This window comes from Candoia aspera, chromosome 2 (assembly GCF_035149785.1).
Source record: "Candoia aspera isolate rCanAsp1 chromosome 2, rCanAsp1.hap2, whole genome shotgun sequence".
Taxonomy (NCBI): Eukaryota; Metazoa; Chordata; class Lepidosauria; order Squamata; family Boidae; genus Candoia; species Candoia aspera.
In genome coordinates this window covers 252982554-254135986 of record NC_086154.1, presented here as the reverse complement: position 1 = coordinate 254135986, position 1153433 = coordinate 252982554, and the positions used below count along the sequence as shown (strand labels likewise).

The following is a 1153433-nucleotide window of genomic DNA, read 5'->3' as shown; positions in this document are numbered from 1 at the left end:
GCTAGACTAGGCAGATCATTGACCTGGACCAGTGGAGTGTTCAGATACATGCTGACAATGGTGCTTTCGATATAATGGTCTTACAGGGCCCCCCACTGCTGAATAGGGAGGGAAGGTGACAATACTCTTGCACTCCAATCACTCTTTTTGGATTGGATCTGCTGACATTATCCTTATTCTTTTAGGACCAAGGCTCTGGAATGTCAGTGAGAAATTAATTGTCAATACCAGCTTTTATAACCAGTATAGGGGTAGACTCAGCAGGTCTTTCCAGTAGATGATTTTAAGGTCTTGGCTTGGTAGATTGTCATTACATTGCCATGATAAGCAGACCTGTAAAAGTTTTTTTTCCCCTTTCTCTTCTATTTCAAAGCTGAGTTATAGTATTGACATTTAACATTACAGTTCATCTGTCTGCTCTGTCTCCAGCCATTGTACTGAACAGCCAGGCAATCAATTAAAAGTGGTCTTTTTCTGCACTAATATATATATTTTTTTCCCAGAAAGGGAAGCTTTTTTCTTTCTTTGAAAAAGGAAAGTAATAAAACATGAAATGAATTAGCAAAGTTGACTTGACAAGAGTCAAGCTTGGAGTCTTTGTGCAGTTTAAAGGTTGTCACGTGGGCTGTTTCAAACAAAGTTGTACTTAGAGTTTAATGCTACGACTAATTAGTAACAATGAGTTTAAAACTGCAGTGTGGGGTACAGGAATAAGAAATGATGAAACAATTTGTGATTGGAATCATTCCATTTTGCACAAAGAATAATTCTTTGAAAAAACATAGAGAAACTTGATATATATGTATGAAAGATAATGGAGAAATTCATTTGGTTCACATTTTAATATCAGCTTACTCAGTCCATCCTATAGCTGAACTGGATCCTATATATCAAGTACCCCAATTTTCTAAATGTTGTGATAGAATATGCAAATTAAAAAGTGCAAATTTAAGAAAAAGTCAACATTTCATGGCAAACTATGTATAAAAATGTATCACAATTCAAAGCATGTGATTGTAAAAAGTGTGTGTGTTAGGAAAAATGGGTACAAAAAGATAATATGGTCAATGTACATCAAAATGTATAGAGTTGTGCGTACTTCAGTTAAACAAATATCTAAGTTTATGTGGAAAGAATGAAAAATACGTAATGTTGGAAACTGAGCAGATTCAGACTTAATATATATTTACATTTTCTAAACTACTTGCATGTCTTCTGCTTTTCTTCCTTGCTTCTTCTCTTCCTTCCGCTCAAGGCAGCATATGTGATTCCATTTTATTCACTCAAGAGCTTTGTGAGTTATGGTATGCTTAATGTCATCTGCTTTTTGCCCAAGGAAAACTAGTAAGTTACTTTCTCTGTAGTAGTAATATCCCTTATGCTGGTAAAACCGTGCATCAGCTTCCACTGATGCACCAGAATACCAGAAAATGTTGAATGGCATGTAATTGATAGAGATTAATAGTTGGACATTTCTGGACTAAACCCAGGATTTTGTCTTGATCCTTTGAAGAATCTGCAAATCAGCCCACCAATGTACACTGTGAGGAGCTCCAAGTGTAAGCTGGAGGTGAATGGAAACTTTGAGGCTCTTTCTGTGAGACATCAATTCTATCTTTTGTCATTTAAGAACTTCAGACATTAAAGCACGAATGGGTCAGAAGATAGATCCAAACTTACTAGAAGGTATCTGGCTGGTCTGCTCTAGATCAGCAAAGCTTTCTGTCTCTCAGCTAATTCATAGCTAAGTTGACATTTTAACATTTTAATCCATGCAACATGTTAAGAAAATGGCTGGGTTTCCACCAAAACTTCAAATGCAAACTGACCAATCCTGTCTAGTTGTTTTCAAACCTAGTCATAATGGCATTAATGACTCACAGTCCAGAAGAGAAGGGTCCTGAGGGGAAAAACAAAGAATAAGGAGGGACAACATCAAACAAATATGTTTAAGGACACGTTCTTCAAATTACAGTTTCAGTCACAACTAGATGGGATAAAACCAGTTCTAAAATCATGAGATATCATCTGTCAGTCAGGTAATCATTGGAGAAATACCAAAACCACCAGCTTTATAGTGGAACTAATGGGATTTTCTTGTTTCCCTTGTCTTCTCTTAAAGTATGAAAAAGTCTAAGAGGTTTCTGAAATTACTATTTCACCTAAATTTACCCCTCAATTTTGATTTAGATGGCAACTATGCATCTTCCACACATGCCCCTCCCTTTCATACATATATGAATGTGATTTTCTTATCCAAATACTGCTTTTCTCAACATACTTTGGTTCTTTATTTGGCTCCATTAGAAATTATCCAGTTCATCTTGAGATTTCATTTTTAGTTGACCTTTGGTGACTGGCAGGTTAGCACACTCCAAACAACTCACAGATTCTTTCTTCCTCTCCTCTCTCTGCTTCATACAACTTCTAGAGGCACACACAAGTTCACAGGAAACAAAAGATCAAGTTGGGTCAAGTCCCTCAAAAGAAAATAGAATTTATTTTCTGAAAAAAATGAGATTAGGGGATACTTTATAAATCTGTTATCTACTGTCTTCACGTTTTTATTCTAATGAGTTGAAAATGGGACAATGATACTGCAAGGGTTTTTCTGAGTTCTGTTCAGGGAATTAAGTCTTTCCGAACTTAATCTGCAAATGAGGTATGTGCCATCTACTATAGCCATCCATCATAAACAGGCAACTTGTGCCTCATAAAAAGGCTGTTCAGATAGAGTCAACCAAATGTACATTAGGAGAGCTTGATGCGGGCAGTCTGTCCTTCAAAGGCAAGATGAAAGAAGTGGGGGAAAAATGAGGAGAGCAGGCAGCAGTTCTCCAAAGTAGATTGATTTATTGCCTAAAAGTAAATTACGAAGAAGGCATAGGACATGACACACAAAATATTAATAATCTTTGTAATATGCCAAAAATCTTGGTAAGATTTTTGCAAGCCAAGAAATGCAATTTGTTATTCTTTCTCCAGCAAATTCATGAGCCTTGTCCTTTGCAGATCTGTTATCCTGGAATCAAATTTTCAGAGAAAGGTCCCCTTGTACTCCAAACTGATTTCAGACTATTTATATTTTTCTCTTAGTTCCTCTTTGTTTCCCTCTCTACTATTTTCTCTTGTCAAGGTCACATGACTTGTCCCTGAGTGTCAGAAAAGGGAAGAAATTTCTCTACAAAGAGGTGGTGGTCACTGAAAGCACACTGAGCTTTTAAAAGGTAAAAAAACTGAAAATATCCTTTATTCTCCCTCTCCCTCTCTCTCTATATATATAAAGAAGACCTGAACATATATAGCCTGGTGATTTCCCCCCTTTTTAAAGTTAAACAATGACAATAACAATGACCCTGATTTGATAAATGTCCTGCCCAAATGAAAAACAGAATGAAATATTTTTTCTAGAAAGCATTCAGGGAAAGTAGAGACACAGGAAATAGTCCCCTTCCCATGTTTTCCAGTCCCATTTTGTAGTTTGCCCCTCTTTTTTTTCCTGCTGTTCAGAAGTTCAAATGTATCTTCTAGCAAGGTTGATGGATCCTAGCCTAGATGTCTCATTCTTGGCCCAAAGTCAATATACCTACATACAGAGTTTGGGAATGTGCATAGCTTCCCTACTAGGGGACTGGCAAATGTTAGAATGAGAAACCACGTTGACTGATAAAGCCAGAAATGTTACAAACTAGAGCAAAAGAGAAGGGGGGGAGAAGAAAGGTGCCTCTTTGGAATTTTAGTTTTCTTGATGTTTTGCCATGAAGATGTGTTGCTGGCTAATTGCTAAACAACCTTAATGGCATTTCTTTCCTTAGAATTACAGCACAAGGAGATAAAAGGGCCAAATGAAAAGAAGTCTTTCAGTCTGGGGCCTTCCTACTTCATGTTTAATGCATTTTGCATTTACAGTAGTTGAAGATTGGGCCAACTGAATTGTCCTTATCAGTCCCTTGAAGAAAGGCTAAAGGACTTGATTCTCATTCTACTGTTGTAGGTTCTCTTCAGTTTCATTTTCACCATACCATGAAGCTGCAGTTTACTTTTTTATTATTTTTAATTTGCACACAGAACTTTAGGTCTTGCCTGCAAACAACCTTTAATGAGTTCATACTACACAGTATGCCAACCTTCCGAAACCCATTGGCCATCAGGTGCATTGGATCACAGCTTCCAGCTAAGTTGGTCATGTGGGCTGAGAATTCTAGAAGTTTATTGCAACACATCTGGGGAGATGTCAAGTTGAGGGAAGCATCATTACATGTAGAGAAACAAACTGGGTAAAAGTTGAATCATATTTCACTGCTGGCAAAGGAACAGCATGCTTACCGCAACAGTCTACTTCAAGAAGACCTTGAAGACTTGTTTCTTCCTCCAGGCACTCAGCCAGGGTGATCTGTGAACCCATTTCAATAAGCAGGTGTGAATTGTCTTTGGCACAATATGTTTTATTGATCTTTGTTACATTTTGACATTTTAACCCTCTTTTAGCTTCCAGAGTCACATGGCAAGTAGATGGCCATATGAGTGGGTGAAATAATAAATAATAATAAATAAAATAAGTTATTAAAAAAATACACAGTAGTGAGAGCTGGGTCTCTTGTCTAATATCTTGGCAGGAATCCCTGCCCTCCACCTCTTCTGCTTGGAACCAGCCCTGCCATAAGGACAAGGGAAGTGGCCACCTTGAAGGTGGCAAATTGTTAGTCCATTTCTTACTCTATTTTTTATGCCAGGAAAGAAGAGAAATGCTTGTAGGCTTTTCTGCTGCAGGTGACCAAAGAACCTGGCTGGCCTTGGATACTATGCATCTAGATCTGACACTTATTCTTTAACTTTGTTCAGAAAAAATGGGATAAGCCGACCCTTTGCTTGCCTTTGGGCAAGGCTGATAGGTTGGCATGAATAAGAGTTCCCATTCATATTTCATATCATGTCTGTATATCTGTCCTTTTCTCTCTGTCTCCCCCACCCCCAACCCCATTTGCATGGGAGGCTCCTAGCCACCTCTAGGTGGACAGACACATATTTGGGAAGTCTGTTTTTCAGCACATTCAGTTGACTTGAACAACCAAACCAGAGATCATGGGTTCTCTTGCAAATTTGTTAATCAAGAAACATTGTTAAGCTTGAGCAAAAATGCTATCCACACCCCCTCCTCACAAGAATCTTTTTTTCTAGACAGGGAAAAGATGTATCTCTCCTAGACAGGGAGAAGGTGTTATTTAGGTACTTGAGAGAGATTTCCAAATCTCGTAGGCCATGAGCCATTAAGCATTTGGCAGCAGCATGTAAAGATATAGAAGGTCCCCCCACTCTTTTCTGCACCTGCCTGGTTGCCATTCTCCTCCTTTCCCTGCCCATGTCCTACGCAAGGAGAACACTTGATAATGATGTCTATCATCCTCTTCCTGAATTATTGTTGAACTGGGCAGCATTATTCCAGGACATGGAATGGATGGAATAGGAGAACATGGAGACTTCCCAGATGGCCAAAAAAACCCCCAAAGAAACAAAAAAAGAGAGGAGAGGAATCAGTATGGTCATCAATTCCAACACTGGACTTTCACATTGACTTTCAAGTCAGCCCCCATCCCCAACTGCAACCCAGCAACATACCAACAATCCACAAAATATCACCTCAGTAATAGAAAATGTCTATCCATCTAACAGGATGAGGAATTATTAGAAGGTATCATGGCATTGGTAGACTCTGCTAGGGGTCACTCAGCTCTACAAAGCTTGGAGAAAATTCCTTGGAAATGTAAAGTTTGTTAAGGTAAGAAAACAGCCTTCCAAGCCCATCTGAGTTTTTCAACTCTGAATTTCCCTCCAGGTAATAATCTTTTGAGAGTTTTGGTAAGGGCACAGACTATAAAAACTGTAGATTGCCATGAGTATAGCAGTACCCTTCAGTTTCACAAAGCGATATATTCTTTCTGTACAGGAGGCCAGTTTAAAACAAAGGATGGGGGGAGAACAACACCAATAAAAAACCTTGTCACATTTCTAATTGCTTTTGTGATGGAACTAGCTGGCCACCTCTTTAACCAGAGATGCTCAGAATCCAAATTTAAACGTTCTCCATGAAAAATATGTGTGCTTATTGTTGACCAATGGCTAAGATTGTAGCTGTAAGTAATCTAGATATAAAGGCATGGACGTCAGCATTATTTTAAGAAAATATTTTTTTTTATGTTTTTAGTAAACTTCACAATCTGTAAAGGAAGGCAAGGGAATGGAAAGGAACATTTATTGTTAGAATGAAAAATCTATCAGGGATGCTACAGGATGCTGTTGAACCTCTGGTATGCAACAGAAAATTCTGCTACTGTAGATATTAGTATCTCAGCAGCCCTGGGAGAAAAGGGGGAATTTCTGGAGTATATCATGGCAGCCCAGAAAGGACCTGGGATCAAAATCCCCCTTACCCATCTAATATTCCCCACCCACCACCAAGGGAAAATTGGCATAGTGCATTTGAAATAGTGATTCTTCCTCCCACCAAAGTAGAAGAGAACATTTTAAAGAAAAGGAATGTGGGTAAGCAACTTCCATCACCTACCACACACATGGACAAGTGGTAACCTATGGGCTATGTACTGTATTGTCCTTAATGCACTCAAGACCACAACACTGAAATTTGGGTGCAAAACTCCCAATTTTTTCCCATGTGAATTTCCTTTCTCTTGTACTTCAGAGATTTAGAATAGATGCCTTAAACCTGCATGAATCTTTCCCCATCTATTTGTGATCTTTAAATCTTCTATCCTCAAAGAGTAGAGGAGGAGGAGGAGTTGCTGCTTGTTCCTAGCATGCAGACTCTTGTAAATTAAAAGGATTTGACAATCTTCTGCCACAAGTCCTTCCCTCCCCTCCCCATTGCAATCAGAGGACAGCTCTCCCAATAAATGGAGAAAAATGCATACCCTGAGGCCTTTTCTTGAATGTTTGATATGCTGTTAATAAATGATAGAAATGGTGACCACCATTTACAAAAAACTAGTCTGCATGATTCACTGTTGTAGAAGGATAGGCAATATACCACCCTGTGCAGCGAAGTATCCTGAATATGTATTAGCATCACGACAGAATGTCAGCATATTGATGGAAATAAAGGTCTGCATCTCTATTTCTTACGCAGTTTCTCTTGTGAGATGAAGCATTTCCATCACTTCTTTCAGACTGCACCTTTCCTTGAGATAACACAAGGCAGATCTCAATCTAACTTAATATCGAAAGTTCTTTGAGGTGTTTCCTTAGATCAGATATCTATTCCAATAGCTTTACAAAGCAACGATGGAGGTTGGGTGTATTTTGCACAAAGCAATCCAAAAAGTGTATTAAAAAATGCAAACTTTGCACTCAGAATAAATAATTCACATTCACTTACACTGTGTGAATAAATCTGTTCATTCTGGTAACATGACTGAGAAATCACAAAACAAGGGCTGCTGGCTCTTGCCATTCAGGAAGATCTATCTCTTCCTCTGCTTGAAATATGAAGGATTTGTTCCTTTCCTTATATGTGTTTCTTCCCTTAGAATCTCTTCATGAATACCTAGGAATGTTGCCAGGGGTTATTCAGCAGGGGAAGGTCAGTTGTCCAAGAGAATTGATCTGAGAAACACAGTAAACACTGGCCTGTTCAGACCTTCAGGTTTGGGAAGAAAGTGACAACTGGATGAGTATTAATTTCATCCAAGTTCTTCTCCTCTCATTCAAATACTCCCATTTCAACTAAAGGTTTATGGGGAAAATAGTTGTCCTAACAGTGAGACACACGCTGAGACGAGGAGTAGTACTCTAATGTTTATTACTGCTACATAAACAGAATCCTAACAAACTGAAGAAGCGTGGGAAAAACCCAGACATATAAACCCCAAAGGCTAAGGCGGGCCTGATCTGTGTCTCTTTGAATGGTTGCTTAATTCCTCAGTACTACGCATGCGCTTTACAGCCTGGATGGGAGCCCCCTGCTCGCCATCCTTACTCATGACAATAGTGGTGAATAGTGGTTAGAGAGAGAAAAACTTTATTTCAGTCATTGACCAATAAAATACATTCTATAAAACAAGCAAAATTATCCCCTAATGTCATTAACTATTAGTGGTTAAGGCACCAGGCTAGAAACCAGGAGACTGTGCGTTCTACTCCTATGAAAGCCGGCTGGGTGACTTCGGGCCAATCCCTCTCTCTGAGCCCAACTCAACCCATAGGGTTGTTGTTGTGGGGAAAATCAGAGGAGGAAGGAGTATGTTCTCTGCCTTGAGATAATTATTTTAAAAAAGGCAGAATTAAGACTTCTAAAAAAAAAAGGCTGGCCTCATCATTGCAACTCCATTTCTCTTAAGAAGAACCTGCATCTGCCAGGATCAGTAGATGAGAACAGCTTTGGCATGAGGAACATTAGTTGGCATTATATTGGCTGTGCTTCGTCAAAGAAGATAAATATATCCTGTTCTGAGTACCAAGAATACTTAAAACAGACATTTTAAAATGAATGAATGAATCTTTGTCCTACGTGTCCCTATTTTAAATATTCTTCCGCACCATTTCACTTGCCAGTGGGGGGAAAATTATTAAAAACAATTATAATTTGGATTAAAATGTTCTGCCACCATTCAGCCAATGCTAAGCAGTGCTAAATCATAAAGATTTCCATGGAAGAGATTTAGGCATATGCTTAACTCCCTGATGACAGAAATCAAGCTTCAGAAGTATTTACAAGTGGCTTAGTAGCCCCTGTTATTTTTAAGACTGAACACAATACTGAAGTTCTTTTGGCTCCTCCACCATTCTTATCAATCGTTAAATTTTGTATTCTGGAAGCAGAATGGCAGCTATTACAAAAATGGCAGGCACTCTTTTTTTTTTAAAGCAAAAACAAAAACTTGTGATGTCAACCATTTTCCTAAAAATTATATGGAACATTACGGTGGGTAAACAAAATAAGAGCAAAAGTGAGGCCCACTATTATGGCCAGTGGAAGGTACATAAAGAATAACAAAACTGGGGTTTCTGTTTGTTCCTTCTGTCAATGTTTTAAAATTTATTTATTTATTTATCATATTTATTCACTGCCCATCTCGTATAACGACGACTCTGTAGTAAGGGGTGTCCCACAATCAGTACATAGTCTTTAAATATTTACATGTATCAGCGATATCCCAGTCATTGGGTAAGAATCTGACAGTGATGTGTGGATCTGTGAGCAATAAAACCAAATATTGTGTTTATTTAAGAATGTAATATTTGTAGGTGCCAATTAATGATAGAGGTGGAAAGTCTTAGAATTCAGAAAGAGTGAAATAAAAAGGTGCCTGCCTGTTGTGTTAAATGATGAACTGTCTTAGAGAAGCATATCTAATTAATAAAACAAGGCCATAACCAACTTGAGTAGGGAGCTCTAATATCCCAGACATTATGAGATGTAAGACTTTCCTTTTCCAATTGGGCCCATCAGAATAAATAATGGAAGTCTGGACAGTGATGGAGAGATGACTAGCCCCCTGTGCTCGGTGACTTAAAGTCATCATTAAATTGTCACAGATCAATTATGTCTCCCAAGAGTTTATTAATGGCACTGTTATCAGTTTTAATTCCAGGTCACTAATATTTAAGGAAGGCTGTCCCATGGAGCATAATAGGCCATTGCAAAGATACAGGCTGAATCATTTTTGCCAATTATTTCCCAAGCGGTTTGGCTAATAGAAGTTATTAGATAAGACCATTGATCTTTGTTAGGCTGTTTTATTAACAAGGAACTTCTTTCCACCCCTAGTTCTTGGTCTATCTATTATGGGACAAAGGGGAATATGAAGATGAAATAATTATATGTTCTTCTCTTTGTGGTTAAAGCATCATGTAGAACATCTGCAGATGACAATTTGAAACATAAGCAACATCTGATCACATCTCTGAAGCTGGAGAAAGATGTAGATCAGAAAAATATCCAGACTATTTTTCTGTCCAAATTAGTAGGGCTATAGTAAGGTCTATCTATATCTATATCTATATCTATATCTATATCTATATCTATATCTATATCTATATCTATATCTATATCTATATCAATAGATATAGATATCTATATAGATATATAGATATAAGGTCATGGACCTTATATATAAAGGTGTTATACTCAGTGTTCCCTGATATTAATTTCTGTGAACCTAATTGTTAATATAAACTGAGAACCATTTTCCAAACACAAATTTATCCAATCTCCTTCTTTGTTATGTACATGTTCCTAGTACATAGCTTTGTTGTTTATTCATTCAGTCGCTTCCGACTCTTTGTGACTTCATGGACCAGCCCACGCCAGAGCTTCCTGTCGGTCGTCAACACCCCCAGCTCCCCCAGGGACGAGTCCGTCACCTCTAGAATATCATCCGTCCACCTTGCCCTTGGTCGGCCCCTCTTCCTTTTGCCTTCCACTTTCCCTAGCACCATCACCTTCTCCAGGGTGTGTTCCTAGTGCAGACATATTACATTCATGTTTTTCCAGTTAAGCTCTTCTGAGTATAGGTACCACTTTTTAGACAATTTTCAGAAATTTGCATGCTTTCACACAGGTACCTCTCACTTTAAACCAGAGAAAGACAGATTCTACTGTGGAGTTTTGGTGCTCTCTGAACTTAGTTGTTTGCTTGTAGACTTTTCATTACTCAGCTAGGTAACACTCACAGTGATATTACCTAGTTGGGTGATGAAATGTCTGCAGACAAACAACCAAGTTCAACAGAGAGCAGCAAGGACTTCATCGTTCAACCCTGAGCTGCAGATACTCTTTTCTATTGAAACTGATTCCACTGCAGTGCAAAAACAGGAGTTCTTACAAATCTACTTCCCTAGATATCCACCGTGGATTTCTTTTATATCCAAATTAGGCTTGGTTTGGGCTGCCTTCCCATAATCAGTTAGTAGGTAAGTCATTTCTTGATTGATTTCCTGATTAACAATAATCTTCCATTCCATGCAGCCCAACAGAAAACAACAGAAACATCCATCCAACTTAATAAGGTTGTATATCTACATAGAATTAGTTGCAGGCTATCACGAGCCTATTCTCATGAAGCAAAGAGCACACTGATATTTTAGTTGGTGGATTAAACTTATCAAATGTCTTAGTAATACAAAGCAGCTAGAAACCGAGCAAAATTATCTCTTCACTATTAATAGTCTTCTGAACACACATCACATCCAAAGACATTGGAATGCTAAAGAAGTTCACTTTTACTTTGACATTCATTGATTTTCACTCGAAAGGACCACTGGATTTTTTCTGTACTATTTCTTGGGCCATGATTTTCAAGCAGCATTTGGTAAAAACTACTCTGCTCTTTCAACAGAGATTTATATTTTCTGTAATGTGCCTGGGACAAGGCTTAGCCAAAGTGATAGGAGGTATATAGGAAGGGTGTCATGAGCGATGGTGGTGAGCAGGAGGGGGCTCCTATCCAGGGGGGAAAATGCATGTGTAGTAGCGAGAATTTGAGCAGCCATTCAAAGAGACACAGAACAGACCCACCTTGACTTTGAGGGTTTATCTGTCTGGGTTTTTCTCACGCTTCTTCAGTTTGTTAGGATTTTCTGTCTAATGTAGCAGTAATAAAACACTAGAGACCTATTCCTCGTCTCGGCGTGGTTCCTTCTTGTTAGGACAAAGGGTTTGTAAAAAGGATCTTCACCTCCTAAACATGAGGACATATGGTATCTCTATTTGACATGCCAATTGCGTATCCTGGTGCTTACTCAGGTATTCCTGTAAGGTTCACATGCTGCACTAATTTTGAGGATGTTCTTCAAAAGATCGTATTTCCTATTCTGGGAAACTGAATTATCTTGTACATTATCAGAATCCCTTCCCTCCCCCCCCCCACTTCCTTCCTCCCTCCCTCCCTTCGTTCCTTCCTGGGGTATCCATGGGGAGAGAGAAGAGAGGGTAAAAAAATTAAAGAGCAAAAAATTAAAGTAGCAGCCGCTACTGTGTGATTGAAGGCCCACCCCCTTTTTATGTGTGTTGTATGTGTGATGTACATACAAAAGAGGCAGCACTTTGTTCACATGGTCACAGATTGACTTTCTGCCTCCCTGCAGATGACCGTCCCTAGAAATCCATAGTGGATATCTTTTATATCCAAATTAGGCTTGGCTGGATTGCCTCCCCTCCTCCCCCCTCCCTTTTTAAAGTGATCATTTTCTGTATTCAAGACAGCTATCTGCAGGTAAAAATATACCATGTTTTTCTCCCTATTGAAAAATGAAAATATTCATGGCATATAAAAGTGCATCAACCACGCATATCATTGACAGAATCCTTATGCAACTGACTTAACAATAAATGATTGGCACTACATGTTGCATTCCCCCCCCCCCCCCCCGCTTCCTTGGAATAGGTATGAGAGTTGGAATATCTGGAGTGCCAGAGCTGCTTCTAAGAAAGCTCAGAAATTGCTTAGGCACATACCAGCCCTTCATACTACCATGCTGTGTAACAGCTCCCTGCTGTGTTCAAGCATTAAGCCAATCAGTCTGACTTCTGAAAAGATCCCAGTCAGAAATGAATAGGACTATAGTTCTCAGGTTGTGTAACTTGCCTTTGCTTACTTTTGATATCAGCCAAATGTTAAGAAAAAAGCAGGAGATTTTATACAATTTAGGTCTAAATGGTATCTATGACTATGATCCAAGCTTGAGAGTCCAATAGGAATGTCTGGGTCCATCTGCATTAGTGGCAGAGCCACATGTAATATTGTCAAACCGTTCCAAAGTTTTCATCATTTGGCAAATCTTTCAAAAAGCAAGAACATCCATATTTCTGACGAATTTTTTCTCTAGTATTTTTGCATGCAGCTTTCAAAATGGTATGTCTTACTGTCAAAAATGCTCCTATTTATGTGTTCTTGTATGCAAATTCCTGAATAGGTCTTTTCCTATTACATGAATGTTTTGAGTGAAGACATATTTCGTGATGGATACAAGTAGACTCCATGAATTACATAGGCATTTCTGTTCTGAAGAATTTATATGTGAAGACTATGCAGTACACTAATGTCCTTAGGTTCCAATGACAAAGAAACTCCTTGTTTATTATGTCTTTGCATCCAGCTGAAAATCCAAAGGTATGGGGGAGTTAACAGTATAGTTAGATCTAACAGCTACCAGAAAATGAGCTTTTAAAAGGCTGTTGTGTTCATGTTGTAATGGAACAGCATAGGACCAAGGAAAGCTGCAGTAAGTTCAAGTCTGCAGCCAGCCTTGGAAGCTCACTATGCACCAATCTCTAACTCTTAGTCCAACCAAATTTAAGACCATGGTTGAGGGAATCAGACTGAAGGAAGGAGCAGTGTAGGAGTCACCGTGAGCTCTTGATAGAAAGGTGGTATATACATTTAACAAATAAAAATATAATTGCTACAAGAGTCCCAAAAATCTGACCATACCAGCTCCCTTTTCTCTCCATCTTATAACAGTAGAATTGGATCATCCATAAGTTTAATTTTAGATGGTATTGAGAAAATAGGACCAATGATATTATTCAGTATGGTAGCTCAGCAGAAGCAAAGGCATTTCAATTTTGAGTATCAGACTCTAGGGACAAATATCAGGAGGTGGTGATTGTCTTTATGTTCTGTTTTTGAACCTGTCAGAGACATCTAGAGACTGGCTGGCAGACTTCAGATCTAATCCAGCAGAGCCATTGTTGTGTTATTTTGTATCACATTAATATTTTAGCTCCATCTGTTAATCATCATGCCTGGCAATTCTCTTTAAAGTGTTTGAAATAGATTTATTTCTCAGTTTTATAGCATGGAATTCTTCAGGCTTAACAGGGAGAGTGGGTGGAGGGTCAAAGGGAGAATTGTGGAAGGGAATGGAGATCTGCAACCTGAAGAAGAATTAAATACCTTTTGTTCTGCTTGCCTTTTTTTCTCATGAAAATTATGGGTCTTTTGACACAGCATGGCTGTGATAGGGAAGCAGTGATCAACATTTTTCAAAAGAGTTTGCTGGATCAGACTCAGGTCCTTCTTGCCCAGCATTTGTCTCCATCAGATGTGGTGATGGCCATTCATTTCAACACTTATAAAAAGGGATGAGAGTTAATAGTGGTGAAGGCACTGGCTTAGCACTGGGATATCCAGCTTCCAGCCCACTCTCAACCATGGAACCTCACTGGGTGATTTTGGGCTAGTCCCTCCTTCTCAGACCAAGCTACCTCACAGGGTTGTCATTGTTATAAAAGTAGGAGGACCCCAATACATGCACCCTAAAGTCATAAGGACAGACTGCCCATGGCAACTATCTTTGAAACCTGCAAACTACTCCCTAAATTAGAAGCAGTGTACTTTGGCTCCAGTGAATAAGAGTACTTGCCCTCCTTGTGAGCTTTCCCTTGGCTTCCAATCATAAAAGTACGTAGTACCAAAAGCCCAGTGTTTAATTCAGAATTGGATAATCTTTTTAAAAATATATATTTATCTAATTTATAAGGCCTCCAGAGCCCATAGTGACTCTGGGTGGCACACGATGCTATAAACAGTATGGAAACAATATAATAAAGAAGAAAGAACAGTGATATTCAAACAGAGCAATGCCACATACAACCTCACATACAATTTCCCATAAGAACACCATGCCACCAAAATTAGATTGGCCTTGACCATGCCAACATTATCAAAAGCTTTAAAGACCTGGATGTGCTCCCAGGCATGGGTTTGTGGGTTTAGTCAGAGTCCATTGGGTGTTCTTAGTTTATTAGATCTGTTTTTTTTCCCCTTGTGGGTCATTGTACGTTTTATATGTTGGTTGCTTTTAGCTTTTATTGTAAGCTGTTCAGAGTTGCTGTGAGAAGATGGGTTGCCATTAAATGAATGAATGAATGAATGAATGAATGAATGAATGAATGAATGAATGAATAGCAGACCCACCATCTACTTTAGCCCAAGGCCTGGGGATAAAAGCCCTGTTTTTAAGGACCATTGGGAAAAGGGCTGGGGAAGGGGACATATGAATCTCTGGGGGGATGCTGTTCCAGAGGGCAGGGGCAGTGACAGAGAAGGCCCACATCCTAAATCCTATCAGTTGACACTGTTTGCTTGATGGGAGTGGCCTTCAAGGGCAGCATCCTATAGAATGCATTGTAATAGTCCACAAGCAAGATGACTGAGGCAAGAATGACTGGAGGGGCTCCTGATCCAGGGATAAGATGAATCTGTGCAAAGGCTTTCCTGGCCATGGCTGCCCCCTGCTCTTCAAGAAGGAGCTATGAGTCCAGAAAAACTTCCAAACTGCACACCAGTCCCAAATATGAGGGAGATGGGCGGTGATACAAATATGATAAATACATAAATAAAAATAGGGAAGTGCAACTCAGTTCAGAACTAAAGATGGAAATTCTCCAGAGCTGGATGGTAGTCCAAATATCTACTGCTGCTTGGTCTTGCTAGAGTTGAGCCTGAGTCTGTTCCTTCCCAATTTCTTTTTTGCTAGTTCCATTTTCTCTCTTTTAACACTTCCTTTTCTTTTTTAGTTCCTCTCTCCTGACACAGGAGGTTGTCAAGAAAGGAACATATTGCTCTTACCAGAAGTTAAAATTGATTGCTTTAATTTTGAAATGAGGCCAAAGGTGTCTCATGTGCTCCAGGGACTCACACTGCCTACTCATAAGTCTTCAGCATCAACTAGTTGGCCAGAATCCTTAGGTGAATCATTGAATGTCTGCACTGCACCCATAAGCTTTTCCTGTCCTTGCTGATGCCAGCTGGATGCTAAGCCAGTTTAAGTCAATTCTGTCTGCATTGTGACAATTTAGCAGTGATTTGCCCCGTCCTAACTCTGGGCTGCTGGCTACTGCATTTCCCTATTGGATAATTTCCCTGTAGCTGTGCCCTCCCAACTTTCCATGCCAGGAAAGCTGTTGCCAATCACTTCCTTTCTGTGAATGAATTTTATATGAAAGATATACTTTTATGTGTGTGTGTGTGTAGAGAGATAGAGAGAATCAAACATTAAATGTATATACAGCATAAGCTAAAGTACCTATCTGTCTATTGATCTATCGATCTATAGACACATGTGCACACACACACAAACACAGCAACCAGTTTCAAAATAAAGTTTCCTTTCTTGTATTTTCTCAGGATTGAAAATAAAGACTGCTGTGGTTTCTGTTACAGGAACATCTTAGTAGCATTGTGATTATAATATTTGTTTGATATGCATAATAACACTGGTTTGCAATTGAGCAAAATACCTTTTTATCATTGATGTATTATTCTTTTTAGAAATATTATTTATTTATTATTCTTTTTTAATAAGTCCTTTTCATGTGGGCTGTGTGGGAGCTAAGGCAAAATCCTTCTACTACAAGTGAGTGTAACAAGAGGTTTCTGACAGGTTTTGAACTAAAGATCCTCAGGCAAGAGTTATAACCACCCTGTTACTGTAACACCATTGATAACAGTTGCAGCAGAGATAAGAGGACAGCAAGGAGGCAACCATTGATCCAAGTGAGGGACCATTCCCGTCTTTCTGCTGTAGCCCAAATGCAGGAGGCTTCCTAGAAGAACGTACAATGCAGCTGGCAAACTAGACAGCAAAGTTTGAGCAATCACAAGCTAGAAAACACTACTTTCAACATGGACCAGGAAAACAGAGATCACATTTGTGGAGTGGGGGAATGGATAGAGGATATTGTCTTTTATTTCTGCCCTCCAGAATGGGTTGGTTGCCTCTACTTATGATGAAGCAACCTAGCGGTGCAGATATGTCCTCAGAACAGCTCTGAAAGACACTTGCAGTGTATAGCTGGTAATATAGCTACCATGAATAGCTAGAAAGATAGCTATTTAAATGATGAAGGTTAAATAATTCTTGACTACTCTACCTTCAGAATCCTCAGATGTCCACATGAAATTAATCTTCAAAGCACACAATACAGTGCTCACATCCACCATCACACATTTCATCTGGGATCTAAGAAGGCATTGTCTGATCATGACCATTGTCTGAAAGATTGGTAATCAGTCATTTAGAAAATCAAAAGCTTGGATATATTGTGTCACTCCTTATGTAAATAGCTCACAAATACAGAGTTACAGAGGACTTAAATTCAGTGAACATTGTATAGGGTCCCCCCCCCCCCCTTTGGTAATTTCCATGAATCCAGCTATTGAATCTGATATAGGGTTTTTTCTTACCAAGCTCCAGCTTCAAGAAATAATTGTGCTATGAATTAATACAGCAAGCCTCACTGAATTGTTTAATTATGCAGACTCTAATGTGATAGGCTGAATGCTCTGCAATCCCATGGCGAGGTTCACAGCATAAACAGTCCCACGATCAACCTTGGTTGCCTACTTCAAATGAAAGCTAATAAATGTATAAAACTTGTCTTTATAATTCTATGCTCAGGACTCAGTTCAGAAGGTTCATAATTCCACCCCCCCTGCATTTTATACCAAAAGACTCTGATTAGTTTAAAGGCACTGGGGCCTAATATTCTTGATTTAAGAAGAGAGAGGTGCAAGCTATTTGTTTCAGAAGATGATAGACTTACCTTCATTAGAGGTAGTTCATTTATAATTTATAATTTCAACTTCTGTGGTCACCCACTCATATAAAATACTGGGGATCTAACAAGGATTAAAAACAGTGCAACAATTCAAACAGAACTAGGGTGACCATGTTAGGAGGGGGGAATAATTCCTATGACATGTAGGCTTTATGCACGACAGCCAGACACTTGAATTGCAGCCAGGAGTCCACTGGTAACCAAGGCAGCTTGCATAGTGGCAGTGTTACATGGGCATACTTTGGCACGCCCATAACTATTTGTGCTAACATATTCCAAACCAGTTGTAGTTCCCAAGTGATGTAATGGGCAGCTCCATTATGAAGGCTTAAATCACTTAACTGATAAGATGTAGCCGGGAGAAGGAAGCTTTAATCTACAGGTGTTACTGAACAGCTGTTCTGAATAGCACCAGCAGGAATGAGTAATGACTGAGAGATGCTGGGAACTGTGGTTCATCACAGCTGGTAAGCCCCAGGTTCTTCATCCCTTTTGGCAAGACTAGGTGACCTTTCACCTGGGGTTCTTTCCACCTCTAAATTCTTAAACTTGTCAGTGGAGATAAATATTGATTCTATTGCCCAAACTTTCATAAAGTTGCAAGACACAGGTCTTAGGAAATGGATCAGAAAATACCAGTGAAAAACGAGGAAGAAAGTAGATGTGATGGTGTTAGAGGCATCATAAGGGAGGAAAAAAAATGTTTTCCACCCAGGTCATCGTTTGGTTGGAGACAGGATGTGATACCATGGAGAGTATAAGACTCCTAAAAAAATCATCTGCAGCTCCAGTGAGAGCTTGTAGCTTAATTTTGGAGAACTACTGAGCTGGGATTAGCTAGTCCTTTTAATGGCAGAGTGTTAAATGCATCCCAAAGTCCTCAGGCTGTTTTAGGTGAGCATTACCAGAGGTGGAAGCTCTGAAGGTGGCTGGAAGGTGAGTGGGGTTGTGGTGGTGAAAAGCTGCATGTTGAAGTTTCAGCATCTTTATTGTTTCCAGATTGAATTCTGGTCCATTAAGCAAGGGCTTTTAATTGGATAATGCAATCTGAGAAATATGGTGAATAATAAGTTCATTACATCTATTATCTGGTGGATGATTACAAAGGATGTGCAAGAGAAAAGGATATTAAATGAGAAGCCTTTTGTTGCCTTAAACACCTTCTCCACAATCTGCAGTCTTATAAATCTTTAATCACAAAGCCTTCTTCCTGAATCCTTGGCTCTCGTGATGAAAAACAAATGTGACAATTTTCAAATGAGTGGTGATGTTCTGAAAGGAAAGTTCACTTATTGAGTAAATTTGCATGGCTTTAAAAGACAAACAAACAAAAACCACCAGAACCTTTAATCAGTGATGCACTAGTTCACTAGATATGTCAGGGTTGGGAGAAGAATCCAATAATCCTGGCTGCTGAGGAACAATTTTTGATCAAATGTTGGTATGGACACATCAACTTGTTTCTGGTCAAACCTACAAGTCTTCATCCCTTCATTCTTTACTCTGCATATTTAAACTGAAAAAAAAATGATTGGTGATTCTAAGGAGAGGGATTCTGTAAGGTTCATGATTTTAGGTAGCAGGTCATCAGAAGCTTCTGTGGCCTTCAAATATTTTAGGTTTTTCATTACTGTAATGACTTCCTGTGTGCTGTACAACAGGATCATCTTAGTGTGATAACATTAACCTATTTCTGGTAACGCTATCTGTAGATCCAATCAGCCCCTGACAATTCAAAGGAATTCGGGGGAAAAACCAGATGGCCTCGCTAATTTGACAGCCTATCTGAAAACTAAAATCCAGCTTGATCCATAAGGGTTAGCATTGCCTATAGTGAATCCTAGAAGAATGGTGGCCACAGACAAACTGAGAAGAACATTGTGGAACATTGAGTCAGTTTTATAGAGCCTTTCTGAGCAATCCAGTTACATTGCTATTGCTCCATCAATGTTTAGAATAATTAAAAGTAAAGATTGGAAGTGGCCTGGAGAGCCTCTCATCCAACCCTCTGCCCAGTGCAGGAATACAGTGCAATAGAATCAGGGTTGTGTACAGCAAGCTATTTCATCAAAATGATGAAACATGCATTGTGATGTCATGATACAAGCTTCACCCATTACGTATGTGTGTGTAATATTGCAACACAGGTACAAAAGGGATAGAGTTTGCATTGCAATGTTGTGAGACATGGTTGATCCCTTGTCCCGCTCTCTCCCCTGGATTGTCTGTCTGTTTCCTATCATGTGATGCCCAGAACTAGGCATGATACTCCAGTGGTGGTCTACCAAAGCAGAACACAGAGGAGCAATGACTTAGGATATTGATCTTGATAGAGTTGATGCAGCTTCTGTTTTTGCAGCCTAGGAATGCATTCACTTTTTTCATAGCTGCATCCCATTTATTTATTTATTTATTTATTTATTTATCATATTTCTACACCACTCATCTTGAGAAATGATTCATTGCTGACTCATGTCAAGTTTGTGATCCACCAAGAGTCCCCCGATGGGAGGAGATGGGCAGGGACAAATTGAATGAATGAATGAATGAATGAATGAATGAATGAATTCCCAGATCTTTTTCACATGTTACTGCTGCCCAGTATGTTCCTTACCACACTACATTCTATTTCAAACAGAGACAAATTGTTTTTGCTTATCAAGATCCTCCTGAATTCTGATAGTGTCCTCTAAGGTGTTTGCTATCCCCCCAGTTTTCTGTCATCTGCAAATTCAATAATTGTAGTATTCCAACCCTTCATCCAATTCATTTATAAATGCATTGAACAATACAGGGCCTAGAATGGAGTCCTGTGGCCCATCATTCATCATGTCTTCCAGTGTGACACAAAGCCATTGACATACACTGTTTGGGTACAACCCTTCTGTATCCATCCAGTGACAACGTAGTCCAAATGTGGTATATGGGTTTTGTGGCCAGAGCTGGCTGTGTTGAGCTGGCATGAGTCAGCAGAGAAAAGAAAAAATGGGGAGAAGCAGCTCCAGGATGGCCTTGGGGCGCAGCTGTGGGGCAAATGGAGGCAGCATTTTCATTGGCCAAACCTAGTATATAGTGTTGGGGACTAAACCTTGGGGGAATATCCAGCTCCTCAGTTGTTGGGGGGAAATCCCTGTCTTGAGCCATAAAGGAAGGATAGAGAAAGGGAGAAGAAAAACTGAGAGACACATTGCCACGTTCAAGCCTGTGCAGCTTTGAGGCATTGAGTCAATAAGTGGAGAGATGTTGGTGGCAGGAGAGAAACATTGCTGTGTGTGTGCTGGGCTGTTGGAGTGTGCTGGTGAGAGGGAGAGGGAGAACAGGATCACCCCAAACCCAAGGCAGATGGGGACAGAGGGAGATGGCTGCCTGCAGACAGAGACCTGGAGCCTCCAGGGAAGCTCCAGAATGAACAGGGCTGGGCAGAAGCCCCAGAGGGTCTTCATCACACAACGTCTTCATCACACAACGTCTTCATCACACAATGTCTACACAGTGGGACAGCTGACAAGGTCCAAAAAAAGCATGAAGAAAGGATTTAAGTGTACTTTAAAGTAAGTCAGCCAATTCCCTTCCTATCTCTCTCTATTACTGTAGTGAAATGCTGATGGGGAGTGAGGAGAAAGAGTGGGGAGTTGGTAGCTAAGCAATGGAGTGGGTGGTTGCTAGAAAATAGCTCTCAGAGAGAGGTAAAGAAAGTTAGAAACTGGAATGTTTGGACACTCTGCTGTAAATAATTCTGATTTTTCCCTAGTTCCTGTTAATATATCTGAACATAGTAAAAGAAACAATAAAGCCTCCACCATCTCTGTCTCTGTGAAGCAATTGTCCTCCTTACACACACACACACACACACACACCAGTTATAACTGAACCCTCAGTCATGCTGTCACACCAAACCACATTTTGCCCTAAGGTCTCATAGGGGACTTTGTCAGATGTTTTGCTAAAGGCGAGGTATGCTACATCTACTATGTTTCCTGGTCAACTGAACTGGTCACCTTATCTTAAAAAGAAGATTAGTTAGTCTGTCATGATTTGTTCTCAATAAATCTATCCTGACCCCTGCCACACAATGCATTTTCCCCCCTAAATGCTGGCCTTTGAGGAACTCCTAAGTTCCACTTCATACAATGAAGGACCAGGTCAAAATCTTCTATCCAAGATTTTATACCATGGAACGTTGATTCTTTCCAGTTGTATGTTATTATTTTCCTTGCTACATCTGGAATCCGGTATACACAGAGCTCCTCATAGACTGATAAATTCCAAATTTGGATATGTAATTTCACATAACTTCAAATCTAGATGAGCTTGTCAAGCATCTGACAAGCTACGGTGCATGGATTATGAGTTGTATATGACTCAGTGAGATACACTTTGCATGAAGCTGATCTTGTCTTATGATATTCGAATTCAAGGAGATCCCAGCTGAATCAGAGCAAAGTTTTACTAGTCTGACTACTTGTTTATTAGAATTGTATATCCCAGCTTAGCTACAGGAGTTCAAGATGGCATAAAATCACTTTCTTCTCCAATATTTTCCCCACCACCACAACAACTTTGTGAGATAGACAAACTTAAGAGACAGTGACTACCCCAATTATCAAATGAGTTTCCACAACTGAGAAGGATTTGAACTTGGATTTTCCTGGTCTGATTAAAAAAAATGTTATGAAGATAGTTGCCTTGTTTATTGGTCCTTGCATGATCTGATATTTATTTATTTATTATTTAAATTTATATCACCGCCCATCTCCCCCAGTGGGGGACTCTGGGCGGTTTACAATAAAATAATGATAAACACATATCAACCTGAGTTACAGTCTAAAAATATAAATAAAATAATAAATATAAAATTCAAGAAGAGATGGAACCACAATCAATAAGGGGTGCTATGGCGCCATGTGGAGCTGTCACCCTCCCCATCCCAAGCGAGGCGGCAGAACCAAGTCTTCAATTTCTTCTGGAAGTCCGGGAGCGAGGAGACCCATCTCAACTCTAGGGGCAAGATATTCCAAAGGGTGGGCGCCACTGCCGAGAAGGCCCACCTCCTGGACACCACTAACTGAAATTCCTTTGTTGATGGGGTCTGTAGCATGCCCTCCCTGCTTGACCAGGTGGGGCGGGTTGATGTTAAGGGGATGAGACGGTCCCTGTAACGATTGCCTAAACCCAAATACTCAGTCTCACAAGCTCGGGCTTAAAGATAACTGATTTATTAAAGGAATAGTATGCAAATACAGAGAAAGCTGAGAATGAGCAAAAGCGCGCCAAATACAAACTAAATACCCTCGCTTCAAACCCAATCCCGCCCCTCGCCCCACCATAGCAACCACCCCCTCCCAGGTGTTGGCAACCGTCACACATCGGCCTGGGAAAGTAACCTTGAAGACATGTCATAACCCAAACATACATTCCTGCAGAACAGCAAGGAGATTACAGCCTGGCACGGCTGAAATTCCCCTCCCCGCAAATGACAGACACGGAACAGGAGAGTGACATGTGAAACGTTACGATGTATTCAAACCATTGGAACGATGAACATGACATATCGCCCCCCTTAAAGAAACTAAACTAAGCAGCAAGTTCATGCGGCTAGGCAGAATAAAGACGGGCTAAGTGATTTTACAGTGTGGGACACGCATCAGCACCTATACATAGGAAGACACGCATCAAAGAATCCACATGTGAAACGCTCCCATTCATCTCTACACAAGATCTAAGCATTGGCATGAAAATTTTCACGATGCAGATATTAGCATTGAACATTGCGATCATGACAAAACGCAAGGAACAGGTTACAGTGGTTAAACAGCATATAAATGCAAAAGGCTAAACAGCATGAGAATGCTAAAGCAAACCACAGAGCCCCGCCCCTCCACTCAGTCCGGAGGGACATGCTTCCAGCAAACAAAGCCCTGAAACCCACCCCTATCTCGCCCGAAATCCAGGATTTCTCGCTGATCGCCAGCCTCGCTCGGTGGGTCCACCTCCTCCGCCCTCAGTGCGATGAATGCGTCGCCTTCTTCCTCAGGCCCCAAGGCGGGCTGTCTCACCTCGGCCTCTCCGCTGCATCCCGCCCGACCGCCGCCGCTCTCCACGCAGCCCAGGCCCCTCGAGGCCGCACCCTTCTTGGCGCTGACACAGGCAGGAACGATGGCTCTCTCCTGCCGCGCTTGCATCCCGTGGAGCAGCGCCATCTCCAGCCACAGGAAGTTCCTCATCCAGTCCCGCTGCGCCTCCGAGCGCTCGCACCGCAGCTCGGCTTCGGTCAGCAGGAACACCCACCACTCCAACGAAAATGCCGATGTGCCGCCCTCCTTCGCCGGAACCATGCAGCCACGCCGCGTCCCAGCCTGGGCCATCAAGGATGCCAGCCACTCCGGGGACCACACCGGGGCGCCGCTCTCCACCTCCAAACCCATCCCCGACTCCGGAACATCGCTACCGGCCACCGCGCTGAGGTCGCTCCCCCGCGACTCTGCCCGTTGCGGCCTGACCCGCCGATCAGCGAATTCCACCTCCGGAAACGTGGGGTATTGGGGTCTCCAGGTGGCATGAGCTAGCCCCGACCGAGCTTCCGCCATGCCGTCCCCGCTGGAGCGCTGTTGCGCCCCGATTCGTCCATCCATTGTTAAAGTCATCGCTAGCTCTCCCCTTCACCAAAGGCTTGGATGGGGGCTAGCGGAAAATTTCATTATGATTCTCAGCTTTATGTAACGATTGCCTAAACCCAAATACTCAGTCTCACAAGCTCGGGCTTAAAGATAACTGATTTATTAAAGGAATAGTATGCAAATACAGAGAAAGCTGAGAATGAGCAAAAGCGCGCCAAATACAAACTAAATACCCTCGCTTCAAACCCAATCCCGCCCCTCGCCCCACCATAGCAACCACCCCCTCCCAGGTGTTGGCAACCGTCACACATCGGCCTGGGAAAGTAACCTTGAAGACATGTCATAACCCAAACATACATTCCTGCAGAACAGCAAGGAGATTACAGCCTGGCACGGCTGAAATTCCCCTCCCCGCAAATGACAGACACGGAACAGGAGAGTGACATGTGAAACGTTACGATGTATTCAAACCATTGGAACGATGAACATGACAGTCCCTCAGGTAGCCTGGCCCCATGCCATGTAGGGCTTTAAAGGTGATAACCAGCACCTTGAATTGGACCCGGAAGCAGACTGGTACCCAATGCAGCTCGTATAACAGTGGTGTCACATGGGCTGATTTTACAGCACCAATAACTGTCCGTGCATATTTGCTGAGGAACTACTGAGCAAGGAGGTTTTATAGCTCTTAGACTTTTCTTGCATTAATTTTTTTAATATAGTCTTCTGCAGCCTGGTTCCTCCAGCTGCGTTGGATTACATTTCCTAACATTCTCCCAAAAGTCATGTGTTCTGAGAATTCTGGATGTTATACTTTTTTTTTTTTATGTGAAGGGTTTCTCCCAGCCTTCCTACCACTGTCTTTCTGGTTGCTTTATATTACGATCTTCAGCTCTGGTGGCTGGGTGAAACTTGGGTGCTACTGGTGTGGATCTGCTGGATCTCTGGAATAGTAGACCTCTGTAGTTTGCTGGGCCTGCTGGAGGCTGGAGTCATGACTCTGCTGGCTCAAGGACCAAGCAGGATGTCATGCCCGTCTTCACATAGGCAGGGATGCACCACTAGGCTCACAAGAAATCTAGGAACTTCAGAGAAGAAGCATTTATTGAAGAAAATAGGAAGCCATAATCAAAGAATATCAGCAGCTCCTGAGATTCAAGAGCCCTTGGTTATAGCAAAAGTATTAAAAACTGCTTGCCAATCTTTCTGCTTGCCACTCTACTTAACAAAGTATTTGGCCTCTTGTTTTGAGCGAGTTGGCCTGTTTTTGCCTGTCCTTTGTTTTTGCAACCATCAGTTTTGTTATCATTGTTTTTTTACTGACTGTGTGAGAACCAGCTCTCGTACTACAGGTAAGCTGAGATAGCCAGCTCCGGTTATTTCTGCCATCCCCCTTTCAGCTGCTTCCTTCTCTTTACCTTACCTTACCAATCCTTGGCATCCTCCTACTGAAGTTGACTTCTTTCCCATTGCTTCTAAGCCTCTCCACATCACTCCATAAGTCTTCATTTGTTCCCTTGTCTCTCTATTGTTGTCACCCTGGCTCTCCTCTTCCCCTGCATCACTGCACTTCACACTGACCTCACACTTTATGCCTGGCAATACTGGCAGCCATACTCCACGTAGATGGGAAGGGCGGCTTTGAAAAAAGGAAAGGGATAATGCAGGTGTTTCCTTCTTCCAGAGGTACCTAGGGAATCTGTTTCAATTCCTTGTGGAACCGTACAAGTTTATGATCACCCTAAACCTTCTGACAATGAATCCCACAATTTACTTACCAACTGTACACCCACATGCTTTGCTTTAATCCTGTTTGTACATTCACCGTCCAATTAATCACATAGGGGGGATAATAGGGGGGACACCATTCCTTCTATTACTTTCTCATAGCATGTCTTTATGACTCTCCATGCATTATGGCTACAGTTCTGGAGAAGATCTCAGAGTGTATCATGATACCCTTAAGTTGCACCTCATTTTTTTACCACTCCAAATAATTTGGACTTATCCAAATTATCTGGGCTGCTGGACTGATCATCCTAGACTCCTTGTCATTGATGAACAAGTTAAATTGCATCCATCTAGATCTGTGGGGGACCCTTCAGATGATCTGAAGATCTAGTGGCAGATCCTTAGTCAGAAGATCTAGTGGCAGATCTTCAATCAAAAGATCTAGTGGAAGAAAACAAGAGCAGCCAGATGAGGAAAGACATTTATTAAGGCTGTCATATAAAGGGGGGAAAGAAGACAGTCCTGGGCAATTTCCCCCCTCTCTTCTTTCCTACTGCAATCAATCAGATAATTCCCATGCTGGAACTTAAGCTTATGCTCCAGCAATCAGTCCCTTGCAGTCTCTAATTATGTCTGCAATTTTGAATGGCCCCATTGTGAAAAATGAGCTTTGTGTCCAATAAGCTGTATTCTTAGATAAAATATGAGCACTTATTTAAAGTATGACCTCCACTCCTGATGCCAGACTGAGGGTGTACAAAAGTAATAAGAGGGCAGATGTCTTGAGATTAATAGGAAAAACTGTGTCATCTGGGCAATCTGGCAACCAGCTCATTTTGGGCCCCCCTGCCCCGCTCTCTAGACTGCTCATTAATTGCCAAAACACTGAATATCCACCCATGTATTCCCCTCTGGTCTGCATTAGGGCAGAAGAAGCAACATATGAATTCATTCTTAGCAGAACGTCATTCTCTCTGTTGCATGATCAATCTATTTTTATTCCCCCTGCGGGGAAGAAAGAGAGTTTGCTGTACCAGTTTTGATGTGTTTCTGTTATGACAAAAAACAAAGGCAGATAACTCACCATGAACTTGCCACAACTTGCCAATTCATCTTATCCCTAATACAATAACCATGCTTGATGTATACCAAGCATAGAGGACTGAATATTTTCCTGGTCCAGACCTATACTTTTGAGAGCAGCATAAAGTTTAAGCAATAAATAGCAGGAAAAAAAAAACATGATGTAGAGTTCAACTGTTTTCTAAGCCCTATGATTCTTATATAGAGAGTATGTATATTTTATTTTTAAAATGATTGGACATAAATTAGCCACAGTCTAGAACAGCCTTTCTCAACCTTGTGACCCTGGAGGTACCCTTGAAATATTTTTCAAGCCTCAGGGAACCCCTGCACATTCAGGCTCAAATATAGGCCAGGAGTTACAAAATTATTATATTTGTCTCATGGGTAGGCCTGCATATATGCATTAACAGTGTCCCTAAACTAAAAATTAAGAATAAAACTTACCTCTTTAATGTGAAGTTGCCCGAATTTGAAATAACTTTTAAAATAAATTGTGATCTCCCAGGGAACCCCTTGTGACTTTTTACAGAACCATAGGGTGCCACAGAACCCTGGCTGAGAAACCCTTGTCTAGCATTTTGTATACTAGTGGTCTAAATAGAATGGAATTAAGAAAAAAAAATATAACTCCCCTGTACTGTGTTTGAAATCAAAGTCCCCTTGTCCAGTCTTGTCTTCAAGCATGGCCCCCTCAGACACTGGAGACTTTGTGTCATCCAGGTTTTGATGGACTCCTCCAGACACTGTGGAAATAAGAGAAGAGTAACTTTCTCATATTTGTTTGTTCTTGTAATGCTTTTTCTTCTTTTTTCTTTTCTCCAAACAAATGTTATGAATCAATGCAAATTTTAGAACTGGCAAAGATGTTGAATCTGTTTGGCAGCATGCTGGGGACCAAGGAAACTTACAGTCCAGAAAGTTACAGATCCTCCTGCATTTTCTTCAGCCCAATCCAAGGTGTATCTCAATTTTGGTCCTTCTGAATTTTTCCAATATCAAGAATGTCCTTGGTAGTTCTTGGAAGGAAAAAAAAAGCATTTTTAATGTTGGCATTTCCTCTTCTTCCTTGTTTTGGGAGGGAAAACGTGGTCACTACTGTACCCCATGTGACACCATTCCAGGTACTATAGAATGGTGATCTAAAATATTTAACTTAATCTGAACATGCCAGTTATATCTATGACCAAATAAAATTTGATTTGATTTGATCAAGGTTGCAGTCACTTTAAAATCTGGAAAAAAATTTTAAGCCAACTCTTGTGTGGGGGAGGTAAAAACTGTGATTGAAGCTTTGCCAGTTTTTCATGTGCCACAAACCTACAAAACAGGCAGAGCTTCAACTGCATTGGTGCAGCTGCCATCTTGACTTTTTTGACCATACCCTGCAAACTTCCCTCTCTTTCCCATTGACACCCTTGTTGGTTTTCTTTTCTGAGTTGTGTTATCTGTCGAATGATTATTGTTATCCATTGTTAAGTCCCCAGAGATTTCAGTGTTAAATATGCGCTTACAATTTTGACAGATTGTGCCCTGAATGTCCCTCTTGCTTATTTCACATCTATAGTCATTGGAGGAATTATGATTTACCTTTTAGGTGCATTATTTTCTTTGCCAAGCCTCTGAGTAGGAGGTTTCATGAAAGAACCCTTCCTCCCACGTCCTATTTTAAAATGAATTGCACAATGCAAAGAGATATCCTTAAGCCCGGTACCAAATGGGTTGACCCCTGCCCTCCAATTATTCTGTAATTCACACCCTGCAGGCTGGAAAGCCCCTGAGTCACCACAGCAGGGAAAATAAATTATTAGGACTTGCTGTTGTCTGCAGGGAAGGCAAAATTACCTTCTGCAGGGAGAGTCAAAAAGCTTTGGGTAGATGTGCCAAGCTGAGTTTTCTCCCTGCTGAGGAATAAACATCTGCTACTTGATTGTCGCATCACCACTTTCCCTCTTTGGAACTCCTTACTACTACTACTACTACTTCTACTACTACTACTACATCATCTAAAATGGCAAGAGGAATGAACTCTGGTTGGCTTCTCCTTCCTCACCAAAGCCTTTGTCTCACAGCTGTTAAGACACATTGGGGGTATCTTGCCCCCTCCCCTCCTTTAAAGTTGTTAAGCTTTCCCCAAGGAGACTCAGTTTAACAATAGAGCTCTCAAGGAGCCCTTTAAGGCTGCATTGTCCAAAGAAGCAGCATCTGTTTATGGTCTAGCCCTTGAATGACTATTTGACCCAATGTGGCAGTGCCAGTTCTTTTCAATTGCTCCTTCCATTGTCTGGGCAGGATGTGACACACTGGATTCTGAAAGCAAATCAAATGAACTTTATCCTTGGTTAGCAAACATTCTGTAGCTAACCACTGGCACTGCGTGCGTGCGTGCGTGCGTGCGTCTATCTATCTATCTATCTATCTATCTATCTATCTATCTATCTATCTATCTATCTATCTATCTATCTATCTATCTATCGTAAACTGCCCAGAGTCCCCCATGAGGGGGAGATGGGCGGTGAATGAATGAATAAATGAATGAATCTATCTACCTACCTACCTACCTACCTACAGTATCTTCTCTCCGCCTCTACTGCTTTTTGTTTTCCAGCACTACTCTGATCTGTAATTAAGGATGGTAACAAACATTGTAAAAGCACTTTGATTATGCTAATAGCTCCTGATCCTGAACTCAGGCTGATTCTGATCCCTGTTCAGTATTAAAAGATGCGTCCTGATTATTCTCTAACAGTCCTTCCATTCTGATCTGTCACGGTCCATTGAATGCTTTTACTCTGACAGTCCCTGATTATTTCTATTTCTGATAAATCTATGCTCTTATTTTGTATCCGTTTTCTTTCTTTTTTTCCCATTTCTCCCCCCCTTTTTTTTTTTTACTTTTGAGAAAGAGACATTCAGACACTTTCAGGTCATCTTTCTAAAAGGGTTGAATATAGATGCAGGTTTACTAAAGGTGCCAGCCTCTAAATTTCAACTCTCCTAATCATTAGAAGGTTAAAATTTTGAAATGCACTTGGAGATCATGGAAAGTCACTTCTGAGACTGTGTTTCCTTAGGGAATTGTTCAAAGGATAGTGTGGTCAAGCTGGCAAGATTCTTGATTGTCTCTTGGTGAACATGTAGGTCTTCCAAACATGTGACCTGGCTTCCTTGGCCTGGAGCAGTCAAGCGTTACAGTGGGCAGTGATGTGATTCAGTAGCCAAACGCAAATGGGCTGGGCTGGGCTGGGCTGGGAGGGAGTGTTTTAATATGGGAGTTTGTATTTGTTTTCCCTTTGTTTTGTTTTTCAAACTATAGTCTCTAGTGTGTCTCCAGGCTATAAAAGACTGGAATTGGAAAAAATTGAAGTTGAAATTAAACAAGATGATGTGATTGATCCTGCAGGCTGGGCTTCAGGAACTGGGACACATACTTATTCTGGATGGGGTTACCGACCTCTACAAGTTTGGAGTCAGGGTCAAACGCTGGTCCTGAACAGCCATTGTGTCATCTGATCAAGAAGAGGCTTTTTTCAGCTTCAGCTGACAAATCAAATGTACCCTTATCAGAGAAACCTGCCTTCAATGATTCATGCATTGAGAACATTAAGGCTAGATTACTTTAGTGTGCTCCTTTTGGGGCAGCCCTTGAAGGAGGTCTCACAGTTGTAGCAGGCACAACCGGTGAAGGGGTTCTGCATCACCCCTGTTGACAGTTACCTTCTTAATCCAGCGCAAGGTGCTCACAAGATTTACGGCTTAGGCCCATACTATACACAGGATTGCCAACTTCCATGCAGTCTTCCCTTCCCTCTTAGGTCTTCCAGCTCTTGTCAAATATATGTTTAATATCAGTGATCATCCAACTGAGGAAAACCCTTTTAATTACAAACACAATAAGAATATTTTTACTTCTGTGCTAAACATTTAAACTAACCTTTAATATTACTTTTATGATTTGTAAAATTGTTCTTTTGTAAGCCATGTGATGCTAGGAAGGGAATGAACCAAATATATTTTCTCTAAATTAATCTATGAAATCTGTAGATGCTTTTACCACATGAATACATGCTACTACCCTTGTCTGTACTGTGAAACTGTCAGCTCTGCTGGTTGGATGGGGCATGTTGTGCATATTTGGATCCAGGCTCTGGGCAGTGGCTTGGATTAGATGATCCCCACCATTCCTTCCAAATTATACTATATAGGTAGTCCTTGCATAACGACCATTTGTTTAGTGATAGTTCAGACTTACGATGGCCCTAAAACCTGACTTGTGACCATTTCTCACACTTACAGTCATCGCAGCGTCCCTGAGGTCACAAGATAGTGATTCGGGTGCTTGGCAACTGGTTCATATTTATGACCATCACAGCATCCCATGGTCATGTGATCGCTGTTTTTGACCTTCCCAGCTGGCTTCTGGCAAGCAAAAACTATGGGGAACTATGTGATTCGCTTAACAACCATGTGGTTCACTTAACAACAAAAGCATAAATGGTCATAAAATCGGGTTGGATTTGCTTAACAGCCTCATCACTTAGCAACTGAAATTCTGGTCCCACTTGTGGTTGTTAAGTGAGGACTAACTGTAATTCTATGGTACATTGGATGTGACATGTCTTTGCATGTCTCACAAAGCCAAGCAGTACAGCAATCATCAGCTTGGTTGGGTGGGAATTAGCAGTTAAGGTGCTGGCCTAGAAAGCAGGAAACTGTGCATTCTAGGCCTCCCTTAGACATGAAAGCCAGCTGGGTGACTTTGGGCCAGTCCCCCTCAGCCCAGCCTACCAGACATGGTTGTTGTTGTGGGGAAAATAGAAGGGAGGAATATTAGATATGTCTTGAGGTGGCCAAATATATAGGGAGATTTTACAATGGTTGTGTTGAGTTGATGTAAGGGTGGATTCTGCTGCTAAACATGATTTTTTTGTGTGTTGTTTTAAATTGATTATGGATAGTTTTTACATGTTTGTATATTAGTTTTTAAACTTTTTTTATTGGATTGTTTTTTACCTGCTGTGAGCTGCCCAGAGTTGCTTTGATGAAAAGGGTGGCCTTACAAATCAAATCAAATCAAATCAATCAATTGGCATAATAATAATAATAATAATAATAATATAATAATAATAATAATAATAATAATCTGAAGAGCACCAGGCTGCAAATGGCTAGTGCAGACTTTCAAGAAAACAAAATGTGTAGGAGTAGATAAGAAATATGTTAGGATAAATGAAGTTCAGGTTCATTTGCGACATGATGATTATATCTCACCCATTATTCCGGTCACTGATAGTGAGGATAGGGTTAGACAAGATGAGCAAGAAGGCTGATTGACTAGTTACTCCTTAACCTTGATGAAACTGCTCTAAAGGGTAGAGAGAACAGGAATATGCCCACAAAACAAAATGGAATTGCAATTAGAAAATTAATATAGCAGAAGCCGAAGCAAAGAGATGGTGATAGGGACATAAAATGAATGTTAGAAGTGTGAGCCTATTTATCATGGTTGTTTTAGACCAGCGAGTCTAGTTGAAATTCCAATATTGATTTTTTTTGCATGAAAATAATGAAGCTTTAACTGTTTAATTAGGATTTTTAATCAGTGCAGCCAATATTCATTTATACTCTTGAAAGAAGAATTAATATAGCTATTCAGTAGTCAATAATTGATATAAAAGAAAACAGTTATGGATCTTCCTGTAACTTATAATATTACACAATTGCTCAAAACCCTTGCACTGTTCTTTCATTCCATCAATTCTGACCTCATGTTAATATACGGACATGATCTTGAATTTCCACCATCATTCATGAGATGATGACTGATAACGGAACTATTTGCAGGCAAAATTCTTATTGATTTTGAAAGTGATCTGGGTGGTATAAGCAGATTAAATTCAAACCTTAGTTCTCAATATATATTTACCCAGGCATACATTCTTTCATTCGGTTATTCATTCACTTGGCAACTTTACATTTAATTCATGTTTCAGAGGTATCATGTATAGGATTAAAACCAATTTTCCATGAAATTAGCAGAAGACTCCATTTATATCATACTGTGGAATTAATTGTTGGTCACTGTGTGTCAGCAAGGATACGTGTTCACAACAAAGAAAAAAGATCAGGAAACAATAATATAATTGGATATCCCTAAAGCATTGGAAGCTTTTTAACTGTCCAAGCTTTTAACTCTTATTACTTTTGCAATTTTAATAATGAAAATCAGCTTGAATTTCTGAGTTGGAGAGCTGGAGAAGTGTATTCTATTTATCTTCTTGTCTAATAGGGGGAGAGTGTGGAAATTCCAGGTCCAGTTTATTTTATTTTATTTATTTATTTATCAAATTTTGTCATCTCCCTCAAAAGAGGGACTCTGGGTGGTTTACAGTAAACACAATAAAAACAAGATGTCTTAAATATAAATATAAAATAGCACCAATTTAAGGTGCTGTTTTTAATCTTTAAAGCCCTTTATGGCATGGGGCCAGGTTATCTCCAGGTTATAACTGCCTCTCTCCAATTATATGTGCCCATCCCATTAGATCTGGTAGAGAAGGCATGTCCTGTCAGCCAGGGTGTGATGAATGTCTACCCAAGTTTCCAACCAGACTCACACAAGAAACTTATGGATAACTGATTTATTACTGGATAGTATGGAAGTTCAAGAGCAAAGCTGAGAATGGGAAAAGCACAGGTCTTTCAAACAATTAAAGCTTAAACAGTTCCAATCCCTCCCTCCAGAGTCAGACAGAGTCCACTCCCTGCAGCCTGCAGGTGTTCCTAACGGTTCCTGACGGTCTTCGGGAAAGTGTCCTTGAGCAGGCGAGATAACCCAAATAGACATTCCAAAGTCTCTACATCAGTGCCTGGCACAAAAGAACAAGAGCAGCCCCCTCCCAGACAGTAACACGTGTCAGCACCAGCATGGCATGGGAACTAGTTACGATGTTCCCAGGAACATTGGAACAGGAACCATGACATGGAGTTACACTTGGCAGTTCCCAGAAGACGGGCCTTCTCTGCTGTGGTGTCCACCTTATGGAATATTCTCCCTCCCCCCCTGCAAAGTGAGGTTAGCACCATCCTTGTTAATATTCCATAAATCCCTCAACACTGTCAATCAATCAATTAATCAATTTTATTTATGGCCAAAAGGCCCCAAAGGACCTGGCTGTGACATCAAGCCTGGGAGTCCCAGGGAACCAGTGACATTCTAAGATGGCTCAATTATTGTAGTTAGTTATTGTAGCCATCTGGATTTTATTATATTTGGTAGCTCTGTGAAATTGTTTTATAGTGTGTTTTATACTGACATTTTATTATATATTTATTGTTTTATATTGTAAACCGCCCAGAGTTCCTCCTCTCGGAGGAGATGGGCAATGACAAATTTGATAGATAGATAAATAAATAAATAAATAATATTTACTCTCTCCTGTGCCTGGTGGTCTGTATATTTTAATAATGACTGTTTATAATTTTAATAATGATTGTTTTTATATATTTATTGTTTTACTTAATTGTTGTACACAGCCCAGAGTTGCTTCTTGTGAGGTGGATGGCCATATGAATTTGATAAATAAAATAAAATAATATAAAAAAAAAAATTGGAATGTTGTGACACTTATTCTATTCATCAGGAATAGTTCAAACCTCTTCTTCGCTGTACCACCATATGATCATTATACAAATAAAATTAATCATCTCAGGAACAAAAAGGAACATTTGGTTTATTGTTTTGTTGTTGCTGTTGTTGTACACCACCCAAAGTAACATTGTTTGAGTTGGGCGGCCTTATAAATCTAGAAAGTAAGTAACTAAATAAAATTTGCTCCTGGGAGATTAATGCCCTTGGGTAATTCTCCCCCCCCCATCAACTCTGTACTATGGTGTTTTTTGGGGAACCCCACAGTGAGTGGGGCCAGAGGGAGTAGTTTATGGGACTGAAATCATGTGTGGGTGGGGACCCAACTCTCTCTCTGACACTACTATTTTTCCCCTCTTATCATATGGAAGAGAAAGATGGGATAGATGTCTACAGCTAGCCACAATGATGCCAAAGTGAGAAAAAGTGTGCTGTGATGGTATGATGCAAGCTCCACCCTTTTGTACTTGCACCACAACATTGCATACAAGTACATAAGGGGTGGAGCTTGCCACATAACATCATGACCTAGCTCTTCCTTAAAGAGGGAAAGAGAGGCCCTGTAACCACGTGTTTCTTCCTTCCTTACATACATTTACTTATTTGGCAGATGTTAATTTTGCTCAATACTAAATATCTGGGCAATTGGTATAAATTCAGTGCTCAGTTACATGGATAACGCTTCGATTCAGTCTCCAAATAGTGTTTCAGGGCCCATGGGAACACAAAGTTAGCTCCCATCCACAACATGGAAGATCCATGTGATATCTGTACTCCCCTGTATTTTTATATACATTTGGGAAACTGACTCAAAGCACTACACAGCTGGGGTACCCAATATTAAGAGCCATTTCATCTTTTCTGGTCTTGCTCCTGGCCAAGAAAAGCAGGAGAATCATTTTGTTTCCCATTGTTGCCAGCTCAACATTATTATTTCCAAATTTCCCCCCCCCCTCTCCAGAGGTGAAGAGGTTCTGTATCCACATGGTGTCATTCCATCTAGTGATGAAAATTTACTTAAAAGATTATTCTGAGGTGGAAATGTCTGCTGGAGAAAATGTGTCCCCTGCCAATTTTCTCCATCCTGGCAGAGAATCTCCCTGGGTCAATATTGGTTTTAAACTTAGCAATAGAAACATAAAACTTCATGTCATGTGCAATTTGAGCTAAGTCAAAGAATTTTGAAAGCAGGTAGGTGCACACTGTAGGAAGTCCATGCTGATTGTCTCCCAGGTCAGAAATGAGGAAGGCATGAAGAAAGGACCAACAGCAGAGGACGAAAAGCCAGTGTGACTAAGCAAACATGACTTGCTTTCAGATTTGACAAGGATGAATCAGCCAACTTTACTTTCTTTTGCATGCAGTGAAAGAAAAGATTATCTGACCGATGAAGAAATTTGTTGAGTGAGTTCTTTACAACAGTGTTTCTCAACCTTGGCAACTTTAAGATGTGTAGACATCAACTTCCAGAATTCCACAGCCAGCATGCTTTGAGAGGTGGCATACTGGCTGGGGAATTCTGGGAGTTGAAGTCCATGCTTCTTAAAATTGCCAAGGTTGAGAAACATTGTTTTAACTATAAACTACAGAAGAAAAACTCAGAAAAGAAGGAGAAAAGAACAGGCCAACTACATGGCTGCATTGTTCAACAGTCAGGAACAATCATTTGGGTTATTAGTATTCAATTGTCAAATACAGAAGTGGAAGGAGGTTACATGCCCAAATCTCCATGAGGTCTTTATAACTCATCAATGTCAGTTTTGGCTTTGAGGTGTTCACCCAGGATAGTAAGGGGATTCATCCATGCATACATAGTGATGTTCTGTTAAAGACTTCAGGCGAGAAGCTAGCATTTTGTTCTTTTCTACTGCTGTTGGACGGTAGAGAGTTTCTTTCCCATGACCTAGTTTGTTCTGCCTTTGGTGGGGAGCTTCAAACCACTGAACCTTCTTTCCACAAAATAAATGAAATAAAATAAAAATCTGTACTATCTAAGTTCAGTAAGGGCAGTTATTCCTAGCAAGAAAAAAGTGCTATATTGACTGTCATGAAATAAAAAGAGTTGGGAAAGTAATCCATAAATATTGTTGAGTATGTAAGATTCAAACCCTGACCCTCAAAAGCTAAACACTCAAGCTCTCTTCCCGAATGAAGAAAGCAGTTGCTACAGCAGGCAAAGCACCAACCAGAGTTTCACTACATACATTAGGCAATCCAGAATCAGCCATAGTTACATGCGTCAGAAAACAACAGACCAGAAAGGGTGGAGAAAATCAAGGAGACTGAAGATCTACTTGGGCCTGAGGGGAGAAGAAACTGCTTCTCCAAGGTCACCTTCCATCTAATCTAGTTTTGTCTTCTTTGGTCAGTGGTGGTTTGACAGTTGGAGACATCTTGTCACATCACTTGTCAACTGACCTTTCAAACAAAATGAAAATAACAAGTAAAAATACCTCCAACTGGTATCTTTGAATCAAAGATTGGCCTTGGTCCTTTGGGTGACCTTCTTAAATATTCAAAACATGTGCTGACTTTTAAGGACCCAAGCTCTGGTCCTGGAAAAATGACATTTCCTTTCCAGATGGGTAGGACTTCATAACACAAGTTCATTTATTCTTATAGCCCCATACTCAGCAGTTGCTACACCTAATTTAGAAGCCTCTCCAATGTGCTTTCCGCCGAACTGTGAAGTGGCAGAGAAGTATTTCAGCAAACTGTGGGCTGTCCTCATTGCTGAGTCCTTTTCTACTCCAGCAGGGAGGGCAGTGAGTGATGCAGATCTTACATTTTTAATTCAGGAGAACTTCAGGAAAGTGATTGGTGGATTCCCATGCTGGCAGTAGCAATAACCATCAATCACTCTCCCTATTGGGTGGGGCCGGGGCTGAGTTAGGAAGCAAAATTTGGCAGATGGCCAGATGCACAAGTTCAGATATTTGGGAAACCCTGGTTTCTAGGCTAAGCATATGGGGGTAGGTGGGTGCCAGTAATGCAGAAGATGCTCTCCTGTCCTGCTTTACCAAGGAGCCCCAATCCATCCCACCCGCTGTGCCCTATCCATGGGAGTGGAGGGTCAAAACTGGTAGTCTGGTTCACTTGGCAGTAGAATAGGTGGAGAAGAAAGAGGAGGAAGAGAAGTGATGGGAAGAGATGCCATTTCCCACCTTTCTTGCCAGCCTGGGACTAAATGCCATGACAGACCTATGCAGGTAATGAGCCTGTATAATGCCAGACTGGCACTTTGAGATGGGTCTTTCAGAAGTACCAGCCAGGCATTATGCAGGCAGATACCTGGTGCCCAATCTTTCCTGCTGCCAAGGCCCAAAATAACCAGAGAGGAAGGGGCAGGCTGTCATCAGCCAATAGAAGTTGGAGAGACAGCCACTGCTAACGGGCCAGAAACTGCATACAGCAAGGCTGATCCTGGGACAGGATGGAAAATCCCACCTCTCTGTCTACAAAGCTCTCTGCTACAAAGGACTACCACATTTGGGTTGCAAAAACAAACCACTAGAGGTCAGCGAAGAGAAATACCTTTTTCTCTTCTTTTTGTTGCCACCTAGTGGCCATCTGGAATTTTGCCTCTTTGATATGTTTGAAAGAAGAAGGGAAGAAAAAAAAATAGGAATGATGGCCTTTCCACAATTACTGCCTCTGTTCAGCTCAGAGTCTGTTTTATTGCCCACCGGATGCAATAAAACAGTTTTATTTGATGACTCAGTGCCACAACGACTTTTGGAAACGATGCCAAGTTCTTTTGAAGCTTAAACATCCTGAATCTATGGGAGGCTGAGCAGCTGGGGACCTCACACATATCTTTAATGCAGAGAATTCAAGCAGAGTGTAAAAAATTGCTTCAACTTGTCCTGGCTAATTCTTAAGAGGCTTAGGAGAAGGGAAGAAAAATAGTTAATGTCATGTTTGCTCACAAGTTGAAAAGTGGGAGAAGGGAGGCCGAAAAAGGAGGGGGGGGGCAGTGAGTGATAAGGAAGCCAAGAAAACTAAGGGAAAAAAAAACCATAAATAGATCTAGGCAACCAAATTCCTGTAGTTCTTGCTTCCTGTTCTTTAACACAAGACATGAGTTGTTTTTAATTTACCCTTCCCATCTGTTGATTTCAGGCCTGTCAGAAGCATTGGTTGAGGTCTTCGGTCTTGTGACAGTAATGAATTTTCATGGCAGCCTACATGGCCTTTTGACACCAACCTCCAAGAGCAGCCCAGCTTGTTGAAAGGTGCTGTGTCTGCTATCTGTTGGATGAAGGCTGCAGCTGTTGCTGTGCTGGCAGATCGACCGCTCCCCTTCTTTTCTCCCACCCTCTGTATTTCCCATGCCTTTCTGATTGTGTTCCCTAGGAACAAATCCTGCCTTTGACAATGAATGGACAGTCTTTCTGGAATAAAACAGGGATAATTAGGGAGGAGATAAAGTCCTTATAGCAGAAGGACACCACCTTCAGGGCATTCAGCCTTATGGATGCATATGGCAGGACACTCCAAAAGTCAACAGGTCTGGGACCATAAATGGATGGGCCAGAATGAAAAAGCAAGTTTTATTGACTTTCAATGTCATTAACACTGAATTATTAAAATACAGTCAATAGGTTTGCAACAAATATATTTAATAACTTCCCACTGTATGTCACATTAAAAATTAGAACTGAGTGGCAATTTTGCAGTAGCGTCAGGGGGACACTTGAAACTTTTAGAGGTAGTATGTAGCCTTGCCATTTAGAGTTGTGCACTTCTGATTTATATGGCACCATGTTCCCACAAGGGACCTTTGAAACAGACCAGAGCTTCCTTGGGATCCCTTCCAACTCCACCTGGGCATATCAAGTTGCCCATTTCTCTATGTAAACTCCATACATACGTACGTATGTTCTGATATTTGGCAGGAGGTAAAGGAAAACATTACTGCTTGGTTTGGAAAGGATGTCTGCCATGTATGGAGACAGCAGATTTGGTGTGTGTGTGTATGTGTGTATGAGTGCGTGTGTGTGTGTGTGCTGGAAAGAAAGCTCCCCCCTCCTACCTTCTTCCTTCCTTTCTTTCCAATTCTTTCTCATCTGCCCATCTGGAAGAAAGATGGGGTGATTCCAGGTGTTTTCCTTTTTCTGGAGTTTTATACAATCAGGGAGCTGGAGTAATAAAATAACAGAACAAACAAGAAAAACAGAAAGCTAAAGAGAGCCAAAGATTGGAGTTGTCAACTCGGTGATTCGTTCTTGGGCATTTTTCAACTACTGTCATTTAACTTTGACCCAAAGTCTTCTAATTGCCTTTTTGACAGAACTGTTATGTGTGGTAACCATGCCTTGCTGTTAATAATCCTGTTTCAAACAACCATGCCAGAGACAATCTCACTTCAGGCTCAGATAGATTTGATGATGGGAGAAAATATGGTGCCTTCTGTTGTGTGTGTGTGTGTGTGAGTGTTTTTTATGGTGTGTGTCTGTGTGTGTGCACAGAAAAAATAGAAACTAAAGGAAAATAGATGCCGTCCTTGGAACAATGACATCTTTTTGATATTGATGGGGAAAATATGGTCTGATAATAGCTGAAAATTGTCTGATAATAGGAAGAATAAATATGGCAACAATATATATAATATGGATTGGTCTATGTAGGGGAGTTTGGCAACAGATTACCATTGCCTTCTTCCAGGATCCTTCCTTCCTTCCTTCCTTCCTTCCTTCCTTCCTTCCTTCCTTCCTTCCTTCCTTCCTTCCTTCCAACTTCCCAGATTAATCCACAGCACTGGGATTTCCTGATTCTCTCTCATCAGTGAGGACCACTTCAAATAAGTGGGCCTGAAACTTGCAGATCAATAATTGGGACTTCTGGCTTTGTTATCCTCTACTTCACATATACCTGCTCAGCACCAGGGGTTAACTTGCATATGTGAATGGGCAACACAGACTTGAAATAACTTTAAGTGAGATGGACAGGATCTAGAAAAAAGTCACTTCTACTCACAGATAAGAAAATGACCCTATTTTCTTCCAATTCCTCTCTCCCCATTTTCAGTCCCTGTTCTGCATCTTGTGTCTGGGCATATGTGAATCCTGTCAGTGGAAGGTAGCTTTTGCTTGCTAATTATGTCATTTAATAATTCTACCACAATATTAGAAAGACATCCCAGTATTTTTTTCTTTATTCAGTGTATTTATATAGTTGCTAATTTGCAAGAGTTTCTTGGCAGGTTCACAAAACAAATAATTAAAGGCATAGCATAAAGCAAACACTTTATTAAACCCGTTTAAAATATAGATAAATTAGCATGCATACTTGAACACTGTGAAAATAGAGTTATGTAACTGAAGGATTCTTGCACTCAGTTGACAGATCTAAGGTAAAGTCTTGTTAAAAACATCTTTTTAATCTAGATTGGACCCATAAGATAACTCAGTGAAAGGGAACAAACTTTGCATCCAGAAAGTTCCAGAGTCCATTGAGTTCTCCTGTTTAAACAGTAAAGATGCCTCTTCTGTTCTTCAGAAACAATGAGAAACAATTTATAGGTAATCATTCTAACAGCTGATATTATATAAGAACCAGAAGCATGGTCAAAGGCACTCTGATGGTGAGAGAGAGCCAATTTGGTGGGGCGGTTAAGGCACCAGGCTAGAAATCCAAGACACCATGAGTTCTAGTCCCACCTTAGGCACAAAGCCAGCTGGGCGACCTTGGGCCAGCCCCTCCCTCTCAGCCCAAGAGCCAATCAGGCTTAGTAGGAGAGTTCTAGTCCCACCTTAGGCACAAAGCCAGCTGGGTGACCTTGGGCCAGTCCCTCTCTCTCAGCCCTAGGAAGAAGCAGGCAAGGGCAAGCCACTTCCAAAATCTTGCCAAGAAAACTGCAGGGACTAGTCAAGGCAGTTGCCAGGAATAACACTGACTTGAAGGCACCAAAATAAATAAATAAATAAATAAATAAAATCAGACAACTGCTATTACATAAGAAGGAGAAGCCTGGTCAAAGGCAATCTTGTGTATGCTGTTGTTCAGAAAATGGATGGACTATTGTTTTGTTAATTGTGTATGAGATGATAGATAGATACGATAGATATGATAGATAGATGATGGACTGGTTGATGTTATTTGGCCCATCTTGACTGTTCACTGAGACAGAGAAAGGCATGTCTTCTGGAACATGTCCACTGAGGACCACAATTTCAACCTTAACCCTAATGCTAACACCTTTCTGAAAAGCCAAGATATCATGATTAGGCTGTTCTAAAGGAGGGGAGCATTACTGAGAAGGCTCAACTATGGGGTCCCTACAGATATCATTCTCTTAGTGGTGGGAACTTCAGCAAGCCTTGTTTCCCAGATCTTACAGGATGGACAGAGTCACTTTGGAGAAGGCAGAGATATCTGGGCCTTGAGTCCTGTGGGGCTTTCAAGGTGATGATCAGCACTTTGAATTGGATCTGGGATTATCTGTTAGCTGAACGTGTTACCACTTTCACTTTTGCTCCATTGCGTGTCATCTAATTAACATTCTCAAAATGCTTCAGTGGCTGTGATCCTAATAAGACTTCTCCCTCAATTTACAGCCCCAAAACCAAATGTCTACTAATCAGGCTTTAATGAAGGAATACAGAAATACATAAGAAATTGTGCCTTAAAGTTTATTTGCAGGGTCACTGAATGGCTGGCAAGCTGTAAATCCAAAGGGTTCAAGATAACAACAGGCTTGGAAAAAGATGCTGTTTATAGCATCGTTCCCAGAGCAGAGCCTTGATTTATTCCAGCAGTTTTCTTTGCAATTGTCCTCTTTCCTTCCAGTCAGATACTTTGCCTTCCCTAGCCTGCTGTTCCTCCTGCTGCTAATTCCAAAATTATGTTTGCAAAGATTTCCCCCCCTTAACTAATCCATTAAAGTCTAGTTCAAGGATAAATGCAGACAACTCATGCTTTTAACTTAACTCTGATCTTGCTATACCAACAAGACTGCCAAGCAAAAATCAATAGCAAAAGCAGAGATCACTAGGATGGTGTGGAATCATGCCTGGAAGATTTTGCTTTTCTTTGGGCATCAGGAGCACTTTCCAGCGGCAATAAGTAAAGGGTCTATTTCTGTTTTGTGCATTGAAGAGAAAAGGAGCAGTTTGAACAAAGACCTTTGCTGTACTTATTAACATAACATTTTTACACTCTACCAAACCTAGTTGGAAAACTGACTATAAACTTCATGAGTCCCAAGGAAATGAATGGGGTTGTCTGAAGTGGTACTTTTGTGAACTGCTTTTTTAGAACATTTTTGTTTTGCAACTTTTATATAACCTGTAACCAATGTGCCTCGAGATAAATCTTTGACCCCAACCAGGATGTCTGCCTGCCTCACACAATTTTCTTTTGTTTATCCTCAGATAGATAGATGATAGACAGACAGACAGACAGTCTATTAAAAATTCTAAAATATTCTAAAAAAGCAATTTCTTTGGTGACTGATGGTTATTCCATATGGAACTTTGTTTTTATATATGATAACTGCAGGGAGATTTTTGTATGCTCAAAGGTGGAAAGACTTGATATTACCTACAATAGAAGAATGGATGGAAAAGTTGATGGAGTTGGCTGAGATGGTGAAATTGACAGCTTTGATTAGACAAAAGACATTGACTAATTTTATGATGAATTGGAGGCCCCTTTTGGACTTTTTGCATGAAACAGGAAAGAATGAAATTCTGATATACGGATTTGAAGATTAGTAATATTAGTTGAAAATAGAAAAAAATGGATGTTATGTTGTAACCTTAGAGTAAGAGTTTAATGTAAGTTTTACTTATATCTGTTGTAAAAGGAGTCGGGAGTAATTCCTTTTTCTATTTCTGTCCTCCTTTTCTTTTTTTTTTTCTGCACTTCTGTTCTTTCTCTTTATTATCTCTGTTAGATTTTATCTCTTTGTTTTAAAATTTAATAAAGTTGTTATTAAAAAATTCTAAAATATTGCATTGTTTGGAAATATGCCACCTGTCCAGAAAAAAGAAAGGTAAGCATCTGGAAACATTACAGCAAATCACAGGGAGCAGTCTTAATAATTTGCCTTCTGGTAAATCATTATTTTGTGATTGGGCATGTTCACCATAGTAGCCATTTTCTGTAAGTGCAAGCTGCTTCCCATGACACCATTATGTGGCAGTGTGCCCCACAAATTCCACAACGTATTGCCTCCCACCAAGAAAGAGTATGGATTGAGTCACTAGGATCCAATCCCTTCATGAAATGTGATGTTTGTTTGTTTGTTTGTTTTTCAAACTTCTATTACTGCCCATCTCCCCCAAAATGTTCCCTTCCTTAGGGAGAATTCATCCATCTTCTCCAGCCACAATCTGTACTGAAGGAAGTATCAAAGCCCTTTTTGAGATTTGCAATGAAAAACAGTGTCTCTTGACTTTATTTCGTTGATCTTGTTTCTGACGAGGGCATTCATTTTTGTAATGTTATTACATTTTGTCTGGGTAATAGTTGTCACTGGCAAGTAAAGCTTCTCTATAATTCATGAGATTGCTCCACTTGGGTAGTTCTATCAGGGCAAATCAAGACTGCTTCAGCTTTCACAGACCTAGACAATGACTCTTGCCCCTTTCCATATTCTTTCTTTAGAGACAAGGCTGATTTGAATCTTCTTTTGTTGAACCAGAAGCTGCTGCCATTGAATGCACAGGATTGTGATGGTTTTAATGTTTCACTGGCAGTTTTAGAAATTCATGTATTATTTTTTCTCCAGAATTGCTTTGTGAAGAATCTTCAGGCAAGGATGGTTATTTTGGAAAGTGTTCCATTAAAAAACAACAACAACACCACTCATTATATACTATTATTTAATTGAATATCTCTTTAAGAATTGGTGGATTTTCAAGGCATTTACACATTTTTTTCTGGAATTGCCTTACAATTGTATTATTTTTGAATCAATTGGAAAATCAATATTGGTTTGGCTTATTTTGTAGACAACAATTGGTCCTACATACAGGAAGCAGGTAAAAAAGAGGCAGGGATTTATTTACTTATTTATTTATGATCCAAGACCAAGTCACAGCATTTAAAATACAGTGCACCATTAATACATGCATAAATATTTTATTTTATTTTATTTATTTTATTTTTATCCCGCCTTTATTTTTTTATAAATAACTCAAGGCAGAAAACATACCTAATACTGCTTCCTCCTATATACTGTAAGTAACATACATATATAAATAAATACATATATAAAAGGTAAAAACCCTATAAAGTTACATTTCATTGAAGGCACCAAATAGTTTATATAAATCAAGGCAATAAAAATTTTGCTATTGCCTTCAAAACGTCTGAGTATTGGTCATTTAATAAGAATACCACAATCTCCTGATCATGAGTGTAGTTTATTAGACTCAAAAGCAGGTGTATTAGCTCTGATTGCCAGGGCAGGGATTCAGTCAGGTAATTGAGGCTGCCATCTTAACTTTTTTGCCTTCCCCTTGCAGATACCCCTGCTTAGAAGCCAATAATAAGTTGGAATTCCCATGATGGTGAATCTGGACAGTGATGCTCAGATGAAATGACATTTAAACAAAGAATGACTTCTCCAGATAAAATGGCAGTTATGGAATGTAAACTTCATTGATTTTTCCATGTTTTGATGAGCAGAAATCAATGCATATTTGGCCCATAGATTGATTGATCGATCCATCGATTGATCGATCCATCGATCCATCTCTCCTTGTTTTTCTTTTCTTTTTTCCAGTTCTTGCTTAGTTTGATGAAAGAGAACTTGCTTTTTGAAGTTCTTTCAGAGGAGAAGAGAATGGTGTTGAGATTCTCAAGGATGGAGGATGATGTTCTGGCACTTGTTGAATGATGGGTGTGGGCTGTACACTGTACAATCCTCTCTCCAGCAACCTTCAGCCTCTTGGCTTTCCACTTTCCAAGGGGAGACACCAGAATGCAACTCCTCCCATGGACTTTTTTCTCACTGGGAAGTTTAGACAGCCAGGGATCCTGCTGGAAAGATGTGTAACAGAAACAACAGCTGTGGCTCCATCCAGCAGCATTAGCACCTTCTGTGATTTCTAACAATAATATAAGCTCAGAAATTCCATCAAGAGAAAATTAAAAGCAATTCTCAAGCTCCTTTGGAAGAAAACATTTTAGAAACTGTAAGGCAGGCTTCAGTACAACATTAGGTTTTGTCTTCTGACCATTCCCAGTAGTGCACCATTACATGCTCTGGGGCATGCAGGAATGAAAACAATTCCTTAAAGAAGCTGAGCCTGGGATCATGTGACTGCTTTAAGGTATTGGAGACAGATGATACATCTGCTGAATTTCTGAAACACTTTTTTTGGAATCAAATCCTGAATGCTGCATCAATCTGGTCAATGCCTACATTGATTTATTAGCCCACTTTCCAGTCTGGGCTTCCAGGACAGCTGATGAGAAGATTTATAATGCAGTTCAGATCCTAATCAAAACCAGCAGGTTAAAAACAACATTAAAAGACATAGGCATCCATTAGATGCCACAATAACATCATGTGCATAATGATATCATTGTGCAAATGACCTGAATTATGAACTTTCCATGCTTTGTATGATGTTGTCATGACATGCATATCATCCCTCGACACACCACCATCACCCATGCAGATGCCCATGCTAAAGAGGCCATTATAAATGCAATAAATACCAGCTAAAATCTGCTAGATGCAGTACCATGATGGCAGAGGGAGTGAACCACTTGGCTTTTATACCTTCTGAATCCCTACCCTGATATATGTGCTGAAGGTTCTATGTTTGTAAAAGTCTTAGCAGCATGAGGATCACAGAGCAAAGCTCTTTTGGCATGAGTCAATGCTTAAAGGCATCCTTTGTGACTCGAACTAGTATTTCTTTGGCTTTGCTCACACCTTGTTTGTCCTGCTGAAAAGGTAAGGGGTAAGTGAAACTGTCTGAATTGGCAAGTGCTGCTTTAGAATACTCTGAAGTATTCTGAAAGCAGGCAACCTATATCCCCAAGTAGTCTTCAAACCTTCTTTTCTGTAATTGCCAGAACATTCAGGATCTCCTGACCAAACCGTGACACAATTTCCTACACCTTTTTCCAGAGGAAAGAATAAAAATATCCAAGCCTTCATACTGATGCCACTTGCATACACTAGTAAGATTAATAACAGCCCTCCAAAAAACCTGTCACCCACTCATGTGATGTCTTTTGTGAGTCATGAGTCAGTGATAGGACACTTGCTTCAAATGCAGAAGTTCCCAAGTTGACTCACTTGGAGAGAGTTTCCAGTTTTGCTATAAACAACAGGTCTAGTCCTGTCCACTTTGAGCTGTGGCTCCATCTCCTACCACCATGTACCTCCACCCAACATGGTGACCTAAATCTGATGTGTTCCTTGGGTCAAAACAGACATCGTACCATGACTTCCAAGATCAGAGGAGCCCTGTTCCACTTTGCATTGGCTTCCCCTATTTGCAAGATCCAGCAGTTGAACAAATACTCACTGCAGATTTAAGCCACATGAAATCCACATGATTATGGGAGCTGCAGAAGCCGTCTTTTCATCATCATCATCATCATTATTATTATTATTATTATTATTATTATTATTATTATTTTCTGTCTCAACACGTTTAGCCTGTACTAAAAGTGAGTACAGTATTCAGTATCCTACAAACTAAATATATGAATAGTAGTATTTCAACAATGCACAGATATTACCAAAACGAACTGTACTAATTTTTCTTTGTATACAGAAAAGAGTCATTTGTCAAGGTCTAATAATTTGGTCCTCTGATTACCCCTTCCCTTCCCCTTTTTCCTTGTCTTGTTTCTCTTTCCCCTGCTAATCTCCCCACTTCCATTTGTGATTAACATTCTAGCAAACATTTCAGCAAATGGATTGTCAAAGCCATCAATGACAATCCTTGCTTCATTGATGCAGAATGTTGATTGTTCTGGCACAAGTCTTAAATATGGCCAGAGAGTTAGACACCTTGCCTAGCATCTTTAAACTAGAGTTTGTTTGCCAATCAGACTGAAATGAAAGAATAGGACGTTTGTGTGGATGGAACATAGCCTGGGGCAGAAAGGAGGATTTGGAACGATCTTGATGGCTTTTCACACCAGGGTGAGCAAAATTCAGCGAAATAATTTCTGCTTTGCTACCAAAGGTCCCTAGTTTGAATTGGTGCTGTGGCAAACATTTCTCCTGCATGGTTTTCATTATCATTCTCAGGTTTCATTTTGATGGTATGGCTGTGTTAGATTTATTTCTGCAAGAGCTTATAGAGGTAGTCCTCCACTTACGACCACAATTGGGACCTGAATTTCTGTTGTAAGTCATTGCAGTCGTAAGTTGACTCACCACGTGACCAGACCCGATTTTATGACCATTTTTACAATGGCTGTGAAGCAAATCATGGGTCATTAAGTGAATTACTATGGTCGTTAAGCAAATCCAGCTTCCCCAATGGACAGTTTTTGCCAGAAACTGGCAAAAAAGATCACAGATTGCAATCGTGTGACTGATGGGTGGTGAGTGGAGATAGATTTGGGATAAGCACTGCCACCATTGCTTAGCATGAAGGGAATGCATTTCTCATGTATAGAATGGACTTTTCAGCATTGGCACTTCATTCAAGGGACAGCATTTGGAATGGGAGGATTAATCACCCAGATTGACGATGACAATAATGTCGACAACTTAGGAGATCATACAACTAGAAAGCAGCTCTGCATCTATCTTAGAAATGCAATTTCTATGCCATCCATCTTCCCCGCTTCTATTTCTTCCTGGTATACATTAGTCTAAATAGCTTGCAAAAGTGCATTATATTAGAGGGAAATGTTTGCAAAAAGGTGCATATATTAACTAAAATTGCCTGGAACAATGCATGCATTAAGACAAATGGACATGAAAAGGCACATGCATTTTTATGCATACTTTGTTTTTACAAATGCAAGATGACTGGCAAAGGAATGAAATGAACTTCAGTTTGACAAAATGAGAAACTGAGTCAAACTGAACTTGTCAGATTCATCCAGCCCCCAATTTTGACCTAATGGCTTGTCTCCACCACTCGAGACATGAAGAGTCAAGATGTGCTTTCCTCCATAATTGCCAACATCTCTAATATAACTGGAGCATATTATGGGTTCAGTGGCAATATGGCGCATTTCCAGGGTTTTGGCCAAATTGCATCACTGATGATTCACAAAAGGCTAGGCAATTAGTGTTGTGTGCAAAAAGGACATTTACAGCTTCATGCTTGACTTGCATTGTTGTATTGTTAGAAAGAGTTACTCATGTATTTGTGGAGTATTACTGGCTAGGTGCTACTGCATATGGTTTCTGTCTGCATAGATTATTTTTAGCGGCAAATTAAGAATTTGGTTGTAACTGTGAAAAGTAGCCATGCTACTTCTTGAACAACAGCTCCCATTTGAATATGATACCTAGTTTTTTCTGCTGCAGCCTGCAAATGAGAGTCATTGTTTAAATGCTCTCCATTCACACATAGAAAACTAGGGATTTTTCCAGAACCCCAGCCTTTTCATCCCCTATCCTTCTACATCCAGTTTAAAATGCACCCAAGATTGATTTAGGCTCCCTTGATTATTTTCAGAACTGTTAGAAAGCAGGATGTTGTAAATACAGGGGTGTTTATATACTTGTGAATCTAGAGCTCACAGTAGTTTATCTTTCTGGCCAATAGCTGGCATAGAATGCAGTCAACCAATCAATGTTCACTTGTTGGTCAGTCATCTTATCTAGCCCAATCAGATCTATCCCCAAACGTTCATCCTTTGCCCATCTCCACATCAGTGACTAGAAAATAATTTGCTGGCATCCTCAAATGTTTGTGAGATGGCTAGGCTGACAAATGTTTGTTGAATTCCAACCCCATAATTCTGGTGCACTGGGAATTCTTTGTTTTCAGATCTTGTCCTTCGCTATGCCAATGCATTACTAGGAGCTGGGATGTGAGATGAGCCAAGAATCCCCTCCACTGAGAAAGCAGACTCTCCTTCAATAGAAGGCAGTGATACTTTGCTGCCTCTGAAGTTGTATTCACCGTTCTGAAATCACAATTCCTGTGCACAGAAACAGGGACATATTGAAATTGCTCAAAATTACAACCTCCCATTGTGAAAAGGCCAGCTTGTCTTGCCCTGGTACCACGATCACATCTTTGTCCAGATATGAGGATTCCTGCTCTGGGCAAGGGGTTGAACTAGAATAATTCCATTGTCCCATTCAACCCTCTGATTCTATGATTCTATGATCTTTATGAAGAAGGTTGGACCAGCATAGCAGAACCTATGATTTTGGAACATCAGAGATAGATCCAACTCAGAGACATATGGTCAGCTACTGAGTTTTTCCCTTTAAACAATCCATCTACTTTTGTGAGTTCACCCTTGCCATTTTCTTGTGTCTCTTCCCCAGACACATTTCTCTAAACAGAGATGAAGGTTTGACTCAGGGCCATGTCAGAAGGGTCCAATCCCAGAGCAACCTGTTAAAGCCACCTAATGCTGGCATGTGCTTCCTCCACATGTCTTCCAAGCCCTTTCACACAGCACAGCCCCCAGTCAGTCAACATGTCTATATCTACATCATTTATGTACATAGTGGTCTGCCACTGAGAGGATTTGATTTCACCCCTCCAGTCAGAAAAGCTGAGGGCCAGAAGAAGCCTTTGAGAGCCAGACCTCCAAGCACTCAGTGCTTCAAGGAAATGTCACTCCAGAAAAGGTTTAGCATGGATATTGGGAAGCAGGCAAGAAGAAAACCTCAGCAAGCCAGCCAGGGAGAATTGTGGTTCATTGAAACTTAGATATTTCAGACAGTAGTGCAGACTAGAACCATGTGAGGTACATTTTCTGTCCTTCCTTCCCATCTGGATGGAAGCTCAAGGAAATTGTAGCTGCTATAAGCCTTTTTGTGGCATTGCACATTAATAAGCATTCATTTATTAATAGGTTTATAAAGGCATCAGCCTTAGCTTCCTATTTCCTTGCTGAGAAAATTGCATAGTTAGACAGATGCCTTAATAGACCTGTCCATGGTGGATGTGGTCAATCATTAAACAGCCACTGACCCTCAGACAAACAGTTAAGGCTGTTCCCTGTAATCTCCACTAATGTTTCTAGATGCTTAACTTTGTTGTTTTTCTGGGCAGATGGGCATATTTCCTTTTTTTTTTTTTTTAACAAGAGCCAAAAGTTTTATAATTCTTGGAAACTGGTTTTAGGAAACATATGAACCTTTGTGAAGTCAATGGGAGAATTTCACACCACCCAAGCTCATCACCAAGGATTAGATGACCTCAAAAGTCTCTTCTAACCCTTACATTCTATGATTCTGTCATTAATATCAGGCTTGTTGTTGTTGTTTATTCCTTTAGTCGCTTCTGACTCTTCGTGACTTCATGGACAAGCCCACGCCAGAGCTTCCTGTCGGTCGTCAACACCCCCAGCTCCCCCAGGGACGGGTCCGTCACCTCTAGAATATCATCCATCCATCTTGCCCTTGGTCGGCCCCTCTTCCTTTTGCCTTCCACTCTCCCTAGCATCAGCATCTTCTCCAGGGTGTCCTGTCTTCTCATTATGTGGCCAAAGTATTTCAGTTTTGCCTTGAATATCATTCCCTCAAGTGAGCAGTCTGGCTTTATTTCCTGGAGTATGGACTGGTTTGATCTTCTTGCAGTCCAAGGCACTCTCAGAATTTTCCTCCCACACCACAGTTCCAAAGCATCGATCTTCCTTCTCTCAGCCTTCCTTATGGTCCAGCTCTCACAGCCACATGTTACTACGGGGAACACCATTGCTTTAACTATGCGGACCTTTGTTGTCAGTGTGAGGTCTCTGCTCTTGACTATTTTATCGAGATCTGTCCTTGCTCTTCTCCCAAGGTTTAAGCGTCTTCTGATTTCCTGACTGCAGTCAGCATCTGCAGTAATCTTTGCACCTAGAAATACAAAGTCTTTCACTGCTTCTACATTTTCTCCCTCTATTTGCCAGTTATCAATCAAGCTGGTTGCCATAATATCAGGCTTACATTTACTTTAAAAAGTTCTTTAAAAAGCTTGTAGTTAAAACTTTCTTTCATTAAGGACTGAAGGCAAACTCACCCAGTGCTGTAAAACTTGTTGATCCAAAGGTTCCTAATAGCTGAAAAGCAGTTAAGAAGCAATTTCTGAAAGTGATTAGAAAAGGAAGTGTGAGAACTTAGTGTCCTTTCAAAGGTGCCAACTGGGGTTTGAGCAAGGTTGGTGTTCTCTCATCTCCCAGAGCTCTTAACCTGCCAGAGACTGCTGTCTTGTGGTCTCCTGGCAAGAAGGAGCTGTCTGGAGTGCTTGTGGGTGATCTCTCATCCTCTCCTTGTCCGGAGAGGAATTATCAAAGAGTCGGTCTGCTCATTTGTCCTCCTTCTTCTGCAGTCATTGGCTCTGCTTTACAAAGAGCCATCTTCATCCCACCATTTCTTCCCCAGAAGTCTAGCAGGTGGGCACATTTCCAAATGTTTTTCAAAACATTGACCTTTAACCAGCTGGTTTCTTTCTTGCTAGCCCTTTCTCCTTCCATCCATCCCTGAATTTCTCTGGTTTTGAAAAGGAAATTTATCATTAATATGTTAAATTATTTGCTGTTTTGCAAATCAGTCAAAAACAAAATAAAGCAACACCAGATAGTTTAAGACTGGACCATTTTTTGACCATAATACTGATCAAGGGTATCAAATTTCAAGTTTTTGTATTGAAAGACATTATTTTTAAAAGCAATACAGTGCTTATAATGGGAGAACTTCACAGTATGAGCATGTCAGTGTGCAGGTAGTCCTCAGTTAATGACAGTGATTGGGACTGGAATTGCCGATGCTAAGTGATGTGGTTGTAAAGCATGACACCTTGTGACCATACCGCTTAACGACAGCAATTCTGGCACTCCCATTTGCTGTTGTTAAGCAAATCACTGCAGTTTGTTGAGTGAGGACATCACGTGGTCGCCATTTGTGACCTTCTGCTGGCTTCCCCATTGACTTTGCTTGTCAGAAGCTGGCAAAGGTCACAAATGGCAATCACGTGAACATGGGATGCTGCAGTGGCCAGAACTCTGAGGACTGGTAGTTAAGTTCCACTTGTTTATCGCTGTCAGAAGTATAAACAGTCACTGAACAAGTGGTTGTTAACCGAGGATCACCTGTATACTGTATGAACAGGCTAAGGACATTCAGTATATCTAAACTGGTATCTTGGCTTCCTACTGTACACGCTTAATTCAAAGTATCTAACAACATGTAAGAAAAACGATATAAACAAATTTTTGACAAATCAAACCTAGATGAGGCAACATCAGAGAACTGAAACATTAGAGCCAACATTACAATGCTATGAGAAATAAGAAGTCAGTCTAATCAGACTGCTCCAGGTGGCAGAGGCTTCTAAAACCAAATTTATTTATTTAAAGACCTTATATGGCCACCTATCTCACTCAGTGATCCTAGGCAGCTCACAACAACCAGTAAAAACAATGGAATAAAAACAGAAGAACCCTGCCCACCAGGGGCCACACCAAACAAACGATTGACCTTCTGACTCAGCCCCATCCTAGCCCAATGCTTGGGGGAAGAGCCAGATCTTCATGGCCTTCTGAAAGGATAAAAGGGTAGGGGCTCCTCGAATCTCAGGTGCGAGGCTGTTAATGTAATTGATTTAATTTAACTTAATCCATTCATGCTCTACCAAACTCCAAAGTGACTCTGGGCAACGTACAATAAAACCAAACAAAATGCAACATACAAGGAATTCAATATAATAACAAAAGAATAAGCAAGGGAATAAACAATGAGAAGGGATGGCACATCTGGCTAACAGCACCCACATCCCCAAACGTATCTGACAGGGGCCCCAATCACTCTAATCTAAGGCCTGGGAAACATCCAGGTCTTCAGAGCTTTCCAGAATGCTGTCAGGGTGGGAGCCACATGGGTATCAAGGTGCCTCACTCCAGAGGGCAGTAACTGCAACAGAAAAGGGATGGCTCCTAGGTCATGGAAGATGACACTGTTTTTAATTTAAGAGACCCAGAACATGCTAACTTTGTTGTCTTGAATGTGGTGGCTGGGCAGACACCATGGAAGATAGGCGGTCCCTCAGATAACCAGGCTTTATGCCATATAGGGCTTTATGGGTCATAACCAGTACCCTGAATCCCACTCAGAAGCATACGGTAACCAGTGCAGTTTGTGAAGCAGAGGTGTGACATGGGCATATTGAGGCATGCCCATCACTGCACATGCTGCTGCATTCTGGATCACTTGAAGCTTCTGAGTGGCCTTCAAGGGCAGTCCCATGGAGAGCACATTGCAAGAGTCAAGCTGTGAGGTGACTAGGGCATAAGTGACTGTTCTGGCACCTGCTGGGACCATCTCATTGAGGCATAGAAAAATATTGTACAGTGCAGCTTGAAAAATAAAATAACTAATTTAGAAGTCAATGAATGTCACAGTTTTGAATTTTCATTGCATTTAGGATGCCATATACAAAAGACACAAGAGGATTGGATTTAGTTACTTATAACTTTGGAATCTATTATTTCAGTCTAAGCAATGTCAGTTCCTGCTGAGTAGAATATTACTATGTATATAGTAACATGCCAAAATTTAATATGAAGGTAGATTTGTTCATTCTCTTGTATAATGAAATATACTTTTCTGGTAAGTTATCAAAAGAATATTGCTAGAGATATCAATAAAGATTAATTTTAACTTTTTGTTAGAACTCTTTTGTGTGAGAACTCTTTTGTGTTAGAAGTGGTTAATTCTTCTCATTTTAACCCTGATTTTTTTTTTTAAAAAGTCAGGATTACTCTGGTCCAAAGAGGTTATTTGAATTTTCTTAAAATACATTTCTCATTGTATCCACATTTGAGACTTAAAACTGAATTCAAATTGTGTCCTGGCATACCCATGCTTTTGACTTTGGTAGCAATGTATCTTGACAGATTGAAACAGCAGACTGCACATGTGCTAACCTCTTTTGAAATGGACAGAGTATGAAAGGGGGTTGCCATTTCTCCTTTCCAAACTTAATTGTAATTCAAACTCAGCATTTTCTAATGGTAATCAAAACTGAGCAGAAATAGCATAGAAATTTCAATGGATTGAAGAACGACTAAAAGGAGTGCCAACTATAAAAAGGGAAGGACAGTAAGACATGAGATGTTGTCTTGATAGCCTCATCCAAACATGGACAGAGGTGGTTTGAGTACAGGATGTTACTGAATCTCTACACCAACATGATTAAAGGTAACATCTTAAATCTTGGCAATATAAATACCCTCCTATGAGAAACAGACAGAATAGTAGAAAGATAGCCAAATGTAGAGAAAGGTTGCTGTAGAGGCCTCCTTAGAATAATCTGAATTTTTGGAACTGTTGTTCCACAGATCAAAATCAAGTACTCCATTTGAACCATGCCTTGGACCACAGTAGACAAATCGGAGTCTGACAGGAGTCATTCATTCATTCATTCATTCATTCATTCATTCATTCATTCATTCATTCATTCATTCATTCAAATTTGTCACCGCTCACCTCTCTGGACATTCAATAACATCCTCTGTTAGTAGAAAGCTAGAATCTTGGAGCAGAGTGTGCTTTCCATATAAAATTTCCACCATGGGCAATAAGTGAGCAGATTCTTCTGATCAATAGCCCTGTACAAGAATATGCAAAAATCCATTGGAATAAATGGGTTTAAGCACACTTATTTGCTATTTAATTGTGACCATGTTACTGTTTCAGATGTGGGAATTCTAGGTTTACTTCCTTGAATCCACGAAACTCAGTTTGCTAGCTTTGCCAAGTCACTATCTTTCAGGGTAGCCTGAATCTCTAAATGGTCCCAAAGATAAATGTGGTCAAGTCAGTTTGTCGGCTCCGAGACAAGGCATTGCCTGTTTTGTTTAATCAAATTACCCTAAAGTAGAACCTTGTTCACTGTGTTGAGGAAATGTGAGTTTAGAATATGAAGAGGAGAAGATAATTTTGTTTTGATTTACAAATCTCTAAAGCCATATTTGTTTCAGCTCAATTGCTTAGCTAATATGCTAATGGTCGCCTGAAACTGCCGAGGACAGAAGAAATAGTGAGATATGTCTCTTCAGAATCGTTCCTTTCCCCTCAATTTGCATATAAACACTCCTTCACACTGTTGTCTTTTAATATTTATTTCCAATCTTTTAATAAAGCAATGCCCTTAATTTTTGGCAGTGACGCGGAGAGGTTCAGCCCTCAGATTCCAATTAAATTCCATAGGAAATTTCCTATAATTAAAACCTATGCATTATTGAGGCACAACTTCTGAAACAGAGGGAGCAGCAAAGCTAATTAAGACCCATTCCCAATCACTCAGCTCCTGCAGTCTATTAAATTATGCCCTGATTGGAAAAGATGCAGTTATGCGGAGGAAGCTGAAATTTGCTGAAGAAGGCAGCATGACACCATCACATGCATGACACAAGCACACAAGCCAACATGGTGGCAGGCCACATCCCACAAGGACAAATTGGTTTTGGAAGATTGGTTTGAATGTCATTAAAACAAGCTTACTCATCATTTTAATGCCATTTTTAATGGAATAGGTACTGTAAAATGCATAGAGAATGAATAATGAGGTCACCAGATTTCATAAGAAGTTGGAATTCTTGCCCTAAATCTTACAAGATTTTAGGCAGGAATATTGACATCTCAAGAGGTTTAGTGAACTCTCAACTTTTCAGCCATTTTTTAAAAATGGATAACACTTACTTTTTATTTAATTTAGAGTTCTGAAGATAACATTGTAGAGGTGGGGCTTACCTGGGTCAAGATGAAGGCAAAAGTTTCTTTGCCAGTTCTTGGCTATGTGGTGCTCCTCAAAACCTACTGGCGATCATACACTGGTCCACATAAAGGAAAAGTTTGGGAACTGCTAGCTTATATGATATGGACTTGAAATATTGCCCAAATGAGCAATTGAAATATAAATATTTAAATACAGACATTGACCACTGCTTTGTTAGTAAGCACCCCAGAGGAAAAATAAATCATTTGACTTGTGATCTGATAGCATGCCAGCTCTAATAAATTTTCCGTCTCCACACTGAAACGTATAAGAAAGTCAGAGATGCTCTGCAGCCTTAGAGTAGCCAACTCTCTTGTGGTTAAATTAAAGGAAGCCTACGAGGTATTGGTAGCAGATGTGCTGCAAGAATGGGACAGCTGTGCCCATAACAGGATCCTTACATAACTAGTCACTTGTGGTCCATCTTAAGTGGGGTGGAACTCAGAAGCCTCTGTCAGAGTCTCTGGTTACAGAAATATCAGGTAGTTTGATTTAACTGTAATGTTTGATGTGAGCCAAATGATGTGATGGTGGAATTGTCCTCCATTGTTAGCACTGAGAAAACTATTATTCACTGGAACCAATAAGCATTCAAGCATCGAGAAACCCCTTGATGTAATTCTTTCTCCAGAGTTCACTGTCCTTCCTCCCCCCACTCTACATCTGCCTTTTCTCCTTCTTAACTATTTATCTTGTTTATTCCTTTAGTCGCTTCAGACTCTTTGTGACTTCATGGACCAGCTCACGCCAGAGCTTCCTGTCGGTAGTCAACACCCCCAGCTCCCCCAGGGACGGGTCCGTCACCTCTAGAATATCATCCATCCACCTTGCCCTTGGTTGGCCCCCCTTCCTTTTGCCCTCCACTCTCCCTAGCATCAGCATCTTCTCCAGGGTGTCCTGTCTTCTCATTATGTGGCCAAAGTACTTCAGTTTTGCCTTTAATATCATTCCCTCAAGTGAGCAGTCTGGCTTGATTTCCTGGAGGATGGACTGGTTGGATCTTCTGGCAGTCCAAGGCACTCTCAGAATTTTCCTCCCACACCACAGTTCCAAAGCATCGATCTTCCTTCTCTCAGCCTTCCTTATGGTCCAGCTCTCGCAGTCATATGTTACTACGGGGAACACCATTGCTTTAACTATGAGGACCTTTGTTGTCAGTGTGATGTCTCTGCTCTTAACTATTTGATCGAGATTGGTCATTGCTCTTCTTCCAAGGATTAAGCATCTTCTGATTTCCTGACTGCAGTCAGCATCTGCAATAATCTTCGCACCTAGAAATACAAAGTCTTTCACTGCTTCTACATTTTCTCCCTCTATCTGCCAGTTATCCGTCAAGCTGGTTGCCATAATCTTGTTTTTTTTGAGGTTTAGCTGCAAGCCAGCTTTTGCACTTTCTTCTTTCACCTTCATCATAAGGCTCCTCAGTTCCTCTTCGCTTTCAGCCATCAAAGTGGTATCATCTGCATATCTGAGATTGTTAATGTTTCCTCCAGTGATTTTAACTCCAGCCTTGGATTCCTCAAGCCCAGCATGTTGCATGATGTGTTCTGCATACAAGTTGAATAGGTAGGGTGAGAGGATACAGCCCTGCCATACTCCTTTCCCAATCTTAAACCAGTCCGTTGTTCCGTGGTCTGTTCTTACTGTTGCTACTTGGTCGTTATACAGATTCCTCAGGAGGCAGACAAGATGACTTGGTATCCCCATACCACTAAGAACTTGCCACAATTTGTTATGGTCCACACAGTCAAAGGCTTTAGAATAGTCAATAAAAGAGAAATAGATGTTTTTCTGAAACTCCCTGGCTTTTTCCATTATCCAGCGGATATTGGCAATTTGGTCCCTAGTTCCTCTGCCTTTTCTAAACCCAGCTTGTACATCTGGCAATTCTCGCTCCATGAATTGCTGAAGTCTACCTTGCAGGATCTTGAGCATTACCTTACTGGCATGTGAAATGAGTGCCACTGTTCGATAGTTTGAACATTCTTTACTGTTTCCCTTTTTTGGTATGGGGATATAAGTTGATTTTTTCCAGTCTGATGGCCATTCTTGTGTTTTCCAAATTTGCTGGCATATAGCATGCATTACCTTAACAGTATCATCTCGCAAGATTTTGAACAGTTCAGCTGGGATGCTTTCGTCTCCTGCTGCCTTGTTATTAGCAATGCTTCTTAAGGCCCATTCAACCTCACTCTTCAGGATGTCTGGCTCTAGCTCACTGACCACACCATCAAAGCTATCCCAAATATTGTTATCCTTCCTTTACAGGTCTTCTGTATATTCTTGCCACCTTTTCTTGATCTCTTCTTCTTCTGATAGGTCCTTGCCATCTTTGTTTTTGATCACACCCATTTTTGCCTGGAATTTACCTCCAATGTTTCTAATTTTCTGGAAGAGGTCTCTTGTCCTTCCTATTCTATTGTCTTCTTCCACTTCCGCGCATTGCTTGTTTAAAAATAATTCCTTATCCCTTCTGGCTAATCTCTGGAATTTTGCATTTAATTGGGCATATCTCCCCCTATCACTGTTGCCTTTTGCTTTCCTTCTTTCTTGGGCTACTTCTAGTGTCTCAGCAGACAGCCATTTTGCCTTCTTGGTTTTCTCTTTCTTTGGGATGTATTTTGTTGCTGCCTCCTGAACAATGTTGCAGACTTCTGCCCATAGTACTTCCGGGACCCTATCTACTAAGTCCAGTCCCTTAAATGTATTCTTCACCTCCACTGCATATTCCTTAGGAATATTTAGTGAGCTCATATCTAGCTGATCTGTGGGTCTTCCCTAATCTCTTTAGTCTGATCCTAAATTGTGCAAGAAGAAGTTCGTGATCAGAACTACAGTCAGCTCCAGGTCTTGTTTTTACCGATTGTATAGATGCCCGCCACCTTTGGCTGCAAAGGATGTAGTCAATCTGATTTCAGTGTTGTCCATCTGGGGAAGTCCATGTATAAAGCCGTCTCTTAGGTTGTTGGAAGAGAGTGTTTGTTATGCAGAGTGAATTGTCTTGGCAAAATTCTATCAGCCTATGTCCTGCTTTGTTTTGTTCTCCCAGGCCATGCTTACCTGTAATTCCAGGTGTCATCTGACTGCCCACCTTAGCATTCCAGTGTCCCGTGATGAAAATAACATCTCTTTTAGGCATGTTGTCCAGTAGGTGCTGCAGATCCTCATAGAACTGCTCTACTTCAGCTTCTTCAGCATCTGTGGTTGGGGCGTATATTTGGATCACTATGATGTTAGATGGCTTGCCCTGAATTCGAATTGTGATCATTCTATCGTTTTTTGGATTGTATCCAAGCATTGCTTTAGCCACTTTACTATTAATTATGAAGGCTACTCCATTTCTTCTGCGGTCCTCTTGTCCACAGTAGTAGATCTGGTGGTCATTTGATGTGAAGTGGCCCATTCCAGTCCATTTCAGTTCACTGACGCCCAAAATGTCTATCTTTAATCTTGACATCTCACCAATAATCACATCCAATTTGCCCTGGCTCATAGATCTTACATTCCAGGCTCCAATGGTGTGTTGATCCTCAGAACATTGGATTCGCCGTTCACCACCAGCACCGTTGGCCGCTAGCCGTCCTTTCGGCTTTGAGCTAGCTGCGTCATCACATCTGGGGCTAATTGAACTCATCCTTTGTTCCTCCCCAGTAGCATTTTGACCATCTTCCAGCCTGGGGGTCTCATCTTCCGATGGTATACCGACATATCTCTGGTTGTACTGATCCATTTAGTTTTCACGGCAAGAATACTGGGGTGGGTTGCCATTGCCTTCCCCAGGGATCGCATTTAGTCTGACCTCTCTGTCATGACCTTCCCATCTTGGGTGGCCCTTCAAGGTTTAGCTCATGGCATCACTGAGGTGCTCAAGCTCCAGCACCACGACAAGGTAATGATCCTTTGCTGAAGAACCATTTATCTATTAAACCATTTTTGTCACTTTAGAACAAGCCTGCACAACATGAAGTGGCAAAAAGGCCACATTGATAAATAAAAATAGTTGAGGGCCACAAAGGAATAACTGGTGTGCCAATCAGATGTTTGGCAGCTAGCAGGGTGGCAGCATGATGGCATGTGGGGATGACCTTGGAAGACAGGGAGAAGAGACACAGCCAAGGGAAGGGTCAGATAAAAGGCAATGTAGCCCACAGCAGAAAGGTGAGCAGGGCAAGTGGCCCAGAAAGGACCCTCCCTAGTTTCTTGGGCTGTAAAGGGGGAAGAAATGTACTTTCAGACTTGCAAGACTCTGTTAATGTAACCTTACAATGAAGTAGAGCTAGCTCATCTGACCGTGTTTCCTGTCTGGTCTACCTCTCAAGGCTTACATGGTGGTGCTGAGGCCTGGAGGCTTCAAAGGTGCTTGTCAGTGTGCAAAACAGGTGTTGTCTCAAGCGCACCTGATGCAACTAATCAAGGGCTTCATTAGTTGCACCAGGTGTGCTTGAGCTGGAAGACATGAAATACCTGAGCTGGCCAGGGGTTTGTTGAGTGTCACGTTTGACTGCATGTTAGAAATACAGTATGGCTAAGTCAAAAGAATGGTCCAAAAAGGTAAGAGAAGAGATAATTGCCCTTCACAAACAAGGAACAGGATACAAAAAGATAGCGAAGGCACTGAATGTTCCTAGAGACACCATTGGAAACATAGTTCTCAAGTTCAAAGTTCAAGGAACAGTGGTGACACTACCTGGACGGGGCAGAAGAAGGAAGCTGTCAATGGCTGCAACCAGAGATCTGAGAAGAAGAGAAACCCTCGAGTGACTGCAAAAGACCTGCAGCAAGACTTGGTGGCAACTTGGAGGTTTCAGTGAGCACAGTAAGGCACACACTAACCACAGAAGGTTTCCATGCCAGAACTCCAAGACATACACCACTATTGACCCAAAAGCACAAGAAAAGTCAGCTGCAATATGCTCAAAATCATATAAATAAGCCACAGAAGTTTTGGGATTCTGTTCTGTGGAGCGATGAAACAAAATTGGAACTTTTTGGCCTGATGGATCAGCAGTATGTCTGGAGGCATACTGCTGAAAAGAACACTCTGCCTACAGTTAAGCATGGTGGTGGCTCAGTGATGCTCTGCGGCTGCTTTGCATCCTCAGGCACTGGAAACCTGCATTGTGTGGACAGCAAGATGGATTCATCAAAGTATCAGGAAATCCTAGGAGAAAACGTCATGCCATCTGTAAGGAAGCTGAAGCTTGGGTGTCACTGGACCTTCCAACAGGACAATGGTCCCAAGCATACCTCAAATTCCACTAAGGCTTGGATGCAGAAGAAGTCCTGGAAGATTCTACAGTGGCCACCACAGTCACCTGACTTGAACCCCATAGAAAACCTCTGGTGGGATTTGAAGAAGGTGGTTGCAGCATGCAAGCCCAAGAATATGACTGAACTGGAGGCCATTGCTCATGAGGAATGGGCTAAGATTCCTCAGGAATGCTGCCAGAAACTGGTGTCTGGCTATGCATCTCATCTGCAGCAGGTCATAACAGCAAAAGGGTGCTCTACTAAGTACTGAAGATGCTTGCCATGAAGGGGTTGAATAATTCTGAGACTGGAGAAGTCATTATAAGTTGCATTTTCAGTTGACTTTGGGGACACCACTTGAAGCATTTGTTGTGTTGAGCTATTTCAATTGCTTTTGTTTGATTTGTTCATTGCAAACAGCAGAAAGTTTGTACGTTTTGACAATCAACCTGATTTGCAATGGGGGTTGAATAATTTCGATTACAACTGTACACCTTTTCATATGCAGTTTCCCTTAAATTACTCATTTTCATACAGTATGTAACTTTTTAAAAATGAGAACTGCACTGCAAATGTCAGAGAATCATGAAGCCCAAAAAATTTCATTCTGCTTAATTTGGGAGTTCAGTAATTGTGAATGGTACTGGTTCTTATTAAAACATGAACCAAATAAAGCCCCCTCTCTATTGAGTGATATGTACACAGAGATTGTCCTATGTAGTCCATGTAGATCAGCTTTTCTCAAATTTTTGACCCTGGAGGAACCCTTGAAATATTTTTCAGGCCTCAGGAACCTCTGCACAAATATGGCTCAAATATAGGCCAGAAATTACAAAATTATTGTATTTGTTTCATGTGTAGGCCTGTATATATGCATTAATAGTATTCTTCAAGTAAAAATAAAGAATGAAACTTTCCTCTTTAATGTGAAGTTGCCCGAATTTGAAATAATTTTTTAAATAAATTGTGATCTTCCAGGGAACCTGTAGTGACCTCTCGCGGAACCCTATGGTTCCACGGAACCCTGGTTAAGAAACCCTGATATAGATCATTGGCTTAACATTATATCCTTGGTCAAATCCTTCAGTTTTATCTCATGTTCTAAAAAACCCATCTCCTTTGTTCTTTTTATCGATGGCATTAATAATGCTGTTTAGTCCCACATTTAATTTTGCATGTACATATTTTGACAAGATGCTATAGTTTTTCATTGGTTTGAGTTAATAGTTCATTTGGGATGCTAATTACCCAAATGACAGCCACTCTGTTGAGCCTTCAGCAAGTTCCTCATGGGGGTTGTTTACATTTTTTTTAATTGTTTCCTAATGTGGTATTATTGTTGGTTTACCATAAATCATGAAAATTTGGCCCCACAAGATGTACCCGATATCACAATTAAGTTATATTATTAGATCTGTAATTGAGTTAATGGGAGCTTTTTGCATGGATTGAAAGGCATCATTGACTATTCCCATGACAAGCAATGCACAGACAAGAACTAGAGTGTGATGTTCTACGGTGACTTTCTTTCATGTAAAAAGAAAGAAACTCAAGTTCTCAAAAATAAGGCATAAGCTCTACAAATGCAATTAGTTAGAAAAGGACATTGTATTAGTCTGCACAATAAAGGTGTTATTAGATTGTGTTGTTTCTAATCATCTGTTTCCTAGGAAGGCATCCTGTTGAACTTAGGAGGACTTACCAAGAAAATATGCATTAGATTTTATATATTTTTCTCTAGGAGGTAGCTTTGGTCTGGATAAAATTGAATTGAAAATTTAATCCAGAGTAGATGGAAATATTCTGAGGACAGTGAATATTCTGATCAAGATAGAAAGATTTAAGAGATGCTAGTTTTCACTTTCCTGATCTGTATGGTGACTCTCCAGCTTACAATAATGTCTTTTCATTGGTACTACTATTCAGATACTCATAGGGAAAACCTAGCTTAGTTGCTCTCCATGGTTTCAGACAGCAGTCTTTCCCAGAAATACTGGAGATGCCCAGTCTTGAATCTGATATCTGTTCCATGAAAAACATGCTACCAAACTATGATTCTGCCCCAACTGATACTATGTGGCAAATTCTCACACAAGGGTCTTTCCCCACTGCTGAATTAAAACAATATCCACTTCTGCTTCAGTGGCAGAAAACTACGTAGGCATGAAATTTGCTGCCCCCACTGTTGATCTCTATCTTGCCACTAGGATAATTCCAACAAGTTGGAAAGGATCCATTCCTGTACCGACTGTGATCCCTCAAACCTACTATGGGCATCTAAGCACTGTACAGGTAGTCCTTGGCTTATGATGGCAATTGGAACCAGGACCTCTGTTGCTAAGTGACACAGTTGTAAAGTGTGACATCATGTGACTGCATCGCTTAGCAATGACAATTCCAGCAGTCCCAGTCCCATTGCCTCATTGTTAAATGAGGACTGTGCAGCGAGGACCTCACGTGACCATGACTTCCAACTTTCTGCCGGCTTCCCTATTGACTTTGCTTGTGAGAAGCTGTCAGGGAATGTTGGAAGTCACAATCACATGACCACGGCTTGCTGCAACAGTTGGAACTCCAAGGACCCGTCATAAGTCTCCCGTATTCAGTGCCGTCGTAACTTTGAATGGTTACTGAATGAATGGTTGTAACCTGAACAGATTTGTATCTGGCTCCTGAACACAATTTGTTAAATCCACTGGTACTGAGCTTGTAGCTCCTCAGAGGCGATTCCCACATTTTCTGTTTCTGTAATACATTGTCTGTTTCTTTTGCTACATTTGACAGCTCAGTTTCCAATGTTTTGTCCATTGTACAAAAAAATAAATAAATGAAAATCCCTCCTTCCCTTCCTAGAAGAGAGAGACAGATCTGGTCTTTTATGTTCCTTCCTTCCTTCAATAGAAGGAAGGAACGCAAAGGCCAGATCTGTCTCCCTCTTACATATTAAGCAATGCTGATCATAACTCAGTTAAATCAAGATTTCCAGCTGTTTAAAACATTCTCCAAGACTTTAAAATTGAGGCTGTAGGAAAAAGAAGTGAAAAGAGGCTCCTTTGGGAAGACAAGACATTTGCTTTTCATCAAAAGACTGCAAATCTCCTGACTTGTGGCTGTTTGTGGCCGACACAAATTCTTAGAAGCCTCTGCATTACATCTGGGCAGCATCCAAGGAGCATATGAAGCACAGTATCTTGTGTACAATATATTTGGGAGCTGTTGTGCTTTAAGAGAAATAGGCTGGCAATCTACACTCCATGTATAGTGCCCTTTGTTCGGTCCTTAACTCAGACTTTTCACCTACTGGTCATTCATCTGGAGAAACTCACTTCTTAATTCTTTTTTTTTTCTCTAATAGTTGGGTTGTGGGTTTTCTCCCCCTGTTCTTCAAATCTTCCTGAACAAAAAAAGAGAAGGTTGTAATCTTAGCTGCCTACCCATAGCTCACCCCACTCATCTATCTCATTATAGTTGGAAAAATGCTTTGATATGAATTGCACTTAGGCAATGCAGATTATTTTAATCTGCAATTCCTTGTGAATGTATGCAGCCTGTTGTGGAAGCAGAGAGGCCGTGATGTGAAAGCTCTGCTGAATTCTAAAATAGCATGGACTGATCATCAATTCTGGGTATCTTGCCATTCATCAGAGGAGTGGATGCCAAGAATGGTTAGAGCCGTATCAAGCGACTGAGATTCCCAGGTAACAATCCTCACAGCCCTGGGTAGTTCATAACTTATATACATATAGCATGGAAGACATGGAACGAATGAAGCCTTTCTCCCTCTCTCATGGAATTGACACCTTGGATCATCCTTTAACGTCAAAGGACGATCTCTGAAATGCATGAAGATTTTGGACCATTAAAAGGAACGCAATCCATAGTTAAATTATGGAATTTGTTGCTACCAAATGTGGTGATTGCACAGTGGTCTGAACTTCCTAGAGAAAGATGCTTTAAAATACAATAATGTTCCCAAAGCATTGCTGGGTAGTCTTTCCCAATATCAGTCCCCAAGTTTTGTTGGATTCAACTCGGCACAGCTACAATCAGCAGGGCCAATAGATAGGAGCACTGAGAGTTATAATCCAATTATGGTTGAAGCTGAAGAGGAGAAAGCTGGAATGAGATGATTTATCTTGCATCCTGAAAGAAGTGTTGGTGGAAGTTTCCATTGTATCCCATCTCCCATTTGGTTAGAAGTAGCCATCTTCTCTCTTTACACCAATAATTTACTGCCAGTCAGTATGATTCTCAGATGGCTTGGTGAAAGATGGGGAATCTCTGGCAAGTCAAATATTGTTGAATTACAACTCCCATCAGTTCCAGCCAATATGTTAATGGCCAAACAAGATGTGAATTTTAATAAACTTCTGGAGAACCACAAGATCTCTTACTTTTGATCTATATAAACAATGAATCACATAATAGATTACTCCACAGAATGGATACTTCAGACTATGTGTTGTGGCAACAGGGGCTTGCATAATGGTTTTAAAATAACAACAGCATATTTAAAAATGCTGATATTGTTCTTGTTACTATTTCATTGATGATGACATGTTGATGGATGATATCATCATCATCATCATCATCATCATCATCATCATCATCATCATCATCATCTTCCCACCTTTCCAGCCTACAAGGAATCAAGGAAAGGAAATGGAAGAGACAGTAATAACATTAAAAATAGAGAACCAGGACTTTGTAGAATAATGAAACCATCATTAAAGTATTATTTATTTTAAGACATATTTCAAAAGGAAAGTAAAAGAAATAATAGCTTACTCCAATTTATATAATGGAGATGCTGCCCTTTGTACACTCACTTGGGACAAATTATCATTAAATTTGGTTTAAATGACTTTTGCAAAGATATTACCAAGAATGTAAAAAACATTCCACCCCCATTCTTCCAGGCAAAAACCAACACATGTAAATATTCAAGTTTATGCCTATTTTTCTCTCATTAACCAGTATAAGTATCCATACTGGGACTGTAATGCTTCTCTTTTGAATACAACCTTAATACATTTTGTACCTGCTTGTTTGTTGTGGGCAGATGGCATCAGATTGTAGTTTGTGGACAAGCATAGGCAAAAGTCTTCTAATGGAGGTGGAAACCACTGGAAATCAGCCTCTCGCTTTTTTGCCCCGTTGATGCCACCTTGTGAAGTACCTTTGAACAGACAAGGCTGGAACAGAAGCCATTTCCAATAAATATGTTCTTCAATCACACCATCCAATCTAGAGGGAATTTCAGTTTTGCTGCAGAAATCAAGCGAGCAGCTGTACAGCTACAATGGCTTGAGGTGAAGTGATACACTGGCCAAAATACCCCCCCTCCCTCCCTCCCTCTGCTCCATTTTCAGTCACATTTGCACTTCATTTCACTCAACATGTATATCTGATTCATTGACATCTGTTAAGGAGGCAGTGGAGGAAGAGCCATGCATATGCAATGTAGGGAATCCTGCCCGCATTTCAATGAGCTTGCCACTGTTGTAATACAGCCCTTCATTATGTAGCCTTTGCAGGGGTAACACCCAGTGCAATCACCAACCCTTCAAAGCTTAATAGTTCTTTAGTCACCAATACTTTCACCAGCAAGGCTTTCTCTTAAAATGGGACTTGTTGGTTCCATGATCAAACCATTGCCTTACTAAATCTCAGATGAGATTGTTTTGATGTCTTGATGGTTAAAAAATGCACCAGAGGACTGAAAACCCAAAGGGCCAATAGGAGGAAGAAAAGAGGAGACATTTGTTTGACGTATGCAAGCAGAACATCTATGATGGAGCTGATTTGATGTTTCTAAAAGCCAGTTTGGTGTAGTGGTTAAGGTACTGGTCTAGAAACTGGGCAACCATGAGTTCTAGTCCTGCCTTGGGCACAAAGCCACCTGGGTGACCTTGGGCCAGTCTCTCTCTCTCTCTCAGCCCCAGGAAGAAGAAGGCAAGGGCAAACCACTTCCAATCTTGCCAAGAAAACAGCAGGGACAATGACTCAAAGGTACGTGTGCGCGCACACACACACACATGACCAGGAATGGGATGTAATCTGGAACTATGGAAAGACCAAATGCATATGGATAGTTACTTAATGAAGTGTTGTTTTTTTAAAAAACCCTTCTTTTGAGCCCTGTGAGCAAAATGAGGAATCCTTAATTGGCTGAAGATAGAGATCTAACATTCAGCCACATGTATAGAACCTCTTTTAATGTGTGCCATTAACTTGTAATGCCTCTGAAAGCTTGTGTTCTTTGTGGCAACCATTTCCACACATGAGTTTTATGACCTGCAAAGAAAGAGAAAAAAGGACCTCTAAAAGGGAACTTCTAACAAGAGATAGGGTACAGAACAACTTGGCAAACAAGGACACATTTTTTATAACGTATTTCATTGCTTGGTTCATTTATCTTCTTCTACAGGAGATATCCAAGAGTTTTATTTTTAGTGTAGTTGAGGGGAGGAGGGAACAGAGGCAAAGTCATTCTTGTCAGTGGCATAAACAATCTTTTCTCCTTTTTAAAGTCTCATGTCCCTTTCTTGATTGAAGTTAAAGCTTTTCAGATTTGAAAATGTCAGAGTTTCAGTCCAGGGACATAGAGCTAGCAACGACAAAAGTATTCCCAGCTGTTATGATTAAGGCTGAAGATATGGTGTCATAGTGACAACGGTGGGATCATTTGGAGAGAGGTTTTAAGAGGGAGGCTATTGAATATTATGCTTCCAATAGAACCTCCATGTTCATAGAGAGTGTTCTGATTTTGAGCAGAGAAGACAAAATTGGTAAAGATCATTATCCATATACAGTAACATATATTGTATCTATAATGTGCAGGTCTCCATCTATTCCAAACAGCAAACATATAGGCTGCACCACATAAACTTATTCAACCATAGTTTGATTAACCAGAATTTATGGGGCCATGTGATTTGATTCATTCAAGCCATTCTGTCACAAATCATAGTTTACAGACCACAATGGCTGGGTTCACACAATAACCCGGTCCATCAGGACAATGGGCATTATCAATCCAAGAAGATAGCTTCTTTGCATGAGACATAAGGGAACAGCCAAAATGGCACTATCCAGGCAAGAAATTTAGCCTCTTGAAAGGGCGAGTGCTCACCAAGGCAAGATTCACCAACACTTCAGTCACTTCAACAGTCCTGACAGTTGTCGACTAAGAGGTATGCTTGGGAGCTCTCCGGGGTCCTGAAAGCTGTGTCCAACTTATCCTTTACCTCCTCATTCCCTTCTGAACTGCTCCCTGCTGTTACCTGCCTGCTAACCCTCGTGGTTCCTGACTGTCGACCACCTTGGAAGAGGGAAGAAGATAGACCAGGGAAAAAGTATGTCACAGAAATGGTAGCTCTTCATCCCCCAGTTCACTAAGGGATTAAAAACCACAGCAGAGAACTCTGGGTTGAAGCATGAAATACTGATCTAATGTGAACTCAGGTTTTGAATCTGGAGGGGAGCTCCTAGCAAATGGTTGCATTGATAAGACACATGGCTGAATTGCTTTGGAAGATTTGCTTCAGTGCGTTATGTTTTATTTCACCTTTATTAGGAAACAGCCTATGTTATGTAGCCGTTCAACCAGCTGACAGGTTGCTTAAGGCAGTCTTCATTTTGTTTAATTCCCTGTGATAAATATGCCCCGCAAAGCCTTCCAATAGAAGATCCAAAGTCTTTCCTGGCATTTCCAAATGTGTCAGCAAGAAAACCTCCACCACTTTGGTTGATGCAATTACAATTACAGCACTGTTTTGCCTTAAACATCTGAGTCATTGATGCATCCCCTCTCTCAGCTTCCATAAAATATTTAAAGGGCCTTCACCCACAGTGAAATATGTCAGAAATTTAAAGCGACAGTTGCCATGTATGAAATCATTGTTATTTTAGATAATTGTGTTCAAAGTTCAGGTTCAGAATAGATCATATTGATTGTGGGGACCAGGACAGATGTGTGGTGGGACTTGATTGACAGCCAGCATGGCTTTATCCCTTGGTCTCTTAATGGACTGTCTTCATGAAGGCTGGTTACAGCCATTAACACTGATAGGTCCCCATTTAGCACATGTTATCAACTGGGCTACTTAAGAAGAAAATAGATATCATAGCTATTAATTAAATGAAGTTGATGGGTATGGATAATTTGGCAGTGAGGGAGATCCCATGAATAATTGTCTCATTTTACTACAGCTAGTCAAGTACAACATAATGAAAGACTAGCTCCCATAAGGTGAAAAAGTTAGTCATCAAATTTGCCAAAAGGGGAAAAAAACAATCCAAGATTCTGGAGTTCCTTGAAAAAAACAAATGCAGAGAAAACTCAGGAGGGCTCCATACATTGCCAGCTATGAAAGATGGATTGTAATGTTGATGCTTAAATTGCTCCTGTACATTGTTGCCATACCTTCTTCTTGCTTCTCTGCCCCAACAATCCTTTCTGGTATTCTCTTCATTTTACTAGCTGTGATTGCACCAAGGCTGTGTAAATATTCAGTCTGAAGATTCGATTCACCGATAATCTGACTGAATCACCCCATCAAATCAAATCTTCAAATTGGATTGCCGAGTCAATTCTATGCAATGCCATGTGTGTTTATTCATGTCTGAGCATGCACGGACGTGCCTTTCCCCTAATCAAATCAATGATACAAAAACGGTTTGGGAAGACTAGTGCTTTTCTAGATGGTACCATGCACATATCCATGTTCTAAAATCCATAGTTTTATTCAGCTCACCTTTCCAGGGTTGGTATGGAATTTGAACCATAGACCCACAGAGACTTGCTCTGCATAACACATGATGTTTAAACATTATTGGTAATTTGTGGTTCAGCATGTCATATAAACACAGTTAATTGCAAATCTTTTGTTGTTGTCTTTAAGGCACTGTGGTATGATATAGGTACAGCGGGGGCATACTAGTGTATTTTTAAATGCTTCCCTTGGCATCTGCCAAACTTCCTGGCTTGCTAGATTTGTATCTTAAAAAAAGTTTTTAATTGAATAAAAAATCAAATAGGAAAATAGGATCTTACAAACCAGCAGCATTAAGTATTATCTTAATCTATATAAGCCCTTGGTCCTTATATAGAACATATGGACTTTCTTAAAAAAAAAAAAGAGTGGCTACCATTCTATGCTTGGCCCAGAAGTGTGCCCCCTTGCCAAGGAAAAACACAAAGTTAAATTGAAGATTTGGAACCCTCTTGGGGGTTTAAGGAGGGAAGTGGGAAGCTATGCCATTAACTTTCCTTCTTGCCAAAGTGTGTACTGTGACTGGCCATAGCTCTGATGATGGCAGTTACTTTGTGAATGCAGAAAACTCCTTCATGGCAGCTATTTTGTGGGAGTACCCACAGCATATTCCCAAATGTGCTTACATGTTTGCTTGCTTGATTATAGGTAGTCCTCGACTTACAACCACAAATGGGACCAGAACTTCCATTGCTAAGTGATACAGTCGTTAAGTGAGTCATGCCTGATTTTATGACCTTTCTTGCCATTAAATGAATCCGGCTTCCCCCGTTGACTTTGCTTGTCAGAATCCCCCTGGGAAGTTTGCAAATGGCAATCACGTGACCCTGTTGAAAATACATGCCAATTGCCAAGCACCAGAATTTTGATCACATGACTGCGGGGATGCTGCAATGGTCATAAGTGCGAGGACCGGTCACAAGTCACTTTTTTCAGCACTGTCATAACTTCAAACTGTTGTTAAACAAATGGTTGTAAGTTGAGGACTGCCTGTATGTCCCATCAAGTCATTTTTGACTCCTAGTGACCACATAGATAGATTTTCTCCATGAGGATCTGTCCCCAACCTGGTCTTTCAGGTCTTCCAGTGGTACACTCATTGCCACTGCAATTGACTCCATCCCCCATGTTGCTGGTCATCCTCTTCTCTTCCTTTCCACCTTGTCCACTCTTTCCACACAGCAGAGCCTTCTCCAGAGAGCTGGGTCTTCACATAATGTGTCCGAAGTAGGATAATTTGAGCCTGGTCATTTCTGCCTTGAGGGAGAACTCTGGGTTGATTGGTTTGATGATCCGTAGGTTTGTTTTCTTGGCTATGAGCAAGCTTTAATAGAAATGCCGTACCTCTCCCAGTCAATCAATGGGAAATGATGGCAGCTTGGACAAGCTAAGAGCACTCTGTCAGTGAGGGAGTGCAGGATTATGGTTCCTTAGTAAATGGACTAAACTTTAGCCACTGTAAGGAAGATACTGACTTGAGACCTCAGTTCTAGCTTCCAGTTTCCCTCTCTAACTCAACATACTTCTGGCTCAGTACCACTTCTTGTTGGAGTGCTTTTTTCCCCCCCTTTCCTTCAGGTTTTATTCATCCTCAGGCAATGGTCTGTGGGGTGGGGTGTAGGTCTCCTACTAGTCCTTCGGAAGGAATAGAATAAGATTGGCCCGTGAGGTCTCAAAGAAAAATGAGACACTGCTTCCAGAACAAACTGGAGATATGCTTTGATAAATTATTTCAGCATTCATCTATATTTGTGGCGGTTCTTGGAGGCTGCTACTGATAAGAATACTTCTATGATATTCATTTGATAAAATGTTGGCCCTAGCCAACTGAAAGGCTGACTTTAGCAGAAGAAAGAACAACTTTGGAAGCCACAGGAGAGAAAAAAAATCTAGGGAAAAGTAGAGAAGGAGAGAACAATGGCACCAGAAAGAACTATCTGCAACTCTCTGCTCATTCTTTTAGGCATGCAAACCTATTATCTGAATCTAGGACATCACATGCAGACATTATGCAGAAATCGTTATTATGAAGTACCCCTTCCATGCAAAGACCGAATGAGATCACATCCATCTGGATTTTACTCTTATTTATATTTATTAGTGATATGTAATTTTTAAATCCATTTTTATATATTTATTGTTTTAATGAGCATCTTGTTATAAACTGCCCAGAGTCCCTCTGGTGGGAGAAGATGGGTGGTGACAAATTCGATTAAAATAAAATAAAATAAAATAAAATAAAATAAAATAAAATAAAATAAAATAAAATAAAATAAAATAAAATAAAATAAAATAAAATAAAATAATCATCTGAGTATTCAGTGGAGGCATTTGAGATATTAGACTTTTTAATTATGGCATGATGATAGATACAGAAGCATCCAATATGATTGTTCTCCCACACATTATATAAAGTTAAATCTAGGTTTGTCACCAAGTATACATCTAAAGGATTTGTTAAGTAAATGACCTCATCTGGTTATGTATGTATGTTTGTGTGTATGTATATATGTATATGTGTGTGTGTCTGTGTGTCTGTGCCCATGAGTCTGTCTGTCTCTATTATCTATCTATAATTATCTATCATCTATCTATCGTCTGTCTGTCTGTCTGTCTGTCTGTCTTTGTCTCTGTCTCTCTCTATCTTCTCCTCTCATAAGCAAGAGCTACTGGTGATATTCTGGCATAGCATATCTTCCTTTGAATTGCATACTTCTGTCAATGACAATACAATTCTCAGCTCAAATACTGTGATGTACATATATGCATATTGCAAAGTATATGTGTATGTACACACAGACACAATCATAGATATACACATATATGTAAAACATTGCACAGAAAATACACATAGTCAAGGAAGTTATCTTTAAAATGGGTAAACACTAGGGGAAATTGAATACAAAATTGTAAGCTAGAGAAAACTAGAGAGAGAAATTAATATGATTAAAAAAAAACTTGCAGACTATAGCAGAAATGGGATTAAATGGCCCTCTGATTGAAAGCTTGCACATTTGACATAGATTAGAAATAGAATCATTAGTCAATACTTAATGCACTCAACAGAAAGCTGTAACTAGGCCTGGTTCCAAGTTACTTGTGTTTTCAAACATATGTGTAAGCACTGGCACATTCAAGCATTCGTTCAATGACAGTCAGGAGACCCGGCTCTTTCTACTGTTTTAATGAAGCAAAATGACCAGCACAAGAAGAAAGCTGCGAATGCCCCATTCTCACTCAAACCTACATTTAAAACTACATTCTCTAAATTGCCCTCTGCCCCTCTTCCTACTAAAGCATGTCACCCCCCTTCCCAATCCAGGTGGCTCTTCTGATGTATCTTGCTTGCATGGCCTTGGGGTAGCCTATGCAATAAGTCCCTTTGTTGTTTATTCGTTTAGTCGCTTCCGACTCTTCGTGACTTCATGGACCAGCCAGTTTGCACTCCCTCCCAATCCGGCACCCGCTCCCATCTGGCAATACAAAGTCTGTTCACACAATAAGAGAATGATGGAAGATGCTCTGATAAGGGGTTCTGTGAACCTTTGATTGGAGAGTCTGACATTATGCTTCTCCCATTCAAACATTACAATGTGTTTAGGTGTGTGCTTTTATAAATGGAAAAAATATGAAGTGGCTCTTAGATATGAGCTTCTGATGCAATGACAATTTTTAAAACTGTCGAGAATATGGAGTCATCCTGGACAGACAGAGTGTGGGGGAAACCACCAGGGACCAGTAGGGAAGGCTTTACAGTTGTTAAATTAATGGCAGATTTAGGCTGGCAATATTGTGTGAAGATTTGCTTATTTTACCATAAGCTACGTATTAAATGCATATTATTTTTGAACAGATTTTTTATAAACAAATATGGAAGTAGAATGGAGCAAACTTATGAATTAACTGTTTCAGCCCCTACCCCCATCTGTTAAAACTATTAGAACTGAATTTAACCACAACAAGTCTGGGTCTCAAAAAAAAAATGCATGTGACTCCTGAATATTCAAAACTTATTTATGCCAACTACAATGAGGATAACTTAAAGTCAGGATGCTAGAGGAATGGAATAATTATAATTCCTTTTTTTAAAAAAAATCCTTTTTTTTTTTTTCTTGGCAAATCAGAATGTGATGAAAGATTTTGTGAATGGGTAATGTTCTGTCACTGGTGTAGCTCTTTATTTTCTACCTGAAATGTATGCTAAGTGGAAGTAGCATACCACATTTATTTTCAGAGTATGTGAGTCAGGGGCAACCAATGATTTGTTTTCAGTATGATCTACAAATAAATGGAGAAGAAACAAATACAGAATCTTCTCCATCTCATTTCTGGAGGGATAGTTCCATGCTTCCAAGGTTGACATAATTTTTCTGTCTTGCTTTTGCGGGAGTAGAGGGAGGAAGGAAGGAAGGGGAAGGGGGGACAAATATGTGCTTAGGACCAGTTGGCTGTGGAATTCTGGGAGGTGAAGTCCACCCATCTTAGAGTTGCTGAGATTGCAAAACGCTGCTTTAGACCACCAAATATTATGTTGTATTGGTTTCAGTCTGTGGTTCGAAAGAACAAATAATTTCCATGCGAAAGATTCTAGATTCAAAATCCAGCCCCCAGTTTTCCAAGTAGGGTTGGTAAAACCAGTGCCTGGAAACAGCCAGGAAGCTGTTATCTGTCATTACTGACATTGTTGTTCAAGCTGGACAATGATTTGACACAATAAACAACTGCACCTGTATCTATTCCTCAGATTCTATTTGAGTTGGTTATCATTATAAGAAGAATGCTGCACTAATAATTCATATTAGTTGGGTCACTGCTGCAAGAGGTCCTCTGCTGGTTTGGGTCAGGCATCATTAGTATGTTGATGACACCCAGCTATACATTTCAATGTCAGGTTGGCCAAGTGATGCTGTCGAAGTCCTAGCCAAGTGTCTGGAGGCTGTTCAGGTCTGGAGAGGGAGCAACAGACTCAGGCTCAATCCTGACAAGCCCAAGAGGCTGTATTTATTTTGGCCCCCTGGTTCTGAGGATTTTCTACCTGTAGTCTTTAATGAGGTTGCATTTTCCCATTCATAGCTCCGACTGAAAGAGCAGGTGGCAGCTATGGCCAAGAATATCTTTGCACAGTTACACCAAGTGTGCCAGTTGCACCCTTTCCTGGACCAGGAGACCCTCCAGAACCTCACTCATGCCATGGTCACCTCCTGATTAGATTATTGCATCCAGAAGCTACAGCTGGTCCAGAATGTGTGGTATGGGCAATGATGCAGTGTCATGTTATACTCTCCTGATGCCATTGCTTTGCAAGCTGCATTGGTTATAAGTTGGCTTCCAGGTGCAATTCAAGGTGCTGGTTATCACCTTTTAGCCCTTTGAGGCATAGGGCCTGGCTATCTGAGGGACTGCTTATATTTGATTGCTTCTGCCCATACAGTGTGACCAAGCAGAATGGCTGTGCTTCAGGTCCCATCAATTAAACAGTGTCATCTTAGGGGACTCAGGAAGTGCACCTTCTCTGTTGCAGCACTTGCCCTCTGGAACAATGTTCCCCTAGAAGTATGTGTGGCCCCCATCCTTGTGACATTAAAAAAAATCATTAAAAACTTGGTTATTCTCCCAAGCTTTGAGATATAGTAGTTGGTGATTTTCCTTTTTTATATTAGTTCTGTTTGCCAAATGGCTGAATATATTGGTCTCCCAGTCAGCCAGGGTCTCTTTTTACTTGCATCTCTCTATATTCTTCTTTTTTATTGTAAACTGCCCTCCTCACTAAGGATCCAGGTGGCCTCTAAATTTGGATAAATAGATAATTGTATGGTATGTATACTCAGTCCTAACTGGGGATGGACAATTTTTTCCATTTTGCTTTATCCTATACAGTGCACTTGTTCCTTTAAAAACAAAACAAACCCATCCTTTCCAAGCTGTTATGCAACATTTGCAAATATTTACTTATTCACTCATTTATAAAATGTTTAGGCCACCCAGTTTATACTGACTCTGAGTGGCCTCTAAGAGGTTCATAAATTCTTATAAAAATAAACCTATCTAGACCAGGCAAATTTAATTGGGATACCCTAACATTTTCATCCATCCCTAGTCATGGGAAATAATTAGAACTGGTTTGGATTCAAGACAAGTTTAAATCTGATATTCAGATTTGGGAAGAAGTAGACATTTGAGTGCCAGGAGCAAACACCTTTTATTTAGGTATTTGTCTCCTTATATTAATTTAACTCTTTCTTCCTTGCATTCTTCCATGTTTTTAGAAGGCACCCTAAGCCAACAAAAGGAAGAATAATTGTTTTAGAATCAGGAATTAGCTGAGCCTAGTTTTGCTTCCTTTATCAGAGTGTTCAAAAAGTAATCCCACCCACCAGGGGCCAACAATTTTTTAGATGCTATTATTTGTTTTCATTAGAATTGTATCTGGTTTTTTTTTTGCTTGTTTATTATTTATAAAAAGTATATACTGCCTCCATATTAAAAGGCCCAGTCACAAAATAATCACCACAATTTTGTAAGATCTTAGCTTGGAAACCTTGAGAGATTTTGACAATATCATACAATTTAGGCAAAGTTAAACATTCTGTTACTCTGTGTGTGTGTCTGTCTGTGTATGCAAGATACCTCTTTGAGATCTCTGATGAGCACAGGTGTTGTGTTTTTGAACCCATCCTACAAAATATGAACAGCCCTGGTATAGCTCACCGTCTATAACATCCTTCAGCTTGGTGCCAAACCAGACCTTCTGGGAAGTCCATAAACAGGGCCTAGTTTTGACTTCCCCCACCTTGGTATGATTCAGAGAAGCAGGCTTCAGTTCTTTGAACTTCCAGAAAGTATGGGGCTTGCTGAAAATTTCAGTCCATGCATCTGGAGGCACCAAAGTTAGGAAAAGCTCACTGGGGTGTGAATCTCCCACTGTTTTTCTGCAAAGAATATACTGTGGAATCAAATACAGGACCCAAAGCAAATAATCAAGGCTGAACTGCAGTATTTCTTAAACAGTACACACTGGAGGGGCTCTCCCCAAGATGGTGGGTGCCTCCCCTGCAGACAAAAGAGATGCACTAATATTTATACATTACAGAATGGGAAATGTTGTAAGCATACATATTCATATAATGATGCAGGCATACATACATATTCATAAGCAATAGATCTCAAGTTACTTTCTGCCCTACTTATCTACTCTGAAGAAAGCCATTGTCTTAGTGGAAAGAAGGGAGGGAGCAAACTTCCTGAATACAGGGATTCATGGGTTGCTATGGGAATGTCCTGTTAAAAGTTAGCAGAAGCTGCAGAAGCTGGTGTGAGGTAGCTTCCAAGGTTGTTGCCATATTCCTTTATGTTTCAATTTGGTTTAAATGGGACTATTCATCTGAAAACCTATTTTCTTCACAATACTTCTGTCCAAGGCAAGCTTCTAACATGGATTTTCCAGATAGAGATTTGGGACCCAAGCTTCTGTTGTTCGGAGTAAATGCATTCTTACATGCTGCAATCAAGTTGTAATCAGCACAACTGAGGCAAACTGATTTCATACCAGGCCAAAGCAAGTTGCTGGAAGCTGGTGGATAAATATGGCCTCAATAGAGGAGAAAAATAATCCTTTTATGATCCTTCCTCTGCAACATCGTTCTTGTTTTCTGCATCCAGGGAAGATCCAACTGCCTTTCAGCCAAGAGTTAACACGCAAGGGAAGCAGAAATAATGCCTTGTTTAGCAGCTCTTGTTTTATTTTGGGGCCTCTGCCGACCCGCCTTTGGTTTCTTCACAAGCTTCTAAAGTGGAGCCCTGGTGGGTATTCTACTGTAATTCTTTCTCATTCCCTCCTTACCCCCTTCCCACCGTTATCGTGCAGTGACTACATAATGGAGAATTGAGGGATGGAGATAATAGAACTGCTGACATCTGGTTAATTGCCATTCCAGCTGGAGGTTGCTTGGCAGCTCAAGTGGGACATGATTTGTGGATGAAGAACTTCTAGTGAACCGTGATGGACAGAAGTCATTGGGGGTAAAAAGGGAGGGGAAGGAGGAAGAAGGCTTCCCCCCCTCACAAACAGGCCTTAAGGGCAATGCCAACATCTGTAATATTGTCCTACTTCTAAAACAACCAGGTGCAGCTGAAGACACACTACTAAGCTTATAGAAATGACTGTAATTAAATTAAAACTTGTCCTAAAAACCAAAATAAAACTGATTGCGTTGGGGGGATTTGCAAAGAGAGCCACAACATAAAGAAATCACACCACTTTCTGCTGACACAATAAGGATTTGCTTTTGGTTCACTCTGCTTTTGAGTATTTGGAAGTAACTTTTGGGTGGATTGCTACAATGATAACATGAGAATTGAACTAGGCAACTTCTCAATAGTTCACCCAAACATTTCTAGTTAATAAAATCACTCACCAGTCATGAATTCAATAATTTCCCCTTTTTATCATCTTCATTATTAGAACATTTGTTTTCAATTTCTAGGGCCACTCCCAAGGGGGATTTGGGGGATGCATACTTACCTGTGGCCGTAAGTTTTATACCCTGGCTCAGTATAATTAATGTGTAAACCCAGCCAGCAAATATAGACCTAATTCTCCCCTTGATGCATTTGCTTTCCATGTGAAAAACCTTTAGATACACACTACTGTGGAAACATTTTTCTTTTCATGCAGATAATACTGGTGATGATTTACATGCAATTTGCCATAGATATCCCTAATTTCAAAACTTGGGTTTAATAAAAATTGCCTTTGGCAACTTGGATTGGAGTTTTCCAACATGAAAGTGGATTTTTAATTAAATAAAGGTTCCAATGCTTCCAGTAAAATTTGGTTAAATACCTTTTATTTGAGCTTGTAAACTATAAATTCTGTTTGATAAAAGGAAATGTGGTTAAGAAGGACATTTCAGTAGAAGCATAATGGTTCATATGGAGGATTTAAAAGAAGAAATTAGGAAGGATTAAGTTGTGGCTTTTAGAAAAGTTATTTTTAAGTTAAGTAATTTAGGGATGGTGATAACAGTTCTTTCAGCTGTTAAAATATGGTATTTTAATGTTCAGAATGCAGCAAGCATCTCTCTTCTAAGTATGGAATGAACATGACTTATTTTATCAATGCTGTAAACCTATTCACCCTCACTAGGAAACAGAGAGAGAGGGAGAGGGAGAGGGAGAGAGGGAGGGAGAAGAATTGACTTTTTTTTTTAATGCTTTTGTCCTGCCAGGTGCAATTCAAGGCACATATGGCACAAGGCCCAGGTATCTCAGAGATTACATACTTTGGATGGAATCTATCCACTTGGTGAGAACAGGGGGTGAACGCAGACTAAGGGTCCTGCCCCTAAAGAGATGTGCCCATTCAGGGATTCTGACGCTGGAGGGATTCTATTCCTCCACTGAAATAATCTCTCCCTCCTCTCCCTGCTGAAAATAAGGAATATTGAGTTTTCAAGAAGCTTTGAAGACCTGGTTCCTTCAGTGGGCTTTTAGGGATGGGTTGGAAGGAAAAGTGTGTTGGCACTGTGGATTGATGGGATGGAACTGAGATTGGTTGGTTAGTTTGGACTTTTGTTGTTTTAAGCCTGCTTACTAACATAGGAATTGTAAGTCACTCAGAGTCTTCAGATGGAACTGATTTAGATTTTGGAAGGATGACGGTCAATTTATTTTCAATTTATCTATATAATCAAGAGTTATAATGAAGTCACATATGCTTTCAGATTAAGTGACAGCACATCTGGAGAACATCAAAGCAGACAAGACTAGAATAGTTATTCCTTAAATCTATTGGTCCATCGCAGTGAGAACATGTATCAGGTCTGTCCTATAGTTATGGTACCAGATGTGCATTTTAAATGATTGCAAGGTGAGGGTAGAAATCATTGGTCTCTTGGAAGCTAAAGGCAAATGATGCATCAAATGGCATGTTTCTTCAGCTGCATAGTTTTTGCCTTTAATGCAGGTTGTTCTTGCTTACAAATTGATAGTATATCAAGCCAGTTCCTAACTGAATTACCTGCATGGAGAGAATGCCTGGTAAATTTGCCTTCTATCACTGTGGTTCCAATATATATGCATGGCTGTGCTTTCAAAAAGTACCGTTTGCTTAGTGATTCTTGTCTGGACAATGCAAATGGCAAATCAGAAGAACTACACTAAGGGGTCGAAGTTAAAACCCCCTCACTAAAGTGGGACCTTCATGCTAATAATGTAACTGTTCTTATGTTCAGAGCTATGCAGTTAAGAGACTGAATAGTTTGCTCCTAGAGACAGGCATAAATCCACATCTGCAAATTATTATCTAATATGTAATGGAGGCAAAGTCTATAATATACATAGTTTTCCACTTTTTTCCTATCATGGCTGAAATGCAGCCCCTGGGATCAAAACTTTATGGAACCTAAAGTGACCACCAAGATGTTGTGAAGTTAACATTTAAAGTTTTGATCTGAAGGCAATTTAGTCAACTCAATCTTTGAATTAAATATTTGAATGAAATTATTCCATTGGTTCAGTTGTATACGGTACCTTCAAATTTACTCAGATATTCCATATCTGAGTAAATTTGAAGGTATTCCATATTCACATGCACATCTTTTATCTAATTACATCTTCAAATCTAGTTAATTCAGTTTAACAACTGGCATTAATGATTTGAACTGAATTGATCCAACTCTTTGAATTGAATAAATAAAATCAATTGAACTTGATTCCTAAAATTACAAATTTGGACTGGGTTTTAGTGAGTCAAACTCTAAGTGGCTACACAGGTTCTATGGGTCATCTGATCTATTATTAAGTTAGCTGATGGAATATTTAAGGCTGTGTAGATGGCACTACTACATCACATAATTCGTCCTATAAATTTTTCAGCAGAGCTGGTGTTATTGAAGGTAATGTTCTTGCAACCTGCTTTTCTGTATTCCTAACCTGAGACCTTAGAAGGTATCTATTCATATAATAGTGATAAAATTAAGAAATGTTAGGAGGCCCATATAAAAACTCAGTGATTTCTCGTGAGAAATTAGATATAACAAAGTTACATTGGAGAACAGGACTGTGTAGAACATCAGATTCAAAGGGAAAAAATGCACTTGGGAGAATGTAGGGTGCTCCACAACATTTGTTGGTATCTCCCAGGTCCTCTCCTGGGATTGCATGGCTGCCTTCCATAGGTGCAGCATGATGATGGAAAAGGTATTTTTGATTTATGGAGTTGCTAAGAAATATTATGAACATACCTGCCCATGGTCTGAAGCACTTCTTACCCTGCCCTGTTGGAGAAACTGGCTCAGAAACTCATAGCTCATTCATTTATTCATTCATTCTCAAGGAAACTATATGGAGAAATTCTGGAAGAAAGGAAGATGATAAGATGTGCAAAATGTCTTCCACCACTATATGTGAAGCAGCTTTGTGAAGCAGACCATTTAAAAAGAGCTACCAGGCTAATTTGAGGCTATGTGTTATAGTCTGCATTTCAAGTGATTCAATTGAACTGCCAGAATGGAAGAATTCAATTCAACTGAATTTTCAAAGAAAGAATCTATTTTAATTAGATGCTTTAAAAGAAACATTATTTTAATTAGACAATGAAGTTGTACTCTTCTAAAGGTGTATAGGCTGTAAAAAAATGGTCATTTGAATTCTTCATAGTACCATTTTACATGCTTAACTTGCACTTCCTTCTTTTTTGAAACGTTCTAAAATAAAACCCCAAACAATAAAAAAGCTATTAACTTTTAAGTTGAAATTTGACTTGTAAGATTAAAACTGTAGCTTACATGTAAATAACATTAAATGAAGCAGGTCATATTTCCATGAATTTATTCATCATCATTTGAAAACTGCCTCCTACATAAACAATACTCCATGTTCCATTAATGCTATAGACACTGATCATGAAAAAGACATGGAAATTTACTTTCCATTTTTCTTAAAAATAATGTTCCAACTAAAAATGAAAGTTGGTTCTTATAGAGGAATCACAAGGGCAAATCAAATCTGTGAAAGAGTTTTTTTGTTAATTTTCCAATATGTAGATGGAAGCAGCTTTGCTGAATATTCATTGTTGGATGAATTTCAAGCTATAAGAGCCCCACATGCCATCTAGTTACTCCCCATGGATTTCTAATATAAGGTAGGACTACCTCCAAGAGACGTGGTGGCGCTGCGGGTTAAACCGCTGAGCTGCCGACCGGAAGGTCGGCGGTTCGAAACCGCGCGGCGGGGTGAGCTCCCGTTGCTAGTCCCAGCTCCTGCTCACCTAGCAGTTCGAAAACATGCAAATGTGAGTAGATCAATAGGTACCACTTCGGCGGGAAGGTAACGGCATTCCGTGTCGTCATGCTGGCCACATGACCCGGAAGTGTCTACGGACAAACGCCGGCTCTAAGGCTTAGAAATGGAGATGAGCACCGCCCCCTAGAGTTGGACACGACTGGACTTTACATCAAGGGAAACCTTTACCCTTTACCTTACCTCCAAGAGAACTCAAGCCATTCCAGTGCTTCTCAAATTGTTCCCTCTAGATGTGTTCAGTTCAACTCCTACCATGCTGAAAATGAATGTTTTTGTGCACTTTTATTTGTATACATTCATTGCAAGTTTCGGGGATTGGGGCAAGTGACATTACTTAACACACACACACACACACCAAAACCAGTGTTTCAATAGTTTTTGAGTGGTAGGTTCTCAATCCAGCCTAGATTGGTTAGACTGTACTAGACTTGGAACTTTGTATTTAATTTTCTGTATTGTTTTAACTGTTTGACTGTTTTTTTAATTAATTTTAGCCACCCAGAGTCACTGGTCTGAGAAGGGTGGCTATATAAAATGAATGAATGTATGAATGAATAAATGAATGAATGAATGAATGAATGAACTTGAAAAAAAAATCCCAGAAGACAATGGAAACTCAGTGTCATATTTCTGGCAAACAACCCTACATGGACATCTTCTTAGTCACCAAATATTTAGCAGCATCTAGGTCACCTTGGCTCAACTTGGAAAATCTAAGCAGGGTTGGATCTGGTTAGTAATTCCAGGCTATAGACTAGACTTGAAAATCATAAAACATCTTGGAGGAAAATTGAGGTAGCCACTTCCAAAACATGGCTAAGAAAACTCTTTCAGCTCAAGGGAGACTTTATTTCACAGGACCCCCTTCTTGTCATAGATATGGCCTCCCAATTCATCCAGGATGAAACTCTTGCCAATCTCTCTCCATGGTCCCTTCTGGAGGGAAAGTGAAAGGGGACAGCGATTGCACACAGCTCCCTGGTCCTTGACATTAGACTGGCAGCATCCTTTCTGGCCTGCTGAAAACTGTTAAAGAGTTCCTCTGAAAGTCCTTTTTAGAACAAATGGTCAACATAATGTTTGCTTGTGTTGTTATTGGTTTTATGTTTTCATTCTGTTTTTCTCATCCTGTGTTGTAAATTACTGGGAGTCCTTTTGCTGAATCTTGCAGCATGTAAACACAACCAACCATGAAAAGATATCTTTACATGTGGCAAACTACATTGCAACATTCAGGAAAGTGCTGATATTGGCTTAAAATGAAAATCAGTATAACCAGGGAGAAGAATGGAAGAGTAACATCTTTCCCTCCTTGGGTTGTGGTAGCCAATACCAGTTTGCTTCTAAATATCACAGCTACAAAGGGACTGTGAAGTGGGCTGAGAATATGGATCTGCTTTATATTTGTGGCTCAGCAAATGACAGTTTATGGCTGACCTTGGCTAGGCTTAGAAGATAAGCAGGCTTGGGGCTGGTTAGTACTTGGATGGGAGGATACCTCCTTATGGCAAACAATAATGGCAAATCATATCCATTATTGTTGCCTAAAAAAATACGTGAATGTATCTGTAGTCACCACAAGTTGAACCTGATTCATGGGAGACTTTATCTTACCTCACGATTGTACCAAGTTTGTATTCCAATCTGAGCAATTATGAAGTTCTAACAGTCGCATCTGCAGAGGGAGGCCTATAAAAGGGGAGAGAGTTGATTGGGTGGCCAAGGCTGCCATCTTGCCACTTTTGACTTCTTTCCTGAGTTCTGTAACAGCTAACTAAGAGCTTGGGTTAAACTATCAGCTGTGGATTCCAATACCACAAGCTATAATTGAGCAAATTCATTTTGAGAAGACTCTTTCATCAGACTTGCAACAAAACCCAGTTGTAAGTGGTGAATTATGCATCAACATATGCTCACACTAATTTATGCACTACAGTATTGACAACATTTTGGCACCACATTAGTATCAAGCAATTATTTTTGTAAAAAAAAAAGTCAATTAATACTATCAAAGAATTGGGAGTACCACTTCATCAGATATGGCCCATCATTTGCTTTTTTTTTTCATCTGGCATCCTAAGTTTTAATACCAGAAAATAAGGAGGGTGTGTGTGTGTGTTGAACTGCTAATCTTGAAAAGATATTAAGCCTCAAGTATGTCCAATCATTATTCAACTCAAGCAATTAAGCTCTAGTCTGCCAAATTGTTAGTGTTCTTCATTCTTTCATTCTTTCATTAGTGTCATGTCTTCGAGCAGGAGTAGACAACCTTTTTTGGAATACTGAAGTAAGTGATTCTCAAAATGGTGCCGTGGGAGGCTTGCCTATTCACCAGACGTCTGCCAGGATGGGCAGCAACAATGTCAGAACAGTTATTAATCAAAAGGTAAACTTGCTTCCTAGGGTGGCATCTGCAATCTCAATGGGATTTTTGTGAGGTTACAAATAAATAGGAAAGTAGAAGCTATTGCTTTACTTAGCATCAAGCTGACATCCTATTTATTAATTTTTAATTCAAAATTATTTTTTTAAAAAGTCAGATGGGTCATGAACCCTTATAGGTAATCAAGAGATGTGTCTGGGATACATGATGCCTATGAGAGAGGGACACTGCACTGCCTACCCTTGGTTTGGGAAAAAAATCCTTTAGTGCTCTGTAAATTTGAAGGAATTGGTGTTAAGAACGTGCAACGTTTAAGTGGAACCCAAGTAAAGGGACTAGATCGAAGTTGGAAGAAGCTCTAAGAAGTGCAGTGTAGAAAGCAAATATAATATCTATGATAGATAGATTCTAATTAGATACTTCCAGCAAAAGATACCTTGTTCTGAATACTGTTGTGCAAAGTACCATTGAAGAATAGTACTTACTATTAAGAGGTTTTTCCTAAAATTCAGCTGAAATTTGGTTTCTTAAAAATGCAACTCAGTGGTTCTTCTTCTGGAGAAAGACAGCACAAACCTGTTCCACCTTTCACCTAACAAATCTCCAGATAACTAAGACAGCTAACATATATCCTCTTAAAATGTTCTTTTCCAGGTAAAAATACTCAGTTCTTTCAACTGTATCCCATTTAGTACTGTATGACTAAAGTAGCTTAAAAGCTCAATCAATCAATCAATCAATCAAGACTATTATTTCTTATAGTAAAACCCTCTTTAACTTGTCCAGATTTGCCCATATCCTTCTTACCGTGTAGCACCCAGAATTGGGAATATTCCATTTTTCACACATCATTGCAGAACAGAGAATAAACTGAGTTGAATGTGTCACAAAAGTAAGATGGGGAAAATGTAAGAATGGTGGAAGGCAGGTGTTAGAAGGCCAAAGACAGAAGGATGGATAGGTGAACCTCTCTGAAGTTTGATAGATGTGTCACCTGTATATCTAACTGATGTTTACTTAATCTGGATGAGTCTCATTTGTAGCTTCTTTGCTCCTGGGGTTGCAGTCATCCACCAGTATGGGAAAAAGGAAGAATGATCTGGTCTTGTTTAGGAGCTGAATGTAAATGTTTTGGTTTGCATTTCTTTATTGGCCCTTCAGGACCTTTTCTTATTTTTAATAGCTATTGTCTTGCTGGAATAAGCCTCTGGATTGAACTAGATTGTCAAACCAAGAACTGTTTAGAATTCTCCTAAATGCTCACCTCTTCCTTGAGAAGAAGATCGCTTTTATTGAAACATATAGCCAGGGTTAAATCCAGCAAAGTTCACCAGCATTTTAAATATTTTATGTACTATCCCCAGGCAGTCCAATTAGGTAAATGGGAGTTAGGCTTATGAAGCTCACATTATTTTCATTTAGGACTGCAGAGAACAATGAAATGGGAACTGTGCCTGCCTATTGAGAGGGAAGCAACTAGGAAATAAGGTTTTAAATACCCTGGGCAGGCTTTGTCGGATTCCTGGCCTCTCCTGTAATGCAGACACCTATATCCACTTGATATTGAGATGGCACTCATGATGAACGGTGTCCTGATGTTTTCTTGGTCATGATTTATGGGTGACAAGTTTAAGCAATCATTAACCATAATTACATTTAATTGAAGGGGAATTTTTCCTAATGTTTGCTAGCAATGACAATGAAAATAAATAGGTTAAGAATTCACAAAATGGATAACCTGGATCATAGATATTTTAATAGTTTATGTGTGTAGCAATTCTCATGTTTTAATAATGAATATGCCAAGGAGATAGTGCTATAAATGGCCTTATTTTGGGAGGAAACTTAAAAAATATATATTTCACAACACTTACCTACTTTTGTGTGTGTGTGTGTGTGTGTGTACCTTCAAATCCATGTTGACTCCTCGTGACTGCCTGGACAAATCCTGCAGTTTTCTTGGCAACGTTTTTGGAAATTGTTTGCCATTGCCTCCTTCCTAGGGCTAAGAGAGAGGGACTGGCCCAGGGTCAACCAGCTGGCTTCATGCCTAAGGTGGGACTAGAATGATGCTTTAACACTATACTGTTAGTTTTAAGCCATCAGATTAACTGGCTCACTACCTACAATATGCCCCTATAGGTGGTATGTGTCTTCTTCAACTTCAGGTCCTCTACCAGAGGCCTGGGAGTTTGAGGGTTCTGTACAGGATCTTAGCTGTTCCTAGCATTGCACTCTTCTGGACAGAGAGTGCTGATATTGTTCCTGGGATCTGTTGGAACCACTCTCCCAACTTAGGATCACAGCCCCAAGTACTCTGCCACCACTGGGACCACCTTGGCCTTCACTTTCCACATCCTCTCCAGTTCCTCCTTCAGGCCCTGGTACTTCTCCAGTTCTCATATGCCTTCCTGATGTTGCTGTCACTTGACACTGCTACATCTATCACCACCACTGTTTTCTGGTCCTTGTCTACTACTGCAATGTCTGGTTTATTGGCCAGTACCTGCCTGTCCATCTGAAGCTGGAAGTCCCACAAGATCTTAGCCCTGTTATTCTCCATGACCTTCTGTGGAATCTCCCATCTGGACTTGTGAGGGTCTAGCCCATACATTGTGCCCACACTAGCTACAGTCAAATATATATAGCTCCAAGATATAGCTATTTCTATCCTTTGGTTTACCATTGCCTTCTCCCACACAGTATGAATTGATGCCTTTGCCATTGTCACTAAAGTGATCATCAGCCTCCGGCATCTTCCTATATCACTGCTGCCCAAAATAGGTGCCTACTTGCTTTAGCTGGGCAGATGGGATGACCTTCACACCTTGGGTGACCCTGCTGGGACTATATACTCTTAGCGTACACTACAGGAGTTCTTTGCTAACCCTTCCCAGGAACACCTCCCCTGCCACAGTGAGGCAGCATAGCAGGACTTGAGTGGTAAGATATAGATGACTCATAATAATTCTCTACATATCCAGTTTTATAGGCATTTATTATTTTTTAATTGTAAATATCTACCCAGGTATTTCTTAATTGTTTCTTTGTCCTACAGATGGGCCATAGGCAATAGAATGAAGTAAGATCCAAAGGATTTTCAGGTAGAATTTTCAAGACTTGCTAAACTAGGCTAAAGGGATGGCGTTATGTGAGGTTCAGCTGCTGTGGAAAAGCTGGCCATTGGCTCAGTTAGTTTTTATTTACTTATTTATTTATTATTCAAATTTCTGTTGCTGCCCACCTCCCCCAAAGAGGGGGAGTAAAGAATCTTCTGTTGTGTAAAGAAGCCCATTTATTTGTATCTAAGATGTTATGGGAATACAGCAGTTGTGTGCTGTTTAGTGAATTGTGTTGAATCAGGCATAGAGTTCAAAATAAAGCAAGGAGAGATCCATGAACATAAACTGGAAATACAGTATATTATAAAAATTGTGCTTGGAACTTGATAAAGGGGAAGCTGTGATTTTTTTCCCCTGGTTCCTTTTCCAAGCTGAAAGAAGCTATTCCGGAGAGTTGGAGGACTGTGTGAATGTTGAAGAGGACTGACCTTTCCATCAACATTGTTTTCCACCATTAAAAAAAAATGAAGTGATGAGGTCCTGGGGGATATGGGTTGCAGCATTTGTCCTAGGATTGCTGGGTGAGCTTCCAAAACTTGGATCTGAATGCTTAAATCCATGAAAAATATCTTTAAGATTAGATTGGCTATATTTTGGGGTTATTTATTTATTTATTCAATTTATATAGCCGCCCATCTCAGACCAGTGACTCTTGGAGGCTAACAATAATAAAAACAATCAGACAATAAAAACAATACAAAAAATTAAATATAAATATAAATACAGCCAAGAGATCTTAAAAACCATCAGTGTCAGCACAACCATGAAATGGTCAGCACAACCTTTGCACACTTGGGGCCCCAAGCTTGGGAACAAAGCTAGGTCTTCAAGGCCTTCTGAAAAGCCAAAAGGGTTGAGGCCATCCTAATCTCAGGAGGGAGGATGTTCCAGAGGGCAGGTGCCACAGCAGAAAAGGCACAACTCCTGGTCCCTGCCAGCTGACATTCCTTGGCTGATGGGGCCCAGAGCATGCCCATCCTGCCAGCCTGGATTGGATGGGTGGAAACAACTGGGAAAAGATGGTCCCTAATTTATCCATAACTGTGAAGTTGCAATTCTAACCCAGGTGTGGGAAATGAAAGAGAATTGCACAATTATTAACACACAGTTGAAATTCTAAAGAAAAACCAATAAAAGCAAGATTTTGGAGGAAGAGGAGAAAGGGACAGAAGAAACAGTGAAAACCAGCCCATGTTCACAGCTCATAGACTGAAACCAATGTTCATCCCCATTGAATACCTCACACATTGAAAGCAGGAGGAATGTGAAGAAGATTAAGGGAATGTGGAGAAAAACAACTTCAGTCAGCCTGTACTGCATTAGTCAATGATCTCATACTTTAACTAAAGACTGATTGCATACTATTAAGTGCTCAAAGTGGTAAACCTCATGTTTTTAATTTTATACTTCTCGTGGCTAAGTAAGTGCTCTGATGGATTGGATCCAGCTAGCTTGTGGATGGAGCTGTTCCCATATTCAATTGGATGACCTGAAGCAACTGATTTTAGGTCAGCAAGGTGTGTTATTTAATGTGAAATCATGTCAGGTGGTCACTTCCTATATTCCCAGTGATGTACTGGAATCTGGGAGCAGCACCTATGAGTCTAATTTGGATTGCCAGCCTGTGCAATCATTGACCAATCTACCAATAGAAGAGATTATCTGTAGCTCAGGGTTGAACTGTGGAGTCTTTGGTGCTCTCTGAGCTTGGTTGTTGCCTTGCAGATGTTTCGTTGCCTGACTAGGTGACATCATCAGTGCTAGTGAGTCTGCCTGATAGTTTGTCTGGTGTTAATCCCTGCTTATCTGGGTATAGGCTGCCGGAGAGGATGTGTTCTGGTCTTTTTGTTTCCCGAAGAATTAACACCAGACAAATGATCAAGCAGAAAGCAATACCCTAATCAAGGAACTACCAAGGAGACAAACAACCAAACAGGCAAACTATCAAGCAATACCAAACAACACCCAATCAAGGAACTACCAAGGGGAAAACCACAGCTCCACCAACACTGGCAGGGCAAGCTACTGTATATAAAAAGGGAGCAAACCCCACATTCACTAGCACTAAAGATGTTACCTAGTTGGGTAATGAAATGTCTTCAAGCAAACAACCAAGCTCAGAGAGCACCAAGGGCTCCACACTGACCAATCTATTTCATGGCTATATCCTCAATCCTAGAAAGAGGTCAGCCTGTCTTGGGTTGGTCCAGAGGTTACCTATCATAAATCACTGGAATGTGAATCAAGAAAAAAACATAGATCTCTCATATTAGCTAGTACAGGCAAATATATGCATACATTCATACATACCCCCAAAAAGTGTTGTATGTTTAAAAACAAACAAACAAACAAAAAACAAAACAGATGGTATTTGCAGGACAGATAGAAAATGTTAGCTGTAGAAAACATGCAAAAGTTCATACCAATCAGTATAGCAGTTTTTTATGTGTGCCTTTTGCATTTATTTTAAACCTTTTGCTTTTCACCAAAATGGGATGAAAGTTTGATTGCTTTTAAAGGGTAAAATATGCCAAATCTCACAAATACTGCTGCGGGTTTTTTCAAACCCTTCTTTACATTCAGATTTGATACAATGTGCCCTTAGTGTGTGCGTGTTTGTTTGCTTGTTGTTTTGAGACAAAATGTAACAAAATTTATAGCAAATCTCTTTCCCCAATAAGCCATTAGAAACAATTAAGCAATGAAAAGTGGTTAATCTTTAGTTTCATAAAACCAGTACTGGTGAATAGAACAGCTTCCAAACTACAGGTATATATTAAAAGGTGTTTTTAATGAGTACAGAAGTTTGGACTGGAGGAAGGTCAAATTAGAGCCACCCCTCCCATCTCAAGTGAGTTAAAAACTGTCCTGAATTGCTTTGATTGGTGTCGGGTTCGGCTTGATCTGAGCTAAAGGAGAACTTCGCCCATAGCTAAGAATACTGATGTGTAATCTTATGGGAATGACCTTGGGAGACTGGGCCCAGAGATGCTGCCTAGGGAATGGTCAGATAAGAGAAGACATAGCCCACCTCTGGATAGTGGGTGGGGCAAGAGGCTCAGAAGGGACTCTCCCTAGTTTCTTGAGCTGTGAAGGAGTCAGGGGGAGAATCTGTATTTTCAGAAGTGCAAGATTCTGTTAAGGTAGCCTTACAATAAAGTAGAATTAGCTCATTTGGTCATGTATCCTGACTGATCCACCTGGAAGGGCTGTCATGATGTGCCTCCCAAAGGCCGTGTCATTACATTGCCAAGTCTTCCTCTGATGCCAGTGATTTATCTTGAGAAATAGGAAGCCACTGGGCAGCTCATGTCCTTGGCCAACTTGGCCAGGAATGGATTCCAGAGATGAGGGAGCTGTATCAGTCCAGGGCCAAATGAAAGAAAAATGGCATCCAACTGTTCTTTTTGAAGTCACTTCCAGTCTCCAGAAGTTTTTCTATAACTTTAGGGAGTGACTATGGGTCAATAGTAAGCATAAACTTCAGATGAAGAAGGATCTAAATGCATCCCAGAAATCTTAAGTAAAAGAATCAATTTGCAGGTGTTAAGAAAATTCTCTGCCTAAAACAGAACATGGTTTCTAATCTAGGAACTGTTTCACCACAAAATAACCTTCCTTCGTTTAGGGATCTTAAAGAAATCTGATACAGATTTCTGTGGGGGTAGATTTGTGAGGTGCACCAAAATAAAAGTGACATGGCATCTGCAGCAGTCTGTCAGCATTTGTTTTTTTTTCCTCCTGAAAATCTACATTGAATACCTTTTGCTGGTGAGTCATATATTAGAAAAATGGATGTATGATTAGGGAAGCTACAATAGGAAGAAAACACAACTGGAGGTCTTTGTATTTTTTAAAAAGCATATATTAGGAGTAATTCCATTTTAAAAAGAACTTACATTGGGGCAATTTTCATCATGAACAACTTTATTTTGAGAAATCTGCATTTAAACAGGAAAGTTTGGGAGTTTTACATTAAAAAAAAATCTTCACTATGGTACGTTCTATTAAAAAATTCCATACATTTAAGGAACACAGTAAGGAACTAGGTGCATTTTAAACAGTTATAAAAACTGTCTTTAAAAAAAGATATACAGCATACTATTGCTTTATACATGCAGATAGGAAAATAAATCTGTATTAACATGGATCCATATGTTCTTGCACTCTTTTACAGAACAATAGATTCACCCCCCACCCCCTACAACTTACATACCATTAATTGATATATTCTCTTTGGTTCTGAACAAGCAGTTAAAAAACAACTCTTTGCCACTGATTTGAAAGTTACCGTTTTGTTTCACCAAAACAATTAAAAGCTGCTAATCCAAAACTGCAAAAAGGCCTCACCATACCCCTCCATCCACATTTTCTTCTTAAGATTTTTTCCATTATGTCTTCTCATATCAGATAGTATTGTCTAGACTCTCTACCTGAAACCTACAGGGAAATTTGCCATTATCTTTCTTATTAATTGTCAGATGGATTTATCTTACAGTTAACAGCACCTGGAACATTTTTGCACAAAATGGCATTAATTATTGACATGTTTTTTTTTCCAGAAGTTCAGCTGTGGCTTAGGAGGGGCACTTTTTGTTGTCTGCTTGATTGTTTGTCTGGTGTTAATCCCTACTTATCTGGATGTTTGCTGCAATCAAGCAGAAAACACCCTAATCAAGGAACTACCAAGGAGAAAACCACAGCTCTACCAACACTGGCAGGGCAAGCTACTGTATATAAACAGGGAGCAAACCCCACACCTGCTAACACTGAGGTTGTTACCTCGTTGGGTAAGGAAATGTCTGCAAGCAAACAACCAAGCTCAGGGAGCATCAAGGAGTTCACAACATCTATTCATTCAAGGAACCCTGTTTTGTTCTTTTGTTATACTGCCCTTTTCCCGAATGTGGCTTTTGGAGGTATATATGCATATCTCACACCAACACACATATTGGGCAGGGACTGCAATCTCCTGTATTGATTTCAGATGTTGGAAATCCCAGGTTTGCAAGTGGGCATCACCAATGATTTTTGTCTATGCGTGTGTGTGCATATGCACACACGTCTAGTCTAGTTTTTCTTCTGGTGGTGATTGCCTTCAGCTCAGGGTTTCCTTTTTTTCCCAGTAAATATGGTAACTGTTATTAAGATTAGTACAAGCAACCTGGTAACCTCCCCATTTTTGAACTAAAGTCCTGTAATTCTTAATCATCTTCTTTGCTGGCTGGGACTTATAGGATTTGAAGTTCAAGATATTCCCTCTGACATAAAATATTGATAATCTGTCCCTGGATACAGCAGTTCCCAAGGAAGGAAACAAAGCAAAACATTACAATATGCATTTAAAAAGAAATAATATTAATAACAAAATATTATTAATAATATAATAATTATATTAATAATAACAAAAAGGATGTTAAGCAGAAAATTATACAGCATCCAATAAAACTCAATAAAGGCAAAATCATATTCATTATAGAAGGCTTGTTGAAAAGTATTCTCAGTCCCATTTAAAATGTCAGACTCTCATTCCTGTCATACCTTGGAAGTTGGATGCCATAATGTAGGATAACTTTCCCCCATCTGGGGTGATTTTGACTGAGGCCATATTCTGTTCTCCAGTCTCTGTCCTGCCTTTTTCCCTTGCTTCATATTCTGTTGCAAAAGGGGGTGAAAAAGTGACTGAGCCAATGGAATGGCAAAGCTGCCCCTCTTCTGGGCACCACTTGAAATGGTGCAGAATTGGGAAGAAGCCAAGATGCAATTGTCCATTGATTTCAGATGGAAGAATTGAAAATCCAAGGAGCAGTGAGGTGGGCTGAGCCAATGAAAAGTTGATTTTGTTAATGGGTCACCCTGCCAATGGGATATTGCCAGCCTTGCAAATGGGAGTGCCAATGGGAAGTTACCAACCTTGCCAATGAGAAGCTGCCAACCTTGCCAATGGGAAGCTGCCAACCTTGCCAATGGGAAGCTGCCAACCTTGCCAATGGGAAGCTGCCAACCTTGCCAATGAGAAGCTATTAATGGGTCACTCTTCCAATGGGAAGCTGCTGGCCTTGGAACTTCAAAGGAAGTCCTGTAAATCTGCCATAACAGCATTTTCTTTGGTGCTGAAGCTGAACTGAAAAATTATTAGGCTCAGAAGCCTGAGCCTAATAACACAGGGATGCTGCTGATCTCACATCAGTGCCATTCATACATGTATAGCATGGGAGAACTTTCTGAGTTGCACCCTGAAAAATTATAGCACAAAACATCACTGTGTTTTGTTGCGGCATGGTTTCTCTCTTACGACTGCATATGGCTTATTTTCTTCCTCACTGAGCCATTTATCTTTCCTAGTATGCATACGTTGCCTTTGAAGAGGAAAGATGCCGAGCTATCAAGAGCTGTATGAAGGAATTATAGCAAATTTCATCACAGAAGGTAGCAGGTGATTGCAATCAATAATCAATCAAGCCACTTGTGACAGTTATCATACATCAACTTCAAGGCACAAAGCTCTTACTGCTGTTTCAAAATAGGACACCCGTTTTGGAAGCATATTTATATTATCAGTATTGTATATTTCTCTCTGCTGGGGAGAGAGGAAGCCATCATAAACTTCTCAGCAATGTTGCCTGCATTTCAGAGTAGCCATTAAAAATGTGACAACAAAGAGATTGAGTTGAATATGGCACATCAGGGCATTTCTACACTTCTGTTGAAAAAGGTTAAGACTCTGGTTGATCTGCCATTAGTGTCAGCCTTAGAAATTCTGCTTGCCTTGGCCAACCAATTTTATTGGGTCCAATAAAATAAATTTCTTGTGTTTCTTGTATTCAATAAAATAAATTTGCTGTGTTCAAATTTTGGTAAGCATTATCACACTCAGAGAGATGGCGCAGCAAAAGTATCTGAATTTAGGATCTTCACATGGCTACCTGAGAAATGACTGTAGTAACCTATCTTGTTTTGGTACAGAGGAACTATTTTAAATATCTGCCCTCCACATGTGTAGCCAAATCAATTTCCCCTGGCTAACCATGGTTATTTGGCCTCCTCCATTGTTGTTAGGCCTCCTCCTCTTCAAAAGGTATCTGTACAAGAAGTGTATATATTTTTCCTTTGGTTATGATTTCCTGTCCATGAAGATATTGCAGTTTAGTGAACATGTTAAAAGCTCAACATTAGAGGATTTAGAAATTTAAGACATGAACATCCACAGTTCCTTGGAAAATAATAATAATAATAATAATAATAATAATAATAATAATAATAATAATAAAAGCCCTAACCAAATTGAAAGCTTAAGTGTACTAAAATGGCAGGGTTCTTGGGTTATAGAAGCATCAGAGTTGGTCTGCAAAGGATTCCAATTTTGTATTCTGCGTTTTATAAAGCTTATAAATAGGTTTGTATTTGTTATATGTTGGTTTTAGAGTTGCAAGCTGCCCACAGTCATTTAGGACCCTGGCAGGCTTTAAATGGCAAGCCAAGAGAGATGACAAGATAAGGCAAGGCAAGGCAAGGCAAGGCAAGGCAAGGCAAGGCAAGGCAAGGCAAGGCAAGGCAAGGCAAGGCAAGGCGGGACGGGATGGGATGGGATAGGATAGGATAGGATAGGATAGGATTGGATTGGATTGGATTGGATTAGATTAGATGACAATTTTTGCCAAATGATCAGGCTTTTTTTTTATCTAACAGTCAGTGCTTCACAGTTATAGTGCAAATGCAATCAGGCATGGGTAGGGAATTATGCTAGAAATCTCTCCTCAAATTTCTCCAGAGTTTATTTCCCTGTTTTTCTGCCTCATTCTCAGAAATGGTCAAAATGTTCCTATTTTTTTTTTAAATGTCAGGCAGAAGGATTATGTTTACTTGACTTTTTAAAGCTGCTGAGAGGTCTGCTGTTCCCAACCATCCCCTTTCCTTTTTTTTTTTTTTACAAGAACTTCATTAAAATTTTAGAATACAGTTAAAATACAAAGTACAGAAAAGAATGAAGAACTAAAAGAAAAAAGAAAAACTAAAAAGTGCAAGAATAGCAAGAAAAAATAAGGAGAAAGTGATTTCCGACCTTCTCCAACACAGATATAAATGCTTATTGTAATAACTTAATCTTTTAATTAAACCTTAACTAAGATTATTTCTGTAGAAAAATAACAATGTAATTGTCAAAACCCAAAATCAAAATATCATTTTTTTCAGTTACAAGCAAATAATCCAAAAGCAGTTTCTACATAGAAACAAATCCAGTCACAGTATTTTCTCTTATCAGTGCTGTCAGTTTTGCCATCTGCGCCAACTCCATTAATTTCACCATCCATTCCTCCATTGTGGGAATTTGTGCATCTTTCCATCTTTGTCCGTACAAAGGTCTTGCTGCTGTTTACATATACAAGAACAAAGTCCCATATTTTCTTTCGAATTGTTGGTCCATGAAGCCCAAAAGAAACAATTCTGGTTTCAGTTGTATGTTCACTTTAAGGATCTTTCGAATTATAATACAGATTTGCTCCCAAAATTTCTTAGCCTTCCCACAAGTCCACCAAAGATGGTCAGAAGTTCCCTCACCTTGGGAGCATTTCCAACAGATATTTGATACCCCTTTATACATCTTCGACAATTTGTCAGGTCCACCCATCCCTTTCCTGATCTGAAGAAAACCCACAGAAGGGTTGTTGTCCCCACCCCCCACCCCCCAACATCGTTCCTTGAGATTTAGGCGATACCCAAAAAGCAATTCAGCTGCAAATTGCCACAGAGCAGAAGAAGTATTCCTTGGCTATTTTAGCTAGCTTAGATAAGTGAAAGAATCCCACAGCTTAACCAAAGGGTTTTCACTATTTTTCCCTCCTTTGGGGGGTGGGGAAATCTGGGAGCCATTTATTTTCTATCAAATAGAACAAGTGTGGCATATAGGCATGTGTGTGCATGTCCCTGTGCGTGAGTTTGTGTGTGTATGTGTGTATTAATATAGTGATAGCCCATGCTCACACACAAAAACAAGGCATCTGTTCTACCGAAATATTGACTTACTGTATAGTAAAGGTAAAGGTAAAGGTTTCCCTTGACGTAAAGTCCAGTCGTGTCCGACTCTAGGGGGCGGTGCTCATCTCCGTTTCAAAGCCTTGGAGCCGGCGTTGTCCATAGGACACTTCTGGGTCATGTGGCCAGTATGACTCATGGAACGCCGTTACCTTCCCGCCGTAGCGGTACCAATTAATCTACTCACATTTGCATGTTTTCGAACTGCTTGGTGTGCAGAAGCTGGGACGAGCAACGGGAGCTCACCCCGCCGCGCGGTTTCGAACCGCCGACCTTCCGATCGACAGCTCAGCGGTTTAACCCGCAGCGCCACACTAAAGAACATTTTTCTCTTCCCCTTCATTTCTGGATTATAAACCGGAGATACACAGTCAGCCTTCTTTCGATGGGGTTTCCCTACACTGTTATAAAGTTAACAGATTGTGAGTGTCTGTATGCACGTGCTTCCCTTTGCCTATAGGCAAATACAAGCTTGGAAGAAATATTTTCCCTTCTGTGAAACATCTCCTGGGATTTGCAACTCTCAGGCTCCTGCTTAGATCTGGAAGCACATTTATGAGTTTTTAAAAAAGAGAGAAAGAAGCAGCACAACCCTCATCTCTTTCTTGCTCATTCTTGCTGCTCCCCCTTTTCCTTGTCTAACTACCTTTTTCTTTGAGCAGCGTGAAAGAAGGTAAAAGAAAAAACAATGGCAAACTTCTAAAAGTAATGCACGTTTAGGGTAGAACAAGACTGCACACTGTCAATTCTGTTTGTTTAACTTGTCACCAAAGGGGGGAACTATCAAAGCACTGAATTATCCACAGATTTACATTCTGTTAGTCCATCCAAATATTTGAGCCTACATGTTTATGTATTTCACTCTGTCATTTGAGTATGTAAGCCTATACTGTACCTTTCAATAGTGTGTGTGTGTGTGTGTGTGTGTGCGCGTGTGTCTGTCTGTCTGTCTGTCTGTCTGTCTGTCTGTCTGTCTGTCTATCTATCTATCTATCTATCTATCTATCTATCTATCTATCTATCGTCTATCAATCATCTATCATCTATCATGGCAATATATGGTCGTCATGGTTGTCAGGGTCCTGGGTCCTCCTAGTCTCCACAAGGAGCATCAGAAATTACCAGGGTTTCTCACGTCTATTCTGCCCAGTTTTACTGAAGCTAAAGCTATGTTGGAGGATAAAAGTAGTGCATTTTCTGTAATGCTGAAAAGCTTTGGTGAGTGCTGTAGAGAGCATGGTACTTATTTCCTCAAGACACTGCTTCTTTCCTCATTTGGTGGACATGTGGAGAAACTTAGTGTTTAGCTCCTCCAGATCATTTGGTTGAGGTCATCAACTTTATTGAACTGTTGTTGTCAGGCCTAGCCCAAGAACAACATACTGTAGAATCAATCCAGCCAAATTCAGTTCTTAATTTGCTTACACTGTATAGACAGAATCTTGCCAGACTAAACTTGTACTACTCTAACCTAATGGATACATACTTTGGGAGGCTCTAAGGTGTGGCTAATCTGAATCTTTTCTTCTTCCCACAGTCCAGCTCTGGGCTGTGCTAAGTCTTGTCTGTCCCTCCTCCTTGGAATGTGCTCCCTTCTTCCTGAGGGCCAGCTGCATTACTGTAGTTCATCACATCACTTCCCCCTTCATAGACACATTCCATCACAGTTTTAATGCTCATCTTCAATGGTACAACTCACCTTTGGCTGTATGAGTGCTATGAAAGATGTGCTGCTTGCCTTTTCCTTGCCGCTCACCCAAAGCTTTGTGAAACTATTCTGGAGAATTGACTCCCTGCCTTCTTTGGCATGATCTCATCAAAGCCCAAAGGGGCTTATGTCCAGGTATAGTTCTTGCACAGAAGTCTCTTCTGGCTTTGGCAAGTGACATGTAGAGAGAAGAAGAAATGCTGAGAACTTTGTCAAATCAAATTGTGTTGTGTCATTGTTTTATCATATGGCCTCCATGGCACAAATCTCTTTGTGGAAGTGAATCTAGCTTGTCTTGATGAAACACAATCCTACGCAATCCTGGATGAAGAGCTAGTATGATATAGACTAGAATGGGAGTAGAACTGGTTTAAATCCCAGTTCCTCAAGAGTTCACTTGGTGACCTTGGGCCAAGTATCGGGTGGACTTCCTTGTCCTGAAGATTTAATGAAGTTAAAAGGGATAGGAGATGAGATAAATATATTGACCTTGTGGTGGCCAAAACCTGGCTCATCTAAAGCAACCAAATCCCCCTGAAGATACAACATAATTTTATTAACATGCATACAGTATATACTGGGCTCCCAGCAAAGCTGAGCAGCCATGAGCAAAAGCAGAGCCACAGCTTATATACCTCAGGCCCACTACATTTAAGACAAGATGCAGAAAAAGGTGGACACAGTGGAAATTATAGCATGATGTTAGAATGTCTTAGATAAACCCATCTGTGTGACATTATTATTATTTATCCCTTCCTATTAAGTCAGCATGCTAGCCATACTGTATCTGAGATATGGCCAGTGAATAGAGACAATCTAGTTTACTGGGACACAGGGTCCTGACAGATTCTTCCCCCTGTGGCCACTCAGGGTCAATTCAGCTTGCTGTGAATATTTTCTTACAAGGGCACTTTCAGCAGTTCATATCTGTGGGAGGGCATCTCAGAGGTTTGATAATCAATGTAGCTTACATGTGTATGGAGGGTACCTTTTAGCACCATCCTTTGGAAGAATGTAGGGTTTAATATAATAATATATCTCCCCCTTTTACACCATTGCACACAAAATATTACCTATCCAAATGACAGATTTTCAAGATCTTGAAGAGTTCTCTTCAAGTTAGTAGAGGAATGCTGGCTGGCTGAGGTATGGAGTCTTCATTTAATTCACTCCCTTGCTTATGCTGCATTTTAATATTATTCTGCATTTAAATACTTTACATTATCTCCTTAGTACTCAGGCCAAACTGCTGCTGGAGAGAATATAGGCAAATATACGTTCACCTAAATCATGGCCTTACTTTGGACTCTTAAGAGTGATCTTTATTTTATTATTTCCCCCATCTTGACTGATGGTTGTTTATGAATTCAGGTGAGAACTTTGCTTGGTAATTTATTGTTTGCCATTTGCTTCGATCTTGATTTAAAAAAAAAAATAAGTATCACATTTGTAGAATCAATCATAAGCCCCCAGGGACTTTTTAGCTGTGCTTTGTCAGACTTTTCCCACCCTTGTAGAGGGGGAATCTTTTCCTGGCATCCATCCATCCATCCATCCATCCATCCATCCATCCATCCATCCATCCATCCATCTCCAATATTTAATAGGTGGAAGAAAAAAAAAAGTTTTCTACTTGCCACATCCCCATGCTCAAACAAAAGATTATTACCAGACAATTCCTTCTTGTACCCCTCTTTGTGGCACGTGGCTCTCAACTTTATATATGTAGAATGTAAAATAGGTCTTTCTGTACAGATTTAAAAATAAAAATAATGCTTGCCCTTTGCGGTTCAAGAACTGTTAAACACAGTGACATCTAGAAAAGAACTCAAATGGTATGACAGCAACAGCAGCCTGTGGATAAGCAGATTTCTTTGTTAGGCAACAAGGATCAACACATCCCATTGTGCAAGACAGGGTGATCTACTTCCTTGGTTCATCCCACATTCACTAATAAAAATGGCATCACAGGGATGCAGGGGATGTACCATAGCAGTGACACAATGATTTCAGTGGAAGAATGGATCCATTTTTTTCCCCAACTGTTTTGGGTTGGTTGAATTTTTTTAATTGTCGAAACAAAGAATGCAGATGTTAAGCCTATAAAGTCAAATTACTTTCAAGCTGAGCTCAGTTCTTTGTGATTTTATGGATATATCCATGCAGTTTTCTTGGCAGAAGTATGGAAGTAGTTCCTAGTATCTTCTTCTAGGATGGTTTTTGGCATTCCCAGTCAAGCCTGACCTTCTCTCATATAACCATCTCTGACTATGCTTGACTTATAAGCCTAGACAAGAGAGAGAGAGGATGGCCCCAAATAATAACTTTGCCACAAACTTTGGTAACACAATCTTGGTGAACTTTAAGGTTGCAAAACTGGAACTGGGGCATGAGGTCTGAATGGACCATGGGTTGTTCATTCCTGCATTAGTAGTAAATTTCTATCATGTCTTGTACTATTAGAGAAAGAAATACAGAGTGAAACTTTGATTGTTGTAGTATTCCTCCAGTCCCAACATTTATGCCAGTTCTTAGTCATCCATATTTCTAGTTCACATTCATATTTCTATTTCACATCCAATTCAGCCACTATTTCTCTCTTAGAATCCCTTCAGAGAGCAGAAGACCACATGCAGTAGAACTTACTATACAAAACAAAACATGAGTCTGTATAGAGACAGGCATCTATAAAAATTGTAAATAATAAATAAACTTTCCTAACCCTTAAAGAGACTAGTAACAGCAAAGAACAGAAAATATCAAACAAAAACAAACTGACACAAGACATATCCCAATCCAGATCCAGATCAGTTAATAAATACTTAATATTTAAAAACTTGGCAAAAAGGTTGTCTTTTTACCATCTTCCTAAGAACTGGGGGAGAAGGAGCGAAATGTATTTCCTTAGAGCAGTGTTTCTCAACCTAGGCAACTTGAAGATGAGTGGACTTCAACTCCCAGAATTCTCCATGCTGGCTGGAGAATTCTGGGAGTTGAAGTCCACATATCTTCAAGTTGCCAAGGCTGAGAAACACTGCCTTAGAGAACGCATTCCACTGAGGAAAAGGCTCTTTCCCACATATCCATCTCTTGATTTGAGCTTCTGGTAGCTGAGGCATCTATGATAGGACTTCTCCCAGTGCTGTAAATGACAGGGCAGACACATCAGGTCTTAAGCCATATTGGAAATCATGGAAACAATTTTAACAGTTTCTCTTCTGTTAACCAGGTTTTTCTATATCCTTGTGATGCTTCCTGGGGCAGCTGTTCTGTGAATGGGAGAAGGTAGTTGGTCCCATGTTGTGCTTTTGAACTTCAGTGTTGGAGAAGGCTGCTCAAAATGCCATGGATAGTCAAGAAAACAAATGAATGGATCATAGAACAAATCAATCCAGAGTTCTCACTCAAGGCACAAATGACCAGATTGAAATTATTGTATTTTGGACACATTATTTAAAGACCTAGCTCTCTTGAACATCCATAATGCTGGGAATGGTCAAAGGAAAGGAAAGGAAAGAAAAAGATGACTAGCAGCAAGGTCGATGGACTCAATTATAGCAGTGATGGGGGCACTGTTGGAAGACTTGAAAGCCAGTCTGGGGACAGATTGTCCTGGAAAAGGTTTATCTATGTGTTCATTAAGAGTCAAAACTGACATGATGGTACATAATGATCAACCAGTCATTTATAACAGAAGGGCCTCAGCAGAGCAGATGTGACATTTTGCTTCACTTGGGGAACAAACTTTTGGCAAGAGCTGCTTCAGTGTATGCACACTGTGTGCTGTTGTTCAGAAAGTGGATAGACTAGTTGATGTAGATTGGCACATCTTGACAGTTAATTGAGGCACAGAAATATGTTTCTAGGAGGTACATCGAGGCAGTGCAAAATGCCTGCAGAAGCTGGAGCACCTCACTAAGACAGATCTTCTGCTCTAAGCAACCTCCCCTCTCTGTGCATGCATGCACATGCGCGCACACACACACCCAGAGATATTAGTAACCATCTGCTATTTTCATCCTCTTATTTTCTTTTTAACCAGCATTTACAAATCATCTAAAAACTGGTTACCTATCACTATAAGCCACTCTGTAATTTTCTTCATGCTTAGCCATCATTCTTCTGACACTTATTTATTTCAGGAATGCGACAGTCCCTTGGCCATTTCTGTTCTCAGCAAAGACAACGTATTTGACAGCCACTTAGGAATCTCATGAACTGATGGGTCATAAGAGGAAGAGCCAACCAGTCATTTTGGCTGCAGTTTTAGGTTTCCTCTTGCACACTCCTATTTTCATGTGGCTGTTGTATTTCCTGGTTTTATGGAGCTAAATAAACTGCCACAAAATCTGATGATTTTTCCCTGATACTGCCAGTTTTGGGTTAATAGAGATTTGAACAAGGGTTAAAGTGTAATTTTCCTAAAGAAATCCCGGTGAGTTGTTGCCTTCTTTATTGAAGTTCTTGGTGCTTTTTTATTTTGAGCCTGCCTGTAACGGCAGATCTCTCAGTTTTATTGACCAAATATAAACAGTATAATTTGTGATCAATCAGCAAGTAATGAAAATCTTATTGTCTGCAGTGTAATAGGACTAGACAGCTTGGTTTCATGCAAATGGATATTTTATTTGATGCATCAGAACTTCAGAATGAAGATCTCATTCTCTGTGGATCCTCTACTAATGTTTCTGCAAGAGACTGAGCATGTGTGAGTGGAATTTAGGCTTGTGGGATCTACTCTGCCTGAATCTTGAGGTCCACCAACTAAGCCCATGTGCTATCAGGTGTCTCTGGAAAACAAGGGTAGAGTTGTCAAACCATATAGTTATGAAGGCTTTCCATAACTGAGTGCTCTCCAGATTGTGGACTTCAGTTCCCAGAATTCCATAGCCATCCTGGTCATTGCTGAAAATTCTGGTGTTGAAATCTACCCTTGAGCAAGTCAGAAGCCTGCTTCTGACTTGTTCTAATGGAGATTAACTTTAGCATTTAACAAAATGGTTTTTGCTGTAGTTGCTCCAATAAATCTATGCTTGAAATACTTAATGTTTGACCATACTTGACCCATCAGTTCATAAATTCACTTTATGCTTGTTGTTGTTTGGTTTAACTGTGTCCTAAACCCATCCGAAATAGCAGGTAAAATGATGTTACTTCCCACCCCACCCCTCCCCTTAAGGTCATATGTATTATGCATGCATTCATTACAGATGCTTTCATGTCACGCCAGTCGTTCTGACTCTAAGCAGCTCCCTGCACAGATACAGTCATACAGTACAAACATAAATATATTATGTCTTTTTATTGCCGGATGACAAGCATAACTTCACATAGAGATGTAACAGTAAACTGCATCTGCTGTGTTCCTGCCTGCATATATATGCTGTAAGCGTAGACAGATGAAATTATAAAATCAGCCTATGGCATTCAGTTGGATGTAACATCCTGGGACTTAACAAAACAGCTGGGAGTTAGATCTTAAATAAGTCATCTGAACCAGGAATGAGCAAAACCACCTGATTCTTGTGGATTTAGCTAGTTCTTTTGAGATTTCCTGGGTCTGGCTGAAGCAGCTAATTGAATGTTCTTCTCAAAGGATTGTCAGCCTCACAACTGATCTGAATAACTGTCCCCAAATCAAGGAACCTCTTCGAACCAGAAAGAAAATGACTTGCAAATCCGTTCTGGCCGCTGTCATCATGATCATGATCTCCATTATTATTTTTGCAAAGTCAGGCTTTGTAGAAAGGGTTGTTTTTCTTCTCTCAGCTTTTAGCCTCAACTGATAAAATCTCTCAGAGAAATCTCTGTTAGAACACTTCTTTCTTCCAGATATGATTTTATTGCCTGACCCTAGAGGTAACCTAATGCTAAAATACTAAGCATTAATGTAAAAAGTTTTGACAAAATAAATGTTGCCTGCATTCTGGAGTTGATCCAGGTTTATCCCAGTGCATGCTGGTAAGTGAAATGAGGTGTCGAATCTATGTGAGGGAGAGTAGCCCAAAAGATCTTTATACATGCTATTGTTAAGTTGTTCCATATGCTATTTCTTTATTTTAAAAGAAGATGTGGGTATTTCTGTGGGACAGAGCCTTGGGGCAGGCAGTCTGGAGGCTGAATGTTCATTTGAATCCCTCCTTCTTCTCACTGAATTAGCTGCAACGGCAAGTGGTCTTCATAGAGGAATTTAACTGGGCAAAAAGAAAGAGAGATTATTATGTGGATGTGTGCAAATTAGGAGAACAAAATGCATCCTTGATGCAAATGGAGAAGCAAAGACCTGAATATGTGGTGCACTGGGCCTGTTGACAAAAGATGGCTGAGGCAAATAAATTGGCCAGCAAGGGCCTGAGCATAATTATATTCCTGCTGCTTTTTATTGGCAGACGCCAAGTCACCCTAATTAAAGCCAGATTATTTTGGGACTTAAAATAGAAGCATAAGTAGCTGAAATCCCTTTTCCTTTTAAAAATGTCCCACGTGCGAGCATGCATGATAGGACTATTCACAAAGCCTTTTGTAGAGGTTGGAGATGGCATCTAGAGGACTCCCTCCACCTAATTTTTTTCCTGTGAGCTAGGTTGATATCTATAGCCATCCATGGGCACGGCCCTTTATAAACATAAAGAAAAAAAGAATTTCCCACCCAGCACAAAAGTTCGCACATCCAAATTCTAAATCACGAGGCAGGCCATGGAAGGAAAAGGAAAGGACAAGGAATAATGGGAATGGGAATATCTACTTGGCATTAAGCTCCAAATTAAGGATCACAGTGAACAGAAAGTAATTTCCTGCAAAATGTGGGGTTTCCAATCTAAATTGAGCCATGGGGTGAGAAGGGTTATGAATTGGAGTATATTCAATCGTGCTCTGCTCACCCTTCCCAGCTTGAAAAAACCTTCCAAAAGGAATGTCTTCATGGTATCGCCCATTGATATTAAATGGGCAGCAATGGGGCTGCAGCCAACTGGACAGGCAGTTGTAACCAAGCAAGAACAACCCCACACTCTGAAATTCCCTTCTCCTTGAAAGAAATTTCAAAGGCAAATTTTGTTTTGTCTAATGGAATTTTTAAAAAATGATAAAAAGTTATGAAGATGTATTTTATCTGTTTATTTTCCTGCTTGGAAATTGTAAAGACCATAGAGATGCTCGAATGTAAAACAAACATGACTGGCTGTCACTCCAAAGATATTTCCACAGTGTCCATCCTCTTTCTTTCCATGTAAGGAGTTACATTTCATGACCACATAAATGATGGAAAGCTCGCTTTGCTCCTTGCTTTTTTCCCAGGCTGCATTTGTTTTCATTTCTTCCTGACACTGCTGTAATCCATGGTGCAATTCATTGCTGGAAGCTTTTCTCCTGAGAACAGACAAGCATAGACTGTATCTCAAGTCTGACCTTAATATGGCTCTTGTGTTTTTACTGTCAAGTCCATTGTTCCAAAGCAGATTTCAGACATGGGATCTTTCTTATCAAAGTCGGTGTGGGGTAGAGGTTAAGGTGCTGGACTTGGACTGGGAAGACCCATCACTCTCGTCCATGGGACAGAAGTGACTGCAGAGAAGGCCAAATGGGGCAAGTGATAAAAGCAGGATTGCACCATTGTGACACAAGTTCCACCCTTTTCATACATGTATGTGTTATGAATCACATGCGTTTATGAAAGAGGTGAAGCTTACATTGAAATAGCTTAATGCTGCTCTTGTCATGTTGATGGAAGTATTGGATCCTGTGGTTGTTTCTGCCATGAAAGCTCATTGGGTGAGTTTGGCCAATCAATCAATCAATCAATCAATCAATCAATCTTTCTCTCTCAGGCCATCCTACATCACATAGATTTGTTCAGAATTTGTACTGAGCTCCCTTACACCTTGAACAAGACTACCTTAGCTCTAACTAAAGACTGACCCCTTTTAGGAGTAACTGTAAGAGTAGCTGTGAAGGTGCCACCCTCAATTGTAAATGATAGCAACTGCTTTATTACAAAGTCCTCTGTAATAAAGTGGCCAGAGAGTTTCTCTTTCTTTCAGAACCTGACAGTCTATGCTAGTTTGCCAAATTTAAATAATAGTGGCTGTGAAGCTGCATATCACTGCTTTTTTCCCCTCGCTTTTCCTTATCATTCTACTCTGGAATTTTCAGCTTCCATCATGTGGATAATTGGGTAACAGACATGATGAATTGCTTCTCTCACTTGACAGCTAGCAAAAGTGTGAATATTTGTAATAAAAGGTAAGTCAAAATTTTATAGAAGGAGAAAAGAACAAGAGGAGAGGGTTATCAGGGTAGAAATTCCAGATTTAGAAGGTCGTGTTAATTCTGGGAAGTCATAAAGAATTGGATTTTTCTGCATTTGATCCATCCTGCCCAGCTGTTCCCCCATTCAGATTCCCTGAAATCTCACATCATTTTCAATACATCTTGGTTTGATAAGTATATGAAGCAGTATTGGTTATATTTATTTTATTTATTCCTCACATTTCTTCACTGCCCATCTCATCAAAGCAACTCTGTATATGTCTTTATTGGAAACATTCTCAGTATCTTAAGGACCTGATGAGGTTCCTATAATTATTTTATTCACCTATTACTCACTGGCAGGCATTTTTGGCTGAACAAGAGATCAACCTACTTAGCTTCTTACTTTTCACTGTAAATACAAACATTGTTCTTTGTCTCTCTGGAGAGATTGGTGGGTATGAGGTGTGCATGAGAAAATATCTTCAGAGGACATTAGTTCAGTCTAGGATTCTGATGTGTTCCAATCCTAGGGAACAGCAAAAGCCTTTAATTACTAAAGTATACTAGAAAAGAACTCATTAAATGCATTCTGCTCCCCCTGTTCAAATTATCATTCCAGAGTTAACTCTATTTGAAGTTAAAATCTTGGCAGCGAGCAGAGTCCTATCATTCCAACTTTCCCCCTCTCTGTTGGTGCAGAAAACAGGCATCAGACAAGTCCTCCTCATGTCTTCAAGTTGTCAGAATCCGTAAATGAGGAACCTTGTTCTCTGTCTGTAAAAATTAACTGACAATGAAGATGAAGGTGTGGTGGCCCAGCTGCTGGCATGTCATTCAAATTTCAAGACAGATTGAGCCAAAATATCACTAGTGCATCTGCAGTACTCTAAGGAAAAGAAAATGTAGTCTTTTCTTTCTTTTAGTTCAAACCCAGGGGAGTGATAAAGGAATTATAGTTAGTTGTACTGCATGTCTATAGAGAAGAGGGAAAAGAGAATTCAGCTTTCCCTAACCTAGTGCCTCTAATTTGGGATTAAGGGAATTGAAACCCAAGACAACTAAAGGGCACTAGTTTAGGGAGAGAGGTATACTACTCAAATTGGATACAGTCTGACAGAATGGAAAACCTACTGGAACAATCCTGCTTTCACATTCCACTTTAAGAGACAATTGCTGCCCCTTTGACACTGTCATTCTTTTCAATGCCAGATGCATCACAGTTATGCAGTGATTCCTTTCTTAGGATTGTGCTGTTGACATGGCTGCTTTAAAAAGCTGCAGATACATACAGTACTATGTCCCTGTGTAATCTGAGGGATAATTCTCAAATTAAATAGTAAGTGTTGCACGGCCTTAATGTTTTGCTTACAATCAGGGGTCAACATACCAGTGTATTTCTAGCCTGGGTCACTGTCACATATACTGTGTATTCACATGGATGTCTACTCCAGCTTGTTCTGACATTTAAGAAAAGGAGGGCATGTCCTTGGGAATGTGGTTTCCCAGTCCTGGGATGCTTAGAATCTTCCCCTGCTGAGATAGTGAAGGCAGTCTTGAGATGAAGATCTCACTGTGGTAGATGACTGGGTGCTATCACTGGCCCATCCACAGTGTTCCAGAGGTGGCTGGGAACAGAAGAGTTTATTCTGGAGCATGTCAATACCCCAAGAATCCTAAGATTTATTTTTTCCCACCTGATCCCTGATCCTATCCCAGCCCAGTAGCTTGTGTGGTGAATTACTTCATCGGATTCAATGAGAACAAAGAAACCAGTGGAAAACCACCTACCTCTTCTATGCTGTGAATGGAGTGGTGAGCCCACTGCAATTTCCATACATACAAACTCTCTTGGATCGTTATGGTTGGATGTTTTAGTTCAAAATGCAAATCATTTTAAAGCATACATAGATATGGCTTTTGAGCTAAGAATGGTAATTAAATGTTTGGGTGATATTAAACCAGTGACCAGCTAGGTTTTGACCCTAGGGGTGAAAATAAGTCAGTTTATATCAGAATTGACCAGGATATAATTTTTCAAATACATTGTAGACAAGATACTATCTATAGACAACATGAAGAGTTTTGTAGTCTTCAGTCTTCATTAACGGTTGCTCTCATACATTCATTTTAAGAAAGAGAAAAAGAAACACAGTCAAATCTAGTCATTCACCAATATTATTCATCAGAGGTATGGATTAAGAATCTTCAATCTGTTGCCTTTTGAAGAATGAAAGGGGCTTTTTAATTGGTTTATTCTATTATTTCATGTCTCTCCTCTATTACGTTACTGATGTGAACATACAAATTGGTAAATAAATAAAAAATGCAATTGTACACTCAGCTCCAGGTTACTTTGTATGCAGGTGAGGATTGGTAAAGTACAACATAGAATAAAAATGACAGTAACAAAATGCAATCTTGATGCAGCTGAATTTACAATCTCAAAGCTTAGTGCAATTCTAAACAGTATAGCCATGCACATGGGAAATTTGGTGAAGCAGTGAGATGGGTATGTCCTGTAAGAACTCTAACGTACATGTGACCTACAAATGGTCCAGTCCCAGAACTGCAGACATTGTCCTAATTCAACTAGAACTGCAGAGGTTCAGAATTGTATAATTCCAGGGAAAAATAATCCCCTGAAATTATAAAGGAAAAGAGAAGAGAAAATATGGTGTTCTCTCTCGTGTGCATGCCTAACCATTAAGGTAATTTTGGGGAGAAATGATCTTGCTACTAGCGAAAAATGTATTCATTCTCTTTTGGAGGCCCAACCTGTAGCTGGACCAATAGTGTGACCAGATCACAATCCAGCAAAGATAGGAACATGCCGTATCAAAACCCACCCAGCTCAACCTCCTGTATGTTCAACATATCCCATGAAATCTAATAAGCAGCCTTTGTGTTGGACAGCAGTCATTTCGCAGTGCATTGTATCTAATTAAGGGCTCCTGATAACAGTATCGCAGTTTGTTTAGATAGCTAATGAGGGAAGGAGTGCAGACACAATTAGTACCCGTCATTCTTTCATGCAAATGAAAAATCAGACAGAATGATAGCCTTGAAAGGTACCCAATTAGGCACCACATTTAGCTGCTTTAAAGAAGAACTTTGGCTTGTAGCCTAACTCACAATTGGCTAAGTTGGCTGTTTTGAACAGTGGGATCAAGGCTCCTCTTTCACTCATGATCACGATCTAAAAATTCTTTCTATCAATCCACTGTTCCTAAACATCCATTAGGAAGTTTTTCCTAACATTCAGATGCAGCCTGCCATCTTGGAACCTAAAACCATTAAACACATTATTTTTCAGCCCACTTCTGTAACCTATCAAGAACTTTTTGAATTTTGTTTCTGTCTTTGAGGGTATCAGCTATCTCCCCCAATTTAGTACCATTTGGAAACTTGATAAACATCCCATTCACTCCTTCATCCAAATCATTAATGAAAATGTTGAAGACTAGTGTGTTCATGTAGCCTTGTGCGGTGCAGAGTGGTAGGCAGCAATATTGCAACCAAAACTCTCCCTACAACCTGGGTTTGATCCCAAGCTGGATTCTTGGGTAGCCATCTCAGGTTGACTCAGCCTTCCATCCTTCCAAGGTTGGTAAAATGAGCACCCAGCTTGCTGGGGAAGGTGACGACTGGGGAAGGCAATGGCAAACCACCCTGCTATAGTCTGCCAAGAAAATGTCACAAAAGCGGCACCCCTCCAATGGGGCAGACATGACTCGGTGCTTCCACAGGGGACCTTTCAGCATTACACAGTGTATTCATAGGCAAGCGCTATGACAGTGTACTCAAGAGGTTTCTCCAATTTAATGAGCATTCTCTGAATGTGATTTTTGACTTAGCTGTGCATATCACCCACTACACATGTCATTGAGCCCACATTTAAGTAGCTTGCTAAACAGAAGGTCATGGGGTACTCTGTCAATTGTTTTGCTGAAATCAAGATGTATTATGTCCATTGCATTGTCACAATCTACTGAAGAAATTACCCAAATAAAAATATGATAAGGCTTGTTCTTGACTAATCTCTGCTGACTTCTGGTTATCACTGCACTGTTTTTTTTTTTAGGTCAGTTGATTTATTATCTACTCTAGAAACTTTCCATGTACTGATATCAGAAATAGTGGTTTATAGTGTCCTTGGTCCTTGAAGATTTGCCCCCTTCCAATCATTTGGTACTTCATAAAAAATAATGGATAGAGGTTCAACCATATCTTCCACAAATTTCTTCAATATCCTAGGAGAAATATGTGAATTAACACACATTATAAATTTAAATAATAAATAAAATTTGATATAAATTTAAATCATAAGTAAAATAAAATTAGGTATTCCCTGAGTATGTTTCTATAAGCTCAAGATAGAATCTTATTTTCCTAAACAGTTCTTCACAAGTGGACAGCATATCCTTTTCTTAGAGAAGACTGAAACAAAGTAAGAATGAAATAGTTTTACCATTTTGATAGTATGTTATGAGCAATGTCAACAAATATAAAATTGAGAGTAAATCTGAATCTGGTATTCCTTCACATGTAACTCTTGCACGTACATATATCTCATTCCTTTTCAGTGACATTAAATCCTCCCCTGCCCTTCCAATCAGCCACCATAGATTCTTGGTTTTGCATTGCCATTTACAATGGGGAAACAATGAAACCAGTCCCCACAAGCCAACTGGTTGGGAGATCACCTGACTGGCAGTGTCAACCCACTTGGTTTCCTGCCACTAAAGGCAGTAGGGAATCATTGATTTATTTTGCACTAAACAGCTTTTCATCTGATTCTACACCTTTTGTGACAGATGAATAAATAGAGTACAAAAGACTTTATGGAAAAAGGCACAGATAAATATTGATATATGGTGTATATCTCTTTGTGTGCTTATGTACTTGCAAAACACATGCACTCAATTTGCAATTGAGCATTTTTAAGAAATCTATCTTTTCTGGTTGAATGTAGCTCAGTGCCTTCTACCATGTGTCCTTCAAGAGAGGTAAACCTTTCTTAACAGATATTAATCACATGGGAAATTATGTAGATATACATTCCTTAACTTATGTCATTCTTATGCAGTTTAAATGCTAGCTCCTTCGAACAATGCAATGATTGTTTTGTTTGGTGGTGTTATGTATCGTTTTCGAGGCTGTGCAAATGCTACTGTAGCAGAGACTGACAAGAAAGCAATGTGTAACGTGAAGGATAAATTGATGTCACACGCTGCCATGGTTTTGTTGCCTCTGCATGAAATTTTAATGTAAAACAAGCAGTCCCTTGATGTTTCTCAGGAAACTGTCCCGTGGGCCTATTGATTCTTTGCACTTTAGTTTGAGTGCTCATTACCAACAACGCTTTATCAACATGAAGTCTCTTGTGCTCTCTAGAAATGAAGAACACAACAAATCCATGAGAACCTGATCATATTAATGCTTGGTTTGAATAACAAGTGACAATGCCATCAATTTATTGTGATATAGGCAACAGGAGCTGTACCCTTATCCATATCTTTATGGATTATTTCATTGTGCTTTATATGGAACTGCCTTTAGACACCATCCAGAAGCTGCATTTAGTGCAGAATGCAGGGGCCTACACTCTTGTGGGAGACAGCCACTACAGTCATATAACACTGGTGATGTGGGCGTTGATTGGCTTCCAATAAACTTCTAAATGCAGTTAAAGTGCTGGTTTTAACCTTTAAAACCCTACATAGCTTGGAGCCTAGGACCACCTTTTTCAGGTAGAACCTACCCATCTGTTCTGGTCATCCTGGGTAGGGAAGCTTTGGGTACCTCCCAGTCATGAGATTAAGGGGGGTCCAAAGCCAATGGAATGGGCTGTTTCCAGAAGTTCAGATGGTGCTTACCTTAGGATTGTTGATATTTGATTGTTTTGCAAAGACCAAGCCACTAAGTTACTATGGTAACAAATCACTCTGGCAGGATGAACAGGTCAAACTTAAGTATCCTCAGGTTTGGGTGTGAAAAGAATGACCATATAAGAAAAAGCTACTGTTTGGGGAAATTGCCTGGAGGGGAGCTTGCCTTGTCTTGTTTAGTTTCCTTTCACACAGACTTCCTTCCAGTCCTACTCAGAGCACGTATGTGTGTATGAGCTTATAAAGCTTTTGTGCCTATCCAGGATATCTGGATATGAAACTGTTTATGTTTTTATGCTTTCTGTAAATACATTTATTTTTATAGAAATGCCTGGTGTGTTTTTTTCTGATCTCTCGGGCCAAACGCTTTCCAGCACTCTAACAAGCATTGTTTAGAAAGACTTGAAAACAGAGGACTTCTGTCATGCATTTGAAGACTAATGGTTATGGGTTATGCAGCATATGTTTCTTTTTTACTTTGTATTTATTGCTGCTCTAGTGTGTTAACTTTAATGTGAAATTTGTGATATAGTAAATTAATTAGTTAAGAAACAAATACATTTATCGATTTGTTTCCCCATTTTCTCTACTATTTCCAGATTAGTTGGGCTCTCACTACAGATGTTCTGAATGCTGTAGTCTTTGGGAGCTCAATGCCTTCCAACATTGGTCCCTGAAAAGAGAAGTAAACCTCTTTTAACATAATCCTACTCTCACAGAATTTTTGAATTGGACTAACACAACTCGGAGACCCAGTTTGGTGCAGTGGTTAAGGCACCGGGCTAGAAATTGGGAGACTGTGAGTTCTAGTCCCACCTTAGGCACAAAGCCAGCTGGGTGACCTTGGACCAGTCACTGTCTCTCAGCCCTAGGAAGGAGGCAATGGCAAACCACTTCCAAAAACCTTGCCAAGAAAACTGCAGAGACTTGTCCAGACAGCCTCTGAGAACTGGACAAGATTGAACAGATTAAAAACAACAACTCTAAGATTGAGTTCACAAGAATTATAGAGCCCCAATTAAAGGCATACCATATCTGGGCTGCAAAATGAGGACTATCATTATAAGGGAGACAAGTATTGGAGTCTTCTCTATCTCTTTGCAGCCATCCAGTGGTTAGCTAGATTTTGCAGGGAGGCCAGTTATAGCATGCCTAACAGATTAGCCAACAATATCCTATCCTATATATTATCCAGTTCTAGCCCATGTAGTTAGTTTAAGGTAGTACTGTGGAAACCCAATATTGAAAGCAAACAAACTGTTCCTTTGATGAGGGCTCTGAGATCTGGGCTGCAACAACTCAGACAACAGCTGGATGGCAGCAGATCTACAGTAATAGCCCTAGCTTTGATACTTGTGGATCATCTGTCAATTTGTTCTCATTTGTTAAGTGAGTTGACTCATTAAAATAGTGGCATCTTTAATTTGATCCTTAAACAGTTACATCTCTTTCATGCTCTCACAGGAGCCTGAAAAAGGGTGAGTTTAAAGAGGTGCTGGGTTTATCCTCCCCCACGTTTCCTAGCACCTCTTCATTTTTGATGATTACTCTCCATCCATGGATCAAGTCATTTCTTAAATGTCACATTAAAAAATATATTTTGGGAACATTTGGAAGTGGGGCACACAGATATTTGTAGGTCCATAACGTGGCCCCCTCTTACTTAATGTGATATAGGAAATCACTCTGTGGACTTCTTGTGGGCATCTGAGCAAATTTGTTCTTACATTCTCTTGTGAAGTTCTTTGAACATTCTTGTGGTGTGTGTGTGTGTGTGTATGCATGCTATTATTGTATGGCTCAGCAGAACAAGGCACAAACCGCATATTTGCAGAAATTCAAGAAATGCTGCTGTAATTTTGGAAATAATTGAATAGTGTATAAATCCCATCCTCAGGGCGAAGTGATCAGGACTCCCCTCCTCCTCCCCCAACTTTCCAGTTAATCGTTTCAGCCCTTCAACCATGCTGAATTGCAACAGGAATGGCTGGTTGGATTTTACTAACATCACATAGAAAGCTGTTCCAGATGGCTGGATCCAAATGATCAGAGTGGTGTTGTTAATTGGCAATCAAAGCCATTAATTGGTTAATTATAGCAATTGATGGTCTCAGCCCTGATTCCCCCAAACAGTAGCAACACCTCTTTTCTCTTTTCTGTTTTCTTTTATGATATCAGTAATTATGAAAGGGATCTGCTTTCTGGAAAGGACAAATCTTAGGGTTAAAATAGCTGTCATTGTTCATTTGATTTGAAGTAGGAAACAACCGTTTTTCTGTTTTGGTTAAAGAATGCCTAGTTAATGTTAAGCACAAAGAAGGGTAGAATATGAATTTAGAATAGAATAGAACAGAACAGAACAGAACAGAATAAATTTTTATTATAATTCCACTACACACCAAGGTGCACATTAAAATGAAATTTCATTGCAATTCGTTGCAAAAATAATTACTATAATATATAATATATATTCCTTACCATTCCACTCCCCTAATCATTATCTCTAATAAATATCACTGTCCCACATACAACATGTACCACAATGAAGTAATAAGACAACAGGAAGATGGCTAAGTTCAATCCTGCTAGGCTAGATTTGTTAAGGATGAAAATCTGTGGCAGATTTTAGCTCGTGGCTTACATATTCAAATCTATCTCCATAGAGAATCTAGAAACATAGACCTGTTTCCCTGAGAAGCTAATGTTCCCCCCTTCCCTCCATCAATAGTGGAGAATAGTAAGGCAGGTGGAACCCCACCATAACATGTAGCATCGATTCTGGTACAGACCAGGGAAAACTTCACTACTTGATGCTGTTGTATGTATGGCATCAGGGGAGAAACCCCCGTGCTGTGGAAGAACACATACTTTGCATGAAGAAAGTCTGAAGGTCAAGGCATAGTATTGTCAGTCACAGAAGAATCAGGAAGGTGACAAGGCCCTGGTACTTCTCCAGCTTCTCATACTCCTCCTTCCTGATGCTTCTCTCATTTGGCACCGCTACGTCTTTCACCACCGCTGTCTTCTGGTCTTTGTCTACCTCCCTGATGTCTGGTTGATTGGCCAGTACCTGCCCATCTGTCTGGAACTGGAAATCCCACAGGAATTTAGCCCTGTCATTTCCCCACGACCTTCTGTGGAATCTCCCATCCGGACTTGAGAGGGACTAGCCCATGCACTGTGCAGATGTTCCTGTACACAATGCCAGCTACTTGGTTGTGCCGTTTAGCGTCTGCTGTTCCGTCCTGCATCCAGAGTGGTTTCCTTATGTCCAACTCCTCCGACAAAACTCTCTGGCAAGAATTCTTCATGTGAATCTCTATTATGGGGTAACCAAAGATCTATTAAGATGCATAGGTGATATCCCCACCTTCCTTGAGCAGGTAATTAGGATAAGAATTCAGTATCATTGGGTATGCTTTCCATCAAGAAGGGCAAACACTACAAAGCAAGAATAAAATTGACCCAGACTGACCCAGGAGTTTTCCTGGTAATTGAATGCCTGTAGCTGTATTTCAGAGGTTATGAGAGAGAGAGAGAGAGAGACTAAACACATACTGTGTACCATACCAATTAGTGAATTGTTAGGAAAGATCAATGCTAGGAACATGAACTCAGCCAAGAAGGATTTTCAAAGGGTCATGCTTACACTGGGGAGAAAGCTGCATGCTGTAGCCTTAAAGATTAATCTACTTGGCCCAGTGAGCATAATTTAATAAGGTATGTCACAGATCCATTTAACATCTGCATGTTTGGGGGACAATAGCTTGTCTAGCCCGTCCATTAATAATATATACCAGGTAAACACAGGACTGATTAAAAGAGTGTTATTAAGCTTTCCTAAAGCCAACAGCTCTCCAGATGCTCTTTCACACACTGCCATTTTTATATCTATACCTACATGCCCATTTTTTGAATATGGTGTGCTATTCTGATAATGCCAAGGAAATAAAAGGGCTGAGAAAAATTTGGACAGGGATAAGCAAATTCACTCAAGGGCCTGGTGTGCCAAAATCATGAAAAGACAAAAGAGTTTGGTTTATTTTGCTTACCAAAAAAGAGATAGGGGAGGCATGTTCAGACAGGTTGCCCCAACCTGCCACTCTCCAAATGTGTTGGATTACAATTCTGGGAGCTCAGGTTCAACATGGTCCAAGGCTGAGAAATCTGTTCCAAGTCAGTCTTCAGAGTCACCAAGGATGCATCTGGATCATTGACTAAAGTAACAGAAAACAGAAATAATGGAAATGTAGGTGTATTCATGAAAACAACAAACTGGACCCTGGATTGTTACCAGATGAAAATTGACAATATCAGATGAAATGCCAGAGATGTTGCAAACTTTATCATTTTGTCTTTCTTCTCCCCTGGAGTGCATTTCACTTGTTCTTCTCCTGCCCATTTCCTTCCTACTTAGAATTGTTTCAATGTAGCTTGGTCACTGTGTTCATAAATTCTGTGGTTGCCAAGATCCAGGCTCCTGATGTGCTGAAGAATCCCTAAGGAGTGAATTATAAAACTGGACAGATTTAGACTTAGCAAAAATTCTCATGGAAATAAATTCAGTCTACTGAGCCAGTGTCTTCCTAGACTTAAAATATTTCAATGCTGTAAAACTTTCAGAACACCAAAGGTATGGGAAGAAGAGATGAATTTTGCCTAAACAACTTTGTTGCTGTCTGTTCTGCCAACTCTGCCCTGGTTCGTTGTGTTTAAAGATACAAACTGCTAGTCAGTCATCTTCTCCTCAGCTCTCAAGGAGAGGAGACCAGTGTTTTCTTGGAGATGATGCAGCTCATAATTGGATAAACAGTGCATCATCAAAATCCCACAAGCAACTGACAATGCACATCCTTTTTGCATAGTCTTGCCAGCAAGAAAGCCTACCCTTAATAAGTATATTAAGATGAGTAGCTCAGTTTAGTGAATAATTCCAGTTGATAATAGAAAGATTCATTGTGAGATTATGCAAGGGATCCATACTCTGTTTCTAAGCCATTTCTCTATGGTAGGGACAAGCAATCTGCATCCTTGAACTGCATGTGACATTGGAGCTAATTTCACCCAACCCTTGGCCTAAGTTTTTGAAAATTTGAAAAGTTCAAGTGTTCAGTTCAGAACTCTGATGTCTGTTCTATTATTTAAAAACTTGTTTCTGTCTACTTTCTGCTTTGGTCTCTGTACACAGACGGCCTTGAAGGAAATATGCAGCAACCATTAGGAAAACATGAACTTAGCCCTGGAGGGCATGAGAAAGAAACTCAAGACTGCCCCACTTTGATTGTCTTTTGTACAAGAGGAAGGGAAGAAGAAACACTGTCAGGCTTTCAAGATTCTGTTATTATAACCTGTATCAATAAAATAGAGTTTTTCTCATGGTGTCTACTTCCTGACCTGGCTGACCTTAAAGGCCTGACAGCCCCATCCGATTGGCTTCAATTTCAGCCACTACCAGTGTATAATACTGATAAAAGGTCCCACACCTTTGTTCTAAGGCAAAGGTGCAAAAAGTCCAGCCTAGGGACCACATGAAGGCTAGGTTTTGTATTTGTTTAAGTTTGGGGGGTGTAGAAAGGGTATCTCAAACCTTGCAGTGCTTCAAGACACTCATTTTACCCTTTAAAATCCCTGAAACCTCCCCCCCAATGGTTCCTTCTCAAGTCAGCTTTCCATACAAGGACTGTCTCTCTAGAGAAGCACTTGATTGAATGGACCCATTTGCAGGCCAAAGTGGTTGTCTCTAGGTAAAACCCTCTTATTTTATTCTAATAAGCATATGTGAATAAAACGTTGGAAAGTGGACACATCTTCTTCCTTCTACAAAGTTTAGAATATAGGTTTAGAATTTAAATACTGTTTGTGCCAAGAAGATCCATTATAGTTTGCTCATGAAATAAACAGAAAATGCTCCGGTATCCTAAATTGGCTTAGAATCAGCTGCAAGTGGAGCAACATCTAATATTAAAGCATGTAAAAATCAATTAACTCTATGATGGGTGTATAATTTGTTTTGCTCTAGTGATGATCAAGCAGTATTCCCTTTGTATGTTTTGATAGGAACTGGCTGATTAGCACTGGATGGACTAAAGAGAAGGTTGGAATTTAAGTCCACTGTCAACTTTTGACTGCCCACATCTTGCTTAAAAATTTAAGCCATTCCTTGAGGTCAATCTGATCTTCTCTCTTGGCAAGAATCTCAACAACCAGTGGTTGTTAGGAAGCCAGAGTCAGGGGAGGGGGCAGATACTAAACATACATTGCAATATTGCTACACAAGCCCTTCCACTTTGGTATTTGTCTCACAATATTGGATGCAAGTATGTGTGCAGCACAGCTTGCATTACCATGTTGCATGCCATTATGTGAGGGGTGGAACTTGCATTGTAGCATCATCCCCATGGAGATATGCCCACCTCCAACTCTTCAAGGGTTCTGGAAGTCTCTTAAGACCAGGTTCTGTTCCCAGCCCTGTAGTTAGGGTGTCTGTTATTGCCCCTATCAAGCCTTATTTGAATATTAGTCTGGGCAGTCATACAGTTTTAGTTCTGTTTTTAACTTATGTTTTAGACATATTACAAACCACTCAGAGTCTTTTTGGAGTTGGGCAGCCTTAACAAATCCTATCTATCTATCTATCTATCTATCTATCTATCTATCTATCTATCTATCTATCTATCTATCTATATCAATCAATCAATCAATCACAGAACATGTTCCATCATTTTGGCATCATTGAGGCTAACTGAAAATGCTTCTGTAGGAAGGCCACATAGAAGTGGTTAGTGGTCCACCAACAGACTACAATCCATCTTTGATTCATCCAGTGCCCTCTAGGTATAAATTAAAACAACAAGAACAATAGCATTTGGCCACTCTAAGCTTTGGAAGAAGACTCAGTGCAGTTATACAACAAATCAGATATTAAGGGTTTGCTCCATGGGGAAAGGGGGTCATAGGTGAGTGACACAGTACATCCATTGCTATTCTAACGATCTTGACTTGTAACCTGTAATGGTATCTTGCTTTCAACCTTGATAGCTACTTCTGGTCAGAGGGGATAACCATGATGGGCCAATGTTCTGTTTCAGTAAAAAGGCAACAATAAATATATTTTTATGAATGATGCATAATTAAAAATAGATTAGATATGTTACTAAGTGATTTATGATTTCTTGGACTCATATTATATGACCTGATCATTAGAGTCACAGGGATTCCATCTACCCTTGGAATCATTTTCACTATAGAAACTGTGGATTGTGCAAATCATGGTTATCCTTTTTCAGTCATTATTCTTTATCTGTTCTAATGGGAATAATAACATCCCACATTGTTAAGTTGTGGAAATAAATGAGATAAAGGAAGTGAAATATTATGTGCACAGAAAGTGCTATATCACTAGTAAGACTGATGGATAAAAATGCCTGAGTGAACAAATCTTTCTTGCTCAAATGTTTTGTCACATGCAATGATAAATTAATGCAAGCTCTGAATTATTATTTTTTAAATTAAACCAAACCAGAGGCAAAGGTTTGCTGAGGAAATGAATAATATTGCAACATCATCATCATCATATCCAATACTGTCTTATAAAAATCTGGATGTGCTCTGGAAGTCATTCAGAAGTGAACTGATGAACCTTATAACGTATGTCTAGGTTAGGGGAAAAGGTTATTTTGTGATTGACAGAAAATATAATCAACAGAGAGTAAATGTCTGGGTAGTGATCATGAAGAAAACATGCAATGAATGTACAGCACCTAATGTGTGTTACGCCAGTTTCCCAAATTAAACTGATTTTGTAGACTATTCTTTTTCCCATGAACCAGACTATGGAATAGATTTGCATGTTCTGTTGCAGTGTAAGCCCCATGAAGCCCAGTGTAAGGCTTAAATCCTTGTGTAGACATGGAGGGTTTTCTGCAAGTTCTGGAGCACCCATTAGAAGATGTTGTAGAATTCTGGAGCCTTATTTGAGCACTCACTCACTTCCATCCTCTATGCTTTGGAGGTCTGAAGTGGTGAATCTGGGTACCACCATTCAGAATGTAAAGTGACAAATTGGAGCAAGTTCAGAGGAAGGCTACCTGTCATGTTCACTGTTTCAATGTGCACTGTACATCGTAACGTTTCACATACCATGGTGCTGACACGCGTTTCTGTTGGGAGGGAGCTGCTGTGAAACCTTGTGCCAAGCTCTGTATCTATGTTCATTTCAATGGAATGTGTTTGGGTTATGTGCTCTGCTCAAGGTCTTTTCCCGCGGACCATCAGAAGCTGTTAGGAGCACCTGGGATTGTGAGCCTGGGAAGATTCTATGGGGGGAGGGATCTCGTTTGTACCGAGGGTTTTTTAGTTTGCATTTGGTGCGCTGTTTCCATTCTCAGCTTTCTTTGTGAACCTGCATACTATTCTTTAATAAATGAGATATCTTTGTGATCCTGCTTATGAGTCTGATGGTGTTTATGATAGGCAATCATTACACTACCAAGATGGTGAAAGAGCTGGATGCCAAGTCTTATAAGGAATTGTTAATGGATCTAGCTATACTTAACTATAGAAAAGATAGCTGACAGGAGATGTGGTATCAATCTTCAAATATTTGAAGGGTTGTCACATAGAAGAGGAAATGGACTTATACCCTAGGGCCCCAAATCGCAGGATGAAATCCAGTGGGTTAAAACTACAAGGAAGGAGATTTAGGCTAGATGTCAGGAGAAACTTCCTGATTGCAAATATACATTCAGCCAGTAGACAAGCTGTCCTATCATATGAAGTAGGGAGTTATCTCCTACTGAAGGACTTCAAAGAAGGGCTGGACGGCCATCTGTCAGAGGTGCTCTAGTGGATCCTGGACTAAGCAGAGAATGGGACTATACCTCCAAGGTACATTTCAACTCCAGGATTCTACAGGTAAAGTCTCCTCTTTCATATTGTAAACAATATGATAAGCGTTCTGAATCATGCAGAATTGGATAGTCCCGGGAAATTATTAGACAGTTGATTGTGCAACTCTGGGCAATGGGCAGAAGGAATAACCTTGAGGAACAGAGGAAGAGCTGCAACCAAGACAATGATCGGATAAAAGAAATTTGAGTCCAGGCCAGAAATGTAATTTGAGGGAGCGTCTCAGACATGACCCTCCCTAGTTCTCACGAAGAAAAAGAGAGGGCGGGACAAAGCTCATTCAGACTTGCAAAATTCTGTCCCTGTATTCTTATAATAACAGTAGTATTAGCATTCATAACTTTGGTTTCCTAGTCTGGTCTACCTTGAAGGGCTGGTATACTCTGCTCCATCCTCTTTGATGTTTTCCATTTGAAAAGAATGTGAGCAAAGTATCTTTGAAGGATGGATTTATTTCAGAAGGACACAGTCCTCCAAAGCACCAAAAAGCTAGCAAAGACTGCAATGAATCTAGACTTAATTCTAGTATTCTCCAAAATGACCCGATTCTACTGATACTTTTCAATGAATGTGATGCACACCCTTTTTATATGGAACCTTAATATTTCAGTTGTGGGAACCCACCTAGAGTGTGAAGGGGTATAGTCATTATCTTTTTTGGGTCTGAATACAATAACTCACAAAGGTCGTGATGTCCCCACATCTTTTTTAAAAAACGGCAGAAATTTGGTAGATTGTCAAATCTCATGAGATTTTGGCAGTTTTCATCCTTGACCTTGCAGGATTTTATATGAGAACACCAAACTCATGACATCTGTCTCTATCTCTATCTCTCTATTGGATTTCAAGGCTGCCCAACTCCAAAAAAACTCTGGGCAGCTTACAATTTTTTAAAAATACATTTTTTTTAAAAAAAGAGGGACACGATTGCCTAGACAAAACCACATGAATAACATCCCCCCCAAATTGCTAGGGGTTCCACAAAAACCCTTACCCCAGGCCTGAGAACATCAGGTGGTTTTGTGTGTGTCCAGCCATTTCAATGTCCTACGTTTAATTTTCATTGGAACTGTTGTAAAGGTACCATTTTGGCATGCAGTTTATTCACAGCATTACGGGTCCCCTCTCTCCCAGGCAGCGTTGTCCTCTAACTCCTAGCCTAACTTTATCACTCCCAAGTCCTGCCTATATGCAGTGTTTTCTTTATACATTAAGCTGCACCTTGGCCTTGTGGAAGGCTATTACTAGTAGTGTGCACTTTTAAATAACAGAGATAGCTATCCATCTTCATAACAGACAAGTCTCTTTGCTATTGAAAGCTGATGTGGATGATCAATTGCAATCACCAGGGTCATTATCAGTATACAAACAAGTGGATAAATATCATTTTGGATTCATTGGCAGTATGAGCAATGACATGAGGACACCAAGTGAACAGCAAACTTCAGCAAGTGAACAGCAAGTGACATCCACTAAGGATGTACCAATGTTAAGTTTAGGGGGGTGGTTTACTGTCAAATGAAAGGTTAGAAAGACCTTATGAGTATGGAAATACATTACTTTGTATAGTGATGGGGCTGGCCCTACTCGTAACCCCAAATGCTGTTGTCTCACTTTCTTGCCACCATGTATATATTGGATGTAGCACTGCACCTTGTAGCAGGGCGCCTAAAAATGCCAATTTAGGCATGTTATTCTAACGTTGACAGGAATAACATGCCTAAATTGACTGGTTCAGGCAGTAATTAGAAATAATAACGGTCAGGTGACGCCCTACTATTTTCTCAACATACTGTGTGGAATGTCCAACTAACCCTATTTGAGATGTGATGTGGCTCTCTAGAGCCCTCAAAGTCAAGCACCAAGGTGAGCTATCAAGAATCTCTCGTACACATCACATCAAAGTCTAGCTCTCCAGAAACCCTATCTCACATTCTGTAACTAGCTAACAGCAGAGAGCTCACAGTCTCACACAGATAGAGTAGACACATAGTTTTACTGGAGGGAGGGAGATTTATCTCCAGCAATTCAGTGCAATCAAGGCGGTGTTCCAGGGCTGAAATCCTCCCACCTTTCTGAGTCAACCCACTCAAAGCCATGGGAGGCAGCTTCAATCTACATAATTACTGTGTGTGATCCAGGAGTCACAGGTTCAGCCTTTACGCCAGCATGACCTCCCAAGAGGAGCAAGTAAAGCAGGTACTTTCTTTAAAGTCAAAGCACTGTAGTTGAGTTGTTCATTATAGCCATCTCATAAAACCTCATGTATTTTCAGAGATGGACATGATGGGCTGGAGCATGGGTAGAAGCACCCATGGGGAGCGGGGAGGCTAGACAAGCAAATGGGAGGCAGATTTTCCAGCCTCAGATCAAAGGACTTCTTCAGCTACTCCTGGTTATGCAGGTGGGAGTGGTTGTTTGGTTCTCAACAGCTTCTACTGAACTCTGTGGGTGAGATTATGAGTGCTATCATATCCACCTGGGTTCTTCATTAGAGGAGATGTCAGAGGATGAGAATGAGGATCCAGGGGCACCTGTTTGATCTAGAATTCAGATCAGAGACTGGAACCGGAAGCAATTCCAGTGACCTCTCCAGATGCTGCAGCTCTAATCTCTGATCCACTGTCTCTGAACCCTGATGCCGAGTGGAAGAACAGAGCTCTGAATAGCAAAGGAGCACCAAAGTGCAAGAGAAGGATCCCTCCTTGAGAGTCAGAACCATGAGCACATCTAAGCCTAGAATAGGATGGTTCCTGGGAGCTTTATAAGGCAATGTTGGAAGCTGAGATTAATGCTGGAACAATGTTAGTTCAGCCCACATTTCAACTCACATCAGAAGTCTGAGACAGTTAACTGTTCTCCTGGGTATACAGCTGGGGCATCTTCTTTTAGCCTGATCTTTGTTTGTGATATAATACCTTTTGGCTTTGTACTTACACTTGATTATTGTGTGATAATGTAAAAATGCATAGTTTGGCTGAACACAAAGTGAAAATAACCTTGAATTCAGACCAAAACAAACAAGAACTGAAGTGGTTTTAAAAGTGTATCAGTGCACCAGCCAAGTAGTATTCTTGTACAATAGGGACTGTACCCTATTGGGGTACAGATCTTCCACACAGGAAGGTCAGGATTGAATAAAATGTTATATATGCCTCTTAGCATATGCACCACCTTCTTTCAGAGGCAACATACTCCAGGAGTAGGGTCAAAGAGTGCATAGGAGTAGGACCTTTTAAAACAAGCACATACCTTTTTAGTTCATATGAATACAGGCCCATCCTCCCCCCACCCACCACATGCAAAACCCATCCAACACAACACAAACACAAGATAGACATATTTCCCTCACATGCAGCACACTGACTCTCTCTCCTCTTTCAACTGTTAACTTTTCCTTTCCTCCTTTATTTCTCAAGGTTTGGGGGAGGGAAGTCAAACTGGCATAGCTGGCTGGGGAATTCTGGGAGTTGAAGTCCACATGTCTTAAAGTTGCCAAGGTTGAGAAACACTGCTTTAACCCCTTTACCCAGCTTCTGGGGTAGAATGAGGATGTCTGGAGTTGGTAGTGAGGCATCCCAAGGGGATGATTGAAACACTGGGTTTTATTTTGTTTTTATGGTTTTATGTTTCATGGTTTTTATAGTTCTGAGTTTTATTGTTGTTGTGAGCCATCCAGAGTTGTACCTTTAGGTGGGTGGCCATATAAATAATTTAAACAAACAAATGGCTGGCTCAGTTGATTTTCTTGTATCCCCAGTTGTTGCACTGGATACTTATGCACTGACAATGGAGATGAGAAGACAAAGATGTCTTGCTGCATAGATTCATATACGTCTATGCAAAAGGCTAATATGCCTACTGGGGTGTCCACTGAGGGGGTCAGAAAAGTCAAGATGACAACCATGACCATGTGACCAAAGCCCCACCCTTTTCACATGCATTGCATGCCTGAGGCCCATAAAAAAGGAGTAGGTTCTACTTTGTGTAGACCATCTTGGCATTTCTGACCTCCTTTTTGGATGCTTCTGTATGCATACACAAACATAAATACAGGCAATGCACACACACAAACACTATACATCTATATAATCTATACATCCTGCCTCTCAGTGAATGCAAAGGCAGATTTTTTTTTAAAAATAGGGTGGGTGGGTGGGTGGGTGGGTGGGTGGGGGCTTGCACTTCTGTCCTCTGACACTCTAATCCAGAGGAAGAGCTGCAATAGCTGGCAATTCTGTTGCTTGTGTAACTCATTTTTATGTGTGCTTTTCTTTTAAGGATGGAATGTTATGCTAAATACAGCAAGCCTTATTATGCCCATGTTGATCACAAGCAATCATTTTTTTCCCTTAGGATCCTAACAAAATGCAACTGATGATTTACCGCTCAAGCAAGCTTTGCCATATCCTACTTTTGGCATTAATCACTTTTACCTACCTTCCCTTCTTCCTTTCAGTCACCCCTTTTCTTTCCATTAGCATTACCAGTAATGTTGCAAGGAGAACACTTAAGACCCTAGCCATTATCCCAAAGTGCCTGTCAAATAGTAAAGAGGGCCCTTTATGCTTCAACTAGGTAAACAAGTGATGAAGGCTAGCAAAATCAATGAATTAAACTGTAATGCTGTTCCACTGATCTCCACCCTCAGTAGCAGAGTAGTTACTTCTGGAAAATCTACTCTTTAGGGGAAAACAAAAACTTGAATTGAAGACCAGGATAATTTCAAAAATGCAATCTGACCTTTAATGTGAAACCCACAGCAGAAAGGCTCCTTGTCAGGAGGTTGATGAATTTCGCTTTCACAAATTATAGTATGCACTAACAGTTCTGTAATTGTAGACTAATATGCAGATAGGAACCTAAAATAGCCACAAAGTTGCTTCCCTGCTCTCAATGTTCCTCTGATGATCCCAGTTCTCAAATCAGCTCTTAAATCCTAAATGTAGAAATTCTCAGTACAATCCATTGAGGATGTGGAAGGATTCTTTATTAGGAATAAGCAGCTTGAAAAGAGTCACATGAATCGTAGCCTAAGCCCTGAATGAAGTTTTTCCTACTCAAACTTTGAATTAAACACTTTCGCACTCCGTGCCAACCCCTCCTTCTGAGTCTCTTATCAATTAGTATTTTTCCTCTCAGCCTCACAAACCTCCACCCGTTCATCTTCCAGACTCTGCTAGAAAGCACAGTCAGGTTGGCCTTGACACTGAATTCTTCTGTAAACGTTCTCCAACTGCCTCTTGCTGGAATGTTGTCCCTCCAATTTCACCCAGACAGAATTCACTGGAGCTGACACACATCTTGCTTGTAACTCTCTGGTTGCACCCCTAAGCACAAAACCATGGCAGGGCTTTGCAATTGAGCAAACCTGACAGTTCCAAATAGTCACCCAGGCTCCATCCTGCTTCCATTCTACCAGGTGGTCTAGTCAATATGATCACATTGCATACAGTTGAGAGAATGATACTGATTGTTACTGGTGAAGGGGTTTACTGTGCACTGTTGTGTTAGATCAACCAACCAGCAGGGAAGTCTTGCAACTAATGTCGTACCAGCACAACTAGCTCATGTTCAGTTGGATGAAAGGGAGTTTGCATTGCTGTCTTCCAGAAATGGTTTTTGAAACTCTTTCAAAGGAGAAGACAATTTCAGAAAAATACCTATGGCAAATGATGTTCTTGCAATTTCTTAAGTAGGAGCATGCAAATGTTTGAATTTCCTGTTTTTAATTGCACACTTCTCTCTCTAGCTGTCTCTAGCCTTCATGGCTTCTCATGCTTCCATTAATCCCAGAGAAAAACATGAAGGGAAGAATAGGAAGGACCTGGATATTTGAGGGACCATTTGTCTCCAATTGTTCCTGCACAGTCTGTAAGATCTGACAGGTTTGTCATACTTTAAGTCCCATGAGCAGTGTTTTCTCTGTCATGCTGCCTGCCCTTTGGAGCAGCATTTTCCCTGAGACCCAGACAGCTGTGATTCTGCTGTTCTTCAAGAAAGTCCTGAGGATCTGCCTCTTTCCCCAGGCCTGGACTAGGAAGAGGGATGGGGTACATATCCCCTGTGAAGACCTAAGGGTTTTTTTCCCTACCTTGGTATGACTGTTTTTTTAAATCAGTGGTTTTAATGTACTGCTTTGTTTTGGATCCTTGAAAGCCAGCTAGAGTTCTCAGCAAGTGATCATCCTAAAAAAAATCAATCAATATATAAGCATGCTCAGCCAAGGATTCTTCAGGGTGGTGGACAGGTATGTAACGATAATGAATGGCCCAAGCATTACCAATTTCTTCAACAATAAAGACACCACAAAAATACCTCCAAAAGAAATCCTCAAGCAACCGGAGAACAAGGTAGAAAAATGGATCTTTCTTTTGCATGAGAAGAAAACTCTTGAAAATTTGCAAGGTAGATTTTAGGATAGTATGGATTCCAAATTATCCACTGATGATCTCTCAGCTCATACTCCCCACTCATATGCACATTATGATCTAGCTCCCTTCAAACAGAAAGGAACACTTTTTCCCCAAGAGGGCTACAAAATAAGCAGGGATGGAACAAGGTATGGGTGGGGTCAAAGCCAATGGTAGGTAGAGATACACAATCTCTCTTTGATATATCTCCTCCTTCTTTTTCTGATGCCCATCTTCCTGCTTTTATTTTGTTTCTGACATTACTCTTCTCCAAAGGTTTCAACAGATCTCATGCAAAGAATTCTGGTAACTAGGCCAAGGATAGCAGGTAGCCATAGACCACAGTTTGCCCACTGTGAAGAAGATGACGACGCTGTGAGTGGAAACAATAATCTCCTCTCTGCCATTTCTTACAATCCCCTGAAGATTTAATTTAGTTTAATTTAATTTAATTTAATTAATTTAAGATCAAAGCTTTTGTTTTGTTTTGTTTTGTTTAGCAAGCAGAAATGAGCAGATTTTTTTCCTACTGATGATTCATGGAAAGGAGTGGTCTAAATATGTTCAAAAGGAACAAATAATCAAAAACACTAAATCTGATCCTTCCCCATTTTTCTTCCTAAACCCTATAATACATAGCCTATATTCTTAAAACTTCATTGAAACTCAAAGGAAACACAAGGCTTTGATTTAGCAGAAGAATCCCCAAAGGACTAAGTGATCAAGTGGTCTTCTGAAGGGTATTCTACTTTTGTTTCAGTAAATAAACACTGCATACACTCACCCAGACACCTGCATCTAACTAAAAATGTTATTGAAGAATAGTCTGCTCATCTGAAATAGCAACTTAACTCATGATAAGGCTCAGGAGACAGTAATAATCCTCCAACCACTTGTATTTGATCTTCTAACATAATTACTCGTTCAATATGACAAAATGCTTTTTTTAAACCATATCATGTCTTTTTATTATATTGTATTCATGGGATGGTTTAATCTGATATGCTCCAGAGAGAAGGTCATCCCTGAAATATGGACTTCTGATTTGCTCCACTGATACTGGAATTTAGAAACCTGTCTTGACAGCAGTCCCTTGTTAGGTTGTGAAATTATCAGCAGGAGCCTATTCCTCATTGAATTCTAAGGTCCATGAAACAAGTAGAACTCCTTATCTTCACCGTTTACTATGAAATATGGAATGGCGTTAAAATGACCGTAGGATCATCATCTGCTACATAGACACAATCAAAGGAATAAAGGACCATAACTTACCTGCATTAAGCTTTTCTTGGTGTCTAATAGGAACATTAACACCATGTAGGTTGCATTAGCTTTTTCTGCATCCTGTTTTCTAGGAAAAGTCTTCAATGGCTTGCCATGCACCTCACTATGTAATGGAGGCTTATGTTTACCTTTGAAATAATTGTCAGCCCTTTGGAGCAGACCAGATCAAGAAACAAACTCCACAGGAAGACTAGAACTATACTTCATTGAGATAGGCTATAATAACAGAATCTTGCAAGCTGGATAGTGCTTTATCGCATAAGGAGGAAGCTTCTTATACCCCAGTGAACCAGGGATGGACCTGTCTGAGTCTCTTCCAAATACTATTTTGTTTCCTAGGATTTAAGGAACATTTCAGCCCTCTTTGCTTACATTTAGTTTACATTAGTTCTTGCCTATTTCCCTCAAGGTCATCTCCCTGATTCTCTACAATTGTCAAATGATGAATGACTGTTGCGTGGCAAAGGTGTCTTCATGTAAAGTAAAACTGCCAACAGTCAGCAGGGGAACCTTGAGAACTGACACTGAGGACCCTTCAGGATTTGGCTTCATGGCCTTATAAATGGGTTGGTGATAATATTGGACTGGAGTCAAATTAGATTGTGGGGATGAAGAGTTGGAGGCCGTTTTCACCTGAGAGACATCTAAAGACATGGGCCATTAATTTATCTCTGGCCCATAACATTTCATACAGCAACTTGTGCACTACCACATTCCAGTTTACAATAACAATCATACAAACACACACACAAAACAAAATTCTAATCTAACCAACTATTCCCAGAAGTAAAAAAACCCAAACCAAATGAATATCAGTTCTACAGTTCTACAAAACCTCACTAAAGCAGATCATGTATTGCTAGTGCCAAAAGGCCTACTTGAGAAAAAAAATGGTATTTGGTGCCTTATAGAAGGGGAAAAGGTGTTCCAAAGTATGGGAGCCACAACCAAAAAGGGGGACTTTCGGGTCCCCGTTCCATTCAGCTCTGAGGGAGTAAGGACTTACAACATCCCTCCTCAGGAAGAATGCATCGGGCAGGAGCCACAGTCCTGATTGTATTCAAGGCTCAAGCCGTGTGAAACATTAGAGGTCAAAGCCTTTGCTTTGGCCCAAAACTATGTTTTCCACATATAATTCATTCCTCTCCTTCTGGGGATGAATTAATTTTGCATGTGTTCATTAGCCTGCCCCATTCCATTCCTCTGTTAATCTATTAATCATTATAGTATTTGGATGGGACCCAGGGATTCATTTCTGCTGGCAGAATTTCAAAACAAAGAGGTGAGGATGTTCCTTTTGCCCACTTAGATCCTTTAGGAACTTTTAAAGGAGACAAGGAGTAAGGACAATTACCTCATCCCCACACAAGGAGGCCTCCCCTCTGAATTATAATTTATACCTGAAGGGATCAGACTGATAGCTTTCACTAAAAGTAGTCAAGCTCCCACTTGAGACATACTGTCAAAAAGTATTCCAGTACTTCGGTCTTCTCACATCCTCCCAGTGACTGGACTATTGCCTTCAGTGGACAAAAACAATGGAGAAAGGAATTACATTGCTGTATGGAAAAGAAGTATTCGCATGAACAGTCTGTCCCCAGGCCCAGCAAAGTCTCCTTAATCACCCTGGAAACCTACTCCAAATGTATGGAAGACCACACAAAACAGACTGATTTTCAGGATGTGGAAAATGACAGAAGGACAAGAGGAATACATTAACTGATGCACACAGACAGTTCAACGTGAGCTGTCATACTTTTATTTCTAAAATTATTTCTTTCTTTAGACCAGCATTTCTCAACCTTGGCAACTTTAAGATGTGTGGACTTTAACTCCCAGAATTCCCCAGCCAGCCTTGGAGAATTCTGGGAGTTGAAGTCCACACATCTTAAAGTTGCCAAGGTAAACACTCCTCCTCCTGCTGCTCCTCCTCACCTCCCTCCTCCTCCTCCTCCTCCTCCTCTATGTTCTTTTTTGCTGAAAGTGCCATAGATTATCAATTACTTTCCCCTCTAAAGATAGATGAATATGAATAATCCTTTTCATTTTTAATCTGCTCAGGCTACTAGCCTATGCATAACACTATGTCAAACCATTTACCTGATTTGTATTTTTGCGGGGTAATGATTATCCTGTAACATGCCATTATTTCAGAGATGGTAACCATTTATCAAAATTGCGTGAGCTAGTAAGTGTGATTGTCACCTAATGGGACTGAACGTCATAATTAGTCTTGCAGAGTTAAATATCATGGCCAGCCTAAGCAAGGGGTACAGCTAAAGGATTTCAGCAGCACCTGCAAATGTGGGACTGGCCAGTGTAAAAATTATGTTACAGTTGAATATATCATTTGGCAGAAAGTGTACAGGAAGCATTGTGAACACATCAGAAAAAAATATTATGCTGTAACCTTCAGGTTGTATGAAACATTTCAACTTTCAAATTTTTTAAGAGGAGGAGATCCATGTGCAAGCTCTTCGAATCTAGGTATCAGTCCCAGTTTTCTGACACCCATGACATTTCTGACATATTCAGAAGGTCAATATACATTTGCTGTATTGACAGAACATTCTAAGTGGTTTTGGGTGATCTGCATGAATGTATGGGCTAACAGCTTTCCCTCTGCCCTGTGTTTAACCTTTAGCTACGTCTTGAGACTTACCTAACCAATCCATTAAAACACTTTTCAAACCCGGAAGAGCTGCATTTCTGGTCAGAACTAGCAGGAAATGGCAGAGAGAGTAGATGCTCTAGTTTCTGAGGGCATCTGACATAGGTAAGCCTCAGATATGCTAGGATACCTATTTAAAAGCATCATATGCTTGATGCTTTTAAAAGTAGGTTTAAAAGGGCCATTTAAAGAAAAAACAACGAAAAAAGCTGTTGTAGAGCTTTATTCTCAGCCCAGCCTGGGAGCCACACTTCTCATTTTAAGCATAGAATTCAAAACCACATTGTGATAAAAGGGAAGTAGAACTTAATGAAACATTAGGAGAAATGGACGGTAGAAGTAATCCGACAGGTGCAAAGTAATGGTGCCTGGAGGTGAGTGCGGACTCTTCCTGGAAATCTTCAGGCAAGATGTTCAGTGTTCTGCTGGGGCTCCTCTGAATTTCTTTACATCAAAGCAGCAGATTGAACTCAGTGGTCTGATACGTCTGCTCCAAGTCTATAATTTTTGATCTAAGTCAGAAAGCAAGGTGGAGATAGAAATCTATAGATTTGTGCCCAAATCCATTTCTGAACTTTGTACAGCAGTTTTTTCAGTTTTTTTTTTAAAAAAGGAAAGCCAGAAGTGTTTGTATTGGGAGAACTAACTGCGCAGAAAAAACAGACTGTATGTATCAGTGAGAAATCTATTATACACAGGGGACATGCTTGCAGAAATGCATATATAGGGGAAAACAAAAGTGCCACAATAACGCAGAGATGAAAATAATTACAACAATCCGCACAAAAATGTGTATGATTGTCTGCACACATTCTGTTTTAAGCAGAACAAAACCACCACCACAACCCAGATTGGCAACTACTGATGTGGAAATGGGATTGAAAGAATGGAAGCTTGGAAAAATGAGAGGCTGAGTGAAAATGAAATGGATATATGTATCTATCCTTGCTATAATCCACAGACATTTGCAGGATTGATCAGAAAGTGGTTTGCGGCAAAGCACACAATGCTACCGAGCTGTGAAGATATGGGGGGGGGGAGTTTCCCCATGTGCACACATGCATGCATTTTCTTCTTGGAGTACAGCTGTCCTTGTTGCTTAGATTCTTTTGTTTGGTAAAAGCAATTGTTGTTACAAGGAAATGGTTTAGCAATTTCTCTCCTCTCACTTTCCCAGAGCTGTGTTCTCTCTCTCTCTCTCTCTCACCCTAGATTAAATGTATGCAAATGTTTCTGTCATTTTATGCACAACCTGTTACCTTCAGAAACCTGGGTGAGGTTTCCTTACAGGTTCTTTAGTTGCTCAAGGACAATTATCTCCTCATTACTGTGCTGATGGGTGCTGTGTAAACACCTCTTACAAATCAAGGGATTAGATTTATCTTGCACAGGAATCTCAGTTAACCAAATCTCCCAGCTGAGAGTGATGCAGCTAAAATCAAGTTTCACCCTTGTGACTCACTGATAAAGTCTTCCAAATCCTTCATGTTTCAGTTGTGTTCATTTAACTGATTACACATAATCCAGAAGTTTCTAAATGAGAGTGGGAGGAGGGAATCCTCCTTCATTTGTATATTCATTTGCCAGTAGACCTGAAAAGAGTCCTCAAGAGTACAATCATCTGCCCCACAGAACATTTTCAAATTGTCTTCAAAGCTTATAGTACCTATAAACAGATTTGTGCACAGCTTTCATTATACCCCAAAAGGCCACATCTGTTTCCAGATGCCAACATCTAATACTGGAACTAAGGGAATCAATCAAGGATCTGCAATTGAGAGCAGCAGTGCATCCAGGTTCTATCACACCCCTCCATAAATTTTCTCCTCATCCTCCTGATTGGGCAGACAATTCGGTGGAATACAATTACTCTGGCCTTCTCATGCCTTCTCACCCCTAACCTTCTCACAAAGTGGACTGCAAATCATACATGTATCAGAACTTTCCCCTCGTGGCGACAGGCATATGAATTCCTAAAATGTGTATAGGGATCCACATGCTTGAGCTGGATCTCAGAAGCAACTGCATTTCTAGAAGCTACTCAATTTTGACTTTCACAATTCTCCTCCATAAACTTCTTTCAGTAGCCCCCACGTGGCACGACAACAGCAGGGGGCGAGGGGAATTACACAGCAAAAGCAGACAAGGTAGGGCATTTCTTCATCCTGGCTTTGTCCACTGAACATGTAGTATGATTCAAATTGGGCTGTAAATGCATGCATCAATCATGCCTCTTTCTTTTCCCAAACTGCACATGTTTAGTTACAGCAAGGTTGGGCAGTCTGTAGCTCCAGGACCACACCTGGTCCTCAAGTCCTCTTTCTGGAGCTATGGGAACGCTCTCTGGCCAGAGCTACTGAAAACCGACAGTATAAATTTTCTGTTGGTGGAAAGAAATGGAAACTGTAGTGTGAGCCCTAAAATAGGCAAATCCTCAAACATCTGGGAAACACAGCTGGCTTACCCTGTTCACCTAGGGTATGTGGCCCCACTCACATCGTGTCTCTCAGTCTCTCTCCAAAAGTTAAGTTTGCCTTTAAACACACCCAACAAACGTGATTTTGAGGCCTTGAAGGATGGTGTATTCATATTGGCTTGGACATGAGCATAGTTCTCCATGCAGCCTGGGATCTTCTTTTATTATGTTGTGGCAACCTATGGAGATGTCTACTCATAACTACTGGGAACCTATCTCCCCTGCAGACCTCCACCTGAATGTGTAGGGAGTTGCAGTGAGCTGAGGACAAAACTGAATGTGTGACCTAGTTGTTCACCTGTTCTGATCTTCCACGTGTTGCGGCAGGCCCGGAAACAGCTGTTATATTGACGCTGCATTTCAACAGCAAGCTCAAGAGAGCATTTTGCCTTACAGGTGCTTTGCAACCAGCAGGAAACAAATGGTTTTTATTAAATCTTGACAAGTAGCAACTGAAATGTAACAATAAAATTAAAATCTAAACTTATTTCTTCCATATTGTAGTATAAACATCCTGCTCTGAAAGGCTAAGGGTAGGGGGTACTGCTCTCAGTGAAAATGTACAGAAGAGGGTATGTACATAAGAAAAAACATCCATATTTTGGTTCATTGATCAGCAGTTAATTTTTTTTCCAGCACCCAACGAAACAGCATTTTTTAAACAAACAAATGAGCAAGCTTAATTACAGTTTTTAAAACTAGTGATGGCAAGCAGTATCTTAAAAGAACCATTCTTCTTTATCTTGGTCAAGAAGGATTTTTTACTTTGTGGAATCCTTGGTGCTCTCTGAGCTTGGCTGTTGGCTTGCAGGCTTTTCATTACCTGACTAGGTAATGTTGTCAGTGCTGGTGCATGTGGGGTTTGCTCCCTGTTTATATACAGTAGCTTGCCCTGCCAGTGTCGGTGGGGGTGTGGTTTTTTCCTTGGTAGTTCCTTGATTATATAAGTATAATTATATAATTATAAACAGGTATATAAACAGGGACCATCTCATCCCCATTACATCGACCCGGCCCACCCAGTCATGCAGAGGGGGCATGCTCCAGACTCGGAGAATTCCGTCTGGCGCGGTCCAGGAGGCGGGCCTTCTCTGCAGCAGCTCCCGCCCTTTGGAACATCCTTCCCCCGGAAGTGAGATTGGCCTCCTCTCTTCTGGACTTCAGAAAAGGGCTGAAGACCTGGTTATGTCATCATGCCTGGAGTGGGGAGAGGAAGAGCCACTCTTGGGCTGGTTGGTTCCCTAGTCCTGCTGGGGCCAGTCTTGTCCCCCCTTTGGGTGGAATTAGATCTGCCATCACTTGGATTTCATTACATTTTATATTTATATTTATTGATATTGATATTTGATGAATGATATTTATGATTTTATTGAAATTTAAACTGTTTTATTGTGAACCGCCCAGGGTCCCCCATATGGGGGAGTTGGGTGGTGATTAAAGTATGATAAATAAATAAACAGGGAGCAAACCCCACACTCACTAGCACTGATGGGGTTACCTAACCAGGTAATGAAACATCTGCAAGCAAACAACTGAGCTCAGAGACCATCAAGAACTCCACAGTTCAACCCTGAGCTACAGATGTCCTCTTCTATTTACCCTGTTTATTTACAGTCTTCACCTGACAACCAACGGAAAAAAATTCTCTGCCTGCTTCCCATAAAAAAATCCATACAAAATTTGAACTTCGTGCCTATAACATTATAAAACTAGCACAAGAAGGTAAGCTTATATTGGGGAAGAAACTTTTATAGATGTCATTCTGCTATCTCACATACAGGTGTTTTTTTTCAAAATGAGAAAGGTTAAAATTTCACAAGAATGCTAGACCTCTGGTGATTTTTGGCAATTTCACCTTCAAGACCTTGCAAGATTTCAGAATTCACAGCTGAAACTGGTGAATTGATTTGCTTCCATGGGTGTCTGTGGGGGCGGAGGTGTCAGCCTTGCAAGGTAGTCCAGACAAGAAGCAAACCCAGATGGACTAACTCTACTTGGTAGCTCAGGGTTGAACTGTGGAGTCCTTGGTGCTCTCTGAGCCTTGTTGTTTTCTTGCAGACGTTTCATTGCCAGGCTAGGCAACATCTTCAGTGCAAAGAGGGAGTGGGCCTTGCCCTCAGTTTATATACCGTGGCTTGCCCTGCTTGTGTTGGTAGGGGTGTTGTTCTCTCCTTGGGAGTTCCTTGATTGGGCTGTTGTTTGCTGCTTGGTTGATTGCCTGAGTTAATTGTTCCTTGATCAGGGTGAATTGTGCTGTTTGATGGTTCATCTGGTGTTAATCTGGTGATCTACTCTTGAAAGCTTTTGAGAATAAATCTATACCCCACTCCCCGTGACAGCCTTTCAAATACTGAAAGACTGCTATTGTATTTCCCCTTAGCCTTTTCCTCTTTAGGCATAGCACAAGAATTTATTATAGGCATGGAGGGTCAGTTTGGTGGAGTGGTTAAAGTGCTGGACTAGAAACCAGGAGACTATGAGTTCTAGTTCTCCCTTAGGCATGAAAGCTAGCTGGGGACTTTGGGCCAGTCAACCCACCTCACAGTATTGTTGTTAGGGAGAAAATAGGAGGTGGGAGCATTATGTATGCTACCTTGCATTGTATAAAATAAAGGTGGGTTGCACATCTACTAATCAAGAAATAGACCAACAAACAGATTCTAGATAAAATTAGAATCTGTACTAACACAGAGCCTAAACAAAATAGTATTGTTTAGGCTATGTGTTTCATAGAATATAGCCCAGAAACCCCGCTCTCCTTGTACTGTTTTCTTTCCTAGAATAAAGAAAGATTGGTAGATCAGTAACCAAACTGTCTCCCTAGCTGCAGTTCTCTGAAAAGTATGGGGCCTGATAAGCCAGCATTTAGTTATGGCAGTTAATGGCTTTTGCCTACAGCTTTGCTCTGGGGCTGTGTTTCTTTCTACAGTATATCAAGTTGTTGGGTCTTTCTCTTTTTTTTTCCTCCCTAAATTTTAAGCACAGCTTTGAAATTAAAAGGCCACTTTCATTTTCCTTTGTTTACAAAGTCAATCAATTTGCGCCTTCCAGCAATTATTGAGTAATTAAAGACCGCTGCACAGAGGGAGGACGCATTAAGTCCATGCGTATGAAGTTTAACATCACTTCATTATATTTGCACAATGTTGCCTGTATAGAGGAAGAAAGCGGGCCTGAGTATTGTTCACTCAGCCTAGCAAGAGACAGATAATTTCAGACTTGTTTCAGATTCGTAGGCATTTATTCCATTATCACTGCATGTTTCCCAGTTTTGTAAACCTTTTTCTAACATACCCAGTGTACTCTTTCCGATGTTGTAAGGAGCTTTGTTTTCTAAGGTACCCATTTTGTATACAATTTCACTATTGTATGCATTTGAGCATCACTGTCATTGTTGCTATTGTGGAATTTAGGTACACAAAGTCGAACATTTCATTTGAAAGTGGAATCTGCCCCTGAAGAGACCTAGGAAATTATAGCAATCAAGATGTTATCTAGAACAACCTTTGGACATTGGTCTTGAAAAAATTATACTGTCTGCTTCCATGTTATAGGGCAGACAAGGTTTTATTGAAGGCCTTTAGGTGGGTTGGACCTTGATATTTGATAGAGGACTTCTCTCAATAGCTACTCACCAGAACATGAAGATATGGGTAGGTGGAATTCTTCAGATACCCACAACTGGAGGACGCCTTTTCTGTTGTGGCTCCAAAGTGTTGCAAGGCCAGGATGATGCTGACATTGGGGATATCTCTAGTTACCATTAAAACTGCCATTGGACAATTGCCTGTTGCTATGCCCTCCACCTTCTCTTCCAGGAAAATTATGGCCAATCTCCTTTTTTTCCCCATGGGCAAGTTTTTCTGGACACATTCAATTTATATGTGTACACACACACACACACACACACACACACACAGGCATTTAGGAGAGGGTGCTAAGAATTCCCAGATTCAATCAGGCTATCTTCAGATTTTAAACATAGGAATGCTAAATGTTAGCCTGTTTGGGATGACTCAAATGTGGAATAAATAGTGCATGAGCTAGAACAAATCAAGGGTGTAGTCAGACTATGTAGAGTTAGATATAAAGGTGAAGGATGGCTTGACACTAAATTTGGCACTTGTTATATTACTGACAAACAAATCATGGCAGACTAAGCAGTTTTGGGTTCATTATCAACAAAAACCTGAAGGAAAGCATCCTCAAATTCAACAGACTTTCAGACTGAGTAATTTACCCAACTGTTAAATTCCATCAGTGCTACAGCTTTCAACTGATGCAGGTCTGTGCCCCAACCAGAAGTCAGAGATGAAGAAAATGAAGAATTCTATGAACCAATTATGAATCAATTGAAGAATCACAACTTCAAAATTGTTATAGGTGATATGACTGGGAGGAGGAGGAGGAGGAGGATCTTTCCCCCTGCTTTTTTTTTAAGTCCCAAGCATTACAATTTTACCATTTTTCCAGTCACCTGAGCTAGAAGGATTTCACTCACAACTCCCAGACAGCCCATAGGTTTGTTTGGGCTATTCAGGAGCTGAGGATAAAAGCTTTTCTATCTTAATTACAATTACAATTAAATCCTAATTAGAATTTAAAACCCAAACAGGTTTCTGGCAGGTTTTAAACCAGCAACCCTCTCTCTACCAAATGACAATCTTAGGTCATAACTACAACACGACTTCTTCAATGCTGGTAAAGGGAGGTGTTGAACCTATTACAGTGCATGATAAGCATTGGCCCAGTTGAAGGGGCGGTCCTTCCTCTGCAAAGTAGCCAGTGAACTGCTGAGGTTAGCCTGCCCCAAACTAAAGTGCTCTATCCTGAACAGACGGGGGCACACAAGAGGGTCACAGGGAGAAAAAGGGCAATTTTGAAGGGAAGCACAAAAGCACATAGAGATTGCTTGGAGGGGAGTGAAGAGCAATAGAGTTTGACATTGTCAATTTCTGCCTCCAGAAGGGCCTGGTGATGGGGTTAGAGGTAGATCCATATCTGCTTACAATTTACATGTCAGTACCAGGTTTTCACTTGAGGGAATGATATTAAAGGCAAAGCTGAAGTACTTTGGCCACATAATGAGAAGACAGGACACCCTGGAGAAGATGCTGATGCTAGGGAGAGTGGAGGGCAAAAGGAAGAGGGGCCGACCAAGGGCAAGATGGATGGATGATATTCTAGAGGTGACGGACTCGTCCCTGGGGGAGCTGGGGGTGTTGACCGACAGGAAGCTCTGGCGTGGGCTGGTCCAAGAAGTCACAAAGAGTCGGAAGCGACTGGATGAATAAACAACAGCCAGGTTTTCAGAGCCTGGCCATTTATTTTATGGAGGCTCCTCCTCCTCCTCCTAAGCGCCTCTCTGCCACCGGTTTATTCCTGTGAGTTGGAAATTGGATTTTTAAAATTACTTTATTATTTATTTTGCTAGGATTTATTGTTTTCTCTTGTTCTTATGGACTGCAATCTGCCATTAGATTCTCCTGGATAGTGATACCACCATAAATATTTAAAGAAAGGAAGAAATCAAGAAAGCAATAAAAATAAAAATAAAAAAAATCTGGACAAGTCTGCAATTCAATGGATAAATGTACTCTGGTCCATTTAGAACTTGCTAGTGACTCTGTGGACCTTCACAAATGAACAGTTTGGAAAAGAGAAAGCCTTTATTAGACCTATTATTTATTTCATAGTTGCAAACTTTGGGGTTTATTAAATCCCTTCATCGGGGTCAATAGTTAGAAAAAAGAGGGGGAGGTGGCTAATTTTATTGCCCAGGTGCCAGTTGCATGATAAAACATTTCTGCATGGGGCCTTGGGTCTCCTTCCCACAGAAGTGTTGCAGTATCTTTCCATGCAAGAGCCCCTAGTCAAGCCAATTTTCTTCTGGTTCAGCTCACTGAAAACCAGGGGTATCCACTGGGCAGACAAAAAGAGTCAAGAGAGCGCCTGAAATGGTGCCATCAGCACCCCTGCTAAAAATTCAAAGACTTCTATTTTGCACTTTGGACCACATGACTTACACTGGGCTGGGCAAGATGGAAATGGGAAGTAGCCTGCTTTCTCACTGGTGGGAACTGTCAGCTCTCCTAGGTAGATCAGACCAGAAAATCAACTCCATAGGAGGACCAGAACTATACTATTGAGGTGGTGACGGGTAGGGGACATTATGGCGGGAGCCAGAGGGCAGGCCATCTTCGGGGAAGACGCCCCCGGTGTTTGTTGCTGGTGGCATGTTCTGGCCCTCTGCACTCAGACCCAGGCCCTGGTCAGCAGACCCACAGGGGCCCTGGTCTTCGGCTGCTGCTACTTAAAGCCAGGTCTGTTAACAACAAAGCCCCCCTCATAAGTGACTTGATCACTGAAGAGGGGGCAGACCTGGCATGAATTACTGAAACCTGGCTGGGCCCCGAAGGGGGGGTGCCCCTTTCGGAAATGTGCCCGGCCAGGTTTACGGTATGGCACCAGCCGAGATTCCAGGGCAGGGGGGGAGGGGTAGCAGTTGTCATCCGGGAGTCTCTGGCGGCCTTCAGGGGCCCTGCCCCACAAGTGGCTGGTTGTGAGACCCTGTTTTTCAAGTTGGGTGCATGAGAGCAGTTGGGAGTGTTGCTGCTGTACCACTCTCCCTGTTGCGTTGCAACCTCCCTGCCTGAGCTGCTGGAGGCCATCTCGGTTGGCAGTGGAGTTCCCCAGGCTTATGGTTCTGGGGGACTTCAACCTGCCTTCCCTGGGGTGGGCCTGTGAGGCAGCTCGGGAATTCATGGCTACCATGGCAGCCATGGGCCTGACTCAGATTATTCGCGACCCAACTCGAGTCAGTAGCCTCACCCCGGATTTAGTTTTCTTGTCGGAGCAGTGCAATGTGACCTGAGGGGAGAGTTACAGCTATCCCCATTGTCATGGTCAGATCATGCCCTGGTGGCCTTGAGATTCTCTTATGCCACCCCCCTCTGCAGGGAGGCAGGACCCATTTGATTGGTCCGCCCCCAGCGACTGATGGACCCAGTAGGGTTTCAGAGGGAGCTGGGGGTTATACCCGGGGATCTGCTGCATGGTCCAGAGGAATATGGTCCAGCTGCCTGGCCGCCACCTGGAATAGGGAGGCGGCTGGGGCCTTGGACAGGATCACACCTGTGCCACCTCTCTTGCCTCATCACACTCGATGCTCCCCATGGTTTACGGAGGAGCTGAGGGTTTTGAAGAGGACTAAGAGATGTCTAGAGTGCTGCTGGAGGAAGTCAAAGACTGAATCCAACTGAACACTGGTTAGAGCCGCTATTAAGTCCTACCTGGTGGCGATAAAAGCGGCAAAGCATCAATACTTCTCTGCTCTTATTGCATCTGCAGAATGCCGCCCAACGGCCCTATTTAAAATCACTCAATCCCTTTTGGGGAAGGTGGGTGCAGTGACCCACCTGCAGGGCCATGCAGAGGAGTTCTCGGAGCATCTGCAAGACAAAATCACTCAGATCTGCTCTACGCTAGACTCCAGGCGTGAGGCAGGGTCTGTGGAGATACCAGGGGATCATACTTACCATGTTACCTGGGAACAGTTTGATCCTGTTGGACCCGAGGAAGTGGATAGGATCCTCCAGACAGTAAATGCCACCACTTGCCAATTAGATCCATGTCTCTCCTGGCTGGTGAAAGCAGCTCGGGAGGTGACATGTGGTTGGGTCCAGGCGATGGTTAATACATCCTTGAGGGAGGGGGTGTTTCCAGCTGCCTTTAAGGAAGCACTGGTACAACCCCTCCTCAAAAAACCATTGTTGGACCCTACTGTACTGGAACATTTTCGTCCAGTCTCCCACCTCCCCTTTTTGGGGAAAGTGATTGAGAAAGTGGTGGCATTACAACTCCAGAGGATTCTGGAGTAAACGGATTATCTAGACCCCTTTCAGTCAGGTTTCAGGCCAGGATATGGGACAGAAACAGCATTGGTAGCACTTATGGATGATCTCTGGCAGGAGCAGGATGGGGGTAGTGCATCCATCCTGGCTCTTCTTGACCTCTCAGCGGCTTTCGATACCATTGACCATGGTATCCTTTTGGGTCGGCTCAGGGAGTTGGGGGTGGGTGGCATAGTTTTGTGCTGGTTCACCTCCTTCCTCCAGGGCCAGTCCCAGTTGGTGGTGATAGGGGGGGAGAGATCTGACCCTCGACCTCTCCTTTGTGGGGTGCCACAGGGCTTGGTCCTCTCTCCTATTTAACATCTACATGAAACCGCTAGGTGAGATCATCCGTCACCACAGGATGAGGTATCATCAGTATGCTGATGATACTCAATTGTACATCTCCATCCCAGGTGAGGTAAGTGATGCTGTGACTGCCCTCTCTCGGTGCCTGGGGGCTGTAGGGGTCTGGATGGGGAACAACAGGCTTTGGCTGAACCCTGGTAAGATGGAGTGGCTGTGGGTTAAGGGTTCCTCTGTATCCGGGACGTTGCCATCTTTAGTTCTGGATGGGGTTGCACTGCCCCAGACAGACCCAGTGCATAATCTGGGGGTCCTCATGGACTCACGGCTCCTGCTGGAAGAGCAGGTGGCAGCTGTGGCTGGAAGGGCCTTTGCACAGCTTCGTGTTGTGCACCAGTTGTGCCCCTTCCTGGATCGGGAAGCCCTTCGGACAGTCACTTATGCCCTTGTTATCTCCCATATAGACTACTGCAATGCGTTCTACATGGGGCTACCCTTGAAGAGTATCCGGAAGCTTCAGCTGGTCCAGAATGCAGCTGCGCGGGCTATTTTTGGCACCCCTAGAAGGGAGCACATAACACCTTTGCTACGTGAGCTGCATTGGATACCAGTTTGCTTCCGGGTCCAATTCAAGGTGTTGGTTATCACCTTTAAAGCCCTACATGGCATGGGACCGGGTTACCTGAGGGACCGCCTCTTCCCCGTATCATCAGCCCGTCCCACCCACTTATGCAGAGAGGGCATGCTGTGGACCCCGTCAATAAGAGAATTCCATCTGGTGGGGTCCAGGAGGCAGGCCTTCTCAGCAGTAGCGCCTGCCCTCTGGAACATCTTGCCCCCGGAGGTAAGATTAGCCCCATCACTTTTAGCCTTCCGGAGGAAGTTGAAGACCTGGCTCTGCCACCAGGCTTGGGGCAGGGAGGAGAATCGACATACTTGGGGTTGGCTGGTGCCTTGAAGTGCCCCTCCTACATGATGGTTGAAGAGATCATAGTCATCTGGATTTTATGAGCTGGGGTAGTTAAGAAATTGTTTTAGTTTTTAATGGGATTTTATTGGAATTTTACTGTGTTTTTATTTGCATTTTTATTGTATATTTATTCTGTGCTGTAAACCGCCCAGAGTCCATTCGGTTGGAAGAGATGGGCAGTGACAAATTTGATAAATAAATAAAATAAATAAATACTTTATGGAAATGGGCTCTAATAACAGAATCTTGCAAGTCTGATTATGATGTACTCCCCCTTCTCCACTTCTTATACCCCCTGTGAATCAGGGAGGCATCTCCTTCAGTCACTTCCAAATGCTGGCTGGGGAATTCTGGGAGTTGAAGTTCACACAGCTTGAAGTTGCCACAGTTGAGAAACACTGCTCCACACCAACTCATGTCAGGCTACAAGGCTTTTCCCAACCAAACTGGCTCTTTTGTTTTCCCAGCCACAAGCAAGCAGGGGAAGGAAAGGGAAGAGAATGAGATGCCAGCTGTGGGCAGATCTCTACTCCTTCATTGGTCTGGTGGGAAAAGCTTTGGTCAGTGGTTCCTGCGACAACCATGGGCTCTTGAGGGAAAGCTCTGAGATTTGTTCAGGCACAGTTACGGTGTCTCTGCTTTAGTGTGGTTCTTGATGCTTTAGTGCACTTCAGTTACCACTGAGGTGCTCAAGAAGGATTTCGAAAAGCAGTCTATAAGCATAGAGAGATATCACTTAAGCCCCCATTTTTATAAGTGGAAAGCCCAGCTGCCAAAATCCATTCTCTGTGATTCAGATATGAATGTGGATTATGCCAGTACACTTTAAAAAAACAACCAGCATGAAATTCTCTCCTGTTTCTAGTTTAGATATTAATTCCTGGAGGGAAAAAAATCAGACTGAGCAACTTTGTACCCACTGCACTTATGCTACAGCTTTGACCAGCTCCATATGCTTCAAGCAAAGTTGACTGCTTGAAATATCCTTTTTCTTAAGATTTCTATTTATGCAGTCCTTCAATTCATATTTGAACATCAGGGTGAATAACCCTGAGCTCCGAGTCTTAGTTGCAAACCTCCAGAAAGCTGCTGCCAAGTTCTAATTTGTGATGTGTCTAAAGGAGGAAATCATTAAAATCATGGGAATAACTGGACTTGATTCAATTCCATTAAGCATACATTTCTCACTTTCTGTCTTGGCCCTGCCCAGCCACTTTTTATCATACAGTTCCTAGCATGCCATTACAGCAACGAAGCCCTTAGCCTGCCTGCCCTCCTCAAGTTGCAAAGCCCTGCTTTAAACTACTTCATTTACATTATCTTACATATTAATATACACTGGAGTCTAAAAGAGTTTCAGGATAATATCTGCTGGCTCAGAAGAACCGCAAGGTCTGGACATATGCCTATAGTGGGAAAACTGCCCAAAGCCTAACTGTCTTATGAACATATTCACTATCCATGGAGAGAATGCAGGCTATTGAAGAATGGGTAAAAATTCAGGTACAATATATAATATTCTGAATGGGAAAAGTCTATCCTTCGTATTGCTGCTATCGTAATGATTTCTGTCCTTACTAGTATTACTAATGAAGTGTCTGATGTTTTTTTAATTATCATTAATTACCTCCTTAACTGAAATTGAATAATTGCAAGGAAATGCTTGATGTTACTTTAAGATCATGTATAGTTAAGACTGCAAATTTTACACTGCAAATCAGCTTGAAGGTTTGGAGAGCTTCCATGTAGGAGCCCCATCCAATCTGAAGTTCTGCAAGATATTAGCAAAGAAGAAAGAGAGGACGGATGACTCTGCTTTCCCCTTTTCCACTGAATCAGTGGACCTATGCCAGCTCCAGGATCAGCAGAGTAAATCAGCAGGGAATTTCAGAGTCAGCCTGTGAATCCAGACTCACTCCCAGTGCACTCACTGAATATATTCTGGCCCTCTATTTTTTTTTCCTTCTCCCAGTAGTAAAGCTCAGTATTCAGGGAGCAAAAAAAAATAAAAAATAAAATAGGGATATTAGAAATCAAATCTCTTCCTCCAGGGTTGGACCATTCTCTCCATCCTCAGACAGGGAAATCCCAAAAGTTCTGAATCTCCCATCCAAAGCAATGGATCTTTCCTTTTATCCTGGCAAAAGTGGGGTGGAAGAAGAATCGTAAGCTATTGCTGCATGATTCACAGCTAAAGGAACTTCATAAAGACCAGTGTGTGTAATAGTTGGAACATATGGACTAGCTTCAGGAAGGCCCATTGTCAAATAGCTATAAAGTTTACTATAGGCTAGGCACTATTATCTCATCCTAACCTAATTCATAGGACTATTAGGGGAATAAAAGGGTTATAGTTATCCCATCCTGAACCTTTTAGAAGATTGGATAATAATTATTTTTTTTAAGAAAGAGAAGAACACAGTATGGTTCAGAAATGGCTTGATTTAATCTACTGCAATGGTGGGGAGATTTTCTGCCTTCATTTTCATGGGACACCAAGGGAGTCCATTGGTGAAATGATGACAAAGGCAGTGAATAGTCAATCATATACACTGATAGGATAGAATTTTCTCTCTCTATTTTTTCCTGTTTTTAATGGGTTATGGATTTTTCTCTTTTGTTGTTGTTAACCCTCTCTGAGGGTATAAGACAAATACCCTCTCACGTTTCCTGCCTCAGAAAGGCTAGAAATTGCACCTCTGATTTCCATCAGCATAATTAGGTTTTGTTAGCTACTTCATAAATTTTACGCTCATATTTTCATTGCCCTCCTACTCAAGTTTAGCTAGAATTAGCACTGGAATTTACAGTATGAAGGTGTCAGAATGTTATCTTGGATGCTGTTCAAGTTGGGGGCTTCATTTTATCCAAAGTGCTTTAGAGAGAGGGGCGGGAGGGGACTTAGAGTTCCAACTGGCAAATCTTACAAGAAAATGGATACATTTCTGCTTTCTTAAGGCATCTTTGACAAGGCTTTTTGGAGCAACTGAATCTCCAGGTCTGTAATACAGAATACAGAGAGATCGTTTGGAAACCGAAGATGTAGCACCAAGGAGATGACTCTTTAGCAGGATGGATTGTCCCTCCTGGACAGCATTTATACAGTCATATGACTTAGTTCCTTTTGTCTCCTTCAACCTACAATCTATTGTGAAGAAGAATGGTATGGTAGCCAAATAGTCAGAACTGTGAATTTATTTACTTCCTTGTATTTTTGTCACAACATTTCTTAGAGAAAATTCTTGCATCTCCATATTAGGTTGAGAAAGTGGCTGTAATGGTATGTGGGAGCGACCTTGGGAGACAGGTGGAAGAGCTGCAGACTAGACAACCATCATACAAAAGGTATCTCAGTTCACAGAAGGAGAAGAGGAGTGGGGACGTGTTTCAGAAGAGACCCTCCCTAGTTTTCTGGAAAGTAAAAGGAGATGAGGGGACAAATACTTCCAGTCTTGCAAGATTCTGTTACTGTAACCTTTCAATAAAGACAGAGATAGTACTCATAGTTGTGCTTCTTGTCTGGACTACCTGGAAGGGCTAACAGAGGCTTCTCTTTTGGTCTAAGGCAATATTCCCCAGCCTGGAATCTTCTCCATGAGCTAGGACTACTGCATTTCCCAGGATTCCTAGACATTGATTGTAGAGACAGAAACATTGATCTAAGCCTTAATCAAAGCCTGTATGGTGATGGTGACTTTCCAATGTTCACAATCATCTAGGAATAAATATTTTTATAGTTGTGCCCAAACACATCTGCCATTCTTGTCCATCTTTGTTGTGTTCTTATTTTTTGCAACTCAGAGAAAGACTGACTAAAACTTATAAGAAGACATCTTCCAGTATATTTTGAACACCTAGATACACTAAATATTAGAATTCAAAAATGTCTATTTCATTTATTTATTGGCTAGATTTGTATCTCGTCTGTTGCTCATGAGCTGAAGGTGGCATTCACAGGGCTCCCTCCTCTTAGCCACTACTCCACCCTTTTTTTCTTTTGCTACCTGTACATATCTTACACATACTCACAGAACCTTGGAGGCAGGGGAAAGGATTGCTTTCCAGTATGTGCTACTATACAGAGAGAATTAGGTACTCTCCATTTTGTTGATTTACCTGACAATCCACAGTGAGTCCCCTTCTTGATTATAGACACTATAATGCTTAAAGCAACTCTGAGGGACCACAGTGTTGGTTCACATCAGCATTGTTCAATTGGGCCTCAATCAATTGCCACATCCAATATTATTGAATCACTAAAGACCAAACTCAGCTGAGCAAGGCATCTATCACTGGATGATGATTTATTTTGTTCAAGGCTGCTTTGCTTTTAGCCTTGTTGATCTTTTATCTTTAAAGCTATTCTTTATTTGGGAATGGGGTCTTCATAAAAATGCAAAGAAGGTGATCTTGTGGCATTTGAAGAAACCACTTCCCTTCCCTTCTTTTCTGCCATAAACAGTTTTTATTCCTTCTTTACCTCTAAACTGTCAGTGAATATGTTGGGCAGTTTAAGTGCATTTGAGGAACAATACAGAACGTGCAAATCTTTTGGGATCAATGGATTCTCTAAAAATTGCAGAGGTATAATTCTTCATTTCCCTAACAGAATTAGTGTAGCCATGCTGGTTGGGGACTCTGGGAGAGGAAGGGCAACAAATCTATAAGGCATAAAATTGAAGGAAGCTGGTTAATTCATGACGATTTTTCAGTTCCAATGGGGAATTAATTACTTGTCAAATGGAAGCATTAGATCTGCACAGTGCTTCAGATTCAGCTTCCAAAAAGCGTTTTGAAGCATGCAGATGTACAAATGCTGCAACTTTCTCAAACGCTTTAAGGCAGTTGTAATTTTTTCCCAAGATTGTACAAAAGGTTACAATTGCTTTATGGTGGTGCAGGCAGGTGGTGCATCTCTTCTCTTCATTCTCTTCAACACACATGTGTTCTAAAACACATTTTGGAGATTGAATGCAAAGCACTAGATGCCTTCCCCTCACCCCAGCTTGTGCTTCAGTAAATGCATGCATCCATGTATGAATACTAAGAAAATACTTGATTAGTATTTGGATGGGGTACCACCAGACAATTCAATAGCTTTAGGCTAAGACTGAGAACTCATTGGAAAAAAGCAATGACAAATTACAAGGATGTGTCCTTGTAATCAACTGGGGGACAGGGCGTTAACTTTTTATCCTAGTGGGATGAAATGTTCATTGTTAATGAAAGGGGTGTGAGTTCTGAATTTAGTAGGGAAATAATGAGAAATCCCTAATGTAAGTCTGGAGTTCAGAATGAAAGTATTTCATGACTCCAAAGTGGATTTAGATCCTCCAAGCCAAGGTCTGAATGAGGTCCCTGCCTTTTCTTTGTCCTTCTGTAAGGAAGACAAAATCTCCTTGTTCGCTCACTAGGAAACTCTGGAGATGCTCAGATGCTCTGTGCTCAGCATTCGGAATGTAAAGGAAAAGACCCAGCTTATCTCCATAATAATACTGAATGGCTTGCCTCCAAAATAAAATATACAACAGCTGAGACTTCAGGACAAGGAGGACACATAGTCAGCAACTGAGCTGAATGGCTTGAATTCTTGAATGGCAATCAACATCAGTCAAAATTATTGGTTTTTTATCCAACAATCTAAGCTGGGGGTGTTGACGACCGACAGGAAGCTCTGGCGTGGGCTGATCCATGAGGTCACGAAGAGTCGGAGGTGACTGAAGGAATAAACAACAACAAAGCTTTGTATTTATTTACTCTTTTACTAGATATAATGTATGGGAGAGAGATGATGCAAAAAGGAATTTTAACCTGGAATCATAGCTTTGTGCAGATGTGCAGTGGGTGCCTTGAGAACGAGTCCTCCAACCCAGACCAGAGCAGGGCAGTGATTTTATTTCCATTTCCACGAAAGTTAAATTACATACAATCAATAGGATGGTTCCCAATATATTTCATAATTTCCCTTGTCGAGTTAAGTATTACAATTTGCTAATCACTTTCAGAAGGGAACTATGGACCAAAGAAAGAGGGGAACAAATGTAAATGTGTTTCTGGAGTCCTTCTGTAGGATGGATGATCATGGACATGAGCCATCAAACATCAAGCATTGTTAAATCTCAGTGATCTAAAGCAGTGTTTCTCAACCTCAGCAACTTTAAGTTGTGCGGACTTCAACTTACAGAATTACCTAGCCAGCATAGAGAAATCTATGGGCCAAAGAATTTAACATTGGCTACAATGTACTTAATGGTCCTAGTATGGTGGGAAGTTCCATGTTCAGTTATACACAAATTTCAATCACAGGGACTTCTGGGAAGAGCTAGGAAAATCTATTTGAAATCCTGGAAAGTTGAAGTGTCCAAAACAGTGATCTAGAAGGATTAATTGAACTGAGGTAAAGCAACTTCCAGTGTCCCTACAGTGGTGCAAAAAATAATGGTGTTTTATCTCATGGTGATGAAATTGGATGGTATCCAGTGTAATGTTTCAGACAACCCTTTGGAGATCATAGATTAAATGCTCTTTGTTTAACAGGCGCCTCCATAGAATATCTTTGTATTTTTCAGCCATAAATCGTCTTCCATAAAAAGTAATGTTTATGAGGTTACATGCTGATGGCTTAATCCATTTAATCTTTTAATATTCTATAACTAGTGCCTATTTATTACTCACGATCCCCTTTGGAAAAAATAAATCTTGTCAGACATCAGTGTTATTTTGATCAGTAGCTGGAAAAGATTTCCTGCAAATAATTGTACCCAGGAGGTTTTAAATGAATTATCACACATTTGTTACTGCAGAGAAAAACTTCCAGATCACTTGATACCAGCTCAGATATTTATCAGTGAAGACAGTTCACATGTTTGGCTGCCCCACCAATGGGTTTCATACCTCTGTGAAGTCAATTGCTGGAAAAAAAACAGTTCCTAATGAAGACTCGTCCCTGGGGGAGCTGGGGATGTTGATGACCGACAGGAAGCTCTGGCGTGGGCTGGTCCATGAAGTCACAAAGAGTCGGAAGCGACTAAACGAATAAACAACAACAAAATGAAGTTGCTGTATCAGAGCAACTCAATTTAAATAAAGACTGGGTCACCTTAAAAGATTCAGCATGCAGAAAACCAACATATCAAAGAACATGAGAATCTAAACTCATCATTACTCATTTAGATTTCATCAATGTGCTCTTCATGGGGCTGACTTCGAAGACTACTTTGAAACTACAATTAATGCAGAATGTATTGGCAGGTATTAGTTACCAGAAACATAGAATATTGTGTGGTGTGCCCTGCATTGAATTTACCTGGAAGCCTATAGGCAGCCAAAGTTCTGGTTTTGACCTATAAGGCCCTATATGGCTTAGCACTTCGGAACTTATAACACCACCTCTTCCAGCTGGAATGGATCCATCTGATGCCCTCCTCTTGTTTATGTTTTATATTGTTATTGCATTGTTTTAAAATGTTGTAAGCCACCTAGAATCACTATTGTGAGATGGATGGCTATATAAACCAAAGAAACAAATCAAGGTGATTAATTGTTTCCTATTTCTGTGAAGTTCTGGCCCTGGCTATATGGAATGGTCATCTCCCAGAGATTAGACTTGCTCCTTATGTAATGGTGTTCCAAAAGATGTTGAAGCCGTAGCTTTTTCCGATAGTATTTACCCATAACTGTCACCGTTATTTAACTTTGGAGTTTTATCTATTGATGCTATTATTTTTACAGTATATGGCAGATTATTGACTTCATTGGATTTGGATCAGTTTATTTTATATGTACTTGTCTTTTACCATGGATGTTCTAATTTTTCTAGCTTTTTCTCCCCATATGTGCAATATTTTCTATTAGGGTAAACTGTTGGGAGTCCATGATTGATTCAGTAAGTTGGAAATGTAATGATGGATGGATGGATGGATAAGAATAGGACTCATGAAAACTTCTATTAGCTTTTCAACAGCAGTGAAATTTCAGGAACTAAGCTTTTTTTTTTTTTAATTCTGTGACTCCTCATTCTGAAAGGACCAGGACTAAGCCACATGCTGATTTAAGATTCTGGTTTTGTTCAGTTTCAGTTGTTAGGGCTGTTTTGAAACACACACACACATGCAGACACACTTACTATGTGACACCTGTGCTGTTGACAGGGAATCATAGCACAAGAACATCTTTATTGATGCTGGGGAATCCGAGCGAAATGCAATTCCATCTGCTAGCATCAATTTGCAAGAGATGTCAGCAAAACATCTTACGGAGTTGTGAGCAAATGAGGTTTTGTCTCATTGTTAACAAGGTTGAAATGCCAGGTTTGTCACCAGGGGAGATGACCCTTGTTCACTGGCAGGCCTGCTATATTGTCTGTTCCAGCTTCTGTGATCGGTTGTTAATCAGAAGTGTTTCTCCTTTCCCTTTCACGCTCGATTTCCACCCTCCTCAACCAACTTTGCATTCCAAGTGGATTCATTATGAAGTGTGTTTTGGCAATCCAATCTTGACATTTTGCTATCAGCTTTCTGATGGCTGGTCAACATGGCTCCTGCCACCCATCCCAAGGAAGAAAAATTGTGATCACACCAATTAGGTGGTTTACTCAATCTTTTTGTCTGCAAGACAAAACTTGGGAATGGCTTTCAAACCATGTGAAGGGAAATAAGGAAGCAGATGTGGCTGGTAGCTCCCAGAACGAAGAGCCAAGCAATTGCTCATGATGCTGTATGGTCCAGAAGTGCAAGTTGTGCAAGAGATGTAGGCTTATCTTGCTTCCTCCTGCCAAAGGCTGCCAAGTGCAGTGATCAGACTGAAAGAGCATTGAAAGGAATCTCTGAGATGTCAGAGAGAGAGAGGGAAAAAAAAGAGAGATTCTATATATAAACTGCCTGCTGCAGATTTTTAGCTATAGCAAAATTATATGCAGAGAAGTTAATAGCAGTTATTCAGCAAGTCTTAGCAACAGTACTTATTTCCTCAATTTACTTTGTTGTGGCTTTGATAATGCCAGATGGGCATGGACTGGTTGTGATGAAAGGTTTTCAACTGAGGTCCACAAGAATTCCCTCTTGTAACACATTGCATAAACTGCAGAGATTAAGATGTTCACAGTCTGCAGTAACAAGCTGCAGAAAGGAGATGAATTTTGCTGACCACTGCTTTTTTAAGGCATTGAATCACCTTCCTGAGAGTCTAACTTTCTTCTCTGACCTTCACACCTTATGTCATCTCTGCAACCAGGGCTTGCTTTCTATGGGCTCTGTTTCATGGCATACCCTACTGTAATAGGATAGGCAGAAGGAATAACCCCGAGGAACAGGAGGAAGACCTGCTACCAAGACGATGGTCAGATAAGAGAAATCTGAGCCAGAAGCAGAACCGTAATCTGAGTAAGCCTCTCAGACAAGACCCACTCTAGTTTTCACAAAGATAAAGAGGGGGAAGGGGGAAGTGCACCGAGACTTGCAAGATGGATGTCAGCCCTTCAAGGTAGACCAAACTAATTCTAATTCTAATACTATTTTTATTATAAGGTTACAATAACAGAACCTTGCGAGTCTGGATGTACTTTGCCCTCCCTCCCCTTATCTTTGTGAGAACTAGGGAGGGTCTTTTCTGAGAGGCTTATTCGGATTACAGTTCTGCCCCAGTCAGTTTTTTTTTTTTAATCTGGCACATTCCATCACAATGTTGTATTGACTTTTGTACTGTTCATTGTTCTAGTTGTTTTAGTCTGGGCTGCTCATGTTTGTGGGTTTTAATTGCTTTAATTGTCTACTTTTTATGGATTTTGTAAACTACTCAAAGTCTTCTGGAGTGGGTGGCTATTTTAAATTGAATACATTAAATGAAATTAAAATTTGCACCAGGAGTCAAAGGCTCTGCATTCCTGAAATAAGTTGGGATATGGGGAACTTGTTCTTTATAGTTGTGGTCCTACCTGGACGGAAATGTTCTCTATTGTGTCAGAATCCTGGCCAAAATAAATTAAAGGAAATCAGATTCTGATTGAACGTTACAAATTATTTTTAATTCCTAAATGGATTTTACGAAAAAGTTAAGACTGAATCGGGGGGGGGGAGGGATTTTTCTTAGTTTACAATTGATGGCATCTTGTTCTTTTCCTCTTTTTCCTCCTTTTTAAAAAAAATTTGATTGTTACTCCTACCTTTGTGGTTATTTTTTGTTATTTATTGGTTTTTGATGGATTTTGATTGGCGTTGTGATGCTGTTCTCACTGTGATTGTGATTGATTTTAATCTAACCAGGGATGATTTAATGTTGTTTATATATAGTATGTAAGCCTCCAAGAGTCTTTTGATTGTGGCAGGATAGATGTTTGATAAAGAAATAAATAAAATGATAAAAGCCGATTGCTGAAGGGGGTGGTGGAATCCCCTTCACTGTATCCAAGCAAAGCTGGATAAATATTTGCTAGGGCTGCTTAAATTTAGAGTCCTACATGGAGGATGGGGCTGGACTCGGCAGTCTAACTACACTGTCACAACTCTCTGCTTTTCTGAAAGAAAAACAAATAATGGAGTAGAAGCGGTAGTGGAGATGTCATGAAAAGAAGCCTGTGTTTGGAAGCGATGGAATCCATGGCCTACATCTGCAAAGTCCTCTTTTATTCCAAAAGTCGATAGGCAGCTGAATCCTTTTCCCAGGCCTGCAACATTGTAGAAGGATAATCTATAGCGCTAAAAAAAATTGTCTTTATGCTACGAAATAAATAGAGCTGCACAGACCTTCAGTTCAACAAAACCTCCGTTTAAGGTCCCCATGAAGTGGAGACTAGCTTTGATGCAGTGAATCAAATTTGATAGCTGCAAAATGCTTCACAGCTTTGCAAAGCGTTTCACAGATTCTATAGATTTTCTGCTGTTGCAGGGGGGCTGCTGTACACAATATACAATTTTGCAACCTCACTTCCATAGATGGAGAATGTCAATGCTGGGACAGCAGAGTGATGAGCTCTCTGACATTGACATGAGTAGCCTGCCGGTGGATTTCATCACCTCATTACATCCTCTGCCTATCAGAGAGCTTTTGGATGGCAAGGCTAATGTGGTTTGGATGTCGCTCACTTTCACAGCGCCCTGCTTCTTCAGCATGGCCACTCACAAGCTTTACCTTTGCTCTCCATTTTGCTAACAGATTGCTACATTTCTATGCTGGTCTTGCCAATAGAGCTGGGAGTAAACTCAGCTCCCAGCACTCTGAATATGGACTCAAGGTGAACTTTGACTGAATTAATGCAGGCACTGCCTCAAACTCTTACTGTTTTTAAGAGCAGAGAAAGGATGACAAGTAATGAATGCTTTAATGAACATAGAATATTTCCAGGAAGACACATCTGTCATACCAGCAATGCCTGCCCAATTCTTGAGGCAACCCAGCCTGATTTCCTCCAAAACCAGTGAAAAGAGGTCCTTCTAAGGAGGAACCAAACTTTCTGGCTGGCTCCACCAACCCCATAGCAGGCACATCACAAATCCCAGTGACCCCCAATTCTACAAGTGTGTGTCAGCAGGCATTTTTTCCATGTCATGCCAAGCTTTTGCAGCTCAGAAACACAGGCACAAAAGCGAGAACTTAGCTTTTAAAAATGCTTGATTTGTTTATTTTTTATTTTTTTGACTTGGAGTAGGAGATTCCTTCCAGCACAGTTCAATATAGTTGGGAGCACATGCAGACAGGCCTGTAGCATCTGTCTGAAACACTTTAAAGCAGCTGTGTCTTTTCCTGAGCTCATGTGTCTGCTCTCAACAAAGTGCATTTCGTTTAAGATGTTCGCAGCAGGTGCTAAGTGCCATCCCACCTGCCCAATTCCAAATTACATTTTACCTTTTAAATATAGATCTCTGCTCAGCCTGAATAAGTTCTCTGCAGGATGATTTGGAAGCTCTTGTGTTATCCTTTCCTTTATCCTTCGATCGCTCCCTTCAAAAAGGTGCAGAGGAAATATTGCAGTGAAACCGTTGATGGTGTACTGGCTGAAACTTAGTTGGATTAATCTAAAAGCCCCTCATCTCTGCTGTTTATTTATTTGTTAGACTTATATCCTGTCTTTCCTCTAAAAGCTCCACCTGGTTTACAGAAAGATCTCTCTACTGTTATGTCCTCAACAGCAATCCTGCATGTTGAGCTGAGAGAGAATGAAAGATTCAAACTTACCTTCTGAGATTCCATGACATGGAACTAGAACCTGGGTCTTCTTGGGCTTAATCCAACATCTTAGCCACTAGACCACAATGGTTATCTTGCCAAATAATGAATCAGCAGCAATCACTTTTATGCTTTCCTAATATAACCTATGGATGACTTTCCCCCCCTAAAATCAAATCTTAGAACACTTTGAAATGAATCAGTGTGCCTTCAAATCATGAATCAACAACTTGGATAGAACTGTGCACTCTCCCAATCTCAGATCTCTCATTTAAATTGAATCAGGACTTGTTCACACAGGCTTAATACTGAACATGCTAGTCACTAAAATACTACACGTCTCTACTGTTTTTGTCATTTGGGTTCTTCCTCATCAGGATACAGGTGGAAAGAAAGACTGGCTTCTTTTGATTTTAATTAAGTCAAGGCTAGCAACAAAAACGGCATGTATAATATCACCGAACAGAGAAATCTATGAGCAACTGATCAAAAGCCGCTCATGAAACTAAAAAGAAGACATTTGGTCTCATATATGTTCACTAATGGGCTGGCTGATTTAATATAACACCGGCATTTAAGCTTTGCGCTATTGTGTTTCAGATCAACTCAAGAAAAAGGAAGAACGGCATTAAGGGCAAAGTGTGTGGTTGATTAAAATTTTTACCAGGATGCAATTGTTTTGTGTGGGTCCATGAAAAGTAGATGAGGCACAACGACTGTTGAGACTAATAAGCTAATTTAGTGTATTTGTGACTAACAACTCCTTTCTCGGGGAAGCCACCTGCTAAGAATAAACTGCTCCTTCTTCAAGTATTATTGCCACGCTTAAGACCTTAAATGCTCCATTTCTCACATCAGTATCTCTATATATGTTATATACATTGTATAATAATACATTTTCTAAGAATGAAACTGTGTCTGCTGTTACAGAGAATGAGTAGACCATTTAGCATAGGACAAATTATCTGGAACTAATAGACTCTTCCTTTTCCATGCTGGGCAGTCAAGGGGTAAGGAAACAACAAAAAAAAAAGGCAAAGATTTTACTGGGAAGTGATTATTAGTCTGCACTCATAGCACTGATGTGTAGCAAGAAATGGAGTCCAGGTGCATCTGTTCTTCTGGACTTGAAAATGTGCACAAAGTAGAACATATTTGCAAAAGAGGCACTTAAAGAGGAATGAATATCCATTAAAGCTGAGCAAGAAAAAAGTGAGAGGAGGTTTGATTTTTTAATAGCCTAAACTGCATTCAAAATCTGTTTCCTTGTGCTTGTATTGATTGCAAATATGAGCCTTATTTGGGGGCAGTGGAACAGAAATATAGTAAATAAAAAATAAAATAATGTATACTGGGGAAAGTACTGTAAAACAACCTGTGTGTATTTTCCAGCAATTAAAAGGGGGAAAATTATGAAACAGACTACTACAATCATGGAGATGGACCCAATTTTGTATGATCCAGATAGGTGTATGGTGGCTGAGGAGATAAAGCTAAGCATCAGAACATGAGTCTTAATTCTCAGACTTCTTTCATGGTCTCATGAGTTCGAGTAAAATTTTTTGTATCATCACACTTGCCTAGGAATGTCCCTACTGATGTGATAAAAAAAAAAAAAAGAGAGAGAAAAAGCTGGATGGTTTTTAGATTAGCAGCATCCATGTACTGGATGCTGAAAAGCTGATGCAGTCTCTGGAGTATCCAGTTGTAGAACCAAAGGTGTACATTTGGAAGGGCCTCTACCCCCTTTCCATCTGCTATGCAGCAGCAGAAAGGAAGGTGAAAGCCAAAAAGACAACCACAAAGTCCCTAGAGAGGCTTCATTCTTGTATAGCTTCTATGCAGCTCTCTTGGTCACTGATGTCAAAAGGACTACATATGACATGGGGAGAATTAATTGGCCAAGGATAGTTAGTTTAGAGCCCTTAAACCTGAGTCTTGGGGGCGAAGGGTTAACCTTCCTGGCAGTTTGGAGAAGGCAGTCCTTGGTAAAGTCCTTAATCCAGCATAAGATACCTTTGTCTCCTTGCCACCGCTAATGGAGAATGATGGGAAACTCCTAAGCATGCTATCATGGCACACTTGATTACATGATAAGAAGTGGGTAATGAGCATGTTATGCAGACTTCACAATTCAGCAACAAAATTACCCAGAAAGGGTTAACCCTTCCTCCCCTAAGACTCAGGTTTAAGGGCTCTAAACTAATTATCCTTGGCCAATTAACTCTCCCCGTGTCATATGTAGTCCTTTTGACATCAGTGACCAAGAGAGCTGCATAGAGGCTGTACAAGAATGAAGCCTCTCTAGGGACTTTGTGGTTGTCTTTTTGGCTTTCATCTTCCTTTCTGCTGCTGCATAGCAGGTGGAAAGGGGGTAGAAAATGGTGTATTTATACAACTGGACTCCAATATCCAATACGCTTCCACTGATTTCCCTTCCCCCTCTCTTGGTAAGGTAACAAAACTAAAAAGTCTGGAACTGGGGAGGGAAGTGGACTGAGGAGAGCTGAAAGCCATAGCCACCAGAAGGGCAAGGCAGTCATCCCAGTGTGTGTGCCACTAACACGCAAGCCAGGGTCATGTAGTGGTAAATATGGTGTACGAGGAATGGGGAGACCCAAATTCTAGTCCTTCCCCAGCCATGGAAGCTCCCTGAGGGATTTGGAGCCAACCTATCTCTCTCAGTCTGAAAGCCAGGGTGGTAGAGTGGTGAAGGTGTGTGTCAGGCCCAGCCCAAGAATGACAAAGAATCAATCTAGTCAAACTTCAGTTCTTTTCTCACACTGTATAGACAGAATCTTGCCAGACTAAAGCTACTCTACCTAACTTAAGGGGAAATGACTTGGGAAGGCTCTAGGGCAGGGCTAGTCTGAACATTTTAGTCTTCCCACATCCCATCCTTGGACTGCGTTTTCTTTTATATTGCCCTCCTTCTCGGAATGTGTTCCCTCTTTCCTGAAAACCAGCAACCACATCATCTCCCCCTTCAGAGACACATTCTATAACAGAGTGGGAGGCCCAGATTCTAGACCCCACCCCAGCCGCAGAAGTTCCCTGGGGACTTTGGGCCAGTCCTTCCCTCTCAACCTGTGAGCCAGGGTGGTGGAATGGTGTTAGTGTAGAATTAGGATTGGGGAGTTTCAGGCTATAGCCCCTCAACAGTCACAAAAGCCCACCTGGTGACTTTGGACCAGTCCCTCTCTCTCAGTCCAACCTATCTCATAGGATTGTTGTTGGGGAAAATGGGGGGGGGGCTATATATTCCACCTCAAGCTCCAAAACAAAAGATGGCATCTAAATTAAATCAACCAACCAATCAATAAGCAAGCAGGATGAATTGATAGAGGGAGGAAATCACTGGATCAGCCAAGTCATGTCAGGAAGACCATAGAATTTAAGTTAGAATTATTTCCTTTCAATAACTGATGAATGAATGTAAATGGGACACTGGACAGGAATTTTGTAGGCACAGGTTCTTGCATGGTCCATCAGGGTTCATCTGGACCTTTTCAGCCAAGATCTGGTAGTCTTGGACCTTGCAGTTTGCTCAGTGATGTATCACAAGAATGATTTCAGTTTGTGATGTTATTTATATTGCATTGAGGTTGTTGTTTTTTTAAAAAATGTGTACACCCTTGGGAAAGTTTCACCCTTGAAGATGGCCTAAACATAAATCTCAAATAAATAAGCACAGAAAGATAGATAGCAATGAATACATTCTAGCCTAAGCGTACTCTCTTTAAAAGTAGAGACATCTTCTAGAAATGCTAGGATATAAACTCCCAAAATGCCTAGCTAGTATGGCCAGAGGGAATTGTGGGAACTAGAGTCCCAACACAATTGTGGGGTACCTGGTGGGCAAATATCTACTTAGGTGGTGATTTGTTGTTGTTGTCGCTGAACTTATCTGTTTGTTATTATATCTTTGCCAGGTTATGTTGTCTTTTGGCTGTGAATAATAACACATTACTTAGGACCATCATATTGGAGCTGCAAAGAAATCCGTAACATGAATTCTAAAATAGGCTTAATATACTTTAAAGACAGAGACACAACCTACCAAAGTCCCTAAAATGTACACACCCTGAAAAAGCTTGAAAATCCAGACTCTGCCCACATATTGCTCCACCTGCTTTTCGTTATTGCCCCATCCATAGTGACCTTTCCCCATTCCAGATGTTAAGCATGGCTCCTGTATAGCAAAAGACTCTCACTTATGTTTTAGAATATCTCTGCACCTAGAAAATGTAAACATTAGAAGAGATGAAAAGCATACATCCCATCTCTCTTTTCCCCCCACTCCTCCTGCTAACTTCTAGTTGTTAATGTTTTGCAAATTAACGCCTGCAGTATTGGGTTCTGTTTTTGGAACCCATGACTGGTGATGAATTTTGGGGAGGTGGAAAGATAAGGTGCATCTTTCCCCTCTTCCTTAAAATCATGATGGCAATAAGAAGAAATAGGTCTATTTGTAAGTGGCAGCCTTTCATCTCTTGCCTACAGCATCTATCTCTGCACCTTTTCCCCTACAATCTATATTCAGGCAAGAAGAATCACCTCCTTCCAGATTGGCCATTCCCCAACTTTCCTTTCCCTTGTTATTGTTGATTTCTGGATGTCATACAGCCACAGTTATATGAGTAAAGACCTAATTGATTAGGGATAATGGGAGTAGTTAAATTTTAATCCGGCTGTCCATCCTCTATGGTATCCTCTAGGATTTCAATCAATACTTTTGCTGTTAGGTCTTCTCTGCAGTAATAATACAGGTTGTAGGCTGGGATCAGAGTCTTTTATCAATTAAAGTGCAGGAAGCTGGCAGGAAATGAAGCAACTGAGTTCACCACAGTTATCCTGAAGCCAATACATTATTTCCATTGGCTGGGTGGTGGGTGGGAAGAAAAGGAAGATGTGAGCAATCTCTGAGATAAATTAATTCAAGTAGCCCTCTGGAATGCATTTAATATTGATTATTATGAGCCTCCCTCAGCAATTTTATCCATGCCACATAGTTTATAGGCATCAAAGTTAAAGACCCTCAAGGGGGTTTGAAACTCTTCCTTATGAATCTGTGGGAACCTTTCCCTGGTTGTCATTCATAATCATTCTGAGATATAGAAACAGAGATTGGAGGAGATCCAGGAATGGTATATAGGAGAACATCTCTTCCCCCACCCCACCATTATTTCAGTATTGTGAATGGCTAATATCTGATAAGAACCTTACTTGGGACAATTAATGGCACAGGATATCACTCTGGTACTGTGACGGAAAGACTAGAGCAGTGTTTCTCAACCCTGGCAACTTTAAGATGTGTGGACTTCAACTCCCAGAATTCCCCAGGCTGGCTGGGGAATTCTGGGAATTGAAGTCCACACTTCTTAAAGTTGCCAAGGTTCAGAAACCCTGGACTAGAGAGATCCCAGGCTGCTGGAGTTAAATTTTACTATCCCTAACCCCAGTGCTGATTATGTTATAGTATTCAGCAGTATGTTAGCTCTCTGGTAAGCCAGTTAAATGCATCATACAACCATAGTGTATATGTCCTGATTTATAACATCACCTATCCTACCAAAAATTCTTTTTTTTATCATCATGCCTATTCACTGCATATTTGTAAGGGCAATAACAATTGAGTTTATACACCATTCTGGATTGCTTCACCTTAGCTGGAGATTGCTGGACATAAGGTTTCATTCTGAAGGGTTTTCTGAATGAAGCAAACAGCAGCCACCTTTCGTGTTTCCAAAGGGCAAAATTGTCCATATTAGATCGTTTTGAGCTTTATTTCCAAAGCAATGATGAGGGCACTTGGAGAGTAACACTCTGCAATTGAAGAGGTCCTTACAATGAGGAACTTTAATGTAATGAAGGGCAGGGAAATCTACCTAAAGTTCTCAGATGTTTCCTGCAAGACAGAGGCATTGCTGAGAATAACTCAGAGGGGAGAAACAGAGGAAATGTTCCTGCGAAGTTTGACCTTCCTATTGGGCAGCTTCAAATAAAGTCATGCTGAAACCCAGACAACATTTCTGATAAATTGCTAGTGATTCTTTTGTTGTTGCTGAGGGTGGTTTCTTTCACTGACCTTTCCAAAAAACCTTTGTCTGGGTGTGAAGGAAATACCAAACATTTATACACACAGAGTTTATGACTGCTACCATCTCATCATAGCCTGCAGCATAATGATCATGGAGAGATCCTAATTCCTTAATGTACAAATAGATTTGCAAGGCAGAGTGGTTGCGTCCATTAGTTTTAATCATTTGCTTTTGGGGGCTCTGATCAGATTAAAAAGAACTTAGAAGATGCTTGCTTGAAATGGAAACCAGATAGAAGATGGATCTTGCAAAGGAAGATGGATGGAGGTGACTGAACTACCATTTTTATGACATTAGGATTGGCTTTAGAGATTACCAACATGGGATCCATTTTTAAACATGTATTGAGAGGTCTGGATTGTAGCTGAAAGTATGGCCTGCAAAATGATTATATAAGGGATAAAACCGTAAAGGTCTTTAATGTGCTTTTTTTCTGAGTGAAGTATAATATATATGTGCCATACCTAATCAACTTGAGATGATCTCAAAAAGCATCTAACTGATTTCGATGCTTTCTTCCAGAAAAAGTCTGTTAAATCCATCCTCTGTCCCAGCCACATCTCTGTATGGCAAATTTCAAGCAGATGGCTACAACTAGGTGACTTTGCTGATCTTAAGAGTAACCTAAGCAGGGTTAGACTTAGTTAATACTTGGCTGAGAAATCACCATGAAATCACAGAGCTGTAGGCTAAGCTGAGAATTAGAAAAACAACCCAGAAGAAGGCTGTGGCAAACCCTTGCCATATGATTACTAAGAAAGCTACATGGAAGTGTCCTTGAAGTCACCCTGAATTGATCTCAACTTCAGTTTTATGGATGAGCATTCAGTCCTGAGAGTCCTTCCTACCATTTAAAAGGAGAACAGCTGAGACAGCTGGTTACTGATTTCCCACTAAGCTTAGCTTTGCCAAAGATGAGGAATGGCTCTGGACAACGTTGAAAGGTAGACTTTGTAAGCAAAGTATGTATACATGAGAAGGCAATGGTTACTAACTAATGATGGCAGATACAAAGTTGCCACATGGAAACTTGATTTTACGAAGAACAAAGTCCACTTTTGACTGCAAGACTAAGAGGCTTAGCAATTTTTTTACCTTATCCTCCAAGAATGAAGACACAATAGGTTTCCTTGTACTATAACTGTTGATGGAAATGCCTGCCAAATAATGATGGGTCCTGATTTATATTATCTCTGGTCTTGGGGACGGGAGACCTTTCAATACAGTTGCTGGGATGAATGAGGGGAAATGTGCTCTTGAGTTTGTGACCTGCATATGGGCTTCCAGAGACTCTGGCATGACATGAAAGAGATATTTTCATTTTTCTACACACATGCCTTTGGGATAGAAAGAGAGAAAGACAGAGACGGGATACACATACACTTAAGAATGACAAGCATTTTTGATAGTTTCCTGTTAAACAAAATGAAGTGTGTAAAGAATAATACGACCTACCCATTGCAGAGAAATCAGATCACCATTGCACTCATATTGAAGTAGCTAACAAAAGGAGGGAAATCTCCTGCCAGATAGAAAATGTCACTTAAATGTCAGAGATTTCCACATGTTTGACAATAGCTTCAGTAAAAAAAAAAATATGTAAAGTTTAACCAAATACCTTTGAAAAGTCAATGCCATTTTTTTTTTTTTAAAGTATCAGTATGATGTAGAAGAATGCTGGCTTATGTTTGCTGGGGAAATAACTGCAATTAGAATGTTTTAGTATATTGTTATGAGCCAGTTGCACTGAAGCCTTTGCTCTGAGGGCTAGGGGATAAGGAAATGCTGAGTGAATGGTCCAGATGCTTAGCTTACCAGCAGAAGAGTAAATATCTAGTAAGACTCATGTCTTAGGATGAATCTGGGGGAGGATTTTATTAGGTACTTTTATTGGAGATGTTCACAGTGCTAAAGCTTACTCCTTGGCAAGAAAGCTGTGATGAACGCCTACCCAAGTTTCCAACCAGACTCACTCAAGAAGCTTATGGATATCTGATTTATTGCTGGATAGTATGCAAGTTCAAGAGCAAAGCTGAGAATGGCAAACACACAGGTGTTTCAAACAATTAAAGCTTAGACAGTTCCAATCCCTCCCTCCAGAGTCAGACAGAGTCCACTCCCTGCAGCCTGCAGGTGTTCCTAATGGTTCCTGATGGTCTTCAGGAAAGTGTCCTTGAGCAGGCGAGATAACCCAAATAGACATTCCAAAGTCTCTACATCAGTGCCTGGCACAAAAGAACAAGAGCAGCCCCCTCCCAGACAGTAACACGTGTCAGCACCAGCATGGCATGGGAACTAGTTACGATGTTCACAGGAACATTGGAACAGGAACCATGACAAAAGCCTTGTCACTAGTCCCAACACCAAGGGAGCAAGGAGGATCTTGTTAGGATTTGTAGAGTTTAGTCCTCTGTTCCGTAAGTCAGTCATGATGTCTTCCCTATGGATGAAGAATTGCAGGTCAAAAACCTTAAAGCAGGTTCTTCACCAGAGTGCCTTTAGCTTCTAAGGAGCTAATAGGCCAGTATTTGATTTGAATATAATTGCTGCTCGGGAATGGATGAACCATTGTACATTTTGCTTAAAATAACATACAGTCTTGCAGATGAAGAAAATGCTGGCATATTTTATATTACATTTACCACAACCTGTTTAAGTATCCTATTCTGCTAGAAAGTGACTAGTCCAGCTTCATGACTGCTCTACAGATAAATAGAGACCTGGATCTCTTCAGTCCTAATCCAACATTCTAAGTATGTTACATGTTTAACAACTGCTAGTTGTCCTCGGTGTATTTAAGTGTCCCATAAAAGCAGTTATGACATGACACACATCATGACATCATTATGGCCTTCTGGAAATCATTTCAGACTGAATTGTCCTGGATGGCATTTGGGGAATGAGATTGTTACCATTATTGTTGGTATATCCTGATGTTTTTGTTTTATGATGTAAATGACCAGGTATCATTAGGAATTGTGATGGTATAAAAATACAATAAACAAACAAACAAACAAGTGGCATGTGTGAGGTCACTTGACCCCTTCCTCTTCTGCAGATGTCCTTGGCTATTGATATATATTCTCGTTTCAGACATTTACCTAATTTGTTGGTAGTGTTCAGGCTGTTTCAGTGTTTTGATTGGATCTGGAAGGTATCTTGAGAAAGAGGCGATTAAAAATATTTTTTAAATTAACAAAAAGTGCTTATGACTGAGATCTGCCCAATGCAAGCCCACATATTAAATTTGCTTGTCCAAAGAGGTGAAGACTCATTAAAATAACACACAATCCAGCACTCCTTGGATTCATCCTAGGAAGGTGAATCTTAAGACTATTTCTATAAAGTGTGACCTTTTCTTCTTTCTGGTCTTCTTATTTGATTTTGTGTGTGACTTTCAGGTACCCTTTTCAAATCCTCATCCTCTCTTGTCTTTCAATGACCTTTTTTTTTTTTTTGGGAAAAAGAGTGATAGGTGATATTTTTTATTATTGCGAATGGAACCTCAGGTCAGCATCGTGTAATGGAGTCTAGTGCAGGACTACACCTGGGAAGATTAAGAGTCACTGTCATCCATTCTCCTTAATATCTGCTAACATCTGTTCCCCACAAAGCTATCTAGTTCTTTTTCACATGCTCTTTTTCTCTCTCCTAGCAATTCAAGTGACACTTTGATTTTCCAAGCACCTTATTCAGCCTAAAGAGCTCCAACACTTGCTTCCCAGACTATATATCTTTTCTACCTAGCTAAATTCAATTGTGCTTTTTATTTTTAAAGGGACATATCTCCCAAGTTCCTTTTTATTGCATTTTCCCTGCCTGAAAAATACTGAAGAGTGCTGATTGAGCATCAAGCATCTATCTGAATGAAAATAAAAAAAAAGAGAGAGAAATTCTGAACTGTCAGTTTTGGAGCTGCTGTACTAAACCAATCAAGACACTTTTTTTTCCATGTGGGAATTCAAAATGGAATTTGTATTGATATATCCAGCCTAACACTTCTATTGATCAGGCATTGACAGATATAGGCTTAGTAAGCCGTATGTTAGTTGCATAGTTTTAAAGTGGGTGAAAATATAAATTTCAAATTTACAGTGTATGCAGTCTCAATTTCTAATGAGAAGAATTCTATGAATGAACGAATAACTTTCTTGATTAGTCAAATGACCATATCAGAAAGTTGGGCATCAGCCACTATAAGATATAAAATATAAAATATGATACCATAAAACAGCTGAAATACAGTAAAATTAGATAAAATATACCATGGTAAGATAAAATATGATAAAATGCAGTCAGGTAAAATAGAGATAAAAATGCAAGATATAATAAAACGAGTAATAAAATACAGAGACAATGTGAGTTTAAATAAATCCATCACCTTTACCTGCCACCCCAATGTGTTCTATAAATTGCATTCTCAGTTGGTCAGCCCTAACTATAAACTTAACAGTTCTATTGATCACATACGTATTTGTGCCCTGGAGGAAGTAACATAGTCTTTTGTTGCAGTCCCAGTATGTGGTTCTGTCAATTAATGTCTGAAGGTACTGAGCCCTTGCTGGGGCATATAGTTGGCAGTTAAATAGGACATGTGCAATGTCTTCTATTTCGGGTGCTCCACAAACACGTGTCCTCTCAAGGTAAGGCACTTGGTGGAATCGTCCATATTTGACCATAGAATCTAGTTGCTCAAATCTTGCTCTAGTAAGAGCTATCCTATGGTATTGAGTCAGACCCATCGTCAGGTATTTTTCTATTTGAAAGGACAGTTTAGGGTTTCTTGGCCTTTTGGCCAAGATCAAGTGTAGTGTAGAATTCTGTGATGATGATGATGATGGTGATGGTGATGGTGATGGTGATGATGATGATGATGGTGATGATGATGATATACAGTATCTTATTAAGAGTTTCTATTTTCAATTCACAAATAATCTTTTAAAGCATCCCAAAAGGATTTAATATATATATATATAAAATCCTTTTCCATATAACGCAACCATCATCCCTGAAACAGTCAAATCATCCATAATTGGCTGATCCCTTTAGTAGAATTAATCAAAATAACAATATTCCTTTGTTTATGGTTACAGATTAAAACCAAACCAACAAGAACTGAAATAACATGAAGGAGTATGCAGAACTTTGAATCCTGTAGAACTGGGCATCAGGTGAAAAAATTCAAAGATTGTGGGGGAAGCAAGAATGTTAGAAACGGATGTTTCAGCTGTGAACTCTGCAGTTTCAAATCAGTCTCACAAGCAAAACTGTAGAGTGGGCCACATGGTCTCATTGATATCATCTCTTTTTAGTAAGACATATCAAAGGCCTCAATTCTAAAGGCTGAAATAACAAAAAAGCAGAGACATGAGAAGAATACTATGAGGATGAGAGATGACCTTATCATGAGGCTTCCTCACCCTTCTTCCCAAAAGAAAAATTCAGTACATTTATAGCCATATTTTCAAAAGTCTTTATCCAGTGCTTTCCATTCCACATGTTCTGAATATTGCACTTCCACCTTTCAGTTACCTGTCTAAGAGACATTGTAATGTTCCCTTTTAGAATTGCTCCATGTCATTAAAATTACTGTGAGGGTGCTTTGCTTTCCAAGGACTAGACACACCGCAGCATAGCAAATCTGTACACAATGTTTTAGTACAGCACACACCTTTCCCAACAACTGACTATTGCTCTCCACCCTCCTAGGACTTGCAAGGTGATGTTGCCATGTAAATATGTCTTTAATACTCAGTCCTTTAATACTTAGTTCAAGCAAAAGTCTCACAGTCTGCAAAGGGGCAGACAACCTTTGCCTCTTCCAAAAGTTCTTACACTGGTTGGGATGAGGTGCTGCCTCAGTGTGGTTGTTCCTCTTCTAGTTGCTACTAAGCTCCCAGGAAAGCTCCAAGCAGGAGTCCCATCAGGATATGCTGCTAGGCCACAACTAGGGGCGGCAAGCGGGGCATGTGCCCGGGCACCGCGCTGGGGGGCACCAAAATGAGCGCTGGGGGGGCATGAAAATGGGTGCGGAATCCATGTTTGCCCTGGGTGACACAGACCCTAGTTGTGGGCCTGTGTGCTGCTCACCATAGCTTGTGGTCCTGGCAGTTGATTAATAGTCCTCTTGCCTGTTTGTAATAACTGCCAGTCTCCAGAAGTTGCCTCCGCTTCCCTGTCTTCATGCCATTCTCTTGTCTCCTGTTTTCCTATATCCCCTTTCCCACTCTGTCTTAGCATTTGCTTTTGTAAGCTGAAGGCCTGGGTGGGGTGAGGCTGCATCTGGACATCAGCATGTCCTTGAAAATGCCAAAGTGTGCCTCAATTATTACAGGCAGCTGGGTCTCTGGCTTGGATGCTTGTGAGTAATATTGTGAGTGAGTGAATGAATGAGGGAAATGGGGTGAGAAGCATTTCTGCCTGGCTGCAGCTACCTTTCCCAACTTTATTCTCTCACAATTATAAGTCTTTATTTATAACTATCTGTAGGATTATGGGGAAAGCGTGTGCAACTCTGTGCATTCCTATTCTTGTCTACTTAGAAGTAAACCTTCTTGAGTAAAATGGACTTTTCTCCTATAATGTATACAAAATCCACATGAGGAAAAAAATCCCCTAGAAACCGATATTATTACCTGCAAATCACTTTTTAAAATAAACTTGCCCCTGTGCTGCTGCATCGTCATCATCATCACCATCATTTTTTGAATTAAGATGATGTCATTAAGCTTGTTCAACTCACACTTCAAAAAAATTAGCAAATTGGAAATGAAGTACTTAATAACCCAGGAGATTCCCCCCCCCCCTTGGTATTATGTAATTGATCAGAAACTGATCAGAAAGATTAAATTGACAAATAAGATTGCCTGTGAAATTTACTAGATAGCAGGAATTTGGGGAGGCAAAAAAAAAAAAAGGTCAGTGGGGAAATTGGCCACCCCCCAATTGTACAGAGCTCCAGTTCACTGTTCACAAAATGGAATATTTATGATTCACATTGAGCAGCAACTGAGCTGTAAAATCTGTCCTGCTTCAGTAGCAGATACCTTAAGAATCAGAAGTTCTTTCAAAAGATTGCAGAGCTGCACACCAGAAAGGGGAGGTGGCATGGTGTCGGGGGTGGGAGGGGGGGAGTTAAGAAAAGGCAAGATGGCAGTCATGACAATATGACCAAAGCCCTGCCTCTTTTGTACATGCATCTTTTTTGCCTGCACATACAAAGGGGTGGGTCTTTAATTGCCCTGCTAAGACTTGCCTTTTCTGACCGCCCCCCCCACTGCAGATGCCAGTGAGAGATGGTCCATAAAGTGCAACATTTTTGTGGTGAAAGTGTGTGAAAGGTCCCCTGTGCCAGCACCATGTCTGACCCTTTGGGGGGACGCCGCTTTCATGATGTTTTCTTGGAGACTATAGTGGGATGGTTTGTTATTGATTTCCCCAGTCATCACCTTCCCCAGTGAGCTGGGTCCTCATTTTACCGACCTCGGAAGGATGGAAGGCTGAGTCGACCTGAGCCGGCTACCCGAGAATCCAGTTTCTGCTGGGACTGAACCTGGGTCACTGGGAGAGTTTCGGTTGCAATACTGCCACTTACCACTCTGCGCCACACAAGGCTCCTTTTTTGAAAATGAAATGTTTTTTGAATGAAATGTTTTTTGAAAACATTTTTGAAAATGGTCAAATTCTGATTTTTACAATGGCATTGGGCTAAAAGCCCACCCTGAATATTCAGTAAAAGTTTATATGGTTCAATATGTGAGGAAATGTTATTTTCCCCTTCCTAAATGTAATGGCCAATCAAAATCCCTGGTCCTTCAGTTTCAGGATACACTGTTTTTAAATATGCTGTATTTTGGCCAGATTTCCAAGCTTCCCCAAATGGTGTGCTTCTAGGGATGACCCAGGTCTTTGGATAAGTTTCATATTCCCACACTGTCTGCCTTTTACTTGTTAAAAAATTAGATATAATACAATGTTCAGAGAGAGGGGGGGAAATGAAGCTTAATATAGCTGACCTCCTAATTCAAGATGCCAAAGTTCTGAATTGTTAAGACATCGGCTGAATTTTTGCATCATCCAAAAGTGCATGAAATCATCTTAAGGAAAGTAAGTATCTAGACTTAAATGCTATCAATGGATTTGAAATTAAGGTTGATTCATTAAAAAAATGTATTTAGGATATATTAGACTCCCTAAGGAATGCACTTGAAAGGATGGACATCAGATTTTTTATGCTGGAGGTATAAGAAATTTGAGGGTTCCCTGATTGATATGATATGGTCATGTGATCATTTAGTATCTTTTTGGGATAGTGTATTAATGCATATTAGCAGATTTATGGGAAAGTCTTTAAATGTTAAAGATGTTAATGTAATGTTGAATTATATACCAAAGCTTTGGAATTTGACTATTTATCAGGAACTGTGGTTGTATCGAGTGCAGGGGGTGGTGGGGGTGGTGGCAAAAAGAATTATATTAAGAAATTGGAAAAGTTCTATTATTCCAGATGGTTGTCGGAAATATGTGATCTATCTGTTTTGGAAAAGGCAATTTTTTCTGCTAATCAAAAGATGCAGCAATATGTGTTACTATGGCAGAGATTCTGTAATATCTTACAAGAATATTGTCTATTGTTCATATTATAGTATGAATTCATTGGTAAACCAGTGACTATTGAGAAGTATAAAATATAACAGATTTTTTTTTCTTTTCCTTCTTTATTTGCATTTTTAATTTTTATATATTTTTTCTTTTTCTTTGTAACAAAACAATCTTTAATCTTAAATACATTTTTTAAATCTGTTCAATCGTGTCCAGTTCTCAGAGACTGCCTGGACATGTCCCTGCAGTTTTCTTGGCAAGGTTTTTCAGAAGTGGCTTGCCATTGCCTCCTTCCTAGGGCAGAGAGAAAGTGACTGGCCCAAAGTCACACAGGTGACTTTGTGCCTAAGGCAGCACTAGAACTCATGGTCTCCCAATTTCTAGCCTGGTGCCTTAACCAGCACATCAAGCTCTCTCTTAAATACATTAAAATGTCAATAAACAATCATTTAAGCTTGCTAGAAATATGGGAAACTGTATTGCTAAGCCAGACTGTTATTCACATTTCATATAGGACTTGAACCTGGTTCCTATGTCATGAAAAGCATAATCTGGCTGTAGGATGTGGGCTGCAAAAATTCAAATGGCTACAAGATGCTAGCAAAACTATACAGAAAATTCTAACCCTCTGCTGCCATCTACTGGTTGCCTAGATTTTTTCAGCCTGGTAGCACCAGCTGTGATTGGAGTACTTGGTGCTCTCTGAGCCTTCAGTGCCACTGAAGATGTTGCCTAGCCTGGCAATGAAATGTCTGCAAGAAAACAACCAGACACACAGAGCACCAAGGACTCACAATTCAACCCTGAGCTACAAATATTCACTTTGATTGGTACCAGCTGTGATTACATTGGTGCTATGGTTTTTCTTACAAGGTACCTACAAGAATCACAATGACAATGGAAATTATGCTCTGTGAACATTGTAAAACTGCTGTGTAAATCAAACTTCATGCTTATTATTGAATTTTTTAAAAAACCCTTAATAACATACATGCTTCTACATTCCTGGTAAGAAAGTCATTGTTTTTTATATATTACAAGATTGATTGCTATGCTTGGCTTCTTGCTCAGCACTGGAGTACCTAATATTTGCCAGTTTCCCCTGCCTTGTAGCATACAGGACATCATGAAGGTTATGGATCCAAAATGGATTGAACAGCCCCATGAAGGTTACAAGCCCCCTCCCCTCCCCCCCTGAATAAGACAGAAAGCTACAGAACATGGGGGTGACAAAGTTGGGTGTCTTATCTTGTACAAACAGAAGCTCAAAGTTAGTACTGGACACAAGCCATATATTTAGAAATAGATAATGCAAAGTAAAGCAGCTGATACAATCAGATTGAGTTCATTCACTGCTCTTGAACTGGTTGGAAAAGGAAATCTGTGTGTGTGTGTGTGTGTGTGTGTGTATCTTTGCCTATCAGTCTGTAGCTAGGGGTTGACTGAAAGATGTCCCACCACATGACTGTGTGTGAATTTTTCTGTGTTCCTACCTGCAAATAGTGTTATTCATGAAAGTTAAAGAAGAGTAGGGAAGAGAAAGAAAAGTTGGCCTCTATCTTCAGAGGACAGTTTCTGTAGACACTTCACATCCGGTGTGGTGGAAATAGTAGAAGATGCTGTGCTATGGATGGTGAGGGCTTTTGACATATAGAGTATTTATCCTTATCTCCATCATTTCTTGGCCTGCAATCCCCTACTTAGGTACCTGGAGTAAGACCCATTGAATTAAAATTGACTTTGTGGTGAGCACTATGATAGAAATGAATGGTTAATATCCATGAGCTCTGGTGATTGGGGTGAAAAAGGTCAAGTTTGTGGATGAAATTTCCATATGCAGACATTTCCAAGTCCCAGACCTGCAGTGAAACACTTACTGTTGTTTTGATCACGCATTTATTTTTTCTGGGTGCAAACCTCTTTTTCCCTGTTCAGATGTTTCCCTGTTTTGTTGTCTCCCACTTGGTAAATTGTAGCGAAAATTGTTTATTTTCATGCTTTAATTTCATAATTTCTCTGTGAATGAAGGCTGAGAACTAAATGTTTGCAACTGGATTACACTATTTTCCCCCTTTCATTTACCAAAAAAACCCAAAAAAACCTAAACCAGGTTATTCAAGGACTGATACATCATGTAGGCATTCTCTTTGTGCCATCTTTCTGTCTTTCCTTCATAATTCAGAAATGTCCAACTTTCAAGATTCCATCTTCTCTATATTCCTTTCATCCTAAGCCACTTTCTTTTTGTTGTTTTGTATTATCCAGCAATAATAAATACATCCTGGGTTTTTTTTCCCCAGTTGTTGAGAAGCTACATTGTGAGTTAGCATAATGTCAACAGGCATACTAGAATTAATCAGAAATGTAGAAAATATACATTGAGCTTAATGGTGAAGGAAACAAACAAATAGACAGGGAGAGAACAGTTTTGCTCCAATAAACTTTCTTTTCGTTCTTGGGTTTGCATGAAGTGCTTTGATTCAAGTGGCTTGAAAGTGAATTGTGAAATCCCACAATTCCTAATCACAAGTTTTTCAAGAGCAGCAAATCAATTTCTCAAACAATGAACAGTGAGAGGGACATAAGTGCCAACACACACACACACACACTCATGCACCAAGTACCAATCCACTACCCAACCCTCCCCAAAATATAAATCTATGCTGTCACTTACAAAGGTGTTATTCTCCCAAGAAAGCTCTTTTTAAAATGTTCTACTTCAACTGTATTAAATGTGGAATGAATAAATCTCAAGGAAAAAAATTAAATTATACTGTGTTAAGACTTTCATTACTGAGTTAAGACTTGTAATCGAAAGAAGGCTGAATTCATGAAAGTCCTTAGTATAAGTTAACATTTCTATTTCCATTTTATCCCCTTTTTTGAGATGGGAAAAAAATAAGTGTATGCTAGAGGAAGAGTGAGAAGAACTTTACTTGTTTTCTTGTCAAGGTACCCTACTTTTTGTTTAAAAAAATTAATTTAGAGCTTATGCTGTTTAGCAAAGCACCCTGAATTAGACGTCGAGTTTGGATTTGGGTGAGGGTTCCCAAATTTGTGTCCCATTCTAGTGTGACTGGAACTGTGAATGGGGCTATGCAGACGTAAGTGTGAGGCTGTATAGATTGGCACAGACTTGAAAAAGCCTATAACTCTAGCAGTGGTATTCTTATGATAACAGTTCACACACTGTGCTGTTTTTTAGCAGTCAGGGCTGTGTGATTCTTCAAAGAGAACAATGTTTCTGAACAATGCTTCTTCCCAAAGGTGTTTTAGAAAACTATGTGGTCCTGTTGTTTCTAAAAATGAAACAAAGTGACCGTGAGCTGCACCTTGCTCGGCTTCGGAATCTCCCTAGCCTCCTCTTCTCCATGCTACAGAATAAGGTTGAGAAGAGCTTTCTTTGTTGAATGTTGCAGAGGAATCTTCTCTCAGATCTGGGGAAAGGATGTTCAGGCTGGATGACTTTGGAACATGATGTCAGCAAATCCTTAGCTGATAGGTATCATCAGCATAGAACTGACACTGTCAGATCCCCCTGATCAAAGGTTTTACAAAAACCCTTATCAGATCATCTACCATCATTTCCTTCTCCAGGGAATGGAATCCGTGTCGCCAGATGGGAGGAGGGGGTGTGAAGTTGGAGTGTGAGGTGGTTTATTATGGCTATGGAGGACATCAAGGACATGGGGTTGAGATATGCCGGGAATACCATCTGGATGGGAGAGGGGTGACATGGTTTCATGGGAAAGGGGACTAACTAAGGGAATGTAGTTTTTAAGTTAGGTTTGAGTGGGAAATCTTTATTTGCAGCTTGCCTTCTGTACAGTTCATTACGCTTCATTAAAGCGGTTAAAGGAATCCCAGACTCCTGACTGTGATTGTGTGAATGCTCGAATGATCAGGTGCTGACATTAAGCTGCAAATCCATCTTTTCAAAAAACTCTTCCTGAGAAAGTAATCAGCTGAGAGTTGATGAATCATGCCTAAACACAGAAAATCCTGGGCTAAGCAGCCATCGCCTTTACCATCATCGGAGAGGACAGTGCTGTATGCCAAAGTGGAAGAAGAAAAAGTTGAGATGGAGAAGAGCTCGGGGAGTGGGAACAGCGAGTGCGAGATGGAACCCCAGCTCAACACTACGGAGTTGGAAAGTGCCCTCCATTCCCTCAATTTTGTGAGAGAGCCTCAGACGCCAAGTGTTATCATAGAAGAACCACAGGTCCTTCCCAGCCTGGTGCCAGAGAGGAAGAGGGAAGAGCCCCTCCATCCATGGAGGCACAAGTAAGGGTGCAGAGTCTGGGGTCGCATGGGACCATACCAGACCCCAATGGAACTCCGCAAGAAATGTGGAGCCTGGAGGTGAGGATATCTGCTATGGAAGTGGTGTTGCAGCAGGTATTGAGAACCCTGGAGACCATGGCGTACCCCTTGGCAGAAATCTCAACTCAGCTATCCAGATTGGCATCGCCAGACTCACGAGGAAGACAGTGTACCCTAACCCCAACCTGGGATTTCGAATCCCCAGTGTGGCACCGGCAGAGTGGAGGCCACCCAGAGAGCCAAGGTGACTGGGGGAGAGCTCTGCCTAGTGGGGCAACACCGGCTGCGACCCTGAAGGACATACAGGTTAAGTTTGATGGAGACCCATGACAGTTGGCATTCTTCTTGACCAATGCGTCCATATACATGAAGGAATATGGGTCTTGCTTTCCTACTGAGTACAAGAAAGTGAGCCAGGTAGGCGCCAGGCTCTGGGGACCTGCAGCAGAGTGGTTTGTGCAACTGCACAATGCCATGGTCCCGGAGCTGAACAGCCTGCGTGACTTCATGAGGGCACTGAGAGACCAGTTCAAGGACCCACTCAACAAGATGAGGGCGAAGACGGGTATCCAGCAACTTAGGCAAGGGGGAAGGACCATGGCAGATTACGCCATGGAGTTTAAGGCTCTTGCTGAAAAAGTTATGGATGGTCAGAAACCACTAAGATTGATTACTTCAAAGGGGGCTTGCAGCCAGAAATCCTGAGATGGGTGCTGTGCCATGGAGACCCCCCCCCCCACTTTGAAAGAATGGATATGCCTAGCAGGGAAGGTGGAGAATACCCAATACTAATTCCATCAGCAACTTTGAGCACAAATGATGGGAAAGAATACCGTAGCCCCAGGTCAATTTCCCTTCACCCAGCAAAAACTGTTCCATGACAAGGAGGATCAGAAAGACCAGCCAGGAAAAAGGGGCAGCTGTTTCAAATGCAGGAAGGACACCCACAGAGCAGCAGAATGCCCATGTGGGGAGTCAGACGCACCAAAAGGAGCAACCAAAGCAGCTAAAACCCCACTGACTAGATGCAAGGCAGCTGCTGCAACAGCACTGGCTTGAAAGGATCCAGAGGTGAAGTCCCTGATTGACTCCAGCGAAGACTCCAGACAGGAGGAACTGGAGACGGTGGGAAATGAATTTCACCTGTTCTAAATTGCGCCCGCGAGCAGGTGGAAACTCCAAGGCGCAACATACCTACTTCAAAGATAGACGACAAAGAAGACCCTTTGGTGAGTGATGATTGCCCCACCTTGCTGGTGAAAGTATAACTAAATAACTTAAGAACCCAGCACAAAGCCAATCTGACAGGTATGTTAGACTTGGGGTGCACAAAATGCTTGATACACCCCACCCTAATTGACACACTGAGCCTTAAAACCAAAAGAGTTAAAAATCCAATTATTTTCACCCAGATGGAAGGTTCAGTTGCCCACGGGGGTCCCGTTGGATTCCGGACTGAGACTTTGGCCATGAGGTTGGGGAGGCATAAAGAAACCTTGCAATTTATTGTAGCCCCTATTGCCAACTCTTCTATCATCCTGGGACTCCCGTGGCTAAAGAGTAGAAAACCACAAATCAACTGGGACTCAGGTACTTTACTGTTTAAAAATGGGGTTGGCAACCTCTTTACTGTACCACAATCTGGGTGGAATGTAGCCGGCACCCTCCTTAACCACACCCCTGTGGCAGAACCTGTGGCACAGCCCAACAATCCACCTGAGTATACAGACTTTCTTGATGTGTTCGATGAGAAAGAGTGTGACCAATTGCCTCCTCACAGGAAAACTGACTATGCCATTGAAATTGACCCAAAGGCTAAACCACCCAAGCCAAAAATGTATGCTATATCAGAAACTGAGAAACAGGTTCTCAGGGAATTCATTGACAAAAACTTAGAGAGAGGGTTCATTGAGCCTGCCAATTAACCTTTGGCAGCCCTGGTGCTTTTCTGGGCGAAAAAAGATGACTCTCTGAGAGTCTGCACAGATTACCGTGGAATAAATGCCATCTCAATAAACAATCAATACCCTCTCCCCTTAATGAAAGACATGCTATCACACCTATCGAAGGGAAAAGTATTCACTAAACTTGACCTCAGAGAAGCCTACTTTAGAATTCGAATTCAGGAGGGGGATGAATGGAAAACAGCATTTAACTGCCCTCTAGGTTCCTATCAATACAAAGTCCTCCCATTTGGATTGGCAGGGGCCCCTGGAGTGTTTATGCAATATATCAATGAGGTCTTCCATGAACATTTGTACAAAGGGGTTCTGGTTTACTTGGATGACATTTTAATCTATTCTGACAGCCTCAAAGACCACATTCAGCTTGTCAAGAAAGTCCTGCACAAACTAAGAGATGCTAAGCTGTATGCCAAGCTCTCTAAATGTGAGTTCCACAAGTCCCAGCTGGACTATTTGGGCTATTGTATTTCCTCCAAGGGTGTTGAAATGGATCCTGCCAAAGTACAAGACATCATGGGGTGGGAACCCCCTCGCACCAGGCATCAACTTTAAAGTTTTCTGGGCTTCACGAATTTGTATAGAAATTTTATCCCCCAGTTTGCTCAAATTGCTTTGCCTCTAACTGACTTATTAAAAACTAGAGAGAGGGGGGAAACCTGGAAAGTTACCTCCTCAGGGGCTAGACTTGCCTGGACTTCTGATTGTCAAACCACTTTTGACTGTTTAAAGCTTCTTTTTACTAGAGAACCCATTCTGGCTCACCCAGACCCAACTCGTCCCTTTATTGTACAAGCAGATGCTTCTGACTCAGCTATCAGTTCAAAAAGATGAAACAGATTTTCCCCGCCCCCGCGCATACCTCTCATGAAAATTTTCTGACTCTGAGCGCAGCTGGCCCATTTGGGAAAAAGAAGCTTTTGCTGTAAAGACTGCTCTCACACATTGGAGGCATTTGCTAGAGGGTGCTTATTATCCCTTTGAGGTTTGGACTGATCACAAAAACCTCCAAGCTTTACAAGCCCCCAGGAAATTGAATGGCAAACAAATTCGTTGGGCTCAATTTTTTAGCCGTTTTAATTTTACCCTAAATTTCCTTCCTGGCAAGAGGAATTTTCTTGCTGATGCACCTTCTCACCTCCCGCAATATCACACTGCCCAAACTCAAATTGTAGGCACAGTTTTCTCTCAGAAGCAGCTTGGCATGGCTTGCGTAATGCACAAACAAGCAATAGCTGGGAAAGTGAAAGTGCAGGCTGACCTGAAAGAGAAACTGCTTCAGGAGCTCCCTAATGATCCCTGGCTACAATGTAACAAAGCCCAATTAACTGAAATTGACAACGTCTGGTATTGCAATGGCACAATCTACGTGCCTGAGTCTCTTCGCCAGACAATTTTGCACCGTTCCCATGATATTAAATCTGCAGGTCATTTTGCCTTCACAAAAACTCTCCACTTGGTGCAGCACCAATTTTGGTGGTCCTCCCTTTGTGCTGATGTACAGACCTACGTCACCTCATGCCACGTCTGTGCCCAAGTGAAGAGAAAGGGGGGGGGGGACCGCAAGAACTTTTACAACTCGTAGCCTCCCCCAAGGCTCCATGGAAAGAAATCGCCATGGATTTTATTGTGGATTTACCTGAGAGTAAAAACAAGACTGTTATTTGGACTGTAATTGATTTGTTTTCCAAGCAGGCTCATTTTATACCTTGAGCTAAAATCCCAATTTCTCAGCAATTAGCCAAGCTATTTCTCATGCACATCTATAAAATTCATGGGTGTCCCAAGCATGTAATTTCTGATAAAGGTGTCCAATTTACTTCCAAATTTTGGCGGGCATTTTTGAAATTAATTGGTGTCCAGCAATCCCTCAGCTCGTTGAGCCATCCGCAGATGGACGGAGTGACTGAATGAGCTCAGTCTACTCTAGAGAATTTTTATGCTGCTACATTAGCTTCCAACAGGATGATTGGGTGGACCTCCTCCCTTTCGCTGAGGTTGCTTATAATAATGCAATTCACCAGAGCACTGGTTTTTCTCCTTTTCATATTGTTTATGGCCAGGACTTGGTTCCAAACCTGAACTTCAATTGCAATCCTTGCCTGACTCCTCAGTAGCTGGCTGGGCTGCACAGATTGCCACTAATTGGCCGGTCATCCGCCAGGTGTTAGATCACACCCATGAAACTCAGAAAAAGTTTGCTGATCATCACAGGTGCCCAGAGTGGAAATTTAAAGTGGGCGATCTTGTTTATCTCTCCACCAAATTTTTATGCTCCCAATAACCCTTGAAGAAGCTTGCCCCTAAGTTTGTTGGACCTTTCCCCATCACAGAAATTATTAATCCTGTAACTGTTCAATTACAATTACCCCCCACTCTCAAAAGGCTTCACCCTGTTTTTCATTGCAGCTTGCTTAAACCTGCACCGGAACGTTCTCAGTGGCACCAGCCTGCAGCAAGCCCTCCACCCATCATGATCAATGGCCATCAGCATTTTGAAGTTAAAGACATTCTGGACTCTCATTTTTTTCACAAATCTTTACAGTACTTGATTCAATGGAAGCATTTTCCAGATCCTGAGTGGGTTAATGCATGTCATGTTAATGCTCCTATTTTAACCAAAAAGTTTCATGCAAAGTATCCTTCTAAACCCTCTCTTTACTAACCTTACCTTCTGATAGATATTAAATGGCACTGGAGAAAAGATGGCAATGTTAAGGTATCTCAGAGCAAAATCTCCAGGGGACCAACTTACACATGAGTGGAACTCTTGTAGAAAATAAAGAAAGAAAAAACAAACAAACAAAAAAAGAGAAAGAAAAATAGAAAAATAAGAATATAGTAGAGAAAAAGAAAAAAAAATACATACAGAAGTTACTTCCCACCTTCATCAAAAGTATAAACAATTTTAGTAACTTATCACCTTCTCTTAAAATGCAACCAATGATCTATTCTTCCCATATCCCATCTCTTATCTATAAACAAATCCTTAAAGCCTCGTCATTTCCATCCTGATGTCAGCAAAAGTCCATTAAGGGTTACCAGAAATAGCAACATATCTATTTTAACCTTGATCAGATAAACAAAGCTTATATTCCTTCCTTTTACTTCTAACAATCTTAATCTTTAGTCCATTCAAATAATGTAGTAGAACTTGATTTCTTTTCATTTTTTCTTTGTCCCTTCTCACAAGATTCTTCAAAACGTTAACAAGCCTCTTTTGTAAATCCAATATAGGAAAATTATCCAGGTCACTCTCTTGGTTTATTGTTGTATATCATTTTTAATTATTAAAACATCAGCCACTCTATTTTTTTCCTTTTTTCCTTTATTTCTTTTCTTCACCTTCTACTCCTTCTTTTTATTCTTCTATCTTTTTTCTGTTTGTACTAGTTTTTACTGTAGTAATTATACTCTTTAATAAAATTACTATGAATGGAACTCTTGTGTAATAGTGGCACCATCTTCTCATCCTCTGGGTTGATACAAGATGATACAATGGTCAGTGATACCAAAAGAGAGCCAGTAAGAGATCCCCATGGCCTCAACACAAATGTTAAATTCTCCAGGATGACTGTCTTGAACATTTCCAAGATCGCCCTTAATACAAATATGACCAGTTTCGTTGGAGAAGCTGTTGGGCAGCAGGTTGAGTGGTACACCTAAGCAATCCCTGTCTCATGATGTTAGGATTTCATTGGTGGCAATTGATTCTCTGAACAGGAATGCAAAAATATATAATCATGCAAAACCCATCAGCAAATGAGCAGGAGGAAAGGAAGGTTAAAACATCATTACCTAGAGAGAAGCATGGGAAAAGAATATGTTGGATTTGAAGTCAGAGGGAATAAAAGTCAACCTCTTTTCTTCTCACTCTGCTTCTAGCATAGTATATTTTTTCCCATCTCAAAAACTGGGACCATCTTCCAGCCTGCTCAGTGACCATCAACTGTCTATACTGGCCAATGTTCCTGAACTGCAGTACAGATTTAGTTCATAGATATATTGTCCAAGTCACTGGGAGCTTCTCCTAAGCTTGGCCTAACCTGGGAACCCTGACAGTTTGGCTTAAAAAGATGAAATCTTTAGGGATCACAGCATCAACATCTTTAGGGATATCTTCCACCCTGGCTTGCGTTGTGGTACGGAGTGATCAGGTGGACCTAGGGTCATTGTGAATTCTAGCAAATCAAATTAAATCACTATAAAAAGTATTCCAGCAAATAAAATTAAATCCATATGACAACAAGAATTGGCAGCCCATTCACAGCCCATTCAAATACTCCGCAACAAATCATGTTTGCAGTTTAAATAAATCCCTGGATTCATTTCTGCTTCTAAGGACCCAGCTGGTGACTGTGGCCAGAAGTTCTCAATATAGTGGCAATAATGTCCCTGAATGTTGTTAGTGATAGCTGCACTAAATGCCTTAATCTGATTTTAGATGATAGTAGGTGGGATTACTTTACACCAATCCTCACTTACCCTAATAATTCTAGATACCATTTAAGATATTACTGAGCTAGAACCTGGCTAGCACCAGTATCTTAGGAAATTGTGAGCTGTTCACATGACTAGGCTTCACTAAGCACACTGGGCATTTTCCTAGATCCTGTCTTTCCTGCATCCACGTGAAACTTCTAAATCTGCTCCAGATTTTCTCCTCTCCAACTTTGCAGCAGAATTTAGATGGTGCTTTATATGGGCAAGAGGAGGATGTGAGCCCCATCCACTCATCAGAAATATCTAACATACAAGATTGGATGATATGTACTGCTTCCCTTAAGAACGGCTAGTCCTGGAATTTTGATGCACAAATCCCAGTCCTTAAATAAACTTGCTTTCTTGAAGCTAAAAAGAAATAATGAGAAAGGCTTTCTTTTGCTACAGCTTTAGACCCCCTTCTTCCTTAGGAGAGCAAGTTCAGGATATAACACAAAGCAAGAAGTTATTCTACAGAAGGCAAATTCAGCTGGCAGCAAGTTCAGAAATGAAGGGATGGGCAATCATTTGAATATATAGTGCATGTATAGAAAAACATGTCTACCTTTATCTGTTCTGGACAAGGCTTTGAATGCTTGACCTAAAAACACTTGACCTACATTTCTGTGGTTTAAATATATTTGTGGTAGCAAATTAAGGCGACCATTTTTTTTCTTCCCCCATTTTGCCCATCAGGGGCCTTGTATATAACAATTACCTAGTGAGCAAATACACCATGCTTTTCCATATTTAGGAGCAGCTCTACCTAATGAATCTAACCTAATGAAAATGGTTGGCAAATTCTGTTTTTGTTTTTGAAAGAAGAATCGAACAAAGTTTGCAAGCTTCTTCATACATGGGGGAAGAGGAGGAGGAGGAGGAAGAAGAAGATTGAATGTGAACAAAGTAAAATTGATTTACTGCATTTTTATTCCATTTTCCTTTTAATGCTATCCAGGTTATACCTTTGAATCTACTTTTCATTTGTTGCTTTTCTGTGTTTTTCTTCCCACTTATCTCCGAGATTGACTGTTTTGTACCTTGTTCTTTAGCATTGTGCTGTATTTTACCACCTCAGGGCAGTTTTGACAAAAGATACTTTGACAGGGAGACACAGAGCGGCTTGTATAAATAGTTAGACTTTATTATTGGTTTGTCTCCAGATTTGATTTTTTAAATATATTTATGCCTTGCTTTTCTGTCAGACAACTGTTCTCAAAGGAAGCTGACATTAAGTGAAACTTAATAAGAGGCATTTATTTATTGCTTTTAAAGGCACTGGTGATCGATGGCGGCACTGAGGGAATGGTGATTCTAAACTGTCTACTTTCCTTCGCTCTTCCAGTTGCTTGACTTTTCCAGCTGTTGTACCTTGAAATGTCCATGATTTCCATTAAAATAACCTTCCCCTGGAAAAGCACAGCTTAAGAACCAGGTCCAAGGTAGCACCAGATGTTATGGTTCCCTAAAGGCATCTGCTCACTGAGATGGATTGTTAGCAGCTTCTGTCTCTTCATGGTGGCAAAGGGAACTAATGAAGACTCAGGAGGCAATAAAATAAGAGTATCCCTCATCACTGTCACAGGATTTTGCCCTGAGCTAATGCAGGAAAACCAACAGAAGGACTGGAAGGCGGGTGAAGTGGAGAGGAACTATTTTAGTTAATCTTGCATGGCCTTAGGCTGCAATTCTGGGCCTACTTATCTGACAATAAACAGCAGTAAGTTCAAGATGACTTACTTCTGAAGAGACATTATAGGATTGTTCTCTAAGTGACCAGTTTGATATTTTACTGTAAACCCTCTGATGGGGTAGAAAGTCAAGTTGTAATAATAATAAGAGAACTCCTTCATGAGAAATAGAGTTGCTTCCAACCTCTGCCATTAGAATCGCTGCCGTGAGATAGAGGGCCATCTTAATTGTTCAAATAAATAAATAGATAAATAAAGTACATTTCATACCAGCAATGGATAGTTAGCTCTGAGCATCCTACTGCAAACTTTCTCTTACAAGGAATATACAGTAAAAAGGGATGCTTTCTGCATTTTCAGGATAGACAAGTATGCAAGAGATAAATACAGTGAAGAATGGATGCATGATTTTATTTCATACCAAAACTGAATTGTTAAGTAGCATCAGTAGAGACTAGAGTGCAGTGTAGTGGTTGCAGCTGGACCAGATAGACCTAGATTTGAGTGCCAATGTACGAAGCTTGGTTAATGCTTATCTTAGTCAGATGTTTGCTTAGGCTTAAGACAGTGTGTAAAACCAGCCCAGTGTATGGTTCAGTGTATTGTGCAGGGCCAGAAAATGAGTTAATTCAGTTCCCAGGTTAAACACGTTGTGTAAATGCTGTGGAAGAGCCATCTGGTCCCCCAAATTGTCTCCCCATTATATATATCTAAGATGGAATGAAAAAAAAAAAGTAGGGATGTCTCTGTGAGAATGAAAAAGAAGGGAGATCTCCATGTCAGTGAGGATACATGGTATTGCCTCATCTGTAGACTACTTGTTCACTGTGCTGTGCAATCCAGGGCAATGAGTGTTATTCTTGGTAAGCAAAGGCTATGATTGTGATGAGGAGGTACTCCAATCTCCCTGACTGATTCTTCTCTTCTACTGGGAGATCCAACGTGAAGGGCTGTAAGTGCAGATCATGAATGGATAATGTCAGCTAAGCACAATACTGAGATAACTCACTTTTTTGTTGTTGTTGTTTATTCATTCAGTCACTTCCAACTCTTTGTGACTTCATGGACCAGCCCACGCCAGAGCTTCCTTTTGGTCGTCACCACCCCCAGCTCCCCCAGGGACGAGTCCGTCACCTCTAGAATATCATCCATCCATCTTGCCCTTGGTCGGCCCCTCTTCCTTTTGCCTTCCACTCTCCCCAGCATCAGCACCTTCTCCAGGGTGTCCTCACTTACTCACTTACCTCATGTCAAATAACTATCAGATTGCAATAGTTTATATCAATGTCAATTTACTGAAGGTTCAGTCCTACCATTTTATACAACCCAAGGTTCTATATTTCCTGTCATTGGGTCTAGGAGTCATATTCTATTTTTCCTATTCCATTAGAATGATGTCTTCTTTGTCTATTTCAAGATAGTTGAGCTAAGATGGCAGGTCAAGTCAGGAGTGGATTAAGCTTCAAAGTAAGTACATGTATTGAACTGGTGGAGTGTTAAGGCATGTTGAACATTTCTTCTGCATTTAAAAAAAAAGATTTTCCTTTCATTCGATGGAAAACAAGCTGTTTTCTTTCTTCTTTTTCTTCCTTTTTTTCTTTTTCTTGAAGGAGATGAGAAAGAAGGATGTTAGTAAAATAGTCATAAATCAAATACAGTATGTAATGATTAAAGTATTGGGTTAGGACTGGGGAGATGCAGGTCCTAATCCATTCTTGACCATGGAAACTCAAAGGATGAGTTTGGGCCAGTCACTTTCTCTCAGTCCAACCTACTTCACAGAACTGTTTTAAGAGGATTTAAAAAAGGGAGGGAGGGAGAGAGAGATGATAATTGTGATGGTCACGATGATGATGATGGTGGTGAGATAGCCAAGGGATATTTGTAAATATGCTTTCCATTGCACCATCATATCCATAATGGTTTTCAGAATCTCCTTGTTCACACTCTTCAATTTAATCCCAAGATAAAAATTATAAGAGTTTTTCATATCTGGAAATTGGTCAACTAGGGAAGTTGTGAGGGGTTGGAAACATATGTAAAAAAACCAACTGTGGTGATAACATCTGCAAGTCCATCATCTTGCAGTGATACAGTACTCCCTAAAACAATTCTAAGACACTCTGAAAATGAGATGCACATGTTTTTTAAAGCAAAACTATGGAAATTGTAGGAATGTTTCTGCCATAGGTCTTTCATAGTAGTAGAATATATAGTCTCTCTTCCCACCACTGAATTTCTAATTTTGCATGCTATTCTAAACCCAACCATAATACTCATCACCTACTAAGTGACAGCTTTTTCCCCACCCTTCTCTCTAATTTATAAATGTGTGTGTTCATGTGTGTGTCTTCCTTTGTAAATTCCAAGCATCACTACATCTTCCTCAGTGCAATGAAATACAATAAATTTCCCAGACAAAAAAAAAATAACCATAGAACAATGTGATTGAAAAGGACCTTGGAGGTCTTCTAGTCCAACTCCCTGCTCAGGGCAGAAATTTTCAGACCATCCCAGATAAATGGCTGCCCAACTTTGGCTTGAAAACCTCTAGTGATGGAGCATCCATGGCTCCTGGGGCAGGCTGTTTCATTACTTAATAGCTATCATGGTCAGGAAATTCTTCCTTATTTAGAATTTGGATCTAAATAAAACTTCCATCCATTGGTTCTTGTCCTTGGGTGCTATGGAGAATAAATCCACACCTCTTCTCCATAACAGTCCTTCATATATTGAAAAACTGCTATCATGTCTCCCCTTAGCCTTCTCTTCTTTAGGTTAAACATAACCAGTTCTTTTAACCAGTCTTCATAGGATTTAGCCTCCAGTCCCTTTACCATTCTTGTCACTCTTTCTAGTTCCTCAGCATCTTCTTTGTATGTGGTGTCCAGAATTGAAGACAGTATTCCAGGTGTGGTCTGACCAATGCAACATAAAGCAGAATTACCACTTTGGATGATCTCAACATTATACCTCTATTGATGCAGCCCAAGGCTGCATTGGGTCCCATAAGATGAAACTTTTTAATCAATGGGACCTAGAACAAATACCTTTCTCCATGTAGATTTAGATACATTAAGGGCCATGCTTTGGGGATGGTTGCCCAATCAACTGTCAGGAACCAGGCCAAGAACCACGCTGAGCTGGCCAACTCTAGTTCTTTATTATTCTTACCATATAGACAGAATCTTGCCAGACTAAAGCCATTCAATTAACTTAAGGGGAAATAACCTAGAAGAGCTCTATGGTGGAGCTACCTTGAACATCTTAACCTTGCCAGCAACAGTGTCTTGGCTGTGAAGCCTCTTATCTGTCTGGAATGTGCTCCCTCCTTCCTGGGAATCAGCTGCAGCACTGGAATCCACCACATCAACTGTGAATCCCTCTGGTAATGGGACCATCTATTCCACATTGTTCCATTTATCAAGAAAGAGGCTATAGGCAAATTTATCAAAAACCTTACTGGTTTAGGTACACTACATTCACTACATTTTGACAATCTACTCACTTTGTCAAAAGGAGTAATAAGATTAGCCTGGCATGACTTATGATTAGCAAACACATGCTGGCTTCTGGTAATCACTTTGTTTCTTTCTACATGCTTGCAAACCCACTGCTTGATGATCTTTTCTAGGATTTTCTCAAGTATTAATGTTAAGCTGATTGGTCTGTATTTTCCTGGGTTGACCTTTTTCCCCTTTTAAAAGATTGGGGCAATGTTACATCTTCAGTCTTTAATCTTCTCACATTTCCCTGTACTTCAGAAGTTCTCAAAAATAGTGATTCTGATATCATATCTGCCAGTTCCTATAGCATCCTGGGATGTAATCCATCTGGCCTCCAGGACTCTTCAAGGACATATTCAATCAATTAATCAATCAATTGGCCAATCTTTTCATCCCAAATCCCAAACCAACCTCCTATTTCTTTAACTTAGGCCAAATTTGCTATTGTCATATACTCAAGTGCTCATGCAATGAAATGCCTACAGTTGCTCTAATATTTCACCCAGCCTTCTCCTTCGTCCCACCAGCTCTAATGTAAGAACACCTCAGAGGAATCCTGTCAGCTACCTCCATTTTACCCTCTGGTACTCAAGTAATTCCCAAAACAATATCTCTTTCCCACTAGATCCCAGATAAAAGAATGAGGGCCTTTGCTGTTGCCTGATAGAACTACCCCAAGGGACATCCACCTTTGTTATCCCACTCAGATGCATGTTTGGTTCATAATCCCTAACCCTGAAACAGCCACTGTTGCAGCAGAGTTGATGTCTTACCACTTGATGGATGTCAGCCCCCACTATGTAGACCATGAAATCAACTCCACAGGATAGCTAAAACTCATATTGAGATTGGCTATAATAACAGAATCTTGTAAGTCTGTCTGTGCTGTACTTCCTTCTCCTTCTTATAGCTCAATGAATTATAGAGGTGTCTGTCTGAGCAGCTTCTGAATGCTATCTGGACTTTCTGGACTTAAACAAATGCTTAGGCAACAGAGTTTGCATACCTCTGTCATGGTCATCTTCCTTGCTCTTTACACTGGGGGCAGAGAGTCTCTCAGATATGGGACCCAATAAGTGTGTCTGGGAAGTCTGTGCAGTAGATACCAACTACCTTCCATCCAATAATGGCCCTGCTGTTTATGGGAAGTGTTACGTCAGTGTGTTGGTATAATTCCTCTTTGGTAGTACTGAGGTCTCCTATAATCATATGCAGAGATAACAATGTCAAATATGGACAGGTGACTTTGTATTTCTGTAGATTTATCTAATTACCATTTAAAGCCTTCCAAACTGGTGGCCATGTAGCATCATGTGGCAGCAAATATCCTTGTTTAACTATGATCTGCATGAAGAAGTTGCTCCTTTATCTCTCCTGGATCTCTCACTATTCAGTTTCATAGGACGGCTCCATGTTCAAGTATGATGAGAAAGGAAAACAAGGGGGAAAGAGAACTGAGAAAAAGAAAATCATGTTTGGCATTTTGTGGAAGGAATCTACGTGGATTTGACTATTATAAATGTGTGTCTAATGGCAATCCGCTCATAATATGTTTATTGCAAGAGCATCATTGTTTAAGGAAGAGCATTCTGTTTGTCTTCATAGATGGTGTAACTTGCATCTTCTAGGAATGTACTTTAATACTGGAAACAAAGTCTATATAAGCCTAGTGCAAACTAAAGCAACGGAAGCAGAGTTGAAGGAAACTGGACACAACTGCTTTCAAATTTTGGTGGCCTTAACTTTGCCAACCAGAACATACTGCTGAGATGCTATCAGTGCAAAATATATATCTCAGAACTGTAGGTCTGATACATTAAACAATGTTTTGCCCACTAGCAAATTATTCTGGTGGCAAATTGAACCCATTTAAACTTAACTTTTGGTCAGGTTTTTTTAAACTATTTTTTATTGGCTTGTTTCTAGATGGCTACTGAGAACAAAGCTTGCTCTGTTGTCCAGCAAATTGAAGATACGTTCACTCAAAAGCAACCTTTGAGTTTATATACAATCTTAACAGGAATTGCATTTGAAAAATAGCTTTTTTCATTCCTTATGAGGGAAGTAAACTGTGTTTTTATTGCAGTAACTGTTGACATAAAAAGAAAGAACTTAATCCTTGTAAAAGACTGCCTTTTTGTGAATATTCAGAAAGTTGGTATCAAATCCATGTTATCTTCAATGTTTTCATCCACAGTATACAGAAGCAGTAATATTTACAAATTCCTGGTTCTTTCCTGGTTTTAGATATTTTTTTTTTCTTTTTAAGTTGGGGAACCTACTCACAATGCAAATCCTTCTGTCTTTTTAAAAATCTTTTTTATTGGGCTAATGTCCTGAAGTCCTCAGAAGCTAAGTAAGTCAGTGAACTGATCCACCCAATGGTGTCTCAAGTAATAGCTGTTCTGTATTTTCAAGCGGTCTATGTCCAGTAATACATTTTAATAGGATGGCTGCTTCCAATTTATTGCCATTTGCCAAGTACTTTTGAAAGGGCTTTGTTGCACACAGGCATACACACACAAAACCCAATGAATTATGTATACTGCTTCCACATTTAGACATTGTATTAGCCCATGTAGTATTTGTATGGAGTCTTTGCAAATTCATTACCAAAGTATTATCATATTAATGGCTTGGGTGACTAAAGTTATCAGGGAGGAGTAGGAGTAGGAAGAGGGGGCTGGAAAAATGAATATTAAAAACCCATTCCCCCTCTGTGATGGAAAATGGTCCTTGTCATTTGCTGGAAAAAAAAAATTGAATGTCTAGAAATATGATCAAAACTATACAGTAGGAGAACAGCCCATAGAAATTCATTTGTTGTCTGAAGAAGTATATTGGCTTTCAGTTGATTTACACAATACAATTTCCCTACATACAAGCAGCTAGGGTGTTGGAAAGCCATCAACACGAGAGACCATCTCATGGACAGCCTGGGACATTTGGTTGGAGAAGATGAAGGAAAAGATGTCCCTCCCACTTCTGCCAAGGTACAAAAAGCCAGTTAGATTAGTAACTGATTCTTACTTCAACATTCCTTGAGAGTATCTTGGGGGAGTTAATGCATCTGTAATTCACTGCCCCTCATTCTCCTAAAAAGGACATAAGGTCAGATACATGTTTATAGGAATGCAAGTGTCCAAAATGCAAGTTCAGTTTTAGACAAATCTTTATGAAATCTTTGAGTGAAGAGTTGATGCTTGTAGTCTCCACTGTCTGCTGCCTGTCCATGTTACAATAAGGAGTTTTTTGCCAGATTGTGCCATTTGGCTCCTGTGGAAATCCACAGCAGATTATTTTTCCATCTCTAATTTGATTCAAAGCTGATTTCCTGGGCTCAGAGTCCTGCAGCCACCCCTGATGTTTTCTTCTTGGGCTCTTCCTTCTTGCTCTTCCTACCTTTCAGTTTGCTATCTGTGAGCATGCAAACGATGATGCCAAGAAAGGAAGTAAAGCAATATCTTTCTCTGGCTTGATTCATGCTTGTTGGTTTGTTTCATTATGGTACTTGGTCTACATTCCCCCTCCCCACCCCAAGCAGCTCTGCTGTCCATATCCACTCTTGTGAAGATTGGGCCCAAAAAGGAAAAGCAAATGGATAGACAACATTAACCATGGCAAAGAGGGGACAAACTCGCTCATCTTGTCTCCAAAATTTGGAGCTAGCATAACTCTGACTTAATGAAGTGTACTGCTTTAAGAGGTTTTTCACCTTACTCACAGTGATGGTGTCCCTATCTATATACAGGGCTTAAAGAGAGGTGAATGAGATCCAAGGATTTATGAAACTCAGTAAACCGTCTTGGCCCACTGTAAATTTGAAATTCCTCTCTTGCACAGGGGAAATAAGTTCAAATGAACCAAGCAGCTTTGGTACCCCAAGATTCATTATTGTGTTCTTTGACCAATAACTTTTGCTTCTTCTTCTGTCTCCCGTCTCCTTTTTCTTTCACCCCCATCCCCCTTTTTCCTTACCACAAATTACTGAGACATTTATGTATCTCAGAATAGAATTCAGTGAACTGGAAACGACACATCCCCAAAAAGCTCTCAAATCAATCTGAAAACAGGTCTAGAAGAAAAGAACCCATCTCTACTCAATAAGCATTTCTTTTTCTTTTTAGAAAAGACATGGAAAATCAGAGAGGGTAGGGGGAAAAATCAATGTTACTCAACCAACATTGGAACATAAGGCTGTTGTTTTGGCCTTAATCCGTTGGGTGAAGTGACATCAGATGATTTAAGAAAAAAATGCTGAACAAAATTCCTTCCCCCTCCCCCAGAATGAACAAGATTTTATTTCCCCCACTCATAGATTCATGTAGTAATTGAGATACCTCTATATTTTCAATAAAAATTAATTCATCGTTATTTTGACAATGAATGTTCTACCAAATTCTTTATTAATGGATTAGCAAATGTTGATGTTTCACTGTTGTCTTCTGCTGTGTTAAGATAAAGCCTCAAGGAGCCAAAAACACATGCATAGCATTGGTCTAAAGCTTCTGAGGTGTATAACATCCGTAATGAGAACCTAAATCAATTAAAATATATATTTGTGTGATAGATAGATAGATAGATAGATAGATAGATAGATAGATAGATAGATAGATATGATATAGATATAGATATAGATATAGATATACAGTAGATATAGATATAGATATATGCACACACTGTATATATAAGTGTGGACTGGATTCTGTGTCCTAACAGCCAGGAACCACGCTGAGACAAGGAACTGGTCTCTAATGTTTTATTGCTTGTACATAACAGGAATCCTAACAAACTGAAGAAGCGTGGGAAAAACCCCGACATATAAACCCCAAAGGTTAAGGCGGTCCCGATCTGTGTCTCTTTGAATGGCTGCCCAATTCCTCAGTGCTACCCATGCGCTTAACAGTCTGGATGGAGCCCCCTGCTCGCCATCCTTACTCATGACATTCTGACTGGCAAATTCTTCCCTATTTATGGCCTTGTAGAACACACAGAACAAGATGATCATGTGCAAACTACCATTTGATTAATAAAACTTGTTTTGCAAATCATTTCTGAATGAAGGTTTATCTCTGCTGAAATGAGGAAAGAGGGTGAGTGTCGGATGATTTGCAAGGCAGGACAGGAAACAAAGCCGAGGTTTGGAATTACAATTGCTTGGGGTGGAAATTGCTTGTATGATCAGTTCTGGATGCATTGCCCTGTCATGAATTCTTATCTTTCATCTCTGAAAGCATGGTAGAGCTTACCCAGGTTTTGATATTCCTATATGAAGAAGCTGCTATACCTGCTCCCCAAGGATTTTGAAGGGATTGGTGAAATATACAATGCCCGATACTTTCAGAATAAAATCAGAGATGTTTCCTTATTAGGTAGGACTTTAGGATCAGGGTCATTTGAACTTGGAGAAAAGCAGATGAAAGACATGCAAAATGCATAGGAATCTATGGGAATAGTGGACAGAGATAGGCATTGTCCCTCTCCCACAATGTTAGAACTTAAGCTCATCCCTGAAATGTAAGTATGGGGAGTTTTATATTCATAAGCAGATCAACCCAGACCAAGAGGACAGAAGTTAATATGCAGCTGCTGTCTTTGATGGATACACGGTCGAAGCAATATTGTGCTTGTTTGTGATGCCAACAGATGTAAATATGTTTGTGCTGTGCTCAGGCAGATAAGGATGTTTGAGTTATGAGCTGTCAGTTCTTTTGCTGTTTTGGAAGGAAAATGAAATCTCTGGCTACTGTACCTAGACAACTTTCAAAGAACAAAATTGGATGCAAGTGAATTGCCCTTCTTATTTTGTTGAAGAAGGGAAACATGACATTATAGCATCCTAGCATTGCCCGAAATATATTAGCGGAATGATTCAATGAGATTAGGCAGAGTTTTAATGCAAATGATGAATTTGCCATCCATGCCCGCAACTTACGGATTTCTTCATAGTCACTGCTGGCTGAGCTAAAATTCATAAACTACCTAGCTGTCTTCTCCCAGGACAGAGGGGGAAAACATGATGGTTGCCTGTTCTCTGTGTGTGGAGTATTGGCTGCTGCTATGTTGTGCACACACAAAAATCATGGCAGTCAAATTCCTATGCCCTTCCTGTAGAGAAGTGAGAGCCACAAAGGGAATGGACAAACTGGTCTAGTTACAATTTGGCAGTCAGGAATTGGCAGTCACCAAAAGTGGAAGAAAATATTGGTTCTTTCTCATTTTAATAAGAGCTGGCCAAGTGTATTATTTATTATTATTCAAATTTAATTACTGCCCATCTCCCCCAAAAGAGGGACTCTGGGCAGTTGACAATAAAATCAAGCTCCAAACATAAACATTAAAATCTCATAAAAGCAACGACATCACAATTATTATAAAATACAATAAATAAATATAAAATCCAAGAAGGTATAAAATCCAAGCTGGTGGGAGGGACTCTAGGGTGCGAGCCACCCCCAAGAATGGTTACTCACTTTCCCGCCCCAGGTGAGACGGCAGAACCAAGTCTTCAGGGCCTTCCAGAAGGTCAGTAGTGAAGGGGCCTGCCTCTTCATCATTTCTGAATCAGCATAGTTACTGATATGTCGCTGTCCCTTGGTTTTTGCTAAGGTAAAGGTAAAGGTTTCCCTTGACGTTAAGTCCCGTCGTGTCCGACTCTAGGGGGCGGTGCTCATCTCCGTTTCAAAGCGGCGTTTGTCCGTAGACACTTCCTCCATGATGACACGGAACGCCCGTTACCTGCCCGCCGAAGCGGTACCTATCAATCTACTCACATTGGCATGTTTTCGAACTGCTAGGTTGGCAGGAGCTGGGCCTAGCCATGGGAGCTCACCCTGCTGCGCGGTTTCGAACTGCCGACCTTCCGATCGGCAAGCTCAGCAGCTCAGTGGTTTAACCCGCAGCGCCACCGCGTCAGTCGCTAACTACCCATTTAATCCTAGACCTGTCTACAATGAAATTTAATGGAATGTCCTCCAGGTTGTATGTATATAAGTTTATAGCTTGTGTGGAACAAAGAGGAGGAGGAATGAATTAATGAATTAACCCGCAGCGCCACCGCATCCCCTTGGTTTTTGCTACTCCTATAATTTTGTGATGGAACTCGTCCTGTCATTTTCTTATACAGAATTTCAAGCAACTCCCTCCTGGCTTTAGAAGGCTGATAAAGACTGTTCCATTAAGGTCTGCTGGGGCCACACCGCTGTGATTATTCCTCCGCATAAAGGGTTGGGTTCTCCACTTTATGTCTAGTTGTATTTTGATTTATGGCGTTTAGTTTTGATGGATGATGCTCTGTTTATCTTGTCTGTTTTTAACTTAAGTTACAGATCTGGGGAATTGTGTGTCACTCAGAGAGGCTTTGATTGGAGTGGTTTATAAGCCTTCTAAATAAATGCATAAACAAAAATACGTAAGTGAAAATAGCAAAATGAAGATCTTACGGCAGAGGTAGGCCGAGTGCTGCCTGTGGACACCACGTCTATCTGAAGCTCCTCACCCCATCTTTTCACGTGGTTCTTTTATTAAAAGTCTTAATAGAACCCCTGCCAGGATGCCACCATGCTACAAAGTAGAGCAACAGTGTCTAGCACAATTAACACTTTTAGTCCACACAAACACCTTATTTGGATAGTATTTTTCTGATTATTGGCTGCCCAATCTATGGTGACCATTTTATGAATGTGCCTATCACATGTTCTCTCAGCAATTCAAATGTGTCCCAGCCTCAAAATGGCTACCTAATCCCATCTCAGGGAAAACTGAAACCAAAGGGCTTGTGTTAGAGAACATTGTGCACAAAAACACATATATTAGGGAAAATGCTGGGCCCTCAGATATGACGATAGGAAGGAGGTCTAGAACACCTGGGCTAAGCCATTGCTAAGAACAACAAGAGTGCCCTGGAAACATTCCCAATAGCTGCACAGTTCAAGCACACATTCTTCCTTTTTCATTGCCAATTCTCAAAACTGCCTGTCTTACCTCTTTATTGTACAGGGAATCAAGACACCATCAAAGGACATATTTCCCACCAAAGCAGTAACACAGGGTTGTCCAATTTTATCTTTTATGAAATTCAGCTTCAGATCCCATGGCTGATAGATCCATTTTGGCACTAGGTGAAGACTGGAGCTCTTATTTTTAACTGCAACTAGCAATTTGGGATTCAAATCATGTATTCATTGAAATAAGTGTAATCTGATTTTAAATAAGGAACATTTTAGCTACAACAGCAGCCTGAACCACACACCTTTGGTCCATCTGCTTACAATTCTTCTCTCATCATCTAGCTAGAGTTCAGGTTATGGCAGAAACGTGAGGTTTTAAGGTTCACCTGGAGCAATGCTGAGACAGTGGTTGGTCTTCTCTCAGTTGAAGAAACTTTAGGTGAAAATTGAATCATCAGAGTTGTTTTGGTCCTGTCAAGTTTCCCTGCAATCCCAGTTACTGGGGAGTAGATGCCAACGGAGAAAAAAATGATGGAGAAAAGAAATTACATGGAATGCACTGAGAAGGATTTTTCAGAGTTTTAGAAAGCTGTTTATATATTCTGGTTTAACACTTGACTGGTCCCTTGGTTCTGAATGCTGACTTTTGGAGAAAACAGTCTAGGGTCTCTCACAGAGAATGATTATCTCACTGAACAATAAATTCAAGGATTTGTGGAGAGTTAAAAAGATACCACTGGTAGAATGGAGAAATTCATGTGTCCTCTAGTTGAAACTCAAGTTATTATTCAGAAATTTCAGGAATTTTCATCCCTTTTTTTCAGGATTAGAAAAGAGAAGTTGGAAAGAGATTTTTCTAAGAAATGTGTGTATGGGTGGGGAGAAGTAAAGGAAAATAGTGGGTGGTGGTTAAATCATGTATTTGCACCTGCATATGGTGGGAAAGTTATCTGTGCTCAAATGATCTTAGGAGCTGAAGAGATCTAATGCAGATATTAAGTTGTTATTTTCATTAAACTCTCTTTTTGTCTCTCTCTTTGAAGTCAATTCTACCGTAAAGTTCTTGTTCCCAAAATACAAAAAAAGAAATTCAGGCTTTTGATGGCATTTACAGAATCAGAATGACTCCTTGATACATTCCTTGACACACATATCTGTATCTACAGAGAAACTCCTAATACTTCTTTCAGCCAGCTTCTCTATTAGAAAAACTAATTCTGGCTACAATCATCTCAGATTACCAAAACAAAACGGGGAATGGCCCCTGAGACAAGAGAAGAATTCATAAAGCCCTGTACTTCAGATTTCTATACACTCATGGGTAGAATCAAGGATTTAAGTCTCTCTGAAGGATGGAGATAGTTTGTATTTCTAAGAATCCTTGTAATTTCATTTCCACTCTAGAATATTATGGCTGTTATTATGGATGAAGAAGGCTCTTCAATGTCCTATTAATTGAGATTTTTTTTGTATGATAATATATTGAGTTTGTTATGCTGTTCACAGTGAATTAAAAGTTCCCCTCTATGCTTGGCAGGTCAGAATTCTGGGAGGAGAGAATAATAGGGCTGTTTCCTTTAAACTCTACCTGTGAGTTGTTGAGAAGAATATAAACATTGTATAAATCACGGTGCTTGATCAAATACTCTGAGACAACTTTTTTTTTTCTATCTCTGCGTGTTTATTGAAACTAGGAGGCATTCAAAGGAATCATTACCAAAGAATTATAGTTGTCTATCAATTTATAAGGGAGGATATTTTGAGATGCTTGTGTGCACTCCTCTATACTGGTTCATTTCTGTATCTGCATCAGCATTCATTGAATAGCATTTTTCACTTCCTTGCAAGAGTCACAGCCGTTTGTTACAACTTGTGATGATGTCAAATGCATTATGACATTATCATGCAAATGAAGCAAAGCAAATTGTCTAATCACTTGCAAGGTGATGTTGTGACACATGTGATGTCACTTCCCACCTACCCCTTGCCCCTCCTGTGGACATCCATGACAGCAATGCTAAATTTGATGGAACCCTGCAAAATAATCATTTGTTCTCTGCCTTATCACTATGTTAGGTTGGAGGGCCCAGGACAGTGGTATGCTCAAACAGTGTTACTCTGTGACTGGCTTAGTCTACTGTACTAAGTTTTAATGATGACTGTTTGAATGAACTACAAATGGCTGGGTTCATCTAACACACTAAGCCAAACTCCATTATGACTCAGCACCGTGTATGAGCCCAGCCATTGTGATTTACCACTTTATCTCAGTCTGACTGAAAATATTTTAATTAGTCTATAATGAAAGGTAAAACAATGTTAATTAATGTTACTTAAACAATTGTTGGCATGTTACAAGCCCTTTCCCCAATTTATCATTGCCATCATTGGCTACCTTGCTAGCTCTAATATTGGAGATAATATAGAAACTGCTGGGAACACAGGGGTTTTCTGAATCATTATTGTCTAGAAAAATAGACATCAAGAATAACCATTAATTTATCCATTGCCAGCCTGGCATCTTTGAGGAAGGCTGGAACTGAATTTCTCTGAGTTCGCAGCCATAGAAATACTGAAGAAGCATGGAGTAGATGCATAAGAGAAGGGCCACCATGCACGGTGATAGAGAAATAAGACTTAGTTGTTACTGGAGTCCTATGAGTTCAAAGGTCAGACTTATCACCCAAGTATTTTTTCAAATCACAATGAATGAAAATGATAGAACTGTTTACTGTCAAAGCTACAGTCATGTGCTGAGGTGAATTTTCAGGGAAATTCTGAAATCTTTCTACTGCAAGCTTACGCACAAGAAGAATGTAAGTCTTCTGTTAAAATTTCAACTCTGAAATGTTGCTACCTCTCTCTCTCTGGATAAATAGTACCTCCCATGTTGAATGGAGTTGTCTCAAATGATGTCTCCTCAAATATCGAATGTGTATGTCTGCAGCTGGATAGTTTGTATATCTAAATACTGGAACATGTGTGAAACTATCAGATTATCAGATCTGGATTGCAAACATCTGGGTGATGGCTAGAAGACAGCAGAGATCCAGAAAATGCCAATACCCTGTTGCCATCTAGTGGTCATCTGGATTTTTGCAGACTGCAAAATAGGTTGAATAGGGATTTAGGCCTGGGATTCTCCTGCTCATAAAATTTGAAACCTCTCTGGAATTGTTCCCTTGTACAATTCTGGGCTGTGCATCACTTGCCTCTTTGACTTCTCCAATTGTATTTGTGTTTTCACTCTCAGCCCGTTCCTTTTGCTTTTTTGGTTGCACACCTTTTATTTATATTTATGTGCATATATTTATGTGCATAAGAAACCTGGCCCTGTCTTGGACTAAGATCTAAAACTCTCAGGGTTAATTGGTTGGGTCAATTAGCTGAATTCTGGAGCTTGAGCTACACCTGACCTCGCTGTGACCCAATTAAGCAGATTGCACAAACAGAGGCCATATTTCTGACTTACAATATAGGTATATTTATTGTCTGTAATATGTAAACACTCATTCTGAGTTTGAGGGACATAACTGGGGAAGCCAAAAAGCTTCAGGGAATGCCTTTATGGTTCTCCTGGTAGAAATTTGGAAAGGAAAGATATCTGGCAGATGCAGATAGCTTCCTACAACCCATGTGCTGAGATGTAAAAAGAAAAAAAAACTGCACTGAGGAAATTTTAAATTAAGAAAAGGTTTCTTGGGGAAATTATGGTAAGAACCACGTAATGTATGAGAAGCTGCATGAAGAATTACAGACAGAAATATAAGAGAGATCCAGCACCTGAGAATACTCCCTTAGTAACTTGGACAATAGCAGGCTAGATTTCTATTGATTTGCACCCTCCTATTAGGAATATAGCCCTAATCTGCTACTGCTACAGAAGAGCAGTGGTGGAGCCAAAGATGTCTTGTTTGATAGTATTCCCAAACAATCACTACTGATCTCATTGAGTAAACCCTGAAAGGAAAGTTGATGGTCCTTCTCAGAAATGTTCTTTGTGTGGAAAAAAGGTCCCAGGTTCCTGAAATCTCAGGTAGGGCTGGCAGAAGTGTGTCTGAAACCTTAGAAAGCCACTGCCATTTCAACAGTATCAATCCGGATGCTCAAAGGATGTATTTCAGTGGACTGGTTCATAATTTGTATCATGACATGGTTTGCCTAATCTTGGTTGGTTGGCTAAGCCATAGATGGCTGTATTCTTACATTGCACTAAGCTAGATATGCATAACCAGAGGCAGCAGGTCACACATGGTTCCAAGCCCTCAAATTGCGGTAGAGTTACAATTGTCCATGTAACAGAAGTGTAAGGTAACTATATTTAGCCTACTTAAATTAACCTAACTTACATTCATATTCAAAATGAAAAAAACCTTCAGGTTTTGCCATGTGCAATTCATTTCTTTAGTGCTAAGCAAGGTCCTCTGTGGGTGTGGGTATGTCAAAAAAACTCAGGATAGCAGCAGCAGATGTAGAGAGTAAGGAAGATGACCTTGATGGAGATAAGCAGGAACCATCACCTAGGCAAAAGGGGCTGAAACATTTTAAAGTCCAGAACAATGAGGTAACACTTGGAAGCAGATCAGATAGATTTATTTTATTTATATCACCGCCTATCTCCCCCAACTGGGGACTCTGGCGGTTTACAATAAAAGACAATAAAAACGTATAAACCAAAAATTATAATCTAGGAATATAAATAGAATAAATAGATATAAAACCCAAGAGGAGATGGAATCCCAATCAGTAGGGAGTGCTATGGTGCCAACCATCCCCAGGCGGAGCTGTTACCTTTCCATCCCAAGCAAGGCGGCAGAACCAGGTCTTCAAATTCTTCTGGAAGGCCGGGAACGAGGAAACCCATCTCAATTCTGGGGGCAAGATGCTCCAAAGGGCGGGCACCACTGCAGAGAAGGCATGCCTCCTGGACCCCGCCAGATGGAATTCCTTTGCTGATGGGGTTCATAGCATGCCCTCTCTGCCCAACCGGCAGATACCTCCCTGATACATTGAAGCATAAAAAGGAGGAGACTTGCAAGATTCTTTTATTACAGCCAGCTTCAGTAAAAATAGTTTTAGCCTTCCCGTGGTGTTGATTTTGTGGTCTGGTCTACCCAGTAGAGTTGACAGCAGACATGCAGCTGAAGCCCCATCCTGTTTTTCTCTGTGTTTGTTCCTGAAATCACGAATCACAATTTACAAGTCACAATGGCTAAGACAAACCCAACCAAATCACTTAATGGCTGAATGTGACATGTGAATCACAATATAAAGTGACTTCCTAGATCAGCTTCCAAGAAATTTCAAGGTTCCCTGAACTTACTTTGAAAACATTGTATTCAAAGAGAAGACTTCAGCTGTGTCTATAGTGCACCAGCACAGTTACCTGAAAGCTAGTAAGAGACTTTATGAGGCCAATACCCCATAAATCAGCATGGTAGACCAAGGCCTGAAGCATGAAATCCCCCCGTGTGGGTATACATCATGAGCAGATGTTTGCTATGGACCATTAATTTAATTACAGAAAGTCTTCTAAGAAACAAGAAACTATCCCAACTCCAGCAAAAGTTGGAGTGCACTTCCCCATTATGCCAATCTTTCTTTGGAAGATCAAGAGATGGAAAGAAGTGGCAATGAATGACTTAAGGAAAACATTGCCAAACAAAAAGAGGGAGGGGAGAAATCACCCTTTTAGCACCTCAACAGATGCTTTCTCTCCACTAAATTCTAATTAAGTTCCTGGCCCGTGGAGTATGGCAAATAAGTAGAGCCAGCTCTATTGGCCACAAGGAGACATCATGGCGTGATAATTGTTTGCCTGCTGTTCTTATTGATACCCTGAAAACTTGAATCAGCAACAGAGATACAGTATTAGAAGAAAAAGATTTGACTCTGGTCTGACTTTTGAGCTCTGACCAGATTGCATGGAAATTTAGGCTAAGGGCGGTAGCTTCGGTGTGTGTGTGTGTGTGTGTGTGTGTGTGATGGCTGGGGGAGGGGGGCAACCCAAGGCAATTCATTTTTTTTTAAATAACACCTTTGGTCTGTAGGCTACAATACATTTTGCTACATGTCTTTGTCTTGTATAAAACAGCAAAAGGCTATATTTGCAGAAGCAAGATGTGTCTTGAAAAAGCAAAGCTGCACCAAGTCTCGAAGTGTTAATTTAAGCAATGAAGTCATTTTCACGGTACATTTGAATAGGAGAGAGAACACAGTCAAGGGACTGAGGACATAGTCAGTTTCCTGCAGGTCTCATGTTCAATTTGTGATACCTGTAGTCAAAGGATGTTTGACTATAGGTTGCCTGAGGCGCCTTAGGGAATCAGCTACTGGGATCCACAACACTTGTCTATTGCATGATCAGCTGGGTTTACACAACATGTGAGCCCATAAAACACAATCATTATTACACAAGATGTCAAAAAAACAAACATGCAGTTGTATTCTCATGATACACTGAATTATAGAGTAATCAACCGCATTTTAGCCTAGTATATTGCGCAGATCCACCCACCTACCACTTTATGGTATGAAGTGTCTTGAGAACCCCCAGAATTAATCAAATAAGTCATGGTTTTGTTATCTATGGAAATTTGTATTGCATGGGCAGAGCCTATGGTTTAGTATGATGTGTCATCTCAGCCACTGCCACAAGAAGTAGCATTGAAGTAGATCAGGACCAGGAACCATTTTTCTACGGCAGTGTCAAGAGTGATCTGGTAAGGTCATGTGCTGGGTTTCTTTAGTAATCAACTTCTAAGCCTGAGAAAGGCTCATTTCCCAAAAGGCAAGAATGAGACAGGAAATAGGGAGAAAGGAAATATGGCAACCCTCCACAGGACAGAATAATGGAGAATGAAGAATGCATAGAAAAATGGAGTCTGATAAATGGGTTATGAAGCTGTGGGGATGCAGTTGTCCTACTCCTGCCTTAGGTGGACCAGTGGCATGATCCTAAATAAAGCAATGTGACCAGTTTGAACACTCCTTGAAATTGCCTATAGCAAGTCTCCTTTCCCTTCCCTTCCCTTCCCTTCCACCAACTGGCCAGATGGCAGTGTGTTAGGGCACTTGTAGTCCCAGACATCTGGAGGACAACAGATTGTGAAGCTGCTCTGCATATTCTTATTTCTCCTCCTTCACTATAAGAAGACATTCCAATAAAGCAGCAAGTCAGACTAAGAGGTCTCTAATAAAGTGGGAGAAGCTTACCTCACATTTGTTTTTAGTGCACTAATTATCAGTGAACTACCTCAGAGGATATAAATATAATCATATTAAGCTTAATTACAGAGCATTAATTACAGGGAAACACTTTTAACTATTGCCTTGGAATTGAGCAATGTCTTTGTCGTACATTTTGTTGATATTGAGGAGCAGATGCAATTAAAGATGACTGGCCCATATCCAGAAGCTAGCAACTGGGTCTTATTTACAATATATCTCTATATATCTCCATCTCTATTTATCCACACACTTATATATTCCAAGAGAATTTTGCACAATAATGAACTATAATTAATACATACTATCTATGTAAACATTCAGTTTCTGCATATGAGCTAAAGCACAATGAATGCTGAGGAAAGGGGTAGGACAAGGCTGTCTCTATGTGTAAGTTTTACTTTTTGCTGTTTGCACTTGAAAATACCCACTGAAGTCTTTAGACATGCAAGGCCATAAAGACCTGGCTAATCACCCAGGCACTGGGGCCAGGGTGCTGATGGAGCTCTGATGTGGGTGCATGTCTACTGGTAGTCCTTGCTTAACAACCATTCATTTACTGATGGTTCTGACTTACAGTGGTGCCAAAAAACCCGACTTATGGCCAGTCCTCACACTTATGACTGTTGCAGCATCCCCCAGGTCACATGAACACAATTTGGGTGCTTGGCAACTGGTTCGCATTTATGACCATTGCAGCATCCCATGGCCATGTGATCACCATTTTCAACCTTCCTGGCTGGTTTCTGACAAGTAAAATCAATGGGGAAATGCATGATTCACTTAACAACCACATGGTTCGCTTAACCCCCACTGCAAAAAAGGTCATAAAATTGGGTCAGATTCACTTAATGACTGCTTCACTTAGCAACCAAAATTCTGGTCCCAATTGTGGTCATTAAATGAGGACTATCTGTATCTGTTGTTATAATTGCGAGATTTTTTAGGGGCCTCGACTGCTATTCCTATTTCTTGTTTCTGCTATGTGTTATTGTCATGGATTGTGATTGTTGCTTTTATTTGTTTTCTGGCTAGTGTGCTTTGGTAGATGGGTGGAGGAAGGAAGGAAGGAAGGAAGGAAGGAAGGAAGGAAGGAAGGAAGGAAGGAAGGAAGGAAGGAAGGAAGGAAGGAAGGGCAGGCAATGTGGGAACTATGTTTTCATAGGTGCATTCTGGGAGACTGATAAGATTTACATAATCCGGACATGATAACTAAGGTAAAAGGAAAATATGCTCTATCAGAGGGATCTAAGGTCATCTAATATTGGTCAAGCCCCATGGAGCCCTTCATGGAGTGTCATCAGGACAAAGGAACCAAGCTGGAAAGTCTTGGGTAGGACCTCAAGCATCCTCCAAAGGTTGTTTCCAGATTGTAATTTTTAATGTGTCAGAAGAGGAATATAACTATGTGACCGGAGAAGAATCTCTTTAGCTGTATTTAATTTCAATTACATTTAAACACAAATACATTTTTTCTGGCTCTACCTTCTAGCTTTTGTTGTCCATTTTTCATCTTGGCCTTCAAAGGCCAAATGTAGCCTTCAGCTTGGAAAAAGCTGTGGATTAAGGTAAAGTTTAAAAGGCTTAATTTTTTCATGTGAGTAGGTGCTAAGGGAAAAAAGAACACCTTCATTTCTGAAGCAAGTTCATCTGCAAAATGGCACTTTTTCTTCCTCCAGGATTTTCCTTCCTAGAAAAAAAATGGCTACAACCATCATTCAAGTACATGTTTATGAAAAAAAAGTAATAGTTTTTGCCAGCTGCAATTAACAACACGTTTCTGACTCAGGGCTATTGGGAAACAGCTCAGTATTGCATTTCCTACCTCTTCCTGGCTTCTACACCAAAGAGCAAGAGAAGATGTCATCTGTAGGGGAGATTATATTTCTAATTTTTCATGGGTGTGACAGGAAAATGAAGGTGGTTGTGGTGTCTGGTTATCCTCTCCTTGTACTAATGAAATACTAGTCCAACTCTGCAGTAAGCAGCTGCATCACCCAGATAATTCAATATGGCTTGAAGGCCTTCAGCTGGGATTACCAGTGAAACAGGGTGGCTATGCATGGACGTGCACATGAAGACAACCAGAAGAAGCCTTCACAGAAATTACATCCAGCTTTTTAGAATGCAACCACCTTAATGTTTCAATAAGAGGTGCTTGACTTAAAAAAGAGCTCTTGCTAACATTTTGCAAAGTCCCTTTCTGTTAGGATGACACACACGCAAGAGACAGATCTTGATGCTATTGATCATGATGGTCTCTGCCATATAGAGGAAGAAAGTAGTGACTTCATTCTTAATTGGCTTTGTTATACTACTGCATAGTCAAATCCGACCCAGCAGTATCAGCATCCCCAGAATGTGATTCCTAACTGGTTTGGATCATGAATGTCAAGAAGAAATAAAAGCATTTTTTAAAAGAGTTTTAAAAATTGGTCCAGCTGCATGAACAATAATTTGAGAAAATATCTTGCCTGTTCCCAACCCCTACTTTGCCCACCCACCCCAGTATTCAGAAAAGGCTACCCTTTTCATGCATAGGCACAGAGTGCCTTATCATTTAAAAGAAACTTGCCTGACAGCCCTGAATTAATGTTATTTTTCAACTATCTCCTTCCCCACAATCCAGTTTGGCTAAGGTTTATCAAGGCCACACCCCAGCAGGAGGTGGCATTTACATCTCTGCCTTGGAGAAAGGCATGGTTTTGTCAAGGTCCCTCTTTCCTTGTTGACAGTGGGGGCAAAGAGGAACACATTTATTCGTGACAATGTTAGCCACAACATCCTCTAATTTATGCAATATTTCTCCTGGGATAAGAAGTGAATGGACACATTCAGCCAAAGAGCCAATGGGTTCATGAGGGATTCCAGGCTTGCTGGCTGATGTTCCAAACAGAACAGGCAGTTGGCCAAGAAGACATCCCTTTGCAGTATAAAATAAAGAATGATAAGGGCTAGGAAGACAAAGAAATAAGCGTTTTATGGGTCAACTGTCAGCAATCCCTGATAAGGGTGGTGAGCAAGCAACACGGAACTGCATCAAGGCAAGCCCTGAAACTAAAGAAATAGCTTTTTTTATTTGAGAGAGAGAGAGAGAAAGAGAGAGAGAGAGAAATCAACATTTTAAAATATATTCATAAAGCAACACATATTCTTCCTGCAGGGCTTTGCATATTCTTTGCTTTCATATTTCAGTGTAAACCCATTTTGCAATCAACTTTGGTGAGTTCAAGAAAGGAAATAATTTATGTCCTGTATTTCAGCAAAGGTCAGAGACTGCTGGATTTAACTCATGTTGCTTAAATTTGTGAGAAAAGGACAGACAGAACGCTTATTAAAGAAATCCATACCACGTTATTGCTGGTACCAAGGGAAGAAAAATAATTCTTTTCTTTCTCTTATTTGTATCCCTTGACTACTAACAAACGACTTTAAGCAGTACCAAAGATTGTATTTAGACATCACAGTCTTGTACTTGAATATTCTCAGAGGTTTATAGCACTACTTTCGCTTTCACAAAAACTACATTACGATGTTGTGATGCAAACTCCATCCCTGTTGTATGTGTGTCGCAACATTGCATGCATATGCATAAGAGGTGGAGCTTACCGCTTGATTACATAGTAGAGGTTTTATCGTTCTGAATGGTTCTTTGGACACCTCTGACAGGGGATTGTACGAAAGAGACAACATTAATATATTGAAATATTTTACACAAGAGACGCCCTATTCACCCTCAAGAGATAGACACTGGCATATGATGTGTTATACCTATGGTAAGTTCTTGTTCACAGTGGTCTCCACCCATGCCAGATCATCTTGAGGAAGAGAGATCATTCTCCTTCTGGATGAGTGACCATCAGTGGGAATATATGACTCCATTGGCCCCTAAAGTCTTAAATGTGGATGCAATTATGCAGACTAGAGTTCTCTGAAGTCTACTCTCCTGCTCAAAGGGATCTCTGCACAATGCACTTGCCACTGTATTTATCTTCCCTTGAAAGTACTGCATCTGAAAATCACACTTCTGCAGCTGACACTCTGGTGAACAGACATCTTGTTCTTGGATTGTACCTTCTCTAGCCTTCGGTGCTACATGGCCCATTTCAAGTTTGAACTGAAGGCCTTACAGGAACTACAATGGTACTACATTCCTTCTCCAACACAGACCAATGATACTCCCACACTAACTTTTTTTTACATAGGAATGCCACTGGATGATGAGTTTGATGAGTTACCCCCATGAATCAGGGAGGCATCTGCCTGATCCACTTCTGAATATTTATTTTTTAGATTTTTTATCCTGCCTTTATTATTTTTATAAATAACTTGAGGCAGTGAACATACCAAATACTCCCTCCTCCCCCTGTTTTCCCTACAACAACAACCCTGTGAGGTGAGTTGGGCTGAGAGAGAGCAACCGGCCCAAGGTCACCCAGCCGGCTTTCATGCCCAAGGCAGGACTAGAACTCACCGTCTCCTGGTTTCCAACCTGAAGCCTTAACCACTAGACCAAACTGGCTCTCATTATTATTATTTTTATTATTATATTTTTAACATATCATTTTGTTTCCCAGGGCTTAAAAAGAAAATGTTTCAGGCCCTTTTGCCTAGGTAACAGTTCTTGCATATTTCCATCAAGGTTATCTTCCTTACTCTCTACACTTACCAACTTTAGCTCTTGATGGGATGGCGCTGAGATGGAACTAGTGTACAATGTGGTATTTTTCCTGGTCTCACAGCTCCTGCTCGAGGAGCCTCAGCACAGAATTGTCTGGTGCACCAATTTTACTTTTTCCTGTGTTGGGAGGCTGTCCTCTTGGACACTCATGCCTTAGCAGCTTTGTGTGTGAATTACTGTCATGTGGCTCTGCATGGACTGCCATGCAGAAGCTGCATCTGATCCAGAATGCAGCAATGTAAAGCGGTTATGAGTGCCCGTGTATCACTGCTTCTGTGTGGGCTGCAAGAGGCTTCTGGGTACAATCCAAGGTGCTGGGTGTCATGCCGAAAGCCATGCATGGCATTTGTTGTTTATTCGTTCAGTCACTTCCGACTCTTCGTGACTTCATGGACCAGCCCATGCCAGAGCTTCCTGTCGGTCGTCGACACCCCCAGCTCCCCCAGGGATGAGTCCGTTACCTCTAGAATATCATCCATCCATCTTGCCCTTGGTCGGCCCCTCTCCCTTTTGCCCTCCACTCTCCCTAGCATCAGCATCTTCTCCAGGATGTCCTGTCTTCTCATTATGTGGCCAAAGTATTTCAGTTTTGCCTTTAATATCGTTCCCTCAAGTGAGCAGTCTGGCTTTATTTCCTGGAGGATGGACTGGTTTGATCTTCTTGCAGTCCAAGGCACTCTCAGAATTTTCCTCCAACAGCACAGTTCCAAAGCATCGATCTTCCTTCTCTCAGCCTTCCTTATGGTCCAGCTCTCGCAGCCATATGTTACTACGGGGAACAACATTGCTTTAACTATGGGGACCTTTGTTGTCAGTGTGAGGTCTCTGCTCTTGACTATTTTCTTGAGATTTGTCATTGCTCTTCTCCCAAGGATTAAACGTGCATGCCATAGGATTGCATAATGGCAGGATTACTTGTATCTCACTTGAAAGCTTCAACAGAGGTGGCATGCTTCAGGTCCCATCTATTAAGCAACGTCATCTTATGGGGACAGGAGCTGTGCCTTCTCTGTCACTGTGCCTGTCCTGTAGAGCAACATTCCCTTCAAGATCTGCCTAGGTTTTGCCAACCTTCAAGAGAGCTCTGAAGACCTGGCTCTTTCCACAGGCACAGGGGTAGGGCATCTGGGGAACATACTAGCTAGGTCCGTGTTGTGAAATCTCTGTTCTTTTTTCCCCTGGTATGGCCACTGGAATTTTATTTTAACTGCTATATGGTTAGCTACCCAAAACCATGTATGAATGGGAGGCTATATGAGTTAGAATTATATATACACCTACATTTCCTCACACATGAGCACTGAGGACATGGAGTCCAAGACAGAGAAGAGTTTTTGTTTCAGTTTGCTAGGACCAGTGATCAAGCCAGGTGTGATGAGTTTGTTTGTACATGCATATATAACAGTTCTTAGATTTGTTCAAATCTAGGAATAGGAGTGAGCGGTAGACTGCCTAAAACAGCTGTTGTTGATTTCCCAGTTAAAATAGCTTGCCTTAATGCCTACTTGCATTTATTTATATGGTAGAGATGCAACTTATATGGAGGAAGGAAAAGTTTGTCCCTTCCTTGGTGGCATGAACCCGATTTAATTGTCCCTGAAGCTATTTGCAACCTTTATTTTAAGTTTTCTTATGCCCCTAACTTCCCTGTCCATTGTGACCCTACAAAAACTTTTAGCCCATCTTTCCTTTTCCTTATCTTTTTCTCTCTTTCCTCTTTCCCTTGACATATTAATTATTAACATACTGACCTCTACTGGGGAGGATCAGGATGACCAAATGCTGGTCTCTGCTCTTTTGATGTCTTCACCATGAAGTCACTTCTGGGGTGGCTTGATGCCATGTTGCTGAGTAGCTGGATCAATAAAACAGATACAGCCAACCTTTTCTTCACCCCTTTTCATTCTGATCACAGTCTGCTGACTGCTAATCACCGGGGTGGTGGTGGTGGTGGTGGTGGAATTCCCTTGCCAGTCAAACTGAAAGCATGATTGAAACTGTGGGCATTTTTTAAAGGAATCATGATCAGGCTGAGGTTGACTTTACCCATTTTCCATCTCCTCTTGGTTCTCAGGCTACCTTTGTTCTGTAGGATAGATAAAGTTGTTCTTCTGATCTTTTTCCCACTGTGCAAAACACAGAGACCTAGAAGATGCCATTTTCCTTCCCTGAGTCTTATTTACATCACAATGGAGCTGTTTCCTTCTTTGTGTTGTTGCCTTTGCTTCTCTCTCTCTCTGTGTGCCTGTATTGACAATGGAGCAGCAACCAAAAGGAGGTAGAAATGAGCAGATTATTTTACATCAAGAGTTCACTGGACTTGTAAAACCTGAGCAGCGGCCCTGCTTTACTGTATTTCAGTCTCTGCAACAAGGGGGCAGGGGGCAGGAGGAATGTGTTAAAGGTATTGGAATGAATGAAAACAGGGTACGAATGATACTGGGTGGATTTGCCCTGTTCACTTCAAAAGGATTTCACAGGTTGATTATGCTAGTCTGGTGTTTTTGGATTGTACTGTTAGATTTTTTTTTTAATATTTCCTTACCAGGTTTGTTTCTGAGCTGGGACCAAAGAAACAGGCAATTGCATGAAATTCAGTTCTTTATTCTTCACCCAGGAGCAAAAGCAATGTCAGCAAGCTGTAAGGTGGGCGATTGCGCAAGACTCCCTCCTTAAAGCACATCATATAGGTTCCCTTCAACTCCTCCTTTAGAATATCACCCCTTACTCAGTTACTCATACTCCACCTTAACCTCGTTCCATATTAGGAACTTCCTCCCTTGCTTCCTAGGGTGCCTTGACCATTATTAAACAACGCCTTTCCTCTGGAGAAGCTATCTTTGGAATGTACAGCTTATCTTGTATGGGCATAGCTATCTATCAAGGTCTGTTAGAAAGGAAGAGTAAACAAGCCAACAAAACTCTTCAAGGAAACATAACATGGTTTCAGAACTATAATACAAGTGCAAGTGTTTCTAATATATTAATACTAAATACAAAATACATGAAAATGAAATATATTTGTATTTAAGTTCTATATATGTTAAATCTTCTATCAGTACAATAGATGAAAGGTATTAAGGCTGCCAGGTTCTTATTTTCCAGGAAGTTTTGAGTGGAAGGAGGGCATTTTTTTCTTGAGAAAATGTCGAAGCTCCTCCCCTCCCCCCCTTTGGACCTCACAGAAATTTCCCTTATTTTTTAGTATTAGATATCATTCAATTTTATGAAAGGGAATTCACTTTTACATTTTGGGGAAATTCTCAGGGGTGTAGTAAGATGTTCTTGCATTTACATAATGATGCGACTTGTGGGTCTGTGTGGGTGAGGGAGGGGTCTATCTTTTCTTGTACAGTTGTGTATCTAGTAATCTAGTGCTTCAGATTCAGTTTCCTAAATGTGCTTTGGAACACATGGAGGCACCAATGTAGCACCAGAACACAACTCTAAAGCACTTGTGTCTTTTCCCAGGATTATGCAGCTGCCCTCTGCAGCTGCCACGTGGGCTCAGGAAAATATGCAGCTGCATTAAAGAGCTGCATACAGGTGGCATTTTTGTGTCCCTGCAAGTTCTGAAGCCTATGTTTGAAATCAAATCTGAACCCTTGCACAGCTGTAGTATCCAGCAATCTTCAGTCTTCCTGGTGGCCCATGCTGCAGTTAAATCATAAAAAAGATATCAGTCCTCCCATTGAGACTTTTTAAATTGGGAAGTGTAAGCAGCCAGAGAAACCTGGGCAGAAATACAGAATGCAAATTGAAATCTTCCTCCTCCTCCTCCTCTTCCCCAGCTCATAATCCTTCTAACATGACCAACAGTAACACTCTCTGCCACTCCAACAGCCATACTCAAAATGTCATCAGAGAAATAATTCAAAAAAAAACAGAACAAAACAAAACAACTTAAGAACACCAAGGGAGATCTTGGTGTCTTATTCCACAGCCCACTTCCCTCTTCAGATAAGTTTGTTTGTTCATTCATTCATTCATTCATTCAATTTATATAGATAAGTTGTCATTTATTTGAAATATGAACAAACCAGAGCTTTTGCTGAACTGTTAAACAAGAAGCAAAAATAATCATATTGGCCACGTTGGCTTTGGAGAAAATTGGCCATGCTGCTAGGAATTAATTTAGCACCCAGATATTGGGAAGGTTGGGAGAAAGAAGGAGAAGGAGAGGTTAAATGAGGTTATAGGGCAGATTGTACCAAATTAGGCTGCAGGTTGAAAATGCCATTTCTGAGAGGAAGGAAGGAAGGAAGGAAGGAAGGAAGGAAGGAAGGAAGGAAGGAAGGAAGGAAGGAAGGAAGGAAGCCGGTCACTATATTGAAAACAACACAGGCATTTTAGACCAGTCTGCAAGCCATAACACTCTTTCACCTGCAGCATTTGGTGTATACAGAACCACATGTATATGGAAGAGAGAGTTGAAGTCTGAAATGAATCATTGTATTTTATCACCTTGGGGCTATAAACAAAATATCAGCACATGGCATCCTGAGGGGGATTCCAAAGCCACAGTGCCCTAGAATAGTTGCTAATTGTCCCCTGTCCTGCACAACCCCTTTGAAAATGTGCTAAATCTCACACAACAAAGTCACTTTAGAACTACTCCAGCATATTGAGGCATTCTAGTATTCCCTGTTGGAGGGAGGGTCTCAATTGTATAACAATATATTTTGCTACAAAATGAGATGCTGATTGATTCAGAAAAGGGTAGTGTTTGCACTGCCTCCCAAATCATAAACTAACCAACTATAGTTTAATCTAGATAACATGCAAAACCAGTTTATATGATTAATTTGTGGTTCACTGTGCCAGGCAAATCCAGAAAATTGGATCAATTGAATAAACCATGGTTCAGTTAAATATGGGATAAATATGTCTTGCCCATCCTGTTAGGACTATAAACTCCAGATTTTTAGTGAAAAGTTGATAGTTCACATGTTATTTCTAAAGCATGAATATTTGATCTGGAGGTTTGATTTGCTGAATCAAATCATAAATTTTAGATGATTGAAGGGAATCAATTCAGACACTTTGGACAACTTCTGTGCTTGCACAGAACTTTTTAAAATCAGTCCAGAAGTCCAAATCAACCCAATTTGGCTGTTCAGTTTGGAAGTACAAATTGAACTGAACTGATTTTCTGGATCAGTTTACAAGTCCAAATCAAATTGGATTGCAGGTTTGAATGGAATAGAATAGAACTGATGAATCGTATCTGCTATTGCCTGACTTGCACAAATTACTTCTTTTCTCAAGGGGAAAAAGCCCTTTTCATACCCTGAAATAAGTGTTTAAGGCAGGCAACAGAGGAGGGATCAAAGCAGAGCTGGCTGTGCTGCCTACATTGAATGTCCAAGAATCTGAACAGGGGAACACCCTGTCTTAACACTCAGTAGATCCTTAATGGAAACATTTCTGAGAGAAATGTCTGCAAAGCACTCTGAGTTCTGAGGAAACGGTTCTGCTCTAGGCCAGGATCCAAATATACCATTTCTCATCCCTGCAGAAATCTACCTGCATTTCTCAAACTGCAGTTGCATATGCTGCTTTGCAAACCGGTTCTGAAACTGAATGCATTTTGAAAGGATTTCATAATAATCTATGAGGATGGGAGCAAGTCGCTCCCTGCTGCAAACATGCAACTCGGAAATGCAAAACCCAGATCTGCTCAGTGTGAGCTTAAGGAGTGAGCCAAAGTATCTTATCAGCCACCTTCCACTTGGGAAAGGAATTGGAAATTACAGTCCTCTGTTTTTGATTTTACACCTGAAAGATTTCTGGTTGCTCATATCCCAATATATTAATGTTCCTGTGTTGTTGAGAAAAGGGTTCTGTTTTTTCGCAAAACACTTTTAAGTTCTATCAGTAACAGTTACTTCAACGTGACCTTCCAAGATTTTGAAGTTGCAGTGTTATTGCATCGCTCTGTCTCTCTCTTTCTCCTGTAGACGCAGGGCAAACAAATTTGGGGAGCCATGTTAATTAAGTACATTGATATATATGTTGCTGAAAGCTGTGTGTGGATTATTTTTGAGAGGAGGGGTTCATAAGAAAAATAGTTTTGAGAGGTTGGAAATGTTCTTCCCCAAACCATTTGGCTTGTTGATGTATATGTATTATTAATATCAGCATGAATCAATCCACTGCAGGATGAAGGATCATAATATACCACACCAGTCCACTGTAAGTTAGTAGATTTTTTCAGCTTCCTAGACTAGGGCTGAGAGAGAGTGACTGGCCCAAAGTCACCCCGCTAATTTTCATGCCTAAGGCAAGACTAGAACTCTTAGTCTCAGCTTCTAGCCCAGCCCCTTTAACTCCTACACCAAACTGTCTCTCATTTTATTTATTTATTTATTTATCAAATTTGTCACTGCCCATCTCCTCCCCCTGGAGGGACTCTGGGTGGTTTACAACAATATAATCCAGAAAACAATAAGTATATAATAAAATTCCAATATAAAATACACTATAAAACAATTTCACAAAGCTACTAAATATAAATAAAATCCAGATGGCTGTGGTCTCATTCAGTCATTGTGTAGGAGGGGCACTTCAAGGCACTCGCCAACCCCAAGTATGACTATTCTCCTCCCTGCCCCAAGCCCGGTGGCAGAGCCAGGTCTTCAACTTCCTCCGGAATTTAGCGATGGGGCTAACCTCACCTCATGCACACGCATATGAATATACATGTGTGCGGGTGTATATGTTTGGATGGATGGAGGGATGGAGGGAAGGAGGGACGGACGGAGGGACAGACGGATGGATGGATGGATGAATAGATAGATAGATATAGAAGTTAGAATTACCAGTTTTATATTCTTTCCAATACAAATGTTCATTTGTCAACAGGTTTACTCTCTGAAAACTGAACAGCATGGGACCAAATCTGGAGTTGGGGGTGCAGAGACAAAAGAAAGATTGAGTTAAATATGGGCTGGATGTGGCTGGGGGCTGCAGAGGAAAAAGAATCCCACCCACCCTGGTCCCCCTGGGACATCCCGATGGGAGAGGCAGGTGGGCAGCTGTTGAGAATGCTGGTGTCTGGTCCATTCTAAGCCATTCTCTCCATCATCTTGTTCACGTGCAGAACAAAGCTATTAAGAGAAAAGGAAGAATTCCAGGAGCCACAATCTGCACATGTTCTCTCTACCTCCTTTTCCTTTCCTCCTTCCTTCCTTCCTTCCTTCCTTCCTTCCTTCCTTCCTTCCTTCCTTCCTTCCTTCCTTCCTTCCTTCCTTCCTTCCTTCCTAGAATAGTCATGAATAATTTGACATAGCCAGAATGAATGAAAGACAAGTGAAAGTGAGGGCAAGGTAAATTAAGAAGCTACTATTTACAGGGAGAGTGATGGAAAATCGAGGCACCGATGAAAATATTTATGGGAGAAATTCTGAGTAGTTTTGATTCAGTTCTCTTACTTGCATGCATGAGTACACATTCTGACCTTTCTTGCTTCCTAAACAGCATCAATTAAGGCAAATTTTGCAGCCTTCCTCTGGCCTATCTCTTATTGCCACACACAAATATTGTTTATATTTAACATAACTCTTCAGCAATTTGAACTTTCTGTCATCAGTTATAACTATACTCAAGGTAGCATATGTAGGTTAGGTGAGTGTGCAAGAGAGCACTTTCAGTAATGGCATGGTCAGTGACCTTTAGTAGAGATGGTGCAATGGATAAGAAATAATTACTTCGAGTCTATGCTCGCTCTGTGGTTTGGAAAAGTGTTGCAAGTGTCTAACCCAAGAAGATTTATGTTGGAATCTGTCCTAATAGCATAATTGTGTTCTATATATTTCTGTTAAGTGTGAACAGGGAGTGAGGAGAGAGAGGGGAAAATGGGCTGGTTGTAGTTAATGCAACCAGCAACGGTGGACATGCCTGCCACACAAGATTTATTTGCAGGTCAACTGCTATACATTTGCAGCATTGCTACCTTCTGCAGAAGCAGAGTCATGATTTATTATAGGCTTCACTTCCCACATGCCAGGTATGTGGGTAAATGGAACTAAGAAAAGAGCACTTTAGATATTTACATTGTGGGGAAGTGGTTCCTAAACCATAAGCCACCAAAAGATTTAATTAACCTTTTTCTCTAGAAATCTCTGTCCATTGATCATTTCCTTGCTTTATCCCAATCCCATTTTGATTCTCTCTTTCTAAGGCTGCAGCATGAGAAATTATGCATTACATCACTTGGGAGAGAAAGGCTGAAAGCATCGTGATGGGACAGGTGTTTTGTGTGCATATCGTCTTTGGTTCAGTCGCTAACTTCTCCAGCTTTCTTAAGACAGATTCCAGCTTTCTGTTCCTGGAGAGTTATGGCCAATTTACGTAAACAAGGCTATGTAGGCAGGTCAGCAAGTGACTGAACCTATGCCACAATGTCACCACACAAACTCCACCCTTTATGTCCCTGTGTGCATCTGTGTGATACAAATACAAAAGGGTGGAACATGAATTGTGGTGTTGCAACACATGTTTTGTCACATTGGTGTCATTGTGGTTAGGAATGGATGCTTAGGAATGCTGCACTACATGGACCAAGGAGCTTCATAAGGCCACCTATGATGTTTCAGGCTGTAGGCAAGAGGCAATTTCTGTCTGGGTTTCTGTGGCCAACTGTCTCCCACTGAAACCTAGCAGCATAGATAGAGCACAGAGAAGACCAACTACATATTGATCGTACCTTCTGGAAGGGTCATGCATTGTCCACTCTCTCCTGTGTGACTTCCTGGTGTGATTTAACACTAATGGCTATGGACTTTACCCTTCTGCATAGATATTATACTTTAGAATGAATGGTAACATTTTAGGATGGGGTACACAAGTATCTTGAGGTATCATCATCATCCTCATCCTCATCATCCTTATCACAGCTTTCAGACTAAGCAAATGTTATGCAAAGTACAGAAAAAGCATAAGGAAGAATAAGCAAAAGAAATTAAAGGAAAGAAACAAAACAGAAGTAAATCTTGTCTCCACTAACGCCATTCCCTATATTGTTGTTGCTGTTGTTGTTATTGCCTATAAAGATGAAGCAGGTGAGGCCAACAACATAATATAAGACCACCAGATTTAAGTAGGACAGAAAGAATCTAGACAGTCTTTGGGGGGGGGGTCTTCAAGGGACCAAATGGGCATCTTAAGAATTTTGCCCTTTTTTTCTGTTACGGGAAAAAATATTAGCTTCCTATATGGGAGGGTTTATGGTTTTTCAACTCTTTAAAAGTGTGCCTTAATATGAAAGGCACATATTACCCCCTAACTCCTGAATCTGGGGGTACGGTAGATGTAGTAGACAGACCCTTGTGTCTATGGGTTGTGCAGCAATGTATGATAATATTCTGAGTATTTCTTAGGCTAAATCCCTTTTGGGAACCCACACATAGCATATCATATCTAGACCGTAAAAATCCAGAAGACTATTAGATGGCAGCAAAGATCTCCTGGTCAGGTAGATATTGCAAGTCAGATCTGAGAGGCCTATACTTCTCTCCCTTCATTTGCACTCTTATGTGTACCTTGTCTTTCTATCCTCCCATTGTTCTTATTCTATTGCTACCACTTTTATTTCCATCTATTCTCTCCATCCTTACTAGCCAGTAAAGCATTTTCAGAGAAAAGCTGCCAATGAGCTTAACATCTTAATTTCTCTTTCTATGGGAGGGAGGAAGAAAATGGGCAGCATAGGGGTCCAGTTGAGCCAGGCCCGGCATCAATGGAACCACTGAGCCTGAATCATTCAAAGGGGTCAGTGATGAAGCCATCTTTTGTAGGAATTAGGTTCTCTGGAGAAAGCAGACCTGGGCCACCATTCCAGTCAGACAGTTGACTGGCTGAGAATGACCTCATTAGAGAAGTGGCACAACTCTATTTTGCAAGTGTGTCATTAGGGATCTTCCTTTTCAATTTCCATGAGCTACAATGCATTAAGTGCAATGTTCTTCCTGTTAGCCATTGGGTTTTTTTTAAAGCCCCGTTTCCTTGTGCCGAAGACTTTTACTAGAATGCCTCTAATTCAGTTTGTACTAGGAAGACATTTAAGTGTCTGAAACCATTTCCGAAAATGCTAGTTTGGAGACCTGAGATGATGTGGGGGCAGGGGGAATCAATTTGTTTTCTAAAGGAACCATGTTTATAATCTTCTATTGGCTGCCAGATTCCTCATCGTTTCCTGTCCTTGAATTTTGTTCATGAAGCTGTCACCGGGAAATGTTGCAGTTGATTTTAATTTATTTAGGAAATATATGATTGTGTTGGCACAGGACCTCTTAGAGTTCTCAGATCCAAGAATTGAACATATAGTTTCCCAGGCAGCCTCTTTCTCCCTCCATTTGTGCATTTTATTTTCCTTCATCAACTAGCAGTTCATAAATTTATTTACTTTTTACCTTGGATATGGCCAGGCTTTCTCTAAAAACTTGCCCTAGAAATAGAAACATAATTTCCTTATCTAGTCCTTTCTCCATTAACTGTAGTGGAAGGCATTCTTTCCAGGAGCATCTTCACCGGCATGTCAACCCACCTGATGTGGAGTTCCCAGGGGAATCTACCCAAATTTCTGGGATTTTTAGAAGAGGGAGACCTGAAAATATTGTTTTTCTGTGACAGGACATATTCTATGGAATTCTCTGACCTGTGAAATCTGATCAGCTCCTACTTTGTTAGGCTTCAGGGAGCTTCATTTTCGTAAATAGAATGAACATTGGTAGAAAAGCTGTTGTTTTGTTTTTCACCTGGATAGCACTACTCATGAAATAGATGACTGGAGAAATGCAGGAAATTAGGGTTACAGTTTGGCAAAGGAGGTGAAATTTCATTCAAAACCTCACTGACTAGCTGAACCTCCTTGGGATTTCATTTATGGTCTAGTGGAAGGATATCCAGTCAAGGTCCAGTTTGAAAATCTGAGATTTTGATGTGGACCATCAATATTTACCCTTAGATAGGGAACCAAGCAGTTATTCAGGCAACCTGTACAAAGGTTTTCATATCTATTGATAGCATAGTAACTATTTCTAAATTTACAACTATATCTATAGATAAGAATGTACAAATGTTATGCAAATGTGCCTCCATCTTCACTCTACTTCCAAAATACAGTTCCTCTTTATTCAGTTAAGTATTGATTGATTATGTGCCAACGAGTCATTTTTGAGTCCTAGTGACCACATGGACTATCTGTCCCTATCCTGTTCTTTCTCCATGACTATCTGTCCTTATCCTGTTCTTTCAGGTCTCCCAATGGTACATTCATCACCACTGCAACTGAATCCATCCACTCTGCTGCTGGTCTTCCTCTTTTTCTCTTACCTTTCCCAACATTACAGCCTTTTCCAGAGAGCTGGATCTTTGCATCATGTGTCCAAAGTAGGATCATTTGAGCCTGGTCATTTGTACCTTGAATGAGAACTCTGGGTTGATCATACCAGCTACCATTCCCTAACCATGAATATTTGTCAGGTGGCTTTGAGGGACACTGGAGAAAGCAGCACACAAATATATATATATATATACACATACATACATACATACATACACACACAGACACAGACACAGACACAGACACAGACACAGACACACACACATATGTGACTTGCCTAATCATTTACTTTATTCAGACCTTTGGTGTCTATTGCTCAGGAATAGAGACATTGAGTGCTGCTGTTTTCTCCCTCCATTAATGAAGCACAGATATGGCAGGTGAAAAAGTCACATTTTAAATCTGAAAGAAATTAAGAATTGATTCAAGGGAATAAAAGAGAGATGGGTTTCTTTCTCTTCCTTCCTTCTTTTGGGCAATGTAATTCAGAGAAGGCAGATGGCTGCTGAACGTGGAGCTAGGGAAATAATTTTTGCAGCCTTATTTGAATGACTGATCTGTCTATATACCTAATTCTTTTTTACTGCTAGAAGCACATCTGAGGACACATTAGTCAAGAAGGCTTTGACAAATATTGAGTTATGCTGTAGGTTAGACAGAGGTCCTCTGCATTTAATTGCTATGAATCACCTTTTTAAGTAAGTAAATACAAAGAACGTCTGTTTCCTTCCCCCAAATAATAATATTCCTTCGCAATTCTTTCCCCCAGTTCTTTACTGCCTCAATTCAACTGGACTCTAGACAGTTGAGAACATGTACAATAAAATACAATTATAATACCAGATATGAAAAATGTATAACTAATAAAACGATTATGTAAACATAGGGGAATTGGGACTGTTCTAATTCTGAGATGGTAAACTTGTCTTTGAGGATATATGAGCCCAAGTATGAAATGAGATAGAGGGGAGTAGAAATGTTCTCCATGAATGAAGCTTTTTTTAAATAAAAAAATAAAGAGGACAGTCTATGTGATCAAAGCTTCTCTGACAAATAGGGGAAGAGCAACGATCATGGATGAATTAAGATCTGAACATGTAATTTCTTCACCCATGGCTTACTCTTTTTTACCATAAAGCCATCTTATCACTCAGAATGGATGGTTTTTTGGGGCATCCCAGGACAATGACTTGAGATGCTGGGTTTTAGTTTTGTTTTTAGGGTTTTTATTGTGTTTGTGGTTTTATTGATATGAAAGACCCAGAGTTGTGCTCTAAGGTGGGCGGCCATACAAATCTTTTAAACAAATAAATGAAATGCTTATCCTTCAACCCAAAGTAGATTATATTTTGGGATGGGCCAGGGGCCCTTTTGGGCTTGGAAAACAGGTGGTGTGACTGCTGACCAAACTGGCTATTATGGCAGATGGCCACAAAACAGGCTGGCTTTATGAACCATTTGGAGGGGCCCTCCACGAAATGATTTAAGCATGCATTGAAACCTCCAGCACTGAGTCACTGTGTCCTTTCAAGGGCTTGGTGAGGTTGTTTCAGGGGCCTCCCCATGTCATCTGAGAAGGTGTACAAATTTATGATGATGTGTCATGCGCTGCCTACCTCTGAATGATGCTCAGACACTGGTTCGGTGGAACAGGCTCTGGTTTATTCACAGCGCAGGTACAGCATCGGAAAAAAGCTGAGAGTGACAGGAGCGCGCCGGTGCGGGGTTTAAATACCCCGCGCCGGTCAGCGCCCCCTCACTCGCGGTCACGTCACCCCCCTTTGTCCAACACGTTGACCTGCCGGTGGGTGAGGGGTTGCGAGGCCCCGCTGGCGTTCTGGGATCGCCCATCATCGGTTTCTCTATTCCTCTGGTGATTGCTGTCAGCTGGGCGATCTCCGTTGTATTAGCGCTAATGGCTTGGGTGTGCTCCGCGATCCGTTTAGCTATTGTTTCTTGACCTTCAGTCGTTGTGAGTTGATGGCTACTTATCTTGAGCCCCTTCCCCTGTTTCCTTGCTATTGTCATGTGTGCCATTGCGCTGATGACTTCAGCTCAACGGCACTCATGACATGATGCTTCCACTGGAATTGTCACTCAAGAGTCTTTAACTGGAACTGGGAACCTAGTGAACACTAAAGGAGTTATACAGTAGTTGGAATTCTGCCCTAGAAGCCTTTGACTTAGACTATGAGACACACACTCAGAAATGAGGTTGTTTGCATGCACACCCATGTATGGTAGCAACACAATCCCCTGTAGGTTTAATGTTAACAATCTTTTCAGCTCTTCTCCTTTCCCCTAAACCCACCCACCCATCCATCCAATTTGTTAGATTTCTATCCCACCTGTTACCTCCAACAGCTCAAGGTGGCATATATGGGAACTTCTCTTTCTTGTACCCACACAACAGCAAGCCTGAGAGGTTGGTTTTGGCTGTAAGAGTCTGCATGGCTAAGGGTGAATCTGAAACTGGGTCTTCCTGGTTGTAGCTCAACAGATAGATAACAGGGACTGTCCAGAAAATCTGATGAGGTTTTGACTTAGGAAACATACTTTTGTGTGTTCACTTGTCTTTCAGGGTCAAAGCATATAAGATCTCTTCAAAAGTGTTTCTGATCCAATAGTTCCCTTGTAATTCAGCCTATATTTTTGGTTTTGACTTTCCGTTTTATCACCATGGCCAATGACTCCTGTGAAGTGTGTTTTTGATTCAGTGGACGTGAAAAGTAGATTTTCGTTTTTCCTCCTTCCTCCAGAAGGAAAGCAAGAAGCTTTGCCACCACTCTGATTTGGTTTGATGATGTTATTGCATTGTTCACATAATTCTATGACATAATCACATAATATGATCCCCAGTTGGATTACTGATATAACCAGAAAAAAGTAGAACATTTCTTTTTTTATTTTTAAAAAATGCTGGAAAGCATGCTCAAAAGTACAATCAAGAAAATCAGAATGATGGGGTATTATTATTATTATTTATAATAATATATTATATTATTCTGTATTCCCAAATGACAACAGAGGATATGGCAGACTGGCTCCATAACCAGTAATTTTAACAAATGTGACTGATTTCTCCTACATTTAAATTCTACTTCAAAGCTTCTTTTTGTGAATAGTAGCTTCCATTATTTTTTAGTTGAGATGATCATACAATTATACCTAATCAATGACAGAATTCAATATATGACACATCAGTTGTTTTGTTCATAGCTTAGGAAGCCTTCTCGACCGCTTAGTTTTTGGAGAATTTCTATACTGTTTTTGCCAGAGATGCCTCTGGAATCTCTGACATTTTGCATGATATTAGTTAGATTGAATGAAGCAAAAGTTGGTGCCAGCTGTTCTGGACCATCTTGTTGGTGCTGAAACCAGAGCATCCAATCCTCTACTTAGTCTAATTGTTGGCATCTTAGTGATAAATCAACTTTCCTTCCTTCCTTTAAAATATAGTGAGAAGATGGGGATTTATTCTATCTATCTATCTATCTATCTATCTATCTATCTATCTATCTATCTATCTATCTATCTATCTATCTATCTATCTATCTATCTATCTGGAATAGACTGAAAATAGTTCATCAAAATTATTAACCTCTACTGTTAGAAAGGAAATCACTAAAATGTTATTCCTAATACCATATATTTGACAAAAATCAATCTCTTTCTCAAAGAAAAAAGGGATATAATATGCATATACTGAATGATATTCTTCCACTAAAAAGAGAATCAGTTTGGTGAAGTGGTTAAAGACAGAGGCCTAGAAACCAAGAGACCATCAGTTCTAGTCCTGCCTTAGGCATGAAGGGTGACCTTGGGCCAATCCCTCTCTCTCAGCCCCAGGAAGAAGGCAAGGGCAAACCACTTCTGAAATCTTGTCAAGGAAAGTGCAGACATGACAAACTACATAGTAAACCATGTCTGCTGTGACAGTTAGTGAGCTAGGGAGGTGTGGCTAGGCTTTTTAGTTTTCTTCGCCATGATCACCAATCTGGTTCCACTATGGGTAGTTGTTGGTTTGGTAGTTGAGCTACTGTTGCCTATTCTTCTAGAGACCAACTGGCCAGGCCCCTTTGGTTTCTTGCCTGGGCGAAATGGGATTGTGGTAGAAACAGCACACAACAAACTACCAAAACAACTGGAGAGGTGGAATCCTGGGTGTTCTCTGAGGTTGTTTTCTTGCAGATGTTTTGTTACCCAGCTAGGTAGCATCTTCCACTGAAGATGCTACCTAGTCTAGAAACAAAACATCTGGAAGAAAACAACCTCAGAGAACACCCAGGATTCCACAGTTCAGCCCTGAGCTACAGATATTCTCTTCTATTGGTACAACTGGAGAGGATTGAAAAATTGGTTTTGCAATGTTTATTGACACAGTGGGTCACTGGACCCTAAGCCTTGGGGGCCAAAAGCTTGGAGTACAAGGGTTCAAGAGTATATAGAGGTTCCAACCATTTTAAATTTTGAGACATGTAAGTTTAGAAGGCAATTACGTAAGCAGTTACTTAGCAACAAGGCTGAAGATCAAATTTTTGATGGGACCTCTATTTTTAGTGACTAAACACTACAACAAAGTTTGTTCATTTTATTTGTTATAGTAGGAGCTGTTTTGATAAGAGTGTGCTACGAATTTTACATGTCCTTGAAATGTCACATCTCCTTGGTAACTTGGTGTTTCCTCCTACATTAAGAAGGTCCCTCTTTGGTACTGTTTACCACTATTTATTGTACGCTAAACATTTATGATTGTTTTAAAGGTAAAAGGTGCTTAAAAAGTGATTTTTCACTAATGTCCAAGAGTTTTCTATCGGGTTGCATTCTATTGCTTTAAACGCTAGAAATTTCTTCCGCTTTATTCAACAAATGCTGTTACCCTCATCCCATGAACTAGGAATACATGTATGCATACTAAGGATACTAAGAAACTCTAAGCTTAAATAAGATGAAGAAAGAAAAAATAGCATAACCAGACAATGACAGCAGAGAAAATAAATAGTGTTAGAACATCTACATATCTATCTACTCTACTCTACTCGTCAAAAGATTAAATACTTTCTTAGGGAATTATGTCTCTCCAGATCAATCTGGATTTGTTCCTAAAAGAACTATATTGGACTCAATTAATGAAGTATAATATATTATGCTATATATAGTAAAATTACACTACCTTTGCAAGGATTAGATGTTTTTAAAGAGTAAATCTCTCTTAAAAAAAAAGCCTTCCTGGAAATGGGGGTTGGCAGTAAGTTCATTTCTATTCATTATAGTTGTCCTAACAGCCAGGAACCAAGCTGAGACAAAGAATAGGTCTCTAGTGTTTATTACTGCTACATAACGGAAAATCCTAACAAACTGAAGAAGCGTGGGAAAAACCCAGACATATAAACCCCAAAGGCTAAGGCGGGCCCGATCGGTGTCTCTTTGAATGGCTACCTAATTCCTCAGTACTACGCATGCATTTACAGCATGGATGGGAGCCCCCTGCTCGCCATCCTTACTCATGACAATAGTCACCTGCAGAAGCGGTAATTAACATCAATGGCTTACATGTGGAATCTCTTCAAATGAATAGGGCTATTTATTTATTTATTAAATTTATATCACTGCCCATCTCCCCCAATGGGGGACTCTGGGCAGTTTACAATAAAATAACACTAAAAACATAACCACTTAAAATTGCCATTAGTTGTTGTTTATTCGTTCAGTCGCTTCCGACTCTTCGTGACTTCATGGACCAGCCCACGCCAGAGCTTCCTGTCCGTCGTCAACACCCCCAGCTCCCGCAGGGACGAGTCCGTCACCTCTAGAATATCATCCATCCACCTTGCCCTTGGTCGGCCCCTCTTCCTTTTGCCCTCCACTCTCCCTAGCATCAGGACCTTCTCCAGGGTGTCCTGTCTTCTCATTAGGTGGCCAAAGTATTTCAGTTTGGCCTTTAATATCATTCCCTCAAGTGAGCAGTCTGGCTTTATTTCCTGGAGGATGGACTGGTTTGATCTTCTTGCAGTCCAAGGCACTCTCAGAATTTTCCTCCAACACCACAGTTCCAAAGCATCTATCTTCCTTCTCTCAGCCTTCCTTATGGTCCAGCTCTCGCAGCCATATGTTACTATGGGGAACACCATTGCTTTAACTATGCAGACCTTTGTTGTCAGTGTGATGTCTCTGCTCTTAACTATTTTATCGAGATTGGTCATTGCTCTTCTCCCAAGGATTAAGTGTCTTCTGATGTCCTGACTGCAGTCAGCATTTGCAGTAATCTTCGCACCTAGAAATACAAAGTCTTTCACTGCTTCTACATTTTCTCCCTCTATTTGCCAGTTATCAATCAAGCTGGTTGCCATAATCTTGGTTTTTTTGAGGTTTCGCTGCAAGCCAGCTTTCACACTTTCTTCTTTCACCTTCATCATAAGGCTCCACAGTACCTCTTCGCTTTCAGCCATCAAAGTGGTATCATCTGCATATCTGAGATTGTTAATGTTTCTTCCAGTGATTTTAACTCCAGCCTTGGATTCCTCAAGCCCAGCATGTTGCATGATGTGTTCTGCATACAAGTTGGATAGGTAGGGTGAGAGTATACAGCCCTGCCGTACTCCTTTCCCAATCTGAAAACAGTCCATTGTTCCGTGGTCTGTTCTTACTGTTGCTGCTTGGTCGTTATACAGATTCTTCAGGAGGCAGACAAGATGACTTGGTATCCCCATACCACTAAGAACTTGCCACAATTTGTTATGGTCCACACAAAGGCTTTAGAATAGTCAATAAAAGAGAAATAGATGTTTTTCTGAAACTCCCTGGCTTTTTCCATTATCCAGAGGATATTGGCAATTTGGTCCCTAGTTCCTCTGCCTTTTCTAAACCCAGCTTGCACATCTGGCAATTCTTGCTCCATGAATTGCTGAAGTCTACCTTGCAGGATCTTGAGCATTACCTTACTGGTATGTCAAATGAGTGCCACTGTTCGATAGTTTGAACATTCTTTCGTGTTTCCCTTTTTTGGTATGGGGATATAAGTTGATTTTTTCCAGTCTGATGGCCATTCTTGTGTTTTCCAAATTTGCTGGCATATAGCATGCATTGACTGCATCATCTCGCAAGATTTTGAACAGTTCAGCTGGGATGCCATCGTCTCCTGCTGCCTTGTTATTAGCAATGCTTCTTAAGGCCCATTCAACCTCACTCTTCAGGACGTCTGGCTCTAGCTCACTGACCACACCATCAAAGCTATCCCCAATATTGTTATCCTTCCTATACAGGTCTTCTGTATATTCTTGCCACCTTTTCTTGATCTCTTCTTCTTCTGTTAGGTCCTTGCCATCTTTGTTTTTGATCATACCCATTTTTGCCTGGAATTTACCTCCGATGTTTCTAATTTTCTGGAAGAGGTCTCTTGTCCTTCCTATTCTATTGTCTTCTTCCACTTCCGCACATTGCTTGTTTAAAAATAATTCCTTATCTCTTCTGGCTAACCTCTGGAATTTTGCATTTAATTGGGCATATCTCCCCCTATCACTGTTGCCTTTTGCTTTCCTTCTTTCTTGGGCTACTTCTAGTGTCTCAGCAGACAGCCATTTTGCCTTCTTGGTTTTCTCTTTCTTTGGGATGTATTTTGTTGCCGCCTCCTGAACTATGTTGCAAACTTCTGTCCATAGTTCTTCCAGGACCCTATCTACTAAGTCCAGTCCCTTAAATCTATTCTTCACCTCCACTGCATATTCCTTAGGAATATTAGTGAGCTCATATCTAGCTGATCTGTGGGTCTTCCCTAATCTCTTTAGTCTGATTCTAAATTGTGCAAGAAGAAGTTCGTGATCGGAACTACAGTCAGCTCCAGGTCTTGTTTTTACCGACTGTATAGATGTCCGCCACCTTTGGCTGCAAAGGATGTAGTCAATCTGATTTCGGTGTTGTCCATCTGGTGAAGTCCATCTATAAAGCCATCTCTTAGGTTGCTGGAAGAGAGTGTTTGTTATGCAGAGTGAATTGTCTTGGCAAAATTCTATCAGCCTATGTCCTGCTTCGTTTTGTTCTCCCAGGCCATGCTTACCTGTAATTCCAGGTGTCATTTGACTTCCCACCTTAGCATTCCAGTCTCCTGTGATGAAAATAACATCTCTTTTAGGCATGTCGTCATCATGTCTGGGGCTAGTTGAACTCATCCTCTGTTCCTCCCCAGCAGCATTTTGACCATCTTCCGACCTGGGGGTCTCATCTTCCGATGGTATACCGACATATCTCTGGTTGTACTGATCCATTTAGTTTTCATGGCAAGAATACTGGGGTTGGTTGCCATTACCTTCCCCAGGGATCGCATTTAGTCTGACCTCTCTGTCATGACATTCCCATCTTGGGTGTCCCTTCACGGTTTAGCTCATGGCATCATTGAGGTGCTCAAGCTCCAGCACCACGACAAGGTAACAGTCCTTTGCTGAAGAAAATTACCATTAAAATATACATAAAAACAAATGTAAAATCCAAGTGGAGATGGAACACAATCACTAAGAGGTGCTATGGTGCCAGCCATCCCCAGGTGGAGCTATGGCTCTCCTCCTCCCAAGCAAGGCGGCAGAACCAGGTCTTCAGTTTCTTCCAGAAGTCTGAGAGCGAGGAAACCCGTCTCAGCTCTGGGGGCAAGATATCCCAAAGGGCGGGTGCCACTGCAGAGAAGCTTTGCCTCCTGGACCCTGCTAGATGGAATTCCTTTGCTGATGAGGTCAGTAACGTGCCCTCCCTGCCTGACCGGGTGGGACAGGTTGATGTTATGGGGACGAGATGCTCCCTCAGGTAACCTGGTCCCATGCCATGTAGGGCTTTAAAGGTGATAAGCAACACCTTGAATTGGACCCGGAAGCAAATTGGTACCCAATGCAGCTCACGTAACAGTGGTGTCACATGGGCTGACTTTACAGCCCTGATAGCTGTCCGCACAGCCGCAACTGTCCGAATGCTTTTCAAGGGTAGCCCCATGTAGAGCGCATTTCAGTAGTCTATATGGGAGATGACAAACAGACATGAGTGACTGTTTGGAGGGCATCTTGGTCCAGGAATGGGCGTAGCTGGTTTACCACCTGGAGATGTGCAAAGGCCCTCCTGGCTGTGACTGCCACTTGCTCTTCGAGCAGAAGTTGCGAGTCCAGGAGGACCCCCAGGTTCCACACTGGCTCCGAATGGGGAAGTGCTATCAGATACAAATCCCCACACTCACCTAGTTTGTTCTGTCTCATCACTGAGGAATTAGTCAAGAGTATTAGAAAAAAAAATAATATTCATGGTATTAATTAAAAACAGAATGTTATATTTTTTATCTGTTTTCAGGCAATGTTTTACTTTTCTTAGGAACAGAAATAATGGCATATCTTGACTGCGTAACTTTAGTTGTGACAACAAAATATTTTGTTGGCATACTTTGGCAGTCTGTTCTACTCAAAATTCTGATTCTCATTTTTTATCTCAAACATTTCCAATTCTATTGCCTGTTACTTGGTATCACATATACAAAGAATTATTCATTTATACAAAATTATATAAAAATGAGGTTCCAACAAGCTACACATTGTAGTTGCTGCTGCTGCTGCTGCTGCTGCTGCTGCTGTTGTTGTTGTTGTTATTATTATTATTATTATTATTATTATTGCACTTTTTCTCCAGAGCAGAAAGCTGTATAATGGAGGTCTAGGCATACCAAAAATATTTTGAAGGATTGTTTTTTTTTTAAATTCAGTGAAGACAATTCATATTATTAGAAACTCAATGAATGTTCAGTAGGTTCAAGCTGGCTTTTGAGTTACCACAATACCCTTTCCTTGATCATTCACAGTTCAACCTTTGAGGATACATTTGTTCAAAACCGTGGAAATCTAGAGGATCTTTTAGAATTTGAAAATTAACTGTAAATGCAAGTGCTTTGATTTCTGAATATATTTTGCTAAAAGAATGCATAGCAATTTGTATTTGTATTTGTGATACATATACCAAAGGGTGGAGCATGAATTGTGGTGTTGCAACACATGTTTTGTCACATCGGTGTCACTGTGGTTAGGAATGGATGCTTAGGAATGCATACCAATATGAACCTGATTTAAAATGCAAGAAGCTCAATCATTCATTTGGAAAATACAGAGATGGTATCAGACAAGACTGGGTGGTCAACAGGTATAGTCAAAAAGGTCAAGAGGGCGGTCACAAATAAAAAACAGGCAGAGCTTCAATAGCACTGTCATGGCCACCATCTTGATTTTTTTTAACCATATCTAATGGATAAAGGATATAGTAATATTAGTCATTTATCTTATTTATTCTCCATTATTTCTACGCTGCTCCAAATCATATAATTCTGGGAGATTCACAGTCATTTAAAAATGAATAAAACCATAACATGAATCAATGGAATAAAAGCATATAATCAATAAATAAATCCAGCTCATATAATAACAATAGCTGCCAATAGATTAAGATCCAAAAAAACAGACAGAAGAGAATGGTTTTACATTCGCCACCCCCAAATGCCAACACAGGGGGACAACCTTATCTGGGGTGGGGTTGACTACTCCAAGACTGGGGCAACAACAGAAAAGGTGTAGATCCTGGTCTCTACCCTTGTGACTTCACATAGGAAAAGTAGGCTGTGTAGACATTCGCTTGGATATGAGAATGCTTGATTTAGTGAAAGAATTTCATCAATTTTCTATTAATTTTTTCATAAAAAGCATAACCGGTCCTCTTTAAAATTTTAAAAACTTTGGAAGGATGAACTGAATTAACATCACAGGGCTTCTTTGTGATACAGAATTTCTTTTCAGCCAACCATCAAGAATTAATGATGAAACTAATTCCTTGATTATACTCTGCTAAGATTGTACTACATAAACTAAAGCTGTTCTAAACTGCGTTGGAGGGAGTGTACCCAATTTGATCCTTGTTATCACTCTGGTGGCAGTATTTTAGTCAAATGTTTTTAAAAAACCTGGGAAAGTCAACCAACAATTGTCCACGGTGAATTCTGAGATAGTTTACTGACTAAAGTTCTTCATGCATATAAATTGATCTAGCACAATAAATTGATTCAGTTTTTATTGTTAATTTATTACTGCAATGCAAGAGAAAATTAAAGCACATCTTTTGTTAGACCAATGCTATTTAAGGGAAATGGCCTTGACTGAAAAATTAACATAAAACAGCTTTCACAAACTCTAATGAAGGATAAATTCAGTTACATTTGATCACTGTGCATTAGCTATATCAGTAATATTTATTAATTGCAGAAAGTTTGATGCAATAAAGTTCAAGAGTGCTAAATATTTTAAGAATGTACACACTTGTTGTCATTTGTATATCTCCAGTTCAGTAAGGATCTGACAAAAAGGTATGAATCAAATCAAATTAAATCTTTATTACCAGCATAAAAAAGATACAGGAAGTCCTTGTTAACTTGTGGTTAGCAGTTTTTAGGGACAGGCTGTGCTCTGGAGAAAAGCAGCTCAGGAACACAGAGCTTGTTTAAGCAATCTCTCCACCCTGCAAGGGGGCAAAAGAAGGAAAAAGATGGATCAGGCACAGCATGAGAGAACATTATCTAAATGTTACGGCAGCAACTAGTAATGTTCACAGCGTCTCTCTCTCTCTCTCTGTCACATGGTTTGCTTAGCAATTGTGTTACTTAGTGACCATCTCACTGGAACCAATTGCAGTCACTAAATGAGAACTACCTGTCTCAGTTTTTCTTCTCTCAGTTCTTAAATTTGTAAAATAGTACTCGTAGTATCTTTCTGAAGATGGATCTATGCTTTCACTGGAGGAAAAAGAACCATTTTCAGTATAGCATTTTCTAGAAGAAAAACAGGTGGGGTTTTTTTGGTCTTAGGAGGAAGAATGAGACACTCTCTTCTTTTATATTCTAGACCAGCTCACCAGATATTCTGCCTCCTCCCATATGCAGAGAAGCAGATGTAGATGTTTCACACAGCTTTCTTTGGGCATTTTGATGGATAGCCAGAGGTTCCAAAGTATGATAGGACCACCCTGTCATCATGGGCTACCTACAGTTTTCAGCAGAAATGAAGCTACTTCAAAAGTATTTCTCAAACCCTGAATTCTTCAATCTAGTTCACATCCCAGCTGGCACCATTCTCCATGGAAAGTGTGATTAGCTAGTTTTTACAGTTGTGGGTGAATGTTCCTGAATCTATTTTCATGCTTTCTATCATTCTTTGCCATTTGTTACCCATGTTTATTGCTTCTGTCTTCCCAGAGGAGATCTATAGTCCCTTTAGAGAAATGTGTTGCCTTTTGGTGTGGGAAGGACAGCAATTACAGTTCCTAAATATGAAAATCATGGATCATAGAACAGCTTGAATATAAATTGTCAAGCAAATGTGTGACCTGTTAGCAATAAATGACAAATATAGGAAGGGGATATCATAACTCATGTTACAGATATAGATGCTTTGCCTGTGAACTAGAAAATGTGCCATTTTTTTGGACATGAGTAAAGACAGGACCACCAACAGAGTAAGGATTTAATGAACTAACAATTTAAGCCTGACACAAGTGTGCTGGAATCTGTAAACACTAATCAGCAGCTATGGTGGAGATGGTTTCCATTTGGCAGTGTGGAAAACAATAAAGTCTTTCATTTTCTGTTTTCTACAACCTTTTCGGTCTTTTTGCCTCCAGAGTCAATGTATTTGTCATGCATCTCATGTTAAAACTTCCCCTTTAGTGGTGGGCTTTTAGCTACTTTATTAAAATCTCTCTCCTGCAGAAATGTTTTAAAATCCTGGTTTTTCAAACACTATAGAGGCCAGGGCATTTTGTGATCTCACCTGGTTGACGATGGGTGCTTTGAATTTTGTTATATTTTCCCCAGTGCACTACTATTTCCTTTTTGCATTTTGCATTTTTATGGTATGTTAAACTCTGTACACCACATTGAGTGTTTCTGATTTGTTGGCCTTATATATCTAAATTGTTGTTGTTGTTGCCATTTTATTCATCAAATAACACAGTACAAAGAACAAACAAATGGAATAGTATCTTTGGTGCTCTTTGGAAATCTGAGTTCTGTTCCAGAACCTAAGACTTATCCAAGTAATGTCTTAAGATAGAACGTGTGTCCAGCAACATGTTTTTTTCCTAAATCCACAATTTCATTCTTCCTAACCTTTGGTAAAATGATAAAAGAAACTGAAAATAGTAGGCTGACCATACGTCCCATTTTGAATGGACAGTCCCATTTTTTTAACATTTCCCGACCGTCCCGTCGTTTTAATATAATGTCAATTTTGTCCTGTTTTTTAAAAAACGTTGGAGCTGTTATTGGGAAAAGCGGAAAAAAATTGAAATTGAAATTGGAAAGGAGGCTGACTTGGCAGTAGTTCTCAATCTGGTGGGAAACCAAGAGCAGGAACTGCAGGAACAGCTGATCAGTGGTGAGCAAGAAGGAAAGTCACTGCTGCCAATCAGTGCAGTAGAAGACGGTCGGAAAAGCACACCCAGCAGAAAAGAAGCCGATTGGCTCTCAGGCCAAAATGGCAGGAAGAAAATAAAATAAAAGGGTGCGCCAGAGAGGAACGGGTTGTTGGGGACAACCGTTCACTAGACTCCTCCATTCCTGTCCTCCCGTCCCAGCTCGCCACCGCCCTCCTGCACTTCTCCAGCCTCCTGCCGCCTCATTCCTGTCCTCCCATCCCAGCCCACTGCCACCCTCAGCCCTCCTGCAACCTCTCCGCCCAACGCCACCCCTGCACCAGCCTCTCCGGGCCCAACCATTGCTGCACCTTCCCAGCTTACTGTCGATAACTTTTTTTATCATCTTTTTTGTGGATACGGAATATTACATAAGTTTAACCCCGTCCCATTTTGCCATCCCAGTATCCCATTTTTTTTCTCAAGGAACTATGGTCAGCCTAGAAAATAGGGAAGAGGGTTGGAATGATCTGATTGCTCCCACAAACAGTGGGCAATCAATGCCAGACTGAACAATCTTCATTTCTTCTCTCATAGTGTCATTACTGTTCTTTCTTACCGACACTGTGATAGAGACAATCATTTTGGAAGTCAGATGGGACCCAGAAGGAATGTGTGGAAGGCTTCTGTTGGCAGTCCACTGTAAGGATAAGAAAGATCTATAAAATGTCCCATGAACCAAAAATCCCTTCCCTACTTCTATCTCAATTCACCATTAAATACAGACAGCTTGTTCAAATATCTAAGTGGAATGGTTAGCTCTTTTCTTCATTTGCTTCCCCAGTTCTTTCCCATTTCAGTACTATTGCAGCTTATATGTAGTTTAAATGTTAGTTGTTTTGTAGAAATACTTTGTAATGTTGCTGCTTTTAATTTGTCAACTGCCACCAAAAAAGTGAAATTGCAGAGTAGGACCATAAGAAGTGATAATGACCACCTTTCAACAAGAGTAACCTGTTTTCCACCTCCATATTTAATAACTGAAATCACTTTATGCTAAGATTAGAAATTATTATGTCAAAACCCAAAATGACAAAGCACTAACTAGGTGTGGGTCAGATCACAATTTACAGCAAGCAAAGAAAACATTTCTGGGAAAAGAAGTTAAGGCCCAGTGCAGTCCAGATAAATAGCATAGTTGATGAGACAATCCCACCATGCTCTGCATAAGTCTACCTTTGTCTACATGAATGTAGTTTTGGTCCACAAGCTGCATCTGGTCAGGAATGTCATAGCCTGTATGCTGAGTGGAGAACCAGGCTATACACGTTACACCTTTGTAGAAACAACAGTGTCAGTGCCTGATCACTCATGCAAGATGAAAAATAGTTAAATTCCTCTGTCCAAAGTCACTCAAATCTACCCTACTTTAAGTTAAGGAGAGTAATTGGTGATTGTTTTTCCTTTTACCAAGTAACACTGAATCGAAAGGGAAATAAGGTAAGAAGAATCCATCAACTGCTACCTTTAAATTGTTCCATATTAAAACTTTAAGAGCAGAACCACTCACCAGACTTGTCACTGAGACAGAATAAAGCTCAGCCATCAGGGCAGTACAAATTATGTCAACATACTTTTCTGCTAACTCAAGGACTGGCTATGCCTCAAGTTAGAAGAAAAGATAATAGCATAGAGAAGGAAAAGGAGAGAAATCTTCTTTAGACATTACAAAGGGTTAAAATTCACCAGGCAAGCATCAGAAGTACCAGTTTTCCAGCAGTGCTATCAGTAGCCATTTGCATCTTCACCCATTCACCCATTTTCACCTGTGGTTTCTGTCTTTCTATGTGAATGTAAGACGCCTTCCCAACCGCAAGTCACATATAGTTATTGGGGGGAAAAAACCCTCATCTTTCTATTGAATAAATCTGGTAATTCCCCAGAAATATATTTGACTGTTCAAATTGTTAGAAAATCTGTAGACAACTTGAGAAACAGGATCAAGGAATAACCACTCCCAGAGCTCAGGAAATATTTATTTATTTGTTTAATCAATTTATATAGCTGCCCATCTCCCACTTGTGACTCTGATCACAGAATTAAAACTAACAGCACAAATGTAATAAATAATAACAATAGTGGCACAATAATAGTGTAATGGCAGCCAAGTCCAGCCAATCAAATAGCCACAATCATGTCAAGGAAAACAAAACAAAACACAGTGCCAGGTTCACCTGAGCAATGCTTGTTGGAAGATGGATCATCTTATCCAATAGCATGAAAAATACAATAAAATAGCCACACCCAGTCAGATGTTGCAGGAAAACAATTGTTAATTTTCTTTTTTTCTGCTCAGGATAGAACCCTTGGGTGTTATTCTCACTGATGATTTCTGATTTAGAATCATAGAAGGGATTGGAAGGGAACTTGGAGATCGTCTAGTCCAACTCCTTGTCAAAGCAGGAATCTATGACTACTGCAGAACCCAAGAGGTGGCCATTCAGTCTCATTTTAAATACTTCCACTATAAAATTAGATTGGTGGTAGCCCTTCTATTTTAGTTTCACATCTTCCTCTTTTGTACTTTCTGCTGTTGACTTTTTAAGATCTTCCCTGTTTTAAACATCCAAGCAATGAATTCTTCATCACTGCAACCATTCGTCTCAGCTCACTAAATAAAACCTGACATTTCAGGACTGAGTCTCCACTGCATTAGTCCCTGGACAGTCATTTTGGGGTTGCTGGCAGTGGGCAACTGCCAAGGTATTTATCAACAAAGGCTTACTTACTGACCTATATCAATGATCTCAGTATTTACATCAAGTCTTTCGAAGTAATGTCCGTTAAAAGAACAGCTTATATGGGTCACAGGTTATTCAGTGGCTAATAAATTCTACAAAAAGACACATGTGGATTGGAAAATGTTCTGATAGAATAGTTGATGGGTCCAAAATGCTGCATCTGATAATTGTGGAATGTTCAGGATAGGAAGGAATCTATGGAGGAATGTAAATGTGGTCCATTTATTATCCATAGGGGAATATTTGGATAGGGAGGGAGGGAGGAAGGAAGGAAGGAAGGGTTAAACATCTATAAAAAGAACCATTTCCATGCTGACTTGAAATATTATGGTTTGTAATCTTAACACACCTGAAGTATTTCTTGATGCAGAAGAACTGGACCTCAGAGCCTAAATTCAGTATGTCACAGCCCAGGGGTCCCAATGCCTTAAGCTGGTGATAAGAACACTGACAAATTCAGTGGTATTTAATGACCACAATTGGGACTGGAATTTTGATTGCTAAGCAGAGCAGTCATTAAGCAAATCCAACCTGATTTTACCTTTTGGGGTGGTCATTAAGTGAATCACAGTGGGCATTAAGTGAACCATGTGGTCATTAAGTGAATCATGCAGTTCCCCATTGATTTTGCTTACCAGACGCTGGCCAGGAAAGTAGAAAATGGCAGTCACAGGATGCTGCAAAGGTAATAAATGCAAACTGATTGCCAAGTGCCCGAATTATGATCATGTGCCTCGGGGGATGCTGCAATGGTCATAAGTGTGATGACTGGTCATAAGTCAATTTTTCCCAGCACTGTCATAAGTCCGAACCATCACTAAATGAATGGTCATTAAGCAAGGACTACCTATAGTTTAGGGCTACTAGAGCTGAGCTGCAATATCCAGATAGTCACCAGATGGCAGAGATGAGCTCATGCTAAGAAAACAATTAAGAACCATCTCCCAGTCCTTGCTATGGTGAAATCCATGATGAACTGTTTCTGCTTTGTGCAAAATCTTCTACATGCATCTTCTACAGGCTTTTCCCCTGAGAGGAAAGAATTCAACATATAAACTGTACTCTTATTTGTCACTTAAGTTAGTACAGCCCAAGAAATGTTTTGCCTCTGAATCCTACTGATAACTGATGAAGATTTGGATAATGGCTCCCTGGGTGCCAGCTCTGAACAGTCAGCTAAATTCTCCTATTATAATTCTCTCCTATTATAATTCTCAACAGTTGCTGAAAACCTAGATCTGTTCCATTAGATGCTTGTTATGACATTGTCCAGAACTAATCAGCTATGTTGACATATAGCCTCAGTGCAGGAAAATGTCCCCTGATCATTACAGCCATACCAACATTTGACAGGTTCTCTCACCTCTTTGCCTGCCAAATGAATAACGAAACTAGATTGGCTTGTTTAGCAAGCAGCTGGTAGAATTGCCCTAATGCGTGATATTTTTATTCTTTTGTAGTTATCTTTTTAATTTTTTTGTTGGTCTGTTTGAATTCATTGTAATGTAGGGGAAAAGAATTACAGTTTAGCAGATTGCAGACCTGCATAAATGATAATTCCATATTGGTCTTCATTTTATGGGTGTGTTATAATATTCTGGGGATCACATACATTTTGAAAGACAGAAATTAATTTTCCCAGTTATAGGACAGTGATTAATTTCTCAGCCCAGGAACTTTGTGGTTTCATGTACATTTATTATCCACAGCTTGGAAAATACTATTGTATTGCAGAGAAAAGCATGTTCACCCTATTAGTGAGCAGGAATTATTCTGATGAGGGTGTGCACTCACAAAAGATCCAGGCTTTGGGCTAAGTATTTACATGTGTGCTCTGTTGCACCGAGTTGTGTTCTGGGACCAGTAATTTGGCAATCTGCAGAAGCAGAAATGTGGATGTTTAACTCACTTTTATTACAGCTCAGTCCAGCTGCACATATGCCTTTATGGTCTTTTGTGTTCACTTCTAAAATATTTCTTTTTCTTTCTCTTCTTTCCCTGATTCCCCATAAACCAGTGTTTCTCAATCTTAGCAATTTTAAGATGTGTGGACTTCAGGGAATTCTGGGAGTTGAAGTCCACACATCTTAAAGTTGCTGAGGCTGAGAAACATTGCCATAAACAATCAAGTCCTCTTCATATCAGTCTTGACTCTTAGTAACTATACAGATACTTTTGGGGCAGCAATGCAGAAGTGGTTTGCCATTGCCTTCTTCCAGGATATACTTTTGATTTTCCAGTCTAGCCTTCAGCCCTGGACTTTCCATTTGGTCTCCCATCCAGGTATTAATGCAGTCTTACATTGCTCCATTTTCTGAGATAGCCAAGGTCAGCTAAGTACTACCACTTGCTGGGCTGCGCAGCTCTGAAATGGAAGGGTATGGCTAAGCCGCTAACAGCAGAACACAGCCAGGGAAGCAAACGTCACACAGAATTTCTTTAATTAGATTTAATGTCAAGAAATAAGAGATATAAAATCTTAGGAACTGAATACAGGTACTCCTTGCTTAATGATAGCCCTGTTTAGTGACTGTCTGAAGTTATGATAGTGATGAAAAAGCAATATTATGACCAGCCCTGACACTTACAACTGTCGCGACATCTCCACGGTCACGCGATAGCCATTTGCACACTTCATAGCCAGCTTTTGACAAGCAGAGTCAATGGAGAAGCTGCCAGTAAAATTGCAAGTTGCAGTCATGTGATATCTTACTTAATGACCCTGTTGCTTAGTGATGGACTTGCGGGTCCCAAATGTGGTCGCTAAGCGAGGACTACCTGTAAGCCAAATTCCCACCATCACTTATGAGCACATTCATTAAGGTGTGGTCTCTGTGAGTCACTTGAGTCTGTTTTTCCCCCAGATAACAAGACAGAAGGACACAGTACCCTTTCCCGCAAATACCCTGACACTGAACCATCTCCCTACTCTTCATTAGTTATGTTTTGAAATATTCCCTTTTCTTTCTCAGCCTTAGTGAGTTCTCATACTGGTATCCTAATAGTTTATATCCAGATCTTAAGATTTTTTTTTTGATATTGGTAATTATCTTTGTTGGACTGCAATCATAACTTTTCCAAATACTAACTTTACCAAAGGGCACAGGGTTAAAACCAACCACCTTCCCATCCATCTATTTGTTTATTTTTAAAAAAAAATATATAATTTGTATTAAGAACTTTAATTGCAATAGTAAAAACTAATACATATTAAACTTAGAGAAAGAGAAGAGCATGGAAAAAAAGAATAATAGGTGCAGAAAGAAAGAAAGAAAGAAAGAAAGAAAGAAAGAAAGAAAGAAAGAAAGAAAGAAAGAAAATAAACAAGTCACAACAAATATAAACAAATTTAATAACTCTTCACCACCTGTAAGGTTACAAACAAATATCCCTTCATTCCATATCCCATCCTTGTCTATAAGCAAATCTATAAAACTTCAACTTTTCAGTCCTGGTGTCAGCAAAAAGTCCATAAAGGGATGCCAGAACTTTGCAAAAAGAAAAAAAAGTCTTATTTTAACCTTGATCAAATAAACCAACTTTATATTCCTTCCTTTTACTTCTAACAGTCTTAATCTTTAATTCAGTCAAAGATTGTTGTAGGATTTGATCTTCAATTCTTCTTTATCCCATCACACATATTTCTTCTACACTTTAACAAGCCTCTTTTGTAGATCCAATAAGAAAATATTTTCCAGGTCATTCTCCTGGTTCATCATTTATATTTTCCTTTTAATTTTTAAAACTTCAGCCAGTTTCTTTTGTATATCCTGTAAAGCATCCTTTTCCAAATCATTCTCTTGGCCTGTCATCTGTAGTTCCACATTCTGTACTTTATCTTATCAGATAAAATTTGTTCCACATCTGTCATTCCTTCACTAACATCTTTTAGATCTTTTAGACATAGTCTATCCATAGAACTTGACATCGTTACTGACAGTGTTGATATTGCAGTTCTCTGGCTCCATTCTTCAAAGATCTCCTTTAATATTTCTGAAGTCATAACATTTTGTGTCATTTTGTAAGTCCCTTTAACTGACATCAAGTATTAACTGACATCAAGAACAGGCTTGTATCTTTTTTTTTCTTCTTCTGCTTAGAATATAACTATCCTGATTGATTGATTGATCAAATTTATAAGGCCACCCATCCCAGAGGGAGTGACTCTTTAGTCCCCACTAGTGTCCAGTTTCTAAAATCATCACTTATATTTTGTGGTTTTACAACAGCCAGGAGAGCCAAAATAAGTCTGTTTCCCATGAGAAGCTGTTTATTTTTTATAATTAATTCCAAAATTTTATAGCAAAAAGTCAATATTCCAAATTATCTGGACCCTTAATCCATTTATAACTTTCATAGATCAAAATCTTATTTAGATTTTTGCTGTTTATTTCAAATCCTTTAAGTTCTTAAACTTATAATTAATTTTTGTTTTGTTCAGACTTGAAGATAAACTCACCTGATGAAGACTTTTCAAACCTGTCATTCTAAAGGTCTCTAACAGCTTTAAGATAGTTAATAGGCAATTTCCAAAAATGATTAGAAAGTCAGATTTGTGAACTTTGTGTCCATTTAAAAGGCTCTGCGGTGGTTGCAAGCAAGATGGCTAATCGTGTCATCTCCAGGTGCTCAAACCCACAGAATACCACTGGTCTCCTCATGAGCAGCAGCCATCTTTAACACATGTGGACGATCTCCCATCCTCTCCTTATCTGGAGAGGTTCCAAGGACTGTTTACTCACCAATTCCTTGGTCTTTGCTGTGGCTATTGGCTCTGCTTTTGCAGAACCATATTCAGTTCGCCATACCTCCCCTGGAAGTCCATATTTATTCGTTTCTTTACAACATTTCTTTTTCATCTTAAATATAATCCCAAAATGGGATAAATAATTACCATGCAAATACATTCCTTGGTAATATATTCATTATCATAACTAAGTTCCTTTTCAGGGTTGCTCTTATCAGTTTTATAGTATAATGAACTGAAAGTACAAGGTTCCACATTTTTATTTCTCCTTTTTTATGTTGTCTTTGAAAAGCGATGACAGAGAAACAGATCATTAGACAATTCACCCATAATCAATATCCAGTTCTCACTCCAGCATTCCAATAATTATGCAGACACTCATCTTCATGGAAGCCATCTTCTTTTGTTTCTAAAGAACAAAAATGCCAGAGTTATTCCTGGATGTGTCATGATAACATCCAAGAGGTATCTTAAGCTCAGCATGCTTGACCTTGTGGACTGTCCATATGCTAGGCATCCATCAGTCAGTCTTCTGAAAGTTAGAGTAGAAGTCACTGCAAATTGAGAAAATCTCTTGATTACATTTGGGCAGCTTAGTCACTGGGTTATCACAAACTGCAGTGTTACTTAACATGCTGGCCAGGGAATTCTGGGAATTTAAGTCCACACATCTTAAGCTTGCCAAGGTTGAGAAACACTGACATATTGAATGAATGGAGTCATTATATGAATGGGGACGGTACCTGAGGGACCATCTCGTCCCCATAACATCAACCCGTCCCACCCGGGTCAGGCAGGGAGGGCATGCTACAGACCCCATCAGCAAAGGAATTTCATCTAGCGGGGTCCAGGAGGTGAAGCTTCTCTGCAGTGGCACCCGCCCTTTGGAACATCTTGCCCCCAGATTTGAGACAGATTTCCTCACTCTTGGACTTCCGGAAGAAACTTAAGACCTGGTTCTGCCGCCTTGCTTGGGAGGGGGAGAGTGATAGCTCCACCTGGGGATGGCTGGTGCCATAGCACTGCTTAGTGATCCATCTCCATTTGGATTTTACATTTGTTTTTATGTATATTTTAATGTAATTTTTATCTGGCTATGTTTTAATGCTATTTATTGTAAACTGCCCAGAGTCCCCCATTGGGGGAGATGGGTGGCGATATAAATTTAATTAAATAAATAAATAAATAAATGGGGTCCTTAAGTGCTGTGGAACGATCCATTTCACAGATCATTCATTTGTGGGTCTGCTTATCTGACTCATAGGGTTACTTAAAGGAGCTGTGCAAATCCTTTGAAAATGGAGCTTCTGAATGCATGGGACCATGTATGAAGCTCCTCTTTTTGAATGATTAAAGTGACCACCATTTTTTTCCAGGCTCAGACAGCTGTTTTAAAAGGCTCTTCTAGCGGTCTCTTCAGATTTGCACATACGGACTTGATGTAGTAGGCAAAGGGAATGATCTTGAGGGGCAGGAGGAAGAGCTGTTACCAAGACAACAGTAAGGTAAGAAAGACCTGTGCTGAAGCCAAGAAAGCAACTTGGGAAAACATCTCAGACAAGTCCCTCCCTAGTTCACATGAAGATAAAAGGAGTAAGGGGAAAGCACACCCAGTTTTGCAAGATTCTGTTGCTATGGCTGTTACAATGGCTGCCAGTAGTCCTGACCTATGTGACATTGGTTTCTTAGTCTGGTCTATCTTGAAAGGCTGACACTAGTGGTCTAAGAAAACAAACCTTCTATTTCTCTCCTTCTCTCTGATATATTAAAAGGGATGGCAAGAAAATTTCCAGTCACTGGGAATCACAAAGAATACCATCTGTTGCTTATGTCTTCTCTGCAGTGAATTGTGACTGTGCCTAACCGTGACTCCCTTTTTGGCCAAGGCAGAAAAAAAAATCTTTACTTTAAAGTTCTATAAAAAATCAGAAATGGGCTAAGCAAATAACGGCAACCTATTTGTGAGCAAGATCAGTCCCTTCTGATGCCTCTGAACAAAGGATTTTGGGGGTCAGTTCATATAATTTACTACTGACATCAAAACAGTACACAATAAATCACATTTACAATTATTTCTTTTTAAAGACAAAAACAAAAAAAACCCACAAATCAACTTGCCGTTTCCAGCTGCCATTTCCAACTTCCTAAAGGTGGTTAGGAGATTTTTCAGTCCTCCACGAAATTATTCACTTGAACAGGTTTTCAAAATGAAATCAGAAAGCTAGCAAGCATGGCGTTGTTGCAACACAGGAATCCATTTGAAATAATTTTCAGATTGGAAAGTCACCATATGGTTTTGTTGATTTCTGAAGAGGAAACGAGTCATGTGGATAATGCTATGCAGATGGGACTCTGCTTTAAGGGGACTCATGCCAAGGCCTTGACGACTTTTGGCCATCCTGGGAGCCAAACGCCTCCTGATTAAAATCTACACGGATGGCAAAGTTTGCTAAAGGAAAACTGTACACCCCAGTAGTTATTATTTATCAGCAAGTCCTAATGATACAGTTGCTTCTATCTTATGCTTGACCTGCCTCATGCTAGATCTCATAATATAATGCTCTATACCTTTTTGACTTCAGTTAGCTTTTAATGTAAGATTTTAGGAGAATCTGAATCTCAAGCAGAAGTTTTGAGCAGAATATTAGAAGCAGGCATGGGAAAAGAGAGAGCGGTTATCAGAAGCAGTACTGGTAGATGGATGGATGATTCCATCCCTTTCATGTATGTCCCATTTTTTATCTTACTAACAACACTAAAAAGTGTTCAGTTCCACTTTTTATGCCTTTGCAGGGGAAAAAAAAAAGCATATTTGTAAACATTTTGTTCCCATCTGCAACACAGTTTCAGACCCATTTCTCCTATGTATACACTCTTTACAAGCATTGTTTTGTTAATGAATAAACTAGTATGTGCTTACTGTTGCCTGACCTCGACATTTTGGAATGCATTTTCCCCAGTGTTCATTCTTATGTGCCTTTTTCAGTTGTAAGTTGTGTCAGCAGATTCTGGAAAAAAAAATAGGATATCGGTATGATAAATTGGTCTATTTATCAAAACATTTGGATAGACATTTATGTATCACTCCCAAATAAAATCATCACCCAAAAAGAGGATTGTATCAAATGAGCTGTGTGTCTACTCAGCCTGTTGACCAGGTGCAATTGAACTTATTGATAGACAAGTTCAAGGCTTTGCTGCTCTATCTATCTATCTATCTATCTATCTATCTATCTATCTATCTATCTATCTATCTATCAATCATCATTTTACTAAAGTAAGGTTTGGGCTATGTAGCCCTTCAAATGGACTTTTCTTTGTAAATTAGGATATGTGGCTCCAATCCAATCAATAGGCAACCTTTGAAAGGATGGATTCATCTATCCATATATTTGGGAGGTGCTGTGATTTGCAAAGAGGGGTGAAGAAACATCACACAAGTAGGGGCCAGAAGCATTCTTGAAACTAAAGACAATGTTGAAGGCTGGTATTTTATCACATGCCAGCTTTTCCACATCATTTAAAAAATGAAATAATTCTTTACAAACAGAAAAAGTCAGGTAGGATAGAGATGTGGCCTTTGCAAAGGGAAACATTTGTGAGTGGATTGCATCCCTCCCTCCCAATGCCTTGTAGTAGTAGTACTTTATTAATTAGTCAATTGACCATATCAAAGCATAGGCATCAGCCACAGTAAGATACAATAAAACAAAATAAAGTAAGATACAATAAAATGAGATAAAATAGACTATGGTGAGATAAGATAGATACAATATAGTAAGGTAAGATGAAGTAAGGATAAAAAGTAAGATAAAATAATATAAGATAAAATACAGTGCAGAGATGTATAATAAAATGAATATTAAACTCAAAGACTGTATGTGTTTAGTGAATTCATCATCTTTCCATGCAACCCCAATACTTGACAATGGGTTTGACCCAATTCCATAGGATAGCTCTTACCAGAGCAAGATTCAAGCATTACATTCTATGGTCAGGTACAGATGATTCCATCAAGGGCCATATCCTGAGAGAACATGTGTTTGTGGAGCATCAGAAATAGAAGACATTGCACATGTTCTGTTTAACTGTCAGTTATATGCCTCAGCAAGGGCTCAGTACTTGCAGACACTACTTGACAGAACCATATTTTGGGATTCCAACAAAATATTATCTTATTTCTTTCAGGGCACAAATATACAGTTTATGTAGTCACTAGAACTGTTAAGTTTACAGTCAAGGCTGCCCGATGCCTTGTAGTGGACCCCAGCCGCAGATGATCTTCAAGCAGGACCCAAGCATTATTTCTTAAGATAATGTTGTAACATGTAACATGGATCCTGTCCATACTCTGAAAATGATCACATCCTATCCTGATTTATATTTATAGCAAGATGCAACATTATAATATGTGTGTGAAAGAGAAGGAGAGAAGGGATTCTAGAGTTTTACTCATATTTTTGACCTGCAAATTCTACCAGCAGTAGTTTCCCATGGATTCAGATAACAATGTGGCTTCTTGTAAGGATGCTTTCTTCATCCTACAAAATATTCCTTCTGCTTTCTTATGCACAACAGATACTTGAGATTCATAATTCTTGACACAGCATGTTACCCTGGGAAGCAAATATCTCTGTCCCCTGCAAATGCTAATTTCACTGCACAGTCATTCTCTGTTTTACAGAATGGCCTGAGCAGCATCTCCCTATTGAGAATGAACTAACACATCTGCTAATTTCAGCAGATCTCTGGGAATTAAGTTTCCATGGATTCTCTTACACATGATCTACAATTTAGTATGGTTGTGCAATGCTCCAGATTCACTTCTAAGCAGGGGTTTTGGAGTGGGAAGGTGCCAGAATGTAGAGACCTTGGAGGGATCAAGATCGGGGGCGGGGACGGATGGTGGTGTAACTGTGGGCTCTGTTTGACCTTTTGGATATTATTTGGATGCTGTTTGGATGCTGTTTGGAGTTGTGAAGTTGTGAAGACATGGTGGCTGGTTGGAGGTATTGCTATTAGGACCTACCTAATAGGTCCTACCTTCCTCTCTTTTGGACTGCTTCAAAGTTTATTTGGAGCATATGTGTTGGACTTGGGCATCTTGGGCAGCTGATACTGAAGGGGCAGAGCAGTGTGTTTCCCCAGTTCCCACGGACTTACATCTACAGTGGGAGCTTTGTAGGGGCTCCTGTGAGGAGTTTAGTCAGAGTGAGTTTGCTGCCACTTCTCCATCTAGGGGTGGCAATCCAGCTGCAGGAGCAGTGGACATTGCCATTGGGGATTTGGCAGGCTTTGGCAGTGGCGATGGGAGCCAAGGTCTTTCCCACATACCATTACAGAACAAGAGGGCAGCTGTAGCCTTGGATCAGATTGCATGGATCAGACCCATGCAACCCCTTTCTTCCTGTGGATCCTGGCACTCTCCATGGTTTATGGAGGAGCTGAGCAAGATGAAACAGGAGAAGAGATGTCTAGAGTGCCACTAGAGGTCAACAAAGTATGAACTCAACTGAACATGGGTGAGAGCCTCTATTAAGGTCTACCATGTGGGGGTAAGGGCAGCAAAGCATAAATATTTCTCCACCTTTCTTGCATCCATGGATTGCTGCCCATTGGCCTTGTTCCAGGTAACCTGAGCCCTTTAGGGCCAGGAGAACCCAGAGATTCACCTACAAGGCCACACAGAGGAATTTTCAGGGCATCTGTTGGACAAAATCGCTCGGATTCATTCCCAGTTAGATTCCAGCCTTGGTGCAAGTCCTGTGGAGATGCCTGGAGCACAGTCTTGTCCTGTTATCTGGGAATGGTTTGAACCTGTCAGGCCTGAGGAAGTGGACAGCATCCTTATGACTGTAAGCAGAGCCACCTGTTCTTTAGACTCATGTCCCTCCTGGTTGGCCAAGGCTGCCTGGGGATGACATGTGGGTGAGTTCTAGCAGTGGTGAATTCATCTTTGAAATAAGGGATTGTCCCTTCACTCTTAAGGAGGTGTTGGTCCACCCCCTCCTCAAGAAACCATCGCTGGATCCCACCATACTGGACAACCAGTATGAGCTGAGCTATTTGGAGAGGGTAATTGAGTGTTCCTGTCCCTCCTTTCCTCATACTTTCAGGAAAATTCTTCCTTAAGATTGTTCCACATGAAGAATTTGACTGAGCTTTGAGTGTTGGGAATATTGTTCCCAGGGAGGTTTAAATAGTTCAAAAACTGTTTCCAAATTTACCTCAAAAGAGATACAGGCCCTTCTACTATACTGTAGCACAGATGGTAAACTAGGAAGCCAATCATTTTATTCTATGAAGTTTTTACCAACTTATCCCACCTCATTCCCCTGTACAAACACCAATTCGTCTGAAAGTAGAGCATCTCTTTTGTCCACACATCATTAAGATAATTGATATTTATTATCCTGTCCATATTCTCTGCTTTTTGTTTTAGATGTGAGGATAAATCACATCCACAACAGGTGGCAAGGACACATTTTGGGTCTATTATGTTGTCCTGATAAGGCTAACTCATGCTATTCACCTTCCCAATGTGACTCATTGAGATTGATTTGAGCAACAGGCTTGTACTAGCTGAAATGTGGAGTAATTAATGTAGCCTTATGCTAATGTATGCACATTCTGGAGTGTGCATAGATTTGTGAGGAGGGAGAGAACAAAAAGGGATTAAAGAGTTCACTCAAAGTACAAATTAATTTATTGCTTCATTAAATGGCCTCTGAAGGAGGAGGGGACCTATTAAAAGCATGAACAAGGAATGGAAACATGGAAATGGATGTTTAAGTACATCACCTTTATAAACCCCATTTTGTTTTTGAATGTGTGTTGTTATTTGGAATAGCCTTGCATTGTTGGTTTAGCAACCAATGTGTTTTTATGTACTTGAGCTTGTTAATAGTATCAGCACTTTATACAAGTGATTCTTCCTTCAGAAAAAAATATTTTTAGCTTCTGGTCACTAGCTATTCACATAAATTTCAAGGTTTGGCTGCATCATTTATGAGTGTTAAAATATTTTTGCCCTATAGACATATGTAGATTAAATAAACTTCCAGAATTAGGGTTGTTTTTTCTGCATGCTTAAAGTTGTGAAGCTATCCCTAATGTGTTATAGTAGTACCATCCATTATGATTTGGGAAGGTTGAGAAAATAGCTTCAGCAGAATTTTGAAATGAATATGTTGATTCTCTAATTCCAGAATATATAAGAAAATCTGGAACATAGTTGCACACTGAAAACAACACTTTTCAGAATATTCCAAGGTAGTTTGCAGTTCAACATAAGATGCATAAAAACATGTAAATCAAAGAAACATTTTTTATTTACTTATAAGATTTATATGGCTGTCCATCATGCCATAACTCTGGGTAGCAAACATAACAACAGTGAAAACATCAACCCTCCTCCCCAAACCATAACAAAAACACCTGGATTTTTGTTACCAAAAAGCAAACACTGCTCCATATATCCATATTCAGTTTCACTGGGCTCCAGCCCATACCCAATACTTGCAAAGGCTGCTCCAGAGAAGGAACATGTAATGGAATGTGAGGGTGTCCTTGGAAGATGGGGGAAGAGATGCCACCTAGGAAATGATTGGATAAGAGGGGGCATAGCCCACAGCTGCATAATGGGTGGATAAAGTAACTCAGAATGGAACCTCCCTAACTCATCAGGCTGTAAAAGAGACAGCAGGAGATTTATACCTTCAGACTTGCTAGATTATGTTAATCTAGCCTTACAATAAAGTAGAATTAGCTCATCTGGTGGTGTTTCCTGTCTGGTTTATCTGGGCGGGCTGATAGAAAAATTCCTAGATTCCACCAGAGGAAAATGGTTAAGGGAAAGAACCTGGAGCGTATCTGTAGATTGTAAGAAAGAGGGCCTTGATGGAAATATGCAAGAACCATTTCCTAGACAAAAGGAGCTGAAACGTTTAGTTCAGGGTTTGTTGTTTATTTGTTCAGTCGCTTCCGACTCTTTGTGACTTCATGGACCAGCCCACGCCAGAGCTTCCTGTCGGTCATCAACACCCCCAGCTCCCCCAGGGATGAGTCCGTCACCCCTAGAATATCATCCATCCATCTTGCCCTTGGTCGGCCCCTCTTCCTTTTGCCTTCCACTCTCCCTAGCATCAGCACCTTCTCCAGGGTGTCCTGTCTTCTCATTATGTGGCCAAAGTACTTCAGTTTGGCCTTTAATATCATTCCCTCAAGTGAGCAGTCTGGCTTAATTTCCTGGAGTATGGACTGGTTTGATCTTCTTGCAGTCCAAGGCACTCTCAGAATTTTCCTCCAACACCACAGTTCAAAAGCATCTATCTTCCTTCTCTCAGCCTTCCTTACGGTCCAGCTCTCGCAGCCACATGTTACTACGGGGAAAACCATTGTTTTAACTATGCCGAACTTTGTTGTCAGTGTGATGTCTCTGCTCTTGACTATTTTATCAAGATTTGTCATTGCTCTTCTCCCAAGGATTAAGCGTCTTCTGATTTCCTGACTGCAGTCAGCATCTGCAGTAATCTTCGCACCTAGAAATAGAAAGTCTTTCACTGCTTCTACATTTTCTCCCTCTATTTGCCAGTTATCAATCAAGCTGGTTGCCATAATCTTGGTTTTTTTGAGGTTTCGCTGCAAGCCAGCTTTTGCACTTTCTTCTTTCACCTTCATCATAAGGCTCCTCAGTTCCTCTTCACTTTCAGCCATCAAAGTGGTATCATCTGCATATTTGAGATTGTTAATGTTTCTTCCAGCGATTTTAACTCCAGCCTTGGATTCCTCAAGCCCAGCATGTCATATGATGTGTTGTGCATACGAGTTGAATAGGTAGGGTGAGAGTATACAGCCCTGCTGTACTCCTTTCCCAATCTTAAACCAGTCCGTTGTTCCGTGGTCTGTTCTTACTGTTGCTACTTGGTCGTTATACAGATTCCTCAGGAGGCATACAAGATGACTTGGTATCCCCATACCACTAAGAACTTGCCACAATTTGTTATGGTCCACACAGTCAAAGGCTTTAGAATAGTCAATAAAACAGAAATAGATGTTTTTCTGAAACTCCCTGGCTTTTTCCATTCTCCAGCGGATATTGGCAATTTGGTCCCTAGTTCCTCTGCCTTTTCTAAACCCAACTTGTACCTCTGGCAATTCTCGCTCCATAAATTGCTGAAGTCTACCTTGCAGGATCTTGAGCATTACCTTACTCGCATGTCAAATGAGTGCCACTGTTTGATAGTTTGAACATTCTTTAGTGTTTCCCTTTTTTGGTATGGGAATATAAGTTGATTTTTTCCAGTCTGATGGCCATTCTTGTGTTTTCCAAATTTGCTGGCATATAGCATGCATTACCTTGACAGCATCATCTTGCAAGATTTTGAATAGTTCAGCTGGGATGCCTTCGTCTCCTGCTGCCTTGTTATTAGCAATGCTTCTTAAGGCCCATTCAACCTCACTCTTCAGGATGTCTGGCTCTAGCTCACTGACCACACCGTCAAAGCTATCCCCGATATTGTTATCCTTCCTATACAGGTCTTCCATATATTCTTGTCACCTTTTCTTGATCTCTTCTTCTTCTGTTAGGTCCTTGCCACCTTTTTTTTGATCATGCCCATTTTTGCCTGGAATTTACCTCTGATGCTTCTAATTTTCTGGAAGAGGTCTCTTGTCCTTCCTATTCTATTGTCTTCTTCCACTTCCGCGCATTGCTTGTTTAAAAATAATTCCTTATCTCTTCTGGCTAACCTCTGGAATTTTGCATTTAATTGGGCATATCTCCCCCTATCACTGTTGCCTTTTGCTTTCCTTCTTTCTTGGGCTACTTCTAGTGTCTCAGCAGACAGCCATTTTGCCTTCTTGGTTTTCTCTTTCTTTGGGATGTATTTTGTTGCTGCCTCCTGAACAATGTTGCAAACTTCTGTCCATAGTTCTTCCGGGACCCTATCTACTAAGTCCAGTCCCTTAAATCTATTCTTCACCTCCACTGCATATTCCTTAGGAATATTAGTGAGCTCATATCTAGCTGATCTGTGGGTCTTCCCTAATCTCTTGAGTCTGATCCTAAATTGTGCAAGAAGAAGTTCGTGATCGGAACTACAGTCAGCTCCAGGTCTTGTTTTTACTGACTGTATAGATGTCCGCCACCTTTGACTGCAAAGGATGTAGTCAATCTGATTTCGGTGTTGTCCATCTGGTGAAGTCCATGTATAAAGCTGTCTCTTAGGTTGTTGGAAGAGAGTGTTTGTTATGCAGAGTGAATTGTCTTGGCAAAATTCTATCAGCCTATGTCCTGCTTCGTTTTGTTCTCCCAGGCCATGCTTACCTGTAATTCCAGGTATCATTTGACTGCCCACCTTAGCATTCCAGTCTCCCGTGATGAAAATAACATCTCTTTTAGGCGTGTTGTCCAGTAGGTGCTGCAGATCCTCATAGAACTGCTCTACTTCAGCTTCTTCAGCATCTGTGGTTGGGGCATATATTTGGATCACTGTGATGGTAGATGGCTTGCCCTGAATTCGAATTGAGATCATTCTATCATTTTTTGGATTGTATCCAAGCACTGCTTTAGCCACTTTACTATTAATTATGAAGGCTACTCCATTTCTTCTGTGGTCCTCTTGTCCACAGTAGTAGATCTGGTGGTGATTTGATGTGGAGTGGCCCATTCCAGTCCATTTCAGTTCACTGATGCCCAAAATGTCTATCTTTAATCTTGACATCTCACCAATAACCACATCCAATTTGCCCTGGCCCATAGATCTTACATTCCAGGTTCCAATGGTGTGTTGATCCTTAGAACATCAAATTCGCCGTTCACCTCCAGCACCGTCGGCCACTAGCCGTCCTTTCGGCTTTGAGCTAGCTGCGTCATCACGTCTGGGGCTAGTTGAACTCATCCTCTGTTCCTCCCCAGTAGCATTTTGACCATCTTCCGACCTGGTGGTCTCATCTTCCGATGGTATACCGACATATCTCTGGTTGTACTGATCCATTGTGTTTTCACGGCAAGAATACTGAGGTGGGTTGCCATTACCTTCCCCAGGGATCGCATTTAGTCTGACCTCTCTGTCATGACCTTCCCATCTTGGGTGGCCCTTCACGGTTTAGCTCATGGCATCATTGAGGTGCTCAAGTTCCAGCACCATGGCAAGGTAACGATCCTTTGCTGAAGTTAGTTCAGGGTAATGAGCTATTATTATAACAAATCTCAATAAAAGTAGTTTTACCATTCCTGTGGAGCTGATTTCTTGTTCTGATTTACCTAGAGGGGCCGACACTATCAGACCCAGTGTAATGGATGGATATCCTCAGGGAGAGACTTTCCCCCAAATAACCTGGCCCTGGGTCATTCGGGGCTTTAAAGGGGATAACTGGCACCTTGAATTGCACCTGGAAAGAAACTGGAAGCCAGTGCAGCTCATGCAGGAGTGGTGTAATATGAGCAAACCATGGAGCTCCCAGCACTGCTGCATTTTGGACTGGTCTGGATGGTCTTCAAGGGCAGCCCCATGTACAGCACATTGCAATAGTCTAGCCGGAAGTGACCAGAGTGGGAGTGATTGAGGAAGGACTTCCAGTCCAGGAATACAATTATGCAATTGGTGTATAAGATGAATCTATACAAAAAAAACAGCCCACTCCAGCTCTGACTGCCATCTGTGCTTTGAGCAGGAGCCTCAAGTCCAGGAGAACCCCCCAATTGCATCCCTGTCTGTGGGAGTACTACCCTATCTAGAGTAAAATATGGCACCTCCTCAGATCCAAAAGCCCAGAGCCACTCTGTCTTGTTATGGTTGAGTTGAGCAGGTTCTTCCCCACCAAGATCTCACACCTCCAAGCACTGGGCCAACACCTGAACAGCAGGGGTACATAGCTGGGCATCATCAGCATACTGATTAGCCTATACCCCATGCCACCAGATGACCTCCCCCCAGTGGTCTCATGCTAAAGAGGAGGGGCGAAAGGTTTGAGCCCTGAGACATGCTACACCTGCACCCAGTGCATTTAATAATGAAGAAAGAATCCACAAAACTGGGTTTGCTCTGACCAAGCAGTTTGCAGAAAGTGAACAAAACAAATAGTGCATATAGAAATTAGACATACACATTTATTAGACAGAAAGTATTTCTGAATACTCTCTTAGTTTTTTTCTTGAATTCATAATAAACTGATGCAGAAATAGGGCTGAACAATCTGCAATTGGTAAAATGAAAAATTCAGCCCAAAGAAAACTGAATAAATGGCCCAGCCCCCAATTCTGAGTGGCAACCGCTCAGCAAAGATTCAGGAAGAAATTCTGCTTGATAGGTTCTCTGAAATATGGAAAAGTTACCACTCCTTTACACTGTGGATTAACACACGGAGACCATTTTATGGCGCTGCAGGTTAAACCGCTGAGCTTGCCAATCGGAAGGTCGGCGGGTCGAATCCACGTGACGGGGTGAGCTCCCGTTGGTAGTCCCAGCTCCTGCCAACCTAGCAGTTCGAAAACATGCAAATGTGAATAGATTAATAGGTACCGCTTTGGCGGGCAGGTAACGGCATTCTGTTTAGTCATGCCGGCCACATGACCACGGAAGTGTCTACGGACAAATGCCGGCTCTTCGGCTTTGAAACGGAGATGAGCACCGCCCCCTAGAGTCGGACACGACTGGACTTAATGTCAAGGGAAACCTTTACCTTTACCTTTAGCCACAGAAATAACCTCTTTCCACTGCTGGATTCTTTCATTCTCTAGATGACTTGATATTTCAATAATATTTTATTATTATTATTATTATTATTATTAAATTCAGGTATTGTACTGTAGTCAATAAAAAATATTCTATCTGGTCTAGGACAGTGTTTGCTCCATAGTTTAGGTATCAAAAAAGCAATCTACAAATTTAGTTATATTTCACTTGCTTCTGGATTTCAACAGTCAGACTCATTGCCATGATAGGCTTGTATATCTGACAGATTGGTATGTATATATGCGTGTACAGACACATACCAATGAGAAGCCATGAAAGTGCTGGGCCAGGATAAGAAATTAACATTAATTTGATTAATAACTCCTGATTAAAGTCAATTACCCCATTTATAAAATTAACTGATCTGCATATACTAATCATCTCTCACTCATAGAAAGCAATCACATATGCATAAATATATAAATAGCAGATAAGCAATAAAACATTATCCATCTTCCTCGTACCAGCACAGATGGAAGAACGAACAAATGAGTGAATGAAAACAAAAAAATAAATGAATAAGGGGTGAAAATGGGGTGAATAGAAGGGGAAGTTTCATTGGGGAAGGAAACAAAGAGAAAAGGATAGGGATATAACTGGAAGGGTGTGAGGAAAGGGGAAGGAAAGAAAAGAGAGCATAGTTCAATTTAGATTTTTAAAAAAGGGTTACATTCACCAGGTAAGCAGCCCCTTTAAGCAATGGCTAATTTCAAAGGTATTCACAGCTAGGCCACTGTCCACATCCTATATACATCCAATGCTGCATTGCTACTAAATATGATATGTCATGTATGAGTGCATCTGGATCCAATACACTTGCAATTCCATAGCAAGTCATAGAATGTTCTCGTTTAGTTTATTTATTTATATTTCAAATTTCTATCACCGCCCATCTCTCCCGAAAAGGGGACTGGAGGTGTAACATGAACATGGATGTCCTGACCCAGTGCCTGGAGGCTGTAAGGGCCTGGATGGGGTGCAACGGGCTTCAGCTCAACCCAAGCAAGACTGAGTGGCTTTGGGTTTGTGGGCCTCCTGGTGCTAAGGTTTTTCCACCTTTGGTCTTGGATGGGGTTGCACTGCCCCAGACAGACCCAGTGCTCAATCTGGGGGTCGTCGTAGACTCACGGCTCCTGCCTGAAGAGAAGGTGGCAGCCGTGGCTAGGAGGGCCTTTGCACACCTTTGGGTTGTGCGCCAGTTGTGCCCATTCCTGGACCAGGAGGCTCTACTCACTGTCACTCATGCCCTCGTGACCTCCCGTCTGGACTACTGCAATGCGCTCTACATGGGGCTGCCCTTGAAGAGCATTCGGAAGCTTCAGCTGGTGCAGAATGCAGCTGCATGGGTAGTAAGTGGAGTCGGATATTTGACACACGTAACACCGCTGCTATGGGAGCTGCATTGGTTGCTGGTGTGCTTCTGGGTGCAATTCAAGGTGCTGGTTGTCACCTTTAAAGCCCTTCATGGCTTGGGACCAGGTTACCTAAGGGACCGCCTTCTCCCAGTTGTTTCTACCCATCCAGCTATAACTCTAATATTGGAGCTGTTATAGTTTCAATTGGGAAAAAAAACCCAAACAAATTGGAATATTCCCTCAAATCAGGAAAATGCTTGAGGAATTAATTCCCCTGCTCATCTCAAAAATATCTGTTCTCATGCCATCTCTTATCATTGTGAATAACAGTTGCTCATCCTTCAGCAGAAAGTTAATGACCATTCCCCCCTTTGCCACCCACATTCATTCCATCAAATTGATTAGCTGCTTCACTAGAAGCATGTCTGCAACCATATCTCTGTCTCATCAACAGTTCAGCTGATGCCGCTACCAGTTAATTAAAGATAATGACTCAGAACTTTATCACACATTACATTTTTCTCCACCATGTCCCTTTCTTTTCCACACAATAAGTTATTTGGGCTTCATACATGCTAAATTTGCTAGATTCTCCTTCTCTTTTTTTTTTTTGCTGAGAAAAATGGAGAAATCTGGATCTTTATTTGTATATGGTATTTATATGACTGACAGTGTACATTTGAGGAATGGAAGGACACAGTGGAGATGACTGGACTTACCTAATGGGGGAAGAGGAGGGAAAATGAAGTCACCAAGTCCAGTCACTCTTTCAAACAGTTCCTTGAGGGTGATTGTCTGTCTAGATCTTTTTTCATCTGCATCAAAGCAAGGGAGGAGTTTATTTACCATTTGAGAAGGGTTTCTGAAGTTCTTTGGCCAAGATAAAAAAAGGAGACTGAACAGAATCTGAAACCCCAATTCTTACACTTTTCTAAATGGTTACTGTGACCTAGTAGCATCACATGTGATTTATATCACTTTATATAGTTAAGCGGGCAGAACTGCAGACTGCATTAATGAGATGAGATTAAGAACATTCCCGATCTATTTATAAAACATATTATCAGCATACAATAAAATCTTATGCTCTGCCCTCATTGTAATTCCATCCATATTTTTTAGAATTTCTAATTATACAAGCAAGAGGTTCTAAAGCCACATTAAAAAGAAAAGGAGAAAGAAGACATCCTTGATGTGTGTCTTCATATAAATTCATCCATAGAGAAGACACATTGTTAATAATCACCTGTGATTTAGGAGTTGAATAAATCATGCCAATCCCAAATACAAAACTTTGAAGACAACAAAAATAAATCAAAGCCACTTCAAAAACTGCCAAGAGACCATATCAGAAGCTTTCTCAATGTCCAAAAGAATTATATTTACTTGGTCTTTTCTATTTGGAAAAGAAGCAAAAATATCAGTGAAAAATCTGGTACTGTCAGAAGTTTGACAGCCCCGTATAAATTCACCCTGAACTAGGTTCATGATAGTTGGAAGAATACCCTGTAATCTGTAGGCCAAAATAGTGGCTAATCTTTTAGTACTCACGTTTATCAAGGAAACAGGTCTGTAATTAGAACAAATAGTTGATCCTTGTCTTGTTTGGGCATAATTATGATGCTTGCCTGGTTAAACTAAAAGTCAGAGATTTGTCTGAAAAAGCTTCACTATAGACTTCAGGTAAAATGGGAAGCAACAAGCTTTGATCCCAAACCATTGGGACAAGCACTCTTTTTCCAACTTCACAGATTTAATTATAATGATCATTTCTTGAAGGAAAAGAAGTGAAGTAAGAGTAGAACTTGATCCTGGGATGAATGTGACAAGCCTACTTTCTGTAAAAAGGTATCTATTTTATCTTCTGTTGATGAAGAATTAGTGTTATATAGATTAGAACAACATTGAAATGATTCCTGATTAATGAGTCTGGGATCTGTATACACCTTTACATTTACATCCCAAATAGATGTGCAATATTATATTGCTTAAATTAAGTTTAAAAGCCAATAACTTACTAGATTTCTCTCCCTTTTCCTATTATTGTTGCCATATGAAGTGCAACAAAAAGTCTGTTTTAGATGCATAAAGCTTGTTAAATTCATATTTAGCAAAGGCCTAAGATCTACAGTATATCAGTCTGGAGATAAGTGGGATGCATAAAGCAATAAGTTTTCCTTATTTTTTTTTTCTCTAAACATTCAATTTTAACCAACTGTTGATTCTTTTCATATGAAGTCTATGCTATAATGCAACCTCATATAAATGCTTTAGTGGTTTCCCATACCAAAGACAGTAACATAACTGAGTCCCTGTTAGTACAAAATAACACCTTCCGCTATTTCCTATTCCATTTTATCATGTAGCAAAGATACATTAAAGGATCATTTAAAGAATATATGCAATTTTTCATGAAATAGAGCAATAAACTTCATGGAAGCAAGTCAATTTTTAACGGTGTCCACATTGCATGCTTTAACTTTAGATGACAAAGAATGAGAAATCAAATAATCTAGCTAAAAGCAATTCCTAAATGCAGAGGAAAGAAAGCTCTCTTCCTGTTGGGAAGGATTAGTAAAATGTCAAGTATCTACAGAAGCTTATAATCTTCCAGGAGATCAAATACTTCTGGTATCAAAGCTTCTTTACTTGATCCTGAAGAGTCTTGACCACTTCTAGTCAATCAGTTTTAAATGCATTCACTGACTTCCCACGATCTTCCAGCTGAGACATTCTGTTCTGGTCACTTCCATTTTAGAACATACAAAATTGTCTTTAGTAGCGGTTATATGTTTTATAGTCTTGAGCTGAACAGCTCTCATGTCTTTTCATCAGCTGCTCACATAGTCACTTTAGGGGAAAAAGAAGGTGGTAGAACTTTCCAAGATCCCATCCAGATAGGTAACTAACAAACCCTGCTTGTCAATCAAAATAGTCATTTTGTTTATGGTTCTGATATTAGCAGGCAGCATAACATTATCAATTTATAAATTGTAGGAAGATGCCAGAGAATGAAGATAGGGGTCTGGCCACAGCACCATCATGACTGGAAGACTGCTTTCATTAACAATATGCCGTTCCAGCTTTAGTTTTTATCTGGTTGGATTTTAACATTTGTTCCATGCTGTTTGGGGAGGGGTGTGTGCATGTGCAATTCGGGTATAAATTAATAAATTAATGTATGCATGCATTTGGTGACAAATTAATATCCAAATCTTTATGTGCATTTTTTCTTTGGCTATACCAATTCATTATGAATTGGAAGTAGGTTACAGCCACTTTGACTGGTTCTCAGTTTATCTATGCTGGCCCCTGTGGAATAACATATATTTGTAATACAGTGTATATTTGTCTTCTGTTCTCCCTTTGTAACAATCTTTCCCTACCCCTTCTCCAACTCTTCAGTCCTTTGTGGGGGGATCTGTAAGCCCAGTGGGGGCAATGCTTTTTAAATACATTGGACAAAATGGGTTCTAAGCCATGAAAATTTATAATATGAACCTCATCCTTTCAGAGGCCATGATCTTTGTTTTTGTTTGTTTGTTTTTTTTTGTTTTGTTCTGTTCTGTTGCCCATCATAACCACCCCCAGTGCACTTTCTGGAAATGGAGCTAGGAATTGCCATAGACATAAAGCAGAACACAGTTCTTTTCTGTCGATAGTCAACAAAGCTGCATTTTCTGATAGTAGGCTTTCTATCTCACCTTCTTTTTGTGGGCTTCTTTTATACATGAAATAGTTTGAAATTAATGTTGATCCTGACATGCAGAGTTTTAAAGGCCAAAGAACTTCAGTGTTGACTGTTACTCACAAATGCAGGAAGCATTTGCTATTAATTGCTAGATGGCAAAAATCTTTTGGTAATACAGGAAACCTTTTTCCAGGAGTTACCAGTGATCCCATTTGTTCCAGCCTTCTCCATCTTAGCTATGTTAACTGGAAATCCTGGGAACTCCAATTATTCAATGTATTTGGGAGGGCACTAGTAGAATCCAACACCTTTTATGTTAAAAAATGTGCTACTGGCATATTTACTCAAAGGAAGATATGGATGAATTTAGGATTATCTCCCCAAAAAGAAGAGTAGGTATTTAAAAAGGGGTGTGAGGTAAAAAGTGAAAGGTCCCCTGTGCAAGCACCGAGTCATGTCTGACCCTTTGGGGGGACACCACTTCTGCTACATTTTCTTGGCAGACTATAGCAGGGTAGTTTGCCATTGTCTTCCCCAGTCGTCACCTTCCCCAGCAAGCTGGGTACTCATTTCACCAACCTCGGAAGGATGGAAGGCTGAGTTGACCTGAGCCGGCTACCCGAGACTCCAGCTTCCACCGGGATCGAACTCAGGTCGCGGGGAGAGTTTCAGTTGCAATACTGCCGCATGTCACTCTGTGCCACATGAGGCTGTTTAAAAAAAAGGCAAATGCAGACAAAACTTCTGGAGAGTTGTAGCTTTGGCAACTCCATCTAAAATCATTGACTGAGGCCTCTTCCAATAAATTATATGTTTCACTCACTTGTGTGTCATACATACCAGCCAGCCAACCCAAAAGTGCTGGGCTAAGGCAAAGCATTAAATATTAATTAGGTTAATAATTACTGATTAAAATTAGTTACCCCATTTATGAGATACACTGATCTCCTCCCTGAACATACCACCCATTTTCTCATACATACAAATCGCTTATACCAGATAAGCAATAAAACATTATTCATCTTTATTCTTCAAGCAGATATAGATGGATGGATGAATGAATGGATAGATGGATGGATGGATGGATAACAAACAGAATGGAAATGGGGTGGGAGGAATGGGAAGCTGCACTAGGAAGGAAAAAAAAGAGAAAGAGATAGGAATAGGGATATATCTGGAAGAGTGTGGAGAAGGAAAGAAAAAAGTAAGAAATTCAGTTTAGATTTTAAAGGTAAGTAGCTCTTCCCCAGTAATGGCTAATCTTCTAAAGTATTCAGCAGTGATATCTGCAATCATTTACAATTTTTCTCCACTTCCTTTTATTTTCTCAGAAAATATAAGATACTTCTATTCAAAGGTACTTATTTCTGGCGGGGGGAAAAAGCTATCAGGCAAATGTGGAATTGAATGATGGTCCCTCCTTTTGCTATATGGTAAGCCTTGAGGATAAGATAAACTAAATGCCCAAAATATGAGAGATGCAGCATCAGATGTTGCTGCCATTTTAAGGTCAACTATCAGAGGGTCTTTAGAGAGGACAGACTCAAGGAAATCTTATGAAGGGAGGATGGAGACAGATGTAGCAAAGATGGAAAGTGTAGCAAAGTCTGGTTGGAACCTACTGTTAGGTCTACCATATCTAGCAGCATCATCCAGACTAAAGTCAGATGGCAGCAAAGAATTAAGATTTTCCATGTCTCATTGCTACCATTTAGCAGTCATCCAGATCTGTGTAGCTTAGGTATGGTAGGTCTTTTTTATTATTCATTCAGCCATGTCTGATTCTTGGAGACTGCCTGGACAAGCCCCTGCAGTTTTCTTGGCAAAGTTTTTCCAAAGTGGTTTGCCATTGCCTGCTTCGTAGGGTTGAGGAGAGTGACTGGCCCAAGGTCACCCCAGCTGGCTTTGTGCCTAAGACTGGACCAGAACTCACAGTCTCCCAGTTTCTAGCCTGATGCCTTAACCACTACACCATACTGACTCTCATGGTAGGTCTGCTCATGTTCTGTTCAAAACTCAGGCAAGAAATCCAGTTTCTTTTAGTCGCCTTGTTTTCTGACTTAAAGAAGTTAATGTATGCCAGAATTGCCTGAAAATTTCTGGCAAATAGTTACACACATGAACACGCTTACTTGGCTCACTGAAAGGAATAAAACAGTGAATCTGAAAGCTATAGTGCAAAGAGATTGTACAGATTATATTTGTTTCTAGTAGATAATGAAACCTGGAAGAAACAGGGACAACATTTTTACCTCTTTATGAAGGTTTAGGTAGCAGTTAAAAAGTCATGGACTATTCAAGATGCTCCTTAATTTCATGTAACTGGGGGAAGATGGCTTATTCAAAACACTGTTCCATCAAACTGCAGATACTCTTACATTAATAGAAGCGTTAACCCAACTTGCTTGAAAAACATAGATCCTTAGATCAAGTCATATTAGTGGTGTGTCTCCTAAGACAGTTGGTTTAAAGTGGTGTTTTAATTAATGGAATCTTTCTTAGATCTATGGCTGTTCCAAATGATAGGTTATATTTGAACATGATTTGTTCTGGGCATCCTCACTGAGAAGACTGCAGAACAAAAATGAAAAACAGAAACAGAAATACCTCCCCCCCACCTGCAAAGAATAATTATGCAGGAAGTCTTTGTAATGAAACAAAAAACGTAGTGTGCATTTCTGATGGTGTCAGCCTTGCAAGATAGTCCAGATAGGAAGCAGGCCCAGATGAACTAATTCTACACTATTGTAAGGTTACATTAACAGAACCTTGCAGGTCTGAAAATACATTTCTCTCCCGTTGTCTTCACAGGCTCAGACATTTGCCACTTCCCCATTCCTTCTGCAGGCTGAGCTGCCTCTTATGTGAGCTGAGGCTCTTCCCCCTGTCTCCCAAGGTCATTCCCACATACCATTACAGTTGGTTTCATGAAATTTTTCAGAAGATCCCTAGCCAAATATATCAAAGTCACCTGCCTGGAAATTAGGTCTAAAACCACTTTTAATTAGCTGTTGCATCTACAAATTATACAATAGTCATCTTGTTTCCCTTGTTGATTCTTGACTTCAACTGATAAGGGCTGTTGGAACTTGATAACTCTTCTTTGTAAGAGGAACTACAAGGATGGCTTGATCATGCTCCCAGCAACCTGTAGGATAGAATTCATATTGTTCCTGTCATATATAACCCAATGATACCTGCCACTTGTATTTTCATGGCTGGAATACTTTGGAGTTTCCAGGCACTATATTTCAGAGAAGGTTTCAATTTCTTCCATATTCTAAAAAAATGTTCACCAGTTATTCAAGCTGTTAAGCATCATATACCAAAGCAATTTTCAGGTAACTGTAGCTTTTGACTGCATATGAATAACTGAAATTGCAGCTCAGTGGCAGGGGTAATTGCATCAAAAGAGAGTTAATCTTTGTTTAACTCCTGTGACTTTATGTACTTGATGTACTGAAAGCAAGAGAGTGCCACTGTTTCAAAATAAGGAGATTGTTTTCTTTTGGTAAGACTGTAGACAGTTTGTCTAAGAATTATAGGGTTTGTGGTGGGAAAGATGTAACATCCCTTCAGAGTCTTATGTCTACTTTTCAAAATATGTCTCTGGAATTTGGTTGAAAGACATGTTTTGTTAGTGCTTCAGAACCTGGAACTTGGATTTCACCAATAAGGGCTCCAGGCTGATAATTACGTTTGAGATTATGTAATTGCAACGCTATTCTTAAAGAACTTAGCAATTGTCTCTGTTCATCTGCGTGACGACACTTAATTTAGAATTTGCAGGTCGGATACTGAAGAAATAGAACACCAAGGGAGACGCCAGGTTGGTGGTAAATCTTAAGAAAGGTTTATTAAGAAATGCACCCAAATACTTACAGCATCAGGAAGAGATGATCCCAAACAGCTGGGTGAGCCCTAACGGCGGGGAAGGTTCAGGTCCTGGAACTCGACTCACCAGGAAGCTGGGAAAAGGGGGTAGATCCCTTTGGAATCCTCATCCCGGTCCTGGGATAACTAGCAAGGGGAAATTAATGTTTATATTTACATTCATTGAAGAGGAAGAGATGACAAGAAAGTAAGCCAGTACACCATGGGAGAACACACATTAAAGGGAATGCCTTCAAGTACACAATGGGGGAAACCCATTGAAAGGAATGCAAGCTTGGAGCCACTTAAGAGAGCCCCTAGGTGAAACTGATTAGGGTCTTTGTCAATTTCAGATAGCAGCACAAGCTAGCCAAAGGTGCTAATTAACCTGTGGCTAGGACCTTTTAGGGAAGTGTTGAGCTGAAGAGAAGAGCAGTTCTGGAAGAGATAGCTTGTTTAAGCAATCCTTCCCTTCTGCAAGGGGAGATTCAGCAAAGGTGAAAAGGGGAAAGATATAAAATACAAGTTAGTCAGTCAGCCACAGGACAGCAATATATGCTAGGATGCTTTGGAGGTATACATTTAAAATACATATTGCACAAAGTAACACGGCTGTGGAAATGAAGGCATGTGCATCTTGACGGTACCCTCCTGCAAGTGGAGTGGAGTACTAAATGGAACTAATTTACACACGGTTTCCCCTAAATCAATCTAGCTCATTTCATTTTTGCATGTATTCACCCGCAGTCTCTTCTGTCCCATTAAAATCTGAAACTTTCAACAGAAAGGCCACATTTAAAAAACATATTGGAAGATGCATTGTTTAAAGTACTTTTTATTTTTAAAAAGTCATCTTTTAAATATATGTTTTGGTGCAATATGAAGCTGAGAATTGGGTTGGAATATTCAAGAAAGTTTAAAACTAATAGATAGCTAATTTGGATTTATACAATGTTCCAGGTTGTGCAGATACAGTCAGAAAATGTAAAAATCATACCCTTCAAATATTTGTTCCTATTGACTTCTTCATCTAAATATACACTCTCATTTTAGGTGTTGATGTATCATATTAGAGAGGCAGTTTGGTGCAGTGGTTAAAGACAGTGGCCTAGAAACTTAGAGATCATGAGTTCTACTCCTGCCTTAGGCATGAAGCCAGCTGGGTGACCTTGGGCCAGTCCCTCTCTCTCAGCCCAAGAGCCAATCAGGCGTGATAGGAGAGTTCTAGTCCTGCCTTAGGCATGAAGCCAGCTGGGTGATCTTGGGCCAGTCCCTCTCTCTCAGCCCTAGGAAGAAGAATGCAAAGGCAATCACTTCCCAAGAAGTCTTGCCAAGAAAACTGCATGGACTTTTCCAGGCAGTTGTCAGGAGTCAACCCTGACTCAAAGGTGTGTGCGCGCACACACACACACACACACACAAATCATTTTAGAAAATCTTGACAGGTCTGTGAGAAATCTCAGTACAGGCATACCTTGGAGATAGTGTGGATTCGGTTTCAGACCACTGCAATAAAGCAAATATCGCAATAAAGCGAGTCACACAATTTTTTTGGTTTCCCAGTGCATATAACAGTTATGCCTACACTATATACATATGCAACAGCATTATGTCTGAAAAAACCCAATGTACATACCTTAATTAAAAATACTTTATTGCTAAAAAATGCTCATCACCCTCTGAGCCTTCAACGAGTCATAATCTTTTTGCTGGTGGAGGGTCTTGTAAAAAACAACAACACAGTATCTGAGAAGTGCAATAAAACAAGGTATGCCTGTACAGAGGATACTAAAGATCTTAGTGCCTTTCTTGGTACCTTCTTGCATTTCAGAATTGTAAAATGCTCTTGTACTGAGCTTTGTGAAACTGAAAAGAACATCATATAATCAGGTATATATTACGGGGTGGGACTCCGTGGCATTCAAAATTTGCTTCACCTTCCCTGTCAATTGGTTCATTCAAGTAAACTGTTGAATAATTGATATCCTTTGGGGATTAAATTCTTCTATGTGCAGAGGACTAAGACAGAAGTAATAAAACACTTAAGAGTGGAAGCCAAGCTGAACCCTCTAAAGAGAATTAGATCTTAAGATGTTGTTAGGCATCTGCTTTAGATGAATTTGATGCTATTTCTTTTGCAAATGCTGTTGAGATTTGGAAACTCAAAGGCCTTGGGGAGTTTGGTTGAATTCTGAAACTGCAAATTAGTCTCTCTTTCGTTGTTATTTTGTTTGCACAGTTGGTAGAATGCAAATACATACTTGACTAAGTGTGTTTTGGAAATACTGCTTTACCTTAAAGAGCATTAGGAAAGATGCCATCATTTTTTTTCCCCAAAGCCAAGGAGAATTTAAATTTTGTTTAGGTGCATAAGTATCCAAGAGAGAATGTGTGTGTGTGTGGAGAGTGCTGAAACAATCTCATATTGTTGCAGTGTAAACTCTTTCCCTTGCACATTTATGTGTGATGCCACATCCACAAGTGACATCATAATATGTTTCCTCATTTTCCTTTCATTATGGTTAGAAACAGAAACTTATGTTTAAGTAGGGGATTATTTTGATTGACAACCTGAAATTGTGGTGAGATTTCTTCCTAAAATTAGAATCAATATTGAATTTAACGTTCCTGACCAGGCAAAACCACAATGGACATTTTAAGGATTTTCTTAAAAAGATGAATTTCAGGAAAGTTTCTTATTTTGGTGATAATATTCATCTGGCAGGAACAGGACTTTCCTTTCCCAATATGACTAATTGGATTATTTTTGGCTATTAATCCCAACAGGTACACAGATTTTGGGATTTACGACATTGCACTTCCTGATTGAGCCTTCAGATGCCGTTACCACACGGGGAAGTAATGTTTTGCTCAACTGCACTGCAGAATCAGATCAAGGATTTCCTGTAATCAAATGGAAGAAGGATGGAGTCTTCTTAAACTTGGCAGTGGATGAGAGAAGACAACAGTTTTCCAATGGATCTCTTTTGATACAAAATATTGTCCATTCCAGACATCATAAACCTGATGAAGGCCTTTATCAATGTGAAGCATCATTAGAAGGAACTGGAGCCATCATCAGTCGAACAGCCAAAGTTTCAGTAGCAGGTAAGGATTCATGTTGGGATGAGATGAAATTTTCTGGCTTACTTGAATATGGAATTAATGGATGTGAAGGTACTTTTAAGGTTTCTTTCCTTTGCAAAGTTAGAATACATGGAGTCTGGTAGCACCTTTCAAACTGATCGACTTTATTGAGGCAGAAGGTTTCATGAGCAGCAGCTCACTGGATCAGAGGCAAAGAGAAGGTTGGATACATGTTGATAAGTATAGAGAATTAAAAGGAGGGAAGGGGGTGATAATGGGTTTATGCAATAGCTGAGATTGGGAATAAGTTCTCATAGAGGGGGGTGGGGGCTGCGTGTTACCTTATCAGTTTGCAAACTTAATGGGCTAAAAATCCACTCTCCCTGTTCAAGTCTTCTGGAATGGATTGGATTTTTTTACTGGATTGGAATTTAATTGACACTTATTATATAGTGGTGGACAAGTTTCTCTGTTTCTATCCCTATTTTGAGGTCAATGAGGAAGTGGCCTGCCAGGCTGAACTGTGCCACTGTCTTGTTGCTGTTGTGAGCTCTGATGTCCAACTAGTGCCCATGTATTATCTTGCACAGGGTAAGGGTAAGGGTTAGCTACTTTGTCCCCTGTAGAATCTGGAAAGGCAATGTTGGCACATGATGACATGTATTTATTTTATTTTTATTTATTTATTTTTCAAATTTCTATCACCGCCCATCTCTCCTGAATGTATCATATCAGAGGATGAGAATCTGAAGGCACTTCTAGCATTGTAGGTGATGCTGTGTGGGCCTGTAATGGAGTCGTTGTTATAAATGTGGGGGAAGAGTTGGCAAGGTTTTGTTCTCATCTTTGTATTGTTGTGTTTCTCTTATAGTGGGTGTATAGCTATTTTAAACTGAGTGGTGGTCCAAATAAATTTTACAAACCAGCCCCCACAGCTAACAAAAATGTAGTGCTATCAAAGATAAAGTTATTTGGGCTAAGTAGGAAGTCTCAGCCTGATGGCCAGATGTGCTCTGGTGTTGTCAGTGTCCAGATTACCAGTAGATTCCAGCTTTCTCAAGAATCCTGTGCTGTCTTTTATGTAATTTGGAATGCTGCCAATTGTTCTGATGCTTGAAATAATGGGGTTGCTTGGGTGACCTGGTTTGTGTATTTTGGGTAAAATGTGTTTATTGGGAAGAATATATGGTTTCCTCCTCTTTGGGGAATCCTGAGGTAGGGATCTGCTTTTTATATCTAACAACCTCTAACTAGTTTGTAATTTAGCCTTCTCTCTCACTGTAAAATCTTGTGCAAATGTAACCTGGAATTGAGAATAAATGTCATCATATACTGTAGAATCAGAACAAGAGTTCATAGCAGACAAAAAAAGAAGAAAGAAAGAAAGAAAGAAAGAAAGAAAGAAAGAAAGAAAGAAAGAAAGAAAGAAAGAAAGAAACTGGATAAGTTGTTGCTTTCATACCTTGCTGGTGGGCTACCTGAAAGTATCTTACTGATCATTCTTAATAGCAAGAGACAAGAAGATCAAACCAATCCATGCTCCAGGAAATAAAGCCAGACTGCTCACTTGAGGGAATGATATTAAAGGCAAAACTGAAATACTTTGGCCACATAATGAGAAGACAGGACACCCTGGAGAAGATGCTGATGCTGGGGAGAGTGGAGGGCAAAAGGAAGAGGGGCCGACCAAGGGCAAGGTGGATGGATGATATTCTAGAGGTGATGGATTCATCCCTGGGGGAGCTGGGGGTGTTGACGACCGACAGGAAGCTCTGGCGTGGGCTGGTCCATGAAGTCACAAAGAGTCGGAAGCGACTAAACGAATAAACAACAACAATGCCTAATTGGCCCTTTCTTGCTGCAATGCACATTTATTGTCTTCAAAAACAAGAGGCATTCTTTGAAGCTAGGAATTAACTGGTTTCCAAACGAATGCAGAGTCAGAAAAAAATAAAATAACAAACTTTTCTAAAATGTAAAATGCACTTTTTCTATTATTTCCTGCCTCCTCTTTCTATTTTCACTTTTTAGCTTACAAAACTTGGTTAGATTGGTTTCAGAAGCCTGAACTTTGTTTCTGCAGTTCATTTTTTGTGAAAGGAATGTTACTTTTATGCCTTTCCTGTCAGCTTCAGGAATGCATCAAGTTGGGGACAAGTGGAAACAGGATGTTGAGCGAGATGAACCTCGTATTAGTACCACAGTCACAGCAAGCAACAGACAATTTTCTCTCCATAATGAGATGGAATGTGTGTTAATAATTTTTATTATTAATTTTTATTATTATTATTATTATTATTAATAAAACTTGTACACTGCCCATCTCACTATAAAAGTGACCCTGGGCGGCTTACAAATAAAAGTTATAAAACCATTATAAAAATAGAAAAAGTACAAAAATGGAAGAAGATAAGAGATAAAAAAAGATAAAAACCACCAACAGGGCTGCCTATAACTTTTGGATCCCCAAGCTAGTTGGCAGAGCCAGGTCTTGATGCTCTTCCTGAAGGCCAGAAGAATGGGGGCCATATAGATAGTTACTGAAGCCCTATGGAAAAAGAATGCTTCGGTGAATTTTTACACGAGGCTGCCACTATTAAAGCCTGTCTGTTCCATATGCAAATATGACTTTTCCTCTTCTGCCTTATAAGCAGCATTGCTGGAAAAGCTGAGAGTCATAAGCAGAATGTTTTGGATGAAAAGTATCTAATGGAACTCCTGGTGTGATTATTTCAGACAGTGTGAAATTTGATACATCCATCCTCACATAGAAAGGAAAGATCACAATGTTCTTCTGAATGGATAAGAGGAACTCTGGTCCGCACTGGTGGAGATCATGAAAATCAGCATTAAATGTAATATGTTTGATTAAAAAGCCACTGAACAGCAAGACCAGAGGGAAGCATTATCCATCCATCCATCCCTGATCAATGTAAGCCTTTCGAATGGCACCTTCCATCCCCAAACGCAGAAGCTTTCAAAAGGCTGGGAGAGATGCGATTTGTCATTTTTAAGGCATCTTTTCTTTGGCTTCTGATTGCTTAGCAACATGAATTTAACAGATGGTATTCATAAAATGACAGAAACATCATAGCACTGTAAGGGACCTCGGAGGTCATCTGGTCAACTCCCTTGCTCAGAGCAGGATCCATTGCAGCATCTCTGACAGGTGATCATCCAGCCTCTGAAAACCTTTAGAAAAGGAGAACTCATAACTTCACATGACAGCTTGTTCCATTGGCTGACAGCTTGTACAGTTAGGAAGGCCCTCCCGATGTCTAGCCTGAACCTTCTTTGTGATAATGTTAACCTACTGATTCTGGTTCTGTTCCCCGCAGCAGTAGCAAATAAGCCACTCCTCCTTCTGTGTGAAAAAACCCTTCAGATATCTGATGACTGCTATCATATTTTCTCTTAGTTGTCTCTTCTATAGACTAAACATACTCAGATTATCAGAGAGGTTGGTTTCTTTACCCTTCATCATCTTGGTTGTCCTCCTTTGAACTTGCTCCTCTTTGTCATTGTCCTTTTGAACTGTGGGGCTCAGAACTGGACACAATACTCCAAATGGGGTCTGACCAGGTCAGTATAGAGTGGAGCATTTACTTCCCATGATCTGGACTCCATCCTCCTGTTAATGGCATTTGCCTTTTTAGCAGCTGCATCACAATGCTGGCTCATGTTTAACTTGCGGTTCACAAGGACATAGATTTATTTCACATGTACTACTTCAAAGCCAGTTTTCCCCATCCTATATCTATGCCTTATATATTTTTTTCCTTCCCAGATGCAGAATTTTACTATTATGTGGTATGTATGGGGGTTCCCGGAACAGGACAAACAAAACCACCCAGAGACGAAGCATTTTGTGAACTAGATCAGATTGTTTTCTCTATCTGTAACATTGCAAGATTGAAAACTGTTGGTTCTCTGAGAGTTTCTAAGCTAGCATGTATTAAACAAATAGATCTTCAGATCCTCCCATCCCTTCTCTTGAGGATCTGCCATAAAAAAGGTTGGATGACAGCAAAAACATTAAATTGCAACTCTACATGTTCTGCTATGGTTAACTGTTTCCCTGCCTGCAAAGTAGTGCTTATTCTGAAGTCAGCGGACTTAAGCTATTGTCAGTGGTTTCATGTAGATGTTAAAAAGGACCAGAGAGAGCACCGAGCCCTGCAAAACCCCACAGAATAGGGGCCGAGGGTCGGATCTCTTGCTCCTATCAACACCAACTGGGACCGGTCCTGGAGGAAGGAGGCGAACCAGTGAAAGACCACGCCACCCACCCCCAACTCCCTGAGACGGTCTAGAAGGATACCATGACCAATGGTGTCAAAAGCCACTGAGAGGTCAAGAAGATCAAGGATGGATGCACTGCCTCCATCCCATTCCTGCCACAGTTCATCCATAAGTGTGACCAATACTGTTTCCATCCCATAACTGGGCCTGAAACCTGACTGGAAGGGGTCTAGATAATCCGTTTCATCCAGAATCCTCTGGACTTGTAACACCACCACTTTCTCAACCACCCTCCCCAAAAAGGGGAGGTGGGAGACTGGACAAAAATTGTCCAGTATAGTAGGGAGTAAGTTCCAAAGAAAAGTTGTATGAAGTTAAAACTATAAACCAATCTCTCTCTTTTCTAAAAAAAAAAAAAGTTTTATAGTGAGAGAAAATAATTATCAAATCCCTCTTCAGAGAAATATCATTTATTTATTTGTTCATTTAGTTGAATGATGTATAGCCCATCCTTTAATATATTTCTCAGAGCAGCTAGCAACTTTTAATATACAGTACAATAAAATTAAAAACTGCAAATCAAAGATGTATAAAAAAGATATTAATAATTAAGGAAAGTGGAAAATTGGTTTGGTTCATATTTACTCTAAATTCAACAGAGCAATGTATGAACTGAAAAAGAGCTATTTTTCAAAGTATGCACTTCTCCAAATTTTGCAGTGTAACAAAAAGGAACACATTATAAATTGGTGCAAAATTCTGCCATTTTCTTAATCTTTTTATCTTCCCCTGAAATAGTACCCCAACCCTAGTCCCCAGAGTTCTCGCTTGGAGATTGTATGGCTGAGCTTATACCCCAGAGCAGCATCCTATAGTTTGCAAAACAGATAATGTTTCCTTCTATTCACATTTTTCCAAGTTATTTTCATCAAACCTGTTGTATGGCCTGGGAAGTTTTTATGACAGTACACATTAAATTTCTATGGATACATTTACTTGTTCTCAAAAGTTTTACTTTAAAGCCTATCATTCTCGTGAAGATATGAAAATAAATTACTTGCACTTGAATATTTCATACACTGGATGGATGGATTTGGTCCCTGAATTGTTACAGTCTAATACTAGATGGTATAATTTAGAGACAATAGGATGATCCAAATGATTTTAAAATATCTGTTTGATGTATTTCACAGTTATGAAAGACAAACTACAGGGATTCATTGAGTCAAACTTATTTTCTCCAATAAAGACTATGAGCTTGATTTTATCGAATTTGTGAGGCATTAGCTGTTTATGTTCAAAATAGTTCATAATGAAAGCAATCAGATTACTGCTTTCAACATTTCAGATGTTGTATGTGTACATTTTTGAAAGCAGAGGGAAACCACCCCAAATGCCAATGAAAATTTATACAAAATGAAATTTGAAATGTGGAGGCTTCTCAAATAGAACATCTGTGGGAAAATTGAGCTTGGTAAGATAAGGGTAGAGCAAGTTCTAATCAAAACTTTGTTATTTTCCTTAATTTTTTTTTTCTTCTGTGACAAAATGCTTATGAAAATGCTTAGTTAGAAGTAGAAGTTCACAGATCTCTGCACAACTGTCTGAAGCAGCCTTTCTCAACCTTTTGACCCTGGAGGAACCCTTGAGATATTTTTCAGGCCTTGGGGAACCCCTGGACATTCAGGCTCAGATATAGGCCAGAAGTTAGAAAATTATTATATTTGTTTCATGTGTAGGCCTGTATATATGCATTAACAGTGTTCTTAACTAAAAAATAAAGAATGAAACTTACCTTTTCAATGTGAAGTTGCCCTAATTTTAAATAATTTTTTAAATAAATTGTGATCTCCCAGGGAACCCCTAGTGATCTCTCATGGAATCCTTGGTTTCCATGGAACCCTGGTTGAGAAACCCTGGTCTGAAGGAATGAACTATATTGTTCCAATCACTATTTTCATCCACCTCAGGCCCTGAGCCTGGTTCTCAGCTCTCGTTTGATGGCCACATATGGCTTAACATGACTCAAGCCCAACATCTGAGGAATTCAAAGAAGAAAGGGAAGGACTATCAATATTTCACATGTGGGTTTCATACCTCTATCTCAATGCAACCACCTCTAGTTGCCAATTTTCAACTGTCAGTGAGAGGGTGATTCCTCCCCATCTTCTTCCTTTTTACAGCAATAGGAACATCCTTTTTAACAGGGCTCCTTGGCCCAGTGGCCAAACCTATGACTCTTGGATATTTTCCTTTGGCTACATTCATATGGCACACTAATCCATGGCTCACTTAAGCATAGTTTACTGAACTTATCCAGTTGTTTTGCTTTTTACAACTGAGTCACAACTAGCTAACCACACATTTTAAATGTGTATGTTGGGGAAAACCCAGCCTTAGAGGTTCACTTTTAAACCTGATCATTCACTATAGGTCTGGGTTTTCTATATTCAGAGAAGATATCATGGACTCTAAGTAGGTGGAATGGAAGAGAATTACCTCATTCTCCACCCACTACAAAAAGACTCAGCACATCAGGAGTTCTTCCCAGCATCCTCTCTTCAGCCTGAAATGGTCTTCCAAGATTCAAGGGCTGCAGCTTGGAAACCACATGCTATCAGAAACCAGTTGTTGATGAAGGAACAATTACAGAGAGATTAACATTCCAGCTGATCTGTGTTAAGTCTCCACTTTGACTTTTTCTAGAAACTGTCCAGGGTGGTAGCCTGAATCTCAAATCTTTCCTTCCTTTCTACATCTGTTAAGGCTAAAAGACCCATCTAGTTGTAACCACCAGCATCTGAAATAGATAAAAAATGGATTTTAGATAAAGGAAACACAATAAAGGAATTTTTTTTTTTTTTTAAATAGCCAATATGTTTTACGCATGGTGCTGCAAGTGGACCACAAATCACATTTCCCACCCAAGACTTTTTTTCAGAGCTCTCCAGATCTCAGCAATCACCATTTATAAAAATTGTACTTGGCTGGACAGGAATGAAAGCAGTGAAGAGAAACTAAGAGGCTGCCTCCTACTTTAACATCTTATTAAAAGTCTCAATTTAACAGGCTACTGATTATTGGTATTTCTCATAATTGGTGAGTCCAAAGATAGAGACATTACATTAAATCATTTGGGTTCCTTCCTATCAACAATTCCTGGGTCAGTGCTCGAAGGTTTCTCTGGCCTGACTTGCTTATGTCAGCAGAGGTCATTAGGATGGGTGAAAGGAGGAGAAAAGAACATTTTTCTTCATGCATCAATTCCATGCATAGGTAATGATGAGATGGGTAATTGCAGAAGTGATCCTGCTATGATAATGATTGGAGATGGAAGGCATTTTGCTCTGATTCAGATCAGGTATCATTTTTGCAACCTCAGTTCTTTTGTGGGGAAAAGAAATGGGGATTAACTTTTAAATCTGCAAACAAATTTGGAAATTCTAACACTCATGAAAAAAAAAGGAAGAGAAACAAGCAAACAAAGCATAATGAGTTTGCTTTCCCCCTGCGCTAACAACCAGGTTGCTATGTTTTATTTTATTTAATATTTATGTATCCCACCTTTCCACCAAAAATCTCAAGGTAGTATATGTTTTTCATCTCACATGTGCCTTATGCCCTCACCAGTCCTGTAAGGAAGATGGTCTAAGAGATATTGATTGAATCCAGATCATCCAAGGGATTTTGAAAACTGTTGAACTCCTTGAATATTACCTGGGTTAAAGTTTTTTCTTGTTATATACAACTTTCTTTAACACATGCATCATTTCCCATATGTAGACACTGTGGGTTGAATTTTTAATATACAGTTTGAAGTAGAACTTGGCAATTTACATATTGCTCCAAAATAAGCAAATTAGGTAATTTCACAATTAAAATGTTCATTGATCTACATTTTCCAGCACAAGGGTGTTCCTGGTGCTTCTCATCTGTTATGGAAGATATGGGCTTTTAATAATGCTTGTTTCCAATGGGGTGCATAGAGGTTCAAGGACATATTTTTCAGACCATGATATATTTATGGGGCTGGTCACTCAAGAATTCATCTTCATGACAATGCTCTACCATATAACACTCCTCAGCTGAAGGAGGAGCTGGAGATACGTGGCTGGTGTGCAGGGGCTAGAGAGGGTAAGATTTTAATTTACTGAAATATCAAATACAAATTTCCCAAAGCTTTCAAAAGTCTTCATTAATTAAGTGGAAAGAACTTGAGAATTGAGAAGAAATAAAATGCAAGAAAAACTGCAGTCCTTATTTTACCTCTTCAGACTTTGGAATTCTTGAGAAAGGAAGACCCACATGATACTGAATTGATACACTTAATCTGTTATTGCTAACTGGTAGTAGCTGCTGAGGGATCCTGACAAAATTACCAACCATCCCCCCAAAATGTTGTGCATGAAATGAAATTAGCATTGGCCATTAAGGTACTGATTCTACTTCCACAATGTGCTTTATGCTGGTCTACCAGACATCATGAAATAGTTGCTCTGCTCCTTTGCCTGAGTGTGTGTGTCTGTGTGTGTGTAAAATTCTAAACTGGGCCACTTCAAATCTTAATCAAAATGAAAAGCCCTTCAAAATGCTGATAGCCCATTCAACCATATTTGGGTGGTGGTAGTGGACATTTTACCACATTTTCCAACTCATGGCAACACCTGGCTGAGTTTGCCTTGGTTTGGAAGCTAAGCAGCATTAGGCCTGGTTATACTTGGATGGGAGAGTATCAAAGAGTATCAGGCTAGACTAGGAAGTTAAAAAAAAAAAGAGAGAGATGGCAATGGAAGACTCTTTCTGTTCTTTTAGCAAGGATCTATTTGGTTCTGTCCAGAAAATTACCAGGAGCTGAGCTCAGATTGAGGACATTTTTATCTTTAGATCCAACTATACCTTCTGTGTATCATTATTTCATAGGAGTGAGCACTTTGGCTACATTTAATAACTTGCCTAAATTGCTACATTACTCCTAAATGGATCAGAAAAGCATTAAATTTGGAAGACAGCAAAGATTAACAGCTTCAATCCCATCAAGAGCTCCTTGGCTGTCCTGAAATTAAAATGGAGAGACTTCAAAATCTCACCTCCAAAATTTTGACAGTGGAGGGTTGGCCACTAGAGTGGTCTAAAAGTAAGGTCAGTTATTAGCAGGGTCTTCATGAAATAAAGCAAAAGAGGAAGCAGCATTCATTCATTCCTTTGAAATGGACAACAGTCTGCTTTTGCCCTTACCCACATATAAAATTGATTTGCTTGATAGAACTTCTAACCAATTGTCTGGCTCTTGACAATAGGTAATGCACAGGGGAACCAAGCATACACAAACACCTCTGACAAAAATGTGAATAGCCAATCATAAATTTGCTAAAATGCCTGTCTGCTCTACACTTTTGTATTAATTACCTTTCTTTCCTGTAGATCTCTTTAATGCAAAGTTTAATATTCTGGATAAGTCCTGAAGGGAAATGCTTCTGTATACTGCATATTGAGTAAAAATTTTAAACCATAAATAAGACAAGTCTCCTGAATATCAATGAATGTAGGAGCTTTGGGAGACTAATGAGGATTAGTTGGTGGTAGTAAAGATTTCTCAGTTTTGTTATGTCTCAAGTTGGGTGAACGTTGTAGGTATCGAATAGGAGCAAAGGCTCGTGAATCTGCACATTTTGCTTGGGGTTGTTTGGAGCAAATCCTACAACTGGTCTTTCAGAAATTACCAAATGAATAATTTTTTACTTTGCAAAATGGCTAGGCTTTATTTATTTATATTCCCATGGATTTCTCCCCTTGCATTCTCCCTTTCAACATTATTATGGAAGGCATGGTAAGGTCAGTCACGCTGACTGCTTTTGTTTATTGTGTTGTATTCCCCAGAATAACTTTAGTTTTGAGTTTCTTGTTCCTTGCCCAGAGTCTGTTAGGGTTGGAGGGTGGGGAGAGTGGGGAGAGATACATCTACTGTAAAACTAATCCATAAATAAAATTAAATGTGGGCTCTGCTGTAGTCTGGACCGAAAAGACAATCTTTGAAATAAGGGGAAGTTCTGGAGTGATAAGCACTGTTAATGTCTACTATTGGCCAGCAATATTCTCTTGGCAGAAACCCATATGGGAATGAAATTTGGTATCCCCTTTTCCAATCGCTATTCTGCTTCTCTTGCCTCAATTCCCAGTCACTTCCAGCCCCCAGACTTCCCTCCAAGATAAGGGAGAAGCAAGCTGAACAGACATTTTTACAAATCTTGAGGCTGCCCTTGGACAGTAAATATTCCTACACCAGTGTAGCTGTTTCTTAACCTCAGGGACTTTAAGCCATGTGGACTTCAACTCCCAGAATTCCCCAGCCACATGCCCACATGTCTTAAAGTTGCCAAGTTTGAAAAACACTGCCCTAACTGGACTTCATTCTCACTAATATCTCAATAGTTGGGGGGGCTTCCAGAAGGATTGGAAGAGGCCTTCATTTTCATCCCTAGCATTAATCTCCAATACTTTACTCTTTTGTTTTAAGTCATGCTGCTGAACAAATGCTTCATGATCACGAAAAGTATCTCTCTTTTTATTTCAAAAATGAGTGTGGTAAACCTATGCACAGCAAAGCATGCCCTTTTCCCCCTTTCTATCCAGTGTCCTGCCAAGGACCAAATTTTTGCTTCTCCTACCCAGTGACAACACTAATTATGCCAAGACCAAAAATGTTCTATCTTGCATAAAGAGTGTCTACTTCTACACTAGGGCATTCTAAATACATTTCCAAGTTTGTCATAAATGAAAGAAGGCAACATTTAAAAGTAGCATATGAGCACTTATTTATCCTATCCTCCCTGAATAAAGCATTACCACAGCTCCACAGGTAAGAGCTGATTGCACTGATTTTAATATGAGCTGCAACTGTTTTTTTCAAGATTAAGACAAACTTCTGCCCATGGGAATAACGAGAAGAGGATATACTAGAGTAGGCTGCCAGATTGATAACCTAATGCCTACTAGATATTTTGGACTTCAACTCCCAATCAATTCTGCAAATGGGAGGGGATGATAGGCATTGTCTTCTAAGCTATCTGAAAGGCATCAGATAACTTGTGCTTGCTCAGACTGAAAAGTTTGTAGATCTGAACGGAGGCAACAACTTCATCTTCATGCCATTGGTATATAAAAGCTTTACGATTCTGTTTTTTGTCTCTGCTTTGTTTCAAGTCAAGAGAAGAATCAGATTTGCTCAGTGAAACATAAAGTGGTTCAGATCCTGGGCAAACCCATGCTGCGATAAGGGGGTTCATATGATAAATGCTTCTCTTGACCAGAAAATGGTTCTTTTGCTATTGTGTTTTCTAGCACAGTTATAACAGTGGGCTGACGTTCTGTATGCCCTCAATACTTAAAATAGTCAGGTATGTGGTATGGTATCAAAGGCAATTATGATTTCATCAGTGCACGTGGTGTTATACAGAGAAATAAACAAAAATACACAGTTCTGCTCAATCTGTACTTCAACAAGAAGAGAAATCAAGGGTAATAGGGAAGAAAAGATGGAAGAAGGAAAACATTCAGGTACACTTGAAATGGGGATTAGGGGTCAAGCTAAAGGTTTCAGTAGCTAAGTGGATATTGAGGCTGTGAAGTGGTGGAGAGAGAAGAGGGTTGTATAGACCTGAATGAATCTGATCCACCTCATGAGGTTGGGAGAGGCCATTGAGGCCAACCCTCTGCCCAGTGCCAGAATCCAAATTGAAGCATTCCCAATAAATGTTGCACATCCAGCCTATGTTTAAGGAGATCCACCAAAGGGGATCCACCACCGGTTGTTGTTTCCACTTTTACAGGAAAGATCTCTTCTCTGGCAGATTAATGATTGAATTTTCCTGAAATATCTGTCCACAAATGTATTTATTTAAAGGATTAAAGGATTTATACAGCTGCCCAGCTTGCAAAAAAATGTGACTCTGGGTGGCATACTTTGGAAAAAGCAGATTTCCAAAGTCCCCCAATGACAAAACAACCAAGAATCACCATCATGTGTGGTACAACAATGGATAGAGGGAAGATGCACCTCTGGAAGATACTAGCTGGCCAAAGCTCTCACCTTTTTCTTTATGTATTCAGCAGAAATGAACTACATGCTCAGAGCAACCCAAGCTTTCCTCAGGGGCAGCTTATCCCTTGCTGCACCTACTAGAAACTCCATGTGACCATCTGTTACGCATCTTGAACATGCTTCTTTTTTTTCCTGCTAAAAGATAAACACTTCTCAGATTCCATTTCTGCTATGGCTCAATTTATCATGGGTCCAATGGGACAGAAAAACTGAAATCCACCCCCAGCAAGGAACATGGTGAAATTATTTTCCAACCTTAGTTCTGAGAAGTTCCTCCAGCCATAACGAACAGCAAAGGGGAAGGAGGACCAAGATTACTTAAGAAGGAGAAGGATTATTATGGAACTGAGGAATGCACCATCTGTTTAAAGCTGATGTTGCTATTATAGTGCAAATATTTTGTTCTCTGTTGAATCAAACACCCAGAATTAGTCTGACTAGAAATAATTGCAGGAGGCCCTTCTTTTCTCCTCTGCAGGAGTCTGAAAACGGCCTTGAAGGAACTATGTGGCTGTCATTAGGAAGACGTGAGCTTAGCCCAGGAAAACAGGAAGGCATAAGAAAGAAACCAAAGATTGCCCCACTTTAGCTCCAACTGGCATAAGAAAGAGGGAAAGAGAAATGCTGTTAGGCTTGCAAGCTTCAGGTATTATGAGCTATGTTACTAGGGTTCTAGTATTTCTTGCTACATCAGTTTCCTGACCTGGTTTATCTTGAAGGACTGACAGTTTCACTCTTTCTTGCAAATCAGTCATAGCTGTTCAGGAACCTATTGTAACATTTGGGAACCTTTTCAGCCACTGAATATCGATGAGGATACATTTCATTTATGTATTCACTAAAACATACCAGACTTATTCATTGCAGCATAGAGAACCACGGATTACGTCCTGGACTTGCAAACGCAGTAGTCAAAAAAGTCTTCCTCCCCCTGTAGTCCTCCAGATATGCTGAACTTCCAGTTCCAGAATTCTTAGCCCGAAAGGCCAAATGTGTCTGCACGCATGAGATTTAAAACTGTGCTGAAGGCAAGACATTCCATCAGCTATCGTGACATACCTAGCTGCTTTGCATGTCTTTGCATAGCTGAGGTTGTGTTTGGGCAGGAAGAAAATAAGAGGATTTGGATGAACTTGCAAATATCCCTGTGATTGAGGATCCTGGTAAAGAAGTTTCCTGGTTCCAATGAGTCTTGAGACAGGACTCAAGGATGAGCCACAAGCAGCCACCTGTGTCTCCAAGGATCTGCACTGCCAAATTTCAAATGCTGAAAACTGATAGCATGGTTTAATGAGGCAGGAGACCCATGAAAGCTGAACAGCAGAGGCTAAACACAGTTAAAAATGCAAACATTTTCCCCAAACCATGTCAGGGGGAAAAAAAGAAAGAAAGAAAATTCTAGGCTCCCATGCACACTGATTGCATCTCTTGGGTTCTAAAATTCTTGAGTATTTTATTTATTTATTTATCTAATTTATCCCCACCCATCTCCTCCCGTCGGAGGCCTCTGGGCGGTTTACAACAATCCATTAAAACCATCACAATAATAGAAAAAGTAAAATACAGTAAATTCCTGGCTTATCCATGTTCTAGCATTTGGGGGAAAAAAAACCACTTAAAGATTATACTGGAGCCATGCTTGCCCCTTCTCATGCATCCCACACCAGATACATGGTATGAATCTAACTTTTGATGTCAGTCCTAATGGGTGCTTCAAACAGTGTTTGTGATGTGCTAAGGACCTTTGCATTCACCTGATTTATTTTATCTTTCTCCATTATAATATCTTCCATCCCACCAACAATCACCCTCTTCCAAGTACTTCCAAGTATTGCCACTGCTGAAAGACAAGCTTTTCCTGGTGGTTTGAAGGACCAGGATTGAGAACCTAATGCCTACTAGATATTTTGGACTTCAACTCCCAATCAATTCTGCAAATGGGAGGGGATGGGTCATTTCTTGTGGCAACAATGCAGCAATGTTTGCCATTGCCTTCTTCTGGGGTTTTATTTAATTCCCAATTTAGCCTAAAGTTCTGGGATTCCTGGAGATCTCCCATCCAAGTATTAACCAGAGCAAACCCTGCTTAGCATTTTTGAAGTAAGTTATATTAATTGCCAGCTGCTTTGGTGTAGCTTGCTATTACTTGATGTAAGTCACTATTAAAACAATTCATGTATTCTGTTGGCATTTGAAATCTTGGAGCAGTCTGTCTTGGCCTCCTCTACCTTCCTTGTATTCAGGGGCACCTCCAGTGTGTGTGTCTGTATGTGTCAAAGTTAACATGGTAGCCATGACCATAGGATCAAAACCCTTCTTCTTTTTAATATTATGTTATGCATGCAGAAGAGAGGTGAGGTTTTGGTGGCCACCACTGCCATCTTGACTTCTTTGAACTTCCCCTGCAGATGTTGTTGCCTGTATACTTCTCAGGCCATTTGTACAGCTGTAACTGGCCAGATGTAAAAGGCAGAAGGCAAGCAACTAAAGCAAATGGTCTGCAAAACTTCTCTTCTGACTCGTTGTGAACCCTGACTCTGGAATTGGTTGCATAATTGGTCTACATGTTATATAGCTAACAAAAATTGTCTCCCCTTTGACTTTGCTGTATATACTTTCTCTGACTCTGCTGCCTTATACATGGTATTCTGTAATCCATCTGAAATAACAGCATGCTCCCACAAGGCATAAAACAGCCAAGATGAACCTGGTACCCTCCAGATATATTGGATTCTTTACTCACATCTTTCCCAGCCAGAAACTATAGGGTATCATGTCTTGGCCTTTAGAACAGCCTAATCAATATATACTATAGAGTTTCAGTCCCATTTTTCAGTTCATTCTAAATCTGATCCAAGATAGAATTACTTGTATTTATTTACTAATTCCTTCTTTTTTTTTAAATTGACAACCCATTTTTTAGGATAGTAAAGACTGATATTTGTTGCTGTACACAACGGGCCTTAAGAAGTGTGATTTTGTATGCAGTTTACATTAATATAGGCTGTAATATAATAATCTTTTATATGCAGGTAGGATTCTGCTATGGAACAGTGATTTTTAAGTATCATTCCATAATATATGACATTGTACCCAGCTTTCCAAAATGTACAAATGCTAAGCAATGCATCTTCCGAACCATTGCTCAATCTATATTTAATTCAAAAGCCCTTTCTTGCAAGATTTAGGAGGAAACACAATGATGGAAGAAATGTTTAAAATCAGTCTTATATATATGCATTTGTTTGCTTCAGTGTTAGAGGAACATATGTAATCATCTTTTAATTTAATTCTAATTTATTTGTTTCTAGTTTGAACCCACTTAAATAGTATTTTACTGAAACTAAGGAGGGGGCTATTCTTAAAACCGTTAGTTAAGAAGTAGCAGAGACATTAAAACTTGGAGTCTATAATGCAGTGAAGAAGCAATGGAAATCTCACGATATTATAAAAAGAAACTCAAACTCATGTCTGGTAATATTAGCAATTCTTCCATTACTTATTAGTGGCAGCACAAATATCAAGTCCTATGTCTAGAAGGCAAAAAAGGACAATTCTGCTTATTGAGATCTACCCACTTGAGTTTTTTAGTAACCAGATTACTAGTATTTCAGAAACCTGGTAAAAAGGGATATTTTAGCACAAATGCTTTTTCTTCCTGGGCCACAACATAAATTTTTCCAGGAATTGTAAAAAAATACCCAGTTTCTGGTCTCAAGCACTGCATCTCCATTAGGACTGACCATAAGCTCCCACATAAGATAGGACAATCCTCAAAATTGGCTCACACTAATGAGACCTAGTTTGTATTATTAAGGCAGAAAGTCACCGTATGGTGGTGGTAGGGAATTTTGGAATTCAACCTCATTAAAAAGAAAAGGAAGAAAAGAATTTTGAATGGAAATTTGAAAGGTGAATCTAATTTTGCATGCTTTCCTAGTTTCAATTTAATCTCTTGGATGACAACATGACCACTCCACCTGAATTCTATTCAGGCTTCAAAAGTAAAGTTACAAGTTTTGGAGTCTTATCATTTCGATGGATAAGATGGGATTTACCAGAAACGTATAAATGTATGCATTCCCATTCTAGTCTGTTAGAATCCTATTACTGCTCAGTCTTCCACTCCTGGATAGTGATTTGCAATAGGAGGAGGGGGGTGATATTAAGTTCCACATTTAATTTGCCCTACCTATGATTAATTTCAAGAATATTTTGAACTTCTGCCCTGGCACAGACCATCTGAGGCCCAAGTCATCCCTTTTTCTGTCACCTCCAAAATCCTCTCAGTCTAAAATTAGATGATGCAATTACCTGCCAACATTTAGACTAGAAATATACAAAATGAGGTGGCAGAATTTGAGTCTTTTTTTTTTTCTGCCACGGTGCTTACAAAAGTTACATGGGCTGTGTCCTTTGTGACTGTCTGGTCCTTCCAGTTGTTAAGGGAAGCTCACAGCTGTTAAGAGGCTGCTTATCTTTGCCCTAAGCATCTTCTTCCTGCTTCCAACCCAATTCTACTATGATGGTATCACTCATGAACCTCTACTATTTAGGAATGACTGACTTGGGAGGGAAAGGCGATGAAGTTTGAGGCTCAGAAGTTGAGAAGAAAGGCAAATAAGGAAAGGAAAATTAATAGGAATATCTGAACGTGCACCTCATGTGAAAAAAAATTAGATCATTTTTCTTCTCCTATAATATCCAGTGAAACCGAGAAACAGCAGGACAGATAAAAGAAAGTATTTTGCCACAGAGTGTAGAGTTAAGCTCTGGAATTTGCTGTCACATGATATAATTGTGGACAGCATCAACATGGGCAGAGGTAAAATAATTGATTGATAGATTACATGTCATCAAATCAATATCAGCTCCTAATGACCACACAGATAGACTTTCTCCAAGACAATCTGTCCCTAACTTGGTCCTTCAGGGCTTCCAATGGTGTATCCATGATCACTGTAACTGAGTCCACCTTGCTGCTGGTCATCCTCTTCTTCTCTTTCCTTCCACCTTTCCGAGCATCAGAGCCTTCTCCAGAGAGCTGGGTCTTTGCATAATGTGTCTGAAGTAGGATAATTTGAGCCTGGTCATTTGTGTCTTGAATGAGAACTCTGGGTTGATTGGTTTGATTTGTTTTTTTGGCTGGTTTGTTTTCTTGGCTAGCCATGGTATTCTCAAGAGTCTTCTCCATCACCAAGGTTCAAAAGTGTCAGCAGTCTCTCTATCCAGCTTCTTCAAAGTTCAATTTTCACTTCCACTGGCAAATTATTAGAAAAGAAGATAATCAATGTTTATTATTTATGGAGGATGAAGGCTAGTCTTGTGCAGTCTTGGGCAGAAACTAGGGAGATCCAAACTCAAGTCTTCTGTCAGCCATGGGACTCACTGGGTGACTCTGGATGACTTACTTATTCTCTCAGTCCAAATTACCTCGTAGGTTGTTGCTATGTAAGTTTCCTTGTGCTCTGAGAGGAAGTGACATAAAAATGCAATAAATAAATAAACCTACAAAAACTGGAGAGTACTTATATCCCATTGGCAACAGTGAGGAATAAAATGCTGGATGATCTAGTTAATCTGGCAGAGCTGCTCCTTGGTCCCTGGATTTCATTTTTGATTCATATTTTTATATGTAGATTGCTGTAAAGGAGCAATGAATAAGGCATTACTGATTTCCAACATTATTGTACTGACCTATTTATCGAAACATTTCAAATCAGTAACAATACAAGCCACGGCATTTTCTTGCATTGGATTTATATTCTAAAGGCATCGAATTAGGTTCCCAAATGAACAAGCCCAAATAACAAATTCTGAGTAAGACTATGCTATTTTTCTTCCTGCATTTTCAATAGCATGATTTTTTTTTAAATGCTATTTAGTGGAGATTGGAAAGTTTTGGAAGCAACTGGGAAGGTAAGATGAAAAAGAATAGAGAAGTAGGTGACATTTGGGAGTGAATTTCAATGAGTAGGGAGCACAGAAATCAAGCATTAGGAGCCTGTACAAGGTTCTACAGAATGCTCACTCAGATTTTCCAGGTGTTTTATTACCCCGGTCACAAATCCTCCATATGTAGCCCAGGAAGCTGTAACCTGAAGAGGCGATTCATTTAATTCTTTGATGGGAAGTTCCTTGTAACAAGCAGTGTTCTCCTTTGGCCATGCTGACTTGGAATTTGGAAGCTGTGGTCTCATCTAGGGGGTTCCAAGTCAGGGAAGGCTCTTCCCTAGAAGTTTATTACCTCTTGAATATTAGGTTTGTGCAAAGCATTCAAAAGAGCTGTTTTCAGTACATAGGAGCATCTAGGAAGCATCTAATTTTGAATATTAAAGAAGCCATAATTCAGGCTCCCATAACTGCTCTGGCAACTGCTCTTGGCCATCTCTGGACACAAATGGACACCCAGCCATTCTGCTTAGCTCCCATGTAGGTTGCACTCTAGTGGCAAGGTGATTGGGGGTCAGGGGATGATAACATCCTTGTCATAGATGGATCATTCCCCCCTGGTCCTCTGTAGCCAAATCCTGCTGCAAGGAATAAGGGCGCCCTGTGATGTGGCATGTGGTTGGGTTCAAGCTATGCTTAATGCCTCTCTGTGGGAAGTGGGAGTTCCATCAAGGGACTCCTGCTTCTATCAAGTAGGTGGTGGTCTGCCCCTTCTCAAGAGGCCAACCTTGGATCCAACAGCCTTTGACAAATTTTGTCCAGACTTCAACCTTCCCTTTTCATTATTGTTGAGAAGGCGGTATGCACTCAGCTTCAAAAGGTCCTGGAGGAAGCAGCTTATCTGGATTCTTTTCAGTCAGAATTCAGGTGGACTCATAGTACTGAGGAGGCATCGGTCACCCTAGTGGATGACCTCTGGAAGGCTTGGGATGGGGATGGAGCATCCATTCTGGCCCTCCTGGATTTCTCAGTGGTTTCCAGTAGATATCCTTCTGGACCTGCTTAGGGGGTTGGGAATGGGGAGCACTGTTCTTCAGTGGTTCTCCTCTCAGTTGGACTATTGCAATGTACTTTACGTGTGACTGCCCTTGAAGATCACATGTATGTTTTGTGCTGTTCTGGGTGCTCTGAAGTTTGCCCGCATTACACCCTGCTGTGCAAGCTGCACAGGCTCCCAGTTACCATATGGGTGCCTAGCTCTTAAGGATGAGATCTTATACCCTTGGACCTTTCTGCTTTTTGGTCCTACTCCATGTGAAAGAATAAATTTATGTGGGAAATGTTGAGTGATCGGCAAGAATACCTATGTTTGGAACACTTCTTGAAGTGTCTTCAATAAAGGCAATAATTAGTTTTCCAAGGTCTTTATGAGTTGACCTAGATCATTCTGAATTTACTGTGAGAGACCTTGGCCATTACTACTACCATGACACTATTATCAGCATAAACTACCTCTCCTCTGACTTTTCAGAGTGAACTTTTTCACTTTATATGTTCTTTCAAATTCACTGGCATCAAGTTTACATTATATCAAATGGCCTGCAAAAACAACTGAAAACTAAGAGAGATAGTATTGATTAAATACACACACACACACAAACCTGGATTTACTGAGTAAGTCTCTCACCTTCCCTTCTAAAACAATTAAGCAATTAAGGGAAAAAAGTGATTCTGCAGAAGGAAGAGGGGAAAAGGGTAATTTAGTAGAGTGCAAAAAGATTTTTTTAAATTTCCTCTAAGCAATACAATTTAGTAAAATGAAGTGAGTGATTGCCTTCATTTTATCGCTATGGTTCCCATTAGTGCACCTGCAGCCAGGAGCATGTCTGCACTTTCTATCATAAACTCTATTCTCCTGGGTTGATAACTCATTTCTAAGACTTCACCTGGGCTGAAGTCTGACATTCACCATTTTAGTTTAAGAATAAACATTTCAGAATTATAGAAAAAAGGGAAGTGGGTATATTGAAATAATGTATTCAAACCCAGAAGAACATTTCCTTGTTCAATATCAACCATGACAGGCCATCACATCCATAGTTGGTGAAGTGTTGACCCAACTCAAGTGCAAGGTCAAGAGCTGCTTTGAAACTCATAGTGTCCACATGCTGCAATCCCACTATGCAGATCACTCCCAGGACTCTTGTGCTTTTTAAGCCAGCATGATGTACTAGAATGCATTCACCATAAAGGCAAAATGTACATCCATGCTGCTGTTACTTCCCTGCAGATGGAAGCATTTTTTTATTGTAGCCCATACTTTTTCTTTCAAAGAACCTTCCGTTTGCCTGAGAGAATGAAAAAGTGGGAAGTGGGTATATTGAAATAAAGCATTCAAGCCCAGAAGAACATTTCCTTGTTTAATCTCAACAATGACAGGAAATCACAACCAAAGCTTGTGAAGTGTTGACCCAACTCAAGTGCGAGGTCAAAAGCTGCTTTCAAACTCATAGTGTCCACATGCTGAAATCCCACTATGCAGATCATTCCCAGGACTCCTGTGCTTCTTAATCCAGCATGATGTACTAGAATGAATTCATCCTAGTTGTGCGCTTTTCACAATGAGAAGTTGTGCTAAAAGCAGGATATACGTCCATGCCACTGTCGCTTCCCTGAAAATGGAGGCTTATTTTATTGTAGCCCATGCTCTCTCTTCCAAAGGACCTTCCATTTGCCTGAGAGAATGAAAATATTCCTTCAGAAAACAGATAACTGGAATGTGGATTTAAGTAACTGGAAATGCCAGTCCATCAAGTTATATGTAGTTTAATCATACACATCCATACAGTGCTGTTGTCAATTTCATTCTCATCAGGATGAGTTTCTTCTAAGCGGCAGGTCAAAAGTATAACAAGTATAATAATAATAATAATAATAATATAACAAGTAATGGAGAGCTACATTGGATTTGGCTGAATCCAAAACAGGGCAGATAGATTTGGGAGAATTCAAAAGATGTCTGGATTGAATCCAGACTCCACCAAAACAGAATGAATGCAATTTGTGAAACCTCTCCAAAGTTCGGTAATGATTTGGAGGTCCAGAGTGATACAAAGACTTTCCATATAAATACATATCTAGAATAGAAGATGGATAAGAATAGTTGTTTAAGTAGTTATAAATAAGAATAGAGGCACCAGCCTCTGTTCCCACTGGCTGTTTGTCCATGAGAGACTAAACCACAAACTAGCTAACCACAAGTTATCTTAGTACATTTTGAAAACCCTACCCATGTGGATAGTTTATGGTCTAGAGTGTGTTCTCAAGTCCAGAAAGGCGGATTATTTTCAAACACCATTATTAACTAAACCATATATCTGTACAAACCTATTATGGGATCCCAGCCACCGACAATTCTATAGAGGTCTTCAATAATTGTGCTTCCGGGTGAGAGAAGTAGAAGTAATAAATCATAGGACTGCTCCAGAGTTTATTGGTCTTTGGTAGTTCTTTCTTCAAGGGCAACATTATTAACAGAGCTTTGGTTGAGTGTGTGGGACTCAATCCATTGCAGGTTTGAGTTTTTCCTTAGAAAATCCTAGATATTCAGGACTTTTTACAGCTATAATGGCATTCCCCACATGCATTATCCTACTGCACATACAAAAAAAAGTCTTTTAACTATTTTTCATATCTCAGAAGACCATAGCTTTGCATCTATCATTCTTAGATTCTTCAAGTTTGTCTCCAACATGTCTATAATTAATACCATATTTATATAACTAATCAGAAGAGGTGAGGAAGTAATTAACTTCTCCATCCCAAATTAGGAGATCCTACTTCCATCTAAACCACTGCATTTATTCCTCTCTGATGTTGAAAGCTGACTTCTTGCTTTAATTGCTTTTTTATAATGATTGCCTCTAAAAATAGTGGATTATTCTCATTCTTTATGGAGACTGTATATAGGACATTGTTTTACTGGGGAAAAAACAAAACATAGTTTGATGTAAAATCTGTTGTCAGGCTCAAGGATCTTGCAGGGTTCATGCACAGGAAGAAAAAATACTATGATATATGTTCGCCCTCAGATGGGCTATGCATTTTGTCTTTTAAAATCAAATTAGCTCAAGCAGATATTCCTTCCTTCCTTCCTTCCTTCCTTCCTTCCTTCCTTCCTTCCTTCCTTCCATCCTTCCTCACTGAAGCCACTGTCTTATCTAAAGCACTGAATAGTCTTCCACATATCTGGAAGGCATTGCATCACTTTCGAGAACCTACAGTTCTCAAGAATGAGGTTATACACTAATTCATGTATTTCTTCATTAGAGATGAGTTTATTTGGTCATTTCTTTCCCAGAAACTACTGACCAAACTACTTATGGTTGGGAAAACAAGAAACTGAGCAAAAATAGTATTTCTCTTCTCTTGACTCCTGCATCAATTTTCCTGCCAGCAGCATCCACATGGTGGGCAGGTGGGGATGTCAGAATTGGCAAGCTGCAAGTCCCACCCCCTTTGGACATGCACGGAATGTTGGCACATGTCAAGAAGGAGTGGGGATTGCACTGTGATGCTTCATCTCCCATCTTGCCAATACCCCACCACCAAGGATGCTGCTTTCTTCCTCCCTACCTCCACAGTAATATATTGTTCCCCACTGGTTTCACTAGGAGGGTCCAAGTGGTTAATGCCTTGAATGTGGCTGGTTTAAATTCAGGCCAGGTATGAGAAAAGCGAGGAAATGTTCAAAGTGAATATTGTAAAAACTTTGAAAGCTAATTTCTGGAGCTGTACAAAGCACTTGAAAGGGATGCTCTATCAGTGTAGCTGTCTCTCACGGCTGCTGTGAAAGCTATCAGTTGGTTTAGATGGGGCTGATCCCAACATTTTTGATAGGGCTGCCAGCGAAGCAGAGTGGCTGCGCTGTGACACATGAGCAGACAGCCGGGGACCATCTTTTTTTTTAATAATAATAATTTTATGAAAGATCACATTATACAGATAAAACTAATACAAACTATAAAAGATAAAAGTACAAAGAAGAAAGAAGAAAGAAGAAGAAAGAAAAAAAATAAAAAGGAAAAGAGAAGCAACTGCCCCCTTTGTCCCAACAAGTATGAGCGACTTTAACAACTTATCACCATCTCTTAAAATGCAACAATTTCTTCATCCCATATTTCATCTCATTCTCTATAAACAAATCTTTAAAGCTCCATCATCCATCCTAACCAGCAAAAGTCCATTAAGGGTTATCAGAAACAACAACATGTCTATTATAAACTTGATCTAATAAACCCACTAGAATTTCTTCCTTTTACATTTATATCTCATTTTCTATCTTTAAACAAATCCCCCTAATCTCATCATTTGAATCTAATCAGCAAAAATCCAATAAAAGTTACCAGAGATAACAATGTTAACCATTTTAACCTTAACTCAATAAACTTAAAATGCAACAAATGAACTATTTCCCATATAACTCTTATCTATAAACAAAACCTTAAAACATCATCATCCAGTCCTAGTGAGAAAAAATCCATTAAAGCAGTGTTTCTTAACCTTGACAACTTTAAGACGGGTGGACTTCAAGTCCCAGAATTCCCCAGCCAGCATGGTGAGAAACACTGCATTAAAGATTACCAGAGATAACAACATATGCATTTTGACCTTGGTCAAATAAACCAACTTTATATTCTTTCCCCTTGCTTCCAATAATTTTGGTCTTTAGTCCCTTCAAAGAATGTCCAAACACTTGTTTTATTTTCATTTTCTCTTTGTCTCTTCTCACAAAATCACTGACAACATTAACAAATCCCTTTTGTAAATCCAATATAGAAAGGTTATCCAAGTCACTCTTCTGATCCATTATTTGTATGTCCTTCTTAATTAGTAAAAAATCAACCACTTTTATTTGTACATTCAGTATTTCATCTTTTTCCATATCCTTCCTGAAGCCTGTCATCTTTAAATCCACATTTAAATCAGTTTCAGTCTTATCCAGTGAAACTTGTTCCTCTTCTGTAACATTACTTAGTCTATCGATAATGGCTGAGATCCTTAAAATTAACTTCTGAGTCCATTGTTCACAAGTATCTCTCAATGGGTCTATTGTTGAAGTATTTTACTCCATTCTGCGTTATCACATAGAATTTAAGTATGCTTCTCCTTTAATTGTCATCTTTATTTCCTTCTGGTGCCCTCTACTGTCTAACCTTTGAAGTCCATCTTACTATGTTGTTTTTCTTCCAAAAGCAAAAACATGAATAGTTTCCCATGGGAAGGATTCTTATATTTACTTTCAAAATTTTATTAAATCCATCTGGGCCCGTAGTCCATTTATAACTTTCTAAAATCAACACTCTAATCACCTTTTTGCTAAAACTCTAAAATTAAAAAAAAAAAAAAGTACAAATTACAAATCCTTATACTCGTACTTAAAACTTCTGTCATAAAGGATTGAAAGAAACTCACTCAGTGAATGGCACAAAACTTGCTATTCCAGAGGTTCTCAATATTTAAAAAGCAATAAAAAAAATAATTCCAAAGTGATTAAGAAATGAGGATCAGCCAAAACTTATGTCCACAAAGGCTACATTACACTATGTGGTTAGATAGATCATCACTTGTCTCCCAGCTGCTCAACTCAAAAGCAAATTGCAAAAATGTCAGTTCCTGCCATCTACTCAAGAGAAGCAGCTGTCTGGAGTACATGTGGGCAATCTCACAATCTCTTCTTTCTCCAGAGAGATTTTGCCAGCACAGATCCTGCATCCATCCTCTGATTTCAGCCGTAATGTCATTCCCACTTCTTCGGGGATGTCTTCAGTTCACCATGTCCTCATTGGAAGTTACCAGGGACAGTCCTCAAAGCAGGCATGAGGGACATATAAATGATGCAGCTGCTTTAATGCTTCAAGGAATGGGATGTAACATGCACTACTGTGCTTTATGAAACACCTCTTTTGAATAATGCCCTATTAATTTATGGACCCAAGTACCCCCCAAATTAGTTACTCTTCCATTGTCAAGTTCTGTTTTATAGTCCTTTTCAAAGAACAACCAAAGCACCAGAATGTATGAAGGTGCTGTCAAGCTTTGTTTTAAATATTGTTTATTGAAAAAGAAGTAATGTCTTGGCTTATACATAATGCTAAAGCATAATTTATCACTTATAATCCATAGTATCTGGGCTCAACAACAAATTGTTGTATATTGAAATAGAAATTATCATACTAATAGTATAGAGATAGCAGTAGAATAGAGTAGAGTAGAGTAGAGTAGGGTAGAGTAGAACAGAACAGAACAGAACAGAATAATGGAATGGAATGGAATGGAATGGAAGAACAGAACAGAACAGAACAGAACAGAACAGAACAGAACAATGGAATGCAATGGAATGGAATGCAATGGAATGGAATGGAAGAACAGAACAGAACAGAACAGAACAGAACAATGGAATGGAATGGAATGGAAGAATAGAACAGAACAGAACAGAACAGAACAGAACAGAATAATGGAATGGAATGGAATGGAATGGAATGGAATGCAATGCAATGGAATGGAATGGAAGAACAGAACAGAACAATGGAATGGAATGGAATGGAATGGAATGGAATGGAATGGAATGGAAGAACAGAACAGAACAGAACAATGGAATGGAATGGAATGGAATGGAATGGAATGGAATGGAAGAACAGAACAGAACAGAACAGAACAGAACAGAATAATGGAATGGAATGGAATGGAATGGAAGAATAGAATAGAATAGAATAGAATAGAATAGAATAGAATAGAATAGAATAGAATAGAATAGAATAGAATAGAATAGAATAGAATAGAGGAAGCATTCACATATCACTTTTATATGTTTGTTTTTACAAAATAAACATCTCCCCAACCCTTATAGGGAGATATACAAAAAAAAACGATGTCCAGAGTCCAGTGCTTTTGTCTCTCTCTTGAGTCTGGATCAATCTCATTGGGTACACTTTAAAAAAGTACCTATGACACACCCCTGGGCCAGTCTACTTGGCCTTAGCCTAGAGCTGGCCCTGCTCAACCAGATCAATTAAAGTCTTAGCAGCTCTGTTTGCACAACATTTTAAGTTTAACCAGATTTACTTTTTCTGTGTTTTACTGCAGCATTTCTCAAAAGCAACACGAGACAATTATTCCAGTCCAGTAGACAGGGCCTTCCTTCCAAGCAATCTTACCACTTTGATGCAAAATTATGTTGAAAGCAGAGCAAATAACAAAGCAAAGGGATGGATCCAGAGCCCTGTATGAAGTCAGACCCTTTGTTTTGTTCGACAACCATGTTTGCCTTTCAGAGCAGGAGCATTCAGGCCTGGAGAGCACCAGGCATCTGATCTGAGGTTCATGCTGCAGAAGGAATCTTGCTGGAGGGGAGTGGCAGGGGAAGGGTGCCAAGAGTTGAGAAGGGGATTTACAAGCACCAAGCACCAGGCTAGACAGGGAAAAAGATGGACAGTGATTACTATTTCAGTGTGGCTCTACTGGAAGAGAGAGACCGCCAAAAGCAATATACGGCCTGCTAATATTTTGTAAGATGCAGCTTTTAAAGAACAGTTTAAAAAAAGACAATAAGACCAACACACTCTTTTCTTTCTCCCTGACTTTGGTGAATAAACATGGCTATCTTCAAAATGAAACTCAGATTTCAAGAGTGAAGCAAAAGCTAAGCAAACTCATTGTTCCCACTTAATTGGAGCAGGGAATGGACTTCATACTTGATCATTAATTAAATTCAGTGTATTAAAATGGTGTATTTCTTTCTTTCTCTAAACCTAATGAAGTTTTATATGTGGAGAGGTGGGCTATGTTTGCACTATTTTATTTTATCATTTTAGAGGGTCATTATTTGAGAATCTCTGGGTTTAGTGTGTTACACAAGCTAAGTTAGTCTGGTTCATGTTGCAACCAAAAGAAAATGAATTAGAGAAATTAATGAAAATGAATTAAAGAAAATGAATTGAGCAGGTTAATCGTATTATGGAAAGCAGATAGTGACTTCAATCATGCAAGCTAGCTCCATCCTCCACTTCTGAATGTTCCTCAGCCATCTTCAGATAAGAACTTTCCAAAAAATGGTCATTGTTTAGTCTTGTTCTGCACAATCGAAAACCTTTGAATAACAGATGTACTGATTGCAAAGCCAGAAACTTCGCAGACAATTTGGACAATCTCGCTGTAGAAGTTTAAAGAAACATTTGACACTTAAGATGCAGTTGCTTGAATTCTGCCTTCTCTGATTGCAGTGTACAGCCATTTGGAAAAGGCTGCTTTTGAAATTTTTCTCTTTCATGAGAAATAGAGCTATTAACCAAGTACAAATATTGGGCCAAAAGCTATGATGTCAAGCTTTACTGTATTTTTCACACTTTAGCATTTTTCATGTTCAGTTATTCTTCTGGCGAGATTTCACTGTATCACAATTAAAAACAAGCTGTAAACCAGGGATATAAGGAGGCTAATAACCCTAAGATGGGGAATGTTCATTGAGAAGAACTATTTCTTGTCCCCTCCCCAAGAACACAATTAAATCCATCTCTAAGGATTATTTCACTTTCATCTTTCTAAGTGAAGTAGAGATTTCTGTTGTGGTGTAACCATTTCTATGCTCCAAGATTTTTTTTTTCCTGTTGAAACAAAGCCTATGATATTGCTATATGATATCCAAAGAATAGATGTGGCTTATTATGGAGTGCATATTCTAAATTATGACCTGGAAGTCTGCTTCTTTTACAACTGTCAAGAGTTAGAATCTTCCTTAAACACTTTTCTTTTTTTGGTAGTTGTTCACAAGCATTTCAGTTCACTCTTTTCTTCCTGCCTAGAAACTGACTGGGAAAATAATGTCTGTAGATCACCTTACAACATGTGCAAAAATATATTTCTTTTGTTAGGGGCATAGAAGTTTGCCACATTTGGATCTAAAGTGGGCAAAGGTGTTTTGGATCTGATGTGGGCACCCTTGCTATACCTGTTTCAACCTCCCCTCCCATATCTGAACTGATTGGGAAGGAAGGAAGGGAGGGAGGGAGGGAGGGAGGGAGGGAGGAAGGAAGGAAGGAAGGAAGGAAGGAAGGAAGGAAGGAAGGAAGGAAGGAAGGAAGAACCACTTCAAAATAGAACCTCCAACTGCTCTCAAAATAGTACCTCCAACACCAAGCTCTCAGGAGTTGGAAGGATGGTAAGATCAATTGTATCTGGAGGCACTGACAGATCCAGCACATTAGAGATGGGGTGGATGTTAACCAGGAAATCTGGAATAGGAATGGCCTCTTGAAGAGGGTGCACACCACCACCTTACCACCTCTTCTTTCAAGGCTGGTGTCACTGCCCTCTCTCTCAAAGAGGCTATCACTACTACTTGAATCTAGCCCCACAACCTTTTTCTGGCAGCTCTAATATGCCAAGAGAGGCAGGAACCCAGACCATGTGTGGGGGAGCTCATCTTACCCCCTCCAAACCCCCAACCAACAAACTTAGTCTTCTCCTCAGAATCCACAGTTTTGACTGAATCACTCACAAGTATCACCCTTGTCATCTCATTGAACTGCCCTGCTGACTTTGAATTTATATGAGTGATTTAATCTTTGAAGTGCCTGGCAGAAAGGTCACAGAGGCCTCATGGTGGTTCTTCCATTCCATCATTCCCCCAACAGGGTCCAGGTAACTTTAAGTGGTGCTACTTGATGACATTCCACAGATGTGATCAGGGCTGCGTCATATCAACCCTAACTTCACCTTCCTTACTGCCCAATAAAGCAGATGGGCAGGCAATTACAAGTCTGTCATGCAACGTCTTGATTATTGTGCTGTAAGTTTCCTGATAATAACCAGGAATCTGATGAGGCTTTAACTAGAGAAACTTTGCCTGATAAATTGAGCCGGGGGCAACTGTAAACAGAAAGAGAACAGATTCAGAGTCATGAGGGTTGTCTATAACAGTCCAAAATATGAGTGCCAGATGATTCCATAAAACAGTCCAAATGTCAAGTCAAGGGTCCAAATGAAGGGCAATGAGCAAGTGCAACAGGAATGGAGATCTGCAGTTGGTGAGTTTTTCTAACAGAGTAAAGGCCTCAAAACTGCCCTTATATATCCCCAACTGCTGCCATGGCTTAATGCCCTCTCTGTTTAAGGAAGCATGCTGAGCACCTGCACACAGTCTTTTGTAGCTCATGGATGTTTTGGGGCTGGACGTCTGCCAGCATGTGTCCCCTCTTGATCTGAATTGGGTCTTGCCTGCTGGAGCAGCTACAAGCATCTGTCTGTTAGGCTGCTAGTCTGTCAGGTTGCCTCTTCAGTTTCTCACTCAGAGGATTCAGATTAGATCATAACCATTCCCTTTGACATTTAAAAGAGCAAGCAAGATGATCCTCTTTCCTAAAGCCTTTTGGATATAAGGTCCCAGACTGTGAAAGCAACTATCCAGGGAATGAATAGTTTCAAGATCAATTTCTTGCTGCATTGATGGATAATTTTTTATGAGTTTTTCTGAGGGGAAGATTTTTTTTAGATTATTGTGTTTGATTATTTCATTGCTTTTATGATGTTGTAAGCCACCTTGAATCTTGGAAGGAGTTGACATTCAAATGATGGTAATAAATAAATAAATGCTCAGAATAGAAATATTGTCTAATATTTCTAAACCTGCTGCCATCCTTTGTGTTTCATTACAAAGTTCTTTGTTATCTGGGGCAGAAATAAAACCAGCTTACTCCTTAGTGCAGATCAGTCAAAGCCAGCCTTTCTCAACCTTTTGACCCTGGAGGAACCCTTGAAATATTTTTCAGGCCTCAGGGAACCCCTGCATATTCAGGCTCAAATTCAGGCCAGAGGTTACAAAATTATTATATTTGTTTCATGTGTAGGGCTGTGTGTGTGCATTCACAGTGTTCTTAAACTGAAAATAAAGAATGAAATTTACCTCTTTAGTGTGAAGTTGCCCAAATTTAAAATAACTTTTAAAATAAATTGTGATCTCCCAGGGAACCCCTAGCGACCTTTCGCAGAACCCTAGGGTGCAGTAATGGCCAGCTCTTTGAGATACACCAGATCAGGAAACATACTTTACAAGAAGTACTGGAATTTTACTTTATTTGCTACAGGCTGTAGTAACAGAATCTTACAGAATACTTTATTGCTACAGGCTGTAGTAACAGAATCTTGAAAGCCTGACAATATTTTCTCTTCCCTCCTTCTTGTACCAAAGCAAATCAAGGTGTGGTCATTAAATTTCTTTCTAACATCTTCACTTCACTTCAGCTGCCATAGCATTCCATTTCCAAGGTCATCATTGTGGTTTTCTACATCAACAACATCTGTAGTTACTTTATAGAAATGTGAAATAAGATCAAGGAAACATAGCTCTCTGTACCATTCTATTTTTAGGAGATATTAAAACGATGTCATATACTCTTAGCTTAAAATATTTTATTTATTTATTTATCATATTTCTATCACCGCCCATCTCTCCCACATGGGGGACCCTGGGCGGTTCACAGTAAAAACAATTTAAAATTCAATAAAATAATAAATAATAGCAATATTTCAATAAATGTAAAATACAATAAAATTCAAATAAGGGCAGATCAAATTCAGCCCATAAAGGGATATGGCTGGTCTCTGCACTGCTAGGGAACTAACCAGCCCCAAGAATGGCTCTTCTTCTCCCCACTCCAGGCATGGTGGCAAAACCAGGTCTTCAGCCATTTTCTGAAGTCCAGAAGAGAAGGGGCTAACCGCATTTCCGGGGGAAGGATGTTCCAAAGGGCGGGAGCTGCTGCAGAGAAGGCCCGCCTCCTGGACACATTAGAACTGACATCAAAAGTTAGATTCATACCATGTATCTGGTGTGAGATGCATGAGAAGGGGCAAGCATGACTCCAGTATAATCTTTAAGGGTTTTTTTTCCCCCAAATGCTAAAATAAATAATACTATTAATCAATAAAGATATTATCAAATATAATAAATATATCAAATATAATCAAATCCAAGTAATGGCAGATCTAGTTCACCTCATAAGCCAGTAAGGCTGGTCGAAGGACGGACTAGGGAACCAGCCAACCCCACGAATGGCTACTCCTCCCCGCACTCCCAGTCTGATGGCAAAACCAGGTCTTCAATTTTCTTCTGAAGTCCAGAAGGGAGGAGGCCAACCTCACTTCCAGGGGAAGGATGTTCCAAAGGGCGGGAACTGCTGCAGAGAAGGCCTGCCTCCTGGACCCCGCCAGATGGAATTCTCTTGCAGACGGGGTCTGTAGCATGCCCTCTCTGCATGACCAGGTGGGACGGGTTGATGTGGGATATATTGGGGATTGGGGGGTGAAGAGGCATATCATTTCGAGTTCCTTGACCGAGTGCGGGAACACAAATAAAAAAATAAATGTCATTCCTTTTTTTTAAAAAAAAAAACTGAATATCATTGCTGGCTGGGGAATTCTGGGAGTTGAAGTCCACATGTCTTAAAGTTGCCAAGGTTGAGGAACACTGCTCTAGAGTAACAGCTGCTCTAAACTCCACTAACAATCTGTTCTAAATAGCAATGTGATACTTACAGAAAGAGCGACGTCAAATTATTCTGCTTTTTCCATAAATATTGCATTGCTATTTCCATAAACAACTCAGTTTGATGGTTCTGAAGTATTTAGACAACAACAATGCTTGATCAGTTAATTAGTCATATCTTTGTGTTGATCAAAATGTACTCATGGTTGGAATTAAGGCTGGGAGAAAAATCTCACTTGGTCTGTTCTTTAAAGTTAAACTAACCAAAATTGAAGTTCATATGAAATTTGAACACACTAATCTTTCAGGCTTCATACCTTTCTAAATTTTCTGAGGCATTTCTTACTTAGGTCAAAAATTACAAACAAAAATGTGTATTACAGAAAGCTGGGGACATAAATGTGCATGTGAATGATAAAACTAATTTCAGAAGAAATGCAGATTTATTTTATTTAAATGCAGGTTGGTCCAGGAACTGAACAATGCTGATTTCTCCATTTGTCCATCCCTTTTCAGAATTTAATTTTGATAACACATTTTGAGATTCCTGTTTTGACAAAATGGCATAAAGTGAAAAGGCATTTTGAAAGAATTGACAACAGTAGGTTGTTTTTCCGTGTTATTGCAAAATTGGCCTTCATAAGTAAGGAAGAAGAAGATTCCTACTCAATCTAAAGATTTTTACAAATTTCAATAGATAGTTGAAGATGTTCTTCATGAACATGATCCATTATTGCACATAGCTAGAAAGTGTCTTCTTACTCTCTTTTCCAGGTCTTCTGCTTACAAATCCATTGTACCTGGGGAGTAAAGGCAGATTTCTCAACAAACAATTAATCAGAGTAAATTACGTATTTGAAAGAACTGGCAATGCAGATGGTGATTCTTAAGTTAAGTGTAAGGAAAGAAACTATAATTGCTCTCAGTATGTCAGATGTCTCCAAAAGAGCCTGTCTTAGAATAAATGCAACTTGTGCCTGTTTTCTGAAGCTCCATAAACCACTGGAAATACACAGGCTTTATTTCCCTGTAGGCAATGAAGGCTACTGAGCTCTGTTACAAGCAGTGCAAGATGCCAACTGGTGGAACAGTCTCAGCAGTTGGTGCTCTCTGCATTTTTAGCTTGGCATATGGAGTAGCTGGTCAGTTGGGAATTTCCAGATTGTTGCTTGAAAGGCTTTTGTTCGTGTTTATCAGAGTTCTTGCAATCATGCCAGGGCAGGATTAGGAATGAATGAGAAATTTGGAAAAATCAGAATTTTTCTGGCTTACTGGAAACAATCCGGAATGGCCATAGATACCAAAATCTGCAGTTTTCAGCATAGTTTCCAATATAATTTTTTTAAATGCAGAAAAGTACATTAATTAGACAAAGGTACATACAAAAATCGTTTTATTATATAAATTTGTTTGTAAACAACGAAGACTCTAGGAGGGTTCTTTATAAAAAAGGATCTATTAGAAGTACTGATGAAATGCAGACGAACATTCATGCAGTATATTTCGAATGCGTATGTAAACTGATGCAGAGAAGGAATCAATGGAAGTTATGGTAAAATCTGAAATTTGGCTAAGAAGATATTGGCAAGAGTGTTCATCTTTCTGTAATTTGTCTGCAGAGGATATGTTTGGATCAGAATACACACCCAAGTGACTCTAGTCTTTCCCTTCAAATACAAAAATTGAAAAAGGACATTTGGCTAAATTCCTGAACAAGAAACAAAAATGAAAAGTAGGAATTCCAGGTGCCAGTAAATGTTTTCGTTTTGAACGTGTTTTGGACAATGCATTCCTTTTTCAAGGGCACTGTGAAAATAGAAACAGTATAAAACAGAACAATAAAATAACTGGCAGCACGCATATGATTTAATAATTTTTAAAATGAGCAATTCTCTGTTGAGGTTTTCCTACTAATAGATTAAGACTGCTATTGTATCAAATCATTTTGGCCAGGTGAAGGGGTTGTATTAGATTGTCTCCTCTCACGTGCTTCATGCAAATAGCCTGGGGGAGGGGAGGAGCTGCCCGGACTTGTCTTTTCACTTCCTCTTTTTCTCTCTGCTGGAAATGTAGCTCAGCAAGGCTTGCTCCAAAGGCAGCTAAGTCCTTTAAATGTTTTGCTTTTGTTTTTGCTTTCTGTAAATACATTATTTTTATAGAAATGCTTGGTGTGTGACTTTTTTGACCTCTCCTGGGCTAAAGGCTTTCCCAGCATTCTGCAACATTCTCCTTGTGTGTTTTCAGAATAAATCCTAAAACAAAATAGACTCAAATTATAGATATAAGAAGACAAACAAATTATTTGGGGAGTGGGGGGAGGAAACATGATTATGTCTGTTTATGGAACTCAGATACCAAGGACAAGCATGTGCTATAATGAGCATGAGAATGATTATTGACAAGGAACAAGAACATTTTTAAAACACATAATGCATGTTTACCTCTATTGTGAATGAAAATAAAAGAAAAAAAATCCTGCAAAGACAAAATAAAGCACAGGATTGTTTTATGTTCTGGAACGTCCGTGAACTAATTGATGGGTGTGCTGTGCAAAAGTGATAGTTGAGGGCAGCTGCGGTGCTTCGTGGTACAAAAGATGCTGAACAAACACTACTCTCCCCGCTTTTGAATTTGGACCACGAGAAAGGAATTTGTTCAAACTTTTGCTTTCATAAGAGGTGAAAGGAGAAGAAAGGACAGGACCTAGTTCAGATTATTATTGAGTGAGACTCTTATAGGATTCAGGAGAGTATTAATCACATGCAGAATTCTAGAAGCAGTGAGTACTCAGCAGTGGCCTCCAGGACTGGTATGGAGTAGAGCTGTGTTGCCAAAAGAGCATCATTTGCTGCTATTTTGACTGCTTTCTTTTTTATATGAATTGTGCTGTAGTGCAGAGAAGGGCTTTAATAATGGGGTGGATGAAGCAGAAGATGCACAAATGCAATGAAGATATGTATATTCAATAATCACATCTTAAATATATAAAATAGAATTATGAATGCATCCTTTGTAGTTTAAACTAGATATTTTGGATCTCCAGAATAAGCATGTGCTGCAGGAGAATTTCAGAACAATTGTTAACCTAAGACAGTCTTTTTTCTCTTAATATGCTCATCTTTGAACTCAACAAAAACGTCAAATGCTTCCTGTATTATGTTAAATCATACGGGAGTGTGGTGGGAAGGTTCATTTGAAGAAACAGGACAAAGTTGAGTAAGGAATATTAGTTATAGAATCTATACTGGGTCTCTTTACAGTATATGTTTAAAATTAAATAGCAATAGTAGTGAATTGAATTTTGCTGTATGTTATTGTGTCTTGAACAAAAAAAAGGGAGGTCTGAGAAAAAGGCTATTAGAAGTTTTTATTGTTATTATTAAAGATAGGGCATCGGTGACTGGTAGGGGAAATTGTATAGAGGAGGCAGAAGAAATGCACTTGAGAATAGAGGAATCAAGGATATGAAGAGTTTTTCATAAAAAGACTCAGCTCCCAGAATATTTGAACTATCTGCTTTTCCCATTAACATAAAAATATTTTTAAAAACCCCATTCATTAAAAATAACCCATGAAAAATAACTGCTTGAGGTTATATCGAAGTCTAGCAAATTGTAGGCAATTAAAAAAAAAAAAAAAAGAAAAGTCTGCTTCAAATTGAACTCAGCTCCTGGTGATTTCATGGAGATATCCATCTAACTTTTCCTGGCAACAATTTGGAAATGGTTTTCCAGTGTCCTTTGGGATTTTATTTATTTATTTATTTATTTATTTATTTACATGTCCTGATGTTTTCCCATTCAGATGCAAATCAATCAGATCATGTTTAGTTTTTCGAGTTCAACCACTGTAAAGAAAGGTTGTTTGGAGAAAACCAATCCATGAGACGAATCCGGCATATATAATACATTATGAATGTGAAAAGTATACATTCTCCCAGCAAATTTGGGGAGAAGGGAAAGAATCTTCCACTGTTTCTCTATCTACTTGGGAGCCTGGAAAGTGTGTCTCTGTGTGTGTGTGTTTTCAAGCCAACCTTGACTCATGGACTTCATGGACACATCCATGTAGTTTCCTTGGCAACATTGCAGAAGTGGTTTGTTACTAGCTTCTTCTGGGATTGTTTTCAACTTTCCTACCTAGGGCTGAGAGAGTGACTGGTCCAAATTCAGCCAGCTGGCTTCCATGCCTAAGGGAGGAGTAAAAAAATGGGTCTCCCCACTGCTAGTGCAGTACCTTAATCACTACACTACTGGCTTTCTGTGAAAGTTACATCATTTTGGAGGATGCAAGTCCTGTGTTATTGGACTGATTTCCAGTCCACATCTGTGCCACATGTTAATTGATATTATCCTGTTTTTGCATCAGGTCTATGATGGTACCTAAAGAAAAACAGCATTCTCTTTCAAGGTATTTCTTTACAAAACATATGAGTTCTCAAATGCTTATTTTTATATTCATTTTTCTATGAAGTATGAATTTCTAACACATTTATTGTAAAGATACATTTCTTTTCAAATATGCACTTCAGTGTAAAGAAAATATTTCAAGTGCATTTTGTATGAAATATTTTCAGATGTGCAAAAATTAAAGAGTATACACTATGTGTATTACTCAGGGGAGGGAACTGTCGACCTGTTTAAAGTACAGTCTGGCTGAAATCTTAAAAAATTTAAGAGGTGGGAAGGCTTTGATTGGCCACGGTTTGCATTCCTTCTAAAAGAGTGGTAAAAGTCATACGCTACTTGGAGCCTCGTGTGGCACAGAGTGGTAGGCAGCACTATTGAACTGAAAACTCTCCCCACAACCTGAGTTCAATCCCAGTGGAAGCTGGATTCTCGGGTAGCCGGCTCAGGTCGACTCAGCCTTCCATCCTTCCGAGGTTGGTAAAATGAGTACCCAGCTTGCTGGGGGAAGTGATGACTGGGGAAGGCAATGGCAAACCACCCCACTACTGTCTGCCAAGAAAACATTGAGAAAACAGTGTGCCCCCAAAGGGTCAGACATGACTCGGTGCTTGCACAGGGGACCTTTCACCTTTCACACTTGTGATCAGGGCCAAAACCAAAAATGAATGAGGTCAAAATAAAAAAGAATAACATCTACAAACAACCCTTCTTTTGTACTTTTCATTTATGTAAGATAAATTTTCACATATTCAGAGGCATGGGGTGTGTGTGTGATGAAACCATATCACGTGATGCAACCCAAGCTCTACGTCTTTTGTAAGTGTGTCATGACATCTCATAAGTATATATAAAAGGGGCAGAGTTTGTGTTGTGATGGTATGATGCTGCTTTCAATTCTGTAGACACTTCTGGACTAGAAGTGAACATGGCTGCCTACAGATTGGAGTTAGATTTATTTATTCATCCCTATCCTTCATGTTCTGTCTCTAATCTATTAAATTATATTTCAATAGCTACTATTTCTATGATTTTCATAAGGCTTTTGACAGAGCTCCTAGCAGCCAAAGATCTCTGGGCAAACTTAGTGGCTATGGAATAAGAGGAAAGATTCTCTTATGGTTGGTAACTTGCTAAAGAACAGAAAATAAAGAGTAAAGAGTAAAAGACAGGGGTTCCCCCAACAATCTGTAATGGAACATTGCTTTCTAACTTGTTCATAGAAATTCTGAAGTTAGCATTTTGCAGCAAGCTGCTTGATTTTGTAGAGGCACCAAAATTATTTGAGATGGCTAAAACAAAATGGATATTAAATATGCACATTGGGGAAAAAAGAAACGTACAGTGATGAAGTCTGAGGGAAAGGATACTGAATCATCCACAAATTAAGGGATGGAGTTTGGGACCTGTGTGGCACCTATGAAAATGTCAAAAAGATAACATTAAAAGAAGACATTGGAACATAGAAATGCAAGCATCATAGCGCTTTTATGTGATGTGACTACAGGTAGGTACAATTCTGTGTACAATTCTGTTGTCACAACACAGTGCAGCACGACACTGCAAAAGGAGCAGAAAATGGTATCTGGACCTGGCACCACTTTTCTCAGATGAAAGACAGCAATATTGGGGTATGTTCATTTACTAAAAGAGGAAAGGAAGAGTAAGTAGGGGTGTGAATTAAAGGTATGCAATAGTGCATAGTGTGCAGAAATTGTATAGAAGAAGGTTCCCCCCCCCCATTTTATTAACTCAGAATGTTGAATAAAATTGAAAAGAAAGAAGTTCTAAGGAAGATTTTAAAGTATTAGGTTCTTAAAGGGCTGCAAAACTTGTAATTATCTTTATACAGAATGTATTTAAGTTATGGAATTCACAACCACAAGCTATAGTGACAGCTGCAAGGCTGAACAGATTTAAATAGAAATTAGATAAATTAGACAAATTCATGGATCATAGGGTTATCAATGACTGATAGCCATGATGGCTAGATATTACCTCCAATATTCAACCATATGTCTCCCAACACCAGCTGACCCAATTATCTAATGCTAACATGTTATCCTTACAAAGTAGCTTTCAAAAGTTGTATTAAGGTATAATTGCAAAATATTGTGAGCATCTCACATAATTTAGGTTGGGCAATGATCTATGTATGATTTATGAAAGTGCTAAATAATCTCTCCATCAATGCTGGATGGTATTCATTCATCCATATATGTATTCTTCCTCCTTGGTATCTACAAGGAGCTGATTACTCTAGTATTCAATTTTGGTGATTTTGCAGTGTGTCGTCCTGGATGTTACAGATCAAGTATCAACTGCTGTTTTTCTCCAGACAAGTGAACAGTGTGAATCTTTGATCTTTGATTGACATGTCATGGTTATAATGGTGTGTTAGAAAATCATATGTATGCCAAAGGAAAAAGCTTTAGTAGGAGAGAGGAGAAAAAAACATCAAAGAACAGATTAGAGTTTGGGAGGACATGCTGGAACTAACAAAAGCAAGCAAGAAAAGGTGGATGCTCCAGGCTGCAGAGAATAGTGGAAACATTATTATAATGTTGTCTCAGAATCTGACTTTTCATTAAAATCATCCAGAGAAAATCAGCTCTTCTATAATCCCACTGCGTGCCTCTGAAATATTTTTGACAAGATCCACAATCATCCTCAAATGCTTGGTGTGTTGTGTATAGTATATTGCCAAATATTTGGCAAGCTCTGTCCCAAACAACTGCTTATCCTTTTCTTAGGAAGACACGGAGCATTTTAACATATAGTGGGAGACTTGAAGGTCTTAATACGTATTATTTTCCATTAGTTTTCCAAGGGAGCTCATCCAGTTATGTAACCATCCTTTCTAATCTTCCTTAGGGCACTTTGGGAATGAATATATTCCTACAGTCTTTCCATAATTCTAGGTCAGTTTATGGGCCAGCAGTCAGGGTGGGGTAGGGGGCCACTGTTGGAGAAGTTGCATTAGGAGAGATCAAATGGCGTTGAGCTGCCTTGGTTGCTAATGGTTCCTGTTGCTAAAATCTCTCATCCGTGTATTAGACCAATAGTTTGGCATTTTGACTTCCTCACTTGTGTCTAAGCATGGCACAAAGATGCTGTAGCAACAGTTTTTTCTTATTCTATGTCCCCATGTTATTGCCTTCATTTTGTCTGGCCCATGAGTGAGTGAAAGTAGCAATCTGCCTCAGCAAGGTGCTTCATGTCACCTTGTAGCCTACCCTTAGCTTCTGCTGGTGTTTGCAATTTGTGCATAGGCACAGCACATACGTAGAAGTCATTGGCATTGACAAGTGCCAAAGAAAGCAATGGGGGAGAGTGAAGTAGAACTCTTAAAAATGAGGTGGGAGAGTGAGTTGGTTCTTTTCAAGAATCTTTGTTGAAACAAAACACCTCCTTGAAAATCTATACAACCCTGCACGGGACTTCAATTGCCATGGTAGGAGTTGTAGTTTGATATGCTGGAAGAGCATCGGGTTATCAAAAAGTGATTTTCTATGTTCAATAAAAAGTAAATGCAGAACTTCATTTGCAGGTATCAGACAAGTATATCTACTTAGGATGGGTTTATACAATAACCTTTAAAGCCCTACATGGCATGGGACCAGGATATCTGAGGGACCGTCTCATTCCTATTACGTCGACCCGCCCCATCCGGTCATGCAGGGAGGGCATGTTACAGGCCCCATCTCTAAAAGAACTCCATCTAGCGGGGTCTTGGAAGCATGCCTTCTCTGCTGTAGCTCCCGCCCTTTGGAACATCCTTCCCACAGAGGTGAAACAAGCCCCCTCGCTCCTGGACTTCCGCAAAAGTTTAAAGACCTGGTTTTGTCTGCAAGCTTGGAATGGGAGGGGGAATAATTACACCTGGGGATGGCTAGTGCCGTAAAGTGATTCTGAGGGGCCTACTACACTCAAGGACTGATTAAGATCTCTTCACCATGCAGATTTTATTATATTTATATTTTTATTGTATTTTTAATTGTAATGGTTTTATATTTTAATTTTGTTTTATTGTAAGCCGCCCAGAGTCCTGCTGCTGGGGAGAGATGGGCAGTGAATAAATTTATAAATAAATAAATAAAAACCTTCCTGTTAATAATGCATTACTGTCCCTTTCTCCCATCCATCTCTTCACATTCTCTTAATATTGGCCTTCTGTAATGCAGTGAAGATCTGGTTAAGTGCCTGGGCCTGGGGCCCCAAGTGTGTTGAGGGCCCATTTCTTGGATATATTAACATCCATTTTGTACTTTTAATTGTTTTTAATTATTTTAACTGTTTTATGGTTTTCATGATTGTAAGCCACCCAGAGTTACTTATTGAGATGGGCGGCTATAAACAAACCAACCAACCAATAAATATCTGATGACTTTCTCATCAAAATTTCCCAGATGAAGTAGGAATTTGTAAAACAGAATGATAAGATCAGCTGTGTTTTCCCTCTTCCTGTCTCCCTCAGTGATCAGGATGCTAAAAGTAAAATTATGCTGTGATGCTGAAAAGGTGAAGGTTTGATCACCCAGTTAAAATGATGATCAGCCCAGGTTCTAGTCCACCTTCAGCCACAGCAGCTCACTAAGTGATTTACTGAGGAGGAAATATGGGAGGAGGAAGCACGATATACATCATTTTGAATTTCAGAAGGAAAGGAGGGATATAAATCTAACAAAGAAAGAAAGAAAGAAACCTCATCCATGGAAACCCTTTGGGTGACTCTGGGCCAGTTCCTCTCATTCAGCCTAACCTACCTCAAAATGTTATGGGAGGTAGGGAGGAAAGAAGGGAAATCCCCATGTGAGCAGCCTTTAGCTCCTGGAAACAACACTGAAGATAAATCAGATGAATGAATGGAATACAAGTAAAACTCTCCTATTGTGATTACTCTTTTAGTGCTTAAATTTAGCAGTCTTGTGAATGGAGGAAGTGAAGGAGAGAACACTCCAAACTAAAAACATATTATTAACCTTTTGGCTTGTGTCACCCATTGTTTCCATGCTACATTTGTAGCTGTAATACTGCCATTAAATTTCAGAACACAACAATCTGTGGCTAAAGATTTCATCAGCCCAAACGGTGGAGATGTTAGTGACTGGAAAAGTGAATGGTAATTGTCCTTTGGTGTCCTGGGATCCCATGTGGCCCAACACACATGCCATGCATGTGTATTCCAAGTCAAATAAGGAGGTTCGTATACATCTCCAGGCAACTGTGTACATATAAATTGTTACTTTGAGAACTGCAGGCAAAGTCAGACACAGTATATCTGGGAAAATAATCTGCTTTCTTGTACAGGATGTAGTTTTGAATTTTTGTACAAGTTACACATGCCTGGAACTCCACTCAGAATTGCTGTGTGTGTATGTCTATGTGTGTATGTGTATTTGTGTGTGTGTGTATAAAAGTTTGAATTATACAGTATATATATAAAAATTGAAATAGATTTTGTGGGTCTCTTCAGAAACCCAAAGATTTCTTGATAGGATTTAAAGCAATAACATGCTATTCCAGGCTTAACTTAATACTTTTGAGATAACTGGATTTCCCTCCTGCTTATTTTATTTTATTTTATTTATTTTATTGAGGATTGACTGTGTGTGTCCTGCATCTCAATTCTTCCAAATTCTAGTTTAACTATGTGATACATAAACTTGATTCTAGAATTGGAACAGTCATTATTTTCATTAATTCCAACTCCTTTTACTTCCAAATTAGGAGTGGACATTTCTCCCAATAACGACCTCATAGATAGATTTTCTGCATGATAGCATGGTCTTTCAGGTCTTCCAATGGTGCACTCATCGCCACTGTAAATGAGTCCATCCACCTTGTTGCTGGTAGTCCTCTTCTTCTCTTTCTTTCCACCTTTTCCCAGCATTAGAGCCTTTTCCAGAGACCTAACTGTCTGCAAAATATGTCTGAAGTAGGTCATTTGTGCCTCAGGTCAGAATTCTGGATTGATTAGTTGATGATCCAACTGTTTGTTTTCTTGGCTGTCCATGGTATTGTCAGGAATCTTCTCCAACACCAAAGTTCAAAAGAATCAATACTCTTCCTATCCTGCTTCTTCAAAGTCCAACTTTCACTTCCATAGAGTGTCACAGGGAACACCACGGCTTGCACAATTCTGATCTTTGTAGATATAGACAGATTAGGGTATCTGAATATCTTCTCCAAGGTCTTCATGACTGCTGCTCCACCAAGTGCTAGTCTGTGGCATATTTCTTAACTGCTTGTTCCTTTACTGCTGATGGTTGATCCTAAAAGGCAGAAGATATCCACAACTTCAATATCTTCATTGTCAATTCTAAGGCTGGTTGTGATAAATAAATAAAACAAACTGAGGCAATAAATGAAACTAATAAAAGCCAATAAAATGGATACACAAATAAAACAAATAAAACAAATAAAACAAAAATAAAAGCATGGATTTGGGGCTTATTCATCACAGTGATGTCACTAGACCATCACCATGATCGATGGGCCCAAAGCTGCTTAAACTCTGTAATGGGATTCTAAATCCAGATTACTAAAGAGCTTCAATTAATGACTGTTAGGATAAAATTAAGATAATAAATTCATATGTTTATAACTCAATTCAAATCTGCTTCAAAAACCTGCCTCCTCCCTCCATCAATCCATTTTAATTCTCCTCAAGTTCCCACAAGCTGTTCTTTGAAGCAAGTGTGAATTTTCCCACCTCAGGATAATGAATAAGGTAGGGCAGAGAGTTGTCAAAGGTCACCTACCTGTCTATTTCTTTTGATTGCCATTTCAGCGAATTTTCAGTTGTGCAGCCTGTGAAGTATACTAGGTCCAATATTAGAAATGACTCAGAGACATTAGCCAGAGTTAAGAGTCTATTTACATACATACAGCTTTGTACAGAAATCTTCTGCTAAGAAGCATACAGACGGTTTCCACAGCGCAGTTCAATGAGACAAAGTAACAGCATCCAGAGCAAGGTGAAGAGAATACACAGACCATAGTATACTCTTATACAATCTATGTCCAATAGAATCATACATTACACCATCTCATTACACCATGCAATCATATTACACATTTCATCATCTTATTTCATCAGCTTCCTCCTATTTCATCAGCTTCCTACTCAGCCATAATGACACAGCTAAATTGCAGATCAAGTGACTCAGCGATTTCTATCATAATAATTTCTATTCTGTTGTGTAAATTCTGATGTATATTTTTACAAACATCAACATGCCAATGATAGGCTTCAAGTAGAAACTTCCTACATCCAAAGTAGATATGCTTACCCCTGAATATAAGCTCAATTTTGGTTTTCCTAAAGCACTGGAACTCTGTTACATGTGGGTAGTTCTGACTTTATTTTTTTCTGCGTAGGTGCCTAAACTCTCTGTTTTTATTGTAAACTGTCCAGAGTCCCCCATTGGGGGAGATGGGCGGTCATATGAACTAAACAAACAAACAAACAAACTTGCCCATATGCTGATAAAGCAAGACAAGAAACCCCACATGGAAGGTGGATCACAGTAGAAACACATCCCATCTCCCCCCTCCCCGCCCCCGGCAGTAGACAGAATGATAGGCTTTCCTCGCTTTTTAGAATTCACTTGAACATAAGTGAAAGTATGTAAAACTCCATAAGAATAAAAGTGAAAAGAGAGCTTTAGGCAATGCTAATGTGATGCTGTGGCAATTTCATTTGGAGCTTTACTGAAATCTTTCACTGGGCTTCTTTGAGATTTCTTTCTGACCTTTGTACTAAGACTCCAACAATCCAATATATATTAAAAAAAAAAAAAAAAAGCAATCTAACAATTTAAGAGCTAACTCGGGTGTTCAACCAGCCATGTGGTACTATCAGCCACGTGATAGTATTACCATGGATTGCACAAAAGGGATTCTCTTATTTATTTTATTTTATTTTATTTATCAAATTTTATCACCACCCATCTCCCTCACAAGGAGGGACTCTGGGCGGTTTACAATAAAATACACTTAAAAACCAAAATAATTATAAATACAGTAAATACAATAAAAATAAGAAGGTAATGGAATCAAGATGGGCATAAGTTCTTTATCAGACCATGAGTATAATAGTGTAATGGTTGCCTATTCTAGAACACCATCAGACTCATGAGCAGGATCACAAAGATATCTCATTTATTAAAGAATAGTATGCAGGATCACAAAGAAAGCTGAGAATGAAAAAAGCATGCCAAATGCAAACTAAAAACAAATGAGATCCCTCCCCCCTCCCCCCATAGAATCTTCCCAAGCTCACAATCCCAGGTGCTCCTAACGGCTTCTGATGGTCCGTGGGAAAAGACCTTGAGCAGAGCACATAACCCAAACACATTCCATTGAAATGAACATAGATACAGAGCTTGGCACAAGGTTCCACAGCAGCTCCCTCCCAAACAGAAATGTGCGTCAGCGCCATGGCATGTGAAACGTTATGATATACAGTGCACATTGAAACAGTGAACATGACATACTGCCCCCCCCAAAAGAAAGAAAACACTAAGCGGCAGGCTTCAAAGGGTAAGACAAGTGGAAATGGTTAACTAAATCAGGAGCATTAAGGTGGCAAGCAGGCACCCATTCAGGATGAGGAAAGTGTTTCCAGCGGATCAGATACTGGAGGGTGCCTCGAAGCTTGTGAAAATCAACGACCTCCTTGACTTCAAAGTGCTGTTGGCCATCAATCATGATCGGAGCAGGAGGAGGAGGTTGGAGATGCCAGTGGGAAGAGTGGTGGACAGGCTTGAGCAGGCTGCAATGGAAAACAGGGTGCAAGTGTTTCAAATTGTGAGGCAGGTCCAACTTAACAGTAACTGGATTGATAAGACCAACAATAGGGAAAGGACCAATGAACTTGGGAGCAAGTTTTTTAGAGGGTTATGGGGATTTGATGAATTTGGTAGATAGATATACTTGATCCCCAATTTTGAAATCGTGTTGCAAAAAACAACATTTATCGGCTTGAAACTTGTAAGTAGCCTGGGCATCAGCCAAAGCCTGTTGAATCACCAGCCAGGAATCAGCAAGCTTAACAGCCCAGTCAGAGGCAGAACAGAATTGGGGAGGGGGTTGTGGCAGCTCAGGGATGGGAACAAAGTCGTGACCAGAAACCACATGAAAAGGGGTTTGCCCGGTACTGTGATGGACAGCATTGTTGTAAGCCACTTCAGCAAAAGGCAGCAAGTCCACCCAATTGTCCTGATGGTAGTTAATGTATGCTCTAAGGAATTGTTCAAGGGCGGAGTTCAAAATCTCAGTAGATCCGTCAGTCTCAGGATGGGACGACATGGACAGCACCTGTTTGGTGCCAATCAATTTTAAAAATGATTTCCAAAACTGGGAAGTGAACTGTGTCCCATGGTCGCTGACCAAACAGGAGGGGCTACCATGGAGATGGTAGATGTGGATGAGAAACAGGCGGGCCAATTGCGGGGCTGACAGGATGGACGCACATGGAATGAAATGGGCTTGTTTGGAGAAAAAGTCTTTTACAACCCAAATGTCAGTTTTCTTCTGACTGGGAAGTAGGTCCACAATAAAATACAGAGAAATCTCATCCCAGGGACAGGATGGGCTGGCCAGTGGCTGTAGAAGCCCCTGTGGTTTTCCTCCTTTTCACTTTGACATGGCACAAGCAGGACAGGAAGCAACATAGTCTTTTACATCACGCCTTAAGGTTGGCCACCAAAATTGATGGTGAACCAAATGCAAGGTTTTGACAAAACCAAAGTGTCCAGCAGATTTATCATCATGGGAATGCTGCAAAACATCAGCTCTTAAAGTTTCAGGCACATAGAGGCGGTGTTCCACCCACGCCAGACCGTTTTCAAAAGAAACATTGTCTCTATTAGCTAGCAACCAAGTGTCAGATTTCAGTGCCTGGAGAAAGTCCTTCTGTAACTACAAGGAACTTGCACTTTCCGCTTCCCAGACTGGGCTGGGGGTGGGGTTGCCTGCACATGGGTCTGGCTCTGAGTGATGGCAACCAAGCCCAGTTGTGGTTTAGTGAGAACAGTCCCAACTATATTTGCCACATGGTCAAGGTCCTGAGGTAAACATGACAAAGCATTGGCCAGAAAGCTTTTCTTTCCCGGAATAAATTTTAACTGGAAGTTAAAGCGACTGAAAAATTGAGCCCAGTGAATTTGTTTAGGACTGAGACACTAGGGGGTGCGGAGGGCTTCCAAATTCCTGTGATCAGTCCAAATCTCGAAAGGGCATTTAGCACCTTCCAGGAGGTGATGCCAGGCTTCCAAAGTGGCTTTTACAGCAAAAGCCTCTTTTTCCCAAACATGCCACCGGCGTTCAGTTTCAGAAAATTTTCTGGACAAATAAGTGCAGGGTTTCAAGTTATTTTCAGAATCTCTCTGTAACAATATAGCCCCAACTGAGGAGTCAGGAGCATCAACTTGGATCACAAAGGGGCATTCAGGATCGGGGTGCTGTAGAATAGGCTCAGCAGTGAAGAGGGTTTTTAACTTCTCAAATGTTGCCTGGCATTCAGGCGTCCAATTCAGCACTGCCCCAGGGTTTTTCACTTTGCATGTCTCCCCCAAACCCTTGGTACGAAGTAAATCAGTAAGGGGCAAAGCAATCTCAGTGAACCCCTGGATAAATTGGCGATAGTAATTACTGAACCTTAGGAAACTTTGCAATTGCCTCCAGGTGCGGGGACATTCCCAACTTAAAATCACCTGAATTTTTGCAGGGTCCATTTCAATGCCCTTGTCAGATACCCTATAGCCTAGATAGTCAAGTTGGGTCTTGTGAAACTCACATTTGGAAAGCTTGGCATAAAGCTTGGCATCTCTAAGCTTACTTAACACCTGTTTGAGAAGGCGTTCATGTTCCTCCTCGGTTTCAGTGTAAATGAGCACATCGTCCAAATAAACCAGGACCCCTTTAGACAAATGATCATGTAATACTTCATTAATCAATTGCATGAAGACTCCAGGCACCACTGCTAACCCAAAAGGGAGGACTTTGTACTGAAATGAACCCAGTGGACAATTAAAAGCAGTTTTCCACTCATCTCCAGCTTGTATGAGGATGCGGTAATAGGCTTCACGAAGATTGAGCTTGGAGAAAATCTTGCCCTTAGACAAGTGAGCTAACATGTCCTTCATGAGTGGAAGAGGGTATTTGTTGCAAATTGAGATGGAATTTAACCCCCGATAGTCCATACAGAGTCGAAGCGTGCCATCTTTCTTTTCTTGGAAGAGCACAGGAGCCCCAACTGGGGAATTTGCAGGTTCAATAAACCCCCTTGACAGATTTTTGTCAATAAAGTCCCATAATGCCTCAAGCTCCTTCTGAGTCGTTGGATAAATTTTTGGCTTGGGCAATTGAGCATTGGGAACCAACTCTATTGCACAGTCAGTTTTCCGATGGGGGGTAGCTGATCTGCTGATCTGCTTCCATTTCCCCAAAGATGTCTGCAAAGTCTTGGTATCGATCGGGCAAGCCTTCTAAATGTGCCAAACTAGGGCACAGCATGGCAATTGCAGCCCTTCCAACCCCTGCACTTGAAGCTCTCTCCGTGGTAGGGGCTTGGTAAAACCCATCCTTAAAAGTCAGAGTTCTGTGTTCCCAATTTATATGTGGGCTTTGATAGGTCAACCAGGGAATCCCCAGAATTACCAAGGGGTTGCCAACAGGTGCCACTACAAATTTTAAAGTCTCACAGTGGCTGCCCATTTGCATTGTGACAGTTCCAGTGAAATGGGTTGCCACCCCCCCCCCTCGCTGTTGAACCATCCAACTGTGTGAAGATCAAAGGCTGCTGGAGGGGGAAGCTAGGCAGGTCCAAAGCAGCAACAGATCAGGGTGAATCAGACACCTGGAACACCCAGAGTCAACTAAAGCCCAGACCTCCGTAGTCTTTGTGTGGGAGCCCAATTTCACTTTTACTGCTAAAGTGGGACAGTCAGCACTCACCATAGCATCCTCGTGCCCATCCTCCTCTACCTGCCCGCAGGCGCTCTTCAGGGCAGGTGGCTGGCATTTCCCGCCGACTCCTTAGAGTCATCTTCAGCCTCTCCCGAAAGTAGAATACTTCCTCGGCATCAGCTGCCCCCTTGGCTGCTGTCATCCACCGCAAGGGGGGTGGCGATTTGGCCGGCAGCTTGCCCGCTTGATCTCCAGCCTTGGCTTTTGGGCAATCAGCTGCTTGATGCCCTCCCTTTCCGCATCGTAGACACTGACCCCTCTCATAGCGCCAATCTCCCTCCTCTTCCCAGGCTCTATAGCCTGGCTGGGTAGCAGTTGCGGCACTTCGGGTTCCCCTCATGGTGGCTGGTTGTTTTTCAGGTCGTTTAGTTTGCATGAAGGTATGCTGGGCGTGCTCAGCCTTGCCAGCCAGCCAGATCCATTCATACAATGTCTCTGGGTCATCTCTACACAACGCCCACCGCAGGACATCCCAGTTGAGTCCCTCTTTAAACTGTTCTATTAAGGTTGGCTGAGACTAGTCGGGGATTTTCCCAGCTAAAGCCTTAAACTCCAGGGCATAATCAGCTACAGACAGTTGGCCCTGGGTAAGATCCTTCAGTGCCTTTTTAGCTCTTGCCTTGGCTAGAGGATCCTCAAAATGCAGCTTTAACGCCCACATGAAGTCCTCAAAATACTCAAGCTCAGGGAAGTCAGCCTCACTTAATTGAACATACCAGTCAGCCGCTCGTCCCTTCAACTTGGTGGCAATGGCAGTTATTTTAGCCTCTTCGGAAGGGAAGTATGGTCCATAACTTGGTTGGATCCCCATCAAACTGGACAGAAAAGTCTTTCACCCCCACTCCTGTTGGAGCTGAATCAGCAGCTGCTTGAGTGGTTGGGCCCCAGGTTACTATAGTTCTCCCTCCTTGGGGTGGGGACACTGGTGGTCGAACTCTGCGTGGTAGAGATTCATCCCGGCGCCATCTCTGCCCCCCCCTCCTCTGGTGGTCCGGGTGGGGGGATGGAGGATGATTGCGTGGAGCTGGAATCTCCTTCGCGCCTTGGCTGCCCCCCCCCCATGATAGAGACAAGTTTCTTAATATGTACTCCATCGATTCTATTTTGGCCTCCACCACTCTTAGCCTTTCAGGGGTTTGAGATTCCTCCCTCCCTCGTGTGTTAGGCTGTCTCCCTGTTGATACAGTGGCAGATTCTACGTTTGGGGTCAGTGGGAACCGATACTTCCAGGATGCCTGGGATGTCCCTGGCTGGGGTTCTCCCATTTCATCCCATGTGATCAACTCTGCAGGCAATTCGCTGGGTGCCGGTTGCTCTGGTTCTCTCCCATCATCGGATTCCTCCACCTCAGGGATGGAACTTGAATCCTGCTGGAAACCTGAAGGTTCCGGGGTGAGGCTCAGTTCTCAGTTCTTGACTGTTGACTCGGGCATCACAGTCGGTTCCTCAAGTCCCCCGGTCATGAGCTTGGACTTGGCCATCGTTAACTATTTTCCCTCACAAGAAACTAATCTTGGTAGGAGCTAACGGTACAACTTTGGTGATTCTCAGCTTTATGTAATGGTTGCCTATTCTAGAACACCATCAGACTCATGAGCAGGATCACAAAGATATCTGATGTATTAAAGAATAGTATGCAGGATCACAAAGAAAGCTGAGAATGAAAAAAGCACGCCAAATGCAAACTAAAAACCCTTGGTACAAATGAGATCCCTCTCCCTGTAGAATCTTCCCAAGCTCACAATCCCAGGTGCTCCTAATGGCTTCTGATGGTCCGTGGGAAAAGTCCTTGAACAGAGCACATAACCCAAACACATTCCATTGAAATGGACATAGATACTGTCATGAGTAAGGATGGCGAGCAGGGGGCTCCCATCCAGACTGTCAAGTGCACGCGTAGCACTGAGGAATTGGTCAGCCATTCAAAGAGACACAGATCGGGACCGCCTTAGCCTTTGGGGTTTATATGTCGGGGTTTTTCCCACGCTTCTTCAGTTTGTTAGGATTCCTGTTAAGTACTAGCAATAAATATTAGAGACCAGTTCCTTGTCTCAGTGTGTTTCCTGGCTGTTAGGACATCAATCCTAACAAACTGAAGAAGCGTGGGAAAACCCAGACATATAAACCCCAAAGGTTAAGGCGGTCCCGATCTGTGTCTCTTTGAATGGCTGACCAATTCCTCAGTGCTACCCGTGCACTTGACAGTCTGGATGGGAGCCCCCTGCTCGCCATCCTTACTCATGACAGATACAGAGCTTGGCACAAGGTTCCACAGCAGCTCCCTCCCAAACAGAAACGCGCGTCAGCACCATGACATGTGAAACGTTATGATGTACAGTGCACATTGAAACAGTGAACATGACAAGTAGGTCCATCCAAAGTCACTCTAGGGCGCTAGCCACCCCCAAGTACAACTATTCTCCCTCCCGTTCCAAGCCTGCCTACAAAACCAAGTCTTCAATCTTTTGTGGAAGTCCAGGAGCGAGGAGCCTGTCTCACCTCTGGGGGAAGGATGTTCCAAAGGGCGGGAGCTACAGCAGAGAAGGCACACTTCCGAGACCCCGCTAGATGGAATTCTTTTACAGATGGGGTCTATACATTATTTAAATGTTCTCATAGCTCTCCACATGTGGAAAAGTATACAATTGTCCCCCTCCATCTACTGATCAAATTCATACAATTGGATGACAGGAAATAGCATTTTCAGACAGGTCGCTGTGCATTATATAGATAGCACTATTCATCTTTTTGAAGTGTTGTTATTTTGTCTTGTCAAGGTGTTTTTTGTCACTTCAGGGGTCACTGCCTATAGCCAGGAGAGGCTTTTGCACATGCTTAGCTGTCTGGAAGCAGCCAAAGAGATGTCTGCACATGTACACCACATCCATAAAAATCTCTTGCAGTTATTGGAAGGGATGTTTTTTGAAGCAGTTTCAAAGAGGTCCCTTGCTGGAAGTATAGGTGGGCTTCTTTATCTACAATCTCATTACCTGCCATACTGCATGACTACAATTGACCACTATAAATCCAGAATTCATAATTAGTAGTCAATTATTTTGCATATGCACAGTTTGAGGCATGTGGCTCCGATTCTTCTCCCATTTTGTGCATACAGAGAAATGTGGTGTTTGGCCTCTACCTTCTCAAATTTCCAATAACTTGCTGGGTTTTGACTTTATATAGTCATCCCCTTCCTGACCATTATGTCCTCCAGAGTGAAGATTAGCAAACCGACACCAGATAAGTGTGCTAAAGGAAGTGGCAAATCTTCATGCGACTGTTGCCCTTGAGTGAGAAAGTAAAGCTGGTATTCATTTTCCAGGGCTCTGGATTCTAATCCCCCAGTACCCATAGTCTTAAGGTCTAATTTTTTTATGTTTTGTAGCTTCCTTATCCATGGCTATATGCTAGAAAGTTACCCAGTATGCCCTTAATATCCTTGTGCAATGAAGCAAATTATCTTATCTGCATCCTTTGTACAATGATCTCATGCTGGGCATGATGTCACTTTCCTCCCTTTTACCTCCCCTGCAGACCACCTAGAGCAACATTTCAACATGAAGAGATTCTCAGTTTACTGGTGTGGGCTTTCACAGCCAGTATCTGCTGAACAGTGTTGAGCTTCGGGGATTAGTGACTGTGGTCTAGACAGCAGATTTTCTGACATTTCACTGGCAACTGTGAGTGGCATATTCAGAGGCAAGGTGGTCTGCTGTGTGACGATGTGGCAGAAATGGTGAAATGTCAAGAAACTGCTGTCTAGATCAGTCACCAAACCTTGCCGCTGCCCAACAGTTTCAGTTTGTTTGATTGCATTTCAGATGAGGCCACTTCCATAACAATAATTGTTAGAGGCAGTCCTTATCTTCCAGTCAAAGAGAAACATTTAAAGCCATCATCTAGGACAGTTCACAATTCAACAGTGCTCCTTTATAAAATTAACCCAAACCACTGTTAAATTCTTAAACATTAACAGCAGTATGAATCACCGAAGAGACAAAAGGAGGGTTTCCAAGCATTTTTACAAGCTTTTTTTTTTTCCTGACAAGGTTATCTGTGTATCACTTCAAAGAAAACCCTGAAAGCACAGTGCTGTAACTATAGAGAATTTAATAATAGATGGTCCTGTCTCTTGTGCCAGCAAATTGGATTGATTTTATAGGCAGAATTAGGAACAGGGATGTTCCTCTAAAGAACATCTTAAGAGGTGGGGAATTTGTATAAACAAGGATAGCTGTTTAAATCACCTGGCACCAGACTGTTGAAGGCTATTAAAGATAATAATAGCATTTAAAACCAAACCCAGAAAGATGATAGCAATCAAGGTTGTTGTTTATTCGTTCAGTCATTTCCAACTCTTCATGACTTCACGGACCAGCCCACGCCAGAGCTTCCTGTCGGTCGTCAACACCCCCAGCTCCCCCAGGGATGAGTCCGTCACCTCTAGAATATCATCCATCCACCTTGCCCTTGGTCGGCCCCTCTTCGTTTTGCCCTCCACTTTCCCTAGCATCAGCATCTTCTCCAGGGTATTCTGTCTTCTCATTATGTGGCCAAAGTACTTCAGTTTTGCCTTTAATATTGTTCCCTCAAGTGAGCAGTCTGGCTTTATTTCCTGGAGGATGGACTGCTTTGATCTTCTTGCAGTCCAAGGCACTCTCAGAATTTTCCTCCAGCACCACAGTTCAAAAGCATCTGGATACAATATCAGTGTTCATTCTATATGTAACCTCTCAATGGACTGGGAAGACCATGTGGTGTGATTCTGTAAATGTTTCCCCAAGCCTAGTCCTTTAGATGGTCAGAATTCCTAACCTGGAGATGCCTCTCTTCTTTAGTCTTTTGCTCTTCCTTTCTTGCCCCATAATGAGCAGGTTAGCAGAGCTGTTCATATCGTCATGAGAAGTGGGAACTGGAAACACCCTTCTACTGTAAATCACCAGACAATCCATGTTCAGATCCTGGTTGTCCCTAAGAAATACATTTTCAGAACCAGAAGGTAGCCAGTCAGTGCCAGAGGCAAGTAAGCAAAGACCCACAATGGCATAATAAGGGAAAGATTGTGGGATTTGGATTCAGAGGGGGATGTTATTCCAGAGAAGCATGGGTTAGGGAAAGCCAGCAGCTATGGCTAAGTTCTGGTGTTGGGGAACAAAATGAAAATGGGTTGCTTACTTCCAGGCAAGTAAATAATGTTGCAGTTGAAGCATTCCTGCAGCATATGAGCACTGCTGAGAGCAGGAATCTAACTGGGCAAGGAATAGTGAATTATAACAGAAAGGAGATTTAGTTATAGGAAATGCATTATAGGGATAGGCAAAGCCCAGCACCTGGTGAGCTACATCCTATCAGAGAAGAATCAAAGAACATGTGGCCTGTACCTGTGTGGAAGAAGGGCAGAAGAAAGTGGCCCCAGATGAGCAATTTCTTAGACAAAGGACAATTGGAGTGATCGACAAAGAGGGAGACAGTATATCCTTAACTCTTATCTACACCTTCTGGTCAGTAGGTCATGAGATACTGGAGAGACACTGGTGTTAGATTTGGATTCCAGCCAAAAAATGCAGTGATGTGATGGAAGCAAGATAGGCAGATGGGGAAGGAGGATGGAAGCTCAAGTATTGGAGTCCCCAGATTTGCCTGGAGCACTTTTGATGGCACCACTGCTCACATAATACATAAAGCACTGTTGTAACTTCTTGATAAATCAGGTGAACACACTCAAGATATCTTTCTTAGCCTAAAGCTTATGGGGTTTCCAGTATCATGATTTTATAAGCAGAGAAGGGGAAGATTTTCCCACGGGCCAATCGTTTTGTGTGTAGCTTTGCTGGATTTGACAAGGTGTGATATATTAGTTGAGAACTTTTCTGTTCCAGGTTGTGCTCAACTCTTCGAGAGGAACAATGAAGACAAACTGCTCTGTGGATGAAACTGATCTCAGATCTAAGTTTATGATACTTTGGAAAGAGAAAGATGGGGAAAAACATGTTCTGCACTCAAATGATTAAAAATCAAGAGACAGAGAGAGGGAGAGAAAGCAAGAAGAAAGAAATTTGCATTCAGAAGATATAGATATTCCCAGCCAGGATGAAAATGCTATTTGATCTAAGGTGAAAGGTGTGGGAGGGGGACTCCCCCCCACTTCCCTACATTCAAAAGAATCCATTACAGAAATCACATTTTTTAGAAAACTCTCCAGCTATATCATCAGGTGACAGGGAGCATGACATATTCCAGTTATTTAATCTCTATGTTTTAATATCTTCTTAAAGAATTAACATAAGCCCCATCAGCATAGATGAGTGTTTTAGTTTTTTTCCCCCTGATAAGCAATCCAATTTGCCAATGTAATATGATATATTCATTGAATTTAGATGCCTATTGTGGGATCCTGAACATATTAAATTGGGTTGCAAACCCTTCATCTGATTGCAGTGCTGCTATTTAAATGGTCCACAGAATGATAACAAGCCTAACCATGGGATACAATTTTTCCCCCTGGTGAGGTGTGATATCTCAGTGACCCATTACAGGAGGAATGATTAGAAATCAGACTGCAGACCTTCATGACCCATCATGGAATCCATCACCCTAAATCCAGGATACCCATTTCTTTCCCAGTGTAGCCACTTTGTTCTTTGTTGCCACTAAATTGCATGTGTTAATGTAGCAGAAGGGGGCAATGGTCAAATGCATGAAGAATAATCATATTTGATTGACTAGATATTAATGACATTTAAAATTTAATGTCAGATTTTGACCTGGCCTTGTGTGCAGATTCTGGCACGACACTGAAAAGCTAAATTTAGCATCAGCCAGAAAATGGTTGCAGTCCTCTGCCTTGGTGCATGGAAGAGGATAAGGAGCTCTATATTGCAGCATGAATCAGAACCTGACATGGGATAAATATCTGAATGTCTCTCTCTCTCTCTCTCTCTCTCTCTCTCTTCATTTATCATTCAAATTTAATTACCGCCCATCTCCCCAAAAGAGGGACTCTGGGCGCTTTATAATAAAATCCAACTATAATCCTAAACATTAAAATCATATATATATATATATATATATATATTATATATATATATATATATATGTGTGTGTGTGTGTGTGTATGTGTGTGTGTGTGTGTCTATATGTCTATATGTCTACTGTATATGTCTATATGTCTATATATATATATGTCTGTCTGTCTGTCTGTCTATATATATCTGGTACAGCACAATGCAGAGAAAGGCAGAGTTATGGGCTGAAGGACTGATGGCATCAATATAACAAGCCATGATGACATGAAAATGACAACAGAGGTGCTGGGATGTCATTGCACATATGGTACAATTTGTCATGATGCCATGATGTCTGGCACAAGTATATAAAGCATATTTATCCCTCCTGTGAGAAGGACAGGAGGTTTGATTGTGAGTAATGGTCAGCCCTTTAAAGTAGGCCAAGTCAAGTAACAGATACTGTGGGGACTGCAGGAATGCTACTTTATTGCTGAAGAGTAAAGCAATACAATCTTGAAAACTGGTCCAAGTTTTTCTCTGCCCTGTCTTATACTAAACAAAGTCAAGGTGGAGTTATCTTAAGTTTCTTTCTGATACTTCCTTCAATCTCTGGACTATGTAATCTTTTCTCCAAATCCCTCTGTAATGGCTCCTTCCTTCCTCTCTTAAGAGTGATTGCATACTTTCCCCAAGGTAATCTCTAAGTTCCTTTACAGTAACTGGGGGACAACAGCTAGGTGAGATGGTCAAGAAGGCAGGAATAGTATCCCTGATTAACAACATGAGTACAGTCAGGCACATTATACTGGCAAGCCCAGATTTCAAGGGAGTGTTTAAAGCTGTTAGGCAATGTAGAGAGCAGAGGGAATGTGTCAGCCTTGCAGTGTAGTCCAGACAAGAATTATACTCAGAAGTACAAGTTGCAATAAAAGTAGTACTGACCTACATGGCATTGCTTCCTAGTCTGGTCTACCTTAAAGGGCTTATCTGCAACTCTAGAGCTTAGATATGCTGGTGTAGGCTTTCACAGATGGCATCAATGAAGCAATGATGAGTCTTTGGGCTGAATGGCAGAGGCATTCAGAGGCAGAGCGAGCTGTTTTGTGGTGGACCTCTTGGCAGCTCACAGGCAACTGAACTGGACTGGCTGGGCTCAGCTTGCCAGGTTCAAATATGAGAGCCCAGTCATCCCACTTCAGTTGCCTGTGATTTGTCAAGAGGTCCACCACAAAGCAGCTCACTCTGCCTCTGAAGATGCCAGCCACAGCTGCTGGTGTAACGTCAGAACAAAAGAAAACTAGAACAGGGCCATTCAACCCCAAAGTTCATCACTGCTTCTGGAGCTTAGAGTTGCCTAACAATGCTTAGAGTTAACTTAAAATTGGCTGGGACATTAAAGTCAATCCATCTGAGCCAACCGGAGACAGTGGTAGCGTGTGGGCAAAGCTAGATACAGAACTGAGCCTCAGAAGGTAGGATGAATTACATTTTGTAACTCCCCAACCATACAGTAGAGTGGTTTGCTTGTCTGAACTAATATGCATCTTAGAGCAGTGTTTTTCAAACCTGGCAACTTTAAGATGTGTGGACTTCAACTCCCAGAATTCTGGCTGGGGAGTTGAAGTCCACATATTTGAAGTTGCTGAGTTTGAAAACGCTGCCCTAACTGAAGTTCATTATCGCTAATATTTCATTTACCCAAAGTTGGGTTGTTGTTGTTTTTTGTTGTTGTTGTTTTTTGTTTTGGCTTCCAGGAAGATTGGAAGAAGCCTTCATTTTTATCTCCAGCATTAATCTCCTGTACTTTACTCTTTTGTTTAAGTCACTCTGCTAAACTAATGGTCCATGATCAGATCACAAAAAGTTTCTCTCTTTTTATTTCAAAAATGAATTGGGTAAACCTATTGCTTTTCCCTGACCTTGATATTGGTCTTTTCTATTGAACTGAAGTCTTCTATCATTAAATAATCTCAAGGTACAGTTAATGAAAAATGCCTTTGTGGGGCTAGGGACTTCAGTAGAAAAAATTTAGATGCTAGTGCTGGGTTTAGAATCTGACAGAGCTTCCTTCTCATCATCAAGGACTTCTCAGTGGGTAAGATAGTTCCATCATTGTTCAAAATGTCAGTAGACTAAAGGCCATTTCAGACTGATGGACACACCTGCACTTTGGGAAGGGACTTGCTTAAACCTTGGAGTACCAGCACACACACATATACACCCACACAAACCAGAATGCAATTGGTTTGGTTTTGAATTAGCATGATATGTGAACCCAAGGAATAATGGTTTGTAAATCTTGATTTATGGTTTAACAGGTTGTGCAAACCTAGTCAATAAGTTGTGCCTTAGCTTAATGGGCCAATCATAGCTTCCTCTTTGAGAAATTCAGGTCATTGTAGAACACGCCTGCTATTCTCTATACATCTTTCTCCAAAGATACAATCTCTCCTGCATGAATAGGTCAAGACAGAAAAGTATGCTTTTGCTACTGTGGGTGATTCCACCCATCTTTTTTGATTCTGATATTCTGGAACATAAGCTGCCGCCGTCACATCCTGAAAGTGATATAGATAAGAATATTGTTTGTCACTGCTACGGATGTGCCCGCAAAAACAGAATCAACAGCAAGTAGGCAACACAATCAAATCTGGTTAATACAGCGTTGCAAAAACTGTCATGAACATTTGCAAACTGAAGCCTGGAAACATTCTTGCTTGATTTCCCAGTATGATGATTGATGATGTACAGGTTAAAAACACAACACAATGCTAAATGATTTTTCACTGGTCTGTCCAAAAGCATTTAGCTAGCCCAGATGAATAGAGCAGTGGGGGCTATGCAAAGCTATGATAATATTCTAATCATTGATTTGCTATTATGTTTCCCCCTCTGAGTGATTTCCCTTTCACTAAGCATTGCTTTCAACAGTGATTAATACATATGACATTGACACTGTACATAATCACCTAGCATAGCTCAGAAAGAGCACCTAGCACAGAAGCATATAAAGCTTAAATAAACATTTAAGTACTGAGTGGTAGTGAAAGATTTCAGGAACTGATTTCAGAAGATGAGGGATCTATTATAGCAGTATGAAGCTTCACTTCACAGATTCAGTTTGGTTTAATTGAATCAACTTTCTGAATTGTTAGACAATTTAGATGGAATCATCATACAATCAAATTCTGTGTGTACCAAGGATTTTTCTTGGAGTCCAACTTAGTTCCTGACTCACACATTTGATTTGGAGTGCTGAATTGACTCAGTTTTCCAAACAGAATCACACATTCAAATCAGATCAATATAATGATCTGAATCAAACCCAAGAACTGAATTGAATCAATGTTTTGAATCAAACTGGAGCCAAGTTACACACCCCTCAGATCCACAAGTCATATGTTATTCTTGTCTGTAATTGATCTACAGTCTGTAATTATGTAAATATGCCTTGCTGATGGCCAACTGGCCACCATTAGTTGAGGAAAATCACCAAATTAATATTTCTCTTAAGCTCCACAAACAGGAGAGAAAAAGAGAATCTGTCTGAAAGGCAACTTAGAATATCTGTCTGCATTGGGACGGATATTCCTGGACACCCCAGCCAAAACAGAACTTTGAATGAAAGGCAAAATAGAAATCTAACCAATAAATTAGATCAAATAAATGTTTATGTTATACATAAATATTTGCAGCATGCCAGACTTTGGGTTTTCTAAGTGAATCTTGGAGGAGTCACTTAAAGGTCTCCTACCTCTTAACATAAGTGGTATTCTTTTGAATAATGGTATCATTTTCTATAATGATATCATCAGCGACTTTAATAATGATGCCACTATTAAAAAAGAGCCACTTGTACTGAGGAATGGGACAACATACTTCTAATATTCTGCTGTGAGATGCAGTGATGATTACTAGTTTGGATAGTTTTTAATTATGACAGAGAAAATTCATGGAGATTGTTTATTAATACTTATTAGCCATGGTACTTAAGTAAAAACTCCATCTTCAGAGAGAGCAGATCTGCCTGGGGTGGAACTTAAGCATTAGATATGCCTGTCATCATGATGTATGGAAGGGCATCCGAATTCTCAGAAAAGAGACTCTGACTTTAAGACGCCTTGTTATAGCTGGGAGATTCAATGTCAGTAGTGTAAATGGTGTTACTACGATGGGGCTGAACTCAATGAATGATAGAAAGAGGAGCAGTAATGTCATCTAGATAGAAATGTCCACTGTACATCTGCTTTTCTTGGGGAGGATCTAGTGGTAGAGCATGGCTTCACCATGAAAGTTGTCAGCCCTACAAGGTAGGCCAAATCAGGAAACCAACTACTCAGGAAAACTAGAACTCTATTTTATTGAGATAGGTTATAGTAACAGAATCTTGCAAGCCTGCCTATGTTTTCCCTTCCCTCCCCCTTACAAATGCTGTTTTTGTGTAGTCATGCTTCAAAGTATATTTCTAAGAGTAGACAGGGAGCATGATGGACTAATGAATATTAAACTAGAAGAACATTTTTACAGTTTGTGCAATTTCCCTCCAGTCTTGTGACAATCTATTCAGACCCCTTTATGTGTATTAACTAATATATATATATATATATATATATATATATATATATATATATATATATATATATTCTCCTATACTGTACTTGTTTTGTCCCTTTTTGCACACTTTGTTTAATTAGTCAGAGGTTCCTCATGCATGCTTGCTTGCCACTAGGTCTGTCTTTTGTCATTGCTAGAAATAAGGGAAGGAACACAAAATGCTAATAGATTAATTCCTTCACTGTGAATAAGTGCAGACCTACAAAACATTTTTTTTAAATTCTTTAGCAAAAAAAATAACTGAATTTTCTAGATATGGGGAAAATGTGCAACTAGGCAGGGGAGAGCCCTTTTTGCTGAGATTGTGTTATGCAGTTTGTTTTCCTTAATGGCAGGGTTAGTACTGGCAGACAAAAATAGCTGGGCTTTATGAACTTGTAATATGTACATTAGATTTTTGGATTTTCTCTGGCTCAATATATGATGCCATTATTTAATATCAGACAACTGCCAGATGTGTTCCAGCATACACAAGATCAGCCAAGTACTTAAACAGCATCTGACTGCAAAAAAATATGATATAGCACAACAATGAATAGAATATATTTATGCAAAAACAAAATAAAAGACCCACTGGTCTCATAAAATATTAAATATACACCTACCGTAACACATAAAAGACCTGATCTAGCTGGATTTTCACCCCATAGCAAGCTGGGATTTTGAAGAAAGTAAATTGGTAAACTGAACCCATGCTTTGTTCCTTAACTCTGAGGGTATAAGCCTCTTCCAGATATCAAGGTTCTAGTAAACAACAACAATAGGCATACCTAGGAGGTAGATCACACAAGCGTAACTTCTGCAAAATATCTGCAGTTCTATCATATGATATTCTTATGGTCTGTCCATCATATATCCCAGATTCCAGTCCCTGTAGAGCAGGGACTTGGGTTAGTGGGGTGGAGCCCCCTCTACCAGATGTTAGAAGTTGGGGGAATGTTCTGGAGTGTCTACTGAGTTCGCCATCTCATTCTTTTTTCTTGTTGTCCTAGTTTGGTTTTGTTGTTTGTTGTTTCTTATTACATTGTTTTCATATTAACCGCCTGGGGGCGATTGGCCCCCTAAAAATGCTCCCTGGAAATCAGATTAAGAACTTTTTTTACCAGCCATCTCTTAGAACATATTCTTTATTAAGAAGACTGTTTTTATTGTACGGTTTTATTGTTTTACTGTTTTATTGTATTTTAATCAATCTTTTGTTCCTATTTTATGTAAACCACCCAGAGTCACTCTCTGAGTGAGATGGGTGGGGAATAAATTTGATAAATAAATAAATAAATTGTTTGGGGTATTGCGAGCTGTTCAGTCATTTGGAGATGGGCAGCATAAAATAATAAAATAAAAGAAAATATATGAAATGAAAAGAAAAGAAAAGAGAAAAGAAAAGAAAAGAAAAGTGCTGATCTACTGAATAACAACAACAACAATAACAACAGCAACATCTTCTTAAAGAGTTTGGGATTCTGTACTTTGACTTTAAATAAATTGTTTGTGTTTTTAAACATTTTCTTTTTCTCCCCCAGGTAATATAAAGCTAGGGAATCTATTAAATAATGGTAGGAAATAGTAGGCCAAGAGTTAGTTGTAAAGGAAACCACTATCAGATATGAGGTGGCCATGCAGCCATGATAAGACAGAACAATCTTAACTAACTATGGAATTTTTCTACATCTGCTCTCCATTCTTCAGCTACTGTTCAAACATTGAAAGAACCATTCCAGTAGACATTAAGGATGGGTTAAATTCATACGAGGGTCAGTGGTTCTTTACGCATCAATTTCAACCATTACATGGATGAACCATATAAAGTTGCACATCAGAGTGCTTTGAACCAATACATTCTTGACTGAAGAAGTCTCAATGCCAACCTGAGATGCAATTAGAAAGGCTGGATATCTAACCTGATTCTGAATTTCATCTATAATGTTAGTGAGTTCACAATGCAGAGGACGCAACAAGAAATCCAAAAGAATCCCATGAGGTCTTCCACTTCATTTTCAGAGATCTCCACAAAACTCTTTGAAAAGCCTCAGTGGAACATTTGATTATATGCTTTGCTTGATGATGTGGGGAATTTTGAGAAAATCCCCCTGGGCAATACACTAGAAAACACGTGTTATTAGGGAATAGAGTTCACTACAATAATACATGGCTTTCCTGGAAGGAAGACATAGATTTGCTGATGGAACAAGCATGTGATGGTGTTTGGAGGAGGCTTTTTGTGCTTAATACGGTGGAAAAAAATTGTTCAGGGACTGTTCAACTGTGTGACCTCTTTAACTCTGCTGAGGTCAATGAAAGCCCATCAGACAGCTGAGTAAATACTGGGGATGGAAGTTTAAGCTCCTCAGGGGCAAACGTATGAAGCAGAAAATGAGGTCTTAATGGCAGCTTTTAATGGTACTTGTCTAAGTAAATTCCCCGAGCTACCAGTGAGTGAAAATGTTTCCCAGTTCTCTTCACTAAGTCCCACTTGCTTGATTGCCCTAGTTTCTGCCCATCTCTTCTTCCAAGTGTCCATTAACATTCCGGGGGTTCCTACCTAGTCTTGCATTATCAGAGATGTCAGTGGGATGAAATGAAAATATATCAGTTAATCTGAACTGGCATTTTAAGTTGTCTTTCTTATTTTTTTTTTGCTGGAGATAAAGAAAAGCAATCTAAGGCATGAGCAGCTGGATGCCTCATTAATTATCTTTGAGTAATACATCCCAAGACAGTGTTTCTCAACCTTGGCAACTTTAAGATGTGTGGACTTCAACTCCCAGAATTCCCCAGCCAGCCACCTTAAAGTTGCCAAGGTTGAGAAACACTGTCCTAAGGATTCTAAAATTCAGTATAAGTTCCTGCCCCAGCAGGTGGGGTGGGAAACTAAGTAGGGCTGGGCCTGGCAACTACTTGGATGAGTTTCCTCCAGGGAATATCGGGGCTCTAGCCTAGACTGGGAGGAGGGGGAAAGAGAAGACAGCAGCAAAACACTTCCATATTGTTGCCAAGAGAAGCATAGGCCCATGAAGTCTGCAGGTGCTTGCTGTTTCTTCAGAATGGCCAAAATACAATGTAGAAAGTGTCACAGTGCATACAGAAAAGGGGCAGAGCTCATATGACAAGCTATGTCACTGCTTTCATTATTCTGACATGCCCCTTGTCCTCCTCCTTTGTGGACACCACTGAGTTGAGCTCAGTTGGAAGATTTGGCTTTTCTTTGACTACTTTCTACTGTTGTGCTTAACTTTCTCTTACCAGAGAAGGGAAATTTACAGCTGTTCAGATTTTGCTGAACAGAATTCCCAGCCATCTCAGCCAGCATGGCCAATGAGGAGGTGTGCTGGGAGTTGACAGGCATCAATAATTGGTGCCTGTTTCTGGCCCACACTGACTGGCAGCAGTTTCTCAGTCAGGAAACTTCCCTAGCTTTGTGTGGAGGTGCCTGAGACTGGAGCCGAAACGTTTTGCATGAAAACCAGATATTCTATTACTATGGTTCTTCTGCACTGTACGACGAGGGAGTATTTTATATTTTATGTTATATTGTTTTATGTTATGTTATATTATGCTATATTATGCTATGCTATGGTTTTATTTATTTTACATTTTATTTTATTTTATTTGCCACTCCTCTGGATTCCAGAGGAGAAGGAAGAGGTCAAATTCCCTCTCCATGCCCACTTTCCTCCCCGTTTTAAATGTCTGCATGTTACAGACAAGGATTCACTGAAAGTCATGGCATTATAAATTCATTTTTTATTAGAAGGAATTGTGGTTCATGGATAGCCATGTAGCTGTCCGTCCATCTGTCCATCCAGTGGTGGAATAGCCTTCCTGAAGCTATCATTCCCCAACCTGGTGCTCTCCAAACAGCTTAGCCGAACCCTCCTAAACCCAGCCAAGTTGAAGTTCAAAATTTCTGGAAGGTACCAGATGGTAGACAAGTGACTCAAGTTTAACTCTGAATAGAAAAAGTGGTAAAGAAGATTTTAATAGTATTTGCAGAGAGAGAAAAAAATGGATTTTGCTCAACTGCTGGACAGTTTTCTTTATAACTACACATCCTCCAGATCTACTGTTCAGATAAGGAAGGTACAAATCAGAAGACAATTGTCCAACTGAAAACATTGGCATTCTATGGTATGGGCTTATTAATTTAGGAATAATGATGATTGCCCTGAAAATATTTTTGTGTTGTTTTCCAGTAGACAGCCATTCATAACAGAGGCATAACTTTGGCACAGCTAAAGTTCATTGGAATCAACCTGATTTTCTTTCCCCTTCTCCCACCCTTCCTTTTCTACCACGAAAACTTGCTAGTAGATATTTATTTATTTACTTGACTTCTATGGCTGCCCATCTCAAACAAGTGAATCTGGATGGCGAACAATCAAAACATCAATTAAAACCAAATATAAATACAATATGAAAAATAAATATATATATAGCAGCTGAGAAAAATATAACTAGAAATGTTAATATAACCAAGAAATGGGGCCCTTCACACACTTGGGATCCGGGCATACAACCAGGTCTTCAAGGCCTTACAAAAGCCAATAGGGTTTGGGGAAATCCTAATCTTTGGGAGGAAAATGTCCCAGAGAGCAGGGGCTACAGCAGAGAAGGTACATCTTCTAGTCTCTGCCAGCTGACATTCCTTAGCTGATGGGACCCAGAGCATGTCCATCCTGCTGGACTGAATTGGATGGGTAGAAACAACTGGGAAAAGATGGTCCCTCAGGTAACCTGGTTCCAAGCCTTGAAGGGCTTTAAAGGTGAAAACCAGCATCTTGAATTGCACCCATACACATAACGGCAACCAATGCAACTCACAGGCTTACATATGTCAAATATCCAACACCATTTACTACATGTGCAGTGGCATTCTGCATCAGCTGAAGCTTCTGAATGCTCTTCAAAGGCATCCCCATGTAGGGCACATTGCAGTAATCCAGACAGGAGGTCATGAGGGCATGAGTGACTGTGAGCAGAGCCTCCCGGTCCAGGAATGGGCGCAGCTGGCACACTTCCCAAAGGTGCACAAAGGCCGTCCTAGCCATGGCTGCCATCTGCTCTTCCAGCAGGAGCCATGAGCCCAAGGGAAGTACTGGGTCCATTTGGGACAGTGCCACCCAATCCAGGACTAAAGGTGGAAAAACCTTGACACCAGAAGGCCCAAGTACCCAAAGTCATCCCATCTTGCTTGAGTTGAGCTGAAGCCCATTGGCCCCCATCCATGCCCCTACAGTGTCCAGGCCCTGTAACAGGACATCCACAGCATCACTCAGGCAGCCCAGGGTGGAGATATAAAGCTGGGTGTCATCAGCACACTGACTGTTGGCAGCTAGCAGAAGCACTCAGTCCAGTAAACAGGGGCATCAAGAACCATGCACAAAGCAATTTCTAATGTTCAAGCAGAACATAGGCTTAGATGTAAATCAGGCATCTCCTGTGATTGCCGTGGTGGAACATCAAAAAACGAAACAAACCATAACAGGACAAAAATCACAGTTGGCAAGATAGTAGATTCCTTTGTCCTTTGCTTTGAAAAATCTTGGGGAAATTGCAAAGAACCACTTCACTGTGAAAAGTGGAGGTACAGCTCTTTAGCAGATTTAATAGCTTTTCGTACAGGAAACAAGCAAACAAGCACCAAGGCTTCGTTTTGTACTCCATTTGTTAAGTAGCTATTCAATGCACAAATGTCTGTGTGTCATATCTGACTGCAGCTTTATCCTTGTTCATTTCTAAAGTATCAGATCTTTCATTCCATTGTGCTCCCCATATTTGTATCTCCCAACTTAGGTACATAAGCTTATGTACATAAGTAACACTCCCTTCATAGGACTATATTCAGCATCCATGATGGTCCACAAGAGCTTATGTCATAATGAATGTATTAATCTTTAAAGGGTGCAAAGACTCTTTCTATATTTCCTTATTATAAGAACATTATTTATTAAACAGTGTGTATGGAAACTCCTTCCTATATTTTTAATAGGCTCCTTTTTTCCCATTTAATGAACCTTGAAGAATGTAGTTGGAGATGTATCTGTTTAGGAGCTACAGCAACAGGGAAATAAAATATCTCCAATTTTTCTATGGGAGCATATTTGTGCAAGTTGCTGAGATGGATTCTTCCTTTGCAAGGACTCACAGCAGTGTATGGAAACCATTGGCATCCATCATTCTTATTTCAATGATTAGCAAAATCAAATTTAGAAAACTGCATCCAAAAACAGTATAGTAGTTTTGTAAACAAGCAGTTGCATATTAGGAGTAAGTAAGCTTCATTTTTAAAGAGTTTGTTTGGAATAGTACTGTTTTTGAAAGGCTATCCTCCTACTGATACTTTAAGAGAAACTGTCATTAACTTTTCTCCAACACTTGCTTTGTTAGGAAAGATTGAATTATTCCAATCTTTATAGAGAGTTGTTGATTTGCAAACAGTTTATGATTTACAGTTTGTCCTTGCAATGGCACTTGTTAGATACATCTACATTCTTGTCATTTTGCAGATGGGAAACTTAAATAAGAGAGATAGCAACCTAGCCAAGGCTTCCCGTTAAAGCCAGGGCAATCCAGGGTGGGTTCAATAGTGAAGCCCAGTAGTTTGCTGAACCTTTTTGTTTCCACATTTTTGCCCATTTATGTGGTACAGAGGGCAGAATAATGAGAATGAAAGAAACTTCAAAGAATAATTTCATAAAAATTTACATGGAAAGCAGGAGCATTACCCTTCCTTAGTAAGTGTACCAAGTACTGAGAGATAGATGTTCCCCCTTCCCTTCCCTTCCCTTCCCTTCCCTTCCCTTCCCTTCCCTTCCCTTCCCTTCCTTCTGTAATTCTTGCAACACCCTTGAGACTTTAGAGTGTCTTGGAAGCACAGCAAGTAGGACAGCCCAGAATGAGAAAAGTTAATGGTAGCATTTTGAAGAGTAGGGCCTCACTATTAGACCACCATTGGTCCCCTGAAGAGTTCCATCTTCTGAATATTGGAGAAGACATGGAATAGGAAATCTACACTATCTTAGTAAGGATCCAAATACATTGCCTCTATGTAGCCCAATCTTGCCACCAGATAAATATAAATCGTGACAAATTACAAGGCTGACAAAATTAACAAGTCTTTTTAATGGATTTGTTGGGTTTCCTCTTCATATCTTGGTTTGTTATGCCATGAGATTTGCTTAATGCATTGAAAAAGCACTCTGATCATCAACATGCTTTTTATTGTTCAGGGATTGTAGATTGTGGTTGTTGTTATTGTTCTTTATTAAATGTGTATGTCATTGAATCATTCCAACTACCAGGAGCTTACAACAAGAGAAAATAGAGTAAAACATCCACCATTATAATAAAACATCCACAGTAGGAAAGAAAGAAAGAAAGAAAGAAAGAAAGAAAGAAAGAAAGAAAGAAAGAAAGAAAGAAAGAAAGAAAGAAAGGAAGGAAGGAAGGAAGGAAGGAAGAAACGAACGGCAGACAGACAGACAGACAGACAGACAGACACATAAACAAGTAAATTACCCCCCACATGCCTAATAACCCCAAAACACCTCATATAAGCAAAACTAACAATAATAGTAACAGTAAAAAAAAAAAGTAAGAATGTTGGTGATCAATCACATTCCAAAGCCTTCTGGAAGAGTGCAACCTTCATTAGCTTCTGGATAGCTGTCACCAAGGAGGCTAGTTGAACTGTAAAGATTACAGAGAAACAATAAATCAAGCTGTCTTGTTTCATGAACATAAAATGAATCCACAGGACCTTCTACCAAACATTACACAGTGCATAAAGTAATTCTAGTTCTTCCCTAGATCTGTATCTTCTCAGTTCTGAAATCAGCAATATTTTCCTTAATGTATACATTGTGTTAAAATTGATTTTAAAAGTTAGAATTTCCTTTGAATCAATTTCAGCTACTGCTGACTTCATGGACACATCCATGTAGTTTTCTGGCATTAATAAGAAAGCGATTTGCTGCTGCCTTCTTCTAGATTTTTTTTTTTTTTAATTTATCCTTTGTAGCCTACAACTTTGAAATTTCCTATTGTTCCAAGTGTTAACCAGCATGGCTGTGAATCCTTTCAACATTCTTTGAAAGAGGTTCTTTGGAATACACAAGTGCAGAAGACAGACTATCTTTAAATTAGTCATGTATTTTTTTCAGAGTAGTCATTCAACTTTGTGTCACATTAAAGCAGCTGTATCTTTTTATAGGCTTTTGGCAAACATGAAAAAAGGCAGTTGCTTTGAAAAGGTACTGAACTCATACTCCTGCACGTTCTGAAGTAAATCATCTTCTAAGCATACACTGCACTCCCAACCAGGTTCAACCCTGCTCAGCTTTTTGAGATCATCCAAGGTTGTAGAAGTAAAATAAATATATTTTTAAGACCTTGGAATGTTCTTCAGAACTTCTTCTTGAGAAGAAGCAGAGAGTAGACACATACCATCTAAATACTTTATTTTTCACACCACTTATTTATTTTAAAAAGTATAGGTGGTAAAAAATCATCACATTGGATCCAGGAACAGGCAAGTGTACATTTTGGAACTTAAGGCTATAACACTTACTTCATCATTTATATAGAAAGGCTCAACTGTGGGGGCAGGGTGTGTGTGGAGGGTTCCATTTTGTGTGCAGGGGCTTGTGAATGGGGCCAGAACAACATTGAAAGCTGACTTGTTTACATTTATAACTTCATTTAATTAAAGGTACACATATTTAATGCAATTCCTCTCCAGCAACATATTGAATAATGTTCCCCTTTTGTTGCATTAAGCATTAAGTGATAATAAGAACTTTGAAGGGCTTGGGGAGCTGCACATAAAGTTTGAAGGTCAATGTGATTTTTGTGCTCAAACTGTATTCTTCTGATTTAGATCAAACAGTAAAAGTAATTCGTACTCAATTAAAAACACGGCATACAAACATTTTTAATTATAATACTTAAGTTGGATGGAGCTGAAATTTTATTCTTTTATCAGTTTTGGATACTGCCATATTCCCACAGCCATAGTATATATCTTTGCCACTATATAGATATAATTGTCCAAGAGAGAGACAAAGAGAAAGAAAGGGAGATGTATTATTCAGAAACAAAGAATTGTTTTTTCCTGCAAAGCTCTTGTTGTACACACAGACAAATCTATACGGACGTAACTAATTGTTGATTTGATTAGTTCATTGTCCTGACTAATCAAGCAAATATTATTTGACTGGGTGATAGACTTACATGATCTATGTATTTGAGAAAAGTGAGTGTGGAATATTGTATCGAGAATAACCAAGTGGGATCTGCAACAAAATTTTGTCACATGAAGTTCATTCCTGTTCAGGTATCCCATCAGTACATCACATCCTTTCCCAGAATTCTCCATTCTTGTTCACATAGTCTTCCAATTTTCTCTGTCCTCTCCTCCCCTTCAGTAATCAATATTTGGTCTCAATGGAACTTGACCATCACCCATTGAAGGTCTTTTTTGTCCCCCCCCCTTCCGCCCCCTCTAAATATATTTTGTTGTTCTGAAATCTTTGGAATCCCCATCCTGTACCTGCTGACACCTCCCCCAGTGCCTGGGTTATGGAGTTTTTTTGGGGGGGTTGTATGCAAGGCTCCATTGTCAAAACAATGAATTAATGTATAGAATAAGTTAAGGATGCTCTGCCTGTCCAGGAAAAGGTCCTCAGCAGAAAGGCCCTTTCCCTAAGTGGGTAATTTTAATACCAAAGTCATCCAAAAGGTTACCAGCAGTCTGTAAGATGAAGGGAAGGGATTATAGAACTAATGAGGCAGATCAGTTCCAATGAGAAAATAATAATCATCTTGTAATTAGGGCATCCTCTTTCTGTCTAAACATTGACCATAAATAACTAAACCCTTCTCCATTATTTGGTTAAAGGGTATATAATTGATTATCCCATAATATAGTTTTACAGCTGAAATTGCAAAATTAATTTCTTTGCTAATCTATTGTACTTTCTTTAGACAGTACATCTTTGAATAAAATATATATCCTTGAGCTGATTTGTGCAACCACTTTCTATAGATCATAAATTCCACTGAATCTGGCAACACAGAGATGTGTCTGTTGGTGCGGAAAGCCGATTCAAATTAAGACTGTCCAGTTCCCATATCAACACAGTAATCTGGATAGCTCTTTGATTTACCTGGATGGAATGAGAATGAAATATTTTTTATATATTAGAAAAGATACCAGTTGCTTCTCTACCAAAAAATAAAAATAAAATGCTATTTCAATTAACGTCGGAACAGATGATAGAAAGTCAGCAACAGCAGAGATGCTTTTTGAAATCAAACAGCCTATTCAAACAGCTCAGAAGCACTGCCCTGCATTAACGTACACTTTCTTGCTTAGGGCATATTCCATTCTGGAAACAGTACTGCAGTCTGAAAAAAAAAAAATGCATTTGGTATTTTCTGGCAACACTACCTTCTTTTTAAGAACATGAATGGTTTGAGATGATTAGTCATCTAAAGGCTCCCCACATTCTAGAATAGGGATACGAGAAGCAGCAAGGAAACTTCTCATGGCTAAAGGCAGTTGTCAGGGGATTAAAGCCACAGAGTTAGTGGAGCTATATCACATGTTTGGAGGGAAATTTCTGTGCTAGATCTATTTCAGCCTACAGACTACATGTATAACTGGTTATTTTCCATTCCAAAATAATAAGAAACTACACTTTCCATTTTCAGTGGTTGTAGTCAAAGTGGCCTCTGAAAGCTGCACAGAGGGGTTCTGGTTGATCACTCCTGATTCAGCTTGATCATTCTACACTGATTGACAGCAGTTGTCCAGAGCAGAATCTCTCACCAGAGGTCAGGTATTAAACTTGGAACCTTCTGCATTCCCCCACTAGTCCCAGCCCTTCTCTTCAACATGGAAACATTGGCCAGAAAGGTGGCAGTGGACTAGTACTACCAGATCTGAGCTGCAACAAAGCAGACAACCACACGATGGCAGCAAATAGACACCATAAATCCTAAATTCTTGCTGCCATCTAGTGGTTGTCTGCACTGTTATGAACAACAAAGTCCAGATCTAGAAGTCCTCTAGGATGGAAAACTCCCTAGGTTTGAAATTCTCTGCCAAGTGAAGCTAGGATAGCTTCCTCTCTATTGTCCTTCTGACAGCAGCCAAAGGCATTCCTACTCAGCATGCATTTAGCATTTCAACAGGTTCCTCTGTTGCAATGGGTTTTAATTATTTTATGTACGTTTAATTATGATTCTGGTTCTAGTGATACAGCTCTTTCTTTATTAAAGATACATTCCATTTTTGAACCTGAATGGTCAGTTGCCTGAAAATCCTATGATCCAGGAAAAATTGATTTCTGTCTCCAGATTCAAGCCAGGGTCCATGTAAGACGATCCAAATCCAGCTGAATCTTCATGTAGGATCTTGGTTTAGATTACTGTCAATTGTTTTTTATGTCCAAGGACTCAAGATCGTTGTCTAATGAGGACTGGTTTGGGAGAGACATAACAGTGATTTGCTTAATTAGAGATGAAGGGAAAATCAGATAAAACCGTGCAAACAAGAAAACCCCTGAAGCTATTTCTCCAGGTCAAAAAGTAGCCTGCTCCTCTATTAGCATACCATATAAGGAGATGAATAATTTTATACTCTTTTGAGGGTTTATTTCATAATGGAACATTTGTTTTGAAAAAAAAAAAAGGGAGGTGAATAAAGTTTAATATAGGATATCGTGGCTGATTTTATAGCTGGGTCATAACTGGGTTATTGTGGCTTGGTGGTGTGCAGACCCAGCCATTGATAGCAATTAGTAACTTTCTTTCAGTACAGTAGAAGAGAATATATGTAGCTCAGGGTTGAACTGTGGAGTCTTTGGTGCTCTCTGAGCTTGGTTGTTGGTTTGTAGACCTTTCATTACCCAACTAGGTAACATCATTGTTTCCTAGTTGGGTAATGAAATATCTGCAAGCCAACAACCAAGCTTAGAAAGCACTTTGATTTTGATTCCACAACCCTTTCCTTCCTTCCTTTAAAAAAACAAAAACAATCAGAAGGAGATTTATGCAGAACTTAATTGTCGTTTTTGAACATACAAGTGCTGTTTCCCTGGGAATTCTCCCCTAAGATAGATGCACTTTTGTGATCAATACCTATTGGACAGAAATTGCCTAGATCCCATCATTATGATATCACTATTACTGAATGTCTTTTTTACCACTTGTAATATAGGAAAATAGTTTAGAATTATGAAACCAATATATCCCAACCAGCTGGCTCACTAATTAAGACAGAATCCTGAAAGAACTTTGAAGGGAACAACATTAGTTTTGTCAAGTAGCACAGAACAAAGGAACTAGCAGCACAGTTTAGAAGTATCTCCAGGAGCATGCTGCCAGTTGGTTAGCAAGGGACTTGCCTACAAAATGTTGTATGGTTCTCCATAAATTAAATCCCAGTGTGAATCTCGGCAAATATTCATGGACCTATATAAGTATGGTGGTTGGTGGCTCTATTATATGGAAGGTTAGCAGTTCAGGATGGAAGAAAAGTTGGATTTTTCTTGGGCATGGGGGGACTCCAAAGACATGAAAGAAAAACCCTACAGTTTGGCCAATGCTGAAGGAAGTTGATGCAGTCTTTAATTGCAAGCAGAATGAGCTATTTCATCTCCATCCAGCCTCCCAACGCATAGCACATGAAAGACAAAAGCTTAATCTTTCTCATTCTTTAAAGATTTTAATAATGCCCCCTTTGGGAAACTTCTGTGGCTGAAAAGACAGAATTTTCTCTTTACTTCCTGTATGTGAAGCAGATGAAATAATTTTGCTGCTGGTTGGCTGGCATCCTAATTCTTCTTATTGGCTGCTGTCCGCTGGCATTCAGTGAAGAAGGGCTGGTAAGAAGATAGATTTATACTCTCCAATTTCTGTATTAAGGATGGGGGCCTGCTGGTACAATATAAGAGATAAAAGGTAGTTGTTAATCCCCCCACCTATGTCAGGAATGTCCATGGGGGGAGTTCAAAAAATTCAAGATGGTGCCCATTACTGCACAAAGTTCCACCCTTTGTAGTGTTCTGTGGCCACCATCACAATTTTGAACACTACCATTTATGCTGCTTCCAATCTCTTAGAGGTATCCTGTCACTAAAAATTATCAGTTCAGCCTTCAGACAATGATAGGATGCTATGTTCAAAGCATTTCTATCTACTTATTATATTAGTAAACATTCATTTATTTCTTTACCATCTTTAAACTGGACTCCTGGCAGTTAACAATTCTGAATATAAAATCCTGGCGGTTGGCAATTCTGAATATAAAATCCAGAATAATCATTTAAAATTAATAAACACATAACAGCCACATAACCCCCGGTGTCCATATAATGGCAATCATACCAAAGATTCATTAACTCTCATTCAAAGCTCAATGGAAAAGCTCAGTTCTGACTGCATTCCTAAATGACTTCAGGGAGGGCTTAATCCAGATGCCTGGTAGTAAACTGTTCCAGAAGGTGGAGTATAAACTGTGAATATTGTGTTCTTACCCCTCCACTCTCTTGGTTTGAGATGGATGAGAGACTCTCAACCTCTCAGCCTAGGATTAATGCAGAAAATGGATTGGTTCTACCTGAAGGAGACAGCCCAGCAACCACTCAGATGCCAATCCATAAAGGGGTTTATATGTGGATCAAAATTAACACTTTGAATTGTACTCAGAAGCCTACTGGAAGTCAATGCACTGCCTGCAATATTGGTGTTACATGTTCAGCAGATGGGCTATTTCACTCCATTGCAGTTGTCAATTTGAGATATGATGAAGGTGTAGATAGCCATTGCCTGAGTCCTGTGCTCTAGGATGGACTGCAACAGGTGCACAAGACAAAACTAAGTAAAGGTTCTCCTAGCTCCATCTTCTACCCACCAATTTAGTTGCAGCCATGAGTCTAGGAGGACCTCAAGTCATGGATTTGGTCCACCAGGGTGAGTGCTACTTTGTCCAGATGGACAATTGTTCAGACAAATAGCACCTCCCTTTTGCACATATTGAGCCTTGGCTTCCCACTCAAATGCCAAACACTAGGTCAAGACTTAAACTGCTTCCCTGGGCTGAAGATGTCAAGTGGCTTCAAAAATGTAGAGGATGTGGATGAATCCAGCTATCTAGACAAGTGTTTCTCAACCTTAGCAACTTTATGATGGGTGGACTTCAACTCCCAGAATTCCTCAGACACCATGGCTGGCTGGGGAATTCTGGGAGTTGAAGTCCACACATCTTACAGTTGCCAAGGTTGAGAAACACTGATCTAAACAACTTTTTCACCCCTGCTTACTAGTACCACCAGTCCAGGAAGGAGCAAAACCACTGCAGAATAGCACACCTTATCCCTATTCATGCAGGCAATCCAGAAAGATGCACAGTCAATGGTACTGAAAACTGCTGACTAGTATAAAAGGATGAGGAAGGATGTAGTTCCCCATCCAGACCCTGATGAAGATCATCCACTAGAATCAGTCTTCACACCATAGGTTGGACTGAACCATTTAGGCAAGAAAGCCAAGAATGCCAAGAACTTTTGATAAGTAATATTCATTGATGAAAATGGGAAAGCCATAACCAAAGAATTTTAGTAACTGCTGTGTTTCAAGGACAAGCCCTGCATAAAGAAACAATGTTCAACCTTTTGCATTTCTCTTTTTCTTCCTATCCTACGTAATCCACTACTTGGCCTTTTCAGCACACTGGCCTTTTTCTGTGTGTTCTTTTTTATTATTTTTCAACTGCCGGATTTGCTAATATGTTGCTTTTCACTGACTGTGTGTGGTCAAATTCTCATAATTTTTGTAAACTGCCCAGAGTCCCTCCTTTGAGGGGGAGATGAGTGGTAATAAAATTTGATAAATATAAATAAATAAATAACCATGGGAACCAATGCAGCCTGAATCCTGACTGAAAGGGATTCAAGTAATCCACTTCATCTAGGGTATTCTATAGGACTAGCCCCACCATTCTCCCACAACTCTCCCTAAAGAGGGAAAGTTGAAGACCAGGTGATATGATAGTTGTCTAAATTGTCCGGATCAAGTTAGGACCCCTTTGCAAGGGAGCACCACTTTAGGCAACGGGCATGACCAGCTGTCAGGCTTGCTTTGCACGCCTGCCATGAAGTCACTGCTACACGTATCAGCCACTAGATGCTATGCCAGAACAAGAGCAAACACGTGTCTGTTTTCTCAGCTTTGCAGATAGAAAGGATCATTAATCACATTCTTTCACAAGTCGTTGAAGCCAAGGACAGGCTGATAAGACACCTGGACTCTGATTAAGTCTAAGAAGATGGGAGGAGGAAGATCACGAGTGAGAACAGGGTTGTTTGTGAGATGAAACAGGGAAGAGAGACTAAGTCATAGGTAATGATATAATTTGAATGCTTTGGCGCCAAAACATTATTCACAGCTTTGCAACTGTCCTGTGTAATCGGTTCTTAATACATGAATTCTTTAAGCTTCCTAATGGACTGTCTGGAGAATTTCTCAAGTTAAGATCCTGGTATTGGGGCCGTCACACCAGCCTCCCTAGAAACCACTAACTGAATCCAATCACTCACCCTCACCCTCACCCTCAAAAGAACCAAAAAAAGGTACAGATCTACTATAGCTCACGTGAGGTAGAACTCATACCTCATCCTATCTACTTCCTCAGAATCAACAAGTCAAAAAGGATCTCAGATAATGTTGCAATATGCTACCACACACATTTTCCCTAACGCCAACTATGTGGAGGGGCCAGAGTAAATTTCAGCAATTTTATCTACAAAATGTTGTCGTAAGATCTTCCTCCACCTGCACTTCAAGCATCTCTTATGTTATTCCATTTCCATGACTTCCTCAGTAAACCAAGGAGACCCCCGACCCCATTGCTCAGCAAATAGGGAGAGGCCACTGTAGGACAATCTCTTAATTTCTGTGGCCGTCTTCATATTTCAGAGTTGGACCAGGCATTCAACTGAATCACTTGCCAGGTTGCTGGAAAAAATCCCAACACTTGCAGGAATCCATTTAAATCCATTAAGAACTTGGCTAGACCAGGCCATGAAATTTGGTCCTTTCACCCTGCAGAGGTTATCAGTGGCAATGAGCCTTCTATAGATTAAGGAGTGATGCGACTGCAAGAAAGGACTAACTCTAAAATCCTCCGGATTCAGATCATATATCCAGGGCCGCAACTAGGGTCTGTGTCACCAGGGGCAAACATGGATTCCATGCCCATTTTGGCACACACATACCCCCAGCACTCATTTTGGTGCCCTCCCAGTGTGGTGCCCTGGGCACATGCCCTGCTTGCCCCCCCCCACTTGTGGCCCTGCATATATCAACTGCATGTAGGTGAAATATAGATCTAATCTGTATCATTTGGATCTGATTGCCATGGTGGCCAGGGATTTCTGAGTTTTCTCAGATTATCCTGACAAGCAAAGACATTGAGCTGAGGGGACTTCACCACAAGCTCCACAATAAAGTCTAGGAGCTCATGAAAGGATTCACCTAAGCATCAAACAGGTTGGTATGGGAGCAGGATTCCCACCTTGTCTCTACAGCCCAATGTCACATACAGGCGGTACAACACCTTTGGAGAAGGACACCTGGTACCATCCAAATGGGGTGGCCTTCCAGAAATTGATAAGAACTGAGCTGTTCTGGAGGGCTTTTGAGAGTGGAAGATTATCTTGTATATAACTATTCCCAGAGTGTAACATTGCTGGTTAATGGTTGCATCAGAGGATTATCATGGATTTTAACTGTTAGCAATGGTTGTTTCTTTAATGTGTGCTATTTGCTGTGGATATTTTTTATACTCCTCCATGAGTATTTTATTGTTTTGGAAGTTTACATCTTAAGTTATACTGTAGGTGTTTTAAATGTAGTTCTGCAAGGTGCCATGAGTCTGCTCAGATTTGGCAGCCTATAAATTTAATAAATAAATGTCCCAGATTATTATCACCACTCAACAGCCCCATCCTGGGATCATGGCTGTGCTGTGTGAACCTACCCAATGTCCCTTGGATTGTGCAATGTCCCTTTGCATGAGTATTGTGAAGCCCAATACTCATGCAAAGAAGCTACTGCTCTAAGAAAAAAAAAACATGTCATGAAGTTTGTCTGTACAAGGTGACTTTCACAACCTAAAGTAAGTAATTCCACTTTTAGCTGCTGCAGCAGACAGAATTATGACCCATCTGAGTTGCAGTTACACCTCAGTGATTTTTGCAAACATCAAGAAGAAATCTCAAGGTGCTGCAGTGTGGCAGGAGTGTTTTAAACAAACCATCAAGGAGATAAAAGGTTTAGGGAGCATTGCCAAAGATTAACCAGGTTAAGAACCCCTTCAATCCTCATATCCTGGAACTGATTGTCTTTAGAGGCTGGAGTTAAATTTTACACCAGCAAGCTAGTCAATAGTGCATATGTCACTTTGAATTGAGAGGTATTAGGATTACAGAAAACGATGCTAACCCAGATCTTCATATCTACAGGAAACTATTCTTAGAAATCACAACCTGCAATTTGGCAAAGCCATCAGTGGCCTGCTAGAACCACCTAATGGAGCAGAGCTTAACACAGCTGAGAAGCTGCACACAGAAGAAGAATATTATCTTAAATAGCTTCAATGAGCGTGTCAGAGAAACACAGGTTACTGATCTTACACACTTAGCCCTCCCAAGCATAAAGAATCACACACTTAGACATAGTAAGTTTAAAAGTAAGTAAAATAATATCTTACTCATTTTATTCTTCGTTGTTGCATCCATTTTTGGTGGAAAATGAAGTTCCTTGTATCTTCTGTTCTTTTTAAACTTAATTCACCCTAAACTCTCAGCCCTATAGCTGCCAAGAGCTGCGTGGAAGAAAAGTGGGAAAAAAGTTTCTTTTCTTAGGCTGATCACATGGCCCAAGATGGAGCGGGAGGCAAAGCATGCTGCGTGCTTTGCTCCCCTTGGAAGAAGGAAGAGAAAGGGGGGCAGAATAGGAGTGGCAACAAAAGCTTCCTCCAACAAGCAAGGAGAGTTTTCATTCTAGAGCAACCATCCATATGCTGATGAGGCATGTTGGATTTGCCAGGACTTCCAACATTTGGAACAAGTAAATAACATGGTTATGGAGTGACTTCTTGTGGCTACAGGGACATATCTCAGTCATTTTCTGAGAAGATTCTGGCCTGTAGCCCTGGAATTTCTAGGTAGTTTCCAGAATCCAAGTATGAATCCAGTAGTCTTCATAATCCAAGTACTAATCAAGTCCACCCTGCTTAGTTTTTTCAAGATAAGACAAGCTCAGATAAGGGATGCCACTTGCCGTAGTGTAGGAACAAATAGGAGCTGCAATTAAACATTGCTGTGGATCAATATCCCTAAGAAGAATTCTCCTTTCAGAGTTCCAGCCGTCCTTCCACAGGAGGGCTGAAAAGGCCAGTCACCACACCCACCCCATATTTTAGTTTTCCAACATACACACAGTGTTCCATGCTTCTCTGTTATGCTCCATTAGAGACGTTTAAGAGATTATTTGCACATTTAAAATCCTCAGGATCTCAAAGCTACCTCCATCTTGTTAGCACACCATACAATATTAAAGAAAGATATTATGCAACAGCCCTTGTGGATTTTATATATCCTCATACATTCACAGGGTGGCCTTATCTCCAAATTGGGATCATTTATTTACAACATTTATGTATGGAGGCATATATGCTGATCCATTCAAAAGCTCTGCTGAGTATCTTACAACTCCAAGGTATGCACTGAAATTAGAAACATGCAACAACGTTATTTGATAGGTATGAAAGTTGTAGCTCCTACATACGCAGATCATAACCCGATAATTGTAAGATTAAACAGAGGAACCTCCAGACCAGAAGGTGGAGACTTAATGAATTTTTACTTTTACAAGAGAACCTCAAATTGAAGTCCCAACAGGAATTAATGAGCTTCTTCCAAATCAGTTTAACTTCTGATGGCTGTTTCTCCACTGCATGGGACTCCATTGAAGCATTTATGAAAGGGGTGTTTACCATAGTGGCATCAGATGCAAAAGCAGAAGGGTATATTGGTCAATAAACGGAAGCAATTAGAATTAAAACATAAACATAACCCTGTTTCGGTTTTAGAACAAAAGATTAAAAATATTAAAAGCCAGTCACCAAGAACCCCACAGAAGTCAGATTCTGTCCTAACAGCCAGGAAGTGTGTCACACATAAAAAACAGGTGGACCTTCAATCTCATGGTCATGGCTGCCATCTTGATGTTTCTGAGCACACTCTGCAGATGCTCCTGGCCCTCTGGGTGAGGTTATTCCAGTTACTCTCTCTCAGCTCAAATAGGGTTGTTGTTGTCCTAACAGCCAGGAACCACACTGAGACAAGGAACAGGCCTCTAGTGTTTTATTGCTGCTACATAACAGAAAATCCTAACAAACTGAAGAAGCGTGGGAAAAACCCAGCCATATAAACCCCAAAGGTTAAGGTGGGCCTGATCTGTGTCTCTTGGAATGGCTGAACAGTTCCTCAGTGCTACGCATGCGCTTTACAGCCTGGATGGGAGCCCCCTGCTCGCCATCCTCACTCCTGACAGATTCTACATGGACTTGTTAATACTGCAAAGGAATCCCCATTTCTAAACTGTTGCACTGAGGAATCTTTGCTGGAATGCAAGGCAAAATATCTGCCCAAAAAAGGTGCTCTTTACTTAGGTATTGATCCCTCAAAGGTTGGAGAACACCACCTCAAAGTATGTATAACAAACCAAATTATCATGATCCCCAGAAATCTTCCTAGGATTAAGTGATTTGAAATCAGCTAGACTCATTAGAAATGAATGAGACTTATAAGAAATGGAATGTTGTCAAACAGACAGCAAGATCTGATTATTAATGAGACAAAGATAAAACCTTTGGAGGCTGTCTCTTTGGATCAGCCAGAACTACCCAACCATTGCTGATATCTTCAAATAAGCAGTATAGGTTTAAAGGAACCACACAAAAAAGAGGGTGTGGGGGGGGTGAATTTGAAAACCTTATGACACAAAATTTGCAGCATTTGTTGGACCTGATTTATAAACTGTTGGTGAAATATGACTCAAACTGAACACATTAAAGGCTGTGTGATCAAATGGATGCAGAATTTAGATACGATAATTGATATGCAACAATAGGAATTTCAGTGGAAGAAAAATAATAAATTCACAATGGAGACAAGTTTGCATCAGGACTCAAAACAAGGACAAAGTAATATCAGAGCATTTTAATCTCCCTGAACACTGCATTACAGATCTCAAAGTACCCATTTTGGGGGAGGGGAAATATTATCAGCACAACTGAGTAGACGTTTGCTGACTTGGAAAGGTTTCAAGCTATTTCAGAAGGTAACAAATGCAATGATTTTTTTTAATCATTACAATTCTTAATTGATAAGGTACTTGTTATCAGTTGTTCCTCGCATGTAATCTGCATAATCACCCTGTCTTCCTCTTTCTTTTTCCCTTCCTACCTCATCCCAATTCAAATTCTACATCAGTGTAGCCACTCCATGCATCTAATGAAGTGAGTTGTAGCTCATGACATTGTGTGCCTTTAATAGAATGTGTTAGTCTGAAAAGTTGTCACCAGTCTCCTTCTGAAAGATTGAGAAATGCAGTTGTCTTGGCCTGAATACTTCCAGGTGCAGACCATTTATGTCAAATGATGGGTTAAACACAGAAAATGTAAGAGAATAGGTGTACCAGCATGATACAACCTGGCAAACATAACTCAGAATGTCAGAAACAGATGAATTGTGTTTAACTTATATTAAGGAGACTCAGAGGAGCTATGGGAAATGATGAGAGACACTGTAAAAACCAAAGTGGGAAAAATATTCCCAGCATTTTCAAGAGTGAAAGATCAAGGTGGCTTTGAAAACAAGCTATCATAACCCTTAGGCAGCAGGAAGGATGAATGATGACTGAATGCAAACTTCCAATGTCAAGCAAGAAAGGACAAGGGAAAGTATCAATCAACATTTTCAACAAAGAGAGGTATAGGAAAAGGAAAATGAGAGAACTTTTTAATAAGATGAGAAATCACAGGAAAAATTGCTGCTTATGTAGGAACATTCAAGAGTAAATCCAGAAAAGATCTGATCAAGGCAAATGAATTAAAGATTAAAAGACTACACTGAAACCCTTTATAAATGAGATTACAGAATGTAAGAAATATTTGTAGTGAGACAATCAGCCCTACCAGAAAGGAAGGTCCAACAGAAGATAGGCCATCTGTCAAACAGTGAAGAATGAGACACAGATGCCACTGAACTGTTTAAAGCTGTAAAGAAAGAACCAGTTAAGTGTTAAAAGGTTATGTCAGCAATTATGGAATAGGACTATATGGAAAAGGCTGGAAAAGAAAGGGGATGCAACAAAATATACATTTTAGTGAACTTTTGGTCATGCTAACAAAGTTTTACTTAAAATCTTAAAAAGAAGAATAGAGCCATGCATGGGAAGAAATTAGCCAAATGATTTAATTAAGAAGACAAAGATAATGTCAGTCTTCATACTTAATGAACCTTTCATTGATCACAGAAAAGTAAAGGTGGTAGATAGTTTTGTTTTCTTGGGCTTGAGAATCAATTCAGACAGTGTGATGGGGCAGTATGGAAGAGATAAGTCTACGGAGGAAGGCAATGACAGATTTAGACAAGATAATGAAAGATAAGAATGTTTCAGTAAGAACAAAGATCTGAATGGTTGTGGAAAGGCGAACATTAAGAAAGAGTGAGAGAATGAACATATATACATTTAAATTATGAATTTGGAAATTATTATTGAGAGTACCCCGAACTGAAAGAATAACCAGTTAATCAGTTCGAGAACATCTAAAGACTTGACTGCTTGAGTGATGATCAGCAAGTAGAAGGTCATATACATTGGGCAGCTTATGGACTTAAAGCAAGGGAAAATCAATAGATAGTATCAAATTACTGGCATGTCTATGAAAGGACTATGGATTGTTGCTGAAGTAAGGTGGAGATGACGGACATTTGTTCATGAGGTCCACAGAAGTTAGGTCTCACTTCATGACATTGAACTTTTTTTAAAAAAAAAAGGAAAGAAAACTCATATTTGTTCTGAAAAAATGTTTCTTGTAAAGAGCAGAGTGGGGTTGATAGTGATGAAGGAGAATAAATCCTGCAGTATATTCTTTCCAGATTATATTAAGGACATGAAGTATACTGAAGGGCATTCAGTACTGTGAGAATTATAGCACATGAGAAAAACATTTCAATATTTGTCAGATTTCCAGCCAATTTTGTTCTTAAAGTACCAGATGGTGTCTAGAGATCCTTTCATTGACCTGTGGTAGCCAAACCTTTCTTACTATGTTAAATTCACAAATACATAATTCTTTTCCACACTTGCACACCAAGACAGTCAGTCATATAATAGTTGTGTAGCATCTGAGAGAAACCATGGTTACCTTCCTAGCTTGTAAAACTCCCCATCAAAATAATACTCTTATTCATAATATTCTGCAAGATCAGATGCATAATTTAATTCGGTTGAAATTTCAATGCTCTGTTAATCCTTTCCAGCATTTTCTATCTATAGAATTTCCTATCCTGATATCTCATTCCAGGGTATCTGAAGTTAGATGCTGGAGCTGTATCAACCACAGTTCTGAGAAGCTCCTAGCACTGACAGTGGTTTAAATGCATATCTCAAGTGGTCTTTGAATGTATTTTTGCTATATGATAAAGTTTTAATTAAGTGTTTGAAATAGGAGATGACAGATTCTTTCCTATTACCAGAGTCTAGATTACTTTTCTGTCTTTGATACTGGATGCTGCAAAACTATTTATATGAAGTTCTTATCTCACAAATTCATTAAAAAGGGGCTGGGCTTTAATCACTCAGTCAGTCCCACCATTTTGGCACAGTTGACTGCTCCCATAGATACCTCCGGTCAAGGACCACTCCCCAACTGTGAATCTACTTTTTATATGGAATGGGTGATTCTACCCATAACTAATTTAATCTCAATCCTAGAATGCATCTTTCTCTTTACCAACAGAAACTCTGTCTTACCTGGATTTAATTTAGGAGAAAGGGGAGAAGGAGGAGTAAACTCAAGATTCCCTGGCTATGATTCTGGTATAAGAAGTTGGGAAGAAGAAACATGGTCAAGCTTTCAAGATCCTGTTATGACAGTTTATATCAGTAGAGTTCTGGTATTTCTTGTGGTGTCTGTTTCCTAACTTTGCCTATTTAAATGGCCAGCATCTAAGACCAGGAGGGTTTTTTCAGTTAGGGCCTTAAAACAGCCTCCTTTAAACAGGTAGAAATACATCCCACTCTCAAGGAGATGTTGATAATCTCCCTTAAAAATGGGGCCAGTCACAGCAGGCTAGGCCAGTAAACAAGTGGTGGCTCTCATCTCTTTCTATATTCTGTCTACAACCTTGAGATCTTCCAGGGCAAAAAGAATCCATATGAACCTGACCAAGACATTGTATGGCCTGAAAGTATGCTGGGGTCCAAACTGAGGGGAATTCGATTGACTGCAAGAACAATGAAAATTGCTCACAGCAAAACTCTGCCTGGGTCCCATCCCCCAATATTTTGATTGACTGGTCCTGCTGTTGAGGTATTAATAGAATGCCTTTTCTATCTTCCTGTGACTTAAATCCTATTATTTTGTGGCTTGCACTCTGGAATAATAAGGAATAGATTGTGGTCTTCTGAATGATACCCTTTCAGATATTTGAAGAGCACTGTCAGTACATTATTCAGTCTTGTCTTCTCAAAGCTAACACTTTCAATTTCTTCACTCTTAAATCCCCCAACTCCTTGGCTTCCAGTGGGAATGGTGGACTGAATGGCTGTGCCCTCTGGTTCAGTGGGCAGAGCTGACAACACGGTACCTTTTTTCGGGCTCAGGTAGGGCTTTCCTGTAGCCCAGAAACGTTCTCCAGATCAAAGAGAATACCTGGAATCATCCCATCTGTCCTCTGGAATAGAATATATCTATCTATATCTATGTATATGAATATATCTATATCTAAAGTTAAACCATCAAAATACACACACGTGCAGCCACAACAAACAGCTTTTAAATCATCCTTTCTTATTGCCCTGTTTCTGTATGTCTTTTAGAGCTATTCTTATCACGTGTTTTAGAATAACACATTGGTTATGATTTTTACCTTGTAGATAGAAAGCTGCTGGTTTGAAATTCAGGTGTCTTTTAAATTACTATTTTTCTTTCTCTAAAAATGCTACGTTTTCCTGTGCTATTTCAAAATGTCCAGTAATGCTCTGTTTCACCATACAGTGATGGGCTGTTTTTGGGTCACATTTTGGCCAAGCTTTGAATCAGCGACCCTCTATTTACAAGGCAAGTGTTACAACCATTGCAGTATTATGCAATTCATACAAAAGTGGTGCTTTAAAGGGTATTAAAGAACATGAGGGCCAGTTTTGTGTAGTGGTTAAGGTACCAGGCTAGAAACTGGAAGTCTGTGAGTTCTAGTTCTGCTTTAGGCATGAAGCCAGCTGGATGACCTTGGGCCAGTCACTCTCTCTCAGCCGTATGATGCAGACAATGGCAAACCACTTCTGAAATCTTGCCAAGATTGGAAATATTGAGGAGAGAGCCAGAATCTTGGTCAGGAACACCAAAGTCAAGAACATAGCAAAAATCGAGAAGAAGGAAACATGAAGCAAGTGGCTCAGTTTCCTTCTGAGTGCAGGCAGCTGCAGCTCCTCTTGTACATGTAGCTCTGATTGATGAGGCAGGCAGCCAGTCACTCTCTCTCAGCCCTATGATGCAGACAATGGCAAACCAGAAGATTTAGTGGCTTGCTACTTGCTTGTAAGGCATTCACTTTGGTGAGGCAGAGGACCTTCATGTGTGGCTATGGAAGTATTGGTACACACGTTGGTTGGGGAGAGCCTGGCAGTGCTGTGTCTGAGGAAGCAGAGGGCTATGCAGCGCCCAGCAGGCCCCAAGCCACCTACGCCTGCTCCTTGGGTTATGAGAGTAAGCACTGAATCAGTTGAAGGGTGATTCCTTTCTCTGCAAAGTAGCTAATGAACTACTAGGATTAGCTTGCAACAAGTCGAAGTGCTCCATCCCAAATAGACAGGAGCACTCAAGTGGCATTACATGGAAAAGCATACTTTGGAAGTGGAACAGAAAAACACATGTGAAGTGGTTTTGATGGGGTGTGTGTGTGGAGGATTTACAGTATACAGGGTGATGTCTATTTCTGCCCTCCAAAAATGGTTGCCTGCTCATTCTGGTGCTGGGGGCACTGAACAGGGCAGATAAACCTTTAGTTTCTAATCTCCTTGTCATCTTAGTTCACCTTCTCTGCATTCCTGTTTATTATTTCAATTTATATGGCTGCCATCTCAAATTCATAATTCTGGCTAACAACAATTTAAAACTATGCAAAAACCTATAACAATAACAATCAACACCCATACAATCTGCAACCACAGTAAAAGAACCACCACCAACAAATCAACACAACCAGTGCAGGGCTGTGCCACACATCTAGATCTCCAAGCCCAGGGACAAAACCATGTCTGTAAGGTCTTAGATAAAGCCAGCAGGGTCAGGGACAACCTAATTTCTGGGGGGATTATGTTCCAAAAGGTGGGTGCCACAACAGAAAATAGTCATTTCCTCGGTCCTGCCAGATGACATTCCCGAACAGATGGGACCCAGAGAATGCCTTTCCTGCTGAACCAAATGGACATAATCTGGGAGAGGCAGTCCCTGAGATAATCTGGCCCCATGTTTGAATCCTTAAATGTAGTGTCCAGAACTGAACATATTTCTCAGGGTGGGTCTGATCAACACAGGCTAAACAGTGACTGATAAATTTATACATGCTTCAAAAATGATTCAAATCATGTGCTTCAGACCGTTTCTCAGCCTGAGCATCTCTCTGATATTCATTAAAGCATCTGGTCCTTTTTGAGCTTTCAGCCCAATAAGGAGTTAACTCATTAAAATGAATGTGACTTTTAAAGCAGCTGCAACTTTTTTTTCCAGGCTGAAACAGAAAACTGGAAAAAAAGATGCTGCTTTGACAAGTTGTGAGGGGGTGCTGTGCATGCACGAATTATTTTCTGCTTTAGTAAAATGTGTATTATGAAATACAATGAAGATGTTGGCTTCCTTCCTTTCCTTCCTTTCTTTTTAATTTGGCTCTAGGATCTCTTGATGGCAGTCCCTGCTATATGTGGATGATATGTTTATGTTTTATAGATACTTTCCATTCCTAATCTCTTTGCCTTAATTCATGAGTTTAGTATCTTCACATTAATTCATGGTTAGTCTCTAATCTGGATCAGATGACACCAGGTCTCAGTGATGATTCTGACATACTGAGGGCCTTGGGTCTTATGTTGTGTCCTGACACTGTTGTTGATCTTGGTATAAAGTTTCATAGAAACTTTTTTCAACCAGTAAATTTCAATGTAGGTCCTGCTTTAAAATAAATGGAAAAAGATCAAGGTAGATATTTAACTATGAGACTGATTTATACTTAAAATATCTTGTTTATGTTCCTTTGTATTACCTGAAGCACATCTATTTTTTATTAAATAACTTTCTCTGGCAGGAGTAGCCTTTAAGATGTTTACTACGTGAATTGCAGTTGCCTGTTGGGAAAGGTGGATTTCATTTCCATTTTTTTCAGGTTTATCATTGGACATTTCTTTTTAGTTTCAGTTACTTGATGGAAAAAAACAACAATAAACATACAAATTCAGCTCCTTTCTGGGCTTAATTTAAAAGCTCTTATTTAATCCCACTGGAATTCTGGCAAGCATTAAGTTTTGGGACAAATTACAGTATCTACACTTGATTATAAGAAACATACTGAAAATATTCTGACTCTTTTACTCATGAAAAGTTCATATTATAAGCTAAGTCCAGTAAAAGATACCCAATAAATCTATCTGTTGGGTAACTACACCTCTTGTAATATTATATTCTGGGCCTACTTAGTTCTGATGTAGCATTTTTACTTTAACACTGAGTTTGATTTGTCTCAAGAATGTTTCTCAGCAGCTTATTCAGTATAAGCACTTGTTATTTGGATAATATGGTTTTAATGCTATCACAAAAAAATTCCTAACAGTAAGAACAGTTCAACAGTGGAACCAGTAAGACTGAGTGGTATTGAGTTCTCCATCGCTGAATATCTTCAAACATGCTGGACTGCCTTCTGTTCTGGTGGATTTTTTGGACTCCTGCACAAAACAGTGGGTTGGATTTGATGATTTTTAATGTACTTTCCAACTCTTAGGATTCTTTAAATATCAGAGTCTAAAGGAACAGAATTGCATCCCTGCAAGAAATCCCTGCAATGAGATTGGCATTTTTCATCTCTCAGCAGCACCTGTATAGCTTTCCTGTAAACTCCATCCTCCTAGTTCAAGTAACAACTTAATTGGTATTTTATAAACAGATTTTAAATCTTGGTAGCTCTGAGTTTCTTTCTGCTTTAATTTTCATGCAGAGATTCATCCTTATAAAATAAACATGTAAATACATTTTTCTGTTTTCCAGGGTCAGATATTAGGAGGATAGAGTCTTTTTTTCCTAATTTAATCTCTAACATAGAGAATAAGTACGGATGAGGATAGACACTCCAATTAGTGAGATAATCCATCTATGAAACAGGTCAGATGGTTCTTGCAGAGCATTATTAAATATTTTATCCAAAATTTGCTTACCTCAATAAAAACCTGATTTCTTATTAACTATCTCTTGGATCTTGGTAGAAAGTCCTGTTCTGTTAGTCGTTCATTCACATAGGTAAGCTGGTACCAAGCAAATGGCCATGTTCTAACACAGAGTTAAATTTCATGGGTAGATAGTTGCCAATATTTTTCCTGTTCTGTTGTCAGTTAAACAGGTGAATATTGTCTTTTCTAATTCTCTTCCAAGAGACTGATAACTTAAATACAACAGCAACTTGCTAGAACAGTTGAAATTAGACCCAAAGTGGGTAAGCATTTTAAAATAGATAAATGAATAAACTATGAAGCTATCAAGATAGAAAAATAATGTTTTGCTTGCAGCAAAAATATTCAGCCAGAAAACCAAACTGGATTTCCACCAGTCATGCTGAGTGATACCAGCAAATAAAATCTCAGCAAAACAGCTGAAGAAATGAATCTTTTTTTAAAAGGATGTCTTTGGTTTTAGTTATTAAAAGATGCATTTGAGTAAAACTCTTGGACAATTAATGCTCCTTGTCAAACTTAAAGAAAATAAAAAGTTTTTTTTAAATAATAAAATGTAGTTTGGCTGTATTCTCAGTATCTGCTGCTAAATTTCTACAACAGATGAGCAAAGAAGCTCACCTCTATCAGAAGATGGTGTGACAGATCTGGAAATTTTTAGTACCAAATACAATACCTTCTTTTAAAGCATCGTTCAGTTCATGCATTCTAGAAATTTTTGAAAATTAATTTCCTTACTTGACTTTGGTACAGTCGGTAGTTTTCAATTTTTAAAAAAAAAACTATAGCCAACAAAATTGAACTGTTTATTTATTGATTGATAAATAGCACCTAGAATTATGCTCCATCTTAATACCATGGCTACAGGAAGCTGCCTTGTGCTGAGTCAAATAATTGCTCCATTTAGTTTAACCTTCCCCATTAGTGTTGCTGGCTGGATATGATGGAATTTATAATTCAACTCAACTGACATAAATCAGATTGAGGAAGGCTAGCCTCCACTGAATACTAGTCATTTACGAACTCTGTTCACACAGCTTCCTATGCCCCCCAAAAGTGATCAGGCTTAACGCTGACCAAGCTTAGCATATTGTGCAAATACATTTGTTACATCTTTACTTTACCTGGTTAAAGGTGCTCCAGTATGAAGTTTCAGAAAGCTTCAGAAAGAAGGTCTAACCCAAGGCAGCAGAGGGCGATGTCTCAACTGCAACACCTTATTTTGCTAGAACACTTGAAATCAAAGATCAAAATGGGTAAGGGCCATATAAAACTGCCCAGGAAGCTGTAAAGTTAGAAGCACATTATTCAGTCAATAACAAGCAACAAACAATTTGGATTTCTGCTTTTCAGAACAGAATCCCAGCGACACAACTTAACAATACCAGTTTAGGTGTTTTGCCTTATTTCTCCTGGAATAAAATCTGAAACAACCAATTAACTCTTTAACCAGATATCTGAACTGGTTACCCACAGTTTTTGAGATTAAGTTGAAGGTCTTTTGTAAATATTCTGTTAGTACAGAGGACCATCTCCTCGCCATCACATCAACCCGTCCCACCCAGCCATGCAGAGAGGGCATGCTACAGACCCCGTCTGCAAGAGAATTCCATCTGGTGGGGTCCAGGAGGTGGGCCTTCTCTGCAGCAGCCCCTGCCCTTTGGAATATTGTTCCCCCGGAAGTGAGATTGGCTCCCTCTGTCCTGGACTTTAGGAAACAGCTAAAGACCTGGTTCTGTAATTATGCCTGGGGCGGGAGAGAGAGTAGCCATTCCTGGGGATGGTTAGTTTCTTAGAAGGACCCTGCTCTGCTTGCAAATCACAGAGAACTTCCAGCCATTGGGGGTTTTATCATATTTATTTTATTGTGTATTATGACGTTTTACAGTTTTATATTTTTATTCATGTTTTATTGTAAACTGGCCAGAGTCCCTTTTGGGAGATGGGCAGTGATAAATTTGATTAATATAAATAAATAAATAAATAAGTACATAAATAAATTGTTTTCCTGATCTCCCCTTTTGCCGTCACCCACTGTCAGTACTAGACACTGATTTAGGACATGACCCATTTCCTTATGTTTAAATTGAGGAGCAAAGGTAACTTCGTTATCATTAACCAATAGTCATAGGACTGAATGGGACTCCCACAGCACCATCCTACAAAATTAGAAGATCTGGAGTCATCATAAAGTAGAATTTTCAATCCATGCTCCATCCGAACATGAATACCATGGTTGATAGCATTGAAAGCTTCTGTGAAAGATAAAAAAGTAGGAACATAATCCACCAATAATATGTTTCCTTTCTATGAATCCCATCAGAGACAGAAGAAGTGGGTTAATAGATTAGTGTGACACCTCACCCCCTTGGGGTCAAAGAGGGCATTGGTTGCATTTGTTATATCTACATATACATCTACATATCTCTATATCTATATCTCTATTAAAATTTTAAGACAGGAGACAAAACATAACAATAGCTAATATTTAGAAGAAAGAAAGAAGAAAAAAGAAAGAAGAAAAGAACAAAGACAAAAGTGCTGAAAACAAAGAAGAGAAAAAAAAGAATATAAAGAAACAACTTCTGACTTTCTTTTACAGCAATTATAAGATTAAATATACTGTAAATTAACCTCTTACTCTATGGTTACAATATTGCTTACATTTTTTCTATAATCTATATTTTTTTCCTAATCATCAAACCCATACCTCATAATTTCATGTTTTTCTGTTTCATTCAAAAACTCAGTAAGGGGTTTCCAATCAGCATTAAACTTAGACAGGTCTTATCTCTAATTAAAGCTGTCAATTTGGCCATCTCAGCAAGTTCCATCCATTCCATCCATTCCTCCATTGTGGGCAAAGTCAATTCTTTCTACCTTTGTGCATTTGTCTCACTCCAGTTGTCATATACAAAAACAAAGTTATGTTTTGTTTTGTTTGTTCCCAACTATTTATCCATCAATCCCAAAACAAAAGCTTCTGGTTTCAATTGTATATTAATCTTTAAAATCTTCTGTATTATTATACCTAATTCAGCCCCAAAATTTCTAGCTTTTGTACACATCCACCAAGCATGATAAAACGTCCCTTCTTGTGGATTACATTTCCAGTATAAATTTGGAGTACATTTATACATTCTAGACAATTTTTCTGGTGACATGTACCAACGATACATCATGGTTGCATTTGTGACATATGGCCAAAATGTGCCAGAACTGACAGATGCTATCCTCACTATTATCAGAAAATGCTCTGTGTAGCATGGATACGATGAAATACGGTTTGTTGTTTATTCATTTAGCCGCTTCTGACTCTTCGTGACTTCATGGACCAGCCCACGCCAGAGCTTCCTCTTGGTCGTCAACACCCCCAGCTCCCCCAGGGACGTGTCCGTCACCCCTAGAATATCATCCATCCATCTTGCCTTTGGTCGGCCCCTCTTCCTTTTGCCTTCAACTCTCCCTAGCATAAGCATCTTCTCCAGGGTGTCCTGTCTTCTCATTCTGTGGCCAAAGTATTTCAGTTTTTCCTTTAATATCATTCCCTCAAGTGAGCAGTCTGGCTTTATTTCCTGGAGGATGGACTGGTTTGATCTTCTTGCAGTCCAAGGCACTCTCAGAATTTTCCTCCAACACCACAGTTCCAAAGCATCGATCTTCCTTCTCTCAGCCCTCCTTATGGTCCAGCTCTTGCAGCCATATGTTACTACGGGAAACATCATTGCTTTAACTATGCGGACCTTTGTTGTCAGTGTGATGTCTCTGCTCTTAACTATTTTATCGAGATTGGTCATTGCTCTTCTCCCAAGGATTAAGCGTCTTCTGATTTCCTGACTGCAGTCAGCATCTGCAGTAATCTTCGCACCTAGAAATACAAAGTCTTTCACTGCTTCTACATTTTCTCCCTCTATTTGCCAGTTATCAATCAAGCTGGTTGCCATAATCTTGGTTTTTTTGAGGTTTAGCTGCAAGCCAGCTTTTGCACTTTCTTCTTTCACCTTCATCATAAGGCTCCTCAGTTCCTCTTCACTTTCAGCCATCAAAGTGGTATCATCTGCATATCTGAGATTGTTAATGTTTCTTCCAGCAATTTTAACTCCAGCCCTGGATTCCTCAAGCCCAGCATGTCGCATGATGTGTTCTGCGTACAAGTTGAATAGGTAGGGTGAGAGTATACATCCCTGCCGTACTCCTTTCCCAATCTTAAACCAGTCCGTTGTTCCTTGGTCTGTTCTTACTGTTGCTACTTGGTCATTATACAGATTCTTCAGGAGGCAGACAAGATGACTTGGTATCCCCATACCACTAAGAGCTTGCCACAATTTGTTATGGTCCACACAGTCAAGGGCTTTAGAATAGTCAATAAAACAGAAATAGATGTTTTTCTGAAACTCCCTGGCTTTTTCCATTCTCCAGTGGATATTGGCAATTTGGTCCCTAGTTCCTCTGCCTTTTCTAAACCCAGCTTGTACCTCTGGCAATTCTCGCTCCATGAATTGCTGAAGTCTACCTTGCAGGATCTTGAGCATTACCTTACTGGCATTTGAAATGAGTGCCACTGTTCGATAGTTTGAACATTCTTTCGTGTTTCCCTTTTTTGGTATGGGGATATAAGTTGATTTTTTCCAATCGGATGGCCATTCTTGTGTTTTCCAAATTTGCTGGCATATAGCATGCATTACCTTGACAGCATCATCTTGCAAGATTTTGAACAGTTGAGCTGGGATGCCGTCATCTCCTGCTGCCTTGTTATTAGCAATGATTCTCAAGGCCCATTCAACCTCACTCTTCAGGATGTCTGGCTCTAGCTCACTGACCACACCGTCAAAGCTATCTCCGATATTGTTATCCTTCCTATACAGGTCTTCTGTATATTCTTGCCACCTTTTCTTGATCTCTTCTTCTTCTGTTAGGTCCTTGCCATGTTTGTTTTTGACCATACCCATTTTTGCCTGGAATTTACCTCCGATGTTTCTAATTTTCTGGAAGAGGTTTCTTCTTCCTATTCTATTGCCTTCTTCCACGCATTGCTTGTTTAAAAATAATTCCTTATCTCTTCTGGCTAACCTCTGGAATTTTGCATTTAATTGGGCATATCTCCCGCTATCACTGTTAAATCTATTCTTCACCTCCACTGCATATTCCTTAGGAATATTAGTGAGCTCATATCTAGCTGATCTGTGGGTCTTCCCTAATCTCTTTAGTCTGATCCTAAATTGTGCAAGAAGAAGTTCATGATCGGAACTACAGTCAGCTCCAGGTCTTGTTTTTACCGACTGTATAGATGTCCACCACCTTTGGTTGCAAAGGATGTAGTCAATCTGATTTCAGTGTTGTCCATCTTGTGGAGTCCATGTATAAAGCCGTCTCTTAGGTTGTTGGAAGAGAGTGTTTCTTATGCAGAGTGAGTTGTCTTGGCAAGATTCTATCAGCCTGTGTCCTGCTTCGTTTTGTTCTCCCAGGCCATGCTTACCTGTAATTCCGGGTGTCATTTGACTGCCCACCTGAGCATTCCAGTCTCCCGTGATGAAAATAACATCTCTTTTAGGCATGTTGTCCAGTGGGTGCTGCAGATCCTCATAGAACTGCTCTACTTCAGCTTCTTCAGCATCTGTGGTTGGGGCGTATATTTGGATCACGGTGATGTTAGGTGGCTTGCCCTGAATTCGAATTGAGGTCATTCTATGGTTTTTTGTTTTGTATCCAAGCACTGCTTTAGCCACTTTACTATTAATTATGAAGGCTACTCCATTTCTTCTGCGGTCCACAGTAGTAGATCTGGTGGTCATTTGATGTGAAGTGGCCCATTCCAGTCCATTTCAGTTCACTGATGCCCAAAATGTCTATCTTTAATCTTGACATCTCACCAATAACCACATCCAATTTGCCCTGGCTCATAGATCTTACATTCCAGGTTCCAATGGTGTGTTGATCCTTAGAACATCGGATTCACCGTTCACCACCAGCACTGTCAGCCGCTAGCCATCCTTTCGGCTTTGAGCTAGCTGCGTCATCACATCTGGGTCTAGTTGAAGTCATCCTCTGTTCCTCCCCAGTAGCATTTGGCCATCTTCCAACCTGGGGGTCTCATCTTCCAATGGTATACCGACATATCTCTGGTTGTACTGATCCATTGAGTTTTCACGGCAAGAATACTGGGGTGGGTTGCCATTACCTTCCCCAGGGATCGCATTTAGTCTGACCTCTCTGTCATGACCTTCCCATCTTGGGCGGCCCTTCATAGTTTAGCTCATGGCATCATTGAGGTGCTCAAGCTCCAGCGCCATGACAAGGTAACGATGCTTTGCTGAAGTGAAATACGGTAATCTAGTCTAAATGTTCTTTATCCTACTAAAAAGCATTATGTGAAAGGTAGAAGCACTTATTTTAACACTCCTTTTTAAAATGTTAAATGAGATGCTAATTTTTTGTAATCCTAACAGCTCATCAAATGCACTTTCAACATCTGTACACACTGCTAGCATGCCAGAGAATTGCTTTAAATATGTATTTCCTTGGAACAGTGCAGAACATATGTTCTCATAATCAGACCAATATACTTATTTTATTTATTTATTATTCACATTTCTATCACCGCCCATCTCCCCCTAAAAGGGCGGTTTACAATAAAATTCACCTTAAAACCTAACATCATAAAATCACCAATATTAAAATAATAACAATATAAATATAAAATCCAAGTGGGAGATTTCCATTCCGTCAGGAGAACTCTACATCATCAGCCACCCCCAGGAAGAGCTACTGCCCTTCCCATCCCAGGCGAGGAGGCAAAACCAGTTCTTCAAGCCCCTCCGGAAGGTCGGGAGCGAAGGGGCCTGCCTCACCTCGGGGGGTAGAATGTTCCACAGGGCAAGTGCCACTGCAGAGAAAGCCCGCCTCATGGACCCCGCCAGATGAAATTCTCTTACAGACGGGGTCCACAACATGCCCTCTCTGCATGATCGGGTGGGATGGGTTGATGTTATAGGGATGAGATGGTCCCTCAGGTAGCCTGGCCCCATGCCATGTAGGGCTTTAAAGGTGATAACCAACACCTTGAATTGGACCCAGAAGCAAACTGGAACCCAATGCAGCTCATGCAGTAGAGGTGTTACATGTGCTGATCTTGGAGCACTCATCACTGTTCGCGCAGCCGCATTTTGGACCAACTGAAGCTTCTGGATACTCTTCAAGGGTAGCCCCATGTAGAGCGCATTGCAGTAGTCTATATGGGAGATGACCAGGGCATGAGTGACTGTCCAGAGGGCATCTCGATCCAGGAAAGGGCGTAACTGACACACAATCTGAAGTTGTGCAAAGGCCCTCCTAGCCACAACTGCCACCTGCTCTTCGAGCAGGAGTCGTGAGTCCAGGAAGACCCCCAAGTTACGCACAGGTTCTGAATGGGGCAGTGCAACCCCATCCAGAACTAAAGATGACAACTTCCCGGATACCGAGGAGCCATCAATCCACAGTCACTCCATCTTACCAGGGTTCAGCTGAAGCCTGTTGCTCCCCATCCAGGCCCCCACAGCCCCCAGGCACTCAGAAAGGGCATTGACCGCATCACTTACTTCACCCGGGATGGAGATATATATCTGAGTATCATCAGCATACTGATGGTACCTCATCCCGTGGTGACGGATGACCTCACCCAGCAGTTTCATGTAGATGTTAAATAGGAGAGGGGAGAGAACCGAACCCTGAGGCACCCCACAAAGCAGGGGTCGAGGGTCGGATCTCTCATCATCTATCACCACCGACTGGGACCGGCCCTGGAGGAAGGAGGTGAACCAGCACAGAACCACACTGCCCACCCCCAACTCCCTAAGTTGGTCCAGAAGGATTCCACGGTCGATGGTATCAAAAGCCGCTGAGAGATCAAGGAGAGCGAGGATGGATGCAGTGCCTCCATCCCGCTCCCGCCAGAGATCATCCATAAACGTGATCAATGCAGTCTCTGTCCCATATCCCGGCCTGAAACCTGACTGAAAGGGATCTAGATAATCCGTTTCATCCAGAATCCTCTGAAGTTGTAACACCACCACTTCCTCAACCACCTTCCCCAAAAAAGGGAGGTGGGAGACTGGACGAAAGTTGTCCAGGACAGTAGGGTCCAGCGATGGCTTTTTGAGGAGGGGGTGTACCAGTGCCTCTTTAAAGGCAACCAGAACCACTCCCTCCCTCAGAGATGCATTAACCATTCCCTGGACCCAACCACATGTCACCTCCCGGTCTGCTTTCACAAGCCAGGAAGGGCATGGGTCTAGATGACACATGGTGGCATTTACAATCTGGAGGATCCTGTCCACTTCCTCAGGCCCAACAGGATCAAACTGTTCCCAGATAACCGGGCAAGTACATTCCCTCAGCATCTCCCCAGACTCTGCCCCACGCTTAGAGTCCAACTTAGACCGAATCTGAGTGATTTTACCCTGCAGATGCTCAGCAAATTCCTCCGCACGGCCCTGTAGGTGGGAGACAGAGCCCCCCCTACCTAATAATGATTGTGTAATTTTAAACAGGGCCGTTGGGCAGCATTCTATGGATATAATAAGAGCGGAGAAATATTGACGTTTCACCGCTCTAACTGCCACAAGGTAGGCCTTAATAGCGTCTCTAGCTTGTGTTCGGACAGATTCAGTCTTTGTCTTCCTCCAGCGGCGCTCTAGGCATCTCTTCAACCTCTTCAAAACCCACAGTTCCTCCGTAAACCATGGGGAGTGCCAGGTTTGAGTGGGCAAGAGAGGCCACACAGGCGTGATCCTGTCCAAGGCCCTGGCCGCTTCTCTATTCCAGCTTGTGGCCAGGACCTCTGCTGGACTGTGCAGTACATCCCTGGGTATAACCTCCAGCTCCTTCTGAAACCTCACTGGGTCCAACAGTTGCCGGGGGCGGACCAATTGAATGGGTCCTGCCTCCCTGTGGAGGGGGGCAGCACAAGAGAATCTCAGGGCCACCAGGGCATGGTCTGACCATGACAATGGGGATAGATCTACCTCTCCCCTCAGATCACATTGCCACTGCTCCGACAAGAAAACCAAGTCCGGAGTGAGGCCACTGTCTCGAGTTGGGTCCCAAATGATCTGAAACAGGCCCATGGCTGCCATGGTAGCCATGAACTCCTGAACCGCATCTGAGGCACACCCCAGGGAAGGTAGGTTGAAGTCCCCCAAGACCATAAGCCTGGGGAATTCCACCACCAACCCTGAGACGGCCTCAAGCAGCTCAGGCAGGGAGGTTGCCACGCAATAGGGAGGCTGGTACAGCAGCAACACTCCCAACTGTTCTCAGGTGCCCAACGTGAGAAACGGTCTCACACCTGGCTACCTGTGGAGCAGTGCCCCTGAAGGCTACTAGAGATTCTTGGATGACAACTGCCACCCCACCTCCCCTGCCCCGGTGTTGTGGCTGGTGCCACACCTGAAACCCGTCCGGGCACATTTCTGAAAGGGCTACCCCCCCTTCCTGACCCAGCCAGGTCTTGGTGATACACGCCAGGTCTGCCCCCTCCTCTGCGATTAAGTCACTTATAAGGGGAGCTTTGTTGTTGACTGACCTGGCGTTCAGAAGCAGTAGCTGGAGACCAGGGCCCTCAGGGATCTGCTGACCAGGACCTGGGTATGAACCTGGAGGGCCGGAACACACTACTGGTAATAGACACCAGGAGCATCTTCCCCGGAAATGGCCTCCCCTCCAGTTCCCATTGTAACATCCCTGGCCCGTCACCACCTCAATAGTGAAACCCGCCCTACAACCCCCAGAGTCACCAGGCCCAGTTGCCTCCACTCCCAAACCACTGGCCACCCTGGGATAATGCAAGGGTCCCCTCCCCCATGCACACACCCTCCCCCCTCAGTCAACCTCAGGTGGAGGCAGGCCCTCCAGCGCACCAGCTCCTGCTCTTGGCACTGTTGGAACCTACCCCCCCATCCACTCTCACTGGTCACAGGGGGGCACCCCACCCATTCCTACCCACCTCCTGTCTCTCACTCAGGGGTGGGTACTCTTACACACCCCATTCAATCTTGGGCTCCCTCCATGTACTCTCACCCCCAGAGGTAAGCCCACACTCACTCTGAGGGGCCCACCAAGCCACTCTTCCACTTGGGCATTCCCCAACAAATGGGCATTCCCCAGACCCCCAGACACAGAGCCCGAGAACCCCGACAATCCCCAGTCCACCGATGCCTATGAGTGTTCCACCAGAGTCCTGCCAGAGATCACAAGGTCCACCCAGGGGCCCGCGGTCTTCTGGTCCACACCATGGGACTCCACCTCCAAGGCCTCCAGTCTTCTGCCACCTTGTGGAGGCCGTCCAAATCTGCCAGGGTCTCTCGGGTCTGGCAGGGTCCACCCAGGCCCACTGAAGATCTCCTGTGGTCAACCTGGGTCCACCACTGTCCCAAGGAAGCCGTGTCCACCATTTCCCATGAAGGGAAACCACCCCAGGGCCTGCCACGTTCTCTCCAGAATCTTGCACACGCTGCCGCATTCTATCAGGCATCTGCCAGGGCCTCTGAGTCCAACCAGGCATCTAGGGTCCACCCGGATCCACAGAGGTCTTCCCGAATCCACGGGAGGCTCCCTCATCCACGGAGGCTCCACATAGTCAGCGGTCGCCCCAAAGGTCCACCGTGTTCCTCCGCTCCGCTGCACTCTGCTGCTCCACCGGGGGGGGGGGGGGAGGCTCCCGTTGCTTCCAATGCCGACTGCAGGCGTCAAGGCCAGAGAACCCAAATTTCAACAGGGTCTGTCTGTCCTCCCCAAGCCCCCCATGAGGGAAGAGGCTGGTAACAAGGCCCGCAGGGCTCTCAGTGACCCAAATCCTCCCCCCGCCAGGAGCCGCGATCAGCGTCCGCTCCCGGTCGCCATCTTGGATTCTATGGTTTTGCATATTTCACAGCACATTCCAGTTATTCTAAATTGTTAAAATTGTGAAATCCAGTTCAGTCTCTCAGCATTACTAGTTAAAAGCTCCCCACTGATAAACAAGATGTTGAACTAAACAGGGTTGAGATCCGGTCCAGCCAGGCTTTTTTCTAACGCGAGCAGTTTTCATGGCTTTGGGAAACTAAACCCACTTAGGATAAATGGTCTGGAATCTGAGATATCAATGATCTACCTTTGTATAATGCACTTCACATATCTTAAAAATACAACTTGCTTGGGCTGAAAAACAGAATCTAGGATTTTTTTTTTAAAAGCAATAAATATGATCATATCACTCATGTACCCAGCATCATTACTGAGTATCTGGGTTGGTCTTTCTCTTTCTCTCTCTCTCTCTTTCTATGAGTGACTTTGTCCTAACATGGAACTTTTAAAATGAGTGTCCTGATCCTTCTTCTTGGCTGCCAGGATGCTGCCTACTCAGCATTAGCCACTGCAGCAGTAATTTGTACTATAAATTGAAAGCCATTTTTACTCAGGAGAAGGAAATATCCGTCCATCCATCCATCCATCCATCCGGACTCTAGAAGTCCTGTGGGACTTCCAGATCCAGATGGACAGGCAGGTACTGGCCAATCAACCAGACAATGTGGTAGTAGACAAGGTGTCATGTTCACTGTTTCAATGTGCACTGTACATCGTAATGTTTCACATGCCATGGCACTGACACGTGTTTCTGTTTGGGAGGGAGCTGCTGTGAAACCTTGTGCCAAGCTCTGTATCTATGTTCATTTCAATGGAATGTGTTTGGGTTACGTGCTCTGCTCAAGGACTTTTCCCACAGACCATCAGAAGCTGCTAGGAGCACCTGGGATTGTGAGCTTGGGAAGATTCTACGGGGGGAGGGATCTCATTTGTACCGAGGGTTTTTAGTTTGCATTTGGCACGCTTTTTTCATTCTCAGCTTTCTTTGTGATCCTGCATACTATTCTTTAATAAATCAGATATCTTTGCATTCCTGCTCATGAGTCTGAGAGTGTTTTAGAATAGGCATTCATTGCACAAGGACCAGAAGACAGCAGTGGTGATAGATGTAGCAGTTCCAAGTGACAGCAACATCAGGAAGAAGGAGTATGAGGAGCTGGAGAAGTACCAGGGCCTGAAGGAGGAACTAGAGAGGAAGTGGAAAGTGAAAGCCAAAGGGGTCTCAGTGGTGGTAGGGGCCCTCAAATCTGTGACTCCTAAGCTGGGAGACGGGCTCCAAGAGGTCCCAGGAACAACATCAGAGCTCTCTCCCCAGAAGAGTGCAGTGCTAGGAACAGCTAAGATACTGTGCAGAACCCTCAAACTCCCAGGCCTTTGGTAGAGGACCTGAGGCTGAGGAAGACACATATCACCCATAGGGTGATAGGGGATTTATTTATTTAATTTATTTTCTATCCCACCTTTATTATTTTTATAAATAACTCAAGGCTGCCAACATACCTAATACTCCTTCCTCCTCTTATTTTCCTCACAACAACAACCCTGTGAGGTGAGTTGGGCTGAGAGACAGTGACTGGCCCAAGGTCACCCAGCTGGCTTTCGTGCCTAAGGCAGGACTAGAACTCATGGTCTCTTGGTTTCTAGCCTGTTTTCTTAACCACTAGACCAAACTGGCTCTGGATTTATTTACACACATACACACACACCTGCACATACACATTTTATATGGCCACCATTCTCACAAAAATGACTCTGGGCAACACACAGAGACTAAAACTAAAACCACAGCATAAAACCCCATGACACCCAAGGTTAAAACAGTAATCCCTGATCACAAAAGAAAGCACATCAACAGCAGCAGAGCTTGCCTGACCTTCTGACCCAAATGCTGGACTTTAACATGTACACTATCAGCAAAACTGCCAAGCTTATAGACAAGGCAGTTCAGCTAAGAACCCATTATATTGAAGATCAGGCTATCATGGAAAGGTGATGTATTTATCTGAATGCCGATTCTCTCTATTTACCATGTACAGTATATATTTTATTATTGTATTTTCCTTTACCTGTTTTCCCCTGGAATTATATCTCATATTTTACCTTTATTTTATTTTATTTCCTTGATATGGTCGTAAGACTAATCAATTAATAAACTACTACTCCTGGCCCAAATGCCTGGGAAAACCCCACTAAAATCCTTTGTTAACAGAGAACATTGGCATTTCCTTCTGCTAGTCTCACTAGCCCTAATGACACTTTTGATGATTCTAGGTTTACCCATTGCGCTAACACAATGTTTATTTGTTTTTGACTTTATAGGAAACCAGCCAGTGAGACTTGTAAAACCATGTTCCTGGCTTGGTCTAATGTGTGAAACCCGCCCATTGTGGTTTATTCAATCAATCATGGTAAAATAAGCCATGTCTTTGTGCTCTATGTGAACTCCATCCTTATTTCCAAAACTGACTGCACTGGCAGCTTGTCAAAGCATTTTGCAGTAAATTAGCCAATCTCCTTGGAGAGTATAGAAGTTGATTACACAAACAAAGAAACAACATTTAAACTGGGTCTTCTTCCACAGATCACCATGATACTGCTGTCTTTTAAAACCCTTGGACCATATGTCTCATGGAACATTAACTGAGCCCAGCTGTCACAGCATGCAGCAATAACTAGATGACCTTGGCTCATCTTGAGAAAGCTAAAGAGGATCAGATCTGATTAGTACCTGGAGGGCAGAGCTCCAGGAAATCTCGAGGGCTGCAAGCTAGAGTGGGAAGTTAAGTAGCATCCCAGAAGAAGATAAAACAATCCACTTCCATATTGCTGCTATGCAAACAACAAGAACTTTCACATAGTCACTAGGAGTAGAGACCAACTTGGGAGAGTCTTTATTTTATCTGAGCCTAGAAGATGCCATTAGTAAACCATTAGTATGTGGTCTCCCCTTTTCCCTCTCTGAAAAACGTCATTGTCATCCAAATGTTCTCAACCTCTTTGGAAATGCTGGAAGTTGTTTTCTAAACTTCCAGCAAAGATAATTTAAATTATTGTGGCACACTTCAAAATTTCTACAGATATTTTGGTCAGACTTTGACTATGAATTGCTTTAGGCAAAATTCAGTAATGACTTCATTTGGGGGGGGGTCCAATTAGAGGACTTATTAGCTTTTAGGATGATGAGTTTAAAGATTCTCTTCTTTGACATCTGCTTGTGTTTTTTCTTTCCTTCCTTGAAATGATAAACAACTTTTTGATAGTCTAAACTACTCCTTGTTGCAGCAAGATGACCAGAAAGTAAATTTGAAACTACAGGTGGATGTCTAGATGACTTGCGCTAGATCAGCAAAGGTTTTGGACTCTACAGTAGCCACAGAAGTGACTGTCCTGTCCCATCCTAAATGGTGAAATGAAGAATGGCTTGCATCACCAAGAGATTTGTGTTGAGGAATGGTAACCATTGTTCTGGTTCTCTAAACAAATGCCTGCTTAGGATAGTAAAAGTCTATATATCCTTTTAACTATACTGGAATAGGTGACTTTAGCTGGTACAAGAGCCAGTTTGGTGTAGTGGTTAAGGCAACAGGATAGAAACCAGGAGACTGTGAGTTTGATTCCCGCCTTAGGCATGAGAGCCAGCTGGGTGACTTTGGGCCAGTCACTCTCTCTCAGTCCTAGGAAGAAGACAATGGCAAACCACTTCTGAAATCTTGCCAAGAAAACTGCAGAGACTAGTCCAGACAGTTGCGAAGGATCGGACCTGATTGAATGGCCAAAAAAAAAAAGGATACGAAAAAAGTAATAATCTACAGGCTTTAACATTCATCCTCCTTTCCCTGACATGAAGTATATGGTGTTGAACCACTTGCACATCCATTGAATCATTCAAACAAATATGATTTTTTCTGTTCCTGGTATAAGGTAACATTTCTAGCTTTTCATTATGAAAGCCATTTTTAAATGTATGTAATTAACACCAATATTCTTCTTATCAGTATGTGGGTGTACGTATAATCTATACAAGTTGACTTGAAACTTTGCAGCACCCTTATTACTTCCAGTGAAACTTCTTGCTTCTGAGTTTGTTTGTTTTTAATGAGCTTTGTAACAACTGAAAAGGAACCATTTAAACAATGACTTGTATAAATTAATCCTAGTGGCAAATTATTTAACCTTCTTTGGGAGCCCAGCTTCTTTTCTATAGCTTCTGTGTTATATGCCTCTGGGGTTCAGAACTTCTAATTCCAAATAATTCCAGTAAATACAATACTTCCATGTATTGGCTCTGAAATGGAATCCAGTACTAATGTAGGACCCTTTTTCCTGCAGCAAAGTACTAATTTCCTTCTGCATCCTCAATGGGATGCATCAGTTGTTTAATGGTGCAAAGAAATTATCTATTTATGACAATGAGGAATACCACTGTGAAATTTCAGGATTTCACTCCACCAGCAAAGCAAGCAAGCAAGCAAGCAAGCTATTCTCTTAGGAAACTGATCCTTTTTTCTCTCTTTTGGCATCAGCATACATTTTATCTTTTAAATTTTAATAATTACTCAATTACTTCATGGCACAAGACCAGGATGTCTGAGGGACTGTCTCTCTACAATTGTCTCTGCCTACCCAACCAAATCAGACAGAGTTGGCATGCTTCAAGTCCCATGTGGCAGGACCCAGGAAGTGTGACGTCTCTGTTGCAGTGCCTGCTGGGTAGAACAGCATCTCTCCCAAGATCTAGATGGTTCTGACTTTGTTGGACTTTAGAAAGGCCCTGGAGACCTGGCTCTTCCCTCAGTCATTGGGCCAGGATGTTGCATGAACTGTCAATGTGTTAATATTTAAGTGAAATGAATGTTGACCTTGATGCCACAGATGTATGTATGCTTTTATATGTTATCCACCTCCTGCCCTGGACTTTTACTATTTGTATTGTTTTGCTATTTTTCATGTTAACTGCCCAGGGTCATGAGTGGCCAAGCATATAAACTGAAATACATACATACCTTTTTCTTCCAGCCTCTGCATACATACAGTCTTTTGTTTTAATTTCTTTTAAAGTCTTTGATTTTCTGAGATATTCAAAGATTTAAAAAAAATAAACCAAAGGTGTAATAGGTTTTTCTGTACACAGTAGAAGTATCCATTCCAACTTACCTACAACTTTTCTCTGGTATTTTTAGGCTCTAGCTGAAGATCGAACTGGATTATTCGCAGATCAGATGTACCCAAAAAGAAATATAGAGAAGCATCAAGATAGAATTGGGATGCTATTCACTCTTTTTTTAGAAGATATATACAATATATACTTTCTCCATTTTAGAAAGAATAGTGGACCAAACATTTACAACCAGCACTGAATAAGCAGTCCTCCTCCAATTTTTCAGCTTCTGAAAAGCATAGAAGCTAGAAGCATAAAGAATACCAATCATATGTTAGGAATACCCTCTATAATAGGACCTAAAAGAGATAATAGAACTAAAGGTTAAAGAAGAATTGGGTGCAGTGATGCACTTGATTTTGCCCAAAGACTGAAGACACACACCCAGACCATTTAAGATCAGGAAAGAACTTGTGGGATAATGATAAATTATAAAACCATATCATCCATGTTAGGTTAGGTTTTTGTTTTGTTTTGTTTGTCTAAAAGATAGGATGACAGGTCCAAAATGATAGAGAAGGTGTCCTAAGAGCCAGGAACCACGCTGAGACAAGGAACTGGTCTCTAATGTTTTATTGCTTGTACATAACAGGAATCCTAACAAACTGAAGAAGCATGGGAAAAACCCAGACATATAAAACCCAAAGGTTAACGCGGTCCCGATCTGTGTCTCTTTGAATGGCTGCTCAATTCCTCAGTGCTACGCATGCGCTTAACAGTCTGGATGGGAGCCCCCTGCTCGCCATCCTTACTCATGACAGAAGGGGATCATAAACATCATGGAAATACATTCTTCAGTCTGAATGTATTTCTGTTGTTTATTCATTTAGTCACTTCTGACTCTTCGTGACTTCATGGACCAGCCCATGCCAGAGCTTCCTGTCGGTCGTCAACACCCCCAGCTCCCCCAGGCATGAGTTCATCACCTCTAGAATATCATCCATCCATCTTGCCCTTGGTCAGCCCCTATTCCTTTTGCCTTCAACTCTCCCTAGCATCAGCACCTTCTCCAGGGTGTCCTGTCTTCTCATTATGTGGCCAAAGTATTTCACTTTGGCCTTTAATATCGTTCCCTCAAGTGAGCAGTCTGGCTTAATTTCCTGGAGGATGGACTGGTTTGATCTTCTTGCAGTCCAAGGCACTCTCAGAATTTTCCTCCAACATCACAGTTCCAAAGCATCTATCTTCCTTCTCTCAGCCTTCCTTATGGTCCAGCTCTCGCAGCCATGTGTTACTACAGGGAACACCATTGCTTTAACTATGCGGACCTTTGTTGTCAGTGTGATGTCTCTGCTCTTAACTATTTTATCGAGATTGGTCATTGCTCTTCTCCCAAGGATTAAACGTCTTCTGATTTCCTGACTGCAGTCAGCATCTGCAGTAATCTTCGCACCTAGAAATACAAAGTCTTTCACTGCTTCTACATTTTCTCCCTCTATTTGCCAGTTATCAATCAAGCTGGTTGCCATAATCTTGGTTTTTTTGAGGTTTAGCTGCAAGGCAGCTTTTGCACTTTCTTCTTTCACCTTCATCATAAGGCTCCTCAGTTCCTCTTCGCTTTCAGCCATCAAAATGGTATCATCTGCATATCTGAGATTGTTAATGTTCCCTCCAGAGATTTTAACTCCAGCCTTGGATTCCTCAAGCCCAGCATGTCGCATGATGTGTTATGCATACAAGTTGAATAGGTAGGGTGAGAGTATACATCCCTGCCGTACTCCTTTCCCAATCTTAAACCAGTCCGTTGTTCCCTGGTCTGTTCTTACTGTTGCTACTTGGTCGTTATAAGATTCCTCAGGAGGCAGACAAGATGACTTGGTATCCCCATACCACTAAGAGCTTGCCACAATTTGTTATGGTCCACATAGTCAAGGGCTTTAGAATAGTCAATAAAACAGAAATAGGTGTTTTTCTGAAACTCCCTGGCTTTTTCCATTCTCCAGCGGATATTGGCAATTTGGTCCCTAGTTCCTCTGCCTTTTCTAAACCCAGCTTGTACCTCTGGCAGTTCTTGCTCCATGAATTGCTGAAGCCTATCTTGCAGGATCTTGAGCATTACCTTACTGGCATGTGAAATGAGTGCCACTGTTCAATAGTTTGAACATTCTTTAGTGTTCCCCTTTTTTGGTATGGGGATATAAGTTGATTTTTTCCAGTCTGATGGCCATTCTTGTGTTTTCCAAATTTGCTGGCATATAGCATGCATTACCTTGACAGCATCATCCTGCAAGATTTTGAACAGTTCAGCTGCGATGCTGTCATCTCCTGCTGCCTTGTTATTAGCAATGCTTCTCAAGGCCCATTCAACCTCACTCTTCAGGGTGTCTGGCTCTAGCTCACTGACCACACCAGCAAAGCTATCCCCGATGTTATCCTTCCTATACAGGTCTTCTGTATATTCTTGCCACCTTTTCTTGATCTCTTCTTCTGTTAGGTCCTTGCCATCTTTGTTTTTGATCATACCCATTTTTGCCTGGAATTTACCTCCAATGTTTCTAATTTTCTGGAAGAGGTCTCTTGTCCTTCCTATTCTATTGTCTTCTTCCACTTCCATGCATTGCTTGTTTAAAAATAATTCCTCATCTCTTCTGGCTAACCTCTGGAATTTTGCATTTAATTGGGCATATCTCCCCCTATCGCTGTTCCCTTTTGCTTTCCTTCTTTCTTGGGCTACTTCTAGTGTCTCAGCAGACAGCCATTTTGCCTTCTTGGTTTTCTCTTTCTTTGGGATATATTTTGTTGCTGCCTCCTGAACAATGTTGCGAACTTCTGTCCATAGTTCTTCCGGGACCCTATCTATTAAGTCCAGTCCCTTAAATCTATTCTTCACCTCCACTGCATATTCCTTAGGAATATTAGTGAGCTCATATCTAGCTGATCTGTGGGTCTTCCCTAATCTCTTGAGTCTGATCCTAAATTGTGCAAGAAGTTCGTGATCGGAACTACAGTCAGCTCCAGGTCTTGTTTTTACCGACTGTATAGATGACCGCCACCTTTGGCTGCAAAGGATGTAGTCAATCTGATTTCACTGTTGTCCATCTGGTGAAGTCCATGCATAAAGCCGTCTCTTAGGTTGTTGGAAGAGAGTGTTTGTTATGCAGAGTGAATTGTCTTGGTAAAATTCTATCAGCCTATGTCCTGCTTCGTTTTGTTCTCCCAGGCCATGCTTACCTGTAATTCCAGATGTCATTTGACTGTCCACCTTAGCATTCCAGTCTCCTGTGATGAAAATAACATCTCTTTTAGGCGTGTTTTCCAGTAGGTGCTGCAGATCCTCATAGAACTGCTCTACTTCAGCTTCTTCAGCATCAGTGGTTGGGGCGTATATTTCAATCACTGTGATGGTAGATGGCTTGCCCTGAATTCAAATTGAGATCATTCTATCATTTTTTGGATTGTATCCAAGCACTGCTTTAGCCACTTTACTATTAATTATGAAGGCTACTCCATTACTTCTGTGGTCCTCTTGTCCACAGTAGTAGATCTGGTGGTCATTTGATGTGAAGTGGCCCATTCCAGTCCATTGCAGTTCACTGATGCCCAAAATGTCTATGTTTAATCTTGACATCTCATCAATAACCACATCCAATTTGCCCCGGCTCATAGATCTTACATTCCTGGTTCCAATGGTGTGTTGATCCTTAGAACATCGGATTCGCCGTTCACCACCAGCACCGTCAGCCGCTAGCCGTCCTTTCAGCTTTGAGCTAGCTGTGTCATCACGTCTGGGGCTAGTTGAACTCATCCTCTGTTCCTCCCCAGTAGCATTTTGACCATCTTCCGACCTGGGGGTCTCATCTTCCGATGGTATACCGACATATCTCTGGTTGTACTGATCCATTGAGTTTTCACAGCAAGAATACTGGGGTGGGTTGCCATTACCTTCCCCAGGGATCACATTTAGTCTGACCTCTCTGTCATGACCTTCCCGTCTTGGGTGGCCCTTCACGGTTTAGCTCATGGCATCATTGAGGTGCTCAAGCTCCAGCACCACAACAAGGTAACGATCCTTTGCTGAAGCTGAATGTATTAGTCCACATTAAATTAAAAAGGGGACATCTAATGCTCTATCAGCATAATCAGATATAGCACACAGTGTACAGTTTCAGGAAGTATCATTCTGGGATGCAGATGGGTATCATATTTCATGTACCCTTACTCCACAAGTGGTTTAATATTAGTGGCATAGGAATGCCATTTTGACAAGGATATTGCATCTTATTATCCTGGTGGGATCTTCCTTCTGGCCTCCTCAAAGCCTGAGGAGAATGGGGATGACCTGAAAAATATATGTAGCACTTCTTCACTGCTTTGCTCAAAATACTTTGGGAGAACATCACATTTCAGTTTGTGTCTCCTTCTGCTTATATGGACTGGGATTAAACCAACTCCATACATTTAGGGCTCATTCTCATTTTCCTATCAGAGTTGATAGACTCTCAAATCAGTGACTCTGGGTGGCTAACAATCATAAATTTATGATTTTATATTTTATGATATAGGAGCACATTTCTTCAATTAGAACCTTCCACAGATAAACAATCGGCATCTAGATTATAATTATTACTTCTGCCTAAAACAGAATTTCTACTTCTAGTATCAACAGTAGAATTTTCTTCTGCTCCTATTCAACCATTATTAAGACCTGTTTTCCCCTATTTCCATATCTGGGTGCTCTTGGCATCCTAATTTGCTTAAGTGAATCCATCATCTTCATTCTCAGTCTTAGAGAAATCAGCTGTCTCCACGTGTCTTTCATTCCCTTTGGCAGTATCAGAACCAATCAGAGGCCAATAGCTCGTTTCCATTTATTGCCCTTCAGCTGTTGTGCAAATTGAAAGAGGAAAAGGGACGGGTGGGAAATGGGCCTTTCATTTCTGTTAAATAACCTTGCAGACTCTAATTTGAAACAAACAAAGCATCTTAAAGCATTTCTCCTCAGGGAATTGTACTGAGTGCTACTAAATTGCTGAATATTTAATAGTCATACACATGCTCCAGACCCCAAGGTCTGTCCCCCAAATGATAAGCTCTTTTTTATTAAATGAACTTTAATTACTTAATAATTAGACCGTCTGTAGGGAGAAGATAGGGATCTTGATAGGCTTCCAACTAGGCTGCAGGGCAAATCAAGCTTGCATGGCATTTTTTGATTAGAAATTAAAAGCAGGTGTACCAAGTATTTGCTGAGGCCCTGGTTAGGAGGCAATCTTCCCTTGGGGGACAAAGACTTGATGAGAAGTTGAGCTGTGGAAGACATTGTTTTGTAATGATTGTGTAAATTAACACAAACAGAAGGTATAAAAGAAGCTCAGGACAGCTTAGCAGGCGTTGAGGAAAAGATGAACGTGGCAGCGAGGATAAGTCACATTTCCTCATTCTGTATTTCCAGCTCAACACATGAAAGGAGAATTTATACATCTTCCTTATAAGAATCAGCTTGAGTCCCAGTTATGGTGAGAGCGTGGGAGAGCGTCTCTCCAGAAATAGAGACAAAGTACCATAGTTAGAAGTTATTAGGTAGCTCACTAGTTGGTTCTTTTTCTGCTGTTTGTCTCCAACATCTGTTCTTCATAGGTGGGATTTTTGGAAAGTTTGATCAGGTCTGCAAGAAACAATCTTCTCCCCTACCAGATCAGGTTCAGTCTGATGAATGAGAATTAGCTTTAAATATGATTTCAAAACAGAAATGATTACAGAGGATGCTGGTGTTCTTGCACCCAACTAGTGATGGGTTGGCCATAGGGTGTGTGTGAATGTCTTGTCTTTCATTGGACAATCATCTCACCAGCAGTTGGCAATGTCCCTGCAATCCCATGCTTCTCAAAGGCAGTCATCACAAGCAAATGCCATCCCCTGGCCATTGTTTGGTAGCAGTGCTCCTGTCATCATTAGAAGAAGTCCTGTCCTTGCAAATAATAATAAAAAATCATTGGAAAGCTTTTTTTCCCCCTCTTTCTCCCAGAGAAATCACCCACCCAATTTTGACACCTGCAAATTTATTGGAAAATTTTGAGAAGCCCTCTCCGAGTTTTCAGTGAACTGCTCTAATTTCTGGCACCATTGCATAAATCAGAACACAACTTCTAGACTGCATGCTTCAACAGATTTTGCAATGCAGTCCTCAGACTATATCTTCCATTAAAAATATGTTTGGGGAAATGTTATGTGTCAAAATTATTTTTGAGGGTTTTTTATTTTTATAAAATAAAAAAGATGTTCATAGTTGGTATTGGCAGGAGGAATTTCCTGGCTATACGAACCATTAACCAGTAGAACAGGTTGCCACATGAAATGGCAAGTTCTCCTTCACTGAAGATCTTCAAACCGAGGCTGGATGGTTTTCTGTTAGAGATGCTATATTGGATCCTGCAAGGAGGAGACAGTTGGACTAGGCAACTTCTAAGGTCCAACTTTATAATTCTATCACAAGACTGAGGCTGTACAAAACTGAAGTGGAGCGGCTTAAGTCTGACTGAATACCAGGAAGCCTGGCAATCATGAAGGAAGTTATTCCATGGATAGATATATGGGAAAATATTGACTATCAAAGAACTTTTGAAATTCATATGTTCTACAAATAGTACCCCTGAAAGATACCTGATACCATATTTGCACAGAATGAGGGGGAAAAAAAAGAAATTATTCCTTTCTGTTCCCAATTCATCTTTGCTGTTACATTATGAGATATCCTGCTGCAGATGTCAAAATCTAAAAATAGTTTTTAACAGCTTCCTGTGGTCATTCAGAGAAGTGTGTCACTTTATTCTTAAAAAAAATTAAACAAGCTCAGAAGGGAAATGTTTAATGGTTCTTCTTTTCAAGAACATACTGAGATTGCTATGGGTAGGGAACCATTCAACATCTTGACTTTCTGCCAATAATTTAGTATGAAAACTGGGAAGATTTTTCCCCCCCTGATGACTGGAGGAAATAAGAGAGCAGCTAGCTAATGAGTCTTTTGCTCTGCAGTGTAAAATGAAAAAAAAATGGTTCTAGTACCATGGGACCTTTTAACCGTGGACACAAGAAAGGAAGTTCAGATATACATTTCCTAAAATTATCATCAGCCAAGATGGCAATTTCAGTAGTGGGCATAAGGAAGGAGAGGATGAGGATGATGAGTGTCCTCAGCAAATGGAAGGTCCTGTGGAATCTAAGATGTTATAGTAGAAATAGGGAAATCCAGGTTACTTTACCTTGGAGTTCATTGGATGCCTTTGGGCTTGTTACTACTTGTAGGGTTCTGCATTTTGGTAGGAAAAAAGCAGATGCATGGCTGTAGGATAGGTGGAACTTGTGAAAAGATCTGGGCATGCTGGTAGAGCATGGGTTAAGTATGTGGCAGCAGTGCACTGCAGCTGCCAAAACAGCTAATGGAATCTTGGGCTGCATCAACAGAGTGTAGTGTCCACTCTGTGGTGCACTGACTGCACCTTGAATATTGTGACCAGTTCTGGTCACCACATTAAAACAATGAAGCTGAGGAACTGGAAATAGTGTAGTGAAGAGTGATAAAAATGGTGAGGGACTTGGAGGCTAAATTCTATGAAGAACAGGTAAAGGAACTGGGTAAGTTTAACCTAAAGAAGAGAAGGCTGCGGAGAACCTGATTGCAGCGTTCCAATTCTTGAAGTGCTGACACAGAGAAGGAGGTGTGGATTTATTATTAATAACTTCTGTTGGTAGGACCAGAACCAATGAGTTGAACCTTTAGACAGGGAGATACAAGCTTGAAGTAACAAGGAATCTTCTGACTGTGAAAGCTATTAAGCAATAGAACAGCCTCCCCCTTGGAGTCATGGGTTCTCCCTCACTGGAGGATTTCAAGCAATGGTTGGACAACCGTTTGTATGAAGATTCCTGTCCTGGGCAGGGAGTTAGACTAGACAGCCTCCAACCCAATGATTCTACAACTGTATACTTCATTGGATTGTGTGGTGGGAATTGAGGGAGTTCTATGGAGGAAAAGGGCAATTAGGATGATAATGATGAAGAGGATGGGAGCAAATCCTGGAAGTGAACCTTCTTGGTGGTGGCTCCCACAATATAGAACAGCCTACTCTTTTAGATGCATCAGCTAAAACCTTTCAGCTTTTCACAAAGTATTTAAGACCATTTTATTCTGGATAGCATTTGAGCCCTGATGGTAATTGGGCTACCTTTTTTCAGACGTTTTCAGTTCATTTTTCAGACATTGGTTTTCATTAATGATATCAAGTTTTGGGTGGGGAGTTGCAAGAGAGGTGGACTTTTGTATACGATTCTTTGGTTTACTGTAAACTGCCTAGAATCTTTGAAGAAGTAGTATGAAGATTTTTGTACAAGACGATAATAATATTCTTTCTTGGCTGATAGATTATGTGCTGTCTAGTTGGGGTCAGTTCTTGGTGACTGCATAAACAGATTTTCTCCAGGAGGATCTGTCCCCAGTTTGGTTTTTCAGGTCTTCTAGTGGCTCACTCATCACTGCTGTAATTGAGTCTAGATAATTTTCTTAGATATATTTCAATTGCATCATAGATTTTTTGGTATAAAAATCTCACAGAAGAGGCTTAGAAAGAGGCTCACTGATCTTTGTTCAGTGTAGGACCTCCAATGTACTTCTTGCAGATGGTTGCTCTGCTCTTTCTTCAACACTTCCAGCAAATAGTCTGTTGTCAAATAAGGTTTATCATTATGAACTTTCTTCTAATCTTAACCCCATATCTGTTGTCCTACCAATACTATCCTTTGACTGGACTGACATACTGCATTAAGTCATTATTTGTTAAAGCAGGATTTTGGCAGGCTTCATGTAACCTGATAGATAAAAACCAGAGGGAAAAAATGATCAGTGTTTGGTATACTACATCAGCCAAGACACTGCTCCTTTTCCCAGGAGCAACTGAAACTTGTCTGATGCATCTCTGCAGCAGTTCCTAAACTATATCCAAAGATAGCTATTATGTTTGCCCTTAATCCAAACATTTCCCAATTAGACAAACCAAGCATTTTTCAGAGGATTTGACCTCTCATATTTTTAAGAACATTTATCAGCATGATCTTTTATAACTTGTATTGCTGTGATCTGAATTTTTGTCTCTTTATTATGTTAAATATATATTGAGGAAATTGAAATACTGTTTATTTGGTCAATAACCAGCAGAATTTGAAAAAAAAAATCACCCAAAATAAACTTGACTATATGGTTTTGGTCGTGGATTTTGATTGTTTTAGTTGAATTATATCTTGGGGAGTGGCATTACCACAAAGTTTCATTAGTTGAAAGGCTGAATATTATGATAAAAATAAATGTGTGAAAATTATTTATGGTTGAAGGGCAATTAACTAAAATTGCCAAAACAACAAAAAACACAACAACAGAAGGTGGGGGGGGAGGGCTTCTAAGTTTATATTCTTTCTTAATTTTAATTATCTTTCCCTTTCTGCAGGTCCATTGAGGTTTCTGTCCCAGACAGACTCCATCACAGCATTTGCAGGTGACACCATTTTGTTAAAGTGCGAAGTTGTTGGTGAACCTACGCCTACAGTCCACTGGCAAAGGAATCAAGAAGATCTGCTTCTGAGTCTTGGTGACACCCGAGTGGCAATTTTGCCTTCTGGATCTTTACAAATCAGTCGAATTCAAATAGGGGATAGTGGGATATATAGATGCCTTGCAAAAAATCCTGCCAGTTCAAGAACTGGAAACGAAGCAGAAGTCCGAGTTTTGTCAGGTAAGGCTATGGGACCCCTATGTCAGTGTTTTTCAAAGTTGGCAGCATTAAGATGTGTGGACTTCAACTCCCGAATTCCCCAGCCAGCACTGCCAACTTTGAAAAGCACTGGTCTATGTGAAGAGTTTTCTAAACTACCAGGCATCACAATGTTACGGAGCTTGAGGGCTGAGTGAATTAATATCTGGTTTAAAATTGACACACACACAGCCTCAGTGCCCTTTGTGGCTGAATTTCAATATGTGAAGTACTGGATTGAGCTCCTTGAAAAAGTAACAACTTTTTGCATTTTATATTGAAGTTATATTTTGTATTGAGTTATATTTGATATTTGATATTTGATATTTATTTATATTTATAATTGTATTTTATATTGAAGTTATATTTTATATTGAGCAGATACGCTTATTTTGTGCTAAAAATCAGGAGTCTGGTAGCACCTTTTATGACCAATACATTTTATTAAAAGGCATAGGTTTTTGTGAGCTACTGTGGTCTCCTCAAGTGAACCATGCATCTATGGAAATATGACCTTTCTAGAGAAAAAATCTAGCTGTTGAGAAAATAAAAAATGTGGTCTTCTCGATGCCAATCTTTTGACTTGTCACAAGTTTTTATGTCTTGATTTTGGATGAATATATAGAATGAACTCAGGCTGAGTCCATTGGTGTATTTTGTGATGCAAGAAATATTAAATGTTTTCTAGTAAAGTAATACAAAACTGGCACTTGCATTAACATATGAAAAATTGACTCAAGGCTGAAATAGATGGATTAATTTATCTCCAGTAAGTGATTCTATGAGTTACTTTACGTTCCCGTTAAGAACCAAATGCATAACACCACAATCTATTTGGTGCAGATAAGTGTTAAACATATTATTTTTCCATGTACAAGATAAGGTGCAATTACAAAGTGTTTAGATATACATTATGCAGTATATTATTGCTGGATGTCCCATGTGTAGTGGCTTAATTCTGCACTGAAAAATGTTCTGGTTGAAGACAGTTATTTTTTAAACCAGCACTTATTTGGCAGTTATTGACTGACAGTTAGTTGTGGTTTTACTTCTGCTTTAACTATCAGCAGGTTTTTTGTTTGTCTGCTTTTACAATTTATAAGCCACTTTCTTTTTGGAGGGCAACTTCAGTGTAAAGATGCCATGTACAGGTAGTCGTCACTTAATGACCACAACTGGGACCGGAATTTTGATTGCTAAGTGAAGTGGTCATTAAGTGAATCCAGCCTGATTTTACAATCATTTTTGTGGCAGCTGTTAAGCGAATCCCAGGTGTTAAGTGAACCATGTGGTAGTTAAGTGAAGTACATGGTTCCCCATTGACTTTGCTTGCCAGAAGCCAGCTGTGAAGGTCAAAAATGGCAATCACGTGACCACAGGATGCTGCAATGGTCATAAATGTGAACTGGTTGCCAAGCACCCAAATGGTGATCACGTGACCATGGGGATGCTGTAACAGCTGTGTGAATACTGGTCATAAGTCGGTTTTTCCAGCACCGTCATACGTCATCATTGTTAAGTGAGGACTACCTACACATAAATAAACAGACTTTTGAAACTACTGTAGATAACAGTGCATGTACAGTGCAAGCTGTACATGAAAAACACCCATTGCTTTAGAATAGTTTTTATTTGAGAGAGAGGGGGTGAGTGTGTGTTTGAGCTGCTTGAAATGCTTCATACCAAAGCAGAAAATAAATAATGATGGGTGGGTTGGTTAGAAGACACAGTTAAGAAAAAGTGCTTAGGGGTGTAGGGCATTGCTTTACCAGAACAGGATATATATCAGTTATCTCATTAGTGTGTCCTCCGACTGGATGTCTCCAGATTGTGGGCAGATCCTTTTATCTGGGCTGAGCTTGGGACCGTCTGCATGAGCATGGTTCCTGAACTCTGGTCTCTTAAGAGAGCCCAGCTATGCAAGTCACTGCTTCAGACTGCGAGTTACCTGGTTTAACTTTGCATTTTTAAGGGTGCCTTCTATAATTCTGTCCCATCCACCTTTGTAATAACTGTGTGAGAGCAAGAGATGATAGTACAGATGTGCCCTCAGCCTCCATGAAGTGACAGATTTGTTATGAAGATGAATGACATACAAGCTGCAAGGATCGTTGCATACTAAAAATCCTGTAAAAATTATTAGCCATGGTTGCAACATAAGCCAAGAAAAAGTGGACAGAAGACAGAGGACCAAAAGAAAAAATTCAGAGTTGACTTCCCGACTGATCAGACCTGTAGGAGGTATGAGTCTAAGAGAGTCCATCTATTAACAACACAGAACATTATGATGCATACTCATATCCTTGCTCACAAGTTGGAAGGGGCAAAGGACACAATTAGCTTTTGTATGGCTTTCCACTTCAGCAAAGGATCATTACCTTGTCATGGTGCTGGAGCTTGAGCACCTCAATGATGCCAAGAGCTAAACGGTGAAGGGCCACCCAAGATGGGAAGGTCATGACAGAGAGGTCAGACTAAATGCGATCCCAGGGGAAGGTAATGGCAACCCACCCCAATATTCTTGCCGTGAAAACTAAATGGATCAGTACAACCAGAGATATGTCAATATACCATCGGAAGATGAGACCCCCAGGTTGGAAGATGGTCAAAATGCTACTCGGGAGGAACAGAGGATGAGTTCAACTAGACCCAGACATGATGATGCAGCTAGCTCAAAGCCAAAAGGACAGCTAGCAGCCGACAGTGCTGGTGGTGAACGGCGAATCCGATGTTCTAAGGATCAACACACCATTGGAACCTGGAATGTAAGATCTATGAGCCAGGGCAAATTGGATGTGGTTATTGGTGAGATGTCAAGATTAAAGATAGACATTTTGGGCATCAGTGAACTGCAATGGACTGGAATGGGCCACTTCACATCAAATGACCACCAGATCTACTACTGTGGACCGCAGAAGAAACAGAGTAGCCTTCATAATTAATAGTAAAGTGGCTAAAGCAGTGCTTGGACACAATCCAAAAAACCATAGAATGACCTCAATTCGAATTCAGGGCAAGCCAACTAACATCACAGTAATCCAAATATGCCCCCCAAGCACAGATGCTGAAGAAGCTGAAGTAGAGCAGTTCTATGAGGATCTGCAGCACCTACTGGACAACACGCTTAAAAGAGATGTTGTTATCATCACAGGAGACTGGAATGCTCAGGTGGGCAGTCAAATGACACCTGGAATTACAGGTAAGCATGGCCTGGGAAAACAAAACGAAGCAGGACATAGGCTGATAGAATTTTGCCAAGACAATTCACTCTGCATAACAAACACTCTCCTCCAACAACCTAAGAGACGGCTTTAAACATGGATTTCCCCAGATGGACAACACCAAAATCAGATTGACTACATCCTTTGCAGTCAAAGGTGGCGGACATCTATACAGTCGGTAAAAACAAGTCCTGGAGCTGACTGTAGTTCAGATCACGAACTTCTTGCACAATTTAGGATCAGACTAAAGAGATTAGGGAAGACCCACAGATCAGCTAGATATGAGCTCACTAATATTCCTAAGGAATATGCAGTGAAGGTGAAGAATCAATTTAAGGGACTGGACTTAGTAGATAGGGTCCTGGAAGAACTCTGGACAGAAGTTCGCAACATTGTTCAGGAGGCGGCAATAAAATACATCCCAAAGAAAGAGAAAACCAAGAAGGCAAAATGGCTGTCTGCTGAGAGACTAGAAGTAGCCCAAGAAAGAAGGAAAGCAAAAAGCAACAGTGATAGGGGGAGATATGCCCTATTAAATGCAAAATTCCAGAGGTTAGCCAGAAGAGATAAGGAATTATTTTTAAACAAACAATGCATGGAAGTGGAAGAAGACAATAGAATAGGAAGGACAAGAGACCTCTTCCAGAAAATTAGAAACATTGGAGGTAAATTCCAGGCAAAAATGGGTATAATCAAAAACAAAGATGGCAAGGACCTAAGAGAAGAAGAAGAGATGAAGAAAAGGTGGCAAGAATATACGGAAGATCTGTATAGGAAGGATAACAACATCGGGGATAGCTTTGACGGTGCGGTCACTGAGTTAGAGCCAGACATCCTGAAGAGTGAGGTTGAATGGGCCTTGAGAAGCATTGCTAATAACAAGGCAGCAGGAGATGATGGTATCCCAGCTGAATTGTTCAAAGTCTTGTAAGATGATGCTGTCAGGGTAATGCATGCTATCCGCCAGCAAATTTGGAAAACACAAGAATGGCCATCAGATTGGAAAAAATCAACTTATATCCCCATAGCAAAGAAGGGAAACACTAAAGAATGTTCAAACTATCGAACAGTGGCACTCATTTCACATGCCAGTAAGGTAATGCTCAAGATCCTGCAAGGCAGACTTCAGCAATTCATGGAGTGAGAATTGCCAGATGTACAAGCTGGGTTTAGAAAAGGCAGAGGAATTAGGGACCAAATTGCCAATATCCGCTGGAGAATGGAAAAAGCCAGGGAGTTTCAGAAAAACATCTATTTCTGTTTTATTGACTATTCTAAAGCCTTTGACTGTGTGGACCATAACAAATTGTGGCAAGTTCTTAGTGGTATGAGGATACCAAGTCATCTTGTATGCCTCCTGAAGAATCTGTATAACGACCAAGTAGCAACAGTAAGAACAGACCAGGGAACAACGGACTGGTTTAAGATTAGGAAAGAAGTACAGCAGGGCTGTGTACTCTCACCCTGCCTATTCAACTTGTACGCAGAACACATCATGCGACATGCTGGGCTTGAGGAATCCAAGGCTGGAGTTAAAATCTCTGGAGGAAACATTAACAATCTCAGATATGCAGATGATACCACTTTGATGGCTGAAAGCGAAGAGGAACTGAGGAGCCTTATGGTGAAGGTGAAAGAAGAAAGTGCAAAAACTGGCTTGCAGCTAAACCTCAAAAAAACCAAGATTATGGCAACCAGCTTGATTGATAACTGGCAAATAGAGGGAGAAAATGTAGAAGTAGTGAAAGACTTTGTATTTCTAGGTGCGAAGATTACTGCAGATGCTGACTGCAGTCAGGACATCAGAAGACACTTAATCCTTGGGAGAAGAGCAATGACCAATCTCGATAAAATAGTTAAGAGCAGAGACATCACACTGACAACAAAGGCCCGCATAGTTAAAGCAATGGTGTTCCCCCTAGTAACATATGGCTGCGAGAGCTGGACCATAAGGAAGGCTGAGCGAAGGAAGATCGATGCTTTTGAACTGTGGTGTTGGAGGAAAATTCTGGGAGTGCCTTGGACTGCAAGAAGATCAAACCAGTCCATCCTCCAGGAAATAAAGCCAGACTGTTCACTTGAGGGAACGATATTAAAGGCAAAACTGAAATACTTTGGCCACATAATGAGAAGACAGGACACCCTGGAGAAGATGCTGATGCTAGGGAGAGTGGAGGGCAAAAGGAAGAGGGGCCGACCAAGGGCAAGGTGGATGGATGATATTCTAGAGGTGACGTATTCATCCCTGGGGGACCTGGGGGTATTCATGACCGACAGGAAGCTCTGGCGTGGGCTGGTCCATGAAGTCATGAAGAGTCGGAAGCGACTAAACAAATAAACAACAAAAGGCTTTCCAAGGTCAGATCAAAAAAGTAAGAATTAAGACAAAGGAGTATATTCAGACTGGAAAATGACTAAATGTGATTTAACTGAGTTCTGATTTACAGTACTATAAGCTTATTCCCTGTGTAGTTAACACTTTTTTCTCCCACTCTGTACCTTTAAAAAGATCTAGATTATTAACCACTATTTGAGGATTGAGGTCCACACTCAAGATTTCAGGAAATCCTGAGGTCTTAGGTTGTCAGCCTCTGAAACAGAAGGATTCACAGTCAGAAACATTGTGAGAGGAGAGCCATGTTAATCTATGGTGGCAAAAAATCAGAAGGAGTCTTGTAACACCGTTGCTACAGCTCCCAGAAGTTTATGATTTCATAAAACTTGTTAGTCAGAAAAGATGCTACCAGACGCCTCTTGATTTTTTGTCAGAGACATATGACTAGTATTGCAAGGGAGTTTTTAACAGGGATTAAACCAAATACAGCATTTTTATTTGTTACTAGGATTCAGTGTGATGCAGTAGAAAGGGAGAGCAGCACCCACATAAACTTCAAATGACCTTGGTAAATTCATCCTCTTAGTCTTCATTCTTCACACTTCAAGTTTTAAAATGGCCTAACATCTCATAGATGGTTGCAGTGGACTAGGGAGGAAATAAAACATTACAAAGCAAGTGTGACACATCAATGCTTGATCGGAGAGGGGCATTGCTGTTCAGTTGTAGAACAGCAACATCGGTCCCTGCTTTCAAGCTTTGAAAGTTTGGGACAGTTTCATCCAAAAGAATGACAGTTAAGACCATTTCATGCTCCTGATTTTACTCTATTTTTCTTTCACGCTTTTCTTTCAAAAGTAAATTCCCAGTGCAGAATCATCTCTTTAATTTAAAATGCACCTCACTTCTTCAGGATTGGGAAACATAACCTTGAGCAGGCAATCTGAGCAGACATTTCAAGATTTGATAAAAACAGCCAAGGTGCAGAATGGGCTCAAGCCTTCCATTCTGAAAGAATAGGTGTGTGCAAAGGATGAGCAGACCATCTGTGACCGGTAAACAAGAAACTACTCAGGTTTAGCACTGATGTCATTTAGAAAAACAAAGAAAAGCTTTTTAAACAAATGACATTACGTTTCATATAAATAAACAGATAAATGGAAACCTTATAGTTGTTCATGCTTAATTCTTCACTTTTAGATAATAACCTTGCATTCAGTTACAATTTAACTTCAACTTGTAACCTTGCAAGGCAAAATGATTTTCCTTCCCCCCTTCCTCCCTTCCTCCCTTCCTTCCTTGAAAGAATTAAAGTGCAAATACAATTCCAAGGCAATCAATGGTGGAAAAATGAAGAAAATCTTGTTAATCTATTTATTGTTTAACATTCAGGAGTCAATTAGCTTTTTAGATGATTCAGTTCTATGCATAAATTGAATGTGTGTGTGTGTGCATGCGTGTGAAGTTAGAATAAGAGGACTATAATGGAGCATTAAAAGAAATTGGTACTCTATCATTAAAACAAAACAAGACACAACAGGCTTTGCCTTTAAAAAGCCTGATGGTTGTTAAGCAACAGCTACACTAAAAACAAACCAAAAAAAAGCTGAAATTAAAACTTCACACCTCCTTAAGCACGGCAGCCAGTCCTGGAAGGCTGCATTCTCATTCAGGAGAATTGCTTTAATGTTCAAACTCAAAAGGATCATCAATTAGATAAAATCAGTTCCCTGGGTTTTGTTTTCAGCTTAGTGGCCTTCCAGGCTGAAAGTCCTTTTGAACATATCATGCAGCCCACCTGTACTTATTTCTCCCTCTAACACATATGCTATTCACACCGTGCCAATCATTTTACTGGAGGATAACACTAATAATGGTTGAATGGACAATGAATCCAAGCCACCAAGAATATTTCATGCACAAAGATCAGTTCATATTTTAATGGTCACTTCATTTCTCCTAGTAGTGAGAATATTCCAAAGATGCAGTAGTCAGAGCAGTTTAATCCTCTTTGGAAGGAATTCAACTGACATTTTTAAAGAGATTATTGGGGGAGGGGAGGTAGTAGTTGCCATATTTCTTTTTCCCCTTCTTTCTGATTACTGTATATATATATATATATATATATATATACACACACACACACACACACATATATACATACATACATACATACATACACACACACACACATACATACATACACACACACATACATACACACACACACACATACATACATACATACATACATACATTTCAATCCACTCAACTGTGTCCAATTCTCAGAGACTGCCTGAATAAGTCCCTGCAGCTTGCTTGGCAAGGTTTTTCAGTAGTGGTTTGCCATTGCCTTCTTCCTAGGGCTGAGAGAGAGTGACTGGCCCAAGGTCACCCACCTGGCTTTGTGCCCAAGGTGGCACTAGAACTCATGGTCTCATGGTTTCTAGCCCAGTGCCTTAATCAGTACACCAAACAGACTCTGGAGGTAATTTAAACAAGTTTAAAACTCCAAGCTTAATACTCCAATACTCTAGCTCAGTTGTTTTATAATGAATTCATGGTTGCAGTTTTTTGCTTCACTGGAGGTCAGTGGCTAGCTTCACTACCTATGAAGACTGTAATTTTGGATTGTCCTTTAGCAGTGCTTGATCAAAATGTGGGTTTGAAAAAAGACTGTTGATAACTCCTTATATTCCACTGACGTCTCTCCATGGGAACCAAGTAGGTAAGTTAATAGTCAGAAGATATGACTCATTAAAATTAACCCAGGAGGAATAAGAGAAATCTTTCTGTATATGAAAAGAATAATAGCAGACATTTATGATTCAGAAAGTCTTAGTAACCCATGCACTCTAAGTATTTTAGGGTTAAGAAATAATGTAGGATTACGTTGTCCACCCATATTTAATATTAAAGCCTAAGAGAAGCAAAGAAACACACAAAAACAGTCCAAGCAATAGCAAAAGTGCTATCTAAAATCAAGTAGCAAGTCCTAGAACCCAAATTATGTCAAGGTGCCTTCAACATTTCAAGTTGTAGTCAAGTAGAGATGAATTAGACAAGAATAGCGGTAACAGATCTTTTAAGATACACCAGTAGTTGGTCTCCATCTTTTTCATTATAAGCAACATTTGTAGTGTGAATTGTGCTCATTCTGAGGACCAGATGGAGATGAATTAGAGAGGAAAGGAGAGGTCAGGTCTCCTGTATGCTATATTACCCCATATTGATTATCCATCTTTATCTCAAAGTGCCTTTATTTGCCAAAGTGAATCTTGTGCCCATGGCAGCAGTAAGCAAGCTCAGCAAGAGAAATTCAAGGAAGTTCTGGTATGTATTAAGATAGCTGGATAAATTCAATATGCAAAAATTGCTCTCAAAACAGTGTGTGTTAAACAACACTGCAGAAACAAAGTGTACAGTATTGGAGGTATTTAGGTCAGTTCCATAGAAAACATATATGTTGTAGGGAGATAGATTAGATAGTTACATTCTTTTGGAAAGGCAAAAGAAGAACTGTGCAGGACCTACTTCAGCATTTGTTCCCATAGTGTGCGATTAGCTGTTAGTGGGAAGTCAACAAGAACATGAGTGCACACCATCTTTTTGCTAATGTTTCCTAGCAGTTGGTATTCATCATGACCCAGAATTGATGAGCACTTCTTCCTAACTACGTATGATTATAGATGTACGTATATGAAACTATTTAAGGGAATGTTGCTAACCTTATGAGAACTCTTTTTTTCCCCCTTTATTCCAAATTAGCATGATGTTTTTCTCTAAGGAATGACTTTCAGATTTCCCTAATTTTACTTTAACTGGCAGTTTTGGTGTAAGATCTAAGGCTTGCAGAATTACCCCTGAAACTGCAAGTGTGACTATAAATAACAAGTCAGAAGGTGAATAAAAATGAACAGACGTGGACTTGCATTCTTTATCAATGTGTCACTGTGGCATGGAATTATTCACAGTGACGTTACAAGAATAATAGAGTAATAAGAAACAAAATGAATAGCTGTCATAAAAGTGCTGACTTCCCCCCCCCCTCCCGTTGAGTATATTGGCTTGTGGCCCAGTGAGTTTTTTTTTTTTTTTTTGGTCTGCTTCTTATTAAATAAATTTGCACTTCTGGATCAATCTGGGATTACTGTAGTAGGATTTATTTTTCTTTGCTTAAGAAATGGAGAGTGAGACATGGGTCACCGTGAGACACTTAAGGGTACCAGGTAATATGTTTTGCATGCACTTGAAGATGGGGATGGATATTCAGAAGCCTACAGTTGGTTTCACCAAATATCATTTGATACGATTGGGGATGACAGTATTATTCAGAAGGTTAGCTGACAAATTTGGGACCTAAGAGTAGGAAGCTCTGCCCCATCTAGACTTTGAAAGTGCCCCCAAAGTAGCAGAGGACTGTAGCTAGAAGTTAACTGCATATTAACTGGGTTATTTCAGGAAACTACACTTCCTAATCCCATACATGTCCTCAAATTAGCTCATAGTATGTTCTAGTCTGCTGTTTCCTCCAGATTTTATCCCTTTTCCTTGGCTCCATTTTCTCCATTTTCAATTTTTTTCTGGAAATACTTGGCCCCTTAAGCTTGTATTTCCTGTTTTTCAGTTCCTCTTATTCTTTTTGGTTACCCTTTTGAGCCCTTTCTTGCAGACAATAGGGATGAGCTTGCCTTGCTCAGTCCCAGACCTCAGCCCTTCTGCTAAACTTCTCTGCTGTCTTTCTGGCCTTCAGTTGGAACCCACATGGCAAAGCCATGGGTGGTAAGGCTCATGGAGAATTTTGACTCTCCATGGGGAATGGGTGGCAAGACTCATGGAGATAGCTTGAAAAGCCCAGCAACCAAGGGAATTATAATACTCTGTGTTAAGACTGTCTCTTCTGTGTTCTTTCCCATCCATGATCCAGCTTGGAAGGCAGATCCTTTCACACATTTCAGTTGCTTCTCATCTACCATTTTTCTTAATGCTTTTTGGTCAGGCACCGTACAGCAGGAGGCACTTGACTCACCACTGCAAGGTGATTGATCTGTATTTTTTTTTTCCTTGCTTCACATCTCATACTTATATGAGTGGGTGGACTCACATGCCTGCAAAAGATGGGGGTGGGGATGTCACTCCAGAGGAATTTTTGCTGGGAGAAATACTAGCAGAATTCAATTAGCATTGTTCCTTCTTTGGAGATATGGACCTTGATAAGCCTGGGATATAAATTGCCCTTGCTATTTATTCTTTCCAACCCAATAGCATGTTGGAAAGAGATTATGTAAAGGGGCTCTGGATGTCGTCCATCTCACTATCTGTCCATCATCAGGATAAGTCTTTGAAAATTTATCAAAATGGGACCACATCTGGCGGGAAAGGAGAAGCCAGCAGAAAAAGCTTGTTTGAAAATGAGCTAGATCTGACTGGCTTTGGAGAAGAAGAAGAAAAAAAAAAAAACCAGAAAGAAATTGCCAAAGGCATCCCTATGGAGCAGGCATTTGGGCAGCATCTCAAAATGTTGCCAACTCCTCCATTTTATTTATTGAAATATAACTCCGAATGACTCTGAGTGGCTTGCACTTAAAAAAAAAATAAAGAACAATTAATTAAAAAGAAAAAAAAATCATGCATGTCTGGAGAAAGCAGACACAGCACACACAGGGGCTCAGTAACCACCCGATGCCCTGCCTAGGAGAGCAGGCAAGATTTTTAAGGACTTTTGGAACGTCCTCAGGATGAGAACCATTCTCAGCCCCTCACTGCCACCTCTTGGTAATGTGACTTACCAAAGGGGATTGCATGCAGCTCAGCCTGTTCTTCTCAATACACACTTATCCACAAACACCTACAGATGCAAAAGGAGGGGAAAGCAGAAGTGCATGCATCTGTGCACACACGTGCCCACACACACACACACACACACACACACAGACATTTTACTTTGTTAACACAGAAGAAAATATAGACACCTCCTACAACCCCTGCTGGTAGAAAGTTTGGAGATGATCCTACCTTCATGTTGACTACAGGCCAGTGTAAAAGAACATCATTAAGAATTACAACCATTCCAGTAATCACAATGAAACTTCAGAGATCGAGTTAGCATAAGCAACAAATTACTGCAATATTAAGCCACTAAGGTCTTTAAACAGAAGTCCTTCATATTACAACTAAGACTATAAGAAGTGAAAATGGAATAGAACGTGAAACAGAATAGTATAACAGCAGAATGATTAAAACTGAGCTACAATGCATATACAAAAACACAGGAACAATTCTCATCTTATTTACTTATTATCAGAGATCAGATACCATTAAAAATATAATGTAAACTGTATAATTACAATTCTCTATTCATTTACAGAACTGCTTAAGGAAGAGTGTTACACTCAGTTCCGAGTAACAGTTTGCAGAACTGAGGAAGGGCAATTGATGATTAAATCTCTGCAGGTGCCATATATGTTATCTACTTCTTCATACTGCTGGATATTCTGCTGTTTTCTCCTGATATTCCACGACTGCCATCCTTTGCCAGTGAAGTTGTCTAGCCCCATTGTATCCACAGAAAACATAAATCCTCCCATGAACCCATAGGTAGCTAAGGACTTCACTACCTCCATTTTTGAGGTGGATCTTTTAGAACCTCTGAAGTTTGTCCTGATGAAAAGAATGGCTTCTTAAGCCCCCAAGTAATTATACTCTCACCTCTGTCTGGGGCACCCCAGTTTCTAATTAAAATTCAGTGGTATATAATTTCAGCATTAGGGGGGAAAAAAAAATTCTGGAATTTCTTAGATTTTGCACAGGATTGTTCTCAAGTTTGAATGAAATGCAAATCTAAGTCAAGGAAGGCTACAAATAAGGCAGACATATTTTTTGAAACACGTTTTTCTATTAAATGGTACAGAACTAATATATGGTTAACTGCCAAACGTCCCTCCCTGGATTCTGCCTCATCCTCCCCAGGTATATGTTCTGATTCTAGGTAATCTAACAATTTGTGGCTCAGATGTTTAGCATGCAGTTTACTAACTATGCTTAAGAGACTGATAGAATGAGAGTTAGCTGGCTCTTTTTTGTGCCTCAATTGCTATATCTGAATCTTTGGGAATATGAGCCTGTACAGTTTACATGAGTGAACAAACATGTGTGTGTGTGTGTGTGTGTGTGTGTGTCACCATTCACAATTTGCTTTTATTAGTTCAGATAGTGCTGTGTCATTGCCTGGGGCTCTCCCTGACTCTACTGATTCTATCAATCTCACAATCTCAGATGGGATAACTGCTGCTCAATCTGGCAAAGAATTTGCATCAGAAAGAGGCTGGAAAGAATTCTACAAGCCAGGCTCTGCATGATTTTCCTACCTGGACTGGTAGGTAGGAGGTTGATGAAGGATCTCTTCCCACTATATTTAATCACTAAAAAGCTCCACAGGGCTTCCTAAGCCACTTTTTCCCAGTATCCATGCACTTCTCTGGACACAAAATCCTTCTGCGCCCCTGTCTGGGGTGAAAAGTATTGTTGCTCAAACCTGAAAATTTCACTGTAAGTTAGTTTTCATCTGAGAGAAGGAAAAAAAAAAAAGGAAAATGTAAAAAATGTAAAAAAAAATCAAAATGATGGGATTAGTGATTGCACACACACACATTTTGTCATAGTATCACCTGAAAAATGTGAAAAGAAATTGATCAGTGTCAGCTAGAATTCCCAGTGGTTTGTAGTTGAGACAACTGTTTGGCACATAAGTCAGTATTTTATCTGTTCACTCTTTCTGGTGCTTATTTCTCCTTTCCCTCTCTTCTGTTGCCCCAATTTAACGGCTATCCCTCACCCCCCATTTTCATTTCAACCATCAAAAGAAATTTAGAGAGTTCACAAAATATGGATTCAGCGGGGTGAATTGCATTAATGCAGATAAATAAATGAGTAACATAATAAAGTGATTTCTTTTTTAGCCTTGCCACTAGTTAAAACAGTCACATATTTGATAATATATCTGATGAAAATCCGTGCTGCTGGAGATCTCAGCAAGAATGTTATTATCCCTTTCCCTCCTTATTGCTTTAGACTTTTGCTTATCACATCTTTTGTCAGTGCAGAGTCAGGCCAGAATTTCCATCATGACGGAGAGGGGAAAAAAAAACATGCCCCACAAAGGTTCCCAGCATTGTGGTTAGACACCTTAATGAGTTCTCTTTATTGAGAGATTAGTATCACTTTAATGAGAGATTTCTCCATCCTGGTTCCAGAAGCTTCCCTTCGGCTGTGGGATTAATAATGCCACACCCAGGGCCTGAGAGGCAAAACAACTGAGGTGGTGTTGCTGGGATGATAAGGCATAGCATTGCTTTCTGCCTTTTTTCCCCTTAAAGATCCTTATCAGTTTTAATCCCTTTCCATTTCTTTGCAAATAAACATGCAATCACTAATCAACCATCTTTAAAACTACAAAAACAAATCCTAAGGTCACCCTTGGGCCCTGCTGTCACCGGAGATGAAAGGTGGAAGCCCCAGTGTCGTCCCAAGTCTCCTCACCTCATCATGAACATTTCATTAATGCATAAAAATTGCATATTTTGCATCATTTGTCTGATGATGTCATGAGGGATATGATGTCACTTGCCCCCACTTTCCTTCCTGTGGATGCTATGGCCATTTCAGTCATCTATAATTCTGATTCTTGCGATGACACTATAAAATAGGTCAGAATGATGCAGATGGTGTCTTGGGGATGAGACCAATGAAATCTGAACTGTGGACTTTTTGATTCTCAGTTCAGCCTTGCAGAGAGGAATCCTAACTCAACAAGCCACCATATATCCAACCTGGGTGGCTGCTGCAGACTGCTACAACAGCTCTTTAGCATATAATCTTGCAAACCACAATACATGTTTAAAATCTTCTGGCCCTTCCTACCATTCTGAACATTTTTTGCATCGCCTAATCCAGCCTTCCCCAGATGAGTGCTCGCTACATGTTTTGAACAAATCCCATAAACAGCTACCAATGTGCCTGGTATTTTGGAATAGAGGGAGTTGTAAACAAAACATTGGAAAGGTACCAGCTTGGGAGACATTGGTCTAGGCTGTATCACTTTGGGGCAAGAAAACTATGCTCCCCAATCCTTTCTTGCCTCCCATATAATCATAATGCAATCCACAAATCATGCCCTACAAAGGCTCCCAGCATTGTGGTTAAACACCTTAACAGGTTCTCTTTATTGAGAGATTAGTATCATTTTAATGAGAGATTTAGTCTCAAATTCATTCAGTTTAGTCTCAAATTCAACTCACTCATACGTTAGATTATGAAATGTCCTCCCTGTGTGTGGTGCATTTCTGCATATGTGCAGTGAAGCAAGCCATCTCTCATTTATTACAATCCAAGCCCCATATGTATAAATGTGTAGTTTAATATCCGTCTCAATTATAGCCTGAATTATAACATGTGATATCAGAAAGTAATCAGTGTTTGATTATGTTCCATATGGATGTCAAGAAAACACGTAGCCATTAGCTGCTGCTATCTATCTATTGATATACCATGCCTAGAAACTGTGCTGAAATGCATTGCACTCATATCTGGAAGGAGTTTCAGGAGAGACTTTATAAAACTCACCTCAAAGATCAGGCAAGATTTACAGGTCTGTCTGTCGCTTTGTATCTGGAGGTCACTGTTCCAATCTTAGAAGAAACCTTCAAATCTTACCTTCCGGTAAGGTCAAAGTTCTTCTAGTAAGGTGGGAACAGTTTCTCACTCTTATATTCCTCCAACCTTTTAATTGCACAAATAGCCTTTCCTTTTCCTCATATATTGGCTAAGAGAAGTGGCATTCTTTCAACCTCAATCAGAATGGGAAAGGAAATTCTTCCGTCGGTGGGCTACAGAGCACCAAAACAAGAAACTGGAATCCAAGCTGTTGGACTGCCGAGCACAATGAAGGAAGAAAGATTCAGAAGTTCCTTCTGTTATGCCAAGGGTGTATTTATTATTTATTTATTTGCTAAGCAAATCTACACGGCTGCCCAACTCACACACAGTGACTCCGGGAGGCTTAAAGGTAAAGGTAAAGGTTTCCCTTGACGTAAAGTCCAGTCGTGTCCAACTCTAGGGGGCGGTGCTCATCTCCGTTTCTAAGCCTTGGAGCCGGCGTTGTCCGGAGACACTTCCGGGTCATGTGGCCAGCATGACGACACAGAATGCCGTTACCTTCCCGCCGAAGCGGTACCTATTGATCTACTCACATTTGCATGTTTTCGAACTGCTAGGTGAGCAGGAGCTGGGACGAGCAACAGGAGCTCACCCCACCGCGCGGTTTCGAACCGCCGATCTTCCGATCGGCAGCTCAGCGGTTTAACCCGCAGCGCCACCGCGTCCCTGCCCGGGAGGCTTACAGAATTAAAAATCATGAAAACACAAAACACACCCCACGGCGGCAACAAACACATTCATATCAGCTTCTTGATTGGCTCCGAAGTGACCTGGGGACCCCAGGCCCACTGTCAAAACCATGTCTTCAGTGCCTTCCAGAAAAGGAGCAAGGAGGGGGCCAATCTTAGAGTTTGTGGTGGATTCAGAGCTGCTGCTCCTTCCCAGGAGGAAGGGGGCATATTCCAGGCAGATAAAATATTGCACAGTCCGGAATCCACTGGTGGGAAAGTTAAGAGGTTCAAGGTGACTCCTCCTTAGAGCCGTTGTTGAATATTTACCCATAGGTCAGTTAGAATACCTTTAATCTGGCAAGATTCTGTTCTTTGGCAAGAATAATAAAGAACTAGAGTTGGAATTGTGGCTCAGTGTGGTTCTTCACCTGATTCCCTGATGGAGTTAGGGGTTCGAGCACCGAATCTTGAGAATTAAGATAAGAACCCTCAAATCCTCCTTTGTCCGTGAATTCATTAGGGTGGGATCTCTTTGAAGCTTGGGTATGTGTTTTCCCCATTCTGTTTGTATGATGGGTCAAGAGTCCTTTCCTTAAGGAGCCAGTAATGGGCCTCTCTCAGCTGCTGGTTTTATGCATGCAGAAGAACTACTTCCTTTCCCCTTTCAGCCTCAGCCCAATTTATCTTCAGAGACAAACAAAAGGCTACGGCAGATGTGTGTACACACACATGAAATCTAGAATCCTGGTTTATTGAAACCTTTTTCTTTTTAATTCTCCAAGAACAAATCACTGGAGAAACAAGAGAAGAGATGGGGAGAGAAAAGTAGACTAGATAAGAAGATTGGGAGCAGAAGGTGGTGGCAGAGGTTAAATAAACAAAAAAACAGCAAGTACATTTTAAGAAGGGTATTTGCAGTGTGTGTGTGTGTGTGTAGGTGTGTATGAGACAGAGTGGTTTTGTTTTGGAAATAAATTGCTATTTACCAGCCAAAGGAACCTAAGTAAGTAAGAGGTGCTCATCTATTTCTGACTGCATGATGCCTTTTACAAATGTCACTGGATTTACTTAGTTCCTGCTTGCTTTACTCGTACTCTGTGTCTTTTATATATTATAATCTTAGGTGAGGGATTTGCTTTTAGAACCCAGCACAAAGGTACTGAAGATCCCTTTTCCAAATGCCAGTGTGAAATCTCTACACTAATTCCACATGTTTCTTTATTGAAATATATATCCTGCAGTTCCATTTTTGAAAAACAGCTGGGAGCAGCGTCTTCTCTGCTGTCATTGGTTCCATCCAGTCCACCTTCTTTATGTAATTAATGAAAATCAATCAGAGTCACTTAAATTATGTCATTCCTTACTGGTCTTTTGGAAGGTCACGAGGACCTGGTGTGGATGTACGGCATAGATGTTTTGAAGAAGACCTCGACCCAGGTTTTTTTGTGTTTTTATTATTTCTGATGTTTTATATGATATGATCACCATGCAGAGTTTCATGGGATAGTTGGGAGGCCTTACAAATTTGATAGCAAATAAAATTCCTTCCCAAACCAGCACCATCAATGAGAGGAGAGAGGTACGGTAATGTTTTGGTTTTATTTGTCAGACTGCCTCCTCTTTCAACCACATACATGTAAGCACAAGATATAAAACTGGGCTTTGCTCCCAAGATTACCAAATACTTCTCCAAAACTTGGACGTATATGATATAGCGTGCGTCGAACACAATGATCCCATATGATTGGATTAAAAGTTGGAATTGTCTGTGTTCTGCATACTTAGGAAAACCAAGCAACCGACATGTGTATTGAAATGCAACTAACTTTCAGAATATGGACTTTCTGTTCTCAGCTGTATGTATTTAGATGTGTTTGCTTGTTTGTTCAATTTATATAGCTGCCCATCTCACATATGGGTGGCTCACAGAGTTAAACACACACACACACACACAAATCATTACAAAGAATAACCAAAATCATAACAACAACAATAAACCATTAAAACACATTAAAACAATAAAAAATATTTAAAATCATGGTGGCCAAAAAAGCCAACATGTCAACCATAAGCATGTGATCAAATCCCACCCCTTTTTATGTATGTTGCCCTTGCAAGCATGTAAAATCGGGGTGGGGCTTTCATTGAATGGTCATGCCTGGTGTCCTGACTTTCCCCCCTGCCCCCCGGCAGATGTTTTGGGATGGCTACATGTACAGGCAAGAGATGATTAGTTCTTTCTTTTAGCTAGATCTATATGAGGCTAAAGTGTCAAAAATGGGCAGAGCAAACAATGGAAATGCATTTATATTGGCGATAGATATTTATGATTAGGTGGAAATGGCAAATGCAGCATGGTGGTTTGCCTTCAAGTAAATAAAATGACCTGACGTACAGGTAGTCCTCACTTAACAACCACTATTGGGACTAGAATTTTGGTTGCTAGTTGAAGTGGCCATTAAAGAATCTGACCTGATTTTATGAGCTTTTTTGTGTTGGTGGTTAAGCAAATCACTGCAGGCGCTAAATGAACCAGGTGGCTATTAAGCAAATCACACAGTTCCCCATTGAATTTGCTTGCCATAAACCAGCTGGGAAGGTAAAAAATGGCGATCGCGTGACTACAGATGCTGCGACTGTCATAAATGCAAACTGGTTGCCAAGCACCTACAACATGATCACGTGACTGCGGGGACACTGCAATGGTTGTAAATGTGAGAACCAGTCATAAGTAGTTTTTTTCTGCACCGTTGTAAGTCCAAACTGTCACTAAACAAATGGTTGTTAAGTGAGGACTACCTGTACTGTAACAAAAAGTGATTCTGAACAAGAAGGTTTTCTGTTGCTATACCAAACTAAAACTATTTTCACACTCCAGTTGTCCTGTTCAGTCTATGAGATGGCCAGGCAAGAGTACAAATGAATTCTTTATTTACAAATAACTATTTACAACAGATGAAAGTCCTCAGAATAGATTAGACAGTGCAATTCAATCAAGTCCATCCAGGCAGTGGAGGAAAACAAGGCAAGGCTGCAGAATCAGGAGCAGAAGGAGATCGTGGGAAAACAACAAGGCAGAACTCAGCTAACCCTCTCAAGGAAGCAGCAAGACCCGGTGTAGCTAGAGTGCATGGCAAGAAGGAGGCTTGAGGTTCGAGTGTTGGGCATGGCACAGAGGCTAGGCTAAGCTTGATGATGGAGGCTAGGCAAGACTTGGCTGGAGCAACAAGGCAAGACTCAGATCTGGAGACAAGACAGGACTCAGCTGGAACAGCAAGGCAAGGCTTGGAACTGGAGGCAAGGCTGGACTCAGCTGGAGCAACAAGACAAGGCTTGGATCTGGGGCAAGGCTGGGCATGGCTGGAGCGACAAGACAAGGCTTGGATCTGGAGGCAAGGCTGTGCTCAGCTGGAACGGCAAGATGAGGCTCGGACTTGGATGCAAGGCTGGGCTCAACTGAAGTGGTATGCGAAGGAGGCAGGTCTGCGATGGCAGAAGGAGCTGGCACTGATTGGAGGATTCAAACCTCCCTCTGTTTTATGCCCAATCAGCTGCTCAGGATTTTCCCACTCTGCTGAGTCGCTCCTGGTTTCTATTTCCCAGTTCCTTCCAGATAAGTTTTGTTTTCCTCTTCTGGCTCAAGTTAAGTTTCGTTTTCAGAGTCAGGGTCAGACTCAAACCTCACACCATGTAGTTCAACTCAAGCCAAGCACTGACAAATAACCCACCCCTATTAAGTGTAATTCTATGAAATCTTCAGTTCCTTTGATATAACACAGCAGAAAATTATTCCTTCCTAATTATTCCTATTCAAATTGTAAACAGAAACAGTCAAACTCATTTTATTAAACTGATATAAAACTTAACCCTTAATTTAATTAAAATATTTTCAAGTTGATAGTTCACATGTCTCTATCTTCCCCCATCCCAGTTTCTTCAATCGTAACCGCATTTCATTTAGGCAATTCAGAACGTAAGAAATGAAAAAAGTTCTAATGATAATTACTAAACATATTGTGGTTATTGTGCTGGGGAAAATCAATTATACTTCTGGGATGGAGACTGTTCCTTGATTGGTAAATGGCTGTTATAATTGCATGGAAAATGAATACTTGCTTACTTCTGAAAGCTAAAAAAAAAATAGAAGATACTCTCCTAGGGTTCAATGGTTCTTGCAATAAAAACAATATTAACAACAAACAAAACAGATGTCAATAATATTTGTGCATTATTCTGAGATGCTAAGACTAAAATAGTGATGAAAACCCATCTCCTATATTTCCCAATGCATGTACCATGAGGATGAAGAAAACTGCCCTAGTGAGCTCAAAGACCAATTGGATCCCAAAAGTGAAAGTATTCATTTATCAAGATACAGATAGTCCTTGCTTAATGACCACAACTGAAACCAGAATTTTGGTCGCTAAGCAATGAGGTCACTAAGTGAATCAGACCTGATGTTACGACCTTTTTTGCAGCGATCGTTAAGTGAACCACACGATTCCCCATTAATTTTGCTTGCTGGAAGCCAGCTGGGAAGGTCAGAAATGATGATCATGACTGTGGGATGCAGCAATGGTCGTAAATACAAACCAGTTGCCAAGTGCCCGAATTGCAATCATGTGACTGCAGGGATGCTGCAACAGTCATAAGTCTGAGGACCGATCACAAGTCAGTTTTTCCAGTGCCATCATAAGTCCAAACCATCACTAAATGAATGGTCATTAAGCAAGGATGACCTGTAATGTAACCTAATCCTAAAAATTCTGGTTAGAGAAGTCTCTGTGAGAATTTTGTTTTTGGGTGTACTTAGCTGTAAAGGGTTTGGCAAAACTTGAGTTTGACAGTTAACAAAAAGGTAGAGAGAATAATTAAGGTATATGTTCTGAAAGGGATGAAAAGTTCCCCTCCTGAATAGCTGCTGACTGAAAGTGGTGTATTCTGAGAATTGCTGATTGCCCACTGGGGATGATTGAGTAACTGCTTCCTGGTCTGTAAGCACAGGTTGTAGGAGGAACATAAGGCAACTAATTCCAGGGAGTGAGCTCACTGAATGAGTGAACAGGAAGAGAAAACAGTAGTTCCTAGTAAAGTTTAGTAGTGAGTGCAAGGCAAAACTCCTAACAAATTATACATATAGACCTGTTGTCACTTAACCTTAAAGCCTAAGAAAAGTGTAAGAAGAAATGAAAACCTTCTAATGGTGGGATTAAATAACAAAAGTGAACAGACAGGAGTGTGGTCATGACTTCCAATGGCTGTAGCACTTTTGTGTTCCTGCATAAATACAAACTGCATCCTTGGGTACAGAAATAGCTTGTTGCTAATCTGGACAAACATTGAGAAATCCTAAAGAATAGTGAACTCACAGATGATGGCTGTAAACAAAAGTTTTTGCCTTCAAAAATGGAGAAAACATAGATTTTACTAAAGAGCAGTTGATCTGACAATAATACTTGGGATGATTCTACTGCAGCTGATAAAGAGATCAATCTGGAATCAATGGAATGGTCAAGAACAAGTCTTGCCAGATTAATTTTGGACTGAGTAACTTTTTTAGTCAGCTGTGGGAATGGTATAAGAAAATATTTGGTCAAATGTTCCAGGACATCCAAAGAACAAGATAGCTATGTGTGGGTGGACTGGCAAGTGGATCAAATGAAGCAAGGCTTTAATAAGGGTTCATCTACAGTGGTTGATGAAACTGAGGTGAGGCAGAGGGTGGGGTTCCTCAAGCTCCAGTTTTCAAATTCGTACATAAGACCAAATAGAGTAGAATAGTTAATACCTGAGAACACAAGAATGGGTTGGAAATAATGAGAGACAAATGCATAGTGTTCCATTTAGGAAGCAGAAATAAAATACATAGACACAGGATAAGGGATTTCTAGGTTCATAATTGTACTTGAGAAAAAGATCTTGGAATAAGACTTGACTACAAATCACAGTCAGCAGGTGCAAAAAAAAAAAGCAAATGCAAACATATTCTCCCAATCATAGGAAATAATAATTCCACTTTATTTTGCATTGATTACAAACCAATTTTAGCATTATGTCCATCTCTGGGCAGTACATTTTAAGACGGATTCGGATAAATAAGTACAGATTCAGAGAAGGGCAATGAAGATGATCAGAAAACTAGAAATTAAATCCTATAAGGACCTGGGATTGTTTAGATTTGAGAAAACAAGAAGACAGGGATATACCATACCTGTTCAAATATCAGAAAAGCTGTCATTCAGAAGATGTTCAAGGCCCCTTCTCTGTCTTGCTGGGCATAGAAAAATCGATTAAGTTATAGAAAATCAGACTCCAATGGAATGTTAGGACCCCTGATTATAATATCACCTTCATAAGAGAACCAATTATCCAGAGAGATTGTGGGTTTTGGCAGAGTGCTAGAAACCCTTTGGCCCAGGAGAGATCAGAAAAGTCACACACCAGGCATTTCTATAAAAATAATTTTATTTACAGAAAACAAACATATTTAAAGGCTGTTTGCTGAGAGGAGAGATTTCTCTCAGCTGCATATTCTCTGCAAGCCTACACAGAAGGGAAACTGAAACTAAAACAAGTTCAGGCAAGTTCCTCCCTTAGGCAATGCAACCTTTAACACCTGAAAAGGGAACAATTAAATTCAACCTCTTCACCTGGCCAAAATGATTAGTTACCATAGTAACCTTAATCTGTAGTAGAAAACATATTAACACTCCCCTTTTTATACTACAGAATAAGATGCAAACCAATTTTCTTTGACAACTCTGTATGTCTTTCCATTGACAATATTTTAACATTATCTCCCCTTTGGTTGAACAGAAAGCTACCATCCTTCTTCCTGAGTATTTCCAAACCTAGGTAATTTGTTACAGTTCAAAGGCTTTTGAATGTGAAATGGCTTTTCATGCAGGCTTCAAAATCAAGCCTTTGTTTTTCTGTTGATGTGAACAGCAGCAAATCATCAACATAAATGCACAGATACATACAGCCTTGTTTGTCTTTCTTCATATATACACATGGATCTGCTTTTCCTTTTTCAAAACCAAAATTCTGCAGTTTTTCATCTAATTTTTGGCTCCAGGATCTAGCAGCTTGTTTTAACCCACAGATTGACTTCTGCAGTTCACAGACTAGTTTCTCCCCTTTTTCATAGCCAGGGGGTTGCTGCATGTATAATTTGTGGTCTAAATCAACATAGAGAAATGCAGTTTGAATGGCATAGTGGTGAACTGACATTCCTTTGAGTGCAGCAACTTTTAACAGTAATCTAATTGATTCACCTTTAGTAACTGGTGCAAAAGTCTTGTCAAAGTCTAAATCTTTCCTTTGAGTGAACCCTTTTGCAACCAACCTTGCTTTATATTTTTGGAATTTGGAGCTAGAATTTAATCTCCCCCAGTTTTGTTCAGCAAAAGAAGCGCTTTTGCTAATTATCAATTTCTCTCCCACTATGAACCTGTAGCTCCTCTGGCTTTGTTCATAGCCAACAAAAATGGCTTTCTTTGTTGTGGGGCCTCCTTTCCTTCTCTGTTGTTTTGGAATATGAACCCAAGCAGTGTTACCAAACACTCTAAGATGGTTTACCTTTGGTTTCACACCATAAAACAAATGGAATGGAGTGTCCTGAATCACAGAGTTATACAATCTGTTTTATACATAACAGGCAGTAGATATTGCCTCTCCCCAATACTTAAAAGATAAATGTGAATCTTTAAGCATGCATTCCATCGCATTTTGCAAGGTTCTGCCCTTTCTTTCAGCAACACCATTTTGCTGAGGGGTGTAAGGGTTAGAAAGAATTTGTTCTATCCCCTTTTCCACTAGGAACCATTTGAATTTGTGAGAAAGGTACTCTCCTCCTCTATCACATTGGAGTGCAGATACAGGCCTAGGGAATTTTCCATTTGCCCATGACACAAAACCTTTAAATTTCTCAAATGCCTCATCTTTATGTTTTAAGATGTAGATAAATGTGTATCTTGAGAAATCATCAATGGTGGTCATTGCATACCTTGCTTGTCCAAGACTTGGAGCAAAAGGACCACTAATGTCAGAGTGTACAATTTCCAAAGGTCTACTTGTAATTCTGTCACTGTGCTTACTCACAGGAGCTTTTAATATTTTGCATTCTTTGCAAACTACACAATCTAAGTATTTGTCACAGGGTTTAATCTTTAGGTCAGCACACAGCTGTGGCATTTGTGCTATGTACTTGAAATTAGCATGACTAAATCTCCTGTGCATCAGGTGTACACATTGGTCATGATATGGCGTGTTGCTAGCTGCAGCCTTGCAGCTTGGCTTCCTTGCATTTTGCACAATGTACAAGGAGTCTTTTAATATACCAGTAGCACACAATTTCCCATTTTTACGTAACTCACAACCATTTTTCTTAAATGTTATGACATACCCTGTTGCAGCCAATTGTGCCACAGATAAAAGGTTTGATTGTAAATTTGGCACATACAACACACCTTTTACAGTTTCTCCCGAGCAGGATAAATACAAGTCACCGTCTCCCATAATTTTGGTCACAGACCCATCAGCCAAAGATACTTTGTCTTTCAGTTTTAGACAGTGACACAAAAGAGCTTTTACAATTACATAAATGACAATTGGCCCCAGAATCTAACATGCATACATCACAATTACCCTTCTCAGCAACCTGTGCAATTTGGGTTGTCTGAAGAGCCTTCTTCTGTGTTGTCCTTGTGTTCTTCTTCTCTGTCTTTCTACTCTTGGGTCTCAAGGCACAGTCTTTCTGCAAATGTCCAGATGAACCACAAGTGAAGCATCGCTGGCTGGCTAGCTCTGTGGTCTCAGCTTCCTTTCCCTTCTTTTCCCTTGTTTTCTGGTACTGCAGCTTTCCAGTAGAGATGGGGGGGGGGATCTTTCCTCTCTCTTCTCCCATTCAGCGAGTAAGCGCTGTGTAACATACAATGGGGTGAGGTCTGCTTCAGGCATAGCCTCCAGGGTACAAATCAGCGTGTCCCACGTTTCATTCAGTGAGGACAGGAGGATATACAATTTTGTGACAGATGTAAATTCCATTCCTCTCTCCTGCAACTCAACAAACAGCTGCTGAATATAATGCAGGTGCTCAGGAAGGCTGTCTCCTTCTGCAAGGTAGGCTTTGTACAGCTTTTTTGTCAGGGTAACTTTACTCCCTGCTGTTGCCTTTACATGCAAGTCTCTCAAAGCACCCCCAAGTTGCTTTGCAGACTGCATACCTCGCACGTGGACTAGCTGATTGTCCTCAACTCCCAGGATAATGGTGGCTCTAGCCCACTCCTCCTGTCTAAGCCATTCAGCACTGGGATTTGGGGGGGGGGTTGCTCACCAATTGGCAGCCAAAGATTCTCTCTGCCAAGATACATCTCCATCTTCAGGGCTCAATTCAAATAGTTGGTCTCTGATAGGCACTCCAGAGGCATCGCTGAGGGCTGGGAGGTAGCCATGGCTTCTTCCTTCTTTTGCAAGTCACCTCAGCTGGCTTCTTTGTCCTGTAGACCAGCAGTTGCTGGAAAATCTCCAGGTGGCTCCAAAGAAAATCTTCACAGGTCTTTGTTGCTTGCCTTTAAATTGTGCATGAGGTGTGGAGCTGATCTCTCTATTCTTTTACTGGGCTTACTGGATTTTCTGGGCTGTTTACTGGGCCCATAACCTTTTGGCAGAGTTTACTGGGCCCATAACCTTTGGCTAGAGAGCCTTTGGCCCAGGAGAGATCAGAAAAGTCACACACCAGGCATTTCTATAAAAAATATTTTTTTTACAGAAAACAAACATATTTAAAGGCTGTTTGCTGAGAGGAGAGATTTCTCTCAGCTGCATATTCTCTGCAAGCCTACACAGAAGGGAAACTGAAACTAAAACAAGTTCAGGCAAGTTCTTCCCTTAGGCAATGCAACCATTAACAGGTGAAAAGGGGACAATTAAATTCAACCTCTTCACCTGGCCAAAATTATTAGTTACCATAGTAACCTTCTTCAGCAAAGGATCGTTACCTTGTCGTGGTGCTGGAGCTTGAGCACCTCAATGATGCCATGAGCTAAACCGTGAAGGGCCACCCAAGACGGGAAGGTCATGACAGAGAGGTCAGACTAAATGCGATCCCTGGGGAAGGTAATGGCAACCCACCTCAGTATTCTTGCCGCGAAAACTAAATGGATCAGTACAACCAGAGATATGTCGGTATACCATCGGAAGATGAGACCCCCAGGTCGGAAGATGGTCAAAATGCTACTGGGGAGGAACAGAGGATGAGCTCAACTAGCCCCAGACGTGATGACGCAGCTAGCTCAAAGCCGAAAGGACGGCTAGCGGCCGACGGTGCTGGTGGTGAACGGCGAATCCGATGTTCTAAGGATCAACACACCATCGGAACCTGGAATGTAAGATCTATGAGCCAGGGCAAATTGGATGTGGTTCTTGGTGAGATGTCAAGATTAAAGATAGACATTCTGGGCGTCAGTGAACTGAAATGGACTGGAATGGGCCACTTCACATCAAATGACCACCAGATCTACTACTGCGGACAAGAGGACCACAGAAGAAATGGAGTAGCCTTCATAATTAATAGTAAAGTGGCTAAAGCAGTGCTTGGATACAACCCAAAAAACGACAGAATGATCTCAATTCGAATTCAGGGCAAGCCATCTAACATCACAGTGATCCAAATATACGCCCCAACCACAAATGCTGAAGAAGCTGAAGTAGAGCAGTTCTATGAGGATCTGCAGCACCTACTGGACAACACGCCTAAAAGAGATGTTATTTTCATCACAGGAGACTGGAATGCTAAGGTGGGCAGTCAAATGACACCTCGAATTACAGGTAAGTATGGCCTGGGAGAACAAAACGAAGCAGGACACAGGCTGATAGAATTTTGCCAAGACAATTCACTCTGCATAACAAACACTCTCTTCCAACAACCTAAGAGACGGCTTTATACATGGACTTCACCAGATGGACAACACCGAAATCAGATTGATTACATCCTTTGCAGCCAAAGGTGGCGGACATCTGTACAGTCGGTAAAAACAAGACCTGGAGCTGACTGTAGTTCAGATCACGAACTTCTTCTTGCACAATTTAGGATCAGACTCAAGAGATTAGGGAAGACCCACAGATCAGCTAGATATGAGCTCACTAATATTCCTAAGGAATATGCAGTGGAGGTGAAGAATAGATTTAAGGGACTGGACTTAGTAGATAGGGTCCCAGAAGAACTCTGGACAGAAGTTGGCAGCATTGTTCAGGAGGCGGCAACAAAATACATCCCAAAGAAAGAGAAAACCAAGAAGGCAAAATGGCTGTCTGCTGAGACACTAGAAGTAGCCCAAGAAAGAAGGAAAGCAAAAGGCAACAGTGATAGGGGGAGATATGCCCAATTAAATGCAAAATTCCAGAGGTTAGCCAGAAGAGATAAGGAATTATTTTTAAACAAGCAATGCGCGGAAGTGGAAGAAGACAATAGAATAGGAAGGACAAGAGACCTCTTCCAGAAAATTAGAAACATTGGAGGTAAATTCCAGGCAAAAATGGGTATGATCAAAAACAAAGATGGCAAGGACCTAACAGAAGAAGAAGAGATCAAGAAAAGGTGGCAAGAATATACAGAAAACCTGTATAGGAAGGATAACAATATCGGGGATAGCTTTGACAGTGTGGTCGGTGAGCTAGAGCCAGACATCCTGAAGAGTGAGGTTGAGTGGGCCTTAAGAAGCATTGCTAATAACAAGGCAACAGGAGACGACGGCATCCCAGCTGAACTGTTCAAAATCTTGCAAGATGATGCTGTCAAGGTAATGCATGCTATATGCCAGCAAATTTGGAAAACACAAGAATGGCCATCAGACTGGAAAAAATCAACTTATATCCCCATACCAAAAAAGGGAAACACGAAAGAATGTTCAAACTATCGAACAGTGGCACTCATTTCACATGCCAGTAAGGTAATGCTCAAGATCCTGCAAGGTAGACTTCAGCAGTTCATGGAGCGAGAATTGCCAGACGTACAAGCTGGGTTTAGAAAAGGCAGAGGAACTAGAGACCAAATTGCCAATATCCGCTGGATAATGGAAAAAGCCAGGGAGTTTCAGAAAAACATCTATTTCTGTTTTATTGACTATTCTAAAGCCTTTGACTGTGTGGACCATAACAAATTGTGGCAAGTTCTTAGTGGTATGGGGATACCAAGTCATCTTGTATGCCTCCTGAAGAATCTGTATAACGACCAAGTAGCAACAGTAAGAACAGACCACGGAACAACAGACTGGTTTAAGATTGGGAAAGGAGTACGGCAGGGCTGTATACTCTCACCCTACCTATTCAACTTGTATGCAGAACACATCATGCGACAAGCTGGCCTTGAGGAATCCAAGGCTGGAGTTAAAATCTCTGGAAGAAACATTAACAATCTCAGATATGCAGATGATACCACTTTGATGGCTGAAAGTGAAGAGGAACTGAGGAGCCTTATGATGAAGGTGAAAGAAGAAAGTGCAAAAGCTGGTTTGCAGCTAAACCTCAAAAAAACCAAGATTATGGCAACCAGCTTGTTTGAGAACTGGCAAATAGAGGGAGAAAATGTAGAAGCAGTGAAAGACTTTGTATTCCTAGGTGCAAAGATTACTGCAGATGCTGACTGCAGTCAGGAAATCAGAAGACGCTTAATCCTTGGAAGAAGAGCAATGACAAATCTCGATACAATAGTTAAGAGCAGAGACATCACACTGACAACAAAGGCCCGCATAGTTAAAGCAATGGTGTTCCCTGTAGTAACATATGGCTGTGAGAGCTGGACCATAAGGAAGGCTGAGCGAAGGAAGATCGATGCTTTTGAACTGTGGTGTTGGAGGAAAATTCTGAGAGTGCCTTGGACTGCAAGAAGATCCAACCAGTCCATCCTCCAGGAAATCAAGCCAGACTGCTCACTTGAGGGAATGATATTAAAGGCAAAACTGAAATACTTTGGCCACATCATGAGAAGACAGGACACCCTGGAGAAGATGCTGATGCTAGGGAGAGTGGAAGGCAAAAGGAAGAGGGGCCGACCAAGGGCAAGATGGATGGATGATATTCTAGAGGTGACGGACTCGTCCCTGGGGGAGCTGGGGGTGTTGACGACCGACAGGAAGCTCTGGCGTGGGCTGGTCCATGAAGTCACGAAGAGTCGGAAGCGACTAAACGAATAAACAACATAGTAACCTTAATCTGTAGTAGAAAACATATTAACAGTGGGATCTTCATTGGATGTGTTCAAATAAATGGAGGAAAGATAGCACTGAGCAGGGGTTAGAACACATTGGTCTCAACCAAATCAGAACTCTATAATTCTATGATTGAGATTTGCAGGAAAAGAGAGAGAGCGAGAGAGAGCTATTTTCTGAGTGCAGCCTATCAATGTCTCTTGAAATGATGTTATTTCAAGGATGCCTTTCATCACAATCTCACACACTTTTTCAGGAACTGGAACAATCATGAGAAAGCTTACAATTCCACAATGAAAGCTAGGCAACCTTGTTACCTAGAATTGCTATCTGAAATATTTTATTTTCTTCCTCTATTAGGTAATACACCAGGTTTTCACAAATTGAACAAGGATATTGTTAACTCTCAAACTAAATTTGCCCCCCCTCCCCTGTGCTTATGCAGAGAAATGTTCTTGTTGCATCCACAAAGATTCCCATACTTAGTCTGTATATGTATTCCTGTTGTTCTACCTTGAATACCATTATCTGCCGTTTTTCTCTTATATATTTCCTCTCCTATAGTGATACAAAAGATTCCCACTGTGAGTATTTAAATACTGGTCCCCACTGTTTCTAAGAGAAACAATGTGGTTGTTATATAATCTTTCTTTTTCCCCTTCTGTAGATCCTGGGTTGCACAGACAACAATTTTTTCTGCAGAGACCATCAAATGTGGTGGTTGTAGAAGGGAAAGATGCAGTTCTGGAGTGTTGTGTTTCAGGCTATCCAGCCCCAGCATTTACCTGGCTGCGAGGAGATGAAGCAATTCCATTCAGGTATTTAGGGTGTTTCAATTCCCGTGGGTGGGACAATTGGCAAAACCAGATAACATTGTCCAATTGGCTGGATCTTTTATTACCAGTTTTCTCTTATGAAAAAAATCTCATTGAAAAGAAAACCAAGTGACAGTTTATTCTTCTGCACATTTACATAAGTCCTCTGTAGGCAGTGTGCAAAATGGGGTGAGCCATTACGAATATTCCATGAGTAACTCACTTTGAGAATTATGGTTCCAAGGGTCTTGGAAATGGTGACCAGGCCATCCCATTCTCAGAACAGACCATTCTGATTCAAGGTGGTTCAGCTGTCAGACAACTTGTAGGACCCTTGGAAAATCTTCTGATGAGGCTGGGAAAAGCTCATTATAGGGTCAAAACATTCATGTTACCATGTTTATACGCTCTAACTCTGCCATCATAAGTTGTCTTTGGACAGAACCCTAGGAACCGAAAAAGCCTCAGCCCTTTCAGATGGAAAGGCATAAACAGCATTCTCACTGATTAGAAAGACAATGTGCATTATTATGAATCTGCTGCATTGTATGTTATCTGAGTACTATCTGAATTACCTGGTCATGGTTATAAAGGTTCTCTTTGAATTAATTATTATCAATTATTCCAAAATGAATTTCTGGACTTTGCAAAAGCAGTTTCAGCCCACCTCCACCCACCCCCATTTCTGCTACTGCTTTCCCCATCCCTCCCCCAAAATAAGGTCTTGGGCATAAGTCATCAAGCACATTTAGTACCATATTTTAAAACAAGGAGCCATGCACACCATGATAGATCTAAGGTCTCTCCACCTGCTGCATTTGGGTCAATCTAGAATTGATACCACACCACTCTGTCCCCACAGTGTCTTTAAGTTTCTGCAGCTCTTCTGAAGCTTAGTCAATTAATGTTTGGCTCAGCTGTGGCACAAGAGGAACCGCTGCGAGAACAGTGGTGGAACTGTTGGGGCAGGTTCAGTTTCACTGGTGTGAGTTCTTGCCTTGTCCCACCTCCCTTAAGTCTCCTCAGGGCAATATCGCCTTGCCACCTGAGAGAATTGCTTTTTTCCTCACTGCAAAAACAAATCCGATGAGGCCATTTTAAGGGGATATTGGCTGGTCAGTTGAACAGAATGCCAGCTGCATATTGTCCTACTTTAAACAGTAATATTATATCAATCTTTCAGATCCAAAAAATATTCATTGTTGGCTGGCAGTAACTTACTGATTGCTAATGCGACGGATGATGATTCTGGAAGTTATACCTGTATAGTCACGTACAGAGATGAGAACAGTAGTGCATCAGCCAAGTTAACAGTACTGGGTGAGTAGAAAGAGCAACTCTTACCTCTTATACAGCATTCTTTGCTGCTGAGTACCTGATCCTGGTTATGAAGGTCCTCTGTTGCACTAGTTATTTTCAATTGTTTAGAAAGAAGGATTTGGGTTTCACAGCTGTTAGATTTTCTATGCTGACATTATTTTACAGAATCAATGTATATTTATCAGCACCATGAAAAGCTGGTGTGTGGTCGTCTGAGAAAATAAAAAGTCAGATCAAAGTTGACTGTGCTGTTGTATTTATAGAAGAAAGGTTATGAATTCACAGTGATCAGTGATCATTCTTTCTTTGGCTTTACCCTCCCAGCACTATATTCTTCCAGGAACTCAACAGCAGCCTACAAAGAGCCTTGTCACTTTGGTCTAATTGCTGGTAGATTATGGGGCAGAAGAATAGAGAAGGTTGTTTTGAGGTTTGACAGCTTAGATGGGAGAAGGCAGAGGACAATTGTAAACCTTCACTTTCTTTCATCTATTGGTTGAGCTCTTGCTTCCTTCTCTCTACATCTGCACTTTTACATCTATGGTAGAGTTTCCAATTCCACTTGTAACTGGCTTCTTGCTCTTCTTGTCCAAGCCCAGAAGGAAGAAGAGGCTATCTGGCTGTTGGTTAAGATGGGAAAGAATCAATAACATACTAGATCTGTGTTTCTCAACCTTAGCAACTTTAAGCTGTGTGGACTTCAACTCCCAGAATTCCCCAGCCAGCATGGTGGCTGGGGAGTTCTGGGAGTTGAAGTCCACACAGCTTAAAGTTGGCAAGGTTGAGAAACACTGTGCCAGATTGTGAAGGAGAATGGTTGTAGTGGCAAAATAAAACTCCGCATGGATTTCTTTGGAGGGGAGGGATATTTTCTACTAGCTTTTGTCAATCAATGTATTTTAACTTTGTCTTAAATTTTCTTTTGTTTATTATCTATTAAGATAGATTTATATATATTCACTAAGCACTCTGCTTGTACTAGTCTACAACCGTAATAAATAAATTGATTGATACTAGCTTTTGTCAGATGTTTCCATGACTTGCTAGAAGAGTAAGGACAATTTTTAATTTTCAGCAAATGATCTGCATGGGATGGACATTTATGAGAAACAAGGCTGTATTTCCTACAGGCCTTTCTTTTTAATTCTTTTGAGGGATATTCTCTGGGCCAAATAGAAAGAAAAGGACATGTTGGGACATACATTCAGAAGCACTATATTCTTGCTCCAAAGCCTGGGGCTAATTAGTTGATCAATTCATGCCAGCTCACATCCCAAGGATAAGTGTGCATAACCAAATGCTTCCCTAGACAGTTCTGTCCAATATTCAAGGCTAAGAATAGGGACAAGGTTTTGGGGGAAAGATATTTATTTATTTATTTGATTTATAGAGATGCCCATTTCACACAAATGACTCAGTGCAGCTTGCAAAGATTGATGATGATGATGATGATGATGTCCCATCAAGTCGTTTTTGACACCTAGCAACCACATAGATAGATTTTATCCATGAAGATCTGTCCCTAACCTGGTCTTTCAGGTCTCCCAATGGTGAAACTGAGTCCCTCTCCCCTGCTGCTGGTTGTCCTCTTCTTCTCTTTCCTTCCATCTTTCCCAGCATCAGAGCCTTCTCCAGAGAGCTGGGTCCTCACATAATATATCCAAAGTAGGATAATTTGTCATTTATGCCTCAAATGAGAACTCTGGGTTGATGTGTTCAATGATTCCTCAGTTTGTTTGTTTGTTTGTTTTGGCAAAGATTAATATTCTAAAAACCCACTACATGCAACTGCCTGGCACCCAAGGATAAACAATAATTCCACTCACCAAGAACCAAAACAAAACCACATCAATAATAACAGAGCTCATCTGCCCACCTGACCCAAATGCACATGGAAAAAACCAGGTCTTCAATGCCCTGTGAATGGCTAACAGGGTTGTTAGTTAAAACTTAGTTTTCACTGTGGTAGTTTTCACTATGTTAGTTATAACTTAGTTCATGTCCTAGAGCAGTGCTTAGCAACTAAGAGTCACAAGTAGTCTTAGCTTCCATTAATTTTCTCTGCAAGGAATTAATTCATGACATCTGGCAAGTACTTCTGTCCTGTTATTCCCTCTTCAGAGTGCAGCCTGGTTTGTCTTTAATGCTTATTGCTATATCTTATGGAAACATTTGCAGATTTTTCCCTACCTGAATCCTGACAGATTTGGCAGTGCTAACTGGGAGAACTCCCATTGGTGAACTTGTTAGTTCCTTCATTTGAAAGAGCTGCCTTGGCTCTTCTTTAACCATTTCCTGTCTTATTAATATTCACCTAAGGAAAAATCAGGAGATCAATCAAAATAAACACATAAATGTAAGTGACTAGTTACATTCATTTCATTTTCTACAGCACTGCTGATAACTTTGTTAGTTTTCAACCTTATTTTTTTCTCCATTCAACATCTGCCTGCTTCCTGGTGGTTATTCCTCCTCTGTGTTCTGCCTTTATTGGTGCATTTACTTGATCTTTTAAATGTTCAACATGGAAAATGCTTCCAAATTTGCTAAGGTTTTCCAGGCTGTTTGGAATTTCCCTGGCTGATGTCTCATCAGTTTGTTGCCTTCTGTATAATATACAGCAAACTTTTTTTTTACATTTATTGTTTCTGTAAATATGCAGTATTTTGTTTCTGAAAACTTTAAAAAACACAGCTATGTGTTGCATTCCAAAATCTCATCCACATATACTCTAAAACTTGTTTTTGCGCATGGATTTCTCCAAGTCCATCCAACTGCGTAGGGTTGTTACTTTAGCCATGTGAAACAACGTTAGAGATTTATTTATTTGCTTAATTTCAAGCCCACAAAGAGATTCCATTTATAACTTGATTTCTGCATGGCATTTTGATGTCAGTGGTAATCCACCAAAATAATAGTATTTGACAAAAAAAGTTGAAAGCCTGCTGTTCTGTGGATCACCTGCTGAGCAGTAAAGTATACCACTTTACTCCTGCTTTCTTCCTGCTACAAAACATTTTCTTTTCCTTGAGATAATTTATTAGATGCTAAGTGTGCTATTTGACATCAATGTGTGGAAAAAAGTCTCAAGTTTTGGATCAGAGACTTGAGTTTACCACTGTGTCAGTTTTCTAGGACCCCTGAATTGTGTTAAAGGCTATTAACAGTTTGAGAGATAGCTCACCATTGTTCAGTAATTTAAAAAGTAAGTTATTTCAGGATTATTTCACAAGAGTTAAGGAACCACATAAACATTACTTGTCAAATGATAGCCTGGTTATTGATATGATGTTTCTTTTATACCTGCTTTTTAAAAACATCCCTAAAATGCTTTAATTAGCTAATAGAAACTTAATTTGGATTACAGGAGACTTGATGTATGTCTAATGATATCCTTTTATTAAACCACAGTCAATGTTACAGAAATTAGGCAGAACAGACTTTCAACTCTGCAGCTTACAGTTCATTCAAATTTCAAAAGTATGTTTAAGAACCCTACTGTGCATAGTACTTTGTTTTTGTCATGAGTACTGATGGTGAGCAGGAGGGGGCCCCTATCCAGGGGGGAAAACGCATGCGTAGTACTGAGGAATTAAGCAGCCATTCAAAGAGACACAGATCAGACCCGCCTTGACTTTTGGGGTTTATCTGTCTGGGTTTTTCCCACGCTTCTTCAGTTTGTTAGGATTTTCTGTCTAATGTAGCAGTAATAAAACACTAAAGACCTATTCCTTGTCTCAGCGTGGTTCCTGGCTGTTGGGACAGTTTTTGTGACTGTAGAGAAAACTCTTTGCTAGTGTTGTGTTCAGATCTTGCTCTGGAAGAATGTGTGTCCACTTTGAATTTGTTTGGATTGGGAAGGCCTTTACACTTGGTGCATAAGTGACCTTCCCCAGTCATCTGTCAAACATCTGTACTTCCATAAAAATATTGCTCCTACAATAAAAAAGCTACATCACCCAATGTTCCTCCTTCCCTATGGAAGAAAGCAAAGGTAGTTTTCCTTTGACTTGGGCTTGGTCAAAAATGCCAGCTACTGCCTTCTACAGAAATCCAACGGAAAGCCAGAGGGAAAGGGGGAAGGGGAAATCCCTTCCCATTCTCTCCAAATTCCTTATGGAAAACCAAGGGAGGAACAAGGATCATTTCTTCACTAGACATCTGCTTTTGCAGAAAAAATTAACACCACTACAGCACTTTACTTTCTCCTCCTGCAAAACCACAAAGGCTTTTCTTCACAAAAAACATGAACAGAGCTTTCTCCTTTCACTTTCTGGCTTACTTTGCAAAAGCCCAGTTAGTAGAAGAGACAGGGATTCTCTCCCTGGCACTTTCCATAGAGGACTGAAGAGCTCCCTTCCTGTCTGTTCTGCAAGTGTATGCTTATTTATTTATCTATCTATCTAATTTATCCCTGCCCATCTCCTCCCCTCGGAGGCCTCTGAGCGGTTTACAACAAGCGATTAAAACCATCACAATCAAACACAAAGTAAAATACAGTAAAAATACTATAAATAGAAATAAAATCCAAGCGATTTAATATATAGCAAATGTTTGCAGCTACTGGCAAACATGCCACAGGACTGATGGAAAGGATTGGGTCAACTGAGGCCCCCAGGAATGAAGGGACAGCAACTGCAACAAGTAAGAAAAAAGTCCCCTAACACTGAGTCACCCTCCTTTCACCCATGGAAGGAATGAAATAGCTATAACTCAGTGACAGTGTCTGTTCAAAGGCTCCTCATAAACACATCTAGGCCTTGAGGAGAGCCATGAGGGATAGATTTCTTTCTCCATCTCTTCATTACACCTCCATGATTAGAATGTTGATTGCCTGAAGAGGGCTATAATCTAAAGGTTATGTGGCACCAAATCTGACTGTGGGTTAATTGAGTGACATTCAAGGGCAAGAAGACTGAGAAACCATGAAATTTATGCAGCTGAATAATCAGCCTAAACCATTAAGGAACAGAAACGGATGCAATCTGCAAATATCTGTAAGCATTACTGATTGGTTTTCACGGACATTCTGTCGATCCTGAGTTTTATTTCAACAAGTCAGAACTACTGGCACTCGTAACTTTTAACAGAGCCAGTGTTTTTAAACATGAACACTTGACTTTTCATACAAAGGCGGATGTGCCAGCAAATTGAATCCAAAACACTGCTTGTCGGAAAGAACCTCCCCTAATCAATGCATTTTTAAAGCATGCTGCATTTTTGTGCAGCTTTCACGTATTTATTTATTTATCAAATTTGTCACCACCCATCTCCTCCGAGCGGAGGAACTCTGGGCGGTTTACAATATAAAACAATAAATATATAATAAAATTTCAATATAAAACACATTATAAAACAATTTCACAGAGCTACCAAATATAATAAAATCCATATTGTATTCTTTGTGTAGTTTTATGCAATTTTCCCCAATGTATACATGAATGCATGCATTTTGCACATAGTTCAAAATATATCTTTTTTGAACTGTGCAAAATACTGAAGTGTAAGAACTATAGTGTAAAATTGGGAAGAGTCCTCAACTTCACAGAGAGAGATGTCAATTTGAATCTTGTTCAAATTAGAGGGCTTGCTTAAGCATGTGGACAAAGAAGAATTCTTCAGCATTCTTAGCTAAAAAGCTAATTTTGTAAAAGTTCTCCCAGAAATTTATGCATCGACTGTCTAAGAATTAATATCTACACAGAGAGGTCTTTGCATCCAGAACTGGAAACATGAAAAAAAAAAAAAATCTTTCCCAGTTGTGGTGCTCCACTTATAGAATCTCCCCTCCCCACTGCAAAATAAATAAATATTCTAGATTGGAATTGGCATTAGTTTTATCTGTGCAAAAAGACATATCTAACCACCCAAGTTTTTAGCTCGCAGGAAGCACAGACTGATCTTAATTCATTTTCTGATTATAGTGGATTGTACATTCTGCACTTCAGTGGCTCTGTTTTTAACATTTCATCTTTGACTGCAGTTGCTATGGGGCAGGTGATAAATAAATAAACAGTTCTTTTCACTGCCCATGGCCAAGTTGATCCATGTGGCTGTTTCAAAAGAACAACAATAAGTCTGTCTCCTGTTCTTTGATTTCTTCGATAATGGTGCATTTGTTCAGTTTAAAATATACAGTCATCAAGGAATGAAAATAGTGGATAAGTTTGCCTGTTCGGATCATCTGTTCTTTTCAGCAATAGGAAAGAGTGGGTTCTGGGCATATAGGAATAGAATAACACACTTATGATTATGATTATGATTATGATTATTATGATTATTATGATTATTATTATTATTCTCCTCAGTGCAGAGCTACAATAGCAGCAGAACCAAGCTGTCAAACAGTCCTCTTTGGGTTCTCAGACTGTCTATTTGACATCAGGAACTAAGTGTAATTGAAACCTTAATTTGCCAACTAGAAAGTTTTGGCTTTCTATCATGTAATTGGCTTATCTGGTCCTCAAGGTAGTCCCTTATACCCATATCTGTACCAGCCATACTGATTTTATCAGGACTACTATTCTGGTTTGCTTATTTCTTTTTTTGTGGAATGCAACATTTTTGCCATTAAAGTTAAGTTCACATTTTGAGCCTAGAGATGGCTTGTTATAACCATGGTTTGGTGACTAGGCACAGCAGCTGGATTCAACCATCATTCTAAGTCAAAACCAGCTCAATGAAGTTTGTGTAGAATGTTTGCTGAATCAGATACCATTGCAAAAGTCTCTGGATCTTCTTTGCTTCCTTTGATTTATTTATGTGTCTATTTATTTATTAATAAAATAATATTGATTGATTGAATATGGGTGGTAATGGGGAGGTATGCTGGCTACATTTTTATCTGTTCATTCATTCATTTAGTTTAAAGCATGTCTGTACCACTTCTTCATTTTAAAAAATCCCAGTGTAGTTTAGAGTAACATGTAATGAAAACAATGGATACTTCGTCTCTCTCTCACTTTCTCTCTTTCTCTCTCTCTCTATCTCCCCCCTATATTTCCATTTCAAATTGCAAAAAGCTGAAGGTGTCTTGACTAAAATGCATGTGTTTATCTACAGAGTTTATATTGCTGAAATTGAAGGCAATATTATTACTGAAGAAAAAGATGGAGGTGAAAATAAAACTTCAAATGCATGCCAATAAAAATATGAAAAAATAAGGAAAATCAAAGAAACAAGGTGCTATGAGACAGGATTGGGGAGTTTAACTGCAGTTGCTCAGCTCAGGAACTCTTTTTAATTCTGGCTGCTCCCTTAACAGAGGTTTTGGCCCAATCTGCTAAAATAACCACAGAATTTTGGGGTAATTGTGTTCTGGAACATTTCAAAATGATATCATGAACCATGAATCATGACTTATTCTTGAAATGTTCTGCCTGTCTGGTCTCCTATGTGCACATCTAACAACTGAAAGAGCCTCAGGAGAAGATTTTATCACCCAGAATCACTAAGGGAGACCAAGGGTTGGTGGGCTTCTCTGCTGGCTGTTCTATTCACAGCTTAGCCTGTTTTCCTTCTGACCGGAGTCACACCATTGTTACCCCATTTTATTAAAACCAAAGAAAATAGATTGGAACCTGCCAATTATAGAGCCGCCGCTTGCTTAATACAATCAGCCACCTCTATGTTAAATATCTCTATTGGACAGGGTTGAAAGTGAAAAGCTCTTGGTGAAGAGCAGGTGGGTTTTGGAGCAGACCAAACAATTCTTAACTACTTTCTGGACCGCCATCATTTAGGCCAGAAATATTCAGCCCCGCCCAGCGGCTCTGCTTTCACAGCCTTGTCAATTTCAAATCAGCCTTTAATTTAATCTCAGGGGAACAGCTGTAGGAAGAACTAAGGGATATTTAATAGATAAAAGGTTGTTTCTTCTCATTCAATACCTCTACTCCAACACCACTATGAGAGTTAGGCATTCCCCCTGGGGACATGTTTCTAGTGTTGTCACCACTCAGGAGTGAGCCAAGGGTATATTCTACCATCTTTACTTTTTATCTTGCATATTAACTCAGTAATTCAGGACTTCTCTGTCTCCACTCACTATCCCCCTGTATCAGCTGGTCAAGAGGTTCCAGATCTTTTATATACAGGTGATATTGAAATCATGTCCATCTCTCAGGTGGGAGTGCAAGGGGGACCAAGAGCTTTGGCTTCTCTCAGCCTAGAGGAAAAACTAGTAATAAGCTATCAGAAAACTATAGTAAAATCATAACTTCAAATTAATGGGAATGCTATTGAGCAGATGTGCACTTATAAAATCTTGGAGCACTATTCCAGGCCTCACTGTCCTGGATATGCTATCAGAATGGTATATACTGTAGATTCCACTTTTCTTTAAGTTGTCAGAGCAGAGAGTTATAGGTGTTACATTATGCCATGCCTCCATGACAGGGTTGGTTGGTTGGTTGGTTGGCTTGACATGACTTCCATCACCACCGCCACCCTCTGGAGTGGGGGGAATTTATTCTGTCTTGTGTGGTATTTCCAGTTACATGGACCACTGGAGGTTCTATATGATCTTTCCTGTAACAATAGTCATCTGAAGTGCCAAGGTCAGTGATTTCAATTCCTGGCTGAGGGTTTGAACCCCATAGAACAACAGCTGGCCACCCATGTCTGAAGAGTCCCAATAAGGACAAAACTGGTCACATGGTCAATGTAAGGGGAAATTTTGGTTCAATTCATTGTGTTGTTTTTTAGCCCACTTTTCACATGTATTCTGAATTCTATTTGTTTTCTACTGTGTTAACAACCCCACAAATTGTGTGTCACCTACCAATGCAGTAAGCCTTCTCTTTAATACTTGTCAGCCCAATGAGATAGATCACAGATTGCTTGTGTGAATAAGCTTGTAACCATATTGTTAGTACATTATAGTACAGTAATGTGTTATTACATAATATATCATACTGTTGTGCTGGTGGAAAAAACAATGATGTATGGGTCAGGACTACTTTTATTGTATTAGCTATAGTAACAGAACCTTCCAAGTCTGAATGTGCTTCCCTCTCCCTCCCTCCCTTTATCCTCACGTGAATTAGGGAGGGAGACATTTACTCAAGCTAATTTCTTGGCCCAGGCTCAAGCATCTGCCATCTGACCATTAGCCTGGTAGCAGTTCTTCTGCCTGTCTTTCAAGGCCATGCCCTCTGCTCTCTACACTATCTTATCAAACTTTTTAAAAAAGTTGAAAAGCTTATTGTTCAGACTGAATGCTAGGGGCATACCTAGGCTGACTATATTTCCTTGAGACAAAAACGGGACATTGGGATGGCAAAACAGGGCAGGGCTGGGCAACGGGCTGGATCGGCAGGCAGGAACTTCTCCAGTTTTCTCGGGCTGGGAATCTTTGCATTCCTTCTTTTGTGAGAGGCAAGTCTGGGCTGGAGAATCTAGTGAATGGTTGTCCCTGACAAGCTGTTCCTCCTCCAACTGTGCTTTTACGTTCTTTTCTTCCTGCCGTTTCAAGGCAGGAGCCAAACGGCTCACCCTTTGATCATCGCCTATCAGCTGATCCTGTTTTTTTTTCTTTTTAGGTTTCCCGCCGGGTTGAGCTCTGTGGCTTTTTTCCCACTGTTTCTGCTGAGCTCCCCCTCCTTCCACTCAAAGTCATACTGCATTCTGAAAGGTTCGCGGGAACTTTCAAATTTTTAAGTAAGGTTTTTGAGAAAACAGGATAAAATGGACATATATATAAAAACGATGGGGTGGTCTGGAAATGTTAAAAAAGGGACTGTCCCATTCAAAACAGGACATGTGGTCAACCTAGGCATACCATTTGATCTGTCCACCCAGCATTATTTATTTTTACTTGTTTCACTGAACCTCCTTGTAACATCCACCACTTTATTCTTTGAACTAATTTCAGTTTCTCATTTATATTGTTCAAGACTTTGATGGGAAACATAGCTCACAAAAGACTAAAGAAGAAATCATAATTTTGCAGGTTAATTCTTTCACATCTGGGAACATTTCATGGGAAAATGCTTGAAGGTCATTCCGCATCTTCATAAGTAATTAAATAAACATTTGCATTGCTGAATAAATGCAAATTACTGAAATGATTGCTAGAGTTTTCAAAATTGTCTTCATGCTGAAACTCAGCCCTAGTGATCTATCTTTGATTAAAGTAACCAAGGTGAGAAAGGTAGCTTTCATTTTTTTTTAAAAGGCAAAATAGAAACATACAAAGGGGGGCAGGCAGGGTGGAGAATGGAAATCCAGAACTACTCAGATACCAATTATTTAATGTTATTTTAGAGTAGTCAAATGTAACATATAGGACAAGCCAAATCCCAAAACACCAAAGAATTCCTGGAAGCCTGGCACTCAGACAAAGCAGCCATCAACAGACACATAGAGGTAAACAACATACATACCATTCAAAAGAGAATAGAAAAGCCAAAAGACCAGTACACTCCCTTGCCAGCGATCAACACCCAGATAGGCAAAAATCAACACTAGGATTAACACCAGATGAACCATCAAAAAGCACAATACACCCTAATCAAGGAACGATTAACTCAGGCAATCAACCAAGCAGCAAACAACAGCCCAATCAAAGAACTCCCAAGGAGAGAACAACACCCCTACCAACACAAGCAGGGCAAGCCACAGTATCTAAACTGAGAGCAAGGCCCACTCCCTCTTTGCACTGAAGATGTTGGCTAGTCTGGCAATGAAACGTCTGCAAGAAAACAACAAGGCTCAGAGAGCACCAAGGACTCCACAGTTCAACCCTGAGTGACAAATATTTGCTTCAATTGATAGAGGACATCCTTGGTGTCTCCTTTTAACTTTTGGCTGTTTCCATCTGGGCAATTAATACTGTAAATGCTATTCTGTGTTAATCAAATTCACACTGCAGAAAAAAAATCTAAACAACAAAGATCATGAGCTTTTGGCATATGGCACCCATATGCAATTGCAGTTAATGCTTCCTTGGCATTATGAGTTTTACATCATTATGTGACCACATAGATAGACCTTCCTTTCCCAGGATAATCTGTCCCCAGCCTGGCACCTACCACCACTATAACTGAGACCATCCACCTTGTTGCTAGGTGTTCTCTTCCTTTCCCAGCATTGTAACATCTCCAGAGAGTTAGGTCTTCTCATAATGTGTCCAAAATATGATAATCTGAGCCTGGTCTTTTGTATCTTGAGTGAGAACTCTGGATTGATTTGTTCTATGATTCATTTGTTCATCAAAGAGTTGTTCTTTGAGTGAGATGGGCAATGACTAAATTTGAAATATAAATGAATATAAATACATATTTTTTTTCCTTGTCTATTGAGGATATCCTCAGGAGTCTTCTCTAACACCAAAGTTCAAAACTATCAATACTCTTTCTATCCCGCTTCTTCAAAGTCCAACTTGCTCTTCCATAAACAGTTGCTATAAAGGCTAGTATCATTTGCCTACACAATACTAGCAACTGAATATAAAGGCCTTTATTGTTCCCTTCCAAATGCTGGTCTATGGCATATTTCCTGACTGCTGGTCCCTTTACTGTTTATACTTAATCCTAAAGGTCAGAAGCTATCCACCATTTCAGTATCTTGACTTTCAGTTCTAAGGCTGGTTGCTGTACCTGTTGCCATTAGTTTGGTCTTCTTTACATTTAACCCTAATCCTTTTTTTTTTGCTCTGCTCCTTGACTTTATTAGAGCTTGCAGATCATTTGCATTTTCAGCTCTCAGAGTAATGTCATCAGCACAGCGCAGGTTACTGATGCTTCTTCCTCCATTTTTAAAAAACATGCTTACCTTCCCATCTAGCCTTCCTCAATATATATTCAGTATATAGTGAGGAAAATGTAAGACCTTATATTCTTGGCAGATGGAGGTGGCAGGGGCAGAAGTAAGGGAGCTCTGGTGAAAAAGCAGAGTGGCACTATTTCATTTTGAGTTTCCTTGCAATCTTTTCTCTGCTTGCTCAACTGTTCCACTTTTAGACCTCCCCCCTCCCCTACCACAGTGGGGGCTCCATCTCTGCAGAGCCTTGGAATATTGTTTCATGAACACTGCTAGCTTGTGCAGCCTTCTTGAAAGCCATCTTCTCCTATGGTTCATCCATGTGTTGAGTTGAGCTGTGCCAGTCCCTGAGTACTTAAAAGTTTAAACTGATGCTGCAAATGTAACTGGCAACCAAATGCACTGCAGCTCATGGAGTGCCCTTCCTTTCTTGCTAGTGATACCAAGTAAATAATTGGAGAATATTTATCTCTTAAGCTGTGCAGCAATGTTAATAATGTGGTCTACCTACTGTGTCACAACCCTTTTTTCACAGACGTGAAACAGAGATGAGAAGTGATGTTTTTTTACATACATTCCTGCTCCAGGTTTCTCAAGGCACAAAGAACTTGGAAAAATCAACAAGCATATCTCTCCAACAGTCATTAAGATAAAACACTTAAAACTCATGTTTCCCATTATTAGGCTGGGTTCCTTATATCTTTTTTATTTTCACCCAAGTGGCAGCTTTTTAAATGCACAGTGAGGAAGTGAGCAGTTGAGTTAAGGGAAAACATTGGTAGATTTACTAATCAAATAGGTGATGGTGGTTCAGAATCTTATTGGAACGTATTTCCCCACTGGCTACTTCTAGCATTATCCAGCCATCGTTCTGCTGAAACAGTACAATGAGGAGAGGCATTAGATCCTTTTAACAATGTCTGGATGATGCTGTGAAGACATTTTAGGAAGCAAGGAAATGGTCAGAGAATGTGATGGAATGGGTCTTTAAGGAGGGAGGTGGTACAATGGAGATTGCCGGAGAGGAAGGAGGCAGTGCATTCCAGGGAGAGAAAAGATCTTCCAGTTTGGAGGACCTTGGGCACCCGGCCAAGAAGCTGATACAGGGCCCACCTCAATATTTTTCCATAGCACCTTTTGGCTTTACTCAATTTGGCAAGATTCTGTGTATGGTAGAAACAATAAAGAACTAGAGCTTAATTCCTGGCTCAGCGTTGTTTCTTCACCTCAACCCTGACAGAGAATGAAATTGCAAGGATGTAGAAAGCTACTTACACTCAGTCAGACCACTGATCCTCCTGGCCAGTCATTGTCCACAGCAGGGATCCACAGCAGAACATCCGTGGATGCCAAGGTACCTGCAAGACTTCTAGATAGCATCCACAGACCCCTAAAACTAAATAAATTTAACAAGAAAATAGCCCAGATCCTAGATGAGAACACTGAGGTCTTCTAAGACCTTTAATGAGAATATAAATCTTACAAAATTGGTAAAAACTCATGAGGATTCAGTCTTTTTTTTTTTTTTTTTTAGTTTATGGTACTAAAATTGTGTGATGGCACCTGGAGCCTGGAGTATTCTGTTGGACAATATACTCACCTACCCAAGGTTTTTCAAGATCTCATGATTTTTGTTCTCCGTGGTACCCAGAAAAGTTTAGGAGAACTCAACCACTGAACATTTTACATGCAAAGCATATACCAAGTGGATACCCTTGCCCTTTTTAAAGATGTATACACCAATTTTTCTATACTGAATATTGCTGTTCTACATTCAGGATCATTACCCAAAGAAAAGGGAAAGTATTAAGAAGGATTGATTTTTTTCTGAATTTTCTACACAATATTTTGGTTTGTTTCCTAGCATGATGAAGACATATTCAAAGAACTAGTAGCTTTCCTATTGCTTATTCTGCCCCTTAATTTTCCACTCTCAGAAATCTTTTACAAGGATTTGGAAACCTGCTGTTGCATTCAGAAAATCTTATTTACAACCATAAACATATCTTTATCACCTTGGGAATCAAATGTTATGGACAGGTACTGTATCTGTAATCTATGTATTTAATAAATAAATAAATAAATACTCTACTTCCCACTGCAAATAAGGCTGAAGTCATCTAGTAACATGACATGATAAAATGTACAACTCTAATTAAAACTTAGGAGTAATTAAAAGCAAAGTCTCCTTTGAGCCAAGCTCAAATCTTGCTAACATGATAATATTAATAATAATAATATTAACTTAATAATAAAAAATATTAATGCAGTTTTAGGGAAGACTGTGAAAGTACCTTGCCATTCCCTTCTTCTGGAATATTTTTCCAATTTCCCAGCTTTGTCCACAGCTTGTCTTCCATCAAAGTAGTAACCAGGTCTAATCCTGTTGCTGCTGAATAAAACTGTAAAAACATACAAACTCACCAGTTAACTCAAATTCAGTGAACATCTTGAAAGAAAGGAAAAAAATAACTATTTCAGCAAAAATGTCTTGACAGCAGAATAGGAAAAAAGATGGTCTTAGCCTTGCCTCCAGAGAGGTCTGCAGGAAGGGGTCAAACAAGTCAAGATGGCAGACAGGGCAGCATGATTGAAAGCCTGCCCTTTTGTACATGCTCACAATGTTAGTGTATATGAAAAAGGGGTGGGGCTTCAATTGCACTTCTGTGACATCACCTTAACTTTATTTATTGTGTATATTTTCAAGGCCAAAAGGCAAGGCATGAAAATAAATAACCTCTTCATTTTTCTTCTCTTTTCTCAAACAAACAAAAAAACAAAACATTTTCATGGGCCCTGGGCACTGTGCCTATTGGGCCTAATGGATAAGTTGGTCCTGTTGCTGGGGTAACCCCGCGCCTTAAAGGAACCATTGAGACTCCTCGGATATTTCTGCCAAATGTATCTCAGATGACGTTGGATCCAGAGAATTGAGAAGAAGGCTCTTATGAAAGAATAAAAAATAATTATAATTGCCTGGCGTTTGTTTCCCAGGTAGAACATTTATGAAAGTAACATTGCTCATTTCTTTTATTGCATGATGTTTCCAGGAATAAATTTGACTCACACCCACGCTAAACTGCAGTTCCATTCACCCCTTCCATGTAAACAAAACTAGGCATGAAGGAGAGATATTGTAGGCCAATTTAATTGTGTCATAGCTGTTTTTTTCTAAGCAGAGGTACTTTTTTTCCAAACCCTTGCTAATTCACATGAAGATAAAGGGAAGGAAAGAGGGAGGGGAAATGTTATTATGTCTTATTTTGTATGGAAAAAAATCATTACATGCTAAGGAATCCTGTTATCTGAGACAGGGCAGCCCAGACACAGACTTTTCATTTAAGAGAGAACAGTCAACACTATAATGAAAATAAAATTGGTTCTAGATTGGTGACTAGTCATTCAGGATGTCCCTGATATAAGTATCAGCTGCTGTCCCCTCTGTTGGCTTTAAGAGAGCCATTCTCTCTTAAGGCCTGTCCACAAAGCATTTGCTCCAATCTGCCTTCAGGGACACACCACTGCATTGGCAGTACATTCTCCTCCACAAGTCAACTAATTTGACTTTTTCTGGCTCAGTTGTGATTCAGCTCAAACTGCAGAAGTTCAGTTCTGCTATTTGCAAGGCTGGAGCTCCTTGGTGGTTGGGGGTAGGTTGTTTTCCCATTCCTGGGATTTTTTGCACTCTCCTAATGGCCAACTGGAAGTTCATGATATTCTTGGCTTGCTCTCAGCCTTCTGAGGTCAGAAGGCATAAAGACGATTGCAAGACAGCTTTAGAATACTTTTGAGGGACAGAGGCGGTCCTGAAAATCTCTCAGTCTCAAACTGAAGGAATTGAAACAACCTTAACAACTATTTAACACAATATATATTATTCTTAGGGTGTTTCCCCACTGTTGAACTGAAGTGCTATCCACTGAGTTGGGAGGAAACCTTTGCTGGGGTGACAGAATCTAACAGATTTTTCACACATTGAGGCTGCCTTTGGATAGTGTTGGAATAAGAAGGAAAATGCTACTTTATCTCCAGCTAAGGAGTTAAACCTGTCTCACTCATGGCCTGGAGACAAGATGAGTGGGGACACAGCAGAAAATAGATATTGCCAGAATATGTTTGTGGTGTGAGAAATGAAAGTGGGGGAAGATCTTTTTTCTTTTCTCTACCCCATGGAAAATTGTCTTTCCCTATAGTTCTGGCCCATGCTTCTTCACTAATGAAAGAAGGTCAAAACCACATAGAAGGAAAAAAAAACAATCACACAAAGACCATGCTATACAGGTAGTCCTTGCTTAGCGACCACAATTGTGACTGGCAACTCCATCGCTAAGCAACACAGTCATTGAGCGAAACATCACATGACCATAACTTGAGATTTTACTTCCATGTTCTCCATTAACTCTGTTTGTTGTGAAGCATGAGAATGGGGATCACATGACTGTGGGTTGCTGCAGTGATCATAAATGTAAGTATTGCTCACAAAGCTGTTTTTTTACACCATCATAATTGTGAACGGTCACTAATTGAGGAAGTTGGTAAGCGAGGACTACCTGTATTTGATGAGCTTTTGTTATAGGTGATTTATTTTGAAATGTTTTATATTTAAATGGTTTGCTAATCAGGAGGATAATACATAGAATTTTATATTGTAAGTTGACTTCTGAATTTGAAAGCCAAATTGGTTAGAAATGATAATGGATCTGCAAAATAAATAAATAAATGACATAACGTTGAATGTTGCTATGGCAAGGTATTACTCATGATTTTTATGTACAGTAATGTCAAACCCTGGAAAGCAGCTATTCATATGAAAAAAACATTTGTGGGAAATAATCCCCACAGGAAAATGGAAATGTTCCTTCTTAGAAAGCATTTGACAATTTTAAACATTTTTTTTTTCACCACAGATGATGTGCAAATTTGAAAATAATTAAAAATCCTGTTTATTTTACTGGTTGCATTAGTAGAATAGTATCTCAGAGCAGTGGTTTTTTTTTTTTTTTTCATATGAATGCATATTTTAAAAAAAGAGAAACTTCAACAATTTGGTGACCTATTTACTTTCATGGCTAGTTCTCAGAGGCTTTCCACTGTTCTTTCCTTATGTTGTGCAACTATTTGCATAAACCATCCATGCTTTTATTGTTTGATTCCTACACTTCCCAGTTAAAAATTTTTGGAAAAGCATTATCTCCTTTTCAACGTAACCACTATTGTGGCATGCAGCTTTCTGTTGCATGCTCTTTTTCAAACACATTGTTTTGTTGTTGGTGGTGGTGGTTGGTTTGATTTGATTTGATTTGATTTGTCAATATTTGATTAGGGAAAGATGATTGCCAGTGAATTTCTGATCTACTGTGAAGTATGGTGGAAACAGAATGCCTAGATGTGCTTCCAATAGAATTTTGCTAGCATTCTTCTACATACCTAGTTCTCATAAAGGTTCCTTTGCACAAATGATCTTAAAATAACTCTCTTTTATAGTGTTTCTTTTGGAGAAATTGCCAATGAATTGTTCAATCAGGCAGAAAAGTTTTTTTTTTTTTTAGTTATAACTAGAACCTTAATGGTGACTTAATTGCTTTGATCACCTTTTGCCCTAGCAGGTAGCAGAGCTGACCCAGCTTGGGTTTAGAAGCTAAGCAGAGCTGGGCCTGGTTAGTACTAAGATGGGAGACACCAGAGTACACATCACTGGAGCTACACTAGGAAGTTTCTTTATTGTTGCTAAGAAAATTAGATGAACATGCCCATGAAGTTATCAGGAGTTGAGCCTGACTTGATGGAGAATTTATTTTTTCCCCTTACAATTCTGTTCTAGTCTCTGGCATAGGTTCAAGCAATTAAAACTAGATAGGTTTTTTTTTAAGGACAACATCAATCTATTTTTCAGCTTGTAGTCAAGAACAGGCCATACTGCTTGTTCTGACTTTATAAATGTATTAGTTATGCTCAGCATGTGGTTTATGGGCAATGTTTCATTTCAATTTATTCAATTAAACCATAACTGTAGATGAATTAGGCTTTACTGTGCACTTATTTTTTGCCACCTTTAGTGTATTAGAGGAGGAAAACTTGCAGAAGAAAATCTTCACATTTTATTTGAGCAGTTTCTTTGTGCAGACAGTTTAGTGTGAGAGAGTGGGTATCATTATTTTCTTAATAATATTTTTATTAAATTTGTATGTCACCAATTTCTAGCAGGCTCGTGGCAGCTTACAATAACATGTACATTAAATTAAAATAAAATAAAAATATAATAAATATAATATATAATAATAAAATAAATATAATTTGGAGACCCAGTTTGGTCTAGTGGTTAAGGCACCAGGCTAGAAACCAGGAGACTGAGAGTTCTAGTCCTGCCTTGGGCATGAAAGCCGGCTGGGTGACCTTGGGCCAGTCCCTCTCTCTCAGCCCAAGAGCCAATCAGGTGTGGTATGGGAGTTCTAGTCCCGCCTTAGGCCTGAAAGCCGGCTGGGTGACCTTGGGCCAGTCCCTCTCTCTCAGCCCAACTCACCTCACAGGGTTGTTGTTGTGGGGAAAATAGGAAGAGGAAAGAGTATTTAGTATGTTTGTCACCTTGAGTTATTTATAAAATTGACCCTGTTGCTATAGATGTTTATGTATGGTGTTCTCTCCCCCCACCCACAACTTTCTGGATTTTTCTAACTTGCATCTCTTTGGTTATTTTTAATTAGCAGATCAGAGTTTCTTGATGAGTGGACAGCCCTGTAAATTGAATTAAATAGATACATCTGTAGGAGGTTCTTCAAATTATATAGTAGCAGTGAGGCTCCTCCTAAGGGGATCAAGTGGGGGAAAAAACAGGACATATCATGTAATTTGTTGTGAAGCTCAAACATTTGGATGCAACCTAGCAGGAATGAGCCAGTTCAGATTTCTACACACTCAGAATAGAAATATGTGATAGTTATGGAATCTACAATTGATGTTCGTTCATGACCCCTTATATGCTACATGTCATTGTTTTACACATTCCAGAACTGTTGTCATCCTTATCTGTACAAAATGCTGTGAAACCTAAATACATTTCTGAACACTTAAATTCGGTCTCCTATTAAATCTCTGAAAACTGCCATTCTATGACAGGAGTAAACTGATGGTTAATAGCAGTCAGGATTTGGAGGAGAATTTGTGACAACTCCAGAGCATGGTGTGAAGGTGCATGATGTACCGAGTGTTGAACTTAAAAAGGACTGGACCTAATTAGTAAAGGGTAGGAAGGTCTTGTCTTGAATTCCATGATGGAGGATAAGTGGGATAAATTTATTTTTGGATATAAATATACCAAAATAAGTATTTCCTAAGAGTTAGAAACTCTGTAGTGTAGTTAGGTCCTTATTGTGCAGCTTTTGGCATCATGGAAGCTCAAGTTGATAGAAAACATGAAATCACTTGGCCTATCAAAGATCAGAAGCTTCCACTTTTCATTCTAGGCAGACATGGAGAAGCCTACTTGACCAATATTTGAAATCACCAGCGTTTCTGAGGTCAGAGCCTTGTAGAGCTTGGAAACCAAATTTTGTGGTCATCCAGATTTTTACAGCCCAGATCTGGCAGTGGTAAAGTATAAGTAGTGAATAAGTAGTGAATAGTGATGCCGCTGTCAATGTGTCCAAGCTTAGAAATCACAAAGTTTTGAAATAACAGCAACAATAACAAATAACAACAACAATAATAATCTCAGCCAACATTTCTGTTAATTTTGGTTAGCTCCTTAAATTAGTTTGGGCCATTCTTTATCATCCCTCTTTGCTTCCCTCTTCTCTTCTTCAAACTTTACTCTCTGACAGCAATATGAGAAAGAGTGTGTGCAAATAAAACGACTGATCTAAAGGACTGCCGTCTGAAGTCCCACCATTAAGAATTTTTTAGCGAAAAGGGAAAGATCAAAAGGATTCCGGTAGCACCTTTTCAGACTAACAAATTTTATAAAAAGGCATCAGCTTTCATGACCTAAAGCGCACTTCATCAGAAACATAAAGTGGCTTAGTTCAGTGTTTCTCAACCTTGGCAACTTTAAGATGTGTGGACTTCAACTCCCAGAATTCCCCAGCCAGCATGAGAGTTAGTCCACTCATCTTAAAGTTGCTAAGGTTGAGAAACACTGGGGTAGACTGAGGTAGTCTAAATTGGGATGAGCAGGGGGGTGAAAAAGGAGAAGATAGGCTGTTTATGCAGATATAGGTTATATATGAGATAGATCACAAGTACCTTGTTAATGAACAATCGTAATATGTTAAAAACCCATTGTATTTATTGAAACCATCTTAGACAGTTTGAAAGCTTTTGATGCATGTTACAGTCTCTCAGTCAATTGTGCTGGTAAAGTTTCTTTGTTCCAGAACAGTGATTCAGAGATCTGTAATGGAATATCCTGGAAGGTTAAAATACTCTGATATTACTTTGTCCTTGTTTGGTGGGAGAGAGGAGGGAAGCGTTTCAGAGGAGGAATGACACGTGCCAGGAGTCCTTGGAAATGTGAGCTGCTGGCAGGGAAGTGTTTAGGATGAGTTAGGTCTTCCTGAGACAAAGGTTGAAGTTTCCTACTAATATTCATTGTCAACACTTGAAAAGAACAAAACTGTTTCAGGAGTTGGCTCTTATATGAAATTCTCTGTCCACCTTGCTTTGGCTCCATTCATCCTTGGACACATTTAAGAAGGATTTGTAACCTGCTTATTCAGTTAAGCAGACTGGAGGAAATGGTTCTGAGCAGATGCTGAAAATGGCAGGAAGGTTGGTTTATAGTAAATCATATTAGTGAAGTTAGATGGTAGATAAGTTTAGCCATCAATAATTGTATAATATTTTTTTTTCTTGTGATTATAGATATATTGTGGTAAATATTGATTTTATTCTTTTTGTGCAATTTTAATTGCTGTTTAGTTCTTACTTGTTAATTTTTACTACGGTCAGACTGGGTACTCCTGTTGGGATACATTATAAATATTTTTTTTTTAATTTTTGTTGGGCTCGTTTCTAGTAGTCAGTGTAAACCAACGTCTTCCATCTCTCCTATGAAGATTCTCATGTGCCTTTCTTGTATTCATATATTGTGTTCCCTGTTCCTTCCTCCTTATGGTATCCTGTAGTGCTGATGATTAAAAAGTAGGACTGTTTTCTGCACTATTGACTTAGAGCATCTTCATAGTATCATTCAACCACTGCTGAAGTGATATAAAGCTTGACCTTGTTACTGTCAATGATTGCTGGATGAATATAGAAGACACCATAAGTTGCTAGTGGGAAATGCTCCATCCACAGTATTGAACTCAGAGGCACTTATCTGGTTTCAGATCAAGCTGCAACTGGAGTTAGTATTCTACTATTAAACATAAGAACAACCATGCTGGATCAGACTGTGGCTTCTCTTACATTCTTCTTTATAACCAAGCACACCATCTCTCCCATCTTGTCCTGGAGATTCCTTGTATTAGCCAATGAATACCTCTATTATCACTTGCCAAATGTACCTTTTCCCCATGGCCTCCTTGATTGTGTAGACGAAGAGCCAATTTTCCATAAGCCTTGCATAAAGTCACCATAGAATATTAAATAAATTGCAGTAGAACCAGCAAGCGTTCTAATATTTCAGGACACCAGACATTGTAACAGCCTCCTCCTTCCTGAATCACCTCCCAGATCTTTTTAGCATTATGAAAGCATCTGGCCACAGACAGGTTGGACTAAAGTGAAGACAATAATACAAAATGAATCTGTTGGTTCTATTTCCTTTCTTGTTCTAAGGTGCTTCAGGTCAGCAACAAGCAATAAAGGCAAGACCAAGTGACCATCTACAAGTATATTGAAAAGTCAGTGGTGAGCCAGGCCGGAAAGCAAAGTTGCAGAGGCAATGTGAGAAGAGAGTTTTGAGATCAAGAACCAGGACAGAAGCAACACAATAGTACTGGGTTGCTTCCTCCTTAGAATCCCTGCTTTTACTTCCATCCTCAAGGAAAGTAATTAAAAATAAAATGAGCATGAGGAAACATGAAAATAGGACTTGCATAATATCCATGTTTCTTCCTCACTTACAAGACCATGTGGCCTGAACTTCAGATTAGGAATTATTGGTCAGGGACAAACTTTAGATACATTTGGACCTTAAATTCAGACCTATGATTCTGTAGCACTTGGAGCAATCTTAATCACAATGACATGAATGCCCTGCCCCATTTTGCCATCCCAAATGTCTCATTTTTAACCCCGTCCCGTTTTGCCATCCCAACGTCCTGTTTTTATCTCAAGGAAATATGGTCAGCCTAAATATCACCTATGTGCTTAACAACTGGCTGCTGAAAAGAAAGGTCTCCATCAGGCCATTAAGTCTAGAGTCTAAAATTAACTACCTGCACCGGTGGGCTTTTCTTTTTTATTTGCGAACAAATCCACAACCTTCTAATGCCTTTCTCCCTTTGCCTTTCCTACCTTCAGCATTAGCTTGCTTATTGCAAATCCATTTTTCTTTTGTCATTTTCTAATTTCCCATAAGTAACATCTGTAAAAGAATGACAGAAAAATAAAATGATCCCCTTTGGATAGAAGAGGAAAAACTGACAAACTCTATTTCTAGGTTTGGGTTGGTTGGTTTGTTTTTAAAAGAATGCCTCTTGTTTCATTTGACCTTGTTTTAGACAAACAATACTAAACGAGGATCATGTTATTGGTAGCTTGCAGCTTAGAGTCCCTGTGTAAAAGATCATAGCTTAGTCTACAGTAGACTAAATCCACTTTTACTTTTACTTTCTGGGCTTCTTGGAGAAGGCTTGGAGGGATGACATGGCAATCACACCAGCCTGTTAATACTGTTGGTTTTCTGTCATCAAATTATTTCTTTTCAGCCTTTGGACCAGCATGCCGGAAATGCTGTGACATGTTTTTATAACCTCTTCTGGAGGTATAGAATATAAGACTTTCCTGAAGTCATAAATTTTCAACTTCAGCAACCAATCAAGCTGGCTAAGGACAGGGAAGAATTTTGAGACCGGAGTGATGGTGCTGCCGAAGTCCCAGAGCTATTCCAGGCTGAGCCATTGCCCATAAATTTCATCTCAGTGTGGTGTCAGCAGCTCAGCTGACAGATACATTTCCCTTTTTTTCAAAGTTAGATGTGGCTAGGTGGCAAAGAATAGCTGGGAGAGGATTGTAGCTGAGAAATTAGTCTAGCAGCAAAGGTTTTTTTTCTAAACTCACTCTTTGTTTTGAAAGTTGCTTTCCAAATATGAAACCTGACATCTACCCAGAGAATATTTTTTTCTTTATTTCTATTGCCTTAATGCCTCCTTTTCTTCCTCCTAAAGTTCCTGTAGTTGTGGTTGGCCATGGCTGGCTTGACCCTATTGTCCTACATTTAGTAATTTAGAATCCTTAGTTTGAACCAAACGTCTTACCTACCAATTGCCTTCCTTCTTTCCCTCACCCTTTTGCAATTTGATAAATTTGTATAATGACTAAAAAGTGAGAGGAAGAGACAATCCAGCACAAAAAAGTAGTAGAGATAGAGGAATTCCCTAAGATAAGATCCACATGTCCTTTTTAGATGTGCCTAAAATTACCTTATCACTGAGGAGCAGCCAAAATTCTGTAAGCTGCCCAGAGTCACTATGTGAGTTGGGCGGCCATATACATTTGTTTAATGACAAATAAATAAATACATTTGCTGCTGATGCTGTTTCTCCTGCTCCTTCTCTATCTCCTCTTCCTGTTCTGAAAAAGACAAGCATCACTTAATGGTTTCCCGACTAAACTCTGGAAAAGCAAAGAAACTGCAGACCACTGTAAAATGAAACAGATGCAGTGAAAAATAAAATGCACATGCCTCATCTCCCTTTTAATTACAGTATTTTCCAGAACCATCATTTCACTTTCAAGAACACCCCATACTTTTCCTTCTTCTCTGAGTTTTTGAAATGCATTTACCCCTTTTCTGTATGACTGAAAATGATTTGGGGAAAATACGTCTGTATTTTCAACACAATGCTAAATCTAAGTGCTACTGAGAAAAGCAGGATGTGTTGTAGAGCAGAAGCAGCAGGTTTTCAAGTTTTGAAAACAGCTAGATAAACAAGGCAGCTGGACAATATTGAGAAGCTGGTTTGGAGAGATTTGTCATGTGTTATCGCTTTTGGCTGCACCTCTTCGGAGCATCATGCCTGGAACAAAAAAGACCTTGTTTTGGCAAACTCTTCCTGACTTGAAGGGTATGTCAACTTCTTAACAAGGGAAGCTACAGATGCCATTATAAGTTTGCCAGGCTCATTTTCCACAGCTAATAATGCTGTTCCGCTGGTTCAGCTGATTATCCTCAACATTCTTTGCATCCTCTGGGATGCATTCTCTGCTGCTCCATCAGCTGTTTTTTTCCTGTCCATGCTAGTGCAGTGAGTCAACATAAGTGTGCCACACACATCTTTTTTTGATCTAGTGTAACATTCGATTTAGCATACTGAGAAAAAAAAATAGATGCAGAGAAATTTGGGAAAAGAAGGCACTTGTCGATTTTCCATGTTGGAGATGAGCTCCTGACTTTCACAAAATTCTTATGGGAACCCATGGTTGGGTTTTCATAAGAAGATGCTAGAAGGGGCAGAGACTTCTCTTCATCCTCACAGATGTGCTCTTCAGCCTCCCTACAGACTCAGACTTTGATCCCATCATCACATTAGTTCTTATTCATTCATTTAATTTCATTCAATTTATATAGCCACCCATCTCACTTATATAACTCTGGGCAGCTCACAAGTTGAAACAGTTGAGACAGATTTGTACAAATAAATTAAAACAATTAAAGAGTTAACTATGACTTAAGAAGATCCTCCCCTTGGGATATTTAATACAGTTCAAGAGGTAAATGTAGTTAAGCGTTACAGCCCTTGCTTTATATGGTGGTTTGGTGCTTGGCATTGACAGAGGGACTAAAAAAAATTCTGATTGAACTCCTGGGAAGTTTGCTGATGATCAAAGTTAAAACACAGAATGATCCAGTATAGGGGAGTTTCTTAGCCTAAGCAGGAAGGCTAATTACAATCTTTTGCTCAAACCAGAGAGAAAGAATGTCGTAAACTTTTCTTTTTAAGTTATTTTGTTTTAATCAAGGAAACTGCATGTAATGTAAAATTTAGTGAGGGAGCACCTATCATGCTAAAGTTCAGTCAATGTCTTGCTGGATGCATCATTACTTATCATGCATACAAGTGTTCATTCCATCTGGCCAAACCTGCCTATAATGCCATCCTAACAGATCACATCAACAATACGAGACTTGCAGTTGAGTGACTCATTTAGATTAGCTCTCTAATCATAACATGGTTGGTTTCCATTAGGGAGAAAAGGACGCTGTAATGGTTGTGTATCCTAAAACACTCTCAGACTCACAAGGAAGAGCTTAATAAAATCTGGTTTATTTAAGAATAGTATACAAGTACAAAGAAAGCTGAGAATGGGAAAAGTGCACCAAATGCAAACTAAAAAACCCTCGGTGCAAACGAGATCCCTCCCCCCGTAGAATCTTCCCAGGCTCACAATCCCAGGTGCTCCCAACGGCTTCTGATGATGCGGTGGAAAAGACCTTGAGCCGGACACATAACCCAAACATATTCCATTGAAACGAACATAGATACAAAGCTTGGTACAAGGTCTCCCAGCAGCTCCCTCCCAACAGCAACGCGCGTCAGCACCATGGCATGTGAAACGTTACGATGTACAGTGCACATTGAAACAGTGAACATGACAGATGCATGTCATTAGCAAAGACCCTGGGTCCAATGCAAGTCAGTATACTTATTTGTAAAAAGCTCCAGTGCTTTATTTAAGGGTTTTTTCTCTTCTGATTGATTAGCCAGCTTACTCTGTTCTACCAGTAGAGACTTATTAAGTGAACCCAGAAAATCAGCAAACTCAGCAAATCGGAACAGTAGTTTGATTAGAAATGGATGGTTAAGCTCCTGAGGCTCTTAGCGATAAGAGAATGAGTTGGAAAGTGATGGCTTGTCTAACATCAATGGCTGGAAAGGGAATAGCTTTTTTTTCCCCCTTAATGCAATGGATCATTCATACTAAAGGGGAAAAGTCATAAGATCCTGTTGACCTTCTGCATTTTCTAGAGTGTATTATGTGAGGCTGAAGTATTCTGCATGGATTTTGCTAGCAATTGCATGTAAGGATAGTACTGAGTAAAGGAAAAAAAAACAGTTTCTTGTTTTCTATATTCATTTTAGAGATTTACAACCGGGTTGCAAATGTATGGCAAATGTGAGAAGGCATATCTTTCCTTCTGCATAAGTCCCCTTCCCACTTTAATGGATCAAAAATGGTTATTGCAGTCTATGAAAGAATATTAATGAAGGTTAAGTGAAGTTGAATGTGAATTCATTGGAAAGACACCAACACTATAGGCTACTCCTTGTAGTGCTAAAAACTACAAAGGATCCTTCAACATCTGAGAGTGTATAGTTAGAAGGGTTTTGAAAATGATCCCATATGGAAAACACAGAATCTAGAGATCAGTTCTCTGTGGCTTTTACCTGCTATATAGAGGAAAGCAGATGGGTGCTGAGATCTAACATAAGCATTTTTTTCCCCTTTGTGATCTTATCTATCTACTGCTATGTTTCCAAACTGATGTACTGCCAACATATTAATATGCAACAACTTAGAAGGGTGAAAAGCCACGATCCAAATATTTAACTCAAAGCACTGTGTAAACCCGTTAAGTCTCTGAACAGAGAACATCTTGAGAATGTCACTAACTAGTTCATAACATTTTAAAACGTAAAATAAAAGAAAGGGAAAGGGTTCCATTGGAAAAAGAGATGGGGGGGGGGCAGGGGTGACACATTTCTTGAGTGTTCTCACTGAGGGATGATTTCTCAGAAAAGCTTCAGGCTCCAAAGAGAAAATTAAAGTTCATCAGTATCGCCAGCCCTTAACCTTTAACCGTAATTGACTTTCGGTATCATACTTAAATGATTATATCATTATGAATTATTTGTGTACCTAATAACAGAGCTGGAAATAGGACTTCGGTATTAAAAGGATCAAATTTTAAAAGTTAATTGTGTTGAGGTATTTTTTCCTACATTTTTATAATTGAGGCTGTGAAGAGGATGTCTTTCCAAATATATATATATATATATATATTTAAATTACTTACCTTTAATTGCATCCTTTATTTATTCACTTATTTGACATGTTTCTAGGGCTGCCTCACTCTCAAGTGACTCTGGGCAACTTACAAATTAAAAAAGAAAAAAAGAGAAAGAAGAAATATGACTTAACACTTAACACTTCTGTTGTTAAGTGAGGTGGTCGTTAAGTGAGTCATGCCACAATTGTCTCCCAGATGGATTAATAAAAAAGCCCCTTTTTGCAACAACACCCAACCTAAAGGGCCCCACCATCAACCCTAGCCTAAGCCCTGGGGTAAGAACCAGGAAGGCAGAGAAATTATGTTCCAGAGGGTGCTGTAGCAGAGAAGACCCACTTCCTGGGTCCTGCTATGTGACACTGTTTAACCAGTGGAACCAGGAGCATGTCAACTCTGTCCAACTATACAGGATGGGCAGATGGGCAGAAAGCATGAGACAGAGATAAATCCTTCAGATAACTAGGCCATGTAGGGCTTTATAGGTGAAAAACAGCACCTTACTTACACTTGTAAGCTATTGATAACCAGCACAGGTTGTAGAGCAGAGGTGTTACATAGGCATGACAAGACCTGCCTAGCAGGACCTGTGGACTGTTACTGCAGCTTCTGAGTGGCCTTCAATGGCATTGCAATAATCCAGAATATGTTTCATGGGATTTCAATTCAAGGAGTTATTTGTGTAGAGATACGAGAGCTACCCTACTGCTATTTCTTTAAGATAACACGGGCATTTTACAGAAAACTAAAAAACAGATTTTCAGCATCCCCATGAGAAGTGTGTATTTGTATAGGCATAAGTAAATAAACAATTTTTGATTAAATTGAAATGAACATGGAGTAAATCATGAGCACTAGTAAATAATCTGAATCTCTGATATATATTTCTTAACAAACAAAGCACACCACATATATATCAACAACAACTGTGAAACAGACACATATCTCTAAGCAGGCAGGTTTCAAATCTCTTATCGCTATACGTTTGTTCAATTTCTTTTACTAACAGCCTCCAAAATTCCTTTTGCAGTTGGCACAAGCAGTGTTTGAAGTTTTTCTCAATCAGACTTCAGGGAAAGTCTCCATTTTCCATCTTCTTCTTCTGGAGTTTTCACTCCCTAGATCAAAATAGCTGGGTAGAGCATTCCTACATTTCAATATATTATTCAGGAAAGTAATCATACAGGTGGTCCTCGACTTATGACCATTTGTTAGTGACTGTTCAAAGTTATGATGGCACTTAAAAAAGTTACTTATGACCAGTCCTCACACTTACAACCATCACAGTGTTCCTGAGGTCATGTGATCAAAATTCAGGTGCTTGGCAACCAACATGTATTTACAACAGTTGCAGCATCCCAGGGTCACGTGATCCCCATTTGTGACCTTCCCAGATAGATTCTGACAAACAAAGTCAATGGGGGAAGCTGGATTCACTTAACAACCACATGATTCACTTAATGCAAAAAAGGTTGTAAAATCAGGCATGACTCATTTAACAACCACCTCACTTAACAACAGAAGTTCCAGTCCCAATTGCGGTCATAAGTCGAGGACTACCTGTATGTAAGTAATTATTCACAGGGGCAGCTTGCAAAAATGTTTGGCATCCTTCTATAGACTTAGTTCAAAAGAAATGGAGGAAATAAAGAGAGATTTATTTCCCCCCCTGCATATATTTTCTTATTTTTTTTGTCTACCTAAGTTGCAAAATACGATGTGGGCAAGTAGAAGAATTTTTGACAAATTTGATCAAGAAAAGGAGAAATTATCCAATCATTTCCCAGAGGTGGAGTTCATTATTAGCAAAAACAAGAGCAAATGCATACTTATTTGTTTCTGGGTATGTGGCCACCCTAACCATAACTCTGGGCAGCTCACAGCAACAGTGATAAGAACATAAGAAACAATAAAAACCAACATCCAAAAATCCTGGTGCCCTAAAACAATGCTCCCCTGTACATTTAAAAATAATAATAAATCACTGGGTTTCACCCTATCTCAGCGCCTGGGGGAAAGAGCCAGCTTTTCAAGGCCTTCTGGAAGGCTAGAATTTTTTGCCTTCTTCTATTTTTTCTTCCCCTGAGTTTTGTAATGCAAATAGGAACATGGCTGCAATTTGGCTGGCATAATCTATACTTCTGAATTTCTGCATAGGAAGGAGAAATCCACCAACTATTTTTCAAAGATAGAAGCATCCCACTGAAAAGGCCTTGTGATTCACCAATGCTCCTTGGCTGCATCGTCACTAAGTAAGTGAAAGTGTGCACGTTCCGCCCACCACAGTTCCATCAGAATGTCCTTCTCCATTGAAAGAAGTTCAAAAGCAAATTCTCTTTGCAAAGTCACCTCTGTAATGCTTAAGGCACCTATTGTACCAATGCCTTTAAGGACAGCTTTTAGCTGCCCACTCATAATCATTCCAACAATACCAAGTTCTTCTCTATCATCAAAGGAGAACCCAGTGTCCCATTGTTTCATTTACAGATGTAATCAATAAGCCAGCATGGACTGATTCTCAAGAGGATTCCTTGGGCGCACAGATGGGCAATGTGTAGTCCTTCAAATAATGTAGAACTTCAACTCCTATGAGTCCCAAACAGTTTGGACAATGTAGTTGTAGTCCATTGTCAGCTCCTATCAGAGCAAATTTTTAAGTAGGAGACACCACAGCTAGGGCTGATCAGTTCCACCAGAAAAGAGGAATCTGTAGCTATTTCAGATGGTGAGAGGTCCAAAAAAGTATAAGGTCCTAATAGGCCTATGTGCAAATTCCAAGGTGTAATCCACGCATGGGAAACAAAACTTCTCTGAAGTAGAGATGGATTGTGTGTCTGGCATTGATTGTAGTTTGTAAATCATGGCTTATTTTAAATGCAGACAGGGACATCTTGACTAGTTGAAGCAAACCAGAAGCTTTAGATAATATATGATTCTTTTCATTAAAAACATGTTTGTATAACACTGGAATCATGAACGCTGTCAGGGAGAAATGCTTTCTTTCATCTATTACTTGAGCTTCTTCACTGAAAATGCAGAAATTAAGGATAGGTTTTTCTGGATGTAACAGCTAGATCCTCTCCATGAGCTATGTTACAATCTCCCTAAGCCAACTGCTGTTGGAAAGGATGTTTTGCAGGAACATATACATGAAAATATCAGGATGGATTTCATGCTTAGGTTTTTTTTTTTAATAACCTAATTTGGTGAGCTGTAGAATGGCCCTAAATTTATGCTCCATTCAAGGCAGTGAGAATTTACAAGTTGCCTGAAGCTATTTTAACAGCTGAGCATTATAGAAGAGAGTTGGGAAGTCAACTTTATATGGTGAATACTCATCTGTTTGCTTGTTCCATGAAGCATTTCTCTGTTTCAGATCAAACAGCCAAAGCCTAGAACTGCTTGTTATTTCACATTTCTTGAGTCACAGGAGGCAAAGGAGCATTTTGCTCCAGATGCAAGGCTAATACTTCTTTGGAGATTAATGAAGTAAGTACTGCCAGAAGGTCCCATAGTTGCCACTGATTCTCAGGGAGTGGTTTTAAAAATATTAACCTTGGATATATACTTATTTTGGGGCACTGCAGAGCCTTAATCCCCATCAGAAAAAAAGTTTTTCCAACAGGGTAGGCAGACTTGGAGCTTTTCATCTTAGGAGAACTGCACACAAAAATAAGATGGAATTAAAATAAAAAAGGAGCTGTAGAAAATCTGAACATTTTCATGAATCCTCTGCAGTGTTTTAATACTCAGGTGGAATTATAGCTTGATGGTAATTTAAGAGGACTGAGCTCTAAAAATGATTCTTGAGGAAGAGATACTGCATGCCTGTGGGACTGTATTTTGGTAGCATGGTTCACTCAGCATACTAATCCAAAAGGTGATTTGTTTGATTTTGACAGCCATTCATTCATTCATTCATTCATTCATTGCTATCCATCTTGCCTTTGCAACTCTGGGCAGCTAACAACAACAATGTCTCTGAATTTGTCTTGATTCCTGGTAACTGCCTGGACTAGTCCATGCAAATTTCTTGGCAGCATTTTCAGAAATGGTTTGCCATTGCCTCCTTCCTAGGGCTGAGAGAAAGGGACTGGCCCAAGGTCCGCCAGCTGGCTTTGTGCCTAAGGCAGAAGTAGAACTCATGGTCTCCTGGTTTTCAGCCTGATACCTTAACATCAGATAAAAACCACAATATAAAAATAAAATGCCTGTGTTTGCTTGTTTATTCAATTTGTTGGCCACTCAGCTCCAGTGGACTCTATAGCAAGCTGAGGGCAAACCCAGTCAAGAATAAAGTAACAGCATCTCAAACCCCATGCCTGGTAACACATCCAGGTCTTTAAAGATTTTCAAAAAGCCAGCAAGGTTAGGACCAATCTAATTGAGGGAGTATGATGTTCCAAAGGGCAGGCACTATGACAGGAAAGGCCCACCTTCTGGATGCCACTAGGTGACACTCTTTAATCAATGGGCCTTTGCAGGCTGTGTGAACACAGCTAATGTGGCTTGTAAACCTTGGTTCAATGGTCTACTTAGCCTGTAGACAAGAAACTTTGTTTTTAAAAAAATAGTTTCAAAACTTTGGATATTCCTCTTCATTACTTAAATTTTTGGAAATCTTGTAAGATTCCAATATGTGGTACAGCTAGCAACCTGTGTCTGACCTTGAAAGTTCAGCAGAGTTGAGTTGAGTGTGGTTAGTACATGAATGAGGGATGACCAGAGATTGATGATAGCAAACTATTTCTATATTGTTTCATGATTCTTTCTGTGCATTTACAGGAACTGTGTGTGACTTGAGGCAATTAACTTTACATAAGAGTGCAATTCTTTATGGAGAGCTACAGAAAGGACTGTATTGAATGCATTTTTAAAGCAAATTCATCTTTGTTGCTTTGACTTGATTCAGATGGCACACTAGGATGGGTGGAAAATCCTTTTATATCATAGGCTGAACTTTTTGTGAAGTTGTGGTCAGCAACAGAGGGGATAATGCTAAGGGGGCATGGCTTTGTCACAAATATGGGAAGAGCCAGTTTTTCTTGATGCTTTTGAAGGATTATGTTCTGCTTTGTTTTAAAAGAACAATGTCAATCCTACTTTATAGTTCATAGTATGGTTTGTTTGCTTTTGACTTTCCTGCTTCAGAATGGTAGATTGGAGATTTTTGGAAAACTGTGGTTGGGCAAGGTCATTGCATCGCAAAGAAGAGGTTCACCATGCCACATGCAGGTCTTGCAGATTGCTTTCTTCTGCACTGAGGGATATTGCAGCCTCTTTGGGTTAGAGCGAACCCAATCAGTGTGTAGCCGTGATTTATATCTTAATGTAATATGTGATTCAAAACAGTAGTTCATTTTTAAAAAGTGGTTAAATATGGCGCGTGAATCCTGCTAATGGGAATTAAATGTTATAGCAGAAGCTCCCTAGAAGAACTCTAAAGGAAGGGGAAATCCAGCTTGTTCAAGCCATTTCACCTGAAAGAACTTTCTTCAAAACTCTGATTGCCAAGAAGAAGGAAAAAAGAAACAAAGCTGATAGGTGGTTTTCTTTTATGTCTGTACTGTATTAATTTGTCCTAATAGAAGAGAATACATACATACATACATACATACATACATACATACATACATACATATATATAGCCTAGGGTTGGACTGTGGAGTCCTTGGTGCTGTCTGAGCTTGGTTTTTGGCTATGTACATTAGCTTGCCAGTGTATCCACACCCCCACCAAAATTGATAGGGCAAGCTACTTTATATAAACAGGGAGCCAACTGATGATGTACCTAGTCAGGTAATGAAACGTCTGCAAGCTCAGACAGCACCAAGAACTCCATAATTTTCCCTAAGCTAGCTCCAAGATCATTTCCAAGAACCAAAGAATATTCTTTCCAATCTCTATTTTAACTAGAGATCAGTGAAAAAAAAATTGGACTCATATTTTCATGCTACGTTATAGCTTCTAAAACGGTAATACTTTGATCTTCACACTATTCTAAATTTCTGATGTGATTCAAGACTGAAGAGGCATACGTGAACAAAAAACCGAGTCATACTCATGGAATTAAGGTGCAACCCACCTAGATATTGGGGAAAAATGCTTCGAAGAAAAATATGTCTGTGCAGGTGTTAGGAGAAATGCACATTCAGCAGTTGATGCAAACTGGGACAGAACTAAGTTGTCGTTGGAAAGAAGAGACTTTGAGCAAAATTGAAATTAACACATTTGTTTATCCCTTGTTTTTGCCCTCTTAACTCTGCCATGCTAACACAGAGATTCAGTCTCTACTTAATAAAACCATTACCTCCCAGAAGACATGCTATCCAATCCTATAGGTGTTAATATAAATTGTGAATGCTTCAAAACAACATTTGTACAGTACTCCAGTAAAGCTGTCAGTTTGTAACTGAGAAAGCCACCCTTTAACATCAATACACACACACACACAAACACAGTCATCCAGAGAGATCTGGCCTTAAGGTAGGATTTGTATGCCAACGTATTTCTAGTTTAATACACTAACTCTAGCGGGCTTTAAATAAGTATTTTACTTCAGAAGGTGTTATTCCCAAAACTTGGCCCTGATTCAGTAAACTAATGAAGCATATGTTTTTTTTGCCTTGTACTTAAGCACCTAATTAAGTACTCTAATGAATTTGATTCTGTAATATTGGGTGTTTTTTTTTAGTTTCCTTGGAAGACTTACAGTTTTGTTTTGTTTTAATAGCTAAAACCATTTTCCCCAGTTTTTTTTTTAAATGTTTAATTAAAAATCAGGTTATCCTCCTCACTTTCCAGATATAATAATCTATCCTCAAATTATTTCCAATCTGTCTCTATTTTCATGTTTGCTTATTACTTGTGTTTCCCCCTCAGAAACATGTTAGCTTTTTTTTTGGCAAGTGTGTCATAAACCAGTTGAATCTTGGCTTCCTCATCTAAACTCAGTGTGTGAATTTCTGAAACTGCGACCTGAGGGTGTGGCTTTGCACAGTTGCAAAGAATCTGGCCTGAATTGAAATTTTTAGTCTCCTATTTGAATGAATAATCCTTAGAATGAAAAGAAATAACAAGCAGGCTGCATAGGTCAGGAGGTAAGATATATTTTACAAGAAGTGGTGAGCGGAATCTGCTTTTTCCACTTCCCAATTCAGATGCTTGAGTAGTACAACCACTGAAGCAAATTATTCCTGAGACACACGTTTGCATTCACTCCATATTCATCCATCACTCATTTCTTACCTCATCTCATTCTACCACACACATAAATCCTTCATTCCCTTGAGTTCAACATTCACATTTTTCTTGACATACTCAACTGTCACTTCCATATAAACAGAGTGGACACAAATGTGCTCTTATACAAAGCCATTTTTGCTTCTTTCAATGAACATTGATTCTTCACAAGCACACTACTAATGACCTTTCTACCAGCATTTGAATGTATTCCCACTTCTTCATCCCTTTTTCCACACAGAGTAACATCTCTGCCAAATATGGATGTATAGTTCTTTGGAAGACAAGATGCTTCAGAGGGGAAGTGAATGTGCTTGCTGTATGAGTTACCACTTTCTTGACAATGCCTTGCATTTTCTTGACATGGCATCACTATCTCCTTAATTCAAATAAGTGCAGGAAAAAAAATCACAGCTTTTTCAATAAGGTATCTACACGTGTGGCAACTGCAACTGCTGTCCTCTGAAACATCTTTTTTTCTGATCCAAAAAGTTGCACATCTTTACTAACAAAGTATGCAAATTCATTTACTTGCCTGCATACTGTATGCATTGCTTGTGACTATTCACTCCATTTCCTTGTCAAACACAATGACCTTGGTCTTTGATACATTAATTTTCAGATCTGTACTCTTTGTTGCATGATACAAACTATCTAACATTTGCTGCAAGTCATTCAGACTCTAAGCCAACCACACAACATAATTTGCATTCAAAGCCCTAGATACAGTATATTCAGATCCCCAACCAACATATCCCTAAGTCACCATAAGCATTCCTTACACATTTATCCATAAACTCATTAAACAATCAAGGAGATACCGCACATCCTTGTCTTATTCCATACTTAACACTAAACCATTCACTAAGCATTCAGTTTATTCTCATACATTCTTTTTCCTACTATAGCACTGTTATTGTACTCAGAAACCAATCTTCAACTTCATATTCATGCAAAGCTTTCCATTATCTGAGCCTGTTTATAGGTAGTCCTTGCTTAACAACCATTCATGTAGCGAAGGTTTGGACTAACAATGGTGTTGAAAAAAATGACTTATAACCAGTCCTCACACTTATGACTGTTGCAGTGGCCCCCCAGTCACATGATCACAATTTAGGCACATGGCAACCAGTTCACATTTATGACTGTTGCAGCATCCTGTGGTCATGTGATCACCATTTTTTACTTTTGCGGCCAGTTTCTGGCAAGCAAAATCAATGGTTCACTTAACAACCATGTGGTTCACTTAATGCACATGGTGATTCGCTTAACAACCACCACAAAAAGGTTGTAAAATCATCACATTTGCTTAATGACTGCTTTGCTTAACAACCAAAATTCTGGTCTCAGTTGTGGCCCTTAAGCGAGGACTATCTAGTTCATCATACTTTTTTTTCTAAATCAACAACCATGCAATGAACTTTCTTTTTTATGTGCATTTATTTTTCAGTAATTTTAATGAAGAGCAAAAATCTGGTCTGCACACCTTCTGTCTGGCATAAAGGCTCACTATACTTCTCAAATTTTGCTCAATGCCACCTCTTACACCCTTTCAGTAAGAATTCTGTCAAACATCTTCCCAGGCATACTTCACAAACTAATCCCCCTATAGTTTTTCATTTTCTTCTCTTCTCTTTCCCTTTGTTTAGGAGAACAAGAACAGGATTCTTCCTGTTTTAAGGCCCAGATCCATTCTCCACATACATTTTAAACAAGTCACAGAGCTACTGCATAAGTAAACCATATCCATATTCCCCAGTTCCCCAGTTATACCATCTATGTCTGCAGCCTCACCATTTTTCACCATTCTTACAACCTTTATGACTCCTTTTTCATCATTTTTTCTTGGACACAGCCATTAAAAGCATTTTGTTTCAATTCCAGTCTTTGACATCACTATCATTCTCATAAAGATCCTTAAAATATTTCTTCCAGCATCCTTGCACTTCAGTTTCATCCCAGCTCATTTCTTTACTTTTTAATCCCATTAACTCTATTGGAGGCTCCTTATTTAGCCCTTTTCACCCACTACCCAATTTTCCATTTCCTTCAAAATTGCACTGCACTTTCTCTGTCTCTCTTAATTTTAACAATTCCTTGGTGTTCTCTGTATATACTGTACATCATACACATCTTTCTTTCATGTATTTGCAACAATTATTCTCCATGATTTTTGTTTTTCTCATGCATACCTTTTTCTACTTCACCATTCCAACAAGCATCCTTTTTCATACTTTGCATTAGTTTAAGCACCTGCTTTATGTTTTTGTAAAATGTCATATCCAGGAATGAGGGTTGCATTCCTTCTAAACCCATTCTGGGCCATTTCATCAATCACCTCCATGTTTTTAAAAAAGTATAAAATTAGCATTTAAATATGTACCATTAAACATATTTCCTCCCAGGTTTTTTTGTGTGAATGCTTTGTTTTTCTTAAAGCCCACATTTCTAAATGCCTTTCAGAGGCATCCAATGCAATTATTTAAACTGAAAACTGCAACACAAAAATCTGGCAGATGATCAAATTCCAATCCACCTGTTGGGTGGATTTTGTCAGATCGTATAAGAATTCACAAACGATTCTTAGCTCATGTTCATATACATAAAGCTCTGTTGACTTTTAAATGTGCTTGTATGGAAATATTTGTCGCTGGAGTTTCACTAGGTAGCACATGAGCTGGCATTACAAATCTATTTTTTGAACATTCTGAAAAGGGATCTCATTGCAGCATCTGTAGTTGGTTTTATTAAAAACAGTTTAAATTCCTGTGCCTGCAGCCTTTTGGAATTATAGAGATGGGCTTCTGAAATTTACATTTTAATTGAGGCAGAAGGCAAAATAAGGCAAGGACAGCATTCACACATTACAAGGTAGAATAAATAAGATCTGTATCAGCCAGAGGAGAAGAAATGATTTGTCGTTTTTCACTGTTTCCCTCCTGTGTTTTAGTTTTGAACACAGTAATGAGATGCTTTGGTCTTTCTGGTTGGTTCTCATCAACTTACTGCAGCCAAGAGGCATCTGTGTTTTTGAGCAGGTTGTCTTATTAAAATCTGGCACACAATTTGGCACAACGGCTAGATTGTATTTTGTTGTCATTCTCATGAAGATGCAGCTGGGGAGGGAAAAAAGGCTGATCATGAAAACTAGCATGTGGTTTCTGGCTTCACAGTGCTCTTCAACAAAAAATCATACTTGTAAAGCAAACATTCCTTTCATTTTACACCAGTGCCTGCCTGGTTCTCCACAATCGTTTGATGTTCCCTGATTTGCTTGTATTGACACTGTACTCTGCAACTCATTTATCCATTATAAGCAGCTGCCCCCAGCTATCCTGGTCATGGCCTGGTCTCATGTTGTTCTATAGATCTACTTTTTGACCCTGGAGGAACCCTTGACATATTTTTCAGGCCTCAGGGAGCCCCTGCACATTCAGGCTCAAATATAGGCCAGAGGTTACAAAATCATGATATTTGTTTCATGGGTAGGCCTGTAGATATGCATCAACAGTGCTCTTAAACTAAAAATAAAAAAAAATTAAACTTACCTCTTTAATGTGAAGTTGCCCAAATTTGAAATATTTTTTTTAAAATAAATTGTGATCTTCCAGGGAACCCCCAGTGACCTCTCATGGAACCCTAGGGTTCCACAGAACCCTGGTTGAGAAACCCTGCTCTAGTTAGTCCTTTATCTGATGTATGCCCTAGTTAATTTACAGACCTATTCTGATACGAAGTACAAAGAGAATCAAGCATGAGGTTGTGTCTTATGCAAGTATAACTAAAGTGTTGTCAAATATTTCAAGTCTGAAATATTCTGCCCCTGAAATATTTATTTCTGACCTCACTGGGAATGTTTTGATGGCAGAAGAGATTGTTCCAACTTTACTGAAATCGGCCTGAAATTGGAATGGACCGTTCCAAATACAAATCAGAACTCTTTTGAGCTCAGCATACTTTTAATTGTTACATGTTCAGCTCAGTATTTAGTTGAAGATGCCCAGAAATCTCTATCTGATGAACTAAAACCAATGCATTTTAATTTAACGGTGCTAATATTGGGTGCTGTAATTTAACTTAATATTTTCAGAATACTAAATTCCTTGACTTAATATTCTGTGTGGTTGTAAAATGCAGTATGCTTCTCCTGGGTTGACAGACTGATTTTTTATATATAATAATATAGTATAGTATAGTATAGTATAATAATATATAAATATATGTATATGGTAGGGACGCGGTGGCGCTGCGGGTTAAACCGCTGAGCTGTCGATCGGAAGGTTGGCGGTTCGAAACCGTGCGGTGGGGTGAGCTCCCGTTGCTCGTCCCAGCTCCTGCACACCAAGCAGTTCGAAAACATGCAAATGTGAGTAGATTAATTGGTACCGCTTCGGCGGGAAGGTAACGGCGTTCCGTGAGTCATGCTGGCCACATGACCCGGAAGTGTCCTATGGACAACGCTGGCTCCAAGGCTTTGAAACGGAGATGAGCACCGCCCCCTAGAGTCGGACACGACTGGACTTTACGTCAAGGGAAACCTTTACCTTTACCTATATGTATATAAATAAAATTTATGGCATGAAATCCATGAATACAAAATGATTTTCCATTCTGCAATATGATTGTGTCCTGCAATGGTCTATGTTAATACTGTGGACTAAGCCAGCCAGTGAAGATCTGTTCTGACTTGAAGTGCTGGTAACCACTTTGTTTGCTGGGGCAGTAAAACTTCAGAAAACCCTGACTGCTTAAATATATTGAATTCACTTATATCTATTTTTTTAAAAAGGTAGGCTAAAATTTGTTGAATACTGTTTGGCTGCTTTCAGCCTGATTCTAGCATGCACAAATGGATTTGCCAGAAGTAATTAAGAGAGTGGGCAAATGAGAGAGAAGCAGTAAAGAAAGTAGATGAAGGAAAGGGAGGCCAAAGGGGCATTTAGATTTTACCCCAGAGATAGATAATAGCTAGACTGGAATCTGGAGCAGGAGATCCAGCCATTTTATTGCTAGCAGTCATTCCAATCTCAATACCTGCAGAAAACAAAATTCCTCCTACCAACCTTATTTATATTCCATGCAAACCCATTTAAGCCATTGTGTCTTCTCAGATGTTCATGAAAATTCATGTTCCCCACTCCACAGCTTCCTGTTTTCTCACCCTCCCAATTGACAAACAGTTTGCTGGATGCCTGTGAGCTTGCAGCCTGCATTAGAGAGCACTTTAAGGAGAGATAATATCCTGAACAGGCAGGGGGAAAAGAGATTGTCCATCCCCAGTCCAGAGTATGAAGACTCTATTTTTGGCAGGGGCATCAAGCTTGTGAAGGGAAGGATGTGTTGTTTCAGTTGCCAGTGAAATTGGCAATGGGCTTCAGCTGTTCTCTTCCATTACAATGTGTGCTGGGGCCTGAGTGGACACCTATTAAATTGCTATAGCCCAGTGAGAGATAAATGAAGGTAACACGGTTAGTTTGGCAAATGCAGGAACAATTGACACGTTCATTTTCCTTACAGCTTCTTTCAAAATTCTGAGAATTTATCTGGCTGCATGAGAGAGGGAAAACTGCTTAATTTGACAAAAAGAGAATACTCTTGATCAAACAATTTGAGAACCAGCTGAATGGTTCTTTTCTGAACATGTTTATCCTTCTCTACTTTTATGCCTCAGGACCAAAGATCAGAAACACACTCTTGACCCACATATTTGCCTGGAAGGGTTTACTGATAATAACATAGAATTATTTTCTTTTCTTATCCTGAAATTCTGATCTTTGTCATCTCGTGATCTCAGCAATACAGGCTATGCTGTGATGGAATGTGTCTATGAAGGGGGAGGTGATGTGATGGACTACTATAACACTGATGGTTCTCAGGAAGGAGGGAACACATTCCAAGGAGGGGAGTGAGATAAGAGAAAACACAGTCCAGAAATGGAATGTGGGAAGACTAAGAGGTTCAGAATAGCCCCGCTCTAGAGCCTCCCAAGTTATTTCCCTTTAGGTAGGTAGAGTAGCTTTAGTCTGGCAAGATTCTGTCTATACAGTGTGAGCAAATAAAGAACTGAAGTTTGGCTGGATTGATTCCTTGTTATCCTTGGGCTGAGCCTGACAAATGCACACTTTTTATGATGCATTGCTAATGTTGGAATAAGTAAGTGTGAAGTGCAATCCAGAGCATGGCCAAGAGAACTGAGTACTAGCATAATCTAACTTTGAGACTATTATGAAGGTAGTATTAACTAACAACCATGGAATTGTCAGGAGGTTCCCATCTAGGTACTAACCATATCTGATCCTGCTTAGCTTCTAAGACCAGTCAAGCTCAATCAGAAACTACCACCTGCTGAAACTGAACAAACTGTGGATGCTGAAATATTTTGAAAGCATTTGCAATAACTGCAAGTACCAAAAAAGTGATTTTCTTTATTGCTGTATGAATTTTTGAGAGGGAAAAGGAAGAGGCAGCACTATTTTAATCTTGGACCGTCTGAGTACTTTAGCTTGAGCCAAACCAGCTGTTGCCAGTTTGTTACAGCATTTGCTGATAAAGAATTGGAGATGAATGTTTCTGTACACTGTTTTAGGGGTTGTAATTTAATGCCTGGTAATCCTGCATGTTTTTACATTTGAAAGCATTTTCATAAGGAAAAGATAATTTTTGCTCTGGTATTTTTGCATGGAAAAACTGATTATTAATCAGGTGGCCCAGGGTTGTTTGCAAATGGCCTTTTTTCCCCCCACAGAACTATCATTTGGAGACTTTGCCCATGCACCTACTGGAAATTTCCAGATGAAAGTTGGAGATTGAATAGCTGGATTCAAATATGAAAGAACTGAAGGAATTTCTACTGTTCTTACTCCTCCTTTCCCAGTGTTAACTCAATTGCTAAAGAAAAAAGCAAGCAAGCAATAACTTTCACATGGCTTTATCATTGATCTGTATTTATTCTCTGTACACTATTAAAAACAGAGATATTTATAGATGAAGAGCCACAGGACCTATTAGTCCAGACGCTGGATTGTGGAGCACTGACCAGATAGTTTTTCTTCCTTTCTTTGTTTTCACTTTCTATCTCCAGAACTATAATCTATCAGTTCAGCGCAATGTGTTTAACATAAAAATGCATATATCAAGTTTCACAAAAGCTGCATTAAAATTTCAATAAAAATAAATAAATCTGTTCAATCATGTCTGATTCTTGGCGACTGCCTGGATGAGTCCCTGCAGTTTTCTTGGCAAGGTTTTTCAGAAGTGGTTTGCCATTGCCTCCTTCCTAGGGTTGAGATGGAGTGACTGGCCCAAGGTCACCCAGCTGGCTTCGTGCCTAAAGTGGGACTAGAACTCACGGTCTCCTGTTTTCTAGCCCAGTGCCTGAACAACTACACCAAACTGGCTCTCTTACTATTAATAATAATAGCCCCTACTGTATATAACAGACTTCCATATTGAGGGAACCTCTTGAGGAAGAGGTTTCAGAAAGATTGAGATATCTATTTCAGGATTCCAAAATTCTGTCAACTTACTGTGCTGCCTTTCAGTAGCATTTAGTTCCATAACATTTAGTCACTTGTTAATAAGATTGCTGTACCCACTTTTCACAAGGTTTAGTAAGGTGTTATACTGCATATTACATATAAACTATAGCAGTGTAAACAGTTCAAAACTAATCAAGCCATTTAAATAAATGTCTTATTGAAGACATTTTAAATAATCTACAGTATGACAAACATCTGTTTAAAGACTAAATGAAAGAGCCATTAGCTGTGTAAGACCACAATTGCATTCTATTCAATATTCTCAGACTGCTAGCTGATCTCCAGAGTTCAGTAAGGAAAAATTCCCAGCCCTATCTGGACAGGTTGTTGAACCCAGGACCTTCTGGATTCATAATTTGTGTTCTGCATGCACTGGAACAGCACAGATGGTTTTAGATTTCTTGTTCCCAGTCCTTTCTTTGCTACAAATCTTCAAGATCAAAAATGTTAAGAGCAATCAAAGCTGTGTCTCATTTCAGTCTAATGATGAGGCTAAGCATCTTGCTGGAGGTAAGACACTGGAAAAATTCAATGAGAACCAGAAGGAGAATATTATTAGTATAGTAGATGGAAAGTTAACAGTGATCAAGAAATAGGACAATGGTTAGTGGAACCAGAACCACTTGGATGTAGCTTGGACAATTCTGCTGAAGGAGAACCAATTAAGTCCATGAAATGCCCTTCAGGTCTGATAAAAATTCAGGATATTTATTTAAAGGATTAGAGGGGTTTTTTTTTCATTTTGAATATTAATGCCTAGAAACTCAAAGTTTATAGAGAACAATATATTTAACCTCTTTATTGCTGCAAGTGCAATGTGTTGCATTTTACAGTTGGGGAAATGATTCACACCATATTATTATCATCATCATCATCATCATCATCATCATCATCATCTTAATTAGCTAGTGTTAACAAGTTGCTACTGACATTTTACTTCTTTTTTGCGCTTGTTAGATTCTTGCTAAGCAGAAAATCATCCCTACATGAAAACAGCAAGGAAAGGAAAGAGGAATGGCATATACAGTTGCCACAATACTCCAAAGAAAATTGAACATTATTTGGACAAAAATAAGTTTGTTTGTTTGTTTATATTTCAAATTTTGTCACTGCCCATCTCCCTCAGAAGGGAGATTTTAGGTTTTAATTACTTTAATGGAAAACTTTAGCCTATACTTAAGAGTTTAAAATCCCTGCCAATATATCATTCTTACAGATTTTTGTGTTGGAAACTTCCTGTTGGTAATGTAATGAAGGTCCACCCAGTCCTTTGCTTCATTTGCTAGTGCTATTAAAGTTGGGAAACGAATTTGGAGATAAGAGACTATAAAAACAAGGTTTTCATACAGAGCTGATCAAATGTAGTGCTCTGTGTTTTCTTATTTTGAGGGAGCGGCAAAGAAGGGCTAAAGGATATTGAAAATGGAAGCAAGCTTGAAACAGTTGTCTTGTAATAAGGATAAATGAACCTCTTTTGGCAAAGGCATTCAAATGCATTGTGTCAAGATGGCACTGCAAAACCCAGTATATTCACCTGCAGTGTGATGCTTGGAGTTTTCAGTAGAAGGGGAAGCAACATGTTTATTTTGATGCCCTGCCCTATAAATTATAACCAATCTCCTGGTGGCACAATGCAGCAGACATGGATGATTAAATTAGATCCTCTGTTGATTTTTTTTTTTAAACAATGCAAGAGTTGATAGATGAGTGACATTTTATAACCACCTGATATTCTGATTTCTAGTACTCCACCATGCTTTTTCTGGTTAGATGCAATTCTCCCCTCAGATTCCAAGAAATTCAGAAATCCTGGCTGTGTTCATATGACATGAACCACGTCATCACAGAACTTCAAAAGCATGTATGTGCACATCTTTGAAAGCATATATCACTTAGAGGCAAAAATAAGCACCCCTTGGAAAGGAAAGGAAAGGAAAGGAAAGGAAAGGAAAGGAAAGGAAAGGAAAGGAAAGGAAAGAAGCACCGCTTTGAAGCACTTGAAAGAAAATCAGAGTGGATTAAAAACTGAATTAAAAATATAATCAAATATTAAACAACGGATTAATTCAAATCTATTCTTTTCCTGGCTGCCACCCACAACCATCTCCCCACTCCAATTATCTGCATATAGGAAAGAAGAATTAGAATTTAGATTGTGGTTTATTAATTAATTAATTAATTAATTAATTTACTTTTCTATCCCACCTTTATTATTTTTATAAATAAGGCGGCAAACATACCTAATACTCCTTCCTCCTCCTATTTTCCCCACAACAACAACCCTGTGAGGTGAGTTGGGCTGAGAGAGAGGGACTGGCCCAAGGTCACCCAGCCGGCCTTCATGCCCAAGGCGGGACTAGAACTCTCCTACCAAGCCTGACTGGCTCTTGGGCTGAGAGGGAGGGGCTGGCCCAAAGTCACCCAGCCGGCCTTCATGCCCAAGGCGGGACTAGAACTCCCATACCACGCCTGATTGGCTCTTAGGCTGAGAGAGAGGGACTGGCCCAAGGTCACCCAGCTGGCTTTCAGGCCTAAGGTGGGACTAGAACTCTCGGCCTCCTGGTTTCTAACCTGTTGCCTTAACCACTTCATAAGATATAACAGCCCTGTGAATAATTGGTTAGAATTAATGCTACCATATTGTAGAGTGGGCTTGAGGCTGGGCAGATGGTGTTTTGTTAGGCACTTACTCAGTTATGAGTAATAGCTGAGATACAGTAGCTAGCTCTCTGGTGTCGTCTTCTGTCTGAGTACATCAAGCCAGCAGTATATTCGCACGCAGGGAATAGTAGCTGCCAGCAGCAGATAGACAGGCAAGCTCTTAATTTTCTATTGGATTGTTATTATTTCTTTGATAACCAGATTCTTCCCTGCTTTGTATTTGGTTAATTGCACTGTACATTGTTGATTTTGTAAGCCACTGAGAATATGACAATGGAAGAGCAAAGTATCAATTAAATCTGTGCGGTGCAGTAACTTTCCAGAAAAGCATAGAACAGCACGCTAACACTTTATGGGCAAATGGATGGGAATGAACTTTGGAGAGGTGTGTGAGAGAGATTCCTGTGGCTTTTTATTGGTGGGTAGAGAGACAAGAGCTATTCAGTGACCAACGTGAGCTGCTTTGCTTTAGGGAGGTTTAAGGATTTTCCTTATCCTATGTCTGAATGTGCCAGTCCTTCTGATTATACACATTTCCCTATCTTCTGATGCAGGTTTTTAACTTAAACACTGTCCTAAGATGTGATTTGGAAAAACTGTATCTTAGAGTGGAATAGTTTAAAAATGTGCAATTTACCATAATATGCATATAAAAGTTCATAGTTGAGGATAATATGTATATGAGGATTGCATATACTGTTTGTTCATCAAGAAATAGGATGGAAAGGGTCTAGGAATGAATGCTTGCAAAAAAAAAAAAAGGTATGGACTTAATATTTTAACTAATAAACTATTTAACTAACAAACTATTGTTTGACCTGACTATTCCAGGTTCAACCCGTTCTTAAGTAGCCAACCCGTAATACCAAGGACAGCCCTGTCAACCAATTAGAGAATGAGTGCATATAAAATTTTAACTCCTTATCGCAGCCATTTCCTCCAAAAGAAATCTGGATGAGAATATATTTCTATTGCTTCCTTGTATATACTTTCTTGAAAACAATAGGTCTTTTCAGGTTTTTTTTTTTTATTTTCCTTTTACCATCCTCATTAACAGTGACCAGAGAAGCCATGTGTCCTGAGGTAATGTGCACTCAGCTGTGAGGACAGAAAAGATAATCCCCTAAATTACTGCTGATTAGGAGTGAATTCTGAGATAAACTGTTTGCTTACTGTTGGTGACTCAATGATTATTTCTTGCTGAGTAAGCAGAGACTGTAAGAGGAATATAAGGCAGGCAGGCAGGCTATAGGGAGTGAACTCACTGAACAAACAGAAGGGAAAAAGTAAAAGTCTGCTGAGGCAGTCTGGCAAGGCAATTTAAGGGAATGTCCTTAAAATGTTCCCTCTAAATCAAAGGTTCATAGTTGGCTAACCTCCAAGCATGAGAAAGGAACAAGACAAAATAAAACGTTCCTATCAATGATTTTAAGAAGCAAAAGTGATGATGAACAGGAGTCTGCAATTATATTCTGAAAGGCTTTGTTTATCTTCCTGCCCAAAATAACCTGACATATATTTCCAGCAAATAGAAGTTCATAGAAGTCCTTGATGATAAAGCCAAGACTGGAGCAGTACTGTACATGTTTACGCTTTAGCTACTAAGAAAGGATGAGGATTTATCAGTTCCAAGAAGGGAAGCTTTACAATAGAAATTGACAGTGGAAGCAACCCTCCCAAAGAAAACAGTCCAAAAAAAGTATCGGGTTCCACACAACCGGGCAAGATCAAGGAAGGAATTACACAGGTTTCAGTAGGGTATCTTTAATGCTAATCTTGGGGAAAACGAGAATCTTGGAAACTGCAAGAGGACTTTCCAATCCCCATTTATAGTGAATTCATAAGGTGGAGTTTCTTCCCACCTGGGCTGAGCTGCTATTTATAGGAGAAGCTGCCAACAGATTCACCTTCTGTCTTTTTATTGTTTCTGTCTATTTTTCCTTCCATTACTTTGCCAGCCTCTTCACAATCTCTCACACAGAGAAGCAAGCCTAACAGTTGAAAATTACAACCAAAAGCAAAAGACATTGAAGACCTTCAGTGCTCAGAATGAACTCAGAAATTGTTTTAGGCCAGCATTTTGGACTCTTGCCAACAAAGCAGGTTCTGAGTGATTGGGTGCAGAATGGGAAACAGGATGGTGGATCCTTTATGAAAAAAATCATGATAGTTGGTGATTCACTCCTATGCAGAAGTGGAAAAAAAATGTAGGTCAACCAGACTCTTAGGCTTGTGAAGTGCACTGTCTGCCAGGAAAAGGATCAGGAACATGACAGAGCAATTTCCAAGGTTTATCAAATTAATTGACAAGTAGTCCTTCCTGCTAAAAACATGTACAAGTGAATGATATGATATAAAATAGCTACAAATGGATTACCTTGTACTATGAAAATTTCAGGAAAAAGCTCAAGGCCTGGATGCTCAGTTAGTCTTTCTATTTATTGTATTATATGCAATCCAGGGCAGTGAGGAGTGTTCTGAGCTGTACATTGGAGAAACCAAACAGCCTTTACACAAGAGGATGGCCCAACACAGGAGGAGCAACACCACAGGACCTGAATCAGCAGCTTACCTTCATCTAAAAGAAAAAGGACACTCATTTGAGGACAACAATGTTCACACTTTGGACAGAGAAGATAGGTGGTTTGAGAGAGGGGTTAAGAAATCCATTCATGCCGAAGTGGAAAATCCTTCCCTCAATAGAGGCGGAGGCCCCAGACACAACTTGTTCCCCATTATTCATGCTGCTCTTTCGTCAGACCCCAGGAAGATTAAGACCACTTCACAAGTTCACCAGGAAGGCCACACTTAACCATCCACTTGGGGATGAGCGAGGGATTTAGGAGTAAGACATCCCAAAGACAATCCACACCTCCATGGCACAATTAACAAGCCATTCAGGTATAGGGACAATGCAGCCACCCTGGAAGACATATATGGGTCCCCTTACCAACCTTTGCCCAGATTGAAGAAGCTGATTGGACAAACAGCAAAACATTTCAACCAAAAAGAAAGAAATCCAGTTGCCATGACTCAACCTACAGACATTCATAAGGGCTGGTAAAAAATGTGATTGGCCTCCTAACTTGATGGGAGGGGCTTTAAATGAAACACATTTCTTGGGGATGTTTGCATGGGAAGGGTGGAAATAAAAATCCTGAAGTGAGGACCAATGAGACAGACCTGTGCATTGTAGAAAGAGGGAGTGTTGCTAAAATGGGGCTTCTTAAACAACTTAATGAAAAACCAGCATACTGTCTCATGAAGTTCATGGCTTTCATTGCCTTGTACACTAATGCTCAGAGTATGGGAAATAAATGAGAAGACCTTGAACTCTTTGAACAGAAAAACAAATTTAATTTAGAATGGTCACTTGATGGAGTGTTGCCCACAACTAGAATATAGCAATTTAAATTGAGAAGGAGAAGCTCTATATGTTAAAGATTCCTGGTCAGACATCCATACAAGTGACCTTGGCAATGCCATAAAGAACATCTGGATTAAAATAATCCTGGAGGAACAAAGAAAAACAAAAAAACCCAATAGTGTGGTTGATGTGTACTGTTGACTGCCAGACCAAGGAGAAGATGTGGATAATGCCTTCTGAAAGCAAACTGCAGATCTTTCAAAGAGGCATGGAGTCATAGTGATGGAAAATTTTAATTATCCCAACATCTGTTGAGAGACAAACTCTGCCAAGCATGATCCTTTCACAAAATTCCTGACTTATCTTTCTGACAGCTTTTTCCTTCTGAGGGTGGAGGAAGTCACAAGAGGATTCGTTACTCTTGACTTCATGCTAATCAATTAGAAAGACTTAATTGAGGAAGTAGAACTAGCAGGAACATGGAGGAAAAGTGACTATGTAATGCTGGAGTTCTTGATTTTAAGGGAAACTAAAACAGAGTTCAGTCAAACCCTTATCCCGGACTTCAGAAAAGCAGATTTTAATAAACTTGGACCATTGGTAAGTAGAATCCTATTATAGAAGAAGATAATGGAGAAAGAAGCTTAAGATGGGAATTCCTAGAAAAGGAGAGAGTAGAAGCACAATTGCACAAATTCTTATCTGGACAAAAAGGAGGACAGAAGAAGAATTCAATGTGGTGAGAGAAAGAGGGAGGGAGGGAGGGAAGAAAGAAAGAAAGAAAGAAAGAAAGAAAGAAAGAAAAAGAAATGGAAAGAAATGGAAAGAAATGGAAAGAAAGAAATGGAAAGAAAGGGCCAAATCACAAAGGAAAAATATTAACCCAAAACAGTAAATGGTGTCAGGAAAGTAAAGCCTCAAAATGAAATGTGGATAGTAAAAATAAAAAAATAAAAAATAATAACGCTTAAGAATAAGGGTCTCTTTAGGTGTGTTCAAAATAAAAGGAAAAGAAAAGAATAAGCATGCCAGTTATTCAGTGAAGATGGCAAAATGTAAGTAATAAAGAAAAAAATAGAGCTATACAGCTTCTATTTTGGTTCAGTCATCTTCAGCAAAAAAACCTCTTGTGTTCCATGAGGACATTGTGAAGAATAGGATAAAGAGGCAGGGATGATGCTTGATACTGATGGAAACAGGATTATGGGATGATTCTTTGGTACTTTGTATTTAATATTCCAGGACCATGTGAATTGTATCCTAGGGTAAGGAAGGGTCTAGTTGATGGAATGCTGGTGGAATGCCTTTGAAAAATCCTTGAGAACGGCTAACAAGCTGGAGGAATGAAGGAGGGCAAATCTTGACCCTGTCTGTTAGTTCTCTCGAGCAATAGTTAGGACTTGGAGAGGAACCACAAATGAACAGTTCTCTCTGGGCCTGGATTCATAAGTTTGGGGAAAAGGCTGATGTACTCTAAGAACACAAGATTTCCAGCAAGTAACTTTGTGCATGCTGTATGTGTTTATTCGTAGGCAATTCAAAGCTGTTAGGGACTGTCTTTCTTCCTCCCATGCCTCTGATGTTATGGGGAAGATGCTAGTCTCTTCCGAGGAGGGTCTGCAGTTGGATTTTATTTACATATTGGTTACCAGACACTCTCAGGGTAAAAATCCTCTCTAGCATCACCTTTAAAAAGGTAGAAAAAGGTGCTTTTTGAGGAAGCTTGTATACAAATTGCATTATATATTAGAATATATGATTTGAGAACCAATGTATAGTCAATAAATCTGTATCCAAAGATACATACAGTTAGAGAAATAAGAACTACTGAAAAATGTAAGTCTTTTCTGTGGATGAAGTCACCAGCTTACACACCATAGTAAAACAGCCGAACATAAAATATCAATGAAAATTATACCTAGCCCACAAATGTGAGTGATGTAACACAGTCTGTATAATTCAGCTCTGATAAATGTCAGTGAAACTTAATTTCTAAGGGAAATAACAGATGTGTATGAACTGATTGAGAAAGAAAGGATTTAAAAGTTAGAAAAAGAGGATTAGTTGAAAGAATGAAGCTTGCTTAGAACTGTAAGAGAAGAAAAAATCAAGAGCATATACTAGTCACAAAGATGCTCCCTTTTGCATTGATTCCATCAAAGGTCTTCAAGCATTTCTACTTATATGACATAAAATTAACAAATAATATAGGGGATCAAATTTTATAATACCCATTCCTCAAAGCCCAGTGATTGGAGATTGTCTTGTAAACCTTTTGATATAAGCAGAAGATAGACCTGTCATTCAGTTTCCTGTCCCCCCACCCCACCCCGTCTCCTGTTTTCTGTAGATGGAAGAATAAAAGCAGTAGCATCACCCCCAAGCCCACTTAGTGCCTTGATGCTTACAAGTTTGGAGGACGATACAGATACAGTTACGTTTCAGAAGAGTTAAGCATCACCTTGGAGACTGAGTTACAGACTTTCTCTGAAGCAGCCTGATTCAATGTGGTTTTTAGTTTTCGTTTCAAAAGGTCTTTTGTTCCCCTTCAGATTGAGGTGAAGAAGACTGGCCAGTGTCTGTTCTGTTAACACGTACTACCTTGCCTTCTTGGATCAGCAATTTGCTCACACAGACGTTGCTCCAATCTTGTCATTTCTGATGAGACAAGGACATAAGTTGCAGCCATTGTCAGTGTCTATCAGACAGATTCATCACTTCAGTCTTGGCCTGTCAAGGTCTCAGTAGATTTTGTAATGACTTAGTAAAAGCTTGTGAAAATAAATTCATTGTGTGCAAAGTTGTGGGCTGCGCCCGCTCTCAGTATCCAAGATTTTGTCTCACGAACAGAGAAAACAAACCTTTTTTGTTATTGTTTAAAAAACTCAGTAATTTTTCAATTACTTATTAGGACTATACAGTGCTTTGGAGATGATCTCCAAAAAAGTGCTTCAGAGCATGCATGAGCCTGGCTATAGAACACATTCACAACACCTGAAAGGATCTTTTGTGCAATTCTAGAAAAAGATGTGGCTGCTTTAAGAAGCTGCAGACAGGTTCTGCATTCAAACTCCCACATTCTCCGTAACCCCTTTTGGAGATCTAAACTAAAATGCTTCACAACCCTATCAGTTACACTGACATTTAAATATATATGTATACATATTTGTAAGTGACCCCTTAAATGAATAAGTGATAAAGAATGGAGGCATTGCACTGTAACACAGGTGCAGAAAGACTTCATGACCCAAGACAGAACCTACCAGGAAGAGGCATGGACCACATATTCCTTCCCCAATATTACCAGGACTGCCATCTGTGTACAACCACTGCTGCCTGGCACTACTATTTGTCTGCCATCTTTGCCCATCTGCTACTGTTGGAAGCCACTAATTTATGGTTTCCACAAGCTCCATTTTGTCTTTATTCCTCTTAATGGGGAAGACGAGAGGATAGCAAAGCTTATTAAATGTATGTGACTGCATATCGACAGGATTGGTATGTATAAAAGATATGTATTTGGGAGTGCTACATGCATGTTTGTGTATGCATGCTCTATCAAGAGTTTGTGTGCAAGGGCATGCACACAGATGTCAACAATGAATGTGGTCCCAGCTATGATATACAGTGACTCTGCTTACTACTGACATGCAGCTTTCAGCTAGCTTGATTCAAGTCAAGCATTGGGATCAAGAAATATTCCCCAGGGCTTAACTCAAGAAATATATCTCTGTTGGGATGAGGAAAAACTTCTGTACAAAACCTGTGAAGACTCTGGAGCAGCCTTTCTCAACCTATTGACCCTGGAGGAACTCTTGAAATATTTTTCAGGCTTCGGGGAACCCCTGGACATTCAGGCTCAGATATAGGCCAGAGGTTACAAAATTATTTGTTTCACGTGTAGGCCTGTATATATGCATTAATAGTGTTCTTAAACTAAAAATAAAGAATGAAACTTGCCTCTTTAATGTGAGTTGCCTGAATTTGAAATAGTTTTTTTAAATAAACATGATCTCCCAGGGTGCCTAGTGACCTCTCATGGAACCCTAGGGTGTCACAGAACCCTGGTTGAGAAATTCTGAGGGTTGTATGTTGGCAGAGTACTAGAAAGCCTTTGGCCCAGGAGAGATCAGAAAAGTCACACACCAGGCATTTCTATAAAAATAATTTTATTTACAGAAAACAAACATATTTAAAGGCTGTTTGCTGAGAGGAGAGATTTCTCTCAGCTGCATATTCTCTGCAAGCCTACACAGAAGGGAAACTGAAACTAAAACAAGTTCAGGCAAGTTCCTCCCTTAGGCAATGCAACCATTAACACATGAAAAGGGGACAATTAAATTCAACCTCTTCACCTGGCCAAAATGATTAGTTACCATAGTAACCTTAATCTGTAGTAGAAAACATATTAACACTCCCCTTTTTATACTACAGAATAAGATGCAAACCAATTTTCTTTGACAACTCTGTATGTCTTTCCATTGACAATATTTTAATATTATCTCCCCTTTGGTTGAACAGAAAGCTACCATCCTTTTTCCTGTGTATTTCCAAACCTAGGTAATTTGTTACAGTTCAAAGGCTTTTTAATGTGAAATGGCTTTTCATGCAGGCTTCAAAATCAAGCCTTTGTTTTTCTGTTGATGTGAACAGCAGCAAATCATCAACATAAATGCACAGATACATACAGCCTTGTTTGTCTTTCTTCATATATACACATGGATCTGCTTTTCCTTTTTCAAAACCAAAATTCTGCAGTTCTTCATCTAATTTTTGGCTCCAGGATCTAGCAGCTTGTTTTAACCCATAGATTGACTGCAGTTCACAGATTAGATTCTCCCCTTTTTCATAGCCAGGGGGTTGCCGCATGTATAATTTGTGGTCTAAATGCAGTTTGAATGTCATAGTGGTGAACTGACATTCCTTTGAGTGCAGCAATTTTTAACAGTAATCTAATTGATTCACCTTTAGTAACTGGTGCAAAAGTCTTGTCAAAATCTAAATCTTTCCTTTGAGTGAACCCTTTTGCAACTAACCTTGCTTTATATTTTTGGATTTTGGAGCTAGAATTTAGTCTCCCCCAGTTTTGTTCAGCAAAAGAAGCGCTTTTGCTAATTATCAATTTCTCTCCCACTATGAACCTGTAGCTCCTCTGGCTTTGTTCATAGCCAACAAAAATGGCTTTCTTTGTTGTGGGGGCTCCTTTCCTTCTCTGTTGTTTTGGAATATGAACCCAAGCAGTGTTACCAAACACTCTAAGATGGTTTACCTTTAGTTTCACAACATAAAACAAATGGAATGGAGTGTCCTGAATCACAGTTATACAATCTGTTTTATACATAACAGGCAGTAGATATTGCCTCTCCCCAATACTTAAAAGATAAATGTGAATCTTTAAGCATGCATTCCATCGCATTTTGCAAGGTTCTGCCCTTTCTTTCAACAACACCATTTTGCTGAGGGGTGTAAGGGTTAGAAAGAATTTGTTCTATCCCCTTTTCCACTAGGAACCATTTGAATTTGTGAGAAAGGTATTCTCCTCCTCTATCACATTGGAGTGCAGATACAGGCCTAGGGAATTTTCCATTTGCCCATGTCACAAAACCTTTAAATTTCTCAAATGCCTCATCTTTATGTTTTAGGATGTAGATAAATGTGTATCTTGAGAAATCATCAATGGTGGTCATTGCATACCTTGCTTGTCCAAGACTTGGAGCAAAAGGACCAATAATGTCAGAGTGTACAATTTCCAAAGGTCTAGTTGTAACTCTGTCACTGTGCTTACTCACAGGAGCTTTTTGTGTTTTGCACTCTTTGCAAACTACACAGTCTAAGTATTTATCACAGGGTTTTATCTTTAGGTCAGCACACAGCTGTGGCATTTGTGCTATATACTTGAAATTAGCATGACCAAATCTCCTGTGCATCAGATGTACACATTGGTCATGATATGGAGTGTTGCCAACTGCAGCTTTGCAGCTTGGCTTCCTTGCATTTTGCACAATGTACAAGGAGTCCTTTAAAATACCAGTAGCACACAATTTCCCATTTTTACGTATCTCACAACCATTTTTCTTAAATGTTATGATATATCTTGTTGCAGCCAATTGTGCCACAGATAAAAGGTTTGATTGTAAATTTGGCACATACAACACACCTGTTACAGTTTCTCCCAAGCAGGATAAATACAAGTCACCTTGTCCCATAATTTTGGTCACAGACCCATCAGCCAAAGATACACTTTGTCTTTCAGTTTTAGACAGTGACACAAAAGAGCTTTTACAATTACATAAATGACAATTGGCCCCAGAATCTAACACCCATACATCAGAATTACCCTTCTCAGCAACCTGTGCAATTTGGGTTGTCTGAAGAGCCTTCTTCTGTGTTGTCCTTGTGTTCTTCTTCTCTGTCTTTCTACTCTTGGGTCTCAAGGCACAGTCTTTCTGCAAATGTCCAGATGAACCACAAGTGAAGCATCGCTGGCTGGCTAGCTCTGTGGCCTCAGCTTCCTTTCCCTTCTTTTCCCTTATTTTCTGGTACTGCAGCTTTCCAGTAGAGATGGGGGGGGGGTCTTTCCTCTCTCTTCTCCCATTCAGTGAGTAAGCGCTGTGTAACATATGATGGGGTGAGGTCTGCTTCAGGCATAGCCTCCAGGGTACAAATCAGCGTGTCCCATGTTTCATTCAGTGAGGACAGGAGGATATACAATTTTGTGAGAGGTGTAAATTCCATTCTTCTCTCTTGCAACTCAACAAACAGCTGCTGAATATAATGCAGGTGCTCAGGAAGGCTATCTCCTTCTGCAAGGTAGGCTTTGTACAGCTTTTTTGTCAGGGTAACTTTACTCCCTGCTGTTGCCTTTACATGCAAGTCTCTCAAAGCGTCCCCAAGTTGCTTTGCGGACTGCATGCCTTGCATGTGGACTAGCTGATTGTCCTCAACTCCCAGGATAACGGTGGCTCTAGCCTGCTCATCCTGTCAAAGCCATTCAGCACTAGGATTTTGAGGAGTTTGCTCACCAATTGGCAGCCAAAGATTCTCTCTGTGAAGATACATCTCCATCTTCAGGGCCCAATTCAAATACTTGGTCTCTGATAGGTTCTCCAGAGGCATTGCTGAGGGCTGGGAGGTAGCCATGGCTTCTTCCTTTTTTTGCAAGTCAGCTCAGCTGGCTTCTTTGTCCTGCAGTTGCTGGAAAATCTCCAGGTGGCTCCAAAGAAAATCTTTACAGGTCTTTGCTGCCTGCCTTTAAATTGCATGAGGTGTAGAGCTGATCTCTCTATTCTCTCTGGGGTTTTACTGGGCTTACTGGGTTTACTGGGCTGTTTACTGGGCCCATAACCTGTTGGCAGAGTGCTAGAAAGCATGTGGCCCAGGAGAGATCAGAAAAGTCACACACCAGGCATTTTTATAAAAATAATTTTATTTACAGAAAACAAACATATTTAAAGGCTGTTTGCTGAGAGGAGAGATTTCTCTCAGCTGCATATTCTCTGCAAGCCTACACAGAAGGGAAACTGAAACTAAAACAAGTTCAGGCAAGTTCCTCCCTTAGGCAATGCAACCATTAATACGTGAAAAGGGGACAATTAAATTTGACCTCTTCACCTGGCCAAAATGATTAGTTACCATAGTAACCTTAATCTGTAGTAGAAAACATATTAACATTGTACATTGGTGCAACAATTGAATGGATGTTGACATCAGAGCCATTCACAAGGGGAGCAAAAGATTTAAATGGAGACTCATGTTTGATGACATCATGAGTTATGTATTAAGAAGACAGAATAAAAAATCTAATCATCATCATCAACATGCAAATTCTGCAGTCTACATACTTGCATCAGCCATTGGGATGCAAGCGGCTAGTATGTATAATGACATCCTTGTGTGTGTGTTGCCCCCTTTGGTATCATTGTGGTTTGCTGTGGATGCTTCTGATTGACATTTTGTCAAGATTAACCACAGAGGTGGTTGAGAGGATTTTGCACAACTCAGTTTTCTGCTTTGGTACAGGTGAGTTCTTGGCACAATAATTATAATGTGCAAAGCCATTGGGAGTGGAGCAGCATAAATGCTAGTAATAAATACAAAGGATAGTATTGAATTTGCAAGAGAGGTTACTGAGAAATAAAGAAATGCCACTGAGCCCTCATATACTGCAAAACTCTCCCTGAATTAATTGTTAAACTGAACAAGTGGTTTTAACAGGCAATTCTTTCTCAATGGGTTTAAAGCTTGAAGAGATGGAAGAAAAGCCATGAGGCCGCAACAGCATCAGAGAGGAAACTTATGTTTTTAATTCCCTTTTTTGCCAGTGATATTTGCATTTCCTGAAAATACAACGCTTTTAAAATGTACAAAAGGACCTAAGAAAAAGGATGCTGGAGATACAAACTGTTCCTTATTACCCGACTGCCTTTTATGCCTTATGATATGAAACAAGAAATTTTGAGTACAGTAGTAAGGAAACCAAATAAGTAAAGTAAATCTGCAAAATATGCATTCCCCAATAAATCAGAAAACACATTTTAATGTGCCTATGATGCAAATATGTCTTTTTTTCATAATTACAAAGAGATTTTCCTTCTGAAACCCTACCATATCTACTTCAGAACTCAACTGTTTAGCACACTCACAACAACTAATAAAATAAAGAACGATGCAGTCTAGTTCCCAAATGACAACCAATAAAATAAAGAACGATGCAGTCTAGTTCCCAAATGAACTGAGATATCCATTAAAAAAAAACATCGTTACTATAAGAAATTAAAATTGCTGTCCAAAAGAAGCCCAGTTCAGACCTTATCTCAAGAGGGAAATATAAACATTGTTCATTCTCTTGATTGTTTTAACTAAAATAATATTTAAAATGTGTTCCAGATGTGGCATGCACACAATTCTGCCATGTGTTTTGGTTCCTTTCCTTGCCCCACTTTCATCCTTTGCATTATATGCAAAGCTACATCTTGCAGAGTCTCTAAGTCAACCTTGGCTACTTTGAGATGTGTGGACTTCAACTCCCAGAATTCCCCAGCCAGCTGATCTTCCTCATGTCTGCTCAGAGGCTTAACAGAATTTATTTTATCTCCACCCTAGAACTGAACCTTCTGCATCTTACTTTGAAGTAAGTTGCACTGGCATAGATTTATTCTTAAGGAAATAGACATAAATAGGCATAAAGGAACCCCTTCTTTATGGATCTCATGCCTCTATATATGTGTGTGTGGAAACAGATACATAGATTGTCCAATATTGTAGAATTGTGGTTGTCCAACCAGAAACTTAAACAACCCCAAAAGATCTGGGATTATTAATTTTTAAATAATATACCCTCTCAGTTATATTGACCCCCAGGAGGCAGTATGTGACCATTTCATCTTCACTGGGATTTGCCAGATATATGTAGTCAGATTTTATCCAGCAGTGCTTTTCAACCTTGGCAACAAAGCATGCTGGCTGGGGGATTCTGGGACTTGAAGTTCACACATCTTAAAGTAGCCAAGGTTGAGAAACACTGCTCTAAGTATAAATCCACAGAAAATCAGTTACAGGAGATTCTGATGATGATCGGCCCAAATCTATCCACTTCAGGATGAAGGCAACTTGATTGAAGGTGAATCTACCATGCTATCATAATCTACCATGCTGGTCCAGTGTGATTTTTTTTGAACTTCCCAGTCTAAGGCTGAGAGAGGGGGACTGGCCCAAAGTCACCCAGCCAGCACCCATGCCTAAGGGGGAACTAGAACCTGAATATCCCTCTTCCTAGTCCAGCATCTTCAGCAGACCATGCTGGATCTCCTTATGATTGCACAGGCAGTATTCCATTTTCTCAATCTTCCTTAACTCTTCATTCTCTGTCCCTCCACCAGTATCCTCATTCTCTGCAACTATGTCCTGGATGAAGTCTCCCTTCACCAAATTTACTGTTTCGCTTCCCTACAGCTACTGATTTTTGTTTGTTCATGTTATTTCCTATTTTGTCATTGATCCTTCATTAGTATTTAGGTGATTAATTAACATTCTGTGATATTACAGAAGCGAAACTATGAACTGGGAGAGAGACTGCAAACACAGAAGATTGTAATATAATGGAAATACTAGTAACTTTTTAAAAACTGGTGGAGATTCTGATTTATTTGACCAAAACAATAACTGTCTCCATCTGAATGTCTAAGGTCAAGAGCTTCACATAACATTGTCCTCCAATTAAGAATTGCTGATACATAAATGGTCCTCAGAGGCTTTCTTTTAAGAAGATTCCATCCTACTTAATATAATCTATTAACAATCCATCTACCAAATTCCTGAGCTCAGGATTCTTTAGTTCTAAATCTTATTTAATTCTCTGCTACTATTTTCCACTGAAGTTGGGGGGGTGGGGGTTGCATTAGAAGTGATTTATAACTCTGAGCTGACTTTTCAATGTGCGCTTTAGATTATGTATTATTAGCTACCAGTTCTTCTTTCTGAAGTTTGTCTTCTAAAACATCCTTAGGCTTAAAAGTCTTTCATTTTTGGTTAATAAATTTTGATGTTCTACTAGACAGTTCTGGGACAGAGAGAGATTTCAGCTGGTCCATTTATCTCTGAACTAATCATGTGGTTTACTCTGCTTGAACGGATTGAATGGAGGCCCTGGTGTAAGGTCAGGTGACAAGGAGCATCAACCCAAGTGCTAAGGTCATGGGGCATATTCCCTCTGAGCCCCAATAGCAACTGAGCAGATATTGGGAGGATTTTATTAGTACTTAGTGATGACACCATAGGAAAGCGTGACTCTTTGGAAACATACCGTAAAATTATGTTAATTATCTTAGCCAGGTTTGGCTGAGGTCATCAGTAAAAATCTTTCAAGATCTTAAAAAATGAGAATAATCATAGAAACTATTACATATTGAAAGAAAAAAAATGGCTCTGAATAGGCACACTAAAAAATAGAAATCTCTTTCCAGTCAGGCTTGTCTTCTGGCAACTTCGCAGACATGTTCGTTTAGGTTTTATAACAATGAGATGGAAAAAGCTTGCCTTTCTTTTTTTCCAGAAAGTTTTGGTTTTTGGTTTCCCAGTCTAGTTTCAACCAGAGCTTCCTTGTGGTCTCCCATCAAAGTACTAGCCATGTCTAACCCTGCTTAGCTTTTGGAGATGAGCCAAAGTCAGCTGGGTGCTCTACCTAGCTGGGCAGCAAACACCCTTAACAGATAAAAAGTTCCAAGGTGATTTCAGGAGAAGACAGATTGGCCTATTGTGACAAAACAGCCAAGAATCTTACCATACATTTGAGGTCATTTTCCTGTAGCAACTTAATAAGATGGCTTGCCTTCAAGGTGCTATAACAACTTTGGCTGTTTTGAGAAGCAGGCTGCAATTAAATTAGTTGTCCTCACACTTTTCACAGGATCACCTCATTCATCATAATGTAGGAGATTTGATGCTACTTTCACTGAAGGCATTTTCTAAGTATTCTCAGCCACTTTGCACTGGGGTACAGATAGTCCTCATTTAATGACCATTTGTTTAGTGATGGTTCAGACTTATGACAGTGCTGAAAAAAACGACCTACAACTAGTGCTCACACTTACGACTGTCACAGCTTCCCCAAGGTCATGTGATCACGATTTGGGCGCTTGGCAACCAGTTTGCATTTATGACCATGGCACCATCCTGTGGTTACTTGATCACCATTGACCTTCCCGGCCAGCTTCTAGCAAGCAAAATCAATGAGGAACTGTGTGATTTGCTTAATGACCATGGTGATTCACTTAATAACCACCACAAAAAGATCGCAAATTCGGCTTGGATTCGCTTAATGACCGCTTTGCTTAGCAATCAAAAATCCAGTGTCAATTGTGGTTGTTAAGCGAGAATCACCTATAGTAGGATGATACATAGAAAGGTACCTTCTACCAAATCATGCTCTTCCTTACTTCAGTTTCCCATGAGTTACCTAAGGAGAAAGTTTTTTTTATTAATATTATTATTTTAAAAAAAATGAATGAAAAGGATTGTCATGCCCTGCTTTTTCCATGTTATACACAGGAAGTTTGGGTTTATCTTAGTTTTAGGCGAAGGGACTTAGGTTTGTTCGTTAAACCTTAAGGGCCTTCCCGTTGCATGTCTAGTTTTAAAATGGTCAGGAATCTGTCCACAAGAGTGTGAATTTCATGGAGAATCTGGAAATGTAGTAGGGAGGAAGTAGAACACATCATTAATAAGGCATGGAGCAACTGAAAGTATTTAGGTTTTAAAGATCACTGGCCTCTGATGGTCTTATCTAAAGTTATAGTAAGGGAAGAAATGAATACATTTCAAAATTCTGCACAGCACCCCCCCCCAGCCTTTAGCAACTCACCTCCAGATGCTAACAGACAGTCTTATGGAGAACCACTTAACCCTTCACAGATAGTCAATAACATTCAGAACGTTTTTCTGTAAAGCTAAGCCAATCATGCTAACAGCCCTCTTTACATCCCTACCTCAATAACTATTTTTCAGCTGGTATACCTCAGACGGGACTGTTGAATGCAGGGGTATCCTCAGGGATGGGGTCAAAAATCACTATGGTGGGCACCACCATGTAATCAAGACCCCATCTCTTGTTTATGTACACCACATCATTACACCTGCCATATCTTGACTTGTTTGATCCTTCATCTGGTTGAATGGCTGCTTTTTGTAACTGGTAAGAGGGCTTTTTTATTGGTGAAAGAATTGGGGTGGGGAGGAGTGCTACAAACAAACAAATATTCAGACATGGTCACACAAAACTTGATGGTGTTCTCTTTAATAAAAGGATCCTAATCTACTAACTAACTACCCACTAACTAGAACTCTTTGGAGAACAGAACTCAGCATTCAGTAGCCTTCCATTTAATCTTGCTCCTTTAAGAATATACTCCATGTTTACCTGTTCCCACTGAGGATCAATAACTTTGCTTGCTTCCAAAAAATAATGGTGTTCTGGTACAGATTCAGGTGCTGGGTCTCCTTCAGAGATGTCCTTCCTTGGGCCCTCTGAAATTGGGTCATTTGACAAACAATTCTCCCTCTTCACCCAGCCCAGTGACATTCATCAAGGAATTATTTACATCAGAGTGAATGCTGTGAAAGAGCATATTTTAGAGAATATTTTACTAATTTAGGATGGAATGCAGCATATAATTGAGTGTGCTCACATCCTGCTAATTCCTGAGAGGAGGGGTTATTTGTGTGCTAGATGGAGACAGATTGGGACAAATATTTTCACTTTCATTCTGCATTTACAAAGACTGCTATTATCCTCTTGCTTAGATTATACTGATTACCAAGTGTTGGTCTTTGGTCTGGAGAAATGTGGCTATCCTCAGTTCCACTGAAGGCAGTGGGGCTGAAATATGTAGCTAATTATGTAGTTGTTACTCTCAGTGGGTGGGAGAGCAAAAATGTTAATCAGCCTGAGACTTTTGCCGTTAATTAAAGTAAGCTTTCTATGATTTAATAGGATGCTGATGATTTATGGTACAATAAAGTGATCTTCCTCATGTCTGCTCAGAGGCTTAATAGAATTTATTTTATCTCCACCTTAGAACTGAACCTTCTGCATCTTACTTTGAAGTAAATTGCACTGGCATGGATTTATTCTTAAGGAAATAGACATAAATAGGCATAAAAGAACCCCTTCTTTATGGATCTCATGTCTCTATATATGTGTGTGTGGAAACAGGTACACAGATTGTCCAGTATTGTAGAATTGTGGTTGTCCAACCAGAAACCTAAACAACCCCCAAAGATCTGGGATTATTAATTTTTAAATAATATACCCTCTCAGTTATATTGACCCCCAGGAGGCAGTATGTGACCATTTCATCTTCACTGGGATTTGTCAGACATATGTAGCCAGATTTTATCCAGCAGTGTTTCTCAACTTTGGCAACAAAGCATGCTGGTTGGGGAATTCTGGGAGTTGAAGTCCACACATCTTAAAGTAGCCAAGGTTGAGAAAAACTGTCCTATGGGGTTGAAACCATCTACTGGGAATTGAACTCACAGACCTTCACCCTTTATATAACTATATACATTGCATTATCTTTAGGAACTATCCAGGTGCTGGTGGTCAATGGTAAAGCAGGAAGGGTTGTACAGAATGTATTGAAATGGTACATACACTCCACCTTCCCTTACGTTCTCTGAAAGAGAGACAGAGATACAGATGTTACATGACTGTATATCATTTCCCCTGCACAAGGTTTTATGTGACTTCCATCACAACCACCTTTTTGGAGGGTGGCAATTTCTCCATTTTTACACAGTGTATACAGATTAGTCCACATCATTGTGTTGTCCATAGCTACCTATGGTTGTGAAAGTTGGACCATGAAAAAACTAGACAGGAGGAAAATCAATTCATTCGAGCTGTGGTGTTGGACAAGGCTCCTGCACATTCCTTGGTCAGCAAAAGTGACAAACAAACAAGTACTGGAATGTAAAAAATCAGACATATTGCTGGTGGGCAAAATCACAAAATTCTGCCTTACTTATTTTGGCCATGTCATGTGATCAAACTCTCCGGAAAAGGCGGTTATGCTTGGAAAGGCCAGTGGTAAAAGGAAACAAAGCTGCCAAAAACCATGGTGGCTACACACCATCCAAGCTGACACCAGCCCGAGCATAAAACAAGTAAAAGAAGCTGTACAAGATTAGAAAATGTGGAGAGAGTTGGTCCATAGAATCGACAAGAATTGGACATGATTGAATGGATAGCATCATCATCATCATCATCATCATCATCATTATCACCATCATCATCATCTCCTGTATGATATTTTTAGTTATATTGACTACCAGGACGCAGTATGTGACTGGTTTCATCCTTATTGATGGTATCTGTACGGTTGTACACGGGAGCAGGACATAATATAACATCTGTATATTTTCTCTCTGAAATCTTAAGGGAATGAACCATATATAACATTCTGATAGATGGGAGAGCCTCTGAGCATCTTTGCCTCATCCTTCTTCTTTCAGTGTCACACACAACCCCACCCCTCTTTCCCTTACTCCCCTAGCTTTCTACTTCCTCCTTTCATATCCCAGTTCTCCTTTATTTTTCATTTCTACTCCCTTTCATTCATCCCATTTTTCTGCCTTCACCCAGTCATTCTCCTCTTTTTCATCGTCCTCCTCTGTCTCCTTTTCTGTCTACCCACTATTTTTTTGACACTCTCCCCATTGCCAGTCCCAGCTCCCAACCTGCGATTCAGCTTTCCCCACATAGGATCCAGCCCTTCTCTTTCATTCTTTGCCACCCACATCCCAGGATCTAGCCTCTGTCTCAGGATCAAGCCCCCAGTGGAGCATGGAATTCCTTGGGTGAGTTGGAGCCAGTCAGTCTCTCCCTTCCTTCCTTCCTTCCTTCCTTCCTTCCTTCCTTCCTTCCTTCCTTCCTTCCTTCCCTCCCTCCAACCTGCCTCAGAGATGTGGAAAGAAAATTAGGGTTGACTCCCATGTAAACTACTCTGACTTCCCAGAGGAAAAGAGGAACACAAACAAAAATGGGATGGACTTCAAGATATGCTGTCAAACTTTGGTTCTGAAGGGGAAGACAATAAGTAAATATATTCTTAATGCTGAGTCAGAGGTTTTTCTCCCCCATCATCTACCACAAATAATAGCCTGCAGAATTTTTTTCAGTGATCAGATAAATATAAAATAAACTTGGTAGAAGAAAGTGCAGGAGAGAAAGAAGAAGAAGAACTACTGGCAGTTGGTTAGGAAGGATATTTAGAAAGAATATGTTGTTCAGAAATTGGGATTAATTTAAGAAATCAATTTATTAACTGACTGAGGTATACATTCATAAAAATATCCCATAAATTTCTAAAATAAAATATATTACTCTTTTTAATGATGCATTGACTGCTGCATAAGGATTTAAATTTATTGTGGCTTTCCATTCATTGCAAATCCTGATTTCCATTCTTCACTAATATAAAATGACATTTCAGATCTGGTGGAACATTATTGTTACAGGTTTCACTTTCTATACTAATATGATCAATATTAGAGCTTTCTAAGAGCTAAGCCGTGTTCCGCTTACTTCACTAGATCTAACCACTGCTGGTGGCCAGGTCATTTTCCCCCCAACATTTATTAGATAAGGCAGCTAATGGACTGGTGGGATCATTAATTACCTGCCCACATGAGATAAGTCTGACATACCTAAAGTTGTTGAGAAAATGTCCTCATTCTCCAGACTCTTAGGAATCTGGATCATGAAGACTTTCTGAAGCTGATGCAGATTCAGGAGATTGGTAAGGAAAACAGAGTGGGGAGAAAGGTTTTGAGGGATAATGTTAAAAGAGGGGTTGCCCAATAGAGATGGGAATAAAATGTAATAAACAGATAACCTGCATATCTGAGTTCCTCGAAATAATGTTCAGTGGCTGTGGAATATTGGCTTTTGATGGGGAGGAATAGAGTTGAGTCCAGTATAAAATTTCCTAAAAAAAGGTCCATATAACCACAAAGTGGAGCACTCAATATTGCAGAACCTGGTTGTAAATCATATTTGTATAATAGTAGACATAGTTTATTTTTTATGTTAGCCAGCTTAACTTTTCCTTTGAATGTAAGTAACATGTCCTTCAGTTGAACTCTTGGTGACTTCATAGAAACATCCATGTAGCTTTCTTGGCAGTAATAAATACAAAAGAACTTATAAGATCTGAAATTTCCAGGTGGTCCCCCCTTCAAGTACCAACCAACCATGACCCTGCTTAGCTTCTAAACCCAGGCAAGATTGCCCAAGTTCAGCTAAAAGTGGTAGAAAGATGTAACTCTTATTTCAATAGATATAAAATATAAGGTTATACTTTGTATTATTTTTTCTGAATATATATTTCCATGAAAAGTTACATGATAAATAGTTTAAATTTTAAAGCCTTCTTTAAAATTGCCCTAGGAGGCAGAATCTCAGCTTGGGACCTTGAGTAGATCAGTTGTTATCTACAGCAGAGAACAGGTATCTCATCCATAAATCAAGGTATAGACATTTTTTTATACCTTCAAGGGCCTTGTGGAACTGTTAGGTTTATGAATAAATGCAAGCACATTCATCTTTGAACATTCTGTCTGTGTGAAGTCTAAAATCATAGTACAAAGATGAAACAGTACATTTTGTTCAGATAAATAGCTAGATGGTAGACATTTGAATAATTCAGCATGATTGGGAAGCATATAATCTACAGGAAAACACTATGATTCCACTTAAGAAACTCCTTGAAACCCAATGAAAAACCTCAATAAACATTTCATTTAGCAAGTGCTCCAAATGTATGTTCTCTGTGTTTCTGTACAGCCCCCTCTTTATTCTTTTGTATTGCTTGCCTGATTTGTGTTTTAAAGGCTTCCTAAAGTAAAATCTCGATTGTGTTTATCCTTTATCCAAAATTGTTCTCCATGAGATAATAGTATAATTGCTTTTGCCAAGATTGGTCCCGGTGATTCAGAAGTTTCACAATAGGCCATGAATACTCTTTCCAAAACAATTGTTAGTTGTATTTGTATCTGTGATGTTAAAACAGCATTCGCTCTGTGTGCTTGTATGTGTGTGGACTTGTTTCTCTCTATCTCTTGTTACAATTCATTACAATATGAATTTCTTAGACATGTCAATAGTGTAGTGTTCTTGTCATTTGATGAGCTTCTTCCTTTCTCCATCTTTATAACAGTCCATATCACTGGAAGGGGTTAAGATGGTGACCATGACTGTGTGATCCAAGCCATCTTTTTTATATGCATCATGTAAAAGGGTCAGGGATTTAATCACATGGTAGCAGCTGTCATCTTGACTTTTTTGATAACTCCCAGATGCCCCTGTGACTAGAGATGGAAGAGAGATTGGAGCATTCAGAAGATTTAGATCCATATACTAATTTTAGATGTCCTAGATATCTAGCACTGAAGATGCACGTTAAGTTGCTTTCCAGAACATTGTGGTCTGCAGCTTAAATGCACAACATTGTGCACATTGGGAAAATACAAACCAAGACAGGCATCTTAGAGAAATGAAGGAGAAAATGCATTTCCTGTGTAAAATTATTTGCAAATGGTGTATGCACTAAAATGGCTACAATATTGGATGCATCAGGAGAAATGCTAAGATCTACCTGTGCAGATTTTTTTTTTTCTCTGTTGAGAACATAAGTTGTTGTGGAAATGAATTTGAACAGATTTTGTGAGAAAAATGAAATGGACAGAATCACACATGCTTTGCTACACAGGATGTGGTCTCTCAAGTCTGATAGGTGAGATTCTTTGTTCACTAAGAGAAAGGAAGGAGATTATTTTTACTGATTAGTCAGAAGGCCATATCAAACTCAAAATGCAATATCACATCAAAAACAGTAAAGCAGAATAGGTACAATCATTTCACCACATTAAAATATGCTTAAATAAGTTCGTCACCTTTGCAAGCAATCCCAGTCTGTCCTAAAAAAACAATATCTCATTTGGGTAGCCCTAACCATAATTTATTTGGCAGTGCTGTTCACTACATTTACACCTGGAAGGAGGTACACAATCTAATGTTAGGATCCCAGTGATCTGTTCTAACTAGTAATGGATCTAGATACTGGATCCTTGCCAGGGCATATAAATGAAAATCAAATATAACATGCACAATATCTTCTACAGCTGATGCACCACATATGCACTTCCTTTCTGGATATGGTATTTTATGGAGTTGCCAGTATTTTACCAAAGAGTCCATATGAGAGGTGAAACTGACTGTGAGCAGTTTGGCTTCCAATATGAATTCTTTGGTTGGTCACAAATAATACCAGCCTAATATTTACCCATTGTCTAATTTTTGAAATTGTGAAAACCCTTAATTATTCCAAGTAGTGTAGGGAATATTACATCTTTCCTCCAACTATTCCAAATGTTGTAGGGGAAATCCAAACCAGAGCAGTAGCTCTCCCTTGTTGTGGTTCCTCAAGATCTCATTATTAGTGTCATTCAGTAGTAGCATATCAGAATTGCATGAATTATGACTTAAATTCCAGCAGTTGTAGGCCTGCCTGCCTGCCTGCCTGCCTGCCTGCCTGCCTGCCTGCCTGCCTGCCTTCCTTCCTTCCTTCCTTCCTTCCTTCCTTCCTTCCTTCCTTCTGGATCAAATCACAGGTGAAGTGTTAGAATTCTCTCCCCACATTTCTACAGAAACTTTCCCCAATCTATTGTTGGTCTGATTGTAATATAGATTTGATTGATTGATTGCCTTCCAAAAGTATTGGGCTATAGCTCCCATAATTCCATAGTGCACTAAAGTATCATTTGAATGCTGTCATGCAAAGTCAATGTCCCTGAGATAATTGGATGATTCTTTTGATTTGATATAATGCAGCTTTTTACTCCCTCCACTTTCTCTAGACATGAAGGTGTCATATAGGCATGAATGTGATCAGTCATTTATCATTATTGGTGTTTCCTTTAATTGTGCTTTACCGATATAAACTATGTATCCATACTGCAGAACTGGACAGAAGTTCATAGCTGAGTTACTCTTTATTTTGACTCTGACTACCGTCTTGTAGGGACGCGGTGGCGCTGCGGGTTAAACCGCTGAGCTGTCGATCGGAAGGTCGGCGGTTCGAAACCGCGCGGCGGGGTGAGCTCCCGTTGCTCGTCCCAGCTTCTGCACACCAAGCAGTTCGAAAACATGCAAATGTGAGTAGATTAATTGGTACCGCTTCGGCGGGAAGGTAACGGCGTTCCGTGAGTCATGCTGGCCACATGACCCGGAAGTGTCCTATGGACAACGCCGGCTCCAAGGCTTAGAAACGGAGATGAGCACCGCCCCCTAGAGTCGAACTCGACTGGACTTTACGTCAAGGGAAACCTTTACCTTTACCTACCGTCTTGTAGTCAGTTTCATCAAATGAACTTGAATTCTGACTCTTATGGGAAAGCAAATGCAATTTCTGCCTCTATTTTTATGAATATTATACCACTCCCCACTATGCAAATTAATCCTGAGTGGGGCAAAGAAAAGATTGTCCACAGAACAAACAAAACATCCGGAACCCTGCCAGCACACAAGCAGACAGGTCAGGAAATGGGGATGTGATTTATCAAGCTTTTCCCCAAGTAGTTCTCAATCTATTTGCCTTTCCATTTAAGTTAATATGAGCTTAGTAAGCCTGGAGCTGGTGTAGTATGAAGTCTGAAACCAGAGCTTCCTTTATAGGCTTTAGATCCCATAGATCCATCTTCAGATCATCAATTTCAAGGCCAGCGGAACAGCCATAGTGGTAGATTCACGTCTTCGTCCCAAGCAAAGGTCCTCTCTGCTACTGGAAGTGCCCTGACAGCCTATCTAATCTGGATTTGAAGGGCCCATCTTCCAACATGACATCAACAATAACTTTGTTTTAACTATCTAACAATGAAAAGATGACTTCATTATTTTCACCTAGTAAGAGTAGGTGGATGGAAAGCCAGATCAAAGAAGCTTCTCACCAGCAAACTGATGTAAAAATAAACATCAGGGATGCCAAAATAATGAGTATCGCCTTAGACAATTATCTCTGAAAGCTACACTGTATTCTCAAATACATCTTAAGTTGTATAGTGATTTTCTTGGTAAAATACATGAGTTGTTTACCATTGCCTTCTTCAGCACAGTATGAAACAATGCCTTTGTCACTGTCACTGAAGTGATCATCCACCTCCCCTTCCCATATCTCTGCTGCTGATATAGATGCCTGGTTGCTTTAGCTGGGCAATTGGAATGACCTTCAGGCTTTTTGTTTTTTTGTTTTTTTGTTTTTTTGTTTTTTGTTTTGGTGTCAGAAGCACCTACCAAGGCGCTTCTATATTGAAAGGATTTGCCGGTGATGTCACCATTGCCTGGGGGACACCTGAGGGGCCTCCTTTCATGTCCCTGCTATTTTCCCACCGGTGGCACCTATTCATCTACTTGCATTTGCATGCTTTCAAACTGCTAGGTTAGCAGGAGCTGGGTCAAGTTGATGGGAGCTCACTCCGTCACGCGGCTTGCGCTCTCGGGTTTCAAACTGCCGAGCTGTCAACCTTTATGGTCCTCTGACTCAGCATCTTAACCACTGAGCCACTGTGGCCCCTACCTTCACACCTTAGGTGACCCTATTAGGTAATGCATTGTTGGTGAGCACTCCCAGTGTGTTTTGTTCATCCTCCCAGGAATACCATCACAAACCCTGGACAACAATGAGGCAGCATAGCAGGGACTTGGGAGGGCTCCCTAGCTTGTTTATTAAAATAGGTGCAATCAAAGACAACCCAATGGAGAACTTTTCTACCTCTCCTAACCTGAAGTAGCAAATCTAATTTTCAGTGGATCTGTCCAACAACAATGCAGACAGAATCCTGTTGAAACAAGCCAGTAGGAAGGTATGGTGGGAATATGAAAATGATAAGAAATAGAGGAGATCACTGTTGAATAACCCTTTTAGCATACATTCTGGGGAGAAAATAAGTATGAATGGAGTTTTATGACCACAACCCACTCCAGGAACATGACTTTTTTTTCCCTTCAGGTCAGACACCAAGCCTGCTGGAGCACATATAAATTTCAACCTTTACTGTAACAAGATCAATTGTAACCAAATTGTCACATCTGAGACTTGTTTCAGAACAGCTCAGAGAAATAATAAAACTTTAACTGTCCTACCTCTAGGGTGCTATGCTTGCAGTAAGAACAAATTTGTTCTCCATAAAATAGATGAACTATCACTTTTGCTTTGAAAAGTTTTAAACACTCTAGAAAAATAACGCAACCCTGTGCTTGGAAAAAACAAAAGTAACGCAGGAACATTTTTGTTCTGTTTTTATTGTTGTTGTTGTTGTTGCACTTACCCTATTGAATGGTTAACATGGGCCTATCATGTCTTGGATAGTATATTTATAATAGAACCTGTCCAGTGAAATTCCTTTCCATTTGCCATTTGTGTTTTGTTTGATTACTTCTTTTTTAAAAAAACAAATAATTCTGGGAGATGTGTGTCTCTGTGTGTGTGTGATTGACATGTCTCAGCTTTGTAAAGAGAGGTCAATGTTCAGAAGACTCTTGTCATTCTAATCAGGACAATGAAAAGATGACTTCATTGTTCCCATCTAGTAAGAGTAGGTGGATGGAAAGCCAGATCAAAGAAGCTTCTCACCAGCAAACTGATGTAAAAAAATAAACATCAGGGATGCCAAAATAATGAGTATTGCTTTAGACAATTATCTCTGAAAGTTACACCGTGTTCTCAAATACCTGTTAAATTGTATAGTTGGCCAATCAAGGAAACAATCACCTGGCAGTTGAGGATTGCACCATCCCCCCCCCCCCCCAAAATTCATCTATGGGTATTAAGCTAAGATGGATCCACGTATCACAAGTATTTCTAAAATTCTGAGATATACAGTATTTCTTAGCCAGGTAAAGTGAAATAAACACTTGGTCCAAGGCACCTCAATCTAGCCTAAAATCAGCCTGCTCCTCTGCCAAACTATTCTTGTTATCTAGCCCTTTTAGTAACTTTCCACATAAATATCTGGGGTACAGTTTGCCCAAAAGTTCCCTTTTTCATAAAGTGGGTACCAATGCTAAGGTCGCATGATCTTTGGGTGTTAAGAGCATTGCATGAATAGGGGCCCGCCCACCAAATGTTATTTAATTTTTAATGGTTTGGGGGAGACAAAATTGTATCTCAATGCCTACTCTGCTTTCAGCTGGGATATTACATTTGTGATTTTCAAGGCCAGTCTGGGAGAACCTGTAAGGATGTCAAGATGTCTTACAATGAATTTTGTATGAAAGTTAGAGTGAAAATATAAGCCATATATCTGGAATTCCAGTCTAGGACTACAGTTGTGCTATCAGGCTTGAGTAGCCTTCTGGAAAACCCCTTCTGGCTGGTGGGATGAACTAGCCCAAGTTTATATTCCTTCCTTCCTCCCTTCCCCATAGCAAAGCAGGTAATAGGGAATGAAGTTGTTCAGTCTATGATGCATATAACATTAAGGTTCTTTTTTTTCCTAGGAAACATTCTTGGTTAATAAGGAGAAGTTAACAGTTTTCAGCTGAGATAAAACATCCCATAAGATTTGCACTGGGATCTGGGAAAATCAAAGGCCAAAAACCAGCTGATTATCAGCAGGTTTCTAAGCGACTGATGAGTGCATCTGAAATAAAAATCTTCACTCAACATAAATGTAGCTTCATTTTCTAACCTTGAAACTCCTATGCTTGTCTCTTCAATCAAGCAACACTCATCACCTAAAGGAATGCCTGTCATATAGATGCCATTCTAAGGGTAATGGCAAGTGAAATTCATAGACTCATAAATCATAGGGTTGGAAAGGACCTTGGAGGTCATCTAGTCCAACCTCTGCCCAGTGCAGGGATCTTCATATCTGTCCAATCTTTTCTTGAAAATCTCCAGTGATTTTCACACAACTTCAGAAGGCAGGATGTTCCACTGATCAATAGCTCTCACAGTTAGGAAATTCCTCCTTATTTTGAGTTTGGATTGCTCTCTGTAAGACTTCTACTCATTGGTTTTTATCTTATCTTTGAGCGATAGGAAAACATATCCACACCCTCTGGTCTATGACATCTCTTCATGTGTTGAAAGACTGCTACCATGTCTCCTCTTAACCTTCTCATATTAGGCTAAACATATCAAATTCCTTTTGATCACTCTTCATCGGCTGTAGACTCCAAGCTTTTCACTATCCTTGTTCTTCTTTTCACTCTTTCCAGTTACTCAATATCCTCTTTGGATTGTAGCAACCAGAATTGGATACAGTATTCCAGGTGTGGTCCGACCCTTGCAACATAGAATGGTACTGTCACTTCTAATAAGCTTGACACTACAGGTAGTCCTCATTTAATGACTACTGTTGGTTCTGGCGACTTGGTCATTAAGCAAAGCAGTCACTAAGTGAAAATCATATGACCGCAACTGTGCTTACAATAATACTTCAGTTTTCCTTTGCTTTACAGCGTGAGAAGGATACAAATTGCAAAGGCCAAATTGCAGGGAAGGTTTCCAGTACTCAAATCATGAAAAAGCTGGGTAAAAGGGCAAATCTTATAGACCTTTTTTGCCACTCCCCTGTCCTTTGGAATGCTCCGCACAACGCTGGGATAATTGGCAAGAAGAGAATTGATGTTCGTATTTACATTCATTGGGGAGGAAGGGATTACAAGAGCAGGAACGCAATGGGAAATACAAGTTGAAAGGAATGTGCTAGTGCCAACGGGCTCAGAGCCCTAATGCTTAGGAGGGAAAAGAAAACCTCCAGTGTGAAGCTGATTAGAGTCTTGTCACTTTCAGGCAGCAGCTGGGAGCTGGTTCTAATCAACTAATTAAACTGGCAATGCTGAGCTGCAGTTAGCACTTTTTAGGAAAGCACTGGATCATACCTGACTACAAACTTAAGTACTGATTTTTAAAAGTTAGTTACTTAAAAATATAGCTATAGTGCTGCCCCAGTTCCTGTCCAGAATGTGTGTTCCATTGACTTACGACCCCTTGTCCCCACATTTAGAATAATAAGACTTAGGTTGCTAATCATCTCAGCTAGGCAATGTTCCCCATCATTGCAGCATTCCTTGTTAGACTGCTGTTTAAGAAGTTGCTCACTCACATCCTTTTCTGGAACCTCACTGTTGTATCTCACATGCAGAGCTACATCATTTGGTCACAACTAAGCATTCAAATCCCCAACTTCGATTGGGTTCCTTTCTGGAGAGTTCATCACAAACCCTGCTGTGGCTTCCTCCTTGTAGAACATTCTTCCCCTGAAGTTAGGCTCGCTCCTTCCCTACTATCGTTTAGGAAGTCCCTGAAGACCTGGTTATATCATCAGGCCTGGGGGTCTTTGAAAACTGGAAACATTCTTAGATGGCTCCACTGTCATTGATATTCTTGCTCAGTCCATGGGGTTTGTATACTTTAAAATTGTTGACAATATTTTTTATTTTTACTTTACTAATTACTCTTTATCTTCTTATAATGATTTTTTTTATCTATTTGCTGTTTTATCTCATCGTTGTACACCATTCAGAGTCACTTTGTGCGAGGAGGGCAGCTATATAAATATGAACAATCAATCAATAAATAAACATTCATTAAAAATGCAATTTTTACAAACGGTTTCAGTGGACTGTAGGCTAAAATCAATATTACTTTTTTCTCTGTGGTTCAGCACATTTAATTTTACAGGATTGCCTTGGTTCTGCTAAGAAGAGTGTTTATAGGTTGGCACTCCAATGGTGCTTTATTGGATTCCACCACACTTTGTAGTATCTCTGAGCTTTGAGAGCGCTTAGCTGGCCCTTAATCATACATGAACAGCAAGCAAATCTAAGTTTGATACCTACTCATCTTTGGATGGAGGGCTTCCAGACAAGCACTGCTTCTTTATCTCTCTGAATGCAGTGGATTAAAACAAAGAGTCTTCATCCTGGCCCTATCAGTGCCTTTCCTTCAGCTTAGTGGGGAAGAACACACCAAAGGACCCACACTGTCCATGCTGTTGCCCATGTGAAATGGGTGAAATAATTTCAGTTGGTCAGTTTGTACTGCTTTTACTATAGAGATTCCAGCTTCATACATATACAGGTAGTCCTAGCTTAATGACCACAGTTGGGACTGGAATTTTGGTTGCTAAGGGAAGTGGTCATTAAACGAATCTGACCTGATTTTGCAACCTTTTTGTGGTGGTTGTTAAGCAAATCACACAGTTCCCCATTGATTTTGCTTGCCAGATGCCGGTCAGAAAGGTTGAAAATGGTGATTATGTGACCACGGGACACTGCGGTGGTCATAAATGCAAACTGGTTGCAAGCACCCAAATTGTGATCACATGACTGTGTGGATGCTGCAGTAGTTATAAGTGTGAGGACCAGTTGTAAGTTGGGGTTTTCAGCACTGTCATAAATCCAAACCATCACTGAATGAATTGTTGTTAAGCGAGGACAACCTGTAATGCCTGTTTCACCAAAAATGCCTGATGGAATGCACAAATTTTATGTGGCTTTTCTTCTGTCCAGTCATGACTCTTCTATTTCTGAGAAAGTGGCCCAATCTATAATCGCAACTGCAGTATGTCAACAATTGACTAAGTAGAATTAATTTTGTAGAAAGTACTATATTTGTAAGGGATGCAGTGGCACTGCGGGTTAAACCACTGAGCTGCTGAGCTTGCTGATCGAAAGGTTGGCTGTTCGAATCCGCTTGACGGGGTGAGCTCTCGTTGCTAGGCCCAGCTCCTGCCAACCTAGCAGTTTGAAAACATGCAAATGTGAATAGATTAATAGGTACCGCTTTGGCGGGCAGGTAACGGCGTTCCATTTAGTCATGCTGGCCACATGACCACGGAAGTGTCTACGGACAAGCGCTGGCTCTTCGGCTTTGAAACAGAGATGAGCACCGCCCCCTAGAGTCCGACACGACTGGACTTAATGTCAAGGGAAACCTTTACTTTTACTTTTACTATATTTGTATCTTGTCTTTAGATGTATGGGCCACATTTTGGGGCCAGCTTTTTAACATAATACCTAATAATAATATTTTCATTGCATTTATTGTACTTGTTTATGTAGATTGTAAGGCACGATAAAAACAAATAACTAACATTGCTGAAGGGACTTCACTTCTATAAACTTGATTGGCTAGGAGAACCTGTGTGTCCCTTTAAGGAAGAAGTGTGGCCCTCATTCTTAACAGGCTTTGTTTCCTTCCTTCTTTCAATCTGATTGAAAGACATATTGAGCTAATACCAGCATGTTCACTGTATGAGCCCTGTTTGTCTGGAATCATTCCATGGGGGAAAAGAGGGATACAAAAGAACCTTTGCAAAGAAGCAGTAAAACAGTAGTACCTGAGGCCAATAGTGACACAAGCAGATACAGAAGCACATGATGTATCTCAAAATTTAAGGGTTAGTTTTAGCTTCCTGAAAGTACTACTAAAATTTAATTAGCCATGATGAATTTACATTCCATTTATGTCGCGTCACGCGACCAGTCCTTCGCCCTTCGGTCTATGGGATTCCCTGGGGGGGAATGAGCCAACGATTCCCTCGCAAGGGTGAGGTCGAAAAAACAACGGTAGGCACAGGATTCTTTTGTGGTGGTGAGTGACGCTACATCTCAGGAGGTTGCTGGTACTGCCTCCTGGTGCCACGCCCCCACCTCCTTTTATTCAGCAGTTCTATCAGGGCGGGGGAGTGAGTACAAAGAGAATAGGGAAATACAAGTCATGCCCTGAGGCTACGTGAGAGACATGCAATCTAGCTGTGCAGTAATGGAGTCAGGTACGTCACAATTCCACCTTTTTTATTTAATTTTGTTCCTCCCCCAGAGGGTCTGAGTCGGGGAGCCAGGGACTCTTCAGTCCAAGGAGACCCATCCCAGCGTCCTCTCTCGGGGGGTAGTGTGACCGGGGGTCCTTGTCCACTTCCGATTCACTATCGGAGGACCATTCCAAGAGTGGTGTTTTCTCCATACCTACAGCAGTGACCAGGTGTTGAACAGCAAGCTTTGTCTCGGATACCTCTGAGTCCAATGTATGAAGTCTCTGCTTTAAGAAGCGGAGAACGCGACCCAGCACACAGGGGCCTATGGTGCATACGAGAATCAATAACAGGAGGGGCCCCAACAGAGCGGACAACAGTGTGGTTAGCCATGGAGAAATGCTAAACATATTTTGATACCATGACATGGATTGTTGGCGCTCCAATTCCCTTGTTTTTAAACGGGAATTGAGCTCTTTCATAGAGTCCAATACTACTCCTGAGTTGTCGGCATAAAAACAGCAGTCTTCCTTTAGAGCAACACACAGACCCCCTTGTTTGAGGAACAGAAGGTCGAGACCCCTACGATTTTGCAAAACCACTTCGGATAGAGAGGTAAGGGAATCTTGTAGCGCCACAATAGATTGTTCGATGGCGCGAAGGTCAGTGTCAATGATAACGCTAAGGTGACGCAGGTTCTGATCATTGACAACAAGGGCTGACACACCAGTGGCGGCTCCAGCCGCACCTAAGCCCAGTAGGACTGATAAAGTTACAGCAGTCACTACTTCGCGCTTAGCCTTGAGGGGATAATGAGGGGGCTCTAAAATGGAGAGAAGTTCGTCGGGGGAATAGATAGAAATCTTGGGGAGTAGGAGCACCTGAATACAAAAGGCGTTAGTTTGTAACAAGGTATCACCATATACACATGCGGTGAGGCCAGAAGAACATGCCCAAACAGAGTTGTTCCCAGGGATAAAGTATTGCCCTGTCAATCAGGCAGAGATATTACCAGAGGTAGTGTAGAGTACACCGTAGCCACCATGGCCGGTGTGACCGTTGATGTTCAAGCGATTCTTTGGAAGATAGAGGGCACAGTGATCATGAGAAGAATTAAGGCAATATTGAATATAGTTAGCAGGAACACGGCCAAGGCAGCAGCCCTGCCCTATTATAGAGGTGATAGTCAACGTGGTGTTTTGCCAGCGGCAGGAGGAGGCTGAGGTAGAGTTTCGGATAGGGTCAGGAGAACCGACTGCTTCATAGAATGGTGGAGAGGAAGACAAACAAAGCCAACATCGAGATGTGTTAGAAGCGGTGTGAACAAGGGAAAAGGAGGAGTTAAGAAGAGAGACAAGGGGGTTTTTTTGTTTGGTGAGGGGTTTAAGAAAGGTGGAGTGAATGTCGTCGGCATTGGGCCCAACAGGTGGGGACTGAGGGAGAGTGACCTGTCGTTGAATGTAGAACATGTTGCCATAATGAAACCCGGGCCATCTGGCATACATACGACCTCCCCATTTTACACCTGAGTCCCAGGCATTCCCCTGAGCTTTTCCTGCAGCAGTGAATTGTACAATAACCGGATTACATCTATTCCAACCCCCCTGTCCTGCCGCATTCTTTTTGGTTGCGGTGCACCTAATGTCCTTTCTCAACCGAGTGAGGGTGATGTAATCAGTCTTATATGGAGGGGTCCAGTAGATGTAGCCAGTGGAAACGCAGGACCAAGATTTGCAAAAGTAATCTGCTATGCCTCCGCAGTCGTGCACGTGATCAGGGCTGGTGTCATGTCCTGGGCACACATACAGGGGATACCTTTTAACGGTGGAGTGGCTGGGCTCTGGGAAGCCGTCCAGCCTCCTGTAGGCTGTCACTCCTAAAAGCATTTCTGAAAAGTCAAAATACAGGTTAGGGAAACAAGATATAATTGGGCTATAACAAAAGGAGGTATTCAGGATCTGTCCCAAGGCATCGCGGATTGTCCAGGTGATATTGTAAGGGCGATGCGATCCCTGGGCGTCAAATGCCAGTAGGCGTCGTCCCTGCCAACGGGCGGGCTCAGGAAGGGAGAGTAAAAATAAGGTGAGCGTAAGGCGAGATGAGGTGGCGAACCCCTTAATTAATTTTGTTATTTCACAGTGATATTGTCCTAGATCGGTCAACTGTACGTTGGTGATAGCAAGGGTAGTTTGGCGAAAGTGATAAGTGATGGAGTAGGAATCGCCATCTTGGAGAAGAGTGTTGTTGCGAAACCAGCGCCAGAAGGTGCCTTTTCTTTTGATGGGAGAGCGTTGAAGACATTCCATGGGGTTGGATGCTGAGCTGCGGCCAATGGTGGCAGGGTAGCGTAAACGATGGGTTCGAATGAGAGAGGTTGTTTTAGGGTTCGTTGTGAGGGGAGCAGAGATGGAAGAGAGATAACAGAGAAGGAGGGTCAAGAAGGTGCTTGTCAGGAGGCTGCCCATGATATGGCCGGATGCAGCGAGCAGGAACCCAGAGCACTCGATCAGGAAGTTGCACAGCAGCGTAGCCTTTTCCCCAGGTGACGAGTTGCGCAGGGCCTTTCCACTCAGGGCTGGGCAGTTGCCTAAAATAAACAAGGGGACGGGAAGAGGGAACTACTGGCTTGGAAAAGTGTCGAGATGCAGCCGTAGCAGGGGGGGTACCGGTAAGATTAAGGAAATTCAAGGTAAACAAGGTGAGATTAAGGATATTTTGTAACATCGGGAGGCTTGGGGGGCCTAAGGCCTTTTTCCCCGTTTGCCGATCAAGGGCATTCTTTAGGGTCTGGTTAGCCCTTTCCACAATAGCCTGACCTTGGCTGTTGAATGGTATACCGAATCTGTGAGTAATGGACCACTTACGGCAAAACTCAGCAAAGGGAGTGCTGACGTAAGCGGGGCCATTGTCAGTTTTCAAAGTTTTGGGACATCCCGATGTGACGAAAGTGCGAATACAATGATTGATTACGTTTTTCGTGGCTTCTCCTCTTTGCAAAGTTGCCAGGATGAATCCCGAATAGGTATCCACAGATACATGGATATACTTCCAAGGTGCAAAAGAGGGATAATGAGTGACATCCATCTGCCATGTGTCACAAGCATGGACACCCCTGGGATTAACTCCCTCAGGGATGCACTTTGCCTGCAAACTGCAGGTTGGACATTGTTGAAGAATGGCGGTAGCTTCTTGATATGTAATGCCAAATTGGCGCACCAAGGCTTTTTTATTTTGATGGAAATAAGCATGGCTGTCCCCTGCTGAAAGCGGCGGAGGAAGAGGGGAAGAGGCCATAATTTTGCAAGCCTCATCTGCCATGTGGTTGCCTTCGGACAGGAAACCGGGTAGCTGTTGGTGGCTTCTAATATGCGCTACAAACAAAGGGGATGTTCTGTCCTTCAGGAGAGTTTGAAGCTGCAAAAAAAGCGTCATGAGAGAGGGGGGGGTAACAGGGGAAATATATGCATCAAACATGGCCACAGCCATTTGAGTGACATACATACTATCTAATATAACATTCAAAGGCTGTTCTGGGAAAAGAGACAAGGCTAGCAAAAAGGCGGCTAACTCAGCCTGTTGGGCAGATGCTTGTGGGCCTGTTAGGCGTTTATGCCATTTGCAATTATTTTGCCATGTACAAGCCCCTATGGTTTTGGAGCCGTCTGTAAAAACAGTGAGGGCTTCCTTGAGTGGCTGCTGAACGAACGGCGAGGTTAGTGTAAAGGGTACTGTTCGCAACAGTTGCAATCGAGGATCAGGGGGAAGATGGCATGACACCTGGCCACACCAGTCCTCCAAGGCATCCTGCAGTGCAGTGGAGTTTTGTAGGAGGGGTTCCCATTGAGTAACCTTAAGGGGAATGTACAGGGTGGAAACATCCAGTCCCATTAGGGCTCTAATCCTCTTCCGGCCTTTCTCAACAAGAGAGGCCATTTGTGCTGCTCTGGTGATGATGGATGTCTTAGGTGTGTGTGGCAAGTGTAGCCATTCTAAAATATGTAGATGTTTGTTATCAGACGTTTGGACAATGATGGCAGTTAATAATTGATGTGTTGAAAGAATGGCAAGAGAGGGTGGTTTGTCAGTGAGCGCACGGTCCACCCATTGGGTCGTAAGGACGGCATTGACCTGTTGTAGGGCGTGCAATTGTTGTTCTGTAAGGTATACCTTGTCAGCTGGGTTTGTCAAACCCACTAACGCTTGGAATAAAGGTGATAACATGGGTGTAGTTAAAGCAAGGTATGCGCGGGCCCAGTTAATGACCCCCAGACATTGTTGTAATTGGACCAAGGTGGTCGGCTGGGGAAGCGTGAGCATAGGTAGAAGTGGGGCAGCTGTGGAGGCTAAAACTTTGTGGCCTAGATATTGCATTGGATAACGAGACTGGACCTTTTCTGGTGCAACGTGCAACCCTGCCGTTGCTAGGGTGGCTAAAAGAATAGGAAAAGTTTTTTGAACTGTCCCTTTCGGGCCCTCAGCAGCGACTAAAATGTCATCCATATAATGATACACAAGAAAATGCGGAAATTGGGATCTATAGGGTTGCAATGCTTTATCGACAAAAAATTGGCACATTGTGGGTGAGTTCAACATGCCTTGTGGGAGGACCTTCCACTGGTACCGAGCAGTAGGCTTTGAATTGTTAAGTTCCGGTACCGTAAATGCGAAAATAATTCTGTCCTTTTGTGCCAAAGGTATGGAAAAAAAACAATCCTTGAGGTCTATTACAATAAGGTCGTGTCCTTCCGGAATCAAGTTGGGGTTGGGAAGTCCACACTGCAAAGGTCCCATGGGCTGAAGGATGGTGTTGATAGCCCTAAGATCCTGTAGGAGGCGCCATTTGCCAGACTTCTTTTTGATGACAAATACCGGAGTATTGTATGGGCTGGTGGAGGTTTCGATATGGCCTTCAATTAACTGCTGTTGGACCAAGATATGTAAGGCGTCCAGCTTCTCTTTGGTGAGTGGCCATTGATCAACCCATACCGGCACAGAGGTTTTGAGAGAGAGAGAGAGAGACCCTGAAGGGTCCTGTAAAGCCATTAGGGAAGTTGAATAAAAGCGTGGAACTGTGAAAGCAAGTCACGGCCCCATAGGTTACAGTGCAAAGGCAAGATATAAGGCTTTAGATACGCTGTAATATGAGAATGAGCAGTCACAGCAGAAAGCCAATGAGAGCTGACCTTAGCGGCCTGTGCTCCGCCTACTCCTTGCACCGAGGAGGCTTCAGCGATAGGCCAGGAGGAGGGCCATTCAGCGGAACGAATGACAGAGACGTCGGCGCCGGTGTCAATCAAGCCTTCGAAAGAGCGACCATTTAGTGTGACAAGGAGGGTGGGTTTAGAGGTTTGGACTGGTTGCTGCAAGGCAAACAATGATGGCATATCAGGAGAAGGGAGAAGTATGAGCGTGGCGACAATTGTTCCTTTATTTAAGGAAAAGCACCTATCTCCCACTCCTGCCAGAGCAATTTGTGTCAAATCTGATGAATCATACAAATAGGGAGCAGCAACCATTCCCTCAAGCGTAAGCGAGGAGTTGGGAATAAGCAAAGCAGGGGTAAGAGGAGGGAGGGGTTTATGCAGCGTGACAACAAGAGGAAGGGAAAGGACAGCCCCCGGATCGTCATACAAAAGATCCTCTGCCAACTCCACAGGGAAGCTGGTGATGGGTAATTCAGCCTTTGGGGCGGGGTTAGCTGACAACCCCCGATCTAGTTTTCCGAAGGCTGGTGAGGGGAGGAGTTATTGCGACATTGCGAGGCCCAATGAAAGCCTTTGCGGCACCTGGGACAAGGAGTTTTAGGTTTGGAGGGGGGGGGCGGCCCCCTTTGAGTGGAAGGGGGAGCCCCACCTCCCCCGGGTGCACGGCATTGATTCTTAAAGTGGCCCGGCTTCCCACAATTGAAGCAATTTCCATGACGAGTGATTGCGAGGGCTTCCGGGGAATGGAGCTGAGGGGAGGGGTTAGTAGAAGGCAGCGAGGTGGTAATGGCGGCAGCGAGAGCGCTCACTTTGTGAGAGGTGGTACCAACGATTCTGCAGAGTTGCAGGAAGTCTGCAAGCTTTACACCCGGTTGATTGACTGCGGGTTGCAGAATGGTCTGGCAGTCATGATTAGCGTTAGAGAAAGCAAGTTTCATTAGCAGCTCATGTTTAGCCGTGGCATTATCAATTTGTCGGTCTAAAGCAATCTGAAGGCGACTTATGAAGGAAGCATATGGTTCATTTGGTTCTTGCATTATTTTCAAAAACGTTTGGGTGGATTGAGAGTCGGAATCATCCACTCTTTTGAGAGCATTCATGGCGCACATGTGAATAATAGCAAAACAACGACGGGGGGAGTTCTGTTGCTGGACTAAGGTTGCGAATTGTCCCTTTCCTAATAATTGATTTGCGGTCACCCCTGCGGGAAGACCTCTTCTAATTTCTACTTCCACCCCTTTGTCGTATTCAGATTGCCACACAACGTATTGCGCCGGGGTCATAAGCATAGAAAAAAGCATTTTCCAATCATACAATAACATAACAGTGTTAGCAGTAACTAAAGAGTCTAAAACTCCCCTAGTAAAAGGAGAGTGCAAGCCGTAGGTGGTTACAGCATCTTTGATTTGTTTCAAAACCTTAAGTTCAATATTGTTATACAAATTTCCTCCCGCCGCCCCTAGGCCGATGGTCATGGGAAAGGCAGAGGGACTCTCCATTTCCAATGAGAGGGGGGAGGAGAGGAGTTCAGTGATGGCGCCTCCTAGGGGGTGGTGTTGAGGGGATCCGGGGGTTGGAGCTGAAGGGGGAGGAGGAACGGCTGGGTATGGAGGGGGTGGTGGTGAGGCAGCATCGAGATGGGCGGCAAGAGGGGGTGGGGTTTTTGGGCCGGGAGGAGAAGGGCAAGTTTCCGGGGAAGACGGGGGAGGGTAAAGAGTGTTGATGGCCGCCATAACAGCCTTCCAGGCAGTCAGAATAGGCACGGGTGCTCGTGGGGTATCATGAAAATATTTTCCTATCCTTTCCCAAGTGGATGCTTTGAGCGACCCCTCTGAAGGATAGACAGGGCAGTGTCTGTCCATGTACAGTAGGAGTTGAGTCACCGATTTTTTTGAAATGGGAAAGATGGTCGTACCGTTAGCCTTTTGACAAGAGTTAGCCTTCTTCACTAAATCATAAAGTTCGTCCCTATGAACTGACGAAACTTTGGAGAGTGGGGAGCCCATTACTTACGATTGCAGAGCCTTTTCCAGGTGCGTAGTAACGAGAGTGAAGGCAGTGCACCTCTAGACAGAGATCACACCGTGAGACCGAAGGGATCCCGGACGAGCCCCCAGTTGTCGCGTCACGCGACCAGTCCTTCGCCCTTCGGTCTATGGGATTCCCTGGGGGGGAATGAGCCAACGATTCCCTCGCAAGGGTGAGGTCGAAAAAACAACGGTAGGCACAGGATTCTTTTGTGGTGGTGAGTGACGCTACATCTCAGGAGGTTGCTGGTACTGCCTCCTGGTGCCACGCCCCCACCTCCTTTTATTCAGCAGTTCTATCAGGGCGGGGGAGTGAGTACAAAGAGAATAGGGAAATACAAGTCATGCCCTGAGGCTACGTGAGAGACATGCAATCTAGCTGTGCAGTAATGGAGTCAGGTACGTCACACATTTATTTTGGTGGATTAGCTCTATATACTGTATGTCTAAGCACAAATCCAATTGCTTATAAATAGAAATAATTTTCTTACCTAACTGGGGCACTGCACACGGTAGAAACGATTGTGTGGTAAAGACAAGCTTGTTAATCAGCACTTGATCTGAAGTAATCCAAATACTGTAAGTTCCTTGCTAAGAATGTTGCACTATTGATCCTGATTCATGGGTCTTCATATTGTATGAAAGTCTGAAATATTCCTAAGTCTGCAAGCACCGTAGTCCACTTGGTGTTGAAATTTGGTTTCTTGACTTAGGGTAGATTTCAGCCAAACTCTATATGTCAGCCTTGTAAATACGTTCTGCGGGGATAGCGGATCAATACTGAATATAGCAAGAGTGTTGTGAGGACTCTGTTGCCTTCTGTGCTCATTTTCCTTTCTCTGTCTCCTGCTTTTATCCATTATTCTTGATTTGCATCAAAAGGGAATTTGGGAGATATGCATTATTTAGTGTGAAATCCTACACTATATGATAGTGTTTCAGTGCTGGGCTGATTAGTTTTGATGCCAGCAATTGATGTTGTATTTGGGAATTAGGGATGCTACTCTGGGTGGAGGGATGGAGTAACGTTCTAAGGGCATAAATAATAAACATTTTGATATTGAATTAAGCTGTTTTCTAGCCAAGAAGAAGAACAGCAAAGTCAATCAATGTACATATGATTAGTATAGGTCTTTAACTGCTGTCTGAGTCCAGGAGGATTCAAAGTTCAGGTTAGTTTGCTGCATATTTATTTGTGTTACAGATGCCTGCTATGTGAGGTCCATACATAAATCATTTCTGCAGTTGGATTATGTTGAAACCTACAGTAGAAAACCAACGTGATTCCTCCTTTTTCAGCCACAGAGTTCTTTTTTTTTCTCTTTAATGATGGGATAAATAGTACTTCCTTTGGGAGGGACCATAGATCAGTGATAGAGCACATTCTTTACAGAGAAAGCATCCTAGGCTCTGCAGTGCTAGGCAGAAAACTCAGAGGAAACAGGCCTGGAATTCTTCTGTTAGAGAAAGAAGACCCTGGCAACATGTAAACTTATTCATACAGATTTTTTTCAAGAGGTACAGTGGTAGCCACTGGAAATAATTAATCATGCCCTAAACCCATTTTTTTTCACACACCTGTTTCCAATATCTTGTCCTCCAATGAAAATTAACTCCAAGCTACTTGGAAACATAGAACTCAGTCATGGCATTGGCTATGCTTGACTTCCAAGTATCTCAAGGATTTCCTTCCACCCTCCCTCCCTGTTGAAGTCCACATTTTGATTGTTAAAAACAAACTCCAGAGTAGGTTATAATTACTTAAAGTAAGAAAAAGTTAAAATGGATTAAAGGATTCTGGCCACTGCCAACTTTGAAGAGCTAAGAACATTGTATGGGACAATAGGGGGGCACAAAAAGTGACCTTGCAGTGAGTGTCCCACCCCTCCCTACATACAATGTGTGGCTTCACCTCTTTTTAAAAAGCTTCGTGATTCCTCTGAAGGACAAACACAGATTTACCAAAGCATTTCCCCTCCAATCAGTTAAAACCAGGTATGGGAATTTTGCATGATGTATAGCATAGCAGCTTAGTTTTTCATGTGGAATAGAGAGAAACTGGAAGCCAGATGGCTAACTGGAATTAAACAGTGGGATCTTTGCAAGAGTTGCATCATTTTGACTATAAAATGCATCATATTAACATGCAACAGAGATGGAAATAAATCAGCTCAGATACAAAATAGATATTACAGCATAGTATCACAGGGGCATACTACCAGTCTGGGAGTGGCACATATCATGTTTCTGGAGATGACATTCCAGGATCCTTGGCAGCTGCCTAAATCCAAAAACAAGCTTCTCAAAGCATGATTCTCACATGGCTTTGCTTAGCAAGGGTGGGGTTACAAAAGGTTCAGCAATTTCCCATTTAGACCCCATTACTCTCCTTGTAATGAGCGATTTTGGTGTAGTGGTTAAGGCATCGGGCTAGAAACCAGGAGACCATGAGTTCTAGTCCCTCCTTAGGCACAACACAAGTTGGGTGACCTTGGGCCAGTCACTCTCTCTCAGCCCTAGGAAGGAGGCAGTGGCAAACCACTTCTGAAAAACCTGGCCAAGAAAACTGCCGGGACTAGTCCAGGCAGTCTCTGAGAATCAGACATGATTGAGCGGATTAAAACAAAAACAAAACCCTCTCCTAGTACATTAGAGTACATTTTCTGTTTCTAACAGCCTTCCTGTGACCTAATGAGGAGTCAGGGATTTTTTTTTTTTACTGATACCAGAGAATCTTGCATCTAGCTGTTTATATAATGCTCTGCTGAATCTTTATCAGTGTGGAACCAACCATTACATGCCCTGTGTGGCACAGGAGAATATAATGCCACTCGTCAAAGCAGGACATTTTCTATCACCACCTGATTGGATCTGCCATCCAGCAAAAACAGAAGAGTCCCATCTCAAACAAGTGATCCAGAAGGATGTTACACTTGAAATATACAGCAAAAATTCTGGGCTGAGAAATATTCATAAATGCCAGTGAGTGCTGCTTGAGGCAAATTGTGTCAACTCATCACCTTGACAAAGAGGATTGTGTCACTTCCACTCCATGAAGCTCTTGGCTGAGGCTAATCCAAGATCTGTGCTCTTAAAAAGAGATAGAACTGTTTAAAAGACCCATATGCAAAAATTCTATCCAAAACAGTATTTGTACAGATTTAGATGATCCGTTAGGAACAGCCATTGATACGTCCAATGAAAAGTGAGCAGATTTGACTATTTTTATCTTTCTCGGTAAGATTTTCAAAGCTATTGTATTAATTTTTCCACCAGAGTGATTTTCCACACTTTTGAATACCATTGTTCTAACGAAAGATGTATTTTAGTTTTTCCAATATTTCCCAATAACAAACTCGACAACTGGCACTAGGAATTGAATTTATTTCCTATGTTACATCAATTTGTATGCCTTCAAAATAAATTGGAGGAGGGATTCATGAAATGGGAAGCATGGCTTGGTTTATGCTCAGGACAAAATTGTCTTCCTCAAAGATTCCCATTGGAACATTCTGAATTCACTTCTTTCTGACATGACAAATCTCAAAATAATTCAGCTGTTCCAGCCATAGGAAACAGTGAAAACTGTCTGCAAAACCCTTGTTCCACCATTTTGTTCCCTAGGGACAATTATATGTGACACATATAATTTTAAAAATAGTATTTTTGAAAACAGTAAAAAGTTCCCCATAGAAAACAAAACAGCAACGAGAAAACTAGAATCTGTTTTCAAAATTGCTTTCCCCTCATCCCAATAGATTTTTTTTTCAACTCTTTATATGAATTCTGAAGTACTCAGGTATCACATTAACAGGACAAAAGAGCTGATCTTAATTACTGTATATTCTTTTCAATTAAACATGTCTGGCTGAGAGATAAATAAGCCAAGCAGGTTGACACAAATTGTACTGGCAATGCTGCTTCCACTTCTATGGATTTATTGGATGTTTTAAAAAAATAATCCTTTGGTCAATATCTCTGTAGGTTGGGTAGCAGACAGCATAGACTATCATAGCATCTACTTGTCTGTGTGTGTGTGTGTGTGTGTGTGTGTGTGTGCATGTGCACCTTCAAGTCAGTGTTGACTGCCTGGATGAGTCCCTGCAGTTTTCTTGGCAAGATTTTCAGAAGTGGTTTGCCCTTGCTGCCTTCTTCCTGGGGCTGAGAGAGAGGGACTGGCCCACGGTCACCCAGCTGGCTTTGGGCTTAAGGTAGGACTAGAATTCCTGGTCTCTTGAGTTGCTAGCTTGGTGCCTTAACCATTACACCAAATTGGCCCTCAGCATCTACTTAGTTAATTCAATTAACAGATTAGACATTTTATTGACTTTTACTTTGCATGAACACCCACACAAGCATAAGAACAGGAGATAGAAGTATTCCTGAACCTCATCAACAAGACAGGGAGCAATAATGTTCACACACTCACACAGACATGAACTCAGAAAAAAGAGTGTTTAGGATTAAAGCTCAATTGTATTGGGGTTTTCCTTATGGCTAAGTTGAAATATCTGTGAACTGGCAGAAAATTATATTGGCATAAAGTTCTGGTTTGCCCCCTCTTTTGTTGCTATCCCCCATTTCTGAATGCTACCAGCCAGTGGGCTCTCTCTGGAACTGGCGAAATGGAATGACAGTGAAGGAGGCTGCCCAAGACTGAAATACTAGATGTGTGCTTACCTCAGCCTGCAATGGCACCAGGTAGACCCCACCCACTAGGGGTCACCTGACTGTGCCATCAGAAGAATGGGTAGCCTATCAGATTATTCAGAGTTGGCAACTGCCACTGCTTTGATTTAAGGAGGTTTAAGGAGGAAAATACTATTTTGACACCAGTAGAGCCAGGACAACCCACATGCTAGAGATGAGATTAAGGCAACATCATAAGAGCACAACAGGAAAAAGATGTTGCCTGGGCATCATTTGGCCCATTTGTACTTGGACTGTGATTAGGTATAAATGGGGAAGGTGCATCTGCAGGACAAAAGACTGAAGGGAAAGTTCAGAAACAAAACCCACTTAGAATCTTGACAATTTAAAATTTAAAATTTAAAACTTTGGAATCCACCCTGCAAACTGTGATTTTCCAATGATGCAGGGGTACAAACAAAACATAGCAGTAATTTACAAGACAGAATGGTAGGATAGATTGTTCATGTAGCTATTCACAATCTTTTCTATGGGCATGTACTAAACAATTCCTCGCACCCACTTTATCCCCGCCCAGCTCAGTGCTGGCAAAATAAGATTGGCCTCTGCTTTTCCGCTGGTTCAGCTGGAAAAGATCTAAATGAAAGAAGTCCAATCACAAGCTACAAAATCACTGCAGTTAGGAAAGTTGGAACACTCAAAATGATACCACTCAAAATAGCCAAAACAGTGAGAAGCTGTGCACATTGATTGACTTTCTTTCCTTTTAAATGAAGTAGACGGAATCCATTCTTCAAACATTGCTAAAGTTCATAATTGATGAGATCTACGTAGATAGTTTACAAAAAGGTGATCAAACCTGCCTAATTTGAAACCAACTCAGAACTTGCAATCAATCCTTTTGCAATAGTTATCATCAATAATTAAGTGTCTCATTCTACAAGTTTATTCTCATGCTTACCAAGGGGATGAATCAAGAATGGGAGGGGGGAAAAAAGATTATGTCTACCTTTTCCAAACTTCTAAAATTAAATTTAAGTATTTAAGATACTCATTATGATAGGAAAGAATCCCACCCCCCAAACCAATAGGGAATTCTGTGCTATATCAATTTCTACCCATGCATTTGATGAAAGAACATTTGCTTTAGGAACTCTTTCAAAAGAAAAATATAATTTGAGTGACTTCTTAGGGTGGAGTGTGATGTTATGAAGTGTCCAAGGAACATATAAATTTCCTGTTTCTCATTGCACACCATCCTGCCAACAGTCTCTTGACTTCCTACATTTTCATTAAATCCCCAGGGGGAGACACTAAATGGAACTCCACTATAGGACTTTTCAGTAGTGACTTTTCAGTATCACCACCAAGAGGGAAGTCTTATCCTTGAGAAGATTTTGGAAAATTTCTCCTTCCCAGGGAGGAACTTGGCGAAATTGTCTGTTCATTGTCTTTGTCCACAAATGTGATGGACAATTTTAGGTGATTTGTGCCCATCTCTATTCTGAAGTGAGTGAAGGATTCCAGAGAACCAGCAGGATCTCACCCATTGTCCTTCTTCCTTAAAGGTCATCAGTCAAAGTGACAGTCATCTGAATGACAAAATGAGGCAGGCCAAGCAATTTATTTAAGGAGGGAAGGTTTTTATCTGATAAAATTCTTGCTGAGTCATTACAGCCCAAGGAATCTCATTTGTAAAAAATTCTGATGACCAACCCATCTATCAAAACAAACAAAAAACAAGCACACTTCTTGGACCAAACTAGATCTTTGCCTACATGATATTACCCAAGAAGATCAAGAGCCAAGCAAATACTCCTTTGTTCTGTAAGTGGATAGTCTGTCAGTTTTTTCGCTGAGGAAATATAATCATTACATTTTTTTTAATCTGTTCAGTCATGTCCAATTCTCGGAGACTGCCTGGACAAGTCCCTGCAGTTTTCTTGGTGTAGTGACAACGCAGAAGACCATTGTTATTTTGAGGAGTTTAAGTGACATATTTTGATTTTCTCTTTCACACAAAGAAGCTCAGAGTCTATTTTGAGTTACAGTAATGTTTAGCTGGGTTGTTTTTATCTTTTTGGGGGGGAGATAAGAGAAAACCCCAAGATTGTTTTTGTTAAGCGCTAGCTTATCTGTACAGCTTCCCTGGCTCTTGGAAACAGGTGCTCCAGACCCTGGGAACTATCCTATCAAGGTCAGATCCTGCAACCATAGAAACAGGGTCACAAGGCTTTAGGGCCAGACAGGGTTTCAGCTTGCTTGGCATGTAATTGTTTTCCTTTCTTTATGCTATGACTTTTATGCTTCTGTTTAATCTGCCTAAACTGTGTTTCTGGTTAAACTTGCTTGCTTAAGTTTATAATAAAGCTTAAAATTTATCCACTGGTGTGCTCATTGTCTCTGGATCTAAAAGAACCAATTGTCTGAGCATCTGACCACTGCTTGGACACCTGGCAGGACACTTGGCAAGGTTTTTCGGAAGTGGTTTGCCATTGCCTTCTTCCTAGGCCTGAGGGAGAGTGACTGGCCCAAGGCCACGCAGCTGGCTTCATGCCCAAGGCAGGAATAGAACTCATGGTCTCTCAGTTTCTAGCCTAATTCCTTAACCACTACACCAAACTGGCTCTCAAATCATTACATGAATCTCTGCTAAATAAAAGATCAAGTACTAATTACAGTATTCTTCTCTCATATGCATATGTTATTTTCTCTCAAACTGTAGTTCCAAAATATTTATTTTTAAATGCTTACTATTTGCAACTTTAGAAAAACTTGAGATATTTATCTGCAATATTTATTAAGTTCTCAAGACCAGCAATGTTGAACAAGGTCAAGATTGCAAAGAGCAAACTGATAAGGCCTTTGCTCGGGCTTGTAGGTTTTAGATTTTAACAAAAGTGACAGCCTAGAACAATTTTGATTATACTTCCCAAAGCCCCCCCCCCAAGCCTTTTATAAATAATCAATAACTACAAGTAATCCAGCAAATGCTTGGGAAAAGTGGAGTTCAAAAGAGCATTAATATGGATACTGCCATAATTGTAAATAGCACTGTCAAACAAGTACAGTGATGGATGAGACTTGTTTCCTGAAACTCTGATTAAATTCATCAGAGTTCAATAATGGGACAAGCGTATTGGAAAAGTGTAAGGCTACCACCAAGAAATTCCTCAGCTGGGGACGGACATTTTTATATATATTGAGCATTAAAAGAGTTTTTGGTTTTTGCTTTAATTTCATCAGAATTATTTCAGCAGTGGAGGAATTCAATTATAAGCTACTCTGACAGCTAGGAATGATCAACACTAGTTCATCCTAGGTTTATCTACTGTCAGAGCCGGGCTGTTGGAAGCTGCTGTCTACAGATAGACAAGTTCAAGAAGGTCTTCTCTTAGAGATCTGGCGGATCCTCCCCTCTGATAACAGAGATATTCCATCTGTGGCTCCAGATAGGGTTGCACTGTCCTGTACAGAAGCGGTTTGTAACCTGGAGTTCCTCTTGGATTCATAGTTTCCACTTGAAGAGCAGGTGGCAGCTGTGGTTAAGGGAGCATTTGCATAAATACATCTAATGCACCAGTTATGGCCTTCCCTAGATTGGGAGGCATTGCTCATGGTCACCCACGCCTTAATCACCTTTTGTTTGGACTACTGCAATGTGTTGGATATGGAGCTTCCCTTGAACTCCACATGGACGTGTCCAAGGTGGTCCAGAATGAAGCAGTCTGTGTAGCAAGAGAAACAACTCATGCAATGCTTCTACAGCAAGAACTGCACTGGCTGGGAATTTTCTTCCTGGTTATTACTCTTAAAGCTCTACATGCTTAGGAACTCAATAGATGCTTTCTCCTAAAGAATGCTGTCTTCAGGGACCATGAGGATGAGCCTTCTCAGTTGTGGTCTCCTTTTTCTGGAGCACAATTTCTCCTGAGATTGGCTTCCACCCTATTTCAAAAAGCTATTAAAACCTGACTATTCCAGAGAGTCTTGGGAAAAGATATGTGATAAGGGGGACACCCTCTTCTATGGGTTCTGATGCTGTTGGTTTTACCCTCGGGGTATTGTTCTAATTTACCATTTGTTTTATCATGGTTTTTATTTAAAAGGCTGCACTACATTGTAAATCACAGCCTTGTTGGATTGAGTGGCATATAATTATAGACAATAAATAAAAATACAGTATAATACTATATAGTCCAAAGGAATTTTTCATGAGGGTATGGTACAGGAAAAGGAAATTGTTCCTATAAGAAGTGGCTGATGAGGTTAAAATATTTTAAATTAAAGCCCAACAAAACATACCACACCCACCCAAATTAAAAAAAAATAATCCCATTTTCATAGATGGCATATGATAAAATTGGTACAGAACTCTGGGCTACCATTGACATAATAATATAATTTAGTTACTATTAAATAATAAATGGAGACCCAGTTTGGTCCAGTGGTTAAGGTGCTGGGCTAGAAACCAGGAGACTGCGAGTTCTAGTCCTGCCGTAGGCCTGAAAGCCGGCTGGGTGATCTTGGGCCAGTCACGCCCTCTCAGCCCAAGAGCCAATCAGGCATAGTAGGAGAGTTCTAGTCCCGCCTTAGGCATGAGAGCCAGCTGGGTGACCTTGGGCCAATCACTCTCTCTCAGCCCAACTCACCTCACAGGGTTGTTGTTGTTGGGAAAATAGGAGGAGGAAGGAGTATTAGGTATGTTTGCTGCCTTGAGTTATTTATAAAAATAATAAAGGCAGGATAAAAAAAATATTATAGTAGAGTTTAATTTTAATATCTTTATCTGTTTATTGAACACTCATATATGAGATTGCCCACTGATTTCTACCAACATCTCTGAACACAATGGAATCAGTATTCAAGTATATTGTCCTCAACTTCTACATGTACATAATATCTTGTGTAGAAGATACAGCTTACAACAAGCAGTTTCTCTCTCCCCTTTATGACAGAAATGATTTATTTTTCCTTCAGAAAATAGCCCAGTTATCATTCCCACACCTCCATCCCAAGACTCTTCAGAATTATTAAGAGCAGAACACAAATATTGACTGTATCAATATTTCCTTGGTCCTGCTACATACCAACCAACAGGGCAGATGTGAGAATGGAGGTATAGTGTATTTCTTCATCTCCTGTTGGGGAATGTTCAAAAGAACAAATTGTTCTTATTGCTTGCTACTTGGAGAGAATAAATTGAAACCACCTCAAGACCTGGCCTACAATTTTTATGTGTTTGGGAACATGGTAAACCACCCAATAATGAATGATCACCATTCCCTTTTAAGGCTACTCCAATGTCACAGAGCAGTGACCTTAGGAGAGTCAAATTGAGAATGTTGGTGGGGAGGCAGGAGAGGGAATCTAATACTGAAATATGGATGTCCTTGCCAGGCTTGGAAAAGAAAATCTGAATCATCTTATTGTGCTTGGGATCTTGTCCCAAGAGCCAAAGGATTATGTGCTTAATCAATAAAATTCCATTAGTTAATTGACTAAGATATTTCATTAACTCTAATTAATATAATTACAGAACTATAGTAATTATATTTTATTAGAACTTAGAGAGAAGAAAAAGAAGAGTTACACTTTCCAAAGCTAAAGAATAGCTTTATGTTTAGCCATTTTTGAGTATATGTTTTATTATTACTATTGTTATTCCCTTTGGGGACTTGTATTTATTCTCTTGATTGAGTAGTCGTTCCGTCAAAGCAGCCTTCTGCATTCTGAATATTGATGTTCAACATACTGTTATTGATACTGTCATTGTGAGCTCAATTGATCCTTAGATACATTAAAACATTTCTGAATAGTCTAGTGGTTGTTTTGGAAGAAATGTAGAGTATAATGGGGAGAAGAAAAAATGAATAAAGCATATAAGGCACTAGTCCTTCTTTGTTCATTTTCAGACATGAAATAAATGCGCTTGTTGTTGCTTTGAGATCTGGGATCATCCCATCATATGCTGGTTCTTGTTCATGCCAAGTTATTTGGCCATATACTAGTGAGCTATACACCCAATTCATGTGCAAATCCTTTGAAAGAAGTGCTTTACAACAGAGGGGAATGTATGCAAAGGACCTCTGTTCACTTCAATAAAGCAAATATGCTGCTCCTGGCTTCTCCACATGTGTGTGTGTGCATGTGTGGCCACTTCAGTTGTTCCTGAATGATCCACAACCCTCTTTCAAAGGACTTGCATCCTCCTCTGCAACAATTACAGGTATGAGATGAAGGAGAATTTGCCCTTTTGGAGTAAGTTTCAATTAGAGACCAGGACATGGTTATATTAAAGCACAAACTGCTTGTTGAGAGGTTCAATCCCAGAGACCAAGAAGCAGAACCCTAAAGAGATAAGCCCTGTTTATAGACATAGGCAAACTATTACAATTCATTAGCAACAATACAGTAGGACATTACAGTCAATGTGACTGATAAGATTAACCTTACTGATTTGGTTAATTTATATGTATGTCAAAATGTATAATGAGGGATGGATAAAATTAGGTCATATATCTCCTACACAATGGAACATTTAAAGGCCTAAAAATCTGTACCTAGATTTTTATTTAAGCTAAACCATTGTCCGAAAAGCCTTGGTTCCAGGTGTTTAGTGTTAAACCATTCCCAGGCATTTATTTTTAATCTTTGTGGCTACCTTGCATTGTTATTAACACTTTCACTATCTTGTTACTGCCTTGTAATTTCAAGAGCAGACACTGATCACTTTTAGTGGAATTCACAGTACTGCTATGGATAGTCCTCGACTTACGACTGTTCATTTAACAATGGTCTGAAGTTACAATGGCCTTGGAATTGCAAAATGTCACACGTCCCCACTGCAGTCACACGATCACATTTTAGGCACTTGGCGACTGGCTCACATTTACAAAAAAAATGCTCATTGGGGTAGCTGGATTCACTTAACAACCATTGTAAAAATGGTTGTTAAATTGGGTCTGGTCACGTGGTGACTCGACTTATGACTGCAATGATTTACAATGGAAATTCTGGTCCCAATTGTGATTGTAAGTCGAGGACTACCTGTATAAAAAGGATGAGATAAAGATAGAGGTGGAGATGGAGATGGAGGTGGAGATGGAGGTGGAGGTAGAGATGATAGGGATGATAGACAGAGACAGAGACAGAGATACTGTACATCTGAAATAAGATCTCTCACATTTCTTCATTGCACCACAAGCTTTGCTTCTTTTGGATGTTTGCGTGTTGTCCTAGTAGATATAAAACTGAGGTGAGGCTTGTCCCATCAAACTTCAACACTGTTTTCATCAAAGTCACTAGTTTGACCACCTCTCTGGATACTGCTGCTAAGAACAATCTCAACCTTATTTCCCTGTCTTTGTCATGGGGGGCTCGGAGTCCAAGTCGGAGGACGAGGAAGGGCAGCCGGGCCTTGGGGCAACCTCGGAGGGTGAGCAGGCAGGGGCAGGGGTGCCGGACAAATCGCCGCCTGGGCAGGCAGAAGAGGCGGGGCTGGCCAGCGGGCAGCGGGCTCAGGTGCCGTTGCTCAGCGAGGATGAGGACACGGAGTCGCCACTCCCTCCTGGACCGAGAGCAAGGAGAGCGGAAAGGAGAGAGGAGCAGCGGAGATCAGGGAGGCTAATCACAAGAAAGCAGCCACGCCCTCCTAAACAAGCTCCACCCAGGTCTGCCCCTATTTAAAGGGAGCTGCAAGCTCAGACCGGTCATTGGAAACAACTGTCTGTTTACGCAGACTCCATGCGCCTTGACTCCGAATTGGAAACCTCATGACTTGACTCTGGACTGGCTGACAAACTTCCTACAACATCTGGACCCTTGGACTTTGCTTGACTACTCTTGTTTTGAACTTGGAACTCTCTTAAGGCCAGCTCACTGGACTTTCGGGGGATTGTTTCTGTAGTGTTTGTGCATTTGCGCTCACACTTCCTTTGCTGCCTGTTGTTTGCTTCACAAGTTCCTAAGCAAAATCTGCAACTGCCTCCCTGGTGTATTGAGTGTGACTGGCCTGGGACAGGACAGTCTTTATGCAATACATCATTTGCATAACAGAGTAGGACTGGCTTAGCAGACCTAAACTGACATAATAGTGGATTTAAATGGGGAATGTGGGAAACCCAGCCAACTGTAGATTATCAGTTTGGCAGACTGTATACTAATGCTTTGGTTTGCATTCATGGGTACCGTCAGTGGAAGTATGGAAGGCATGTGACCTGATGTCACTGTGGCTTCTTCTGGATTACTATGTCTGCGTTGCAGCAATCTCCTGTATGTTTTTGAGTGTGGGTATGCTAAACTTCCCAGCATGTTGAAACAAAGAAACAGACAAAAATCCAAACTACATAAATAATTCTCTACTCTGAAACACTTTTCCTGAGGCCTGGTACAATATATTTTCAACATAATCAAAGGAAAAATATTTTGTCCTAATTCTGCACTGAAATTTAGGGTCAAGCCAACACAGAGGGGTAGCTAGAATGCTGGATTTAAAACAAGACCACCTAGGTCAAAATATCAAAGACAGTTGAACCAGGAACAACCCTGTCTAATATATGTATCAGTGCTGGTGTGTAGACAACAGAATACATCAACCTGAAATCCATAGTGGGAAGGCAAGATAACGGCGAATCCCATGTTCTAAGGATCAACACACCATTGGAACCTGGAATGTAAGATCTATGAGCCAGGGCAAATTGGATGTAGTTATTGGTGAGATGTCAAGATTAAAGATAGACATTTTGGGCGTCAGTGAACTGAAATGGACTGGAATGGGCCACTTCACATCAAATGAAATACTTTGGCCACAGAATGAGAAGACAGGACACCCTGGAGAAGATGCTGATGCTAGGGAGAGTGGAGGGCAAAAGGAAGAGGGGCCGACCAAGGGCAAGGTGGATGGATGATATTCTAGAGGTGACGGACTCGTCCCTGAGGGAGCTGGGGTGTTGACGACCGACAGGAAGCTCTGGCGTGGGCTGGTCCATGAAGTCATGAAGAGTCGGAAGCGACTAAATGAATAAACAACAAATATGAAATAAACAATTAGGCTGTAATGTGGTAATGGAATGTGAAGAGCATCACTATATATTTGTTTCTGAGGCCATTTTTTAGTTCCATAATAACTAGTTATACCAAATGTGGCTCAGAGCAAAAAAAAAAAAAAATCAGATCTAATTTGGAGTTGTTTTATTTTGATTTGTTCTGTTTCCTTTGGGTGGAACATGTCTGGGTTGTACAGGAAAATTAAGGAACCCCATTAAATATCTATGAAATGCCTCAGGTAAAGGATGAGGGGATTCCCCACCCCCAGATGAGCAGAAGGCCTCTGAGAGAAAATTCAAGGTGAATATGGTGTGCATTTTCCTTGTTTTGTGAGAGAAGCCAGAAACATTTTGATCTGCTTCACAAATTTGCATAAGGGGTTTTCACACACTTGGCAAAAAAAGGGGAAAAGAAAAAAGAAAACTAAACAAACCTGGCCTTTCTATCTAGCAATGAGTAAAGGCTATTTCTTAAATTGCAACATATGCCACCTTCGTTCAGTATCATCAAAAACATCTCTACTTTCATCCCATGGATTAGAAACCAACCTAGAATTGGGGGGTGGGGTTGGAGAACAACAACAACGACAACAACACTACTGAGCATTGTTAATTTCCAAGCCATAGTTGAGTAATACACTTACTGGGACTCACTAAAATATTTTCCCCCCACCCCTCCAACGTAACTACCTGGTGAATAAGACTTCATCTCAAAATAGAGGAAAAACTAGCTAACAGCTTAAAGAAATTAAAGAATGTAAAACAAATGGCAAAAAGTTAAATAAGAATTTCATTTAAGAATGTTTTGAATGAGTTAAGGAAACAGAAGAAGGACTTTTGCTAAGATATTTGAAATAATTAAATAAACAAAAAATATCTTTGTGGGGACATAAATTGTTTAGTCTATTAGGAAATAGATGATCAGTTGAAATTTGAAAATAAAGAAACAAAGAAATTTGAGACTTCGTGATTATAGAAATGGGACACTAGAGGGACTAAAATTCCAGGTAACGAAAATAAAAAAAAAAGAGAGAGAAAACCTGCCTTTTATTTTGGAACCAACGGAGGAGCAGTGAAACTTTTAAAATTATAAAGTTATGACCTTACAGATATTTCAAAGGATTTTTGAACAATTGGGAGAGAAACTTATAGTCAAACTGACAGCAATAATTTCTGCACCTGCTAATGCATTTTTTGAAGAAGATTTCAAAGAAACTAAAGATGTGAAAGTGAACAACTTGGAAGAATTTATAGACCAACAGGGTGAAGAGGTAAAACAAATTCCAGCTGATGTAGCAGCTTTCAAAAATAACAAAATTGTAGATTATAAGATAGAGATGACATCCAAAGTGGAAATACAATTACAAACCTGGGCAAAGACTTCTCATTAGATTTACCAAATCAGGGCTTCTAAAGCCTTGAAGAAATCTTGGAAATCAGAGAAAGAAAGTTTGAATTGAAATTCAGTTCTACAACAGCAACATGATAAATTAAAGATCAAGATTGTCAGAAGCAAAAGAAAGGAATATAAAGTTGACTTGTTCGATCAGGGTTAAAATGAGAAATATTTTTACAAAATTCTGGAAACCCTTTATGTACTTTTTGCTGATACTTGGATAGAAACGACAATGATTTTTTGGATTTATGAATGATTGAGAAGAAGTGGGAAGAGAAATATATGTATGTATGTATATACACACACACACACACACACATCCATCCATCCATCCATCCATCCATCCATCCTTATGGAAGGTAAATATTAAGTTTGCCTGCACTCATTGCAAGGAAGATCAATATAAAAAAGAATATTTAAAGAAGAGTCACTTCTATAAATATTCTTTTTTATATTTCTTGACTTTTCTCTTTCTCTTTCTCTTTCTTTTCTCTTTCCTTTTCTTTTTGCATTTTGTATTTTTTCTTTCTATTCTCTTTTCTCTTTCTGATTTTAGTTTGTATTATTTTTAGTACTGTTAAACTTTTCAATAAAAAGTATTATATATATATATATATATATATATGTATATATGTATATATGTATATATGTATATATGTATATATCCCCCCAAATATGCAAACATTTAATTTCTGAAAGCCCTTCCTCAGGCAAAGTGTCACAAACATCTGGCCTCCAGGAAAGTTGAAAAATGTGTTGATTTTTCCTTCCTTCCTTCCTTCCTTCCTTCCTTCCTTCCTTCCTTCCTTCCTTCCTTCCTTCCTTCCTTCCTTCCTTGTCTTTGAATGAATTATACAGTAACAGAATTTACAGATGTAGCAGTATAACAAAAACTTCATATTTAAATCAAAATTTATACCAACATTTGTGAATCATTAATGCCACCGCACCATAGGCTCTTCAAATAAATAAAAGAATCTTTATTTTTCACTGTTTTGCATTGGCTAATGCTTGGTATCTAGCTGTTAAATGTCATGTAATTCCTTTCAAAATGGGTCGAATTATTGTCTTACTTCTCTTCATAGTTTACATTTATAGAGTTAGATTGTGGGGGTCAGGGACATAACTTGCACATCCCCAATCCCTGTTAAAATACACACAGTGTTAATCAAAACACTAAACTTCCAAAGGTCATTTAATACCAAAATGTAACCTTTTGCCTTCTTGCAGAATGACAAAAAAAAAAAAAAAAGTCTGCTTGTTGCCCATCTCTGGAAAGTATCAAATGCGTAAACAATCTGTGCTATTCACTCAGATCTCCAGTAGGGATTCCACCAGATTACAATGAATGGTTCTATAATATTTATGGATGGAGGAACAATAATAGATAGAACGATGCAGTCTTTCAAAAATGTCAGTGCTGCTACTCCTATAGAATTGTATGTATTGTAGTCATATCTCTTTGATCCCCTGTCACACAAAAAGTCAAACCACAATGTTGGGCTAAAGCTTTCAGACATCTACAGTTAAAACAGAACTTGAGAGGAAAGTCTCTGTAAATCCTATTCTGCACATTACCTCTGCTATACCACACAACTCTATATTAACAGTTCAGAATTGTCAGGCTCTGCCTGCTACCCAGTAAAAACACAGACGCTAGTGTAGGCTTAGGTTCTGGTTTTATTTGAGTAACAGTATGCGTGCCCTTTAAGAAAAGCTGAGAGTGAGTGGAGCGTGCCGGAACGGGATTTAAATAGCCCGCCCGGTCAGCGCTCCACCCCTTCTTACTCCGGGTGCACCCCGAGCCCTGTTGGTTCTGTTGCCGGTAGGTGAGGGGTCGTGGAGCCCCTCCTGTGCCTCGGGCGTTTCCTTGACTGTTTTCCCAGCTGGTGATGGTTCATTGCCGGGCAATCAGGTTTGTAACCTTTTGACAGCTCGGGCGCGCCTCGTGGTCTGGTCTTGTCAATTACCTTCTTTGCAACATTGTATCTCTCTCTTCCTCGCCTCTGGCTAGAGTTGATACTTTGTTGCCAGCACCTGTTGCTCTCTTTTGTTAGCTAGTTGCCTTTTCCCTTAATCCTCCTGGTACCCATTTCCCTGTATTGTTATGTGAGCCATTGCAATGTCACAAGCATTGCAACGGTGATCATGACATACTGCCCCCCTTCGGGAAGGTTAAGCCGCGGGTTTGGAGGGGTAGGTGGTGTGGAAGGTGCGGATCAGGTCGGGAGCCTGGACGTCACGGGCAGCGGCCCACTCAGGGTGTGGAAAGTGTTTCCACTTTATGAGGTATTGGAGGGAGCCCCGCCGCTTGCGGGAGTCAAGCACCTCCTTTACTTTGAAGTGTTGCTGCCCATCTATCATCACTGGTGGGGGGGGGCATGTGTGGGTGCCACCAGGAGGGATCACTTGCCAACTTGAGTAAGCTGCAGTGAAATACCGGGTGCAGTCTCTTTAGATTATGGGGCAGGTCCAAGCGCACCGTGACTGGGTTCACTATTTGTGTCACCTGGAATGGTCCAATAAACTTGGAGGCCAGCTTCTTCAACTGTTGCGGTGATTTTATGAATCTGGTGGATAGATAGACCATGTCCCCCACCTGAAATGCTGGTTGCTGGCACTGGTGTTTGTCCGCTTGTGATTTGTACGCTGTTTGTGCCTCTTTAAGCACGTCCTTGATGACTGGCCAGGAATCTGCGATTTTCTCACCCCAATCACAGGTGGCCACTGTTGGGGATGGAGGCTGAGGTAGTTCAGGGATGGGGACGAACTCCCGACCCGACACCACCCCAAAGGGGTTTTTTCCGGTGCTTTGGTGTATCGCGTTGTTCTATGTGACCTCTGCAAATGGGAGGAGGTCTACCCAGTTGTCTTGGTGATAGTTTATGTAGGAGCAGAGGAATTGCTCCAGTGTGGCATTAAGGATCTCTGTGGATCCATCTGTCTGGGGATGCCAGGAGGTTGACAGGGCTTGCTGGGTACCTATCAGTTTCAAAAAAGCCTGCCAAAACCTCGAGGTAAATTGTGTGCCCCTATCGGTCACCAAGTGGGAGGGGCATCCATGTAGGTGGTACACATGGACTAGGAACAGTTTTGCCAGCTGTTGGGCTGACGGGATCGAGGCGCAGGGGATGAAATGCGTTTGTTTTGAAAAATAGTCTTTTACCACCCAAATGACCATTTTCTTTTGGCTGGGCGGTAAGTCGACTATGAAGTCCATTGAGATTTCATCCCAAGGGCAGGAGGGTTCAACTACAGGTTGCAGTAGCCCCTGGGGTTTGCCAGCCGGTCGCTTGGCCATAGCGCACACTGGGCAGGATGCCACATACGTCCTGACGTCCTTCCTCAGCGAGGGCCACCAAAACTGTCTCTGAGTCAGGTGTAGGGTTTTTAGGAACCCGAAGTGACCAGCCTGTTTGCTGTCATGCGATCTGTTGAGGATCACCTGCTGTTGTGAGTTGGGTACATATAGCCTTCCCTCCACCCATGCGAGGTCCTGGTCCATGGTGACCTTGTTGGGGTTGGCGAGGAGCCAGGCATCAGATTTCGATGCTTTTATGAAATCTGCCCATAGCCCCCCTGGTATTAGAGGTTGCCTGAATCTAGGGGCGGGTTGCGTCATAGTTGTTTGTGAGGGGGGGGGCAGGCTGTCCCCGAGCGCGACCCTGGGTGACCGCTGCCATACCCAGCTGGGAATCGGAAAGCACCGTCCCTACAATGTCAGAGATAGGCTCCACATCCTGGGGCAGTCGGGAGAGTGCGTCTGCCAGGAAGTTCTTTTTGCCTGGTATGAACTTCAGCTGGAAGTTGAACCGGCTGAAGAACTGAGCCCATCGTATTTGCTTGGGACTGAGGCGCCGGGGCGTATGGAGCGCCTCAAGGTTGAGGTGGTCTGTCCAAACCTCAAACGGGCAAGTCGTCCCTTCCAAAAGGTGACGCCAAGCCTCCAGCGCTGCTTTAACCGCAAACGCTTCCTTTTCCCATATGTGCCAGCGCCTCTCTGTCTCCGAGAATTTCCTCGAGAGGTAGGCGCATGGCTTCAGGATTCCCACAGAATCCTTTTGCAGCAGGATGGCGCCTATTGAGAAGTCAGAGGCGTCCACCTGCACCACAAAAGGTCGTTCGGGGTCCGGGTGAGCTAGGATTGGCTCCGCTGTGAACAGCGCTTTTAGCCTGTCAAATGTGGTTTGACAGGCAGGAGTCCAATTAAGTACGGCCCCCGGGTTTTTAACCTTGTGCGTCTCCCCGACGCCCTTGGTCTTGAACAAATCGGTTAAGGGTAGGCCGATTTCCGCGAACCCCCTCGCGAAGGACCTATAGAAATTCGCGAACCCGAGGAAGCTTTGAAGCTGGCGCCTGGTGCATGGGCATTCCCAGCTCAAAACTGCCTGGACCTTCACGGGGTCCATTTCTACGCCTTTGTCAGAGATTCTGTACCCTAGGTAGTCCAAGCACGATTTGTGGAATTTGCACTTGGACAGCTTAGCGTAGAGTTTGGCTTTCTGTAGCTTAGTGAGGACTTGCCTCACCAACCTCTCGTGTTCCCTCTACGTCCTCGTGTAGATGAGGACATCATCCAGGTAAACCAGTACGCCCTTGAATAGGTGTTCATGCAGTACCTCGTTGATGAGTTGCATGAAGACCCCCGGGCCCCCGCAAGACCGAATGGCAGTACCTTGTATTGGAAGGAGCCCAAGGGGCAGTTGAATGCCATTTTCCACTTGTCCCCCTCCCTGATGCGGATTCTGTAATACGCCTCACGGAGGTCGAGTTTGGAAAACACCCTTCCCTTTGACAGGTGTGCTAGCATGTCCTTTACGAGGGGTAGGGGGTATTTGTTGGATAGGGAAGTGGAATTTAATCTGTGGTAATTGGTGCATAGTCTCAGGGTGCCATCCTTCTTTTCCCGAAATAGGATGGGTGCTCCAACCAGCGAGTTTGATGGTTCTATGAAGCCCCTGGAGAGGTTTTTATCCAAGAATTCCCGCAGCGCCACTAATTCTCTCTGGGTCATGGGGTAGATCTTGGGCTTGGGTAATGGGACATCTGGGAGCAGTTCAATTGTGCAGTCCGTCTTGCGGTGGGGGGGTAATTGGTCCGCCTCCTCTTCTCCGAAGACATCTGCAAAGTCTGCATATTGCTCCGGCAGTCCTTCGGGGGGGGGGGGTGTCATGGGTGTGGTCGATGACTTCTGTCCGACATCGGTGATGCCAGATGCTGTCCGGTACATAGTCTTGCGCCTTCCTGCTCAGGCGTTTGGGGGTAGCGGAGCCTCCAGGTGGAGTAGGGTGTTCCCGTCCAGGGTCCTGCTCCACCGGCCCAAGCGAGGAGTTGCTGGTCCCTGACTTTGTCTTCCATCGGGGTTCTCCCGTCTGGGTTGGAGCTCCAGGTCTGGAACTGGGGTGCGGTGTGGGCAGGGAGGGTGTCCGTGTCCCCTTTTGGGTATGCTGTCTCCAGCCTCTGCCTCTTGCGGGCCATCCTTCATGCCTCTGGTGCGAAGTGCTGGCTCCATCGCTATCCCCGGTTCTGGTTTTCACCAGTTGGTCTCTCCCGCAGAAAAATTTTTGTCCGGTGAGCTTGGCGATTTTGGTTTGGTGACTCTCAGCTTTATGTCAGGCTCTGCCTGCTACCCAGTAAAAACACAGACACTAGTGTAGGCTTAGGTTCTGGTTTTATTTGAGTATAGGATGCATGCCCTTAGAAAAGCTGAGAGTGAGTGGAGCGCGCCGGAACAGGATTTACATAGCCCACGCTGGTCAGCGCTCCACCCCTTCTTACTCCGGGTGCACCCCGAGCCCCGTTGGTTCCATTGACGGTAGGTGAGGGGTCGTGGAGCCCCTCCTGTGCCTCGGTTGTTTCCTTGACTGTTTTCCCGGCCGGTGATGGTTCATTGCTGGGCGATCAGGTTCGTAATCTTTTGACAGCTCGGGCATGCCTCGTGGTCTGGTCTTGTCAATTACCTTCTTTGCAACATTGTATCTCTCTCTTCCTCGCCTCCGGCTAGAGTCGATACTTTGTTGCCAGCACCTGTTGCTCCCTTTTGTTAGCTAGTTGCCTTTTCCCTTAATCCGCCCGGTACCCATTTCCCTGTATTGTTATGTGAGCCGTTGCGATGTCACAAGTATCGCAACGATGATCATGACAAGAATGTATAGTAAGGATGACAATGAATTTCATGAGAAGCTATTTCAGAGTTTAAGGCTAACTCCCATTATTGATTATTAGGTCTTGGCATCAAATGGACATCCATACTACCAATCTCTGATTCTCTCCAATCTTTCCACCCAGAGGTATCCAGTAATTGATACACTTTGAAGAGTTACATCAGAGGCATTGACTGTGTTCCCACAGCATGTTGTGCTATGTTTAGCCTTAGAAACAGTATAGATTTATCTGTTGAACTTTTGCTGTCAAGTTCAGCAAATAAATGCCATATGGCATTTCCTGACTCTATATATTATTAACATCTGCAACAATTAATTGTAAACCGTTTGAGATTTGTAATAAAAAGAAGTGGCATACAAATATGACTCTCATAATGTGGGTATGTGATGCAAGCAGATGATGGACTATGCCTGGTAAGGTTTTTGGAAGTAGAAGAGAAAGACAGTATAAGGTAGATGGAGAAAATTAAGAAGATTATTGGCATGCCCTTGGAAAAGCCATGGATTACTGTTAGAGATAGGTCAGGATGGCAGGCATTTGTCTATTCAGTCATCAAGCACTGGGACTGTCTGAATGACACCTAATTAACTGTTAAATAGGACTGTGCAATGCTTCAGATTCAAAGCTAAATTGATGTTTTGGCCTGAAGATAACATCTATCCACAGCTCTTTAAAGCAACTCCATCTTTTTTCAGGCTCATGCAGCTACCTTCATAAAGTCTGCATGATTCTGAACAAATACTGTACATGTTTAAGACTTTTAGACAGGTGGTCCCTTCATACTCACACTTCCAAAAAAAAAAATGTTGCTTCAGATCTAAAAGGCTGCAGAGTCCTACTATCACAAATATAATTTGGAAGTAAAAAAGTAAGTTGGAACTTCTATGCCTGGGCTGAGGGAAATATATATATATATATATTTCCCACAAATCCTTTGTGAACCATCCAAAAGCCATATGAATATTCCAGACTTCATTTTTCATAACACTGTATTTATCCCAGCTATGAACTGCAATGGTGTACTATATGCTAATTTTACTGGAAACAAAACTGTTTGCTGGGTTCTGCTCACTGGGATTGTGCAAATCAGGCAAAATTCAACTCATAGGTATTCAATTCAGAAAATCAATCTGGTTCAGTTTGAGTTTATACATTGAACCTTCAAATTTGCTTGATTTCATTCCAATTTTTGGATTTTTTAAAAAGACATTTCTTTGCATGCAGAGAAACATCAAAACAGGCCAAACTGATCTGGCAGCATTTGATTTGATGATTCAAACGGGCTTTCTGATTAGGTTGGGAAAATTGATTCAATTCAGCGATTCAACTGCCTTGTTTTCGAGCAAAATCTTTGAACTGAATATTTGTACAGATTAATGACCCATTGTAGATGGAAGAAAAGGAAATATGTACAAAAAGGAAATGATGTCTTTAAAAAGAAGTACTTCAAACATTTCTGCTTGACTAGCTGGCCTTATTAGCTATACTTCTTTAAGTTTGTGTTGTTGTTTGTTAAGCTTCCCTTAATCTGTAAGGCACAGTGGGAAGATAAACACTCTTATGAAGGAAATGTTCTATTACAACTGTTTGCCTTGTAAAATCTCATCCTAAACTTTACAGAAAGAAGGAAAGCAATTGGTTAGGGATTTATAACAGATTTACCTTTATTTCTTAACACAGTCTGGGTTGACAATTTTTTTTTTTTTGAGATTAGTTAGATTTGTTGTGGGATTTCAAATTTCCCTTTTTCTTAGGCTTGGTATTATCTGAATGTGCCAAATGGCCTGATCTCTACAGCCTAAGCAGCAGCTCAGGTGTTTATTCTTTTTTTTTCTAAAACATTCCCTGCTATTTGAAAATTTTATTTTAGACACTGAAAATAACAGTCTGCACCCAGTAAACTGTTATTTAAGTGTAGATAAAATAGGAATCCTATCTCAAATTTGACAGGACTGTAAAGTAGATTAACTGAGAATTTTGAGTTGATTGGATGGGAAATGCTAAATTTTCAGGCAAAAAGATATAGCACCTAGGACCCACTGAAAATAGCAGGAAATAAAAGCAAAGGAGATAATGGCAAAGTTTATTATGAAATGAATGGAAGTTTTAAGAATAAAAATGAAAAAAGGAACAATTTTATTTATTATACAATAAGATCATGTGTTCTCAGTTAGCAAGGGGAAAATAATGGTTATGATCTGCAGCGACCATCATTTCAACTCCATATGAAACCTTAAGGCATGCCCATCGACTTTGTTCCTTCCATCCAGATTAATTAACAATAAGCGTAGGTTAACAACATTGCAAATTTCCTTGCAAACCTCTGTTTATCTGTCCCATGCTTGTTGAAATTCTGAGTCATGGTCCAAGCTGCCAAGTTTAGGAAGAATTCTGCTCTTATAATGATAAATCAAGAAGTTCCCATCCATTGGTTGCCTGAGAAATACTACTCTTCATGATACCTGAGATAAGGATGACGTTAAAACATCCATTGTTTCTCATATGAATTGTAAAGAACTTTATAGATTTGCTAGTCCAAGCTCCTGATCTGTGCAGGAATCTATTAAACCATTCCCAACAGGTGTCCATCCAATCCCTGTTTGAAAATCTCCAGAGAGGGAGAAGCAGAAGTGAATTCAATTCAGCAAATTCTATATGCTTTATTCTGTATAATTCTGTATTATTTGGATAAGTTAGGGCAGGGCTACAAGTCTTCCAACTGCCATCTTAATACTGCTGTATAGAAGATCCCCTAAGGGCTTTTATTACATCAGATTCTCATGCTAGACGACACTGCAGGAGAAACGTGTTAGTCTAGGGCAGGCAAAAATCAAAGCGAGTCTGATAGCCCTTTTTTCACACTAGCAATTTTTATTAAAAAACATAACATAACGAACTATAGAAAAGCCACTCCATGAAAGCTGCTGTGGCTCATGAAAGCTTGTGGTGCATTTTGTGTCATGCAAATGACAGCTACTATATCCTTTAAAAAACTATTGCAATAATACGTTCACTTCAAATGACATTCTTTACCAAATCCTCCTCTGAATTCTGTCCATGAGCTTGAACCAATCTGAATTAGTAGTACCTCATGCCAGTTATGCCATATGGTGGCTTTCCATGTTACACCATGCCTCTTCATTGGCTCACTTGGACTATGTGTATTTTTTAACACCTTCCGACCCCAAATCATTGTACTTGGTAGTGAGTTCATCTGGCCGCATCTGAAATAGAAGCAAAAACATTTCTCTTCCCACCTGATGTTGTCTTCTATCTGACCACTGTGTATTGGCAGCCTCATGTTATTTTGGATTGTGGTCTTGGAAAATTAGACACCCCTCTCAAAAAAAAAAAAGTTCTTTCTGGAACATTCTCTGACCTGAACACAGATTGGATCACAGTATATGTAGTAATTAATATCAATACTGAATTTATGTGGGAATGGCAAGTATGTGTGTTTGTTTGGATGAGATAGGGAGGGCTTGAATGCAATACCTAAGTATAAGACAGATGTTTCTGCAGGGAGGGGGTGTCAAAAAGTCAAGATGGCAGACCCACCATGTGATTGAACCCCTGCCCCTTTTTTATAGGTGTCACATGACCCACACATGTAAAAAAGGGGGATGGGGCTTTAAATACACATTCACAAGCACTATTTCTGAGTTTTTTTTAACCCCCCTCCCCTTATGGCTTCCACTAATGTGAGAATAGCTTCAAGCAGGGTATCAGGAACAAGCTGGTTAAAAACATACCCCAACCATAGCTAGTTCCTTATGCCCTTGCCCTGGATTAATTCACTCCTTGGATCAATATGGCTTCTTTCTCTGTAAGTTAGACCAAATAGCTATAGCATAATTTGCATTTATTTGCAATTTATTTCCTTACATAATTCAATAAAGGCCAAAAACAATTACCAGTTTATGTGGAATTATCTGATTAAGAGTCAGCAGGCTGTTTAACCACTTCAGTATTGAGATCAAAGCAGCAGTCACGGAGTTAGTGAAACAACAAGAAAACCAGTTTCTTTCTTATAGAAAATTACTTATTTTCAGTATAGTAAGGGTTCTCTTTCGACTTAAAGTGGATTGGGTCAGCTGTTTGCTGAGCTATTTAGCTATTTAGTTAATATAAATTTAATTATTTATTTAATTAATTAATTAATATTTTGCGCTCCCCCATGCCTATAAATAAATAAATACTTGGTAGCCTTCCACAGTCATCCACATTTGAGTCACTAATTTATAAAATGGTGGTACCTTGGAAATTGGCTTACCTTATTGTATGAATCCAGTCACTGTTCTTTGTAAACCATGGATTACAACTTAGTGTGTGATTCAAACATAGCCAACTGGTTTATTCAATAAGCCATGATTAAACAAAATATGGCTTGATGTGTAAATCTAGTTATAGCAGTTCTGGGTAATACATTTTTTAAAAGATTCAGGTAAGTTGGAATATCTTCAGAGAAGGAGAAGGAAGCTATAGGCAAAGAACTATGGAAATTGTAGTTCAGAGCATATAACATGCTGACTTTGTGTTTGGGCTTAATGCCGCAATCCTGGGAGATAAAAAAGAGAAGCATGGTAATTTCTGAACTCTAGAGATGAGGTGCTGGTGCTTTGCAAGGCCTGGAAGGAACTCTCTCGGAAGCTTTGTGGATCTTAAAATAATAGTGAAATATCAGGGATGAACAATGCATAGAAACATCAATAATTTTTGAATGTGGGTTATCTGAAACTGCCATAGGGTTTATACTGCCGTGAACAACAAATGAAAAAGAGCACTAATCTTTTAACCAGTGAACTTGGATTACTTGCTTTGCTACTAATCAAATTAGAATTTGATTATTTCTTTGTATTTGATCGAAATGGTACCACCTCATAAAAACTGGGAGGGCAGTAATGTAATGGACTGCCTATAACTGCAAGGGTTGGTTTGACTCCCTTTCATCTTTCTGCACTTAACTTTTAGTGCTGAGAACAAAGGTTATCCAGTCCCTAGAGCAACAAATTGACAGGATAAGAAGAAAGCAGACCAGTTCAACTGTGATTGTTTTTCGTAATATTTCCACATTTATTTTAATTTCAGCTTCTCCCCCAGAGTATTTTTTTTCCTGTCTTTCTCAGAGCTGCATCATGCAAGTTACAAAATTCCAGCTGCACATTATGATTTCTATTCTTTCTTATGCTTGCTGTATGGGGCATCATATGGGCAAAACCTTAACTCATGAACATTGGGTGTAGAATTCCTTGTGTCCCCCCCCCCCCCAGATTTGTGATTCTTCTGTCTAGCTCTGCATCAGGAATTATAAAAGAGGTTGTCAGTAGTTGCCATTAAAATTCATATGGAGCTTTTACACATGTTTTCAATATATCTATATCTTTATTTATATCTATTTTTTTTCCATTCAATTGTGTCTGATTCTCAGAGACTGCCTGGACAAGTCCCTAAAGTTTTCTTGGCAAGGTTTTTCAGAAGTGGTTTCCCCTTGCCTCCTTCCTAGGGCTGAGAGAAAGTGACTGGCCCAAGGCCACCCAGCTGGCTCTGTGCCTAAGGCAGGACTAGAACTCACAGTCTCCTAGTTTCTAGCCTGATGCCTTAACCACTACACCAAACTGGCTCTCATCTACAGAATATATAATGTATATCTATATATCTATATATCTATATCATCTGTATCTATCCTCCTCCTCCTCATCTTGATGGTAGTTATATATCTTGTCCCCTGGCCAACTAAGTGATGCTGTTAAGGTCTTGTCCCAATGCCTGGAAACTGCGAGAATCTGTATAAGGAGGAACATACTAAGCTCAGCTCTAGCAAGAGTGTAAGATCTTTCCAGATCGGGGAACCTTCCATTTCTAGTTTATATAAGTTGGCACTTCTCCAGATAGAAATGGTGCAAAATTTTGAGATCTTCCTGGACTATCAGCTCCTGCTTGAAGAGCAAGTGGCAGCTGTACCCAGGAAGACCGTCACAGAGATTCATATTTTGTGCCAATTGGCCAGGTCCAGGACACTCTTCTCACAGTCATTCATGTCTTGGTTATATCACATTTGGACTATTACAAAGCTTTTACTTTGGGCTGCCTTGAAGACCACTTGGAAGCTTCAGCTGATCCAGAAGCAGATGTGGCCATAACCTATAGTGACAATCAGAGTTTCCCAATGGAGAAGTGCCACACTGACCTGCCTGTACTTGAGGTCAAGGCTGTTGTAATGCCAAAAATCAGGTGAGCATAACTCATTAACAGGCACCCCTTTTCCTTACTCACTGAAGTTTTGATAATATATGCCAGCTCTACCTAATCCAAGGTTAAGGCATGGATGAGGATGGCTTTACTATAAACAGATTCAACATTTAAGAGCATCAGCCTGAGATCAAGGTCTCCAGCAATCTAAAAACTGACCTGGAAGATGGGAGTTTTAAGCCACTTTCCTATGATAGCCTATTCCTCTTTTCTCAGTATATCTCTCTCTGCCTACCACTACTGTTATCCTCTCCCACTGGCTCTCTCTTTCTCATTTTCTCATCCCTCCCTCAACTCCTTTTTCTCTAAATACTGGTGTTGAAATCACCATCCAGATCCTTCAGTAAAAAACTCTCACTTCCACTGCTCACTCAGCTTCCTGGTTCCGATGCTCATGACTTCACCGGACTATTTTCTATCTTCTCACTTCTCCAACTGCCAAACCTTCAGAGCTAGGTGACAGGCATGGATAGGAACAACCACAGTAAATCTCAGTGCATTTGAAAATAGCAAGTTCTCTGTGCCTCCCCTGGCTTTGGGAACTCGCTATTCATTGAAAGAGAATGTCATTTCTAAGGCAGACATTTTGAGAAAATGGTAAAGCTATCTGGTCGCACACTTTCATTAACTAGCTCCTTGGCCAGCATTCTTTCAACTGGCTGCTGAGATACCTTTGTGGATTCATTAGACAACATTCTTGGCATTTTCCATTGTATGCTCAAACTCTCTCATAGAGAATTTCATTACTTGGAATCTGGGCTTTTGTCACCAAGCAGAATGAGATACAAATACAGAGAAAAGGAGTTCTCAGCAAAGAAAAAGAAAATATTTTTTGAAGTCACCCAGTAACGCTTCATTGTCAGTGGTATAATGGCACTAAGAAGGAAATTGATCCCCATTCTCTTCGGAAATAATTTATTAATATCTCCTTTGAACAGTTAGGAATGGATTACAAATAATCCTTTGATCATCTGTTCTCAAATTCCTCTTCCACCTTTGCTAAATCTCTTTTTTTTTTAATCCTTTCAATTGTGTCCAATTCTTGGAGACTGCCTGGACAAGTCCCTGCAGTTTTCTTGGCAAGGTTTTCAGAAGTGGTTTGCCATTGCCTTCTTCCTAGGGCTGAGAGTGAGTGACTGGCCCAAGGTCACCTAGCCAGCTTTCATGCCTAAGGTGGGACTAGAACTCACAGTCTCCCATTTCTAGCCTGAAACCTTAACCACTACACCAAACTGGCTCTCTTGCTAAATCTAGTAGCCTACAAATAAATTGGACCATATAATCCTCCAGCTGTTGGGGAATCATGTGGTTTGAAGTCCATCACGTTTGGGAAGCTAATCTCTTCCTTGGCTGTTTTGGTTCATCCTTCTATACTATTCCTCTTTAAAAACAGTCACTTGCTTTGTTTAACTTTAATAAATGTTTGGCATTATCAAATATATGCACACATTTGCCCATAGTTGTATCTGATGGAAAGCTATGTTTTCAGGATGAGTTTTTGTTTTTTTTAAAAAGAGTTTATTATTTATTTATTTATTTATTTATTTATTTATCTATCAATCATATTTTTATCACCACCCATGTCCCATATACGGGGGATTCTGGGCGGTTCACAATAAAACAATTTAAAATTCAATAAAATCATAAATAATATCCTTAATCCATAAATATCATTTATTCTTATTCCTTTTGGATTTTGTAAAAAAATGATTCCAACAACACTCAGAGATATGCACTTATTTGCTGGGGAGGAATTACTGCTACACTAGCTTGCTCTAACATGTCTATTTTAACTTGGTATTTTAAATACCTTTCTGGCTTCTGGACCAATAGTTAAAGAATTCAGTGGCTCCCGAGAGTGGAGGAGTTATCTAATTTCTTGTTTTCCAACATTAAAAAACCCAGTAGGATGTACTTGTGAATGAGTTGGATTAGGAGGAAGAAGACCCAAGTTCACTCACAGCAGAGGAAACTCATTGAGTGACTTTGGCTAGTCCTTATCTCTCCATGTCCTCTCCCTCACAGTGTTGTGGTGAAAAAGTGGAGAAGGTAGTGCTGAGTAGGTCAAGTTGAGTTCCTGGAGGAGAAGCAATTGGAAGATTCCAACTTAAGAGAAACAAAAGTTGGAAAAGTCCAACTATGAGAAATAGAAGGTATGAATTGTCCTCCACTGAGCTTTTTAGGGGTGGTTAACAGATGTGATCCATCAGAATTTCTGGATGAACAAATTGATTTTAGACTCATGCTGTCCTGAACAGTAGTTCTTTCCTTAAATTCACCGTATTGAACATTGACATGTCCTTAGCTATTTCTCTGAAAAAATGGTTTTCAGTTATGCTCCAAACCCTTCTGGATTTTAACCTTTTTTCCAAATGAATATACTAAACCTAGTATTTTGTTCTCAGTTCTTGCATCAATTATCTTCAATACCTTTGCGAGAGAGAGAAAAAAAAATCAGGCTTTGTCTCCTCTTTCACACTGTGGGATTATGCAGCAGGAACCTTCTTGTAAAAAAGATTTTGTTTCAGTTAATAATATATGTGAAGGTACTTTTTAGCTTTTCATTGAAATTCTACTTTTTAATCATGATGTTTTTAACTAAAGTCGGTTTAGCAGGGTCACTGTTTTCCTAGTGTTTTCATGGATCAAGTCACTGGAGAAATCCAGTTGTGTTCATCTCTTATTACAATGGCCTGGTTTCCTCTGCACACACCCCATGTCCTCTCCAAATTGACTGTGAAGAAGTGAGAACCATTATAGAACAATTGTATTGAGTTTGCAGAAGAAGAAATGACTGAATAGAAATGAACGTAGTCCCACATTTTTTCTCACTTGTTCTAGTTTTTTAAAAGCTTGTTTTTGATCTTGATCTTGTTATTTTGATATTGCTGTTTTTGGTATGGTTGTTTTAATTTTGAATTGCTGCTGACCAGGGATGTATATTTTTACATAAACAAATTACATAAAGAAATATACAATATTTCTTTCTCCTAGGTTCAATGTTTCTCTTTGGGCTCATGGTTAGCTATCAATTAGTGCAAGATTAATATAATGATCTATAGGGCTAACGGTGGTAAGTCTGCAACCCAAAGAACTCAGTATTAGTTATACACACATATAATATTAGATAATTTCAACTGCTATTGATACAACTGTAAAAACTGTATTATTCAGACATTACACATGGCTGCTTCAGAAATACAATTGCATTTTCCATGTCAAAAAACAAGCCATGAATGTTATCCTGAAAATTAAAAATCTAATCTGGCTTTCTTGCAGCTATGAATATTCAGAATAATGAATATTGTTCCCTGGTTGAAAGCTGACGAACAGGACTGATTCCCTCCACCTCCCATCTTTTTTGATGATAGAAAAACTCATTAGAAATATGATGTTATTAGCAGTTTCCCTTGAATTGCAAATTTCAATCATACTATAACTAGTATTATGGTAATGATGAAATTAAATTAAATTAGCATATCACATACTATACAGGAAAAGTGTTAATACATTATAGTAATACAAGACAACAGATAATTGCCAGCTTAATAAGAATTTGTCCTCTGAAAAGATCATTTGGCTTACATCTTCTTCCTGCAGGCTTGGAAAAATGTTGCTCACACTGATTTATTTTGTAAAGCCAATCACAGGTTAGGCAAAAGACTATATATCACAATACTATAGAATTGGACAGCATATAATGACTGTCCAAGTTTGATCTACTAACCAGGTTTTGTCTGGTAGCTGACTCAGTTTTGAAGTATATACAGTACATCATGGAAATAAATCATATCTGAATGCCTTCAAAGTTTACATTGCCACAATTGGGTATAGGTAGTCCTTGCTTAACAACTGGGATCAACATTTTGGTTGCTGAGTGAAGCAGTCTTTAAGTGAATCCAACCCATGTGGTTGTTAAGCAAATCATGTGGTTCTCCATTGATTTTGCTTGCCAGAAGCCGCCCAGGAAGGTTGAAAATGGCAATCACATGACCACAGGATGCTGCACTGGTCATAAATGCAAACTGGTTGCCAAGCATCCAAATTGTGATCATGTGACCACAAGGATGCTGCAACCATCATAAGTGTGAGGACCTGCTGCAAGTTGTTTTTTTCAGCACCGTTGCAAGTCTGAAACATCACTAAACAAATGGTTGTTAAGTGAGGACTACTTGTATATGATTGTTTGGAGGATTTGTCACAGATAAATAATTGCATATCAATTTTCTAATAACACCTTTCATTCCCACCTTGATTTCTGCTTTCTCTTTCTATTTGTTGTTGCAGTTCCTCCATGGTTTATCACTCATCCTTCAAATCTCTATGCCTATGAAAGTATGGACATTGAGTTTGAATGTGCTGTTTCCGGGAAACCAGCCCCTACAGTACAGTGGATCAAGAATGGAGAAGTTGTCATTCCTAGCGATTATTTTCAGATAGTGGTAATTATTAGTGCTTGTTATTATGCCTTATGAAACCAATTCAACAGCTTCAACCTAAAATGTAATAGAGGTTCCAGCAAATCTATTTGCTTAATGGTAATATAGCAAGGAAGGCCTTCAAAATGAGCCCTTAGCTAAACAATGTACACGGATAAATTATTGCTTCAAAACTAAGGATGGAGAGGAACAAGCTCAAAACCATTCCCCCATGACCTTTTGCAATTGTTTTCAGCCACTCTTGCACTTTTCTGGTTGCTGTTTTTTTCTGCTTGAGTGATTGTAAGATCATCTATTGGGAGTGACGATATCCTAGCACTGTGGAATGTTTCATCTACAGCTATGTATTGACATCATAACGGGCAAATGAGACCCACTAGAAGACAACCTTCCCAATGCAGGTTAAGCGGGAGGTCCTAGCTAGTCAAGAGCATTTGCAGTGCTCCTTGAAAAATTCTTCAGGATATCCTTTCAATTCTGGCACTTTTTTTTTAAGTAATAAAGCACCCCTACCTTATTTTTACTCAACCCTATCCAAAACATATATTCTAGAGGTGACGGACTCGTCCCTGGGGGAGCTGGGGGTGTTGACGGCCGACAGGAAGCTCTGGCGTGGGCTGGTCCATGAAGTCACGAAGAGTTGGAAGCGACTAAACGAATAAACAACAACATCCAAAACATACCTTACCCAGTGAGTTCCACTCAACCATGGCCTGCCACACTCAGTATCTCTGACTTAGACTTGAACTGACCAGACAATTTAATTACCCAGTCATAGCCCTTAAATAGATCAGGCGGAGAACCATCATGCCAACCATATTCATTCTGATTTTGCTTCCTACTTTATTCTTATGTTAAAAATAGATGTATTTTGTATTGAACATGCACTTTTTAACAAACTAAAGGGAATTTCTTCCCAATGAAAGCTGTAACTTCAAATAAATTTCCCGTCAGGATGACAACAGAAGAAAGAAAAATTGAACTCCCCACTTTCGGTCTCCTGCAGGCCCAATAATTCTCAGATGGTGTACTATGATTCCCAGTGACTTTCATGTTTAAATCTGAAACAAGGGCAGAAGGGACTCCTTTAGGCCAAGTATTTTAATAATGTCTTCATTTCTGAACTCTTGAGACTTTGACTTCTCTAACAAGGAGCCTGAGTGTCTGCCATTAAATTCTTGGATATTGTAGAAGATTGCACATTATCCTTGTAAATGGACAATCATTTCAGAATTGAGAGGACACTGTAAAACATATCACACTGAAAGGATAAGCTTTTTTTTAGGAAAGCATCCATCCCTGCTGGTCTTAATTTGGAACACATAACAAACTCCAAGGTACATCAGAATTCTCCAGAAAACAGAAGGGAAAAAAAATTGTCCAAGAGGCTATGCAGCACTATTTATTTATTTATTTCAATCCCGCCCTTATTATTTTTATTTTTATAAATAACCAAGGCGGCGAACATACCTAATGCTCCTTCCTCCTTCTGTTTTCCCCACAACAACAACCCTGTGAGGTAGGTTGGGCTGAGAGAGAGGGACTGGCCCAAGGTCACCCAGCCGGCTTTCAGGCCTAAGGCGGGACTAGAACTCACAGTCTCCCGGTTTCTAGCCCGTTGCCTTAACCACTAGACAAAACTGGCTACTATACATTTGTACCCTGACTTAACAGGGAACACAACAACAGCACTATCACAATGGAAAGGTCTGGAAAAGTTTTAGAAATGTAGGGCCTTGGTTCATATTCAGAGGAAAGTGGGGTTTAGACCAAACTATGTTAAAGACTGCACAAAAGGCCCATCATTATTTGAGTTACTTTCTGCTCTGCAGCATTATCATTCTTTTCACAACATGTCCTGATCTTTATTGCAGAATAAACAAATAAAAGTCAGCATGTTCATTTAAATAAATATGTATTTTGTTAAAGTTCTAGCATATAGCATCATCTGTATCTCCCTGAAGATAAGAGATGGGGCTGTCGCAGTTGAAAAGGACCTGCCCAAATCAGCTTTGCTTCAGAAAATAAGGACATGTGACAGCTGTCTCTGTATATTGGAAAGTCCATTTAGGGGAAAATAAGTGGTCCATCCCACTTCTGTGATTTCTGGGAAATTCAAATACAATATACAGTATGTGTATTATTCAATTGGTCATGGGATAAAAGATTCAGCAAGTTTACCTGATTTCTGAGATAACTATAATTTGTCCTGCCAAAGAAAGAGCAGGCCTAAGAGCGGGAACATTTACAAATTCAAAAGGTGAACCTGGGAAGCAAATTTAAAAATGAATTTTACATAGAGGGAATCATAGTATTAGAAGGAACCACAGAGATCAGTCGGCTTAGGTTCTTGCTGATACTGGAAATCCTTCACTAGAGCATTCCTGCTAGGTGGTCAGACAGTGTCAGAACCCACAATCAAAGAGTTGTTAGGTCTGTTGATTGTGTTCTCTGCCATTGAAGCAACAAATCTCAAGCTCGGAAAGGGGGTTGGGGGGGAGTTGTTGAGAGTGAAAAGAAATGCAAGGTTGTGCCAGCCAGCCAGGAGCAGATGCTGGACTGTTAAGGGGAAAGGCAGGGAGGAGTGTGGAGTGGTTTTGACGTGCCCGTGTGTCTTTTATCAGGTAGCTGTGTGAGAACATTTTTAGTTGTGGCTTTTTGCTTGACATCTGTACACATCATCAATAAATCTGAAATCTGCATTTCATCTGGATGCATGAGTCACAATTTTATTGAGTCAACTGTGTCAGAACTTTACAGACAGGCTTTTCTTGAGGTGTCTCTTCAAAGGAAAGGCCACCATGTATGTTCTGAAGAGCCCTCATCCACTTTCAGATAGCTCATACTCAAAGCATGTTCTTCCCAATGTATTCTCTTCCTGGAATTCATGGCTCCAAGATAACCCTTTGGCTTCTGTCTATCTCTTTAGGGAGGCAGCAATCTGCGGATTTTGGGCTTAGTAAAGTCAGATGAAGGCTTCTACCAGTGCGTAGCTGAAAATGAAGCTGGGAATGCACAAACCAGTGCTCAGCTAATCATCCCCGAACCTGGTAAGCTGCAATGAACATGCAGGATTTCCTGTTTCAATTTGTATGATTAACAGAGTTTTGAAATACGCACCCTTCTCTGAGATATGGCAGCATTCTTACTCGTATGCTGGTTGCTTGCAATGACAGTGGTGAGTAATCATTCTGGAGAAAGGTACTACAGTTGCCTTTAGAAGAAGGTAGGGAATCACACAGTGAGTTCATTAGATACTGAGTGTGTTAGAGCAAAGTAACCCCCATTGTGTTCCTTCGGGAAGAAATCCCATCCTTGGTGGGTAGAATCACCCTCATGTCTAGGTGGTGGTTTTGCCTGTTCCTGCTGACTCCTGAGATGAACTTGACAGAAGCTTAATGAGAAACCAAAGGAAACTCTCTCTCTCTTTATTTTGATAAACAAAAACGAAAAACAAGAATGTGCATCCAATCCAATCCACATCCAGTCCATGTCAGTCTGACATTCCTCAAAATTTAATCTATCAGACAAATGCATTGTGATTGTTTTAAGCAAAATAAATAAATAAATACAATCTGTTGCCCTACATAACGTATTATATTTTGTATACATGTCCCCCCAATACGCACTTGTATCCAATTGATCCTTATCTATGTCCTTTATGTAATTATCCTTAATATATAAAGTTGTTTACACGGACATTTCCAGTGCGTGCTTTTCTTCTTATGCATGCTGCTAAATGTACACTTTTTGCCTGCAGATACATTTTTATATGCAGTCTTGGAGTTTAAAAATATTTTGAGGCAACAGATGCAGTGTCAGGTACATGCCTGTTCGTGCTGTAGCGGTTTCTTTTTTGATGGAAAGAAACATATAATAGATTTCTTTTATATCCCTGGAGGAAGATAAGGCCATTCATGGGCCTGACTATCCCTGCTGCAAACTATCTATTTCATATGGGCAGATCTTACCTTACCATAATTAAAATACTTTGCATCGGAACAAAAACTTCATTTGAGGATGCTCAAACAGAATGAGGTATCAGGCTATTTTAAGCTGTCTTGCACTGACCTGTTCTTTCAGTTTCGCTCCGGAAGGAGGAACAGGTAAAAAACAAGTCATGTATGCAGCATGTCCTTGGACTATTATTCTTCTTCTAATAAGTGGTTTTCTGCTTTCCCCCCCTCAATATTCACTGTTGTTCTCTTCTGTCTGCATTTTCACTATATTGTTCCTCTAGGTTTAAACTAACTCATTTGTTTGAAATACATGTCTAAGCAAACACGTATATGCATCCAGACCAAGGACTTTTGAACAGGGATGCTGGAAACAGTCTCAAGTCACTTTATCTATCTCATTAAAGCAGTGTTTCTCAACCTTGGCAGCTGGAAGATGTGTGGACTTCAACTCCCAGAATTCCCCAGCCAGCATGGCTGGCTGGGGAATTCTGGGAGTTGAAATCCACACATCTTCAAACTGCCAAGGCTGAGAAACGCTGCATTTAAGTGTGTTGTTGTTGTTTATTCATTCAGTCGCTTCCGACTCTTCGTGACTTCATGGACCAGCCCATGCCAGAGCTTCCTGTCCGCCATCAACACCCCCAGCTCCCGCAGGGACGAGTCCGTCACCTCTAGAATATCATCCATCCACCTTGCCCTCGGTCGGCCCCTCTTCCTTTTGCCTTCCACTCTCCCTAGCATCAGCATCTTCTCCAGGGTGTCCTGTCTTCTCATTACATGGCCAAAGTATTTCAGTTTTGCCTTTAATATCATTCCCTCAAGTGAGCAGTCTGGCTTTATTTCCTGGAGGATGGACTGGTTTGATCTTCTTGCAGTCCAAGGCACTCTCAGAATTTTCCTCCAACACCACAGTTCCAAAGCATCGATCTTCCTTCTCTCAGCCTTCCTTACGGTCCAGCTCTCACAGCCATATGTTACTACGGGGAACACCATTGCTTTAACTATGCGGATCTTTCTTGTCAGTGTGATGTCTCTGCTCTTAACTATTTTATCAAGATTTGTCATTGCTCTTCTCCCAAGGATTAAGTGTCTTCTGATTTCCTGACTGCAGTCAGCATCTGCAGTAATCTTCGCACCTAGAAATACAAAGTCTTTCACTGCTTCTACATTTTCTCCCTCTATTTGCCAGTTATCAATCAAGCTGGTTGCCATAATCTTGGTTTTCTTGAGGTTTAGCTGCAAGCCAGCTCTTGCACTTTCTTCTTTCACCTTCATCATAAGGCTCCTCAGTTCCTCTTCGCTTTCAGCCATCAAAGTGGTATCATCTGCATATCTGAGATTGTTAATGTTTCCTCCAGCGATTTTAACTCCAGCCTTGGATTCCTCAAGGCCAGCACGTCGCATGATGTGTTCGCATTTAAGTGTACATTTTACAAATGTTTGTGATATGCTGATCAAGAAGCAGATTGAATACTCTTGTTGGAGACCCCTTTTCACACGTCTTCTGAACATGTGCAAGTTCAAGCTAGTGACAGGGTCACATGCGTTACTCCCGTTATGTCCATGTGCTCATTCAACATGCGTCCTCACCGATCTTGCACTGAGCTACTTCATCAGCGTCTGTGATCATGAAAATTGTTGCAGTCAGCAGACTCCCTTGAGTGTTAGCCATTGAGCGTGAGCAAAATTTACAAAGCCAGAAAGCAGCAGCTTCTGGGGGTGCCGGTGGTAGGTGGCAAGGAGGGCAGACCGATGTCAGCAGCGCTCTGGTGTCCTGTCGCAAACCCTTTTTGGCATGCATTATGACATTTGACAAAAGCTGTGATGCTGCCAAATAGTGTGGACACAGAGTAGATGTAGGGCTACTTATTCATCTCTGAATTGAACTCTCGTGTATTAAGAAAAATCTTTGAAGGATGCCTACAGGTGATAATGAATTCATCAGTGCTGATCACATTTATGCTTCCCCCTCCCCTTTCATTGGGACTGCGTCCCATGAATAATGCTTTGTTTTATTAGCAACGTGATTGTCTACTCTTATGTTACACAACAATATTGATCTAGTTCAGTACTGGCATTCAGCTTGAATTTAATTGGAAGCCTCCATGTGGTAGAAAGTCCTGCTTAATCAACAGAGTGGATGCAAGCAAATAGAGGTAGAATCACACTGTTCAGTGAGAAAAGATTGAGGCTGGGGATGCTGGAATAAGTCTTGTGTAGGTGTTGATGCCTCCATTTCACTTTTGTCCCAGGTGAGCAATGTAAACCCCTTCGTGGAATTTCTTTATCCATCCATCCACCCAGCCATCCCCATATCCATTTCCAGGTTACCTACCTACCCTATCTACCTATTATTTTTTGTGTACCATCTGTCTATGAATTCCACATAAGATTGCTGTCAGAATTCACAAATGTGTGCTTCCTTAGCTTTTGAGCATTGATAGAATCCACTGGGGATGTCAACATTCATATTTGTAAAAACGTTGATTTGTCATTCAGATTTGAGGCTTTTTCCAAATATGTCTGTCTGTCTATCTCAGTACCCTAACCATTAGATTTGTGATCTCTCTGTCTCACTCCATCCATCCATCCATCCATTCATCCCATTTTCCCTCTAGGAGCCAACAATAATCCTGTGAGGTCAGGAGGCCAAGAGACAGTGACTCACTGTCAACCAGTGAGGTTGCCTAGCTAAAAACTGACTTGTATCTGGGGTTTCCCAGCCTCTAATTCAACATCTTTATTATATCATGCTAATTCTTCCTACCACGAAATATCAGAAGGCTGTTTAGCCTTCCTGTTAAGAACCACCATGTCTGCATCCTATTTCACTATTAGCAAACCCACAGTTGTTAGGTTATTTATTCACCTATTTATTTATTTTTTTAATGACAAAGCTGAATTTCCATATTCAAGTCATGGTATTTCACACAGATGCCAGTCCAGGGACATACAATTCATTATCCTCAATAGAGTTTAAATTTCTATTCTTTGGGCCTATGGTTCCCCCCGCCCCCCGCCCCCATGGTTTGACATTAGGCTAAAATAAAAGTGAGCAGTAACAAAGGCAAAATCCTAAAAAGTGACAGAGACCCTATTGTAAATGGTCTCCATCCCACTCCTTGCCCCTATAAATGATGGATTGCTTTCCCTTGGCAACTTAATCAGATCTTCATACAATGACACTCTGATTCCTCTGAGATGTTGAAAACGACAGCCTGCACAGATGGCAGGGGAGGCAGAGAGAAATACAAATGAAGCATTGGGTTTGCCCACAGTGGGAAGAACATTGCCCTCTCTGTCTAAAACTTTGTCAATACATGGGCACCATCCCTTGCTCAGACAGTGTAAATGCTGGCTCCACAGCTGTTCTGCTCATGCCGGTCTAAGGGCCATAGACAAGGAGTTACCCCCAGCAACTAGGACAATTCGCTTTGTGCTAAGACCCAGACAATAACCTATTAAAGTCACCATTTGCTGCTGGTGGGTATTTATAAAAGCCTAATGAGTTTTCGATATAGTATTGTGAATGGTGTCCAGCTCGTCCTTCTTGCAATCATTACATCTGATGAAAGGCTAGGAGGAAGGTGTTAATGGAAGATGGATCTCTGTATGGAGAGGCAGAATCAGGGATAATTCATCCCAAATGATTGAACGCTAAACCTTTTCAAGTAAGACCAACAGCCTCATTTTAAACATGAGGCTGGGTTTATGTCTCAGTGCTGTGGGAATATAGAAATAAATGTTCACCAAGTTCTGTGGGCTTCAGCTTTCTGGGAATCTCATCCCTCCCCTCTCTTTCATTCCTAAAATGAGTTTCTAGCTCTTACCCTTGAAAACCTGTTGATTAATTCCAATTTTCAGAACTTGGAAGTGTGTCTTAATAACATTTCCAGAGATCCAGGCTGTGGATTTTGCACTACATAGGTAGATATCCCTCATCAGACTTCCTCACGTGCCACTGATATACTCAGCATACCTACCTATACCAACTTATGGGTACGAACTTATGCTTCTTCCTGTAAGTCCATATCAGCTAAAGATATCAGGATCCCACAGAGGCAGGTACAAAACAAAACCAGAAACCATATCTTGGTTGCATTCCAGGAAATGTTACCATATTCGATAGCTGACAGGTTAATTTGAATAGTGAAATGACATGAATTACATGCTTGATTCTATGCAAAATGATGCAAATACATAATTCACATCATTTATGTGATGACATAACATGCTGGCCCCCATTTACCCCCATTGTGGATCCTTATGTTGTGATGTCATCATTAGCAAAGTTCACTATTTGCAGCCCACTTGTCAAGGATGGGAAGCACTGAGACCATGATAAATTCTAGAGCCTGGCCAAGTTACTGTAGATCCAACTGCACATTGAAATAATGTCCAATGTTCAGCATATGTCCTTGGAATTAATTCATGTTAACAGGATCCATTCCAGGGTAAGGTTCATTCACCTCTAATAACTACAACATGTATGTGGGTTTTCAGGTTTCCTTTTTAAGCAAAGACTATATCGCTAGCCCTTTTATTTGTCTATGATATTAAGAGCCACTTTTCATTATTAAAAATTATCCCAGTGTGGAAGGAGAAAATACAATAAAAATAAAGCAACATGAAATTCCAACAAATTAAAATGCTACAAGAAGAAAGCAGGAGAGGAAAAGCAATACAACCACAGAAATGCATGAAGACAGTAATCTAATCAATTGCTCACTCAGAAGTAAATTGGCTCCCACCTTCCAGGAGTCTGGCTAATGGATGCAGAGCTGGTGAGATTTAGACAAAATGCACTTGGCACTTATGTTTAAACATAATAACAATTTTATTGCAGTATAAGGGATTAATATTTAATGCACTCTTCAGTGTGCACATGCACACATCTGTATCCACATTAGACTACCTGTATTTTGATATTTGCTTTGACTCTACCACCCATAGCAGGATCACCTTAAGCCTCCTCACTGCAAAATTGCTAATGATAGATTTTTCATTTACTCTCATGTAGTGTAATTCCTTGCCTTTTACTCTATGGAACTCCATGCCAGGAATCTTTGCAGTGCTAGCAGTATCCTGAAACAGAGAACAGGGGTTAAATCTTGATTAGGAGTGGTAACTCACTACCTCACATGTCTACAGAATAGCTTAGCAGGAGTGGGACCAGGCCAGTTGCTCCCAACCTTAACTCTGCATGCCTGCTGGCTCTGTTCCTCAACAAGTTCAGGTGAATGAGATTGTTGGAAAGAAGAAGCTCTCAGGTGAGGCTGGCCGACCAGTTGGGAATCCTATATCTTCTGGAATCCCAATATAGTAGAGTCAGTGTGCAGGTAACTAAATACCTGTAGCTGTTCCTTTTCAGCATTTATTTAAATGTAAATTTGAAGAGGATGGGCAGCAAAAGGCCACTCATGTATCTACTGTCCCGATGGAGGCTAAGTAGGAATCGAACACCTTTTATTTATTACACCTCTAAGATTCAACCTGGCTTAAACTTGTGCCAATTTGCAGCCACAGCAGGCAAAAATGGGGGAAGGAAGGAAGGAAGGAAGGAAGGAAGGAAGGAAGGAAGGAAGGAAGGAAGGAAGGAAGGAAGGAAGGAAGGAAGGAAGGAAGGAAGGAAGGAAGGAAGGAAGGAAGGAAGGAAGGAAGGAAGGAAGGAAGGAAGGAAGGAAGGAAGGAAGGAAGGGCTAGCCTTGTCTTTATAAGAGGTGTGGTTTGTTTTTCAAGAGATACTTTCTTGGAAGCATTAACTTGTTCCATGAAAAAAACTAGGGGAGAGATAGCTGGCATGATTAACTTTTCTCCCACCTAATATATAAACAATAGAATAAATGAATGAATATCCATTTCAGAACATCATGCTTCTTGCTAGCTAGAAACTTTGCCAGAGGTTGCAAACATGACTCTGGCCACATGAGAAAATTATTAATCATTAATAGCTGTAGATCTTGTTCTGAGTGGCTAGTTTACAAGCGCCCTGATAAAGAAAACCCTGTCTTACAAACAATATTGTGCTGCTAGACAGCTCCCATTCTGGCAAGATGTGATCACCCAGAGAATACATTATAGGCTACCCTGGAATCACCTGCAAAAATCAGTTGTTATGAATCATTGGCAAGCTCTTGCTACTTTTCTGTAAGCATTTGCTTTCCTTTCCCCACATGGGAGAGAATCCTGGTAGATTAAACCTGATCTACTGGTAGGTTTTAAAGCAGAGTTAGGGAACCAATAGCTCTCCATTCCTGCTGCAGATACAATCCTGGAACACTGCCTATGCTGTCAAGAGCGGATGGGAGAATTTGAACCAAATGTACCTAACTATACAGGTAGTCCTCAACTTATGACCACAACTGGGACTGGAACTTCAATCACTAAGTGATGCATTTGTTAAGTGAGTCATGCCTGAGTTTACAACCTTTTTTGCCATGGTCATTAAGTGAATTACTGCAGTTGTTAAGTGAATCACATGGTTGTTAAGCAAATCCAGCTTCCCCCATTGACTTTGCTTGTCGGAAGCCAGTTGGGAAGGTCGCAAATAGTGATCACATGACCCTGGGATGCTGCAACCATCGTAAGTGTGAGCCAGTTTCTAAGCACCTGAATTTTGATCATATGACCACAGAGACAGTATAATGGTCATAAGTGCAAGAACTGGTCATAAGTCACTTTTTTCAGCACCACTGTAACTTTGACTGGTCACTAAATGAATGGTCGTAAGTTGAGGACTACCTGTTCTCACGTAGTTCCTCAACGTGCTGTAACAAACTTCCGAGCAGACTGAAGCCACCTCACTTAGGGAAATATAACTGGGTAGCTACAACAATGTAGGAATACAGTTTATGGGGTTGACATAAAAGTGCCATGATAATTTACAGTCAACGAGAGGACCCCCTGGGGATCAAGACCATTTTAAATCAATACAGTGATTGTAGCATTGACTCTTTGACTGTTTCCTTTTTTAAAACACTGAGAAACTAAAATTATAGAAATCTGTAAATCCCCTCTGTCTAGAGTTTCATCTCATCCTACTTGACGTAAAAATTAAAATCCCAACATTTCATCTGTCTAAAACCATGCATAGGCACATAGGCTTGAGGAATGCCATTACTTTTTTTGTGGGTGTTTTAAAGCTATATATCTTTCCCTTCCCATTCTTCTATTAGTCTGCCCCATAGTGCATTGATCAATAAAGACTTTGATTTTCACTGTTATAAGACTGACCTCATCTCACCCTTTTTATCTTTCCTTTTATTACCCATGTCCTTTTATTCAGGCTGCCGAGTATTAACATAGATGCTTTGTTCAAATGGGAAGTTTTAAGAGAACTGAGATTTTTTCCCCCCTGCAACAGCTACCATAATTTCAGGACATCCTATTTTGACCCCGAGGAGTGGCAGCATTCAGGCCAGCGCTCACAGCTTTGTGGATAGCAATTTATTCCAACAAAGGTTAAGGGGATGAATCCCCTATCCTATGCCACCCCATTCTTTGTATGATAAAAACACTTTACGTAGAAGACCTGGAGCCAGCAGAATCATGAAGTCCTGTAGCGGGATTCTGACATGAACAAAGATTAGTAAAGTTGGTTTTATAACGATAACAACCAGGATATTTATTTGCAGGAAATGCAGTATATGTCATGAGTGCCGTTGAGCTGAAGACATCAGCGCAATGGCACACATGACAATAACAAGGAAACAGGGGAAGGGGCTCAAGATAAGTAGCCATCAACTTACAAAGACTAAAGGGCAAGAGACAATGGCTAAGCGGATCGCAAGGCACACCCAAGCTGTTAGCGCTAGCGCAACGGAGATCGCCTAGCTGACAGCAATCACCGGAGGAATAGGGAAACCGATGATGGGCGATCCCGGAGCGCCAGCGGGGCCTCGCAACCCCTCACCTACCGGCAAGACAGCGTGTTGGACAAAGGGGGGTGACGTAACCGCGAGTGAGGGGGCGCTGACCGGCGCGGGGTATTTAAACCCCGCACCGGCGCACTCCTGTCACTCTCAGCTTTTTTCTATCACTGTATCTACACTGCGAATAAACCAGAGCCTGCTTCATCGGAATCAGCGTCTGTGTATTACTCGGAGGTAGGCAGCGCATGACATAAAGCTGAGAGTCATAAACTCAGCCTCGCCGAGCCCCACCGGACGACAACGATCCGCGGGAGGAGTAGACGGCGAGAAGACCAGGAACGATGAGGCCGGCGCGACACGGACAAGGGGGGCGAGCCGCACGGCAAGAAGCAGAGGAGGACCGATCAAGGCCAGAGGCACCGCGGACTCCCGGAGCCATGGACGCCCACCCGGCCCAACCCGAGCCTCAGCTCCAACCCCAAGGGGAGATGGTGACGGAGGCAACCCGGCCACGGGAGGGAGCAACATACCTCCCGAAACCAGCGGAGAACCCCGCGCCCCACATCGCACCCCAGCCACGGGCGTGGAGCGGCAGCCCAACGGCGGTAAGCATGGGGGAGGACGAAGAAGCAACCCAGCCGACGGCGGAAGAAACAGACCAACGGTCGGGAGGGCCTGAACCCCACCGGCGACCCACCCCCGCTGACACACCGACGGAACCGGCCCCAGCGGCGGCGCGGATCGCGGACGAGGACGCACAAGCTAGACTCGCAGCCATGGAGACCCAACTGAAGGAACTCCGGACCATGCTTCAGTCGTTGATGCCCCCCGCGCCGTCCAACGACGTCCCCGCACAGGTCCACACCCCGAGCGAAGCGCCAAACTCCCACGGGCCAGATGAAGGTCAACAAATGGCCCAGGCGGACGACGCCACAGGCCGGGAAGCGAGAGGAAGGGGCTCACAAAACGCCCGGGCCCCAAAGGACTTCCCCATCTTCTTTGATGGGAACCCCGCGAAACTGTCGTTCTTCATCATGAACGCCAGGGAGTTCATGGGGAGGCACGGACACTCCTACGACTCCGAAGCGGACAAGATCGCAGCCGTGGCGATCAAACTACAAGACCGGGCGGCGGACTGGTACGTCCAACTGTACGAGTCCAGCTCCCCCGCCCTCGCCAACTTCCCTGCCTTCATCAATGAGATGAAGAGCTACTTTGAGGACCCACTAGCAAAAGTGAGGGCGAAAAGCGCACTCCAAAGACTTAAACAGGGCGCACGCACTGTCCCGGACTACGCCCTCGAGTTCAAAGCCCTCGCGGGGAAGGTCAACGACTGGTCCGAGACCACCCTGCTGGAAATGTTCAAAAGGGGGCTCAACCGCGACGTACTTCAATGGGCCCTCTACCGCGACGACCCAGAGACTCTACACGGGTGGATCCACCTCGCGGGGAAAGCAGAACACGCGCACCGCACCTTCCTTATGACAACTACAGAAGACACGACCAACACCTGCACAAAGGTACCCGCACCACACGTGGGGACGGCCGGCCCCACATACCCAAGGAAGAAATTTAATCGTGGGCCCTGCGGGAGGTGCGGGAAACTGGGGCACAAGACGGCAGATTGCTTCGCCGACCGACCGCTGACCAGTGTGCCTAAACCCGCCCCGAAAACTAGCACCAAACCACCTAACCCGCCGCCGCCCCCTCACCGCCAAATGACCGGAGCCACAGCGACACCAGAGGAAGGCTGGGATGCCTACTGGGGGGAAGAGGACGCCGTAGACCCAGACCAGCCAGCGGGAAACGCTCCCCGCCTGCCCTGAAACGCGTTGCGAGGCAGGCGGTGGGACAGCAGCGCGGACCACCTCGACGGAACGGCGAAAGCTCCGTTATAATGGCAGCAATCAAACTCTGCCGGCAACGGAGCCACCACGGCCGCGGCACTAGTGGACTCGGGGTGCTCAAAAAACCTCATCCACCCCAACTTAGTCGCCAAACTCGACCTCCGCTGCTCCCCCCTCCCCACGCCGCTGGCATTCCACCAGCTGGACGGCTCAACAGCGGGAGGGAAACCAGCCACGATGCAAACCGAGCCGGTCACCCTGCAAATGGGCACTCACACCGAACGCACATCGTTCGTCGTCACCCACAACAGACGACCCATTGCAGTCCTGGGAATGCCATGGCTCGCGACAAACAACCCGCGCATCGACTGGGAGACCCGCACCTTCACATTTGGCGACGGCGAGTATCGGGCACCAGTTCCGGCGGGCAGAACCAACCCCACTGTGGGACGAGCAGAGGGGACCACACAGGACAACGCAGCTACCACAGCAGACCTACCGGAACAATACGCCGACTTCTCCGAGGTCTTCGGAGAGGCGGAAGCTGACCAACTACCCCCCCACCGCAAGACGGACTGTCGAATCGACCTGCTGCCCGACGTCCCCTTACCTAGACCGAAGATCTACTCGATGACCCCGAAGGAGATGGCAACCCTCCGGGAGTTCATCGATAAAAACCTAGAGAGGGGATTCATAGAGCCAGCATGCTCACCGGTCGGAGCCCCCGTCTTATTCCGGGAGAAGAAAGACGGCACCCTACGGCTCTGCACCGACTACTGGGGCCTAAACGCGGCTTCCCTGTCCAACAAATACCCCTTACCCCTGGTGAAAGACATGCTCGCCCACCTGTCCACGGGCAAGGTCTTCTCCAAACTGGACCTGCGAGAGGCGTACTACCGCATCCGAATCAGGGAGGGGGACGAATGGAAGACTGCGTTCAACTGCCCCCTAGGCGCCTTCCAGTACAAAGTGCTGCCGTTCGGACTCGCGGGGGCCCCGGGGGTGTTTATGCAGCTCATCAATGAGGTCCTGCATGAACACCTGTTCAAAGGGGTCCTCGTCTACATAGAAGACGTCCTTATCTACACTAAAACGCACAAGGAACATGTGACCCTAGTCAGGCAAGTCCTCGATAAGCTCAGAAGGGCGCAGCTCTATGCCAAACCCACAAAGTGCGAATTCCATAAAGCGCGCCTAGACTACCTGGGGTACCGAATCTCCGGAGACGGCATAGAAATGGACCCCGCAAAAGTCGAGGCGGTGCTGAACTGGGAACGCCCCCGCAACAGACGCCAACTCCAGAGCTTCCTCAGCTTCGCGAATTTTTACAGGTCATTCGCCCGGGGGTTCGCAGAGATAGCCCTCCCCCTAATGGACCTCCTCAAAACCAAAGGGGTGGGGGACACCCGACGCACCAAGAACCCGGGCACAGTATTGAATTGGACTCCCGTGTGCCAGACCGCATTCAACAAGTTGAAAGCGCTGTTCACCACAGAGCCAATCCTCGCGCACCCGGACCCAGAACGGCCGTTCGTGGTCCAAGCCGACGCCTCAGACTTCTCCCTGGGGGCCATCCTACTCCAAAAGGACCCCACAGGACTCCTGAAACCATGCGCCTACCTGTCGAGGAAATTCTCCGAGACAGAAAGGCGATGGCACGTCTGGGAGAAAGAAGCCTTCGCGGTAAAATCGGCGCTAGAAACATGGAGACACCTACTCGAGGGAGCCACCCAACCATTCGAGGTCTGGACCGACCACCGGAACCTCGAGGCCCTCCGAACGCCCAGACGCCTCAGCCCAAAACAGGTCCGATGGGCCCAATTCTTCAGTCGCTTCAACTTCCAGCTGAAGTTCATGCCGGGTAAAAAGAACTTCCTGGCCGACGCCCTTTCCCGACTGCCCCAAGACGAAGAGCCCGCCCCAGACACCATTGGGACGGTCCTATCCGCTTCTGAACTGGGGATGGCCGTGACCACCCGGAGCGGCGCCCGGAGGCAGCTCGACTCTACGGCGCAACCGACGGCGGGACAACCTGTGACCAGACGACGCCAACCGCAACTACCAGGGGGGATACGCACGGACCTCGCCGCCGTCCTCAAAACCGACCCCTGGTTCCTGGCAAACCCCGACAAGGTAACGATGGCACAGGACCTGGCATGGGGGGAAGGCAGAATCTATGTCCCGGACTCGCAACGCCAAGCGATCTTGCATAGATCCCACGACGCCAAGCAAGCGGGACACTTTGGGTTCCTTAAGACCCTGCACCTAACAAGGCGTCAATACTGGTGGCCCGCGCTAAGACGGGACGTGAAAGCTTACGTAGCGTCCTGCCCAACGTGCGCCAGAGCCAAACGGGCACCAGGCAAACCCGCGGGGCTTTTACAACAGGTGGCAGAACCCTCCCGCCCATGGGAGGAAATCTCCATGGATTTTATAGTGGACCTCCCACCCAGCCAGAAGAAAATGGCCATTTGGGTGGTGAAGGACTATTTCTCGAAACAGGCCCACTTCATCCCCTGCACGTCGGTCCCGTCCGCACAACAACTAGCCAAACTCTTCCTCATCCACGTGTACAGGTTACATGGATGTCCCGCACGTGTGGTGACCGACAGGGGCACACAATTCACTTCTAAATTCTGGCGGGCCTTCCTAAAGCTGACGGGGACCCAACAGGCCCTATCCACTGCCTGGCACCCCCAGATGGACGGAGCCACAGAGGTCCTCAATGCCACCCTAGAACACTTCATACGCTCATACACCAACTATCATCAAGACGACTGGGCCGAACTGCTCCCGTTCGCCGAAGTCGCATACAACAACGCCGTTCACACGAGCACGGGGAAAACTCCGTTCGAGGTAGTCTCGGGGCGCGACTTCGTCCCCATACCGAAGCTACCACAACCCCCGGAACCCCAGGTGGACGCTAGCGACTGGGGACGGAAGATTGCGGAATCGTGGCCAATAATCACGGCAGCGCTGAAGGATGCACAGGCGGCCTACAAAGAGCAGGCCGACAAGCACCGGCGCCAACAGCCGACGTTCCAGGTGGGGGATATGGTCTACCTATCCACCAAATTCCTAAAGTCACCCCAACCCTCGAAAAAACTGGGGCCTAAGTACATCGGGCCGTTCCGAGTCACGCAGATAGTGAACCCGGTGGCAATACGCTTGGACCTGCCACACAACCTACGGAGACTCCACCCAGTGTTCCACACCAGCCTCCTGAAACCGGCAACCACCTCTCGATGGCACCCAAGCACGCCACTGCCCTCACCGGTGATGATCGATGGGCAACATCACTTTGACGTAAGGGACATACTCGACTCTCACAGGCAACGGGGAACTTTACACTATTTGGTCAGGTGGAAACACTTCCCCCACCCAGAATGGGTGGCGGCGCACAACGTTAACACGCCTGACCTGACCCGGGCTTTTCACCGGGCGTACCCCGACAAGCCTAAAGCAAGACTAGCAAACCGACACCTGCATAACCCATCCCCCGTGGCCCCCCCCGCCTACCGTGCCCCAAGGGAAAGGGCCCCCCAAGGCCACGACTTGGGTGGACCTCCCCCCCCCGGGACTCACCCCCCCTGCCCCGGGCCCACGAGGCAGTAACAAGCGGTCGCCAGCACCCTCCCCCTGCCCTGGGCCCACGGGGGAGTGGCAAGCAAGTCAACAGTGCATCCTGGGGGCAACGCCCAGGAGCACACATAACAAAGGCGACGCACTTAGAACAAAAAAATAAGGGCCCTACCTGGAGCTGATAAGCACCTGACCAGCCACGCCTCTCTCCTCGTCGAACTGAGCCGAACAAACAGGGTGTGGCCGGAGCATGCGCACGCCCAGGGTGTGACCGGGGCATGCACACTAAGAACACACCCTAGAGGGACACGTGGTAGAGGGCGGAACAAAGGGAGGGGCGAAAACACTCCGGCGGGAAATTCAAAAAAAAAAAAAAAAAAAAACCATTTTGACAGCTCTCCTGGTAAAAAATCGGAAAACCGGGGGGGGGCACTATTCGGACAGGGGGCAGTATGTCATGAGTGCCGTTGAGTTGAAGACATCAGCGCAATGGCACACATGACAATAACAAGGAAACAGGGGAAGGGGCTCAAGATAAGTAGCCATCAACTTACAAAGACTAAAGGGCAAGAGACAATGGCTAAGCGGATCGCGAGGCACACCCAAGCTGTTAGCGCTAGCGCAACGGAGATCGCCCAGCTGACAGCAATCACCGGAGGAATAGGGAAACCGATGATGGGCGATCCCGGAGCGCCAGCGGGGCCTCGCAACCCCTCACCTACCGGCAAGACAGCGTGTTGGACAAAGGGGGGTGACGTAACCGCGAGTGAGGGGGCGCTGACTGGCGCGGGGTATTTTAACCCCGCACCGGCGCGCTCCTGTCACTCTCAGCTTTTTTCTATCACTGTATCTACACTGCGAATAAACCAGAGCCTGCTTCATCGGAATCAGCGTCTGTGTATTACTCGGAGGTAGGCAGCGCATGACAGTATAGGGATAGGCAAAGCCTAGCACTTAACTAGGTACATCCTACCAGGAGGAGTGCTCAAGACCATGGGCTCTGGGCATGTGATTGGGGGAGGAAGGCAGAAAGAAGTGACATCAGATTAGCTATTACCAGGCAGAGCGAGAGAGAAAACGGGGAACAGAGTAAATCCCTACCTTTCTGCACATACTTTATTGCCCCCTTGTAAGCAGTGGGCCATGAGGAACTGGTCGGTGGCATTAAATCTGGAGGTCCTCAGTCAGAATCCCCCTCAGTCTTTTTCTCTCCCTATAGAAAAGAGACAAAAACAGGGAGATATATATATATATATATATATATATATATATATATATATAATTTTTCAAACTTCTATTACTGCCCATCTCCCCCCAAAAAGGGGGACTCTTGGCAGTTTACAATAAAACCAGAATTAAAATCATAAAATATAAATTACAATAAATACACCAATAAATAAGAATAAGATCAATACCAAACCCAAGGGGCAACGTTCTTATTTGGTGAGATGGATCTATGGTGCCAGCCACCCCCAAGACGAACTATTACCTCTCCCACCCCAAGCGAGGTGGCAGAACCAGGTTTTCAAGTTCTTCTGGAAGGCCGGGAGCTAGGGGGACTGCCTTACCTCTGGGGGCAGAATATTCCACAGGGCGGGTGCCACTGCAGAGAAGGCTCGCCTCCTGGACCCCACCAGGTGGAATTCCCTAACCGGCAGGATTCTCAGCATGCCCCCTCTGCATGACCAGGTAGGACAGGTCTATGTTGAGGGGAAGAGGTGGTCCCTCAGGTAGCCTGGCTCCATGCCATGTAGGGCTTTAAAGGTCATAACCAACACCTTGAATTGGACCCAGAAACAAACTGGCACCCAGTGTAGCTTGTGCAGTAAAGCTGTTATGTGTGCCGATCTCAGGGCATCAAGAATAACCCGTGCAGCTGCATTCTGGACCAGCTGAAGCTTCCAGATACTCTCCAAGGGTAGCCCCACGTAAAACGCATTGGCAGTAGTCTATATGGGAGATGACCAGAGCATGAGTGACTGTTTGGAGGGCTTCTCACTCCAGGAAGGATATAGATGATAGATGATAGATGATAGATGATAGATGATAGATGATAGATGATAGATGATAGATGATAGATGATAGATGATAGATGATAGATGATGATAGATGATAGATGATAGATGATAGATGATAGTTGATAGATAATAGTTGATAGATGATAGATGATAGATGATAGATGATAGATGACAGAGATATATGTTTTTTTAACATAAATGCATCTGCATCTGCTGGTACATATTAGGACAGTATCTCTTCAGGAAAGGGACTTTTAGCAATTTTATTCAGTGTCCTCCAAATAAATTTCTCCCATGCCACAAACCTGCTATTAAACTTGCAGATTAAAAATAATGCATAACTCTGCATCTAGCAATTTTTTCGAAGATGATCCCAGGTGGGGAAATATTTAAATATTCTTTCCACCTCAGCACTGCTACTCCAATAAAAAATTGAACTGACTACTTTTAACATTCAAAAACTTATTGGGAGATCTAATCATGATCTCCCATGTCACATCGGTTTTATCATATAAGAAAAAGAAGCAATCTTTTATGAAATCAGTTGGAAAAGGAAATTACTAAGCCAAATGAACAAGCTGGATTCAGAATGGGCAGAGGCACCAGAGATCACATTGTTAACATCCGAAGGATAATGGAAAGGGCAAGGGAATTCTATTTCCTCTTTAATTATTGTACAAAGGTTTTTGACTGTGTAGACCACAATACATTGTAGATAGTCCTTAAAAAACATAGAAGTACTCATCTCCTTCTTGAAGAACCTATACAATGGTCAGAAAGCAACAATTAGATCAGAACATGGAGCAACTAAGTAGTTCAAAGTTGGGAAAGAAGGATGCCAAAGCTTATACAGTGTCATTTCTTTAACTTATGTGCAGACTGTATCATGAGAAAGATTGGTCTAGAAGAAATAGAAAATGGAATTAAAACTGCCAGAAGAAACATCAATAATCTCAGATACATACTGATGATACCCCTTTGAGGGTTGGAAGAGAGGATGATATAAAGAATATCTTGTTAAGAGTAAAGAAAAGAGTGCAAAAACTGATTTGCATATGTAGGTATGGAGGTATGTCAAGGGGTAGTGCCAACCCAAAGCAAATAAGTGAAGAAGGTGAAGCAGGGCACAAATTATAGTTGCAGATATTTCCTTTGGTGCTTTCCAAGTTCAAGGGTGACTTTTTAAAATTATAATGGAAATAAATGGGTAACTAGAATGCCTCAGAACAAAATGCCAGCCTACATCCCCATCTTTATTTCCAAGAATGCTTCTGGGCCCTACGAGACTGTATAAACTTTTAAAGAAAAAAATTAATATAAAAAGATGGGGAGCTGCAGCCTAGTTCTGTGTTTGCTAAGTTGCACGCCTGTCCGGAAAAGAAACCGATACTCCAATAGAAGAGAATATACAGTAGGTAGCTCAGGATTGAACTGTGGAGTCCTTGGTCCTCTTCAAGCCTGGTTGTTTGCTTGCAGACATTTCATTACCCAACTAGGTATCATCATCAATGCTAGTGAGTTCCTTCTACCAAGGGGAAAACCACAGCTCCACCAACACTGGCAGGGCAAGCTACTGTACATAAACAGGGAGCAAACCCCACACTCACCAGCACTGATGATGTTACCTAGTCGGGTAATGAAACATCTGCAAGCAAACAACCAAGCTCAGAGAGCACCAAGGACTCCACAGAAATAGAAACTATAATTTAGAGTTAGAGGAAAGGACTTGTGTGGGAGAGGCAGAGGGGATAGTCATTCCAATTCATGCCAGCCATTTTATGAATGGGTAAGCCACACACCCAACATATATTTCCTGAGAACACTCATGACATAATTTCAACGTTTCAAAAACTATATGCCCATCAAACTCAAAACAATGGGAATCACTTCCAAAGACTTTTGAAGATGGTGGTTTTGGTTCATGTACCTATCCTTTGGAAAAATTATTTCTAATTCCTGACTAATTCTTTCCCTATAATCCAGTTCTTCTTAGCATTTGATCCTGCTTTTTTATTGTTGTTTCATTCTATCTGTACTATGTGTCATTAATTATTTGATTGGAGACTTACATTCATCCCTACACCTAGTTGAGTTTCATTGAATTACAATGTAATTTGTCATCCCTGTGCCCATACATTTTCACTGGCACAGTTGCAGCAAAGATAGTAAGACTCAGTTATTTTGTTTTCAGAACACAATCTAGAGTCTATAGGATTACAGAGACAGCATTCATCTGCTGAGCTAGAAAGAATAATTGCACAGTTTGCTGTAATGCTCCAGGACCTTTTGAAATTTAATTTGTGACTGGATTTGTAGCACTAAAGTACTTGCATAATAGTAGCAAAGTAATGTACCGTTTAGTTCCATATTAGTGAGTTGCAGGTAATTAAGTACAAAGACTAACACACTGTAATACACAGTACAGTTTTTTTTGGGGGGGGGGATTTGAGGCTGCTGAATGTGTTTGTGTTGAAAAGTGTGCTTGGTTTTGATCTATTAAATACAGTGTCCATTGGCCAAGCTGCTTGAACTGGAAATCGGCTGCAGACATCATGTGTTACCTTCATTATGCCAGAAGTCCACACTATGAATGGGAAACATAATGGTTAGTTGAGCTAGCTGTGAATCATAACCTGCATTATGAACACATAATGGGCAATTCTGTTTTGAATCTGCATTGTGAACTTCTGGAGGAGGCCAGCATTTCATTCTCTGCTGGGGTTCGGCCTTCCTATTTTTGCATCTTTGGTTGAATTTCAACAAGAGAATATTCGGCTTACTGAGAAATAAGCTGCACTGAGTTTATTAGATTTATATACCTTCTAAACTCTGTTTCTCTCAGAAAGGTTTTTCAAATGCAGTGGGGAGAATTTAATACCATAAGCTCATCTGATTGTGCCTGTGTGTGTGTGTGTGTTAGAGAGAGAGAGAAAGAGAGAGTTGCAAAATTATTATTAATAATAATAAACATTTTTCATGTCTTCTCTTATTGTCTTGTACTTCATTAGATAATGATTAGGAGTTGTTTGGGAAGAGGAAAGTTCTAAAAGATGCTGTGTCAAGGTCTCACTAAACCTTAATGTCATTCTAACATCAGAATACTGTAAAAAGTTGAACCCGTTCTTGTTTAATATGACATGCCTTGAACACTCATCTATCTGTTTCCTCTGCATTTGAATATTGCAATTCCCAAAAGCTTTTTGCATATAAAGAATGCTGATGGAATTGTTTTATAACTCCTTCAGAAAACTGCAGAGCTAAGGAAGAGGGGTGAATGATGTGGCTATGAGTATTAGAATACTCTTTTGCAATCAAGGCCATTTCTTCTGTAACATCCTTTTGGGAGATGGGCAGTGATAAATTTGATTAATAAATACAATACAATACAATAAATAAAATAAACATCCACTTTATGCCACCAGTGGGCACTGGGTTTTTTGTGAACTGGATCCATAGGTGAAAAAAGAATGGACAGTCCAGTGAGATCTGAGATTGAATGACTCAAATGCTACTGCCATGTTAAATACATATGTTCTGTTAACAGGTGTCCTTACTGTACGCTAAATTTGATCCTCAGATGTAAAATATTTCAGTTAAACCAACTCAGCACATGATACCCAGATATGTTCCAATTTGGATTAGAAAGATATTAGCATTTTGGAATGAAGAATATGAAGTGCAAGTTATATTATTGATGTGATGTTTGGTTTGTTGTTGTTTATTCGTTTAGTCGCTTCCGACTCTTTGTGACTTCATGGACCAGCCCACGCCAGAGCTTCCTGTCGGTCATCAACACCCCCAGCTCCCCCAGGGATGAGTCCGTCACCTCTAGAATATCATCCATCCACCTTGCCCTTGGTCGGCCCCTCTTCCTTTTGCCTTCCACTCTCCCTAGCATCAGCACCTTCTCCAGGGTGTCCTGTCTTCTCATTATGTGGCCAAAGTATTTCAGTTTTGCCTGTAATATCGTTCCCTCAAGTGAGCAGTCTGGCTTTATTTCCTGGAGGATGGACTGGTTTGATCTTCTTGCAGTCCAAGGCACTCTCAGAATTTTCCTCCAACACCACAGTTCAAAAGCATCTATCTTCCTTCACTCAGCCTTCCTTATGGTCCAGCTCTCACAGCCATATGTTACTACGGGGAACACCATTGCTTTAACTATGCGGACCTTTGTTGTCAGTGTGATGTCTCTGCTCTTAACTATTTTATTGAGATTTGTCATTGCTCTTCTTCCAAGGATTAAGCATCTTCTGATTTCCTGACTGCAGTCAGCATCTGCAGTAATCTTCGCACCTAGAAATACAAAGTCTTTCACTGCTTCTACATTTTCTCCCTCTATTTGCCAGTTATCAATCAAGCTGGTTGCCATAATCTTGATTTTTTTTGAGGTTTAGCTGCAAGCCAGCTTTTGCACTTTCTTCTTTCACCTTCACCATAAGGCTCCTCAGTTCCTCTTCGCTTTCAGCCATCAAAGTGGTATCATCTGCATATCCGAGATTGTTAATGTTTCTTCCAGCGATTTTAACTCCAGCCTTGGATTCCTCAAGCCCAGCATGTCGCATGATGTGTTCTGCGTACAAGTTGAATAGGTAGGGTGGGAGTATACAGCCCTGCCGTACTCCTTTCCCAATCTTAAACCCGTCTGTTGTTACGTGGTCTGTTCTTACTGTTGCTACTTGGTCATTATAAGATTCCTCAGGAGGCAGACAAGATGACTTGGTATCCCCATACCACTAAGAGCTTGCCACAATTTGTTATGGTCCACACAGTCAAAGGCTTTAGAATAGTCAATAAAACAGAAATAGATGTTTTTCTGAAACTCCCTGGCTTTTTCCATGATCCAGCAGATATTGGCAATTTGGTCCCTAGTTCCTCTACCTTTTCTAAACCCAGCTTGTATATCTGGCAATTCTCGCTCCATAAATTGCTGAAGTCTACCTTGCAGGATCTTGAGCATTACCTTACTGGCATGTGAAATGAGTGCCACTGTTCGATAGTTTGAACATTCTTTAGTGTTCCCCTTTTTTGGTATGGGGATATAAGTTGATTTTTTCCAGTCTGATGGCCATTCTTGTGTTTTCCAAATTTGCTGGCATATAGCATGCATTACCCTGACAGCATCATCTTGCAAGATTTTGAACAGTTCAGCTGGGATGCTGTCGTCTCCTGCTGCCTTGTTATTAGCAATGCTTCTTAAGGCCCACTCAACCTCACTCTTCAGGGTGTCTGGCTCTAGCTCACTGACCACACCAACAAAGCTATCCCCGATATTGTTATCCTTCCTATACAGGTCTTCTGTATATTCTTGCCATCTTTTCTTGATCTCTTCTTCTTCTGTCAGGTCCTTGCCATCTTTGTTTTTGATCATACCCATTTTTGCCTGGAATTTACCTCCAATGTTTCTAATTTTCTGGAAGAGGTCTCTTGTCCCTCCTATTCTATTGTCTTCTTCCACTTCCATGCATTGCTTGTTTAAAAATAATTCCTTATCTCTTCTAGCTAACCTCTGGAATTTTGCATTTAATTGGGCATATCTCCCCCTATCGCTGTTGCCTTTTGCTTTCCTTCTTCCTTGGGCTACTTCTAGTGTCTCAGCAGACAGCCATTTTGCCTTCTTGGTTTTCTCCTTCTTTGGGATGTATTTTGTTGCCGCCTCCTGAACAATGTTGCAAACTTCTGTCCATAGTTCTTCCGGGACCCTATCTACTAAGTCCAGTCCCTTAAATCAATTCTTCACCTCCACTACATATTCCTTAGGAATATTAGTGAGCTCATATCTAGCTGATCTGTGGGTCTTCCTTAATCTCTTTAGTCTGATCCTAAATTGTGCAAGAAGAAGTTCATGATCTGAACTACAGTCAGCTCCAGGTCTTGTTTTTACCGACTGTATAGATGTCCACCACCTTTGGCTGCAAAGGATGTAGTCAATCTGATTTTGGTGTTGTCCATCTGGGGAAGTCCATGTATAAAGCCATCTCTTAGGTTGTTGGAAGAGAGTGTTTGTTATGCAGAGTGAATTGTCTTGGCAAAATTCTATCAGCCTATGTCCTGCTTCTTTTTGTTCTCCCAGGCCATGCTTATCTGTAATTCCAGGTGTCATTTGACTGCCCACCTTAGCATTCCAGTCTCCTATGATGAAAATAACATCTCTTTTAGGCATGTTGTCCAGTAGGTGCTGCAGATCCTCATTGAACTGCTCTACTTCAGCTTCTTCAGCATCTATGGTTGGGGCGTATATTTGGATCACTGTGATGTTAGATGGCTTGCCCTGAATTCGAATTGAGATCATTCTATCCTTTTTTTGTATTGTATCCAAGCACTGCTTTAGCCACTTTACTATTAATTATGAAGGCTACTCCATTTCTTCTGTGGTCCTCTTGTCCACAGTAGTAGATCTGGTGGTCATTTGATGTGAAGTGGCTCATTCCTTTCCATTTCAGTTCAGTGACACCCAAAATGTCTCTTTAATCTTGACATCTCACCAATAACCACATCCAATTTGCCCTGGCCCATAGATCTTACATTCCAGGTTCCAATGGTGTGTTGATCCTTAGAACATCAGATTCACCGTTCACCACCAGCACCGTCGGCTGCTAGCCATCCTTTCGGCTTTGAGCTAGCTGCATCATCACGTCTGGGGCTAGTTGAACTCATCCTCTGTTCCTCCCCAGTAGCATTTTGACCATCTTCCGACCTGGGGGTCTCATCTTCTGATGGTATACCAACGTATCTCTGGTTGTACTGATCCATTGAGTTTTCCCGGCAAGAATACTGGGGTGGGTTGCCATTACCTTCCCCTGGGATCGCATTTAGTCTGACCTCTCTGTCATGACCTTCCCGTCTTGGGTGGCCCTTCACAGTTTAGCTCATGGCATCATTGAGGTGCTCAAGCTCCAGCACCACAACAAGGTAACGATCCTTTGCTGAAGGATGTTTGGTACTGATATAGAATTATATACTTTTTTTTAAATGTTTACCTTGTATGCCACTTGTATGCCACATAACTCACAAAATGTATCCCATTGTTTGGATGCATGACCTAAATATATGAAGCTCATGGGTTGGGAAGTAGAAATAGAGGTGAAAAGAGCATCATCACTTGAATGCTCGTTCTGGTGATGGTAGCTCATCACTTGCTCATGGTAACTCATGCCTTGATCACCATCTGGCTAGATTACCGTTAAGTGCTTTACATGGAGCAGTCGTCAGAGATAACATGGAAATTATAAATAGTGCAGCAGTGAGACTATTGGTTGGACAGTCCCACTATTGCAAGGTAACACCTCATTTGATATTGTTGCATTGGCTATCAATAGACTTCCAGGCTTAATTCCAAGTGTTGGTTATCACCTATAAGGCCTTATATGGTTTAGCACCAGGTTACATCACGCACCCTCTTTCCAAAATCAAATTTGTTCATCTGGTGAGAACATCTCTGGAACACCTGTTTAGAGCCCCCTTATATGTAAAATGAGGAGGACATAAATATGGTCACAGGCCTTCTTGGTGGTACCTCCCCCCGCTCCCAGAACTCAGAAGTTTATAATGTTCCCTCTACATGGTATTTAGGTCACCGTTTTATTCCATCTACCCTAAACTCCTAATTGAATGTCACTAGCATCCTTCTTGAGCTGCGGGATGGAGATTATTGTTGTTATGATACGTTTACACCATATAAACCACTCTCTTGCAATCAAGGCCTTCAACAGAAAAAAACCCTATTGCCATCTTTGCCCACCACTTGGGTCTTTTGAGAGCCCTCTAGTACTCTTCAGTTAAACCGAGCAGCAAAATTCCTATAAGGAACCAGGAGATGTGCAGCTCTTTGGTTCCAGCCCATTCTTACATTGCTGCTGCAGCTGCTAAACAAAACCCCACTCGCTGCCCATGAGTTTGGAGATGGCAGTTCTTGTGGGGGCTACCAGATCCAGGCTGCAAAAGTCTTTTTTCCCCTTAATTTTAATACTTTAGTAAAAAGTAAATGTAACAAAAGTTGTAATTTATTAATCTGTAATACATTTCAATTAATTGTTTTAAAAATATTAATGAAAAGATCTTTGCTGTCCTGCCCCCTAGTGGTCATCCAGAACTATGCAATCCATAACTATGTAGTAGCTCTAACCTCAGCACAAACACCAGAAAATCCTAAGTGATATGTCAGATATTGATAACAGTGCTTCTGGGAGCCCAAGTAGCAGTTGCAAAGCATTGCTGGGAGACCATTAAATCCAAGAATTGGCCATGGTGATAAAACAGTCTTTGGGCAACTTTTTTGCATAGTCAGTATGCAGTATTTACTGCACTTTATTAATATATACTTATTAATATATATTATTATATAATACATATTAATAATATTAATAATATTAATCTATATATATAGAGAGAGCCAGTTTGGTCTAGTGGTTAAGGTGCTGGGCTAGAAACCAGAGTCTGTGAGTTCTAGTCCCGCCTTAGGCATGAAAGCCACCTTGGGCCAGTCCCTCTCTCTCAGCCCAAGAGCCAATCAGGTATAGTAGGAGAGTTCTAGTCCTGCCTTAGGCATGAAAGCCAGCTGGGTGACCTTGGGCCAGTCCCTCTCTCTCAGCCCAAGAGCCAATCAGGTGTAGTAGGAGAGTTCTAGTCCTGCCTTAGGCATGAAAGCCAGCTGGGTGACCTTGGGCCAGTCCCTCTCCCTCAGCCCAAGAGCCAATCAGGTGTAGTAGGAGAGTTCTAGTCCCGCCTTAGGCGTGAAAGCCAGCTGGGTGACCTTGGGCCAGTCCCTTTCTCTCAGCCCAAGAGCCAATCAGGTGTAGTAGGAGAGTTCTAGTCCCGCCTTAGGCATGAAAGCCAGCTGGGTGACCTTGGGCCAGTCCCTCTCTCAGCCCAAGAGCCAATCAGGTGTAGTAGGAGAGTTCTAGTCCTGCCTTAGGCATGAAAGCTAGCTGTGTGATCTTGGGCCAGTCCCTCTCTCTCAGCCCAACTCACCTCACAGGGTTGTTGTGGGGAAAAGAGGAGGAGGAAGGAGAATTAGCTGTGTTCCTTGCCTTGAGTTATTTATAAAAATAATAAAGGCGGAATAGAAATTCAATAAATAAATAAATAAATATTCCCAGAATTAATGTATTAAAAGTATAGGAAGAATGAAGAACCAGTCAGAGAGGTTGCCTTGTCCAATCCCCTGGTCAGTGCAGGATCCAGCACAGCATATCTGACAGATGATCCTCCAGCCTTTGTTGAAGGCCTGTAGTGAAAGTAAACTGACCTGATCATGTAGCAATCTTTTCTACCAGCTGGCAGCTCATCTGGTCAAGAAATTCCTTCTGACATCTAGCCTAAACTTCCTTCTTTATAGCCTTAACCCATTTATTCTAATCCTTCCCTCTGGGTCAATAGAAAATAAGTCTGCCTTTTCTATGGGATAACCTTTCAGATATTTTTAGACTGTCCTCAAAGTTCTCCTTGGTTGTTTAATGTGAGGCTTAGAAATGTTCCTCCATGAGGCCATTAGTTCAAGGTGGTATACATTTTTGCTTGCAAAATCATTGAATTTTAATACATGCATCTGCAGTTAAAGGATTTCAGGGAGTAGGTGATATGGAAGTCTGAACTATATGAGCAAAGGAGTTTGACTTGGGATAGGACAGCCCAGGAGAAATCACATATTCTGCTTCTTTACTCAGAATTCAGTCCCAAAGAGGAAAAAAAAAAAGTTTACACTCAAACTGATGAGTGTAGATTAGCAGACTAGATCTGAACATTATGCAAACTTTAGATGTACATGTATTGAATTGAACTAAACAGAGTTTTGAAGAAGTATCTATCAGATCAGGTTGTATTGCTAACACTCTAAAGATATTTTACATGAACTAAGCTTCAGGGTAGAGCCTCGTGTGGCGCAGAGTGGTAGGTGGCAGTATTGAAACCGAAACTCTCCCCACGACCCAAGTTCGATCCCAGCAGAAGCTGGATTCTTGGGTAGCCAGCTCAGGTCAACTCAGCCCTTCATCCTTCCGAGGTTGGTAAAATGAGCACCCAGCTTGCTGGGGGAGGTGACGACCGGGGAAGGCAATGGCAAACCACCACGCTCTATAGTCTGCCAAGAAAAGGTCACAGAAGCGGCATCCCCCAAAGGGTCAGACATGACTCGGTGCTTGCACAGGGGACCTTTCACCTTGACCAAGCTTCAGGGTAGACATTCCTTCTCCTCCTCCTCCCCCTCCCCCTTCCCCTTCTCCTTCCCCTTCCCCTTCTCCTATACAAGACAGTCCTCTTCAAAAAAATATACATAAAATAAAAATGAACAACTCACCATTCAAAGAAAAAAGAAAAAAGAACCAACACAAGAAATAAAAACAAAGACAAAAGACAAAAAGCCTATAATTACAAACACATTCCAAGTTCACCTGATTTTATAGATCTTTGAAAAAAAGGAACGAAGCTTTCAGTAGTCACCAAGCCTGTCCAAGACAATTTTTTTCCTGGAGGGAAAGATAATGTGACATTTTCTGATTGACAGAATATACTGTATAATTTTCTCAAAAACCACCAAATCACACATCTCTAAAATCCAACCTTTTAAATCTGGAATTAAAGTATTTTTCCATCTCCTAAGGATTATTCTTTTTGCTATTCTTAGAGCACACACACACACAAAAAAATCATTGTTCAGAACATGTTAAATCCCAGTAGTAGGCATATAATTTAATACAATATGCATGCCCATGAAAAACAAAGTTTTCCCAATAATTCTGTCAACATATTGTATAACATTGCTCCAAAAGGAGTACAGAAAAGACCATGACCATAATGTACAAGTTAGAGAATCCTCAAATTACTTCTTAATAAGCATTATTAGGCTTGATCTACTGTATATTTTAAAAAAAAGTTCCCCTTTATATTTTCACTGAGGATGTTACATAACTTATGTTGCTTTCTAATGATTCTCTTGTTAAACAACAAAGGTATTAATTAAATAAAATATTTGACTTTGTTAATGATAGTTTCAATTAGTTGAAGCAATAAGCAGGTGGCATTCCCATACTGCTGTAAATATGACTCCATATGTTCTATAAAATCATATTTGCTAATCTTTTCTTCTTTTTATATAGTGGTTGATTTTTATTTTTTATTTTTTTTGGTGCCTTCAAGTCACGTTGACTCCTGGTGACTGCCTGGACAAGTCCCTGAAGTTTTCTTGGCAAGGTTTTTCAGAAGTGGTTTGCCATTGCCTCCTTCCTAGGGCTGAGATGGAGTGACTGGCCCAAGGTCACCCAGCTGGCTTTGTGACCAAGGCGGGACTAGAACTCACGGTCTCCTGGTTCCTAGCCTGATGCCTTAACCACTACACCAAACTGGCTCTCTAATGGTTGATTTGCTTCATTTATTATTGACTTATTTATTGATTATGTTGTTGGAAGGAAATTTTCCAAGGTCCGTTCCGAGCCAGGAATGAACGTTCTTAGGTGATTGCTTGAACAGAGATAATTTTATTTTCCAAGAGCATGTACAGAGTCTGCTGGTTGGAGGTGGCCACCCTGGTATTTCCCCCACAAGCCAACCACAGCTTGGCTGTTGTTATGTAAAAGTGTCCCTGCCCTCTAGGAACTTCTGAGAAAAGTACAGTTTACCAGAGTTCCAAGAGGGGGCGCTCTGTGGCCAGGCCCCCTGCTGTTTGTGTCTCCTGTTCTGACAGTCCTGGTCCCCTGCTGGGCTGTGGCTTTCTCTACTAGCCTGGACTGTTCACCTTGGAAGGGATCTTTTGTCATTTGATTATGGAGATCAGTTTGGCTGTTCACCTGAATGGGTTCTGCTAAATTCTGTGAATGAGTGACCTTTTGTCTTACAAGGTCTCTGATTAAGCCTGAAGGGAATCTTTTGTCTAAACCGTTGGGGTTTCCTCTCATATTTTAATTTTGTGGCATCCTCTTTGTATGAACCCATTCTGTTCTGTAACTTTTAATCTTTTACCTTGCTCAAGAGGAAGGTAATATTGGGGGAAATGTTATTGGCAGGGGGAGAAGAGGCATTTCGAAAATGGTGGTCTGAGAGAGGGGGGGGGGGTTGCCTTGAACCCTTCCAACATTTTTATGTGAAATCAAGGAGTATAGAAAAGACAAACTAAAAATCAGTGGAATTGCAACTCTGTCAATGGCCAAAATACCATTCCTTCAAGACCTGATTCAATTTTCTCTTCCCTGCTCTCCATGAATCCTCATGTGTTGGGTATTGTTTTTAAATGGAGACTTTAAAATTGGGAGGAAGACATTGTGCCCATTTGATTCCTACAGCATATTGCCCCTCCCCATCCCAAAATACCGTCCTATAGTGTTTTGCTGATAGGCTTCTCTTTTACTGGCAAAAGGCCATGTACGAACAATAATGCAACTTTTGCTTTTTTGTACCTAGATATAGGTACAAAATATATAGCTATAAAAATGGTTAAAAATAGCTGCATCTCAGTGTTAAAAGGTTAAAAAACAGCCAAGACTTTCTATAGAACCAACAGGAGTCACTGCTTTTAACCTGAAAATCCAGCTTTATGCCCTTGATTTACAATAGCAGAGTGAACAGAAAAGGTCATATGTGAACTTGAAAACGGGGTGTGTGTGTGTGTTGGGGCAGTGGGGGGGGAGGTTCCCTTTAAATCCTTGGAAAGTTTCTTTCCTTTTCTAAATATATGTATCATAGATGGATACTCTTTACTGTTGATAAGGAAAGATAGTAATGCAATTTTTAATTTAAAGAAATGGTTGCCTTGTTCTTTATTTCAAAGCATTTGATGCATTATTCTAGAAATTTTCTATCTGTGAATTTTTAATATATATTTTTCTGATCAGTTTATTTGCTGGAGTTTATTTTAAGAGCTTATGTTTATGTGCTTCACTGTATTATTAATGTTTCAGATACGTTCGAGTTTCTTATTTTATTAATATCTATTTCTTTTTGGATTCCTTGCCCTGACAGTGTTGCAGTTCCACTGATTTTTGGTTAACCTGCTTTCTCATTCACCTTCTTTCTTTTGATTTCTAATGGTTCTTTAGGGATCCCTGCTTTAGTCTGATTTTTTTCAGAGCGGTGTCCTGCTAATACTTGATCTTGTCCAAAGAGAAAGTTGAAATCAGTTTGAAGGTTTTTGGTTGAATAATTTCAAAGAAGTAAAGTATTGAAAAGATACTTGCGAAAATTGTCAAAGGTAATAGCTGAATATTTGGGTTGTGTATAGCTCTGCTAATGAGAAAAAAGAAGGGGAAATACATTTGCTTCTTACGCATCTGTGATGTCATACAAGCCATCATTTCTTTTAAAATAATGGAGAAATCATCTTTGTTTAGAACAAGGCAGTAGGCATAGAATTAAGGAAGCCCAGAAAATATGTTGTCAATAGAACCCTGAGGACTGAGTTTATCAATCTCATTAGTGTTTAAAGATGTAATAATAAAGGACTGTCAATTTTTCTACCCTTCTCTTTGAACGTGTGCCTCATTTTCCTCTAGCCCCTTTTAAATGCTGATTATTTCCTCTCCTCTATTATTACAAAAGATTAGAAGACTACAGAAGAAGAAGAAAGGTTAGTGTTGGCTTTCTGCCACAGAGAAATAAAATCCATTTAATTTACCCTGACTGTCCTTGTTATAGTGTTAAATATAGACTAAATAGTTTAATATGGATTTATACAATGAGCTTGCTTTTTGTGTGCGTATGAAGAGGAAACCCAGTCAATTCTATGAGCAGATAGTCTCTTAATGAGATCAAAAGAACACTCTTCTATTGTGACATTTGCCATTGTGTTCTTTTTGTCATCGTGCCATTACAACTGTTTGTGTATTTTTGGAGCTGGGGTCTAGCCAATCCCTTGCTCCCATTTATATACAGCATTTTGCCTGCTACAGGTCCCACAAATCGGTATTCCTAAAAAAAAAAAAAGCTTTCAGATCAAAGCATACTAATGTAAAATGCTTCTAAAATATATTAAGTATATACTTAGTTTCCTTTATACCTTACAAACTATCTTCAGAATATGGAAGCTATGCAGAAAAGCTTTCCTTTCCATCTTCAGTAGAAGAAAATAAAGAATGGCATTTTGGGTAAAAATGCACATACTGTGTAGCTCTGAATGACAGGATAAAATAGGCTTTGTGTCCTTCCCCCAACAACACTCTGTTCAGGAATAATATACATCACACACCTGATTTCAACATTAATTATTTAGCTGGAATGATCTGTTGATAATTTATGGAATGGGACACCTACCAAGCTCTGGGATGGATGAATCCCAAAGAAAAGGATTCTCTTTGCATCCAGCCACCTTCTGAGCCAGGTTACTTGGCCTCTGTTCGATTCATTTGTAATTGATGGAATGGCAATGTCAGCCTCTCACTTTAAGGTTTCAAGCAAAGCACTGGGTAGCTGCATTTGTAATTATAATAGACTTTATTCTTATTTATATGCAGAAGCCTTTCCTTCCGCTGGAACTGAAAGGTGGATGGAAGGGAGTGGAGGTTTCACTGAGCAGTGAAAACCTCTCCGAATATGCTGGATTTCTTCTCCAAAAGGACTAGACTCTCAAAGAGATGATTTATGGCAGCATAAGAATTTATTTCAGGCATTTAAATAAACCAGTCATGGCTGGTATCCTTTGGGGCTCTTTGGCAGCTTAGGTTGTTTACTGGGGTGAGCAAAGCAGCCATCTCTGGTGTTGTGGATGAATAAAAAATCACCACCATCATTGGCATCTCTGGTTATAACATTTCTGTCCCATCTGATTTTCAGTGAAAGGAAGAAGATATGTTTGGGGACGTTCTGCCTCAGGTGTTGGCCCTGGGAATACTGCATCTTCACTAGGATTGGGTGGGTGGGTAAGGCATGGTGTCTATTGATTGTTCCACATCAAGCAGCAACTTATCCTGAGTCAGCCCTGATACCCACCTTCTCTTTCCCTGCTTGTGTCCTTGGTAGAGAAGGCATATGCATACAGGAGCTGGAATTAGGCAGGTAGCTGGGGCATTTCACAGTAACACCTTCCCAAGCTATGGCTGTCTTGAATCTTTCCAGGGAAATACAATGTTAGATGGAACATTTCCCCAAATGTCCTTGTAGTGTTTATGATCCATCCAACCAACCATCCATTATATTTTATGATACACAGTGAAATCCTGTGAGTCAGAGAGGAGATACCAAGAGACTGTAATTTAAACCCAAACCTCTTCCCTTTCCTTATTTCAGTGCTTTGTCTTAACTGCTCCCTCCAATCTGCTTTATCCATCTAATTCTGGATGTCAATATACCTGCGGATACCCCCTTCACCATCTCCAGGCTTCTGCCTCACCTGACTTTTTATATTATTTTAAACACAATATTTATTTTTTAAAAAGAAAGACTAGCACATTGTAAAGGAAAATACCCACCTCTGGCACCTCCTTTATTCTCTAGAAAGCCTCTGAGCCCTATTGTAATGATTGCCTGTTCTAATGTACATCAGACTCATAAGCAGGGTTTCAAAGATATCTGATTTATCAAAGAATAGTATGCAGGATCACAAAGAAAGCTGAGAATGATGAAAGCGTGGCAAATTCAAACTAAAAACCCTCGGTGCAAACGAAATCCCTCCCCCCTTAGAGTCTTCTCAAGTCCACAATCCCAGGTGCTCCTCACGGTTTCTGATGGTCTGCAGGAAAAGTCCTTGAACAGAGAAAATAACCCAAACACATTCCATTGTCCTGATTTCACATACGGAGCTTGGTACAAGGTTTCACAGCAGCTCCCTTCCAAACAGAAATGTGCGTCAGTGCCATGGCATGTGAAATGTTACAATGTTTGAATTACATTGAAACAGTGAACATGACACCTATGAGGATAACCCAAGATGTGATTCTCAGCATGTCCATGTGGCTTGAAAAAGGACAAATGAGTTGCAGGAAGAGATTGGCAGGTACTGTTCTGGAAAACTGGTATTTTCTAGGTAACTGATAGATGGGCAAGATCCCTAAGCAGTCATTTTGTAAGAGCACTGACAACATGTGCTCAAAATTCAAAGATGCCCTCTTACAAGACTAAAAGTTTGGAGTAACTTGTGGTGTCATATAGCTCAACCCATGTCAGGAAGAAACTCAGTGGTATTTATACCGGTGTAGATTTTCACAGTCAGTATCTGCTGAGCAGTGTTGAGCTTCAGGGTTTAGTGACCATGATCTAGACAGCCAATTTTGCTTAGAGTCCCTGGGAGTCAGGTGGCATAAAAATTTAATACATTATTTTATATACAACAATGTAAAATCACAGCTGCCAGTTCTTTAGCTGGTGTTGGCCTTCATTCACATCGAGTTGTTCCCAAGAACCTCAGTTGTCATAATGTATAGGTGTAGTATATGTGCAAATCCAAGCAGTGTGGCCTTTTGTAATTGACAGATGGAAATTTTGTCAATGCGCAGATTTTTTAAGTGCCATCCAAGGTTTTTTGGTATGGCTCCCATGTGCCGATAACCACTGGAACCACCATGGCCGGTTTATGCCATAATCTTTCATTGTGGATTATTATTATAATTATAATTATAATAATAATAATAATTATTATTATTATTATTATTATTATTTCCTGATGTTTCTCCAGCAACTGTGGTTGCCTTTGAAGATGCCAGCCACAGTTGCTGGCAAAATGTCAGGAGATTGGCTGTCTAGACCACAGCACTAAACCCTGAAGCTGAACACTGCCCAACAGTAGTATTTGTGACATATGAAACATCTTCCTAGGAGATGCCCTAACAGGCATTCTGCAAAGTAGCCAATCAGCAGTTGCAGCCACAGTGCTGCTTGTCACTACTGTGCCAGCATCCTGGCCACCACCATCGCTGCTTCTCCAAGGTGCCCTTATCTTTGGAATCAGCTCCAAAAGCATTCCTAGCTGTGCCATTCAGCCAGGAAGTCTACTCACAACCCCAACACATCTTCCTCTTTGCAAATTGGGGGCTGCCAGAACAAAATCTTCAGCAACTTGGTTGACAAATGGAGGTTGGCAAGCCTGCCCCTAAACTCCTTTCTAAGTATCCTAAAACCTTCCAACTTCCTAAACCTCCATACAACCTTGGCAACATCCTCAATATCCTCCTCAAACATCACCAGTCCTGTTATCATGTCTAAAAAGTCCCCACGAAAAAAGATGGTCCACCCTTTCCATGTGTGGAACACACAAAGGATGGGGCTTCAATCACCTGCTTTCACCAGCCATTTTGACAGTGCTGATTCCCTCTCTTCCCCCTCAGATGTTCCTGTCTTGATGCTTTCCCCAGATTTGTCTTTGATGGGAGTGGAGCAAGGCCATCAGTTCTCAGAGTGAAATTTTACCACATGACAATTATGGATGAGGTTTCTTCCAAAAAATAGTTACTGAGCAGTGCAACAGATAGTGAATGAACTTGCTACTCATAATTGCATTGTGGTGAGTGCAGAAAGACTTGTGAAAAAAGTGATCATTAGAAATGATGTCTTATGGTCCTTCTGAACTGTGGTTAGATTACTGAGATCAGATGTTACATAACTGGATTAAAATGCTAAAGATGAGAGTGCCTCTATATACAGAATGCTCTGGATCACCTCCCAGGTGATCCAGGGCATCTCCATCTTTGATGATCCTTACTTTCCTTCCCATCTTTCTCCACTATGTTCTTGAAACAGTCTCACTCACAAATGTCTGTCTTACTGTTTCATTTATCCTCATGGGTCTTCCCATCTTCCCACTTCACGCATATGCTTATTCTCTCCTCTCTTCCTAAAACATATACCCTTTGGAATGAAGCTTTGTTGCATCAGGTGACCATAAGGATGCTGTGCAAATTGATGTAAAGGGTGGGATAAACTAACTAATAAGAGGCATTCAACTAACAAGAGGCATTGGCGGTGGGCGGGTTTTTAGACATGGTAACAGGACTAGTGAGGTTTGAGGAGGATCAACAGAGGTTGTAGAGGTTGTGTGGAGGTTTAGGAAGTTGGAAGACTTGGGCTCATGACCTAGTCTGCAATTGCAATTAGTGTAAGACCTTGAGTGCAGGCATCAGCAACAACCATTGCTGGTAAATTAAACTCCTGGTTTGTTTTGCTGCTAGTTCTGAATCCCAAATCTACCCAGAATATGTAATATAGGTAGGAGATGGTGCTGTGCTCCTCCAGTGAGAGGAGATGGGTGGTGACAAATCTGATAAATAAATAAATAAAAAGTAGTATTACAGCTCTTGTCCAACCTGGTGCCAAGTCTACCAAACCTGACCCTGGCCATAGGGACTAATATTTTGTTTTAAAAATAAAAGAGGGAGAGAAAAGCACTATCTTGACCAAGAATATGGAGGCATCTAAGTGGTTTAGAGAAAATGGACTACAGTATTGAGACTATTGGAAATTTATATTGAACAATCTCTTATGTAAAGGAGGACAGAGAAGGAAATGATGTACAGGCTTGTTAAGTTTTCAGTCAGTCACTATAATCATGCTTTTGCAACAGATTAATATGCATTGCTGCAAATGATGGTTTTATCTCCAGGCTGAACCAGGATTCATTCTGTTAATTTCTGAAGGTTAAATTGATGCCACAAGAGCAGTCTGTCCTCACTGGTTAGTGAAATGGTTAGCCTTTCCCATCAGTTAGAGTTAGATTCAAATTAAAGTCTCCCACGGTGTGACCTTCTTTGTTACAAACCATAGATTATTTAGTTAAATATAATATTTATTCAGATAAAGAAGTAAGGCCAACCATAATAAGCAGCCATTTTTGTAGGTGTTCTACGAACATCCTTCTCGTCGTTGGTCTAGACAAAGTTTAATATGCTTGTTCATTTTTAAGCTCTCTTAATAGTTTCCTTTAGTATTGGATTAACTATTCTCAACAAGTTCCCATGCGTTCTGTTGCACTGAACTGATTGTTGTCAGTAGGAATGACAGCTACTTTAATCTTTGATTCACCAGTACAAATCTGATGTAATTTCATTAAGTGAAACAGATTTGTTCCAGATTTAAATTAATGTAATTCCCTACAAAGCAGAGATAGATAAAAATTGAGACAGCTGCTCACTTATTGATGCAGAACCAGGCATTAAATAAGAGCGGAAACATTTGGTGGTTTATTTTCATCTCTTATGCTCATTAAAAACATGTCACCTACACTACAATAGTCCAAGGCAGAGTTCAATCAGTTTCTTACTTTGTTTCTTTCTTGTAAAAGCCTAGTAATTTTTCTAAGGGACTACCCACGCTGCCTGGTTTCCTGATTGCTAGAATGGACAGCAACCAATGCTTTGAGGGGAGAAGCAGATAACTTTGACTTTTACTCATCTCCCCTGCATCACAAATGTAACTTTATGGCATCATTTTCTGCTGCAATTTGAAAGAGGTCTTTTCCTTTTACATCACCTTGAATGCTTTGTCCATTTTGTCTGGTGTGTTTTAGTTCACTGGCTACTTCACAGAGGAAGAACCAACCTTTAATAAAGCCAGTGCTTACCACTTGCCCTACTACCTTTTTTTACCTCCCCTTTACCTTGACTTTGCAGTCTCCTAACCCAAATCTTTCTGGATGTATTTTAAAACACAAGTTTCAGAGCATTTTTCAAAAAAAACCCCAAAACACTGAAATATCAGTACAACAACTCTCAAAGCCCGCTTCCTACAAAGCCTTAAAGTAAATTATATAGAAAGCTTGTTTTCTTCTTCTTAAAATGACATTCAAAGTAGCTCATATTAAACAGAGGAAGGAAAAATCAGATGCTGAAGATAAAATGAAAAGTCACAGTAAAATGCATGGATGCAAACACAAACTTAATCTCAAGAGTCAAAATTCATAAAAATATCCCACATCCGTGTCATACACTATGTGCTAGCTGTAGTCTTATAAAGAACAGAGAACAGAATGGTGTGCTAAGAAACTTTGGACCAAGGGCTAGAGAATTAGAATTTTGTAGACCTGTGAACTAATTTGAAGAGACTTGTATCACCATTAGGGTTTATCTTTTTGAAGTCTACCCTATTAATGATGGTTGAAATCTGATCCTAGCTAAACTCATCTCCTGATCTTTGGAAATATTAGAAAACTATCTCCCTTTCCCATGGACAGCTTTGGACAAATCAGTAGGCATTCCATGCACTTTGGGGCAGGGGGTGGGATTATTGGGGAACCAAAAAAGAATGTCTTTAAAGAGAAGGAAGGAGGAACCAAAAGGAGAAGGAGGAAGAGAAGGAAAGAAACATAGAAATCTCAGGATACTGACTTCTGCTGCCTACTCCCTTGCCCAAATGTAGGATCGCTGAAATTCTTTCAGCAAAAGAAAGCTCTCCCACCTTCCAAGGACATCTGTTCCATTGTCAAATCATTCTTATCATTAGGAACCTTCTCCTAATATTTAGCTGAAACCTGCTTCCCTGTAATTTCCACCCATCAGTTCCTTTACCTCATTCCCCCAAATCACCTCCTTCCCATCGGGTGAATATATTAGCAAGAAGGCATAATTTCCATTTGCCCATCCCAACGCAATGGGAATCTGTTGAATATTCAGAGATTTACATCTTGAGTTCCTATATAATTATTGACACCTTCTCACCATTGATAGTCTGCTCTGGTACAGCTGCCATGGAACATGTGTACATTATTGTTGCCAGCGCAAGCTGATTGGCATTCATGCATGAGTGTCTTTTTATTTTCTCCTTGGCTTCTGAGAGTAGCTTGGAAACTAAAGAGCTTCATCTATTAGGCGTGACAGATTTGTATTTAGTGGTAAATGCCTGACCTTGCTTAGACTCCCTATCCATTCCTATCACAACCACCCCTCCCTCTTCAGATGAAAGATTCTGCTTAACTCCAGTTTCCTGTCTGTTGCCTTGGAAACATGGACAAAGCAACTTGGCTAAGAGAATATTTAATAAGGGGATATCTCTGTTTTAAGGATGGAGGGTGTGTGTATGTCTGTGTGTGTAGATATATATGCAGGTGCTTTGGAGTAGTCTTAAGTTTGAACAGTTTCAAACAGGAGGATCCCCATTTGTAAAAATTGTGCACATGGTCCCTGGGAAATAGTCTCCCACGTAAACATGGCAGGTATGAGCCAGAGCATATATATGTGCTTGTGCCAGTCCACTTCATTTCAGTGGGGCTTGTAAACAATACATAGAGCTCAAAGTTAACATAACTGCCCTGTCAAACGTTCCGATGAAATGAGATTAAGATTTAGGTTCCAAAAGGTTTAGGCTTTCTTTGCTAATAAAGCAGCCATTTTCACTTTTCCCTGCTATAACGTTGGGAAATATGTGTCTAATAATGTACTAGTTAACTAGAAAGTTTGGGCTCATGGAAAGCTCTTAGTATCATTCACTGTGAATGTTCAGGTTTCTCTCTCTCTCTCTCTCTCTCGCCCTTTGGAGCTGAATTAAAATGTGCAGTCTTCCTTCAGAGACCAAGCTACTATCTTAAATGTGTCTGCCCTGTGCATTTTAGTCATGTGACCCCAACCATAACCACAATCGCTCTTTACTAAGCCATTGCAGGAATCATAGCCTTAGGCCAGTGTTTCTCAACCTTGGCAATGTTAAGCTGTGTGGACTTCAACTCCCAAATTCCCCAGCCAGCTGGCTGGGGAATTTGGGAGTTGAAGTCCACACAGCTTAACATTGCCAAGGTTGAGAAACACTGGCCTAAGGCTTCTAAGCAAGTGATGCAACCCCACTCCTCAATGGTTGCCCACTCCTGCCCTACAGTTGCATACAACAGTGATAAAGATCACCGTACGGCATCTCAGGAAGCTGCTCAGGACCAGCACAGCACTGCTGTCTGTTCTGCTGATCTGGAAATCAGTTGCCCCTTTAAATTCCCATAATACTCTCTGCTTTAACTATACCTTAAGGCTAGGGATTTTAACTTTTTAAAAAATGCTCTGTAAACCCATTCCAGATAATGCTATCTCATGATAAGACAGCACAGTAAAGGATAACACTGTGAGAAAAGAATATGGCAGCCATAGAAAAGAACTTTGTTGTGACTTTCAGCAGAAGCATCACTACCTCTAGTCACTGGGGTGTAAATTCTGTTTGATTAATCAGAGGAATAACACCATCGGCCACATGGGAGAACAAGGGAGTCACGGATGAGAAATAACCACTTTCTTGGGATCATCATGATCATCATTATCTATGGGTTTTCTGTGCCTATTTTGTGAACAGAGAAGAGACTTTGCAGATCAATGGTGGTGCAACAGTGTCAATGAGCTGACACTCTGATAATAATAGCCTAGCGATTGGGATTTCCACTGAAACAAAAAATGAGCTAGAAATCATTATGGCTGCTTCTTATGCTAGTGCCCTCTATACATAATGTAGCACACATTTAGGAAAGTAGATGAAGCTCAGTGATAGTGTGCCCGTTTGCATGCAAAAGTCTCTCCCCATCCAGATGGAGACCTTTGAGAAATTCTGTTTCTGCAGAGTGCTCTGACCCACGTCGTCTCTAGTGGGGCAGCCTCTCAATTTCTCACTACCTTAATGTCTTCACACAGTCTTCGCATTACAATATTTCAACTGTTTGAAAATATATATTGAAATGTACTGTATCTTTGGAAAGAAATTACTGTTCAATCACTACATGTCAATTACTGTTGATTTAAATATTTGTCGAATGAAGCATTTGTGGATTAATGTGGAAAGAGAAGAGAATGGATTTCCAGATGGACGTGCAACAGAGACCAAAATGGGAAATCTAATTTGCAGTTCTATTCCTTGCATCTCAAAACCTTAAATAACATCTGGGGGACTATCCTTGATTTCAGACTGTCGTGGGATAAGGGTGGCCTTTGTAGCAAGTAAGCCTTATACCCAGATAATGCTATGCTAGCTAAGTGCCTACTTAGCCCAGGATAGCCTAGTTTTACCGATTCTTGTCCTAATAACCTCCCAACTGGATTATTGCCATAAGGTCTATATGGGGCTACACTTATAGTGCAGAAAGTTCAACAGATGCAGAATGCAATTAATGAATTAAGTGGGATGGCTAAATGTGGCCATATAACCACAGTACTGGTTGCCTGTGAGGTATTGAGCCCAACTGAAGGTGTTGGCAGTAGTTTATAAAGCTTCCTCCAGTTCTCTTCCCTATGGGACCAGCTAGTGGGGCTGCTTATGGCCCACTGGGGGACTGGCTCACAGGAAGTAGGACCTTCTCTGTTTTAGTGTCCCAAGTACAGAAGTCTCTTCCAACAAAGGGACACGTATTGTCTAATTTTAAATAAGATTAGAGGACACATCTGTCCATCCAGTCTTTTGAAATAACAACTGATGGCTTCTTAAATGAACATTGTTTTAATTCTTGTATTTGTATTGCCTAGTTCAGCATGGGTGATTTTATTGTGGACAGTTTTATTTAATTGCTTTTATTAAATATTGTTTTTTTGTGGATATCTGTGGTAGGGGGAGCATGGTGACATCTTCAGGCAAATGTCTTGACTTACTCCTTTCATCAGATGTTGGAATGCAAGTTCATAATGGCCACATTTGTGTAATGATAGCATCATGCACATGCCATCATTTCGACAATAGCCCAGTTTGCTGTGGATGATGCTGATTGTTTTACTAGAATTTCATAGGGCTGTGCAGAACTTCAGTTTCAATTGCCCAGAGCTGCTTTGAAGTATGCAAATACAGCCCCTATATTCCAGCAGTTGCATCTTTTCCAAAATTAAATAGCAGCTGCGTTAAGGGCACTGAATATAAAGCATTGCACAAACTTGTTTCCTATGCTCTTCTAGAGGAAGAGTGGGATAGAACTGGCTAATTAATGGGTTTGGGGTACTTTTATGAAACCTGCTGGAAACATACATGTCTCCTCTATTCCTGTCATCAGACAGAGAGAGAAAAACATACACATGCACACACCCACACAAATTCTAGGTCTATGGTTGAACTGGAAATGAAGTTAGGACTCCTAGCCGGGGGCATCAGCAGGCAGGTAATATTAAAAAAATCAAGATGGCAGCCGTGACCCTATGATCATGGCCAATACCTTGACTACAGACACCCCTGCTTCCAGCAGCTCAAGTGACTGATACTGAAGACATTCCCTAATGTCTCCTCCTCACATATTCTCTTCCTCAGAAGGATGGGAAAAGGGCTTTTACACAGAAGTAGCCCAGCTTGTGTTCCATATGCAACCTTTAGGTTTACCATCTCTCATGTCCCTTGAGCTAGATGGACTAGCAGGCTGATTTAGCAACTGCCTTCACACAAAACTCTTAATCTGTTTCCTGCATAAAACCATTTTCTGTGTCTGCATGAGGTTAAAATTGTGGCACTTGAGATAGGTTTGTATATCCACTGAGTTTAAAGAAAGTTGGAATTTTACTTTTGTGCCAATATGCTGCTAGTAAGGAGGAAAATGTAAGATATGGGGTATATTTAATATACGTCCTTTGGGAACATCTCACAGACATGCACATGGTAGCATCAGTCATTTACTTTTAGATTTACATCTTGGATTTCCTCCAGTAGCTCAAGGTGATATACACTGCACTCTCTCGCTTTGCTTCAAATTTTCCCCATTACAATAACCCTTGAAGAGAGGTTGGGCTGAAAGAAACTAACTGGTCCAAATCTGGCTCAAGGTAGACTAGAACCAATATGTCAGCTTAATCATTGTATTCCACTGATCATGTTACTCTCATAATGATGACTGAAACAGATCTGATTTTGTTCAGCTTCAGGGCTGGTTTAAGGAACTGGGGAGGCCCCGTGCAACATCAGCTTTGGAGGCCCCCTTACACTCAGCACTGTTAACCTTTCAGATCATTTCCTCCAAAATGGGATGGAGGAAGAGGAAGAGGAAACATGCATTGGAGGAAAGAGAGCTTTGCAAAATTATCTGGAATGGAACAGTAGAATCGTGCTTAGGAAAATAACCCATTGTTCCAATCTTTCCATTGGCTAATTTACAGCCAATTTAAAGTAATTTAGATGCTCCTTGAAGTTGTTTGTTATTAAAGTCACTTAGATGCTCCTTGAAGTTGTTTGTTATTAAAGTCACTTAGATGCTCCTTGAAGTTGTTTGTTATTAAAACAGCCTATGGAAGCAAGTAGATTAACAAAAAGAGTTGGGGGCTGGTCTATGGGTGGGCCAGGTCTTCCTCATCAGATGATACTATCTGTTGGCTAATATGGAATTGCATTGGCCAATGGACAGACTGGATCTCTTAATTGGTCCAATTCACCTGTCGGCTAACATGGAACTATGATAGCTTATAGGTAGACCTCTCTGCCCCCAAATCCCAGTGGCCAAGACACACATGAAGCATTCTCTTGTGGCACAGGGATAGAGGTGGACAGCTATAACTTCTTTCGCTTGCAAAGATATGTGTCCCCTCCACAGTTCAGGGGCTCCTTGCAGCTGCCACAGACTACTACCCCCTTAAATTGGCCCTGCCAAGTTTCTCATGTTTCCAGCTGCTAAGTTTGGTTGCATCCTGCTTTTGCATTTTGAATGTGTTTTCTCTAATACATACTGTATATTCTATATACTTTTTTTTACTTGCAAAATCTATCACAAAATTCAGGAAACTGAATATCAGCATTTAACCACAATCCGGTTTATGTATAAGCTTCAAATGTGCAAAGTGAACAAGTTAAGATTAAAAGGTATACAAATGAATTTCTCCCCAATTCTGAGATTCTCAGACCTTTTCAGAGGTAATTCTGGGTCATTGTTGAGACTTCCCAGTCCTGGACTAGATCATGTAGTTTCTTCTTCGTTCCGTGAACTATACATACCCTGTTGGATGCTCCGATAAATTAACAATAGTTATCCTTTAAGGGTAAGGTGACTCCTTGAAAGACAAGTTTGCATTCACAAAGCTTCTCCTACCTTGCCTACCCATCTAAAACTTCCAATATATCACAATAACTCAAAACCCTCTCATTTATCTATAGTATTGGAGTGGGGATAGATCGATTAAATATTGTGTGCATTTGAAATATCATATCCAATTCTTCAGTGTTAACTGTTTTCCGAGTGGTTTACAAAAATAGAAAACCACATACATTAAAATGGGAAACCATTTCAAAGCAGTCAAATCATAACACAGGATGCTGATTTTTTTATCCCTTCCTCCTTGTAAAAATATAGGCGTGCTTCTGATGAAAGTTATGGGGGTGGGAATACAGTCATAGAGATAGATCTGCAGAAGGAATATAACACTTCATGTATTTGTCTGTTTACTTTATTTATATTCCTGAAGGCTCTTAAAATTTAAATTGAATGTCCATTTCTCTCTCTCTTTTTCTGGCCTATGTGTATGTGAATGTGCACATCTGCACTAAGTACATAAATATGCTGTTGGAAAAACCATGCATAGACTATGTGATATTGGGAATTATTGTTCCACTAAAAGTATCTGATAAAGCAGAAATTCAAAATTTAGAGAGGAATCCAGCTGACGAGGTAATCATAAATGTCCCTATTTAAAAAAAAAAAATCTAACAAAGGCCACATGGTGATTTTAGGCTAAAATAAATTCCCCACTTCCCCACCTCCTACCTCCCAAAATTCCACATGGGAATCAGGTTCTTATTTGAATTAAATGTAAACAGGAAAATCTTAGCTCACAGGATTAAAATCATAAAGTTTAATTCAGAAAAGAAATGGGACTATTGTTGGATTTTACCACAATTCCTTTTCTTTTTTTAGAAGTATGTTTTTTAGATATGGGAGAGAAAAGGACATTATTCTTAGAGGAAAAAATCTTGTTCTGTTTCATTCCCCAGGATAGCATTTCATAGAGGAAGTCATGTCATTATAACCTTGGCAGTATATTAGGAGCAGACACAAGGGTATAAACAGCCACCGCTCTTAAGTAATTTCTTCAGTGGATTAGTGATGCTTGAGCTATTGCTAGTATCAGGTATTCATGGATATTTGTTCCAGTAATTCTGAGAAATTATAGGCAATGTGAACCAAAACGTGTCCCTGAATCCCATAGACATTTTTGAGTTTGTCGGTTTATGCAGGAAAGAGGGAGGAAAAAAAAACTTGTTTGCATCCCTTTTCCTTTGTTCTGCATTGTTCTGATTCAGAAATGCAGTTGTAACTGCTTGAGGGCCCAGTTCCCTCAAAGCAGAAGACAGGAGTATTTGTGAAAAATCTATTTTGCTACAGAATGGAAAACATCAGCCAACACAGACTCTGGCAGGCCCCGAATCCAGCAACATTAATGTTGTCATAACACACAACACACTTTCTTTGGAGGTCCCAAACAAGTGAGTTCAATCCTTGAAACATAGTCCTCATATATGTACTCAAAACCTTCTCCAATTCATGAAACATCTTCAATCTGGTGTCTTCCAGACCTACTGCTTGCAACAATCTCCTGTTGCCAGTTTTTTTTTTTTTTTAAATTTATAAATGGAGTGGAAAAAACTGATTAAAACTGAGCTAAAAGCCCATTGGAGGATGGGCCTTCAAAGCTGGCAGAAAACCCATAGGGTTTTGTGTTTGCTTAAATAAGATGTTTGCAAAACAGGATGTCCTGCTGTTTTTATATATTGTCTAGGATCACCCATACCATTAAATCATGTTGTTTTGTTCTGGCTTTGCCTTAGTGTGTTGTAGAAACCTAGCCACTGTAGTTGGTAAACTATAGTTTAGAGCTACCTCTCTACCTCTCTATCTCCTGGGAAACACACTTTTATTTATTATTCTTTTGAGTCCAAAGATGGCAGGAAGTATGTCTAGGATCATGGCAGTGTTACAAGTTGAGGAGCTCTTTTCATTTCCTTTTGGCAAGTTTGGAGGGCAGTGTGAAGCAAAAGGTCCTGGGACAACTATCACATGGACTTTTTAAATTACACCATCTCTCATAGATGCCCCTGAAAAGGTTTTTTGATAGTTAATTCAGGGACAATCACTAAAAACCACATTGTCCAAATTCAGCTATTTTCCCAAAGAAGTTTTTTTGGTGGAATATTAAGGTGGACTGTGGAGAACCAACCGAGGTCTAGAAAGACCACATGCAGAATAAGAGTTGCTTACCTCTGGTTTATTATGCTGTATAAATACAACTAATTATTATCTCTTCAGTAGAAAGTGGTGAAGCATTCCATGGTTTAGCATGATTTAAATGCAAAAAATTCCCATATGAGGCACAGAATAGTTTCCCTATCTTTTTTCCCTTTTTCTGCAGAGTTTGAAGAAGTTTTTATGAAACAATATAATCTAAAGACATTAATGCAGATGTAGATTTATGCACCAAATATACGCAGTCATCTTAAAACATCAGTTTCCACTCTTCTGTTTAATAATATTACATTTAAAGCATGTAAAATACCGCTCCCCAAATCCCAGTCATAATATCTATGATAACTACAATATTTTACAGGAACAAACAAAAAAATTATATTTGCCATATCCAAGGCTTTTTCTATTTTCTGAGATTTTAGTCATAACATTAATTATAATAAAGCAGATTATTTCTGATCTGCCTTGTGAAGCATCATATATTTTGTTCATGGTGTTTAGGTTCATACCATTGTTTCTACAAGAAAAGAGGGATAAATGTACTATAAATATTATATATATATATATATATATATATATATATATATATATATATATATATATAATTATTCACATTTCTATCACCTCCCATCTCCCCCCAAAAGGGGAATATATATATATACATATATATATGTGTGTGTGTGTGTGTGTGTGTATGTATATATCCCTCCTCACCCCTATGAGTGGTATGTGTCTTCCTCAATGTCAGATCCTCTACCAGAGGCCTGGGAGTTTGAGGGTTCTGCACAGGATCTTAGCTGTTCCTGGCACTGCACCCTTCTGGACAGAGAGCTCTAATGTTGCTCCTGAGATCTGTTGGAGCCACTCTCCCAGTTGGGGGGGTCACAGTCCTGAGTGCTCCTACCACCACTGGGACCACTTTGGCCTTCACTTTCCACATCCTCTCTAGTTCCTCCTTCAGGCCCTGGTACTTCTCCAGCTTCTCATACTCCTTCCTGATGTTGCTGTCACTTGGCACCGCTACATCTATCACCACCACTGTCTTCTGGTCCTTGTCTACTACCACAATGTCTGGTTGATTGGCCAGGACCTGCCTGTCTGTCTGGATCTGGAAGTCCCACAGGATCTTAGCCATTATTCTTCACGACCTTGTGTGGAATCCCCCATCTGGACCTGGGAGGTTCTAGCCCATACACCGTGCATATGTTCCTGTACACAGTGCCAGCTACTTGGTTGTGCCATTCAGTGTATGCCATTCCTGCCTGCATCTTACCCCCTGCCACTATGTGTTGGACAGTCTCTGAGGCCTCTCTGCACAGTCTGCACCTCAGGTCCTGTCTAGTGTAGTAGACCCTGCTTCTATGGATCTGGTACTTAGTGCTCGTTCTTGTGCTGCTATGATCAGTGCCTCAGTGCTGTCTTTTAGTCCAGCCCTTTCCAGCACTGGTAGGATTTCCCAATGTCAGCCACCTCAGCTATCTGTCAGTGGTACGTCCCATGCAGGGCCTTGTCATGCCATGGCACATCTTCTGCTTGATCTTCCTTCCAGGTCTGCTGCTGCCTCAGGGATTCTCTCAGCAGCTCATCTTTGTGTGCCATCTTACTGATGTACTCCTGGATGCTCTGGGTTTTGTCCAGGACAGTGGGTTTGACACTCACCAGACCCTGCCCACCCTCTTTCTGGCTGGTGTACAATCTCTGGGTGTTGGACTTGGGGTGGAAACCGCCGTACATTGGGAGGAGCTTCCAGGTCTTCACATCAGCAGCCTCCATGTCTTCCTTGGTATATTACTGGAACAAGACAAATACTCTTTGCAATTATCGACAATTAGAGAAACTTGCCCTAGCTCAACCCATCTCATTGGGCAGATAAAAGATTCATTAAACTTTTTGATCCTTTGTAATATTCTTCGCACCCTGCTCATTTTTACAAGTATTTCTGATTCCTGGTCAACTATAATGCATTTGTGCAGCGTGTGTGTGTGTCTGTGTACACAATTTGTATTCTAACACTCCTGCAATCTGCCATCACACCAGACTGGGAGAATTATTATTGTGTGTCTACTGTTTGAATGTACTGTTTGGTGTACTCTCAAGTTCTGCGTGAGGCAGTTTGTCTGCCTGCCACCATTTTTTATACCACCCTCATGACCTGAGAGAAGAAACAGCCTCGAAGACAGAAAACAGCATGTTGTAGAAGCAGCTACTTTGCATGAAGTCACTTTCGTTCTTCTATTTCACTTAGCTGAAATAGATGTTTCCAGATAACATTCCATTTTTTCCCTTAATAAAAATATATTGCATTTTCACCTAGCCAGTTGTCTCAAAAGAGTTCACTTCCAGCTGAACTTTCTTTCTGTGAAGGGGAGGTCATCCAGTAAAAATGACTGACATTTGGTTAGCAGATGAAGGAGAAGACTAGATTTCCAAAACTTTCCTCCCTCCCTCATGCCAAATGATGAAGTAGTCTAGATACCAGAATAACCAAACTGTCCAGAAGTGTCCATTGGATATTTATATTCAAATGTTATACCAATCAAGCCATGGATAGGGTTTATATCTGAACTGATCCAGCTATGGATATGTAGGCCTGCAATCCACAATAGAAACTTTGGCTTGAAGTTGTACAAAATTTTATGTGCTGGTGTTGTTTGCTGCTGTGTTGAAATTAAACAAATGATACTCATGGTTATCCCCATTCAAAGACATTTCTATCATCCAGTAGAGAGATGGTGGTCAACAGTAGCATATACTGGGAAGTAGAAACAAAGAACTGGAGTAGTATGCTAAACCATTACGACTGGAGTGAATTTAGGACGCTCGCTTTTGATTGGAAAGAACATGGAAATAGACAACAATGAGACATGAACTGACTAGACGGTCAAGCCACAGTGGGTTTTTAGCCAAGGATGGACAAACGAACGGATTTATGCTTTATGTCACCTTACTTCTGCAACTATCTGTGCTTTATTTTTTAAGCCCGTAGTTAAAACTTATTTCTGAATGTGCTTTCTTTTAAGAAATATATGTCTAAACATATTTACCTTAAAAGATACATTTAAAAATAGATCTCATATCTTTATTTCTTTATATTTGTAACCACCCCAATCCCAAAGAGCTTTGGGCAGCACACATTAAAAACAAAAAACAAAAAAAAGTAGAATTTCAAATCCAAGGATAATCAGTATAAAGGTATGTCTAGGATTTTGATATGCTTTTGAGTCAGAAATTCTGCTGCAACTTTCAGAGGGTTGTAAAATGTGATGGATAGCTCTGTTCTCATGTGTAAAAATATGTTGAATTATACACTGTTGGAAGATGTGAAAGACCAGGTTAGGGACAGATAGCCATGGAGAAGATCTATTTATGTCGTTGATAAAAGTAAAAACCAACTTAATGGCACATAATCAATCAACTGTTGTCTAATGTAAAATTTAAAAACAAACAAATAATTGTAACATTGAAATTAATTATTTTGAGCTATTTATGTGGCCAACTATCTCAAAGCAATGACTGCTACAATCACAATCAATACGGCTTTCCACAGCAAGGAGAAGCTGGTTCTGTTGGTGCTTGACATTATTTTTGAGATTAGGTAAAGGTAAAGGTTTCCCTTGACGTAAAGTCCAGTCGTGTCCGACTCTAGGGGGCGGTGCTCATCTCCGTTTCTAAGCCTTGGAGCCGGCGTTGTCATAGACACTTCCGGGTCATGTGGCCAGCATGACGACTCGGAACGCCGTTACCTTCCCGCCGAAGCGGTACCTATTGATCTACTCACATTTGCATGTTTTCGAACTGCTAGGTGAGCAGGAGCTGGGACTAGCAACAGGAGCTCACCCCGCTGCGCGGTTTCGAACCGCCGACCTTCCGATTTTTGAGATTACTTTTATAAAAATAATTCTTTTAAGTTTTGGATTTTGTTTTCCTTCCAAATATAAAGGAGGATTGTGTCATGAGTACTGATGGTGAGCAGGAGTGGGCCTCTATCCAGGGGGGGAAATGCATGTGTAGTACTGAGGAATTGAGCAGCCATTCAAAGAGACACAGATCAGACCTGCCTTAACTTTTGGGGTTCATCTGTCTGGGTTTTTCCCACACTTCTTCAGTTTGTTAGGATTTTCTCTCTAATGTAGCAGTAATAAACACTAGAGACCTATTCCTCATCTCAGCGTGATTCCTGACTGTTAGGACAGATTGAGAGTAAACAATTGTCTTCCTGTTATTATTTTTGAATTAAATTTGAAGATATTAGCATTTCCCTACACGTTGAATCAGCTGATTTGAACCTTCAGCTTTCTGTTTTCACTTTCCCTTGAGAACTGTCTGCTATCTCACTCTCACTTTATGTAAAGGCACTCCAGAACGCTTCCATATCTTCAAATTTCGCTGGTTAAGCTCCTAGGGGGCACCATAATCTACTGTGTGAGACACGGAGGATTTCAAACAGATTTCTTCTGACTTCTATCAAGCTTTTATGCAAGATATGCAGGACATTGTGGAAAATATGAGATCTAAAATGTGCCATCAGGTTGGGGATGTGGTTTATGAAATTCAGGAATTTAAGAGTAATAGAAAGGGTTGGTTTTTTTTAAGAATGAGATTGGGATTTTTATCAAGATGCTGGATGAAGATTGGATAATGGAATTGGAGAAATCTAAGGGAGAGAGTGACCTGCAAGCCATAAATAAAATCGATCTCCTGGTGGAATGCCATGAAAAGAACCTGGAATCTTTGAGGGGGGCAGTTGGGCTGTTTGATTCTTTCAAGAGAAAAGCTCTCTGCATACTGTAGGGATATGTAACTGCTTTGGTTTATTTTGAAACAGGATAAGGGTTGAAGAATGTTCATCTGGTTTGCTTTAAGGATTTGATTGATGTTATTCCCTTTTAAAGATTTGGATTTACTGTTTTGAATTGGCTTTGTTTTTTGGGTTTATTAGGATTAAAATTATTAAAACTGTTATATTAGGGTTAAAGATTGTTTATCTGGTTTGCTTTAAGGATTTGATTGACACTATTTGCTTTTAAAGATATGGAATTACTGTTTTGAATTGTCTTTGTTTTTTGGGTTTATTCAGATTGGGATTATTAAAATTGTTGTATTATTAAGTATAATAGCAGACAACATGTACACTTTAATTTGATTCTCATTATAGTAGACAGAAATGTATAGAATAGTGGTAGGAAGGGAATAATTAAATAGGTGTTATCTTTTGGAGGGGAGAAAGATGTTTAGGAGGTTTATATGAACTTTTTTTTCCTTTATTTTAAGCGGGAGGAGTAACTGTACTTAGTGATTTTTATTATGTGTTAAAGTGGAATGATTTATAGAAATAATGTGGTGTTTTGGTTTCATATAGAGTAAGAGATTGATTATGGAAAATTTTTGTATATCCTTGCTGTTAAGTCAGAAACCACACCTTTTTGTAAATTTGATTTTTTTTCTTTTTTCTGCAGTTCTTTAGGTTTTTTTTCTTTCTTTGTAGTTTTTTTTTTTGTTTGTTTCTGTAGTTTTTATTCTTCTTTTGAAACTTAGTAAAATTTACTATAAAAATATAATCATAATCAATACAATATCATGACAAACTGAAAGCCTCCAGTTATTTTGGACAGAAACTCAACCCCGCATTTCTTGTTAATAGCTATTATGCTAGATCAGTGTTTCTCAACCTCAGCAACTTTCAGATGTGTGGACTTCAACTCCCAGAATTCCTCAGCCACACATCTGAAAGTTGCTGAGGTTGAGAAACACTGATCTAGATACAGGGACTTTAGACACAGTAGCACCAATCTGCTATGAACAGTGGTAAGATATGGTAAGATAACTTCTCGTGAGTCCCCCCTTTCTCACAGATAACTTTCCACATGCATTTACATGATCCATACATGATTCACATTTCATCCACACACATCCATCCTTCATGCAAACACATAACACTTACATACACAATTCCCAATTTCACATTCTCAGCTGACCCTTGCTGAACTTCCAAGGGTTGTGGTGGTGGCATTGCCTACCCTATCATTGAGAGAGGCTTATGCTTTTAGTGCTGGACAGGACAGAAGATTAAGGATGAAGAGAAAAAGTGGCACCCTGGATAAGAAGTTTGATGAGTCAAATTAGGATCCCCCCATGTATCATGCTTGGACTTCAGTCAGTGGTTCTCTTCCTAATCCATGGCCAAGAAGCCTGTAAGACATATTTTGGGACTTGGAGCTCCAAAACCACTCCCAAGCAACACGATTTCTCCTGTTGCTTTGCTAAAATGAGGGCCATTATAGGCACTTTATTTATTTATTTATTATTTATTTATTTATATTTCAAATTTCTATCACCACCCATCTCTCCCGAAAAGGGGACTCTGTAATGTTTCTGTAAGGTTTTATGCAGTCGTGTTACCATCTGAATCTCCTGTGAGCCTAACAAAAGAAAGAAGCACATGAAAATTGTGCTCCAACTTATTCTGATGATATTTGCATTTCAGTGAGGCTCTTAAAGGCTGATTGAATGAATGAATGAATGAATGAATGAATTGCATCTCCCAGCCCCCAAAGGGTATTATGCCCGTGTTTTAACCCTACCTTAATTTGATCTTATTTTAAGATCCCATTCTAAAATCATCCATGTGAAATGTCTTGAATTCTTGGACATTGATAAGTAAATGGAAGGTATGGTTAGTGCATTAAAATGAATCAGAAACATGTGTTGCTCTGCAGAAATAGGCCAGTACAGTGGGCCACTAGAATTTAATTGACTTCAAGTTTTGTCCTGCCCCAAAAAAGTAATCCTGAAGTGAAAATAAAAATGTCACATCTTTATCATCTCTTTACAAAATATCTTATACATGGTTCTTTTATGGCACTCGTAGCTTCATCAACAAGACAAGAACATTGAGTGCCATTCCTTTAAAAATAAGGGGGGAAAATCAGCAGGACCAGAGCAGCTGAATGTTTTCTTCATTTGTCTTGCAATGTTATCTCCCTAGTGACTGATACAGAGGATTATTTCACAGCCCCAAATGCATTTCCCTCCCTATCTGATTATGTGGACTCCCAAATTCCACAAAACATCTCATAATTTTAAAGAATTATTAAGAATTAATCTGAATTTGAGAGACTGCCTTTCCTTGATAAAATCTGCTTGCTCAATGCAGATAGTCAGAGGCTACCTGCAGAGGATCCCTCACATATCAAGAGGTGGAACAGGAAGGGTCTTGACAGTGGGCATTCTCTAGGCTCTCCCTTCCTTCTGACCTGAGGATGGCCCCCATTTTACTTATTTAAGAAATTTAAATGGAGGATGGCCCTCATTTTATTTATTTAAGACATGCATTTAAGAAAGTTATAAACATAACTCTGGGCAGCTTCCAATAACAAATAACATAAAAGCACGCCAACAATTCTTTTTAAATAAAAGTAAACCCGTAATAGGCAATCAGAAACTCATAACTGTTTCCTTTCTCCGGTTGGAGAACGCCTCTCACCTGGGCCGCAGCACCCAAGGATGGAGCTAGGTTTTTAATGCCTTTCTTTTTAGGCCTTTCGGAAAGTTGAAAATATCTGGCTTTTCCAAAGGGCCTTTCAGGAGTGATCCTAGAGCCATCAGTGTAAGACGTTTTATTCTATTGATATATTGCTTTCTAGTTTTTAAAAATTATTTTATTATACTTTTTCCCATTTTTATTATAGTTACAATAAACTACACAGAGTCTGAAAGGTTGGGGGTGCTGTATAAATTTCATGAATATATAAACCTCTGATGATCATGAAATCCATGGTTGGATTATGACAGATGCACTTTACTGTATCCACTTAAAATATTCCTATGCTGTGAAATATTATTTCACTGCTGCTCATCTTCTGCAATCTGATCTGATCACAGAGAGTTGTTAACCTATGGGAATGCCAGTTGGTGATGCATGGGATTCATAACAACCAGCTCAAGTGGTACTCCTGTGTTTCTATTCCAGACACCTGCCCTTTCTCAGAGTTATCTAATTTGTAAGGCTGTCTTTCCCCAACATGGTCCCCTCCAGATGTAACAGCCAAGGAATTATAGTCACAACACAACTGAAGAGTGATAAGTTGGGACACAGCTGCTTTAAGGGCTCAAACAAGCCTATGAATTTCCAACATTCAGCTTTCCTTTCCCAGTTAGGTTTCCACATTCCATGGCTCCTAACGGCTCCTGGGTGTGCTTATTTATTTGTTTGGTTGGTTTTATTTATTTACCCTATTAACACTGGAGTTTTGGAGTATTCCACTCCAAAGATTTCCAACATCCAATACTGAAACATAAAGCTGACCACAATAATAGTGACACTGAAAACAAGAATAAAAATTTAAAACCCAAAAATAGCATATAAACATGGTTTAGAAAGCTTGGGGCTTTACAAAGCTCCTGGGACAGCATTATTTCACAGGTGTTTTCACCTATAGAAAAGGCCTGCTTCTGGGCCCATCTGCCTTTCACCTGCCAAGAAGGAAGGATCCAGAGCATCCCCTTGTAGGTTGAGCAGATGGGGAAGGTAGATTCTCTTTGAAATAAGTGGTCCTGCAGGTAATTTAAATCTAGACCATATAGGGATTTATCGGTCATAACCAGCACCTTGAGTTATACCCAGAAATAAATTAGTAGCCAATGGAGCCCCTGCAGTATCATTACTATGCTACTAAAGTGACTCCCACTTGCCAACATACAGGCAAACATATTTTGCACCAGTAGAAGTTTCTAAGTAATTTTCAAGGGCAGCCCCAGGTACAACATATTGCAATAGTCCAGTTTCAAAGTAATAAGGACATGGGTGACTGTCATCTCTCGCTCCAGAAATGGCTTTATCAAGCCCTTATCAGCAAAGCATGACCAGGGAAACAAGATTCACATGGAGTTTCATAAATCAGGCTTAGTGTCAAGACATAAGGGGTTCAGATACAGAGTAAATTAATTAAGACAAGGTCTCTGTGAGTTATTTGAAACTCTTATGCCCAGAATTTGAAACTGAGTGGTTAATTTCTTTTTTCCAGATAAGTCTTGGCACTGAAACATTAATATAATATTTGGAAAAACTCTTTTTTTTTCTCCAACTCCTTTCAGACTTCAGCTGGCACACCAGATAAAGCTGAACAGTGTCCCTCTCCTAGTCATGGATGCCATTGGTCATTCTTCCAGGAATCATAAATCCAGGATGAACCAGAGTCACATTGTTTGAGTCCAGAGTCACACTGTTTGAGTCCAGAGTCACATTGTTTGAGTTGGGTGGCCCTATAAACCCATTAAATAAATAAATAAATTACAGACCTGCTTTTTCAGGGGAGGACACTCCAGTCTAGATAGTCTACTGGCTTCTGCACTAACAGCCATTCAGTTTTGCTGGGGTTAAATTCCAGCCCATTGTTTCCTATTAAGGTTCTTATAGCCTCCAGACCCTTGGTCAAAACATCTATAGCATCTCCTGCTCAGGCTGGAGATGTACATCATCTGACAGGGATGATCCCTCATCCGTAACTCTGCTGCAGTTACATCTTTTAGTTCTGCCAATGCGGAGATGAGATCTGAACAAATGTGAGCAATTTTCTCTGTGAAATGTTAACTTATTAATGAAGCTGAATACAGCTAGTGTTGAAAAATTCAGAGAAGACTATTTGCAGAGGAGAAAATGATCCAACCCCCCCATGCCCCACAAACATGTTCTCACCTAGTCAGTTCTTGACCAAGAAGGAAGTGAAGTCTTCAGGATGTTGGGAATGTCTTCTACTAACTCAACTGTAATAGTTGCATGTCCTCCAATAGCTGAGACTGTGAATTAAAAGGAAAAACTCTCCCTAGAGTCCAACTTAAGTCCTTCTGTCAAACATGAACATTCTATGTTGTTTTCTTGGCAAAGATACAGAAACTGCCTGCCATTGCCTTATTCCAAGCTATGAGCAAACCTTTCTTTTTTTAAAAAAGAAAAGAAAAGAAATGGAATGGAATGCTTTTAAAATAATTAAATCAAGCTAAGGATGTAGAAAAACATTTGCCACCAATCCTTCACAAATACATTTTTGAGATTTGCTGCTACCGCACTGCTATTCCCACCCATTTGTCTGTTTGGGGTTGATCTCAAAAAACTAAGCAGTTTTGGGTCCAGTTACTGTTTGGAAGGGAATTCATAGCACTATAGGCTAGTCTGGGAAGTAAAAAAGTAAGCAAATAAATATATCCCAGAAGAAGAAGGCACTGGCAAACCACTTCCATAGTAAACCATTACACAAACAGGTCCATTAATCCAGCAGGAGTCAAGCTCTCCTTGAAGATAACTATTTATAAGTCTAAGATACTTTTAGGGCACCTTTCCAAATACAGAGAAGTTTGAAATATCTTACAGGATAAAACTGTATGACAGTACTCTCCTGGAGCAGACACTAGTGGAAGGTCCCCATATGCATACTCTTTACGAACTAGGTATTTAGGATAAGGTTGATACCCTGAAATCCTTGTGGGAGCAGGGGTCATCATACTTTTGACTTTGGAAGATATTGGCCATGAGGAAACATAGTAATAGCATTTTTTTCCCCTCCTCCTTTCCTCCTGCTTCTCCTTTCCTCCTGCTCTTCCCAGACAGGTAATGTAGCAGTGTTGTTTCTGCTGCATCCAATGGAAAAATATGCTTTTCTAAAGCAGGCGGTAGGGAGTAGAAATAATGTTCTTATTTTGGGCCTGAAGTGCTGGGTTATTTACATGCAGGTCAGTTTCAGCCCACTGGATCTCTTCTCTCCAGAATAACTTGAGCCTTCAAATCATTCTGAATAGACAAGACCATACATATAGATGCCTGCAGGCCTCTCAACTTGGTTACATTTATGGTTGGATTCACAAAATTTATTTTGGATGGGAGAAAGGAAGAGGAAGGGAGGGAGGGAGGAGCACACATCCGTTTTTTGGGACCAAATGGAATACACATAAAGCAATTTTCATATAGCTCATGATAAAAAAGATATGTAGCCACTGCAATTATTACATTTGTGTGAATGCACATAAAGTGGATTTCAAATACCCAATAACGAAATAAAATTATAACCAAATGCAGTTTCTGTCTTGAACTTGAAAAGATCAGAGCTAGTGTAATTAGAAAATCCCAGGACAAAAACTAATGAAGATATGATGAAAGACTCTATTGGAAACATGCCGCATCAGCCCCAATTTTTATGTAGTCAAGAGTATGTCTCTGTTTCCCAATTGCCTTTCCTAAAATCAGAGGAAGCAACAGTAGCATACCAGATAATTTGGCTGGGGGATGTGAAAACATGTCATAAAGAAGTTGAAGAATCACGTTCTTTGCAGGGTTTGAGAGAAGCTGGCTCTGGTGACTATGAAAAAATGAACACCCAACTATCTTTTAAAAAGGAGTCAGCATCTACCACGCTACGGAAACTTCATGCACAATTTAGAGAGAGTGGTAGCTTTTTAATTGCTCTTTTTTCTACTACAGGAGACAGTGGCATTTGAGATGAAATTTGGAGAGTTTACTATGGCAGAACAATGTCTTAACATAGTAGAGACTGAAAATGTATTGGCTTGTGGGGACCCAGTGTTTCTGTTTTGTGTTTTGCTCTACGGGGAAGAACTTCGCCATGAGACCTTTCTTGAAAGGGGGATTGAGTTGTCTTGGCTGACTAATTCTTGTGCTTTTCAGGATATATCTATATGTAGTACTACAGGGTTAAATGGATGAAATAAGGGATTGACAGCATTCTAAGAACCTCCTAGGACAGGGTGTCCCAACCAGGGTCCCGTGAAACCTAGGGTTCTATGAGAGGTCACCAGGGGTTCCCTGGGAGATCACAGTTTATTAAAAAAAAAAAAATTCAAATTTGGGCAACTTCACATTAAAGAGGCAAGTTTCATGCTTTATTTTTAGTTTAAGAACACTGTTAATGCATACATAAAGGCTTACCCATGAAACAAATATAATAATTTCATAACCTCTGGCCTATATTTGAGCCTGAATGTCCAGGGGCTCCCCAAGGCCTGAAAAATATTTCAAGGGTTCCTCCAAGGTCAAAAGGTAGAGAAAGGCTGTCCTAGGATGTTCAGATGAAGCCATAAGCACATAGCATATGGGAGAATTGTCTGGATGTGACTTTGTTCAAGTTCACTTGGAATTTAGAAATTTTAAGTGGTGTAGGAGAAACAGATCAGCCACATACGTAAGTCTCTTACTAGTGTATAACAAACCCTTTCAAGTTAGGCAAAATGTAATTCAACTTACCCATTCAGTTCAGACAATCGATTCAGTCTGAGTCAACAATGCAAATCAGTTCAGAAAATTCATTCATTAATTAAGCCACTGAAATTTACCTTTCAAATCAGGTCCATTTGATTTTGATTTTTGTGCATGAATGCAGAAGCTGCCAAATCATCTGATAGAATCCCCATTCTATCCCAAAAAAGCTGACCCTGCAACATGTGGGGAAAATGCTAGGAAGGGGGGAAAAATAGAATCCCCATTCAATCTTATTTCCAAATCACATATCTTCTGCATCCTAGCATACAGAGAGTAGCAGATCAACAGGTTAGACTAGTTCTATTTAGTTCCACTTTTGTAGACATATTTCCAGGCAAAGTTTTAGGAGTCTGATAGCACCTTTTCCAAGTAACATTTTTTCTTAAAGGCAAAAGCTATATGCTGCAGCTCCCAGAACTTATCATTTTTAATAAAAGTGTTAGTCAGAAAAGGTGCTACCAGATTCCTTTTGAACTTGTCCTTCCATAGGCTAAGACAGCTCTCCTGCTACAATGTCTAGCAAATTTGTACATTGATCTTTTACTAAATAGCCGTAGAAAAATTCCCAGGTGGGACCTGAGTGAATGAGAAGTTCACATATTTTCTAAATTGTAGGAGGTACCCCAAGGGTCCCTTTCTTTATTTTTTAATGTTTAAAATCCCACAACTCCAGACCCTTTTAATAGCAGATGGTATTTCTTCTTCTCCAGAATTCCTGGATTGGCATAGAACCATACCAATATCTTGGAACTCTGTGATTGTTCAGTTTTGATTTCCTTTTTTGGTTTTTTTTTGGGGGGGGTATGTTTGATCAGACTCCTGCACATGTCTATTGACATCTCCTTCTAGTCATCTGCGTGCTTCATTTGTTTGTCTGACTGTGATGCAAGGTTGTCACTTGCCTACCATGGTAAGTGGAGGGACAAGACCAAATGAGGACCAATAGAAGAGAATGAAAGCCCAGATAGTCCTCGACTTATGACCATTTGTTCAGCGACTGTTCAAAGTTATGATGGTGCTGAACGAAGGAATATACAGCTGGTCCTGGAAGTTATGGCTGTTGCAGCACCCCATGGTCATGTGATCTGGGCACTTGGCAACTTGTTCATACTTATGACCAGTTGCCAAGCACCCTGCGATCATGTGATTGCCATTTGCAACTTTCCCTGCTGGCTTCTCCAGAAAGTCAATGGGGAAGCCAGGAGAGAAGGTCAGAAGTCATTGGGATAAATCTCTCTCCCCAGCCCATCTGTGCTCATGCTGCACCAGCCACTCACACACACCTGAGCACACTTCCTGACTTGTGCCATACCTTTGGATGACTTCTGGAAGTTTTTCTAACTTCCAGAAGAACATTATGGAGTAGGGCTAACCTCAAGGAAGCAACCATTCTATAGCTTAATTTAAGAGAGCCAGTTTGGTCTAGTGGTTAAGGTGCTGGGCTAGAAACCAGGAGACTATGAGTTCTAGTCCTGCCTTGGGCATCAAAGCCGGCTGGGTGACCTTGGGCTGGTCCCTCTCTCTCAGCCCAGCTCACTTCACAGGATTGTTGTGGGGAAAATAGGAGGAGGAAGGAGTATTAGGTATGTTCACCACCTTTAGTTATTTATAAAAGTAATAAAGGTGGGATAAAAATAAAATAAAATAAAATAATAATAATATAACACAACAGAGAAATATTGCCTGTGAAGTCTGTCCCTTTTCCTTCTCAGTAATGGATACCACCAACAGGTTTTGTCAGGGAGTATACACCAGATAGCTCAATTCCAGTCAGAAAAGTTGGTCCTGCAGGCACCTAACAGTCAAACTACGCTGGGCTTTAGAGAATAAAACCAACACTTTTCACAACACTTGGAAGCTTCTTGGTAAACTGTGCCTCGAACAGAGTTGTTGAATGGTAGTGGAGATACTCATTCAGCAAACCACTGCATTTTGGACCAGTTACAGTTTCCAAGCAATTTTTGAAAGCAGCCCATAGTCCAGCTGGGTGGTAAAAAGAGCATGAGTCACTGTTGCCATAGTGCCCCTCCAGGTCAGCCTATACGTTGGTGCACCAGCCAAAGCTGGACAGAGGTTCCCTGGCCATGATCTCCACCTGTCTCGATCTAGTAAATTCGAGTCCAGGGGAACCCCCAAGTCAGATTCATTCCTTCAAGGGCAGTGTCAGTCCATTCAGAGTTACAGCCAGAGCTGACAGAGATCCATTCTGAATAAGGCACAACTTTGTTGTTTATTTCAATCTGTATTGTCATGTCCTGACCATTTCCACACACCATGCTATGATTTCTACTGTATGTTTCATTCTGTGGTGGATCTAAAGTAGATCTGGTCTGAGCATTAACTCTTGTGTTAGGTGATGAGGGATCCCCACAAAATGTCTGCCCTTCACCTGAGTTGCTCCATTAATCAAAACTGTTGTTGCTCAGTTTTTCCATGGATGCACACATGAACAAATAATTGTCTCCTGCAATATGATTTCAAATGAGGAAAATTACAATAAACCAAAGACATATTTACTTAGTGTTGTTCTAATCCTCCCTCTTTGCATCTGTATTTTTTTTAATTTGTCATTCTTACTGTTTACAAGGGATGCAATGTAAAATACACAATACTAATTATAGCATAATGATTATGAATAATGAATCTTGAGAACTGTGAACACAGTAAAGATGCATTTTGATGTCAAGTCTTATTCCTCAATTATTTAAAACTCCTTGATAATTATGTGCATGTTTTTAAGACTGCCTCAGTAGGTGATTAAGAACCTCAGATAAAGAATATTTTGACATGCTATATTAAAGAGTTTATTTAAGAATGAAAAGCTACTCTTCAGAAAAATATACTTTTTTCCCTTTCATAAATCACATCCAATCAAATCTAGTTGATCAGAGGACTTGAGGGATCAGATCTGAAAAAAAAAAAGAATCATCGTCTAAGAAAATGGCAGTAAGTAGGGATTAGATATTCAAGATTCGTCTAGAGTTCTATGAACTTTGGGTATAATTTAGACCTTCTGCATTGGAAGTTTTTAAATCCAGTTCTGGGAAAGGTTGCTCAATTTATGGATAACTTAGGAAGTTTTCAAATAAATTTGATGGCCTGTAACAGCTTACAAGTACATTGATATGGTATGCTTGTATCAAAGTGTTATTAATTCTCATCAGAGGTGCACAACTTTTTTGAGATCCCCACTTGGCCTTTCAAGTGGCATCTAAAATGTATGTGGTACAAGAAGCAAAACTAATTTTAGTTTACATTTAAATGAAAAGAAATGCATTTTAGTATGTTCCCTATCATATTAGAAACTCCCATTTGAGGGCAACCTTTAGAAGTGGGAGCATAAACAAAGATGCCTTATATCAAATAACCGCACCACCCTGCTCTCCCAGCTTTCCCCAACATCCTTAAATTCAGAGAGGATGGCAGAAATCTTAGTTAATTAGTTTAATATTTACTCACTTACTTCTGTGCTACTCTAATCCATGGAGATATTGATTTCCTGATTATGTTTAAACTGATGTACCTTTAAGCTGATATATCTACCATTGTACACTTCCAGGAGTTGTTGAGATGCAGTGGTACTGAAATTTAATGAATGAAATAAATACATTCCAGATGCCCAGATTTAGGGATACCATAGCTGGGCTGGGAAAATCCACATGGCAACTAGATGGCAGCAGATAATTACAGTTTTCTACAGATAGAATCATCTGACTTTTTACAGCCTAGACGGGTCACAGCATTACATCTGTGCAAACGTATGTATGGAATGTTTTCTGTTCTCCTCACTGACTTTTAGAAGGTTGGGAGGGAAGAAGGGCTATATATGGTAACTGTAGAGGTCAGAGGTGGGAGGACTTATGCAAAAAGTCTTTTCAACTTTCTGAAGTAAAGCAAAATGAGTTGGACCAGTTTGTATTCTGTATCTTCTGATGATGATTAGTGTTGCAACTATTTTTGTGAACACTCATGCACCGAAATCATATTTATGACAACAAATTTGCAAAAAAAAAAAAAAAAGGTGGTCCATGGGATGACTTCAACAATTTACATTGGGGAGGGGCAGGGGGCTCATTTTCAGTCTTAAATTCTCCACTGGAATTTATATCAATTTAGGATCAGAACCTATTTCTGGCAACAGTAGATTCTTTTTCTTAGAAGAATACAATAGTTAGTGTTTATTATTGTGTTTGCCTGAGATACTGTATATGTTCCCTGCTGTAAAAACAGTACTTTTCTGGTTTAAATACTGAAGCAATATTCAATTTATCCTAGGAATATAATAACTGGGCTCCAAAAATCCAGACAACCACAAGGTAGCAGCAAAGAGATACAGAAACCTCTGCTTCCATCTCGTAGTCATCTGAATTTTTGTTCAGCCTCAAACCTTTACAAACACAGAGAGAGAGAGAGAGAGAGAGTGAAGAATGGACACATCAGTGCTTTTTTTAAAGTCATCATGCTCTGTATTTAGATTTTATAGAATTAGTTATATTAAGGCTGGATACTAGGATAAAATTGTTTATGTAGCTCCCTGCAATTCCTAGTATCCTTCACCGCTGGCAATACTAGCTGGAATTGCTAGGAATAGTCATCCAGAGATCAATAGGCATCCCACCCTCTGTTAGATCTCAACCAAGGAGCAGAATTCTGCTTGTAGAATGGCATTTTCAGTCTCTTCTTTCCTTCTAAAACCTCTGCCCTCTTCTCAGAATTAAAGGATTCTCAGAAATGGCACAAGATGACATATAGACCTCATGCAGATGTCTTTGCCTCTCTCATGACTTTTTATAATGGGGCCAATTTGAGCAAGCCAGAGATGCTAGATAGGTCTCCTGTTGCTTTCCAGAATTTTTCATCTACTGTTTCCATAAATCTGAAGCAGCAAGGCAAGCTATTATGCAGTTAGTTCAGATATTAGGAGGTTCTCTGGAATCTGCTCCATGTTATGGACCCCTTTGGGCAATTGGTACCAGTTTCACTGCCTGCCAGTTTGTTTCTAGATACCATTCAAAATGTTGAGTACCCCTTAGATATAATGCATACTGGAATAGCTAAAGAACTGTCTTCTCTTGTACAATGGATTGTGTCCATTATCTCTAATTAGCCAAAGACCTCTGGTATGTCCAGGCAGATTCATTCCATTATACTATTCCTTATTTAGAAGAGCTTGGATCAATGCAAAATTTTCTTATTCTTCTTATTCTTCCATCCCAGAATAGTACTTTTGAAGGTGATTTGATTGTTTGTTTTGTCCTTGTGTGCCTTTAGCTGTTAACAGTGGTTTTCATTTGATTTAGTTTTAAACTTATGATGTTAGCTGCCTAGGATTCTCCCTGGGGGTGAAAAAGAAGGTTCAGAATTACTGAGAAGATTAATAAAATGTAAAGAAACGGAGTGAATTTTAAGACCTCTGTTTCAGGTTGTGCATCACCTTAGTATTGCCATAGAATAATGTTCTTTGGGCATGGATCAACGTGAATTTCAAGATCTTTCTTTCCTTGTTCTGTTTATTTAATCTACTAAAAGAGCTTTTGTTAGTGTGTAGATAAAAATAAAACAAACTCCATGATGATCAAAAATAAATCTTCCTTACATCTAAAGTTTCCCTGCAGTCATAAAGGGATGTATTTTATTTATTTGTTTGTTTGTTTGTGTTGAGGTTTTCCTACTAACAGATTAAGACTGCTATATGTGCCTAATCATTTTGGCCAGGTGAAGGGGTTGTATTAGATTGTCTCCTCTCACGTGCTTCATGCAAATAGCCTGGGGGAGGGGAGGACCTGCCCCGACTTGTTCTCACTTCCTCTTTTTCTCACTGCCGATATGTAGCGAGTAAGGCTTGCTCTCAATGAGAGCTAAGTTCTTTAAATGTTTTGCTTTTGTTTTTGCTTTCTGTAAATAAATTATTTTTATAGAAATGCTTGGTGTGTGACTTTTTTGACCTCTCCTGGGCTAAAGGCTTTCCCAGCATCTGCAACAGTTTGTTTATTTGATTTCTATAGCCGCCCATCTCAACAAGTGACTCTTTTGCTCATGGGTCTCATGTTTGCCATTATATTCTAAATTAACAACATCTCTACTTCACAAAAATTGCACTAAAGGATAAAATCTAATGAATTTGAATCTTTAATGGTCAGATCAACCACGTATTTGTATTGTAACCTGATCAAAGTCCTGGGCTGTATTAGAAGATGCATTTATTTATTCATTTATTTGAATTTATTAGCTGCTCAACTCCAGTACATCATACATTAAAGTTATATGGAGTCATTATTCTTCACTACTTCTTTCTTATGAGAACATACCTGGAGTCCTTTGAACAGTTCTGGTCACCATATTTCCAGAAGAATATTGCTAGGTAAAAAAAAAAAGTTCAGAGGAAGGCAACAAAGACTATACATGGACTTGAAGACATGCCCTATGAAGATAAGCTAAAGGACTTTGGGAAGTTCAGTCTGGAAAAAGGAAGACATAATAGGACTTAATAATTATGTTCAGGTGCCTAAAAGAAATTTACAGGGAAGAGGATCAAGAAGTAGTTTCCATGGCTGCAGAAACGAACACTAGAAATAACAGTCCTGGATTTTGTTTAATTATAAAAAACTTAAAGAAGGTAAGATCTGTAGAACACTGGAAAGTTCTACCTGCAGAGATTGTGGATTTCCATCTCTGGGGCTTTTAAGAAGCAACTGAAAGTAAGGCTACCTCTCATGGCTGTTTTAGTTGGTTTTCCTACATATTGCAGAAGGTTGGATGAGATGGTCTCTGTAGCACCTTCCAATTTACAATTCTATAATTTTAAATCAAACCTATTTAGCTGAGGACTGTCACCCTGAGTGCCTGCATCAGAGTCTCTAGAGTTTCACAAATTGAGTATCTTATTCCCTAATCCCTGATCCTTGTTTAAAATGGAAGTGTTCAGCATTCATTCATTCATTCATTCATTCATTCCATTTCTATTGCCATCCATCTCATGAATGTGACTCTGGGTGGCTAATAAATTTTTAAAAAGCATACAACCAATTAAATAAAACAATAACAAACATACGTATATCGATTGAGGAGACTAGCAAGCAACCACCCCTAAGCTCAGGTGATTTCCCAACCCCCATGCCTGAGGAAATAGCCAGGTCTTCTTCAGTTTTGAACTAGGCCAGGGCTAGACAATTTATCAACTTTTTAAAAAAGGGGGTGGGGTGGGGTGGGGTGGTAGGGCTGAGAATAAAACCTGCAAATTAGCAAAATCTTGGTTTGCCAGATTCCAATGAGTTACTATTCTTGATATAAAGGCTGAGAGTTTCTGAGCAGACCACTCTCTAGACAACATTATGCTATTTTTCAAAAAGGAAAACTGAAACAGTAATTAAAAATGCACAGGATGTAACCAATAAAACACAGGCAGGTGTTTAAAGCATTAAAAATATTACCGTAATATATAAAAAGGCCTAGGAGAATAAAAAATATTTTTTTTGGCCAGATGTTGAAAGGATAATAAAGTTGGGTGGGGGGTCATCTCAGAGTAGAGAGGACATCACGTGTTCAGACAGCCACTACATTTTCACATAGGATGGCATGTGCAGTGAGGCATTACAAAATGAACTTAAGCTATAGGTAGAACAGAGAGCAGAGGTGTTCCTTCAGTTTCTGTGGTTCTAAGCCATTGTAGATGGGTACCAACACCTTGAGTTTAAACTGGAAATGGACTGGGAGGCAGTGAAGATGGCATAAAACTGGAGTTCTACAACTTAATACTTGTCAGTACTCTTTCTGTCGTATTTTGCATTAAATGATGTTTCTACATCATCTTCAAGGGCAAGAATAAAATTTATTTACTGCCTTTTGAGTAGAGGCAGAAAGACTTGTCATCATTTCATCTTAAACTGAAATACTTTAAACTGCACTCTGTTGAGACTTGTTGCTGTAAAGCCCGTATTCTGTCACTAAGCTGTGGACTTTTCCAATTTCTCCACTCACTTTTCAGATAAAATGCATTATGGATGTTGTACTGCATCCTGGTCACTGATCATATAGATTCCATCAGCACATGCACAAGAAGGAAGTCTACCTACTCAGCTGAGAGATGGTTTACTTAAGATTCTGGGTAGCCTGTCTACTCTTTTCTAATGGTCACATGGCCAGAGTTGGGGTGATCTTGAACAAAAGCCAACACAAAAGTTTGTTCCTCACTAAGAGGCTTAGAAGGGCACCATGTCACATAAATAGGCTATATTACAATGAAGAATGGAGGTGCAAGCTGTCTTCAGCTGCACAACCCAAGTCTGGAAACCAGAAAATGCCTTCAAGAGAACAGTCTTGTTGTAAGTAAGGGCTTTGATTCACTTTGTTTATTGGTTTGCTATATCTAGTTTATAACCATAGCAGGCGAGGCTGCAACAGTGAAATATGTAGTACGGTTGAAGGGATTGGATCTGTGAGAACCCTTCATAATAAATCTTCAGAGTTGCTCTCTATATAAACAGATATGGCCTACAAGCACAAGGAATGTAAAGACGTGTTCTCTTGACAGATATTCTGACAGTTTTCCTGCTCACCAGCCCAGCAAAACTCTCCTGGGTAATGTTCTCCTCCCTGGAACTGAATTGATCACAGAAGAAGGGAGCAAATGTCATTCTGAAGGACACCTAATCCAGCTGGTTGTTTTAGCACAGAATTCTGAGTAGCCTTTCTTGCCCAGTTTGCATATGTTGGAGACAGCCCGGTTGAAATGCTTCTATTACAAGACGTACATTTCATGGAACAAAGGCACCCAGGATGCATAGGCATATGTAGTCCATAGGAGATAATCTTCTGATATTTTTCCTCCCACTTAAAAGCAATCAGGAAGAGCTCTGAGTTTGACTGAGATGAGGGAAGACTTAATCCTTCCTATATAGCAGCCTTTCTGAACCTTTTGACCCTGGAGGAACCCTTGAAATATTTTTTCAGGCCTCAGGGAACCCCTGCACATCCAGGCTCAAATATAGGCTGGAAGTTACAAAATTATGATATTTGTTTCATGTGTAGGCCTGTATATGTGCACTAACAGTGTTCTTAAACTAAAAATAAAGAATGAAACTTACCTCTTTCATGTGAAGTTGCCCAAATTTGAAATATTTTTTTAAATAAACCGCGATCTCCCAGGGAACCTCTAGTGACCTTGTGTAGAAGCCTAGAGGTTTGCGCAACCCTGGTTGAGACACTCTGCTATGTAATATTTTTAAAATCTACATCATATGTGTTCCTCCAATAATCGATATTTAGCATCAGTAGTATGTATACTAGTACTATTTCCCCTGGGGAGTTGAACAGCGTAGCGAGAGAGAGAAGGCAAAATTAAGTCTCATTTTTTAAAAAAATAAATCCTTATCTTTCTTCTTCCCTTATATTTTTTCCTCTGGTTGATATTTTTCTTCTTTTTTCTAGTTGGTGTTAATTATTCACGCATTAATTATGAGTCTCTCTTTATATGCCCTCATTTGAATTCTCTGTTGTATTTATTACACATGCTATAACTACTTCTTGGGGTGCAAATACTTTCATTTTGGAGCAGATGTAAGTAAGTTTGCATTCCTCTGGATACATCTGTGAATTATCACAGATCTCCAAACCCAGTGCTCCAGTCAAGCCTTCCTCACCCTCTTCTCATGAAGCCAGGCCTAAGTGATTTCATTTTGGACTCTGACATGCAAGAAGCAATTACCATACATTCAGTCCTCAGTTAATGACTGTAACTGGGACCAGGAACTCTATTGCAAAGCAACATGGTTGTAAAATGAACAATCACGTGACCATGTAGGCTTACAGTGTTTCTTAAGGGAACATTTGTGGGTGATTGAATTTCTTTTGAATTCTCAAGCACTTACTCCTTCCTCCCCCACAGCCTTCATCTTTCCTACTGACTAATTGCTTATGACACATGTCACCTCAACTATGAAACAAATACTGCCTCAGCAGCCCTTGATTGAGACTGATGGTGGCAGTAATAGGACTACTTCAAGATTCAAGTCCTGATCACTGTTATTTTTGCCAATTGAGTTTCTAGCATATGGTGTCAGTTAATTACTGAGCCCTGCTCAATGCCCAAATGAAAGCACCCATTATGGCTGTATTTCCAATTGATTTTTCTTCGCAAACATGAACAGCAATTTGCCTGTCCAGTGAAGGGGAGCAGTGAAATAATATATATTTTTCAAACCAATCTTGATGAAAATTCCCAACTGCTGCCTGAAAGAATGTGGATATGAGCTTCTTGTAGCTGAAACTTAGCTCCAGGTAGAAGCACAATGGAATTTTATCCAGAATGAAACAGAAATCAAATCTGGAAGCTTCTCCCTTGGAGTGAAAAAATCCAAGGAATCCATATAAAAAAGCATTTGCTTTAATAAGATAGATCTTAATTCTTCAGGGGATCCTCAACAATGGTATTGTGACTGTGTCTTGCTTGAGTTGAAATTAGAAAGAATTTGAAGGTTTCTCCTCATAAAAGACAAGGATTTTGATATGGGCATTGATCGATTCAGGGTGTTCGCGTTGCTTGATAAACCCTGACATGGTGGCTGCTTTGGAGTTACCCAGCTTTCCACTAAAACATCCCATGATTTTTACCCAACTGGATGGTTCTACAGCAGGGGAGAAGCAGTCACCCATTCCATGGGCATGGTGGCATTGCAAATGGGCAGCCACCGTGAGGGGCTGCCGTTTGTAGTGGCACCTGTGGGGGGCCCCTTAGTCATTCTGGGGATTCCTTGGTTGGTCCAACAAAATCCATATATAAATTGGGTGCACAGGACTTTGACTTTTGGGGATGGTTTCAATCAAGCCCCTGGGGAGGACAACACTCCGCAGGCTGCAGTGGGGAGGGCGGTGGCAGCAACCCGCATTTCGCTGTCACCTCACTGGAGGGCTTGCCAGAGCAATACCAAAGCTTTGCAGATGTGTTTAGTGAGAAGGAAGCGGGCCAACTTCCACCTCATCGAAAAACTGACTGTGCGATAGAGTTGGTCCCCAACGCGCAACTGCCCAAACCAAAAATCTATGCCATGACGCAAAAGGAACTGACAGCATTGCGGGAGTTTGTGGACAAAAACTTGGCCAGGGGTTTTATTGAACCAGCAAATTTGCCAGTGGGCACTCCCGTCTTGTTTCGGGCGAAGAAGGATGGGACATTGAGACTTTGTACAGATTACCGTGGATTAAATGCGGTCTCGATATTAAACAAATATCCTCTGCCAATAATAAAAGACATGTTAGCACATCTGGCTAAGGGGAAAATCTTCTCTAAGCTGGATTTGAGGGAAGCCTATTTCTGTATCCGTATTCTGTATACGGGAGGGGGATGAGTGGAAGACTGCTTTCAATTGTCCTCTGGGTTCTTTTCAGTACAAGGTTTTGCCTTTTGTGTTGGCGGGGGCACCAGGGGTGTTCATGCAGTTGATCAATGAAGTGTTACATGAACATTTGTTCAAGGGTGTACTGGTTTATTTGGATGATGTTTTAATTTATACTGAAACGGAGGAGGAACATGAGTGCTTGGTGAAACAGGTGCTTAGCAAACTGAGAAAGGCTGAGCTTTATGCTAAACTTTCTAAGTGTGAATTTCATCAGACTCAGCTTGACTACCTGGGGTACAGGATCTCTGACAAGGGCATTGAAATGGATCCTGCGAAGATTCAAGCTATTTTGGGGTGGGAGCGCCCGCGTACCCACAGGCAGCTCCAAAGTTTTATTGGCTTTTCCAACTATTACCGCCAATTCATCCAAGGGTTCGCAGAAATTGCATTGCCTCTGATTGATTTGTTATGTACGAAGGGGTTGGGGGACACACGCAAGGTGAAGAACCGAGGGGCATTGCTCAATTGGACACCTGAATGCCAGTTGGCTTTCGCCAAACTCAAAAGCCTGTTCACTGCTGAACCCATTTTGCAACACCCTGATCCCACTAGACTCTTTGTGGTTCAAGTGGATGCTTCCGATTTCTCAATTGGAGAGCTCTTGCTGCAAGCGGATGCTGCTGGCCGCCTGAAGCCCTGTGTGTATCTGTCCCGGAAATTTTCCAAGATGGAAAGGTGATGGCATGTTTGGGAAAAAGAAGCTTTTGCAGTCAAGGCTGCTTTGGAGGCTTGGTGCCACCTCTTAGAGGGGGCTAAATGTCCTTTTGAGGTTTGGACTGACCATAAAAATTTGGAAGCGCTCAGCACGCCCTGTAAGCTCAGTCCTAAGCAGATCCGCTGGGCTCAATTTTTCAGTCACTTTGATTTTAATTTGAAGTTCATTCCGGGCAAGAAAAACTTCCTGGCTGATGTGCTTTCCTGCCTGCCCCAGGATTCGGTCCAGGCACCTGATGCTGTGGGTACAGTGTGGACAGCACCCCAATTGGGGTTGCAAGCTGTCACACGCAGTCAGACTCGTGCACAGCTGCCCCCAGAGTCGGTTTCACCGGCTGGGGGAAGAACGCCAATTCCTTCGCAATTGCAACAACAGTTTCTGCTAGAGCTGAAATCTGACACTTGGCTGCAAGCGAATAGAGACAATGTTACATTTGACAGAGGCTTCGCTTGGAAGTAGAACCGCCTCTATGTCCCTGACAGTTTGCGAAGGGAAATTTTGATTAGGTCTCATGATGATTAAGTGGCTGGTCATTTTGGGTTTGTCAAAACCTTACACCTTGTGCGCCGCCAATTCTGGTGGCCCACATTGAGACATGATGTAAAAAGTTATGTTGCTTCTTGTCCTGTCTGTGCCATGTCTAAATGGAAGGGGGGCAAACCGCAAGGGTTACTTCAGCTGGTAGCCAGCCCCTCCCGTCCTTGGGAGGAGGTTTCCATGGATTTCATTGTGGATTTGCCCCTAGTCAGAGAAAGACTGTGATTTGGTGGTGAAGGACTACTTTTCTAAGCAAGCCCATTTTATTCCATGTGCTTCCATTCCGTCTGCACAGCAATTGGCCCGCCTTTTCCTAGTCCACATCTACCGGATTCATGGGAGCCCCTCCGCTTGATCACGGACCGTGGAACACAGTTTACTTCCCAATTTTGGAAGGCATTTTTGAAGCTGGTGGGCACCAAGCAGGCGTTGTCCACTGCGTCGCATCCGGAGACTGACGGATCTACGGAGGCTCTTAATTCAACCCTGGAGCAATTTTTGTGGGCATTTGTCAACTATCAGCAGGACAATTGGGTTGATCTGCTGCCTTTTGCTGAGGTGGCTTATAATAACGCTGTCCATCAGAGCACAGGGCACACCCCTTTCCATACTGTGTTTGGCCGGGACTTTGTTCCCATTCCTGACTTGCCTCAGCCCTCCACACAGCCCTCCTCCGCTTCTGATTGGGCTGCTCACCTGGCTGATTCGTGGCCGGTAATTCAACAGGCGTTGGCTGATGCCCAATCTGCCTATAAACTGCACGCTGATAAGCGACGAGCCCTTCAACCTGCTTTTCAAGTTGGTGATAAGGTCTACCTTTCCACGAAGTTCATTAAATCCCCTCAGCCCTCAAAGAAGTTGGCTCCTAAGTTTGTTGGTCCTTTTCCCATTGTGGGAGTTGTGAACCCTGTCACGTTTAAACTCGATTTGCCACACAATCTAAAGCGTTTACATCCTGTTTTTCATTGCAGCTTGCTCAAGCCTGTCAACCACTCCGATCATTGGCATCCACAACCCCCACCTCCTGCTCCGATCATGATTGACGGACAGCAACATTTTGAGGTGAAGGAGGTCCTTGATTCTCGCAGACTTCGTGACACCCTGCAGTACCTCATTCAGTGGGAACACTTTCCCCACCCTGAGTGGGTGTCTGCCCATGATATTCAATCTCTTGTTTTAGTTAGATGCTTTCATCTAGCTTATCCTATGAAACCTGCTCCTTAATATTTTTGGGGGGGGCAGTATGTCATGTTCACCATTCCAATGTTGCTGGTACATCGTAACGTTTCACATGTCATTTGGCTGATGCGTGTTTCGTCTGGGAGGGGAGGAGGATTCCATCTCGTGGGATTGTTGTATGTTAGCAGCTGGATTGGAATGTGTTTGGGTTATCTCGTGTGTTCAAGGTTCCTTTCCCAGGACATCAGCAGAAACGGTTACCAGCACCTGGGGGGGGGGGGGGAGTTTGCAATGGCAGGGTGAGGGGAGGGATTACGTTTGAGCCAAGGGTTTTTAGTTTGTATTTGGTGCACTTTTACTCATTCTCAGCTTTCTCTGTATTTGCATACTATTCTTTAATAAAACAGATATCATTAAGTTCCTGCTTGTGAGTCTGAGTCTGTTAGAGTAGGCAATCATTACAATGTATAGCAAACTCCTCAGAAAGATTCACCTAGACCTTTTAGACAGGACTGGATTGATCACAATCATGTTCCTGGCGAGATCTCTTAATATCATCACTGTTTCCATTTTAACATTTGGTGGGGATACAGTATGGCTGTTTTGGGATATTTCTGGCTGTGGCTGATTAATGCCTACCAACTATAGGGATACTCCTATTTGGTGTTCTAAATCATGTGTTGTTTCTTGTCAGTGTTTTGTTATTCAGTTTGTATAGGTATATAAAGTGCAAAAGGAAAAGTCTCGAATTGCCTCTTTACTTTTTATTGACTGTGTCATTAAAAAAAGACTTAGAAGATGACATCTGGCTGGCATCATCTGGGCTCAGAAGCTAAGCAGAGTTGGGCCTGGTTCGTACATGGTTGGGAGACTATCATGAAATTCCAGGCTTGTAGAATAGACTCAGTTCTGTTCAAGTGGCATTTCCTTCCAGGAGTTTAATGTGCGTGAGTCTCCATTGTGTCTACTTTGACTCATGGTTGGCTGTGGCCCTGACCTCTTCTACATTCTGTGTTGTTGTCCAAATCATATTGACTCACCCATCTTTAGTGGTGTTTTCTCATTCCCAGGGCAAGTTGCTGTGGAGTGCATATTTTGCTTCTCCTGCCAACTTGTTTGCAGGTACTCAGAAAGGTCTATTACTATCTGTAATAGCTGAAAGTTCCAGGGATATGGTGGAGACATGGACTTTGTGGGTCAGGTGATGTTGAAAGAAAAAAAAAAGTAGGCCGCAGAAGACAAAGGCAGGTCACTTCCATTTTGTTGTGAAGAAAACTTCATGGATGAGTCTGGCACTACATCAGATGCTTGTGCATGCATGTTTTTTAGTATGACCATAATGCTTTGTTGGGCCTGGAGTATCTTGGAAGCCCATTAACATGATGAATCCCCCTCCTCTCTCTTTCCATCCAATTTTATGATTTGAGGCATTCCAGGATAGTGCAGTCAGTGTGAAGATGAATTAATCATGAACATCATGATGTCATACTTCATACCCTCCTTCAGGATAGGGGACCATCTTGCATTGTATCCTGTCTTTTCTCTAGGACCTCAAGGTAGCTTACCTAGGGATCTCCTTTCCAGGGGCATCTGTAAAGAGGATCAAAAAAGTCAAGATGTCAGGCATTATAATATGTTCAAAGCCCACTCCTTTTCAACATGCATCAAATTCCACCACCACTACCTCGGACACCTCTACCCACTTCATTTTATCCACACAACAAGGCAGGATGAGAGAAAATTACTGTCCCAAATTTACCAAGTGAATTTCTATGGCTGGAGGTAGATCTGAACTTAAACTTGGGACTACCCAGTCTTAGTCCAACACCTTAACCATCATACCACATTGTTTCTACTACAGAGTAGCTGGTGAAACAATGGCAGAAGATCAGGACAAGGCAAAGCTGACTCAGTTTTATCAGAAATAGCCATTTCACCAATATCCCAGCCTTCTTTGACTGGAAGCCCTTATGTCTTGTTACATAGGGTTGCTTGGCATTAAAACAATCCATTTCTTGATCCAGTGCTGGCTGGGTCTTCATGTTCACATGATCAGCTTAAGCCTGGCCTTGGAGACAGTTAAACACCCTCTGTGAACCCAACTATCATTCTTCTGCTTTTCCAGGATTACAGTGTTTTGGAATAGAAAAGCAAAAGTGTATTTTTGCTAGTACAATGGTACATTTTCATTATTACGAATAATCACAAAAACTCATGGGTTATTGTTCCCTTTTTAAAATAAATGTAAAAGCAATTTAATAAGGTATACTTGACCATTGGCTGGCGTACTTTTATGTTTCTGTTTGCAGGTTAGGTTTATAATACGGGCCACTTGTTTGCATAATACTGATGCTTTTAGCTCTGCACTCCTTCTCACCACTGTATAAGAACAATAAGGAAAACAGATGCTGTGATGCAGGAATATTATTATAAAATAACATTTGGCAGCATATCATTATATCCCAAACTCCAAAAAATCATCACATTTTCTACCTAAAGTGCCAGGAAATGAGACAGCAGTTGATGCATACCCACTATTTATGCTTACTTAATGAGTTTATATTACTTTAATTAATCGTTGCTGGAGTTATTTCTTTTCATTTGCCTACATAATGGATTTTAAGCAGAAGTGTCATTTGCAGGCCAATAAGCATTCTATTGAAACTTCACGGTCTTACCGGCAGATTTTTCTTGGAAGAGTTTTGGCATGGCAATAACAGGCGTGTTGACCTTACTCTGTTGCATACAAATTATTAGTTTCTGGGTAGTGATGCTCAAGGTTTATGTTCAATCTGTACTTTTAAGTAGAAAAGTGTGACTTTCAATTCCAGAGCTCCTATGGAGATTGAACACAATTTTCCTTTGATATGTCATTTTTTTCCCTCCAAATTTTGCTACCAGCAGTGTGAGGATCAAAGATACAAGGTGGCAGTTGGGGCATTGAGATCAAAGCCCTGTTCCTTTTGTACATGTGTGCAACATAAGTACAAAAGGTGGAGAGCTTTGCAATGCCACAACCATCATCTTGCATTTTTCGATACACCCAAATCTACACACAGATGCCGCTGTTTCCCAGAAGTTATGATCATAGAGACACAAGATAAAATAGGATAAGATGCCTGAAAATATAGATGGTTTAAAATAAAACACATAGAAGGATAAAGCACATTTTAAATTAAGTCAAAAACAGGGAAATTGGTATTTAAAGGCATTCTACATATTGTCATGAAGACAAGTACTCATTGAAGATCATATCTACTCCAATTCATGTTTATTTTTCTTTATTGATTGGATTTCAACTCCAAAAAGATTCTTTAAAGCATTTATAGCATTACAAGCAGATTTCTTAATGTCATCTTGCTACAGGTGTGTTCTCTTCCTAGTTCTGGCTTGGCAATGAAAGAAACTGGACAACATTGATACAAATAAGAGGTTCCTTACAGTACTATTATATATTCTCTCCAATAACACTTTTCATAGATTGAGAAGTACATTAGTGAGCACAGGGTACCCTGGCCTGTCCTCAGCTGTTCACAGAGAACAGACAATGCAAAAATATTCTGGGCCAAAAAGATCATTGATAGGATTCTGGAAAGCTCACCCCAGGAAGTTTATTATTTGTATATTAATTTAAAAATTTTGTATAACCCCCCACACAGACATATTATGTAGCATAACCCTGGGAGACTCACAAGCAATAATAAAACACTAAAGTAATTTAAAAACAAAAACAAAAACAAACCACAAAAGCCAAAAAAAGAAAACTTCCTAGCACCCCAAACATATCACATCCCCACGTATCCAGACAAACTGTAGAGCTTCGCTGGGCTCCAGCCTCATGCAATCCCAAGGCTTGTGGGAAAAGCCAGGTCTTTACAGCTTTTCAGAAAGCCAGGAGGGGTATTCCAAAGGGCAGGGGCTGCTACCAAGAACATATGCTGTCTAGGCCCTGCTAGGTGGCGACATTTGAGGGAAGGGACCTGGAATGGGCCTAACCCATCAGACTTGGTAGAGCAGGCTGATACCCTCAGGGAGAGGCAGTCCTGCGAATAACCTGGCCCTGTGTCGTTTAGGGCTTTAAGGATGATAACCAGATTTACGAGCTTAGCAAAAGTTGCTACAACAGCCAGCTGTGGACAACCAAGGCCTTAGGACATCTGTCAAGGTCAAGTGGTTCCTTAAACCTGCCCTTTGCTGCTGATTTTACTCTTAAGAAGCCCTTCAAGTCATCCTCTGAATCCTTAGTAATGGGTCATCCTCAAACTAGGGATGGAGCTGAGGTGATCTGGTATTTATCATACACAAGGCTTCCTCCTGCCACCACTTACAGTACTTGGTATATGGTGAAGTATGCATCCAACATGTGCCTGGTTTTTCCTCCTCTCCTTCTCCTTCCAAGAGACACATTTCTTCTCCTGTACTTTTGCCAACATTTTACAATCACAGAAACCACGGGGTTTTGTTGTTGACAGTATTCTGGAGAAATTGCAGTGGATTATGAGTCTACTGCAGCACATGAAAAGGAAGGCTGGCTACTCCACTGAGTCTCTTTGGGAGCATGTGACAGAACCGCTGAGAAACCCAACACATTCTGCCTCTACTTAGTTATAGAACGCCGAGAGATCCAGGGTAGCCATGGGTCCTACTTAGCTGGGCATTGTTAATGGGCTGTGAGAAATCAGTCCTTTATTGAAATGGCTGTATACCTCTAATCTGGTTCAGAAATGAAGAAACCCAAGAAAAGGAAGTGGAAACCTTGTTACCCTTTAATACTAAGCAAATACAAGGTCATCTGCTTTTGATCTTTCCTACAACAATGAGAGATATTGATTATGATGATTATTTCTAAATCTGTACCTCTACATAGCAGTGTTTTGTTCTGCAGATGGAAAATGTTAAAAGGGCACTTAATGCACTGGGCTTAGAACTATCTGGGACAATGGCATAGCTTACTTTGAGCTTCAAAGCTTTCCAAGATCACATGCAATGAAATTAGCAGGTAATGGGTACTATGAGTCAGTTAAAAATGTAGACTTCCACAGGCTTGCCCTGTGATACATATATCTCATTGTACACATCTTACTAATGGGCACTTTGATTAGGGTCTGTTTGCACAAAACTTAGCAGCGTTCTCCTTTGCTCTCAAAGCTGTGCTCATGAAACCAAAGGATTACTAGCTTGGGGTTAGAGCCAGATAAAGTGAGTCCAGATGCTCTTTTGAGTTCTTCCAGCATTATACAGCCATCACTTTCCCCGTCTCACCTGCTCTTGTGCCACACAGCCCCTGATGTCTCTACTCTGCAAAATGCTCATAATCTGAATTGCCTTTTCTTTCTGCAGGTGAAATGGCCATTTCCATGCACAGGGGATCAAATGCATTTATCAGCAAGCATTGCAAATTCTTCTACGATGCCCAGAGATTTTAGCCTTACGGAGACCTCCCATAACACTTCTCTTCCATCAGTCATGCACCCTACAGTTCTATTCAAACAATAATATTTGTGCTGGCCCCTGCTGCTTGTTATCTATGTAATATTAATTGTAGTCTAGAATAGGAGCCCGGATCTTTCTTTGATTTGGAAATCTTTGGAAAAAGCAAGATTTTTCAGTTTTGTTTTGTTTTTTAAATCAAGAAAGAATTACTATCATATTCACATTCTTTTAGTCAGCTAACTTTGCTTAAATAGTGGAATAGATAGATGAGACAGACAGACAGGCAGACAGAAAAACAGATTCCATACAGACCCACCCAAGGATGTTTTTCATCACCCATGTCATGAATACTGATGGTGAGCAGGAGGGGGCCCCTATCCAGGGGGGAAAACGCATGCGTAGTACTGAGGAGTTAAGCAGCCATTCAAAGAGACACAGAACAGACCCGTCTTGACTTTTGGGGTTTATCTGTCTGGGTTTTTCCCACGCTTCTTCAGTTTGTTAGGATTTTCTGTCTTATGTAGCAGTAATAAACACTAGAGACCTATTCCTCGTCTCAGCGTGGTTCCTGACTGTTAGGACAGCCCCTTTGTTTTTGTCATTGCAATATTGCAGTATCTGGATTTGCTGAGAGTAGTTCAGATCCTAGGATTTCATAACTTTTCAGTCTGGGTCTCCAATTCAAGTGAATATAGAAAGATAAAAGTAAGGTTCAGCAGCTTGCAGGTGTATTTATAGAAATACAAGGAAATGCTTCAAAATTGGGCCAGGCTAATACCAAACCTTCTTTCTCCTTCCCTACTTTCAGCAGTTGCAACTGGAACCTATTAAGTCTGTGAAAATGCAGCTAATGAAAGGTGGAGTCATGCTAGGCATACTTTGTGATAATGGATGGAACTACTGTTAAGTGGACTACTCAAATGGTCCATGTGCATTAGACAAGAAGTACTTCACTGGTCTTTCATTTTTCTATTTCTCTGGCAAAGAGAGAGAGAGAGAGAGATTAGGCAGACCAAGGCTATGTTAGAGGAGAAAATATCTGAAATGGGGGGAGGGGAACTAAAATTGAAAAGAAAACTAAAATTGAGGGGAAAAATACCCTTGGAAACTACATTGAAAAATACCATGAAAATAAATAAATTAGTCGAAGGCAGATGGAGGGGCACAGTTGCTCCTGCAATATTGAAACAATGGGTTTCAAGCAACAAATGATTTTAAAAAAGAAAAGAAAAAAGCTAGAGATGTTAGGAAGGTCTGTGGTTCATGACCTCATGCACAGTATTGGAATCATTCTCATGCCTTTGGGGAAGGTAAAAGATCTGGGTGGGCTTTATTGGGTTAAGTCATTAACAGAGTTAAACATCATGTATGAAACCTGTTGCACAGCTATTGTGCAGTTGCCATTTTAGCAAGCCTCTCCATCTTCTCTGCCCACCATTGCATGAAAAGAAATAAATAGATTCATGCTGAACAGTGAACCAAGCAGCTGAAATGAGTGCTGGTACCAGATGCTTTTGAATTGGTTGGCCTTTTCTTGGTCTCCTTTCAAATTCGCAGCATTCACATGGTGTATGCTGTACTGCCAAAATAGCCATTAAACATAATTAATATAGTGTTTTTCCTCACTGGTTTAAAATGGTTTCCAACAGAAGGCTGCAGCCATAATATGGGCAAATTGTGAGCAGGAATGACATACTGGCTTTGTCTGCCCCAAACACTTATCTATGATTAATTTTACCATGGAGGACTCATTAACACAATTAATCAATTTTTTTAGTTGGCATACCAAACCCAATTTCCTTAGTTTGCTCACCAAGCAGGGACAGGAGCTGACTTCACAGTACTTGGTGGTCTAAAAAATCATTGACTAATTTGTGTAAGTACAGCCATAACCTCATCTCAATGAACACAGTCAACTCTGATCGGAAGGGGCTTTGAAGTCAGAGTAAGCTCTCTCTGTACTTATCAACTTACCTTTTTCCTTTCCAGCCTGCCAGCAGAAGCACCCTGTAAGAGATGGCAAAGTCAGGGAGGAAAGAATCAGAAGGGCATCCCCTTTTCTCCAAACAGAATGGCATCAACATCCTTCTGTATGCTGCCACTCTGTTTAAAAGAGAATTTTGTTGTTGTTGTTTATTCGCTAGTCACTTCTGACAAGAGAATGGCCAATGGCAATTCTTTTGTATTTTTAATTCTGACATAAATACGTTAGATGCCGGTGCTGAGGAAGAAGGGCAAAGCATGGATCATCTTTCTTTTCCCTAGAATGTGTTTGTTAAGGCTGCAGTGACATCTCCCTAGCATATATTTCCTTTGATCAAGGCTAGTTGTCCATATGGCAGGCCCAGCCCAAGAACAACAAAGAATTAATGCATTCAAACTCCAGTTCTTTATTTGCTCACACTGTATAGAAAGAATCTTCCCAGACTGAAGCTACTCTATCTAACCTAAGGGGAAATAATCTGGGCAGGGCTAGCCTGAACCTCTTAGTCTTCCCACATCCCTGGACTGTGCTTTCTCTGACCTTGCCCTCCTCCTTGGAATGCTCTCCCTCCTTCCTGAGAACCAGCAGCATTACTGGAATCCACCACACCATATTAGCATGTCCTGCTGGCAATGTGTCATTGTTCTTGTGATTTTAAGGGCTATACTTTAATTTTCCACCAACCTGAACTGGAAATCACATTGTTCAAAGGAGTGGTTTGCCATTACCATCTTCCATCTATATATATTACTTCCCTGTTTAGCCCACAGCTCAAGGGTTTTCAGGTGGTCTGACTACTAGACCCACCTAACTTTTCTGATATTGACTAGATAAAGAAAGGCTACCTGAAGTTGATTTTGACCCCTCTTGGCAAAATATGGAAGTGATCTACTATTACCTTCTTCTAAGATAGTTTTTTGACTTCCCAGGCTCCTAAAGCCTTGGAAAGTCCTGGAAGTCTCCTGTCACTGAGATCTGAGCCTGCTTAGTGTTGAGGCACATCCAAGTCCTGCAGCTGCTTCCATCTGCTGTTTTTCCAGATAAATGCCCATAAAAGGAACCACCAGTTTTAGTTGAACATCATCTTGATAATTTGCAAGAAAAGGCCAGTGCCATTCAATCATTCCCTGTCGAATGTTACAGTACCCTCATAGCCTATATCTGTGTGTGTGTTGTATGTGTATGCACTAAGAAGCAATAGGTCTTGCCCTTAATTCATTTATCTTGTTATACTTTGTGTGACATGCCAGCTCCTCTTAATCTTTAATAGCACGTCTTACAAGAAGGCATGATGCCCCTGTTATGACCTGATGAGCAATCATTTTCTTCTCTTTGCATGTGTTTATAGACTTGCCTTTAAATGTTCTGTCCTTGTGCTGGAAGATTGTATTATACCAAGAGATCTAATGCAAATCAGAGTGGTCTGTCTTTTTGTGTATGTCTATATGTTATTGTTTTTCTGGATTGCAATAATAAATACAATAATTATTTTAATAGAATAGAATAGAATAGAATAGAATAGAATAGAATAGAATAGAATAGAATAGAATAGAATACTTTATTGGCCAAATATGATTGGACATACAAGGAATTTGATTTCGGTGGAAGAGCTCTCAATATATTTACATAACATCAAAAATAAACAATAGTAAAGTAATAATTTTATTTACTAAAAGTATACAATCAAGACTTCAGCAAAGGATTGTTACCTTGTTGTGTCGCTGGACCTTGAGCAACTCAATGATGCCATGAGCTAAACCGTGAAGGGCCACCCAAGACGGGAAGGTCATGACAGAGAGGTCAGACTAAATGCGATCCCTGGGGAAGGTAATGGCAACCTACCCCAGTATTCTTGCCGTGAAAACTAAATGGATCAGTACAACCAGAGATATGTCAGTATGCCATCGGAAGATGAGACCCCCAGGTCGGAAGATGGTCAAAATGCTACTGGGGAGAAACAGAGGATGAGTTCAACTAGCCCCAGACGTGATGACGCAGCTAGCTCCAAGCCAAAAGGACAGCTAGCGGCCGACGATGCTGGTGGTGAACGGCGAATCCGATGTTCTAAGGATCAACACACCATTGGAACCTGGAATGTAAGATCTATGAGCCAGGGCAAATTGGATGTGGTTATTGGTGAGATGTCAAGATTAAAGATAGACATTTTGGGCATCAGTGAACTGAAATGGACTGGAATGGGCCACTTCACATCAAATGACCACCAGATCTACTACTGTGGACAAGAGGACCACAGAAAAAATGGAGAAGCCTTCATAATTAATAGTAAAGTGGCTAAAGCAGTGCTTGGATACAATACAAAAAAAGGATAGAATGATCTCAATTCGAATTCAGGGCAAGCCATCTAACATCACAGTGATCCAAATATACGCCCCAACCATAGATGCTGAAGAAGCTGAAGTAGAGCAGTTCTATGAGGATCTGCAGCACCTACTGGACAACACACCTAAAAGAGATGTTATTTTCATCACAGGAGACTGGAATGCTAAGGTGGGCAGTCAAATGACACCTGGAATTACAGATAAGCATGGCCTGGGAGAACAAAAAGAAGCAGGACATAGGCTGATAGAATTTTGCCAAGACAATTCACTCTGCATAACAAACACTCTCTTCCAACAACCTAAGAGACAGCTTTATACATGGACTTCACCAGATGGACAACACCAAAATCAGATTGACTACATCCTTTGCAGCCAAAGGTGGCGGACATCTATACAGTCGGTAAAAACAAGACCTGGAGCGGACTGTACTTCCGATCACGAACTTCTTCTTGCACAATTTAGGATCAGACTAAAGAGATTAGGGAAGACCCACAGATCAGCTAGATATGAGCTCACTAATATTCCTAAGGAATATGCAGTGGAGGTGAGGAATAGATTTAAGGGACTGGACTTAGTAGATAGGGTCCTGGAAGAACTATGGACAGAAGTTCGCAACATTGTTCAGGAGGCGGCAACAAAATACATCCCAAAGAAAGAGAAAACCAAGAAGGCAAAATGGCTGTCTGCTGAGACACTAGAAGTAGCCCAAGAAAGAAGAAAAGCAAAAGGCAACAGTGATAGGGGGAGATATGCCCAATTAAATGCAAAATTCCAGAGGTTAGCCAGAAGAGATAAGGAATTATTTTTAAACAAGCAATGCGCGGAAGTGGAAGAAGACAATAGAATAGGGAGGACAAGAGACCTCTTCCAGAAAATTAGAAACATTGGAGGTAAATTCCAGGCAAAAATGGGTATGATCAAAAACAAAGATGGCAAGGACCTAACAGAAGAAGAAGAGATCAAGAAAAGGTGGCAAGAATATACAGAAGACCTGTATAGGAAGGATAACAATATTGGGGATAGCTTTGCTGGTGTGGTCAGTGAGCTAGAGCCAGACATCCTGAAGAGTCAGGTTGAGTGGGCCTTAAGAAGCATTGCTAATAACAAGGCAGCAGGAGACGACGGCATCCCAGCTGAACTGTTCAAAATCTTGCAAGATGATGCTGTCAAGGTAATGCATGCTATATGCCAGCAAATTGGGAAAACACAAGAATGGCCATCCGATTGGAAAAAAATCAACTTATATCCCCATAGCAAAAAAGGGGAACACTAAAGAATGTTCAAACTATCGAACAGTGGCACTCATTTCACATGCCAGTAAGGTAATGCTCAAGATCCTGCAAGGTAGACTTCAGCAATTCATGGAGTAAGAATTGCCAGATGTACAAGCTGGGTTTAGAAAAGGCAGAGGTACTAGGGACCAAATTGCCAATATCCACTAGAGAATGGAAAAAGCCAGGGAGTTTCAGAAAAACATCTATTTCTGTTTTATTGACTATTCTAAAGCCTTTGACTGTGTGGACCATAACAAATTGTGGCAAGTTCTTAGTGGTATGGAGATACCAAGTCATCTCGTCTGCCTCCTGAGGAATCTGTATAACCACCAAGTAGCAACAGTAAGAACAGACCAGGGAACAACGGACTGGTTTAAGATTGGGAAAGGAGTATGGCAGGGCTGTATACTCTCACCCTACATATTCAACCTGTACGCAGAACACATCATGCGACAAGCTGGGCTTGAGGAATCCAAGGCTGGAGTTAAAATCGCTGGAAGAAACATTAACAATCTCAGATATGCAAATGATACCACTTTGATGGCTGAAAGTGAAGAGGAACTGAGGAGCCTTATGATGAAGGTGAAAGAAGAAAGTGCAAAAGCTGCCTTGCAGCTAAACCTCAAAAAAACCAAGATTATGGCAACCAGCTTGATTGATAACTGGCAAATAGAGGGAGAAAATGTAGAAGTAGTCAAAGACTGTATTTCTAGGTGCGAAGATTACTGCAGATGCTGACTGCAGTCAGGAAATCAAAAGACGCTTAATCCTTGGGAGAAGAGCAATGACAGATCTCGATAAAATAGTTAAGAGCAGAGACCTCACACTGACAACAAAGGTCCGCATAGTTAAAGCAATGGTGTTCCCCGTAGTAACATATGGCTGCGAGAGCTGGACCATAAGGAAGGCTGAGAGAAGGAAGATCGATGCTTTTGAACTGTGGTGTTGGAGGAAAATTCTGAGAGTGCCTTGGACTGCAAGAAGATCAAACCAGTCCATCCTCCAGGAAGTAAAGCCAGACTGCTCACTTGAGGGAATGATATTAAAGGCAAAACTGAAATACTTTGGCCACATAATGAGAAGACAGGACACCCTGGAGAAGATGCTGATGCTAGGGAGAGTGGAAGGCAAAAGGAAGAGGGGTCGACCAAGGGCAAGATGGATGGATGATATTCTAGGGGTGACGGACCCGTCCCTGGGGGAGCTGGGGGTGTTGATGACCGACAGGAAGCTCTGGCGTGGGCTGGTCCATGAAGTCACAAAGAGTCGGAAGCGACTAAATGAATAAACAACAAAATACAATTAAGAAAGAAAAAAAAAGATAATACCTCATTATCTTTAGGCTCTTTCAGAATATTTGTTGAAATCCAGTATCTTAGGAATCTACATGGAATCTTGGGGCACGAATGATCCATGTATTGATTGATTGGTTGATTTGCAAGTTTCAGCCTAACAAAATGGACAAGCATATATTTAAATGGGAAGGACATAGGAGGATATGGAAACAGAGATGCTTAAATAAGGAAAGGACTGTTCTGCCAAGAAATTATAAACCTGAATTATAATAAATTCAGGGCATTATTCAAAGATGCTGAAATGTTAGAAAAGTTTTCAGAACCATAAGTGCAGTTCTGCAGTGGAACCAATTACCCAGAGAAGTGATGGGCTCCCCTTTGCTAGGTGTGTGTTGAAGCAAAAGCTGGATAGTCACATGTAAAAGAAGTTTTAATTGGGATTCTTGCATTGAGCAGGGGGTTGGATCTGATGGCATCAGTGGCCCTTTTGATGTCAATGACTCCATGGTTTCATGGATATCAGTGGCCCTATCATGAAAAGTGTTCACAAATAAAGGCCCAAGAAAAGAGAGGATCATGCAGTTACATAACTCCAGCTTCTAAACACGTGGTCTTTCTGACCCCATCACAAGATATACTAAGTTATGTTCAATCAGAAACCAGGAATGTGTCACTCTCTTGAATTCAAAAGTTGGCACTCTAATTGAACAGATCTTTGGATACCATTCAAAAATGAAGTCACTTTGATTTATACTCTTCCTGAACTTGGAGGCTAATGGCATAGCCTTAGGCAAGTCACTATCATGTCTTACAAGGGAGACGTTGAGGATAAATGAGTTGAAAACTGTGAAGTGCTTTGCACACTGAAAATGCCTATGGAGATAATTAAGAGTAATGGATCAGACTGTTAGATTCCTTCCTGAGTCAGCCACTGTGCAAGGCCAGTGAAGAAGCATCACTTGTTTGAAGGCCTGTATCAACCAATGTGAAAAATACTTCCTTGGTCAAACGTCTTGACCAGGAATAAAGTGACTGAGCATGCTTACTTTAAAAAAAGACCTGGTGATTTAATAAGTAAGCTGTGAAAATGTACAAACGGATGCCGCTGTAAAGGATTTGCTTTTTCTGCACTGAATTCTGGGTGTGACCCTAACCATTTGCAAATGCAGAATAGGTATATGCAGGTGGATTGTTCCATACTAGCAGCAAGTGTTTTATCAAGTACATCTCCATTTACATAATAAAGAAAGAAATAAAAGACAGAGGTGAAGGTTGCATGAAATGACAGCTGAGCGCACACTTATACCAGCCAGCAGAAATTCAGCTTGCTTCCAGTTTTATAATCCTTTCTGTAAAGCTTTATTAATTTTTCAGAATATAATTAAAATCCAAAATACAGAATATAGAACAGATAGAATACAATTCTAAAAAAGAAACAAGAAAAACTAAAACAGTGCAAGAAGAGACAGAAAAATATAAAAGACAGATGACTTCCGACCTTCTCCAACACAGATATAAAAGCACATAAAATTAATCTCTTACTCTTGATTAAGCATGTAGTAACATTATTTCTCTAAAATCAAACCATTTAATCATCAAAACCCCAAATCAGAACTTCATTTTTTTCCGTTACAAGCAAATAGTCCAAAAGCAGCTTCCAAATAGAAACAAATCCAGGCACAGTATTTTCTCTTATCAGTGCTGTCAGTTTAGCCCTTTGCGCCAGTTCTGTTAACTTAACCATCCAGTCATCCATGAGGGAATTTGTGTATCCTTCCATCTTTGAGCATATAAGAGTCTTGCTGCTGTTACCATATACTGTATAACAACAGAGTTCCATGTTGCTTCTCAAACTGTTGGTCCATCAAACCCAAGAGAAACAGCTTCAGTTTCAACATTCTCCTTTTGGGAGATGGACAGTGATAAATTTGATAAATAAATAAATAAATAAACAGTTCTATAATCCTTTCAATTGCTTACTTGGAAATAAACATACTGTTCTCAGCCACATTGTTCACAACTTTATTTGAAACTATGGTTTGCTTCGTCAGTGTCTGTTGACATTGTTGATCACCCCCCTCAATTCATCCAACATCCCAAACCAAAATTAACTGTATTATGGTTTATTACAATGTAGTTTCCAGCCACTGGGGTTTGTGTGTGTGTATGTGTGAGTGTTTAAAACCTTTGCTGATTGGCACTGATTCAGGAATAGTAACAAGTTGATACAGATGAGAGTTTAATGCATTATTGTTGTTACTAACAGTAGCAGTTGTTTGTTGACTTGTACAGGTGGAAGGGGCCCTTTCAACCATCATCTCCAACTCAATGCTATTACTTTCTATGATTTGGATACTTTAGTTGATGCAATTCAAAATCATGCTGGCCTTATTTCAGTCACTGCTAATTCATATCCAGCTGGTAATCAACTACTTCTTACCAAGCCAAGAGGCTCCCACCATATATAACTGTGTGTTTGATTTTTGTTTCCTAAATGGAGAACTTTGCATATATCTCTATTACATTTTATCTGTTACTTTCAGCCAGTTCCTTTAATCTGTCAACCGGGCACTGAATTTTCTGATATGTTTTCTTTTCTGATAAGCATTCTCTTCACATCCTCATCTGAGTCACTACTAAAAATGTTGAACCCAGGTCTGAATTCTATGGTATTTGATACCACCCTTCAGTTTGATGAGGAATGATTGTTGAGTACTCTTTGAGTGCAATTTTCATGCCAGTTAGCCAGCCCACACTTAACTAGCTTGCTAGCCAGAAGGCTGTGGCACTTTGTCAAATGCTTTGCTGAAATCAGGTTGTATTATTTCTACAACATGACCACAATCTGTTAAAGACACATACCCTAACAAAAGAGATCAGATTAGCCTGGCAAGATTTTGTCTTGACATTCTGGGGTAATCATCACATTATTTTCCATGTACTTACAGATCAATCCCTATCTAATTTGTTCAAGAAACTTCTGTAATACCATAATCTGACTGGTTATCTCATTGTAGTTCTGCAGAATTTGCTTTCATCCCTCTGGCAGACAGGAACAATATTTGCCCTTTTCCAGTTGTTTTGCACTTCTCTCATTCTTTAGGATTTCTCAAAGATAATATGTAAGTTCAACCAGATGTAAAGAAGTTCCATCACTACCCCAGGATATAATCCATCTGACACTGTGAATTTAAACTCATACTGAGTAAGTATTCCCTGCCCATGTTTTTCACTCTCCCTCTTCAGCTTCTTCATAATTGCCTTCACTCTTCTCAAAGAATATAAAGCTCTCTTTTCAGTTCTAGGCTCCTTGATTATGTTGATACTTGGTGACATGTTCCTCTTTTCATCTCTTATACTATACGTATGATGTGGCTGTTTTGGTTATTGTTGTTTTCAAATCTTTATTAAGATTTTGTGAACTTATAGTGAATGTTTCAGCTATCTTCCTTTTTTTCTTTGTTTAAATTTTTTACCACTGTGCTTTTACTGTATTACCATCATTTTTAGGAACTTTTAAAACCCATTTTTAATTCTTTCTTTCACTTATTTTTTCTGATAGGAGTGCTACAACTAATTGTTCAAAGCTTATTAAATTCCATTTTCTTGAAGTCCAACAGAGGCATTTGACTACACTCAGCTGTAGGTTCCCTTAAACTCAAGAACTCCAGCTTTACATATTCTTTTATTCATGTTCCTGTTACATCCATTCCATTCATTTCGAAAGCTGCCTGGCACTCAGGTGACCAACTGAGTACTGCCCCTGGGTTCTTCACCTTGCGTGTGTCTCCCAACCCCTTGGTACATAGTAAATCAGTAAGGGGCAAGGCAATTTCAGCAAACCCCTGGATAAACTGGCGGTAATAATTGCTAAATCCGAGAAAACTTTGTAGTTGCCTCCTGGTATGTGGGCGTTCCCACCCCAATATCGCTTGAATTTTAATGGGGTCCATCTCAATACCCTTGTCAGATATCCTATACCCCAGATAGTCAAGTCGAGTTTTGTGAAACTCACATTTTGAAAGTTTGGCATAAAGTTTGGCACTCCTAAACTTGCTAAGCACCTGCCTAATGAGGCGTTCGTGCTCTTCCTCAGTCTCTGTGTAAATCAAAACATCATCTAGATACACCAGTACCCCTTTAAACAAATGATCATGTAACACTTCATTAATCAGTTGCATAAACACCCCGGGTGCCCCCGCCAACCCAAAAGGTAGGGCTTTGTACTGGAAAGAACCCAATGGACAATTAAAAGCAGTCTTCCACTCATCCCCCTCTCGTATGCAGATGCGGAAATAGGCTTCCCGCAAATCCAGCTTGGAGAAAATTTTGCCCTTTGACAAATGGGCTAACATGTCTTTTATTAACGGCAAAGGGTACTTGTTTGATACTGAGACTGCATTTAACCCCCAGTAGTCTGTACAGAGTCTTAGCGTGCCATCCTTTTTGTCCCGGAACAGCACGGGGGCTCCGACAGGAGAATTTGCTGGTTCGAAAAAACCCCTGGCCAAGTTTTTATCAACAAAGTCCCGCAGCACCTCAAGCTCTTTTTGAGTCATTGCATAAATCTTCGGCTTGGGCAGTTGAGCGTTGGGGACCAACTCTATCGCACAGTCAGTTTTTCGATGAGGAGGGAGTTGGTCCGCTTTCATCTCCCCAAACACATCAGCAAACTCCTGGTATCTATCTGGTAAGCCCTCCAGAGGTGTCACAGTGAAACGTGGGGTTGCCACTGCAGCCCTCCCCACTGCAGCACAAGAAGCTCAGTCCATCGTAGGGGCTTGGTAAAAGCCATCTGAAAAAGTTAGAGTCCTGTGTTCCCAGTTTATGTAGGGGTTTCTTTGGACCAACCAGGGAATCCCTAGGATGACCAAGGGATGACCAACAGGTGCCACTACAAACTTTAGCCCCTCACGGTGGCTACCTAATTGCAACGCCACCATTCCTGTGAAATGGGTTACCGCCTCCCCCGCTTCTGAACCATCCAGTTGGGTGAAAACCATGGGGTGCTGAAGGGGGAAGCTGGGTAGGTCCAAAGCAGCAACCACATCTGGGTGCATTAAGCACTGTGAACACCCCGAGTCAATTAACACCCAAACCTCAACAGTCTTCGTGCAGGAGCCCAGCTTTACCTTCACATTCAGAGTGGGACAGTTAGCACTCACCAAAACATCTTTGTGCCCATCCTCCTTCACCCGCCCACAGGCGCTTTTCAGAGCAGGTGGCTGGCGTTTCCCGCCGGCTCTTTAGGATCGCTTTCCTCCTCTCCGCCGAAGTAGGGTACCTCATCAACTTCGGTCTCCCCCTTGGCCGCCATCATTTTCCTGTTCAGCGATGGTGATTTGCCCTCCGCTTTTCCTGACCAATCCACTGCCTTGGTTTTCAGGTAAGCAGCCACCCTGTGGCCCTCCTTCCCGCACCAGAGGCACTGCCCTTTGGTGTAACGCTGCTCCCTCTCCTCCTCCCAGGCTCGATATCCTGGCTTCACAGCTGCTGCAGCGGTTCGGGGTCCCTTGACGATCGCCACTTGCCTTGCCGCCCTCTTGGTCTGCAAGAAGGTCTCTTTGGCATGCTCAGCCTTCCTGGCCAGCTGTATCCATCCATACAGGGTGTCTATGTTGTCTCTGCCCAACGCCCACCTCAGGACCTCCGTATTCAGACCCTCTTTGAATCGCTCTATTAAGGTAGACTGGGACCAGTCATCAACCTTCCCAGCCAAAGCCTTAAACTCCAGGGCTTAGTCTGCTACTGACCGTTGCCCCTGGCTGAGATCCTTTAAAGCCCTTTTTGCTCTTTCTTTGGCTAATGGGTCTACAAGGTGCAACTTCAATGCCCACAAGAATTCTTCGAACTCATCAAGCTCAGGAGCTTTGGCCTCGCTTAACTGAACATACCAGTCAGCTGCCCACCCCCAATGCCCTGTTGGCAATGGCATTTATCTTGGCCCTTTCAGAATGGAAATACATATAATACAGAGGTATTTAATACATATAAATTCATCCATATAATTCCTTGCATTTGTGAGAAAGAAAGACAACTTAGTTGGATCCCCATCAAATTTGATGGCAAAGTCTTTCACTCCCACTCTGGGCGGGCCCCGTACAACATCTGGTTGCTCGATCATGTCCCTGGTTGCTGGGGATCTCCATTCTCAAGGGGGGATTCTGGGAGACGAACTCTGTGAGGTCTTGGCTCAGCCCTGTGCCATCTCCTGTCTCTCTCCAGCGGTGGTGCTGCCGAGGGGGGGGGAAGGGGACGAGTACTGGCACTTGATTCCCCTTCGCTCACCTGGGGCCTCCATGCCATGGACATTTTCCTAAACATATACTCCATCGACTCCAATTTTGCCTCCACTACCCTTAGCCTCTCAGGGGTTTGGGAGTCCTCCTTCCCTCGTCTGTCCGGCTGCTTCCCCTCCGTCCTGACGACAGTTGGGGATAACAGGTACTGCTGCTTCCAGGATGTCCTGGACATCCCTGGTAGGGGTCCCTGCGCCTCATCCCAGGTGATCAGCTCGCCTGGTGACTCTCTGGTGGTTTCGGGTGCTCTTCTTTCTCCAACCTCCTCTTCCTCCAGGCTGGAACTCGAACCCTCCTGTACCCATGATGGTTCTGGAGTAGGGTTCTTCTCTGTTCTCCTAACCATGGAATCGGGCACCCCGTCGCTCGCTTCCTCGCTTCCACTGGTCTTGGGTTTGGGTTTGGTCATTGCTAGCTCTACTCCCTCACAAGATCAAATCTGGAAAGGGGCTAACGGTAAAACTTTTAGATTCTCAGCTTTATGTAATGATGCCTATCCTAATATACTCAGACTCACAAGCAAGAGCTTAATAATATCTGGTTTATTAAAGAATAGTGTGCAAATACAAAGAAAGCTGAGAATGAGCAAAAGCGCGCCAAATACAAACTAAAAACCCTCGGTGCAAACGTAATCCCTCCCCTCGCCCAACTGTTTCAAATTTCCCACCCCAGGTGCTGGTAGTGAGTTCTGCTGATCTCCTGGGAAGAAAACCTTAAACACACTGGATAACCCAAATACATTCCATTCCACTGAATACAGATAACAACCCCTGCAGAAGGAGCCCACACAGCCCCTCCCAAAGAGAACACGCATCAGCAACTTGACATGTGAAACGTCACGATGTACAATGCACATTGAAATGGTGAACATGACATTCACTACATTTCCCCTCTTGATTAGGGTTGGGCAAGATTATTTGGAAGTGATCTCTTTCTGCCTTTCTTTAGAAGAATGCTATCAGCATTCAAGTATTTCTTGGAAGAACCAAGTTTGTCACAGTTTGTCTTGCACCAGATTTGGGGATAATTACAATTCACCCTCACTATGGGGATTTGATGCCTCTCTGAAAGATCTATAGTTTGTTTTTGGATCACATCAACCACACCTTCTCTTTTGTGGAGGACAGTAACAGACACCATGGAAGTATTGCTTTACTGATCATTCTACTCTCTATAGTATAATTCATTCACATGGATTTTCGTACATATGTGAATATTTTCAGCATACAATGCAACATTTCTTCTCTTTCTAATGCTTCTTGTCATTTTGAACAAGTTACATTTTTCAGTTGCTATATTCTGATCATGAGAATTATTTTACCAAGTCTCAGTTATATCTTGTGTGTGTGTGTGTGTGTGTATGCATGCACCTTCAAGTCAGTTTTTGACTCCTGACAACTGCCTTGACTAGTCTTTGCAGTTTTCTTGGCAAGGTTTTTTGGAAGTGGTTTGCCATTGCCTCTTTCCAAGGGCTGAGAGAGTATGACTGGCCCAAGATCACCAAGCTGAGTTCATGCCTAAGGTGGGACTAGAGTTCATGGTCTCCTAGTTTCTAGCCTGATGCCTTAACCATTACACCAAACTGGCTTTCTATTATATCCATTTATATCTGTTTACCGCCCTAACATAAGAGTTTAAGGGTCTCTATCAGACAGCTGAGGACGTTGCACCTGAACATGTTCTGACATGAACAAGACCTAGTTAACAGCTTAGGTGGCACACAGACTAAGATCTTATTATCCTAGCTTTGAAACGGATGTGGTTACTGGGACAATTGCATCTTCTCATCTTAAAGTTTTTTAAAAAATAAATAAATAATGGAATACCTGTTAAGTCAAACTCATTTCCCGTAATAAAAATCCAAGTTCATCTTATTTCCCATGCTTTGAATATTAATGTACAGTATAGACAACAAAGACCATGAATTTTCTAAGTCAGTGTTTTTTCTCATTTCACTGAGCAATTTAATGTGTCATGAGTACTGATGGTGAGCAGGAAGGGTCCCCCATCCAGGGTGGAAAATGCATGCGTAGTACTGAGGAATTAAGCAGCCATTCAAAGAGACACAGATCAGGCCCGCCTTAGCTTTTGGGGTTTATATGTCTGGGTTTTTCCCACACTTCTTCAGTTTGTTAGGATTCTGTTTATGTAGCAGTAATAAACACTAGAGACCTACTCCTCGTCTCAGCATGATTTCTCACTGTTAGGACATAATGGGCCTTATTACAATAATGTTTCTACTTCCTTCTACACTGCATTTGTCTCAATCTGAGGTCCTTACTTCAAGGTTTTCATCTCTGATCCCCCCAGGATACAATTTAAAAGTATGTCCTTGGGGAAATGTTGGAAGCCATGGAGATCACTTTGAAGAAATCATCCTTCTCCAAAGTCATCTCCATGGCTCCCTACACTTCTCCAACAACATACTTTTAAATTAAAAAAAATTGGACAACAACAGGTGCTGAAATATGTATTAACCCTAGGGGTGGGAGAGTATTAGAAAGATACTCAGACTGCCCCCCCCCCGACTCCCTGGGATATAAGAAGGAGGGAAGGGAAAACACAGGCAGATTTGCAAGATTCTGTTACTGTAGCCTATCTCAAGTATAGTTCTAGTGTTCATGTAGAGTCAGTTTCCTGACCTGGTCTACCTTGTAGATATGACAGGAAATACATTTGTACCAGTCAGTGTGGACACAATCCATCTTATGCCATCATTTGCTGTAATTGAATCAAAGTTCTCAGGACCAAATATTTTCTTTTGTTTCCAAGCCGGTTGTTCACCTGCAGTACTGTTATTTCCTTTTCCAGTCCTCTACATTAAATGGATAGATGGGGCCATCACCTGAACCCCCAGATTTGTAATTCCTATATCTCCAAAGCTCATGGTGGTATGGTTGGGTTGTTATTGGCAATGTCCCCCCGCCCCCCGCATGTGGGGACATGGATATTTGATCCATGTCCCCACATGGATCAACAGGAAGGCATAATAGTGGATTTTGTTTTATCATTACATTAATCCATGTTCCCATAACACAACACACTTCACAAATGTGTTGTCACAAGTGTGATGGAACCAACTGACATATGTTGTTTCTGTTTTTATGGAAGTGAATCACCAACTTCCACAATTCTTCTCTTTATCATCTTAAAGGGTGCTCCAAATATATGCCATTTGTTTTCAGGCAGGGGCTTAAACATTCATTTTACTAGGAGTTCAAAATGGCTTACATGGGTATCTCTCTTCTTTCTATCTCCTCAATAGCCCTCCACAGCAATACTCCACCAACAGCAGTTGGACTGAGAGGGTCATCTAAAATCACCCCCTGAGTTTCCATGGGGGTGACTTGAGCCTCGGTTGCAGATAATGGCTACAGTCATATCACTTCATCATTATTTCATTTCTTAAGGCCTCATTGGTGGAAAAAAAATGTCAACTCATTATTCTTTTCTCAGGATGTGAAGTTAGCCAAGTATGAACTCTAGATTTAGAGGAAAATTCCACCAGCAACTTTCATTGCCAAACTCCTGTTAGCCCTCCCTATCTATTTCTTCAGGGTGCTAATTCCTTGAAAATCCTTTCTCTCTCTCCCTCCCTCCCTCCCTCCCTCTCTCTCTCTCTCTTTCTTTCTTCAGGGAAATAGATGGTAATATTGAGGTTATATTGAGAAAAAAATAACACAAAGGACGTTTGCTGAATTTTTAAAAATAGGTTCTTATACCGAAATCAAAGACAGTGCCAGATAGGCCAGCTATCTGTCCTGACAAAGTACATTTCAGAGGAACTTCTCCAGTATCAGTGGGTTAACATCATGCTGACCAGCAGCAAAGAAAAATAATTCTGTATAGAGAGGTTAGTCAGCCTGTACTTACATGTGGGGGGGTGGGTAATTTATATTTAATATAATATAATTTATATTGAAGTATTGGTCTTTCTTTGTTAGGGCTTATCTTGCTTTCATCATCTGTAAATTTGACTTGACGGTATTTACAAATTAGGGCTAAATACAAGATGAAGATTTTTCCACTTAGGACAAATGAGGTGGGATAGATGATCTTCTTAACAAAGAAAGAAAAAGACAGCAGGTAGGAAATAATCACCTTTGAGTTTATATTCTCTCCTGGATTCTACTTGAACATGTCCATATTGTTTTCTTGGTAACAGAGAGGAGTGGGTAGCTATTGTCTTCCCCTTCTAACAAAATACTTGGTTTAATTTTTATTTTACCAGAGGAAGGGACTCAGTGGCTGTTCTGAATTTGCATTGTCTTTAATTTCTTCTTAGATTTCTTTTTACTCTTTCTTCTCCTTTTTAATGGAGATCAGAGAAAAAGTCCTTCAGAACTCATGATCTAATTCTTCAATCTCTACGATGCTGAGATTGACAGAATCTCCATCTCCCCACAGTAGAGGACTGGATTATAAAATTGATGGAGCTTGCAGAAATGGCAAAACTGACCAGTTTTGACAGGGAAGAAAACAATAAAGACTTTTTTAAAAGTCTGGAAGCCTAATATGAACTTTATGCTGAACGGGGAAAAAAACTGAACTGATGATTTATGGTTTTGGGGATTAAAAAGGGTTAAGAGGGAGGGGAAAGAGTAAGATGGTAATTACTTGATAGAAAGAAGGGCAGAAGTCAAAATTCTATTGTGAATTTTTTTTTCACTTCTTTCCTTTTCTCTTCTTCCCTACCTTTTTTCTTTTTCTTCTTTTTCTGTTAGTTTTTAATATTTTTATTGTATTGTAAAATTCTAATTTTTTTTTAAAGGCAACATCTCAGTCTCAGCTTTCTTCATCCACATCCCTATAGTTAAAAGGGGAAAGCTTTGTGCATTCCCACAAACATTGACCTGCTAAAAGTGGAGGCAAGGAACTGGCCAAGTACTGTAATGCCTATTTTAAAGGTATATAATGTTAGCTATGACTTCTCCTGTCCTTCGAGAAAGGCAGAGCAAAATGTCTCTTGCTTCCTTTCTTTCCACTGTGGCTGGCAGCAAGAAACCTTTGACAGATCTTCAACCACACACAAAACTTGTTGACTGTTGAAGGTGAAACTTTGGTACAACCATGAATGCCTACTAAGACGGATTCTTTCCCTTTCACTCCTATAAAGCCATGGCGGTCTATTTCCCTGAAGGACGAAAGAGAAAAGGAGGCAAAACTCGTCTCAGCAGCCTACCCAAGGGAACATTTCCCTCCCACTCCTCAAATTACCTCCAACTCTCAGATCCAAAGGATTCTCAAAGTCTGCAGTCTGTTTGCTTTCAAATATTTACTGTGTTTTCATTTCTGATCCTGTATGTTGCTTAGAAGGGACGTGGTGGCGCTGCGGGTTAAACCGCTGAGCTGTCGATCGGAAGGTCGGCGGTTCGAAACCGCGCGGCGGGGTGAGCTCCCGTTGCTAGTCCCAGCTCCTGCCCACCTAGCAGTTCGAAAACATGCAAATGTGAGTAGATCAATAGGTACTGCTTCGGCGGGAAGGTAACGGCGTTCCGAGTTGTCATGACGACCACATGACCCGGAAGTGTCTATGACAACGCCGGCTCCAAGGCTTAGAAACGGAGATGAGCACCGCCCCCTAGAGTCGGATTCGACTGGACTTTACGTCAAGGGAAACCTTTACCTTTACTATGTTGCTTAGAAGCTCCTCAATTATCCTACAGAGATACAAATGACTGTAATAAATGCGTTTTACTTTACAAATTTCAGTCTCACAATGTGTGACTGATTTCTCAAATATTGCCCCTCTTCAGTTGCTTACTTGTAGAAATTAATTTATTTCACAATATTGGGGGAAGTTTTCATTTTAATGCCTTGTTTCCCTTTGCAATGGTTGTTCTTTTTTAATTATTATTTAATATTCTGTTTCTGAGGGGTAAAGTTACTGTAGTCCAGCTATTTGTGGTGTGCTTTCATCTTTGGACACTTGCGTGAGAATGTACGCCAGTTGTGTCACTGGGAAGACTTAAGAATGGCCAAAGACATTCCTGGGATGTATCTGATTCATTGAATTCTTAGGAATAATCTGCCCATTGTTCTTAAGGTGTAGCATTTGTATGATATTGACCTGTAAAAAATCTTGCCAAAATCCAACCTCGTTAAATATACCTACAAAAATGTTGGGATATGACACTGATATTCCCATCTTTTTTCTTTAAAAAACCCTGCAATTTAAAGATCCAAAAATCCACACATGGGTAATAATTTTACTAGAAACAACAAAAATCGCACAAAAGGGTGTGTAAGCTTACGGATGTTTATAGGGGTACCGTATCTGGACTGCAGAATCCAGATAGCTACTAGATGGCAGCAAAAAGCACAGGTTTGTATCTCTTGGCTGTCAACTAATACCCAGGTTTTGCAGCCCAGCTGTGGTGTTCCTGCTATGAAGAATTTGTAATCAGGAAAGTGAGTTAGAAAAAAGAGGAGGAAATTTTTTAAAAAGGCTAATATATAGTTCTGTACCAAATTGCATTGTTGATACTTTTAAAAGACAAGTGTTATGGCTAGTTCTTTTTTTTTTCCTTTTATCTCTTTCTCTCTCTTTCCCTGTGTTCATCCTAGTCACAGCTGACTTATCTAGCCCTTTGTTTCCTGAAATGTTAGTTGTACCTATGACAGTGCTTCCCACCCACCCTGCAACTCCTACACCACCTGTCTGCCTGATGAATTCCTCTCCTTCCCCTTCTTTAGCTATCCCAAGTTCCAGTGTCCTCCCCTCTGCTCCCCGAGATGTGGTCCCTGTCTTGGTCTCCAGCCGGTTTGTCCGTCTCACTTGGCGCCCACCTGCAGAGGCAAGAGGGAACATTCAGACCTATGCTGTCTACTTTTCCAGAGAGAGCATCAAGAGGTAGGTCTAGATCATGTTCAATATCTCTAAAGTAACAGGAGGACTTCTTCACCCAGGAAATTCAGATTCTGCGACCTGTGTGGATTATACAAGCTGAGTTCCCTAGACTTACCCTAGTGATTGAAGCAATAGATAGATGATAGGAAGATAGGAAGATAGGAAGATAGATAGAAAGAGATAGAAAGATAGGTAGAAAGATAGATAGAAAGATAGATTTTGAGTCTGTATGTATGTGTAGAGTCTGTTTCACCTACTCTAGAGAAGACTCTCCTCTCCTTTATTTTTAAGCTTACCACTCATTTAGCTAGCCTGTGATCATTGTGTGTATTTGTCTATGTGTATGCAAGCTGTACCTGAAATGAAACAAAATATAAAATGCATGGTAAGAATGCTTAGTTAAAGGAGGAAGGTAGGAACAGAAACCGTTCATCCAGTGATCATACAGAAAAGGTCTGGCAAAAAGATGGATCTTCAGCAAATACCTAAAAGATGAAAAAGTACGTGCTTCACAAACTTCAGAGGGGAGAGTATTCTAGAAGTTAGGTCCCACTCTGATACAGGCCCGCAACTAGGGTCTGTGTCACCTGGGGCAAACATGGATTCTGCACCCATTTTGGCACCCCCCACACTCATTTTGGTGCCCCTCCAGCATGGCATCTGGGGCACATGCCCCGCTTGCCCACCCCCAGTTGTGGCCCTGCTCTGGTAAACCCAGAGTGAAGCCCAGCTGTCACTCTGTGGTTCTCGGAGGCTTGCAGTAAGACTTCCCCCAACAATGAGGAATTGACAGATTTGTAAAGATAAAGATGCCCCAAGTTCAGGGCCTTCTATGTCATAAGCAACACCCTGGACTTAGGGAGATATATTACATTTTCTTGAGACAAATGAAATATATCAATGTATTTATAATATGTATATAGTTTCTCAGGGGAGAAAAAACATAGCTGTGTAATACGTTGTTCTGAAGTATCATAAGGGTCAGGAGATAAATGCAATGGATTCTCACTCACCTTAGGTAAGATACAATTCTCAATACTGCATGTTATCTAAACAGTATAATGTTAGCATCAGATGCCGAGGAGAAATTTAGAAATAGTAATAAGGTCTCCTATTTTTGAGATCTCTTCATAAGGCAAGTAGACTAAAAGTCAATTAAGAGATGATTAAGAGTAGTTAGGCATCAGGATGGAAACTGGGAGACTTGAGTTCAAGTCCTGTCTTGGGCACAAAGTCAGCTGGATGACCTTGGGCCAGTCACTTTCTCTCAGCCCTAGGAAGGAAGCAATAGCAAACCACTTCTGAAATCTTGCCAAGAAAGCTTCAGGGACTACAGTAGTCCAGGCAGTCACCAAGAATCAGACATGATCAAATGTAAGGAAAAAAAGAGAAAAAGAGAGATGAGTGGTTGTGGGGAGAGTCTCCATCTGTTTTAGCCTTCCCAGGTAGACCAGACAGGAAACAAGACCAGATAAGGTAATGTTACTTCCCTGTAAAGCTACATTAACAGAATCTTGAAAGTCTGAAAGTACAAATCTCCTGCCATCTGCTTTACACCCCAAGAAACTAGGGACGGTCCCTTCTGAGCCTCTTGCCACACCCACTATCCAGCAGCAGGCTATGCTGTCTCTTATCTCACCATTCCCTAGGCAGCATCTCTTTGCCCTTTCTCCCAAGGTCTTTCCCGCATACTATGACATTCTTCAACCATGCAGAGAAGTCCCACATGTGAAGACAAGGCAGTTCAGCAAGGTCAATTGGTCTCAACCACGTGTTGAGGTGAAGTCAAGTGCCTCATCATCCTGCAGAATGACAGTGCTTCATACAACTTTACCAGTGAAGTGCTTTCAATAATTCATCAGCTAGCATAAACTGAAAAATATAACATTTTGACTTCTTTGTGTTCTGGATGTTTATCATAGGCAAGTGTTACTATACTATGTTGTTATTCTACAATTCATGAGAGCTAAGCTTGCTTATTTGTTTGTTTGTTTATTTATTTAACTGGAGCATCTTCATCTGAAACTTCACCCCATGGTTTCCTGCAGCTACTTAAAAGCAATCAATAACAATATATAGAAGAAGCAGTCCCTGCTCTCAAGCTTACCATCTAAATAGTACAACATAAAAAGAATGAAAAAGAATAAGAGTGGGAAACATGCTGAGACCCCATTTCTTGAAGTTAAATAGTAGTTCTTCTAATCATGATTACCTCAGCAGGTGGCAATGTCTAGCCAACCTTGGCTGATCTAGTTAGCTAAATAGGGTCAGTACAGATCAGTATTTAGAGGGGAGACTGGTTCAGAAGACCAGTTCAGAAGACTGAGAGATAAACAGTCCTAGACAGTGGACATGGAAGATCATTTCCATAGAGTTGATAAAAATTCTTCATGGATGTATCTATGAAGCCATCAAGAGTTGAGTTCAATTTATGGGTAACGTTGTTGTTGTTGTTGTTGTTACTGTATACCAGCTGGGTGCAATATAGAAAGAGCAGAACATGATAAAGCTGGTCTTTCTGTGGGGAAAACATTTCCTTTGACTGTTGTTGCCCAGCTAAATGGTTGCTTCCTGGGTAATAAAAAGAAGTCAGTCCTTAGAAAGAGGGTAGTAGAGAAAAGGGAAAGATGGTAGTATATAAGAGCAGAACAATCTGAACCGTCAGTATCCTTGTGTAAAATCTGCATTGTGATGCAAGCTCTACCCATTATGTACCTTGATGCCACAATGCAAGACAAGCATGAAAAGGCAGAACTTCTGCCATGGTGGCACAACACACATTCCATTATTTTGACATTCATTATTGTGCTTATAACACAACGACCTGAACAACAGGATGAAATACGATGACCTCATTTTGATCATCCAGAGATAATACACCTGGAGCTTACTATAAATATCTGTTATGCTCTAATCAAATAATAAAAAAAAACCCTTCAATTTAATTTAATTTAATTTTCCCTATTTAAGTTTTACTTAGAACACTGCCAGCTATGCCCTTTACCTTCCATCTGTGTTCAGTCATCATTCGGGAATAGAGAGAGCCAACATGGGCAGAGAATGCAGTGGTAGTTACACCTGGAACTCATCCACCCACAGCCCTTTTATCCAGCCCTCCATAACTTGCTCCTCCCCTGACATTGGTGAAATTCATCTGCAAAATACAGACATTCAGCCACAGTTTTCCAGTTATTTTCATGGAAACAAGCAAAACAGATACTGTATGTTAAGCAAAATGCATCTATTTTTTGGGGAAAAAAAGTCTTCAAACCCTCCAAAAGCAATAAATAGATAAATAAATAAGTCCTGAAATGTAGCACCCCACCTTTGCTATTGATGCTAACAGGTATTTTGGAATATCAACCTGGCCCTGGGGATGGGGAAGGGCTGAATGAATTGTGATAGGAGGAGGAGGTTCAGGAATACATATACATACATACATACATACATACATACATACATACATAAGTAAAATAGCCCCACCTCCTCACCTTGGTTTTGTTTAGTATAAGACACAATAGAGAAGAACTTGGACAAGTTATCAAGATTCTGTTATTATACCCTATAACAAAAAACAGCACTCCTGATAACCCTGTTGCTTCTGATTCCTGACCTTATCTACTTTGAAGTGGCTGATGCCACATCACCATCAGCCCTTCTTTCCTTCAGCCACCAGCTCCAGAGAGGCCACCTACCCTTAGCTGCAAGCACAATGAACGTGGATCATAAGGCTTAATTTGAGTCAGACCATTTACAGGGCTGGAATCTGCCCACATTATCAAATGAGGAGAGTTCACATTTTGGAATCTAAATTCTTCCTTTCCTACTTCAGGTGTGTGGCTAAGTTCCACTTATTCAGCATCACTGATATATGGAATTGTTTACCTGCTCTGTATCAGGAGTCTCTAACCTTGGGATCTGTGCCTGTCAAATCCATCAAATGTAGGTTCCCTTCTGAGCAAAGGCTATATTCTGGAGAGAGTTAGAGATCCATCTATGTCAGGATGGCGATGTCATGGTATGTGGGAAAGACCTTGGGAGATGGGGCGAAGAGATGCTGCCTAGGGAATGGTCAGATAAGAGACAGCTGAGCCTGCAGCTGGATAGTGGGTGGAGCAAGAAGCCCAGAAGTGACCCTCCTTAGTTTCTCAGGCTGTAAAGCAGGTGGCAGGAGATCTGTACTTTCAGACTTGCAAGATTCTGTTAATGTAGTCTTACAGTAAAGTAGAATTAGCTTATCTGGTTGTGTTTCCTGTCTGGTCTACCTGGTAACACTGACAGGCAGGCAGGTAAAAAGGGGAATGTCTCCTTCAACTTCAGCTCAATTCCAGGTGAATGCATGGGCATGTGAAACACTACAGAAGTATTTTGTCATTGGTTCCATCCAAATACTAACCAGGTTCAACCTTGTTTAGCTTTTTGAGATTAGCCAAACTACACCATTGTGTTAATTATTTTGCAAATTATTTTTTCATCTTAAAAAAACCCTTTCAACTGTTTTAAATAGTTTCTTCTAATATAGATATATATTTTTTAATTGGGTACGATTTGTGGAGGGGACAGGTTACAATGAGCTGTTTGCAAGTAAAGATGCAAACATTTTCATGAAATTAACAATAGAAAACATAGTATCATTCCCTAGCAGAATCTACTACCATAAGGAGTATCATCTTTTGTTTAGCTAGAGGGTATGGTGCTAAACACTGGGCTTAAAATACCACTTTTAATTAAAAAAGAAAACTTTTTAAAAACCCTTTAAGACTTTGTATTGTGGTGATGACTGCCTCAGGTCTTGTGAACTTTCAAGCTTTCAGCATGAACAAACTAAACTAAACTAAAGGAAATGCAGTTTCCTTTAAGTGCTTGGGTAGAATACTGAGTCATTTTTTTATACATTATTTTTACAAAAGAGCTATTTTTCTCTTTACAATAATAGCGGATCTGACATTAACCTGAGGCATGCACAGAAATTGTCAGACAAATTACTGTTACTCCTAAGTACTGAATGATTCCTGGTGTTGCAGAATAACAGTGATTTTGCTTGAGAAATTACAGTTTTTTCTATGACTGGCACTGCATCATTCTGTGGCATGGCTCCAGCCCTTATACATCCCTGAGTTGCTGAAATCCTGTGTCATCTCCCTCAAAGCTTATGCCCTCCAACATTTCAGGACTTCAACTTCCATCAGATTTAGCCATCAGGGTCACTGGCAAGAGAGTGTGATTTTTAGAAGAAAACCTGTGGAGGCTTAAACCAGTAGTGTTTCATTATGAGATGTACAGGTAGTCCTCACTTAACAACCACAATTGGGACCAGAATTCCATTTGCTAAGTGAAGCAGTCATTAAATGAATCTGACCCAATTTTACGACCTTTTTGTGGCGGTTGTTGAGCAAATCACTGCAGGCATTAAGCAGACCACTTCACTGAAGACTTAAAAGATCCTGTGGGTCCTTTTCCCCCAAGTCTTGCCCAGATAGCAAGGAATGTAGGATGACAAAGAAATGTATGTGACTCATGTTATCCTTTCTAGAACTCAGTTTTCATCATTTTTCAAGTCTGCAGTAAGTTTTTTCAGGGCAATAACTGCAGGTAGCCTTGGAGTAGTAATCTTGGGCCACTTTCTGAAAAGTGGGTGGGAGCAGGAGAGTGATATAGGTATGGTCAGGACAAACTATTCACATTTCATTTCATTTAAATTTAATATCCTTCAAATCAAATTAATTCAGTGCAGACAATATGATTACTCTCCAGATTTTTGATCATAAGGCCATTGCAAGGTGGTTGAATTAACCTTGATGAAAGCACATGTGCTATGGGTATCTTCACTAAGACGAAGGCATTGTGATTTGCCTCTAGAAGGTATAGGAAGGTGATATAAGCAGTTTTTCCTACAAACTCCCCATAAGTTGTCATCTCTGGCCATACACTCTAGTGTCAGTATATAGATGTGAATGTTGCTATCACTATACCCAACAATGCACATAGACACAGATTGATGGACTGATGGATTATGTGCCATCAAGTTGGTTTTGACTCAATACTAATCACCTTGATTAATGCTATCCTGATAAACAATACAAGTTATTTCACTCTGTGCAGAATGATACTTACATTTGCCTGTTAATCAAAGACAAAAGACATACAGGCAATTCATTTTGAAATGCCTGCTTCAGTCAGTGTCCCCAGACGAGAGGAGACAAGCCCCACCCCAGCTGACTTCCTGAATTTTATACTTTCTTGAATAAGATGATGACCTTAAGAATGGTGTGATTTGCAGGGATAGCAGAAAAACATATACAATGACAAAATCACCCACTCCCAAATATTCATAGGGGAAATCTTGAAACAGATAATGTCATTTGGGATGAATCATCAGTCAAGTGCAAGAAAGAAGTAAAACCATAGCATGCAAACAGCCAAAATATGTAATAAAAATATGCATTTAGCAGACAGGACATAAAGAAAAAAAACCTGGCCTACAGATGGGATAAAGAACAGTAAAAGAAGAAGAAGAAGAAGAAGAAGAAGAAGAAGAAGAAGAAGAAGAAGAAGAAGAAGAAGAAGAAGAAGAAGAAGAAGGAGGAGGAGGAGGAGGGGGAGGGGGAGGAGGAGGAGGAGGAGGAGGAGGAGGAGGAGGAAGAACACTAGTCAGCAACTTAGGATTCATCTCCACATTTCCCTGGCTCCTTCCTCAGGTTCCGGGATGGGCCACTTACCATTTATACAGGACATACTCTAATGGCAGAGGCTCTGCCTAGGCAGGTGAAGCCAGATTAAGGAGACCTGGCAGGAAAGCAGTGGTTTCTGCCAAAAAAGCGAAGAAGAAGACCAGCTATGAGGAAATACTGTGCCAGCAACCCACAGGTCTCCAATAGACTCACTGTAGGATATGAAAATTCTGTGCTTCTGTGGCTTTTTATGGTTTAACTGCCGAAGAGACTAGAACCTCAAACAACATTTTCTGTTTTCGACTTAGGAGAATATTGACCTCATGAAAGATATTCCACAAGATCCTTGTTCCCACAAATAACTGCCATACAGCTCATTGTCACCTCCTAACAAGTTTGACTCAGTCTCTCTTGCCTTCCCTGTCCCATTCTTCTCTGATCTCTCTTCACAATGTCAAACATGCAGGCCAAAAGTGGCTACTATTGCCCATTCCTCCATGCCCCCAGGAAAGCTTTACTATCATTTCTGACAGCAGCATCTGCCACGTTTGGAGGGATTTGAGTTTAGCCCAGGTACAGAAGTGGTGCTCATCATAGAGGGAAGAGAAGGGCCAGCGAAGGAGAGGAAAGCAAGGAAGATGAAGGATTTTTGCTTGAGATGGGGGAGAAGGTTGGCAGCAGAGAAAGAGAAGAACATCTTTTTCATTCCTTGCTCCTTCCTTCTCTGTCTGCAGCAGCAGGACCCTCCTGGTCCCATCTAAGAGGAATGGCCTCATTCCTAAGAGGTGATAGGAGAAATGCTGCGGGTCAGTGGCTCTCAAACCAACAGACTTTCCTCCTGCCTTGAGAGCAGAGGAACACATGTGAATGGGGGCGATGCCAAATAACTGGTCCTGAACCAAATTTAGAAAATTAGGCAATGGCTTTGTCAGAAACTGGATCAACAGGTTTGGTGGCCTTCAAATGCATAGCCAGTGAATGTTCCACAAGTTTGTAATAGAAGTCAATAGGAGAAATAAGGGGCTGCTGACACTAACAAAGGAACTTCGTGTTCCTTTGCTTGCCTCAGATCACCATTTGCAAAAGCCAGAAGCTTCTTACCCTTCTGCCACTTTGCAAATTCTAGTTGAAGCAAAGGGCTTTCTTGGTGAGCTCCAGAGTGCTGTTAACAGTGGTCAGTTGCTGTTGGATTAAAAAATTGCCAATTGTTACTGTCTTTTGGTTTGGCTGACACAAAGCAGGAGGCTGTGGAGCTTCGTGTTGTCTGCTCCTGCTTTGTGTCAGCCTAACCATTGTTCTCAATATTTGCAATAAAGTGCACAACTTAAAAAATGTAGGATTTGGGAAACATTGTACACTAAAGACACTTTAGTAAAATCTGCTTGCAAAAATAGTGTGTCCAGTTGAAAAAAATGGTTCAGTTTTCATGAGAACGATATACATGTGCGCACACGCACGCACACACACACACACAGATATTGGAATGTGATAGGTCAGAAAAATAAGAAATTGGGCAAAATCAAACCTGAGATATTTCCCAAACACCAGGAGAAACTGCAGAGGAGCTTCTAATGAAAATAAACATAAAGCCATATATGACCCTTAAGCCGTCATAAACCCACCTATCCTGTCATTGCCTAAAATTCAGAAGAAACCCTAAATTGCTGTGCGAGTGAAACAAAAGAACAAAAACTTCAGCAATGGTGGTAAGCAGCATAAAACATTCACAAACTTAGAGGCAGGGTTTGACCCAACATTAACTGCAAGCGAACATCTTCTGCAAATGAATATGAAAGGCAGTGGTTCTAGTCAAATGGGATCAGATGCTGCAGTTGACATTCAGAGTTAGGCATTGCTTAAACTGCCTTCCAATGACTCAGTTATCAATACTGTTTATGGCTAAACCATTGTATTTTGCAGTCCTCGTAGACCGTCTCTATATTTCCAGTAAGCATATGAGGTGAAAGTGGGGATGAAGTGAAGCATGACTTCACTTTGGGGGCAGACTGAGCTTGGTCGACTGCGTTTGTTTCAGATCTAATGTCAATGAAAACAGAGCACACCAAAAGAATTATGGACAGAATTACTGCTGAATACCTTGTTTGTTCTGAAAAATTCTCATCCAGATATGTATTTAATAGTCTGTAATTCTTTGAGCTCTGAACCTATTACTCAGTTTTTCTTTGGGCAAATTGGAAATATTTAATTTTTTGCCGTGCTTCATTTATTTAATTTTGTTTATATCGCAGTAGCCTAAAGAGAGGCTGTGAAATAAATACTGGGAGGTGGGAGTGAAGAAAGAAAAATACTATTGTCTCTCCTTCCCAGAAAACAGATTAGCTAGTTTGGGGCCATTAATTGGTGATCTATGGCATAACAGTGTATTCTGTCCAATATTTAATAAGTTGCTTGTTTTTTTTAGACAGTATTGCTTTTCTGACAAAATAGAGACTCACCTATCATGATAAATAAAATTGGTTCAATTAAATAAGGTCAAACATAATGAAATATTGGAGACATCTCTGAATGCCAAATTTTATTCTTCTAATTTTTCAAACCAACATTATCCATGGAAGGGGCATCATGGAGTTTTTAATCCTTTCTCATTGTCTTAATTTTCCCACAGAAGATGTTTTTTCCAAAGCTGCTCTTTGCAAACTAGGATGAATTTGAAGAATTTTTTTTTTAGAGGGAAACTAGCAAGGGAGGGAAATTTTTGTTTTTGTTTTTGTTTATGCCATGGACAAAAAAATGGACAAGTAGCTCTGCCAAGTAGCCTGAATGGATTTCCTGCAGACAGATTTTGAAATTAGGGTTGAAAGGTTGTTCTCATAGCTTGCAAAGCTTTCTCAAAGCCAATAACTGTCCTGGGTTGAAGTAGGCAGAGGGACTGTACAGTAATAGTTTGAGATAAGCTGAGTTGTTGATTGATCAACAAGATTAAACAGGCAGGACCAAAAGCACTGTCAGGTACCAGCACAACTGGCTAGGTTTTCCAGGGAGGTGAATACAGTGTAGAGTTAAAGGATGGAAATAGGGTTAAGCTGTCACACATTGGTGCAGTGTCTGGCTGCCCTTTTAAATGAAAGTTCCCAGCTTCCATCTGAACACAGCTGAGCTGCAATCTGCAAGAACTAGTTTATGTGGAAGCCCCAAAGTGCCCCTCCATGTAACCTGGTGCTTCACTGTCCCCTTACATTCACCAGTTGCAGACTTCTCTTGAACAGTCAAGATTAATTAATTAATTCATCATATGTATATGGCCTCCATCTCACGACATGTGTCTCTGGGTGGCACAGATCCTACACTGGGATCAGATCTGGGAGCAAGTGCAGAGTTAGAAGCAGAGGGACATGGTTTTTCCTCACCTCTGGTGCCAGGTCCCAGTCTGTCAGAGTCAGGGACCTCATTCTGCTTTCTCTCCTCCTCCAATGATGACATATATCAGGCATATGATTTGTCCACCCAGGGCTTAAATCCTAAACCATCAAGCTGGGACAAGTACACAGTATGAGGGTGGATGGATGGACCTGTTGCAACTTCACCGATTCAGTACAACTTCACTCAGTTCCTGAACAATTGATCCATTTCTTCTAATCAGAGCTGCTTACAAATGTTTTCTGAGAAATACCTTGTTTGTTAAGTGTTATGTCTATTTTTGCCTTATGAATGAGCTTCAATTTTCCTACCCAGGTTTCTGATTCCCCCTGCTTATTTCCTCTCTCCCTTTAGATGGGCTTCCCAGCCTGGATCTAGTATAACCCTCCATACCATTCTGGCTGTGGTATTCTAGCCTCATCCTGCATGGACCCCCCACACTAATGGTGCTCAGTACGGCCAGTGGTATATAATTTCCTGTATGGAAAGATTTCCACCGAGTTAAAATTGATCAGTTGCTTATTATTTGACTGCCACAAAGCTATAAAGTTGTGTTGATTGACACTTTTACAATATACTTCTTCTAAACAGTACACAATGCCAATTATTTGGGATGAACAGTTACAATGAATACCATAGCTGCTATATCATAAATAGTAAATTTGGACAGATATCTTGTAGGAATTGGGGGGATTTTCTTTCTGTAACTATTGAAGATGCTTATTGTTTTGTTTTATTTTCCACTTCAGCAGTTCTTCTTTTCTTTAATCCTGGCTGGTGCTTTAATCTCCTGTTTCCAACCTTTTTTTTTAAGTTTATGCTTGTCAGTATTTTTGTTTTATTGCTTTAGATGTTGCTTTTCTTTTATACTATGAGATATTGATGATTTGACGTTGTATACTGCATTGAGAACCTAATGAAAAAGAGGTATATAAAATGATAATGATCATAACAAGACAGGAACTCCTTCTTTTCTGTTTATCCTAGACAGCTCATCATGGCCATTGCTCAGTTTTCTGTCCCTTATGATTATATGAAACCTCCTAGAACATTAGTCTGGAAATCTTTCATCTTGACATTTGTGTTCCTTGCATTGCTGTTTTTGGTTAGGGAGAGAGCACTGAATACATCCCAGTCTGGGTTGCTCCAGCTCACAGTGGGGAATCTGAAACCTGAAGAGACCTATACCTTCCGAGTAGTGGCATACAATGAATGGGGACCAGGAGAAAGCTCACAGCCCATCAAGGTGGCAACCCAACCTGAGTGTAAGTATATTAGTTGGATTCTAACTGGGTTTTGATGTTTCTGCAGTTGTATTCAGTATGCCTATGTATAGTTGTAAAATGGTGTGGTGTGGTGTGGTGTGGTGTGGTGTGGTGTGGTGTGGTGTGGTGTGGTGTGTGGTGTGGTGTGGTGTGGTGTGGTATGGATGAAGTAGGAGATGATAGAACCAGGGCCAACTGTGCAGTGGGGAGAGGGGTGGTAAAAATTAGTCAAGACAACAGCGGCAACTGTTATGTGTGATGAATGCACACTTGACAAAGCCGACCATCTTGATTTTGTAAACTGCTGCCCCCCGTGGATGATTAGATCTTGTTCTTTCCTTGTTTGTCAACTCCCCCTGCCCAAGAAAAACCCCTATAGATCAGGATTGCAAAGTAAGGGTTGCATTCTTCAGAGAAAGATTATAAATAAATTGTATTTGCAAGAGTTCATGATTACTTTCATTAATGGTAGAATTCTGATTTCCTTAAAATCTTCCAGTCAAGATTTAAGATTTGAACAGGGAACAGATCAGATTTCAGACAACTTTTTTAAAGGAAAGGTTGGGGTAAGATTTCTCAGAAATTGTTGAAGAGATGGTATAGAGATGTAAAACATACCAAAATCATAATGTCCTTCAGATGTTATAGTTACATTTTAATATTATAACTCCTCTTAGAAATATCATCATCATCATCATCATCATCATCATCATCATCATCATCATCATATTTTTATATTACTCTTCTTCTTGAAGGAATCCAGTGCAGTAGCAGGGCACATCAATTTATAGCAGGCAGAGTCCGCCTTGTTTCCTTTGGAGGGCCCCTTTCCCTTTGGAGCAAGCTCTAAGCAGTGGCCTGTCAATGACAACTGGGGCCATCATTTTTCTTTTTGTCTGTACCTCTCTATTATCCTTTCTCTTTCTAATACTGTCAGTTCTCTGCTTTATCTCTCCCACTTCCTCCTGGTGCCCCAGACTTTTACCAAAATCTGAATGGCTTGTTTGCAGCGGGCTTCCAAATGACACTTAAGGACTGCATGCTTCTTTTAAAATTAGACAAATCAGCCAAAGCAACATAAAGAAAAAGTTACTCTATTTGATTTTTCTATTTGCAGTTTATCATCATTGCTATAGAACATTTTTTCTAGTGGGGTATTCTAGGCTAGAATAACCATATACCTATGTACCTGATTTCAGAGATGGAATGTGATCCTCATTGGTAGAGCTATTCAGGAATGACTTGCGTTACTTGATAGAGATCTTCCCATAGAACAGTTATATAGTCAGGAAAGTCTTACACACAAGGTTCAATACCCTTGTCAGAACAATTTTTTTTCAAAATAGACATATCTTGCTGCAGATTACAGAACATCATTGAAAGCAGAAAATGTCTGATTGATATATATATATATATATATATATATATATATGAATGAATGAATGAATGAATGAATGAATGAATGAATGAATGAATGAATGAATGAATGAATGAATGATCCCGCTGTGAATAGTTCTGTTGGATTATACAATATAAAGTAATGAACTCTCAGTTAAATGCAGGTTGAAACTAAGATTCTTTTTACTCATTCCCATCTTCCCTTGGTAGGTGAATCCTCTACTCAGAGAGCTGCTGAATGACTGTGGCTGTTCTGCTACTGCACTTGACAAAGCCACAAATATGGTTGATAGATAGTCAATGAAAAACATCTATTATGATTAAGATGTTAATCCTGAACCATCAAGACGAATATTGAGCTTTCATCTGAGAAAATGTCACGAAGTCACTGCACCCATCAGGATTTTTCTCTGAGAAGTGTTGCATTTCCATGGGGTGTCAGAGGAATTCATTTAGTCTGCTATTTTAAGCACATTGACCTCATCCACAATTTTGGGGCCAATGTAAATAGTGCATGTTGGAATGTAAGTTATTCCTTTGCTTATGCAGTTCTCTAAACTTTGTGACCCATTCTAGATTAGGGAAAAACAAAATTTGTGGATTAGGGAAAATTTCTAAGAATTGTAGAAAGATACAAGTAGAGATGGAAGTTTGGTGTTTTTTCTGCAAACTACAATATTTATTTCCTAGTTACAATATACAAACCATTTCTGAATACATTGCCAAGAAAAATGCAGGGACTTGTCCAGGGAGTCACACCAGGAGTCAACACTGACTTTAAGGCACCAAAAAACGAAACAAAAAACAAAAAAAAACCAATCTACTTGTACACTGTAAGAGTTCTAAGACATGCCATTTTCTTCCACTTTGTAGATTAACTCTTTTTAATTTACTAATCCCTTAATATTGTTCTCACATAACCAGACTTCCTTAAAATTCCACCCAGTTTGGTTTTTATTTGGTATGTGCCATAATCAATCTGTATGTCCAAATGAATATCAAGATTTTCTGTATTATTTGGAAATACCAAGATTAAATTTCAATCTAGTACAGATGAAGAATAATAATTTAGAGACAAGAACTTGTTTGCTGAAATTGTGCTCCTTCTGAAGGAAAGGGTGAACATTTTCTCCATCTACAATCTTTTCAAGAGTTCAGTACCAGTTCTTCAAATAATTATTCAGAATGTAAAGGGTATATTTATGTGAAGGATGGCATTTATTTTATCAGTTCGACAATTATATCTCTCTCCCTCTTGCTAAAATCTAGCCATGGTCCCTCTTTTGATAGATCATTTTCATTACTGTAGTATTCAGCAGAAAATAAAACTTTGACTGTTTATCTAATCATTTTCAAACCATTCACTGATGTTTTGTGAGCACTGACACTTCCATGATACAGAGGAGTTAATAGACACCCATTTCCAAGTTGTAGGTTTGAGTGATCTGATTTTCTAAACCATCTGAAATAACTTAATTCAGCTAAGGAACTGTAATGGTATGTGGGAATGACCTTGGAAGACAGGGGGAATAGCCACTGCCAGGGGAATGGCTGGATAAGAGGCAGCTTAGACCATAGAAAGAATATGGGCATGGCAAACAACTCTACTGCAAAACAGCTCCCTTTCTTAACCCATCCTCCCTCAAAGAGGTCCAAAACTTTCAAAGCTTCTGGATTTTCCTATTGTTCAAGAAAGCATTCCAGTATTTTGTTAGGTGTGCAAGAACAATAACCTCATGCTTCCAGAATTTTGTCATGCTTCTGTGTGATTCAAAAACACATTCCAAGTCCAAGTGTTTTTATCTGGTTTAAAACTTCAACTTTCTTTTGTTCAGTTGGAGGAAAAGATTGAGATTTATTTCAAAGTAAATTGACTCCAAGGAGCCCCTTCACCTCTCCTCTTGGTATATACAGAGTGTACAAAAGTCAGGCTCTATAGGCCAGTCACAATATGTTTTATTAATCAATATTATTTTCAGAGAAAATTACTGCACTTAGGAATATTCAGAGGTCATGAGTCAAATGAGTAAAGGGGTGTTTAAAAGAAAATGGCCACCAATTTGCACATTTAATGTGATTTATATAATAAATTGTCTATGGGGCCTGACCTTTGGTGCACCATACACATGCATAGATTGGAGTAGGAAGCAAAACAGGGGTTATTTCTATGCCATAACATTTAAGGTTAATTATATTGTGGGTCATGTCTCTTTATGTATCCCCTGTGCCACATGTATGTACCTGTGACCTTACTGAGGTGTTGCTATTCATCCTCAGGGGAAATGGGAAAGAATCTTCAATCTACTTGAGGATGTCATCATTCTGAAGGCACCTTGTCATCCATTCATGGTACTGGATGATCTAGCTCTTCCTGGAGGAGAACTTGACTAGGGATCCAGACTTCTACACATCTGCCAAAATGATGGATGCTGTGTTAATATTTTTAATACCAGCGTGTGATTTTGTTCTGCATATCAATACTGGTTGATGTAAGCTTAATAGGAAGAACTGTCAATTATGCCTCAGAGTAATTTAACTGAATTACAGTTTAGTAGTTTACACAGCTGACAGTCTGTAAAACATTTCCATTTTTGTTTTGTCTATGTCCTAATAGAATGATATAGCACTCACAGTTACCACCCCTCCCCATCAACAGGTTTTTAAAGGACAAAACACACCTTGCTACTTGAAATGCTGTTAAGGAAAGGAACTACCAACATTTTTATGTGTGTGCATATGTATGCCTTTGAGTCAGTTTTTGAATCCTGCAGTCAGTCCCTGCAGTTTTCTTGACAAGTTTTTTGGAAGTGGTTTGCCCTGCCTGCTTCCTGGGGCTGAGAGAGAGTGACTGGCCCAAGGTTACCCAGCCAGTTTCATGACTAAGGTGGGAGTAGAACTCATGGGCTCCTGGTTTCTAGCCTGATGCCTTATTCACTACCCCATACTGGCTCTACCAGGCCTATCTATATACCCATCTGGCCCAGTCTAGATGCTTATGCATGGAACAAAGGAAAGGCAAGTTGCAAAGGACAGATGTCCTATTGGTTTAGACCAGTGGGAATCCTAACACTTTAAAAGGTCCAAGGAGTATTGCCCTCCCTTACTATTGCAAAAAAAAGGCTTCCATGAGACTGATGAGATCCAAAGAGTAATTCTAGAGTCTTTAGCAAGTAAAAGGTCCTCAGTTCCTACTGTGTAACTCACTGTCCGTAGTACATCTCAGTCTTATCCAATCTGGGAATTTTTTCAAATTGGAAGATTTCAAAACCATGCCATTGCTGTCCCATACACTGAAGATTTTTGGGGCAGAAGTCCAAATATCTGCAGAGTGCTCAAGGTAGAGTTATTATGAAAATAACTATGGAGAAGTAGAAGGCATATATCAGTATGGAGGATTAGCATTAGGTATCAATATTTTGCAGGCATGAGACTTGTTGCAATATTACTAAGAGAGAAATATCTTGTTTTTTTAACAGTGCTGGAGATGAGCATAAGGTTATCAGGAGAGGAAGTGATATGGAAATAAAAGTTTCTGTGCTATAAAATATTTGACAAGTAACTTCCTGCAAAAAGGGCACTGTTTTACAACTCAAATATGGGGTGGGGGACACTGTTATTCTGTGGTTTTCTTTATTCAAACAGCAATAATTTAAGAAACTGACAGTGGTAGCAGTTTGAATAGAACACTTGATGGAGAAGCCAACTTTTGGAGGACAGGCATTGATGTGGCACTTGAAATAGTACACATGGCCTTCAATGTTTAATGATTAGTTTTGTAAATGTGCTATTCCTCTCCTGTTGACAGTGTGTGGTCCTTGAACATGACCTTTACTTGATAGATTTCACTACATTTTTCCTTAATATTCTCAGCTTGTGTGCAGTTTTGAGTCAGGAAGTACAACACAACATTTGAATGACAGCATTGCCCAAAAGATACTTTGTTCTAAGGGTAGCTTGTTCCACACATATTTAAGTAGGAAATCCAAATGTGATTTATTTAATGTGAAAACAAATTATAATCAAATCCCAGGGCTAGTTTTATCATCTTGGATTTTATTCCAAATGGATTGCTCTCCTCTTCTTTAATCCAGATCTTTGGGATGAGGGAATATTGCACTAGATTATTGGAAAAGTGGAGCCATGCAGGAAGAGGCAATTTTGGAGAGTCCAACTCCATATTAAACTCATCATATGGAAAGGAGCCATAGGAACCATTAGTAATGTGAGCATTCAAATGTGGGTGCACCTAATACCAAGCACCCTTGTTCAATTTTTAGAATGAAGATTAACATAAATGTGACATCATTTCCGATCTGCGCTGAGTACCCAATACATGGTCACCACTCCTTCCCATTTCTTAAGGCCCTAAAAGACATGGAAAAGAGATGGCGCTTCAACCCAAGTAGAGCATCTATTTTTGCTGAGAACTGAATAGAACACCCTAGCAAAAATTATGTGCATAATGCCAGTCATTGGCCCTGTCTACAGCAGTAAAAGAAGCATCTTTTGTCATTGTTTTTCCTTAGGTCTTGAGACAGAGAAAAGGAGAGGCATCTGCAGTGAGAGTGCATAGCAAGCAACCTCTTTTTGGAGAGGTGAGGAGTGAATCTTCATATGAAGGGCTCAAAAGTGTTAGATAACAATAGAGGAGAATATCTGTAGCTCAGGGTTGACTGTGGAGTCCTTGGTGCTCTCTGAGCCTGGTTGTTTGCTTGCAGACATTTTGTTGCCTGACCAGGCAACATCTTCAATGCTAGAAGGAAGTTTGCTCTCTGTTTATATGCAATAGCTTGCTTGCCCTGCCAGTGTTGGTAGGGGTGTTGTTCAATCAACACCCAGGTAAGCAAAGATTGACGCACAGATTAACCCCAGACAAACAATCAAGCAGTAGACCATACCCCAATCAAGGAACTACCAACAGGCAAATGATCAAGCAGTAAACAACAGCCTAATCGAGGGACTGCCAAGGAGAAAACAACACCCCGCCAACACTTGTCAGGGCAAGCTACTGTACATAAACAGAGAGCAAACCTTTTAGCACTGGAGATGTTGCCTGGTCAGGCAACAAAACGTTTGCAAGCAAACAACTAAGCTCAGAGAGCATCAAAGACTCCACAGAGTTAGATACAGATTAACCATAGATAGTAATGCAGGGAAAATGTTTATAATCCTCTCCAGTTTTCTTTGTCTGTTTCTGGGACAAATTTGGCCAAGTCTTCATTTCTTTTCACTGGTGGAGCGTAACACGTAGCCAGGATTTCAAGAAGGAAAAGATGGACATGGAAAGAGGCTTACTTTTAACTTGAAGGACTTCAGCCTATGGTGCAATTCCTTCACATAGATCGTAACAAAAGAGAGGCCTTCATTTTAGGGGATCAAATAAATAAATAAGTAAAATGACCAAGGAAAGCTGACAGCCTTTTAATTCACTCTTTGAATTTGCAGGTTTTTTGTTAGATTTATCAGCACACTGTGCATGACTAAAGTAAATAAACCCATCTTCCTGTGATAGACAGATGCCAAGGAGATAATTCTGTCACCTGCGTATTGTCAGTATGTACTTGCCAGTCAGCTAGGATTAAATACTGCAGTTAATCATTCCGTACTATTTTGCGAGAGTGGCTTTTTCTTCCCCAAGAAAAGTACATGAGCATAAAATCCTGCATCCTGGTTAACTGTATTAGATCAATGCAATCAACTTGCTTTTAGCTTTGGACTCCAATAAGTAAGAAAAGGAAATGAACATAACTTTTAATACAAAGCAGAGGTGCTGGTCATTTTGAGTCAAGCTTTAAAATCAATACTTCCTGATTTATCTCAAAGGAATTATGTATGGGAAGAAGCTGCAGTGAATATTAGAAAGACAGTTGTGAAGAGCAATGCGTTTCCAGTGTGTAAATTAAAATGCCTTTGTATGGAGCAGGATAGAGCGTTAAGCACTCCTGTAATATATGGTCTCTGAACCTGTCTGTGAACCATCTCATTTTACTTCAGCTTTCTCCCACTTGATGCCTTACACATATGTTAGATGACAACTCCTATTAGCCTGAGTCAATAACTCACTGGGCTGCCCTGCAAAGAATTATGGGAGCCATACCTCAGTTTATATGGAGGACATCAAGTTAGAGAAGGTTGTTCTAGTTTTTGAATCTTGGTAGATAAGGTTCACCTGATCTCTGATGTCATGTGAAATTCTTCCGTCTTAGATACTTTCATGTTCATGGGTGGTGGGTATTTAAGAGTGAAAGGGTACAAAAACTGTCCCCAGAAAATGAATCTCTCCTTCCATAAAGATCACATGATTGTCCATTTACTGCATCCAAAGATAAAGCCATAAGCAGTGGAACAAGAGGGTGGTGAGTGTCAAGAACAAGCCAGGATTAATGAGTAATGAAGCAGGAACCATAGACAAAGCCAGAAGCCTGAAGAGCAACTGTGGGTCATAGGACAAATCAAGAGGAAGAACCAAAGAACAAATGCTACAGGAACAAATCAGAGTTCAGGCAGAACTTGATGCTCAGGCAAGTCTCCTTTCCAACTGCAAGGTCTTTATCGGCTTCCTTCCTAGAAGGATCTGAGGGCCATTATGGGTGTCTGAAAAGAGCCCTAAAGTAAAATATTCTTCACTGAAATGGCTGCCAGCTTCGGTTCAATGGTTTACTATGCACGGCAGCTCCACATAGATTCCAGTGGCACTTAAGATAGAGGCCTTGCAGTATTTCCTACATACAGTGGAATAATTATAAGGATGTAGAATAAGGGTTCATGAAAGGACTCAGTGGGTACCCTCCTTAATTACTGAGTAATTTTATAGAACAGCAGGCTCCCATCCTTAAAAATAAATGCAGTGAGTTTCATCCCTAATTGGAGTTGTCCAAAGTTTCATTTGTCTACAAAATGGCAATTCTCCCAGTCCAGGCTGGATGCCACTTTATATATACATTTAAAAGATTTTTTTTTACTACCGAAGCATAAAAGGAAAAGTAGAAAAAAGGAGATATGAAAGAATAAAAGAAAAAGTGAAAGATAACCAAAGAGAAAGAAAGAGAAAAAGAAAAATATCTAAGGAAGCGACTTCCGATCTTCTTTGCAGCAAAAACATAGTAATTGCCATCTCCACTCTCCCAAATTACATATCATGGTTCCCTTCTTCCCATAAACAAAACTTTTTGATCAATAAATCCCAAAATCGCCAATTCATTTTTATCCATTTTCAGCAAAAAGTCCATAAAGGGTTTCCAGTCTTTTATAAAAGTAATTGTTCCCTCCTTAATCACACAAGCCAATTTAGCCATTTCTGCAGGCTCTGCCATCTTCACAATCCATTCCTCCATTATGAGAATTTTCTGTATTCTTCAATCTTTTTGCATAGAATAACTTCTCTGCAGTTATCACGTATAAAATCAATCATCCATGAGCCTTTCTAACTGGCTGTCCATAACACCTAGCAGGAAAAATTCTGGTTTCAATATATTTATTCAGTTCAATTTCTTTACTGCCCATCTCAAACAAGTGTTTCGGGCTTCATTTGAATATTAATTTTTAAAACTCTCTGCATCACCACATGTTTTGGTGTCCATTCTCTTTTTGCTTTTTCACAAGTCCACCATGCATGATAAAATATCCCTTCATGTTCTTCACAACTCCAACAGTACTTAGAAGGACCTTTCTAATTTCTCTGGTGTCATATACCAATGGTACATTGAATAAAACGTTCCTTGAAGTGGACTGAGGCCACAAGTTGACAGAGAAAGAGAAAGGATTCTTTGTATATTCTCCAAGTTTGTACCTAAAGATTTAACTTGTGAATCTTGTTTTTAAATCTGTTAGGAAATAACTTTGCTAATTGCCCAATGGGGATTCATTTTAATGTCACTTGAAACAATCATCATCATCACCACCACCACCACAACAGCAATAATAATGTCATTTATTTGTTGTTGTTGTTGTTGTTATGGTTAGTCACATAATCAGCCAGATGTTTAGACTAGATTTGGCATTTTTGTCCACCTATTGAGTCCTTCCCAAGGACCTGGGGTAGGCAAATGTTGTTGTGCATTAGTATTAGTATTATACAAGATGTATTCTCCTTTAAATAAAAATACTTTACTCCCTCTGGTGAAAAGCACTGAAATATGAAGCCTCTAATAATGACCAAGACATTTAAAATTTAAAATAATTTTTGAATAAATCTGTATTTTCCGTAATACTTAGCAATAGCATTCAGGTTCCCTTAACAGAAAGATACCAGTAATATTCTACATTTAGACAAATTCAAGGTAGTTTAATAAGAAAAAGAGAATAATCTTCCTCAGATATTCTGTCCCCCTTGACTTTGACACATGGGGTACAATTTTTATCCTACTAACACAAGATTATTATGGATGTCTGACTGTTATCTATACAAAAATTGGAGTTTGAAACCTAACTGGACTAGAGGAGAAGAGGTACAGGACATTAGCTATGTAGTACGCTGCTGGCTAAGAAAATATTATTTTAATTAGATGATGGGTGGTGGGGGTGGGAGTATCTCATTTTGAACTGAACAGTGCAAGCGTTTGGGAATTTTAATTATTTTTCCCAACTCTTTCAGTTCTGAATTTCCCCCTGCTCCCAGGCAAATTTTAAAAAGAAAAATGAATATCCACTGGGATCATTAAAAAATTAAGGACATAGCTTATTTTAGTGGGAAAGCAACAAGTAGTGTGGAGTTCTTGGTGCCGTCTGTGCTGGTTTTTGCTTGCAGATGTTTCATTACCCAACTAGATAACATCATCAGTGCAAATGGAAGCAACCCCCACACTCACTCGCAGTCTAGTTGAGCAGGAAACTGTTTGCAGTACAGTATATTCAGAGAAGTCTGGGAGTTGGTCCTCGGCATCTTTAGATTGGTGAAAAAAGCCTACAATCAATCAAGTTGAATACTGTTATCAGCATCCAGGGAGCATTAATCAGTAGTCTCAAGATGAGAGGTAAGAGTTCAGGAAGGGATGTTGCTGCACACCAAGGAGACAGGATAGCAGCAGAATCTCTAACTCACAGGTGTTATAAAACATCACCACCCTCTCCACATCTTCTAGTCCTTAGTGTTGTGGCTGCTGGAGCATCCAAAATCTAGGAGGAAATCTCTCCAACGAAACCACATTCCCAGCATTGCCCAACCAGGTTTCAATAATACATTCCAAGTCTGGTCATTCATGCCAGCATTGAGACTGGCAGTCAGAATGGGACAACGAGAGGAGGAACTGGAGTGTTTCCTGTAACAAGTCACCATTATTTAGGAGGGATGTGCTTTTGGAAGAGAACGAGGGAAAACAATAGAGAAGAGATTTTTTGATGGGAGACCTAATTGAGCCTTAAGTCTACTTCATACTGCAGCACAGGCACAACTGAATAGTATGTCTATTATGACAGCTTGAAGGACTCTCCTGGTACCAATGGATAGATCTGACACTTGGACTTCTTTAAAAGCAGCTAATTTTGATTTGTTTCAAAGGCATCTCTGTGAATGGAAAAACACTGTGTCGTATTATCTGATGCAGAGATTTAGCTTCTAGATTTTCATTTTTTTCAGGAAAAATGAAACAATGAACAAATCATCTTCTCAATATGAAATATTTCACTCTTCAGAATTGCTAAAAGACCACGATCAATTTGCCCTCTTCATTGTTAGGTACACCAAGGGAAATGGTGATTAAATGGTTCTTTGAGTAGTCTGATAGTATATTTTGTTCATTTTTGGACGGATATAATCTGAAAGGATTTGGCAATTATTATAAAGGAAAACTGATCTAATCTTTCTCTTCATGGGAGAACATAAATAATTTTTGATGCATTTGAGATTATTCCTGAACTGCTGTCTGAAGCCAACTACAGAAAGCTATTTGTCTTCTTCCAGCTTTCTCTGTACTAGTCTAAATCTGCCAGTGTGGTAATGAACTTTTTATCTATTGAATTCCAGTGGTGAAATTGGCATAATCACTGCTGAGGTTCAGTTAGTAACTAAACATTTCTGATGTTTGAGAAAGATATGGCACAACCACTTTTTTTGTTATAAAAATGACATTATTGATCTACTTTGTCTGGATAGGAATGAATTCAAAGGGTTTAAAGGTGTTATCTTCTATCACATCTTCTCCATCAGAAATGGCTATCAAAAAAAGTCATTTTAGGAAAGCAGGGGTAAAAATGCCCTGATAATTTTCCTCATTTCAGGTTTGTTTGTTTTTTTTCTTTTTTCCTGACTCCCACAGAGCTTTTCAGATGTTTTTGATTGAGGGCAGCCTTCAATTTCATTTCAGGTATCTATGAGTGTATGTATGTGTGTGTGTGTGTGTGTGTGTAAATAAATGAGTTGTGTGTGTGTGTGTGTGTGTGTATATATATAAATAAATAAATGAGTAGTGTGTGTGTGTGTGTGTATATATATAAATAAATAAATGAGTAGTGTGTGTGTGTGTGTGTATATATATATATAAATAAATGAGTAGTGTGTGTGTATATATATATATATAAATAAATAAATGAGTAGTGTGTGTGTGTGTGTGTATATATATATAAATAAATGAGTAGTGTGTGTGTGTGTGTGTATATAAATAAATAAATAAATGAGTAGTGTGTGTGTGTGTGTGTGTGTATATATATATATATGTATATATATATAAATTAGTAGTGTATGTATGTATGTATATATATATACACAGACACACACACACACACATACATACACACTATATAAATGAGTAGTAACTTAAATAAATGTGTCCTGTTTGCTTAAAATACTTACATTAAATGTGTGTGTATGTATGTACAGATACACACACAGACACAGACACATTTAGAAATTCTTCAGATCTTGTTTCTGTGAAGAATACTCTCTTCCCACATTAACTTTTAATTTTGTTTTAGGCTGATTTCTTTATGGCTACCATAATAATGGGGTCATATTTGTGAGAAGGATAGAGTTTCATTTGCATTTCTGTGAATTCATGTGGAAATGTGTTAGAAGGTGTTCTTTTCAGCATACAATAAGGTGATTACAAAAGAAAAAAAAAAAACAATACCAGTCTCTTAAGAGGATTTGTAATACCTCTCAAACTAATTGCAATTGCATCGTACATACTGTAGGATTACCATAAAATTACTTACCATTTGGGGGGAGCCTATAATCATCTTTCTGTCTTCTGTCCACAACTTTAGGGCTTGGAGTACTTACTAGCTTCTACAATTTCAGCCCAATAAGATTGGGGACTGTACATTTGTCCGTTAGTCCACAAAGCTTTGTCAGCATCCATCTCCCATCCCCACTCCCCTAATTCCATCCAGTCTTTTTCTCTCTCTTTTTGCAGGAAGTTTCATTATGGGTCTTTCTGGTTTCCACCAAATCTAAGTCAAGTCAATAAAATCCATTAATCTAGTCCAGTCAGTAAGAAAGGCTGATGAGTGTTTTAAAAATAAATGAAACATAGGAGTACTTCTTTGTGAGATGCAGATTTTCACCTTTATGGATCAACGACAGTAAAAGTGTATATGTGTTAAGATTTATTTTTTTTTGACAAATAGCTGTCATGTCTTCCAAAATTGTTCAGAGCAGGGTAGCAGAAATTTCATTATGCTAATAATTACATTGCCTCCTAGCTTGCTGAAGCTCCGTCACCCCACACAGCCCAGAAGCAAATTTTCTAGAAATGTAATTAAAGCTGTTAACTGCAGTGAGACAAGAGAAGATGAAGAAGAGAAATCACACACAACCAAAACATGCTCCTGTTTGTTGATAGTCAAAGGGCTTCACAAACAGCTTACACTAGATTTTTTTTTTCTGCTGCAGAAAATCAGGAGGCGAAAAGGAAAGTGAACTGTACTTTTAAGGTTGAAAATAAAGAGACTGCTGTTTCTCATTATCTGGGTCACATAAGGGGGTAACATAACGTTTGGGGGAGGTTGGAGCGGGGAATTGTAAGATGTCATTAGTCTACAAAGCAGAAAAGAGAAATTCTTGGAGAATAACTTGTTTCACCTCTTACAGAAGTCTTTCAGATACAGTACAATGTTTATGTGTCCCATCATCTTTGTAGGACCGTTTTGGGACTTGGTGAGACTTTTAAGGAAGAGATCCTGGGATTCCCCCACCCTGGGGATGCCCCATTCAGGGATATCAAACAGTAGAAAGGACCATCATCCCCTCCACCCCCCATTGTCCCATTCCCCTCTCTAGAGCCATACAGTAAATTCTAGGAATATAGATGACGGAGCATATTTGGGCAAAAGCCTAGAGTCAGCAGCATAGTGGCTGCCTGGTACATATCCTTATGTCCTGCTTGTGAAGAGAAAGCATGCTCCTGCATTAGGAATTTAATAATAAACTGGAAAGCATGCCATGCCATCCTTGCATGCGTATATGTGAACACATACCTGACTTAACTCTTTGGGGCAAGTCACTAATTCATACAGGATTTAATAGTCCACATCAGTCAATGAGAACCTGACATGCAACTACTGTACAAATTACTTGTAATAAAAATCCAATTTGTACAAACTGGCTGTCAGTACATACTGTATGCTGTATGTGCCTTTACTTATTTTTATTCATTTTTATTCATTTATCATATTTTTTATTGCTGCCCATCTCCCCCACTCTTTTTTAAAAAGGGGGGGGGGGAAATCCTTTTTAAAAAAGAAATTCCATCCTTCAAAACTGAATTTACCCAAGACAGTTCACAATACTGTAAAATGACAATATGAAATTACAAACATAAATAAATACTAATATCCTATAAAATAAAAGCAGCAGCTCAACTAGTTAAGATGATTCCAAGCAGCACAATTAATAGATTAATGTGTTAAAAAGCTCGAGAGGAATAAAAACAAAAGCAAAACATCTTTGCCCAGCACCAAAAACACAATAAATATGTTTTCTAGGAGATTAATGAGATTGTAGAACTAGGATGCTAGATAAAATAATAGTCCAGCTATGGTAGGAAGACAATTCTTTGTGTTCTTATCATAGTCTCATGTCTGTTTGATTTTTCCATAAATGAAAATAACTTAAGGGAAAGGAAAAGAGAAAAAAAGAAAATAGCCTGAGGTATTAATGCTCAGTAAACTGAGATTTAATGGTAGGAAGATGTGGATTTATTGAAAATGTTTCCACATAAAGAAAGAATGGAAATAGAAAGCTGGGTGGATGAAACAGAAAAATAAATGTATTGATACAAAGCACTTTTTGAACTCCACTTGTTTGGTTTGGTTTGGTTTTTAGTGACATGTAATATCAGCTTCCTATCAATTTCTACTTCTGCATTTAAAAGCTGAACTGAATTTCTGTTTCTGCATTTAAGCAATTTAGAACCCTCTCCATGCCAAACACATCAAACTCCTCCAACCTTTCCCTGTAAGGTTTCTCTCCACTTCCAGGCCCTTTATTAGTTTGGTTGCTCTCCTCTGGACATGCTCCATGTCAACATTCTTCCTAAAATGTGGTGCCCCAAACTGGGCACAATATTCTTTCTGTTTTCTGAATAATACAGAATAGATGGGAACAATGACATCTCTTCATCCTGACACTACCTGTATGTTAATGCAACTTAGGGCTGTATTTGCTTTTGCTGTGGCTGCATCACACTGTTGGTGTCTTATGTCCTTAAGTTATATATGGATGTAAGCAGTGGTGTGGGTATTCCATTGCCTTCGCTACTGCATTCTAGACCAGTTGAATCTTCCAGGTGGTCTTCAAGGGCAGTCTCATGTAGAGTGCATTGTGGTAATCAAGCCATGAGAGACCAGGGTGTGAATGACTGTCTGAAGGTAATAAGAACGATAAACCCATTCTTGCCCCTACCAAGCAATGCCCCCCCCCCATGCTCATTGCTTAATATTTTGTTCCAGAGTTTTGCTCCTACTTTGCAATATTCTGTCTTCCAGTTGTCTACCATTTCAGCAGTTCCCAGGAATTTTCCAAGGGCAGCAAATAAATTGATTTATATAGTTGCCCATCTCACATACATGATTCTATGTGACTCATTAAGTTTCTTCAATACCTAGAACACAATTCATCTGTAGCTGGCGCTTTCAGCTCATTCAGAATAAATATGTACTTCCTGATCATGTTTCCATGAATGTCAAGATTCAGTCCTATCTCTTCAACCTGCTCTTCATAAGTGCCTAATTGAAGGCCAAGGCTGAGGCAAAAATAAGAGCTGAGTAATTCCACCTTTTCTTTGTTACCTGTTCACATTTTGCCATATTATTGAGCAGCTGACATACAGATTCTCTTCTCTTCTTTACATTTTGAATCTATCAAAACAACAACGGCCCTTTTCATTATTCATATGTCCTTTGCCAGTTGGAGCTCATGTTGAGCTTTAGTCATGCCAACACTAGTTATACAGTTTTGTGTACTCTTTGCTGTGCTTACTCATCCTTGTGAACCATCGCTTTTTTCAAGTCTTTATGAAACCTTCTTCTTCTTTATGAAGGCTTCTTCTGCTGTCTAATTTTCTTCACTGAAACGGTTTACAGTCGATGCTTTATTTTTATTTATTTATTCCAGTTTTGATGCCACGTGGCTCCAACTAATTCTGGGCTGCTCAGATAAAGACAACAAAAGACAATGATAAAGACAACCAAATACAATGAAGTAGACAGGAACAAATTGCAAAATCACTACAAAATAATTACAAGATGGGATCCAGGCAACACATCAAAATATAAAACATCAAAACCAGGAGACATTTGTTCACTCTCATTCCAGACCTGGAATCATAGTCAGGTTTTCAAGGCCTTCTGGAGTGGCATCAGGCTGGAAGCCATATGGATCTTCTTCTTTAAAAGGTCCCCCCTCTTAATATCTTCTTCTTTAAACACTCCCATCTGTCTTGTGATTGTTTTCCTACCAGTGTCCCCTGCCATGAAATCCTGCTTACTATTGCTCTAAGTTTATTAAACTCCATTTTCTTGAAGTCCAAGATGCATGATCATATACTTTAGTTTCCCTTAAAATCAAAAACTCCAGCACTACGTGATCAGTGAACATGAAGAACCTGGCACTGATGTTCATTTAAAGTTCCAGACATTCATTTAGCCCTCCTTCTTATCCAGGGAGAAGGAACTCACCACTAGTCTTCCTAATTTTTCCCACTATCAAAATAAACTTAACATTAGGAAGTTTTTCATAACATTCCATCACAATCTGTCTTCCTGTAATTTAAGACTGTTATTTCATGTTTCTGTCTGGCATATTACTACTAAGTTATCAGGTCTGATTTCTCAAACTTTCTACGATGTGGAAGTCTAACTTCTGATACTTTCATACTACTCAGAAGAGCCCATAGTACCTACACATTCATTTGTGGGCTGCTTATCCGAGTGGCTGGCTGCCCTGAGTTTCTTAATCTGACAAGTCATCTAAAAGTCCACAAAACTCAGGAAGGTGATTACAGTCTAGCCAAGCTGTAAAGCTAATGTTGAATCCTCCAAGGGGAAAGGTGATTTGGAGGATGCACAGATGTGCATCTCATGCCTGTAAGCAACTTCTTAAAGACGTTACATCTTTTTCTGTGTTCTCACAGCAGCAACTGCATGAATTCAGAAAATATGAGTTTAATTTTCCTCTCACAATGAGGCAGTTGTGTGCTTGCTGCTATCAACCACAGCTCAGTTAAGATTCATATTCTAAGTTTGCCCCTTTAGATCCAAATTCCCGAGGGCAGTGCTTCAGATCTGAAAGTGCACCTTGGTCCTTTCTTGCAACTGAAGTGGGCTTGTTTCAGATGGAGACTTGTCCATAGCTGATTTTTAATCACTGGTTAAAGCAAACTTTCCTCCAGTGGGCCTAGTTTCTTTAATAACCTTTGCTAAATTTAACTTGGCTGGAAATAGAACTCCATTAGATAAACTGCTGAGTTATGGGGCTCTCTCCAGAGTTTTTGCTGTCTGTGGGCTATAATCAAAACAGGGTGCTTCTTAAAGAGGACGTCCTGGACGCTGAATGGCAAAGCGAGTTAAATCTAGTCCCTGATGGTGTTAGGTCCTGGAGATCTGAGTCTGCAGCCAGCAAAACATTGAATCAATTTGGAACTTGCTTAATCAGTTTAGAACATTCTCCCAGCCTCCTCAGCTAGAAGGCAGATTTATTATCCTAGAAAAAGCATACCTATCCTTGTGGCATGAGGCAGAACTAAGCCCCTTAGAGGGGAGATGGGTGGTGATAACATTTGACAAACAAACAAACAAAGTATATTCTGTGATGCTGAAAATTTTTGCAGGGACGTATGCAATACATTTATTGTACTCCTTTTAGTGAACTTTCCAGGTTACCCAGATGAATTCCTTCTCCCCTGATTCGTTACACAATCTGCTACTACCTGTTACACAGGAGAAAATTGCCCAATGGTCTATACCAGCGTTTCTCAACCTCAGCAGCTTTAAGGCGTGTGGACTTCAACTCCCAGAATTCCCCAGCTACACATCTTAAAGTTGCTGAGATTGAGAAACGCTGGTCTATAGGATGTGTCAACAGATAATGAGGAGATTGCCAATGTCAGCAGGTAGTCTGTCTCTCCAGTTGTACTGGAGAGTGTACTATTCCTTTTAGTTTGCTGTCTTGTTTACTATGTATTATATTGTTTGGATATTTTGTCCTTGTAAGCTTTTTTAAGGTACAGGCTTTTGATCGTAATAACAACAAAAATACATTTCATTTCCAGTCCTTTCAAATGATAGAGAACAGATCTTTATCCTTTGTATGACATTCTTTCAGATGGGTGAAAGGTGCTTTCACAACCTTCTTAAGTTCTCTCTTCTTAAGGCTAACGGATGCCAGTGTCTTCAATCTGTCTTGTAGGATTCAGATTCTAGTCCCATGCATCTTCATTGAACTTGTTCTGAACCTTTTGCAGCACATCTGAATCCTTCCTAAAGTGAGATACTCAACTCATTATTGAGAACGTAGTGGTCCCAGGAGCGAACCTTGTGGCACCTACTTGATGCCTCTTTCCAGTATGATAAGGATCCATTGACAAGCGCTCTTTTAGTACAGTTTTCAAGCCAGTGGTAGATCCAGCTTATAGACTCAGCCTATATTTAATTAGGTTGCTCATCAGAATGCTCTGGGGTACTTTGGCAAATGCTATTCTGAAGTCAAGATACATGATGTGCTATAATATCCCTTGTCAGTCTTCTCTTAATAAGGCTAAATACTCCCAGTTCCTTCAATTGCTCTTCACGAAGTTTAATTTCTAGTCCCCTGATGATCCTCATTACCTTGCTCTGAATATATTCCAGTTCGCCTAAATCCTTCTTAAAGCCTTGTGTCTAGAATGGAATAGTATTTATATCAGATTGTTTGCTCTGTATCACCTGGGTCCTCTTTCCCCCCACCCACCCAGCCCAGGAAGATGGGAACAGCATTTATCCTTCTCCAAGAGTGACTTCATCTGTTGCCCAAGATTTCTCAGTAATACTTTAAGTCATCACAGATGCTATTGGGATTGATGGGGCCAGTAGTAACAGTTGCAGTAATACTATCCTAACTTTATGTATGAACTATTCCTGTTTACGTTTTTCCCAATACAGTGCAAGTCCCCGGACCAGTAGAAAACCTGCAGGCTGTCTCTGTCTCACCTACCTCAATTCTTATCACATGGGAACCACCTGCCTATGCAAATGGCCCGGTGCAAGGGTATAGGTTGTACTATAAAGAAGCACCCACTGGGAAAGAACAGGTGAGGAAATGAATGAACTTGTACAAAGACTGCAGTTGAAATGGACAAAAAATGGAATGAATAAATCTCATAAATGTGGAATCCGTACTAAATTGTATGGCTCATCAGCATCCTCATCCCCTGGAGCAGGGCAGTCTGATTCTTTGTCATAACCTATGTGTTATCAAAGCGTGGACATTCAATGATATCGCAGAAATTTGTCAGAAGAGAATGCCACCAAAATTAGGAAGCTTGCTGTTTCTGTGTTTCATTTCTCAGACTGGAACAAGTGGACTCCTTAGCAGGAATGAGTGTTTCTAGCTACTTTGCCAGAGATGGAGATTCTCTCAGTTTTATTGGCCAATTTATTTTCTCCCACTTGACCATAAATTCGGTTCCACATTTTGTATAGAAAAAAAGTATTTGGTCCATTATTCATTACAGGAAAGGAATTTAGCAAAATAAAAATATAATTTCCCTTGCTTAGGACATCTTCCCAGCACTGCTATTTCTCAGGCTGCCATCTGTGTAATTTGGGTGTATGTGATGCTCCTGACCTCTGACATATAAGAATTGTTATATACACAGTAGCATTTTACCTCTTTCTGTGTACACTTCATATGTTCAATTTTCAATCCCTTTTCCCTAATGACAGGTTTTATAAGCAATTTTTTTTCATAGAAAATTGTATTTGGGGATGTACTGTTGCTTCTAATTTGCATAATGTATATTTATTCATCTTTCTTCAGTTGTAAACCTCACTGCACATTTTCAAAAAGTGTGGAATATGACATGTCCCTGCATCACAGGTTCAATAGGCCTAAAACAGATACTGGATTTTAAGTAAGAAAAATATTTTGATATATTTTATTTGAGTCTCAGCCATTTGTTACAGGGTACCACACGATTCCAGTTCTAAATATTGCAACCTGTCATGCTCCCCGATTAAACATTTCCAGAACATCTGATTGGACTCGCATGCATGAATGGAGTTAACACGTGTAGAGACTTGTGGGTCAGAGAACTGGGTGGGGGAACATGCCAGGAGTGCAGAAACATCTTGTTTGGACTGTCTCTGGTATCCGAGGTCAGCCTGCTGAGAACCATTGGAAACAACTGCAAAGAACTGAACGGGCTGGCATGAAAAGTGGGGCTGCATGCCTGAGATGAGGAGGGAGCTGAACTCATTGGATTGTTTTACAGGGAAAAGTGTGGGAACTTTCGTTCGCAACTTTTTCACTGCACTGTATGCTACACACCATTAAAGAGATTTCTAAGTTAACACTTGTGAATCAGATTTAATGGAAAGCTGAGCATTGCAGACATTACACAACCTGAGAAACAGTAGTTGTGGGAAGATATCTTAGGAAGTGAAATTGGGTTTTTCGTTTACTAAATTCCTTTCCTATAATCTAAATGGTATGAAGGACCAAATTTCTGGAAAATTGGGAATCAATAACTCCATAATGGTTCCATAGTCAATTCTGACACAGTGAAATGTCCATTGATATCATTAATTCTATCTATCTATCTATCTATCTATCTATCATGTATGCCACCACAATCATAGGACTCTTAGTGGCTCACAGTGTTCTGAACTATATAATATTTTTGTGCTGTCATATTTTAATGGGTTTGTTTGCTTGTTTTTTACACCTAGACTGTAGAAGTTACTGATTTATCCTACAAGCTGGAAGGGCTGAAGAAATTCACGGAATATACTCTCCGCTTTCTGGCTTACAATCATTATGGTCCAGGAGTATCAACTGAAGGTCTGACACTTAGGACCCTTTCAGATGGTAAGTTAGACCTACAAAACACTAGGGTGTATAAAGTGGCTCAGATCTGATTAATGTAGTTTGAACCAAGTATCAACTTGATTTGGGAACTCAATTCCCCTTAGTGAAACATATGATTTTGTTCTCTTCTAAATCAGTGAATTGTTGATCTGGTTCAGAAAATAAATTTGATTTGCAGATTCAGTCAGACTGCCTTCAAATGTGATTCCTATGGTTGTAAATACTGCTGTTTAGTCCTCCTTTCTCTCTCTCTTCATCATATAGAGTCCCCCTTGGGGGAGATGGGCGGTGATAAAAAATTGAAAAATAAATAAATACATAAATATACCTGGGTGTTGCCATTTGGAACAGCTTTTGCATATCATCAAACACTTGGTAGATTAGCCACCTAAAACAACATTGAATGGCAGGCTGGATCATCCACTTGTTCCCTGGTTTTATTTTGAAAATGGCTGTTAAGTATATGCCTGAGAGAAAAAGATTTGTGGAATTAGAGATTTGGGTGGATAAATTTAGGATATTCTATATAGAGATAGGAATATCCATGAGCGTAGTCATTGTTAAGAGTCCACTTAAAGCACTTGATCATGCTAAAGGCCATACTTGCCAGGTGTACAAAGGAAGTACAGAGAAGTGGGCAAGACAAGGGCAAAAGCTAAAATTAATTTGAAAAAAATGAAGGTCCCCCTTGGGCTAATCTTGACTCTTGTAGCTTGTTGTTTTGGCAACAGTAGAAAAGGCTTCCTATTGCCTTATTCCATAATGCTGTTTGACTTCCCAGTCCAACCTACCGTCCAAGTGGTCTGCTATCCAAGTACTAACCAGGTTTGACAATGCTTAATTCCAAGCCCAGAGAAGGTCAGCCAAGTGCTTCCACCTGCTGAGATGAAAAACAATTTATTTTAATGCCATTAATATTATTCCTTGCACACTTAATGGTAGATGAAATAAAAATATTTATTGAGCTGTAAATAGTTAACTGTAAAAATTACACCTTTGCAATAACATTTGGAATAACTTGATAGGAATCCTCAAGGCTTTGAGGGCCTCATTCAGCCTTGAGGTCTCAGACTGTAGACTCCTGATTTGAAGCAATGCAGTCAAATGGAAATTGGAGTTAAGGTCAGGTGTCTTCAGCAAGAACAAGTGTTGGTAAGAGTGATGTGAGTGGTATCGCAACATCACAAAGCAAGTCCCATCCCTTTTTCCATGCATTGTGGCGTCATGCACCCACCCCAGAGAGGCAGAGCTGTGGCACAACATTGCAACATTGCTTTTGCCATTATGACCAGGAGGCAAAAAAGGCAGTTATTAGCACAATGAGAAGTAGCAATGTCGCACAAGTTGCTAATCACTTGTTTCGAATAAGAATGTTGATAATTCTGGCATTCTCCGTTGCCAACATTAAGAGTCAGTTTCAATCTATAGTTTTCTTTTCTTCAAGCTCCAAGGTAAGTGGGAGAGTTGACTTATCTCTCATTAAGGGTAATCAGGTCCACAATTTTGTAGACTAGGTATTCCCATTCTTTAGTCCAGACCTACCCAGTCTTTCTCAGCACTGTTCATCATTTTGAACTTTCATTCTACTAGGGACAGTGACTCTTCCCCATCTCCATGTGTGATGGGTTACAATCTCTCAGACATTCCTATTATAAACATTCAGGAATTCATTTGGAATTTCCAGTTTTCTTCTTATTGCTGTTCTTGGCATAAGAACAGTACTACTAAGTATATTAAAGTTCTGCTGGTCCATCATCCTCTCCCTTCTTGACCAAACAGATGCTAGAAGTAAGACTTGAAAACAATAACTTTTTTGCATTGTTTCTCGCCAGCAGCTGATCATCAGAGGCATGTCATTCCTGATCCTAGAAATAGGTCTTACACATGATGCCTATGAATCTATAGGATGTCCTTTCAATGTTAATTCTTTTGGTACCACAGCTGTGTTTTGGAGGAGGAAATGCCCAGGCTTAATTATGTGAAAGAATAGTCTCTTCAGTCTATCCTGAAGTATTTTACTAGTCAGCATTATTACACTGCTCCAGAATTCTGGAGTTATTATAACAGAAGGAAAACTATCTCAACTGGGAAACGGTTGATGTTTTAGAGCAAGCCCAATCCAAAAATGCTAGGAAGCTCTTGGAAGCTTGGCATTTAGACAAATGAGCCATCAACAGGCACACAGAGATAAATCCCATCTACATGTCATTTAAAAGATACAATTCAAAAGTCAGGAAAGGAAGCAACCAGCTCAAAAGTCATCCTCCCTAGCAGCCAACACCCAGACAAGCAGGAAACAGAACTAGATAAACAATCATGGAAGAAACAATACCTTAACCAAGGTACTGAACCACACCCCAACCAAGATTGCAAGGCAAGCTATTATATTATATATCAGCAACCAGCAAAGTGCACTCCTCCATACACTGAGGACATTACCTAGCCTGGCAATGAAACATCTGTAGGACAACAACCAAACTCAGAGAATACCAAGAACCCAGAAGTTCAGGTCTAAGGTGCATATATTCTCGACTATTAAAACTATCTCATTTACACGCTTATTTAGAAATCTTTGTTCTGCTTTTGTAGTCCTCATGAATCATTCATAATGGCTCATAATTTAGAATCACAATGCAATATGAAATGCATTCACTTAAACGTGCAATACAAATACAGAGACGTAGATAGAAAGAAAACGTCTGAGTTCAGCATTCAGGCACAAACGGTGTCTGAACGCGATACTCCAACATGGAGAAATAGAAAGTAGATAGTGTTTAGAACAGAGATGTGTAACTGAAGCTGTAAGCAAGAGAACAGCCAGCATTCCAGAGAGACGTTGGTTTGTTTGGAATAACTCCTTATCAAAGGAAAACAAATTGGGGCCATCTAAGAATAGTTGTAAATCTTCAAAGGAGGGAGAGACAATGCAAGAAAGCAAGGAAAAGTAGCAGGCTGTGATGTGCAGCCCTAGAAGGGGCTGAGAGGGGGAAAAAACTGTTTGAATGGGTTGTTTGGGCACAAACGTTTTTTATTCAAGGCTTTGACTGGCTTGTGATTATCTCTCCTAGTAATATCCTAACAAAGACTTTTAGCATATCCTTGAGAGCTTGTGGCAAAAGTTCTTAGGCATTAGGATTCAGGCATTACAAGTCTTACAGAACCTTTAAAGGAAACACTCATAGAAGCCAGCTATAGCAGAGATATCGTCCTTGAACAGCCTGTACTTCATAGGACAAGGCGTACCAGAAGATTGGTGTAAAAATGCTGTCTCCTCTCCTCCATGATTCAGAGGACTTTTCTGAAGGAGCTGCACTTCATTTTCCCCTAAATATTTTGGAGTACCCAAGGTAAATTAGCCTACACCTTAATTAATAAGCAAGCGTGCCTTAGCTAACAAGAGTGATTGTCAGTCAAGGGTTCTTGAACATTTATTCATTTACTTAATATGTTGTGTCCTTCTCTCAAAGCAGTTAACAATAAAAATATTGAAATGCAAACATAAATATGATAAGCATACTGTAGTGTAAAAAACACATTTGTGCAAAAAGGTGGGTAGGGAAGGAAAGAAGAAACAAGTGAATTCATCTGTCTGTGACATTTATACAGGAAAGGCCTGCATGAGAAATATTCAGGAGAGCCCACAAGATTTAAAAAGAGCTCTCATTCAGTTTCAGGGTTAGAACAGTCCACAATTCATCAACCAATGTAAGATAATATTCTATCAGTTATGGCAACTTCAGCAGAGCTTCTTCTGATGAACTTCATCAGAATAGATTATATTTCTATATCTATCTATTTATCTATCTATCAGCAGAGATAGATCTGTTAAAATGTTTTTTTTTCCACTACCAGACTAGAATTCCCAGGATATATGCTAATGAAGGTATAGAGGGATGAGGAAGAGAGTAGGCTAGGAACAAACCAAGTTTGTGTTGCCTTCCCAAGATAATATACAGTATCTCCATTGTTTTCAATGTTCAACTCACTCTCTCTCACACACACACACTTGCGTGCCTTCAATGACCCTCCAGATTATAGATTACTTTACCAAACTGGAATCAAATGGTTGGTCACAGAGTGGAAAATCTCAGTTTGCTTGTGGACAAGATATATGATACCAAGATAAGGAAATGGCACATCTACACCAGTGGTACAAGACATTTTCCAATTTGTTGTATGCATCAGTTCCACAGCTGTAGACTTGTGAGGTAGGTTGAGCTGAGAGGGAGTGACTGGCTGAAAGTCATCCAGTAAGTTTCCATGGTTGAAGGAGGGCTAGAACCTGGTCTTCCTGCTCCTAGTCCAGCATCATAACCACTACATGGCATTGACTATTTTACTTGATGCCTAGTGGTGTTCTAGGATTTCAGCCTAGTATAAAGAGACAGGTGAGTGCTTTCCTTGTAAATAGTTCCAGGCAGTTGAAAAAGATCCTTGAGTCAAATTCAAGAGAAGGGAGGATAATCGATATGGACAGTATCATCCTAGAAAGTCCATTGATTTCACAGATTATAAAACTGCTTCCTATACAGCTAGCTGATTGGATTCTTATTTATTTGAAGTAAGTGCAACTGATAAGGGCTGTTCACATTCTAATTCTATGTGGAAATGGGCAATAATAGGATGGGGCACTCCACTGAAATGCCTTATTCTTCATGCACTATATTTTGCTCTTGAAAAATGAGTTCCCATTTGCAATTCAACAAGGAGAAATTAAACGTCCTCATACAATTACAGAACGTTCTTAGGTATAAGTTATTGCTTTGGTGTATATTGTGCAGTTTCCAGTCATTTCATACAGTGGGCTGTTTCTTCTTTTCTGAAGAAACTTTGCTCCGCAGTGTCGAGGTACATGGTTGAGTCAGTGCTATGAATTTCAAAGATCAACAAGCAGGAATTACCCAACAAACTCAGGATCAAATAACAGAGATTATAGTTCCTCTTCCAGTTCCCGGAACTGTAAAACCAGATTTTGTAAACTAATTCAATCAATAAAAAATATTAACCATGCAAACTGCACATGATAGCTATACACACTTAATGTGATCAGTTTCTCATGTCTGCTAAACTCTTATTGTCAATATCCACATTAGTTTTGCCCTCCAATGTTTCTCAACCTTGGCAACTTTAAGATGTGTGGACCTCAACTCCCAGAATTCCCCAGCCAGCATGCTGGCTGGGGAATTCTGGGAGTTGAAGTCCACACATCTTAAAGTTGCCAAGGTTGAGAAACATGCCCTAAACAGTTCTTACAAGTTTTTTACTTTGTAACCTCTACCGTTAGGGCATCCCCATCAGAATGCTGAAAGATTTAATCAAGTAACTAAACATTACTAGCCAGCATGTTAACAAAATAATTACTTTTAAAAATATAACATTGTAATCAACGCTGCACACTGTTGCTCAGCAATGTGTTTATTTGAGAATAAATACAGCTTTAAAGTTCTGTGTTCAAAACTTCACAAAGTATGACTTATTAGAGCATGGGCCAGCCACGCAGTTATGGCTTGGACTCGTAAGAGGTTCCAGCAGTCAGTCCCATTAAAATATTTTTAGAACGCTGAACCTCATGAGATTTTGACAATTGCAATTGAGATGTTAGAAAATCTTACATAGGGAGAAACAAAATGTCACCAGACCTCACCAAATAGCCTGTGTGAGACTTCACAAACTTGAGGTTTCCACTTTCCTTTCCTCTCTCTTTGGGTGCTCATGGCATTGTGTAGGATGATGGCAGTCCAGGTGATGAAAAAGGTAGCCAGCCCAAATTTAGAAATCAAGGGCTCTGGATACAGCCAACATGCCAGACATGTTGAAGGGCATTTGAGCTTTATGGTTTACTTGTTCTGCTTCCATGTCTTCAGCCATTCTCTTGAAAAAAACGTTATTTTATTTCTTGGAGCTGTAGTTCAGTGCTAGAGCTCCTGGTTTGTAAGTGAGATGTTTAATTCCTTCGAATGGGCTTTCAGAAGAAATATAAACCTGCTAAAACCTTGTAAAGCTCCTGCCTTTTTAATATTCAGCAATTCTACATGGACTTCCTAATGTTCTTAAGTGCAAACCAGATACAATTCATCACTAGTTACTGGGAGGCTGTTCCATTAGCCTCTGGAGTGACTTTCTAATCTGTCAAAGCCTGCTGATTCCATGTGCTTAGTATCTTATAGCTCCTAGATCAAGGTAGTAACCTTACCTGCAAGCAAATTATTGCAAATTAGTTGGAGTAACTAATTTAAATTGGTTAAAGTTACAATATCTTCAGCCTCAGTGAATCTGTTGCAGAGAATGAAATTGTGGGTATGATTTGAGAGAGGTGACCCTTTGCTGCGCTTCTAGATTCCACAGAGATCTCCCACATGCTGAAGGATAATTCCTCAGTAATACCATCCACCAGCTTTGGACTGTCTTTCTTAGAGGATAATATCTGGGGCAACCTCCTTTTCTCTCACAGCTTTTAGTATTAATGCTCAGCATTTCTACTACAATGTGGTGCTTTACCTCATTTGATGTCTGATTTTTTTTAAAAGAAGTTTCCATTACCTTTAATTGGGTATTTTACTCAGTGTGAAGCACTGCAATTTTGTATATTTTTCCTACTGTTTTCCATTCACTTGCCTGAAAGAGAATTTGCTTTTGAAATTTATTTCAAAGCAAAAGACAATTCTGGCAAAGTTCTCATGAACGAATTTCAGTTTCCTTGTGTATATTTATTGAATTGCATATGCCCAGGATGTGTGTGATAGCGGCGCCTTTAACCGTACAATTGTCTCTTCAACAATCTATTGCTTCCCTCATTTTCCAAAGTTTCCATTAAATTCTGAGGAAGTAATTGGCCCAAGTAAATTGTTCAGGGGGAGAATAAATTTTGAAAAATTGTCTTCCCAATTTCATTACTTATGCACTTTGTCACTTAAGCAGTGTCTTTATTGTATGTCACCTTGACAGCTGCTGGTATACAATAATTGATATATTTCAGAAATAAATGAATGGGCCTATAGCCATACTGAGTTAAAAGGAAGTTTACAGGGCTTTCAGCAGATCTCCTGCAGGTAAGGAAATCAGTAAAGGTGGCAGAACCAAAACATAGTTATTGGCCCAGAAAGCAAAAGAAGTGGTGTAAAACATCTATTTCATTTTCCAGTCTCCCTACCTTGAGGCAAATTTGTTCCAGTGGTAGGAACAAAGCCTGCCTCCTGTTTTACTTCTCTCATTTTTTCTAAAAGCTGCTTCTTATACCAGATCACATAAGCAAGACTGTAGTTCTAACAGATCTGGACTACAAAATCCACATGACTTCTAGATAGCAGCTCAGAGACTGAGATATCTGACCATCTACTGTCCAACTGGAGCCCAGGTCTGATAGCACTAAAGAGCACTAGAAACAATGTCAGAAATTAAAATGGCCAATACCACCAGCAATATCAATCAGCTAATCTCCCCTCCTGTGCCCCGCCTAGCTGACCATTTGAAGAAAAAGACCCTTTTCTGAGTTTTCATCACTCCCTCCAATTTGTCCCAGGCATCAAAGGGATGCCTTTAAGATGCAAATATACTGACCAGCTTTTGCAATCAGTGTTGGGTGATGGAGAAATCTGACAAATCAGGTTCACCTGTTGGGTTAAGGTTCAACAATAAACCACAATAAACCCCTTCTCAGTCTTTACTTGAATGATTACTGAGGATCAGAGCAGATAATGTGCTTTGGGGCAGAAGTTTACTGGGGGACCAGATAGACCTTGGTTTCTACTTCAATGTATGGGATGGTTAATGCCCATGCAGAGAAAAAGTCATTAGAAAGCAAAAAGAGCTTTACTTTTTAGTGAAAACTTTAGTGAAAACAAAAAGAATTATATGTACTCCAAGAAAGTAAAATAAGGAAATAATACACACTATACCAATTAGCAAGCTCCTTGTCAGAGTCCAAGCTGTCCATGACAATAATCAGCAATAAACAACAGTAGTACCATTAAAACATTATCCACTAAAAGTTTGGAGTATTAAATTGCTTTCATCTGGCACCTAAAGGCTAACAAGGTAGGAATCTGCTGGGAGGTCCACAAGCATTCCACAACTGGGACATAATGAAGACCAGTCAAGGCACTGTTCCAACCCTCTTCCCCACAAAACACACACATATAGTGCAAAGCAAGAAGGAGAAATCTAATTCAATCTAAGAAGTGGTCTGCTGAGATGACTCCCATTAAAATTGAGGAAGCCTAATGTAGCATCACCTTGGAGCACTCCTATGTCAGATCTGCAGAGGCATGGTGGGGGAATTCCAGTGGTGGACTTGGATAGTAGTGGAAGGAATATTGGGTTGGAAATCAGACCTTTTTTTTAATGAGACCTGGGACCTTTGGTGACTGGCCAGCATTGTCCACTACCAATACAAGAGCTAAGCTCTATTGACAAAATCCCTGTAGCTCTGGCCTAACTTTCAAAGCCAAATCACCCAAGTAGATTTTTAGTAGGAGAGAAACTTTATAGTCTATAAGACCCAGAGCTTCAGTAAACAATCTCTTATCAGAAAAGAAAAAAAAAAAAAAAACAGTGTAGGCTTCTACTGGCATTGCTGGCCCAACTTATATATCTGTGATTTTTATAAAATTAAGATACAGAGAGCCAATTTTTGAATAATGTGGCTAAAGGTTATTGGAAACGAGAGGAAATTGGACAGATGTGTTTAGTTTTCACCTCAGCAGGAAGATTTTGAGGTGCCAGCTGGAAATTTGCTCCCAATTGCTTTCTCATTATTAAAGTGAGGAGATGTGATGTATATGCAACTTGGAGGGGGGAAGATTTATCATTATCTTTTACGACTCTAATTACAGCTTTTCCACTTTCATCCATCCCTCTCCCTATCCCTTTGCATTTCAGTGCCAAGCGCTTCACCGCAGAATATCTCCTTGGAAGTGGTGAACTCAAAGGTAAGCCAACACACTGTCTTCTTGTGTGGAATCATCATGTTTGTGTCTCTGTATGGCCCCATGTGACTTTGTCCTGAACTATCACTCTGTTGTAGCTTTGCCTGATGTGGAGTTATCTCTGTGTGCAGGAGCCTGGGAGTTAGCTTCCAACCCATGTGGAGGGCTGAAGGCATTAGGATGGGAGAAGCTGCTCAGATTGATGTCAATGGGTCCCATTTTCATGTTCTTCTATTTACAGGGTCTCTTGGGTTACGTGTGTATAAAACTTTAACCTTTCCAGTGTTGTATATGTCCACTTCATTCTTTTTATTATTCTTTTTGTTTTGTTTTCTTTTAGTGTTTATCAGCTACCAACATTCTAGTTTAACATAGCAATGCTAATATGTGTTTAATTTCTTTTGAAAGATGGATGTACAAAATGTCCCCTGTGTAATTTGTTTTTTCATAATCAGGATGCTTGGGAATATGCATGCAAGGGGCTTTCAACTTTCCCAGTGGTAACTTAAATGATCTGAATCCTAAATTTTGTTGGTGAGGGATATAAATAGTCCCCTGGAAGTCTAAGTTGGCCTCCAAATAACTGAAGGTCTCAGTTTGAAGCAAATATTTGTAGCTCAGGGTTGAACTGTGGAGTCCTTGGTGCTCTCTGAGCCTGGTTGTTTTCTTGCAGATGTTTCATTGCCAGACTAGGCAACATCATCAGTGCGAAGAGGGAGTGGGCCTTGCTCTCTGTTTATATACCGTGGTTTGTCCAGCTTCTGTTGGTGGGGGTGTTGTTCTCTTCTTGGGAGTTCCTTGATTAGGCTGTTTCATTACTGAATTTGCCACCTCATTTGGATAGATGAATTTGTTTTCGTTGGGTAAAGCTTATAGCCCCTGCCTGGAACTTCTCTGGATCTTCCCATTCTAATGGCCCCAGTTCTTATTTCTGAAGGGAGGTTGGTAGTATGCAGAAAAGAAAATGGCAGTCGAAAATTTGCTTCGATTAAAATGGCAGTAGCCTGTCATTTGGCATTGACTGGGAGCAGCCATTCTGACTGAGGAATTCTGGGAGTTGAAGTCCACACATCTTAAAGTTGCCAAGTTTGGAAAACACTGACTTATAGAGTTGGGAAGTAATAATTCCTTCTCTCCCTCTTACCAGCCTGACTTTCTTTCCTACTGGATCCCTAAAATTGAAAACCAAGGTTCTCATATAAATGTATTTTGTGTGTCTGTGTACACAAACAGGTGCATGTGTGTGTTTATATACATACAAACATATTTTTTAATAAATGTATATTCATTCATTCATTCATCAAATGTATAGGGCTGCCCATCTCACGAAAAAGTGACTGGCCAGCATACAATCAGATTGCACCGCTACCCTTTTTTGTTGATTATCCACTTATCCTATCTCATTAGCGGTGCCAGCCATCACAGGTTTCTGTAAGAAAGAAAGTTTGTACAAGAAAGGCAGCTGGGGAAACATTTTCTTCTTTTTCACATGGTATAAGCCAAGGTACCATGGGTATTGGAGAGCCGTGTTTAATTAAGAAAACTATCCTGCTTTGCTAGAAGTTGGGCAGATGTGGCTAGTTATTAATTGTGGGTAAACAAGACTTTGCAAGGTATTTGCTGACTCTGAGAAAGAGGATGGCTCCTTCTGATGCTTTTAATGAGGCATTGCTCTTGTGGCACACTTGAAGGTGCAATCTGGATGTTATAAGATAATGCCAGCTTTCTGGCATAGATATTAAAGGGTTCCTCGTCCCCATAAAGCAGCTCATTTGTGTGCCGGAAGCCATGATCAGAGTCATTAGAGGCAGAGGCAGAAAGAGAGAAGAAATTGTTTATTCTTGAAATAAATCCTGACACTGATTAATTGCCCTCTGTTCTCTGGGATTGTTAAAGAGAGACCCATCAAGGAGCATATGTGACCACATTTCACAGTTAAGATTGCTACACTTGGTGGTTTAGGAGGGTTGTCCCTCTGTGATGAAATGTGAGAGTGGCCTTGGAGGACAGGGGAAGGAGATGCCACCTAGGGAATGGTCAGATAAAAGGGGAAGGAGTCCGCAACAGAGTAATGGCCAGAGGAAGAAACTGAGGAAGGGCCTGCCTAATTACTCAGGTGGTGAACAGAGAGGGTGGGAAATTTGTGCTTTCAGACTTGCAGGATTCTGTTCAAGTAGCCTTAGAATAAAGCTGAATTAGCTCATCTCATCGTGTTTCCTGTCTGGTTTACCTGGGAGGGCTGACATCAATCCTGCAAGTCTGAAACCACAAATCTCCCACCCTCCCTATTTACCTCATTAATATAGCCCTTAATTAACAATTATACACTTTGGGATGGTGGGCTACTTATAGACATCTGCTATAGATTTGAAACTGCAGATACAGAATGGCAGGGAAATGTTATGAAGGGGAGAAAGCTGGGAACAGGGAGAGGAAGCTTTGACTTAGTGCCTTCTACTTCTGAAAGGGAAAAGCAGGATCACCTGGTAAACAAGGGTCCATCTTTTGCTTTAGAGATGTTTAGGAAGTGAGAGTGGTCTGTTATACAGCTTAGAATGGCAGCTGTTATCAACAGCTGTTGCATGCAAGGTATTACCCATGGAAAAATAGGTAATATTTTACTTTATGCACCTATGTTCTTCATAGTATCAGCTGAGTGCTTCCCGTTTCCACAGAAACTATTTGCTCTGCAAAAGTGCAACAGTTGTTTGCAGTGATACTATTGCAGCTTGACTAAAATTCTCATCATGTTATTGTCTGAGTATTCTAAACATAGGGAGCCACTTAATATAGTGATTAAGGCACCAGGCTAGAAAACCAGGAGACTGTGAGTTCTAGTCCCACCTTGGGCGAAAAGCCGGCTCGGTGACCTTGGGCAGTCAGCCCTAGGAAGGAGGAAATGGCAAACCACTTCTGAAATCTTGCCAAGAAACAGCAGGGATTTGTTCAGGAAGTCGCCAGGAGTCAACACTGTCTCAAAGGCACCAAATAAATAAATAAAATAAATTCTAAACATAAAGGTGAGCATCTCTGATCAACCACCAAAAGGCTGTTCTCTTGAAATCAGAAACTAAATTATATTTTCTTTCCTATGTTAACACCAGATGGAATTATTCTATCTGCCACCTCGTTGTAAGTCAAATATATTGGCTTTGGGTAAGACTAGAGAAACGCAAAACAATAACCAAGAAACTTACATCTTTTCCACTGGTGCAAATGGAATTAGTTTTCCAAATACTTAAACATATATATCCTGTGCAAACTCAGCTTCTTCTTACAACTTCCTGGACACTTAGAGTTGGGCCCTTTTCCCCCAACCTGGAAATAAAATGAAGAACTTATAACTGATTTATTTATGAGTAACAAAGGCAATCAGTCAAAAAGCTTCTTACATAATCCCAGTGTACTGCAATACATTGTAGGCAGGCAATGAGGCCATATGGTACTTATCTTTTAAAACTATTTAAAAAGAAAGAAAAATGTTCATTAGTTGAAATGTCAACCAGAAGTTGTGGGTTGTTTCTTCCCTCTCCAGTACTAATGAAAAAAATACTCAAATTTTAGATTCCAGTTATTGACAAGATTCCCTACTCGTGTTTTTCCTAGCTGTTTACTAAAACTATTTTACCAGGATTTTAGATTTTATCCTTGGAATTTAAGACAGGTTGTATTCTTTGACGGTGTGATTTTGCACATTCATTTGGCATTTGCATTATAGCTCAGGGATATGTTCAATTCTGCCAAACACTGAAAATTGAAGTTCTAATTTTTTGCTTTCTAGCCTTGAAAACGATAAAACTAAGCTCCCTAGATCAGCCTGTTTCCTAACCAGAGAGGAGGCTGAATCAAAATCTACCCAGTTCTGTTTGGAATTTAATAACCAATACACCACACTATCGTTCAGTGGTTTTTCCTGAAAAGTACTTGAGTATTTAGTTCTATATATTGCATTACAAATATTAAGCATACGAGGTATGCATACCAAAATCTCCTTGTTTAATTAATATCTTGAATGTTTAAATAATCTTAAATTGTTTAATTAACAACATTAAATTTACATCTTTGCTTGAGTTTAGAATACTTACTTTTCCAGTAATATCATGAGGAACTTGGCATGTTTTGTTTCAAGTTTGGAAGAAAACAGGCTTACTCAAAATGTAATGTTGGAATGGTTGGGTTAGCTGTATTCCATCAGAGCAAAGCTCAACACAGGTGTGTCTGTGTGTGTTTGTTTTCACAGCTGCAAAATAAAGCTCTTGGAGCATGCAGATTTTGTTTCATGCTCAGAACAGTTTAAAAAGCTACTATAACCGGTTTATTTTCTATAATCAAAGCACTTGAAATGCTGCCATTTTGTTTTGAACTAAAAACTACTAAAAACTGGCAGATTATTCTAGTCCCCCACGTTACCCTGGAATACTCAAGATGTCGGAACATCTTGACACATCCTTGGTGAACCTCTACTGACAAAGACTCTACCTTATCCTGAGCTGTCCTTATTCATTTAGGTCAATATAGTCTGCTACACTACTTTTGAATGAGCTAGACAGAGTCATTCTCAACCATGCATCTTTGCCAGCCATAAAAGGAGGTACCATCTTTTGTAACTAAACTACAGTCCTATGCTGGCTCTTTGGGGTGGAGAGAAAGGGCAGATAGAATTTTATTTATTTATTTATCTTATTATTCAAATTTTATTACTGCCCATTGCCCATGCGTTTAAGGCGGAGTTAGTATGAAAGGATGAACTTATAGAATGTTCCTAATAGCTTTACCAATTGGCCAGAAACAACATAAGCTTTGATTTTTAACAGTAGAAGCAGTCTCTTATACCACAGAGATTACCTAACTCAGTGTTGTCTGCAACCCTGTCAGGCAGTGACTAGAGCAGTGTTTCTCAGCCTTGGTAACTTGAAGTTGGGTGGACTTCAACTCCCAGAATTCCCCAGCCAGCAAGCTGCCAAGGTTGAGAAACACTGGAGTAGAGGCACAAATCCGTCTAATCCCACTTAGCAGTTTAATAAAGTAAAATCCTGGCAGAATTAGTAGTGCTTGTTTCTAATGGAGCTGAATTCTAATGTGTTTCAGAAAATTAGAAAGGAAAATTCGGGTTACAGGAAAAAGAGACAGATCCCCCTTTTGGACTTGTAGGAGAAAAAGTTTTATTGTACTATCTGACAATGAGACATTATTTGGTTGAGGTGACAGCTATAGAATAGCATTTCCAAATGGCATTTGGCAAGGTGAATTGCTGCCACAAAGGAACAAACTTTTGTGGAAAATTACCTCAAAATTTAAGTTGTATCAAATATATGTGTGAAATCCTTCAAATATCTCCTGATACAAAATAAAATCCATTCCCCCCTTCCAAAAGTAAGTGAATAAAATCTGAGATCAAAACCTTCCAAATAAAGTTCTGATTACTTTGACAGAAAATATCCACTTAAGTTACTTGCATTTATATCTATGGCTTTCTTATTTAGCTTCTAAATGGACTGGATAGCACTTATAAAGAATGTGTCCCTTGGCAATACAGAAGTGTTCCAATCCCATAGTACTTTCAATCTAATGATAGGATTCCATTGCTTTTAAGACCAAAGTTTTCAGAGACTGAATTGCCAATTAAAGTTACTCCTAACAGACTTATGAGCAGCTGTGATTGGACTGCATAAAATTTGTTAATTAAGTAAGGCCACAGTCTCATAACTGGTACATGAAGGCAAGGCCCACTTCTGAATAGACATGTGTAGGATTGTGGTGCCAGTTGTGGGTTATGTTGTTATAGGAATGGCATTACTGTAATGTCCAATTATATACTGATCACTTAAAAATTATCAATATATGAAGAACTTTGGATTTACCAATGATAGGCTGTAGCAAAGAAGAGAGAGAGAGAGAGAGATGATGGAAGGATAGTGTCACCTTGGACTTATAGTTCTGGACTGATTGTGTATGTTTGCTCTCTGCTTATGAATTGGCTTTTTATCAACATAATGCAAAGACTGGCCATTATTATTCTGTGTGGTCAAAAAACCTTGGTATGTCTGTCTGTCTGTCTGTCAGTTTGTCTCTACCCATCTATTGTCCAGCAAAACACAGAAAGAAAACGATGCAAAAAAAGAAAGGGGAAAATATTATAGATATTTTAAAATGTCAATTTTTAGATGCATCATTTAAAAATTGACATTTAAAAATATCTATAATATTTTCCCCTTTCTTTTTTTGCATCATTTTCTTTCTGTGTTTTGCTGGACAATAGATGGGTAGAGACAGACAGACAGACAGACATACCAAGGTTTTTTTTAATCCTGATGCAGGAAGAATCTGGACAACTGTGCCAAATGCATCAATTGTTTGCAGTTTGTAAAATAAACCTTTGTATGATGCATGATGAGATGGCTTTGTTAAAGTGCTATCTACCAGTCCTCGATCAAGCAGAAAAGCATGCCAGACTAAAATCTCTTGCCCTGTTTGCTGAGCCTTATTCTACCACAGTAACAAGACCAGCAGCCACATTTTAATCCAACATACTAGATCATATTCATAGCAAAACAAGCATCCCTCTTAAAAGTGTGGAAAACATTACTTTAAAACTGGAACTGCAAGGTGGGAATGAGATGAAGGCAACATAATGAGAAAGTTGCATTAAAAACTGTTACTGGGACATGGTTATGGTAAGAATGAGCCCACTGTAAATCCTAAACTGTGTTCCTGTTACAACCACAATTAATCACAAGGTGATTAAAAGTGAGGCTTGCAGAAAAAAAGCAAACAAGAGTGATAATATATTCATGAACAGGAGGAACTAGTAGGCAGCATAAAAGTATGTGTGATGGTATGCATTAGTAGAACCTGTGTAATTATATTCAAACATATAATTGCATATAATTATCACACACATGCATAATTAAACATGTAAGTCTTAGCTGGTGTCCAAGCCATGCAATAAAGTAAAGTTGATTTTGAGACAAGCTTGACTCCTTGTGATGTACATGGGTACAACTATGCTGCTTTCTTGGCATGATTTGGAAGCAGTTTGCCATGGCCTTCGGGGATTTTTTTTTGCCAACTTCCTACTTTAGCCTATAGCCATGGAAGTCCCAGATGGTCCCTCAGCCAGGTACTAACCAGAGCTAACCCCGTTTAGCTTTACAAATCAGACAAGGTTAGTTAGGTGCATCCTTGGTGAGGCAAATTTGTAAGAAGACATAGACAGTACTGCACTAGCAGAATATTTTCTTGACACTTGGGCTAAGCAAGAAAGGCAAGGGTGTCCTCCAGTTATGGTCAAAAATCAAGATGGCAGCCACATTGGTGCAATTGAAGCCAGTAAGTTCATAAAATCTTGCTTCTTATGTTGAACAACAGAAAACTTCTTAGTTGGGAATATTGAACTAGACATATTTATCTCCATTATTTACTCAGCTTAATTAAGGTTAAACAATGCCCTTTTCTCTCTGGCTGTGTATGTTTTGTAGTACCATAAGATGTCCAACCAGGCTGATCGCTTCTGAATTCTAATGTTAACATGTTTCTATCTTTCCATCATAATAAGAGATGCTGATTCAATCTCTGTAGATGAGATTTTTGCTAACGCATCACCATAGCAACAGCCAAGCACATCTCAATTGCTGTAGGTGGGATGGCTGAAGGCTTACCTGAGAACAGGTGCAATTCACCATAGGTAAGCAAGTAAGTATTTGTAGGCATGTTAAAAATAATAGAGGTTTTGGAGAGTCAATAATTCTGGCATTGACACAGCTTAGGAAGCTATTTCTTTTGAAATAACCTTCCCCCTCTCCAACTTTTTCTCCGTTTCTTCCCAGAAAAGCAGGGGCTATCAAAGAATTTGAGAAGTAGAGTTAGAATCAGTAGATGGGAACAGGGCAAATTGCATCTTTTAATTGAACACAGTGCTAGTTTCCATCTTGGAGATTGGAATCCCTGACCACCATGTAGGAAATTACTCTGTTGGTATAATTAACACCCGTTGACTCTATATAGCTATTACTGAAAGAATGCAGTGATAATAAGCCCACTTGTATGTGCACATGTCAAAGCAAACATTCAGTACAATGGCTGAATAATATATACATCTTGCACCATGAAAAAGAAATAAGAGAAAGAGAAAGAGAGAGAGAATGTCAGCAAGCGTGAAAATTTGGCAACATCTCTCCATTGTTGATAGCCCGCCTGCACTTCTGTGCTGAAGTGATTGTTTTATGATGGAAACAGTTGCATTGATTCAGAAAACGTGATGATGTTGTGTTACCAGTGGCTTGTATTATCTTGTTCCAGGTGTCACCAAATTCTGTACAATGGGGCACCTTGGCATTCATCCACTGTACGATTGGATCACCATTTCTGTTATTTAATGGGAATACCAGGGCAGGGCATTTAAACTATTATCTTTCTGGTTCAGTGGTCAATATTATTCAATTTAGTTATTATTCAGTATTCAGTTTTCCTGATATTTCTTTTTTCACAGTGTACAGACTGTGTATAGTCTGTTTCCAACTTCTTTGGGTTCTTACACAAGCTGCAAAAAATAGCATAAGTCATTTTACATTTGTTACAGAGAACAGGTGCAGTGTGAGGCAGCATTCTCCAATCTGGCACCCCAAAGGCATGATAATGTACAAGAGAACAGTGATATAAGCAAAAGGAGTGGGGGGCAATAAAAATTAAATAGAATTTAATTTTAATAAGCAAAAGATCATCGTTTTAATACATATTTAAAACATTTTTTCATTTCATTGGACATAATATCTGCCTTCCAACAGACATTTCAATTATGTCTCATTTTAGTGCATCAGCATTAAAACTGATTTTCATGAGAAAAAAAAATAATACAACCAAAAAATTCTAAAGCTGCGCAAAAAGGAACATTGCTAAAGTGACATTATCTTAATCATATGTCCTAGCCCCTGTATTGTGTGTTTAGTATGCTGTTTAGTGCTTCAATAAATATTGTGGTTGTAAGTATTTCAAATGACTTTATGGGCATTATTCTTGGTCCATCTAGCCAAAAAAAATGTGTTCCACAGCTCTGGGTTGTCTTTTAGGGTTTGGGGCTGAAATATTTGCTCCCCATCCTTGCTCTCTGGCTTCATTTTTCCTTGCAGATATCAGAGATAAAATCTGGGCTTGCCTGCTTACAAAACAAAGGAAGTGCACTGCTACCAAGTTCTTACTCCTCCCTAGGTGGCTTGAATGCACCCACACTGAAGCTAGCCTAGGGGCAAATTAGTCATTTGGCCTCACTAGCATTTGCTTAGCTAGACCATCAGCATTTGCTGAGGTTTGCAGAATATTTAATTCACTTTAATGCGCTGATTAGTAAACTGAAGTGCCACTTTGCCACTATCAGCTTCACTGAAATCCTTCACTCAAGGACATAAACGCAATCAGTGAAGACATTTGCGGATCTGTCCTGCACAAGAGTAGTTGTGGAAGTCATTGCATGTGTTTTGAGCTTGTGTGGAGTCAGAGCTGAAAAATCAATGGGTGAGATGGGTTAGAAAGGAGGAATGGTGGCCATTCTATCTGGTTTGATAAAGAAGTGTTATCTGGCCTGTTTCCTTCACAAACTATCTCTGAAAGTGACATCTGCAAATAGGTTGGGCAACATCATCCAATGAGCTTTTGTGGCTGATCAGAACAAAGCAAAACTCTGATGGAGTGATTTGATTCACAACTGTTTGAAGTGAATCACTGAGGATATTGTGATAATTGGGAATGAGGACTGTCAAAGTATGATAAGTCAGGGCCACCTCCTCCCAGTTTATAGAGGGGGAAAGGGAACTGAGGAGAGGGATTTGGGAAGTCAGGATAGAAGAATGGGTCTGAGGGAAGCTCAAAGCCCTAGAAAAACCTTCTGTGAGGTGAAAGATTTACAAATATATATTTAATGCTAGAGAAGGCAAGGACCAACAGCCCATAGATATGTTGTCCTACTAAGGATACCTGATTACAACCCATTTTAAATCAGTTAATAAAAGATAATTTGATTCCTTGTTTAAATATTAACAAAGTCACAGTGCTCTCCAAATCCCATACCATACATACACTCACACACAAAGAGAGAAATAGAACAGAAAAATCAAAAGAATTTCCAAATCAGAAAAGAGTTTGATGGTGGCAGCAAAAGCAATAGAAACTTTAAAGATATACAAAGGTTAAAGGGAATGCAGTTTTGAAGAAGAAAGAAAGAAAAATGAGAGAAGGACTCCATAGCAACAGACCTTCACATCCACTTTGCTTTGATCACTTCCCTAACTGTCCAGTAGTCTTCTATGTGTCGTCAAGTGCAGAAAGCACTTTCCTTGAAATGAACCAGCCAGTTCTTCCCTATGTTTTATGTCAGTGTTTCTCAGCCTCAGCAACTTTAATATGTGTGAACTTCAACTCCCAGAATTTCCCAACCACCATGCTGGCTGGGGAATTCTGGGAGTTGAAGTCTACACATATTAAAGTTGCTGAGGTTGAGAAACACTGCTTTATGTATGTATCCCTCTACTTCACCTCCAGTTCTTCAAGTGAAAGCCCAGGGTGGATCATGCTCCATTTGCACAGATTTTCTGATCAAGGATTTAATCTGCAGTCTTCCCAGTTCTAATCCAAACCACTTTACTATGATGATATGCAGTACTTAGATACAGTATCTGTTGTGTACAAAGAAGTTCTAACATTGTGTCCAAATAGTTATGCATGATCTAGAACAGTGGTTCTTAAACTGGGGGTAATTTGTGCATAACACCTGTATAGGAAGGATAACAATATCGGGGATAGCTTTAACGGTGTGGTCAGTGAGCTAGAGCCAGACATCCTGAACAGTGAGGTTGAATGGGCCTTAAGAAGCATTGCTAATAACAAGGCAGCAGGAGACAACGGCAAGATGATGCTGTCAAGGTAATGCATGCTATATGCCAGCAAATTGGGAAAACACAAGAATGGCCATCAGACTGGAAAAAATCAACTTATATCCCCATACCAAAAAAGGGGGACACTAAAGAATGTTCAAACTATCGAACAGTGGCACTCATTTCACATGCCAGTAAGGTAATGCTCAAGATCCTGCAAGGTAGACTTCAGCAGTTCATGGAGCGAGAATTGCCAGATGTACAAGCTGGGTTTAGAAAAGGCAGAGGAACTAGGGACCAAGTTGCCAATATCCGATGGATAATAGAAAAAGCCAGGGAGTTTCAGAAAAACATCTATTTCTGTTTTATTGCAAATTGTGGCAAGTTCTTAGTGGTATGGGGATACCAAGTCATCTTGTATGTCTCCTGAAGAATCTGTATAATGACCAAGTAGCAACAGTAAGAACAGACCACGGAACAACGGACTGGTTTAAGATTGGGAAAGGAGTACGGCAGGGCTGTATACTCTCACCCTACCTATTCAACTTGTATGCAGAACACATCATGCAACATGCTGGGCTTGAGGAATCCAAGGCTGGAGTTAAAATCTCTGGAAGAAACATTAACAATCTCAGATATGCAGATGATACCACTTTGATGGCTGAAAGTGAAGAGGAACTGAGGAGCCTTATGATGAAGGTGAAAGAAGAAAGTGCAAAAGCTGGCTTGCAGCTAAACCTGAAAAAAAAACAAGATTATGGCAACCAGCTTGATTGATAACTGGCAAATAGAGGGAGAAAATGTAGAAGCAGTCAAAGACTTTGTATTTCTAGGTGCGAAGATTACTGCAGATGCTGACTGCAGTCAGGAAATCAGAAGACGCTTAATCCTTGGGAGAAGAGCAATGACAAATCTCGATAAAATAGTTAAGAGCAGAGACATCACACTGACAACAAAGGTCCCCATAGTTAAAGCAATGGTGTTCCCCGTAGTAACATATGGCTGCGAGAGCTGGACCTTAAGGAAGGCTGAGAGAAGGAAGATCGATGCTTTTGAACTGTGGTGTTGGAGGAAAATTCTGAGAGTGCCTTGGACTGCAAGAAGATCAAACCAGTCCATCCTCCAGGAAATCAAGCCAGACTGCTCACTTGAGGGAATGATATTAAAGGCAGAACTGAAATACTTTGGCCACATAATGAGAAGACAGGTCACCCTGGAGAACATGCTGATGCTAGGGAGAGTGGAGGGCAAAAGGAAGAGGGGCCGACCAAGGGCAAGGTGAATGGATGATATTCTAGAGGTGATGGACTCATCCTTGGGGGAGCTGGGGGTGTTGACGACCGACAGGAAGCTCTGGCGTGGGCTGGTCCATGAAGTCACGAAGAGTCGGAAGCAACTAAATGAATAAACAAGAACAACAATTTGTGTATATTCTGGGGGTGATCCAGCAATTTGTAACTGAGTTGAGAATCTAGTTTGGAGCTGCTGCTGCTGAGGTACTTCTGTAAAAGGACAGAGTCTGTGGTTTTTTTGTGGGGGTAATAACATTATTCAAGAGCCGGAAAAGGTCAAACAATTTAAGCAGCACTGCTATAGAGTAATGTTAGATTTCCCAAAATAGGTATCTTGTTTTTCTTCATGTTGCATCAAGAGGTATCTCTTGTAGGTCAAACCTGAAGAATAAGATGGTGATATATAACTTACATGACACAGCTGTATTCAAGACAGTAAAGAACGTCCTTAATCATTGTGCATCTAGTTGAACCTCTTACATCCTCTTACATTCTGGTAGCAGAGTTCCAGGCCAAGAAGAATGATCCAGCTCAAACATTATCCAAAAGGTCCACTTGGAGACACACAAATGAACATCTTTGTTTACCTAAAAGCTCTTTATTTCCTGTTACCAACTCAAACAGATAATGGGAGATGTCTGTGTGGGGAAAACAAATGATAAAGTTCATTTCCAGACTTTGTGGTTTCTTTCTGAATTTTTATTTATTGGTGCCCATCAAGAGGGCTTATTGTCATAGTCTCTCCCTGCCATTGTTTATTTGTTTGTTTGTCTAATTATAGCACTGTAGAGGCTGAGCAAATGGAGAGAAAAGAAAATGTGGCTTTTGCTGTAACATACCCATGGCCCCAGGTTATTTATCTTATTTAGCCTTGATTTTGTCATCTCCAATTTCTCCAAAGTTTAAACCTTGTAGTTTCTGAATGTGAAATGACAGGTGGCCATAGCCATGGCTTGCAAGCTTCCTGATACATATGGGGATCAGGATTATAAAAGAAATCCACTATAGATTTCTTTGAATGTAAAACTGTCTCATCTGTCAAGGAGATTCTGCTCCAGCCCAGATACAGCAATGTACAGGGTTTGATGTTACCTCTTCTTGACCCAACGTATATTCAGAAAAGTTTTATACAAAATCAGAATATGTTTTGCAAATGTTGCAAATAAAAACTTGTTCATTAAGCAATATGTCTAAATGTATGTATAGAAAATTGCATAGGGAAAAAAAAGAGTAAAATTAAGACCATCTTAATGCACTTATTAAGGTTAAAAACTCAGTGGATGAAGATAAGTATTGCTAGAATTATTTTAGGGTTGCAAATGCTGAAAATAGTAATAATCATAAATAAGATCTACAACAGAAGATAGTTTATGCTCAGAATACTTCATTATTTGCCCTCCCAGGTTTCATGCCTTTCTTCATGCTCAGTCCTTATTGATCCATTCTGAAGGAGAGAAGATTCTCTTTGTATTTTTATTTTCTACCGATAAATAATAAATAGCTGCTTTGAGGAGTTATCTCATTTAAGCAGCTGTGTCTATTTGAGGGCTCCCATCAAAGCATTAAAAAAGACATTTCTGCTTTAAAGAAGTACTGCTGTTATGTATGCATATGTCCCAAAACTGCTGTCATGAATCATTTTCAAAACACACATAGCCTTATAATAATGCATATTCTCTCAGGAGTGCTGTAAAATTGATGCGAACTTTTAAGTTCTCACGAAGCCATGGTTTGTTTAATCAATGTTTCTTTCATACATTGCAGTAGTTACATAAATGTTATACAAAACAAGGAAAAAGACATCCACAAATGTGAGTGTATAGCATTTTTTTTAACATTTTGTCAAGATGTAAAGACACAGGGCCCTGTCATGGATCCTCTTTACACTCTAATCCATACATCCCTAAATTGGATGTCATGTCACAGCTATGTATTTATTTGGATTGGCACTGCTTCTTCAGCATCTCTGCCAGTACACAGCTCACTGAGGCTACCCAGGATAGGACACATGATATTATAGAATCACAGGGTTGGAAGGAACCTTTGAGGTTTTCCATCCAACCCCTTGCCCAGAGCAGGAATCCTCAGATAAAGGGCTGTCCAATCTTTGTTTGAAAACCTCCAGTGATGGAGCACCCACATGACTCCAGGAGGCAGGCTGTTCCACCACTCAATAGCATTCATGGTTTATGCTGGTCTATAACCATAATAAAAAATTGATTTTCTCTCTCATGGTCAGGAAACCCTTCCTTATTTCAACTTTGGATCTCTCTCCATAAACTGCCACCCAATGGTTCTTGCCCTACCCTTGAGTACTACAGAGAATAAATCACACTGGGACAAGTATTCAAGTATTAAATGCCTGCTATCATGTCTCCCCTTAGCCTTGTCTACTATAGGTTAAACATATCGCATTCTTTTAACCATCGTTACTATTGCTTCTTTTCCCCTTAATATTCACCCATTTTTGGCAGGATTTTCACCCTTGGTATCACACATTTCCATAAAGAGGTAATCATTCTTTATGTATAATGTGACACCCCCCCTCAACTTTTGTTGGGTCTGTTAGTTTTGAACAAATTATATCCTTCCAGTACTACATTCCAATCATGAGTTCCATACAAACTGGGTTTCAGTAATTCCACTGAGGTTATATTTTCTCCCCTATACTGGGGCTTCAGATTCTTCCTGTGGGTTCCTCATATCCTGCACTTTGATGTACAGAATAATGTAACAGCTGTATCAATAAGTGGTACTATTTTAGGCAGCCTTGGGCTAGGTGCCATCTGACCACATTTGGGAGAAGAGGCTAGAAGTAGAAGTCTGCTTTGAATGCAGAAAGTCTCAAGGTTAGCCATTGGCATATAGGTTGGAAATGACTCCTGGTAAGATTGTAGTGAAAATCCGTTTCAGATAGTGGTTAATTGCATTGGCCTAGAAACTAGGAGACAATGAGTTCTAGTCCTGCCTTAGACATGAAGTCAGCTGGGGGACCTTGGGCCAGTCACTCTGTCTCAGCCCTAGGAAGAAAGCAGTGGCAAACTACTTCCAAAAATTTTGCCAAGAAAACTCCATGGAGTTATCCATGCAAGACTGACCTGAAGGCATGCACACACAGACACAAAGTTGGAATGACTATATTTGCCAAATGTTGGCCTATTTCAACCTACTAAAATCTGGTTTGGAGTGTGTGTATGTATGTGTGTATGCAGGCAGGAACAGCATACACTGAACAGCACAACCAAGTAGCTGATATTGTGTACCAGAACATCTGCACAGTGTATGGGCTAGACCCTCCCAGGTCCAGATGGAAGATTCCACAGAAGCTTGTGGAGAGTGACAGGGCAAAGATCCTGTGGGGCTTCCAGATCCAGATGGACAGGCAGGTACAGGCCAATCAACCAGACATCATGGTAGTAGACAAGGACCAGAATACAGCAGTGGTGACAGATGTAGCAGTCCCAAGTGAAGCAACATCAGGAGGAAGGAGTATGAGAAGCTGGAGAAGTACCAGGGCCTGAAGGAGGAACTAGAGAGGATGTGGAAAGTGAAGGCCAAAGGGGTCCCAGTGGTGGCAGGAGCCCTTGGGGTTGTGACTCCTAAACTGGGAAAGTGGCTGCAGCAGATCCCAGGAACATCATCAGAGCTCTCTGTCCAGAAGAGTGCAATGCTAGGAACAGCTAAAATACTGCACAGAACCCTCAAACTCCCAGGCCTCTGGTGGAGGACCCAAGGTTGAGGAAGACACACACCACCCATACAGTTGAACAGAGAAACACACATACACGCACACACGTGTGTGTGTGTGTGTATGTATATGCTGTATATATATGATATTTATTCCATTTTCGAGTCAGGAAGAAAAAATGGTCTACATGGCACTCTCTCCTCCATTTTTCCCCCACATCAAGAACTCTGTGACTAAACAGTTGAGACACAGTGACTCAGCCCCAAGTTCTCCAATGAGCGTTAATGGCTGAAAATGTACTTAAATTCAGATTAAATTCTTTGGTTCCAGACCAGTATGTGAACTGCTGTACCATGCTGGCTGTCTCTTATGAGCAAAAAAGTCAAAAAGGTATCCATGTATCTTTCCTTGGGGACTCAAAGGAATTCATTCAGTTCTTTGTGAAAACAAGCTCGGAAAGAGGCAGTTTCAAACTGGCACATAAGTGACATAAAAGGTCCATAGAAAGTAGCATTGGCTTCCATCTTCTGCTATTCTTAGCCCATTTAGAACCCATCTAAAGGGCAAAGTACTTTATTATTGGGATATATAGACTTTGCCCATCAGTTCTAGTTCTTAGATTATTTTTTTAGAAGTAGCTTCGGCTTTTGTCTCTCTGCCCTCATTTTCTCCACATTATTTCATTATTCCTGTTGCTTAGTGATCCTAATGTGATACGTGGTCCTCTCAGTATCCCCTTTCTGACATGAGTATATTATCTGAGCAATTTCATATCTCTTGTTACTGCAAAACAGCTCTTGAGAATTACAGCCATTACATAAACAGGCCCAGTATTGGGGACTCTTATTAGTAACAGGATGGCTCATTGCTAGCAGACAGAGCATGTTTCCTACTGCAAAAACTGTGTAGGTCCAAATGACTTCTTCTGTAGTCTGTCATAGGCCTCCAACACATATTACATCAATTTGAGGGATATCACTATATTGCTTCACTATGCTGGTCATTTGCAAGGAACAAACGCTTCCCCCTTAATTGGAAACTAAAGATTAAAATATTCCACCGTGGATTCTTCTGGAAATGAGTTTAAATGTTTTACACCCAATGGGTCTGTGACAGGATGAGAGCAAGCAGGAATAAAGTTTTTTCCTACCAAAAAAAAAAAAAAATCCACAGCGTTGTGTGGTTCACACACTATTCCAGCAAGTACCAAGGACAAAGACTGTCTTCTTCATAGATCCCAGAACTTCTGTAAGAACACTGGGCTTTTACAGTTTACATTTTCACATTTTAAAAAGTAAGTGCAACCCCATTTATTTGGTTATGTCCATGTGGTGATGGGTCAATAGAAACTAAGCAATATGCTATTATACTGTTCCCTATATATCGACAGACCCTTATATATCCGATTCTGAAGAAATTTCCAAGTGGGGACTATGATTTCTATTTAATGCTGCTTCTTTCAGACAAGGACTCAAAAATACCCTCCCAAGTTGCCCAGTTCTGTGCTACCATCCGTATGATATGTCACACCATTACTTAGGTTTAGAATTTCTTAAAATAGTATTTTATTTTGATTTATTTTAGTATTTTTATTCTTTATTTTTAGATCTTATCAGACTTATTGTTTTTCTGGTAGATACAGATACAGATACAGATACAGAGATATTACTGCTATTACTAGATATGTTTATTGTATCTAGCCTTAAGGCTGTAACAGACTTTATTTTATTTTATTTATTTCAGTTGTGATCTGGCATTTTTTTTAAAAAAATGTAAAGCATCAGTACAAAAGTTAAAAATGTGCATTATTTTCTCAAATGCTCCAAAAAGCAGGAAGTTACCTGGATAACTTCCCTTGGTCCATTAACTTATTTTCAACATCTCTTTGATATCTCCATCTGTAGTTCTTGGATGGAAATGAGGAGTCTGTGATCCTCCAGATATGGTTGAACTACAGTGTCCAGCATTGCAGCATTGCTCACTTATGGGCCATGCTGTCTTGGCATGCTGGGAGATGTAGTTCAAGAGCATCTGGAGGACTTCAGGCTCTCCATCTCTGTATTAGGTACATGGAATGGTGGTGGAATGTCTCATTAGCTCTAGGTAGCCACCTTCCTCAACCTAGTCCCCTAATGGTGCAAGGTTGGACTACAAGCTCCAGAATCAACCCATTGGATATGATGACAGGAGGTTCTGGAAGTTGTAGATGATCTAGAGGGCACCAAGTTGTAGAAGGTACAATATTTCTACAAGTTGCAACCAGGATGGGAATTACCTATCTGGAGGAGGCAATTTTGGATAGAATCCCTCTGGTGAATATAAAATTGTAATGAACAGATGCAAATGCCTACTGAACTCATGTCACTGAACACTGCTTTCAACTCTTTCCCTCCTAATCACCCAGGGCAAAAGATGATTACCCATGGGCTGATGCTTTATTTTTTTATGAAACCAGAAAGTTAATCTTATCCTCATTAGCTGGTAGCTTTAAATGAGGTGCTAGGGATTGAGTTTGCAATGTATGTTCCCTAGAAGAGTTCCTTCTTCTTAAACATAAATAACAATGTGCTGCTGCTTAATCACGGGGAAGGGAGACTGCACTGCAAATTACTGAAGATGGGCTTTACAGCAGGGAAGAGCTAACTTCTTCTGCCTGGAGGCCACACCTGGCCTTTGAATGATATGCTGAGGATGCATTTCTGGAGACAACCAGTTTGGTGCAATGATTAAGGAGTTGGACCAATTCCAGGGAGACCCATGTTTTAATTCATCCTTAGCCACAGAAACTCACTGGGTGACTTTGATTCAACCACTCTCTCTCACCCTCAACCTATCCCTCAAGGTTGTTGTTATGGGAGAAAGTGGGAGGAGAGAGCACTATGTTATCTTGAACTCCTGTATGAAAGGCAGGATATAACTCTAACAAATAGAAAGAAATATATTTGCAAAAATGGATGGGGCTTGGATAAAAATGCAGATAGGCAGATTCCAGAGAAAAATTAACATGGCTTACCTTTCAAATTAAACCATAGTGATGAAATACAGATGGTATATTTACGTGTCATAGGTTTAGCATTTATTCTCTTCTGTAATATTTGGCAAAAGCTTTTGAAGGAATGGGAGTGGCATTCAAGGGCCGGGTTGAGTCATCACACTTTGCAGTCCCAGTGGTCACTGTACTGAGCTCCCCTCCTTGGCTTCTAAGATTTTGCCTGGCATTGGGATCTTCCACCGAAACTAAATGCAGGCAATTGCAGAAGCAATACAAAGAGCTTCACAGAATACAGAGTTCCACTGTGGAACTTGTGCAGCTCGGACGTGGTGTGAGCTACAAATTTAAATGGCTTCAAAAAGGGACAGAAAGGATTCCTGGAGGATTGAGCTGTCAATGGCTACAGTTTTGACAGTAATTTGCTATTTCCTGAATCAGAGGCTTCTGGCCTTGAATGCATTTGCTAAGGAGTAGGACAAGAAGGATGCTGATGTCCTGTATGTGTTTATGAGCTTCCTGAATGAATTTGGTTCTCCTTGGCCTGATCCTGCAGGATCTCCTGAGTTTCCTATGCTCATTCCCTAACATTTTCCAGCATATGTTTCTACCTCTTCCTAGATTCTCCAGCTGCCAAATTTTGGAAATGAATCGGACTCCAAAATTATTTGGAATCATGAAATATCCACCAAGTAGTTTTCCAAACATGAAAGTATGTGTATTTATATAATCTCCTCTTCAAGACCAGCATTTGTAACCTTTTGCCTGAAGGTCCCAGTTTTTGCCATTCAATCACAAGCCCAGTCTGCCAGGTTTACAGATATAACTTTGCAAGGAAAAACAGTCTTTTGCTCAGCAAATTATTGTAATACAGTAAAATGAACACACATTTTATGATCCCTTACCCAATCCACATATCATGCTTCTGGGCTAAATATCAGTACATAAGGATAGCCATTTATATTCGTTCTTTCTTCAAATCAGAAATATTACATTGATGAATCTGATTTATGGAGAAAAACTGAGCAATGAAGTTGTATGCCTTCTTCCTTGAAATTTGTAGAAAGGCACTTGTGCTACTAGGTCTGATTAAAAATAATTGACAAGCATTCTGTGACCTCCCATGCTAAAGCCAAGTCATGGGCTGTGTTCTGAATTTAATTAAAAAGCTTACAGATGAATGAGCAACATCAAAGTTAGACTTTCCGCTCAGCAGAAACATGGACACTAATTATATAGTAACCAGTGACCTCTGAGAGTCTTAGATAGATTATCAGCATTAAAACGGTTATAGAAGTATGTAAAACCATGAAGTTACTATGAAAAAAGATACATTTTTTCTCTCTCTCTCTGATGTTATCTGATGGTTTTTGTTTTTGTTTTCCTTTTTTTTTTTGGCTAATCAAGACTAAAATAGGAGAGTTATTTGCACCTCTTCAAGAGCATCTCAGATTTTCACATTTCTTCATGAATGGGATGATAAGAATATGGAATAAATATTTCAGTGTGAGAGAAAATAAAGCGGATAGATTTGCAGATCTAGGATGTACCTTTCGAATGTTTAATTCTAAAAAGGTTGCATTTGCATCTGTATACATTTGGTTGTTTGTGATGCTGAACTAGGACTGCGATGTTCCCCTTCTTCCCAAGAGTATTTTCATCCTTTAACAGCCTCCTGGTAGGAAGGTGGCCCTCTTCAGGCTTGTCCAGGTGTAAGTGGATGAAAATGGATAGCCAGTGCAGGTATTCGTTCTGATCTAACTGTGAAAGGTGAAAGGTCCCCTGTGCAAGCACCGAATCATGTCTGACCCTTTGGAGGGATGCTGCTTTCGCGACGTTTTCTTGGCAGACTATAGAGTGGGGTGGTTTGCCATTGCCTTCCCTGGTCGTCACCTCCCCCAGCAAGCCGGGTGCTCGATTTACCTGATTTAACTAGCACTACCATATCTAGACTACAAACACTGGAAATGCCACCAAGAGTAAGAGCCTTTTGTGTCTCTTTGATTCTATTTGGTGGTCAACTGGAGTTTTACAGTTCAGAGAGTTCAGCTGCATTATTGGCTAACACTAAACCCGTGACCCACCGGGTCATAATGCCAGAGATATTTCTTTACCTAAACAGAGAAACAGAACGACCACAGACAAGCAAAAAAGCAGTGGGAACAGGAGCAGCTTTCTACTTCCTGCCAGCTTACCCATTGAATTTCCTTGTGGGAAGCTGACAAGGAGCAACTGAAATCTCTCTCCCTCCCCTTCCTTCCTTCCTCCCTCCCTCCTTCCTTCCCCCTATCCCTCCATCCCTCCCTCTCTCACCCACACACCATCCCTGACACTTGCCACACTTCTTGCACACTCACCCACTCCCTCCCCCACACTGCAGCAGCCACTTACCTGCCTGCTGGCCTTGGATGTGCAACTTCCTGCCATCTTCCTCCACTGACCACTGGGAAGCTGTCAGGGAGCATTAGAAAAGACGATCATGTGACCACAGCTGACCATGGCAGCAGGGTGATGCTGAAGTGGCAGCAGTGCGGCAGCACTGAAGTGGCCCCACTTTGCCAAATTTCGGGATGGGATTTTGGATGCATTCTCTAAATGTATTCTGTAAGTTAGTGTAATGGTTGCCTATTCTAAAACACTATCAGACTCATGAGCAGGAATTCAAAGATATCTGATTTATTAAAGAATAGTATGCAGGATCACAGAGAAAGCTGCATGAATGAAAAAAACATGCCAAATTCAAACTAAAAACCCTCGGTGCAAACGAAATCCCTCCCCCCTTAGAGTCTTCTCAAGTCCACAATCCCAGGTGCTCCTCACGGTTTCTGATGGTCTGCAGGAAAAGTCCTTGAACAGAGAACATAACCCAAACACATTCCATTGTAATGAACATAGGTACAGAGCTTGGTACAAGGTTCCACAGCAGCTCCCTCCCAAACAGAAACTTGTGTTAGCGCCATGGCATGTGAAATGTTACGATGTATACTATACATTGAAACAGTGAACATGACAGTTAGCCCATTGGAGGTACCTTGGTGGAAAAATTGTTGCCCTATATTGTATTGTTTCACCCAGCTGAAGGTGAGAGCCAGTTTGGTCTAGTGGTTAAGGTGCTGGGCTAGAAACCAGGAGTCTCAGAGTTCTAGTCCCTCCTTAGGCATGAAAGCCGGCTGGGTGACCTTGGGCCAGTCCCTCTCTCTCAGCCCAACTCGGTGCAATGTAGTCCAGCCTCCTCGTGGTGCACCCTGGGCAACGTGACTTGTCACAGCTAAATAGTCTACACATCTAGCTGCTGGACCTCACAAGGATTTCCCGGCAAGAAAAAAAGCAGCATGAACACCAAACTGCTATGCCATACAATTAAAAAATAATAATAATTGAAGGTTACAAATAGACACAAGAGTTTTAGTAGAATATAGTTTCCATATATTAATGTTGGACCTGCTGCAGTTTATGCAATGCTTAAAGCAGGAAAAAAAAAAACTTTTTTGGTTGCTATGGGCCATAGGTAACATTTCTGGAATGGGTGAGGGACCCAATGAGCAGACTGATAATGCAAAAAGGCATGCATTTTTACACATATGGGTGTGCCCAAGATGTTTTTCTTTTTTTCCTCTCACTGAGGGGAGTCAGTTCTTTCTGTTTTGCAAACACATGAAACCTATTTTAGAGCTTACTTAAATCAATTGTATGCACCTTCAAAATAGCAAGAAACCATGCTGCTGATTGTCAATGCTTGTGGTAGAAAGAAGCTCTGATGGCTATAAAACAAGATTTGGGGCAATATGTGCCTTGGGATTTTAAGTTGCCCATCTACGATTTAAGGGACACTTCTCCCTTATCACAATGCAGTAGAGGTGGTCCTTGTTTAACAACCACTCATTCAGTGACTGTTTGAACTAATGAGCGGTAGTTACATCCAGTCCTCATACTTAGATTATTGCCGCATCCACTGGTCACATGACTGCAATTTGCAACCTTCCCTGCTGGCTTTTGGCAAGCAAAGTCAATGGGGAAGCCAGCAGGAAGTTGCAAGTTGCAATCACATGAGGTCCTCGCTTAACGACTTGCATGTTCCTTGCTTAACAATGACAACCAGGACTGCCAGAACTGCCATTGCTAAGTGGCACAGTCACGTGATTTTTTGAGTTACAACCATGTCTCTTAATGATGGAATTTCCAGTCCCAGTTAGTGACGTTAAGTGAGGACTACCTGTAATCTGACCTTGAATGTGACAAGGTAGTCCCCACTTAGCAACCACAATTGGGACTGGTAACTCTGTTGGTAAGTGATGTGATCGTTAAGTTTGAATCACATGACCACAAAGGACTTACAAACTCAATTCTGCCATGGTCATTAAGCGACTCACCCAAGGTCATTAAGTGAGACATCACATGACCGTGACTTGTGACTTTACTGCTGGCTTCTCTATTGACTCTGCTTGTTTGAAGCTGGCTGTGAAGTGCCCAAATCTCAACCACATGACCTCAGGGACATTTCAACGGTTGTAAGGGCAAGGACCAGTCATAAAGCTACTTGTTCAGTACCACTGTAACTTCGAATGGTCGCTAAACAGGGCAGTTGTTAAGCGAGGATTACCAGTATATATCACAGCGGCATAAACCTTATTTTCTCCTACCAGCTTTTTTGAGTAGAAAGGCCACCTCCTTTGCCAGGTAGAACTGCGTCTATATTAAAAACTAGTCTTCATCTCCAGGTGCTTTTCCCTCAGTTATGCAAAACATCTGGAGGGCTGGCTAATATAAGCACACAGGAGAGCTATTTCCGAGACTACTTCTTCATTGCTAAGTTCTTCCTGAAGTGCATTTTGGATGGAGATAGAAGTCTTAGAACAGTGTGCTGGCCATCCAGACAGTTGAGACTGTTCCTCAAGTTGCAAATAGCTGCTTTGTTATGTGCTTCTATTCTCTGCACACATTTCAGCATTCTTTTGGCATGGCAAGGCTAGGCAAAACATTGCAGGCATCCGATGCTAGGTGAAAATGCTCCCAATTCTTCTGCTTTCTATTATAAAGAAATGGAATGCCTGACTACGAAGCAGAAATCATAAAAAAGAAAGAGCATTGCAGTCTGCTACAGCAGTTCCTTGGAAGTGGGAAATTATTATGAGGATATAGCGCAAGAGGGACAGAGACTGTACTTTGGTGGTTCAGTCAAGGTACCATTCTTGCTCCAGTATCACGATGCTGCAGATGAAGCTGTGGAATATTGTTCCCCTTGTAAATTTTTTTATAGAGTAGTGGAGACACAGACTGAAAATCTGGTGAGAGAGATAAGTAACCTTTTGAGTGGTAAACACATTTGGAGGTTTAAGAGGATGCTGGCAGGTTCTCAGCAGGTTTATCCAAGGGAACTTGCCTCTTCATTAGATGGCTGCAATGGTGGATACGGACCACCATAAATTACTGTTGAAGTTGATTTCTACCATCACTCAACCCTTTCTCCCCAGGAAGCTCCTGTTCTAATTTATCTTTGCTTTTTTTCCCCTGGGTGTTAACTTTCCTGGGCAAGCAGACACTCTGCCAGACAAAGGCACCCACCACTTTTAATTTCAAATGCCTATCTTAGCCAGAGGTTTTCTTCTATAAATCAAGGTGATGGTGGAGACATTTGGTTTCACACCTTGTTAGCTTAATATGGAGGCTGGTATTAAAAAAAACCTCTTAAAAATTAATCATTGGGCAGGGACCTGCATGTTCCTAGGGCAGACCCATCTCATCTGTTCCTTCGGGATCAGAGCTGCAGCTGCTTCTCCACCCAATGCAGGACTCTCTGATCTAGGAGAGGTTGGTTTCTCAGTGGATGAAGATTAAGTATTGTTAAGCTATTTGCATATTCTGAGAGCAGTACTGTAATGATTGCAAGCAAAATCTGCAACCAAATATTGTGGTATGGATTGCTTATGTTCAGGATGCTTCATTATTTGCCCCTCCCGTTTTCATGTCTTTTTTTCCACGCTCAGTCCTTACTGATCCATTCTGAGGGAGAGGGGATTCTCGGCACCTTTAACATTATATTCAAACAAATAAATAAATAAATAAATAGATAGATAGATAGATAGATAGATAAATAGATAAATAAATAAATAAATGGCTGCTCTAAGGAATTAATCTCATTTAAGCAGCTGTGTCCATTTGGAGGCTTTACCCAAACCTTAAAAATACACAGCTCTCTTTAATGCAGTGCTTACGAATCATTTGCAAAACATGCGTAGCCCTAATATGACTTATCTCAGGAATCCTGTAAAGTAAATAAAAACTTTTAGGCTGACTTCTCCCGACATGTTAAGCCATTGTTTATCTAATCATAGTTTATGGCATAAATTGCATAAAGGTCTTCAGCAGACGACAAAATAATAGGCACCACCCTGCCCCAATACTTTCTAGGGTCTGGGGACGAATATTGGGTAAGACAGCATCCAAGAAGGAGAGCTGTTGCAGAGAAGATCCATTGTGAGTCCTCTGCTTATCTTATCAAGTGTCCAGGTATATAATAACGAAAGTGATCGGCCACTTTTATGCAAAACTCTAATGATGGCTTGATAGCTGACGAAAGCCATGTAGTCACTTCAATACTGATATAGCTTGTTTATGGCCTGATGACCCTCTCTGCAAACTGGCTGCTACATTTAACACCAGCTGGAAGCTTTAGAGCTAGCACAAGTGAAGCCCCCCGTGAAACGGATTGCAATAATCAAAACAGGAGGTTTGTTTGTGTTTGTTTTAAATGATTGATATGGCTGCCCATCTCACTAATGCAGCTCTAGGGGGATGACAAAGGTTAAAAAACACAATATAAATACCATATAAAAATATGTATTTCACAACCAACTACCAGGATATGGATCTTTGCAGATTATTTTGATCAGTGTGTCTTCTTTCTCTGGTATGCAGGACTAATTTTAATCTAGATTTTGCTAGTAGGGCCAAACTATGTAGGTGTTAGGGTCTAAAGTTCAACCCTACCAACAGATGTTTCTTGAAGCACTTCCAGCAGTTTTCTTTAGAGCTTCTTGGTTTTGTATAATGATTAGAACTGAGATTAATGGCACCAGAGAGCTTACAGCCTGGGTGGACCACTGTCGGAAGAAGCTGGAGAAGAGAAAATAAAGCATCTTATCTGTTTCAATCAGTACAGAAGCTTCATATGAGAACATGGAATAAAAGATACAATTAAAATCATTCATATTCATGAACCAAATATAATTACATCTCCCTCCCCCCGTAAGCATCTTTAAGCAAAGATATTTATTTTTCAAAATATCTGGAGGACCCCTACCCAAAGCTACATACTAGCTTAATGTTGCATTTGGGGAAAATCATCATCACCCCATTCAAATGATGACAGTAATAATACAGAAAAAAGGAGATTCCTAGAGTTTTAGATGCATTGCATTAGGGCAGACTTATCTTAGAGGCATGAATGCCGTCAAAGTCTCAATAAAGTAATCAGTGAGGGTGGAAATATACATGTTATATGATAGAAATTGATCACGCATAACTCTGCAGAAACTGCTTGCTTCATTTTGCATATGGATCTTTCTGGGCCCTGGAGGTATCACTGAGTTGTCAAAACTAATAGCCATTGCTAGGTCTGTCCTCCATGTATTTAATTCCCTTTTAAAGCCACCCAATTTACTGGGTGTCACCATGCCTTGTGTAATGAATCCTATGCGGGAGATGGGCGGTGGTGAAATTTGATAAATAAATAAATTATGTACTGTGTGAAGAAGTATGTCCTTTTGTCTGTTCTAGATCTACCTCAGATTCACTGCATGATCCCTGGATTTAATATTTTGAAATATGGAGACAACATTCCACCTACCTACTTTCTCCAAGTCATGCTTGGTTTTATGTGTTTCTATCATTGTTTTCTACACTAAAACATCTCAAATATTCTAGCCTTTTCTCATAAGGAAGATCTTTAGGTTATCTGATTATTTTGGCTGCTCTCTCCTGCATTTCTTTTACTAGCTTCATTTCATTTTTAAATGTGGTGACCAAACTGTACGCAGGATTCCAGCTGTGCACATCCAACATTTGTTTAACAGCACTACAGTGTTGACAATTCTATTTCACTCCTTTTCCCTATTGATCCCTAGCATGAAATTTGTCTTTATCACAGCTGCAGCCCAGAGTATTAACCTATACACTATGACCCTAAGATCTTTTTCCAGGTGAATTAAAGATAGCACAGACCATATCAGTATATACAGGACATCATGAATTTTTGCCCCAAATGTTAAAAAAAAAAAAAAACCATTGCATTTTTGCCATTTGATTGACCATTCACCCAGTCCATTGGAGTTGAGCAGGTAATAATTTAAATAAAATAAATAAATTATAAATAAATTATTTTGGAGCTCTTCATAATCACATTTGGTTTTCACCACCCTGCTTAGTTTGGTATTATCTGCAAAGTGTCTCACAGCTTATCCCTAAGTCAAGATCACTTACAAACAAGTTAAAAAGTTCCAATTCCCACAAAGATCCTCAAAAGGCTGCACTTCTTCCTTTCCTCAACTGAGAAAATTGCTCATTTACTGCTACCCTTTACTTTTGGTTTTTAACTTATTTTATTTTTAACCAATTAGCAATCCATAAAAGGACAGGTCATCTCATGGCCACAAAGTTTACTCAATAGCCTTTGATGAGGTGTGTTGTCTTTTTTTTTAAAATCCATGTAGGTAAGATCAACAGGGTCGCTTCCATCCACATGGCCATTGGCACTCTCAAAACAAAATGAGATAAAAGATTGCTGAAGCAGGATTTATCTTTGCAGAATCCACATGGATTTTCTTACACAGGGTTTGTTCCTCTATATGCTGAGTTATTTTTTTCTTGATAACATTTTCCACCAATGGCCTGGAACAGCCATTAAGCCAACTGGCCTATAATTCCCCAGAACTCCCCTGGGTCCCTTTTTGAAAATTTGTGACTCATTGGCTACTCTCCAATCCTCTGCGACTGAGCTACTTACAACGAATGCCCAACAGGCAGTTAGTTATATATTTGACACTCTAAACAATAAACTGGTTCACAGAATTTATCTAAAGCTAGAGTTGACTTGACATATCATAGTGATATGATATAAACCCTATGGGTCTCTCTATAGTTGTTCAGTCTGGTTCATCAGAGATGAAAGATTGTTTCAAAGCAGATCTTCGGGGGGAAAGGTGCTGAGGATTTTTTCTTTTAATTTCATATTTAAGCAATATAATTTGGAAGAATGTATGGCCAGAGGAGAGAAAATTTCTTCCCTTCCTTCTTGTATCAACCCCACAGTCAGCCAAAGGTGATTAAAGGAATATATGCGTATTAGAAAGAGATTTGATGAGAATCTTACTATGATAAAACTCATAATAAAATGAAAGAAATCCTGGTTTAAGCTGCTGCTGGATTATGAATTATTTTTCTCCTGGGCTATTCTCTTCACAAAAAAAGAAGGAAAAGAAGGAAAGTTTGGAAGGTGGTTTTGTTTTTTCCTCTCATCCAGTAAATTAAAAAAAAAAATAGTATTGCAAGCTGAATATTTTACAATTGTCCAGGGTGGGAATGCCTTAATATTGAAATATATCTTGAGCACCAGGATAAAACAAGAGATCTTTTCTCTGATTTTTTTTCTTTCTTTTCAGAACTCTAAAAGAGACAGAATTGTTTTTAAAAAGCCATTTTAAACCATGATAGAAATTAGATGCATACTAGATAAGGATGATTATGAAAAATCTCTTGCAAGCTAAAAAGAAAAAGGCAGCAAGAAGGAATCAAAGAGCAATAAACCCCAAGGAGTCATGTAATTTAAAGTTGACATAGCTGTTGTTATAAGCCCCAGATGGAATAGAAATGATTTAAGGAGAAAAGATATCCCTTAGTAGCTAGTCTGTCAAAGGCAATGGCACCGTTTGCCCTGTGTTCCTATTGCTCTCACAGTGTAAGAGGTACCAACAACAACCACATGAACCTTTGCAAGGCCGGATCCTATCATGGCTGCTCTGTACATTCATTGGATAGCCAAAAAGACCAAGAAGGCTTGTTTTGAAGGCAAAGACTTCACCCAAAGTTTCTTACCTGCTTTGGTATCCTATCTGGATCCCAATCATTGCTCAGGAAGCTCCAATAAAACTCTCCTTAAAAACTGAACATCATAAAATCACTGAATCAACACCTACAATACTAAGATAATATAAATATGGAATCCAAGTGGGAAATTTCCATTTGGTAGGGAGAACTCTATGTCACCAGCCACCCCCAGGAAGAGCTGTTGTCCTTCCCATCCCAGGCGAGGCGGCAGAACCAGGTCTTGAAACCCTTCCGGAAGGTCCAGAGCAAAGGGGCCTGCCTCACCTCGGGGGGGGGGGGTGTAGAATGTTCCAGAGGGCGGGTGCCACTGCAGAGAAGGCCCGCCTCCTGGACCCCACCAGATGAACTTCTCTTACAGACGGGGTCTGTAACATGCCCTCTCTGCATGACTGGGTGGGGCGGGTCGATGTTATGGGAATGAGACGGTCCCTCAGGTCCCTATCTGCCTGTATTATTTATTTAATACAGGCAGATAGGGATTTATTTATTGTCCCACCTTAATTATTTTATGTCAATCTACCTATCTATATTGATTGGATGATTTGATTTTAAATTAGACTTTCACCTTTTTACAGGGACAGGTATTTCCAACTGTATGTACAGATATTTTAGAAAAAAATAACTTTAATAGATCTAAAAGAGGACAAATAATTTTTGAACATCTTTTAATTGTACACTGCCCAGAGTCACTTGCTGAGAAGGGCAGCTATAGAAAGTGAATAAATAAATAAATCTGTGTGTGTGTGCGCACACACACGTGTATTTCCCCATTACTAGTTTTCCAATCCAGGGGATTGTTACTGACCTAGGGAAGTGGTACGTAAATCTATTTAATGGATCGTATTCCCCAAACCAAGAAGGGGATTCAGTCTGCTCTGCAGGACCTCTAGAAGAAGGTACTGGACCAAGCCATATATCAGTCTGACACCAGATATGATGCAACACTTATTTTATGATTAGGTAAAAAATGGATTAATTGGAAAGCTTACTTAGCATAAATGCTCAGTTCTCTGTTTATTAAGGGCCCATAAAACATGCCATTCCTCTCCTGAATCATGCCAATCTAGCAATTCCAGGGATGGTCTGCACATTTTCTAAAAACTGATTGCCTGAACTGGAAATGGTATGTGTTGTGGTATGTGAACATGGTCTGGCCCAGGACAAGCTTGGTGGTTTGTGTTATTTGATCAAATAATGATCATTATGTCATGAATATGTGTTTTACTTTAATCTTTTCTTATGATATTATTATGATATTCTGATACAGTCCATTGTTTATTTTCTCTCATCCAGTGGTGACATCTTTCCCACTCTTTTGCATTATTTCTGTTACAAGAAGGTCATGTTATCTACATGTAGGCCTTCTTGCATCTGATGGGGTCCTTAGGTGTCATGGGTGGAGGTATTACTGTTGATATCTCAGGCTGTTTATGTTCATTACATTCACTTTCTTGTCCTCGCCTGTTGTCAGTATGCTCCAAATACCAGCTATAGGGGAACAATGGTAAGAGAAGGTATGTGCCCAGGTCCTGCTTGCAAGCAACCTAGAGGCAACTGTAAGAATTGTGGACTAAGATGGACCTTGGTAATCCGGGGTCCTGAATGTGTGAATGGCCCCGTTTCATGGTTATATTAATTAAATTATTTATTTACTGTCCCGCCTTAAATATTTTATGTCAATCTACCTATCCATGCACTGCTTACTTGGTAGTCATGTATATTTATTCTGTAATTTAATTGTTTTAATTGAAATTGTTTTAACCGTTTTATAGTTTTTATTGTTGTAAGCCACTCTGAGTCACTTGCTGAGAAGGGCGGCTATAGAAATCAAATCAAATAAATAAATAAATAAATAATCCAGCAGGGCTCTTGTGTTATCAGTGTTAGTCATTTTAATTACATCAGCCCATTGAACAATTGGCTTTTGGTTTGAAGGAGTGTAGATCCCACCTGATGGACAATTTTCATCCTGTCTCCAACCTTCCCTTTCTGGGGAAGGTTCTTGAGAAGGTGATCATGCTGCAGCTCCAGAGGATCCTGAATGAAATGGATTACCTGGACCACTTTCAGTCAGGATTCAGGCCCGGATATGGGACAGAAATGGCATTTGTTGCACTTTTTGAAGATCTCTGGTGGGAGCAAGATGAGAGTAGTGTGTCCATCCTTGCTCTGCTTGACCTCTCTGCAGCTTTTGATACCATCAACCATAGTATCCTTCTGGACCGGCTTTGAGGGTTGGGAGTGTGGGGGCACTGTGTTGTCCTGGTTTACTTCCTTCCTCTGAGGCCAATCCCAGTCGATGCTGATTGCGGGCGAGAGGTCCAGTCCTCAGTCTCTGCTTTGCAGAGTTCCACAGGGGTCGGTGTTTTCTCTGCTCCTGGTTAACATCTACATGAAGCCACTGGGTGAGATCATGCTTCACCATGGGGTGAGATATCATCAGTTTGCTGATGATACTCAGCTGTACATCTTGCCCATGGTGAGTTAAGCAATGCTGCAACACCCTCTCCCGGTGCCTGGAGGCTGTTGAGGGGAGCAACAGGTTGAAGTTGAACCCTGCCAAGATGGAATGGCTTTCAGTTCGGGGTCCCTCGGTTTCTGGAGAATTACCATATTTGGTTTTGGATGGGGTTGCACTGCCCCAGATGGACCCAGTGAATAATCTGGGGGTTCTCCTGGACTCACAACTCCTGCTCGAGGAGCAGGTGGCAGTCGTGGCCAGGAAGGCCTTTGCACAATTCTGAGTTGTGGACCAGTTGCACCCTTTCCTGGACCAACATGCCCTTCTCTCAGTCACCCACGCCTAGTTACCTCCCATATGGACTACTATAAAACACACTACATGGGGCTGCCCTTGAAGAGTATCTGGAAGCTTCAGTTGGTTCAGCTGATCTGCTTCTGAATCCAATTCAAGGTGCTGGTTATTACCTTTAAAGCCCTACATGGTTTAGGGCCAGGCTATTTGAAGGACTGCCTCACCCCAGTTACATCTACCCAACCACCAGAGTGGAGAGGCAGGGTATGTTGCAAGTCCCATCAATGAGGGAGGTATACCTGGTGAGACTGAGAAAAAGGACCTTCTCTGTGGTGGCTCCCTCCCTATGGAATATTATTCCCTCAGAGATAAGATTGGCCTTCACCTTCATACTTTTCTGGAAGGCCCTGAAGACATGTTTCTGTCAGCAGGCCTGGGGACCCCAGACAGATACAGAGCCAATTAAATGGTTAATTTAGAGCATGTCTGTTTCTGCAAGGGATGGAATGGGGAGGTTTATTGTTTTTTTCTTGTTTTCTTGGTTTTTGATTCTGTAAGCTGCCCAGCCTCACTGTGTGTGAGTTGGGCAGCCATATTTTGTTGTTTATTCGTTTAGTCGCTTCCGACTCTTCGTGACTTCATGGACCAGCCCACGCCAGACCTTCCTGTCAGTCGTCAACACCCCCAGCTCCCCCAGGGACGGGTCCGTCACCTCTAGAATATCATCCATCCACCTTGCCCTTGGTCGGCCCCTCTTCCTTTTGCCCTACACTCTCCCTAGCATCAGCACCTTCTCCAGGGTGTCCTGTCTTCCCATTATGTGGCCAAAGTATTTCAGTTTTGCCTTTAATATCATTCCCTCAAGTGAGTAGTCTGGCTTTATTTCCTGGAGGATGGACTGGTTGGATCTTCTTGCAGTCCAAGGCACTCTCAGAATTTTCCTCCAACACCACAGTTCAAAAGCATCGATCTTCCTTCGCTCAGCCTTCCTTATGGTCCAGCTCTCACAGCCATATGTTACTACAGGGAACACCATTGCTTTAACTATGCGGACCTTTGTTGTCAGTGTGATGTCTCTGCTCTTAACTATTTTATCGAGATTTGTCATTGCTCTTCTCCCAAGGATTAAGTGTCTTCTGATTTCCTGACTGCAGTCAGCATCTGCAGTAATCTTTGCACCTAGGAATACAAAGTCTTTCACTGCTTCTACATTTTCTTCCTCTATTTGCCAGTTATCAATCAAGCTGGTTGCCATAATCTTGGTTTTTTTGAGGTTTAGCTGCAAGCCAGCTTTTGCACTTTCTTCTTTCACCTTCATCATAAGGCTCCTCAGTTCCTCTTCACTTTCAGCCATCAAAGTGGTATCATCTGCATATCTGAGATTGTTAATGTTTCTTCCAGAGATTTTAACTCCAGCCTTGGATTCCTCAAGGCCAGCTTGTCGCATGATGTGTTCTGCATACAAGTTGAATAGGTAGGGGGAGAGTATACAGCCCTGCCATACTCCTTTTCCAATCTTAAACCAGTCCATTGTTCCGTGGTCTGTTCTTACTGTTGCTATTTGGTCGTTATACAGATTCTTCAGGAGGCATACAAGATGACTTGGTATCCCCATACCACTAAGAACTTGCCACAATTTGTTATGGTCCACACAGTCAAAGGCTTTAGAATAGTCAATAAAACAGAAATAGAAATTGCCACAATTTGCAATAAAACAAAAACAGATGTTTTTCTGAAACTCCCTGGCTTTTTCCATTATCCAGCGGATTTTGGCAATTTGGTCTCTAGTTCCTCTGCCTTTTCTAAATCCAGCTTGTACATCTGGCAATTCTCGCTCCATGAACTGCTGAAGTCTACCTTGCAGGATCTTGAGCATTACCTTACTGGCATGTGAAATGAGTGCCACTGTTCGATAGTTTGAACATTCTTTAGTGTTTCCCTTTTTTGGTATGGGGATATAAATTGATTTTTTCCAATCTGATGGCCATTCTTGTGTTTTCCAAATTTGCTGGCATATAGCATGCATTACCTTGACAGCATCATCTTGCAAGATTTTGAACAGTTCAGCTGGGATGCCGTCGTCTCCTACTGCCTTGTTATTAGCAATGCTTCTTAAGGCCCACTCAACTTCACTGTTTAGGATGTCTGGCTCTAGCTCACTGACCACACCAGCAAAGCTATCCCCGATATTGTTATCCTTCCTATACAGGTCTTCTGTATATTCTTGCCACCTTTTCTTGATCTCTTCTGCTTCTGTTAGGTCCTTGCCATCTTTGTTTTTGATCACACCCATTTTGGCCTGGAATTTACCTCCAATGTTTCTAATTTTCTGGAAGAGGTCTCTTGTCCTTCCTATTCTATTGTCTTCTTCCACTTCCACACATTGCTTGTTTAAAAATAATTCCTTATCTCTTCTGGCTAACCTCTGGAAATTTGCATTTAATTGGGCATATCTCCCCCTATCACTGCTGCCTTTTGCTTTCCTTCTTTCTTGGGCTACTTCTAGTGTCTCAGCAGACAGCCATTTTGCCTTCTTGGTTTTCTCTTTCTTTGGGATGTATTTTGTTGCCGCCTCCTGAACAATGCTGCCAACTTCTGTCCAGAGTTCTTCCGGGACCCTATCTACTAAGTCCAGTCCCTTAAATCTATTCTTCACCTCCACTGCATATTCCTTAGGAATATTAGTGAGCTCATATCTAGCTGATCTGTGGGTCTTCCCTAATCTCTTGAGTCTGATCCTAAATTGTGCAAGAAGTAGTTCGTGATCGGAACTACAATCAGCTCCAGGCCTTGTTTTTACCGACTGTACAGATGTCCGCCACCTTTGGCTGCAAAGGATGTAATCAATCTGATTTCGGTGTTGTCCATCTGGGGAAGTCCATGTATAAAGCCATCTCTTAGGTTGTTGGAAGAGAGTGTTTGTTATGCAGAGTGAATTGTCTTGGCAAAATTCTATCAGCCTATGTCCTGCTTCATTTTGTTCTCCCAGGCCATGCTTACCTGTAATTCCAGGTGTCATTTGACTGCCCCCCTTAGCATTCCAGTCTCCTGTGATGAAAATAACATCTCTTTTAGGCGTGTTGTCCAGTAGGTGCTGCAGATCCTCATAGAACTGCTCTACTTCAGCTTCTTCAGCATTTGTGGTTGGGGCGTATATTTGGATCACTGTGATGTTAGATGGCTTGCCCTGAATTCGAATTGAGATCATTCTGTCGTTTTTTGGGTTGTATCCAAGCACTGCTTTAGCCACTTTACTATTAATTATGAAGGCTACTCCATTTCTTCTGTGGTCCTCTTGTCCACAGTAGTAGATCTGGTGGTCATCTGATGTGAAGTGGCCCATTCCAGTCCATTTCAGTTCACTGACGCCCAGAATGTCTATCTTGAATCTTGACATCTCACCAATAACCACATCCAATTTGCCCTGGCTCATAGATCTTACATTCCAGGTTCCGATGGTGTGTTGATCCTTAGAACATCGGATTCGCTGTTCACCACCAGCACCGTCGGCCGCTAGCCGTCCTTTCGGCTTTGAGCTAGCTGCGTCATCACGTCTGGAGCTAGTTGAGCTCATCCTCTGTTCCTCCCCAGTAGCATTTTGACCATCTTCCGACCTGGGGGTCTCATCTTCCGATGGTATACCGACATATCTCTGGTTGTACTGATCCATTTAGTTTTCACGGCAAGAATACTGGGGTGGGCAGCCATATACATTTGTTAAATAAATAAATAAATGCAAAATACTATCCCATATTTATTGAGGAAGACATTCTACTGCATTCAATGGGGTATAACATTTTGAAGTGCAACCTTATTGAAGATGTGTCTGGTAGGGTGTTTTTTTGTTTGTTTGTTTGTTTTGGAGAAAGAGTTTGAGCAGCTGACACTTTGTACAAGTCGTCTTTATAAGAAAAAAATGAGAGAAGGTGAGAAAGGATTTAAAAATGGAAATGTGTGGATGGAATGTCTGTCATACTAACAAGGATAACCTGCAGAACTTCCTGACTAGGGAAATATGTATGTATGTATGTATGTATGTATGTATGTATGTTTATATTTTCTAATCAGGAAGTTGATGAGGGTCATAAAAATCTGTATAATACCATGTATGGTATCTCCTTTAGGCTGCTGAGTATAGGTTTGTTAATAGTGGTCATTTGTTCATTCATTATGTCAATGATATGTGCAATTGAAAAAAAAAAGTGGAATGATTTAATACAGTTTACTATCAAATGTTTATTGCATCTCTGAAATAACCTCAAATCAACATATTAGTAATTTTATTCCTTTAGCATTTACATAAATCTTTCTTCTGCTTTCTCCCCCATGGTTCTTTATAAGTTGGAAGATCTATATATTGCCTGCAAAGTTTCTTGACTGGATTATTTGTTGCTAAATTATTTAGTTAAAAAGACCATCATTATGAGCATTGTTTATTTCCCACAATGGTTCCCATTTACAGAAATTCAGATGCACACCAATAGTCATCTATCTACTCTATCTATCTATCTATCCATCCATCCATCCATCCATCCATCCATCCATCCATCCATCGGCCAGTACCTGCCTGTCCGTCTGGATCTGGAAGTCCCACGGAATCTTAGCCTTGTCAAACTCTGCAGAGAGACCTCAGAGACAGTCCAACACATAGTGGCAGGGTGTAAGATGCAAGCAGGAACAGCATACACTAAATAGTACAACCAAGCAGCTGGCACTGTGTACAGGAATATCTGCACCGTGTATGGGCTAGACCCTCCCAGGTCCAGATGGGAGATTCCACAGAAGGTTGTGGAGAATGACAGGGCTAAGATCCTGTGGGACTTCCAGATCCAGACAGACAGGCAGGTCCTGGCCAATCAACCAGACATTGTGGTAGTAGACAAGGACCAGAAGACAGCAGTGGTGATAGATGTAGAGGTATCAAGTGACAGCAACATCAGGAAGGAGTATGAAAAGCTGGAGAAATACCAGGGCTTGAAGGAAGAATTAGAGAGGATATGGAAAGTGAAGGCAAAAGTGGTCCCAGTGGTGGTAGGAGCACTTGGGGCTGTGACTCCTAAGCTGGGAGAGTGGCTCCAACAGATCCCAGGAGCAACATCAGAGCTCTCTGTCCAGAAGAGTGCAATGCCAGGAACAGCTAACAATCGTCAAAGTCCCAGGCCTCTGGTAGAGGACCTGAGGATGAGGAAGACACATACCACCCCTAGGGGTGAGAAGGGAATTTTATACATACATACATACATTACATACGTACATACGTACATACAGTACATACCTCTTTCAGGAAGGACAGAAACTAGCCACACAGATGACAAAATACAGAATGCTTCTGGGCAACTAGAAATCAGAGCATCCCTTTAATTGGCTGTGCTCACATCCTTGGGAAAAATATCAAAAGTAATTTAAGGCTATGTGAAATCCCAAGAAAAAGCCCAGCCAAAAATTCCAGAGCTGTCTTAACTGTTCCTTTGAGGGGAAATGATAGAGACTATATAAGGATATGAAGTATCACTTGTTTCATTCATAAATTGATTTTCATATCCTTTTAAATTCTTTGGAATTGTTTCTTAATGGATACTTCCAAATTTGCCAGTGGGCAAAATTTAATGGAAATTCACTCCCCAGTTTGTAGAAATTAGCAACCAAGAATTATGTTCCTGGAATCAGTGTAATTCTGCATGCTCACATTTATCCATCTGTCCATTATCTGGAATACTAATTTTGATTACTGGAAGCTAAACTTTGAGGAACTAATCTCAGATCCAAAAATGAAGAGAAAGGTTAAAGTAATTCTTTTCCCATGTACAATATTGCAAATATTTTGTGAAAATCACTTTATCTAAATAACTTAGTATTAGAATAATTGAAAGAATTGAATCAGAAGAGGGAAACTGTAACAGATATAGAGAGAAGTAATTGAGATATTGGGGACTGGGGGAGGAAACCAATGAATTTGGAAAGATAAGCAAACTTAAGTGGATAAAAGAATTACGCTTGACCAGAACAACAACATGTCTATTCCAACCTTCTGTCTTCAGAATGCCAGTGAAAGTCTGAGGGTTTGTGTTACCCTCCTCCCTGTTGCTTGTTCTATGCACAGCACAAATTGGTTGTGAAGAGATCCCAACCTTCAAGAGCAACTTTTAGGGAAAGTGAAGCAAACTCATTCTGTCCCCCAGATGATTAATAATTAATAATTAATAAGTTTTATTGCAGTCAATAGCCCAGGGCTAAGGTAAGAACAAAGGAAGAGTAAGCCCAACAGAAGATATGGCCACAAGAACTGCAACACAATATGGCAACACAACATTGACCCTAAATAACTCCTGCCCCATGGGATAGTCCTTCCATCAACACATTGCTTCCTCATTCTAATAGTCACTGACAACCTTAGTCAAGAATAGAGTAATCTTTGGAAAGTTATCTTCCAACAAATATTTGGCATAAAATGGAGTAGATCTGCTCAGCAGTGCCATCGCTATAGGTCAAATCATTTGCTGACAAATTACAGGGTAAAAATTGCAGAACAGAAAAATGTCTTCCGCAGACTGCTCATTTCAAGAACAAAGTCTCAAGGGAGGAGAACCCCAGTGTATCTTCCCTGCAGAATCCATGAGGGAAAGATGCTGAGTCTTCCCAAGTGAAAGCAGCTTGATCATTTCAGAAAGGCTTCTAAGATAATCAGCTGGCCAAAATGCTGTTTCCAATAAAATGCCCAAATATCTTGGTGGACAGGATGAGCAAGTCTAAACAGAAAGATCCTGAAGGGAAATATTGCAAAGTCTTTGCTTTGTTAGTGCAACTGCAGGATTGTATCCCATCTGATCAAGAAAGGCAGCTCAATTTAATGAGGTCTTGGGGCTACCAGTGTGCCTGAGTAATTGTGGCCATCTGCAGAGAGACAATAGTTCTGGGTCTGTCTTGTTGATATATTCTCTCAGCCAGAGATTCAGGGCAAGCAGTCATGCTCTTATCTCTGAAGAGTATGTCCTGGCTTGTTTCCAGTAGAATGACTACATAGGGAACACATTTTGGGACATACAGAAGAGCCAGTAAGAATCTAACGTGGATACTATTTAAATTTGAAGACACCCGCTTGATCTAAAAAAAAAAATAGCTCCAAAAGAAGAGCAGAGTGGTCACTTAGAGTATTTTAATAACTGTGGGAATATAGCATTCACTTTTAATATAAAAGATCTGAAAAAGTAGTTGAATAACTGACACTTTCTGAGAAGCTTAACTGATATGCCTTTAATGATGGGAGTAATAAAAACAAAATGCACAACTTTGGGAAACTTTTAACCTCTTCATGATTAGTTCACCCTGTAATCACTTACATGGAGTTCTAAAAGACTAAAAACTTTTGATTTAGTATAGTTGATATATAAGGAATTGCCCTAACAAGAAGAGAAAAATGTGAATAGCAAATGCCTAAGTCCAGGTCAGGAACAAGAGGCTGATGACTCCGCCATCTATGTACCATACACAAAATCTCAGATTTTTCTCTTATGTGGTTTGGCAAGTATCCATCAGATTTGTTTTCAGGATCATTGAAATATAAATTGAACAAAGAACAGACTATTTCCAAGGAATTTTACAGTTCTGTTGGAGCAGTATCTCTACCCAGCAGGAAAAAAAAGTCCAGAAAAAAATGTGTAGAAATATCAGGGAGAAGGAAGTATTGGAGTAGAAATATCAATTAGTGTCCCTAGTGAACAGGTCCCTCACTTTTAGTCAACCCAGGCACAGCATCTTGTTAGGTGAAGAAAATTCAATCTGCAGTTTCACAAGGATTTCACCAGACTCAACCTGACTGGCTGTATGATGACCTCTTCTAAACTGCATTGGCTAGCTAATCTGGCCTTGTGACAGATTAATTTGATTGACTCTAACTTGAAAAAGTATTATTTCATTTGTTCACACGCATAGTCTACCATATATTTTAGTCTAATTCAGAAACTCTGGGAAACCATGCATTGTGTTCACAGCACAACACTTCAGCAAGAGTAGATAATAGAATAATTCAGTAAATTAAGCCCCCACCACCACTTCCACATCAACCCCAACAATCAGATTTGCCACTGACACCATAACACCACTACCATTTGCACACATTTTGTTTGAAATTTGGCAAGAGTATTTCCTACAAAAAGGGCCATCATCACTACAAATTTCATCACATTCAGTCCCACAATAATCAGTCACCATTTTAAACAAGGCAGAAGCATTTGAAGGAGCAGAGCACAAAAACCATGCTTATCTGAAATTTAAAACAGCAGAACTCAGGTTAATTTGATATTTGGAATCCTTTATTTCCCCACCTGCTGAAGAACTCTAACTTGCCCACACACAAACAAACACATACACATTTATATATACACACAAAGGTGTATACACAAACACAGGTGTATACACACACATACTTATATATACACACACAGGTGTATACACACACACACACACACACTTATATATAGACACACACATATACACACACAGCTATATACACAGGTATAGCACCCCTTAGTGATTGTGTTCCATCTCCACTTGGATTTTACATTCATTTTTTATTTATATTTTAATGGTAAATTAGGTGGTTGTGTTTTTAGTGTTATTATATTGTAAACCACCCAGAGTCCCTCACTGGAGGAGATGGGCAGTGACATAAATTAAATAAATAAATAAATAAATACACACACACACAAACACACAGGTGTATACACACAAACACACTTATATTTACACACAAGGTATACACACACACACACACACACACCAATATATTAATTCTTATGATGCTGAAAAGAAATAAAATGATTATTTTAAATTTGACTACAAGGATTACTTTATGAGCCAGTTTGGTGTAGCGGTTAAGGCACCAGGCTAGAAACCGGGAGACCAGGAGTTCTAGTCCTGCCTGAAGCACAAAGCCAGCTGGGTGACCTTGGGCCAGTCACTCTCTTTCAGCCTTAGGAAGGAGGCAATGGCAAACCACTTCTGAAAAACCTTGCCAAGAAAATTGCAGGGACTTGCCCAGGCAGTAGCCGGGAGTCAAAAACTGACTCAAAGGGACTAAAAAAAAAAAAAAAAAACTTTTTAAAACTTTAGTTTTTTCCTTAAAAAGTGCAAGTACAGTAGTTCATTGGAGAATGAAACTTTTTTTTTTTAACTTTCATTCTGGATATGGGCTCCTTCAATCTATCTAAGCCAGGTTTGAGCATTTCCAAAAATTTGGATAGAACCCCCTACTGATCTATCCCTAGCCTGGTCCTTCAAGTCTCCCAATGGCGCACTCATTGCCACTATAACTGAGTCTTTCCATCTTGCTGGTGGTCATCCTAAGACCACGAGAAAATGACAATTGAAACAAAGTTTCTTCTAACAGTGGAGACAGCAATATGGTCTAGAGTGCAAATGCCTAGATGTACAAGCATGCCGTGCATGGCGGCCAACTATGTTCCTTCGGGAGAGGTTCTGAGTTGATCTCAGTGTGTGGCTGTGTGTGGCTTCATTCCCATGGAAGGTAGAGAATTTCTTCCTATATTGGAATAAATGTGGAGGCAACTGAGAACCAGAGCAATGTGTTGCGGTGAATGATTTTGTAAAGCAATTAGGAGCTTCCACCAGAATGTGAAATGCATTCCACCTTTCCTGTATGGTCAGCAGATCTCTAGAAAATTTACCTCCATTTCCCATCTTGTCATTTCCCATGCTCACTAAATGACAGAGCAAACTCCCACAATGACTTCAAATGAGCTGATTTTGTGTTGAAAGCAAAATGATGGAGTTTGTTTCTTGATCCCATGAGTAAATAATTCTGCATTGGTATGGCTGACTGCACATGCTATTACTAGTTTTATAGAATTCTCACATTTTCTGGGAAGTGGGAATATCCTAAGGTGTAATAAAATTATGACTATTTGGATTTAAAAAAGAAAAGAGAAATTGCATTCCTATAGATGGGATGTTCAAAATTTAACAGGATGCCTTTGAAACCCAGTTTCAAACTGAATTGCTAACAGCTCAGGGTTTGCTTCATATGATAAATTAAGCATTTTTTTTCCTAGTGTCCAAGAAGTGATATATTAAAGCTTTCTGCAGAAGAGGGACAGAGATCTCTTACACAATAGTAGAATTTTATGGCCACCCATGAAACTTAGGACTTCCAGATGTTGCTGTGTTAAATGTTGGTCAGTAAGCTCCTTCTATGCAAGTCATCATCCCTGCCTTGGTATCAGCATAAATAGCAGCTGTCATTCTAGGTGTCAGATACATCATGATGTCCTTGCACAAATTACAAAGTTTGCATAAATACTTTTTGATGACATCACATGCCCCCTTCCTCACGGTCAATGCAGATGCCAATAGCTGTCATATTCAACTGGGAATGGGAATCAGTCCACCACTGACTGATACGACATTTGGGAAGCCAGGCTCTGCCTGTCACAAGCCAGGACAAAGGGTAAGTGATGGAGGAGCAACGCCTCCTTAAAAAACCTTGGTCCAGCTGGCTCGGCTGGTAGCACCTTGTAAGGGCCCCTTTCCAGGGTCACAGGAGAAGATGGTCAACGGTTTTGAAGGTGGAAGAGGACGCTATGTCCCAATGGCAGATAAAGTGGAAGAACAATCTTCACATAGCAGTGTCTGTACTTCAGTGCAGCGGCTGCAAAAGGCGTTTGTTTTCCAGAGGAGCAGCCTCTTATTAACACCTGGCAGTAGGTATAAAATGCCTTCAACGACTGGAGCGACACATCGGTTGAAGTGCACCTCAGTCATATCAATGGTTATTAGATGGTATGGAGACATCATACATGGCAAAGAAGACTTGGTGGTGAGAACAGCCATGTGCCTGGACCCTGGTGGCCGGCAGCCCCATGGTAGACCCAAGAAACAGTGGATGGACCACATTAAGGTGGACATGGAATGACCCCTGAAGATGCCTTGGACCAAGTCAAATGGAGACAGATATGCTGACAAGCGGACCCTGCCATAGTGCGGGAATAATGCTAAGAAGAAGAAGATAGACTCTCCAAAAAGTAATAAAGCAAGTTCTTCTAGAGGTGATTGCCTAAAGCAACTCAGATTTCTTGGTTTGCAGATGTTATTTGGGGGGGGGGGGAATTAGCCTGCTTTCAACATAAATAAGGTGAGACTGCCTTTTTATTTTTGCATGTCAAGTCTACTTCTCCTGTTGAGAAATCCTTTCTATGCTCTGAAACAGCTGCAAACAAGCATGGAGAATTTATTTTATTTATTTGTTTGATTGTTTCTGTAGAGTACTTCTATACCACTTCTGTCCTATGACTTTATGATTGCTTCCCTTTTCTTTAGTCTATGAAGGCAAGTTTGACATTTTTAAATCCTGATCAGTAATATGTGGAAGTGGTGACTGATCTATCATTAAGCTCCACAATTAGACAACCTTCTCCTTGCAAAACATATAGAAAGAAAACCATTTAAACCATCCATGAAAGGTGGCTATTCAGCCTCTTCCTAAAAATCTCTGGAGATGGAGAACCCACAACCTCCACAGAAAGTTCCACTGTTGCAGGATCAGAAGGAAGAAGTAGACAACATGGAATAATAAATAAGTACAAAAATTGATTGGATTATCAACACTGAGGGAATGGCATTCTATAATACTGCACTTAGGGCATCAGGATAACATGAGGTTTCAGGGCAGGCCATGAGGCATACTTTTCACCTCTAATTTAATTCACCTTTGCACACTAAAAAGTAAAAATAATACAAGAAAGAGATTTCCAGCAACAGAAAAGGACAACAAATATCTTAAGGGGATGGGGTACTTTTATTTTTTTAAGTCAATGCTTGATTTTGAAAATGAAAGGTTTACAACAATACTTTATTCCCTATGAAAATTAGATTTCATGGTGTTATTCCTATGATGTCATAGAATTAATTAATGCAAGCCAAAAGATAGATTGTTAACTATCTCTTAATCTGTAGAATATTCAGGTACAACGCTAGTACTACCACTTTGACTGCTGAAGTAAATGAATGGTAGATTTGGTGGTTCACACCTTTTTAGCTTGCCTTGGGTTTGCTAGCAAAACAATAAATCATAGATTGCTTTAAAATTAAATTACTGGCGTAATTTAAGTAATGCCACGTCTCTGGAAGAACCTAGAAATATACTGTATTATTTGCATATCTAAGTTATAAATTCAACTTATAATTAATACATAATCCGGAAGAATTTGGTGGAAAAGAGCAGCATATATTTATTGGAAAGCATGTCTGCTAGGAGACAAAAAAAATTATTAATAACTCATAGGCCATTCTAAAATCCACTTATGTCCAACATTAAAATTACTATTTGTTGAAAGACTGGCATTAACTTCAGATGTAATATTATAATTAATAGAAGAGAGTATACAGTATATAGCTCAGGGCTGAACTATGGAGTCCTTGGTCCTCTCTGAGCTTGGTTGTTGGCTTGCGGACTTTCCATTAACCAACTAGGTAACATCATCAATGCTGGTGAGTGTGGGGTTTACATATAGTAGCTTTCCCTGCCAGTGTTGGGGGGGGTGGGGTGGCGGTGGTTTTCTCCTTGGTAGTTCCTTGATTAGGGTTTGTTTTCTCTTTGATTGTTGGACTGGTGTTAATCCCTGCTTATCTAGGTATAGGCTGCTGGAGAGGAGGTGTTCTGGTCATTTTGATTCCTTCTTAGCTTTTTCATTGTCTCTTTTGAATGGTGTATAAATGTGGTTTATCTCTATGTGTCTATTGACAGCTGATTTGTCTGAATGCTGAGCTTCCAGGAATTCCCTAGCATTTTTGGATTTAGCTTGGTCTAAGATGCTCACAGTTTCCCAGACTGTCTGACAGGCTCAACCATAGTTTCAACTGGGTTGAGACCATATTTACACACCACCATTCAAAAGAGACAATGAAAAAGCTAAGAAGGAAACAAAAAGACCAGAACACATTCTCTCCAGCATACAGTGTTATCTTCCTTCCTCCTCCTTTTTGTGTTTGCACCTCTGCTGAAATGAATACATCTCTGAGTTAAAACATTAGCAAAGTAATGACTTCATATGAAAAGTATCATGCAAAGAATCTAGGAAATCACTGTTGCCACAAAATTGACAAATTGCAATTGAGAAAGCATAAGCTGGCCTTTCAAGTCAAATGGAGACAGATATGCCAACAAGTGGACCCTGCCATAGCGTGGGAATAATGCTAGGAAGAAGAAGATTTAACTGGACTTTAAGATATTTAAATTAAGTCCAGATATTTAACTGGACTTTAAGCAAGGATATTTGCTATGAATGCGGCAATATTCAAACAACTACCCATCTTTTACAGTGCCCTTTGGGACCGACATGCACACAGGGTGACTTATTGATTGGAAACACCCCTGCCATCAATGTGGCCCGGCATTGGGCTAGAGTTAGATAAATTTTATATTTGTACTAAATGTTTTTAACTTTTAAAAATTTAATTAATACTTTCACCCTTTCTATTTCCTGCACTTCTGACAGGAAACAAGCTAGAGATCAGACCTATGGCAAATAGAATGGAACAAAGAGTTCCTATGATTTGGAAACTATATTTGCAACCTAAAATAGCATTTGTCCCCATTGCAGCCATCATTTTATTATACTCTTCAGCTAACCAACAGTTCCAAGAACCCTTTCTATTGTACTATTTCTCGTTCTATACTTGTTCATAGATTTCTTTTTCTGAAGAACTTTGAATCCACTTCTGTTAAATTCCATCCTATTATTTTCAGACTATTTTTAGCCTAGTAATTATGATTATTAATAATTATTAATTATTATGAATGTATTTATGTCCTTTGCAGCTATAGCCATTGCACTCATTTGTAGATCATCCACATCCTAGATAAGTATTCTCTCTTTCGCTCTAAATTATTGCTGACGATGTTGAAGACCAAGGACCAAGCCTGTGGCTCCCGTCCTTGATATCTTATTTCTGTTTGGTAAAGAACTGTTGATGAGCATTCTTGGAATATGACTTGAAGCTCATTATGGATCTCTTAATGGCCATTCCATTAAGGGCTGCAAAGAGTTATTCAGTTCTCAAACCATTATGAATGTTAAAGATCAAAATCATACAATGAATTGGGTCTGGGGATTCATTGCCAGTCAGGATATCTGATGAAATGCATTTGCAGTTAGATGTTTGAGAAATGGATGTGGATTAGATATAGGTGTATTCATTCATAGCTTGTTTTTTAACATAATTTGTATTAAGAATTTTAATAACAATAGTAAAAACTAATACAAACTAAACTTAGAGAAAGAGAAGAAAATGGAAAAAAAGACTAAAAAGTGCAGGAAAAAATAAAAAGAAAGAAGAGAATGTAATAAAGAAAAAGAAAAGAAATACATAAAGAAGGACTTCCAACCTTCATCACAACAAGTACAGGCAAATGTAGTACTCTTCACACCCTATAAGGTTACAAATAGATATCTCTTCATCCCATAGCACATTCCTTATCTATAAGCAAACTTTTCAAAAAGATCTGCTTTCCAATCCTGGTGTCAGCAAAAAATCTATAAAGGGTTGCCAGAACTATGCAAAAAAAAGTCTTATTTTAACCTTGATCAAATAAACCAACTTTATATTCCTTCATTTTACTTCTAGCTGTCTTAATCTTTAATTCAATCAAATACTGTCATTGGATTTGATTTCTCTTCAATTCTTCTTTATCCCCTTGTACAGATTTCTTCAAGGCTTTAACAAGCCTCTTTTGTAGATCCAATAAGAAATCACTTTCCTAGTGATTCTCTTGGTTTATCATTTGTATTTCCATTTTAATTTTTAAAACTTCAGCCAGTTTATTTTGTATATCAGGTAAAACATCCTTTTCCAAATCATTCTCTTGGCCTGTCATTTGTAGTTCCACTTTTAGTACTTTCTCTGTCTTGTCAGATAAAATTTGTTCCACGCCTGTCATTCCTTCATTAACATCTTTTAGACATGGTCTATCCACAGAAGCAGACATCATTACTGACAGTGGTGATATTGTAGTTACTAATTTCTGGCTCCATTCTTCAAATATATCCTTTAATAGTTCCAATGTTATAATGTTTTGTGTCATTTTGTACATCCCAGTATTACCTGACAACAAAAACAGACTTGTATTTTTTTATTCTGCTTAGAATCTTTAGTCCTCTCTAGTGTCCAGTTTCTAAAATCATCACTTATCTTTGTTATGACCCAGGATAGCCAAAATCAGTCTGTTTCCCATGAGAAGCTGCTTACTTTTTAAAGTTAATTCCAAAATCTTATAGTAAAAGCCAGTATTCCAAATTATCTGGACCCTTAATCCATTTATCACTTTCTTAGATCAAAATCTTATTTAGCTTTTTATGTCACATTCTTTGCATTCTTAAGCTTATAATTATTATTTTTTTCTTTTCGTTAGAGTTGAAGATAAACTCACCCAATGAAGACTTTTCAAACTTATCATTCTGAAGGTCTCTAATAGCTTTAAGATGGTTAATAGGCAATTTCTGAAAGGGTTTAGAAAGTGAGGTTTGCAAACTTTGTTGTTGTTTATTCGTTTAGTCGCTTCCGACTCTTCGTGACTTCATGGACCAGCCCACGCCAGAGCTTCCTGTCAGTCGTCAACACCCCCAGCTCCCCCAGGGATGAGTCCGTCACCCCTAGAATAAGTTTGCAAACTTAGTGTCCTTTAAATGCTCTGCTGTGGTTTGCAAGCAAGATGCCTGATCCTGTGGTCTCCCAGTGCTCAAAACCTTGGAAAATCTCTGTCTTGAAGTTTCCTCATGAGGAGCAGCTGTCCAGAGTGCATGTGAGCAATCTCCCATCCTATCCTTAACTGGAGAGGTTCCAAGGATCAGGTCTACTCACTAGTTCCTTGGTCTTTGCCGCCGTCATCGGCTCACCATACCTCTGCCAAAAGTCCAATTCATCCATAGCTTGAAACTAGTATAACTAGTAACTGATATGACTAAAATCATGCTCTGCACATGCCAATATTAAGAGGCCTGAATTTTGACTACCTGAAATTTCTGAAGGCACTTCCATGTAAGATCCCCCCATGAAACACTAAATACCCAGGGCATGAGTAATTAAGTTTTGCTCTATTCTTTGTAGATCAGATTGTAACTTGAGGAACAAGCTTATAAAATACAGTCCTAACTGCCAGCACTTCTATAGAGGATCCCTAAGCTGTGAATTTTGATTCTCCTGCTTATTCTATCTAAATTGATCAACTTCACATCCCACAGGATTTACATGTTGTCCGGGTTAAACCGCAGCTTGCTTATCCTCCTCTATTATAATGATACTATAACTTATTCTTACTCTGTAACCTTCTTTGAGAGAGAGCCAGTTTGGTCTAGTGGTTAAGGCATTGGGCTAGAAACCAGGAGACTATGAGTTCTAGTCTTGCCTTAGGCATGAAAACTGGCTGGGTGACTTTGGGCCAATCACTTTCTCTCTCAGTCCTAGGAAGGAGGCAATGGCAAACCACTTCTGAAATCTCACCAAGAAAACTGCAGGGACTAGTCTAGGCAGTCACCAATGATCGGACACGATTGAACAGCAAAATAAAATTAAATAAAAAACCTTCCTTGGGCTTCCCAAATGAATAAGGAAAGGATCTTTCAGTGGTAACACTAACTTTGCTGTGAAATGCACTGCTCAAAAATAGACACCCAACATGTATTTTTTTAACCTTTTTTTTTTTGGTGTTGGCTAAAATGAACTTAAAAATATATATATTTACTGCTTCTTTATTTGGTGAACTCTTGATTTTCTCAGGCCCTTTCATCCACTTTATCTTTACCACCTTCTTTTGCTGTTTCATGTTTCATAGCACATATGCTCTTAACCTTTTCGTAAATCTCTCTGAGAACTTGTGGCAAGGAGGAACACACACACACACACACAAACATACACATATATAAATTTACATCTGAAGCAGCATTTTCACACAGCAAAACTGTATTCACATATTTATGTGCAGTGTTTCTATCCCAGTTGCTTATCTAGATGTCTTAAACTCTCCAATTAGTCACCAATAAATATTTATGCATTCTTGGAAATAAAACTACTGCCTTAGATAAATGATTTTGTTAAAGTCCTCTTAAAACACAACCTATTTTCTACAGTGGTGCATAGCCAGCTATTTTTCCGTATCCCTTTTTTCAAAACTTTTCATGGAGTTGCCTTTGAAGGTAACTACAACAACGGCAGCAAAGACAAATGCAAAATGAAGTTTGGGTATGTATTTACCCAGATCTAATGTATTTTATTTTTAATTTATGACATTTCCAACCCAGTTTCATGTTGATGTGTTTTTTTGAGGGGTGGGGTGGGGGGGGATGTCATCTGAAAACTAATGGAAACATACACATCAGGTTATCCACCAGTTTGACCTGCTGCCCAGATCAAAATCTGAAGAGCACTAGAGTGTCCTTAAAAAACAGCTTGAAAAAAGTTGCTGTAAGATGTTGACCAAAGACCACTGACAAGTGTACATGACCTCTTTCTCTTTTATTACTGGGTCATGTCCAAAATTCCAGAACTGCAGATCAGGTTGGAAAGTTGAAAAAACATCGTAGAAAGAAGGTGGTAGTAAACCAATTCCAGACTCCTGCTGTGAAAACTATATGACTATGTCTATATGGTTATACAGGATTTGAATTCAACTCAGGAGGGTCTTTACCACCTTCCAGGTTTTCCCAGCCCCAGCTCCATTTCACAACCTCCTAAAACAGTATGAATGTTACCAGCTTTCTGGCTTGCTGGATTAACTCTGTAAAGGACAGGTGGCCACGTGTAATGGTATGTGGGAATGACCTTGGGAGACAGGAGGAAGAGCTGCAGATTGGACAAGCATCAGGCAAAAGGTATCTCAGCCCACAGAAGCAGAAGGAGCATGGGAAGCATCTTAGAAGGGACACTCCCTGGTTTCTGGAAAGTAAAAGTAAATGAGGGGAGAAATGCTTTCAGACTAGCAAGATTCTGTTACTGTAACCTTATACTAAAGGTAGTGTTAATACTCATGGTTTGTGCTTCTTGTCTGGACTACCTCAAAGGGTTGACATCAGTCTTGCTAGTCTGCTACTCTCTTCCTAAGAGAGGCAGAAGATCCCACTTGGAGTTTTAGGAATGGCCTCTGATCTGCAGGGTACACCTGTCAGCCCTTCCAGGTAAACCAGACAGGAAACAGGACTAGATGAACTAATTCCACTTTATTGTAGCCTACATTAAGAGAATCTTGCAAGTCTGAAAGTAAAAATCTCCCACGTTCCATATTGATCGCTTGAGTGTTCAGGGCAGGTCTTTCTTAAGTTTGTTCTTTAGACCATGAACCTCTCTCAGACTCCCTTTCCTTTTATCTGATTGTTCCCTAGGCAGCATCTTTTCCTTCTGTTCTCCAAGATCACCTTCACATTCCACCACATTCCCTCTCTCCTCTGAGCACCTAGTTGAAATGTTGAAACACCAGCGGCAAGTGGATGTACAAGTAACAATTTACAGTATGCCATGATACAGCTAACACAACAGCTGGGACAGAATTTGCCTCAACCCACGGCAACACAACAACCTGCAGCTCTTCCTCCCCTTTCCCAAGGTCATTCTCACATACCATCTACCATGTTATGACAATGGGGTGTGTGTGTAAAACATTCCCCTCCTTCTAGTGTCATTTGTAGATTCAAGGAGTACCTACAAATCTGGGATGGGGAGAAGAACTCAATTGCTCAGAGACTTGATTGGCTGAATATGAGAGGGGGGTGGGAGCTCAAACCAACGGAAAATAATGGTAAATGGTAAAGTCACCCTGGAGAAAGCAGGCTGCCTTGAAAATGTAGGGTGGGATGGCAAACTAACCTTTGTAAAATGGTGGTGACAGATAGAACAGAAATAAACTTTAAAAGCTTCAGGAGCAATGTTGCTTCAGTGCCGATCCACAGCTAACTGAGATGTTCTACAGAGCAGGTAGCAATATAGCCACACATGGTTTGGAAGCTGTTGGACCAAATCAAGATGGTGGCCACAGCCATGTTCCTGAAGCCCTGAAATCACATGGTTGTGGCCACCTTTTGGATTCTTCCCTCCCCCAACATGTATGCCTGTCTTGCAGATGTCAAAAAGCCTGTACCTTTAGTACCTACTGTAGTATTTCTCAACCTTGGCAATTTTAAGATGTGTGGACTTCAACTCCCAGAATTCCTCAGCCAGCCATGCTGGTTGGGGAATTCTGGGAGTTGAAATCCACACATCTTAAACATGATAAGGTTTAGAAACACTGGTCTAATGTTTTCCACGGTGTTCTGATTGATAAGCATGTTTACTGGAGACAGAAAGCAACAGACACCATCTATTCTGGATTTAATGGAACATGGGGAGCCAAGGAGGCTGATAAATCATGCTGATAGTAGCCATGATAGAAATAGTAACTTTCAAAGACCATTTAGAAGGTTTGAGTTCAAATTCTCTAAAACCTGTGTCCAAATTCTGCCTCCTTGGTATATTTGTAACAGAATTTTCTAAATGTCACATGGAAAGACAGCTTTTTTTCCCTCTGTAATTTGAATTTTAAAAAAAAAGACACCTATAGAATAAAAATACAAACCTGGCAGAAGTGATATTCTTTTATGACAAGGTTGACAGTTTTGAGGAATTTGTTTGAAGTATTCTGTTTAATACCTTTGAAGGTCATAGAATAATCTATATCTATATCTATATCTATCTATATCTATCTTAATTAAACAGATGCCATCAAAGCAAAACTGTGTTTAAATGACCCTGGTCATTAATCCTATAAAAATCAATGTAAAGTACTCTCTTCACTGATGACTTCTAGTCATACTGTTATACCTGAGTACAATAGCTGACTCTCATGACAGTTACAAAACTTCGGGCAACTGAGATTTTAACCACACTAAAGAGAAAACTAGATCAAAGGGCAAACCACTAGTTAAGATTTTGCATCTTCATGGACAGCTGGAGCCAGGGATGATTTTAGATAATGCATGGTGCTGGGGAGGGGATCTTCAGGGCTAAAGAACTAGGAGAGGTCAGTCCAAATCAGTGAGTAAGAAGAATAGTTTGGGGTAGGTAAAATATCAGAGAGTGTAATAAATAAAATGTGATGGTGATAAAATTTAAATCAAGAATGCCTCTCAAAAATATGCTAGCTGTTAGGAGACAATTGCTTTGTCTGGAAATAACATTAACCCATTGTTTCAGGTCAAATGCCATGAATTTATACACGCTGTAAAGGAATTGCAGGAATTTTCAGTGAACCAAACAAGCAAACATGTATTGCATAATTAGGATATTATTTACTGCTATGAAATTCAAGAGCAGAGTTCTTCACCCTACACAAGAAGGCACTTTTTCCATAAAATAAGACACATGGAGATAATAAAAAATTAAAAACCAAAGGACTTTCCTAGGTGCAATTCAAACATTGAGATAGACAGACAGACAGACAATCAAATTTTCTCACTTCCCAGTATGAGACTTATATACATATTAAGACATTTCAGTAGAAATTTCTGTTATGCAGTGTTTGAACAAAGCAAATGAAATAGTTCTCCTGAACCATGCCACCATGAATTTTTGCAAATTAAGTACTAGGAAGAGAATAAGATTGAAAAAGAAAAGATATCGACACCTCCCGACTGATGGCAAGTTGCGGTAGGTGTGATCTTCACTTTACATGTTTTGCTTCAAACTTTCAAGAACTCTTAAGAAACCATTTACTCCTGGGGAAATTCAAGGGTAACCCATTTAGATGGGCAGATCAGCAACAGTTAGCATGTGTAAGGGCTCATCTTCATGTCCTGCCATGCACACAGATGGCCCACAAACCATTTCTCAAGGGCAAGAGTGGACAACCTTGTCCTCAACCTGCTCCCAAAGGCAGACTTCTCCTACAGTTCCTTCTCCACTGAAAAAGTGGTGATTTTCGATGGTGAATGAGTCACTCTGGAGCTAATTGTTCTGTGGTAAAGTTGGTGCAGAGTCTGTCTTGCTGCTGTTGGCTACCTGAGGCTTTTGCAGGTATACCCCCACCCTCTGGTTCCCGGCAATTGGTTCTCAGGGTTTTAGCGGTAGAAGAATCAGGGTCTTTCCACTGTGCCCAAAACCATACTTCCCACTTCTGTGGCCAATCTTTGGCTGGAAAAAGAACCATGGAGAGGAGGGGAAGGATACCTGATCTCCCAGCACCAGAAAGAACCACTAATTCAGATGGAAGGGAGAAGGGGGCCTTCTAGTCTGTTTTCCGATGTCCTCCTCTTCTCCAGAGGTGACAGAAATAGCAGCTTAGGAGAAAAGGAGGGGAAGCAGTTCTTTTTGGTGCCAGTTCTCTTCACACCCAAAAAAAACCTACTGACCCACCCAGAAAATCTACTGTATCTCAAAGTTGCTGCCTGCAGAGGTCTTCCCCTGTGATACATCTACCTGCCACAGCTGCAGCATCTAAACTATGGTGGTCATTTATACACATGTCCAGCAGTCTATCAGTTGACTGCTAGACCCATGTCTACTTGATCTGTGTCAACAATAGACTAGTACACTGATGACATACAGTAAGCAGACATGGGTTCTGAGGTCTTGGACCCATGGACATAATCTGTATTCTCCATGGGGCTACCATCAATGTGAAGCAGCACTTGATGGTTTGGTGAGCACCCCTTCAAGGAAACCTTGGGACAGCTTTACAGTAGAGCTACCATCTGCAGATCTTATTCCAGCACCCTCACTGTGAAAATGCCCAGGGCTTCATCGTGGGGGTGCTGATAGAGACAGCTACCAGCTCCATGGCAAATGATCCACTTCTACCTCACTTCCCTTCCCGCATGGGAAGTGAAGTGGAGAAGGTTTCTCTTTCTGCTTTTTCTCCTTCCCATCCCTTGCTTCACCTGCTCCCCACAGGAGGAATTGATCTCTTCATTTTCCTTCTTCCCTTGTCATGGGTGTTAGGAGAAGTGAGGAGAGAGAAGCAGCAAAAACAGCTTTCTTTGTAGCCATGGTATTCTTCTGGAAGATAATGGCCTCAAAGGACACATTTCTTGTCACGTCTCTCTCCTTCCTATGTTGCAGACAGACCTCTGTTCTGCTCCACTGCCAAGGCACAGTAGGGCTTGGAAGTGTGGTTACTACTTTTTTAAGCCACACTGGTCCCAAGACTTTTTACTACTTTATTTTTACTATATTGAAATAACAGTAAATTGTTATTAATGTCCTCAAGTTCCTACTAGATGGACAGAGGTGACTGCTTAACTCTGGGTTTTGTTTGAGCAGATCAATTTCAGCTTTTGTAGTTTTAATTTATGAGGTTTATGCATAAGTTTAAAAGTTTTGGGAAGAGAGTTTTATGAGCTGTAGTTTTTCTTGCCCCTTCAGCAATGGGGCAAACAGTTCAAGGAGCACCTCTGAAAAAGTATCTCATGGACACATGAAAGGAATGAACATTCTCAGCTTTTGAATAGTAGGTCAGAGAGATCTCCCCAAAAGTGCTTGAGATCAGGAGAAAAAATGAATTGATTTTTCAATTAAGTTAATTAATTAGCATGACATTCAAATTCATTTAATTCAGTGGGTATGATCATTTTGCGTGTATTTAATATTTTCCCCATCAACATTGGGGATGCTCAGGAGGTCCACCCAAGGTTTTCCAAGGTCAGATATAGTACTGAGGCCTCACACTGTTTATCTGTATCCTATATTATTATAAGCTTTCCCACATCTATTATTGGGGGGAAACCCCTATTACTATTGTAGATTGATCAAATTGACATTTCTCCCCATCCCATATTATTGTCTCCATGGGGGTTCAGAATGGTAAAGAAAAGGCACAATTGCAGTTGCCCTCTTAGGGTTTAAGCCCTTTTCTACAAATCTCAATGTCACCTCCATGTTTGAAGGAACAAAACTTCAACTACAGTCATCTTCATCTTGCTTTTTTGACCTCCCTGCAAGGAAGTTGCTGGATTGATACATTCTTACCTGTTATTAATGACTGACAGTAAGTAAAAAAGTATAAGTAGAAGGGCTGTCATGGGTTTTATTTATCTATCTATCTATCTATCTATCTATCTATCTATCATTTATTTATCAAATTTCTTCATTGCCCATCTCCCCCAAAGGAGGGACTCTGGGTGGTTGCATTCCTCTATCTTACCCATAACCATCTTTCACAACATAACCCATCTATTTAAAGCAAATATGGTTGTGGTCAGACAGACTCCATGGAGAGATGAGGAATGCCTAATCAGATACAAGGACTGATCCTGTCAATAATTAGAGGAAATGGGAACATGTAATGGTGTGTGGGAAAGACCTTGGGAGAGTGGGTAAAAGGACACTGCCAAGAAAATGGTCAGATAAGAGACTTGCAAGATTGATGTTGGCCTCACGGGGGAAACCAGATAGGAATCACAACCAGATGAGCTAATTCTACTTTATTGTAAAGCCACATTAATAGAAACTTGAAAGTCTGAAAGTACAATCCTCCCCCTAATTTCCTTTAGAGCCCAAGAAATTAGGGAGGGTCCCCCCTGAGCCTCTTGCCCCACCCACTATCCAGGTGTGGGCTATGCTGTCTCTTATCTGACCAGTCCCCTGGCAGCATCTCTTTGCCCCGTCCTCCCAAGGTCTTTCCCACCTACCATTACATAATGTGTCTCATAGGCTAAATGTCCAAATTTAATAAAACCAATGAGAAGCCAGAGAATTTGCTGGGAGTCTGATTTTGTTTGTTTGTTTTTGTTTTTGTTTTCTAATTGGCTTCTTCCAAATTATTTTGACATCTCATAGAAAAGGAATTGCCTGGTGGAATTTCAGTAACTGCTATCATGTTTATATTAGTTCTTTTCACTTGCGGGACTAGTATATTATTCATGTTCAAAGTAGAACTCCTTTTACAGATCGAGTTCTCATTTGAATATTAATATGTCAATTACCTTAATATTTTGCCTTTTGATATATAAACTCTTAATTAGTAGGCTTTGGTTTAGGTATTATACCAATTGCTACAGCAGGTGCAATCAGTAATTAAAACAGTAGTCAGTCATAGGTGTCCCTAACTGTACACCTGTTTAAAATGCACAATGATGGTATCTTTAATTGAAAATTGGATTAATTTTTCAATTCTTGTTAAGTCCTTTGTACTTTGAAAGAGGCAAATACCACATGAGGTTCTGAAAAGAAAACACTTGGTCACCTTAGAGAGAGAACCTGATATAAATACAAATTTTCTTCTACCTTCATTGTTATGCCCCCTACATTCTTCTACAATGGCAGAGTAAAACCAATACACTAGATCAGAACCACACAGCAAATGTGAATTTTAATAGATTTATTTGCATGTTAATAGGCAGCTTTCCACATGCGGTTTTACTGTTCCAGGAACAGCTGCAATTGGTAAATGCCAAGCCCATTACAGAGGCAATATGACAGGCCTTAAACAACAAAAAGAATTATTCTCTTGCAAAGAACTGTTGTGAGGATTGGGGTCAGTCTGCCACGCAGCCTTTAAAAAGGTTAGCTAGTCCACATTTTAGTCACCCTTTGGAGTAGTGTACAGTTAATGCCTAATGTTTAGGCTGGATCTGTGAAAATATAGGGATGAAGCCAAAGCTATGTTTGAGAAGTAAAATGGTCTAAATACGGATACTTTGCTTCTTGCGGGAGGGGCCTGAGTTAAGGAGAGCAGGACTGAACTTAGAAGAAACCACCATCACCATTTCCCTTTCCCGTTAGTAATCTAACATGGGTAGGAAAGGATCAAGGGTGTTCCTCTGGCATCCCCCCAAATGCATTGGACTGGTGAGAGAATAATCCTGGAGTGGCCCTAGTAAAAAGTCACAGCCTTTTCTACTTTGGACATTATGAACCCATTTAGCATTTAGATGTGATATTTCTTCTGTCATGAAGTCTCCCTCCAAAGCCCCAGAGGACTGCTCTGCTGAATCTTTGATTTCAATCCTTTCCCCCTCCCCGCTCCTGGTCTTAAGTTTGATTCATACTTTTTTTAAAAAAATAAGTTTGTGGATTTGTCTAAATGAGTCTGCATAATCATATACTGTATATTCATCTTCGTGAACTTTTCTTGTAATATAGGCATTTTTCTACCTTTGCAAACAATTTTCCTTTGTAGTACATTTTGCTGATACTTTGCCTAATACAATCGTTTTTCACACACTTTACCATGCTAAACAGGTTCCTACACTTAAGAAAAAAATCAAACTGCATTGCAAAATTCAGAAAAGTGTACTATTTATATATTAGAGCATTTTAATTCACATGTAGCTCAAGGAAGGTTTGGGAAATGTAAAGTGGAAAAAAAATGCATTAAAGTCTATCAGGATCAGGAGTGGGGCCAAACTGGCCTGAATTCTGATCCTTCATGGTTGTGAATTAATTAATTACTTAATTAATTAATCATTCATTCATATATTCATTCATTCCTTTCTAGCACTGTATAACCCCTTTATAATTATTATGGCTTAAAAACAAGCAACAGAAAAGAAGGAAGGAAATATAACCATCCATGGGAGGACAAAATAATGAAATGTGTGTCTTGACATCATGATGTGATGTCCTGTGACTTTCACAAATCCTGTGACTTTCATACTTGTGTCTGACATCAGGACACTAGTAATAAAGGCTGGGGTTTTCATCATGAGGTTGTGACACATTTTGTCAGTTTTTCATCACTGTGACTTGTACAGATTGTGGAAGGGAAGGGAGGGAGTCAGGGAGGGAGGTTGGGGTGAGAATGTCCAGCCCACAAGCCCCCAGGTGAGCTTCCATGACTGAGGATGGACTAGAATATGGGTCATCCCACTCCTCGTTAAGTGCTTTAACTATTACAGTTCACTGGCTCTGAATGACATTTTGATCACATGCCAGTTGGTGCCTTAAGAGTCAAAAACAGAGTTGCAAAAAAATAGTGATTACATTGCTAAACAATAGAACTGGGAGCCTTTCTTGACTTAACAGAGTCATTACATTTTCATGGTTGGCAAAGAATGAATGCAGCATGATTCAGTAAGATCTCTAGCCACTGTGCTTCCAGACTAGGCTCTTCCTATCATCAAGAGGTTGAGCTGGGCTCAGAGCTAGAAACTGAGCAGAAAGACACAATACACAAGCACCTATTTTCTCTGTTCATGTGGAGAAGCAGACAGTCTGCTTTAATTTGGATTCCTGCACTCTAGAACTTACCCCAGGACTTCAGGGTCTCAAAAGTCCCTTCCAACTCTGACATTGTATTATTCTAGCATGTAGTAAGATGACTGTGCAAGAACCTATTCTGCCTTTTGCAAATGTAGAAGAGGCTGAAAAGGATTCAGAGGAGAAAAGAAGAAAAGCAAAGAGGGCCATGTTGCTTCAGGAAGCACCTTCCAGGGGATAGTTCCTTCAAACTTTGACCAAAGAGGTGGCTTCCAGAGAAAGAAATGGCAGACTGAAAATGGCTTCGGAAAGTGGAGCAGACAACCGCGGTAGAATGAAGAGATGGCGAGTAGACTGTCTCTTTGATAACTCCTCTCTGAATAAGGAGAGGACTTGAGATTGCCCACAAGTGCTCCAGACAGCTACACCTCATGAGGAGACTGCAAGATAGCCATCTCAGATGGGTTTAATGCTCTGGGAGGTGAGGGAATAGCCATCTTGCTCAAACCATGGTCAGTGCCTTTGAAAGGACATTGGTTAGCATACTTCTTTTTCTAATCCTTTTGGATATTGCTAGTTAACTGCTTTTCAGCTATTAGGAACTTTTGGATCAACAAGACTGACAGCACTGAGTTTCCTTCAATCCTTAGTGAAAGAAAGTTTTAACAAGTTAAGAACTTTTTTTTTCTTGGGATAAACAGTAAAAGGGTGATTAAAACTTTGATTTTAGAAAGTTACAAATGTCTAAGGGTCCAGATAAATTTGAAATGAGATTTTGGAATTAATTATAAAGAATCCTTCCCATGGGAAAATGCTTTTGTTTGAATTTTTTTTTAAAAAAAGATAAGACTGTAAAATATGGACACTAGGGGCAACTAGAGAGAACTAAAGATTACAATTAAAGGAGAAGAACACATAAACTCAACTTACAATTACAGAATGAAGCAAAATATTCTAACATTGGACAAATTGAAGGATATTTATGAACAACAGATTCAGAAGTTAATTTTAATAGTGTCAACAGAGACATCTGCCTCCATGAAGAGACTGTCTCTAAAAGATGTTGTGGAAGAGGAACAGGTTTTACCTGACAAGATTGAGACTGAGTTGAAAGTGGATTCACAAAAGACAGGCTACAAGAATGACATAGAAAGAAATGTTACACTGGACATACAAAATAAAATGGCTGATGTCTTAATAATTAAAAGGGATATACAAACAATAAACCAAGAGAGTGACCTGGATAATTTTCCTATACTGGATTTAGAAAAGAGGCTTGCTAAAGTTTTGGAGAATCTTGTGAGAAGGGACAAATTTAAAAATGAAAAGAAATCAAGTTCTGGGACAATATTTGCAGGGACTAAAGATCAAGATTGTTAGAAGTAAAAAGAAGGACTATGAAGTTGGGTTTTTTGATCAACGTTAAAATAAATATGTTGTTATTTCTGGTAACCCTTAATGGACTTTTTCTGACACCAGGATTGAGATGGTCATACTTTATGGATTTGTTTATAGATGAGAGATGGGATATGGGAAGAAGAGATCATTTGTTATCATTTAAGAGGAGGTGAAAAGTCACTAAAATTGTTTACACTTGTGATGAATATTGGAAGTCACTTCTTTATATAATTTGTATATTTATACATATATTTTTATATTTTTATATATTTTGTATGTGTGTGTATATATATACACTCATACACACTATATTCTTTATTCTATTTATTTTCTATTTCTCTATTTTTACTTTTTACTTTCTTTTCTGCACCTTCATTCTTTTTATTCTTTTTTTTTAGTTTGTATTAGTTTTTTACTGTAGCAATTATAATACTTAATAAAGTTACTACCAAAAAAAAAACTTTGAAGAAAGCAAAGAACTGCTTTGAAGATCTGCACAGCCCCAGTATTTATACCAATGTATCTGGGCACTTTATATCACCTAGCAGTAACAGCAAAGGCCAATATGGCTAACCCATTTGATGTCCAAAACACTCACTCACTGTGATTTTTGAGTAGACTTGGGTCCTATCTGAAGCCTATGTGATTCCCAGTTCAAATCTATCACAAAACTCATAGGTCTTTCCTGTTTCAAAGGCTACCTTTAATGAAGCAAGCATGTGAAAGTCACCTCTTTGTAAAGAAAAAGGACAGATCAAATGGGCTGAAACTCAGATGGATTTCTGTGTGGATATCACAGCAGAATCAAACTATGAACTGGGCCTTTTATGGGCCTGTAACTGAATATGTTACATTCCTTGCAGATTTCTGAGGTTGATTGCTACTAACGAACTACCATTCAGAACATAGCTGGTGTGAAAGGGATTGCAGTTTAGCATGTAATGCATATTATAACAGATAAGAAATGCAATTAATAACTATAGTATCTAGTGGTGATTTGCAAATGCATATGGGGGTCAGTGTTGGAGGAAAATTCTGAGAGTGCCTTGGACTGCAAGAAGATCCAACCAGTCCATCCTCCAGGAAATAAAGCCAGACTGCTCACTTGAGGGAATGACATTAAAGGCAAAACTGAAATACTTTGGCCACATAATGAGAAGACAGGACACCCTGGAGAAGATGCTGATGCTAGGGAGAGTGGAGGGCAAAAGGAAGAGGGGCCGACCAAGGGCAAGGTGGATGGATGATATTCTAGAGGTGACGGACTCGTCCCTGGGGGAGCTGGGGGTGTTGACGACTGACAGGAAGCTCTGGCGTGGGCTGGTCCATGAAGTCACGAAGAGTCGGAAGCGACTAAACGAATAAACAACAACATGGGGGTCAGACATCAAAAGGAATTTCTACAGCAAATCAGATCACAAGAGAAACCCTAAATCTTAGAGGCAGTTCATACATTCAAGAGATAGAAAATGAGGTGGAAATTCCTGAATGTGTATGAGGTCATAGACTTCCTTTTCTTTTTAGGAGTTGACACAGATATACATAGTAGAACATTAGCTTTTTTTCCCTGAGTATCTTTAATGCTGGGATAATTTGACAGTGCTAAAGTGTTATTTAATATAAAAGCCATTTATGGAAATAATTGTGGAAGATAAACACTGCAATATGAAAATTAGTATGTGTGATCTGAGTCTGTTGCCTGGAAGGGCTTAATGTTTTAAAAGCTATGGCCAAATATAATTATTTTCTTTTTGTTGATTAAGGGGGGGGGGGTGAAAACACAAAAAACAACAACAGTACCAGCAACATGATTTTGAAATGTGAAATTGCTTGTAGCCAAGGCAACTGCTGGCAGTCCCAAGCAGTGTCAGTAATTTAATTTGCAGCATCCACATTGGCCTTCAGGCAGATGGATTTTTCCCCTTCTGTGCCAAAAAAGTCACCAATTGACTGTGCCCAGTGTACCATGCCTCCTCTAATTAAATAAAATTTCTTTAAGTCATTTGAGAAGTGGCTTGTATAGAGTATACATTTTGCCACTGCTGTAGGTTGGCCATCTTCATGAGCAATTGAAAAACCAGGTTTTGTGGAAATGTTATATCTGAGAGCATGTATCTGTGTGGAGGAGAGACACAGAGAGATCCAGACTGTCCTCCCAACTTGCTAGACCATTCCTCTTGCAAAGAATATGTTGAGAAAAGCCAAGGTATATCGAGACCAAAATCTACATGAATCCATATCCAAGGCTGATTCTATGAGTCATCTGATGTTAAACAGTTTTGTAAGAATCACTTGGAAAACACCTGATCAGGGAGTGCTAATTCAGGTCACAGAAGGAAGGAATCTCCTTGTCCAAACTCACCTGTTTGCCTGAATTCTGCAGGATAATTGTGAACCCAGAAATCCCAGTGTTGTAGCCTGCAGTGGGAAGATAAAAATTCATGCTAGTAATGGCACTGGCAAACCACTTCCATATTACTGCCAAGATTGTGATGAGAGTCCATGAAAGTCAGCTGAGTTCAGTTTAACTCAACAAAATATTCATCTTTAAGAATTGTGGATCATTAAACCCTGCTATTCTACCCAACATGTGTTAAGTTAATGTAAGGCATCAGGATGTTCATGATGGTTTCACAGATGCTAACTCCCACTGCCAATTATTCCTTCTGTTACTACTTAATGTGTATTAGCTGTAATGCAGTGGTGGGAAGCCTTTACTTCTTCAGATTTTGTAGGATTACCTTTCCCATTATCCTTAATGTTGCTCTTCCTTGCTGGTGCTGACTGGACTCCAGCTAAAGCAAGAGTGTGCGGGGAAAGAATTTAGGAAAATAAAATTTCCCTAATTCCCACAAGTTATAATGTATAACATTTAGGAGCATGTTATGCATCTGCCCTTTACATAAAATGGTTTAAATACAATTAAAATAAAATAATGCCTTACTTAAAATGAAACGTAAAATTACAAATGGCTAAATATGTGAAGTCTGCTTACAGTTTAGCCTCAGGCTGTGCTCATTGAGAGCAGAACATAATGGGCAGATAGGCAGGAACAAAATAAAAAAGTCATTCTGCCAAAAAATACTCTCCTCCTAATCATCATCATCATCATCATCAACTCCCAACCCCCAAAGAATCTCTGAATGCTCTTAAAAATCTAATTTTCCTAAAATCTTTCCCTCCTTTTCTAGGATGTATTATCTTTTACCCTTTTCATGAAATGTGCCCATTTAGCTGGACTTCCCTCACTCTCCATGTTATTCTTCATTGAACAACGTTAATATTCTTTAACCTCCACCGTGCGTGCACAGTTGTTAACATTGCCTTGTTTTCAAAAAACCTTGTCCATAACTCACTTGGTATATAATGCCTGGCTTTGGTTTATATTTTGGACTGTTCTTAGCATGTGTATCTAACAAGTTTAGTGACCTACATGCTTTTAGGTTCTTGATCTCAACAAAAGTCCTTGGCTAATATATGTGCACTTAAAGATGAGCCTACAACTTTCTTACATTGCTGTTCCTTGCATCAGCCTGGCTTCACTACATAAGACATCTCAATTAAAAGTTAAAATCAATTCACTGTCCTACAAGAACTTATGAGTAAAGTTCATGATGACCTACTTGGTGCACATAAGCATATTAGATTCTTAAGCGCCTATATGTGTTAGATTCCATATATCTACAAATGTACAAATGTACTTTAACTGTTCTTGTTCTTCCTACAATGGCCCATTTGCTCTTCATTTCTGCTCTTATGTTAGTGGATAAGTAAAGGATAATACATATACAAATAACAGACAGAGGTAGTCCTTGACTTACAACCACAATTGGGACCGGAGCTTCTGTCTCTAAGTGAGACAGCTGTTAAGTGAGTCACACCCAATTTGATGACCTTTTTGCCATAGTTGTTAAGCCAATCACCATGGTCATTAATTGAATCACATGATCATTAAGTGAATCTGGCTTCCTCCATTGACTTTGTTTGTCAGAAGCTGGCTGGGAAGGTCACAAATGGTGATCATGTGACCCCAGGACGCTGCAACCATCATAAATACATGCCAGTTGCCAAGTGCCTGAATTTTGATCATCTGACCGCAGGGGGGCTGTGATGGTCATAAGTGCAAGGACTGGTTGTAAGTCACTTTTTCAGCACTGTTGTAACTTTGAATGGTCACTGAATGAATGGTTGTAAGTCAAAGACTACCTGAATCCTGAGACTGAACCTTAGCATGTTCTGTAAATCCAGCCACTCTGAATAATAAATCCTCAACTGTGGTTCAGTTTTATATATCGATCCAGACAGAAGGAAGAGGAAGGTGACTGGAGATCTTACAAGCATAAACATTTGTCTCATTTCCTGCTAAGCATTATCTGAAGCCTCCCCGGTCTTTTGCAATCTGGGCAAACTGAATGAATGCTGTGTATTGTATTCATAGAGTTCTCTCGGCAGTTGGTATCTGCAGAACATTCACAGCTGCTATAATAGACATTTCTGAGGATAGATTTTCCTCTCTGAAGGTAAGAGCAGCTCATTCCTGGTAGGATGTCACCACATCATGTTCTGTTCATTTCTCCTCAGGATGGTCCATTTCCCGGAGAAATAAATCTCTTTCCTGTTATGCCAGCTGCAAAGCTGCTCACTGGTCAAAACAATAAAGGGGGGGGGGGGGAATCCATCAATTTCTCCATTAGGGAAAGAAAAAGTGATCTCAACAAAGCTGAGGCAGTCCTTTTTATTGACGGAAGGATTGGCTCATTTAAGTCTCCTTTAAAGTTAAAGAATGGTAGAAATGAACCAGCCTGAAGAGTGACCTTAGGGCTGGTCCATCTTAAACATCTTTCCCTCTACAGAGAGAGGCATTTTTTTTTTTTTTAAAAAACTACTTGAATGTGCATATATAGCTAAACATAAAAATAGACTGGTTATACACACATTTGGTCCTCTTTCTATTCTCCTTTTTGGTGATGCATGTCCCCTATTTTTGGAGATAAGTGGCCAACCTGAGCAGTGCCAACTACTCTGAAACTGCAAGTAGACACATCAAAGAGCATATAACTAGGGTTTTTTACAAGATAAAGCATAAATATGCAACAATTGCTAGACAGCAGGATTGATTAATTCATCCTGGAACTGACCAAAAGCCTGCCCTTGTATCTAGCTGTTGCCTCATGCTTCAGTCTCTTTTTCTAACTCTTGAATTGGTTCTATGTACAGAAATTACCTATTACCTGGTACTGTATCCAGGCATTGATTGCTTGATTAATTGATTAAGTGCTATCAGGGTGCTGTTAGCAACTACTTAGTTAGATCTCCTCTGAGATGTTCCCATTCTGGCCCTTCAGGTCTTCCAGCAGTACACCCATTGCCAGTGTAATCAAGCGCATCCACCTTGCTGCTGGCTGTCCTCTTTTACTCTTTCTTTCAACTTTTCCCAGCATTATGGATGTCTCAAGGGGACTGGATCTTTGTATGATCTGTCCAAAATATGATAGTTTGAGTCTTGTCTTTGTGCTTCTGAACTAATTTTCTTCTATGATGCATTTGGTTGTTTTCTTGGATATTAGTGTTCTTCCTGAGAGTCCTCAACACTAAATTTCAAAAGGATCAGTACTGTTTCCATCCTGCTTCTTCATAGTCCAACTTTCACTTCCATAGAGGGTCACAGAGAAAACCGTTGCACATATCACGACATCTGAATATCTTTGCCAAGGTCCTCATTCGTACCCTATCAAGTGCCAGTCTATGGAATATTTCTTGACAGCTGGTTCCGTTACTATTGATGATTGATCCTAAAAGGCAGAAGCTATCCATTAGTGTCTTAGTTATCAGTTTTAAAACTAGTTGCTGTCATCATTTTGGTCTTGTTTATATTTAATTGCAGTCCCATTTTTTTTTCACTGTGCTCCTTGACTTTCATTACCAGAGCCTGCAGAGTTCTGCAGTGTTTTCAGCTATCAGAATAGTATTACCAGCATAGCGCAGATTATTGATGTTTCTTTCTCCGATTTTAAAACCATGATTATTTTCTTCCAATCCAGTTTCCCTTTATTCAGCATAAAGGTTGAATAAATGAGGAAAGAATATACAACCTTGTTCTTATTCCTTTGCTGACCAATCTGTTTTGCCATGTTTCATCCAAATTGTGGCTTGTTGTCCTGTCTGTAGGTTCTGTATGAGGACAGTAAAATGCTCTAGCATTTCCATTTTCCTAAGGACATTCCACATCTTGACTTGGATGACTTAACGTCTCTTCCATATTCAATGAATCACATACTGACTTTTTTTTTTGTATTCTTTGACTTTTTCAGTTATCCAGGATGCAATAGCAGTAAGTCTCTTGTTCCTCAGTCTTTTCTAAAACCGGATTAAAAGGCAGCATTCCCCTTTCCATGTAGAATTCTAATCTGCAATGAATGATTTTAAGTATCATTTTACTAGCATGTGAACTTTTTTTTATATAGTTTGCACACGTTAAGTCTCCTTTCTTTGGTATTGATACGTACACTGATCTCCTGAAACCTATTGACCACATTGTCATTCTTTAGATGTGTTGACATAGTTTGGTTAGAAGTTACTAATTCTTCTTCTGTTACTTGACATATGTCTGTAGGTATTCCATCAATTCCTATCATCCTCCAACTTGGTAATGACCAGAGTGATGATCCAACTTCATCTTCTAATATTAGAGGTTCTTATTACCAAGAGAATATTTTCTAAGGTATTTTGGATGTTGACATATCTACTGTACATAATTGCAGTACACTCCTTCAATCTTTGTTTTATGTTCTTTGGATCAGTTTGAGGTTGGAATCTCCTTTTGAGTTTGGAGATATTTTGGAATACATGGCTCATTTTTCCGTGCTTGTTTCCATCTTCAATGTCTTTATAGGTGTCATTGCTTCTTGTCACTTCTAACAGATCTCTGAAATTCTGTTAAGTTCCTTCTTGGCTTTGGCTTGTTTCCTCTTCTTGGTAATTTCCACCATCTGTTCTGACATGCAGTTTGCTTGCTCTGACATTCCAATCTCCAACCACAAGTAGTACATCTTGTTTGCAAGTTCTGTAGAATTCAGATTAAACTTGACTGTAAAACGTGCCAATCTCTTCTTCTGCATCAGTGATTAGAGCATAAACTTGGATAATTGTCATGTTAAAATGTTGTCCACAAAGTCTAATTGATATTATTTAGTCACTGAGTGCTCGCTATATCCTTTCTGATTGTGAAAGCAATGCCATTCCTTCTTTAATTTTTGTGTTCTGAGTAGTAAAAAATATGATCCTCTGACTGAAAGTGTACAATTCCAGTCCACTTCAGTTCACTGATGCTATCATGTCAAAATGTAGTCAATTCATTTCATCCTTCTAAGTTTTCCCATGTTCATGCTTCTTAGGTTCCATGTTCCCACTGTAATTCTGTCTTTGCAGCTTTGGATTTCCCTTTCCCACATAACATCAGCAATTAAATATCTCACTAGCTGCATGATAAACCAAAAGGTTCTCAGCTCTTCCTCCACAACATATTGCGTTCCATCTGATACCTGAGAAGCCCATCATCCAGCATTATATTGTTGACCACTTTATCTTGTCTATCTATGGAGTGTTATTGGTAAAATACAGGAATGGTTTACCACTGCCTTCTCCCAAACAATATGAAAGATGCCTTTGCTATTTTCACTAAAATGATCCTGCAGTTAAAATATTCCATCTTTTGTGTTTGGGAACTGAGCTTGGGGACAGATTTAAGGGCAAAATTATTAAGCCTACACAAGCACCCTCTGTTGTGGGTACCTGTGGGACAAAAAGCATTCCTTAAGCTTCTAAGGCAGGGGCATCTGGGCATTGGGGGTGGGGGTTTCCCAAAAAGTCAAGATGGTGGCCCTGACCATGTAATCATAGACTCACCCCTTTTTAACATATGTCACATGTACAAAGGTGGCAGGACTTGAATCGCCAAGTCAAAGCCAACAATTGGACCCCTCTGCAGTTACCCTGGGCTGGGATAGGCAGGAATAGATGATAACTAAAATAATCATGTTGCAGTTTAAAAATGGTGTCAGAAGCACCTATAAGTATATGTGATTTGGCACTCTACAAGTGTCTAAATAAATAAATAAATAAAATCTTTCTAATTCCCTCTAACCCACTGTAACCAATTGCCAAAAGAATAAGAGTGGTCCTTGGTCCCACCGGAGGTTGCCCACCCTTGTTCTGAGGCACACATTTTTACCACTAAAATGTTTCCCAAATTTATGTATGTATGTATGTATGTATCACATTTATATGGCCGCCCATCTCAGGACATTGCTCAAGACTGGATTGCATAATATGTAAAACATTGGAAAAATTATTTTAAAATATTACATAAAATATAGATTTTAAACATGAATTATTTGCTCAACCCCAGCCAACTGACCAGTTCTGGACAACACAGTAATCCAAGGCAATGTCAATGAAGCAGACAAATGTGAAAATAATTATTTCTTTATCTGTTTTTCTTCAGTTACTCCAGTGAGGTATTCTGGTGAGCGAATTGGTGGCTAAATTATATTTTGGACCCAGAAATAACTTACGTTGCTCTCGGTGTGATCTTATGTGTCAAAACCTGATCATTTCTATTGAACTCATAAAATGATCCACTACAGAACTGAGACATCTATTGATTTTGGTAGATTTGTACCACTAGATAAAATCTTCCTTTTAATCCTGTTTTATATGGTTACATTTAATCCTATATTTGTAAGATGCTTCTTAACTTCTAGAAATAGTACTGTTTTCAAAATATTGTATAAGTTTGCTCTTGGGCTTATAAAGTACATTTTAAAACTATTTCTGTACATCTGCATTTTCATGTAACCATTACATGCCTACGGCATTCTTCACAATCGTTGGCTATCAAACTCAGATTTAACAAAGCTATTTCCAGAATGGATAGAGGCAGTCCACAAGGACATTTTATAACAGCCAGCACACAATGCATCTGAGATGGTATACAACAAGGATTTTGACCATACATTTGCAGAAATGGAATTTCATCCTGAATTCATAAAACTCCTTGTGCACCGATGCTTTACATTTATCTGTGAATTAATCAACTTCCTACTGTAAATTGGGATGTTTTGCAAAACATTTGTCAGCACCTGCTGGATTTCCACCTTTGTTTGAAAGGAAAGGCTAGACCTTACATAGCTAATCCTGGGCAGTCACTGAAAAATGCTATTACAATCCTGTTTAATTGGTAATCTTGATTTAGACACAGCTTTTTTTAGCACCAGAGAGAATCACTGTGGAGCCCTTGAAAGTGGGAGCTCCAGAAATGCAATTGTGGCTAGACTTTGGAGACCAGCACCTAGGTTCTGCAGTTCATTGGGCATTCATAATTTCAGACTAAGAATTTCTGGGGCAACCTCAAGATTGAAGCATCCTGGAATCCTTCCATGACGTATAGCTCATCACAGCTGTGAAGTCCTCAGATGACACATATTGGCAACTCCTTAAAGTAGCTGTGTCTTTTCTTAGGACTGCAGCTTCAACAAAATCCCACAAAAAGACATCTGAGATTTAAGACACTGCTACAGATGCTAGGTGTGAGCCTTCACACATTTCACAGCCCCCCATTTTTTAGACTCTGAATCCAGAAACACTGCACCACAGCCACACGGCTCAGCATTACTTCTTCATGTATATTTTTAAAAATACTTTCTAGAAATGGTAGTTGGCCAAACATGTGCATATTTTGCAGGTGCTTGCTTTATTATTTTCCTCTGAAATTATATCATCCTGAAGCACAATGGTCCTTTTCTTTAAGCAAATGTGTTTAGCACCACAGCCGTGAAAGCAAAGTGATTTAATTCTCATCTGTAGGTGCTAGGCTTTAAGTGAATTTCTAAATGCAAAACTACATGCTGTGAATATGTCTATATGTGTGCTTCTTAAAGTTGGCAAACCAGTTGTTTGTTCTAATATAAGGATAAGCATTCTCTAGCCTTCCAGATGTTGGCAAAATCTGTCTGGAGGAAGACACAGATGCTCTCTGCTGTAGCGTAACTGGAAAGTAGCACCAGCTCTCAGTTAGAAAAGGCAGGAGTGAGAAAAGAGATATATCAAGTCTGTTGCAGAACTGAAGTAATGTACACGGCCCTCTTGGAAGGGAGGGTTAAAACATTAAGTCCAAAACCTAGAACTGCAAGTGCCAGGCAGAATTTACCAGTTTTCATTCAATTTAGTGAAACAGAATTTGCTTTTGAAATTTCAGTGAAATTGTTCTGAGTGGAGTGTGATTGTCTTGCACTTACTTAGCTACAAGGAAACCCATCAGTGAGAATGTGGATGGTTTGTTTTTCATTGGACAGTCCTCTCTCCAGAGGTCTATAGCCTGCATGCTGTTCATGCTTGTATTCAATCCCAAGGAAAGGCATAGAAGGGAATTCCTCCCCTGGGGTAGATGGGTGGATTGACAGTTGGGAAGGCAGCAAGTCGACGGAAACACATCTAACAGAAGACCAAAACATCACAGCACTCCAGCAGTAAACTAAGCTCAAAATCTTCCCCAAGAGAAATGTGAAAGAAATTCTCAAGCACACTGAGATTAAGATGTTAGAAAACTAGGAACCTCTCTTGCGGGGGATGGAAACATCCCCAGAAATTGCAGGGCAGATATTGGCTGCACCACTACAGAACTCCCTAAATAGGTCTACTAAAATGCAAAAATCCAAAGACTAAAGGGAGTGAAGTTAGAGTTTTAGTATTTCTCTGCTGCCATCATGTTGTAGAGAGCCATGGAGATGGCCTTGAGGGAAATATTCAGAAGCCATTAGAAAAACAAAACAAAAAAATTCCTTAAGCCCTAGGAAAGGAGGCAGCATTAGGAAGAGACTTAGGCTGGCTTCTCCCTGACTCACTGGGCTATAAGAAGGAGGGGAGGAAAAACACAGTCAGACCTGCAAGATTCTGTTAATATAGTCTATCTCAACAAAGTCTTCTAGCATAATCTGTTTCCTGATCTGGACAACTGCAAAGGGCTGACACATACAGTAAATACTTACTGTACCCCAAATATGGTAGTCCTACCCTAAGGGCCTTTTCCCACACACACCTAACTATAGCATGAACATACAGGCACTCCTCAACTTACAACCATTTGTTTAGCGACTGTTCAAAGTTATGACAGTGCTGAAAAAAGTGACTTACAAGTCCTTGCACTTATGACCGTCGCAGCATCCATGCAGTCATGTGATCAAAAGTTGGGTGCTTGGCAATTGGCATGTATTTACAACGGTCGCAGCATCCCAGGGTCATGTGATCACCATTTGCAATGGCAGTCATGTGACCCAATCAATGGGGGAAGCCAAATTCACTTAATGAGTGCATGATTTGCTTAACGACTTCAGTGATTTGCTTAACAGCTGTGGCAAAAAAGGTCATAAAATCGGGTGCAGTCACATGATGCTTCACTTAATGACTGCATCACTTAGCGACCAAAGTTCCAGTCCCAATTATGGTTGTAAGTCGAAGACTACCTGTACTCCAGCAGCCATTTTTTTTCCTGCCATGACCTCCTAATGTATGGCCTTCATTTAATGCCCAGCCCATATTTGCGATTTACTTAAGTCAACCTTCTCTGTCTTGGACTTAGAGTTGTGTGTTTCCTTTTAAGAAGGCACCCTGTTACAGCAGTTTTGCCATAAATGCAATCTGACACTTTGCCAACCCTTTGGTCAATATTGCAGTCTGCTGACTCCTTGGGAATAGGGTTAACCTGGCACCTATCTGACGTTTTAGGCTGCTATAGGCACACGCCACCCTCTTCGGCCTCTGCAGGGTTTCTAGCTCATTCTGCACTGGGTTGCAGGAGACTCCGGTTCTTTCCATCTGGGCTCTCCCCATGCATCCAGCGTAGGAGATACAGGGCCTGCCTGGCTTGAAGAGAAGACCTAGATCAGCCTAAATAGAAACTGACAGTGGTGTGGGCCAGAGGTCTAACTGCTAAAGTGGGAGAGAAAGAGGGAACACCCTCTCTCTCCAGGTTCACAGGACAGCTCTCTCTGGCATCGTTTGTCCATGCTGCTTTTCACCACGGGTTTTGCACTTTTCTGGAATAGCTCTAAACCCACCTTCAGAAGGAGCTTGATTATTAGCTCTGGGCTGTCATGCGTGTTTTGCAGAAGTGTGTTCAAAGGAATCCATTTTGACAGGGCTCACTTTACAGAACAGTGTTCAACATACAATAACATAGTTGGCAAAGTAACTCTTTTGACTGCTTTACGCTGACCTTTAAGGTTATCTTTATGCCCCTTTGCTTGCAAACAAAAACAGTGCCTTTAGCATTGTTGTTTTGACGTTTGCTATTTTTTTTCCCCTCTGTTGCTTTACTGGATTAATTAAGACATTTTATGAGCCTCCCCTTTAGATTCATGTTGCTCCCAAGAGTTGTACTGCAACATAAGAGTACTGAAATTCTTACAGCAAAATAATAACATCTATCTACTTCCTTTATATTATCTGCAGTTTTATTGGCAGTTGCTGCTGTTCAGTTTGGAGCGATAGTCGTTTATTTTAATGAATGAGTGCGCCCATTGATAGATTTATTTTTTGATATAAAAAGAAAAGCAGGAAGGAACAGAGAACAGAGCTTCTTCCTAGGCCCATCCTGCTGAAAGTAGGCTCCCAGAATGCTTTTGCACAAATCATTGGCATAAATATATAAATAAACAAATATTGAACAAGCAAATGGCCAAGCTTTACATATTATGTCACCGTAGCACTAGATTTTTAACTGACCTGGTAGAACTTGTTTTCTGGACACAGCTGTTGGGTCTGGTGGGCAGTGATTTCAACATAAGGGCCAGTAAGAGAGAATGGTTAACTACTATTATGGTGTGTTCTGAAACTGAATAGTTTTCTGCATAAAAATGATGCTTTATATAGAAATAATATTTTCAGTATGCACAAAGTAATGGTTTCTGAAGTGGTATTGCCACCTGTGAAATTCAGGACCACAGGTCATGGTGATGGCCACAAATCATGGAGGGAATGTCTTGGTATGTCTGTAAGACTCAATATGACCTCCAGGTTGAGTTCAGCATATCTCCAAATATCACCTGCAGGGGACCAATGGCAGGAGAAGGGAATTTCTTTGTCTCCTGCTTTTAGGAACTGCAGAAACTTCTGGCTGGCCACTGCAAGAAGCAAAATGTTAGACCATTGTTTCTCAACCTTAGCAACTTTAAGGTGTGTGGACTTCAACTCCCAGAATTAAAGTGGCCAGGGTTGAGAAACATTGTGTTAGACTAAGATGAGCCTTCACCAATGGCTATGTATCTGGGCTGGATAACCTCTTGATGGCAGCAGAAAACTACAAAACCTCTAATTCCTTGCTGCCATCTAGTGATCATCTGAATATGATAGCCCTACTTTCACCTAATCAAGGAAAGCAATTTGTACATCCTTATTAGCAGGATGTACTAATGTGCAAGGAATTATATCTAGTTTTCCAATATACCCATTAAAATCAATGGGACATGAGCTAGCATGCCCTTCAAACAGGCTGGCACTATTGAGCCTTCGGGAATAAGAAAATGGGTAAAGCACCATCCAGTGTAATGTGTTTGCTTTACAGAGCATCAAAGTGAGTTGGCTACCCCCACCATCCAGCATGCAAAATGGATTTATCACCGGCTATAAAATACGGCACAGAAAGACAGCTCGCAGGGGTGAGGTAGAAACATTGGAGCCAAACAACCTCTGGTATCTGTTTACAGGTGAGTGTTTACATGACATTAGTCTTATAAAGATGAGGATGAATGAAATACTGGGGGAATAAAATGAGCTTTTACTTCAAGTGAATGCTGTTTGCCTTGCATTCTGGTGACATTTATTGGACTGCACAACAGCAGCCTTCATACATTTTTACTTTGTTTCCTATTTAATGGTTTTATCATCTATTTGTACCTCCCCATATTCCATGGCTTAATGAGTTTGAAATACAATTCCCCATTCTGTCTTGCAGGTTTTATCCTAAATTAGGTTCTACAAATGCCAACTCAAAAGCAAAAACAAAACCTGTCATCCCGATACAAGACATTTTATTCATTATTTCTAAGCCAGCAAAATGGCCATTGTTTTGATAAGTGAATGCAGAGGAACTGTCAACAGGCATTTGATTCCACCTGCAATTTCATGCTTACCTTTCTGCACCTTGCTCAGAAATGTTCTTTAATACATGCATCCCTGGTTGCAACTTTTAAACCAAGATATACTTTCAGAGAGGTGATGTTCAGTCATAACACAACCAATTCTAGTCAGAAAAATCAACCACTTTTCATTTCCCTGCTAACCCAAGTAAATTCAGCTGCATGCTGAATCAGTAAGGAAAGACAGGAATCACAACCAGATGAGCTAATTCTACTTTATTGTAATACTACATTGACAGATTCTTGCAAGTCTGAAAGAACAATCTTCCCCCCCCCCCCGTGTCCTTTACAGCCCTAGAAACTAGGGAGGGTCTCTTCTGAGCCTCTTGCCCTGTCCACAGTCCAGCTGTGGGCTGTGCTTTCTCTTATCTGACTGTTCCGTAGACAGCATCTCTTCCCCTGTCTCTCAAAGCCTTTGTCACATACCATTACACTGAGATCCTGCATTTGTCTCCATGAGGTTAAGAACTGTCTATAATGTAATCCCAAAATTCTGGATCACCTTCTGATGGTAGAGGCCAAGGTCATCACCCTTCCCATTATTTTCAGTTGGGTCTTTAGAAGCTAAGTTGCCCATTCCCCACCCCTAATATGTTCTGCTTATTGCTCCTTGTTATTTTGTATTAGCCAACATTCAATTGTTAATTTATTTCTGATATTGCAATATTGATTTGATGGTTTGAGTTATTTTGAGCAGGAATATGAAACTAGGGCCCACAAAGGATATAAAGATATGGAACTTCTTACTGATAGACGTCAACCTGTAGATAAAGTGAATTGGTTTCAAGAAAGGCTGTTAAATAGGCTGAATGGAATATAAACAAATGCAAACCTCATTGTTACTGTTCGCTTGCATATTACAACATTTTCCAAAAGAACTGGGAATCAGGCAGCTTTTAAAGAGATTATTTAAATATTCAAGCAACAAGACTTTATATCTCCTTAAAAGCATCTGCTGGTAAAGGCAGGTGATTTTGCCCACTAATGAGGACTGCTGCAATACCAAAGTAATTCAGAATTGCAACAATGACTTTAAATCACTCCTGTTGGTTTTATAGCTAGATCCAGCATCAGCTACAATTTAAAGGTGGATCTGGCTTTCCTTTTAAATTTCAAACATCCTTCCCCAGAGGATCTCTGCAATTAAATGTGCCTGCTTATCATTATGCTTCATGGTTACTATAAGATGAATGAAATGATAAACATATAAGGCTGCCAAGGGGAACAAAAATCTGGTACAATATAAGCACAAGGTGCTCCTCTGATTGAATGTAACAATTGTGAGAACAAAGTAGCTGCTCCAGGATTCAGACTGGATTGAATGCATTGTTAAAACACAGGATGGGAACTCAGCTTGTTGCATCTACTATAGTAGCTGCTTTAGAAAAAAAAAATCTTTGCCTTTGCTTTTTCAAAGGCGTTATAGATTAGAGTGTAGGAGTGGGGACACGTGGCCCTCCAGATTTTGTGCAGTTACAACTCCCAGCAGATCTAACCAAGATGTCAATGAGGAGAAAGTGCTGAGATTTTATTTATGGTTACATTTACATGGCAACTTTCTTCCAGGAGCTCAAGACGGGGCACATAAAGTTCTTCACCCAGTTTCTTCCCACAACAGCACCCCTATGTGGAGCTTGAGCTGAGGGAAAGTAACTGACCCAAAGTCCCTACTTAGCTTCCACAGCCAAGGATGGACTTGAACCTGGATTTCTCTGCTTCTAAACCAACACTTTACCTCATATCATACACACAAAGTATAGGGCGGCTTCAGTGTTGAAATGAGGCATTTCTTCAGATTAAACTGTTCCACAACTATTCATGGTCTTTAGAACTTTACAGTATTGTTGCTTATCTCTGTTGCTTCATCAACAGAGATAGGTGAGAAATTGGTTCGGTTTGTATCTGGAGGTAAGCCAACCTAATTCATTTTTTCTGAAACAAACAAAATGGAACAAAGATATCCTAGAGCATTTCCGTTGTTCTGAAATTTCACAGTGCTGTTTTCCAAACAGAAAACTGGGACACTTGGTGAAAACAGCATACTACTATACCACTATATATGGGGAAAATGCATATTCAAGCTATTGAATATTTGGGATAAGTTGTCTGTGCTGACTATTTTGGGAAAAGAAACAAAGCAGGATGGAAATAGAATGACATGAAAATTAAGCTGGGAGAATTAGGAACTTGGCACAATGATTTTGGGAGGTTCCTCCATTTACCAGCCATTTATTCTTCCAATTCCTGCTTCATTTTATTTCCTGAACTGGTCACATGATCATTCAGTGAACATGATGAAACTGATAGGCAGCTGTTTTGCCAAGTGTCCAGGCAGTGATCAGGTGTCCAAACAATTGGTTCTTTTAGATCCAGAGACAATGATCACACCAGTAAGTAAGGAGACTTTAAGCTTTATTGTTTAACTCTATGAGGAACATCAAAGGATCTGGGTTTGTTTAGCCTACAGAAGAGATGACCGAGTAGAGATACCTTAGCAATCTTCAAATATCTGAAGGGTTCTCTCAATAAATAGGGGATTGAATAATTCTCTGTTCCCCAGAGGGCAGGACAGAACCAATAGAAGAGCAGGTGGCAGTCGGGCTAGGACGGCCTTTGCACAACTTCGTGTTGTGCTCCAGTTACACCCCTACCTGGAGTGAGAGGATACTCTGCAAGGATAGCCCCATGTATGTTGGAGGGAGTGACTTTGAACGGTCACTCATGCCCTGGTTATCTCCCATATAAACTACTGCAATGCACTCTACATGGGGCTACCCTTGAAGAGTATCCAGAAGCTACAGCTGCTGCAAAATGCAGCTGCGTGTAATGATTGCCTATTCTAGAACACCATCAGACTCATGAGCAGGATGACAAAGATATCTGATTCATTAAAGAATAGTATGCAGGATCACAAAGAAAGCTGAGAATGAAAAAAAACGCGCCAAATGCAAACTAAAAACCCTCGGTACAAATGAGATCCCTCCCCCTGTAGAATCTTCCCAAGCTCACAATCCCAGGTGCTCCTAACGGCTTCTGATGGTCCGCGGGAAAAGTCCTTGAGCAGAGCACATAACCCAAACATATTCCATTGAAATGAACATAGATACAGAGCTTGGTACAAGGTTTCACAGCAGCTCCCTCCCAAACAGAAATGCGCATCAGCGCCATGGCATGTGAAACATTACGATGTACAGTGCACATTGAAACAGTGAACATGACATACTGCCCCCCAAAAAGAAAGAAAACACTAAGCGGCAGGCTTCAAAGGGTAAGCCAAGTGGAAATGGTTAACTAAATCAGGAGCATTAAGGTGGCGAGCAGGCACCCATTCAGGATGAGGAAAGTGTTTCCATCAGACCAGATACTGGAGGGTGCCTCGAAGCTTGCGAGAATCAACGACCTCCTTGACTTCAAAGTGCTGTTGGCTGTCAATCATGATCGGAACAGGAGGAGGAGGTTGGGGATGCCAGTGAGAAGAGGGGTGGATGGGCTTGAGGAGGCTGCAATGGAAAACAGGGTGCAAGCGTTTCAAATTGTGAGGCAGGTCCAACTTAACAGTAACTGGACTGATAAGACCAACAACAGGGAAAGGACCAATGAACTTGGGAGCAAGTTTTTTAGAGGGTTGTGGGGACTTGATGAATTTGGTAGATAGATATACTTGATCCCCAATTTTGAAATCATGTTGCAAAGAATGACGTTTATCAGCATGAAACTTGTAAGCAGCCTGGGCATCAGCCAAAGTCTGTTGAATCACTGGCCAGGAATCAGCAAGCTTAACAGCCCAGTCAGAGGCAGAACAGGATTGGGGAGGGGGTTGTGGCAGCTCAGGGATGGGAACAAAGTCGTGACCAGAAACCACACGAAAAGGGGTTTGCCCAGTATTTTGATGGACAGCATTGTTGTAAGCCACTTCAGCAAAAGGCAGCAGGTCCACCCAATTGTCCTGATGGTAGTTAATGTATGCTCTAAGGAATTGTTCAAGGGCAGAGTTCAAAATCTCAGTAGATCCATCAGTCTCAGGATGGGACGACGTGGACAGTGCCTGTTTGGTGCCAATCAATTTTAAAAATGATTTCCAAAACTGGGAAGTAAACTATGTCCTGCGATCGCTGACCAAACAGGAGGGGCTACCGTGGAGACGGTAGATGTGGATGAGAAACAGGCGGGCCAATTGTGGGGCCGACGGGATGGATGCACATGGAATGAAATGGGCTTGTTTGGAGAAAAAATATTTTACAACCCAAATGACAGTTTTCTTCTGACTGGGAGGTAGGTCCACAATAAAATCCATAGAAATCTCATCCCAGGGATGGGATGGGCTGGCCACTGGCTGTAGAAGCCCCTGTGGTTTCCCTCCTTTTTGCTTTGACATGGCACAAACAGGACAGGAAGCAACATAGTCTTTTACATCGCGCCTTAAGGTTGGCCACCAAAATTGATGATGAACCAAATGCAAGGTTTTGACAAAACCAAAGTGTCCAGCAAGTTTATCATCATGGGAACACTGCAAAACATCAGCTCTTAAAGTTTCAGGCACATAAAGGCGGTGTTCCATCCATGCCAGACTGTTTTCAAAAGAAACATTGTCTCTATTAGCTAGCAACCAAGTGTCAGATTTCAGTGCCTGGAGAAAGTCCTTCTGTAACTGACAAGGAACTTGCACTTTCCGCTTCCCAGACTGGGCTGGGGGTGGGGATGCCTGTGCACGGGTCTGGCTCCGAGTGACAGCAACTAAGCCCCGTTGTGGGTCAGTGAGAACAGTCCCAACCACATCTGCTACTTGGTCAAGGTCCTGAGGTAAACATGACAAAGCATCAGCCAGAAAGTTTTTCTTTCCCAGAATAAATTTTAACTGGAAGTTAAAGCGACTGAAAAATTGAGCCCAGCAAATTTGTTTAGGACTGAGATGCTGGGGGGTGCAGAGGGCTTCCAAATTCCTGTGATCAGTCCAAACCTTGAAAGGGCATTTAGCGCCTTCCAGGAGGTGACGCCAGACTTCCAAAGTGGCTTTTACAGCAAAAGCCTCCTTTTCCCAAACATGCCACCAGTGTTCAGTTTCAGAAAATTTTCTGGACAAATAAGTGCAGGGTTTCAAGTGATTTTCAGAATCTCTCTGTAACAATATAGCCCCAACTGAGGAGTCAGAAGCATTAACTTGGACCACAAAGGGGCGTTCAGGATTGGGGTGCTGTAGAATAGGCTCAGCAGTGAAGAGGGTTTTTAACTTCTCAAATGCTGCCTGGCATTCAGGCATCCAATTCAGCACTGCCCCAGGGTTTTTTTACTTTGCGTGTCTCCCCCAAGCCCTTGGAATGGAGTAAATCAGTGAGGGGCAAAGCAATCTCAGCAAACCCCTGGATAAATTGGCGATAGTAATTACTGAACCCGAGGAAACTTTGCAATTGCCTTTTTGCAGGGTCCATTTCAATGCCCTTGTCAGACACCCGATAGCCCAGATAGTCAAGTTGGGTCTTGTGAAACTCACATTTGGAAAGCTTGGCATAAAGCTTGGCATCTCTAAGCTTGCTTAACACCTGTTTGAGGAGGCGTTCGTGTTCCTCCTCAGTTTCAGTGTAAATGAGAACATCATCTAAATAAACCAGGACTCCTTTAAACAAATGATCATGTAATACTTCATTAAACAATTGCATGAAGACTCTGGGCACCCCTGCCAACCCAAAAGGGAGGACTTTGTACTGAAATGAACCCAGTGGACAATTAAAAGCAGTTTTCCACTCATCTCCAGCTCGTATGCAGATGCGGAAATAGGCTTCACGGAGATCGAGCTTGGAGAAAATCTTGCCCTTAGACAAGTGAGCTAACATGTCCTTCATGAGCGGCAGAGGGTACTTGTTGCAAATTGAGACAGAGTTTAACCCCCAATAGTCCGTACAGGGTCGAAGCATGCCATCTTTCTTTTCCCAGAATAGCACAGGGGCCCCAACTGGGGAATTTGTAGGTTCAATAAACCCCCTTGACAGATTTTTGTCAATAAAGTCCTGTAATGCCTCAAGCTCCTTCTGAGTCATTGGATAAATTTTTGGCTTGGGCAATTGAGAGTTAGGAACCAACTCTATTGCACAGTCAGTTTTCCGATGGGCGGGTAGCTGATCTGCTTCCATTTCCCCAAAGACGTCTGCAAAGTCTTGATATTGATCAAGCAAGCCTTCTAAACGTGCCAAACTATTGCAGCCCTTCCAACCCCCGCACTTGAAGCTCTCTCCACGGTAGGGGCTTGGTAAAACCCATCCTTAAAAGTCAGAGTTCTGTGTTCCTAATTTATATGTGGGCTTCGATAGGTCAACCAGGGAATCCCCAGAATTACCAAGGGGTTGCCAACAGGTGCCACTACAAATTTTGAAGTCTCACAGTGGCTGCCCATTTGCATTGCGACAGTTCCAGTGAAATGGGTTGCCGCTGCCCCCCCCCCCCGCCGTTGAACCATCCAACTGTGTGAAGATCAAAGGCTGCTGGAGGGGGAAGCTAGGCAGGTCCAAAGCAGCAACCAGATCAGGGTGAATCAGACACCTGGAACACCCAGAGTCAACTAAAGCCCAGACTTCTGTAGTCTTTGTGCAGGAACCCAATTTCACTTTTACTGCTAAAGTGGGACAGTCAGCACTCACCATAGCAGCCTCGCGCCCATCCTTCCCCACCTGCCTGCAGGTGCTCTTCATGGCGGGTGGCTGGCGTTTCCCGCCGGCTCCTTAGAGTTGTCTTCAGCCTCTCCCAAGAAGTAGAATACTTCCTCAGCATCGGCTGCGCCCTTGGCTGCTGTCATCTGCCACGAGGGGGGCGGCGATTTGGCCGGCAGCTTGCCCGCTTGGTCTCCAGCCTTGGCTTTTGGGCAATTCACTGCTCAATGCCCTTCCTTTCCACATCGGAGACACGGACCCCTCACATAGCGCCAATCTCTCTCCTCTTCCCAGGCTCTATAGCCTGGCCAGGCTGCAGTTGCGGCACTTCGGGGGGCCCTCATGGTGGCTGGTGGTTTTTCAGGTCGTCTGGTTTGCATAAAGGTATGCTGGGCATGCTCAGCCTTGCCGGCCAGACAGATCCATTCATACAATGACTCTGGGTTGTCTCTACACAACGCCCATTGTAGGACGTCCCAGTTGAGTCCCTCTTTAAAAAGTTCTATTAAGGTTGACTCAGACCAGGTGGGGATTTTCCCTGCTAAAGCCTTAAACTCCAGGGTGTAATCAGCTACAGACAGCTGGCCCTGGGTAAGATCCTTCAGCACCTTCTTAGCTCTTGCTCTGGCCAGAGGATCCTCAAAATGCAGCTTTAACACCCCCATAAAGTCCTCGAAATACTCAAGTTCAGGGGAGTCAGCCTCACTTAATTGAACATACCAGTCAGCCACTCGACCCTTCAACTTGGTGGCAATGGCAGTTATCTTAGCCTCTTCGGAAGGGAAGTATGCTCCAAACTGCCTCATGTAACTTTTGGCATTGGTTAGAAAGAAAGATAACTTGGTTGGATCCCATCAAACTCAACAGAGAAGTCTTTCACCCCCACTCCTGTTGGAGCAGAACTGGCGGCTGCTTGAGTGGTAGTTGTTGCTCTGCAGGGTGGAGATTCATCCCAGAGCCATCTCCGGCCCCGCTCCGCCAGCAGTCCAGGTGGGACGATGGGGGATGGTTGCATGAAGCTGGGACCTCTGTCGTGCCTCCCCTGCCCCCCCCAATGATAGAGACACGTTTCTTAACATGTACTCCATCGATTCTATTTTGGCCTCCACCACTCTTAGCCTTTCAGAGGTTTGAGATTCCTCCCTCCCTCACGTGTTAGGCTGTCTCTCCATTGACACTGTGGTAAATTCTATGTCTGGGGTCAGCGGGAACCGATGCAATTCTCCCATTGCATCCCAGGTGATCAACTCTGTGGGCGATTCTCTGGGTGCTGGTTGCTCTGGTTCTCCCCCATTGTTAGATTCCTCCATCTCAGGGCTGGAACTCGAATCTGAAGGTTCGGGGAGGAGATTCAGTTCTCTGCTCCTGACCGTCAACTCGGGCATCAAGCTAGCCAGCTCCTCAAGTCCCCCGGTCGTGAGCTTGGACTCGGCCATCATTAACTATTTTCCCTCACAAGAAACTAATCTTGGTAGGAGCTAACGGTACAACTTTGGTGATTCTCAGCTTTATGTAATGATCGCCTATTCTAGAACACCATCAGACTCATGAGCAAGATCACAAAGATATCTGATTCATTAAAGAATAGTATGCAGGATCACAAAGAAAGCTGAGAATGAAAAAAGCACACCAAATGCAAACTAAAAACCCTCGGTACAAATGAGATCCCTCCCCCTGTAGAATCTTCCCAAGCTCACAATCCCAGGTGCTCCTAACGGCTTCTGATGGTCCGCGGGAAAAGTCCTTGAGCAGAGCACATAACCCAAACACATTCCATTGAAATGAACATAGATACAGAGCTTGGCACAAGGTTCCACAGCAGCTCCCTCCCAAACAGAAACGTGTGTCAGCGCCATGGCATGTGAAACGTTACGATGTACAGTGCACATTGAAACAGTGAACATGACACTGCGTGAGTGATCTTTGGTGCCTCAAGATCAGCACATGTTACTTCTTTGCTCTGTGAGCTGCATTGGTTGCCAGTATGCTTCTGGGTTCAATTCAAGGTTTTGGTTACCACCTTTAAAGCCCTACATGGGATGGGTCAAGGTTACCTAAGGGACCGTCTCACCCCCACTACATCAACCCGTCCCACCCGGTCATGCAGAAGGGGCATGCTATGGACCTTGTCTGCAAGAGAATTCCATCTGGCAGGGTCCAGGAGGTGGGCCTTCTCTGCAGCAGCCTCTGCCCTTTGGAACATCCTTCCCCTGGAAATGAGGTTGGCCCCCTCCCTCCTGGACTTTAGGAAACAATTAAAGACCAGGTTTTGTCACCATGCCTGGGGCAGGAGGGAGAATAGTCACTCCTGGGGATGGCTAGTTCCTTAGAGTGGCCCTGTTCAGTTTGCAGGTCATAGAGAACTTTTAGCCATTGGGTTCCTACCACACTTACATTTTATTATGTATTATATTTATTCTATAGTTTTATATGGTTTTTTATCCATATTTTATTGTAAACCACCCGAAGTCCCTTTTCCAGAGAGATAGGGAGTGATAAATCAGGTAGGTAGGTAGGTAGGTTGGTTGGTTGGTTGGTTGGTTGGTTGAGGTCAGGAGAAACTTTGTGACCAGAGTCTGAACTAGATTCCTTATAAAAAAGCACAAAAGAATTCAGTAAAGATATTGGAATGCATTTTGGCATCGACAAGTGTGCAACCAGAGCCATAAAGGCAAGCAAAATTGTTGAAGATGATGGAATACAACTTAACAATTAAGATTTGATAAAGGCAGCAGCACCAGAAGAAGGCTACAAATATTTCAGAGTCTTGGAAGCTTCCGATTTATTGCCAAATCAAGTCAAAGAAAATACTTTTACCAAATATATCAAACGATTTTGGAAAATATTGAAATCAAAGTTAAATGGTGGAAACATCATTAAAGCCATCATTAAAGAAAAGCATGGCCTGGATGACTACATTAAGAAAAGCCAAGAACCCTTGCTGAAGGAAGTCAATTAAGGAAAGCTCTTGAAAACAACAGAGGTAAAGGCTGAGTATACAAAAGAAACAATTGAAAACTGATGTGTTAATTGGAAGAACAAACCAATGCATGGTCAATAATTGAAGGATACAGAAGGAAAAGCTGATAAAAACCCCACATGAAGTTGGTTAAGATCAGGAGTGTTAAAGAAAGAAACTGAAGGTTTTATTTTAGCGGCTCAAGAACAAGCTTTGCCAACTAATTGCATGAAGGGGAAAATTCAACATGTAGCAAACAGCAAAGTTGCCTTTGTAGTGAAAAGGATGAAACAATTGACCATTTGATCAGTGGCTGCACCAAAGTTTCACAAGCTGACTACAAGCAGCGTCATGACCGAGTTGCCAAAATTATTCACTGGAAACTTTGCCAGCGGTTTGGATTTGACTGTAGCCAGAAGCACTGGGACCATCAAGTTGAGAAGGTTTTGGGAAATGAGTGGGTTAAGATCTTATGGGACTTCAAGATCCAAACAGACAGGCAGCTTGTTCATAACATGCCTGATATAACAGTCATTGAAAGGAAGCAAGTCTGGTTCATTGATGTTGCTATACCAGGTGATGCTATGATTGAGGAAAAACAATTGGAAAAAATTACAGAATACCAGAATTTGCAGATCAAAGTTGAACACCTATGGAAAAATAAATCTGTTGTTATACCAGTCATGACTGGAGCCCTCAGAGCAATCCCTAAAGCACCATTTCGATATCTGGAAATGTTGAATTTATTCGACCTGAACACCCTAATTTTACAAAAAAAACCCACCTTGCTTGGAACTGCTTATATTCTCAAATGCTACCTTAATAATTCTTAGGTCCTTGGTTAGGACTTGAATAATTATTCATTTCCACCAGTCTTAGACTGTGAATCTAACTGTAGATTATCCACAAATAATAGCAACAACAATGCTAACGACAACAACAACAATAATGTCTAAGTTCTGGCACATCCTTCAGCTTATTTTGATACTTGATCAGAATTAGGGCTGTGTAGCACTTCTGCGGATCTGCCTGAAGACCTTAGAGCAGGTGGGCCTTTTCCCAAGGTCTTTCAGTAGTTGCAGAGATGGCTGAATGAGGATGTTGTAGAAGGGTGCTTATGTTCTCACACTCACATGTGCGAAACCACCTTTGGGAGATTGACCCTGAAGCACCGCATACAGCAATGTCTGCAGGGAGTGTCAAAATCTGCAAGATGGGTGTAACATCACAGTCTAAGCCCTGCTCCTGTTGTCCATGTCTACAAAAGGGTCAAGGCTTGGATCATGACATCTCCCTGGCCACCTTGCAGATTTTGGTGCACAAACACCCCATGAATGCTGTTGACTGCACAGCTGTAGTTTTGGTTGCATGCTGAAAATCTACTTTCATAAAGAGATGCTGTAGGAAAAGGTGGTATGATTTTCAGTGCTTTTCATTCATTTGTCCTTTCTTTCATTCACTCATTCACTCATTCATTCACTGAGCTTATAGGCTGCTCTAAATGGGAACAACATTTAAAAGTTCATGTTCTCCATGAACTCTATCCAAAAAATTTCTACAGATCAATAGATAGACAGAGCTAAATTGGTTTACTGTGAGGTTCAAGAGACAACTGTCAAAACCCCTTTTTTATTCATGGGTGCTTATTGGCTCCTGAAACTGTATAAATCCAAATCCCAACAAAAAACTTCTCTAGGATCTTGTACCCTGTTCACAGAAGAGCCACCTGATCTGGTCTGCAAAACTACGCATGAGCACCAGATGGCTGCAAGGAATTACAGAAGACTTTCTTAGCTGCCATCTAGTGGCGGTCTGGATCTACAGAGCTCAAATCGGATAGCACTGCCTTAGTGGAAAGCTTTCAAATTGTTCAGGAAACACTGGGGTTCCATAGAATCTAATCTAAAAAATACTGCTTGGAGTAAGTAATTGACATACACTGTATTAAGGTGTTGGATTAGGAATGTAAGCACTGGCACATTCAAGCATTCGTTCAATGACAGTCAGGAGACCCGGCTCTTTCTACTGTTTTAATGAAGCGAAATGACCAGCACAAGAAGAAAGCTGCGAATGCCCCATTCCCACTCAAACCTACATTTAAAACTACATTCTCTAAATTGCCCTCTGCCCCTCTTCCCACTAAAGCATGTCACCCCCCTTCCCAATCCAGGTGGCTCCTCTGAGGTATCTTGCTTGCATGGCCTTGGGGTAGCCTATGCAATAAGTCCCTGGCCATAACAATTCAGTTCGCACTCCAATCCAGCACCCCCTCCCATCTGGGAACACAAAGTCTGTTCACACCGATAAGAGAATGATGGAAGATGCTCCGATAAGGGGTTCTGTGAACCTTTTGATCGGAGGGTCTGACAAGGAGCCCAAGACACCGTTCTAGTCCTCCGTTCAGCACAGAAGTCAGCTGGGTGACCTTGGGCCAGTTACTCTCTCTACGTGTTAGACTGGGAAGTAAAAAAAAAATCTACCTACCAGCCTACACAGGGCCAGTGTGATGGATCATGGTTCATAACTTTCAGTGAAGAAAACTTCATCCCACTGATGCGCACACACATAAACATATTCACATGGGGAGGGGAGAATTAGGTTTGGGGGACATAATGCTATGCTAGAAATGAATGCATTAATGTGGTTCATAGAATGTCAGCGGTGTTAACCAGACCTTTTCTATTTGATTTGTACTGCAAATAGGTCTTGACAAAGGAAGCCAGTATAGTTTCCAAGTTGCAGCTATGACAGCCAATGGAACAGGACCTTCTTCAGAGTGGTATACTGCAGAAACTCCAGAGAGTGATCTTGATGGTAATTGTACTTATTTTCACAGTTGTTATGCCTGATTTTTGCTCAAGATAGTTGCCTTGTCTTTCAGGTAAACTTCTGTGAAGGTCAGGAGGATCCAATGTCCAAAGTCACTGGAGCTGGTGCCTGAATAATTTCTTGAGCAGAAGTGTTTTCATTGACTGCATGCTCCTAAAATTCTCTCTGTATGGGCAAGTGAAGCAGAAATGAGAGAAAAGACAGTTCTGTTTTCTTCCATTATTTTCACAAGGAGTTTCTAGCACCTGTCTAATTTTAACTTCTGTACCAGCTGTTGCTACCATGTCTTTTGCCAAAATGGAACAATTGGATGGATGCTCAGAGCCAGGATTGTTTTCACTGTAGCCTTCAACTTCAATATTTTCCATACTGTGGGTCTCCCAGGAGATATCCAAAGAGCTGTTTTGCTCTGTGGCAGGTCAAAAATCTATCTGCTTAGCCCAATCTTTTGGAATTCTTAAAGCCTGCAGGAAGAGTCCATCCTGATTTTGAAATGCTTCAGCCACAAGTCCCAAGTCAGGGGCTTCATTAGAATGTAAGAATGGATTCACTGGAGGAAACCAAGATCTCTCATGGCTAGCCTTTGGTTTCTGGAAGAAAGCTTTCCAGAAACAAATGACATCAAGAGACATCTCCATTGCCCCCCCCCCCCACCCCAGCATTTGGTACAACCATAAAAAGTTTCCTTTTAGCCATTATGGTTAATACATTTGTTGAAAGATTCAGCCTTTCAGGGATATGGAAACCCACTCTGATCCATTCCCAAATTAAAGAGAGTTATATTAGTGCTGTTGCTAAGGCTTGGAAAGCTATATGATTAGTTTCCCAATTATGAGCATCCCAGTTTAAAAACAACTTCAGAGAAACTGGGACAGGTGCCAAGAAGGGTAATGAAGTGGTCAGGGGATTAGAAACTAAGTCCTACAAGAAGAAGTTGAGGGACCTGGGTATATTTAACACTGAAAAAAAAAGGAGCAGATGGGAGAAATACGGTAATACTTTTCAAGTATCTGAAGAGTTGTTTCACAGATGAAGGCCAAGACTTGTTCTCTTTTTTCCCATAGTGCAGGACCCAGAATAATGGCTTTAATTACAGGAAAGTAGATTTCAGTTGAATGTAGGCAAAAAAAATGGTAATTTTGGATACATTGGAACTTAATGACTAGAGAGGTGGCATGCTACCCTCTACTGGATGTGTTCAAGCAGAGTCATACAACTTTAATACAGATTCCTGTACTGAGCTGGAGGTTAAATCACGCAGACATACAGACCTTCCCTTAATGCTGCTGCTTTGAGGATAAGCACCATTATGAAAAGCACAGAAAAGATAAAAGAAAAAGTGTGGTAAGAAAAAGAAATATAGCTAAATTTAATTTATGCCAACACCATTTACCTGTCTATATCTGTCCTTCCAAACCATTCTTGCTTCCACCATGTCCCTACATCACTTCACATCTTGCCTTTTATTCTTCAAGCATCTCACCTCTTTCCATTTTGAGGATCTCCTCAACTCCATCCAACTATAATTTTCTCAGTCTTCCTCTTCATTTATTTGTTCTGAGCTTTATGCCTTATTCCTTTGCTCTATATGACCAAAGTATCTCAAAATACTTCTGTACTGGTCACTCACTTTTGTATTCAATTCACATTTATTTATTTATTTATTTATTTATTCATTCATTCATTCATTCATTCATTCATTCATTCATTCACATTCACATTCACATTCATTCTCAATCCAATCTGTTCGATCACACCCATCATCAGCCTGATGTTTTTCATGTATTGGGATTTCAACCCCCAAGATCCCCCAATCAGTCTGACCTCCACCCTTGTCTCTGTGTAGATAGGAATTCTGAGTGTTGCAGCTCAAACACAACTGGAAGTACCAGGCTGGGGAAACATTCCTTTAAAAGGCTGAAATTGGCAGGGCATTTGATTTGTCAGAGAACTTTGTTGTTGTTTATTCGTTCAGTCGCTTCCGACTCTTCGTGACTTCATGGACCAGCCCACGCCAGAGCTTCCTGTCAGTCATCAACACCCCCAGCTCCCCCAGGGACGAGTCCGTCACCTCTAGAATATCATCCATCCACCTTGCCCTCGGTCGGCCCCTCTTCCTTTTGCCCTCCACTCTCCCTAGCATCAGCATCTTCTCCAGGGTGTCCTGTCTTCTCCTTAGGTGGCCAAAGTACTTCAGTTTTGCCTTTAATATCATTCCCTCAAGTGAGCAGTCTGGCTTTATTTCCTGGAGGATGGACTGGTTTGATCTTCTGGCAGTCCAAGGCACTCTCAGAATTTTCCTCCAACACCACAGTTCAAAAGCATCTATCTTCCTTCTCTCAGCCTTCCTTATGGTCCAGCTCTCGCAGCCATATGTTACTACGGGGAAAACCATTGCTTTAACTATGCGGACCTTTGTTGTCAGTGCTGGGAGCCCAGAATCCTCCTGAGTGCTCAGACTGAATGACTCAAATGAATGGATCAAAAATCCATTATTGATAACCCCAGTATGTATTCATTTCAGGAGAACGATTTCAAATCTAAGGAGACATTTTTTGTGGGCTTTCATGATTGGAAGCATTTTTGCATATCTCTGTAATTTAACAGTCTACTGGGGATCACCCAGAGACCTGCTATTAAATCTGGAACTAGCTTTTGCCTACCCCTTCTCTAGATGATCTCTTTGAGGATCATCCCTGTACAGAAAGAGATCTGCAAATATCTGCTAAATTCCAGCAGCGCTGCAGAAAAGATTGCTAAAGGGAGGCCCCTTTTCTCAACTTTGCTGTTTCGGTTTCCTCATTGCTGCCTGCTTGGCATCTGCACTAACATGGAAATGAATAATATCTTGAAGAATTCCCTTAACTCCCCATGGATATGCCTTTTAATTAGTGTGTTTTGCTAAAGCAATTAGAAATCCAAACAATGCAGCCTATCCAAAATTCCCTGGAAAGCCAAAATGGTCTTTCCAATAGCTGGAGGGGTTTTAAATATTTATTTTGAGCATCAAATCCCATGTTGTTTTTTCAAGAAAAAATATTTTTTCCCCAACTTCCTGAGATTTCCTGTATGGAAATGTCAGGCCCTGCTTAACTTTTTGAAAATTAGCCAAAGATGGCTAGATGCTGCTATGTGCCATCACAAAGTCTGAATTAAAGGAAAATTAATAATGTTTTGCAGTGAAAAACAATTAGCCTTTATAGTATTTTTTTTTTCCATTATACTCACTCTGTGGTAGGGAGGACCAAGAACAGGACATCTTGTCCCATTTAAAAAAATAAGCATTTTCTTTGGCATCCTATTGTATTTTGAGGGACGTGTTCTGTATTTGATCAGTTCTTCCTCTACTCAAGGGGGGGGAAAAACCTATCCCCATATGTGTGTATCATTTGTCAGGGAGAAAAAAATATGTCTTTGTGTACTTATTTATTTTATTTTATTTAAACTCTCTGCAAAAATCTCTGAAAACCCAAGCAGAGTTTGAACGAAAACTTTGAAAACCTGGATGAAATCAAATCAGGAAATTCTACTATGTGGACCTAAGATTTCTCCTACTTCCACCTCTTTCATAAACATGATCCATGTTTTTGTCATGTCCCCATGAAGTTGAATTTGTCTCATTTCATCCCCAAACCATTCCTGAGGCAGATGAAAGTTGTCCCTGACTTTTCCTTTGTTAAAATACTGTGTTCCCCTTTGAGAGATCAATTTGTTTTTCTTTGACTTCCACTCTTCATGATTGCTTCCATGCTTTTCCTTTAACCAGATATATCCTAATAACCATATCACTAATTTTCTTCCTACCTTCAAAATGACCACCCCAAACTGGTGGTGTAGAGCAGGGAATAGAAGAGGATTAGAAGAGGATTCCATGAAAAATTCACCTTCCTGCAAATTCAGTCTTCATTTTTACACATCATGTTCCTAGTTCTGGTCACATGACGTGTACAAATGGATTGACTCTGAATTCCCAGAAGCCAGAAGCGTTTCCAGTGCTGAAGGAAGGGTTTGCTTTCCATTCTCTTTCTCAAGGCCAGGAAATTGTGCAAACGTTACAAAATAAATTAGGCATCAACACAGATTTGAGTCCCTTGTATAATATCGTATACAGGGACGCGGTGGCGCTGCGGGTTAAACCGCTGATCTGTCGATCGGAAGGTCGGCGGTTCGAAACCGCGCGGCGGGGTGAGCTCCCGTTGCTCGTCCCAGCTCCTGCACACCAAGCAGTTCGAAAACATGCAAACGTGAGTAGATTAATTGGTACCGCTTCGGCGGGAAGGTAACGGCGTTCCGTGAGTCATGCTGGCCACATGACCCGGAAGTGTCCTATGGACAACGCCGGCTCCAAGGCTTAGAAACGGAGATGAGCACTGCCCCCTAGAGTCGGACACGACTGGACTTTACGTCAAGGGAAACCTTAACCTTTACCTTTATAATATCGTATAGGCAGGGCTCAAAATAATTTTTCTTAGTACAGAATTTAGATAGCCTGGCCATGGAATGCTGTTATTTTTATATTATTAGTATAGCACATAGTGAAACCAGTTTGATATTTAAGATCTATTTTTGGAACAGTTTCCCTAGCTCTTCATCAAGTCAGCAGTTATAATTATTAATGAACTATGTGATATGTTAACAACTTTCAACACTAAACTTCCTTTCATCAACCTGTCCCTTCTGACTTTGTTATTGCTTATTCTTACATTTGTAAAAATAATTACATTTGTAAGAATCATGCCTCAACCCCCATGTGAATACAATAACTTTTATAAAGCTGATTAAAAATGGCACATAATAATTATTACAGAAATAAATAGCAAACAATTTCAAATATTTGTATGCAACTTTAGGAAACAGATTACTTAAGCCTTGTATTCTCAGGACACCCTGTTCTTTAAAGTGTGATATATTGAAATATATTTCTAATTATGTAAGCATTTTTTAGCAAAGCATAGCTCAAAAATAAATTCACCTGAAGATGATGGTATATTAAAATCTTGTTAACACTGCTATATCTTAACATATCTGACATTCTAATCAAACTTCAAGAGTGGGTTGAGCCTTTCATTGCAAACTTTTAAATATGTTTGCCAAAATTCATTGCAAATCCCATAAAATATATCAAAGGCACAGAGAAAGTAATCAGGGTCAACACCACAGAAAAATGTTAGTCTCATCATTTTTTTAAATTGCTTTTTTAATTTCAATGTTTATGGTGGGAATTTTTCACAGGCCTTTCTGTCTGAGTTTGCTTTAGGATTTTGCATTGATGTTCTTTTACCTTTAGCTTCCTTGTGGCTTTAATATGACTGAGCAAAGAGGTGTCCACAAGCTATAGTCAAACAAGTCAAGATGTCATCGGTGACAATACCACTGAAGGTCCACCAGTCTTTTAGGTGCACTGCTACTTGTCGACCATACCCTGCAGACATAAGAACATAAGAACCTAAGCTCTGAGCCATCTAGTCCAGCAGTCTGTTCTTACAGTGGTCATCCAATGGCACAAGGAAGCCCACTTGTCTCCCAGCAGATGGCCTTCAGAGGCAGTCCCACTGCCATCAAGGCTAACAGCCACTGATCCCCATGACTTCCATGAATCAGTCCAACCCTTTTTTGAAGTGAGCCAGGCATCTCACCTCGTGATAGTGAATGCCAATGTTTATACATTGTGTTTTCTGCCTGCCTGCCTGCCTGCCTGCCTGCCGTCTGTCCTGATTCTTCCTGCCTGGGCTATTCAGTGGGGAAAAGATAACAACTTGTCTATTTCTGTTGTAAAGACATGAACCAGTCTGTTGCTCTTCTGAAGTGGGTTGTGGTACAGCAGCCTGTTTGCAAACTGACTAGGAAAAGATTTGCTTTAATTTTACAAGGTTTTTATAAACACCCACTGCTATGGAGGACAGCCATCAGGAAAATCTGCTTTCATATAATAAAATTCATTCAAATGCTTTGTAAATGCATATGCAGATTTTTTTTAAAGTGCCATGAGTGAACCAGGGGAGGTTAGGGAAGCATAAAGAATTTTTACAAGCACTTTGCTCTCGGCTAGCTAATTGGAATTGTTGTGTTTATGTTTATAGTTATATACTGTTAAAAATGTGTTTGTGGATCCTTTCCCTATATTTTCTCTCTTAAATTTATTGATCCCCTCTTAACTCCTTTTTATTGTCATCTCTCTTTTTTCCCCTAAAGAATAATAGTTCAGTTATGTTTCAGTTGTTGCATTTAGGAAGAGTACGTGGTAATATTTATTTATTTATTTATTTATTTATTTATTTATTTATCAAATTTTATCACCACCCATCGCCCCCCAAAGTGGGGACTCTGGGTGGTTTACAGCAAAAACAAAGTTTAAAATTCAGTGCCATTAAATACATATGAATATAAATAAACAGTAAAAATATAAAACGTAATAAAATCCAGATGGCTAAGTTTGCATCTCAACCCATGAGTACAAAGGGCCCTTCTAGCGCGCTAGCCATCCCCAAGAAAGAGTGTTCCCCTTCCTGCTCCGTGCATGCTGAGAGAACCAAGCTTCTAAGTTTTTGCAGAAGTCCAGGAGCGAGGGGGGCTGTCTCACCTCTGGGGGAAGGATGTTCCAGAGAGCAGGAGCCATTGCAGAGAAGGCTTGTTCCCTGGACCCCGCTAGATGGAATTCTTTTACAGACGGGGTCCGTAGCATGCCCTCTCTGATGACCGGGTGGGACGGGGTCAATGTGATGGGGATGAGATGGTCCCTTTAAAATATATATAATATAATATAATATAATATAATATAATATAATATAATATAATATAATATATGTAATATGAGGATGATTGCATCTGGCAAATGGCATGTTTTGTCCTATGATGTGCTGTGATGGAAAAAAAAATATTCAGCTAGGCAAGATCATTCAGAAGCTAAGCACAGTACTGAAATGATTTGCAGGTTGTCTCCCCTTCCCCCCCACAAAAAAGCAGGAATGTTCTTACCTAAAATTGTACTCTCCCTGTTGCTCAAATGCCTTTAAGTCAATAGTAACAACTCCTTCTTTTGACTTCCAGAATCACAGGTGCCTGATCAGCCAAGCTCTCTTCATGTCAGGCCTTTGTCAACCAGTATTGTAATGAGCTGGACACCACCGCTAAATCCAAACATCATTGTACGTGGCTACATCATTGGCTACGGGGTGGGCAGCCCCTATGCTGAGACGGTGCGGGTGGACAGCAAACAGAGATACTATTCCATTGAACATCTGGGTAAGTCATTGTTTCCCTTTCTGGTTGCTTGATATAGAAATGCTTCAACTAGAACCATGAAATCGTAACACTAAAGGTGGATCACAAGCCTCCTAGTCCAGTTTCTGCCTGTTTGCAAGAAATTCTCAGCAAGAGCATGCCTAGGGAAGAATTGGTTTGGGATTAACTGGAAATGCCAGACACACAGTTTGGGAAGAGAGTGAAAGAACTCCTGGATAATATATTTCTAATTCTGTATACTGTGGCTCCATCGCTCAATACAGTTGCACTATGACTAGAACAGGAGAGCCAGTTTGCTGTAGTGGTCAAGACATCAGGCTAGAAACCAGGAGACCAGGAGTTCTAGTCCTGTCTTAGGCATGAAGCCAGCTGGGTCACCCTGGGCTGGTCACTCACTCTCAGCCCCAGGAAGCAGGCAATGGCAAACCACTTCTGAAATCTTGCTAATAAAACTGCAGGGACTAGTCCAGGCAATCTCCAGAAATTAACACTGAAGGCCCACGCACAGAGAACTAGAACATAGACATGCACAGAGCAGTTCCTCAGTTCTACATTACTGCTGTGCCCAAGAGTTTAAGCTCTTTTAGAGTATAAAACAACTGGGATTCAGCTAGGCAGACTCATAGGCAACTGTTCCCTTCCAGTAATGGGATTCTAAAATCATCAGCATAAGGGGTTCATGGTACATTCCCCAGAGGCACCAGCAGGATCGGATTACTAGGCAAAGCCTAGGATTCCTGTAGCCCAGAGGACCTGCAAAAGACAGCAGTCCATTATTAGTAGTCACCACATTTTGCAGAGGGGGTGTCCCACGTGTTCTGAAGCAGAGTGTCAGAGACATTGCCATCACTGGTTCTCATGTGGTAACATAGTAGAGGTGGTTGACAAACTGGACAGTGTCCTGGGAAGAGATTCCCTTGTTTCCTTTCTGTTATGTGCAATTTTCCTTTACAGAGGATAATTGGGAGCAAAATGGATCCAGCCATACAGTAAGAAGTGTAAGATGGGAGTGATGTAAATTGACCTACAGTAAAAAATGACATTCTTGCTTCAAGGAACCCCATGGATCCCATTGTTGTGGGATTGGATTGGAAAAGTTATTTGGTAGAGGAAAGATTAAACATCCTACCCTAATCCTCCAGCTGAGGGAAACACAAGATTGGAAACCCTCCTTTCTGATCCCCCCTTCCCAGTGTTTAGACTTCTGACATCCTTATAATGGCTTGTAGTTCAGAGGTAGTGCCTGAGTCATTGTAGTTATAGCACTTCAGTATTTTGGATTTTATTTGGAACAGGTGCTTCAGAACCCAGGACAATGTGAATCCAGCACCTGTCAGATATGCCCATGTCACTCTCTAGCATTGTACAGCTGCTGCTGCTGCTGCATTCATGCAATCTTGGAAACAGACCCAGCTGCTTTAATGAGTCCCAGAGTGGTGCAGTGTACAAGCTATCTCTTCCAAAGCAAAGCCAAAGCATTGCATAGCCTCATTACTTAGCACCACAGCAGCAGAGGGCCTAGAATATGAGCTTTTCCCCCATATTAGAGTCTCATCCAGAAAAATGGGAAACTTAAGAGTCTCTGTTATTACTTAACTTGTATGCTGCTTCTTAATTTTGTTGGCATTCATAATGCCATTAGCAGATGTCTTTAATAAAGTTGTTGAATTGTTCAGGAAAGTGTAATACAGCTGATCAAATGAGGAACTAGTTGATCTGAAGACAGATTCTCAAATACAGTCAGCATTTTATATTCTGTGACTGCAGTGGTAGTAGCTATTCAGAACACACCTTTGCTGCATCACCAATTTTAAATGCTAATGAGTCCCATGCTATATTTCAGAACAAATTTACTCCACTGGTGCCAGGGTCTGAACACGATGGCAATCAAACCTGCATGCTTTCCATGTGTCAAAATAGTGCCAGGAGGTGTTTCATTATCTAGTCCTCATTACATACTTTCTCTGACACTTTGTCTTGGCACCATGCAGAGAAAATGTTTTACTCTACGGTTGAAAGGGAAACTTTGCCTGCTACTTCCAGGGAACAAAGATCAAATGCTGCGAGAATGATTTCCTAATGCTCATCTTCTATGCTCTTGTATTGCATAACTTTTAGACCTGTTCTTGGACCGTGGAGGGTTATTTCTGCAAACATTAAACCTGACTGAAAGGAATTCATGGCTACATCTGAATACATATCCGTACTGCAAACTTTATTCATTCATATATTCCTTTATAGTACCTCAGTTGCATTGTCCCTTCGGTAGTCCTAAACAGCTAACAATGGTAAAGATAAAGTCTCCCTGGAGTTGAGTTCAACTCCCTGGTGCCTTCAAGAAGTTTAGGCAGTTTTCTTTTTTTTTTAATTATAATTTTATTAAGAATTACAATTGCAAAGATAAAAAAAATACAAACTAAAAAAAAAAATAAAAGAATAAAAGGAAAATACAGAAGGTGCAGAAAAGAAAAAAATAGAAAGGAAAATAGAAGAGAAAGGAAAAAATAAGAATATAGTAAAGAAAAAGAAAAGAAATAAATGACTTCCCCATTCATCACAACAAGTGATAAACAAATTTAGTGACTTATCACTTTCTCTTAAAATATAACAAATGATTACTTCTTCCAATATCCCATCTCTTATCTGTAAACAAACACTTAAAGACTCATCTTTTCAGTCCTGATCAATAAAAGTCCATTAAGGATTACCAGAGAGAACAATGTATCTCTTTTAACCTTTATCAAATAAAACAACTTTATATTCCTTCCTTTTACTTTTAAAAATCTTGATCTTTAATCCCTTCCAATAACTTGAATCCTACAACTTGATTTCTTTTCATTTTGTCTTTGTCCCTGCTCACAAAATTTGTCAAAGCTTTAACAAGCCTGTTTTGTAAATCCAAAAAAAGAAAAATTATTCAGGTCACTCTCTTGTTTTGTTTTTTGTATATCCCTTTTAATTATTAAGACATCATCTGGTTTCTTTTGTATGTCCTTTTTGTCTCAGGATTAGTGACATCAACTGCTGCTAACTAATCAAAAACTGTCTAGCTTAGTGTTTCTCCACCCTGGCAACGTTAAGATGGGTGGATTTCAATTCCTTTGCTGGCTGAGGAATTCTGGGAATTGAAGTCCATAAATCTTAAAGTTGTCAAGGTTGAGAAACACTGCTCAACCACAGGTAAAAGTTCTCTCTCTTGAAACATAAGACTTTGTAGCCTTTAAAATCAGCACTAAAAGAGCACGAGAGAGAAAGAGCAGAAGAGGGAGTCTTTCTCTAAGGCTTTTCCTCTATTTGATATTATTTTATGTGTTTGAAGCCACAACCCTTGTAGCTGTTGCTGGTGCCACAAACAAGATATTTCCAACAAATCTGATACACAGCATGGTACATAAGCCCAGAGGGATTCACATCATTGGAGTGTCTGATTTTCACAATAGCTAGTCCTAAAGCTTGCCTTACTTCTGTGCGGGAAGACAAATAGAAGTTGATCCCCATAGGATTAAAATCCAAAAGAGAAATCAATGATGTTCCAAAAGAGTGGCCATTAAGTTTGTAAAGGCAGTAAGGGTTCATCTATGACAAATATGAGCAAGGAAAAATTCTGCTAATATACAGTTTGAAAATAGATCTGTTTCAACAAATGCACAGAAATATATTGCAGTCTACTTTCGTTTTAACTTAAAAACAAAGTAAGGTTCAAAGACAATTGGGACATCTGAATGGGAGAGAGGGGGTCAAAAAAGTCAAGATAGTATACATTTAATCAAAGCCCAGAACCTCTTTTACGCTTGTTATGCATGTGACATATTTTTAAAAAAGGGTCAGAGCTCTGATTTCATGCATTACTATGGAGTTTTCAATGCTGTAGAACAAAGTCAGTAGTTTAGCAGTTAAAATATTTTGGCACCTAATCCAGGGAGGTCTCCTTGACTAGTGTTTTAGCTAACCATTATGATGTCAATATACCCAACATTCATCATGGCATACATGATACTATTTTTGCATCATGGCTTGTTGAAGATACCATTGACAACCTTTTGCCTGATGACCCTAATGTGCAGCTGAATATTTTTGTGTCCCTCCAGCCATGTTTTCTGTGTCATAGAAAAATTGTGTATATGTTTAATTCCAGAAATACCTGCCAATTTGCACTCCTGGAGTGTAAATTTTATTGGGCATTCTTCTAGGAAAGGGTTCCCACCTGTTCTTCAAATTTCTCCATATCTCAGTAGACTGTATAATTCCCACTCTTTGTGGCTTTCTCACACCCATATTCACATCTTCCAAAACAATTATTAAAAATATTCTACCAGTATGATCTAGATCCTTACAAGATAAAGGGGATCTTAAATGTAACTTCTAAAGTCCCTGACTTTTCATGTTGGCATTTGTCTTTCACTGTTTTTTCTTCCCTGCCCTCCTTTGCTCTTAATTCTTGCCAAAGCTCCCAAGATTTTCTTTCCTGATCTCTAACTTCCATTTACTTCAAGTGTCCACCAGCAGCACTCTGGTTTCTGTAGTCAGAACTGATTTCTGGGCTAACTACACATTCCACTGACCAGTTAACATAAAATTAACATACAGAAGGGGAAAAGTCATTTTAGAAGTGAATTAGAGTGGGCAAAATCAATTGACTTTGAAGGTGGATGGGGAAAAGTGTATTTGATTAATCTTAAAAAGAGTGGGGAAAATTAATATATGTAATAAATCCATGTATAAGTTAGATGGGGAAATCCATTGATTTTAATAATGGTTTGCGGAACAGCTCATTTCAGGTCGATGGGCAGAGGAACCGAATGATTTCAACGTGTCTGAGAAGTTTATTTGTTTCAAAAGTGGATTTTAAAGTTGTAATGAGAGACCGTGGTATGTGGCTACCACTGTAGGGGAATACTTAGCACATTTGTGAATACATTTAGCATGCACTGAGCAGGTCCACTTTGGCCACACCTATTTTTTTTTAAAGGACTTTATTGATTTTCAAAGTATAGTCAAGATACAAAATATAAAGTATAGATAAGACAGAGCGCAGAAGTAAAGAAAAAAGAAAAAACTATAACAGTGTGGAATTTGATAGAAAGCACATTTAGTTTCAACAAACATTGGAACAAAGCTTCCCCTTGAAGCTGCCTCCCAAAACAATACAGTCCTCCTGCGTCTAAGAGTAAAGCAAAGGGACCGTGTTGCTTCACCTCTCTCTGCTCTGGAGCCCTTCTCGGCTTTCCCCCAAGTTTGCACAGCAGAGGAAAACTGAGAGGAACTTCCCTAGTGAGCATTGCGGCAGAAGTCTTGCCCCACAGCACCGCCAAAAGAGCTTCCGCAAGCACTACTTTCCATTTCATAAAAACATAACTAAGTAACTTGTAATGTCTACATATCTGAGTACAAGCAACTATCCACGGGTAGGTACTATCAATTCTGGCAAAGCAACAGCAAGACAAACCAGTCTTTAATTTCCAGTGCTGTGTAACTTTGTTCCCTTCTCTGAAAACTCTAGCATACCTTCTCCATAATGTATATTACATGGGTTTGTTGTTTATTCGTTCAGTCGCTTCCGACTCTTTGTGACTTCATGGACCAGCCCACATCAGAGCTTCCTGTCAGTCGTCACCAGCTCCCCCAGGGACGAGTCCGTCACCTCTAGAATATCATCCATCCACCTTGCCCTTGGTCGGCCCCTCTTCCTTTTGCCTTCCACTCTCCCTAGCATCAGCATCTTCTCCAGGGTGTCCTGTCTTCTCCTTAGGTGGCCAAAGTATTTCAGTTTTGCCTTTAATATCATTCCCTCAAGTGAGCAGTCTGGCTTTATTTCCTGGAGGATGGACTGGTTTGATCTTCTTGCAGTCCAAGGCACTCTCAGAATTTTCCTCCAACACCACAGTTCCAAAGCATCAATCTTCCTTCGCTCAGCCTTCCTTATGGTCCAGCTCTTGCAGCCATATGTTACTACAGGGAACACCATTGCTTTAACTATGCGGACCTTTGTTGTCAGTGTGATGTCTCTGCTCTTAACTATTTTATCGAGATTTGTCATTGCTCTTCTCCCAAGGATTAAGCGTCTTCTGATTTCCTGACTGCAGTCAGCATCTGCAGTAATCTTCCCAACTAGAAATACAAAGTCTTTCACTGCTTCTACATTTTCTCCCTCTATTTGCCAGTTATCAATCAAGCTGGTTGCCATAATCTTGGTTTTTTTGAGGTTTAGCTGCAAGCCAGCTTTTGCACTTTCTTCTTTCACCTTCATCATAAGGCTCCTCAGTTCCTCTTCGCTTTCAGCCATCAAAGTGGTATCATCTGCATATCTGAGATTGTTAATGTTTCTTCCAGCAATTTTAACTCCAGCCTTGGATTCCTCAAGCCCAGCTTGTCGCATGATGTGTTCTGCGTACAAGTTGAATAGGTAGGGTGAGAGGATACAGCCCTGTCGTACTCCTTTCCCAATCTTAAACCAGTCCGTTGTTCCGTGATCTGTTCTTACTGTTGCTACTTGGTCGTTATACAGATTCTTCAGGAGGCAGACAAGATGACTTGGTATCCCCATACCACTAAGAACTTGCCACAATTTGTTATGGTCCACACAGTCAAAGGCTTTAGAATAGTCAATAAAACAGAAATAGATGTTTTTCTGAAACTCCCTGGCTTTTTCCATTCTCCAGTGGATATTGGCAATTTGGTCCCTAGTTCCTCTGCCTTTTCAAAACCCAGCTTGTACATCTGGCAATTCTCGCTCAATGAATTGCCGAAGTCTACCTTGCAGGATCTTGAGCATTACCTTACTGGCATGTGAAATGAGTGCCACTGTTCGATAGTTTGAACATTCTTTGGTGTTTCCCTTTTTTGGTATGGGGATGTAAGTTGATTTTTTCCAGTCTGATGGCCATTCTTGTGTTTTCCAAATTTGCTGGCATTTCATGGACTATATCATAAATACATTTTGTATTCTGAGATCCTAATGCTTTCTGATTAAGTTGGCCATTTTTTCACTCATTCCTTTGTCTTTCTTCTTCTCCACCTAACTCTTATTATTTGCCTGAATTCAGTCGGTTTAGGGCATCATTTCCAAATATATACGCCACATTTTTCTTTAAGCTTGGCTGACTTTTACACCTTATATTGAAGTAATTGAACCTGCAATGCATGGTAGGATAGATACAAAGGTTCATCATGTTACAAGGGTTTGAGTTTCTTGAAAATCAGTCTCAGTTTGCCTTCCAAAAGTTAGTTAGTTAGATTTAGGTGCCACCTGAGTCAAAGATGACTCTTGGCGGCTCACAGCTTAAAACAATAACAAATACAATATAAAATATACAAGGTCAATATCCATTAAGAAAACATGATTAATTATGTAATAAAACAGAGAGTTTAGAATGACAAAATTCATCTCATATACTTCTGGTTGAAAGTCTTTGTCCAGAAATCATCTTTGGCTCATTGTCTTTGTAGCTCAAAAAAAAAAGATTAATGCCCTCATGACACTGCCCCAAAATGCATTTGTTTGTGGAAAATAGCATTTAAAAGGGCTTTATATTAGTGAAAATGTCTGTCAACAAATATATCTGTTAAGAGGAAAGCTCACCCTAATCACATCTACCCACCCCACCAGATCAGGCAGAAAGGGCATGTTGTGGATCCCATCTATGAAGGAGTGTTATCTGGTGGGACCCAGGAGGAGAGCCTTGTCTGCCACAGTGCCCACCCTTTGGATCACCATCCCCCCTGTAGTGAGATTGGCCCTGACCCTCTTGGCCTTCTGGAAGAGCCTGAAGACATGGCTTTGCCATCTGACCTGGGGATCTAGTGACATTGGTAGAGAGCCTGCTAAATGGCTGTATTTTTAGGAAGATGAATGGTGCTGTCCTGTAGATTGCATTTTTTATGTTTTTTAAAAGTGTTTTTAATGACTTCTCTGGATATTAAAGGCAAAACTGAAATACTTTGGCCACATAATGAGAAGTCAGGACACCCTGGAGAAGATGCTGATGCTAGGGAGAGTGGAGGGCAAAAGGAAGAGGGGCCGACCAAGGGCAAGATGGATAGATGATATTCTAGAGGTGACGGACTCGTCCCTGGGGGAGGTGGGGGTGTTGACGACCAACAGGAAGCTCTGGCGTGGGCTGGTCCATGAAGTCACAAAGAGTCGGAAGCGACTAAATGAATAAACAACAACTGGTTATTTTTGGTAGTTTTTGTACTTCGTTGTTGCTGCTGTTGCTATTGTTTAATTTTGTAAGCCATCTGGAGTCACGGCAGTGAGATGGGCAGCCATATAAATTTAATGTGGTACGTGGGTACCACTGTAGGGGAATACTTACAATCAATCAATAAAAGCACATTAATCAATCAATAAAAGCACAGGAAAACACACATATGTGGGCATGTAAACAAGAAATGGGCATGTAAACAAGAAAAAGCAAACTGAAGGTAGGAAAAATGGACAATGGGATGACATTAAATTTGACATAGTCATCCTTAAGTCATCTACTTAAATTTAGTTAGATTTTTGGCTTTTCTTTCTGTTGTAAACTTCTCATAATTTTTTTTAGAACTTTATTAATTTTCAAAGTATAGTTAAAATACAAAAGACAGAATACAGAAAAGATAGAATACAAAACTAAAGAGAAAAAAGCAGAATAAAAGTGCAGAATTAGATAGAAAACAAAGGAAAATGGCTTCTGACCTTCTCCAACACAGATATAAATGCACATTATACAAATGTAATCTCTTACTGTCATTAAACCTTAGTAACATTATTTCTATAAAATCAAACCATTTAGTCATCAAAACCCAAAATCAAAAACCTCATTTTTTTTCAGACACAAGCAAATAATCCAACAAATGGTTTCCAAACAGAAACAAATCCAGACAAGGTATTTTCTCTTATCAGTGCTAGCAAACTTGCCATCGTCGTTCCTTTTCAACTCCAACAGAGTGATGGAATGCTGATCACAGCATAACTGAGATCAACATTCTGACTTGCCCACTAAATTTTAGTGGGCCAGAAATTCCATTCCAGCCAGCCCTTGAAGGGTGTGCTTGTTTAGGAAAGTCCATCATAATCACAAATAGCATCCTTTCTGCTTCTTTTTTGCAACTCTCTTCTGATTTGCAAAAGCGGCTGGTGCAGCTCACCACTGCTACTCATCTTGGGGAAGAACATCTACAACAAGTAAGGAAAAAGAAGAGGAGAAACCTTAAGCCGATAGGAAAGATTCAGCTCCTTTTCAGAAGCCTAGAAACACAGAGAACTACTTTGCATTACAACATCCAACTAAGCTTTCCCCAAATTGTAGGCTGACCATACATCCCGTTTTGAATGGGACAGTCTCGTTTTTTTTAACCTTTCCAGACTGTTCCGTCATTTTAATATAAATATCCATTTTGTCCTGTTTTCTTAAAAACCTTACTTAAAAATTTGAAAGTTCCCGTGAACCTGTCAGAATGCAGTCTGACTTTGAGTGGAAGGAGGGGGAGCTCAGCAGAAATGGCAGGAAAAAAGCTGCAGAGCTCAACCCAGCCAGAAACCTAAAAAGAAAGAAACAGGATCAGCTGATAGGCGGTGATCAAAGGGCGAGCCGATTGGCTCCTGCCTTGAAACCGCGGGAAGAAAAGAATGTAAAAGCACAGCCGGAGGAGGAACAGCTGGTCAGGGACAACCGTTCACTAGACTCTCCAGCCCAGCCTTGCCTCTTGCAAATGAAGGAATCCAAAGATTCCCAGCCCGAGAAAACCGGAGAAGTTCCTGCCTGTTGATCCAGCCCAGCCCTGCACCATTTTGCCATCCCAATGTCCCGTTTTTGTCTCAAGGAAATATGGTCAGCCTACCAAATTGGCATATCCCCCAAATGTGTTGTGCTACAATCCCATCATCCCCAGCCAACATGGCCATTGAGTAGTTGTTTGTGGAGACAGAACATCCACTTGAAACTACCTGTAGAGCACTGGATTGGGAAAGGCTGATCCAGGCAAATATTGTTAATGCTATCAGCAAGTCCAAGTTTTGCCTGCAGGTGCCAAGGACCTTCTGCATGAAAAACAAAACAGAACAAGAATATTGGCTGGCTGTTTTCTGCAGCAAACAGTTAACCAACCTAATGGCTTAATCCAAATTCTGGGTTTGCACAGGACCTTGAATCATAAACTAATAAACAGGTTGATGCAAAAGAAAATAAACGAATGTTGTGCACCTGTTAGCAATCTCTCTCTCTCTCTCTCTCTCTCTCATTATTTGAACCTATATTTTATTTTGGACATGGGAAGACTGCTCCCACAGTGCCAAAATCTGCTTCATTCCCAATTAACAACTGCCCTTTTCTATTGAATCTATCCCTTTAGGGCTCAAGCATCAAAATGTTTGCTGGGGAGAGAGGGAAATGAGATGCATACATAAATACATTTTATGCAGCATGTGAACATTTTACACATTAAAAAAACCAACACCTTTCCAAAGTTTCCTCTTTTCAGAAATCTTGTATATGATGATTGTACCAGTGGTACTATTGCTGAATATTGGCTCCCTCCGCTTTATCCCCTTTGCAAAAACCAGCTCTAACAGAAAAAGAGAAAGAGAGATGAAAGTACTTAATGGGAGGTGGGGTGGGGGGAGAGTGGCTTCACATTCATCATGATGTCATTGCACACATGATGCAAATTCCATAATTTGCATTAGTCACATGATGTAATTTGTGCAGTGACATCATGAGGTATGTGGCTTACTGGGCATTTGTGCACCTGGGATGTCTATTACTCCACAGGGTTCTAAGACATCCATTATTTTTAGTGGAGTTTCTTTGAAACATGAGTTCCCTAGAGGTGCATTACAATCATGTAGATCTGGTTCCATATATTTCCTGTTTCTCCAGGCTTTGAAAGGAAGGTACTTCCATTGGTATCACTTCTGCTTTAATGGCAAATCATCAAAGAACACAAATGAGGTTAAAATTTAAATTAACCTGGATTAAGTCCTCCTGAGAGGCAAGATTATTTCTGAAATCATCTCAGCCAGGGCTGCTGCATAAGATGGAAAGGAACCATCTTCTAAGCAGAATCTTGCTGTGTATCTAAACAGCAAGGGAAATTAACTGCTTTGCTGAACACTACCCTGATACGAGGTTAATGCTAAGTTAATGCAGCATTAAAAAATGAAAACTGCTAATATGATTAACAGCAACTTAATAGGATTAAAAGATTCTTTAAAATGGGATATGTTCTTAAGATGGGCTTTAGGTCTGCTTTGCATTACTCTAGCTAAATTTTGCACCTGCTCCTACAAAGTACACAAGGTAGAAGCAAAGCAACTGTGGGTGTTTTTGCATAACACTGAGCTGAAATTGTCGGGTATCTTTTTGTCTAAACTGTCTCATGAAATTTGGTGGAAAAAGAAAAAAAAACCCTCACAAAGAGGTCTGAAAGGAGATGAAAATGCTTGTAGGTTCTTAGGTTTACCTTAGTTAAGTGATGGCCAATAGGCATGTTTGAGCAGAAGCATCCACAGCAAACTACAGTGACACCATAATGATGACTCCACTGGAGTTGGACAGCTATAACAACTTTCAAACAAACAAACAAACAAATGACATATCACCACATAAATGTTGTGCATCCTGGGGTCTGATGCAATTGTGTAAGTTACAACACTTATGTGGTGATATCAACACACTCTTGGCCAATTGTTCATGGCCTTCACATGCCCCTGCCAATATTCTGTGCCCACAGCTCAGGCTCTGGGTTTTTCTCATAGCTGGTCCTGCTCAGCCAACTACATACCTGCTGGTGCATGTTCTGTGTCCCTATATGACTCTCAGCATTCCACATCTGCTGCCAACACTCTGTATTCTTATACACACTTGCATTTCCTCAGTGCACGCGACCAGTGCTTTGGTCTTCCAGATCCCCTGCCAGTATTCTGGGACTGCTGAAAGCACTCTTTATTTCCATACACTTCTGCCAACACTCTGGGCATTTTCACATTCTCCTCTACTACCACTAGTACTCTAGCACCACCTGAGCCACTCCAATCACTATTCCCCATGGGTCAGGACTTCTGACATTTTCTGGTTGCTCCACAATATCCCTTGGCATCTTCTTATTTGTGGCTTCTGTGATGGACTACAGTAAAGCAGCTGGTTCTCAGGAAGGAGGGAGCTTATTCCAAGGAGGGGAGCAAGATAAGAGAAAACACAGCCCGGAGCTGGAATGTAGGAAGACTAAGAGGTTCAGAGTAGTCCCACCCTAGAGTCTCCCAAGCTATTTCCCCATAGGTTAGGTAGAGTAGCTTTAGTCTGGCAAGATTCTGTCTATAAGGTATGAGTAAATAAAGAACTGGAGTTTGGCTGGATTGATTCCTTATCGTTCTTGGGCTGGGCCTGACATCAATATTGCCAGACTCAAGAGTGGCTATTCTGAACTTCTTAGTCTTCCCATGTTCCCTCTCCAGACTGTGTTTTCTCTTATCTTGCTCCCATCCTTGGAATGTGCTCCCTCCATCCTGAGAACCAGCTGCGTTACTGTAGTCCATCATACCACCTCCCCCTTCATAGACACCTTCCATCACCCCTTCTGATGTCTTCATCTCCCTTCCTGCAATGGACAGTGATCACCACCATCTCCTTCAAAGCAGCCAAGCACTATTCTAAAGAGCCAACTCATCATTTCTTACACAGAAAGACCCTTAAAAGGTACTGATGGGAGGAAGGGCAGAAGCACTTTAGCCCCCATGTGTCATCTTTTCTGAGGCCATCAGTCCGCCCACCCATATGTTCAGTGGCCACTGAAAGGTTTTCCGTTCAAGTTTAGAAGTAAGACAATTGCTTTCAAAAGAAAGGGAAGCCCACTTTAATCAGATAGATTTCTGTCTTACCTCTACTTTTGACATGGCCTGCCAGATTGAATTGTTTTCTCTAGTTGTTGAAATATATCCAAGCATCTCTGTATTTATCAGTTCATCTTTTTTAAAAAAAGAGAGAGAGAGATGTACATATCAGCATTATTTCCAAATATCTAACAAGATTCTGTTGGGAGGTACACACATTATCTTTCCCTAACTGGCATTGCATGATTCATCATGGCCCATTTGCATTTAATAAAAGAAGCTGCTCAAATGAGTTTTTTTACCTGCAGATGTCATTCTCGAATGGGTAATGGGGATTAATGAGTAAGGCTGGGTGAGTAGGGTTTGAGTTTATAGAAAAGAAGCTGTTGGCTTTATAGACCCCTTCTCTCTAATGATTCATAACAATGAAAACATTAATTGGACTTCTCTTACCAAAGGACAGGAGAAAGTGGGCAGCCATGTTGCTATAGAAACAACTCCCTTTCCCTCTTATGCACAATTGTGGGAAGGGGCCTTGTGCAGATTAGTTCCTTGCAAATCAAGTTCTTAGTCAAAAAGCTAATTGTGGAAATTTTGTGAATAAATCCCTGTATCCATCAACACATATACCAAATTATTTCTGCTCAGCCAGTAAGGGTGTAGTGAATGCCAGTACAATGAATAATGCTGGGAGAATGATCTGATCACCCTCAAGTGTTATAAATGAATAACTGCTCCAGTTATTCATCAGGCCATTTTTTTTTTAAAAAAAAAGTAAGCTTCTTTTTCTGGCAGTGAACATGCCATCCATCTCATTAGTAACATTAACCAAATGTATCAATGTAGGACATAAAAGTAATTACAAAATATGGGGGTAGGGAATCATTGAGCAGTATTGTAAAATAAGTAATATTGATTCATTTGGCATTTAAATAATAGGATTAATCATCCTCAGCATGTCCAGGATTATAAATTGAAATGAAATATGGAATTTCATATCAAGGATGTCAGCCTCTCAAGCTTATGCTTTCTCCACTTTTGGACTGGCCAAGTACTTCAGCAAAAATCCATCCACAAGATTCAAAGAGACATTGAATGTAAGGGTTGGAAAAGATCTTGGAGATCATCTAGTGCAACCATCTCTCCAGTGAAGAATCCACCATTATAGCAACTCCAGCAGATGACCATCCAGGCTTTAAGTAAAGTAAAGGAGAGACTACCGTATTAAGACAGCTGTTCCATTGTTGAACAGGTGTTACTTTTAGGTTTTTTTCCTGATGTTCAACTAAAATCTACTTCCTTGTATTTTGAACCTATTGTTTTGCATCCTGTCTTGTGGCACAGGAAGACTTCTGCCCTATCTTCTACCTGAAATGCCTTCAGACACTTGAAAATAGCTCTCATGTTACACCATGTCTTCCCTTTTCCAGGTTAAACATACTCAGTGTCTCCAGCTGTTCCTCATTTTTTTTTTCTTCCAGACTCTTTATCATCTTGATTGCTATCCTCTGGACCCTCCAGCTTGTCAATGTTCTTCTAAAATATGGTCCCCAGAGCTAGAAATCAGTTGTGGTGTGACCAACCCAAAATAGAGAAGAACAGTGACTTCTTTTGATCTTAACATTTCCTAATGCAGCCTAGGATTTTATCTGATTTCATCCATCAACATACTCTGATCCTTTTTGCATGTACTGCTGTCCAATATGTCCCCCTCCACCTTATACTCATGCCTTCGACTTTCCACTCAAATGTGGCGCTTTGCATTGATCCCTGTTGAAATTAATCTTGTTCATTGTTCCAGCTGGTCAAGATCCTCTTGAATCTCAATACTATAAGGTATTTGCTATCTGTAAGGTATTTGCTATCTCTCCTAACATTGTGTCATTTGGACATTTGATAAATTGTATTGTATTTTCTATAATTTCTGATCAGAGGGACTATGGGCGGTTTACAATAAAATTAATGCTATAATAATAATTAAAATCCTATAAAAATAAAACAAGTTACAGATATAAAATACAATATAAATAAATATAAAATCCAAGAGGTTATAAACATTCTAATCCAGTGGGAGGGGCTCTAAGGCGCAAGCCACCCCCATGAATGGCTATCCCCCTTCCTGCCCCAAGCGAGACGGCAGAACCAAGTCTTCAGGGCCTTCCTGAAGGTCAGGAGTGAAGGGGCCTGCCTCACCTCTGGGGTCAAGATGTTGATGATAGCATAGTCCAGCCTACCTGTTCTCTTTGTGACTATTATTTTTTATTTATTTATTTATTTGTCAAATTTATCACCGCCCATCTCCCCCTCAAGGAGGGACTCTGGGCGGTTTTATCATTATCATTATTATTATTATTCCCTCTTTCTTTCTTCTGTGCTCAAAGCAGGCTATAGAAATACATTGATTGATTGGAAAGGACTAGGATTAATGTAAAATTAAGCAATGGGTCATGAATTGCCAGCTCACACTACAAGGCCATGGTGAGCTGTATGTAGATCCATTATCCCAACTGTAGTTCCCAGAGTAAAAGTGGCTGAAAACTGTAGATTTCTTTGGGGAGACAAAGGGCGTTAAAGGGTGAAATGATTGTCTTAAGCTTCACAGAGGTCTAAGGCACTTCTAGTACGTCTACACAAAGCAAGGTGGATTTGCTTCAATGACGCAGTTTGGACTGTGGAAGCAAGCTGATTTGCTTCACCACAGGGAAAAGACCACCGTTTTGCTAAGGTCACCTTGAGCTCTTCAGGCCAATGCTGCAGGAGAAGGTGACTCTCAGTTTTCAACCCAAGCACTGACCAGATTGTATCAGGGCTATGGGAGCTTTTTGAATTGCATGCAGTATGTGCCCCTGCTATTCAGTTTGGTGTGTATAGAAGTCCCCATACCCTCTGGCCACAGTGAAGACATAATTTACCTTAAGCTGAAATTAGCAACATGGAGTACCAAAGCTACATGGAGCCCCCAGTTTCCCATCCTTCTTTTTGATGTTCCTTTCTCTTTCTCTTTTCTTTTTTGATACCTTTTTTACTCTGTCTCTTTTTCCAAATAACATTGCAGACTGCTGGCAATGGGATAAATTCCTCTTGCCAAGGATCCTAATTAGCTTTTTGCAAAAGACTTTTGAAGGCCATACAAGCTGAGACCAAGGACCAAGATGGTCCTGGGACTGCAGTTGATGATCTCTACTGCATGCCCTACAGTGCGTGCTGTGGCTCTCAGGTTTAATTTTTGGCATTGGAAGTTTTGACAAAGAAAAACTCTGCTTGAAACCCTGGAATACAACTGCCAATCAGTGTGACCAGGACTGAGCTAGAGGGTCCAGTGGTCTGATGTTATACAAGGCCACTTTCTATTGTCCAGTGCCCTTCCTTCGTTGGGAATGTACTTTTAAGATTTCCTTCCCAGTATGGAAATAAAGGTTGCAAAAGATTTAGCCCACTCCAGGAAGACTGGTTGTGTAACACCAAAGAATGTTCAATTATTCACTTGAAATCCAGTTCGATTTAAGGTTTATAGCTCACCATCAACTAAAATATGAAGTCTTGTTTGAATCGATAGTTCAGAGAACTCTCTGTGAAGCAAAATGGAAGATAAGAAAATGAATAAATTGATTAGGCTTCTAGCTTATGTCCCAACCTAATAAGACTTGCTGGTAGGCCCCTTCTTTATGCAATGGATCAGGGTTAGCATTATCTGGATAAAGAAAGAAAGAGGCTTTGTTTACGAAGATTTGACAGTAATCCCTGATTGTTTTTTTTCTTGGTAGAGATGGTTGTTCTCAGCTAGTTTTGCTTCAAGACTCATTTCTGTATTTATATCCTTCCTTTCCTTTCCTTTCCTTTCCTTTCCTTTCCTTTCCTTTCCTTCCCTTCCCTTCCCTTCCCTTCCCTTTTCCTATAAAAATAAGGGTAGTAATTAAAGGCATCAGACTAAAAGTCAGAGACTGTAAGTTCTAGTCCTGCCTGAGGCCCAAAGCCAGCTGGGAAACTTTGAGCCAGTCCCTCTCTCTCAGCCCTAGGAAGGAGGCAATGGTAAACAACTTCTAAAAACGTTGCCAACAAAACTGCAGGGTCTTAACCATGTAGCTGCCAGGAGTCAAGAATAACTTGAAGGCTATATATATGCTGTATATACTGTATATACTCTGTGTGTGTTTGTGTGTGTGTGTGTGTGTGTGTTTTATACACTATTATGGTGTTATTTATATAATATTGCCAACATTAAGTGCTTTTAGGCACTCTCTATATCTCTCCAACAAAGACTGTTGTTTAATTATTTTTGGGAATAATAACTATCTATCTATCTATCTATCTATCTATCTATCTATCTATCTATCTATCTATCTATCTATATGTTTTATTGTAAACTGCCCAGAGTCCCTTTTGGGAGACAGGCGGTGATAAATTTGATTAATAAATAAATAAATAAATAAATAAATAACTGAAGTGATTATTCATAGCTATGTTACACCGGAGATGTTTTTTTTTTCTTTTTTGCTACATCATGAAACTTTTATAAAATCTGTTTTTTTTTTTAAAAAAAGTCTGTTTCAGAGAAGGGAAATGCTGAGTCCAATTAATTGAGAGTTCAGAAACCTGATTTCTAAATACAGATATATCTCTTTAATGATAGTTTTTCATAAGGATAATACATTTCTTCTTCATGCACTGGTGAAATGCATAGCTCCTGCAATCAAGTCAAGCGAATCCACTTTATTTTAGCAACTGAGCAGCTGAGAAGCTCTCAGCAGCAAGAAGATGGATTTCTTTTTAATGAATATTTTGAGTAGGCCTCCTATCACCAAGAAACTGCCAGAGGTGATTGTTCAGTAGCCAGGCCTTAGCAAGGAGCAATAGTTTAAGATGTGTGCTGTTCCAGTGATGTACCCTGTGTATGATGGCAAGTTGCATCTCAGAAAGTGGTTACATGGTGGATTATTCAGCTGCTCATTGCTTTTCCCCACCCAAATTTACCTCTGTTTACTCTCAGAGCAAGCAAAGACCTCAGAGCCTTGGGAACAGTCACCTTACAGGTTGCTGCCAAACTGTAATTGCTAATGGGCCAAAACAGGGAAGTTATTTCGTATATAAAGGTAAAGGTAAAGGTTTCCCTTGACGTAAAGTCCAGTCGAGTCCGACTCTAGGGGGCGGTGCTCATCTCCGTTTCAAAGCCTTGGAGCCGGCGTTGTCCATAGGACACTTCCGGGTCATGTGGCCGGCATGACTCACGGAACGCCGTTACCTTCCCGCCGAAGCGGTACCAATTAATCTACTCACATTTGCATGTTTTCGAACTGCTTGGTGTGCAGGAGCTGGGACGAGCAACGGGAGCTCACCCCGCCGCGCGGTTTCGAACCGCCGACCTTCCGATCGACAGCTCAGCGGTTTAACCCGCAGCGCCACCGCGTCCCTACTATTTCGTATATAGTCTAGTTTAATTGAATTTAAATAATTGTTTGATTTAAATATTGTTCTAATGAGTTGGCCTCCACAGCCCATCTTTTTTTTTTTCTTTTTTGTCCTTGACCTGCCTCTTTTTTGGAGCACAACCCCTGACATTCCACTTTAAGGACAAATGATGGTCTCAGTTTTATAAAGGTTGCTGGGATTCATAAGGAAAAGGACAATGGTAAAAGCAGAAAAGGGGAAAATGAAATCAGAGGCTGTGTGATGACCCTTGATATTCTCTTCAGTACTCTCACTATGCCTAACTGTGGTTACTTTTCTCATGAAGAATGTAACATGTCATCCTAATCTTACACATCCCAGAAACTTTATGGTCCACCAAGCAAACCATAATCCATCAGATATGTTCAGGGATTAAATAAAACAGTTATTCCTGGGCTGATAAAGTTGGTCTACCACTAATTCTAGTAGCTCAGCACTTACTGCTTCTCCAAATGAAGCTGGGAAGAAATGAACATTTTCATTTCATGTTTGTTTGTTTTTTTTGTTTTTTCTTTCCTTAATGGGGCTGGCAATATGATTGAAAATTGGTTTTGAACACTGGCAAAGTATGTGAGTGAGAAATGTATGAATCATTCTGAGCTCTATTTAAGATGTCATTTTCTTCTGATATGCAGTCAATTATTTCATTAGAGTTTAGATGCCACCCAACTCCAAATATGCAAACCAAAAGGACAGCAATATATTATAATACAGACAATGTAATCAATATCAGTAATCATAATCAGTGCATGATGAAAAATTTATCATAGATTCTAAACTCTTGAAATAGTTTCATGTTTAGGAAGGTTCAAAACTTCTACTCCAGATTCCAGAGCTGAGCCTTTTCTTAACTCACAGATTGTAGGATAAGGGGGCTTGATCAAAAGCTTTTCAACAAGCCAAGATCCAGCTTGATAAATATAATACATAAACATATTCCTATCACTCACTTGAATGAATCAAGGAAAATCATATTAAGTATGTATATAGGTATGTACGTTGACCACATGTTATAAGCTGTTTTGATCTGGCAAGCAAGTTTATGGTTGTTGCTCAAATCTGCTTCACATTATTAACTCTGGTGATACTATATTTGCTTCTTTACAGAGCCAAGTTCGCATTATGTCATATCTCTGAAAGCATTTAACAATGCTGGGGAAGGAGTGCCTCTTTATGAGAGTGCCACCACCAGATCACTGACAGGTGAGTTGAAATGGGTGCTATGTTTCTCCAACTTTTTTTATCCATCCTCTCTCTTATAGCAACACATATGCTTGGGAATGGGTGGGTAAGGTAAGTGGGTTTGTTTCAATGGCCATGACTTCATCCCATGCACTGGGATGGGGGTGGCACAAATCTGGAAGTTCAGTATCTTGGCTCAGAAATGCACGTACCTCACAGGCAAGTGAAGGAGTGAGCTGATCCCACTGAAACGAAGGTGACAGCATGCAGTGCACAAGCAATTGAGCTGTCATGCCTGAGATGACTTTTTTTCACATTCTCATCACTGAATATGGAAAGTCAAACAGTGAAGTTGCATATATAAGGCATTAAGCCATAGTGGCTTAATCGTCATTTCTTGAATTAACCACAGCTGTCTGGGGTTCGCACAAGTCAAAACTAAACCAACCCACGTTATGATTTGAAAATGATGTGTGGCATCTTGCTACTGTGTACAGTGTGTTGTGCCTCTGTGAGAGGAAGTTGTGCAGTCTAGTTTACAAGTACCAGGCCTGTTACATAAATGTTCTATAATATTTTAGAACAAATTCAGTGATGCTGAAGACAGCATGCAATGCAGGAGTCACTATGCGCTACCCTTCCTTTCTCTCCTCTTCCAAGGCTTTCTAAAGCTTTGAAGTTGTTAGCCTTTACTTTCCATGGAAGAATCATGGACAGCCAGCCTATCCCATTTCTGTCCTACCCCTTTCTCATGGTAGAATGAAATCCTATTATTTCATTTATTTCTCTCTCCATGAATCAAATTTGCCTGTGGGTTGGCCAGTGGGATACTCCTGAAGAAGCCAGATTGGGCTGTTGGGCCTGAATTTCATGAAGGAGTCCATGCACCACCCATTTGATCTTTGCTCCTTCTTCATATACTTCTCTGTACTGCTGTAGAAATAATTGAACTAATTGTACAGTTTCTTCCCCACCTTTAGAACAAGCTGGATTCCTTCTGCCTTTAAAAACATACAAACCTTCCCTTTATGTTATACAATTTTCTCTCATCACACATTCATTATAAGAATAATGTGAGGAATCAAATGATGTATTAGTGTTTTCCCATTCTAAAAACCATTCTAATAAAAATATGGAGATTAATTAATACTAATAGTATATTGCAAGCTTTCTCTGCTACCAGGATGGTATGGGGGATCCTTGCCTTATAGCCAAATTCTCTCAGTTCTGCAGAGAGAAATTATGAGGGTTAAACCGTTGACACAATCCTTCCCCACACCAGAATGTGAAATTACTGTTTCTCAGTTTGAACGAACCATGTCATTCACACATTCAACCAATGAGCTCCCTCATTAGAGATGCTATGGCAATTACATGAAGTCCATCCATACAGAAAAAGTTCTGTTAATATGTGAATTAATTATCCTTCTGTTTGGAAATGAAAAAGCTGACCTATCCACACTGAATATTCTGCAAAGTCCATAACAGCCACCTTTAATAAATTTGACTACCTGCTAAAATGAGTCAATTGTGTCTCTATTGAGATTCAGCTGGAAAGACTACTGACGGAGCAAAATTAAATGACTATGCTTCTGAGAAATGTATTATATTTTCACTGGTGGCTATAACTCCACACAGGCCATACAACAATGATCTCTACTTTAGCCACTTTACATTTCAAAATGCAAAATCTAGGCGTGATTTGAATATCACATCAGAGGAACTGTAATGCTATTATACCCCAAAAGTATACAGTATATGTGTGGGGGGGAGGGGGAGGGGAAGGAAGGGTTTTTCCTATCATTTATTACTTTGCTAAACTGGAGTTAATTAGCTCTAGACAGCAAAGGCAGAGATGTCAGCAAGACTCAAAAAGTAAGGTCTCATTCAGAGATGGGACATCAGTTTCCAGTACCATTCACATCTTCTCCCAAGACTCAACTTTCTTTCAAGCTCAGTGCTTACATGTTGTCCAGTGGCACAGGCTTAGCAAAGTTAGAATCTGAGCATTAAGATGCAATAATCCCTTTTGGGGGAGATGGGCTGTGATAGAAATTTGAAGGAAGGAAGGAAGGAAGGAAGGAAGGAAGGAAGGAAGGAAGGAAGGAAGGAAGGAAGGAAGGAAGGAAGGAAGGAAGGAAGGGGAAAGAAAGGAGAAGAAAGAAAGAAAGAAAGAAAGAAAGAAAGAAAGAAAGAAAGAAAGAAAGAAAGAAAGAAAGAAAGAAAGAAAGAATAATGGGAGGTAGAATTTAGGAAGAAGCAATAACACAGGGACACAGAATTAGTGTTCCCTGAAGAAGGCCTCAGTTCCACAGCCTTGCATCTATATCTCGGAAATACTCATGGCTGAGAATTATTCCAGTAGGAATGGACTCTGCTGAGCCAGAAGACTAGTAGCCCAACTCAAAAAAGTGGTTTTACACTGTCACTTGGGCATCAGTGTTTTCAATCATTTTCCATAAGTACAGATTATCATAGCATATGAAGATGGAAAAGATTCACAGGAAGACAAATGTGGCATAATTGCAATACATTAATGATGGGTTATAACTCTTGGATCTTCAATGACAAGATGAGAGCATGCAAAAAAGAGAAAGTATGAAGGGAGAGTTTCATCAATAGTTTAATAAAATGGTACAAATGGTACAGGAATACTCAATATAGCCTGTCTCTAGCAAAAAAAAAAAAATCTTCCTAGGTGATTTAAGGAAAACCCTCTTTCTCATTTTGCTTGGAATAATACTAACCTGTCTTAAAGGGGTGTTGTAAGTTATGGCAAGACAGTAGAAGTCTTCTGAACACTGAACAACATGATTCATATTCTTAATATAGCATCACCTTTTTCTGCTGGAGCAAAATGTACAATCTGATCATTTTCTTCTCCTTGTGCATAGCCCAACCTGTTTAGAACTTTTGCATAGGAGGAAGGTTATGTCACCAAGAGCAAAATAGTGAAAAATAGAAAAGTTTCAAAATACATTTGTTCATGAGAAATAACTGAAGCAAACTGAAGCATGCTCACTCCAGATGGCTAATAATTCTAGAATTTTGTGAAATATTTCTATTTAAAAAACACACCCTTGAAAAGCAAAAAAGAAAGGAAAACTAGCATTTCATCTGAGTCTCCAAAATACTTGTTTGGAAAACAAAAAAGTTTCTTCTTATTTTTTAAAATCAATTACTGGCTATTTTCTTGTAAATATTCTTTTTCTCACCATTTCATTGATTTAAAAAAATGTCTTCTAAAACTTTTCCAAGGATACATTTATCTGAAATTATGAAATTACTTTTCCCCTTTTAAAAATGTTTTTAAGTATGCTACCTCCCCAGCTGGGTGACTAACAAGTAGATTATATTATGGAAATCAAATGAGATGCTCTAATTTTCAAAGAAATTATCCATTAACCTTAGGGATTCCAGGACCAGATAACACCTTCTCTGGAACTTGCTTCCCCTTTGCAAGGGTTGATTTAGTAGGAAATAACTTTGGAAATAACTGATGAAATGAATCAGTTATTCTGGGGCAAGGTTGTACTCTGCCAACTAAGAGAATAAGTTTCTCCCTCCAGATACTGACTGCTTTGCAATGTTTTCAAGAGGGCATTCACTGAAATGTAGATGTTTAAAAAGATGTCCTTCTCTGAAGTTCCATAGGAAGGATCAACATGAGCAACTCTCCCGTCCAGTCAAACAAGTCATATTATAAAAGTCTTCCTTCACAGTCTTGAAGGCATTTGTCAATTCTTATTTAGGAGCTAAACCAGGACAATATAGTAGCCATAAATGGCCTGAAGTGGTAACATCTGAGTGGAGACATTATAAGAAATCCCATGATGGTTAAATGTTTAGCCAGCTGCATTGCTAATAGTTAACATAACAATGTGGATATAGTTTTAAGGCAGCATTTATTCTCTCGATTTTTCTTTCTGAGTGTGCAGGATGAGCAGAGAGCAGGTAGAACTGAAATAAGGCTATTGGGTCTCTATCAGAAATAAGATAATTAGGAAAACAATAGCTCCAGAAAACTTGTTGAAAGAACAAATAAGCTGTCTCAGGGTTCAAAGGAGACCATGTCAGGGAATGAAGTGGGCAATCTTATAGAAAAGATCAACTACCTCCAAAGTAGCATCAAGAATTCAGTTACAAAGCTGAAGAAACAAGGTCCCTTCCCAAAAATTATGGACTTCTCAAGGGATCTAGGCCTTCACATAATGTGTTCAAAGTATGATAATATGAGCCTGGTCACTTGTGCCTCAAGTGAGAACTTCAGATTGATTTGTCCCATGATCCTTTTGTTTGTTTTCTTGGATATCCATGGATATTCTCAGGAGTCTCCTTCAACACCAACTTCAAAAGTGTTCCTCTTTCTATCCTGCTTCTTTGGAATGACATTTGGAATGAAAACGGCAGAAATGACATTTCCCAGATAAAATAAGAAAATATGCTATGAATCTCTTAGAATATAACTACCATATGCCAGATGTCAACATCTGCAAGTGGCAATATGTGATAGATAGAAAGAAAGCAAATGTTTAGGGCCCTATTTTCAGAAGTTCTTTCGTTATAGTTTTGATGTGTCTGGCTTTGAGATGTTTCAGAAGCTGAATGTCAAATAGACTGGCAACTATTTTCTATATAAAGCTGCACTCAAATGTCTAGATTTACTAAGGGAGATAAGACATAAAAGAAAGATGCAAAGTGTTCCACATCATTAATTCATAACATATATTATCTCTCAACCAGGACCATGTAGCTGACAATATTTCATCTATTTTTTTTAATTTGCTCTTAGAACAAAAATTTATTTCCAGATTTTTGGTTTAAAAATGAAAATTGAAATCTCTACTCATAAATGAACTGTATTCTCCACTACAGAGCAATATGAGCATAACTTACAGTTACACATAGTATCTACTTGAATTTGAAGTACAAATGAAAATCCAGTATATTCTCCTTTGTCCTGTTGAAAAAATAAGCAACAATAATTTATCTCCAGTAAATCTGTGACTCAAATACTGGGACATTTTCCATATTAAGGATATTATTGTATTCAGATGTCTCCTACACAACTACACACTGTTTGGAAATGTTACAAAACCTATTCGTTAAAAAAAAAAATTACACAGACATGCACAGAGACACACATGTGAAATTAGGAAATTTCAAATATTGATACATTTAAATTACATTAATATGCAAGTGAGCCTATTTAAGCCACTTTGTCTCAAAGTTGTACTCTTTTGCTCCTTTTTCACACTCACCAGAAAACCAGAAAATTTTAATTCTGCTCGTAGACAACTACAGTTATCAATGGATCCAAATATAAGAAACTGCTTTTTAAAAAAAATGATAAAAACCTTATGGGTAAAGAGAACTGATAGGGATCAATTCATGGTATAAAATCTTGACTTTTTTCCTAAAAAAAATAATTTAAACAAAACCCAGTTCCTTAAATCAGAATTGTGAGGCAACAAGAATTACAGTATATAGTCCAGCCCCTTGCAATGTGCTATAAAACTGAATCCTCCTCTTCTTAAAAACCCTCAGAGATGGAGAACCCACAACTTCTACAGATTGTTCTACAGTTCCATTCTAGTACAGAAACTACCCTCAGGAAGGGGAGGGGGGGAAAGAGGGAGAGATGGTAGGTAGGTAGGTAGGTAGGTAGATGGATGGATGAGAGGGAGGGAGGGAGGGAGGGAGGGAGGGAGGAAGGAAGGAAGGAAGGAAGGAAGGAAGGAAGGAAGGAAGGAAGGAAGGAAGGAAGGAAGGAAGGAGGCTGCAACCTGCACCTATTATTTCACCTATTATTTCTGCTCCCAATATTTGGACATTATAGAAAATGGTGGAAGGTTTTAAAAAATTGGAGTGGATGCTTTTGATTTCTCTTAAGGTATGAAGGAGAAGAGGAGGACCACATACACCCGAGGCTATCCACAACTCATTTCACACAGTGGGAACCCTGATTTCTGGTTAACATTTCAAATGAACCAATGGGTGGGAAAGATATTTTACCATTGTTTCAAACTAATTTGCCAAAAGTGGACAATGTTCTCTCCTGGGGCTTCACATTTAGAATGAAGTTTCCATCTCCAAGGGCTGCAGTGTGTGTGGGTAACTGCTCAATGATCAAAACTTCTGGGAAGCAGGTAAAACTATATGCCACCACCCCCTTTTTTTTTCTTATTTCATGGGATTGGGTAGTTCTTTCAGTGTAAAAATAGGTGTGTTGAATCTTGCAGACACTTCTATTTTAAGTCGTTTCTTCTTACTCCATTGCTGTGGATGTTCATTGGCAGATCTTGGCTGGTTCTAGAAGACATAACACTGAACTGGGGGAGCTGTATGGAGTTGATGGCCAGGGGTTGCTGACTCCTACCATACACCCAAAGTGGGAATTCAGGGAGGGGAAGGATTTTAAATCAGTCTTGATATTTGCACTCTTCTTCTCTGTCTGAATTCAGAATAGGTACAAAATATTTCGCTTTACCATTTGGAATCATTAGATATGCCTGTAATAATATGCGTCTTTGTATACTGAAACAGAAAAGGTCTCGGATTTAAACAAACCAAAAATGCTGTATTTCTAATGGAGACCCACTTAAGTGGAATGAACACATCTCTTTCTTTCTCCCCCCCCCCGACCCACGTAACACATATTGATTCCAATGTTTTGAATCCTGACTTTATAAGGCCAGCTGAATTTGTCAAGCCACAGAGGCTAAAAAAAATTGACTGATGCATAGAAAGAGTTGGGTTGTTTATCCCTCAAGCACTTGCTCTACAAGATTTTGAACAAAGCAACTGAGCATCGTCAACCGCAAATCATTTTAGCAGCATCAAATCAGTGAAAATGGACCTTCATCCCAACCACAGCTGCAACAAATATAGGGACACATTCCATAATGTGCATGGTCAATAAAGGCCCCAAAATATTCGCTGGACCAGAGGGACCAACAGGAACCAGTACTTTTGTCAAAGTGATGAAAGCAGCATCGCACTGTTGCAATGAAAATTCTCCCTGCAACATTGTGATGCACATACAAAAGGGGTAGAGTCGATGAAGGTTCTCAGTCATCCAGGTGGAGTTGTCTGTAGGTTGAGTCATGGCAACTGGATTTCCTTCTTTTTGGTAGAAACGTTTCGCTGCTTGTCCAAGCAGCTTCTTCAGTCTGGGAAAAGGTTGGTGAGGCGACCCCATGTATGTCTTCCAGGGTGGCTGCATTGTCCCTACACCTGAATGGCTGTTAATTGTGCCCTGGAGGTGTCGATTGCCTTTGGGATTTCTTACTCCTAGATCCTTTGTTCATCCCCAAGTGGATCGTTAAGAGTGGCCTTCCTGGTGGTCTTAATCTTCCTGGGGACTGATGAAAGAGCAGCATGAAAAATGGGGGACAAGTTGTGTCTGAGGCCTCTGCCCCTATTGAGGGAAGGATTTTCCACTTTGGCATGAATGGATTAACCCATCTCTCAAAACACCTATCTTCTCTGTCCAAAATATGAACATTGCTGTCCTCAAATGAGTGTCCTTTTTCTTTTAGATGAAGGGGATGAACAAAGGATCTTGGAGTAAGACATCCCAAAGGCAATCCACACCTCTATGGCACAATTAACAGCCATTCAGGTGTAGGGACAATGCAGCTACCCTATATGGGGTCCTCCCCATTTCTACCAAAAAGAAGGAAATCCAGTTGCCATGACTCAGCCTACAGAAAAAAGGGGTAGAGCTTGTGCAGCCCTGCTTTCATCCTTTGCCCCCTTGCCCCTCCCATAGATGCACTTGACCAAACTTTTTAATTGTATATTTCTCTTGCATTTTCCCCAAATATTCACACTGCTTTGATACTGCCCCAACGTCCCCTCTTACTTAGTATTTCTGTGCCATCTTTAAAACTTTTGTTTGCCCTATATCCCACTGGGCTTCATTCATGGATTGGGAGGGAGAAACAAAACAATGTCAAGAATGCATTAAGTAGTTAATTTATGAGTTTCTGTTTGACCTGACAAAAATGTTACTCAAAGATATGCAGAAGGAACCTTGTCTAGAGGGGACTTGCAGACAACTGGCTTCCATTTACTTAGGCAATTTTGTCCCTATCTTGCAAGACAGGTGAGAAGCAGTCACCATTCATTCCTTAATTCCTTCCTTTCTGGTGATATGGGGGACTTCCTGAGTAATCTTTTCTAAAAACCACACAACTCCAGACCAAGCTGCTGAGGTTCTCCTTAAAGGCCATTTATCTTTTGACCACAGTTCCTACAGACCTGTGTTACAATATTTGGGAATCAACCATTATTCATAAAGGTTGTTAAGGCTGTCCTTGAAACTATGCCCCTACTTGCTGATTTTCTTAAAAGGAATACAGAGTCTCCTTTGAGTCCAGCTTGTTTAGTTTTTACTGATGTCCTGCATGCCTTTGTCATTCCTCCTCCTCCTCCTCCTCCTCCTCCCCTTTCTTTCTTTCTTTCTTTCTTTCTTTCCTTAAATCAAGGAGATAAAGCAGTTTTGCCTGCTTTTCTCATTTGGTGTGATACATAATTCTCTTTAAATGTATCTATAATACTCCTATTGGGAGCCCAGCCTGCTCTCCCATACAATCAGTTGAATTATCACATCCAATTGGATTAAAGGACAGTGAGGACAAATGAGGCTGAAGGCAACTGAAAGCAAAACAGAAGAAAAGAAATAAAAATAGAAACAGTGGAGATATGCTCAATGAATACTAACAGTAACCATAAAGATTTCTTTTCAGCAATCTTAAGAACCAATACAAAGCCAAGCCAATAGCATGGCTTAATATTAAATATTGACAAGTTGGCTGGGACTGAAAATTTAGAACCTTCTCATAATGGAGTGTGTTGTGCTTATAAGGCTTTCAAGTCAATGCCATACCTTCTATATGTTGTAAGGACTTTGAAACTGATGTGTATAATTTTAAAGTTTTATTGTAAAGGTGTGTACATGCTTCTGAGGACAAGCTAAACCTTGCCAATTCAATAGAAAGGCAGCTTTGCCTGCTTTTCTCATTTGATTTGCTACATAATTCTCTTTAAATGTATCTATAATACAACTGTTTGGAGCCCAGCCTGCCCTCCCATACATAGAAAGACAGGAGGGAAAAAACTGTGTATTTGCTATGGATCTGAGCATTCCTTTTATCCCAGTGAATTTGATCACCATAATGTGACAATTGTTCCTCACTGATTGTTCAATTAATGGTTATTTTTCTCTGTTCTTCTCATGTTCTCCTCCCATCATTCTTATTGTCATACATTTAACACATTGTGATGTGCATCTCACTGGCGGCTGTTTTGTCAATTTATTTGACTATTCCACATCTTTGTTTTTAATTTGTGGTATGCTCATTTTTGGTGGCTTGTGACCCAGATCCCATTGACCCATTAGAAGTTGATTTTTATCCTTTGCTTGATGATTTCCCTACCTCAGTCCCAGATATCTCCACCCCCATGCTCCCACCAGTAGGTGTCCAGGCTGTCGCATTAACCCATGATGCTGTGAGGGTCAGCTGGGCAGACAACTCTGTTCCCAAGAATCAAAAGACAACAGAAGTTCGGTTTTACACAGTGCGATGGAGAACCAGCTATTCTACAAGTGCTAAATACAAGGTGAGGTCTTGGAAGTCATCCTTTGCTCAGCCTTTATCTGGATTTGTTTGTGATGGACAGATCATTGCATATTCCACAATCCCACAAGCAGAGAATAATCTAAGAGCATCTGGCACCGTAATATTACAGAAGCCATGAGAGTACAAATCAATAGTTTAGATAGGAAAGTACTAGGGGCCTTGTATGATCAGGATGTACAGTAAATAGCAAAAATATTGAAACACTGTTAGCTATTTGCAGATGGATTGATTGTTGGGGTGATTGAAGCTGTCATAGTAAATTTTGCTCAGTTTTCTCACACTTCCTAATCTATCCTTTTTCCAAATTAGTGTGTAATTTAAAAAATCATTGGAAAATGAAAAGGTCACAAGCATTTTCATGCACATCTTTATTTAATGTAGATATTTTTGTCTGTACTTCCTTCCCATAATGTACAAATATTTTCTGCCATTCCTAATTTACACATTTTTTTTCCAAAACTTGCATTAATTCAGGGTGCTGTGAACTGAATTGCAAAATTCAAAAAAATGTGCACAGAAATTTATGCTTACTTTGTTTTATTGCTTTATAGTCAGACCAAGAAGTCTTTGTATACCAAAAATATAGTATATAAACATATTCCAGTTCCTCTATAGTTTTGGGAAGTGCAACTTCGGCGTATTGCAAAGCAATGGAGTGAGGAGGACACTGCATCCTTATAGAGTCACAGTTCGATGACCTGAAAGGGAAGGCAGAGGTCAAAAGACAGCTGTGCCTTGCACACTATATACATTTTTGGCACTTTTCCTTTCCAGCTAATGCCAAGAGTGAGAAATGTGGCTGGCCACAGATGACTGATTTTATCCATTACTACAACATTTTATATACTGTCTTTTAGTGGTTCAGAGGAAAACAAAATTCAGTTCTAAACAAAATGAAAACCCAGAATTAGAAGGAAAAACGGTCTCCCTAAAAGGCAAGACAACAAGACAGTTACTGAGAGTCTCTATTTTCATCTCCTCCATAGCCAGCTGTTCATCTTTGCGTAAATGATCATTCTTGACTTGCCCATAAAGGAAGAGAAGGGATCTTTCACTCGCTCTTGTCCACCAAAATGGGGACCGCTGTGTTAGTAAATTAAGTAAGCTTAAACTGTCTTCTTGGAAAATTCTGAAATTTTTCAAACTGAGTATGAAACGAAGAAAAGATAAAACTTTGTATGCAATTTATGAAAGAATTTGGCTGACATTGTAGTCCATTAATATTACTGCTAAAACTTCCTATATTTCAACCTATCCACATTGCAGTCGCACCCTTATTTTCATGAAGGACTGCCTCGAATTCCCCAGTCTGTATCTTGCTTAAGGGCTTCACCATCTCCTGAGATGGAGCACCAATTGCCTCTTCTCTGCTGCCTTCTATACCACAAGGTTCAGCCAATGTGCTTAATTTGATTGCTGAATTCATCCATTTTCTGATTGAACTTACCCAATGGTCCACACACACACACACACACACACACAACGTAAAGCCAGCTAAGTGCATCATGTAGTATGAATGCACTTACTAGTCCTGGTTGAGCATGTTGTGCAAATCTCCAAAATAAGTTACTAAGCTGACTTTTAAATAAGCACACAAAAAAGTTATAAGGAGTTAATATAAGAGGAGAGAAGGAGTCGTATTGCACTGAGTATCCCCACTCCTCTCGGCATGATTTCATTTTACCTACACAACTACAGAGAGAAATATTAAATGACTGAGTCAGATATCTCTTGCAAAGAGCAACGTATTTAAAAAACTGCTGATCAAAAGTCAAACTGGAGGAATCTATATAATTTACCAGAGAAGCTCCCTCCCTCCCCAAGATAAAGGGCCATTCCTGGTAAACAGTGACAGTTGGAGCATCTGATATTTACATAACCTTTGATAATTTCTCCCTTCTGTTATCAGGGTTCTTCTGATCCAGATCATTTATGAAAGGAAATCTTAGGGATTTCCCTGGGCAGAAAAACAAGCACAAACTTAAAATTGTAATTTAACATAAACATTCTTGCCACCCAGTTGCAAGAATGTTCAAGTACTTTGTAAGTACAAGTATGTTGTAAAAGAAAAATGACCCTGCCACACTATTTATTTCAGTATGACCTTATTATATTGAAGTTGTTTATTGAAGTCAATTATATTTATGTCAGTATGATCTCAGAATGCCTTGGGAGCCCCTTGAAATGTTTTTGTGTTGGAATGAGCAGTGCTACAACTGTAAGCAAGCAATAAAAACAAAAATAGAACATTTCCATTAGTTAGAACTATAGTGGCTAAGCATAAACCAAAGAACATAGATAAAGCACTACCACAGATAATCATAGTTTGTGCATTGTTCGATCTCCAGGAAGAAAGCAAAAATTCCAAAATGCTGTACATTAACTCATCCCTCTCCTTTTCATTGCCATTTCCTGCCCCAAATTAACAGTTTATTTTTTTTATGCACAGCAGAAATGCAGAACCTTTGTTCACTTGAGGATAGAATTGTATTCTTCAACATCTGTCAGGGGTGGTATGATTTCATCCATTAGATCCAGACTCTGTCTTCTCTCTGAGATCTCTCCCATCATGGCCTGGGGCCTTTTTCTATATGCTGAGAAATGCAGCAGGCTTGGTGTAGAGGAAGAGATCCATTAGACAGTTCTTTTATGCCAAATTGTCAGTGAGCGGCAGATTTGGAAAGGGGCAAGATTTTATGGAGATGATGATGATGATGATGATGATGATGATGATGATGATGATATTTTTATCCCACATTTTAAAATATATTTTGGTCAACTCAAGGTGGTGAACATACCTAAAACCATTGCCTCCTATTTTCCCCACAACAACCCTGTGAGATGGGTTGGGCTGAGAGAGACTTTGGCCCAAAGTCACCCAGCCAGCTTTCATGACTTTTTCTTTTTAATCCATTCAGTTTTGTCCAATTCTCAGAGAATGCCTGGACAAGTCCATGCAGTTTTCTTGGTAAGTTTTTCAGAAGTGGTTTGCTATTGCCTCCTTCCTAGGGCTGAGTGAAAGTGACTGGCCCAAGGTCACCCGGCTGGCTTTGTGCCGAAGGCGGGACTAGAACTCCTGGTCTCCCAGTTTCTAGCTTGATGCCTTAACCACTACACCAAACTGGCTCTCCAATATGGTTGCCTCAATATGGGCCTTCCACTGACTTGGTGGGGGGGAAGCATGGAGGGTACCTTCAAGTCAGTGTTGACTCCTAGACTAGTCTCTAAAGTTTTCTTGGCAAGATTTCAGAAATGGTTTGCCATTGCTTTCTTCATAGGGGTGAGAGGGAGAGACTGGTCCAAAGTCACCCAGCTGGCTTTGTGCCTAAGAAGGACTACAATTCACGGTCTCCTGGTTTCTAGCCTGGTGCCTTAACCTGCACCAAACTGACTCTCTTCTATTGACTACTGATGAGAAATCTGTATAATTCATCTCCAATCTGCCATTTTAGTTCCATTGGCATATTTACCTAACTATATTCCAGGCCATACTGGGACAATGTCCTTCTCTCACCCAATCACAATTCCATCATTATTTTTCCAAGAATGCAGTAACCCATACGTCAGTTTACTTTTTAATGGTTGTCAAACCTGAATTCCATTATTTTCTGCAAATGTAACACAACATCACTAAGCGCCTAGGAAGTATTCAGAATAGGTTTCTTCCAGTACTAGAGAAAATATCATCATCATCATCGTCATCATGTAAGCCATCTAAAAGTGATCCAAAAAAGGCCAAAGAAATGAAAACATCCAGACCTTCTAAGCATTTATGCCTCCAATAAATAAAAAGTAGAACAAGATTTCTTCTGAAAATCTGAATTATTAGAAATACAAGAAAAAGCCTAGTTGTGTCACACCAAAGGCATCTTTATCCCAGTATTCTTTTTCACACAATGGCCAATGACCTATGAGAAGCCTACAAGCAGGATATGGAGTCACTAATCCTTTTTTGCTGTTGTTTTCCAGTAACTATCATGCTCTGAATCCTAATGGTATAGTAACTATGGATACCATTGAAGTATCATGCTGGACAGGATAGATAATAAAAATAAATGGTTGTGACTGGTACAGCTTTCAAATTTATCTGAATATTCATAAGGACAAGTAATGTCCTTTTAAAGAAATCTGAGATTTCAGCTTATATATATATATTTTTTTTATCCCACCTTTATTATTTTTATAAATAAGGTGAGGAACATACCAAATACTCCTTCCTCCTCCTCTTTTCCCCCTATGAGGTGGGTTGGGCTGAGAGTGAGTGACTGGCCCAAAGTCACCCAGCCAGCTTTCAGGCCTAAGGCGGGGCTAAAACTCTCATACCACACCTGATTGGCTCTTGGGCTGAGAGTGAGTGACTGGCCCAAAGTCACCCAGCCAGCTTTCAGGCCTAAGGCGGGGCTAGAACTCTCATACCACACCTGATTGGCTCTTGGGCTGAGAGTGAGTGACTGGCCCAAAGTCACCCAGCCAGCTTTCAGGCCTAAGGCGGGGCTAGAACTCTCCTACCATGCCTGATTGGCTTTTGGGCTGAGAGGGAGGGGCTGGCCAAGGTCACCCAGCCGGCTTTCATGCCCAAGGTGGAACTAGAACTCTCAGTCTCCTCATTTCTAGCCCATTGCCTTAACCACTAGACCATAATCCCTACTCCTGGAACTAACCATAGATGTACTGAATATCCAAAAGCCCTATAAAATGTGGGTATTTTCTAAGTCTGACCTATGCTCATGTATGTGCTGTATGTCTTTAAAACTGCATGATATCACACTGCAGCCCCATTGATCCTTTACTTTTATCTGGTTTTCTCTTGCTCTACCATTTGTTGACCTACTTTAAGATGAACCTTGGCATATTCAAGTGGTTCTTTGATATGAGCTTAAATAAGAGGAAGATAAGAGAAAACGTTGCATATGAATCCTTAACAATTTTCTTATTCATCTCTTCTATCAACAAAATGAATAATGCAATCTTGTCCATTCTGACTAAACCAAAACACTTACACAAATGTGCATGCTTGTGTGTATATGCATCTGCACATACACACAAACACGTAAGTATATATCTGTCCAAAAATCATTAATGCTGTATTTTCAGTCACCTGATTAAATATGTGTGAAGGTTGTTCAAAATGGTCTTGTTGTAAAGGGTTTCTTTCAAAGGTTTTAAAAGAACTTCATTTAAGTGAATGCCAGGGACCCCTAATCACATTTTATAGGATGTCAAAAAATTGCCTGTGCTTTTCCACTGTTGATCCTTTAAAGAAAACAACACATTTTAATATACTATTGCATTGCTTAAATTTATTTTTGAACTAACCTACTGATTTTTAGTTGGCTGGTTCCTCACATTAAGTCAGGCTCAGAGATTATATGGTCTTCTCCCAAGCTGGGCAAATACACACATCTTTCCAGGAGGCAAAGTGGGAGAAGGAGAATTTGGGTTGAAGTGTTAGTTTTATTGCTATGGAGTGCTGCTAGTTTATTTTAAAATAGGCTTTTATTTCTTATTCATTTATTCATTCGTTCAATTTATATTGCCGCCCATCTCAGGTCATTGACTCTGGGTGGCTAACTAATAAAAACAATCAATACATTTTGGCACTATCAGCTATAGAGTCTAGACTGGACTTGGAAGGCAGGTATTAAAATAATTTCTAGTCCTTCATGGAAGATCAGCTTCAGGAAATGATCAAAAGGCTCTCTTTTTCTGTTATATTTTAAAATATCCACATGAAATCATCCATGTTGTTGTTTATTTGTTCAGTTGCTTCCGACTCTTCGTGACTTCATGGACCAGCCCACACCAGAAATCATCCATAGATTTGGCTTATTTATTTATCTATTTATTTATTCGATTTATACATCTGGCCATCTCAGACCAGTTACTCTGGGTGGCTAACAGTAATAAAAACAATCAAACAATTGAAACAATACAGAAAATTAAATACAAATACAGCGAAGAGATCTTTAAAACCATTGGTGTCATTACAACCATAAAACGGGGCCCTTCACACACTCGGGGCCCCAAGCCAGGTCTTCAAGGCCTTCCGAAAAGCCACAATTTCATCCTAATCTCAGGAGAGAGGGTGTTACAGAGGGGAGGCACCACAGCAGAAAAGGCACATCTCCTGGTCCCTGCCAGCTGACATTCCCTGGCAGACGGGACCTGGAGCGTGCCCAACCTGCCGGACTGGATTGGACAGGTAGAAACAACTGGAAAAAGACAGTCCCCCAGGTAACCCGGTCCCAGGCCATGAAGGGCTTTAAAGGTGACAACCAGCACCTTGAATTGCACCTGGAAACACACCGGCAACCCATGCAGCTCCCAAAGCAGAGGATTTACCTGTGCCAAGTAGCTGACACTATTTACAATCTGGGCAGCTGCATTCTGTACCAGCTGAAGCTTCCAAACGCTCTTCAAGGCAGCCCCATGTGCAGCACATTGCAGTCGTCCAAACGGGAGGCCATGAGGGTATGAGTTACAGTGAGTAGAGCCTCTTGGTCCCAGAATGGGCACAACCGGTGCACAACCCAAAGGTGTGCAAAGGCCCTCTTAGCTATGGCTACCACCTGCTCTTCCAGCAGGACCCGTGTGTGCAAGAGGCCCCCCAGATTCTGCACTGGGTCCATCTGGGGCAATGCCACCCCATCCAGGACCAAAGATTGAAAAATCTTGGTACTGGGAGGCCCAAATACCCAAAGCCACTCAGCCTTGCTTGGGTTGAGCCAGAGCCCATTGTGCCCCATCCAGGCCCCCCACCGCCTCCAGGCACTGAGATAGGACATCCATGGCATCACTCAGACAGCCTGGGGAGGAGATATAAAGGTGGGTATCATGTGCATATTGATGATCACCCCAAACTGTCAGATCACCTCATCCAGCAGCCTCATGTAGATGTTAAACGAGGGGTGAGAGAACCGAGCCCTGTGGCACCCCACACAGGAAGGGCCGTGGACTGGAACTCTCCCCTCCCACCAACACCAACTGGAACCAACCCCGGAGGAAGGAGGAGAACCAGCACAATACTGTGCTGTCCACCCCCAACTCCCAAAGCTGGTCCAGAAGGATACCATGATCAATGGTATTGAAGGCCACTCAGAGGTCAAGAAGAGTAAGGATGGAAGCACTGCCCCCATCCGGCTACTGCCAGAGGTCATCCAAGAGTGCAATCAATGCCGTCTCAGTCCCATATCCCAGCCTGAATCCTGACTGAAAGGGGTCCAGATAATTTGCTTCATCCAGAGCCCCTTGAAGCTGCCATGCAACCACTTTCTCAACAACCTTCCAGAAAAAGGGGAGGTTGGAGACTGGTCAGAAACTATCCAGATTAGTTGGGTTAAGCAATTGCCCCTTGAGGGGATCCCCTCCCTCAAAGAGGAATTAACCACCGCCCAGACCCAAACATGTGTCCTCCCCCGGGCAGCCCTGACCAGCCAGGAGGGGCATGGATCTAACACAGAAGTGGCTGAACTAACAGCTACGAGAACCCTGTCCACTTCCTCAGATTCGATGGGCTCAAACTCCTCCCAGATAACCATTAAAGACTCAGCCCCCGTAGCCCCCACTGGCCTTGCATCAAGGCTGGAATTCAACGTACAGCGGATGCAAGTGACTTTACTCACCAGTTGCTCAGCATATTCCTCACAATGGCCCCAAAGGGAGACCCCCAAATTACGCCCTCCGAGGAGGGTCTGGGTCACCCGAAACAGGCCACTGGGCAGCTATCTGCAGATGCAATAAGGGTGGAGAAATAATTACATTTCACCACCCTTACCACCACAAGGTAGGCTCTAATCGTGGCTCTAGCTTGTGTTCGATTGTCTTTGCTCTTTGTTATCTGCCAGTGGCGCTCAAGGCGTCTCTTAGCCCTCTTAAGCTCCCTCAAGTCCCCCATGCACCATGGGGAATTATGGGAACCATGGGCACAGAGAAGCCACTCAGGTGCGACCTGGTCCAAACCCATGGTCACCCTCCCATTCCAAGTGGCTACCAAGACCTTGGCCGGGCCATGAAGCAGAGTTTCCAGAACAACCCCCAGCTCCCTCTGAAACCTAGTTGGGATCATCAGTCGCCTGAGGCGGGCCGATCTAATAGGCCCACCTTCTTGAGGAGGGTGGTGGTGCCAGAGACCTGGAGGCTCACCAGGAAGTGATCTGACCATGATAGGGGAGAAACCAATACCTCCCCCAATTTCAGAACACTCTGCCACTGCCCCGACAGAAAAATCAGCTCAGGAGAATGACCACTATTATGCTTTGGGCACTGGATGACTTGGGACAGGCACATGGCTGTTCATGGTGGCCATGAACTCCCAAGCTACTTCCAACCCTGCCCCCAAGCAAGGCAGGTTGAAATCCCCCAAGACCATAAACCTGTGGAACTCTACCACCAACCCAGCTACGGAGTCAAGAAGCTCAGGCAGGGAGGTTGCTACGCAGCAGGGAGGCTGGTACAGTAGCAACAGTCCCAACTGATCCCTCTTAGAGCCCAACTGATCCTTCTCTTACATATTTCACTTTGATAGTGTCTATCCTGAAGACAATTCAGAGTAAGGAGAGATGTCAGCCTGATATCTTTCAGTAACACAAAACAGAATAATGGAGATGGCTTTGTTCCTTCACCTAGAAGAGGGAGGGAGAGAGGGAGGAGGAAAGAAAAGAGGGTAGAAGGAGGGACGGAGGGAGGGAGGAATCCTTTGAGAACTTCCAGCTCATTTATAACTCATAGTGACAATTTTGTGACATAGCATCAAGCCCTACAAGGCTGGCAAACTCAGGAAAAAAGTAACCACTTGGATTTCAATTGGTTTATTCATAACAAACCCTTGAGTGTTACCCTTGGAGATGACAGAATTGTAGAAGCAGTAGCTCAGTCAAGAAGAGGCTGACCACTGATGCCTAATGGTTTCAGATATAAACAATTTTTATTATTTTGGATCAGGTATGGTAAATCAAGAACCTCATAGGAATGGAAGGTTTTGAGGAAAATGAGGAGGATGGGGGAAATGGTCTCTTTAGTGAGTCCAGCACGATTGAGCTTTAAAGATATCCTTTTCCTTTCCTTTCTAGTCAGCAGATACAACAGCCTTGAGCCATACCGTGTCAGGTCTTAAGCCAAATACCATGTACGAGTTCTCTGTCATGGTGACCAAAGGTCGGAGGTCAAGTACATGGAGCATGACAGCTCATGCTACAACATATGAAGCAGGTAGGTCTCTAGAAAAGTTCTAATGGGGAGTTTTCAGATTTGATGCTTAGTTTAATTACATTAAAAGCCACTTCCTTCTACTGTCCACACAGATTGCAATGTTTCATAAATAGTGTTAAAAATAAATTATTTTAATTGAATCTCTTCTAGGAGGCAGCAGGCATTTCATTTAGCAGCTCCTACTTATTGCCAGGCCAAATTGATACACTTTATTGCATGGGATATTTCTCATATTGGATGACATAAATGAATAAAGATCCTTTTTTTTTACTATTTTATGGTTGGTATCTACCGTGATTAAAAACATGTAGAAATTCATGGAGATGATAATTACAATTATTATTAATAATAACTGCTAATGGAGTTGTAGTTAGCATAATATACTAATATTTTTAAGGAGAGTTTTCAAAACTAGTAAAGGAACATTTTCTTCAGTGTTATATATTAGTCTTCTTTTTCCTATTATTGCATTGCACAGTAATCATTTTAAAAGGACATCCATGAAGAAGTTACATTTTTCTTATGTAATTTTCTCAAAGATTTTAAATATTTGAAGAAGTCTACAAGTATCAGGCAAGGTTCAAGCTTCCCATGTATATATTTCAAATCACTGTTATTTAAGTCATTTCCAAATATCATTTCATGTCATGCCTTCTTTACCTTTAACAAGAGTTGAAGAGTGTGCAAAAATGGTGATTTTGAAGGAGAAAGCATAAAACCTTTAAAAAAAAATAATTGTGATTGGTTATTCTTCCTCTCTCCCCAAAATTTATTAATACTCTTATACCCAAACTATTGATGTTTTTGGTAACTCTAAAGCTCTTGATGTTTAATGACTCTTGAATCAATCATTCATGGAATATGTAGTAGACAGGATTATATTCCTCATTTCCACTCTGTAAATTCACTTAACTCATGGCTTCCTCCTTTGTCCCAAGTCTGCCCCACCCCCAAAGCCTAGAAACTTCTTGTTCTGAAATCTGCAAAAGAAAGACACAGATGTTAACTCTCCAATTCAGCCTTTCTCAACTTTTTGACCCTGGAGGAACCCTTGAAATATTTTTCAGGTCTTGGGGAACTCCTGCACATTCAGGCTCAAAGATAGGCCAGAAGTTACAAAATTATTATATTCATTTCATGTGTAGGCCTGTATATATGCATTAACGGTGTTCTTAAACTAAAAATAAAGAATGAAACTTACCTCTTTAATGTCAAGTTGCCTGAATTTTAAATATATATTTTTTAAATAAATTGTGATCTCCCAGGGAACCCCCAGTAACCTCTCTTAGAACCCTAGGGTTCCACGGAACCCTGGTTGAGAAACCCTGCTTCAATTGGATTTTCCAGTTATGAGGACAGCTTTGTTACAAGATGTCCTACAAAACTGGTGATATCGAGCATCGGAACAATGCCAAAAGTCACATTGTCATGGTCACATGCAGCAGTGTTTGCCAGGGAAGTCAACAAGTTGATGCCTATAACACATGTTAAAAAAAGTGTGGAGCTTCACATGTGTGACCATGACCACTTCTTGACTTTTTTCATCCCCTGTGGACACCTCTGATCACATGCAGAGTTTACCTAACAATGAGGCTTGTCTATGTGCTTTAAGTGCATTAAGTGGATATATACTCAGTGAAGAGAACAAAAGAGGCTACTATGTGCAGGAAATTTTTAACACTGCTAAAAAATTTTTCCAAAGGTATTATCAGTTTTGGCTCAGGCCTCAGGGTGCTTTGATCTAGCAACTTCTTTTGTCATGCAAAATTTCTTTTTGTTTACCAGGACAGCCCCTTAAGACCAGATTGCTGAAACATGGGGTACAGCTGAGGGCAACATTTCCTTTCTGAAATATATGAACTGATCAAATTCACATCTCTGAAAATAAAATTCAGTGCAAGATATACAAATTTTGTGAGAGTTTTGCACTACTCCAATTTTTGCAATATAGATCTCCTGAGAAAATATGTATAAGAATGCATAGATTAGAGGAAATCATTTATGGAAATATCCATGCTGGGGGAAAAAGTGCTTACAAAAATGAATATAAGGAAAACCTTATAAGTTCACAAAATAGGCTGATGCAGAAATGGAATGGAATGAAGTTGTGCTTGAAAACAAATGTACAGTATATTTTAGGAAGCAACTGATTTCAAATAAGCTGGGTGATGGACTAAAAAAAAGACTATGCTTGGCAAAGTTAAGAAAAGTGGAAGGGAAGATAATGGTTAGGGTGTCTTGACATAATTGAGAACATCACTGGAATGTTCAATGGACATTATTATTTATTGTTTTATTATTCTTGTGATCTTCCCAGGGTTATGCTGCATAAGATGGGTGGCTATACAAATCTAATAAATAAATAAACAGCTCCACATTCTCGCTGGGCACAGATCAAAATGGAGGCATTTATCCATAAAGTCACCAGGGGTCACACCTGTTTGATGACATCTAACTAAAAATGATTAAGATCACTTAAGGGAAGAAGCCTGGGAATGATCAAAAGAGATGAGAACACAGGAACATAACTATATAATATAACTATATCCTATATCCATAGAATAAGATGAAGCTATTAAGTCCATCAACCCTACCCAGTACAAGAATCTAAATTAAAGCATCCCTGACAAAGAGTTATCATGCTGCAGTTAAGAGGAGAGCCTTAAACTCCACTGTCAAACTGTTCCTACTGTTTTTCTAACATTCAGTCTGAATCTTTCTGTAATCTCCATCCATTATTCTGTGTCCTGTATTCTGAGATGAGAGAAAAGTCTAGATTTGCCTTTGTCTGATATGCTTGTAAGTATTTTAAGAGTGCTATTTATTTATTTGTTTATTTGTTTATTTATTTGTTTGATTGATTTCTATAGCCGCCCATCTCAGCGAGTGACTATGGGTGGCTTACAACAATAAAACCATTAAACCATTAAAACCATTACAATTAAAACAGTTAAAATATAAAATAAATACAGAATAAATATACATGGCTGCCAAGCGAGCAATGCATGAATGTTAATACAGCCAAGAGACGGGACCACCCACACGCTCGAGGCCCCAGGCCTGGGCACAAAGACAGGTCTTTATGGCCTTACCAATCATATCATATGCTTCCTCAGCTTTCTTATTTCAAAGGGAGACATTCCCAATTCCTTCAATCCCTCTTTGGAGGACTTTGGAACCAATAACAGAACAAAGCAGTGCGGATGACCAGGGGATGAGAAATTCTCATCCCCTGGTCATCCACACTGCTCTGTTCTGTTATTGGTTCCAGTTCATCAGAAACCTTCTTAAAGGAATCGTTCAGATCTCAACACAATACTCAAGGTAGGATTGACCAATGTAGAGTAACATGGGAGTATTCTTGTGATCTGGGCACTCTCCTTTTACTGATAAGCCCTAAAACTGCATGTACCATTTTTGCAGATGCTTCACACAGCTGACATATGATCAGCTTGCGATAAACTACTATTCCAAAATCTTTCTCACAAGTACCATTATCAAGCCAGGTATCCCCCAATCTCTGATTTCTCTTTCTTAAGTGAAGAACTGTACACTTTGCTTTATTAAAATTCATTATATTATGGCCAGCCTATTTTTCTAACCTAAAGAGAAAAAAGTTTATTCCTGGCTTCTGAGCTATTAGCTGCCTCGTTCAGTTTCATGTCACCTGCAGATCTGATGACTGTTTCCTCCATCTCTTCATCCAAGTCATTAATAAAAATACAGACGTGTACAGGGCATAGGACTGAATCTTGTGCTACCCCAGTCAATACACCCTTTTAGTCTGCTGATGCACCTTTGATAAGCACTCTTTGAATATAAGTCTCAAGCCAACTTTAAGAACCTTCTATAGCAATCGAGCTTATAGAAAAGGAGCCAATGATAAATTATATTTAGGTGTGTCCCACATCTTACCCAGCGTGTCCTGTCTGTAAGTAATCAAGCACAGAGATCCTTGGGTTTGTATATAAGCTGGAACACCAGCTTCAGAAGTAGATGGCTTGGGCAGGTTGGGAATCCACCATCCTCAGTTAAGAATTTCTTTATTAGTGGTAACAGTAAGAAGTCTGATTTGTACAAAACTTCATGGTAGATTGGATCATTAATTTTTCTTTTTCTAATGTGTCAACTTCTGTTATTTTTGTCTTCTGGGCTTCTGTCTTTTTCTAAGCCCCAACCTCTGCTCCCAAGGATTTGACAGTCATTACCCGTGAAGGCAAGCCTCGAGCTGTAATTGTCAGCTGGCAACCTCCATTAGAAGCCAATGGGAAAATTACTGGTAAGTTTCTCCTAAGCTCTGTGTCTTCCCTCCTTCTCAACAAGTGACATAGAAAGGTGTGGAATTTAAAAGAGCTGCACTGCTCAAACCTTGATTTATGGTAATGAGCAGAAAACAGCAGTTCCAACTCATACCTGCTCTGGCATTCCAACTTTCAACAGATCTTTTCCAGATCCAAATATTATAACATGTTCTGCATCATGTGCCAATTTTGTTTTTCACATGTGTTTATTCAGCCAAAGGAAGAAGAAAACACCACTGCACTTGTACCTCTGCTGCCTTTTACTGAGTCAGAATATCGATTTATCTTGCTTATTTTATCTCCCTGGATTATTAGAGGCTTGCAAGAGCTTTAGGATGGAGTCCCAGTTTCATCTGAAGTAAGAATATGAGCAGGTGTTGAGTTCTTAGTGTCCCCTGAGCTTTGTGGTTTTCTTGCAGGCATTTTATTATCAGGCTAGGTAATATCATCAGTGTGTGGGGGAATGGATTTTGGTGGTTGTTCATATAGAACTTGCCCTGCCAGTCTTGATTGGAATGGTTTCTTCCTTGACAGTTCCTTGATTAGGATATTGTTTCTACCTTGACTGTTCATCTAGTGTGGTTTCCTGCTTATCTGAGTGTTGGCTGCTAGGGAGGATGTGTTCTCGTCTGTTTACTTCCTTGACTTTTGGTTGTATCTTTTTTTTTTAATGCTACGTATATGATGTTTATCTCTGTGTTGGTTGATGACTGATTTGTCTGAAGGCTAAACTTCCAAGAATTCCCTAGCATTTGGGGATTGATCTTGGTCTAGAATGTCAACAGTTTCCCAGTTGAAATTGACAAACTGAATGTGTCTATGTCTTGGGAGATTAAGGCATGTTCATCATGTTTTCTGACTGCCAGATGATGTTTGTGGATGCATTCTACCTGTCTGCCCTACACTGTATGTTGTAGAGGACTCCTGCTTTTTTTGAAAAGGTATGAAAAGGAAAAAATTCCCTTGAGCTGAGTTCAACTTCTGGTAACTGCATAGACACACTCATGTTAGGTTCGGGGCACAGAATATGGATAGGGCTTATATTCTTTGGCCTTCTTCCAAGATTTTTTAAAATTCCCCAGTCCAGCCTACAGTCCTGGAATTTCCTATTTCATGATAATCTCCCATTTAATTATTAACTAATCTAACCCTCTTTATCTTAACAACAACAAAGGATTTAAAAAGTTGACTAGATATTGCCTGCTACTGTAACATAGGGAGAATGGTATAAATTAGATCTATCTTACTGCTGACTTTGCAGGACACACAGAGTTTTAAGTTTAAAATCTGATTTTTTTTGTTCTGTTTATGGGCAACAAGGATCCTTACTTACTTTTGAAAATGTATGGGGTGGCCAGGGTAAAACACCCAAACACAGAAAGCAAAGTGGAGCACTCTACAGAATCTATCAGAGACTCTGATCTAGAATCAGGGTCTATATTCTGTGTCCCAAACCTTACATGAGTATTTCTTTTTTTGCAACCCTTCTTGAAATTACCATGTGAACACATTATGTGGAAAGGGGAGGGCAAAAAAAAAAAAAAAAACTCACCCCAAAACCCCAGCCTTATATATTTTTAAAAGTGAGCCAGATGTTTTGAAGGAAAGAGTAACATTTATTCCCCCATTATAGAACTAGCAGCAAAAAAAAAAAAAAAAAAGTAACTATTCCCATTAGGATCTGTAGTAAAATCCATCTGGAATTGCTAGAATTGTCCTACTTGAAAGTAGGAGAAATAGCAAGCACACAATATTGTTTAATACTTTCCAAAAGAATTTTTCAACTGAGAGGGGAAAAAAAAGTTGATGCCTATAAATATCTGTATGGGTGGAAAGATCTGCTACTATTGAAGTCCCTAGACACCAGTGGTAAGTTACCTTTAAGTCTTGCTTATTTACTTACTTACTTACTTACAGGGCTTATAGGCTTGCTTGCTTGCTTGCTTGCTTGCTTATTTATTTATTTGTTTGTTTATTTATTTATTTATTTATTTATTTATTTATTTATTTATTTACAGGACTTATATGGCCGCCCATCTCATATGATGACCCTAGGAGGCTCACAAAATCCATTAAAAAAAAAAATAGTTAAAAGCAAAAGTACCCTTCCCCCTAGGCACCAGATCAATTATCCTCACAGCTCAACCCCCATCTTAGCCCAATGCTTGGGGGAAGAGCCAGGTTTTCACAGCCCTCCGGAAGGCTAAAAGGATAGGGGTCCCTCTGATTTCTGCTGGAAAGCTGTTCCAAAGGGCTGGATTGATTTTTGATTGATTAGGTGCTACAATCTCCATAAATCTGCATATCCATTTCAACAGAATTGCATGTTATATCATTGTGCAATTCAAGTAGAAGAAGTAAGAAAAAAAGCCATGTCTTTCCTATGGACTGTCAAGGTGGTAGCTTCAGCATGGGGAACATTTAGAAGAATCCTCATTAATGCAGAATATACTCAACTCTACCGTAGTTTTGTAGTTTCAGATTGTCTATAGCCTTGCAGTGAACATACTGATTCTCCTCACATGCTTTAAGTTTGAAAGTTCTCAGCATTTCCTAGCTTAAGTCCCACCAACCATCCTGTCAATTAACTTAGAGTGGATTGTTGTTTTTGTTTTTTTAAAAAGGACATTTATATGTTTACAGGGATTCTGCAATTTTATTTCATTAATGATAGGTTTCAAAAACGTATTTAAAGTTTCAGTTCTCACCACTGTTTTATACAATCGCTTACTGTTCAAAAGTGCTGAAAAAGTCAATATGTGACCTGTCCTCACACTTATGACCGTCTCAGCGTCCCCCCCAGTCATGTGATCACAGTTTGAGCTCTTAGAAACCAGTTCACATTTATGACCATCACTGAGTTCCATGGTCACGTGGTCACCATTTTTGACCTTCCTGGCCAGCTTATGGCAAGCAAAATCAGTGGGGAACCATGTGATTCACTTAATGACTGCTGCAAAAAGGTCATAAAATCAGGTCAGATTCGCTTAATGACTGCTTCGCTTAGCAACCAAAATTCTGGTCCCAATTGTGGTTGTTATATTAGGACAACCTGTTCAGTAATAGTTAGATGCAGGTTTTCCTAATTCTGCTCTCATTCCTTTCCTAATTTATACCTAATTCTTCCTTCTTTTACTTTGGATCTTCAGAGGTGTCAGAGTTCATACTGTTGGTGCTGACTTTCCAGATCATGTATAAAAGAACACCCATTTATTTCAATAACTTGATTAAAAGTGATGTTCCTGTGTGTTTGGCTTAATTGTACAATCAAGCTTTTCCCACACACCAGAATGGCCACCTCATGTTTTCTTTTTTCCGTCCTTGTGAAGCTGGAAGAGCCATTATTTCCAGTTGCAGTACCCAATATTGCCAACATCAGTTAAGGTTACGGTAGCGCTGGGATTTGATAATGATTGTCATATCATTATCACACACACATACTTGTTTATGCTATTTTGTGATTTCAGTGTTGTCTTAAGTATAAGTGCATGCTAAATAAAAATGCTATTCTATGCTGCTACAAAAAATACTGTACTAAGTCTGAAAAACTTAAGCATGCTATCATCCTTTTAACTGTATTAAGAGCACAGTTTTATATACTGTATGCCTGCTAAAAGGTAAGCCAGATGCCATGTAGCCCTTCCCTACACATTGATTGGCCACATCCAGCAGTCCAAACCTTCTCATTTCACGGCTGACTGGTATGGTTAGAGGCTGAAAACAAGTGACTCATATGATAGAATGTGAGAGTATGTCAGTTCCCTATGAATGGCTAAGTTCATTGCAGGGTTTATTACAAAAAAGAGACATGTACACTCAACCAACCTGGCAAGAGAATTACCTAGTGGGTAACTCATTTGAGTTTCTGTATACAAAGGGGTGGTCCCTAGGTCTTCATAAATGCTGGTATCTGCACGTTGTTTCCACATGACCAGCCCACATCAGAGATAGTGATTATATTTCTAGTAAGATTTGGCCATTGTTCTATCTTAGCCCTCAGGCAAATGAGATGGAAAAATACTTGTGAACATGTTGGAATTTTGAGTGTTCATAGAAGTTTCTATGCATAACGCTATGCCTTGTCTTGCCCTGTTTAATTTGTCATGCTGTGTAAGATAAAGGTACAGTAGTTTAGGAAGCTTTTGGTCTTCTACAAGGGAAGAGAAGGGAAGGGAAGGTTAAAAAACAGATCCCTCACATTTCTACTAGATCTAAGTATTTTATGTTAATACTCACACAACCACCCTCCAGAAAAACCTCCAGTGATATTCCCACTCACTTCCTACAGTCCTCAGATAATACTCCTAAATGTTTGATCTCTGGTTGCCAGAAGATTGCCTTTCTGTAACTGATGTATTGGAGCAGTTGTGCAAAACAGTACACTGTGCTTGCCTCATACAAGGAACTTCTGGGACATTGTCTGCACAAGACAACTTTCAGTCCAGTTACATCTGCATTCAGCTAAGGAGCTCTGTTAATCAGAAAAGAAGATGTGAAGAGCTGCAATAATTATTAGTTTATTAAGTTTTGGATTAAATCTCTAAAAGGTGCTTTGCAGTCCAAATGTAACACCTTTAACCAGCCATACAAGCTCAAGAAAAGGCACTGTGTTTGTTGTCCTGCAAACTCCAAAACACATTTTGGAGACAGAGTTCTGAGCACTCCACAGCCCAGATAGATAGTGGATGGATGGATGGATGGATGGATATACAGTATCTGAAATTACATGATCCCGGGCTATGGGATCTACCTCCCACAAGCAGGAGCTAACATAACCCAAGTTGCAGCCCAAGAGTAGCGTACATGGACTTGAGAAGTTTCTGTGAATTAGACCCCTTAAGATACATATATAAAAGAATACTAATGATAGGTCCATTTTACGTCACTACTAAAATCAGGAAGAAATTTTCAGCTGTTGATATTGGGTTAGATTTGACTCTATGTGTAAGAGTTGACATTTCTATTTTAATAAATGCAAAGATGTGTGTAAATAGAGAAGAATGGCATGTCCTTCTATATTTTACAGCTTACATTCTATTCTACACCTTGGAAAAGAATTCCCCCATTGATGATTGGATCATGGAGACAATCAGTGGTGACCGGCTGACCCATCAAATCATGGAGCTCAATCTGGATACAGTATATTACTTCAGAATACAAGCTCGTAATGCCAAAGGAGTGGGACCTCTCTCTGACCCTATTCTCTTCCGGACTCTTAAAGGTTTGGACTTGCTACTTAATTTGTTCTGATATTATTCAAAAAGTTAAGGAGACAGTAAAATGTTATTCATGTTCGCATCTTGACATTGGAAAGGCCCCAATCAGGCCTTGTAAGATCCTACTAGTAAAATTGTGAAACAGTGTACTGTAGTTGATTATAACCAGAGAAAATCAATGCACAATAGTATTATATACTGTATAACAGAAGATCAATGTTGGCCAATCACAGATCAGAAGAATGAAGTGGTTGTGTGTGCATTAAAACCATGAAGGAATAAATAAACAGCATTGTGCCAGTTACACTGGTGTTTTCTAGCTAGGGTTAGTTCATTTGTCTATTTTTCTTGCTAAGAAGATGATAGTTGTAATTCACTTTTTCCAAGTTAAAAGAGGTTCAGTTTTGTCTGGAGTATTAAAAATTAATATTTTCAGCTGAACTGTTTTATGGCTCCAGCAAAGTTTAATAATACTATATTACAGTATACAAGATTTTTTTCTGCCCTATATGAAACAAATAATCTTCTTGTCCTGAGTGCTGACTATACATCTTCAGGGAGTATTTTATCTGTAGGCTATTAATTCACAAAAGGTACCCCACAGATCCTGGAGTTCCTTGCATACATTTCTGATATTCTTCATTTAGAAGATCAATAATAGGAGACAGGTTTTAACAGTAAAAAGGGCTTGAACCACAGGTCATTTTTGTGGTATGTATATATAGTGAAGGGGAAGCAATCCTACCCCAAGATGTCTAGGCATTAAAGAGTTACTCAGTCAAATCTAAACCTGTCCATCTAAATTGTAGTCAAAGACCAGCAAAGTCTACAAAATTCAGGTTCTGAGCAATTAATCAGGAACAGAAAAGTTTCCTTCTCTCTCTAGTGGGCTTAAAGACAGGAAAGGGGGTCTTCATTTCACCTTTGTTCTTTTCTCTCCATTGGGAAGAGATGACATCTCCTCCTAGACCAGTGTTTCTCAACCTTGGCAACTTTAAGATGTGTAGAGTTCAATTCCCAGTATTCCCAGCCAGCCATGCTGGTTGGGGAATTCTGAGAGTTGAAGTCCATACATTTTAAAGTTGCCAAGGTTGAGAAACACTGTCCTAGACCAACTTCAGCTAGGTTAGAAAACTGTCCCAACCTGGAGAAGGGTAGAAAATCAGAATAAAGTATTCACAGGGCATAAAGTTGCTAGATATGAATTGGGATCCTTTTATATAGCTGCCTTATGGATTGATCTGAGTGTGCTTCTATATTATGAGTCCTATTTTGTTCTCCCTGTATTGTGTTTTGGTCAGCGGATATGTATTTTTGCCTGGAAGATTAGCTGCCGACATAAAGTCTGCAAGAGTTTTGATATTTTCCCTTTCCCTTTCCCTTTGATTAATTCCTTAACTTTAATTTACATAATAAAAACTTCTATTTTCTTCTGGAATCATAACCTGAGCCTGACAGGGAATTTAGCCTCTGTGACACCACAACTACTCTGCTAAGTTACAGAAAGGGCAAGAAAACCAAGAGTAGGATTTTTCAGAATTTACACATGTATCACATGCATAGATGCAAACCATGTGTGCAAATGTACAGATGATCACACAGAGAATCAGAGACCCAGATAAGCAACCTACTGGTATCCTTTGGGTCTCAATGCATCACATATGGAATTTGCACCTGTACAGGTGAAGCACGGATGACATTCAAAGAACTGTTATAGGAGAACAATCTTTTGTTAGACTAAACTAATGATCCATGGCATAGGCCCAGGTTACCTGAGGAACCATCTCATCCCAAGTATATTGACCCATCCCATGCAGTCTGGCAGGAAGGGCACATTGCAGACCCCGTCGGCTAAATAATTCCAACTGGTGTGGTCGAGGAGGAGAGCCTTTTCTGCCATTGCTCCTGCCCTGTAGAACATCTTGCCCCCTGAGGTGAGGTTGGCCCCCGCTCTTCTGGCCTTCAGGAAGAGTGTCAAGACCTACCTCTGCCAACTAGCTTGGAGATCCAAGAGTGATAGGCAGCCCTGGGGATGGTTGTTTGCTTAAGACACTCTCTCTGCCTTTTGGTATCCCTCTTCAATCTTCTTCTATTTTTTGTACTTTTTCTATTTTTATAATGGCTTTATAGCTTTTATTTGAAAGCCACCCAGTCACTTTTATGGTGAGATGGGTGGTGTATAAATTTAATAACAAATAAATAAAATAAAAAACCTATTACTGACCTTCTTACTTAGGAACCCCAAGACAATTTGGAAAGCAGGAAGTTGATGGTTTCTCTTCTGAAAACCATCTTGCTTCCCTTCCTCCCCACTTTTTAAGTAGCTTGGACACCCTTTTATTTTTCCTATAATGCCTCAGGTGTAGTGTCATTCCAAATCATTGGGGAGGGGGGGGATGGAAATATTGTCTTCAAGGAATTTGGGGGGTAATCAATAATCAGCCCAACTGCTGAAACATGAACAGCCTTCCTATTTTTACTACATCTGTAGCACAAAGGAAAGGAGAAGTTAGAGGAGATTTTGAGGTAACCAGAACTGTTAAAGAAAAGCTGCTTCCCCATTTTGCTGGAAGATTTTACTCCCTTTGTGAAAGAGTCTGAGAAATGCTCCCTTGCGACATTTTCAGGGACCAGCAATTTATTCTCCAACACTCCTTAGATAAATTTGCCCCCAGATTGGAAACTCTAGCTAAGCACAGCATGAAGGAACCTTGATCATCATTGCCTTTGTTTTAAGAACCTGCATGACAGTCATTTACATCACGTTATGTAAAGAAGGCAGCTATATTGGGGGGGAAATGAAACCATTATTATTATTATTATTATTATTATTATTATTATTATTATTATTATTATTATTATTATTACTATAGTCATCATAAAGATTATTTTCAATTGCAGGCTAAAGCGGCACAATGTTAAACCCTAATATAAAAGGTAATTGGAATAGAACATCCTAAAATGAAGATTCAGCCTAATTGTACCTAACCAAGAGCACTCATTTCATATTCCTCAGGCTAAGGGTAGTGCCTACAACTCCAATGGAAATGTTAATATTATAGGATGCAATCTGGAGAAAAAAAAAAAGAGTAAGCTGCACTGGGGTGGAGAGATTGCATATTGATTTAAAGTAAGTGTCCTTTCTGCTGCCTTTCTCCATTGCAAGGAAGCAGAAACAGGAAAAGTCCAGCACAACAATGCAATTGTACTGTACAATCTGTCAAAAGGTGTGTAGAGGGCACTGCTTAAACCAAGGGTTTAAACTTCACATTAAAGAGGTACGTTTCATTCTTTATTTTTAGTTTAGGAACACAGTTAATGCATATATACAGGCCTAGACATGAAACAAATAGAATACTTTTGTAACTTTTGGCCTATCTTTGAGCCTGAATGTGCAGGGGTTCCCCGAGGCCTGAAGAATGTTTCAAGGGTTCCTCCAAGGTCAAAAGGTTCAGAAAGGCTGGTTTAAGGACTTGTGTTTCCTTTTTTAGCCGCTTTGCAGCACTAAGCAACTATCCCCTTGCCTAGCTGTGTTCAGACAGCCTGGGATCACCTGGTAGTCCAAGGCCTAACTCATTTTCTTCATCGCTAAAAGGGGAATCATATATAAGTGTGTTATGGCTCTCCCCTACTGTATAGTTTCCTGAGTTTGAGGTTATGGAATAGGAGTTTCGATCTGAGTTCAGTGCAGTTCAGGTAGAGGAAAAGATTTCATCTTCAGGGCACTGAAAGGGATCCTCAGCACTAATAGTCTTAAGGGCTCCCAAGTAGATATGTCTTGTCCCAAAGCAAATAAATAAATAATCAAATGGTGCCTTTAATTTCAGGAGACAAAGTCATTTCTTCCTTCTGGGTGGGAAGGCACAACACTGCAATGAGAGCCTTCATTGTGCTTTACTTGTCTACCTAATTAAAACTTCAACAGATCATGTCAAATACTTCACTTGGATTTGTTTTTCAGCAGCAAGATTTGTGCCTTTAGCACACCAAGGCCTCTTTAACTGTGCCTGACAAGAGACAGTGTGCTAAGTCAGCCTGCTAGCCAGACAGATAGTTGAATGGTAAGGAACAGCCTCACAAAGTCTGAAGCTGCATGAAGCTGCACGATTTTTCTGAGTTGCTCAGTGTGCAAATGAAAGTATTTTTTGGAAGGCTGGAATTAGCCAACAGTGTCCAGCTTCCAGGCCCAAAGCAATGCATTTCTCTAGCCAAAGTCTGCAATTTTTCGCATGAGTTGATCTTGCTGAGAATCAAGAGAAGCTGCTGCAAAATCAAGTTGAATATCAGAAACTTCCACCGTAGGGTTCTAAGGCATCTGCAAAGAGAGAACAGGTTTTGCTGGCTCTTCCTCTTTATCAAATCAACAATTTAAAGGCACCCTCAGGTCAAGCTTTACTGCATGGTACATAACTGATGTAGTTCCCCTGGCAATAATATGGAAGCATTTTGCCATTACCTTCTTCCAGGATGTTCTTTTTGACTTCTCAAACCCGGCTGAGATTTCCTGGTGGTCTCCCATCCAAGTACTAACTAATCAGCCTTTGCCAATCTGCACACTTAAGCTAAAGGGGCATGTGGCGGTAGCTGGGAGCAGCTTCCCATACGGCTGTGTAAGCCTGGAAAAAGATGTAGCTGCATTAATGGGAAAGTTGGAAAAGAGGTAGCTTGTCCACACTCTCATGGGCTGTGGAATCATTTAGGATTTGCAGTTCCTGACTGTACAAGTCTGAATTTCTTTCCTTTTTGCTCTAATCAGCCAAGATATAAGTGCTGCCCCCTACCAATTTTACTTCATGCTTCTACTGCATGCTGAAGGGAAGGGAAAAGAGGTGTTAGAGGCTTTTTAAAAGTCAAGTAAGTGAAACAACATTAAACTATAATAACTGCTGTGCAATGAGACATTGCAGAATAGGCAGACCTGGTTATCTAATCAGCTCAGAGCAGATAATTAATTCAGAATCACGCCCTTGGTGGAATTTATGCAAGATATCACAAAATTCTTCGGAGAAAAGGAATTTAGATCAGCCACAAGAGGCATTTAAAAAGAAAAAGGGAAAAATCCTCATTTCATTTTGTTTTCTAAAAGCCTAGGCAGAATATATTTAATGCCCTGACATGAATAAGTAATGTCATTCGACCCTAAAAGGATCATGGAGCATAACATTAAAACTGATCCCCCCCCCCGATATATCTGCCTCTACATATCCGATGCAAAGAGCTTCTGATAGTTGGCTTACATTCCAGGTTAAGTAACAGTGCATTTTTCCTTTTTCAAATGCTAGAGGATACGTTGGATGTTGCATAGAAAGGAATTTGACAATAACTATATGTAGGCTCTTCAGCAAAGGATCGTTGCCTTGTCATGGTGCTGGAGCTTGAGCACCTCAATGATGCCATGAGCTAAACCATGAAGGGCCACCCAAGATGGGAAGGTCATGACAGAGAGGTCAGGCTAAATGCGATCCCTGGGGAAGGTAATGGCAACCCACCCCAGTATTCTTGCCGTGAAAACTAAATGGATAAGTACAACCAGAGATATGTCGGCATACCATTGGAAGATGAGACCCCCAGGTCGGAAGATGGCCAAAATGCTACTGGGGAGGAACAGAGGATGAGTTCAACTAGCCCCAGACGTGATGACGGAGCTAGCTCAAAGCCGAAAGGACGGCTAGCGGCCGACGGTGCTGGTGGTGAACAGCGAATCCGATGTTCTAAGGATCAACACACCATTGGAACCTGGAATGTAAGATCTATGAGCCAGGGCAAATTGGATGTGGTTATTGGTGAGATGTCAAGATTAAAGATAGACATTTTGGGCGTCAGTGAACTGAAATGGACTGGAATGGGCCACTTCACATCAAATGACCACCAGATCTACTACTGTGGACAAGAGGACCACAGAAGAAATGGAGTAGCCTTCATAATTAATAGTAAAGTGGCTAAAGCAGTGCTTGGATACAACCCAAAAAACGATAGAATGATCTCAATTCAAATTCAGGGCAAGCCATCTAACATCACAGTGATCCAAATATACGCCCCAACCACAGATGCTGAAGAAGCTGAAGTAGAGCAGTTCTATGAGGATCTGCAGCACCTACTGGACAACACACCTAAAAGAGATTTTATTTTCATCACGGGAGACTGGAATGCTAAGGTGGGCAGTCAAATGACACCAGGAATTACAGGTAAGCACGGCCTGGGAGAACAAAACAAAGCAGGACATAGGCTGATAGAATTTTGCCAAGACAACTCACTCTGCATAACAAACACTCTCTTCCAACAACCTAAGAGACGGCTTTATACATGAACTTCACCAGATGGACAACACCGAAATCAGATTGACATCCTTTGCAGCCAAAGGTGGCGGTCATCTATACAGTCGGTAAAAACAAGACCTGGAGCTGACTGTAGTTCAGATCACGAACTTCTTCTTGCACAATTTAGGATCAGACTAAAGAGATTAGGGAAGACTCACAGATCAGCTAGATATGAGCTCACTAATATCCCTCAGGAATATGCAGTGGAGGTAAAGAATCGATTTAAGGGACTGGACTTAGTAGATAGGGTCCCGGAAGAACTCTGGACAGAAGTTGGCAGCATTGTTCAGGAGGCGGCAACAAAATACATCCCAAAGAAAGAGAAAACCAAGAAGGCAAATGGCTGTCTGCTGAGACACTAGAAGTAGCCCAAGAAAGAAGGAAAGCAAAAGGCAACAGCGATAGGGGGAGATATGCCCAATTAAATGCAAAATTCCAGAGGTTAGCCAGAAGAGATAAGGAATTATTTTTAAACAAGCAATGCACGGAAGTGGAAGAAGACAATAGAATAGGAAGGACAAGAGACCTCTTCCAGAAAATTAGAAACATTGGAGGTAAATTCCAGGCAAAAATGGGTATGATCAAAAACAAAGATGGCAAGGACCTAACAGAAGAAGAAGAGATCAAGAAAAGGTGGCAAGAATATACAGAAGACCTGTATAGGAAGGATAACAATATAAGGGATAGCTTTGATGGTGTGGTCAGTGAGCTAGAGCCAGACATCCTGAAGAGTGACGTTGAATGGGCCTTAAGAAGCATTGCCAATAACAAGGCAGCAGGAGACGATGGCATCCCAGCTGAACTGTTCAAAATCTTGCAAGATGATGCTGTCAAGGTAATGCATGCTATATGCCAGCAAATTTGGAAAACACAGGAATGGCCATCAGATTGGAAAAAATCAACTTACATCCCCATACCAAAAAAGGGAAACACGAAAGAATGTTCAAACTATCGAACAGTGGCACTCATTTCACATGCCAGTAAGGTAATGCTCAAGGTCCTGCAAGGTAGACTTCAGCAATTCATGGAGCGAGAATTGCCAGATGTACAAGCTGGGTTTAGAAAAGGCAGAGGAACTAGGGACCAAATTGCCAATATCTGCTGCATAATGGAAAAAGCCAGGGAGTTTCAGAAAAACATCTATTTCTGTTTTATTGACTATTCTAAAGCCTTTGACTGTGTGGACCATAACAAATTGTGGCAAGTTCTTAGCGGTATGGGGATACCAAGTCATCTTGTCTGCCTCCTGAAGAATCTGTATAACGACCAAGTAGCAACAGTAAGAACAGACCAGGGAACAACGGACTGGTTTAAGATTGGGAAAGGAGTACGGCAGGGCTGTATACTCTCACCCTACCTATTCAACTTGTACGCAGAACACATCATGCAACATGCTGGGCTTGAGGAATCCAAGGCTGGAGTTAAAATCGCTGGAAGAAACATTAACAATCTCAGATATGCAGATGATACCACTTTGATGGCTGAAAGCAAAGAGGAACTGAGGAGCCTTATGATGAAGGTGAAAGAAGAAAGTGCAAAAGCTGGCTTGCAGCTAAACCTCAAGAAAACCAAGATTATGGCAACCAGCTTGATTGATAACTGGCAAATAGAGGGAGAAAATGTAGAAGCAGTGAAAGACTTTGTATTTCTAGGTGCGAAGATTACTGCAGATGCTGACTGTGGTCAGGAAATTAGAAGACGCTTAATCCTTGGGAGAAGAGCAATGACAAATCTCGATAAAATAGTTAAGAGCAGAGACATCACACTGACAACAAAGGTCCCCATAGTTAAAGCAATGGTGTTCCCCGTAGTAACATATGGCTGCGAGAGCTGGACCATAAGGAAGGCTGAGAGAAAGAAGATCGATGCTTTGGAACTGTGGTGATGGAGGAAAATTCTGAGAGTGCCTTGGACTGCAAGAAGATCAAACCAGTCCATCCTCCAGGAAATGAAGCCAGACTGCTCACTTGCGGGAATGATATTAAAGGCAAAACTGAAATACATTGGCCACCTAAGGAGAAGACAGGACAGCCTGGAGAAGATGCTGATGCTAGGGAGAGTGGAGGGCAAAAGGAAGAGGGGCCGACCAAGGGCAAGGTGGATGGATGATATTCTACAGGTGACGGACTCGTCCCTGGGGGAGCTGGGGGTGTTGACGACTGACAGGAAGCTCTGGCGTGGGCTGGTCCATGAAGTTACGAAGAGTCAGAAGCGACTAAACGAATAAACAACAAGGCTCATGCAGAGAGTGAAAGTGACATGGAGCATAAGGCATTTAATTTCACATTGACAAAGGATGCATAAAAAAGAATAAGTTCTGGAATATGTAAATATGTATTCACGCACACACACACACAAATTCCCTTCTCATCCTGATGGGTGGTATGTGTGTTCTTCAACCTGAGGTCCTCTACCAGAGGCCTGGGAGTTTGAGGTTTCTCTGCAGGATCTCAACTGTTCCTAGCACCGCACTCTTCTGGACAAAGAGCTCTGATGTTGTTCTTGGGATCTGTTGGAACCCCTCTCCCAGCTGAGGAGTCACAGCCCCAAGCGTCCCTACCACCACTGGGACCCCTTTGGCCTTTCTTTTCCACATCATCTCTAGTTCCTCCTTCAGGCCCTGGTACTTCTCCAGCTTCTCATACTCCTTCTTTCTGATGTTGCTGTCACCTGGCACTGCTACATCTATCACCACCACTGTCTTCTGGTCCTTGTCTACTAAATATTGTTGCAGAGTACTGGAAAGCATTTGGCCCAAGAGATCAGAAAAAACACACCAGGCATTTATATAAAAATAAGTGTATTTAAAACAAAGCATAAAACATAAACAGTTTCCTTATCCAGAGCCCTGGATAGGCAAGTCCTTAAATACAGAGAATCATATTTTACAAGCCCATGCACACATGCAAAGCAGGAAGAGAGGGTTGCTGAGCTGGGCTGGAAGAGAGGCTGCAAAACAGAAACTGAAACTTCTGGTAGAAAGTCCAGGCAAGTTCCCCCAGGCAAGCAGCAGCTTTTTCTTATTTGGCTATCCTTTCCACACCCCAACCTGAGGATAATTAAGTCTGACCTTCTCACCCTGCCTAAGTGATTTGTTACCATGGTAACTGTTCCTCTGCAGCTAAATTTCCTGGCAGAAAAAAAATATACCAACAAATATATAATGCTTGGGAGACTGCAATAATGCAGTCTCCCAAGCATTATATATTTGTTGGTATATTTTAATTTTTTGTTGTTGCATACAATAGATGCAATCTACAATAATGAAAAAAGAGTACAACACTACTACATATAATTACCATGTACAATTCAACCTTTTTTTTTTCCTGTTAAGTATGTGGCTCCCTCCTCTTTAAGTTCCGACTGATTGTCATATTTGTGATATACCTTAACATAAATCAAATAAAAATTAACAGAATTTTATGTGCCACCTTGGACGACCTCCCCCAAACGCAGACTACCAAGAAACCCCTGGGCCACTGAGAAGTGTAAACTACTTACTCCTTCAGGAGGCATATAAATTATTCTTATGTAATTGGTAACAGTGACATTAAATTATATTTTGATGGGAGTTAGGTTTGCTGAGTTTTCACTGTGTTACATTCTCTTCTGACAAAAGGCCATCTTATAAAATACCAGGGTTACTCTATTTTTCCTTACGCAAAAGTAAGCCTTAGTCTTTGGGAGACCAAAAATTTTAAGAAAGACAAATATATAAACATGCAGTTGTCAAAAAGCATTTGCTGTTGCACCCTGCTTTCTCAAAATCCCCAAGCTTTTTTCTGTTAATGCAATTAACAGAAAAAAGCTTGGAGATTCAGTAGCTAATTCAGTTCAATGTTTGGGGTGAAAGTAGCTAATTCAGTTCAATGGTTTGGGTGAAAAATAGGTAACGATAGAAGAGGAGAAGCCAGGCACTCTTGATATACCTACAAATTGACAGAACATGCCACAAATTCCCTTCCAAGTTAATGGTCCATAGGCTAAATTGTGCAAAAGGCAGACCTTCACTTCTGGCATTCCACTATGTTTACAGCAGACAGATTAAAATAATAACATTTCAGCATACACATTTGTTGCAAAATTTCCATGAGCAATTGAACATTGGAAGATGAGTGGCTCCATTCAAAACCTGCTTAACTAAAAGTATCAGCTCAAAAGAGTAGCCAGGTTGGTGTCACACCAGGAATTGAACCCCTTTGGCTTTCAAATCATACATTATGAGACCGCATTGGCCTTCAACTGTGTCTAAAATTGGGAATTCAGGAAGAGTCGGACTAATGAGAATTATCCCCCTCTGCTCCAACTGTAGCATAATTTTATTCAAAACTTGTCACTTCCAATTTTCAAATTAATTTTAATTGCAGACTGGATTCTAACTGCAATCTGTAAGGCAACTGCTTATTAAAGGTAGATTATCAGGTGTCTTTGCCAAGTGACAAATTTCAACCAACCCAATGCCACACTCTTTTTTTCTCCCATTTAGACACTTCTCCACATATATTATGCTAATGCTGGAGACTGAATGAACGCTACATGGATGAACTTCAGTATTATTTGAGTTTTATGAATCTTTCATTAAGTAGGATTGACAAATGTGAGGCAGGCCCCTGTTGTTTCCATCCTTGGCATCCAACTCATGTTCCCTTGAGGATAGGTAGAAGCATCAGGTAATCCTGCTTTATCAAGTTTCCTAACTGCTTACCAACATTTCTTAACAGCATTGTTTGGACCAGCAGCATTTTTAGCTTCTGAGACACCCATGATACTAGAATAACCTACTATTAGTTTTTATAGATACTTGCTATCAATAAATCAATTTTATATGCAGATGCTAAGAGATGAGTGGAATAAAGAATTAGAGGTTCCTATATTGCCTTAGACAATGGGAGAGCATTTTAACTTCTATAGCAAGAGTGTCAGTTCAGTTCAGTTCAATTTTATTACGGTCACTGACCAGTACAAGATACAATTCTATAAAGATATACACATTAGCTTTAGCCTTAAAATATGAGCCATCTGATTTAAAATAATTTTAAATCTGAATTTACAAGTTCCAATTAAACGTTAAAATACGTTTAGATCACAATGTAAATGAGCCCCTTAATCAAATTTAAAAAACAATCTTATTAATTTGCATTATCATGACTAATATTCTATCAAATATAGCAAGAGTGTCAATGGACCTTAAACTACGACTTATACAACAAAAAATAATATTTGGAATTTATTGGACTCCATTATGTTTGTATGGAAAAGGATTGTCTAAGCAGCAATTTGTTGGAGATGTAATAAGGATAATGCTTCTTTAAAACACATGTTTTCACAATGTCCTATACTTACTAAGTTTTGGGAGAAAGTAGTGGACCATATAAATGTGACTGTGCAACAAAAGCTAAAATTTTCAGAGGATAAAATTGTTTTGAATTATATACCTAGTACATGGAACTTGACAGCTGGACAACGTAAATGGATTCTCCGTGCCCTTACTATGGCTAAAAGGCTGATACTGCAGCATCGGAAAGATAAATTGCCCAGAGTCCCTCTTCTGGGGGGACATGGGCGGTGGCAAAATTTGAAAAATAAATAAATAAATTGGAAAGATAAATGTATGGCCCCATTCACTCAATGGATTGAAGACCTGATTGCACATGCCACTTATGAGTGGATTGCCTATAGACATACTTTGTATGGACAAGTATAATGAAATATGGGACTCATTTATACAAATTGCAGTATGCGTGTATATATATGTATGTATGTATGTATATATATATGAGATAATCATGCAAATGTGTTAGAAATATATACATCCTGGAATAATATTTTCATTGGATACTGTAAGTATATATAGAATTGTATCTGGTTACTGTTATAAAGATATATATATATATATATTATTTGTCCTACTTTCACTTTTTTGTAAAGCACTTTTTATGTTTTTTTCCCCCTCCTCTCTATGACAATGTATGTATCTCCAGTATTATCACTGTGTTTTCTTTTGGTTTTTTCTTTTTCTTTTTCTTTTTCTAAATTAAAAAGCAATAAAAATGAATGAGTTTCCTAATTGCTTAAAGATTTAAATTTGCATTCGGGTAGAAATCTTGATGAGAAGCCCACTGCTTTCTTTCACATTCAACGTGGGGAGATGATATAAGGTCAGCAGTCTCTCACTTCTTGTAGTCCTATCACATTTAGAGAGCATCAAATGGGAAATTCTGTGCTAAGTAGCATTTTGAAGATATATACAAAACCAACAAGGGAAGACTTGAATTCTTGAGTTGACTTATTAAGAAATGACACTTACGCTGATGGATAGAAAAATGAATGAAAATTAATAAGAAGTTAGATCTGTTAGGGATGCCCTTTTTGGGACTGAACATTGCTGCTTTGGTGATTTGAGTTTGAGGCTGTAAGCTTTTGTGAAAGGATTTCTCTCCCAACGTTGGATGGAAGTTCCAACTTCAGTGGGTGGAATGTGACACTGGATTTTTCCCTCCCATTTACTTTCCAGACTCACTAATGCTTCTTTCCAAACTTGCAAAATCTATTGTAGGCCTACTGTAGGATGGAGGGAATGATGGGAAAGGATCTTTGAATCTAAAATATCTACAAGTAGTCTGCCAGAACCCCCGATCAAAGGTTTCACAGAAACCCTTATCAGGGCATCTCCCATCATTTCCTTCTCCCATGTTGCCAGATGGGAGGGGTGTGTGAAGTTGGAGTGTAAAGTGGTTTATTATGGCTATGGAGCACATCAAGGACGTGAGGTTGAGATATGCCAGGAATACCATCTGGATGGGAGGGGGAGTGACATGTTTCATGGTAAAGGGGACTAACTAAGGGGATATAGTTTTAAATTAGGTTTGAGCAGGAAATCTTTATTCGCAGCTCGCCTTCTGTACCATTCATTACGCTTCATTAAAACAGTTAAAGGAATCCCAGCCTCCTGACTGTGTTTGTGTGAATGCTTGAATGATCAGGTGCTGACACAGTCCTCGCTTAATGACCACAACTGGGACTGGAATTTCAGTTGCTAAGTGAAGCAGTCATTAAGTGAATCCGACCTGATTTCACAACCTTTTTTGTGGAGGTCGTTAAGTGAATCACTGCAGGCACCAAGCAAACAACATGGTCGTTAAGCGAATCATGCAGTTCCCCATTGATTTTGCTTGCCAGAAATCAACCAGGAAGGTTGAAAATGGCAATCACATGACCACGGGACACTGTGACAGTCATGAATGCGAACCGGTTGCCAAGCACCCAGATCATGATCATGTGACCATGGGGATGCTGCAACAGTCATAAGTGTGAGAACCAGTCATAAGTCATTTTTTTCAATACCTTTGTAAGTCCAAACCATCACTAAATGAGTGGTTGTTAAATGAGGACTACCTGTAATACTTTTTTGATCCCTTGCTATCCCATGATGTCAGAACAATTTTAGACTGACTTGATACAAATATGCTCCCTTTCATTACACCCAATGGATATGGGGGGAAACTTCCCCTAAAATAAGAGGCCCTCCCTTTCCAGCTTTGCTCCTGCCCTGAGAATTTGAAGCTGGAGGGTGTTTAGAAATATCATCAGGGCACTGGAATTCAGAGAGAGAGTATCTCTACTTCACCTGCTTTCCAGTTGGGCAAATACTAAGAAAAACTGCCAAGTGTTTTTTTAAAAAATCCCACTTAGGATACTGGCTGCTATTACAATAGAGAAAGGGAGATGGAACTGCAGTTAATTGCTAATTGTTATAAATGTCAAAACAGAAGTGAGCCAAAAACACAAAGACGATTGGCCATGCCTAATTACAATGCATGTTTTTCTTTAATAATATGAAAACAGTTCCAAAATACTTTGATCTTGAAGGTTTTCCTCAGCAGGAACTAAAACAAGCTACAGTGCAAACAAAAGGAGAAAACGCATAAAATCCTTAGTTGCAAGGACTTTGTTTATAAACCATTTGTCAAGGTTTGCAAATAGACAAGGCGGTGTTTTGCTCTGAGGATGGTTCAAGGGAAATGTCTTGTTACAGACGGTTTGTGAAGCAACTGAGTCCCTCACTTCTAAACACAAAGCAAAATAGATGCATACATTTGCTTTTCTTGCTTAGTTTCCTTCCTCCCGCTCGCCCTGCGGACTTCTGAAGTTTCTTCTGACTTTTGGGTTTGTCCTGGGCCTGGGAGGAAGCCAAGTTTTGCAAGGGACAAAGGAAGCTGCGGAAAGGAAGGGAGGAAGGGACGTCAAGGAGGCTTTGGGCGATGCAGAACCCGCAAGCTGAAATATCAGCATTTTTTCACAGAGGTTGACTTCTTTTACCCAAGCCAGTTTGCTCTAGTGCTTAGAGCACTGAACTAGGAGCAGGGAGTCCTGAGTTCTAGTCCTGATTTGGACATGGAAGTCAACTGGTGTCTTGGGAGAGTCACTTTCTCTCAGACCTAGGAAGAAGGAGAGGGCACTTCTGAAAATCTTGCCAACAAAATTGACTAGATTTCTCCAGGCAGTTGCCAGGAGCTGAAAATCACCTGAAGGCACTCCCCCCGCTTCTGAAAATTCCTTTACTGTACAGTATAGCTCATATAGAGCTATACAAAAGTCTTCTTAGTTCATGCATGTTGGTATGACAGAGGTCCTTATAAACCTCTGTCCTTGCTTCCACCATATCCATAGATGGGTGTTCATCCCTACTACAATGGCACATGGTTTTTGATACTTGCTTTCTCACTTATTTTTGTGACTGTAGAATTGGGTTGGAAAGACAGTGTGGATGAAATATTGTTCATTGCTTATTACTTGACCTCACTGATAAAGAATAGCAGGATTTTGTCGAAGTCCTGGACTTTAAGTGGGAGGCGGTCACAGGGCAAAGAACATAGTCTGAGAAATCATGCAGATGAGTTAACTTAGCTCTAGGAGAATCGTGTGAATTGTCTTCTGGTTTGGATAGGAACAGGAGTGACGAGAAATAAGATTAGAAAAGCAGGGCCAGTGATAGTCTTGTGCAGAAGTCTGTTTGATACATAGCTGCAAAAAGAGAGAGAGAGAGAAAGAAGGAGGGAGGGAAGGAGAGAGAGGGAGAGAGAGAGAGGGAGAGAGAGAGAGGGAGAGAGCGCGCATTGTAGGCCAAAGCATCTGGGAAATGTTTTTTACTCCTTTCAGATGTTTTAAAACAATAGGATGAAGTTTAGAGTTCTATGCAGTTTTGAATTTGAGGTGGGTTATCTTCCACAGTTAAATAAGGGGTTTGTGACTGTACTTTAAGACTTCTAGCAACATCTACAAATCTTAGACACTTCACTAGACCATTTGTAACTGAATCTTTCTTTTGACAGTTATTCTGAAAAGCTGGTGCAATCACTTTTTGAAAAGGCTTAAAATTACCTACTTCAATCAGAACTAGCTTTCAGAACTATCATGCAGGAGGATTTGTGTCTAATTATTCAAAGGAACAATCTCCCTTCCATCTCATTTTCACTTTTAATTAAGCTTCCCAGATGATACCTCAGATCTAAAAGGAAAACAATGTGGATTCCTCCCCCATTTAGAAAAGCAACATCTAACTCCATTAGTAATGAGTCACAGATGATCCAAGTCACACTTGTGTTTTCAGTCCCTCAAAATGACTCTGAGAAATGCTAAAATCTCGCCTTTTGTGCCCATCAATCTGCCAAGAAAAAGCGTGAAGTGGCACCATCTTGAAATAAAACTTGGTTAACAGAATTGTTGATTTGATGTGTCAACGTACAGTACATCCCAGAAAGTGTAAAAAAAAACTGACAATTTTGTATTTGCTTTGCAGTGGAACATCCTGACAAAATGGCTAATGATCAAGGTAAGATGTCCTTTCCATATCCTCTTTCCTTTCAGATCCAATGCCAATACTTATTTCCCCTCCTTTGCGTTCACCTCTTCACCTGACTGGCACACCTGATGAGCAGGCCCTGGCATGATAATTAATCTTGTTAATGAAGTTCTGCTCACATGAGGCAACTGTTTTGATGGGAGAGATGTAAATTTCCTTGAGAGGAAATTGTTTTGTCTGTTCTGAAGGACCAATTAAAATGTCAGGCTCCTTTGTATGTTTTTTTCTCCCTCTCCCTGCTATGCTTTGAATAATTCACATTAAGTATAATTAAGCCCAGCATAATTTCCATAACACACTTACATACTTTTGTGGATGATAGATTGAATTTCTGAAGCATCTTGGTAAGATACATGCCCACATTCATACATATGTATATACTTGTGATGGGGGAGAAAGACTATAGATCAACTTATCTCTCAATCTGGGAATCTCTACTTAATAAAACAAGGCAAACTTCAATCAACTTTTTGAGATATCATATTGGTTACTTTTCTTGTGCTTTTTTTTAAAAAAAAAATGACATATTTTTATTATTATTACTTTAAGCTGATAGTTTTTAGTTTTGGTTTCACATTACAAGAAGAAAAACACCATTTGGTAACATTTAGGTACCCGCTTGCTAAGCTGAAGAAGTAGGGAGCTGTTTTCAGGAATTTGAAAGAAAATTGACTTTTTCTAGTCATCTGATTCCACTGATTTAACTCTGGGAAATATCATATAATGTGAAGTTCATACCTTAGTTTCATATGCTGAAAAATCCATTGTAGAGAAATGATGTTTATAGAATTAATTCTCAGAGATAATATGCAAATTGGATCTTAGAATAATCCTGTATCTTCTTAGTTATATTCTAAAAATTAAAATATTCCTCCAAAAGCTACAAAGAACATCAATACCACATTACACTGAGGAAATGTTGGATTGTATCAGATGAACTTATCTGTGAGTAAAATCTGTAGTATGCACCATAGGAAATAGACTGATTCTTTCCGCTGCGAAATACCATTTTTCTCTGACCCAAGGATCTACCCTTCCCTCTCTAGATTATATAGTACAGTGCCAGTGCGTTGATGCCAACATTTGCATTGGATCTAAGTGTCTAAAATTCCAATGAATGTAATTTTGAAGCCAGTGTTCAATGGCCCACACAGATCCCATAAATCAGCTGACAAAAGCATGGTGTGTATAGAATCTCCACAAATATTATATTCATGCACACATAATCAGCAATCCCAAAGGTGACACTAGAGCTTTTGACTGATGTGGCAGGACAAGACAAGCTCACTTCTGTGTAACACATTGTCTCTGTTCCAGAACCTTGTCTAGAAGTTCCCCCTGATTTGCATATGCATTAAAATAAATGTTCTGGGTTTTTTTTTTAATGCATGCATACCTTGGGTCATTTCCTGAGCCTGGCCCAAGACTAATAGTCTAATTTTATGGCTAAATGTTGGTTGGGAGTCAGGAATATATATTCAGACCCCATATAAAAGCCAGCCTTGAAGCAAAGAATCATGGCAGCTTCAAATATTACTTCTAGAAAACCAAATCTCTATAAATACACCAAATAAACTCACATAAACTTTTTTGCTAGAGTTTGCAATTCCATTTCCAAAATTACACAAGTAATTGCAAAAGATAGAGTACTTTCCACTGTCTCACAGTAGACTGGCTCAGAATCTTCCAAGCTATTTAAAATGTAAAATCCAAACACTTATTTTTTTTCAAAACCAATCTGTGCTTGGAGGTCACTTTTCTAACCCAAAAATCTTTAGGGACAGGATAACTTTCCCAGAATCACCAGTGTCTTCAATGTGTCAAAAGAATGAAGGCAAAGAAGGGAGATTAGATCTTCCACTTTTCCCTCTTCTCATACTCTTTTTTAATTGATTATGTGCCATCAAGTCATTGTTGACTCTTAGCGACCACATAGATAGATATTCTCCATGATGATCTGTCCCTAACCTGGTCCTTCAGGTCTTCCAACAATGCACCATCACTGGTGCAATTGATTTCATCCACCTTGCTGCTGGTCTTCTTCTTCTTCACTTTCCTATTATTAGAGCCTTCTCCAGAGAGCTAGAGCTTCACAAAACATGTCCAAACAATCATTTGAGCCTCATTATTTGTGCCTTGAGTGAGAACTTTGGGTTAGAGTACTATTTAAAGAAAAGGAAGAAAGAAGTTGGGGAGATTCCAGAGTAGCGAAGTGGGGGAGAGAGAGAGATGGGTAAAATAGCTATGTTCCCCAGCTCAGATTTTAATATGTGCCTAAACAGGTTAGAATTAAATCCACCTGCATCCTTGTTTAGAGAATTTCACAAGAATCTCTACCAAACACTGTTGTTTAATGTCAGTGCATCATAACAGAGACTTTTTTTTAGAAAAAACAAAAATACCTCTAATAATATATAATCCACACTTTCCACTTTTTTTTTTTGCATAAACAAGTATAAACAAGGATTTAGCTTGAGCTTCCATCACTTCCGTCAATCTGTATTTGCCAAATATTCATGCTGATTAAAAAAGAAAAATTCTTGCCAATGTTAGTACCCAGTTATAAATAGACACACCAGTCTACTGTTTGCTCTTACTACACATGGTAGAACACTAAATAGGTACCATTTTCCTTCCATCAATGTAGCAATTTTGAGTAAATACAAAACAGGATCAAAGGCAAGGATCTTCTATCATTTGGGTAACAGTATAGCTAATTTTCCTGCCCACACTCTACCACCATAAGAAACTAAAATTTGAAAAGCAAAATGATAAAAGAACAAGAGAAAGTGCTTGAAAGGTAGAGTTGAACTTTTTGTGCATTTATTTTTGTTGCATAACACTGTTGTTTTGGTAGGTGGTGTTTAGTGCCAGATTGGTTCAACTAAAATTTAAAAAGATGTGGATATCTCAGCTTTTGGAAAGAAAAGTATATATTGTAAGATAGCACAGCATTCTGAAAAAAATTATGTGCTGCTTCTTCTGAACTTGTTATCATTTTGACTGAGAAAAGCAAATACTTTAGATAAGAAGTATGGAACTTCTAAAGCACTTTAAAGACCATGGTGTAACTTGGTGGACCAAGAACACCTGAAATATTTTATTGTAGCCCAGTGTTTTTCAAACTCAGCAACTTTAAGATGTGGGGACCTTAACTCCCAGCTGGCTGCGGAATTCGGGGAGTTGAAGTCCACACATCTTAAAGTTTCCGAGTTTGGAAAACATTGCTCTAGCCAATGGGTGTAAACTTGGGAAGTGGGGAAAAACATGGTGATGTCTCCTCTCCCCAGATTCTCTAGAGGGATCTATGCTCTATGAGCTGGACCCTCATTCTGGGCTGGACTAATGAGTCCAAGCCAACCAATGTCATTAGACTTCCACAAGCACCAATTTGGCAAAGCTCACTCAGTGTGATTGAAACACCCAAGGTTACATTCAGGTGCTGTCTCCTCCAGCTCCCCCTGTGTCATTAAAAATGTCTGACACTCTCTGTCTCTTCTATTTTCATCTGCTGTGTGAAAGGTTTTTTGGATACCTTACTTGACTGCAAGAATTAGACACATTTACTCCCATGCCCGACCCATCCATGCAACAAGAGACTGGTGCATTAATGAGGCAAGAGAATTGTATTTCTTCACTCTGCAAATGGGATGATCTCATTTTTACTGTTATCTGTATCTTCAAAAATGCATGCAGTTGACTACATAAAAAAAAAAAAAACAGATTGAGCAGAGCAAGGCTTCGGATAGAATTATTGTTCTTAAGGCAACAGTTCCTACTTTCAAGGAACTATTCCTTGTGAGAGAATGTGGGCATGTATAAGATTGATTTGATTTGAAAATCAGTTTAAAATATGCAGAATACAGTTGGGTAATACCATTATTTGGACCAACCAAGATTGCACAATAAAGGTGGTATAAGCTTTTGGGCTTTTCAGAATTCCTCGGCAAGAACCTCGTGCTATCCCATTTGATACCTCACTTCAGCTGAATTCAGAATCATTGACAAGCATTCTTTGAGTATGGCTTTCAGACCAGCCATTTAATTTTCATGCCATCCAGCCCACATTTAACTAGCTTGTGGTCTCTAGTGAGGCAGTTTTGTTCTCTATCTCCTTCTATTTTATGAGTTCATGAGCTGCTCCAATGCTAGATAACCCCTGATGCAGCACATATGCCTATTTCTGGCTAGCTTTGTAGGTACATCTGTGCACCTCCAGTGTGCTTTTAAATATGTGCATGTAGGGAAAAGATACAAAGATGTTTTCCATGTGGGAAAGATCCATTTTTCCATAGGCAGAATCCTGCCCATTGATGTTTGTATGCACATGCTGGCCAAAATCAAAATGACATTGGCTTCACATTACCCGGATGAATATCTCTGCTATGGTACTAGCCAGGAACATTTTATACAGCCTCTGCATGACTTTGCTATACACAGTACCAAAGAACTGAAGAGTGCTCAGATAAATGCAGTTAGAAGCTTAGAATTATGAACACGCTAAAGATCAACCAACATAGACCTGACCTTTGCATAAGCCAGGTGCTGGCGGAGAGGATATTAAGCAAGTGTTATTTACTGTAAGCATTAGAACTCAAGAAGAAATTGTCACAACAAAGGCCCATCTAGTTCAAATACTATTCTTGAATATAGCCAAAAAACAGGACAGGCCTTAGATAAAGCTAGAGTTTTCCTCTTGATTGCCTTATATTCCTTCTCATCCATAAGTTAAGGATAATTCCTCCCTGAGACTGAGGGGCAGTCCATAGGGGCTGCTGCTGATACTGTTCTAAGACTAAGAGCAGTGTAAAAAGGTGTTGGTTATTACCTTTAAAGCCCTACATGGCATGGGACCAGGATATCTGAGGGACCGTCTCATCCCAATTACATCAATCTGCCCCACCCGGTCATGCAGGGAGGGCTTGTTATGGACCTCATCCATAAAAGAACTCCACCTAGCGGGGTCTCGGAAGTGTGCCTTCTCTGAAGTAGCTCCCGCCCTTTGGAACATCCTTCCCCCAGAGGTGAGACAGGCCCCCTCGCTCCTGGACTTTCGAAGAAGACTAAAGACCTGGTTTTGCCAGTAAGCTCGGAATGGAAGGGAGAATAGCCACACCTGGGGATGGCTAGTGCCCTAGAGTGATTTTCCATGGACCTTTTGCACTCATGGACTGATAAGACCTCTCAGCCATCTAGACGCCATCATATTTTAGTTTAGTGTATTTATTGTATTTGTAACTGTTTTGATTTTAACTTTGTTTTTATTGTAAACCGCCCAGAGTTCCTCCTTGGGAAAGAGATGGGCAGTGATAAAGTTTGATAAATAATAAATAATAAATAGGATTTTAATTGTTTATTATTATAGTTTTAATTTTATTGTAAACCGCCCAGAGTCCCTCTCTTGGGGGAGATGGGTGGTAGCAAAATTTGAATAATAAAAAATAAAATAAATAAAATGCATTCTTTCCTTGTGGGATTTAACTGCTATATAAACTCATTGGTACAATAAAATGTTTCAGTAATGCTGATTTTCATCATTTTGTAGTGGCCAGAACACCAATAGCAATATTAATATGCTGGTGATGCTGCTATACAGTCTCAGGCATTCATGGGGATGAGGAACCCTTTAAACTTCAGCCTGTCCTTGCAAGGAAGAATATCAGAACATTTATGCATTATCTTTAGAAATGGCCAAAGTTAGAAAATTAGCCAAAATGGCTGTTTTCCACAAATGGCACATTTGTGAAACTGACGTTGAGCAAGCAAAGAGTTATAAATATCTGGAGGGCTTGCTTTTGGGGCAATAAGCTCTTAGAAGGCTCAAACTGAGTTTGATAAGGCTGAGAAGTATCACAGTCACCTTCAAATTATTTCATTCTGAAGAACAGCATGTATCATTGTCCATTAAGGTAAGGCTAAGGGCTTAGCCCAACTGTTGTATGGATCTCAGATAGCACAGTTCTGCACAGTAGGAAAGTATATAATCTAAATTGCTCACAATTGGGTGTGTGCCCAGTGCATCCCAGATGGAAACAGACTTAGTTAAGGCTGAGGCCAGAGTGTCCCTCTGGTGTTCTAATTTATAGTAAAACTTATACATTCTTCTGGCAGGACTGCCCCAGCTCCATTTGACAATTTTAGTCTAACTGGTACAGGCACTTTGGGGAGGAAATAGAATGGACTATAGCAGTAACCATGAGGAACAGGAGGAAGAGCCACAACCAAGACAATAAATTTGAGTCCAAAGCGGAAATGTAATTTGAGAAAGCATCTCAGACTTAACCCTCCCTAGTTCTATGAAGAAAAAAAAAGGGGGAAGAGTATTCAGACTTGCAAGATTCTATTATTGTAACCATATAATAAAATTAGTATTAGCATTCATCACTTTGGTTTTCTAGTCTGGTCTGCCTTGAAGGCCTGACAGGAAATGAGGGTTGTATGTTTTTCTCCTTAATTTTCTATCCTCTCAGGGATATGAGACTGCTACCTAGGACATTTTTTTCATGGTGAACAGGAGCAAGATTTGAGTTTGTTGTCACATGTCAACTTTCTGGCAGGGTTTCTGAATCGTTTCAAGCCTACCAGTCCCCTGAATAAGTTAGGGCCTTGAAACATGGTAGAACATTCACAATCGCTCCTTCCTCAGTGCTGCTGTGGAGAAGATGCTATAAAGTACCTTATGAGGAGCAACTTTGCCTACACGGCACAGGGGAAATTGAAACAGTGGGTCACATCCTCATGGCCCTGTTTATCCAGATGTAACACTAATTCTGCTTTCATTGGTCTGCTTCTCTTTTTAGTGAACACATGAGATAGAACCAATGAATTTTGTACACTCAGCTTTTGGCAGATTGGAGGTGATCAATTACTATCCATGTGGCAAACTTCTGAGTTGTTACCTAGAAAGGAGAGAACCCAGGGATTCTGGGTTTTAACCATTGTGAATTCACATAGTTTAAGGAACTGTGACGTTTGATGCAGGCAACCAGAAACCATGCAGTTGAAGACCTCCATGCTGGCTAGTCCCAGGTTATTGAAGCACATCATAGTACAGTACATGCATTTATTGTATTCTTGATGTTTGGGCAAGCATTATGGCAAAGAAACATTCATTTCCATCTATTTCAGTATCCTGCTTTTCCACACTGATTATTCAACTCCTCCCCTCTCCAATAAGGCAACGAACTGGGCATAAAGACAGTAGCCATATTGGTGACAACCAAGTAGGTTTGCTTTATATATCTGTATGAAGAGAAGGACAATGTGACAAGTTAGCATACAGAAAACCATCTTTTTGTGAAGTTTGGGAATTAAAAGGAAAAAAGAAACCATTTGTAGGTAGTGTAGGCATTGCCACAGCAATAAATAAAGCAATGAAATTGTATCCTTGGGGATCTATGGGTCAAAGGCACATAATATTCTGTTTGAATTCTAAACTTTCTGTGGTTTCTCATTTGGCTTTGGCCTGTGTCCCAGGGATATCTGCAAGCAGATGGAGCAAAACCATGTTATTTTATCCACCATCTGAAGCTATATTTGGGGAAGGGGGTGTTTTAAATATTGTTTATGATCAACCAAAAAGACTTGTAGACCTGTAGATTTGAACGCAGAGCAGAAGAATCAAAGGCTTCTCCAAGTAAGGGCCCATGTAGCTTTATTTCCCAGGGACCATTGGTTATAGCAAATGTTTAAGCCAATGAATTGGGTAAAGTGTATTGGGGGGAGGGAAGGGGATCCGGTGAATTATTATTAATCTATTTATCATTTCAATTTACATGGTCACCCATCTCAAATTCATGACTTTTTAATCAGAACTTTACACAAAACTTCAGGCCATTTCGCAAAATCCCTTCATTTGAAAAGTAAGCACGCAGAGAAAATCTGAGAGAAAGCATTTTGGGGAAAGCATTTCATAAACAACAAGCAGATGTTCAGAAGGATTGGTATCAATATTGAAATGGAACTGATAGCTTTTTTTTTCATTAAAAAATAATCTCAGACAGACATACCACCACAAGGTTGCATTTTCTCATTTTTAGTGCTCATTAGCCATAGCTGTCAGGGTAGCCTTACTCCCAATAAGACACGGACTCACTTAGAGGGTCTAAGGATTTCCGGTTTATTGAAAGCAGATTGTCTACATAGAAAAAAGACGGGAATATGGGCGTGGTGGTGGGGTACCCCGTATATACCCACGTGGCGGACCTTGTCCTCCTCCACCCCCCATTGTCCCACAAGCTGGATCCGGATGGGCGATCTGAAGCGGTATGGGTCTGTCGATGGGTGATTCGGGTAATCTCCGCTGGTCTCCTTTGTCTTCTCATTCTTGTCCGGTGCAGGTGCGTCCCCCGGGGTAATGTGTGGAAGTTCCCCCGATCTGTTAATGGTTCTTAGGTCCGGGCAGAGGTGTGCCTCTATTGTCCTGGTGATTGTTTTAGGCGTTTGTGTGCTTAAAGGCTAATGGTTATCCCTTCCTCCTTCCTGATAGGCATGTTCCCCGTTGTGGTACACATATGCCTTGCAACGGGGAACATGACAATAGCCCCTGCCCAACTACTTAACGATAATTCTATGGCACAGGTGTATACCAGGCAAATTCAGGCTGCATAAAATCTACCAACACTTTGACTGTAGCTGCCAACCCCTCTCCCAAAGTTTCATCAACTGTTATTAGGAGCAATTCCCCACCCCTACTCCCAAACAAAGCATTGGGTTCCAATTGCCGAGCCATTCCTGAACATGGATTGGCATGGTGCATCTGACAAGGCGCTAGCCAGTTGACACTGACTGCAATGAATCTCATTAATAAACAGTCTGCTGATTGTCTGAGTGAATGGGGAAATAGAAGTTGAAGATTCTCTCTCTCTCTCTCCTTATTATATTTTTTAATTTTCTATTTGTTCTTGTTGTAGTAACAAACAGGATAATTCACCCTCTGTCTTCCTTGGGCTATAGCAAGCGTGTTGCTGCTTGGTTACATGAAGCACAGAACTGTCTCTGCTCAACATTGTTTGGCTGCAAACCAGAAAACGTCTGGTCTATCTTGTCACGATGCTTCCACCCAGCTGGTGGTGACACATCTGCAAATTACATCTATTTCCTAATACCAACATTCACTCAGACACTTCGCTCCATGCTGGAGGCCTCTTTGCCACAAAAAAACAAAAACACACCAGAACAAACAAAGCAAAACTTTGTTCCTGATGTTCCTTTAGCCTCGTGTGTGTGTGTGTGTGTGTGTGTGCACACGCGCATATCTGTGTAGAGGAAGACTGCCAAATGGAACACAGCATAGTACAATGCAGACTGATTCAGATGGATTTCAGAGCCTTTTTTTTTAAAAAAAAAAAGCACATTTCCTTCTGACTTGGGTATCTACAGTAAGCACAGGGGTGGAAGAAAGAGAGCAAGGAAGAATTTTTCAACAAAAGCTTATCTGTGTCCTTACCCAGAAAGTTACTTTCCCCACCCTCACCCCCGCCCCTGATTGTTATGAAAAAGATGAAAAGGCAACACCTTCAGAGCTAAGGAATTAGAAAGATTTCCCGCAGGTGAAATACACAGCAGGATCAGGAGATAATAGAATATAAGTGGCCATCATTCTTACTGTTATTTTGTTTCAAAGGGAAAAAAGCCTGAAAGAGCCAGAAGATTCAGGAGTTCAACAGCTATCAGGATTACATAGCCTTTGGTGGCAAGGGTGGAAACGTTCATCATGATTAGTATTTTTAGAATGAATCATTGTAATGTATGTCCCTATTCATAAACACGACCATGTCTTAAAACAATTCTCCCTCTTCACCTTTCTGTGAGACCTAAGTAGGTAGATAACAGACACTTGATATTCTAGCAAATCAGGATTAGTAAACAACTACCATTACCAAAACATGGTGATGGCTACAAACATAGATGGTTTTAAAGGGGAATTTGATAAATTCAGGGAGGTTATCACTATTACTCCTGGACTGAAGGTAATAATTCGAAGTATGGATTGCAATGGTGGGAGAAGTGTAAGTTCCCATCTCTTGCTTGAGATCACCCATAGACATTGGGTTGACCGCTGTGAGAAACAAAATTATGAACTAGGATGGGTCTTGGCCAAATCCAGCAAGGCTCTTCTTAGTTCTTACAGTAAATTCTGAGGTATTGATGAATTTGCTGTTGAGATGTCTTTTTTCAAAGCAAACCTCCATTTCATCCATATTCAGTGGGACCTTTTTGATCCTCTCCCAGCAAGCTTTCTTGCTGATCATTGGGATGATCAGAATAGACTTACAATTCCTGTATAGCAGAAAGCCCTGGAGGAAAGATTTAACAGAGCAGAAGGTAGATGAGCTCAAATGATGATAGGGTCATCAATCTCTGATAGTGATGATGGTATGGCTATGTGTTCCTTCCAGGGCTATCTTCAATTAACTGTAGTTGAGCAAGGTTTTCTGTGACAGGGGAGCCTAGCCATAATGCCCACATTAAAAAAAAATACTCCTGCTAGAACATATGAAAACCCTTACTTTTGGTCCTCTTTACTTCAGCATTCTCTGTTCATAGTGACCAACCAAGGCTATGTGAATCCCCAAATCTAATTCTATGTTCAGGATATCTGACACTAATTTTAGGCCTGCTAAAAACTTAACTACAGAAATATAGGAATAGTTCATATATAGATTGAGAGGTTTCGCATGGTTTAGGATTTGCAAATACGGTTCTACCAGACAAGTAATGTCCCTTGCCAGCCAGTCATTATATGCAAATGACTGAGTCAAGGTAGGTGTGATATATATCTCCCATAAAAAAGGAAGGTACATCAATGCCTATCCGTTTCTTTATTTCACCAATGTAAGTTAGGTTGGGAATAGTTATTTTTCAGCCTCTTATCCAGTAACATTCATGCGTAAGCCTTACCAAAGTAACTCTCTCATAACAATACACAGTAGAATTATGTCTTTTTCATTTCATACGCCTTAAAAAAGGTGGTATCTGCAGACTGTGACCACAGTTTAGCCGAACCCAAATCACATGTGAGTCAGAGGTCATTCTTCCTTTTTGTGCTATTTTCTTAACTATTGTTTTTAGGTACGGAGGAATTGGAAGAATTCAGGTGTTTCTTAATTACGCGCACGTGCAAATAAATAAATAAATAAATTCTCCGCACGAAGTGAGCACTGATCTAAGTATTTTAGCCTTGGTAGCTCATTTTGAAATACTGAATAATTTTCTCCACTTGGTTCTCTTTGTTTGGCGAAGCAAAGTCATAAAATCTTATGGTCATAAAGCCAATATGAGATATGGTTAGAACTAGTTTTGTTGAAATGTTACGGGTGACGCTTGTTAACAGCTATTTAATGTTTGACTCTGGTGTCAGAAAAACTGCCATAAATTAAAACTCTGGAGTTTTTTACCCTAAATTTTGACTGTTTTGCTTCCCAAGGAAGATATATATCTTTTGAGCACCACTGAATACATATTAAAGATATGGATGGTCTTATTTCAGAGATATCATAGAATAGCAGAGTTGGAAGGGGCCATTTGGGCCACTGAGTCAACCTTCCTGCCTTCTTTAGAAATCCAAAATAAAGCAATCCAGACAGATAGATTACCCTTATTGCTCTTGACTGATCCTGTTTCAGTTTGGCTGAAGTTTTCTTAAAGGACCTGCTCCCACAATAACTTTCACTTAAGAAGGATTATGGGGAACTAATGTGTGTGTGAACACCAAAAAGGCGTCACTTGATCCAATTAACTCTAAACAAACCCAGACATGCATAAGATTAAACTAACTCTACCCAGTCAGTTGTGCTGTGGAAATTCCTAAAACAATAAAATGATCCATTTTGCATACCTAGTTATCTTGTTGTTTTGTTGTTTATTCGTTTAGTTGCTTCCGACTCTTTGTGACTTCCCGGACCAGCCCACCCCAGAGCTTCCTGTCGATTGTCAACACCCCCAGCTCCCCCAGGGATGAGTCCATCACCTCTAGAATATCATCCATCCACCTTGCCCTTGGCCGGCCCCTCTTCCTTTTGCCTTCCACTCTCCCTAGCACAGCACCTTCTCCAGGCTGTCCTGTCTTCTCATTATGTGGCCAAAGTATTTCGGTTTTGCCTTTAATATCATTCCCTCCAGTGAGCAGTCTGGCTTCATTTCCTGGAGGATGGACTGGTTTGATCTTCTTGCAGTCCAAGGCACTCTCAGAATTTTCCTCCAACATCACAGTTCAAAAGCATCTATCTTCCTTCTGTCAGACTTCCTTATGGTCCAGCTCTCGCAGCCATATGTTACTACGGGGAACACCATTGCTTTAACTATGTGGAACTTTGTTGTCAGTGTGATGTCTCTGCTCTTAACTATTTATTGAGATTTGTCATTGCTCTTCTCCCAAGGATTAAGTGTCTTCTTATTTCCTGACCGCAGTCAGCAGCTACAGTAATCTTCGCACCTAGAAATACAAAGTCTTTCACTGCTTCTACATTTTCTCCCTCTATTTGCCAGTTATCAATCAAGCTGGTTGCCATAATCTTGGGTTTTTTTGAGGTTTAGCTGCAAGCCAGCTTTTGCACTTTCTTCTTTCACCTTCATCATAAGGCTCCTCAGTTCCTCTTCACTTTCAGCCATCAAAGTGGTATCATCTGCATATCTGAGATTGTTAATGTTTCTTCCAGCGATTTTAACTCCAGCCTTCCTCAAGCCCAGCATGTTGCATGATGTGTTCTGCGTACAAGTTGAATAGGTAGGGTGAGAGTATACAGCCCTGCCGTACTCCTTTCCCAATCTTAAACCAGTCCATTGTTCCGTGGTCTGTTCTTACTGTTGCTACTTGGTCGTTATACAGATTCTTCAGGAGGCAGACAAGATGACTTGGTATCCCCATACCACTAAGAACTTGCCACAATTTGTTATGGTCCACACAGTCAAAGGCTTTAGAATAGTCAATAAAACAGAAATAGATGTTTTTCTGAAACTCCCTGGCTTTTCCCATTATCCAGCGGATATTGGCAATTTGGTCCCTAGTTCCTCTGCCTTTTCGAAACCCAGCTTGTGCATCTGGCAATTCTCGCTCCATGAATTGCTGAAGTCTACCTTGCAGGATCTTGTGCATTACCTTACTGGCATGTGAAATGAGTGCCACTGTTCGATAGTTTGAACATTCTTTAGTGTTCCCCTTTTTTGGTATGGGGATATAAGTTGATTTTTTCCAGTCTGATGGCCATTCTTGTGTTTTCCCAATTTGCTGGCATATAGCATGCATTACTTTGACAGCATCATCTTGCAAGATTTTGAACAGTTCAGCTGGGATGCCGTCGTCTCCTGCTGCCTTGTTATTGGCAATGCTTCTTAAGGCCCATTCAACCTCACTCTTCAGGATGTCTGGCTCTAGCTCACTGACCACACCGTCAAAGCTATCCCCTATATTGTTATCCTTCCTATACAGGTCTTCTGTATATTCTTGCCACCTTTTCTTGATCTCTTCTTCTTCTGTCAGGTCCTTGCCATCTTTGTTTTTGATCATACCCATTTTTGCCTGGAATTTACCTCCGATGGTTCTAATTTTCTGGAAGAGGTCTCTTGTCCTTCCTATTCTATTGTCTTCTTCCACTTCTGTGCATTGCTTGTTTTAAAATAATTCCTTATCTCTTCTGGCTAACCTCTGGAATTTTGCATTTAATTGGGCATATCTCCCCCTATCACTGTTGCCTTTTGCTTTCCTTCTTTCTTGGGCTACTTCTAGTGTCTCAGCAGACAGCCATTTTGCCTTCTTGGTTTTCTCTTTCTTTGGGATGTATTTTGTTGCCGCCTCCTGAACAATGTTGTGAACTTCTGTCCATAGTTCTTCCGGGACCCTATCTACTAAGTCCAGTCCCTTAAATCTATTCTTCACCTCCACTGCATATTCCTTAGGAATATTAGTGAGCTCATATCTAGCTGATCTGTGGGTCTTCCCTAATCTCTTTAGTCCGATCCTAAATTGTGCAAGAAGAAGTTCGTGATCTGAACTACAGTCAGCTCCAGGTCTTGTTTTTACCGACTGTATAGATGTCCGCCACCTTTGACTGCAAAGGATGTAGTCAATCTGATTTCGGTGTTGTCCATCTGGTGAAGTCCATGTATAAAGCCGTCTCTTAGGTTGTTGGAAGAGAGTGTTTGTTATGCAGAGTGAGTTGTCTTGGCAAAATTCTATCAGCCTATGTCCTGCTTTGTTTTGTTCTCCCAGGCCGTGCTTACCTGTAATTCCTGGTGTCATTTGACTGCCCACCTTAGCATTCCAGTCTCCCGTGATGAAAATAACATCTCTTTTAGGCGTGTTGTCCAGTAGGTGCTGCAGATCCTCACAGAACTGCTCTACTTCAACTTCTTCAGCATCTGTGGTTGGGGCGTATATTTGGATCACTGTGATGTTAGATGGCTTGCCTTGAATTTGAATTGAGATCATTCTATCGTTTTTTGGATTGTATTCAAGCACTGCTTTAGCCACTTTACTATTAATTATGAAGGCTACTCCATTTCTTCTGTGGTCCTCTTGTCCACAGTAGTACTTCTGGTGGTCATCTGATGTGAAGTGGCCCATTCCAGTCCATTTCAGTTCACTGACGCCCAAAATGTCTATCTTTAATCTTGGCATCTCACCAATAACCACATCCAATTTGCCCTGGCTCATAGATCTTACATTCCAGGTTCCAATGGTGTGTTGATCCTTAGAACATTGGATTCGCCGTTCACCACCAGCACCATCGGCTGCTAGCCGTCCCTTCGGCTTTGAGCTAGCTGCGTCATCATGTCTGGGGCTAGTTGAACTCATCCTCTGTTCCTCCCCAGTAGCATTTTGACCATCTTCCGACCTGGGGGTCTGATCTTCCGATGGTATACCGACATATCTCTGGTTGTACTGATCCATTTAGTTTTCACGGCAAGAATACTGGGGTGGGTTGCCATCACCTTCCCCAGGGATCACATTTAGTCTGACCTCTCTGTCATGACCTTCCCGTCTTGGGTGGCCCTTCACGGTTTAGCTCATGGCATCATTGAGGTGCTCAAGCTCCAGCACCACGACAAGGCAACGATCCTTTCCTGAAGACCTAGTTCTCTAAAAAACACCAAATCATGGATTGACAGCAATAGCCAAGCCACATCATTGCATTATTTCTATTTAAATGTATTTGAATTATTAAATTTATTAAATTTAATTCAGTTACTTCCAGTCCATTTCTCTGACTTAGCAAGATTGTTCTAAATCTTATTTCTGTCTTCCAACATAGTAGTTATCCCACTCAATTTTTGTCATCTACAAATCAGAAAAAATATTTTTGTACCTCCTATTCTAGTCAGTAACACAAATGTTGAAATTTTCAAGGTCCATGTGATAAACCTTACTTTTATCTCATTCTGCACATTCCGCTGGTTTGATGAGAAGCCATTGATGAGCATTCCAAGTGAAATTATTTGACCCAGCCATTTATCCATTTAATTGTCATGCCATTCAGCAAATATTTAACTATCTGGCTAATCAGAATGTAATTGCCTACCTACTAGCTTTTAGAAACAAGCTATATTATGTCTACAACATCCCCACAATGTACTAGGAAATGTACCTCCTTAAAGAGAGGGAAACAATTAGGAGGTTTATCTGACAAGACTTCTGTTGACAAATTCATGTTGACCTGATCATCACTTTTTTTTAAGATGCTTACAATTTGATCACTACTTCTGATGATTATAAGGAGTTTCAATAGAATGGAAAGAAAACTGATGCATTCAGTCATTTCTTCTGTTTTTTCGTGGGTTAAATTGAAGTTAAAATGAACCATTATTCCTTGATATTTCTGGTTTTGAAACTAAAGGGGTGTTTGCACCCATACAGAGTTCAAGGCAAAAATTCATGGCCTGTCAAAGTAATGTAGAAATGGGATAATATTAGCACTATGTCTCAGTATTGGTTGTTCATAGAGAAAATGATTTTGAAAGCTTTGCAAGGGATACAGGTAGTAAAGAAAGCATTATTTTAGTCTGTATGCACAAAGCAATAGGAAAGGAAAGGGTGAGAGATACATTGGGCTTGTGACTATGAAAATGGCCTGTTTGCTCTCCATTCCTAATGATTATGACTCAATATTGTGCAACTTTACTGAGGATCAAATGCCAATGACTCTGCAATTAACTTGACTAAGAAGTTGATTATGCTGAAAGCTCCTATGATGATAATGACTTTACATTCCTAATTGTGCCTTTCATGCCAGAGCACTTCATACATTGACAAGCAAAAGCATTAAAGAGAAATAAATTCAGATGTATCTAAGCTGGAGGCACCTCTTCTAATGAAAAAAATCAAGTGCTCAACTTAATATCATCTCTCTCAAGTGTATGTCATACCTCCAAGAAGGTATAAACTATTGCTGAATTTGTATCATGAATTTCCAAGATAATGCAGGCAAATTCATCAGCTGTGCACTCCCTGAATGGTATGGGACTGCCCTGTGACCTTTTATTATGAGACATTCATATTTGCATAGTAATTTAAGATCCTGCATCTGTTGTGAAAGGTGTATTGTGGCTTCCCTCTTTTATCTGGCTTTCTAGCCCCAATTATTGGGGCAAACATGAATGAATCCAGAAATGCTAGAGATGGTAGGGAAGCTAGTGTGAAAGTTAAAGAAGTCATTTGGAAACCTTTGCGGTATTTGTTTGATTCCTTTACTAAGAAAATTGACTATTATAAAAGACTTTGAATGAGCAGGCAAAAATGAAATGATGAGAGTGGATGACCCTGAAGGGAAAAATGGACTGATAACATAAGGCAAGCTGTTGTCTTTCCTAGAAGTATGAAAAGGGTCACTTGATGAGCATAATAAAGAATAAATGTTTGTGTTAGCTAGTGTTAGCATCGGAAAGGGAGGGCAGAGAAAGAACCTTCTTTGGAAATGCAGAAATTCGAAGGCACCAGCATGGTTCCCATAGTAAGGTCACCCCCTCACCTTATCTGATGTAGCTTTCCCGGTGTGAAGGTCATATAGTAATTTACATTACTGTACCTTTGCAATACATTGTGTCCTCTTGAAAGGGCATACAATCTATAACTTTGTTTGGTCTTCAGCATTTCTCTGGCCAGGTGCCCAGTGATCACTGTAGGTTTGTGCATGCCAATAAACTATACTTTGTTGCAATATGACCAGACGCTTTGGTTCCTTATTTAGTGGGCATTTTTCCCACAACAATAAATTATTTGGGGAATATAGAGTAGCTTTTGATTCCTCTGTAGCTCTGGACATGGCTGGTATCTGTCAAGCACCATTCTCAGGAAACAAGCAGAGATATTTTTCCACTAGAGGTGAAGAACAAGATGACAAGACTAAGATTTGGCTCTTTTTCAGCACCATCTATGTGCTAAAATAACCCATCAAAAGTGTGGATTTTTTTTTTAATCACACTTGTTGGCCATTTTTACTAGACCATGGAAGTAATCAGCCTGTCTGGGTACACTGTTGAATCTAAAGTTATTGTGGCTATTCAGAGGTAAGTGAGAGTGGCTGTTTAGAATGATAGTGGAACCTTTTCAGCTTCTGCAATTATAAGAAATCAAGTCACTTTGTATCATTTTATCATACTTGAAATATTCATTCACCTATTTATCTATCTACGAGGTTTCTATACTGCTCCAATCAAAAAGAACTCTTGAGTGTCTTGCATTCCCCCTCACTAAGAAGGTTTTGAAAAAACCCAGTGCAGCAGAATATCCATTAGCAATTACAACTGAAAGTTTCTACACTGAAGGAACATTCAGCCATCAATGTTGGTTGTCATCCAAGTGCAGGAGCCTTTTGAAGCTCTACACAGCCCTCCGCTGTGTGTGCCAGAGAGCTAAGCATCTAACTGCTAAGGGAAACAGGCTGCCACCTGATAGAATAATACAGTTACCTGAACTAGAAAAGAAATGTCAAAACTGAAGTTGTGAGAGAACTTGAACCCTACAAAGGGCATGCAAATCACACTGTGTCTGTCATAGGAAGCATGCACAGCTCTTCTTTCAGATCTGTCATCTTCTGAGAGAGAGTTTTCTGGCACTCTTCTCCTTTTTTGTCACTTTTAACTATAGCAATCCCAGACAGCAAAGGAAGGGTGGTGAGGAGGAGAATCAAAGCCCTCCAAGATTTTAGTTTAGAAAGTCTGCTTTCATGTTGACATACAGTTGCCTTCTCTCACAATATCTAATGGCTCAAACATCACACTGACACCCTTTGAAGCTCTGGGCTCAGCTGGCTATTCAGTTCTGATGTTTGTTTTCTTTTTCTCAGGTCGTCATGGAGACAGTGCCTACTGGCCAGTTGACACTAATTTGATTGACAGGAGCAGCCTTAATGGTAAATATGATTAAATTCCTCCTTTATGGTTATCATTGGTTCTTCTGTGATCTCTATATTTTTCTGCCCCCCATTCTCTCCCATTTCACCCTAGTGCCCCATAGATGATGACAGTTTCAACTGTGGGGAGACCTCAAGTAAATCAGCATAGGAGATCCTCTTAATTTTATTTATTTGTTTGTTCATTCATTCATTCATTCATTCATTCATTCAATTCGTATAACTGCCCATTTCAAACCAGTGACTCTGGGCAGCAAACAATCATAAAAACAATTAAATCAGTTAAATACAATACATAAATACATAAATAAATACTAATAGCAGTCAAGTGATAATCCGTCAGTGTCAGCACAACCAGGAACGGGGTCCTTCATATACCTGGGACCCCAGGACTGGACATATAGTCAGGTCTTCAAGTCTTTCTGAAAGGCCTGCAAGGTTGGGGCCATTCTAATCTCAGCAGGGAGGATGTTCCTGAGGGCAGGTGCTATGGCGGAAAAGGCATGTCTCCTGGTCCACACCAGCTGACATTCCTTGGCTGACAGGACCTGAAGCATGCCTATCCTGCCAGACTGGATTGGTTTTTGGATTACTTTATTTTGGATTATCCAAATCTTTGATTTGGGTATAAACAACTAGGAGAAGATGGGATGAAGACAACAAAAATTGTTAGGGTATGGGTTGACTTCATGGTTGAAATGGGCAGGGAGATTATTTTAACTGGTGCAGAGCTTAACTACAGCATAGTCACTTAAAGCCAAGAGGCATGGTCCTGATGGTTATGCAGTGAGCCTCTTAAAAGGACTTCAGCAACAGAGTTTCTAATATATTGCTGTTACTGGCTTTTCTTTTCTTTATTTCTTTTTAATTTGTTTCCATTCCATTTTCCTTTTTTTTTATTTTTTCCTTTACAAGGTTAGCTACATCTATCTTTGAAACAATGACAAATAGTGGTGCTATCAATATTAAAATCACATTTCTAGCTGTATAAGAGATTTTGAGTTTCTTAAGGCAACAGAATGAAGTTAGTTCTATACATTTAATCAATCATTAATAAAATAAACAATTTTAATTTTTATGCTAATTGTTCATTCTTTGTTTATTTACTGATATTTTATTCTTATTCACAATGTCTCTTATGTTTTTTTTTCCTTTTATATAGCTACTTATTCTTTTCCTTTAAATGTTTCAATAAATAAATTATAACACAACGCAAACACACACACACACATCCAAAAAGCAAGTGCACCAAATTGTCAGGGTCTGTAGGGATGAATTATTTGTTTGTGTGATGGATAATTTTGGGAGTTGTGGTCCCAACACACCTGAAACACACAGGGTGGACAAAGTTGGGGTAACCCATGTGCTGCTATATTATTTTCTGGCAAAATAGAACACCAATCTACAGAAGGTGACTTTTCATTGCCACAGCAATGGTAACTTCCTAATCAAGCAGCATATTTATAATTGCAGTGACTCACAGAATCAGCCAGATGCTTTTTTAATAAGTCAAATAGGTGACAAGAAGTTTGAACTCTTTTTGGAAGAGTTTTGATCGAATATACTAGCTAGGAAATAACTGACAATAATATGGTATTAGAAGGGAAATCTAGCAAGAAATTACAGTCTACTGTCCAATGGGAATGTTACTGGAATTGTTGCAGCAAAGTATCTCAAGAATAGTAACAATAATAAAGAAGTGCAGGAGATTAAAGTGAGAGGCGGAATAGAAAAAATATTATCCCATGCTAGTTTCTAAGGGATAGGGGCATCATTATAAGCATGTAAAAGGGAAAGGGAAAGGTTTCCCTCGACGTAAAGTCCAGTCGTGTCCGACTCTAGGGGGCGGTGCTCATCTCCGTTTCTAAGCCTTAGAGCCGGCGTTGTCATAGACACTTCCGGGTCATGTGGCCAGCATGACGACTCGGAACGCCGTTACCTTCCCGCCGAAGCAGTACCTATTGATCTACTCACATTTGCATGTTTTCGAACTGCTAGGTGAGCAGGAGCTGGGACAAGCAATGGGAGCTCACCCCGCCGCGCGGTTTCGAACCGCCGACCTTCCGATCGGCAGCTCAGCGGTTTAACCCGCAGCGCCACCGTGTCCCTCTATAAGCATGTAGATTTAATTAATAATCAGTTGCAGAGCCTTTAGAAGCCCTTCTTCCATCCCTTGCCCCTGATCTGTATTGATTGTTTCTAAATTTAGGAGAGACAAAGTTGATATTTCATTGTATACAGTTCTCTCTGATCAGGCACCAACCTAACAAGAGTAGTGTTTTCGACCATCTAGATCTGAAAGCTTAAACAACTGGAACTTTATAAAAGAACTATTCTGCTCTATAAATTCCAGATTAGACCAACTGTGATATATTCAGCTTGGGAAATTGTTCCAAAAAGTTGTTTCTCAGGAGCTGGACCAACACCAATATTTGCCCAGAGTTAATATTACTAGCCACTCGGGGGACATGATTAAAGGTGCTATACCAACTTCCATTATCCTCAACATCATCAATCAGAGCACTGAATTGAACGCCTATTGCTTTTAAAGCTAAATTGATAAGTATAAGGATCAGTAGTTTTCTTGATGCAGAACCCATTCTGTGATGCTCATTTCCTAAGGATATACAAGACCACACTGCTCAGGTATTCAGAAAGGCAGTTAAAACAACTATATAGAGAGCCAGTTAGGTCTAGTAGTTAAGGCAACGGGCTAGAAACCAGGAGACTGAGAGTTCTAGTCCCACCTTAGGCATGAGAGCCAGCTGGGTGACCTTGGGCCAGTCCCTCTCTCTCAGCCCAAGAGCCAATCAGGCGTGGTAGAGTTCTAGTCCTACCTTTGGCATGAAAGCCGGCTGGGTGACCTTGGGCCAGTCCCTCTCTCTCAGCCCAAGAGCCAATCAGGCGTGGTATGAGAGTTCTAGTCCCACCTTAGGCCTGAAAGCCGGCTGGGTGACTTTGGACCAGTCACTCTCTCAGCCCAACTCACCTCACAGGGTTGTTGTTTTGGGGAAAAGAGGAAGAGGAAGGAGTATTAGGTATGATCACCGCCTTGAGTTATTTATAAAAATAATAAAGGTGGGATGAAAAATCTAATAACAATATAAATTATTATTAGATATACACACTGTTTTGAAACAGGTTTTATGGATATATTTGGTTTTTTGTGTGTTTATTAGATTTTTCAGAAAAAAAGCTTCTCCTACCCACACCATCCCCATGCATAGCTTACAGATTCTATTAACCAGTTACTCATAATATTTATTTATTTTATTTGTTTAAATTATTTATATGTCTGCTCATCTCACAGCAGTGACTCTACAGGGTAATCCATGGAAAAGCATAGAATACAGCTGCATAAGAAACATACCATGACATCTAAGCAAAATACTTTATTGTCAGCGATTATACACAGATATATATAGAAGCAGCTTTTGAACAGCAGAAGGTAGCTTTGTGCAGTCTAAGAGTTGAGGTTTTAATTGAGTTAATGCTGTTGTTATCTTCATCCTGATTTAGTCTTCTACTGCTATTTTTATTACTTCTGTTACAAATATGCTCAATGTCATACCTTTTTTGGATGAGTCGGTATAAAAAGAAACAGAAGCTAGGGGGCAAGTTTTTGCTCAAAAAGCTTCCAATCTACAGGAAGGAAGGAAGGGAGGGAGGGAGGGGCCACACAAGGAAACTGTACAGCTTTATTTATATATTTGTCATCTCATTTTTGTCTGTAAGGAGTAAGAACCAAAGGATTCAGAGACTTCAGGAAAATAAGAGAGTTTTGAGATGGTAATATTGCAACAGACTGTGACGTTTGCTTCATTGTAGAACAAGGGCTTTAAAAATTGGATTTCCATTTTGTGCTGTCAACCAGAATCATAGCCTCAGTAGGGCAAAATAGAGTAAAATCAACAAAGGAATTGTGTATATAGAAATTATGATGATCATTCAGAATTCCAGCCTGTTCATCTTAGCCAATTCAATAAAACATGGAAGTGATAGTTCCTCATGTACATTCAAGTGAGCTTCCTTGGTGATTTGCAAAACTATTGCTCACTTAACATTTTATATAGGTAACATAGCTGACAGAAATCTTGATTCAGTCAACAGCTTGCTGCTGATTGCAATGGAAAACAAACAAGTAAATAAAGCTTGCTGATTTGAAATACTGTTTTGAATGTTCTTAATTAAGATTTTGGTTTGATAGCCATGTCAAACAAATTGGTTGAATTGGCAGGAAACATTTCCCTAAAAATTAATCATTCAATAAACTTCTGGTAGCTGTTTTGAACACTGCTCACCAGGATACTGTTCATTACAATAAGGAGACATTTCATGGGGAATCAGCTTATTCTTTGACAAGGATGTCCAGCCAGTTGTCTTAATGGACTTTCAAAACAGATTTTCAGATCAACAAACTTTTGGCCAATCAACAGCCAATTATTGGCCTAATCAAAACTGTAAACTACCAGGAGCTTTGCATGACAAGAGTTTCATACAGCTGAAAATAATCAAGAAAGCTCAGAAGAATGCAAATGATGAACCATCTCCCACATGTTATGGTGTCATGTCCAATATGTACAAGCTGGAATTCTGTATGATCTTCAGACTTTCAAATTTAGAAAGTATCCTTGCACAGAATATCCTCAGTTCAATGAGGCTTCCATTGAATAGCAGTCCTGGAGAATGCTGTGCAAAATAGCAACTAGAAATCTGAGAAATGATGAATTTTCAGATAATTTAGCAGAAGTAAAATGCATTTGATGCTGTTGCATTTCTATTTTATGTTAAGGGAAATGTAGTTTTCATTAAGCCTGACCCAATATGGCAAACCATGGAAGAAAATCTCCTATGGCTTTCAAAAGATTAATATCATGTAATCATTACTAACTTTGGTTCAGGCATGCTATTAGCCTCTTCATTTCACCATTCTCTGACCAATGGGAATTTAGCGTTTTCAAACTATTGAATACATAGGGAGAAATAAATATCTGAAGGTTACATAAAGCCAGACATGAAAATACAAAATTAGTACAAGGCAAATAGCTGATTAAAACAGATGGGTTCATTTTTCAACACAGGAGATGAGAAAGGAATGCTCAATGTTGTCATTATGTCCTTTTGTATATTAGATGCATGAGTCAGATATAATATCATGAAATCTGGATGTTGGCAGTCAGGATGTTATTTGATAGCTGATAATTTTCTGTGTCAAAGGCAGGGTAAATGAAGAGTCTTGACTGTTGTTATAATACTGTCTCATTAGTGATAGAAACCTAGAATTGTTTCTCAGGATTCAGTATTGGCTTCCCAGAAAAAAAATGCAAATTGTTTCCAACTGAAAGAGGAGACAATTGACCAAAAAAACAAAAAAAAACCCACTGTCTACAAAGAATGGTTGGCAGGCTCAGGAAAACATTCTAAATAAAAAGACATTGCACTGGAAAGTATAACCTGTGAAAATTAGGATTGACTATGTGGGTCTTTCTGCATAAAAAAAGAGAGAAAAACCTTTCTAAGGGGTACAACATAAGGCCTCGAGGCTACATCTAAATGTTCCAGGGCCACATGTGGCCCTGGAAGTCCTGCAAACTACTTGAAGGACCCTCCACAGAGAAGAAGTTATAGATTCCTGTTTTATATAGATGTGGTTTGGAGAACTAATATGTGTAATTTGTTGGGGGGTGGGGTGGAATAGTTTAAATTCAGGATGTCATATTAGATCTTTGGATTCACGGAGGCAAAATGAATTAGTTACCACAAGACTTGGTGATGGTCATTGCTTGAGTAGCTTAAAAAGGAATGGGAGGGATTCATGGAGGTCCAGTCCACTAAGGGCTAATAGTCCCAAAGACTAGATCTCTGGGTTCAGAGGTAGCACACCTCCCAATAGCAGCTACAGGGGACCAATGGAAGGAGAGGGGTATGTCTCCACCTCCCACTTGTGAGAAGCCCAGAAGGCCTTGGTTCAAAATGTTGCGGTACAGTGGGCCCTCATCTAATCCAGCAGGATTATTTGTATATTATTATCCTTTTTAAAAAATCTGTTCAATTGTATCCATCTCTCGGACAAGTTCCTGCAGTTTTCTTGGCATGGTTCTTCAGAAGTGGTTTGCCATTTCCTACTTCCTAGAGTTGAACAAGAGGGACTGGCCCAAGGTCACCCAGCTGGCTTTGTGCCAAGGGCAGGACTAGAATTCATGGTCTCCCAGTTTCTAGCCTGATGCCTTAACCACTACACCAGACTGGCTCTCCTGTTATGCATTAGTTACATTTGAATTTTGACAATTGCCATGAGCTTAATTGGAGCCTATCTTCAAAGAGGCCTTGATCCAACATGCAAGCTTTCATATGAAAATTGGCTAAGTGGAACTCTATCCCCAAAAGCAGACAATTAAAAGAAGACCTCTTCTGATCCACTAATACCTGCTAAATTGTCTTTGCAAAAACTAATATATGAAGGTATTGAAGCCATTACGGAAAGCATACCATTTAGTATGCAGTCTCTTTCAGCGGTTTCTTTGACATAAACAGAGAAAGATCATCAGACCAGGCTTGATATACATCAATTATTGCTGAAAGGATAGCAATCATAATTCTGAATCAAGTGTGCTATACAATACATTAATTTAACATATTTTGTGGCAGATTGTGAGCAGAGCATTAAAGCAGGCAATCAAATGAGTCGACAGATAGGAGGCCCATTATGCCATAAACACCAGTGGGCAGGAAAATAAAAGTCCATTGCTCCTCATATCCCATCTTCAAGGACATAATGGTAATAATGTTATGTGATGAGCACCACCAATCCCTAACCTAATGGATTTCAGTGCAACAGGAAATGACTGGGACCACACTCAGCATGGCTCTGCTATTTCCAGCTTTCTGTGTTATTGTTATTTAAACCTTGTAAAGCTCCCTGGGTTTTCTAAAGAGTTAGTGAAAGATAAGACAGCTCCTCTCCGCTGTCTCAGATTCTAAAGGACGTGACTTTTTTAAAAAGGGGGAAAAAACAATTTGGGTAATTTTGGGTGGGTTTTTTTGCTGTTTTTCTGTGGTGTATCAAACCATATATCTCTTTTGTTTATGTTTCTATTCTCAACCCCAGCCTGTTTTGTTTTGTTTTGTTTTGTTTTTTTAAAGCAAAATTCATGTGCTCTTGGCAGGCTGTAAATTGTATCTGTTTTTATATGTAGCTTCTTTACCAAAATAATAATAATAAACAAAACAGGTAAGAGGAATAAAATATGAGAGCAGAGCAGTATGTTGTTGACTTCCTGCACGTCAAGTGGGTAGTGTATTTCTCATAAATCCTAATCTTTTATATTTTTATGTCACAGATATATTTCTATAGCATAAAACACCTTAGTTACTTTTTCAGAAAATGAGCCTCGTAAGTCTCCTATGAGATATCTTCGTCTCATTTCAGAAATCTATGCTGTGTCCATCTATGTAATAGTTTGGATCCAAAGAATTTCAACTTTTTGGTTGTGGGAATGATTCTGTTCATTTGCACTTGAATGCAAATCTGTCTAATTTAATAGTTTCAAATCAGTACATGAATGGAAACTTAACTATTCCGAATTCAGAGTTCATTGGCCAATCATATAAAAGCTATACTATGGAGAATTAGATCAATTATGTAAATTATGCAAAATAAGGAATTATGTAAAATAATGAATATATTCCCTAAAATGTAGTAGAGGAAATAGCTTGTTTACATTAGTCAAAATAGAAAAAAAGCAATGTTTGCAGAAATGTGCGCCAAAATACGTATAGATGTTATTGCAAACTTTTAAAAAAGGTTCTCCAGTGGACAGTCTGATATAATATTTTTCACTGTGCTCCCTGATTTTCATTACTAGACCTTGTAGATATTTGCATTTTCAGCTGTCAAGGTACCGTCATCAGCATAGTGCAAGTTATTGATGTTTCTTCCTCCAGTTTTAAATCCACTCTCATTTGCTTCCAATTCAGCCTCCTTCAATATATATTCATCATATAGATTGAATAAATAAGTAGAGAGTACACAGCCTTGTCTTACTCCTGGAGCCACTCTGTTGTGCTATGTCTCGTCTACACTGTAGATTTTGCATAAGGACAATGAGATGTTCTGGGATTTTCATTCTCCTAAAGACATTCCACAACTTGGCATGGTCAATGCAATTGAAGGCCTTTCTATAATCAAGTCATCTATTGACTTCTTTTTGGTAATCATTGGCTTTCTCAGTTAACCAGTATGCAACACCAATAATGTCTCTTGTTTCTCAGGCTTTTCTAAAACCAGCTGGAACATCTGGCAATGCCCTTTCCATATAGGGCTCTAATATGCATTGAATGATTCCTAGAATTATTTTGCTAGCATGTGAAATTAAGGATATTGTATGGTATTTTGCAAACTCTGTTAAGTCTCCTTTCTTTGCTATTGCTATATACTGTAGATTGACCTCTTCCAATCTGTTGGCCACAGAGTTGTTCTCCACATTTGCTGGCATAGTTTGGTTAGAGCCTTTACTGATTCTTGTCTGTAGGTTGAGTCATGGCAACTGGATTTCTTTCTTTTTGGTTGAAACATTTCGCTGCTTGTCCAAGCAGCTTCTTCAACTTCTTCAGCTTCTTCTTCTTTCTTCTTCTTCTTCTGAAGACTGAAAAAGCTGCTTGGACAAGCAGCGAAACATTTCAACCGAAAAGAAAGAAATCCAGTTGCCATGACTCAACATACAGACAATTCCACCTGGATGACTGAGAATCTTCATCAGCTTTACTGATTCTTCTTCTCTCGCTTGCCATATTTCTGTAGATATTCTATCCTTCCCTGTAGCTTTCTGACCTGGTAGTTACTGGAGTGCTAAGCTAACTTATCTCCTATTGCTTGTCATTTTATGAAATATCTTTTAAGTTACCTTGGAAGTTGACATCTCACCTGTATCAAATTTCAGTATGTTCCTTTCATCTTTGTTTATTCTTAATGGAATCATTTACTCTCTGTCCATTGGTATCTTTCAGCATACCAGTCTGAAGTTGGAACCTCCTTCTGAGTTCAGAGATGCTTTGAAAGACTTTTCTTGCTTTTTCTTGTCTGTTTCCATCTTCAATGTATTTACAGATGTCACTGTAATACTGTTTCTTGTCTCTTCTAACAGATTTCTGAATTTTTTTGTGAAGTTCCCTCCTGAGATCTTTGTTTCTCTTGGCTTCGACTTCTCTTCTCAGCAATTTCCATTTTCTGTTCTGACATCCAGTTTCATTTATTTTGTTTCTTGGTCTTTTGGTCCTCAGTCCCTCTGATTCCCCATCAATAAGGTTCAGGACTTCAAAGCGATTCTGGATGTTCTTCTTGAACATAGTGGATATGTGCTCAAAATCATATTGTGGAAATGTTTGTTTGTTCTTCTGCCTTAGCTTAACATAGAACTTGCATGTGTGCAGTTTGTGAACTGTTCCACAGTCAGTCCCTGGCCATGTCTTTGCTGTTATAACTGAGCTCTTCCATCTCCTTTATACCAATATTATGGTTAATCTGATTTTTATGGTAATATCCATGTATATAGGCATTGTTTTAGTTGTTTTACGACAGTGTTAGCAATAAAAAAAATCATTGGATTGGCAGAAAATGAGTCATTTCCCTGCTTCATTTCTGTTTGCTAGGCCGTATAGTCCAAATACACCTCCTTTCTTACTATTTCCAACTTTGGCATTCCAGTCTCTAACCAGAAGCAGCATATCTTGCTGCTAATTCTGCCTTTACAACCTCAGATTTTCTTTTCTTGCATAACAACATCAGCAATTCTGTGTCCCAAAGTCTTTAATCTAGTCATATCAAAATGCCATTAGTACTCCAAAAGATCCTCAGCTGTTCCTTAATAGCATGCTTATTGCCTATTTGTGTAATTTTTTTGGTAAAAATAAAAATACAAGAATGGTTTAGTATTGCCTCTTTTTACATAGTATGAGATTATGCCTTTGCCATTGTCACTAAGGTGATCATCCACTTGCAGCATCTTCCTATATCACTGTTGCCCAGTATAAGTGGCTACTTCCTTTAGCTGGGCAACTGGCATGACCTTCATGCCTTGAGTAACCTTTATGAAAGTGTATACGCTTGGCATATACTTCCATTGTTCTTCACTCTATCCTCCCAAGAACCCCAACCACCCCCAAGATGAGGCAATTCTACCATAATATTACTAATATATTGAGGGTCTCTGTTATTAGTTCTTGTTGTTGTTTATGATGGCAGCAGAATTTAAAGAATTAATGCATGAGTTCATGATACTATGTACCGACGGTAGATACTCCATGTTTGGAGAACATCTGGTACATGAAACTTCACAGGACCAAATGGCACTATTTTATGGGTGTGCCATAAATGGCTGTTCATGCCAATCATATTCAAATGATACATTTGATTTGGTTATTAGTTCAAACCAGCAGTCAGGAAATACAGTCAAATCAAATCAACATTTTCATTCAAAGCATGAATTAGACTCATTCAGTTTTCTCAATTGATCTGAATTGTCAAATCTGTCTGGATTTGAAATCACCTTCAATTTGAGTATCAGAACTGAATTTTTATTTTTTTATTTTTTTCATTTTTTTATTTTATCCCGCCTTTATAATTTTTATAACTAACTCAAGGTGGCAAACATAGCTAATACAGAAGTTGGATAACCCAAGACAGTATTATCAAGGTAAAGGTAAAGGTTTCCCTCGACGTAAAGTCCAGTCGAATCCGACTCTAGGGGGTGGTGCTCATCTCCGTTTCTAAGCCTTGGAGCCGGCGTTGTCATAGACACTTCCGGGTCATGTGGCCAGCATGACGACTCGGAACGCCGTTACCTTCCCGCCGAAGCGGTACCTATTGATCTACTCACATTTGCATGTTTTCGAACTGCTTGGTGTGCAGGAGCTGGGACGAGCAATGGGAGCTCACCCCGCCACGCGGTTTCGAACCGCCGACCTTCCGATCGGCAGCTCAGCGGTTTAACCCGCAGCGCCACCGCGTCCCTTTTAGTATTATCAAAGACTATGAAATTAAAGCCAATTCACACCATCCTTTTTGATATGGACAGATTATCTTGTGGATAACTTCGTATCAGACGTAAGAGACAGTTCTCAGGGTTCATTATAATGAAATGGAACAGATCCTGAAATAAGTTTCTTAGTTGCTTAAGTGCTCAAATAAATCTATGCAATTCACATAACCAAGGCTCACAACCCACCAACATATTTTTAACCCTTTCAGAGCCCCCCATTGGACAGATGCATCCTCCACATGGAAGTGTAACCCCTCAGAAGAACAGCAATCTTCTCGTCATTATTGTTGTCACTGTCGGGGTCATCACTGTCGTTGTGGTCGTGATCGTGGCTGTGATTTGTACAAGGCGTTCATCAGCACAGCAACGGAAGTAAGTCACTTGAACATCTTTGATCTTTGTCAACTAGCCTTGTTGTTCTCCCAAGGGCTTGAGATACTTACTACCATTTCATTGTTGTTGTTGTTTTCCCATTGATGTTAATCCTGAATTTGTGTCAAAGTCTCGATGGCACTACAGACAAGTAAAAATAGTCTAGCACATTTCTGTGACTTGGACAGCAATCCAGATAGTCACTTAACTATACCACGATGATTAAGAAGTATAGTAATATATTGAATAAATGATCATTTCCTCCTGCTCAGGATGGGGGTTCTGACTCACCTTGCTTGGAGCAGGAATTAATAGAGCTTTCATATCCCCAGTAAAGTTGGCTATCTACATCCTCTGAAGTCCTCTATTTTTAAGTCACCAGAACCTTTTCTAACTATAGTATTGAACTTAGCAGCATGGTTCCATTATAATTTGAGATGGGAAACACAAAAGATCTCTAATGTGAGCCCTGAAATGGTTAAAACCCAAAGAAAAGACTGAATTCCACAAAGAAAAAAAATGGAATGGAATTGAAACTCTTGGTTCATATGGGAAATGCAGTCTGGCCCATTTTGCCTCATCATCCCATCTTCTGCACCCATGTTCCTCCCCAAATATGTAAAGTGCAGGGCCTCTGGTGTATAAGAAGAATGTCCTGACTCCAGGAAACACTCTGAGACAGGGAACTGTTCTCTCATGTTTTATTGCTAATACATAACAGGAATCCTAACAAACTGAACAAGCGTGGGAAAAACCCAGCCATATAAACCCCAAAGGTTAAGGCGGTCCCAATCTGTGCCTCTTGGAATGGCTCACCGATTCCTCAGTGCTACGCATGCGCTTAACAGTCTGGATGGGAGCCCCCTGCTGGCCATCCTTACTCATGACAAAGAATGAGCATAGAATGAATGTTGGAAGATGAAAATTAAGTGCTGCAAAGGAGCAACTGAGAACCCAGACTGAAGAGCTGACAGAACTAGAAGCAGAAATCCCAATGTCCTATGCTCTTGGGCAGTGCTTCCTAGCCTGGGCAATTTTCAGATGTGTGTACTTCAACCCCCAGAATACCCCAGAATATCCCATTGCTGAGAATTCTGGGAGTTGAAGTCCACACATCTGGAAGTTCCCCAGATGGGGAAACCCTACTTTAGAATAACTCCGCCCACTGTGATTTCTCACTGATTTTGTTTAACTCCTCGAAGGGCAATAAAACCAATGTCAGGTCTTCCACAGGGGCTATGAAGGTTTGCTTATGATAACCCATATCCTTGTCTCTTCTCTGTCTGCTAGACTTCCCTTAAGACCTCCCATTCCAAAGGACTTGTGCTTTGAATTCCTCACCGTACCTCCTTTTCCTGTGATTAACAGCCAACACACCAAATTCAAGAATATGGTTTTTACTTCAATGTAAAATAATTTCCCAACTGAAATAGATAAGAGAACTTGATTAGAGAAGGCTACTCTTCTTTTTCCTTGAAAAATCATCAGGTTGCAACCATTAAACTAAGACAGCTAGTTTGAATAAAGTCAATCTTACAAGTGAAGGCAGGAAATTAAGCTCATGTTAAGGATGCCTCCCAGCCCACTTCTTCCTAATGATGACAAGCAACTATTAGTTTGGAACAGACTTTGAAGATGAGTGCTAAAAATGAAGAAGTATCATCCGGGTGCTCAGAAAATGTATTAGCCACTTTAGGCTCTCAGCCATCCTTCCTCTGGATAAATTTCTGCTTTTAGCTTCGCATACTACCTCCATGAGCTCCAGCATTGTGATTTCAAGTATTAGCTCTTTAACACTGAATTTAGATGTAGTTTGGCCCTGGGTGGTCAGAGGGAAGCTGTTCAACTGTACTGTAAGCCTGTTAATGACAGTAAGTCATAAAGACAACACTATATATTCTTTTCTTATTACTAAATCCACTGAGCTAAGTTCCCTTTATCTAAACATGTAAAAGGAAAGGAGGATGGAAAAGCAGCATTTCAATTCAGACACTTCCTTAGCTAAATACTATCACGACAAGCATAGGAATCTGTGTTTCTTTTGTGCCAGTTTGCCATTGTTTAAGTAGAACATTTACCTGCTGGACCTTTTATACAATCCAGTAATTGACTCAAACTTCAGAACTAAAACTGGCATTTATACCCAGCCAGCAAATAAAAATCCCGATGTTAATCCTTCTTGAGCTATCCTTTTTTCCTTTGGTTTAAGCATTTCAAACTACAGAGAGATAAGACCTCCTCTAACACTCAGAGATATTGTAAATAACAAGGAAAGTGAGAACTTTGATTTTTAATTATATAGGTGAAAGTAGAAGAAAGTTCCTTTCTCTCAAAAACAAACTAGTAGCTCTTGTAGAACGTAACTCTGATATCTCTTTGGTATAGTCCTAGATTGCCCTGTGGGTGGTTTTCCAGCTACACTCCTTGCTGCAGCTTTTATCTCTCTGTGCCTGTACTTGCATTAAAGCAATTGCATTTCCTTTACTGGCAATGCATACCACAAATAGATTTTGATGGTGCCTTTATCTCGGTATTTGTATTAATATAGTACATACATAAGTACATACCCATCAAGCATTTCCCTTTTGACATGAGTAACTTTATGCAAAGAACAAAAAAGGAGTGAGGAATAGAAAGTCAAAGAAATTAAAAGCAAGAGATGAGAAAAAGAGAAGTGAATATAAATTATATTCTTTTATCTTCTTCTGTTTTTTTTTATATTTTTTATAATGGTTTTATAATTTTTATTTGTAAGCCACCCAGAGTCACTTTTATAGTGAGATGGGCTCTGTATAAATTTAATAATAAATAAATCAAGTTACACTAGCACCATCCATAATACTGCTTCATATCTTTCTATCCTTGCATACATCCATTTCCATTGCATCCATATAACATAACATACAGGATCTTTTGTTCTTCAAACTTCTCACATCTCTCTTTTTGAGGATCTCATCAACTTCACCCAACCATGTCTTTCTCAGTCTTCTTCTTCTCAGTTCATTCATTCATCTTTGTTACATTTGATTTGCAGTTATGGAGTCCTTGGTGCACTCTGAGCTTGGTTGTTTGCTTGCAGACATTTCATTACCCAACTAGGTAACAATCAGTGCAACTGAGTGTGGAGTTTGCTTTCTGTTTATATACAGTAGCTTGCCCTGCCAGTGTTGGTGGGTGTGTGGTTTTCTTTTTGGTAATTCCTTGATTAGGGTATTGTTTTCTTCTTGACTGTTTATCTGGTGTTAATCCCTTCTTATCTGAGTTTTGGCTGCTGGAGAGGACGTATTCTGTCCTTTTTGTTTCCTTAGTTTTTTTTATTGCCTCTTTTGAGTGGCATATAAATGTTTACCTCTATGTGTCTGTTGATGGCTCCTTTGTCTGAGTCCCAGGCTTCCAGGAATTCTCTGGCATTTTGGAATTTGGCTTGGTTTAGGATGCTCACAGTTTCCCAGTTGAAACTATGGTTGAGTCTGTCCATGTGTTGTGAGATTAAGGAATTCTCATCAGGCCTTCTGACTGCCAGTTGGTGTTGATGGATGTGCTCTGCTAGTCTTCTGCCTGTCTGTCCTACATAGTGGCTGTTAGAGTCCTTGCACTGTATGTTGTAGATGACTCCTGTTTTTTCTTCTTGGGCTATTGGCTCTTTTGGGTTACTTAAGATGTTCTGGTCCAACAACCTAAGAGACGGCTTTATACATGGACTTCACCAGATGGACAACACCAAAATCAAATTGACTACATCCTTTGCAGCCAAAGGTGGCGGACATCTATACAGTCGGTAAAAACAAGACCTGGAGTTGACTGTAGTTCAGATCACGAACTTCTTCTTGCACAATCTAGGATCAGACTAAAGAGATTAGGGAAGACCCACAGATCAGCTAGATATGAGCTCACTAATATTCCTAAGGAATATGCAGTGGAGGTGAAGAATAGATTTAAGGGACTGGACTTAGTAGATAGGATCCCGGAATAACTATGGACAGAAGTTCACAACATTGTTCAGGAGGTGGCAACAAAATACATCCCAAAGAAAGAGAAAACCAAGAAGGCAAAATGGCTGTCTGCTGAGACACTAGAAGTAGCCCAAGAAAGAAGGAAAGCAAAAGGCAACAGCGATAGGGGGAGATATGCCCAATTAAATGCAAAATTCCAGAGGTTAGCCAGAAGAGATGAGGAATTCTTTTTAAACAAGCAATGCGTGGAAGTGGAAGAAGACAATAGAATAGGAAGGACAAGAGACCTCTTCCAGAAAATTAGAAACATTGGAGGTAAATTTCAGGCAAAAATAGGTATGATCAAAAACAAAGACGGCAAGGACCTGACAGAAGAAGAAGAGATCAAGAAAAGGTGGCAAGAATATACAGAAGACCTGTATAGGAAGGATAACAATATCAGGGATAGCTTTGACGGTGTGGTCAGTGAGCTAGAGCCAGACATCCTGAAGAGTGAGGTTGAATGGGCCTTAAGAAGCATTGCTAATAACAAGGCAGCAGGAGACGAAGGCATCCCAGCTGAACTGTTCAAAATCTTGCGAGATGATGCTGTCAAGGTAATGCATGCTATATGCCAGCAAATTGGGAAAACACAAGAATGGCCATCAGATTGGAAAAAATCAACTTATATCCCCATACCAAAAAAGGGGAACACTAAAGAATGTTCAAACTATCGAACAGTGGCACTCATTTCACATGCCAGTAAGGTAATGCTCAAGATCCTCCAAGGTAGACTTCAGCAATTCATGGAGCAAGAATTGCCAGATGCACAAGCTGGGTTTAGAAAAGGCAGAGGAACTAGGGACCAAATTGCCAATATCTGCTGGATAATGGAAAAAGCCAGGGAGTTTCAGAAAAACATCTATTTCTGTTTTATTGACTATTCTAAAGCCTTTGACTGTGTGGACCATAACAAATTGTGGCAAGCTCTTAGTGGTATGGGGATACCAAGTCATCTTGTCTGCCTCCTGAAGAATCTGCATTACGACCAAGTAGCAACAGTAAGAACAGACCACGGAACAACGGACTGGTTTAAGATTGGGAAAGGAGTACGGCAGGGCTGTATACTCTCACCCTACCTATTCAACTTGTACGCAGAACATATCATGCGACAAGCTGGGCTTGAGGAATCCAAGGCTGGAGTTAAAATTGCTGGAAGAAACATTAACAATCTCAGATATGCAGATGATACCACTTTGATGGCTGAAAGCGAAGAGGAACTGAGGAGCCTTATGATGAAGGTGAAAGAAGAAAGTGCAAAAGCTGGCTTGCAGCTAAACCTCAAAAAAAACCAAGATTATGGCAACCAGCTTGATTGATAACTGGCAAATAGAGGGAGAAAATGTAGAAGCAGTGAAAGACTTTGTATTCCTAGGTGCGAAGATTACTGCAGATGCTGACTGCAGTCAGGAAATCAGAAGACGCTTAATCCTTGGGAGAAGAGCAATGACAAATCTCGATAAAATAGTTAAGAGCAGAGATATCATACTGACAACAAAGGTCCGCATAGTTAAAGCAATGGTGTTCCCTGTAGTAACATATGGCTGCGAGACCATAAGGAAGGCTGAAAGAAGGAAGATAGATCCTTTGGGACTGTGGTGTTGGAGGAAAATTCTGAGAGTGCCTTGGACTGCAAGAAGATCCAACCAGTCCATCCTCCAGGAAATAAAGCCAGACTGCTCACTTGAGGGAATGATATTAAAGGCAAAACTGAAATACTTTGGCCACATAATGAGAAGACAGGACAGCCTGGAGAAGATGCTGATGCTAGGGAGAGTGGAAGGCAAAAGGAAGAGGGGCTGACCAAGGGCAAGATGGATGGATGATATTCTAGAGGTGACGGACTCGTCCCTGGGGGAGCTGGGGGTGTTGACGACCGACAGGAAGCTCTGGCATGGGCTGGCCCATGAAGTTATGAAGAGTCAGAAAGTGACTAAATGAATAAACAACAACACAAGATGTTTTGGAGGGCTTTAGTTGGTTTGTGTGCTACGGTGATGCTGTGTGGTTGTAACAGTCTGTTGGTTGTTTCTGAGATGTTTCTGATGTATGGCAATGTTATTCTTTTCATAGCTTGTGTTGGCTGTGCTGTAGTTGAGTGGTCTGGCACTTTTTGATATAGTTGCGTGGGTATCCATTTTGCTGGAAGATGCTGTATAGATGATCTGTTTCCTTTTTCTGGTGTTCTGGGTTGTTGCCGTGCATTTGTGCTCATCTGAATAATGTTCTCACACAGCTCCTCTTGGGGGAGGTTTGGTAATGGAGTACTTACAGTAGTTAGTGTGGGTGACTTTCGATAGACTTGTGTTTCTAATTTGCTGTCATTTCCTCTGCTGATAAGGATATCCAGGAAGGGTAGTGTGTTGTTGTTTTCTTCTTCCATTCTGAATTTTATTCCTTTGAAGATATTGTTGATGGTTTCATGTGTTTTCTCTAGTTGTTCCTTTTATATTATCATGAAGGTATCTGTATGTGTGGGAGTGCTAGAGTTTCTAGATGCTGCATTACAGTCTCTGCTATGAGTCCCAATAGTGGTGACCCCATGGGTGTTCCTCTGACTGGTTGGTATATCTGTCCATCAGACTGAAAGTTGGTGGTGAGGCAGAGGTTGATGCAGTCGATGATTCTGGGTATTTTGATCTTAATGTATTTGGCTAGGTCTGGTGTGTTGTGTAGTACAGCTGCCATGGATTCTTTTGCTAGTTCTGGACCTATGGACATAAAGAGTGCTGTGACATTGAATGAAACTATAATTTCATCCTCTTCTATTTTTAGGTCTTTGATTTTCTGGAGACACTGTAGTAGGGAGTTGACAGAATATTCACCCCCCTCTGTGAGAGGTCCAAGCTTTTTTGTAAGTTCTTTGGCTGTGTTGTGTATTGGGGTCCCTGCTAATGATACAGTTGGATGAAGAGGTATGTCGGGCTTGTGTATACTTCTATGTATGGGTGTCCATAGAAGTGTGGCAAGACGGGTCCACTGATTTTCATCCACCACTGTTCTTCTGTGATTTGACCTTTCTTGGTTAGGCCATTGAGGGTCCTCTTGATCAGGTTGCCCAGTTTCTGTATTTGGCTGGTGTTTACTGGGATGTCAGTTTCTTTGTCCTCCAGTAATTCTTTGGCTTTCTGTAGGCATTGTGTTCTGTCCGTGATAACTGTGGTTCGACCTTTGTCTGCTGGGAGGATGGTGATGTTTTGGTCTGCCTTTAGCTTTTTGAGGGCTGCTCTGTCATCTGCTCTGAGTTGGTTCTGCTTCTGTGTTCTTCTGGTCTGTGGCATGATTGTCTGTCTTATGTTTTCCTGGGTCTCTGTGTCAAGTCCTATTGTTTTAAATGCTGCTTCTAATGCAGCAAAGAACTCTAACTGATTAGCACTGTATATGCTATAGTTGAGATCTTTCTGGAGGATACTGTGTTCTGCAGTAGATAGCGGGTGGCTGGATCTTCAATAATTCAAGGCTACTTCCTTTATGATAGAGGAATTTGTGTGGTAAAACAAAGAGAGATGGGTCAAGATATTTATACATTTCTCAGTGTTCTACAGAAGAGCAAAAATCCATGTTTGCGTATCCCCTGCTGAGCATAAAGCCACATTGCACCTCTTAAATTTTGCTTATTATCAGCTCTTATCTTCTTCCAATCAAAATTTGGTCACATATCTTCCCACTAAGCAAACAAATCCCTCTATAGTTTCTACAGTCACACTTGGTGGCCCTCTCTTTGTGTAGGGGAAACAAGAATGCACTCTTCAAATCAGCAAGCCCACATGCAGTCTTTGCACTCATTAAGCATATCTCACAGCCACTCTATAAGCAAACTATACCCATATTTTATTACTTCTTCTGTTATGCTGGCCATTCATTTAGTCTTACAATTTTTCAACATCCTCACAGCATTTATGACTTCCTTTTCATGGTCTTTCGTGGATAATAACCTTTATAGCATCCATTTCAGTTCCAATGCATCACTATCATTCCCATATCTATCTCAAAAATATTTCAGTTTCATCCCAAATCTTTTCATCATTGTATTTTTTATATCCATTCAGTCTGCTGGAGGTTCATTTTTTAGCCTACCTCATCCTCTCCCCAATTTTTATTTCCCTCAAAGCCACTCTGCATGTTTTCTCCTTCTTGTAATCTTAACTCTTCATTGTTTTATTTGACTACATTTGTTACATTTTTTTCTACCTAAACACATTATATGATATTTTTCCCTCATCTTTATTTCTGACAGCAATCTTTATCTTATAGGGAAGATGTTCTACCTATACTCTAGGTTGTTGTTGTTTTTTCTTTTGCTTCTTTCCTTTAATTTCATGTCAGGTTTTCCCAGGTTTTAAGCTCTTGATTCCACCACAGTCTGTCTCAAATTGAGAACTCTCATTACCCTTGCATTCTTCTCAAATTATCTCAATCTTTCATCACAAACAACCAGATCAATCATGGCTTTTTCTTTTTCCAAATGTAGATATGAATAGACTTCAAGTAAACCACTTATCTGAAACATAGAGGCATTTCTCTTAAGCAGATGTTCACTGTTCTCATTGACTGTTGATCTCTGAATGGAATAATCACCTTTACTTTCTTGTCTTGTTCCCACCCATCCATTTATTTCATCTAACAAATGTTCCCCCTGGATTGCATTAATGGAGAATGTCACACTATTTTCCCCCAAACCCATCCCATTTTCCATAATCACCTTTCACTTGAGCAAAATATACAACTGTTGCTAACCTGTCAATTCTCATGTTCATATGCACCTATAATAATCTAAATGACACTAGTATGTACTTTTTGTCATATATTTTGTCCTTTTCATTCCTAATTCAACCAACACTTTTACTTGCCTGCACATATTCATTGACTCCACTTCACAAGATCAGATCACCTTCCATTCAGTTCTTTGACATTCTTCCCCTTTCTCTCAGTTTTACAAACAAAAGTGCACATTTATTTTTATTTATTGAATTTCACTTGTTAATACATGTTGTAAAGAACACGTATTTCTCTTACATTCTATGCCACAATCTTCCATATGCCATGTCTGTTATCAGATGAGCCTATAGATATTTAACTCTAATCCATGGCTTTGGTCCACTGAGGATTTCACATAATACTGTGGTTTTTTTTAAATGGAGGGAGTGTAGACTAGGTACTACCCTTAGTTGCACCCATATCACATGGAACATACCCTTTTAACAGTAAGAGCAATCCAAGCCAGTTCTGGCCAGTATGTCACAAACTCAATCAAAGCCCAATTTTATCCCAATAATGTTTTATGCAAGCTAGAATCTATAATCTAGACGTTATCTTGCTAGCCAACATATTGTTGTCTACATTCTGCCAACTGTGAGGTACATACAGTGTACTCACACATGCACGATGCAAGCAAGCACACATTTGTGCAAAAGAGAATAACAGTGGCTAGTGTGCAGGGTCATTTCCTTCAGCACATCTATCAATATCACTCTATCCAAAATATCAACACACTTGATCTGCTCATTTTGATTTCAGCAATACGTCCAAAACTTATAAGGAAAGGGTTTTTTTTATAAATAACAAATCATTCCAAACAGGTCTCCAGTGCAGGGACAGAAATCATATTGTTATCCAAGATTTAGAAAGAGACAATTTAATATCCAGTACACTTATTTCTGCACATTGTCAGAAACCCCACTGACAATAAACAGGAACAGAATTTTGAGACAAGACTGTAGGAAGAAATGTCATTAATAAAAATAAATGAAAATGAATGACTTATTTCAGAGTATGTTCTTCTTGTATAAACATCACTTTGGGGTTGTGAATTCAATTGCTTCAAGCTCCAGGATAATACAGAAACTTCACTTTGCTGCAAAAATACCATGAGGAGTATGATGTACGATTGCCGTATAAATATAGAAGTTACCTTGCTCTTTTTTTGAGTAAGTCATTAAGCTAAATCCACTTATTAAAGTCTGAGTATTTGAACATCCTGGATAGCTTTTATGGAGAAGCTGCTGAGGGCTTTAGGGCTACCAGATTTTAGATTATAAAAATCCATAAGATCATTAGATGGCACCAGCAAAAAGACTCATAATGGACATTAGGATTTTTGCTATCTGGATCTAGTATGCCTAGTCGGCTTGAAAATCCATCAGATTTTTACAGTGTTCAAATAATGGATTACCTGTGTGAAAGACTATTTCAAACATTTATATTATATGATGTTACATAAATTTCTGTTTCTGGTTTACAAATCTAAGTCATTGGGGTGCAAACCATTGGTGAGTGAAGTAACGCAGCCTCAGAACCATGGATGCCTCCAACCCTTCCTTGATGACCAGACACAATCTGAGACCAATAGCATCAGAAGTGATCTCATTCAGTCCACTAACATCTTCCCAGGATTACTGAAACCTTTTGGCATTTGCAGCCTTCACAGCCAGCTTCTGACAAGCAAAGTCAATAGGGAAGCTGGCAGGAAATTGCAAGTCATGGTCACGTGATATTGTGCAAATATTCAGGTTAATTTTTAAAATTTAAAAAGACAGAACCATAGAGTTGAAAGGATCACAGAGATTATCTAATCCATTATCCCTGCTCAGTGCTGGATCCATTGGAGCATAGCTGACACATGACCATCCAGCCTCTATAGGTAGTCCTCACTTACCAACTGCAATTGGGACTGGCAACTCCATCGCTAAGTGACACAGTTGTTAAGTGAAATATCACGTGACCATACCAGATTTATGATGTCAGTTCTGCTTTGGTCGTTAAGCAAATCACCACAGGTTGTTAAGCACAACATTGCGTGACCATGACTTGCAATTTCCTGTCAGCTTCCCTATTGACTTTGCTTGTCAGAAGCTGGCTGTGAAGGCTGCAAGTGCCAATAACATGACCGAGGGGAAGCTGCAATCATCGTAGATGCTCACCGATTGTGCAGCACCCAAATTGCAATCATGTGACCATGGGGATGCTGTAACTGCCACAAGTTCACAGACTAATCATAAAGCTACTTTTTCAGCACTGCCGCAACTTCGAACAGTTGCTGAACGAGGCAGTTGGTAAGTGAGGACTACCTATATTTGAAGACATTTAGTAAAGGAGAATTCGCCACATCTCAATTTCTTCTTCCTTGCTTTTTTTTGGGGGGGATGGGTAGGGGCAACAGCAGCCTGAAGAAGAGTTCTGGGCATCTTAAAAGCTTAAGTGCAATTGGTTGGTCCTCATAAAAAGAGTCGTTCAGTTATAATTTTGGATGGATTCCACCACCACCACCACCCACCCTTGGATTAATATGGCTAAGATTCTTTTTATTATGTTTTGCCAGATCTAAATCAGAGGATAAGGCTCTACTGAAGAACTTTATTCTGTGATATAACAGTCTGCATGAGGGAAGCTTGTTATTTGTTTGCTTGTCACAAAACTATACACAGTGCAGAAATTAAATAGTGGGTAAGATTGATGGGCTCAGGTGATCAATAGATCCCCCCCCCAAAAAAGTACCTATCTATTCCTGCATCAGTATAGATCCTAGCCTCCATCATCATGACCAATTTTGGAAGCATGTCTGACAGTTCCTTTAGATATGCAATATAATCACAAATCTAAAAGTAACACAAGGGAATATAATCAGACAGGATGGTCTTCACATGGCAATCATCACACTGTTAACATTTTTCTGTTGTAATGATCAGGTGTGCATATAAGTAGCATCTCAAGGGTTGTGTTGTTTATTTGTTTAGTCGCTTCCGACTCTTCATGACTTCATGGACCAGCCCACGCCAGAGCTTCCTGTCAGTCATCAACACCCCCAGCTCCCCCAGGGATGGGTCCGTCACCTCTAGAATATCATCCATTCACCTTGCCCTTGGTTGGCCCCTCTTCCTTTTGCCCTCCACTCTCCCTAGCATCAGCACCTTCTCCAGGGTGTCCTGTCTTCTCATTATGTGGCCAAAGTATTTCAGTTTTGCCTTTAATATCATTCCCTCCAGTGAGCAGTCTGGCTTTATTTCCTGGAGGATGGACTGGTTTGATCTTCTTGCAGTCCAAGGCACTCTCAGAATTTTCCTCCAACATCACAGTTCCAAAGCATCTATCTTCCTTCTCTCAGCCTTCCTTATGGTCCAGCTCTCGCAGCCATATGTTACTACGGGGAACACCATTGCTTTAACTATGCGGACCTTTGTTGTCAGTGTGATGTCTCTGCTCTTAACTATTTTATCGAGATTTGTCATTGCTCTTCTCCCAAGGATTAAGCGTCTTCTGATTTCCTGACTGCAGTCAGCATCTGCAGTAATCTTCGCACCTAGAAATACAAAGTCTTTCACTGCTTCTACATTTTCTCCCTCTATTTGCCAATTATCAATCAAGCTGGTTGCCATAATCTTGGTTTTCTTGAGGTTTAGCTGCAAGCCAGCTTTTGCACTTTCTTCTTTCACCTTCATCATAAGGCTCCTCAGTTCCTCTTCGCTTTCAGCCATCAAAGTGGTATCATCTGCATATCTGAGATTGTTAATGTTTCTTCCAGCGATTTTAACTCCAGCCTTGGATTCCTCAAGCCCAGCTTGTCGCATGATGTGTTCTGCAAACAAGTTGAATAGGTAGGGTGAGAGTATACAGCCCTGCCGTACTCCTTAAGGTAAAGGTAAAGGTTTCCCTTGACGTAAAGTCCAGTCGTGTCCGACTCTAGGGGGCGGTGCTCATCTCTGTTTCTAAGCCTTGGAGCCGGCGTTGTCATAGACACTTCTGGGTCATGTGGCCAGCATGACGACTCGGAACGCCGTTACCTTCCCGCCGAAGCGGTACCTATTGATCTACTCACATTTGCATGTTTTCGAACTGCTAGGTGAGCAGGAGCTGGGATTAACAACGGGAGCTCACCTTACTCCTTACCCAATCTTAAACCAGTCCGTAGTTCCGTGGTCTGTTCTTACTGTTGCTACTTGGTCGTTATACAGATTATTCAGGAGGCAGACAAGATGACTTGGTATCCCCATACCACTAAGAGCTTGCCACAATTTGTTATGGTCCACACAGTCAAAGGCTTTAGAATAGTCAATAAAACAGAAATTGATGTTTTTCTGAAACTCCCTGGCTTTTTCCATGATCCAGCGGATATTGGCAATTTGGTCCCTAGTTCCTCTGCCTTTTCTAAACCCAGCTTGTGCATCTGGCAATTCTCGCTCCATGAATTGCTGAAGTCTACCTTGGAGGATCTTTAGCATTACTTTACTGGCATGTGAAATGAGTGCCACTGTTCGATAGTTTGAACATTCTTTAGTGTTCCCCCTTTTTGGTATGGCGATATAAGTTGATTTTTTCCAATCTGATGGCCATTCTTGTGTTTTCCCAATTTGCTGGCATATAGCATGCATTACCTTGACAGCATCATCTCGCAAGATTTTGAACAGTTCAGCTGGGATGCAGTTGTCTCCTGCTGCCTTGTTATTAGCAATGCTTCTTAAGGCCCATTCAACCTCACTCTTCAGGATGTCTGGCTCTAGCTCACTGACCACACCAGCAAAGCTATCCCCGATATTGTTATCCTTCCTATACAGGTCTTCTGTATATTCTTGCCACCTTTTCTTGATCTTTTCTTCTTCTGTTAGGTCCTTGCCATCTTTGTTTTTGATCATACCCATTTTTGCCTGGAATTTACCTCCGATGTTTCTAATTTTCTGGAAGAGGTCTCTTGTCCTTCCTATTCTATTGTCTTCTTCCACTTCCGCGCATTGCTTGTTTAAAAATAATTCCTTATCTCTTCTGGCTAACCTCTGGAATTTTGCATTTAATTGGGCATATCTCCCCCTATCACTGTTGCCTTTTGCTTTCCTTCTTTCTTGGGCTACTTCTAGTGTCTCAGCAGACAGCCATTTTGCCTTCTTGGTTTTCTCTTTCTTTGGAATGTATTTTGTTGCCACCTCCTGAACAATGTTGCGAACTTCTGTCCATACTTCTTCCGGGACCCTATCTACTAAGTCCAGTCCCTTAAATCTATTCTTCACCTCCACTGCATATTCCTTAGGAATATTAGTGAGCTGATATCTAGCTGATCTGTGGGTCTTCCCTAATCTCTTTAGTCCGATCCTAAATTGTGCAAGAAGAAGTTCGTGATCAGAACTACAGTCAGCTCCAGGTCTTGTTTTTACCGACTGTATAGATGTCCACCACCTTTGGCTGCAAAGGATGTAGTCAATCTGATTTTGGTGTTGTCCATCTGGTGAAGTCCATGTATAAAGCCGTCTCTTAGGTTGCTGGAAGAGAGTGTTTGTTATGCAGAGTGAATTGTCTTGGCAAAATTCTATCAGCCTATGTCCTGCTTCGTTTTGTTCTCCCAGGCCATGCTTACCTGTAATTCCAGGTGTAATTTGACTGCCCACCTTAGCATTCCAGTCTCCCATGATGAAAATAACATCTCTTTTAGGCCTGTTGTCCAGTAGGTGCTGCAGATCCTCATAGAGCTGCTCTACTTCAGCTTCTTCAGCATCTGTGGTTGGGGCATATATTTGGATCACTGTGATGTTAGATGGCTTGCCCTGAATTTGAATTGAGATAATTCTATCATTTTTTGGATTGTATCCAAGCACTGCTTTAGCCACTTTACTATTAATTATGAAGGCTACTCCATTTCTTCTGTGGTCGTCTTGTCCACAGTAGTAGATCTGGTGGTCATTTGATGTGAAGTGGCCCATTCCAGTCCATTTCAGTTCACTGACGCCCAAAATGTCTATCTTTAATCTTGACATCTCACCAATAACCACATCCAATTTGCCCTGGCTCACAGATCGTACATTCCAGGTTCCAATGGTCTGTTGATCCTTAGAACATCGGATTCGCCGTTCACCACCAACACTGTCGGCCTCTAGCCGTCCTTTCGGCTTTGAGCTAGCTGCGTCATCACGTCTGGGGCTAGTTGAACTCATCCTCTGTTCCTCCCCAGTAGCATTTTGACCATCTTTCGACCTGGGGGTCTCATCTTCCGATGGTATACCGACATATCTCTGGTTGTACTGATCCATTTAGTTTTCACGGCAAGAATACTGGGGTGGGTTGCCATTACCTTCCCCAGGGATCGCACTTAGTCTGACCTCTCTGTCATGACCTTCCCGTCTTGGGTGGCCCTTCACGGTTTAGCTCATGGCATCATTGAGGTGCTCAAGCTCCAGCACCACGACAAGGTAACGATCCTTTGCTGAAGATCTCAAGGGTACCTATTGCCTTAAATATTGGTTCCTATTGCCCTGAGGCAAATTGTGCATGATAATTTAATTATGTAATACTAATCTAAATAATCGATTCAAGCAAGCCTGGTGCCACTGTTCATTTCCTTTTCCTTCACTTTATGGAAGACAGGGAATGAATTAAAGAGGAATAAACTAAAATAGGGGTGGATAAATTCCTTTTGATATTCGTAGGCTACCCTAGAGATTTCCTTACCTTAAGGGTAGAAGGGTTTGTCTTTCTATTGTTCATGTCACAAAAGCTCTTGCAGTGCTGGGAATAATTTTTTCCCCAAAGTGAAAAATTGGGGAGGTGGGGGGACAAATCTTTTTCATCCATTGCCTACAGCAAAGATGACCTTCCTTCTTTCTGAAAAATTTTTTCCTAAATTATTTTATTTAGTGTGAGTGTCTGTGGATGTGTGAGACAAACAATATGCCTTTTTAGCAAGGAGTATCATAGAGTCATTGATTAGAAGAGACTTTGGAGATCCAACTAGTCCAGCTCTCAGCTTCATGCAAAAATCTCTGACAGATGGCCATCCAGCCTGTTTTTAAATATCTTCAACATCAGCAATGTCCAAAGGCTCTCCCTGCTTTCATCAGAATGAAGAAAGCTGTGTCATAGTATTGTGATACAAACTCTGCCCCTTTGGGGCATGCGTGCAAAATCAGGATGCGGGTAGAAAGAGGGTGGGGCTTGTGCCACAATTCCATGACATTACAAAGCTCCTTGCATCATTCCTATCCTTCCTGCCCACCCCTTACCAATGCCATGGTCCAACCAAGAAGAGTCCACCACTTCCTAAGGAAGTCTGTTTCATTGCTGAACATCTCTTGCCATTAGAAAAAAATCTTGATGTCTAACCAAAATCTGCATTTTGGTAATTTAAACCCACCTTTCCTTCTCCTGCCTTCTGAAACAGCTTTGAATAAGCTTGCCTCATCTTATTTATTTATTATTTATTTTATAAATTTATTCACCGCCCATCTCTCCCCTATGGGGGGACTCTGGGCGGCTTACAATAAAACAAGATTAAAATATAAAACCATCACGATTACAAAATACAATAAAAATATAAATATAATCTTCTACCTGACAGCCATTCAGGTACTTGAAGATAGCGATCATATCTCTTTGAAACCTTCTCTTCTCCAGACCAAACATATTCAACATCTCCAACAATTTCTCTTATCATCTTGGTAGCCAAAATTGTGTTGTTCCTAATAAAAAGTGTCCTGAAGGCTGAAGAGATTTATTCCAGCTTTTATTTGATCCTAAAAGATAATTGAACAATTCATTAATTAATGGGATCAATGTAACTATAAACCAGAGGAATGGTTTGCAGACTGTGCTCCAGAAGAACCAGAGGAAAGGCAGGCTTTTTTTCACCCAGAAGTATGTGCCTTTCCCAAAGAAACAATATCAGTTCAGTGTGGCTTATAATTAGATATTACAGATACAGACTGTGCACGATGACGTGCACCATCTGTGCTATAATATGTGCCTCCCAAAATAATCTACATTGTGCTAGAATTCTATGGCAGAAATTCTGGAAATCCTCTGATTTATGAGTCTACATTCAAATAATTTCCTAGACAGCTAGAGAATTTGGAAATCACAGTCAACTTCTCTTGAGTAAGGTTTTTGTTTCTGCAGTTTTGATTCATCTTCTGATAAAAACATGCTAACAGTATTTTGTCATCAAGTGTAGGATGATAATACTACATGCTCCTCACAATAATAATGAGTGTTTATGATGCTTTGGCAGAGGAATATTTTATTAGGTAATAGTTATTTGTGTGGTGATTTTTGTTGTTTTAATCTTGTTTACATGTGGTAGGACAATAAGCTGTTTGAAATTAGCTAACCACCGGAGTGGCATAGGAACGTAGTAAAATAAATGAATGAGTTTTATATGCAAAGTTTTTACATTGTGATACAAATTGATTCCATGCTCCATGAAAACACATGTACAGTTTGTCAGCTTTTCATTTTTCTGATGTGAAAAGTAAAGGTGAGATGCTGTTGAGAAAAAAATATGCAAACATCCCTGTCATATAAGAAGAGAACATACTGTAATAAATATTCATAAAATGATAACATGTAATGAATCGAGTCTGATACCAAATAATACTGGGGTTAAAAATGCATTTAAATGTATGTCTAAGATAAATATAGCTGCGTGGGAAGTGTAAAAAACAGTAGCTACTTCTACTAATTAAAGATCTATATTACTAATGGGTGTCGGTGACATCAGAAAGTATACATTTTTAAAGAGGAAATTCATGCATTTTCTCTGTTTCCAGCGGGATTTTTATAATAGTTTTGCATCACCTAGTTAACAAATGACCTCTGCTGAGCAGCAAGCTGCCACCCCCTCAAGGTACTATTGACATTTCCTGTCATTGGACTTTGTCTGTTTATCTTCCCAACATATGCTTTCAGCATGAAGCTTTATGTCTAGCTGGAAGGGGTTGGCAAGTAGCCTCAGCTGGAGTGAATTCTGTTGCCACTTTATGGAGCTCAATAAAGCCGTTGGTAAGGGAGAATATGAGAAGGAGTTCTGTTGAACCAGACCAAAGACCTACCTGTTTCCTTCCACAGCCTATCCCACAGACTTCTTCCAGTACCATCCCTTGGGACTCAAGTTCATGCATAAGGTCCCTCGGACCCTAAGTAGAAAATAGTCACCAGGATTAGTAGCTCCTGATAGCTGAATTAATTGTTAAATTATCCACATTTAACCAATCTCATTTTTTAAGGTGTTCATGTTGATGACCCTCACTATATTTCTTGGTAAGACATTTCATAATTTCAAGTATCTCCTTGAAATATCTTATCGTTCAGCTTCTTTGATGCTTCCAGGGATGAATCTGTGTTTTTCCCCCTCTTCTTCCACCTCTTGCCTGTCTTCTCGAGCTTTATAAATTCTGTAAGTTATCTCTAACTTGCCACCTTTCTTAAATTCTCTACATCAGCACTTCTCGACATTGGCAACTTTAAGATGGGTGGACTTCAACTCCCAGAATTCCCCAGCCAGCATGCTGGTGGGGGAATTCTGGGAGTTGAAGTCCACCCATCTTAAAGTTGCCAACATTGAGAAACACTGCTCTAAATCACATCAAATATTGAAAATCTTTCTCCCAGGTGGTTTTCTCCAGCCAGTTCCCCCCTCCCTCCCCCGCCATTTTATTTTGTTCCTTTTCTTGCATTTATCTGTTCTTATGAGATGTCCTGATTTCTACATCATGTTTCCAAATCTAACATACATATTTTATGAAGACATTAAGGTATTGAGAGTATTTTCATAGGACATTCCATCAGAGTCCCAAGATCCCTTTCTTTCTTAGTGATTAGCAGCTGAAACATTGTTCCTGGATATACAAGATATATATTTTGGTCCAATGTCTATCATTTGATATGATTCTTGCTGTTCATCTCCAAATGTGGTGTGTACATTTTTCTCCCTGGATACTTTGACAGACTTCCACATGTGTTCATTGCTTACTTTGAATCTCCATCTGATGATGCTATCTTATGCCATCATGGATTTGTTAATCTTTAAAATGCCACATTGGGATTGCTCCAGCATTTGGAGAGCATCATCAACTTCTGGAAATAGTTTTGTCCTCATCTTGGCTATGGATGATCAGACATATTTTCTCCCTGATCCTGAGGGATGAAGTAGGGATGTTCTTCAGCTGCTGTTGGCTTTCTTTCAGGAGTCAGTTTAGAAGTTGCTATGCAACCTTTTGGATATTAAGTACTAATATTCTGGTTCTGTTTCAATTCAGAGGTGTAGCCTATCCATTTTGTAATGATTGATTGATTGATTATGTGCCATCAAGTGGGTGTCGATTCTTAGTGACCACCTAGATATGTGCATGATGTATAGTTCTGTTATACCCCATGGCATTATCTAGTCCCTGACAAAATAAATGCATCCTTCTAAGCCCATGATTTCATTAACACCTTGAAAATCTGATAGTTCCTTCTGTCTACGTGGCCCATCACATGGAGCACATGCTATCTTGGAAATACTGGATTTAAACCTCTGATTGGCTATGATGGCAGAGGAATTGTCACTTGGCAGCAGGATGCTACTATAATTTTCCTAGAGATCTAACTCACACATTTCTCTGCCTCTCTTAGCAGCTTCAGGTCAGCTGCTTTGGCCTCAGTGGAACAGCCTGATTTCCAAGAGGCAGGAACTCATGATCTGAGATCATTCTTTCTAGCAAACAGAGGGTCCTGGGGTCTCCAACACCAGGAAGTACCATTTGTTCTTAGACATCTTTCTTAGTGTCCATGAGTTTCCTGCCCCACCTGACTTTTAACTAGATAGGTAGGTAGATAAGTAGGCAGAGTGTACACAGAGTCTGTGCATGTGTGTAGGGAAGCTGTTCATGCTGCAAAATGACGTGTCATCCTGAAGCATCATAACTCCAAAAATGTTTCTGGGTCCATGGACTTCATAATTAATTTCAAAAGTATGGATCTCCACAGCAGTGTTTTGTTCAGAAGTGGGTGCCTTCTTGCCCAGACAAAACATAGGATTTGGAGGGACAGCAGGAAGCATCTTGTGGATGGGGGAAATATAAGGAGTCTCTCATTGCATTTGGGCAAACTGATGCTTTGTAACTGATGATGCCTTCCATGGCACATATCCTGAGGACTGACAAGCCCCTCCATCAGCTACTTTGTAATGTCTTTGACATGTTCTATAAATTCCAAATGTGCCCACCAGCCCAAGAAAGGTTGAGGAACATTGGCCTTATTTTTGAAATATACTAAATACTACCTACATCCCTGCTGGTTTTGTAACTATTTGGGGAGTTATTGATTTGGAAAGCTGAAGCCCATAATATCAAAAAAAGGAGGGGGGTTGGTAGCTCTGGCTAACCATCTGGTTCCATAGCTTAAAGGCTATGCATTGCATCAAGTCCTTTTATAGAAGCCTGGAGTATTATCCTGTATGTAGCATTTAATGCTTGGTTGTATTCCAGCCTGGAACATCTTCCCCGTATCGCACTTCTAACATGCAGAATGATTTACCACATGGAACAATTTTGTTTAAACCCATCCACACAGCCTAAAAATTGCACAGATTCCTTTTATGCACAGGCAGTGATTAAGCTATTTTGGTGTGATACTGCTGCATAAGAGATCTCAGAGTCTCAGTCCTTGACACAAGTCTTAACACTTGTCTTTTTCTCCCAAATGGCATCTTATTAGAGCAATGCGTATTGATGAGAATAACCCACATGATGAATTGTCCTACAGTAGAATTTGGGATAACAGCCACTTGGGGATCATAATACGGGTGTAGGTCCTTCCCCAGGATAAAGCTTGATCAATTGCTTTTGATCAATTAAGACTGAAACCTTATTCAGATAAAGCAAATAAATCTAATCAGTTCTTTACGACATCCCCTGAGAACTATGTAGAAACAACAGAAAATTTAAGAAATTTAGGGCTTTTGACTTTTCCCTCCTGATTTCTTCCTCTCCCCAACAGAAAGCGTGCTACTCATAGTGCTGGCAAAAGAAAGGGCAGCCAGAAAGATCTGAGACCTCCAGATCTTTGGATACACCATGAAGAGATGGAAATGAAGAATATTGAAAAGCCATCAGGTTCTGATCCATCAGGAAGAGTTTCACCCATACAGAGCTGTCAAGAAATCACTCCAGGCAGCCACAGTCAATCTGAAACCCAGATGGGCAGCAAGAGTGCCCCACAGTCTGGTAATGCTGCTCCTTGCCGTATGTAAAGAGTTTAAGTTCACACCTTTATACAATCCTTAATGAATTCCAGTGAAGAATTACGCTAGAAGCAATTATGGCATTTCATCCATACAGTAAGTGCATATCAACAGGGGATGCTGTATGCATTGTATGACAAGCAGAGCTGAAGAACCAATTCACGTTCACCTGCCCCATATAGTGGTCAGATGAGGAACACACACCTCCATGTGATGTTGTCTTTTAGGCCAAATATGCCAGTCCCATATAAGTATGGGTGGCAAGTAAAACTTTCCCAATCTCACTAACAACACATGGCAAAGGAAATGTTCTACAAGGCTTTTAGTCATGAAGTTTTGTTGTTGATCATGATCCATCGATTAGACTGTTTTTTTTTTTTCTCTAGATGTGTTTTGTATTGTAAGGTTTAATGTCTCTGTATTTTGTAAGTACTTGTGTGTCTCTGGACAGAAAAGTTATAAATCAGGGATTGGTGACTTTTTTCAAGCTAAGAGCAACTGGAGGCTTCCTGCCACCCTTGGTCAAAGCCATAGACCAACTGGATGGAGTCACTGCCGATATTGCCTGTCACCATGTTTACCTCATCGCCCAACCCCATTAACAGACATCATTCAAACACACACACACTCCCCCATTTGAACACACTTTCTCTTATATTCACACAAACTCTCATACACTTTACTACATTGTTGCCACCTCAAGGCCCCAAGAATACAAACTACCATGAGGTGCACAGCTGCCCAGAGCCTAGGCTTTGCACAGGTAGGACGTTCTACAAGAACCTAAGAGGAGTCCTGAGATGGGTTCAGATCATGGACCATTTTAGGACAGCATTCTACATCACACTGGCCAAACAGATATATCAGAAGTTCAGAGGCAGGACAGGTTGGTGACAGCCCTCTTCCCCTGTTGCTCCTTAGCAACTTTGTGATTTTGGATGGATTTGGGTGTGGCGCCATGGATCTCTAGCATGGTGCTTGACTGGAATCTTCACATGACTTAAGATCTCAAACCTTGGATTCTGTTTGGATAAGTAATTTTCTCTTACCCAGGCTGACATTTAAACTGGGTCTTAGATATTCCAAATAGTGCATTCTATCCATAATCATTAGTAAAAAGCAGATCTGAAGTCTACAGAAAGGGCAAATTACGTTTATGCAACTCAAAGGCCAAAAGAAAACTCTTGAACAGTCAACAATTACAAGCAGATTTCCATCTGCAAATCTAATGTTAATAAAACCAGTAACTGCTATTTCTGATCTAAACTGGGATGTTTATATCACTGCTTAATATCGATAATAATGTGTATGGCAAATCAGTGTAATTCCAGATCCTTATACCTGTTCATATGTGGAACTAAAGTTTCTCATTTTATTTGTTATTGCTCTGCCAAATCTTCAGCCACAGACCTTGCAATTCTGGAATTTGAATTTGAAATGTTTTATGCATGCAACTCTTTTAAAAGATTGAAATATGATACCATTTCACGCTAAGGTTTTGTTTCTGAATGTACTGCTTAAATTCTTAGGGTTCATTTGTATAGCAAATGGCCTTGGGTGACTGGGTGATTATACATTGCCTTTTAAACACCTTTCCTTGAGGGTATCTGCCCATTCCACTAGATTAAGATAGAGTGGGCATGCTCCAGGTGCCTTCCCTTAAATGTTGCCATCTAGTGGGACCTAGAAAACGTGCCTTTTCTGTAGTGGTCCCTGCCCCGTGGAACACCTTTAACTCTTGAGGTCTGGCAGGCCCCCACCATCTTAGCCTTCCATCAATTGATGAAGAACTGACTTCTCCCCCAGGCACTAGGAGAATACGGTCGAAGCCTTGAGGTTGAAGAAAATAGGTATAGTTATAGATTGAGCCCCTGGTTTTTCTTGATTTCTTTTTCTTCCTTTTCTTTTTTGCATTGGTTTTATTGTTTGTGTTTGTATCAGTTACTAGCCACCCAGAGTTCTGTGCTGCAAGATGTGTGCCCATATAATTCTTTTAAACAAACAAACAAACAAACAAATAACATCACACAGAAAGTTGAATGCCAGCTGGAGCAAATCATTAAGTAATAGCATACAAGGACTTGATCATTCTTGCAGTGAGATTTCTGTTTTGTTTTTATGAGTTTTATTAAAAGTTTTGCAAAGAACATAAAAACTATCCCAAACTAATAAAGAGTAAAAGAAGCAAAGAAAGAGAGAAAGAGAGAAAGAAAGAAAGAAAGAAAGAAAGAAAGAAAGAAAGAAAGGAGGAAAGAAAGAAAGAGGAAAGAAAAAAGCTAAAGTGCAGAAAGAAAGAATAAAAAGAAATAGAAAGGAATTTCTGATTTCCTTTGCAGCAAATATAAGTACAATTGCCAAATTAATTCTTACTCTGATTACAAAAAAAAAGCTCCCTTTTTTTTATTATCCATTTTTTCCCCTAATCATCAAAATCACAAGTACATTTTTTTCCCATTTCATGCAAAAAGTCTATAAGGGGTTTCCAGTCAGCCATAAATGTAGATATTATCTTTCTTGCAGTGGAATTTTTGCATGGACTTTAAGAAAAGCTAATAGCGAACCCTATTTTTTGAAAGATGATCAGCATTTCTGCAAAGTACTTTGCACTGCAGCTATGAAGAGACGTGACTAAGCAGTGACACAAATTTATAGAAAGGAATTAGCATTCTAAGCCGGTTGTGAGAAAATGAGAAGCAATTCATTTGATTCCAGAGTGGTCCTTAATATTTTCTGTATTGCTATTAAGGAGCGATGTTGATTGAGTCCCCCACTTTTTAAATTGGGAGCTATGACAAATCATGCCCATCTATCTTGTCTTGAGCCTTTCAGCTGACTGGGAAGCAGGGACCAAAACCGCTTGGTATTTGAATTGCCTGTGCATTTAAGCTTTGCATTGTTCTCTCTCAGTTCCTGACACAGAAGAAGTGGGAAGCAGCATGTCCACCTTGGAACGCTCACTCGCAGCCCGACGAGCAACACGTGCCAAGCTCATGATCCCGATGGACTCACAACCCAGCAATCCTTGTAAGCCTAAGGTCCACCATCATATTCACACGGAAATGCTATTGTGTTGTCATGTTGCTAGATAGCTCTCTTCATTCAGTTGGATAGATACTATAGATACGTTTACAAGGCTGTCTTCTCCTACATGAGAAGCTAGCAAACCTACGTTGGCTTCCCAGGCAGAAAATGCCTCTTCGGTGAAAGTGTTTTTATTTTTTTAAGCCTACTAAATCAATCAATCACTCAATCAATCAATCAATCACTATTTGAAGTCCTTCCCTGTTTCCCTAGGTCAGCTGCCAAAGACAGCTGTCTCATCTTTCTTAATACTTAACACCTACTTAGATGCAGATGCAGTCACAGGAGATTTAAAAAAGCAATCAGCCACAAAAACTTCAGGGGGCAGAGGGATTCATTCATTTACTGTCCAGTGCTTATAAACTGCTCTAATCAGACCAATTCTGAGCAGCGTACAATTCCCCAAATCTGTGACTTGGATTAAAACCAGACAAGATGAATATAAAAGATAAATATTACATCATCAAGAAGTGAAGAAAAGGATAACATTGAAATATGAAATAATTTGTATAGCTATCTCTTGGCCATGCAATATAGAGCCACGTGGCTAAACAGCTCAGCCCCTCCACCCTGCCTTCCTTTTTGGAAGATAAATCAATCTCACAAGAGAGAAACAGAATCAAACCTTATTTTATTAAAATAAAAATAAACTCAAAGATATTATAGATGAACCCCAATTTATAAAAATACATGCAATATTCTCAGCAGGCCAAAACATAGTGCTGTCAGTTACTGTATAGTTAATGAGCTAGGGGAGGATCTCTTTATTAACAAGAAGTTAATAAAGAGAAAATAAATAGTCTGGAAAACAGTCTGAAATTATACAGAACGGCCTTACATGTGCAAACTCATAAGGAGAAAAGACAGTGAAGCTTAACCACCATACACAGACAAAAGGAAACTTAACTATACTTCTGACTCAGGTAATTACCTATTTCTTAGAGATAATCTAAATTCAAAATAAATTCTCCCAGAACGTAATTTCTAGCCATTTATCAGAACTGTTGGAAAGACAATATAATCCCTTGTTTTCACAGCTCAGGTACAACAGCTTTTTGCTCCATTTTTCTGGAGTTCTACCTTTGACGTTTAAAAGAACAACCCCTTTCCTCTATAGAAGAAGGGAGAGGTTGAGGAAATCCAAGCATAGGTGCTAAAGCAGTGTTTCTCAGCCTTGGCAACTTTAAGATGTGTGGACTTCGACTCCCAGAATTCCCCAGCCAGCCACATGTGAAGCACTGCCCTAGAGAATGTGTGTATTCATGCTGCAACAATATCTGGCATTCGGATGTGCAGAGGTTGCAAGTACATGGTAAATGCAGGTTGGCTATTCATAACACAGCCATTAAAAACAAAACATCTTCTGAAGTACTTGGGAAAGCAGTTAGTGCTGGGTAAAGCGTAGAAGAGATCCAGTTTTCTCTTCTAAGTATTGTCTGCACTAAGGACCGGTGTACCCACACTTGATTTAAGTCTCTGACCTAAAAATGAAATAAGGCATTCAGGTTTATTTACAACACAAGAACAGTTTCATCGGATATTGATTATTTTAATAAGGTAACCAAAAAGCCTTCCGCTAACCCACAAAGACAAAATTGTTTTAAAATTGGCTGAGACAACTGGTGATCTACTAGCTAACTGTGTAATCACTCCTTACTCATCATCACTGGAGCACCTTTTGCATTGCTGGGAGCAAACTGTAAGCACTTTTTTCCAATCCTGCTTTGGGATTATTGAAAAACAGTGGATAGGCAGGATAGAAAAACAATGTTTTATAGAAATAGACATATAAAAACATTATGTTATATTACAGTTTGGGATAATCTTCCTAATCTGATGCCCTCCAACATAATAGGGCACCAGGTTGGGGAAGGCTGGCTTAGCAGGTCATAAACAGTATGGAATTAATGTAAACACATAATAAAGGAGGGAAAGGATACAGTGATCATGTAGCTGGGCAAACCACAACGACAATAATTTGAAGTACATGCAAGCACCAGATCATTAATTAAAGGGTAATTATCAGACATTAATAAGGATATAATTGGCCACCAAACAAGGAAGAGGCAGAGAATTTCTTCCACAGTAGGTAGAATGAGGAGAGAAATCTAGATGGTGCTTCTTTAAAGTGTGGGTGAAGAACCACACTTGTGAATGTTCCCCATATGTAACTAGCAAGCAAAAACAAACAAACAAAAAAAAGTAGACGTAGTCCTTGCTTAATGACCACAACGGAGACCAGAATTTGGTTGCTAAGCAAAGTGATCATTAAGCGAATCCAACCCAATTTTACAACCTTTTCTGTGGTGGTTGTTAAGTGAATCACCATGTGTGTTAAGCGAACCATGTGGTTGTTAAACAAATCACACAGTTCCCCATTGATTTTGCTTGCCAGAAACTGGCTAGGAAGGTTGAAAATGGTGATCACATGATCATGGGATACTGCAACAGTCATAAATGTGAACCAGTTGCCATGCACCCAAATCGTGATCACATGACCAGAGGGATGCTGCAACGGTTGCAAGTGTGAGGACCAGTTGTAAGTCAGGTTTTAGCCCTGTTGTAAGTCCAAACCATCACTAGATGAATGGTTGTTAAGCGAGGACTACCTGTACTGTACATTGGTTACTTCAAAAAAAAAACAACAACCAAACAATCCTGTGACTGATTGGCTGATTGGCTGTGTCATTGATTGATTGATTGAGTGATTTTCCAATGTATATGCCACTCACTTCCAAAGAGCGTTCGGGTGGCTAAATGTTCCTCTAGTTCAGAAACCTCTTTCCCAAAGTGCCTCTGAGAAGCCCCCCAAATAGTTGGGAGGCAGTTCCTGCGTCCCATTTTGTTGCCCGATAATACCTGTTTGCTGGAGCACTGTCAGGCAAACAGTGAGATCCCATACAGTCCTCATGGTGTAGAGCCCTGGGCAGGCCATCGGTGTGTAGATTTCTCTAATGGATTTTTAAAGACCTCCCAACCAGAAGGCTCTTTTCACATCTTGTGGTGCAACCTCTTTAAAATTAATCATGTATATTGGAAAGAAAGGCCTTCCTACTCCATGCTTCCGTCCTGGATTTCCTGCCAGTTTCATCAACAAACTTTAATTTGCTACGCAGCTCACAGCATGAATTAAAACTAACAGGCTGACAGTAGAGATTTTGAGGAAAAAAGTAAAAGAAGCAGAGGAAATGCACACTGAACCAGTGGCAATTTTTTTTAAAAAAATGTACGACATAACTTTGAAAATGATAGAAACGTTGAGCTCCCCTCCAAACGCCATCAAAAAGACTACCCAGATGTGAAACAAGTGCCGTATTCGTGCAAAGGGTTCTGATTATCCAAAGAAACAGCCTGGAAATCTAATCTGCTTCTCTAGGTTATAATTGTTTTGTAGAAGCAGAACTTGTAATTGGACATTATGAATTTGTGTCTTCATTCACTTCTGCCAGCATAAATCAGCTGGCTACCACTGAGAGAAGGCTCTGACATCCATGGTTGCAAACTTATTTATCCATTTGTCAAGTAGAAGGCCCATGGCTAGTTTGCAGACAGCTGTCAGTTATTTTAACTGATGATCTTACCCCTTTTCTGAATATGCACACACACTGCATATTGCAGTTTGGACTCAGCCAGTGCACATACTTGAATCTTGATTATCTTGGTATTAACTTGTCCAGAACTACATTCAATCTGTTAGTTATGCTTTTGACTACTGATGAAGGCTAATAAGCCGAAACACGCATGGTCAGAATTATATCCGTCAGCGAGCATTCCGGCTGAAACATTTGTGTCTGTTTAGTGGTCTGTACACGCTGGCTGTTGTGGGTCTTTTTATTGTTTTTGTTGTATTTTATAATTATACTTTTACAATTCCATATAAAATATTAGTAAACAGCATTGTATATTTTAACTTGTGGCCCAACATATTTATATTTACGTGACCGCGTTGTTATTTCACACAGAGAGAGAGAGAGAGATGCACACACACTTTCTCAAAAAGAAATTTTAAAAAGAATTAATCATCTTGCTGATTCCTCTGCATAAGTCTTTATCTACCATCATTTCAAAGGGTATGGTGTGAATATCCTTTATTTGCAGTGCTTGTGCTTCAGCTTTTCAAAAGCCGTTGATAGCAGCAGCAGCAGCAGCAGCCGCACTATGGGCAACTTGTACTTGAATTTGGCAACAGGAAGGAATGCCAGCCTCCTTTTTTCCTTTGGAAATGCAGGTGGCAAAAAAGACAGAGAGGAAGCAGATCCACTAGAATATATTCAGGCGAAGAGGATTTGCAGTTTTCTCATTTGAGTACAAATGCTGCATATTCACTGATCGGTTGAGTAGGATATGAACCTAATAACCACAGCCATGGAAGGTGAGGGAGAGGACTTGACTGGATGTGTCATTAAATTAATTCTACAGCATGAATAAAATCTGCTTAAAATTTTGACTTCAATCCATCTGAGCAGGATTGCTTTGATTTTAATATACATCAGACTAACAGTTATAATTTGTTCAAACCGCTTCTGAAAAATCTTGCCAAGAAAACTGCAGGGACTTGTACAGGCGGTCTCCAAGCATCAGACATGAATGAACGGATTAGCCCAACTACAAGCAAAAGCACTACTGAGTGTGCCATAGTTAGATGCCCATCAACCAGGTTGCATGCTTTTTGAGTTCACGATCTATCGCTGCCAAAAGTAGATTTAAGCACCAGGCAGATAAATTCTCCTCCACCCCTACCCCATTCTCATTCAATTTGAGTAGAAGGGAATTTCCTTCAAACACTCCAAAATGGAGCATGATGTCCTTGCACTTATGTAGTGATGAGGCTTCCGATGAGTGTATGTAAAAATCCTGCCTTACATTATATCATTCTTTCTCTGTCTATCTTTTTCAGTAGCAAGGGAGAGTTCTGTTCCTGAGAAACTTTTGGACCTAGTTTCCTTCTGGAGAAATTCTGAAAAATTCTCCACCCAATTTCTCTGCCCAGAAGTCTGGTGGAGAATTTCGAAATGCCAGTTGTGCCTGGTTCCTGGAAATGTATGTCAGTAGAGCTTTCTGTGGGCATTTCCAAGGATTCTGAAATGAATGATTTTCATCTCTGGAACTGCATTCTGCCAGGGATAGTATGCTCAATTACAGACTTATAAAAAGGATCTTTCTCTGCCTCTCATCCATCCCACAAAATGGAGGTTTCTCTCCTCCAAGTCACTTTCATCTTTGGAAAATGTTATCTTGCAGCAGACTCACAATCCGAAGCTCAGCAGATGACAGTGTCTCTCTGCATGTGCATGTCTCTGTGCTATCCTTATTCTAGAACGGTTGTTTTCTAGAAGAGCTATGTTTGGTATTTTTAACTATAATTTGTTAGCAGATTGCTCTAATGCAGCAGAAGTAGATAAGAATGAGAGACCAGGCATTTCTTTATAAAAGATTGCATTAAATAAAAAAACATTACTTAGAAGTAAAACAATGGACAGATTAACCAGCCAGCTGACTCATAACCGAGACTTAGGGAGGCTGACCAGGGACTGACCAGCAAGAAGCTGGTGTACATTATTAATATATTCTGTCCTATGTACATCAACCAATCAGGAGCTTCTTAACCTTATAAGGATATACCTTTAGATCCTGAGAGTAAGACCCAGACAGCCAGGCACCAAAGGTCCACTCAGAAAAGCAGCCCCCACTTTTTTCCTGTGAGGTGTCTTTCTAAAAACTCAAGCCTCTGTAATTCTTCTATGATTAAAAAATATTCAACATAATTTTGTTGTTGTTTATTCGTTTAGTCGCTTCCGACTCTTCGTGACTTCATGGACCAGCCCACGCCAGAGCTTCCTGTCGGTCGTCAACATCCCCAGCTCCCCCAGGGACGAGTCCGTCACCTCTAGAATATCATCCATCCATCTTGCCCTTGGTCGGCCCCTCTTCCTTTTGCCTTCCACTCTCCCTAGCATCAGCATCTTCTCCAGGGTGTCCTGTCTTCTCATTATGTGGCCAAAGTATTTCAGTTTTGCCTTTAATATCATTCCCTCAAGTGAGCAGTCTGGCTTTATTTCCTGGAGGATGGACTGGTTTGATCTTCTTGCAGTCCAAGGCACTCTCAGAATTTTCCTCCAACACCACAGTTCAAAAGCATCGATCTTCCTTCGCTCAGCCTTCCTTATGGTCCAGCTCTCGCAGCCATATGTTACTACAGGGAACACCATTGCTTTAACTATGCGGGCCTTTGTTGTCAGTGTGATGTCTCTGCTCTTAACTATTTTATCGAGATTTGTCATTGCTCTTCTCCCAAGGATTAAGCGTCTTCTGATTTCCTGACTGCAGTCAGCATCTGCAGTAATCTTTGCACCTAGGAATACAAAGTCTTTCACTGCTTCTACATTTTCTCCCTCTATTTGCCAGTTATCAATCAAGCTGGTTGCCATAATCTTGTTTTTTTTGAGGTTTAGCTGCAAGCCAGCTTTTGCACTTTCTTCTTTCACCTTCATCATAAGGCTCCTCAGTTCCTCTTCACTTTCAGCCATCAAAGTGGTATCATCTGCATATCTGAGATTGTTAATGTTTCTTCCAGAGATTTTAACTCCAGCCTTGGATTCCTCAAGACCAGCTTGTCGCATGATGTGTTCTGCATACAAGTTGAATAGGTAGGGTGAGAGTATACAGCCCTGCCGTACTCCTTTCCCAATCTTAAACCAGTCCGTTGTTCCGTGGTCTGTTCTTACTGTTGCTACTTGGTCGTTATACAGATTCTTCAGGAGGCATACAAGATGACTTGGTATCCCCATACCACTAAGAACTTGCCACAATTTGTTATGGTCCACACAGTCAAAGGCTTTAGAATAGTCAATAAAACAGAAATAGATGTTTTTCTGAAACTCCCTGGCTTTTTCCATTATCCAGCGGATATTGGCAATTTGGTCTCTAGTTCCTCTGCCTTTTCTAAACCCAGCCTGTACATCTGGCAATTCTCGCTCCATGAATTGCTGAAGTCTACCTTGCAGGATCTTGAGCATTACCTTACTGGCATGTGAAATGAGTGCCACTGTTCGATAGTTTGAACATTCTTTAGTATTTCCCTCTTTTGGTATGGGGATATAAGTTGATTTTTTCCAATCTGATGGCCATTCTTGTGTTTTCCAAATTTGCTGGCATATAGCATGCATTACCTTGACAGCATCATCTTGCAAGATTTTGAACAGTTCAGCTGGGATGCCGTCTTCTCCTGCTGCCTTGTTATTAGCAATGCTTCTTAAGGCCCACTCAACCTCACTCTTCAGGATGTCTGGCTCTAGCTCACTGACCACACCGTCAAAGCTATCCCCGATATTGTTATCCTTCCTATACAGGTCTTCTGTATATTCTTGCCACCTTTTCTTGATCTCTTCTTCTTCTGTTAGGTCCTTGCCATCTTTGTTTTTGATCATACCCATTTTTGCCTGGAATTTACCTCCAATGTTTCTAATTTTCTGGAAGAGGTCTCTTGTCCTTCCTATTCTATTGTCTTCTTCCACTTCCGCGCATTGCTTGTTTAAAAATAATTCCTTATCTCTTCTGGCTAACCTCTGGAATTTTGCATTTAATTGGGCATATCTCCCCCTATCGCTATTGCCTTTTGCTTTCCTTCTTTCTTGGGCTACTTCTAGTGTCTCAGCAGACAGCCATTTTGCCTTCTTGGTTTTCTCTTTCTTTGGGATGTATTTTGTTGCCGCCTCCTGAACAATGCTGCCAACTTCTGTCCAGAGTTCTTCTGGGACCCTATCTACTAAGTCCAGTCCCTTAAATCTATTCTTCACCTCCACTGCATATTCCTGAGGAATATTCGTGAGCTCATATCTAGCTGATCTGTGGGTCTTCCCTAATCTCTTTAGTCTGATCCTAAATTGTGCAAGAAGAAGTTCATGGTCTGAACTACAGTCAGCTCCAGGCCTAGTTTTTACCGACTGTACAGATGTCCGCCACCTTTGGCTGCAAAGGATGTAATCAATCTGATTTCGGTGTTGTCCATCTGGTGAAGTCCATGTGTAAAGCCGTCTCTTAGGTTGTTGGAAGAGAGTGTTTGTTATGCAGAGTGAATTGTCTTGGCAAAATTCTATCAGCCTATGTCCTGCTTCGTTTTGTTCTCCCAGGCCATACTTACCTGTAATTCGAGGTGTCATTTGACTGCCCACCTTAGCATTCCAGTCTCCTGTGATGAAAATAACATCTCTTTTAGGCGTGTTGTCCAGTAGGTGCTGCAGATCCTCATAGAACTGCTCTACTTCAGCTTCTTCAGCATTTGTGGTTGGGGCGTATATTTGGATCACTGTGATGTTAGATGGCTTGCCCTGAATTCGAATTGAGATCATTCTGTCGTTTTTGGGGTTGTATCCAAGCACTGCTTTAGCCACTTTACTATTAATTATGAAGGCTACTCCATTTCTTCTGTGGTCCTCTTGTCCACAGTAGTAGATCTGGTGGTCATTTGATGTGAAGTGGCCCATTCCAGTCCATTTCAGTTCACTGACGCCCAGAATGTCTATCTTTAATCTTGACATCTCACCAATAACTACATCCAATTTGCCCTGGCTCATAGATCTTACATTCCAGGTTCCAATGGTGTCTTGATCCTTAGAACATCGGATTCGCCGTTCACCACCAGCACCGTCGGCCGCTAACCGTCCTTTCGGCTTTGAGCTAGCTGCGTCATCACGACTGGGGCTAGTTGAGCTCATCCTCTGTTCCTCCCCAGTAGCATTTTGACCATCTTCCGACCTGGGGGTCTCATCTTCCGATGGTATACCGACATATCTCTGGTTGTACTGATCCATTTAGTTTTCACGGCAAGAATACTGGGGTGGGTTGCCATTACCTTCCCCAGGGATTGCATTTAGTCTGACCTCTCTGTCATGACCTTCCCGTCTTGGGTGGCCCTTCACGGTTTAGCTCATGGCATCATTGAGGTGCTCAAGCTCCAGCACCACGACAAGGTAACGATCCTTTGCGGAGTAACGATCCTTTGCGGAGAACATAATTTTACTCAAAGCTAAAACTGCCTAGAGAACACTGCCTACCTATGTGTTCCCGAGGTGGAACTGAGTAGATTCAGCACATCTAAACATTTCTTCTTAACAGTTTTAACAGCAACCACAATAACAACAATACTGATAAATCACTTAAAGAAAATACACACCAGTGGGAGACAAAATACCCATCTGCTTTGCCCTTGATCGCAGTGGCAGCATTATTAGTGATAATGGTTTCCTTAATTATATCACAGTGACCCTGAAATGGTTATGGATATGAAATGAAAATAAACTTTTTTTACCATAATGCCACTTTCAGGAGCAGAATAACTGAAATGGATTTCACTTCCCCAGCCTGGTGTCTGTGATGTGACTGAAGTATGTACTGCTCTAATTCTGACAGACCCATATAGAGAAATCAGGGAAAGCAATGAAACTTGATAGCTCCTTTTCTTTCCTTTTTTTTAAAAAGAGGAAATTAATCCCACGCTTTAAATTTACTTTCTTGCAATAGTCATTGATTTGATAGCACTTGGGTCGCTTCCAATTACTTGTTGCCATTAAATCATGCCTTGCTCTTAATTTGGAGGCCATTTTCAACTAGAAATAAGCACTAATTAATCAGCTTTTATAATAAATAGCATCAACTTCATTTGTGATTCAATCCATCATGTGTCTCTTTCTTTTAAATAGTTGAGTTTTATTTGATTGAATAGTTTAGATTTATTTTCTCCAAGGGGGTGGGGGGAGGGCTGGAATCTCTAAAATTATAATTATTTTTCTGTCAAACAGCATGTTCCAAGTCCCCACCTCACCCCAGTCTGCCAAAAATAGCACCTTCTCCCATATAACCACAATATTCATCAGCTCCCCTGCACATCACTGATGTTCATGTTTCCTTCTCTCTTTCCATGATGATGCTCAGCACTAAAGTGACTGGATTCCATTTTTCTCTCCAGCTGTCGTCAGTGCCATCCCAGTGCCAACACTAGAAAGTGCCCAGTACCCAGGAATCCTGCCATCCCCCACCTGTGGATATCCACATCCTCAGTTTACTCTCCGTCCTGTGCCATTCCCAACACTTTCAGTTGAACGGACCTTTGGAACAGGGAGAAGTAAGTAGAGTCTTGGTTCTAACTTCAATATGGTGAAGAAATGTAAGGCACAGAAACTACAAAGCACTATGTCTTGAAAACTGGTTGAAAGGGAAATGGGACCTCCCTTGAACCATAGCAATGGGTTGAAGAGGAGGAAGGAACGGCTTTGCAGTTGCAGTGAAGTGCTTGTTTTGGAAATGTGGGGACCTGTTGAGAAATTACTTACAGCTCTACATCTCTTACGGTAACAGGACAAATGGGTTGTTGGACAAGTTCTACTGATTTCTTACTTTTTGGAGGTCACAAAAGAAGCATTCTAAATATGGAAACTCCTCATCCTTCATTCCATCACCAGCGCCTCCAATTACTAAGTAAATGCAGGCATTTCATGACATTGCAACAGTTGGATCAATGACAAAGCAAGCACATATCCATAAACTTCTACTAAAAATCTTGCAGCTCCAGGCTTCCCTAGTTTTCCAGCAGTTTAGTTATTGGCTAGATACTTGAAGTTATGCCAAATATTTTATGTCAGGTTTTGCTTCAGCTTTTCTAATTTCCTATCTCCTTTTTTCCCCCTTAATGGACATGTTGACATAATATGTTCCACACGATAATATGACTTAAAAACAAAAGTGCTCCAGTAGAGCTGTGCTCACACTTGCTGGCTTGACCTGTAAGCAATGGGGACAAATCAGCAAATGCAAGCAGGGAATTAGTATTCAGGTAGTCCTCACTTAACGATCACAACTGAGACCAGCATTTCACTTGGTAAGCGAAGCAGTCATTAAGTGAATCCTGCCAGATTTTATAGCCTTTTCTGCAGTGGTCATTAAGCGAATCACATCAATTGTTAAGTGAACCATGTGGTCATTAAGTGAATCGTGTGGTTCCCCATTGATTTTGCTTGCCAGAAGCCGGCCGGGAAGGTTGAAAATGGCAATCACATGACTATGGGATGCTGTGAAGCTCATAAATGCGAACCAGTTGCCAAGTGCCCAAATCGTGATCACATGACCATGGGGAAGCTGTGATGGCCATAAGTGTGAGGACTGGTCATAAGTCAGGTTGTTTAGCACCAGTGTAAATCTGAACCATCACTAAACAAATTGTCATTAAGTGAGGACTACCTGTAGTATAGTTTAATATATTCAACATCCCTAAAGTTTTGCTGTAGTGTTTAAAGCACTGTAGGTGCTGTGGCTCTGTCAATTTTTTTCCATCTCCCCAAGTGTCAGGAATTAAGTAAACAATGAGGTATCTAGGAAGTTAAAAGGGTGCCATATTGAGGTTTAGCTCTTGGCAAAGTAGGGAGTCGCAGAGAAACTAACCATACCAGTCAAGGAAGCCCCTTTGCCTGTGTAGTCTATGGGAATTTGGCCATTTTATTAGCTTTTATCCATTCCCTACAGAGCCTTCTTGATTAATGCATTTACAGACAACCAACTTGCCCTTTCTTTCCTCTACTGTGTTCCTGCACTGCCTTTACACGGCCTTATTCTTGGCTACACAAAAGCTCAATCTGGCAAGAGATGGGGAAGGCATTTGTTCTGTTTGCCTTTCTGCTTAAACTTACTGAGTGTCAAAATTTCTTAACTACCTAAAAATTGTATTCAATTTTTGAAAGTCCTTAGTTCTTTGAGTTTTGTGATACCCTTCTCTGAGTAAAAAGAATATAAAGTGGATATACTAGGAGATAAATATATGTTAATAAAAATATTATACTAAAATATATTTAGCATGGGACAGGTAGCCTTCAATTTATGACCATTTTTATAGTAACTATTCAAAGTTACAACAGCACTGAAGGAAGTGACTTACGGCTGGTCCTCGCACTTACAGCCATTGCAGCATCCCTGTGGTCACGTGATCGCAATTCAGGAGCTTGGCAACTGGCTCACATTTATGATGGTTGCAGCATTCCAGTGTCATGTGATCACCATTTGCAACCTTCCCAGCCAGCTTCCAACAAGGAAAGTCAATGGGGGAAGCCAGATTCGCTTAAGAATGAGGTCATTCACTTAACAACCACGGCAGAAAAGGTTGTAAAATCCAGCATGACTGTCATGAGTAAGGATGGCGAGCAGGGGGCTCCCATCCAGACTGTCAAGCGCATGCGTAGCACTGATGAATTGTTCAGCCATTCAAAGAGACATAGATCGGGACCGCCTTAACCCTTGGGGGTTATATGTCTGGGTTTTTCCCACGCTTCTTCAGTTTGTTAGGATTCCTGTTAAGTACTAGCAATAAATATTAGAGACCAGTTCATTGTCTCAGTGTGTTTCCTGGTTGTTAGGACAATGACTCATGTAACAACCACCTCACTTAGCAACAAAAGTTCCAGTCCCAGTTGTGGTCCAAAGTTGGCAACAATCTGTAGTGCTTTCAGATTGTTTGTTTGGGGAAAAGGCAAAATGATGATATTAGGAGAAATGCACACAAACATGTCTGTTTTTAATTCTCAAATTGTTGCAGAAACTCAGCAAGAATGAATTAACTTAAGACTAGAAATAAGTGAGAAACAGAGACAAAGCAACACTAACATCTTTCTTCTTCTGGTGACCAGACATTTTGTCCTTTCTCTACTGGTTCACCTATCAGAGTAGCAACAAGCAGGTGGCCAAGAGATTTCTAAAAACCTTAAGAATTGTTCTTCTTCCCTTCCAAAGGAAACTCTAGCAAAAGTTCAAATGTATTCTTATTTATTCTTAATTGCCTACAGCCTTCCCCTTATTTCCCTTTGCAACCATTCAAGGGGGGGAAAAAGTGCTTTTCCTCCCACTTGACAAACATTGAACTGAGAGTAAGAGAGAATTATTATTCTCCTGATTATATTTCTCCAGTTGTTACCAATGGTACACCTGGTGTCTGTACTCCTTTCATTGTTAAAGCAAGATGTGTTTACAGGCAACCAGATGAAAACAGTGTATTACCATTGACATGTAGCAAACCAGTCAAGCAAGTGCTTTTCTTCCTATTCTCATGCTTGGTTAGAGACTACTTCAAGAATCTTAAAAGAGCTCACCCTGAACTTTTCACTAGGTCTTTTCCTGACATCATTTACAGAGGGAGACATCTTTTCCTGCATTTGATTCCCTGCTAATCCGACGCCTAAAGATTGTTCTGAAAAGGAACAACATCAATATTTTTGAAGTCTTTGTCACGTTAGATGTTCCAGTGCAAACCAGCAGCAGCAACACTTGGGCTCAACTGAAATGTGACCCAAGACACATGAAATAAATGTAGAAATGGCTCATTTAGATATCACAGACTGATACAGCTAATGCCATGTTCCAAGGAACCAGTGACCAGATTTAAAAATGGTAGCAGAAGTATGAAACTTTGCAGGTTATTCTACTTAACAAATGTCACAGTTTCAAAAAATACTTTTTAAGAGAAATGTCAATTCGGGGCAGGTTGCCAGGTAAGAACCTTGCTCTGTGTTAGTTTCTGTGGATCCAAACTTTCCAGTTAAGTGCCATTGAGGGAAATGATGTAGTTCAACAGCTGAGCAATAGGTTTAATTCCTGGAGTCTTCCCAAATCGCAGAACAAAACTCAGGTGGCAAAAGTCGGTTCAAGCTGGAGAAACCAGTGGACTAACAGTAATTTTATAAATTCATTTGCAAAGCAGTGGCACACTAGATAAATGCACCAGACATTTTTAACCTAAGCTGATGAAATTCCCTACCCATATGTAGACAAGTACAAATGGTGTGTTAACAGTAACTCAGTTTCCAGCAACTCTCCCCGCATTATTACATGACTGAACATCCTATTGATTGGAAAGAGTCGCCCTTCAAATTCATCATGTGGAGTGGCATTACAGATAGCTTCATTGTGGAGTGTAGCCATTCACTCTGCCCAATGGACCGTGTTTGGATTCCTCTTTCTCTGTTTTTGAAACCTATTTCAAATAAATGGGGAGGGCACCAGGGCTGGAAGAAAAATCACCCTCAGCAAAAAAAAAAAAAAGTTTCTGCTCAACTGTCTGCTGCAAAAAAAAAATAGAAGAAAATAAGGGAGACAGAGTTCAGATGATAAACCTGTCTGCCATTTTGACCACTGGCAAAAATGGCTGGTAGCAATAGTCCAGAATAATAGCTTTATGGTGACTTCTTATTTAATGCCTTTTGCTAGGAGGGGGAAAACATGGCTATTTTGTCAAAGTAATCTCATTCTATAGATCAGCTTCAGGGTGAGAAGGGAGTATTATGGAGACATATGAATGGTACTTTCTCAAATATTGAGGATGGATGTGTTTTAATTCCCTGCACTTTGAATAATGAAACCATTATTGCAGCCAATGTCAGAAAACATTACTTTTTCAGATGGGGACTATCCAAACCAGCATGTAGGGCCGGTTGAAGAGGCTCACACCACATGTAGCTACATTTTAAACATTTCCCTCCATTCACCCACCTCTGGTGGACTCACCTTTTGTCCATCTCATTGGTCTGCTCATCTTCTGTCTCCACTCCTGACATCTCATGGAAACCTAAAGAAACATCTACTTCTTTGCTGCCATCTGATGGTCACCTGGATTTTTGTAGCCCAGATCTGGTGGCCCTATTAAGCAAAAGCTAAGCCTTCCATATGTGACTGAACAGGGTGAAGACAGAGAGATCTGTATACAGCTCAAAGAAAAGTGTAAGTGTGTGAGAGAGAAGATGGGAAAGAAACAGAGAAACTTGTGCATATCATGAAGAAGCATGCTTTATACTTAGAGTCCAAGTTAAAGGAGAGGTATATTCTTGTATTTTGCCCAGAGATCTCAAGGGCTATTTTTGTCAGAACTGGCATTTCACACCTAGCTTATCCAAAATGTCAAAACAAAAGACTTCCATTAATTCAGAATGCTTCAAAGAACACACACACTTATCCCAAAGTAGAAAGGATGGCCATTATGTACTCTGTACACTGGTCGCTGTGTCATGGACATTAGACCAATGGAAAGAGCAATCTTTCAATTTTTGCTAACAACAGTGCCAGGAAAGGGAATGCATATCAAAACTGTGTAGTTTGGTGAGTGGGCATCTGACATTACACTTGATTATTATGTTTTAAGTTGTAAAAAAGAAGATTAAGGGTTGTTCATGATCATTCCAGAATGCAGGACACAGAATATGGAAATACATTTAAGGAAGGCAGATTCAGGCTAAATGTTATAAAAAAGAAAATCTGATAATAAGAACAATTGGACTGCGGAAGAAATTACCTAGATCAGCGGTGGACTCCCTTTCATTGGATGTGTTCAAGCAGATCTCAGACAGCCCATCAGAGATGCTTTATTTTATTTATTTATTTATTTATTTGTCAAATATGTCACCACCCATCTCCTCCTGCCGGAGGCACTCTGGGCAGTTTACAACAAGATGCTCATTAAAACAATAAATATATAAAAATGGATTATAAAATTACATCTCACTAATAAATATAAATAAGAGTAAAGTCCAGATGGATATGATCTCATTCAGTCTTTGCGTGGAAGGGGTATTTCAAGGCACTAGCCAACCCCAGGCATGACCATTCTCCTCCCTGCCCCAGGCCAGGTAGCAGACAGGTCTTCATAATCCATTTCATCCAGAACCCTCTGGAGCTGCAATGCCACCACTTTCTCATCCCCTTTCCCCAAAAGGGGACATGGGAAATTGGACGAAAATTGTCCAATACAGTAGGGTTCAGTGATGGCTTCTTGAGGAGAGGGTGCACCAATACCTCCTTAAAGACAGTTGGAAACACCCCCTCCCTCAAGGATGTATTAACCACTGCCTGGACCCACCCACGTCACCTCCTGAGCTGCTTTCACCATCCAGGAGGGCAAGGGTCTAGATGACAAGTGGTGGCTTTTACTGTCCAGAGGATCCTGTCCACTTCCTCGGGTCCAACAGGATCAAACTGTTCCCAGATAACTAGGTAAGTCCGCTCCCTTGGTATCTCCACGGACCATGCCTCACGCTTGGAGTCTAGCGTAGAGGAGATCTGAGCGATTTTATCCTGCAGATGCCTAGAAAACTCCTCTACACGGCCCCGTAGGTGGTTCACTGGGCCAACCTTCCCCAAGAGGGTTCAAGTGATTTTAAACAGGGCCTAGATCACTGGTGGACTCCCTTTCATTGGATGTGTTCAAGCAGGTCTCCGACAGCCCATCAGAGATGCTTTAATTTGGGTTCCTGTAGTGAGCAGAAAGCCGAATTCAGTGACCTTCAGCTCTAGGACTCTAGGATCTCTTCTAATATTCTGTAACAAAGTCCAGCACACTCAACAGCAGCACTGAGCTATTTGAAAAGGAGATGGCTGTTTCCTTGGTGTTTAGTGGAAAAGCCATGTAACCATGCAGTGTGATTATACAAGATGAAAGAGACTACCTTCCCTATTTTTAGAAAACAAGTGCAGTTGAGTCCACAGATCTTACAAATCTTTCAACAAAGCAGACAGTTAAACCAAACAGATTTTTCCCTGTCCCCATCCCCTGGAGACAAACCAGAATGCTATGTTGATGAAAGACAGCCTATAAATCCTATTCAGTCTGAATATGAGCATTTTGGAAGAGTTCCACATTTCACTACAATGTCCATGGCCTCCTATCTGGAGAGAGCTGAGCAGCGGCATTCGCATTTCACAAACACTGAAATGCTTGGAATGTTTTTTGGCCTCCTTGTGTGTTGTATGTTGGCGAGCCTGAGAAAAGCAACAGTTGATGATGCCATTAATCAAGAATATATAAAATGCCTTTACAGATGCCACAGGTGGTAAGTTGGGAGTTTCCTATCAATGGATCAGATGATTTCAGAATTCTGCAGCTCTTTTGACTTTTTCCTGGAGCTTTCAGCCACCTGCTTTCAGATCATTTGCTGCAATTTGTCTGAGATGACATAACGTTTGAGACTGACCTTGGGCCAACTCACCTCACAGGGTTGTTGTTGTTGTGGGGAAAATAGGAGGAGGAAAGAGTATTAAGTATGTTTGCCACCTTGAGTTATTTATAAAAATAATAAAGGTGGGATAAAAATTAAAAAACAAAATAAAAATAAAATAGACGCAAACTCCTCTTGTTCTACTTTTCAGGCTGATCTATATGGCCTCTGAGTTTTACAAGAACAATCCAAACAAATTATTATTTTGAACAGGCAATTATGAAAATTCAACCACCTCTCTAGCAATAGTCTGATTCAGAAGGATTGCTAAGAAGAAAATAAGCAAAAGCAGCTTTGTTCTCCAACCATTAGGAGGAATGAGAAGAGCTTAAGTACGCAAAAGAAAGCTTTGGCAAATGTTAGTGTCCTCTGCTTCCTATAGTGCCTCCAGTTTGTTAAATCAGAAACACCAGTTAGCCCAGTGTTTCTCAACCTTGGCAACTTTAAGATGTGTGGACTTCAACTCCCAGAATTCCCCAGCCAGCACACATCTTAAAGTTGCCAAGGTTGAGAAACACTGGGCTAACCTATTATTAAGGGCTCAGAGCTAGAGGTAATGATAGCGATACACACATACATATATTCATATGTCTTAATTGCCTGGAGATTTCCAATGCTTTTACCTCTTTTACTGGATATTTTGAACCACCTGCAGTGATTTTTTTGCAAACAAGTGAATTGCCAGCCAAATCTCAACAGTCTGTTCTCAACATGTAAAGAAGCAGAGTGCTGGTAACCTCCAGCAAAAGTGTTTGGATCTTGGGAACTCTCAGTCTGAGTTGTGTGACCACTAGGCAGTAGCCATGCCCAGTGGCATAAGTATTAAGAGGATGTTTACCTCTGTGGATTAAACTGCTTTGTTTAACATTAAAACCACTGCATAATGTTGGCAGAGTGCTGTTCCTTTTCGGCCTTTGGGCTTCAACATGCCAGTACAGTGCTGACACTGGTGTGGGTTTTCATATCCTGAAAATCTCACAAGACAGTTTCACATAGTGAACTAGTCATGAATGATATAATGATCACAGCATCATTGTCAGCTACAGCTAAAGGAACTCTGATACATGGGTTTTTTTAAAAAAAAATTTAATCTGTTCAATTGTGTCCAATTCTCAGAGACTGCCTGGACAAGTCCCTGCAGTTTTCTTGGCAAGGTTCTTCAGAAGTGGTTTGCCATTGCCTCCTTCCTAGGGCTGAGAGTGAGTGACTGGCCAAAGGTCACCCAGCTGGCTTCATGACCAAGGCAGGACTAGAACTCATGGTCTCCTGGTTCCTAGCCTGATGCCTTAACCACTACACCAAACTGGCTCTCAGTTCTGATATAGTAGGGTACTGTAATTAGTCAGATGCTCATCAAGCATTCCCCAATTCATGGTGGGGAAAACCAATACTACTAAACCAGCTAGAACTTTAAGTCAGTCAGGTTGTCCTTAAGTTCCTAAGCCTATCTAGCACAACAGATGGCAGAGACCATGTGATGATGTCATGACTGGGTCTAAATTCTCAGTATCTTCCAATTTATTTATAAGTACCAATGCATGGGTCAATGACTGACATGATTATTGGAGGAAGTGAATGGGTGCTGCTTTGATCTTTTCCATTTCTACCCTTAAATTACTGTCTCCAGGTTTCTTCTAATTAAAGAACAGGGGGGAAATGGAATTTATCCTGCAGCTATCTTGGCCACCTTTATGGCTACTAGTATCTGGAGGGAAGGCAGGAGGAATTTATTTGGAGGAATAGCTTATGGAGGAAACTTGATACAAATTGGGTCTTCTTTCATTACAGCTAGGTGGGAATTCTAAGAACTTCTGGAAACTTTGTCAGATTGGAGAAGTCTGGTCTCATCTATAATTTGAGAGAACCGAAATGGATTGTTCAGATACACATTGCAACTGCTGGGATTCTTTCCTTCCCTCTCCAGATTAATTATTAATCAGAACAAAGGAAGTTTAATCAGCTATTATTTCTTGCATTACCACGGAGTGCTGTGACAGTATGATGGGCTTGGCTTTTGCATCACTGTACTATGTATAACAAAAGGGGTGTTATTTTAACGGTCCTGCTAGGGGTTTCTTCAATTTGAAGTGATTACTCATTATCCGGCCTTGGAGTTCTTCCTGTGGCTATCGCATTTAATTTTATTTTCTTGGGGCAAATGAAGCATTCACTGATGGGAATAAGTATAAAGGTGCAATCATTTAACATGATTCTTGCTCTTGCCAGGCTTGTAACCAAGCAACAAATGGAAATGAAAATTGAACCAAAATCTCATTTCTCTCCAGGTGGCCCTCTGAAGTTATGCCTGTATCACATTGGCAGAATGGTTTAGATTGCAGGCATTAGGCTAGCCAAAACTGTATTAATCAGCCTGCAATCATCAGCCTGTGTACAAAATAAATGGCAAGAGGAGGAGGAGGGAAATTGGAATGCTGTTGTATATGGCAACCTCTTGTGGCTCGATTGCCTTTCCTTTTCATTTCTGGCTTCAACTTTTGCATTAATTCCAGTTTATGATGGCTACCACCTATTACAAACATGCAGATAGTTGCTTCTGCTATTATTATTTAATACTATTAGTATTGTTATATATGAGTGTATCCTCAAATGTTGAACCTGCAGACTGCTAGCTATAGAAGAAAATGGACCTCCAGATTTGAGAGGACCTTCTACTGACTCTTTCAGACAACGATGATGATGCTCACCAAGAACTGTACATGTCAGAGGGGAAGGCAGCTAGGTTGTTTGTAAAGACCTGGAGTGATGCTATTGCAGATGTTCCAAGTATGGGAAAGATTAAATGATGGCTCATTGCTTTGTATTACTTGATATCAGAGAAGGATCAGTGCTTGGTTACCCATGTGTAGCATCAAATCATTCTTAAGTCCAGCTCAGCACCCTTCTCTGCTGATCAGAAACACTTTCTTGAGGTTTCAACCAAAGATCTTCATGAGGCTGGTCAAGGCTGAGCTTGAGGCCTTATAGTTATATGCAGTCTTTGTCCTTAATTTCTACTAATCATTGTGGGAGGAAACAGCTTGATCAATTACCCATTTTGGGAAGCAAAATTCACATTCAAATCTGAGATCTGTTACTGAGAACAAGTAGTTCCTCCCCATCCTAGCCTTTCCAGCCCAGCACAGAAATCTGCAGGCAGGGTGGAGGCAAGTAACAAAAGATGCCTTGTGAGATCACAACACAAACTCCTCCCTTTATGTACATCTGTGCAATGTCGCAACACAAGTGCAAAGGTATGGAAGTACTTGTGGCATGATGGCACAATGCAAGTTTCCTCACTTTAGCACCATTTTAGCACCACTGCAGTTAGAAATGCATGCTTTTGCAGTCCAGATAGCACCACTCATGGCTACATCACAGGCACAATAATAATTATGAAAAAAATAAGTGTTACTAATTTTAGAATGGAGGTTCATGAAGCTTCTGTTTCAGCCTAGAACTTACTTCTGCATGCCAGAAGGGTGCTGGCTTTTTGTTATCACTGTAGTTGCCCACTGCCAGTCTTCTTGTATAAACAAGAATCCCAACAGTAGGATATTCTGGATTTATCCATGCAGATTTGATCTGGCATATTCAAATCACAGCAAAATCCACTTTCCCTAGAAGGCACTAAAGTAGAGACAAGATGCAGCCATTTGTGTCAGTGTCTAAGCATCTTCCTTTGCAATAATTGTTAGGTGCAGTTAGGTGCGGTTCTAAAACATGAGGTATATACAATTTGCATCCTCTTAAATTCCTGCAGATTTGTTTATCAGATTTCTTGAGCTTGATCAAATATACAAGGAGTCCTTGACTTATGACCATTCATTTAACAATAGTCCAAAGTTACGACGGCCTCGGAAGGGGTGTTTTATGGCCTATAAAGCACTTCCAAGCATTGCAAAATGTCGCACCCCCGTCACAAGATTGCATTTCAGGTGCTTGGCAATTGGCTCTCATTTCTGACCAGTTGCAACATCCCATGGTCATGTGATCACATTTTGCAATATTTTGTGCTGTTTTCTGGCAAAAAAGGCCCATTGGGGAAGCTGGATTCGCTTAACGAGCCCAGTGATTCACTTAACTACCCATGATTCACTTAACAACTGCCATAAAAAAAGGTCATAAAATCGGGTCCGGTCAGATAGTGACTCGAATTATGACCGCAATGACTAATGATGGAAATTACAGTCCCAATTGTGGTCGTAAGTCAAGGACTACCTGTATTTGATTGTGCAGATAGCAGTTGGCTTGGTTTGATTCAAAATGAATAACCAACTCTAACACATATTTTTAAAGAATTTCCCATAAAAATAATATATTTCATTTTTTTCCACCCACGAGAACTCTGAACTGACTCCTAACTTTGATTGTACTCCATTTGATTGGCTTAAAAATTCAAGAGCAGAATCATGTTAAATATTTTCAACAAAAACAGGAAAGTCTTGTGCCTTCTTAAAGACAAAGCAAGTTAAAAGGTTAATAAACTGGTTAGTCTTTAAAGTGCCACAGGATTCTCTGTAGGTTTATAGAAACCATTTCCCCTTCTTTATTTTTCTAAGATTCAGATGCAAAGCTGGATTGGACCAATGATTCTGAGAGTTTCAACTATCAGAAGTTTCCTTCTTTTTAAATAGGTTACCTAACTTGTGTTAGGAGACATTGAATATTTTGTTGTTGGTTTTTAATTGTATTCATATATGCAGTTGGGTTGACTCTTTTATATTGTTTTCACAGCCCAGAATCTTAGGACTGAGTAATATAGACATTAATTTTCTAATAAATAATAAATACAAATTGGTATCTGACATTTCAGACTGAATTAAACTAATGCCCCAAACATATGTTAAATCTTACTTTCCACTGTGGGCTTGTTACAAACCAGGAGGAGGTGTAACTTAAAACTGCCAATGTAGACCCCCCCCCTTTTTTTCCTGCGGATTACCCAATTAAAAATAATTATCATATGTTACTATGTGTCAGGCTGAACCTCCTGATTCCTACCGGTCTGTCCATCTTGGAGGCTGTTAGTCCCCTACCCAGGACTTCTCCCTGCAGCTTAGGAAGATTGAAAATAAGATGCTTTGGATCATCCTGCCCAAAGCCCTGAAATACAAATACAAATTGTGCCAATCAGGAAACACAGGAATTACTTAGATAACCAATGCATGTGAGGAAAGTTTTAATAAGAAATTCCCTTTCAGAGTACACAGGCTGAAGCTCTAGATAGTAAAAAGGAGTTTACTGGGAAAAGGAAAATATAGGAAAAACAACAGAAGGCAACATCTCACACACAAAGATTTTTAAATAAAATCAATATAGCCAGCCTACCTACATTTGTTATGTATTCCCACCTTCAATAAGCTGTTGGGTTTCACTACATATTCACTGCGGAGATGATGGCTAATCAGCCTTCTGTTTGTTCCCAAGCAGGCCCTCCAGTCCTCTTCCTTATTCTTTCTTCTCCTTTTTCTATCCTTAGCTTGACAGAATGTGAGGAATGAGCCCAAACCAATCTCTTGAAGGACACTGTTGCTTTACCCAGCCAATAGCAATGTGCCATCTATGAGGTCCTTGATCTATGCAGCAAATCAGAAAATCTCGAAGAGCTAAGCTCAGCTTCCTAATGACCATTAGTAGAATTATAACAGTGCAGTCTAGTTTATACAAATGGGACTGCATGGAATATGCTTTGCGAAGAAACAAAAAAATAAATTCCATTTCCTTAGGCCTCTCAGCATTTTACCAGATTAATCAGTTTGCAATAAAAATAGAAAGGAAAGATATTATAAACAGTAGATTAAAATTATATAGAAATGGTCAATAGGAATTAAGCATATTAATGGAAAAGATGAGGGAGGTAAAACATTCTTCCAACCTTCGTACCTAGAAGGTATGAGTGGACATGAATCAGTCTTTACATGATATTGTGGTGCCATACCAAAACTTGAGGTTTGTCACAGTGCTATTATATTTGAATTGGATTTGTAATGATTATTTACAGATTGATAAAGATTCAAGAGATGTTATGTAAAGAGCCAGCTGCTTGTTTCCATATTATCACTGAAATACTTGCCTCCTCACCCAATCATAGGAAGGTTATTAGAAAGAAAATCAAAACATCTCTGTCCTAATCTACATGAGATTAAACTGGTTCTAAATGGGAAATAGTTCAGTTTCTGGAATTCTGGTAACCCCAATAAATCTTGCTAAAGAGAACTCTGCAAGAATCATGTTTAAGAGAATCACTCCTGGTTTGAGGCAAATGCTAAAGGTCCTGCAGAATTGTATCTGAACATTAAGAGCCAGGGAAATAGATGTTTAGGAGAAAGGATAATTAAGAGATGAGGCAGCTTCACTACTGGGTTGAATCTCAAGAACTTTCATGGACATTTTATGAGACAAAATAAACAACAGCCGCAAAGTGAGATGACAATGGAGAGGGTACAAACTACCTTTCTCTGAGATGGCAATTATTAAGAGGAAATAGCAGGCCTTACTGATATCCCCATAGCATCTATAAGAATCCTCTTAAATTGCTTATGGGTGAGGGAATGGCACCATTCACTACTATGGAGAAATGAATTCCTTAAGATATGTTGCTACATGGAAGAGACCATGCTGTTATTGACAAGTCTCCTAAAGAGACTAATACCTGTTAGCACACAGATATATGAGAAATAGTTCAGCTCATATTCTCCATCAGTCATAATCTAAACAGTTGAGATGAAGACTCTTAAAAAGGATTTTTTGCTAAATTTGTCAGAAGGTTCTAGTATTGAACGTCTATAAAATATTTACAGCAGATTATGGCATGTGAATTGCAACTACATACCTAAAACAACTTTCCAGAGCCTTCAAACAGAAACAAAAAATCAAGAACAAATCACCATGGTGATAGAGAAGCAATGTTTCTTATGTCTAAGTGAGCTTACAGATCTAATGGACTTTCAGTCTGGTTACATTTTCTTTCCTCTTCTCTTACAGCAGTGAGCGAAGGACCAGCCACACCACAAAGTTCCATGTTACCGCAAACACAGCCTGAACATCCAAGCAGTGAGGAACCTCCAAGCAGGACAATTCCTACTGCATGTGTCCGACCTACACATCCCCTCCGCAGTTTTGCCAACCCCTTGCTACCTCCGCCAATGAGTGCAATAGAACCGAAAGTCCCTTACACTCCACTTTTATCTCAAGCAGGTATGGAAGCTGTTGGAATGAATGTTGGCTAGGGAAAAAAGCTTTCTTAGTGTGGAGCGTGCAGACGTTATTTCTCTTTATCCCCTTGATTTCCCTAATCTACTAACAACATTACAAATCCATCATGCTGTTCTTTGGCACCTCAATGGAAACAGAGCTTAAGAATCAGCTGCTATCTCAGAACTAGCACCTGGGGAGACAAACAGACAAACAGATGAGACGAAGCTACTTCCAATCAGCCTATGATGAATTGAGATGTAAACTGTGCTGTTGTCAGTAGATTACAGCAAGGGATAAAAGGCCGTTGTAGACAAAATTCGATTCATTTTGTAGACAAAATGCTGACTCTGAAGCTTAGCTAAAAGGAAGACTGAAAGGCGCCTAGCATTCTCTTAGTTTCTGAGAAAGTGATCACACAGATAGATGGTGAAACAGAGGGACTGAAAGGCTAAAGGTTAACCATCGTCTTGGTTCAAATCTTATATCTGCCACAAACTCATGGGCTGATGCTATTACTGTTGGTCAGCCTCATTGGCGATATGAAGCAAAAGGGTATTGCTTTATCATGGAGAGAAGATCCTACATTCAAATCCTCCCATTGGGCTGCTTGCACTGGTCAACAATGGTAATACTTAGCTGGAAGGAATGTGTGAGTCTGGCTGCTAAGAAGTGTTATTTCTTAGACTTGATGGTCCTACTGTGAAGCATAAAACTAACGTTCTTCCCACACAGCCCAGTGCACACATCCATCATGATTTACCTGCTCTTACAATCTTGGTAGAATCTAACCACAGCTGAAAAAAGGCCAATCCTATGTTTCAATCAATCAATTAATCAAACATAATCTGCCATTATATTTTAAGCTCATTTAAATAATTTCTACAACCCATTCTATAAAATGTTTTTAAAACAAAAGGATGCTACTATGAATGGCATTGGTCTGATAGTTACCAATGTGCTGACATCCACCTGTTATTTCCATAGTACAGTAACTGCAAGTATAAATAGTCATTTTAAAAAAATCTTAATATCTCTGGATAGTACTGAGCCAGAATTAACTCTAGCCACTTATTACATGAAACAAATATGCACCTGTTTTATATGTTGCAAGTTTCACTTGCGATGTGTTCTTGATATAAACCTCTATTTAATGAAGGTTTGAGTTGGGTTTTCAGAGCAAAGCTCTGAATGCCAAGCCCTATCACTGGTTTTGATAGATATCTCTGCTGGCTTTGCCCGGCCCATTTGTCTTGTTCCTGATAGAACACCTTTCATAACAAGTCCCCAATGACAAAATATGTACTGTGAGTGAATCTTACAGGATTTCATGGCTCAAATTCCTAAGATGAGAACATTTCATGGTTGTAAAAGATGATGCAACACAGCATTTGATTGCAGTCTGCATACTGCATGATGAAGATGGTTGGAAGTGTTAAGATTATCTCCTGCTGCTCTGTATTCTAAACATGATTAACAGATAGGAATTGCAACAACCAATGAACATTTTAAAAACCATGTTTTTGCTTCAAACATCTGCTAGCCATTACTAAACAATCCTCTTTTGACAGTGAGCAGAAGCCCTAAAATCTCTTACATCAAGAGGAACATCTTTTAACTAACTGCTGCTGGCACTGAAACTTAAAATTCGGTCAGTCATCTCTCTTAACAGGGATACATTCAGTCCTGTTCTCACTATAAATAAATTAGGTGGACAGATAAAAATATATTTGAGATCCTGATCTACTAACACAATCCACAAAGGAACACAGGGTCCTGCATGGGGATCAGTTGTGATATTAGGAAACAAGGTGTCCAGCAATTTGTATCATCCTGATTTGCTTTGGACAGCACAGCACAGGAATTCTTAGAAAACAAGCACTGTGGTTGGTTGCACTTCAGCCCTTGGTTGGGACTTGGGCTCTCATGATCAGACAAAAAATCAAAGGAGTAGTAAGGAGCATCCTGATGATCTAAAAGGAGCAAGGAGAAAACTCACCAGTTAGCCTTCTGGAAAAGTGTGTGTTTTGGGTCAGCCCCAGTGGCAAACATTTTGTGACAGCACACATGGCATGTTCTCAGAATTCCCCCCAAAGGTCATCCACCCTCTTCTCTTCACATGTTTAAGCTCTAGGCACTGCTCATTCATGGATGTAACAATAGGCAGACAGGCCTACATCAATCCATGTGATGTTCGGCAGCCCTGAACTGGGCCAGATGGTGCCCATGGTTTTCACTGTATCAGTAAAACAAAGAAGTTAAGGAACAAGTTATTGTTGACCAAAAATCATCCACTTTTCCAGAAAGTTTTTACTGGTGCTATGGTCTTCCCCTATCTAGCTTTGATTTCTACTGCTTCGCTTAATGACCACAATTGGGACCAGAATTTTGGTTGCTAAGTGAAATGGTTATTAAGCAAATAGATCACTAGTGGAGAACCCCAATAATGTCATGCCACAGCTCCTCATAACTACATTAGCTAATCATTATCGATAACCCTAACATATGTATTATGATAGACTGCACTTCCACCACCTCTCATTATTAGACTTCTTTAAGGTCCTCTCCCCCCTCCAAAATGAAATCCCTCTCATTCTCAGGGCATCAATTAAAATGGCTGTCAATGTTGAAATATGTTCTGTGTATTACTGGTTGCATGTAGATGGCTTGTGAATGTCCGTGGAGTTACCTGGTGGTGCTTTACTTCTACCAGCAATGAAATAACCCTGCCCAAATCATGCATTTTCCTAGACTATGTATGGACCTCCTTATATATTTATGTATTTAAAAAATTTATATAGATGCCCATCTTAGGCACCATAACCCTGGGTGGGTTGCAAACAGCAATAAAAACAGTTTAAAAAAACACCATTGCAAAAACTCTTGGTGCCCCCAAAACAACACCCCCCCATACACACATCAACAATTAACTTTACTGGGCTCCAGCCTCACTATACCCCAATGCTTGCAGGAACAGCCAGCTCTTCAATGCTTTCCAGAAGGCTAGAAGCCTACTAGATCTCTGGTAATGGTGTTCTAAAATTGAAAATCGCAGTCCCCCATCCCAGGAAGTAACTATCTTAATTAGGAGGAGAGCGAGGTCAGGAGAAGTTACACACCACCCTCCCCATTTTGGATGTGCATCTCTCCTCACCTACCTGCTTGGCAAAACCTGAGAAGAGGTAAGAGGGAGGCAAAATGGGTGGGGATAGAGAAGAGCATCTGTGGCTGTGGGTATACAGGTAGTCCTCGCTTAATGACCACAATTGGGACCAGAATTTTGGTTGCTAAGTGAAGTGGTTATCAAGCAAATCCGACCTGATTTCATGACCTTTTTTGCAATGGTCATTAAGTGAATCACCATGGGCATTAAGCAAACCATGTGGTTGTTAAATGAATCACACAGTTCCCCATCAATTTTGCTTGCCTGAAGGTGGCCAGGAAGGTCGAAAATGGCAATCACGTGACCACAGGACACTGCAATGGTCATAGATGTGAACTAGTTGCCAAGCACCCAAATCATGATCACATGACCATGGAGACACTGTGGCTGTTGTAAGTTTGAGGACCAGTCGTAAGTCAGTTTTTCCAGTACTGTTGTAAGTTCAAACAGTCACTAAATGAATGGTAGATAAGCGAGGACTACCTATATGTATGTGTGAGAAAGAGAGGGAGATGCTATTGCATATGGAAAAAATATAGAAGGATGGATCTGTGTGCTAGAAATGAAGGGGCAAAAGGGAAAGCCATCACTTCTCGATATTCCCCCCTTCTTATTGACATGTACCTCAGTCCACTGCCCGACGCTGGGGCAGTGCCCTCGGGCATTATGTCCAGGAGGGAACGGCAGCTTCTTCTATTTCCCATTCAGAAATAAAGAGCATTTCTTTTTCTAATGGTCTTGAGAAAGGCTGGCTTTTCTGTTGGGGGTGCTTTAATTTGGGCTCTGCCACTGAGTAGAATGTTGTGATCATCAAAGTTCATCAAAAGAAAAGAAAAAAGAAAAACACTTCCAAAAAATTTTGGCTCATGTCTATCAGTAGACAGCTCAGTTGTTCATTCCACAGAGATCTCTCCAAAGCTGAATCCCCAATTAGTTAATTCCAGCTCTCAAGTATCTTTTCTTCTTCATCTAAATTCAAAGTACAGAGGCAGGACAATTCCACCTTCTCTCTGATGAGCCTAGAGAGATGGGGGGGGGGGGGAGGGAGCAGATCTACAGGTGAATTGCCTTTTTAGAGACGGATCACTAACCAGCTGCTGCTGTTAAAAAAGGAATTCAAGCCATCATCTCAAACTATTAGTCAGAAATCAGCTTTACGAAAGAGAGGTTTCTCTACAGCTGTAACAGCCTGTATATAAAGAGAGAATCAAAACGCACAACTTTTTCAGAATGACATGGATTATCTCATGCATTTTTTAAAAGTGTAAAAGTATGTGATTATCGCCTCCCCCACTTTTTTTTTTCCATAGCACATAAACTAACCTTGGTGAGTTCAGCAGTTTTAGGATCTCAGCATTTTCAGTGTTTCTTGAAACAACTGAGAAAATAGGTTACTTCAAATCATCCCATTTATTTTGTTGAGTGATAATTTTGGAGAAGAGGTTTGCAAAGTTTCTTAACCCACAGTTCTCTAATCATGCACATGCCTGTTTCCAGTGATGCTGAATGTGCTGTTTTTGCAAACCATTTCACCAAAGAGTACAACTTATTTCTGTACATTATATTAAGTTTTGTACACCCTTTCCCCTAATATAAATTAAGCAATTATAGATGATCTACAACTGTAAAATTCTAACAACTCTAAAATTCAAATGGTATCTAAAGCTCAGTTGGCATATTGGTTCGAAGATGCAAAATTGTATAAACCTGTGGACAGATTAAAACACTATCATGGAGCACTGAGTGGGGCTGGTGTTTGAATCAGAACACATGCATTGAATACATGCAAAGATGAACATATACAGATATTGTCTTTCCTTTTATTGAATTCATACCATTAAACTACACAGGTTCAATCTCCCACCACTGGGCATTCTTATTCAATCAGCCCTCCAAGGTTTCTGCCAGATGTTTTCCTCTTTGCTATTTGGGAATATTTTATCTGCACTTGTTGCAGAACAAACCTGTATGCAAAATTCAGTACTCATTGAGAGTATGCAGATATTGCTCCAAAACCCAGACTATCAAGTAACCCAGTATTCCGATTTTCTGCAACATCATTTCGCATCTAAATATCCTCTTTGAAATCAGCCCCCATCAACATAGAGAAATCATGCAGCAGCTGATTATTTTGCAGCATGGAGGCTCAGACTGGGAGGGGATAGTCATTTATTTATTCTATCACCGCCCATCTCTCCCAAAAAGGGGACTCTGGGCGGTTTTCAGTCATGCATATGAAAAACAGATCGTCCTGTTTGTATGCCTGTATGAGATGCTGCGGAGCTGTTAAAGTCAGCAAGCAAGCCCAAATTTGTACCTGCCAGTCATTTTTCATCGAATTAATGAGCAAATGTAACTTTTATTAACCCAATGAAGAAAACAAGATTCCTAGGATCATTGGCTGCTGACACCATCTAGTATAGGAGCTGATCAACCTTGCCATCTCCTCACCTTCCAATCTGGGATCTCCAAATACTTCTCCTTGTTAGTTTCTTTCATGCCTTGAAATTTTGTAGTTTCCTTGAAATACTTTCCTGACTTGGTGTGTAGGCTTGAGTGCTGCTGGCATAATTAATTTTATAATTGACCTCATTTAGTTTTTTTATTGCTTCAGCCTTCAGTGTGTCTATTTTGTTGTTGTTTAATCCTGTTGCTTGCTTTATTCGGAGACCTCTTTGAATGTGATTTTGCTTTCAAAGGAAAACATTGCTTTGACTGATGTAACTGAGTCTCATAGTATAAACATTCAGAGAGCTACCCCAACTCATTTGGTAGAACCAGTAAGGCTTTAGGGTGCCTCTAAATTTAAGTTTTCTCTTCCCTGTTTTTGATGCAAGATGGTTTCAAACACAATACTCTTGTCCAGCTGAAAGCCTTCAGTTGTACTCTTGTACAACTGCCATCATTACTAGGTGGCATGACCAAAGGAAATGATGGTGGTTGAAGTACAACTCCTTCAGGGAACACCAGTTTGAAAAGGGTGTGCTGTATTATTGGAGACCAAAAAAAAAGAGGCTATTCTGTTTGTTATCATGAAAATTTTCTTTGAAAAAACAATCACATTAGATAGGAATGCTATAATCCAGTGAGTTAACCTGAAATAAATTATTTTTTCAAACTAACCAAAGTCTGGGAAATAGGAAATTGGGTGGGATGCTTTTAAGTAACTTCTCTGCAATAGTTGAGACACATTTTGATCAACTGGCCCTAATATTATCAAGGGGGGGGGGGCAGAAAGAGATTCTGCCTAAAGATGGGAAAGGTAGAAGAGAGTAGAATCAGGCAATTTAAAAAAAAAAAAAAGCAGTAAGGTCCCATCTGGCTGCGTTGAGTTGCTAGCTAACCTGTCCCCTAAGACTGAGGAAGTTGTCCTCACGTGCAGGCTATACTGCTCGCTGGCTGCCCCTTCACTGATTTGTCTTCCCCCAGACGTCCAACCACCATCTTGTACTTGCCCCAAATCCCCATAATCATTTATTTTCATTTTCATTGCCACCTTTGCCATGTTGGCCCCGAAGATCCCTGGCTGCCTTCTCCCAGAAATCATGCTTCTGAAAAACCTTGGGATACTCATCTCAAGGTGAAGTCTCAGTTTCCACTGCCAACTCTGCCCCAAACAACAAGGGTGAAGAGATTTCTTCAGTATTTTTTAGTTGATTTGTGTCTTTCTGCACTTTCCCTTCACTTCAGTTTTCAAGCTTTAAGTTTTACCTGCTGCTGATCCCAGTCTAGAGAGGAAGCCTTAACTGGCATTTTGGTTTCTCATCAGCAATGCCCAAACGGAGCCATCTGCCTTTTTGTAGAGCTCTTAGCTCTTTAAGGCACAATTGTATTAATTAATGAGTTCCATATGACTGACATGGCTTCCCTTCCCTTATCAGCTCTGGGATTCACAGGTGCATGTATTCTTCATGCCAGACCGTTATGCTCAAACCTTATTTTATCATCCGTTTTCTGTGCCAGATCTAAATGGATTTGGCATGACTAATTGGTTTGGGGACAGGCAAGAAGGGGGGATTCCTGTCATTTTCTCTGAAGAAGTTTAATTAACTGCAAACAAAACAAAAACAAAAGGAAAAAGTAACACAAAGGTAGGAATTGAGTTTATTCCATTTGTGCCATTGTTGTATGCTTGCTAGCCCTGATCCAACCAGCTGGGGATACTCCAGACAAAGCTGCTTTTTCAGTCCATCCTGAAACTAATGCTGCAGGTGTTTAGCAACTATTGGTGTTATAGTTCTTTAAGTTGCACTTAATTGACCTTGGCTGATTTTTTAAAAAACAGGCAGGGTTCTAGTTAGATCTTTATCTGAAGACCACCAGAAAATCCCAGGGATCTAAGCTGGATTGGGTAGCTGGAAAACCATCTAGGAAAAGTTGATGGCAGATCACTTATTTATTTCTGTCATCTGTGTGTCCACCAGCAGCTGGGCATCTGCCCCATGAACAAAATCTAGTATGTTCATACAACACATTAAATCAGCACACTAAAATTCTTACTAGCCTAACTGTAGGGTTACTTAGACCTGGGCTGCAAAAATCCAGACAACCCCTTGACAGCAGCAAAGACCACTTTCTTGGTCCTCTGGAAGTCTATAGCCCAGATATGATGTTACTACTTACTGTAGCACATTGTGGATGTGTACTCACCAGGTGTTTTACCAGCCTTTTAAGCATGTTGTCCAGCATAACTTGTCTGTATGGAGCTGCACCACATCTAAGTTCTTAAATGCTTGCCTCCATTTGCAAATACATATTACTCCTGCATTTAAGAAATGACTGAATTGGATTAAAATCCCCCCCCCCCACTTTCAAATTCCTGGTTGGCTTTCCATAGGTTGGATTCTTCTATCAATTCTCCATTACAGAGGCAAATTGCCAATCTGATCCTATTTTCACATTCTTCAGCAGTGTCATAGTGTTCCATACTCCCCATTTACATGAGGTAGAAAGTTCCAGGGCTTATGATACTGGGCTCTCTTCCTTTAAATGACACTGGACTCTGATGGTGTATTTATACTATTAGTTGCATTTAAGAATATAGATAAAGAATAGATAAGCAACTAGGCTCCGGTAAGTACACAGAGCATCCTGTACCAGATTCCAAGGGAGCTACTTATACAGCTCCCCCCTACTAAATCATACTTCAGTTCCAGCTGATGCTGCCAGTTCATTCTCACTGTTACCCCAAATCTTTCTCTCCATTCAAATTTAGGCAATCTCTGGCATCCCAGGTGTTGCTGAACTACAGTTCCCTACATACATACCCACACACATACATATACTATATATAGTATTACTAGGAACAGAGGCAGAGTGCTTCAGTTTATTTACTTGTTTGAAATATTGTAAATAAATGAAGCATAGAGCCCAGTCCAAAGATTCTGAGTAGCGTATGACCACTTGTTCTGCAACCATTTGAACTTACAATGGCACTGAATGAGTGGTACTTAAGACCGGTCCTCAAAGTTCCTTGAAGTTCTGGCCAGGTTAGGAGGGCAGAAGCAGTTAAGAGCATCAAAAGGTTTTCAAAATGTCCAGCCTAAAGATCTTTTTTTTATTACTAGATTGTACTACTTAAAAAAAGCAAGTATGCACACCTCCGTACAACATCATCTTGAGTCAATACATCTCCAGTTCTTTCTGTGAGGTTGCATGGAGTTGAGCAAAAGCGGTTACTACAGAAGTCATATTTTTTTTCCTACAAAGAGTGCAAAGTGATAGTATCTTCTGAAGAATTCTTTGAGTCTCTTTCTTTCCCTGGTTCCCCAAGCTTTTTGTTTTCTATTTCTTAAATCTGGATTATCAAAGGGATCCAGGCCTGCAGAAAATGTCTTGTTTTTGGCAAGCTACTTAAAGCTGATGAAATGCAGTGTGGCCTTCTAATTTGGGAGTCTTCCCTTCTTTGCTTTGAATACCTTTGAGCTTTTTTTAAAGCAACCCTCTGGGTTTTAACACTGAATTAAAAATCATGCAAAGTAGAAACCTCATTTTTGGCAATAGGAAATCAGAATAAATTTTCAGCCTTCCTTTTTCTTGGGTTTTCCATAGAATTGCTCAGTCTGTTAAAACCTGGCAGGAATATAGACCTTTAGGGTGTTTCCAGAAGGGACTTGGAACAACTTCAGGATCAGCCCCATGATCCTGTGATACCTTGCTGAGCCGATGTATATACTTTGGGATTGGCTACAGCACAGTACAAACTTTCACAAAAATTCCAGATTTAGATGCTGGCATTCTGCTGAGCTTTTCCCAAAGGTGGAATGTCTGACTCTTCTGTTTTCCTCACTTCTGCCAACATTAAGCACTATTTGTTCTCTTTCAACCACTGGTGTTTTGTATTTGGCAAGGGGATGGAGCCAGGGCAGCTTGTCAGCTTGTCAGATGCCACCCCACCCTCATAGGGACTGCAGTGTTTACCAGTTGGACAACAGCAATTCAATTACCAGTTGGATCACAATCATGTAATTGGTTAACTGGAAGGAGCACTGTGGGGTCCTCAGTAGTTCCAGGTTTGCTGCAGTGAAAACAAAGGTGAGTCAGCTTCAGCCTGTTTCTGTTGGTTTGAGGAGTGAAGCCAATAGAGATGTGGAGTCATCTCTCCATTAGAAATTTCAGCTGAGCTAGAATCCTGTTTTGCTAACTTTCTAAAAGTGAAAGAAGTAACTAATTCTCCCAGTCATTGGCAGGCAGTGCTGCCTTTTGCTATTTTGTGTTCAGCTCTTTCTTTCTCTCCTTCAGTTGATAATTCTTCACAGAGAACATCTCCGGCATTTTTTCTACCAGTTCATATTTCCTTTGAGGGAAAAGAATTTACTTTTGAAACTTCAGTGAACTTTTCATGGGTGGAGTGAGGCATACTGAACTTAGTTAATTATGAGGTGGCTAACTAGAGCAACTCCCTGGCTTTCTGTGCTTCAGTTAAATCCCAAGAGAAGACATCAAGAGGGAACTCCTTGCATGCATGGAGCTTTTGGACAGAGAGTCTTAGAGGAAACAGATTATCTGCACCCTTTTCAATCCAGTTTCAGACCTTGGTATAGTACCAAAACCACATTGATTGCCCTTATGGATGCCCTGTGGTGCTATTGGGAAAGGGGTACTATATTTTGCTTCTCCTGGTGCTGCTAGTTCTCCAAGTAGTTTTTTTATACGAACAATCATGGTAGTCCACTGGACAGGCTCCAAGGATTGACAGTGGGAGGCATTGTTTTACAATGCTTCTCCTTCCTGATGGGGAGGTTCTAGTCAAAGGAATGGAGGGAGCAATCATGTCTTGGGGCATCACAGGGTTTGACCTTCTATGTAACCCTAACCTATATGAAGCTATGGAAGAGGTCATCTGCTGGAATGGTCAGATATCATCAATATGTGGATGTTCCCCAGCTGCATAGTTTGTTCCTGGGACAAACAAATGTGGCAGAAGTCCTTTCCTGATGCCTAGAGACTATTAGTGTCAGCCCCACTAGATGGACCAGACCAGGAAATCAACTCCACAAGAAGCTAGAACTATTTTTGCTGAGACTGGCTATAATAACAGAATCTTACAAGTCTGATTGTGCTATGTCAATGCCTAGATCAGGAGGCTCTGCCAGTGGTCACCTCCCATTGGGACTAATGCAATTCACTTAACATGGGGCTGTTCTTGAAGACCACCCAGAAACTTCAGCTCTATAGAATACAGCTGCTCAAGAAGTGATGGGAATCCTGAAGTTCCCCCATGTAAGACCCTTATTCTGAGAGCTGACCTGGTTGCCACCTGGCTTCAGGGTATAATTCAAGATGCTAGTTGTCATCTTTAAAGCCCTTCATGAGTTTTAAAGGGCCTGGTTTTCACTGGGACCACCTGTTCCTGGTGGCTTCTGACCACCCAAGAAGATCAGCTAGGGCAGGCTGCTAGGGATGCTTTCTTCCTTCCCTTCCCTTCCCTTCCCGGGATTGCCAGGGCCCAAGGAGTTGAGCCTTCTCAGTTTCAGCCCATGGAATAGTTTACCACTTGAGATCAGACTAGCCCCAAGCATCTTAAGTCTGAGGAAAGCCATAAAACCTGTTAAGTGTTGAGAAAAGCCCTGAGAAAGCAGCTGAGATATGCTGGGATGGGCTGGAACTGCTACCCTGAGTTCCATTTGGATGTTTATTTCAGGTTTTCTTGATAACAGCACTGGTTATTGAAGGTCATTCTTTTGTTATGCTTTTTTATTGTTTTAATCTGCTTACTGAAGAAAGGGAATGTGAGTCACTGAGACTTCTCCTGAATTGGAGCAGCATAAACACCCCAACACATATATACATACATACGCACATTTTGTGTGTTTTTGTGCATATACACACATGCATAGACATTTCTGTGCTGGAGAAAATGGTAGATACGTGGGAATGGGGGCAGTTTCAATTGATTTTAAAATGCTGTATCTTATTTTACAGGCAATGCACCTTCATTAGATTTTGTTGTTGTTGTTGTTATTCCAATCCTGACCTTTTTTGCAGTGTGGCTTCTGGCAAGTCTACGGTATATGCATATATGCATGCACATATAACACATGTACATATTTATTGGAGTGGAGGAAACGTCTATGGTTTGTTTCAGTCGTCAGACAAGTTGGGGAAAATTCACATTTTATTTATTTATTTATTATTTAAATTTATAACATTGCCCATCTCCCCCAACAGGGGACTCTGGGCAGTTTACAATAAAATAATGATAAAAACATGTCAACCTGAGTTACAGTCTAAAAATATAAATAAAATAATAAATATAAAATCCAAGCAGAGGTGGAACCACAATCAATAAGGGGTGCTATGGTGCCAGCCACCCCCAGGTGGAGCTGTTACCCTCCCCATCCCAAGGAAGGTGGTAGAACCAGGTCTTCAATTTCTTCTGGAAGGCCGGGAGCGAAAAGACCCATCTCAACTCTGGGAGCAGAATGTTCCAAAGGGCGGGCACCACTGCAGAGAAGGCCCGCCTCCTGGACCCCATTAGATGAAATTCCTTTGCTGATGGGGTCCGTAGCATGCCCTCCCTGTCTGACTGGGTGGGGCAGGTCGATGTTATGGGAGTGAGACAGTCCCTCAGGTAACCTGGTCCCATGCCATGTAGGGCATTGCACAGATTTTGTGCCTGCATGGGTCAGCTTTGTTTTGTTTTTCATCTCCCTTGCTGGGGGAGAGGGAGCAAGATCACCTTAAAGTGATGGTCACCCTCCATTCAGATACACGGTGAGTCAGTCCAGCAATGAGAAGACATAGCTCATTAAGGCTCATGCATGACTCAAGCTTTCGTTGTATTTCCATAAGCCTCTTGGAGAAAAAATATCTGTCTGAAAAGCAAGATAAATGTTCAGGAAGAACACTCATCAGTAAATTTGCTCACATTGCTTCTGCCTGTTTTTGTGTCTGCTTCTCATGAGTAATATTGAAACGGTTTGCCCATTCCTATTTCAGCACCCAATCTTCCCAAGGCTCAGGTTAAGACAGCATCCCTTGGACTAGCTGGAAAAGCAAGATCTCCTCTGCTTCCTGTCTCGGTACCAACAGCCCCAGAAGCCACAGAAGAGGGTCACAAACAAACAGAAGATCCTGCTAATGTAAGAATAAAACTAGGCATGTAGTCTCAATAAAATGGCTTGAGCCATTTTATTTCATTGCATCTCCCTGTGGTCTATTCCAGCTGCATTCTTGTGAAAGAATAAAATGTCCAAAGCCAGATATTATTGCAAACAGAAACTCCCACCACCCCACTCACCCATTTTGCTGCTGCTTTCTTCTCCTGCTTCTGACATTCCTCCTTCTCAAGTGGGGCTCTGACCTGGTTTAAAATATGAACTGATCAGACAAGCTGAAGGATGCTTTATATCTCACCTTTCATTCAAGATCTCAAGGCGGTGTTCACAGCATTCCCTTCTCCTGTTTTTCCTTACAGCAACAAATCTGTGAGATAGGTTGGGCTGAGAGAGAGTGACTGACCCAAGGTCACCCCAACGAGATTTCAGAACTGAGGGGGCACTTAAACCTGTGTTCTCCTCACTCCTAGTCCAACGCCTGAATCACTACACCACACTGGCTCTTGGAAGAACTTCACCAGTTTTGCCCTAAGGCCTCCAAAGCTTTCTGAATCTCCCTGGTCTCTTTTAGTGTTATTAGCATAGTATGTCCAATAGGGGTAACATTCAGAGGAGCTGGACATCAAACTCCAACTTTCAGCAATGGCCATGTTGGCTGGGAACTTCAGTTGTTGGTTTGCACATCTGAATGATGCTCAGGTTGGAGAAGCATTTTAGTCTGGGCTGTAATTCATATCCAGAAATTAAGCTAAAGTAAAATTTAAAAAATAGTATGTAAGAATTTAAAAATAATAAGGTCCCAGATTATCTCTTTTTTTTAAATAAATCTGATAATATTAGTAATTACTGAATCCACTCTGCACTAAGCTCAGGAGAGTTAATCCCTGAGGTTTCACATTTAGCAAATGTGTGATATGTCTTTTGATTTCCCACCTCCTTCAAGCAAAACTCATGAAGTGACACAGGCATGAGGATGCTCCGTGTATGATGACATCAGGTCGCTGTTTCATTCTGCTTCACTGCAAGCATTAGAATTATTCCCAGAATTTCTAGCTAGTGTTACCATACTAGTGGGAATTTTGAAATGATTGGAATTCATTTAGAGAACAGTAGGCTGTGGCAGACACATACAATTCCTGGCCCAGCAAATACCTGCTTGGCTGCCTCCATAAGGATGGCTTCCAATCCATTATTCTTTCTTATCACTCAATGAAGAAAGGACTCATCCCTGTTAAAACTTTTGAAGAGAGTTTTCTTTTTGCTTCCTATGTAGTTTTCCTTCATGGTTCCCTTTAGAATGTTTATTCTGCAGGCATCATGGTGGTGGCCTGATTTAGAGGCCACCTCCTCCAAGTGGTTATGGTGATCAAAATGATGGGGAAGCACAAAAGCCAACTCACTGGTGGGAACAATCCAAGTACTGTTGTCCCAAGGCAGCCTTTGGATGTTTGTAGGTTTCTAAACCATTTCCAAGTCTTGGCAGACATGCTGATTGAGAAAGGTAAGGTGGTCCAGCACCATGCAATTGGGAACAGAGAGGAGAAATGACAATAATAGTTTTGGCTGGAATGGCTGAGTTTGAGGAGCTGTTGAATGCAAATCATTTTAGCTCCAAATAACTTATTTTGCAAACAGCTGGAGAAATTATTTCTCAGGTTGGCTTCTGTTAGGGCCAGGAGTAGGAGTATTTAGCAGAGACCCTTGAAGAGGATCCAGTGGCACTCCTTAGGGGATAGGAATTGGGACCACTCAACCTCTAAGCATTGAATCTTCAACACTTGAAATTGATGCCCGCTCCTTAAAAAGAATACATTTCTGATTTCCGGTGAGGATTCATGATGAACTAGAAGTCCTTGAAAGCGTGGGGACAGCACTGCAGTGGAGATCAGCAGCCAGACAGCAAATTCTGGCTGCCAAGTCTCTTCAGAAAAAGGAGAGATTGTGAGATCGCCCACTTGTGCTCCAGACAGCTGCTCCTCATGAGTAGACTGCAGGAACTCAGGGTTTTGTGGTCAGCTTGTGAGTCAAGCAGCTGGGAATCAAGGGATTTCAATCAAGCTTACAGCTGTAATGCAGCCTATATGGACATAAGGTTCACTGAGCCTCATTTCTTAATCACTTTCGGAAATTATTTCTTAACTGCTTTTCAGTTATTAGGAATATTTGGGTTGACAAGTTTTATAGCACTGGGCGAGTTTCCTTCAATCTTTAGTGAACCAAGTTTTAAATACAAGTTTAAGGGTTAAAAATTCTTTTTTTTAGAGTAAACAGCAAAAGGGTGGTTAGAATGTTGATTTTGGAAAGTTACAAGTGGACTAAGGGTCCAGATGGATTTGAAATAAGATTTTGAAATTAATTATAAAAATCCTTCCTGTGGGAAAATACTCTTGTTTTGAATTCTTAAAAAAAAAAAACATGGAAGGATGGGACTTTGAAGGCTGGACACTAAAGGGAACCAGAAGGAACTAAAGATTACAATTAAAGGAGAAGAACACTTAAATTTGACTAACTAATACAGAATGGAGCAAAATACTTTAACATTGGACATGCTGAAAGATATTTGTGAATAACTGACTCAGAAGTTAACTTTAAGAGTGTCTGACATTATAGATAGACTGTGTTCAAAGATGCTATGGAAGAGGAACAAGTTTTACTGGACAAGACAGACTGATTTGAAAGTGGATTTAAAACTGACAGGTTACAATTATGATATGGAAAAAGAAGCTGCACTGGATATACAAATGAAACTGGCTGATGTCTAAATAATTTAAAGGGATTTAGAAATAACAGACCAAAAGAGTGACCTGGATAACTTTCCTATATTGGATTTACAAAAGAAACTTGTTAAAGTTTTGAAGGATTCTATGAGAAGGGACAAAGAAAAAAATGAAAAGGAATCAAGTTCTAGGACAGTATTTGAAGGGACTAAAGATCAAGACTGTTAAAAGTAAAAGGAAGGAATATAAAGTTGGTTTACTTGATAAAGGTTAAAACAGATTTGTTGTTGTTTCTGGTAACACTTAATGGACTTTTGCTGACCAGAACCGAACAACAAGGCTTTAAGGATTTGTTTATAGGTAAGAGATGGGATAGCGGAAGAACAGATTGTTGGTTGTATTTTAAGAGAAGGCGATAAGTTACCAAAATTGTTTATACTTGTTGTGATGAAGGGGGAAGTCATTTCTTTATATATTTCTTTTCTTTTTCTTTATTATATTTTTTCCTTCTTTTATATTTTTCTTTCTATTTTTTATTTTTCCTTTATTTTTTAGTTTGTGTTATTTTTTATGTTTTTAATTGTAATGTTTAATAAAATTATTGTTATATAAAAGGTATACATTTTCCTGTTCAAAGTCACGTAAAGAAAGGTCTGTTTTTATTTACAGCTCCCAGCCTCTCCTAATTGGCATGCTGTATGTAGAAGCTGCCTATAATCACACCTAAACTTCCAATAAAAAGGCTGTTTTTAAAATTGGAGAAGGGAGAAGTTTGTCCAGATTCCAAGATGATGAGTTCTAGCATTTGCTAAGACCCCTAACCTGATGAAGGTGCACTCGAGCAGCATAAAAAATAATCTGTTTCTGCTTTTTCTAAGTTAAAGGCTGTAATCAGCACTGAGGAAAATATACAACTAAGATTCTCTAATGCACAGGTAGGAAGCACAAGTCAGAAAAATGATCTCTGTTAGACCCCAAGCCATTCCACATTTTCCTTGACTCCTGCCAGGTTCCTTGCTCTTTTTTAATAATAATAATAATAATAATAATAATAATAATAATAATAATAATAATAATAGTAATAATAATATCACTATCATCTAGGAGTTCCTTGCAGTCTTGATAACCATTTGTAGAACATGTCTGCAGCTCAACATTTTAACTGGAAGTATGATGGGCTGCTGAGGAAAACTGACAAAGTATGGATAGTAGAAAGCATTATGGAAGCTAGAAGTGATAACCAGGAGAATGTTAAAAAGGAATTTTGTTGTCCTCCCTCCCTCCCTCTCTCCCTCTCTTTTAGAGGCAGGGTTGGGAGGAGTCCATTTCTTCCAAAAGATGCTCACCATTCGTGAGTTATTTTTTGAGTTGAGCTAATGGAAGTTTGCCTGTTACATTGACCATGTCAAGGTACAGTAGAAGCACAAAACTCCAAAGGGGTGCTTTTGATTCAACAAAGCTTTGACCCAAGAACCCCTGGGAAGCAAACTGTTAAAGTGACACCCCAGATCAAAGCATTGGAGTGGAGTGGCTGTGCTGCTCTGATCCAGATAAGAAAGCGAGCCTTTAAGCATGAACATCCATGAGCAAAAATCTCCTTTGCTCCGTAGCAAAATGGCTAGTTGAATGGAAATGGACCACATCAACATATCAGTTAGAAGCATAAGATGGAGCCTGCTTAGACTGAGATAATTTTGTCCACCCAGATCGATGTATAAATCAAATTGCAGCTCATCATGCATCCCCTATAGCCCAGCACACAGAGCATCACCTGATGGCTGGAAGGAGGACACCATTTTGATAATTGGTTTCAGTAGGCAGAACAGTTATCGTACAGCCCAGTGCTATGCAGACTGAGTCAGTGAACTAACTCCTCTGATTTCATTCAAGAATGCAGCCTTCTTGTGTTAATTTCAGAGGACTACAACTTGCATTCCAGGACAACAGATGTCACTTCCCAAAACCTTGAGTGTGGCTCTCAGAGACATCCAAAACTTTCTTCAAGGTCGTAATGTTAATGTGATAGAAAGGAAGAAGATTAGTGTATGATTTTTAAAATACCCTTTATTATAAATGAAATTAAATCAGATGAGTTTTCTTTTCTTTTTTTCTGGACCCACCCAATACTCTCTGGAGTTTAGCCCTTGAATAATAAATCTGCTCATGATAGCATCCTTCCCCAAGAAATATGGAGTGATTGGACCTCTGCTATCCTGTCACACCATTGGCTTTTAAAATGTTTCAAAGAAGCCCCTCCAGGCATACTGCCAGATTTGTAAATCTCAACTATCTCATTTCCTCCCTTCTTGCAGAAATTTCTTCCCTAATCCCCAATATAAGCAAACATCCCAGACAAAAGTAATTGAGTTGCATTTGTTGCTCACCCTAATTTTGCTGGGTAGAATGGGCCACACCAGCTTAAATTAGTAAAATAAACTAGCTGCTTGCTTTCTCCACAGGTATATGAACAGGATGACCTTAGTGAACAAATGGCAAGTTTGGAAGGGCTAATGAAGCAACTTAATGCCATCACAGGCTCAGCTTTCTGAAAGGAGTTGCCCGGGAACATTGGAGCATACCAGCCTTTCACAAAGACCACAACCCAAAGTCAAATCTCCATGAAGGCCACCAATACATCACTGAATCCCATTCTAAGGAGGATCTCACAGTCCCCAGACAACATTGTGTGTGCTTATTGGTCAAGCAGAAGTCAGGAATAGAGATGGAAAAGCAATCCTCAGAAACAAGTACACTGCACAAAATCTGAGTGCCTCCGAATGGCCAGTTCTGCCCCACTGGCCTTTGTAGTATGCAGGGAAGGGGTCATACTTATGGCCTGCTCCACACATTACCCTCTTCTGGTGGCTGTTAATTACCAATGCTGGTCTCCCTCCATGTGGGAGATGCCACCACCTTCATCTTAAATAAAATTTAAACTGAATTTCAGTCTTCTTCCTCAAGTGAAATCCCTGAGAAATTTTAAGGAAGCAAAATTTGGGAATTTGTACATGGAGGTTATCCTGTCCTAACAGTGAATCTCATTACAAGCTAAGCTGCAACTCTACCGGACATGTTATAATTTTGTGCCTGTCCATCTCTGTGACTTACTAGCTATTCCCTCTTACCAGTTCCTCCCTTTTCCCAAACTTAGCTTTCTAAAGAGTCAAAAGAACTTGTAGCAATCAAAAGAACTTGTAAAGTTAAAGTCTGAATACTTGTTCAGGACACCAATTAATTGGTTGAGTTGGGCAAATGATTTTCCATGTCAATTCCCAGCACTAATAATAGGCTGCAGAAGCACCCAGGCTGGAGTATCATGGTTTTAGAAATGTAGCTAACTGTCCCATAAGCCCTGGTCACTACTGCTCCCCTTCATAAAGTTAAAACTATAAGAAAAGGAACTATAAGAAAAGAAACAACCATGGAAAGAACAGATAGGTGCATCAGAAGGACTAAGACTGCAAAATTATAGAGGAAAAGCATTTAGAAGACATGGGGGAGAGGAAAGTGGATTATCAGCTGAACTGTAGTGGAGCTCAACCATCCCTAGATGCTCCTAGAGTTGTGCAAAACATTTTGGATTTGAAATATTTAAAGCTCTAAGTGTGCTGTTATGGATTCAAAAGGGGATGTTCTGCCCGTTCTGGGAATGTTTCAATGTAAAAGTGTCCCCATTTCACATTCAAAACATTTGTTTAGAACTCAAAACAGATGTTTTGAGCTTGAAGCATTTTGGGAATGGCTGAGGCATCTGGTTCAAAATCTATACTACAGTTTCAAACTCAAAACAGTGCTTGAAGCTTCAAGCATTTTGAATTCAAAACATTTTGCATACCATCATTTATTGATTGTGATGATGATGACGACAAATCAAAAGCAAATCTGGAGGTGCAGTTTCAGCATATTTAGAGGACACCAGGTTGGGGAAGAAGGCTGAACTAGAAAATAACTTGAAAAATTGCTCCATCTTTTAAATATAACTAACTGAAATAATGACTTCTCTTGGAGAAGAAATGGCTTCACAGCTTATACTAATTTTGCTCCCACCAGTTCAGTTTCTAGGTTGATTATTCTATGTCAAAGCCATACGGATGCTCCTCTTCACAAATTAGGAATCTGTGTGAAGAAGCTCCCAAGTCATTCAATTTCCCAGCCACAGCTATGCAGCCAGGATAATATGTGAAACAGGCCTAAGAAGACCTTGTTGTCCTGCTACAAAGGTTGATAGGGATGTGGGTGCTTGTACAAGTGCATTGTGACATGTGTCGAAAGCCACTGTGGATTCATCTGTAATATATACCTCCTCTTGTTTGGGTTTTAGTTTTGTCTCCATACATCAGAGCAACAGGATCATCACATAGCATCAAAGGGTTGGAAATAATATTCTGAACAGCACAAAACATGAAGACAAAAAACCTTCTAATGCTTTTTAAAAACAAAAACAAAACAAGGAAATCATTATATTGTTTCAACCACTCACTTTGCAGAAATGGAAGATGGGAAGAAATCATCCACTTAGCAAGCATTTGCAAATCTCCCCATAGCTATTCAGAGGGTAAGTGCAGAATAAAGTAATGTGGCAAGCATACATCCTGAAACTAATCTGCAGTAGTTTTGCATATAAGCAAAAAACAGAGGCATATATTAAAGATCTGTTGGAGTCTCTGCCATACTAAACCGCCTTCAACAGAAATAGCAGGGGGAAAGATCCCTTCTTGCTCTTTCTGTGTATCATCTCGATGCTCCCAGGACTACTCAGTTCCATAAATCCACTTTCAACCATCAAGGAGGACAACTTACAGTAAACACTGAGTGTTGCTATTGACACTCAAGTCTTAGGTGCAGGCAATGGGCTGAGAAGAAATCAATGCCTGGGTTGTACAGCTTGTTCAGCCAACAACTGTATTCCTGGAATGGAGTGATACTGCTAGTATTATGTTGCAAGGTATGACATTTTCCCAGCACTGTTGGGGTGTAACACCCAGCGCAAATATTTACAAGCAAGCTACAGAAAGTCCTTCTGTAACAGTTGTCATATTGGCAGCAGCCAGTGGATAAAAATAAAGGTGGTCTGCACCCTTTACATCAGCATACTGGTTATGAACACAACTAATGACTTCTAAAGTGTTACCTCCCACTCCCATTTCAGCATTCTTTTTTTTATTTTTTTTCCTTTTTCAGCGTTTATTTCCTTTTTCAGTGTTTATTCGTTGACATCTATAACTGGTGACATGAACAAAATGGTACGCACACTTCCAATTGCTGAACTTTCTGCATTCATTCAGAGTTAATTCTTGTTTTCACAGGCACATCACCAAAAGGGAGCCAAATCTGCATATTTATCAGTGATGAGGTTGCAAAAGCCCAATGAGAAAGTTTCGACTGAGTTACCGTTCTCCGCACTGCTTTTGATTTCATGCCTGAGTAGGTCATAATTTAAAAGAGCATGGAAAGGAGAGGGGATCTTTATATCCTAATAGCTCTTTTTATTAGGAAGGTAATTATATGTAAATTCCTGAATAAAATGTTTGGAATAAAATGGCACTGGATCACAAGTCAGAACCCAGCAAACGTTAATAAATAAATAAATTAAATAAATGCCATGCCATGCCATGCTGCATTCCGAGGAGGTCTCAGAATTGAGAGAATTCAAATGCATTAGAAATACTAGTATGAAAGACTACCCCCTGCCAATATTGTTTATTCACTTAGCCAGGGATTTTAGTGCAGCCTGATTTATATGAGGAGTTGAGCTTTCAATGTTCTGACCAATTGGAGATGGCACCCAACTGCGTCTAGTTGGGCTGATGCTGCACTGCTCGGTGTCTTGCTTCAACAAGAGCCAGAATGACATGATTGCTTTCCCAATTAGCAGGATATTGGAAAATGGGGAGGAAATCTTCTCTCTGAATTTTGATCAAGTTCATAAGGCCAGGTTCTGATTCTGCAGTTAAGTAGCCAACAGCTGGAGAATTTGTAAGAATGTGACATGGAAAAGTGCTTTGTTCTCTCTGTAAGATGACAATTTGTTCCTGCATTTTCAAAACTTTCTAGCAGATGCTCTCATCTAAGGCTCTCTCTTTGGATAGTCAGAAGCTGGGAGTGTGTGTTTTGAGGATGCAACAAGTGCCTTCCTATTCAGTTGTCTTCTGACCTTTATGGAAGCAGTGTCACCTAGGTGTCTTCAAAAGCTGTATTTTCCCTTCTTGTGCCTCTTGTACTGTAGTATGTGCTGCATTTTGTCTTCATTGTGTGGTTTCAATTCTCCCTTTCCCACTGGCTACTCAGTGTTGTTAATCAAACTGTGCATATGTAGCACAAAGAGGCATTCACAGAATGGGACTCTCCCTGAATAATTTGAGAAGACCAAAGTTACAGTCTAATGTCTAGAAGTCGCCATCTTTTTCTGTATAATTGATTATTCTAGCCTTAATATTCTCAGATCATCATCCATTGCCAAACTAACAACAAAAGGTTATTCACACAGGAGATATCAAATGACTCAATCTCCCTCTTCAACTTTCAGATATTAAGGCTTCGAATAGGCTTCACTTGGAACTTGGAGGCTAGCAGGCAGCAGTTCAAAAAGCAGCTCTTTGATCAACTAGCTTTTATTTCAAATACTAGGAAAGCTGTAATAAAGCAGAACAGCTGTAACTGCCAACTATGAGCATCAAGACGTTCCTATAGCAGTCCCAAGATTCAAACCTCATTCACTTTTACCTGCCTGAACATCCCAGTGGACTGAGAGCAGGTGATTGCTCAGTGGGAAGAGTGGTTGATATCTGTGTGTTGTTATTGTAACCAATCTCACACTCCATCTCTGGTCTCAGGCAACCTGCATCTGATTTTGGTCCTCCACTCCCACCCCCAGCATAGACTTTGACATTTCTATCTTTTGTTACTGGATATATTTAGAAACTGAAGTAAGCAGCAAATTTTAAATCTTTTTTTTTTAAAAAAGGAGAATTTGAAAATGCGCACAACTCCAACCACATATGTAACAACTGATCACCAAAAGCATTTTTGCCCTTTACATTTTATCGTAGCATTCAGAAAAGGATTCTGCTGCTTCCTTATAAAATGGAAGACATAAAAACCATGAAGGGTTTTGTCCTCATCATTGTCAGATTAGGCTGGCCCATTGCTTTTTATGCTATACTACTACCCAAATTAGTATATCCTAATTACCTATTGTTTGCAAAGAGAGCTGGTTTATAAACCTACCCTACATATTCCAATTACCATGACATCATTTCCTTCATTTTTGAAGGTTTCCATATCGGATCTTACATTTGAACTATCTGTAGTACTCAAAATTTTCATTAAATATATTACCAGCATACTTTTATTTCTCTGTTTCAGGAACTTATTAGTAGTTCTGCCTATTGATTTCTGTCTTCTTGGTCACTGTGTATTCTTGTTGAGGATGCAACATTATATTGTACAGAAATATCTGCATTTCACCTTTGATCATGATCAGTGAGCTCAGCTTATACATCAATTTGGACAAAAATCCTGTTAATTGGGTTCATTTTGAGAGTATGCTTTTTTCTTTTGGGATTTTGTGTCTATGGTAACAGCTCTTACATTCTAATTTTGTTTGCCTGTGATACAAAAGGCTGCACTCAGATTCTTAATGTTGTCTAAATATACCATCCTGGTATAGAGACAGAAGCCAACATCAAATAAGAAACTTCCTTCTTCAAGACAGGCAGATGTATGGATTTTCTGAGGATTTAACTTCATTGAATGACTTCCTTTGTGTTTAGAGTCTCTGCGTCTCCGTTATACTTTGACTTCTTCAAATGATAATTGATTTAAAGTCATTACCTATTCATTGTCTTTTGATGGCCATATCAGCTTTAATTCACAAAAGTTCTTCACATATTCTAAAGTAATTTTTTTATATCTCCCAAGAGGGTCAGAACTATGTGTATTTTCAGCATCAGATTAGGATATTATATCCTTAGTCACTCTTCTCTCAGTCTCTACATGTGAAGTTGGCTGGACCTCCCTTCTGATGAATGAAACCTATTTTTGAGCATGAGTGTCTTAGGTGGCCAGCTGGTCTTGCTGTTGTTGTTTTCATATCATGTGCAGCTTGGAAGATCTTAGGATCCTGAAGAAAATTGCTTTTATGTGAACAATTTCTGCAGTCTATCTCCTGCATTTTTCTCCATATTTCATCACATAGGTTGAGAAGGTATTGTTCAACATGTACTGAGTCTAGAACACCTGTTCTTCTGTGGCTGCTACTGATGTTTTTGTTATTTTACAAACTCTTGAGCATGATCTTTATAAAAAATTTTTGGCTGTGAGATAAAATTAGTGGCAACCAGCTCTGCATGTAGAAGATTTGAAATATCCACTCTCCACAAGGATAACGTATAAGTCTTTCCAGCTTTACCTGTTGGGTTATTGTTCTTAATTGCCTGTTGGTGTCATCCCCACTAGGTAGATCAGACCATGAAACCAACTCCACAGGAAGTCTTTTATTTTATTGAGATTGACTATAATAATAGAATTTATGTATCTCCATCAAGGTCACCATCTTTATTCTCTACAGTTGGTGAAGCAATCACTTTCACTAGTCTTGGCAGTTCTCCCCACAGAGTTGGGGCTTGATAAATCAGCTTTCTTCTGGAGTGTTCTTCTATTTGATATGTTTTCCACATAATCAAGCTGTATTTATGCAATGAAATAGGAATCTAAATGCTTATACTATGCAGAGTAAAGTGTCTACAGAGCTTTTCATTGACCCCATGAATATTCACTTCATATATGCCATCTTTTTCTTTACCACTACTGTTTTATGGACACACTCATGCTATATCAGATAGGTAGAAGGAACTCAAGAGGTCTTCATATGTTAGGAAATGTGCACATGGAAAGTTCCCACCTAGTGAGGTATCAGATCCTTGAGCTGACATTTGATGCAGAATCAAAACAACCAGTTGCAAATCACCATTCAAAGGATATCAAGCATTTTTCTGTCTCTGATAATAGACAATGAATATAAATGATGGTTGGATGGATGCTTCTTTGTTATTGCTCAGAATATACAATATACAGTAAGAAAGTGCTAGGTTTCTGATGCAGTTTGGAAATAAACCTTTTCCATCTCATAAACCCAGATTATAAATAAATTCAAACCCCTGTGAAGTTTTTGCGCAGATCTTAATGGATCTATCACCAACCCTTCGCTGAAATAGTTGACCTCTTCTCTTTCTATCCAAATTCACCAATTAACTTGTAATCAGACATCACTATGGAGACATTTTCAATTCTTCAGCACATTCTCAATGTAAGTATGCATCCCAGATGCAAGGATCAGTGGAAACAGTAATGCCCATAAATATCAATGTCCTAAAATTAAGATCTATAGAAATTCCATTTTATTAGACTTTTACCTAGGACACTGCTGTGCATGCTCAAAATAACACAAGCTCCATTAAGAAACTTATTCCTATGATTTCTGATGATTTTAGCTGGACATCAGATTTACGTGCAGTGTATTTCTTATAAATACTCCAATCTGTGAAAGTGTCAGGACACTGAAAGGCTATCAACAAGAGTTCCCTTTTATGATGCCTGACCATTATCAATTTTATGGAAGGAAATGGCAAGACCAAAGACAAATTGGTGTGCTAACTATTCCTTAGAAGAAGAAGAAAAGTCTTATATGTGATGTGTTCCATAACCTGCTCATCCTTTAAGCAGAAAAGTGGGATATAAATCAAATAATTGCTATAATAATTCCATCTCCAGGTTCCAATCCTCAAAATGTTTCTGAGTACTTAGCTTCAGGCATTGGCTGTAATTCATTGGTACCAGTGCACAATCCAATCCCCCTTAGAGGAGAATGGAAACACTTTGCAGAATAATTGGCAAGGTATTTAAAATCAGGAAGGTTGCATATTAGTATATTATTTCCTTTTCACCTCTCTGATTCTCTCTCCACTTTGTTCACACACCCAAAATGTGCAACTGTCAAATATATTCACTATGGCATGGATATTGCTTTTTTTTTTAAAAGAATAACAAGAAGAAATTTAAACTACCCAATAGCTGAAGCTAAGAATGAATGAAGCAAGATTTTAAAACTTGAGTTAAGACCTATACAATAAAATCAGATAAAATACAAAAAAGACACCATAGAAACAAGGCAGCAGCAAGGCAGTTGTCAAAATCTAAAACAATATAAATTAAAATACAATTAAAATATGATTAAAATACAATTAAAAGGCCTGGGAGAATTAGAAATAAAAGTCTTCACCTGCTAATGTGGGTGCCAGCCGCTGCATAGTGAAGTCTTAATCTGCCAAATGTTCCCTTGTGTTTTTCTGTATACAATTTTCTGTTTAGACTGAGGTTGCCATTTTTCTGCAAATTTGATTATCAATTATTTTCTCCCAAACATTAGGGAAAGAGGAAAATATGAGTGTGAACATAACAAGAGCTCTGACCCAATGGGAAAAGGAAAGACGGTTCTGTGTAGTCTTGAAATGTTCTACGGAAGGTGCATAAAGCTTTTCCTGCTTTATTGGAAAGGAGAATATTAGTTAAAAGGGGAACAAAGCCCAGATCCATCTGTATTGTTTTAGAGAACTATTAAGGCGATTTCCTACGTATATAATCAATGTTGCAAACTGACATTTGTTTGGGATGGAAAGATGGGTTTGTTCAGTTCTCTATCCCACAATTACCTGTATGTTTAAATTACAAGACTAATCTTTGGAAAAACTGTTCAGCCACCACCTCTTTAACAGTGGCTTCTCTGACTTGCTTATTTCTATCAGAACGTCAGACTCTGAAGTTATATATTGAGCAAATCTTTTGTTTCTCAGTCACCCTTTTTTTCTTCTTCTTTTTCCTTCTTAAGAACAATAATCACCCTCTGGTGTAACCTGCCGTAAAGTCACCCAGGGCCCATGTTATCTCACTGTACTGCTGTAGATGTCTTTTGATGAAGAATGAGGAAGCAATGCTTGGTAGATGAAAGGAACGATGCTGTTTTTATTCTTGTAAGATAAGCTTGGCAATTTTTACCTTTGTGAATTGCCATCATAACTGGGATGTGGGAGGGTTGGGAGGGAAGATGGGCCCTTTTTTTATAAATAATATTTAATTTATTATTTAGAGTGGTTTCTTTGGGATAATTTATGAGTGGGGAGGGAGGGATACTTGGTATGAAATCTAGAGACAGAACATAAAACTGTGGTGTATCTCATGAGGCTGTCTATGGTTTTTCAACTTAGAATGCACTCCCTTGTACGGCCATGTAGTCTCTTCAAGAAAATCTGAACCCGCTTAAGCTTTTTTGTTTTTCAGGAGACTCAAAAAGTAAAGAATGGAGATCTCTGTCCTTTTATCTTTTTTTCAGTTTCCCTTTTCTCTGGTCTTGAATTAGTTATCCCCTATGACTATGTTATCTTCTAATTTTTAAAGAAGGAAAAATAGCACAAGTATTTTTGTGCCTGTTTCTGGTCACACAGTTGTTTTGTACGCCATGTTCCCTACTATCTACATCTCTGCAAGTCATTTTCCTTAATATGATCTATTCTGAAGTATAGTTGTATTACAGACCATATATTGGTTTGGAAAGTGTGGATTAGATTGGTTTGTATTAAAAATCATCCCTCTTCACTTCCCAAAAAATACACTTATAGTAGTAATTTACTTGACTTTGTAGTTTAATTGACTCAAGCAGAAATCTTGGCAACTACAAACATTTAGGTAGTCAATTGAAAATTAGTCACTATAATCCATTTTTAAAAATGTATGTGTCAAGAATAGTTGTGCCTATATTCTCTATGGCCTGAAAAATCCAAGGGAGAAGCCAAGCTTTGTGTGCATAATGAAAGTCATGGTTCTTATTCTCACTGAACTACTTAACATATTGCTGGACTGAGGCTGATATGACTGGATGTCTCATCAAATAAAAATTTATATTTACTACAGCCCTATACCTGGCATCTTGTATGACCTACAGTATGGATTCTAGATGACCATCTATTGCTGCAATTATAAGTAGAGGTGCACAAAATTCCCTGTATTTCCAAACTGCTCAAGATGAATTCCCAGATGGCCTTTTCCAGATGTGTTCTGACACTGTTGTGACCTTTATAAAAGAGTTTCAAGGGTGAGATGGCTCAGTCACCAAACTCCAAACAGGTGTTTTGAAGGAAAAAACAAACAAACAGAGCTATTCTTAACTCAGAATATTTCCAGAATAGTTGAGACATCATTTAAAGACTTCCATCATGGTCAGAATAGTTATTCCAGACTCAAACCAGCATGTTAGCCCTCAAAAAGTTATTAAATTTGAAATATTTTGTGTACTTCTAACTTCAGGTAATCCTCAAGTTCTCGTAACTTTCAAGTGTTTTTTTTTTCCTTTTTCCCCCCATCCCCTCATTTAAAAAATAAATAAATAAATCTGAGCTTTGGCAAAACAAATTCAAATGTATTGAAGTTCTTAATTCTCTATCAGTCAAATTAGATGAATAACAGTCATTTGACATAGCAACACTTAGATTTTCTGCTAAGGTCTGACTGGGTACTCAGTTGAGGAGCATGTCCCTTTTGGTTGGTTCTGTAGACAACCATAATTGTTTTGAGCACCGTAAGTCCCATCATTATGACCTGTGTCCTGAATTGGTTCTACCTGAGTGAAGACAACCCTAGGAATTTTGTAAAACTACCTATAGTTTGTCAAGAATTCAGGCAGTCCCATTGATCTCTCTACATTCTTTGAACCAGTGATCAATATTATTGAGGATTACTTGACCAGGATGGTCCAGTAATTTCCCAATTTCATTTCTTTATTTATTTGTTATGCATACATCTGTGCCAGTTGTTATCATGAATATTGCAGCAATCTGGTAGAACCTACAGAGAAGGGTAATTGGGTAAGAATCCAGTTTTTCAGTGCTACTAATTTTAAAAGAAGATTCAATGGCTTATTGAAGATGTATTTAGTATACAGAATTCTTATAGCTTACAAAGATATGTGCCTATCAAAATTTTGGCTAGCATACTAGGAACTGGTTTGGTTCAGAAGGAATAAAATAACTATTTTTGTTTTATTTTTATCATGTTCCTTCTTCCAAAAGGCTCAGGATAGCAAGTTACTTATTTTATCTTAACAAGAACTCTGACCATACGCTGTACATATGCACTGAAGCAAGAAGCTGAAAACCAAGTCTCCTGCACTGATCCTATGCCATATAGGCTAATTCAGCTTGCCTCTCTACTTCTGAATCTACTTCTCTCCTCTCTAAAAATATTTATTTTTCCTTATTTTCATTGCTGTTTTCTAAAATGTCATACAAATTATATGATGACAACCCGAATTTATGGTCAAGTATACACTTTACAGGAAACAAAGCCAATCCTAGCTGTTTGGATTTCTCTGATCCATATGTTTCTGCTATCCACACATTGCATTTTTAGAACAGCTTAAAATAACAACATTCACCTACATTCACTCTTTAATCTTTACTGAGAGAAGCTCTGCAAATTTTCTTAGCCTGGAAACAGATTTTTAAAAGGGCATACTTTTATCTTAATATGTACAATTTATTCCAGATGCAGATTTTAATTTATCAGATAGTTTTGTTTGTAAGGTTGTGTTTTAATAGAAATATAGCACCTAGTTAAAATTAATGAGAATTATGATGTTGCATGGGGGGGCGGGGGGAAGGATTTGATTTTGTTAAACAATTTTTTTTAAAAAAATGAGCTCTTAAGTTCCATTGGGTTTAATGTGGCTTACTTTCAGGTAAATAAGTATAAAATAGCAGCCTTGACCATGAGCATTTCACTGGGTTCATTTATTTGCAGGGACTGAGTGTTTTAAAACCAATGACACTATCCAGTGGGAAATTCTGCATGGAATTTTATGTGTTTTCATTTATTTCTATTGGACCTGTGCAGAGAAAATCCCCCATAGGTTGATCAATTGAATAATGACAAGTTTCTTGGTTGCTGAAAGTGCTATAAACATTGTTCTTCTCATAGAAATGATGTGTGAATATAAAAAGGAAGGATATTGTTTGACTAAATTTAGTGTGATTTTTTTTTTTTTGGTGGCTTTAAGTGGTTTCCAGATTTTCATACTTTCATCCTCAATTATTATATAGAAGTTTTTTTCTTTTCCACTCACTTTCTAAGGTCTTTGATAGAGAATCTATAATCTGGGCTGGGATGCATTTATTCAACAGAAATGAGTTACACCACAGCTTTAATTAGCCTTAGCGGGAAAAAATTATTGTTACAAAAAGCCTAAAATTAGGCACTTTGAGCCTACAAAGGTTTTCTTTAAATTGTTGGACTTTAGCATTGTTAACCAAATTAGATTAGTGACTGCAATATTTAAGTGTAAATCTTGTTCTACCGCGAAGGGAACTTGCTTAGGGTTTGAAATAAATGACTGTTTCTACACACAATCTTGTATACTATTACACAAGGAGAAAAGGGGGGGTTTTGTAATGTACTGTAGAACAGTCTCATTCGTTTTTTTATAGAAATGTTATTCCAATGGTGCATTTTTTTGTTTAATAAAGTTTTGATACAAAAAAAACACCTTCCCTTTTTGTCAGCTTGATTCATCCAAAACCAAAAAGACATTAGGTGGATTGTATATGAATTGAAACGCCATCAACATAACAAGGCAGTCACAATCTTCCTTCACTTACTTCCTTTCAAATTATTGAAAATATCATGATACATTTTCCTTTTTCATGCAACTACGGGGAAAAAATGACTATGCAATTTAATTCCATTTTAGTACTAGCACCTAGACCAGAGTGTTCTCCAGGAGGGTGACTCTTCTTCCTCAGCTCCAAAATTCAGATGACATGGACGTTTCAGATAGAATTTGAGACTACGGATTAGAATTTCTTTTGTTTTTATTGTTTCTTTTGTTACACTCTGACTCTGATAGCTTAGCCTTTATGAATGAGAGCTTCACCTCTTTTTTCTTCTTAAGGAACCTTGTGGAAGTGGGTAGAGGTGCATTATGAGAAAGAAAATTATACAGAGACAAGCATATAAACTGATCCACCAAAATGCAAAGAAGAGGCAAATCTTCACTAGCCTCTTCAATCTCATAAAACCATTTTGCTGGCTTCTATTAATTAGGTGGTACTTTGGAAAGAGACCCAGATGTCTAGCGAAAGGTTGCTTCTGATGGGCATCAGCATAGGAGTGGGAGTGGACACAGGCAAAAATTGTCTCCATCAAACACAGAACATGTGGACCCAATGTTTTATCTGCAAATATTCTATCTTACAGATAAGAAATCCAGGAATAATCCACAACTCTGTAACAGAGTTACGTAACAATTCATATCTTAAAATTGCCCAAGAAGGTTCAATCTTCTATATTCTTTAAAAATGATCAGATCTCTCTCTCTTTAACTCTTGGAAAGTGCAGCCAATTAGAATTGATAGCAGTAGTCTAAATACAGAAGAAAGCCAGGGTAGTATAGTGGTTCAGGTGCTGGACTAGGAACAGGGAGACCCAGGTTCTAGTCCTCCCTTAGGTACAGAAGTCAGCTGGGTGACCTTGGGCCAGTCACACCTTCGAAGCTCAAATCATCCCACAACAACTGACTGAAAAACAACATTCCTCATTGCATCACCATCATAGCTTTGCTATGTGAACTGCAGTGAGTGCAGTGCAAAACAAACAGACCCTGCAACCACATGGCACAAATGCTATGAACAACAACAGTCCAGATCAGGGGTCCCCAAACTGTTCAGCTCATCGACCCTTTCATAAAGTTCCAGACTGTTCATCAATCGCCAAACATTTATTTATTAAATAATTTAATAAATACTTCTATAACTAATAGTCCGAAGAAGGAGAAGGAGAAGGAGGAGGAGGAGGAGGAGGAGGAGGAGGAGGAGGAGGAGGAGGAGGAGAAGGAGAAGGAGAAGGAGAAGGAGGAGAAGAAGAAGAAGAAGAAGAAGAAGAAGAAGAAGAAGAAGAAGAAGAAGAAGAAGAAGAAGAAGAAGAAGAAGAAGAAGAAGAAGAAGCAGCAGCAGCAGCAGCAGCAGCAGCAGCGATAGTCCCATCAACCCTTAGGGGTCAATATTGACCACTTTGGAGAACCCTGATCAAGATGGACAAATGTTTGGATCAGATAAAAGACAACTTCTATGTTCTCTCAAACACGATGAAAGCCTCTTAGGGAGAGTACAAAAGGCATTGTATCCACCCCACACCCACAGCTGTGATTCAGATGACATTAACTTTATTTGATTGTATCTATGTAATGTAAACATATTCAATGCATATGTACTAAAAATAATAAGACTGGAAATAGTTCCACCAGTCACATTTTTATGGGTTTATGATTCAGATCTATTTTCATTTTTGTGTTAGCTCTACCAGTGAATTGTACAATGCTTACAGTTGTTTAGCTGCTTTGTCTCAACCTCACATTTTGGGTCTCATTTGGAGAATGCTATTCACTCCAAGCCAACTCTCATCAATCTGGATGCCCCTACATGGGTAGATTTTAATACCCAGAATGCCATGCAGAATGGATTTTAACTTCCAGAATGCAATAGCTATGCAGAGTAAGGAATGCTGAACAGTGAAATCTTCACATATGAAGGGCCCCCTTAGAACATAAGAAGATTCATCCTGTTTCCACAGTGGCCAAGCAAATACCTGCTGGAAGCCCACAAGGAAGTTAGGAGGGCAACAATTTCTGCCTCTATCCTGGGAACAATCATATAGGGGTACAGCAGTGGTCCACTTTCCTACTCTTGGGAATCAAGTGGGTTTTATTAAATCAGCTTTACAGGGATTGAGAGCTTTTTTTTTTTTTTTGCAGTCCCAATTGGAGATCCATCCTCCAATTAAACAGCCAACTTTATTTACTTAAATTTACTGGCCGCCCAGCTCCAGTAGACTCTTTGGTGGCAAATCGTTGAATAATACTGGTACATTATTTTTACATCATCATCATCATCATCATCATCATCATCATCACTACTATCACCATTTTTCAACGAAGAAGTAAAATAGGTGTGTTAGCCCTTCAATAGGTTTTCTAGGTTTTATTTGTCTTTGTGCGGCTGTGTGATGAAAATCAAGCCCCATCCTTTCCGATGATATTAAATCCTTGCCTTGCCACCATGCTTCCTGCAGCCCTTAGTCATCCAAACTATTTTTGGGGAAGAAAAACATCTGCTCCCACAAAAAATTCCTGACTCTTAACCTGCTAGACTAGAGTAGCAAGTTTCAGATACAGGGAGGCAGAAAATTTTGACTGGTGTAACTATCTGTTCTCTAACCACCATAGTTACTTAAATATTCTGCTGAGAAGGCCAAGGCAGGAGCATAGGATTAAAACCTAGATTCACTGAACTGAAATGACCAATTCTATAACAAAGACAAGCCACCTAAAACTGCAGTTAAGAAAATATGAAAGAGCAAATTGGTTTCAGCTTTTTATGCTTTCTCCCTCGCTGGAATAAAATAGGTAAGGAGGTGACATATTTCTTGAGTGCAGAAGATCTGTGACAAAAGACAGCAATTTTTAATCAAAAATCAAAATCTCTCTCTCTTTCTCTCTGCCCTCTCCCCCAAGCCCCTCCCTCCTGAAAATCTCTCTGCTTTTAAAGCTAAGAATGCAGTTTGCATTTCATGGAGCATAACTCCCTACTAAATATTCTCTAACAAAAGACCCGGGTTTGTACATTTGCAGGCAATATGATGAGGAAACACTTCAGGGCATAACGTAGTTTAGAAGTAGTTACCTCTTTGTTATAAACAGTAGCTGTGTGCTCTTAGAAATGGAGGCAGGTTGACATGGCCAGATATCAACTTGCAAATAATCATATGAAATGCCCTTATTTAATATTTATTTGTTTGTTTGTTTATTTTCTATCCCACCTTTATTATTTTTATAAATAACTCAAGGCGGCGAACATACCTAATTCTCCTTCCTCCTCCTATTTTCCCCACAACAACAACCCTGTGAGGTGAGTTGGGCTGAGAGAGAGGGACTGGCCCAAGGTCACCCAGACAGCCTTTGTGCCTAAGGTGGGACTAGAACTCTCATACCACGCCTGATTGGCTCTTGGGCTGAGAGAGAGGGACTGGCCCGAGGTCACCTAGCTGGCTTTCATACCTAAGGTGGGACTAGAACTCTCCTACTGTGCCTGATTGGCTCTTGGGCTGAGAGAGGGGGACTGGCCCAAGGTCACCCAGCCGGCTTTCATGCCTAAGGCAGGACTAGAACTCTCATACCACACCTGAGTGGCTCTTGGGCTGAGAGAGAGGGACTGGCCCAAGGTCACCCAGCCAGCTTTCAAGCCTAAGGCGCGACTAGAACTCTCCTACTATGCCTCATTGGCTCTTGGGCTGAGAGAGAGGGACTGGGCCAAGGTCACCTAGATGGCTTTCATGCCTAAGGTGGGACTAGAACTCTCATACCACACCTGATTGGCTCTTGGGCTGAGAGAGAGGGACTGGCCCGAGGTCACCTAGCTGGCTTTCATGCCTAAGGTGGGACTAGAACTCTCATACCACACCTGATTGGCTCTTGGGCTGAGAGAGAGGGACTGGCCCAAGGTCACCCAGCCGGCTTTCATGCCTAAGGCAGGACTAGAACTCTCATACCACACCTGAGTGGCTCTTGGGCTGAGAGAGGGGGACTGGGCCAAGGTCACCCAGCCAGCTTTCAAGCCTAAGGCGCGACTAGAACTCTCCTACTATGCCTCATTGGCTCTTGGGCTGAGAGAGAGGGACTGGGCCAAGGTCACCTAGATGGCTTTCATGCCTAAGGCAGGACTAGATCTCTCAGTCTCCTGGTTTCTAGCCTGTTGCCTTAACCACTAGACCAAACTGCATTTGTCCATCCCCTATTCCAATTGTCCTCAAGCCAGATGTATTCATTCAACCCCCATTCCAGAATTAAGCAAGACAAGAGGAAGGTGGAAGAGCAAAACAGACCTTGGTGTGAGATGACTCACTGTTGATCTACAAGGCTTTGCCTCCAAGAATTAGAGTGACGATTCCAGAGCGTTCCAAAAATGCAGCCTCTTGCTCACAAGATCTCTCGGCTTGAACTTTTCCCATCAGAAGTTTAGCTCTTAATCTTTCTTTTTCTTCCAGCCCAAAGAACTTCAGATCTGGAGATTGGGGAGGTTCTGGAACTTTTTCCCACCAAGGAATAGGAACCCAGTGATCAGCATCTTTGATGGGAAAGGATAGCAAATTAGCAGCTGTCTGGCATTGTTTGAATAGGAATGATATACACGTATTTGTAATCAATAAATATTTTTCCTCTGAGGATTCTGAGACCTGACTCAGTCCCCGTGCCCATCAGGAAAACACACTCTACTGGGGTCTGGGAACACTTCCTCATCCTGTCCCTACATTCGATTTTGGTTCCTTGAGCAACCCAAAAGGCTTCTTTTTTTTTTTTTTTGACATTCAGATTAAAGTATTTGAAAAAGCCCAAGTCACTTTGGGCACATGTGCTGTACATTAAGGATTTATTCAGTTTCTCATTTTCCAACCGTATGTCTAGTTCACCCGTTCTCAGATTAGTGTGCAGATTCAAGAAGAAACAGAGTTTGAAAATGTTTGTTTTAAAAATGCTTAATTTTTCTGTAAATTAAGCTAAGAACACTTTTTAAAGCTTCAGTTTACAGTGCTAAGTTCTGAAGAGGATGGAGCTGCACAGAACTCTATCCTGCTTGATAGGTAGGATGGAGAGGTACAAACTAGTAACTATGTAAAAAAAAAAAAAAGTGGGCAGGAGGGACTGAACCAATTTCCTCTCTATTCCTAATAGGAAAGTTGTCACTCTTCCTTGTTTTGAATCATGGTCATATTCACATTCCAGCGGGGGTGTATGCAAAAGAGGGACAAGGCTTTAATCTCTTGACTTTTTTGACCCCTCCTGCAGATGTTCCTAACATACCAAGTTTAACCTGATTACTGGATCAGTCCATTTAGATGGAGGGTTTGCACTGAACCATTTATCAGCCAAATGGGTAAGATTCACATAACCCAAAGACCTTAACCAAGTTAAGCACTAATCAAGCTTAACAGGCAGTGCAAATATATCTACTACAGTAGACTTTATCTGGCCTGGTTGAGCATATAGCACAAACCCAGCCATTATTACTTTACTTATCTTTAGTCTGTCAGGATATCATTTTAACTCTCAATTGGCCCACCACATGGCAGTCATGGACAGGAGAACCATTTGCTCCAGGAGCTTCAGAAGATGACCATTCGATTCTTACCGCTTGTACGTTTGATCTCTTTTCGTTCCAACTGGGAAGTAGTTTCATTGTTTCATTATTTATTTATTTATTATTTAGATTTATATCACTGCCCATCTCCCCCCGATGGGGGACTCTGGGCATTTTACAATAAAAGTAATAATAAAAACATATAAACCTAAATTACAATCTAAAAATATAAATAAGATAAATAAATGTAAAATCCAAGAGGAGATGGAATCACAAGCAATAGGGGTGCTGTGGCACCAACCACCCCCAGGTAGAGCTGTTACCCTCCCCATCCCAAGGAAGGTGGCAGAACCAGGTCTTCAAATTCGTCCGGAAGGCTGGGAGTGAGGAAACCCGTCTCAACTCCAGGGGCAGAATATTCCAAAGGGCGGGTGCCACTGCAGAGAAGGCCCACCTCCTGGACCCCACTAGATGAAATTCCTTTGCTGACGGGGTCCGTAGCATGCCCTCTCTGCCTGACCGGGTGGGACGGGTCAATATTATGGGGATGAGACGGTCCCTCAGGTAGCCTGGTCCCATGCCATGTAGGGCTTTAAAGGTCATAACCGACACCTTGAATTGGACCCAGAAGCAAACTGGTAGCCAATGCAGCTCGCGTAGCAGTGGTGTCACATGGGCTGATTTTACAGCACCGGTAACTGTCCACACAGCCGCATTCTGGACCAGCTGAAGCTTCCGGATACTCTTCAAGGGTAGCCCCATGTAGAGTGCATTGCAATAATCTATATAGGAGATGAAAAGGGCATGAGTGACTGTTCGGAGGGCATCTCAATCCAGAATGGGTGTAGCTGGTGCACCACCCGAAGATGTGCAAAGGGCCTCCTGGCCACGACTTCCACCTGCTCTTCAAGCAGGAATTGCAAGTCCAGGAGGACCCCCAGGTTCTGCACTGGTTCCGAATGGGGCAGTGTAACCCCATCCAGAACCAAAGATGACAACTTCCTGGAAACCAAGGGGCCATCAATCCACAGCCACTCTGTCTCACCAGGGTTCAGTTGAAGCCTGTTGTTCCCCATCCAGACCCCCACAGCCCCCAGGCACCTGGAAAGGGCAGTCACAGCATCACTTACTTCCCCAGGGATGGAGATATATAACTGAATATCATCAGCATATTGATGATACCTCATCCCATGGTGACAGATGATCTCACCAGCAGTTTCATGTAGAAGTTGAATAGGAGAGGAGAGATAACTGAACCCTGTGGCACCCCACAAAGGAGGGGTCGCGGGACAGGTCTTTCCTCTTCTATCACCACCGATTGGGAGCAGCCCTGGAGGAAGGAGGTGAACCAGCGCAAAACTATGCCGCTCACCCCCAACCCCCTGAGCCGCCCCAAATGGATACCATGGTCATGGTATCAAAAGCCGCTGAGAGGTCCAAGAGAGCCAGGATGGATGCACTGCCCCCATCCCGCTCCTGCCAGAGATCATCCATAAGTGTGACCAATGCGGTCTCCATCCCATATCTTGGCCTGAAACCTGACTGAAAGCGGTCCAGATAATCTTTGCTTTCCTTCAGTTCCTTAGAAGAGCCATTCAGTTGCCTCCCAGAAAATGAAAAGTGATTATAATGCTAAGTGTTACATGCAAATCCAACTTTGGTTTCTCCTGTACATATGATTTGTTTGCTTTGATAATTCTGCAAGCCAGATGAACATATGGCTTTGTTTCCCTTCCTGAGCTTCAACTTAGCTGACAAGTTTTCTTCAGTGAGAATTAAATCAATCAGCTGGAAGCAAGGTTGCAGAGATCAAGTTGTAGGAATGAAAGTCCCATACTTTTGGAAGGCATCAGGTTGAAGAAGGCTGCTACAGCTTCAAAATTATTGGGCTCAAACAGCACCATACTTAAATTCTTCTTCCCTTAGAGAAATGAAAAAAGTTAATTGGTTTTCCTAGACAAATGAGCATCCCTGCTTTCCAATGAAACTTGGATCTGATATTTCTTTTCAATGGGTTTAGTCCATGAAGGATGATTCTTTGGAAGTAACATGCAATTCTACACCCCCTGAGTCTTTCTATCTACTTTTCTAACTTCAGAACTGCTATTCCTTCTCTTCTGTGTTATAGACAAAAGGTGAAAATTATTTCTGACTCATCTCCTAGATGCAGACCCTAAGGTTATATTCTAAACTATCTACGTTATGGAGTCCTTGAAAAATTCCATCTGGGGTTGTCAGTATGGATTAATGATAGCCTATTCCATTATGCTACATTTAAGTGCAGAGAAATATGACTGGGGGGTAAACCAACCTGTGATGAATGGTGTGGTTGAGGTTTTCATTTTGAATTCAAAATGCTGGGCTCTAATAAATTTATCATGCTTCAGTATATTATCAGACAAGTGGGAATATTTTACTCTGTACACAAAAAGATTCGGCCCTGCTTCTGGCCTCATAAATTAAATCAAGTAACAAAATAATATTATGTTTCATGATCAATCGAAAGGAACTATAAAAGGAGGGGGGAAATTGCTACAAGGTGGTTTGGTTTCCAAAAATCATCCTGGGGGTTTAAGGGATATGCCTTCATCCACTGACCTCGGTCTTTCATACTTCTGCCTCTGTTTAGTATTTAAATCGAGTCAGGTTACCAGTTGCCTGTCTTAGCCTGGTTCCCCAGTTTTTGAAACTGGGTAGCTTTAAGGTGTGTCAAAATCTGTCCTCCACTTTTCTAAAGCTTTTCTTCCTTTCTGAAAAGGGTTTCTCTCTCCCCCCACCTCCCATTTTCAAGGTGCTTTTCAATACCTTAGTATTTTGTTGGGCTGGTTTAATTCAGTTTATCATGGCATGGAGGTTTAGGATGCTACCACTGAACTTTTCCACCCCATAGTTTTACTGTGTTTCTGCTTCTACCTGCTGAGATGCCAACCCCAAACTGCTATTGAGCCATTTCAAACTGCTTCAAAAATCCACTTTCCTGCAATCCTAACAAAACAAGCTACTATCCTCCACATTCTTAAGTGAAGTTAGCCAGTAGTTGCATATTCTGTCTGTTGTGCCCTCCATTTTTCAGTCCTGACTCATTCAGCCCATTTGGGGGTGGGGGGGAAGCTCTGAAATGCAATTTTGCTGGCTTCCTATGCTCATAATTTCCTGGAATAATAAATTTCCCAGAGTTTGCTGGAATAGTGCTAGTGGAAGAACCGGAGAGGGAAGTAAACACAGCAAATTGAGAAACTGAGAACACTGAGAAAATATATACTGATTGGCTGGCATTCTCAGAACTCAATTTCTGGTTACTTTGGCTGAACAATGATGGGGTGAAGGTACTCCATGCAAGCTCTGAACATTTGCTAAATGCATTTGGGATCTACAGATGGTGAGGTGAAGTGGGAAAAAATGCAGGTTACTTCTAGTGAATGTTGGAGGTAATTTGCAGATGGAAGAGATGGTGATGTGGTGTTATGTCTGCCTCTGTCTTATATTCTAAAGCACTCTCTTGCTGCCTTGCTTCCCAGTCTGAAAAAGCCCAATGAAAGGAGTGCTTCAGGATGTATTTTCTTTGGATTCATCTGAAATGCAGAAAGGCGGGGAGATTGCTAGGGAGGTTTGGACGGTAAAAGACTGGACAGCCCTACACATCTCTTGATCATTTAACAAGTGAAACCCCTCTCCCCTTTCTAACCTTTCATTACAATTTAAAAGTTATGTTTTCAATATTCTTACTCTCCACCCCATTCTCCTGGCAACCAAAATGCAACCCAACGTCCTTAAATTTTGCCATCAAGTGTTTTGGATGATGAGTCAATTGTCCTTTTTCTGGGTCAGCCTTCAAGGAATGAATTCTGAGACTGTTTTACTGAAGAAAATCTATGTGAACATTAAGTAGCAAATGACCCTTTCTGAACTCTGAATTGATTAGCTGGATCCATTTAAATCTGCATTCATCCTAGTTTGAATACTTGCATTTTCCAGGCCATTTTAGTGGCTACTGTGCACCAGGAGATGGACAGAAGAAGCAGAATCACGTTGATTCCTCACAATAACTCATCAGCTTTCAGTTCCATCAGCCATAATGGCCTTCTGGATTAGTTCTCAGGATTGGGTGCTGTAGTGATTTTACTCCTTCCTAGAAGTCTAATTTCAGAAATGATAACAAGGATCATTTCTTTGGCCTCATGACACCGGAAGCTGCAATTAGCTAGTAGGAGATTAAAACCTAAATTATAGGGTCATTGTAAACTCAATTGACTATGTACCTATAGTATCATATAAATTAAGCTTATAGCACTTAGTATGTGTTGGAAGTACAATTTACAATGTTCATTTTGGTCAGAAATTCTAGGAGTTGTAGTTCTAAGACAGTAGAGGACACTGATTCAAGGAAGACAGAAACATATACTGAAGTACTCAAAAATGTTGCCTCTGTCCTTTTATACCTTTTATTCTCACATGTCCTCCCTTTATTAAACTGTACAGATCATTCCAAAAAATTCTGGAGATAAAATTGGAATATTTTTGCTCCTCAAGCTTCTCTCCTTGCTGCTAAAATGAGAAGGGCTATGCTAGAAATGTGTCATTGTTGACTGACCGATAAACGATTCTAGAAGTGAACATTGCTCAAGGACAGAGCATCAAGCATTCAACTGACTCCATAGTCTTTGGTATTAATGGGTGTGGAGAGTAACAGCCTAGACTTTCAGCAAGCTTTTCAAAAATGGGACAATTAGAGCATGAAAAATTAGGACTGAATTATCTTTCATCAATTTGATATGTTCATTTTGGGAGAAATACTTCTTATTTACAAACCCAGCTCTGTTGACTCTAATTGTCAGAGGCATTCCAGTCCACAATATAGCTATGCTGACATACACAAATATAAGCCAATTATGTTCTTTTGAAGAATAAAGGGACTGTGATGGTTTTAGTGAAAGATTTCTGTGGTTTCTAGTGCCTGGAGAAAGCTAAACAAAGTTATTAAGTGGTGATGATGTTAGTTCAATTTGCCTCCTTTAATGAAGAAATTAGCATAAAAGAGAAATGCAAGGTCAATCATGAAGACCATGTCTTCAAACACAGACATCCACTCCACTATGAAATGTTCAAAGAGTGAAGGTTAATAGTTGAAGTATTGTTATTGGATTTTTTTAAGAGCAATTGAAAAATCAAAACATTAAAGCATTGAGTCTTTGAGAATGCAGCATGATCATTAGTACACTCTTGATTTCTGGTCAATAGGCCAATCTTCTTTTTAAAAAAGAAAGAAATCTTCACCAATCCCTATGAAGCAGTATTAGATCATGATGCAGAGGGATCCATGTTAGGACACATTAGGCTGGAAGCATTAAGGGAAAAATTGTTGAAGCAAGGGAAGATGAAAGGAGGGTAAATAATCTTGCAGTCCTTCTCCCCAGCCACGCAGACTTCTGAAAACAACTTTACAATACTTCCTGGGCTTCCCAAGAAAACTGCAGGAAAAAAAAGTCCACTTCCCCCACATACACACTTTCTTCCTGTACAGATAATAATTCAATTATTGATTATTGATTGAATTATTATTATATAATTATTATTATTATAATTATTATATAATTATTGATTGAATTATGCTTATAAAAAGGTTGATATATTATGAATTAGGGTGGTATATGTGGAAGGTCTCCCCTCATTTGATCCCCACAACAAATCTGCATGACTAGATTCACAGAGCATGTTTAACTGGAACAGTTAGCTGTATTGACCTATCGTTCTAAGCTTGGTGACTTTTAGCCTAGATTTGGTCAGGTTATGGTTCAGTATATGGGGTAAATCCTGAAAATGGGTTAATTCGGTGATCATCTTAAGCATACTGTATGAATGCAGTCACAGACTGATGTCAGACAATGACATCTGCTCCACTTGTTATAATTAATACATTTAAACTATCTCCTATTGTTAATCTCCTATCTTTTTATTTATTTATTTTTATTTTATTTATCCAATTTGTCCCCGCCCATCTCCTCCCATCGGGGGACTCTGGGCTGTTTGCAATAATCAATTAAAATAACAATCACACAATAAATAAAATACACAGTATAAAATTACAGCAATAAACAGTATAAAGAAGAGTAAAAAATAAAAAGTCCAAGTGGAGAAAAAATCTAAAACAGTCCAAGTGTGAGAGGAGTGGTCTATAGCAGCCATCCCCATGTAGATCTATTCCCCTCTCCACCCCAAGCGAGGTGGCAGAACCAGGTCTTCAGACTCCGCCGAAAGGCCAGGAGCGATGGGGCCAATCTCACCTCTGGGGGCAGCATGTTCCACAGGGCGGGAGCTACTGCACGTTTTATGATATTTCTTTTTTTTTCCTGGTCAACTTTTCCATTATAGCCATTTTCACTAGACAGAAATATTCAAAACCTGCCAGCAGCCAATAAAAATGTGTGTGTGTGTGTGTGTCCATCAAGTTGTTGTCAACTCTTAGCAACCACATACATAGGTTTTCTGACAGATTATGATGATCTGTCCCTAACCTGGTCCTTCAAGTCTTCCAACAGCTCTCCCATTGCCACTGTAACTAGGTCCATCCATCTTGTTGCTGGTTGTCCTCTTCTCTTTCCTTCCACCTGTCCCAGCATTGGAGCCTTCTCCAGAGAACTAGGTCTTAGTATTATGTGACCAAAGTAGGATAATATGAACCTGGTCACTTATGCCTCAAGTAAGAACTCTGGGCTGATTTGTTCAATGATCCATTGGTCTGTTTTCTTGGCTGTCCGCTGTATTCTCACAAGTCTTTTCCAACATAATAAGAAACTATCAACTTTTTATATTTCAAAGTATCATTTGGATTATTTAAAAAATTTAGCAGGGCCAACTTAGGATCTGATATAATGGCCTGAGTTGAGATTTGTCCTATTTTAAGAAAATTTCAGTTCAAAAAGACTGAGCATCTTTGGAAGACCACACATGATAATATGCCCTTATTTCTTTATATTCTCTCCAGCTTGTGTGGCTTATACTAGAATTTATCCTGTTGAGTTTCCTTGGTGTTAAGTTTTGTTGTTGTTGTTGTTCATTCATTCAGTCACTTCTGATTCTTCGTCACTTCATGGACCAGCCCACGCCAGAGCTTCCTGTTGGTCATCAACACCCCCAGCTCCCCCAGGGATGAGTCCGTCACCTCTAGAATATCATCTATCCATCTTGCCCTTGGTTGGCCCCTCTTCCTTTTGCCTTCCACTCTCCCTAGCATCAGCATCTTCTCCAGGGTGTCCTGTCTTCTCATTATGTGGCCAAAGTATTTCAGTTTTGCCTTTAATATCATTCCCTCAAGTGAGCAGTCTGGCTTTATTTCCTGGAGGATGGACTGGTTTGATCTTCCTGCAGTCCAAGGCACTCTCAGAATTTTCCTTCAACATCACAATTCCAAAGCATCTATCTTCCTTCTCTCAGCCTTCCTTATGGTCCAGCTCTCGCAGCCATATGTTACTACGGGGAACACCACTGCTTTAACTATGCGGACATTTATTGTCAGTGTGATGTCTCTGCTCTTAACTATTTTATCAAGATTTGTCATTGCTCTTCTCCCAAGGATTAAGCGTCTTCTGATTTCCTGACTGCAGTCAGCATCTGCAGTAATCTTCGCACCTAAAAATACAAAGTCTTTCACTGCCTCTACATTTTCTCCCTCTATTTGCCAGTTATCAATCAAGCTGGTTGCCATAATCTTGGTTTTTTTGAGGTTTAGCTGCAAGCCAGCTTTTGGACTTTCTTCTTTCACCTTCATCATAAGGATCCTCAGTTCCTCTTCACTTTCAGCCATCAAAGTGGTATCATCTGCATATCTGAGATTGTTAATGTTTCTTCCAGCAATTTTAACTCCAGCCTTGGATTCCTCAAGCCCAGCATGTCACATGATGTGTTCTGCATACAAGTTGAATAGGTAGGGTGAGAGTATACAGCCCTGCCGTACTCCTTTCCCAATCTTAAACCAGTCCGTTGTTCCATGGTCTGTTCTTACTGTTGCTACTTGGTCGTTATACAGATTATTCAGGAGGCAGACAAGATGACTTGGTATCCCCATACCACTAAGAGCTTGCCACAATTTGTTATGGTCCACACAGTCAAAGGCTTTAGAATAGTCAATAAAACAGAAATAGATGTTTTTCTGAAACTCCCCGGCTTTTCCCATTATCCATCGGATATTGGCAATTTGGTCCCTAGTTCCTCTGCCTTTTCTAAACCCAGCTTGTACATCTGGCAATTCTCGCTCCATGAATTGCTGAAGTCTACCTTGCAGGATCTTGAGCATTACCTTACTGGCATGTGAAATGAGTGCCACTGTTCGATAGTTTGAACATTCTTTAGTGTTTCCCTTTTTTGGTATGGGGATATAAGTTGATTTTTTCCAGTCTGATGGCCATTCTAGTGTTTTCCAAATTTGCTGGCATATGGCATGCATTACCTTGACAGCATCATCTTGCAAGATTTTGAACAGTTCAGCTGGGATGCCGTCGTCTCCTGCTGCCTTGTTATTAGCAATGCTTCTTAAGGCCCATTCAACCTCACTCTTCAGGATATCTGGCTCTAGCTCACTGACCACACCGTCAAAGCTATCCCCAATATTGTTATCCTCCTTATACAGGTCTTCCATATATTCTTGCCACCTTTTCTTGATCTCTTCTTCTTCTGTTAGGTCCTTGCCATCTTTGTTTTTGATCATACCCATTTTTGCCTGGAATTTACCTCCGAAGTTTCTAATTTTCTGGAAGAGGTCTCTTGTCCTCCCTATTCTATTGTCTTCTTCCACTTCTGTGCATTGCTTGTTTAAAAATAATTCCTTATCTCTTCTGGCTAACCTCTGGAATTTTGTATTTAATTGGGCATATCTCCCCCTATCGCTGTTGCCTTTTGCTTTCCTTCTTTCTTGGGCTACTTCTAGTGTCTCAGCAGATAGCCATTTTGCCTACTTGGTTTTCTCTTTCTTTGGGATGTATTTTGTTGCCACCTCCTGAACAATGTTGCGAACCTCTGTCCATAGTTCTTCCGGGACCCTATCTACTAAGTCCAGTCCCTTAAATCGATTCTTCCCCTCCACTGCATATTCCTTAGGAATATTAGTGATCTCATATCTAGCTGATCTGTGGGTCTTCCCTAATCTCTTTAGTCTGATCCTAAATTGTGCAATAAGAAGTTCGTGATCGGAACTACAGTCAGCTCCAGGTCTTGTTTTTACCGACTGTATAGATGTCCGCCACCTTTGACTGCAAAGGATGTAGTCAATCTGATTTCGGTGTTGTCCATCTGGTGAAGTCCATGTATAAAGCTCTCTCTTAGGTTGTTGGAAGAAAGTATTTGTTATGCAGAGTGAGTTGTCTTGGCAAAATTCTATTAGCCTATGTCCTGCTTCGTTGTATAAAATACTTTTACTGAGTTTTCTCTAATTCATTGAATTCTTCCTATTTCATGCTGGATGGGGAATTCTGGGAGTAGAAGTCTATACATGTTAAAGCTGCCAAGGTTGAGCAACACTGGTATAATATATACATTAAATTCTAATCCTCGTATTTCTAACTATTCCCTTATTTCCTTTGTTAAATGTTCTGATTAGATGACAAACAATAGTGAGGAAACTGGGCATCTTTTTTTAGTACTTCTCTTTATTAAAAAAAAAAAAAGTTGCAAAGATATGAATTTGTCCCCCTTTCAAAAAATCTCATCCCCCCTCCCCAAGGAAACCAAAGTCCTTTGAAGGACAGAAGGGATAGCTTTCAGTCCTTTTAATGAAATGCAGCCATCAGGCAAATGCAGCTGGAGAAAAATACAATAGGAAAACAACTCACAGGGATAGCATTAAGCATATTCATCCCATGCGGCTCCTTAAATTGAATTTGGATTCTCCTGAGGCTTCATTAAGCTAAATGTGAAAACTGTTGAGAGATACCTTATAAGGACTATGTGAAACTTCAATCTGAGGCATCAGAATAAATCAGTTGCTGTTGATTCCCTGTGTAGAGCCAGTGTTCTGCCAAGTACACTTCTATATTGAATTCAACTTCAGAATTAAATCAGTTTAGTTTGCCAATTCAAATGGGCTAAACTCTTCCAAGTGAATTGCAAACTGAAATCAGAGTGCAAATTCAAATGGGAACTTGGTTGATTTCTGTACCCTAATCACTTGCATTTAGTTCATATCATGTTTAATTTGGTCCTGAATCAGGCAGATCCTAAATCTACCATCACCGCACCCATCATCAAAGCAAGTGAAGATCCTTCACATCAGATTAATTTATAACAATTTTGTTCAGATGCTGATGGAGCTGAATGGGTAATTGGAGCTCATTAGAAATGCTGCTATGGTCATCTTGGACTGTACTGATGAGTTCCATGGAGGAGTAACTTCCCCTAGATCATTTGCCCAAAGCTTTAGGGAATTCTGTAGAAGACCTGCTGGTCATCTCCTCTGGCACTGCTTGAACAGTTTACCCCAAGTGTGGATAAGGTGGGCCAGAGAACATGCCTCCCTGTCTTCTTCTCCAGCATGTCCTTGCCAAAACCTTGCTAAAACCCAAAGAGTCTTCTCCTGTAGCTTTGGGAAGTGACAAGCAGGAGATAGGGAGGACCTCCAAGGCAACCAGAACTACTTGGTTGAAGCAAACTGTATTTTCTCTATGCTTCAGCAAAGAGAATCCCATTGTCACTGCATCATGAACCCTTCCTCAAAGAGAATCTAGTTGCCTTGCACAGGCCTACTAGAAAATTATTTGATGAGGTGGGAATTTAACAGCTGAAAAGATTCATTCATGCTTTCTAAATAAATATCTTTGGGGGTGGGGGGAATGGAGAGAAAGCCTTGCAAAGAAAAAGAATTGAAATAGTGACATCTCTTCTATAGATCTTTGCAGCATCTTAGACGACTCTGAATACAGATGACAAAAGTATACACTTTTTTTTTCAGTGAGTGAAGAATGGAAGGGATAGTCCATGCTTTATACTCTTAAAAGTCTGGGCTATTGCAGAAAGATTAAACCCGGGGCAACAATCTGTCCATAGACACCTCATTTTGCCCTCTCCTGCTTCTCTGTCCCTCCAGGCTCTAAAAAGAAGCGCTTGGTGTCTTTTTAATAATACATAACTAAAAGAGAAGCAGGCAGGCAGGCAGCAAAGTTAATCACTGGCCTTTAGCTCCTTTGGTGATCCCTCAGGAGTTTCAGTATTGAAAATGATGGATGGCTTTTGCCAGATGCTTTCTTTGAAAGTGTATGCATCTGCCCCTCTTCCTCAGAAAAGGACACAGGTAAGCTGGCATGACTGACAGCCACCTGTGAAGCTGGAGGAGATGGGAGAACTATCTTACTGGAATGTCCTCTGGTAATTGGGTGCATTGTGGCAGCATGATAGCCAGCCATTTTGTTAGTGTGCCCGCAACAAGCTCGGAACATTCTAAATTCTATGGAAAGAGAGAGAAAAAGATTGAGAGGGAGAGTTTGCACATCTCTGAAGCTCGTGATTTTACTCTCTTGATTACTTGAGCAAATTTAGAAGAAGTGGCAATAGTAGGACTCTGCTTTGGATCACCACCCAGTGAGGATAAAGCAGCAGCGGTGAGAGACAAAGACTCATCTAAAGTCTCCTGGTCAGCTGTATCAAAGGCGAGATTCCAATAGAGCAGATCTGCTGGGCCACCTAAATTGGACTCTTATGTACAATGAATTCCATAATGAATTCTTTCTGATTGGCTGTCCTTCCCCAGATTTCTTAAGTACTTGGCTGCTGCAGTACTCTCCCCTGGAAAAATAGCTAACACTATTATCTCCACGAAAGATCCAGGTTACCTTTCATCCCTTCGTTCAACCATTTTAGGGAGCCTAGGGCAGGTCCTGTAGGCACATGACAGAGCTACCTCGCAGAAGCTAAGCAGGTTTGGTTTGGGACGAGAGACTATGGCCTCAAGTTCCATGCTGGAAGAGACTTTGGATGCAAATGTACTGAATAAATAAATGAGTGGGCTTTTCTTTTCTCCTCCTGATGCTAAGCTCCTTTGCCATAAGGGTTCAGTTTTAGCTTTTGTGGGCCTTCTTTTCCAATATGAAAGCACACCATGAGCTGTCCTTCCTTATCAACTTGTAATGAGGCAGATGCTTCTTGCTAATGGGGGGTGGGGGGAGAGAGAGAGCGAGAGAGAAAAGCAGAATTGGTTCTGACTATAAGGAATCAATGCTCATTCACATAATGCTTCTCCTGCTGCTTCTGCATCTGTTTTGATCTTGTTCACGCTTTCAAGCTGTAAAGAGAAATTCACAACAATAGTCCTAGCTTTTTTCTTTTGGCAACCATCAGATGACAGATTTGATACACAAAATGGAGTGAGCGGAGAAGAGACTGGTTTGTTTTAGCTGCTGGCCCTGCAAAAAAAAAAAACAACCCAACCCAAGCAGATGGGCACTTTGTTTGAGCAATACCGAGTATGTAATTCATGCTTCTACTTAGCACAAATCACACTCAGAGAGCATAAGGTAAAAGTTATTCTTCTGGGCAGATTGAGCCCAAAGGAGAATAAGTAGGCCAAGCACTTGGCTAGACTCAAGTTAATGGAGATTAAAATCAGATCGCCGAGTCATGGCCTATTGATGGTACAGCCATCTGAAAACTCCCTTGCAGTGAAAAATATAGGTTAGCCAGGGCATCAGTCAATATTGGATGGGAATCAGAATTGGAGGAAGAGTGTGTCTCACATGCTTATGTTAAATCTTACTGCTTTCAATGTACTTTTACCACCTGTCGATTGAATAGAAATCACAGAAGGAAAACCATGCATCAATGGCTTTGCAGAAATCACTGTGCAGGACACTACAGAGGGTAATCAAGAAGGTATTCCTCAGGACTAAGGAATAAGCAGTAGTTCTGAGCCAGTGTGATACTTCAGATCTACCAACCCTCAGCTATGGTAAATCCAATGCATTGGTAGTGGTCTAAGTTGGGGAAGCCCCCTCTAAACCATGCACTTCCCCACCAGAGTTGATTTTCTCCCTGAAAGGGGTGGGTGGGGAAAATAGGCAAGCAGATAATAGTGGGATGGTTGAAGTTGAGATACTGGCACTGGAGAAAATGTTTCAAGCCATCCTTGTTCTAATTTGAGTTGTTTTGAATTAAATTGACAGAAAGGAACAGAAGGTCCAATCATGGATCTTACCTCAGAGCTCATTTTACTTGGCCTACGGTCTCTTAACCAGCTTTTTACCCTGGCTCACTGTTCTACTACTTGATAATTCTGAGCGAACAATAGAACTGTAATATAAATCAATAAGTTAAGTGTATCCCTCCACCCATCCTGCCCCAGCTACTTTATACCAGTAGTGTCCATAGGAAGGTGAAGGGGTTCAGACCGATGAAAGCAATGTCTTCATTTTTTTTAAGTGCATCCCATCATCAGCCCCCCACCCCCAAGGTGCAGACTTTGTGCTGCTGATGCTGCTTTCATCATTCGGATGAAATTAGCAAGACTGGATGGACACTGCTGCTTATAATCCTGCTTTAGCTTCATGATATCCTCTCAAGAACCATGGGTTTGAAGCTTTACCCATTTTAGTACTACCCCTCTCCTTTTACAACATCACATGGTAGATAAATCAGGGACTTCAGTTATCAGCATGCTGCTTGCATGCTGTGTTGCAAACAGAATGCCAGATTTATCTGACACCAAAAAGTGTGTTTCCAAAATGTTCTGTAGATTTATAGTGGAAGATAAGACCAGAGGAATGCTGTGACAGGTGTCGATTGTGTGTATTATATGACTGTGTAACACTTTTCTCAACAGGAGTTTGCTTCCAGAGAGAACACATTTCCCTTGCAGACAGTATGTGTAGTATTATTGGGTCTATTGTATTTATGGCTCAAATTATCCTACTTTGGACACTTGACATGAAGACCTAGCTCTCCTGGAGAAGGCTCTGATGCTGGGAAAGGTAGAAGGAAAGAGAAGAAAAGGAAGACCAGCAACAAGTAGATGGACTTAGTTACAGTGGCAATGAGTGCACCATTGGGAGACTTGAAAGACCAGGTTAGGGACAGATCGTCATGGAGAAAATCTATCCATGTGTTCGCTAGGAGTTGAAAACAACTTGATGGCACATAATCATATATTTATGACCAACCATAGAGTTTGTAAAGCATTAAAACTCTGGCAAAACAGATGCCTTTTAGTAGCATCAGTATTCTAATGTATTTATGGCATACAAGTGTCAACATATCTAGCACATAGGGAGAAAACCTGTTAAAATAAACCACTGATAAAGGAAGGTGTTGTTAAACTGAGCCTTACTATAGCTAAATGGATGCATGGTTATATTTACACTGTTGTAAATAAACTTTCAAACCATAGTATCAGTACTGGGGAGTGACAAGAGAACCATTGCAATGGTTGGTCAGCCCCATCCCTCCTTATTTTCCAGAAGTCCCTTAAGACCTGGCTTTGTCATCAGGCCTGGGGATATCAGGGAACTGGTGAGATCTTGAGGTGGCTCCATTACTGATCTAATCTTTTGTGTGTCCTTTTTAAAAAAAACTGTTTAATACGAATGTGTTTGACCTGTTTATTGTTTTATACTTTTTTTGCTGTAAGCTGCCCAAAGTCACTTCTTGGGAGCTGGATGGCCATATAAATTTGATAGGTAACTAACTAACTAAATAAATAAATAAAATTACAATGCTTTACCTTCCAAGTAATATGTACATTTGTGCAAAGTTGCTTTTGGACAAAAATTACCCATGTAGTTAATTTGTGAAGTACTTAAAATATGGATTCTGCATCCTTGAAATCCAGTTCTTCTGCTTGGACATTCTGTGTCCAGAGTCCTTAGTACATGAGACTTTTGGTTAAGCCTCACCCACACTGACCTCACCCAGATGACCTCAAAAACCTGCAGATGAAGATTCAGTACAACTGTCTCCAGGTGGAATGCCTTGGCAGGCACTAGATCCTGGCTCATGTGCAAGTCAATGTGCATTCAGACATACATGCTAAGACTTTTCTTCTGCAGGCACAAATCCTGAATGCATAAATCACTGATAGATAGGCTGACCATATTTCCTTGAGAAAAAAATGGGACATTGGGATGGCAAAACAGGGCAGGGCTGGGAGATGGGCTGGATCGGCAGGCAGGAACTTCCCTGGTTTTCTTAGGCTGGGAATCTTCGGATTCCTTTGTTTGTGAGAGGCAAGGCTGGGCTGGAGAGTCTAGTGAACGGTTGTCCCTGACAAGCCATTCCTCCTCCAGCTGTGCTTTTACATTCTTTTCTTCCTGCCATTTCAAGGCAGGAGCCAGTCGGATCGCCCTTTGATCACCGCCTATCAGCTGGTCCTGTTTTTTTCTTTTTAGGTTTCCGGCTGAGTTGAGCTCTGCAGCTTTTTTCCTGCCATTTCTGCTGAGCTCCCCCTCCTTCCACTCAAAGTCAGACTGCATTCTGACAGGTTTCCAGGAACTTCCAAATTTTTAAGTAAGTTTTTTTAGAAAATGGGACAAATGGACATTTATATTAAAATGATGGGACAGTCTGGAAATGTTAAAAAAATGGGACTGTCCCATTCCAAACAGGTTGTATAGTCAGCCTACTGATAGATGACACTTGAATGATGTCAACAGGGGGAGTGGGACTTATCTGGAGCACTCAGATAGTGAGAGTTATGAATACTCTAATATCTAAATACAGATAATGAAGCCTTTTTAAAAACCCAAAGTGACTTACATATGTGTCTCCGGTGACTCCAAAGTGACTCCATTTCTGGACCTCTAGAATTCCTGGCTTGAGGTATTCTGGGTCCAATTCAAGGTGTTGGTTATCACCTTTAAAGCCATAAATGGCATGGGCCCAGGTTACCTAAGGGACCATCTCATCCCCATTACATCAACCCGTCCCACCTGGTCATGCAGAGAGGGCATGTTGTGGACCCCGTCTGCACAAGAATTCCATCTGGCAGGGTCCAGGAGGCGGGCCTTCTCTGCAGCAGCTCCCGCCCTTTGGAACACTCGTCCCCTGGAAGTGGGGCTAGCCTCCTCTCTTTTGGACTTCAGAAAACGATTGAAGACCTGGCTTTGTCACCATGCCTGGAGTGGGGAGAGGAAGAGCCACTCTTGGGGTTGGTTGGCTCCTTAGTCCTGCCGAGGTCGATCTTGCTCCCCTCTGGGTGGTATTAGATCTCCCATTACTTGGATCTCATTACATTTTATATTTATTTATTGATATAGATATTTGTAGATTAATGATATTATTATGATTCTATTAATTTTAAACTGTTTTATTGTGAACTGCCCAGAGTCCCCCATATGAGGGAGATGGGCGGTGATAAAAATATGATAAATAAAATAAATAAATAAATAAATAAATAAATAAACTGTAAATCAAGGATAAAGTATGTTGTTTCCCTGCTAAAGGTTCAAAGTCTATGGAAACATTATGAAACAGAAAGAATTGGGGCCACTTTTTCCCCCCCTATACTCCTCAATCTTACTTTGTCTTCTTGACATTCTCTTCTCTCTCGCCAAGCCACAGATAGAGGCAAGAAGGAATAAATATTTCTTATATTAGAGGTCAGAACTATTTCGTACAGATGTCTTTGGAAATTCTCATTCAGTAACAAAATATTATATTCTGTAATTACTCTAGCTACCTGATGGAGTTTGTAGACAAATAAAGAACTTAAGATCTCATGGTGCTACTTACCTCAAAGATTACAAAAAGATACCAGTTTCCCATGGTATTATGCTGAATATGCAAGGAGGAGCCAGTTGATTTTGAAAACATTTGACAGGACTCTAAGGAAATACAAAAGTTCTCTAGAAGATGTTCTTAAACGTCTAAAACAGAATAACAGAGGACAGATGTCCATGTAAAATTATTGTTTTGCTTTTAGAAAAGCTAAGTGGGCAATTTGATTTTGAAGAAGGATAGGAAGACTGTTGATGCCTTTGAACTTTGATGTTGGAGAAGACTTTTGAGAATGCTGTGGACAGCCAAGAAAACAAACAAATGGACCATTGAATAAATCAGTCCAGAGTTCTAACTCAAGGCACAAATGACCAGGCTCAAATTATCCTACTTTGCACACATTATGCGAAGACCCAGCTCTCTGGAGAAGGCTGTAATGCTGGGAAAGGTGGAAGGAAAGAGAAGAAGAGGACGACCAGCAGCAAGGCAGATGGACTCAGTTACAGTGGCAATGGGTACATCTTGTGTGTTTAGGATGGGTTCTAAATTTCCCAGATTATGTTTGCTCATAGGTCCAGGCAGAAGGAAAGAACTAGTTAAGTATCTACAAGACATCATGAGAGATTATAGAAGATATAAATGTTGTACATTTTACGTGTGTATTCATCTCTCTGGGTGTAGTATATTAAGACTAATAATCTTACTTTGTGTACTAGAATGCTATAGATTTGAATGTGTGAGATATTTTGTTTACAAAGCTATTATAACAACAACAAAGAAATATCCCATTAGAAAATGTGCCTTATTTCATAGCTTTAAACACAGTACACTGGTTTTGAATTCGAGCATTTCTCCAGAGATAAAGTTTAAATGAATGGGGGAGTGAAAACATAGCTTGATGTTGGGGAAGCAGGCGAAGAACTATGCTGAGCTGAAATTCCAATTCTAGCTTCTTATTGCTCTTGCCATTAAATGGAATCTTGCCAAACTAAAAGTACTCTAACTGACCTATGGGTAAATATTCAGTGACGGCTCTAAGGCAGAGTCACCTTGAACCTCTTAATTTTCCCACCAGCAGAACCTGGACTGAGCAATCTTTTATCTCTCTGGAATGCACCACCTCCCTCTTGGAAAGGAGCAGCAGCTCTGAAATCCACCACATCACCACCACCCCCTTCAGGAACACATTCCATCACACTAGTTCAGATCCAAATTTCATCTGCAGAATGGGTGACTAATTTAGGGTAGGATTAGGATTTTTTTTAAAAAAATCAGTGCATTTATGTTTAATGGCACACTATGTCACTTCCTGTCATGTTCATCATTCCAATGGTTTGAATACATCGTAACGTTTCACATGTCACTTTCCTGTTCCGTGTCTGTCATTTGCGGGGAGGGGAATTTCAGCCGTGCCAGGCTGTAATCTCCTTGCTGTTCTGCAGGAATGTATGTTTGGGTTATGACATGTATTCAAGGTTGCTTTCCCAGGCCGATGTGTGACGGTTGCCAACACCTGGGAGGGGGTGGTTACTATGGTGGGGTGAGGGGCGGGATTGGGTTTGAAGCGAGGGCATTTAGTTTGTATTTCGCACGCTTTGGCTCATTCTCAGCTTTCTCTGTATTTGTCCTAAGTTCCCCAATAAATCAGATTTCATTTAGCAACTTCTTGTGAGTCTGAGTATTTGGGCTGGGCAACCATTACACTTCCATTGTTTTCATTTGAATTCGATCTATGTAGAGAATCACAGAGTTTACTGTGGAAAAGGAATGTAAGGGTTGGCAAAATATAATTGAAGCTGAGAAAAAGAAAAGAATATTAGGAAGAAACTAAAACTGGTTCCACCTTCATTCTCTCTGGTATAAGAGGAATGGAGAGAAAACATGATCAGGATTTCAAGATTCTGTTAGTCCAGCCTATATTAATAATGGACAGTTCCAATATTTCCTGAGGAATCTGTTTCTTGACCTGGCCTATCTCAAAGGACTGCACTAGAGATGCTTGTATTAATGATAAAAAGTCTTTAGCGCTGGGGACATCAGGCTAATGAAGGAATCTTCATCAGAACTTGTGACAATTTGAGTGCGAAACTCTTGGTATGCAGTATCCAGGCTGGCTAAAGTATTTTGATGTTGGTGCCATAAAACTCCACAAGTTTTAAAACTCCATCCTCTCTGGCAGGAAAAATATAGTGAAGTGTGGGCAATTAACATTTTGCCAGCCTTCCTGAAAATCTGCAGTTTATATAGGGCTTCCCTGTTTAATCAGATCTGAGAGTCTGTCACCTTGTTTGTTTATTTTTAAGACTCTTTTAATTTATGCTAAAACGCCTGGACAACTTTACGTTTTTCAAAATACTGATATTGGAATCTATATGCAACAGCACTAAGATTAAAAGTATTCCAATACTCTATGAGGGGGGGGGAATCATGTTTGATTTCTCAGGTTTTCTTTTAAGTACAATTTTAACACTTTGACCCTCTTCCAGAAATGTTGATTTTTCCTAAACTGCTTCAAAAAAAGATTTTAAAGGCTCACTGAGTGCAGACAGAAAAATAAAAAGCAAACATTCACATGAATTGTTTAAGCTGCACCCAACCATGGCTACACAATGCTATGATGCTATGACTACAAATGCCTGTGGTTCAGGGACATTCTTGATACAACAAGGTTCCATGGATTGGAGGACCATCAACAGAAGTCCTGTTTCCCCTCCTTCTCTCCCCCTGCTTTGCCTTCCACTCCTGACCTGAGAAGTGGGTGGAGAGAAAAGGGGACCAGCTCCCTTCTTTCCCTCATGAATGGCAAGAGGAGAAGGGGAGAGGAAAGCATTAGAGAGCAGAGAGCATCCTTTGGTGCATCAGTCCTCTGATCCCACAGGATGACCACCCACAGGTCTTCTGCTGCCAATCACTGGCACCAAAGCAGGCACATTCTCCATCCCATCTCAGCCTCTTCCTGTTCCTCATAGAAAGCCAGGGGCCCAATTCTACTTTGCTGCCAAAGCAGTGTAGAGGTTAGAAGTATGGCCAGCACCTCTTTAAGGTGGGATAATTTGCTTTTGGAAAGCAGCATTTTAGAGCCCTAAGCCTGATCTGTTCACCTGTGTCTCCAGGGGCTTCTCCCAGGAATGAGCCTCAGATGCAACCTAGTTTTATTACACAGCTTTGGATGTTGTACTCCTTCCCAGATTGCATCCTTATGACACATAAATCACTTCCACAGAGGGAGAAGTTAAAGCCTTCTCCCTATTTTTTGTAGCTTATTGAGGAAAAGGACAAGATGGCACTGGGCCATGTTCCCAATTCCTAGTACAGAAACAAATAGGACTGCCACTGAAAGGCCCTTCATGGCTTGGCATCCAGATATTTCAGAGTCACCTTCTCCAGCCAACTTCAGCTTGACCAATTATATCTAGCAGGTAAAAACTGCTGCAAATCCCACACTTTTGGGAGTTTGGGGTGGGGGCCTGAGGCAAGGAGGCACTGCTTTTCTGTTGCAGCATCAGCTTTGTGGAATAGCCTCCCTGTGGTGACGAGGCTGGTTCCCTCTTTGTTGGTTTCTGCAAGCTCCTAGACTGAGCTTTTTTGGAGAGCCTGATTGCGGCCATCTTTCATCTTCTCCCTATTCTTGTAGTGTGCTTGTATGGTTTTCCTATGGGGTTTGTTTTATATTGTATTCTTCTATGTGAGCCACAAGAGTCGGTTGTGATTGTGGCAACTTACAAAATAGGTTGAATCATCATCCTCAACAACAACATCATCTTTACATCAGCACTGACAAGGCAGGGTGGGACCTAGTGTCACACTTTTGAGCAGCAAGATAGTTTAGACCAGCCTTTCTCAACCTTTTGATCATGGAGGAACCCCTGAAATATTTTTAGGCCTCGGGGAACCCCTGCACATTCCGGCTCAAATATAGGCCAGAAGTTACAAAATTATTGTATTTGTTTCATGGGTAGGCCTGTAGATATGCACTAACAGCGTTCTTAAACTCAAAATAAAGAATGAAATTTACCTCTTTAATGTGAAGTGGGCCAAATTTGACTTTTTTAAAAAGTAAATTGTGATCTCCCAGGGAACCCCTAATGATCTCTTGTGGAACCCTAGGGTTCCATGGAACCCTGGTTGAGAAACCCTGGTTTGGAAGGTGGTAGACAAGTTGTATGGCCTGCACACCTTTTGTTTTGGGAGAAAGTAGTGTCATATGTGTATGACATAGTCATACACATATGACACAGTGGCACTGCGGGTTAAACCACTGAGCTGCTGAGCTTGCCGATAGGAAGGTCGGCGGTTCCAATCCGCGTGACGGGGTGAGGTCCCGTTGCTAGCCCCAGTCCTGCCAACCTAGCAGTTTGAAAACATGCACATGTGAGTAGGTACCGCTTTGGCGGGCAGGTAACAGTGTTCCATTTAGTCATGCTGGCCACATGACTGTGGAGGAAGTGTCTACGGACAAACGCCGGCTCTTCGGCTTTGAAACGGAGATGAACACCGCCCCCTAGAGTCGGACACGACTGGACTTAAAGTCAAGGGAAACCTTTACCTTTACTTTTAGTGGACTATATAAATATGACTGTGTGACAAAAGCTAAAATTTTCAGAGGATAATATTCTCTAGAACTACATACCTACTTCATGGAATCTGAAAACCAGACAACATAAATGGATTCTCCATGCCTTTACTATGGCTTAAAGACTGATACTGGGATATTGGAAAGATAAATGTATGGCCCTATTCACTCAACGGATTGAAGACCTAATTCCACTTGCCACCTATGAGTGGACTGCCTATAGACATAGACTTTGTATGGACAAGAATGAGGAAATATGGGACTCATTTATACAAAATGCAGTAGGTTTAAAAAAATAATAGTTAGGGTTATATAAACATATTAGAAATTAATATATATGTACTTGAATATTATTTACATTAGAAAAGTATATATAGAATGGCGACTGTTAATTCTTATAATGATATATAATAGACTATTTTCTTCTTTTTTCTGTTGTTTTTTTCCCACTTTTTAAAGCACTTTTATGTTTATTTTTTTTCAGTGTGTGTATTCTCATTATAATTAACTTAGTTTTTTTTTTTCTGTTATTATTTTAAAAACAATACAAATAAATTTTTAAAAAAGAAATGATGGAGGGCCACAGCCCAGTGCTTTGTCTGCAAGTGCAACCAGTTGCCAAAGAAAGGGATGGAGATCCAGGGGATGGAGGAAGGCCAGAGGGGATGACAGTTGGCCTTTTACTAAATCATTGGTTGTAATTGGTTCTATTCTCCTTGGCAGCCCTGAAAGCTATTTTGTAGTCAGGGAGAAATGTTCTCTTGGTATAATGAACAGGTTCCTCCAGGAAAGCTTATTTTTGCTGGGTCACAGTTGTGTTAAAACAAAACACCCTTAGCTGTTTTCAGCAGAAAATGTGTCAACAACAAAAACAACTATGGAAAATAATGACATAAAACCATATACAAGACTTCCAGATTACAAGAATTTGGATTCGAGCCCAGTTTTCCTTAGAAAACCTAAAGTGAGGCCATCCTTGTGTGGTGTGTCTGTGTGTGGTGTGTGATATTCCTCTTACTAGAGTTAAGGCTTTCTCTTCTGCTCTTTTTCACTCTGCTGTACCCTGATATGCAGCTCAGAAAGTAATCACCTGAGGAAAATGTGCTTTAACTGCATTATGTATCTGACTTAGTCTCAGCCTCTTTCACAGCTGGAATCCCATAAACCAATTTAGCCACAATGTTTACAGGTTTCAGATGCAAGTGGTCTGGCCAGCAGCCTTTTCTTCCAAATCCAAAGCAAAACTAAGCTCATTAGAAGCAATCCAATTTGCAAAGTGTCTATTACTTCAGGGACTGGGTGGGAAATCCAGTGGAAAAAAAAAATAGGAGGTTGGAGTCTAGAAGGGAAATCTTAAAAAGCAGAAACATTTAAAATTTAGCCAATCTATTGCTGAGATTTTTGTTAATCTTTTTTCCCAACTCCGTCTTCATATCAACTAAGCACTTTCATTTTTGTTTTGTTTAGATAGATACATATTTTGGAAGATTTTTTTTATTCCTTCTGTAATAACTGTTAGCACTGCATCTACTATAAAAAGGAAGGAGCATTCAGGCAGGCAGTATTTAGGACCAAACTTCAGGCCTGCACATCTATGGCCTTTTTGATGACCATCAGTGGAATCCATACAGGAGAGTCAAAAAAAAAGTCTAGATGGAGGTCACAATTGCATGATGGAACTTCTTTTCCTTCTAATGCAATACACACCACACTCTACTGGCTTCCAGTATGCTTCCAGGAGCAATTCAAGGTGCTGGCTATCACCTTTAATGTCCAACTTGGCACAAGGCCAGGTTTCTGCTCATTCCACCAGATCTGACAGGTGGGCATGCTCTAGGTCCCTTCTATCAAACAGTGTCCTCGTGTGGGACCTAGGAAATGTACCTTCTCGGTCATGGAGCCTGCCCTATGGAACAGTCTCACCCTTGAGATCTGGAGGGCCCGACCTCTTGGACTTCTGGGAAGCTGTGAAGATCTGGCTTTCCCCCCAGGTGTTGGTCCAGGATGTTAGACGAGCCCAGTATAAATGTGGTTTGTGTTTTGAGTGTGTTATATGGTGCCTCAGTAATTGTAATATGATTAATTGGGGGGGGGGGAGCATTGTTGTTGTTTATAGCAGTTTTTTATATTGTTTTCTTGTGAACTGTTGTTAGCTGCCCAGAATTATGTATGTAAGATGGGTGGCCATATAAATTTTCTAAATAAATAAAGTTACAATTTTGTATACTGTTATTTATTTATTTGTTTGTTTTATTTTTATCCTGCCTTTATTATTTTTATAAATAACTCAAGGCGGCGAACATACCTAATACTCCTTCCTCCTCCTATTTTCCCCACAACAACAATCCTGTGAGGTGGGTTGGGCTGAGAGACACTGACTGGCCCAAGGTCACCCAGCCAGCTTTCATGCCTAAGGCGGAACTAGAACTTTCCTACTATGCCTGATTGGCTCTTGGGCCAAGAGAGAGTGACTGGCCCAAGGTCACCCAGCCAGCTTTCAGGCCTACAGCAGGACTAGAACTCACAGCCTCCTGGTTTCTAGCCCAGCACCTTAACCAATAGACCAAACTGTTTTAACATGTTTTAAAAGACAAAAATAAGTTAATAATACTTAAAAATAATTACAGAAGCATCTAACAAAGCCATAAACCAGAAGAAAGCAGGATATGACCTTTTCTGAAATTTACATTGCCTGTGGAGAAATGGTTTTCTTAAAACAAAATAAAGTCTTGACGCACTGGTGGAACCCCATCAGAGAAGATGCCAATCTGACCTCCTGTGGTAGGGAATGTCAGAGTTTAGGAGGCCCTCTTGAGAAGACCTTTTCTCTTACTCCAAGCAAGAGTGCTTCTACCACAGCTGGAAGCTAAAGAAAGATCTCTGTCTTACAGCTTGGTGGCCAGGCACGCTAGTTTGGAACAAAGCAGTTTGTGAGATATCCCACACTTAAGTCTTTTAGAGTTTTAAAGGTCATTACAGCACTGTCAATTGTGCTTGGAATAAATTACTAACCAAGCAATTCAGGGCTTGCAGGACCCATATAATATAGTCCTGTCTATGAACATCTACCAATATTTTTGCAACTGCATTCTGTGCCAAATGCAGTTTCCAAAAACTTGTTTTCAAAAATGGCCCCAAATAGAATGGGTTGGAATTGTTTGCCACCCAAAGTAAAGATGGCTCGCACTCTCAAAGCCTTCTAGAAGACTGAAAAATTGTAGCTTTTCTAGAAGGCCTTCTGGGGGTTAATCATAATGGTTTGATAAATTGGTATTAAATTTGAATTGTATTGTATGATTCGATATTGGCATTCTGTTGTTTTACTAAATTTGGAAATTTAGTCCTAGCTGATTGACATGATTAATATATCAAGGAAATAAGCAAATAAATAAACCAATCTAGATGTTAACTAGGCCATGTGGAACCATAATCATGTCAGACCTCATCAAAAGTTGGCATGGTCAAGAGACCAGCTTAAGTTGCACCGAACAACTCCTAGTAGCAGCTACTACTTAAGCCTCCAGGTGCAAAGCTGAACTCAGAAGCACTCACAGATAGTGAACCTAATGTTTCTAAGTGTATCTGCTTAGGCTGCAACCCTAAACTCACCAATTAGGGGGTAAATTCATTGAAACCTGCCAAAATAAGCACTTTAGAAGACAACCTCTTGAATTCCAAGGACAGCTAGCATGGACTGACTCACGCATGAAGGGTTACCCTGTTATATAGAGTAAATTAATAGATGTCCTAGAAGGGCAGCAGAGTTGATTTCTACCTTAAAGCCACTGAAAGTCAGAGTGGTTTTAGTGCAGAAGTAAAATCCCTTCCAATAACTGATGGTATTAAGAGAGGACTATTTCTTAGGACATATTTCACAAATGGGTACAAAGGGGATAATAAAGACTGGGGAAAAGGTTTGCATAATTGACCTTCTGTTGATATTCTGTTTAAATATGCCTGTAATCTGATTCTGTAATCAGGTAATCAGATTACAGGCATCTTTCTGGAATCTGGAGCATTGCCATCTGGCCATTAATAGGTTTCCTGTATGCTTCACATATAAAACATTACCGAGGTGCATCCCTTGGTGGTAGCAGTGAAGGTAAGTGCTGTTTTCAGTGAGAGAAAGTTCTGCATTAATTTTTACCTGACAGACCTGACCACAAAAGGAGAATCTACTGTGCAACTTAAATGGAAATGCTCTTAATCAAAGATCTCTTAATGCAATAGCAAAGAGCTGTGATGGTGGGAGGCAGTAAGACTGACTAAAGCAGTGTTTCTCAATCTCAGCAACTTTAAAATGTGTGGACTTCAAGTCTCAGAACTCATCAGCCAGTATGCTAGATAAGGGGAATTCTGGGAGTTGAAGTCCACATGTTTTAAAGTTGCTGACTCATCTTCAAAGTCCAACTTTCACTTCCATAGAATGTCACATGATTCTTGCATGATTCTGATCTTTATAGGTATAACATCATGGCATCTGAATATCTTTCCAAGGCCTTCAGAGACACCAAAAGAGGCTGGAGGGGAAGGCATGGAGCCTCTAGACCTCCAATTCTGTGCCCATAATTTGTACTTTTGACCTGGCTTAGATTTTCCTGGAAAAAAGGTAAGACTATTCACTGTCTAGCTCAGTGTTTCTCAACCTTAGCAACCTGAAGATGTCTGGACTGGGTATTCTGGGAGATGAAGTCCAGACATCTTCAAGCTGCCAAAGTTGAGAAACACTGGTCTAGCTTGATGTCCTTGCTCCTTTTAGCCTTCCATCTGCTGCTGGGGAGAAGTGAGAACTGATTGACAGTACAATATTGTCTTCTTCCTTAATCGAAGTGAACAGAGGACTGGGAGGAAGGTAGCAGACTGTTAAAACTTTCCTGTTCATCACTTCTTTGGAAACCAGTAGTTCTTATTCTGTAAGCCTGGCTTTTGTCTATTGATTCTCCTGAAATCCTAAACAATAGTCATAAATGCCTAGCACTTTATTTTCAGCATGTACAAGAAATTACACATTTGCTCATACACTGCCTGTAAGAACTGTGGGGTACGGAAAATGTCATTTTAAAAAATACAAAGCCCAGACCTCAGAATATACTCCCAACCAATGACTAAAAGCAGTATTTTTTGCATTTAACAGGCCCCAGACATTGTATAACCAAGAACTAGTACAACTTAATTATGTTTTTGCCAGATTTATGTTATCCAAGGGTGAAACAATAACAGAACTTTGGGCTATTAAGGAGCTTTACATCCTGTCTTTCTGTCTGCAAATTTGCATATAAAAATGACATAAAGCTGCTTAATTATGATGCAAATGGGCCACAAGATAAAAAGAAGAAGATCTCTGCTCTGCTCATCTCTGAGTTTTCCATCAGAGGTAATGTACTTAACATTTGCATATAGCTATTGGCCCATATTTCAGCTAGCAAAGTACTTTGATGATAAATTCATTCAAACTTCCATGCATTCTTCTTGATGCCCTGTGCACTTACCTATGGTGTGTCTGCCTGAAGCTAAAGCCAGCTACTTCTATTAAACCATGTGAGAGTGGCAGGGATGCCTCATGAAAGCCAACACAGTTCTGGAGACAATATAGGAAGAGACAGACCATGATTCCAACCAGCCACTGTGCAGCACATTTATATATTTGATATGTCCATCAAATTTCAAAGGCATCCTGTTCAAGAAAGTGCTGTTTAAGTAATAAGTCCTCCAGATATTAAGAATAAAAACAGATTTAAAAAAAGCAAAAACAGCAGAGTACCTACTGAATTAGGGATTAGCACTAGTAGCTCTGCTAAATGTTTAGACTTACTTGAAAGTAGGTCCCACAGAACTGAGTGGGCTTTACTTCCAAGTCAAATTTCTAAACCTTGGGTAATGGGAAGCCTTTCAACAGTGTGTCCTCTGGGCAAAGGATGACCTAAGTGTGGGCAGTTCTGTTCTGATCTTCAAAGCACTTGGAGTCTCAGGTACTTGGAAGGGGATAGAAATTGACAGCAGCATCCACTAATTCATTTGTACGTGCAGTAGGGACTTAAAAATAGTATTATACATGTTTGAATTTTCCTAAAAATTCCATTAAAAAAAAATGGGAGAAATTGTGTTTTCTTCCCCATGGCTTCACAATTTCCGGGAAGTTTACGTCTCTCTGTCTAAAATGCAGAGGAGCAATCATTCCCAGGGTTGACTTGGAAAGTAACACCCAGAGCAGTGTTTCTCGACCTTGGCAACTTTAAGCTGTGTGGACTTCAACTCCCAGCATTCCCTAGCCAGCAATGCTGGCTGGTGGATTCTGGGAGTCGAAGTCCACACAGATTAAAGTTGCCAAGGTTGAGAAACACTGAGCTAGAGGACCACACATTCTCCTCTGGACTCCAGGGTCCCAAATGAAGGTACATCAGTTCTGATACAAAACAAGTGTTCCACCACAGAGCCTTTCTGATATCTTCATTTGTGTAAGTCCTGAAATGAGTATATGGATGCAGTGACATTATTACCCAGTCAGAATCAGGTTTATAAACCCCAGACCCAAGACCCTTTGAGAAATAGCACAAAAGATTCCTGTAACACTGTTCAGGGATGTTTTTGAATGTTCTCAGTTCACTTCTCATGCCAGAAGAATTTTGGCACAACAAGAATGTGGTGATGATCTTGAGACCTCTTGATGGGCATAGAAGTCACAGGAGGCTACTGCACCTTTTAATGGGAAATTGATGAGTTCTTTTCCAACTGCGGGCATGCTCCCACTCTTAGGAGGAGCAATTCTGTTTCCACTGAAATGTTTCCTGAGTGAGTGGCATTTGCAGGACATGAAGTGGAAAAAATTAAGCATTTGGGTGGGGAAGGTGTAACTTTTTTCATAGGTTTTAACTATCTAAAGTTCAGATGAAAGTAGGTCAAAACCAGTGGTGCAATCCCTCAATAAGTCTATCGTGATTTTCCTATTGCTCATTCACTTTACTAAAAGTAATTGCTGCACCATGGCAATGTTCCCAAAGAATCTCCTCATACTGTCTTCAAGGTCTCTTTCAATGAAACAAAGACTCTTTATTATATGCTCCACTGTTTTTATAGCTCAGTCTACAAATAACTATATAAAATACTTTGACCACAGTGGGCCAGCAAGGACCTACTCTCCTCTGGTTTCTCCTCTTTCCCCGATTCCTTGGTGTCTTCCAATGGCAAGAACATGGCAGAAGAGAAGGCAAGCCAGCATAAACAATATTCCCATCATAGATTGTTGGAATAATGGGATATGAGCAGCCCAGAGAAAGATGTACAAGCTGTCTTCCAGATTCCTAGTAAACACAAGGTGGCCATGTAAAGAAATGAAGAAATAATATGATTCTAACACCTTTATATTTGTAGCAGCTTTGAGGCTAAAGGTTAACCTAAAAGATCAAAACTCTAGCTCTTTTAATCCAGCCATCTGTTCCAGAATCCAGATGTATGTCCTGGGGAAGCCTACAGTTAGGAATGGAGGTAATAACTGTATTTGTTGTTGACACGCACCCAGCAACTAATGCAATGTGGTGTAGTAGTTAGGATGTTGGGCTTGGACCAATAATTGGTGGCCACCTATTAGGGATGATGTAATTGTAAATTTTCTGCATCTGCAGCATGGTTGAGTCCCTTTCCAACCTTACAAGTTTTTCATCTCTTTGTAACCTGCTGCCAAGCAATGTTGTTCTTGCTCTTGTTATATTGTATGTATTTATAAATGTGCCACCATTGTGCATCACTCTTTCTTGAGCACAAAAATATTAGGTCCCCAAGATGAGAAGCTTACCATCTAAAATGAGAATGAAATGAATAGGGGAGAAAACAAATCAGCGGGAAAGCAATATATACGGCTATATCCATTGCACATGCTTATGATTACTTACAGTTTGAAACACAATTTCACTGGGATGATAACAATTTCTAGAATTACGAAAGCAGGGGGGATCACCTCTCTCCTCACTTCACACCATTTGGCTTGAGCAACAGTTCATGTTTTATCATCTGCCGTGTGATTCACTCCCTTCACAATCCCATTGTTTTCTCTCTGCTGTGGTTGTATGGTTCCACACTGGGTTTATAATTATCATGTTATTAGGGGTTAGCTATTTTGGCAGATTGGTAATATCATCTCCGAAATTGGATTCTGAGGGTCATTCTAACATTCTCCCAGCAACTGAAATGTCCCAATTTCCTCCCAGTATTTATTCTTCTAAAATATGCTTTGGTATTTGTCTTTCCAGCAGGAGATCATTATTGAAAGGCACCGTGTTCATTTCCAATGAAATTATCACTACTTCTATTTTTGTTCTTTGGAAAAGGACACTGTTTATTGCTACACAGGAAGGGGAAAGAAGTCAGGGGTTTAATTAACTACAATTTTTTCTTCCAAAGACTTTGTTCAGGAATCGGTGTTCAGACTGCCAAGGCCCTGGCAGAACTTGGCAGAAAAGGGCTAGGTTTGATCCCTGACTTCTTCAGTAAAATAAATGCAAGAAAGTACTAAGCTAAGAGAGAGCCAGTTTGGTGCGATGGTTAAGGCACCAGGCTAGAAACCGGGAGACCGTGAGTTCTAGTCCCACCTTAGGCACAAAGCCAGCTGGGTGACCTTGGGCCAGTCACTCTCTTTCAGCCCTGGGAAGGAGGCAATGGCAAACCACTTCTAAAAGTGCTTGGCAAGAAGTCCCTGAGAATTGATTGAATGGATTAAAGAAAAAAAAAGTAAGCTAAGAAGGATTTCCCTTGGGGAAAAAAGAGTAGAGAACACAAGGCTCCATCAGAGGATGGTCTGACTCATCACAAAAGTGCTCCATGTATCAAAGCAAGAATGGAAGAGGTATACTAGAAATGGGACAAGAATTTGACCAAAAGCACTAATTGTGAGGACACCCTTGTTTGAAAGTTGAAAATGCAGCCCAATCAAGGTGAACTCAGCCATAAGTAATCCCATGTAGAATGGACTCAGACTGCATTCCCACTGTCTGTTAAAGCTTCCATACGAAGGGAGGGAGAAAAGGCATATCCTTGAGAAATGAGGATATGCTCAAATATGGAAAGAGGAGGAGGGGAATGCTCACCTTGGAAAGTACTGGGAGATTAAAAGCAACAGAGGAGAGCACTCTCCCCCACCTTCTTCAGAAGTGGGAAGGAGATTAAAGATAGACAGATGCTCACTGAAACATGGACTAAATGAGTCAGTGAGAGGATGAAAGGAAGAGTATTACTGTCATTGGAAAATAATAAGCTGCAATACAAATACTATATTTTTGCAGTAGGAATAGAAAGCAGCCAGGGTTAACTTCAACTATTCCTTAATTCTTCTATTTTAAATTGAGGTTCCTCAGTGGACCTCTTTGCTCATTTCTAATGGTCAACAGGATGAATCAGATGCAGGATGTGAAGAAAACAGCCTTCCACCTCCCCCTATATTTAGATGAAAGCTAAGGAACAATTAGAAGAGAGCCCCTAAAACTCATTGTTCAAGTGATGGTTTGCCCATAGAAGATTCCACATTCAGTCCTAGAACTTGCAGTGTCAAAGAACCCTTTATAAATACTGAAGGGTAAGTCTGTGAAAATCTTTGGTGGGGTCCTTCTCTTCAAGGCAGGCTCAAGCAAAGCATTCTCTTGAACCTACTTTGCAGGTAGGAGGCTTTGCTCACAAACACTCATGCCCTCGTGACCTCCCATCTGGATTACTGCAATGCGCTCTCCATGGGGCTGTCCTTGAAGAGCATTAGGAAGCTTCAGCTGGTGCAGAATGCGACAGCATGGGTAGTAAATGGTGTTGGATATTAGACACATGTAACACCACTACCACGTGAGCTGCATTGGTTGCCAGTGTGCTTCCAGGTGCTGGTTGCCACCTTTAAAGCCCTTCATGGCTTGGGACTGGGTTACCTATGGGACCACCTTCTCCCAGTTGTTTCTACCCATACAATTTGGTCGGGCAGGTTGGACATGCTATGGATCCCGTCAGCCAAGGAATGTCTGCTGGTGGGAACTAGGAGGTATCCTTCTCTGCTGTAGCCCCTGCCCTCTGGAACATTCTCCCTTCAGAGAACAGGATGTCCACCAACAAGCAGGCCTCTGCATTCTGGACTAACTGAAGCTTCTGTGTGATCTTCAAAGGAGCCCATGTAGAGCTCCTTACAGTAGTCCACAAAGTATTTATGACAACATGAGTCACTATTGTGAGATCCTCTTATCACAGGTAAGGCTACAATTGGCACGTCAGCTGAAGCTGGGCGAGGGGTCTTTTGGCTCTGGCATCCACCTGTCTGTCCAACAATAGCCATGAGTCACAGGAGGAGCCCCAACTTGCAAACCTGCTGGTGATGCCACATTGGATAGGCAGCTGAACTTGGTCAGTTTGTCCTTAGCATTTGGCTTGTTGTTTATTCGTTTAGTCACTTCTGACTCTTTGTAACTTCATGGACCAGCCCACGCCAGAGCTTCCTGTCAGTCGTCAACACCCCCAGCTCCCCCAGGGACGAGTCCGTCACCTCTAGAATATCATCCATCCATCTTGCCCTTGGTCGGCCCCTCTTCCTTTTGCCCTCCACTCTCCCTAGCATCAGCATCTTCTCCAGGGTGTCCTGTCTTCTCATTATGTGGCCAAAGTATTTCATTTTTGCCTTTAATACCATTCCCTCAAGTGAGCAGGCTGGCTTTATTTCCTGGAGGATGGACTGGTTCGATCTTCTTGCAGTCCGAGGCACTCTCAGAATTTTCCTCCAACTCCACAGTTCAAAAGCATCTATCTTCCTTCTCTCAGCATTTGGCTACTTTAGTATATTTTGATACACAATCAGTGACGCAAAATGGATAGGGCTGCATCAGTTATAAATTGCCCAGAGTTTTTATAATTTGGCAGTATAAAAATACTATAAGTAAATATGACTTCACATGATATGGACGGGCCTGGGATTTTGTTTTTTCCCCAAAGTTTCTATTGGTAATGCAGCTCCCAAAGTTTTAGCTCTTTGTACGGTTATTCTCATCAAGTTCTTGGCAGCCAACCTCAACAGAAAGTAAGATACTTCCTTAGGTTTCTTTTAACAAGATTTGTTGAAAGAGGATAGGAGGTTGAAGAAATCTCAGCAGCTAACTGATTTTCACTTTCAGAATCCAGATTTAACCCTCAGCTAAGGCAGAGACTTTTTCATACACAGAGTTGCTGTGTGAAGCTGAAAGAGGCCATTCTGTTAACTGATAACAGTTAACCAGGCTGTGTGAATCTCTTTCAGGCTCTGAATATTACAATCCTCTTGATCCCTGGGGAATTTGGAGTAGAGATAGCCAACAAAAGTCATGGTCTTTGTTTCTTTCTTTGTAATTGCCCTACTTTCCCTGAGAGGCAGACTAATATTTTAAGGCCATTTCCCTTTAAAATATCTGCAAAACATCATAGCTATTGCTGAAGTCAAACAGACAAAAATATTTATAATGCTTTCACCACTGGGGCACAGTTCAACCACAGCCAGAATTTACAAGTAAAAGCTAACAACAGTTAAAATTACATGAAAGCAATAAAATCATTACACACCATAATATACTTACAGTACCGTAAAAAATAATACTTAGACAACTATAAAATCCTAAACCTATAAACCTGATACTATGCCATTTAACTTTGCCAGTAAGATTTACAACAAAGCTCTACCATTAACTTTACTGTCATTCTCAACATCTGCTCACAGCCTCTTCCACCAATCAGTCTGCTTTAGTAAATAAGTTTTCAAATCTTTCTTGAATTCAAAGATGTGAGAAAATGGAGTAGAGGGAGGAGGGAAGGGAATTGATATAAAACCTGTCCTCATTACTGTTATTTTGGCATATCAACCATTGGATGTCTCTAGAAGATGCTGTAAGTTACTAGAGGATGCTTGCTACAAGAAAACAATGTATTTCTTTTTCTCCCCCTTTTCCCCACTATGGGGACAGAAAGCTCACAGATTCAAGCTTTCAGGTAGAGAAGATAACTTCTATAATAACTTTTACTTGTCCTTTTTGTCTGTATCCATCTCTACATGGTTTAATGGGCTTGGTTTACTCCCTGGGTATGTTCTGTTAAATACAAAAACCAATAGGTGAATTGGCAGGTTCCTATTAAGGTTACCTCAACACATTTTGAAGATCTTTAATGATAGGGGTGGTGGTAGAGATTTTTAAGGCTGACAAACACGGCAACTCTGATTAGCAATCATGATTGGAAGGGAGCAGAAAACGGGCCAAATGCAGTCCTAGGATGGCCAGCCTTGAGCTAAATTAACCAATGACTTGATTTGATGTAAGACATATATAACGAGGCTATGCAAGATTGGACATACATGTTGTCAGGGTGGGAGGCTGTACTGAGAATTTGAAAACATCTGAATTCCTGATAGGAATAGTGGGTATGATCAAGTGAAAGAAACACACGCTCTGTATATGCGGGTTTCAATGCTGTACAACTATGATTTTGAGTTGGACTACATATGCTCAACTATGCAGACTGTACATCCACCTCCTATTTCACTCTGTCCTCATTTGCATTTAATCCTGTCCTCAGAACCATAAAGCAGCCAACAGGTTACTCAGGTGGGAGCTGGGAAAGGTGGGGAATAAAGGTAGGGGTTAAAAATGGGGAAGAATAAGAAGTGAATCAGAAGTGTGATTAAAAAAAATCATGGTGGCCGCCATTTCCTTTTTCCTTACCTGTTTGCTGCAGTCCTGACTGTTTTCTGAACACTGTCTCATTTCCAGCACTGGAACCAAGAAGGGAAAAAGAGAATCAGAGCAACTGATAAGGATGCAGCCATTAATATTAAACAACCTGAAGCATCATATTTCCCACTTTGTTGTAGAGAGAGTTGTTTCAGGAATATCAACTGGGCCTGCTGAACCAAAGGGTATGACTGAAGAGTCATCCTTCAATGTCCTTTTGTCCTTTAGATTTGAGGGGGTAACGGGCGGAAACAGCCAGCAAATGCTATATTTCAGGAGTGCATCAGATGCTTCATTTCTAAACTGAGAAGTTTGAAGGTGCAGATTTGACATGACTGTTCATCTAACCTGATTTTTTTTTTTTCTTTAATAATAGATATGGGAGAATATTCAGGAATGTTACAGCTGTATAGCAGGTCATTCAGACTTGAAAAATGCCACTGAAATAGGGATTCCTTGGAATTAGATAGAATTTCACCATTCAATGGGTCAATTTAGTGCTTTGGGGGAGTAATAAAATAAACCAGAGTCCATTAGTTGCTGCTGTCTGGGGATACTTGGGATTTTTTTCCCCATAATGCTCCTGAAAGCAGAACATTCTAGGAAATTCAAAATTATGGAAGTTAGCCAAACAAATCTTAGATTTTTTGGGTCTTCAAACCTTGGAAAATGTAAAATACCAACGGTACTATTCTGCCTGAATGGAATCTCATCACATAATTCCCTGTCTTCACCTAGGGCAACATTTTTGTGGCTAAATCTACCATTCTTCTTCTTATTATTATTATTATTTTCTAAAATTCAGCTTCCAGGACCAACAGAAGTCATGGCGATCACACAGTGATGTTACTAGAATGGGAGGGCCCTGTACCTTTGTCTTGTCTAGGTCTGGTTTGAAAGAAATGAACTAGATTTTCTAAGCCTACCAGAAGCTTAGCACACATGTTTGCAGATTATTTCCATTAAAGAAAAAAAAAGCAAGACATCATGCCACCAATATTTGGTTGCCATATTGTGGGATACTCTGTGCTCTGCAAAAATTGTTTTAATGGTTTCATTATTCAGACTGAATGTTTAGCCTCATCAAATTTCACTCCAGTTCTAATATTGTGCCTTACTGCATACCTGAGGCTCATTTTTTTTTTAGATTCTATTATAACAAAAAGGATGCAGAGCAACATTTATTTTCTCTACCCAAAAGCAAAACAAGAAATATTCCTTAAACATTCTTGTTTTGCTGATTACAATAACTCTCTGGGTGATGATTACAATAACTCTCTGGGTTTAATACTAACACAAAAGAATTGTTCTAGGAGGTTGCAGCATTGACCAACCTTGCAGGGGGTGCAGAAACAAAGCAGTTTGGGGGCTGACTATATTTGGTTGGAATTCCTCCACAGAAGACCCAAACTGTAGACTAGAAAATATTCCAGAAGAAAGCAGTGACGAACCACTTCCGTACTGCTGCCAAGAAAACTACATAGACGTGTTCAGCTCAACTCAAAGGATGCTTCACCTTCTACCAGCTAGTGAAGTGGCAACCAGAAAAAGTACCTTGGAGAGCTCCGAAGTCAGCCTTGTTAGCTGATTTGATTGATTGATCGAGTGCGATCAAGTTATTGTTGACTCTTGTCAAATACAAAGATTTTTTTTCCATGACTGCCAGCTGAACCTATCCATTGTTGGGATAATAGAAGCATGTTATCTCAGCAACACCTTAAACCCAACTAAATGCTTTTTCTAAACAGTTAAGTCCTGTTACGTCCAAAGTTTCACCCATCTTGGAGGAGCTAAATGGGTTGTCCAAAGTGTTCTTGCCTGATTTTGCAATCTTAACTTTTGCAAAGGAGGGATGGGGGTGGGATGGTATTCATCCTCTGAGTCAGGGGATAATGTCAGGCTGTATCTTCTGGCTGAAAGAGTCCTGAGTCTGGAATTGAACTAACTGTCCTATTATTAAGCAACAGAATGAGCTTTACTCTAATCAGAGATAGAAGATGCAAGACCCAAAGGTGCCTCTGGTATCCTAGACCACTGTTTCTGTAGAGAGCAGAAGGAATGGCCTTGAGGGACAGGAGGAAGAGCCATTGCCAAGACAAGGGTCAGATAAAAGAAACCTGAGTCTGGGCAGGAATGCAACATACATAAACATCTCAGACAAGCCCCTCCCTAGTTCACAGAAGATAAAGGGGGTGGGAGGTGCATTCAGACTTGCAAGATTCTCTTACTATAAATTTACAATTAAAGTATTGGCCTGCATGACTTTGATTTCCTAGTCTGGTCTGTCTCAAAGGTCTGACAGTTTAGCATCATTGGATGTTTTTATTTCCTACATTAAAACTGGATACATTTTTTACCTTTCAGGGCACTACAAATTCTTCAACTGTGTATTGTTCTGCTGTGGTAAGTTGAACAATTTCAGTCAACAATGAGCAAATCAGTCCAGTGTTCACACATGGCCAGGCCATAGTTGGGCAGGAAAAGGACAAATGGACTTCCTCTCTTAAAGGCATGATCCATATTCTGTCAATATACAATATGAGAATATACTTTCCTCCTGAAAGATATAATACTATTGTTTGAAATCACAGGGACTGGACTCACCCATTGGACTAAGTCAAAACAAAATAAACCACATTATGGACTAGCATGTTGTGCAAATAAAGCCTAATAAGATGCTCTTAGATGGTCTGTCTGGATCTAGGCATGCCAGTTCCTGCTGGGGTGACTTTAACCCCTTGTTCTGCCAGGAAAAGGTCCATCTCAAGCCAGTCATTAAAGATGCAGCTAAGAGGCCATGGATAATCCATGGGTTTCAAAGCAAGAATTTTCTATTTTGGCCTTCGTTGAAGGAGACAGAAGGGGGCAATGGGCAGGGAACAAAAGGTGGAAATGTTCAGAATTTCTCATGCATCTCTTTCAAAACTGAGATTTATTTAATTTTAGATGTATTTTTCATGTAGCTGCTTTTACCATTGGGGAAGGGCAAGCTGAGGCTTTAAATTAATGAACTGGGTCTCTCTTCCACCTTTTGCAGTTGCCCACATGAACAGGTCTGGAAAACAGCATGAATCCTACTCATGTTACCATCCTCCCTCCTTTCACACACCCCATTCCAGTTTCCTGCCATGCTTTGACAATGCCCTCCTGCCTCTCAGAATTATCTCTCACCAGCTATTAGAAAACAATAAACCAGAGGTCTCTTTATTTGCTTTTCCTTTCATGCCTTGTCTGTCATTCAAATAATTTCTAATGCTTGGCTTTGTAGGTGCCCAATTGTGTGCATTATTTTCCCCTGCCAGTTTCCCTCCACCCCCCAAGCAAGACTGAAAGGCCAAATAAATCAAGCTTTTTTTTTCCCCTTAGCCTTAGTCAATTAAAGAAAGAAAAAAGGAATGCAAGCTGAGTATTAGCTGAATCATCTTTCAACTCAGTTGTCCACTTTGCCAAGCATCAACGCCTTCTTGTTCTTATTATTTCCAAATGGAGATTCTCTTTCTGTCTTTCTGCATGTGCACATAGACACACATTTTTTGAATCTCAAAAAGGTGATATTGTAGGTATGTGTATACACACACCCACACTCACACACACCTAGATACAAAAAAATGGATATATTAATCTGCACAGAGTTGTGAGAGTTGAGTGGCATACAAGTTTAATCATTTGTTGTTGTTTTTGTTGTTATCAGCATAATCACGTCTGCTGAGTATGACCCTGGAATTCCATACCCAATCTTCCCTGATAATGCTATATGAATGAAAGGGCCCAAAGCTTAGAGATACTAGAGTTGTATTAGCACTATGATGTCTTCTTCAACAAAACTGGTAGTCTCTGGATTTGCAGCATAAGCAAACATGTTTCCCCAGCAGTGTAATGGTATGTGGGAAAGATCTTTGAGAGATGGAGCGAAAAGATGCTGCCCAGGGAATGGTCGGATAAGAAGGAGCACAGCCCACAGCTGGATAGTGGGTGGGGCAAGAGGCTCAGAAGGGACCCTCCCTAGCTTTTCAGGCTGTAAAGGAGATGGTGGGAAAACTGTACTTTCAGAGTTGTAGGATTCTCTTAATGTAACTCTATAATAAAGTAGAATTACCTTATCTGGCCATGTTTCCTGTCTGGTCTACCTGGGAAAGCTGACAAGGAGCTGCATTTTCTGGATTATGTCCAATACTTATCCCAGGTAAGAGGTATGATGGCACTTTTTAGGTAACTGAAGGGGTATCACACAGAAAGTCCCAGCTTCTTCCCTAGCATCCAAAAGTACAGAGCACCACATGAGGGTCTTAAGTTACAGGAGGACAGAGTCCAGCTGAGTAAAAGGAAAATATTTCTAATATTAACAGTAATTTGACAGTGGAACGACAGTGGATGCATTCAAGCAAATGCTGGACAGCCATCTATTGGGGATATTCAAGGCTTGGACTTACGGCATAAATGGCTATCAACCAATTAAATTAAATTAAATTAAATTAAATTAAATTAAATTAAATTAAATTAAATTAAATTAAATTAAATTAAATTAAATTAAATTAAATTAAATTAAATTAAATTAAATTAAATTAAATTAATCTATGCACCCAACAGAAAATACAAACTAGCATGCTTGTTACTCACAATCTCTACCCTAGGATGGCTTTCCCCAATCTGGGCACCCCCAGTACAGCCATTGCTGCAAATTCTGGGAGTTGGAATTCACACACCTGGAAAAACACTCCTCTAGGATTCCAGTCTGAATAGCCTTGTCCTTATTCAGTCAACCTTCCCATCACTTAGATAAAGCTGTCCTTATTTCCCGTTTGAAGCATCAGTCTGAACTAACAACTGCTTTCCATTTGGATTTTCTTTTTCCTCCAATTTTTATGAAGAAGAAAATTAATTCATGATGGCGGTTCTTTCCTGTACAACTTTACCCAGATCTTCATGAAGGAAAATATAGAACAAACTAAGAAACAGAAGCTTAATACCATAAGGCTAGAGAAGCCAGTCTAATCCTAGTAAATAAGGCAGAAATTGGCATGGAGACAAGAATGTGATCAGAAATCCAGACAGCAAAAATCTAAAAATGGACAGAGCCAAGACAAATCTGCTAGTCATTTTTGCATCCTCCTTAAACTTCTTCAGTGGGACACAAGGATATGTTTTGTGGATCAAATCAATGGTACTTGTACTCAATTTTTCAGGGGCCAACAATAGTTAGTCAGACACTCCTGGAAACTTACAAGTAGAACATGATGGAAAAAGCTCCCGCTTCGTTTATCCCTCAACAGTGAGTAATTTGAAGTAAGTCATCTATTCACAAGGATTTTATTTGATTTTTCATGCATCATCCTAAATTCCACTCATTCCACTTTCAAATGTATCTAAATGCATGGCTAGCAATTCCATCAATTAAATACGAATGATGGAACTAACAAAGCGAAAGGAAATGGGGGGAGAAAAGAGCAACTTAGTTTGCTTGAAGCAGCTGTGAGCTTGTGAATCCAATATTTACTCCAGAAAAGTTTTATTCTATTAAAGAGGAAGGTTATGAAAACAGCCATCAGATTGCTTTGTCAACAGAGGGTGAGGGAAGCAGCATACATTAGCAGTTGACTGATTGTATTATTTCTTTCTTGTGCTTCCACCATTCTGCAGTTTATTTTTGTGGACAGTTTAGGCCTGTAGTGTTTTTTAAAACCAGTAGTGAGAAATTAGATACATATACTGTACATATGCATCTGGCATTCACATAGGGCTACTTGCAGGTGTGTGTTTTAGTCTGTAGCGTTTCTAAGTCTTTTCTTCAGATAATCAAGTTTTGTCTCTTTCCCTTTATATTTCTATCTTGCTGTTCCATTTCATGCTTTATTTCAATCAGGTCCCCTTCTATATTTGTTTATCACTGACTGCTTGTTGGTAGGTTCCATTGTTTTCTTCTGTTGAAACACACACACACACACACACATTTGACCAATAACAAAAGTTATTTCCAGTGTTGGAGGCCTCTCCAATTTGTCTGTATTTCTTGGTGAGATTTCCAACAGATGACAAGAGGGTTGGATAAGGAATTCACAACTGAAGGGAATTTTAAACACTACTGTGATTCTTACGCATTCTCTAAAAAATCAGTTGGTTCCTTTCTTATTTGTTAGATTTATTTCATGCCCATCCTTTATTAGCTCAAAGAGGCAGAGACAGCACTTCCTCCTCTGGTATTTCCCGCAACAACCACATTAGATACTATCCCCAAGCTACTCAATGAACTTCTATGACTAAGGCTGGACTTGGACCTGAATCTCCCAGGTCCTAAATCAGCACCATCACACTGGATTGCACTCTGAACCACAAACAAGCCAACCACATTTTTATTCAGGATATTGTGCCCAATAGCCTGTTGGGTCAGTCAATCGCTCATGCAAAGCCAGGAAATTGCACTGAGTAAAAACAATAGTAAATATGTTTGGGTAAATTCAATCATTCTTTTTTGAGAATGACATTTTCAGAAAGGAATCGATGGAGGATAAAGGCAGGTTTGTTTTTCACATCCACCTTCTCCACTCTTGATGCCCATTCCCATGTTTGAACATGGCTGCACCCACCACTCAGAGCTTCCTCATCAACAAGAGAGGATTGTAGTTCGAAGGAAGAGAAGCAATACAGGTCCTAGTTTTTTTCTCCATACATTATCTCTAAACCCACACAGCTGTTGTGTGGCAAACACCATATGCTATATGAGTATTATTCAAAGTTATCCAGGGTGTTACATATTTTGGTATACCACTCTAATTTTACAACCTACTCACTTTTAAGAACTCAGCCCTAAGCATATATTCCATGATAAAAACTGTTTGGAATATGCTCTGTGATGGATGGATGGATGGATGGATGGAAGGATGGAAGGATGGATGGATGGAAGGATGGATGGATGGATGGATGGATGGATGGATGGATGGATGGAAGGATGGATGGATGGATGGATGGATGGATGGATGGAAGGATGGAAGGATGGATGGATGGATGGATGGATGGATGGATGGATGGAAGGATGGAAGGATGGATGGATGGAAGGATGGATGGATGGATGGATGGATGGATGGAAGGATGCATGGATGGATGGATGGATGGATGGATGGATGGATGGATGGAAGGATGGATGGATGGATGGATGGATGGATGGAAGGATGGATGGATGGATGGAAGGATGGATGGATGGAAGGAAGGAAGGAAGGAAGGAAGGAAGGGCAGTCATGCCTTAAAAAGTCATAGGAAAAATCTTACATTCCAGACCTTCTTCCTAAATTTGTGACATCCATTTCTACTACTTGTTGGGCTGTGATCACAGATCACATAAAATGGAGGCTGAATAGTCCCAACTCATCTAGCTCTGGTGTGTTTGGATAGTCAAGTCATGGTATGAACTATAAGTCACAGAAAAAATGCCACCCATAATGGGGACACCACATCTTTTGTGAGAGCATTCAAAGCTTTAGCACAGGCAGTCCTATAAGACAGGCAAAACAAATGTGAGTGTAAAGAGAGGCAATAGATAGGTGGATGCCTTAGGGTGCAATCCCTTTTGGGAAAAGAATAGGATGCACAGGATCCAGTAACATCGCTAAAGGTATGAAGCTTATTAATATTAGATCAAGTAAACATATATTTATTTTGGATTACTGGTAGATCATGGAGGAAGAAGGAGTTCATCTATTCCTATGCCAGCAATTCTAGGTGCCATCCTCAACAAAAACAAAACAAATACAAGAAGCATCCATAGCACATGCCTTTTCTATTAAATTTCCTGAGTTTATTAGCCAGGTTTTAGACATTGTTGCTGTTGTTGTTACTGTTCTTAATAATAATACCATGCAAATATTCTTGCTCCTTTCCAAATTCCTTCATTAAACATAGTATAAACGGCTGGCACATCTGCTGTGCTTTGCCCCTTGCTTACAGGATTTCATTTTGTTTCAGAATAGAACCTCCCCCTAGCTGGCAAACTGAAACATAGCTTTCCATGTTATTAATTTGTGGGGCCCATAAAATCACAACCTATTTTGGAAGCTGTTGCCTGGAGCATCAGGAGGAACAGTTTGCATTGTTTTTATAGTGTCCATATGGGCTCAGCCAGGAAATACAACTGCACTTTACATAGAATAGCAAGGCATGAAGCATCTTTTTTCCTTGAGTTATCAAATGTTCCAAAGAAGAAAGCATTGTTCACACAGAAAGCCTGACCTTGGGGTTTTTTTGTGCAAATAAAAGATCTATAAATATGCCAAGAAAAGTCATCTCAGTAATGATAATGAGACTAAAGAGGGAAGTAATTTGTAGTTAAGAAATCTGGGCACACTGCCTCACATAATGTTGAACTTCCATGTATGATCAAAGTTAAAGAATGATCACTCTGAAGGTTACAGTGAAAGAAATCTTACTGCTTGATTCATTATTATCTAACAACTTCATGTCTCCCTGACTTCTCTCTCTCTCCTTTCAAAATCTGCTCTGTATTAAAACCAAGGAAGTCCTTAAAACATAGTTGTTATTTGCTTCCTGATAGCTTGGCACTGGATAGCAGCTAAGCCTGCAAACTCAACTCAAAGAGTTTAATTTCTGAATTGTGATTAGACTTACTCCATCACTGGAAAGTGAATTTACAACTTGGGTAAGGTGCAGGTTCAACATAGCCTTTGGAAACATGGGCTGCTGAGTTGTGCCCAGAAGTGTTCATGCAAGTCAAAGTCAAATGACTTTTGGAATGCTAAAGAAGGAGAAATAGTTAAGTTGGTCCTAGAAAGATGAAAGGACAAATGAAGATGTGCATCTAGTTGTGAAGATGAACGCAAAAAGGCTGAAAACAAAAATGGATATGCTTACAAACACACACACACACACAAAAATCCCTTGTACACTGTTTTTGTGTTGTCTTCTTGTAAAATAAGAACTAGTTAACTTTCCTAACTCTATTCTGACTTTGTAGTCATTCTAGTAAATGATAAAAGATAGATGATGGTAGTGCTGGATTTCGGCCTTTGTTAAGCAGAGTACAGGTAGATTGGAAGGGGTGGAGACTTGTTCCCACATAAGAAGCAACTTTGGAGGACAAATACTGATATTTAGAAAAGGAGCTTAGAAAGATTTGCATAAAGAATTGTTTTAGAAGGAAATTACTGGACCTAATCTAGAAGTCAGATTGTTGTCTTCCTCTATTGACAGCTAGCTTAAACTGAAGAATAGCAGCAGATTTGGAATTTTATGGGGGAGAGTGGCATGGGATGAACTGTTATCTCCTGATTTCTAGTGCCAAGAGGATTCTGGATCATTGTCTGCTCCTCACAACAGTTGGGTGCAATTGACCACAAAAGAGCAGAGCTGTTGAACCTAAAGGGTTGTAAATGAGCTATGTTTTGTTGTTTATTCGTTTAGTCACTTCCGACTCTTCGTGACTTCATGGACCAGCCCACACCAGAGCTTCCTGTCAGTCGTCAACACCCCCAGCTCCCCCAGGGATGAGTCCGTCACCTCTAGAATATCATCCATCCACCTTGCCCTTGGTCAGCCCCTCTTCCTTTTGCCCTCCACTCTCCCCAGCATCAGCATCTTCTCCAGGGTGTCCTGTCTTCTCATTATGTAGCCAAAGTATTTCAGTTTTGCCTTTAATATCATTCCCTCAAGTGAACAGTCTGGTTTTATTTCCTGGAGGATGGACTGGTTTGATCTTCTTGCAGTCCAAGGCACTCTCAGAATTTTCCTTCAACATCACAGTTCAAAAGCATCTATCTTCCTTCTCTCAGCCTTCCTTATGGTCCAGCTCTCGCAGCCATATGTTACTACGGGGAACACCATTGCTTTAACTATGTGGAACTTTGTTGTCAGTGTGATGTCTCTGCTCTTAACTATTTTATCAAGATTTGTCATTGCTCTTCTCCCAAGGATTAAGCGTCTTCTGATTTCCTGACTGCAGTCAGCACCTGCAGTAATCTTTGCACCTAGAAATACAAAGTCTTTCACTGCTTCTACATTTTCACCCTCTATTTGCCAGTTATCAATCAAGCTGATTGCCATAATCTTGGTTTTTTTCAGGTTTATCTGCAAGCCAGCTCTTGCACTTTCTTCTTTCACCTTCATCTTAAGGCTCCTCAGTTCCTCTTCGCTTTCAGCCATCAAAGTGGTATCATCTGCATATCTGAGATTGTTAATGTTTCTTCCAGCGATTTTAACTCCAGCCTTGGATTCCTCAAGCCCAGCATGTTGCATGATGTGTTCTGCATACAAGTTGAATAGGTAGGGTGAGAGTATACAGCCCTGCCATACTCCTTTCCCAATCTTAAACCAGTCTGTTGTTCCGTGGTCTGTTCTTACTGTTGCTACTTGGTCGTTATACAGATTCTTCAGGAGGCAGACAAGATGACTTGGTATCCCCATATCACTAAGAACTTGCCACAATTTGTTATGGTCCACACAGTCAAAGGCTTTAGAATAGTCAATAAAACAGAAATAGATGTTTTTCTGAAACTCCCTGGCTTTTTCCATGATCCAGCGGATATTGGCAATTTGGTCCCTAGTTCCTCTGCCTTTTCTAAACCCAGCTTGTACATCTGGCAATTCTCGCTCCATGAATTGCTGAAGTCTACCTTGCAGCATCTTGAGCATTACCTTACTGGCATGTGAAATGAGTGCCACTGTTCGATAGTTTGAACATTCTTTAGTGTTTCCATTTTTTGGTATGGGGATATAAGTTGATTTTTTCCAGTCTGATGGCCATTCTTGTGTTTTCCAAATTTGCTGGCATATAGCATGCATTACCTTGACAGCATCATCTTGCAAGATTTTGAACAGTTCAGCTGGGGTGCCGTTGTCTCCTGCTGCCTTGTTATTAGCAATGCTTCTTAAGGCCCATTCAACCTCACTCTTCAGGATGTCTGGCTCTAGCTCACTGACCACACCGTCAAAGCTATCCCCGATATTGTTATCCTCCCTATACAGGTCTTCCATATATTCTTGTCACCTTTTCTTGATCTCTTCTTCTTCTGTTAGGTCCTTGCCATCTTTGTTTTTGATCATACCTGTTTTTGCCTGGAATTTACCTCCAATGTTTCTAATTTTCTGGAAGAGGTCTCTTGTCCTTCCTATTCTATTGTCTTCTTCCACTTCCATGCATTGCTTGTTTAAAAATAATTCCTTATCTCTTCTGGCTAACCTCTGGAATTTTGTATTTAATTGGGCATATCTCCCCCAATCACTGTTGCCTTTTGCTTTCCTTCTTTCTTGGGCTACTTCTAGTGTCTCAGCAGACAGCCATTTTGCCTTCTTGGTTTTCTCTTTCTTTGGGATGTATTTTGTTGCTGCCTCCTGAACAATGTTGCGGACTTCTGTCCATAGTTCTTCCGGGACCCTATCTACTAAGTCCAGTCCCTTAAATCTATTCTTCACCTCCACTGCATAGTCCTTAGGAATATTAGTGAGCTCATATCTAGCTGATCTGTGGGTCTTCCCTAATCTCTTTAGTCTGATCCTAAATTGTGCAAGAAGAAGTTCGTGATCTGAACTACAGTCAGCTCCAGGTCTTGTTTTTACCGACTGTATAGATGTCCTCCACCTTTGGCTGCAAAGGATGTAGTCAATCTGGTTTCGGTGTTGTCCATCTGGGGAAGTCCATGTATAAAGCCGTCTCTTAGGTTGCTGGAAGAGTGTGTTTGTTATGCACATTGAGTTGTATATAAATGAGCTATATCCTCCATTATAATCTGGGAGCAGAGAGTCCTTAACTTGTCAAGATGACTTTTGAAGTCTTTGCCCATTTTCCTTTAAAAGGACAAGGCTTAAAACAAGGAGCTTAAACTTCCTCTTTCTAAATTTCCTCTAGCTCATTGTCAGGACAACAGTGAAGATATAGGAGTCTGTGGAAATATTGGTGGGGAGAATACCAAGTCTTCAAGGATATAAGTTTCCCAACAATTTGGAGTTCCAGGTTCTGAGTGTTTGCCTTGACATGTCAACATAATTCATGATGATCTTGGCTGGTATCTAGAAACTTTGTCATTGATGCCAGTGGTCCAAACTGGTCTGCAAGGCCCTTCCTCATTGTGTTGTTGCATCACAACACATGTGGTACAAGCATTCTGGCTCAAAGCATTTGTAGATTCTTCCTCTAAACACTGATGTCTGACCTGTCCAGAACCCAGGAGCCTGATCCACAAGTCTTCTTTGAGGTGCTTTTGGTCTTAAAAGCCACCACTGGGAATCCTGGCAATATATGTTTATTTAAATTCCAGAATTCAGATGGGGTGGTTGGAGGCATAGATCATGAGAAATTATCAGCAGAAAAATAAGGTATTTGTTATTGGAAATAAATGTATCAACCTTAAGGCTGGCCCATAGTCTTTTATCTTAAATAGCCAGAGCTTCTAAGACACCAAAACCTTTTAATAAGCTAGGTAAAATTATAATTAACCAGAGAAAAGTATCTTGCAAATACTATGATAACTGTGCTACAGCAATGCAATGTAATGTCAAGTGTTTAATTTTTAATTTCATTTTTTCCCCATAAAGCACATTCCTGATTGTCATTCTTTCCACTCCTAAATTCCTTAAAACCAGCTTGAAACCAGCCTATGGCTGTCTTCACAGGCACCCAGTCCTGAAAAGCTTGAGAATGCAGTGAGCTGATCAGGTCTTCTTTCCAGCTACTCAAAAACGATTGCAAATCATGGCCCATCCATATTTTAGTTAATGTATTCACCTGCACAATGATTTAACAACAACAACAACAACAACTGCAAACTAATGAGGCATTATACCTTGGTTGTAACATGAATGAATGTGATATTAATTTTCTATTCATGCTAGACCATGCTGATTTAAATTTGAGTTGATTCAGCTTGAATTTGTGGATCATTTCAAAGAGTTGAATCCATTTGATTCACATTGCACAATCCACACAAATCCAAAGATTTTATCTGATTGGATAAACATGAACACACACATGAATAAAAGTTCATTAAATCTTCAAATAAATACTTGATTTGAATTGACCTATCAAAACACTTCAATAATTGAGTTTGAAGATTTGATTTAAATGGCAGAACTAATCAAATGACTTTTGAATAAAATCTTCATATACCCCTTATAGAAACCTATTGAAATCTCAAAAGCTAGTTTCATACTGAGCAAAATTCATCCAAACACTCATTTTTATAGCCATATTCATAGCCCTATGTCAGCAGTTTTGGGGGTGTAATAATGACAGGTTTTAAGACCCTCAGTATTTTCCATGGCAGCCACCTTCTTTTCCTTCAAAATCTGTCTGAACAATATTATATCATGCAGAATGCTTTGGACATTCTGAAGAAATAAATGCAGTACCTACCAGCCTGAAAAAAGCATCCCCAAATTCGCAGACCCCAGAATGTGAAAAAAGGAAACATTTTTGGTCCATTTCTATGTATTGCAAATGGACGTTTTTTCTGAAAGCTTTCAGGCATTTAACAAACTGCATAATTAAACACCAGAGAGCATTACTGGAAACCCAATGTTTCCTATGGCGCTAGATTCCATAGACTGGATCTGACACTTATTCTGGTATAACAGACATTAGAACTGGATTCCCAGAGAACTTATGAAAAAGTAACCATACACAAACATTGCCTGGAAGCTGAAGCTAACTCTAAGTGGTGTGTGTATTCCTTCTTATTTTAATTTCCAAAAGAATCCCTATCTTTAGTGAGCTCAAAACATTGTAGGTTTTTTCTATATTATTTGTGTAGATATAGCTCTTTCCTTTCAACCCTGGGTATATGTCTAAGGTCAAATAATGTAGCTGTACGTCCATGAGGGTCTCAGCAGGTGATACAACATGATTGACAGCATCTGGATGGAAATTAAGAAGGTCCAATCTGGGCCATGCTTGGATAGAAAACCTCCAGGGAATACCAAGGTTGTAAAGTAGACTATGGGGTTGAAAATACATCCCATATGAAGATATGGGCAAACCACTTATAAGTTGCTACCAAGTAAACTACATGGATACAATGAATAAAGCACTATTACATTGGCCTGGTGCAAGCTCCACCCTTTTTGCCTGTGTGTTGTGGCATTGCACACACCCACGTATACACACACAAAAGGACCAAATTTTGCATTGCAATGGCATAATGGATGAGGTATCATCAATATGAGGATGATACTCAAGTATACATCTCCATCCCAGGGGAAGTAAGTGATGCTGTGACTGCCCTTTCCAGGTGCCTGGGGGCTGTTGGAGTCTGGATGGGGAAGAACAGGCTTCAGCTGAACCCTGGTAAAACAGAGTGGCTGTGGGTTAACGGCCCCTCGGCTCCTAGGAATTTGCCATCTTTGGTTCTGGATGGGGTTGCACTGCCCCAGACAGATCCGGTGCATAACTTGAGGGTCCTCTTGGACTCACAACTCCTGCTCGAAGAGCAGGTGGCAGTCGTGGTCAGAAGGGCCTTTGCGCAACTTCATGTTGTGCACCAGTTACACCCCTTCCTGGAGCAAGAGGCCCTTCGAACCGTCACTCACACCCTGGTCATCTCCCATATAGACTACTGTAATGCGCTCTACATGGGGCTACCCTTGAAGAGCACCTGGAAGCTACAGCTGGTCCAAAATGCAGCTGTGTGGGCAGTTTTTGGTGCCTCAAGATCAGGACATATTATTCCCTTGCTCTGTGAGCTACATTGGGTGCCAGTTTGCTTCCAGGTCCAATTCAAGGTGTTGGTTATGACATTTAAAGCCCTACATCACACGGGGCCAGGCTACCTGAGGGACCATCTCAACCCTGTTACATCAACCCATCTCACCCAGTCATGCAGAGAGGGCATGCTACAGACCCCGTCTGCAAGAGAATTCCATGTAGGCAAATATTTGTAGCTCAGGGTTGAACTGTGGAGTCCTTGGTGCTCTCTGAGCCTTGTTGCTTTCTTGCAGACGTTTCATTTCCAGACTAGGCAACATCTTCAGTGCAAAGAGGGAGTGGGCCTTGTTCTCAGTTTAGATACTGTGGCTTGCCCTGCTTGTGCTGGTAGGGGTGTTGTTCTCTCCTTGGGAGTTCTTTGATTGGGCTGTTGTTTGCTGCTTGGTTGATTGCCTGAGTTAATAGTTCCTTGATTAGGGTGTATTGTGCTGTTTGATGGTTCATCAACACCTTTCTCACCCTTATACCCATTCCTATTCCATGTGCATTTGCATTTCAAAGCTGTCATCTGTACAAAGGTTCAGGCATGTAAATTGGTCATAGACCAAAGTGGGTGAAATTTTAATTTCATGAGGGGGGAAAAGGAGCAGAGTTAACATGCTCTCATCTGATGGAAGACAAGCTTGGTCCTCTGGTGTTCACTTAAATCCACCAGGGTTTTAGAGTCTGCCTTATAGAAGAGATCAATCTTCTGATCCATCAGCTGAAATCAGCATATCCTATTTTTAGATGTTTGGTGGACTCCTGAAAGATGAAGAATGAATCAGCACTGACCAAAAGACAGAATAAAAAGACATGGATTAATTATTCAGCTGATCAGAAAAGGAGTGCAAGTGTCAGATCTAGTGTGATTAAAATGTTCTTCAGGTGGAAGAGGCATAACTGGACATGATCCTTTCCTTCCCAATTCCCAACAAGCTAGTTCTTACTGCTGGGGCAAAATTGTGCCCAACCTATATCAAATGAACATTTGCACATTATCAAAAGAGAGAAGAAAAGCATCACCATGAAAAGAGGACAAATATTTGCTTAAGATTTGCATGCACAAAAGCTTCTTTGGTATTTTCCAGTAATGCACTGGAAGTGCCCAAAGAATGGATCTGCATGTCTACAGAGGCTTTTTGTAATTCCTGGAAGTGAGAGAAGATGTAAAGCAAAGCAATGTGGCAACTTTGCTTCACTTTTGAGAAGCAGGGAAACAGTTGAGGCCTAAAGCAATTTCAAAGGATGCCTTGCTTGCAACACTGGAGAAGCAAGCATAACCCCAAAGCTTTGCTCAGCTCTAATGCATATGGACCTCTGCAAATTTAGAAATAATTGATAACTTTTCAATGATCATAAGATGTACCTAAATATCCATAGGTCTGAAAGAAAGCTTCATTTGACCAACTGCTGACATGCTGTCTTTCACCAAAGCTCTGGTTATCATTGTGATCTGAACAAGCTACAGAAATACAAAGACAATGGGTTTTCAAAATGTAAAATTATCTAAATCAAAATAGCTGTAGGTATTCACGTTTGGAGAGTAGTATGAATCTGGGTACCTATTTTACTGCTTTGGAATTGCCTATATATTGCAAAGCCTTGTCTCAAGCCCAGTTTAATGCACTGCCATCTGCTTTGCTTGAGGGCCAGTTTAAAAAGATTCCTGGGAGGAATGAACATGTCTGTGCAGGTCAGGCAGAGCTGAAACAGCTACCCATGTCCTTCACTGCAAGCACTACAGGGACATGCTTATTTCATCTACTTTATCAACATCTCCTGGTCGTCCAGATGACTTTTATGTCTCCCATTCCTCCTACCATCAGAGGGGCATCCAGGCATTATCTGTAATGTAGCCAAACTCTGTTCAGCAATGTGGAACGAAGCCCAACGTGAAACAACAGCAGAGTTTTTGTAATATCCTGATCCAATCAGTGAAGCTGGTGATACACAGTTCTGATGCAGTTAATGCATGACTGTATTAGCATTGTCTTTGATTTGCATCTGTCCAGTGTTTAATATTGCTAGGTTTTGACAGTAATAAAGTTCTTCATTTCATTTTATAGCTCAGCCTAGTAGGAAAGATACTACATACATTTGTTTATGAGTATGTTGCTCTTTCCTGCTACCATTCCTTATCCTCAAAGCAGATTTGGACTGGGCAGCAGTACAAAAAAGGTATACTGTATAGTCTGCCAAGTGTGACATACAGTATGACCACTCTGAGTCTGTATAAACTTCAGGCTGCGGGAAGGTGGAGACACTTATTCCAAAACTCTGTAATTGCAAATGAAGTTCAGCCCAGCTATTCACAACGATGACTGAATGGCAGCAGGCGGAACTGCATAAAACCAAATGGGACCTGCCAAAGAAAGGCATTATCTTTTGCTCCCAATTGCTCTGAGCAATGCAAAGTTCAAAGTGAGACTATTTGCCTTATTTTTCCTCTTTTCTATCTTTTCTTTCCTTCTTTCTCTTTTAGTATTTCCCTTGGAATGCTCCAAGATCTTCAAAAGGTTTTTCAGGAGGTTTAAGAAAAGAGGTGTTTCATATGCTTTTTGCTCAGCTGCTTCTCCCCTGGCAGTTCTTCCTTTCCTGGATAACAAAGAAAAGGAAACCAACAACAAAAACGCATCTTTAAAAAATCTTACTGCAGCATTCAGACCTTCATCTATTCTTCTTGGTGCCTTCTGACACTGATTACTTCATTCGACTGCGTGGAAGAGCCAGCTCTTCAGATAATAAATAGCTGTAAGTCCAAATTCTCTGAGGGAAGGGAGACAAGTTAGTTTGTAAGAGTATGAACTTCATAAAAGATACAGGGGACATGGAGGTCCTGAGATGTAATGGATGAAGAGAAGGGTGAGGTGACCAAACAAAGGGGGAAAGATAGGGAAAGATGAGAAGAAGGGCCCTGAAGGAGGAGGAGGCGAACTGGACTTGAATAAATGAGAAAAAAAGGCTGGAAACTATGACAAGAAAAGTTCTGAGAAATTCCCATGTTTCTGTGAAGGCTACTGAAAGTGGCCAAGATTGCCTGTTGTCCCAAATCATTTTGCTACCTGGGGAAAAGGACAAGAAATGCCTCTCCAATTACTCCATGTTAAAGTGGCAGTCTTAATGCAACTAAGAAGACATGGTTCCCTGATGCCCTTGAGAGCAGGAGTTTAAGAGTTCAGGACACATTGTGTGTAACAGCCAGAGGCAGCTGTCATACTCCATATAATGGAAGAATTACTTAGACTTAAGGGACAATGATGAAAGACATAGCTATGAAGAAAGAAAGAGCTGAGAAGGAACTCAAGCTGGAATAAAACTAGACAGCAGGATTGTGGCTGTTGTTACTTCTGCTAGGAACAAAGTGAGCCCACACAGTTTATTTGGAAAAGACCACAGCAAGGGAATTCGGTCATAAGAGCATGGCAGTCCTGTAGGAGCTCCGAATCAGGGGAAAAAATGTTTCATATATTGATTTGAGCTAACCAGTCAAATACATGATGTTGACTTCCAATACTACATATAAAAAATGAGGAAGTGTTTAAGTTTATATTTAGTCTTCCAAGGACTGAATTTTGGTGTGATACCATAGTAATTAAGCTGGCAGCCAGGAGGAGGGGGGGGGCATTTCCCAAGCTTCATCCTGCTGACTAGGAGCCATAATAATCAATACCTCATAAGGTGACATCACCAGTAACAACACTGCAGAACCCGTGGATATATACTTGCTTGTCAATAGCAACACGTTATTCTTCTGTAGAAGCAAGAGGAGGGAATCAACCATAGGCATAGAATGGGGACAAGTGACAAAATATGTATCATGATGCCACAATACAAAATCCATGACTTACATACTTGCATTTGATGTTGAGACTCAAGAATGAAAGGCAGGATTTGCACCGTGATGTCACAGCACAAATGCCTTGATGTTCATTGTGACTTCACAACACACATTTCATCATTTTTTTTCATCACTGTGGCTAGTAGCAGAATCTATGGAATTTACCTCTATAAAACAACATGAATTCCAAAACAAGCCCACCTCCTGAATAATAAGCACCACCACAACAGGGAAATGAATACACAAGCATCCTTCCTCAACCTGATTATGCTCCAGATGTGTAGTCCCAACACCCACACTTTCCAACCATAGCTCAACTTTCTTCCATCAAAGATCTGAAGATACCCTCTCTCACTAAACACTGAGCAATCCTAAGATCTTCTTAGCCTGTAGCAAGACTACTGCATCAAGGACTTTTATACCGCACCATGGGATCTTCCTGGACAGCTGTGTTGTAAAGGACTGCATTGGGGCAGCCAGATGTTGCCTTCTAATCTTATTGAAAGCAAGCTCAGGAGTCTCCTAATTTTGTAATTCAGTGCTTGGCTGAAAAAAAATCCATATGCAAATGTGTATATTAGAGAAGGTTGCCCACAGAAATGGGTCTATTGGGAAAAGCTGCATACAAAAACAAGCATATTAGGTAAAATGGCATACAAAATGCATATGTTAAGGGAAAGTGAATGTGCTTAAATGTAAATTGGAGACAGATGTGGGCTTATAACTGAAGACATGGGAATCTGTCATGTATCAGAAATAAGCTAATTCATCCAACCCTGCCCAACCAAACATATTAGCTTGAATTTGCAGTCTGATAGTTAATCTAAAGTTTGACTGATGCCATTTGTGTCTAAGATTAGCCTTCCTCACCAAGATGATCCAATTAGCTCTAATAAAAAGCTCTGCAAAATCTACCTGCTCAATGTTTGCAAGGTTGTTGTTGTTGTTGTTTTAATGTAACCTGCACTATGCATTCTCCCCTAGCAATCACATCTGGCTGTGACATAACACATTTGTCTCTCATTAATCCACAGAAAGGCTGACATTTACAATGTTGTTTTAGGATCATTTCTAGCCATAAGCTTAATGGGCCCATGCAGGTTCATGAAAAAGAGCAGGGCTGGTGACAAGAGGCAAGCAACTCATGAGTTGGTTTGCAACAACAACGTACCATTAGCCACAACTCTGTTTAAACTGAATGGAGGGAAGGCAATTTCCAGCAAGACCAATGGGAAATTGGTCATGGCTGAGACAATTTACCAAGGAGAGCACCAAAAGAAACCAAGTACAAGGTTATCAAGGTGGATTTTAAGCATGCAGCATCAGATCTGGGGAACAAAGGTTTGGAGACACATTCAGCAAAATGAGCTGGAAGCTTCTCCAGATGAACCAGATGCTCACTTACCACAATGTGAAGTAAGTAAAATAATACTCATTCTTATTCAATGACTCCCTCCCACTCTCCACATTCCTTCCAAAGTTTCAAATCCCCTTTTTTCTTCCCTGCTTGGTTAGAGGGGTGTCCATCAAAAATGGCCCCTTAATCAGTTGGATAAATTGCACAGGTAGCTCCTATTCATTTATAAAGTTAGCAGCATTTACCTGTGTGGCCAGTATTGGATGGACATTTGGGGTTTATCCCTGGGATGAATCACACATGAAAACAACATATTGAAATGGTAAGACAGAAAGGAAGTGTGTTGATTAATTAAGCATGAACAGATGGAAGGAAGATCCAAGATGTGCCTTCAGGCTGACTAGCGATTGTGCTGTCTGCACATGCTCTGGTTCCAGAAATATGTGCAGACAGCACAATTGCTAGTCAGCCTGAAGGCACATCTTGGATCTTCCTTCCATTTGTTCATGCTTAATTAATCAGTATTATTAATATTTCTGGAACCAGAGGTCTCATTCTCTTCAGTAGAAGAACTTTAGTACAGGAATAACTGTAATATGGCATAGTTTTCCAATTAAAATGTGTTCAGATATTCAGAAGTCCCAAAGTTTTGAAAGATTAAGAAATGTGATATGACAGGGAAGTGATGACATATACCAGAAAATCTAGATATCAAAGATAGTCTCATATGTTCAGGCACATAAACACTTTCTGAGCAAACTTCAAGATGTCTTGATCTGCTCAATAATTTAGTTACAATTTTTATGTTTGTGTTTTATTTTGCCTTAAATAGAAGCTGTTTAATTATTTTTAATTATTTTGTTAACTTGTAGATTTCTGGCCAATGTCTTACAACATTGTGAGGAGGGGGCATCATGTTGGGGAAAGCTGCCATGTGCCCATTCAATAATAGTCTAACATAATTGACATTTACATGTAGTCTTTTAAGAAGAGTCCCTATACACCCAATTCACTTCCATACAATTATTCAGATGCAAAAGTTATTAGCTGTTGTTTTATGTGGGATCTTGGGCAGGAGGTTGATCTCCTTGGTCTTTAAAGTTCAAACTTCATAGGTTAAGCTCCTGGGCATTGTGATTTCTATATGTTGGGAAGTTTTGCATCGATGTTTAAATTTCATTCTGAATAAAGACCCCTAAACACCCTTAAATATAGCAACTCTTATTTAAAACTGTTCTAGTTACTCCGCAATTTGTTAGTAAGAAAAAATGTATTGCTCTAGGGTTTTCTTGTGGTTGGAAGCCTGAAAATATAAATATAAATAATATAAATATAAATATATATAAAAATAAAAATAAAAATAAAGGTATAAGTATCTGAAAACTGAAAATGAGTGGAATGGGAGAAGATGCAATAATTTTTGTAAACTGTATACATATAACTGCTAAAAGTACATGTAATAAACATTCACTTTGGCATTTTTTTCCTGCCTGGAACGTACCAATTGAGGTTGCCAGATGACCTGAAAAATGTCAGATCTAGGTTAGTTGTAGAGAATGCCGGTTGTCTGGAGCAACAGAGTGTCATGGTTCCTGTTCCTGAAACATCGCAATGAGTTCCCATGCCATGCTGGTGCTGACATGTGTTGTTGTACAGGAGGGGGCTGCTACTGCTCCTTGGTGCCAGGCAGCGAGCTGGATGATGGGAGTCTAGAGGAATGCATGTTTGGGCTATCTTAAGTGGTCAAGGACATTACCCGAAGACTGCCAGCAACCGTTAGGAACACCTGCAAGGGGATGGAATTGTACTGACTCTGGGGGGTTGGTTTGAGATTGCTTGGGAATTAATTGGGACAAATCCCATGCTTTTAGTATTCTCAGCTGTACCTGTGTTTCTGCATACTATTCATTATTAAATTAGATATCCATAGAATACCTGTGTGAGTCTGATTGTCATTTTGAATAGGCAGTCATTACACAGAGAAGCTGATTGATTTATCCCATGGGTGTGGCCTAGGTAGAGTAATTTTTGCCTAGAGATCATGGCAAAGATATTCAAGGGCCTGTCTGCTTAATGAACAGAAGTTATTACATTATAGATTTCAAGAGCATCAGTATGGGTTAGCCCTTAACAACTAGTTATAGGTGTTAGTGAAGTAGAAGTTCTTGACTTAGGCAAACTGCCAGTGGATCAGCAAAGTACCCTATTCTGTTTGACTAATGAAGAGTACACTTTTGCTGCCTTTTTGGGGGGGCAGGGTAGAAATAGTGACATCTGTACTCATGCCTGTTGCATGTAAACACTGTGTTTTGCAACTGATTTGAGAAAAAGCAAAGTAAAAAGCAATAATTGCAAGGTCTCTTCTGCAAGTTCATTTCTTGTAGACCATGAAACCCATAGTTTGGTACATCTGCATTTTTAGCTGTCATGTAAAAGGAAGAAGATCCCTACCTTCTTTTTCATTGGGACATCTAGCGATCTTTGCTATCCCTGCTGACAGTAATGGAAATTGTAATTTCCATTCATAGGCAAAATGAGAGACCAATGGCTATATCTGTTTGCCATCTTCAATATGTATGGTTCAGTCAATAGAATTTCTCATGCAAAAGCTGAAGGTTGACCCATAACCTATCTTTCCTGGAGTTACAAGAGTACTGGGTTGTTTTACTTTGGAGAAAGCATGAAGACAATGGCAGATAAGGAAAATATTCATCAGTTGCTCTTTGCTTGACCGTAAGCCCTGCTGAAGATATGAGAATTAAAATTCAAAGAACCAAGACCAAAGGAAATATTTTTGTATGCAAGAACCAGAGAATTAAAATCATAGAAGAATATGAAAATTGGAAGGGCCATTAAGTCCAACCTTCTACTCAGTGAAGGAATCCAAATTAAAACATCCATGATAGATAGCTTGCTAGTTATCACTTGAGCACATCCAAATGAGGGGACCAACACTAGGTAGTTGATTCCAAGGTCAACCTGTGTTTGCTTCTTTTTTTAAAAAAAAAATGGGGGTCTCTTATGGGAACATTTTAATTCAGATAGAATCTGCCTTAAATCCCTTGTTCTGTGTCTTGTCCTCTGGAACTAATAAATTATTATTATTATTATTATTATTATTATTATTATTATTATTATTATTATTCATTAAATTTATATGCCGCCTGATTACCAGAGGCTCTGGGCAGCTAAAGAGAACAAGTTTTGAAAGAATATTACATTCTGTCAGGCATTTAACAAGTGTAATCATACCCCTTCTCCATCACCTTTTCTCAAGGGTATCTCCCCATAACCTCACCTCCTTCAATCTCTTCCTTCACCATCCTTGCTTCCATTCTCTGAACCTATTCCACGTAAGCTGCGTGCTCAGAACTGCACATGGTACTTGAAGTGGATCTGATTAAACTAGAATAAAATGGAATGATTCCTTCTTGCCAAAACAGTGTTTTCCTTTTTTGTAGCCACATCACACTGCTGAGTCATGCTGAGGATAGATATAGTCCATGAATGTTCCAAGATGTTTTTTCAATGACTACCATTTCTGACTCAAGTGCCCTCCATCCTATACCCATGCATTTGGCTTTTCTTTCCTAGATGAAGAACTTTTTAGTATTAAATATCATTCTTTTACTCTCAGCCCATTTCTCTACCTTACCAAGGTCATTTTGAATTCTAGGTCTGTCTTCTGATATACTAGCTGTCCCAGTTGTGTGTCATCTGTAAATTCACTCCCATCAGATCTGTGAAGGCCTCAAATTAGATTGCTTCAAAATGGGAGTAGATAGCTTCAGGAAGACTCATGACTACTAGCCCTGATGGCTTTATACTATCTCCAGAATTGAAGACAAAACATATACAGTGTATCAACTCCTGAGAAACAGCACTAGAAAAAGGCCATCGCTATCATGCCCAGCTAGTGATCTTCCTGGACAGATCTGATTGATCACTATGTGACACAAAAATAGTAGAGTAGATGAGCCTTTGGCCAGATCCAACAGGATTCTTCTTAGGAGTTTATATTCAAATGCCTTTACTCTAAAGATACATAGAACAGGATTTGTTTGCTTGTTTGTTTGTTTGTTTGTTTGTTTTAATCAAAGGGAAATATCTATGTTTTTTAAGAAATGAAATGAAGTACTCAAGATCCAAAAGGCTGGGATTGGTGCATTTTCAACATAACTTTGATACTACTTTAAGTTCTATATATAGAGTATTTATTTTTCTTGTTGAGTGAGGAAATTATTTTATTTATTTATTTTATTTTATACATTTATTCACCGCCCATCTCTCCCTCACAGGGTTTACAAGGTTCCCTGGAACTAAGAGGAAATTATTATCTGTATGAGAACTTTTAGCTTCTTATATCCTTTTGCAGGTACTACGGCATTCAATATTAGTATTAAGTGGATCACTTCAGTACTGTAGGATCTGAGTGATCCTACTCACTTATATATCAGGTTTTAGTGGACAATAATACATTACATACATCTTTAGACTTCACAGTCCATTTAGTAATAAACACCTATATACAGCCCATGAATGGAACAAGAACTAATTAACTGAAGCTCAGCCTGAGCACAACAGACATATCAATTGTGGGTATTAAGTCTGTCTAGGTGAGTGAAGCTGTTTAGGCAAATAGTGATGAAACTGTCACTGACTTGTTTTTCAAGACTTAGTAACATTTTTTTTAAAATGGCTAACATCTTGCAAAATCACATGATTTGGGGGCAAGAACAATGACATTTCATGAGATTAGATGATCTCATGAGATTTCAGCCATTTTTAAAATGATTGATCAAGGACACTAAAGGTACAAAGTGATAAAGTTGTTGACTTCTTTAAGGCCCTATCTGATCTCCTTGGTCAATGTCTACTTCAAACAACTAGGAAGAGTTATGTAAGTTAAGGTATCACCAGTACAAGTACCACTAGACTCTGGCTTTATTGTTAAAGGTAGTCCTCTTCAGACAATGACCATCCACAGTTACAACAGTGATGAAAACATAAGTTTGTGACTAATCCTCACACTTACAACCTTTGCAGGTCTGTAAAGCAAAGGAAAGCTGAAGTATGATCATAAGCACAGTCCTGGTTCTACTTAGCAACTGCTTTGCTTAATGACTGAGTTGCCAGTCCCAATTGTGGCCACTAAACAAGGACTACATGTGTTCTAAATAGGTGAGACAACTAATGAGCAAGTGCAGGGCCATCCTTACTTATTCATCCTTGCCTGCCAGAAGCAGAAGGGGTGGGGCTTTCACCCATAGAATCTGGAGGGGTGGAGCTTGTAAACTGGCATCCAGAAGTCCCACCACACTAAAAAATCAGATATGGAGCTTCTCATCTGACACTCAAAAGCCTATTCCCAGGACAGCAGAAAGAGCAGGGCCTGCAATTATTTGCACATGTCCAAAATGGAGCAGAGGTATATGAGGAGGGAGACATCCAAGATGTATCAAACGACCTAAATGCCCCTGGACTGAACAAGAACTAATAAACTGAAGCTCAGTCTGAGCAAGACAGAGATATCAGTTGTGGGTACTATGTCTATCTAGATGAGTGAAGTTTTTTCTTTTCTGGAACAGTTTGCAACCCTACCTAAAGAATTAGGTCCATCATTTCTATGTGTTGGGTGGGATGTGGGGGGGCGAGGTTGCTCAGACCAATCAGGAGTTCAGAACGGTTTACAACAGCTTGGGCTATTATATTATATCAGTCTGGACTAGGATCACCTTGCAATGGTTCTTCATAGTTCTATGACTTCCTCTTCCTTCCAGAAATGGAACATCCCAAAGTAGGATGACTAGATAATGGATAGGACCTGCCTGAGACCAGGTTAATCAGTAGTTAACTATGAGTACCAGTTACTAAACTCCTAAGCCAGGTTCAGTGATTTTAACATTTAAACATTCCAAACAGCTTCTGGTTTTTGTTTTTTGTTTTTTGTTTTGGCCAGAGGGACTGATTCATCCCATATTTAGTGATTCTTAAGGAGATCAAATTCTAAGACATTTCTCAGTTCTTCTATCAAAGAAAGGACATGGATTGTTGTAAAAGAAAGGTTTTTTGGGGGGTAGCGCTCTATCTGATGATTGCTGTCCCCAGAGAGGTTCACCTGCACCCACATTAGGGTTTTTCTCCCTTTTTGTGCCCCAAAGAGTCTTGAGAAATAATTTGGACTTGTGGTATTACGTTTTGCTCCTGGTTTTATTATGTTTTTATCAAGCCATGGAGGTAGTAATAATAATAATAAACAACAACAGTAAAAATTGCTATTGTTCTTTTATTGATACCTTTTACCTTTTTTATTTGTGTTTAAGAACATGATAGAAAGGTATTTTAAATGTAGTAAAACAAAAGAAAATAAATAATAGAAAGGTGCTTCTATTTACTAGAATCCTACTTAGGTATATAAAGAACAGTTTGAATATGATCAGTTTCAGTTTTTCAGCCCATTCCAACAAATTTCCTCACCATTCTGTGAATTAAAAAGAAAATAAAATGTATCATGTTTTTGTATGATTTTTTTTAATCTTGACATAGTTTGTTCCATTTCTATATGCCTGATCTCCCCCATGCATTGCTATGCAAATTCTGAACCAATAATTGCATCACAAAATCTAGAGCAGTGCAGATTCCAAAGGATAATTGTGTTCTTATCTGCATAATGATCTTGGGAAATGAGAATTAAATGGGTTTGCTTAAAGATGAGAATCAAATTGTCCCCCTATTCTAGGGCATATTTGGGCATAAGAGATAATCTGGTCCATTAATGTTGTTTCAACTGGAAAGCATCCATTTCACGCATGTATGTTTAAATGTGAGCGATATCTATTACTCCTTCCTTACCATAAATGTGATATTCAGATACACAAGAGGAATTGGAATGAACATAGAATAATTTAGCAATGAGTACATAATGACTACCATGGGATTAAAATTCATTTTCAAATTTCTGGAGGAGAGAAGAAAAGCATCTTTTATCTTGGCTTCCAGCCTGTATACAAAATCTGTTAGCATTTAAAATCCATAGCAGACTCAATGTCCAATGATGAAACATCTCAGAATAGAGAAAAAATCCTGCTATCTGTTCAGGAGGTATGTGCTTTGATTTCACATTAGCTTCTCTGTTCATACAAGAGAGAAGCGGTACTGTTCAACAACATTCAAACTGTCAAAGCAATTGGGATATCTTGGTACCTTTTGATCAGAGGTTTATGTACATTTTTCACTGAGGAAACTCATAGACAGCTCACACATTTATATGGGCATATTTTATGGCGAGAGGCATATGCAGTAGTTTCTTGAAAAGTAATTCCAAGTGGCCCCTTTAACTAAAATTTGCTACAAAAACAAAAGAATGAAAAGAATTAGTTCCACTCAAAACTTCTCAGATCATAGCCTTGGAAACTATGGACAAGGGTTTACTTGTTCAGTTGCTTGCTTAATTTTATTTATTTATTTATTTATTTATTTATATTTCAAATTTCTATCACCGCCCATCTCTCCTGAAATGGGGACTCTTTTAAGGGGACTCTTAATCAATTCATAGAGCCAACTATCTCAAAGCAGTGACTCTGGATGGCACAAAAAGGGTTAAAACTAGGACCAAAAACATAATAAACATGAACATACACCCAGGTCTAAAATATTCTATTTTCAAACCATAAAGGCCAAACAAACAGATCCACCAACAGGTCTGGTTTAACCTCCTAACCCAAATGCAGTAGGAAACATCCAGGTCTTTTACACCTTATGAAAGGACAGAAAGGTCAAGGGCCATCCAGATTTTGGGAGAGAGATGTTCCATAGGGCAGGTACTGTTACAGAAAAGGTATGACTCCTTGGTCCCATACAATGGCATTTCTCAATAGAAGGGACATGTAGCATGCCAACCTGGAGGACCAAGCAGAAGCAATCAGAATCAGGCAGGCCCACAAGTATCCTGGCCCAATGCCATGCGGTGTTTTATAGGTGACTACCAGAACCTTGAATTGCATCTGGAGGCCTACTGGGAACCAGTGCAGCTCACAGATCAGAGGAGCCACATGGGTCACTGTATTCTGGACCCTAGATCAAAAGAGACTGGATAAGTGATGTCCTGGCCAACCATGGCTGATCTCAAAAATTAAGCAGAGTCAGACCTAGTTAGTACTCAGTTGGGAGCTCACCTCAAAATCTCAGGACTGGAATGGTAGGGTAAACTGGAAGACCATTCCCAAAATGGACCACTTCCAGCCTGTTGCCAAGAAAGCTGCTTAGAAGTGTCCAGGAAATAACCAGGTCTTGAGATCAACCCACAGGAACCTTGTTTTTGCCACTTGTTTAAATCTGAACAGTTTTTATTGCCTTTCCTCCCATGAAGCATAATATCTAAAATCACCTGAGTGCACCACTGAACATTACTGCACTACTGAGTGAAAGAGAAAATATCTGAAGAGCTTAAGCCTTCTACTAATGTGTAGCCGTGTGTGTTTATTAAATTGTAAGTTATCTAAATATTTCAGTATCTCAAAAAGGAGACTGTATTATATGCCTTGTTTAAATAGAAACATGATGCATGAGCAAACACAAGTTATACATCTCATAAAGCACAGCAAATATGTGGTGCGTACAGACTATCTTATAATTTCAAAGTTCACTGATAGAGAGAATGCATCTACTTGATTCAATTTCTCCATTAACTTTATTCCAGAAAAACAATTTAAAAGCGATTAATTCTGATCAACATTCCAAAGAGAACACAAAATTAAATCAGAGCTGAAACATTTTATGTGCACACACACTCACACATACAAATATCAGGAGACTAACAGTATGCTAATAGACCATATTTAAATGAATTCACTCCTCTGGCAGCATAAAACAATGCAATTGAACAGGTGGCATTGTAGCTGCAATAATTTATTTAATTTTAAAAGAGACATATTTTCCACCGATTTGAGCCTATATAATAGATTAGGAAGTAAGTATAAAAGCTGTATATTTGGGGTTATTTCTGCTTTCCCATGCCCTTATTTTAGAAAGGGAGAGCTAACTGCCTATGTTCGTTATCCAGCATTGCTGAACATCAGGAATACCTGTCTTAGACAACATTGAGCAAATGGCCATAACGTTCATTTTTCTTTTTGCTTAGGAATGGGGACATGAAGAAGGTGGATTAATTGACTTGTCATGAAGTTGTTTTCGGTATTTATGTGTTAATGACCACATAGATAGGCAGTACTGTACTTTCTCTATGACAATTGGTCCCTAACCTGGTCTTTCAAGTCCTCCAAAGGTGCACTCATCGCCACTGTAACTGAGTCTATCCACCCAGCTGCTGGTCGCCCTCTTCTTCTCTTTTCTTCCATCTTTCCCAGCATTAGAACCCTCTTCTTCTTCTCCAAAGAGCTGGGTCTTCACATAATGTGTCCAAAGTAGGATAATTTGAGCCTGGTCAATGGGCCTTGGGTGAGAACTCTAGGCTGATTTGTTCGTATATGGAAAATGCAGGCACAGCAAAGCTTTTCTTCCTCCTCAGAACTTGGGATCCTTTTGAAGATAAAAGTGGGACCCATTAAAAAAACATTTCTTTAAACAACACATTAATTGATAAAGTAAGGAACACATTTCCTCTTATCCCCTGTTCCACTGTTTTTCCACCCTTCCGTTAAACGTAGGACGATGGTTTTAGAGGGGCTAAATTTCTAATTATTCTCTATCAGAGGTAAATTAGTGACCAGCAGTGGAAAAGTTCTTCCATCATCTATGTTTGACTGCAGTCACCTTGTTTTATATCATAAATGCAACTGGAACTCATTCGTGTTGATCTGGAAATATAAGGCCCCACTCCACATACTTAGGTTCCAGTCTCATGCACAGAGAGGCATGCTTTGACCAAATCCATATACATTTTTTAAAACTTCTTTTGGTATATCCTGGAGAAGCCATTCACTTTTGGGGGTGGAGGGAGGATTGAATATATCATCCATTCTGAGGATTGGCATTTCATTAATACATTGTGGCGCTGCGGGTTAAACCGCTGAGCTGCTGATCGGAAGGTCGGCGGTTCAAAACCGCGTGGCGGGGTGAGCTCCCGTTGCTAGTCCCAGCTCCTGCTCACCTAGCAGTTCGAAAACATGCAAATGTGAGTAGATCAATAGGTACTGCTTTGGCGGGAAGGTAACGGCATTCCGTGTCGTCATGCTGGCCACATGACCCGGAAGTGTCTACGGACAACGCCGGCTCCAAGGCTTAGAAACGGAGATGAGCACCGCCCCCTAGAGTCGGACACGACTGGACTTTACGTCAAGGGAAACCTTTACCTTTACCTATAATTACAACTAATAGCTGGACATGGCAAAAGGAACTAACAGTCCTGAGGCACTCATATGACATTAAGGATTCTTACATTTGTTCATTATTTCTTTCTCAGAAAAATTGCAAGGCTAAAATTCATTCAATCACACATGGGTTAATCAGAAACAAAGGGTAGTAAGTTTGCCAATTCACCATGTGCCATACCCAACCACTATTTTTTGCCAACGAAAATATAATTAATAGGTAATTATCACTTTAGCTATCTCCTGTTTTTTATTTCCCTTCCTCCTCACTGTCTTCTATCTTAGAATCCCACCCAAGGATTCTTCTTTTGGAAATTAGAATCTGATCTATGAAAGCTGACACAAAATTTATTTTTGAGTCCTCAAAGGGTCACAATTTTGTTGCTTCTTCTAGTGCAGTATTTCTCAACCTTAACAACTTTAAGATGGGTGGACTTCAACTCCCAGAATTCCCCAGCTAGCCATGGGAACTGAAGTCCATACCATCTTAAAGTTGCTGAGGTTGAGAAACTTTGCTCTAGTGTCTCGAAGGTCTGTTTGCCCACTTTCTCCTCATGAACTTACTCATCTGAAATCACAGAAAAGGCATGAAGGAGGCAAGATACTGCCGTATGAAGACAGCTCTTCTACCACTTATTTTTCTTTAAAACTATGTCAATCTCTCTGTGTGCATGTGTGTGTATGTAACTGCTTTCCCCTCCTTGGAGAAGCTACCATAACTTCAGGATCGCACCAACCACCACTTTTCCCATTTCAGACTTACCTATTTAGCAGCCAATATTTTTCAGACTAGGAAATATTACAGAGCTTTCCAAGCCTGACAGAACACAGAGGAAAGTAGGATAACAACTTTTATCCATCCCCTATATATGGCATTATAAAAACTGGATATCTAATAAGCTGATCCAATTTGCAAAAATCTCAAGTAGAGGCTTATTCTGACAAATAAGGACATGTTTGATAATGAAATCTTTGGGATGTATTTTCAGATTTGAATAATTAGAATTGTACTGATTTGTTGAGAGGCAATTATTACCAAAACCTGACATTTTGAAATCTAGGCATCTCTGTAGCCTTCAAAATAACTTTTCATATTGGCCTTTTTTAAAAAATAAATTGATTTAAGAAGGAACATGCAGTACAGTCAAATCAACAATGACAAGAATACATTACAGATGCCTCATTTGTCCTTGCTTCTGAAAACTTTTGTTGAATCTAATAAGGCACTCTACACATTAGATTTTTTAAAAGAGTTGCACTTTTTCATTTGTTTGTTTTTGTGAAAATTTCAACGAAATTCATAATTACTCCATTCCTATCCTTCTCCCAGGGCCAATCTATTTGTTATACCAAAATATTTCAGTTTGAATTAGCATGTATTTTATTAAAACAAAAACAAAAAAACCTACTAAATGCTGCTAACTTGGTGTGCAGTTGAATCTGTTTAGCTAACCAGTGAAGTAAACAGGGGACACTGACTGACACACACACACACACACAGAGACACTTTACTGATTTGTTTGTTTATTTAAATAATTGGTATGGCTGCCCATCTCAGCCAGTGACTCTGGGTGGCGAACAATCTGAAAATAAACTAAAAACAATTTCCATCCTAAATACAAAAGTTAAAATGCAGAGCAGCTGAAGAAGATGTCACGATCAATGGTTGTTAGCAAATATCACACTGGTGATATATTTTGTTGTGAACCCCCCAGAGTCCCCCGTATGTGGGAGATGGGTGGTGATAAAAATATGATAATTAAATAAATATCCATGAATGTCTAGCCAAGTTAGCAAAAAGAGGGGTAAGATATGCTTAGAGTAGCCTGTAATCAAAATTAAAGTACACAGAAGAACAGTCTAAAATTTCAAGTTGAGGAGTGGAAATAATATATAACTGGAACTGTCTCTCTCCCATCTTGCTTACCTTGGAAAGCTGGAAGGTGTACAAGTGGGTTCAGCTTGAAACAGTTCCAGGATTTGCATACTCAGGCAATCCATTTTGACCTGCCTGTTTTTGAAATTCTTCTTTATCCATATAGATGAAACAACAAGCATAGTTTGTTTTATAATGTGACTGGATTCAATTTTATACACTTGCCCTCCTGATGTTTTACAGGTATGAATAAATAAGCCCAAACCCCAGCCAATAATGTGGATCAGGAGAAAGAAGATGCAAAGTGTTGCATCTGTTGTCTTGCTAGATGTTATTGAAAGGGGAACTAGCAATGTTCAGATAGTCTCAATGTTCACATAGTCTCTAAACAACCTTTCTATAGTCCTACTAGATCAGGCCTGCAATACTCTGGATAGCCACTAGATGGAAGCAAAATAATATAAAAATTCTCTTTGCTGCCATCGCACCTTGTGATCATCTGGATTTTTGTAGTCCAGTTCTGGTATCCCTAAATTCTGCTGTTAATGACACTAGTATTTCCTGAACTGGAGCAAGTTTGATATAACTGCTTCGAGTCCATAAAACTGAGACAGTAGATCATGTGGACAATTGAAATAAATAAATAAATAAATAAATAAAAATAGCCCATTGTAGTGAACTCATGCTGTAGTTAGGGGTTTTGTCTCCAGAACATAACTGTCCTAAGCAAAGACCACACCGAGACGAGGAGAAAGTCTCTAGTATTTTATTTACTGCTATTGTAGACAGAAAATCCTACCAAACCGAAGAAGCATGGGAAAACTCAGACAGATAAACCCCAAAACTCAAGGCGGGTCTGTTCTGGGTTGCTTTGAATGACAGCTGAAAGTATCTAAACTACGCATGCGTTTTCCCCCCTGGATAGGGGCCTCCTCCTGCTCGGCATCCGTTTTCATGACAGTACCCACTTGCTCAATCTAGTTCAGAAGCATTCTCAAATTTCCTTCTTTTCTTTAATCACTCCAGCTAGTCCTGTTTAATCAGCACCAAAGAAATCCTGCCCCTATGATGTTGCCACTCATTCAAAATACTGTGACTAGGTAACTAATGATACTCTAAACATACAGTAAGGGTTGGTGTGATCTGAGGACAGATATGTTGATCACAAAAAATCCAAAACTATCTTTCCCCCTCTCCTTTTTCTCTCCCCCAAGGTGGTTATTTAACTTGTTTTTGGTGCAGCTAGCACAGTGTTACTGTTTGCACTGTGGTGGAGCTCCAGAAAAATCAGTAGCAGAGCTTCATGGATATGATCTGAATACACATAAAGTAAATGGAGCCATCTGCTCCATCTTGGGTCCATAAAAATCTGTCCTAAATTACCCAATTTCTTCTGGATTTAAGTTTTACCCCAAGTCAGAACACAGCTGTAGTAAACATGTGTTTGTGAACTTACTACTGTCATTAGGAGACTGTGATTGGCTGCTGAATCTTTTTTCAGTGGTTGCAAATCATAATATGAGCCAGCTATAGCAGAAATTAAAGTAGCAATCAGTGCTTTCATAATAATTCAATTAAAGGATTTTGGATAACATGTGCTAATTTAATTGAGATTTCTGCTGAAGAAACACTGAATTGTGTGATTGGAATTAATTGTGCAAATAAAACATAACTGAACCTGCAATATGTGCTGATAATCAGAGAAAGGGTTAATGAAAATTGAAAATCCATCACAACTGTGCTTCTGAGATTTACTACATTTATTCTGGCATCCATAAAACTAGACAATTATTTTTTGAACATAAGAAACCGAGATTAAGGAAGCTGAATTCTATGTCTTATATCAAACACTGTACTTGAACAATTTCTGTCTCTAATATGTGAGCAATGAACTTTAGAGCTAATTAGATTTCAAAATAAACTGCCTTTCAGTTTTAGCAATTGTGTCATCCTATAGCTTCAGAATACCCTTTGCTTTCTGGCATCATAAAGGTCACATCTGACCTTTGGTGATACCATAAATTACAATATTCTGAACAAGACTGAATGATGCAGCAGACAATATTTCATCTAACCTCCTCCTTGAGTTTGCAGTATGCATTTCCAGACTATGATTCCAAGAAACATAAAACAGTCTTTAGATGGCAAAATAAGTTGTTTTATGGTATACTCAGTGAAACTTCCTCAATTGGTAGAATATATTTCAGCTAGACTGAAAAAGCAAATAAATAAATGTATTCTATTTCACTGCTGGAACAAAACAGTTCCAAGAGAAACCCTCTGAATGTTCTATTGGGAAATATTCTGTCTTAGTGCCTGCATATTGGGTACTTACAGCAAGATGCACCATCTTTGCAAATTGAAAGTAAATTACAATGGATAGAAAAGGTAATTGGGGCCTATCAACAGCTAGTACACAGATAGTAGACTGAACAAACATCATAATTATTCACTAAATTCATATCCCACCTTTCTTCCCAAAGTTCTGGTTTGGCTGAGAAATAATGGCTGACCCCAACATCCTGAGTGGGCTTCCATGGATGATGGTGGACTTGAACTAGGGTTTCTCTGATCCTAGTTCAACCGTGACCATTATACCACCCAAATGCAATATTCTAAATTTCCATTTAAATGTTAGATTATTTCTAAAATTGAAACTGTGTAGGTCAACAAATTTGCAAGTGCAATATTTTACTCATTGTTTCTGGTGCTTTTGGCAATACATGAGTGGTCATTCTTATGCAATCTAGAAAAACACAAAAAGTAAGGATTTTAAGAAATCGTGAGATGATTAATCACCTGCATCAAAGGATGGTCCCCCACCTTTCAAGGCAATGTTTTCCATTGTTGAACAAGTCTTACTATTAGGAAATTTTTCCTGATGTCCAACCAAAATTTACCTCTTCATAATTCAAACCCATTGTTTCTTATTTTGTATTCTGGAACGACTATGAAAAAATCTACCCTCTCTTCTATATGACAGCCTTTCAGGTACTTAGCTATTATATCTCCTTGTTGTCTTTTCTTCTCCAGGTTAAGCTTACCTAGTACCTCCATCCATTCCTCATATCTTTTTTTCCATTTAGGCCCCTGATCATCTTGGTTGCTTTCTTCATCACACACTCCAGTTTTTCAATTTCCTTCTTAAAATGTGGGGCCCAGAACAAAACGAGATATGCTATATGAAGTTTGACCAATTAGAATAAAGAACAATGACTTTTCTTAATCCTGACACATCACTTCTGTTGATGCAATCCAGGATTGCATTTTTTCTTTCCAGCTGCATCACCCTGCTGACTCATGTTCAGCTGTGATCCACTAAAACACTCAGATCCTCTTTGCATGTACTGTTGCCCAGTATGGTCTTCTCTGTTTTATACTCATGCCTTTGATTTATCTTTTTCTTACCCAAATACAAGATTTTGCATTTGAAATTCACCCTGATGGTTTCTGTCCATTGTTTCATGTTGTCATGTCCCTCCTGAATGTTGATACTGTCCTCAGTTGCTATTTCCCTTTCCATGATCTTTGTTTTGTCTGCAAATTTTATAATCATGTTTTCTAACCAATCATCCAAGTCACTTGTAAGGTTGAACAACAGAGGACCTACAATGGAGCTTTGTGTTATCCCCACAACACTCCCTCCCAGCCTGATGCAAAGCCATTGTTGTACACTCTTACATCTGTGATTTCTCAAAGATTACAGAAAGGGACTCTGAGATGGCATCTGCAAGCTACTTCAAGACCTCAGTTACAGCTGGTCTGTCCTGGAGATTTAAACTTGTTCACAGTCACCAGGTACTACCTAACCATACCTTATTTATCTTGAGTTACCACTCCTTCCTTTCATCAACGGTTCTGCTTAGGTTCATTTGAACACAGTTCCCCTTTGGGGAGAAGACCAATACAAAGTAAGACCTGAGGAGATGTGCCCCCCACCTGTCATCTGTTGTATCCTAACAACTTTTTCCTAGCTGTGTGTTCACACATTCCTTTTTTCACATAGCAAAAAAAAGGCCAATTTTTGTCTCTTGTAAGCCTAATTTCTTTTTGCCCTTTACTCTTTTGAACTTTCTTTCAGCAGATAGTAATACTTGCTGGTACACCTCCTTGGTTCTTACAATCATCTTCTCTTTTTTATACATATCCCTTTTATCACTTATGTCATGAGTGCCGTTGAGCTGAAGTCATCAGCGCAATGGCACACATGACAATAGCAAGGAAATAGGTGAAGGGGTGCAAGATAAGTAGCCATCAACCCACAACGACTAACGGCCAACAAACAATAACTAAACGGATCACGGAGCACACCCAAGCCATCAGCGCCAATACAGCGGAGATCGCCCAGCTGACGGCAATCAGCAGAGGAATAGAAAACCTGATGATGGGCGATCCCGGAACCCCTCACCCACCGGCAGGGCAACGTATTGGACAAAGGGGGGTGACGTGACCGCGAGTGAGGGGGCGCTGACCGGCGCGGGGTATTTAAACCCCGCACCAGCGCGCTCCTGTCACTCTCAGCTTTTTTCTTCCAACGCTGTAACTGCGCTGTGAATAAATCAGAGCCTGATCCACGAACCAGTGTCTGAGTATTACTCAGAGGCAGGCAGCGCATGACATAAAGCTGAGAGTCATAAACTCAGCCTCGCCGAGCCCCACCGGATGACAACGAGCCGCGGGAGGAGTAGACGGCGAGAAGACCAGCAAGATGAGGCCGGAGCGGCGCGGGCAAGGAGGGCGAGCCGTGCGGCAAGAGACAGAGGAGGACCGACCGAGGCCAGAGGCACTGCGGACCCCCGGAGCCATGGACGCCCACCCCACCCGACCCGAGCCTCAGCTCCAACCCCAAGGGGAGATGGCGACGGAGGCAACCCGACCGCGGGAGGGAGCAGCACGACTTCCGAAACCAGCGGAGGACCCCGCGCCCCACATCGCACCCCAGCAACGGGAGTGGAGCGACAGCCCAACGGCGGTCAACACGGAGGAGGACGACGGAGACACCCAGCAGACGGCGGAGGAAGCGGACCCGCGGCAGAGGGACGATGAACCCCGCCGGCAACCCACCCCCGAGGACGCGCCAACGGAACCGGCCCCAGCGGCGGCGCGGGCTGTGGACGAGGAGGCACGAGCTGAACTCGCGGCCATGCGGGCTCAACTGACGGAACTCCGGACCATGCTCCAGTCGCTTATGCCCCCCGCGCCACCCAACGACGTCCCCGCACAGGCCCACACCCCGAGCGAAGCACCGAACCCCCACGGGCCAGCGGAGGGTCAGCAGACGGCACAGGCGGACGACACCACACACCGGGCAGCGAGAGGCGGGGCCGCGCAAAACGCCCGGGCCCCAAAGGACTTCCCCATCTTCTTCGATGGGACCCCCACGAAACTCTCGTTTTTCGTCACGAACGCTAGGGAGTTCATGGGGAGGCACGGACACTCCTACGACTCCGAGGCCGACAAGATCGCCGCCGTGGCGATCAAACTCCAAGACAGGGCGGCGGACTGGTACGTCCAACTGTACGAGTCCAGCTCCCCCACCCTCGCCACCTTCCCTGCTTTCATCAATGAGATGAAAAACTACTTCGAAGACCCCCTAGCCAAAGTAAGGGCGAAAAGCGCACTCCAAAGACTTAAACAGGGCACACGCACGGTCCCTGACTACGCCCTGGAGTTCAAAGCCCTCGCGGGGAAGGTCAGCGACTGGTCCGAGACCACCCTGCTGGAAATGTTCAAAAGGGGGCTCAACCGCGACGTTCTCCAATGGGCCCTCTACCGCGACGACCCAGAAACGCTACACGGGTGGATCCACCTCGCGGGGAAAGCCGAACATGCGCACCGCACCTTCCTCATGACAACCACGGAAGACACAAACTATGCCGGAAAAAAGGTACCCGCACCACACGTGGGGATGGCCGGCCCCATATACCCAAAAAAGAAATTCAACCGGGAGCCCTGCGGGAGGTGTGGCAAATTAGGGCACAAGACGGTGGATTGCTTCGCCAACCGACCGCCGACCAGTGCGCCCAAACCCACCCTGAAAATTAGCCCCAAACCACCCAACCTGGGGCCGCCCCCTCACCGCCGAATGACCGTGGCCACAGCGACACCAGAGGAAGGCTGGGACGCTTACTGGGGGGAAGAGGATAACGCAGACCCCGACCAGCCGGCGGGAAAAGCTCCCCGCCTGCCCTGAAACGCGTGGCGAGGCAGGCGGTGGGACAGCAGCGCGGACCACCTCGACGGAATGACGAAAGCCCCGTAATAATGGCAGCAATCAAACTCTCTGCCGGCAACGGAGCCACCACGGCCGCGGCACTAGTGGACTCGGGGTGCTCAAAAAACCTCATCCACCCCGACCTAGTCGCCAAACTCGACCTCCGCTGCTTCCCCCTCCCCACGCCGCTGGCATTCCACCAGCTGGACGGCTCCACAGCGGGAGGGAAACCAGCCACGCTACAAACCGAGCCGGTCACCCTGCAAATGGGCACTCACACCGAGCGCACATCGTTCGTCGTCACGCACATCGGACGGCCCATTGCAGTCCTGGGGATGCCATGGCTCGCGACAAACAACCCGCGGATCAACTGGGAGACCCGCACCTTCACATTCGGCGACGGCGAGTATCGAGCACCAGTTCCAGCGGGCAGAACCAACCCCACGGTAGGACGAGCGGAGGCGACCACGCAAGACAACGCCGCTACCACAGCAGACCTATCAGAACAATACGCCGACTTCTCCGAGGTCTTCGGAGAGGCAGAAGCTGACCAACTACCCCCCCACCGCAAGACGGATTGCCGGATCGACCTACTGCTCGACGTCCCCTTACCTAGACCAAAGATCTATTCGATGACCCCGAAGGAGATGGCAACCCTCCGGGAGTTCATCGATAAAAACCTAGACAGGGGATTCATAGAGCCAGCATGCTCACCGGTCGGAGCCCCCGTCTTATTCCGGGAGAAGAAAGACGGGACCCTACGGCTCTGCACCGACTACCGGGGCCTAAACGCGGCTTCCCTGTCCAACAAATACCCCTTACCCCTGGTGAAGGACATGCTCGCCCACCTGTCCACGGGCAAAGTCTTTCCAAATTGGACCTTCGCGAGGCGTACTATCGCATCCGAATCAGGGAGGGGGACGAATGGAAGACGGCGTTCAACTGCCCCCTAGGCGCCTTCCAGTACAAAGTACTGCCCTTCGGACTCGCGGGGGCCCCTGGGGTGTTCATGCAGCTCATCAATGAGGTACTGCATGAACATCTGTTCAAAGGGGTCCTGGTCTACATCGACGACGTCCTTATTTACACAAAAACGCACGAGGAACATGTGACCCTAGTCAGGCAAGTCCTCGACAAGCTCAGAAGGGCGCAGCTCTATGCCAAGCCTACAAAGTGCGAGTTTCACAAAGAGCGCCTAGACTATCTGGGGTACCGAATCTCCGGGGACGGCATCGAAATGGACCCCGCAAAAGTCGAAGCGGTGCTAAACTGGGAGCGCCCCCGCAACAGACGCCAACTACAGAGCTTCCTCAGATTCGCGAATTTTTACAGGTCATTCGCCCGGGGGTTCGCAGAGATAGCCCTCCCCCTAACGGACCTCCTCAAAACCAAAGGGGTGGGGGACAGCCGACGCGCCAAGAACCCAGGCACAGTGCTGAATTGGACTCCCGCGTGCCAGACCGCATTCAACAAGCTGAAAGCGCTGTTCACTATGGAGCCAATCCTCGCGCACCCGGACCCAGAACGGCCGTTCGTGGTCCAAGCCGACGCCTCAGACTTCTCCCTGGGAGCCATCCTGCTACAGAAAGACCCCACGGGACTCCTGAAACCATGCGCCTACCTGTCAAGGAAGTTCTCCGAGACAGAAAGGCGATGGCACGTCTGGGAGAAAGAAGCCTTCGCGGTGAAATCAGCGCTAGAGACATGGCGACACCTACTCGAGGGAGCCACCCAACCATTCGAGGTCTGGACTGACCACCGGAACCTCGAGGCCCTACGAACGCCTAGACGCCTTAGCCCAAAACAGGTCCGATGGGCCCAATTCTTCAGCCGCTTTAATTTCCAGCTGAAGTTCATGCCGGGCAAAAAGAACTTCATGGCCGACGCCCTCTCCCGACTGCCCCAAGACGAAGAGCCCGCCCCAGACACCATTGGGACGGTCCTATCCGCCTCGCAACTGGGGATGGCCGTGACCACCCGAAGCGGCGCGCGGAGGCAGCTCGACTCTACGGCGCAGCCGACGGCGGGACAACCGGCGACCGGAAGAAGCCAACCGCAACTACCAGGGGGAATGCGCACGGACCTCGCCGCCGCCCTCAAAACCGACCCCTGGTTCCTGGCAAACCCTGACAAGGTAACGATGGCACAGGACCTGGCATGGGGGGAAGGCAGAATCTACGTCCCGGACTCGCAACGCCAGGCGATCTTGCATAGGTCACACGACGCCAAACAAGCGGGACACTTTGGGTTCCTCAAGACCCTACACCTAACACGGCGTCAATTCTGGTGGCCCGCGCTCAGGCGAGACGTAAAAACCTATGTAGCGTCCTACCCAACGTGCGCTAGGGCCAAACGGGCACCAGGCAAACCCGCGGGGCTATTGCAACGGGTGGCAGAACCCTCCCGCCCATGGGAGGAAATCTCTATGGATTTTATAGTGGACCTCCCACCCAGCCAGAAGAAAACGGCCATTTGGGTGGTGAAGGACTACTTCTCAAAGCAGGCCCACTTCATCCCCTGCACGTCGGTCCCATCCTCACAACAGCTAGCCAAACTCTTCCTCATCCACGTGTACAGGCTACACGGATGTCCCGCACGTGTGGTGACCGACAGGGGCACACAGTTCACCTCCAAATTCTGGCGGGCCTTCCTAAAGCTGACGGGGACCCAACAGGCCCTATCTACGGCTTGGCACCCCCAGACGGACGGAGCCACAGAGGTTCTTAATGCCACCTTGGAGCAATTCATACGATCATATACTAACTACCACCAAGACGACTGGGCTGAACTGCTCCCGTTCGCCGAAGTCGCATACAACAACGCCGTCCACACGAGCACGGGGAAAACTCCGTTTGAAGTAGTCTCGGGGCGCGACTTCGTCCCCATACCGGAGCTACCTCAACCCCCGGAACCCCAGGTGGACGCTAGCGACTGGGGACGGAAGATCGCGGAAGCATGGCCAGTAATCACGGCGGCGCTGAAGGATGCACAGGCAGCCTACAAAGAGCAGGCTGACAAGCACCGGCGCCAATAACCGACGTTCCAAGCGGGGGATATGGCCTACCTATCCACCAAGTTCCTAAAGTCAACCCAACCCTCGAAAATACTGGGGCCTAAGTACATCGGGCCGTTCCGAGTCACGCAAATAGTGAACCCGGTAGCAATACGCTTGGACCTGCCACACAACCTACGGAGACTCCACCCGGTGTTCCACACCAGCCTCCTGAAACCGGCAACCACCTCCCGATGGCACCCAAGCACGCCACAGCCCGCACCGGTAATGATCGACGGGCAACACCACTTCGAGATAAGGGACATTCTCGACTCCTGCAAGCAACGAGGAACTCTACACTATCTGGTCAGGTGGAAACACTTCCCCCACCCGGAATGGGTGGCGGCGCACAACGTTAACGCGCCTGACCTGACCAGAGCATTTCACCGGGCATACCCCGACAAACCACAACAAAGGTCAGCAAGCCAAACCCCCCCCCGCAGGCCCCCCCCCGCCTCCCGTGCCCCAAGGGAAAGGGCCCCCCCAAGCCCGCGACTTGGGTGGACCTCCCCCCCCTGGGACTCACTCCCCCCGCCCCGGGCCCACGGGGTGGTGACAAGCGTTCGCCAGCACCCTCCCCCCGCCCCCCCGGCCGCGGGGGAGTGGCAAGCAAGTCAACAGGGCAACCTGGGGGCAACGCCCAGGAGATACAACAAAGGCGACGCACTTTAAATGAGAAAAAAAAAGGGGCCCTACCTGGAGCTGATAAGCACCCGACCAGCCACGCCTCTCTCCTCGCCGAACTGAGCCAAACAAACAGGGTGTGGCTGGAGCATGCGCACGCCAGGACAGGACCCGAGCATGCGCACCATGGACACACCCTGGGAAGGCACGTGGTAGAGGGAGGAGCAAAGGGAGGGGCGACAACTACTCCGGCGGGAATTTTGAAAAAAAAAAAAAAAAATTCCATTTTGACAGCTCCACCGAAAAAGAAAAAAAAAAAAAAAAAAACCCAGAAAACCGGGGGGGAACACTATTCGGAAAGGGGGCAGTATGTCATGAGTGCCGTTGAGCTGAAGTCATCAGCGCAATGGCACACATGACAATAGCAAGGAAATAGGTGAAGGGGTGCAAGATAAGTAGCCATCAACCCACAACGACTAACGGCCAACAAACAATAACTAAACGGATCACGGAGCACACCCAAGCCATCAGCGCCAATACAACGGAGATCGCCCAGCTGACAGCAATCAGCAGAGGAATAGAAAACCTGATGATGGGCGATCCCGGAACCCCTCACCCACCGGCAGGGCAACGTATTGGACAAAGGGGGGTGACGTGACCGCGAGTGAGGGGGCGCTGACCGGCGCGGGGTATTTAAACCCCGCACCGGCGCGCTCCTGTCACTCTCAGCTTTTTTCTTCCAACGCTGTAACTGCGCTGTGAATAAATCAGAGCCTGATCCACGAACCAGTGTCTGAGTATTACTCAGAGGCAGGCAGCGCATGACAACTTAGCTGAGTCAAAAGTTCCCTCTGCATCCACAACAGTATCCTGAGCTGGCCTCCATTTGCTTCTCTCACTTGGCTGATGCCCGGTTGTGCTTCCAGCATTTTGCTTTTCAGAAGTTACCAACTCTCCTGCACTCCCTTTGTCTGGAGGATTTCTGTTCATGACATTCTGCCTAGTACTCCTCTAAGCTTTTTGAAACTGGCTGTCCTGCAATCTCATTTGCATGTATGACTAGGCTATGGGTGTTGTTGGGTTTTTTTTTATCCCTTTTGCTACATGATCTCTTTGTCTCAACATTTCCACTCCTTTTACCTATTCAGTCAGCTGTTCCCTATTGGTCAAAATAAGATCTAGGACAAGTCATCCTCTTGTCTCTTCTTCAATCTTCTGGAAAATGAAAGTCATCAAGAGCACCAAGGAATTTTTGAGATCTTGTAGTCTTAATCAGGTTTTTTTTTTTAACAGAAATGTATGTATCTGAAGTCTCCCATTATGATTATGTCTTTCTTCCCTAAAAGTCTAGGAGGACATTATCCAGGTCTATTTGGCTTGGTGGCCCACAGTTGTTTCTTTGTTGCTTTCTCTTTCCTGTGTTCTTACCCAAATGTTCTTGACTTGACTGTCATGCTCAAATTCCTGGATTTCAATATATGTGTTCTTTCCTTCCCAAATAATGCCATTCCTTCTCCTTCCCTTTTGTCTGATCTATTCTTTATGAATGCATTCAGTTCTTACATTCCAGTCAGGAGCTTCATCCCACCAGGTTTCAGTGATGCCTACGAAATCATATTTGCCTTCCTATATTAAGACTGAGTGCATCTACATCCTGCACACCCCTCCCTGTCCTGTTCCCACTATTTGGCATCACATTACTTTCCAGAGTCTCCTTTTCTTTCCCACAGTTTAAAGGCCTCAGTTTAAAGGCCTCTGGCTCAGATTTGCAAGGCGCCTTCAAAATGCATTCTTCCCGGTTCTTGTGAGATGCAGCACATCACTTGCCAAGGGAACCTCATCTCATAATCCAACAATCTAAATAATTCTCATTGGTGCCATCGACATAGCCATTCAGATATTGGATGTTATGAAAACATTCTCTATTTGAACAATATAGCCTGGAATTTAAACAAAACTCCATTCATTTCTGTAGCACAGGATTACTTGATAGGAGTGTGTAGATCAGCCCCAGTTCAGTTTGCATGGCCAGTTCAATGGGGCTGTCTGTTCATACAGGTTCTGATGATTTGAATCACTTTGAAAAATCAGTCAGATTCTATTTTCCAAATGGATTTAGAAAAAAAGATGCATGTGCCCCAAAGCCTTCTAAATCATTAAACTGACTTGAATGTACCTGATCTGATCTGATCTGACAATTCAATCTGGAAAGTCAATTCCATTCAAAGATTGGATCAAATGAGATTCAAATAGAATCTCCAAATCAAAGTTCCTCAAAGGCCTGTTTTCTGAACTTCATAGCTATAAGTTTTAGATGCAGGACTTTCCCAGCCCTTCTACTGAAATGGTGTTGGTGATCTTTCCCATGTAGAGTATCTACTGTACCACTGAGTTATGGATCTCCCCTTCCTGTAGCTATTCAGAGATACTGGGGGCAACCTACTTGGACTGCACAGATGAAGAAGGAAAATGTTGTTTCAGTCTGTGCATATGCGTCAGATCTGCCATCAGTATTTTCTGTTCCAGCTTGTATATGGATGCTTTCTTAAAGTGAAGAAAAAGAACAACTTGTGATTTACTTTCATTTAAAACGTAAGGTAGAGATTTTATTAATGCATCCAGTCCTTCAAGTGCATATACCCTTCCTATGCCAATTTATAAGAACACATACCTTCCTTATCTAAAAGACAGAGAGGAATGGCTGCCTCTTCAAGTCATTTATATATTTTTATAGATGGCTTCTTTCCTTTGCTTTTTTTTTCTGTAATCAAGAATTACATTCTAAGTAACTGATTTTCTGAAGCATGAAATGGATATATAAATACAATGCTGTGACCTGTAACATCCAATTTCAGACTCTTTTGTTGAGCGACATCTATCTGACAGAAAACTAAAGATTCTCTCTTTTTGGACAGCCAGATGTAAATTTTCAAAAAGCATTAAACATGTCATGTGAATTTTAAAACCTTACTTTCCTGGGTTTAAAAGATATAAACTATTCTTTTTAGCCCTCTGAAATGCATATATAATTGCTTTCTGCACCATGTTTCCCCACCACCTTCTACCTAGGTATTTATTACTGTGGCCAGCCTAAAAATATGATTCATAAACTACATATTGCATAGTGCTGTCAATGTTTATTTGAACATTTCAACAGGATTTACTCTTATACAAGGCTGTATAAAATTACAGGCTGGCAACAGAATCCATGCATCTTGCATAAGCTTCAGCTCATGCAATGTAAATAAAATAATAAAATAAAAATAATAAAATATAAAATAAAATAAATATAAAATATAAAATATAAAATAAAAATCCATGAATGTCTACTTAACAGACAGCCCTGTAGAATTCAATGGCTTTTGCTCCCTGGTAAATGTGTGCAGCAGGAATGGGCAACCTGCAGATAGGGCTCTCATAGTTGGAATCTGGATGACCATTAGATGGCAGCAGTGAGTTGGCATTTTCAGTATTTCTGCTGTCTTCTAGTTCTGGTCTGGAATTTTCATCCAGAAAATCCTGTTCTATATGGCCCCTAAATCCACTGTTTGTTCTCTCAGAGCTGCCATGGGCCACAGTCAATGCATAGCCTATTTGTACTTTGTATAATCATCCCATCCAATGCATTCCTTCTGGTACAAACAATCATCCTAGGTATACAGGATTGGGATGCAAAGGATCTGCAAGCCCTAGTACTAAAAGTCAAAAAGCACAGTGAAAAACTGGGACTAAAATTAAATATGAAGAAGACCAAATTAATGACAACAGGTAGAACAACCAGCCTTAGAATTGACAATGAAGATATCAAATTGGTGGACAGCTTCTGCCTTTTAGTATCAACCATCAACAGTAAAGGAACAAGCAGTCAAGAAATACATCGCAGACTAGCACTCAGTAGAGCAACCATGAAGACCTTGGAAATGATATTCAAATGCCATGATGTGTATATACCGACAAAGGTTAGAATTGTACAAGCCATGGTATTCTGTGTGGCACTCTTTGGAAGAGAAAGTTGGACTTTAAAGAACAGTATAGGAAGAGTATTGATGCCTTTGAACTTTGGTGTTGGAGAAGACTCCTAAGAATATCATGGACGGACAAGAAAACAAACCGATGGATCATCAAACAAATCAACCCAGAGGTCTCACTCGAGGCACAAATGACCAGTCTCAAATCATCCTACTTCAGACAGGTTATGCAAAGATCTAGCTCTTGGGAAAAGGCTCTAATGCTGGGAAAGATAGAAGGAAAGAGAAGCAGAAGATGACCAGCAGCAAGGTATCCACTCAGTTATGGTGGCAGTGAGTGCACCATTGGTAGACTTGAAAGAACAGGTTAGGGATAGATTGTCATGGAGAAAATCTATCTGTGTGGTCATTAGGAGTTGAAAACAACTTGATGGCACATAATACATCAATACAGGATTGGGACTTTGCAATACAAACTTATGCATGCTTTATTCCAAAAGAAATTCTACAAAATTCATTGGTCTTTCCTTCCAGGTAACTATGTACCAGACAGCAGCCTTAGGCAGTTAAACCTGTATCTAAGGAAATGTATAAGTGATTTCTTTGGTATCTGGGGATCACATGTCCTGAACAGGTGAAAGAAGACTGTCTGTATATAATATGAAAGCAGCAGTAGAAGGATGGCCAACTTAAGGTGCCATTAACTGTGTGAATGAGTACAAGACCATGGGGATTTGGGAAGGAAAAGTGATGTTCTTTCAGTAACTGCTAGAAGTCTGACAATAATCATCTTGGAGAAGTTCCTACCTAAAGTTCCAGGTTATTTTGACCTAGCACATTCCACTCAATCCTTATGTCCAGAGTAGAGCAAGCAGACATGCCATCAGTTCAGCTAGCAAAAGATAGTTAATGTCCTTATCTATAGTTTGTGAGCTTGGTGTTTATTTATTAAACATCAGAAAACATAAAAAACAGTTAGCTGGTAAAAATATGCCCTATGCAGGCAAAAGCAGGGAGGGAGACATGAACAGTAGGCAAGAATGCACATTATCTCTATCTCAAGAACAGCCACTAGAAACAAAAAGACAGGTAATTAGCATGGACAGTCCCAAAGGGAGTGTCCTTTGATTGTTCCAAATTTACTCTTTCATGTCCATAATGGCAATATAAAGGAAACAATTTGGTGTATGGTGATGATGTCTCCAACCCAAAACATGTGTACTAGGCAAAGTATCTTGGGCTCACTACAATAAGAAACTTTGCATTTAAGAGATACAATAATCCTCCTCATTGAGATGAAGATGGCATGATCCTCCTTGAGGAGGGGCTTCATGTCTCCATGAAGTTTCAGCCAATACTTTTATTAGCCCGAAAAGATTTTGATTCATGTGTTGCCAGTGCACAGAAGCCTCTTCCAGCTATTAAAAATGCCAGGGAAGAATTTAAAGTGAACCAACTTTGCTCTGCTCTTAGAAGTGGGGAGTTCCCACACAACTTCAGGAAGTAACTTCAAAGGGGCACAGTGTACAGCTTTTCCATGAAGTGAAGCATGGCTTCAACATTTTGCACAAGGAACCTCTATGTTGTATGCTTCAAAGTTGACTGATTTTAGGTTCATTAGCACCTCTTCCATTTTAGCCCTTGGCTGAGACCAGATAATGGGAATCTCTCTCTTTTTTTATATATTTAATACTGGAAACTCACTGCACTTCAGTTGTCCACATAGTTAGGGATGTACACCCCATAGCACATTGGAACTAGCCCTCTGTTTTGTTTTTTAGCCATACAAGCTTCCCAATTTCAGCAGAAACTTAAAAGAAATGTATTAAATGCCCTTTGGAACATCTTGCCCCCAGTGGTGAGGCAGGCCCCTTTGCTCCTGATCTTCTGGAAGGCCCTGAAGACTTGGTTCTGCCGTCTCACCTGGGGCGGGAAAGTGGATAACCATTCCTGGGGGTGGCTCGCACCCTAAAGGCCCTCCCACCAGCTTGGAATTTTATACCCTCTTGGATTTTATATTTATTTATTACATTTTATAATAATTGTAATGTGTCTGGTTTTATGAGATTTTAACATTTATGATTATAGTTTGATTTTACTGTAAACCACCCAGAGTCCCTCTTTTGGGGAAGTTGGGTGGTAATTAAATTTGAATAATAAATAATAAATTAATACATTAAATGTCCTATTGGCTTAAGCCACTTGAAAAAATAGGTTCCTCCTAAAACTCTTCCCAAATCCTGAAAAAACAAACCCCAATTCTTCCCCTTTGGTTTCATGGAGGTCATTATAGCACCATGCCATCCTTGAGGTCTTTGGCCACCATAATAAAATTTATATGTGTAAGCTCCCAGATGAAAAAAGTTGATAATGAAGATATAACATTGCCATATTCAGAATTAGAAACCTATGAAACTAGGTTTGCTGGATCAGATTTTAGTGTTTCCCGCAGTACAACAAACCAGTTCCCTTAGGTAACCAGTTATCCTAAAATGGAGTTGCCATTGATTATCTCAAGCTAGTTGATTTGGCTGGTATCTCACAAACTATAGATAAGGACATTAGCTGTCTTATACTCATAATTGATGTTCTGAAAACTTCTGGACTTGTAACTTCCACATCCCTTTTCTAAATCATGGATCCCTCACCAATGTAGCCCTTTCTCACAGGGAAATTGTTTTTCTGTTCTAAATATCCTTTTGAAAATGCAGTGATTAGAGTTTCACACAGTATTTCAAAAATACACACCACAGATTACTCTGAAAGCATTCTGATTTTGTCAGTTTAATTTTCAACAGGTTTTTCAATGTTTTGATATTTTCACTGAGTATTCACCACCATCAAGCTCTCTTTACTGGTTGATCGCCATCTCCTGAGAAGCTGGTATGAAATTAGGAAGGTTTTTTGTGCATTACTTCCCACTCCATAAAGGCTTCCCTTTATAGATCTGCATTTTACAGTGAGCTTTCCACACTATATTTTTGTTATTACTATCCTTGATATTTTTTATCATCACCGTTCATTTATCTGCTCACTGGTAGTGGATTCTTTGGAGACAGGTATTTATAGTTTTTCATTACAAGTCATAATCAGTTACAAATTATAATCAGACATGGAGTACTTGTGGTCCTTCAGATGTTGCTGAAGTACAACACTCAAATGTTCCAACCAACTTCCCCAGTGGTGAAGGATTTGGAAGTTGTAGTTCGAGAACATTTGGAGGCCACAAGTTCTCATCTACTGAGAATTATTCTCTCATCCCATGATTGTTAAATTAGTTTACACAGGGAGTCTTTGGTGTGACTGAGGAAAGGTGTAAAAAGAACTCCAAGTCCAAAAACTGTTAAAATCTTCTCCTCTACTGATCTATCTATCTATCTATCTATCTATCTATCTATCTATCTATCTAATCTATCAAATTCGTATAGCCAACCATCTCACAAACAAGTGACTCTGGGCACCATATATGTATCAAAGAATGCCAACATTTTAGCTCAAAGATCTTTCAGAAATTCCCCAAGGAAGATCAAACTTTGAATCTGATAAAAGGATTTTTTTTTAATCCGTTCAATCATGTCTGATTCTTGGAGACTGCCTGGACAAGTCCCTGCAGTTTTCTTTGCAAGGTTTTTCAGAAGTGGTGTGCCATTGCCTCCTTTCTATAAAAGGAATTACATACTTGGTAAATGAGATCTGAATTTTAATGGAAACAATTTGTTTATCACAAGAGTTTGAAGAGAGCTTTAAAAACACAACAGCTCAATGGCAGGACATATGCGTTGAATACAGAACATCCCAGATTCCATTTCTGGTTGAAAAAATATGAGACAGCACACTTATTTAAGAGTCATATTCTGAAGTTCATAGTACGTCAGAAGGAATATCTAGGACAGTGTTTCTCAATCTTGGAAGTTTTAAGTTGGATGGACATCAACTCCCAGAATTCTTGTAGTCAATCCATCTGAAAGCTGCCAAGGTTGAGAAACACTGATCTAGGAGGTGTCCTCGTGGGACTAGATCTTTTAAGTGTTGTCCACTGATGCAGTTACTTGCTGGACTACCCATTAATTTGCCAGGTTAAAAGTGTACATCCTAAATCTGAGTGATATAAATCCAGGAACCTATCCTGAAGTTTTCAATATAAGGATCCAAATTAGAGAAACTGTGGTGCTCCAGCTAATGCTATGTGCCAGCAAGTCCAACCATTATGGCCAAAAATGAGGGATGCTGGGAATTGTAGTTCAGCAACATCCAGAGGGCTATAGCTCCACAATTCTGATACCAACGATTTAAAAGTTGATGCCACTTCAAGGAACTATCTGGAAACTAGGCCAAAATCTCGGATGGTAAAGGAAAAAATGTTGTTATTCTTGGTTTTTGTAGACTTCTGACAAACACTTAATTATTTTAATGCCTGCTTTAATTACCTGTTTAAAAATAATAAATGCAGAGTCATGCTTTTGTTAATTGAAATGTAAATTTCAAGTAATATATCACTTACATGCAATATATATTATAATTGAGTGCCTTCAGAAGTCAAACTTGGGTGCCAAATAATAATTTTTAGCACAAGGTCATTAGCAAAACACTGGAGCTTGAAACTTCATTTTTTTGTGCAAGGACTTTCAGGACTGTCTGGAATAGAGAACTAAAGAGTTAGCTTGCCATATTAAGTTTAATTCATTTAGCAATGAGGGAAAATACAGTGTTAGGATACCATAGTTCTATAAAGGAAAGTGCTGGGCCTTTATCAGTGTTAAATTTTCATTCAATAATAAATTATCACTCTTGACCCAATATGCAGTACTAGGTGTATTTTTGCCATCCCAGATTCATCCCATCCCATTCATCTACCCATACATATTAGACATACAAGACTACATGTAGAAAGACTATAGGTGAATTCATGCATGGATATATCTCTTGATACATTATTATCCCAAACCTGATTCTTAGTAAAGACAAATAAATTGCAGTTTTGGCTTATTTGCTCTGGCCTCCTCAATCTTAAATGTATATACTGTAAGCCAGTCTTTCTCAACCTTTTGACCCTGGAGGAACCCTTGAAATATTTTTCAGGCCTCAGGGAACCCCTGCACATTCAGGCTCAAACATAGGCCAGAAGTTACAAAATTATCATATTTGTTTCATGGGTAGGCCTGACTATATGTGTTAACAGTGTTCTTAAACTCAAAAAAGAATGAAACTTACCTCTTTAATGTGAAATTGCCCAAATTTGGAAAAAATTAAATACATTGTGATCTCCCAGAGAACCCCTAGTGACCTCTTGCGGAACCCAAGGGTGCCCTGCTGTAAGCACATACATGAACCGGCCTGCAAAAGTGAAAACAGGCATCATATGCTAAGGGAGACCACGAATGGTTCTTCATCTAGGAGAGATACAAGCAAGTCAGATGCTGGATTCAACAGCTATTTCTTCAGTCAAGAGGTCCATTTAAGCAGAGCCATGCCCCAGTTCTAATTTCTCAAGCTTCTGCTTGTCCTTTTTATTATGAGTAGAAAACATTACACCCAGGGTATTTGCTCAACAACCAGTTCCTGAACAGGTGAAGAGCAAGGCAAGCTGAATAACATGAGGCAGGGCAGAAGGGTGTGCACATGCAGGGACTATATCCTGCAGCAGGGGGATCACCCCTCCTTCCACTTGGCCTGGCACTTGGCCTGGAACCACTTGGTATGGACCAGGACCCCACCTTTTGCTTAGTACTTCTGGGCCAGCATCTCCAGGCACCTTTGGCAGGGCTGCGCTGCTCCCCTTCATCCTTTTAAGTGAACTGCCTTCTACCTCCTGCCAAAAGCAAAATGGAAGGGTGTTCCCTCCTTTGCAAGCTGCCTGAACCTGGGCAGGGTCAGTTCCAGCCGGCAGGCCATAAAAGAGGCCTGATCATTACCTTCCTCTTTCAAGCACATAGAATGAAGGTAACAACCAGCTTGAACTAGATAACCCCCTCGTATGCACGGATCAATATTTGCTTCATTGTTTACAGTTTTGGTCTATTGGTTTCTCCCTGCCATCTAACTCCAAGGAAGCAATCAGTATCCTTAAACTTTGTCTACTTTTGATAAAATGGGGGAAAATGAAATTACATCCAGACAAGACACTGGTAAGGTGAAAATTAAGCTGGGAACTGAAATGAAGACTGTAATGGGCAGAGTTCCACACAATCTAGATGTTTGCTTTTTGATCTTCAGCTGCCTCTGGATTCACGTATGTGGACTGGGTACCAGCTGTGATCCTAAGCCAGTCAGACTTAGCACCCGTTATGCATGCCTTAATTACATCCTGTCTTAACTACTGCAGCATGATTTATCAGAGGGTATCCTTGAAAAGTGTCCAGAATGTAGCTAGTGCAAAACTGGAAGGTTGGTTACTGTCCTGTGGATGCAGAAAAAGAGCTTTATTTATTGCTATGTGCCTATCGGGCCCAATTTGAGGTGTTGGTGCTGACCTTAAGGCCTGAATATCTGAGGGACTGTCACAGAAAAACACCCACAGTTACTACAACAATGGACTTCCAGTGCCTCCATTGTGCTAGACTCTGCACTTCCAGACTGGGACTGCAGAGCAACCTCTGTGTCCACAGATGAACTGCATAACAGTGTGTCTTCGTTGAACTCAAAGGACTACCAACCAGTGGAAAATGTCCTGTGACTACACAGATTCTGATCAATAGATGCCTAATATACCACTTTGTCAATTTCTCAGTTCAGATTGTCTTAGCAGCACATCTCTGGAATTCACACCGTTACCAAAAATTGAGTGCACCAACGTTTAGCGTTATGGATGGAACAATGCCAGATTATTTATTTATTTATCTATCTAATTTGCCACCAGATTACCAGCCACTTCTACCTAAAATGTAATATTTTTTCTTTATATACTGTAGACCCCTTCACAAAGGATCGTTACCTTGCCATGGTGCTGGAGCTTGAGCACCTCAATGATGCCATGAGCTAAACCGTGAAGGGACACCCAAGACGGGAAGGTCATGACAGAGAGGTCAGACTAAATGCGATCCCTGGGGAAGGTAATGGCAACCCACCTGAGTATTCTTGCCGTGAAAACTAAATGGATCGGTACAACCAGAGATATGTCAGTATACCATCGGAAGATGAGACTCCCAGGTCTGAAGATGGTCAAAATGCTACTGGGGAGGAACAGAGGATGAGTTCAACTAGCCCCAGACATGATGACGCAGCTAGCTCAAAGGCGAAAGGACGGCTAGTGGCCGACAGTGCTGGTGGTGAACGGCGAATCTGATGTTCTAAGGATCAACACACCATTGGAACCTCGAATGTAAGATCTATGAGCCAGGGCAAATTGGATGTGGTTATTGGTGAGATGTCAAGATTAAAGATAGACATTTTGGTCATCAGTGAACTGAAATGGACTGGAATGGGCCACTTCACATCAAATGACCACCAGATCTACTACTGTGGACAAGAGGACCACAGAAGAAATGGAGTAGCCTTCATAATTAATAGTAAAGTGGCTAAAGCAGTGCTTGGATACAATCCAAAAAACGATAGAATGATCTCAATTCGAATTCAGGGCAAGCCATCTACCATCACAGTGATCCAAATATATGCCCCAACCACAGATGCTGAAGAAGCTGAAGTAGAGCAGTTCTATGAGGATCTGCAGCACCTACTGGACAACACGCCTAAAAGAGATGTTATTTTCATCACGGGAGACTGGAATGCTAAGGTGGGCAGTCAAATGACACCTGGAATTACAGGTAAGCATGGCCTGGGAGAACAAAACAAAGCAGGACATAGGCTGATAGAATGTTGCCAAGACAACTCACTCTGCATAACAAACACTCTTCCAACAACCTAAGAGACAGCTTTATACATGGACTTCACCAGATGGACAACATTGAAATCAGATTGACTACATCCTTTGCAGCCAAAGGTGGCGGACGTCTATACAGTCAGTAAAAACAAGACCTGGAGCTGACTGTAGTTCAGATCACGAACTTCTTATTGCACAATTTAGGATCAGACGAAAGAGATTAGGGAAGACCCACAGATCAGCTAGATACGAGCTCACTAATATTCCTAAGGAATATGCAGTGGAGGTGAAGAATAGATTTAAGGGACTGGACTTAGTAGATAGGGTCCCAGAAGAACTATGGACAGAAGTTCACAACATTGTTCAGGAGGCGGCAACAAAATACATCCCAAAGAAAGAGAAAACCAAGAAGGCAAAATGGCTGTCTGCTGAGACGCTAGAAGTAGCCCAAGAAAGAAGGAAAGCAAAAGGCAACAGTGATAGGGGGAGATATGCCCAATTAAATGCAAAATTCCAGAGCCTAGCCAGAAGAGATAAGGAATTATTTTTAAACAAGCAATGCGCGGAAGTGGAAGAAGACAATAGAATAGGAAGGACAGGAGACCTCTTCCAGAAAATTACAAACATCGGAGGTAAACTCCAGGCAAAGACGGGTATGATCAAAAACAAAGATGGCAAGGACCTAACAGAAGAAGAAGAGATCAAGAAAAGGTGGCAAGAATATATGGAAGACCTGTATAGGAAGGATAACAATATCGGGGATAGCTTTGACGGTGTGGTCAGTGAGCTAGCGCCAGACATCCTGAAGAGTGAGGTTGAAAGGGCCTTAAGAAGCATTGCGAATTACAAGGCAGGAGGAGATGATGGTATCCCAGCTGAACTGTTCAAAATCTTGTGAGATGATGCTGTCAAGGTAATACATGCTATATGCCAGCAAATTTGGAAAACACAAGAATGGCCATCAGATTGGAAAAAATCAACTTATATCCCCATACCAAAAAAGGGAAACACTAAAGAATGTTCAAACTATCGAACAGTGGCACTCCTTTCACATGCCAGTAAGGTAATGCTCAAGATCCTGCAAGGTAGACTTCAGCAATTCATGGAGCGAGAATTGCCAGATGTACAAGCTGGGTTTAGAAAAGGCAGAGGAACAAGGGACCAAATTGCCAATATCCGCTGGAGAATGAAAAAAGCCAGGGAGTTTCAGAAAAACATCTACTTCTGTTTTATTGACTATTCTAAAGCCTTTGACTGTGTGGGCCATAACAAATTGTGGCAAGTTCTTAGTGGTATGGGGATACCAAGTCATCTTGTCTGCCTCCTGAGGAATCTGTATAACGACCAAGTAGCAACAGTAAGAACAGACCACGGAACAACGGACTGGTTTAAGATTGGGAAAGGAGTACGGCAGGCTGTATCCTCTCACCCTACCTATTCAACTTGTACACAGAACACATTCTGCGACATGCTGGGCTTGAGGAATCCAAGGCTGGAGTTAAAATCGCTGGAAGAAACATAAATAATCTCAGATATGCAGATGATACCACTTTGATGGCTGAAAGCGAAGAGGAACTGAGGAGCCTTATGAGGAAGGTGAAAGAAGAAAGTGCAAAAGCTGGCTTGCAGCTAAACCTCAAAAAAACCAAGATTATGGCAACCAGCTTGATTGATAACTGGCAAATAGAGGGAGAAAATGTAGAAGCAGTGAAAGACTGTATTTCTAGGTGCGAAGATTACTGCAGATGCTGACTGCAGTCAGGAAATCAGAAGACGCTTAATCCTTGGGAGAAGAGCAATGACAAATCTCGATAAAATAGTTAAGAGCAGAGACATCACACTGACAACAAAGGTCTGCATAGTTAAAGTAATGGTGTTCCCCGTAGTAACATATGGCTGCGAGAGCTGGACCATAAGGAAGGCTGAGCGAAGGAAGATCGATGCTTTTGAACTGTGCTGTTGGAGGAAAATGCTGAGAGTGCCTTGGACTGCAAGAAGATCAAAGCAGTCCATCCTCCAGGAAATAAAGCCAGACTGCTCACTTGAGGGAATGATGTTAAAGGCAAAACTGAAATACTTTGGCCACATAATGAGAAGACAGGACACCCTGGAGAAGATGCTGATGCTAGGGAGAGTGGAAGGCAAAAGGAAGAGGGGCCGACCAAGGGCAAGATGGATGGATGATATTCTAGATGTGACAGACTCATCCCTGGGGGAGCTGGGGGTATTGACGACTGACAGGAAGCTCTGGCGTGGGCTGGTCCATGAAGTCACAAAGAGTCGGAGGCGACTGAATGAATAAACAACAATACTGTAGACCCACTTCCATCTCATTGGAAGTGGCTTCAGGTGGCTTCAGGCTCCATGGAAGGCTAGAGATACTGGAGAACGATGATAGAATCCTACCACATTGGTTTTTTCTATGTGAAAGGTACAAGGCAGAGACATTTGCAAGAGAATTCAAGGAGGAGGGCAAATGCTTAAAGTAGAATCAGGCCAATGTGACACAATTTCCATTACTTTTGTATACACATCATGATGTCCCAGACATGCACAAAAGGGGCAGGGCTTGCATTGTGATGGTGTGATGTTGTATAATTATGCTAACAGAAGTACTGAATCCTGCAAATACCTCTGTACAAAGGATCCTTATCCTTTCTTTTCCATGATTTAAAAAGCAAATCACCCTATGGCATTATGGAGGAATTTCAATAGAAATGAAGCTGAGCAAAGCATAAAATACCTAAATATCTGTGCCTGGGCAGCCAGGATGCATGAACACACACAAACAGTATACATACCTGTCTCTAAGGGGGAAAATCAGTCCAAATAACCATGAAATTTGAAAATATAACTTAAACTCAGACTCTTCAGAAATTGGCAGTAATAATGAAGTTAGTGCAAGCTTGCTGGGTTTTTTAACATCCACAGAAAAATAGGAAGCCATTGCCTTAGTTTAAGCCTGAGCAACCCACCAACTTCCTTTTGTTAGCTCTCATTCAGCAACAGCTATTTCTCTGGAAGTTATCAGTGATGCAAAACTTTCTCCAGAGGTTTTCCAGTGCAGAAACAGGTGATCTGACTTCACAGATGGATTCCCTCCCCTGTGAATATATTGCCCTTATCCCACAAAACACAACTTGTTGGTTGGGGGAGAAGAGAAATCACATACATAGTCAAGAAGCTTTCCCCTGCAGGGGAAAAGGAAATTCTCTAGTTTAGCCATATCTTATCTGCATCATGGCATATTTCCAGACAAAATGCTCATCTGCAGCCCCTTGCCATTTTCCTGAAAATACTGGGTGGGAAGCATTTTAAGCGGGGGGGAGGGGGTGGAACAGTACCAGAAGCTGGCACTTTGCATTGTGCCATTTCCCACTTATTCCTCTATTTATTGATTGAAAGAATCTTTAAAAAGAAAAGTCAGGTGGGGCAGGAAGTCTTCCTTGGCAGGTACCAAGGAAGACATCTGTGGGAAGTTGAATTCTATGGGGTACCATGTTCTGGGATTCCCAGAGCTAAGGCAATTGTTTTCTTATTTAAATGTGTTTATCTAGAAAGTGGCTGGTGAATGAACATTGTTCTCTGTTGAAAAGCTATTTCTGGAAAGTGGTTCCTTAGGAGCATCAGCCCTGGTCTTTAGGTACTAATCAGGTAGCAGCACATTCTTAGCAATCGGGCCCAGGAGATGGCACTTCGCAGCTGCACACAAACTGGCAGAGTAATGAAGCAGCTGTAAACCAGTAAATGTCAGGTGCAAAGTGCTGGTGAGACATCCCACTCACTAGAGGGATAGGAAATAGTAATGCATTAATGAACAACATCTGCCTACCAACAGGAAAGCTGAAGAACACAGGGATGCAGGGAAACTTATGGTGTTCTGTCTATCCAGCTAAACAGAAACAGGTGGATGGCAAGGAAGATCTCCAGTGTCCAGAACTTTCCGAAGAATCATATGGCACAGTCCATCCAAGATTGTACTAGTTTAGAATGGAGGAGGTGGACTGTATTATTACATGTTTCCCATATTCCTCCTCACACAGTAGGAGAGAAAAGAAAATGGGATGGTCTCCCCTGTGGGGGAAATAAGTAAGAATAATTAGATCAGACTCAGTTATGATTGTCTAAAACTAAAATACAGTTCTGGTGGGAAAGAAATAGCCATGATGTCATTGCAACCTGTCCTATTTTTAGCTCTTGAACCTGCTGCGAATTGAAATCTAAGCTGGAACTCTTGGAGACATACCCTGAGGGGAAAAATTCCGGGCACCTTCACCCCGAGTGGTGAGGGTCAACTCTATGGATTAAAAGCCTCTAAAACTTTATTACAAGTCTGCAGTCTTGGTCAAGCATGCAAGGATACATAGATGCAAGCTTACGTAGTCAATTTCACACAAGGCATTTCCAAGGGTGCCATCATATGGGCTAATCCACAGTTGCTCGTTTCCACATTTCTAAGCAAGTGGGAAAATCCAGGAAAAGCTCATCTTTGCAGATGTTTATAATAATGGCATTTCCGTAGCAATGTAACAGGGAGTTTGTCCCACTATCTATAGCAGCTGGTTTGTGATGTGGTGTGCTGTTCCACTGCACCCAAACAGCACCCTTACACCCTTGTAAGTATAGTGACTACCAATCAAAGCGAAAATTTGTAGCTCAGGGTTGAACTGTGGAGTCCTCGGTGCTCTCTGAGCCTTGTTGTTTTCTTGCAGATGTTTCATTGCCAGGCTAGGCAACATCTTCAGTGCAAACCATGGTCTGCAAGAAAACAGTGCAAACCAATGAAATGTCTGCAAGAAAACAACACGGCTCAGAGAGCACCACAGACTCCACAGTATAGTGACTGTTTACGTATCTGTTCTCTGCTGTTTCAGGATCCTAATAATGAAGTCTGTTTGGCTAAGGCTAAACCTCTTTATTAGGACTAAATTCCTCAGGAATCCCCCAAATTCCTCTGCAGCTGAAGACCAATGGCCTTCAGAAATTCTCTGTGGGTACACAAGATAGGAAGGAAATTTTTCTAATTTCTCCAGGGAATGTTAAATTCTTCAGCCATTTTTCAGTGACGGGGGCCCCCCTATGCAGTCTCAAGAACATCACGACAAGATCCTCTTGCAGTCCCTCGCCATGTGATTTGATTGAAGAATTGGAAGCAGTGGTTGGAGACCAATGGAAAAGGGGTTGTGCAATGAAAGACAGGACATTCTCATGCACACCTCTTGGCCATCTCACAATTTGTCAGTGGAAAATATCACATGATACCAAAGAGAATGTCAGAAGGATTCAGAGAAATCATTCGGACTTCTGGCCTGAGATATTTTGAGGACCATGTCCTATCTAGAGAACTACTCATTCTTCACAAGATTCTGCTATGGCTTACCATACTGTCTATAGAATAGGTAAAGGTTTCCCTTGACATTAAGTCCAGTTGTGTCGGACTCTAGGGGGTGGTGCTCATCTCCGTTTCAAAGCCGAAGAGCCAGCGCTTGTCCGTAGACACTTCCGTGGTCATGTGGCCAGCATGACTAAACGGAACACCATTACCTGCCCGCCGAAGCGGTACCTATTAATCTACTCACATTGGCATGTTTTCGAACTGCTAGGTTGGCAGGAGCTGGGACTAGCAACGGGAGCTCACCCCGTCACGCGGATTCAAACCGCTGACCTTCCGATCGGCAAGCTCAGCAGCTCAGCGGTTTAACCCTCATAGTGAGGAAATATCTGGGAAAATGCCTTCTCCAGCAGGATACCAAGGTTCTATGGCAAAATTATTCTATCCTCAAGCCATTCATCTTGAGGTAACAGTTGAAAACTATATTGTTTCAAAGGAAATTTGGAAGATCCTTGACTCTGGAGAGGATTTCTCTCAGTCATTGAGAAGATTATTTTCTTCTATAAATAATAATTTCTAAGGAGGGACAGAGAAAGATTCCTGGAATTCTCTTTTTGTGCTTCCATAGGCCTAGTTGATAATACTGTGATACAGAATGCTAGATTAAATGGGTTTTCAGCCTGATCTATCTTGACTCTTTTTATATTCTTGTCTATCACAAATTAATGGAGTAGGGTGTTGTCAGTAGCTGGCTACTGGTGTTGACTTCCAGATACTGCTTCCAAAATCATAGCTGGTGTGCTTCAAATACCAGTTGTTGGCAGAAAAACCTTATAACAGAAGCAAAAATAATATTTGGACTTACAGTCAGAGAAGAGGAGAAGGGGAAGGGGGAGGGGGAGGAGGAGGAGGAGGAATGTGGATTTATGCTCACACTGGTATCCATTGCCTTGATCTGACAAATTCAGAGCAATACTTATAAAAATTATAGATTTTCACTTTCACAACATCCAGGTGGAGGTTGTTAAGATAAGAGAAACTGACTGTTCCAAATTTACCCAGTGAGCCTCCTTTAGCCAAGTCTAGCATTTTCATTCCAACAGGAAATTGTCTTCTGCTTTACAGCAGCTATTAAGTCTCAGTATTTAAGAAATGGACAAGGTTTCATATCACACCGAAAGTTTAATGAGCATTACTGAACTCCTCCAACAAATTTCCAAATAGTTAAACCTCACTATATCTTTCCAAGTAAAATTGATCCCAGCAGGTAGAAGGGATGGCCAATATTACTGAAGCAAAAGCTTCATTTTTCTCCAATTTGTAATTCTAGACTTATAGTATGATTCATAGCTCTATTTCATATCATTTCCACATAAAATTGCTGGACAAGTATATGAACATTATTCACCGTCTGCTGTCTTCTTTAGTGGCACATTTGAAGGACAGAGACTTATATAAGAACAATTCTGACCTTTTCAGTGTTCTGCTATTAGGCTGGCTTAGTATTCCAGTCATCTAAAAGAATAGCTACAAATAAGGCTAGGATAACCAAAGGGAGTTGAATCCTAATTAGGTGAGTGATAAATGAGTTTAATTCACATTTCAAGTGAAACCTACCCAACTCACATGCCAGAGTGCCACAACCTGTCCTTTTCCAGATTTTTCAATGCAGTTCCTAGCTTGAAAAGGCACGTAGAAAGTGTGCATCCCAAGGAAATATTGAACAGAAATCTATAGATTAAGCTAAAGCAAGAACAAAGGTATATTATAGTAAGAGAAATGTATGATATGAGAGACATAAATACAGATATAGATAGATAGGAAAAAAGCATGATTTTCATGCCAACCTCTTTTAAAATACAAACTATTGTGGAAATGGGCCAAACCACAAGAAAAACAAATTCAGTACTACATGCCAATCCATCCCTCATGCAAATAGTTTTATTTTGACATTTTCTTTACTTTTAGATTCCTCCATGATCCTAGATGTAAAACTTTACAACTACTTACAAATCTGTTGTAAAAGAAGAATCTTTTCATCTGCCAACTATTTATTTAATGCCGCCTGGCATTGCATCAAACAGCTTTCTCCTCAGTCCAGCTAAGTATCTTATTCTTAAGGCCTTTGGAAAGGAAATAAAGCAATATACCAGATTGAAATGGATTTGTCCATGTGGACTTGAGGAAATAAAGTTGTGCTTATATCGGTGTACTGAATGTTTTATATGGATTGCCACTTGGATCACTTAATGCCTGTTCTAAATAAATGTAATTGTTAGAAAGAGAATGATTATGTAATTCATCTACTATGGAGAGATCAGTCCTTGGTTATTGCAATGAAGGTCTTTAAATTCTGTTTGATTACCATTTCTGCACATGGTCTAATGATAAATACAGTTTAGCAAAATTGTCAATGTTACAAGCTTGATTATTTGTTGATGCTAGGATATTAATGGGTGATACTTTTTTTACTCAGTAGTGATGAACCTCTATCTTATGTAAATGAGCTATGACTGTAATTTGCCTCCTGTTTGGGCACCTCTGAAAGTTAGAGAGATTTACAAGAAGAGGTATTCAATTTAACACCAGCTACCCTATGACTTTTGTTTTGTTGTTGTTATTTTATTTTATAAGCCCAAGTTATATAGAGAGATGTATATTTTCCCCCTACACCAGTTTCAGAAAGTGTACATGTTTTTCATTACATCTCATTTTTCATTTTTTCCCAAAGCTTTTGAAATTCTTTAGGTGGTGGATACTTTATATTTGGATTCTTTGAGAAGGTCATCATACGTATAAAGTCTAAGCTCAGAACTCTACTGTACCAAAACTTCAATGAACCCTACTTCCAATCTTGAGCTACTGTATAACGTCTCATGCTGCTTCTTATTAAGAGAGAAAACATGTTTGTTTCTTCCATTTTTGTTCTCTGTACATAATATATTTAAAAGTCCAAGTTCTGGGGTTTGCTTGTTGTTTATCTCTGCAGAGTTTAGATCAAAATTTCTGTATGGTGTTGCAAGGACCAGGAGAAATGAGATTGACCCTTTTTCCTTCCATCCCCTCTAATGTATAATAGAACAACAGGGTATCCTATGAGAAATAAGCATCATTTATAAAGTATTTTGAGGTGCATTTCTTTGTATCTCTATGGATAATGAAATAGGCTTTTTCCTCCTCGAAGGTGAAAACCAAACTTTTTTTTTCAATTTCAGACTCTGTACCCGTTCCCTCTGCTATCTTCAATTTTATTTTATTTTCTCTTTCAAAATCTAGAAGCAATCTACATAATGTTGCTGTAGCACCCTTGGGCCCTGTCATATAAGAATTTACTGTTGGCTCAAAAGGTGTTACTGGTCAAAAGGTTGGGTTTTAACTTCAGGGTATTGTAGAAAAGAATTCAGCAGTTAATTTAAATTATCTCTTAACTGGGGTTGTATGCTGTTTTGATTTGGGGATAGCTTCTATAAAAATATCTCTTTGATTCCAAAGCCAATGTTGAACCCTCTCCCCAGTGCCAGCTCAAGTGCATATGGCACCCCTAGCCCATATTGACTTCATAGGGCCAATGTGAAGATTTTTGTGATGTGATGAACCTCTATATTACATAAAGAAGCTGTGATTTGCATTTCTAGAATGATTCAGGAGGAAAGATGGCATCTCCTAAGCTTTGGCACTCCAGGCCTAAAGCCAGCCCTTCCTCTCCCTATTATAAAATAAGGGATGGGCTCTCTGTGGGATCAAAGGAAAGTTGTCTCTAATGATAAGGTTCTTTTTGCCATACTGAAAGCATAACTTTCAATAGAAAATCCTAATTTTATATCCAGTTTGGCATAATCTTTATTTGCCCACTGTTTTAGAGAATCATCTTTATCAAAGAAATTATGATATTCATATGCATATACATCATATACATATACATATACTTCATATAGATATAGGTAAAGGTAAAGGTTTCCCTCGACGTAAAGTCCAGTCGTGTCCGACTCTAGGGGGCGGTGCTCATCTCCGTTTCTAAGCCTTGGAGCCGGTGTTGTCATAGACATTTCCGGGTCATGTGGCCAGCATGACGGCTCGGAACGCCGTTACCTTCCCGCCGAAGTGGTACCTATTGATCTACTCACATTGGCATGTTTTCGAACTGCTTGGTGTGCAGGAGCTGGGACTAGCAACGGGAGCTCACCCCGCCATGCGGTTTCGAACCGCCGACCTTCCGATCGGCAGCTCAGCGGTTTAACCCGCAGCGCCACCGCGTCCCTCTTTCATATAGATATACATATACATAAAATCTCCTTTGAGTCAGTGTTGACTCCTGGAGACTGCCTGGACAAGTCCCTGCAGTTTTCCTGGTAAACCTTTCAGAAGTGGTTTGCTATCACCTTCTTCCTAGGGCTTAGAGAGAGTGACTGGCCCAAGGTCACCCAAGGCCACTCATAGTCTCCTGGTGTCTAGCCTGTTACCTTAACCACTAGCTCTCATATATTTATACAATACACACACACACACACCTGGGTCTGAAAGTAAGTACAATAACCTGTTTTGAATATAATATCTTAACCAGAGGCACCCACAGGGTTGGGAGGTTTAAGAAAAATTCAGATTACCTGTCTTAAATGTAATTGAAGTGTATTAAAGTAAACTCCAAAACAACATAATAAAAAGAGGTTTGAATATGTAGCTGCCTCTTTGATGAGCTATTTTTTATATATAGGATATTTTATTTAGGGAAGGGAGGTTTTTAAAAATGTAATTATGTGACTTTGATACACGTACTGTAGAAGGCACTGGATTGGATGAAAGCCTAGTCCAATTTACAGTAGCCATTTAATCCAATGGGACCTATTGTGCTGTGGCACCAAGCACAGCCCATTGATTTCAGTGGTCAACTCTGAAATCTTTGGGATTTGCAGGGGATTTGCAGGGGGCTCAAAAAACGTCAAGATGGTGCCACAACTATGCAACCAAATCCTTTTGTATGATGCAGGTGAAAAAGGGTAGGCTTCAACTGCAAGGTTGTCGTGGCCATCTTGATCTTTTTGACCTCCCTCCGTGCAGACACCCCTGGACCAAATCTGAATGTAATGCATTGCTTTGCATGATACATTTGAAGTAAGGAATCAGAGTGATGCAAGTCACTCCTCCTTATCCACACTCCTCCTTGTTGGATGCAATGTTCAGATTGCCTCCATCTTCTCTTGCCATCCCAGATGCTCAAATCTCCTGTTTTGTTGGTGCTTTGCTCTGCCAATTAATCCCAATGACATTGTCACTGTTTTCATTCAACTGTCTTGAGAACAAACATCTTTCCATTCCACATGACCTCAGGTGTCACACATTGACAACCAGGGAGCAAAAACATCCCCGAATTCTACAGATTGCACTTGTCAGATGTGATTCTAACCCACTCGGCATCTGAGCTACTTTGGAATCAGTTCAGCCAGGTTTGTTACAGGATTCATATGACTGTGTCATGTTTATTTCCCCAGGAAAGACACAAACTGCTACTTCCTGTTTCTTACTGCAAAGCATTTCAAATGCCACTAAAACCAACAAACCAATGCACAAATCTTTGTCACTTTCTCAGAGTCATTTATCACCATCAAAATAAATGAATATTTCAGTGGGTTTGATGCACATTAGAGATAATGGCCGTTCATAAAAATTGGAACGTAACTAAACCATTATCACTGAATGTGCAGAGTACTTCCATCATAAACAAGAATTATTCCTTTGTGGCCTGCTCATACATTTGGGTTTTGGAGAGATGAAGAGCAGAAACATGGGAGGAAGCTGTGAATTCTTTCGGTAGATACAGATGAGTTCCAGTCAAACTGGATTTTCTTTTTCAACAGGCATATCCTCCAACATGATTGAAAGTGACTCAATGGAAGAGATGGAATGGAAGAAACCATGGCATTCATCTTGAACAACTACATGATAGGCTAGGTACAATGATCTTCACCATGCTGAAAGGAACTGTACTCATTTGGACAAGTTAAGGATGCATGTACTCTCCTTAGCAGTCTTTGGAACCTGTTGAGACATCAAGAACTATGAATTTTTACACCAAGGACAACCAAGAACATTGATTGGAAAGATAATAGCTGCACCTCTTTTTAGCAATGAGCTGCTTAGGTATGTAGTCTGTCAAAGACAACTTTCAAACCACGTGGTCAGATTTCTTGGAGTTGCTTGGTTTATGAAATATTTATCACAGCATCTTTCTTTCTACATTTTGATGTTACAGGAGATTGCAAACAGTGCTGTATGCAAGCATTCTTTTAGTTCATTAATACAATATAAATGGGGGTAAAGGACCTATTTATGGGTGAGAAGTTTGTTCAAAAGTTGCACTGAGTAGGATGGCTTGCACCAGAGAGTTAAACATTTCAAATGTGGAAAAAACCAAAATAGGCTGATTTCTTTTTTCCTGACCCAGTGGCCTGGTAAGACAGGGGATTCTTAGACAATTTGGCTGAGTTCACCCATATAGCTCAGCCAGGGATTTTGGAAAAGCATAGTTAATTTAACTGAAGTTAGTTAATGTGCTTCATCTTCTTTCTGTAACATCTCGGTGTTTGTGGCTCAACTCATGGGTTACAACATTTGCCTAAAATTAATTTATTTCAAAGTTGGCCTGTTCCTTTAACAGTATTCTAGTATTCAAGCATGAAACATCTTATTGGTCCAAACAGCATCAACAAATAAGTAAGATGTTTACAGTGTTGATTTCTTACTTTTTTTTCCATGTCTCTCCTTAATTGTTTCTATCTAGAGCATCAGTCCTATTTCACTGATTGTTACAAAGCTGACTTTAGTTGACCTGAGTTTTTTCTTTATATGGGTAAGTCTAATAAGCTCAACCAGCTTTTCCCAGGTTAGTGTCCTCCACACAATACCACCCTTAGGTCTCCCTCCTGCCTTCCTTGGAGTAGCCAGAATTGAATTAACCCAGTAGCCATCTAACTCCACCTCTGGTATAGCCCAAGTGTCCGGGAGAAAAAGAATATCAAATCGTGACAAATAATAAAAAAAAAAGGTTGGTCTTTTGATGGTGCTGACCAGCCTGCAATGTTCCAAGTTAAAAGGGAGATTGCCTCATCATTCAAGAACTGTCATGTGGCTTGATTTTGACAAGCCAATGATGTAAAACCATTATGTTGGACTGAAGAACCAGTAGGGGCAACCAGGCCTCAATCAAAGGTTGGCTTATCTCAAGCAGATTCTATATTTGCTCCTGGGAATCTTGCTCTGAAAAAACAAAGTTAACACCTCCAGTGCCTTACAGGGCACAGTATAGATGATTCTTGCTTCACATTGCTCTGCACAATTGAATCGGCAAGAGATTCCCCTCCTGCTTCCTGCTTAGTAATTATAGACCCAATTGGATATCTCGGTGTGGTAGAAAACTCCTCCTCGGCCATAACGATGGTCTGGGTCAGCCCTCCAGGATCCCCTACTGGCTCATAGGGATCTGGGGAGCTGTTCTTTGGAGGACAATATCCAGCCATTCCATTCTCCTCTAAGGGGAAACAGTGTCAACACTTGGAGAGACGAGGTCTATAAGTGGCTCAGCTGTGGCCATTGTAAGCAATAAAGTTTTCTTCAGATTTTGTATGTAGCATGTTATCTTGTTCATCCCTTGGTAAAGAGCCTAAAGCACTAATGAGGCCAGCTTCAGCTGGGTCTGGAGAGCCTTTATCCAGTGAAGCCAGCTGACTCCCACAGCCTCACTTTCTCAAATCCGGGGGCAGCCTTGAAGGCATCTGGAGCTGACTTAACGTAGTTGTTTGATGTAAGTGACATGGAATCGAATAAAGGTTTAATCCTTTCATCACAAAAAAGATTTGAAATGAAGCTAAATATGCTCTCCTCTTAAATAACATCAGTGGGATGGTGGGTTGTTTGAAAGACAGAATGATCCGCTTTCAATTTGAGACACCCGGGAGCCATTTGACAGCACATATATCTGTTTGGCTGTGCTGAAAGTGAAGGAATTGTCCTAGAGAAGTTACTATTGCTCTCCCAGAATTCCAGCGTCCGGTATTATAACTATTCGGAAAAAATTGTCATGTCTGCAATAAGCGATTTGAATTAGAAGAAAGTACTTCTTTGGCATCCAAGGGGGGTTTAATATATGTGAAGCCCATCCCCTTTGCCTTGTCAAGAGTTACAGAGTTGTTAGAACAGAAATTTGGCTGCTGTGGCATTTCATCAGATTGCTTCACTTTCTCTTTAATTGCTTGCTCTTTAGCAACACATATGCCCAGGATAAGAAGGTTAGAGGAAGCAGTTGCATCAGCTTTAGTAGGTGTAAAAGGTCCAGTTTCCTGATTTCAAATACAAGCCTCTATATCACCTTTCAGCACATCTAGTTCATGTTTCATGGCTGGCAATTGCTCAAATATAGAGATAACAGTTTGAGCTGTGAGCAGGCATTGTTTTGCCATAAACTCCGTTGAGTTCTCCCATGGGATTCTCCCCCTGTTCTGATTTTGCTTTTTTGTCTCCAAGCTTATTTTGAATTCCTCTAAGGCTGGTAGATACTAATTAGTTGTGAAGGTGACACATCTTGAGAGTCCGTGAGAACATCCCGATTCCCATTTAGTTCTTCCCTGACAGATAATGAGAGCTCTGACAACTGTTGTTTTTACAATTCAGTTTCAAGGTCCCATTCTAGTGCATCAAATTTGTTGAAAATAAAAGGAGAGTTTGTTTTACTTACAGATCCTTTTCATGCAAAGTGTTCCTCTATTTTTGATTGCTTAGCTCAGGGCTCCTCAACCTTGGCAACTCTAAGCTGTGTGGACTTCAACTCCCAGAATTCCCCAGCCAGCTCTGCTAGCTGGGGAATTCTGGGAGTTGAAGTCCGCACAGCTTAGAGTTGCCAAGATTAAGGAACCCTGGCTTAGCTGACTTCCATGAGGGGAGAGAGCCTGGGATGGTGCCATGCCATTTCTTTCTTTTTCCCATGTCATTCAAATCCACACAAAATCCTTGAACTGTGTTTTTGCCTTCACTTTCATCTCCCCCAAAACAGTATAAATTGAATTCAAGAAAAAAATCCAATAAATTTTGCTAAAACTCTATCTATTAATATTTTGCTAAAAATCTATTAATATGATTAAATGGGCAGGAGCTACAAAAAGGCTGGTAGCTCTGCCCCTCCCCCATTGGTGTCCTCCAGATTTCATGGGGCCTGTAATCCAGCACACCGGGAGGCACCTCTGTTAGGGAAAGCAGCTGTAAAGTCTTTAGCACAGTGGCTGAAAAAGTTGGTTCAAGATTCAAGAGACTAATATGCAAATTGCCACCTGCAGACTTCCCCATTATCAGGGACAAGAGCTGCTTTTCCTCCAGTGCACTGTAATGCAGTTTTAAAAAAAAGACTTGGAAAGTCTCTGCCAACATGGAATGTCCCTAGAATATAGTTTTTTAAAAAAAGCCAAAATGGTGGCCACAATGTTGTGTCACCTATTCAATCCACTGCTTTTCTATATGTATGTATGTATGTATTTGTTTAAAATATTTGTATGGCCACCCATCTTAAACAACTCTGAGTGGCTCATAACAGCAATAAAACCCAATAACTATAAAACAACCATAAAACAATAACATGATCAAACAAAAAGAAAAACCTGGCACCTTAATCATCCCCTTAAGATGCTCAACAGGAAGCTCCAATTACCCTCATTCCATTCTATCTATGCTATTTGAAGGCAATTCAGTGGCCTGCTAGAACCACTGAAATGGAGCAGAGCTTATAACACAGCTGAGAAGCTGGCACAGAAAAAGAAAATTATCTTAGATAGCTTCAATGAGCATGTCAGAGAAACACAGGTTATTGATCTTACACACTCAGCCCTCCCAAGCATAAAGAATCACACACTTAGACAGATTAGGTTGAGATAAGTAAAAGAATTTCTTCGTGACTTTATTGCTGCTTCTGTTACATCCATCTTGGTGGAAAAAATGAAGTTCCTTTGTTCTTCTTTTCTTTCTAAATACTTAGTTTGCCCTAAACTCTCAGCCCTACAGCTGCCAAGAGCTGCGTGGAAGAAAGGGGCAAATTCTTCATCAAGGCCCGAGCACATGGCCCTGATGAATGGAGAGCAGAGCAGCATGCTTGCTTCTCCCTGCGTGGAAGAAGGAGGTAGAGAAAAAGAGGAAGTGGGAGTGGCAACAAACAGCTTCCTCAGAGTTGCATTGTGGGACAACTCAATTTACATGCTAATTCACATGCTAATGAGGCATGTTGGATTTGCCAGGACTTCTATCCTATCCCAGCACCTGGGGAAAAAGCCAGAAGGCTTGATGGCCTTCTGAAAGGCTAAAAGCGTGGGGGCCTTCCAAATCACTGGGGTGAGGGTGTTCCAGATGGTAGGGGCAGCCCCGGAAAAGGCATGCTTCCAAGGTCCCACTAGGTGGCAGGATTTCAGGGAAGGGATCTAGAACATGCCTACCCTATCTGATCTGGTGGGATGAGCAGATATTCTTAGGGAGAGGGGGTCCTGCAAATAACCAGGTCCCATGTTATATCAACAAAATGAGAGCTTTACCCCTTACATGTGTACATGTGATGTCATAACACACATACAGAAGGGCAGAGCTTGCATTGTATTGGTGTGACACTGTTGATTGCACATATTCTTGGCTACCATCATATGATACAAATTCTATTATTTAACTTTTTTTTTTAATCTGTTCAATTGTGCCTGAGTCTTGGAGACTTCCTGGAAAAGTCCCTGCAGTTTTCTTGGCACGATTTTTCAGAAGTGATTTGCCATTGCTTCCTTCCTAGGGCTGAGAGAGAGTGACTGGCCCAAGGTCACCCAGATGGCTTTGTGCCTAAGGTGGGACTAGAACTCACGGTCTCCTGGTTTCTAGCCTGATGCTTTAATCACGACACCAAACTGGCTCATTCTTTCAAATAGTATGTGGTTAAACCATAGAGTTTGTTGCCACATGATAAATCCCTAGCCTGAAGAACTTTAAAGGGAATTAATGTAGGTTCTCAGTGTAATTGGCTAAATGTTGCCTTCAGCTTCACAGGTAACATAAACTATAAATAGTAGTTGTTTGAAAACATAGCAAGAGAGAGCACTTGCCCTTCTTTCTTGCTTGTGGGCTTCACATTGGCCAGAGGAAGTTATCCTGCAGGACCCAGTACCATTTTTGCATGCACAACACCTTGCAGTGGACATGCTGAGGATTCTGCTTCCTGGTCTACTCAGAAGTTGGCTGGATCTACATTCACAGGTCCCAACAGAATATGAGATCTACTACCTCATATTAGCCCTCATCATCCATCAATATGCCCAGAATTGCTTGAGAGGTTGAAGTGGCTTTTCACTCTATTATCCAATATCTTGCTAGCCTATCCTTCCTGAAATTGGCCAATTCATTCCATCTCAGAACTTAAACCCCAGTCTCAATACACTGGCCACAGATCTCTCTCTGTCTCAGTCTGAGGCACCAAGTACATCCACCAGCAATATCAGCCTTTAGAGAGTCTTCAAAGACTGTGAACTTTTTTGTTATGAAACCTACAGAGTCTGTAAGCATTATTCCAAGAGATAAAGGAGTGCCCTTTTAGCTGCTGAAGTAGTTAATTGGCCACTCAACTCATGAGTAGTCATCTGGAAACTTCTCACAATGTAGCTGGAGAAAAGCTGCTCTCAGCTAGAGATAACAGGGAGATTTTCTGAACTTACATCCCATTTTTCAGGGGAAGAAACTGAATATTTGTAGCATGGTGGAAAGATAGCAGAAGGAATTCGGGTTACCTGCTGAGTTTCCATTGTTATGGTTGTGCAACCTTCTGAACTCTTCCAAGTATTCACAGCCTAATCAGGCTCAGGGAGAAAGTAAGTAGGCTGGTCATAAATCAGAAAGTCCACTTACAGTAATATTTGCTTTTAAAGATATAAATTGGGCTTTAGGCTTTCATCAGGGCTGTAAGGGGTCAAGCAATGGAGTGCCTGAGTTAGTTCTACAGTCAAAACACCCACAAGAAGTAGAGATACATTGATCAAACTCCAAAGGTGGTATGGGATCAGTTATTTAGTCAAGTACAAGGAATCAAGAAATTCCTATAGCAGGCACAACATACAGTTCAAAGTATGACTGTTTCATTATCTTTCTACATGTTGCTGATGCCATTCCCAAGGGATGGGAACACTGCTTCCAGTTCCAGATGAAAATCCACTGTTTCAGTGTCAGGAGTGGTGGCACCTACATCAGGTCTTTCATTACATGTCCTAGGACTTGGTTCCTTATTTTCTGAGTTGCCAGATTTATTGATTTGCTCCTTCTCTGAGAAAGGAGATGTGCCCAGCTGGTTCCTAGTTACAGCAGACATGTTGATCTTTAATACAGCCTTTCCTTTAGCTTACAAGAATTGTCATTTGCTTCAGGTTCTTCATAAAAGACATAGGGAAGTCTTAGGGAATGGTAATGCCATTCTTGTCTCAAGTTAAGTCAAAAAGGCTGAGCAGGAACAGCTCATCAGTTGACATTGAGATAATTGGCAAGATTAGTAGCATACCTCTCTGGTGTCATAAGGCTCAGAAACTAGTTGATAAGATTAACAAAGCACAGATTAGGGATGGTCAGCCTTTTGGCTTCAGACTCCAAAAGATGCCTTGGGGCTCTTGGGAGTATGCACATAGACTATCTGCAGCACCTCAAGGCAGCCAGACTTTTTCCCAGGATTACGTGGCTGTTGTGCAATCCCAGGAAAAGGCATAGCTGATTTAAGATGCTACAGGCAGGAGCTATATTCATGCTTACCTCTGATTTTAGTGATGGTCAGTGTACTGATCTCAAAAGGTACATGACTAATAAGGAGCAACCCCCCACCCCCAAAGCAGGAAATGGGGAGACATCTGTTCCATGTCAAGAACTTCAGGATCTGTGCATGATAAATCTTTCAATTAAAGATGGCAGGGTCTGGATTAGTTCCACCCTCCAAGGATACCCACTGGATCCTGTTAGACAGAAAGATGTATAAGGTGATTACTTGTACCACCAGCACCTTGGCTGAGCACTAAGATCTTTCTAAATGATGGTCTATTCCATTATCTTTGGTTAATTTTTTAACTCTAGTGTCATTGTTCAGATCTGTCTTATGTTTTGCTCTTCATTACTTGCTCTCCAGCCCTGTCTCCTCACTTGCTTTGTGGGTATGAGTTACTGTTCAGATCTAACAATCAATGTATTCTGAATAGTTTGGATTATTGTGAGCCCCTTTTCAAGATGAGGAGAGGGAAACTTCTCCTTCTCCTTCTAATGGTGGAACTTCTCTCTCTTTTTTAACTAGGTGAATGAACAAAAATTCTTCCACTTTCTCCTTCTAGCCCAAGTGACAGAAGAAAATCTGTTTGTTCTGTTTTGTTTTGTTAGTGGTCCACTGGTGGACATACCAGATATGAAGTTGTCAAGTATGAAGAAGAGTCAATGGATGAGGCTCATGGAAAAAGATCTGTCAGTGGAACCCCTAAGTCCTCCAAGATAGACCCAGGAAAGGGAAATGATTGGTCCTTGCTCTCCCAGCAAAGATGGGGAAAGTAAAGAAGCAGAGGAATCCAATCAGGGTCTGTGGTAACTGCTGTCTGGTTGGAACATCATCCCATCACCGTGGCCAAACAGAGGAAGGAGTTGAAATCTAGAAAGGGATTTCTTAAGCCAGATTTACAGTATTTCCAGCTGTTTCAGGCACAGGAGTTGAACTGCTTAAGGCTGCAGAGTACTTCTCTAGTTCAACTAGCATGATATATTAGATAAAGAGTTGTCTAGGAAAATGGTCTTTGGGAACGAACTGTTGAATAGCAAATTTTATGTTGTAAACTTTCGCAGTCTTTCTGCACAGCCCATCTAATGCACTTAGTTGCAGACCCCATTTCATTTTGACAAAACTAGTGGTAGCATAATTAAGAGATTAATTCACTTCTGGTGCATAAAATTCTTCAATAGTTCTCTTTATACTTCATTGTTGTTTATTTGTTTAGTCGCTTCCGACTCTTCATGACCTCATGGACTGGCCCACGCCAGAGCTTCCTGTTGGTCGTCAACACCCCCAGCTCCCCCAGGGATGAGTCCGTCACCTCTAGAATATCATCCATCCACCTTGCCCTTGGTCGGACCCTCTTCCTTTTGCCATCCACTCTCCCCAGCATCAGCATCTTCTCCAGGGTGTCCTGTCTTCTCATTATGTGGCCAAAGTATTTCAGTTTTGCCTTTAATATCATTCCCTCCAGTGAGCAGTCTGGCTTTATTTCCTGGAGGATGGACTGGTTTGATCTTCTTGCAGTCCAAGGCACTCTCAGAATTTTCCTCCAACACCACAGTTCCAAAGCATCGATCTTCCTTCTCTCAGCCTTCCTTATGGTCCAGCTCTCGCAGCCATATGTTACTACGGGGAACACCATTGCTTTAACTATGCGGATCTTTGTTGTCAGTGTGATGTCTCTGCTCTTAATTATTTTATCGAGATTTGTCATTGCTCTTCTCCCAAGGATTAAGCGTCTTTTGATTTCCTGACTGCAGTCAGCATCTGCAGTAATCTTCCCAACTAGAAATACAAACTCTTTCACTGCCTCTACATTTTCTCCCTCTATTTGCCAGTTATCAATCAAGCTGGTTGCCATAATCTTGGTTTTTTTGAGGTTTAGCTGCAAGCCAGCTTTTGCACTTTCTTCTTTCACCTTCATCATAAGGCTCCTCAGTTCCTCTTCGCTTTCAGCCATCAAAGTGGTATCATCTGCATATCTGAGATTGTTAATGTTTCTTCCAGCTATTTTAACTCCAGCCCTGGATTCCTCAAGCCCAGCTTGTCGCATGATGTGTTCTGCGTACAAGTTGAATAGGTAGGGTGAGAGGATACAGCCCTGCTGTACTCCTTTCCCAATCTTAAACCAGTCTGTTGTTACGTGGTCTGTTCTTACTGTTGCTACTTGGTTGTTATACAGATTCTTCAGGAGGCATACAAGATGACTTGGTATCCCCATACCACTAAGAACTTGCCACAATTTGTTATGGTCCACACAGTCAAAGGCTTTAAAATAGTCAATAAAACAGAAATAGATGTTTTTCTGAAACTCCCTGGCTTTTTCCATTCTCCAGCGGATATTGGCAATTTGGTCCCTAGTTCCTCTGCCTTTTCTAAACCCAGCTTGTATATCTGGCAATTCTCGCTCCGTGAATTGCTGAAGTCTCCCTTGCAGGATCTGGAGCATTACCTTACTGGCATGTGAAATGAGTGCCACTGTTCGATAGTTTGAACATTCTTTAGTGTTCCCCCTTTTTGGTATGGCGATATAAGCTGATTTTTTCCAATCTGATGGCCATTCTTGTGTTTTCCAAATTTGCTGGCATATAGCATGCATTACCTTGACAGCATCATCTTGCAAGATTTTGAACAGTTCAGCTGGGATGCTGTCGTCTTCTGCTGCCTTGTAATTAGCAATGCTTCTTAAGGCCCATTCAACCTCACTCTTCAGGATGTCTGGCTCTAGCTCACTGACCACACCATCAAAGCTATCCCCGATATTGTTATCCTTCCTATACAGGTCTTCCGTATATTCTTGCCACCTTTTCTTGATCTCTTCTTCTTCTGTTAGGTCCTTGCCATCTTTGTTTTTGATCATACCCATCTTTGCCTGGAGTTTACCTCCGATGTTTCTAATTTTCTGGAAGAGGTCTCCTGTCCTTCCTATTCTATTGTCTTCTTCCACTTCCGCGCATTGCTTGTTTAAAAATAATTCCTTATCTCTTCTGGCTAACCTCTGGAATTTTGCATTTAATTGGGCATATCTCCCCCTATCACTGTTGCCTTTTGCTTTCCTTCTTTCTTGGGCTACTTCTAGTGTCTCAGCAGACAGCCATTTTGCCTTCTTGGTTTTCTCTTTCTTTGGGATGTATTTTGTTGCCGCCTCTTGGACAATGTTGCGGACTTCTGTCCATAGTTCTTCTGGGACCCTATCTACTAAGTCCAGTCCCTTAAATCTATTCTTCACCTCCACTGCATATTCCTTAGGAATATTAGTGAGCTCATATCTAGCTGATCTGTGAGTCTTCCCTAATCTCTTTCATCTGATCCTAAATTGTGCAAGAAGAAGTTCGTGATCTGAACTACAGTCAGCTCCAGGTCTTGTTTTTACCGACTGTACAGATGTCCGCCACCTTTGGCTGCAAAGGATGTAGTCAATCTGATTTCGGTGTTGTCCATCTGGGGAAGTCCATGTATAAAGCCGTCTCTTAGGTTGCTGGAAGAGAGTGTTTGTTATGCACATTGAGTTGTCTTGGCAAAATTCTATCAGCCTATGTCCTGCTTCGTTTTGATCTCCCAGGCCATGCTTACCTGTAATTCCAGGTGTCATTTGACTGCCCACCTTAGCATTCCAGTCTCCCATGATGAAAATAACATCTCTTTTAGGCGTGTTGTCCAGTAAGTGCTGCAGATCCTCATAGAACTGCTCTACTTCAGCTTCTTCAGCATCTGTGGTTGGGGCGTATATTTGGATCACTGTGATGCTAGATGGCTTGCCCTGAATTCGAATTGAGATCATTCTATCATTTTTTGGATTGTATCCAAGCACTGCTTTAGCCACTTTACTATTAATTATGAAGGCTACTCCATTTCTTCTGTGGTCCTCTTGTCCACAGTAGTAGATCTGTTGGTCATTTGATGTGAAGTGGCCCATTCCAGTCCATTTCAGTTCACTGACGCCCAAAATGTCTATCTTTAATCTTGACATCTCACCAATAACCACATCCAATTTGCCCTGGCTCATAGATCTTACATTCCAGGTTCCAGTGGCGTGTTGATCCTTAGAACATCGGATTCGCTGTTCACCACCAGCACCGTCGGCCGCTAGCCGTCCTTTCGGCTTTGAGCTAGCTGTGTCATCACGTCTGGGGCTAGTTGGACTCCTCCTCTGTTCCTCCCCAGTAGCATTTTGACCATCTTCCAACCTGGGGGTCTCATCTTCCAATGGTATACCTCTCTTTATACTACTCTTGGCTATTCTATTGTCATGAGTGCCGTTGAGCTAAAGTCATCAGCGCAATGGCACTCATGACAATGACAAGGAAATAGGTGAAGGGGTACAAGTTAAGTAGCCATCAACCCACAACGACTAACGGCTAACAAACAATAGCTAAACGGATCACGGAGCCACCCAAGCCATCAGCGGCAATACAACGGGGATCGCCCAGCTGAAAGCAATCAGCAGAAGAATGAAAACCTGAGGATGGGCGATCCTGGAAACCCTCAACCAATGGCAGGGCAACGCATGGGACAAAGGGGGGTGACGTGACCGAGAGCGAGGGGGCGCTGACCGGCGCGGGGTATTTAAACCCCGCACCGGCGCGCTCCTGTCACTCTCAGCTTTTTTCTACCAACGTTGTACCTACTCTGAAATAAACCAGAGCCTGCTTTGCAAACCAGTGTCTGAACGGTATTCAGAGGTAGGCAGCGCATGACATAAAGCTGAGAGTCATAAACTCAGCCTCGCCGAGCCCCACCGGACGACAACGAGCCGCGGGAGGAGTAGACGGCGAGAAGACCAGCAAGATGAGGCCGGAACGACGCGGGCAAGGAGGGCGAGCCGCGCGGCAAGAGACAGAGGAGGACCGACCGAGGCCAGAGGCACCGCGGACTCCCGGAGCCATGGACGCCCACCCCACCCGACCCGAGCCTCAGCTCCAACCCCAAGGGGAGATGGCGACGGAGGCAACCCGACCGCGGGAGGGAGCAGCACGACTTCCGAAACCAGCGGAGGACCCCGCGCCCCACATCGCACCCCAGCAACGGGCGTGGAGCGACAGCCCCACGATGCTCGACACGGAGGAGGACGACGGAGACACCCATCAGACGGAGGAGGAAGCGGACCCGCGGCGGAGGGACGATGAACCCCACCGGCAACCCACCCCCGAGGACGCGCCAACGGAACCGGCCCCAGCGGCGGCGCGGGCTGTGGACGAGGAGGCACGAGCTGAACTCGCGGCCATGCGGGCTCAGCTGACGGAACTCCGGACCATGCTCCAGGCGCTCATGCCCCCCGCGCCACCCAACGACGTCCCCGCACAAGCCCACACCCCGAGCGAAGCACCGAACACACACGGGCCAGCGGAGAGCCAGCAGACGGCACAGGCGGCCGACACCACACCCCGGGAAGCGAGAGGCGGGGCCGCACAAAACGCCCGGGCCCCAAAGGACTTCCCCATCTTCTTCGATGGGACCCCCTCAAAACTCTCGTTTTTCGTGACCAACGCTAGGGAGTTCATGGGGAGGCACGGACACTCCTATGACTCCGAGGCCGACAAGATCGCCGCCGTGGCGATCAAACTCCAAGACAGGGCGGCGGACTGGTACGTCCAACTGTACGAGTCCAGCTCCCCCGCCCTCGCCACCTTCCCTGCTTTCATCAAAGAGATGAAAACCTACTTCGAAGACCCCCTAGCTAAAGTACGGGCGAAAAGCGCACTCCAGAGACTTAAACAGGGCACACGCACGGTCCCTGACTACGCCCTAGAGTTCAAAGCCCTCGCGGGAAAGGTCTGCGACTGGTCTGAGACCACCCTGCTGGAAATCTTCAAAAGGGGGCTCAACCGCGACGTTCTCCAATGGGCCCTCTACCGCGACGACCCAGAAACGTTACACGGGTGGATCCACCTCGCGGGAAAAGCCGAACACGCGCACCGCACCTTCCTGATGACAACCACGGAAGACACAAACTATGTCGGGAAAAAGGTACCCGCACCACACGGGGGGATGGCCGGCCCCATATACCCAAAAAAGAAGTTCAACCGGGAGCCCTGCGGGAGGTGTGGCAAATTAGGGCACAAGACGGCGGATTGCTTCGCCAACCGACCGCCGACCAGCGCGCCCAAGCCCGCCCCGAAAATTAGCCCCAAACCACCCAACCCGGGGCCGCCCCCTCACCGCCGAATGACCGTGGCCACAGCGACACCGGAAGAGGGCTGGGACACTTACTGGGGGGAAGAGGACAATACCGACCCCGACCAGCCGGCGGGAAATGCTCCCCGCTTGCTCTGAGACGCGTGGCGAGGCAGGCGGTGGGACAGCAACGCGGACCACCTCAACGAAACGACAAAAGCTCCGTAATATTGGCAGCAATTCAACTCTCTGCCGGCAACGGAGCCACCACGGCCGCGGCACTAGTGGACTCGGGGTGCTCAAAAAACCTCATCCACCCCGACCTAGTCGCCAAACTCGACCTCCGCTGCTTCCCCCTCCCCACGCCGCTGGCATTCCACCAGCTGGACGGCTCTACAGCGGGAGGGAAACCAGCCACGCTACAAACCGAGCCGGTCACCCTGCAAATGGGCACTCACACCGAGCGCACGTCGTTCGTAGTCACGCCCATCGGACGGCCCATTGCAGTCCTGGGGATGCCATGGCTCGCGAAAAACAACCCGCGGATCAACTGGGCGACCCGCACCTTCACATTCGGCGACGGCGAGTATCGAGCACCAGTACCAGCTGGCGAAAGCAACCCCACGGTAGGACGAGCGGAGGCGACCACACAAGACAACGCCGCTACCACAGCAGACCTACCGGAACAATACGCCGACTTCTCCGAGGTCTTCGGAGAGGCAGAGGCAGACCAACTACCCCCCCACCGCAAGACGGATTGCCGGATCGACCTACTGCCCGACGTCCCCCTACCTAGACCAAAGATCTATTCGATGACCCCGAAGGAGATGGCAACCCTCCGGGAGTTCATCGATAAAAACCTAGACAGGGGATTCATAGAGCCAGCATGCTCACCGGTCGGAGCCCCCGTCTTATTCCGGGAGAAGAAAGACGGGACCCTACGGCTCTGTACCGACTACCGGGGCCTAAACGCGGCTTCCCTGTCCAACAAATACCCCTTACCCCTGGTGAAGGACATGCTCGCCCACCTGTCCACGGGCAAAGTCTTTTCCAAATTGGACCTGCGCGAGGCGTACTATCGCATCCGAATCAGGGAGGGGGACGAATGGAAGACGGCGTTTAACTGCCCCCTAGGCGCGTTCCAGTACAAGGTACTGCCCTTCGGACTCGCGGGGGCCCCTGGGGTGTTCATGCAGCTCATCAATGAGGTACTGCATGAACATCTGTTTAAAGGGGTCCTGGTCTACATCGACGACGTCCTCATTTACACAAAAACATACGAGGAACACGTAACCTTAGTCAGGCAAGTCCTCGACAAGCTCAGAAGGGCGCAGCTCTATGCAAAGCCCACAAAGTGCGAGTTTCACAAAGAGCGCCTAGACTATTTGGGGTATCGAATCTCCGGGGACGGCATCGAAATGGACCCCGCAAAAGTCGAAGCGGTGCTAAACTGGGAGCGGCCCCGCAACAGACGGCAACTACAGAGCTTCCTGGGATTCGCGAATTTCTACAGGTCCTTCGCCCGGGGGTTCGCTGAGATAGCCCTCCCCTTAACGGACCTCCTCAAAACCAAAGGGGTGGGGGACACCCGACGCGCCAAGAACCCAGGCACAGTGCTGAATTGGACTCCCGCGTGCCAGACCGCATTCGACAAGCTGAAAGCGCTGTTCACGACGGAGCCAATCCTCGCGCACCCGGACCCAGAACGGCCGTTCGTGGTCCAAGCCGACGCCTCAGACTTCTCCCTGGGAGCCATCCTGCTACAAAAAGACTCCACGGGGCTCCTGAAACCATGCGCCTACCTGTCAAGGAAGTTCTCCGAGACAGAGAGGCGATGGCACGTCTGGGAGAAAGAAGCCTTCGCGGTGAAATCGGCACTAGAGACATGGCGTCACCCACTCGAGGGAGCCACCCAACCATTCGAGGTCTGGACGGACCACCGGAACCTCGAGGCCCTACGAACGCCTAGACGCCTTAGCCCAAAACAGGTCCGATGGGCCCAATTCTTCAGCCGCTTTGATTTCCAGCTGAAGTTCATGCCGGGAAAGAAGAACTTTCTGGCCGACGCCCTCTCCCGGCTGCCCCAAGACGAAGAGCCCGCCCCAGACACCATTGGGACGGTCCTATCCGCCTCGCAACTGGGGATGGCCGTGACCACCCGAAGCGGCGCACGGAGGCAGCTCGACGCTACGGCGCAGCCGACGGCGGGACAACCGGCGACGGAAAGAAGGCAACCGCAACTACCAGGGGGAATGCGCACGGACCTCGCCGCCGCCCTCAAAACCGACCCCTGGTTCCTGGCAAACCCCGACAAGGTAACAATGGCGCAAGACCTGGCATGGGGGGAAGGCAGAATCTACGTCCCGGACTCGCAACGCCAGGCGATCTTGCATAGGTCACACGACGCCAAGCAAGCGGGACACTTTGGGTTCCTCAAGACCCTACACCTAACGCGGCGCCAATTCTGGTGGCCCGCGCTCAGGCGAGACGTAAAAACCTACGTGGCGTCCTGCCCAACGTGCGCTAGGGCCAAACGGGCACCAGGCAAACCCGCGGGGCTACTGCAACGGGTGGCAGAACCCTCCCGCCCATGGGAGGAAATCTCTATGGATTTTATAGTGGACCTCCCACCCAGCCAGAAGAAAACGGCCATTTGGGTGGTGAAGGACTACTTCTCAAAGCAGGCCCACTTCATCCCCTGCACGTCGGTCCCATCCTCGCAACAACTAGCCAAACTCTTCCTCATCCACGTGTACAGGCTACACGGATGTCCCGCACGTGTGGTGACCGACAGGGGCACACAGTTCACCTCCAAATTCTGGCGGGCCTTCCTGAAGCTGACGGGGACCCAACAGGCCCTGTCTACGGCTTGGCATCCGCAGACGGACGGAGCCACTGAGGTTCTTAATGCCACCTTAGAGCAATTTATACGATCATATACGAACTACCACCAAGACGACTGGGCTGAACTGCTCCCGTTCGCCGAAGTCGCATACAATAACGCCGTCCACACGAGCACGGGGAAAACCCCGTTCGAAGTAGTCTCGGGGCGCGACTTCGTCCCCATCCCGGAGCTACCTCAACCCCCGGAACCCCAGGTGGACGCCAGCGACTGGGGACGGAAGATCGCGGAAGCATGGCCAGTAATCACGGCGGCGCTAAAGGAGGCACAGGCTGCTTACAAAGAGCAGGCCGACAAGCACCGGCGCCTACAACCGACGTTCCAGGCGGGGGATATGGCCTATCTCTCCACCAAGTTCCTAAAGTCAACCCAACCCTCGAAAAAACTGGGGCCTAAGTACATCGGGCCGTTCCGAGTCACGCAAATAGTGAACCCGGTAGCAATACGCCTGGACCTGCCACACAACCTCCGGAGGCTCCACCCGGTGTTCCACACCAGCCTCCTAAAACCGGCAACCACCTCCCGATGGCACCCAAGCACGCCACAGCCCGCACCGCTTATGATCGACGGGCAACACCACTTCGAGATAAGGGACATCCTCGACTCCCGCAAACAACGAGGAACCCTACACTACCTGGTCAGGTGGAAACACTTCCCCCACCCTGAATGGGTGGCGGCGCATAACGTTAACGCGCCTGACCTGACCAGAGCATTTCACCGGGCATACCCCGACAAACCGCAACCAAGGTCAGCAAAACCAAACCCCCCCCCGCAGGCCTCCCCCCGCCTCCCGTGCCCCAAGGGAAAGGGCCCCCCCCAAGCCCGCGACTTGGGTGGACCTTCCCCCCCCCGGGACTCACTCCCCCCGCCCCGGGCCCACGGGGTGGTGACAAACGATCGCCAGCACCCTCCCCCCGCCCCCCGGCCGCGGGGGAGTGGCAAGCAAGTCAACAGGGCAACCTGGGGGCAACGCCCAAGAGACACAACAAAGGCGACGCACTCTAAATAAGAAAAGAAGGGCCCTACCTGGAGCTGAGAAGCACCCGACCAGCCACGCCTCTCGCCTCGCCGAACTGAGCCAAACAAACAGGGTGTGGCTGGAGCATGCGCACGCCAGGTCAGAACCCGAGCATGCGCACCATGGACACACCCTGGGAAGGCACGTGGTAGAGGGAGGAGCAAAGGGAGGGGCGACAACTACTCCGGCGGGAACTTTGAAAAAAAAAAAAAAAAAAAAAAATGTGACATTTTGACAGCTCCATGGGGAAAACCCAGAAACCCGGGGGAGAACACTATTCGGAAAGGGGGCAGTATGTCATGAGTGCCGTTGAGCTAAAGTCATCAGCGCAATGGCACTCATGACAATGACAAGGAAATAGGTGAAGGGGTACAAGTTAAGTAGCCATCAACCCACAACGACTAACGGCTAACAAACAATAGCTAAACGGATCACGGAGCCACCCAAGCCATCAGCGGCAATACAACGGGGATCGCCCAGCTGAAAGCAATCAGCAGAAGAATGAAAACCTGAGGATGGGCGATCCTGGAAACCCTCAACCAATGGCAGGGCAACGCATGGGACAAAGGGGGGTGACGTGACCGAGAGCGAGGGGGCGCTGACCGGCGCGGGGTATTTAAACCCCGCACCGGCGCGCTCCTGTCACTCTCAGCTTTTTTCTACCAACGTTGTACCTACTCTGAAATAAACCAGAGCCTGCTTTGCAAACCAGTGTCTGAACGGTATTCAGAGGTAGGTAGCGCATGACATCTATTGACCTTATATGAGTCTAATTGATAGTTGTCTTGTTTTTAATTGGACTTTCACATAAGAAAGAGAAATTGCATGTTCACCTCCCTACATTCTTTCTAAGGGCTAACTCCTTCGAATATCCATCCATATGAATTTTTCAGGATAACTTTAAAATTGCAGGCTATGATTACTCAAATTGCCTTCTACAGTGTGTACATCTTGCCAGCATAATCTTGACAGAATTTTGGCTAGGCCCTGTTTCTCTGAGCCAAAGGATAGATAAGCTGTGTAATCATAGAAGAAAGCAAACAGCTAGAGAAGCAGAGGCTGTGCTACAGCAGAGCCCACATTTTTTTCCACAAAGACAATTACTTACTTTTCATGTAATGCAGCAGGTTGCACTGCAAGGATCCAGAATAATTACTGGAAGTCACTGGAAATTATGTTTTAAAATATCCTAGCAAAGGTGTCCTTCCCACATTAGAAGCAGATATGGGATGAAATGCGTAAATGCATAAATATTATTTAGCTGAGGTACTGAACACTAGAATTAGCTGGTATATTCAAATGCACAATCTTGAATACTGAAATACGGGATATTATGAACAGCTGTGCAGTTACAGATGGTAAGAGCTGAGAATGAAGCATCAGGACCGCATACTCGCCAAAAGGCGAAAGAGAAGAGACTAAGACAGATGGACTCCTTGTTAGATAAGCCAAACAAACAAATATGGGACAACTTCTGCCAAGGCAAATGTTGCATGGCGCTTGTCATCAGTTATTTTCAAAGGGATTCTTCTGTAAGAAGCTACATTGAATCTAAGTTCAAAATAAGCTACCTGAAATTGGTGAGCTGTTCTTAGCCCCTAGCTATGCTGCTGGATATCAGAGGCATCTGAAACCACTCATAGACGTATAAGCTTAGATACTGAGTTTTGACTATGCTAATGGCGCTGATTCTGATGTCTTAGTTAAGGGGTTGGGCTTGGACTGGTTGGCCCCAAGATCAAATCACTGCTTAACCATGAAAACTTACTCAGTGGGTCCCAGTTCAACCTACCTCTCAGGATTGCTATTGTGGGAACAATGATGGTGAAAGGGGTATTATGTTTACCACCCTGAATGCTCATAAGTCAGTTTTTTAGAGACAACAATCACGTGAGAGAGGGGAATAATAAGAATTCTAGCTCTATCCTTCTGCCATTACATTTTTGTCACCCTTCACATGTTTAGGGTGAAATTTTAATTTAGTAATATTTTCTATCCATGGAAGTATTCTGTGTGAGTTAAAACTGATGAAATCAGGACAGTACAGGTAGTCCTCGCTTAACAACCACAATTGGGACTGAAATTTCAGTTGCTAAGTGAAGTGGTCATTAAGTGAATCAAACCCAATTTTACAACCTTTTTTGCAGTGGTCGTTAAGTGAATCATCACAGGCATTAAGCAAACCAAGTGGCTGTTAAGTGAATCACATGGTTCCCTATTGATTTTGCTTGCCAGAAGCTGGCCAGGAAGGTTGAAAATGGTGACCACATGACCACAGGACACTGCAATGTTCTTAAATGCAAACCAGTTAACAACATGGGACTTTGCTTTTATATATGATTACAGCAGCAAGACTTTTATATGCACAAAGATGGAAAGACTCACAAATCCCTACAGTTGAGGAATGGATGATTACACTAATGGAACTAGCCCAAATGGCTAAGCTAACAGCGTTGATAAGAGAAAATACCTTGTCTGGATTTGTTTCTACTTGGCAACCACTTTTAGATTATTTGCTTGTGTCTGAAAAAAAATGAAGCTTTGATTTTGGGTTTTGATGATTAAATGGTTTGATTTTATAGAAACAATGTTACTAAGGTTTAACTAATGGTTAGAGATTACATCTGTATAAAATGCATTGATATCTGTATTGGAGAAAGTCGGAAGTCACTTTCTTTTTCCGCTTTCCACCTAATTCTGCACTTGTATAGTTTCTCTTTTTTCTTTAGTTCTGTACCTTGTCTTATCTATATTCTATATTTTGTATTTTAGCTATACTTTGAAAATCAATAAAGTTCTTTTTAAAGAAAATGATAAATGCAAACCGGCTGCCAAGCTCCCAAATCATGACTGCAGGGACGCTGCAACAGCTGTGTGAGGACCGGTCATAAGTCAGTTTTTTAAGTCCAAACCATCACTAAACAAATGGCCATTAAGTGAGGACTACCTGTACTTCATTTGGGAACCTACCTGAATGGAAAAGGTTTTCTGCTGTGGAAGCTAACCATTCTAACACAAAGAAGGGCAGAAATAGCAAGGGAAGAATAAGAGTAATGTCATCCTTTTTTTCCTTGCATGTTCTTTAAAGTCTAAACCAGAACATTTGAATAAGTTTCCTAATGTAAAAAGATTTGAGGCATGAGCATTACTGAGCAATATTTCTTTTGGTGCAGCACAAATCCAGAACACTAATCCTTTTCTGAAAGATACAGCCTTTCACAAGAATTGATGTCATTGTCTTATTTAAGTTGCTCTTCTTTAAGCTCCAGTGTTCCTTGATATTTGATTTGTATTCATGCTAACATAAAAAAAAGAATCAAAGGAATAGTTAGGAGCCTACAAATTTACTCAAGTTTCAGAAAAAAATTGAATTATAAATGAAAGCTAAGGATGTCTAACCTCATGCAGTTTTCCATTTTTCTAGCTTTATTTTCATTTCGTACTATTTCCACATCAATTTACATTTAAAGAAAAAAGAAAAAGAAATTTTATGTGCTTTTCCAGGCATATTTTTCTACATTTTCCCTTGGTAGACATTGTTTTGAATATATGTATTAGTCTAGCTTCAAACTTTTTCCCTCTCACGTTCTGCCCTTTCCTTGGAAGAAAGAGGAAGGGGGGCAGGAGTACTTTTGTGAAGGAAAAAAAAAAGTTGGCTGTACTGTCATGGGTAAGCTGAGGCATCTTGAACTCACCTTACTTAGAAAGGTGTCTGAGAAGGTCCAGTATTACACTGTACCATCATCTCCCCAGCACTCTACATTCTCCCTGCATCCCCACATTTCAGTTGTCCCTCGAAGGAAAACATCATGCAGGATCTCCTCACATGAGCTTGCTCAAATCAGGAGGCAAAGCAGCCAAGGAAATTGCTGAGGGATGAAGAGATGGGCTAATGGGAAGAATGCCCCCACAAGCTCTTGCTTGCCATGTTATGTTCAAAAATACCATCCCCCGCAAAAAAAAGCTTGAAAGGAAAGCTAAAGCAGGCTGAGAATGAGATAAAAAATGGAAGCACAGCAACATCCATGAACTGAAGTGATGTCAACAGTATTGGCCCTCATGCCACAGCCCTTAAATGAGGCATTGGCAACCCAAGGAAAAAACAAGTGTCCAAACTTATAGAATTGGAAGGAGATACTTAAGTCATTAAATCCAATCTTTGCTCAGGGCAGGAATCCAGATTAAAACTTCTGGATTGACAACCATATATGCAGCCTCTGCTTCAGTGCGTTCACTGAATGGGATTCCACTATCTTCCTTGACAAGTTTACGGACCGATGATACTCGCCCTGAACCTACAGATAACCTCTTCCAGAAGTTTAATACAGATGTTAAAGAGATGGAGAAAAGGGTCAAGACCTGAGACATACCACCTTGTAGCCAAGCACTGTAATCCCCAAATACTGAAGCTCAAGAAGAAGAGAAACCACTGCAATACCGAGTGGTCAACCCCTAACCCTTGCAGAGGGTCAAGTGAGGTGAAAAGCACAATACCCAGCCCATCCAGGTCCCACTGCAAGTCATCCACCAGATTCCATTTTTGATCTCTCTTTCTACTAGGAGGTCCCACTAGGTGGCCTCAAAATTAAAGATCATAATTGTATGGGGGAAAGAAAACAAAAACTATAAACAATTCCAGAAGTGTGGGAACATATGATTCAAAGGTCTTACCTCGTGTCCCCTAGTCAAAAAACAAAAATCCAGTATAGATTCTGCCATTCCATTTGGCATGGTAATTCTTTTGGCTACCCAAATCCACAATTCCTGATAGGTTTCAAATATTGGAGATATAGCCAAGAAAAGCATTCATATATTTAATGTACAGCAATCAGTCCAAAATCATATTAACGATTATGATGATTTCTGTTCATATGTGGCAATAATAGGACAAGTCCAAACCATGCTCCAGCTCCTGAATGGCATCTCAAACAGCAAGGTACTTGCAACCAACCCTTCTTATACATCTCTGAGATGTCCAATTCACATGAAGAGTAAATCTCTTAATGAAGTAACATTCTTGCTCTACAGCTCAGCCCTCCTCTTAGAAATTCCATTCTATCCCCAAGGCTGCTGGCATCCGAGGTGAGGATGATCACGTCATTGTGAAATCTTGGGACCCTGGCCAGGGAGGTCCACAAAATGCTCCAAACTGTTTGTTCCATGGGGCTGACTTGCTAGATTTTCAGAGGGCATCTTCTATTTTGAAGGTTTGTTTGATTCAAAGCTCCATTAAATATTAAAGATGGAAGTGAAGCAATTTTGAAGATGCTGAGCAAGAAACTGAGACATCTTTTTCACTGATATAGTGAATGTGTGACACACACACAAACACACACACACATGGAGAGAGAGAGACAGAGAGAGAGAGAGAGAGAGAGAGAGAGAGAGAGAGAGAGAGAGAGAGAGAGAGAGAGAGAGAGAGAGAGAGATTGTATTTCTCTTTAAGGCAGAGGTAATGCCTCCTTAGAGTTGTGCTCCTTGGGACTTCAGGGACAATCAATGCAGCTTTCCTGGCAACAATATTAAAGTGATTTGTCATTGCCTTCTTCCATTGACTGGTCTACCCTCCAGTCATGGTATTCTCTTATGGTGTCCCATCCAAGTTTTTACCAGGCTTGGTCCTGCTTAACTTTTGCCCCTAGAGATGGATGCTACCACCTACTCAAATGTGAATTTGTCTTCAAATTATTAATTATTTCTACATTTGTACCTTACCTATAGATTTACACAATAATCTTTATGCAAATCTATTTATTCTTGGCAGGATGTGTGCATTACCTCTTCTGGGGACCAAGCAGCCACTTTGTTTCTTTGTACTTCTGGAGAGATGGCAGGTTTTCTTCCACATGGGAGTCTTATGGCTAAAATGGGTCCTTGAACAAATCCACCCAGAGTTCTCACTCATGGCATAAATACCCAAGCTCAAATGATCCTACTTTGGACACATTGTGAGAAGACCTAGCTGTCAGGCTCCCTGATTAAATGTTCACAGATCTTATCGGACTCGCATTCATCTTCCAGCAACCCATGTCAACTTGTGGTTCAACCAGCAGGGAGAGGGAGCATGGTTGGAGTGGGAATCATGTTGTTTGGGCTAGCTGCTCCTTGCACCAAGGTCATCTAGGAAGAACCATTACAGCCAGATGCTGGCACAAGAAGGAGGGGCACATACCTAAGAGGTAGTGGGGGGGAATTTGAAGTTACTGTGATTTTAAAATGTAGAAACACACAGGAAATTCCATTTGCAACGTTTTCTCTGTACTGAACACTTTGCTTCGTTAAATAGATTTATAAGCAAAAGCTTATGAGTCATAACTGAGTGAATGCTCAAGTGTTCCAGTCATTACACTAGCTCTCTGGAGAAGTCTATAATTCTGGGAAAGGCATAAGGAAAGAGAAGAGGATGACCAGCAGCCAGGTGGATGGACTCAGTTACAGGGGCGATGGGTGCGCCATTGGAAAACCTGGAGTGCAGGCTGGGGACAGATTATCTTGGGGAGAATTTATCTATATGGTCATTAAGAGTTGCCATCAGCCTGATGGCACCTAATCAGTCAATCAATAATAAACCTTTGTTTTGTTCTTTCTTCCAGTCTTTGATGTTTTTGATAGTGGTGGTGGAAAAGGAAGAGAAACATAACAGCCTTCATTCTATCTCCTATGAATACAACATGAATCCTATGAATATTGATTTTCCCCAATATTCTTAGAACTTCTCAAATACACCAGTTTAATGCTGGCTTAGCACAGCCAGATGTCAAACGCTGTGGTCCAGAACATTCCTGAAGTTGAGGAACTTCATTCCTCAATTTCATTGTTCCTTCACTGGGCTTGTTTTCTGGTTCCAGGGATGACAAATGACACCTCTGGGCTCTGTGGAGCTAGAAAAGAATCCAAATGATGAGACTTATCAAAGCAAAAACAAAACAGAAGGGTCTTTTATGTAATTTGAACAGCAGCTTGCTATGCCAAAATTAGCTGGAAAATTTTTCAGGCGCACTGAGATAAGTATTATCATTTCCTAATGGCAACACGCAAAGCATGCTCTTGAAAACATGGGAGAGAAGTTGGAAACAAAAACTGGCAACCATAGCAGACAGGTGCATAATAAACAACCTCCTTGAACCAAGGTCTGCTTTTTCTTTTTCTTTTTTCTTTTTTTTTAAAAAATAGCACACATACACAGATGTAAAAAGGTCTCACTCGACATTCTTTGCAGTAAATTGGCCCATTTCATTTTAAATGGCACTTAGATATTCACCATGGTTTAAACCCAATTCACGGTGAATTAGTATTCCTTGTTAAATGCTTAATCACTGAAGGGTTCATTTGAAATTCTTTCATTAATCTTGTTCTGCTAAATTGCAGGTTGATCTAAATGTCAGAAAGCAAAAGATAGAAATGCCTGATTAGCAAAGCACCTAAGTGCTTGTTTTTCTCTGCTAATAACAGGTAAATGTATGCAGAGCCAGGAAGAATATATATTGTGCACACCAGGCCTTGGTGGGCTGCTGGGTGCTGGAAAAATAATAAGTAATTGCAATTGTAAAGAGGAAAAAAAGGGCATCGGTAAGATTTTTATTTAAAGAATGCAGGAAAGCCTCTGGGAAATATTGATTGTGCTCTCCACTTTCTGCCTTTTAAGGTAATTGTTGCTGGGTTTTATTGTTATTTACATTGTGCCATCAGCATACATGGTACTTTGCAGATTAACATGAGCAGAGGGCAGGATCCTTCTTTACTCTGTGTGTGTGTGTGTGTGTGTGTGTGTGTGTGTGTGTGTCCCCTATGGTTGTTCAAAAATCAGTTGAGCTCAATGGGACTTAGTCTCAGAGAAGTGCACCATAAAGTTCAACATTCAACAATGCAGGGTATAAATTTTAATTAATTAAGGGGGACATGGAACATAGGAATGTCTATGAGGGAGAAGATATTTTCCAACTTTCACACTCACCCACATTTTCCTCTAGCTTTCTGAACAATCTGATTTGGTGTTCAAAGCACAACCCCTGAAAATGGAACTCTGCTCCCCTGCAATTTCCATGTGCTGAACACATCGTGTATGGGCATTTCCCACTGTTTTGAACTGACAACACATGGCCCAAAGCTTTCCCCTTTGATGTGTTTATGCTGCTGCAGTTGGATTATTTGGGGGAGTATATTACCAGCATACAGGCATGTGTGTGAATTGCAGAAAGCAACACACAAAAGGAATTTCGCTGAAAACATATGCACTGCCACATAAACAAGGATATTTTGTCTGTGTTCTCAATGAAATTGTAGGAATCGGTATTATAGTGAGCTGCAAAAATGCTGCTGAAGAGGTTTTTTTTTCTTGCAACTCACAATTTGTTTACGACAACTTCTGGTATTTGGGAATGCCCTTATATTAATCTGGAAAGCTAAATAAAAACACGGCTTTGTTGACCTTTTATCTCTGTCATCCTGTCTTAAACACAGCAGACAAACCCACTCAGGCTTTGCTTGTTTTCAGCCCAGTACCAAATTGAAATGAGTTGAAATCTTACATTGGATTTCTTAGACCTTCAGGGCAAAAGAACTCAAATGTTTCTTTTTAAGTGACTGCCAACCTAGAAGAGTTTCCACCTTTTTTGATCCCCAGTAAACAAGAGGGAGTGCAGAGTTGAAATCAAATCTAAGCACCTCCAAAATGCTGAGAATTGTTTAATTAAACTTTAACCCAGAAAATGTTGGAAGAAGGAGGAAAACCAAAAAGAGTCTTTAAAGCTGTGTGGTGTGTTCTTTTAATCCAATCAAATTATTTATTTACAGGTAGTCCTCATTTAGCAACCGCAATTGAAACCGGCAACTCCATCACTAACTGGCACAGTCATTAACTGAAACGTCACGTGACTGTGCTGACTCATGATGTCAGTTCCGGCTGCAGTCATTAAGCAAATCGCCATGGGTCATTAAGCGTGACATCATGTGACCACAACCTGTGACTTCCTGCCAACTTCCCCATTGACTTTGCTTGTCAGAAGCCGGCTGTGAAGGTCACAAATGGCAATCACATGACTGTGGGATGCTGTAACTGTCGTAAATGTGCACTGGTTGCCAAGTGCCCGAATCGCATTCACATGACCGTGGGGATGCTGCGACAGCCGCAATTTCAAGGACTGGTCATAAGTGTCCTGTTCAGACTTAGAGGTGGCCAGGCAGATTAAATATCAAAAATACTCTTTATTAAATAACTATTTACAGTAAATAAGTCCCTGGAATCAAGAAGAACTGATTTCAATTAAGCCTAACTGGGCAGCAACAAGGAAAATGGCAAGATTGCAGGAGGAGATGGCAGCAAGGCAGCGGAGCAGGACTCTCACGCTGAGACTGGAAGGCTGGGAGAAGATGAAGTGTGAGACACTACTGAGGCCGAAGATGAAAGATCTCAAACTACAACACCACTTGAGTTAGGCTGGCACCAGAACACTGGACACTACTGGGATCTAAAGATCAGGCTGGACTGGACTCAGTGACTCAGGCTGGACTGGATACTGGGAACTGAAGACTTGAAGCAAGGCTGAGAACTTGGAGCAAGGCTGGACTTGGCTGGAAGCCCTGGACTAGGTAACAATTTGGGTTCACAATTAGATAGGTGTGAAACTCTAGAACAAGGTCAAGCACCCAAACTTCATCTTCTCCCAGCCTTCCAGTCTCAGCGTGAGAGTCCTGCTCCACTGCCTTGCTGCCATCTCCTCCTGCAATCTTGCCATTTTCCGAAGATTCCCTGTGAGACTGGAGGTCGAAGACAACAGAAGCTGCATGGGAGACCTGGAGCTAAGCAGCGGTCTAGAAACATTGCAAGGCTGCACCGAAGGCTCGGGGCGAGATTGTGAGCTGGAGACATGACAAGGCTGGACTGGAGGCTCTGGACATGGCTGAAATCTCAAAACGGGGTGAGGAACACGCCTGGAATGTGCGCAAGGTGAACACAAAGATCCGAAGCTGGACGTGAGACTGAGGTTGTTGGGTTCGGCGAGGAGAAGATCCTTGGTAGCAGCAGAAGCAGGATTTAAATCCTCTTCCATGGAGAACGCTGGCACTGATTCCTCTTCCGTAACAGACGCTGTCTCCACTGTTGATAAGGACTTTTCTGTGGAAGCTGCAGGCTTGTAGGATCAGTTGTCTCCGGCAGCCTGCTCTTTGCGCATCAGCCTTTTATGCCGATCCTTCATGCACCTGGACTCTGTTGCAGCCAATCAGGCTGCCTTCTCCTCCACGTGCTTTCCTGCCTGTTGTTGGCACGCGCTGATTGGAGGGTTCAAATCTTCCTCTGAGTCTTGGCCAATCAGCGCCTTTGACTCTTCCCATGCTGCTGACTCATCCCCAGGTTTCGCTTTCCCAGTTTCAGCCCAGTAAGTTTCTGTTTCCTCCTCTGACTCAGAAAGAGTTTCAATTTCTGAGTCAGAGGCAGGCTGGATTCTCACAATAAGTCTCCTTTCTCAGTGCTGTCATAACTTTGCAGGCTGGTGGTTGGTAAGCGAGGACTACCTGCACATTTATTAGTTTGTCTTAAATATCTATATGTATATGTATACGTATATATTCCAAACCTAGAATATTGCATCAGTTCTGGTAGACACTGAGTATGTTTAGCCTAGACAGAAGACTGCATGAAAGCTATCTTAAAGTATCTGAAGAACGTTCACATAGAAGATGGGACAAATTGTCCAGAGTTGCCCCAGAAGGCAGGACCAGAAACAATGGGATTACAGAAAGTCGATTTTGGTTGGGCATCAGAAAAAAAAATCCTAATGATATGAGGGGTTCAACAATGGAACAGACTGCCTCAGGAGGTGACAGCCTTTCCTTCACTGGAGGTGTTTAAACAGAAGCTGAATGCCCATCTGTCAGGCACATTATAGTAAATTCCTGCCCTGGGCAAGAGACCGAACTAGATGATCTCCAAGGAAGTCTTCAACTCTTACATTTATGATTCTATGAAATTAAGAACATTCCTGACCACTTGATTTCAGTGAGAGAATTAAGTATGTGCATAAATTACTTCCAACAAAGACAATGAGATTTAAAAATTAAAAAAAAAAACACCCACTTTTGGCTGTGCTACACTACTAGTTTATCACAAGGAAAAACTCAACAAAAATTGTACATATTTGGCATTCAAGTACTTGTCTTTTGAATTGTTGAATCTTCCTGGCCTCATTTTAACACTACGTGCCTACTGATCCTGAGCACATTTAATGTGAATTGCACATCCATTTCCATACTACAGATCAGCATCCCAACCCAGGGCCTGATTAAGGTCAACTGATGCCCTAAGTGCAGCCCAACAGTGGTGCCCCTCAGCCCTTCCATTGCTCAACTGACATGACATTAAGACTCAGTAAGTGCTGAAGGTGAAATAAAAGATTAAAATTTCGGTTTTCTTCCAGGCCATCCCCCAGGCCAGACCCTACAACTATATTAAATATAAACTTTTCTCTTATTTTATTTAACCCTAAATAGCAATAAACAATATAAGCAAATTATTTAGTTATAACTCAGGCAAAAGAAAAAATGCAAAACTTCAGCACTTTTAATGCATTTTTTAAATAAAATTGTTATAAGAGGAAATGCAAATTTTAAAAAAAATCTATTGAGAACTATTTTAATCGCCCTCCCAATAATTATAAGGCAAAATAAGATCTGATATTATCTCTACTGAAATTACATGGTCTCAGGAGCGTATTTTTCAATTCTGAGAATCTTTCAAACCAAACCTTTGAACTTTAGTCACTCTCCACGTCAAAAAAAAAATGCTTTTTTAACAATGCAGATTAAAGTCGAACATGGCAGATAAGGACACTTACAAAAACATGGCATAAAGTCAAGTGTGGCAGTGAAGACTTATGGGCATGATAGCTAAGGGGAAAAACTCTGTGGTACACCCCCCCCTTTCTTTACTGCCCTAAGCATGTGCTTATTTTGCTTAATGGTTAATCCAAGGCTGTCCCAACCAATAACACCTAGTTATGTTAGAATGCAATTTCTAAGATTACTAGAAGCCAGCATCCATGACAGCTGAGAATTCTGGGACATACTCCCAATATATCTAGGAGACAGCAGGTTGGAAAAGTCTATTACAGACTGCACAGGACAGTGACTCAGCCTACCACTATTAGAAGAAGGGGAGAAATTAATGTCTTCTTCTAAGGTAAAAAAAGGTAAAGGTTTCCCTCGACGTAAAGTCCAGTCGTGTCCGACTCTAGGGGGCAGTGCTCATCTCCGTTTCTAAGCCTTGGAGCCGGCGTTGTCATAGACACTTCCGGGTCATGTGGCCAGCATGACGACTCGGAACGCCGTTACCTTCCCGCCGAAGCGGTACCTATTGATCTACTCACATTGGCATGTTTTCAAACTGCTAGGTGGGCAGGAGCTGGGACGAGCAACGGGAGCTCACCCCGCCACGCGGTTTCGAACCGCCGACCTTCCGATCGGCAGCTCAGCGGTTTAACCCGCAGCACCACCGCGTCCCTCCTCTTCTAAGGAGACTTCACTAAATGTGGTTCCTCCAGATATGTTGGAATGCCAGAACCCAGAATTCCCAGCCAGTATGGAAATGATTGAAGCAAATGCCTTGGTGCTGGCCCACAATTATTGCATCATTGCAAGGATGCTAAGGGTTCTTTTATTACTAATTGAAAAATAAACCTAATCTTGATGAGATATAATCTTCACTACTAGGCTTTTGCCTGCACCTGCCATCCCTCGGAATCAGACCTTGAATGAGTCTTCCAACATATCTATCTCAGGCTGTGAGCTTATCCAGAAGCACCTGGATCTGAAAAACTGATTGCCGTTTTATTATTTCCAGCAGTGCAAGGGAAGATATCGTGTGGTATCACTCTAGCAACCTTCCTCAGTTTGATGTCCTCAGGGGTTCTGTTGTCTCAAAAGTCTACCTATGAAGGGGAACAGGTTAGGAAAGGCTAGTCTTTGACCCTACGGTTAATTTAAATAGCTGGTATTTTCTGCTACCAGCTATACCGCAGCTGAAAAACCTGCCAATGGGAAGAACTACCAACGGGCATCTTTCTCCCCAAATCTGATCTTCCTGGAACAAGCTGGACTGAAATCTGGTAGGTAAAGGGCTCAGGCTGTTCAGCCTGGTTTTGCAGAAATCAAGTGATGGAAACTTGACTTTACTGATTTTTTTTGTTAATGGGTAGAACCCAATTTTTCTGGTTGGATCTATCAAATGCTGACTGCTTGTCAAGTCAATGGGGGTAGCATAGAAAAGAAGACACACAGGGGCATGTGTTTCTCAAGGTTTCTCAGCCAGGAAAAGGAGAACCAAATCCGGGCAGAGCAAGCACAATCAGTTAAGTGTGAGAGTCATATTCAATCTGCTTTTGTTTTATGGAGCTCTTTATAAAACTAGCATAGCAGGTACAAGCTAGCTGTGTGCTGCCCACATATGTTTGCAAGCATTTATTTACCCTTCTTGGAATGCGGCAAGCATGTTTGTTATGCAAAGGATACACCGTGGAGGGAAAAGAAAGACACTGAGAAGCCAGAGGGAGGAGGGAGGGAGAGAAGATGCATACTCTAAAAACATGGCATTAGACTTGGACTTTGAAGCCAATGCTAAATACGGTTTGCATGGGTAAACACTCTCCAGCAGACACAAATGACCATCTGTTACCACATCATAAAAAGAAACTCATTTCAAAACCTTAAAAAGAGAAAAGAAGAGAAGGGAGAGTGTTCTGGGTTTATAAGCTCCCTAGTTCTTCTCTAACAGTTGAAAAGCAGGAAATACCCAAAGTGGAGATTGAGATCTTTTTTGTGCATAATTATATAACATACATACATACATACATACATACATGATGTACCCCGCCTGTTTATTTAAATCAATGAAATGAGAAAACCCTTCTTTTTCCTTTTTTCAGGAATTCACATCTCCACCTTTATATCCCATCTTCTCTAGGAAGCCTGAGTCCTTACATCCCTAAGAGCATATACCCTAACGTACAAATGTTCACAATTGGAGGGAGTTTTGATGACCCATTAAGGTGTTTTCAGTTGCCCCCTGTCACAAAGGAACACTTCCATTGAGGAACAGGCAGCGCTTAGCTCACCTTGGTTGACCTCAGAAGCTAAGCAAGATCAGTGCTGATTCATACTGGACTGGGGAACCCGATGGGAATTCCAGAACTGTTGGTGAGACTGGGAAGATAACAAAAACTTCCTGGAAGGTAGCAATGGGAATTCACTTCTACAACACTGCCAAGAAAGCTGCATAGATGCAAGTCACTTGGAATTGTTGATTTGTTTTATTTATCTATTTATATTTATATTTATATATATTCCACCATCTCATAGAAATGTGACTCTTGGCAGTGGACAATAAAACCATAAAAAACAGTAATTGCAAAAACGCCCTACAATTAAAACATTAATATTATGGAAAAAACGAACAGGCTGGGGAGAGCATTATATGTTACATACAATGTAGCTACCTCATGAAATATTTTGTTCTAGCTGGTGAGTAGGAATGAATGCAGACCTGCTCACTGGTGGGCTAGGAATGGGGAACATCAGTATTTATTTAATTAAATAAATAAATAAATTTAATTTCTATAGCTACCCATCTCAACAAGTGACTCTGTATCACCTGCATGATATCAAGATGATATGCAGATATCAATCTGTATCACTTGCATGGCTCCTTAAACCATTTCTATGAATTTAAAACTGAGCTGGCTACCCTCCTCGCCATCAAATATGGATTCCCTTTTCCCTAAAAAAAAGTTTGTTTAGGAAAATTTTGTTTTGTACGGCAAATGCACATATTTACACATAATGGGTGCATTTGCTGTACACCCTTCTTGGGGGAAGACCTGAATCAAAACTTTCAGAGGAAATTTCATTGTGAAAATTAGTCCCAGAACTGCATGTTTAGTTGGAGTTTAAAAGACAGAGAGTAGTACAATAACTTTCCAGACCAACTTCCTTCAAATGATGGTCCTTCTATGGCAACTATCTAAATTTGAAGGATACTGAAGGAATCTCTCAAATCAGCCCCTGTCTTTGCCAGAAACTGAGAAGAGACTTAATGGGATCAATGTTATAGACAGCTGCTTAGGAATTTTTTCAGTAAATTTACAGAAACTCATATTTTGTGAATCTTCTTCGTTTTAATATATCCAGTTGTGTTTTGTTTAGAGCCCAGGGGAAAGGTTTTGGCACAGTTGGTGCCAACATAAATACAATCAGTGGAGGTGGCTGTTCTTTTTTTTTTCTTTTTCTTTTTCAAAAACTGCCTCAGGCAATTCTAAAGGCTTTATTTAATTTCATCAAAAACTTGTCTGCATTGAAATCCCCTTTTGATTTCTACCTTTCCCAGCCAACAAAGCATTTCAGGAAGTCTATAGATCTTGCCTAAGCATTGTTTTAAGATGCGCCTGATCTGCATAGAGAAACATGAACGTCTGAAATGTTCTATTGCTATTTGGGGATGTTCTCATGATAATATAGCGTCATGAAATACTATCAATCCATTTCAGCAATATTGTTAATATTGTAATTTTTTCCCCTTCCCATTGGCTAAGAAAAAAGTTTTTATTCCTGCAAAATTGTATGGTTTTTATTTTATTTTATATTTTATTTTATTTTATTTTATAGATTTGTATGGCTGCCCATCTTAGAGTACAACTCTGGGCAGCTCAAAATAAAAACACGAACACAGTTATACAAAACAAAACTAAAACCTGCCACCTCAGTCATCCTCCAGGGATGCCCCAACAAGCATCCACAGGCCCCATCACACTCTACCCCAACCCCTGTGGGAGCAGCTTTTTTATGGCCTTCCAGAAGGCTGAAAGGGTGGGGATCACCAGGGGAAGGCTGTTCCACAGGGTGGAGCCCATCATGGAAAAGGCAGGCTTCCTAGATCCCACTAGATGGCAGTATTTAATGAAAGAGACCTGGAGTGTGCCCACTCTATCTGACCTGGAGGGGCAGGCAGGGAGAGGCAGTCCTGCAAATAACCTGGGCCCATACTACATAGGGCTTTAAAGGTGATAACCAGCACCTTGAACTGCGCCCAGAAAGAGACTAGGAGCCAATGCAGCTTGTGCAACAGTGAGGTGACACAGGCAAACCAAGGGGTGCTCAACACTGTGTGCACCACTGCATTCTGGACCAGCTGTAATTTCTGGGTGATCTTCAAGGACAGCCTAATCTAGAGCATGTTGCAATAGTCCAACCAAGAAATGACCAAGTCATGAGTGACCCTGAGCAAGGCCTCCCTGTCCAGGAATGGACACAACTGGTGCACAAGATGAATCTGTCCTAACTATGGCTACTACCTGCTCCTCAAGCAGGAACCTCAAAGCCAGGAGTCCCTTTCAAGAATCTGAGATGATGTTGGCTGATACAGACATGGCTATGCCTAATGGGACTGTCCCTGGTTAGCCATGACAACCTATACAGCCACTCCTGGATTGTTGATTTTTTTTCAATAAGAGGAGACAAAAGAATCTCATTCTGTTGTCTCCTTTTGTCGAACAGAGAAGCAGAAATGTCTAGATACGTGTATACATCACTGTAGTTGCTCATTTTATTGTGTTTTATGATAGGTGGATGATGATGATGATGATGATGATGATGATAGATAGATAGATAGATAGATAGATAGATAGATAGATAGATAGATAGATGATGGATGGATGATAGATGGACAGATGGACAGATGGATAGATAGATGACAGTATTGTGGGTTTTTTCCATAACTACATGAAGTTTCTTCCCAGATAATACCCATAATCATTTAACCATCATCCCTTTAGTATATCAAGCCCAAAGTCTCAAATTATCCAGATGTATCACCACAGAGGAATGGAATAAAATATACAGAAAAACAAAAACAAAAACAAAATGCTGGCTACCTGCACAGATTTTGGGCTATGTGGGTATCTGTTCCTGGGGAGTGAATGAGAAGGTATCTCCTATGCTAAAAATGCCTTTCTACACGTGTCCATAGATGTGAAATCAGACAAAGAGCCAGTTTGGTCTAGTGGTAAAGGCACCAAGCTAGAAACCAGGAGTCTGTGAGTTCTAGTCCTGCTGTAGGCCTGAAAGCCGGCTGGGTGACCTTGGGCCAGTCATTCTCTCTCAGCCCAAGAGCCAATCAGGCATAATAGTAGAATTCTAGTCCCACCGTGGGCATGAGAGCCGGCTGGGTGACCTTGGGCCAGTCACTCTCTTTCAGCCCAACTCACCTCGCAGGGTGGTTGTTGTGGGGAAAAGAGGAGGAGGAAGGAGTATTAGGCATGTTCACTGCCTTGAGTTATTTATAAAAATAATAAAGGTGGGGTAGAAAATGAATAAAATCAATCAATCAATCAAGGCAAGATGAACTCCTGAAACTACTTCCTGTTTATGAATCTGATCCTATTTTGATAATTATTCTTAAAATGGCAGGAGAATCTACAGGGAGGGGGGGTTGAAAATGTCAAGATAGCAACCACAGCTATGTAATCAAAGCCCTGTCCTGTTACTTGTGTCATGATGGTTTATATTGCCTACCATCTCAGCTTAGGAAGGGGGGGAGAACAGATGCTTTCCCCATGATTGACAGATAGATTTGCCGTAATTGTTCAATGACCCAATCAAATGACTTTGATGGTGTATAACAAAGTAACAACATACAAAAGAGCAAAACTAACCACCACCACAGAAAAATAGATTGTATAATCAAATGCATAGAGATATAATAAGCTTTGGTTTATTTTATTTTATTTTATTTTCTATTTTCAGGTAGTCCACCAAATGATATCTTCCCTGGATAGCAGACAATAAATAAAAGAATACATACCCTTGTTACCCTTCTGCCAGTATTTCAAAAGACATCAATATTGTGTTTTGGATAGTATGCAAATTTATGTAAATATGATCAATTAACTGATGAATCACTTAAAAAGGCAGATAATTAAGCATCTGAAAAGTCCTTTGACAGGCTTAATAAATACATGACATGATACAGTTGAAACACAAAGATAAGTTTAGAAGCTTAAACTTGACTTTTTCTCTTACTCTAAACATTATATACATAGGTTTTTGTTATTCTTGTGCCTGTAGCTAAGGAATTTCTAACAAAGCAGGTATATTTATTAACACTGCAACACAGAATTAAGTTTCCCTTCCCATATTCACACTCTACCTTCATTTTTTGTCACTGTGCCAGTAATCTTGCATAAATTATTAACTAAGGGAGCATTGAATGGTTTCTGCAACTGAAGAAGAAAATAAATGATGTTAACAAAATAATGACTTGCTTACTTAATGTACACACTTCAGGTTCTGTTCAGACCTGATTTCTTTGCAACCCCATAAGAAACAATCTGTTAATAACCAAATACTAATGTATAAAATTCTCTACATAATAAAACTGTGAATCCTCTCCCCAGGTCTCCTAAGACCAAGAGCTCAAAGTAATTGCATTTTAAAAAACAATTTTTAAAATAACCCACAGATACTAAATACATGCAAATGATATTGTGCTATTGCCTTAGATTAACTTATATTGCATGCTGCATTTTTTTTATTTCTTCCTTTAACAGGCTTGGAATAACAGTATAAAACAATTTTTATATACAGGAGATACATACACACATTCTCATACTTACGCACTAGAAAAAAGACCCATTAGAGTTCAGCATCATTAATTACCTTTGGAATTAAGTTATATGGGCTGGTACCAGCTCAGCTCTTTTTGAGAACCATGGAGCATACATAAAAAGTTATGAGCTCTGCAAAGATTTTAAAGATAAGTCTATGAGAACAGCAAAACTCAAATTCCATGTGCAGTAATGGGGTTATTTATTTATCAGATTTCCACTCCATTCCCAACTTTAAAAGCCACTTGCAAGCAATTAAAAAGAGCATATAAGATATCAGAAACACCGAAGAACAAGCCATTGTTGAAAAGGCATTGCAAAAAAACCAAATAAGCAACATAGTTGTGACCAATATTCCCTTTCTCATTGCAATGAAAACCATCCAAAGTATTTTCTTTCTCTTATGCCTGCTATCTGGAATGAGAAATAAGGTGGTCATGTGAAATGAATAAATGAGATAGAATGTGTCTGTTCAGAAGATTACATCTGCCATTGGAATAATGGGGGCATTCTTGAAAATCGGTGTGGTCTAGTGATGAAGGTGTTGCCGCAAAGGAGGGGAGAGCTAGGTTGAAATACATGTTCAGCCATGGAAATTCCCTGGTTGACTTGGATCAGTCACTCAACTGGTTAACCTCCTCACAGGAGGTTATTGGGGAGGGACCACTAAATACCCTGTCTTGAATCCCTAAATTGAAGCCTTCTAAATTTAGCAGGCATGCTAACCTAAAGCTTTTTGAAGTCTGAAAGAAGGCAAGGAATGTTTTGTTCCTTAGGGAACGGTTTAGCAGATTTAATCCAAATTAAATCTAGATCCAATCCATATCAGTAGTAGGTTTAATCCATTTTATCGCCTGCACTAAATACAACAAATATTCTGGTTCACTTTTTAAAATTGTTTTTTATACGTACATTAAAGAAATTCACTTCCATTTTTGTTTTCAATGTTTCCTAACCTTTGTATACAGCTTCACCTAATTTCTGCCCCCACCCAAACCAGTTTTTAAATACAAATTTTCCTGGATGTCACTCTTTGAAAAGTAAATATTGCAGTGCAATTCTTGAAAATGTCACTACTTACTTTTAATACACAGCTTATGGAAAGAAGCATTTTATGTAACTTTTCAGTCAGGAAAAAAACCACATTTGTTAACCCTACAGAAGGCTATTATTCATACCAGCCCATCATGAATTTCTAAGGGAGCAGAACTGTGCTACAGGTAGCTTTGCTTTGTTACGTAATGAAGGAGTAAGCATAGCTGCTATCTAAAGAATTATTTCTGACACATTTAATGATCCTTCTACATCCTGGGGACAAATTGGCTTCTACGCCTTATCCTCAAACTGATTTTGAAAACAACCCCAGTCTGAAAAAAAATACCCCTCAGATGGCATAAAGGATGCTATAGGAGATGTTTACATCTGGTCACATGGTTTCTTATTTTTACATCACAACTTTAAAAAAAAATAGGAATACTGCAAAACGGAGGCCTATTATTACCGTTTTCATCACCCTGAGGTTCTTCAGACAAGCTCAGTTGTGATTTCCATAATAGTTGGCCAACCCAGTGGGCACACAACTGGAAATTCAGAAAATGTGAAGTCTGATAGCACTGGAGGACAATGTTAGATCTTTTGCCTTATCTTATGGGAAAGTGAAGTTGGATGCCCAAGAATGAGGACACTTAGACCTGTTTTGAATGTCCCACCAAGAAATGACTGACATGGGTGGCTATGGCTACCTTCCAACACTGAACTCCAGAACATTATACAATCAAGGTATTCTTTTCCATATATATTATCTCTGAAGAATCCTTGGGGGAAAAGAAGACTATTATAGTTAGTATTATTACTCCAACCCCCCCCCCCCAATACATACATACATACATACATATTCCCTTCTCACCCCTATGGGTGATATGTGTCTTCCTCAACCTTGGGTCCTCCACCAGAGGCCTGGGAGTTTGAGGGTTCTGCGCAGGATCTTGTCAGGGTAGCCTTACTCCCAATAAGACACGGACTCACTTAGGTGCACTAAGGATTTCCGGTTTATTGACAGCAGATTGCATACGCGGAAAAAAGACGGGAATGCGGGCGTGGTAGCGGGGTACCCTGTATATACCCGTGTGGCGGACCTTGTCCTCCTCCACCCACCATTGTCCCACAAGCTGGATCCGGATGGGCGATCTGTAAATGATACCGGTCTGTGGATGGGCGTTTCGGGTGATCATCGCGGGTTTCTTTTGTCTTCTCTCCTTGTTCGGTGCAGGTGCGTCCCCCGGGGTAATGTGTGGGAGTTTCCCCGATCTGTTAATGGCTCCTAGGTCCGGGCAAAGGTGTGCCTCTTTTGTCCTTGTGTTTGTTTTAAGTGGTTGTGTGCTTAACGGATTAAGGTTATCCCTTCCTCCTTCCTGAAAGGCATGTTCCCCGTTGTGATGCACATATGCCTTGCAACAGGGAACATGACAGATCTTAGCTGTTCCTAGCACTGCACTCTTCTGGACAGAGAGCTCTGATGATGTTCCTGGGATCTGTTGAAGCCACTCTCCCAGCTTGGGAGTCACAGCCCTGAGTGCCCCTACCACCACTGGGACCACTTTGTGTAAGGAATGCCTAAGACTAAATAAAAGACTCAGACTCTAAATCAAGTTTAAGCTCTGACTTTTATTTAGAATAGAATGCACACCAGTAGAAAGCTGAGAGTGAGGGAAGAGCGCCAAAAGTTGAATTAAATAGTCTCGTGCCAAACAGCGCTCCACCCCCACACTCCCCGGGTGTGCCCCACGAGTTCCACGGAGTGACAGGCCATCAATACTTGATAGGTGAGAGGTCGTCCAGCCCCATTCGCCCCAGGCATTGCCCCGTTTATCTTCCTGCGAGGTAATGGTCCATTACCGGGCGATTAGACTTCGAGATTCCTCGAAAGCCCAGACGCGCCCTTCCGAACCTCGCCCTGATCATTTCCTTGACAATGGTGTCCATGGTCGATTACCGGGCGATGAGACCTTGTAGATCTCCCAAACTCATTACCTTCTTTGTCCGGTTTATCACCCGCACCTCTCCAGTCATTGACACGCCTCCACACTTTGTCATGCAAGCCGTTACGATGTCGCAAACATCGCAACGGCGATCATGACATACCGCCCCCCTGAAGAAAATCAAGCCGAGGGTTTGGAGGGATATGCAACATGGAAGTTGCAGATTAGCTCGGGGGCCTGAATGTCACAGGCAGCGACCCACTCAGGGTGGGGAAAGTGTTTCCAGCGCACTAAGTATTGGAGAGAGCCACGAAGCTTGCGGAAGTCGAGAACCTCCTTGACTTCGAAGTGCTGCTGTCCGTCGATCATGACGGGTGGAGGGGGTGGTTGCATGGATGCCACCAGGAGGGGTCACTGGCCGGCTTGAGTAAGCTGCAGTGGAACACAGGGTGCAGCCACTTCAAATTATGAGGTAGATCCAAACGCACCGTGACCGGGTTCACAATTTGTGTAACCTGAAAGGGGCCAATAAATTTGGGGGCCAGTTTCCTGGAAGGCTGAGGTGACTTGATAAATTTAGTGGAGAGGTAAACCAGGTCCCCTACTCGAAAAGGCAGCTGTTGGTGCCTGTGTTTTTCAGCCTGAAGTTTGTATGCGGTCTGTGCCTCCTTGAGAGCATCCTTAATGACGGGCCAGGAGTCTGCGAGTTTAGAACCCCAATCACAGGCCACCGCTACTGGAGACGGGGGCTGTGGGAGCTCGGGGATGGGGACGAAGTCCCGACCCGACACCACCCCGAAGGGGGTTTGTCCCATGCTTTGATGCACAGCGTTATTGTACGCAACCTCCACGAAAGGAAGTAAATCCACCCAGTCGTCCTGGTGGTAGTTGATGTAGGAGCGGAGGAATTGTTCAAGGGTGGCATTGAGGATCTCAGTAGATCCGTCAGTCTGGGGATGCCAGGAGGTTGACAATGCTTGCTCAGTGCCAATTAATTTCAAAAAAGCCCGCCAAAACCGTGAGGTAAATTGTGTGCCCCTATCGGTCACCAAGCGAGAGGGGCAGCCGTGAAGGTGGTACACGTGCACCAAAAAGAGCTTTGCCAGCTGTTGCGCCGACAGGATAGCAGCACAGGGGATAAAATGAGCTTGTTTGGAAAAGTAGTCTTTGACTACCCAAATGACTGTTTTCTTTTGACTGGGTGGTAAATCCATGATGAAATCCATAGAGATTTCATCCCAAGGGCATGAAGGGTTAGCCACGGGCTGCAGCAGCCCCTGGGGTTTCCCGGACGGTCGCTTAGACATTGCGCAAACAGGGCAGGATGCCACATACGTTTTGACATCCTTCCTCAGCGAGGGCCACCAAAATTGGCGTCGGGTCAAGTGGAGGGATTTGAGGAACCCGAAATGACCAGCCTGTTTGCTGTCATGAGACCGGCTGAGGATAGTTGATCGTTGCGAGTCAGGGACGTATAAACGACCTTCCACCCAGGCGAGGTCTTGTTCCATGGAGACCTTGTCAGGGTTAGCAAGGAGCCATGGATCAGATTTTAATGCAAGGGCAAAATCTGCACGCAACCCACCCGGTATCTGTGGTTGCCTGCGGCCCAGGGCGGGCTGCGCCAGAGTCGTTCGCAAGGGGGGGGGCTGTTCCCGAGCGTGGCTCCAGGTGACAGCGGCCAAACTCAATTGAGACTCAGAGAGCACCGTCCCCACAATGTCGGAGACAGGCTCCGTGTCCTGGGGCAGTCGGGAAAGTGCATCTGCCAAAAAATTCTTCTTCCCTGGAATAAACCTCAGCCGAAAGTTAAAGCGGCTGAAAAACTGAGCCCAGTGAATCTGCTTAGGGCTGAGGCGCCTGGGTGTGTGAAGAGCCTCGAGGTTGCAGTGGTCTGTCCAGACCTCAAAAGGGCAAGTCGCCCCTTCTAAAAGGTGACGCCAAGCCTCCGGTGCCACTTTTACTGCAAATGCCTCTTTTTCCCAGACATGCCAGCACCTTTCTGTCTTGGAAAATTTCCGGGAGAGATAGGCACAGGGCTTCAAGAGTCTGGCAGAATCCTTTTGTAATAGGATAGCCCCAGTTGAAAAATCAGAGGCATCAGCCTGAACGACAAAAGGCCGTTCGGGGTCGTGATGGGATAAAATTGGCTCCGCTGTGAAGAGAACTTTCAACCGGTCGAAAGCAGCCTGACAGGTGGGAGTCCAATTGAGCACGGCTCCTGGGTTTTTTACCTTGCATGTCTCCCCGATGCCTTTGGTCCGCAACAAATCAGTCAAGGGCAGGGCAATTTCCGTGAATCCTTTTGCGAAGGATCTGTAGAAATTTGTAAATCCCAGGAAACTTTGGAGCTGGCGCCAGGTGCGCGGGCGCTCCCAGCTCAAAACAGCCTGGACCTTTGCAGGGTCCATTTTGATGCCCTTATCTGAAATCCTGTAGCCTAAGTAGTCCAGGAGCAACTTATGGAAGTCGCACTTGGAAAGCTTAGCATAGAGTTTAGCGTGCCGGAGCTTGGTGAGAACCTGTTTTACCAATCTTTCATGTTCCCTCTCCGTTTTGGAGTATATCAGGACATCGTCCAGATAAACCAGTACTCCTTTAAACAAATGGTCATGCAGAACTTCGTTAATTAGTTGCATGAAAACCCCCAGGGCCCCTGCAAGACCAAAAGGCAGTACCTTATACTGGAAGGAGCCCAAGGGACAGTTAAAAGCTGTTTTCCATTCGTCCGCCATTGCGATGTTTGCGACATCGTAACGGCTTGCATGACACTTTGGCCTTCACTTTCCACATCCTCTCTAGTTCCTCCTTCAGGCCCTGGTACTTCTCCAGCTTCTCATACTCCTTCCTCCTGATGTTGCTGTCACTTGATACCTCTACATCTATCACCACTGCTGTCTTCTGGTCCTTGTCTACTACCACAGTGTGTGGCTGATTGGCCAGGACCTGCCTGTCCATCTGGATCTGGAAGTCCCACAGGATCTTAGCCCTTTTATTCTCCATGACCTTTTGTGGAATCTCCCATCTGGATTTGGGAGCATCTAGCCCATACACTGTGCAGATGTTCCTGTACACAATGCCAGCTACTTGGTTGTGCCATTCAGTGTATGCTGTTCCTGCCTGCATCTTACACCCTGCCACTATGAGGGATTTTTAAAGTAAGAAAACTTTGTGTGTATCTGAGAATTTTTCTTACTTTAAAAAATCCCTCATGTGTTCTTACTCATTGCAGTAATATGAGGGATGTCCACCTTCTTCCTTCTTACAGTGATTACTGTACTACACAAGAGTAAGGTGATCAATCATACAACATTGCAGGATCAGATAATCATTATCAGGAAGAAGAAGCAGGAAGAAGAAATGAGCCCTTGTTCTGCTGCACCCAAGTAGGGGAAAAGGAGGGGACGACAGTTCCATCAGATGTTAACCAAAAGTAAGGCAAGGTCCCTTTCTCCTACATTGAATTCTTCAGAAAATTACTTTCTTCCCACAAAAGAAGCAGAGAACAAATCCTGCCACTTTCACAGGAAGTAAAGTCTCTTGAGAATATTGGTCCCCAACTCAGCAAAGAGTTTGTTATTACAGCCATCTCCTGGTGTACTCTGAGGCTGAGATGGGCCTGCAGGTAGGAATGGTTCAGCAGATGTGGCTCCTTGTTTAGTCACTCTGCTATGGCAGTTGCTCATGACGTGCACATATTTGCAAGTGAGCCTTCATACACCTAAGATGAGGGCAGACCAGCCATGAAACAAACAATCGAGGTGCCTCTCCTAAGGGGAGGCTGATGCCAACAGACTTGTTAGTTTGGCAGTTGTTGCACAAATCCTACTGACCCATCTCTGTGCAGTAATGAAAGAGGTATACCCCTTGTTATCAGGCTCTTATCTATGTGGTGATTGATTGCCTCCCAGGAGATGGGAAAGGTATTGCTAAAGGATCTGCAGACCATAAGCAGAGAAACATCGTAAGCAGCAAGGGACTAAGAATCTGCACAACAGTAGATCCTCACCCAGGAAACAGAGATAACAATCCTTTCAGTGCTGCCTATAGAGAACACCCAAAAAACTGTGTCATTACTTGTGAGTTTCTAAGGACTGGACAGCAAATATATTCTACCTCTTTTGTTTACATCTTTGCATAGTCATTTGCCAAGCTGAATGAGCAAATGTACATAGTCTTGCAGAGTGCTGGAAAGCATTTTGCCCAGAGAGATCAGAAAAATCACACACCAGGCATTTCTATAAAAATAAATTTATTTACAGAAAGCACAAAAACATATTTACAGGCTTGTGCATGCACACATGCTCTCAGAGAGGAGAGAGCTCTCTCAGAGAGCTGCTTATTCAGCTGCAAGGCTAAAAACTGAACAAAAGTCCTGCAAGCTGCCTTCCCCTCAGGCAATGCAACTATTAACCCCTAAATGGAGGACAATTAAATTCGACCTCTTTACCCGGCCGATGCTTAAGGAAGTACTTAATTACCATGGTAGCCAAGAGCAGAAGAAAAATGCCAACACTCCCCCTTTTTTTATGCTAACGAGTAAGACACAAACCAATTTTGTCAACTCTGTATGTCTTGGTAGAACAAGAGGTTTGGTTAAAATATCAGCAATCATGTCTTTTGATTCACAATATTTTAACATTATTTCCCCTTTGGCTATCATGTCTTTGATATAGTGATATCTAATATCGACATGTTTTGTCCTATTCTTGCAGGCTTCAAAATCAAGCCTTTGTTTTTCTGTTGATGTGAACAGCAGCAAATCATCAACATAAATGCATAGATACATACAGCCTTGTTTGTCTTTCTTCATATATACACATGGATCTGCTTTTCCTTTTTCAAAACCAAAATTCTGCAGTTTTTCATCTAATTTTTGGTTCCAGGATCTAGCAGCTTGTTTTAACCCACAGATTGACTTCTGCAGTTCACAGATTAGATTCTCCCCTTTTTCATAGCCAGGGGGTTGCTGCATGTATAATTTGTGGTCTAAATCACCATAGAGAAATGCAGTTTGAATGTCATAGTGGTGAACTGACATTCCTTTGAGTGCAGCAATTTTCAACAGTAATCTAATTGATTCACCTTTAGTAACTGGTGCAAAAGTCTTGTCAAAGTCTAAATCTTTCCTTTGAGTGAACCCTTTTGCAACCAACCTTGCTTTATATTTTTGGATTTTGCCATCAGCATCCCTTTTCAGTTTGAAAACCCACCTACAACCTAAACAGCATTCATTGGGAGATAGATTTACCAGTTTCCATGTGTTATTTTCTTTCAAGGATGCTAACTCCTGTTGCATGGCAGAATGCCAATTTTGTGCAATCTCAGGTGGTAAAGCATTCACTTGTTCTAAGGACTCAGGTTCTGTGAATATGTGAACAGCCTTTACTGTTTCAGCCTGAAAACGTGATGGAGGAACGCCTTTATTACTCCTCTGAGATCTGCGAGGTAATACAGGGCTTAAATTTTGACTCCTATCACTTTCCTGAGAAGCATCTGTCTCATCAGACAGATCTTCAGTTTGCTTTTCTGGTTTAATGTCCTCATCAGGCAAAAGATCACTATCAGCAAGTCCTTGCTGTTCTGTTGTAGATAGATCAACTGGAGAGCTAGAATTTAATCTCCCCCAGTTTTGTTCAGCATAAGAAGCGCTTTTGCTAATTATTAATTTCTCTCCCACTATGAACCTGTAGCTCCTCTGGCTTTGTTCATAGCCAACAAAGATGGCTTTCTTTGTTGTGGGGCCTCCTTTCCTTCTCTGCTGTTTTGGAATATGAACCCATGCAATGCTACCAAACACTCTAAGATGGTTTACCTTTGGTTTCACACCATAAAACAAATGGAATGGAGTGTCCTGAATCACAGAGTTATACAATCTGTTTTGCACATAACAGGCAGTGGACATTGCATCTCCCCAATACTTAAAAGATAAATGTGAATCTTTAAGCATGCATTCCATTGCATTTTGCAAGATTCTGCCCTTTCTTTCAGCAACACCATTTTGCTGAGGGGTGTAAGGGTTAGAAAGAATTTGTTCTATCCCCTTTTCCACTAGGAACCTTTTGAATTTGTGAGAAAGGTACTCTCCTCCTCTATCACATTGGAGTGCAGATACAAGCCAAGGGAATTTTCCATTAGCCCATGTCACAAAACTTTTAAATTTCTCAAATGCCTCATTTTTATGTTTTAGGATGTAGATAAATGTGTATCTTGAGAAATCATCAATGGTGGTCATTGCATACCTTGCTTGTCCAAGACTTGGAGCAAAAGGACCAATAATGTCAGAGTGTACAATTTCCAAAGGTCTAGTTGTAACTCTGTCACTGTGCTTACTCACAGGAACTTTTTGTGTTTTGCACTCTTTGCAAACTACACAGTCTAAGTATTTATCACAGGGTTTTATCTTTAGGTCAGCACACAGCTGTGGCATTTGTGCTATATACTTGAAATTAGCATGACCAAATCTCCTGTGCATCAGGTGTATACATTGGTCATGATATGGAGTGTTGCCAACTGCAGCTTTGCAGCTTGGCTTCCTTGCATTTTGCACAATGTACAAGGAGTCCTTTAAAATACCAGTAGCACACAATTTCCCATTTTTACGTATCTCACAACCATTTTTCTTAAATGTTATGATATATCTTGTTGCAGCCAATTGTGCCACAGATAAAAGGTTTGACTGTAAATTTGGCACATACAACACACCTTTTACAGTTTCTCCCAAGCAGGATAAATACAAGTCACCTTGTCCCATAATTTTGGTCACAAACCCATCAGCCAAAGATACACTTTGTCTTTCAGTTTTAGACAGTGACACAAAAGAGCTTTTACAATTACATAAATGACAATTGGCCCCAGAATCTAACACCCATACATCAGAATTGCACCTTCTCAGCAACCTGTGCAATTTGGGTTGTCTGAAGAGCCTTCTTCTGTGTTGCCCTTGTGTTCTTCTGCTCTGTCTTTCTACTCTTGGGTCTCAAGACACAGTCTTTCTGCAAATGTCCAGCTGAACCACAAGTGAAGCATCACTGGCTGGCTAGTACTGTAGCCTCAGCTTCTTTTCCCTTCTTTTCCCTTGATTTCTGGTACTGCAGCTTTCCAGAAGAGATGTGGGGGTATCTTTCCTCTCTCTTCTCCCATTCAGTGAGCAAGCACTGTGTAACATACGATGGGGTGAGGTCTGCTTCAGGCATAGCCTCCAGGGTACAAATCAGCGTGTCCCACGTTTCATTCAGTGAGGACAGGAGGATATACGATTTTGTGACAGGTGTAAATTCCATTCCTCTCTCCTGCAACTCAATAAAGAGCTGCTGAATATAATGCAGGTGCTCAGGAAGGCTGTCTCCTTCTGCAAGGTAGGCTTTGTACAGCTTTTTTGTCAGGGTAACTTTACTCCCTGTAAAGTTTACATACAAGTCTCTCAAAGCATCCCAAAGTTGCTTAGCAGACTGCATACCTCGCACGTGGATTAGCTGATTCCTCAACTCCCAGGATAATGGTGGCTCTAGCCCGCTCATCCTGACTAAGCCATTCAGCACTAGGATTTTGGGGGGGTTGCTCACCAATTGGCAGCCAAAGATTCTCTCTGCGAAGACACATCTCCATCTTCAGGGCCCAATTCAAGTAGTTGGTCTCTGATAGATGTTCCAGAGGCATCGCTGAGGGCTGGGAGGCAGCCATGGCTTCTTCCTTCTTTTGCAAGTCACCTCGGCTGGCTTCTTTGTCCTGCAGACCGGCAGTGGCTGGAAAATCTCCAGGCGGCTCCAAAGAAAAATCTTCACAGGTCTTTGCTACCTGCCTTTAAATTGTTCATGAGGCGTGAAGCTGATCTCTCTGCTCTCTCTGGGGTTCACTGGGTTTCTTACTGGTTTTACTGGGCCCATAAACTCTTGCAGAGTGCTGGAAAGTGTTTTGCCCAGAGAGATCAGAAAAATCACACACCAGGCATTTCTATAAAAATAAATTTATTTACAGAAAGCACAAAAACATATTTACAGGCTTGTGCATGCACACATGCTCTCAGAGAGGAGAGAGCTCTCTCAGAGAGCTGCTTACTCGGCTGCAAGGCTAAAAACTGAACAAAAGTCCTGCAAGCTGCCTTCCCCTCAGGCAATGCAACTATTAACCCCTAAACGGAGGACAATTAAATTCGACCTCTTCACCCGGCCAATGCTTAAGGAAGTACTTAATTACCATGGTAGCCAAGAGCAGCAAAAGGATGCCAACACATAGAACTAATGGTCATTTTATTGGAAGGGGTGGTAATAGTACCAGGCTGCTTTGGGTATTTGCTGATACCCCAAGACCTGCTGGGCTCAGAACTGACACCTTGCAGTCTGAGTGGTACACTGAGTCTGCATCTCACTTCTCATTTCATTTCCCACAGTACCCTGTCCTTGCATCACTTTGGGACATGGTGGAAAAACAGAAGCTGCTGAGATCAGTGGAATTATATCCAAATAAATCCACAAGAGCCAGAAAAAGGTTGACCAGAAGACTCTTAGATCCGAAGCCAGTCCTGTGTTTATGAGAACTTGCTGACCAGCAACACTATTCAGTTTTTTTCTATGGCTCAAACAAAAGATGCTAGAGTCCAGTGTAGGATTTTTTACTACTTGCGAAACTGAAACATCTAGAAGAACAAATTCTAGGGGCCTGCAAGAATTACAGTATATAACAGCAGGCCAAGGTAATTATGTGGCAGTACACAATCACAGGCATGCTTAATCACCCAACACACCACGGACACAATGAAGTTAATCAGAATAAGAACAATGCTTCCCCTTTTTACTTTGAACCTGCAGGGGGGGCGAATCACTTGTGCCAATTGCTGGAGTTCCTGGGGAAGGCATCGCCACTCACTATACAACTGCCATATGCTTTGCCTTCTTTTACAGCTCTCAAATCAGTAAATGGTCCTATAACTTTGTAGGATGGGGAAGTTTCAGGATGGGTTTTTGGCCCAGCCTAAGTGATTATGACTGTTCTGCATCTTCATCCTTTTTATTTATATCATCCCTGGTTTCCGTAGCCAGTCTAGTTCAATGGCTGTGTTTGCATGATACACTAGCCATTAAGACCATAACCAGTTACAGATAGTCCTCACATACTGATACATCACGTGGCCACCACTTATGACTTACTGCTGGCTTCCCCATTGACTTTGCTTGTCAGAAGCCGGCAGTGAAGCTTCCAAATGATGATCACACAATCATGGGATATTACAACCATTGTAAATGCACGCCAGTTGTGAAGCACCTGAATGGCAATCATGTGACCATGGGGACACTCAAGTTACAGGTTACTTTTTCAGTGCCAGCATAACTTTGAATGGTCACTGAGTGAGCAGTCAGTAAGCAAGGACTACCTGTACTCAATTAACATAATTTTCTAGGTTTGCCCAACATATTGAACCATTAACTAACCAAATGGGTTGAGTCTGCACAACACACTAGGCTAAAATTTGGTTGGCTAATTTGTGGTCCAATAGGTCATGGAAACCTGATCAGCTGTTAGTCTGAAAAACTAAGTAGACCTAGTTCAGATCTCTTAGCAGTCATAAATGTTGCTGAATGATCCTGGATCATTGCCATGGTTTAGCCTAAACTACTATAAAGCATAGGGGACACGGTGGCGCTGCGGGTTAAACCGCTGAGCTGCCGATCAGAAGGTCGGCGGTTCGAAACCGCGCGGCGGGGTGAGCTCCCGTTGTTAATCCCAGCTCCTGCACACCAAGCAGTTCGAAAACATGCAAATGTGAGTAGATTAATTGGTACCGCTTCGGCGGGAAGGTAACGGCGTTCCGTGAGTCATGCCGGCCACATGACCATGGACGGGTCCTTAGGGACAACGCCGGCTCTAAGGCTTAGAAACGGAGATGAGCACCGCCCCCTAGAGTCGGACACGACTGGACTTTACGTCAAGGGAAACCTTTACCTTTACCTTTACTATAAAGCATTATTAGGATAAAATGAGGAAGAAGTTGATCTAAGCATCTTTAATGAAGGGCTGAAGAAAATACAGATGAATGTGATCTCAGCAAGGGCACTTTCATAGTCTTGTGCAGTTGCACAAGCAATTCATAATAAGCATTTTGTTGCCATAGCTGAACCAATGTGATTCACAATGAAAGTGTCCAGAGGTGAGGTTATATATGCACATGATTCTGCATACATTTTCTTCTGCATGGTAGGACGTTTGCACCAACTCACCAATTTAATATTTTCCTTCTACAAAGAGATTTTGCAAAATGCTTGATGCCTACATCCCCAGATGAATGTAACAAATGATTCCATTCAGGATTTCATCAAGATCCATCAACAACCTTGTAATATATGCGCTTCATTTCTCAACATCATTCTTATATTCCTTTGCTACAATACATCACTGGAAAGATGGCACTTAGAGTTATACATCATCTGAACATGTCTCTCTACTGATCTATTGCACGACACATGATTCTTCTTAGATCCACTGGGTTGGAGGGGAAACCATAACTATTGTCATAATTAAAAATGAATGATTATTTAAAGATGGGGAAAACTGTGTTTAGATTCAACTTTTAAGTAGCAGAATTGGGAAGTTCCCAAAACTTTTCAAAGGCAGCATGAGACAAGAAAGATTTGTATTTGAAGAAATGAAGTGGGACTATCAATGAGTACATATTTATGAATGCTAGGGCACATTTCAAGAGGCATGGCTGAGATTAAATTGTAGCTGGCACTGATATTGGCTTTAGAAAATACTTAATGTAAGCTGCTATGGGTTTTATGCCTTTCTCAAAGATTCAGTTTGTTTGACACACAGAACTGGGTCATACAGATGGATAATTGTTCCATGCAAATTCCAGAGCTGAGTTAATCAACCTAGCCCACTAACCCAGAGGAAGTTAGATTTTGCTCCAAATGGGCCCAGTCCACTCCACCTGGTCAACCAATTTCTGCATGTTCTGCAGGCTACTTACAGAGAGTTAATTGTCTCTTCCAACAGAGAGGGTCTATAAATATGGATCAAATCACATATTTATTATGGCCATAGACCAGCATATGGGTCTTTTCTAGGCATTTCATCTCTGTGGTTGCTTTGGTTTTCACTCTTCTGTAGCCACATGGAGGGGAAAGGAGGACAGAAATAGATGAGGTGGGAGTAGCCCTCCCCTCCAAGGCTACCCATAGTGGTTTCCTCATGATCTTTTCTCTGAGGGAGTAAATTGAAATGTCCACTTCACAGTCCCTAGCCAATTTTGGCTGAATTCAAAAAAAGCTAAGCCAGGTCTGATGTGGTTTGTACTTGGATGGAAGGTGTCAAGAAATCTATGGGCTAGGAAGAAGAAGGAGAAGGAGAAGGAGAAGGAGAAGAAGACAATGTCAAACTTCTATATTGTTCCACAAAAACAATATGGATATGAATATGAATATGAGGTCACCAAGAAATTTAAGTTGAGAAACTTTTTCCTTTTTGGGAAGGAAGGAACAGAAATTGCAGACTGCAGACTGATAGTGCTATGAAAGACATTCATAGGCATCCCTCAGCCATCTTGTAATTAAAATAAATGCACCTTCTATCTGAGAATTTCTCTATAATATTTTTCCCCTCTCAAATTTTGAAAGCAATTTCTTTTTCATTAAGTTGTAGAATGCTTGGGGAGGTGCAGAAGAACATTTCTATGCAACACCAAGTAGGACAAATCAACCATAAATTGTATGGGAAACAACTTGGAATTAAGTGGCCGTGTTAACACTGATCCTAATCCAGGTAGCAATAGAGTCTGGAGGGAAGCAAATGTTAGATTCCATCCTGATACAATTTTCAACCTAAAAGATAGAATTTTGAATTTTGTCATTGGCTTGTCTTTGGAAACAGTCAAAAGAAATAAGGTGAAAACCAGGGAATGAATTAAGATGAGAAAAAAAGAGAACTGTCATAGAGTTCTATGACAGAGGAGCAATTTAATTTAAGGATTTCTGTCTGAGAATAGCCTTCAAAATGTGGTACATCCCATTTGCCCTAACTGTGAAATCTGGGCTGTCTCAATTGTTCCCACTAAAGGTGCTCAGGCATATCATGATAAATTTGTTATAGAAAAGTCATCTAAATGTGAAGTGTTATATGATTACAAAATGCATTATTTGATTTCCTATCAATAATTTAACTGCCTGTAGTTTTAATTTCACACACTATCAAGTTCCTTTACAACACACTCAGAATTTGCATCTTAATATTTCAGAGAGAGCGAGAGAGAGAAATGCCATCACGGTGTTTATGATATGATAATACAAATTGTTTGGAGCTGTTCTGAATTACTTAGTAGGGGAGTCTTTTGTTCCATTCAAGGTTGAGTGCCTTCCAAAGAAAAATCTGTGTAATTTTCCAAATTTGGTTAGCCTTCATTAAAGTTTTACTTACCAGATAATTTCTTATGGCATATTTTAATCTTCAGTAAGTAGGACACCTGAGATACAAGGGTTTCCAAGCTCTTTAGCACCATAATTCTTAAGTTGTGTGTTATGAGCTTGCCACTAGTAGCATCTGTAACTTAAAGCCCATTCTTTTGCCTTAGCTTCTGCACTATCTCTGTCTTCTTTCATAACACATCTAGAATACAGTTTCCATATGTCCGGAATTCCCTGGCAAGTCAATTCTTAGACTCTGAATGTCTCCATCAGGCAGGGAATCTGGGCCATTCTAAAATGCCAGAGACTGTTCTTTATTTCTGAAGAGAGTGGAAAAGTTTCTGAGAAACCTGCTCCTCCACATCCCTGACCTTCTTCCTTATATACCATCCTTCTGCTTCAGCGTTCCACTTCTTCCATATCCTTGCTCTTCTTGACTTTCTTATTTCCATCTGTTTTGGTCCTTCCTTCTCCTCTGACCAAACCTAATCATTGTGCTGTTCTATCATGTCCCTTTTGCTCCTCACATTTCTGGCCCTCCACCCACTGCCAGCCCCAACCCTCACCCCATGTCTCCACCTCCCTCTCTCATGCTCCCCAAATTAGGATCCAGCCTTTCCACCTCAAGATCCCTTCTGCCCCTTTTCCCCCCTCCCCCAGGTTAGGGTTAAGCCTTTCCACCCCAGGATCTAGCTTTCCTTTTGTTTTTGATGCTCCCCAGTCTAGGTTGCAGTCTTTCTTTGTTGTAGCTCTTATAACAAGCATTGTAATCATTGATATTTTTACTGGAATGGGATTCAAGAGGAACACAGCGGGAATGTAAATGTGCTTGTGTGTAGGACTGTGTGTTTGCAAAGGTATGAATGGAAGATGGGCCTAATTAGCTATTCAACACAGGTATGAAATTTGCGGCAGGTGTACTGAGAGTGAGGTAGCCTTCTAAATCCATACTCAGACAATGTATCAAACAGTGCCCATGAGTAGCAAAAAGAATGAGGGGTGGTTATTGTCTGGATGCCTTATTTGTCAATCTTTCATTATCATCAGATTGGCCTCTACAGGCAACAGTAGAAAACTGGATGGAAGTCTGGTCTCATCCAGCAAGATTCTTTATCTGTTTTTATGAGAATCTATCACATCATTGTGGTGAGGTTGACATTAGCTAATAACCATCCATATACTAATTTATCAAGAACATTTCTCCTTTTAAACCAGGAACAAAAGAACATGTTTCACATTTCAAAAAATTGATTTCAACAAGACAGAAAAAGGAACAAAACAAACTGTTTCACATAAGCCCAACACTCCAATTACATTTTGTATGTGCCTGAAATTGTCAAACATCACAGAGATAGGCAGGTAACTAGCCAAAATGTTTCACTGCTTACCTTGGACAAACTTTATCTTTCCTTCTGGCAGTTTTAACTACTGGGAGTTTTCAGTTGGATATTTAAGGTACAATGTTATAGGCCCTTGGACAATGTGGAATGTATGTATACAGGACTGTTTGCTTCCTATCTCTGAGTAAGGAGACAGGCTCAGACACCATATCACTACTCCTTTGGAACAGCCACCAGCCTCCACAAGAAATCTTATCCCCACCCCACAAAAAAAAAAAAGGATTGGAAAAGGCTGAGCAGTCTAAAGGATCTTCTTCATATTAAAGTGCTAATCCTTGAGGCTCAGAGAAGTATGCAGACATAAATTGTGCTGTCCCCATTGCCAATCCCTCCTTTGTTATAACAAGTGCTGACATTACTTATCATGGTCCAAGTTAAAGAAGGGGATTGGTGAATTCTCCTGGCTTCATTTCCCCTCTCACCAACTGTCACAGGCCAGTAGAGGTCAACCCCCAATTGGTCTCTAACATGACTTGGGGTGGGCAAGTTTAGAGATAGGCGTTTAGGGGAACACAGGGAAAATTGAGAGAGGTCCCCCAGTGCTCCTCATCACCCCTCCTCTGCGTCTGTTACCCATTAATCGGGGTCTTGTTGAACATGGGTATAGCACTCTTCTGAAAGAGTTCTAAACCCATGTTCACGGGTAACTCTGGTGACAGGTTAAAGGCATGGACAGGGGGCAAGGGCAAACAGGAATGAATGGTAACTAATGAACCAGTCCCATCTCAGAGCTGCGCTTTCATCGCAATCTTCGAGTGGAGCTGGAAGAAATCAGCTTGAGACCAGTTCTTTAACTATTTACAGTCTTTACTATATACAGCAATATACAAGCTAATTCTTACACAGCAATTATACATGGCAAATTCCTACTCACAGTAACACAATAATGCTCAACACCACTTACACTATCCCCAACACAGAACTGTTCATTCATTACTACTTATATGTCATGAGTATGGATGGTGAGCAGGAGGAGGCCCCTATCCAGGGGTAAAAACACATGTGTAGTTTAGAGACTTTGAGCTGTCATTCAAAGAAACCCAGAACAGACTCACCTTCAGTTTTGGGGTTTATCTGTCTGGGTTTTCCCAAGCTTCTTGAGTTTGATAGGATTGATGTCCTGACTAAGCAAAGACCATGCCAAGACAAGGAGAAGGTCTCTGGTGTTTTATTGACTGCTATTGTAGACAGAATATTCTAGAGGTGACGGACTCATCCCTGGGGGAGCTGGGGGTGTTGACGACCGACAGGAAGCTCTGGCGTGGGCTGGTCCATGAAGTCACGAAGAGTCGGAAGCGACTAAACGAATAAACAACATTGTAGACAGAAAATCCTATCAAACTGAAGAAGCATGGGAAAACTCAGACAGATAAACCCCAAAACTCAAGGCAGGCCTGTTCTGGGTTTCTTTGAATGACAGCTCAAAGTCTCTAAACTACGCATGCATTTTCCCCCCTGGATAGGGGCCTCCTCCTGCTCACCATCCATACTCATGACATATATAACCAATATTATGTGCTGAGTCGCTTTACAGGTGTTGGCAATCACATCTCATGAGCCTTCTTCCCTGTTTACTGCTCTCAGCTGTACAACTGCCTTGGCATTTCCACATTCACACAGTAAAATTCCTTTGAACTTGGGTATACCCTGACACCCCATTCCCAAAAACTGCTTTGAGAGAATGGCAGTGTTGGCATCAAGAAACCAAGAAGTCCAGTTCTGACTGTATGACCAGAAGCAGCTGGTGGATGACTACGGAGAAGTTGCCCACTAGGATAGATGTCTAGAATTATCCAATGGCCCAGTCCTCTATAAAGTGAACTGATCCTCTTTCAAACCCATCAAGTTAGTCTAGCCTGCTGTCTCGGGCAGTCCCCCACCCAAGAACTAAGTCTGACCCTGCCCAGACAAGATCAGCCAAGTGCTACCACCTAGCTGAATCTTCAGAATCTTGACTGTAATCAAATTCATTGAAAACCTTCATTATTTAAGTAGCCTTCCTTTCCCCTTCTAGAGGATGTCCTGGTCCTTTCTGAAAGAAGACACTGTTTTAAGGTTAGATTTTCTCTTTCATGCACATCTCCTAAATAGTTATTGGTTTACATAATATTTCCAGTTAATATTGCCCAACTCAAACTGAAAATTGATCTAAAACTTTTTTTTTTTGTGGAGTCCTTGGTGCTCTCTGAGCCTTGTTGTTTTTTTGCAGACGTTTCACTGCCAGACTAGCCAACATCTTCAGTGCAAAGAGGGAGTGGGCCTTGCTCTCAGTTCTCAGTGCCCCCTCTTCGCACTGAAGATGTTGCCTAGTCTGGCAATGAAACGTCTGCAAGAAAACAACAAGGCTCAGAGAGCACCAAGGACTCCACAGTTCAACCCTGAGCTACAAATATTTGCTTCATTTTTTTTTTTTAATTCAACCCTACAGAAACTTTTTGGAGCATTCTCGGAATAGACTGTTGAATTCAGAAAAGCCCTGCCTGGTTACTTTCCTTTTTCACATAACATTCTTATATAAAATTATAGGTCCTATACCGACCCTCACAGCAAAACCCCTTTCTCAACTCCAGCTCTTCATCAGCGCTTAATTTTATCAGCAGTTTCCTTTCAGCTGTATAAATCTGGATTACCTCTAGATGGCAGCCAAGACATGAAAAATTCATACTTCTTACTGCCACCTAATGGTCTAAAGGTTGAACAGAGAAGGAATCTTTAAAAAAAATGTTCAACCATCCATCCTACAACAGCAAAGAAAAAAGAAAAAGAAATACAGTGCATAAATAAACCAGAGTGTTGATCCAACTGGAGGAGATTTTTCCATGTTGGAGGACGTTGGGCATGGCTCGAAGTTCACCAGCTGTGGACCATAAAATCTCGCATTAAAGCTCTAGGGACAGCAGAACAGTACAGACCAATTCCAGGAGTGCTGTAGGGAGTCACTGTGGGGACCACAAGATTTAGACCGGCATGGTTTTCTGCTGGGTCTGAGATCTAGTTCTAGACCCAAACACTAAGCAATCCCTGGGTTTAAAACATGCAAAAAGCAGTAATGATTTAAGACATAATTGAACGATATGTAACTGATCCTTACGGGAGTCACACAGAAAAGACTGAATTACTTGGGGGAAACTGACTTGGCACATGCACTGAAAGTCTGAAACGCCAGCTAAATGGATGGAATGTCCACGTTCAGAGGCAATACATAAAGCGGCTGATGGAACAGAAAATGGATAAAATGTTTGCCTTCCAGTACTGCTTTTTGTGAACATCCTAAATATTTTTTGCAATTTTGGCACCATGGAAAAAAAAAGCCTGACCAAGACAGAACTTAATTGTAAATTAGCAGTTTCATCCTTTCATTCTTCTTCTCTGGGAAGGTCTTATGAGTTTGTCCATGTGTGAAGCAAAGATGCCACCCCCGGAGACCCCCTAAATTTAGAAGGGGGTTCAGTATGATTATTCCTACTTAGCTTCAGAGGAGAACCAGTTTGGTGTAGTGCTTAAGGCACTGGACTAGAAACCAGGAGACTGTGAGTTCTAGTTCTGTCTTAGGCACAAAGCCAGCTGGGTGGCCTTGGGCCAGTCCCTCTCTCTCAGCCCTAGGAAGGAGGCAATGGCAAACCACTTCCAAAAATCTTGCCAAGAAAACTGCAGGGACTTTTCCAGGTAGTCACCAGGAGTCAACACTGACTCAAAGATGTGCACACGCATGCGCGCTCACACGCACACACACTTACCTTCAGGGAGCTGGATCCTCCCCTGACTGCAGATCTTCCTTATTTAAGATTTGTGATGCTTTATTCACTATTATTTACTTGCTGGATTTTTGGGGAAGGAGCAGGCTAAAAGAATGGTCACAGAACACTAAGAAGAGAAATCTCCTTTGTTGCAATGGGTTGTTGTTATGTGTTTGTAATACTCTGGACTCATTGGAGCAAGGCCAGGGTTCACTTTATTCCTTGCTGGTTTCAGGGCAGTTCTGTTGGGACTCCAAAGGGGAACCAGAGAACTGAACTAAGAGATGGAGACAGTAACAGAACCACAGCAAACTTGTAGAGTGTTATTTGAATGATTTAGTAAACCTTGTTATGTTTAGTTGATTGGATGACTGGGCCTCTGATTTTTGCTGAAGTCAAAACATTACATGTTTCTGGTCAATATTTGAATTGCATTTTTGTTTTGTTTTGTTTTGCTTGTCAAAGAAGCAAGGAAGAAGACTTTTGAGAAATAGAATCAATATTTGGGGGAGTTGGAATCATAATTTCCTGGGGCCCCTTTTTCTCCTTTTTATTTCCTTATCGTGGTTATTAATTCTTAGGTGACATCATATTGTTAATACCATTGTATGTGCATTTCTTATGTTGAATAGTTTACTGTCATAAAATAAAAATAAAAAATAAATTCTTTGCTTACCCCCAAAGACATATAATTGTGAGTGTGTATGTGTGTATGTGTGTATATAAGGGACGCAGTGGCGCTGCGGGTTAAACCACTAAGCTGCTGAGCTTGCTGATTGGAAGGTCGGCGGTTCGAATCCGCGTGACGGGGCGAGCTTCCGTTGCTAGTCCCAGCTCCTGCCAACCTAGCAGTTCAAAAACATGCAAATGTGAGTAGATTAATAGGTACTGCTTTGGCGGGCAGGTAACAGCATTCCGTTTAGTCATGCCGGCCACAGGACCACGGAAGTGTCTACGGACAAACGCCGGCTCTTCGGCTTTGAAATGGAGATGAGCACTGCCCCCTAGAGTTGGACACGACTGGACTTAATGTCAAGGGAAACCTTTACCTTTACCTGTGTGTGTATATACACATACACAGAGAGAGATGTACAATAATAGCACTGTGTGGTGAAAGCCAGTGTGATGTATTGGTCAAGGGTTGGACTGATCCTAGGGAGACCCAGGTTCAAATCCATCCTCAGCCATGGAAATTCCCTAGGTAACCAGCCTGCCTCATATAGTTCTTGATTTTTAACACATTCTGAGGCCATTTCCAATTTCAACTACTAGTGATTCTCCCCTATTTTATGAAGGACTCTTAAATGAACTTAGCTCTTTAGAGCCTAGCTCTAAAACTGAATACAACATGTAGCTGTACCTGTTTCACATGTTCCTAAGAGTATCTGGTACAAGGACTGATGTCATCAGAAGCAGGATGGATTTTGAAGATGGAATGGATTTAATACCAATACGAGTTATTTTCCAAAATCCATAACTGATGAGAGAAGATTGACTGAGTGAGTCTTGATCAGTCCTGATCTGGATTCTATATTTATAGGCCATATCTACGTATGGCCCCCAACAGAAAAGAAGATGAACATCTTCTCAGCTCCCCGCAAAACAATCAGCCTCCAATATTGAAAAATGTCTTCTTTGTCAAAAACATCAGAAACAGATTTAAGACAGGGAACATTAATAGAGCAGAACCAAACACAAAATTTACCCTCATTATCTTTGGAAAGAGATAATTTTTGCTGGAACAAAATGTACTCAGTTCTTGAAATGTACTCAAGAGTTGTAATTATTATTCAACTTGAGTGAAACTGGGATCAGGCATGGAGCTGCGGTGAATATTCAGATGCTTAAGTTTAAATTGAAATTATGTCATTAGTTTCATTTCTTATATAATAAAGAAGCATGTGAGTCTTGAAGACCTGATTTACAAACATCTTACTAATAAGAACTCTTATGAGTAGGATGGTTTACTAATAGGAGAATCCTACTAATAGGAAAGGTTGCAATTACAAGCCAAAATTATTTCATTGATTTACCTCTGTGTTTATAATTTTAATACTACCTTTCAAATCAAAAACACTTTCTCAAAGGGGGAACATAATGCATATATATATATTTTAACACAAGTAATTTAATATCAATTACAGGCATGTGAATTAAGCAAGATCTAATTTGAATCATTGATTTGATGAGTCAAATCAGATTTTCCCTGATTCAAATGCTTCTAATTATTATGAAGATTAGTTTTGTTTTTTAAAATGCACATGCTCTGAAATCTGTTGAATTATGAAATTCACAAAAGCCTGGCTCTATCCTTATCCAGATGTATGGTACATCCACATCTGGAATATTTTATACAGTTCTGGTGACCATATTTGAAAAAAGATATAACTGAGGAAAGTGTGGAAAAGAACAACTAAAATTATGAAGAATTCAAACACCTGTCTTGCAAGAAAAGGCAGGAATGTTTGGGACACTTGAACTTGGAAAAAATATAGGAAAGATGCATAAAATCACACCTGGCATGAAAAAGTTGCACAAGGAGATATTCTTCCAGGATTATCCAGTGAAGCTGATTGGAATGAGATTTAGAACAGACATAGAAGAAAAATATTTCTTCACAGGGCACATAATTAACCTGTGGAATTCATTATACAAGATTTGCTAGGGACCACTATCTTGGATAGATTTGAAAGCAGATGGCTGTAAATTCCTGGAGGACAGATATATCAAGGGCTATCAGTCTCAAACACTCAGTGTTATATCTAGGCTTGTGGGTAGCATGCCTCTGAATACTAATTGCAGAAGAAAGATGCAAAAAAGGGGTATGTCTTCATCTCCTTCTTGTGAGCATCTTAAAGCTCTCTGGTTGATCTCCATTAAAACAAATTGCTGGAAAAAGATGGGCCTTGCCTGGATCCAGCAGGGCTATTCTTATGTTCTTATGAGATGTCAGATTGACTCAACACTTTCATTCAAATACACAGTTCCAAGGGGTGATGTGATGAAATCACCTTCAAATCAAAGCTTTGCACAGCTCTAATATCAATAATATACAGATTAAAACTTTTTTTCAAAGCTCTATCCCTAACTGACATTGATCCCGGGCTTCAGCAATTCATGCTTGCTGTTCATATTTGGACTAGTACCAATCCTTTAAACACAGGGTTACCATTAAAGATTCATCAGAATATACAACAGCTTTAGCATGTATCTGCTTCAAATCTGTCAGGCCTTCAAGGTAGTCCACGCATGAAACCAAAACCATGAGTACTAATGCTACCTTTATTGTAAGGTTATAGTAATAGAATCTTGCAAGTCTGAAAGCACTCCCCCACCCCCCAGTCCCTGCCTTTACTTTCCAGAGAACTAAGGAGGGTCCCTTCGAGATGCTTTCTCCACCTCCCCATCCCTCCTTTGAACTCAGATTTCTCTTATCAGACTGTTGTCTAGGTTGCGGCTCTTCCTCCTGTCTCCCAAGGTCATTCTCACAACCCATTACAAAACCTAAGCTTGGGCATTATAAATATACTATGTGAGTTCATCTGCATCATTTTCCACTGATCTTGATCGCTGACCAAAACCAGGAACATCTTCTTCCTCTCCACCCTTTCATTCTTAGTCCTTAAATGCTGAGATTATACTCTAAAATGTGTTGGACCAGAAGAAAGAAGTGAACAAGGCCAGGACAAAAATGGAATTTGATTTCTCTTTGATTTTGACTTGAATTAAAATTGCATGAATTCAATAGAACTGTGATTACTCCCAGTGTATCCAAAAGAGTGCAGAAAAAAATAAGTTTGGAGAGTCGATCTGAAAGGGATTTGATCATAACACTGAACTAAACCCTTTGAATCATTTCACCAATTTGGATGGATTAGCAATCAATTTGGATTGAAGCATCAAACCAAATTGATTTTCCAAATCAATATGAATTATTGCTGATTCAGATCAAAGCCAATCTGTGCACCCCTAATATTTATTTTTCTATCCCATGAAAAAGCAATTAAAAATTGTTGGCAAAGACTGAAAGAGCTGGCATAGCTCTAGAATCTCCAACTGTTTCTTGACATGCAAGGACCGCAGCCTAATAAAGAAAAAGTGCATTGTATTTTACAACCTGAGTCCTTCTCCTGAGACACCACAAAGAATTCTGAGAATAATGTCAAATATTTTTGTTTTCCCTATAGAACACTAACACACTAACCTATTTTTATGGATACGTGATAGCCAACAAGCATATTCTTACCGTAATTAATGTAAATTTCAGCTTGATTATCCCATAAGTGTGCAATTAGTCACTTTACAATGGAGATTACAGGTACAAGATGAGATAATGGACACTTAACTCTACCTCAATTACAGACAGATTGCTCCCGGTTAATTGAATTAACTATTATGAGTGACCACAGAAGACCATCTGTTTGTTTGCAACCTTATATTGTTCTAATTTAAAATCCCCACCCACCGCCCCAGCAGAATGCATCAAACTGTGCCTACCTTTAGGCCTCTGCAGCTCCATTCTGATGAGCTGGAAGAGGAAAATGTTTCTTTAGAAACAGTCAGAAAATTCTACAGGCAATGTGTGAAAAACTAAAGCCATTTAATTATCAGATATCATCTGGAGGCTACGCAGGAGGGAACTGATTTGGCTGACCATGCTCTTTAAAAGAAACCCTTTGCAGAAACTTTTTTTTTACATATTGCTAGCAAAATATCTGCATTCTGAAGGAAGGCTGTATCTACTACAGAGAATCTCACCCCAGTCAGTGGGGAAAAATCTCCCCACTCCTCCTTCATGGTAAAAATTAAGACCATTTTCTACCATAAAGGTGGGAATGACAACCCTTTCTCTTATTTAAGAAAAAGAAACAAACACATCCTTCTGATTTAACAAAATAATAGAATTATAGAGTTGGAAAGTGCTTCGGAGATCATCTAACCCCATCTTCTGCTCAGCAGAATCTGCTAAATGTGTAATAATTCCCTGCTTGGAGTCCTTAATCCAACATCTCTTTTTTTTAACATAAATTGTCTGTGAAAATATTAGTTAGTGCTTTCCTTTGAGACAGTCTCAAATTTACACTTGATGTACCCTTAGGGATATCCTCAGGAGGGGTTTAAAAAGTCAAGATGGTGTTCATGATCACATGATCAAAGTGCCAGCTGTTTTTGCAATGGGGGAGCTTCAGTTGCACAGCTGTGACTGCCATCTTGACATTTTTGATCCTCTCCACGAACACATTCCTTGAAAGTCGGAAGGGAACAGGCCATTTATGTTGTATTTCAGTTGCAGTGTAAAATAATCAGAAACAAGGGAAACTCAAGATACTTTACTCCCTGGCATTTATTTATTTATTTGCTTATTTTCTATCCTGCCTTTATTATTTTTATAAATAACTCAAGGCAGTTACATGAATATTGCATAGATATATGATGCAGAATACCTTCAAGACAGCTGAAATAAGCAGCCAAAACTCACTGTTGGATAGAAACCTTTTGGTGGGCAAAACAGGAACAAGAGCCATAAAGCCATTGGAACTGAATACTGAAATTCCAATTTAATTCATTGCAAAACACCACCAGAGATACAGGTATTTCCAGGATGAAGAAAATACATGCTGGAAATATATAGTCACCTACATGAAAGCCAGCTGGGTGACCTTGGGCCAGTCCCCCTCTCTCAGCCCAAGAGCCAATCAGGCATAGTAGGAGAGTTCTAGTCCCACCTTAGGCATGAAAGCTGGCTGAGTGACCTTGGGCCAGTCCCTCTCTCTCAGCCCAAGAGCCAATCAGGCATGGTAGGAGAGTTCTAGTCCCGCCTTAGGCATGAAAGCCGGCTGGGTGCCTTGGGCCAGTCCCTCTCTCTCAGCCCAAGAGCCAATCAGGCATAGTAGGAGAGTTCTAGTCCCACTTTAGGCATGAAAGCCGGCTGGGTGACCTTGGGCCATTCCCTCTCTCTCAGCCCAAGAGCCAATCAGGCATGGTAGGAGAGTTCTAGTCCCACCTTAGGCATGAAAGCCAGCTGGGTGACCTTGGGCCATTCCCTCTCTCTCAGCCCAAGAGCCAATCAGGCATGGTAGGAGAGTTCTAGTCCCACCTTAGGCATGAAAGCCGGCTGGGTGACCTTGGGCCGGTCCCTCTCTCTCAGCCCAAGAGCCAATCAGGCATGGTAGGAGAGTTCTAGTCCCACCTTAGGCATGAAAGCCGGCTGGGTGACCTTGGGCCAGTCCCTCTCTCTCAGCCCAAGAGCCAATCAGGCATGGTAGGAGAGTTCTAGTCCCGCCTTAGGCATGAAAGCCGGCTGGGTGACCTTGGGCCAGTCCCTCTCTCTCAGCCCAAGAGCCAATCAGGCATGGTAGGAGAGTTCTAGTCCCACCTTAGGCATGAAAGCCGGCTGGGTGACCTTGGGCCAGTCCCTCTCTCTCAGCCCAAGAGCCAATCAGGCATGGTAGGAGAGTTCTAGTCCCACCTTAGGCTTGAAAGCCAGCTGGGTGACCTTGGGCCGGTCCCTCTCTCTCAGCCCAAGAGCCAATCAGGCATGGTAGGAGAGTTCTAGTCCCACCTTAGGCATGAAAGCCGGCTGGGTGACCCTGGGCCAGTCCCTCTCTCTCAGCCCAAGAGCCAATCAGGCATGGTAGGAGAGTTCTAGTCCCACCTTAGGCTTGAAAGCCAGCTGGGTGACCTTGGGCCGGTCCCTCTCTCTCAGCCCAAGAGCCAATCAGGCATGGTAGGAGAGTTCTAGTCCCGCCTTAGGCATGAAAGCCGGCTGGGTGACCCTGGGCCAGTCCCTCTCTCTCAGCCCAAGAGCCAATCAGGCATGGTAGGAGAGTTCTAGTCCCACCTTAGGCATGAAAGCCAGCTGGGTGACCTTGGGCCATTCCCTCTCTCTCAGCCCAAGAGCCAATCAGGCATAGTAGGAGAGTTCTAGTCCCACCTTAGGCATGAAAGCTGGCTGGGTGACCTTGGGCCAGTCCCTCTCTCTCAGCCCAAGAGCCAATCAGGCATGGTAGGAGAGTTCTAGTCCCGCCTTAGGCATGAAAGCCGGCTGGGTGCCTTGGGCCATTCCCTCTCTCTCAGCCCAAGAGCCAATCAGGCATAGTAGGAGAGTTCTAGTCCCACCTTAGGCATGAAAGCCGGCTGGGTGACCTTGGGCCATTCCCTCTCTCTCAGCCCAAGAGCCAATCAGGCATGGTAGGAGAGTTCTAGTCCCACCTTAGGCATGAAAGCCGGCTGGGTGACCTTGGGCCGGTCCCTCTCTCTCAGCCCAAGAGCCAATCAGGCATGGTAGGAGAGTTCTAGTCCCACCTTAGGCATGAAAGCCGGCTGGGTGCCTTGGGCCAGTCCCTCTCTCTCAGCCCAAGAGCCAATCAGGCATGGTAGGAGAGTTCTAGTCCCGCCTTAGGCTTGAAAGCTGGCTGGGTGTCCTTGGGCCAGTCCCTCTCTCTCAGCCCAAGAGCCAATCAGGCATGGTAGGAGAGTTCTAGTCCCACCTTAGGCATGAAAGCCAGCGGGTGACCTTGGGCCATTCCCTCTCTCTCAGCCCAAGAGCCAATCAGGCATGGTAGGAGAGTTCTAGTCCCACCTTAGGCATGAAAGCCGGCTGGGTGACCTTGGGCCGGTCCCTCTCTCTCAGCCCAAGAGCCAATCAGGCATGGTAGGAGAGTTCTAGTCCCGCCTTAGGCCTGAAAGCCGGCTGGGTGACCTTGGGCCAATCCCTCTCTCTCAGCCCAATTCACCTCACAGGGTGGTTGTTGTGGGGAAAAGAGGAGGAGGAAGGAGCATTAGGTATGTTCGCTGCCTTGAGTTATTTATAAAAAAATAATAAAGGCGAGATAGAAAATTAAATAAATAAAAAAATCTCACCAAGTGCATTTACCCCACATCTCATCTTCTTCAACCATTGGATGGGGCCAAGGAGATTTTACTGACTGTCTCTTTCCCCAACACTCTCCATTACAAGGAAAGAGACAGGAAAACTCTCAAGGTTATAATGGTACGTGCCAATCTTGTGAATACCCAGATCAGCATCACAGTGGCAGACAGTCTTGGGGATGTTTGGAATGTGCTGAGGATGTACTGCAGGTGGTCTCACAAAAGTACTTATTTATTTAAAACATTTTTGTGGACACCCAGCTTAACTAAGGTGACTCTGGGCAGCTTACCAACAAACAAACAAAAAACAACAAAACCTAACAAAACAAAATAAAAAACCCACAATTTTTAGATGTACCATAGAAGATAAGCAGGGCCCAGCTGGGTCAAACTCCAGGCACATCTTGTCCAGCAGTCCTTTCTCACAAGGACCAACCAACTTCCCAAAGAAACAATTAAATGACAATTCTAATATAAGCAACACCATCATCCATTGGGGCTCCAGCACATCACAACCTAAAGGCCCAGCCACAAATTCATTGACCAGATTACAGATTGATGGGTTTGCTCCTTATCACCTTCTCTAGCTTCCCATGATGTTCTTCACCATCCCAGCTTACATTTTTTTTTCCCTCCTGGGTTGGACTGGTGTGTCCACCTAAAAGAAACCAAGCACTAAGCCACAACAGCTCCAGTTATTTATTTATTTAAGAATATCTATAGGGCTCAGGGGCTTTGCTATAAATAAACAGGATTCTCAAGGCTGAAGCTTTGCTTTACAGTATGTCATCTTCCCATTTATTTACTCTTTGCTTGTTTGTTTCAATTAAAAGAATCTAAAACTAAATTAAAGTCAGATAGAATAGATAACCTGGTGGCTATTCCATTGCTTACTTCTGCTGTATTATAAGCAGTTAAGGAAACTGGCCACAAAGGATGATTCAAGTTTCATCCTTTTGCAGTGTAAGAAAGTATTCTGTGTTCATCACTTACCAACCCCCCACTCCCCCCATTATTCCACTTGGATTAGACATCTTGCATACTGTCTCTCATACATGTCAACTGTGGTCACAACTTCTGTAGGAAACAATTAAGCCCCAACACTCAGACCTCACAGGTTAAGGAGGCAAAATGGTCATTTCAGAAGTTCTCAGCATGCAGTTTCCAGGAATTGCAAGATTATCATCAATAAACAATTGCTTCCCAAACCAGCTGGTTACGTATTCCCATTGTAGTGCGGCAATTTCTCGTGGCATAGAGATTGCAGCTGAGGGGGCTCATGTAAATGAGGAATTGCCTTCCCACCTGACAATTTCAGCCCACCTGAAATTAGTATTTTACTGGCATCCTTAAGAACTTGACTGGCAGGCAGTGACAGAGCAGCCCAGACTGGGCCAGGTTGACTGCATAAGTAAGCAATAGAGAAGTGCTGTGTTGACTGATTAATTCAATCCCCAGAGAGGTTTAATGTCCTGTAAGAAAGGAAAATACATTATCGATTAATTACAGACTCTGTGAAAGAATGTTCCTGCCGAGAGGACCATATGTGTCAATGCTGTGTACTAGGACTCGTAGGCCCAGCACTTTCCATCCACCCCAATCACGCGGCACATGACACAGTTCAATAGATTCAGAGAAACCCAAGACTTTTGCTGGAGGGGAACAATTGTCTCTCTAGTAGAGTGTTTCTCAATCTTAGCCATTGTAAGATTTGTGGACTCCTAAATGTCTACTTCTAAATGGACTTCAGCCTAGATGTGCTGCTCTGACTGCTCTTTTGACCATCACCCTCAGCGCATTATATAAACACAGAGCATGTGCAAAGTAGGAGTGAGGAGGTTGGTATACAACAGATGAAGTCTCCACACATATTATCTCCGTATGTCATGTTCCCGTTCCGATGTTTATGGTTCCTCGTAACGTTTCACATGTCATATCTGCAGTTGCGTGCCTGCCTGGCCACGCTGGTAAATTTCCTTTGTGCTGATTTGTGATCTTCTGGAATGTATGTTTGGGTTATCTCTGCTGTTCAAGGTTACTTTCTCAGGCCGATTCTAACGGTTGCTAGCATCTGGGGTGGGTGGTTGCTATGCTAGCCTGAGGGGAGGGTTCGCAACGGGAGCAAGGCTTTTTAAGTTTGTAATTGGCGCGCTTTTGCTCATTCTCAGCTTTCTTCGTACTTTGCATACTATTCATTCAATAAATTAGTTTTCTCTAGTAATTACTGATGAGACTCCTTTTATTGGAATAGGCAATCATTACATAAAGCTGAGAATCTTTTAATATCAGTCTGCTAGCATCCATCCAGTTTCCTGTGAGGAGTTTAATTAGCGATGACTGAAACTGCCCCAACCTCAACCACCGGCTCGGGGGAAAGTCAGCTCTCCAGAGGTGGGGAACAAGAGCCCATGGGACCGCGGAGAGAGGGGACTCTCACGCCAGGGTCGGATGACCTCTCCGAGGCAACGGATTCCAGTTGCGATACGGAGAAGGCAGTGAAGTCAGTGGTAGTCAAGAAGACGGAGGGACCCTTGTATGGGTCGCCACCAGCCCCAGCCAAGCTGGTGTATTCCTCGCTGTTTCCGACCGTGCAGATCACCAAAAGGACAAGAGCAGTGACACCAACGGAGATGGAGACGGAGAAATCCCAGCAGCTGGAGGCGAGGATGAAATCCATAGAGGATTTGTTGGCAAAGTTAACCTTTACCAGGGACACTCAGAAAAAGGAAAAGATGGGAGGTGAAGAAGGTAGTGACTCTCCTGACACCTCCGCGTCCCCAACCCCCCCTCCCCCCATAGACAAACAGGGAAAGCAACGGAAATATTGGGGGGGAGGGCCCCCGCCGAGCAGGCCTCCAAAGAAAGCCTCCTTACCTTCCCCAAGTAGGGAGCAGAAGGAGAGAGGACGGAGCCGGGAGGGGGGGAGACGTGTGAAACTTCGACTGGCAGAGGCTCAAGAAATAGCGCCAGAGGGGCAGGAGGAAGAGCCACCACAGCCACGAAGGGCTAAGCACAAAAAGAGACACGATAGCCCAACCCGGGTCCGATATCGAGACTTTAATGTGAAGTTTAATGGGGATCCCACAAAGCTGTCATTTTTTTTGACGAATGCACACAGCTATATGGAAGAGTTTGGGAGCGTGTTTCGTTCTGAGCGGGCTAAGATTAATGCTGTCGCGACCCAATTAGAGGAGAGGGCAGCAGACTGGTTCGTGAGACTGGTTGACATGGACGCTTTGGAGTTGGATTGCTTTGATGATTTCATGTGGGCAATGAAAATGCATTTTGGTGATCCTCTAGCTGAGGAAAAAGCAAAGGTAGCCCTAAGGGAGTTGGTTCAAGGCTCCAGATCAGTCTCGGATTATGCGCTGGAGTTTCAAGCACTCTCCAGCAAAGTACAGGATTGGTCTGCCACCACCCTTGTAGAGATGTTCAAAGATGGACTAAGACCAGATATACTACGATGGGCGGTTGTACGGGACGACCCAGCAACGCTGTATGAGTGGATACAATTGGCTGCGAAGGTTGAGCAAGCCCAAGCTAAGTATACTCAAACTAAAAGAGGTCCCAAACAACAAGCGATGGGGAAACCTACAAGGCCAGCAGCTACTGCTAGCAAACCAGTGAGACGGTCGTGGCAAGAAGAAAAAGAAAGCCGTTTTGCCAAAGGATTGTGCCTGCGGTGTGGTAAGGAGGGGCACCTGGCAGCTGCATGTCCCCGCAGGAAGCCAGAGGAACGGAGAGACAGATCGGGGGGGAAATCACCAGTGGCACCGAGGAAGCTGAAAGCGACAGTAGCAGAGCTGGTGGAGGATGCAGACTTGTTTTATGGTGGGCAAGACGAAAAAGAAGCCTCCCAACCGGCAGAAAACTCCAGCCACCTGCTCTAAAAAGCGCCAAAGAGCAGGTGGAAGAAGAGGGGCGCGATCATGTCTCGGTGAGTGGAAATTTCCCAACGTTAACCGTGAGACTTAAGCTCGGTTCCCCTACAAAAACTGTGGAACTATGGGCTATGATTGATTCTGGATGCTCACGTTCCTTAATGCATCCTGATGTAGTAGCTGCTTTGGAGTTACCCACCTTCCCGTTGAAACGTCCCATGATTTTCACCCAATTGGATGGATCTATATCGGGGGGAAAACCAGTCACCCAGTCTACAGTGGCTTTGCAACTGGGTAGCCACTGGGAAAAGTTGCCCTTTGTAGTTGCACCGGTGGGTGGTCCCTTGGTCATTCTGGGGATGCCTTGGTTTGTTCAACAGAACCCTAGTATAAACTGGGTACACCGAACTGTTACTTTTGCAGATGGGTTCTATAAAGCCCCTCCTGGGGATGATGAGGAGGAGGATACCAATGTGGGGAGGGCAGCACTGTCAATGCTGCATACCCTCGCTGTACCATTGGAAGGGCTACCGGACCAATACCAGGACTTTGCCGATGTGTTTGGGGAGAAGGAGGCAGATCGGCTGCCGCCTCATCGGAAAACTGACTGTGCCATTGAAATTCTTCCCAATGCCAAGTTGCCCAAACCAAGGGTATATGCAATGACCCCAAAGGAATTGGCTACTCTTCGTGAATTCATAGACAAAAACTTACAGCGGGGCTTCATAGAACCAGCCAATTCACCAGTGGGTGCTCCAGTACTCTTTAGATCAAAGAAAGACGGAACTTTAAGACTATGCACGGATTTCCGTGGGTTAAATGCAGTCTCCCTATTAAACAAATCTCCCCTCCCGGTCATCAAGGAAATGTTAGCCCACTTGGCGGGGGGGAAAATCTTCTCTAAATTGGACTTAAGGGAGGCGTATTATCGCATTCGCATTCGGGAGGGGGATGAATGGAAAACAGCTTTTAATTGTGCATTTGGGGCTTTTCAGTATAAAGTGTTACCATTTGGATTGGCTGGGGCACCTGGGGTTTTTATGCAGTTGATAAATGAGGTCTTGCACGACCACTTGTTCAATGGGGTTTTGGTTTATTTAGATGATGTGTTAATATATTCAAAAACCATGAGGGAACATGTGCAATTGGTTAGGCAAGTGTTAACCAAATTGAGAAAGGCTGACTTGTATGCCAAGCTATCCAAATGTGCATTTCATCAAACACAAATTGATTATTTGGGGTATAGGATTTCAGATAAAGGCATTGAAATGGATCCTGCCAAAATTGAGGCTATTTTAGTATGGGAGCCCCCACGCACACGCAAACAGCTGCAATCGTTTCTCGGATTTGCGAATTTTTATCGTCCATTTTTGGAAAAATTTGCTGAGATTGCCTTACCCCTAACCAAATTACTCAAAACAAAGGGTGTGGGAGACACCCGCAAATCAAAGAATCCAGGGGCACTCCTAAAATGGACACCTGCTTGTCAACAGGCGTTTGACCAACTCAAGCGACTGTTTACCTCTGAACCAATCTTGCAACACCCTGATCCTGACAAACCATTTGTGGTGCAAGTCGATGCCTCAGACTTTTCTATTGGTGCCCTCTTATTGCAAGGCAATGAGCAAGGACAATTAAAGCCTTGTGCTTATCTGTCACGTAAATTCTCTGAGACAGAGAGACACTGGCATGTTTGGGAGAAGGAGGCTTTTGCGGTGAAAGCCGCTTTGGAGAATTGGAGGCATCTATTGGAGGGGGCGGCACACCCTTTTGAAGTGTGGACTGATCATAAAAACTTGGAGTCCCTTACTGCCTCTCGTAAGCTCAGCCCTAAGCAAGTGCGATGGGCTCAGTACTTCAGCCGCTTTGATTTTAAACTCAGATTCATTCCGGGAAAGAAAAACTTTTTAGCTGATGCACTGTCGCGCCAACCCCAGGATTCAGGAACAGCCCCAGATGTGGTGGGAACCCTCTGGACAGATTCCCAAATGGCACTAGCAGCAGTCACTCGCAGTCAGACGCGAGCGCAGCAACCTGACACCCCTGCCGGTCCTAGAGCGATACATGTATCCGTTCCTGCAGATTTGCAACAAAGGTTTCTGGCAGAGTTGAAATCGGATACTTGGTTGCAAAACAATCAGAGCGCGGTTACTTTGAAGCAAGGTTTGGCATGGAAAGATGATCGCCTCTATGTGCCTGTAACCTTGCGCAAAACCGTGCTATTCAGGTCTCATGACGATAAAACAGCTGGGCATTTTGGCTTTACAAAAACTATTCATCTAGTGCGTCGACAGTTCTGGTGGCCAACCCTCCGGCGAGATGTAAAAGCCTATGTCAAGTCTTGCCCTGTCTGTGCTACTGCAAAACGAAAAGGGGGGAAACCCCAGGGCTTTGTGCAGCCAGTGGCCAATCCCTCCCACCCCTGGGAGGAAATCTCTATGGATTTTATTGTGGATCTACCTCCTAGCCAGAGAAAGACTGTCATTTGGGTTGTTAAGGATTTTTTCTCGAAGCAAGCTCATTTCGTCCCTTGTGCGTCTCTACCATCTGCACAACAGCTGGCACGCCTCTTTCTAGTTCACGTGTACAGATTACACGGTAGCCCCGCCCGCTTGGTGACCGACAGAAGAACACAATTTACTTCACGCTTTTGGCGGGAATTTATGAAACTATTGGGCACTAAACAGGCGCTATCCACGGCTTTTCATCCCCAAACAGATGGGAATACTGAGGCGGTTAATGCCACATTGGAGCAATATTTACGTGCTTTTGTTAATTATCAACAAGACAACTGGGTAGACCGCCTGCCATTTGCTGAAGTTGCTTACAATAATGCTGTGCATCAAAGTACTGGGGCGGTGCCCTTTCGTACTGTATTTGGCCATGACTTTGTCCCTATTCCTGAATTGCCTCCACCGTCTACTTCGCCCACCTCCCCGACCGATTGGGCCTCACAACTGGCAGATTCCTGGCCAAAACTACAGCAAGCTTTAGCCGATGCTCAAGCCACTTATCAACGACATGCCAACGAAAAAAGGGCACCACAACCTCTTTTTCAAATAGGGGATAGAGTATACCTTTCCACCAAATACATCAAATCCCCTCAACCATCCAAAAAACTGGCGCCCAAGTTCATAGGTCCATTTCCTATTGTTGCTCAGATTAATCCTGTTACCTTTAAGTTGGACTTACCTCACAATCTCAAGCGCTTACACCCTGTTTTTCATTGCAGTTTGCTTAAACCATTCGTGGAGTCTACCCATTGGCATCCTGAGCCGCCTGCACCTCCCCCCATAATGATTGATGGTCAACAACATTTCGAAGTCAAGGAAATACTAGACTCTAGACGTTTCCATTCCACTCTGCAATATCTGATTCGCTGGAAGCATTTCTCTCATCCAGAGTGGGTCCCTGCACAACATGTGTGCTCTCCCCACTTGGTTGCTCAGTTTCATGCTGCTTACCCTGATAAACCTGCGCCTTAACAATTAAGTTTTTTTTTCTTTGTGGGGGGGCGGTATGTCATGTTCCCGTTCCGATGTTTATGGTTCCTCGTAACGTTTCACATGTCATATCTGCAGTTGCGTGCCTGCCTGGCCACGCTGGTAAATTTCCTTTGTGCTGACTTGTGATCTTCTGGAATGTATGTTTGGGTTATCTCTGCTGTTCAAGGTTACTTTCTCAGGCCGATTCTAACGGTTGCTAGCATCTGGGGTGGGTGGTTGCTATGCTAGCCTGAGGGGAGGGTTCGCAACGGGAGCAAGGCTTTTTAAGTTTGTAATTGGCGCGCTTTTGCTCATTCTCAGCTTTCTTCGTACTTTGCATACTATTCATTCAATAAATTAGTTTTCTCTAGTAATTACTGATGAGACTCCTTTTATTGGAATAGGCAATCATTACACCGTAATCCTCCTGACAGTCCTTTGCAAAGGTTAATTTTATTCCCATTGTGCAGATGGGAGAAAAGCACATTTTGGTCACAGCAATAGCAGCAAGCTCAGAGCCTTGCCATGCCAGTTGGCCACGGCAATGTGGAATCATCGTGATGGCCATAGTTCCAAATCCCTTCTAAATGTGTATTTAATTCCAAGGGAACCCTGGATACTCTACAACAGATAAAGATGGAGGGGAGGGAGAAAGAGAAAGTTATATCTGAAGCCTTTCCAGTTTGCTGCAGCCGGAGTGAGAGAGAAGAATTCTTTTTCTTTTCCATCTATTCAGTTCCTGGCACCTGCTTCTGACCTTCGGCCACAATGAGATGGAATTAAGTAGGGTAAGGTCTCCTTTGAGTCAGCTCCTAGGGAAACAATGCAGAAGTGATTTGCTATTGCCTACTACTTGGATTTTTTTTTTTAATTTCTAAATCTAGCCTAAAGTTGTGACATGTCCTGGTGGTCTCCCATCCCATTACTGACCAAGTCTGCTTATTTCAAAGCTCAGAAAAGTCCTAATGCTCTGCCTATAGAGAAGATGGAACTTATTGCATTGCTTCTAGAGTTAGTGTCAACTGGGGGATAGTTTGAAGGCAATAGAAATTAATCCAAAGAATAGCAATAAATACAATATCTTTTAAACTAATAATGATAGAGCAGTGCAGATTTTTAGGGTTTCCAACAAGGGGAATTATAAACTTGAACAATTAACTTACTTAGGGTTTTATATATTCAACACTTCATGACTCATATCTTTAGCTTTATTTTTAATCCATCTTTCAACCAAGCTGTCCCATGGCAGTTTACAACGCTTAATTAAACCACGTAAAGAAACACAGAAGCATTTTTTTGTAAAAACAAATAATAATAACAGACTATACTATAAATTACACCAAATCACAACTAATAAAACAACAGCTAAACTGGCAGAGAGTTAATAAAAACCTTTACATCAAATGATGCCCCAAACCTAGGTGAACAAACAAAAACATCCAATGTATAAATGAGAAAGGATGTGTCTCATAAAAGGGTCTAGGAAAGAATTAAAATGATGGGGGGCACACCAAAGGTTCTGTCCCAAAGAAGGTAGCAGCCGCTATTAGCCAGTTTTTGATGATCTTGAGTTGAGTTGAGTTGCTTTATTTCAGTCGGTGATCATCATAAAACAATAACAAGATAAAAACAGTAGGGATAATCTTGAAAAAAGCAGACCTGGTTAGGTTTAGTTAATATGTACATGGGAGATTATTGGGAAATTTTAGAGCTATAAACTAGATTAGTAGATTGAAAATACATCCTGGAAGGATGCAATGACAAAACCACTTCTATATTGTGGCCAGGAAAATTACATTGACTCACCTGAAGTTAAATTTGACTAAAGGGAGTCTTTAGCTGTAGCTAAGGAGCAAATGAAAGAACACACAGCAGGGTTTTGGCAAATGATCTTTGCATTCAGACAAGTTGCTATGCTTGATGTCTTGTTGTTTATTCATCCAGTCGCTTCTGACTCTTCGTGACTTCATGGACCAGCCCATGCCAGAGCTTCCTGTCGATCAGCACCACCCCCAGCTCCCCCAGGGACGAGTCCGTCACCTCTAGAATGTCATCTAGCCATCTTGCCCTTGGTCAGCCCCTCTTCCTTTTGCCTTCCACTTTCCCCAGCATCAGCATCTTCTCCAGGGTGTCCTGTCTTCTCATTACGTGGCCAAAGTATTTCAGTTTTGCCTTTAATATCGCTTGATATCTTACCAACTGAATAAACTTGGTTCTCAATTCACCTATTTTTTAGGTCTGAACGGAACATGGAGCCATGCATCCACAAAAAGGGTTAGGTTCATAAAACTCATTAAGCCTCTCCCCTTTAAAAAGAAACCTAACCAAGATCAAAAGCCAAACCTACTAATGCAGACTGGATGATGATGATGATGATGATGATGATGATGATGATGATGATGATGATGATCTCACCTTTCCTCCAGGTGCTCAAAGCAGTATACATAACTTTCTCCTCTAATTTTTTTCCCACAATCACCAACCCTGTGAAACAGGATGAGCTTAGAAACAGTGGCTGTAAGGATGGAGGTGGGAATTAGCTCTTCAAAGACCAAAAATGGTCTGTAAGTTAATTTACAACAGCTGCAGGGATGTTCATAGGATGTGGTTAAAAAAAAAATCAAGATGGCAGCCATGATGGGTGTGATTGAAGCTCTGCCTCTTTGTTACATGTGCTGCATAGATGACATATATAAAAAGGAGGCAGAACGTTGATCACACCATTGTGGCTAGCTTTGTGAATTTTTTGACCATACCTGCAGTCAACTTTGAACAGCTGCTTGGCTGCAAGGCCACTAAGCTCTGCATCAAGTAACCAGCCTGTAAAAATCATTTGCTTATTCTCACTGGCAGTAGGCAATCAGTTGTTGAATATGAGGATTCACTCTTGACTACAATAAAGATTCTGATTTAGCCAAGCTGTATCTGTGAACCTTTTGCCAAATCTAATTATGGAGTGGAGCTAAACTGTGAAGTCTATGTAGATTTGAGATTTACTGCCAAGTCCAGGGTGGGAAGCCTGATGATGACTTCAGTAAGTAAGATTATTTTGTCCTGACCTTTTATAATCGACAGTCTTTCCTTTCTGAGAGGGACAGATGGATAATCCAGGAGGTCAGAGGTGCTTTATAGACTGAAATTACAAGGTATGGTACTGATGTCACTACAGAAACCATCTTGATGTACACAGATCTCTAGATCTTTAGTTCTAGTTCCTAAACTGAAGGCAACCATGAACTCTAAACTTGAGCCACAAGTTCTGTCAGTGTGATGGAATGTGAGGGTGACCTTGGAGAACAGAGAGAAGAGATGCTGCCTAGGGAATGATCAGATAAAAGGAAAGGGAGTCTGAGAGAGGGTGATGGTCTAAGGAAGAAACTTAGGAAAGACCCATCCTGAACACTCAAGCGATCAATAAGGAAGGCGGGAGATTCATACTTTCAGACTTGCCAGATACTGTTAATGTAGCCTTACAATAAAATAGAATTAGTTCATCTAGTCATGTTTCCTGTCAGGTTTACCTGGGAGGGCTAACAGTTGGCCTCTACCCACCCTTCACTCAGCCTTCCCCAACTTTATGCTTTGAGATGTGGTTGGTGTTACAATTCCTGAAGTTTCCAGCCAGTGTCAGATTTCTAGTCTCAACACCTCCGGAAGTCACCAGACGGAAGAAGGCTGCTGCAGAACATGGTTATTAAACTGCCTTTGAGGAATTTTTTTTAATGAAAATAGAAACTTCCCATCCTACAACCCATGAATCAACTGTAATAAGCCTGGCTCAATGGCAAGCAATGCTCCAAAAAGCTTTAGCAGTAAAGAAAGGGAGGGGGAGTTTGGGATTCCATGGCGTTGGCTTCCCTCCAGTTCAGACCTTCAGATTTATTGCTTTGCTGCTATACTCTCATTCTGCAGATGAGTGGTCATATTGCTCAATAGAAAAGCTTCTTCCATCTTCTCAGGACTTTCTGACACCAGAGGCATTGCAAGGATATGTGAACAGCTAAGAGGAACTCAAGAACTGGAAGCAAGCCCAATCCAATAATAAGATTTAAACCTAAAAGTTTAAAATGGGCTCCACTGAAGAGAAAGAGTCAGCCTATACCTATACCAGGTTGGACTCTGTAGGGGGTAAGAATCAAGTTTTTGAATGCTTTCCAACATCAACAGCTGTCTGTACATAGTAAAATAGCACATCAGGGAGAACATGTTGGCTTACATTTCTGGGTGATTTTTTTCATAAGAAGCACTAAAAATACTGTTGGAAGTCACTGCTCCATTTAGGCCTAGATTGCCCAACAGCTGGGTTTCAGAAGGGATGGGAGACTTATCTTCTATGAATCAATGTGCTTCTTCTTCATATCAGGCAGCATTGGGTTGCCAGTATGGGAACATGCTCCAATATGTATCTTAAGGCAGGGTTCCTCAACCTTGGCAACTCTAACCTGTGCAGACTTCAACTTCCAGAATTCCCTAGCCAGCAAAGCTTTGCTGGCTAGGGAATTCTGGAAGTTGAAGTCCACACAGCTTAGAGTTGCCAAGGTTGAGGAACCCTGTCTTAAGGGTCCTCAATCTTTTTTTGGATGGAGAGCACATTTTGAATTTTGAGAACATTCTACAGAAACACTCAAAAAATGGTTGAGCATGTCCAATCTCTCTCTCTGTCTCTCACACACACACACACACACACACCCAAGTCCTGCTGTGCTGCCTTATCATGGCAGGGGGTTGTTTCTGGGAGGGATGAGCAAAGAACATTGGGTATGTAAGTCAAGCGTATAAACTCCCAGCAGGGTCACCCAAGGTGTGAAGGTCATCCCAGCTGCCCAGCTAAGGCTAGCAGGCACCTATATTCGGCAGCAGCAATATAGGAAGCTGTGGGAGGCCGATGATCATTTTAGTGACAATGGCAAAGGCATCAGTTCATACTGTGTGAGAGAAGGCAATGTTAAACCACTCCTGTACTTTTACCAAGAAAACCACATGGATAGAAAATGTAAAATGATTGACGACGTGGTACAGGATGATGGGCCCTCAGGTCAGAAGGCATTCAACATGCTACTGAGGAAGAGCTGAGGATCTTTCAGAGTACTAGTAGTGTTTTCAACATGGCTAGATTAAAGCTTTTGGGATGTCTAATTGCTGATGTTGACACACAGGAATAGAAAATCTGAAGATGTAAAGATAGAATTACAGTAGGAACATGGACTATAAGAAGCATGAACATAGAAAAGCTCAGTACAGTGAAAGATGAAATGGAGTGACTACAGATTGACACCTTAGGCATCACCTAATTGAGGTGGACTGGGATTGGTCACTTTCAGTCCAAAGATCACACCTTTTATTATTCAGGACATGAAACATGAAGAAGAAATGGTGTTGCTTTTCTAGTTAGGAAGGGTATAGCAAGAACAGTACTTGGCTACAATACAATCAATGACCTAATAATAGCAATTAGACTTCATGGACAGCCCTTTAATATGACAATCATTCATGTTTATGCTCCAACCATGGATGCAGAGGAAGAGGACGTTGATGACTTCTAGGATCAAGTTCAATTTGAAATCAACAGAACATGCAAGCAAGATGTGCTGCTTGTGACTGGAGACTGGAATGCCAAAGCTGGAAACATGGAAGAGGATAATGTAGTTGGACTGTGTCGCTTAGGAAACCGAAATGGAGCAGGAGACCAACTTATCAATTTCTGCCACTCCAACTATTTCTTCATAGCTAGCACTGTCTTCAAACAATGAAAACGACACCTCTCTGTGTGGACATGACCAGATGGAATATATAGAAATCAAATTGACTATATTATTGCTATAAGGAGGTGGAGGGGCTCAATTACAGCATCAAAGACATGGCCAGGTGCTGACTATGGAACAAACCACAAACTGCTCGTGCGCAAGCTCCAAGTTAAGCTAAAGAAGAAGAAGAAAGCCAGTCAGTGTCCACAATATGATCTTGAACATATACCCACCATTTTCAAGGAAAACATTAGGAATCACTTTGAAGTCCCGAACCTCATTGATGGAGAACTAGAGGATTATGGAATCAACTTAAAGAAGTTGTTAAGGATGAATGTGGAAAGAGATGAAGAAAGAAAAGAAAGCCAACTGGATGTCAGAACAAACTGTGGAAATTGCCAAGAAGAGAAGATAAGCCAAAGCCAAGAAAGATAAAAATCTCAGAAAGGAACTTAACAAAGATTCAGAGAGCTGTTAAAAGAGACAAGAAGCAAAATAATGCTTAGGATCATCCAATGCAGATTAGAGCCTTACATGGAAAAAGAGAGGCCAGATGTTCAAGCTGGCTTTAGAAAAGGCCGAGGAACATGAGACCTTATTGTTAATGCACATTGGATAATTGAAAAAGCCAAAGAATACCAAAAAGAAGTCAGTACGTGCTTCATCGATTATAGAAAAACCTTTGATTGTGTCAAGCTGTGGAATGTGCTCAGAAAAATGGGAATCCCAGAACATCTCCTTGTCCACATAAGAAACTTATGTACAGGTCAGTAAGCCACAGCCTGGACAGAACATGGTGAAACAGGCGGGTTCCAGGCTGGCAAAGGAGTCTCTGGATGTAAATTGCCCAGAGTAGTCTGGGAGTTGGGCACCCTCCAAATCTAATTAATTAAATAAATAAACACAATCCTACAAGCCAGTCCTCCTTTATTAGACTGTCCAGTTCAGGGCTAACAGACAGCTAAACCCATGGGTCTAGCCATGTTCCTCCATTCCCGGATGAAAGGCTGTTTTGCCTTCTGGCAGGAAAACCTACTAATTGTTTTTGCTGTCTTCTTGGGATTAAATGTGTGGGATCAATTGCTGGCTTCCTTGCTGAAACAAAATAGGAGTGAGGGTGACAAGGAGACATGTTGCTGTCTTCAGAGAGCAAAGTTTTCACATTCTGGCATGTCTGTTTGGTGTCACCCAGTATGGTCACTTCTACATAGTGAAAAATTGTCTTGTCAATGCTACTGGTCCAGTAAATGCTGTCTACTGGCTCACAAATTCATTAGCTGAAGTTTTCTTCCTTCTGATAGCCAAAGGTAAAAAAAAGTAACTTCAAAACAGCTTTTTAAAAGAGCGGGGGCAGGGAGTAAGGAAGTGAAAAAGTAGATTCTGTTATTATCGGCATTTTCATGAAAATGTCAAGCAAGATTCATATCAATAGAGCTTTCGGGCTCCAGTTGTTGGGACATATGTTCTGGAACATTAATATGAGTGAAGAGAAAATCACTACAGCAGGGCATATTTTCAGTTTTGGTTTCTACAAAAACCTTATAGTGTTTAAGCTGAATACAGGTAGCAAGTGATTCCTTCTACAAGTTGCTTTCCTAGGGCAGAACAGTCTTCCTACTCACCCATTCTCTTTCATTAAAACTCAGGCTGATACTTGGAGAACTCAAAAACCCAGTATGAAGACACTAGCATGTTCTCATTCATCTACATCTTAAGGCATTAAGAGATGTGCTAGCTTTGCCTGGGGAGTTTCAAGTAATCTTTCAGAGTTAATGAATGTCGATAATCTCCCATTCATCTCTATACTCTTTTTTAATACAGTCAAGTAAGCCAACAGCCATTCCACTAACCTTACAGTAGTGAGTTCCATAAGTTAATTATGCATTAAGGAGAAACGTATTTCATTTTGTCAGTCAGAGATAATGTCTGATCAGATCACCGTGAGGAAACTGGCCCCTAAAGCCATGTGTGATCCCCAATCCTTTTTTGTGGCTTCAGGAGAAATCTACTGAACAAGTCAACTTCCTTGATGCCACCGTAAAACTATACAATAGACACATAAACAGCATGTTATATAGGAAACCCACAGATTGCCATGCATACTTACATGCTTCCATCTTCCACCCAGAACACAATGTCAAATTTATCATCTAGAGCCAGACTCTGTGCTATAGCCACGTTTGTTCTTCACAGAAATGCTCAAGTGATGGAATTAAACCAGGCATCCAGGAGACTGAACTACCAACCCAGTGAGACCAATAGAAAAATCAATAGAGTCAGATCCTTTCCCAAGGAAGACCTATTCAAAGGCAGAACACAGAAATAGAACAACAAAACAACACTGGTTGTCATCTACAGCTCACAACTCAAACCACTCGCATGCATTATAAATAATGACGTCACTGCATTTTCTCAGGCATTGGGTGGCAGGTCCATACTTGCATACAGACAACTATCTAACCTGAAGCAGATTCTCACAAGCAACAATAAACAACAGGACACAGATGCCAACAAGGGAACAAACCCAAAGGTCTACTTTGTCCCCACATCTACATCATCATAGGCCTGAACAAGTCCACACACAAGAGTAGAGGTGCCTTCACATGCTCTTCCTCCAATATGATATATGCCAAAATCTACCAGCAATAACCCTCTGGATTCTTCACAGGACAAACAGAAGAAATTTTGCACAGAATAAATGGAGACGTGTTTGACATCAGGAATCAAATCAAAGGTAAAGTAATCTCTGAGCATTTCAACTTCTCAGGATACTCTATGGTAGACCTCCAAGTGATTGTTTTGAAAAAATGGGGCTTTAAAAGGACCATCAAGTGAAAAATTGCCAAATGCATGTACATCAAAACATTTGAGGTGACTTCTGGGGAAGAAATGGGGGACTGAAGACAGCTCCACAAAAACAGGAGCCAAAAATCACAGCAGAATGAAGAGCCGGGGAGTAGGCCAGGTCTTTGATAATTCCTTTTGGGACAAGGAGAGGACTTGAGAACACCCACAAGTGCTCCAGATAGTTACTCCTCATGAAGAGACTGCATGACAGTGGTCTCCCAGTGGGTTTAGAGCTCTGGAGATGAGGGAATAACTATCTTGCTCAAACCACGGTCAGTGCCTTCAAAAAGGATACTGGGTTCATATACTTCCTGTTCTAATCACTTTCAGAAACCATTTGATAACTGCCTTTCAGCTATTAGGAACCTTTGGATTGACAGTTTTATAGCACTGAGTGAGTTTCCTTCAATCCTTAGCAAAAAAAGTTTTAAATACAAGTTTAAGGACTTAAAGAAAATTATTTTGGAATAAACAGTGAAATGGTTATTAAAACTTTGATTTTGGAAAGTTAAAAATGGACTAAGAGTCCAATAAATTTGAAATAAGATTTTGGAATTAATTATAAAAAATCCTTCCAGTGGGAAAATGCTTTTGTTCTGAATTCTTTAAAAAGAAAGTAAGGCTTAAACAATTGAACACTAGAGGGAACTAGAAGGAACTAAAGATTACAATTAAAGGAGAAGAATGCTTAAACTCAACTTACAAATATAGAATGAAGCAAAATATTTTAACATTGGACATACTGAAGGATATTTTTGAGCAATGGACCCAGAAGTTAATTTTAAGTGTCTGCCTCTATAGATAGATGGTATTTAAAAGATGCTTGACCCTAATTGAAATCCTACATCAGTCTAGGTGTTTCTCAACCTTGGGAACTTTAAGATGGGTGGACTTCAATTCCCAGAATTCCCCAGCCAGCATTCTGGGAGTTGAAGTCCACATACCTTAAAGTTGCCATGGTTGAGAAACACTGGGCTAGCCACTCCACGCATCTGATGAAGGGAGCTGAAGCTTATGAAAACTGATGTTTTCTAATAAAATCTGGTAGTTGGAAAAGTAGGCTCCACCATAAACTAACAGCTCTCCTCTTACAAACATCCATACCCATCTCATTATTTCCTATCAGTAATGTAATCAGTCTTGTTTTTATATTTATATCTTGTTTTTATATTTATATTTATTCCTTTCTCATGTGTATGGATGAATGGATTTTATTATTATTATTTTGTTTATTTTTATCCTACCTTTATTATTTTTATAAAAAACTCAAGGCAGCGAACATACCTAATACTCCTTCCTCCATTTCTTTTCCCCACAACCACCACCCTGTGAGGTGAGTTGGACTGAGAGAGTGACTGGCCCAGGGTCACCCAGCTGGCTTTCTGGCCTAAGGAACTAGAACTCACAGTTTCCTGGTTTCTAGCCTGTTGCCTTAACCACTAGACCACTTAAACTACTTTTTTAAAAAGCATCTAGTCACCAAAAGTCCACCATTCTCAAGTGGTCCAATCCATTTTAGTATTCTCGCATCTCATTCCCACCCAACCGTTCATGTCAGCTAACAAAATAATAAGGTTGGGGGGGGGGGCGGGGAGGCACACATGTAATCAGAATTTTAGCCCAGACTTACTCATGATTCTTTCATGATCACCATTCACTGGAGTGTTATATGCAACTATCACCAAACTATAAATTCTTACTTCCATTGTACTCAAAGCAACCTAGATTTAAGCAATTCATTCTTTCTGACACATATTTCAGCCTTTTCATTCATATTTAAACTTCCATCTTCATTTCCCTGCATGTATTTGGTTCTGCTCTATAAAGCAGAGCACCTTCATTCAGCTCTATCACACATTTCTCTTTCTCTCAGTTCCACAAAAACACAGCAGCTCTTTTTATTTCTCCCTCCCTCCCTTCCTTCCTTTCCTCCTTTCTGTGTTATGGATAACCCAGAAACCATTATGAACCTCCATGCATAGTCCTTCTGTTTTTCTCACTGTTTCTCTTTTTTTTTCCATTTTTCCCCCATCAAAGAAAATCCACTAAGGATTAGAAAACAGAATTGCTCTGCAATAGCTTTTGAATTGGAGTTCTAGCTACTATCCAGTAGCACTCTTACGTTGAACACATATTCATAGTTCCTAAGCAGAGAATGCTCTGTTGGAATAAAACATGCTTTGTAAAACCAGAAAAGGACAGCAGATGCTTCCACAGTGTATGGAAACTTTTGTGCTCTGTATGTGTGAAAATAGTTTTTTTAAGAAAGCTTTTTGGAACTAGGCAACCTGACTTGTCAAAAATAAACAGATGTGACATAAATATGAAAGCCCACCATGACCTGATGTTGTTTATTCGTTTAGTCGCTTCCGACTCTTTGTGACTTCATGGACCAGCCCACGCCAGAGCTTCCTGTCGGTCATCAACACCCCCAGCTCCCCCAGGGACGAGTCTGTCACCTCTAGAATATCATCCATCCACCTTGCCCTTGGTCGGACCCTCTTCCTTTTGCCCTCCACTCTCCCTAGCATCAGCATCTTCTCCAGGGTGTCCTGTCTTCTCATTATGTGGCCAAAGTATTTCAGTTTTGCCTTTAATGTCGTTCCCTCAAGTGAGCAGTCTGGCTTTATTTCCTGGAGGATGGACTGGTTTGATCTTCTTGCAGTCCAAGGCACTCTCAGCATTTTCCTCCAACAAAGCATCGATCTTCCTTCTCTCAGCCTTCCTTAAGGTCCAGCTCTCGCAGCCATATGTTACTACGGGGAACACCATTGCTTTAACTATGCGGGCCTTTGTTGTCAGCGTGATGTCTCTGCTCTTAACTATTTTATCGAGATTTGTCATTGCTCTTCTCCCAAGGATTAAGCGTCCTCTGATGTCCTGACTGCAGTCAGCATCTGCAGTAATCTTCGCACCTAGAAATACAAAGTCTTTCACTGCTTCTACATTTTCTCCCTCTACTTGCCAGTTATCAATCAAGCTGGTTGCCATAATCTTGGTTTTTTTGAGGTTTAGCTGCAAGCCAGATTTTGCACTTTCTTCTTTCACCTTCATCATAAGGCTCCTCAGCCCTGATACCTCCAGCTAGATGAAGGAGAACCATGATATTTGCACAGGAAATGTGATTGATGCCTAACTGCTTTCCAATGATGCTTATTTCAAACTAAAAATCTGCCTTCCAACTTCAGGAACATATTCTTTCTCTCTTGAAAGAGCCTTCTGTTTTTGGATGCCTGAGAATTTCATTCTAACTTCTTTTACTGGAGTTTCTGAGTTTATGTTTTGTTAGAAGGGATGAGTGAGTTTCTTCCACTGTAGTCTTTTTCTGGCATACATCTGGCCATCATTCTGAAGCTTCCCTGGACATTTCCCTATACAGAAAACAAAAATGGGAGAATTCTTTCTTCATATTTTCCCTTGGGAAGAAACACTGCTGGAGAGGTGACTGTACAGCTGAAAAAATGACATTCATAGATATCCCTTGTGTACCATATAATGCAGTATGTGCAAGAAGAACACATCCATCTATGACAATTTCACAGAAATCCCCTTCTACTTTGTAAGAAATTGTAAAATCAAATTCTTTTCAATTAAATTCATTGAAACATTTTGAGGGAGGGAGGGAGGGAGGAAAGGAAAGGAAAGGAAAGGAAAGGAAAGGAAAGGAAAGGAAAGGAAAGGAAAGGAAAGGAAAGGAAGAAAGAAAGCATTTGCTGTATTGCAGTACTTACATCTCCTTTAAACAGATTTATCTTAAGCAGGTCTCTGCAGAAATGAATAATTTCTGGGTTTCTTATTTTAACTGCTAGCTTTTCAGTTGAAGTGTTTGACATGCTAATTGAGAATTATGCATTCTATTTTTATTTCCAATTTGTTTTACAAAAGGTTTTGCACTGTGTAAACTACTTTCTTTAGCCCTGGGATGTGGGGGAAAAAACCAAATGCATATACAGTAAATATAGTAGCAGTTATGACAGTCATAGCAGTTGGTAACATCTGTCTGCCCCTGGCTCATCTTAGAAAGCTAGGAAGGGTCAACACTAGTTATTCCAGGACTCTAGACTAGATTGGGAAGTTGAAGAACCATGCAGGAAGAAGGCAATGGTAGACCACTTCCATACTCTTGTCAAGAAAGCAATATGGATGCGTCTGTGAAATCACCCAGTTTAAGCAGAACTCCAAGGAATGGTGATAATGATATAATCTGCAGATCATATACTTCAGGTATATATTCCGTGATGCCCTCAGGGGTACCAAAAAGGGGAAGCAGACTGACTGAATCAAAATTGTACCACCACAATGCAAGGCCAGCTAATTTGTGTGCATGTCATGATGTCATATACAAGTTCAGAAGGGGCACAGCTTGCAGCATGACAGCCCATCATTTTGACGAATGGGAGCAAGACTTTGCAGAAGATAAAGTACCTTTGCAAGTACCTAGTGTTTAGCTGGAAGCAGGCTGCTCCTTTAAGACCCAATGTTTGCCCAAAGAGAATTTATCTACTAAGTTAATGTTGGTCTTTTCTCTAATTTATTTGACAGAAAAAAGGATCCAAAAAAGATTATGTTGAGAGTGCAGAAATCAATAACGCACTAATTTTTTTTAATTAGAATACCTTGCTAATAATAAATGCAGGTAATTAAAAGTATATTGCTTTCCCTGGTTTGCTAGAACATTAGCTTCCTTACCCCTGTACTTCATTTTCATAAAATGAGGAGGGGAAACCCTTTCATTTTCAAAAAATGAAAAAAAAACACCAGAATTCCAATAAAACAGAATCCATATTTGGTTATATATATAAACTTAATTAAGAATTGCTTAAGATGAAGTAAAACATCTTAGCATAGGGTTTAGATTAGCCACTATTTACTATGGCCAAATGATTATGCTTGCAAAGCACTTATTGGCAGGGCATTTCCCAATCTTAAACAGGCAATGATTACCTTATTGGGGAGGGGGGGATTTATTTTAACACCTTGTATTAAATTCAGAATCAGTCTGAGGTGGGGTGAGTTGGTGGAGCAACTATCGTGGCCAGCATTATGATGCTTAGAAGAAATAAGCGCAGTGGGAAAGTGCCATCATGTGGTGGCAATACAGACACATTTGTTCTAGAATACTAAAGACAATTACAACCAGCTATAGCAATCTTTATTTTATGTGTGTGTGTACACACACACATTTTCCTTGTTCAGGTTTCAGCACAAATATGTAACATGTAGATCCCGTATTATTAATAAGCTACCATAATGGTCTGGCTACACATTACACTTCCCCCATGGAAAGACACTGGCCTTAAAAGAATACCAAAAGCTCCCTCTGAAGGTAGCAGATAATCTGGAAGGGTTTCCCTTGAAGAAAAAAAGGCAAAACCGCTGACTATCCCCCTTTCAGCTCTATTTATCTCACCCAGCTCATTTCTCCCTGTATTTTCAGAGCAAGAAACATTAGCAGAATAAGGTATCAAGAGATCAAAGCCTGTTAAGCAGCAGTGCCCTTATAGCAGTGTTTTTCAAACTTGGCAATTTTAAGATGTGTGGACTTCAACTGAGTTGAAGTCCACACACCTTAAAGTTGCTGCTTTATATGGTCAACACCATCTTCTGAGTTTTACTTCACTGTTAGAAGGAATATCCACAAAGTTCGTGTTTCAAATCTCGGCATATTTATTGAAAATAGGGGGTAGGAAATATTTGGAAGGATGCTTTCTGCCTGAGAGCCACAGCCAGTTAGAATAAACAATACCTGGCTAACTGGGGAAGCTAGTTAGGCAACTAAGGGACCCATTAGAAGGAAATACCTTGGCCAAGGAGATGTTTCCATTTACTTTATGCAACCAGCTTTTCATAGATCTTGAGAAGTTGAGGGAATTAGTTGAGATAATAAAAGGCAAAAAGACTGTAAACTAGCAGCATTTCCTTCACTCTTACTTTGAGACCTCCTACAAGCTTTCCTTGAGTCTTTCAGCCATCTGGAGAGTGCCTTCAGGATCATTAATAGCCAAGCCTTGTTATTTTTCAGGTTTTGAGTAGACTAGCCAGGTGCTAAGTTCAGTAGAGCACTACTGCTCTTAGAATTAGCCAAGATTTTTGCCATTATCCCAACTCAAATTCTCAATTAGGTTTCTTATTTCTGCTTGCTGGGTCATAAATTTTGTGTCATGCTGTTTGTATTTACAGCTAAAGCAAAGGTTATTATCCTTCATTATAAACTATGATGTATTCTTTAAAGGTAAAGGTAAAGGTTTCCCTTGACGTAAAGTCCAGTCGAGTCCGACTCTAGGGGGCGGTGCTCATCTCCGTTTCTAAGCCTTGGAGCCGGCGTTGTCATAGACACTTCCGGGTCATGTGGTCGTCATGACGACTCGGAACGCCGTTACCTTCCCGCCGAAACGGTACCTATTGATCTACTCACATTTGCATGTTTTCGAACTGCTTGGTGTGCAGGAGCTGGGATTAACAACGGGAGCTCACCCCGCCGCGCGGTTTCGAACCGCCGACCTTCCGATCGACAGCTCAGCGGTTTAACCCGCAGCGCCACCGCGTCCCCTAATGTATTCTTTGCCCCATGCTAAAGTGAAGAAAGACAGTTTTCTTTCAAGGTATCCACCAATGTCTTCTGCATACTAAACAGATACCTAAACCGCTCTTGGGGGACTTATTAAATTCACAGCCACAACAAGTTCTGTGTTCCTTGATGCACATGGACAGCTTTTCCAAAAGGGTGAGGGACCTATTGCCAAGACCCAAGCTGTACTATACTGAAAAAGGAATAACAGCAATGAAAACAAGATTGCAATAACACCATCTCTATATAAAGATAATATCCACAGATCAAAGAAACAGAAGGGGAATGCTGCATTTTTGTTTTGATACTAATGAATGGCTAGGAATGGGGCAGAAATTAGTTCACTTGTCATTTCAACTTTTTTAAAGCAATTCTCAACCTTGGTCATCACACACACACACATACACACACTTTTTTTCTTTCAAATTGCAGAATGCAGTTTGCCAATAAAAAAGAATATAATGGAAAGGTCTGAACAAAAATGCATATTGAGGAAAATGTTGAGAAAAAACATTAAGAAAAAAAATCTTGCAAAATCTATACAATGGGTAACATTGGAAAGGAAAAAATGAATGGAGAACATACATATTTTAATGTGAACTTTAAAAAAAATTCTGAAATCCCACAAATATTATTTGATATGCAAAAACAAGGAACAGAGAAAAACCAACATGGACATATTTGCCTATCCCTAATAAATGTGTTGTGAGTCAAAGTCAGGGTGTAAAATTTAAATCCCACTAATGACTACAAGATACACATTTTAAAATGTTGCACAATTGTGATATTATCTTCAGAGTATTAAAATAGATGGATAGACAAATGTGAAGATTAGTTGCTATAACATACCTCCAGTCTGATGTTTAAGACAGTATGCAACCTATAAAGTAAATCAATGCTGAAAAGTGCAGATATAGCTATACTTTAGATTAATTGGGTGATACACGCACACACACACATATATCAAAAGCTTTGGGTAGGATAACTAAAATACATTATTGTCCATTAACATACCAAATGTTAAAATTCCTTTTCACATGCCATATCAAAATTAGATGGATACCAAATTATTTTTTTTATTCCTGCTTGTTGATACAATTGATCCAAAGAAAGAGTATTTTAAAGAAAATATTCCAATTCATCCTGTATCTTTAGTAAATCTATGCCCCACCTTCCTTCCAAGGAGGATAAGGTAGCAGTCCTTCTAGAAGTCATCAGCTTCAAGACTGAATAGAAACTTGGGTCTTCTCAGTCCAAATCTGCCCTGCAAACATCACCTCAACCCCATGAGTCACCCCTACAGAAGACACAGATCCTCTCAGCTTTCAAATACATATTTAGAGACAACTAAATTGGCAAGTCAAGGAAACCTTTACAGCATGAGCCTATCCCAGTATAAAGCTCGTGTAGAGTATACAACTACAATCTTCGTTTTGCTGACATCTTCCAGGAAACCATGCTTCACAGTGGAAAAGAATCAATCACTGTTATGAGCTGCTGGATTTATGGATGGGGAAACAGTTTCTCCTCTGATGGAAAAGCTGGGTGCCCAAGCTGTATTCCACCGTGAGTTCCTTACCATATTTGACACACTGTAATGTTCCACCTCTGTGCTGTATCTACTTTCTCTATAATTGTTATCAGGGATAGACTTCTACAATACACTGCCAGGGACCTGGTAGGTATACTAACCAGGAATTCTTTCCCCATGAAGTTCAAGTTCAGATATAGATCCTTTGGGCACACTATGCCTCTGAAAATAAACATCTGTTTCCAAGTATGTATGTACTCATTCAGGTTAATGCACCCAAGTGTACAAAGATATTTTGTAACCATCTGTTAAGATTTCACTGATTCTAAAATCTAACGTTCTGGAGCTGGGTAGCTCATAGTGAGTGTAAATGAAAAATTTGATTCAAGATGAGCAAAAAATATCCCATCCAACTAGTGCAATGTATGGGGAGAGTCTCACATCAATGGAAAACATTCCAATTTACTCCTTTAACGTGTTTACCTCTCCAAGAATGAAAACAAGCACCAAATCACAGCACAGCTAACATAGAGATAATTAGCTGCTTTATATACTTATAATCAAACAAATTTTCCATCTGTACACAAATATGTTTCTCCTTCCGGCGACAGTGAAGCTCTTAATCAGATGAAGGTATGGGGGAAATGTTCTCCAAACAGCTTTTTATTAGTTTGCAGACTATACTTGTGGCCTGCTCTTTTGCACAGTTATGAAAAGGATACTAACAATTTCAATGCAAAAATACCACTATTCACACCACTGCAAGAACTGTGCAATCCCACTACGCAAGACTTTGGATGACAACAGTGCTGAGGATGTTTTAAAGTCCACCAGAACTTTCCTACTGCTTTAAAAATTCTAAGGCAAGGATGTATTCCTAGTGGTCTGTTGATGGACATCTGGAGCTACATTGACCAACCTTCATCCATGGCACTTGAGAGACAATCGCTAAAATCTTATACAATAGTAAGGAAACCTCTAACAAGCCCTCAGTCTGGGGGTAAAAGGTGGTTCCAAATAAATTCTTTGCTGGTTCCAAATAAATTCTTTGCTGAAGTAAATGTTGCTTCATTTACATTTTACACAGGGTTTAAACTGCATTGTATTCTCTTGGGGCCCTTCTGACCTTCCACCAATCCTTTGCTCTTGTTCATTATCAGAAAAAAGGATAAGAATGATGGAATAGCTACACAGTGTAGTTTGAAAGGTAACACTAGAAACTTTCTGTGCTAACTAATTAACAAGAATTAATCAGAGAACATCCATCACTAACAAGAGGCTCTCACCTGTTTCTTTCAAGTTTAAGAGAGGAGGGAATGGTATGCCCATGCCCTCCAAGAAAATCAGCTCATTAGACTTGATGCTACAAGGTGGGCAGTGGACAGTGGTGTGTGCAAAATGTTCCAAATTCAAGCCAATTTGCCAAACATGACCTGACTGTCAAATTCCCACTTCAAATGTGAAATAAACTGTTTCAGTCTTTCTGAGCTCAAAACTGAATACTTCGAACTCCAAAGAGGGTTGATTTAACTTGCAACACTTCCAAAAAGATAAAAGTAGCCCATTTTGCACTCCAAGTAATAGTCTACACTCTGAACTGGCTTTTTGCTCTTAAGATGGGATATTTAAAATATTTTGAATTTGGAATGCTTTGTATCCCACCAAGAAATGGAACAAATTCATCCTCAAACTGCAGTTTTTCTACCCATACAGGTAGTCCTCATTTAGCAACCACAATTGGGACTGGCAATTTGGTCACTAACTGTAGCGGTTGCTAAGTGAAACCATGACTGTGCTCATGATCTGATATCAGCTTTCCTTTGCTTTACAGACCCATGAAGGTTGTAAATGCAAGGACTGGTTGCAAAGTACTTCTTCGTCACCGTTGCAACTGCAAACAGTCGTTAAACAGGGAAGTAACTAAAGAAGGACTAAAACATAGTTACTTGCTACTTGTGGGAAATACACATACTGGATATGTTTCACCTTAATAAAGTGTTATCAGAGCCACAAACAAATGTTCTGAATGATTTTGACATCTGATTAAACCCCTTTACTTCCTCTTTTCTTTGTTGGCTTTTTGAAGTTCTCCTAAGGGGAGTGAGATGAAGGAGCTTAAATGTGCTTAGTGCTGACCTGGATTATAACCAAAGTAGCATTCATTCTATTCCTCAAAGGAGATCAAAAGCAGGGTATTTAACAAGCCCCAGTCATTCAAAACCCCTAATTTTCCTCTTTGAAGATAGAAGTCAGAGTGAATGCTTTATATCTGAAGGTTGGCCCAGGGATAATTCTTCCCATTCTTCTTTTCTTCTCAGCAAAGAAAATGAAATTGTAATTGTAACTACCAAAATTGGCATTACGGTTCAATGTTAAGTGCAATGGAAATAAATGTTTTTAAACACTTTTTGAGATAAGCTGCCACAAAGCTCAACTAAACTAAAAGATGGAAGGCAGTGATTGCTTTAAGAGAGTTGAGGGATATTCTGTGATGCATTTTTCCTTCAAGTCAGAGACTTACCAAGTTCTAACTTAGTTTAAAGTTATGTTGCAAAAGGCTTATTAGAAGAGTCGAAGGGAGGTCCCAAAAGGACCAGAGCTTGGATTGCAGGATCATGGCTGTCATGTTGACTTTTTCACACACACACACACACCTGGGGTAGATGAGAAGTTAGTTTAATCCCAATTTTCCATGTGAATGTAACACTGCACTTCCCAGAGTGAAAAAATAAAAATGGAATTTTTCCACAAATAGCATTGAGTTTTTCCAAACAGGAGGCCATTGCTGGACCCAACAATTCCGGACAATTTTCATCTAGTTTCCAACTTTTCTTTTTTAGGGAAGGTTGTGGAGAAGGTGGTCACACTGCATTTTCAGAGGACTCTGGAAGAAGCAGATTATCTAGACGTCTTTCTGATGAGGTTCAGGCTGGGGTATGGGACCAAGACAGCATTGATCATGTTTTTGGATGACCTCTGGCAGGAGCTAGATGTGGGTGGTGTGCCTTTCCTGGCTTTTCTTGACCTCTCAGTGGCTTTCAATACCATTGATCATAGTATCCTTCTGGACTGGCTCCAGGAGTCAGGGGTGGGCAGCTGTCATGAGTACTGATGGCGAGCAGGAAGGGGCTCCCATCCAGGGTGGAAAACACATGCGTAGTACTGAGGAATTGAGCAGCCATTCAAAGAGACACAGATCAGGCCCACCTTAGCTTTGGGGGTTTATATGTCTGGGTTTTTCCCACGCTTATTCTGTTTGTTAGGATTCTGTTTATGTAGCAGTAATAAACACTAGAGAACTACTCCTCGTCTCAGTGTGATTCTCACTGTTAGGACAGCAGCACTAGATTGTTCTGGTTCTCCTCCTTCCTCCAGGATCAGTTCCAGTCACTATTAATAGGGAAGGAAAGGTCTGGGCCACAAACCCTGCATTGTGGGGTGCATCAGGGCTTAGTCCTTTCTTGTCTCTTGTTTAACATCTACCTGAACTACTAGGGGAGATCATCCAATGGTTTAGGGTGAGTTATCACCAATATGCTGATGATACCCAGCTTTACATCTCTACTCTAGGTCACTTGAGTGATGCCATGGAGGTTCGGTCCCAGTTCTTGGAGGCTGTTGGGGTCTGGATGGGGACAATAGACTTCAGCTCAATCCTAGCAAGACTGAGTAGCTTTGGGTTTTTGAGCCTCCTGGTTCTGGGGACTTTCCACCTTTGGCTCTGGATGGGGTTGTGCTGCCTCCAACAGAACCAGTGGGCAATCTGGGGGTCCTCCTGGATTCATGGCTCCTGCACAGGTTTTTGCACAGCTTCAGGTTGTGCATCAGTTGTGCCCATTCCATTGGGAGGCCCTACTCAAGCCCTAGTGACCTCCAGATTAGACTACTGCAACACGCTTTACTTGCGGCTAACCTTGAAGAGCATTCAGAAGCTTCAACTGGTGCAAAATACGGTGGTGTGGGCAGTTAATGGTGTTCATTTTTCAACACATGTGACACCATTGCTCCATGAGCTGCATTGGCTACCAGTGTGCTTCCAGGTACAATTCAAGGTACTGGTAAAAAGGTAAAGGTTTCCCTTGATGTAAAGTCCAGTCGTGTCTGACTCTAGGGGGCGGTGCTCATCTCCGTTTCAAGCCAAAGAGCCGGCATTTGTCCTTCCGTGGTCATGTGGCCAGCATGACGACACGGAACGCCATTACCTTCCCGCCGAAGCAGTACCTATTGATCTACTCACATTTGCATGTTTTCGAACTGCTAGGTGAGCAGGAGCTGGGACTAGCAACGGGAGCTCACCCCGCCATGCGGTTTCCACAGTTATACCTACCCATTTTTTCTACCTATCCCATCCAGTCCAGCTGGAGTGGCCTGCTTTGGGTTCTATCAGCTAAGGAATGGTGGTTAGTGGGACCCAGAAGAGCCGTTTTTTTCATGGCACCTGCCCTCTGAATATCATCCCTCCAGAGATTAGAGTGGTCCCTGTCCTGAGGGCCTTCTGTAAGGCCCTGAAGACATGGCTGTGTGCTTGAGCCTGGGGCCCTGGGTGTGAGACAGAGCCCAGTTCTTGGTTATGTTGATTGTCTGCTTGTTGGCTTTTATAATCTTCTGGATGCTATGAGTTTTTGTGTTTTTGTATTTGATTTTTATTGCTTTTAATATTATTAGCCACCCAGAGTGATTCATTTGAGATGGATGACCATATGAATCTACTCTAAATAAATAGCCTTTACAGAAAATATACATATAACTTTCGTATAAAATGCATGGTTCTATTTAAATAGCATACAAAAGTGGTTTCTATTCAGTTGAATTATTTGAAAAAAAATGCATGTAATAGAAAATGTGTGCTTGAAAGGGCTTATATTTGCAAAAATGTGCATGCATGAAAATGTCTGTAGACATTTTGTATGGACTTTTTTCTTTTCCTTTTATTTTTTTAAGAATGGCGAGGTAGTGCAGAAATGGGATGAAATGACCATAAAGCTGAGAAATGATATGGTGAACAAAACCAAACATGACAGTTTCATCCATCTCATGGTTTAGAAATCTAACGTGGGCTGGAGGCATTCACATTTCTCCAAACTTTGTTTTCTGTATTCAGGCATCGTGGATCTGAAATCAATTCCCAGATACAAAGTGAAGTTAATCCTGAGATGTAAATTATGATCAAGATAGTGCAGCCAGATAGAGCAGGGGTAGGAAGGAAAGCATATTGTGATACTGAAGAAGAAAGGAATCTGAAAGACACCTGCAGAGTTGGAATAAAGCAGACATAAAGCAAAGTGAACCAAAACAGGGCAAACAGCTTTATATTCTTAGTACTGTGTTTGATAATCTCATTTAAATGAAACAGGTAGCTACATTTGCCGATCTGATAAGATTATGTCGATTAGATGGGCAAATAATCTGAATCAGGATAAAATAGTTTTCTGTGCTTTCCTTAGTCATAAATTCTGTGAAGAGGAAGAACAAGAGAAAGACATGCATCCACGGCTGATATTTTCTGAAACTGCTAGCAAGTCCTGACCTTCTGGCACCCATTCTTGAAGACTTCTGCATGAAAATAGCAAGCTGCAGATGGCTAGCTATAGAAAACAGTGGCTCTGTAGTGATGTCATCACCTGGCAACCCCCTCATGCAGGGAGAACCAAATCAACAATTGGTGCAGATGTTCCAGCAGACCATAGCAACAGTCAAGCCCCATGCAGCTGTGCCAGAAAGCAAAAATTGCAGATTTCAGTATGATATCTTTAATGCTAATCTGGTTTTAAATATGGAGACTTGGAAACTATAGATGTGATTTCTAACCCTCTTTTTTTTTTTTAAGTTCATTAAGTTGGATTCTCTTTGCCTGATTTGAAATACCTCTTCCCAGGTTTCCTGACACCTGGACTTATATGATAAGATGCCAACACTTCCATCTTCTGCATCTTAATTGTTTATGTCTGCCCTCCCTTCCATTCTTTTCTAGCCATTCTGTGATCTCTCACAGCAACTCTAAGATTGCTCCTAGGGAAGGTCTTCTAAAATCCTAGGTAACTGCTGTTATTGGGATATGCTTTCCAATTGTTAAGTCTCATCATTGGGCATAGTTACAATATAATTCAGGAATTATTTGCCAATCAGTTATTCAGAGTTGAATTACTCAGAGTTGAGTGTGATGGCTTAACATCTAACACATATCTCCAACAACTGTTGCTGGCAGTTCTGCAAATCCCCAACACAGCCTTCTCCAGATTTACTAATGGCTGGGCTTCAGTTTCACCATTCCTAGCCACAGCATGGACAGTGATGAGAGATGAAGCTTAGTACATCTGGAGAACATTAGGTTGAGGAACCCTGCCCTAACAGATGCTGGAATGTCCCTTTTAGAAGAGGGGAAAACACTACGCTTTCCCTGCTATCATCAAAATGCTAAGGGAATGTAGGTTTTTATTTCACTTTTCAAAGTTCAGGAATTTAATTACGACTGTGTAAAATCTGCCTGAGCAGATCAGAGTGGGAGCTTGCCAAACAGCAAGAAAAATGTCATCAAAAATGCTATAGTGCAAGTGTTCAGGTTCAAAATTCTCTTTCTCCTCTCTTGGCATGCACATCCAGGTGTTCTGAGCATCTGACATTGTATTTTTGTGATGGTCTCTAATTAACAAAGTCATTCACTTTGGGAGGAAATCTAGGCTGGAAAGTGAGTCCTAATGGATGCACATTTACACAAGGACATAGCAGCGGCTCTGGAACACACCAGGAAAGACTCTGGAGAAAACCAGCAAGGGGAAGCTGAACTCCTTTCCTTGTCATTGTTGGGAATGATTGTTAAAAATGAGCCTTTCCCATTCATTTGCATATGAACATTTCTGTTGTCTTCCTCCAGGACCTCAAGACAGCATATATGGTTTTCTCCACCCTTTTATCCTCACAGCAGCTCTGGGAGAAGGATGGGAATAAGGAATACTGACTGGCCCGAAGACGATGGATAACCTACCACTGTCAGTAAGCTGCTGGTGAGATTTAATATGCTGGTTGTCACCTTTAAAGCCCTTCATACCTATGAAACTGCCTGCCAAGTAATATCAGAAAGAGAGAGCTTGCTAGGGGTTCCTTTTTTGAGGGAATGCCATCTACAGGGACCCCAGGGGTGTGGCTTCTCAGTAGTGACCCCTTCTTTGGAAGAGCAACCCCAGATATCAGTTCTCCTCTAGAAGGTAGAACCAAAGCTCACCCAATGAAATTGAATTCTGAAAGAATCAGGACAGACAAAAGAAGATATTTTTTATGCAACACGTAATTAAACTTTGGAAGTCACCATCATGAAATGTGTGCTGGCTACCAGCTTGGCTTGCTTTGGAAAAGGGTTGAACCAATTCATGAACATCATGAGGATCAATGGCTATTAGCCTTGATGACAGTAAGATTGTCTCTGAAGGCCATCTGCTGGGGAACTAGCGGGCTGCCATGAGCAATTGGTTGGCCACTGTGAGAAGAGACTTCTCACTGGACTAGATGAGCCAGGGGTCCGATCCAGCAGGGCAATGCTTATGTTCTTACCTTCATATGCTTCTAAGAGGCTACGAAGATCTGGATCTTTAAGGAAGGCATTGAGATATATGGCTATCCTCATGGGATCGGGGAGGTGTTTGTTTGATTTATTTTTATTTTTAACCCATACTGTGGCATTCTCTAAGCTCTTTAAAGCCTATTGGACTTTAGCAGCATACAGTAGAAGTAAATAAATAAATTAGTAAATAAGTAAATAGTAAATAAATAAATAATGCTGCATTTTCTCATCACAGCTCCAGGTTCCCATTGGTATCTTCTTCAAAGTGAACAGAGGACTTTTTTCCCCACTCCATTTGTTCTTTTGGTATTTCTGGAAAATGGTTATCAAACTTATCTTTTCTTAGATGGATAGCATCATTATGTGGTGTGGTCACTAGATGTTGCTGGATTTAGTTCTATCTGTGCCGAACGAGGACCTTCCTGCTTGCTTCTTACAGATAACATTGATTATACAGTACATTTTAGTTTCTGTTGCAGCTCGAAGGCAGCGTGGTAATTTGAACACATCTTTATGCACAAGACAATGGCAAAATTGAGTTAATTTTCCTGATGTTACTAATTACATCACCAAATTGTGCAGAAATATGGTTTTCTTTTATTTACTATTATTGCATAAAAGCTAAAGCAAGTTTAATTGTGGGGTGTGCTTTTTACAAAATGAGTAAATGTCCCTAAATTGTTGTGAATTTAATGGAGTCAAAACACCTGTTTTTCCTTCACTGTTTTGTCAAAGAACAAAAGGGCAGCTTAGTCAACAATTGTGAAGGTAAAAATAACCCTTTCAAGCTTTTCTCCTTTTGTCAAAAATCTCCAGCTTTAGTAGAACATTTTAAAATTCTAGGAACTGGCTCTCCTGCATACTAAATACGGCAACAACCCCTGCTTCAGGCTGGGAGGCTGTCACTGCTATTGCAAACACAACTGATGGTTTATAAGAACAAAGTCTTTCTAATTAAGTTTAACGTGTTAACTGCTTACTGTTTAATAAGTCATATGCCAATAGTTGACCCTGTTCACGTGCACAATGCACATTGGAGCATTGGTTCTTGTAAGAGTGTGTGAACCATGTCCCTCCTGGCTCGTGAAGGCAGCTTGGGAGGTGATGTGTGATTGGGTCCAGGCGATGGTAAATACATCTTTGAGAGAGGTAGTGTTTCCGGCAGCCTTTAAGGAGGTGCTGGTGCGCCCCCTTGTAATGATTGCCTATTCTAATGTACATCAGACTCATAAGCAGGGTTTCAAAGATACCTGATTTATTGAAGAATAGTATGCAGGATCACAAAGAAAGCTGAGAATGATGAAAGCGCACCAAATTCAAACTAAAAACCCTCGGTGCAAACGAAATCCCTCCCCCCTTAGAATCTTCTCAAGTCCACAATCCCAGGTGCTCCTAACAGTTTCTGATGGTCTGCGGGAAAAGTCCTTGAACAGAGAACATAACCCAAACACATTCCATTGAAATGAACATAGATACAGAGCTTGGCACAAGGTTTCACAGCAGCTCCCTCCCAAACAGAAACACGCGTCAGCACCATGGCATGTGAAACGTTACGATGTATGAACTACATTGAAACAGTGAACATGACACCCCTCCTCAAGAAACCATCGCTGGACCCTACTATCCTGGATGATTTTCATCTGGTCTCCCACCTCCCCTTTTTGGGGAAGGTGGTTGAGAAGATGGTGGCATTGCAACTCCAGAGGATTTTGGATGAAACGGATTATCTAGACCCCTTTCAGTCAGGTTTCAGGCCCGGTTATGGGACAGAAACAGCATTGGTCGCACTTATGGATGATCTCTGGCAGGAGCAGGATGGGGGTAGTGCATCCATCCTGGCTCTTCTTGACCTCTCAGTGGCTTTCGATATCACCGACCATGGTATCCTTTTGGATTGGATCAGGGAGTTGGGGGTGGGCGGTGTAGTTTTGCACTTGTTCACCTCCTTCCTCCAGGGCCAGTCCCAATCCGTGGTGATAGGGAGTGATGCTGATGATACTCAATTATACATCTCCATCCTGGGTGAAATAAGTGGTGCCGTGACCACCATCTCCAGGTGCCTGGGGGCTGTGGGGGCCTGGATGGGGAACAACAGGCTTTGGCTGAACTCTGGTAAGATGAAGTCGCTGTGGATTAATGGCTCCTCGGTATCTGGGAAATTGTCATCTTTAGTCCCGCATGGGGTGGCACTGCCCCAGACAGACCCAGTGCATAACTTCAGGGTCCTCCTGGACTCACGACTCCTGCTCAAAGAGCAGGTGGCAGTTGTGGCCAGGAGGGCCTTTGCTCAACTTTGTGTTGTGCACCACTTACGCCCTTTCCTGGATTGAGAGGCCCTTCAAACAGTCACTCATGCCCTGGTCATCTCCCATATAGACTACTGTAGTGCACTCTACATGGGCTACCTGTCATGAGTAATGATGGCGAGCAGGAAGGGGCTCCCATCCAGGGTGGAAAACGCATGCGTAGTACTGAGGAATTAAGCAGCCATTCAAAGAGACACAGATCAGGCCCGCCTTAGCTTTTGGGGTTTATATGTCTGGGTTTTTCCCATGCTTATTCAGTTTGTTAGGATTCTGTTTATGTAGCAGTAATAAACACTAGAGAACTACTCCTCGTCTCAGTGTGTATCTCACTGTTAGGACACTACCCTTGAAGAATATCCGGAAGCTACAACTGGTCTAGAATGCAGCCGCGTGGGCAATTTTAGGCAGGCACATGTAACACCATTGCTATGCAAGCTGCACTGGCTCCCAGTTTGCTTCCAGGTCCAATTCAAGGTGCTGGTTATCACCTTTAAAGCCCTATATGGCATGGTTCCAGGTTACCTGAGGGACCATCTCATCTCCATCACATCGGCCTGCCCCACCCGGTCATGCAGAGACAGCATGTTACAGACCCATCTGTAAAACAATTCCATCTGGCAGGGTCCAGGAAACAGGCCTTCTCTGCAGTAGCTCCCACCCTCTGGAACATGCTTCTCCCAGAAGTGAGACAAGCCCCCTCTTTCCTGGACTTCAATAAACAACTAAAAACCTGGTTCTGTCATCATGCCTGGAGCAGGAAGGGGGACAGTCACACATGGAGATGGCTAGTGCCCTAGAAGGGCCTTTATACTCACGGATTGAGATATAAGATTTAGCCATCTGGATTTTTATTACATTTTATATTTTTTTACTGTTTATCTATATTATATTGTATTTATAAGGTCACTGAATTTTAAATTTTGTTCTATTGTAAGCCGCCCAGAGTCCCTCCTTTGTGGGAGAGATGGGCAGTGGTAAAATCTGATAGATAGATAGATAGATAGATAGATAGATAGATAGATAGATAGATAGATAGATAGATAGATAGATAGATAAACAAACAAACCATAGCTCTAGTTAGTCAAAAGACCCAAGGGATGGCATACCTAGGAGTACTTGGGACATCCCAGATCTAGAGGCTAGACTGGGAAGCCAATGAATGAATGAATTAACAAACAAACAAACACTGGATAAAGAGAATGGTAAGAACTTGTTGCTTGTTACCAAGAAAAGTACATGGACCTGTCTATGAGGTGCCCAGGAACTGACCTGAAGGAGATTTTGCCTTTTTTTTTATCCAAGCAGATATTTTTCCTAGTAGCTGGAGATATAGCTGGAGTGAAGGAGAAGATATATTCTAAGCAGTAGATGGGTGCCATTTCTAGGAATGGGGAGAAAGACTGACTTGAATCCAGGAGGCTGGATGTGGCAAAAGTCCCCACCAACTGGAACATAGACCACCCATAAGTTCCTCAAAGCCACAGACACACAAACACCAGCTTGGATCTGGTTCCAGATTGATCAGCACAGAACCAGGAAAAAACAAAAACAAAACCTGCGTTCTTAAATTCAGCTGATGTCATTTCCAACGCTAGTTCTGAACCAGGAGAAGGGAGGGAGGGAGGAAATCTTGGGCTGCATAAACAGAGGAATAATGTCAAGATAGTGATGATTTTGCTCTGCACTGGCCACACCACACCTGGAATACTGTGTCCATTTTTGGTTGCCACAATACTAGAGGGATGCTGAGGAACTGCAAAGAGTGCAGAGAAAAACAACCAAGACAGTGATGGCTTTGAAAGCTATGATAGGTGTGGTAGGTAGGTAAAGGTTTCCCTTGACATAAAGTCCAGTCGTGTCCGACTCTAGGGGGCGGTGCTCATCTCCGTTTCTAAGCCGTTAGAGCCGGCGTTGTCCGTAGACACTTCCGGGTCATGTGGCCAGCATGATGACACGGAACGCCGCTACCTTCCCGCCGAAGCGGTACCTATTGATCTACTCACATTAGCATGTTTTCGAACTGCTAGGTTGGCAGGAGCTTGGCCTAGTAACGGGAGCTCACCCCACTGCGCGGTTTCGAACCGCCGACCTTCCGATCGACAGCTCAGCGGAGTACGTTTAGCCTAAAGAAGAGAAGGCTAAGGGAATGTGATAGCTGTTGTCCAGTACTTGAAGGGCTATGGCAGGGAAGAAGGTGTGGATTTATTCCCTGTAGTGCCAGAGACTTGGACAAGAACCAGTTGGTAAAAGATTTACAGAAGGAGATCTACACTTGAAATCAGGAGGAATTTCCTGACCGTGAGAGGTATTGAGCGATGAAACAGCCTGCCTCCTGAAGTTGTGGAGGGCTGGAGTTTTCAAACAAGGGTGGACAATTATTTGACTGGGATGGTCTGAAGATTCCTGTTGTGGGCAGGGGATTGGGCGAGAAAGCCTCCAATATCCCCAACTCTGATTCCACAACACTACCCCTCAGTTAGCGGGCTGTGAAAAACCTCTCATCAGTTGGAATACAGAGCTAATCTGACTCCAGGTTTAAGACATAGCCATATATTCAAATGTACACTTATGCAATAAAATAGCATTTCAGAGATGCGATCTCCCTGGACACTTCACTGCAGCCTTTTTTGCACCCTAATTGCTCTGCATTTAGCCTGGCTGACACTGTGCGAGGGAGAAAATGTGGCTAATCTCTGTATCAGCTGACATGAAAAAAAAAATCCAGAGAATACAGGGAGCAACATAATTATCTCCAAAACTGTAGGAAGAATTCATCTGGCAAAGATTGCATCCCCCAGGATTAAAACTGTGCTGAATATTTACTCATTTTGATATTCCCCCTAAGGTTAAACTCAATCAAAACAGTTGCATATTGTAGTCACCTTAATAACCATGTGTGATATTTCGTTGTTCTTCAGAGGACTTCTCTATTCCCTGGTTGCAGATACTTCTTGCCCCAGTTTTTTTCCTTTGGGGGGGTGTTTTGTTTTTTTCCTGCTTTGCTCTCATGGCCCTTAATTAATTTACCCACAGTCTTGCACATTTGGCTGTGGCAGCCTATGAGATTTCAGTTTATGGATATTCAGGAGGGCACCACCGCATTCAATCCTGCATCATTCACCAAAATCATGAATTGTCACAGCCATTTATTGTATACCTATTCATTACCAAGATTTGTATATCAACCAATTCAGAAACACCCCTGAGATCCCTCAAACTCCCTTAAGCACAAGCAGTTGTTTCTCAATAGGTACGTTTTGAAACCACAGCAAAAAGCCCAATATCAGTATTAACACTCCCAGAGGTGTCTTTAGGAAGACGTTAGGAAAGTCAGAAGACAATCTGGACAGGGCCATCTCTCCTGGGGTTCCACACAGGCCTTAAAATGTGACTTTGGTCCCAGGCCGAGGGTTTACGTGTTGGGGAGGGCGGGGGCTGTCATGCTTTGTTTTAATGGTTGCTTTTCGTCCAGGCTGACTTGTTTTGTTTTGTCTATGTTTTTAATTGTTTGAATTTAGTATCAGATTTTGTAAGCTGCCCAGAGTCTGCTGGAGTGGGCAGCTATAATGAATTTAATGAAATCCATAAAATATATCTGAGAGGACACAGCCAAAGCTCTGTCCCATTTTGTTCGTACTGCATTGACAGAGTACGTAAAAAAGAGGAAAAACTTTGAACACAGTCATGGCCGCCATCTTGATTTTTTGGACACACACACACACACATACCCTGAGCGCCCCAAATTATCTGTGAGAGCCATTCCACAAGGTAGCCTAAGCTGCTTGTGTCCTAGGCTGCTCCCCACTGTTTCTGAAATCGACTTTTGAAATCCCAGCCCAGATTGCAGTGATTTGGCAAAAGAGCCAGGTTGGTGCTCAGTCTGGACTACAGTCACCGCAAGTCCTGATTGGTTGTTCCTCTGCTTCTTGCCCTTCCCACCCATGCAGGGAAGTACAGGTAGTCCTGTTGATTTGCTTAATGGCCACGTGGTTCACTTAACACCCGCCATAAAAAGGCTCATAAAATTGGGTCGGATTTGCTTAATGACTGCTTCGCTTAGCAACCAATCTTCCAACCCCAATTGTGGTTGTTAAGCAAGGACTGCCTGTAAACTTTGTTGGCTGGTTCTTGTGTAGGCAGGTCTGACAGTGTCTCCCTTCTTTTTTTAGGGATTATTTCCTGCTCAGTAATTCCAGTTCTTTCCCTTCCTTTCTAAGATGTTTCTACCCATGGATGCCTTCAGGCCCCCTCACTACAATCTCTCCTTTGACAATAAGATAGATCCTTTCTCCTTCCCCCCTCCCTTATTGTATCATTGATGCTTTGATGCTACAATAATTAAAGCAAAGGGAATGCATCTTTTCTTCATGCCTTCCTTCCATGGAGAATCCATGGAAGCATTAGGGGAACAAAAACTCACAGGACAGGCTAATTCATGTCAGGTGAAACAGCACTGAAGGAAAATGGGAGCCAAGCTATGTAGACTTAATAAGTTACAACCAACAATTTTAAGTGGATCCAAAAACTGTTGTCAATCACTGATGGGATTCAATGGCAGGTGAGGGCAAACAGGACAATGAAAACTTAGGGCTCAAAAAAATGAGAGGAAAGCATAAGAATGAGGTTAATTGATGTTTCAAGCCTCCCAACTCAACCTTTGATCCTCAAAAAAACCTAACCAGATTATAAGGCAATGTTTTTTGTCGAAATGTATTCAACATTGCAGAGAATAGCTATTTTTATTCATTTTCTCCAAGTGATTGTCATCTTTTTATTTAATCAATTTATAAATACTGTGGTTTAATTGCCTAAGGACAAGCTTATAGCTTAAAGCATCTCATTACTGCATTTTGGCATCGCTTACGCCCTTCATTTATTCTTTGTACGGAAGCCATGAAAACAATAATGTGGCTGCAATTTTGCAGTTTGATTTAATTTGCTGAAAACCTGTTACCAGCTACAATAGTGAAGGTCTCATTTTAAACTTCTGTTTCTTCACAGAGGCACAATTGTAACATTAGCTTATCCAGCTCCATATGGCTCTTCTAGAATAGATAATTAAAATGCCATATCTCAGAGGGACTCAACTTATTTCACATGCAAAAGAACTGTGGTTTAGTCCCCATTACCTATAACAGGTCTGTGGCCTCTAGTCAACTGGGATTACGCTATCAAAATGAGGCAGCAAACTGCAACCCTTTTTTCCATTAATAAACAAAATCCTGGGGACACAAATTTCAGAAAAGCTAGCATACCTAGAAAGGTTTTCGAGCTCCACCCTAGCAAAGTTTGTTCCCACCCTACCTGTGATGACATTGTAGAATTTATCTCATCTGTCACCGTCACATCCATTTGTATTTCTTCCATTTCCTCTTTAAATTTTTCTAAGAATTCAGTCAAAACCTCTGCTCTTTAAGAGTAAAAATCACCCCTTCCAATGTGTCCCATCAGAAAGGAACCTTTTTCTGTTTAAGAAAGAAATACCCTTTTCTCATAGCCAGTATTCTATCAGAATTTCTTTAAGCACAATTACATCTGTAGTATCAATCTTCAGTCTAGTATGAAAATGCTGCTGCAGAATTTGGTCTCTGGTCTTCTCCCTGACAAGGTACACAAGGATATCCCTTGGAATATTTCTTAATCGTGCAAATCTTGTATTTATCCTATAAATTTTGTCAATTTCTGCCTCTATATCCTCTTCATCCCATTCCAAAAAATTTTGATAAGGCTTTAATAACCTTTTCTCTGATGTCTTAACCAAAATTCCCTGGAATTGCTCTGAAACTCAAGCAGAATTCTTTCTCTCTCAATCTGAATATTGTCAAATTATCTAGATCTTTTTCCACCTCTCTATTTATAACTTCTGTCTCGCTTTCCAGAATTTCCACTTTATCATTAATTTGTTTTACATCTCCAGTCACTTGTCCTACAGATTCTTCAGTTTTCTTAACTTCTTCTTTCATTTCTTCTTTCATCTTTACATGTCTTTCTTCCATTCTCTCTTCAAAAGCTGCCAAGTTAGCATTAACTGATTCAGATACGTCCTTACTCAATTCCTCAAATATTTTCTGCAACATTTCTGGGGTGATCCTTCTTTCTGTAGGTTGCCATAACGTTCCTCTGCTCCCTTCTCCCATTTTTGCCACTTTTCTGGTGGTTGCCATTCTAACATTGTAATCCAAAAGTGAAAGTGCCTCAATTACAAGAGAAAAAGTAAAAAGCAGGCTTCCTCCCCTTTTTTTTATTTTGTTTTGCCTTTCTATACCCTTAATACTTTAGACCCATTTGACACTCCAGAGTTGCAGTCATACGGTCTGTCTCATATTACCTTTATCTTCTTTGTTTTGTAAAATCTACCAATTGTCTGCGTTCTTTAATATTAAGCAAAGAACATTCCCACAAAAGTCCAGTCCGTTTGTCTATTTAGTTCCAATATTTTCAAAAGCATTTCACCAAAAATTAATCTTTCAAAATTACTCTCCCCTTTATCCATTTATTTATTTTATTTATTTATTTATTACTCAAATTTAGCCACCGCCCATCTCCCCCAGAAGAGGGACATTTAAATTTTCTTACATCAAATCCTTGTTAAGCTTTTTGCTAGCAATTTAAAATCCTTTAAAACATTACTTTTTTTTTCACTTTCTTTGATCCAGAAAGATGGTTGACTCACCAAGTGGTTTTTCCTTATCCTGCCAATCAGAAGATCTCTCTTTAACTTTGTGCAATTTTTTTAAATTATTATTTATTGAGAATTTTACAGAAAGTAAAAAAACAAATCTAAAAAAGAGAAAGAGAAAGAGAGAGAGAGAGAGAGAAAGCAAGCAAGCAAGCAAGTAAGCAAGCTAAAGTTATGAAATATAATGACTTATCTTCAACAAGTGATTACAATCTTATAATCCGTCCTCCCTCTTGGATATTATATAGTGGCTGTGCAACTTGTTGATTGCATCCATAACTTGTTGGAAGGAATGAGAAGACTAACAAAGTCATGGTTCGGTGGAGCTGTTGATATCCTGAAAAAGAGAGATATGATAAGTTTAAAGAACAAAACGCAACATATAAAGCAGTGCGGAGCTTCCGGGAGAGGAATGGTGGACTGAAGACATCTCTGTGAAAGAGGAACCAACAACCACAGTGAAGAACAAAGAACTGGTGAGTAGACCAGTTCCTTGGAACCTCTCCAGACAAGGAGAAGAAGGGCGATTATCTACATGTGCTCTTAACAGCTGCTCCTTGCATGAAGACCACAGGACAGCAGTCTCCCATGGAAGTGAGCACTGGGAAACTATGGGAATAGATATCTTGCTCACAACCATGACTGGCACCTTTCAAAGGACACTAAGTTCGCTAACCTCACTTTCTAATCACTTTCAGAAATTGCTTATTAACTACTTTTAAGCTATTAGAGACCTTCAGAATGACAAGTTTGAAAATGCCAGGTGAGTTTACCTTCAATCCTGAATGAAAGAAAACTTGAATCATAAATTTAAGAATTTAAAAAATATGAAATAAACAGCAAAAAGCTAAGTAAGATTTTGATCTTAGAAAATTATAAACAGACTAAGGGTCCAGATAAATTTGGAATATAGACACTTTTACAATAAGATTCTGGAATTAATTATAACAGACAGTTTCTTGTGGGAAATAGATCTGTGTTGGTTTCTGCAAGACATAATAAAGATGAGTAATTTTATAATTTTAAAAACTGGACACTAGAGGGAATTAAAGATTCTAGGCAGAAGGGGAAAAAACCCACAATCCTACCTTTTGTATTAATTAATTGGGACCTACAAAATGATGCAAAACATTATACCATTGAAAATACTAAAGGAGACTTATGAAGAATGGAACCAGAAATTAGCAGCCACAGTATCAATAGTCATGATGTCTGCCTCTATGGATAGACTATGTCCAAAAGATGTTATTGAAGAAATGACAGATGTGGAACAAATTTTATCAACAAAATAGAGATGGTACTGAAAGTGAATTTACAAATGACAGGCCAAAAGAATGACTTGGAAAAGGATATCTCACTGTATATACAAAAGAAACTGGCTAATGTTTTAAAAATTAAAAGGGAAATACTAAGGATAAACCAAGAAAATGACCTGGATATTTTTTTTCTTATTCCATTTACAAAACAGGTTTGTTAAAAATCTGAAGAAGTCTGTGTGATGGGACAAAGAAGAAATTAAGAGAAATCAAATTCTGTGACAATATTTGAATGAACAAAAGATTAAGACTGTTAGAAGTAAAAGGAAGGAATATATAGTTGGCTTAGCTGATCAAGGTTAAAACAAGATATGTTGTTACTTCTGGCAACCCTTTATGGACTTTCTGCTGACACCAGGACTGAAAAGATGATGCTTTATGGATTTAGGGATGGGATATGGGATGAAGAGATAAATGTCTGTAGCCTTAGAGGGGGTGAAGAGTCACTAAATATGTTTATACTGGTTGTGATGAAGGTTAGAAGTCACTTCTTTACATATTTTTCTCTTTATTATATTCTTACTTTTCTATTTCTTTTCTCTTTTACTTTTTTTCCTTTTTCCTTGCACTTTTTACTCTTTCTTTTCTCTTCTCTTCTAAGTTTAGTTTGTATTAGATTTTATTCTTATAATCAATTTTTAAATAAAATTTATATACAAAAAAACCCATATAAAGCAGTGTATTATCATATTGGGAGCAATGATAGATTATGAGGATAGAAAGGTATGGAAAGGTATAGTAAATAGTGTTGGAGCAAACTAGATTTAGTTAGATTTCCTTTTCTTTTGTTTTATCTCTTGCCTTTAATTTATTTTACCCCCTACTTTTCATTCTGTTTTTTGCACTCTACAGGATGTTGCTCACTCTGAAAAGTAACAGCCTAATGTGTGCATTTATAGATGATTTTGTTATTCTGTGCCATAAGGCCAGGTTTTTCTGCAAAGGAAGGATATAATAACCATAGTTTTCTCTTGGCATAGCTTCCCTCATAAAATAGCTAAGGGCCAAATACTAAAGAAAAGCCACCATTTCACAAATCACAGCTTTTGACTTCCCTCCATTCTGACAGCCTTCTGGCATTGCAGAAGCTTCCATCTTTAACAGTTTGTCACTCTGAGGCATTTGATTAAATAATAAAACACCCAAGCCAGACCTTCCAGGGTTGCCTTCAGAGATGGTTTTGCATCTCTTCTCTACTGAAGGCAAAGCTCCCTCATGGGGCCAAATGATAGGTGCCAGAGAGGTTCGCAGACATCATTTATTTGATATTTCAGTCAATCGTCTTTTCCGTTTGAGGGACAACAAGCAGGGCATTCATCATGGATGTGCATAAAGTGATTCCTTTGTTACTGTGCTTTCTTGCAGAGGCTTGGCTCACACACTGGACTTCGTTACCCCCTATAAGCAATCTAGGGATGTCACCCCTTGTGATCAAATGGAACATGGGAATCAAGGTGTTTTGGAAGGTAGCCAGCAACAGGTTCCATGATGAGAGTTGCTCCAAGGAATCCCCTCGGAGCATTGCTCCCAGCTAGATTCTTTGAGCATACCATTCCAAAAAGACATAGTTTAAATTTAATATTTGAAAGCAGGAAGAAGAGAGGGTGCTGGTGGATGGGCTTCTCCCAAATATCTCCTCGTAGAGGTATTTATTTTGAAGAAAGCATTGTAGGATAACGCTAGACCAAAAATGTCTTCTGTTGTTGTTGTTGTCTAACTAGCCTTATTCAGCTTGGTAGGAAAAAAGGGAAAATGGCTGTCATCTTCTTTTCTTCAACTGACAAAAACATCTCAGGGATGGATGAAGGTGCCAACTTTGTGAAGTGATGTGGTATTGTGGGGGACAGTATCTACTCTCTCAGCATGCCATTATTTCTCCTGTTCTCAGCAGACTTCCTGTCTTCCCCCAGTGCCTTGAAATCCCACAGGAAGACAATAAGAGACCTCTCCTGCTGTAGATGTTTCAAACCAGGAAGGACAGCTAGGGAGCCTGCATCAACATGGAAAAAAAGAGAAAAATGTTGGTATTTGTTTTTTCTGCAAGAAATTTGGCTGTAGAGGAATTAAGTTCCTATGGTAACAAATCACTCTGGCAGGGTGACAAGGTCAGACTTAATTGTCCTCAGGTTTGGATATGAAAAGATTGACCATATAAGATAAAGCTGCTGATTTGCCTGGGGGGAAGCTTGCCACCAGCAGGTTTTAGTTTTCTGTTTAACCCCAGCAGCAGCAGCAGCTCATTCCTCCGCAGAGCACATGTGCATGTGCATGAGCTTGTAAATATGTTTATGTAAGAAGCTTTTTGAGCCTATCCACCTATGGATATGGAAATTGCTTGTTTTAGGCTTTCTGTAAATACATTTGTTTTTATAGAAATGCCTGGTGTGTGTTTTTTCTGATCTCTTGGGCCAAACACTTTCCAGAGCTCTGCCACAAAAATGTGGGAGCAGCCCACTCTGCAAGAAGCTCAACCAAATCACCAAAGCCCTCAGGAGGGTTAAATGCAGTGGCTGTAGACAACAAGTTCCTCTGCTTCCTCCACCACCACCACCACATCTCCACAGAAAGCAATTCTTACTTTTGTTTCCTCACCTTAAACTAATGTCTTGTTCAGTGTTGGCTAAATAATGTCTGAGCTCCAGGAAAGGACTACATTATTTTCTGTGCAATAAAAACCATTAGAAATGCCACACTATTTAGAGAACATTGTTTTGGTGAGAAATGAGCACCCTTCAAGACTCTCCTCACAGACCTACTGTTCTTACAAAACTGACAGTAGTTTTATAAATACTAGCAATCTGGGAAGAAACTGTGGAGAAAACTTTGAATGGGATTAATTGTAGATCATGGAAAGGAGCAGAGAACCAGGAATGAACAGGTCTGTGGCCTGGGTGAAATTGTAGGCTGATAGGTTGAGGGGGATTGTGGAAACAAAAAGGGTGTTAGTAAGAAAAGATGACTTTTTTTGTTCACAGGGCAGCTGATGGTTGAAATTCAATTCACACATCAGCACAGAAAAATCCAAAGTTTCATATTCTTTCTTTGGGAAAATTAGTAAACACAACTCTACCATGTCAACTATAGGAAAAAAAAGTAGATTAGAATTGCAGAAAAAAGCAGCATGAATCATGTCCAATAAAGGTATCTTTGAGAGCAAGTTGGGGATAAGGATTTCCTGAGAGACTTAGACCTCTAGCTGACCTGGCAGATTGGATGACATCATAAGGCAAATTTTAACCAAGTCATGTGATCCTAGGTAAGCCCCACCCTCTGACACCTTCCATTTTTCTCTGCAGAGAACACAGGGAACCATCACATCTTCTATAGCACTGCGTGGAGAAAGATGTATGTTGGACTAATGACAAGTCTCAAAAGGCACTCTGCCTTCCCCTCCAGATATAGATAGATAGATAGATAGATAGATAGATATCAGGAATAGAGATTTTTGTAGATCCAAATCCATGCCAAAAGTAAATTGAAGCAGCTCTGTTTGACTCCTAGTGTGGAACGATCTACCCAGATTATCCCACTTTGCTTCTGGATTTGGAGTTCATGTATCTGCTTAGAAGGAAAGCAGTTGTGATGATCTGTGCCTGGAATGAAAAGCCAGAGATAACAAGGCCATCTATTGGACTCTTGAAATTCCAGTTATTTGGCTTTAAATGGGGTTTAGACAAATTCATAAGTCTTTTAGTGGTTAGTAGCAGAGATATTCACAACTATTATGATTCTAGTGTACTCTGGAATATTCCTGGGTTGTTGTGGTTGTTGTTTTTCCTTCCAGAACATGCTGATTAAATAAATCTGGATAACTTGAAGTGGAACATCATTTTTGTAATGGTATGTGGGAATGATCTTGGGAGACAGGAGGAAGAGCTGCAGACTAGACAGTGGTCAGATAAATGGCAGCTGGGTCTGCAGAAGAAATAGTGGCATAGAAAATGTCCCAGAAGGGACCCTCCATTGTTTCTTGGACTGTCAAGGTGAGAGGGAAGAGACATACTTTCAGACTTGCCAGATTCTGTTAATGTAACCTTACAATGAGAACCAGTCTGGTGTAGTGGTTAAGGTATCAGGCTAGAAACCGGGAGACTGTGAGTTCTAGTCCTGTCTTAGGCACAAAGCCAGCTGGGCAACCTTGGGCCAGTCCCTCTCTCTCAACCCTAGGAAGGAGGCAATGGCAACCACTTCTGAAAAATCATGCCAAGAAAACTGCAGGGACTTGTCCAGGCAGTCACCTGAAAAAAAAAACTTACAATAAAGTTAGACCTAGTACTTCTGGGTGTGCTTCTTGTGTGGACTACCTCACAAAGCTTGACAATTTTGCACTCAACTAATTGCTGGCAGTGATAGATACCTCAAAGTTACAGGATCAATGCAGCATACTCTCAACACATTACTGATGAAAAACAACAAGATGATGCTTATAGATTTTTAGAAGAATCTACCTGGTGTTTCAAGAAACTGCATGCTTAGTTAGATAGATCTTCTACATGATCCAGTTGGGCTACCACTAAGAGCTTGTGTACTAGAGTCGTTGGAGTTGGAGTTGGATCAGGAAGACCCAAGTTCAGATCCTCAGTCAGCCGCATCCTTGTTCATGTTGGGTCAATTACACTTAGCTCAAACAAGCTCACAGGTTTGTTGTTGCTGGGGAAACAATGGAAGAGAGAGTGCTAGGTATGCCATCTTGAACCCTCAGAAGAAAAGATGAATCGCTATAATTCTTTTATGCATCTTCATCCTTTGCCATTGGAAAGAGAAAGTGGCAGAATTTAAATACGAAAAGCAGAAAAACAGTTGCATGGAACACTATCATAGTAAACCAACTGTAGGTTCAGTTACTGGACCCATAAAGACATAGACATTTTAGGCTGTATTTCACTCTTCAGAAAAGGGCATGTGATTATCTGCTTCTCAGAAGCATCCATCCATGTGGCAAGGAACAGTTGGTAGAAGAATTAATCCTCCCTTTGTGCCGACCAGACAATGTGGTTCAAAGGGCTTTCAGCCTAGGCCAGTAAACTCAACAAAGGAAGTGTATCTTTGTCAAAGGGCACATCTTACTTGACAACAGAACGTGCAGTGCAAAAGCCACACTATGGCCAGGGAGAAGAGAAGAGACCATGGCCAGCCAGAAAAGGAAGCTTCATCCAGATGAAGATGATTTGCCATGATTACTTCAGTGAAAAGAATGACTCGGTGTGCAGCAGCTGTGAAAAAGACAAATTCCATACCAGGATTATTAGGGAAAATAATGAAAATAAAAACTTCAGTACTAACAATTGTGGGTGGGGAGGGGGGAGCCTTTATACAAAGGTAGAATATGATTGCACTTGGGAAACAAGATGATGTGCTCTACTAGTCTCATAATGTCACAAAAGGGATTGTAGAATGAGTAAGCTGCAGAAAAATGCAAGGTTTAAAGCTCCTTTCTCATAAGAAATGGATAAAATATTTGGGGCTTAGGGAGGGGGATAACCTAAGGGAGGGGTGTTGTGGAGGAAGTCGATTGAGAGAATGAAATAAATTGTAAGACATTAGTTTTAGACCGGGGCTCTAATCTGACATTATCTTTATTCAAATTATATTTTTTATCATTAGCCTTTCTGCATGGAATTCATGGCATGGACTGGTGTGAATTAAGCTAGACAGCTTCCTAAATGAGAAGGAAGAAAAATTAAGCTGTTTGTCTCCATGGCACATATTAGCCAATATCCTAATCATCATGCTGGAATCTCACCATTCAGAGATGTCAGACCCAGCGTTTAAATCTTTGGATTCTTTCTCCTGCCCTTTCACTTCAGTGGATTTTTAGGTGTTCTTTTCCAGCCTTAAGACTGGAATGCCCCTGCTCTACATTCACACCAACTGTCTAGTCTGAGCAGCTGTGGTCCCCACCATGCCAAATTTAGCCCTTACGTACAGCTACCATCCACATCTGCAGCCAATGCCTTTCAGTTCTTCCCCATTCCAGAGAACTTCTGTTTCCTCCAAGCAACTTCAGGACTCAGGACCACCTCAAGGATCAACCACATTGTGCCAAGTCTTCCACCATTATTGTCAGGAAGTCATCACTGTTGGAGTTCACATCTGGCTTTCTACCAGATCTGGCTTTTTCTCATGACTGTCTAACAAGTTGGATGCTAAGTTTATTGGACTATTACCTGTCCCAGCACAGAGCAATCCCTGAAGTTTTTGCCTGCAGCTTCCATCCCAGATACAAAAAGTTCTTGAAACTTATCAGATATCCTCCCCGCCCTGCTTCCTTCAACACTTCCACAAGTCCAAGCCACCAGATTGGCTGCCCAACAACATTTCTATATCTGCCAGCAGTTCTGAGAGGGAAGGGAACTTGACTGAGGTGGGGAAGACAATTACATAAGTAATAAAAGAAATGCAGAACTGCCCTACCTGAAAATGAGAGGGACCATTCTGAAACAGGAGAGTTCCTAACAAGGAGAACAATGAAGTTGGAGGCTGCTTCAGATCAGGAAAGGGGAAAGAGTGAAGAAGTTTGAAACAGGTATTCCTGATGAAAAAGAAATGGCAATAGAAGGAAGGGAACAATACAAGGAGGGGTAAGAAGAAAAAGAACATGAGACTTGCAAGCTTATAGGGAAAGGGAGATGGAAAGGGGAGTAGCTTAAGGGCTGAGGTGAGAATTAACAGTTTCAAGGCCAGGTTGCATTGTAATGTAAACATTCATTGACCTTTCAGCTTGAAGGTCATCAAGCACCACACACAGAATGTTAATGCAAAAGGGCAGGAAGAAAAAGCCACACAATTAAACCCCAAGGCCACGTAAGTCATTTGCACCTTCTCAGTGGTGATTAGCAATCTAGCAGGCTTCCTTCTTGTTTTCAGTAAAGGTCCTAATCTAGCCAAGCCATGTGGAGAATCTTCTGCCAGGTCAAGCTGAGGAGTCAAGCTAAGTTGTGAAATGATTTGCTACCAACACAACAGCATCTGAAGCAAACCACAACGATGCCAAAATGACAACATTCATATGATAATAACATCACGTACATGCCACAATTTTTTGTACTTGTATCTTGATGTCTGACATGAGTATGCGTGTCATGGCATTTTTGTGATGGTGTCATCACATATTTCTCATCCTTGCTTCCCTTTGCCCCAAATGGGGATACCTATGCTGCTGAATCCTATTTAGGAGAATCCGACAAAATTTCAGATACTGACTGGGTTCACACTTATTTATTGATTAAATCTCATTTGACTGGGTTGATTCCAACCAAAACCAAAATAATTCATTACGTCTAAGCACAATGTGTGAACCACATCAAATGTCCTTCTATTATTTACATTCAAGGGAGGCAACACTCTGCTTTTAAGGTCAATCATAAAACATAGGCATTCAAAAAGGGGGGGAAAAGCTGCTTTAAATGCTTGCCAAGGCAGAAAGTATCTCTATTAATTCATCTGATGCAATTGCATATATAGTTCTGCCTGGGATGAAGCTTATCTGAAGTCAGTGTTGTTTAATTTCTGACTCCATACATGAATAAATCTTCAGTCAGCTGAAATGCAACTTTAAGTCTTTAAAACAATAATGTAAACATTTGAACAGAGAAATATTACTATTTGAACTGCTGGCCTGAAGTAGGAGCTTGATCAAATAAAATAAATTTCCAACCTTTGTTTCTGTAACTTCCTTATCACCACTTCACTGAGAACACTGGAAAATCTGGAAAAAGGTTTTAACATTTCAGCTATTACAAATTCAAGAAGATCCATCAGTTGCTTTCCATTTTGGCAGATGTTCAGGTTGGGGGAGATCCAGATATGACACACACACCCCATTCCCCTCAACATCAAAAGCTTTTTGTGCATTAGGACTTTCAGTGGGGACATGGTGGACTGAACAACTTAGTGTCCCTTTAAGGCTCAGCGGGCAGAAATGACAACGCGGAAGTTTTTTCTGGCTCAGGCAGGCTTGTCCTGAAGTCCAGGAGTATTTTTAAGGAAAAAGGAAAACACCTGGAATCACCCCATCTGTCCTCTGGATGGCTGCTTGCAGCCAGAAGATTGCAAACAGCATTTGCGCTTGACTGGTAAGAGCAGCTGGGAGTGTTACGCCACGCTGTAGCCTTAAAGGGACACTAAGACCAGCCACCCCAGTTCTAAATCACCCAATTTATATTTCTTTTAAGTATGTGTACCCTAAGAGAGGCTTTCCACAGCAATGAGAAGCGGGTTCTCTTGGTGCTTATCGTTATTTTTGGGATTAATTTTTTTAAAAAATTCTTTTTTAAGTTTTGGACTTTGTTTTCCATTCAAATAGTAAGAGGGATGGAGAGTAAATAATTGTCTCCCTGTTATTATTTTTGTACTAAATCTGAAGATATTAGCATTCTCCTACGTGTTGAATCGGCTGTTTTGAACTTTCAGTTTTCTGCTTCTACTTTCCCTGGGGAATTGTCTGCATATCTCACTTTCGCTTATGTAAACACATTCTGGAATTCTTTTGTATCTTCAACTTTCGCTGGTTAAGCTTCTAGGGGGCGCCATAATTTGGATTAAGATTATTAAAATATAATAAGAAAAAAAGCTTTTTGTGCATTAAAACAGTGGTTCCCAGATTTTCACTGCTTCATCGTTGAAAACTACCAGGCATCATATGAACCAGGAGTGCCATACATCACCTGTAGAAACCAAACATTTTAAAAATCAAAAGCATTTAAATGGATGAAATCTCAAGACAGTGAAAATTGTTGAAAATTGTTGTGTTCCCACCTGAAATTTTGTGAGTTTTGGTCAAGAAAACCAAAATCTTGTGACATTTCTCAGAGGACTTTATTTTTATTTATATTAATAGAAACAGAGACAGAGGTAGAGATGGACTTATCCATGTGTCTATAGGTATCTCTAATTTTAGTAGAGAACACCTGAAGTCTCTTATTTGTTTGTTTGTTTGTTTATTCCCACATTTCTACTCCCCTATGATACAGACTCTCACATACCTTGTAAAATGTGGTGTTTTAATGGTCCTTGGACCAGAAACGGTATTATGCAATGCAAAACCACAGCAAAAGAAATTCATTGTCAGATTTATACTTTTATTTTTGCTTTATTTAATATGTGTTTCTTTACCATGATAAGTTCATGAACTACATGTACAGGGATTTTTTTAATCTCATAAATTATGTGAATGAATGAATTCTGAAGATGCTTTTGCTTCAAGAAACAAATAACATTGCTTTAACATTACGCACTAGTTATAAGGCAGTGCCAAATACAGATGTCTTTTAGTGAGACTGTGATATTTCATCATACACACACACAAGCTGAATGGATAGTCAGGCAGGCTCTTTGATCTGAGTCTGTTGTATATATGCATATTCATTACTGATTTAACTCATGGACATTTTTTTCTTAGTCTGGGTTCCATGTAATTTATCTATTGTTTTAGTAATGTTCCTAGAAAAAGTCAGGATGTACCATAACAATTAATAAGCAGTCACAAAATGGCCTCACTCTTTGCATTATTAAAATTCATACCAATTGCCTCTGCTGCAGTTAATTTGGAGCCCCCCTAATGCTTTGGATCCATAATCCAAACATCCAAATTACAATTGATATCACAATTTCCAAAGGTGGGGGTGCCATTATGATCCTTTTGTGTAAATAATATCCTTTTAAATTTGTATAGATAGAATAAAAATAAATAAGAATAGATTTTGCATAACAACTACAATTGCTCCAAAGGAACCCTCATCATCTGAAGAATATGCATGGTTAAAATGTGTCTGGATAAATTTTTAATGGTTTTGTTTGTTTGTTTGGCTTTTCAGAGAGGAACTATAATGGCTCCAGCAAAGAAGGGATCGTTTATTGCATGATTTTTTTTTCCCAGATGTGAAGGATGGAGAAGATTGAGAGAGCTTGGCAATAAATCAAATATATACATTCCTGACCCCATCTCTCCAAGGAACCTAAGAATTAACAAAAGGCTAGATCATCTTTTTTTGTTCTTTTACAATGTATTTCATGTGAGGTTTAATTACTGTTGTCAGTCAAACCCTGGACTTGTTGACTGGTGAAAAGCTTTGTCCACCTGAAAAATGGAAATTTTTCACCCCATTCACAGCAAAAATGTATAAACTTTTCTTGAGATTCAAAACAGAAAAAGAGCAGGTTAAAGACAGTGTGACAAAATGGGCAACTAATTTTGAATATAACATAGGGACACTTGGGAGAGAATGTGGGCAACTGGCCTTAAATTTACACTGTGCCATAAGCCCCAGCCTCTTTTTTTACGTCCATCACACACACATACATTTTTGAGAAAAGAAAAGAAGGAGTTTTGATTGTGCAGTTGAGGCCACCATCTCATCTTTTCTGTTACACACACACCCCACCCATGAACACCTGAGAATCACTTTGGAAAAAATAAAGCTAAAATAGCTCTGGCTGGCTTATATCAATTTTTATATATCTATTATTGGGCGAACTATTTCTTATATGCATATTAATTAGGCAGCTAAGTCTGAGAAGTCTTTTTAAGGGACATAACCCAAAGTAACATTTTTCCTCCCAAATGCTTGTTCGGGTGGGATGGTGGGGAGATTCTAAAGTGCTGAAAGCATCTTTTGTTCCAGACCTGAATGGCTGCCTGCAAGATTAAAATTTGGTGGCCACATGTGGTCCTGATTAAGCTGGAATTATTCTGCGCCTTTCTTTGAATATCAAGGTGGGTAGACACAAGAGCGGCTTAAGGCCATTAGTCTTCTAAACAAAACCCCAGCCATTCCACAACCGCCGTCAGATTAAAAAATTAACACGTATGCAGGGAGTCTATCCAGAATGGAAATTAATGCTCTCTTTGACCCAAACCTCATCAGTCACCTGAAGCACAAAGGAACATCATTCTCGGCTAGAGCAATACATCTTCCCTTCGGAATTTAAAACAGCATTACCTCAACAGTTCCAGTTATGGAAAACGTATTGAAAAGGGAAAGATGGAGACAGGAAAGAGAGAATAAAGCTACAGGAGTCCATTATTTCTACTCTGTGCTAGAAAATTATAAAGCAATGCATAATACACACAAACAAGCATTAAAAAAAGAAGGGACGTGGCTCCTGAAAAAGGACGCTTATTGCTCTATTGACATATTCGGTGGCATCCGCAGACCTAGTTTTCAAAGCACAAAGGGGCGTTGTGGCCCTCAGCACAAGTATGGTGACTGCTTCTGCACACTTCACCTTAGAAACATTAGACAAACTAAAATAGGCTTGGAGAAGGGTGATGGAGAAGATCAGAGACCTGAAACATGTGAAGAGAAATCAGGGAACTAAATATATTTAGCTTTAAGAAAATAATAGAATAGACACTCATAAAAAAAAAACAGGCAGTGCTTTGGCTGCATTGTTGCAGATGTCACCTTGACTTTTTTGAGCATACCTTGCAGGCCTCACTGAGTCCTGTTCAGATATCTGAAGGAGACAAAACAAAGCTGAGAACTGTTTCATCATTGCCTTCTTCCAAGTTGTTCTGTTTTTCTTCTTACCTCCTAGACTAGCCCAGGAGAACCAGTTTGTCCTAGTGGTGAAGGCACCAGGCTAGAAACTGGAGACTGTGAGTTCTAGTTGTGCCTTAGGCACAAAGGCGGCTGGGTGACCTTGGGCCAGTCACTTTCACTCAGCCCTAGGAAGGAGGCAATCACAAACCACTTCCAAAAAACCTTGCCAAGAAAACTGCGGGGACAAGTCCAGGCAGTTGCCAGGAGTCAAAACCTGACATGAAGACACACACACGCCCGCAAAGACTAGCCCACAGCTCTGGGATTTTGTGGTAGTTTCCTATCCAAGTGTGATTCTGCTTAGATTTTCTAGATTAGACAGTGTTGTCTAGATGCGGTGACCTGCTGTGTTACAGATTCCAGATGGATGTTAAGGGAAAAAAAACACCTTAACTCTAAGAACAATTCAACAGGGAAACCAATTACCTCTGCATGCAGAAAAGGTTCAAGCAGAGACTGGATACAAGTCTGCTGAGGATTTTTTAATTTGCACCAAGCGGGAGATCGGATTTAATTGTTTACATGGCTACTTCCAATTCTATTATTCTATAACTCTGTGACAGTACAGTCAGGCAGCTAGCAGCCCAGATTGCTGGGGCTGTATGCTGAATGAAAATTCTGGAAGTTGCAGATCCAACGGTCAAGCTTCTCCACGGTTGGGCAAGATCAAGAAAACAAAAACTATCTGGTGCTAGGTAGGGGCAAATACAGAAACTTGGAAAGTGTAAGAGGAATTTCTTGTCCTCGTTGATAATGCTTTCATTAATGTGGAGCCTCTTTGAATTACAGGTACTCCTCGCTTAACAACCATTCATTTAGTGATGATTCAGACTTATGACGGTGCTGAAAAAACTGGCTTACAACCACTCCTCACACTTACGGCCATCACAGCATCCCTGTGGTCACATGATCACAATTTGGGAGCTTGGCAACTGGTTCACATTTATGACTCTCACAGTGTCCTGTGATCACGTGACCACCATTTTCAACCTTCCCAGCCAGCTGCCGGCAAACAAAATCAATGGGGGAACTGTGTGATTCGCTTAATTAACATGTGGTTCGCTTAACACCTGTGGCCATTCGCTTAACAACTGTCACAAAAAAGGTCGTAAAATCAGGTCGGATTTGCTTAATGACTGCTTTGCTTAGCAGCCAGAATTGTGGTCCCAGTTGTGGTCGTTAAGTGAGGACTACCTGTATTTGAAATGCTTCTTCCCAGGTTCCTTGCCATCTGGGCCAAGTTGCCATTTATGTCATGAGTACTGATGGTGAGCAGGAGGGGGCCTCTATCCAGGGTGGAAAACGCATGCGTAGTACTGAGGAATTAAGCAGCCATTCAAAGAGACACAGATCAGACCCGCCTTAACTTTTGGGGTTTATCTGTCTGGGTTTTTCCCACGCTTCTTCAGTTTGTTAGGATTTTCTGTCTTATGTAGCAGTAATAAACACTAGAGACCTACTCCTCGTCTCAGCGTGATTCCTGACTGTTAGGACAATTTATGAGATAAACTGCCAGCATTCTCACCCTTTGTCTCTTGAGTGTTTGTATCTGCTCTCTCCTCCATCCCTCCCTAGCTTCCCCTTGAGCTTTCACACCACCACATCTTGAGATCCCCAGGGTGGAGAAAAGTTGGATTAAAATGTAGTCTTGAATTAATTCAAGTGTGCAGTAAAACATCTGAGCTAAATTTGCCACTTGAGAGATGCAACTGTATGGACTCCTGGAGGTTCAGCAGCAATAAGAGTAAGTGACACAATGAGGTTCAGTTTCTCTAACCTCCCCATTATAAGGTGTTGTAAATGCATTTTCCAAGTTGTGGCATTAAGTAGAATGATTACATTATTCATTTATACTAATTTCCTGCTCAGTAATGATCCAGCTGATTAGGAGCTTGTCATGCAAAAAAGCCAGAAATTAGAAAAACTCATTAAGGAGAGGAGAACTCAGCAGCATCACTAACTTAACTCTTGAATTTGATGGAGGACCGCTGGCAACATGTCTGCAGCAGCCTAGTTCCATTCCCTAAAAGGATGTAAGGAACTATACTCTACAAATGCTCATTTTAATGCCACTGATAACCCACAGACTACGTTTTTAATGGTTTTTTAAGAATGTTTTAATTGTTGGTTTGATTGTGCACTGCCCAGAGTCACATTGGACTCTGAGATGGGCAGCCTTATAAATGTATTAGAGATAGATAGATAGATAGATAGATAGATAGATAGATAGATAGATAGATAGATAGATAGACAGACAGACAGACAGACAGACAGACAGACAGAGAGAGCCATTTTGGGTGAGCCATAAAGGTGATTTAACTTTAGTTCCACAGCAACCATCTAAGTGTTTCTAGGAAGCCCATAAGTAGGGCAAGAAGACAACAGCTCTCTCCACTGTTTTTCCTGCCCCAACTCATATTCCTCACTCTATTTTCCAGTGTTTTACATAATCATAATCTTAATCATTACTTAATCAAAAAACGCACTCTCCATGGACAAGAGGGAGGTGTTGAGCAGGGAAATCCACAATTTATAGAAGATGGGTGGGTGTATGGATGGATGGATGGATAGATAGGAGGAGAAGGCACTCCAATCCAGCCCAAAGAAAATAGAACAAATTCAGTTGTTGTTGTTTATTTGTTTAGTCGCTTCTGACTCTTTGTGACTTCATGGACCAGCCCACGCCAGAGCTTCCTGTCGGTCGTCAACACCCCCAGCTCCCCCAGGGACGAGTCCGTCACCTCTAGAATATCATCCATCCACCTTGCCTTTGGTCAGCCCCTCTTCCTTTTGCCTTCCACTCTCCCTAGCATCAGCATCTTCTCCAGGGTGTCCTGTCTTCTCATTATGTGGCCAAAGTATTTCAGTTTTGCCTTTAATATCATTCCCTCAAGTGAGCAGTCTGGCTTTATTTCCTGGAGGATGGACTGGTTTGATCTTCTTGCAGTCCAAGGCACTCCCAGAATTTTCCTCCAACACCACAGTTCAAAAGCATTGATCTTCCTTCTCTCAGCCTTCCTTATGGTCCAGCTCTCGCAGCCATATGTTACTACAGGGAACACCATTGCTTTAACTATGGGGACCTTTGTTGTCAGTGTGAGGTCTCTGCTCTTAACTATTTTATTGAGATTTGTCATTGCTCTTCTCCCAAGGATTAAGCGCCTTCTGATTTCAGTAGCCAATTCAGCAGCCGTGGAATATGTGAACACATGACTTAATGAAGTTTGCTACCTCAACCTTTGAATTAACTCTGTACTAAAGGAGACCTAAGATCAGAAAATGTGATTCTGTTTGGCCTAGCTTCAATTCACTGTTTAAAAATTCATTCATTGAGATATTAGAAAAAGTTGAATAATTTTGAAATTTGAATACTTTTTATTCTTTTAATTACTGGCCTTGTTTCTCTGTTCAGTTTGTTTACTTTCTGTTTTTACAATAGTTCTTTTTTATTTTCCTTTTTTCTCAATGTTTTTCTTTTTGTTAGTTTATCTGAGTTTTTTTATTTTTATTTTTTACTTTTAAGCATACAGTATATTGCATATTACACTCTCGTTTAGGGTTT

At 40.7% G+C, this 1153433-nt stretch overlaps 1 protein-coding gene across 1 annotated transcript; it reads left to right on the top strand.

Annotated features, from left to right (window-relative positions):
• Positions 1-263492: 263492 nt before the first annotated feature.
• Positions 263493-916141, top strand: DCC (DCC netrin 1 receptor). The gene is made up of 29 exons (XM_063293179.1): positions 263493-263520; positions 263604-263924; positions 376944-377228; positions 407063-407213; positions 408394-408530; positions 522611-522765; positions 525692-525812; positions 621449-621605; positions 632762-632916; positions 651886-652034; positions 653674-653812; positions 662690-662739; positions 735606-735747; positions 748480-748590; positions 755653-755847; positions 775211-775306; positions 784674-784912; positions 794001-794139; positions 798311-798418; positions 803467-803661; positions 819773-819805; positions 838117-838182; positions 849428-849590; positions 870314-870540; positions 873465-873581; positions 883603-883758; positions 897641-897853; positions 910455-910597; positions 915750-916141. Exons 1-29 carry the CDS (start codon positions 263493-263495, stop codon positions 915837-915839), a joined length of 4281 nt encoding a protein of 1426 aa, XP_063149249.1. The 3' UTR covers positions 915840-916141.
• Positions 916142-1153433: the final 237292 nt, after the last annotated feature.

What these genes read in the sequence shown, in the direction of transcription:
- DCC (XM_063293179.1), top strand. Translation starts at nt 263,493, where the DNA reads ATGAATTTCAGGAAAGTTTCTTATTTTG. An exon ending in CTATTCCATTGAACATCTGG is followed by an intron (nt 755,848 to 775,210) that starts GTAAGTCATTGT and finishes GCTTCTTTACAG; the next exon opens with AGCCAAGTTCGCATTATGTC. An exon ending in AGCCAATGGGAAAATTACTG is followed by an intron (nt 798,419 to 803,466) that starts GTAAGTTTCTCC and finishes TATATTTTACAG; the next exon opens with CTTACATTCTATTCTACACC.